Source organism: Orcinus orca, chromosome 9 (genome assembly GCF_937001465.1).
Source record: "Orcinus orca chromosome 9, mOrcOrc1.1, whole genome shotgun sequence".
NCBI lineage: Eukaryota > Metazoa > Chordata > Mammalia > Artiodactyla > Delphinidae > Orcinus > Orcinus orca.
Window position 1 is genome coordinate 92,453,727 of NC_064567.1, and position 1,153,433 is coordinate 93,607,159.

At 39.3% G+C, this 1,153,433-nt stretch overlaps 3 protein-coding genes, 2 long non-coding RNA genes, 1 other non-coding gene and 1 pseudogene across 12 annotated transcripts; 3 read left to right on the top strand and 4 right to left on the bottom strand.

Annotated features, from left to right (window-relative positions):
• Nucleotides 1-2,754: 2,754 nt before the first annotated feature.
• On the bottom strand, nt 2,755-60,620 carry LOC117203531 (uncharacterized). 2 transcript variants are annotated; one of them, XR_004486323.2, is made up of 9 exons: nt 60,334-60,620; nt 59,261-59,358; nt 57,320-57,543; nt 56,341-56,547; nt 40,778-40,874; nt 39,712-39,964; nt 29,902-30,042; nt 18,957-19,163; nt 2,760-6,807 (listed from the first exon to the last, which is right to left on the bottom strand). It is a non-coding gene; the product is annotated as an uncharacterized LOC117203531 (long non-coding RNA). The 2 variants fall into 2 exon arrangements; XR_007479091.1 differs by lacking the exons at nt 56,341-56,547; nt 57,320-57,543 and having other exon boundaries at nt 2,755-6,807.
• Nucleotides 15,991-16,097, top strand: LOC117195493 (U6 spliceosomal RNA). Its single transcript, XR_004475211.1, has one exon. It is a non-coding gene; the product is annotated as a U6 spliceosomal RNA (small nuclear RNA).
• Nucleotides 60,621-84,006: 23,386 nt separating the features above from the next.
• Nucleotides 84,007-194,971, top strand: CDK13 (cyclin dependent kinase 13). 2 transcript variants are annotated; one of them, XM_004263324.4, is made up of 14 exons: nt 84,007-85,416; nt 113,931-114,590; nt 120,198-120,368; nt 121,759-121,898; nt 123,993-124,163; nt 154,212-154,401; nt 155,760-155,816; nt 166,639-166,740; nt 166,834-166,911; nt 182,333-182,449; nt 183,029-183,160; nt 189,014-189,219; nt 192,457-192,909; nt 193,554-194,971. In XM_004263324.4, the coding sequence occupies exons 1-14, from the start codon at nt 84,194-84,196 to the stop codon at nt 194,402-194,404; spliced, it is 4,551 nt and encodes a 1,516-aa protein (XP_004263372.1). In that variant the 5' UTR covers nt 84,007-84,193; the 3' UTR covers nt 194,405-194,971. The 2 variants fall into 2 exon arrangements, with proteins under 2 accessions (XP_004263372.1, XP_004263373.1); XM_004263325.4 differs by having other exon boundaries at nt 192,637-192,909.
• Nucleotides 194,972-217,288: 22,317 nt separating this feature from the next.
• MPLKIP (M-phase specific PLK1 interacting protein) lies at nt 217,289-219,351 on the bottom strand. The gene is made up of 2 exons (XM_004263323.3): nt 218,801-219,351; nt 217,289-217,797 (listed from the first exon to the last, which is right to left on the bottom strand). The coding sequence occupies exons 1-2, from the start codon at nt 219,137-219,139 to the stop codon at nt 217,597-217,599; spliced, it is 540 nt and encodes a 179-aa protein (XP_004263371.1). The 5' UTR covers nt 219,140-219,351; the 3' UTR covers nt 217,289-217,596.
• A 102-nt stretch (nt 219,352-219,453) lies between these two features.
• SUGCT (succinyl-CoA:glutarate-CoA transferase) lies at nt 219,454-903,115 on the top strand. 5 transcript variants are annotated; one of them, XR_007479090.1, is made up of 15 exons: nt 219,454-219,733; nt 231,047-231,098; nt 231,766-231,839; nt 235,634-235,719; nt 236,804-236,854; nt 244,383-244,503; nt 286,392-286,483; nt 309,852-309,995; nt 352,688-352,783; nt 449,542-449,613; nt 461,071-461,168; nt 513,663-513,765; nt 697,822-697,911; nt 800,714-800,777; nt 902,090-902,156. XR_007479090.1 is itself a non-coding variant. In XM_049714567.1 (15 exons), the coding sequence occupies exons 1-15, from the start codon at nt 219,469-219,471 to the stop codon at nt 902,251-902,253; spliced, it is 1,620 nt and encodes a 539-aa protein (XP_049570524.1). In that variant the 5' UTR covers nt 219,454-219,468; the 3' UTR covers nt 902,254-903,115. The 5 variants fall into 5 exon arrangements, 4 of the variants coding, with proteins under 4 accessions (XP_049570524.1, XP_004263543.4, XP_033294226.2 ...); XM_049714567.1 differs by lacking the exon at nt 697,822-697,911 and adding an exon at nt 852,747-852,884 and having other exon boundaries at nt 902,090-903,115; XM_004263495.4 differs by lacking the exon at nt 697,822-697,911 and having other exon boundaries at nt 902,090-903,115.
• Nucleotides 382,599-383,487, bottom strand: LOC101273321 (transmembrane protein 258-like; annotated as a pseudogene).
• A 106,037-nt stretch (nt 903,116-1,009,152) lies between the features above and the next one.
• LOC117203524 (uncharacterized) lies at nt 1,009,153-1,029,928 on the bottom strand. The gene is made up of 4 exons (XR_007479093.1): nt 1,029,783-1,029,928; nt 1,020,534-1,020,611; nt 1,010,042-1,010,093; nt 1,009,153-1,009,214 (listed from the first exon to the last, which is right to left on the bottom strand). It is a non-coding gene; the product is annotated as an uncharacterized LOC117203524 (long non-coding RNA).
• Between the last annotated feature and the right edge of the window lie 123,505 nt (nt 1,029,929-1,153,433).

Here is a 1,153,433-nt window from a genome sequence, read left to right on the forward strand (position 1 = left end):
GACAATGGATGGCACACTTGGATGGCACATCACTGGGACTGGCAATCTGACTGGCAGTGATGCCAGCAATCTCAGTGAAGACAGCTCTAGACAACTACAGATAACCCAGCATCACCAATCTCGACTGGTGGCAGGAAGCCAGGTCTGATCTCATCACCAAGAGGCCCAGACAGGGAGACTGATTTTAAGCCAGACAACAAAAGCAGCCGAAGGAGCTGGATGAGGACCAAGTGGAGTAGGGAGGCTTGTGCTACCCAGGTCTGTGCAGTTGTCAATCTCAGTTTCCTCATCTATAAAATGGTGATAAAAATACTACCTGCCTCATAACCCTCTCAGACTTCAGACAATACTACAAAACTATAGTAATCAAAACAGCATGGTATTGGAACAAAAATAGACATATGGATCAATGGAACAGAACAGAGAGCCCAGAAGTAAACCCACACACATATGGTCAATTAATCTTTGACAAAGGAGGCAAGAATATACAATGGAGAAAAGACAGTCTCTTCAGCAAGTGTTGTTGGGAAAGTTGGACAGCCGCAAGCAAATCAATGAAGTTAGAACACACCCTCACACCATACACAAAAATAAACTCAAAATGACTTAAAGACTTAAATGTAAGACATAACACCATAAAACTCCTAGAAGAGAACATACGCAAAACAGTCTCTGACATAAATCGTACCAATGTTTACTTAGGTCAGTCTCCCAAGGCAATAGAATTAAAAGCAAAAACAAACAAATGGGACCTAATCAAACTTATAAGCTTTTGCACAGCAAAGGAAACCATAAACAAAATGAAAAGACAACCTACGGACAGGGAGAAAATATTTGCCAGTGATGTGACCAACAAGGGTTGCAAACAGCTTACACAACTCAATAACAGAAAAACAAACAACCCAATCCAAAAATGGGCAGAAGATCTAAATAGACATTTCTCCAAAGAAGACATACAGATGGCCAATAGGCACATGAAAAGATGTTCAACATTGCTAATTATTAGAGAAATGCAAATCAAAACTACAATGAGGTACCACCTCACACTGGTCAGAATGGCAATCACTAAAAAGTCTACAAATAATAAACCCTGGAGAGGGTGTGGGGAAAAGGGAACCCTCCTACACTGTTGGTGGAATGTAAATTGGTGCAGCCACTATGGAAAACCTCCAGTATGGAGGTTCCTCAAAAAACTAAAAATTGGGCCATATGATCCAGCAATTCCACTCCTGGGCATATATCCAGAAAAAACTATAATTCAAAAAGATACTCACACCCCTATGTTCATAGCAGCACTATTTACAATAGCCCAGTCATGGAAGCAACTGAAATGTCCACTGACAGATGAATGGATAAAGAAGACGTGGTACATACATACAATGGAATACTACTCAGCCATAAAAAAGAATGAAATAATGCCATTTGCAGCAACATGGATGGACCTAGAGATTATCATACTAGGCAAAGTAAGTTAGAAAGAGAAAGACAAATACCATATGGTATCACTGATATGTGGAATCTAAGATATGACACAAATGAACTTACCTACAAAACAGAAGCAGACTCACAGACACGGAGTACAGACTGTGGTTGCAGGGATTGTGGGGAGGGATGGATTGGGAGCTTAGGATTAGCAGATACAAACTATTATACATAGAATGGATAAACAACAGGTCCTGCTGTATAGCACAGGGAACTATACTTAATATCCTGTAATAAACCATAATGGAAAAGAAAAAAAATACTACCTGCTTCATAAGTAGTTATAGGGAATAAACAAGTTAACATATATGAAGCGTTACTAAGTGGTATGTAAGTCTTAGCTGCTGTTGTGGTTTGGAGAGGTGAGGAAATTGGGCAGTGTTTCAGTGGATAAAATAAGATTTTTTTACATACATCTCCTCCCCAACCAGTATGGTCTCCTCATATGAAGGTGTTCACAGTTTACATCGTTTTTAGTTCCTATCATAATGAAAAAAATATTAATGTTCATACTGTCTTAGTGTAAATGAACTTTGGCTTCATAAGTCATGTAGTTTTCATGTATTGATACTAACAGGCTTCATGTTCTGGCAAGCTTGTGATCATTGCAATTTCCTCCTTTGCAGCATCAGCAAGACACTGGGGTTTATACTAGGACTTGCTGTGTTGGCAAAGGCAGCTCTTACCCGCTGGGGCCACGGAGTGGGTTTGGAAGGGACCCCAGGTTTCTCTACCAACCAAATGCTGTGCTTATATCTGTGGCCTGACCTCCTGGTTTAGCTTATTGGAGAAAAGATACTTAAGAGGCTGAAACTTTGGGGCCAGGACAGTTGGGAGTGGCAGGCCCTGTCTGTGCAAAGTCACTAGGTTATCTATCCTCTTTTTTTTTTTGCGGTACGCGGGCCTCTCACTGTTGTGGCCTCTCCCGTTGCGGAGCACAGGCTCCGGACGCGCAGGCTCAGCGGCCATGGCTCACGGGCCCAGCCGCTCCGCAGCATGTGGGATCTTCCCGGACCGGGGCACGAACCCGTGTCCCCGGCATCGGCAGGCGGATTCTCAACTACTGCGCCACCAGGGAAGCCCAGGTTATCTATCCTGAGTAGAGAGATATAATGATGAAGTCACCCACCTGCTATTCTCCAGGGATGCTGACCTATGCCGGTCAGGTCTGTGTTACCACCAGAGCTCCTCCTATTTCCCTTGAGGTGTTGACTATTCAGGTATCAAACATGGAGCACAGGCACAGCAACTCCACCTGCTGACAGGATTAAACTAGAATATTCTGTCCTCACAGGGCAATCCCATTTCTCTTGCCCAGCTGAAGGAAAAAGGCCCAAGAAGTGTCAACAATTTTGATCAAAAGCAATCAACACAAGGGAAAAAAATACTTTATCAGAACAAGAGAGACTGTAGACTATTTTCTAATCCCCTGGAAAAGTAAGCATCTTTTGAAAGGATTTGTTGTATCTGAAATCCAAATTCTGAAATCCAGTTCCTGGTACCTACCAAAAGCAGGGCAGTGACATTCACTGGTGTCTTTTGTGTCTCAGTCAAGGATAAATACTTTACATATGTTGAATCATTTAAAATCCTCTTAACATAATTATCTTCATTTTTATTGGTCTGGAAAAGGAAGCTCTTAAATTGAGGTAACACCTCCAAAGTAGCACATCTAATACGGGGTTGGGGCCAGAACACCATTCCAGATCTGTCCATAGATTCTGGCTCCTCGGGGAGGAAATTCACCTGTTTACCTAAGACAGCTGGGCTGCCTTAACATGAATAAAATGACGAAATGTCTTTTCAAAGATACGGGTTTTATGGAAAAGTCAGAAAATATACAGAAGCAAATGGAAAAATTATCATTCATCATCTCCCATCCAAGTTACTGCAGAAAACATTTTGGGGTTATATTTGAAAACGTTAATATGTTTACCTGCTTTTTTCATCTGAGCCTTTAGAATGAGGTTTTATTTCTAGGTCAATAAATGTAGATATAGGGGCTTCCCTGGTGGCACCGTGGTTAAGAATCTGCCTGCCAGTGCAAGGGATACAGGTTCGAGCCCTGGTCTGGGAAGATCCCACATGCCGCAGAGCAACTAAGCCCATGCGCCACAACTGCTGAACCTGCGCTCTAGAGCCCGCGAGCCACAACTACTGAAGCCCGCGTGCCTAGAGCCCGTGCTCCGCAACAAGAGAAGCCACTGCAATGAGAAGCCCACACACCTCAATGAATAGTAGTCCCTGCTCGCTGCAACTAGAGAAAAGCCCGCACTCAGCAATGAAGACCCAATGCAGCCAAAAATAAATAAATTAAATAAATAAATGTAATAAATAAATAAAAATGTAGATCTATACCATCTACAGTTGGCTGGGTAGTATCTCAGTGTACACGTGTCCTAAATTATTCACCTGGTTCCTCTATCGTTAGACATCTACGTTGTTTCTAATTTTTATTTATTATAAACAGTGTTCAATACATATCTTTGTACATCTTTGGGTGCTTTTGTTTCTTTAGGGGAAAAAATCCTAAATGTGAAATTGCCAAGTCAAAGGGAATGCACGTAACTTTCTTAAAAAACAAACTTTTGTTTTATTTTATTTTGTTTTTGAAAGGCTTTTAAATATATATTTATTTATTTATTTGTTTGTTTATTTTGTTGTGCCGGGTCTTAGTTGCAGCAGACAGGCTCCTTAGTTATGACATGTGAACTCTTAGTTGCAGCATGCATGTGGGATCTAGTTCCCTGACCAGGGATTGAACCTGGGCCCCCTGCATTGGGAGTGTGTAGTCTTAACCACTGTGCCACCAGGGAAGTCCCTGAAATTTTTTTTTTTAATTTTATGTACAAACAGCTAGCATTGTTTCTGCTGTAAGGATGTCCTGGATGACCCATTCAAGGAAGTTTACTTGGTCCAGTTTAATGAAGCCAATATCCTTTGTGTACTGACGGATCCTGCTGTGCTGGTTTGAGCAGAGGTAGAGCAAGAACCAGAGCAAGAACCCTGGCTGAATTTTCTCGAATGGCTCCAGAAGAGCTGCTGGCTACCCATCCTGCTTTCTCGAATGCAAGGAGGCAAAAGGAAAGAGCTCCAAAAACAACCTTTTAGATTCAAGTATGTCATGTATAGAGAAAGTGCATAAGTTATAAGTGGACAGTTTGATCAAGTATCACAAAGGGAGCACACCTGTGTAAATACCACCCAGATTGAGAAATAGAAAACTATGATCCCCCTCCACCCCTCTCAGGCCTCCCCCCAACCTTTCCTGCTCTCACCTGTCCAGACATAACAACTCTTCTGACGTTTAACATCACAGATTGATTCTGCCTATCTCTTAACATATAAACATTATCATCCAGTGTGTACTCATTTGTGTCTGATTTCTCTCACTCAATGTTATCTTTGTGAACTTATGTTGATGGGTATAGTGGGAGCTCATTTTCATTGATGTATTTTATTTTAATTCTAATATTGAATTTTTAGAAAGTGAATACTCACGGGCAACATCATACCAGAAGCATCTCTTGTGCCTTCTACCAGTCATTGCTTTCCTGAAAGGTGACCTCTCTTCCGATTTCTATCACACTCGATTTGTTTTACCTTCCTTTAAATCTTATATATAAGTAGATCATACAGTAAGTACTCTTTGATGACTGGCTTTTCACTCATATTTTTACCTATTGGATTCACCCACATTTTTGGGTGTAGCAGGAGTTCGTCCTTTATTGTATAGTAGATCAGATTACGAACATGCAGTAATTTATCCATTCTACTGTTGATAGGCATTTGGATTTTATATGATTTTTGGCTATCATCAATAATGCTACTACGAACATTCTTGTGCATGTCTTTAATGTTTGGAGGGGGCCATGTCCCCCTTTTCATTATTTTTCTTTTTCAGAATTTTTGGGCTATCTTTGCATATTATTCTTCATAGAGATGTACTTTAGTATCATTTGGTAAAAATCTTAGAAAAGTTAACGTTAGGATTTTGACTTGGATAGTGCAAAACACACAGGTTAATTTGATATCTTAATTTTGCTGATTCTCATTCCGTGTTTATTAAAATCCCATGTCTCTTGACAAAGTTTTACAGTTTTCTTCATATCATTTTTAAGCATTTATTTTTAAGTTTATTCCTCGGTAGTTTATACCTTTGGTTGCTTTCGTGAATAGGATCTTCCTCCAGGGAGGTCTTTCAATGACACTGTATGAAAGAAATAAATGAGTGCTGTTCAGAAATTCAGTATGTTACAGAAATTCTACTTGTCTCTTTTGTTTGTAAACAGCTATTTAGAACTTTCATAGTTGCTTAGGAACGTGTCCCCTTGGCTTTTCATTCTGTGGTGGTACAAAGATAACATGGATTTCTGGAGAAATCCAAAATTGCATGGCAGCGTTGGAAGCTTTCCCAGCTCACGAGTCCCTGCACAAGTTTCTACTCAGGCTGACGGGAAAGAACACCTAAAGCCTGGGCCATTTCTAGGTACTTATTCTGTACCAGTTACTACTAAATGTGGAGAAAACAGACAGATGATCCTCAGAAACATGTATAGAGCTTTCAGTTTTCTGTGGAGAGAGATTCAGCCTGTAAGGCTGAAGAACTTTCCAGCAGGGGACCCGCATGGGGAAAGGCCCTGAGGTGGGAGGGATTTAGCACATTCAGAGAAGGGAAAAGAATGCAGGGCTGGGATGTGCTGAGTGAGGGGTGTGTCCTGAGATGAGTCATGACTGGGGAAGTGCAGGCAGGATTATCTGCTGAGATGATGCTCTTCCCACTCTGGCTGATGGGGACCCAAGCAAATGCGATGGGCTGGGGGTGGCAGTCAGGCGGCCCTGGCTGCAAGGTGGTGTGGGCCCAGGGAGACTGAGTCCCAGCCCCAGGGTTGCCTCCTTCTAGCTGTGGAAATGAGGGCCAGTGCCGTGGCCTAACTCTCCCTGGGCCCCATACTGAACTGGACATCTGGCATTGTAGCTACATTACATAGAGAATGGATGGACAACAAGGTCCTACTGTATAGCACAGGGAATTATAGTCAATGTCCTAGGATAAGCCATAATGGAAAAGAATATAAAAAAGAATGTACATATATGTATAACCGAGTCATTTTGCTGTAGAGTGGAAATTAACACAACATTGTTAATCAACTATACTTCAATTAAAAAGGATTACTAATGAAATTAACATTTAAAGATCAACATATAAAAATACTTTTGGGACTTCCCTGGCGGTCCAGTGGTTAGGACTCCACACTTCCACTGCGGGTGGCACGGGTTCAATCCTTGGTCAGGGAACTAAGATCCCGCATCCTGTGGCGTGACCTAAAAAGAAATAAAAATATATTTTTTAGCATCATCCTTGCAGATTAACTTTATCTTATTTTTAAACTACATTTAATAAGCAGCAAGTTGGAACAGTTAAGCTTTGGGTTCCTCCCTCTGTTAAGCATGTAACCATCTGTAAGTGTACACATGAGAAGCTACTTCTTCAAGGGGCCCTTTTGAAATATGGACAAGCATTTTCTCATGGGAATAACATCACCCTCTAATTGGAGGCAGTAAGAGAGTAAATGGTTTGATCATGCAGAAGACAGCCTAGTGAGGGAGAGGGTATGTTTATACACACAGGATTCCTTTGATTCACACTCTGCTGTGTCCTGTGTTTCTATGACAGACATCCGGTCATTCCCCTCCCAGAAAGCCATTGTGTGGCACCAAAGAGATAAAGCGTGTGAAAAGGCTTTTTAACAGAAGAGCTAGACAGGTTGGGGGTTATAATTAGGTTGGGTGACTTCCTGGGGTCCCTGAGCATCTGGGGAAATGGGTGGTAGGGGCCCTGACAGGTCACCCACTGAGAAAGCAGAGGAAATGCCAAAACCGAGATAACTGAGGCAGCTGGAGATCAGATAAGACCTTTAATTTTTTTTCTAAGCTGGCCTGCCCACAGTTCAAAATTTGGCACTAGTTCCCATGGAAGAATGCTGGTTGCCTCAACCATGAGACCTTTCACTGCCCCTCCACCCTCACCCTGTCCAGCTTCGACCTGGGCTCAGCCTAGCCAAACCCAGCTCCTGAATGCATGTGGGCCCAAGTGTTGCAGGAAAACGCGTGGGGCCAGAGAGGATGGTCACGTCCCACGTCTCAGGCGAGTCCCTGGGACGGCCGCCAAGTGTGGGTTCTTAGCTTCGCACAGGAAAGAATTAAAGAGCGAGCCACAGTAAAGTGAAAGAAGGTTTATTCAGGGAGATCTATATTCCATAGACAGAGTGTGGGCCATCTCAGAAGGTGAGAGTGGCCTCAAGGTAGGGAGATCTATATTCCATAGACAGAGTGTGGGCCATCTCAGAAGGTGAGAGTGGCCCCAAGGTATAGTGCTGCCAGTTTTTATAGGGGTGGGTTTCTATAGTGGGTAATTTCATAGGCTAATGAGTGGGAGGAATATTCCAGCTATTTTGGGGAAGGGGTGGGGATTTCCAGGAATTGGACCACCGCCCACTTTTTGACTTTGTATGGTCGGCCTTGGAACTGTCATGGCACCTGTGAGTGTGTCATTTAGCATGCTGATGTGTTACAATGAGCATATATTGAGGCTCAAGGTCTGGTGGAAGTCAATTCATCAGCCATCTTGGACCTAGTTCGTTCTAACCAATTTATGTCGTGTCCTCAATGGCTGTCATTCTTTTAAAGGTTGTGTCCTGCCCCCTTCCTGTCTCACAAGCACCCATGTGGCTCAGAGATGGGGTGAACACATCTGGTTTTCCTGTGACCCTCCCCATTTGTGCCTGTTGTCCTGGTGCCATTACTAATACTCCCCCTCTCATTCTCCGCAGTGCTCCAATATAGGTGATAAATTATGTGTTCTCCTTATTGAGAACCCAGCTACGGGCTGTTACCTCAACAGGCAGCAAGACTTGGAAGCCTAGGTTTGGAGAGCAAGGGTCCAGGGATACTGCACTTGTTCCCAAAAGGTAAAAGGAATGGACAGCAGGGGAGGGTCTAAATTGTTCAGCCTAACATAAGAAAGACCCAGGAGGCAGTGATAATGCTCTGGTTCACCTCCCCATCCCAGGCATCCTCATTTGTTTGAGCCCCAGCACTGCTGCCTTGCGCACTAGCAATCTAGATGCATAAAGCACGGTACACTGATCAAAGGCAATCAGACATTCATTCCGTCTAACAAAACTGAGTCCAAGCTCGCTTTGTGTACCACGCAACAGGCCAATGCATCTGGAAACGAGGTGCTGAGGCAAGGAATAGCGACTTTATTCAGAAAGACGGCAGACCAAGAAGATGGTGGACTAGTGTCCCCAAAAAACCATCTTATCAGGGTCTGGATGCCAGTTTCTTTTATAGAACAGAGAGGGGAAGGCAGTGAGGAAGTAAAGTAAAAAGGGCCATTAGTTTTGCCTGGCTTGGCCAGCCTCAGGGAGGGGATGTGTTAGTTTCTTCTTTTCTGCAGCCATCCACCGGTGGGCAGGGTCAGATTGTCTCCCTGTGAGCTGAACAAAGGCACTTTAGTTTACCATTCAGGCAGAGGGGCAGGGTTCCCGGAGGCAGGCCATTATGAATGATTATAATAACAAAAGCAACGAAAAGCAAAGGTTAAAGTCAAAGAAACAGATCCAACATGGAGTCAGATTTTGCTCTTCCTTGTTACACAATTACTGACGCGCTACTTTGGTCCAGGAACAGACACAGATACTGGGAATCCAAAGAGGATTTCAGGCAAGTCGCTAGACTTATAGTGCAGTGAGGTAAACACTATGAGGTAAGCCCAAGGGGTCATGGGAGCCCAGAGGAAGAGCTGGCTCACTTTTCCTGGAAAGCCAGCGGGGGGCAGGGAGGGGCGCAGTTACCAGGAAAGCTATCACAAAGGAGCTCTTGGAGCCAGGCTCTGCAGACAAGACAAGGTACCAGATATCTCCCTGTGGGAGCAGGGAGTTCTCAGCTTTCAAGAGCCATACAACCAGTGTGATGAATTGGGAAATGGGGATTGACATATATACACTAATATGTATAAAATGGATAACTAATAAGAACCTGCTGTATAAAAAAAAAACATAAAATAAAATTAAAAAAAAAAAGCGCCAAACAACCAGAATTACAAGTGTGTGTGAGCCAGCAGGAGGACCCAGGCAGGCAGATGAAGCCATGGATGACGCAGTCCCAGGAGGGTGGGGCTGGTGTTCCTTTCAGACCTTCCCCTTAGGGGCAGCTTGTGCCAGGCCCCAAGCCGGGTCTGGGGCTGAAGTTCAGAGCATCCAGATGGCCTGTGGGAGGTGAGAGTGGGCCTAGAATCAGGCAGGCTCTGAAAAAGCTGATCCGCTATCAGATAAACCTCCTGGGAAGAAGGGTGGAAATCTCGTGTGGCCATTCCGAGAAGCAGAAAGAATAGGCAGGCCCCAAGGCACTGGTTTCCCCTTGACTAGAGGGCAAGGTTGAGAAACAGGCTGGCCCCAGCTCACCCTTCCCACCCCTCCACCCTCTGCAATTTTTGCCACTGAGGATGCCATTAGGTTTTAGGGTCTGGTTGAGGTAACCCAGTGGTTCTCACGTTTTAGCATCACCTGGGGAGGCCTGTTAAAACACAGATGCCTGGGGCCCACTCCAGAGTCCATAGGTCTGGGGTAGAGACCCCAAAACTGTACTGTATACAAGTTCCCAGGTGCTCTGGTTCTCATGGCGTTTTTTGGTTTATTTGCTTTTCATTGAGGTATAATTATACAATAGTATACAAATTTCAGGTGTACAACATAGTGATTCACAATTTTTAAAGGTTATACTCCATTTATAGTTATTAGAAAATATTGGCTATATTCCCAGTGTATAGTATATCCTTGGAGCTTATTGATTATATTCTCAGGTTTTGAGAAGCACTGAGGTAACCCAGTCGTGGTCTCTCTTTGATGGGGCCCCCAGTGAGGCTGCCTGGGGCTGAGGACATGGGATTCGGAAGCGGGAACTGGGCTTGTGGGCTGGCTTGTAAGACTCCTCAGTTTCTACCTCAATAAAACGGTCATTCTGGGGAATATCCTGGCGGTCCAGTGGTTAGGACTTCGTGCTCTCACTGCCGAGGGCTTGGGCAACTAATAAATCCCACAAGCTGCGCAGCATGACCGAAAAAAAGAGAAAGGGGTCATTTTGAGTCCCAAACAAGACCTGTGATATAAAAGCCCTTTGTAAACTGAGAGGTGAAATTCAATGTCAGTTATCATGCCCAAGCTGAAACCGTGTAAAACTCAGATTGGGACTCGAACCACGCAGCCGGGGCTCAAACCCGGCCAAAACCCAGATTGGGACTTCAGCCTACGTGGCCAGGATTTGAACCGGGCCAAAGCCCTGCTTGGGACTCTAACCTGACGTCTGGACTTACTGAGGCTCAGGTTCTGCGTCTCGGTGCAGAAGGAATTCAGCGAGAGGCAAAGTGATAGGAAAGAAGTAGATTTCTTAACTTAGGATGCTTGTAAGAGATGCAAGCGGGCAGGCGAGGGAGCTCTGCCTTGAGGATTAAGTGGGCTACAATTTTATGGTCAAAGGAAAGGGGGAGGGGAAAAGACGGCCTTATTCCAGTAGATGTGAGGCTTACATCACTAGTTCCTTCTTCATATCAGGCAGGAGAGTGTCTGACCCTATGAAGTCAAACTAGGATTATCATAGCACTTATTCAAATCAGTAGAAGGGTGGGGACATTTTTCTTCCATCTAATGGCCTGGGGCATATCTCGTACTTTTATTTATGGCTTTATAGTTAAGCAAGGCTGCTTTGTTCCAATAGCTTTCTTGAGCCATCATTAACTTACAGTGGTCTCCCAAAGTTTCCTAGGTTTCCCTCTCTAACTATAGTCCCCTACTGGGACTTCTACAACTACCTGTATAACTATCCTATTCTATGCGTATCACAAACCTGAAGTTGTGAAATGTGCTTGTTTCTCCTAAAATAATTATGGCTGTGACCTAAGGACCACACCTACATCAGGATCCCCTGGGATGCTTCTTTTAATGTGAACTTCATAGATCTGAATCTTGGGTTGGGGTCCATCATTACATTTACAATTTCAAAACATCTTGGGTGATTCTTGGACACCCCAAGGAGTTTAAGAACCTCCAACTTATTTGAAGAGTGAGTGGGAGATGAAAAAAAAAAAGTCATTCTTCATTTTTCTGGTTTGCTCTTGGGCCAGTAAGATCCCTCCCGCCCCAAACCCCGCACTCCCTCAGTCTCCTTGCTGCCAGCAATGCTGGAGGAACCTCACTTCTCTGGAAAGTCATGGCTCACGGGATTCACTTTTCCAGAAAGCTGCTTCTCCGTTGCCAGGCTCCCAGCTGCACGCACGCCAGGCGCCCCCTCCTGGCCACATAGTTTTGTCACTTTTCCTCCGATGGCGCTAATCTGATCCTCCCACGTATGAGTTCAGAATCCTGTTAATGTCAGAAGAAAATATGATTCTCTTGCATTTAAGAAGTTTGAAAGCCTCTTGAAATGTCTCAGCTACTTGTGATTTTACTGTTCCAGTGTTCTGGAATGAGCTGTCCAGAAAAAAGAGGTTCAGGCATTTAGTTTGCAGAAGTGAAATTAGATCGGGGCGGGCGCGGTGGACTCCACCTTCCGTAGGTGGAGTCTTTTCTTTAAAAGGACCACATCTGCCAGGGTGTAGCTCATAACACAGCAGTAAACTTGGTCCCTGGAGGATGTTGGAGGTGTGTACCTGTGTGCAGTTTCCTTCCATGGCTTCATTTCAGCAGTGTGTGGTTTTCTGTGTTCAGTTAGCGTTTCTTGCAGAAGAAATCATGCATAAGCAAATGTAAAATTCCCATTATCCTCAGATAGTTCCCTAATGTATCAATTGTACTGGCACAAATTCGTGCTCTTTTATAGCAAATCTGACTGTAATGCATCATTAAGAATGTGCTGATATGAAAATACCTCTGAAATAAATTGTAGAGTGAATAAAACCAAGGTGCAAAAAAAAAAAAAAAAAGCCACATTTCGGTAGGCTGGCAGAGAAAGTGTTCGTGGATTCAGAAAATCTAATTAACAACCTGAGACTTCCTCTGAGTCTTCTGTTGACTGTCTGGTCACTTTCACCACAGCATCCTGGAGCTGGAGGGTGTCCTAGAGCTGTTCTTCCCAACTGTGTGCACACCCAGCACATAGTGATTGTTAAAAGATAAACTGATAAACTAAGGCACATTACACCTTTGAAGAGTTTATCTGAGCAAACATCAGTTTGAATCGGGCAGTACCGAACCAAAAGCTGTTAGAAGCACTCCACCTACAGGAGCTAGTAGAAAGGCTTTTATAGGAGGAGACTTGGAAAGAAAGCGAAGAAATTATTTGATTGGCTATAGCTTGAGCAGTTGCTTTTGGGGGGCAAACCTAGCTGACTGTTTGTTTTTGTGTTTTTTTGTTTTTTTGCTTTTTGGCACGTGGCACGTGGGATCTTAGCTCCCTGACCAGGGATCAAACCCACACCCCCTGCATTGGAAGCGTGGAGTCTCAACCACTGGATTGCCAGGGAAGTCCTGACCGTTTGTTCTTAAATTTTATTTTCTGGGATTTGAGTGGCTAGGTTTTGGTTTACTTAGATAGGCTACCAAGGCATTTGAGTCACCTTAGTCCATATATACATTAGGGTCCACCCTTGGTGTTGTACATTCTATGGGTTTGGACAAATGTGTAATGACATGCATCCATCATTATAGTATTATACAGAGTATTTTCACTGCCCTAAAAACCCTCTGTGCTCCCACGTAGTCAACCTCTCCCTTCTCACTAACAATCATTGATCTTTTTATTGTCTCCACAGTTTTGCCTTTTCCAGAATGTCTTATAGTTGGAATCATATAGTACGTAGCCTTCTCAGATTGGTTTATTTCACTTAGTCATATGCACTTAAGTTTCCTCCATTTCTTTTCATGGCTTCATACCTCATTTCCTTCCAGTGCTGAATAACATTCCATTGTCTGATGTACTGCACTGTACCTATCCACTCATCTACTGAAGATTCCAGAATTTTTCATCTCCCCAAAAGGAAGCTCTGAACGCATCAAACACTTACTCCACATTCACTGGTCTCCCCAACCCCTGGCAACTACTGATCTACTTTTAGTCTCTGTGCATTTGCCTATTCTGGATATTTCATGCAAATGAAATCTCATTAATTCTTTGTACCTTCCTTACTATAGTCTTTTTTTTTCCACATCTTTATTGGAGTATAATTGCTTTACAATGGTGTGTTAGTTTCTGCTTTATAACAAAGTGAATCAGTTATACATATACATATGTTCCCATATATCTTCCCTCTTGCATCTCCCTCCCTCCCACCCTCCCTATCCCACCCCTCTAGCTGGTCACAAAGCACTGAGCTGATCTCCCTGTGCTATGCGGCTGCTTCCCACTAGCTATCTACCTTACGTTTGGTGGTGTATATATGTCCATGCCTCTCTCTCACTTCGTCACAGCTTACCCTTCCCCTGCCCTATATCCTCAAGTCCATTCTCTAGTAGGTCTGTGTCTTTATTCCTGTCTTACCCCGAGGTTCTTCATGACCTTTTTTTTTTTCTTAGATTCCATATATGTGTGTTAGCATATGGTATTTGTTTTTCTCTTTCTGACTTACTTCACTCTGTATGACAGACTCTAGGTCCATCCACCTCACTACAAATAACTCAATTTCGTTTCTTTTTATGGCTGAGTAATATTCCATTGTATATATGTGCCACATCTTCTTTATCCATTCATCTGTTGATGGACACTTAGGTTGCTTCCATGTCCTGGTTATTGTAAATAGAGCTGCAATGAATATTTTGGTACATGACTCTTTTTGAATTATGGTTTTCTCAGGGTATATGCCCAGTAGTGGGATTGCTGGGTCGTATGGTAGTTCTATTTGTAGTTTTTTTTTTTTTTTTATTTGTAGTTTTTTAAGGAACCTCCATACTGTTCTCCATAGTGGCTGTACCAATTTACATTCCCACCAACAGTGCAAGAGGGTTCTCTTTTCTCCACACCCTCTCCAGCATTTATTGTTTCTAGATTTTTTGATGATGGCCATTCTGACTGGTGTGAGATGATATCTCATTGTAGTTTTGATTTGCATTTCTCTAATGATTAATGATGTTGAGCATTCTTTCATGTGTTTGTTGGCAGTCTGTATATCTTCTTTGGAGAAATGTCTATTTAGGTCTTCTGCCCATTTTTGGATTGGGTTGTTTGTTTTTTTGTTATTGAGCTTATACAGTCTTTCTTTCATTTGTTCTTCATTTCCAACCTCTCCTTTGCCCTAGGTCCCCCAGGCTCCCCTGCTGCACGACAATGTGTTATCTTTCCTTGGAATATTTGCACTTTAAACCCATGTGAATATGGCAAGTATAAGGCAAAAAGATATTTTTAATCATATTTCTGGGCCTCATTGTGACCCTGGAGATCCAGTGGTTAGGACTGGGTGCTTTCACTGCTGAGGCCCTGGGTTCAATCCCTGGTCAGGGAACTAAGATCCCGCAAACCCTTTGGCATGGCCAAAAAAAAAAAAAGAGGCCTAATACTTGGAACAAATAGAGCCAGGGAACCTGGGTCAGCCTCAGAGTCACCTGGAAAGTTTCATGAAATGCAGATTCTAACTGCCCACCGGGGAAGTCTCATCCAGGGTGTCTTCGGTATGGTTTCGACAATGTCTTTTTGTTCATGCACACTTGTGAGCACTCTGGGGAGGGGCTATAAGTACAGTAAAGTCAAACCCTGGGGCACAGCATTTAGGGAAGCACTTGCCCTGCACCCCTTGCATCACCCAGTCAGGGCCCTGCACTGGGGGCTTCTAAAAATGTGTGGAGGAAAATGGGTCTTTCCAGGGAGCTGGAACCAGTGACCAGGGTCAGAAAAACCCAGGTTATACCTATAAGGTCTCCTGACATGGCAACTCGTTGAGTTTTCACTGTTATCTTTTAAAAACTCATATCTTTAAAGGTCACAGGCATAAGGCAATATTTCCACCTAAATCTCAGACCTAGAGATGTCTAAGAACTAATTAGAGTTAATGACATTGACTTTTCTCAAATGGATGATTTTTAACATGCTGTATTAGTTTCCTAGTGTTGCTGTAACAAAGCACCATAAATGAGGTAGCTTAGAGTAACTATTCTCACCCCGTTCTGGAGGCCAGAAGTCTGAAATCAAGGTGTTGGCAGGACCATGCTCCCTCTGAAACCTGTAGGGGAGAATCTCTCCTTGCTTCTTCTAGCTTCCAGGGGTTGCTGGCCATCCTTGGGTTTCCTCAGCTTGAAGTTCCATTACTCCAGTCTCTGCCCCCACGGTCTCAATGACCTTCTTCTCTCTGTGTCTGTGTCTCTGTCTCCCTCTCGTTATAAGATGGCCTATCCCAATCCAACGTGTCCTCATCTTAACTTGATTGCATCTGCAAAGATCCTATTTCCAAACAAGGTCACATTCATAGGTCACGGATAGACATGAATTGGAGGGGAGGAGGGGGACCCACTTCAACCCCGTCCTGTGCTCGCTTCGGCAGCACATATACTAAAATCGGAATGGTCCAGAGAAGATTGGCATGGCCCCTGCACAAGGATGACATGCAAATTCATGAAGGGTTCCATGTTTTTCAAATATCATATATCACATATATGGAATCTAAAATATGACACAGATGAACTTTCCTACGAAACAGAAACAGACTCACAGACATAGAGAACAGACTTGTGGTTGCCAACGGGGAGGGGGCATAGGGGAGGGAAGGATTGGGAGTTTGGAATTAGCAGATGCAAACTATTATATATGGAATGGATAAACAACAAGGTCCTACTGTATAGCACAAGGAACTATATTCAATCTCCTGTGATAAACCATAATGGAAAAGAATATGAAAAAGAATATATATATATACATATATATATGTAAATAACTGAATCACTTTGCTGTACAGCAGAAATTAACACATTATAAATCAACTATACTTCAATAAAAAAAAAATTTTGGAGGGGGCTATACCACGCAGCTTGCGGGATCTTAGTTCCATGACCAGGGATTGAACCTAGACCACGACAGTGATAGCGCCAAGCCCTAACCACTGGACCGTCAGGGAAATCCCGAATAAATTTTTTAAAAAATTGTTCACCTCTTGGTTTTTCATTTGATTTGGATTCATTCTCTTCACCTACCTCCAAATAAGCCGGGGTCTTTTATAAGGATTTTAATGGATGTTGCCAATCATCTAGCACCAATTTAAAAGATGAGAAGATACTATTCTCCACAGGTGAACTAACCCATCAGATTATCAATGTGCTCTGCTCCCTTACAGAAATGCACATTTATAGGGGAGCAGCCTTTAGGGTTTCACCATCTGTATCCACTTGTATGTTTCCAAATGTAGGAGACAGTATACCTACAAAGGAATTTCTATTTCTAGGAAGGTTGGGAAAAAATAAATAAAACTCCTACTGTTTACTTGAATCTAGAAAGGAATGAAAGCTCTCTTTCTAAGTTAGCGAAGGAATGAGATAGTGACAGGCAGACCTAAAAGGCGAATTTTTATTTTAAGCGAAACAATGAGGAATCATCGCTGTTTCTCAGTCTTAAGGATCACCAGGTTCACCTCAGTTTAAAGTCAATTGAAACCCAGGGAAGCTAAGTGATTTCCCAAGGTCACACAGTGTATCAATCACCTAAAAAATACTTACTGAGCCTCTGCTACATGGAAATTTCTATGCTGGGTAGCATAGGAGCCAGAACAGAACACTTGACTCCAGATTCCTAGTCTCTTAAAATTGCTGGTGCCTCAATACCAATCAAGGGAGTGGCACCAAACCACCAGCAGCTACTGCATTCTTTATCTCCATGTACTTTTTTTTAAAAAGCCAGTATCATTTAAGAATGTTCTTGATCAAGCAGTAAGAAGTCATTAATTTTATCAAATCTTGATCCTTGCATACACATCTTAATATCTTGTGTACGACATAAACAGGCATAAAGCGCTTTTGTTGCATCCTGAAGTTGTCCACGAAAAGCCCTTGACTTGCAAACTGAACGAGTTGCATTCTTCATGAAATACCATTTATACGTCAAAGAACACCTGCCCAAACTAGAGTTATTCACATCTGAGTATTTGGTAGGCATTTCCTCGAAACTGAATAAAGTGGAGACAACTGACAGCGTTTGTTGCCCATGATAAAATTTGAGCCTTCAAGTGACAAGTGAAATTTTGGAAAACTTGTGCCTACCACCATGAGCTTGACAGGTTCCCAACATTGTAAGACTTTTCTAATAAGATCTATAGTCATATTCCAAAGGTAATTTTTTCTATATTACATAATGAAGTGTGTTAACTTTTATAAGACTTGCATAACTCAGTTAATCAATATTTCCCAAATTATCAATCCATGATATTAAAAAACCAAGCATGGGTAAAATATCTATTCAAAGTGCAAGATGAAAAAGAAAAAAAAGTGCAAAAGATGGATCTTAATGTAGCCGAGTAGGAAAAGTTCATTGATATGGTTTTAGATTACACATTGCAACTTAGGAAACCATCACTTGTCAAGCATTGGGGGTAGTATCACGCAATAGTCACAATTATCTAATAATCATCTAAAAACAAAATTTTCTTCCCCTTGCTAACTACATAATGGTGAGGATGAATTTTCTTCAAACACTTTAACCAGAACAACACCTTGCAAAGAAGGTGAGAATCAAACTGTCTTCTATTAGGCGAGGCCTTAATAAAACATTTTTAATGTAAAAAAAACACATTCTTCTCACTAAATGCTTCCCTATTTTGAAGAAGATCATTATTTTTTATTTTTAAAAATGTGTTGGGACTTCTCTGGTGGCGCAGTGGTTAAGAATCCGCCTGCCAATGCAGGGGACACAGGTTCGAGCCCTGGTCCGGAAAGATCCCGCATGCCGTGGAGCAACTAAGCCCGTGCGCCACAACTACTGAAGCCCACGTGCCTAGAGCCCGTGCTCCACAACAAGAGAAGCCACCGCAATGAGAAGCCTGTGCACTGCAACAAAGAGTAGCCCTGCTTGCCGCAACTAGAGAAAGCCCGTGTGCAGCAACGAAGACCCAATGCAGCCAAAAGTAAATTATTATTTTTTTTTTTTGCGGTGCGCAGGCCTCTCACTGCTGTGGCCTCTCCCGTTGCGGAGCACAGGCTCCAGACGCGCAGGCTCAGTGGCCGTGGCCCGCGGGCCCAGCCGCTCTGTGGCATGCGGGATCCCCTCGAACCGGGGCACGAACCTGTGTCCCCTGCATCGGTAGGCGGACTCTCAACCACTGCGCCACCAGGGAAGCCCTATTATTGTTTTAAAGTGTTATTGTTTTACCTAACATGAAATGGGTTTATTATTGGTATTGCTCTGGTCATCCCGTGGAAGTATATGGATCTCACAAGCAAAATTTGACTCCGGTTTTGAGACTGACACACCACACACACTAAGAGGGTATGAAGAATGCTATTACTCACATAATCAGGCTTCCTGGGAAGAGCAGGGCAGGCTCCAAAGAAGGTCCAAAAACAGCTGAAGAAAGCAGGGAGAGGCGACTGGAGTCTTCTGGTGGTTAGGGGTGGGGCTGGAGTGAGGGCTCCCTCACGCGGACCAGATCGTGCGTGGGCTGAACTTTTCCTTGGCACAAAGGCAGGCAGCTCCTTGAGCTTTGTCACTGGCTTCAGCTGTGGGGCGAGAGGGCCAGGTTAGGCACAGAGGCTGGAAGGTGTCAACACTCAAATAGCAACAACGGGGTCAGACTCCTTATTAAAATTCACCCTTGATATTGGACTGATGACTGAAATGTGGCCATGTTTCATTTAAATGAATTTGAACTTGTAAGAAACAAACCATTATGGTGTTCTATGAAGCCTGTAGGCTGATTAGGGAGGTGAAAGTTCTGTTGAATGCCTTAAGAGCCCAGTGTTCTGTATTTTGCAAAGTGAAATGTGTGCATTGGTCGCTATCAATAATATTTAGAACTGCAAAGGAGATAAGAAGGGTCTTGGTGAGCCCTCATATTGTGGCTTTCGTAGGTGCAGAGATATGTGTGACCTTGGGTCTATATTCTGGGTATCTGTGAAGCAAGAGATTCCTAGAGTTTTTGACCCATAAGGATGCAACCTTGGATAAGGAATTGTTGCTGCCACTTGGCTGGACCAGATGGCTGACTATTGGCAACGAACAACCCACGCATCTGTAAGCATGTGCAGCTGAAGCAGATTGTTGGCGAGGGATCAGGGCTAAGATGACTGCCTGAAGTCCAGCTAATTGTGCTGACACTGTGTCCTGTCCTTAGTTAGGGATGACCCCATAAAGGGATAAAAAGCAGCAGCTCTCCAGAGAGCTCCATCACGTATAGTGATGGCAATGATGTCTGTAAACCATTCAAACTCCCATTGCTATTCACTGTATCGACCCCAAGGCTCCCCAAGTAGCCATGAGGTCTGGAGAGGGTGGAGAGGGGTGACCTCTTCCAGCATGGTAGCATCTGGCAAAGGTTGTGAGACAAATGACCCAGGGCTACTTGAAAGAGGGCCTCAATGACATTCTCCAGGCCTTAAACATCAATTATCAAAACTTTCAACTTAGGTTGATGACATGTGTAACAGAGGCTTGGGCGGACTCAGCAGATGCAGCATAGAGCAGCCAACTCAGGGTGTAAGCTCCCTAGCAGGCAGCAACACAGCTCAAAGAGCACACTGGCCAGCCAGCAGGCAGCAGCTCAGAATGCATGCCTGCCAGCAGGCAACAGAACCAGTTAGCGAATCAAAGCAGAAGAAAGACCCTTGGTAGTGGTCACCACCTAGATACTCAACGGTTGGGTTCACTCTGCCTCCTTGGGGTGATCACAACATTTATTTACACAGAAATAAATAAATAAACAAATCAATCATTAATTTTTAAATAAAATTTTGAATTCTCAGTTTTAATTTCTAATACAGTAAACGTCAGTAGAAATATCCCACATAAACAACAACTTTTTGACCCCCTCTCTATATTTTAAGGGTGTGAAGAGACCCTGAGACCAAACAGTGTGCGACCCATTGGCATATCTATTTGTAAAACTGAAGCAAAAGTCTCACAAGAAGGCAGTTACTCATCTATCATGTGATACACCTGGTTTTCTCCTCTATTCTTTTCTATTTCATCCTATAACAAATGCTGTTCATGCCCACGAATGGTTCACTAGCTACAGCTTGAAAACACACAAGTAAGGCATGAGGATAGTATAGTGTCTTTGTGGGGCACTTTTTACTTAAATTAAACTTGGTTATTGCTGGAGAAGGAAGTATCTAAAGTCACATTGCCCCTGAGGATCAGGTTCTCACTTCTAAACAGAGTTGAATAGACCGTGAAGTTAATGAAGCTTGGCTTTACGTCTCCTCATGCGCACAGGCCCCTTCTAGGGTCCTGTACCTATTTTTTATGGGTAATTTGGCATTCCTATTTTTTTTTAAAGCTGGCCACCCAATCTGTATAAGCTTCAGGCTTCACCAAACCTAGATCCATGCCTGCTTCTAAACCATTTTTCCCCCAGTATATAAGCTGGATTGTTTTAAAATAAATACTTTGCTTTCCTAACTAAAAACAATGGTAGCAATTAGAAACACAGTTGCTGTTTGCATCAGGTCCCTTTAGAGAAACCCACATGAGTTACTTATTTCAAGGAAAAGGGGGTTGATTCTAAGGATACATGTGCACTGGGACTTGAGAACCATCCAGAACAAGTCTGTCCCTTTTTCCCTTAGCAGCCCCATGGACTCTCTGCTTCTTTCTTGTGAATCTGTCCTCCTCTCTTTACAACCGGGCTCCTTCAGACCCTCAACTCCACGGTCCACAGTGAGCCCTTACTTAGTTCTCATCCTCCATTGACCCAGCCTGCCTCGGTTTACTCCCTTGATTTACAAATTGCCAAGCCCTGGACGAGCAATCTGATTGGCTCAGCTCAGGGGTCCAAGCCTGGCCATGCCATAGGTTGCTGGGGAGCCTGAGATAGGCCATCCTTGGACCAAGTGCCCAGTAAACCACAGCGGGGGGTGTGGGCACAGGGCCAGGTGATACAAGCCTTAGCCAGTTAGGCCACAGAATCTGTAGACAGGGCCTTATCCCTTAGAAGGGCTGGTCAGCAGACAGAAGTTATTCTGATCATTCAAGCTTTGAGTTTTTGCTCTATATTCTTAATTAGATTTTAGTTCAATTTTAACTTGAATGTTTTTGCAGTGTTGCTTCCAAATGTATGTGTATGTGTGTGTTTGTGTTTACCTCACTTTTCACTGTTTAATTTTGGAGTACAGAGGAGAATTTTTATTTTTGGTATTTTCTATTTTTAAAAACATGTTTCTTTCAGAGCATACTGATGTTCCAATTGTATTCCTCCCGGATTTTTTGCTAATCATTGGAAAGTTGATGCAAGTGAATTATTTCAAAGAAGTATGTGCTACTCAGTTTCACCTAGATGTCACTCTAAAAAGGTGGTTAAGACAAAAGAATCAATAGTATGTGTAAATAGGAGTTTCATTACTCTATTCTTAGCTGCTGGAGAATTTAATTTGTGAGAAAGACACACAAACTCACTGTGAGAGTCAGCTCCAAAAGGTCTCCAATTTCCTTTGTCTCTCTTCAGTGACACCCTAGGATTCCCTGAGTGTGTTGTGGGCTGCGTGCCATTCCATGTTATTGCTTTGTTTGTTGCTGATGGCAAAACGTGTCTATGACTTTTTTTTAAAATCTGGAAGCAGAAGTACCACATGAAGCATGTTTACAAATTTTAAGCCCTTCTGGATAGTTGCAGGAAAGAAGGCAGGAGAGGAAGAGAGTTCATGCACAAGAAAACCTACCATGGGCTTGGCACTATTCTCAGGTACTACCCCTTTCTGAAGGTCAGCTCAGTAGAAGACTGCTAGACCCCATCCTTCCTCTGTAGCAGACACCCCTGGAGGGCCGTGGTTTTCCAAGTGGGGTCCTAGGACCAGCAGCGTCAGCATCACCTGGGAACTTACCAGGAAAGCACATCTTCAGGCTCAGCCCTAGACCTACCTAATCAGAACCCCTGGGGGTGGGATCTGACACTTGGTTTTAACGAGCTCCCCCAGGTTTCTGATGCAGGCTGGAATCTGAGAACCGCCATTTACAGCAGCGGCCCCCAACAGTTCTGGCACTGGTTTCTTAGAAGACAATTTTCCCACCGACAGCTGGAGGGTCAGGGGGGTGGGGATGGTTCAGGAGGTAATGTGAGCGATGGGGAGTGATGGGCAGAGGCAGATGAAGCTTCACTTACTCGTTCACCACTCACCTCCCGCTGTGTGGCTCCTAACATGGAAGTACTACTGTGGACCAGTACCAGTCCATGGCCCGGGGGTTGGGGACCCCTGACTTACAGGCTTCCATGTCAAGATATAAGGATATGCAACACAAACAAACAGTACTTGGAGTAGGATCACAAGGGCCTATAACTCACATGTTACTTTGCTACTTTCCTCACTGAGTCCAAGCTCACACTTCTCTCGGCACAATAGGCCAATAAATTGAGAGACGAGGTGTTGGGGCAGGAATAGCAACTTTATTAGGAAAGCCAGCGGACAGAGAAGATGGTGGACTTGTGTCCCAAAGAACCATCTTGTCCAAGTTAGAATTCAGGCTTCTTTTATACTCAGAGGGGAGGGAGTAAAGTCAAACATTTCCTGCTTCCCAGACAGCCTCCAGAAGGGATATGTTAATTTCTTCCTTCCTGCAATCATTCATAGGTTTGCATGGTCAGGATGTTTCCTGTAGCTAAACAAAGGTATTTCAGCTTAATGCTCATTACCTGGGAGGCAGGGGTTCCAGAGATGGGTCATTATGTGTAATTTAAGCTTATAGGCAACATCCCTTTGGTGATTAACTTGTAATAGAATACAAAGGTTCTTCCCTGTTACACTTTCAGGCCTTTATTTAGGTTACTCCTCTAACTAGAACACTTTCTCCCTCCATGTCCAGGCCCATCTGTTGGAACCTTGTTTGTTTTTCAAAGCCAAACCAGTTCAAAAGCTACTTCCTCTAAGAAATTTTTCCAGATTCATTCACTCCTCTGAAATGTGGTGTCTGTCTTCTATGGGGAGTTCAAAATAGAACAAGTTGTGGTCAGGAAGAAAAGTTAGAAGCTGACACATTTCCTTTGCTTTCTATCAGCAAGTCATACTGCTGCTCCCACCTCAGGGTCTAACTGTTCCCTCTCCTGGAATGTGTGTACTTGAGCTCAGGAATCAGAGATCAGAGGTCAACAAACATAGCCCACATTCTATATTTGTACAGCCTCTGAGCTAAGAATGTTTTTTACATTTTAAAAGGGTTAGAAAAAATCAAAAGAAAAATAATGTTTTGTGACGCATGAAAAGTACAGGAAATGCAAATTTCACTGTCCATAGATAAGGGATTGGTGGGACAACAGCCTCACCCATTCATTTATATGGTCTATGGCTGCTTTCTTGCCCCAAAGACAAAGTTGAAATAGTTGCAACAGAAACTGTATGGCATGCAAAGCCAAAAACCATGTCTGGCCCCTTACAGAAAAAGTTTGCCAACTCCTGCTCTAGGTAACCTCATGTTTCATGCTTTCACTTTATTTAAGTCTCTGCTCAGATCTCACCTTATCAGAGAGGTCTTCCTGGACCACCCTACCTAAATGAAACAGATGCCTCCCGACCTGTTCTGCATCCTTAAGGTGCTTTGTTTTTCTTTGTAGCCCTTATCTTTTGTAGATGTTAGGTATTTTTAAATTATGGGTCTCTCCTCATCAGAATCCAGCTTCATGAGATCAGAGTCTTTATTTTGGTTCATTACTAAATGCCCAGAATGCTCTTAATTAACATTTAAATGAATGAATAAATATTCTCTAATAAGAATTCCTCCTAAGACATTTCCTGGTAGTTAAATTATTTTACTTTTATATTTGGAGGGACATGGGGTCATGTGTAACTAAGTGTAGTCTCTAGACTAAGTGATAGGAACAGAGGAAACTGGAGATATTGTTTGCCTTAAAAATAATGAACATACACTTTAGAATTTTTTTTTAATTAGAAGAACTGGAGGCAAAGCTTTCAGACATGGAGGCCATTTATCAAAACAACTCCTCTAGTTTGTAATAAGAACGTCCAGAGTTGCTGACTGGAATTCTAGAAATTAATTTTGACCACTTGTTTTTTTAAAGAGGTTTTAGAGACTACTTTGTCCCATTCTGTTTCTATTTCAAAATTCTTCCACATTTTAATCCAATTTTACAGATGTACAATGTAGGCAAAAAAAATGGGTTTCAAGACATAATTGCTGTTTGCTTTAGGGTAAGGAATTTTCTGGAGAAGTAGCCAGCATCACTCAAGAGCCTCAAGTGATCTTCCCATGCCCTCCCAATTAGAAGTCAGAACAGTGTTTGTAAAGGAATAACTCATCTGCCTTTTCCTCCTTTTGTAAAGGCGTGGTGTCTTCTGTCATTTTCTGGGGTTGTTTTGTTTTGTTTTGTTTTTATTTTTGGCTGCATTGGGTTTTCACTGCTGCGCGGGCTTTTCTCTAGTTGTGGCGAGTGGGGGCTACTCTTTGTTGTGGTGCACAGGCTTCTCAGTGCAGTGGTTTCTCTTGTTGCGGAGCACAGGCTCTAGGCACACGGGCTCAGTAGTTGTGGCTCGTGGGCTCTAGAGCGCAGGCTCAGTAGTTGTGGCGCACGGGCTCAGTTGCTCCGCGGCATGCGGGATCTTCCCGGACCAGGGCTCGAACCCGTGTCCCTTGCATTGGCAGGCGGATTGTTAACCACGGTGCCACCAGGGAAGCCCCTGTAGTTTGTCTTTTAAACAGATTGCCTCATGTTTACCTTGTGCTGGATGAAGACAGCATGTTCACTAGGAATATGCCCTCTTCCCTTTCCCACTCAAATAAATAGAAGTATAGGAAAACAAACAAAAAATAAATAAATAGATAGAAGTATCCACATGAAAGAACAGGTTTTATCATTACATTAGGGAAATTTATACAAATGACTTCTATCTGGAAAATCTGAATTGTGAGATTACAAACTTAGGGTGGTTCTCTCACGAAGACTGTCACTGTCACTTTGGGGAGAATTATGACTTTTGTATTAAATTCTGAAAGTTTTTTCTTGGATATCATAGTCTAACTCCCAGAAAGTATAAGCAACTTGGCTGTGGTCACACAGCTAGATTAGGACCCGGATGTCCTGCCTCCATCTCTGAGGGCTCTTTCCTCTTCCCTGCATCCTTCAATGCTTTCCAAAAACACTTTCCTGCATTTTCCTCCTTTAAACCTACATGACGATGCAGGCAGGGTTTCCTTTGTTTATTATTAGTCTAGTTGTTGATTAAAAATGGAGAGAGACATTTCAATGCAATTCTTTTTTTTTTTAAAGGCATTTCTGGTCTCTGCTTAGTGGAATGTGAAAAGTTTACTACAGAAAATAAAAAGGAGCACATTCCTATATCAAGGAATAGTAGGACTTTTTGAGGTTCAGTGACTAGGGGAATAAAATGTGTGTGCTTGAAAGTACACTAAACAATTAGGTTCAGAAAATACTTTTCCAAATACTCTTTGCATCTAAAACAAGAAAACAGTTTGTCCTGGTACAGACACATCTGACAGAGCTAACGTTACTGGGCTTCAAGAAACTGCCCACGAGGACTTCCCTGGTGGCGCAGTGGTTAAGAATCCACCTGCTAATGCAGGGGACACAGGTTCGAGCCCTGGTTCAGGAAGATCCCACATGCCACAGAGCAACTAAGCCCATGCGCCACAACTACTGAGCCTGAGGTCTAGAGCCCATGAGCCACAACTACTGAAAACTGTGCACCTACAGCCCGTGCTCCACAACAAGAGAAGCCACCGCAATGAGAGAAGCCCACACACCACAACAAAGAGTAGCCCCCGCTGGCCACAACTAGAGAAAGCCTGCGTGCAGCAACAAAGACCCAATGCAGCCTAAAAAATATAACTAAATGGATAAATAAATTTAAAAAAAGAAACTGCCCAGAGACAGGACTGAGAGCACGGAAACAAGACTGAAGATCTGTTGTGACAGCAACTGACCATTCAGAAGCTTTATAATCCGAAGAAAAATGAGCTTGAGAAGAAACATGGGATAGCAACAAATCATCACCCTACACGGTGAGCCCTCCGATTTCTATGAAAGATGAAAATTCTGTCATTTGAAAAGGCAGGAAAAAATAAACATTCTAGAAAAAAAAAGAAGAAAAAAAACAAAAAAATAAACATTCTAACAATGAAACTTCTTAAGATTTTCTTTTTGTGAGAAACTGAGAGGAAAGTAGCACCTAAGTTATTTTAAAAAGATCACGATTTCAGAAGTCCTGTGGCTTCGAACAAAAAAACCCTGGGTTTAAGTTTTTGCTTGAGTTAACACTTTGTAAAATGGTTTCAAGTACATACTTTTATTTTTTTTAAGACATACTTTTCAAAAGTAGGATGAATATGTATTGGGCTGCACCCCGCATGCCTGCAAGGCCTGCACTTGCCCAGCGTTAAGACTGAAGGAAGAGGGACTTCCCTGGTAGTTCAGTGGTTAGAACCCCACACTTACACTGCTGGGGGCCCGGGTTTAATCCCTGGTCGGGGAACTAAGATCCCGCAAGCCACGCCATAGTGGCCAAAAAAAAAAGACCAAAGAAAGAGTCCCAAGTAAGCAACAGAGACATCAATGGTTTAATGGATGGGGAGCTTACACGTCTGAAGCACCGTCCTGGAGTGACACCCCTCTGTGTACCCAGTGGGCAGGACTCGGCGGCAGGCTTTACTCCCTGGGGAAGGGGAGATTCCCAGTTATAGGGGAATTGACATCAGACGGGCTCACTGGTTACCAGGGAAACCAGCAGAGAGGCACGCCCCTCACGGCCCCTTCGATAAGAACAATCACCAGCTGGAGCCGGGGCAAGGAGGAAGGTCAGTTATCTGAGTAGGTGTAGGTGAAGCAGGCCCTGGTCAGGCAGGGCGTGTACAGAGAGCAAGAGGACAGCCCTCTTGAGTGGCCTGACCACACGATATGCCGTTTCCTGCTGCTACCTAGAGCTGTTGTGATTAATTAAATTGAAAAACAAAATAAAATTAAACAGAGGCAGTACCTAGATCAAAATATCTCTGTGCTATGAACAAAAGAAGAGACATTAAAATATTTACTGCATGAAAATGAAAAATGAGGTTGGAGTCTACCTGTGCTCTAGTTTTGATATATCTGTTTCTCTTTTGCCAAGCTCAGGAGACATTTGTTGTTTTGGTGCGTATGTGTAGGTTGGATATCTGTTAAGGGGAGAGTGTATTGGATAGTTGTTGTTGTTGCTGTCGTTTTTACCCAGCTCTACTCTGTAGTAATTGTTCCCTGATTTTGCTTTGGGGAACCACCCCTTACTCCACACTCTGAGCCCACATGCTTCAGGTGAACCTGAATCCACTCTGGCTCCTGGAAAGAAGTATGTGACCCAGGGTAAGCTGATCAGCAAGCCTATGTCTCCTGACAACAGTAATTGGTTCAGAGAAGAACACATGAATCAAATCAGACCAATCAGGGCATAAAAGATTCAGTTCCAAGAAATTGAGTTTATTGGTGGGTGACCTGGACATATTTTTTCTCATTGGATGTGAATAAGAAAAGAGCTACTCCTGTAGCTCCGGGGGAGAATAGAGCTACTCCTTGCATTCCGGGGGGGAATGCAAAATGATACAACCTTATGGAGGAGAATTCAGCAATATCTAAAGAGACTGACAATAGAACGCAACTCAAAACCTGTGATATTTTTCCCCCAATAAAAGGTGTTATTGGAACAATTAGTGAAATCTGAGTTATTATATCAAGTTTAATATCTTGTTTTTTATCACTGTGTTTTCATAACTATACTGTGGTTGATAGTTTTGTTTTTAGATAATACACACTGACGTATTGAGAGATAGACATCACATCTGCAACTCATTACCCACGGTTCCAAAAAATTACATTATACATGTACACACGCAGATAGTATATGTATAAAGTAAGGGACAAGAAAAAGAATGATAAAACAAATGTGGTAAAAAGTTAACTAGGGAACCTGGTTAAGGGGTGTGGTGTAATGAGAAATACATTTGGTCTTTGTCATAGTTCCTGGCTCTGAGCTCCTAAAACCCTTGCCATTCCCTGAGTGATAGGAGGGTCTGATCATTCATAAGGAGCCCCTCTCATGTACACCCGAGTTTATGCTAACGAGGTGACTTAGGGTGGGCCCCAAGATAACCTCTGGATGGAGCTGGTCGCCAGAAAGGCAAAGTGATTAGAAGGCTGGAAATTTCAGCCATACTCACCAACCTCTGGGAACGTGGGGAGGATGGAGATTAAGCTCTATAAAAACTCCTGGACAAGATTTGATCAGCTTCCTAGTTGGTGAAAGCTTCCACACACTGGGAGGTGGTGCACCCCAGTTCCACGGGGACAGAAACTCCTCTCCTCAGGACCCTTCCAGACCTTGCCCTATATACCTCTTCATCTGGCTGTAAATTTGTATTCTTTATAATAAACTGGTCAATGGAAATAAATATTTCTCTGAGCTCTGTGAGTCACTCTAGCAAGGTAATTGAACTTGAGGAAGGGGTTGTGAGAACCTCCAATTTAGAGCCAGTTGGTCAGAAGCACAGGTGACAACCTGGAGTTTCTACTGGCATCTGGAAAGGCGAGGGTGGGGAGGAAGGGGGCGCAGTCTTATAGGACCGAGCCCTTAACCTGTGGGATCCGGCGGTATCTCCAGGCAGTGTCAGAACTGAGTTAAATTATAGGACACCCAGCTGGTGTTGCAGAATTGCTTAACGTGTGGAAAAAACTACCACACACTTGGTGTCAGAGGTGGAGTGTGTGAGTGGAAGAGTGAAGGACACACAAAGCAAGTGAGTTTTCCTTTACAGACGGGCACACAGAAATCCTTTATGCTATTCTCGTAACGCTTCTATAAATCTGTAATTATGTCAAAATAAAGTTTACTTGAGGAAGAGCGGGAGAGGGAGGAGGAAAAAGAAGAAGGTGGCTGTTGGCATCCATTTAAAAGCACACTGGGAAAGGCGGTCTTAGAATGGAACAGACCCAGAAGCAGCAGAGCAAGAAGTGGATCGGGGTGACTTTATGGGAACCCTATGTTAAGATTTAAATGAGTGAATCTGCTCTACCTCTGTCCTTTTCAGCTTGCATGAGTCAAATGATTCCTTTTCACAAGACTTGCTTGTGAAATATATAATTCACCAGATTCCAGAAGTTACTACATTTCTTTTGCTTTCTTTAATTCTTTTTTTTTCAGTTGTTTGTTTTCATTCCTAAATGAACACTGAAACTACACACCAGAGTTCTAAGAAGCTACACACTTTGCTGAAAAAAATAAGAAGAAAAGGAGGACAAGGACAAAAATTACTTACTGAAACACAACCATCAAGAATTACATGGACAGGACTTCCCTGGTTGTCCAGTGGTTAAAACTCTGCGCTTCCACTGCAGGGGGCACAGGTTCAATCCCTGGTGGCCCTGGTTGGGGAAGTTCCACACGCCATGCAGTGCAGCTGAAAAAAAAAAAAAGAATTATATGGACAACTCAACAACAAAAAACAACCTGATTTAAAAATGAAGAAAGGACTTGAATAGGTATTTATCCAAAAAAGACATACAAGTGGCCAACAGGTATATGAAAAGATGCTCAACATCACTAATGATTAGTGAAATGCACATAAAACCACAATGAGGTATCACCTCACACCTATTAGGATGGCTACTATTAAAATGACAACAACAACAGAAAATAACAAGTGCTGGTGAGCATGTGGAGAAATTGGAATTCTTGTGCACTGGTGGTGAGAATGTAAAATGGTGCAGCCACTGTGGAAAATAGTACGGCAGTTCCTCAAAAAATTAAATATAGAATTACCGTATGATCCAGTATATACCCAAAATAAATGAACCAGCATCTCAAAGAGATATTTATACATTCATGGTCACAGAAGCATTATTTGCAATAGCCAAAAGATGAAAGTAATCCAAGTGTCCATTGATGGATGCATGGAAAAAGAAAATGTGGTATATACATACAATGAAATATTATTCAGCCTTAAAAAGGAAGGAAATTCTGGGGCTTCCCTGGTGGCGCAGTGGTTAAGAATCCGCCTGCCAATGCAGGGGACACGGGTTCGAGCCCTGGTCCAGGAAGATGCCACATGCCGCAGAGCAACTAAGCCCGTTCGCCACAAGTACTGAGCCTGCACTCTAGAGCCCGTGTGCTACAACTGCTGAAGCCTGTGTGCCTAGAGCCCGTGCTCCGCAACAAGAGAAGCCACCGCAATGAGAAGCCCACGCACCGCAATGAAGAGCAGCCCCCGCTCGCTGCAACTAGAGGAAGCCTGCGCACAGCAACAAAGACCCAACACAGCCCCAAATAAGTAACTAAATACATAAAAATTAAGGAAAAAAATAGAGGAAATTCTGACACCTGCTACAACATGGATGAACCTTGAGGACATTATGCTGAGTGAAATAAACCCATCACAAAAGGACAAATACTGTGTGATTCCACTTACATGAGGTTCCTAGAGGGGTCTAATTCACAGAAAGTGAAATACAGAAAGTTAAATGGTGGGTGCCAGGGCCTGGAGGGGAGGGGAGAATGGGGAGTTAGTGTTTAATAGGTACAGGTTTCAGTTTTGCATGATGAAAAGTGTTCTAAGGATGGATGGTAGTAATGGTAGCACAACAAAGTCAGTAAACTTTTTTTTAATAAATTTATTTACCTATTTTTGGCTGAGTTGGGTCTTCCTTGCTGTGTGTGGGCTTTCTCTAGTTGCGGCAAGTGGGGGCTACTCTTTGTTGTGGTGCGTGGGCTTCTCATTGTAGTGGCTTCTCTTGTTGCAGAGCGTGGGCTCTAGGCGCGCAGGCTTCAGTAGTTGTGGCACACGGGCTCAGTAGTTGTGGCTCGCGGGCTCCAGAGCACAGGCTCAGTAGTTGTGGTGCACGGGCTTAGTTGCTCCACGGCAGGTGGGACCTTCCCAGACCAGGGATTGAACCCATCTCCCCTGCATTGACAGGCGGATTCTTAACCACTGCGCCACCAGGGAAGTCCCAAAGTCAGTAAACTTAATGACACTGAACTGTATATCTAAAAATGGTTAAGGTGGTAAACGTCATATCATGTGTATTTTACCATTAAAAAAAAAATAGTTACAAGGACGAAGAACTTGCTGCCAGACAGACTGAACAACTTACATAGTTTGGCCAGAGAACAGCTCGAGTAAAAAAATAGATCACCCAAAGGAAGTAAATATTTATAAATCCTGAGGAAAAATAAAATTTATTGTAAAACTCTGAGGTAAATTTATGTAGAAAATGTAGCAGAGGGCTTCCCTAGTGGCGCAGTGGTTGAGAGTCTGCCTGCCGATGCAGGGGATGTGGGTTTGTGCCCCGGTCCGGGAAGATCCCACGTGCCGCGGAGCGGCTGGGCCCGTGAGCCATGGCCGCTGGGCCTGCGCATCCGGAGCCTGTGCTCCGCAGCGGGAGAGCCCACCACGGTGAGATGCCCACACAAAAACAAAAAACAAACAAACAAACAAAAACAGAAAATGTAGCAGAAAATCAGGAAAACAAAGTATTGTGGTGGGGAGCGGAGGGAAAGCATAAATTAGGAGTTTGGGATTAACATATACACACTACTATTTATAAAATAAACAACAAGGACCTACTGTACAGCACAGGGAACTATACTCAGTATTTTGTAATAACCTGTAAGGGAAAAGAATCTGAAATGGAATATATATATATATATATATATATATATCTGAATCAGCTGTACACCTGAAACTAACACAGCACTGTAAATCAACTATACTTCAATAAAAACAAAAAAACAAAACAAAACAAAAAAAAAGTATTACTAAATATGCATCACTAGACATGGGCCCTCTCTGCTATTCTAGAAATTCTGAGAATGATTACCTTCCCCTGACATACTCTTGCCACCTTCTCACTGATGCCTTAAATTTCAGTCTTGGAGGTTTATAACTTTGGCTTAAAGCCTTTCCCTCTGGCCTAAGCATGATCCTAAGTTCAGAACTACAGTACAAAAGCCTAATCAACATTTTCCACCCGTTCTTCAAATCAACATATCCAAAAGTATTACCTTATTCTCCTCAGAATTCGCTCCTTCAGACCTTACCAGTTCTGCCAGTTGCTCCCCTATTCCCTCCAAATCCCACAGTAATTTTCCCTCCTCCACCTCCCTTGCCCTAACAGGCACTTGGCAGTCTGGTGCTGGCATGTCCCTTGCCTGCCATTTCCATCTCTTCTGCTCATCCCCATTGTCACTATCCTTTGTCTCATCATTCCTAGATTGCTGTAACAGAATCCAAATGCGCTCAGCCTCTGCCTGTCCCATAGTAGGAAGACTAAACACAGCCTACAGCAGCAGGAAAGCAGGACAGAAGGAAGAAAGGAAGAGAGGGAGGAAAACAATATTGGAAAATTTTCAATAACTTGAAAATAAAATCAAAGGATGCATCATGAGAAAAATATAAAATCTACCTTGCTTAACAAATTCCATTCCTCAAACACAATCCTTATACACATATATTTCACACTTTTCCCCCAAATTTTCAAGATAGTCATGGATACTTCCTAGTAGTCTAGTCAGACGCTAGTCTATGAGTCACTGTAATTAAAGAAAGCCTGTAAGAATCAATCTGAATGTAGTAACATAATGTATTGAACCTGAGATATTTTTTTTCAAAAAATGTTCTCCAAGAATTACCAGCCTTTTAGAGGCCAGGGTGTCTTAAGAGGTTATAATACAAAGATTATTGTTTAATAATAATTTTACAGGTTCTGATTTAAATGTGCTCTCTGTATCACTGGATCCTTAGGTCAAACTTGAGGGAAAGGGAGTCTCAGCTCAGTATAAGAAAGACATCAACCACAATAGTGTCAGGAGTTCCCTGCTGGCCTAGCGGTTAGGATTCTGGGCTTTCACTTCCGTGATCCAGGTTCAATCCCTGGTCAGGAAACTGAGATCCTGCAAGCCGCGTGGTGTGGCCAAAAAATAAAATAAAATACCAAAAAAAAACCCCCAAAACCCAAAACAACAACAATAGTGTCTACAACAGAATGGGCAGAATCAGAGGAAAGTAAGCTGGGGGGGGGTGGGGGTGGGGGTGGGGGTGGGGGTTGAGTATTTGTTAGGAAATTGTAGGACCGACTTAAACATGCATTAGTGGAGAAAAGTAAAGGAACTCCTTGATCAATGGTTTCTCAAACTAGTCAGTCATCAGAAACACTTGAAGAGCATGTTATAGTTCAGAGTCCTTGGCCTCACTCATAGAAATTCTAATTTGGCAGGTTTGAGATGGAGTCCTGGCACATATATTTTTACAGAAATCCTCAGAAGACTCTGGATCCACTACCCTATGTTGGTTTCTCAAACTGGAGAAACCATGATCTACCCCAAGTATGTCCATAGATTGCATCCCTCATCCTGGGATCCACAGACCTCATTTTAAGAAATATTGCACCTAATCACCCTGCATTTGTGACGTTATTTTGGCAGAATTATTTTATTCAGTTATAGAGCTAAACCTCTATGTTTTCCAGCCTAACACTCTTAGCTTTATTCTGTACAGCTGTATATATAGCTGGCCAAGCTGTGTGGCATGTGGGATCTCAGGTCTGCGACCAGATATTGAACCTGTGCCCCCTGCAGTGGAAGCATAGAGCCTTAACCACTGGACTGCCAGGGAAGTCCCAACACAGCTATATTCTTAATAGTGAACATATTCACAATATTTGTAACCCAAGCTCATAGTTGGAGAAACCAGTTTGAGAAACATTGTATTAGAAATTTTCTAAAGACCCTGAGATTTAACAATGCGGTAACTGGAGTTTCTGATTTGGGCTCAATTAATTCCTAAAGAAAGTTCTTAGGGGGAAAAAAAAATGAGGACTGTTTGTGGGAGTACAGGTGGGGGGCAGGGAAGGGAGCAGGTAGCATATTAGTCCTTGAGGACAGAATCTGTGGCCTTTAAAAGCCCTTTCAGGGGCTTCCCTGGTGGCGCAGTGGTTGAGAGTCCGCCTGCCGATGCAGGGGACACGGGTTCGTGCCCCGGTCCGGGAAGATCCCACATGCCACGCAGCGGCTGGGCCCGTGAGCCATGGCCGCTGAGCCTGCGCGTCCGGAGCTTGTGCTCCGCAACGGAAGAGGCCACAACAGTGAGAGGCCCGCGTACCGCAAAAAAAAAAAAAAAAAAGCCCTTTCACCAGGGCCTGGAGCAGGGTCTGGCATAATAGGCAGTCAACAGATACTTAGGAAGGAAGGAAGGAAGGGAGGAAGGGAGGGAGGGAGGGAGGGAGATTATGTTTGTAATAACCAGATCATTTGCCTGTATTTGTGGCTTAGCAAGCCATATAAAAAAAACCTACAAAAAGTCATTTTTGAGATAATCAAGGACATTTGAATAGGGTTTGAGTATTGCATGTTATTAATTTATTGAAAATCTTATTAATATTAGGGTTTTTTTAGATGCTACAATTTACTATGACTTTTGCTAGGTGCAATCATGGCACAGTGATTTATTAGCGATGTAAAAGGTCCTTTCCAGTGAGAGATGTATACTGAAGAATTTATGAGTGAAATTTCAGGATGTCTCAAGCAATAGATGAAACAAAATTCACAAATCGTTGCTAATTGCTAAAGATGAGTGGTTTGTATTCAGGGGTTTGTTACAGCACACATTGTGCTAGTCTTTCTATGTCCCTGTATGTAACAAAAGGTAAACAGCCTCTTTCCTGAGAGAAACCGGTCTTCTTGTGCTAAGGCATGCGTATGTAATGAATTAACTTTGCTCCTACGTAACCAGATCAAAGCATTTCTGCGTGGTCCCTGTGGTTCCTCCTCAATGACTGAGAATATTTTAGAGAGAAGTAAAACCCGTAATACAGAGGGAGTGCCCCGTTAGGAAACAGGAAGGCACAGTCAGGGCTTGCCTAATCTTTCTTTGCCTCAGCTCATGCACATGTGAAACGGGGATAATAATACCCACCTTATAAGTGGTTGAGATGAACTGCCTGCCCTTCTTGTTCTCCTGGTCAATTGATTGTGCACTGTCTGAACATGGTGGCTTCTGCCCAAGGCCAAAACAGGGGATGAGGGAAGAGGAAGCATTGGAAGCAATGGTTGTGGGCACACGCCTCTGGACACAGCCCACAAGGACCTGCTTTCCTATCCTGACCCCATGACCCTTAAGCTGTGTGATTTAGGGCAATGACTTAACCTCTCTTAACATCAACTGCTTCTCCCGTGAAACAGAGATGGTATTACCCAACGTGCTGTTGGGAAGACTGAAGCATTGTAGGTAATGGGTCTGGTGGTCTGCATGGTATACAGCAGATGCTGCATAAGTTAGTGATATAGGCAGGAAAAGCCTCTCATGGCTGCTCTCCCACCATGGCCATTCAGACCTCACAGGATTCTTTGCACCTTGGATTTTAGATGCTGATAACTGGTTTCTGTAAGGTGAGGTCAGGGCAGAGAAGACCCAGGGAAGGGTTGGTAGGCTGCTCAAAAGACACCCTCCATAAGGGCTGATGGTGGGGTTTTAGGTGAGGGAGATGAGAAGGAGAATGCTTGCAAGAGAGGCAAGGGGAATTCCTGGAGCAAATAGTGAGGGAAAGGAGGGTATGCTCCAAGGAACACACGGAGAACTGGCATTACCTGTGAATATGAACATCTCCTATAAACAGAGAAGAAAGTTAGATAGTGCTTATTATATGCCGATGATTATTCAAGGTGCTTTAGGTATGTTAATTCACGCAAACCTCTCAGCAACCTTTGAGGTATGTACTATTATCATCTCCATTTTACATGTGCGTGAACTGAGACAAAGAGCAGTTAAGTAACTTGCTTAAGGTCCCCCAGCTGGTAAGTGGCGGGGCTGGGTCACACCGGGTAGGCTTATTTTAATGTCCTTCCACCAAACCATGAAACTGATTGTGATTGTGCGCCCGTGTTAGGGGCGCACAAAAGTCAGGGTTGTCACATCTTGGTTGATCTTTCTTCCCCTGAAAATTGGGTCACCCTAACAGTCCCTGGTTTACTCAACCAGGGCACTTTCAGTATCCAGCATCTTTTTTCTTTTTTTTCCTCTTGGCTTGTCCATTGTCTGTTCTCAGATGGGATGTCCTCGCCGTTCCCGTAGAGCAGTCAGGATTCAATTAGAGGAAAAAACACCACCACTAGGAGTGATATATAACATTATAAGCACTAAATAATTTTGTGAGCTAAACAGCCTATGTACTGGGGTCTGAAGTCTCCAGGGCAGGTATTCTAGAAGTGAAGATGAAGATGGATATGAAGTGGGAGAGATCAAGGACAAACTGGAACGCACAAGCATGAAGCTGGGACCAAAGGACAGACTGGAACTCACATATGTCTTTCAAAAAGCCTCCAAGTTCAAGGGAGTGGGTGTCCTATAGGAAAAGCCAGAGCCCTCCACTGTGGAATTAACCACACACCTGGCTCGGGAGTCAGAAGCTGAAGGAGGCTCCCACAGGGGAGGGGATTGGAGGGGCAGTGAGCTCAGTGGCTGCCCACACCAACGAGTTGAGACAGGAGCTTGGGCTGCGACGGTGCCTCACACCCCAAACCAGTCTCCGGAGAAGGAATATGGCTACTGTTTCACTTCTGCCCTCCAAATTCCACCCCAGAATGTCTCTTGCAGCCCATGCCAACCTGAAACTGTGCAGGGAAGGGAATTTGGGGAAGCGTAGCTCCAGTTTAACTAAATTGCTACAATGAGGGTCACCCTACTTTTGCCGGGGAAGCCCCATCATTCTTTCTCTGGCTCGCAAGCTGAGGGGAATAAAAATACCTCCTGCCCAGGCAATTTCCTCTTTCTAACATTTACTTTATGTTTTGTTTTAGAGCAAAAGAGGAGTTATTCCCTGCTGCCAGCCTCTGCTCTGAACCCCTGGGTGTGTCATCTGCTTCTCTTCAGAACCACCGACACCCTCTGCCCTTGGGCCTCTTCTCTCCAAAAGTAGGTTGTTATCCTAATCAAAAGAGTCACCAGTGGTTTGATGAGTTTGGGAAATGAAGCTAATTTTTTTAGGGTCTTAATTATATAATTGCTATGTTCCAAAAAAGAAAAAAATATATATATATTTAAGTCTCGGAAAATGTCTTTTGAATATGCCATAATTATATGAAGTAACATAAACGACAGTGTAATATGATCTACCATACTGATCTCCAGGGTAGGTGTAGGCACAGAGTTGCTTTTATTTAAATATACTAACAATTAGAGGTAGCATAGCCTAGGTGAGTGGTTGTCACACTTTGGCCTGTAGCAGAATCCTTTGGAGGGCTGGTTAAAAGTCTGCTGGTTCCCATCGCCAGAATTTCTGGTTCTAAAGGTCTGGGGTTGGCTTCCCTGCTGGCCCAGTGGTTAAGAATCCATCTGCCAATGCAGGGGACACGGGTTCGAGCCCTGGTCCGGGAAGATCCCACATGCCGCGGAGCAACTAAGCCCGTGGGCCACAACTACTGGGCCTGCGCCCTAGAGCCCACGAGCCACAACTACTGAGCCTGTATGCCACAACTACTGAAGCCCACGCGGCTAGAGTCCGTGCTCTGCAACAAGAGAAGCCACTGCAATGAGAAGCCCTCGCACTGCAACAAAGAGTAGCCCCCGCTCACTGCAGCTAGAGAAAGCCCGCACGCAGCAACAAAGACTCAACGTAGCCAAAAAAAAAAAAAGGTCTGGGGTAGGGCCCAGGAACTTGCAGTTCTATTGAGTTTCCAGGTAACGATGGTGCTGCTGGTCTAGGGGCCACACTTTGAGAACCACTGGTCTTGTGGTTAAGATCACAGGCTTCTAGGCCAGACTTCATGGGTTGGACCCCCAATTCACCATCTGTTTGCTGTGTGACCTTCAGCAAATTACTCAATATCTCCATGCCTCAGTTTCTTTGTATGTGAAATGAGGATAATAATGACACTTACCTTTGGGGGTTATTGTGAGGTTTAAATAAATTAATCCACATAACGTATGGATACTTTATTTTTTTATTTTGTAATTTATTTATTTTTGGGTGTGTTGGGTCTTCATTGCTGTGTGCGGGCTTTCTCTAGTTGCGGCGAGTGGGGGCCACTCTTTGTTGCAGTGCGTGGACTTATTGCAGTGGCTTCTCTTGTTGCAGAGCACGGGCTCTAGGCAAGTGGGCTTCAGCAGTTGTGACACGCGGGCTCAGTAGTTGTGGCTCGCTGGCTCTAGAGCGCAGGCTCAGTAGTTGCGGCATGCAGGCTTAGTTGCTCCACGGCATGTGGGATCTTCCCGGACCAGGGCTCGAACCCGTGTCCCCTGCATTGGCAGGCAGATTCTTAACCACTGTGCCACCAGGGAAGTCCGTATGGATACTTTATGCATCTATAAAATACTTTTATCCACATAAAATATGGATACGGCACACGGTAAGTATCAAATATTTGCCATTATTTTAATTCAGAATGTTTTGTGAGTCAGTGATTACATAGCAAATGCATATTATAAAATATTCCAGATCCACAGATCTTTTACACTCACAAAGGCTGAGTCTAGAAAAAATGAAGGTTTTAAATTTAATTTCTAAGTAATCGGTTGTGGAGTTCCCTGGCGGTCCAGTGGTTAAGACTCCATGCTGCCAATGCAGGGGGCTTGGGCTCGATCCCTGGTCAGGGGAACTAAGATCCCACGTGCCACCGGGCCAAAAGATTTAAAAAAAAAGAAAAAGTAATCAGTTGTGAAATTGTTATGTCTCTTCCTACTTGTCCCTTAGTATTTCTCTAATGATCACGGAGCTTGGAAATACCCAGCAAATGCATTAGGAAAAAAGAGAAATATAGCAAATGCCAGTTCTTTTACAAAACATTATCATTTAAGGGAAAAGGTAGCATTATGGCAAAGTTTGAGTTCAATTTCCTAGTTGACCACAAGGTGGCAGCACCACACGGGATTTTGCAGAAGAGTAGTATTGCTCAAAGTCGCCTCCCGCATACCCCCTGCACGAGGCTGCCCTCTTGGACTCTGAAATCCACTTCCTGGATCTTGGTCCCTTTCTTATCCTTGTTTAGGCTTTAGACCATCCGTGGACCGAGGCCCATTCCTGTTGCGGACTCGAGGGTCAATTCACGGATTAGAAAAACAGGGTTTCACTGCAAGACTAACCTGATTTGTAATTCGGAACAGCTCCCTGTGCGACTCTGAGCCTCAGTTCCCCCGGTGTAAACTAAGACAGTGGAATAGGGGCCCTCCGCGGTCATCAGCCCAGGGTTCCAAGTTCCGAATCAGGTTTGTAGGAGGTGTCCACAGCAGGCAAGTGGGTTCACAGTCCCCGGTGATTTCTGGCTGCAGGAATCCAGGACCCGCCACTGTGTGCCAGAGACCAGCACGACGCCCTCCGGAGCATCCTGTTTAGGGCCTAAGAAACGTAAAACGTTGTGTGCTATTATCCGGAGATTCCGTGGAAAGTCGTGTCAATTTTTAACGTAAAACGGATTACTTCAATGAGATTACATGCCTCAGAAGACTTTTTCAGGGACCACCTGTCCACTCTCTTCTACCTTTAGGGTTACCTCGGTGGAGCCTGTCGCTTTGAGCAAGTGTTTTTGTTTAATTGACGCCTAAAGGGTTTTGTTGAACTGAAACTTCTTTTGGAGAAGGATGCTCTGGCGCCCTCTGGTGACTTATCCCAAGTAATGCGTCACTCTCCTTAAAACGCCTTGCTTTCAACTTCTTACACTAAATAATCCAGTTTTTGCCTTCTGAGTCCTATGTTAGCCTGCTTCTGGATTATTACTTTTACTGCTAACTCTATGAACCACATCCCCGCCAAGTATGGTTATGAGATTCCGTGCTGGAAATATAGACTCCAGGCGAGCTTAGAGTGGAAGCACAAATAAACTAACGTGGCAGGAGTGCCAAGTCTTTGACGTTGGCTCATTTCATAGGAAAAGAACATGCCTTAGGAGAGATGGTTGTCAGTCCCAGCGGGGAGAGGGAGTGTCTGTGATGAGCCTCATATTTTCTGTGCTTACGGTCCAGGTAGCTGGCTCTCTGGAATCCCCCTTCCCTTTCCTCTACCTCCCATCTCCTTGGCTCATGTGGTATGACTTGGTGGCCACCCAGTTCCTTGCAGGCTGGCCCCTCTTGGGACTCTGACTCTATCCTAGTGCTCCTGGCTAGTGAGGGGCCAGATCCTGATCCTTGTGCCTGGAAATGTTGCTAGAAATACCGTATTTCTCCAGGGACCAACTGCATCAGGATCTCCTGGGATGCTGCTTACATCCAGACTCCTTGGGTCCAGCCCCGGACTTGCTACATTAGAATCTCTGAAAGTAGAGATGAGAATTATGCATTTTAAACAAGATCCCTGGGTGATTGTTAGGGAAGCCAGGATTTAGAAATTGATTCATAGACATGTGACTTCACAGACATGATGATGATCACGATACCCTCTGTCCACATAACAAGTGTCTGCATTTCTGCTACCACTTCCCCACCCCACCGCCAATATGACTGTGCACCTTCTTAGATCTGAGCATCAGCCAGGGTGCACAAGCATGAACCTCCTGGCTTCTGTCCCAGGAAGCACATCATAGAGTAAGTTTTCTATCTCTTTCCTGAACCCCTTTTATCATCAATCAGGTTAGTGTTTCTGACCAAGACTCTTTGCTGAGCAAACTTAAATTATACCCCTAACATTAAAATGTCAAGGATTAAGAAGTTGATCCTCTATGTGGTACATATATACAATGGAATACTACTCAGCCATAAAAAAGAACAAAATAATGCCATTTGCAGCAACATGGTTGCAACTAGAGATTATCATACTAAGTGAAGTCAGTCAGAAAGAGAAAGGCAAATACCATATGATGTCACTTATATGTGTAATCTAAAATATGGCACAAATGAACCTATCTATGAAACAAAAACAGACTCTCAGACATAGAGAACAGACTTGTGGTTGCCGAGGGGGAGGGGGAGAGGGAGCAGGATGGACTGGGAATTTGGGGTTAGTAGGTGCAAACTATTACATTTAGAATGGATAAACAACAAGGTCCTACTGTATAGCACAGGGAACTCTATTCAATATCCTGTAATGAACCATAATGGAAAATAATATGAAAAAAATACATATATATTGTTTTATATATATATATATAACTGAATCACTTTGCTGTACAGCAGAAATTAACACAACATTGTAAATCAACTATACTTCAACAAAATAAAGTTTAAAATAAATAAAAATAAATAAAAGCTACCTACCAAAACAGTTGTGTGGTATTTTGGTAGCTTTGCTGAGGCACCTTTTGTCTATCTGTGTCTGTCTGTCTTTCTGTCTATGGAGGGCATGGCATGCCATTGTGCACTTGACATTAACAGGAATAACATGAAATTGAGCACCTGCTGTTTCTGTTAGACAGAAACTATGAGGTCCGGGGCCTGAAACCCATCCTAGGGTTCAGGGACTCAGTGGTGGGAAGGACAGTGAAGTCCAATGTGTTGGCCAGGGCAGGAATCCCATCCCCTCACGCTCACTGAAGGGACATTGTCTTAGATGCCAACTGCTGCAGCTGCCTGCCCTTGGACCTATTTTCAGGTATACTTTTCACCCGAGTACCCAAGTCTTTCCTCACCCAGCAAGGCTCAGAAAACAGGTGGTGAACAAAATAGCCTAGGAGGTCACTAACACTGGTCACTAGTGCTATGAGTGCGGACACTCATCTCAGACTCTGAGCAGTGCTGTCCAACGTGGTAGCACAAGCCACATATGGTCACTGAGCACTTGAAATGCGGCTCATGCGGAATGTGCTGCAAGTGTGAAAACATACACCAGACTCTGGACACACAGTAAGAATATAAAATATCTCCTTGCCAGTTATAGATAGATAGATAGACACATGGGTAGATAGATAGATGGCATGCGGAAATGATAATATTCTGGATATATTGGGTTAAATAAAATGTATTATTAAAATTAATTTTACTTATTTGTCGTTTTCAAATTTGGCTACAAGGCAATTTAAAATTATATAACGTGGCTTGGACGCTACTGGTCTGGGCCCATGGTATTTATCTGACGATTTCCACAGTTTCTAATCCTTTGGAACTTAACCACTTCCCTAACATGACCTTTCTGGTTTCTCCTAGTTCTTTCCCTCCTGGACAGCCCTATTCTATTGCCCACGGAGCTGTGTGACACATGCCAGCTCTTGCTGAAAAGTCCTGCTGGAGTGCCCCAAGTTGCCCACTCCATTGCTACATGACTCTAGCTGTTAGAAGATTCTTTCTTATACATCAACCAAAATAGGCTTCCCTGAGACAGCTTTCTATGAGAATAAATGAGCCATGGTTAATAACCTGATAGCAACACATTTATGCCATTTATTCAGTCGAGTCCCTATTTAGTTTGTTTTCAGGTTTCTAAAATGTGTATTATGATAATCATCCTTATGTTTAAATTTTTATACACATATTAAATAATTTGGATAAATTCTTACTAATACAATCTTTTAAGCTTTTGACACTGTTCTGTATTACATGAACAACATTGGGTATTATAATTTTTAAGATCTTTGTAATTCTTATAAAATGGTAATTTTGTTAAAAATTTTACATTAAAATGGTTTAAAATGTTTAAAATGGTAATTTATTGTTTTCTTTTGTGTTAGTATATTTTAACTTTCTTTGTTTATTTAGAACTTAATTTCATCTCAAGCTCCCTTTCTGTTGATGGTAGAAATTAAACAGAATTCAAATGCTAGTTCCTATGTGCATGTTTTCTTCTAGAGGTGATCTATGCATTTTCTACACAAATGTACCATATAATACACGTTTTTCTCTGCCTTTCATTTTCATATTTATTCTGTTTTTAAAAAAGAAAATCCTAGGTTGCCTTTTTAAAAATATTTAGTTGGCTGCACCGGGTCTTAGTTGTGCATGAGGGATCTTCGTTGCCATGTGCAAGATCTTCAAGGGCCTGGGGATCCAGTTCCCCGACCAGGGATCAAACCTGGGGCCCCTGCGTTGGGACGGTAGAGTCTTAACCACTGGACCGCCAGGGAAGTCCCTAGGCTGACTTTCTAAAAAGTCCTCCTTCACAAATGTCACTGATTACCTTAGCCTTGTAATAAACACAGGAATCCACTTTAAGGAGCAATTTAGTTTCCTTTTTTTTTTTTTTTTCATTTCACCCTTCTTTCCTTTATTTCTACTTGTCTTTTCTTCAGATGGAAGAGTAAGCAGTCAGATCCTGAGTGCCCCGGAACCCCCAGTGGACAAGTTTGCTCACCCCTGCATCTTGTGAGCTGGAAACGGTGGGCATGAAGGCCCTGGGCCAGGCTGCAGAATCTCTCCACTAAGACCTGCTGATGGAGGCAACAGGTAAGAAATGACTGAATTCTTCTTGTAAGAAGTCCCAGCCTCTCCTCCTCAACCCCCCAGGTTCATTCCTTTCTTTTATCTCTTTGTCTCAGTTTAACAATGCTTTACATATAACTGGCACTATATAAATACTTGTTGAATGAATGAATGAATAAATGTAAATATCAATGGGTGAATGCTAACCCTGGAAGTATCTGGTTAGGCTTGTTAAAGCAACACCGAAGATTTTCATCTGTGTGAATGACTTACCATGAATGACCAGTGATAGGGTAGCACAAACACCATTGGGATATCATAAAATCATATATTGTTAGAGCTGGAAGGGGCCCTTGAGCTTTGCATGTCCCAAGGTTCCCAACTGATGAATACCATCAGAATCTAGCTGGCAGGTGTATTTACTTAGCTTGTAGTCTTGCTGCTGATGTTGGTTTTCCCCTTGGAATTAGTTACCAACATATAAATACTGGAAGACTTCATAAAAAGTGTTTTAAACTGGAGTGTCTGGGACTGCTAGGTCCGTAGCTACACACAACACCCTGGGCTGAGCCGTTGCTGCCCTATTTTAGATGGGATGCGTTCTATTCATCAATGGAGCCCCCAGCTGCACACAGTGCACCTGACACACACACACAGGACTTGTCCGGCCCTGGGAGAGGTTGCACTTGTGATGCCTAACCTAGTCCAATGCCAATGTAGATAAGGAAACTGAAGCCCACTGAATTTACCTCCCTAAACAGTTTGCTTGATTTTAGCCTCATCCCTGCACTATCTTCCATCTACTTCCAGAGTAAGCTCCGGAAAACACAAAATTGACTAGGTCACACCCCTGCTTAAAATCCTTTGGTGGCTCTACTAGATCTAAAGATCCCAATCTTCTTATCATGGATTATGAGACCTTTCAGTGGAAAGTCTGCTTTGCCAACTTTAACTCGGACAACTCTGACTCACCAGCCACACCAGGTATCTTCATGTTCCTCTACTCTGCCATGTCCTCTTGTGCCTCAGCGTCTCCATATCCGCTGTTCCCCTTTCCTAGAAGGCGTCTCCCTATCTGTTTATGTGTCTGACAATTTATTCATATTCAGTACTTAGCACAGGCACCTGTGATTCTCCCCGGTGAATCCTTCCACCCTCACTTCATCGTCTCTACCATGGGACACAGTTCACAGTCCTCTTTATAGCTCCTGGAACCGTTTTTTATGACTTCCCCACTAGACTGTGTGCTCCTTGAGGAAAGGAACCACAGATCATTCATTTTTATCTTAATTATTTATCCCAGTGCTCAATAAATGTTGAATGAGTGAATGACAGCCTTGCTCCAGGTGACTTTGTTAGTGACATAGCTGTGAGACACTATGGTCTTCCCCTGATTTCCTCCTGTAGCGTTATGACCAGGAGTCCTTTGCAAACAGAAGAGAGTGTAGGGACAAGCTTCACTCTTCCCATATTACCAGACTGTCTCAGGACCCTTAGTCTTCAGGGTTTGTTGATTTTATTCCTCCTCTTTCTTCTATACATATTGTATACCTCATCTTGGCTTCAGCTTCTCACTTAAAAAATTGACTCCCAGGGCTTCCCTGGTGGCGCAGTGGTTGAGAGTCCGCCTGCCAATGCAGGGGACACGGGTTCGTGCCCCGGTCCGGGAAGATCCCACATGCCGCGGAGCGGCTGTGCCCGTGAGCCATGGCCGCTGAGCCTGCGCGTCCGGGGCCTGTGCTCCACAAAGGGAGAGGCCACAACAGTGAGAGGCCCACGTACCACAAAAAAAAAAAAAAAAAAAAAAAAAAAAAGACTCCCAAACATCCATTTGACTCCAGATAATTAACACAAGCCAATCATGGAAATTCTATACTCCATGCCAGTGGGTTCATAAATGGTTTGCAGCCAAAACCTGGCCAGTGAGATGTGAAGAGAATCCTGCTGGATGGAAGATAGCTCTGAGACATTGTCCACCATCCTAAAGAAAAGCCATGAGAACAGATGTCTCCTCCCTTTATCATCTGGACATTGTCATTTCAGAATTTGATGTATACAAGTGCTAAAAATATCCTGCCACAAGCCTGAAAACGAAGCCAATATCAAGGATGACAGAAAGATGGGAAAAACCTGGAATGAAGGTATCACTGAACAAATGAATTAACCAACCCTGATTCTTATTACCAAATGAGGGTATATTGGTTTTTTAAATTTTTATTTATTTATTTATTTATTTTTGGCTGCATTGGGTCTTCGTTGCTATGCGCAGGCTTTCTCTAGTTGCGTCAAGTGGGGGCTACTCTTCATTGCGGTGCGCGGGCTTCTCATTGCAGTGGCTTCTCTTCTTGCGGAGCACGGGCTCTAGGTGCGCGGGCTTCAGTAGTTATGGCACGCGGGCTCAGTAGTTGTGGCTCACGGGCTTAGTTGCTCCATGGCATGTGGGATCTTCCCGGGCCAGGGCTCGAACCAGTGTTCCCTGCATTGGCAGGTGGATTCTTAACCACTGTGCCACAAGGGAAGTCCCTAAGGGTATACTGTTAATTGCTACGTTAGATAATAAACTTCCTTCCTGTTAAGCCAGTTTAAGTCTTGTTTCTATAATTTGGAATCAAAACATGTTACCTGATGTAGTTCTTCAATTCCCACTATCATTCCTAAAATAACTACATATAATCCTCAACTTTCTAATCCCTTTTTTAGTCTGTGAATAGCGTATTATATAAGCTTTGGGTGATCTAAAATTGAGCACCAAGGAGGAACCAAGATGGCGGAGTAGAAGGACGTGCTCCCACTCCCTCTTGCGAGAACACCAGAATCACAACCAGCTGCTGGATAATCATCGACCGAAAGACACTGGAACTCACCAGAAAAGATATCCCACATCCAAAGACAAAGGAGAAGCCACAAGGAGATGGTAGGAGGGGCGCAATCACGGTAAAATCAAATCTCATAACTGCTGGGTGGGTGACTCACAGACTGGAGAACACTTATACCACAGAAGTCCATCTACTGGAGTGAAGGTTCTGAGCCCCACGTCAGGCTTCCCAACCTGGGGGTCCGGCAATGGGAGGAGGAATTCCTAGAGAATCAGACTTTGAAGTCTAGTGGGAACTGATTGCAGGACTTTGACAGGACTGTGAGAAACAGAGATTCTACTCTTGGAGGGCACACACAAAGTAGTGTGCGCATCGGGACCCAGAGGAAAGAGCAGTGACCCCAGGGGAGACTGAACCAGGCCTACCTGCTAGTGTTGGAGGGTCTCCAGCAGAGGTGGGGGGTGGCTGTGGCTCACTATGGGGACAAGGACACTGGAAGCAGAAGTTCTGGGAAGTACTCCTTGGTGTGAGCCTTCCAAGAGTCTGCCATTAGCCCCAGCAAAGAGCCCAGGTAGGCTCCAGTGTTGGGTTACCTCAGGCCAAACAACCAACAGGGAGGGAACCCAGCCCCAGCCATCAGAAGTCAAGTGAATTAAAGTTTTACTGAGCTCTGCCCACCAGAGAAACAGTCAGCTCTACCCACCACCAGTCCCTCCCATCAAGCCTCTTAGACAGCCTCATCCACCAGAGGGCAGACAGCAGAAGCAAGAAGAACTACAATCCTGCAGCCTGTGGAACAAAAACCACATTCACAGAAAGATAGACAAGATGAAAAGGCAGAGGGCTAGGTACCAGATGAAGGAACAAGATAAAACCCCAGAAAAACAACTAAATGAAGTGGAGATAGGCAACCTTCCAGAAAAAGAATCCAGATTAATGATAGTGAAGATGATCCAGGACCTCGGAAAAAGAATGCAGGCAAACAAGAAGATGCAAGAAATGTTTAACACAGACCTAGGAGAATTAAAGAACAAACAAACAGAGATGAACAATACAATAACTGAAATGAAAACTACACTAGAAGGAATCAATAGCAGAATAACTGAGGCAGAAGAATGGATAAGCGACCTGGAAGACAGAATGGTGGAATTCACTGTGCGGAACAGAATAAAGAAAAAAGAATGAAAAGAAATGAAGACAGCCTAAGAAAACCTCTGGGACAACGTTAAACACAACAACATTCGCATTATGGGGGTCCTAGAAGGAGAAGAGAGAGAGAAAGGAACAGAGAAAATATTTGAAGAGATTATATTTGAAAACTTCCCTAACATGGGAAAGGAAACAGCCACCCAACTCCAGGAAGCACAGTGAGTCCCATACAGGATAAACCCAAGGAGAAACATGCTGAGACACATAGTAATCAAATTGGCAAAAATTAAAGACAAAGAAAAATTATTGAAAGCAGCAAGGGAAAAATGACAAATAATATACAAGGGAACTCCCATAAGGTTAACAGCTGATTTCTCAGCAGAAACTCTACAAGTCAGAAGGGAGTGGCATGATATACTTAAAGTGATGAAAGGGAAGAACCTACAACCAAGATTACTCTACCCAGCAAGGATCTCATTCAGATTCAATGGAGAAATCAAAAGCTTTACAGACAAGCAAAAGCTAAGAGAATTCAACACCACCAAACCAGCTCTACAACAAATGCTAAAGGAACTTCTCTAAGTGGGAAATACAAGAGAAGAAAGGGACCTACAAAAACAAACCCAAAACAATTAAGAAAATGGGAATAGGAACATACATATCGATAATTACCTTAAACGTGAGTGGATTAAATGCTCCAACCAAAAGACACAGGCTTACTGAATGGATACAAAAACAGGACCCATATATATGCTGTCTACAAGAGACCCACTTCAGACCTAGGAACACATACAGACTGAAAGTGAGGGGATGGAAAAAGATATCCCACGCAAATGGAAATCAAAAGAAAGCTGGAGTAGCTATACTCATATCAGATAAAATTGACTTTAAAATAAAGAATGTTACAAGAGACAAGGAAGGACACTACATAATGATCAAGGGATCAATCCAAGAAGAATATATAAGAATTATAAATATGCACCCAACATAGGAGCACCTCAATACATAAGGCAACTGCTAACAGCTATGAAAGAGGAAATGGACAGTAACACAATAATAGTGGGGGACTTTAGCACCTCACTTTCACCAATGGACAGATCATCCAAAATGAAAATAAATAAGGAAACAGAAACTTTAAATGACACAACAGACCAGATAGATTTAATTGATATTTATAGGACATTCCATCCAAAAACAGCAGATTAAACTTTCTTCTCAAGTGTGCCCGGAACATTCTCCAGGTTAGATCAAATCTTGGGTCACAAATCAAGCCTCAGTAAACTTAAGAAAATTGAAATCATATCAAGCATCTTTTCTGACCACAACGCTATGAGATTAGAAATGAATTACAGGGAAAAAACCGTAAAAAACACAAACACATGAAGGCTAAACAATACGTTACTAAATAACCAAGAGATCACTGAAGAAATCAAAGAGGAAATCAAAAAATACCTAGAGACAAATGACAATGAAAACACGACGATCCAAAACCTATGGGATGCAGCAAAAGCAGTTCTAAGAGGGAAGTTTATAGCTATACAACCCTACCTCAAGAAGCAAGAAAAATCTCAAGTAAACAATCTAACCTTACACCTAAAGGAACTAGAGAAACAAAAACAAACAAAACCCAAAGTTAGCAGAAGGAAAGAAATCATAAAGATCAGAGCAGAAATAAATGAAATAGAAACAAAGAAAACAATAGCAAAGATCAATAAAACTAAAAGCTGTTTCTTTGAGAAAATAAACAAAATTGATTAGCCAGACTCATCAAGAGAAAGAGGGAGAGGACTCAAATCAATAAAATTAGAAATGAAAAAGGAGAAGTTACAACAGACACTGCAGAAATACAAAGCACCCTACGAGACTACTACAAGCAGCTCTGTGCCAATAAAATGGACAACCTGGAAGAAATGGGCAAATTCTTAGAAAGGTATAACCTTCCAAGACTGAACCAGAAAGAAACAGAAAATATGAACAGACCAATCACAAGTAATGAAATTGAAACTGTGATTAAAAATCTTCCAACAAACCAGGACCAGATGGCTTCACAGGTGAATTCTATCAAACATTTAGAGAAGAGCTAACACCCAAACTTCTCAAACTCTTCCAAAGAATTGCAGAGGAAGGAACACTCCCAAACTCATTCCATGAGGCCACCATCACCCTGATACCAAAACCAGACAAAGATACTACAAAAAAAGAAAAGTACAGACCAATATCACTGATGAATATAGATGCAAAAGTCCTCAACAAAATACTAGCAAACAGAATCCAACAGCACATTAAAAGGGTCATACACCACGATCAAGTGGGCTTTATCCCAGGGATGCAAGGATTCTTCAATATATGCAGATCAATCAATGTGATACACTATATTAACAAACTGAAGGAGAAAAACCTATGATCATCTCAATAGATGCAGAAAAAGCTTCTGACAAAATTCAACACCCATTTATGATAGAAACTCTCCAGGAAGTGGGCATAGAGGGAACCTACCTCAACATAATAAAGGCCATATACGACAAAACCACAGCAAACATCATTCTCAATGGTGAAAAACTGAAAGCATTTCCTGTAAGATCAGGAATGAGACAAGGATGTCCACTCTCACCACTATTATTCAACATAGTTTTGGAAGTTCTAGCCACGGCAATCAGAGAAGAAAAAGGAATAAAAGGAATACAAATTGGAAAAGAAGAAGTAAAACTGTCACTGTTTGCAGATGACATGATACTATATATAGAGAATCCTAAAAATGCCACCAGAAAACTACTAGACCTAATCAATGAATTTGGTAAAGTTGCAGGATACAAAAATTAATGCACAGAAATCTCTTGTATTCCTATACACTAATGATGAAAAATCTGAAAGAGAAATTAAGGAAACAGTGCCATTTACCATTGCAACAAAAAGAATAAAATACCTAGGAATAAACCTACCTAGGGAGACAAAAGACCTGTATGCAGAAAACTATAAGACACTGATGAAAGAAATTAAAGATGATACCAACAGGTGGAGAGATATACCATGTTCTTGGATTGTAAGAATCAGTATTGTGAGAATGACTCTACTACCCAAAGCAATCTACAAATTCAATGCAATCCCTATCAAATTACCAATGGCATTTTTTACAGAACTAGAACAAAAAGTCTTAAAATTTGTATGGAGACACAAAAGACCCCGAATAGCCAAAGCAGTCTTGATGGAAAAAAACGGAGCTGGAGGAATCAGACTCCCTGACTTCAGACTACACTACAAATCTACAGTAATCAAGACAATATGGTACTGGCACAAAATCAGAAATATAGATCAATGGAACAGGATAGAAAGCCCAGAGCTAAACCCACGCACCTATGGTCAACTAATCCATGACAAAGGAGGCAAAGATATACAATGGAGAAAAGACAGTCTCTTCAATAAGTGGTGCTGGGAAAACTGGACAGCCACATGTAAAAGAATGAAATTAGAACACTCCCTAACACCACACACCAAAATAAACTCAAAATGGATTCGAGACCTAAATGTAAGATTGGACACTATAAAAGTCTTAGAGGAAAACATAGGAAGAACACTCCTTGACATAAATCACAGCAAGATCTTTTTTGATCCACCTCCTAGAGTAATGGAAATAAAAACAAAAATAAACAAATGGGACCTAATGAAACTTCAAAGCTTTTGCACAGCAAAAGAAACCATAAACAAAACGAAAAGACAACCCTCAGAATGGGAGACATTATTTGCAAACAATTCAATGGACAAAGGATTAATCTCCAAAATATATAAACAGCTCATGCAGCTCAACATTAAAAAAAACAAACAACCCAATCCAAAAATGGGCAGAAGACCTAAATAGACATTTCTCCAAAGAAGACATACAGATGGCCAAGAAGCACATGAAAAGCTGCTCAATATTACTAATTATTAGAGAAATGTAAATCAAAACTACAATGAGGTATCACCTCACACCAGTTAGAATGGGCATCATCAGAAAATCTACAAACAACAAATGCTGGAGAGGGTGTAGAGAAAAGGGAACCCTTTGCACTATTGGTGGGAATGTAAATTGATACAGCCACTATGGAGAACAGTACGGAGGTTCCTTAAAAAACTAAAAATAGAATTACAATATGATCCACCAATCCCACTACTGGGCATATACCCAGAGAAAACCATAATTCAAAAAGACACATGCACCCCAATGTTCATTGCAGCACTTTTTACAATAGCCAGGTCATGGAAGCAACATAAATGCCCATCAACAGATGAATGAATAAAGAATTTGTGGTACATATATACAATGGAATATTACTCAGCCATAAAAAGGAATGAAATTGAGTCATTTGTTGAGATATGGATGGATCTAAAGACTGTCATACAGAGTGAAGTAAGTCAGAAAGAGAAAAACAAATATCATATATTAACGCATGTATGTGGAACCTAGAAAAATGGTACAGATGAACCGGTTTGCAGGGCACAAGTTGAGACACAGATGTAGAGAAGAAACGTATGGACACCAAGGGGGGAAAACCGTGGTGGGGTGGGGATGGTGGTGTGCTGAATTGGGGAATTGGGATTGACATGTATACACTGATGTGTATAAAATTGATGACTAATAAGAACCTGCAGTATAAAAAAACAAACAAAAAAAATCTAATACTAATTTTTCTTTGGGTTATTTGTATGGAAATATGTTAATATGTTTCAGACATTACATGAAATTTCTAAAACTCTTATATGTTCTGGTATAATGTTATAAGTCATAATTCAAGTTATTACTTTAAAATGTATATCTCAGAAATAACTAAATTTCCTTGTCAATTGCATTATTTTGAACTTTCATCAAATCTTTAACCGTGGTCATTTTTAAGTCTTTTGTCATTACAGACAGTTCTGGGTGTATTCTGATGCTTTTTCAAAAATGTTCCTATAAAAGGGTTTCATCGGGCTTCCCTGGTGGCGCAGTGGTTGAGAATCCGCCTGCCCATGCAGGCGACACGGGTTCGTGCCCCGGTCCGGGAAGATTCCACATGCCGCGGAGCGGCTGGGCCCGTGAGCCATGGCCGCTGAGCCTGCGCGTCCGGAGCGTGTGCTCCGCAACGGGAGACGCCACAACAGTGAGGGGCCAGCGTACTGCAAAAAACAAAACAAAACAAAACAAAAGCGTTTCATCTTCAAGGAATTCATGGAAAAGACTCTGACAAGTACAGGTTTCTGGTAACTGACTGTACTGCTGAACTGAATAAATAAGCATTTTCAGAAATCTAATGGAAAACTGATGAATTCATAAAAGTGCTAACAAAAGGTCAAGATGAAAAAAAATTAATTACATGGGACTGAGTGAACTGATGAGGATGATTATAATTTTTGTGACTTTCTGTTTGAATAAAAAAAAAATCCCACAAGGACTCAGAGGCAAAAAACATACAAATCAATTTTCACTGCAAAGTAACGGAGCTGTTACAGTGGAGGATTACTGGACTGAATGTCAATATTATGACATAGTGTGATTGTGTTTCGTGTTTGGTAATTGCAATCATTGTTGCTTTTGTTGTGGTCATCCATTTACAATGCTTGGTGTCAGTTTATTAAGCTCTTGTAAAAATAAAGTACAGTGTGTGTGTGTATGTGTGTGTGTGTGAAAAATAAATTAAATACAATTGAGCACCATAAAGGGGGAAATGACATGAAAAGGAATTCTTTAAGTATTTGTTTTCTTTGTATCCGTTCTACACATGGCTCTTAATTATTAATAAAGCATATCTTAGAGGGGGCCACGAGTGAGCCTCACTTCATTATTCCCTACTGTGGGCCACGCTGTCAGTTTCTCTTCAGGCTTCAGCCACAGTCTTTCCTTCCTAACTCCACCCAGATTTTGTTTATAAGAATACCCATCCTCTTTATAGTCACAGTACCCCCAGTTCTAAGAGTAAGCCTGATTCTTCCATGGATAATTCCACTACCCCTTGTCGACGATCAGTTATGAGTGATCCCATGACTGAATTCCAGCCAGGGAGACATGAGGGGAAGTCTATTAGGAGGCTTCTAGGAAAACTTCCCTCATTCCTAAGAGAGAAGTCATCCTTTTTCCTCTTATTTCCCTGTGGGAACGTCGATACTGGAATTGCTGCTGCTATCTTATTATGAGCTTGAGAATAAAGCCAACTCCAAGGATTTCAGAAGAGAAAGATGAAAAGAACCCAGGTCCTTGACGGCACATTGAACTGTTCAATTGACCAATGCTGAAGCACTCCTCATCTTAGTTGAAAACTTTCGTAGTGCAAGATAATGCATTTTCTTACTTTTAAGCCCATTTGATTTAGACTTTCTGACGTTTGCTCTTAAAACATCCACATGATACATCTCCAAAATGTGGAAGATGTCTTGCACTTAACCACTTATTACTTTCCTCATAGCCCTAAGTTATTTTTGTATATTTTGTTTGCTGGTTGAAAATCAACTTTTCATTAAGCATCTGACATGTGGGTGATGTGACTTGAAAAGGATATTTCAGGAATCAGCTATTGTTCAGTTCTCCTTTCCAACACAAATCAAATGGTACATAATTGTATTGGTCAGGATAGGATAGGGTATGATGCAGTAACAAACCCTAAATCTCAGTGACTTGGCATATGTTAGACGAAAGCTCTTCTCCATCTGGCGACTCAAGAATCCAGCTTTATTCTCTGCAGAAATGCCTGCCTTCTCAATCTGGGGCTCCCAAGGTCACCATGGCAGGGAATATAGTACAGGGAGACAGCACACCAGCTATTAAATATCTCCATCCAGAAGTGACACACATCACTTACATTCACATTTCTTTGGCAAGAACTGGATACACATCTTGCCATCCTTAATAAAGGGACTATATAAAAGATGATGGAAGTGATCCTGGGCCAGCTCCAAGCTTTGAACCTTAAGAAGGTCTGGCAGCCTCTGCTTTTGCAATTTGGGGATCCCTCGAGCCACCAGGTCCAGCTACTCTTCTGGCGGGACCACGTAGGAAGACCCTGTGGAGGGGCCACAAGGAGAGGGCGAGGCTCTAGGACTACTTGGGGGGTGACAGAAGTCTCATCTCAGAACTTCAGCTGAGCCCAGTCTTCCTCTGCCTTCACCCAGGGGCCAGACACGAGAGTCAGGACATCTTGGACATTCCAGCCCCCGCTGGCAGGTGACTGCAGCTTTATGAGAGACTGTTCATAAGACCAGCAGAAGAGCCATTCAGCTGAGCTTTAGTCAACTCACAGAACCAAGGAAAATAATAAAATGGTGGTTGTTCTAAGTCACTAAGGTTTGTGACATAACTAAAATGGCCACCAGGCAGCAATGCCCCCAGAGAGGGAGCCTGGGGATAAACATTTCAACCTCACTCTTCTCTCTACCTCTGATCTCCTTGTAGGTGCTCCCCATAAATTGAACCTAATTGGAAGCAGAGGGCAAGGGAAGCTTTGATGTTATCCATAAAGGTCAGCCTCTCAGGGCACAGATCAGGGGAGAGAAGAATGGAGACTGGATCTGGAGAGGCGAACAGAAGCTATTCAGTAGGGTTCACCCCCTGTGCCCTGCAGCATCAACTCTTGATCTCTGTGCAGGTGAAATTTTGTCTCCCCATCATGGGAGATACTCAAAGTCCTTCAGCTTCCATATTACCATAGGGAAATGTTTATTCAGTCATAGTCCCAACTGAATCTAAAATATTAGCCAATACTAGAGCTTTTTTATTTTTTGGCCATGTTGTGAGACATGCGAGATCTTAATTCCCAGACCAGGGGTCGAACCCGTGCCCCTGGCCGTGGAAAGGTGGAGTCTTAACCACTGGACCACCAGGGAAGTCCCGACTCTAGCATATTTCATATCAGGTGGCTAGGACAAGGGGGAAAGGGATGTGGAAAAATAATTAATTGATATGTAAAACATAGCTATGACCATCCCTGCTTCTGTGACTGGTCATGAGGTCTAAGCAGGTGGTAATTATAGCTGCATTCTTCCAGATTAGCTTCATGTTTTTCTTATCCTCTGATACCATGTCAGCTGGATGGGATCCTTTACCCAGTAGGGTGACTCAAACCTTCTTTCCCGTGGGGTTTCAGTTCTTAGTGGTTTTGCTTTATTGTACCGCTACAGTTTCCTATTGACTGGGAGAGTTGGCCAATTGAGTACTACGAGGCCTCCAGTGAATCCTCTGGGCTCCAAACATAGTTCTCTGCCTTTCTTGTGTAGCAGCAACCCAATTTCTCCCTGGTAATCAGGATCAATGACCCAGCCAGCACAGTAGCCTCATTCTCTGCATTCCTCCCTTGGGCACTAGGATCTCTAAGGGACGCTAAGGTCACAGAGACGGAAAGCAAAAATTCTTCAAGTGTACGGTGTGATAGGGAGAAGAAGCACTCTCACCTTTGACCCTTGGTGCCCATGCATTCTGGCTAGGAAAAAGAAGGCACCAGAAATTGACCACCGGTTAAAAGCATACCTGGATTTATAAATTGGCAGCCCAACCTCACAGGGTGGTGTCTCCCAGCTGGTGTCTAGACTGAGCCATCAGCAAGCCACTTCACTGTTCTGTCAAGCAAGCTACTCCTGTGTAATGGAGCACGTGGTGAGGTCAGCGAAGTCCACAGGTGCTGAGGGCAGTGCTCAACTTACTGCCATAAAATGCATCCCCTCGTCTCAGGCAACGCTGTGTGGGATACGATGGTGGTGAATAAGGTGTTCCGAGAGAACAAAAGCTGGTGGAGTTGGCAGAAGCGCTGAGCTCTTGCCACTGATTTTCCAAGATTTATCTTTCCAAGCTCCTGACCAACTGAGTCACTGTCCGTGTGTCACTATAGTTTTGTACCTCAGGCTACCTCTTCTTTTTTCTTTATTGAAGTAGAGTTGATTTACAATATCGTGTTTGTTTCAGGTGTACTGCACTGTAGGTCCAACAAGAACCTACTGTACAGCACAGGGAACTATACTCAGTATTTTGTAATAACCTATAAGGGAAAAGAATCTGAAATGGAATATATACACATACTTTCACTATATATATTGAACTATACCCTCTCTCTATATATATCTATATCTATCTATCTATATCTATATCTATATATATATACACACACACTCAACAGAGTATATCTATACATTGAGCAGAGTTCCCTGCGGCAGACTGCTAGTGCAGCGGCCCTCACTTCTGGCGGGTAATGGCACAACAGGCAGGTCCATCAATAAATCTGGCCTATGTTTTTCCCTTTTCTGTTAACTGGCGGTATGGAACTCCTTGCAAGGCACTGGTGTGGACTGAGAAAGAGGTGACAAAGCAGAAGGAGCTGGGGGGAGGCCTGCCACCTGCTTATGCAGTTTCCTTGTGTCTTCCTGACCTGCTTATGAGACCGGGCATACCATTTCTATTTTATAAGAAATCTGCTGTGCACGTCCAAATTTTGATATTTTGGTAGAACACATACCGCTGAGTTCATTATGGGCAGTTTGGGTCACAGGTGTCTGTCAGGGCCTAGTTATCCAGGAGTTTTGTTTTGTTTTTCAGCACATAATAGTTGATGGCCTTTTAGGAGCTGAGTCCTTCCATTGAGGGATGCAGCTGAGTTCTTAGAAGGGGGCTGGAGGAATAAATATCCTAACCTCCCTCTTCTTCCTCTCTCTGAGCTCCTTGGTTTGTCATGGGCTGAACCTAAATGGAATCCAGAGAACAGGGGGTTCATTGGTGATTGTAGACCATATAGGTCACCCTCCCAGGGCACAAAGCAGGGTGGACGGTGGATCTAGAGAGGCAAACGGAAGATATCCTGCACATCGGGTGAGTATAGTAAAGGGACACACAAAGGAATTAAGAATGAAGTGAGGGACTTCCCTGGTGATCCAGTGGTTAAGACTCTGCGCTCCCAATGCAGGGGACCCAGGTTCAATCCCTGGTCAGGGAACTAGATCCTGCCTGGGGCAAAGAAGATCCCGTATGCCGCAACAGCCAAATAAATAAATAAATAGTCCAAAAAAAATGAAGTGAAAGATAACATTTAAGCTGGGTAGGGGGAGTAATGAGGACGTGGGAAGAGGGGGACAGCAGTGAGAAAGATGCAGGATCTTATAACTACAGGTCCAATGGGGGTTACAGAGTATTTAAGTGGGAATACTAAGGCAAGTTGGGAAGACAGAAGGTGTCTGTCAGAGAAGGGAACCGCTTAAAATAAAACTCTTGTGTGAAATACTGGTCATGATAAGGTTTAGAATAGCCCTGTCCAGTGGAACTTTCTGTGATGATGGACATGATCTATATCTGTGCTGTCCAGTTCTGTAGCCACTTGCCACATGTGGCTATTAAGCACTTAAAATGTGGCTAGTGTGAGGACTTCCCTGGTGGTCCAGTGGCTAAGACTCCACGCTCCCAATGCAGGGGGCCCAGCTTCAACCCCTGGTCAGGGAACTAAGATCCTGCCTGTGGCAAAGAAGATCCCGTATGCCGCAACTAAGACCCGGCACAGCCAAATAAATAAATAAGCATTAAAAAAAATGTGGCTAGTGTGACTGAGATAATGAATTTTAGATTTTATTTCATTGTAATTAATTAATTTTATTTTTGATAGCCAAATGGGGCTAGTGACTACTGAATTGGATAGTACAGGTCTAGAGTGTGACCACGTCAGCTGCTTTATTGGGAGGTGCAATCTAAGGGCAGCAAAGAATGACGGAAAAAAGGGAGCAGAAGCAAATACATGTGGTGAGTTACAGAGCTGGTCACAGCCTCACAGGAAAACACACCGGTCACACAGGACATCTCTGGAGGTGCCACGTGGCAGTGCTGTGGGAACAGCCCATCAAGGGCAGGAAGGAAGATACACTTGTTTGCTGGCTTCTTCTCATCTCCAAGGGTGCCCCACAGGGTGTTAATTACTCCACACTTCTGGGTTGTGCTGGGAAAGCAGCACTTCATCTAATCTGGAAGCTGTGTGAGGAGCCAGTCAGTAGGTCACTATGGACCTGGGTGCTGAAGCTGCTGCTTCTTGAGTGGGCATGAGGGACCTCAGGCCAATGCCATGCTTTCACTCCCAGGGAGTCTGAGTCACCTGGGGCATTAGGAGATGAGGTGAGCTCCACTGAGCAAGAGGCCAAGGTCAGGAGGTAGGGTCAGGGGGAGCCAAATGAGTCTGCAGTAGTGTATGAACTCAGTCTTGTATATTGTGAGTGACCTTGGGCAGGTCAGCTAAGTACTTCAAGTCTTAGCTCCCTTTTTTGTACAATGGTAACAGGCCCTACCTCGTATGCTGGTTCATATTATTCATACACATCACCCAGTATTATTTACAAGAGCTTTGTAACAATAGGTGACACAGCCATCATTCTTGCCATTTCACAGATGTGGAAACAAAGAGAGAGTAGACGAAAATACTTACAAATGCTATAGCCAGAGTCCCTCTGACTCAACTTCTTACTCTTTCCACCCTGTCACATGTCCCCTTGAGATTTCATCTGAGGACTGAATTTCAAAACCCTAAGAGAGAGGATTCAAACATGAAAGTGAGTTAAAAGTTATACACGGGGGCAGATATTATAAAGGGTAAAATGTGTGTCCAACGACATTGATTTTATAAAGTAAAATGTACTTTGAAATCAGTTTACAAGCATAGTTTTATTTATTTTTAATTTTTTTAAAATTGGAATAGAGTTGCTTTACACTGCTGTGTCAGTTTCTGCTGTACAGCAAAGTGAATCAGCCATACGTATACATATATCCCCTCTTTTTTGGATTTCCTTCCCACAAGCATAGCTTTAGAAGCACTCCAAAAAAATGTTTGTTTTGAAAGAAGTTATTTCTGTTGAATCGTACTGATCTGTTGAAGCATAAAACATAAGACCCACTCTTCCGAACAATTTTCAGAGGACGCAGTCTCATTTGCCAGGCGAGCGCAGCAGGAGAGCTGCTATCATTGAGACCACACATGCTCTGACTTGTCAAGACCTACCTTCGTGTTTCCCCCTGCCAAGGAACAGGCTCAGCTATCATGATCTCTAATCCCTTGGATGCAGCTGCCTGTCAAAGACTGTTAGAGCCCAAGCCACACAGCTTTCACTGACAGCAAACCTCTTTCCGATCTGAGTTCCGAGGAAAAGAACGCAAGATGGAGGGATTAATGGAGCAAAGACCCTCCAGACAGTATGAGTAAAAACTTAATGATGAAAATGAGATGTGTGAACTGTTAATATTTTGCACTTCATGTACATAGAGAGTGAAATCAAGACTCTCTTAAAAATAGGGTTATTACCTTGTAGCCTTCAAACTCTCTGAGTAAGACGATATGGGAGTGACAGTAAGGGACACAGACAGAGCTCTTAAAGAAGCCTAGCAGTTCCCGGGAGCACACAGCACAGATGAGCCGTTTCAAAACTGAAGACATTTCCTGTGAATTACACGGACGCCATAGGGCTATGGAAACAGAAACTGGCACCTACTGACTGATGTTCTTACCCTGAGAAGCAAATGGTGGAAGGGATGAGAAGGTCATCCAAATGTTAGACCGAGTCAGGTGTCCTGGAGACCCAGGGCCTCCTCATCGAGAGAGAGGCAAACAGGGGCTCTGCGTCTCCAAACTTGCTCCCCTAGTCCTAAACCAGAAGGTGATGGTGGCAGTGCCAAGATACAGTGAGGATCAGCACGGGCTCCTTTCATGGGAAGCTAAGAGGTCGTCTACTACTGATGTAAACACTTCCATGAACTATCTCCAAGGCCACTTTTTTTTTTTTTAGTAAATTTATTTATTTACTTTTGGCTGCGTTGGGTCTTCGTTGTTGCACGCGGGCTTTCTCTAGCTGCGGTGAGCAGGGGCTACTCTTTGTTGCAGTGCGTGGGCTTCTCATTGCGGCGGCCTCTCTTGTTGCAGAGCATGGACTCCAGGCACGTGGGCTCCGTAGTTGTGGCACGTGGGCTCAGTAGTTGTGGCTCACAAGCTCTAGGGCGCAGGCTCAGTAGTTGTGGCACACGGGTTTCGTTGCTCCACGGCATGTGGGATCTTCCCGTGTCCCCTGCATTGGCAGGCGGATTCCCAACCACTGTGCCACAGGGAATTCCATCCAAGGCCATCTTTAATGATATGGAAAGAGAGTCCCAAATATGTTATAGTCTGGAATGGTAGAATTTCAAATAAACTTTCCACCAGAAGAGATAGAAATGGTGCTGTCAGAGAAGATACATGTCTGCTTTACGTGTTTGTGTTCTTGTGTCCAGAATGTTGCCTGCCATGGATACAATAGGACAATCTCTGTCATCAATGCTGATAGTAACAAGGCTTGATTTAAAAAAATTTTTTTTTCCCTGGGCTTTCTGGAGTTATTATTTGTTTACCTTTCACTTTCAGTGGTCAGGGGATGAAAACACATATGTTTTGACTTCACATTGTCTTGTGAGGCATTAACCAGCTGTCCTTTCATGAACAGCTGTGAACATAAAAATGTTTCAATACTATTATGTCTTCTTTAGACAAGTTCTCATTTTACCCCCCCTCCTTTCTCCTTAAGTATACAGATATCACTCAAGGTTCTGCTAGTTATATGATGTTGAGAAAATTATCTAATTTCTTTGATGTTACATTTCTACATTTGCTTAATAGGGATGATAGTAATGCCTATCTCACAGGGGTGTTCTGAAAAGTAAATGAGTTATTATCTGTGAGCGTCTTCAGCAGGATGTTTAGTGGACTGTAGGTATGCATAGGATTATTGGATTAAAAAACATGCAAAAATGGGACTTCCCTGGCAGTCCAGTGGTTAGGACTCCGAGCTTCCACTGCAGAGTTCGATCCCTGGTCAGGGAACTAAGATCTGGCATGCTGCGTGGTGCGGCCAAAAGTTAAAAAAGAAAAAGCAAAAATGACAACGAAGTTTTACTTAGCTGACATTTCAAATTTCCCTTTTGAGTCTGCTATGAATATCAGAAGAAAAAGGGAAAGGAGCAGGAAATAGTCAATATTTTAGAAAATACTTCAGAAGAAAATCAATGTCATATGGCCCAAACTTTTTTTTTTCAGATTTAGGCCAATTCTACCTTTCCTGAAATATGGTCAGGAAAGTTTGAATTTTCTTTTGATTTTGAGGAATTTTCTTTAAATCAAAGACCCCTAAACATCTAGATTTTTCAGAGAAAATACAAAGAATTAGGAAAAGAAAATCCTGCAGCATTTCTGGTTTCATCTGGATTGGAATTTATAGATTCTTTTAAAAAAATTTTGAGAGATTTTTAAAATTTATTTATTTATTTTTGGCTGCGTTGGGTCTTCGTTGCTGTGTGTCAGCTTTCTCTAGTTGCAGCGAGCGGGGGCTACTCTTCATTGTGGTGCACGGGCTTCTCACTGCGGTGGCTTGTCTCGTTGCGGAGCACGGGCTCTAGGTGCATGGGCTTCAGTAGTTGTGGCATGTGAGCTCAGTAGTTGTGGCTTGCAGGCTCTAGAGCGCAGGCTCAGTAGTTGTGGCACACGGGCTTAGTTGCTCCGCAGCATGTGGGATCTTCCTGGACCAGGGATTGAACCCGTGTCTCCTGCATTGGCAGGTGGATTCTTAACCACTGAACCACCAGGGAAGTCCCTAGAATTTATAGATTTTTATCAAATGTTTTATAATTTTTTATAAAATGGGAAAACTATTTAACTTGCATGAATCTTGTCATTCTCAATTAAAATTTTGTGCAAAAAACCTCATACAATAAGTTACTGCTAATAACTAGAGAGGTAAATGGAAATCAAGTTTTTAAAAAAACATCAGCAATAAATAGTGATTGCCTACTATTTTATGTAATACGCTAAGCAATGGGAATATACTTCAAATTTTCAGGAAACTAACATTCAAGTCATTCAAAAGGACAGTTAGAAGAGTTGACTGTGAATGCATTATTTTATGAGAAAACAATCCTCTTTCTTTGGTAGAAATTTTGTTTGTTTTTTCTACATGATTTTGTGTAATTTGGTGTTTACCCGGGACACCCCTTGTGGGGAGGAGAAACAGGGCGATTGAATGTAAAGGGATTTGAGGGTGAGGCTAGGCAGAACAGGCAGGGGCTTGATTATTCATCTGGCTTGGAATTTGTCTGGTTTATAAATGAGCTGAGAACTAAAGTCATTATTTAGAAACAAAAGGAGAAACTTTCTCATTAAGACCAACTTTATGGTCATAAGATTACAAGTCCGCTAGGGAAATTAGGGTCAGGAGAGAATGAGTGAAGATGCCAAGCTAGGATGAATTAATCCAGTAAGATGCTGTGGAAATACCCAAGATAGCATACATCTCAGCTTTGGAGAGATGAAGAAAGTCCCTCCTTGGAGGAGGGGAGACTTAAGTTGAACTTTTGTGGGTACATAGGAGACACACAGGAGTCAGCCATGGGAAAGAGGATTGAAAAAGGAAGGAACCACACCCAGGAGCTCTGGTTCAAAGACCAGCAAGCAACACATTTGGATTGACTGGGATGCTGAGAGGTGAGGCCAGAAAGGTGACCAGAGATTAGATAAAGAAAAACCTTCAATCTGTCATGAAGGCAATAGAGATCCATTAAAGGATTTAGGTTAGGGGAAGACTTTAAGCAGATTTGCCTTTGAGTAAGATCCCTCAGGACTAGTGTGAAGAAGAGATTGAGGGAGATAGTCTAGATATTGGCCAAAATCAAAGTCTTAGAGGGAAGAAAGTGACATATAATAAACCTGTTTTTCAAGTTTAATCCAATTTTAATTTCCTCGTGTTACTCTTAGAAGCAACCCAGACATCTTATTTAAAAATTAATTAATTAATTATTTTTGGCTGCATTGGGTCTTCTTCGCTGCGTGCGGACTTCCCTAGTTGCAGCAAGCAGGGGCTACTCTTCGTTGTGGTGTGCAGGATTCTCACTGCGGTGACTTCTCTTGTCGCAGAGCACGGACTCTAGGCATGCAGGCTTCAGTAGCTGTGGTACGCGGGCTTCAGTAGTTGTGGCCTGTGGGCTCTAGAGTGCAGGCTCAGTAGTTGTGGCGCACAGGCTTAGTTGCTCCACTGCATGTGGGATCTTCCTCGACCAGGGCTCGAACCCGTGCCCCCTGCATTGGCAGGCAGATTCTTAACCACTGCGCCACCAGGGAAGACCCAACTCAGACATCTTGAGTAACTACCTAAATATATAAATTCAATTTGCAACCTTCATGTAAATATATACGGCTAATGTGTTGGTAGATTTTTATACAAACAAGAATTTCAAGACAAGCTGGATGTAGTTCTAGAGATGATTTTCCCCTTGTGCAAGCTCAGTGGCTGGATTCCTTTGATTTATCATTTAAAATCATTAGTCATGTCAGATGTTATGAACAATTGTATAATTAAGGGTATATACGCCCTCTCTGAAGGGCGCCTCTATGAAACACAGATGGCACTTTCAGGGTTTTTCGTATGTGATTTAAAACTGAATTCACCAGTGATTTTAAAATGAATTCTTAATTTTTTAGTTCCTTGACATTGTAAACCATAACATTATGAAACTCAATGGTTTCATTTCTATAGTTTAATGCAGACTCAGGATTAAAGACTATCATGATCTTCACAAAGATAAATTCTGGGAAACATAAAAGTGTGGAAACGTGTACATTCTGTCTGTTCTTTGAAAGACAGAATTGTCTCTATTTTTCTCCAGAGACAGGCAGTGCCTTCTGCTACTCCTGAAAACTTTACTCAGCCATTGGCCTCTTCTATTATTACTGGCAGAAAAATTTAGTTCCTTACCTTCGAGAGCAACTTCCTGGCAAGCCTGAGAGTAATACCTACCTACCTTTCAAAACCAAAGAATATAAAAGAACTTATAACTCAAAGTAACAGTCACCTGCCCCACCCCTGGACCATTTTCCAGAGGCAACTACTTGGAATCATTTTCTTGCTATTAATCTAATTTAGACATTGTCTTTTTACTTCCTGCTATGACAGGAGAGTATTTAGCACACTTATACCTCAGCTCAGTTCACTTACTTCCCTCTCATTTCTGTTAGTCACCTTCCTACACTGTATTTAGTTTCTCTATTGCAGAGGTTGCAAATGGATGGCCTGAAGGCCAGATCTGACTGTAGATGTGTTTTGTTTGAATTGCAGTGAGTTCAAAAACAAAACAAAAAACAAACAAACAAAACCCCAACATGAAAAAAATGATAAGATTTAACATTTAAAAATTCCAAATGTTTAGCCCCACAAAAAAGTCAGATGCGGGGGACATCCCTGGTGGTGCAGTGGTTAAGAATCCGCCTGCCAAGGCAGGGGACACGGGTTCGAGCCCTCGTCCGGGAAGATCCCACATGCCGCGAAGCAACTAAGCCCGTGAGCCACAACTACTGAGCCCGCGAGCCACAGCTACTGAAGCCCATGCACTTAGAGCCCCTGCTCTGCAACGAGAAGCCACTGCAATGAGAAGCCCGCGCACCGCAACGAAGATGGCCCCCACTGGCCACAACTAGAGAAAGCCTGCGTGCAGCAACAAGACCCAATGCAGCCAAAAATAAATAAATAAATTAAAAAGTCAGATGCTGCACGTTTTAGTTTCCTAGGGCTGCCATAAGAAAGTACCACAAACCAGGAAGCATAAAACTTAAAACAACTCTCACTATCCTGGAGTCTCGAAGTCTGGAATCAGGCTGGTAGCAGGACCATGCTCCCTCTGGAAGCTCTAGGGAAGAATCCTTTCTTGCCTCTTCTGAGCTTCTGGTGGTTGCCAGCAATTCCTGGCATTCCTTGGTTTGTAGCTGTATCACTGAAATTTCTTCCTCTCTCTGCATGTGGCCTTCTTCCCCTCTGTGTGTCACGTCTCTTAGTCCAAATCTCCCCTTCTTGTAAGGACACCAGCCATTGGATTTAGGGCTCACCCTAATCCAGTATAACTTGCCTTTACGAATTACATTTGCAGAGACACTTTTTCCAAATAAGATCTCTTTCTGACGTTCCAGGTGGACATGAATGCTGGGGGGACACTCACCAAATACAAGGCAAATATGGCCCCTTTCCCATGAATTCACCAAAGCTGATTAAGTGGCTGTACTCTCCAGATGGGGCAAGCACTGACTCGTATGCCAAAGTTCTCTGCACATCTACCAGGTAAACACAAGCACCAAGACCTGAGCCCTGTTTCTCATTTATGTTGCTTGCTTTTCTCCTATAACTATTTCAGTTTGCTAACCATGCTATTGGTCATCTTTATAACTTTTAAATAATATACCAAAACTCCTATTTCATGTTTTATAAACTTTTGTCAATATCTCATGGCCACCTTCCTGTTTTGTGGTACCAGGATATTAGGGTTTTCTCCCACGTTTCCCTCTATCTCTTCTGCTTCCTTTCCACCTCATGGATTTTTGTCGGTAGCATCTTAATTATTGTTATGGGTTGAATTGTGTCCCCCCCACCCCCACCAAAATTCATATGTTGAAGTTCTAATCCCTAGGACCTCAGATTGTGACCTTATTTGGAAATAGGGTGACTGCAGATATAAGTAGTTAAGGTGAGGTCATACCGAAGTAGGGTGGGTCCCTAATCCAATATGACTGATGTCCTTAAAAATGGAGGGGGAAATTTGGAGACAGATACATACACAGGGAGAATGCCATGTCAAGGGAAAGGCAGAGACTGGGGTGATGCAGCAGAAGCCAAGAAATGCCAAAGACTGCCAGCAAACCTCCAGAAGCTAGGGGTGAGGCATGCAAGAGATTCTCCTTCACAGCCTTTAGAAGGAACCAACACTGCTGGCACCTAGTTCTTGGATTTCTAGTCTCCAGAACTGTGAGACAATAAAATTTCCATTGCTTTCAGTCCCCAGTCTGTGGCACTTTGTTATAGCAGCCCTAATTAATTAATATAACTTCATTATACATACATATTCAATGTTAGAGCACTCATATTACATTCTAAAATTTTAAGTATACTTTATGTTCTATGGCCCTCAAATGTCTGCTGATTCTGGTTTATCCATTCATATTTAAAATGAGGTGATAGACTTTCTGCTTCTGCTCATGAAGAGGTTACCAGTATGGGGCTGGCCACCTGCTGTAAACAACTAGAAAACTGGACACAATGTATGAAATAAATGTTCAAAGCCATTTATTTTTAGCCATGGAAAGAAAGGAGGTAATTCCCTGCCAGTCCAGTGTTTAGGACTCTGTGCTTTCACTGCTGAGGGCCTGGGTTCAATCCCTGGTCAGGGAACTAAGATCCCGCAAGCCATGCAGCGCGGCCGAAGAAAGGAAGGAAGAAAGAAAGGAAACCGATAAGGTACACCTTTTGACGGTTGCAGCTTTCTCCCTGGGGGCAATTACTGGACCATAGGGCCAGGAGGAGAAATCCAGACATCACCTGGAAGATATCACTGTGTTGAAATCCAGAAATAAGGACTTGGGGAAGGCTGAGGTGGCTGCAGTTTGTGGGGCAGAACACCAAAGAGGAGGGTGACATGCATAGGGAGTCCCTTGATTATTTGCCGGGATAATAATCTGAACCTATGTAAGATGAAACTACATGAGGCTGGGCAAAGAACAAAAGCTGGGAGCTATGAGCTAAACGAATCTTAGTGCTCACACAGGGCTAAGAGACATTTGATCTCCTACTAACTAGAGTGAAGAAAACATATGAAAAACCTGGGGCATTCAACAGAGAACCCAAAAGTGTTATGTCTTAGTAGTTACGCTAAATAAGCATTAGAATAAAGCTACTTTAGATCTACTCTAACAACGCGGAAAAGTAGGCCTTGATGTGATCAAGCTGATCCCCAAGTGACTAAATTTTCTGCCAAGCAAATTTAACATTAATTAAATAAGACAACCAAGTTCAAAATTTCAAAAATATAACATTCATAATGCTCAACTTCTACTCAAAAATTGCTAGACAAGCGAAGAAGGTGAAAATATGATCCCTAGCCAGGAGAAAAATTCAGTATGAAAAAAAGGGGAGGGGGTTAAATTCATCAGGCAGATATAATTTCTCAATGTGTATGCACCTAATAACAGCATTTCAAAATACATGAAGCAAAAATTGATAGAATTAAAGAAGTGAAAAATCCACAATTGCAGATTTCACTCAGCTCAGTAAATGACAGATTAAGAAGCAATCTGTGAGAATATAGAACACCTATAAGCCAAATTATCCTGTTGACCCTTATAGAACACTACCCTCAACAACAGAAGAGTACACATTTTTTAAGTGACCATAGAATAATCACTAAAATAGGCCATATATTGAACCATAAAACAAGTTTTGATAAATTTATACATATTGAAATCATAGCGAGCATATTCTTTGACCATAATGGAATTAAATTAGAAACGAGTAGTCAAAAGATATATGAGAAGAGTCTAATTATCTGGATAATCTGTATATTTAAAAAATATAGCATTTGGGGCTTCCCTGGTGGTGTAGTGATTAAGAATCCACCTGCCAGTGCAGGGGACACAGGTTCGAGCCCTGGTCTGGGAAGATCCCACATGCCGCAGAGCAACTAAGCCCGTGCGCCACAACTACTGAGCCTGCACTCTAGAGCCCGTGAGCCACAACTACTGAGCCCACGTGCTGCAACTACTGAAGCCCACGTGCCTAGAGCAGTGAGAAGCCTGTGCACCAAAATGAAGAGGAGCCCCCGCTTGCCACAACTAGAGAAAGCCCACGTGCGGCAACAAAGACCGAACACAGCCAAAAATAAATAAATAAAATAAATAAAAAATTAAAAAATATATAGCATTTGTCATTAGGGAGCTTCAAATTAAAACAATGAGATACTACTACATACCTATTAGAATTACGAAAATCCAGAAAAAGTTGCCAACACCTGTTGCTGGTGAGGATGTAGAGAACAGGAACTCTCATTCACTACTGATGGGAATGGAAAATGGTACAATTTGCCAGCTTCTTACAAAGTTAAAAATAGTCTAAACATAATCTTACCATATGATTCAGCAGTTGCACTCCTAAGTATTTACCCAACTGATCTGAAATTTTATGTCTACCCAGAAACCTGCATACAAATGGTTATATCGTCAGCTCTGTTCATAATCACACAAAACTCAGAACAACCAAGACATCCTTCAATAGGTGAACAGATAACCAAATGGTAGTATATCTGTACAGTGGAATATTTTTCAGTGATAAAAAGAAAAGAGCTATCAAACCACAAAAAGACGAGGATGAATCTTAAATACACATTGTTAAGTGAAAGATGCCTGTCTGAAAAGACTAAATACTGTACAAGTACAATTACATTCTGGAAAAGTAAAACTGTAGCAATGTTCAAAAGATCAGCAATTGCCAGAGGTCTGAGGGGAGTGAGAAATGGTTAAGTAGGAGAAGCACACGGGATATTTTTAGGGCAGCAAAACTATTTTATATGATACTCCAGTGGTGGATACATGAACTTTATAGCAGTCTTATTCATAATAGTCCCAAACTGGAAACAACCTGAATGTCCAACCAGAGGTGAATGGATAAACCATGTGGTATATCCATAAAATGGAGTACTACTCAGCAAGAAAATGAACTGAATTACTGATACAGACTACAACTAGATGAATCTCAAAAACTTTATGCTAAGCAAGAGAACCAGAACCACATACTCTATGATTCATTTCATCAGAAATTCTAGAACATGAAAATTAATCTATAGTTAGTTGCCTGGGACTAGTAGTGGTAGGGATTGATTTCAAAGAGGTAGGAGGAAACTTTTTGTTTTTGTGAAAAACTTTTTTGTTTTACTTTGTGTGGTGTTTATATGACATATATTTGTCACTATATTATACATGAATTATACATCAATTAAGTTGCATTTTTTTAAAAAAAGGAAGCAATGGCAAGACTGACTGGATGATTCGTGCAGAGAAGAGATTCGCAATTCATAGGCCTTTATCGAGACTATATAGGTCAAGGGCTGCCCTTTATGCAGGAAGCTTCTCTCATGCCAGAGTGGAGAGATCTTCTCCGCTATACCAAGTCCTTCCTAGCACCCCCAGTTCTCTCTAGGCAGTTCTTTACAAAGGAATTCTCCTGCCCTCCCTAACCTCCACCACTGCCCACCCAGGTGTAACCGCCTGACTGCCAACAATTCTATGTTTCACGGAACGGGTGGGGTTGGTTTGCTCCCTATAGACCTTGAAATCATTCGGATTCTGCCCCAATTCTCTTTCTTTCCTTCTGTAATACTTCCTATACCCGAGTCCAGAACCGCTCCAAAGTTCTGCAAATCCAAAATTGTTAATTTGTTCTCAAGATTTTTACTTCTTGATGTGCATCCATTGATTTAATCCCAGTTGAAAGTGTATTCGTTGTCTATTACTGCATAACAAATACCACAAAATTTAGTGGCTTAAAGCAACAATAAAAAGGAAATGAGGATCACTGGGGATCATCTTGGAGGCTGACTAATACACAGTAAGTAAATGCTTACTTGTGTATTTATGTCCATCTACTTCATTTTATTCCTCAGCGAGCGTTTTACCTGCTACTTGTGAAGAAAATGCCAGTCATTCTTTATTAGTGTGATGGATACTACGATAAAGGTAACTAAGAAGTATATACTATTTAAAAATTACAATTGTATTGATACATGATTCTCTCTTTAAAAAAAATTAATATACTTTTTTTATAAAAAGCCGTTGTATTAAAAATTGAGCTGGAAGTTCCCGTATACACCCCACTCCGTTTCTTCTATTAACATCTTGCATTAGCACAGGACATTTGTTACAATTAATGAGCCAATACTGATACATTTTTATTAACTAAAATCCAACTAAAGTTTATATTAGGGTTTATTCTTTGTGTTGTACATCCTATGGATTTTGACAAATGTATAATGACATGTATCCACCTTTACAATATCATGCAAAACAAATTTCACTTCTTTAAAAGTATCTTTTGCTCCATCTATTAATCCCGCCCTTGCCCCTGAACCCCTAATCTTTTTAGTATTTCTAGTTTTGCCTCTTCCAGAATGTCACATAGTTGAAATCATAAGTATGTAGCCTTTTCGAACTGGCTTCTTTCACTTCGCAAAATGTACCTAATTTTCCTCATGTTTTTCTGTGATTTGGTAACTCACTTCTTTTTATTGCCGAGTAATATTCCATTGTCTGAATGTACCAGTCTGTTTATCCAATCACTTATTGAAGACTATTTTGGTTGCTTCCAAATTTTGAGAATTATGAATAAAGCTGCTATAAACATTGATGTGCAGGGTTTTGTGCGGATGCATACTTTTTCACCCCTGGTTCTTCAAGTTTACACTGGACTTTTTTTCTTAGATGGCTCATTTCTTCCACAAGTAAGAAAAACCCTTCATCTTGTTTATATGACTCCAAATTCCTATTGGGTTTTCAATAAACATTAATTACCAGAAGGTTTCCTCAAAACTTATACAGACATTTACAAATTTGTTGAGTGATTTTCAGTCTTTTGGATTTCTAGTTTGATGGCTATTTCCACAGGAAGGTAGAATTGTGTGCTATAATTGAGATTGGAGTCCCACATAACTTCTGTGTAATGTAACTAGAAGTATTTTAAGTTCTTTTCATTTGATGTTTTAAATGTCTACTTTGTAATTTCTCTTTCTGTCCTTAACTGAGCACTTCATTAAGTAAAACTTCTAGCATAACCATATCTGAATTACTGAATATTCCATTTGACTACAGAATGAAGATTATGTTTCTCTAAAAACATCACACTCAATTCATGTGTTTTTATTATTTTTTAAGCCATTCTAGAGGCCCTAAATACACACATGGCACCAAAACAAACTGTTCTGTGTGGGAACACATATTTTGCTCTAGTTCTAGACAGCTGTAGCAGACAGCTGTACTTTCTTAGCTGCACTGTATCCAACCCTTCTTCCTGTTCGAGGAATTCCTCCACAGTCTTGGTGAAAGGCATGCCCTCCTTCCCAGTCTGAAAGCGTGAGAGGCCCTATCCTGATGTCCCTCACCTCTAGCAGCCTGGGCATGGCACATGATCTTTAGCCAATGATCACTTTTCCAGAAATTTAAATCTTGACCAAGAGACACAAAGGGGCAATGAAATTTTTTTTAACATCTTTATTGGAGTATAATTGCTTTACAATGGTGTGTTAGTTTCTGCTTTATAACAAAGTGAATCAGCTATACGTATACATATATCCCCATATCCCCTTCCCTCTTGCGTCTCCATCCCACCCTCCCTATCCCACCCCTCTAGGTGGTCACAAAGCACCGAGCTGATCTCCCTGTGCTACGCGGCTGCTTCCCACTAGCTATCTACTTTACATTTGGTAGTGTATATATGTCCATGCCACTCTCTCACTTCTTCCCAGCTTACCCTTCCCCCCACGTCCTCAAGTCCACTCTCTACATCTGTCTTTATTCCTGTCCTGCCCCTAAGTTCTTCAGAACCTTTTTTTTTTTTTTAAGATTCCATATATATGCGTTGGCATACGGTATTTTTTTTCTTCTGACTTACTTCACTCTGTATGACAGACTTTAGGTCCATCTACCTCACTACAAATAACTCAATTTCGTTTCTTTTTATGGCTGAGTAATACTCCACTGTATATATGTGCCACATCTTTATCCATTCATCTGTCAATGGACAGAGGTTGCTTCCATACCTTGGCTATTGTAAATAGAGCTGCAATGAACATTGTGGTATATGACTCTTTTTGAATTATGGTTTTCTCAGGGTATATGCCCAGTAGTGGGATTGCTGGGTCATATGGTAGTTCTATTTTTAGTTTTTTAAGGAACCTCCATACTGTTCTCCATAGTGGCTGTATCAATTTACATTCCCACCAACAGTGCAAGAGGGTTCCTTTTCTCTACATCCTCTCCAGCATTTACTGTTTGTAGATTTTTTGATGATGGCCATTCTGACTGGTGTCAGGTGATACCTCATTGTAGTTTTGATTTGCATTTCTCTAATAATTAGTGATGTTGAGCATCCTTTCATGTGTTTGTTGGCAACCTGTATACCTTCTTTGGAGAAATGTCTAGGTCTTCTGCCCATTTTTGGATTGGGTTGTTTTTTTGATACTGAGCTGCTTGTAAATTCTGGAGATTAATCCTTTGTCAGTTGCTTCATTTGCAAATATTTTCTCCCATTCTGAGGGCTGTCTTTTTGTCTTGTTTATGGTTTCCTTGGGGCAATGAAATTTAATTCCCAGCAGTGGGGAGATTATCTCCAAGGGCAGTTGAGGTGGAATCCCAAAGAGACAGCAGCAGTGCCCTGCAACAAAGGTAACTGTGTCCTTCCCAGGCTATTGGGCTATTCCTGCTAACATTTTCCAGCTTCTTGGCTGCTCGAGTTACCTGGGTCTTTACCTATTTTTCCAGCCTGGTATTACAACTTCCTGTCAATTCATGAGCCCTTTATATCCTTCCAATAAATTCCTTTAAGATTGTTAAAGTAGCTGTTACTTTCAACAGAATTCTTTTAATTGATGAATCAGCAAAATCAATCCATTCATTAATTCTCCCATTAGTCATTCAGAAACTACCAGGTACTGTACATTGGGGGAGGCTTAATATGATGGTGAGTAGACACTGTTTCTGTCGTGTTGCAACCTACAGTCTATTGGAGGAAACAGACAAGGAAAGAGAAGACTGCAGTACATCCTTGATGGGGAAGGACATTATTCATCAGGAACACAAAAGAGGAACATTTAATCCAACCTTAGTGATGGTAGTGGTGGGGGTGGTCGGAGAAAGCTTCAAGTGGTACCTAAACCTGACATTCGAATATGTAAAAATTACACCTAGTTGGGAGGTAGGAGGTGGGTTGAGTATTCCACACAGAGGGAGCAGCCCGTGTGAAGGCCCAGCGTTGAGAGACGAACAGGACCTTCAAAGAACTAAAAAGAAGTTCCAGATGACTGAAGTGCAGAGTTTGAGCAGAGAAAGGGCAGTCTGGAGCCATGAGTGGGACTCGGATCATGCAGAGTGATGTGAGCCCCCTGCTGGTGTTAGCACTTTCTCCTAGAAGCAGTTGGGAGCAACTGTAGAGTTTTAAGCAGAAGCCTCAGTATACATGAGCCTGGTGCCTGGGTGCCTGGGTGCCTGGAGAAATTGTGCAAGAAAATAAAAGGTTGCAAAGTTTAGGAGTGGGAACAAAAATCTCTATTTCATGCCTTTAAAAATATATTTTTTTTAAGAACAATGATAATGTGCTTTCCTCTATGTGTGGAAATGATAATATTGAGTTAAAAATTAGCAGACAGGTTTGTTGAGAATTTTTTTCTATAATGGCAATGGACTTATGATGAGTCCTCAATATTCTACAAAGGATTACCTATGACAGTGGCCTTCAGGTTTTTTTGCTTATAATTCCTAAAATGATTTGAAAAGCCTATATATACCTTTGCACCTTTTTATGTTGACATTTAGGATTCTTATATCACTCCTGTGTGTATCCAAAAGACTCAAACGATGGCTGTTTGATATCGACTATCATTCTTTTGGAAAAACTATACCTAACCTTCAACAGCCAGAATTTTACATTGTTCTCTTTTCCATTCCACTTCTCTCACATAATTTTATCCTAATGTAATATACTAACATACTTTTTTTGCTTTAAAGTCTTTTACTGATCACCTTATTATACATCCTGCCATAAGAAAAAAAAGTATGTAAGTGAAAACTGATGAGTGTTAAAATTTTTCTTCTAGATTGAGTCATAATTTCAATTATCAGTAATATACAATTGATTAAAACAGCAAATATATTTGTTTTGATTAATCATTTTTAAATATTAGTAAAGTTAAAGGAGTTCCCTGGTGGCCTAGTAGTTAGGATTTTGGGGTTCCACTGCTGTGGCCTGGGATTCGATACCTGGTGGAGGAACTGAGATCCCACCAGCCACATGGTGCCCGGCAAAAAAAAAAAAAAAAATTAAAGCTATTCTATGTGTTCAGAGAGGAATATTACTTATTGCTACAATGAGACAGGTTGTCTTGATTAAACAAGTCTTTCCCAGACACAATGTTTCAGTTGTGCCTTGGTTTGTCTTTGTTCTTACACTTTTGGGCAATGTGCCATTAAGATTAGAGAATGAGAGTTCTGTCTTTGTTTTATAAAGTGGGAGAGAGAACCAGCAAGATACCTTGACCACAAGAACATTCTCAGGCAGATCAATTTTAGAAGTATGGAAGTTGATCATTCGAAAATGGATTTCCTCAAAACTTTCCCAGCCTATGTACCCCTTGGAATGTCTTTGAGTACCACCAGCGAGTTTGAAAACCATGAATCAAATGTAAAGAGTACTGGATGGGAGACAAAATAAACAAGGCTTCTTCTACAAAATAGCTTTGGGACTTAGACAGGACATTTGATTTGTGTAAATCTCAGTTTCCATCAATAAAGTGACTTGGGGGGGGGTGAACTTAAAATTTAAAGATTCTTTCCAGCTCTAAAACCCCTTGATTTCCATTGGAAATTTTTAGCTATGCCCAGGACACTGGGAAGAAGGCCAGGCACCAATACAGAAAGGGAAAAGGAAAGATGGATAGCATTTATGTGATCACTAAGGACATGATAAAGGAAAAGGAAGGGATTGTGTGGATATAGATCAAGAAACACTTTTTAAAAAGTGTTTTTATTTGTGTTTAGGGTATGTTTTGGGGTTGAAAATTCAAGTTTCACATTATTGTTTATGTGGCTGTAGACAACTCAATCTCCTTGAGCTTTACTTTCCTCAACTATTAAATGGGAATAATACTGTATACTTTGTACCTTAGGGGATGATTAAAAGACAGAAACTAAGGCTTATTTCCCTTAGCATAATATTTTCAAAGGTCCTCCATGCAATAGCATGTATCAGAAATTCATTCCTTTTTATTGCTGAAAAAAAATACTATATTGTAAGGATGTGTCACATTTTGTTTATCCATTCATCTGCTAATGGACATTTGGGTTGTTTCCACTTTTGGGCTATTATGAATTATGCTGTTAACATTTGTGTACAAGTTTTTTCATGGGAGATATGGTTACATATCTTGAGGGTACATAGCTAGGATTGAATTTGCTGGGTCATAGTGTAATTCCGCGTCTAACATTTTGAGGAACCGCCAAACTGTTTTCCAAAGTGGTTGTATCACGTTTACATTCCCACCAGCGAGGTATGAGGGTTCCATTTTCTCTGCATCTCTGACAAAACCTGTCTATTGACTATAGCCATCCTGGTGTGTAAAGTGGTATCTCATTGTGGTTTTTATCTGAATTTCCCTAATGGCTAATAATACTGAGCATCTTTCCTTTCTGGCCATTTGTATGCCTTCTTTGGAGAAATGTCTATTCAGATCTTTTAACCATTTTAAAATTGGGTTATTTATCCTTCCATTGTGGAGTTGTGGGAGTTCTTTATATATTCTATGTGCAAATCCCTTACCACATAATTTGTAAAGATTTATGCACTGTCTTTTTCATTTTCTTGATGGTGTCATTTGAAGCAGCACAAGCTTTTTAGTTTTGATAAGTCTAATTTATCATTTTTCCTTTTGTCATTTGTGCTTTTGGTGTCTCATCTGAGAAGGTTTTGTGTAACCCAAGGTTGCAAATATTTATTCCTATATTTAACTTCTCAGAGTTTTATAGTTTTAGCTCTTATATTAGGCCTCTGATCCATTTTGAGCTAATTTTTGCATATTGTATGAGGTTGGGGTCCAACTTCACTCTTTTGCATGTGGCTGTCGAGTTGGCCTAGCACCATTTTTTTTCTTTGCTATTATTTATATTGTGATAATGGGGAAAATGGAAATGAGGAGGGGCCCGAGCAGTTGTTGTTTACACCTATCAACAACAATCTCCTTCACCATAACCATCTGCTGAATAGACAATTCTTCCCCATCAAATTGTCTTGGCACCCTTGTTAAAAATCATCTGACCATAAATATAAGGGTGAATCAATTATTAAATGCTGATTCTAATAATTTTATTGCAATGCTCTGAACACAAAATAAGATTCACATTGTCAGTTAAAAAGTTCTGGTAGAAATTATTTCCTTTGACCTATATCTCCAATAGTGTATTTTAAGGCTATAATGACCTTATTAATGAGAACTTTTAACACAACATAAATGAATTGTTTGCTTGTTTATCCCTTCTCCATCAAATCTGTTAGTTGATGTAATTAGAAATTTAAAGTATTCTTTTTTTTTCAGCTTGAAAAGTTTTTTATTTATTTCTATCTTATATCCATTTCTTTCCTAAGTATTTTCACACTTGCCTTTAAGTCCTTAAACTTTTTTAAATAATTGTTTTTAAAGTCTTGGTGCACTAATTCTATCATTTCAGCATTTTTAGGTCTATTTCTTTTTTGTTTGTTTTTAACACCTTTATTGGAGTATAATTGCTTTACAATGGTGTGTAATCTGCAGTCGAACTTCCAAATATTCCTGAATAACTATCTCCTAAGAGTACATAAATATTCTTATGAGATTAGACATTAACACAATATTGATTCCAATAAATTACATACCCTGTAATTCCTGACATAATTCAATGTATTGATTTGTCTCTATAACAAGGCATAACAATATAACATAACTAAGACACGTAGTTTTGTGCCAGGGTGTGAACCCTGAGTTTTTGGACCAAGCAATTCCCCAAATAATGACAAAAATTGCTCCAGGACAAGCCTGAAAAATAATTTCATTACTGGTATCATTTCTGACTCAGAGGTAGTAGGCTTCTGAAACTGTGTGAAAAATGAGCATGGGAGTGACACATCGCTTCAGTTTTACTAGTGAAATTGATCTTAAGTTTTCATTGCAAATTTTGTGTCATATTTTCTTTTATTCTGGAATATATTGCTCTGTGTGTCTATGTCCCAGGCTTCTTTATTTAAGAACAAAGTGATGAATGACATGGGGATTATAATCAGGAGCAACCCTGAACTTCACCTTCCCTCCAACCACCTCCTCCAAACTCCCTGTCCCCACACCTTCTCAGCTGCCAATTCTTTTCTTAGTGAATAAAGAACTTAGTCCCCAAAGCCCTGGTAGAAACCCCAAGGTTTTCCCCTAGCTCTTCCCTTTCCTTTGGCCCCCATTCCTCGGTTTGAAGGCATGGGAAAGCCCAGAGTGGTGACAGACACAGAGGGAAAGGCTTCACTCTCATGGAAAGAGACTGAGGAGTACAGCGTAGTGAAGTAAGCGTCACTACAGCCTGGGGTGACAAAATAGGGCCCTGGGGCCAGAGAAGAGGGTACTGATTCCCCTGAGAAAGGAGACTGCCCAATAGCCTCAAAATCCTCTCAGTGCGAATATTCACTTGCGTGATTGTTTGCCCTTCTGGTGACAGTTGCAGCACCATACCTGAACCATGTCCTTCTCAAGCCTGAGCTGCTGGACAATGTGGCTGATCTGCTGCAGTGTGGGTTTTAGACACTTATGTTGAGACAGATTCTGAGGCTATATTTAGGATGAGCAGGAAAGAATGCTCTCATTAATGATATCCACCACTGAAGTGGGATGGGAGCATGGGGTCACACTGCAATAGTTAGGAATTTAGTTTATCTATAATAAAAATGGAAAAAAACAGTGGCTTAAACATATTACCAGTTTCATGTCTTTTTCAGTCCAGGGTTGATTTGGTATATCCACAATGTCCTCAGAGAGCCAGGTCCTTCTCTCTTCCCTTCACCTAGCCATCCTTAACATGTGCTTGCTCCTTTGTAGTCACAAGATGGCTGCTCAAACTCCAGTATTGCATTTGAGTTCCAGATGTAAAGAAAAGTAAAAGGCAAGGTCAGCTAAATTGGCCTTCCATTTTAAGAAAGCATTCCCAGAAGCCTCATCCAACAACTTCTACTTACATTTCGTTGGCCAGGACTGCATAGCATGGTCAGGTCCTTCATCTGCAGAGACTGCTGGGAGATGTAGTTTTAAGCTAGGCACATTTATACACCCAATGAAACTTGCATTGTTACTTATAATCAGGGAGAATCCCTATTAGGAAGGCCTCTAACAGTTTGGTCCACCTTTCCTGTTTTATAAATAGGCATCCTTCAGCTTTACTGAACCAGCAAGAACTGCACTCCCCCGCAAGCCCCAACACAGAAGCAGCATTGGTTTTCTGCAAACTGTTGATAGCAAGTGTGCGCCTCTGAACTGTGTAAAAGATGAGTGTCGGAACAGCACATCTATCACATCAGTGTTTTACAACTGAAACTGAATTTAAAATTTTACCTTAAATTTCTGTGTTCTACTTTCTTTTATTCTGGAATATATTACTACAGTTGGGGTCAACATAAATCTCAGGAGCATTGATATCACTGTGAAACAGTTTGTAATTCTTTAAAAGCCTGAACTACAAAGCTAGACAGACCTGGGTTAGGATCCCACACCCACATTTACTAGCAGTGTACTTTGGGCAAGACACTCAATCTCTCTGTGCCTCAGTTTCCTAATTTGTAAACTGTGGATAGTAATTTTTACAGGGAGGGTGATCAGATAATTTATGTCCAAACTGGGAAACTTATGTGCTGGCAGGGGGATATTATTAATAATTATACTTGAACAAATGGCATAAACCAGGACCACCGCAGGCAAACTGAGGACTATGGTCACCCTATTTTTAGGCACTGTTGAGAGGATTAAATGAGAAGATAAATATAAAGCACTTAGCACAGAGCCTGACACATAGTAAGTGCACATAAATACTGGCCACTACTTGTTTTTATAATTAAATTGAAAAGTTCCATTGTTTTGGCTTTGCTTTTCTCTCTTTTAACAATAACATGCTTGATATTCTTCCTTATGATAAAGAATAGTGGGCTGAAGTAAGGAGAGCTTAAACTTTTTCAAGACTGAGAAAACCTAATAAAAACTCAAACAACCAATTTCTCTAAAGGAGAAGCAATGTTGAAAGACACTACAGAAACTCCTAGTTATAAGGAAGATTCTGGAATGGTAGTGCATGACCTATCTGTGAACTGTCTGTACCACTAGAAGCATGAACAGAAGCAGTGGAATTTTAATGATTTTGTATGGCATTTCTCAAAGGTTTTGGTCTGAAGATCCTTTTACACTTAAAAAAATTTCTGAGGACCATAAAAGAGTTTTTGTTTATATGAGTTATATCTGTTGATATTAGAAATAAAAATGGAGACAATTTAAAAATATTCATTTAGGGAATCCCCTGGCGGTCCAGTGGTTAGGACTCTGCACTTTCACTGCTGAGGGCCTGGGTTCGATCCCTGGTCTGCGAGCTAGGATCCTGCAAGCTGTGCAGCATGGCACCAAAAAGAAAAAAAAAAGTCATTCAAAATAACAATAACTTCATCATATAGTAACACAACTAACACATTTAAATGCAAGAAACTATCTTTACAAAACAAAAATATTAGAGGATTAATGTTTTTACCTTTCTATAGATCTCCTTTCGACTGGTTTAGTAGGACTGAAACTGATTCTCGTATCAGCCTTTTAATGCAATTTGTTGCAATATGTTATTTTGGTGGAAATGTATGAAAAAGACATGTTGGAAAAGCGAGGGAGTATTTTAATAGCTTTTCCAGACAACTGTGGTTATTCTTTGATACTACACCAAAACTCCACAGTAGTTTCTTAATTAATTAATTAATTTATTTTTGGCTGCATTGGGTCTTCGTTGCTGCGTGCGGGCTTTGTCTAGCTGCGGCGTGGGGCTCCTCTTCACTGTGATGCGCCAGCTTCTCATTGCGGTGGCTTCTCGTTAAGGAGCACGGGCTTCAGTAGTTGTGGCACACGGGCTTAGCTGCTCCGCGGCATGCGGGATCTTCCCGGAGCAGGGCTCGAACCCGTGTCCCCTGCATTGGCAGGCGGATTCTTAACCACTGCACCACCAGGAAAGTCCCCACAGTAGCTTCTTAAAAGGTTAGTTATAAAGTGGAATCTGAGAACAGATCTATGAACTTTTTGTATGGTTACATTAAAACACATCAGTCTGTCCTGCACTTTGAATGAATCTTTTACTCATGATTTTGTAACATCATCCATTAGTCAGTTGGAAAGTATCAGGTCACTGACTTAGGCAGATATTCCAAATGTTTACACATTTCAGAAACTTAATACCTTAGAACACTCTAGAAAACATATGAACGCACAAGCACACATTCCATTAGCCATCAGAACAATGATGTCATCACATGTCATGTTGCCTCTGGAAAACTCCATAGTGCATTTGTGAAAAAATAAGAATGATAAAGACAAATCATGTCTTACTATGAAAATAGCTTTGATTGCATGATTCATTGAAAAAGCGTTAGTCTCAGGCCACACTTTAAGAACAGCTGATTAGGTATGTTATGACCCATTAGATAAACAAAGAAAGCAAAAAACTTACCACCTCCTTCTCTCTCTCTTAAACCAGTAGACAGTATGTCATAACACACAAACAGTAAAATACTAAAACACAGTCCCAAGTGGCAACTTCAAGTCTCTTTACACGAAGATAAGTAGACAAGCTTATAGAAACAGATGGCTTCTAATTTAAAGGTCTTTCTCATTTTTTGGAGTTTGAACCCTGTTAATCATTAGTATTTCAATGCATGGGGGGCAGGTATCTTTGGGGAGTTCAGAATGCTTCGCTTCTGCCCCTTTTCCCCATCTCACCCCCCCAGACTCTTTGCAGAAACATATGGGGTGGCAGAACCCCACTAAAAATATTTTAGTATATGTTTTCTGTTTGCAACCTGGACTGGAAGCTACCCATTTACTTTGGAACATGTTTTCTTTGCAAGTATAGGACAGAAGATGATATTCTTACCTGGAGTTGGTCGTATGTGACGAACTGCTAGATAAATCCATTTTGCTCTCCTTGTTCTGTTACTCCAGGCTTTTCAAAGTAGGATGATGGGGCAGGTTGATCGTAATTTTTTGGAAAAAGCCTCTCGCTAACTGGTTTAGGTTGTAGGAACTTCAGGCAGCAATACTGCCAAGGAGAAACGTTTTTAGGCACCTTGTCCCTTACTTTTCTATTCAGTTTCCCAGTGCATTTACCACATCCTTCTGGCTGCGTGGTAGGTCCCACTGTGTGGCCCACCCGGGGCCTATCCTCCTGGGAAATGAACTGCCTTCAAGATTACCTACTCCTTTGCCTCCTCCTTTATTCTTCAGCAAACACCCTTTGTACTCTTTCAGTGAAGCCTGATTTCTGCTTAGGTGAGTCCAGACTGAGATACAGTGTTAGTGTATTAAAATTATTAAGGCATGAATGATGGATGGGTACCAAGTGTTTAAGAACTAAGAACCAACCGATGCACTGAACAAATAAACTTGAAAACGGGTGACTACATGTAGCCATTGAATGCACTGCTCAGCTTCTCTTTGCAACCATATTAAACTCCCACAAGCCACTAATAAGGACCTGCTGTGTAGCACAGGGAACTCTACTCAATACTCTGTAATGGCCTATATGGGAAAGGAATCTAAAAAAGAGTGGGTATATGCGTATGTATAACTGATTCACTTCGCGTACACCTGAAACACAACATTGTAAGTCAACTATAATACAATTAAAATTAAAAAAAAAAACAAACCCAAACCAATAAGCCATTTAAGTTAAGGCTAACCTGGTAATGCAAGAAATGAGACGTGAGGTCACCGAATGGTTACGCTTTGCAGCCCCACAGGTTTGGATAGTTAAGGTGAAAGAGGGTGAAGTGCCAAGAGGGCAGCTCTCATTTGAGCGAGATGTTTTGACTTCAAGGCCGCCGGTAAAAATTTTGGGGTTTCCCGGAGTTCCTTTCGACGTTTCATTATTCCTCGTATTAACTTTTTTTTTTAAACTTCAGTGTTAATGGAAGCGCCAGACTGGGATTTCCAACTGTGTTTTTAGGTCAAGATGGGGCCTGGAACTTGGGTGTACAAGAGATAGTTTAAGCTACCGCCATCTCCGCCCTCTTTTGCAGGGTGCCCTCTCCCTCTTTCGCAGCTGTTCCAACCTCCGTCCGGGCTTGGCTGAGAGGAGACGACGGGGTGATTATCCAGCCCAGAAGGCCATTAATGGCATTATTCCTGAGTCTCCAGATTCTTGCTCTCGCCGTGCGGCGCCTGCGAAGATCCAGAGCCGGTGCTGCGCGCTGGACGCAAGCAACAGGCACGACCGGCGCCCCGTTACCCCGAGACTCTCCAGCTACAACAGTGGGCGGCGCACGAACCCTCTCCTTTCTTTAACTCTTCTTCACAGAGTCCCACCCCCATCGGAAGTGGAGCCGTCTCTACGTTCCCTCACTTCCGGGCCAGACGCCCGTCGCTTGGCGGGAGCGAGCACGCCCGTGCGCGGCAACTTTGTTCCCGCCTCCTTTGCCCCTGACACCACTCACCTTGGGCTTTCTCGGAGCGCGACGTGCGTGCGCGCCCCCGGCCTTGCGTCAGGGCCGAAGAGGGGAAAGGCCGAAAGAGGGAGGCTAGAAGGAGGGGTTGTGGAGGTTAGGGCCCAACCAGCAAGTCCCATCTCCCTCCCTCCTCCTGACGAGGAGCGGAGAGGGAAGGGGAGGAGCGAGCCGGGCCAGCCGCGCACACCAGGAGCCTCCTCGTGGAGGCGGGGGGGGAGCGGAGGAAAGGGGCAGCACCGCCACCTCTGCTCGCCGCGCCGAAGGAAGAAGAAAGTCAGGGCCCATACCCACCCCCACAGACTCAGAAACGCCCCCCCCGCCCCCATCTCCCCGGAAACAGCCCCCCGCCCAGCCCCGCACACTCGCTGCCCCAACCGTGAGCCGCAGCCCGGTCGCCCCCGCCTCGCCCCGCCCCGCCGCCCGTCCCTGCGGGCCGCAGAGTGCGCGAGGCCTTAGGCCGGGAGTTGTTGTCAGGCCCAGGCCACTTCTGAGGCGCCCGCCGTGTGTCGCCGCCACCACAGGAGGACAACGTCGACGAGGAGAAGGAGGCGGCGGAGGCGTGTTGTTGTCTCGCCCACTCCCCTCCCCTGAACTCGCACCCAACGTCAGGGCCCGATGGAGTGAAGCGGAGACGAAGGTGGTACTTCCGCGTTGCGCTGCCCGAGCCGAGAGCGCGGCCGAGGTCGCTCTCCCCCACCCCCGGGGGCACTTGGAGGACTCCGGACTCCCCCGCAGGTCAGCGCCCGGCGCATCTGGTGTTTTTGCTGCCGAGGCTAGGAAGACGAGCACGATCGGGAGCTCCTCCACCCGGATTCCCTGCTTCCCTCGGGCCCGGAGGCCGCTGCGTACCCCACTGTGATCTGGAACCCAGGGACCCGAGTCCCGACCCGGATTATCGTGGCGCGTCTCCCGGCCGGCCCTGGTGCTCGGTGTCCCTCCGCCACCGCCGTTCCCGTTTCCGGCGGGGGAGATGGCCAGGATCTGACCCGGGAGGAGGCCGCACCCGCGCCGCGCTCTGCGGCGGGCTCTAGGCGATGCCGAGCAGCTCGGACACGGCGCTGGGGGGAGGCGGGGGCTTGAGCTGGGCGGAGAAGAAGTTGGAGGAACGCCGTAAGCGGAGGCGATTCCTGTCCCCTCAGCAGCCGCCGCTGCTGTTGCCGCTCCTGCAGCCGCAGCTCCTGCAACCGCCGCCGCCCCCGCCGCCTCTGCTCTTCCTGGCTGCTCCCGGCACGGCCGCCGCCGCAGCCGCCGCCGCCGCGGCCTCCTCCTCTTGCTTCAGCCCGGGCCCCCCTCTGGAGGTCAAGCGGCTGGCGAGAGGCAAGAGGCGCGCAGGAGGGCGGCAGAAGCGGCGCCGCGGGCCCCGCGCCGGGCAGGAGGCGGAGAAGCGTCGGGTCTTCTCGCTGCCCCAGCCGCAGCAGGACGGCGGTGGCGGTGCTAGTAGCGGCGGGGGTGTGACCCCGCTGGTGGAGTACGAGGATGTAAGCTCCCAGTCCGAGCAGGGGCTGCTGCTGGGGGGGGTCAGCGCGGCAACGGCGGCGACGGCTGCCGGGGGAACGGGGGGCAGCGGCGGGAGTCCGGCCTCCTCCTCCGGCACCCAGCGGCGCGGGGAGGGGTCGGAGCGCAGGCCCCGCCGGGACCGCCGCAGCAGCAGCGGCCGCAGCAAGGACCGCCACCGCGAGCACCGGCGGCGGGACGGGCAGCGCGGCGGCGGCGGCGGCGGCGAGGCCTCCAAGTCCCGCAGCCGCCACGGGCACGGCGGCGAGGAGCGGGTGGAGGCCGCCAAAAGCGGCAGCAGCAGCAGCAGCGGCGGCCGCCGGAAAAGCGCCTCGGCCACGTCCAGCAGCAGTAGCAGCCGCAAGGACCGAGACCCGAAGGCCCACCGGAGCCGGACTAAGTCGTCCAAGGAGCCGCCGTCGGCCTACAAGGAGCCGCCCAAGGCCTACCGGGAGGACAAGACCGAGCCCAAGGCCTACAGGCGGCGGCAGCGGTCCCTGAGCCCGCTGGGAGGCCGGGACGACAGCCCGGTGTCCCACAGGGCCTCGCAGAGCCTGCGGAGCCGCAAGTCCCCCAGCCCGGCGGGAGGCGGCAGCAGCCCCTACTCGCGGCGTCTGGCCCGCTCCCCGAGCCCCTACAGCCGCCGCCGCTCCCCCAGCTACAGCCGCCACAGCTCCTACGAGCGGGGCGGCGACGTGTCCCCCAGCCCGTACAGCAGCAGCAGCTGGCGCCGCTCCCGGAGCCCCTACAGCCCTGTGATCAGGTGAGTCCGGCGTCCCGGGGTCTGTCTCGGGCTGGGCCGGCCAGAGCCCCGGAGGCAGGGCAAGAGGCTATGGGGCGCTGCAGCATTCCAGTCGGCCGGCGAGGCGAGAAAACCTCACCTGGCACGGGGCTTCCGGTGGGGAGGGGCGTTTTCGCGCGCCCCAAGCACCTTGTGGGGGCTTCGGAGGGGACAAAGCAACAGGTCCGGCAGAGTTTCTCCTCGCTCTGGCGGGGAAGGGTTCTGAGGAAGGGTTCACCGTTTTAAAGGTGTTGCGTTAATCCATTTAAACGGGTTTCTCTAAACTGCTCTTTGCTTTTCCAGCGCAGTTGCTTTGGGTCAGCCTGGAGGGTGATTTGTCACAGTTTTGAAAGCCCTCCGAAGAGGTTTCGTTGCTGGAGACTTAGGAGTGGATTGCAGTTTAGGGAGTAAGCATTTGTAAAGGAGAATCGGCGCCAGGTGCTGATGTCAGAGTTAGATGTGGGTTGCAAATGTTTCATATGATTAGTACAGCGGTGGGAAAAGCAGCCTTTCTGTCAAGTTCATTCTTTCAATATGTGAAAAGGCTTACGGTTCTTAATTCGTAAGATAAGGAAGATACTCATTTTATGGTATTCTTGTGTGGAATAGTTTTTTTTTTTTTACCTGATCTTCCAAAGTCATGATTTTAAAAAGTAGAAAAAAATGATGAGATTGTGGTTTCTGTGTTGGTTTGTGGTGACACCTAGTTGCTAATAATGTAATATAAACATAAGCTAGTTGGTGTAATCCAGTGTAGCCACCGAGTGAATGGCTTAGTACTGGACGTTTCTTAAGCTATCACACTATCTGCTAGCACTTTAAATTACTGTTTACACTTACTTTAAAGTTAACTAGACCTTTAAGTGTCAGGATCTTTGTTCAGATATCTCTGAAAGGTATACTTTAGTTAAATTGGAGTAATTCTTTAATATAGCTGTTAATACCTTGCCTGTTATATAATGCTGTTCTCCAAAAATGGTGTGTGCATTGATATATATTTATCTGTTAAGCAAAATGAATTAAAAGTAACTTCTGAGGATATTACAGGTTCTTAAATTCTTTTAGATGTCTAGAAACTCTAGGCCTTATAGTTTAGGGTATTACGAATTGTTTGCATCCGTTGTTTTTTCCTATTGGTTTTACTTTTCAGTAATGCCAAGCAGCTGCTGAGTACCTCTAAGCACGGTTATGTTGAATCTCAATGCAACATGTGTACCAGTAAAATTAGATCTCTTTGAAGCGTCAGCCTAGTAAGTGTAAAGATGTGATGCGAGTGGAGATTTGTGTGCGTTTGTCTTTAAACCAAACCAGCTGTATAAATCTCTTCATTCTTGCAGGGTTCAAGCACACTTTCAATGCTAGTTGATGCCTTAAGCAAAGGCTATCAACATTGAAAACTCATTTCACCATATCTAGCTTCTGTGTCTTGTACGAGTTTATATTTTACTTTAATTAAAATAGGTTTGCCAAAAGGCTTGCATTTTTTGCAGATGAATTTGTTTTTGACGGAGTAGGTCAAAGTTTCAGTGCTTTAGAGAGCAATTTTAAGTGTATGATGCAATTTTAGGAATGGATTTTTTGTTTATCAGGCCTTTTAGTTGCTGGATACTTCAGTGAGGTCCTTTATTATCTGATAGTGCTGTGTATTTTATATTTATTTCAGAGCAGTGGTATGTGCATTTGGGATTATTTGTATTTAGCAAATATTTATTGAGCACATATTATATGCCAGGTACTGTTTTAAGGACTGGAATATAGCAATGAAGAGAGACAAGGTCCTTGCCCTCATGAGGCTTGCATTCTAGAGGACCATTCATTACTGAATCTTTTCCTGGTGTCTGTGTTGACCACCAGTGTTTCTAAGTGGTTGGGTTTGGAAGAAGCTTTAGAATATTTTGGCCAACATTCCTGACATCCAGCCTTTTGGTTGTGTGCCTGTATACATCTAGAGGTGGGAAGATGTTACTTTGAGACAGCTTATTCCATTAGATTTGGGACTTTCTGGTTTGCCCAGTGTCTTAGCAACACCCTGGGAGACTCAGTTTCCTAAACTGTAACAGCGAAATACTTGGTTTTGTTTTATTATTCCAAGGATTAAATGAAAATTTGTGTTTTATGTACACTTAAAATTGGTGAATTTTGCTGTACTTAAATTACATCTCAATAAAGCTGATTTTTTTTAAAGGGAAAAAAAGATTTGTGTTTTGCAAAGTGTAGAAATATTACAGACTATTACAGAAATGTAACGTGGTGGAATTTTTATTGAATAGCTTGAAATGCTAGAATTCTTCATATTGAAACAGAAATCTGCCTCCACGTAACTTCTACTAATTGCTTCAAGTTTAACTTTTTGGAATAGTTCAGAGCAAACCTGTATGCTGCCTCTTCAAAATGTAAAGACAGTTGTTTTTTTTTTTTTTTTTTTAATTTATTTTTGGCTGTGTTGGGTCTTCGTTCCTGTGCGAGGGCTTTCTCTAGTTGTGGCAAGCGGGGGCCACTCTTCATCGCGGCACGCGGGCCTCTCACTATCGCAGCCTCTCTTGTTGTGAAGCACAGGCTCCAGACGCGCAGGCTCAGTAGTTGTGGCTCACGGGCCCAGTTGCTCCGCGGCATGTGGGATCTTCCCAGACCAGGGCTCGAACCCGTGTCCCCTGCCTTAGCAGGCAGATTCTCAACCACTGCGCCACCAGGGAAGCCCAAGACAGTTGTTTTGTCTTTTCTTCTCTGGGTCAAAAAACTCATTTTTCATACAGTTTTTGATTTCACATTATATTATACCTAGTTTGTCAAATGTCCTGCTTAAAATATGGGGCCCAGAATTTATAGTTAAAATAGTTGATTGAAGAACTTGATTTTTAAATATAACAAATGTGTTATTACTGTTTTGGAATAACTAATTGAACTATCTTGTCCAGCTTAATGCAAAAAGTTTTGTTTAAGTCATTGTGATAGGTGGCCCATGTTGTTTAACGAATAGACTCTTGGATTGCGAGCTCCATGAAGGCAATTATCCTGTCTTGATGACCGTTGTATTCCTAGTGCTCAGTGTAGTATCTGGCACAAGTAGACTCTTAATAATTGTTGAATAGGTAAAGGAAGGAATGATGGCGTTTATTGAGCATGTGAAATATTGTGGGCCTGGATATATAAGGATTTAATAGAGACTGTGTGTTTTGCTATAGGAAATAGCAGAGTGGTCTTTTTCCAGCCCACATGGAGCTTATATATGAATGAATTGTCACTGTAGATATTTTTAAGGAAATGCATGCACATTCAAAATGGTATTGAGACCATGGAATGAAGATTTTCTCTGTGTTAGTTCCTAGAATAAAACCTCTCTATTCTATTGACTTCTACTTCACAACCTGCTCTTTGCCACCATCTGAATCTTCAGCCCTCTGCTGCTCATGCTTTTCATCAAGTCCCTTCTTAGCTTTCCTTTTTCCTCTGTATAACCGGGTTACCATATTTCCTTTGCTACTTGACTGTTGGGGTGTGAGAAGTCATATAATTCTGCTGATAGGCCTTATAATAAATGTGCAGGTGGACTGAAGAGAGGGGCTGTTCAGAATGAGAGGCAGTGGTACTGACATTTAGGTTTTACTGAACGCCAGGCATTGATAAATACTTAACATATATTCACCTCCAAAACCCATGTTGGGGTTGGAACATTCCTGTTGATAGATTGGGAAACAGAAGCTCTAAAAAGTTAAGTGATTTGTTCCAAGGTCAGCTTGGATTCAAACCCTGGGCTGATTCTGAAGTACCAGCTCTTGATATTGTGCTGTATTGAACCTCACATGGGGTTCAAGGGAGCTGACCACCTCACTTAATGATCTGTTTTGCTAAAATTCACCCCCTGTTTGGTTATTTATGTGTTAATTTGTTTCCTGGCCATCTTTGCAGCATTTTGAAGATTAAAAAAACCAAATTCTTCTAAAGGTTCTTTCAGCTCATTTTGTCTTTTAATTTGTAGGTTTTATGAATAGGAGGCTAAAAACATTTTTTGAAGACACTAATAATAGTTATTGAGGGTTGTTTTGCCATGGGATGTCTTGGTCTGAAGTCACTCAAGTCAGACCAGTTACAATCAGTACAATAAATTGTTATATATAATTGATTCTCTCTCTGAACCTGTGGAACTTCTCTTCCACCAAGAAGCAGCAGAAACCTCTGTTATGGAATAATATTGAGACCCTGAGAATCTAAAGATGGGCATACCCTAGATGGAAATTTAAATGAATTTATTAGTATTCATTTGCATATGATACGCAGTATTTCTTGTTGTGGATTATTTAGTGTTTTGTCCTAAAAACTAGTGCTCAAAAATATATGAAATGAAGACATTCCAGAATTCTAAAAAAGCTATTACTCATAAAATACTGATTTGATATGTACTTACTGGAAATAAGTCATGAATATCCTTAGATGAATTGAATTCTTAAAATGCTTTTCAAAAGTGTTAAAAATACAGGATAGTTGGATAAATGCAGAAACACTCAGAAGGAATGGGAATTTAAGTGAACTGTCTTAAGTCTCCAAACTGTAATCCTTTCATTCCCAAGATGGGCTTGTGTTTTGCTGCTTCTCTGACCCAACCTTGCCTGACATTTACATCTACTCATTCTCTCACATTTTTGTTATAACACTAATATTTATTCCATTTCCAGTACCTTAGTTCGGGCCCTCATTTGTAATCAGACTTCCTGTTATTCTTTTCTTCCCAATTCATTCTTTATTTAGGAGAGTTTGCTGAAAATTTTGGTTAGATTGTATCACTTCCATTAATTAAGTCCAAATTTTCTAATGCATTGTCAGGTAATGCCTTTTATATCTGGTCCCATTCTATCAGAGTTCCATTTTTAGAGGCACTTTTATTTCTCTACATTTTTCCTTTTGCTGTTCTTTTAGCTTGAAATGCCTTTTTTCCTCTTCTCTGCCTCCAGCTTTGCATTCAAAACCCAGCTCAAATTCCACCATCTTGAGACCTTTACTCCATTCATCCAGAAAAAGTTAATTCCTTTCCTTATATTCCTACGGCACTTTATTTTATCTTTGCTGTAGAGCTTTTAAAAATTTGTGTTTTTCCTACTAGATTGTAAGCTCCTAGAGGACAGATTCCAAAGTATATTTATTAGTGGTTGAATTAATTTGAATATTTTTGTCCACAGATTAATGCAAACCAGCTTTTGCATAAATGCCAGTTATATCTCTAAATTTACTTGCTGTTTTGGTTTACGTATACTCTAGGATTGGGGGAGTAATTGTTTTGATTTATAAGGAGAAAATTTAAGAACCCTCCCCCTTCTAGCTCATGCTTTACTGGAATGAGTCAAGGATGCTGGGAGTCACTTTTAGTGTGAACAGAATAAATTCAGGGACTTCCCTGGCAGTCCAGTGGTTAAGACTCTGCATTTCCAATGCAGGGGGCATGGGTTCCATCCCTGGTCCGGGAAGTAAGATCCCACATGCTGCCTGCCCAGCGCTGCCAAAAAAAAAAAAAAAAGAATAAATTCATACTTAGTATTTATATTTGTACTCTGTTGTATGATCAAGATAAAGGATCTGTTTTTCTTGGTGAAAATTTTCTGAGTAGACTGTATGTCAAGCTTTTATTTCCTGACTGAAAAATTAATAGCTGTTTTTGAGAAACCAGCTGAAAATTAATGTTGCTTAGTATTCATATTTATGGTCATTTAAATCTTTTCTCTTATTCTGTATGCTTTCTATGAATATCATTTAAGTTTTTGTTGTTATTTTTGTTTTGGGTTGGCTTTGTTTCATATGTAGATATCTGTAAACTTTAAAGTGGGTGTTGGAAGCAAAAGTATTATGAAAAGTATTACTTATTCGCAGTGATTTTGTTCCTTGAATTTCTGCACATGCAAATTATGGTAGAATCTAGTGTTCTTAATATATTTGGAAAATAAATGTAGGTTAGAGGATTAAAGTCTAGGTTAAAAATTGGAATTTGCATAAAATGGAAATGAAAAAGGTGGTGAGAGGAACTGAAAACGAAAGTAGTTCATGGGCTGCATGCCCATTTTCTGTTTCTTTTCCGTTTTTTGCATTTTCAGTTGTATAGGGATACTTTCACTGAAGTATTTTATTGACACTTCAAACTTAATTTATCCACCATTAAATTATTTCACTTCTCTTGGAGTCATTTCTTTTTCTGATATTGCTCTTCATTATTTTTCACATATCTACAAAGAATAATAGAGGCTCATGGTAGAAATTTTGTTAGTATAGAAAAGTATGAGATTAAAAGTCCCTTTGAATCCAGCTAACTGAGATGATCATCCCCATGACATTTTGATGAACATTCTTCTAGACTTCTATGCGTATATGCATAAGGACATAGGATTTTACATAACATACTACAATGCTATTTTGTACCCTGTACTCCACAGTATATTCTTTATATTGGCTCCTAGTATTCTGTTGTATGGATATACCATAACTTCTTTGGCCAAGTCCATTTTGCTAGATTCTTATTTTTTTTATTTTTTGTTTTTTTCTATGTTTATGCATCTGTCGCAGAATTTTTGTGTGCATTTGCCCATTATCTCCTCTAGATTGGATTTCCTAGGGATAAAATTGCTGGGGTCAAAAATGGTTTACAGGTTTATAGTTCTGATACACTGTCATATTGCCCTTTCAGAAGGCTTTTACCAATTTATATTTCCCAACAGTGTGAGAATGCCTGTTTCTTCAGTCCCACCATTGCTTGGAGTTGTCAGATGTCCCGTTATTTTTTTTCATTTGTGTTTCTTTAATATCTAATAAGGCTGCCTTTCTTTTCATCTGTATGTTGGATGTTCTGATTTCTTGATTCATTATTTGATGTTTTTCTAATTTATAAGAGCTCTTTGTAGTAGAGATATTAAGTGTTTTTTGTGGTATTAGTATTTTTGTGAGTCTTTTAACCTTGTTTATGTAACGTCTAGTTTTAAGAACTTTTTGATTTGTGTGTGCTTGTGCACGTGTTTTAAGTGGCAGTAGTTTCTCCCAAGCATCCAGTGCCAAAACCTTAGTAATACTTACCTCCTCTCCCTCCTGAGTTCTACTGAATTGCTTGTTCTAATTTCTCCTTCTGTAATGGTCTTTGGTCTACTCTGTTTTTTTAAAATTAATTAATTAATTATTTTTGGCTGCATTGGGTCTTCATTGCTGTGTGTTGGGTCTTCATTGCTGTGCTCAGGCTTTCTCTAGTTGCGGCGAGCAGGGGCTACTCTTCGTTGCGGTGCGTGGGCTTCTCGTTGCGGTGGCTTCTCTTATTGCAGAGCACGGGCTCTAGGCACGTGGGCTTCAGTAGTTGTGGCATGTGGGCTCAGTAGTTGTGGCCCACAGGCTCTAGAGCACAGGTTCAGTAGTTGTGGCGCACAGGCTTAGTTGCTCCATGGCATGTGAATCTACCTGGACCAGGGCTCGAACCTGTGTCCCCTACATTGACAGGTGGATTCTTAACTGCTGTGCCATCAGGGAAGCCCTGGTCTACTCTTACTTAGTTCGAAACTCTGTAGCTTACATCCTTATTGTTGATTCTGATTGCATTTGGGCTTTTTCTCTTTGAGCCCTTCCTGTTTTCTGCATTGAAATTAATCTCAAAATGCTACTTTGATTCTGTCATTTTTTTGTAAAACATTTTTACAGAGTCAAATTCTTGAACTGGGCATTTAAGATTCTCCACCATAGACTAACCCAAAATAACCTTATTTCTCACTGTATGTGTTGATGACAATACAAACTGGACTCCTTACCATTTTAAAAACATGGAGTTGTAAGCCCCCTGTACGTTAGTTTATGCCCTACCCTCAATTGGCCAATCCTACTTGTCCATTTTTTCAACCGTAGTTCATGTGTCACCTTATCTATGAAGCCTTCATTAATCTCATCCCAAAGTGATTTCTCTTAATGCTTATTGCCCCGAGATCACTTTTATGAATACTTATTATATCCAGGCTTGGATTAATTAGAGTTCTCCACCCCCACCCCCGTATATTGGACATGTTTCATTCATTCTTTTTTTTTTTTTTTTAACATCTTTATTGGAGTATAATTGCTTTACAATGGTATGTTAGTTTCAGCTTCACAACAAAATGAATCAGTTATATATATACATATATTCCCATATCTCTTCCCGCTTGCGTCTCCCTCCCTCCCACCCTCCCTATCCCACCCCTCCAGGCGGTCACAAAGCACCGAGCTGATCTCCCTGTGCTATGCGGCTGCTTCCCACTAGCTATCTACCTTACGTTTGGTAGTGTATATATGTCCATGCCTCTTTATTGCTTTGTCACCATTTACCCTTCCCCCTCCCCATAGCCTCCAGTCCATTCTCTAGTAAGTCTGTGTCTTTATTCCTGTTTCACCCCTAGGTTTTTCATGACATTTTTTTTTTCTTAAATTCCATATATATGTGTTAGCATACGGTATTTGTCTCTCTCTTTCTGACTTACTTCACTCTGTATGACAGACTCTAGGTCTATCCACCTCATTACAAATAGCTCAATTTCGTCTCTTTTTATGGCTGAGTAATATTCCATTGTATATATGTGCCACATCTTCTTTATCCATTCATCCGATGATGGACACTTAGGTTGTTTCCATCTGTGGGCTATTGTAAATAGAGCTGCAATGAACCATTCATTCATTTTAAAAACTAGTTTTATTGAGGTATAACTTTACATATAGTACAGTTCACCAGTTTTAAGTGTGCAATTAAATAGGTTTGATGAATCACCACAATCATGATAACTGGAACATTCCTATTGCCCCCAAAAGTTCCCTGTGCCTCTCTGCAGTCCGTCCCCTACTCTTACCTGTGGTCCTTGGCAACCACTAATTTACTTTCTGTCACATTAGTTTTACCTTTCTTGATGTCATATAAATGGAATTATATGGTATATAATCTTTGTTGTCTGCCTTTCACTTAGCCAGCTTTTGAGATTCACTGATGTTGTTGCATGTTCCAGTGGTTTGTTCCTTTTTATTGCTGAGTCATATTCCATTTATGAATATACTGCAATTTGATTATCCCATTACCCAGTTGATAAACAATTGAGTTGTTTCCAGTTTTGAGCTGTTATGAACAAAGCTGCTGTGAACATTTGAATATAGATCTTTTGCTTTTATTATTTGTGAGCAAATTAGGGCTGGGACTACTGTGTTGTATGGTTAAGTGAATGTTTGACTTCATAAGAAAATGCCAGCCTGTTTTCCAAAATGGCTGTACCATTTTGCGTTCTAGTCAGCTGTGTATGAGCATTCCAGTTGCTTCACATTCTCACTGAGACTTCAGTTTTTGTCAGTCTTTGATTTTAGCTGTTCTAGTAGAGGTAGAGTGGTATATCATTGTGGTTTTATTTGCAATTCCCTAATGACTAATAATGTTGAGCATCTTTCTGTATGCTTATTTGCTCTTCATGTCTTTTGAGAAGTGTCTTAAAATGTTTTCTCCATATTCTTTATGAATTGGGTTGTTTGTCTCATTGAGTTCTGTACATATTCTGGATACAAACTCTTTATCAGATACATGTTTTGCAAAGGTGAGCCACTGGCTCACCTTTCCTGGCTCACCTTTCCTTAACAGTAATTTCAAAAGCAGAAGTTTTAAATTTTCATGAAATCTCATTTGGCAATTTTTTCTTTTATGATTTGTGTTCTTTGTCATCGCCTGTGTCCTCAAACTTTGCCTAACTCATGTTCACAGGTTTTTTCCTCCTTGGGTTTCTTTTTAACTTTTTTTTTTTTTTTTAATTGAAGTGTAGTTGATTTACAGTGTTGTGTTTCTGGTGTACATTGAAGTGATTCAGTAATTTATATATACTTTTTCATTATAGGTTATTATGAGATATTGAAAATAGTTCCCTGTGCTTATACATCCTTGGTTTTGTAATATACATCTTTAATTTATCATAGTCTACCTTCATGTATAATATAACATTACAAGAGCATGCCTCCATTTTCTTCTTCTTGTCTTTTGTACTGTTCTTGTCGTATGTTTTATTTCTATATATGTATAACTTATGTATGTTATGTGTAGACATGAAATTTAAAATGAGAAAAGTCATTTACCTACTTTTATACATACCTTTTCAAACATTTCTCTTTCCTTTGTGTAGATCCAAATTTTAATGTAATATTTTTCTCTGGCCAGAGGGATGGCTTTGAACGCTTCTTTTAATGCAGGTCTGCTGTTTTGTCTGTCCGAAAAAGTCTCCATTGTGAAAGATATTTTTGCTAGGTATGGAATTCTGTATATATGTATTTTTCCTCCAGGGTACTTTGACTTATTTCACTCCTGGCTTGTGTAGTTTGACGAGAGTTTCCATAATAATTTGTTTTTGCATCAGCCACTGGATTTTTTAAAAAATTTATTTGTTTTTATTTATTTATTGTTTTTGGCTGTTTTGGGTCTTCGTCGTTGTGCGTGGGCTTTCTCTAGTTGTGGCGAGCGGGGGCTACTCTTCGTTGTGGTGCGCAGGCTCTAGCGCACGCGGGCTTCAGTAGATGTGGTGCACGGGCTTCGTTGCTCCACGGCATGTGGGATCTTCCCGGACCAGGGCTCGAACCCATGTGCCCTGAATTGGCAGGCAGATTCTTAACCACTGCGCCACCGGGGAAGCCCCAGCCACTGGATTTTTAAGTTCCATGAGTTTCTTTTTTAATCTTAGTGTCTCTTAAGCACCTGCCACCTGTTGTATCTATAGGTGATAGATACCTGACAAATAATATTAAATTGATTTGGATAATAAAATATCCAGCACCTCAGAATTTATAAACAATTTCACAGGGATTACATTGAATGTGGAGATTAACTTGAGAGTATTCCTATCTTAATAATGTTGTCATCTAATACGTGAAAATGCAATGTCTTTCCATTTATTTAGATTTTCCTTAATCTTTTAAATTTTTGAAAAATGTTTCAGGGTACAATCCTTGAACTACTTTGTTAAATTCATAGGTATTTTTTTTTAAGGCTATTATAATGGGTATTGTTTTTGTAATTTAATTTTGATTGTCCATTGCTAGTGTCTAGAACTACAATTAATTTTGCTATTAGCAGAGTCTAATATTGGCCTATGAATAAATTCATGATGACTAGAGTTAGACTAATCAAAAATATGTGCCTTCATGCAAATCAAGTATTAAGCCCTTCCTGTGCTATTCTCACCATCTTTCCTTTTTCTCTCTTCAAAAACACGTCTCAAGACATGATTCAGTGAAACATGAAGACAGGGTTATGCTCAGTGGATTAGAACTTGTTTGCCTGAGCAAATCTGCAGAAAGTCAGCCATCTGTCTTTTTTTTTTTTTAACTTTCAGTGTTCCATTAGGAACATAAAGGAAATACATTTTTAGAATAAACACGAAACATTTCAGTGTTATGTTATTTACTTTTTCTAGTTTTTAAAATAACTATACAATTTACTTTTATTTTAAATAGTACAATCAGTGGTCTTTAGTGTATTCACAGAGTTGTGCAACCATTGCCACTCATTTTAGAACATTTTAATCAAACCTGAAAGAAACTCGGTGGTAGTCACTCTGCATTCCCACCTCCCCAAGTCTCTGACAACCGCCAATCTACTTTCTTGTTTCTATGGTCTTGCCTTTTCTGGACATTCCATATAAATGGAATCATACAGTTTATGGTCTTCAGTGACTGGCTTTTTTCATTAAACTTAATGTTTCTAAGGCTCATATATGTTGTAGCATGTATCAGTACTTCATTCCATTTTTAGCAAAGTAGTGTTCCATTATATGGATATACCATATTTTACCATCAGTTGATGGATACTTGGGTTGTTTACACTTTGGTCTGTTATGAATAATGCTCCTTTGAACACTTGTGTACAGTTTTTGCATGGAGATATGTTTTTATTTCTCTTGAGTATATACCTAAGAGTGGAATTTCTGAGTCATATGGTAAGCTTATGTTTAACATTTTAAGAAACTGCCAAACTATTTTTCAGAGTGGCAGCATCAGTTTTTATATTCCAACCAGCAGTATGTTAGGGTTCCAGTTTTTCCACATCCTTGACAATAGTTGTTTTTTTTAATCATAGACATCCTTATGTTTAAAGTGCTATCTTATTGTGCTTTTGATTTCATTTCCCTAATGACTAATAATGTTGAGCATTTTTTCATGTGTTTATTGGCCATTTGTATATCTTTTGGGGGGAAATGTTTATTCAAATCCTTTACCCATTTTAAAAGCTGGTTGCCTTCTTATTGTTGAATCTTAAGAGTTCTTTATATATTCTGGATCCAAGTCCCTTAATATGACTTTCAACATTTCTCCTTCTCCTAGAGAGACAAACTCTTGTGTTTGGGAGAGTCAACTTTAATTTAGTACAAAGAAATGGAGTCTTCCGCAAGTAACTTGTTGGCAACCACTTGGGCCATTGTAGCAGTGTAACTTTGGACAAGTCACTTAGCTTTTGAGACATTGGTTATGGACCCAAAAGAAGAAGAAGAAAAAAGAATTTGCCTAGGGCAGCGGTCAACAGAACAACCAAAAGACTACTATGTGGTTGGCAGATCTTGTGCCTTGGGTTGGCTGGGCAGAGATACAGTATAAAGGAAAAGCAAAGACTTAGAAATAATACAGATGTGAATTTAGGTGGTAACTCTGGTGCTTTTGTAGCAGAGCAATATCAAGCAATTTATTTACTTATCCTTTTTGAGCCCTAGTCTTTCTACTTGTAAAATGGAATGAATAATTCCTACCTAATAACGAAAACTGGAAACAACCTAAGTACTCTGAATGGGGGGCAGATAAATAAATTATGGTACAGATAGTTGATTTGCAAATATTTTCTCCTGTTGTATCACTTTGTTGATATCTATTAAGCACAAAAGTTTTAAATTTTGATGAAGTCTAGTTAATTTTTCTTTTTGTTGTTTGTGCTTTGGTATCCTACCTAAGAAGGCTTTACCTAATTAAAAGTCACAAAGATTTGTTCCTATATTTTCTCCTAAGAGTTTTATAGTTTTAGTTCTTACATCTTGATCTTCTGTCTATTTTCAGTTAATTTTGTGGACTCTCAGTTCTATTCCATTGATTTACATGTCCATCCTTATGCCAGTACGACACAGTCTTGATTATTCTAACTTTGCAGTAATTTTTGAAATCAGGAAGTATGAACTTTCAAATTTTCTCTTTTAGATCGCTTTGACTTTGTGTTTATTGTCTTTTTTTTGTGGGAGCAGGGGAGGGTGGTGGGGATATCCTTTGCATTTCCCCACAAATTTTAGGTTCAGCTTGCCAATTTGTGCAAAAGAGGCAGTTAAGGATTTTCATAGGGATTGCATTGAATCTGGAGATCAGTTTGGGAGTATTACCATCTTAATAATGTTAAGTCATCTAATACCTGAACATGGAATGTCTTTCCGTTTATTTAGATTTTCCTTAGTATTTTCAATGGTGTTTTTTGTTGTAGGTGCAATCCTTGCACTTCTTTTGTTAAATTTATTCTTAGGTGTTCTATTTAAGGCTATTGCAATGGGAATTATTATTGTAAGTTAAATTTTGGGGGGTAAATTAAAAAAATTGTATTGAAGTATAGTTGATTTACAATGCTGTGTTAATTTCTGCTGTACAGCAGAGTACTTAGTTATATATATTCTTTTTCATATTCTTTCCCATTATGGTTTATCATAGGATATTGAATTAGTAGTTCCCTGTGCTGTACAGTAGGACCTTGTTTTGTAAGTAAATTTTGATTGTCCATTGCTACTGTGTAGAACTACAGTAGTGTTTTGTTTTTTTGTTTTTTTTGGCTGCTCCGCGCGTCTTTCAGGATCTTAGTTCCCCGACCAGGGATTGAACGCCGTGCCCTGGCAGTGAAAGTGCTGAGTCCTAACCACTGGACTGCTAGGGAATTCCCTACAGAAGATTTTTCTATATTGATCATGTATCCTGCCATCTTGCTGACTTATTAATTCTAATAGTTTTTTAGCGGATTCCTTAGGATATTCTATATACAAGATATGTTATCTGCAAATAGAGAATGTTTTATTTCTTTATTTTCCCCTGGTCTAGTTCTTTTTCTTGCCTAATTATAGCAGCTAGAATTTCAAGTTCAGTGTTGATTAGAAGAGGTGAAATTGGACTACCTTGCCTTGTTCCTGATGAGGTATGGAAAACATTTAGTCTTTCTCCACAAAATGATTTTAGCTGTGAAATTTTCATAAATGCATTTGTTTTATTTTTTGATTAAAGTTGTTTCCCTCAGAGTCTAATTTTTGGTGTCAGAAAAATTCCAGATGCTTTGGTTGTCCTTTATACACAAGCCTGTGTAATTATCCACTATTGTCCTATGGTGTCCTTTACACACAAGCCTGTGTAATTATCCACTATTGTCCTATGGGCTAGGAAAAGAGGAAGTCTCCTGTTTTGTAGTATGTGCGTAGTGATTGGCCACATCAGTTTCCTCATAGACTCTGCTGGAAGAAATGTATGAAAAATGTTTCATTATGGAAAATATATGCATTAAGGTTGATAGTTTCCTTTAGTTAGTGTTACTTAAGCATGCATGATTTTCTAAATTTAATTCTTTGAAGTTAAGCAGTTGGTGTACTGGAGTAAATAAATTGATACAACTTTTTTCATTTTTATTAAAGAAAGTGACAGTGTAAAAAACATTGTAAAATACTATACATTCTGGTTTGTAGTAATTTCTGGTTGTGTTCCTCTTTAAAGTTTTCTGTTGGTGTTTATCCTTAAATTTTTCTGCATTTTTCAGTTTTATACAACGAAATTTTGTGACTTTTTTTAACCTATACTCTTTTTATATTTAAAACATATGAAATGCTTGAAAACTGTACAGAGATGTAGCAAGATGTGAAAGCTACCCTTTATGCCCTTTTCATTCCCATTTCCTTCCAAATATATAACCGTGTAAATAGATTGGTGTACATCCTTTTTCTGCATATATACTTACATACAAACATATATACACATAAACATTAAGAATGTTATTGTGCCATAAGTGTTGTTTTTTACTTTTTTTTTTTTAACAGTATGATTTGAAGATCTTTCCAAATGGCTACATAGAATTCCACAGTGAAATCTATCAAGCTTTATTTAACCATCAACTGTTGGGCACTAAGCTGTTTTTTCGTTTTTTTTTTAATATTACAAACAGTCCTTTAAAGGATATCTGAATGATAACTTTTGACACATTTGGAAATGTTTTTGTAGGATATGTTCTTATAAGTGAAATTGCAGATCAAAAGCATTTGATAGGTACTACCGAATTGCCTTTTTTTAAAAGGCTTAGTTAGCAATTTTATATTCCCTCTGATAATTTATATGAGTGACCGTTTCTCTAAATTCTGGTGAATACTTGATATTTTCAGAATTTTTCTTTTTGCCATTGTGATGGTTGTAAATTTATTACCAACATTTTATTTTGCCTTTTCTGGTTACCAGAGAGGAGACAACGTTTAAATGTCTTAAATGGCCATTTGTATTTCTTCTGTGACTGAATTATTTTTTTAATCAAGAAGACCCTCTAGTTATTAAAAAGAAGGAATAAATATAGTTTTACATTAGAAAAATTAGTTTTGCTTATTAAGTCCCTGTGGGATAATGGATGTAAAATGTTTGGTTGTTAATAAAAGTAATAAATTTATCTCAATGTTTATATGAAGAAACTAGTTAACTAAATGGAATTCTGTCTCCTAAATCTTCTTAGTTTAAGTAGAATTTTATCAGTGGACCTATGCCTATTAGTTAACTAGCTGGGTATCAGTTACCCAAAGCATTCTGCTAGTATTTGCAGACATTCAGAGAAGTAGATAACTTGTTCTTTACTTTTATTAATCACTTCAGTAAATATCTTTTAACCTCTTATTATATGCCAGACATAGTTTTAGGCACTGGGGTTATAGTGGTAAATAAGACATTGGTGGAGAAGAGAGGTGTGTATGTGCTAATTTGTCTTTCTAATTTATCAACCTCACTATGAAGTTGATAATTAAATGGAGACCTAAATGACAAGCGTCAGCTATGTGATGATCTAAGCATCCCAGGAAGATAAAAAACAACGTTTTAAGGTATCAAATCAAGAAGAAGTGTGACTTTCATTTTCTTTTTTCTCATTTTTTAAAAAATTGAAGTATAATTTATTTACAATGCTGTGTTAGTTTCAGGTGTACAGCAAAGTGATTCTGTTATACATCTCTGTCTCTGTCTCTATCTCTATATATCTGTTCTCATTCAGCTTCTTTTCCATTATAACTTATTATAAGATATTGAATATAGTTCCCTGTGCTATACAGTAGGTCCTTATTGTTTATCTATTTTATATACAGTAGCGTGTATCTGTTAATCCCAAGCTCCCAATTTATCCCTCCCCTCCCTTTCCCCTTTGGTAGTTTGTTTTCAATGTCTATGAGTCTGTTTCTGTTTTGTAAATAAGTTCATTTGTATCATTTTTTTTTAGATCGCATATAAGTGATATCATATGTTTGTCTTTCTTTTTCTGACTTAACCTCACTTAGTATGATCAGCTCTAGGTCCATCCATGCTGCTGCAAATGGCCTTATTTCATTCTTTTTTATGGCTGAGTAATATTCTGTTGTATATACCTCATCTTCTTTATCAGTTCATCTGTTGACGGACATTTAGGTTGCAAAGCATGACCCTTTGAAGACACAGAAAAGAGGCTTGTGTGGCTGGAGCCTAGTGAGTGAAGGAGGGTATAATAAAGATGAGAGGCAATTTGGGTTTTGTGGATCACAAAAAAGATTTTTATTTTATTCTAAATGCATTGAGAAGCCATTGGAGAGTGTTAGGCGAAGGTGTGGTATAATCCAATTTATGTTTTTAAAAAACATAGATATAAAAATACAAGGCGGTATGTAACAAGTGTTATATGATTTCAGCAAATGAGAAGGTTACAGAGGAGATGGGACTTTACCTTGACCCATAAAGACAGATAAGATTTAAATAAATGGAGGGGAAGGGTGTAGTATGGTGTGGTAACAATAAATAATGCCTGGCTTTAAACTGGAAGACTTGCTCTTGAGTATTGACTCTTACCTTTTCATAGCTCCTGGCCTCTAAGTAAATTTCTTGACCCTCTTTATCTTAGTTCTTCCATCTGCTTTCTCTATGCCTTGGTTGATACAAAGAGCAAGTCAAATGAAAAATGCCTATAAAAGTATTTTGTAAACTGTGGGTGTCAGTGTGGTATGCTTGTTTATTTAATAAAAGACTACCATCTGTGTGTTCTTACGTTAAGGGTTGTGGAGTGATACAAAAATGAATTAGATCTGGTGTTTGCACCTTAAAGAGGATATAGGCTAGTAGATAATGTGGTAACGTCTAAAGTGCAGTGTTACGAATGATAAAGATCTTAAGAAGGATGTAGATAAGGTGCTATAGGGATTCAAAGAAAGGAGAGCTTGCTTTTTTCTTGGAGTTGGTGGTACGGCTTTATGAAGAAGGAAGGACTCTTGAACTAGGCCTTGAAAGGTGGATAGGACTTCAATAGAAGATGGAGAAGAGGATAATCTCAGTGGGTCAATCTGTGGGAGTAACGGTGTGGAGCATTAGGCAAATTCAGAACTTGATAAGGAAAGGTAGGTTAGGACCAGACAGATTATGCAGCACGTTAATACTAGACTAAGGAAGGTGAATTCTATTCAGTAGGAATACTACCAGCAAATATTTATTGAGCATCTGCCAGTGCCAGGTCTGTGCTAGTCAGGGCTATGAGAATTCAGTGATCTCAGTTTAGTTGGGGAAGACAGATTATTATTTTAATGAAATGTGAATGAAGTGTTGTAGGATCATAGTTCAAGGAACATCTGCAGCTGCCTGGCATAATAAGGGGAGGCTTTATAGAGGTGTGGTAGACATTTGTGCTTTGCTATGAAGTATCCCTTTGCTTAGCAGATAAAATAGGGAAAGAGAGAAACATGAGAGAAACATTCTAGACCTGACACTTTATGTGCTTTGGGATGGCTGGACAAGGTTTTGTGTGCAGTGCAAGGCTATGAAGAATTTTGATAGAGGGTAACTGAAAGATTCAGGTGGCAGTAAATTGGAAAAGGTAGAGACTCGAGGTGGGGAAACTGGTAAGGAGACTGTTACACTGGGCAAAGTAAAAGATGAGGTAGGACCTCATGTGAAATAGTAGCTAAGGGGATAAAGAGCCTCGAAAATTGGAGACATGCTTGAGATGCAGAATTGACAGGACTTGGAGATCAGTTGGATACGGGAGAAGGGAGGAAAGGGATCAGGTGGAATATAGAATGACTTCTGGATTTCTGCTACTTCAGTGGATACCATTGCCTGAGGATAGGGTATATTTAAGGAGAAAGCGGGTGGATTTGGAGAGGAAGCCTAATAGCTTCAGCTGTATTGTGTTGAAGGTGCATTTAGGATATTTGGGAGGGGTGGAGGATGACTTCGGGGGGTAATCAATGTTTAGGTGATAATTTAAGCCATACATATGTATGAATTAAGTTATCATGGGGACGTGGGAGAATGGATATAATGAAGAAGAGGAACCTTAAGGAGCACTGAGAAATGGCCATAGAAGTAAAAAAACAATCAGGAAAAAAACGGTAGTGGAAGTGGTTAGAAAGTGTTTTTTAAGGGTATAGTCAACATTGTCATCATAGATATTGATATTTTTCTTTCCTTTTCCCTTTATTTTTTCTCCAGAGGTAGGTCATTGATCACCTCAATAATTACAGTGAGGACATATAAGCCAGATTAGAGTGGTTTGAGGAGTATGTGGGGTGGATGAGAATTTGACTGTAATTGGAAGGAGACATAAAGATACAATATCAAGGTGCCATTTATTGCTTGTTTTTTCTTGTCTGTTTTTAAAGATCTTAGAGTCTTGAGTTATTTATTTCCTGAGGGGAAATAGTGAATAGACAGCAAAAGGTTGAAGTCACAAGTAATGGAGTAGCCCTAGAGGAGCCTAGCATAGAGCATCTCATCTCCTCCTCCCTAGAGGAGCCTAGCATAGAGCATCTCAAACTATAATGGGGATTTTGTTGAAATGCAGATTCTGAATCAGAAGGTCTGGGTTGGGGCCTGAGATACAGCATTTCTCATAAACTCCCAGATGAAGCTGATGCTGCTTTGGTTTGTGGGCCAAACTCAGAAGTAAGGATCTAGAGAATATGGGATTGAAAGTATTATTACAGGAGTTAGCCTTAGATAGAAAGAGGAACACCTCTGCTCTGAGATCAGGTGGAATATAAAGTGGATGGAGATACAGATTAAGTTTGCAGGCAGGGCGGAGCAACTAAGCCCATGTGCCACAGCTACTGAGCCTGCGCTCTAGAGCCCGCCAGCCACAACTACTGAGCCCACGTGCCACAACTATTGAAGCCCGTGTGCCTAGAGCCCGTGCTCCGCAACAAGACAAGCTACTGCAGTGAGAGGCCCGCGCACCACAACAAAGAGTAGCCCCCGCTCGCCGCAGCTAGAGAAAGCCCTCGCGCGTGCAGCAACGAAGACTCAATGCAGCCAAAAAAAAAAAAAAAAAAGTTTGCAGGCAGGAAACATACCCGATAACCTTTGTTTTTTTCTGTGAAAAAGAAGTAAAGTGATTTTAAGAAAGACTTTGGGAATATTGTGAGCTTGAAGAAGGTGTGAAGGTTTAGAATAGTTACTAAAAAGAGAAGGAAAGTGAGTGAATTTGAGACATGTAATAATCACTGAAAAGTGAGGATTAGTGTGGTTATGGTGTCTGTAGAAATAATTGGGGCAAGGAGAGATTTGATTTAAAGAGATCAGTTATTTTTAAGATGATAAGGTAACCTAGAGGAGAGGTAATGAGGTCTGAAATAGAACAGTGGCCTTGAGAATAGGAAGAGGAAGATGTGAATAATGGCCCCCTCAAAGATGTCCATGTGAACCTGTGATATGTTACTTTACTTGGCAAAAGGGACCTTTGTAGATTAAAATAGGGATCCTGGAGATGGAGAGATTATCCTGGATTGTAGGTCCTATGTAAACACAAGGGTCTTTGTAAAAGGAAGCAGGAAAGTCAGGGTCAGAAAAGGCCATGTGATGATAGAAGCAGAGGGAGAGAGGAAATGTGATGATGGAAGGACCATGAACCAAAGTCAGATGATGTGGGACCATGAACCAAGGAACGAACAGTCTTTAGAAGCTGGAAAGGGTAAGGAAACAGATTTTCCCAAGACTGTAGAAGGAACAAAGCCCTGGTGACATGTTGATCTTAACCCAGTGAGACTGATTTTGGACTTTTGACTTCCAGAACTGTAAGATAATACATTTGTGTTGTTTAAGCCACTAAATCTGTGGATAATTTTTTACAGCAGGAATAGTAAACATACAAGGAATTATGGATGTAAGGGAATGTAGAGTTAGAATCAATAAAATGAGACAGTTGATGGCATGTGGTATGGGCAGCAGAAAACTGGGAAGATTTCTAAGCTGGGTAAATGGGTAGAGGAGAGTGGTGAAATTAAAAATACAGAATGGCAGGGAGCAGATTTTAGAGGAAAGTGTTCACTTTGCATGTAAGTCTGGATTAGATACAGATTAGTTTTGAAACAAGGGGTAAATTTAAGAGGCTGCCATAGTACTGTTAAACTTAATAGAGCTGTTATAATACTAATACATGGCAAATTTTACAGGAATATTTAGAGTTTTGACTGAGACAGTGATTAAAGGGATGATTGAGAGAGACCGGTTTTTGAAAAATAATACCACGTTATATTTATATAGTGCTTGTTTTCACTTTGGGAATCATTCCCCCCCACCCCCCAGTTTGTTGAGAGATAATTGACAAATAAAATTGTAATATATTTCAGGTGTCAACAGTGATGACTTGATATATATGTATACACTGTGAGAGGCGTCTCACAATCAAGTTAACACATTCATCACCTCACATATTTACCTCTTTTTTTGGGGGGGGTAAGAATACTTAAGTTCAACTCTCTTAGCAAATTACTTCTAATTATACAACACTGTGTTATCAGCTGTAGTCACCATGTTATATACATTAGGTTCTTAGACCTTATTCATCTTTTTTTTTTAATATTTATTTATTTGGTTGCACTGGGTCTAAGTTGTGGTAGGTGGGCTCCTCAGTTGCAGCTCCAGGACTCCTTAGTTGCAGCTTGCCAGCTCCTTAGTTGCAGCACGTGGGCTACTTAGTTGTGGCATTCAAACTCTTAGTTGCAGCATGCATGTGGGGATCTAGTTTGCTGCCCTGGGCTTGAAGCCAGGCCCCCTGCATTGGGAGCATGGAGTCTTACTCACTGTACCACCAGGGAAGTCCTGACCTTATTCATCTTAAAACTGAAATTTGTACCTTTTTACCAACCTGTCCCCATTTCCCCCACCCTCTAGCCCCTGGCAATCACCCTTCTCTTCTATCTTCCTTTGAGTTTGACTTTTTTTTTTTTTTTTTTTTTTAAGATTCTACATATAAGTGATACCATGCAGTATTTGTCTTTCCTGGCTTATTTCACGTAGCATAACACTCTCCAGGTTCATCTGTGTTGTCACAAATGGCAGGATTTCCTTCTTTTTTTAAGGCTGCATAATATTAAACACATGCCCACATTTTCTTTATCCATTCATCTGTTCATAAACACTTAAGATTGTTTCCATATCTTGGCTCTTATGAATAGTACTGCAGTGAACATGGGGGTACAGGCATATCTCGTTTTATTGTGCTTCTCAGACACTGTGTTTTTTACAAACTGAAGGTTTGTGGCAACCCTGCATTGAACAAGTCTGTTGGTGCCATTTTCCCAACAGCATTAATTTCTAAAATTAAGGTATGTACACTGTTTTTTTAGGCATAATGCTATTGTACACTTAATAGACTATAGTATGGTGTAAACATAGCTTTTTATGTGCTGGGAAACCAAAAACTTTGTGTGACTTGCTTTATTGCAAATTTGCTTTATTGCGGTGGTATGCCTGTACAGATATTTCTTTGAGGTAGTGATTTCATATCCTCCGGATGTATACCCAGAAGTGGATTGCCAATAGTTCTATTTTTTGACTTCTAGATTCGCTTCCACATGGTTTTCTATGGTGGCTGTGTCAATTTACATTCCTAACAACAGTGTACCAGGGTTCCCTTTTCTCTGCATTCTCACCAGCATTTGTTATCTCTTGCCTTTTGATAATAAACATTCAAGCAGGTATGTGGAGGTATCTCATTGTGGAATTGCATTGCCCTGATGATTAGTGATATTGAGCACCTTTTCAGGTACCTGTTAGCCATTTGGATGTGTTGCAAAGTCTCTTCAGGTCCTTTGCCCACTTTTAATTTTAAACAAATGTTTTTTAAAATTAACTAATTAATTAATTTTTGGCTGTGCCGCATGGCATGTGGGATCTTAGTTCCCTGATCAGGAATTGAACCCACACCCCCTGCATTGGAAGTACAGAGTCTCAACCACTGGACCACCAGGGAAGTCCCCTTTACCCACTTTTTAATTGGTTCAGTTGCTTTTTTTGCTCTCTGAGTTGTATGAGTTCCTTGTATATTTTGAGATTTATTTATTTATTTATTTTTGGCTACGTCCAGTCTTAGTTGCAGCATGCGGGATCTTTGTTGCATCGTGTGGGCTTCTCACTAGTTGTGGCGTGTGGGTTTTCTCTTCTCTAGTTGTGGCACACAGGCTACAGGGCGCGTGGGCTCTGTAGTTGTGGCACGCGGGTTCCAGAGCGCATGGGCTCTGTAGTTTGCAACACACAGGCTGTCTAGTTGAGGTGCGCGAGCTTAGTTGCCCCGCTTCATGTGGGATCCCAGCTTCCTGGCCAGGGATCGAACCCATGTCCCCTGCATTGTAAGGCGGATTCTTTACCACTGGACCACCAGGGAAATCCCCTTTGTATATTTTGGATATAAACTCCTTATCAAAAATATTTTCTCCCATTCTATAGCTTGATTTTTTGTTTTGTTGGTGGTTTCCTTTGCTGTGCATAAGTTTTTTAGTTTGATGTAGTCCCACTTGTTTATTTTTGCTTTTGATAAACCTTTGCCAAGATCAGTATCAAAGAGTTTACCCCCTTCTTTTTCTTCTAGGAGTTTTATGATTTCAAATCTTATGTTCAAGTCTTTAATCCATTTTGAGTTGATTTTTGTATGTGGTTTAAAATAGGGGCCCAGTCTTATTCTTTTGCGTATGGCTATCCAGCTTTTCCGATGCCATTTATTGAAGAGATCATCCTTTTCTCGTTGTATATTCTTGACTCCTTTGTAGAAAATTAATTGGCCATATGTGCATGGGTTTATTTCTGGACTCCAGTTTGTTCCATTGGTCCATGTCTCATACTGTTTTGATTACTGTAACTTTGTAATATACTTTGAAATCAGAAAGTTGATGCTTCTAACTCTGTTCTTCTTTTTCAAGATTGCTCTTGCTGTTCAGGGTCTTTTGTGGTTCCATATGATTTTTAGGGTTTTTTTCCTATTTTTGTGAAAAATGCCATTGGAATTTTGATAGGGATTCCATTGAATTTGTAGATTACTTTGGGTAGTATGGACATTTTAATAATTCTTCCAATTCATGAGCATGGAATATCTTTCCGTATATTTCTTTTTCAATTTCTTTCATCTCCTTGGTTAAATTTATTCCGAAGTACTTTATTCTTTTTGATACTTTTATAAATGGGATTGTTTTCTTATTTTGTCTTTCCAACAGTTTGTCATTAGTGTATAGAAACACTACTGATTTTGTATCCTGTAACTTTACTGAAATTGTTTATTCTAACAGGTGTTTGATGGAGTCTTTAAAGGGTTTTCTGTCTGTAAGTTCATGTCATCTGCAAACAAAGAACATTTTCCTTTTCACTTTTTGATTTTGATGCCTTTTATTTCTTTTTCTTGCCTAATTGCTATGTCTAGGACTTCCAATACTGTGTTGGATAAAAGTGATAAGAGTGGGCATCATTATCTTATTCCTGATCTTAGAGAAAAGTTTTCAGTTTTTCACTGTTGAGTATAATATTAGCTGTGGGCTTGTCATATCTAGCGTTTATTGTGTTGAGGTGTGTTCCTTCTGTGCGCAATCTGTTTAGTTTTTATTTTTATTTAATTAAATTTTTTTTTATTGGAGTATAGTTGATTTACAATGTTGTGTTAGTTTCTACTGTACAGCAAAATGAATCAGTTATACATACACATATATCTACTGTTTTTTAGATTCTTTTCCTATATAGGTCATTACAGAGTATTGAATAGAGTTCCCTGTGCTATACAGTAGGTCCTTATTAGTTACCTGTTTTATATATATTAGTGTGTATATGTCAGTCCCAATCTCCCAATTTATCCCTCCCCCCCTTTCCCCTCTAGTAACCATATGTTTTGTTTTTATAGTGAAAGGATGTTGAATTTTATCAAATGCTTTTTCTGCATTTGTTGAGATACTCATATGATTTTTATCCTTCATTTTATTAATGTGGTATATCACATTTATTGATTTGCGTATGTTGAACCATCCTTGCATGGGAATCACTTTCATACCTTTATGGGGGCTTAGCAACAAGATTTGAATGGACATAGCTACTATTAGCATGTGAAATAAGCAGGGTAGAAAAATTAGGCTAAAAAATATTGTGCATAGTGACTACCATAGGAGACATCACATGCATTGAACGTTTCCACCATCCCAGAAATTTCTATTGGATACTGCTCTTACATATTATTTTATATAATGAGGGATTGAATATTATTATAGTAAAAATTTTAAGAATCAGTGTTTGCTAATTAGGCACAATTGCAGAAGACCTGGACTCTTGGAGAGACTGTGTGATATAGTCGAGTGAACAGTACACCATGCTCTCTCTCTAAGGAACACTAACCGAATTAACAGTGAGCACTAACCAGTTGGGTTTCAGATACTGGATTTTTTATCCTGGTTCTGCTTTTTTTTTTTTTTTAAATTTATCTATTTTATTTTATTATTTATATTTGGCTGCATTGGGTTTTCATTGCTGCCCGCAGGCTTTCTCTAGTTGCGGTGAGCGGGGGCTACTCTTCGTTGCACTGCACAGGCTTCTCATTGTGGTGGCTTCTCTTGTTGCGGAGCATGGGCTCTAGGTGTGCCGGCTTCGGTAGTTGTGGCACATGGGCTCGGTAGTTGTGGCACGCGGGCTCGGTAGTTTTGGCACACGGGCTTAGTTGCTCTGTGGCATGTGGGATCTTCCTGGACCAGGGCTCAAACCCGTGTACCCTGCATTGGCAGGTGGATTCTTAACCACTGTGCCACCAGGGAAGCCCCCTGGTTCTGCTTTGAGTTGTATGAATTTGCGAAAGCTTCTAAAAAGATTCTGTAATTTCTTTTTTTTTTTTAATTAAAAATTTTATTTATTTATTTATGACCATGTTGGGTCTTTGTTGCTGTGCACGGGCTTTCTCTAGTTGTGGCGAGTGGGAGCTACTCTTCATTTCGGTGTGTGGGCTTCTCATTGTGGTGGCTTCTTTCGTTGTGGAACACGGGCTCTGGGCGTGCGGGCTTCAGTAGTTGTGGCATGCGGCTGCAGTAGTTGTGGCTCGCGGGCTCTAGAGTGCAGGCTCAGTAGTTGTGGCGCATGGGCTTAGTTGCTCTGCAGCATGTGGGATCTTCCCAGGCCAGGGCTTGAACCTGTGTCCCCTGCATTGGCAGGCAGATTCTTAACCACTGCGCCACCAGGGAAGCCCCGTGATTCTGTAACATCTTAAAAACATTCAAAACAAACAAGAAACAGCTAATATATGGTCACTGTAAATTTTACAGCACAGAAATATTAGAAAAAACATTTTTAAAAAGAAGAAAAATCTTACCTATAAAACAAGGATGTGCTATCTACCATCCATTTAAGTTCTTTTTATAAGACATGACATAATTCATTATGTAGTCTTAGAGATCCACTTCTCTCTTACTCTCATAACTTTGTATGGCTGAAGTGTTAGATCATTAGTAAGAATAACCTAAACTTGAGTTTTGTGTTTTTATTTAATTTTAGATTCCCAAAATATGTTATAAATAGTAAATATGTAATTGAAATTGATTAGCAAATATGCAATACCTGAGAGAATACAAGTTTACTAGGGCAGGAAATTTGAAAAGTTAAGGAACTTTTTAAGAGAAATAGAAAAATTGGAGAAGAATGGAGTGTGTGTCTAGAAGAATTTCAGTTGGTTTAGGGATCAAATACCATAAAAATGTCATTTCTGAAATATGTATTTTATAGGTCAAAAATTTTTGTCTTTACTGATAACTTTCTTATCTAGATTCTGTGCAGAAGAGAATAAGAATTTAATAGGCCAGAGGAGTTACTTGTGTTGGGATTTTATCTTTGTGTCTGTTTTCTTAAGTAAAGTTTACTGATTATAACTTTCTTAGTTAAATATTATTTCTGTGTCTGTATGAAGCTGATGACCAGAATCTTGCTAGTGTGGGAAAGTTAATTTAGGAAAAGTTCTGTGCTGTTACCTCTGATGAGACGACAGTGTCTTTGCTTTCTCCTGCTGTGATCAGGGGATAGTAACTTGACATAGCAGTCTTATTTTGAGGTCCAGGATTCTGAAGGCAAAGGAAATTAAAAGTGTGGCCAAGTGTTTCATATTATGACACTTTTTGTTCCTATATTAAAGTTATCCAAGATATTTTATAACCAACTTATTACTTTATATTTAGCTAAACATTTCCTCTCATTTCCATGAATAGTTGTAAGCTCATTGATGATTTTTATGATTGATGTATATGAATATTTGTTAAGCAAGTGTTAGATTAAAATGTTTACTAAACCAGTGTTCCTGTTAACCTAAAATAATGTTACATAAATACTTTATGTAAAGTATGGGGTTGGAAACACTAGCTCAGTGCTGAACACTAATTGGCCCTATGTACATTTTGAAATGTTTCTGAAAGAATAAGGGAGAAGTTGAATTTGTATTTGAGTTTATCCTAAAGCTAACCATCATTTGTCTTCATACTAGAATTGTAAAATGTATTGGATAATATATATGTAATATATTACATAATATATTAATGCCAAATATAAACAAAAATTTCTAGTTCTTCCTTTTCTCTTCCCACTTTAATTATGGGTTCTTAGGAATTTCTTTGCTTCATTTACCAAATCCCTTACAAAATTTCAATAAGAACTATCTCCATGGTAGTGTGTTAATGTGTTGAATGTGACTCTGCATACTTTAGAATCAAAAGATCTGGGTTTAAGACCTGGCATACAGTTAGGTTCTAGAAGGTAACAGAATCCAACTCAGATGGTTTAAGAAACTTTAATGGAGGACTACAGAGATAGGGGTGGATTGAGAAAACTGACAAGGGATGTTTTCATTAGTTACAGAGGGAAGCTCGAAGGGGCAAGGAAAATATAGTGTTATTAGAGCCTGGTGAGAGCTGTGGAGAAGGCAGTGCTTGACAGGAGCCATGGTGGTAGAGGAACAGATCTTCTGCCACAAAATGTGACCAATAGGAAGGAGGGAGCTGGAAAGAAATAATCGAGCTTTTCGCTGCCTTCTGATCTGCCAGTGATGGATAACACTGGAACCCAGAAGATGCATCTGTTGAGGTCAGCCTCCTTTGGGCCCAGGGTAGGGCAGAAGAGTATTGGAGGGATGGGGTAGTGGCAGTAAGATAATAACCAGTACAACTACTAATGAGATTGGGATTTGACTTCAGGTAATATTTTAGATTCAAGTTTTATCTACAAACTGCAGATACTTTACTGGGGTTGATGTGAGCATTAAGTGAGCCATATCAAATACGTCAAAGTACTCTAATAGTGCCTTGGTCTTATATTTTTTTAAAGTTTTGATAAGCTGTGGATTTGAAAAGCTCAGCTTCATTTCTGTTGGTGCTGTGCTGCATTTGTTTCATAGAAACTTTGGTTGCCACCATACTTTTGAATATACGTTAATTTTTGTGTTTTCCAGTGATTTTTGAGAAGTGAAATGAACAGTCATTGTTAGATAGTTCCCAAGATTTAGACTTTTTCTTACTGCCTAATGACAGGTTTCATTTTTTTCACTCTTGGTGTAGACAGAGCACTACTTACTCCTGAACTTATGCATGGGGGGCTTTTGAGTTGTAGAAATTGTCTCCCTGGTAAAAGTTTGGTCAGACTTCACCCTGCTACTTCTACCATTGGTGTTGTCCTTGTTGACTGCTTCTATTTTCTTGAGACAGCAGTAATGCCTTGTCATAGTTTTTCCTCCTAATTCTTACAGTATTTCTTTTCATAGAGATCTACTTTCATCCAGCCCCATCTTTGAGCATTTGTAGGCCAGACTGAGATCAAGAGTCTATTTTCAGGAAAAGTATAACCAGCAGATAATATTCTACTTAAAAGCACTTTCTGCTTTTAAAAAATTCTCTCACAAAAACTATATTATGATTTGGAAATTAAGTAATTTCTATTTCATTTCACAGCCTCAAGTTAGGAGTTTTTGTACACTTCAAACTGAACTTTTCTGAGTTACTGACTAAATCTTAATTATTTTCCACCAGACGGTCTGCCAAATCCCGAAGCAGAAGCCCATACTCATCTAGGCATTCAAGATCTCGTAGCAGGCACAGATTGTCTAGATCCAGAAGTCGTCATTCTAGCATTTCTCCTAGCACACTAACTCTGAAGAGTAGCCTGGCAGCTGAATTGAACAAGAATAAAAAAGCACGAGCTGCAGAGGCAGCACGAGCTGCAGAGGCAGCGAAAGCTGCAGAAGCAGCTAAGGCTGCTGAGGCCGCTGCCAAAGCTGCCAAAGCTTCAAACACTTCTACACCTACCAAGGGGAACACAGAAACTGGTGCCAGTGCATCACAAACCAACCACGTGAAGGATGTGAAGAAACTTAAAATTGAGCACGCACCTTCTCCCTCAAGCAGTGGAACTTTAAAAAATGACAAGGCAAAAACAAAGCCACCTCTTCAGGTAGCAAAGGTGGATAATAATTTGATTGTAGATAAAGCCACCAAGAAAGCAGTTGTAGTTGGAAAGGAGGGTAAATCTGCTGTTACAAAGGAGGAACCAGTATCTCTTAAAGAGAAAACCAAACCACTTACACCAAGCATAGGAGCCAAGGAGAAGGAGCAACATGTGGCTTTAGTGACCTCTACCTTACCACCCTTACCTTTGCCTCCCATGCTGCCTGAAGATAAAGATGCTGATAGGTAAGTGCAAAAAATTTTGTCAGTGACTGTTTAAAGAAAAATCTAAGTTTGAAATGAGAAATTATTTGACCCCCACCAAAAAAATTTTATAATGACTGTTAGTAAGTGAATTAATTTTCTTTATTGTGTACAACTTAAAATGAAGCACATGGCTTGTAGGATGATAAAATTATAGCTTATGCTAAGAATTCCAGGTAAAAATTGCCATTGTCCTGGGACAATGTATGTTTCAGCTTGAGCTTGAGAATTAGAAATGTTGGTATTTTCTTTGGCTGAGTATTCCTTGGTGATCCTACCGGAGACAGGACATTTTATGAGAGAGTCTGTCCTGGTTGATAATAGCGTGTGTCTTGGTTATTCTAAGTGTTTTCATTGGCCTTATAAATTTATTACTTTAGGTGGCTTTACGAATACATCACTTTTTAGTGTTTTATTGACTTAATTTTTTGCAATTAGAGATTAATTACATATTACGGAAATGTGTTTATGCTTTCCTTTAAATTGTTTACACATTTCTGCTGTGAATGTTGGGGGTGTGGCTTGTACTTTATTTTGAAACATTTTTAAGAGGATGAAGGTAAGAGTAAATGTAATTGCAGTTCTAAGAATGTTTCTCAAATGTATGCTAGGATAGAAGCTTTATGCTGTTGTGTGATATTTGCCAATTGACTTAAATTAACCTTTTTCATTCTTATTTTTATGAAGAAATTATAGCTGTTCCCCTCCCCTTCCCCTTTTTGTTAAAAAGCAACTATATGGTCAGTTTTCCTAGCTGACATCTGAGAATTTGAAAACAAGTGGATAGAAATTCCATGTGGGCAGGTCTTGCAAGTGCTCACTTTGGCCAGCATTATGACAATTTTATAATTTCAAACAAACAGAAAATAAAGTATTGAATATAATTTCTGTGTTTCATGCCCTCTGAGGCATCTTTTTTCTACAATCAAAAATGTTGCTGAGGGACCCCATCCAATATGATCAGGTGTTATCCAGTTATACTATTCTAATTGTGGTATTTGCAGGTTTGACTGTTCTCTAGGAACACCAAAGGGTCATAAGAGTAGTGATTTGTAATTTTGATGACTCCTGGAATGGGCTGTCCAGGACAGAGAGGCATGAATGCAGAATTGAGTCACTTCATTAGTGAGAATAAGCCAGTTGCTGAGAATCTAGTGATTCTGGACCAGTGAGACTGGTTGTTCTCTAGTTTATTTTTCATATGTGCTACAGGGGTAAATTTTTAGTGGTGATGTTTTTAAGAATTCAGGATGTGCCCAGGTGACTGCTTATTAAGGAGGATATTCTTTGTGCATCTGTTTTTAACAAGATGGTGGCACATTGCATACTTGGCCATTAACAAAATTTTTTTGACGCACCTTCTTTTCTGTCTTTTCTCTTTTATTGTGTCTTTGCTCTTTTTGCTTTGAAAGTGTTTGTATGTTTCAAGCATATTGAAGTTTTTTAAGACTCCTGAGTACTACTACTGACATGTGCGGCCAAAGATTGATTCAACATCACTTATAGCCACTCTTCTTTTTTTTTTTAATTTTATTATGTGTATATATTTTTAACATCTTTATTGGAGTATAATTGCTTTACAATGGTGTGTCAGTTTCTGCTTTATAACAAAGTGAATCAGCTATACATATACATATATCCCCATATCTCCTCCCTCTTGCGTCTTCCTCCCTCCCTCCCTGTCCCACCCCTCTAGGTGGTCACAAACCACCGAGCTGATCTCCCTGTGCTATGTGGCTGCTTCCCACTAGCCATCTGTTTTACATTTGGTAGTGTATATATGTCCATGCCACTCTCTCACTTTGTCCCAGCTTACCCTTCCCCCTCCCCGTGTCCTCAAGTCCATTCTCTACGTCTGCATCTCTATTCCTGTCTTGCCCCTAGGTTCATCAGAACCATTTTTTTTTCTTTTTTAGATTCCATATATATGTGTTGGCATACGATATTTGTTTTTCTCTTTCTGACTTACTTCACTCTGTATGACAGACTCTCGGTCCATCCACCTCACTACAAATAACTCAATTTCGTTTCTTTCTATGGCTGAGTAATATTCCATTGTATATATGTGCCACATCTTCTTTATCCATTCCGCTGTCAGTGGACACTTAGGTTGCTTCCATGTCCTGTCTTGTAAATAGAGCTGCAATGAACATTGAGCCACTCTTCTTTTTGATGCTCCAAATTTGATGGTCTGAAATTTGGCCAGTGGGAACTCCTTTATGCTAACTCCTTTGTCCTTTTGATATGACTCATTTTATTTTTGAGTGCTTCCTTGCTTCCTAGCCAAACAATATCTTTTAGGCTCGCTTTGAACTTTGCTTCTCTCCCAGCCCTGGAATCCATTACTCTCCGAAAATCATAAGATAGACTGTTAACTATATGTTTACATGTAATAAATCATTTTTTTTAAAATTAGGATCATACCATGCACAATATTCCTTCACTTCTTTTTTTTATTTTTATTTTAATGTGTTGGAGATCTTTCCAGGTTGGTAGAGATAGGTTCAATATTCCTATACATGGAAGTGGATGCATCACTCTCTTATTAACTATTCTGTTGATTAATGGATACTTAGGTTTATAATTGTTTGCTATTAAGTTCTCCTTATACATTAATATTTTATGTACATGTGAGCAATTTTTATAGGATAGTTGTGAGGTCAAAGTATCCACATTTAAAAATTTGATGGAAACTGCCAAATTGAATCTTAGTAAGATTGTGTACCAATTTATGCACCCAAGTGTATGAAATTGCTTCAACTAACACTAAATATTGCCAATTTTGAAATGTTGAAAATCTTTAAAATATGTGATTAATTTTGCATTTTTCTGGTTATTGAGCTATAGCATCTTTCTAAACACTTGTTGGCTTTATTTTTCAGTGAATTGCTCGTTCATGTTTTATACTGACTTTTCCTTAAGATTATTATCTTTTTTCTAATTGATTTATAGGTACTGCTTATGTTAGGGATCTTGACCTGTGCCTCTCACAATCTGTTGCTTGTCTTTGAGACTTATTTTTGGTTTTGGCTACATGCGTGTTTTCCATTTTGAATGTAGTTGGATCTATAATTTTTCCTTTAAAACTTACAGGTTTAAAACATTTTTAAAGGTTAACTCACATCTCACAGAAATTTGTTTTTGGTTATTATATGTAGAAGAAAGACATGGTCTGATTATGTGCTCTCTCGCATCACCCCTGGACTAATAGATCAGTTGTTGCTAATGGCATTTACTGAATCTATCTCACTGATTTGTGGTGCCATATGTAAAAATTCTTATAGATATCTGTGTGTTTCTGGACTCTATTTTCTATTAACATATTGTATTATTTCTTTGCCAATACTTTTTTGTTTTAACTTCTTAGGTGCATAGTATGTTGGCCCTCAAAGTCAGATTTCTATTATAGGAGTAGGTAGGTAATGTAAAAGTAAAGGGATGGAGTAAATTACTGGTTAGTGAATAACCCGGCCATTCAGCCTCAACTTCAACACTGCTATAAATGAACTTGGGCCCAGTGTTGGCATTTTTTGCCCTTATTCTTAGACAGATTTTATGATCATTTGGCTTGTCTTGCTTGATTTTTGTTTGGGACTTGGTTAAATGCAATGATTAATTTGGAGACTGACAGATTTACAGGATTACAGTTTCCCATATGAAAACATCATTTCTTTTCATTCATTCTGGTCTAGTTTTATGTTCATCAGCCATATGTTTTAATTTTCTTCTCTTGGTCTTATACATTTCTGGTTAAGGCATTTTGTTGTTTTTTGTTTCTGTAGTATATGGAGACTTTTAAAAACTCATCACATACCCTATTTGGTTATTGCAGGTATTCAGTGAAAATATAATGTGTTTAATTATATAGTGTTATTGTTTGAAACTAATATCTCATTTCTCTTAAGTCTGGGAGCCTTGCTGAATTTGGTAGTTCATATAATGATATATTTGAATATAGGCAGTCTTTTAAATGTTAAATTATAAGTAAAATTAAGACTTCTAGTCTCCCCTCCCCCCCATTGATTTGAAGTTTTGGACAAATGCAAATTTTGGACTGAGGTCTAATTACAAGTTAGAGACTACAGTTCTCTAAATAAATTATTTTAAATAGAATTATTTTCAGACAGAGTTCAAGTGGTACCTTTTCTAGAAAGAAGCTTTTACTGTCTTTCAGTCCTGAGTTAGCTACCCTTTAGTACCATATTACTCTGGAAATTAGTCTGTACAGTACTTTATCCTGCTGCTTTCTGATGCCTCCAAAAGACTGTAACCTCCTTTCTGAGAGGAACTGTATGTATCTTAATGTATTTGTGAATTGTTTTGTTGTTAAACTATAGTGCCTATCTAATACCTAGCACATAGACGTGTATAATGAATATTTGTTGAATGGAGGGACATGAAAATTGAAAAGTGGGCTATATGACACCATTACTATAAAAATACAACTGCAATCCAATTTCCTTTTGAGCTTGTTTTCCCTATTAAAGATTACTTTCTAGTAACATGGGGTTGTGAAGGAAAGTCACAATTTTATTGATAAATAGTTTTTATCAAATGATATTAAAAGACCGTATATTGTACAATAATATTAAAGTCCAACATGAGTAGGAGAAGTTATAATTAAAATGAAATGATTTATATTGTTAACATCATTAGTAGTTTCTGACCACAGTAGTGTAGTTTCACTAAAGTTTTTAATTCTGGGACTCATAACTGCTATGAAAGTATGTGAAGTCCAAATTTTATTATCATTGTAATATTCTCTTTCAACATGTTATATTGTTAAACAGATTTTGTAGTGTCTGAGAGGTTTAAAATAATCAATTACCAGGTTAAGATACAGTTTAAAAAATCAGAGGTCTTAATACATTCAAAAAAGTATAAAACCAACTGAGCTTAATTTTCACCTGTAATTCTGATAAGCTAGAGCCTTAAAAAATTTTTTAAAGAATCATTGTCCAATTCAGGAAAAATTAATTCTGAAAAGGAATGAAGCTAAATTTGTTCTTTGTAGTTATTTAACTGGGCCAGATAAATAATAGCATGTGGTTTATTTATTTCTTAAAACAAAATAGCTTTTTGTCTGTCTACCAGAATCAAACCAAATGCTATTATAAAACTAATGAATTTTCCCATAAAGCATGACTAGTTGACTTTCAGTTTTAATTTACAGTTTTATAGTAATTCTATATCTTTTTAAAAAATAGACTATTTTTTAGAACAGTTTTAGATTTACAAAAAAGTTATAATGATATTACAGAGGGTTCCCATATACCCTCCACTCAGTTTCTTCATTATTAACATCTAGCATTATTAGTATGGTACATTTGTTACAATTAATGAACCAATATTGATACATTATTAGTAACTAAAGTCCATACTTTGTTCAGATTTCCTTAGTTTTTATCTAATTCTGTATCATTTTTGCCCCCAAATTTTATATTTTTGCAGTTGAACATAGTATATTATTTTAGCTGGAAAGTAAAGAAACTCGGTTTAGCCTTTGCCATTGTGTGCTATATAAATGCATTTTTATTTCTCAATGAAATAAATTTTTGTGTTTTATTTGTCTGACTCCTTTCTTTTTAGCTTACGAGGAAATATTTCAGTAAAAGCAGTTAAAAAAGAAGTAGAAAAGAAACTACGATGTTTACTTGCTGATTTACCACTGCCCCCTGAGCTACCAGGAGGAGATGATCTCTCAAAGAGTCCAGAGGAAAAGAAAACAGCAACACAGTTACATAGTAAAAGGAGGCCTAAGTATGTGCTTGCTTTCTACCTGCTCTTAAATTGGCCAGAGATGATTCTGGATCATCATAAAATTATAAAGTCCAAAATTAAGATTTAAAATAATAAAAAGTGTATTCTTTCAACTTAAGTATATGAATAACTTTTATTGGAGCTTTGAAAAAAGTTTTTTTTCCTAATTGCCTGAGTACTTATTCAAAATGACTCATAATACCAAATTAAATTTTCCCTCTCAGTTTGTAATGTATTAATTTCTTGGGATATTATATATGTTGAAGAAAATTTCTATAATTAAGATATTTAAAAAACAAATATTGAAATTGGTCAAGGTGGAAATCAGCATTCAGTGAGCCCAGACAAAATTAGTAATGGGCAAGCTGCTATGTTTTCCTTTGCTTTTATTTGCTCCCATAACTAAATGCATTCTTGATTTTGCAAGAGGTGGAGTGGAAGAAGGTTTGAAATCTGTATCCTAAATTAGCTTCAAGTAAGTGCCTAGAGATAACTCTTTCCCTTGAAACCTGTTCATCAGTTAAGGGCAGAGGGAGAATGATGATTCCTTTTTTTATTTCTGCTTAACCAAGGGAAAGTGTAAGTAAGACTTCGAGTTAGATCTGATTTTAGAATTGCTGTTTCAGGTAGTGTCTAGTATAAGAATATGAGGTGATTTTCTAGTGTGGAGTAGAAAGCTAGAAAACTTTAAAAAGAGTCTCTCCTTGAGTATTGTAGCTTTATTCCTTTACTTAAATTCTCTTACCTGCCAGAATATTAAGATACTACAAAATTACATTCTTTTTGAAGAATATCAAATATTTGTTATATATAATACATACTTAAAGTGTAGATTCCTAAGGGTTGATAATATTAATATTTTTATACTCTCTTAGACTGAAAATCTTCCTGGTGCTTCCATTTTTAAGATAATTTTATCTAGCCATAAGTCTAAATTTGTCAATATGCTTTATGGTTAGATTTTTGGTAATGTTCATTATTAAACTTCTGGTTTTTGAAAGCAGATAAATATATACACATTGTCAATGAATGAAAAAATACTCTGGAGGTTGTTTAGAGAACTTTGAATCTTTGAACCGGTGTTGGTTTTGTCCCCTCACTGAAAAATTATATTGTATTTCTGAAAGTCCTTCATACAAACTTCATTACTTCTCTTTCCCACTTTAAGTGTTAGTCTACCGAAGGAGAGTCAGTATGGAGAAATACCTTGACTTTCAAGATAATTTATAATACCACCTCACAGTGTTGCCTGTCTTAGATGATCACAAGTATGCAAGGGTGAGGGGAAATAAATGGTTTAAGATTGGGTATGGAGGGTGGATATTGAGTATTAAACAGTTTATTCACTTTGCTTGATTGTATATAAAAACTTCAGAACTATATTTGATAGAATATGTGGGCCTCGCTATGGTGAAATCAAAGAAAAAGACATTGACTGGGGAAAACGCTGCGTGGATAAATTTGATATCATCGGAATTATTGGAGAAGGTACCTATGGACAAGTTTACAAGGCCAGGGATAAAGACACTGGTAAGAATGCCAAATGCTTTGGATCTTTGGGCCTATGGAATGTGCTTAATTCATGTTTCTCTTCTAATGTATAACTTGAGGAATTTTCAGAAAAAAAAAGTTAAATTTGAATTTATCATGGTATTGTTTCATCTTGTTTTTTGTTTCATTTTATGTATGCACTTATGTAAGATATGAGTACATGTAATGGGGTGTATATACATACATGGATTTTTGTTTTGTTTTTTTTTTTGGCTGCATTGGGATCTTCATTGTGGCATATGGGATCTTTCATTGTGGCGCGTGGGCTCTTTGTTGCGGCATGCAGGCTTGTCTCTGGTTGTGGCGCGCAGGCTCCAGAGCGTGTGAGCTCAGTAGTTGCGGCACACGGGCTCTCTAGTTGTGGTGTGCGGGCTCCAGAGCACACAGGCTCAGTAGTTGGGGCATGCCGGGTCAGTTGCCCCATGGCATGTGGGATCTTAGTTCCCCAATTGGAAGACCGATTCTCCTTCTTTTTTTTTTGTATTTAATAAATTTATTTATTTTATTTATTTATTTTTGGCTGCATTGGGTCTTGGTTGCTGCGCGCGGGCTTTCTCTAGTTGCAACGAGAGGGGCTACTCTTCGTTGTGGTGCGCGGGCTTCTCATTGCGGTGGCTTCTCTTGTTGCGGAGCATGGGCTGTAGGCGCGCGGGCTTCAGGAGTCGTGGCTCGCGGGTCCTAGAGCGCAGGCTCAGTAGTTGTGGTGCATGGACTTAGTTGCTCCGTGGCATGTGGCATCTTCCCAGAGCAGGGCTCGAACCCATGTCCCCTGCATTGGCAGGGGGATTCTTAACCACTGTGCCACCGGGGAAGCCCCGGAAGGCTGATTCTTAACCACTGGGCCACCAGGGAAGTCCCCTGAGAGAAAGTTTTAAAAGGCCTTGGGGCAGAGGAAAAAGTAACTGTGTTAGACGCCATGTATTTTACTAATAAATGGTGCTTAGAGTCAGTGTTTAATCTTTATTTATAATTTCTTGTTGAAGTAAACCAATAGATAAAATAGCATAGGTGTTTGAGGGCACTTAGTATAAGCGAGGCTACCTTATGCATAGAAACTCTGAAGGCAGTTATAGCATGCAGCAGTAAAGTAATATTTATCATGATGATTCTGCATTATCAAAAGAGATTAAATTATAAAACAAGGAATCATACATTTTAGATTTCTATTAAAAAATCAAGTAATTTTTAATGATTAAAAGGAAAAACGTCCTTCCTTTGGAAAATTTGTAAGTACAGAATTCCTTCTTTTTCCCCTACAAAGAAGTGGAATGAACAAACTTCTGTTACAGTGAATTTTTTCTTATAATAGGATTTGTGTGTGTTTCAATATTTAGATTATCTGATACAAAACTCACTCATATGTAAATTATGAGGCCATTTAGTGTTGTAGGAAGAGCACATAGTTTTGAGAGAGCTAAACCAGATTTTGAATCCCAGTTTTACTACTGGGTAACTGGGCATCTTTGGACAGGAACAGATCTGAGCATATTTTCTTATCTGCACAATGTCCAGAGTTTTCTCATCTGTTCAGAGAGATTTTATGCATGTATAAGCATATTAGGTATATTTAGCCTCCCCTCTTCACTTTTTAAAAAATGGCAGTGTAATATATCTACTCTTTGTTATCTAGCTTTTTTCATTTAATATATCTTAGTGTAAAATAACAGTGCATATAGACCTACTTTATCCTTTTTAACAGTTGTATAATATTCCGTAGTTTGATAAATATCCCTTAATTTATTTAACCAGAGACTTTTTGAACCATAAATATTATAATTTGGTATATTAGAAACTAAAATATATTTTGTGGTTTGTAATTTCAAGAGGTAGGAACTGAAATTATGAATTAAAATAAAAATTTAGGGAATTCCCTGCTGGTCCAGTGGTTAGTACTCCACGCTTGTACTGCAGGGGGCATGGATTTGATCCGTGGTCAGGGAACTAAGATTCCCACAAACTACCTGGTGCAGCTGAAAAGAAAAAATAAAAATAATATTAAAAAATAAAATAAAAATTTTAAATGTTACTTAGTTTTGTCAGCTGGTAACCTGATTTTATTTACTTTTCTAATAGGAGAAATGGTAGCCTTAAAAAAAGTACGCCTGGATAATGAAAAGGAAGGCTTTCCCATTACAGCAATTCGAGAAATTAAAATTCTCCGGCAGCTTACCCACCAGAGTATTATCAATATGAAGGAAATAGTGACCGATAAAGAAGATGCTTTGGATTTTAAGAAGGATAAAGGTATGTGTGCATATTTACATAACCAATTCTGTGTATTCATGATTTTGCTAACTTATAGATTTTGATATTGACCATTTGAGGATTTATTAGGTACATTAAAAATATTGCCTTAATATCAAACTATTAAAATTTTTTTTTAATTTATTTTATTAAACTATAGTTGATTTACAATATTGTATTAATTTCTGCTGTACAGCGAAGTGATTCAGTTTTACGTATATATATTCTTTTTCATATTCTTTTCCATTATGGTTTATCACAGGATATTGAATATAGTTTCCTGTGCTATAAAGTAGGACCTTGTTGTTTATCCATTATATTTGTAATAGTTTGCATCTCTAATCCTAAATTCCCAATCCATCCCTCGCTCCGCCTTCCATCCTCCTAGGTAACATCATACTTATTGGTATTACAGATGAAATATTCACTAGCAATAGTTTTTTGGGGGGGGCCTCAATATATAATTTTTAGTCTTTATTTTTTAGTGATTGAGAAGCAGTTTATAGTAGTATTAGAATATATTTACCTTACTTTTTAATGTTATAATGTCTCAGCATACAAGGAAACTTTGTGGTAGGCATATGTATTATTTCTAAAAGTATGGCGGCAAAAATGTTAACCTGAAATTGCTTTTGATAATCTGTAGTGGTATATTGTTGGCTTTTAGCAAAAAAAAGCTGAAAAGAAATTAGTGTGCTTTTTAAAGTAGCTAACATAGGGTATTTGATGGGTGAAAGAAATGCTCTACCTCCAGCAGGTTTTAGATCTTTAGAGTAAGATTTTGGAACTAAGGTTGACTCCCTTATAGTCAGTGGTTTTCAAAGAGCAGAATTCTTTTTGAAACTAAATCTAACATAAAACAGATTAAAAAGTAGGTATGTTCTGATTGAACATGGTACTTAGCCTCCTCCCATCCCCAGCTATACACATCCACCATCTTATTCTTCTGGGGAACACAGTAGAAAAATGATTGTTGTTATGTATGGTAACCATTTTTTATGAAGGAACCTCTGTTTGAAAGTATTCTGTATGCCCTATGGAGATCATCAGAATCATCTTTTTAATTGATATAACTTCCATTAGTTTTTTTCCCACAGTAAAGCCCATATTTCTTAGTCTGACTTTGAACTGGGTTTGTCTTTTTCATGTTATTTTTCACTACTTCTTATTGTGTAGTAGAAAGGTTACCTGTTTGACTTGGGTTAGAATGTCTGGGGTTAGAGACTTAGCTTTTCAGCAAGGCCTTTAGCCCTTCTGAGCCTGTTACTTCTTTACCCATTAAAGGGAAACATTATTTCTCTTACTGTGTAGTGAGAATTAAATTAAGATTTTATGCATGAGGGTGGTGTGCAAATACTGTTTTTCATTAATCTTGTTCTATAGCCAAATTAATATAGTTGCTTTTCCTCCACATACCCTGGACCTCTGTTTTTGTGATCTGTGTGATCATATCCCTGTTTATTTCTCCAACCTCAACCCCAATCTAGTTTTTCTCATTGCTCACCAAACTCCATTCATATCGCTCGTTTGAGTCATCAGATATGCCAGTGCACTTCTCTGCCCTGAAGCCTTTCTTTACACTGGGCATACACCTCTCCAGCCCCAACACACACACACACACACACGCACGCACACACGCACGCGTGCGCACGATTTAAAAGGCAAATTTCTCGTTCTCTAGCTCTCTGCCTGAATGTTGCTTTATTCATTAGTGAGGTCTTACCTGACCAATCTTCCCACTTTCCACCACAGTGGCCTTAAGAAAACATGGTTAAGTGGTTTCACCATGGGTATATTTTTGTGCAGAAACCTATAGATGCTGAAGGAGCTTCCTCTGAAATAATCGAGGGAATGCAGGCGAGACAGACAAACTAATTCTAAATATTTTCCCTAATGTTTTCATCTTCAAGCAGTTGCATTTCTTTTTACTCTCTTTGAGGGAATCTTTGAACTATTTTGTCTGTTTCTCAGTCTTTTTATTGTTAGTGTGAGGTATAAGAAAACATTTCCTATACCTCTAGGTCTTTAGTTTCTGCGTGGGATGCAGTTACTTGTATTAATTTCAGTAGTCTTGTGTTCATACTTCCCTGTTCATAAGGTCTTTGAACTAGACTGTTAATTATTTTGCAACAGAAGCTTTTCTTTGTTATTTTCTTCTTTCCACTGAGGATTATGAATTTACAGAAAAATGATTTCTGAATGAATGTAATAATATTCAATGAAAAATTTTAATGCAGTTTATAATTCTCTGGGTAGAGGACACTTTTTGTTTGGCAGTTATATGCAGTATAAAGTAAAATGTTAGTCATTGATCTCCATATCAAAATGTAAATATTTAGTACTCAGATGAAAAACAAACACTGAAATAATGGTATCACTACAACAAAATAGTATTTTGGTACTTAAAATTAACATAATATCCTGGGTAACGAACACCAGTATTAAAATTACTTTGTACAAATTAAGTTAGCTGTAATGCTCTCAATACTAATGTTTGTTTAATGAGGGAATTTGAGTAATCTTTTAATTTGGAATTTTTCTAAATATCAATAAAACAGTTTTCTATAGTAATGCTTATGGTAGAGTGTCATTATATGGTTGAGGGAAGCAGTCTTAAATGTCACTTTCTCTGTAGTCTCTTGATTCTCACATGGTGCTCCCCTATGCTTGCATTCCATGTTATACACAGTTCTATAACGATATTTTCTATTTCAACTTAGTCATTATGTTTTTATCTCTTATTCCTATTGAAGTGCCTGCCTGAGGACAGAGACTGAGTTTTATTCTACTTTGTGTTCATAGTGTGCAGCACACAGTAGGTTATCATTAAATTTTGAATAAATGAATGAATGAAATACAAAGGTGAGAATGTTCTGTGGAGTAGATAGAAAGTTAAAGATGGGTGCTATTTGGATAAGTAGGGAGGAGGCCATTCTAATTCATACTTGTCATAACGTGTTTTATGAGGCAATGAAAAATTGGCATATCCCCTAAAAAAATAGTCTTGCTTCAAAATTATCTTCCCTGCCTCATTTTCTTAAAAATCTGAATTCATTCCCATAATATAGAACTGCTAATATTTTGTGGGTTTTGTGATGAGAGCATTGTTGATTGATTTGTTCGTTCTTTCCGTACATGTTTATTGTGCCAGTTCTAGACTTGGGCTGGCCAATACAGTAGCCACTAGGCAATATGTTTATTTAAATTTAAATTAATTAAAATTAAATAAAATTAAAAGTTCAATTCCTTAGTTGCATTAGCCACATTTCAGGAGCTCTGTAGTTATACATTACTACTGACTGCATTTTGGATAGTGCAGCTGGAACGTTTTCATCAGATCAGCAAGTTCTAATAAATAGTGCTTGAGATACACAAGGTAAAAAAAAAATCTGGTCCCCGACTCAACCGAGTTTCTGGGAACCAGGTGGATCAGTACTTGCTAGAACTAAACCAGACTAATATATGAATGACAGGCTTTTTTCTGCCCAGAAGTTTTCCCTTATTGTTAACTCTGTTAATCTGTAATTGCCAGGATTTCAGTTGTAGGTGTTGAGTTTCAAAAAAAAGAGAAAAAATTTAATGCAGGCTGTGGGATCTACCAAATAAGCAAGAGAACTTTGTTAAGGAGTCTGTACCTACCAACTGTGTACTGTGTCTTCTTTTTTTTTTTTTCCTACCTTAAAAAAGAAATGAACTTGCAGGTTATTTTATTAAAGATAAAATTTTCCTGTGATGGTGGGGCCTCCAGCAGCATGTTGAGGCAGGATGGAAAGTCACTTGTAAGTTTAAATTTTTTGTATACTGGGGGCTCTCTATATTATGTTATTCATTTTGTCATGTAAAAGATAAAACTTAGTCTCAGTTGTACAATTTATTTGTATCTGATATTTTATGTGAAGTTTCCAGTTAAGGCTCTAGGCCAGGGATGCATAGTTTTAAGATCCTATACCCTCTTTTTGTGCAGTAGTACTATTATTTAGAATTAGTAACTTTTTTTGAGTGGGGCAGGGAAGGAGAAAGAAAAATGTTAGACTTTCTTTTCTTGATTATAAAAGTGATGTTTATTGTTATAAATTTGGAAAATAAAATGACCCAGATATTATCACTATTAAAATTTTCTATATTTTTCCTAATGTGTCTTCTCTCATATTTATGATTATTTATTCCCAAGCTGAGGTTCTGCTTCTTTCATTAATAACATGCTTTTTTATTGGAATAATATGTCACTTGGATGGACCATATTTCATTCCTCCATTGTTGCATTTTTAGGTTCTTTCAGGCATTTCAACTACTGTTTTCTATATTGAAGTGTTATACTGGGAAATTCTAGCAGTGATTTGTAGCTATTCGTATACCTTTAACCAGACAAGGGACTTTATCTGCTAGAAAAAGTCCTAACCAATTCTGAATTATAGGTTTGGTGAGAAATGAAGTAGTGAGTGAAGTAGTGAGTGATAAAGGTCCTGTATAATGAGCATATATAATGCTAGCAGTCAGTGAGTCCATAGACATTGGAACCAGATTTCCTTCCTAGAATATGTCCTTCTGCATAAAACTTTTATTCACATCTGATTATTCCCTTAAATTGATTATAGAAATGGGATTATTAGGTCAAAGGATTTGAACTTTGCAATTTCTTAACACATATTACCAAGTTGTTTTCTAGAAGGGATGCGCCAGTTTACACTCTCAAATGTAGAGCAGGAATAGAACAGTCTAGGAATAGAAGGGAACTGCCTCAACTTGTTAAAGGGCCACTATGAAAAATAAGGATGTCTGCTTTTGCCACTTCTGTTCAACATTGCCAGGGAAATAAGGTAAGAAAATGAAATAAAAGGTAACCAATTGGAAAGAAAGAAGTAAAACTATCTCTAATCAGTTTGTGTGTGTGTCTGTGTGTGTGTACACATACACACAATATAGAAAATTCTATGTAATCCACTAAAAAACTCTTAGAACTAATAAATGAGTTCAGCAAGGTGGCAGGATACAAAATCAATATACATAAATCTGTTGTAGTTCTGTACACTAGCAGTGAACAATCTAAAGTGAAATTAAGAAGACTTTAATTTATAATAGCATTAAAAAGAATAAAATATCTAGGAGTAAATTGACAAAAGAAGTGTAAGGCTTTGTACCTTGAAAGCTACAAAATATCATTGAAAAAAAATTAAAGAAAACCTAAATAAATGGAAAGACATTACAGGTTCATGGATCAGATCTACATATTCAATGCAGTCTCTCACAGAATCCCAGCTAGCTTCTTTTCAGAAACTGACAAGCTGATCTTAAGATTCATATGAAAATTCAAGAGGTAAAATTGTCAAAAATATTTAGAAAAACAAAATTGGAGGACTCACACATAGTGATCTCAAATCTTACTACAAAACTAGAATGATCAAGACTGTGTGGTACTGGCTTTAGGAAAACATTTAGATCAGTGGAATAGAATTGAGGGCTTAGAAACCAACCCTCATATTTATGGTCAGTTTATTTTTGATGAAGATACCAGCACAAGTCAGTGGAAAAGAACAGGCTTTTCAACAATCAATGCTGGGTCAAGTGGATATACACATGCAAAAGAATGAAATTGGATCCCTTTCTCACATACACAGTAATTAACTAAAATGGATCAACGATCTAAATATAAGAGCTAAAATCACAAAACTCTTAGAAGAAAATGTAGGAGTAAATTTTCATGATGTTGGATTAGCCAAAGCCTTCTTTTTTTTTCTTCTTTTTGAAAATATTTATTTATTAATTTTATTATTTATTTGGCTGCGCCGGGTCTTAGTTGTGGCATGTGGGATCTTCTAGTTGCGACATGTGGGCTCTTAGTTGTGGCATGCGGGATCTAGTTCCCGGACCAAGGATTGAACTCAGGCCCCCTATATTGGGAGTGTGGTGTCTTAACCACAGGACCACCAGGGAAGTCCCTCCAAAGCCTTCTTAGTTATGACAAAAAAGCAGAAACTATAGGAAAAAAATAGATATATTGGACTTCATCAAAATTTAAAACTTCTGTGTTTTGGTGGACATCGTTGGGAAAGTGAAAAGACAACTCAGAATGGGAGAAAATATTTATAAATCATGTATCTAAGGGGCTTGTCTCTATAATATATGAAGAACTCTTACAACTATATAATAAAAAAGATAGCCTGTTTAAGAAGTAAGCAAAGGATCTCAAAAGACATTTTTCCAAAGAAGATATACAAATGGCCAATAAGCATATGAAAAGATGTTCAGTATCATAGTCATTAGGGAAATGCAGATCAAAACTGCAATGAGATACCGTCTTATACACACTGTCAGATGGCCATAATAAAAAGGAGAAGTATTAACAAGTGTTGGGGAAGATGTGAAGAGATTGGAAGACTCATACATTACTGGTGAGATTGTAAAAAATGGTACAGCTACTTTGGAAAACAGCCTGACATTTCCTCAAAATGTTATGTGTAGATACCATGCGACCTAGAACTTCTACTCTTAAGGATATATCCAAGAGAAATAGAAACATGTCCACACAAAAACTTGATAACAATGTTCATAGCAGGATAATTCACAGTAGTCCCAAAGTGTAAACAACCCAAATGTCAATCAGTTGATGAATAGATAAACAAAATCTGGTATATTCATACAGTTGAATATTATTCTGCCACTAAAAGGATTGAAGTACTTACACCAACAAATTGGATAACTTAGATGAACTGGACACATTTGTAAAGACACACAACCTACCAAGAATCATGTAGAAATAGAAAATCTGAACAGACCAGTAAAGAGATGACTCTGTAATAAAAAATCTCCAACAAAAAAAAGCCCAGTACCAGATGGTCTTACCAGTGAATTCTACCAAACTTTTAATGAAGAATTAACACCAGTCCTCTCCAGACTATTCCAAAACACTTCAAACTCATTCTGTAAGGCCAGCATTACTCTGGTACCAAACCTAGGCAAAGACTACAAGACAAGAAATCTATAGACCAATAATTTTTCTGATGACTATTCAGCAGACTAAATTCAGCAGTGTATTAAAAGGATTATACATTATGACCAAGTGAGATGTATTCCTGGAATGCAAAGATGATTCAATATATGAAAATCAATCAGTGTAATACACTACTTTATTACAGTGAAGGGGGAAAATCTACATGATGATCTCAGTAGAGCATTTGACAAAGTTTAACACACTTTCATGATAAAAACACTCAACAAACTGGGAATAGAAGGAAACTGCATCAACATATTAAAGGCCATATATGAAAAGTCCACAGCTAATAACATCATACTCAGTGGTGAAAGACTAAAAACTTTTCTAAAGTCAGGTAGAAGACAAGGATATAGTTTTCCCAAGCTATCCGAAAGTAGAGTGTTCTTGTGAAACCCTTTGTAAGCTCAAATGGCATAAAGGGAAGAAGCAATTACCTTAGGACACATCTTGCTAATGGAATCACAAAATAAATTGAAATAGAGCACAGGTGCTCACAGACACAGTTCAAAGTTATGATGGCTTGATGCTGAGTGTAGTTGCCAGGGAGGGGGCTTGGTAGTGCCACTCTCACTGCTTAGGGTACATGCTGCCTCTATAACAGCTCACTGCAAAATCAACACTGAATGCTATTTTTGCTTTTTACCTTTCTTTTGTAAAAGCAAAATTCCTCTGATTTCTTTTGATTAGCGAAAACAGATACTGATGTAGGTCTGTCATAAAAGCAAAGTGGCATAAAGCAGACTTTCCAGAAATGGGGGATACCTGTACCTGCTTTTGTTGCTTCTGTTCACAATAGTGCTGGAAGTCCTACTCAGAGCAAATAAGCAAGACAAAGAATAGATGCCCAGATTAGAAAGGAAGAAATAAAATTACGTCTGTTCATAGACAGAATGGTCTTATGCGTAAAAAACCCTAAAGATTTCACATACACACACACAAAGTTAGAATTAATAAATGAATTCAGCAAAGTAGCAGGAAACAAAATTAACATGCAAAAATCAGTTGCGTTTCTGTACTCTTAACAGTGAAAAATCTGAATAAGAAATGAAGAAAACTTCCATTTACAATAGCATCAAAAATAATAAAATACTTTGGAATAAGTTAATCAAGGAAATGAAAGTATTGTACACTGAAAATTACAAAACAAGAAGTTAAGGATGACACCAATAAATTACAGATATTTGTGTTTATGGATTAGAAGACTTAATAGTGTTAAGATATCACTACTACTCAAAGTGATCTACAGATTCAGTGCAACTCTTATGAAAATTCCAACATTGGTTTTTGCAGAAAAAGGTTTATTTGCTTTATGTAATTTCAAAAGTATGTAAAATATCAAACATATACATAAATTTAAAAATGGTATAATGAAATAACATTCCATGTACCCACTGCCCACCTTTAACAATTATCAACTCATGGCCAATCTTGTTTATATATAATCCCATATCACAGTGATCTAAACTACAATCTTAGGCTTCCCTGGTGGTGCAGTGGTTAAGAATCCGCCTGCCAATGCAGCAGACACGGGTTCGAGACCTGGTCCGGGAAGATCCCACATGCCGCAGAGCAACTAAGCCCGTGTGCCACAACTACTGAGCCTGCGCTCTAGAGCCCGTGAGCCACAACTACTGAAGCCCGCATGCCACAAGTACTGAAACCCGCGTGCCTGGAGCCCATGCTCCACAACAAGAGAAGCCACCACAGTGAGAAGCCTGCGCACTGCAATGAAGAGTAGCCCCTGCTCGCTGCAACTAGACAAAACCCATGTGCAACAACAAAGACCCAGTGCAGCCCCATGCAAAAAAAAAATTTAGGCTATTATCACAAAAGTAAAAATAAAAACAACAGAAAATAAAAACCGAAAATAACAAGTGACAAGATGTGGAGAAGTTGGAACCCTTGTTCTTTGCCAGTGGGAATCTGCAACAGTAAAGCTGCTATGGAAAATGATAACGGTGATTCCTCAAAAAATAGAATTACAATACCATATGATCCAGCATTTCCACCTTTGGGTTTATACTCAAAAGAATTGAAAGCAGCATCTTCAAGAGATTTTGTACCCCATGTTTATAGCAGCATTATTCACAGTACCCGAAAAGGGGAAAGCAACCCAAGTGTCCTTGGATTCATGTATTGATAAGCAAAATATTTATATGTAATAAAGTATTATTCAGTCTTAGGGAGAGGATTCTGACATATGCTACAACACGGATGAAGCTTGAGGACATTATGCTAAGTGAAATAAGCCAGTCACAAAAGGACCAGTATTGTGTGATTTCACTTCTGTGAGGTACCTGAGGTAGTCAGATTCATAGAGACAGAAAGTTGAATGGTGGTTACCAGGGAGGGAGGTGAGAATGGGGAGGTATTTATTGTTTAATGGTTGCAGAATTTCATTTTTGCAAGATGAAAAGAATTCTGGAAATAGATGGTGGTGATGGTTGCACAACAGTGTAAATAAGCTTAATGCCACTAAACTGTACATTTAAACATAGTTAAGATGGTAGATTGTATTTTTATTTTACCACGATTTTAAAAAATGATATACTGATTGATATATGCTGCAACATGGATGAAACTTAAAAATACTATGCCAAGTGAAAGAAGCCAGTTACAAAAGATGATGTATGATTCTGTTTATATAAGATGTCCAGAATTGGCAAATCGAGAGAGATAGAAAGTAGATTGGTGGTTGTAGGAGACTTGGGGAGGAGCTTGGAAATGGAGAGTGACTGCTAATTGGGTATGAAGTTGTTATGAGGTGATGAAAATTTTCAAAATTCATTGTGGTGATGGTTGGATGACTATGAATACATTAAAGATGTTACTTAGGACAAGAAAACCCCAACTAGCTCCCAAGAATTTTGATAAAAATGCTATATAAATTGAGAGGGATAAGTATTGTGGGGAGGGACAGGGTCTTTTATAGAAGACGAGGCTGGAAAGGTAGGTTAGGACCAAAAATGATGTTTGACCTTAAATACTATGCAGAGGAACCAAAATATTAACTTCCACTTTTTTCCAAAAAAAAAAATATTGTGTTTTGACCAATGTTTATAGTGATTTTATTTGATCTTTGGCAATCTGATAAGTAAAAATAGTATTCAGTCTTTTTAGTAATTATTTATATTACTATGCAGGTTGACTGAATAGTTTTCTGTGTAGAAAACTGTTTTCTGTGCCATTTATATTTCTTTATCCATATATTACCTTTTTGTGTAATAAGTAAAAATAGTATTCAGTCTTTTTAGTAATTATTTTTATTACTATGCAGGTTGACTGAACAGTTTTCTGTGTAGAAAACTGTTTTCTGTGCCATTTATATTTCTTTATCCATATATTACCTTTTTGTGTAATAAGTAAAAATAGTATTCAGTCTTTTTAGTAATTATTTTTATTACTATGCAGGTTGACTGAACAGTTTTCTGTGTAGAAAACTGTTTTCTGTGCCATTTATATTTCTTTATCCATATATTACCTTTTTGTGTCCTCTGCCCATTTTTAAATTAGAGTATCAGTGTTTTTCTTAATTGATTTTAAATGTTTTTTTTTTTACTTAGTACAAATGTTCATCTTTTGAGTGATTTACATAAAAACTATCCTGCCATCTGGTTTTCTTGCTCTCCATGTGTTTCTTAGGTTACTGATCAAAAAGTGTTTGTTGAGTTGAATTGAGGAGAAAAATATTTATGAAACAGATTGTAGTATGTTCCAGAATAACTAAATGAACCTTTCATGATTGTGAATTTTGCATGATCAGTAAAAGTTATAGGAAGGTGCTTTAGTTACATCAATAAAATATAGCAAATAATGCTTTTAAAGGAAAAAAATTAAAATCTTAACTAGTAATGACTTCCTCCTTTGGGTTACAAGGAAATACAGAGTTAGCATCATGTGTTGAAATTTAGAGGTAAAGAACATAGGTCAGAATGTGTAGGTGCCTGTCGGGAGATACGATCTATGGTGAAAGGATTGTCAGGAGTTTAAAAGGAATCTGTAGGGAAGTAGGTAAGGGGTAAGTGGAGATGGAAGCGGGAGGGGGGTTCCTTTTCCCTGCCAATATTTCCTGAATAGCTGAACAAGAAATATGTTATTTTTGGGCAGATGTTATAAGGCAATAGTAATGGGAACTATGTATAATGGTTAAGAGTATAGTTGGAATTCTTGCTTCTTCCACTATTACGTACTCTCTGTTTTCCTCATCTGGAAAATGGAATAACAGTACCTAACTCATAGGTTTGTTGTATCAAATGAGGTAAACTGTGTGAAGCACTTAGGTTAGAATATTGCACATAGTAAGCACACAGTAAAGTTTACTGTTATTATAGCTTGGTGGTAGATTGATTGTGAGGGCAGAAATAGATCAATTATATAATAATTTTTTATAATTAAGCAAAAAGGGTGGATGTTTGGGAGAAATGAATATCTCAGTTTTAGTTCTTTAGTGAAATTTTATTTTGTGGATATCATATATCAGGAATGGTGCTGACCCAGAAGTTAAAAATAAAGAAACATTTTCCTGAAAGCCTAGAAGTAGTCTCTGTTTCTAAAAGTTGTCAAGAAGGGTGAAAAACTTGTCACGTCTGACTAGCTGTGATTGATTGGTTAACCCACCAGAAGTTAAAAAGTGAGTTCATTGGTTGATCAAACCCAGGCAGCGAAAAGGAAGTCAGAAGAGTGAAACTCAATATCAGACAGTAGGACAGATGCCAGTTGCAGAAGCCATAGAGTGCTATGACCATCAATAAGGAGAAAGAATTCTGCTAAATTCTGTGGTGGGGAAAGGCAGGTGGTGAGGGGTGGAAGTGGCAGAGCACCACTTAGGGCATCATTACCATTTCGGGCACTGAAATAAAAGACAGCTGTTATATCGCCCTATGGTTTTTGAGCCGTCTCTGAGGAAGCGAATAACACCTTTTTCTTCAGGGCATAAAGAGGATGGGACACTCAGGCCGGGGGATTGTTTCACTTTTGCCATTTCGTAGGTGTGTGATAATGGGCAAATTATTTAGCGTCTCTATGCCTTGTGTGTTACAAGGAGATAATAATACTTTTCGAGTAATTGTGAAGCTTAAATGAGATAATATGTGAAGTATTTTCACCTCTGTAGTAGTTTACCATTCTTTATGCTTACCATAAAGTCAGCCTAGCACTAGAGTACTAGAGTACTCTAGAGTGCTACGTACTAGCACTCTTAATATGATATGTTATAGAAGAGACTTAATATAATAGTTGATCTATCATGCAGTTACTACGTAAGACTTTCAGATTTCTTATTTCTTTTAGTTTGTGTGTAGAATTTTGTTAAAAATCAGATGTTAGAATTTGGAGGGTATTATGCCATGTGTCATTCCTTTAGAGGTATATCTCATGTTAAAAAGAAATATCTGTGGCACAAATGTCCTTCTTAATACATAGGCACAGTCCTCCTTTATAGCTCAGAAAAGGACATGAACAAGGAACAAAAAACTGATAATTTCCAGTAAATATTAGCAAAAATATTCAGCCTCACTGTAGTTAAAGGAAACATAATTTAAGTACAACATATTTTTTACCTGTCAAAAACTGGGAGTGTTTTTAAAAGAACTTCTCTTACCTGATACTTTTTAGAATTATAAAAATAACGTATCTGGTTGAAATAAAGCCCTGGACATGTAGAAATAAAAAACATAAATGAGTAGATGAGAGACATATGCATAGATGCTCTGACATTTGGCCAACAATGAAGAGACACCAGCGGCTCCCTCTTCTTTAGTTTCTTTTCAGACTTTTTTTTGTGAAAAACAAGTATACACCTTGTTTAATCATTAATTTTTACAGAGTTGAGGACATAATATGCAATGTTCTGTAAAACAGACATTTTGTGTATCATGCAACCATTTAAAAAAAGCAAGATAGTGTTTTTTAGTTTGTTTTTTCAAAATTCTAATGTGAATTTATTTACTTATTTTAAATATTTATTTATTTATGTGGCTGCATCAGGTCTTAGTTGTGGCATGCGGGATCTTTCATTGTGGCGTGTGGGCTCTCCGTTGCGCCTTGTGGGCCTTCTCTCTAGTTGTGGTGCGTGGGCTCTAGAGCGCGTGGGCTTAGTTGCCCAGTGGCATGTGGGGTCATAGTTCCCTGACCAGGGATCGAACCCCTGTCCCCTGCATTGGAAGGCGGATTCTTAATCACTGGACCATCAAGGAAGTCCCTGTAGTTTTGTAATTTGGATATATTTTATTTTACTAGACTTTCCCCATAAATGGGTCTTTAGGTTATTGGTTTTTAGCTTTTATTAACAGTGCTTTATCAAACATCATTAAATGTAAATCTGTGTGTATTTCTTTGAGTCTTTCTGTAGATACATTCTTTTTTTAAAAAATTAATTTATTTGTTTTTATTTTTGGCTTTGTTGGGTCTTCGTTGCTGCACACAGGCTTTCTCTACTTGTGGTGAGCGGGGGCTTACTCTTCGTTGCAGTGTGCGGCCTTCTCATTGTGATGACTTCTCATTGTGGAGCACGGGCTCTAGGCACATGGGTTTCAGTAGTTGTGGCTTGTGGGGTCTAGAGTGCAGGCTCAGTAGTTGTGGCGCACGGTCTTAGTTGCTCCACGGTATGTGGGATCTTCCCAGGCCAGGGATTAAACCTGTGTCCCCTGCATTGGCAGGCAGATTCTTAACCACTGGGCCACCAGGAAAGCCCTGTAGATAACATTCTTAAAAGTGGAGTTGTTAGGTTAAATGATACAATTCTTTTTTATGTTACTAATTATAGCCCAATTAACTTATAAGAAAGCTTATACCAGTTTACATACTATTACAATTTTGTGTGAATGGCTAGTTTACTGAATCAAAGTACATTATTGATTTTACAGTTTTTGTCCAACTCATAAGAGAAATTAATACTTTTTTTTATTATTACTTGTGAGGTTAAATTTTTTTTTCATGTTTTTTCCATTTCTTCTGTGAAGTGCCTCTTCCTTTGGCATTTTCTTACCAACTGGAGAGATTTATTAAAATATGGATATTAATGCTTCATGTGTTTCACATATCATAGATAATTTTTCTCCTTTCTGTTGCTTGCCCTTTTTCTATGTTCTTTGTTAATTTAAATCTTGTATATGGTCATTCTGTCAGTTTTGGGGCTTTTTGAGGGAAAGTGGTTTGTCTGATGCTTAGCCTTTTGGAAAATTACAAGAATGTTTTTCTGTATTTTTTTCAACTTCTCTTCTAGTTCAGAAATTTTAGATATTTAAATTGTTTTTATTTTATTCTCTTATGCTGTCTTTAATCAAGTTCCCATACGTTCTGGGGTCTCCTGTTTTACTGACCCTTTTGCATGTCCTGCTGCCATATCACTTTGTTTCAATTATTGCAACCTTATATTACCTTTTAATTTCTGTAGGTAAGGGTCTCCTCTCCTCTCCCCCCTTAAGAGAAGATCTTGCATATTTTCATGCATTTAGATGGATATGAGCTGTGAAAACTTATCAGTGGAGATTTGACTGGAATTACATTGAGGTTTATTTGGAGAAGGGCAAGGATTTTTTAAAAAACTTGGTCAGTGTATAGACCATAGATGGGTATATTTATGTAGTGCTTGAGAGTGAAAATTGGTATAACTTTCAGAGAGTGTTTAAGGGCATGGTAGGGTATGTGGCACATACTAAATGCTCTGTACATATTTGACATTGATATTATAATTATTATTTCTTAGAAGGTAATGTCTTGTAAATTAGCAATTCTATTTTTAGAAGCATATAAGGAAGTAATCATGACTTTACATTGATGTAGCTATGAGACTTCTTCATAGCATTGCTTATTGCTTATTGCAAAATGTTAGAAACAACTTAACCATCTAACAATAAAGGATTATTAAACAGAATTATGGCATGTTATTACTGTGGAATACCATATAGCTATTAAAATTATGTAAAAGTTAAATGATAATAAGGAAAATTGTTTACCCTCTATATTATGAGCTGAAAAAAGTTTAGAAAGGAATATATAAAGTTTATTCCAATTTTTGTTTTACAGATAGATATATTCTGGGAGTACTAGGAAACCTGTTGGGGTGATAGATGTGTTCAGTATCTTAATTGTAGCCACAGTCTCACAAGTGTATACCTGTGTGAAAACTATTTAAAGTATACCTTCTGAATATGTGCAATTTATTATTGTCAACTAATATATCAAATCTGTAAAAAAAGTTTTGTTCTTTAAAATGTAATAAACTTAAGGAAAACTGTTGAGCTTATTGCTTCAAGACGTAAAACCATTAGGGTATATACATATATACAGAGAGATTGATTTTAAGGAATTGGGTCACATGATTGTAGAGGCTGGCAAGTCTGTCATTTGTAAGGCCTACTGGCAAGCTGGAAATTCTGGCAGGAGTTGATGTTGCAGTCTTGAGTTCAAAGGCAGTCTGGAGCAGAATTCCTTCTTCTGTAAGTGACCTCAGTCCTTTCTCTTAAGACTCCAAATGATTGGATGAAGCCCACCCACATTTGAGCTCTCCTCAAAGTGTACTGATTTAAATGTTAATTAAATCTAAAAATACGTTTACACAACATCCAGACTGGTTTTGACCAATCATCTGGGTACTATAATGTAGCTGAGTTGACACATAAAATTAGCCATGTCACTTGTATTAGAGTGATTTCAGCAGAGTAACAGAAAATCTAATTGGAATGGTTTAAACTGTGTGGAAGTCTCTTAGCTTTCATAGGAAGAGGTCCAGAGATTGGGCAGGCTTTAGGGTAAATTGATTCAATGGCTTAAGGATGTCACCAAAGACCCAAGTTATGCTATCCATACTGTCTGTTTCATTCTCACCGTAGTATGGCTTGGAGAGGCAGTTGTTCGTATCCGGTGAGAGACATCCTGGCTTCCCATGGCTCTTTGAAGATGTACTTATGCCTGCATATCTGTAAACCAGTCACCAGCAGGAGGGTTGCCAAGAACCTACTTAACATAAAATGTACCCAAATTAGAATATCATAAAAAGGAAAGAAACTAAGAAAAGTACCACTTTCAGAACTCAGGAGCTTACTTGGCAAGAAAGAGATAGCTGAGTTATACAGAGGTCGATTCATTGGCTTTACGTGAAATCTGAAGACACTAGAGTGTTATGTAAGAAGATTGAGAAATACCTGCTCTGCTGAGCAAAGTAAAGGTTACACACATTTTTTTTTTTTTCATTTAAGTTAGTCTGTATCTGTAGGACAGGTGGGAATTGGCAGCCAAACATGCTGAGTCATAAAGGTAATGGAATTATTGACCACTTTTAATTTAGGATGTGGAAAGTTGCATTGATATACTCTTTTTTTAATGTTCTGACTTTAGTGTTTTATTTTAGTGAACATAATAGTTATTTACTGACTTGTCTTCCATTATTGGACTTGTTAATAGGGTTTAAGTTCATTTCACTTCTAGGTTTTCAGGTACCGGACTCCCGATTTGGGGATTTGGGGTCATTTTAGTGTATAAAGGGATTTTCTAATAACAACTGTTATACACTCATAAGATTTGTCCATTTTTACAAGTACTTGGGGTAGTAACAGGAATTGAATGATTTTTGTACTTCAGAAAGCTTTTTTGTTATTTGTCTCTGGCTTTACATGAGTTTTCTAAAAAGGAATTGGAATTTTACATTATGTTCTAGATTTAATATAAGTTGAAAAACTCAGCTTCATGAATATAGCTTGATATTGGCCCTACTTTGGGGTAGATATCGTATTGGACATGTTTTGGTGTCTGCTACCACCAATTTACCCTACTTCCTATTTACTTCATATAATAGCCTTGAGCTTTTTGTTTTTGTTTTTGAGGTTCCAGCTTTTTTCTCTTCTTAGTCCATGTAACTGTGGAACTGACTTCACTTCGAGCTCCCGAGATGCATGTCGTTCAGGTCTGGCCAGTAAGAGCCTTACAGTCTTTCTGTCGCAAGGCTGAGACTTTTCTTGAGATCTCACGTATTGAGTGGGGTCCTCTTACTTGTGAGGTGTGAGCCTGAGAGCAAGAAGGGGCTATTGCTGCAGCAGCCACCTTGAGCACCGCAACAAAGAGTAGTCCCCGCTCCCCGCAACTAGAGAAAGCCCAAACGAAGACCCAACACAGCCAAAAAAAAAACCAATTAATTTCCCATTTCTCTTGCTACTTTGCCCAACCCAGCCAGGGTTAACAGTCTGTTATATATCCTTCAAGACCGTTGTCTATGCACAAAAATGGAAATAGAAATAATAAAAATATATATTTAAGTATATAAACTGAGAGAGAGAGAGAGTCAGTCAGGCAGTCAGTCAAGCAGAGATACAGAGTCCAACAAAAACACAGTTTGGGGCTTCCCTGGTGGCGCAGTGGTTGAGAGTCCGCCTGCCGATGCAGGGGACACGGGTTCGTGCCCCGGTCCGGGAAGATCCCACATGCCGCGGAGTGGCTGGGCCCGTGAGCCATGGCTGCTGAGCCTGCGCGTCCGGAGCCTGTGCTCCGCAACGGGAGAGGCCACAACAGTGAGAGGCCCGCGTACCGCAAAAAAAAAAAAAGAAAAAAACCCCCCACAGTTTGATAGACCCACAGACGGGGACACAGAGAAAGAGAGATAAAGACAAGAGGCATATAAAGCCCCACAGAGAATCTGACAGGAACACACCCACACCCACACACACACACACACACACACACTACTTTCACTGTCTTAAAAATCCTGTGTTCTGCCTATTCATTGCCCACTCCCACCCCCAACCGCAGCAAACACTTGATTTTTTAACTGTCTCCATAGTTTTACCTTTTCCAGAATATCATCAAAGTTGGAAACATACAGTATGTAGGCTTTTCATATTTGCTTCTTTCACTTAGTAATATGCATTTAAGTTTGCTCTATGGATTTTCATGGCTTCATACCTAATTTCTTTTTAGTGCTGATCAATACTCCATTGTCTGGATGTACCACAGTGTATTTACCCATTCACCTGCTGAGGGATATCTTGGTTGCTTCCAAGTTTTGACAATTATGAATAAAGCAGCTATAAACATTCATGTGCAAGTTTCAGTGTAAATATAAGTTTTCAGCCTCTTTGGGTAGATGTCAAGGAGTGTGATTGCTGGATTGTATGGTAAGAGTATGTTTGCTTTTGTAAGAAACTTCCAAAGTGTCTTGAAAAGCGGCTGTATGATCTTGCATTCCCACAAGCAATGAATGAGAGTTTGTTGTTCCATATCCTCCCCAGCATTTGGCATTGTCATTGTTATGGATTTTTTCATTCTGATACGTATGTATGGTATCCCATGGTTGTTTTAATTTGCCATTCTCTATTGAAATATGATGTTGATAATCTTTTCATACACTTATTTGCCATCTGTGTCTTCTCTTTGGTGATGTATCTGTTCAGATCTTTTGCTCATTTTTTTAATTGGGCTTTTTGTTTTCTTATTGTTGAGTTTTAGGGTTTCTTTGTATATGTTGTATACCAGTCCTTTATCAGATGTGTTTTATAAGATTTTCTCCAGTCTGGCTTGTCTTTTCGTTCTCTTAATGGTGTCTTTTGCAGAGCTGAAGTTTTTAATTTTAATCAACTCCAGCTTCTTTCACAAGCACACCATTTCTTTTTTCCAGATTGTGATTTTGGTGTCATTGTCAAGCCCAAGATCACCTGGGTTTTCTTCCTTGTTATCTTCCAGGAGTTTTTTAGTTTTGCATTTTGCCCTTAGGTCTATGATCCATTTTGAGTTAATTTTTGTGACGTGTGTAAGGTCTGTATCTAGATTTGAATTTTTTTTTCCCCGGCATGTCTGTGTCCGCTTGTTAAGCAGCATTTGTTGAAGACTTTCCCTTTCGTACAGAAGTGCCTTTGCTCTGTTGTTGAAGATCAGTTGTCTGGTTTTGGTATTAAGAGTAATGCTGGCCTTATAGAATGAGTTAGGAAGTAGTCTTGTCTCTTTGTATTTTCTGGAAGAGATTGTAGAGAACTGGTACAATTTCTTCCTTAAATGTCTGGTGGAATTCACCAGTGAAGCCATCTGGGCCTGGTGCTTTCTGTTTTGGAAGGCTATTATTGATCCTTTTCTTTAATAGATTTGGGCCTATTCAGATTATCTGTTTCTCATTGTGTGAGTTTTGGTAGATTGTGTCTTTCAAATTATTGGTTCATTTCATCTAGAATATAAAATTTGTCGGCATAGAGCTGTTCATATATTCCTTTACTATGCTTTTAATGCTTTGGGGAGCAATAGTGATGTCCCATCTTTCATTTCTGATATTAGTAATTTTTTCCTTAGTTAACCTGGCTAGAGGCTTACCAATTATATTATTCTTCTCAGAGAATCAGTTTTCGGTTTCACTGACTTTTTTTTTTTTCTCTTCATTTCCCATTTTCAATATCTCTGATTTCTGTTACAATTTTTATTATTCTCTTCTGCTTACTTTGCTGTTTTTATGGTTTCCTAAAGTGGACGCATAGGTTATTGATTTTAGGTCTTCTTTTCTAATACGTGTATTCAGTGCTGTAATTTTCCCCTAAGCAATAGTTTTGCTGTATCCCACGTACTTTGGTAAATTGCGTTTTTATTTTTATGTACTTCAAAATATTTAAAAATGTATTTTAGACTTCTTGTGTAACCCACGTGTTATTTAGAAAAAAATTTAAAAAGTATTTTGCAGTTTTCCAGCTATCTTTCTGTTACTGATTTCTAGTTTAATTCCATTAGCATACTTTGTATGATTTCTGTTCTTTTAAATTTGTTAGGTGTGTTTTATGCCTGTGACTGTGGTCTGTCTTGGTGAATGTTTCATGGGAAGTTGAGAAGATGTATTCTGCTGTTGTTGACATATTAATATAGATATGTTAGATCCAGTTGATTGATGGTGCTGTATGTTCTCACTGATTTCGTCTCATTGCATGTGTCAATTAATGTCAGAGGGGTCTTGAAGTCTCCAAGTGTAATAGTGGAGACTCCGTTTTGAGGAGTATACACATTAAAGCTTGTTATGTCTTCTTGGAAAATCGACTCCTTTATCATTATGTAATGCTCCTCTTTATTCCTGCTAACTTCTTTTGCTCTTAAGTCTGCTCTGTCTGAAATTTAATATAGTTACTCCTGCTTTCTTTTGCTTAGTATTACTCTGTCTTTATATTTAAAGTGGATTTCTTGTAGGTATCGTACAATTGGGTCTTTTTTTCTTTTCCTTTTTAATTCATTCTAACATTCTGTGTGTTTTAATTGGTGTATTTTAGACTGTTGGCATTTAAAGTACTTGTCGATATAGTTGGATTATTATCTACTGTATTTGTTATATTTTCTATTAGTTGCCCTTGCTTGTTTTTCTTCTACTCTTTTTCTGCCTTCTTTTGTCTTAGTCTTTTTGTATGACTCTATTTCTTCTCTTTTCTGAGCATATCAACTATTCTTCTTTTAAAATTTTTATTTAGTTGTTGCCCTTGTGTTTGCAATATACATTTACAATTTGTCCAAGTCCTCTTTAAAATAACATTTTACTACTTTTGGGCTTCCCTGGTGGCACAGTGGTTAAGAATCCACCTGCCAGTATAGGGGATGTGGGTTCGAGCCCTGGTCTGGGAAGATCCCACATGTCACAGAGCATCTAAGCCCATGCGCCACAACTACTGAGCCTGCTCTCTAGAGCCCACAAGCCACAACTACTGAGCCCGTGCGCCACAACTAGTGAAGCCTGTGCGCCTAGAGCCCCTGCTCCGCAACAAGAGAAGCCACGGCAATGAGAAGCCTGCGCATCGCAATGAAGAGTAACCCCCGCTCGCCACAACTAGAGAAAGCCCACGCACAACAGTGAAGACCCAGCGCGGCCAGAAATAAAATAAATAAAATAAATTTAAAATAAATAAATAGGGCTTCCCTGGTGGCACAGTGGTTGAGAGTCTGCCTGCCGATGCAGGGGACATGGGTTTGTGCCCCAGTCCGGGAAGATCCCACATGCCACGGAGTGGTTGGGCCCGTGAGCCATGGCCGCTGAGCCTGAGCGTCTAGAGCCTGTGCTCCGCAACGGGAGAGGCCACAACAGTGAGAGGCCCGCGTACCGCAAAAAAATAAAAAATAAAATAATAAAATAAAGTAACATTATACTACTTTAGGTTGTATAGGTACCTCATAACAGAGTATTCCCATTTCCTCCATCCCATCCCTTATAACATTGGTTTTCATTTTACTTATCCACAAGCTATACTCAGTGAATGCATTTTTGCTATTATTATTTTGAACAGACTGTTAACTGTTTGGTCAATCAATAAGAAAAATAAAGATTTTAATTTTACCTTCATTTAAGTTGGTAGGTTTTTTCTTTCAACACTTTAAATATTTCATTTCACTCTCCTCTGGCTTGTATGGTTTCCGAGGAGAAATCTAGTATACATTTTATCTTTGCTATTGTAAAGGTAAGCTGTTTTTTTTCCTTCTGGCTTCTATCAAGATTTTCTTTTTGTCTTTGATTCTCAGTAGTTTGAATGTGATATACTTAGGTGTAGATGTTTTAATATTTATCCTCCCTTATATTCTTTAAGTTTCCTTGATCTGTGGTTTGATATTTATCATTTGGGGAAATTTCAATCATTATTACTTTTAGTATTTTTTCTGTTCTCCCTCCCTCCCTTCCTCCTTCCCTTCCTTCCTTCCTCCCTTCCCCCTTTGATTCTAGTATTCCCATTTACATGTATATTGTAATTGTCCCACATTTTGGATATTCTTTTTTTCTCTTTATTTTCCTTTGCATTTCAGCTTTTCGAAGTTCCTTTTGACATATCTTCAAGCTCACTGATTCTTTGCTCGTGTATGTCTGGTGTATTGATGAGCCCATCAAAGGCATTCTTTATTTCTGTTACAGTGTTTTTGATTTCTGTCATTTCCTTTTGGTTGTTTCTTAGAATTTCCATTTTTGTGCTTACAGTACCCATCTGTTCTTGCATATTGTCTAATTTTTCCGTTAGAACCCTTAGAACATTAATCATAGTTACTTAAAAATTCCTGGTTTGATAATTCCAATTTCTCTTCTATATCTGAATCTCCCTGATGCTTGCTTTTTCTCTTCAGACTATAAAGAGGTATTGGATAAAATAAACAGATAAATCGGCCTTTAGTGTAAGGTTTTATGTTTATCTGGCTAGCAGTTAGGTTGTGTTTATTGTTTGCTGAAGCTGTGTCAGAGGCTAAGATTTCCTCCCCTGTTGTCTTTTGGTTTCTCTGGAGACTTCTTAAATAAGGTCTGAGATATGCAGTTCTTTCAGATGTTGTACCCTGTTATTATATATGATGGTAAGTTATGGGGGGAGGGGAAGTGTTCTGTAGTCCTGTCATTTGGTCTCAGTTTTTTAGTGAGCCTATATCCTTCAGACATGTTTATCAGTTTTCTTGTTTCTTTTCCCTCTGAAGTGAGACAGGAATGCTAAAAGGTGCTGGAGGTCAGTGTTTCTTTCCCCTAAGTCAAAGGCTAGAGTGTTCTGGAGTTGGATATTTCCTCTTTGCCCGGCTGATAAGGCTCTTATTGAACCCCAGTTGGTTAGGCTCTGGTAAAATAGTTTCTCTTGAGGGCAAACCTTGGTAAAGAACAGAATGATTAGGGTGTATTTCATCATGACTGTTTTTCCTCTCCCCTTGCTGGAAGAACAACTTGATTTATCTCTGATCTTCAGTGTGATAAGCTGGTAGGGTTCCTGGTGATAAAACTCACAGAAGGTGGTGGTGGGGGCTTCCCTAAGACTGGAACCCCTGGAGTTTTTAACTCTTAAACTTGTTCACACTGAGCCTCTAGCAATTTTTCAATTATAGTTTAGGCTTTCCTACCAAGGTAGTGGTTCTTGTGGAGGCTTCTGCTTCTGGGCCTCTCCTCTGGTGAACTGGTGATTCTCTGTAACTGCCTGTCTCTCTCACCAATTTTGGGGGCAGTGCTTTGCTCTGTGACCTCAGTCTCTGATGGATCTAAGAAGAACTGTTGATTTTTAGTTTGTTTTGCTGTTTTCTCATTGTGAGGATGGGTGTGGCGACTTCCAGACTCCTTACTGTTGGACGAGAAACCATAAGTCCTCTGTGCTAATTGTGGGTTTTTTTTTTTAATTCTGTATTTTACTTTTCTTATTAAGGAATACAACACATCTCTAGGTGATAAAACTTTCTTTTATCTAGCTGCATAATATGCCGTGGTATGGATATACTGGGCTTATTCAGCCATTCTCCCTTGATGGGCACTCAATTTTCCCCATCTTTTTTCCATTACAAACAATACTGCTAGAAATGTGCTTATACATGTATACTTGCATACTGGTGCTGATATTTCCTTAGGTTACTTCCAAAAGTGGGATATTCAAGTCAAGGGATATTTTCTTTTGTCAGCATACTTTGCCAAAAAATTGTAGCAGTGTATGAGTTTCCTTTCATTTGGACATCACTGGATATTGCCAATCTGACAGGTGAAAATGGTTTCTCATTGTTTCTTTGATTAGTACTTTCCTGATTACTAGTGAGGTCTGAAGCATCTTATATATGTTTACAGTTTTGATTTCCTATGTGCATATTTATTTGTGATATTGCCATTTCTTTCATTTGGGTTATTTGTTTTTTCCTTATAAATTTGTATATTAGGCACAGTTGTTAATATATTTAAAAATTATTATTTGTGCTCCTTGTAGAAAAGTCAGAAGATGGCAGCATAAGAAGAAAGTAAAAATCACCCATCTGCTCACACAGAGATAAACTGCTCTTAGAATTTTGATATTGGACATTTTTCTAAGCATATGTATGCATATAAATTCCTACCAAAGTGAAATTTTATTTGGCATGCTATATAAAAAATATTATTACATATGATTTTATTAATGTTTAAATACAATATAGGAAAAAATATCAAGCAATAGAAAAAACTTTTTGAAATGCAGGTCGTGACCTACTAAACTGATTTCATGACCCACAGTTTGAAAACATTGCTTAAAACTACGTAAATATACAACCTCGATAGAAATAAAAACCAAATTAAAAATATGGGAATAATAAATATATCCCTTAATTCAGCATAATTTAAATGCCTTCTAAAATTTTCATTTATTTAGTTTTGTTTCAGACACTTAAAAAATTCAGTATTACTGAAATGTTCAAACATACTTAAAAGTAGAGAAGATGGTATGATGAATCCCATTGTCCCCATCCCTCACATTTAGCAGTTATCACATTTTGCTAATCTTGTTTATTTCTCTCCCTCAACTTGTTTTTTTTTTTTTTTTTGCCCACGCCGTGTGGCATGTGGGATGTGGGATCTTAGTTCCCTGACCAGGGATCAAACCCGTGTCCCCTGCATTGGGAGCGCGGAGTCTTATCCGCTGGACCACCAGGGAAGTCCTTGACTTGTTTTTATTTTGCTGGGTTATTTTTGAGTGAATCCCATGCATTATATTGTAAACATGAATTCTTGATTATCTGCCTGTAATCTATAATGAAGTTGCTATTATGTTAAAAAAGACAAGAAGGAGGCCTACCTAACAAAATTGGCAATTTTATAATATTATCTAACTGTCCATATTCATGTAGTTGTCTCAAAAATATTTTTAATAGTTGGCTTTCTTTGAATCAGGATGCAAACAAGAAATCTGCACATTGTATGTGGTTAATTATTATCTTAAGTCTGTTGTCATCTACAGTATCCTTCCTTTTGGTGGCGGGTAGCTTGTTCTTCTAACCCTGATATTTCCTATAAATGGAAGTTAGATCTAGATGATTATTTAGATATAAGTTCACTTCTTTGACAATTGTACTTCAGAGGTGATGCTGGAAGCTATTATCTCTTACAGTTTCTCTGGGCAGGAATTTGGGAGCATCTTGGCTGGGCGGTTTTGGCTTGGATTCTTTCATGAGATTGCAGTGAGATGTTGACTGGAGCTGTAGTCACTAGAAGGTGTAACTAGGGTTGGGACAATCTACTACAGGGTGGCTCCCTCACATCGCTAGCAAACTGTCGTTCCACTGTTGAGGGGAGGTCTCAGTTCTTCTTAGCACGGGCCTTTCAAAAGTGTTGCTTGACTATTCTGACAGCTTGGTGGCTGGCTTCTCTCGGGGCAAATGATCCAGGAAAATAAGATGGAAGCTGCAATATCTTTATGACCTAGCCTTGGTGGTCAGTGACATTACCACGTCTTCAATATTCTGTTGGTCACACAGGCCATCCTTGAATGTACGGCATGGATACCAGCAGATGAAAATTACTGGGGTCACCTTAGAGGCTGGCTACTGTAAATGATTTTAATTTAAAATTAAAAGTGCGGGATTTATACATTTTTGATCCTATACTTGTCTTTTTTTTAATACTAAAAACCTTGGTTCCTAAGAAATTAGCATTGTCCTACAATATACATATAATAATTTCAAGATAACAATGTTAATTACTAAGAAGACTACTGAATGCAGTTTAAGATTTCTTATTGGTTCTTTTTGTCCTTAGCATATGCCCCACTAGGGATAATATAGTCAGAATACCATAATCAGTTAATGTTAGTATAGACGGTTTGATACACGTGTAGGTTCATCTGTTTCTAATTTTTCAGGTACTGTTTTTCTAACCTTTTCAGTGTGATGATGTATAGTTAATCATGTGAAACATTTACATGGTTCCAAACTCAAAGCTGTAAAGCAGGGCACATTCAGAGTAGTCTCATTTTCATTCCTTTTTCCAGTTCTCTCCCTTACCCAGGGACGACCTTTTTTTTTAAGTGTTTAGTTCATCCTTACAGTTTTTCTTTGCTACATATTCACCCTCCCCCTTTTATATAAAAGATGTCATATTAATAACTGCTCTACTGTTCCTGGTTCTTTTCATTTAATTATATATACTGAAAATTACTCCATATCAGTAGATAGATATGGCTACACAGTACTCTGCTGTGTGGATGTATCATAGTTTATTCCGTTAGTCTCCCACTGATAGATGCTTGCATTGTTTCCAGTCTTTTGCTATTAGAAATAATGCTGCTTTGAATAGCTGTCTGCCTACACCATCTTGTATTTTTGTCAGTGAATTGTTGGACAGGCCCGTAGAATTGGGCTGGTTAGGTCAAAGAGAAATGGAAATGCTAAATATGATTAAGCTAGCTAGATATTGCCAAATTCCTAGCAGTGTATGAGAGTGTTCCTTACAGCTTTGCCATTAGAATCTGGTGTCATACATTTGAGCTGTTGTTAATTTGTTATTGTGGTGAAGTTTTAGCTTGAGAAATACATTTTTATTATGAGCAAGGCTAAGCGACTTTCCATTGGTTTAAGGGCAGTTGGCTACTGCTTGTGTGTGTGGTCTGGGTTATCTGTCTTTTGCCCACTTTTCTGTGCGGTTATTAATCTTTTTCTTTTCAATTTAGAGAGGCTTTTTTAGTGGGTATAAGTAATTTATCTGGAATAAGTTGCTAATGGTTTTTTGCCAGTTTGCTATATTTTTCAAAATTTGCTTACAGTGTTTTCAGCTGCTCAGTAGATTTTTGTTTTTACATAGTCACATTATCAGTCTTTTCCCCCTTTTCCCCTGTTGCATCTTGGTTTGATTCCTAGTTAGGAAAGTTTTCCCCACTCTGAGGTTATTAAGGAATTCATGTTTAAAAAAAATACTTTCATGGTTTTATTTTTTATATTTAGTACTGGTTCATTTGCTTTTTATGCTGGTATATATGTTGTGAGGAACAGACCAGTTTTAACTATTTCTATCTGGCTATTCACGTTGTCCCAATATTGCTGATTTATAATAAGTTGATCTTTTCTCCCACTGAATTGATATGATGCCATCTTTATCATTTACTAAAGTTCCATATATACCTGGGTATAATTCTGGATTTGTTTTATTTCATGTTCCTTTCGCAGTATCACACTTTTTAATTATAGGAATTCACTATTCTGTCTTAAACTGTCTGGGCTGGTAGAGCCTAGTGCGCACCCCGCCTTTCTCTTTCAGATATTTTCATTGCTATTCTTACTTAGTTATTTTCCTGTGTGGATATAACGTCAGCTTATCTAATTGTAGGAAGAAAACAAGGTATTTTTAAAAATAGAGCTTTGTTTAATTTATAAATTACTTAGGGAAAATCTTTATCATGTTGAGCCTTCCTAAGAATGTATCCATTTTTTTCATTTATAGTTTTTTGCCTTTTAAAAGTGTTTTGTAATTTATCTCTGACGTATTTTGCACATTTCTTAAATTAAAAAAAATTATTTATTATAAATGGGACCTCCGTGTTTTTCTTTTAACTGGTAGCTATGTTAATGACTACTGTATGTTTTATTATTTTATTTTTTAGATCTTTTTTTAAAAATTTATTTTTGGCTGCGTTGGGTCTTCATTGCTGTGCGCGGGCTCTTCTCTAGTTGCGGAGAGCAGGTGCTACTCTTCATTGAGGTGCGCAGGATTCTCATTGTGGCAGCTTCTCTTGTTGCGGAGCACAGGCTCTAGGCACGGGGGTTTCAGTAGTTGTGGCTCGCGGGCTCTAGAGCGCAGGCTCAGTAGTTGTGGCGCACAGACTTAGTTGCTCCATGGCATGTGGGATCTTCCCGGACCAGGGCTCGAACCCATGTCCCCTGCATTGGCAGGCGGTTTCTTAACCACTGCGCCACCAGGGAAGCCCAGTGACTACTGTATGTTTTATTTCTGCTGTTTTTCTAAATTGTGTCACTGTTTTTAACAGTTTTTTAAATTGAATGTATATGTCCTTTCAGAGAACAAACATTCAGGTCATCTGCATGCAGAGATAGTTTTAGCTCTTCTGTTTCAATTCTTACTCTAATTCAGTACTGTCTAATAGAAACAGAATGCAAGACATTATATTTTAATTTAAAATAATCGGTTAGTCTCATTTTTGAAAGCTCTGTTCATTTTAATAATATTTTTATTTAACCCAGTATATCAATAGATTATTCCAGTATGTAATCAATATAACAAATTATCAAGATATTTTATTTTTTTTAGTTGTTGTAGTAAGTTTTTTTGTTTGTTTGTTTTGTTTTTTTGCGATACGCAGGCCTCTCACTGTTGTGGCCTCTACCGTTGCGGAGCACAGGCTCCGGACGCGCAGGCTCAGTGGCCATGGCTCACGGGCCCAGCCGCTTCGCGGCAAGTGGGATCTTCCCGACCGGGGCACGAGCCTGTGTCCCCTGCATCGGCAGGCGGACTTTCAACCACTGCGCCACTAGGGAAGCCCCAAGACTTTGTTTTATATTAAGAAAATTAATCTGTTATGTTGCAAATAGGTTCTTCAGCTTGTCATTTATTTGCCTTTTACCTCTATTTCATATTTATTTCTTACATATGTGTTTCTAAATTTTTATTTAGTGAAATTTGTCAGTTTTTTAATAGGTTTATTTTTGGTATAATTCCCAATCTGCCTTTGGGGTTACTGCCTTTGTCCCCGTACTATTCTGCCTCTTTTTTTCCTTCACTGATTTAAAATGGCTGTTTTCATAGTTAGTAGATACGTATTCGGGATTTTTTTTTCTGGTATATATTATATGCATTTTTCTATCTGTCCCAATAGTACAGTAGGTCATATTAATTTCTGGTAGGGCAAATGTTTATTTTAAGGAACGTTTTGGTTGATACTCTGGTTTTGTTTTCTTCAAGGTGAACTTTAGAGTTAGTTTCTCAAGTGTTCTTTCAGCAAAAGAAACAACAAATCATTGGTCCTTTTACTGAAATTGCATTAAAATACAGAATTTTACAATTTGGTGAATCCTTAATAAATTTGTATAATTGTTAAAGTTTATTCCTAGTTGTTTGTAGTATTTTTTTTCTATTGCAAAGTCATTTAAATTTTACTTTCTAATTGTTTCTAATTTTAATTTCTAATTGTTGCTGGCATATATAAAGTCTTTTATTTTTTGTGTATGATTTTTTTCTAACACAGCTACTTTTTTATTCTTTTGGATCTTTTAGAATCGTCATCTCATCTACCAATAATCATGTTTTTGTCACTTTAAGTTTTTATACTTTGTTTTTAATTTTACTTACTAACTTCTAGAATAGTTAGTAATAATGAACATTCTTGTCTTGTGTACAGCATCTGACATTTTACTATTAAATATGACAATAGTTGTTGGTTTCAGAGAGGTACCATTATAAACTTTTAGGAAAGAATCTTTCTATTGCAAGTTTACTGTGAAATCTTTGCTCTGTTCTTTTTTTTTTGGCCGTGCCCACAGCTTGCAGGATCCCTGGACCAGGGATCAAACCTGGGCCCTGCCGTGAAAGCACCGTGTCCTAACCACTGGACCGTCCGGGAATTCCCTTCTCTGTTTTTAATCACGAACTGATCATGAACTTTCTTCAGATGCCTTTTTTTGGCATATTGATAACTTTTTTACTTTGAAAGATAGATGTATTGAATTTTATTAGCTTTTCCATTCTCGAATTGATAAATTAAACTGCCTGATTGAGATATTTGTAGATACAGCTTTAGATTCAATTTGTGCAAGTTTCATTTAGGAATTTTGAATCTATCATATGTATGTTGTGTATGTGCTATGTGCTGTTTTAGGATTTAGTAGCAGGATTAATAAGCTGGTATTATAAAATAAAGTTGTAATTTGTATGCTTTCAAATGCTCTGGAGCTGTATAAAAGAATTAAATTATATGTTTATTGAAAACTTAATAGAAGTCATCTAAAGCCCGACTGGGCCCAGACTCTTTTTTTTTTATCAAAAGTAATTCTTACAACATCTTTAAATTTTCTTTGATGAACTATACTGATTTTATTCAGCTTCTGCTGAGAGACAATTTGTTCAATATGTAAAACAGCTAAGAATTTATTTTATATCAATCATACCCAGAAACTATGCAGTGTGGAAATTAGCAGTGTTGATTTTATATCATAGCAGTTTTCTTTGGGAGAAGAAGACTGGCTAGATAGTTCCTTGGGATGGTATTGATATTAAATTCAGAGAGAAGGACATGAACATTATTAAATGACAGAAGTAGCAGTTCTTTTCAAGGATTAATTTTCTCCCCAGCATTTTATTTTTTAAAAATTCTGAGCCTATAGGAAAGTTGTAAGAACAAAATCTTTAATGTGTTAATTGTTGTTCTTAGGTGCATTTTATCTGGTGTTTGAATATATGGACCATGATCTGATGGGACTACTGGAATCAGGCTTGGTTCATTTTAATGAAAATCACATAAAGTCATTCATGAGACAGCTTATGGAAGGTCTGGATTATTGTCATAAGAAGAACTTTTTGCATCGAGATATTAAGTGTTCAAATATTCTTCTAAATAATAGGTATGATATGAGTTTGATATATATGTTTAAAATGAGTCTTATATAATGTGTACCTTGATTCTGTTAAAAAGATTTAAAATTTAGGTTTTTATTGCTCAGACTATTTTAACAAAATCAATATTACAGCTTGGGCTACGTCTGAAGTTGTGTTAAATATACTTTAGTTAATTAACTTCCAATAATAGTTTGTAATGTATGTAAAATAATACTTGGTTGACTTGTTGAAGTTTCATCCATCCCCTCAATCCAAGGAATTTAATAGGATTAATTGGATCAAACCTCTGAAGAACTTTACAGTCCCTTTGACCTTATATAAATAGGGGTTTTCGAGTCATAAAGACCTGAGTTTGAATCCACGTAATAGTTTGAATCAATATACTAGTATACATAAACCATATAGTAGTTTACGTGACCTTGGGCAAACTACTTAACCACTCCTTTTCTTTTGTTGTTGTTGGTCAATAACAGCTGTCATACCTCCATGGGGGGGTGGGGGGGAGGGAAGTAATAAAGATTATAGGCACTCCCCCCAACCAAAATACTTAGTTGACCCTCTCATTTGATATTCTTCCAAATAATGTGAATGGTTCTTCTAATAATTAATGATGTGATTTCAGTTTTAGGTTAAGAATAGGTTTTAGCATCTTTTTTAATTTGGAATTTTTTAAAAAAAGTCAGTCATCACAGTTGTAAAGTGAACATTTTTTGACGTGTATATGCACGTACATACATACATACATATTCAAAGCTTATGTTAAATATTTCACTGACAGCATAACCTGAACTCTGATAATTCTCTTGTAATTGGTATTATTTGTTGGTTTAAGTGAGGCATGCCTGGTCCTGATTTTAGTTAGTAGAAAGTGTTCTATAGAGCACCATGTCACTCTAAGAAGTGGAAAATTAAACATAAATTTAAAATGATGTGATTCATTTCTTGTGCATTATTGGCTGGAATTGAACAAATAATTTGTCTTATTACTAAGGTAGTATGAATTACCTCATTTTGTTTTATTTTCATTGAAGTGTACTTTTCTAAATAGGAACTGAATAGTACCGAGAAACTATTAGTACTATTATTACTATATATAATAATATACTATATATATATCATAATAATATAACCACAGTACTAGTGTAATAGTAGCTGAAATTATCCGAAGAAAAGTACTAATTTTTGCCTTATATTGTTGTGAGTTTATCTATTTGCCTTTTCCTGTAGAACCTTGGGTACTGCAGTATAATCGAAGTTTCAGTTATATCAGTGAATTTTTGCTTAGTTCTAGGAATAGAACATGAATGTGTAAGATCAATTCAGAGTAGACTAATATTTTTTCATTTTATCTTACTTCCACCAGAGGGCAGATAAAACTTGCAGATTTTGGACTTGCTCGGTTGTATAGCTCAGAAGAAAGGTAAGAATATTTTCAATTGAATATTATAGACATTAGTGACCAGTTTTAGAAGTTATATTAAGAATACCATATTGATAGTTTATTTTTTAACAAAAAGGAAATTTTCTTTTCATGCTTAAATACATGAAATAATGAAGTTTTATACCATGACCATGTTGGGTTGACTATTTGAATTACAAAATTTTATACATTAAATCAATGTAAAAATAATAGATTTTTTCATACTTAGAGGTTAATATAATTTCTTTTCAAATGTGCCATTTTAAGTGTTTCTTAAATGAACTTAGGAATTTTTAAATAAAATTCATGCTTAAATTTCTAATGCATGTCCAGACGTTAAGATGTTTGTAATTTGGGGGTATAATGAAAAACCTTAGTAAATGCTTTTTATGTTACATGTTTAAACTTGTATATTTTGTTTTAATTATTATTTCGGACTTACTTAAAACTTTTTTTTTAACTATAGTTATATCTATATATAGATGTGTGTTTGTTTTAAACTCCCTAGAACCTTTTATTTAAACAAACTATTGTGAGGAAGTTCAGTGTATAACTTCTTTGTGTGGAGCTTCTGTGGCTAAAGTTAGGGATTCCAAGTATCCCACTTGGCTCATTTTGTGCCTGATGGTAGTGAAATTGATTTGTCTTATTAGGATTATTCTTAGAAGAATAATATGGAATTTCAAAATATTTTTGTGAAGTAGGGAATTTTATATAAACCATGAAATTAACTGGGTTTAATATCTCCAGTTTATTAGCCCATTCCTTTCTTGTCAGACAGCATTATTTCTTTAATATATATACATATATGTATAAATTCCTTATGACAGTTCTATAATTTATTTAGTGTAATCATAATTGGATATAATAAAATATCAGTTAATTGGAATTCTTAGCAATAGTTATTTATGTTCACTGAATCTTTGCCAGTTTCTGGTTAGTTGGAAAAAAAATCCCCGTTTTGAATTTTTTTTAAGAGTGAAAAATTTGTTTTTTAATCTTGCAGCGCCTGTGACATAATTCTGAAAATTATTTTTAGTGTTTAGAGGTTTTTAAATGGTATGTTTTGGATACATTAGAGTTCTGTTAAACTCAGACTGTGGTATGGACAGCTTGTTATGGACAGGGCTCCAGTCCCCTATACCTACTTTAGCCAGAGCTTTTCGGCCTTTATTTAACTTACTACACTTTTAATTAATATTTTATTTTAAGAAAAGGTGTATGTTTTTGCTTGTTTGTTTGTTTGAAGTTGTTCTAGAGCTTAACAGCTCTAACCCTCATTTTGCGTTTGAGAAAACGGAGACCTAGAAAGGGTTGAGTGACTTGAAAGATCCAAAAATATTTGTTAGTATCATCAAGAGTGTATAGCTCAAATTTTCCAACTCCCAATTATTTATTCTTTCCATTGTGTATAATAGTGCCTTTCGATAGAATTTGAAGGAAAAAAATAAATTGGTCCTTAAGTATACTTAACCCAAAACTTCACTTGAAGTATACTTCTTGAATGACTAAATTTCAATGACTATTCTTTAGGGGGAAATTCTTCTTAATTAAGGATTCTACCTGCTTAGCTGGTTAACTGAGATTTCACTGTAGTTTGGTTATCCTTTCTTAATAGAAGTATATGTCTATCATACTTTGACTATAAATCCCTTTCTTCTTGTTTTCGTGTTAGGTTTCAGTGGAGATGGAGAACAGCTAAATTACCATTTTCCATCTCATAGATTCTTTTTATGCAGATATTTGTTCACATTGGAATAGATATGTTCCAGAAGAACTGACTATAGAGCCAAATTTTATACGTAATTTTCCCATTGATTTTTTTTTTCTCTTTTAAAATGGAATGTTGGGTTTCAATGGAGTGTCAGGGGTGTGGCGTGTTCACTGAACCTTGGTCCCCATTGCCTTGCTGAATTGATATAAGAATTTTGAACTTAAGGAAGTAGGAAATTTAAAATCCCATAACTTTGCATCTTCAGGTAATGTATACTGAAATTTTCTGCTTAATCAAATTTGTAAGTTAAAAACTTGGTATATCATTTTGTTTTATAAGCAAATATCCTTTCCTTCAGGGTTATGTACGTCTTTAAAACGACTCTTTTTCAGATTCAAATAATTCCAGTTTCTTTAAAATCAGTTAGAGAAGTAGGCTTAATTTAATGGAATGACTTTAAAATACACATACTATTCTCGTAAATTTTAATAACATACTGAAATTCACTGCCTTTAGCAGATTCACTGTATTATCCCAAGTTTTCTAGATATTTCTTGAAATAAACATACAGCAAATGATTTCCATCCATATTTCTTTGTTATCATAAGCAGAAAGAAACCGTAATACCCCCATCCAAATATTTTTTGAAGTATTTTCTAAGTAATTAGCTATTACAGGTAGAATGAAGTGTTCAAGAAATTGTTGTAGGGTTTCTTGTTTTTTTCAAAATAGAGCAGATTTCAGCTTATCACTGTAGTAGCATCAATTACATCTCTCTCACTTACTTGATTTGGTATATCTTTTTTTTTTAATCAATTAATTTTTATTTTTGGCTACGTTGGGTCTTTGTTGCTGCGCCCGGGCTTTCTCTACTTGCGGTGAGCAGGGGCTGCTCTTGACTGCGGTGCGTAGGCTTCTCATTGTGGTGGCTTCTCTCGTTGCGGAGCACGGGCTCTAGGTGCACGAGCTTCAGTAGTTGTGGCACGTGGGCTCAGTAGTTGTGAAGCGCGGGCTCTAGAACGCAGGCTCAGTAGCTGTGGCGCACAGGCTTAGTTGCTCCACGGCATGTGGGATCTTCCCAGGCCAGGGATCGAACCCGTGTCCCCCGCATTGGCAGGTGGATTCTTCACCACTGCACCACCAGGGAAGTCCCGGTATATCTTTTTTGAATATGAGGAAAACTTGATGGAACTACAGCTAGTATGTAGGAATTGAGTATGGGGTTGTGGGTGACCAGTATGGATCTCCTCTGTCATGTGTGCTACAGTAGAGGAAAGAAACACTGGGCTAAAATTAGGGGGGAAAATGATTCCTTTAAACTTGAAGAATCATTTTCTTGTTTTGAACATCAGTATTCATGCTTTGCTCTATTTGGCCTTGGGAAATATAGAACTTGAGAACAGAGGTATTTGCCTCATTTCTTCATATCTGTTCAGTTTTTTAGTAGCTGTTTTAAGTCCACCTTTCCCCAAGACTTTTAGCCACAATGATAAATCCTCTTCTGAGTTTTTATTTTACCAAGTCTTAGCTACAATGCTTTTCCAAGTAATGGAGTATCTTTTTCACTTTATGTGACCATCTCATATGAAAAAATATGCACTTTACATGTAAGTTGAAATTAATTTCACTTTTTAGAGAAGAAACTATAACTTAACACGTTTACTTTTTTAATGGAAGGAACTCAAAATCCTAAGGCCTAAATCAGGAAACTTTGGCTCTAGTCTTGGCATTTCCATTTTACCAGTTGTGAAATATTGGACAAGTCACTTAATATCTCTGTATGTCATTATTCTCAACTTTAAGATGAAGGATTTCAAATCTCTAAGATATTTATAGTGTATTGGAAAACATTTCTTTCGTGGTTCTGAAAGTTAGTGAACAAAATAGCTTTTTAAACATTTTTGAAGGCAATATCGCCATCTAGTGGCTTTTCATAAAATTGCCATTAAAACCAAAACTAAATTTTCCCAAACCTATGTAGGGTGTGAATGGAAGAATTACCTCTTGCTGCTTGTCCAGGGAGTAGATGAAATTATATTCAGAATTAAAATTGCCTCCTTGGTGCTGGTCTTTTTACTTTTGTTCTTGTCTTTTCACTACAGCTAGAATTGTAGTTATTTTAAAGACAGGGATCATTATCTTGAACTTTTGTGTTTTATATGCCTTAAAGCATAAAACACATTCATAGTGACCGCTTGATTAATTCTCATCCTTCAAATGTTATATTAATTATATTAATATTAATTGTTGGCCCTTCAAATATTATATTTTATTTTTTCCAAATGAAGTATGCTCATTTAGTCTTCCAGCAAGTTGTGTGATATTTCCATTTCTGAATCTCCCTTAAAGCTCCTTATGTATCTAATAAAGTCTATAAATGCGAAATATTTTGATAGCATCAAATATTTAAAATTACCTGAGATTTCATGAAAGTTTTATGATGACTTTACACTTCAATATCTTGTTAACCACATTAAAGTAGAAGGTTTGAAAAATAAAAGAAGTATTGCTGGTGGTGGTGCCACTTCCCTAGTAGACAAAGAAATAGTGTCTGCTTTCTTTTCAAAAATTGTTAATGAGACTTATTTACAGATGAAGATATTCAGTAGAAGTTGAAATTCAGAATATTTAATGTCGAGACCATTATTTCTGGATTTTTACAAAGGTAGTTTCTAGCCGTCCAAGAGGAACAGCTTGTTGGAGTTAGTGTTTTCTTTTTCTAATTTAATGTCAGAGGGATTTTATGTGTGTGTGTTTTACTAGGTTATGGAATTATTGCTTGGGATTTAATTTTAATTGTGGGCATAAATTGGAGTGGTTCTTTTTCTATTTTTAGGGTTTTCTTTTTAAAGTATTAATTTATTCTGTAACACCTAAGAACCTCACTATATGTTTTTCCATCCTGTTTCTTTTTTAGTAGGGATGAATGTTTTTTTGTGAAAAGACTGGGTAGATATCTCAATAATGTAGTTTTTTTTTTTTTAGTCCGTGAAAGAAAAAAAAACTTCGCATGTGTGATATCACATCAGTTTGTGTTTTCTCTTTGTGATGTAAACAAGACCATCTTTAGGATGTTGACAGTGGGTAGCCAAACCTAGTAGCCCAAGTCCTAAATGTTCAATTTTGAGGATTCTGGATTTTATTTATTTGTGTAACTTTGGATGATCTATTTTCATTATTACATCAGTACTTTAGTTTTCTTGGGATTTAAATGTCCTAGTTTCAAAACAGTTTCAGGGCTTCTCTGGTGGCGCAGCGGTTGAGAATCTGCCTGCTAATGCAGGGGACACGGGTTTGAGCCCTGGTCTGGGAGGATCCCACATGCTGCGGAGCAACTAGGCCCGTGAGCCACAACTACTGAGCCTGCGTGTCTGGAGCCTGTGCTCCGCAACAAGAGAGGCTGCGATAGTGAGAGGCCTACGCACCGCGATGAAGAGTGGCCCCCGCTTGCCACAACTAGAGGAAGCCCTTGCACAGAAACGAAGACCCAACACAGCAAAAATAAATAAATAAATAAACTCCTACCCCCAACATCTTCTAAAAAAAAAAAAACAAACAGTTTCAGTGTCTTATACTTCTGTCTTTACATTGGTAAACACAACAACCGAATTATACCATGGAATATTTTCTTCATAATACTATAAACGAATATTGAATTGGGTGGTTTGAGATTGGCTTTATTCTCTGCTAACTCCACCCACCTTGGAATTTTCTTTTATGATTAAAGTTCTTCTGTCTGCATACTTTCTCAGTGTTGGCTTTCTCCTCATTAAGCACTAAGGTAAAAAGTGAGGTATGGCACCTATTTTGTAAAATTTTTGAGTAAATTATCATGAGCTTTTCCTTGACTTTAATAAAACAATCATTTTCATTGTCTTTTGTCAGTGTTAACTTTGAAAAGTACATTAAAAAGTTTATTTAGGGCTTCCCTGGTGGCGCACTGGTTGAGAGTCCGCCTGCCGATGCGGAGGACGCGGGTTCGTGCCCCGATCCGGGAAGATCCCACGTGCCGCGCAGCGGCTGGGCCTGTGAGCCATGGCCGCTGAGCCTGCGCGTCCAGAGCCTGTGCTCCGCAACAGGAGAGGCCGCAACAGTGAGAGGCCCGTGTACCGCAAAAAAAAAAAAAAAAAAAGCTTATTTAAAACGTTCATTTAAAACATTTAAAACATAATTACAGCACCACTATCTTCTTGAAAGTTTTTTTGCCAGCTCTGTTCTCTCCCTGGCTCTATGTCCTAGCTCTGGAAAATGAGCATTTGCTAAGCCTTCTCAGGGAACTGATAGTTCAGTGTAGGCAGAGCAAGAACCAAGTAATAAGTTTGTAAGTCTTGTGTGGATATTCTCCCAGAGGCAGCAGTGTGTATTGAAGGTGTAAACATTGGCATTTTATTTTATACTGTCACTTTGACTGCACTTTGGAAAGTAGATTGACCTTGTAAGTCTGCAAGCAAGGGCAGTCAATTAGACAGGGGTTGCAATAAACCTAGGTAGGATATGGGGGACTTACTTCCCTGGCAGTCCAGCGGTTAAGACTTCGCCTTCTATTGCAGGGGGTGCGGGTTTGATCCTTGGTCGGGGAGCTAAGATCCCACATGCCTTGTGGCCAAAAAACCAAAACATAAAAGAGAAGCAAATTCAATAAAGACTTTAAAAATGGTCCACATCAAAAAAAAAACGTAGTGATTATTAAAAAAAACAAAACAAAACCTAGGTAGGATGATTATGGCTTTAACTAGGCAATGGGCATGGTGTTGGAAAGTTGGAGATGAATTATATCATAAGATATAGAATAGTTAGAACTTGATGGTTGACTATTGTGTTGGTAGACACATCCTGCCTTTACCCCTACAGTAAGATTGCTGCTTAAGGAATTGCATAAATGGTTTATTAATTAGGAGAAGCTAAACTTACAACAAAGAGAACCTCAAAATTCAGTGGCTTAAAGAATAAGAAGTTTATATTTCTCACTCAGTAATCTGGAGCAGTTGTTACTTTACCTTGCTGCACAAATGAGAATATTTCACCATATTGTTTGATCAAATGGTGACTCTGCTTCATACAGTCATTTAAGGATCCAGATTGGAAGATTTGCTGCCTTTCTTCACATGCTTTCCAAGTCTATCACCATGTCTGTCAGCTAGAAGCTAGAAAAGAGGAGGGAGGGGTGTTATGAGCCAGGCCAAGAAATGGCACCTGTGTTCACGTTCCATTGGCGAGAACTTGGTCATGTGGCCACACCTAACTGCAGTGAGGGTGGGAAATGTAGTGTAGGTGGGCAGCTCCCATTGAAGAAAGGAAGAACAGATTTTAGAAGACAGCTTAGCAGCCTCTGCCATAAACTGTGATGCCGTTTGCTGAGACAGGAAACGGGAAGCAGGTTTACGGCAGAAGATAATAAATTTCCTTTTGGATATGTTAAAATACAGGTACTTCTAAGACTTCTAAATTTGCATGTGTAATAAGAATGTGCAAGTGATCCTAAGGTAGTGTCAATTGGAAAAAAATTACTTATGTTTTTCTGTAGCAATGTTATGGTACAGAAATTTAAGTTATTTTTCTGAAAAAAAATCAAAAGGAGGAAAGTAGGGTAAAATTAGAAGGGAATGGGGAAAGGGCATGAGGAAAAAGACTGTGTTTATTGTTATGTAGTTATGGCATAAATCAGTTGATTAAAAATATTGCCAAGTACTTACTGTATACCAGACACTGACCTAGGTATAATACCTGTTGGCTGCGTAGTAGAGATAAGAAAGACAGATCAATCCCTGGTCTCATTACATAGTCATGAAAGAAGGTAGACAACGAGAACCTGTTGGATAGAGGAAAGAATTTAAAGTACCAAGTGCTACAAAGCAAATAAAATAGTGTCTGTAGGGACCCTATGAGCTTGGGGGTGGCTGCTTGGCTAATTTTGGCTAAGGCAGTTAGGATAGAACTCTTTTTTTTTTTTTTGCAGTACGCAGGCCTCTCACTGTTGTGGTCTCTCCCGTTGCGGAGCACAGGCTCCGGACGCGCAGGCTCAGCGGCCGTGGCTCACGGGCCCAGCCGCTCTGCGGCATGTGGGATCTTCCCAGACCAGGGCACGAACCCACGTTCCCTGCATCGGCAGGCGGACTCTCAACCACTGCACTACCAGGGAAGCCCAGGATAGAATTCTTTGAGAAGTAAAATTGAGCTAAGACCTGAGTGATGAGAAGAGGATAACTTAATGAAGACCTAGGCAGATAACATTCCAAGTAGAAGGAACTCAGCAACTGCAAGGCCTGGAAACAGACTTGGAAAGTTTAAGGGGGCCAAGATGTTGCCCAGTGTAAAAATAGGAAGTGAGATACTCCAATGTATAGTCTTATCACCTGAGGTAAAGTATAAATTTTATTTAGTTGCAGTGGGAGATCACTGGACAGTTTAAGCAACTAACTGATATGACTTGGTTTTATGCTTAAAAAACTTAAAAGTGGGGGAGGAAATCTAGAGATCGAGGCCAGGAAACTAGTTAAGAGACTGTTGCAGTAGTACCAGAAAAAAGATAATAGTGGCTCCGACTAAAAGTTGGTAGTGGCTCAGATTTCCTTGAAATCGTGGGAAATGGTTGCATTTAGGACCTATTTGGATGTAGAGTTGACAGAAGTTGCTGATAGATTAGATGTGAGATTTGAAGGAAAAAGGAAACAAGGATGACTCCTGGGTTTTTGACCTTAGAAGTTGGGTTGGTGTTAAAAATAGGTCCCAAATTTCTTTTGTAGTTTTGGTAGGTGTTTACCTAGTGGATTCTGAAGGAGACATGGCATTTGGGCATACGATGAATTTAGCTAGCTGAACTCTTTCCATGTTTTTCTCAAGAATATGTTATGCTCTAAAAGAAATAAGTGTAGACTTTATGTATTGTTGGAAAAGTGAAGCATTTTAAAGCTAATTTAGGTACTTCCTATTATATGATTTTTTTTTTCATTTCTTAGAATGGTTTTTAACAGAGTTATCAACTGTGGTTTGTGAATTTTAATTTGGATTTATCCAGAATCTCCAAATACTTCAAGGGCCTAAAATCTTGCTCCGATCATCTGTTTGCCTTTTACCTATTCAGACCAGACAGGAGGCTGAGCTGCCTGCCAGCCTAGGGATATACCCTTAAGGCAGTGCTCGCTTTGTTAGGAATACAGCACTGCTTGTGGTGTGTAGGGTAGGGAAGACCGTAACCATGTCACACCTCCCCTGAAGGGCAAAGTGTTGGAATCTATTACTGAGCAGATAATCTTTGATCTTTATTCTGTTGATATTTCATTGATTGTAAAGAGAAATGTTGGGATGGTACTTTGTTTTACAAAAAATATATATCAGTTTGAATATTTATTTACTTCATAAATGAAAGAGTTTCCACAATTTAGAGATTATGTTAGTGTTTTAAAATTGAGCTTTCTATGTCAAATTTTACTGTTGAATGTTTCAAGTCTTTACGTAGTTCTTACTTTTCTTCTGACAGAAACTGAGCATTTGGATATATTTGGAAAAGCTATTAATTGGTATACATTAAGTACTTTTGCTGTACACTTAGAAGTATAGTTCATCTAGTTCTGTGTTTAATCATTTTTGAAAATGTACTAAATATTTTCACTTCTGAATTTGATGAGAGTTAATGAAAACGTGAACTAGTCTAATTTTAACTGCTAAAGATGACTGTGTTCTAAATGTTGCCTAGAAATTGATATATAATACGGTTAAAAACCAAAATTCAACTGAGTAAATTTGAAGATCTAATTGTTTTTATTAAACACTTCCTGAATCAGGCCACATCCCATCTAGTAAGTAGAAGGGATCTCTGAGGAGCTATACAAAATGGAAGGTTTTTAAAGGCAGAAGCGGGCAGGGACAAGAAAGTTATACTAGCAGAAAGCAGATTGGCAAGGTCACTTTCCTTTAAGGGATGGGAGGGGTCTGTATGGCAGGTGACCTCGCTAGTGCTGACCAGGAAATTCCAGACCAATTGGTAAGATGCCTTTCCTGGGAGGGGCTGAATCTGCAGTTAGGTTAGGTAGTAAGTCTTGGTTTGCTGGTGTGGGAGTTAACACAAGTAACTCCATTTTGGATCTGTTGTTTCTTTTTAACACACATATAAAATAATCTTTTATTTAAATATAAAATTTACTAACCTTAATTTGTGTAATTTCTCCACATAATACAGCAGACTTTTATTTTTAAAAAATATATTTAAAAATATTTCTAAACATAAAAAGATAAAAAATTAACTATTTACTGACAGATTTACATTAATTTAAACATTTTTCTTGAGACTGTAGATACCTAGTTGTACCTTAGTAGCAAGACCATACGTTTCACATGCTCATAGACCTTTGAAATGTTTTAGAAAACTACTTATCATAATTTTCTCCGACTTTGTTCCCCCACCCAGCTAATTCATGTATGTCACCTAAAGTTGCAGGGCCATATACAGTAAAAGGTCTGCCCTATGCCCAGCATTGTTCTGGGCTTAGTGTGTGGGTATAAGAACACTTATACAGCTTACTAGATAATATCTTCTATGACAGAGTGGTAGTAGTATATGTATATATATGTCCTCATTGTTAGAAGGTGACAAAGGAATCATCTGATAAAGTATCTTACCTATCACTAGTGGTTCCTGGCAGAGTAGGCCCAAACTACTACAGTCTACATTTCTATACTTTCTATTCACATACCAAAGTGGGTTAAAATCAATGAAATATTGCCAAGGAAAGATATGCCCAGTTGAAAACTTTTGTTAGGTAGTGGTTACAGTTTGAACTGTATCTTGCCATACATTAGTGATTTGCCAGATTTGGTCAAAATCATCAATGCCAACAGTTGATATAAAGATCTTTCTTTGACCGTATTACAGTTAAAACAAGCCAACAACTTTTAATTTTTATATATTAAGGGTATTTTTCAGGTAATCACATTGCTTTCAGATGTATTTTATGATCATGTATTAGATGTCATAGCATGTCTGTAGGCAGATGAAAGTAGTTTTAGTTAGGATTGTAGGATTGCTTTGATTAGCCAAAATAATATTTCTTAAAAGAATTTCTCTTATTCTAACACATGCTAACTCTAAAGAGTGCTTTCTGTGTTTTTTAGTCGTCCATATACTAACAAGGTCATCACTTTATGGTACCGTCCACCTGAACTGCTGTTGGGAGAAGAAAGATACACACCAGCTATTGATGTATGGAGCTGTGGGTAAGATAGGCTTATTGACTGGTTAATTTACTTGAAACTTGGTAGTGAAGTAAAATCATACCATTTGGTAATGGTGGATATTTTTCCCATTAGATGTATCCTTGGTGAACTCTTCACTAAAAAACCTATATTTCAAGCAAATCAGGAGCTTGCACAACTAGAATTAATAAGGTAAGCTTGTGATTTTAATATTTGTAATATCTGTAGGAAATTAAAATTTTTTCACGCTTGTGTTTCTAGGAGAACATCATGTTTCTGTTGAAGGCTGATGATTGCTGAATGGAGGAGAAACTAGAATGCAGGCACTTTGATAATTGTTCTAGTAAAACTAAGGATCTTAAAGTCCCTAGATATTTTGTGATTAGATTAATGTGTTTGAGTTCCTAAAGATAAGACTGGGAAGGAGGAGTAAATATGAGGGGGGAGAGAATGAATGGCAGATTCTGTTTTTTCCGGAGTGTGGCAGTATGGAAGAATTAATGTTTGGGGATATTTTAAAGAAATACTCTTTTACATATGTATATGCACATGTGTTTATATGTATATGTGTATGCAGACACACCAAAATACATCCATGTACTCACTAGCATAGGTCTTCATTATTTGGAGCCTATTATAGGGCCCAGGTCATAGGACTTACGTGTTAATCATCTTTCTCTTTATCTAATATTTTAAGTTTCTTTTTTATAAAAGAGCTTTGGTTTTCATATATAATAATATTAAATTGCAACTTGTAAGATTTGCGTGAGTGTTTCAAAATATGGATGAGAATTTTTAGGGAAGATATTGGTATAAGGCACATACATACCCATGTACTGTGAACCTTCCCTTCAGCAGACTTATTGGACTAATTGTTGCTCTACATTCAATCAGTAAATAATACTAGCTTGATAACATAGCAAGCTGAATATTTGCAGCTAGTAGATTACCACTCTATAGTAAGACTACGTTTTTATTCCACCAGTTGAAGAGTATGACGACCAAGAGGTAGTTGTTTCCCATTTTGTATACAAACATTTTATTATTGTACATATGTTGTTTAATTAACTATAGACAGATGCAGTGCTTTGCAAAGACTTAACAGAGTTGGCTAATGTAGAATTCCATTCAGTGAGTCCTCTGATGAAAGAGAAGGCCATGGCCCTATGTCAGAAAGTTGGGAAATAAATGCACATTTATACATTTTTAGTTAAAATAAAATGTTTAAATCATGTATCTGTGTATCTTTCTTTTTCTTTTTTTTTTTTTTTGGTAATGATTTTCTCTAACCCATTTTTTCAGTTAGCCAACTATTGTTCCTAATTGTATTTAATACTAGGGTTTCTATTAATGATGTTAGTATTTATTTAGTTTATACATGATACAAGCATTGTTCTAGGAATTTCACCTGAATTACTTCAGTTAAGTTGTGTGTTGTTTTTATAGTTAAGGAAACTGAACCTTACAGAGGTGAAGAATTTGTTCAGAGTCATACAATTAGCAAGCGGCAAAATTGAGATTTGAATCTAGATAGTTTTACCTTACTATCTAAACTTATAACCAATTCTCTATACTATGTAGTAAATAAAATTTCCTGGAACTTTTAGTTGGTATGACACAAACACCAAGAATTAACAAAGACAGCATGAAAAATTTCTGCAGAATATTAATACAAAATTTCTAAAAGGAGTGATTAGCCAGTAGTATGTAATGTTTTATTAAAAATTAACTTGCAGAGTCAAGTAGGGTCATCCTAAGAATACAAGAATGTTTTAGTTTTAGGAATTCCATTATTATAATTCATCATTTTAATAGATGTAAAATAATATGTCTATCTTGATAGTGTTGAATAGGCATTTGCTGAAATTATAAACTGCTAATTAAGTGTAGAGGCATATTTCTTTAACACAATAAAATATGTATCACAAATGGACTAGATAATATTTAGTGGTGAAATACTGGAAGTAAAGGCAAGAATAAGAAAAAATTGACTAGCAGTATCATTATTTTAAGAGTGTTTTAGAAGCACTAACTAGTTAACTAGTAGTGTTAGAAAAGTGAACCCAATAAGAGGTATACTATCATAATTTGTATCTGATAGCATTGCATACATGCGGCGTGCAAGGAAATGACCTGAAATTCCTTGAATAAAAAATTTGGTAAAATGGCAAGTGTTAAGAATCTGTGTGTATATACACACATATGTGTGTGTGTGTGTGTGTGTGTGTGTGTGTGAGAGAGAGAGAGAGAGAGAGTATGTATGTATATACACACAGCATACTAATATATATTATATACTAATACATATATTCTAAAGCAAGAGCTTTTAAAGACTATGTACCAATAATAACCAGTTAGAAACATAGGGAATGGAGAGCATGTTTAACAAAACCACCACCATATATATTCTAGGAATACTGAAAACTATAATGTTTCACCTAAAATTGTAAAGAAGATTTGAGTAAGTGTTGGAGTGGCTAGGAAGCCTTTTTTTTAAACATCTTTATTGGAGTATAATTGCTTTACAATTGTGTGTTAGTTCCTGCTTTATAACAAAGTGAATCAGCTGTGCATATACATATATCCCCATATCTCCTCCCTCTTGCGTCTCCCTCCCACCCTCCCTATCCTACCCCTCTAGGTGGTCACAAAGCACCGAGCTGATCTCCCTGTGCTATGCGGCTGCTTCCCACTAGCTATCTATTTTGGTACTATATATAAGTCCATGCCACTCTCTCACTTCGTCCAGCATACCTTTCCCCCTCCCTGTGCCCTCAAGTCCATTCTCTACATCTGCGTCTTTGTTCCTGTCCTGACCCTTCGTTCTTCATAACCGTTTTTTTCCTGTAGATTCCATATATATGTGTTAGTATACGGTATTTGTTTTTCTCTTTCTGACTTACTTCATTCTGTATGACAGACTCTAGGTCCATCCACCTCATTACAAATAGCTCAATTTCGTTTCCTTTTATGGCTGAGTAATATTCCATTGTATATATGTGCCACATCTTCTTTATCCATTCATCTGTCGATGGACACTTAGGTTGCTTCCATGTCCTGGCTATTGTAAATAGAGCTGCAATGAACATTTTGGTACATGACTCTTTTTGAATTATGGTTTTCTCAGGGTATATGCCCAGTAGTGGGATTGCTGGGTCATATGGTATTTCTCTTTGTAGTTTTTTAAGGAACCTCCATATTGTTCTCCATAGTGGCTGTATCAATTTACATTCCCACCAACAGTGCAAGAGGGTTCCTTTTTCTCCACACCCTCTCCAGCATTCATTGTTTGTAGATTTTTTGATGATGGCCATTCTGACTGTGTGAGGTGATACCTCATTGTAGTTTTGATTTGCATTTCTCTAATGATTAGTGATGTTGAGCATTCTTTCATGTGTTTGTTGGCAATCTGTATCTTCTTTGGAGAAATGTCTGTTTAGGTCTTCTGCCCATTTTTGGATTGGGTTGTTCGTTTTTTTTATATTGAGCTGCATGAGCTGCTTGTAAATTTTGGAGATTAGTCCTTCGTCAGATGCTTCATTTGCAAATATTTTCTCCCATTCTGAGGGTTGTCTTTTGGTCTTGTTTATGGTTTCCTTTGCTGTGCAAAAGCTTTTTAAGTTTCATTAGGTCCCGTTTGTTTATTTTTGTTTTTATTTCCCTTTCTCTAGGAGGTGGGTCAAAAAGGATCTTGCTGTGATGTATGTCATAGAGTGTTCTGCCTATGTTTTCCTCTAAGGGTTTGATAGTTTCTGGCCTTACATTTAGGTCTTTAACCCATTTTAAGCGTATTTTTGTGTATGGTGTTAGGGAGTGTTCTAATTTCATTCTTTTACATGTAGCTGTCCAGTGTTCCCAGCACCACTTATTGAAGAGACTGTCTTTTCTCCATTGTATATTCTTGCCTCCTTTGTCAAAAATAAGGTGACCTTATGTGTGTGGGTTTATCTCTGGGCTTTCTATCCTGTTCTGTTGATCTATATTTCTGTTTTTGTGCCAGTACCATACTGTCTTGATTACTGTAGCTTTGTAGTATAGTCTGAAGTCAGGGAGCCTGATTCCTCCAGCTCCGTTTTTCTTTCTCAAGATTGCTTTGGGTAGTCGGGGTTTTTTGTGTTTCCATACAAATGGTGAAATTTTTTGTTCTAGTTCTGTGAAAAATGCCGTTGGTAGTTTGATAGGGATTGCATTGAACCTGTAGATTGCTTTGGGTAGTATAGTCATTTTCACAATGTTGATTCTTCCAATCCAAGAACACGGTATATCTCTCCATCTGTTTATGTCATCTTTAATTTCTTTCATCAGTGTCTTATAGTTTTCTGCATACAGGTCTTTTGTCTCCTTAGGTCAGTTTATTCCTAGGTATTTTATTCTTTTTGTTGCAGTGGTAAATGAGAGTGTTTCCTTAATTTCTCTTTCAGGTTTTTCATCATCAGTGTATAGGAATGCAAGAGATTTCTTTGCATTAGTTTTGTATCCTACAACTTTACCAACTTCATTGATTGGCTCTAGTAGTTTTCTGGTAGCATCTTTAGGATTCTCTATGTATAGTATCATGTCATCTGCAAACAGTGACGGTTTTACTTCTTTTCTGATTTGGATACCTTTTATTTCTTTTTCTTTTCTGATTGCTGTGGCTAAAACTTCCAAAACTATGTTGAATAATAGTGGTGAGAGTGGGCAACCTTGTCTTATTCCTGATCTTAGTGGAAATGGTTTCAGTTTTTCACCATTGAGAACGATGTTGGCTGTGGGTTTGTCATATATGGCCTTTATTATGTTGAGGAAAGTTCCCTCTATGCCTACTTTCTGGAGGGTTTTTATCATAAATGGGTGTTGAATTTTATCAAAAGCTTTTACTCCATCTTCTGAGATGATCATATGGTTTTTAATCCTTCAATTTGTTAATGCGGTGTATTACACTGATTGATTTGCGTATATTGAAGAATCCTTGCATTCCTGGGATAAACCCCACTTGATCATGGTGTATGATCCTTTTAATGTGCTGTTGGATTCTGCTTGCTAGTATTTTGTTGAGGATTTTTGCATCTATGTTCATCAGTGATATTGGCCTATAGTTTTCTTTCTTTGTGACATCTTTGTCTGGTTGTGGTATCAGGGTGATGGTGGCCTCGTAGAATGAGTTGGGGAGTGTTCCTCCCTCTGCTGTATTTTGGAAGCGTTTGAGAAGGATAGGTGTTAGCTCTTCTTTAAATGTTTGATAGAATTCACCTGTGAAGCCATCTGGTCCTGGGCTTTTGTTTGTTGGAAGGTTTGAAATCACAGTTTCAATTTCAGTGCTTGTGATTGGTCTGTTCTTATTTTCTGTTTCTCCTGGTTCATTTCAAAAGGTTGTGCTTTTCTGAAAATGTATCCATTTCTACCAGGTTGTCCATTTTATTGGCATATAGTTGCTCTTAGTAATCTCTCATGATCCTTTTTATTTCTGCAGTGTCAGTTGTTACTTCTCCTTTTTCATTTCTAATTCTATTGATTTGAGTCTTCTCCCTTTTTTTTCTTGATGAGTCTGGCTAATGGTTTATCAATTTTGTTTATGTTCTCAAAGAACCAGCTTTTAATTTTATTGACTTTACTATTGTTTCCTTCATTTCTTTTTCCTTTATTTCTGATCTGATCTTTATGATTTCTTTCCTTCTGCTAACTTTGGGGTTTTTTGTTCTTCTTTCTCTAATTGCTTTAGGTGTAAGGTTAGGTTGTTTTTTTGAGATGTTTCTTGAGGTAGGATTGTATTGCTATAAATTTCCCTCTTAGAACTGCTTTTGCTGAATCCCATAGGTTTTGGGTCATCATGTTTTCATTGTCATTTGTTTCTAGGTATTTTTTGATTTCCTCTTTGATTCCTTCAGTGACCTCTTGGTTATTAAGTAGTGTATTGTTTAGCCTCCATGTGTTTGTATTTTCTACAGATTTTTTTCCTGTAATTGATATCTAGTCTCATAGCGTTGTGGTTGGGAAAGATACTTGATATGATTTCAGTTTTCTTAAATTTACCAAGGCTTGATTTGTGACCCAAGATATGATCTATCCTGGAGAATGTTCCATGAGCACTTGAGAAGAAAGTGTATTCTGTTGTTTTTGGATGGAATGTCCTATAAATATCCATTAAGTCCATCTTGTTTAATGTATCATTTAAAGCTTGTGTTTCCTTATTTATTTTCATTTCGGATGATGTGTCCATTGGTGAAAGTGGGGTGTTACACTCCCCTACTGTGATTGTGTTACTGTCAATTTCCCCTTTTATGGCTGTTAGCATCTGCCTTATGTATTGAGGTGCTCCTATGTTGGGTGCATAAATATTTACAATTGTTATATCTTCTTCTTGGATTGATCCCTTGATCATTATGTAGTGTTCTTTTTTGTCTCTTGTAATAGTCTTTATTTTAAAGTCTGTTTTGTCTGATATGAGAATTGCTACTCCAGCTTTCTTTTGATTTCCATTTGCATGCAATATCTTTTTCCATCCCCTCACTTTCAGTCTCTTTGTGTCCCTAGGTCTGAAGTGGGTCTCTTGTAGATAGTATATATATATGGGTCTTGTTTTTGCATCCATTCAGCCAGTCTGTGTCTTTTGGTGGGAGCATTTCATCCATTTACATTTAAGGTAATTATCGATATGTATCATCCTGTTACCATTTTTTAAATTGTTTTGGGTTTGTTATTGTAGGTCTTTTCCTTCTCTTGTGTTTCCTCCCTAGAGAAGTTCCTTTAGCATTTGTTGTACAGCTGGTTTGGTGGTGCTGAATTCTCTTAGCTTTTGCTTGTCTGTAAAGGTATTAATTTCTCTGTCGAATCTGAATGAGATCCTTGCTGGGTAGAATAATCTTGGTTGTAGGTTTTTCCCTTCCATTACTTTAAATATGTCCTGCCACTCCCTTCTGGCTTGCAGTTTCTGCTGAAAGATCAGCTGTTAACCTTCTGGGGATTCCCTTGTATGTTTTTTGTTGTTTTTCCCATGCTGCTTTTAATATCCTTTCTTTGTATTTAATTATTGACAGTTTGATTAATATGTGTCTTGGTGTGTTTCTCCTTAGATTTATCCTGTATGGGACTCTCTGTGCTTCCTGGGCTTGATTAACTATTTCCTTTCCCATATTAGGGAAGTTTTCAACTATAATCTCTTTAAATATTTTCTCAGTCCCTTTCTTTTTCTCTTCTTCTCCTGGGACCCCTCTAATTTGAATGTTGGTGTGTTTAATGTCTCAGAGGTCTCTGAGACTGTCTTCAATTCTTATCATTCTTTTTTCTTTATTCTGCTCGGCGGTAGTTATTGCCACTATTTTATCTTCCAGGTCACTTATCCGTTCTTCTTCCTCAGTTATTCTGCTACTGATGCCTTCTAGAGAATTTTTAATTTCATTTATTTGTTGTTCATCATTGTTTGTTTGCTCTTTAGTTCTTCTAGGTCCTTGTTAAACGTTTCTTGTATTTTCTCCATTCTACTTCCAAGATTTTGGATCATCTTTACTATCATTATTCTGAATTCTTTTTCAGGTAGACTGCCTATTTCCTCTTCATTTGTTAGGTCTGGTGGATTTTTACCTTGCTCCTTCATCTGCTGTGTGTTTCTCTGTCCTCTCATTTTGCTTATCTTACTGTGTTTGGGGTCTCCTTTTCGCCGGCTGCACGTTCGCAGTTCCTGTTGTTTCTGGTGGCTGTCCCCAGTGGCTAAGGTTGGTTCAGTGGGTTGTGTAGTCTTCCTGGTGGAGGGGACTAGTATCTGTGTTCTGGTGGATGAGGCTGGATCTTGTCTTTCTCGTGGGCAGGACCACATCCGGTGGTGTGTTTTGGGGTGTCTGTGACCTTATTATGATTTTAGGCAGCGTCTCTGCTAATGGGTGGGGATGTGTTCCTATCCTGCTAGTTGTTTGGCATAGGGTGTCCAGCACCTGTAGCTTGCTGGTTGTTGAGTGGAGCTGGGTCTTAACGTTGAGATGGAGATCTCTGGGAGAGCTTTTGCCATTTGATGTTACGTGGAGCCAGGAGGTCTCTGGTGGACCAGTGTCCTGAACTCGGCTCTCCCACCTCAGAGGCACAGGCCTGACACCCGGCTGAAGCACCAAGACCCTATCAGCCACACGGCTCTCTCTGGGCTTCTATTTCGGCAGCAGCAATGTGACTCTGGACGGTGTGAGCCACTTTTTTCGCCAGTTGGCCAAGGAGAAGTGTGATGGCGCTCAGTGTCTCTTGAAAATGCAAAACCAGTGCTGTGGCATGCCCTCCTCCAGGATGCGTGGAAGCCTTCTCAAGATGAGTGGGGTGAAACCCAGGACGCTGTGGAAGCCGCCATTCTTAGGGAGAAGAACCTGAACCAGACACTATTGGATCTGCGTGCCCTGGGTTCTGCCTGCGCCCCCTTTTTTTTTAAGATGGCAGTTCATCGTATGTTAGTCATTATAGTCCTATTGAGAATTTCAAAAGACTTTTTTAAAACAACAGTTGATTTTAATGTTTATCTGGAGGCCTGAACCTGAAAATAGCTAGGAAAATTCTTAAAAAAGAAGGACAATTTGGCATATCATATGTTAAATCAAAATTTTAGTAACTAAAGCCATTTTGTACTGGCACAAGATACACAGATGAATTAGCGCAATTATATGGGAAATTCAGAAGTAAAGAAAGTTCGTATGGACCTTAGAATATAATACAGTAGACATTTCAAATTAGGGAGTTAATTGAATAGTATTTATTGATTGCTGGTTGTGTACCTGTTACCAGTCCTGAGGATACAGTGGAGGTTGGGAATTGTATCCCCAGTGCCTAGTAACTGGCACACAACTTTTTCTGCTTTCTTGTTGGGGGGAGACAGAGAAAACAAACAAATTAATAAAATACATCAGGTGGTGATGAGCACAGGGGATAGAAGATGATAGCAGGAAGCGCTGTGTATGGAGCCAGGGAAAGTCTCTCCCATAGGTACCATCTGAGCAGAGAGCTGAGTGAACAGCAGAGTCATGATCCTGAGGCATGAGTGCGTTTGGATTATTTTATGGACATGTTAAGTCAGTTAGGGAACCGTATGGGAAACAAAGAGAAAGCTCAAGCCATCCAGTTAGTGGCATACTGTACAGTTACTAAAAAGGAAATGGTAGATCTGGACATGTTGATATGCAAAAGCAACACTGTCACGTGAAAAGAGCAGTTTTACAGAAGGCTGTGTCTGGTTTGATCCCACATGGGTGAGACAAATTAAACACGTCAAAAGAGTCTGGAATTGTTAATCTGAACATGGACTTGTGAGAGGGTTAGGGAAGGGACTGTTTTACTTTCTGCTTTATATGTTTCAAAACGTCTTTGGGTTTTGGTAAGATATCAAATATTTATAATAATACAAAAAAGATGCTTCAATTTTGATTTTATAGCATTAATTATTTTTAAAACATGAAGAAAAAAAGGACGTTTCTGGTAAAAGAGACACGTCTCCTTGGTTTGAAGGAGGTGGCAGAGTATATTGAAAGGGGCAGGCTTTGGGATCTTACAGGCCTGGGTTCTAATGCCAGCTCAGCTACTTCCTGCTCTTGTGACTTAGGGTAAGTTCCATAATGCTATAAGTTTCTTTCTTCACAAGTAAAACAGGACAAATAATGTGCTTAGGATTGTAAAAATTAATGTGTTTCCTAGTACATATTTACTTCTTCCCCTCATCTTATTTGCGGTAATGCTGGAATGTTTCCCCAGTCTAAAGCCTCAGGAATGATGAGTTCTAGGGTCTACATTGTACAAGTACATATAAATGGATCAAGGATGGTAATCCTAATGAGAATCTGTCTTAAAGAGCTTTACACTACAGTGGTCAAGTTATTTGTACTTTACCTGGTTCCAGAAAATACGTTAGGCAGATTACAAAAATTTTGTGATAAGAAGTAGCATGAATTAAAAGTAATGGCAAAGAGAGAGAAAAACATAGGTGGGGACAAAAAAAGGGATGAATGAGAGCAAAAATGTTTTTATATGAGAGTAACACTTTTAACTCTTAAGTGTTCTGGCAGCCAGTGAAAGAACCTTTATATCACACAATGTATATTGCTTATGGAATAAAAAACAATCATGGAAGAAATTAAAAGTAGATTTGGAATGAGAAGAATTCCCCGCACACATACACAAAGCCTCAGGTTACACAGGTAAAATTTTTACAACTTTAAAGGCATAGGCTTTGGTTGTTCCAGAATATAGGAAAAGAAGGAAAGTTCCCATATTTTATTTTATTTATTTATTTATTTTTAATTTTTAAAAATTTATTTATTTTGTTTTGCAATACACGGGCCTCTCACTGTTGTGGCCTCTCCCGTTGCGGAGCACAGGCTCTGAACGCGCAGGCTCAGCGGCCATGGCTCACGGGCCCAGCCGCTCCGCGGCATGTGGGATCTTCCCGGACTGGGGCACGAACCTGTGTCCTCTGCATCGGCAGACGGACTCTCAACCACTGCACCACCAGGGAAGCCCAGTTCCCATATTTTCAAAAGTGAAGCATGTATACCTTCATAAATCATTAGCATAAAAATTTCTTTAGACTTGTACTTCTTAATCTTTTCAGTCTCTTCTTTATACTCTTAAACATTGTGAAAGATCCCAGGAGCTTGTTTATGTTGATTGTATGTATTGAAATTTAAAACTGAGAAGTAAAAGTATTTATTAATTCATTTTAAAACAATATGTTAACATAAAATTTTAATTGTAAAAAGTTTATATTTCCCAAACTAAAATAAGTGTTGGTGAAATGAATAGCATTATTTCACATTTTTATAAATCATTTAATGTCTGGCTTAAACATCTGGATAAACATCTGTGATATGCTGTTTTCAATAGTCTTTTCAGATAATTGTGCGTATTCTTCCTTGAAACTTCAGTAAGTGGCAGTTCTTTTTACAGGTTAGTTGTAATGTGCAATCTGTAACCACAGATTTTGTACTCTAATATATTGAAATCCATTGGTTTATCTTACATTCTGAATAGATCTTTTACCTGTGATGATTTTATAACATTATGTATTGGTCATTTGATAATATTGGATCACTGAATTGAGCAAATCTTCTAAAGTGTAGCATTTCATTATATAGTATTTGTTATGACCACTAATCTCATCAGAAAAGCCTTTAGGTATTTATTTTGAAACTGTCAAGTTCATGGTGTAGATATAAGTCTTCTAGTATTCTGATTTTCTCCTGAAAGCTTGAATTTTATAATTGACAGTAAATGCTGCAGTTGTCTTCCTTGAAGTAATAAGCTGACTTTGTTCCTGGTTAAGAAAATGCCTGGCAAATACCCAAGTATGAATGACCATAGTTTTTTAGTTGTTTTTGCAGGTAAAAATCGTGGTTCATGAAAAAAGCACCTACTTCAGCTTGCAACTCAAATAATTGCACAAGTGCTTCTCAAGATAACTATCACTTTGTTGTGCAACTGAAGTGCTTTATGAGTATTTTCTATTTCATTACTAAGAATATTGAAAAGATACGTACTCAAGTATAAGGGTTTAATAATAATTTTTACTGCTTCAACAAGTGCCTTCTTAAGTGAAACTCTCCCCCTCTCTCCCCACCAAGGTTATGTGGTAGTGAAGAGTATTTACTGCTAATAGGTCTGGTGCCACTGCCTCAAGTCATGCTAAGGTGCCAGTAGTTTTACCCACTACTGGCTTAATACCATCAGTGCAAAGTCAACACATTGAAAAGTATAAATAATGTCTTAATAATACCTTTGACCTTCCAGACTCCTGAAGGGTCTAGGGGACACCGAGTGGTCTTTGGACCCCATTTTTGCAAACTGCTGATGTATACCAACTAAAAAGTAGAATACAGCATTACACTAAAATAACAGTACTTTGATTAGGCTCAAGTGGTATTCCTCTTTTGAACGTATGGATGACTAAATATTCTAAAATCTCTTAATTCGAAAATCTCTTACTAACGTCATAAATATAATTCATGACATTAGTAACTCAGGGAAGAAAATGCAGGTGATGATTGTAATAGAGTTTCTAAAAATCAAACTGATAGAACTAAAGAAGTATCCTTTTAAAATTTAAAAGCCACAAAAATAAAACCCATAGTCAAAAGGAATAAATCAATGCTTTCTAAGCAGGAGGTATATGTGAATTTGTATGTGTCTGTGAATATCTTTACTGTGTGTTGTGTTTCTCAAGCTAAAAGTTATCATCTTTCCCAGTGGTAAACAATGAAAGTACTCCCATTAAAATCAGAAACCAAACAAAATTACCTAATATTGTGTGGCATGATTAGCATTTTAACATTGTTTGGAAATTGCCACATAATGTAGCATACCATGATGATAAAAAGGAATACATGTTTGAAAAAATATAGATGAATTGTGATTATAGGTGATGATAATAAACCTGGAAAGCCTCAAAGAAACAACTGTTAAAAGAAAACTATGTTAGGAACCATAGGCTCTCAGATGGCGATCTAAATTTTTTATGTCAAATTTCAACCATTTCCTATAACAAAACTCTTCTAGTTATTGCTTAGGAAATATAATAGGGATAGGAACACATTCAAAAAGCAAAAACTAAAACCCATAAAAGGAAATATACAAGATCTAATTGAAGAAATTTATAAGTATACCTTGGAAATATTGCAGGTTTCGTTGTAGACTACCACAATAAAGCAAATATCAAAATAAAGTGAGTGACACACATTTTTTGGTTTCCCAGTGCATATAAAGTTATGTTTACACTATACTGTAGTCTATTAGGTGTGCAATAGCATTATGTGTGTATACCCTAATTTTAAAATACTGTATTGCTAAAAATACTAACCATCATTTGAGTCTTTGGCAAGTTGTAGTCTTTTGACTGATGGAGGGTTTGAAATACTGTGAGAATTACCAGAAAGTGACACAGAGACACAAAGTGAGTAAATGCTGTTGGCAGAATGGCGCCAATAGACTTTCTGACACACGGTTACCACAAACCTGAAGTTTGAAAAAAAAAAAAATCTACAAAGCACAATAAAATGAGGTATGCCTGTATAAAACCAAAGGAAGTATAAAAATGGAAATATTAAGCTTTGTAAAGATAGCAATCCGTTCTAAATTGATAAATTCAGAGCAGCAGTGGAATCCCAACAGGATTCTCTTACTTTTGGAGTGTGACAGTATTGATTCTACAATTCATCTGTAAGGAAACACTGAAAAGAATAATTAGAGGAATGAGTAGATAGAGGGGTTTGTCCTGTAAGTCTTATGAAAAATGTAAAGGTATCATATGATATTGACACCAGAGTAGATAAATCAGTAAGTCAAAATAGATTCTCAAAACAGACCTCAGATATTTAGGGATTTAGCATATGATGCATTTCAAAATGTCTTCAGTAAATGATTTGGGGATAGCTAATTGACCATCAGGCACTGATTTTGCCAATATGCAGTTATCAACTGCTGTCATGTCTGCTTCCCTAATTTCTAAAACGTTTCCCTGTCTTAGAATGTCTATTTCGTCCTGTATGCTGCTACCAGTTAGATAACTTTCCCACTCAACTATCTTCCCAGAACACATAAAATAATTAAAACTGTTTAGCTAAGAGGTAATGAAACTGATTTTTATTATAAGGCTATTAATGAGCCAGGTGCTAGCTCATTTAATTTCACAGGTCCAAAGTAAAATTAATCCCCATTTTACAAAAGAGCAACAGATTCTAAGCAATGCAATTTCACCAACATCACAGACAGGATTCAGTTCTAAAGTTCGTTTTCAAACTCTGTCTTCATTATAGTTAGGCAGACTGCCTCTTGAAACTGTATTGTATGGCCCCTGTCTAATGCTTCCAACTAAACCTCCCTTAGCCCTAAATTCCACCTATACTGATTTCCTTAGTCTTCCTTCCTCCCACAAATGTTTAGACTTTGCTACTTCCATGACTTGGCCTATGCACTAATCTTTGCCAGTAACAGTTCTCTTATTCCCTTTCCCACCTGTCTATTGTTTACTTATCCTTTGAGTTGTAGGCAAAATTCTGCACCTCTTCTCTAACTTGAGTACGTTTTCTTGTATTTCTGTAGTTGAAAGTATCCTTCATTTTCTTTATTCCATTATATTTTATACTTCTGTCATGGTGCATATAAATCTGCCAGGGATTGATTATATTCATCTAGTTACTTGGGTATATTATGTAGTATACAAAAGTGAGAGAGTGGTTTTGACATAGTTTTCTTAAGCTCCGCTAAAGGATGTCTGGCAACTTTAGTTGTCACTTGCTTATGTACATTGGTGCATGTATTTATATTTATGTATATATGGAATATTTTTACTTTTAGTCAGTGATGCATGGACATTTTCTTTTCCTATATGAAGACTAGCTGATAATTTTATATAAAATGGGGCTTCCCTGGTGGCGCAGTGGTTGAGAATCTGCCTGCTAATGCAGGGGACACGGGTTCGAGCCCCGGTCTGGGAGGATCCCACATGCCACGGAGCAACTAGGCCCGTGAGCCACAACTACTGAGCCTGCGCGTCTGGAGCCTGTGCTCTGCAACAAGAGAGGCCGCGATAGTGAGAGGCCCGCACACCGCAATGAAGAGTGGCTCCCGCTTGCCACAACTAGAGAAAGCCCTCGCACAGAAACGAAAACCCAACACAGCAAAAATAAATAAATTAATTAATAAACTCCTACCCCCAACATCTTCTTAAAAAAAATGTACATTTATTCTTGAGATTCAGTATACTCAAGCATATTTAACCAATTTTTCATCTACATATTATCAAAACCTTAGTTTTAAATGTTTACCAGCTAGAGCTATTTGTTATAGCATTTCTTCAGTTTACCATAACAAAGACTTACTAATTAATATAAAAATAATGAGGGATTTCAAGATATAGATAGAGAGTAAAGCAGTTAAAATTTCTAAATACCTTGAAATCAGAGGCACTACTGAAATTGAAGAACTATGTTTCAGGAATGTGACTTTTAGGGTCCTCCTGTTGATCGAATTCAGCAGCAGTCTACAGTTCAGTTAGCTTCTTCAGTGTAGGAAATCTTTTCTGCTATTATTGCAAACTTCATTATATTCATAAGAGGTGATGATTAGGTACCTATAAAACCAGAGAAAGACATATACTAAACTCTAGTTCCTCAGTTTATTAGCATAAAAATTTTAAATTTTGGTTCAAAATATGCTCAACATATTTTGAATGTTGCCTGTGTTTTTAAGATTTGATTTTGCAGATATGAAGGTTTTCTTTCTAGGAATTGGAATGTTTGGAGCATTCACTGAAAATAAATTGAATTCTTAAAATAAGTAATTGATTTGGGATGACTAAAATATTTTTTTTTAATTTTTATTTATTTATTTATTTATTTATTTATCTTTTTTAAACATCTTTATTGGAGTATAATTGCTTTACAATGGTATGTTAGTTTCAGCTTCACAACAAAATGAATCAGTTATATATATACATATGTTCCCATATCTCTTCCCGCTTGCGGGGATGACTAAAATATTTAATGAAACTAGTATACATTGTATCAGGACTTCAACATTTGTATATTTAAAAATTAGTTGATGTTTTGTATAGCAGTTGTATGTATGATTTTTTTCTGTGTAGTTTATATTGATGTACTTCTTTTTGTGTGTTGTTCAGCCGTATATGTGGAAGTCCATGTCCTGCAGTGTGGCCTGATGTAATCAAACTACCATATTTCAACACCATGAAACCAAAGAAGCAATATCGTCGAAAGTTAAGAGAAGAATTTGTTTTGTAAGAAGGGGATGCTTAAACATCCATATTGCGTTGATTTTTTTTTTTAAGTTATTTCTTGAGAATTCTAAATGTCACTGTAGCCTCTGTTGACCTAAGGTCGACCTATCACAATTCTTCTATGTCATTTAATTTTGAGTTCCCTTTGCTACATGCAAATTACCATTTTACCATCATTATGAAATCAGTGCTTTGGAGTTACGTGTTTGATTTAGTGTTTACCTGAAAGAAGTTTAATAATACCATTTAAAATTTTAAAGAAACCGCTTACAAGATACTTGAACTGAGTTTTTTACTTTGTTGTAGGAAACTATTCTGTTAAGTTTTTAATTTATGTTAAAACAGCAAATTGCCCATAGAGCAGTAAAATATACTATTGTTTGCCAAATTTCAAATTATTTAGAATAATAATTATAAAATTATGTAAAAATAAATATTTCTTTAAAGGAATATTTGGAACTTACTGGAATAAAGTATCACAAACATGTTATAAAATGCTAATATTTAAAATAAGCTCCTAAAGCAACATTAAGCTTGAGTCTAAGAACATGCATGACTTTTATAATCCTCTCGTGCCAGTATTCCTGCAGCTGCACTAGACTTATTTGATTACATGCTCGCCTTGGATCCTAGTAAGCGCTGCACTGCAGAGCAGGCTCTTCAGTGTGAGTTCCTACGGGATGTGGAACCCTCAAAAATGCCTCCACCAGAGTAAGTGACTTTTTACTATATGCAGAATCTGGACAATATTAATAACATCATTATGTAGCTATCAAAAGCTATTCCATGATTAGTTAAGTCAAAAGAAAGAATAAATCAAAAGGAATAGAATAGCAATAGTGTACATAATTTGCACATCTAGAATGCAGAGCCTTGCTTTATGGTCAGCTAACCATAGGACTAGCAGAAGCAGCCTTCCTCTAGTTAATTTTATTAACATATTTCTACCCTAAAAAAAAAATGTTCTTGCTGCTGCTATTGTAGTACTGTTTCTGCCAGCACTAGTTGCTTAGCTAAAATTTTGAGTGCTATGCTAAGCATTTCTCATGTATTACATTAATCTTTATAATCTTAACAGGTGAGTATTATTATCACCATTTTACAGAGAAGGAAGCAGGCTCAGAGAGGTTAAGAAACTTGCCCAAGAATACAAATCTAGTAAAGGGTGAAGCCAGCTCTGAAATTCAAGTTAGTTCTCTAACAAAAAGAGGTTCTGAAATATTCCTTAGCAGACTCTACAGTAGAAAATTCTTATCATTGAATAAAAATATTAGTGTCAAAAGCCTGTATGGAATGCGTCTACTGTCTGATGGTGGGAGGTGGGTGTCGGGAGGCAGGGAATGCACAGAGTCTGGGTGTCAGAATGGCTGGGTTCTTGAACCTTCACTCCCTTGTGGCTCCTGTAATTTCTCTAGGATTGATTTCGGGAAGGGGACAGAGCAGTCCATTTGGTTCTCCTTGATAGGATCTAGAAAGTTTGTAGAGATTTTCTTAGTAATTTTAAAAATGATGATGAGTGTCACAAAAACAAACCTGTCCCTATAACAATAAAATGTGTCCATGTAATAACAATTAGCATATTGTGAAGGAACAGACATGGGATTTGGAGTTCAAATCCTGGCTCTTCCACTTAATTAATTAGATTGGTCTTATTATAGTTCTGTGAGACCATCATATTTGGCTTTAGTTTTTACTGAATTGTATGTGAATAGCCTTTGTGGGATGATTTGGAAGGCAAAAAGGATCTATCATCTGACACGTTGAGGGACCTGAATCATTCACTGTTGAATTGTTTCATGGATTTTTTTGCTTATCAGTATATATCAGCAGTCTTGAAACTTTGGCTTTAGTACCTCTTTAAAGAATTTTTTTAAACTTTCGGTTTGGAAAAATTTCGACTCTATACAGAAAAATAGGAAGAATATTACAATGAACAGTCATATGCTCTTCATCTAGGTTCAAACACTTAACTAAAATTTGGACACATTTGATTTATCACTCCATATCTTTTTTTCCTGAACTATTTGCATATTATATTGTGGGAATGACATTTCACTTATAAATAATTCACCATGTTCTCTATAAGAACTGGGACTTTATTCTGTATAACTACAATATCATTATAAAGCATAAGAAATTTAACATTGTATTAGCTAATAGTTTATATTCAGATTTCTCTAGTTGGCACAATAGTTTCCTTTGTAGTCTGTTTTTCTGTTTGTTTTGGTTTTGGTTTTTTTGGATAAAGAATTTATTCCAAGCTCACACATTTCATTTAGTTGTTATGTCTCTTCAGTCTCTGAGGAAGACTTCTTACAACATTGACATTTTTGAAGAGCTAGCTGTTTTGTAAAGCATTCTACAGTTTGACTTTAACTACTACCTCATGATTAGTAATTAGTGTTTCTTTTTTTTTTTTGGCAAGAATGCTACCTAGGGTAGTGATAGGTGCTTCCTGCTGTATCACATCAAGAGGAATATAATGTCATTTTTCTCCCGTTATTGGTAGTACTAAATTGATATCTTGGTTTAAGTGGTCCACATGAAAGAATTCTGGTAAAACTGTATTGAACACATTTTAAATAGACATCTAAATTTTAAAAATCAAGGGTTCAAATAGTTGCAAAAGGTATAATTTTCAGTGTCTAAGTGTAGACACTTTAAAATAGAGCAGTTACATCATCTTGTAAATGTATTTAGTGGAATCAAAATACCTTAGCATTTGATATTCATCAGCATTCACTCAGAAAATGTATGAACAAACTCTTCATCAATTGGACACTGTTGGGTGTGTGTGTGTGTGTGTGTGTGTGTGAACTTACATTGCTTCTGCACGTTTTTAATGTAGCATATATTTATGCTTGAAAGTATTTTATTGATTACCCTATAGTACTTCTTTAAAACAAGTATATGTATAAAAATGGAAATTTAATTTAAAAATTTCCTCTGACTACGAAGCTCTTTTTTTCTTGATTAAATTATTGCATGTATTAGTAGTACATATTTCAGTTTAAAAAAAAGAAAAAAATTAGTAAATTTTGTTGGAGATGCAACCTTAATGAAATAGTGCTGAGATTTTTTTCCCCAAGCAATTTGCATATCCATTAATTAATATTACTTATTCTAGAGTGAGGATATAGTTCCACATTAATTGTGATTTAAAACTTTTTGTAAGTACTCTTTTAAATAAGCATTTGAGACTGGATGGAGTTTTGTCATAGTTAAATCACTGAGTTCTTTGAACTTCTTCCACATTATGTCCCCAAAATCACAGTGCTCTGTCATCAAAAATTATTTTAGTGACCTTTCAGATGTCAACTTAAGATTCTTTCTCTAATTTTCGTGACAGTAAAGAATTGGAAACCACATGACTTGCCAAAGATTTCTTATCCAGTCATTAATGTTTTTTTTTCAAATTTTAAGAAAATAAACCAAAGAAGCTTTACCAATATTTATTACATGACTTCTTCTTATACTTGTTGCTTTTCCTTTTATTCGCACTTTCTTAATCCAGTATACTTAGAAAAGGTTAGGAAGTCAACATGTAATTTCAGTACTACTTAACCAATCCATTTGCTAAATTGTGTTTCTTATTACATTTTTAAAATATATGCTTTTGTCAAAATCTTGGAACTGTAGATGTATCCCATTCAATTTGTGGAAAATGTTTGCCACATAATAGGAAATTCTGTTCATATTGTCAAGCACATCACCTAAATTCACTTAACTTTTATGAGAACACACCCGACTGCACTTTTGCATTAAAAATAAATATGTTAGTACACATTTTGGTAAACATTCTGTAAACCAGCAATAAATTATGGTACATCTTTGTTAAGTATATCACTAAAGCAATCAGGTTGAAATTATAGTGATATTGATGTGATATTTAAATAAAAAATTATATAAACAATATAACATCTAGTTACTTTGTCATATGTAATGGGGTAGTTAAAATTATAAAATTTAACTAAGGACTCTGAAGAAAGGCATTGGAATTCCTTTGGGAAATAGCCATGTGTATTAAATTTATCCGTTTTTTTAGGAATAAGCAAATGAGTGGGGTAATAAAAAAAAAATCCATTAATTTTATTAGATGTCCTGTCACACTTTTTTAATGTACTTAATGAAAAGAGTATGTATTGCTAAGAAGTGAATTAGGCCAGCAGCTTGTCTATAATTTTATTTTTTCTTAAAAGCATTAAACAATTCATAAGATAAATACGATCAACTATAATTGGAATAAATATTTCATGATATGATATGATAAAAAAATACTTTTAAACTACCTTGCTGAATGACGAAACATGAATATAATTCTTACTATGTGAGAGGCACTGTCCAAGCGCTTACATATGTTAACATATATTACCTGAACTCCACAAGGTAGATTGTCTTGTTAACCCCATTTTTAAAGATAAGCAAACTGAGGCACCGAGGTCAAGTTACTTGCCTATGAGACACAATAAGTAAGTGGCTGAGCCGGTATTTGAACCTTTAGAAAAGCACACATTAAAAATTTGGTTGTCCTGGAAACATTCCTGGTACGTCTAATAGTCAGCATCACTAACCTCTCTATCCTGTTTAGCTATTTGTTGGGTAATGTTTATCTTTCCTACTGTTGAGATCATCCATAAAGAATCTCTTAACGTTTTAACTGTGGGAGGGAACAGAAGCCCTTTTTAGTGGATTTCTTTGCTTTATTCTCATGGGACTCTCCAACAAGAGCAATGCATTCCTTGAACATCAAGATGCGAAAAAAATGAAATCACTTCAGTCCCCCCACTCTGCAGTACTGCAGTATGTCTGAATTCAGAATAACCCCAACAGAAGCTAAGGTTACACACACACACACACACACACACACACACACACACACACACACACACACACACACACACACACACACACACACACACACACACGAAAGTCTTTGGCAGGTTTTTGATGCCTTAAAGCTTCCCAGTATCAATATTTCAAATTGTCCCTTTGTTTGTTACTCCAGGAGGTTTTTACACGCTGAGGCAATGCACCATAGTAAGATGGCTGAGAGGTATGCCTTTGTTTTGTTTTTGGACCTCAGGTGCATAGACTTGGTTTAATCATAATCCTTGTGTCACTCATCATTAGTCCATGCATGGCTCCCTTTTTTTCTTTTAGTTACTTAATTTAATTAGTTATTTTAAATGATGTTAATAAGCAGCCATGAACTTACCAAATAAAAGCTAGAATCTTGACAATAACCTACTTTACTCATATCATACCCTCTCCGCCCACAACCTGTCCCCCTTGCCTTCCTCCACCTGAGGTAACCATCATCCCTGTTTTCTTTTGTATATACTTTTTGTTGCCATCTATATGTACTCATAAAAAGTTATATTTTACAATTTTAGTTGCTTTTAATTTTATGAAAGAGTGTCATGCTGTTTGTAATCTGTTGGGAATGACTTTTTTTTTCACTTAATATTATATTATATTGCTAAGATTTGACCATATTGTTGCATATGCCTTTATTTTATAACATGAGGTAAAACTAATTGTTAAAGAAGACGTGTGAAAGAACTTTCTGAACATGCAGGCCCTTCTCAAATATCAATTTTAGGAAAGAGGACATATGGATATGGAATTTCTTTTAGAATAATTCCAGGTATACTCCCTCAGAAAGTTTTCATGTATCCCTAGAGGTAAACATATCCAGGTTGAAGACCAGGTTGGGGCTGCTTAAGGGAATTTATAGATATTCTGGGCAAGTTTATTAACCTTTCCAAGCTTCAATTTTCTTATCTTTAAAATAGATATCATAGTAACTTCCCACTGGATTTTTTTATTAGGGTAAGAAGAAAATATTTATAAATCAAATATTTGTCTTTCTTTAAACAAAAGTTATTCTGCAGTGTTTCAATTTTGTGAAATTATACGAGGTAGAATTGTTTCAGAATTATGGATAACTTTGATAGTTGCTAGTTATTCAGAACTCTCAATGATGATTGATGAACCTGGATTACAATCTATTTTTGAAACTCCTCTGTAGCAATCAGTTTAATTCTAGAGCATTTGACTATAGAAGCAAATAAGAGGGTCTCAAAAAGTAAAAAGCTTGTACTAGAAGGTTTTTCGCAAATTTATGTCCTAGCCTTTGCTACTTTTTAATTCCGTGTCTAGTTTCTGCAAGTGGCGTATTTTTCACTTTTTTTTTCCATGTCCTATTCAATGTATGTTGTACTATGATAAAAATTGGCTTTAAAAGATTGCACCAAGGCTAATAGTAACCTATTTTTGTGAACGTATATTCTTCATTCATAGTTTTAATAAGTTATTATTCATTGAATATCCAGAAGCCACAGAAAAATAGTTTGTCTGTATAGGTGAAGCCCTGAAGGAGGGGGGCATTAAGGGTGATTTGTGTTGGAGGAGTTTACAAAGCCTGTGTGTGAAATCTTCAAGAATAACTTGTGGGGGAGCGGGGGTGGCAGCTTTGGGGCTATGTAGTAAATATATTATCATTTTGTTGTTGTTGTTGTTAAGAAATGCCATGGATAAACAGTTTAATACTTTTTTTTCCAGCCTTCCTTTATGGCAAGATTGTCATGAGTTATGGAGTAAAAAGCGAAGACGACAGAAGCAGATGGGCATGACTGATGATGTTTCCACAATTAAAGCCCCCAGAAAGGACTTGTCTCTGGGCATGGATGACAGCAGAACTAACACGCCTCAGGGTGTGCTGCCGTCTTCACAACTGAAATCTCAGGGCAACTCGAATGTAGCACCTGGTCAGTAATGCTTCCATGGGTTGATCTTCTTCACATTGTTTTGTGGCTGGCGTTAATTATATTGCTGTAGTGTTAAAGCACTTGTGGCTAAAAGTTGAACACTGAATTCAACATTTCCTTGTTATTCGATTGTGCCAGTACAGATGTTTCACTGCTACCGGCACCACAATATTAAGCAATCTCAAGGTGAGATTAATTTATAAAGAAGGCATCAAATTACATATGATTAGTGATGGGTCAGCTTTCTCTGCCTTCTTTTTTCCCCTAGTGCAAGAGTCAGTAGGTCTTTTACTGACACTATTCTGTGAGGCACAGCATTCAATGTCTGTGGATGCTTTTCAGGAGTAAGAAGAAAGATAAAGGAAAACAGCCCGGAATCAGAGTAGAAGCTCTTTCATACTGTTTGTAATGTTCTCAGGTTACTTTTAATATATTTCCCAGTATATTATAGAATCTCAGACTGGAATCTGAAATTGTGCCAGAAGTGACTTGAAGTATGATAAAGAAGGGTATTTTGGGGAAAGTTAAATTTCTTCGTCTGACTCAATCTGTTGTAAGAGTAAGCTTCTTCACGAGGAACCAACCTCTTCAGTGTTGTCAGAAGTACAGTTAAATTCATTCTCTCATTTAGTTAACGACTTTAAAAAAAATGGAATCCACTCCTTCATTTTGCCTCATGAATCCAGAAAGCATTCAGCTTTAATGTTTTTATGAAGACAGAGATGATAAGAAATAAATACATGTATGTGTGGAGGTGGTGTTTTATTAAACATGAAAAATAGCCCAGCACTTATTAAGAGATGAGTAAGTATTGACTGCTCAGTTGGTTAAAACAGATCTGTGGATCAGATTGAACTTTTGGTGGTTAAATATAAATATAGAGTAGATTAGCTGAGAAAGCTTGAGAAAGATTACCTTAATGCTTTCCCATGTAGTCTACAAGCTTAGAGTTGACCTTGGTCAGACTACATTAAAGTGCTAATACATGTTACTTTAAAAACCAAAATTAATTGTTATTTGTTGTTCAAAAGTATTCAGAGTTTCTTGAAATAGTGAATTCCCCTTGTACATGAAAATATTTTATGTATATGTAGCTTAGGAGAAAAAAATATTTATTTGTTGTACAAAGTGAGGGCTGTCTATATCAAGTTCAGTATTATTTCTCTTCATGGTAAAACTATGTAAAATTTGGAGAAGGACAGAAGCAACAAGAAGGTTTCTTGGTTTGTGTTTATATCACCTGTTTTATATACCATCCACTACTGAAAAAGGATTTGAGATGGTTGTAACAGGAAATTTGGATGGTGGTCACTTGTCCCAGGCAACAGTTGTCATATTCCTTAATAAGACTACCAGGTGTTTATTTCTGCTTCTCTTCACGGAACTGATGTCCTTATTCCACTAGGAAGCCTAGTGGAATAGAGGGTAGTTATTTCACTCTATTTTAGCTGATAAAAAAATTCTGGGCTCATTTTGTTATTGTTTCTTAGCTTTGCATATTTACAACTCTGTTAATTTTAGAATTTCATTTTATCCCTCCCTCCCTCCTTCCCTTCTCTTTTCAAACTGTCAATATTAAGAAGTGAGGCTTCTAGTTTTTTGAAATAGGAATGAATCCTCTTTGCTCCATTTTCTACATCAATAAGTGCCATGAAATAAAAATGCCCCTTCTGTGTAGATGAGACACCACAGTTAAAGTGTACTTCTCTGAGCTCACATGGAGACTACCTCTGTTAATAGAGACATGAAAGGGAAAGTGAGGAAAACTGGCACTTGGGGTGTAGCAAACAAGCATGGTTCCTTATTAATACCTGCGGATCACAAGGAGAACTTGCAAGAGTTTGTTTTGAATTATTCTAAAAATACTAAGAAGTAATAAAAAGTATATCAAAATATATAAAGAGAGAATATATTTAAAAAAGCATTAATCATCACTTTTTCATCTTGGAGTACTATTAGTCTGTCATCTGTGGTTATGGAAATTGCTTATCAGTATCTGTATTATCACTTAGCATATATAGTATTATGTACATTTGAGCCTTGTTGTTACGTATGACTCAGATAAACTTGCACAAGAACCTACGTAAACCATCACAAGTCTAAACTGAAAATTAGAAAAACAACTGTTTTCGTGGTCATGAATTAATGCCACCTTATATGTACATGATAAGCATGCTTCTGTAGGAGTTCCTAATTTACCAAGAGTGCTTAACTTTAAAAAAAAGAAGTTTGAATAAAAGACATTATATCAGACAGTCTACAAAATCCCAGTTTGAATTTACTGCAAAGATAAGGTTAGGTTTTTAGAAAATACGTGTTATTTTATATAAGCAGTACAGGGAGTGGTTAAGAGTTCAGACTCTGGGGACTTCCCTGGTGGCGCATTGGTTAAGAATCCGCCTGCCAATGCAGGGGACACGGGTTCGAGCCCTGGTCCGGGAAGATCCCACGTGCCACAGAGCAACTAAGCCCGTGTGCCACAACTACTGAGCCTGCGCTCTAGAGCCCGCGAGCCACAGCTACTGTAGTCTGCGCACCTAGAGCCCGTGCTCCACAACAGGAGAAGCCACCGCAATGAGAAGCCTGCGCACCGCAACTAGAGAAAGCCCACACGCAGCAGTGAAGACCCCAAACAGCCAAAAATAAATAAATAAAATAAATTTATTTAAAAAAAAAAGAGTTCAGACTCTGGAATCAGAATACCTGGGTTCAAATCTCAACTCTGCCACTTACAGAGTTTGTGACCTTGAGCAAGTTATTTAGTCACTCTGGATGTCAGTTTCTTCTTCAGTAAAAAAAAAAAAAATGGGGCCAATAATAAAGCATGTCTTATAAGGTTGTTGTGAGGAATAAAGGATATAAAATGCTCAGAAAGGAACCTAAAATTATAGTTGTCATCATCATCATGATCATCATCCAGTGCCCATTCTCAGGTGCTATTTCCTGGTCATGTCTATAGTATGGGGTTCTAATGGTGGTCTTGGTTTTCCTTTCGAAGTATTTACCCTTAAAGATAATTTATTCAAAAGGGACTGCAGTTCTTTTTCTTTTTTGTTTTATGTGCCGTTACATCTTAAATGTACATGAAATTGAACTAGAAAGAGATTTCCTTTTCACAGTATTTCTCAAACACTGTCCCACGAATGTACATTTTAATAGGGTAATACAGAGCCATTCTGTGGGGTGGGGAGAGCTGTGAATCATGTCAATTCTAATTAATACACGTTTTGTCTTTAGTAAAAACAGGCCCTGGACAGCAGTTAAACCACAGTGAATTGGCAATCCTACTAAACCTACTACAAACTAAAACAAGTGTTAGTGTGACTGATTTTGTCCAAGTGTTGAACATTAAGGTAAACTCTGAGACTCAGCAGCAGCTAAATAAAATAAACCTTCCTGCTGGAATTTTGGCAACAGGTGAAAAACAGACAGATCCATCAACACCACAACAGGAGTCTTTGAAACCGCTGGGAGGAATTCAGCCTTCTTCTCAGAACGTCCAGCCTAAAGTGGAGACTGATGCTGCCCAGGCGGCTGTGCAGAGCGCATTTGCAGTTCTGTTGACTCAGTTAATAAAGGCTCAGCAGTCAAAGCAGAAAGATGTGCTACTGGAAGAGAGGGAAAATGGATCGGGACTTGAAGCGTCATTACAACTCAGGCCACCTCCAGAACCTAGCACTCCGGTGTCGGGTGAGTGTACAGATAGCAGACCACTAACACGGCTGCATTCACACTGTTTTCTTGCTGTTGATGATTAGCTATAATGTGTAGTGTTTTGTAGCTTTGCTAGGAGAGGTCCTGAAAATTCTCAGGTCACTGGTTATAGGTTGGTTTCTTAGTCCGTGTACTCCTAGGAGTTGATTCCTTAACGAATTATCTGTGGGTGATAGAACTCATGAATGCTATCAACGTTTCTCATGTGAACCTACGGTTAAGAAATAATCTTTCACTCCAGTTGCAGCAGGATGATTGACCAAGGCAGAAACTTTATGTATACAGTAGCTTTTGTTCTTCAGGCAGTAAATAGGTACATGTGAGATGCCAAATACAACAAAATTTTTCTGTCACCATAGACTCAAATGGTAGCAGGCGATATTTTAATACTTACATATACCTTTTTCTTTTTCATTTGACTTTTGGGTTGTTTTTGTTTGGTTGGTTGCGTTTTTTTGTTTGTTTGTTTTGTGTGTGTGTGTGTGTGTGTGTGTGTGTGTGTGTGTGTGTGTTTTGCCAGAGATACAACTTCTAATGCTCTTTAGAAAACATTAACTATTTTGAAATTTTTGTTTTCTATGGTAACTTTCGACTCTCTTGTTTTGCCTTGTTTCACTTAGGGCAAGATGACCTCATCCAGCACCAAGACATGAGGATATTGGAGCTCACGCCAGAACCAGATCGGCCTCGTATTCTGCCTCCTGATCAGCGACCTCCTGAGCCACCTGAACCACCGCCAGTCACTGAAGAAGATCTAGATTATCGGACAGAAAACCAGCATGTACCCACCACTAGTTCTTCGTTAACTGACCCTCATGCTGGAGTGAAAGCAGCCCTGTTACAGCTGCTTGCTCAGCATCAGCCCCAGGATGATCCCAAAAGAGAAAGTGGTATTGACTACCAAGCAGGAGACACTTATATGCCCCCTTCAGACTACAAGGACAATTTTGGATCCTCTTCTTTCTCTTCTGCTCCTTATGTGAGCAGTGATGGTCTAGGAGGCGCCTCTGCTCCACCATTGGAACGACGTAGCTTCATTGGAAACTCAGATATTCAGTCCTTGGATAACTACAGTACTACTTCATCTCATTCTGGTGGTCCACCTCAGCCTTCTGCCTTTTCCGAGTCATTTCCCAGTTCAGTAGCTGGATATGGAGACATTTACCTCAATACAGGTCCCATGTTGTTTAGTGGAGACAAGGACCATAGATTTGAATATAGCCATGGCCCCATTGCAGTCCTGGCAAACAGCAGTGACCCTTCCACAGGGCCAGAGAGTACTCATCCTTTGCCAGCAAAGATGCACAACTATAACTATGGTGGTAACTTACAGGAAAACCCAGGTGGCCCTGGCCTCATGCATGGACAGACCTGGACTTCTCCTGCCCAAGGACCTGGGTATTCACAAGGATACAGGGGACACATTAGCACATCAGCTGGCAGAGGTCGAGGCAGAGGGTTACCATACTGAGTATCTGTTTTTCCTCAGGCACATCATTTTTATCTGGAAAGACTTTTCTAGCTGCAGTTTAAGGCAGCGATCCAAGAGACTTGAATAATATTAATTCAACAACAGCTTTATTTTTATGTGGAAAAGGGTCTTGCATACAATAGTTTAAAAAAAAAAAGACAAAAAAAACCTTTGCTTAAATTCATGCTGTTCTAAAAAACTAGATCTGTTGATTGTACATCTTCACAAATTCTAGTTAACAATTTTATTTTGTATTCTTGCAGTTTTAAGTGGATGCTAATCTTAGGGACATAAAAGTCTTTTATGGCCCTCTTGCAGATCTTCTGAACTATGCACATTTGTGCTTTTTTGTAAGTTTGGACCAACTTTTATGTAACAAACAACCAACCCCTCCCCGCCTCCAGTTTTACAACAATCAGAAAGGGCACTGATTTATTTGGTATTTTTCTTTTTACAAAGCTACCTTTAGTCAAAGGTCACTGTCAGTCTTTGCACCTGCTTTCAGTGTTATTGTGAAAGGTGTAATTTGTGCTCATTTCAGAAAATAAAACACAACCTTTCTCTTGATGCAACAGTTTTATAAAAAAAAATGGTCAACGTTATTTTTGTTTTATTTTGCAGATTATCATAGCCTAGCAAAATGCATTCAAATGAAATAGCGGGTTTTATATGAAAAATATGGGTGGGGTGGGGAGGGTAAGTAAGTGCCTTAACAGGTAAGCCTAAGGTCTGAGAAAGTAGTTAACCTTTACACCCATTTGTCTTCTAAAGGGAATCAATGCATTGCATTGAAGAGGCAGGGAGCTCTCAAGTGTCTAGGGGCTGCCTGCTGGGTTCCTCTTAGGTTCATTCCCTCTGCCTATCACACTTTCTCCTTTTCTTTGGGTTGTGTTACCTTCCACTACCACCTTCTCTTGATAGGGGAGTGAGAGCAAAGAAAGGGAGTCCAACTCCCAACAGCACCTTTTGTTACTTCTGAGAACAAGTTCTGAAAAGTTGTGTCATTTAAATGGTTGAAAATAATAGCTAAATGAGAATTTCAGAGTACCACTTTCTTTCAGGCTGCCACATTGTCCCTGTTTCCTTTTGCCATGCATAATTGGAGGGCAGTAGCATAGAAACAAGGCTTAATAACAGAATTGGCATAATTCTGTTAAAGTTCATGGGGGGAGGGATGGCGAACACCTTATTTTAAGTTATACAGTTGCCATTTTAAGACAAAGTTAACTGTTCATTTTACTCGTTAACTAGAAACATTGCTTAGGTTGAATTTACTGAAGTAAAAAGAAAAAGTAGTGCAAAAAAACCCTCTTATTCTCTCTCCTCTCACTTCCTACGAGGTTTACTACAACTTCTTCTGCCACACCTAGAGTAACTTTATTTTAGTTCATTTTAGAGTGATGGATAACCCTTATTTCAACTGTAATGGTGTCAAGTTTAACTAACTTGGTGTGTGCACTCAAACACACATACCATTATAATAATCCTAGAAAGGAACCAAAGGTAAATAAGCAGTGTTGCCATTAGCATGAAATGGCAAAACAGACTCTGGAAAGGAGAGCTGTGCCAACTCACCGTTTGTTTTAACTGTTCTCCCGGTAACTTATTTTTAATTGGAATCTTAAATTGGAACAACTGTTATCAAATGGAAATGGCTCCAGTTCTAAAGTCAGTCTTTTAATCCTGTGCCCACTATCTGACTTGTGAACCTTCATTTCAAAACAGTACATGGGAAGCATTATAGTTTGGTAACAGAATAGTTTCAAGTTAATAATTCACCATTTTACTGCTATAAAATGAGTTGATGTCTTTTGATGGAATTTTTTTTGTTGTTGGGGAGAAAGAAATGAATGGAAGAAAAATTATTTTTCTTTTATTTGAATATTGAATACTAACAACTTATAATAAAACTACATTGCAGGAAGTGAAGAAATATTTTGAAATTTAGCAAAATAGCTACAGTATTCAAGTATCTGGAATTTTAATATGGTGAGTCTTAGAGCTTTAGACTTTCCTATAAGTGACAGTATCTAAGTTATTCTTAATAGTCACACTTGATAATTCTGCTGACCGTAGCAGCTAACCTAAAATTGAAGATATTTATGTGACATGAATAGCCTGTGTTTTAAAAATTAAATATTTTATATAAAATTGAACTGTGTTTGGATAGTTTTTCCTAACATTTAAGTTATGTATTTATGTTGGGAGAGTGGCTGGGAGGACAAGGAAATTGTTGCTTGAAATTGAAGATTTGAACTATAGCTCCTAATATTACCCTAAGACAGCATTGATTGTGAGACAACAGTATTTTATGCACTAGTTAGGAAAAGTGTTGCCAGTTAAACCACAACTCAAGGCTAAGATACATCAATTGTAATATACTTCCCAAGTTCAGAGATGTTATTATATGAAAGAATGTTTCTTAAAATTGATGAAATATGGTAGTAAAACTCTTAATGCATCCTTTCATATCATTTAATACTTAAGTAAATTTGGATTAATGAAAAGAACAGGGTTGGGAAATCACTAATTCTGTATGTTATAATAACTGCAGTAATCACTGAGTATTCTTGGGTGAAATTTAAGGAACATAAAATGTTACTTAAGTTTTTTTTGAAAGAAACAGGTAAGTCAGGTTGCAAATGAGAAGATGAAAATAGAAAAAGATTGGACCTACCAAAAGAAGAATATATTTATTATCTCCCATGTGAAATTCCCTTATGTATTTCTTGATACAGCAGCTTTTTCTGCATGCAACTCATGTTTCCCAAGTCTTCAATCCATTATTTGTTGGAGAGTTGCTGTCACCCATGAAATTTTAAGACTCATTTTAAGGGTTTATTGATTAAAATAGTTTGTGGAATGTGAGTTAAGATAGTGCTTTAGGGCTTCCCTGGTGGCGCAGTGGTTGAGAGTCCGCCTGCCGATGCAGGGGACACAGGTTCGTGCCCCAGTCCGGGAAGATCCCACATGCCGCGGAGCGGCTGGGCCCGTGAGCCATGGCCGCTGAGCCTGCGCGTCCGGAGCCTGTGCTCCGCAACGGGAAAGGCCACAACAGTGAGAGGCCCGCGTACCGCAAAAAAAAAAAAAAAAAAAAAAGGCTTCAGAAAAAAACAGGGAAATAAAATTTTAGAAAACTTAATTAGGAGCCTGTAGAGGCTGTTTGTTTCATATATGGATAGTCTTTAAAAAGGAGGTGACTCATTTTCTTTTTTAAAACAATGGTTACCTAAATATCTAACAATTAGATAATAAGACTGAATCTTTCACTTAAACATTTTTTCTGTTTGTAGGAGGAAGGTCCGTATCAGCAGGCCTGCAAACAAACACTGCTTTTAAATTCTTTCAAGTTCTTATAGTTTTAAGCGGTTTTATAAGGGGAGCAATGGTTTGTCATTTACCAAAGGCCTCTCCAGATAATTTCTTAAACTGTTTCTAGTTTAATTAAAAATAAAAGCTATTAAGATAAAAGCTATCAAGGGATCCAGTTGAAGGTGGGGAAAACAAAATTTTGATCATATGGGAAAAGAACTTGCTCTTTGAATTGTGTAGACTAACACTTTGTGGGTCTTATTCCTTTCACCATATCAAATGTCCCATTAAAAAAAAATTTTCTTACTGAAAATACCACATTGAAAATGAGGCTCTGTAGTGAATCACACTTTAATTTTTTTCACAATTAAGTTAATTTGTTGTAAAGGTGTGCTTTTTTGCAAGAATTTTTAGTAAAGTCTCATAACTCCTAAATCTAATGTGTTTAATATAAGCCATTTGTTTAACAAAAGAAAAAAGACTGTATTTGATAGTCTGTAAATAAACTGCCCTAAAAATCCAGGCTATTTTTATCCTTGTTTTCTTCTTGCTCATATACAGAACAGACTCTTAGAAATAATCTTATCTGATGAGGATGAGCACTTGTTACAACCGCTGTGTCATGCTTTATAGACAATGCTTTAAACCTGGAACCCTTCTTTTTTACTTTTTGTACATATTCAAAAATGTAGGAACACATCCAGAGATAACCACCATTAATATTTTGCATGTGTTGGATGTCTTTTCTTACAACAGTGGGATTATACTGCCCATAGCTTTGTAATTAGAGTTTTTCATTTAATAATATTTTGTGAACATCCTTCTATGTCAGTAATTAAATTCCATCCTCTTTTAGTGATTGTAAATTACTCCTTTATAGAAGAACCAAAACTTAACAATTCCTCGTTGCTGGACACAAAATATTTCTAACTTTTCTGTTATAATGTGAGGAAAATCTGCGTAAGTACAAACACACAAATGTACATAATTTCCTTGGAGTTGCTGACCTAAAGAATGCCCATCTAAACTTTTGCTATATCCATATTGCCCTCAGGAAAGGTTTGCAAGTTTTACATTCCTATTACTTTCCCTTTTCATTTAGTTATGCTGGGTATTTAAGCATTTTAAATCTTTGCCATTTTGACAGGTGAGAAGTCATCTTGTTTTATATTTCTCTGATTACTAGTGAAATTTATATACATGCTAGCTGGGTGTCTTTTGTGTATTAACTATTCATATGTTTAGTTATTAGGTATTTCCTCTCTGTTGCTTTGAAGAGCTTTTTATAGAAGGTAGGTAGCCCTTTGTGAACTATAATCTTAAAAATACTGTGTGGTGTGTTTTGATAAAGGAAAATTTAATAGTTACATGTAGTCGAATCTATTCATCTTTTCCTTCTGGTTTCTCCTTAGAAAAGTTTTCCGTAGCCCAAGGTTATTTTACTTTTTACACAATTTTGTTTTACTTCTCTGGCTTTCTGCTTTTACACTTAATTCTAAACTGTTCTAGAATTTATTTTGCTAAATGTTGTGAGGTAAGGATCCAACTTTATACTTTTTCTGAATGGCTATACTAACTATGCCAACAGTATTTGTTAAATAGTTCATCCTATCCATAGTTTTAAAATGTCATCTGTCTTATTTGGGTCTGTTTCTGGGCTTTTCAGTTATGTTCCACCCTGATCTTTCTCTTCTGGTTAGAAGTACATTTGTATTATATTTTCATAAACTACGTGTAGCACATATCAGGCTGCAGTATTTGTTTTAAGATGGCACGTAATTTAATTGTCCATTGTTTCAAAGCTTGTCTATTTCTGCCTGTTTTTCCTTGGGACTTCCTGAATCACTTTGATCACTTTCACCAAGTATCCTTTTAGGATTTTAACTAGAAACATATTGTTTAAATTAGTGTGGGGTTTTTTTGTTGTTTTTGTTTGGGTTGGTGGTTTTTTGCATGTTCCTCATTAAAAGTTCTGAAAGTTTCCTTACTGTAGTTCTGGTATGTTGGTTTTTTTAAGAGTTTCCAAAAATTTGTTGTTGTTGCTTCTAGAAATGGGCTCTTCATATTGTTATAAATAATATAATATTTTAAACTAGTCTGCTTATATAGGAAAGCTGTCATTTTTAAAAAACTGGCCACATTACTTCTATTATTTCTAATAGTTTTCAGTTGATTGAATATGGTAATGGGCATTCTTGTTTCTGATTTTACGAACGTCTTAATTTTTTAGTATTTCACTCATGTATAATTTAAGCTATAGATTAGAAATAGAATAGTTTATTATGTTAAGAATATTCATGAAGCCTATTTATCAGGATTAGATGTTAAATTTTTTTAAATGCTTTTTCATTGTAAAGCATTTCTCCTTTGATCTATTGATGATAGGCACCAGTTATATTAGTAGAATCTAATACTGAGCCATTCATTAGAAATACTGCTGTATTCTATTGACTAACCCTGTATTTAGTATTTTGTAGTTATGTTTATTTATGAGAGGTAAGTCTGGTTTTAATTAACAGGTTTTGATAGTGTTACAGAAGAAACTGGAAAACTTGCGTTTTATTTGATTTAGAATGGCTTATGTGTCCTGAGAATGATTTTTTTTTTGAAGTTGATGCTGTTTTATTTATATCCAAATACACCTGACTTTTTTCTTGAAGGTGATTCTTTCACTGTTTCTCCATTTCCTCATGTGTCCTTGATCTTTTCAGGGTTCTCTTTCTTGAGTAAATGTTGGTAATTTTATTTTTTCTGAAATTCATCAAATAGTCCATCTTATATTTAAAATGTTTTTAGCATACAGTTGTACTTAATAATCTCAGTGTTTTAAAAACATTTTCATCTATTGTTACATATCCTTTGTGTGTTTTTTCTCTTTTCCCTGATTAGACTAGTTAGGATTTGCCCCATTCTACCTCTGTCCTCTCACCACCAGGGAATAAAAATCTATCATTTACTTCTCATTTATTTTAAGAATTGGATTTTGATTCTTTTCTTCTACTTCCCTTATTTATCCCTACCTCTTGAGTTGAATAATTGGTCCATTTGTTTATCTTCCTTCCAATTCTAAAAGAAACTATTTTAATGCTATGAATTCTCTGATTATTTCTTTGCTTCCATCCAGTAGGTTAAGAATGTTGTGTTTTCAGAATATTTAGTGGCTGCAAATTTGATTGCTTGTTTATCCAAGGATTATTTAGAATAGTGTGTTTCAATTTCCAGGTCGTTGGATATATTTTATTTTTTATTTTTTTGTTAATAACAGATTTTCTATTACATATAGTCAGTGTATGTAGTCTGCTTTGGGGAATTTATTAAGGATTTCTTTTTAGCCTGCCAAGCAAATAAAATTTGTAAATATTTCTTTAGGATAAGTATGTCATTTGATACAATTTGTCACATAAGCATTAAATCAATATTATTAAACACTGGTAAGATTCTCTATATCTTTACTTATTTCTCAAGGAGTGAGAAATGTAAAATAAACTCTTATACTGCTATTATGTATTTTTCCTTATATGTCTAATTCTTTTTGCTTTATATATTCAGTGCTATATTCACCACATACAGGTTCATAACTACTTAATCTCTGTTCCATTTATTCAAGCTTTTAAAACTTTAAATTCTACTAGGTCCAGTTTTAATATTACTACAATTGGTCTTTCTGTGAGTTTATTTCACACTCTCTCTGCTTGCCCACCTCACCCCCCCCCTTTTTTTTTAATGCTACCTTGCTGGCTTTGTTTTTAATCTTTTGCTAAAACTGGTTTTCTTTTTCTCTTTTTTAGAAATTTGTATTTTGAGGCTTTCTGTTGATTTGTAATGTGTATACAGACTTTTCTACTCAGCTTTAAATATTTCAAAGACATACACCTATTTCTTGAATGAATAACTTCAGAAGTTATATAAGGGTTGCTATAGACTGTCTCCTCTAAAAAGGTTGCCAAATCAGTCACCAAAAAGAGGAATGGGATTACCATGACTGACTTAGACCAGGGTCGAAGGAATGTTGGAGAGTCACTTGTAATTATTATTAGGCATTCATCTAAAAAAAAAGGCTGACAAAGTAAGGATCAGTGTTCTTGGATGTTAAAAACATGATTGTAAACAAACAAAAAAGTGGATGGGCTGTAAAATAGAATATCCACAGCTGAAGATCAAATTAGTGAGCCTGAATATCAAGCTGAGTGATGCTGGGAATGATCCCCCCTAAAATTCACTACTAAAAAATTAAAAGTTTAAAGGGAAAATTGAGAAATGGAGGCTAGATCTAGATATCCCAATATTCATCTGATAGGAGTTGCAAAAAGAGAGAACAGGTAGAATGGAGATAAACAAAGAAATACTAGAAGAAAACTTTCCAGAGTTGAAAAAGACATGAATCTTGTATTGAAGAGGTCCATGGAATGCAAAGCAAGGTATATGATGAGAGTCACACTTGATATACGTCAAAATAATATCTCAGAATTTAAAATTTTATTGGAACTTTACATTTATTTATTGTATACTGAGAAAATAAAAACAGATTGTCTGCAAAAGACAGAGAACCATACTGGCACCACACCCCCTCACCATTAACACTGGATGCTATAAGTTTCTGCAAAGTCTAAGGGAAACAACTTTGACCTTAGAATTCCATCCTCAGTGTGTTAGGGAATAGTGGTGTTCCCTCGGCCTTCTTGCTTTGACTGAAATCTAGCTCTTCCCTGAGGGGACTGACTGCCCTGCGGCCTTCTCAAGTGATGGCTGTTTTTCTTCCTTGGACCACTGGGCCTGGAATCTAGTTAAGTGTCCTTTTTGATGCTCATTTTCACTTTCAGACTCTTCTTGTTGATGCCTTAAAACTATAGAGATTTGCCCCTTGTGTCATCAGACTGCTTCACTCATGCCTCCCTGCTGCAGTTATTTACTGACCTCTGACTTGTCCTTCCCCTTTCACCCTCCCCGCCATTCTTTGAAGATTTTAATTCCTGGGTCACTATCACTGTGTCCTGTTTCTATCTTGATTTCAGCATCTGTGTGGATGATCCTTAAAATCTTGGCTTCTCTGTTTCTCTGCCGCTCCTCCAATGGTCTTATCCTCCACCTCATCTCAGCTACTCATGTCCCTGTCATACCTTCAACTTTATGGCCACGAGTTCCATGACCCCTGCAAATCTCAATTCAAGCACACTACTTACCCTACGCTGGAATGCCCTCCCCCCACCCAAGTTTGCAGCCCACTCTAATACTCGGACTCCAACCACCTTTCTCATTCCCTTATACACATCTGCAACTGCCTTGTCACGCTCTTGCTTTCCTGTATTCGTGTGAAAATTCCAAAACTGTTCAGACCCAACATCCCCAATGTTTAAATCCACTCTGTCTGCATCCGTGCAGCTGAACATTGCTGGAAAAACACTCAACCATGCCCACTAGTTTCACTTTACTTCATGATCACTAATCTCACGTGGGCCCTTAAGGCTACCCAACAGTTATACTACCATGGTTCATCAGTTCTAAAGCATAGATGTTCACACTTAATATCTCTGAAATGAGGATGTGTCTTATATATGCCACTATGGTATGTCATACTTTAATTGGTAGAGTTTTCCCCTTTTTAGTGTTACCTAAAAAATAGTGTGTCTTACAATCAATGGCATCTTTGATAAAGCATAATTACCTCATACTTTTCATTCTCTCGTTTTCCCACATGATCATTTAATACTTTTTTCTTCTCTACTCAAATCTCCAGTATTTCCTTCCTGTATTAGTTTGCTAGAGCTGCCAAGGCAGCATTCTTGCTGTGTCCTCACATAGTCTTTCCTCCGTGTGAGTGCATGTCTCATGTCTGTGTATCCAAATTTCCTCTTCTTATAAGGAAATCAGTCATTGGATTAGGGCCCACATCAAGGGCCTCATTTTAACTTAATAACCTTTTAAACGACCTTATCTCCAAATATAGTTACATTCTGAGGTACCGAGGGTTAGGATTTAAACATGTAAATTTTGAGGGGACACAATTCAGCCCATAATACTCCCCCATTCTCACGTTCAGTTGGTGACTTTGTTCCCTATTTTCACAGATATAGAAATAAATGAGAGAAATGCCAAAGTCCCTACTGTATCACCCCCACCTTTCACTAACTGTCTTCATATCATTAACTTCTTTCCTGTCACTATGGACAAACTATCCATATTCCTAGAAAAATCTCTTCTTGCCAAACAAAGAAGTTCCTTCCAGCTCAACTTTCTCTATGGCATTAACAATTTTCTTCCATATAAGTTCTAAGGGGGCCAGAGTTTTGTTGTTCTGTTCTTCTCTACTCCTAGCACCTAGAAAAAGCTCAATATTTAATGAACAAGTACAGATATGTAATAAATATATCCCTTTATATGCAAGATAAAGGAATGCACTTAGAAGGGAAACCCTTCACTGGAAGCAGAATTATAAGAGTATATCAAGTAAGAGAATAAAATGGAACAAAGTTAAGTCAATCAGTTCTAGAAAGGCAGAACACTTCATAAGAACAAGAAGTAGGCTGCTAAAGAGAGGCAGTCACTTGAAGGAAAAAGACTCCTCAGTGAGCATCTAAGATATGGGCATATAACAAGGACAGAGGGGATTCAAAGAGGAGAACCACAGCTGATCAAAAACCTCACTTCACTGCCAAGACAGGGAGCCTTTGCTATTCTTCTCAATTAGGATATGTTACATGTATATGGTGACCACTGTATGTTTTCATTTGTCTCCCATCCTAATGGAAGTTTCTTTTTTCTTTTCTTTGCCTTCTTTCTTTTCTCTTCCTTCCCTCCTTCCTTTTTTCTTCTCTTCCTTCCTTCATTTTTCTCTCTTCCCTCCCTCTCCCTCCCGTCCTTCTCCTCCTCCTTTCAACTGCAATTACCCTGTTTTCTTTCTACCACTGCATATTAATATGGTGGAACAGATTGAGTGTATAATTTAGCCATAGTTTGCCATGAGTTGTGCTATATCTAGAATGGAAAAGAGAAATACAAATCATCCAGAGTTCTGAACTCCAATATGAATGAATAATGAGACTGAGTTTTCTTTATAAGGAGATGTTTTGTTATACATATACATTAGATAGTTACATTTTATGAGGTGTGACTATTTTTAAGAAGTGTATCTATGCTAAATGCAATGTGGAATCCTGGGTTGGATTCTGGAACAGGAAAGAGATCATTGTTGGAAAGATGATGAAATCTAAATAAAGTCTGCATTTTAGTTTTAGTTTAGTATTCTCAGTTTTAACAAATGTACTATGGTTATCCAAGATGTTAATACCAGGCAAAGTTGTGTGAAGGCTATATGGGAACTCTCTGTACTATCTTCACAACTTATCTGTAAATCTAACATTCAAAATATAAAGTAAAAACAAAACAAAACCAAAAAAATACAAAAAAATGTGTATAGAAGGAAGCCTATATATGGAACTTGGGCTGTTGGGAGGTGGAATGTCTTTTATTACTTAGCATTCATTCCCCCTTTGTCAATAATATTCTGCTTTCTATTAGGAAACTATGCGTCCTTCTACTTTCACTCTCTGTGGTTCAGAGGGGACTACTAACTTTACCTCTGTGTAAAAATGTCCAGATTTCTGCCAGTTGTTTAAAAAATGGGAAAATCTGGCAACACTGCACTTCTGTATTGGGCATTAAGTTAGTACAAATGTAAAAAGTGACTAATTTCTCAGCTTCTTTCACATGTAATGAGAGCTAGGAAAAAGATGGCAAGACAAGTGTTTCCTCTTGCCCCTTCAGTCCTCTCTGGTAGCTGAATGTTGAAGATGCTTCAGGAACATTAGGGATTCTGACTTTCAAAGGATTAATAACAATTTTAAAGACCAAAGGGAAAGGTAATATGCAGTATTTATTCCAATGTTGCTTTTGCATCATCAAATTACAGATATGTTTAAGAGTCATTTGATAAAATCGAAACAAAACCAAAGAAAGGCATGCTGATATTTTCTTATGATGAAAGCTTATAAAGTAAAAAAAAAAGTAAATTATAAAGTAAAAAAAAAATTATAAAGTAAAAAAAATTATAAAGTAAAAAAAAATTATAAAGTAAAAAAAAAATTATATAATTATAAAGTAAAAAAAAAAAAGGAAATGAAATTTGAGTGCTAGAGTCATAAAACCCAACCAAATACATTTATCCCAGATAGTGTGCTCACCTAAAGAAAAATAAAACTCTGGCAGTCTCCTTTGAACTCCTATTATCATCTAGCCTCATAAGCATTGGGTTTGATGTCATTTCTTTCATTACTTTATTATTTATTTAATTATTCTTTATTTTTATTTCTTAACTATCAGAAAGTTAGTGACCCATCAAGATTTGGGTATTCATATAGAGAGAGAGGAATGCTCTCTGAAAATACAGAAAGTAGTCCACTAGAGAGGCTACTGCATCTAAGGCCGGGCTGAAACTGGAAGACCCCACCACCAGCAACAGGATCCAGACAACAGGAAGACAAATGAAGCTGCATCGAGGAACTAGAGAATTAGATCAAGAAGCTGGAGACACCTAGGAAGCTGGCAAACGAACACTGGAATCTCTGGAATCTCAGGAAAACTGCAACCTTCCTAACCACTGGTAACAGCCAGAAGCCAAGTGAAGACAGCCTCCGACTCACTTTTGTTCTCCAAATCTTAAGCAAGTGCCTCTAATTGGAAAGCCTGAATTTATATTCAGAACTCTGTGAGTGCAAGGGAGTCAGGGCATTCAAAAAACAATTTTTTTTTCTATTTTTTTTCGATTATAGTGACAGTTCAATCTGTGGCATTGGCATATACAAATATTTAACACAGATGATACATAAGGACTGAGAGAAAAACAAAGAAGGAATTATACTTCCTCTCACACAGAGACAAACGACAGGATTAATACCTTCAACCTTCTTATGCCTGGAACCGTCCATTTCCAGCTCTACTGTCATTACCTTAATGTAATGCACAACCATCTCTGACCCTGACTATTTCAGTAGTTTACTGAATGGTCTTTGGGAATCTACTCTGTCAATCTTCTATTCTGTTTTCCACAGAGAAGCTGGAGCAAAACAAATTTTTAAAAATCAGTAGACTTTATTTTTCTGAGCAGTTCGTGTTTACAGAAAAATGAGCAGGAAATACAGAGAGCTCCCCCATACCCTCTCATTCTCCTCCCACTTCCAGTTTCCTCTGTTATAGACACCTTGCATTAGTTGTACATTTGGTACAATTGATGAACCATTATTGACACATGATTAACTAAAATCACAGAGTAGACTCTGTGTGTGTTGTACATTCTATGGGTTTGGGCAAATGTGTAATGACATGTATCCACCATTACAGTACCATCAGAGAATAGTTTCACTGCCCTAAAAATCCTGTGTTCTACCTGTTCATCCCTCCCTCCACTTCTCTACCCCTCGCAACTCCTGGCAATCTGATCTTTTTACTGTCTTCGTAGTTTTGTGTTTTCCGACTGTCAAATGTTGGAATTATATAGTACGTAGCCTTTTCAGTTTGGCTTCTTGCACTTAGTGTTAAGCTTTTAAGGGCCTTCCGTGACTTTTTGTGACTTGATAACTTTTTTTTTTATTGCTGAATAACATTCCATTGTATGGATCTACCAGTTTGTTTATCCATTTACCTACTGAAGGACTTGACTTGTTGGCTGCTTCCAAGTTTTGCAATTATGAATAAAGCTGTTATCAACATTTGTGTGCTGGTTTTTGTGTGGACAAACATTTTCGACTCATCTGGGTAAATAACAAGGAATGAGATTGCTAGGTTGTTTGGTAAGAAAGAGTATGTTTAGTTTTCTAAGAAACTGCCAAACTGTCTTCCAAATTGGCTACACCATCTTGCATTCCCACCAGCAATGAAAGTTCATGTTGCTCCATATCCTGCCATCATTTGGTGTTGTCCGTGTTTTGGATTTTTGCCTTTGGACTTAACTATTGTAACAATGGTATCTCATTGTTTTGCAAATATTTTCTCGCCACCTGTGGCTTATCTTTTCATTTTCCTAACAGCATCTTTTGCATAACAGAAATTTTCAGTTTTAATGAAGTCCAACTTATTTTTTCTTTTATGGATCATGCTTTTAGTGATGTATCTAAAAAAGTCATCACTAAACTGAAGGTTACCTAAATTTTCTATGTATCTTCTTTATAGGTTTGTGTTTTACATTTAGGTCTCTGATTCAAGTTTATTTTGTGAAAGGTGTAAGGTCTATGTCCAGATTCACATTTTTTGCATGTGGATTTCCAGTTGTTCCAGCACCATTTGTTGAAAAGACTATCCTTTCTTCATTGAATTGCCTTGATCCTTTGTCAAAGATCAGTTGACTACATTTTTGTGGGTCTATTTATGGTCTCTGTATTCTGTTCCATTGACCTAGTTGTCTGTTCTTTCACTAATACCACGTGGTCCTGGTTACTGTAGCTTTATAGTAAGTTGACATCTGGTAGTGTCAGTCATGCAACTATGTTCTTCTCAATGTTGTGTTGCCTATTTTGGGTCTTCTGCCTTTACAATTAAACTTTAGAATAAATTTGTCAATATCCATAAAATAACTTCCTGCAGTTTTGATTGAAATTGTGTTCAATCTATAAAGCAAGTAGGGAAGAATATCTTGACAGTATTGAGTCTTCCTATCCATGTACATGGGATATCTCCATTTTCTTAAAAAACCATTTCTTTCACCAGTTTTGTAGTTGTCCTTATATAGATCTTACACATATTTTGTTAAGATTTATACCTAAGGTTGGTTTGTTTTTCTTTTGCTAATGTAAGTGGTACTGGGTTTTAAGTTTCAAATTCAAATTGTTCATTGCTAGTACATAAGAAAATGATTGCCTTTTGTATATTAACTTTGTATACTGAAACCTTGCTGTAACTATAACTGCTTAATCCTGCTTCCAGGGTTTTTTTTTTCTTTTTTTCTTTCTTTTTTTGTGATTTTCTACACAGACAATCACGTCATCTGTAAATAATGTTTTATTTCTTCCTTCTCATTCTATATCTTTTACTTCCTTTTTTTGGTCTTATTGCATTAGCATGATATTGCATCATATTGCAGTATTATGTTGAAAAGCAGTGGTAAGAGGGGACATCCATGCCCTGTTCCTGATCTTGGTGGAAAAGCATTTAGTTTCTCACTATTTAGTATGATATTAGCTGTAGGTTTTTTGTAGATGTTTTTTATCAAGTTAAGAAAGGTCCCTTCTATTCCAAGTTTGCTGAGAGTTTTAATCATGAATGGGTGCTGGATTTGGTCAAGTGCTTTTTCTGCATGTATTGATAAGATCATATGATTTTTCTTCTTTAGTCTGTTGATGTGATGGATTACAGCAGTTGAATTTTGAATGTTGACCCAGCCTTGCACACCTGAAATCCCACTTGTGTATGGTGTATAATTCTTTTAATACAGTTAAGTATAAAAACGAGGTCATGGTCAGCAGGTTATTATACAAAGTTCATGAACAAATTCAACCTACTATAACAACTCTAAGTAAACATAAGTTTTATGCACAAATATTTTTTAGTTTCCTTTTCTATAATCTCATGTTGACAGGTTACAATACTTATAGGAATAGTCTTTGTCCTTCTGAGTAAACACACACTTAAGTACATTTAACCTAGATTTTATGGTAACTGCTATGTAAATATTCTCTGACCTTTAAAAAAAACCTCTAAACATATTTGCATTCCCCAAAGTACTTCTGACAGTCTTAGAAAGCTTTCTCATTACATCCTATTCTGTACAATTTTAGACAAGTCTCAACTGCATTAATTGGGGTTTATAAGTTTTTTCATAATCACAAAAAACTGACCTATTACCACTTATTATCTGTCCTTTCCTCACTCATTTGTAGTGCTATATTAACCAAATATCAAGTTTTTATATATATGTGAATTTGTTTCTGAGTTCTCTATTTTTGTTTCTTTAGTCTGTTTACTCTTACACCAATCAGTCATTAGATTTACAAGTTTCTTTATCTGGTAGAGCAAGCCTGCTTACATTTTTCTTCTTCAACATTTTTATGACTAATCTTGACACTTTTCCATATAAATATTGGAATCATTTTGCAAGGTCCACAAAACTTATTTTGAGATTCGACTGAATTTATAGATTAATTTAGGGAGAATGGACAGATGTACAATATTGTATCTTTCCATCCATGAATAATATCTCCCTATTTAGTTGTGCTTTTTAAGAAGTTCTTCAAAAATCCTTCGTAATTTTCTCTGTTGTCTCCCCCAACCCCCTTCCCACCAAGATTTATTGCAGATTGCTATTTGGAGGCTGAGGCATTTTATTGCATTTTTTTGACTGATGTGTAGGAATGCTGTAATTGTATATTTTTCTTGGATCCAGAATTTTCAAAAAATTTTGCCTCCCTTGGAGTTGTACAGACAGTAATATTATCTGTACATAAGATCAGTTTCATCTCTTCCTTTGTAACTTTCACACTTCAGATATCTTCCTTTCCCACTTCTGGAAGACTTCTGTGTATTTAATTTTAAGCAATGCTTTTTCTTCATCTACCGAGTTATTAGTATAGATCTTTTCCTTTAACCAATAAGATGTATTACAGAAATAAATTTCTAGATGCTGAGCCATCACTGCAATCCTGAGATAAACCCTATCAGTTCTTTCTTGGTTTGTGAGCAACTGCTGAATTGTCATATCTTGTTTAGGATTTTCAGCAACTATGTACATAAGTGAAATGATCTATAATTTCCATTTATACTGTACTTGGCCTGGTTTGAGATCAGTTAATACCACAGGTGTAAGATGTCTTGGATACTTTTTAACTAAAAGTTTTTATAATACAGGAATTAAGTATTCCATGAAGGCTTAGTAAGTCTGGATCATCTGTGGGGAGAACTCATGATTATCAACTCAGTCTCTCTCATGGTTATTGGTTTATTCTGACTTTCTATTCCTTTTTGAGTCAATACTGATAATGTATCAATATTTTTCTAAAATATAACACATTTCATCTATGCTTTCAAATACTATGGTGTAAAGTTGGTCATCCTGTGTTTGCGTGACTTTCAAAGCCTTTATTGGTACTAATATGACTTCTTCATTTAATCATCAGTATACCAGAAAAAATTAGTCATCATTTGTCATCTGGGTCCAATGGGCCCTTTTAATTTTTAAAAACATTTAAAGTTATTTAGCAAAATGTAGAGAATAAAGAGATAGAAAGAAGTTTGTTAGACATCTTAATAAGAATGTAAACATAGGAAACCCAAATTTTTATTCAGTATTTTCATGGTTTTGAAAGTATTTAATACATAAGATGGGTAGCATCTCGAACATAAATAGGTATTCATCTACTGTCACAAACTTAGAATACATTCATCTTATGAACCTTGACTCCAGAGTTTAAATGTATCTCTAATGGGCTTTAGTTTATTATTACTTCTTGTTCTTTTTACACTTGCATCTTCAAAATGCAATACATTTAAGAACTTTGATGTCATATTTTTGTTAAGGAAAGGATGGTCATTTCTTTTTGCTTCATAATTGCAAAACACTTTCACTTTCAGATTTATAAACACCAATCAGAACGGTAAATCCAACTGATTTTTCACTTTTACATCATCTATTTCCTTTTAATCAATTCTGAATACACACCTGCCTTTAGTATTTGTCTACTTACAATTCTGATTAACAAACATAAAAGATGTTCTTGTCACAAAGTTCTGTGATGAAGTCTTTCCTTTTGGATAACTGAGTAAATAAGAATATCATAATTCGTTCGTCCTTAGAAATATATTGTTCACTCATTGATTCTTGAATTTGAGAAAAATCTTTCTAGGATATTGTCATCTGAAAATTTATACTCTGAGAGTTTGCTTATAAGAGACCAGAGTGCTGATTAGTTTAATAATCATGAATTACCTAATAATTTTCTTTTCTTTGCCATTATGGGTTAAAAATGAAAAATGCCAAATTCTTAATTGTGCTCAAATAAAAGCTGAAAAAAACATTTACAGAGATTGTGTCTCTAGACTTCTTTTATCCCTTCTTTAAAGATGAAGCAGGATTTAGGGCAATGCAAAGAAAACAGAAGGATGATGCAAGTGATGATTATCCTTGCATTATCCTTCTAGGTGATTCCATCACTTTGTTTTCTTACTGTAGTTCTTTTTTTAAGCATAGTTCCTGATGTTACACCAAAGGTTAACATTGTTTATATTTTTCCTTTTGTGCTTTTTTTCATCAATCTTTTTTTTTTCTTTCTTTTTTTTGGCTCCACAGTGCGACTTGAGGGATCTCAGTTCCCTGACCAGGGATTGAGCCCGGGCCACAGCAGGGAAAGCCTGGAATCCTAACCACTAGGCCACCAGGGAACTCCCTTTTCATCAATCGTTATCGACTTTAGTTAATCCATAGAATAGGCTTTTTTGTTGACAATCTCTATAGCTTTGCCTTGTTTCATTGATTTTTTTTGAGGGTACTTTTTGTTTTTAAATTTATTGAACATTTTGGTCAGAAAACATGATCTGCCTATCAATCAAATCTTTGAAATCTGCAGAGTCTTTGTGATTTAGAAAACTTATAAAAAATTTATTATATGGGCTTCCCTGGTAGCGCAGTGGTTGAGAGTCTGCCTGCCGATGCAGGGGACACAGGTTCGTGCCCCAGTCCGGGAAGATCCCACATGCCACAGAGTGGCTAGGCCCATGAGCCATGGCCGCTGAGCCTGCGCATCCGGAGCTTGTGCCCCGCAACGGAAGAGGCCACAACAGTGAGAGGCCCACATACCGCAAAAAAAAAAAAAAAAAAAAAAAAATTATTATATACTTGTGTACTTGAAAAAATGTGTACATATTGTATATAAATATATAATTTCTATTTTATATACCAGTTCTTTATATCCCTACAAATTCTACATCTGCTTGTTATATCCATGTCTAGTAGAGATGTGCTAAAATCCCCACTGTGATTATGAATTTCAATCTTTTTATAGCTTTTTATTTTAGATGTTATCTTTTCTAAACCAACAAATAGATTGATTCCATCTATCTAATCCAATCTGAAAATCTGCCTTTTAAAAGATTTTACTTTTTTAAGATTCATTGTTATTACTGGAATATTTGGACTTACTGCTGTCATTTACTTCTTTTCCTGACTTCTCTTGGATTTATGGTTTACTATATTCCTCTTTCTCCCTCCTCTGATGATTTGAGAGCTTTAAAAATTTTAGTCATATATTCCCTAAAGTAATTTTGAAAAGTGATGTACCCTTTTATACTTTTCAAGTCAACATAAATACACTTTTATCGTAAGTTTCAAAAATTGCTAAGGAAGTCATTTCGGTAACATTGATGTTTTAAGCTAAATCCATTACATTATTAAAGTATCCAACTGAATCTAATTATCACAGTAATTTGCTATCTAAAAACACTCCTTAACACAGTAGGAAATTGTACACTATTTTATTCCCAACTCATATTTCCATTTTACTTTCCCACGTAATTTTTATCTCATTATAATAGTGTAATGCTTGAAAGTCCTTTACTGATAGCTTGTCATACATCTGTTTCTCAAAAATGTATGAAAAATATATTTATTGAAATTAAAAAATATTTTTGGAAATTAAAAAAACATTTCCAATGGCTATAAACTTCAAAGTGTTCAAGTTATCTATTATCTGGATTATCATTACTATTCAAACAATAAAAACACCATAAAACTGCTAATTGCTAGAATGAGACATTAATTTTATTACTATTTTTAAACTATAGATATAAATGCTGAGAAAACTCATTTACGCATACAAATAAGAAGGGATAGACTTTTGTTATAGTGATGTCACTTAATTCTTGTACACCTTTTAAGTTATATGCCAAAAATAATAAACTGATCATCAAATTATTTTTAATGATCTTTAACTAACAATCTGATTAAGTTTTCTTCAATTTTGTTGAAAACAAAGAATTGAAAAATCACCCTCACTGAAGACCTTGTTGTTCAGGCCATTTTCTTTCTTATATCCTTGGAAAGTTACAGAATATAAATACCTGAGAAGGAAGAATTAATCCTAAGTAAAGCTGGTTTTCCAAAGTTAAATGCACTGTCCTCGACTATGTTTTGTGGACATTTACACCCAAACCTATACGTAAATACATGTTCTGCTTTTAAAAGTATTGTTTATAGTATTTTATCAAACTAAGATGTACATTTTAACATCTCTGAAATTGGGATGCATCTTATAATTGACAGCATATTATAGTTTAGTTGGCAGTGTTTTTACTAAGTGGTATATAATGGATTATATATAATTATAAATAATAGTTTCTTAGGTTAGATGAAAAATTAGACTGTGGAAATTAAGAGCAAAAAAGAAAAGATGTTGGGTCATTACTAAGTTCTGGGTTTATACAATGTATACTTACGACTATCATGTGTTTTATTTACAGTAAAATCCACAATATATTTCTGTTAATTTAAACTAAACACATAGTAGGAATGAAAAATAAAACAGAGAAATGGCTCAGAGACAATAAGCAGGAAACTTGGGCCAGGTAAAAAATTAATATGGATTTATAGAATCTAATAATGAACTGGCAAAGGATAATAAAAATGTTTCTCCTAAGAGTCTGAAAAATGCTCTAGAAAATATAAAAATCATGAACTTACCTCTGAAATATGATCTTTTAAGATGTAAAGTTAATATGTCAGAAAGAAACATGGAAATTTTAACTTCTTCCTCCTTGAAATCATGCAAATTATGCTATTAAGACAGGTTTGAAACATATTCATCAGGTTCTTTATCATTATTGAAAATGGGGAAAAGACAGTTGGCTTGACAGCAGATTCACCAAAACCCATCATGCCTGTATACCAATCTTAAATATTCTAAGATAAATGAGGCAAGCAACTTTTTCATTGTTTCCTAAAAATAAAGTGCCTTTCCCTTCACATTATGTTCATGCTCTCTTTGCTTTCACATGATTCACCCACAGGAAAAATGATTTTTTGAATAGTCAGGAGACAAAAAAGGCAAGGCCTATAAACAAAAACTGTCATCACTCTATCTCCCTAATTGACAACACATGTGAGTTCTGAGTATCTCCACATGGGCCAACATAACTCATTTCTAAGACCACACTTCACCTGTGATGAAAACATATTAACTTCCACCGTACTTCCTTGGGCAGTCAGAAAGGTCTGCTTGAGTTCAAAGGGCAGGGACATAACTCTCTATCTTGATGAGGTAGAGGCAAGGTTCTGGAAGAGTCTGAGGGACCTGAAATATTGTTGGCATCATTTTTGAAAAACACAACCTGCCATAGGTTTCTTCTGTCAAGGGGGAGAAGGGTAATTATGAAAAGGCAGAAGGGAAAAAAAGAGAACTGGCATAATCCACTGATCATGGAAATGTTCTTTAAGCACATCATTTTAACTAAAGAGTGCATCTGGGATTTGAGGATCTGGATCAAAATCCCCTTAAAGCTATCTTTGCCTTTACAGTTAAATACTCCCAGAAGTACAAACACCCGTGTTTGAAAACCCAGCTATAGATTATACTTCCATTCTTTAATTATATGAATATTTAAGATGCATACTTAACTATAAATTTCCCTAACACAGTTATTTAGCATCTCTGCGGAGGTAAAAACGTGTATTCTGGAACAATTTAAAAAATCATTTTTCATTTAAAAGAATGATCAATTCCTTTCACTCAGCTAAACAAAAATAGGCTAGTAATATAAACAAACCAATATCAATGTCGAAAGACCTTTGATAACCATATACACTACCAACCAGAGCAGTAAAGCAATGTATCTTTCCTGAGGACAAAAATGTTTCTCTTAAAATCAGAAAGGTCAGACCTCTGGAAGATGTTGGTAACTTGGCAGAAGAGAAATTCTACATTTAGTTAACATTACACTTATAAAGTAGTAAAATAAAATGCACATAAGCCATTAGAACAATTATAATTTGAATGTTTTCCAAATATGATACGAATACATTAGCATAAAACCTTTCTTGACTTCCTTTATTTTTGCCAATAATCCAGTGATCTCCAAGCAATGGCTTAATGATTATTTCTAAATGTCACTTCCTAGAGATAATATTTCTTACCTATTAAGGTCAATAAAAGGTATGCAAAAGTATTGCTCTAATTTTCATCATACATCATGACCTCAAAACATCTAGAAAGACGTTAGAAAATAAGGACATTCCCTTTAGAACACTGGGGGAAAAATTACTATTCTCTTTATATATAGGAGATAAAGGCAGAGCAATATAGTAGTTATAATCAGAATGTCTGCATCCACTCACCAAATATTTATTAAGCACCTACTATTTTCCAGGCATCATTCTAAGAGCTGAGGATATAGGGGTAAGTGAGAAAGTAACAGCTACCATTTAGAGGGCTTACTATGTGCCAGGCTCTGGCCTAAGAGTTTTCACACATGTAAACCCATTTAATCCTCAAACACAACACCTCTATGACATGGGTAAAGTTTTTCATTTTACATATAAGAAAATTGAGGCACAGAGAAGTTAAATAATTCACCAAGCTAGTAACTGGTAGTAGTAGTCCTGGGTGTCATGGAGCTTTTATTAATCTAAAATCCTTCCCTTCTCATTTTGTTTTGCCTCTGTGAAAAGACCTAACATACAAATAGAAGTGGTTATGGCTCAAATAGGTGGTGTAACCTTTTCACTTTTAAAGCTTTCTTTCTGGGAATGTTTAAATAAAATTTTAGCTATACTTTCATCATATATTGTGACCCTAAAATATCTAAAAAGCCTGAATGTTATAAGACTTGATTTTGTTTAAATAGTTGGGGAAAATGAAAATCCCCAACATTTTCATTTTTCTCCCCATTACTGTAGGTATAGGTACGTAGCATTCCTTCCTTTGGAAAGCCTTTCTTTAGTCCAGGGAGGCCTGGTGGGGCTGAAGACCATGGGACCCTGCCTCATTGTAGGGGTGAATCCATGTCCAAGCTAATCATGCCACACTGCCTTGATCATAGTTATTGGCTTAAGACTCTAAAATTTGACCTAAGCATGGCCAATCTGTCTTCACTGAGATTGACAGAGCTGGGAAATGTTCTCTTCACAATGGAAGTGACTTAAGACTGCTGGTAGCCATCTTCCTGGACCTCAAGAGAAAATGACTCCACAATACTGAGAGATGTGGAGTAGAGAAATTCAGATGCAGAATTCTTTAATATAGCTATGCAAGAAGTAGGTCTATCCTTGTCCTCTGCAGTTAAATAAGTATAAAGGGTATGAATATTTTTTTTAATTTAAGCTTAAGCGGGTTTCTGTAACTTTCAATCAAGTTTCAATGCATTTTTACAAAAGCATTACATAAAATATGCATGCAGAACAATGGTTATAATATGAATAGAAATCTCCTTTATTCTTTTCCTTTACCCCCTTTCCCTATGAACAAATAAAGAACTGTCTACAGGACAAAGGACAGTCTATTTCATTTTCAAAAGTAGTATGCAAAATATATACTTACGAATTCTAACTATGTGATTACAAAGCATTATTTTAATAATTCTTTGGCATATGACAAAGCACAATATAGCTAGAAAGACAAAACGTTTTATTTTGAAACATTGGAAAAACATTAAAAGACAAATGTCCATTATATAACCAAGAATGTTAAGTATTTGGAAACTGTCAATCTTCTAAAATTGGTAGGCACTTCCAGAGAGCTAAATATTGCAAATTATCCTACCATATGTCTTCTCTAACACCAAAAATACTTGATATGATGAAGGAAGACACAACTAATTATTCAAAGTCACCACGTTAGGGTTCAACTTAATTACAAGCAAAAGTTTTGTCCAAGATGTTCCTGACAAATGAAGCTTCCAGTTGAATTTCAGAAATGTTAACAAAAGTATCTTCCTTTTTTGCCTGTGAATGTTTGAGTATTGCTGTATTGTTGGCTTATATCCACTACAGATACTGGTTCTAGGCCAGCCCAAGGGTCTTCAAGCATTGAAGGCTTGAAATAACTTTCCAACTCATTAGACATTCTCTTTTCTCTACCACGCCCTGATCCAAATGGTGTAGATGTCCTTGGAGAACCCTTTAGAAAAAAAATCATCAGTTAAAAAGACATTTAGTAGAGGTAACTGGTACTTTTTCTTTAGAGGCTAGAGGGGATCACACTGCTAGTTAAAAGTTGTGTCTTGAACCCAAATATGTTCACTTGCAAAGTCCGTGCTTCCTTTAATCTAGTGTTTTAAAAAAGTATTTAAACCTATTTGATATACTAATTTATTGATAGTTTTATGCCCACTGTCACTTCAAATCCTTTTGGGTTTCTAATGTAATAACTTTCCCAAACTATAAACTGGTGATGAAGTAAGAAATTACTTGTACTGTAGTCTTCCCTCAGTATTTCCCTATTGCTTCTGGAAGCAAATTAAACTTTTTTTTTTTTTTTTTAACCCTACAGCTTCAAAATTTCTAGAACCCTCCCATCTCATTAGCTCCACACTCAAAGGGATGGGTTTGGTTTAGCATAAGTTGGAAAACTACCAAGCATATTTAAGATGTAAACCACAGAATCCTAGATATACCAGAAAGAAGCCTTAGAGCAGAAGCCAATGTAGTTGAAAAACGAAGGCCAAAAGGAGAAAAAAAAAAAAAAAAAGAAGAAGAGAAAAAAAGGGAAAAGGTGCCATCAGTAGGAAGATGGCACTAGCCTGTAACCCTAGAGCTGAGCCCTATACTGGGGATTCATTCGCTTTTTTTCCTCCTTGAAGACCGGGGACTCAGAATAATTTACTGCAACGAACTGGCTAGGCCCCTGACGAAGGAGAGGGAATTAGGGATATCTGTGTTTGAGCGGCAGTGTACTGGCTAAAAGTAGGAGGACTATAGAAACAAAGTACAGCTCTGCAACTTTTTACAGCATTCTAAAGAAAGTTTTACTTAACTTCTCTGAGCCTCAGTTTATTCATCTGCGACATGGGGCTAACGATAGTATCTCACTTCATAGAGGATTCAAAATAATCCACGCAAAGGGATTATCAGTACCATGCCTGCCATACAGTAAGAGCTCGGCAAACGCTGGCTATTATTACCTGGGGGTGGGTCTGCTGCTGCCCTGGGGAGTAGCCGAATTGCTGCTGGGACCCCGCGGGGGACTTGGAGTAGTTGCCAGGGTAGCCGCCAGGGGACGGAGACCCGAACCGGCCCCCAGGGAAGCTGCCGCCGTGTCGCGGAGAGTGGCTGCTCCCGTAGGGCCTAGACCTGGGCCCGTACGGCGGCGTGTGGTGTGGACTCCCGTACCCGTCCCGCGGGGATGGCGGCCGCGCTCCGCCTCCGCCCGGGGTACCCCGGAAGCTGCTCCCGCTTCCCCAACCTCCTACACCCGGGCTGGGGCAAGGAGGAGTCGGGGGTCGGAAATTCTGTCGGTGCATCTCAGAAGACGAAAACGAGGACTTCAACGGCGCGTTCTCCCGCCGGAACTGTCGAGACCAACCGTTCACAGACACTTCGTGGTCCTTCACCAAAACAGTCCTCCGCCCGCCAGCACCATAGACCACATTGGTTCCGGCCTCACAAAGGTTCCTCTGGGGCGGCGGGATAAGTAGGTTATCGAATTGGGTACAGATTCAGCTGATTTAAGTGAAGGAAAGAGGAAGAAGAAGGATAAAGGAAAGGCCTAATCCCGGGCCCCAGCAATGGCCTTCGCACTCTGGCGGGCTTTGGTTGCCACTGACTGACGTACTAGACGCCTGCCGAACGGATGGAGGGGTGCCCGGAGAGCTCGGCAGGGCCGGGCCCCTCCCACCTGGTGGGGGGCGGGGACCGAGGTGTCCGCGGGCGCCCCCAGTGGCTGCGGGTCGCGCGCGCACTTCGTTCTCCACTCACGCAGAGAAGGAGGATTTCAGAGGGGTTCGCGATGCTGGCGACGCTGGCGACGCTGGCGAGGGTCGCGGCTCTGCGGAGAACCGGCCTTCTCTCCCGCCGGAGTGGCGGGAGGGGGCTGTGGACCGGCCACCCGCAGTCAGGTATCCTCCGAGACTCGGTCCGGGCGGCGAAAGGGACCCCAGCCCCAGCCTCCCCACTCCAGCGGCATCCTGAGGAGAGCGCCGCGCTTTCCAGAAGTATCCGCTGCCCCCGGCGCCCGCCCTTTGGCCTTTCGCGTCTCCCCTTGCCCTGGCTCCGCGGTCGCCCCGTGGTCACCCTACCCGGCGTCCAGGCCTGGGTCCGGCCCCTGCGTGGTCCTACTGGGCGGACTCGCCTCTCTCCCTTACTCCTCCCCCCTCGTCCCCCAAGTTTAAATACCTTGAAAAATGCACCCCCAGCCACATTTCAGGAAGGGTTTCAGACTGCACTTTATTTATTATTATTATTATGTTTTACATCTTTATTGGAGTATGATTGCTTTGCAATGGTGTGTTAGTCTCTGCTTTATAACAAAGTGAATCAGCTATACATATACATATGTTCCCATATATCTTCCCTCATGCGTCTCCCCCCCTCCCCCCTCCCTATCCCACCCCTCCAGGCGGTCACAAAGCACCGAGCTGATCTCCCTATGCTATGCGGCTGCACTTTAAATAACTCGGGGGCGAGGCTGTGCTCGCAGAGGCCGGACTTTACTCCCTTCCTTGTTCTTGTTAAATGCAAGCGGATAAGCGAGTTGGTTAGGAAGCAGAGAGCCTGATTTTCAAAATTAGCAACATTTGGCTAAAGCTGTTAAAATAATGATCGTTTCACAGACTTTTGGTTAAAAAGAAAAGTGTGGTCATTCAAGAATGACCCCTAATGTATAAACCCACCTTTGTACCAAATACCTGTCTCAGAATTTTATTTGGAAGATGAAATTTAGATTTACTGCAGTTTTCTAGAACTTTCTTTACACCCTCCGAATCTGGGAATGATAGTCCACTGTGAGTCTTGAAATCATCTTGTAGGAAACAGAATCTTAAAGAATTTTCGGACTCATTTAATCATAGCCTAATGGGTAGCCTGGACCTGTGCTTTTCAGCCTGTGAACCTTCTTGCAGGTGCCACTCCTCACTGTCCATTTGACACGTTCTGTGACGTGGCAAAGCCGAAGAATAGGATGTTTTCTCAGCTTCTGTCCTTGATGAATGGAGATACACACAGACTTTCCTGTGGTGGTTTGTTCTGAGGGAATTCAGTTCATCAAGCTTTTCCTTTAGATACAAGTTGTAGAATCTAATCAAGGCAGGATAATGCCATCAAGGCTTTGTGATGCAGTTAAGGCCCGGGGATCCCAGATTATTCACTTTATTATATACTTTTGTCCTGGCCAAAGCTAAGCACCTTTCTGGACATTGTCTTTGGTGCTTAGCTTAATGCCTGGTAATTGAGCTGTCAGATATTTATTGAATGAATGAGTGGGTCACATCATATTGGTCAGTGATTCTCACCTATAATACCCCCTTTAATATCATCAACTAATCTACATTTTGGGGGGAGGGAGCAGAAAAATGAGGGTGGCAGGGATCAAAATTACCTTTGTTAATTTTTAAATAACTGGCAAAGGTTTTGCAGAATTGAGTGAAGTACTGTAAGTTGTCATTTTACTTGCCTTACACTTCTGGAATGCTCTTTCCTATAGTGATACACTGCTATCTTCTACACATATGAACTTGCATTAGAAACGGGGGAGGTATATTTTGACAGGTAGATTGCACATGACAGTGTGCCTGTCATCATGTTTTCAGGTATATATGAGGATTGAGGGAGAGTACATTCTTAATTATATGAAAACTCCAGATTCCACTTGGATCACTTCTGAGAATAGGCAACTTGCCTTTTCACAGATGAGAAATTGTCCAAGGAAAGTGAAGTGACTTGCTTGAATTCACATAGCAAATGGATGTGGGACCAGAACTCAGGCTTCTTGAATCCCAGGCAGTTGTCTTTTTTCCTAGGTAAAGAAATATGAATTGACACTCAGTCCGTCCTTTGAAAAATGCAATAGATAAATAAGCATGTAAAATTCTGATAGTGGTACTGCGTAGCATATTATTTTAGATATTTAGAGATTAGTAGATACAACCTTAGTATTGAACTTTTGTGAATGTAGCTAGAATCTTCCGGAGTATTAACCTGGGAATTGCAGTCTGGCTGCCTGAACTGGTGGGTCTGAGGTTCCCAGATACATACTTGTGTTGGTTATTTATATGGTGGTGAGTTCAGGGGAAGAGAGATGAAGGAAGTTTTATGTTGCATTACCTGGAAATAGAAAAGTGAATTGGGATGATGTATATGAGAGTTTGGTGGCTGCCCCATGAACTAAGTCTGAGTCCTGTGGAGAGATAAGAGCACTTTTGTGAGTAACACAGGTATTGTTCCCACAAAAAGAGAATTGCAGCACTCTTTAGGGAGGACCAGCATTAGAAAACAGGATCCTCAGTAGGATAGTGCTTTTATTGAAGACACTGTTAGTGGCTAGATGCTGTCTTCAAGTGGCATTGTACACAGAGGACATCAACAGGCAAAACGTCAAGGAACTTTCTCAGGACCCATGAGTTATATGGGGAGCCCCCAGATTAATTGGTTAACTTTGTGGTGGTGCATGTTTTATAAGTTTTACTTGTATAAGAGTACCACTAAGGAAATTTAAGTGTAAGTGAAAATGGGGCCTTGTCTATTTCTATAAGACTGAGGATCTTTATTTGGGTTACCTAAGATTTTTTGGTGTGTCTTTTTTCAGTAGATTAAACAAATTTTTTTTTTTTTTTGGTAGAGCCTTTATGAGAGCAGATGGCTTTGTGTTTGAAGCAGGAATTGGGGTCTTGTAGCAGCTGCTCCCTCTGTCCCCTACTTTAACTACCTCCCTGAAAAGACACTTCTGGGGCACTGCTAAGGAATTCCTAGGGCTCTCCAGAAAGGGTTTGAAAGCCAATATTTTAGGTAGCTGTCAGGTATTAATGAGTGCTGCAAAAGTAAATACTTTGGTTAGTTTTACTGCTTATTACCAAGGAGTAAATATTTTCATGTTTCTGCATGGTCAGGGCTTTCTAAGCCAAGGAAACTAGAGCCTGGGTTAAAGGGCAAGCCTTGGAAGTTAAAGGATGACTGAAATGATTGTTAGAGAACTCTCAGGAAGTTTATGTTTATATTTCAAAGGGGTATAAAACTCAGAGCCTTGGAGACATTCCCAAGATTGAGATTGTAAACCCAGGGAAGTTTATCTTTCCCCCTGGAGACATTTATTTATATTCCAAAGGGTTAGAACCCAGGGATCATCCCCTTTTCTTTCGAAGGAGAATTTGCTTACATTAGGGAGATAAGCTTTCTCTGCTTTTCTTGGGGGAAGGTGGCTGCTGGGCAGCTATCCCATACAAACTAATAGATTTATAATTTTGGGGACCTGTCCTGTGGTTCAATCCTTATATGTGCACGCCTAGTCCACCAGCTCTCATTATGATGCCTGTGGCATATTAGGTGTGGGAAAAATGGTGCATTTCTTGATGTAAGTAATAATAACTCTGATCTCTGCTTCAAAAACCTCATGTTTTTGAATACATATAGATATTAAAAAGTTTATATATATATATATATATATATATATATATTTTTTTTTTTTTTCCATGCCGCACAGCCTATAGAATCTTAGTTCCCTGACCAGGGATCGAACCTGCGCCCCCCTGCGTTGGAAACACAGAGTCTTAACCACTGAACCACCAGGGAAGTCCCCCCAAAAATGTATTTTTGATGATGAAAGCACTTCTTAGGACAGAAGAATGTATTTAATAGTTTCTATGTATAGAAATTTTTGTTCTGATTTTAGTATATGTGCTGCTGAAGGGAGCCCTAGAAATGTTTGTACAGTCATCCCTCGGTATCTGCAGGGGATTGGTTCCAGGAACCCCCTTTGGATACCAAAAACTGAGGGTGCTCAAGTCCCTTACTATATAAAATGGTTTAGTATTTGCATATAACTACACAACCTGTGTATACCTAAAATCAAATCCATATTACTTACAATATCTGATACAATATAAATGATATGTAAATAGTTGACAGTATGGTGCAACTGCTATGTAAATAGTTGTGGGAGGTGCAGCATATTCAAATCGTGCTTTTTGGAATTTCTTGGCATTTTTTTCTCCCAAATATTTTCGGTACACTGCTGGTTGAGTCTGCAGTTGGGGAACCCACAGATACAGAGGGCCTACTGTATGTATACTTAGAGCATAAGCTTTATCTTAATATTTCCTGAAGCCTTTCAGGTTACCTCAGTTTTCCTTATATAGGTTCTGTTGTCAGCTGTTCCATGTTGAAGACTGTCAGTCCTAGAAAAGTAAAGGCATCTCTGGGATTGATTAGCTCAATTACTGATAAGGTGAGACCTGCCTTGAATGCAGTAGACCACTTAACTATCACTTATATAATGTTCTCATTGATAAAGCAGGTATTAGAAGTAACTTGTTTTTGCCTCTGAGAGCCAAACTACTGTTAATGATCTTCTTTTCAATTCTAAGCATGTATCCACCATCCACAGTAGTCAAGCACAGGTGAAACGTATTATACATGTTTATTTCTTTTAGACTAATATTCTTCACCCGTGTGTAATGCAAGTGTTAATGCATTAACTCACACTTATAAAAGTTTTCATTGAAAATAATAAAATTATTGACAGAATACTTTGACATGAAGAAAAATGTAAGAGTATGATTATTCTTTTCCAGACACAAATGTTTGTTTTAAAAGGAGTAAGTAAAATTTTAATGTCGCCAGAACTGGTATCTTTGTATTTTTCCAATTGTGAAAACAATACGTACCTTTTGTAGAAAACCTGAAATGTTTAGGAAAATAGAAGGCAAGAAAAAATATTAGTCTCTTATCTAAGAAGCAAATACTTAATATATAAATAGAAAAAAATAAACCTCACATACTTTAAATTGGAAAATAAAAGCTTTTTAAAAGGGAAAACCAACTATACATGAGTATATAATGTGGGGTTGGAAAAACATGATACCTATACAGAAAAGAGTTAACATAGCAGGCCTCAGGCTGCTATCTTTAGAAAGACCTTCTTACAAGTGTGGCCCTTGTTTGGCATCTGGGAACTTGGCACTCGAACTGCTTCCTAATTAGTAAGGGTGCCTAGATGATTTGTACAATCAGTGTGATTTATGGATTTATGGTGAGCACCTGCTGTTCTTCTGGGAGTCCAGAATTTTGGTGCATGCTGAGCAGAGAGTGCCTATGTGAAAAGCCCTCAATAAAGCCTTTGGATTCTGGGTCCGTAATAGACTTCCCTGAGCAGAAACATTGCACGTGTTACTGAATTTTTTTGTTGCTGGAGAAAGAAGCAACAAAAGAAGCTTGGCGTGGCCCCTCATGGGAGGGAGAGAACATAAGAAGCCTGTGCATGGATGTTTCCAGACTCTGCCCATCTTTTTCACTGACTGATTGGGTCATGTATCATTTTGCTGTAATAAACTTTTAGCCGTGAATACAGCTATGTGCTGAGTCCTTTTAGCAACTCACTGAAGGTGTGGGTAGTCTGAAGGAACTCTGAAACAATAGCAAAGGCAGAAAGTGAAAGAAATGATTTTTCGAAAGTGAAATTCCAAAACCATCCAAAAAACCAAACAGCAGATAAAGAAAAATTACTTTTACTAATTATGACTCATAAAAGGTTAATATTCTTACTACACGAAGAATCCATACAAATCAATAAGAAAAAAGATAAACACGCCTGTAGAAATACGGGCCAACGAGAAGAATAGATTATGTTTTAGAAGAAAAAGAGCAAGTGTTAAAAACAATGTAATTTAGAGGTCATTAAACAAATGCAAATTAAAATGGTGGTAGCATGCAAATTTTTAACTGTTAAATTTACAACAAACAAGTAAACAATATGCTCCCCAAACCAAGTGATCATATGCGGGGTTACGGAAGATGGTGGAGAACACTATTTTCATATACTGCTGGTGCCAGTATATGTTAATACTGCCTTTCTGGTGGACAGTTTGATGAAATGTGTGAAAAGTTTGAAAGAACTTATAACATGAACATGGCTAGGTCACCTTAAGACCTTCCTCTGTCCTTGGAAGCATGCTTTTCATTCTCCTTTCTCCATCCCCCAAAACTCTAAAAGCCTTAGAGAATAATTTTTATCTTTACTCCTTAAAGAGAAGTTCCTGGGAGGGTTCTGTGGCCCTTCACAGAAAGCATCCTAAATTCCCTCTAGACATCTCCTGCTCGTCAGAATTACCCATTGGAAGCTGTTGAAAACAAATCATGGGCTTGTTTCTTTATTGGTTTTGGCCCTGCCATGCGGCATGCGGGATCTTAGTTCCCCCACTGGGGATCGAATCTGTGCCCCATGCGGTGGAAGCGCGGACTCTTAAATCACTGGACCATCAGGGAAGTCCCGAAAACAAATCAAATCATAAGACATTTTTTCTCACATATGTATCCGTCCACACACTTCTTCCAGGCTGTCCCTTCCTTTCCCTTCTGTTCCTCCTCCGTTTATCTGCGGTGGGTCTGTAAAATCGGGTTCTCTACGTTTTTTGTGTCAAAAGAGGCTCATCACATTCACAGTCACGCTGTGCCCCACCTCCACCGTCCCACGCGTCGCGTGCACACATTTTCTTCTTTGCCGTGATAATTATCATTTCCCTCAAGTACCTGTGATGGCGTTTTGCTGGTTGTCCCCTGGAAGGGATGCCTTTCCCTAGTTGGCACAAAGGTCTTGCCTTTGCTCAGTCTTCTCCGGGAGGAGAGCCACCACACCAACACGGAGAAGTTCCAGGGGCCTCTTGGGTTTGTGGGCATTCATATTTGGTAATTCATTGCTATCATTTGCTCCGTGAGTACCTGTTTCAGCCACTTCTTATCCTCTGAGTAGTTCACTTCAGGCTGGCCCTTTAAGGAGGCCTGAACACTGAAGTTTTTTTCTCTGGCTTCCTGACTTTTGGTTGTGAATCCTATAACTATAAATTGATTTATAAAGTCTATAAGTTGGTGCTGTTTTCTACCTTTCCACGTGCCAGTCTATAGCAGTGGTCTTTCTCCTAAATGACTTTTGAAAGGCAATTCATTGCATATATTAAGTTCATATTTAAAAGTTTTTATCACAAGTAGATTTTACAAGAACTAAGATGAGGGTAAGAGCTGTAATGTGTAAGGAATATGTTTTCCTTCTGCCCAGTGGGAGAAGGCTTATCATGAAAGAAGGCTTATTTTTAGGAAAAAATGTATATGAAAGTTGAAGACCTGGAAATTGATTTCTTTAAAATGATTCATTTCTTACAAAAGTCTTCACATATTCTCAGTTTGAAGACTGCAGCTAACAGTGAAACAACCTGCCCCTGAAATGGACTTTCCAGTTGTTGGCTTTGATGCTCTACGATCGCTTAGAGGCTACCATTTTTCCTCCTCCAATGCTTGGTTTCTTCATTGGTCAGGATAGGCTAGATGGGGTGGTGGTACAAATTAGCCTACAATCTCAGTGGCTTAATACAGTAAAACATCTTTCTTGCACATATAGCTACACTATTTGAAAATTGCAGCTTCCAAGGTCACTGTGGCAGGAGTATAGAAGCCTGGAGGATTTTGTGGGATGTTTTTAAGGATCAGGGTTGGAATTAGCTTACGTTTCATTGGCCAGGCCCCCGGCATTTGGGCCCAACCTAATTGCAAGAGAAGCTGGGAAATGTAGAAGAGCAGAGGGATTTGGGATTAGCACTGATTTGTACTTCGGTTGTAGCATGCTTTACCTATCATTGAAAAACCCTTTATCTGGTCTTTTTCCACTGTTCTTCCTGTAGATTTCTCAAGTTTTCATTAAAATAGTAGCATCCAACAGTTTAAAAACCTGTTTGATTGCAAATCCCATAGTAATAGCCAAGTCCTTGCAAGAGAAGGGCAATTCTCAAGAAACTGAGTGTCAATGGAAGGTGAATTATAAATTATTATAAGTTGCTCTCCATCTAGCTCTTGTTCTCTGGTGGTCTCTAAATGGTGTAATTGCCTCGTAACTTTGGCATCACTTCCACAGTACCTTTTTACAACTCAAAATTTTTAGGTTCCCTGGAATGTTTTCCAGTGGATTCTAATTTTCCAAGTACTCTAAACTCCTAAAATTACCTGCCAAATTATACTATTAGGAACAGAGCTTCTTTCAAGACTTTTAACCTGTGCTAGAAAGAAAATATCCTGCTAACTATTCTAAATAAAGCTTTGAAGAGATATCCATCTACTGTCTCACTCCTAAGTTCTGGTAGTTAAGTTCTCTGTAAAATATCAAATTAAGAAATCATTTCGGTGTATATCACATGTTGTATTTCATAGTGGTATTCGATCAGTTTGTTTTATGACGACTTTTTTTTTTTTTTAATGTCTCAGTAGTTGACTAGTACAGTGGGGGAGGGATGCCATGATTACTGTCATACAGATGAGCCACTTGTGTGGGCATCTGTCAATTATATCTACTCTGGTGCTGCTGAAGTTTCTTTGTGTCATGGAAACCTTAGGGCCAAATACCAGGGGAGTTCCTAGAAGCAGCTCTGGCAAGCATAGATTTGATGGCAACTTCATTATAGTTATACTGCTTTGCATGGTTACTCAGCTGTGATCATCATAATAGCTTTCCATCCTAGAGGCCAAATAAGTTAGAGCAATATACAAGCTGCTCAATATATCTTAACAAATTACGTTATAATAGATGCTCTTTTCAACTGTTTTTTTCCCCCCGTAATCAGCCTATTCTGGTCTTTCACAAACAGGCAAAATATGGCTATAGATATCTTTTTAAAGTATAGAGTATTGAGAATCATATATGTTATTTTCTGTTCTTTGAAATAATCATGAGTCATGTGTTTTTCTCTTGTTTTCAAATCTGGATTATCTACTTTAATAGGTATTGTGACTGTATAATACAATGATGAGGATGATGATAACAACAATTGTTGATTTTTAGTGAGCATTTACCATGTTCCAGGAAGTGTACTATGCACTTTACATATAACATTTCATTTAATCCTTGCAAACTCTATGATATAGGTGTTTCAAATGAGGAAACTGAAGCTCAGAGAAGTGAAGTTACCTTGGTCAAGGTCACTAGGGTAGTAAGTAGTGAAGCAGAGAATTAAATTCAGTCAGTCTCCAGGGTTTATGCTCTTAACTGTTTAAAACTCATTAATTGATTTTGACTTAAATGTGCTCTAGAAGTCCTTTCTGGTTATCTTCTCAGAAAATAAAAGTAAAATTCTATTGCCTGATGTTAAATTAATTCATTTGAAAAGTTTTGTGTCATTAAACAAAATTTATTATGGTTGTGAGTTGATATTGGTAGAGAAATATAGACTTCTCTTTATAGATTTATAATGAAGTGAGATTTATGGGTTGAAGAGACCTCTAAATATATTTCCTGCATCATTTGAAATAAAACAAGGGCCCCAAAAGAGATGAGTACATAAGACCAGTAGTTTTGGAGTCTTAAGTAACATAAAGAATTACTTGTCCATTCATTCCTAATGTTGTCAAAATATCTTCTCACATTTGAGGTCTTTTTCTATGTTTTATTTTCTCTAAAATATCTTGTTTTCTCTCTCATTTTGTTCTTTATGTTTTCACTTTTTCATTTTTCTTTTTTTTTTTGCTGATTATACACTTAATCACAATTAAGCAAAATTACAGAAATAAATAACTTAGCTAGTGAAAGTTCTCCATAAATTCTTACCCCAGGATTTAACCACCAGCAGAATTTTATGAATGCTCCTAGAAATACCAACATGTATTATTAATGTTATTATGTATCTTTACAAATATAGGATCATATTATACATTCTATTCTACAACTTGATTTATTTTTTAACTTAGGAATATATCTTGGTGAACTTTACATGTCAGGGTATGTAAATGTCTCATTTTTCTTAACATTGGTGTGGTATTTTTTTATATGGATGTGCAGGTGCTTATTTAACATTTCACCTGTTGGTGGATTTTCGCACTGTTTCGAATATTTTGCTTCAGTATTAAAAACAATGAGGCAGGGGAAGGGGTAGTTAGGGAGTTTGGGATTGACATGTACACACTGTAATATTTAAAATGGGTAACCAACAAGGACCTACTGTATAGCACAGGGAACTCTGCTCAATATTATGTAACAACCTAAATGGGAAAAGAATATGAAAAAGAATAGATACATGTATATGTGTAACTCAGTCACTTTGCTGTACACCTGAAACTATCACAACATTGTTAATCAGCTATACTCCAATATAAGATTAAAAGTTAAAAAAAATAAAAGCAGTGAGGCAATTCACAATAGAAGATGTATGAATGGCCTATTATTACATGAAAAGATTTTCAACAGCATTAGTCAACAGGGAAATGCCAGTTAAAACCACAGAGAAACATCATATACCCATTAGAATGGCTAACCTTTAAAAGATGAACAATACCTAGTGTTGTGAGGATGTGGAGTTTCTAGAACGCGCGCTGTTGTACAAACACTTTGGAAGTCTGTTTGGCAGTTTCTTAGAAAGTTAAGCATAAACTTACCATATTACCCAGCCATTCCACTAGGTATTTACTCAAGAAAAATGAAAACGTGTCCACACACGGACTTGTACACAAATGTTCATAGTAGCTTGATCCACTGTAACCTAAAACTGGAACCAACCCAGTGTCCATCAGCAGCTGAATGGATAAACAAATGTGGTATATCCATAGAGTAGGATACTACTCATAGAAATGCAACAACATGGATGAGTCTCAGTATCATAATGCTGAATGAAAGAAGCCAGACAGGGTACATAGTGTATGATTTCATTTGTATAAAATTCTAGGAAATGCAAACTAAAATGACAGAAAGCAGATCAATGGTTGCCTGAGGTTGGGGATGGAGGGAGAGGTAGTTTGCAAAGGGCAGGAGAAAACTTGCAGGTAATGGAAAGTTCTGTTTCTCAATTCTGGGTTTGGACAAATGTGTAATGACATGTATCCATCATTACAGTATCATACAGAGTATTTTCAGTGTCCTAAAAACCCTCTGTGCTCAGCCTATGCACCCCCTCCCCCCATTTTTAAATTTTTCATTAGTTTGTCCCACTTTTAAATTTTTCATTAGACAAACTATCTTAAGTGTAGCTTTGGACTTTATTAAATCGGGAATAATCTGGTATTAGAGGCTTTAATTTTTACAGATTGATTTAGTTGGACTGGGTCAAGGTTTCTGTGTTATATATAAAGCAGAAATGTGAAGGAAAATTTATTTATTTATTTGGTAGTAATAGATATTACTAAGAATATGAAGAATTCTGCATTATTCCTTCCGACAATTAGTAATCAACTTAAGTATTTTCTGTCTTTGCCAGATACTGACAATATGAAGCCATTGGAGGGTGTAAGAATTCTGGATCTAACAAGGTTTGCATTGATTTATCTGTGTTTTGGTGATTGAGTTTTCCCCCTTCTTTAAAAAGGCATTTATTTCTTGGATTATAAGAAGGTGTTTATAAGCTTATCATTGAAATTTTGGAAAGAAAAACCAAGAAAATTTCCTGTAATTTCATCATTCTATGAGACAATTAGTATAATACTTATACATTTATTTCCAATCTGCATATTTATATATAACTTTTGAAAATAAAAATTGGAACCATATTGAAATTACAGGTTTATCCACATTTTAAACATAATGTTATATTTTGAGTATTTTCTCATGTCATTTGAAATTCAACAAAAAATATAAGATATTTTATTATAGTATATAGTTGTCACATAATTACCTAGTCATCCTCCAGTGTTTTTACATTATAAATGAGACTTCCTTGTACATAAATCTTTGCCGCAGGAAATCTTTCAGTTTCTTCCTTAGGATAGAATTCTGAAAGTAGAATTACTGCATCAAAGGGAATATACTTTTTAAAGCTCTTGATACATATGGCCAAATCAATTTTTTGAACAGTTTTAACAATTTTAATTCTTACTCACATTATATGAGCTTGTCTGTGTTGATGGAGTATTAAGAAAAGAATTAATATAAAAATCTTAAAGATGGTAATGAATTTATCTATCATTGTTAACATTGTAGAGTACTGGCGGGACCTTTTGCTACTATGAATTTAGGAGATCTTGGAGCAGAAGTTATAAAAGTGGAAAGACCAGGTAAAACTACTTCTCTCTTTAAAACATAGAAACAAGCTAATAAATATTTTTAATAGTTCTTTAAATGTCCATGTACCTGTATGTGGGATGAGGAGAGAATTGAAATGAAGCGATTATTTTCCCTTCTCCTTTATTTTCCTCTGAACCTATAGTAATATTAGATCTCTTTCTACTCTTTATACGTGCCAAGGGCTAAGGCCTAAGCCAGGTCCTTCACATGCACCTGGAAGCCTCTGGTAGAAACTGACGTGCAACACGTAAATAATGATGATGCTAACAACGGTTAGTGCCAGGCACAATTCTAAGCACTTTGCCTGTATTAATTTATTCAGTCTTTACAACAGCCTGTAAGCTGTTATTATTCCTAGATTATAAATAAGAAGACACAGACACAGAGAGGTCAAGGGATTTGTCCACGGTCACACAGCTAGTAAGGAATATCCAGACACTCAGCTCTGATCCTGGCCCTTCTGAGCCCCACACAAGCCTTGCTGCTGAGACCGAGGTTAGAGTGGGCCTGGCCACCTTCCCTCACTGGGGGACAAAGGGAAGGCAAGAAATTAGCATTATTATTTATTCTTCAAGATCTGTTGCTTATGGATCTGGAACAGAATTCCCAAATTAGTGAAAATGGTCTAGGCTTGAATAGTGTGCATGTATCTATAAGACCCATAAGAAACTAGTTTATAATTACATCAACATATTAATTTACCATAAGTGATTAAACGCTATAAAGTAGAACGCATGATCTAGAAGATTCAACTTTCTGCTACATAGATCTTCTTAAGAGGCCAAAGCAGTTAGCAGAAGATTCTCTGATCAGCATGGGGAATGTTATATATTTTATATTTATCTGGCCCTGTGCTTGTCAGGCTCCAGGTGATAGAAGAGCCTGGTGAATCCTGCTTTCCAGAGATAATGCTTCATTTATCCAGTCAGTGATATTTATCACTTTTGGTCATTGCTGGATACATGCTGAATAATGTTTACTTTCTAGCTGAACATCTTTTTTTTTTCTGTTACAGGTACCACAAAACTTCTAATTTTCACATTGCTATCCAGTTTTAATACCACATACTTTCTAATTTCAAGCATTGGGTCTTCCATTTCTAGATAGAATAGCCAATATGATTTCTGTTGCTATTTCATTTGATCACTAGGTTAAATATTTGTACAGTTTGCCCTTCGTATCCACGGGTTCTGCATTTATGGATTTAGCCAGCCACAGATTGGGTACTTTTATGATCTGCGATTGGTTGAATCTGCGGATGCTGTACTGGTGGATATGGAGGGCCAATTATGGGACTTGAACATCTGCCAATTTTGGTGTCCTCAGTGGGTGCTGGAAGCAGTCCCTCATGAATACTGAGGGAATGACTTTATTTTTATTAATTTTAGAAATCACTAATCCCTGTTTGCTTAGTCCTGTTTTTCCTTTGTACTTTTTCATTTCCACACTGGGGGACCCTTTCCTTAGTCTAGGCCTTTATTATGTCCCATAGCCATACACTAGGCATCAAGCTTTGTTCCTAGCAGATGTTCATTGCTCTTTTTCTTACTAATTGGTCTCTCTCCTTTAACCCTTTTGCTCAGTACGTTTTAATGTTCATATTATATATTTTGTTTTTTCGAGATAGTTATTCAACAGATATGAAGAAAAGTCCCTTGGCAGTATTTTCACATTTCAGTCTCTTTTAGTGTCCACTTCCTCAGTTCTTAAATTAAATTTCGTTGTAGTTTTCTGACTTGGGACTTAGATTATTCTTATTTGAGTAATCAAAGAGCGTATCAAGCTTAAGTATATTTTTTTCTTCTCATTTTAGAGTCTTTCGGTGGGTGTAAACGCTATGCCTGCAGGGCCAGGCAGGTAACCTAAATGAATGAAGTGGGCTGGGCAGCCAATGATGCTGCTGTTATTCCAGGGTTGTCACCAGGAGGCAGGCATACCTGGGCAGAGATGTTGATCTTTGTTCACTGCTGTGTCTGCTCTGCAGAGAGCAGTGTTTGTGACATAGTAGGCACCCAATAACTATTTGCTGAATGGATGAATGTGTTGAAATATCATATAAGAAAGGCAGTCTGAATTTTTATGTACTGTCTCTAGATTTTGAAATCATGGCAGATATTTAAAAACTTTAAGTTGTGTGTGGGTCAAATAAAACATGCCTCTCAAATTGCCAGTTTTACCAGTTTGTGACCTTTAACCCTTATTTCATTTCATGGGCCGTCAGCACATATCCTATCCTTCCGCGTCTCTTAAACCCAGGTTATGCACCAGGACCAGGTGGGGCAGGAAAGCCATGTAGGCCTCCAGTTTAGATTTCTGACATTATTTCCACCCAAGAGATGAATGTAAACATTTAAAATAAGCTCTCTACTTTTAGCCTTATCTTGACATTGCTCTCTTAAAAACAAATTTTTTTTTTTTTTTTATTTAATGTATTGAGACCTTCAAAAAAATGGAAGTGGCTGGACTCTCTCCAGCCTCTGGGAGGTCCTATCTGATCTTGAAGATCCAGATTCACACATACATTTTTCCGTGAAGCCTATAACCGGTTTATTACTAGGAGATTGTCTTTGTGGACTCTTGTAGTTTATTTTTTCCCCTGACGTTTTGAGCATGCTGTTCAGTTTGATACTTACTATTTATTGCTTTGTGTTGTTTATCAGTTCATCCCCAGTTAGAACTAATGCTTCTTTTCTCCTCTGTCCTGTGTTCTCGCTTTCTCTTGTGAGGTTTTTAGTTTTTTGTTTTTAGTAAAGGAGTCTATTCTTTAGCTTCTGTTTTGTTTTCTAAAAGGCTGTGACTGTTTTTTTTTTATCAGTTTCAGTGGGTAAAGTCTAATGGGCTAATAAATTAATTATATCATTTAAATGAGATTAGAATTTAAACTTTAACCCATATTCACAAATTCTCTCTTATTGAGGGCTAGTAATACTTAGGTAGTGATTAGTTTCTAATATCAATATTTAATCAGAACTTATAAAAATCTTAATTTAAGTGATACTAATTTGTGCCTATTAATTGTTGATTCACTTTCTGAGCTCCATCTACATTGTTTGCTTTTTGTGCAAAGAAAACTCTTTTTCTGTAACTCGATAGTGTTATCTTTGAATCAAACACAAGTACTTTTCAGAATCATTTGAAGTAGATGTTTAGAATAAAATACCCTATTTTTGATGTTTTTGAACTTTTACTTTGAAGCAAGACCTAGACTACTAAAATTTTATTCTAAATAGCATCTTAAATTACTGACATTTGCTATTCAGTAGCTTATTTTGCTTTTTCTGATTTATTGCTACAGAATTTAAAAAATAGATTTATTTATCATTGTTTTATACCTAGCCTCAGATACCACTTTATCATAAAGACTTACTTATCATTATCCTGATTTAAATTATATTTAACAAAAATATTGTGTAGACCCCACATTTTGTTTGCACATTTAATGCTAAAAACACTGAAAGAGCTGACTTGTTTGTTGAAGTAGGAGAGTAATTTTTTTCCCCCTCAGACTTGCCATTTATTAAATCTAAAGACTGCCAGTAGGATATTCCCTTCTGGATTCTGACTTTCAGGGATGGATTTTAGTGAAAGAAGCTATGGGAGGATTTAGTGATTTACATGAACAGGTAAAGAGTTTGGGCAGTTCTAACAAGGTCCCAAGACCACTTTAGGTTGCTAATTCCGCTGATCTTGTTTAGGCATCTGTGAACTTACATATGAGTAAGCCTGTTGATTTGAAATGTCTCATGATGTTTCAAGGTTAAATAGTTCATACTATTATTTTCAGGAGCTGGTGATGATACACGAACTTGGGGTCCACCTTTTGTGGGGACAGAAAGTACTTATTTTCTCAGTGTTAACCGAAATAAAAAAGTAAGAATATTATCCCCTTTTTGCTTTCTTTGTGTAATTCTCTCTTTTTTTTTAAAAAAATAATTAATTAATTTATTTTTGGCTGCCTTGGGTCTTCGTTGCTGCACGCGGGCTTTCTCTAGTTGCGGTGAGCGGGGGCTACTCTTCGTTGCAGTGCGCGGGCTTCTCATTGCGGCGGCTTCTCTTGTTGTGGAGCATGGGCTCTAGGCGCACGGGCTCAGTAGTTGTGACTCAGGGGCTTAGTTGCTCCACAGCATGTGGGATCTTCCCAGACCAGGGCTTGAACCCGTGTCCCCTCCATTGGCAGGCAGATTGTTAACCACTGCACCACCAGGGAAGCCCTGTGTAATTCTCTTGTAATAACAGAACTTTTGATATCATTGTGGCTTGTTTATTTCTGCCCCTTTTGGTAGATATTTTGTAATATTCCCAATAAGGTGAAATTTTATTTTATTTTATTCATTCACCAGTTACCAAGTAGAAACAGTAGAGCTTTTTATTAATTTTCCTTCTCTACTAACTTAAAACATTTTTTGAGAATTTATAATGTTTTTTTTTTTTGTTTTGTTTTTTCCGGTACGCGGGCCTCTCACTGCTGTGGCCTCTCCCGTTGCGGAGCACAGGCTCTGGACGCGCAGGCTCAGCGGCCATGGCTCACGGGCCCAGCCGCTCCGCAGCATGTGGGATCTTCCCGGACCAGGGCACGAGCCCGTGTCCCCTGCATCGGCAGGCAGACTCCCAAGCACTGTGCCACCAGGGAAGCCCTATAATGGTTTTTAATGGAACTAATTTTATTAAAGTGAGGAATCACTTGATTTGTTACATTTGTTACTCTTTTGGAGATTGCTAATTGCCTACATTTGGTATTATTATTTGAAGAATTTTTACTATAATCCTTACTATCATCCTAACATATCCGAATTGAAAATAAAATCAGTAAAAATTATTTAAATGTTTCTTCGTGAGGAAAATGCATTTACTTTAAGAGGAGAAATCTGTAATATGAATGGCTCTCTTATTGAACTGTGAGCAATAAGAAAAATTTTTAAGATACTATTTTAATATATATATTTTTAATTTTTAGAGTATAGCTGTTAATATCAAGGATCCAAAAGGGGTGAAAATCATCAAAGAGGTACAGTATGCTCTATAGAAGGCATCTTGTCACCTGGGTTGTAATTAGGGATTTGAATATGAGTAAAAATATTTTAAAACATTATTTCATTGGCAATCTGAAATTTTGCTGTAAGTGCCATTTGAGTTTAACTTCGTTTTTATACTAAGTATAATTTGCTTTATAATTTCTGGTGTATTGTGTTTAACATTTCTCCATCGTGTCAGAGTGTTCAGTTATGGCACTAGTGTCCATTGACCGAGTGCCTGCCCTGCATCAGATCTTAGGCCTGGGTACTTTATTTGTATTATCTTCTCAAATCTTCAGAATTTTCCTTGTAAATGAAGTATTATATCCTCATTTTCACAAGAGGTGAAATGAGTCTCAAGGGGCTTGAGTGATTGTCTAAAGATCACATAGCTAGTAAAGGGAGGAGCTGAAGTTTGAACCCTAGGTCTACATCACTGTAGAGCCCAAGGTTTTTCTAACACTTATTCAGATGGCTGATGTGTGCAGACCTGATCTTGGCATCTTTCCTTGAGGGGCCAGCACAATGGTTAGGGGAATACCCCAGTGTTCTACGGCTGGGATTCAAATTCTGCCTTCTTTACTTACTAGCCATGTGACTTCAGGCAGGTTACTTAACTTCTTTATGCCTCAGTTCCCTTATTAGCAAAATGGGGACAGTAATAATACCTACTTCTTAGGGTTGTTAGAATTGAGTTAATATTGTGTAAAATGTGAAGAAGGGTGCCTGCCATAGTCATAGTCAGCACTCATTCAGCATTGACTATTATTATTGTTCCCGGTGCACATGAAGGTGGATTCATCACGTGAGATAAAACTTGTTTGCCATTCTTGTTAAAGTTTGAAGTCTAGGGCTTCCCTGGTGGCGCTGTGGTTAAGAATCCATCTGCCAGGGCAGGGGACACAGGTTTGAGCCCTGGCCCAGGAGGATCCCACATGCCGCGGAGCTGCTAGGCCCGTGCGCCACAACTACTGAGCCTGCGCTTAGAGCCCGCGCTCCGCAGCAGGGGAGGCCACTGCCATGAGAGGCCCGTGCCCCTGCTCACCGCAACTGGAAGGAGCCCGTGCGCAGTGGCGAAGACCCAACACAGCCATAAATAAATAAATTAATTAAATTAAAAAAAAAGTTTGAAGTCAAATGTAATGGATGTAAATCTCCTTGATTAGAGAACCAAATCCCCAAATTTGTTTTATATCAAAGTATCAATTTTAGCTTCATTGCTCTGATGCTTCTTTCCTTATCATCTGGCTGATTGAAAAATAACGTCTTCTAATTATTAAGATCAGAATCAGTGATCATCCGCTCTGGTTCTGTTGGAGCAATCCAACAAATTTAGAATTTTACTAGATATATGTTGAACCCAAAGCTTGATAATTGTCCTGATCTCACTGTCCTGTTTTCCTACATCTTTTCTATAGCATAACTTAGGTTTGTTTGCTTGTTTTTATTTTATTTTTCAGTTGCAACTTAATATGATTTTTCTAAATTGTTCTTTGTTATTATTGCCTTGCCTTGTTTTTTTTTTAAATAAATTTATTTATTTTATTTTTTCATTTTTGGCTGCATTGGGTCTTCATTTCTGCGTCCGGGCTTTCTCTAGTTGCGGCAGGCGGGGGCTACTCTTCGTTGTGGTGTGTGGGCTTCTCATTGCAGTGGCTTCTCTTGTTGCGGAGCACCAGCTCTGGGCACGCAGGCTTCAGTAGTTGTGGCGTGTGGGCTCAGTTATGGCTCGCAGGCTCTAGAGCGCAGGCTCAGTAGTTGTGGCACACGGGCTTAGCTGTTCCGCGGCATGTGGGATCTTCCCAGACCAGGGCTCGAACACGTGTCCCCTGCATTGGCAGGCAGATTCTCAACCACTGTGCCACCAAGGAAGCCCACCCTGCCTTGTTTGTCTATGGCAGCGACCCTCATCTTGGACTCAACTCCCATTGTCTTCATTCTCAGGCCCTTCTTTTTTTTTTTTTTTTTTTTACATCTTTATTGGAGTATAATTGCTTTACAATGGTGTGTTAGTTTCTGCTTTATAACAAAGTGAATCAGTTATACATATACATATGTTCCCATATCTCTTCCCTCTTGCGTCTCCCTCCCTCCCACCCTCCCTATCCCACCCCTCTAGGTGGTCACAAAGCACCGAGCTGATCCCCCTGTGCTACGCGGCTGCTTCCCACTAGCTATTTATTTTACATTTGGTAGTGTATATATGTCCATGCCACTCTCTCACTTTGTCACAGCTTACCCTTCCCCCTCCCCATATCCTCAAGTCCATTCTCTAGTAGGTCTGTGTCTTTATTCCTGTCTTACCCCTAGGTTCTTCATGACATTTTTTTTTCTTAAATTCCATATATGTATGTTAGTATACGGTATTTGTCTTTCTCTTTCTGACTTACTTCACTCTGTATGACAGACTCTAGGTCCATCCACCTCATTACAAATAGCTCAATTTCGTTTCTTTTTATGGCTGAGTAATATTCCATTGTATATATGTGCCACATCTTCTTTATCCATTCATCTGTTGATGGACACTTAGGTTGCTTCCATGTCCTGGCTATTGTAAATAGAGCTGCAGTGAACATTTTGGTACGTGACTCTTTTTGAATTATGGTTTTCTCAGGGTGTATGCCCAGTAGTGTCAGGCCCTTCTTTTTATCTTTTCAGTAGTTGTTATGCTGCTGCTGCTGCTGATGGTGATGATGATGATGAATCATCTAGGAGATTGTGCTTAATTCTTCTCTTTCTGGTTTATGTTTCTCAGTTCCACCTTCAATGTTCACAGTTCCTGCTTATTTGCTTCCATTTCAGAACATTTTGATATTTTATCCTGAATAGTGAAGGTTTTAGATTTGATTTAACAAATACTTTACAAGTTCATTAGGGTTTTTCAATGGGGCAGTGTTAGGTGGAATTCATAACTCTTGCTCCTAAGATATCAGTGTACATTGGAGTATTTTAGGCCTACATGTATAATTCTAACCAAAAGAAATGAATTTGCTGGGACATCTTTCTCATTCTCTTTGGATCCTGCCTGTGTCCTCCACCAGATTGTAACAATTTTAAATTGTTTCATTATGGGCATGGTTTCTCTTCATGTCTGATAATGATAAAGTACATTTCAACTCATATTAAACTTTAATAGATTGTCTGCAGTCATTTTGCATATCTTTTGCTTTCAGCTAGTTATACAGTTCATAAGTTACATATCTTACCGCCTAGAGGAAAAGTTATTTTTTGCCTAGTCTTTTTATTCTTTCTGGCATGGATTTCTCTTTTGGTCTTAAAAGTAGCAAAACAACCTTTGTATTCAGACCTTGGTGGGTATGATTGCTAATATAATGAGTCTAGTTTATAGATACAGTTCCAGAGTATTATACAAAGCAGTCAGCTGGATACATGAGAGCTCCAAAAAGTATGACTCCTTTGTCAACCAGGCTAACCAAAAATAGGTTGTGTAGAAAAGAAAGCTCTGCTTAGAAAAGTCTATGTATTTTCATGGCAATATGATTTGATAACTTCCTAACACGTCATCTATATTTCAAATAATTCTCTATGTTAATTAGTTGACAGTGACAGTATCCGTATTGTGGGTGTGAATCATGGCCAATAGAGCAGTGTCATGGGTTTTATTTTCCTCCAACATCTTATTATGAAAAATTCAAACATACAGAAAAATGGAAAGAGTAGTAAATGAACTCTTATTTACCCTATGCCTAGATGCAATAGTTTTAAGATTTTGCTATATTTGTTTATTTACATATGAATACATGTGGTATGTGTGTGTCTGATTTTGAACTATTTGAAAGTAAGTGAAAGATATGAAACTTTGTCCTTAAATCCTTCAGGAGACATCTCCTGGGGGGTATAGCTCAGGGGGAGGAGCATTTGCAGAATACATCTAAGAGTAAGGACATTCTTTGACATACATTTAAAAATTATTTTATGATTTTTTTTTTTACTGATAAATGTGGTTAAATTCTTATCGTCACTTCCCCTCTATTTCTGATCTTGCTCATCCAGTCTGTTCCTAAATTTTTTTTCCCAGAAGAAAAGAAAAAGATGATGAGTTCTCTAACATGCAAAATTGTGCTTGTTTCTTATTGTGGGTAAGATTCTAGAATAGATTATTAGGGGATCTGTGAGCGCCAAGATGAGGAAGAGGTGATCACCAGCAAAACTGGGAACAAGTCTTTCTTCCCCCCTCACTTTATTTCCTAGTAGATCCTTGTATCAGGGAAATGCGATAAATGTTTGGTCTCCACTGAAGCAGTTGACTTGTATATTACTTGTAGATAGTGTGGAGATCCATGTAACTCAGGGAGGTTTGTGATGTCTCTGATTTCAGCACTGCACTGCTTAGAATTTTAACGAATGCATTAGTTAACGCTTTAGGGAACATACGTGATCTTGAAATGGGTAAATATCCCTAAAGAGAGAGGGAGGGAGAATATGTTGGATGGCAGACTCACTAAGAATCAGTATCTAGTAAATAGATAGTATGCGTTTATTTAAAATAAATATTTATAAAATGGAGCAAAGAATAACTTCTGTGCTATACACTTTTCTAGGGATATTTTGTCAATAAGTATCATAATGCATACATATTGAGTTCTTGGGTAATAATAAAAAGCTACTGGCATCTTTATCAGTGGAAGTCTTTAGCTTCTAAATTTAACTTTTCCATATTTTTCTTATAACTTCGGAGAGTTATACTACATGGTACTCGGAGCACACCTCTTTTTAGCTTAAATTTTTTTTCTGTTGTTATACAAGTAGTATCTGCTCATGGACAAAAAGATTAATATTTTAGTGTATCATATCAAATCTCTTTATGTCCTTGTATACTCATTTTTTCCAATAAACATGAGATAACACCATGTATATTGTTTTTTAATGTTTTCTGTTTATACATTCTGAATACTTTTCTATTAATATAACTTATTCATTATATTTATTTTCTTGTCTTATTGAAACTGAATTTGTTTGTGATCCAGCTGAATACTTTATGTGAATTGAAATGTGATTTATGATGGTATAGAAATCTAAAAATACAAATACCCTATATAGTTAAAAGTTTTAAAATTGTGGTATAATATATATAACATAAAATGTCATTTTAACCATTTTTACTGTACAGTTCAGTAGCATTAATGACATTCATAATTGTGTGCAACCATCACTGCTGTGTATTTCCTTTATGTTTAATTATTCCAAACAAACTGTATCCATTAACCAATAATTCTCCACTTCCTTCTCCCCTCAGCCTCTGATAACCTCTAATTTACTTTCTGTCTTTATGAATTTGCCTATTCTAGATATTTCATATAAGTGAAATCATATAATATTTGTACTTTTGTGCCCGGTTAATTTTACTTAGCATAATGTTTTCAAGGTTCATCCATGTTGTAGCATGTATCAGAACTTTGCTCCTTTTTATGGCTGAATCATATTCTACTTTACTGGATGGATTTATTTGTCTGTTGATGGATACTTGGGTTGTTTCCATCTTTTGGCTGTTGTGAATAATGCTGCTATGAACATTTGGATACAAGTACCTGTTCAAGTCCCTGCTTTCAGTTATTTTGGGTATATACCTAGGATTGGCATCTCTGAGTCATATCTTAACTGTGTTTAACTTTTTGAGGAACCCACACAGAGTTTTAACATTAAAAATAATTTATCAAATGTCATTTGCATAAGGTACTATACTGTGCACCATGCAGAATACACATCAGAGAGATGACTGGTGTAAGAATCTAGGTGTGTTTGATGCAGCTTGTTTTCTTTAGTGCCTGCAGGAGCGCTGTGTAAGTAGCAGACAGAAGCTCAGAAAAATATGTGGAATAAATGACAATGTAACTGTAGCTTTGTGTTTTATTTATACTAACACCCATTCTCCCTCCACATTTTCCAAGCAAGGCTTGGTAGAACCATTAACAAAAAATAAACACATCTCTACTTGGGCTGTCCCTGGGGCATACTGCATAGAGTTGCCCATGTGAGAAGCAGCTCGAATGTTAATTGGCAGCTGGAATTTGGAAAGGATGCCTGTATGGCTTAAGATTTGGGGTGCATACTTGAAAACCTTTCTCTCTCTCTGTCCTGTATCTTAATGTATGTATCATTCCTCTTCTGACAGGTGGTCACCTGGGCCCCTGGTACCTGTTTCAGGAGCTCTGGAGGATAACAGCTTATTTCCCTGAGATGCCTCCTAAGATCTCCTCCCCCTAAATTTTGTTAAGTCAAACACACTCCAAATTTGGTGACACAATAACAAACAGGCATTCAATTTATTGACATTTCCTTCTGAAGTTTATGTAAATTCAGTTATTTTCCATATAGAGCAGAGGTTGGCAGACTGTGTGGGCCAAATCAAGTTTGTTTTTGCACAGCCCATGGTGAATTTTACAGTTTTAAAGATTGTTAAAGAAAAATAAAGAACATGTGACAGGGAATGTATGTGGCCTAAAAAGGCTAAAATATTTACTTTTTGACATTTTATGAAAAAAGTTTGCCCACCCCTGGTCCAGAGTCTTATTCTATTGCATTAGTTTGATGTGTGAGAGTATATCTATGTCAACATGGCAATTAAAAAATTATTGAGTTGGGCTTCCCTGGTGGCGCAAGTGGTTGAGAGTCCGCCTGCTGATGCAGGGGACACGGGTTTGTGCCCCGGTCCCGGAAGATTCCACATGCCGCGGAGCGGCTAGGCCCGTGAGCCATGGCTGCTGAGCCTGTGCGTCTGGAGCCTGTGCTCCACAACGGGAGAATCCACAACAGTGAGAGGCCCACGTACCGCAAAAAAAAAAAAAAAAAAAAAAAGATATGTAGTCACAATTGAAATTTTGAAAAGAATTTTAAGATTAAGGTTTACGATGGCTTGTTGCAGTGATCTGGGAATCAGAGTTGGGGTTTTGTTTCTGACAGTTACTGATTTACTGGGTTATAGTTTAGCAGTTTTTTTGTTTTTTAAATGGTTCATTAAATACATTTAAAACTCTTTGGAAAGAAAGCATCTGGAAAGTGTGAAAGCAATTCAGAATCATGTTTACATGTATTAAGTGCCTATATGTACATGTTGTAATGAGGAATATTACATAATAAGGATGGAGTAGTAAAGACATTGTATTTAGTTTTATTTTAAAGGGGTTAAAAGATATTTTTCGTATATTTTATGTTCTTATATTCTAATTTTTTTACCTAAACTTCTGAGAATATATTTAGATAGACCATGTAGCCTAGATAATTTCTTACATTTAATGTAAGCAGAATCCACTTAATACCATGGTAATAACTGAAAATTTTAATGCCCATTGTTTTACTGGCAGTAATACCTCAGGTAGTTGACCAGAGCCTTTGTGTTTATCTAAGAATACTTTGTAATTCTACTTTTCCTGTGATTTTTCTGGGCTTTTACAAAGCGAGGATCAATTGTGTTTACTGAAATTAGAATTCTGTCATGTGGGGATTTGTTGAAAGCTGGGAAGTCCCTTAAGAAGTCTGACTCATCTTCACCTCTTCTTTCAGCTTGCAGCTGTTTGTGATGTATTTGTGGAAAACTATGTCCCTGGCAAATTGTCTGCAATGGGGCTGGGCTATGAAGATATAGACGTGGTAGCGCCTCACATGGTCTACTGTTCCATCACAGGTATCTCAGCACCACACCCTCGTCAGTGGCGAGGTTTTCCAGTTTCTGTGTCTCTTTCTGTATATAAGAAACCTCGCGCTTGAGGTGCTTCTGCTCTCCCTCCCTGCCGAGCCATTTTAGGTTGTTGAAAATTAATCACTAAAGAACATTAACCTAAATGAACATTTTTCATATTTCTTCTGTGAATTGTCTGCCTGTAGTTTTGCCAGTTTTTCTACTGATATTTCTCAAATACTGACAAGGTACTATTATTAACTTATATGTAGAATTACAGGTGAGATATTAATTGGCTTTAAGATAACATAGGATCTCAACATACTGCTTCAATATATTCAAAAGTGCTAAAGCCAACTGAAGGAAAAGAGTGCTATGAAGTCTTTTAGATTGTTCAGCCCTTGATGGTGAACTCTGTGTGTGTGTTTGTGTGTGTATAAGTATGTCTTTAGGCTAAAGGGAAAAAAGTGATTGTATTAGTTATCTTTACATAGTTTATAAGCACTTAGCTATTAATTAGGAATACAGTATTAAAAAGTTATTCTTAAAATAGAAAGTTACATTAATAGCTTTTGTCAGAATAATTTATAAGATTTTCAGATTTTATTAATTCATCCACCAAATATTTACTGCAGACCTGTGATCTGCCAGGCAGTATTCTAAGCTTCTGAGATACAGCAATGAATAACACATATATATGCTCTTCAGCAGATTTACATTCTAGGTTAGGGAGATAGATAGTAAATAAGTAAACACATTCTTTTGTGTTTTGTATTTGAGTGCAGTAGTGATAAGGTCAAAAGAGAAAAACTAAACAGGGCAAGGGGGATGAGGTTAGGAGGGTCCATTTTATACTGGGAGGTGAGACAAGTCTTCATTGATAAAGGGGACATTTAAGCCGAGACCTGAATGAAGTAAAGGAGTGAATCGTATCATTATTGGCAATGAGGGTTTCGGGCAAGGGGAACAGCAAGTGCAAAGGACCTAGGGCAAGACTGTGTTGGGCCTGTTTGAGGACCAGCAAGGATGACTGAAACAGAGTGAGTTAGGGGGAATGTAGTAGGAAGAAAATCAGGGAGATAATGGTTAGTAAGATGATGGTTAGTAAAGGCTTGTGGGCTGCTCTTAAGGAATTAGGCTTTTACTTCGAGTAAGATTATAAGCTAATGGAGAGTTTTAAGCAGAGGAATGATGCGACCTGACATTTTTAAAAGGATCACTCTAGCTACTGTGTTAAGAATAGACTGTCGAGGACAAGGGTAGTGGGAGAACAATTACGAAGCTATTGACATAGTCCAGGCTACAGATGATGGGGGCTTGAATTAGAGTAGCAGTGGTCGAGGTCGTTAAAGAGTGATAGAATTCTGAATGTTTTCGAGAAAAGGGGGTAAGGTTTGCAGATGGATGAGATGTGAGTATCAGAGAAAGACTAGAGTTAAGGATGACTCTAGGGTTTTGGCCTGAGCGATTAGAAGAATTGTTGTTTACAGAGTCGAGTAGCACTGTGGAAAGAAGCTTTGGGAGGGAGAACATCACGTTTGGACTTGGAATGTCAAGTCCAAGTCTAGCTTGAAATGTAGAGTAAGGGCTTGGATCTAAGAGTCAGGAGATGTAAAATTTTATAGTTATGAGCAAATACATGGTATTTGAAGGCTGTATTTGATCTTTTACAGAGTGAGTTTAGATAGAAAAAGGAGAGTCTGAGTGGCTGAGCCTGATGCACTCCCATGAGTAGATGTTTAGGAGACAATGATGACACAGTGAAGGAAGTCGTGAAGGAATCGTCAGTGAGGTGGGAGGAGAACCCGGAGGCGAAGTGAGGGAAGGGTTTATTTTCATAGACAGTTGAAGCAGAAAAGCATAAAGCATAAAGCACGTATGGACCTGAATTACTCGCATCTCCTAAATGCACCACACTCGCTCTCACGGCAGAGCCTTTACACACGATGTTCCCATTGCTTGGAACACTAATCCCCTGCCATACCCGGTAACTCTGTCTTTGTCCTTTAGATCTCACCTTGGATGTCATTGCTTCTGCGCAGACTTTTTCTCTCGATCCCTGAAGACTGGGTTGGCTGTTGTCTACCATATTTTACTCTTTACTTGTCTGTCTCCCCCACTATCTTTCAGGCTCTTGTTCAGCACACAGTATAGAACACATGGTAGGGAGTTTCTTACCTCAATGAATGAATAATCAGAACTTGGCTAAAGAATTTTTAATAGCTGCCTTTTTTTTTTTTTTTTTTTGGCATTCTACTTTTCAGAGATAAGTGTAAGTGGTAAACGTTATGTTTACATTTTCCAAAGAAACTTTCAGAGGATAGCCTGGGGTTAGGGCATAGTTGGCCTAATCTGTTATTTCTTATGTAGTTCGTCCATAGCACTAATGTAATGATCATTGCTTTAAGGTACCAAAGGAGTCCGTACCATGAAGTAAATATTCACTTATTGTTACTAGGTCCCTATGCATTAGGTTTTTTCCTAAGGCAGTAAGGGAACTAGTACATTTAAAAAATATTTTAAAAGGGAACCAAACAAAAACTTTACTCCTTATATTTCAGTAAATTTATCTTAAGATAGGTATCTGAAAATCTTGTTTTACTATAAAAGCCACAAAAATGTTATCTTAAAAATCTTTGTTATTTGTAAAATTATAAGAACCAAAATACTCCTATTTCTTTGCATTCAGGTTAATTGAGATATTATAATACTTTGACTGTGACACATTTCTTTAGTATAAGTAGTGCTTTTCGTGGTGTAATTGTCTTTGTGGTGGTATTTTCATATAAAATAAGCTATAATTGCAATATTTGGACAATTGTTATTATTTTAGATTTAGATCAAAGAGCCCAGTGATCATTAACTTCTCTACTGAACAGCACAAGAGATAGGTTCTGGACATAGTAGATCTTTGCCACTAGATCTGACTCTTTTTCAGATGTACTATTATATAGATCTGTAATCACACTTTTGTTTTTGTGTCTGTGCATCAAATACTTATATGTGTGTGAGAGAGGGAGAGATTTTTCCTTAGAATCTCACAATCTAATGGAAATGCTGAGGTTTAAAATATTAAAATAGGTGAACTATTATCTTCTGAATTACCCTATAACCATAAGAATTCTGCATAACTAACAAATGCAAAATCTTACATGACAGTAAGTATTTATTTCTCATTGTCATAAATGTGGATTGGCTGGGATGCAGCTGATCTAGACTCGTTAGGTTTGGCTCCAAGTTGCAGGTCTGTTCTGCACGTGTCTTACACTCCTTGGACCAGTGGCTACCAAGTACGTGTTCTCCTCATAGTGAAAGGCAAGAGCACAAGAGAACAAACTTAATCTCACAAGCACGTTTAAAGCCTCTCTCTGCTCACATCACATCTGCTAGTATTCATTTGGTCAAGGCAAGTCATATGGCCAAGCCTAATACCAAGAGGTGATTAAATATAATACTCTAGTGGCAGGAACTACAAAGTCTCATTGAAAAGGGCATGGGATCCGGGAAGGGTGAAGATTGGGAATAATAATGTATTTCATCACATCACCCAGCTAAATGAAATGCTAATCCACTTGGGAAGCCTCACACTTCCTCAAAGTTTCACATCTGTATCTAACTACAGTTAGAATCAAAAGTTCTTCTGGGCCTTGTCTTGTGACTGGAGAATCTCTTTTAAGTTTTCTTCCAGTTCTCAGATCCTGTATTAACATTTTAGTGTGGCAAAGGCCCTTAGAGATAGATTATAGTTCTCAGTAGTTCTCAGCTAAGGGGAAAATGGGAGTATCATATGCTTTTTGGTAATAGCGATGGGGCATGAAGGGGTGATGGGGAGAGGCGTATGTAGTCTGAAAAACCAGCCCTCTTTATTCTGTAATCCTGTGTATCTCCACCTCCTGACAATCGTTAGAAAAACGTTCACACAGCTCTCTCTTCTTTATGACTGATAAGGAGACAGACCCAGAACAGCTGAGGGACCTAAGGTCACACAGCTATTTAACGGCAAATGGGTTTAAAACTCAGGCTTCTTGACTTGGTATTAAGCGCTTCTACACTTTCTCTGTTTAGACATGTATCATTGTTAAGTGATGACATGGACTTTGTGATTACAAGACACTGAACAGGTCTCCTTGAGAATATATATTTTTGTTATTCTCTTTCATTTGTTGTGGATCGTATTGGCAGCGGTGGAGTCATGAACAGAGTTGCTCATCAGGGAGTCTAAATTTCCACAGATGCTTTTGGAAGCAGCCGTCATTTGTGAGTCATGAGTTTGTGTGTATCTAAAGCAAGGGCCATCTCTCCTTTTTTAGAAGTTTGATATTCTTGGTAATCAGTGTTTGTTTTTTTTAAATAAGACTGATGAGATCAGTCTAAAGTTGCACATGTTATTATTGGGGTCCTAGACTTTCCTGATGTTTCCCTGTGGTATTGATGTCTTGTCAGTGCTTTCCAAGCCCAAATAGTCTGTTCTCACTCACATGTTGCCCTTACTGCTGATGAGAGTAACCTTGGAGTGCTTGGGAGTTTAATGCATTCTGACCGTTGTGTGGCTGAGACTGCCTCAGTCTGTGAAATCTGGTCTACAGGACAAAACTGCTACACTGATCACAAGGGAGGAAGGACCCGATTATTTTTATTAGCACGGTCCTCTTGTCATTTCAGAAGAAGCTGAGTGTGAACATTAGGGGGCAGTGTTTAAAAAGCTATCAATAGAATTCACTACAAATTCCTTTTTGAGAAAACTGTAGTGTTTCCTGTGTACCACTGGGTGGAGAGAATCTCTGAAGGGACATATCTATATTTTTTCAAAGTATATTTTTTTCAAAGTGACCATTCTCTACCTTTCTCTACTTTTAGAAGTACAATGATATTTTCCTTAGCAATTTAATTTAAACTTTTATCTTCTTTCCTTCATGTCTTCTGTGCATGTTATTAATTATATACACTTAGCAATAAGAATGCTACCACATTTTAAAGAATTTACTTTTTTTCTTCATGTTAACTTCATTACTCTTTCTTTCTAAAAGGATAAACATTACATTATGTTATTGACTAAACTAATTTTGTGGTAGGAACATTGTGTTTACCCTTTAAATAAAATTTCTCGTCTTTTTTTTAAGGAAAGTAGTTTGCAAAGCAGTTTTTTAATTTTTGAGAACAAGTTACAAAAGATGATATACAGAATGATATTATTCATACAGAGTTAAAATTATATAAAATATATTTTTTGGTAGTTTACTCGTATGTGATTAAAATATAAAAATATTCGTAGTAATGAAAAATACTAAACTCAAGAGAATGATTACCCCTGGAGCATGGGGAGGGAGGGAAGGGGGGACAGGGATACACACAGGACTTCAGCTATATTTGCCAAATAGCCAACTGGCAGATGCATGAGTATTTGTTATGTTATTCTGTATACCCTATTTATTTATTTATTTTTGGCTGTGTTGGGTCTTCGTTGCTGCACATGGGCTTTCTCTAGTTGCGGCGAGCGGGGTCTACTCTTTGTTGCGGTGCGTGGGCTTCTCACTGTAGTGGCTTCTCGTTGCGGAGTGTGGGCTTAGTAGTTGTGGCACACGGGCTCAGTAGTTGTGGCTCGCAGGTTCTAGAGCGCAGGCTTCAGTAGTTGTGGCTCGTGGGCTCAGTAGTTGTGGCTCGCAGGCTCTAGAGTGCAGGCTCAGTAGTTGTGGCGCACGGGCTTAGTTGCTCCGCGGCATGTGGGATCTTCCTGGACCAGGGCTCAAACCCGTGTCCCCTGCATCCACCAGGGAAGCCCCATTCTGAATACCCTTTTATGCTTGAAATAACAGCAGCAAATGATTCTGAAATGCCCAAATTATCCCTTCCTTTCTCATTCCTTTCCTTTGTCTGCCCCTCACCCCCACCACTCCAGTACATGTTTCTTGAGCTTCTGTAGATTCCTGGCTTTGTGGAGTGTACAGAGTGAACAATGCAGACATGGTTCCTGCCTTTAAGGAGCTTACAGCCTAGTGTGAGAGACACTTCATAAACAGGTTAAGAAGAGAGTATGGCATGTACTAACAAATTGTGCTGTCATGAAAGAATCAAACAGGGTACTGCGGTAGAGATTAGTAGAGCAGGGGATGCATAAGTAAATGGGATGGTCAAGGAAGTCCTTTCTGGGGAGGTAACATTTCATAGACTTAAAGTATGAAGAATTTCATTATAAACATTGGTCTTGACATAAGGTTCATGTTTGAGAGAGTAGCTATTAAGATAAAATTTCTTTAGATTACTAAAGGCTCCCATGGTGTTTCAGAGTCAATAACAGAGAGTGATGAGCCCAGATGGATATGGCAGATCATCTAGCAACTGCATCCAACACTATATCATGGCAACGATAATACAAAACAAAACACTGCTGCACTTGGATTCTTATGGAGTGAGTTAGTCTGTGTATATGTATATTTTCATCATTTTATACATATTCACCACATAACCATGTCTTTTAAAAAAGAATAATTAGAAGTCTGCCTGCACTCTAAACCCATAAAAATTTTGAAGGGGAGAAAAACAAGAAAGAAAGGGAGGGAAGGAGGGAAGAAGGAAAGGAAGGAAAGGAGGGAAGAAGGAAAGGAAGGAAAGAAGGAAGGAAGGAAAGAAGGGAGGGAGAGAGGGAGTGAGGAAGGAAGGAAGGGAGGGATGCAGGAAGAAAGAGAAAAGAATCAGAACTAAGTCAAATGGAATAACGATGTGCAAGTTTTTTTTAACCTCTAAAAATAATAGTCCAGTTTAGTTCATTAAGCATCATTTCTAGATTGAATAAACAATCAGTTACAGACACGACATTAAAAGAGATCCTCACAGTCAAAATAACTGGAAACTACTGGTCTAAATTATAGATGTCTCTTGTCTCCCCTTCTAACAGAACATTTTTTTGCCCAGAATTTTAGAGTGTTGTGGTCATCTGTCCAACTTTATAGTCCGTGATCCCTAGCAAAAGTGTGGTTTAACATATTTACCATTTTGTACCAAACTCATAGTTTAATCGATGACACCGTCTCTGCAGGGGAAGAGAAACTTAGCACATAAATACAAGATTTCAAAGCACAGCCCATAAAACTAAGGACTGAGATTGTATTTTGTCTGTAGACATGGATGGACTCCAGAAAGTGACTTTATGCCTTCATTTTATCCCCCAAGGGCATAATCTTTTTATCTTTAAATACTTCTTTTTACCCTTACACATATAACAGATGTGTTATACAAGTTGGACTCAGTGGAGTGTAAGCAGAAACTTTACTCTTTCCCACCCTACCTCTGCAAACCTGCACTCCTGACTCATTTTCCTTGCTCATTGGTGAAATCCCAGGAAAGTCCTACAGACTTCTTTTCCGATTATTTTATTTCAAGTATTACAAATTCCAGTCCAATCTAAAAAGAAAACTTCAGACTCTTGTACAATTTATGACTTTTCCCTTTCTCCAGCTTGTCCTGACTTCCTGGAAACTTGAAGAGTGTGTGTGTGTGCGTGTGTGTGTGTGTGTGTGTGTGTGTTGGAAGAGGATAGTCAGCTTCTTCATTCCTCCATGATCCATCTCTTCCCTGTTGCTAGCTTCTCTTTGTGATTCTTTCAGAGTCAGGCCCTCATAGGGAAGAGAGTGAGTTAATGGGTACAAAAGAGCTCCTGCTTGATGGGGGTAGTTGGGCACTGCATTGTGGCCTACTGTGTTCCTGAAGCTCAGTTGGTGGCAAATTGTCCTATGGGGAGCTTTGTAGGCTCTTCAGAGACTTCAGACTGTAGTTCTCCCTCTTTAATCCTTGGCTTTGTGCAGTCTTATGTATACAGAGGCCACCTGTTCAGGTCAAGGTCACTTTGTCCTATAGGCAGCCCTCATGGATAGAATTCCTTTTTTAATTTTTGTAATTTTTTAATTGCAGTATAGTTGATTTACCATGTTGTGTTAGTGTAAGGTGTACAGCAAAGTGATTGAGTTATGTGTGTGTGTGTGTGTGTGTGTGTGTGTGTGTGTGTGTGTATATATATGTATTCTTTTTCACAGTCTTTTCTGTTATAGGAACATTCCATTATTAGTACAAGATATTGAGTAGAGTTCCCTGTGCTCTACAGTAGGTCCTTGCTGATGATCTATTTTATATACAGTAGTGTGTGTATGTTAATAGAATTCCTTTTATGATGAACTAGTTCTGCTCTCCTGTTGGCCCACTTAGCCCATGGGGAAAACTCGTCCTTGCTCTTCCTCAGCATTGGGAGTGAAGTTTACTCCCAAATCTTTTAGTTCTGCTGCCTTTCACTGATGTAACCATAGTCTCTTGCTTTTGGTACTTTTTTAGGCACGTGTCCAGTCATTATGTACTTTCATATTCCTAAACTATAGGCCCAGACCTCAGATGCTGTTTTTGAAGTGTCCCTCATGTGGCTTGAAGTAAAGAGGAAGCAGCCTGCCTCTGCCCTATGGCAGGGTGAAATGCACAGCATGCTGACAACTCTTTCTTTTATTTTTTAAAATTTATTTTATTGAAGCATAGTTGTTTTACAATGTTGGGTTAATTTCTGCTGAGCAGCAAAGTGATTCAGTTATATATATATATACATTCTTTTTCATATTCTTTTTCGTTACGGTTTATCACAAGATATTGAATATAGTTCCCTGTGCTATTACAGTAGGACCTTGCTGTTTATCCATTCTCTATATAATATTTTACATCTGCTAACCCCAAACTCCCAATCCTTTCCTCCCCCACCCCCTCCCTCTTGACAACCACAAGTCTGTTCTCTATGTCTGTGAGTCTGTTTCTGTTTCGTAGGAAAGTTCATTTGTGTCATATTTTTTATTTATTTATTTTATTTTTTCTTTTTTAATATTCTTATTGGAGTATAATTGCTTTACAATGTTGTGTTAGTTTCTGCTGTATAACTCTTTTTTTAACATATTTATTGGAGTACAATTGCTTTACAATGGTGTGTTAGTTTCTGCTTTATAACAAAGTGTATCAGTTATACCTATACATATGTCCCATATCTCTTCCCTCTTGCGTCTCCCTCCCTCCCACCCTCCCTATCCCATCCCTCTAGGTCCTCACGAAGCACAGAGCTGATCTCCCTGTGCTATGCGGCTGCTTCCCACTAGCTATCTATTTTACATTTGGTAGTGTATATATGTCCATGCCACTCCCTCACTTTGTCCCAGCTTACCCTTCCCCTCCCCATATCCTCAAGTCCATTCTCTAGTAGGTCTGTGTCTTTATTCCTGTCTTACCCCTAGGTTATTCATGACCATTTTTTTTTTTTTTTTTTTTTAGATTCCATATATATGTGTTAGCATATGGTATTTGTTTTTCTCTTTCTGACTGACTTCACTCTGTATGACAGACTCTAGGACCATCCACCTCACTACAAATAACTCAATTTCGTTTCTTTTTATGGCTGAGTAATATTCCATTGTATATATGTGCCACATCTTCTTTATCCATTCATCTGTTGATGGACACTTAGGTTGCTTCCATGTCCTGGCTATTGTAAATAGAGCTGCAATGAACATTTTGGTACATGACTCTTTTTGAATTATGGTTTTCTCAGGGTATATGCCCAGTAGTGGGATTTCTGGGTCGTATGGTAGTTCTATTTGTAGTTTTTTAAGGAACCTCCATACTGTTCTCCATAGTGGCTTTATCAATTTACGTTTCCACCAACAGTGCAAGAGGGTTCCCTTTTCTCCCCACCCTCTCCAGCATTTATTGTTTGTAGATTTTTTTTTTTTTTTTTTTTTTTTGCGGTACGCGGGCCTCTCACTGTTGTGGCCTCTCCCGCTGTGGAGCACAGGCTCCAGACGCGCAGGCTCAGCGGCCATGGCTCACGGGCCCAGCCGCTCCGCGGACTGTTGGATCCTCCCAGACCGGGGCATGAACCGGTGTCCCCTGCATCGGCAGGCGGACTCTCAACCACTGCGCCACCAGGGAAGCCCTGTTTGTAGATATTTTGATGATGGCCATTCTGACCAGTGTGAGATGATATCTCACTGTAGTTTTGATTTGCATTTCTCTGATGATTAATGATGTTGAGCATTCTTTCATGTGTTTGTTGGCATAAACCCATGCGCATATGGTCACCTTAACTTTGATAAAGGAGGCAAGAATATACAGTGGAGAAAAGACAGTCTCTTCAATAAGTGGTGCTGGGAAAACTGGACAGCCACATGTAAAAGAATTAAATTAGAACACTCCCTAACACCGTACAGAAAAATAAACTCAAAATGGATTAAAGACCTAAATGTAAAGCCAGACACTATCAAACTCTTAGAGGAAAACATAGGCAGAACACTCTATGACATAAGTCACAGCATGATCCTTTTTGTGTCATATTTTAGATTCCGCGTGCAAGTGATGTCATACAGTATTTGTCTTTCTCTTTCTGATTTACTTCATTTAGTATGATAATCTTTAGGTCCATCCATGTACCTCCCAGTGGCATTATTTTATTCTTTTTTTATGGCCGAGTAGTATTCTAGTGTATATATGTACCACATCTTCTTTATCCATTCATCTGGATAAAGCTTGTTTTCATATCTTGGCGATTGTGAATAGTGCTGCTGTGAACATTGGGGTGTATGTAACTTTTTGAATTATAGTTTTGTCCACATATATGCCCAGGAGTGGGATTGCTGGATCATATGGCATCTCTATTGTTAGTTTTTTGAGGAACCTCTGTACTGTTTTCCATAGTGGCTGCACCAATTTACATTCCCACCAACAGTGTAGGAGGGTTCCCTTTTTTTCACACCCTCTCCAGAATTTGTTACTTGTAGACTTTTAATAATGGACATTCTGACTGGTGTGACGTGGTACCTCATTGTAGTTTTTATTTGCATTTCTCTAATAATTAGTGATGTTGAGCATCTTTTCATGTGCCTGCTAGCCATCTGTATGGCTAACAACTCTTTGTAAGGAAATTCATGCTAAAGGTCTCATTTATCTTTCCACCTTTTCTCACGTACCCTGAAATGGATGGTAAGCTAAGAGCAGTAAAACTGGTTTCATAGTCTGTTAGCATGACCTGCATTGGTGTTCTGGCAATTATGGCATTCTTTTTGGGTTTGAAGCCTCAGCTGAAACTGAGGCAAGAGAGTCCTGTTTGAACATTCTTTAACTCAAAGTTTGTTGAAGAAATATGTTTTTCAGGTAGTAAAGAATAACATTAAGTAGAGTAAACCTGAGATATCTGTGTTCGAAATTTTTAAGTACGAAAAGATAATATTTAGTAAACTAAAAGTGTTTTGATTAATTTTGTATACATTTTAAATTATTTAGACACAAATGAAAAGGTCAGTCATTTCCATATACATAATTTCTAAATAAATATTTTTTCCCAATAGCAAATCCCACTTTAAAGCTGATACTGAATTGTTACTGGGTATAAGGAACATTAAGTTAATTTTCCTTGGGAAGTTTTTATGAAACTGTGGGATTAAGAAAATCTACTGGACTGGAACATGGATAAAATGATTCCCCATTATGCTAAAAGAGACAAAATTGCTGCTCTTAAAAGAACTCTGCTGGGTATAATTAGGGATATGCAGTGAGCACCATCTCATGACACAATTTTATACATAAATATGTGTTTGAGCTTCTTCAGTTCTCAGACACTTTCATTTCTCTCGTACTATTGATCGATAAAAGAGAAACCCATGACTTGAAAATGAACTTGAGTTGTTTTCTCAATGCTTTAAAATTCTAAAAGCAAAGAGATAACCTGAGCCTAGAAATATGGTATAAATCTAGAATCTGTTGGTTTCACCTTTGGTCTCTGATTTCTAATATATGGATATATTGGTTCCCAGTTCAAAGAACCACTTGGGGCCAACAAAAGGGAAAAAGATGACAATGTTAGTTAATGTCAAAGCAGTAGTTATTTCAAAACCTTCACAAATCAAATGTTTCATAGATCGTGCCAGATAAACATGCCAAGACTTAGCCACAGTCCAAAAATCCTGTCATCAGAACTAAATTGTTTCCCCTTATGGTAATAGGTCTGGGATATAAATCCACAAATTAAAGAAGCAATGCTAGATAGGAAGAAATGTTATGCTTAAAAGGATAAAAAAAAGAATGTTAGATAAAATTTAGATAGCATTTATTTCATGAATGCTAATGAATTTTTTCATTCTTTGGATGGCCTTCCAAGCCAGCATTAGTGCAGTACTACAACTTTCAGCCCTTATTTGAACCATAGTAGCTTCACAAAGGTCAAAGTATGTTGAGTAAGTAACAGTTGTACACCCTGAAAGATAAGGGATGTTGATAGAATATCAGACTGTGGAATAAGTGAATCCGTTTTGTAAAGAACATAAAATTCACAAAAAGTTATCAAGTGAAAAATACCAAAGTTTAAAAAATTTGGTAAACATTTGGTTATAAGAAAGACTACTCTAACAAACAGTCTGATTAAAAAATGGGTCAAGGATGTGAACACATTTCTCCAGAGAGAATATACACATTGCCAATGAGCACATGAAAAGATACTCAACATTACTAATTATTAGGGAAATGCAAATCAAAACCACAGTAACATACCACTGCATATCCACTGGGATAGCTACTATCAAAAAAACAAAAGTTAACAGTGTTGGTGAGGATGTGGAAAAATTGGAGCCCTTGAGCGCTGTTGGTAGGAATGGGAAATGGTGTAAGCCACATAGGGGGTTCTTCAAAAAATTAAACATAGAATTACCATATAATTCAGCAATTCCACTTTTGATTATATATCCAAAAGAATTGAAAGCAAGTACTTGAACAGATGTTTGCATTATGTTCCTAACAGCATTATTCAAAAATAGTCAAAAGTTGGAAGCAACCCAAGTGTCCATCAGTGGATAAATGGATAAATAAAATGTGGTATACATACAATGGGATATTATTTAGCCTTGAAAAGGAAGGGAATTCTGACACAGGCTGCAACATGGATGAACCTTGAAGACATTATGCCAAGTGAAATAAGCCAGTCACAAGAGGACCAATACTGTATTACTCCACTTCTATGAGGTACCTAGAGTAGTCAGATTCGTAGAGATAGAAGATAGAATGATGATTGTTAGAGGCTTGGGGGAAAGAAAAATGGGGCGTTACTGTTTAACGGATGCAGAGTGTCAGTTGGGAAGATGAAAAAGTTTTAGAGATGAATAGTAGTGACAGTGTGAGTACCACTGCACTGTACACTTAAAAATGGTTAAAATGGTAAATTTTGTGTTATGTGTACTTTATCATGATTAAAAAAATTAAAGTTAAAAAATAAAGAAAAAATTTATAAAGTAAAAAAAGAAGACTAGTCTAAACTACAAAGTGTACTGTGAAATTCTAATTACTATGTCACAACCACAAGAAAATGTTGTTTGTACTATGTTTTAAATAGTGGTCTACAAATACAAATATTTGATGACTAGGTATTAATATATAAAACACTCCTTTGTTTAATAATCAATTGATTCATGTATGTATAAATTAAAAGCTCTTTTTGTCTTTTATTTCTTTTCAATCTGATGGGATTAGCTTATAGCTGTCATTTGCTTAATACTAAATATTGACGAAAATACCAGGGTTTTTTGTTGTTGTTTTGGTCAAAATCTTACTCCACATGCCAATTTTACATCTTTAGATTCTTATTGCTATTCACCCTATATTTATCATTCTGTTGTAAATAATTTCTCATTCCTAACATTGTCTAGGAAATACTCAAAGGACTGAGGAAAGGGAATTTAAATGAATTCTTTCTGAAGAGAAGAATTGCCTATTAGGATGAATAGTTATAATAATGAGAGTTCTATGAGAATTGCTGATTTTACTTCAAAATAAAAATATTATAGTTATTTTAAAACTTTCAATCTGAGAAATGAAATTTTACAGTCCCAAATATTTCTAGGAGGGCACATTTCTCCTACTCCAGTCAGAAACTTCAGTCATGTTTCTTGCAGCTCTGAGGAAAGCCACGATGGTAGTGTGGTACATGCCCTCACCTCAGTTAGATACACCCAGAATCTTATTTGTTCAGTTACCATCTTTGTATTTTGAATCTTTATTCTATTTCTCCCACAGCAACTTGGGCCCTTGCCTTCCACATACCTTTGGTTCTGTTTCTAACTCAGCATATGGAGGCAGTGACTACACTAATATGTACATGTCCACAAAAATACCCTCATTTAGAGCTTTTACCTATCAGTGTTTAGTTGAAGGTACACAGTATCAGTTGTGAACAACAAAGTCCTCAGTTGTTGTCTTCAGTGTTTCTGTGGGTCTTTTACTTCTTTGAGTGGGATACATGCCCTCTAATCCCTCCACCATTACATATCTGATCTGTCATTTGGACTTGAACTACTTATTACTCCTGAAAGTCATGGGGATTACTGGACATAAGCTATTTGGTCCATTATTTTGACTATCTTGAGTCACAAAGTTATCTAAAACAATAAAATTCTAATTAGGAAAGCATTGAACAAAGGACAATGTGGCCTAGACACTCCTCAGGTATAGGTAGTGGGGCAAAAGTGGGACAAGGCACAGGAGGAATCTCAGATTGTGAGACAAGGTGTGAAGAGGCAGTATGTTAAAATACATTTCCCTCTCATGGCCCTACCTCTTCCACCTCTGCACTCCCAACATTTCATTGGATTCCTTGCAGTTCTCAGACTCGCTTATCTAGAGCAGGGGGCTAGAAGTGCCTGTGGGCCAAATATGACCAGCTGTCTCTTTTAAAAAAATAAAGTTTTATTGGAACACAGCCACGTCCATTTGTTTACATATTGTCTATGGTTGCTTTTGCATTGCAATAGCAGAGATCAATAGTTGCCAACAGAGACCCCCAAACCCTGAAAAGTCTAAAAAATATTTTCTATCTGGCCCTTAATGGAAGAAATTTGCAGGTCCCAGATTTAGGGCATTTGGTATTCATGGCTGGAAGGCAGGATGACACAACAGAATGGACAGAAAAAAAAGTACTTTATTTGTTCCCTTTTGAGTGTAGGCCCTGAGGATACTTAGGTTAGAAAATACATTATGATGTAAAAGCCAGGAATCTGAGTCCTGTGCCCACATTCCCAAGAATGAAAATAATTCTCTACAATGAAAAGGCTTACAGAAGTAGTCAGAAATGGAATCATGAAAAACTTTACATTTGGCTTGGCTATATAAAATAATATCTAATATTTGTTGAGTGTTTACTATGTATGAGACATGATGCTAAGCACTTATTATATATTATCTCATATAAAATAATACACAATTGGCATAATTTATATATAGGCAAATCTTGTAATCATGGTATCAATATTAATTGCTTATCAATTATAAAAAAATCATGCAACATAATTGAAAGCTTTCAACAAGGTTTTATGAGACTTGTATTATAGTGCCATGTGACCTTGGAGGCATCATTACACTGATCTGAGCCTAAATGTCCTTATCTCTAAAATGGGAATAAATTTGTCCTGCTTACTTCATAGGCTGCTAGTGAGTCTGAGATGTAATTCATAAAAATTCTTTCAGAACTGCAAATTATTCTGTAGATATTAAGGACATGAAGTCACTAAATATATTTCAGATTGTGTTATGTAAGTTTTATATTGGGTATATCCTAGTCATAAACTATTTTTCATGAGATTACATAATGGAAAGCAAAGGCTTGGTGGTCAGAGGACCTGGGTTGAAGTCCCAGTCCTGTCATTGTTGGTTATGTAGCTTTGGTCAAGTAATTTAATCTCTTTTAACCTGTGTTAGCTGGCTGTAAAATGGGGACAGTGATGCTGGTGCCTCCCCCTAAAATGTTATTGTAAGGATTAAATAAGAGCGCAAATGGAATCTACAGAAGTGATGCAACCTTAACATGAAGTATTATTCTCATACCTTGAGTCTTCTAGTCTCCTCCCTCCACAGTGCTCCAGACACTTACCTTCCACATACCCTCAGCTCCAGCATGTGTACCGTGATACTCTAAAATGAGAGAAAACTGCTCTCAAGCAACCATTTCTCAGGGCAGAGACTGTGAACAAAATATGTTAATTCCTCATGTTCTGATGATGTTTCTCACATTCTCTGGCTCAATGCTGCTTTCTCTGCTTACTTCATTGTATGTTGTATTAAAGTGCTGTTATTTTTGCTTTGTAATCTGAGCCAAAATTCAGCCATGTAAGTTTTATTCAGAAATTTTACTTCTTTTGCATACTTTCTCAGGAAGCTACTGAAGGATGTTTTCCACCTAAATAGAGGAATAATAATAATAATAATATTAACGATGACGTGGGATCTAGGAAACAAAGAATTCAACAGAGGAAAGAGGGGAAGGAGAGCCCTGGTTGACCAGTTGTGCAGCAGGCCTAGAGAGCAGCTGATCCAGGTTGGACAAGAGGACACAGGACTGCAGGAAGTTGTCTCCAATTAAAAAAAAATGGAACTAGTAAACTACCTGATCTGTTTGGCCATCATATCGGAAATTCAATTCTATTGGAAAGGTAGGGGGAGGGTTTAGGGATAGGCACATAGAAAACTAAGCACACTAAATGGTGAGGAAAAGGAAGATAATGTGGCTTGGAAGTGGACAATATTTTCATAGTCATAATAATATAAATACTTATATCTGGGAAATGATGTAAGATAGCAAAATCCATATCTTCCATGATAGAAAGCTAATATCTAATGCCTGAAGTTGACATTCAAGAAATAGTAATATTTAAAAGTATTAAGGTAAATATACTAGAAGAAATAGCTGAAAGTGTTGGAAGTGGTTGTCATTTGGGTGATAGGATTTGATGAACATAGGGAAGTGTGACTGTGGGTTTTCCTGTTATAAATCTTATAGTACCATTAACTTAATAAACCAAGTTTATATATTGTATGAAATAAAAATTATATTAGAGCAAACACTAGGTTAGCAATGTGGCATTATTGATGTCTACATTAAGTGTGGCTCTCTCAAGTGCTTGTTACTGGAATCACAGTCTACGTCGTAGTGGGATAATAATAGCGTTATTATAATAACGTTATTATAATAACGCTATAATCACAGTCTACGTCGTAGTGGGATAATAATAGCGTTATTATAATAACGTTATTATAATAACGCTATAATAATAGCGTTTATTGAACACGTTAAATGTTAGGCACTGTTCATCACTTTACACGTGTTAATTGATATAATCTTTTCAATAACTACATGACGTAACTTCTGTTACCATTCATAATTTTTGAGTGAGAGAGCTGAGGCACAAAGAATTTGTCGCTCATCCAGGATTGCTCTGCTAGTAGGCAGTTGACTTCGAACCTGGCAGTCTCGCCCAGCCCTGTCTTTACCACTATATGCTCTCTATTGTTTGTTTTCCTGGGAGGAAGTGAAGCTTAACGAGGTGAGTTACTTGTCTACACTTCCAGACCTTTGTCCAAACTCAAATTCTATTTGAATTTGTATTTAGTAGAAATTCTTAAACTTTAGGCATTTGGAGGGCACAGATGCAGGTTTTCCCCGTTTTTTATTTGGTTATTTCTGTCAGAATTGGGAGAGAGAATTGCAGTGCCTGAGCTCACTATCTCTGACTGGAAACTCATTGGGAAATTTTGAATAGGGTTATGATCTGTATCTCTTTGTGTTTCAGAAGTAAGTACCAGGAACGGGGAGTTAGGGTTATGGTAAGATTTTTCATTTCATTGTGGGTCTAAACTGAGACTTAGTTAAAGTAGAAAGACTGTATAGGGAGGAGGGAATATTTATATTTAATAATCCAGAGGTAAAATTGATCGGTCTTGATGAGGTGGGGAATGAGGTAAAGGACTGAGAAAGATCCCCAAAGTTTCTAGCATGAGCAGATATTTTAGGGTCTATTAAAATTAATGAAGTCTCCTTTTTCAGGGCCATGTTATAATTTGATATTTTTAATCACAATGATGCAGAACTTTTAGGATACCAGCCCACAGTGACCAGTCAAAGAGTTTAGTGTGTCATTTATTTCTTATCAAATGAAAATAATATTTAGAGATAGCTAAGGGTTTAGAAGTTCTATGCTATCAAGGGTTCTGGATTTTAGAACTGATATTTCTCCATTAGTAAGTGGAGGTAGATGACTGCAACTCACAGCCCAGACCTTTTAGGAAATATCTGGCTTTAATTACCTGTTGAAGGACAGAGATTACGGATCAAAAATGAAATTTACCTACAGCTTCCATCCACAGGAAAGCCCATTCTACTTTCTTCACTTGTTTTGGGAAATAGAAGTGTTTTAAAAAGGATTTTCATGTTCAAAAAAAAAAATTAAAAATTTTGTCTTGGTACAGATGTACAGATAGCTTAAAAGAAAGCATAAAGGGACATGGCTGGCTAAATTTGCTTAAGAAGAATGTTGTAATTTATTCGTAGTCTATGTAAGAAGGACAAAAGGACTACAGGGAAATCAGGAGGTTCAGGCCATATGTAAGGATGTTCCTGGGGGAGTGTTCTTTTTTACTCTGGCTGTCCCCTTGGGTGCTGGTGTTTCCTCTCTCTCAATATTAGATTGAATGGCAAATTGTTTATAGTATCCATACCTGAATTTAGGAGAGGTTTGCTGCACCAAGGTTTTTAGTCTCTTGCTTTAAATTCCTGATACAATGATTAAACTAGGGCCCCAGATACCATAGGAAGTGTGTCCCCCTCCCCTGCCAACCACTTCAGCATGAATTGCTTATGGAATTATTCTTGTCTCCACCCCTACATACAGTGCTTTTCCATAGGTATCAAAGCATCCCAGCCTGCTGTGCACATCTACCAATCCTCATCCAGTTTCTCCTGTATTGTGTACTTGGAATTTGTAGTCTCTGAATGGCTGTAGAATCAGAAAAGTGAATGTGGCTGATGGAGGACCCAAATTCTGGTTCTGGAAAGCTGTCTGTTGATTTTTCCATGCAGTTTATTGATTCTAGAATTAACGACGGTGGCAGTGTATTCTTGGAAAATCTTACATTTGTGGGCAGAGATATTTGGCCGCTTGCCATGTTATAATCCTGGAAAAAGATGGGCTTGAAAAACTGTCATTAGTGTCCCTTTGAGTTGGTCGCGCATGGTTAGGGAGTACCATTCCAAGAGGACAATTTACCCAATTTAAAAGAAAGATTAAGAGGGACTTCCCTGGTGGTCCAGTGGTAAAGAATCCATCTTCCAGTGCAGGGGACTTGGGTTCGATCCCTGGTCAGGGAACTAAGATCCCACATGCCGGGGGCAACTAAGCCCGCGTGCCACAACTACTGAGCTTGAGTGCCTCAACTAGAGAGCCCATGTGCCACAAATTACAGAGCCCACGTGCTCTAGAGCCCGTGCGCCATGAGTAGAGAGAGAAAACTGGAACGCCACAACTAGAGAGAAGTCCATGCGCTGCAGTGAAGAGCCTGTATGCCGCAACGAAAGATCTTGCATGCCGCAACTAAGACCTGATGCAGCCAAAAAAAAAATGAAAAAGAAAAAAAGAAAGATCAAGAGCTGCAAACTACCAGTTATAAAATAAAGAAGTCACAGGGATATTATATACAGCACAGGGAATATAGATTATAAAATATAACAATAATGTATATCTATAATATAGAATATAATATTATAATAACTTTGTATGGCGTGTAATCTGTTAAAATATTGAATCACTATGTTGTACACCTGTAACTAATATAATATTAAGTCAACTATACTTCAGTTAAAAAAAAAGATCAAGTAGAGTGTAGATGAATGCGGCAGGGTGGGGGAGAAAAGACATATAAATAACAACCTTTCAAACTTCAAAAGAAAAAGGGGATGAAAGCAAGAGATGCTCAGCAAAATTATTTATTTCACTCTTTGGGGAACTGTGTGTGTATACTACTTTGTAGTAGTAATGTTTCTATTAAAGAGTAGAGGTAGCCTGGTTCCCAGTGCTCCAAATGAGAAAAAAAAGGTTGTATTTGGATGTTACTATAATAAGTCATCTCAATTATGAAAGTCAGGTCACCTTGTCTCTTTGAGAGGTAGTGAACAGGCTGTATCTGTGGAGATTTTCCATGGATGAACTTCTCTCCACCAGGTATGCTGATGGTAGGGGGTGACTCTGATGTTTCGGTATCTAGAACAAAGGTCAAACAGACACAATAAAACAAAAATAAAAAAATTTAAAACTTCTTATCAGCAAAGGGCTGAAAAAGCCAGTGCAAAGTAATATCTTAATGTAGAAATTAAAAGGGACTGGTTAAAAAAAATCGCTTTGACCCTGTTTTTTTCCTTAAAATTCTAAATCTTTTGTTCAGTGTTTTATAAAAAGTATCAGTTAATTAGGACCTCATAAAGATAAGGAAGTCTACCCTAAATCTCTGGCAGGTTTTTCTTTGAATAGGAGCATATGAAAAAAAAAATCTTTTTCTACTCATTTGAAGGTGGCCTGTATGATTCTGGTTTAGAATAGGACACATATGATTTATCATTCAGGAATGTGCTCCTAAATCCTTTGCACCAAGGATGCTTTTAGTGGAAATTCTCCACTAAACATGGTATGTGATGTTATCTTCCCTTTAAAGGTTTTTTTCCCCTATTTTTTTTCCCAGTTTGGATCTTTATTGTATCTCTCCATAGGTATTTTCCATAGGTATTTTGATGGGACGTTGAGAGAAAGCATACTGGCATGGCTGTCTGCTGCCATGTTAACCCAGAAGTTAGAAGAACCACTTTTGATATATTGCCTCATATTTCATCTGGCTCTAATGATATTTCCAGAGTGTTCCAGATATTTATTTACATCTGGTGCAAAGTTAGTATTAACTAAAAGTGTAAAGCTGGCTTTGGAACTTGACTGTATCAGGAGGAAACTTAGTATTGGTTCACGACTTATCACAAAGTCTTTGTGATAAGTCATGAACCAAGTACTTTCAGGCTATCAGACCATCAGGCCAATTGCTAGTCCCTGAGTGATAATGGGGGAACATACTGCTTAATCTAAGTTGCGTGTGGAGATGACAAAATCTGAGTCTTTAATCACTTCATCAAGCCCATTTCATTTAGGGCCGCAACAGTACTATTTATACAATAGCTTCTCATATAATGTGGGAAGTTTGCTATTCTGGCACAATTCCACAAATAAGTAGAACTATCCATTTCCTATGGAATAATGCTATCCTCACCTTAGTTTCTTATTCCAACGTGGTAGGTTCTAAATTACTTATTTTTGGATTAACCATAGAAAAGTTTCGAACCTGGGCTGACTCTCCCTGACACAAAATGTTTTGAATTATCTTCCTTTGCTATTGTTTGGATTGTTGAAAGAAAATGTAAAGTCATCTTAATGTTAGCTTAGCTCAGACGACGAGGAAGATAAGTTTATTGAAATAAAACCACATTTTCGTATTGAAGATACACTAACTGGACAATTTTTGTTTTGATTTTTTGGAGTCAGTGTCTTCACCATCAGTGGAGATACCAAAGATGAGTATGGTTGGATCTCCTCTTGACATTTCGAATGCACTTAGTAAACAAAAAACGCAGTCTTCATTTAATATTGGGAAATATATTTGTAATTATCGTTTATTGGAGTTTTAATTATAGAATAAACCAGATATTTACATTATATATATATTTTAAAATTAAAAACATAAATTGCTCTTTTGTTAATTTTAAGAGTGATAAACATTCATTTTGGAAAAGTCCTTGAAAATAGAGGACTATAAAAAAAATAATTATGAGATACAGTGGCACCACCCTGAGATAACTACATAAGATTTGGTGCATTCTTCCATAGTCATTTTTTTTTTTTTTTTACAATGACATAATTTATTATTCAACAAAAACTGAGGCATAAGGACTCAAGTAAAGAAATTAACAGAAAATATTTTACAAGGGACCTTGAAGACAGAGCCCAACTAAAACAAACTAAAACAAAATTAATGCTTTACCATATACTACAATAGGGATTGAAAAAACAAATTTTTCCATTCATAAATGGAATATATTTAATAAATATATTGGAAATAAATTGGAATAATTTCATAATTATTCATAAATATATTGGAAAAATTTTTTCTTTTTTTTATACAGCAGGTTCTTATTAGTCATCAATTTTATACACATCAGTGTAAACATGTCAATCCCAGTCACCGAATTCATCACACCACCACCCCACCCCGCTGCGGCTTTCCCCCCTTTGTGTCCATACGTTTGTTCTCTACATCTGTGTCTCAATTTCTGCCCTGCAAACCGGTTCATCTGTACCATTTTTCCAGGTTCCACATATATGCGTTAATATACGATATTTGTTTTTCTCTTTCTGACTTACTTCACTCTGTATTACAGTCTCTAGATCCATCCATGTATCAACAAATGACCCAATTTCGTTCCTTTTTATGGCTGAGTAATATTCCATAGTATATATGTACCACAACTTCTTTATCCATTCGTCTGTCGATGGGCATTTAGGTTGCTTCCATGACCTGGCTATTGTAAATAGTGCTGCAGTGAACATTGAGGTGCATGTGTCTTTTTGAATTCTGGTTTTCTCTGGGTATATGCCCAGTAGTGGGATTGCTGGATCATATTGTAATTCTATTTTTAGTTTTTTAAGGAACCTCCATACTGTTCTCCATAGTGGCTGTATCAATTTACATTCCCACCAACAGTGCAAGAGGGTTCTCATTTCTCCACACCCTCTCCAGCATTTGTTGTTTGTAGATTTTCTGATGATGCCCATTCTAACTGGTGTGAGGTGATACCTCATTGTAGTTTTGATTTGCGTTTCTCTAATAATTAGTGGTGTTGAGCAGCTTTTCATGTGCTTCTTGGCCATCTGTATGTCTTCTTTGGAGAAATGTCTATTTAGGTCTTCTGCCCATTTTTGGATTGGGTTGTTTGTTTTTTTAATATTGAGCTGCATGAGCTGTTTATATACTTTGGAGATTAATCCTTTGTCCGTTGATTTGTTTGCAAATATTTTCTCCCATTCTGAGGGTTGTCTTTTTGTCTTGTTTGTAGTTTACTTTGCTTTGAAAAAGCTTCTAAGTTTCATTAGGTCCCATTTGTTTATTTTTGTTTTTATTTCCATTACTCTAGGAGGTGGATCAAAAAAGATCTTGCTGTGATTTATGTCAAAGAGTGTTCTTCCTATGTTTTCCTCTAAGAGTTTTATAGTGTCCGGTCTTACATTTTGGTTTCTAATCCATTTTGAGTTTATTTTTGTGTATGATGTTAGGGAGTGTTCTAATTTCACTCTTTTCCATGTAGCTGTCCAGTTTTCCCAGCACTACTTATTGAAGAGACTGTCTTTTCTCCATTGTATATCCTTGCCTCCTTTGTCATAAATCAGTTGACCATAGGTGTGTGGGTTTATCTCTGGGCTTTCTATCTTGTTCCATTGATCTATATTTCTGTTTTTGTGCCAGTACCATATTGTCTTGATTACTGTAGCTTTGTAGTATAGTCTGAAGTAAGGGAGGCTGATTCCTCCAGCTCCGTTTTTTTCCCTCAAGACTGCTTTGGCTATTTGGGGTCTTTTGTGTCTCCATACAAATTTAAAAATTTTTTGTTCTAGTTCTGTAAAAAATGCCATCAGTAATTTGATAGGAATTACATTGAATCTGTAGATTGTTTTGGGTAGTATAGTCATTTTCACAATATTGATTCTTCCAATCCAAGAATATGGTATATCTTTCCATCTGTTTGTATCATCTTTAATTTCTTTCAACAGTGTCTTGTAGTTTTTTGCATACAGGTCTTTTGTGTCCCTAAGTAGGTTTATTCCTAGGTATTTTATTCTTTTTGTTGCAGTGGTAAATGGGAGTGTTTCCTTAATTTCTCTTTAAGATTTTTCATCATTAGTGTATAGGAATGCAAGAGATTTCTGTGCATTAATTTTGTTTCCTGCAACTTTACCAAATTCATTGATTAGGTCTAGTAGTTTTCTGGTGGCATCTTTAGGATTCTCTATGTATAGTATCATGTAATCTGCAAACAGGGACAGTTTTACTTCTTCTTTTCCAATTTGTATTCCTTTTATTTCTTTTTATTCTCTGATTGCCGTGGCTAGGACTTCAAAACTATGTTGAATAACAGTGGTGAGAGTGGGCAACCTTGTCTTGTTCCTGAACTTAGAGGAAATGCTTTCAGTTTTTCACCATTGAGAATGATGTTTGCTGTGGGTTTGTCGTATATGGCCTTTATTATGTTGAGGTAGGTTCCCTCTATGCCCACTTTCTGGAGAGGTTTTATCATAAATGGGTGTTGAATTTTGTCAAAGGTTTTTCTGTATTTATTGAGATGATCGTATAGTTTTTATTCTTCAATTTGTTAATATGATGTATCACATTGATTGATTTGCATATATTGAAGAATCCTTGCATCCCTGGGATAAATCCCACTTGATCATAGTGTATGATCCTTTTAATGTGTTGTTGGATTCTGTTTGCTAGTATTTTGTTGAGGATTTTTGCATCTATATTCATCAGTGATATTGGTCTGTAATTTTCTTTTTTCATAGTATCTTTGTCTGGTTTTGGTATCAGGGTGGTGTTGACCTCATAGAATGAGTTTGGGAGTGTTCCTTCCTCTGCAATTTTTTGGAAGAGTTTGAGAAGGATGGGTGTTAGCTCTTCACTAAATGTTTGATAGAATTCACCTGTGAAGCCATCTGATCCTGGACTTCTGTTTGTTGGAAGATTTTTAATCACAGTTTCAATTTCATTACTTGTGATTGGTCTGTTCATATTTTCTATTTCTTCCTGGTTCAGTCTTGGAAGGTTATACCTTTCTAAGAATTTGTCTGTTTTTTCCAGGTTGTCCATTTTATTGGCATAGAGTTGCTTGTAGTAGTCTCTTAAGATGCTCTGTGTTTCTGCAGTGTCTGTTGTAACTTCTCCTTTTTCATTTCTAATTTTATTGATTTGATTCCTCTCCCTCTTTTTTTGATGAGTCTGGCTAATCAATTTTGTTTGTCTTCTCAAAGAACCAGCTTTTAGTTTTATTGATCTTTGCTATTGTTTCCTTTGTTTCTATTTCATTTATTTCTGCTCTGATCTTTATGATTTCTTTCCTTCTGCTAACTTCGGGATTTGTTTGCTTTTTCTTTCTCTAGTTCCTTTAGGTGTAACGTTAGATTGTTTACTTGAGATTTTTCTTGCTTCTTGAGGTAGGGTTGTATTGCTATAAACTTCCTTCTTAGAACTGCTTTTGCTGCATCCCATAGGTTTTGAATTGTCGTGTTTTCATTGTTATTTGTCTCTAGGTATTTTTTGATTTCCTCCTTGATTTCTTCAGTGATCTCTTGGTTATTTAGTAACGTCTTGTTTAGCCTCCATGTGTTTGTGTTTTTTACGTTTTTTTCCCCTGTAATGCATTACTAATCTCATAGCGTTGTGGTCAGAAAAGATGCTTGATATGATTTCAATTTTGTTAAATTTACTGAGGCTTGATTTGTGACCCAAGATGTGATCTATCCTGGGGATGTTCTGTGCGTACTTGAGAAGAAAATGTAATCTCTGCTGTTTTTGGATGGAATGTCCTATAAATATCAATTAAGTCTCTCTGGCCTATTGTGTCATTTAAAGCTTCTGTTTCCTTATTTATTTTCATTTTGGATGATCTGTCCATTGGTGTTAGTGAGATGTTAAAGTCCCCCACTACTGTTGTGTTACTGTCAATTTCCTCTTTTATAGCTGTTAGCAGTTGCCTTGTGTATTGAGGTGCTCCTATCTTGGGTGCATATATATTTATAATTGTTATATCTTCTTCTTGGATTGATCCCTTCATCATTATGTAGTGTCCTTGCTTGTCACTTGTAACATTCTTGATTTTAAAGTCTATTTTATCTGATGTGAGGATTGCTACTCCAGCTTTCTTTTGATTTCCGTTTGCGTGGAATATCTTTTTCCATCCCCTCGCTTTCAGTCTGTATATGTCCCTAAGTCTGAAGTGGGTCTCTTGTAGACCGCATATATATGGGTCTTGTTTTTGTATCCATTCAGTAAGCCTGTGTCTTTTGGTTGGAGCGTTTAATTCACGTTTAAGGTAATTATCGATATGTATGTTCCTATGACCATTTTCTTAATTGTTCTGGGTTTGTTTTGGTAGATCCTTTTCTTCTCTTGTGTTTTCCACTTAGAGAAGTTCCTTTAGCATTTGTTGTAGAGCTGGTTTGCTGGTGCTGAATTCTCTTAGCTTTTGCTTGTCTGTAAAGCTTTTGATTTCTCCATCGAATCTGAATGAGATTCTTGCTGGATAGAATAATCTTGGTTGTAGGTTCTTCCCTTTCATCACTTTAAGTATATCATGCCACTGTCTTCTGGCTTGTAGAGTTTCTGCTGAGAAATCAGCTGTTAACCTTATGGGAGTTCCCTTGTATGTTATTTGTCATTTTTCCCTTGCTGCTTTCAATAAGTTTACTTTGTCTTTAATTTTTGCCAATTTGATTACTATGTGTCTCGGTGTGTTTCTTCTTGGGTTCATCCTGTATGGGACTCTCTGTGCTTCCTGGACTTGGGTGGCTATTTCCTTTCCCATGTTAGGGAAGTTTTCGATAATCTCTCTAGATATTTTCTCTGGTCCTTTCTCTCTCTCTTCTCCTTCTGGGACCTGTATAATGCAAATGTTGTTGCATTTAATGTTGTCCCAAAGGTCTCTTAGGCTGTCTGCATTTCTTTTCATTCTTTTTTATTTATTCTGTCTGCAGCAGTGAATTCCTCCATTCTGTCTTTCAGGTCACTTATCCGTTCTTCTGCGTCAGTTATTCTGCTATTGATTCCTTTTAGTGTAGTTTTCATTTCAGTTATTTTATTGTTCATCTCTGTTTATTTGTTCTTTAGTTCTTCTAGGTCTTTGTTAAACATTTCTTGCATCTTCTCAATCTTTGCCTCCATTCTTTTTCCGAGGTCCTGGATCATCTTCACTATCATTATTCTGAATTCTTCTTGTGGAAGGTTTGCCTATCTCCACTTCATTTAGTTGTTTTTCTGGGGTTTTATCTTGTTTCTTCACCTGGTACATAGTTCTCTGCCCTTTCATTTTGTCTGTCTTCCTGTGAATGTAGTTTTTGTTCCACAGGCTACAGGATTGTAGTTCTTCTTTCTTCTGCTGTCTTCCCTCTGGTGGATGAGGCTAAGAGGCTTGTGTAAGTTTCCTGATGGGAGGGAGTGGTGGTGGGTAGAGCTGACTGTTGCTCTGGTGGGCAGAGCTCAGTAAAACTTTAATCTGCTTGCCTGCTGATGGGTGGGGCTGGGTTCCCTCCCTGTTGGTGTTTGGCCTGAGGCAACCCAACACTGGAGCGTACCTGGGCTCTTTGGTGGGGCTAATGGCGGACTCTGGGAGGGCTCACGCCAAGGAGTACTTCCCAGAACTTCTGCTGCCAGTGTCCTTGTCCCTACAGTGAGCCACAGCCACCCCCTACCTCTGCAGGAGACCCTCCAACACTAGCAGGTAGGTCTGGTTCAGTCTCCCCTGGCATCACTGCTCCTTCCCCTGGGTCCTGATGTGCACACTACTTTGTGTAGGCCCTCCAAGAGTGGAGTCTTTGTTTCCCCCAGTCCTGGCGAAGTCCTGCAGTCAAATCCCACCAGCTTGAAAGTCTGATTCTCTAGGAATTCCTCCTTCCGTTGCCAGACCCCCAGGTTGGGAAGCCTGACGTGAGTCTCAGAACTTTCACTCCAGTAGGTGGACTTCTGTGGTATAAGTGTTCTCCAGTCTGTGAGTCACCCACTCAGCAGTCATGGGATTTGATTTTACTGTGATTGCGCCCCTCCTACCATCTCCTTGTGGCTTCTCCTTTGTCTTTGGATGTGGGGTATCTTTTTTGGTGAGTTCCAGTGTCTTCCTGTCGATGATAGTCCAGCAGCTAGTTGTGATTTTGGTGTTCTCACGAGAGGGAGTGAGAGCACGTCCTTCTACTCTGCCATCTTGGTTCTCCATAGTCATTTTTAAATGAAAATTGTTTATTAAACATTTATATTTTCAAAAGAAATAGTTGTATAAAATGTATAACCTCAAGCCAAGAGAAGGAGCCTTCAGTGGAACCTCTGGGAGGATTTGGTTTTTGTTCCCCAGAGCTTGGTAGATAGTAGATTGATATATGATTCATGCCTGAGATATTTATAGAGCCAGAGGATGTCTGGAGGGCTGTGGTTTGGGAAGCCACTGCTGTTCTGTGGATCAGGGTGAGAAAGAGAAAAACATTGTGTGGTTAAGACCCTGTCTAAGAGGGCAGGAGGAAGCTGGTGGTGCTGATGACAACTGGGAGTGAGGAAGGACTCAAAAGTGATCAGCTGGAAAAAAGATAGATTCACCCTGGAGGTAAGAGATGCCCACTGATGGGGTGGGGGAAGTCTTTGAAGAACCCAGTAAAGTGCCCCATGTGACAAGTAGGCTTTAAACTCCTGTCAAGCCCAGAGAGCAACCAAACTAACTCACCATGATAGTACCAATTAAGTAAGACCTTTCTTGCTGACCGTGCCTCTTCTTTTCCTCACATCCCTCCAGTTCTGGCCAACCATGCAGGCATTAGAAACTGAGCAAATGGGGAGCTACAGAGAGCTGTATTCTGTCACTATTGGGCACTAATGTTTTTTCCCAAGTGCTACTGATTTTCTTGAAAATGCTATTTCCACATAGTTGATATTCAGTAGATATTTATCAAATCAATGTTAGTGGAACATAATGTTGTAACTAATTTATTAAAAATGAAATGACTCTCCAGGTTCCTATTTGGGATTTGAGCACTGTGGTAAGTGCTCTTTTCCTTCCTCACGTTTTGCTTTAAGGCACTAGAGTTGGTGAGCAGCTTTAATTAGCTTGCCCTGATCTCTTTATAACCTTAGTCTTGTGTCTTCTTAAGTGATTTTCTAACTGCAGCCAGGAACAGCGTGAGGGAGAATAGTGTAATCTAGTGTTCTGAGGTTATCCCACTTTTTCTTCAGATATCTTACATAGAGACCCAACACAGATAAAGGTGGAACTGTTCAGATTCAGACAGGGCAAAGAGAGGTGGGGGCATTGTCCCCTGTAGATTGGTTAAAATACTGGCTCTATCACTTATAACTTAGGTGACTTTGGATAAGTTATTTAACCTTCCCAAGTACAATGGTCTCATCTGCAAATTCTAGGGTTTATTGTAAGGATTAAATGAGATAATGTATGTGACATGATTGGCATTTAGGAACTATTCAAGAAATGTTAGCTATTCTGCCTTTGCTGCTGCTGCCTCCCCCTCATCCTCTTTCTCTTCTTCCTCAAACATGGGGGCAAGTTGAATGGTTTTCAGGTTCCTGTTCTAATTACTTGTATAGTCTGTTATTCCATGGATGTAGATATACAAATAGTTTTGCTTTATCCTTTCTGCTTGTATCTGTGTATCTAGCCATGTATCTATCTACCTACCTACCTATCATCTGTATCATCTATCTAATCTACTTACATTTTTTATGTACTGTATAAGACACAGACATGTGATGCCTTTTTACCCCTTCATTTTTCAGTTTGTATTTTATAAAAAAATGGAATTCTATTATGTAGCCAGAGTACAATTACCAAAATCAGTAAATGAATACTGAAACAATATTAGTATATAATTTACAGACCTTATTGATAATTTGTCAGTTGTTTCAGTTAAGTCCTTTATAGCAAAGGAAAACCCAAACTCTGCATTGTATTCGATTGTCATGTCACGTTAGCCTCCTTTAATCTGGGTTTTTCTTTGTGGTTCTTGGGTCTTTCTGTGTAGTTCATGGTTTGACATTTTTTGTTTTTGTTTTTGTTTTGCGGTACGCTGGCCTCTCACCGCTGCGGCCTCTCCCGCTGCGGAGCACAGGCTCGTGACGCGCAGGCTCAGCGGCCATGGCTCACGGGCCCAGCCGCTCCGCAGCATGTGGGATCCTCCCAGACCGGGGCAGGAACCCGCGTCCCCTGCATCTGCAGGCGGACCCTCAACCACTGCGCCACCAGAGAAGCCCGGTTTGACATTTTTTGAAGTGTGCAGGTCAATTATTTTAGTAGAATGCTCCTCAATTTGGATTTTTCTGATGTTTCGTTATGAGTAGATTCAGGTTAAGTACTTTTGATAGTCATGCCAGAGAAGTAATGCTGAGTTCTTCTCAGTGCATTGTATCGGGTAATGCAAGCTGTCTATTGCTAGCAATGTAACTTTGATGATTGGGTTAAAGATGGTATCTGCTAGGTTTCTCCACTGTAAAGTTATTGTTTTACCTGTTATAGTTAAAAGAATATAGTGTTGGCAAGGGGGTCATACTTTAAGACTATGTAAATATTCTCTTACTTGCTCAAACTATCTCCACTGTTTTTATCATACATTGATGATTCTTGCCTGAGTTTACTATTATTATGATGATGTTAAATAGTGATTTTCTAATTCCACCATTTCTTTTACATTTATGAACTGACTTTTTTACTACAAGGGAGAGCTCTCTCTTTCCTTTATTTATTTATGTCAGTTTGGGCTCTCTTATTCATATGTTATTCAATCAGTTACAATCCTTTACTATCATGATTTATTTTTGATGCTCAAATTGTCCAGATTTGGCCAGTGGGAACACCTTCAAACTATCCCCTGTATATTTTTGATATGTCCTCATCATCCTTTGAGCATTTTCTTAATTTTTGGCACAAGATACTCCACATTTATTTAGGTCCTCCCCCACACCCCTTCCCCCAAGCCTGGAATTAACCATTTCTCCAAGGAGCCCTGGTTCCATTGGGGGCGAATCGTATTTAAGAACCAAGATCTGAGCACTAGATATGCTCATAACTGCAAACTTTTAAAACCCATTAGTTTATTCTGCAAGTGATTATTTTACCCAGCACCATTACATGTTATACTGTTTTTCCTGGCTTCATGTTATTTATTTCTCTGTTTTTGGCTTTGGTGTAACTATGTGTATTTGCTTACTCAGGAAGCACTGCTTACTCAGAAGTCTGCATTTTTGGAAAGACTTTGTTCCCAACTTTGGGCAGTTCAAAGATTACTGGATTTTGTTTGATATCATTCTCACTTGGGTCACTTTTATTCTTTTTTTTCATTGATCTCTATTAAATAAAGATGTAGACTGTGCTTAATTGAGTACTTTTCTCTTGGCAGTGGAACAAGGCTAAAGGTGATTCTTGTTAATTTGTTTCTCAGTTGAGTTATCCATTTATCTGGATTTGATTTGAGATGATGTTTAGTCTCTGTAAAGAGGTCAGTACTGAACATTTCTGTGTTCTTTGCCTAAAATGTCCCTTCATAGGCTGACGTAGTGCTGCTATTTGGAGTGTGGGAATCAGCTATAGGGAATTGGTTTTATGTGAGAGTCTGGCTGGGTTTTTATTTTCTTTTCTGCTCATATTTTATCTACTCATGTTTTATATTTATGTAATTTAAAATTTGATTTTTCTCCTGAAAATGAAAAATATATAAAATGGTAATTCTCTTTATTCTTTAATAATTTTATGGGGCATCTGTCATCTTGTACAAAATATTGACTCTTGGAATGTAGATATAACTCCTAGTAGTTTCTTTCGAATAGATTCCATGAAAATATATTTGAATTCTTAATTTAAGGGCATATTCTGCAATTTATTTTCATTATATCATTGTGATTTATAATAGTTTTTTCCCTTCCTATTTGAATAAGTCTTCTGAGATTTAGGATAATCTGTGTGTGTGTGTGTGTGTGTGTGTGTGTGTGTACTTACATGATTGGGCATGTAGTTAAAGTCACTTTTAGTGGGATGCTTTGGCATGATCACCAAAGCTTTTGCAATTGTAGACTGTTTGGATGATGAGAGTTTTGAAGACTTTTTATTTCTTTTCCATAAAAAACACACTGTATATTATAAGCAAGATAGTATCTTGACACCCAGTTACCCCTTACTCTTGTCTGCCCAGTAAAAAAACATTTATTTTGATAGTTTATGTGAAGAATATCATAGGCATGCGTGAAACAGTACAAAATACAAAAATATGCACCAGTCAGTTGATGAGTATTTATTAAGTTTCCACTGCCTGCTTAGTGTTATACTAACTAGTTGGGGGAAATGAAACGTATGCATAAGAAGCAATTGTCAAACAAAATATATTTTTAAATATTAGTATCATCAAATTGGATATCATAAAAAAGTGGTAATTCTGTATTACCAGCTATCATCAGTATAAGCATTTTTTCTTAGTATGCTTCTTTTTGCTGCATTGTAGTCATACTGCTTAATTTACAGATTTATTTGCCTTTTCTGACTAGGAACATATACTTATTAGTATTTCGGATGTTTTAGGTGCTGTACGATTAATCAGCCAATTTTGCTGCCTCTCTGTGATAGAGATTGGGGGATCTAATTTCATAGGTTATTGAGGTAGCAAACCATATTAGTCACATTTTTGGTCTTTGAACAATGTATGAACTATTAATACTCATGGAAATATTTTCCAAAAATGGTTACATTGTAATGAGTGTCAAAACGTCAATAATTAGTTACAGAATCACAGCAAGTAGCTTTGTGACCTTGGGTAAGGCACTTAATCTCTCAGGACCTCATTTTTCTCAATAGTAATTCAAATAGGATAATAAAATTTACCTCATGTAATTCTTGTGAGACTTAAATCAGATAACACATACAAAGCACCAGCACAGTTCCTGGAACATAGCAAGTGCTCTGTACATGTTAACTATTATCATTATTATTACCGCCATCACCCTAAATACCACTCTTGCTTTATGGAGTCCTTGGTTAAGTGTTAGTTTTGATTGGTTAGCATGTTTGCAGTGAGGTCTCTTGCCCTATTGAGGTTTACAGGAATCTCAATGAATCCTGCTGAGGTTAGTTTTGTAATCTTGCATGTAGAAATGTACGTATCTTACAGTTAAAAATGCTGTATCTGTGACCTGAGGGAAAAAGAAAAAATAATCCACCAAAACAGGGTGTGACTGTGAGAATCTAAATCATTATGCATGTGACAGAAGGACAAACCCTATTAAACGCAAGGTGTGATTGTGGGAAATCTTTCAGATCAACAGGAAGGTTTTTCACAATGCCAATTGAAATCTTCAGACATCCTGTTCAGATGAAGGAGAACCAGGTTGGGAAACTGAAAACTTCAGTGTTAGATCTAGTTTTGCTCTTGACTGGCTTTATGACTTTAGACAAGTCACTTAACCTCTGTGGGCCTCAGTTTTCTCATCTGTAAAGCAAGAATTTTTGCCCCCGGTCCGTTCAGCTCTAATATTCCTTGGGGTACTTTTAGACATACAAAATGAAATTTGCATGCCATTCTTAAATTTATTTATTTTTTGGCATTTTATGGTGGAAAATTTTAAGGTTACATAAAAGTAGAATGAATAGTATAATGGCTCTTGAGGTGCACATTATCCAGCTTAATAATTATCAACTCATGGCCAATCTTATTTTGCCTACAACCCCACCTATTCTCCCTCCCCTGATTACTTAAAAGCAAATCTCAGACTTAATATCATTTCATTTCTAAATATTTCAGAATATGTTTAAAAGAAAAGGACTCTTTTTAAAGCATAAACACCCAGTGTCATCACATGTAAATTAAAAAAACCCTGTAATTCCTTAATATCAGATATGCAGTTGATGTTCAGATTTTCCCAATTCTCTCTCTTTCGTTTTATAGTTTGTTAATTTAAATTGGGATCCAAATGAAGTCTAATTATTGCAGTTGATTGATATGTCTCTTAAATCTCCTTTAATTTATAGTTGCTTCTCAATCTCTTTTTTCTTAAAATTTATTTGTTTAAAAAAACCCACTTTGTCCTGTTGGGTAGGTTGAATTTTGCTGATTACATTCCCATGTTGTTTAATTTTTGTCGTTATTATTTACAAATTGACATATCTATAGGTTTGCTCAGGTTTTGGTTTGAGGTTTTTTTTTTTTTTTGGTCAAGAATATGTCATAGAAGGTGGTGTGTAGTTCCCCTGGAGCACATGGGCTGGCTATTGCTCTTGTTTGTGATGTTAGCAGCCATTGATGGTGATTGCCTAGATCTGTTAATCCATTAGGAGTTACAAAATGATGACACCCTGATTCTGCCGTTCCTTCTTCATATATTGATTGGAACACTTCCAGAAACATAATGTTCCCTTCATCAACTGTCTGATTACCCTGAGTATAGATCATTAAGGAAAGGCAGGATAGATACAAATTCTTTCTGTTTACCAATTGTCATAATAATGAATTTATTCCCTAGTATCTTCCTAATGATTAAAAAAATATCATTAGGAACTCACAGAATTTAACATATTTGTTGTGTTTCAATCCACTGCAGCTGTTATCCTTACTGATACTCAAAATGGTCCCATCTTTGGCCAGTGGAGGCCTTTTTAAGTTGGCTTCTGCATACTCTTGACATGACTAATAGTCTGATAGCTTCTTTGGTTTCTGGTATAACAATATATTCCAGGTGCATTTTGTACATTTCCTGCCCTATCCTGTAATCAACCATTTCCCCAAGGAATCTTAATTTCTTTTAGTGGAAAATGGCATTTAGAGACCACCATCTGGATACTGGTGACGCTCATTGCTGCTGGGTTAGTCTTTGCTTCTAGGCCTTTTCAGTGGACAGATAAGAAAATAAATATTTTTTAAAAATAAAATGCATTGAGTTCATAATCTTTTAATTCAGAAACAATCTATACACTAGAAAATGATCAGGGAAAGAAGTCCAGATATTTGTATACATTTTGAAGGATTACATTATTTACTGTAAAATATTTTATTGCTTCTGTTCTCCTTTCAGATAAACAATCTATTTTTGGAGTTTCTATAGCTGCTGGAATGATACTAACTTTAAACATACTCCTGTTTTGGTTAAGGAGAAAAGGGAAACAAAAAGTTAGACATGATTAAGAAGAAAAATGAGTGAAACCAGGAGTGGGCAGGCCAGAGCATCTGGTATTCAGGGCAAATATTAAAAGACAAGAAATCTTTTCCATTTAGTTTCCCTTCCCTTGCATTTTTTACTTATGTCTGGAAGTTCGTTTTGCTTTATAGTCAGTGTTCATAAGAACCACAAGATGGCGAGATTGCTCCTTAAAATGAATGTGGGTGAGTAAGGGGGTGGGGTAGTGGAGAGAGAGAGAGGAGAGAGGAGAGAGAGAGAAAGATGTTCCTCTCTGATTTTCCATAACCTCCTTGGTTTTCCTCACCTCCCTTACTTGAATATAAAATAGAACTAACATGCTTAAATTTTTCCTCTGTAATTTGGATTTTGATCATGGTCTTTTTTGGAATTGTATAACTAAAAATAAAATTAAAAAGAACTATCTGGATCCCATGCTTACCATTTTTTCAGCTCTTTGTTAAATTATTAATAAATGATTCAGTCTTCACATTGCCACCAGAGTAATCTTTGCAAAATACCATTTTGGTAATGTCAGTTTCCTGTTTTAAATTTTTAAATTTATTGTTATAAATATTTGTTGATTATGGTATTGGTTGTCAGTATTTAAGTAGTTAAGTCAAGTGTAAGGTGAAAGGTGGAATAATTTTTGACTCATATACCAAAAATATGTTATTATTGTCAAGTTTCTTTTCTAAAATGAACATGTGCTAGTTTCCAAGTACAAAAACTTTCAATTTTAATGGGTTGTTAAACAACATAAATGCAATGCTTAGAATATTTATTCTCCTCATCATTTAAACATACGTCAAGGCAATTTTTGTTATTCTCAATATTTTGTGGAAAGGGCAAGCTACTATGTTACTAGTATATTAATCAGTGCATATTTATTAACTAAGTATATTTAGCTCTCAATGTAATGTACTTTGCTTATGCTGTGTTATCAAATTGAATCCTCATAATATATCAATGAGATAAATGTGAATACTCTTCACATTGAGGCTCAGGGAGATTAAATGAATTGTTGAAGATTTAGTAGTTAGCAGAGCTATAATTTCAATTCAGATTTTTTTCAATCCTAAAACTCATCCTCTTATTCACTATGCCATACTGCCTCTGTGAGGGTAACTATTTATATTTCTCTTTAATAGAAATACTTGGAAGCTGTAATTTAAAGTAATTAGGATATTTGTGCCTCCCCCTTGTTGTAAGCTGAACAAGAGAATTTGTATCACAAGGCAAGTATTATGGTGCCTTTTTATTTAGCAAACTGTTCGTTTTTTTGAGCATGTTTTCCTGCAGGCCTTTGTTTAGAAGACTTCATTTAGAGTTGTGCTGATGGGTGAGGGGCCTCTCTTTGTCTCATTTGAGGCATTTGGGCTCCTGGCCAGAAGCCTGAGCTCCTGATATTCTCTACCTAGAGTGGACTGAAGCTAATTCATTCTCTTGACTTCCTGTTGAGATAGCAGGTGGTTCACTAGCACTTAGTGTTCCTGCCTTACAGCGGAGCTTCTCTCTGCTCCTGGGGGCCTGTCTTATGCTGGGGATACTGGTGGTTTAAAAGCCATTGTGTTCAAGACTGGAAGTCTGGTCTAGGATGCCCTTTACAGCTATAAACTAGCTGCTCTGGAATAGAAATTCTTTAAATATTTCGTAGAATTCACTCGTGAAGCCTCTGGTCTTAGACATTTGTTTGTTGGGTGGTTTTGGATTACTGACTTAATCTCCTTACCAGTAATTGGTCTGTTCAGATTTTCTGTTTCTTCATGATTCAGTCTTGGAGTTTCTAGAAATCTATCCATTTCTCCTAGGTTGTCCAATTTGTTGGTGTATAATTGTTCATAATAGTCTGTTTTGATTCTTTGTATTTCTATGCTGTCAGTTGTAACATCTCTTTCATTTCTGATTTTATTTACTTGAGTTCTTGCTCTCATTTTTTGGTGAGTCTAACTAAAGGTTTGCCAATTTTGTTTACCTTTTCAAAGAACTAGCTCTTAGTTTCATTGATCTTTTCTATTGTATTTTTAGTCTCTCTTTTATTTATTTCTTTTCTGTTCTTCGATATTTTCTTCCTTCTACTAACTTTGGGCTTCATTTGTTCTTGTTTTTCTGGTTACTTTAGGTACAAAGTTAGGTTGTTTATTGGAGATCTTACTTGTTTCTTGATGTAGGAGTTCATCATATGAACTTTGCCCTTAGAACTGCTTTTGCTGCATCCCATAATTTAGGTATGTTGTATTTCCATTTTCATTTGACTGAAAGAATTTTTTGATTTATGTTTTGATTCCTTCTTTGACACATTGGTTGTTCAGTAACATGTTGTTTAATCTCTATATATTTGTGAATTTTCTACTTTTCTCCTTGTAATTGATTTCTAGTTTCATACCATTGTGGTCAGAAAATATGCTTGACATGACTTTGGTGTTATTAAGTTTCTTAAGACTTGTTTTGTGGCACATGATTTATTCTGAGGAAGTTCCATGTGTGCTTGAGAAGAAATGTGTATTTTGCTGCTGATGGATGAATGTTCTGTAAATGTTTGTTGAATCCATCTGGTTTAACATGTAGTTTAAGTCCAATATTTCCTTATTATTTTCTGTTTAGATGATCTAGCCATTGTTGAAAGTGGGTTATTGAAGTACCCTACTATTATTGTATTGCTGTCTGTTTCTCCCTTCAGGTCTGTTAATATTTGCTTTATATATCTAGGTGCTTCTCTGTTGGGTGCATAAATATTTACAAATATTATATCCTCTTGTTAGACTGACCCTTTTATCATTATATCAATATAAAGACCTTTGTCTCTTATTTTAGTCTCTGTCCTAAAGTCTACCTTATCTGATATAAGTATAGATACCTCTGCTTTCTTTTGGTTTCCATTTGCATGGAGTATCTTTTTCCATGCCTTCACTTTCAGTCTGTGTCCTTAAAGCTGAAGTGAATCTCTTGTAGGCAGCATATAATTGGGTCTTGTTCATTTTCTCCATTTAGCCACTTTGTGTCTTTTGATTGGAAAATTTAGTCCATGTACATTTAAAGTAGTTATTGATAGCTATGGATTTACTATTGCCGTTTTGTTAATTGTTTTCTGGTCGTTTTGTCATTTCTTTGTTCCTTTCTTTCCCTGTTGTTCTTCTTCCTTTGTGATTTGATGATTTTCTGTAGTGGTATGCTGAGATTTCTTTCTCTTTCTCTTTTGTGTATCTACTATAGGTTTTGCACTGTGTTACCATGAGGCTTACATAAAATATCTTATAGCTAAAATAGTCTGTTTTAAGCTGACCTAACAACCTAACTTCAAATGTATAAGAAGATTCTACATTTTTACACTGTTCTCCAACATTTGATGTTTTTGATGTCACAATTTAAATCTTTTTAATATTGTGTATTCATTAACAAATTATTGTAGTTATAGGTGGTGTTAATATTTTTAATTTTAATCTTTATACCAGAGTTATAAGCGATTTACCCACCACCATTACAATATTCGAGTATTCTGAATTTAACCATATATTTATCTGTACCAGTGAGTTTTATACTTTCATATGTTTTAATGTTACTAATTAGCATCCTTTTGTTTCAGCTTGAAGAAATCCCTTTAACATGTCTTGTAAGACTAGTGGTGATAAATTCCTTCAGCTTTTGTTTGTCTGGAAACTCTTTATTTCTCTTTCAATTCTGAAGGACTGTTTTGTTGGGTAGAGTATTCTTGTTTGGCAGTCTTTTTTATTTCCTTTCAGCACTTTGAATGTCTCATCCCACTGCCTTCTGACCTGCAAGGTTATTGTAGAATCCACTGATAGTCTTATGAGGGTTCCCTTGTATGTAACAAGTTGCTTTTCTGTTGCTGCTTTTAAGGTTTTTGTCTTTGACAATTTAATTATAATGTCTGGGTGTGAATTTCTTTAGATTCATCATATTTGGTACTTCTTGGGCTGCCTAGATTTGGATGTCTGTTTTTTTTCCCCAGGTTAGGGAAGTTTTCAGCCATTATTTCTTTGAATAAGGTCCCCCCTGTCTTCTAGGATCCTTATAATGTGTATATTGGCCCATTTTTTAGTGCGCTATAAGTCTCTTAAGCTATCTTCACTCCTTTTTTAGTCTTTTTTCTTTTTTCTTCACTGAGTGGATGTATTCTACTGCTCTGTCTTCTAATTCACTGACTCTTTCTTCCACTTGATCTAGTCTGCTGTTGAACCTTTCTATTGAATTTTTCAGTTCAGTTATTTTATTCTTTATCTCTGTGCTTTCTGTTTGGTACTTTGTAATATCGTCAGTCTCTGTTGAAATTCTCACTTTGTTCATGCATTGCTTTCCTGACCTCTGTGAGCATCTTTCTGAGCATTATTTTGAACTCTGTCAGGTAAATCACTTTTCTCTGTTTCATTAAGGTTGGTTTCTGGAGATTTATATTGTTCTCTTGTTTGGAACATATTCCCTTGTTTCTTCATTTTCCTTGAATGCTTGTGTCGGTTTTTGTGCATTAGCTAAACAGCACCTCTTTCAGTCTTGAGAGAATGTTCTTGTGTAGGAGATGAATCCTGTTAATCAGCACAGCCTGAACTCCTGGTTGCCTCTCAAACCTTTGTGACTGTCCAAGCCACTGTCCTTCTTCATGCCTTTTAGTAGTTGAGGGTATGAGAAGACCCATCTAAGTTCCAAAGGGGATGATTGTAATCAGCACTTAGATACAGGCTGATTAGAAGCCAGACCCTCAGGCAACAGCTGGGAAAGTATGCCATCAGGTACTTTCTGGGGAGAAACTGGAAGGTAGGCTTTTTGCATTCTCCCTTGCACTGAGCCCTGAGCCCATTACAAACTGCTTATTTGTTTGCTATAGTCCAGTGGGACTTGTTAACTGCAAGCACTGTTGACAGTCAGAGCCAGGTGATCTGGGGGCCCATCTCCCAGGCGGTAGCTGCAAAAGGTGGGGCACAAGACATGTGTAGAAGGTCCTTCTGGAGAGATGATGGTGACCTGGTTTTATTGTTGGAGTGAGCTGGATGGAGAAGGTGGGGTAAGCACCCACTGATTCTTTCACGTTCCAGGTAGGATCAGTTAGATGTTGTCAATTAGTGTCTAGACCCTTAGGCAACAGCTTGTAAAGTATGAAGTCAAACCCTTTCCAGGGAAAGACTGGGAGATGGATGTTTTCGCTGCTCCGTCAGTCCTGAGACCTGGGGGGATAGTTGTGTTCAGTGCTTATGATACTATCAGTAACTTCTTTGTTTGCTGTAGTCCTGTAGGACTCATGAATGCTGGCTATCAGAGATAGGAGTTTTAGGGGACTGTTTCTCAGGTGGGAGACTTAAAGGTTGGGACACTAGATGTCCGTACTGCCTGTTCCTCAGGGAGAAGCTGGGAGTTTGGGTTTTCCTCCTAATTGTATGGTTTTGTGCCTGGAGTGAGGTTTATGATGAGAGTGTCTCAGCCTTTCCTACCAGTTTCGATATGGGTATTGTCTCTGTTGCCCAATGTATAGGAGTCATTCATCTGGATTTCTCTAGTTTCTCAGTTCCCAGATTTCTCTCAGAGAGAAGTGCTTTGTGTGTAGCTGTACAAGCACTGTGTCCATGGGAGAAGGAAATTGGCCTCCTATATCATCATTTTGTTCACAAAGAAAACAAAACAGAATAAAAGCCTCTTTAGTTTCTTTATTAATTAATTTGTTTTTTAAAGGTAATTGTTTTTATATAACCAGTATTCATTCATTTATTCATTTGGTAACCGTTACTGAATTCTATTCTGGATGCTGGCAATACAGCAGTAAATTCAATAGAAAAAACTCTCTAGAGCATACCTTTGAGTAGGGAGGATACAGAAAATAAATAAACTATATTATATATCTTCTGGTGATAAGAGGTGTGAAGTCAAATATAATGAGGTAAGGGGGCTTAAGAGTGAAAAGTGAGAGTGATCTTTCATAAAAGTTCTTCAGGGAAGACCTCTCTAATAAGTAGACATTTCAGTGCAGAGTTGGAGGATGTGAGGGAGTGAGGTATGTACATATATGGAGTGAAATAGAGAGAGTGTTCCAGGTTGCTGGAGAAGCAAGCAAAATATATGGGATTTGGAGACAGAGTTATGTAGCTCCTCATATAACCTTTATTATCCAACAGTAAGCACCAGGACTGAGGAGAGCAGGATAAAATATTTTTATGTTCTTTTCTTTTAAAAATATTTATTTATTTATTTGGCTGCGCTGGGTCTTTGTTGCGGCATGCGGGATCTAGTTCCCTGACCAGAGATTGAACCTGGGCCCCCTACATTGGGAATATGGAGTCTTAACCACTGGACCACCAGGGAAGTCCCTTTATGTTCTTTTAATTTTTGCTGATGGCAACAAAAAGTGACACCTTCACCTTCTCTTTGTAATCCTAAAAAGCACTGGCAGGAGATGTATTAATTCTATTTATGTTCAAAATTTAAATTATCATTTATATTTTCTTTGCATACTTGAAAAAATATGTAAATAGAACCTAGGGAGACATTGTTTTGTTTTACTTTGTATATTGTTTTGTATACAGCAGGAGTAGCAAGTACCTATTGGAGTCTGGAAGGTCAGTTAATGATTGAATCAGACTGAAGCATAAAGGATTAAGGAGGGGTGTAGAGTGCGGCAAATTGGAGAATTTATGCCGTGTGTAAAGGGAAGAACTATTACTCAACTCTAATTGATTATTGCCATGTGAGGATGTGAGCCGAGTTTTGAATGTATTTTCTGGTTTTTCAAGAAAAGCCAGAAATTTGTATATTATGTGCTATCTCCTGATCTTTAAATGTTGGAAACCAAGTAAATACATTTCAAAACACTCTTCAGGCCAGACAAAACATTTGTACAATGGGGATCTGGCCCACGAGTCACCAGTTTGCAACCTTCTGGGGTATAACACCATAATTAAATTTTACAGCCTCCTTCAAGGGATAGTGTAGACCTAATAGTAACAAAATGCTGTAGGATTTCTGGATACAGATGGTTTTAACACACTATTGTACTGTTGCTCTCCCTGGGTGGCACTATTGTACTGTTGCTCTCCCTGGGTGGCTGAATATGTCTATTCTTGTTGTCTTAGGGTATGGTCAGACAGGTCCACTGTCTCAGCGAGCTGGGTACGATGCTGTTGCCTCTGCTATTTCTGGTCTGATGCACATCACAGGGCCTGAGGTAGGTATCCTTCTTTAGAATATTCATATTTTTCCCCCTATTTATTCCAAAGAGATTTTCATCTTTACTAACCCCATAGGCTTAAACATGAGTTAATTTTAGGAAAAAACCACGGAAAGTGAATGATGTTAAAAATGGAAATGTTTATTATGAATGTACTTGAGGCTTAATGTCATTATGGCCCCATGGAAAAGAACAACCTTTTTAGCAAGAAGCAATAGATCAAGTGGAGAACACATTTTCCATATGTATTATATCATTCAAGCTTAGTAAAGGCACCTTTGTGTGACTTAGGAATATTCCTCGTGTGAAGTAGAATGGCTGACTAGACTAGTCCGCGGATGTCCATTTCTACCAGAGTACTTTCATTTGATGTATATACATAGTGGAGGGTTTCTTTTTCCCTCTGGAGTATTATAAGTGGTTGTTTATTTTAAAATTTGTTACTTAATGCTCGGACATAGTTGTGTCTGATTGTTAATGCATTAGATTCTGACAGTGAAAGAATTATTTGATTTTATAACCACATTCCTTCTCCATTGGTGATAGGAAGTTCCCCAAAAGTATATAGAGGACCAAAATGTGGATGGTTAGATCAAAGACTCTTAGAAAATGGACTCTTGGGGAAAACTAAGCATGCCGTTTAATAAAGTAAAAAAAAAGTGTGAAAGCTTAGTAAATAAAAATACTAAAAAAACCCACTTCCAAAACAAATTAGATTGATAGCCTTAAAAAACTTTTTCCAGTAGGTATTCCTTCCCTGAACCACTTTCTTCAGTTAATTCTTCAGGAAATATTGCTGCAGTGTTGGGATAAAATGAGGCAGAATGACCTCAAGTCTTTTTTTTTTTTTTTTTTTTTTTACAGATTTTACTTCTTTTTATTATTTTAGAGTAGGTGTTGGGATTTCAGTGACTTAAAATATATGGTCTTTTGTACTTTCTTTGTTTCATTTTCACAAGTCTTAGAAAGAATGTGTGTGGCTTTTCCTTACAATATTCAAGGGCACCAATTTTCTTTCTGTCCATTGAGAGAATGAAGCATGGATATATCTCTTTGCTCTTTCCCATAGAGATACTTATATGGTCAAGACATTATTTTTGTGAGTGGGTGGTTTTATTTAATAGCATTGTACTCAATTGTGAGTATGTGAAAAGATATGAGATATCTTTTCTCATAAGATAAGATATATAAATTTGTATATTCAAATATTAAAATGAATTAACTCAAAAACACCTGAGGTAGATGAGGTCAAAGCTTACTCCTTTAGTACACACACAGCGTGTGCTCAACCATATTATTTATCAGTCAGTAACTCGCCTCTTGTATTATCCTCAGGAGATTTTTGTTCTGGTTAACAAATAACAACAACACTAATTGCATGCTTACTATGTGCCAAGCATTATTTTAGGTACTTCACGTGTATTACATTAAATAAACTCGGCTTCTTTCACACGGACACATCTCTCACTTCTCAATTCATCCACCCAATGAATGGTTATTGTACATATACAGAGGGAATCCTCTGTATGCTGGCTACTATGGCAGTTACTGGGAATTAAACAGGCAACAGGTAGGCACAGTCCTTAAATGGAGAAGACAAACATTAACAGAAAAGAAATATTAAACAAGTAAAAAGAGCTCTAAAGAAGAGTACAGGATGCTACTGACGTATATAACAGTGTGCCTCAGGCCATTTTAATACTTCCAGAGATTCTTCAAAATGTGGTTTGACAGCAAAGGATAAAAGCAGCCTGAAGAGAATCAGCCCATGCTGGGAATCCCCCTTTAAGGAGTTGTTTCCCCCTGATACCAGCAGTATATGACAGTTCACCAAGCCTCTCAGCAGAAGTTCCACAGGAGGGATCACTTCTAAGAGCCCTGGCTGATATTTTTAACCAGCTAATGCAGATGCACTGTTGCGAGTCATATCATGTTGCGTATGAAGTTTTATCTACCTGCCCAGCTGTGTATTTGTGCTGTAGCATAACTCCATGTTGTCAGATGACTGATTGGAACCCAGGCTTCCTCACCCTATTCAGTGCAGCCTAATGTTGTCAGGATGGTTGGTCAGGAAAGGCTTCTCTGGGGGCCAGATATTTAAGGTGGGATGCAGTTAAGCACTAACCTGGTGGCTCTAGGGCAACACCATGCATGACATCTAAATGCTGGAGAGTCTGGTGGGTTTGAGGAGCTAGTCTCATTGGATTATTGTGAGCTAGCAAAGAAGGGGAAGAGTGAGGTTGGAGATGCAGGGAACTTATTGTTTATGGACCTACTATATTAGTTAAGAGTTTGAAGAGACGGAAAGATACATTATCATATATACATATTTTTTAGTGATGATCTAATATATTTCTGCCTGGAAAATGAGTGATGTTCCCAAAGTATAGACTATTATTATGATGAGAAAACTCAAAATGCATGGTTTTTCTATAGTGGACTCATAATATTATTTTTATCCCAAAGGGGCATCAGCTAAATGTGTAATATAGGATAAAATCTATGAAAGTAGTCTTTATGATGAGATTTAAGCAAACTAGTTACAGTTACCTCCAACTAAATCTGAAATCTAGCCTTTTAGGTAATGCTGTGGTATTGTTGGATAAAATTCAGATTTGATAACGGAGAAGAGAGAACTGACGTTGAGTACCTACACTGTGCTAGACCCATGCTTGATGTTTTCCGTCTGCTTTTATGTTTTCATTCTTACATTGATCCTTCCAGGTGTAGGTATTGATAAATTCTGTAACTGAAGCTTAAGGGCTTAGGTAACTTGTACAGGGTGCCCAGGTATGTAAAATGCTAAAGCCATACTTTGAACCCAGTCTGCTTTACATCTTCTAGCTATATATAGTACCTTCTGTACTATAGCCACTCTCCATGCTGCCTGAAGAATGAAGCCTGATTTTTATTGTATTTGCATCTTGCTTATGCTTGCTATTGATACGATATGTTGCACTGTAGTGAATAGACCATTTGGTGGAGTGAGAAAGCAGTCAACTAAGAGTCTGGAGGCCTGGCTGTATCTCATTCACTCCTGTGTAGTGTTTACCTGGCTGCCTAAAAGGGGCACCAGGAGGGCATAAGCCTCATAAGACCATGGTCTTTGCTTGCTCACTGTGGTATCTCATTGCCTAGAACAGAGCCTGGCACTTTCTAAGCACTCAATAAATAAATGCTGAATGAATGAATAAATGAATACTTGGCACTGTGCTATGTGATCTGGAACATATCGTATAGCTTCTCTCTTTCGATGAAGTGCATCTGGAAGTGATGTTCACACAGCTCCTCTTCCAGATATTGTAAAGAGAAAATAAATGTCTTTTATAGAATGTAAAAGTATAAACATGTATAATGTAATGTATTACCCATAAGAGTCAGCAGTTTCTTGGTATATCTGTAGATTCCTCAGCTCCACCCTCAGAGATACTGATTTGTGGGTAGAGCCCACAAATATGCATATTTAATGATGGCCCCAAGCGCTTCTGATGGAGATGGTTGCGGATCGCACTTGGAAACATTATGAGAGGTGTTATTATTAAAAATCCCTTTGCATAGACTCTGACAGAAGTTAATGACTTGTTAAGGTCTATATATTATGTTTAAATTAGAATCTTGTGCTCCAAATAAAATTATGTTCCATTATTTTTTATGTTCATGGCTCTATGCTAACCAGTTATTACTCAAAAGGGATATCATCTATCTATCTATCTGTCTATCATCTATCTAATTTTTTTAATGCATAGGGAATATGGAGAGGGTATTGAGAATGAAACCAATGAGTATGAGAGATTCTGGAAAGTAAATGACTCAGACATATGTAATACATGTTCTAAGTAATAATTCACCTTACATTTAAACATCAAGAATTATATCAATCAATGAAAAAGATGTATTGACCATATGTGAATAGTATTGTTTTACATACCATAAAGAATTTAATAAGTTACTCTATAAGTAATAATTTGATTGACTAGATTAGATACATACTCATGGAAAGTTAGAAAATGATAGAAAACTGCATAAAATTAAGTGGAACATTATGTAGCAGGCAATATAGAGAACTGTAAGAGTTTCTAATCCTTTCTTGGGAATAAACAGCCTTTGAAAGCCCTTGAGTTTCATGATCCTAGAGGCCTGGGGCTGGGGAATGTGTGTGTATGTGTGTGGGTGAGTGTTTGGGTGTGTGTGTGTCTGCATATGTGATGCTGACAATGAGGTAAGTTTTTTGCAAGCAGCCAAGAGGGGTAGATGTGTGAGGGCAAGGGGGTATGGTGCCAGTTGTCAGCTATTTCTGTGAGAACTTCCAGGGTAGGGAAAGCCTCTTATTCAACTTTATGTCCTTGTGCCCCGTATAACAGATACTCTTCAAATTTTTTTAAAATTTAATTAATAAAATCTTCAAAATCTAATTTATGGCCTACATGGAATCTGTTGGAGAGAAATTACTATAACTTACTACAAGTAAAATATAAATGTGGCTCAGAGTGGGATTTCAGAAAAGTGGTGGGATTTGAGTTGAATGGTACCTGGAAAGGTGAATAGGATTCAGATGGATTGAGGCATTCCTAGTAGAGATCGCAGAGTGAACACAGATAGGGAAGTAGAAAGGGATCAGGCATACCTAGAGAAGAGCAATAGGCCAGCCATGGAAGAGCTGAGAGTTAAAGTTTCAGAGTACTGGGGGAAACTTGATTAAGGCCATGCTTTGGAAAGTCTTCAAGGTCAAGCAAAGAAATTGAAATGTTATTTGCTCACAGTGAAGTTAGGGAGGTTTTTCAGAAGGGGAGTGACATGATGAAAGCTGTGCTTCCTAAGATTAGTTTGGTCCATATGTGCAGGATGGATTACATCAAGTTTACAAGCGATGCTTCTTAGATATTTATCTCCCCCTTTAAAAACTAAGGACACACAAACAATTACACAAAAGGAAAATAGTCCTACATTGCTATCCAAAGGCACTGTATTGTATTTAGTTTGTATTTTTGAAGAGGTAATACATTCACATAATGCTAAATCTACAAGAAACAAGTATGTTGACTATATAATTTATCATACAAATCAGGACTCTTTTAAGAGTGAAAGAGAGCTCTCTATATAATAACCAGGTTTGTCTTTGTCACTCTGTATCTGAGTTTACAATGTAAATCTCCTTCCCTCTGTCCTCAATTCACCTGCTTCTCAGAGACAGTCAGTGGTATCACTTTTCTTTTGCATCCTTTCAGAGATGTTCTACTGAAAAACAAGCACAGTAGTCTTCCCCCATCTTTTTTTTTTTTTAATAAGTGGTTCTTTTTAAAAAAATATTTATTTATTTTATTTTTGGCTGCATGGGGTCTCAGTTGCAGGACGTGGGATCTTTATTGAGGCATGCGGGATCTTTCGTTGTGGTGTGTGGGCTCCTCTCTAGTTGTGGCGTGCGGGCTGTCTAGTTGTGGTGTGCGGGATCCAGAGCACATGGGCTCTGTAGCTGTGGCACGTAGGCTCTCTAGTTGTGGCTCACTTGCTCAGTAGTTGAGGCGCATAGGCTTAGTTGCTCTGCGGCATGTGAGATCTTAGTTCCCCGACCAGGGATCGAACCTGCGTCCCCTGCATTGGAAGGCGGGTTCTCAACCACTGGACCACCAGGGAAGTCCCTAACCTACTTATTTCTTATGTCATTTCTGAGCTTGAGGTATCCTGTGCTCTAGCAATGGTTTTCATCTGTGGATAGTAATCTTCACTCCACTCCAGGGGAGTTTTAAAATGATGTGTGGGATGGTTGTGTTGTACTGGTATTTAGTGCTTGGGGTAGGGATGAGTAAACATCCTTAAGGTATGGGACAGCTCATGAATCTAGAATGTCACCTCCAAAATGCCAGTAGTGCCCCTATTGAAAGCCTTAACTAGATACACAGGACTTTTGGTCATCTCTTATGACTTGGTTTTTTTCTTAGCTTCCTTAGGGAAAATTTGCCACTTCTTTCTCTATGCGCCAATGTAATTTTCATTATGTTGCTTATTGTATGTTGATCTGTCTCTGACTTTGGAATGTAAGTGCCTGAATTCAGGGAGTGTCTTTGGGATATTTTTGTATATCCCTAGAGTATAACACAGATCCACTACAGAGTTGGTGCTCATTGATTATTTGTTATATATGAATTTGGAATCTTTAAGGATTCAACTTCAGTTTGATAATAACAGGTTGATACATGTAGCAATAGCTATAGCATTTGAGATTCCTTTTGGAGTTCTTTAACGGACATACTTAAAAATAAAAGGAGAGTCTTCTATTGGGTGGAACATTTCATATAAGCCTCATACTCAGAAAATGTGAATAGGGAATTTTTGGGTTATGACTGGAAAAATATGGTAAAAAATATTTGGAAAAAACATTCAGCTTGAGGTAATGATTAAAAGTCATTTAAACAAGTTTTTTCCTAATGTTTTTGCTTTCTGAATCTTATGAAAGAAAATACCTCCCCCTCTTTTTTTTTTTCTATCTCAGTAAGTGGTTACTTTTGAGAGCATTGTGTTCGTTTTGAGTCATCATGCTTTGAAAAAGTGTTATAATCAGAGAAAATCCTAAAAAGAATGGCCAAAATTATCCCAGGGATATAAATAGTTTCTTCAATGAGAAAGTCTATAGGGACTGGATTTGTTTGCCATAGATAAGGCAAAGAAATGATTTGAGTGCCGTTTTCATCTGTTTTGGGGAGGATGTGGAAAGTTGTTTTTATTGTTCATAGAACAATGAATAAGAGAAAATGAGCCCATATCAGAGAAGATATTTTAGTTAGCTAAATGAAGAGCTTTTTGACCATCAGGATATTGAACCTTGCCATGCATGAAGAAACAGGTCATGCGGTTTCTGTTAGCATGGCGGAGAGAAAGATCCTGTCCTGGCTTGAAATCCCAGTCCCACATGACATCTCTGAACCTTGTTTTTCTCATTTGTAAAAATGAGAGTACTAACACACGTCTTGGAAAATGTACTCAGATTAAATGAGATAATGTGTAGGCAAACACCTGGGAAATAGTGCTAGTTCCTTTTCCCTTTCTGGTGCATGCCTGGCATGTATTAGATAATAACTGCTCTGTTTCCTCTGGAGATCTTTAAGGAGAGAGGGATAAGCATCTTCCTGGATGATTTAGAAATTTACCTGCCTAAAGGCAGGAAGTTGGACCAAATGATCCTTAGAGAGTTTTTCAGCTTTAGGAGTCTTTATGTACTGTTTTATTTTGGAAATTAACACAATAGAATTTCTTTCTCTTTTTTAAAAGCTCTTTTGTAGGAAAGATTGGCTAGTCAAGGATGTAGTGTTTAATTCATACTGTCATTTTACACAGTAAAAAGGAAAATGCAGAGTGTCTTGAGTGGCTGTTTGAACCGCAGAGACTTTTGATGGAAAGTTAATGAGAGCTTAAATTCTGAGTTAGTAACTTCTCTAGGAGATTGGACTGCATGGCAAATCACAATGTGTATTCTACACTCAAGCATTTTTATCTAAGTAAAATCAGGGTAAAGGGACTGTAAAGGAGGAGATTAAAGGGGTCCCTGAAAGGGCAATGTGCAGCTTTGAAGAAATAAAGGGAAATAAGGTTTAGCTCAGTTAGTCTTAGTTCTGAACCATGTTCTTCTCACCCATGTTGCCCCCTGGACTGGCTGTCGAGAACCATAACCCTGTTTAGTTGTAACTGAGGAATAGTTTCCACGTTAACTTTTGAGAAAATAGTTTAATTTCTGTCTTTCATTGCATGTTCAAGGAGGAGGAGACTTCTGCACTTTTGGCCGGAAAAGTTCTAAAATATTAGGAGGATTAATATTTAAATCTGTGTAAAAACGATGCCTTTAAGTAGAGTCAGACGTACTTTTAGTCATCTCTAAGTCATTCTTTTTATAGATTGAGGATAAGCAAGTGCAGAAATAATAAATACTTGGCCTGAAGTCATAGTCACTGGAAAAGAACTTTGAACTTTTAATAAAGCTTACATTTGTGCTAGTAAATCATAATCCCTGTCCTGAGGGATAAGAAATGTTGAGAAACTTTTCACTACAGAACTATGGGATGTACTCCTACAAAACTTTCAGAGCCTGATTGAATTAAGGATTTTCAGGTTTAGGCACACTGATTCCGATTTTACTATATACCAGAAGTCTTTAGAATTGCTTAGACAACTCTAAATGATACATAAATTCCCATGTCTTAGACCTAATGAAACAAACCTGGGATGGTGTTACTTGTATATCTGTATTCTTCAAAAGCTTTCTGAGAGATTCTGATAATCCACCTGGTTTTGGAATCACTGGTTTAAGTAATAAGAGGTACTGTTAATACTTGGTGAAAAAAGGGCATGTGGTTTCTGTTTCTATCCTCCATCCATTGCATTCTGGCTTCCATAGCCCCCTCACCAATGAAATTGCTCTTGGGAGGGTTACCAGTGACCTCTTAATTGGAAACTACAGCGGATACTTTTCCTTTCTGTTTATTTATTTATTTTTTACAGTAGGTCCTTATTGGTTATCTATTTTAAATATAGCAGTGTGTACATGTCAATCTCAAACTCCCAATCTATTCCTCCCACCACGTCTCCCCCCCCAGTAACCATAAGTTCATTCTCGAAGTCTGTGAGTCTGTTCTGTAAATAAGGTCATTTGTATCATTTTTCTTTTAGATTACACATATAAGCGATATCATGTATTTGTCTTCCTCTGTCTGACTTACTTCACTTTTCCTTTCTTATCTCACTTTGTGACAGTAGACAGTGTTGGCCACCTACCCCTCCTCGATGCTCTTTTCCTCCTTGTCTCCCGTAATATGTCTTTCCTGGTTTTCCTCCCACATAGCTGTTCTCTCCTTCTCAGTCTTCTTCATGGCCTCCTTTTCCTCAGCCTGCTTTTAAAGTAATGATTGTGCCCAGAATTCTGTGCTTTGACCTCATCTATTGTTTTTACTCTTTTATACTCTCTAATAAGGCAGCCATTAGCCACATGGGACTGTTAAGCATTTGAAATGCGTCAAGTTTGAATTGAGATGTGCTGTAAGTGTAAAAAGTACAATGGATTTCAAAGACATATGAAAAAGAACATGTAAAATTTCTCATTAATAATTTTAAAAATTGATTACATTTTGAAATGATAATATTTTAGATACATTGTATTAAATGAAATATATTACTAAAATTACACTGGTTTCCTTTTACTTTTTTTTTAGCATGGCTAGTAAAATTTTTAAAATTACATATGTAGTTTTTATTTCGCTCACCTTATATTTCTGTTGGGTAGCACTGTTCAATATGTTCTTCCTAGATAATATCTCAAACCTAGCGTGGTTCTAACTACCATACATAATGTTTTGGCTCTCAAATTTATATCTTTCACCCAGTTCTTTTTCCCTTGGGTTTTAGGTTGGTATATTCAACTCTTGATTGGATATACTCCTTAAACTGAACAAACAAAAAACCAGTTCAGCAGACTTATTTTTCTTTTCCTTTGTCCTATCTCAATTGAACTATTAACCCAAACCCAGAAACTTAAACTTCTGTCCAAACATTCACTAAGTCTGGGTTCTGTGTTCTAACTCTTGTGACCATTTGTTCCGTCTTCTCATTCCTACTGCTGTTGACTTAGTTTGGCCTCTGATCTTTTTCATGAATAATTGCAGTAATTTTCTACTTGGTTCCCTGTCTCAACTCTCAAACCTTATGATTCTTATGACTCCTCTCTAATCTACAAAGTGATGCCAGTGATATTTAATTTGTATTCAATAAAACTGACCTTGGAACTTTATTTTTCTGGAAACCTTTCAGTTATTTCCTATCATAGTTAGAGAAGCAAATAAACAAATAAACCTAACCTCATTAGATATATAATATCAGGCCTTCATGATTTGTCTTTGGTTTCTATCCAGCCTCATTTCTTTCTTTTTTTTTTAATTTTTAAATTTTATTTTATTTATTTTTTTATACATGAGGTTCTTATTAGTTATCCATTTTCTACATATTAGTATATACATGTCAATCCCAATCTCCCAATTCATCACACCACCACCATCCCTGCCTGCTACTTTCCCCCCTTAGTGTCCATACATTTGTTCTCTACATCTGTGTCTCTATTTCTGCCCTGCAAACCAGTTCATCTGTACCATTTTTCTAGGTTCCACATATATGCGTTAATATATGATATTTGTTTTTCTCCTTCTGACTTTACTTCACTCTGTATTACAGTTTCTAGATCCATCCATGTCTCTACAAATAACCCCATTTCATTCCTTTTTATGGCTGAGTAATATTCCATTGTATATATGTACCACATCTTCTTTATCCATTTGTCTGTCGATGGGCATTTAGGTTGCCTCCATGACCTGGCTATTGTAAATAGTGCTGCAATGAACATTGGGGTACATGTGTCTTTTTGAATTATGGTTTACTCAGGGTATATGCCCAGTAGTGGGATTGCTGGGTTGTATGGTAATTCTATTTTTAGTTTTTTAAGGAACCTCCATACTGTTCTCCATAGTGGCTGTCTCAATTTACATTCCCACCAACAGTGCAAGAGGGTTCCCTTTTCTCCACACCCTCTCCAGTATTTGTTGTTTGTAGATTTTCTGATGATGCCCATTCTAACTGGTGTGAGGTGATATACCTCATTGTAGTTTTGATTTGCATTTCTCTAATAATTAGTGATGTTGAGCAGCTTTTCATGTGCTTCTTGGCTATCTGTATGTCTTCTTTGGAGAAATGTCTGTTTAGGTCTTCTGCCCATTTTTGGATTGGGTTGTTTGTTTTTTTAATATTGCGCTGCATGAGCTGTTTATATATCTTGGAGATTAATCCTTTGTCCGTTGATTTGTTTGCAAATATTTTCTCCCATTCTGAGGGTTGTCTTTTCGTCTTGTTTGTAGTTTCCTTTGCTTTGCAAAAGCTTTTAAGGTTTATTAGGTCCCATTTGTTTATTTTTGTTTTTATTTCCATTACTCTAGGAGGTGGATCAAAAAAGATCTTGCTGTGATTTATATCAAAGAGTGTTCTTCTGTGTTTTTCTCTAAGAGTTTTATAGTGTCCAGCCTTACATTTAGGTCTCTAATCCATTTTCAGTTTATTTTTGTGTATGGTGTTAGGGAGTGTTCTAATTTCATTCTTTTCCATGTAGCTGTTCAGTTTTCCCAGCACCACTTATTGACGAGACTGTCTTATCAGCCTCATTTCTTATCATACCTTCACATTCATTGTTTGCTTCAGTCATCCAAACTAGTTGCAGTCTTCTCCAAAATTATGAATCAATTTTTAATATATCTTAAAAGAGTCATAGACTTCTTTGAGAATTTGATGAAAGCTATCAAATGTCTTCTAGGAAATTAACATACAGAATTTTTGCATGTAGTTTCAGAGGGATCTTGGAACACCTAAAACTGGGACAAGAACTGTAGTTTATATTCTTTTGTTTCCCAGGTATTCCTTCTGCATTGTAGGCTAGTTTTCTTCTTGGTCATTTGTAAGCCTTGATCTCTTCTGCTAATAATTATTGTGTAAAAAATCACCTTGAAACTTAGTGATGTAAAACAAGAGCAATCATTTTATGAACTCTCATAGTTTCCATGGGTCAGGAGTTTGGGAAGGGCTCAGTTGGGTGGTTTTGGCTTGGGGTTTCTCAAGCAATTGCAGTCAAAGCAGGAACAGTGGGGACTGGAGTAGCTTGGGGCTGCCAGGCATCTCCCCATCTAATCTCAAGACTTTTTCACATCATCTCTCTCCATGGGCTAGTTTGAGCTTCCTTACAGTATGTGGCCTTAGAGCAGTCAGACTGTCTGTATGGGGGCTCAGGGCTCCACTAACACAAGTGTTCCAGTAAACAAGGCAAAGTCACCAATACATATGTTCTATGACATAGTTGTGGAGGTCATGCTGTAATCCTTCTGCAAAATTTTATTGGTTACAAGCATGTCACAAACCCACCCAGAATGAAGGAGAAAGGAATTAGACTCCACCTGTTGATGGGGCAGGGAATGTTAAGGTACTAAAAGGGCATGTGGAAGGGGATATTGCAACCATCTTTGGAAAATACAATCTGTCACAGTCCCTCAACATGCTGCAATGCTACGTAAAGAGCAGGTGGGATTTAGGCACAGTCTTTCCACTTGGTGGAGAAATCTGCTAGTAACAATAGACTTTTTGTAGCTTTAAATGATCTTTTCTTGGCTTTGCCTGTGGCAAAAATTGGTTATGGACTAAGCCTTATGATCTCAATATAAACATTTTCTACTCTTAGTGTCTGAACCTAATTATCAAAGAGACAACCAGAATGAAAGGAACAGAGAAGCTATCTCTTGATACATTAGATAGCAATTTTGAGCGAGTAAAAAAGGATGTTTTCCACCTTTTAAAACTTGTATCTTAATGACTTGATAATCCATTTGGATGAAACAAATGTACTGCCATAGACAGCAGAAGGTTAAATGTTCTCCTATGTGCTGATGGTTTATTATTGTGTTCCAAGACTGGCCTTAATAGGTCACTGGTTCCATCTAATTTTTGTCATAACTAAATAAGACTAAAATAATTTTTAAAACCAGATCATCTGCTGCATTTATGTGGCTTATTCTGGCAACTCCATGCATGTGGCCACCACAACTACACAGAGTGATTCTATCCAGTTTATCTTGGAGGGTTCAGGAAGCACTGTATTGGATAACTTTTAACACTGGTGTAGAAAGATTTTTCATTCAAAAGTAATTGCATTCAAAATCCATAGTGTAGTTCTTTGAGACATCATTTATTGGTGAGAAATGAAAATTAAATGAAATAGGTAAAATTATAGGACAGGGAACATCCTCAAGAGTTCATCTGTTTTGTTGCTTCTAGGTATGGCTTACCTAAATCATACCAGAAACAGACAACTCTTATAAAGGTCTGGAGCTACTTCTGGAATATGTAAGACTGAGTTCAGAGGAGGCCTGTTAAATATAGGATTGACTATATGCCGATCTTAGTGGGTGTGAAAGTTGTTTTGTCTCAGAAATTAGAGACATTGGATGTTTAGATTTGTTTTTGCTTTTCTCTGATCCATTAGCACTGAAAGCTGTAGCACAGAAAGTATAACTAGGAAACTTTTTCTTGAAGAACAACATGGAAAGAAGCAAAATAACTTTTCAAATAGTTTCTTAGGCCATCCCTTAAAATATCACAATTCCCCAACCATCCATTCCATTTTCTCTCAGTCTAACCCTATTTAAACTCAAGAGGACAGCCAGGCTAGATGATATTTTGGGCATCTCACTGTGGGAGCTAACTCAGAATAATTTAGATGGTATTTAATCTCTGGACAAGAAAATAGTATGTTTGGCGTGTTAAGGGATCTTTGAAAATTTGTAGTTTTGTCTACTTTAAAAATTTTTTAAATTTTTAAATAAAGTTTTATATTTATTTATTTATTTATGATGTTGCTGTTGCTGTTGTTGTTTTTGGCTGTGCTGCGCAGCATGAACGATCTTATTTCCCTGATCAGGGATCGAACCTGTGTTCCATGCATTGGAAGTCTTAACCACTGGACCGCCAGGGAATTCCCAGTTTTGTCTATCTTTTTAATTTAGCAGGCTCCCAGTGAATGGATTCTTCCAGTTATTTTCTGAAAAAGGTTTTGGTTTACATTTTTCAGAGTGGTAAAAGCATGTTTTTCTGTAGATGCATTCAGTTGCTTGCCATTCACTTAAATTTTGTAGAACAAACCAGCCCACATCAGAACTGATTATTTCTTAATTGTAGTTGTAGAAATGACAAATCAACTCACTCATTTAAAATTTTTGCTTTCTAGTGATGGTCTGTAAAGGAGAGATGATGAATATTGGAATTAGAATAATACATGGAGGCAAGGTGGTAGTGAAAAGATCAGAAGCTTTGGGGTCAGAATTTCTGAGTTCCAGTTCTAGTTGTACCATTTGCTCTCTGTGACTTTGACAAGTTAATTTATCATCTAAATGTTTCTTTCATAATCTGTAAGATGGAGATACTATTGGTACTTACAGAATTCTTATTGAGAGTTAAATGTAACAGCATATGTTAAAGCACTTTGAAGAGCATGAAGTTGTACATGACGTTATGAACATGCAGGAGACCCGAAGCTAGCTTCTTACTGGTTTACTAAATACAAAATAGTTAAGTATCCAGACCTGGTCATGAAACCTTAAGGAAGGTAATTGAATCCAGTAATGTGGTAGAGGCAGTGGACTCAGGTTCACTTGGGGTCTCCTTCCGACTTAGCTGCTAAACGCTTGTAACATCTTAACGGTATTTAGGTAACCTTGCTGTTCCTCATCTATAACAAGGATTGCTTTGCTCCTAAGGGTTGTACAAAAAGTTAGGTATTGATTTTAAAGTGCAGTATAGAATTTTGCCTTCTATAAGTCCGATTCCTCTAAGTTGTACCTTTAATGTTTGGAAGGGTAGAAAGTTTTAATTTATTATTAGAAAGAAATTCTTAGTATTAGGTCAGCAAGCATCCACGTGGGATCCAGAGAATGGCGCAAGTCAGTTTGTTACGTTTTCTCTTGAGTCGCCTATCTGGTGTGGCAGGTGCATCAGGAGGATGGACTCTTCTCTCCCTCATCTTCTTAAATCTTTCTTTACTTCCGTCCTTCTGGCATCCCAATTTCTTGTGTTTGTGACTTCTGACTTGTGCTCTGTCGAGGCTGAGAAGGAGGTGTGTGGGTGGGAGATGGGGTGGAACTTTGAGCCTTTCAGGATGTGATTAAGAAAAATGATCTTCCTCTTCCAGGCTCTAGGTGAACATTCTAAAGACTTTCTCTTGTTGGTATTGTGCAACACTGTTAGCCTAAATGAAGTGCATTACAATGCTCTCTTTTCTCTGTCTTACCAGGGATCTGTTTGCCGGTAAGCAGCAGAGACTGATCTCTTAACAACTGTATACTTTCCTGCTTCTCTGCCTCCATTGATACGGGGACTTAACTATAGGATCCTTTCAAGTTCTAAAAATATGTGATTTAGGTTGGAGGGCTCCATAGTGTCACTGAGGCACATAGGTGATAGATTTTGTTATGCCTATTTATAGGTGAAAAAGTGAAGGCACCTACTAGTAGAATTTACAGCTTTGAGTTCCGTGTTTCAGCCATTCAACAGAACTTCCTTCATGTAGGGGAAATGTTACTCTGTGAAAATTGGTATGTGACTGTGCTAAAAGCATATTCTTTAGCATCAGTGAATGGCTCGAGTAGATTTTGTGCTTGGAACAGAAGGTTCAGATACTGTGTAGTTCCAGAGTCTGTGCTCATAAAGTGTGAAGGCAGTGACTGTGGTGACTGTGTTCTTCCTAGTCGCTAAAACCCTCGTTTGATCTGAATATACCACTTTTTGTTCTCTGTGCTGCTCTTTCTATTTCTACTAAAGATACTTTTCCTAACTAGGGCTGCAAGTCATACTTATGGTGGCTTTCATAATCAAAATATTACCATCATATTAAGAAGCTTAATTTCCTATTGATTTTCCCCCACAATTCATTTAATTTAACCCCTCCCTCACCCAATCAATAATCCAAGTCTATGAATTCAAATTTCTAAGTATCTCATGAATACATCTGTTCCCTCTTTCCTCTGTCCTTGATTGAGGTTCCCATCTTGGCCTTTTCCCCTGAGCCCCTGTCAAATCTTTCTGATGGGTCTTCTAGAGCACTACACCAAGTATCTTAAAAAAGTCACATTTGTGCAGCCTTTTACATCCATAAAAAGTGTTTTCATACACCTTTTCTTATTTAATCTTCATACCAACTGATGAGGTAGATTTTGTTATTAGCAAGATTTTACAATTGACCCAAAAACTAACAAAGGCTAAGAACTTGCCAAAGGTTATGCAGTTAGTAAATAGTAGAAGAATTCATATTTCGGAAAATAGATCATTATAAAATTCATGTGCCCTAGAGTAAAAACAAAATTTTCTGTAGATTACATTTATATAATGAATGCCTCATTTTGAAATAAAAATATGACATAGAGACATGGACATATTTAACAATAACTTCTTATTTTGAAAATGAAGCCAACTACTTTAAAAAAGTTTTAACATTTTTTATTGTTTTATGAAGTAATTAGGTTGAGTAATATGACTAAGGAGAAAAATTCTTGGTGGAAGAATTCATGCCTCTTTATTGAACGTGTGCCAGAACTGATTTAAAGTTTCTTATGTACTTTTTAACCAGACAAGGTTTTAATGAATAACTTAGAAAAACACATCATTTTTCTTTTTCATTTGGCAAACTCTGAAAGTAGTGAGAATAGATATGGAGAAATGAATGAAATGTTAAAACAGTCTTAAATTGTGTTTGGGAAATAATCTTTTTAAATTTTTAATTTTATAATTTAGGAGATTGTGATGTAAAGGAAACAAATGAACACCTTTATAGGTGGTTGCCTATTTTTTTCCACTTCTTCTCTAGATTGCATAATTTTCTAAAAATAAAAACCACTTTGAAATTGTCAAACTTTATTTTTTAAAGAACTAATTCAGGTTCTACTTATCAACTTTAAAATTTTAAAACAATTTTGTGCTTACAGAAAAGTTGTAGACATAGTACAGAAAGTTCCTATACCCTTCATCCTAATGTTAACACTTTACAAAATCATAGTACAATGGTCAAAACTAAGAAATTAACACGGGTATGATACTATTAACTAAACTCCACATTTTTTTCAGACTTCCCTAGTTTTTCCACTAATGTTCAGGTTTTACCTGTAATGAGTTTTTGAATACATGAATGAATGGGGGATGAGAAAATATATGAAAATAACATTGAAACAGTGAGAATGGAGAGATACACAAATGAATATGTAAAGTGAATGATCGGGAAGACTCTTAATATTTTTATATTATAGTTTGTCCTCTAACTATAACTCTGTGTCTTAACTCTTAAGTAGAATCTTCTTTTTCTTGTAGTCTTGTTGATGAGAGGCACACTCATTTTAGTTTTATAGGAAAATCGTCATAAATTGCTCTTACAAAAAGGTTACATTAACTTATCAAAAGAACCGAATACACTTAAAGCAGTTTCTAAGTGACCATGAAAAAAAAATCCTACTATTGATTTCTAGAATTAAAATTTAATAAAATAAAAATTTTACTTCCTTTCCAAAAGTCTACTTATAAGTTTAAATCCAAATTATGATGAGATTCTAGGGCATATTGCTTAACAAGGTCAGTTAGTTACCCATTTTTCCTGAAATATATTTTTACTAAAGATTGTGAGTGATGAATTCCTATACCCATTGACATAAAAAGTACCACCCCATTTATCCCAGATTTGAGGAGAAGAGGCACATTGGTTAGTACTGTCACGGCATTAGGGCTCCTATGGAGCTCCAGATGTGGAAGGGGAGTTTGATTCCATGAGGACACACAGCCCCTTCTCTGATTCTGCCTGATTGCACCTGGGAATACCTAGTCACTTCACAGCCACAATGTGGTTCTCTGTGGGGTTTTCTGCTTGCTAAATGGTAATTTATTTTCACTTTCTTATTCCTCTGGCATGCTGACAATTCTTAGATGACAGGAATATGATTATGAGGGATTTCCAAAGTATGAGCATAGTCATCTCTGAATTACAATAGAATACAAATGGTACATCTTCTTTAATTAATTATTGCTACCAAGCAGCCTTGAATGAAATGTAACTTCTAGAGTTCCCACTAAACACATGTTCTTTAGCAGGCCTTTAAAAAGATTTTTAAAATTTATTTATTTCTATTTTTCTGCTTTAATTACCAGCATTATAATGGTATTTAAAAAATAAAACAGCTTTATGGAGATATAATTCATATACCGTATAATTCACCCATTTAAAGTGTACAATTCAGTGTTTTTTAGTATATTCACAGAGGTGTGCAATCAACTTCAGAACTTTTTCATCATCCCCAGAAGAAACCCCAGGCCCATTAACAGTACTCCCTATTCCTACTTGCCCCCAGCCCACAGTTCTACTTTTTCTCTCTGTGGTTTTGCCTGTTATGGATGTTTCATAAAAATGATATCATATAATATGTGGCATTTTGTGACTGGTTTCTTTCTCTTAGCATACTGTTTTCAGAATTCTTCCATGTTGTATTATGTATTAGTACTTCGTTTTTATTGCCTGAAATATCCCGTCATCTGGCTGTACCACACTTTATTTATCCATTTACCAGTTGATGGACATTTGGGTTTCTTCCACTCTTAGGATATTGTGAATAATGCTGCTATGGAAATTTGTGCATATGTTTCTTGGGAGAACATATGTTTTCATACTCTTGGGTATATACCTAGAAGTGAAGTTGCTGGGTCATATGGTAACTCTATATCTAAGTTTTTGAGGAACTGCCAGTCTTTTTCCACAGTGACTACACCATTTTACAATCCTACTAGTGGCATATGAGTTTCGATTTTTTTCACGTCCCTGCTAACACTTGTTATTATTTCTCTTTTTCATGATAGCCATTCTAGTGGGTGTGATGTGGTATCGTTGTGGTTTTGATTTGCATTTCCCCGGTGACTAATGATGTTGAGCATCTTTCAATGTGCTTATTAGCCATTGGTATTTCTTCTTTGGAGAAATGTGTATTTAAACCCTCTGCTTATTTTTTAATTGGGTTGTCTTTATTGTTTTGAGTTATAAGCACATTGTGGTTTTCATTTGCATTTCCCTGATGGCTAATGATGCTGAACATATTTTCATATGCTTAATGACCATTTGTAGATCTTCTTTGGAGAAATGTCTATTCAATTCTTTGCCCATTTAAAAAATGGTTATTTGTCTTCTTATTGAGTTGTAAGTATTCTTTATAAATTCTGTTTATAAGTTCCTTATCAGATATGTGATTTGCAAAAACTTTCTCCCATTTTTTATCTATTCATTTCCTTGATCATTTACTTTGAAACACATGTGATTTTTATTTTCATGATGTACCATTTATCTTTTTTCTTTTGCTGCTATTAGGTGTCATATCTAAGAAATCAATGCCAAATTGAAGATCATGAGGATTTACTCCTATATTTTCTTTTGTTTTATAGTTTTAGCTCTTATGTTTAGGTCTATGGTCCATTTAGAGTTAATTTTGTATATAGTGTGAGGAGGGAGTCCAGCTTCATTCTTTTGCATTCTTTTCACCAATTTTTGAGGACTATTCCTTCCCCATTGAATTATCTTGGTATGCTTGTCAAAAATGAATTGAAGGTGAGAATTTCTGTGGTCTGTATATCTGCCTTGTGCCATCCATGCTGCCTTGTTTGCAGTAGCTTTGTAGTAAGTTTTAAAATTGGGCAGTATGTGTCCACCTTTGTTCTTCTTTTTCTAGATTGTTTTGGCTATTCTTTGTCCCTGCAGTTTCCATATGAATTTTAGGATCAGATTTTATTTCTGCAAAAAAGGCACCTAGGATTTCGGTAGGTGAGACTGTACTGAATCTGTAGATCAGTTTGGGAGTATTGCAGTATTAACAATTTTAAGTCATGACAATGGGATGTCTTTCCATTTATTTAGATCTTCTGTAATTTCTTTCAACAATATTTTGTAGTTTTCGGAGTTTAAGTTTATACTTCTTTTGTTAAATTTATTCCTAAGTACTTTATTCTTCTTGATGCTGTTGTAAACGAAATTGCTTCTTAATTTCATTTTTGGTTTATTTATTGTTATTGTGTAGAAATAAGATTGATTTTTGTATAATGCCTTGTATCTTGCAAACTTGCTGAACTCACTTATTAGTTCTAACAGATTTTTTGGTGGATTTCCTGTATACAAAATTATGTCACCTGCAAATAAAGGTAGTTTTATTTATTTCTTTCCAGCCTTTTATTTCTTTTTCTTTCCTAATTATACTGGTTAAAACCTCCAGTATAATGTTTAATTGGAGTGATGAGAGCAGACATCCTTGTCTTGTTCCTAATGGGGCCAAGCATTCAGTCTTTCACCTTTAACTATGAGGTTAGCTGTTTTTTTTTTTTTTTTTTCCCCACATTTGCCTTTTATGAGATTGAAGAATTTCACTTCTATTCCTGGCGTGCTGGTGTTGAGTATTTTATCATGAAGGGTGTTGAGTTTTATCATATGCTTATGTTGATTGATATTCAAGTGTTAAACCAACCTTCCATTCCTGAGAAAAATCCTGATTTGTCATGGTGTATAATCATTTTTATATGTTGCTGGATTCAGTTTGTTAGCATTTTGTTGGGATTTTTTGGTGTGTGTTCACATTCATCAGAGATGCTGGTCTATAGCTTTATTTTCCTTTGATGTTTCTGTGTGGCTTGACCTCAGTTTTTACTGGTCTTATAGAATGAGTAGAGAAGTGTTTCCTCTCTTCCAGGTTTCAGAAATATTTGTAAAGAGGTGGAATTCACTTGCAAAGCTAAAAAAAGCTTTTTGTTGTTGTTGTTGTAAGTTCAATTACTAATTCAATTTCTCTCGTTGTTATATGTCTGTTCAGTTTTTCTATTTATTCTTTAGTCAGTTTCAGTAGTTTATGTCTTTTTAGGAATTTGTCCATTTCATCTAGATTATCAAAGTTGTTGGTATACAATTTTTCATTGTATTCCCATGTAATACTTTTTATTTCTGCAAGATTGTTAGTGATGTTCCTTCTTTCACTCCTGATGTTAGTAATTTGAATGCTTCTCTTTTCATTTTCCTGGACAGTTCAGTTAAAAGTTGGTCAGTTTTACTGATCTTTTCAAAGAGCCAACTTTTTGTTTTGTTGATTTTCTCTATTGGAATTCTATTCTGTATTTCATTATTTTTTGCTCCAATATGTATTTCCTTCCTTCTGCTTGCTTTGGGTTTAGTTTACTCTTCTTGTTTTCAATGTCTTAAGGTGGAAGGCTAGGTAATTGATTTGAGATCTTTGTTCTTTTTTAATATAGGTATTTACAGTTGTAAATTTCTCTCAAATACTGCTTTAGCTGCATCCATAAATATTGGTATGTTGTGCCCTTATTTTCATTCATCTTGAAGTATTTTCTAATTTCTTGTATAATTTCCTCTGTTACTCATTGGTGTTTTGGGAGTAACGTTGTTTACTGTCCACATATTTTTGAGTTTCTCAGATATGCCCGTTATTGATTCTAATTTCATTTCATTGTGATCTGAGAATATATTTTGTATGAACTCACTCATTTAAAATTTATTTTAGCTTGTTTTCTGGCCTAGGATATGGTCTGTCCTAGAGAATGTTCCATGTGCACTTGAGAATGTGCATTTTATATCTATTAGGTATACTTGGTTTATGGTGTTGTTTAAATTTTTTATTTCTTTTTTGATCCTCTATCTAGTTGTGCTGCTCACTATTCATATTTCAGTATTGACATCCCTACTGTTATTCATGAAGGGTTTATTTCTCCCTTCAAATCTGTCACTTTTGCTTTTTGTATTTTGGTGGTTCAATTTTTGGGTGCATGTATGATTTTAATTGTTATATCTTCCTGATGCATTGACCCTTTTCCGTTATAAAATCTCTCTCTTTTTCTCTAGAGCTTTTTTTGTTTTAAGTTTATTTGTCTGCTATTAGTATAGCCACTCCAGCATTCTTATGGCTTCTGTTTGCATGATATATCCTTTCTCATGCTTTTATTTTCAGCCTATTTATATCTTTGAATCTAAAGTGTGTTAGCAAGCCTCTTTAAATTAGTATTTCACTAAACTTATTTGACACAAGTGGTCATTTTTAAGTGACAATGTTGTCTCTAATGTATGGATGACAATATTTAGTTAATGTTCATACATATCATGCTATTATTCTGGATAATGTATTGATATTTTTAGAATATTGGGTATAGTCTCCATTTTTCAGGAGACTTAAAATGTAATATAAAGGATTTATTATATGATTTGTTCCTACTGCTCTGAGAAGTATAGAAAACTTCTCAAGAAATGTGATTATATTAATATTATAGTAAGAAAGCAGGTGATGTCTATAAACTTAAATTTGAACTTACCTCTCACTTTTAATACATTAAATAATCTTAAATCCAAACGACGGTATTAATTTTAAATTTATGGATTCACGCCACTACAAGTTTTTCCAATAATAATAGTTAGAAGGCCCCCAGAAGTTTCCAATTTTTATGGCAATATCTTCCTTGAAATTGTGTTGAAAAGCAGGGAAAAATAGTTTAGTCTCACTTGCTTTAAACAAATTTAGCTGTCTTGTAAGATGATTAACATAGTTTATGTATGGGCTTCAGAAAAGGCAAAATTAGCTTCTGAAAATGACTGAACAACAGCTGGAATTAATGAATAAGGAAGTGAATGAATGAATAAATCAACTAGGTGAAATATAGGTTTTTTTTAGGCATTATGTGCAACGAAAGACTTGGCAGAATTCAAGGTAGTGAAAAATAGGAACTATCTGATACAACAATGATTAATAATAATGTTGACAAATAATTTGATAGCTAATTTTTATAGGGTACTTACTGTTTGCCTGGTACTATTCTAATATCTTTACATATGCGTCAAGGATTGGATTGTCAATAAGACCGACATGAATCGGTATCAAGCTTTACTTGTAATTTTAAGGATTCAAGCAATAAAAAGGCACAGGAGAAGCAGAAGGAGCTCCTGGACATTGAGATAGGCCCCCAGTGCCTTTTTTCTCACAATAACAAAATTCTCAACCCCAGAGCAGTAGATAAGATCTCAAATGGAGTACATGGTTCACCTCATATTACACGAAACTGATGGGCTATTGGAACATTTCCATTTTATATCCAGATAGTTGCATAGCTCATGCCTTATGCCCCATAAATCTATAGATGCTAGGTTTCTTTACCGTAGTAATTCTAAAGCAGGAGTATCCTGCTAAAAGCCTTTTATATATAAATTCTTTTTTTTTTTTTAAAGCAAATACCATTAGTGTATTTGCCAGTTATTAGCATGCTTATAAGGAGATTAGACCAGGTCTTCTGCCCTCTTCTTTCCTGGGAGAACCTCCTAACCCAACAAGAAAAAAAATACTTCTTTAACTCTTTCCTCTCCAAAAAAAGAAAATATCTATCAAATACTTCTTTAACTCTTTCCTCTCCAACTCATTTAAATTCAAATTCACTTATTCACTTTTTTTGGTATAAATAATGTAAAATATATTAAGAAGGAACTTTAGACATGTTTTTAAAAGTCTTTTATTTCATTTGGTTTGGTTTAGTTTTGTTGGTAGGGGGTGGATTCAGAAAAATAATAAATATACAGCAAATGTAAATATATCCTTACCACCAACAGCAATTTGTTGTACTTCTTGTGTGTATGTATGTGTGCACATGATATACAATTCTTTCTTTTATTTGACCTTAGGATATTTGTGAACTCATATGATGTTTTTAATTTTCAGTTTCTCTGTTTTTCTCAACCTAACCCTCAAATCAGGATGGAGATCCAGTTCGTCCAGGAGTGGCCATGACTGATCTTGCCACTGGCCTTTATGCTTATGGAGCCATTATGGCTGGATTGATACAAAGATATAAAACCGGAAAAGGACTGTTCATTGATTGTAACCTACTGTCATCCCAGGTACCAATCCAAATAACATTTTAGATAGTGGCATAAAAACATGTATCTGTGTTACACTTTTTCATTATCAAATCCTGTGGTCACATGTGCAAAAACAAAACAACAGAATTTCCCCCACCCCCCAAAAAAACCAAAACAACAGCAAAAGCTGTTCTGTTTTGGTGTCCTTGATATTGTCTTATTAAAATAAATGGACCACGAAGATTTTGTTATAATGTAGACATTGCTGTTGAACCAGAATTTTAAAGACTGTTTTTTGTTGTTTTTTTTTTTTTTGTGGTACGCGGGCCTCTCACTGCTGTGGCCTCTCCCGTTGTGGAGCACAGTCTCCAGACGCGCGGGCTCAGCGGCCATGGCTCTCGGGCCCAGCCACTCCGCGGCATGTGGGATCTTCCCGGACCGGGGCACGAACCCGTGTCCCCTGCATTGGCAGGCGGACTCCCAACCACTGCGCCACCAGGGAAGCCCTAAAGACTGTTTTCATTAGAATAGGTCTATTACTGTTTTTGAGACAGGAGTACAGTTGTTTCTATTTCATGTCATGCGAGCTCTGTAACTTCTTTTTACCAGAGTTTATTCATCATTTTTGTGCTATGGACCCTTTGGGTAATCTGGTGAAGTCTGTGAACCTTTCCTCAGAATTATGTTTTTAAATGCATAGAATAAGATACTTAGGATTACAGAGGGAGGTAATTATATTGAGATGTAGTTATTTCAATGTAAAAACCAATTTCGTGTTATAATAGTACATATGATGTTTTATTAATACATTAAAACAGGATATCTGTTAGTGGATTCAGTAACTGTTGCAATTTTGAGGTAGTGTTGAGCATGAATGATATTTTGAGATATCTGCAACTATAAGAAAATATGTAGAATATTTACTGGTGATCAGGTCGTACTTAGGTACTGCTAATACTCCTGTGGTTTGTTGTCTACATTCATAATTGAGAAAAATGCTAAATTTTAGTTAGAGGTTGATGAAAATAAAGATATAATTTTTTTTTCATTCAAGTTAATTACTTCCCCAAATTCTTACCATAAGCTCCAGATTAAGAACCCTTGGTTTAGATAGCTGTCAGTTATGTTTGCCTCCTTTTCACTGGATCAAACCTAGATGCTGTACCATATGTGGAAGTTGATTTTGAATAGGTAATTTTTCAAGGAGGGGAAAAAAAGAAAATATCTAACTTGTACAAGGAGACATTTTACTGTGGGAAAAATTACTTCACAGACAAAGACCTCAGTTGGGAATTTCAGATTTAAATGGCATACATGGGAAAATAGAAATCTTGGAACTCTGCTTTGGAGATTTTTTTTCTTTTAGACAAAATTAAGGTAGTGCATAGAAGTAAAAAAACATTAATACTATTGAAAGTGAAATACTTTTTATGAGTTTTCAACACTAGCTTTGAGTCACAGTCAGGGTTTTAATGGTTATAATAAAAGGGTAAAAGAACTCTCTCCAAATGAATGATGTCTCTTCTTAACAGAGAAGCAGATGTCAGGTCTGGGAAGAAGCTGAAAGTTTTTTCCTTCCTCCCCTAATTTTATAGCTGTAAGGAACTCGAGGTAGGTTAAGTGATTGGGTAAAATTGCACATCCAGTAAATATGGAAGCCGTGAAGATTTCATAGGTGTGTGACCTATGCAGTCACAGAAGGCACTAGGCTTAATTTAAATGCTCTGCTGTCACTGCCTTGAAATTCTTAATATTTTTTGAATGAGAGGCCCTGCATTTTTCATTTTGCACCAGTACTCACAAATTATGTAGCTGGTCCTGTATTTGGGGCTCTGCTTAGGTCTTCAGATCTCTACCCAGACTGCTTTTCTTATAATATGTCAATGATGAATTAATTAGCTTTGGAAAAAATTATCTTGTAGAGTATTATAGAGTTGAATTCTCTTCTAGCACCTAACACAGTGATTCACAGTCTGGAGGTGTGTGGTTCCATGGGGGTGGGCATGGAGGTGGGTGGAATCACTGGTAGGGCTGTTTCAAAGTGAGGGTACAGTAAATGCAAACTCATGCACACTTTGGGTGTGTGTCTATATTTGTTGTTCATGTTGCTCCTTGAGGCTGTTAAGTTCCATGTGTGCAGGAATAATGTTTGTTCTTGCTTATAGCGGTATCCTCAAAGCCCAGCCCAGTATTTGTCAAATAGCAGGTCTAACAATCTTTGGAGATCAATCAGAGAACCACTGTTACCAATGGGTATGCCTCATAACCCTTAAACTTGCTTAGGGAAAATTAGAAAAAAGTAGAAAATCATTGACTTAGGATAAGTCCTTGATAAACAACAAATGATGAAATGATTTGCTTTTGGCAAACATGGTAGCGGTGATTTAGCCTATTGTGCTGTAGCTAACCCAGTCAAAGGTAGCTAAAATTATTAGTGTATTTAAGGCTCATTAGCTACCTTTTTATAATTGACATATAACATTATATTAGTTTCAGGTGTAAACATAATGATCCGGTATTTGTATGTATTGTGAAGTGGTCACCTCAATGAGTCTAGTTAGCATCCATCACCATATATAGTTAACAAAAATTTTTTTTCTTGTGATAACTTTTAAGATCTACTCTTTTAGCAGCTATCAAATATGCAATATAGTGTTATTAACTGTAGTCACCATGCTGTACATTACATCGCCATGGCATTTATTGTATTATTGCAAGTTTATACCTTTTGACGCCCTTCACCCATTTTGCCCATGTCCTATCCCTCACCTCTGGCAACCACCAATCTGTTCTCTGTAGCTATGAATTTGGTATATTTTTTAAATAAAAATTTCAAAAAATTTTAGATTTTATATATAAGTGAGATCACATGGTACTTGTCTTTCTCTGTCTGACTTATTTCACTTAGCATAATGCCCTCAAGATCCATCTATGTTGTTGCAGATGACGAGATTTCCTTCTTTTTTATGAATGAATAATATTCCAGTGTATGTACATACCACATTTTCTTTATCTCTCCACCCATTGATGGACAATTTCATTGTTTCTATATCTTGGCCATTGTCATTAACTACCTTTTAACAATAAAAATTTGTTATGCCTTATTTTAGAGCTTTGCACTTACACATCTACTATTTTATTTTGCTCTCATAATTATCATTGGAGGTACGTAGGTAGATCAGGTATTTCTATTCTCATTTTACTTACAAGAAAACTGAGGCTAAGAGAGGTTGACCTACTTGAGCAGCAGAGTCACAGCAAGACCTCTGGTTTCTGATGTCCTGAATCATTCTCTTTCCCCTGCTTAATGAAGGAAAAGCTTTGACATTGAGGGACAGGCAAGCTCCAGCTTTCCTGTGGTGAAGCTAAAGGGGAGAAGGCAAATTGAGTAAGAGGCAGGGGAAACAAAAGAGCACTCAGTAATAAGGAAACACATAGTAAGACTGCCCCCACCTCCCCAAAGCATGCCGAGAGCTACAGTAAGATAGTGCAACAAAGTGGGCTCTTCTGGGTCATTATCTAATCATGTTTAGATCCACTGAGTGAAAGCCATCATGGACTTTAACCTGACGGACAAGTGTTTTTGTTGAAATATGAGAATTTTGAGAAAAATAGCATTTGGAGTCATGGGATGACTGGATTTTTTGTTTCAGCTCTAGTCCACTGAGCACTAACTGTATCCCAGGCTCTGTGCTAGGTAGCTTGGAGTGGGAGGTGACATAGCTGTTCAGAGTTTACTAGTAGAGGCAGCCAAGTTGTATGGGAGAGTTGGAGGTGATATATAGTTCCCTGTGGTTCCCTAACGGGGTTGCAGAATGTGGTTGGGCCTCATATATCATGCTTAGGAATCTGGATTTTAACTTTTTAAGGCTTCTGTTTATAAATTCTGTTAGGTGATGGTCTTTCAACCAAAGACTATGTCTCCTTGGATACTGCTACCGTTGCCACATTCAAAATAACCTCTGAGCTGTGAAGAGTGTTACAGAGTTTCAAAGGGCAGTGGTACAGGTAATAATTTATGCTGAAGCCTGCCTGAAGTGCAAGACAGTGGGTGATAAAAGCCTTTAAGTTCTCTGAACCCACTGCAGCCTAACCTCCGTTTTTCGTTGATTCTTTGCCTCTGCCCTATTCTTTGGCTCTGGACTCTCTCTTTTCTTCTCCTGTGTGCTTCTCTAGCCTTGGGCATCTCTTTTCTCTGTCTTTTTTTTTTTTTTTTTGCTTGTCTTTCTTTCCTTTCCTGTTTTCATTCCTATTCTGTGCTTTCTCCTTGTCTCTCCCCTTTTCTCCATTCTTCATTGTGAAGAGCTAAAGTTTTAGCAATTCTTGTTCCAGATCTTACATCTTTCCACTGTACCACCCAGGAAAGTTTCTGAATTTTTCAGTAGTTCCCATGGAAGAGAAAGGAAGTGCCCTTTCCTAGAAGTCCCAGAACACAAGACTGTGACTGTTAAATGACTGGGTTAAGTGAAATATTCCTGAACCAATTAATGAGTTCTGAAAGATAAACTATATTGATTGGCTTAAGCCATTCCCGATACAAGGGACAGGGTTAACTCCACCCAAACCACATGGCTTTGACTGGGGAGAGATGATTTCCTTGAAGAATGGTGGAGTTATTTTTTGGCCAGAGGAAGGGGAAAAGGATGATAGGGAGCCAATCAACAGATGTTCACTATACTAACATACTGGGTTGTTTTGAAGTTCTAGTGCAACAAAGGATATGGCAAATTCTTTGTCTATTAGAAAGTATACTACTGATGAGTAGCATTAATTTTATTAGGTTATTGAAAAAATATTTCACAATGTTAGAAATATGCTGAGATTAAAAAGATGGTTATTGACATGATTTTATCATAATTATTATATCTTTTCATATTAGAGAAATCTTGACTAACTTCACTTAGTTTGTCAATTTAAGATAACATTTGTAGATTTTAGATCTAAAAACCAAACCACAAAATGATTAAAATCTGCTTTATGTAAATAGGAAGTGCTATTTCTAGATACTTTTCAAAGTAACGTAATAGGAAACTTCACCTTTTAAAAAATGTATTCATTTTCTTTTTTTTATATAAATGTTCACTTGCATTAAGCAGATAACATTTGAACTTAATTTCAGCTGCCTGGAAAATGACTGCCATTTCATGCAGTGGTAAAAAACATAGTTTTCTACTCATTTTGATTGCATTGCATAGGATGACAAATGAATGATTATAACATTCAGTATCAGTTGCTAAAAATGAAATTTTGTACCCCCTCTCTTAGAAGTGATCTAATGTACAATAGACAAATAGCACTTGATTTGAATAGTAGCTAATAATTAACTCAGAAATGATTGCCTCAACCACAACAAAACCATTTCATCGTAGAGACATGACAATTGTCGGGATGTGGTTTGTAGTGGGCACCAAATTTTTTGTAGTTTCAAGGCTATAAACTTTTAACCCTTGTCATAAAATTCTTTGATTTTTTTTTTCTTAGTCTTAATATGATTTAAAGTTGTCAACTGAAGATTGTCTAATGTCAGCATCTAAACAGTATTCTTTACATGATATTGGTAAATAACAAGGAAGTGGGTTTGGATGTGGTTCCAATTATTCTGTTGCTCTTATTCTTCTGTTGTGGCTTACAGAAATATCTTTTGAAAGTTTTAATATCCTTCCTGTACTTAATTGCAACCAGGCTCCCCTAATTACTACTACAATGAGTTAGGTTTTTTTTAGCACCAAACTTCTATAATTATTTTCACATATAGAATGTTTTGGAATTTTTTATTTCACCTTTTTTTCCTTGTTTGTAGATTGTTCATATTTAGGGTAGATGAGATTTTAACTCATTACTATAGCACATTTTTATGGATAAACTTTTGAATTCAAACAAGTATAATAATCTGATACTTTTGTGTCTTTTAGATACACCTGTGTTTTTGCTTTTCCTATTTAATCTATACCTTTAAAAATTTATTGAGTTATATTTTACATATCATAAAATTCATCCTATTTCAGGGGTGACCGTTTTAACAGTTTTTAGTGAATTTAGTGAATTTTGCAAACATCATCATAAATCAGATTTTGAAATACTTTATAGTCACCTCTGGTCTGGATCTTACCCATGAGGCTAGAATGCACCAGTTTTGACTGGGGAGGGATGTAAGGCTGGGCTGACTCAGAAGAATTCAAGGACTATTAAGATTTCTGTGAGCCCTAGAAAATTTTGCCTTTATGGGTCCTTTCCTCCATAAAAATGTTAAGAATTATATTTATAACTGCATTCATATAAAGATGAATATAACTAATTATTGTGTGTTTACTGGTATTACATATTCATTTTTTTCTTCAGATTTTAAAATAAATTAAAATTAAAACATTTCTGTGTACTCCTAAAGTATTGTGGGCCTTAGGCACTCTACCTAATTAATAAGTCAGCTCCGGAAGAATTACCTTGAGAACAGTCTCAAATGTCCCAATCTGTGAGGAAAGACAATCCTGTATACAGGAAGGAAGTGGCGGCTGAAAGTTAAGATTATCCTGAAGGGTAAATAGAGGGTGGAAAGATGGAGAAGCAGCAGTCTGTGACCAAAGAAGTTGAGAGACTGGAGTAGGGAGAGGGAAAAAAAAAAAAAAAAAGGATAATATCAGAAACTACAAATTTGCATTTGAATTTCCCTGAGGAGCCTAATGCATTCCTGTCTTGAAGGTTCATGCCAGCCTGACAGTCTTTAGTTACTTGTGGCCAATTTTTAATCCTTGTCTAACTTCAGTTCTTTAATTCTCTAAGGCTTCCCACTGCTCTATCAATTTAATTTCAGGGGATATATGAATATTAAAATTTAAATAATATTAAGATGAGTAAGTAGGTAGATAAAGACACACACAAAAAATGAAAAATCAGATGACTTCCAAAGAAAACTGCAAAGATTTTAGATAATCTATTATTTTCTGTTATTATTTTATACTATTGGTTGGATTGAATACAAGTTGACTGCATTACAAAACACGGTTCACTCTTTTTTTTTTAAAGAAGATTCAGCAAAATATAAGTATTGAGAGGATGCTCTGGTTTTATATAACTGAAATCTTTAGTTATATTCGTGGACATGTCATATTTTTATATGACATGAGCCATAATGAGGGAAACCAGGGGTTTTAACTTGTAATAATTGATAATTACTAGTGGGAGAATATCTCAAAGGAGAATAGGATAAAACCAGAAGACAAATTTCATTGTGATCTAATTTAATTCTCATTAGATACTTTAAAACAATTTGGTGCTTTCAAAATGTTCTGAAAAATAGAAACATAATTAAGATAAAGATATAAAAGAAATAGGAGGAGAAAGAGCCATTGGTGTTGATGGATATTCCCCGAATTTAGATTTTGTCTTTGAAGGATCTTGTAGAATAGTGAACTTAATTGACTGTTCCTAAAGGTGGGTTTAACAGTCTTAGAATCACCTCTGTTCTCTATTACTAGAGTAGAACAATTTATTTTTGTTGCTAAGTTAATCGCTTCCACCTCCATCTTGGTACTTTCTAGGGTCGGAAAATTTTATGTAGAATAAAATGTCGTAATTACATCCTTCTATATTTGCTAATTAATGGTGACTCTTTACCTGTCCTAAGTTATGGACCAACTGATTCCCAGTGGAATCTATTTGGCCCCAACTATTATGTCATCATTGCAGCTAAAGGATAAGTAAACCATTGGCAGCAAGCATGGTGACTGAGATTTAATTTCCAGGGAAATCACTTTGGTTCTTCACAGAATGTGTATGAGGAATAATGCCAAATAATTTTTAATTTTTTCGTAGCCTAGAGTCACTATATACCACCAGTGTAAAATAAGATCTTGATTAGCTGAAGTGCTTAGAAATTTTGATATTCTGGTTGATTTCATTTTCTAGTTAATTGAGGGCTAAAAGGAAACTGCTTTGGTTTCAGCCATTTTTATATGCTTAGTTTACTTTTCCATTATGGTAAATGCCATATACTAAATATATTTTCACTTTAAAGTTATGATGTTGGTCTCTATTTTTTAAACCCATTGATACTCACTCTAGGGACTAAGAAATTAAGTTGAATCTGCACTCACGGAATCCATCCATCCATCCCTTATCCATCTTTCCATCCATCCACACTTGTTTCTTATGCCAGATTATACCATAAATGATAAACAAGCCAGCAAGTTTCCTGCCCCATGGAATTTACATTGTAGTTGTATATACAGACAATAAACAAGTAATAGTGATAAATTTGCATAAGGATATGCAACAGTTTCATAAAGATAGCAGGGATACTTCTGTTAGCCAGGGCAAGATGTCCCAGATGGAGAGAACAGTTAATGCAAAAGCCTGAAGCAGGACAAAACTTGGCATGTTCTAGGCACTGACAAAAAGCCCAGTGAAAGACATTCTTTAGAAGTTGGCATTAGCAGTAAATCTGGCCATTTATTAATACTTATCTGAAGAACAAACATGAGATGTGACATTTAATTTAAATAATAATCCAATATTCTATGACTAGTAGGCCTGTTAGAAGTTAGAAGTCAGTTAGAGGACTGTTCTTTTTTGTGGGGAGTGAATTTATTGTCAGGGTACTAGATCAAGCTTGTAGAGCAAAAGTTGAGTTCTGGTGCTGTTTTTGTAGAATGATAGTAGAAGCAACACAGAACGGCAAACAGTGTTAGTCTTTTCTGCCTCTTGGGCTGACTGGAGACTGGTATTGAGAAGGTTGAGACAGTTTCTGGAAAAGGAGTGCTGTGATTATTAACAATAATAATATAAAGGTGCAACATTGAGAGAGTGCTATGAACTTGCTGACCTTGGAGTAGATGCTGTATTGTATAGGCTGTTTATATTCTCCAAAGTTGAATCACTGAGAGTGACTTTAAAAACATCATAAAACTTAGGTAACATTTACTTTATACTAAACACAGTTCTAAGCACATTGCATATATTAACTGATTTATTTCCCCAACAGTTTTATTATTCCCATTTTACTGAGGAAGAAGCAGAGGCGTAGAATAACACTGTAACTTGCCCTATGTCACACAGCCAGTAAATAGCAGAGTTGGGACCTGAACTCAGTCTGGATCCAGAGACTGTATTATACTTATCCTTAAGGGTATAAGGTGCTCCCAGTATTCATTCATTCATTTATTTATTCACTTAAATGTTTATTGAGCGCCCAATGCCAAGCACGCTGTTATTCTTGGCAATGTTATGGTGAATAAGGATGACTGGGGAATATGTTTTAGCTTTTAAGAAGAGTGTACAAATATAACAAATCTTGACTTGTCTTTTGGGAGGATGATTTTGATAAGTAATGTGGTCAGCACTGAGCAATGGAACTTAACATAATGACTGTATATTGCTCTGTATCTTGCAACCTCGCTGGGCTTGTGTTTTTAGTTCTAAGAATATTTTAGTGGATACTACAGGATTTTCTATATACAAGGTCATGTCATCTGTGAATAGAGATAGTTTTTCTTCTTTCTTTCCGGCATGAACACCTTTCATTTCTTTTTCTTGCCTCATTGCCCTGGATAGAAAGAACCCAAGTACAATGTTGAATAGAAGTGTCAAGAACAGACATCCTTTTCTTTTTCCTGATTTCAGGGCAAAAAATTCAGTTTTTCACCACTAGTATGATGAAAGGGTGTTGGATTTTGGCAAATGCTATTTCTGTAACTATTGAGATCATTAATTGGTTTGTGTCACTTATCCTATTAATATGTTATTTGATTATTGATTAACATTGATTAACAATTGATATTGATTTTTGTATATTGAACCAATTTTGTAATCCTTGGAAAAATCTCACTTGGTTATGTTTTATAATTCTTGGTAAAGTTGCTATATTTAGTTTGCTTGTATGTTGCTAAGAATTTTGAGGTCTGTATTCAAAAAGGAGAATTGCTCCATAATTTTCTTTTTTTGTGATGGTTTTCTTGGTTTTTGGTATCAGAAAGATACCTCATAGAACGAGTTGTTTTCTCCTTTTTTAGTTTTTGGAAGAATTGGTGAAGAATTGGTACAAATTCTTTAATTATTTGGTAGAATTCACCAGTGAAGCTAAAAAAGTCTGGGCTGCTGCTTTTTTGTTAAGTTTTATGATTATTAATTCAATCTTTCTACTTGTTATATGTCTATTCAGTTTTTCTATTTATTATTTAGTCAGTTTCAGTAATTTGTGTCTTTGTAGGAATTTATCCATTTCATTTAGGTTATTTAATTTATTGGCATATGATTGTTCATAGTATTCTCATGGAATCCTTTCTGTTTCTGTAAGGTCAGTACAAATATTCCCTCTTTTATTCATGATTTTAGTAAATGAGTCTTCTTTATTTTTTTCTTGGTGAGTCTAGCTTAAGGTTTGTTAATTTTGTTGATCTTTCCAACAAACCAACTTTAGATTTCATTGATTTTTCTCTATTGGTTTCCTATACTCTATATTTCATTTATTCCACTTTTATCTTTAATAGTTCATTCCTTTTGCTAGTTTCAGGATTAGTTTGTTTTTCTTTTTGTAGTATCTTAAGGAGGAGTGTTAGGTTATTGATTTGAGGTCTTTTTCTTTTTTAATATAGTTGTTTTCAGTTATAAATTTCCCTTTAAGAACTGTTTTAGCTTCATCTCATAAGTTATGGTATGTTGTGTTTTGTTTCAGTCATCTTAAATCACTTTCTGATTTCCTTTGAGATTTCTTCTTTGATCCATTGGTTGTTAGGAATGTGTTGTTTAATTTCCACCTGTTTGTGAATTTCCCAAATACCCTTGTATTTTTAATTTCTTACTTCATTCCATTGTAGTTGGAGAACATTCACTATGTAGTTTCAGTCCTTTTACATTTACTGAGCCTTGTTTTTGGTATATCTTGGAGGATGGTCCAGGTGTGCTAGAGAAGAATGTGTATTCTGCTGATGTTGTGGAGTGTTATATAGATGTTTCTTTGGTCTAGTTGGTATATATGGTAAAGTTTTGTGTAACATTTGAGGAGCTGTCAATTTTTTTCTAAAACAGCTTCACTATTTTACAATCCCACCAGCAATTCATTAGGTTTACAGTTTTTTCACATTCCTGTCAACACTTGCTATTCCCCATAATTTTTACTTTAGCTATTATAGGGGGTCTGAAGTGGTTTTGATTTGCATTTTTGCATTTCAAGTCTTCTATTTCTTGGTTGATTTTCTGCCCAGTTGCTATATCTATTATTGAAAATGGTATATTTAAGTTTCCATCTCTTATTGTTGGATTGTTTTTTGCTTCCTTCAGTTCTGTCAGTTTTGCTTTATGTTTTGGGTGCTCTGCTGTTAGGTACATATATGTTTATAATTGTTATGTCTTATTGATAAATGGACCACTTTATTATTATAAAATGTACTATTATTATAATTATTATATATTATTGTATAATTATTATTATAACTATTATTATAATTATATAAATGTATTATAAATGTATAAAATGTAATTTGCTTCTAGTAACAGTTTTTGCCTCAAAGTCTCTTTTTTCTGATATTCTCAATCTGTTTTTGGTTACTATTTTTATGATATATTATTTGCTAGGGCTGCCATAACAAAGTTCCATAGACTGGGTGTCTTAAGCAACAGGGATTTATTCTCTCACAGTTTTGGAGGGTTGAACTCTAAGAACTTTAAGATCAAGGTGCTGTCAGGGTTAACTTCTTCTGAGGCCCATGAGGGAAGGAACTGTTCCAGGCCTCTCTCCTTGGCTTGTCAATGGCTATCATTCCCTGTGTTTTCACATCATCTTCCTTCTGTATATATCTGAATACAGATTTTCTCTTCTTGTAAAGACATCAGTCATACTGGATTAGGGCACATCCTAGTGATGTCATTTTTAACTTAATTACATCTTGAAAGACCCTATCCAAATTTTGGCACATTCTGAGATGCTGGGGTTAGGACTTCATCATACGGATTTTGGGAGAGACGCAATTCAGCCCATTACACATGGTATATTTTTTTCATATTTTTACTTTTGATCTCTTTGTGTCTTTGAATCTAAAATATGTCTTTTATAGACAGAATATAGTTGGATCAATTTTTGTAACATATTCTGCCAATCTCTGCTTTTTTTCTTTGCCATTTTGCTATTGTTTTCTAAATTCTGTGTCTTTTGTATTTCTCTGTCCCTCCATTAATGCCTTTTTATTGTTAAATAGTTATTTTCTAGTGTACTATTTTAATTCCCATTGCGTGTTTATGTGTGCACATGTGCATGTGCGCCCACACGTATTTTCCATATTTTCTTAGTGTTGCCCTGGGAGTTACAATTAACATTTTAATCTAAAGCAGTCTAGTTTAGATTAATACCGACATCATTTGAACAGCATGTAAAAACTTGCTTTGTTATAGTATAGCTTTGTTCCCTCCCTTCCTCTTTGTGCTATTATTGTCATACAAATTACATCTTTATACACTGTATGCCCATCAACACAGGTTTACCACTATAGCTCTATTCAGTTCTTTTAAAAATCAGGTAGGAGAACTAAATATTTATAAACAAAGTACATTTATACTGTCTTTTATACGTACTTATTTTAGTTAGTTTTACTGCTGCTCTTTATTTCTTTGTGTGGATTTGTGTTACCGTCTGGTGTTTTTTGTTTTTCATTTCAGCCCTTTGGTATTTCTTATTGGGCAGGTTTGCTTGCAACAAATCCTTCCTTTTTTGTTTACCTAGGAATGTCTTAATTTCATCTTTATTTTTGAAGAATAGTTTTGCCAGGTATAGAATTCTTGGTTGACGTTCTTCCACCCATCCCCTAGCATTTTGTATATGTTATTCCACTGCTGACTGGCATCTATGATTTTTTTGTGAGAATTAAGGTGCTAATCTATTGAGGATCTGTTGCGTGTGATGAGTTGCATTTATTTTGCTACTTTCAAGATTGTCTCTGTCATGGGGAGGGGAAACGGTAAGCTGGGATGAAGTGAGAGAGTGGCATGGACATATATACACTACCAAATGTAAAACAGATAGCTAGTGGGAAGCAGCTGCATCGCACAGGGAGATCAGCTCGGTGCTTTGTGACCACCTAGAGGGGTGGGTTAGGGAGGGTAGGAGGGAGAGGCAAGAGGGAGGAGACATGGGGATATATGTATATGTATAGCTGATTCACTTTGTTATAAAGCAGAAACTAACACACCATTGTAAAGCAATTCTACTCCAATAAAGATGTTAAAAAAAAAAGTTAACTGACAATTATATATTAAAAAAAAAATACTCCGTGCTCCCAATGCAGGGGGCCTGGGTTTGATCCCTGGTCAGGGAACTAGATCCCACATGCTGCAACTAAAGATCCTGTGTGCCGCAACGAAAATCCTGCACATGGCAACAAAGAACTCTCGTGCTGTAACTAAGACCCAGCGCAGCCAAATAAATAAATAAATATTAAAAAAAATAAAGTCTTTATTAGGTACAACACCGGGCTTTCTCACAGACAGTTTCTATTGTCTGCCTTTTCTCCCCCTATGAATGGTCATACTTTCCTGTTTCTTTGCATGTTTCGTAATTTTTTTGTTGTGGTTGAAAACTGGATATTTTAAATAATAGAGTGTTGAAACTTTGGAGTTCAGATTTGTCCTGTGCTCAAGGGTTCGTTGTTGTTGCTATTCATTGTTGTTGTTTTTTTGTTTAGTGACTTTTCTGAATGAATTTTATAAAGTCTTTATTCTTTGTCTTTTGAAGCCACTGTGTTCAGTTAGCTTAGTGGTCAGCTGATGATTAGGCATAGAATTTCTTAACTGCCTTGAACCAATGTATCTCTTCGCCTTTGCTGAGACACTCTGTGTGTTGGGACAGAGTTTACAACTCTTCTTTCACTCATGCTTGTGCAGAACCTCAAGGTCAGCTATAAGTAAAATATTAGGCCTTCTTGGGTCGTTCTTGTGCATGCACACAGCTCTGCACATGCATGTGGCCTTCTAGATTCCCAGGAATATGTTGGAGCTTTCCAATATTCCCTGTGGACATCTCTTTACCCAGTGTTTCCTCTTCAGTTTTTGACTAGCCTCTTGTTTGCTCCAGTTGGTATTTCTACCTCAGCCAGCTAATTCACCACCTTAGCAGGTGGAAGTGGCTATAGAAAGTTTGGGTTTTATTTATTTATTTTGAATTTTATTTTATTTTTTATACAGCAAGTTCTTATTAGTTATCTATTTTATATATATTAGTGTATATATGTCAATCCCAATCCCCCAGTTCATCCCACCATCCCCCCCTTCCCCCTTGGTGTCCATACATTTGTTCTCTACATCTGTGTGTCTATTTCTGCCTTGCAAACCAGTTCATCTGTACCATTTTTCTAGATTCCACATATATGCATTAATATATGATATTTGATATTCTCTTTCTGACTTATTTCACTCTGTATGACAGTCTCTAGGTCCATCCACATCTCTATAAATGACCCAATTTTGTTCCTTTTGATGGCTGAGTAATATTCTATTGTATATATGTACCACATCTTCTTTATCCATTCATCTGTTGATGCGCATTTAGGTTGCTTTCATGACCTGGCTATTGTAAATAGTGCTGCAATGAACATTGGGGTGCATGTGTCTTTTTGAATTATGGTTTTCTCTGGGTATATGCCCAGTAGTGGGATTGCTGGGTCGTATGGTAGTTCTATTTTTAGTTTTTTAAGGAACCTCCATACTGTTCTCCGTAGTGGCTGTATCAATTTACATTCCCACCAACAGTGCAAGAGGGTTCCCTTTTCTCCACACCCTCTCCAGCATTTATTGTTTGTAGAGTTTTTGATGATGGCCATTCTGACCAGTGTGAGGTGATACCTCGTTGTGGTTTTGATTTGCATTTCTCGGAGAATTAGTGATATTGAGCAGCTTGTCATGTGCCTCTTGGCCATCTGTATGTCTTCTTTGGAGAAATGTCTATTTAGGTCTTCTGCCCATTTTTTGATTGGGTTATTTTTTTTAATATGGTGCTGTATGAGCTATTTATATATTTTGGAGATTAATCCTTTGTCAGTTGCTTTGTTTGCAAATATTTTCTCCCATTCTGAGAGTTGTCTTTTCGTCTTGTTTATGGTTTCCTTTGCTGTGCAAAAGCTTTTTAAGTTTCATTAGGTCCCGTTTGTTTATTTTTGTTTTTATTTCCATTACTCTAGGAGGTGGATCAAAAAATATCTTGCTGTGATTTATGCCAAAGAGTGTTCTGCCTATGTTTTCCTCTAAGAATTTTATCGTGTCCAGCCTTACATTTAGGTCTTTAATCCATGTTGAGTTTATTTTTGTATAGGGTGTTAGTGAGTGTTCTGATTTCATTCTATTACATGTAGCTGTCCAGTTTTCCCAGCACCACTTATTGAAGAGGCTGTCTTTTCTCCATCGTATATTCTTGCCTCCTTTATCAAAAATAAGGTGACCATATGTGCATGGGTTTATCTGTGGGCTTTCTCTCCTGTTCCATTGATCTATATTTCTGTTTTTGTGCCAGTATTGTCTTGATTACTGTAGTTTTGTAGTGTAGTCTGAAGTCAGGGAGTCTGATTCCTCCAGCTCTTGCTTTTTTCCCTCAAGACTGCTTTGGCTATACAGGGTCTTCTGTGTCTCCATACAAATTTTAAGAATTTTTGTTCCAGTTCTGTAAAAAATGCCATTGGTAATTTGATAGGGTTTGTATTGAATCTGTAGATTGCTTTGGGTAGTATAGTCATTTTCACAATATTGACTTTTCCAATCCAAGAACATGGTATATTGCTCCATCTGTTTGTGTCATTTTTGATTTCTTTCATCAGTGTCTCATAGTTTTCTGAGTACAGGTCTTTTACCTCCTTAGGTAGGTTTATTCCTAGGTATTTCATTCTTTCTGTTGCAATGATGAATGGGGTTCTTTCCTTAATTTCTCTTTCTGATCTTTCGTTGTTAGTGTATAGGCATGCAAGAGATTTCTGTGCATTAATTTTGTATCCTGCAACTTTCACATTCATTGATTAGCTCTAGTAGTTTTCTGGTGGCCTCTGTAGGATTATCTATGTATAGTATCATGTCATCTGCAAACAGTGACAGTTTTACTTCTTTTCCAATTTGTATTCCTTTTATTTCCTTTTCTTTTCTGATTGCCATGGCCAGGACTTCCAAACCTTTGTTGAATAAGAGTGGCGAGAGTGGACATCCTTGTCTTGTTCCTGATCTTAGAGGAAATGCTTTCAGTTTTTCACCATTCACAATGTTTGCTGTGGGCTTGTCGTATATGGCCTTTATTTTGTTGAGGTAGGTTCTCTCTATGCTGACTTTCTGGAGAGTTTTTATCATAAATGGGTGTTGAATTTTGTCAAAAGCTTTTTCTGCATCTACTGAGATGATCATATGGTTTTTATTCTTCAGTTTGTTAATATGGTGTATCACATTGATTGATTTGCATATATTGAAGGATCCTTATATCTCTGGGATAAATCCCACTTGATCATGGTGTATGATTCTTTTAATGTGTTGTTGGATTTTGTTTGCTAGTATTTTATTATTATTTTTTTTTGCGGCACGTGGGCCTCTCACTGTTGTGGCCTCTTCCGTTGCGGAGCACAGGCTCCGGAGGCGCGGGCTCAGTGACCATGGCTCACAGGCCCAGCCGCTCCACGGCATGTGGCATCTTCTGGACCAGGGCACGAACCCGTGTCCCCTGCATCGGCAGGCGGACTCTCAGCCACTGCACCACCAGGGAAGCCCTGTTTGCTAGTATTTTGTTGAGGATTTTAACATCTATATTCATCAGTGATACTGGTCTGTAATATTCTTTTTTTGTAGTATCTTTGTCTGGTTTTGGTATCAGGGTGATGGTGACCTCGTGAGTTTGGGAGTATTCCTTCCTCTGCATTTTTTTTGGAAGAGTTTGGGAAGGATGGGTGTTAGCTCTTCCCTAAATGTTGGATAGAATTCACCCTTGAAGCCAGCTCGTCCTGGACTTCTGTTTGTTGGAAGATTTTTAACCACAGTGTCAATTTCATTACTTGTGATTGGCCTGTTCATATTTTCTATTTCTTCCTGGTTCAGTCCTGGAAAGTTATACCTTTCTAAGAATTTGTCCATTTCTTCTGGGTTGTCCATTTTATTGGCATAGAGTTGCTTGCAGTAGTCTATTATGATGCTTTGTAGTTCTGTGGTGTCCGTTGTAACTTCTCCTTTTTCATTTCTGATTTTACTGATTGGAGTCCTCTCGGTCTTTTTCTTGATGAGTCTGGGTAAAGGTTTATCAATTTTGTTTATCTTCTCAAAGAACCAGCTTTTAGTTTTATTGATCTTTGCTATTGTTTTCTTTGTTTCTATTTCATTTGTTTCTGCTCTGATCTTGATGATTTCTTTCCTTCTGCTAACTTTGGCTTTTGTTTGTTCGTCTTTCTCTAGTTCCTTTAGGTGTAAGGTTAGATTGTTTATTTGAGGTTTTTCTTGTTTCTTGAGGTAGGCTTGTATAGCTGTAAACTTCCCCCTTAGAACTGCTTTTGCTGCATCCCATAGGTTTTGCATTGTCATGTTTTCATTGTCATTTGTCTCTACGTATTTTGTTGTTTTTTTTTGTGGTACGCGGGCCTCTCACTGCTGTGGCCTCTCCCGTTGTGGAGCACAGGCTCTGGACGTGCAGGCCCAGTGGCCATGGCTCACGGGCTTAGCCACTCCGCGGCATGTGGGATCCTCCTGGACTGGGGCATGAACCCGTGTCCCCTGCACCGGCAGGTGGACTCTCAACCACTGCGCCACCAGGGAAGCCCTCTACATATTTTTTGATTTTCTCTTTGAGTTCTTTAGTGATCTCTTGGTTATTTAGTAACGTATTGTTTAGCCTCCATGTGTTTGTGTTTTTTTCCCTGTAATTGATTTCTAATCTTATAGCATTGTGGTTAGAAAAGATGCTTGATATGATTTCAATTTTCTTAAATTTACTGAGGCTTGATTTGTAACCCAAGATGTGATCTATATTGGAGAATGTTCCGTGTGCACTTGAGAAGAAAGTGTAATCTGCTGTTTTTGGATGGAATGTCCTATAAATATCAATTAAATCTGCCTGGCCTATTGTGTCATTTAAAGCTGTGTTTCCTTATTAATTTTCTGTTTGGATGTTTTGTCCATTGGTGTAAGTGAGGTGTTAAAGTCCCCCACTATTATTTTGTTACTGTCAATTTCCTCTTTTATAGCTGTTAGCAGTTGTCTTATGTATTGAGGTGCTCCTATCTTGGGTGCATATATATTTATAATTGTTATATCTTCTTCTTGCATTGATCCCTTCATCATTATGTAGTGTCCTTCCTTCTCACTTGTAACATTCTTGATTTTAAAGTCTGTTTTATCTGATGTGAGTATTGCTACTCCAGCTTTCTTTTGATTTCCATTTCCATTTGCATGGAATATCTTTTTCCTTCCCTTTACTTTCAGTCTGTATGTGTCCCTAGGTCTGAAGTGGGTCTCTTGTAGACAGCATATATATGGGTCTTGTTTTTGTATCCATTCAGCAAGCCTGTGTCTTTTGGTTGGAGCATTTAATCCATTCACATTTAAGGTAATTATTGATATGTATGTTCCTATTTCTATTTTCTTGTTTTGGGTTTGTTTTTGTAGGTCCTTTTTTTCTCTTGTGTTTCCCACTTAGAAAAGTTCCTTTAGCATTTGTTGTAGAGATGGTTTGTTGGTGCTGAATTCTCTTAGCTTTTGCTTGTCTGTAAAGCTTTTGATTTCTCTGTCGAATTGAATAAGATCCTTGCTGGGTAGAGTAATCTTGGTGTAGGTTCTTCCTTTTCATCACTTTAAATATATTGTGCCACTCCCTTCTGGCTTGTAGAGTTTCTGCTGAGAAATCAGCTGTTAACCTTATGGGAGTTCTCTTTTATGTTGTTTGTCATTTTTTCCTTGCTGCTTTTAATAATTTTTCTTTGTCTTTAATTTTTGTCAATTTGATTACTGTGTGTCTGGACGTGTTTCTCCTTGGGTTTATCCTGCCTGGGACTCTCTGCGCTTCCTGGAATTGGAAGTGGCTATTTCCTTTACCATGTGAGGGAAGTTTTTGAGTATTATAATCTCTGCAAATATTTTCTCGGGTCCTTTCTCTCTCTCCTCCTGCTGGGTGGTCTATAATGCGAATATTGGTGCGTTTAATGTTGTCCCAGACGTCTCTTAGGCTGTCTTCATTTCTTTTCATTCTTTTTTCTTTATTCTGTTCTGCAGCAGTGAATTCCACTGTTCTGTGTTCCAGGTCACTTATGCGTTCTTCTGTGTCAGTTATTCTGCTATTGATTCTTTCTAGTGTATTTTTCATTTCAGTTATTGTATTGCTCATCTCTGTTTGTTTGTTCTTTAATTCTTCTAGGTGTTTGTTCTTTAATTCTTCTAGGTCTTTCTTAAACATTTCTTGCATCTTCTCGATCTTTGCCTCCATTCTTTTTCTGAGGTCCTGGATCATCTTCACTATCATTATTCTGAATTATTTTTCTGGAAGGTTGCCTATCTCCACTTCATTTAGCTGTTTTCTGGGGTTTTACCTTGTTCCTTCATCTGGTACATAGTCCTCTGCCTTTTCATCTTGTCTATCTTTCTATGAATGTGCTTTTCCTTTCACAGACTGCAGGACTGTAGTTGTTCTTGCTTCTGCTGTCTGCCCTCTGGTGGATGAAGCTATCTCGATAATTTGGGTTTTATATATAAATTTTCATTAATATTAAAAAAAACTCATGTTCTGTACAAGTGAAGGTCCATATCACTTCTGATTCAAGCTTTACATCAATGATTTTTCAGCAATTTTACATTTTAGGTGGATTTTCATAGGGGCAGAGGATTAAAACATTGTTGAGAGGCAATTGCCAGAAATTTCGGGGCAGCTCTAGAATCCATATAGTTATCTCTAAATTTCCAAGAACACTGTGTCTTCTTGGTGGGATAGTTTGTTTTCAGTTCAGTCAATTCTTCCTAAAACTGAACCACACTTTTCTTTTTTCTTTATAAATTTATTTATTTATTTTTGGCTGTGTTGGGTCTTTGTTGCTGTGTGTGGGCTTTCTCTAGCTGCAGTGAGCGGGGCCTACTCTTCGTTGCGGTGCATGGGCTTCTCATTGCAGTGGCTTCTCTTGTTGTGGAGCATGAGCTCTAGGCACGTGGGCTTCAGTAGTTGTGGCTCGTGGACTCTAGAGCGCAGGCTTAGTAGTTGTGGCCCACGGGCTTAGTTGCTCTGTGGCATGCAGGATAGTCCCGCACCAAGGTTCAAACCCCTGTTCCCTGCATTGGCAGGTGGATTCTTAACCACTGCACCACCAGGGAAGCCCTGAACCACTCTTATAAGGTAGATGACAATACATATACATTCTGAGATTTTTTCTAAAGGAAGCTGCAGAAACTTAAAACTTGGTTTGAAATCATGCAAACCATTGAATCTTTTCTGAGATGATGACTTTCCTTCCACTAAATAGCTCTGTAATTCTTTTATATTTTTGATTCTATTGAACTCAAGTCAGGCCGCAATAGTAAAATGAGTACATTCTCCTTTGGCTTTCTGTTCAATTTTTAGGTGCAGTTTAAGTCTGAAATTTGTACTTCTTTCAGTAAAGACATGCTTTTAAAATTCTGTGACTGTAGTTTCAAGTCCACTGTATTCGGATATGTTGTCTCAAGTTTAATAATGTACTATCTTGTAAGCCACTGAGGGAAAGCAAAATGCATCTTTCAGTCTGAACTACAAAAGGCTTTGACTTGAGAAAGCAGCTTGCTGAATCATTTTATTTCTCTGACATTGGTACCTTATTGAAAATTTAGTTTGTTTTGATACACTTTCTCCTTCAGCATCTTTTAAATATCCCCAAACTGTTGCACATTGATTTGTAATAGCATGAAAAAAATCACATAGTATTGTTCATTTCTTCCATCATGTTATATAATAAAGCTGATTCGCAATATTTCAAGCATAAGTTGTTGGTCAGTGAAGCCTGGACTTAATAAGTGTCCTTCTTTGACTCAAATTAACTGTTGAAAACCTCCCCCCTCTTTTTTCTTTTTAAAAAATTATTTATTTTATTTATTTTTGGCTGCATTGGGTCTTCATTGCTGCACGCAGGCTTTCTCTAATTGAATTGCGGTGAGCGGGGGCCACTCTTCGTTGCGGTGAGCGGGCTTCTCACTGTGGTGGCTTCTCTTGTTGCGGAGCATAGGCTCTAGGCACGCAGGCTTCAGTAGTTGTGGCTCACGGGCTCTAGAGCGCAGGCTCAGTAGCTGTGGTGCACAGGCTCAGTTGCTCCGTGGTATGTGGGATCTTCCCAGACCAGGGCTCGAACCCGTGTCCCCTGCATTGGCAGGCAGATTCTTAACCACTGCGCCACCAGAGAAGCCCACCCCCCTGTTTTTTGTCTGTTGTCATATTGGTAATGAGGATTTTTCCATGTTTAATTCTTACTTAATGTTATTTTTTTATGCCATCTTAATTAGGTCTTTTTTGTTGCCACCATGACGACCTGGGTAGTAAACATTTTTGTTGTTGTTGTTATTGTTAAAATCTCAAGTTGAGTGTTGCTTGACACCCAGGAAGTCTGAATTTGTTCTCTAAATTGCACTTTGAGGCCTTATAGCACTGATGATTAAACTTGGCTTTGCGTTGGAATCATCTGGGAAGTTTCAAAAACTGCTGCTCTTGTCCCACCCCAAGCGATTCTGGTTTAATTAGTATGGGGCATGGCCTGGGCACCGGGATTTTTAAAAGCTCTCCAGATGATTCTAATGTTCAGCAATGTTTAAGAATTGCTGTTCGATAATATGATTCCCAAACTTATGTTGTATGACTGTCACCAGTGAGCTTTTTTTTTAAAACTTAATGTTTTAGAGCAGTTTTAGCTTTACAACAACATGGAGAGGAACATACAGAGATTTCTCATATATCCGCTGCACCACACATGAATAGTCTATACTCACCAGAGTGTATCGGCATCATTCACCAGAATGGTACATTTTTTACCAAGGATGAACCTACATTGACACATCATAATCACCCAAAGCCTATAGTTTCCCTTAGGGTTCACTCTTGGTGTTGTGCATTCTGTGGGTTTGCTTAAAAGTGTAATGACATATATCTATCATTATAGAATCATACAGAATATTTTCATTGCCCTAAAAATTCTCTGTTCTTATCTATTCCTTTCTGCTTTCCCCTTCACGCAACACCCAGGCAACCACAAATCTTTCTACTGTCTCCAAAATTTTGTCTTTTCCAGGAAGTCGTATAGTTGGAATCATACAGTATGTAGTCTTTTCAGACTGGCTTCTTTCCCTTAGTAATATGCATTTAAGTTCCCTCCATGTCTTTTCATGGCTTGATAGCTTATTGGTTTTCAGTGCTGTATAATATTCCATTGTCTGTATGTACCAAAGTTTTGGCAACTATGAAAAAAACTACTATAAACATCCATGCGTAGGTTTTTGAGTGGCATAGTTTTCAACTCCTTTTGGGTAAATATCAATAGTGCGATTGCCAGATGATATGGTGAGATTATGTTTAGTTTTGTAAGAAACCACTGAACTGTCTTCCCAAGTGGCTGCACCATCTTGCATTCCAGCCAGCAATGAGAGAGTTCCTGTAGCTCCACATGGTCACCAGCATTTGGTATTGTCAGTGTTCTGGATTTTGACCATTCTAATAGGTGAGTAAGAGTCCAGGGAGCTTTGGAAAAAACCAGATTCCTGGGCCTCACACTCAAGCATTCAGATCCAGTGGGTCTGGGGCAGGACTCAGGAGTCTGCCACTTGGAAGCAGCATCCCAGGTGACTTTGGTGCAGTAGACCTGTGGGTCGCAATTTGAAAAGAAGGTGTGTCTTAGAGTAAACTTGTAAGGTGTATACCTATCATATGTCATCCCGATAACTCTTAAAATTAAATAGCATTTAAGTTCCCCAAATAATTTTTACTCAAGACTCAAATCATATTTGTAACAACTTTCTTGGCTGGTTCCTGTGGATTTACTTATGGGCATCACTGTATTTGAGGTTTTGCTCTGCAGGGTCCCATGGGACCTTTAGCTTGTCAGGGAACTAAAAGAACGAAGAATGGCTTAGAAAGAACCTTACAGCTTTATGACTATATGGTACATTGAACACAACTTTAGCAATGATGATATGGACTAACTGCAAGTCAGCAGCTGATTTGTCAATGGGACTTGCAGTCTCTAGGAGTGTGTGAACTCGTCATCCTCACCCCTTGACTTGAAGGGAAACAGTTGCAGAGAGACATTTCAGGGGCCACAGAAATGAACCTCAAGATTCCACTTCTCATATACTGGTGATCAAAGTTCACATATTTGTCTTTTTAATCATGTTTACTCCCATAGACATGTTATCAATCGTGGCATTTTAAAAATGAAAGAATTTAAAAGCTGGCTTAGCTGCTAATTGACAAATATACTTTATAAAATAATTAGATTTGTAAGTAGTTCTGTGGTGAAGGGTATTATTTTAATTTAAGCAAAAGCTGTGTTTTATTAGTGTATGTAAAAATATCGGTTGCACAATGATTGAAATGTATAAGGGATATATAGAAAGTAGAGACAAATGTCTTACTGTTCAGGGTTTCTTCCTAATGATTATAATACAGTGGAGCACAGGACTTTTCCACACTTCTAACAAAAGAAATACATGTCTGGAAAACAATGCCAAAAATAAACAAATGTGTAACTTTGTAACTCAAAGTTTTTTTGTCATTCTGCTCCTTAGCAATAACTACTATTAAATATTTGGTGAATATTTCAGAAAAAAGTCTTAATAGAAGAACTCACTGATGAATCTTTCTTGAATTCCTTCCAGGGGTTTATAGCCCTGTCTTATTTTGTCTTAGTGGTATAATCAGTTGTAACGTTATGGTTTTGGATGAAAACTAAACTTTAGAATTCAGTTTTCATAATGTAACCATTCCCTGTAGGAGAATTTTTTTAAAGTGTTAGGTCTATAGATACATTTTGTCTTGTTTGATGCTTGCCTAGCTTCCCTCCTGACCCCCACCCCCTTCCCTCCTCCACCACGTGCCTAATTGCTGCATCTGTTTCTTTTTGGAGGTTCCATAGTGCAGGTACTGCTTGCTGATGGGGGACCTGCTCACATTTTGCTTTGCTGTTTGGAGCAGATGTTTTCAGCCCTCCTCACTGGCTGCAATGAACTCCATACTCCAGTAACTGAAAGGTTATATTAGGAAACACTGAAATACCCTATGTGGTGACAGCATTATGTACTCACTGGGTGAATGAAATGCTGTAAACAAATATTTTGAATGATTTCTTGGGGAAAATGAAATACTCTTCTAAATTTTCAGCAAGCAAGCTCTCTCAGCCCTCAAGTTAATAGTTTTGGTTGGTCTTGTCACAGTCATATGTTAAGAAATAATGGAGAGGAAATTTAAATGTAAGGGCAATTTGGAAAAAGTTATAGTAAAATAAAAGATAGGTTATTACTAATCCAAGTTTCCTTTTTTATGTGAAAGTTCTGTATTAGTTATAGAAAAGATTATGGAAACTTGCAGAAGAGGATATACACGTGGTTCACCTCGACTATCACTGGGTGGCACTGCGGGCTCACGAGATGCACTAAAGTAGGACCTCTTGGGTGGTTAAAATACTGTGCTCACATCTTTCTGGAGAAGGCTTCTTATATTCATTCTAATGTTTGTCATTGCACTTGTTATCTGTTGCCAAGTACCTGTTAAATTTATATTGTGTTTATTAGGTAGAACATTTTAATCTGCATGCACCATATATATTTTTCTCTATAAGGTAAAACCTCAGTTGTTGTTTTTTTTAAACTTAATTTTAACCTTATTGTTGAATTAACTTCTTTCCATTGGTAACCTTCCTCTTCAGGCCTCTGGGATAGTGGTTAGGAACATGGACTCTCAGTCTAGTTTAAATCCTCAATATGCTACTAAGTAGTTGAGGCCCTTGGGCAAATCTTGAAATGGGCTCTGTGCCTCAGTTTCCTCATTCATTAAATGGGGATGATGGCAGTGTTTGCCTCCTGGATTGCTATGAAGATTAAAATGGGTTTATGTAAAGTGCTTACAGCAGTGCCCACTACATAGTCAGCACTAAGTAAGTGTTAGCTGTTATTGTTATATTATTATTACCATTGTCTCCACCTTTTCTGTTCCTTTTCCTTCAGCCCCCTTTCAGCACACTCTCACCTTATTACTACATTCCTTAACCCTTCATACACTGACAGACAAGCATGTTGGTTGCAGCAGAGACTGATTTTTTTTACCCCAAAGCCTTTACTTTTGATGACCTATTGCAATTACTTAGAATGTAAACATTAAAAAATAAAAGTCTTACTTTGCTACTGCGTTTTTTTTTTTTTAAGTTGAGGGAATGTATACGTTAAAATGCCTCAACCAAAATTAAGTTAAAAACACCGATGACATATTGCTTATTGTAAATATGCATGTGAGGCCCGTGGATGCTGGCTGGTGCTTTAGACTAGGCGGAGAACTGAGATAATTCGTTATACGTCCAGGAAATACTTCTTTGCTAGTCAGCTGCAGTACGAACCTGAGAATTTTGAGTAAAAGTACTCTGGTTCACCACAAGTTCTTCTAAAAGAACTGTTATTCTTGAGGTAACTGAGGTCTAGGCCTTTAGCTTTAAATCCGTAAAAATCAATACGCTGAAGAAAGGCTCAATATAAATCAGTGTAGCTGGTACTTTACTGAATACAGGTAAAACTCTTTCTTTCTGCTATCGTTTTCCTTTGTTTTGTTTTTGGTACTATCACAAACTCCCCTTGACTGTATCTGGATCGTTTCTTGAGCTTTCCCGTGTTCACTCGAGACTGTCTAATGTACATAGGAGTGTGCAAAGGATTAGAGGCAACATTTTTTCAAGAGGATCAGTAATACCAGTATTTGGATTCTACCCCCAAAATTTACATTAAGAGCAATCTAAAAGGACACAGGACAGTTGCTTTCCTCTTCCTCTTTTTAAAACTTTGTCCCTTTCTCTCATGTTAGCTCAAAACATGCTTTATGTCCTTTTTTTTTCTTTCCTTCCCTTTCTCCCTCCCTCCCTTCCTTCTTTCCATTCTTTCTATTTCTTTAATCTCCTTGTTTTCTCTCCACTGTAAAAATGGCCTTATTATAATTTGGGGGCTAGCCTAGAAGTCCAAATATTTGTTATTTTTGAGCATCTTGAAAAAAAGAAAAGACCAGTAACCAAGCTAAGGTAGGTCTGAGACTGAAAACAAATTTAGCGGGAGGTCCAGGAGGAAAGATAGAATTTTAAAAGTGGTGTGTTGAGACAGAGACTCCTGACAAATGCTCACATGGCCCCTTCCTTTTGGTGGTAGTGATTACTGCTAAGACAGTGTCCAGAAATATAACACCCGTTGATTGGAACTGTTTCAGGACCTTCCATTGGTCTGTGTTCTTTCCTTAATTTTTTGTCTTTTATTTTTGTTCTTGGGACCTTGGAAGTGGTTTTGGGAAAATGCTTTTCTTGTAGTGGGTAGGACTATGATACTCATGCCCCAAGGGAAGGGAGTGATAAATGAAAGTGTTATTGTCTTTGGAAGCACAGACCTAGTATTAGGGCAGGCTAAGCAGCAGTCCTCTGTGTATGAATCCATGTAATGTGACATGAAAGGGAATTTTCCTGCCTGCTATCATATCTGGTTTCATATTCAGACATTCTTATTGATAGAGTCATTTAATCAAAGGTTTGCCTTTTGTAGGAATTTTTCTGGCCGGGTTTTCAAGATTTCCATCAAATATCCATACACGGTCTTCAGACAAACCAAAAAAGACTTCATAGTTTTGAGAAGCAAAGATGATTTTACCTCTAGAAATAAAAATTCTCAGTTTTTCATATTTTGTTTAAGAATGTACAATTAAATAATATTTTTATCTTTTAAAAATATTCATTTTGCTAACTGCTCAATTTATGACTTGAAATCTGTTACAATGTTCTTTTTTACTTAAATAACACAATGGTTAGAAAAGGGAGAAAAAGGAATCTAAAGATGGTATTTCAGTTTGTTCAACAGTGTTGAATTTAAGCCTGCTCTTTTTTTTTAATTATCAAGCAAGCACAGTGACTTGGCTTTTTTTCTTTATTATCATCTAAGAGTTTTATTGAAAAGAGTGTGACTGTAAACCAGGAGTTGCAAAATCAAATGCTTAAATATGTGGGGCAGGTAATTAAAATGAGTGAACTAAGACAAAAAACAATAGGGAATAGTGGTAGATATGGACTAAAAAGTCCACATCCTATCTGAAGGCATAGTTATTACTACTCAGTCCAGCCAGTTGTTGCCCTTTGAGATTATGGTCCCAAGTGTAGGGTGTGCTTGTAAGTGTTTAACTAGCTTTCTTAAAGAAAAAAAAAGCTGCAATCCGTAGCATTTGCCAATTCTCGTGGTGTAAATATTCCTACATTGCTCATTTCAAGCCTCTAATGTGATTGTTACTGAACATGCTTGGAAGAGATATTAACAGTTGCTCTTATGGGCCAGTATAAGCCTTCTCCACCACTAGAGTAGCCAGATTTGCATTTTTTGATGTAAGAAATCTGAATTTTTATATAAAAACTTTCAATTTTTGAAATACTGTGTAGGCCAAACAACACACATTAATGAACTGAATCATGCTCATTGAGCTGCCAATCTACAACCTTTGGAGGTAAACTGATAGCACTTGTCTTAGAAATCTTATTAGAAATCAAATTTTGGGGCTTCCCTGGTGGCGCAGTGGTTGAGGATCCGCCTGCCAATGCAGGGGACACGGGTTCGAGCCCTGGTCTGGGAAGATCCCACATGCTGCGGAGCAACTAAGCCCGTGTGCCACAACTACTGAGCCTGTGCTCAAGAGCCCGCAAGCCACAACTACTGAGCCCACAAGCCACAACTACTGAGCCCGCGTGCCTAGAGCCCGTGTTCCGCAACAAGAGAAGCCACAACAAGGAGAAGTCTGCGCACCACGATGAAGAGTAGCCCTCGCTCACCGCAACTAGAGAAAGCCCGCGCGCAACTAGAGAAAGCCCGCGCGCAGCAATGAGAGCCCCAGCACAGCCAAAAATAAAAACAAACAAATTAATTAAAAAAAAAAAAAATCAAATTTTGCTACTTTATAGTCAAACTGCAGATGTTTAATCAATGGTTCCACTGGTATTTTTCTAAACCAATTTTTTTTTTTTTTTTTGCGGTATGTGGGCCTCTCACTGTTGTGGCCTCTCCCGTTGCGGAGCACAGGCTCCGGACGTGTAGGCTCAGCGGCCATAGCCCACGGGCCCAGTCACTCCGCAGCATGTGGGATCTTCCCTGACTGGGGCACGAACCTGTGTCCCCTGCATTGGCAGGTGGACTCTCAACCACTGTGCCACCAGGGAAGCCCACCAATTGTGTTTTAATGTGTGTTTAATATTTGTAAAAGGTAAAAAATTTGCAGTTCAGAAATTCTTCTTTGATTAATAAAAACAATAAATATACTTGGAATTTCTAAAGCTGACTAACCTGGTTTGCAGTCTGTGGGAGTTGTTTTTCCTAGATGGATTATTTGTATCAGTGAAAGATGGAAAACACCAATCTAATTAATTGAAATTACTAAATTGTTGTGTCATAAAACCCTGTGTTTGCTGTTTGGCTTGTATTTGCTTGGATAATATGTTTTTTAAATGATAATTTTTCATTATTCACACTTCTGAGTGTTTTCAAAGCACTTTTACAATATTGTTCTGAAGTCACAAACAGCTATGAAGAGGTTAGTGATGTTTTGCAAACTTGACTCAGGACTTTGCAGTAAGGGGCTAATAAGCTGAGACTGAGACTCAGGCCTGTTGACTCAGGATCCAAATTTCTTTCCACCAGACTGCCGAGGATGTCAAAAAGACTCAGAGACTATGCCCTCTTCAGAAGTGTCTAGCCCTCCAGTTGTGGTTAAGGCGTAGGTGGAGGATGTGGCTGGGAGAATGATCATTGTCTGATGGACATGAGAATTGACACAACAAAGCAGAATGACTCCTAAAGGGCTCTATCATATTACAGTCTTCTAGCATATAAAAACATATTTGTGGATATGTTAGAATGCAGATCATATGCAAATGTGCTGAATTAGAGACATGTGAGACTACGGATATATGATACAGTGTATCATCAAAGGCTGATTATGTCGGTGTACCTTTGAGGTCTCTTAGAGGTGATGTTGAAAAGCCCAAACTCATCTACAATTTGCAGCTTAGATCTTAAAAGCCATCCAGCCTGTGCCATGTGGGCTGTTATTGATGAGTTCTGACTGTGATATAAATTAGTGAGGTTCTGAAATCAGTTGAGTTGATTTTCATCTTTGCTGAGATGTATTAGAACAGAGGAGAGATTGGCCAAGTGTTTGTGTAAATATAGTGAAATATTCTCATTGTTTCTGTTCCTGTGAAGTGACTCCCAAATTAGTAAAGATGACTGTTATATTTGCCAAATCATTTTGTGTGTGTTGGTAGGAGGAAGGGGCGAGAAAGTGTGAAAAGAATGTGCTTGTCCTGCAAACTCCACTTTGAGCTAAGTCCCCTAGGCCTGGTTCCAATCACATTTCTGCCCCTAAACTCCTCATGTCGCTGGGCTTTAGTGTGTTTGCTGGGTGCCTTCTCACTAGACTCTGTTCCATGAGGGCAGAGAATCCATCTCTTTTCACCACTGTATACCCAGCACCTCACACACTGACTGAACAAAGTAATCACACAATAAATATTTCCTGGATGAAAAAATGAAATGTAAATACAAGATTTTTTAAACTTCCAAATAAAACAGAAATAGTATATAAAGTATAGAATGTGTTTTCTTTCTTTTGCTGTTCTTAGAGTTGTTGTTTTTCATCACTGAGTTGGTTTCTGTAAATTAACAGGGCAGTCCTTGGCACTGTGTATCTGTATTCATTGCATGAATTTTTGCTTGAAGTGCAGTGACATAATACATATTTTACCTGCTGAATCATTTGATCACCGACATGATTTCTTGTCCTAATCCACACCTGGCTTTGCACCTTTCCCCAGAACTCCCATGAGGTCACTTTAAGAAGAGTCACCAGTAAAGAACTTAATTATGTATTGCATTCTAGTGAGTCTTCCCTGTTATTCTGGGAACCATTCCACAGAAGCTCAGGAGAGCAGTGCAGTGTGACATGGCCAGACAAAACTCATCATCAGGTTCACTTTGACATTCTTAGATTTCAGTCACTCGGAATTATCAGATGTAGGCAGAGTGTGTAAGTTAGTTAATTTTGTTCTCATGCCGAGGCTTGGTTTATAAACTGTTGTTATATTCAGGGTTGTTTTATATAGTTCTGTGACTTAAAGTTTCTAGGAAAATGCCTCCCTTGATTATAAAATCTTTCTCCCATGAACTTGGGAAGATGCTTGAAATTCCACTAAGAGAGATTCATTCCTTTAGCTCCAAGGCTTTTGGGCCTTCATTAATTTTCTTTTAAAGTCTGTATACCCTGGAAAAGGTAACATCATGAACGATCTTCATTTACACCCTTTTTGGTGATTTGGCTGTGCATTCCAGCTATTGTTCTATCTCTTTCCCCCTTTCACTACCAAACTTAACATATTATTTGTATTTGAGGTTTCTGCTTCCTGCTTCTCCTAACCCTTTGCATTATGATGTCCACTCCGGTTCCTCTGCTGATATTGCCTTTAATGGCTAATTTCCATTTTTTTCTTTTGGCATTTAAAATTAAGCTCTAAGGAATATATACAAATATGAGGAAATTCTCATTAAATGTAAAAATCAGGATATAAAAGTAAGTATAATCCCAAGGGTATGTAGTCCTTTCCATCTCCTGGATATGAGAAAATCTATATTTAGAAGAAAATGCAAAAGGTTTTTCTATTAATATTGAGATGGGGAAGGCTTTTTTTTAAATTGAGGTATAGTTTATTTACAATGTTATATTAGTTTCAGGTGTATAGCACAGTGATTCAAAATTTTTGTAGATTATACTCCATTTATAGTTATCATAAAATATTGGCTGTATTCCCTGTGCTGTACAATATATCCTGTAGCTTATTTATTTTATGCATAGAAGTTTGTACCTCTTAATCCCTTACTCTTATCTTGTCCCTCCCCCTTTCTCTTTCCCCACTGTTAACCACTAGTTTGTTCTCTATTATAATCTGTGAGTATGTTTCTTTTTCGTTATCTTCACTAGTTTGTTTTATTTCTTAGATTGCACATGTAAGTAATAACATACAGTATTTGTCTTTCTTTGTCTGACTTATTTCACTGAGCATAATACCCTCCAGGTTCCAGTGACAGAAGGTCACCAGGACATAAAGGCAGAGGTTATCAGAACTAGAGGAAAAATGTGACAAAATAGAGAATTGGAGAAGGTAACCTGAACTAACATAACTACACAAAATGTAGGGAGCTCTTCCCAAAATGAGCACAACCTTCTGTAGAAGAAGCATCCTGGGCTCCAGGGAACAATGAAGGAAATCTACAGGGTCACGGGAGTCAACCTTTTTTTTTTTTTTAACATCTTCATTGGAGTATAATTGCTTTGCAATGTTGTGTTAGTTGCTGCTGTATAACAAAGTGAATCAGCTATACGTATACATGTATCCCCATATCCCCTCCCTCTTGCATCTCCCTCCCAGCCTCCCTATCCCACCCCTCTAGGTGGTCACAAGGCACTGGGCTGATCTCCCTGTGCTATGTGGCTGTTTCCCACTAGCTATCTATTTTACATTTGGTAGTGTATATATGTCCATGACACTCTCTCACTTTCTCCCAGCTTACCCTACCCCCTCCCCATGTCCTTGGGTCCATTCTCTACATCTGCGTCTTTATTCCTGTCCTGCCCCTAGGTTCTTCAGAACCATTTTTTTTTTTTTAAGATTCCATATATATGTGTTAGCATATGGTATTTGTTTTTCTCTTTCTGACTTACTTCACTCTGTATGACAGACTCTAGGACCATCCACCTCACTACAAATAACTCAATTTCCTTTCTTTTTATGGCTGAGTAATATTCCACTGTAGATATGTGCCACATCTTCTTTATCCATTCCTCTGTCGATGGACACTTAGGTTGCTTCCACGTCCTGGCTGTTGTAAATAGAGCTGCAGTGAACATTGTGGTACGTGACTCTTTCTGAATTATGGTTTTCTCAGGGTATATGCCCAGTAGTGGCATTGCTGGATTGTATGGTAGTTCTATTTTTAGTTTTTTAAGGAACCTCCATACTGTTCTCCGTAGTGGCTGTACCAATTTACATTCCCACCAACAGTGCAAGAGGGTTCCCTTTTCTCCATACCCTCTCCAGCATTTATTGTTTGTAGATTTTTTGATGATGGCCATTCTGACTGGTGTGAGGTGATACCTCACTGTAGTTTTGATTTGCATTTCTCTAATGATTAGTGATGTTGAGTATCCTTTCATGTGTTTGTTGGCAATCTGTATATCTTCCTTGGAGAAATGTCTATTTAGGTCTTCTGCCCTTTTTTGGATTGGGTTGTTTGTTTTTTTGATATTGAGCTGCATGAGCTGCCTGTCTATTTTGGAGTTTAATCCTTTGTCAGTTGCTTCGTTTGCAAATATTTTCTCCCATTCTGAGAGTTGTCCTTTCATCTTGTTTATGGTCTCCTTTGCTGTGCAAAAGCTTTTAAATTTCATTAGGTCCCATTTGTTTGTTTTTGTTTTTATTTCACTTTCTCTAGGAGGTGGGTCAAAAAGGATCTTGCTGTGATTTATGTCAAAGAGTGTTCTGCCTGTATTTTCCTCTAAGAGTTTTATAGTGTCTGGCCTTACATTTAGGTCTCTAATCCATTTCAGGTTTATCTTTGTGTATGGTGTTAGGGAGTGTTCTAATTTCATTCTTTTACCTGTAGCTGTCCAGTTTTCCCAGCACCACTTATTGAAGAGGCTGTCTTTTCTCCATTGTATATCCTTGCCTCCTTTATCAAAGATAAGGTGACCATATGTGCATGGGTTTATCTCTGGGCTTTCTATCCTGTTCTATTGATCTATCTTTCTGTTTTTGTGCCAGTACCATACTGTCTTGATTACTGTAGCTTTGTAGTATAGTCTGAAGTCAGGGAGCCTGATTCCTCCAACTCCGTTTTTCTTTCTCAAGATTGCTTTGGGTGGCTGGGGTCTTTTGTGCTTCCATACAAATTGTGAAATTTGGGAGTCAACCTTTATTCAACGTTTTGACCTCTGAACTGAATTGCCTAGTGCTGCCTCGAAGAACCTATTGGTCCCCCTGTTAAAAGACTCACCCCACCCCCATTCCTAGGCCAATTGTGACTTAAGGGAAGAGTTATTTTGTTTCTCTACCCATCCATGAATCTTTTGCATAATCATATACTCACTTTTAGCTCAATGAGGTCTTAACCCCTGAGGATTCCGTTGTTAGTAAGCCATCTTTGTTGCTTTCCTCACTCTGAATGTGAGGCCTCAGGTAACTCAGCCTCTGTGTTTATCCATTTGGTGTATGGTAAAAGGATGAATGGACTTGCTCTGTGTGACTCCAGTGCGCAGAGGCAGGCTTTAGAGGAAGAGGCAAACATCAGCGTGTCCTTCTCATTCTACGAAGATGCCTCCTACTGTTCTGCTTTTCTGTGGGGATTGCATCCAACTTTCCTCCTTTTCACTTGAAAGGTTTCTCCTTCTTCATGAAGATTCTACTCCAAAATTAGAGGAAAACTGTATCATTCCTTCCTTTATTTACCAGTTTAACTAATAATGACTGCATGCCTATAGTGTGTCTCAGATTATGTTTCTGCTGCGGGGGAGAGAACATCAAACACATCGGACAAGTTCTTTCCCTCCAGAAGCTTCCATTCTATTAATACTAATGGACAGAGAGAAGAGGAAATGACCCCATCTGAGTGAGCTAGGGAAGACCTCACTGGGAGATGGTATTTTAAACCATAACCCATTCACATGTATTTTCTTTCTTGTCCTCTTACACCTTGCTTAAGGCTCCACACTTTCAGTTATTCTTTTTTCTTGCATAATTAAATGAATTTCAGGATTTTTCCCCCCCATCTTCAAAAATAAAACCTCTGTCTTCCTGCACACCTGTTTGAGCTACTGTCTAGTCTCTCTCCTTCCCAGACCTTTACACAAGCCTCTAAAATATTCTTTCGCCTCCCACATTCTTTTCATTTTCTTAGCCCCCTTGAATCTGGCTTTTGTTTCCACTGCTTTATTGATATTGCATCTTAATGAGCATTTATGATTTCCTGGTCATCAAATCTAATGCCTTTTTTCAGTTTTTATTTCCATTCGTTGATTCATTCATGTATTCACTGAAAAAAACCCCAGTACTTGTGCTCTCTGCTGTGACATTGGACACAGTATTTCTTTCACATGGAAGGTCCTTTTCCTTGTGTTTGTAAGGCTAAATTCCCTTTATTGAAGGGACTGTTCAAATGTCACTTTTTTAAATCTCTACTTGATTTTTTAAAGAAAAGTCTCTTGTGGAACTAAATGTTTCTATTTTGAATGATCGATTTTAACCTTACTGAGAGATGGAACTCTGTTTTATTGATTTGGGGATCTCCCACTGTACCTGACAGGGTGCTTTGCGTGTGATAAGTACTTATTAAATATCTGTTAAATGCCTGAAGGAAGCAGTAAACAAAAGTAACTTCATTCTTTGAACTTCTTTTAAAAACTAGTGTTGCAGAACAGTGTATTATTTTATTCTAAAAAGATATTTAAAGAACTAAGTTATTTAAAATGTGGAATCATATTTGAAGAAGATGTTTGAAACTGAAGACGTGCCATCATAGGGATAAATAAGTAAATCATGTCACTAAATGTTACTTTTCTACATTTTCACTTACTCATCACACTTTTTCAGTCAAATGATTGACTGGGTCAGTGGTTCATGGTAAAAAATATGTTTGATGTATTATCCTAAACATGCTTTTGAAATTCTGTCTCTCTTTGCTGTCTGGTCTTACCTTCTGGCATTTGATATCCAGTTTCCTCATATGTCTGATTTTCATTCAGATGGATTGGCAAAATTATTCTGAGTGTAATGCAAATATGTTTTTCTTTTGAGTTCAGTATATAAAGTAAACATCAATATGCTTTGACTATCGTTAGTGATAATTCAGAGGAATGTGAAATGTGTGTGTTTCTTCCATTAAGTTAAAAAATTGCCATGAAGAGAAGGATATGGTAATATGTTTTTTTTTGCTAAGTAAATAAAAGTAGAGATTTAAAATTTACATAACAGCTCTACTGGCTTATTGGTGTTTACAGGTAAAATGTTTGTAGGTTGAAGTTTATTTCTAATTACATTGGAATAGAAGCCAAGGCATAGTTGTAGCAAAGCAGAAAACTTTGAATGAGTACTACTTTAAGTATTGTGTAATAATTAAGATCAAACTTATCTGTAGATGTTTACTTAATTGAAAAGGATGCTTAATCACTTTTTTTTTAAAACCAAGTAAAACCGGTCCTATAAAACTTTTCCAGGATGAGGGCCACTCAGAAATCCTAAAGAGTCTGATTCTGTACGTAATTTAGTATAGAATGATAGAATCCAGAGTAGCTGAGTTCAGGTCCTGGCTTGTCCATTTACTAGGTACATAACCTTGGGCAGATTACTAACCTGTTCCATGCCTCAGTTTTCTCATTTGTAAAATGGGTTCATCAGAACATGTCTCTCATATAGTTGCTATGAGGATTAAATGAGATATTTCACATAAAATGCTTAGAACGGTGCACAATAAGTGCTTAGTAAGTATTAGTTTTGATTATTAGTAAGTAAAATGATAGATGTAGTATAAATAGTTAGAATTCTTATTCTTCTTTCAACATGAGATAGCCAAAATACCTTCTCTACTCCTGAATGTTTTTCCTCATTGGTCCTTAGTGGTTCTGAAGAAATTAGTCTACCTTAAGGTGTGAGGGACAAAGCAAAGCAGATTAAATTGCATAGGAAGTTTGACCCACAGAGTAATGGAATCAAGATGAAAAAGAGAGATGTCAGGATCTTAAACACTCTGATGAAGGCTCTTTTTGAAGAATTTTCCATCTTGAAAGGTGTATTCTCCATGAATGCTAGCCTCTTAATTTCTCTTTTAACATATTTCTCCCAGAAAATGTTTTACAGTTAGTAAATGAGTGAGGCTGAGCAGAAGAACATGAGGAGAATTAATCGATTCAGTTAATGACATGCTTTCTAAGCAAATGCAGAGGACAGCTGAGGGATTGTGGAGGGCTTCTAGACTACTCCAGTGATCTGGGGGGCCCTGCAGGGAATATAAAATGTGAAGTCAAGAATATATATAGGACACAGACGTAAAGCTGAGCACTCCTAGGGTGAGAGGGGCTGGGAGCAGAGAGGTTAAATAGACAGGAGGCAGTGGTGTAAGGATGGCTTAGAGGGTAGAGTATCTGAGTGTGAGTCATAGTTTTGCTCTTCACCAACTGTGAGATCTAGACAAGATACTTAATCTCCCTAGGCTTAGTTTTCCCGTCTGTAAAATGGAATAATTTTATAGATTACAAATAATACCTATGTCATGTGAGATAATTTGGTTTCATTCATTGACTCTTTATACTCCATATAAGGACCAGTTTATCTAATTATATAAATCAGTGGCTTCCCATGACACTTAGAATAATATCCCAGGTCCTTACCAGGCCTGTAAGGACCCATATGATCTGGCCCTTGCATACCTCCCTGACCTCACTTTATACTACTGCCTCTTTTACTTACTATGTTCCAGCTACAGTGAGCTTCTGTTTCTAAATATGGTAAGCTTTTTACCACAATGCAGTCTTTTAATTGGTTGATCTTGTTGCCTAGAAAGGTTTTCCCTAGATTTTCACATGCCTTCTCCAGGTCTCAGATAAGATGTAATATTGTCGAAGAGGCCTTTACTAACCTGCTAGTCGAGAAGAGCCCTCTCTGTGATCATTTCATTTTCTTCACATTAATTATCATTTCCTGATATTTTCTTGTTTATGTCTGAATGTATCTTACACTAGAATGTGAGCTTCATGCAAGTGTGACAATATCTGTCCTGTTCACTGCCGTATCCCTGTGCCTTAGAAGAGTTCCTGGCATGTAGGAGGTGCAATATGAAGATTTTTGAATAATTGAGTGAATGAATGTGATTCTCGTCTACAATGAAATAAATATTAGTTCCTTTTTTTAACTGCATGACTCCTCTTCTCTTTATGCTTTCCTGTAAGACTGCAACAGAAAATATAAAGATGAGCCTGGAGCATCTTGTAGTGCCACAAAGGAAGGAAGTGCTGAAAACAAAAAACACATAATGATGGGGAGTATGTCAGAGGGGCACAGGAGCCAACTGAAGAGCTCCCAATGGCCAAAACTGGAATGATTTGAACAATAAAATACAGTAGTATTGTATTATAAGCCAGAGTATAAAACTAATATCCATGATTCTGTGCTGATATAAATAAATGATTGAATGAATAAATAAATAGGAAAGAAGGGACAAATCTCCTGTGCGGAAGAATTCCAGATGGTTTATGTAGACACTGCCCTCAGGAAGGAGAAGCACAACTCCCCATGCCTTAAGTGTGGACTGTGCGTGGTGACTTCCTTCCAAAGAGTACAGCGTGGACAGGGGGAGGAAAAAAGAGTGATTTGACAGTGGAGAAATCTCATTAACATTACCTCGCCAGGTGATCAAGGTCAATACCAACAGTGATAAATCATGTTGATAGTATGTACCTTTGTATGCTGTGTGGAAAATGGCACTTTACTTTTATCGTCCTCCTTCTCGAAACCCATAATCCCAGTCTCATTATTTGAAAAACATTAAAAAAAAATCCCAGTGAGGAATATTCTACAAAATACCTGATCAGTAGTCTTCAAAACTGTCAAGATCATCAAAAACAAGGAATGTATGATAAATTGTTACTGCCAAGAGGAGCCTAAGGAGGCATAAACATAATGTGGATGAGGATCTTGGAACAGAAAAAGGACATTAAGTTAAAATGAAAGACATCTGAACATATGCACTTTAATAATAATTCATCAATATTAGTTTTTTAATTGTAAAATATGTATGACATTGATGTAAGATGTTAATAATAGGGAAACTGGGTGTGTTGTATATGGAAACTCTCTGTAGTATCTTGGTATTTTTTCTATAAATCTAAAACTGTTCTAAAAAAGTTTTTAAAAAATTTGTGAACATTTTCCCACTGTATTCTTCTGTTGCATCATTTTAAGTGGGAAGCCCGATGATTTTTAAGTAGAAGGATGACATGATATGATTTGTGATTTTAAAATGATCTGAAAGATGTGCAAGTACGATTCCTTACCATGATCTGCAAGGACTGGCATGGTCTGGCCTCTGTAAACCTCTCCAATTTCATTTCCTGTCTCTTTCTTGCCATGCTTCAGTTACGCTGGTCTACTTTCAGTTTTTTTTTTTTCTTCCTGTATGCCAGTCGCTTTCCTGCCTTAGGGCTTTCACACATGTTATTCTCTTTGTTTTCAGAGTTCTCCTCCATCTCCTCTCCCCATGGCAGTTCCTATGACTGTTTGTTTAGTTGTCTTCTCCACTATTCTTAAGTCCAAAGTGGGCAGGACTACCTCTTTTTCATTTACGTATGTATAGCCAGTACCTAGCATAATGCCTCACTCAAAGCAACGTTCAGTATTTGTTGAATAAATAAATAGTAATTACTGTTTTCATTCACGCTTTAAACAATATTAGTGTGAAGTTCTATTTTAGCTGCTATGAGTACATACAAAGGGTTTATAATACATAATTCTTACCCTGAAATAGTTCCCAATTTAAAAGGAGTGATTGAATAATATTGTAGCATGGAGGAAGGCGCTATAGTTGGAGTGAAGTTCTGCCACTAGCCAACAACGTGACATCAGATAAATTATTTACCTTCTCTGTTCCTTTATTTATCTATCTGTAACATTAAGGAGTTTGACTGGAGTTTCCTACGGCTTTGGTTCTCAAATCTGTGTACAATTAATGGTACATTGGTTCATTTATTTCTTCCCAGGCTCCAGTCTGAGTCAGTAGGTCTGGGTGGGGTCCAGGAATTCCCCAGGTGATTGTGATGTACCACTAGGTTTAGGAACTACTGATTTAGGTCTTTCTAGTTTAGGGGAAAGGCGGGGGCAGGGGAAGGGAAATAATCTTATAATTCTATTGTAGTATGTAGCCGACTGTGAAAGTGCAAAAGTCAGGAGTCAGGCAAATTAAGGTGTTGTATTTGTTCAGAGGCAGGGAAAATATTTTTTTGCTTGGGTGATGTGGGGACTTAATGAGACAGCAATGTGGAAATGGACTTTGAAGAGAGGATGCGGATTTGGGCAGGTGCAGAAGCGATCACGATTGGTGTTTTGTCTAGCTTAGTTGGAGGCCAGAATATATGCAAAGAAGCAGGAGGGAAAAAATTACCCATTTTGATGCAACGGACCATACTTCTCATCTTGTTTTCCCCATTTTAACTGTGATACTTGGTTGTCCTTTTGGAGATGAAAGATTATATTATTGTAGCTTGATCTTCATTAAGTAGAGGTAAAACGAGGTGATGGACACCATGAGGACGCTTTGGGAAATAATTGGGCATATTCTTTCTCAAGCCTTTTAGGGCTGTGCCCTTTGAGATCCACTTTGACAACCCCATTGGTTTCCTGGTTAGACACAAAGAATATCAGGACCCACTGTGCTATCTAAAATAATAATTTTGCTGTCAGAATGATTACTATTAAACCAAAGTTGGCTTTTTTATTTAGATGAAACCGTATAAAGGCAACATTCTGAGTAAATTATATGGCATCCACGTGATGAAATAATGAGCTTAAGTTTAGGGGATGAAAGTAACGATCTAATGCAATATTTAGAATAGGTATACAGTATGTAGTTATTAACCTAAAAGTCACATCCTGCATTCTTTTGATTTGTGGAAGATTTGTCATTAATTGCCAGGAAGCCTCTGATTTTTAATACATAATCATGTCATAGCTGTTGACTTTCTTCCCCTTCTCCTGCCTTAAAAGTACGTCTTTGTAAATAGATTACTTTCAGATCTGTAATGCTCCTTTTAAACATTGGGTTGCTAAGTTTAGCCCTGTTGCTCTCTTTTTTAAAATAGAATTCCCCCCCAACTTTGCCTCTCAGTCATCACTGACAAATCACACTTTGTTTTTTCATGGATGGCAACTGGCGTAAAATCTTATTTAACCTTCCTGCCCAGTGGGAGCCTGCTAGTTCTGAAATGCTTTTTGTTTTCATGAGCTACCGTTGTGTGGAGAAAATGGGTATGATCTTCCATTTGGAAAACAGTCTGTGAGATGAATTCTGACCCTTCATTCAGACTCACTCTAAATGGGGCTGTTTTTATTCAACGGTTGTCAAAGACAGCTTTTCAAGGCAGGGTCAGAAACACCAAAGTCAAAATTGAGAAGAAAGAATGAGGTAATGGGCAAGAAATGAGGCAGCTAGGCTGACTTTTAGCCTAGCATCCAGCCCATGCCCACCCCTGGAAACCATTTCAGGTCAATCTAGGAGCTACACATTAACCTGTAACCATCCAGTCAGCCCACTACTTCCTGCAGCCCTTGCCGTTGTTGGCCTATTGACTATCACTTGACTTTGAAATTAGAAAAGTGGAAATACCAAGCCCCTTGTGACTTTTTGCTTGCAAAGAATTACCTTTATTAATGTGAATTATTGGCCTCCAGTAGCACCAGAGCTCCTTAGAGAGTGACTTTCACTAGGCTTTTTGAAAGGGACAATTCCCCCCTCGCCAACATGGCTAGATCAAAGAAACACCTTTCTTAGAGTAAAACCTCAGACTTGAGAAAATTTCCCCAGTTTCAGGAAGAGCCTTCATGGGAAAACAACTACTATTGCATCCCCGGTTGCTTTTTATCTGCTATATTGTTAAGAAGAAGAACAGAGTCAGAAGTATAGACCTTGGAAGCAAATTTAAGACCATTTACCAATCTGCAAATTGTGTTCTGTGTTCACATTTCCTAGGGTGGCATTGTAGGCTTGCCTCTATTTCAGCCAGACCATGTGGGGTATTATCTTCCTGTGTATTGTTCGTGCATTATTTGGTTTGATGCAGGAGTTATGCTTTTTTTTAAAAGAAGTCTGAAAACAATTGGTTTAGGTCAAATGCCCAAGATTTTATAGAGAAAGTGTCTGAAGGTCAATGTGGTTAAATTAAATACCTACAGTTGTACAACTAGAGGTTGACAGAAATTAGGAACCATGAATCTGGACTTCCCATCCAGTACATTTTTACTACAAAATGTTGATTTGATTTTCCATTTTGAAAGACACAGAAGTGATCTGTGAAACGATGATTAGCCCCAGGCAGCCCCAGGCAGCCCTGGAATGCTCCATGGTTCAAATGCCCAAGACCAGATGGAGGTCCAGAAGTGGATGACTCAAAGTTTATTAGTTTTGCCACCTGGGCAGTATAGCCAAACCAGCTGCCATAAGGCAGTTCCAATTTCAACAAAGCAGTAAATGAACATAAAAGTGAGTGTAAATCCCAAGAAAAAAGTAAAGGAGAATGGCTGCTGCTGCAAGGAGATTCATCCAGGCTGAGCCCCATTGACGGCCCTTGTAGGAGGCACATCTGCCATGCCAGGTAGAAGGCAAGGACAGGTTGCAGCACCAAGCCCTGAAAAGTCACCCCTTGAGTCGCTCCAGGAGCCAGTCTCCATTTGGGATGTTTGACTTGCTGGCTTGGTAGATTCCTAATCGCATCTGATGATAATAGAATGAGAAAAGCCAGCGCCTGTTAGATCATGATGATGCTGTGAGGCCCGAAGCTTTTATCTGGAAACTATGGAAAGTTGTTATTTGGTCACCTCCTTTCCATAGTTCTGGGCCCTTGGAGGCATGGATAGTCATTGGAACATAAGCCCTTTGTGGCAGATGACCAGGAATCAAGTCATTATCCTTGTATGGAATTGAATTATTATAGGTTTTTAAGATCTATATATGAAATACTCCAAGAGTCAGAGGTTGACCCTACCTCTGACCCCTTTTAGTTTTAGATGACCCCTTTAATAGATTTGTAGTTCCTGAAAGCTGAGACAAGTATAATAATGAGGATATGATCCTAGGACCAAGTTGAAAGAAGTACAGTCATTTTTGTTTAAATGAGAATGATTCACTAATGAATTAAAAAAAGTTAAGTAATCTCGATCCTCTTTGCCAGTAAGAATGCTTTGGGCAACAAGGAACAGAAAACTTGATTAAACTGACTTAAACAAAATAGAGGTTTATTATTACTATTTTTTCGTGTTATGAGAAGTTTAGAGGAATGTGGCTCCTGACTAGTCCACCTGCTCAGTGATGATGCAGTCTCTTTTTGTGTCATCTTGATGGAAAGTAAAAGGGGAAGGGAAAGTACTAGTTGCTGATGTACTCTGCCATGGCTTCGATGCTAAAGGCTGGACCAGGGTTCCATCCCTTGGGTTAACCTCTGCCTTCAGGTGATCTTTTCAGGAGCTGAGTGTTTCCGTGTTTTTATTTCTCAATTGACCGTTACTCAGTACTTAGTCTCGCGCAATAATGTAATACTGCTCTTCTCTTCTTTGTATGATGAAAGTGTGGTCGCCTGCATATTTTCTAACCAAGCAAGACAATTTTTTCTCTTTCCTTTTTTCTTCTGCAATGACATGAAGTGAAATCAAACGAGAATATTCCTATTATAACCTTCTGTTTATGAGTATAGATAAATTAGCTTTTTTTTTTTCTTCTTCTGGTAGGTGGCATGTTTGACTCACGTCGCCGTGAATTATCTTATTGGCCAAGAGGAAGCGCGGCGCTGGGGCACTGCTCATGGAAGTATTGTTCCTTACCAGGTAAGAATACAGCAATATAGGATCAGTCTATTGGAATCTGCAGTTCTGTATGATATGAGTTTGAGAGATGATTCCTTTTTAAAAAAAGACTTGCAGGGTTTTCTGTCATATATCTTTGTTTGACTATAACAAGGTTCTGTTATTCACTTCAAATTCTGTGTTTTGCACATTTCTTCATCAGAAGATTAGTAACAGGACACTTGAATGGATCAAAAGAACTTGCTGAAAGTGAGTGACTTTTAGACTCAGATAATGGTTTGCTTTTATTTTTTTCACCCAAAAGACACACTGATTGTACCCATTTTATAAAGCCTGGTTTGTTCGCCATGTCAATTAAAAACCAAATGTTACCTACCCCAGCTGACAATAATATTCTCACAGGGTTGGAGAAAAATGAAAATTTGCGTGTGACAGATCTTCAGTTCTTGAGCAAAGCAGATGGTTCAGGAACTGCTGTTCTTTATTAAGTGTCTAAACTTGTCCTCAGAAATTCTTGACTTTGGCTAGTGTGAATGAATATGTGAAGAAACTATGACTTTTCAAAAATAAAAACAAAAACTCCTCTTCAACCTTTTCAACAGAGGACAATGTTGGAAACCATGGGAATTCATATCAAATGTTGAAAGTTCAGGCTTCAGTTTTTGATGTGTATGGAGAAAGTATCTGTGAGTCGGAAGGCTTTACAGTATAGATCCAAATCATGTCACATAGTGAGGTATTCGCTATGTTCAAGTATAACGTTTATAGTCTATTTTTTGCTTATTTTAAAAAACAGAATGTCTTTAAAAATGTTTTGTGTAGACCTCAGTATCCCTCCTGGGTGTTTACACTGAGAGCTCTGGCATCTTGGGTGTGCTCTCAATTATTTCACTGTGAGGTGAAAAGAAATTTAGAATCATCGGCTATTTTTATTATAGGTAGAAGATATGGGAGACTTCTGTGTGTGTATGTGTGTGTGTTTCTTTTCATTGAAGACAGAAATGTACTTTTCCTTCTTGAATTGCCCCAGTTACGTAAAATGGACACTGTGCTTATTTGATCTAGTTGATTGCAGCTTTATAATCTGTAAGAAATAAAAGAAGATCTACTAGGGACTTTCCTCAAAAGCCCAGAATTAATTTGTTTCCTCTTGATGGAGAACGGGTTCAGCACTGTGATTAAGGAACAAATGCAAATTTAGCTTGAATGAAGCTAGTATACCAAGATGGAGCCTAGATATGTTTGTAGACCCTGGTCTGTTTTCAATTTTTTAAAATAGATTTGGGAAATATTTTTATGGGTGAATTACAGGGCAGTTATAATTCAGTTTTCTACAATAATTAAAGCGTTGCATCTCATTTGAGTTGTCTGAGTTTTGGGCTGAAAGCCTATGATGGAAGACTCTGATGGTCTCAGGAATTAGTTACGGTGGCCACCTCACTCTCTTCAATTTTTTAAAATTTCATTTTATTTTTATATTTTAATTGAAGTAGAGTTGATTTACAATGTTGTGCCAGTCTCTGCTGTACAGCAAAGTGACTCAGTTTTACACATATAGACATTCTTTTTCATATTCTTTTCCATTATGGTTTATCCCAGGAGGTTGGATATAGTTCCCCGTGCTATACAGTAGGACCTTGTTTATCCATTCTAAATGTAATAGTTTGCATCTACGAACCGCAAATTCCCAGTCCATCCCACTCCCTTCTCAATTTTATTGAACTCTGAAGGATTCTGGGGATCAAGGACCTCAAATGCATGAAATGAAAATTTTTGAAAAGTAGTGCTCCTTGATTTGTGTGTTATAAAATTATGCAATTTTTTTTTTTGGCCGCTCTGTGCAGCATGTGGGATCTTAGTTCCCCAACCGGGATCGAACCTGTGCCCCCTGCAGTGGAAGCACGGAGTCTTAACCACTGGACTGCCAGGGAAGTCCCTGTATACATGCAGTTCTTAACTTCTCGGGTTGATTATCCACTTGCGCCCTTTCCTCCCTGCTCTTTGGCTGCCACCTTTTTGAAAATGAGTAAATTAAACAAAGTATACAGAATTGAGATAAGCATTTTGCTGCTTGAACATCTTAGTGGAGGCTTTTCTGAGAATTCAGATTTTTAAAAGGAATTTTTGACTTCATTGCTCCTTTTGTTCCCATTATCAGTGGGTTTTGCCCCTGAGAAGTACCTAGCCCAAGGGATTGATCATTACATAATGCTCATGTTAATATTTTTCATGCATTGGTATTAGTTCAATGTTTCTCAACCCTTCAAACAATTATATTTGTAAAGACAGGAGTGTTTTAGGGACAGGAGAGGAGAGTGCAGAGAAAGCAGCTGGTCTTCAAAAAGAATATACTTTGTTTATTATGTATATGTGCAGTTATCAGTGTGGCCACCCCTCTTTAGATATATGACTAACATGATACACATCGAGGACCAAAGCAACAGCCTGGCTGCTCATAGCCTCCTATCGCTCTTAATCTTTTCCTATTTCAGTTGGCTTCCCCACACTTATTTCTCTTAAACATGCACATGAATCATTTGGAAACCCCGTTAAGATGCCGATTCTGATTCCAGGTGATGTTGATGCTGCCCATCACAATGATAAGACTGTAGACCTAGACTTTCTTATTATTGATGACTGCACCATGTCGTTTATATTCCACTGGCAAATCCCAGTGCTGATTGGATTTAATAGTCCATCTATTCTGTGCCTGACTGAAGCAGTGAATATGGCTGGGGAAAAACATAACCACCATGTTATGTTCATGGCTGCCTCTCCCCAGCCTTACTCAGCAATCTTGCCACATTTATCTACATATTTATCCTCTCTCTCTCATATGATTATTTCACATCTTCTCTCTCTTCAAGTCTTCCTCCTCTCTCCTCATCCTTAGGCAAAGACTTTGTCTCATATGACACTAAAAATTGATGCAACCAGAAGAGAACTGCTGCATTTTTTTTTCTACCATAACTCTCAAACTTCATTTCCTCCTATCACAGTGAATGAACTGTCCCTTTCCACAGTTTGCCGATTTAAAGGCATTGCTCCTGCACTCGATCTCTTCCATCACCTGTATTATCTGTCATTGGTTAAATATATGATCACGTCCTTCACTTTAAAAAAACCCAGCCTTGGACATCGCCCCCCCATACCCTAACCCCCCAACTCTGGGGCATGTCTTATTCCATTTACCATCCCATTTCTTCGTGCTGTTATTTATAGGACAAAACTCTTGAAAGTTTTGGGTGGTGTCTGCTGGAAGGAAACACTGCAACCTCTATTCTGCAGTGCCATTTGTACCTCACAGGTAAAGAGACTTTACAGCACTCTGAAGCCTCAGGAGTTTGAGTGCCGGGGACTATCAGGGGATGCTGACTTTCTGGTCAGTTCATTAATAAGAATACTCTTCTTAAGCTTTTTCTTGAGCCTTTCAAATGTAGGGCCTTCAAAGAGAATTGTTCCTTTAAATGGCCTGATAATTCACATGGTGATTTCTTTCAAACTTTCCCCTACCCCACCAAGAGCTTCCAATTCAAGAGAGTGAAGAAAACAATTATTCAGATGATTGAATAAAACCATGTCTCCCTTTCTTCAGTTTGGGCTCATTCAACCAAGGAATAGAGCAGGAAACTGTGCTATGTTATTTCTGGTAGGGACCTTATACTGTATATTTAATTTGGCCTAAGCAGAGACTGAGACAGGCAGTAAATTCCAAGTTTGAAGAGATACAGCACTTTGCTATCATTCCTTAGAAAAACATCAAAATGCTGTTAAATCATAGCAGATTAGGTAACCTTGGGAATCTTTTTCTTTTAACCCATGTTAAGGATGTTTTAAAAAGCCAAAATGTGAATGATATACATCTGTTTCTTGTGTGACTTTTTCTTTGTACCATAGTAGCAGTAAAGCATTCATTTGCTGAAGTTTGCAAGTACAGTTTAAACAAGCATATGATTACATTGCATATATTTTATTGATGCATTGATAATAAGAGTAATGATAAACATGCTGGCTTCCATTGAACACATATCATGTAACTGGGATATATATCTACATATATGTATATTTTTCTTTCTCATTTTATATGGATGAAAGGGACGTCTAGAGAGGTGAACCAACTCTCCTATGGCTATAGCTAGAAAGCCAAAGGGCCTGGATTGTAACCATGGTTTTAAGTTTTCAAAATTTGTTTCCTTTCTCACTGTATCCGAACTAGTGGTTCTTTTGGTGCTTGACACATTGTAGCTACCTGTCTTTTAGTTTCTTTGGCAGATAGAATTCTTCTGATCTGTTTCCATCATCTCTTTGACAAACGACCTATTTATTATGATTTTAGAGGGTCGCAAACCTAATAAGTGACCTGGCTATGGAACTATATTTGAATTCTGAGCTATGCGGCAACTGTAGGTTTCCCTCTACCATGTTTTCATTCATGCTTTCAAATGACTCCTGATAAATAAGCAACAGTTCTTGAGCCCCCTATGGAGTAGGCACTGTTTTAGTTCCGGAAGGCTTCCAAATGAGGAAAAACTAGGCCCTTGATTTCACTGAACTCAGAGCCCATATAGCAAGCACAGCTGAGAGGGTTTGAGCTTTGGCGTCAGACAGGCCTGGGCTCATAACTTGGCTTTGCCACTTCATGGCTGCGAAATCTTGGACAAGTCTTTTAATATCCCTAGTGTTAGCTGCTTCCTATGCAAAAAGGTGATGATGATAGTTGTTTCCACATTCATTGATGGAGTTAAATGAGATAGTGCGTGCTAAGTGTTTTGTGTAGTACCTGACTCTAGTAAGCACGTGGTGGAAGGTGGCTCCTGTTATTATTTCTGTAGTTGAAGTAATAATTATAACTTTGTGAAACAGTTTCTAGGAAACTATGAAATAGTCCCTATGAAAACTATCCATGGCAGCTTAGGGGCAGAATAAATAAAGAGACATAGCTGATTTTCTTTCTTAATGGAATTTCCACTTTAATTTCTTTCTTTAAAAAAAAAAACCAAAAACGAAAGGCAATGTACTGTGCTACTTTTCTATTTAAAAAAAAAACCAACTGTTCTCAGATATTTTTTAGAAATTGTAGTATTGAGCCATTGCTCAAATGTAGCATTATTGAAAGAAATACAGTTTGAGGAGAATCATATATAGCACCACCACTCAATTGTCAAAGGGAATAAGGCTTCTAGTTTACTGATGTGTTTATTAGTAAATTGAGATTTAGCATAAATTCATACTTAACTAAATGAAACATGGCAAAAATGATTTTCAGAAGTATTCTCTGAGGAGTCCACAAGATGGGAACCTATTTCTATTAAAGATACATACCTACCCTTTTGAGAGCCAAAAATTGTGGAGATTTCTCTTTCACTTTTTAAAAGTGAGAGAACTACAGAATATTCTGAACATCTGTTCTTATAACCTTAAGATTGCAATGAATTTTGATAATCTCTAACCAGTAAAAAAAATACCTGAAGATTTTTTATTGGGAACAAAAGTGCAGGTGACAGCAAATACATTAGATTCTGTCTCAGAGGTTTCTGCAAACTTTTGGATTACTTAGCACTGACAAGCTAGAATATTCAAAGGTTTTTGTTTTTGTTTTTGTTTTAAATTTAAGGCATGAATTGTCTGAATTTCCCCCGCCCCTTTTGTTCTAAAGGTTTTGTCCAGGTAGCTTTTGATTATTTGCTTTAGAGCTTATATTTGTCTTAATCCTTATGAAATTGGAATTCTTGTTAAAACAAAACAAAATCATTTACTTGAAGATCCTGGTTACTTTGAAACCAATTGGCTAGGATTTTGTCTCAGTCCTAAGAATATAGGTAATGGGGCAGTCCAACAGGCACATAAAATTAGAGCAGACATGCTAGCTACTGGCATGATAGCTGCCACCCTCTCTGCTTCTCCCTAGAAAAGCTTCAGCTTTCTTTGATTTCAAATAAAATCCCTAAATTTAAAATAAATTAGGCAACATGATGTTTAAGGAGAGCATATTGCACAAAGAATAAACATGTATGACTGCAAAAACCATTGTGATTTTTAAATCAGTATTGCCTTCAGTTGACAAATATGGTCTTTTTAATGCATTTCACTAAGAGGTAAAATAGAAAGAGGCACAAGGAAAGACAATGTATCTCAAGGAATAAATCTGAAACTCCTTTAGGATCTTATCAGCTTCTCTGGGATTCTCAATATTCTTCTCGTTATATATGGATAATTGATAGGATTGTATGTTGTTTATGCCTATCAAATTTGGCTAAAATTACCCCAAAGAATAAAATGCCATTTTGAATAATCAGCTAGGTAAGAATATTAATATTATTGACTTAATAACATTGTATTAATAATAACCATTATAATCACAGCGATAACATTTATTGAATGATTGCTATGTGTCAGTTATTAAGTACTTTATATATATTAATTCCATCCTCACAGCAACCCTGTGAAATAGGCAAAGCTATTATCCTCACTTTCAGATGAGGCACAGAGAGGTTAAATAACTTGCCCAAGGTCACATATAAGTGTGTAGCTGGGATTCTAACCCAGGCAGGGGAACTATACTATATAGGCAGATGATGTGATGCTACTTACTTAAACTGATATGTTTAGTTTCGTTTTCTATCTTCATCCCACTTTTGAGGAAGAATTATGTGACATTTTCCTCTACATAATTTCCCCTTTAGGACTGCCAAGAGCAATTGAAGAGGTATAAACAATTCTGTTGTTTACTCATTACTGAGATCCTTAATTATAACTTAATTTCATTCAGGAAATCAGGTTGTACATCTTCTGAAGAAATCCTTTGATTGCCTATGCTAAAATTGTATTAGAATCATAATTAAGTCAAGTCATAGTGAAACAGCTATCTCTAGCTCCATCTATGTAATGAATGAGAACAATACTGTCTTTGAGCAGTCTAGGAGCTCCGGATGGTCTTAGCTATTGTGAGACTCCTAGTTTCTGGTTTTCAAATGGTATCTCTGAGTTTGGAGGTCGAGGTGGGAAGAAGTGGACATTCAGGGGTATGGGGTGGGGGGAGAGGCCAAAAAGGCAGATCTCCAAGTGTTCCAACCCCATTTCAACCAGAACAGCTCCACTTTTTGTTTGTTTGTTTGTTTGAAATACAGGGTCCACTGGTTAAAAATGATTATTTGTCCTAGGTCAACCAACTTGTACTGAAGGATTCTACAGGACTAGCCAGTAGGTTTTGTACATGTTTGTGGTGTGTTTGGGAAAAGAGAGACTCGTTTTCCTTGATGTTGGTGGTTCCTAGAACTGTGACCTAGAACCTTTATTAAAGGGTCTAATCCAGCTGAGCTGGAGGCCTTGGCAGGAGTTGGTGTGATGCCTGGCAGAGCTCCTCTGTGGGGGAGCACACACATTACCTCCCAGCTGAGAGTCTGGCCTGGTGACTCTGCCTGGAGCTCAAGGCTCTTTGGCTCAGGTAAATCACGTGGGACTGGATTCTGGAAACAGTTGGACTTGGATGTAGTCACACATCCTGTTCTGTTCTTAGGGGTGTCCAGGGCAAGTGTTGTTGAAATTCTGAGGAGGAGTGCTTAGCGCTGATACAATACCCTGATGGCTCCCTGTTCAGGTGCAGGCTACCTGGGGGAAAAAGAACTGAGTTCTGATATGGTACAAATTACTGTTATAATATAATTCAATATTGGGCAAATAAAATCATACAGTGGAAGAAAAACTATACGATGTTAAGTTCTGAAGTGAACCTATGTTGGAGACTTGAGCACATCATGTCCACATGTATAAATATGGCTGTGAAGTATGCTCTTTTCCATCCTAGTTTTGTTTCTGGCATTTAGGGAAAGGGGTACTGGTGCAAGGACTCTGCTTAGACAGGAGATGCTAAGTGTGTATACTGAGTGGGGCTAGTGAAATAGGAACGTGTTTTTTGTTTCTTTGAAAAATCATGTTAATAATTCATTTGACCTAATTTTAACCTGGAAATGATTCTCAAGTGTCCCTTTCCTCTCTTCTTTCCTGAGGGTAAAAGCTGGTGTGAAATGCTCTAGGTCTTTGCCGCGCCATGGAGCAGTGGCATCGGCATTACCTGGAAGCTTGCTGGAAATGAGAGTCTTGTTTATTCTACTGAACCAGAATCTGCATTTTAACAAGATCCCCAAGTGATGTGTTTTCACATTAGATTTTGAGAAGCCCTGCTCTCAAGTATGCGTGTGAAATCCCTTTGGTCATTGCATTATGGGTCCACTAGATGTCACTCTTGTAACCTGGTAATGGAAAGGCTTTTTTTTTTTTTTTTAGTGAGGACTTGGAAGAATCCGTGAATATGAACACGTTATTAGGTGATTTCCTCCCCATCCTTAGAGCTACTGATATACACGTTGATTATTTAAGGTGAAACTACCGTTTCTGGTTCACAGTCCTGGAGAGAGATGCCTGGGAATGATTTTCATTTTGTGGAATTAGCGCTTGTACCTTCCATTTTTCCGTCCTTCAAGCCTCCTGTTGCTTGGGTTAGTTCTGTCATTATATAACCTTAGCACAGACTATGCTGCAGTCGCTCTGACTGACTGACTCAAAGAGAACAGCATCCTGGCCTGCTCAGCACAGTGGCGCAGAATAAACGTACAGGTTTGATCTCTGTAGAAATGACTGAGAGCAGAAAGGAAGCAAGGCTGTATCCTGAAATTAGCATCAACCTCTGTGTGATTGTTGGAGGAAGGGCAGCCCTTTTTGAATTCTTGGGGTGTCTCAGGGGCGGTTTTACAAAAAAGGCCACTTCTGCTTAGAAAGAAATGTCCCAAGTGTAACCTTGAAGGGCGTTGGTTTCAGCCATGAAGATGGATATAAGGGACATTTACAGATAAAGTAAGGTCCAGAGGGAGATGATGGACTTTCAGAGATATATGAGGCCCCTAGCACAAGTCCTGTTAACCACTGGTTAGGTCTGAATATTAGGAATGAGAGGTGAAAAGGTTAAGGACTATGCTTTAGACTATCCAATTTTTTGCCAGATGCCCAGCTTGAGAAAAGTTAGTTCTTGAAATAAATCAATCTCTTGCAAAATTCTCCTCCCTCTGAGTCTGATGTGGTTTTTCATCTGTTTCAGTTAACAAGGGTAGCAAACAAGTAGTAAAGTAGCAGGTGTGTGTGTGTGTGTGTGTGTGTGCACTTGGATGTGTTTTGTGACTGTTTTTTGTGTGTATTTCCTCTTCTTGCTGTGTGGCAGGGGCATTTATAATTTATAATATCACTAAATGAGTAAAAAATGTTTAATTTGATTTCAGTCTAGTAAATATCCTTATTGATGTGAAAACAACACGGTTTTAGCTTAAATATAACTTTCCTTTGTTCCAAATAATTAAGGTGGCCATAGTATTTACTTTGACTGTTTAGAGTCCTTTTTGCAAGATCATTTATTATGAGGTGATTTCTAATGACCAGGAGCAGAATTAATTTTCAAGCATTTTATGGAGAATCAATTTCATTTTTTAAAAGTAGTATCTAAATTATGGAAAACAAGCTTGAAATGCTCATTTCCCATTCCTAGCCACGGTCTAAATTTCTACTTCTGCAAGTTGATAGGATTTTACACCACCATCCCCATCACTGTTGGATTTCCTTTTTAACTGTTGCTGCTAAGACTGCAGATGCTACCAGATCTAGCAGCGTACTTTAGATGTATTGTTTAAAAGCATGGGCTTTGGAGTCAGACAGACCTTGGGCAAATTGCTTCATTTCACCGAGCCTCAGTGTCTTCATTTGTAAAATAGGGACAATCCTACCTGCCTCATGGGCAGTGGTGATGATTTAGTGAGACAGTGCATATAAAGTACGTGGCCTAGAGTCAGGCACATGGTGTATGTTCAGCAGATGGTAGCTGTTATCCCCATTTTTTTTTTTATCCCCATATTGTACCCATCCCACAGACCCCAATCCTATAGTTTTTGTCCCCATCTCTCGGTTGTTAAAACACAGTCCTTCTCCTGTGGCAGGAGCCCTTGTTCCTACACTTTTTCTCCACCAGAGGACAGATCCAAGTCAAGGAGCTGTCCTTTCCCTCTGCCTGGCAAATACTTGTGTGTGTGTGTGTGTGTGTGTGTGTGTGTGTGTGTGTGTGTGTGAGATGAGTGGATGGGGAGCAGATCAGTACCATGCAGAGTGGTAGGGAGGACGTTGATCCCAGCACTGCAACAAGGAGAGAAGTTCTTACAACCCACACTGGAATCCTCAGTGAAAATTCCCCTCTGTCATAAAATGGTGGTCAAGTTCATCAGAACTGAGCACAGTTAGCACTGTGAGTATGGTCAGTACAGCCATATCACAGGCTGAACCATGGTCCTGTTCACTAATTTAACCATTATTTCTCAAGAGAAACAAACTCGAAGACGCAAACTGTGAGATCTCAATTGGATTTTTGCAATGCAAATTCCGGATTGCCCGCTCTTTATTACCTTTACTGTTTTGGAATGACCTTTCTGGTTCAGAGAGGACCTCTAGACTTCGAATAGCTGTAACTCATATCTTGGGGGGGTCACTGGAACATTACCTGGTTTAGCAACAGTGTCAGAAAGCTACTGTGAGGCAGTCTGAAGAGATCTTTCATCCTGAAAACACCCTTGTAGGAGTTTTGGCAGTTCCAACATAACCTGCCCTATGGTTTGATTTGATAATATCCTGTTGATGAAGAACAGTGGAGATTTCAATGTAACCGCAGTAGTATTAGTGTGCTGCCTCAAACAGAAGAGGATATAAAATACTAAAGAATTAGAAGCACTCTGTATCTTAAAAATATACTCTTATTTTTCTTGCTAGACCTTTGGAGTCTGCGTTAGGTTTTTTTTGTTTGTTTTAACAAAGTTAACTTTAATATATATTTTTGATAATTGTTTAAAATACTTTCTCAAAAAAAACCTTAAGAGGGGTATGGATTATTATTTTCTTCCTACCATATCATTCTTGTTTCCATTTCAAGGAGTCAAATCAGTAAGGTCAGTCCCAGTTCGAAGAAGCTGGGGGATAGGGAACAAAACTTATAATGATGTTACTGTGTAGATTGCAAAAGAATCTGAGGTTTGTTCAGCAAATATAATGGTGCATTGAGGTGTTGTGTTAATATGGGGGGCCAGAAAATGAGCTCTGTGTATAGTGAATCTGTTAAGTGGCAGTTTACAGTTTAACCTAAAAATTGGGAGAAAGTTGATAAGTGCAGAGGAAGCATGAGACCCAATCTGACAGAGACTCGCTAGGGTGGTGGTGGTGGCTGGAAGGAGGAGGGAGAGGAGAAGGGGGTTCTGTGGTGTACTGGGGGAAGGTTGGGATGGCGAAACTCTCCATCCATGTAAACAGGAAATTGACAGTTTTGTAGAAAAGCAAAGCCCCAAGTGTTTAAATGCATGTAAACTCCAGTATAAAACAGAGTGGATAGAATGATTGGTGGCAAGTAAGGATCACAATTCCATTTGGTTTTCACAGGCTTGGTAGAAGGAGAAAATTTAGAAACTAGTGAAAACTGGTACTGCAGAGTTAGGAAATCTGTAGGACTCTTAGGGATGGATGAGCTGATGGGATTATGACATTTTATATATAGAAATGATGAAAACAGAATAAGTATAATAAAAACAGAAAATGTACAAAATAATGCTGGACAAAGAAATTCACTGAGGATGAGAAATTCATGCTCAGTAATAAGAATATATTTAGAGATATTAAGGACCAGTGGCTTTTAAACATTTTTTTCTTTCTTTCTTTTTGCTCAGAGTTACTTTGAGAAGCTGATGGGCACTATGGAATCCTTGCTCAGAAAAGTACACATACCCATATACATGCATGATTTTGCACATGATTTCAGGAGCTTCTCAGACCTCTTGGGACCCATCCCCGGATTCCTGCCAAAGACCAACTGAATTAGGGTCAGGATATCAAAATTCTATTGATAACACCAGAAATTTAGACCAAATAGTAATTACGAAGGAAATCGTACCCTGAGACTGAAAGATCTCACACAAATGTCTGCTTCATAGGGGAAGAAGTTTTAGAATTAAGGAGGGAAAGGAATTATACTGGCCTTGGGCCTAAGATTAGACAGGGATTGGTGTAAGAAATTATCTGTGACTATTGTAATAATGCTCACAACTCAATTACATTCAACCTTCTGAAGGGGAGTGAAAGAAAAAAAAAATTCCGTTACATTATTACTCCGTTTTAGAAAATGGAACTATGATCAAATCAATGTGTGCTTTAAGTTAAAATTGAAAGTAATATTTTAAGAAGTCTGTAACTTATAGGAAACCTGGAAATGCTTTAAACACATTAGTGGTAGGGCAGGAAAATATGTCACATACCAAAGATTAGGAGCTCCTATAAAAACTTTTGCATCCATCTCATAAAGTAAAAGAAGCAAATATAAGGGGAAAAAGTAGGCAAAAGATTATTCAAGTGAGAACAGGGAATGCCTCAAAGTGTGACAGGTCAGGTGTAAATAAGAAGCCAGTCAGACTGTAAAGGAATTCAAGAAACAGCACAGAAAAGACTGCAATCCAGAAATAAAAGCTTTTTTATACATGAAAGGCAGAAGGTCACTTGGAAACTCCATGGGACTGCTTGATGATAAGGGTGCAAAAGACGTGCTCATGGGGAAGAAAGGAGATCTAGGGGCTCAATGAACTCTTTGCTTTGGTCTTTGTTGAAACATAAAAATTTCCTCTGTCATCATGTCTTTTGAAGCAAAGAGGTGAGAGATATAGTATTAGATCAAATAGTGGTCAGGGAACAGGATGTTCTACCTGATCGACATGCTGGAAATAAGTAAATTGCTGAAACTTTATGGCATCCATTATAAAGGGCTAAGGAAACTCAAGGGAATAAATGGACCAAAATGTAAAATAAGTCTTGTACTCACTCTTCAGTATGAGTGAATTCCACTCTTGCTTCCTTTCTAATGAGGACACCCTGCAATCTATCGGTGAATCTCATTCATACTGATGGACTTCAAAAGTGGTAGGATCATTGACTACTTGGTGTAATGAATGGAGGAAAGTAGTCTGTTTTCCATGACATGCTGGATTGTTTGAAGAGGAATAAGCACCAGGGAAAAAACAACAAATGTAATTTGTTTAGACTTTCAAGGAGTCCGTTACAAAGTTTCACAACAAAGCTATTCCAAATTGTGTTACCATGGTATTAGGAGGAAGATTTTGTCACACATAGGTATCAACAGAGGAAACAAAACGTGGGGTGTATGAGCCTGCTGTTGATGGAGACATGTAAACAGTGAGGTGCCTCCAGGGATTTCGGCTGGACTTCGTTATTATACATATTTATAGATCATCTAGAAGAGTATGTACACAATGAAATACCCGAGGATGCAGGACTAAGCTCCTTTGGCTAGTGAAATTATACCTCAATAGGAATAAGCTTTTGAAAGATCATATAAGTGGACAAGAAAGTGGCAGGGAGGCTCAGTAATGTAAGCAGTGCTACCAATTTAGGCAAAAAGAAACCAAACTAAACTTATAAAACTGTGGGCTCTGAAGTATTTAGAAACCTGCTTTCCTTTAGGGACCAGGAAAGGAATTTGGAGTCCTTGTATCAATAGTTGCATCCTTCTGAATAGGCCAGCAAATGTTGGAAGGTTGTGAAACCAAAGGTGCACTTGAAGCAAAACCATTGTGTCTCTGCATTCTTTTGATTTTGATTGTATGAGAAAGACCTAGTTTCAAATCCTGACTCAATCTTTAAAGGATTTTTATGAGGACCAAATTGAATATATGTGAAATTGCGTAGTACGGTGGTCCGTGGCAAGCCCTGAAGGTAGTATCGGGGGGACATGATGGAAGTAGAATCTCCTGGTTGGACCAAATCATTCAGGCTCTAACTTGGTATAGGAAGATGTTGATCTGTCTTCTCTCCAACTCAGCTACAAGGAACTAGCTTCTTACAGGGGAGACAATTTAATTTCTGAACAGCTCTAATTGTCACTAAGGACGTTATACTTAGTTGAAAGCTACCTTTCTTGTGATTTGTAGGCAACAGAGTAACAGAGAAGAAAGGGGACTTGAGAGATCACTCATTCAGAACCTCTTATTTTATGGATGAAGATGAGGAATATAAGGTGGGATGTATTTCTACCCACATGACTTCATAGAACTTAGCCTCATTGATATTTCTGTTGGCATTATTTATTAGTATGTTTATTTTACCTTGATATTTGTAAGGCCCTTACTATGCAGGCCTATCTTCACCTTCCCTAGTTTAGCATCCATTACCAGTTTTTAATACTGATCCCACCCTCAGGCTGATTTATTTTATTTTCTGTATTGCAGCTGCTAGTCCTTTAGAGCAGGGGTTGGCAAACCATGGCCCATGGGCCAAATCCATCCTGTGCCTGATTTTATGTGGCATGTGAGCTAAGCATGGTTTTTTTAAAAAAAATAAATTTATTGATTTTATTTATTTATTTTTGGCTGCGTTGGGTCTTCATTGCTGCACGCGGGCTTTCTCTAGTTGTGGCGAGCGGGGGCTACTCTTCCATGCGGTGCACGGGCTTCTCACTGCGGTTGCTTCTCTTGTTGCGGAGCACGGGCTCTAGGCGCATGGGCTTCAGTAGTTGTGGCTTGTGGGCTCTAGAGCACAGGCTAAGTAGTTGTGGCACATGGGTTTAGTTGCTCCGCGGCATGTGGGATCTTCCCGGACCAGGGCTGTAACCCATGTCCCCTGCATTGGCAGGCAGATTCTTAACCACTGGGCCACAGGGAAACCCAAGAATAGTTTTTACATTTTGAAATAGTTAAGAAAAATCAAATGAAGAAAAAAATTTTGTAATTCATGAAAATTATGTGAAGCTTAAATTTTAGTGTTAATAAATAAAGTTTTATGAAATCGTAGTCACACTCCTTTGATTATGTATTATCTACGTCTGCTATTGTCCTATAACAGAAGAGTCTTGGCAGAGACTGTATGCCCTGCAAAGCTGAAAATATTTACAATGAGCCCTTTACCGAAAAAGTTAGCTGACCCTGGTTGTAAAGTGTCTCCAAAGACCCAATCAACATCACTCTATATTTCTCAATTGGCCTTTTCCTTTCTCGGAGTTCCAGCTTGAATTCCACTTCCTTCATGACCCTCAAAAATTTCTCTTTCCTCTTTACATAATACACAGTAGTGTTTGATTGCATAGTTCTCTAAAAGTTCTATATACATTGTTTTGTCCTTTTTCCCCCCTCTTTTGTAAAGGTAATCTTTTTGAAAGCAGGAACCATATAATGTGTTTAGCAACATAGCACCAGCCAAGGATTAGGCTCATAGTACTTGGCTCTAACGAGGTATTTGCTGAATTTAATTGAATTTCTTTTAGTGGTATCCTCCAGAATTCATTTAAGGAGCCATAGCAGGGAAGACAGGATTTTGATATACAAATAATTTATGTGATTACTGCTTTAATTGTGATTTGTACAGAGAACTGTGGGAGCCCAGAAGAGCAAGTAACCCAGGGAGTCAGAAAAGGCTTCCAATAGGAAATAAAATTTGATCTTAACCTTGAAGACTGAGTAGAGTTTGCTAGGTGAAGAAGGGAGAATGGGGAGGAGAGGGCTTGAGCATTCTACGACTGGGTGTGTACAAAGCATGGATGGAAGAATGCATCCAGGTGACCTCTCATTCCCTTTCCTCTGCCATAGAGGGATGAACACCATCCTAAGTCTGGTGTTATCAATATCATGAATACTTTTATCCTTGTATTACATAGGTATACATCTTTATAGACTATCTAGTACTGTTTCACATATTTTTAAAACTTACATAAATAATGTACTGATACAGCATTCTGAAAATTGCCTTCTTTTCTTTCAACCTAATTTTTATGAGTTTTATCTGTATTAATACATGTAGTTATAATACATGCATTTTTCATGCCTTGCATTATTCCATTCCTTCAGTATGACATGATTTGTTAACCATTCACCTGTTGAAAGATGCATGTATTGTTTCCCATTTTTTTTTTTTTTGCGGTACGCGGTCCTCTCACTGTGTGGCCTCTCCCGTTGCGGAGCACAGGCTCCGGACGCGCAGGCTCAGCGGCCATGGCTCACGGGCCCAGCCGCTCCGCGGCATGCGGGATCTTCCCGGACCGGGGCGTGAACCTGTGTCCCCTGCATCGGCAGGCGGACTCTCAACCACTGCGCCACCAGGGAAGCCCTATTGTTTCCTATTTTTTTACTTTTATAACATTGCTATGAGCATTCCTATATATTATTTTTGTTGTTCATATGTCTGAAATTCTCTGAAATCTATAACTGAGAGTAGAATTTCTGGGTTATAGGTGTGTGTATCTTCAACTTTGCCTGATATTGCTAGAAACTGAATTATATAAATAGATTTTCTAATATCACATCATCTTTGCATTCCCAGGAGAACCCATTGGTAATAATGTATTGTTTTTCCACACTTATCAATTTATTTTTCTAGAGTTTCATATAGGATTTTTACATCAATTTTCATAAGTAAGCTGGCTCAGAATTTTCTTCTCTCATATTGTTCTTGTCTGGTTTTGGTTTTTATGTTATTATGTAAGTCTCATAAAATGAGATAGGGACTATCCATTACTTTTCTTTTCTCTAGAAGGTTAGAATTATCTGAGTATTAAAAGTTTGGTGGAAACAATCTGTTAGACCATATGGGCTTAATGGTTTTTGGATGGATGGATTTTAAGTTACAGACTTATTTTTTGGTTAAAGATCTATACAAACTTTCTATTTCTTTTTAAGTCAGTTTTATTGAGTTATATTTTTCCTAGAACTTTGCCCTTGTATTCTAAGTACTCTAATTTATTGTCATAAAGTTAAGCATATTGTCTCATAATTAAAAAATAACAACTTTGTTGTACCCATTGTTTTGTTTTTTGTTTTCATTCCTAACATAGAGAAAAGAATGATAGGGTAGTGGTTAAAAGCAGACTATGTAGCCAGATTGTCTAGGTTTGAATTTAGGTTCCACAATTTTCTGGTTGTATGACAGTGAGAAAGTTATGTAACTTCTCTGTGCCTCAGCTTCTCAGCTGTAAAAGCGATGTAAAATAGCATCTACCTCATAGGCTGTACTTAGACTTTTATAAATATTTGATTATATGTTGTAGACCCTTTTGATAACTTAACGTTAATTTTTTATAGATAATAAAATTAAAGAAGAAAAATTAGTTGAAATCCGCCATTCAAGAGATAATATAACTACTACTAAAATTTGTGTGCATTTTTTTCCAGTCAGGTCTTTCTCTTTTTTATGTGTGTGTGCATCTGTTTCTGTATAATGTGTATATCTATCTGTGTGTTTATTTGTATTCCTAGATTTGTAGAGATGTGTATATGTATGTATATGTATATGCATATAAATATATCTTCAGTTTTTCTTTATCTGGTACATCTGTCATATTAAGGATCCTTCAAAAACATGATTTTTAATGTCCCATGTGTTAAAAATGAGGCTGTGTTGAATAGGCATGTGTATAACTCTGTCAAAGATTTTTTAGAAAATAAAAGATGGAAATTACCCAATGGGTTTTTCTAAAAGTTTGTATGGATTTGATTTTTGTATTTGATTATTGTCCCTGATCTCATTGAAAAGCATCAATGGCACATCTTTATCACTTGAGTTTAAATGTAAACTCCTTAACATGTCATAGAAGGGATTTGTCCTCTGCTTATCTTTCCTGTTTCAGTTCTTAGTGTCCTGTCACACTCTTTCTAGCTGTTGTCAGCACTTGCTGTTTGTGACTGTGCCATGCTCTAGCCCAACCCTAGAGGTTTACCTGCTCTGCTTTCTCTATGCTGTGATTTTTCTGTTGGCGATTGGCTAGTGAATTCATTTGAATTTTTTGTTCAGTTAACCATTTGTGGAGTTAATTTCTTATTGATTTGTAAAACTTTTCATACGTTGAGGGTATTAATCTTTTGATATACAGTTGTAATATTTTTCTGATGTTATTTTCACGTGAATTTTGTTTGTGGTGGTTTAATTTATGTAGAATATTTTGATTTTTTAAAATGTAATCAAATCTATCACTTTTCTTTAAAATTTATATTTTTAGAGTAATTAATTTTTTCCCATTACAGACATACTTTTGTTTTCCCATTTTTTGAGTTTAAAATTCATCTATAATTTATTTTGGTATGTAATATGAAGTAAATTTTAACAATTTTTTCTCTCTTAATAATATACTAATTATTTCAGAATATTTAATTAAACAATTTATTCTTTGTCCACTGTTCAAAGTGTTAATTTTATCATATATTAAATTTACATATGTTGGACTTTTTTCTGACCTCTCTATTCTCTGTACTCTTATCTCCTCTCAAATCTGTGTTACTCTGTGACTCATAATGTGCTCTAACATTCTGTGGCGAACATCTACCCCTTGTTTTTCCTTTTTATCTTTTACTTTGATATTTTTGTTGGTGACTTCTTTCAAAATAGGTAAAATTATTTTTTTCGAGTGAAAAAATCCCTTTAATGTTTTATTAGGAATTGCATTAAACATGTACATTGTTTTGCAAGAATTTTCTCTCTCACTTACTGATTAATGTATTAGTATAATAGATTTCTTAATATTGAGTTATTCAAATATTTCTGGGACCAGTTGTCTTCAATCACAGTTTATTTTTCTTTTTAAAAGCTGCTTATCTAATTTGGTAGCATTGTGCTTAAATTTTTTACATGTTTTTCTAAGAGTCATTGGTTTTCTTTATTGTGTTTTAGGTTGTAGTATGAGGGCAGTGCTAGATTTTGGGATCAAATTAGGCACTTTTCCATTTCTATTGTTTTGAATTTCTTTTTTATCTTCTTTTTAAATTATTTATGTATTTAGATATAATTTACATATAATGTGTACGTTTAAGGGGTATGATGTGTTGATTTGATGAATTTATGTATTGCAATGAGATCATCACCATAGTTAGTGTTAGCTAACACCTCTATGATGTCACATAATTATCATTCTTTTTTGTAGTGAGTACATTAAGAGCTAGTCTCTTAGCAGTGTTGAAGTTGTACTTCTTTATGTAACAGAAGAAGTATATTTTCTTTGAATGTTGATAAAAGAAATCTTTTCAAAAAACTATCTGGTTGCAGTGCCTTTTCTTGGGGGTAAGTTTTAGTTTCTAATAGTTATTTGTCTATTCAGGTATTTGGCTTAATTAATGATCATTGCTCTAAATATGTTTTCTCTTGTTTTATGAATCACCTCTGTCACCAGGTCTCTCTAATTTTGTGTGTTTGATGATTGATCCTCTTTTTCTTACTTCAATTTAACTCAGGTTCTTTTTTTTTAAAGAATCTCATCTTTATCAAAATGGTGATTTCTTTTTCTTAAAATTTGTAGCAGAATATTTTTAGGATGGTCTTCATTTATCAGTGTTTGAGTCTTTTAAATTTACAATTTTTTTAAATTAGGAAGGTGAACTTCCATTATCTTTTTATCTATTTTTAGAAATACCAAATTATCTTTATTTTGGGTCTCTGTCTGTCTTCCTTATTTATTATGTCTCTTCAATTTCATTCTTTTTCCTTTTCTTCTTTTTGTTTGATGGTGTCAGTGCACAAATTCTGGGGCTCCCTCCCCAAGCCGTGCTTTCAAATATTGCTTATTCTTAGTTGCAAATGAAGGCTGTGCCCCTTGCTCCCCACCTGTTGTATCATCATCTCATTCCTTAACAAGATCTTCTTATATTTTTATCAGTGTTGTTTTCAAGTTGTGAGTTTTCAGTGGATCTCCAGTGATTTCATTTATTTTGGTTCATTTAGAATATACTTGGCAGAAAATCCTTAACATTTCTCTTCCAGTGTCCTTTATTCCAGTACTGTCCTTATTCTTCTTTTTAAAATGATTTCTAATATATAAAAATTAATGACTAAATAAATCCATTTAAATGGGGATCTAGGAAGAGTAACAGATAATACTTTTCATGTCAACTTCTTTCTTATAAGTTATACATCGTTTAAAAAAATCTTTGCCTATCTGGTAGGTGAATCATACTCATTATTGTTTTATTTTCATTTGTTACCTTATTAGTGATTATGAATGTTTTTCTCATTTATTAAATAAGTAATGAATTACCTGTGTTCTTTGTTGTGGTGTGAGTCTTCTTATGAGCTTTTTGCAGGTTGACAATATCATGTCCATCTTACAGTTGTTGTAACTACTCTTTCTCAGTCTGTTTTAAAATTCTATTTAGGTTTGTGATGTACAAAATGTTATGTATAGATATTAAATTTGATAATTTTTCTTTTTTGACCTCTTTTATTGTTTTTATGCTTAAAAAGTATTTTCCATCCTGAAATATGACAATAATTTATCTCTTTTGGTCAAATTTTTATGATTCCACATGAAAATATATATGTTTATTTACCCCCTTTTAAAAAGTAAACAAATTGTGTTACTGTTTCCTTGAATGGATTATTAGCTTTATTTTGGGATTCAGCATAATGTACTAATAATAGTGTGATTGTATTTTTTTCACTATCCTTCTGAGATTCTCCAAGCCTTTATAAGCATTATCTTGTTAATTCACATAACACCCTTTTGAGTTAGGTAGTAACTGTGATCAGAGTTCCACATGCTGTTTTTAGAAAACCTCTTAATTTTGTTAACAAAACATTTGTAAGCAGTTTTTAATGACTAGCTGACATCACATTTAGAGTTTGGGATGAAAACGTAGTTCTATTTAATGGCAGCTTTGTCAACTCATCTTTTATTTTCTGTCTTTATTTATTTATTTATTTATTTGCGGTACGCGGGCCTCTCACTGTTGTGGCCTCTCCCGTTGCGGAGCACAGGCTGCGGATGCGCAGGCTCAGCGGCCATGGCTCACAGGCCCAGCCGCTCCGCAGCATGTGGGATCTTCCTGGACCGGGACACGAACCCGTGTCCCCTGCTTTGGCAGGCAGACTCTCAACCACTACGCCACCAGGGAAGCCCTCTGTCTTTATTTTTTAAACCTATGAAAAATTTGCTACACTTGTACCTCTTTCAGAAATGACAGGGATTATGATTGAGGAAATGGAGATTTAAATTTTTATATTAGTGGTTCTCAGTCTTAGCTTCACATTGAAATCATCCAAGAAGCCTTTTTAAAATATTAATACTCAAGTTTCATGCCCAGAAATTATTATTTCATTGTTCTATGATGGGACTGGGCATTGAGAGTTTTCAAAAAGTTCCCCAGGTGATTGTAATGTGCAGCCAGAGAAGAAAACCATTATTTGACATCAGTGGTTTTCAAAGTGTAGTCTCTAGACTTGCTGCATCACCTGGCAACTTGTTAGAAATGTGAATTATCAGGCACCATCCCAGATCTATTGAATCAGAAACTCTGGGGATAGAGCCTAGCAATCTGTGTTTTGTGGGGGATTTACTGGTTTTTTTGTTGTTGTTGTTGTTATGAGATAATTGTAGATTCACATGCACTTGGAAGAAATAACGCAGAGATCCAATTTCACTATTTTTACATGCACTTATGTGTATGTCTTTAGTTCTGCGCAATGTTACCACATATGTACTACCACCACAGTCAAGATACAAGAATCTATGGTTTCCCAAGCTGCCAGGTGATTCTGATGCAGCCAAGCCTTGGGAAACATTTTTAAAATGAAACCATAAGAACAGGAACAGATCATTTTTTCATAAGGATTCGTCTGAGTAGTCTAAGTGTGCTAACAGACCAGCAACATAGGTCTCACCTGGGAGCTTGATGGACGTGCAGGGTCTCAGATCCCATCTCACACTTAGTGAATCAGTCTTCATTGTAATAAGATCCCTAGGTAATTTGTGTACACACTGAGCTTGAAGGATACCTAATGAATGGGTAAAAACAAAACAAAACAAACACAAACACAAACTCAAACAACAACAACAAAAAACCCAAATCAGTTTTCTGAACCTGGGTTCAGATATTTATTCTTGTAGTAAATAACTCTTATAGTAAAGATAATTTCTCTTGTAGTAAAGATAAACTCAGTTTTTAAGCAAAACTGGTATCAGTTTTTCTGCTTTTATATCTTACTCATTTCAAGATATATTTTGTTAGGTTTTTGGATTTTTTGTTTTTGCCACATATGATATAAAATTTGATATTTTCTATCAATTCATCATAATATTACAACATCTTAAGTACAAGAAATATAACTATCGTCAGCTTCATTAATATCAAACATGAATGCATCTGAATCCTTTTTTCCCCGTCTCTTTTTTTCCACTTCAGTCACTAACTTCTGACAAAATTGGAGATACTAGGTTTGTCTCAGGCTCCTGTTGAAGCTCTTTTGGTGTCTATCACTATTTTCTGCTTTCATTTTTATATTTGTTTTGAGATCCTGAGAAAGAATTTTTAGAAAAAAGTGCCACACAGATGGAAAGATATACCATATTCATGGATCGGAAGAATTATTATTGTGAAAATAACAATACTACCCAAGGCAGTCTACAGATTTAGTGAAATCCCTATCAAAATATCAATAGCATTATTCAAAGAACTAGAACAAATAATTTAAAGATTTGTATGGAAACAAAAAAGACCCCAAATAGCCAAAATAATCTTGAGAAAGAAAACAGAGCTGGAGATATCATTCTTCCTGACTTCAGATTATATTACAAAGCTACAGTAACCAAAACAGTATGATACTGGCACAAAACCAAACACATATATCAACGGAACAGAAGAGAGAGCCCAGAAATAAGCCCACACAGTTATGGTCAATTAATCAAACAAAGGAAGCCAGAGTATACAATGGAGAAAAGACAGTCTCTTCAATAATACATGCTGGAAAAACTGGAAGCTACACATGGAGGAATGAAATTAGGACCTTTTCTCACATCATATACAAAAATAAACTCAAAATAGATTAAAGACCTAAATGTAAGACTGGAAACCATAAAACTTCTAGAAGAAAACATAGGCAGAATACTCTGAGGTAAATCGTAGCAATATTTTTTTGGATCTGTTTCCTAAGGCAAAGGAAAGAAAAGCAAAAATAAGCAAATAGGACCTAATTAAACTTAAAAGTTTTTGCACAGCAAAGGAAACCTTTGACAAAACAAAAAGACGGCCTGCTGAATGGGAGAAAAGATTTGCAAATGATGCAACCGACAAGGGATCAATCTCCAAAATATATAAACAGCTCATACAACTCAATATCCAAAAAATGAACAGCCCAATTAAAAAATGGACAGAAGACCTGAATAGACATTTTCTCAAAGAAAACATACAGATGGCCAATAGGCACATGAAAAGATGCTCAACATCACTAATAATCAGAGAAATACAAATCAAAACTACCAGGAGATATCACCTCACACATGTCAGAATGGCAGGCACCAAAAAGACCACAAATCGCAAATGTTGGCAAGAATGTGGAGGAAAAGGAACCCTTGTACACTGTTGGTAGGTAGGTAAATTGGTACAGCCACTGTGGAAAACAGTATGGAGGGTCCTCAAAAAAATAAAAATAGAACTACTGTATGATCCAGCAATTCCACTCCTGGGTATATATCTGAAGAAAACAAAAGCACTAATATGAACATCCCAGTGTTCAGAACAGCGGTATTTACAATTGCTAAGATATGGAAGCAACCTAAGTATCCATCAGTAGATGAATGGATAAAGAAGATGTGTATATACACAATGGAATACTACTCTGTCATAAAAAAGAGTGGAATTTTACCATTTGCAATAACATGGATGGACTTGGAGGGCATTATGCTTGGTGAAATAAGTCAGGCAGAGAAAGAAAAATACCATATGTTACCACTTATATGTGGAATCTAAGAAATGAAATAAACTAGTGAATATAACATAACATAAACCGACTCAAAGATATATAAAACAAAGTAGTGGTTACCAGTGGGGAGAGGAAAGGGGGAAGGGGAGGATAGGGGTAGGAAATTAAGGTACAAAGTACTATGTATAAAATGAATAAGCTACAAGGATATATTGTACAGCACAGGAAATATAGTCAATGTTTTATAATAACTGTAAATGGAGTATAATCTTTAAAAATTGTGAATCACTCTGTTGTACACCTGAAACTTATTGTAAATCAGCTATACCTCAATTTTAAAAAAAACCTTCCACTTTGTACAACCACTGGGAACACCCTTCTAGTTGCTAAATAAGATGCTGCCCAGTTCATGAATTGCCTAATAGAGCCGATTAGATCTTTAAAAAAGAAAAAAGAAAAAAAAGAAAAAGAGCTACATTGAGGAAAATAAATAAGACCAGGCTGGGTAGCTCTATTGATAGATATATTTCTTATTTTAGGACATTTTCCAGCTCTCTTCTGCCTTGATCCCTGTCAAAGAATAAATAAGGATATTTACAGTTTTTTCCTCTCATCCTTTCTCCATACTACATGTAAGGTGCCAGAGATTTATCAGTAAACAAGATATGATTCTGTTTCTTAAGGAGCTGACTGTCTATTGGGGATATGTAAAATCAATCACAATGTGATGAAGGAAGTGTGAGAAGAAAACCAACAAGGGAGTAGCCAGCTCATCCTGGGGAAAATGTTGTCAAATAGCGTTTCATAGAGGTGCATCTATTCAAACTGAATGCAGAAGGCTGAATAAGAATGCTCTAGGCAGATTTATCAATCAGAGGGTCAGCAAAAGACAAATTCAGCCGTGATACTTCAAATGGAGATACTACATACAACAGTGAGGCAGTTGCAAAGAACAGATAAAGAGGTAGGAAAAGTGGGAGACTATTATCTCTCCATAGGGCCAAAGGGACAAGAAGAAAGTAGAGTTCTTGGAGCCCAGTGAGAGCTGAAACTGCAGAAGAGGCACTGCCTGGTTGACGCTGTAGTCGTGGAGACACCTGGCTACTTCCAGAGGTACAGTGCTTAAGCTATGAGGGAGCTGCGAAGAAATTCTGTGAACTCTTTCTCTTCCCATTGGTGCCTCCCATTGGCTAAACCTAATGAAAAGTCAGCTGGCAAGGGAACTGGGACTGCAGCCCATTGGGTCAGTGTCCAGAGCACCAAGCAGGGCAGAGCAGGCTGAGAAAGGATGGAGGTTGAAGGGTAAAGTAAAATAACTAGGAGATAAGGGAGAAATGTTAATTTCAGGGAGAAGGAACATTATGTACTGACGCACAGAAATGTAAAAGATGGTTGGCAACTCTGGGGAATGACAAGGAGCACAGGAGGCAGAAATGAGAAAGGAGAGTAGAAGCAGGAGATTTATCCAGAAGCAGGCTGGATAAATATTAATAAATAGCTAAGACTTTTGGGGACCGGCACTTTGTTAAATACATAATTTATTCCATTCAATCCTCACGTGGTTAGGAAGTCGGCCATGCCACATAGCAGTTACGACTCTTGTCCACAAATGTAATTTTTTTTTACATTAACTCAGATTTGGCTCTGAACCTTTACCCCATCTTGGTAAATTGTATTTCAGTCATTATTTTGGTGCCTGCCTTCTCCTTTGAGTTCCATATAAATCCAGGAGATGAGCATGGTGCCCACATAAATGGGGAGGACCCTAATTTCCAGGCCACTAGATTCTGCTTACCTTCTCTTTGTTACTTGGAATCCCTGGATTTTCAACCATGAGTGGGACCCTGGAGTCTTTGTGGAGGCTGTGAGCCCCATTGAACCTCAGTAGGTTCTTTCTTCATCATTCCTAAAGTCATAATCCGTGTCAGAATCTTTTGGTAAGAGTCTTAGGAGGTATATTGTCTCTTGTTCCTCTTTTAGGCAAGGTTATACTTAGAGTTTTTAATTTATAGCAGTTATAATCTGTGATCATTTTGTATTTTTATACTTTTGTAACCTATTCTACTTTTGGAAAATATAAACAGTTACTGCTCCTTGGAGATTGTGGGGTGCTTTACCACTAACTCTCTTGAGCAAGGGTTGGCCAACTTTTTTGGTAAAAAGCAAATTTAGGCTTTGGAGGTCAAGAGGTGAAGTTGAAGATGCTATGTAAGTACTTATACGATACGAAAAAAAACGAATTTCCACAAGATTTTGATTAAATTAAAATAATACTAATTGAGAACAGTATTTTTGGTAATACAGATTTGCGAATGAGAAAAGTATAATTATTTTGGGGGGATAACATTTCACTTAATTGGGGTGCAAAGTTATTGTTCCCTGTCATCAGAATTGATTGTAAATGTTTATCGCTTAATGCTGACCTGTGATAAGAATTTACATATTTCATCTTTGAAAATGTCTTTTCACACAGTAAGGTGTTGCCGAATAGTGCTATCAATCCACAAGCTTCTGATTTTAATTGAGCATATTCATTGCCTGGAAGGCATTTATAGAATTTATTAGATTTTTTTCTCCTGATGTTTTCCTTTTACATGTCATTATATTGCAGATTAATCACTTAGAATGGAAAGTTAGGTGGAAGCTCCTTAATTGCACAGTTAAAAGGATTTTGAAATATGGAAATTTCCTTTGCACTTGCATCGAAGTCTGAAAAACATTGCTGTAGTTTGAGCTCACAAAATATATCTGCTGTAAATTTGTGTGGGGATGAAATCTCACTATTTGTTTTAACCTTTGCCATCACGGGAAATATGTAAAGTAGCCCAACCTTACTTTTGATTCAAACAACATTAGTTTTCATTGAAATGACTTAACATTAATTGTCATTGAAATGACTTTACTGTTATAAAAATTTGGCATGTATGTGCTATTTTGCCTTGTAATTTTAGGTAGAATTCATTGAAAAAGATTATCAAGTCCACAGGAAAAGCTAATTTCCAAAGCTATTCAGTGGTCAATGGTAGTGGTTGGGGGTTGGGGTTTTTTTTTTTTGTTTTTTTTTTTAATTCAGAAAAGACTCATTCCTGACCCTGAGCTTAAAAAAATCACAGTAGAACTTTATACTGTTAAGCCATAGAATTGCTGTGTGGTAGAATGAGTCAGGCTATTCAGCTTCTATTTCTGAGAAAACTTCATAGGACTAACAATGGTTAAGCTCACAGAGCAGATGAAGATTACTATTAACACTATTGGTTTAATGTCACATGAGAGATTCAAATATTTTCCTCCGTGAATAACTTCAGTGAATTCCTGATGAATAATACAGTGAATAACCATAGGCTTTAACCATACATTTTTACAAGCTCTGTAACTTTGTCCAGCCAAGTCTTTTTTTGCTCCACACATAATTTTTACCACCCTAAGTTGTAACACATTTTAGCAGATTCCACTTAAGTTGTATTGAATTACTGTTTTTTTTAATTCGTGTGAATATTCTTGTTTGTAGTTGTTTTGTGCAGCCTTTCATATAGGCTAATTTTTCAGTCACTTCAAAATTGGCATTGACTCCTGGTATAAAGAACAACTGAGCAGTACCCATGACATCTGTCATCTCACCAAAGCCAAGGGAAACCTCTCAAAATAATTTGTCTCATTTTTAAATTGACTATATTGATATTGCTCCCAGTGTCTTCAACTCTTTGAACAACTGTTCTTACCGAGACTAAACAAGTTTATTTTCTCTGGACCCATTGCTTCAGCTGCTGCAATCAAACATGACTTAAGTTACCATTGGTAAATGTCCTTCCTTGCTTGGCTAACAAGTGAACCACTTACAAACTCACTTTGGTTGCAGTCTCATTGTTATTTATTTATTTATTTTTTACTTCGGTGAAGAAATTCTGCTGTGATGAGATAGCCTGTTTTGACTTTGTAATATTTTCTGCCCACTGGATTTTCTGTGAGTTGGGAATACTGTGATGAATCTGGCATATATTGTATTCTTTTAGTATAGATAGAGTGTCATTGAGTAATAAAGTGCTTTGTCATCTAATTCAGTAACAGCATGGTCCATCTTCCAGTGTGTGCTGAAAGTATGGCACACTTCTCTTGTTTTGGTATGATGGGTATGCACTGGTAATAAAAAAAATTATGGTAAGGTAATACATATGATATTTGAAATGCTGTTAAGTTATAACTGCATCACTGTGATTCATAGTACAACAAGCAGGTGTGCAAAGCAGTGAGAGTGAAAGAGCCACATGTGGCCTCTATCACAACCAATAAATTTTTTAATTTTATTTTTTTATTGAAGTATAGTTGATTTACAATGTTGTGTGAATTTCTGGTGTACAACAAAGTGATTCAGATATATATATATATGTATATATATATTCTTTTTCATTATGGCTTATTACAAGTTATTGAATATAGTTCCCTCTGCTATACAGTAGGACCTTGTTGTTTATGTATAGTAGTTTGTATATAGTAGTTTGTAGCTGTTAATCCCAAACTCCTAATTTATCCTTCTCCCACCCCCTTTCCCCGTTGGTAACCATAAATTTGTTTTGTATGTCTGTGAGTCTGTTTCTGTTTTGTAAATAAGTTCATTTGTATCATATTTTAGATTTCACATATAAGTGATATCATATGATATTTGTCTTTCTCTGTCTGACTGACTTCACTTAGTATGACAATCTCTAGGTCCGTCCATGTTGCTGCAAATGGCATTATTTCATTCTTTTTCATGGCTGAGCAGTATTCCATTATATATATACCACATCTTCTCTATCCATTCATCTGTCAATGGACATTTAGACAACAACTAAACTTTTGTAGTGCAAAAGCAGACATAGATGTAATCAGATGATCATGTTCTAATAAAACTTACGTACACTGAAATTTGAGTTTCATATAATTTTCATCTATTATGAAATATTTTTCTTTTGATTTTTAAAAACCATGTAAATATGTAAAGATAATTCTTCTCTGTGGTCCTATGAAAATGGGCAGCAGGCTGTATTTGGCCTTCAGGCCATTGTTTGCTGACCCTTGCTACTGACAATCGCTGATCTATGATAATTAGTAAAATCTCAGAGACACCAAAAAATACAGATGTCTAGGTCCTGCCTTAGGACTTGGCATACAAAGTTAGGAAACCCTGGCTATCTTGTTTACCATTAAATCCTCAGCACATAGATGCTCAATAAGTATTTTTTTGAGTAAGTAGAAGACAATTTCTGGCATATAATAAGCCTATAAAGGTCTATTGGATGAATGAAAGATTTACTGTATATCTTACACAATATATGGGATCCTAAAGATAGTGAGATGAAAATGAATTGTTTAATCTTAGAGCCATTAAAATAGAGAGAGGCTAGCCTCAAGGAGCATGAAGTGTTTAGTAGCTGGGAATCATTTTGGCCAGGTTACTAATTTATGTAATAATAACTGGAGAGCTAATATTATTTTGGTTAATTAAGGTGTGAGGGAGGTGTAGCAAATAAAACAATCTGCAGGCTATTTCAATAAGTTTCTTTACAGTTGGATTTCATAATTAAATTCCTTTAAAAGGTTATGTGGAGAAAATGAAAGAATTTTCAACAAGACAAGGTTTTCAAGCCAAAGAAGCTAGTAGCTAATTGCATTTTTCAGGAGGGTGAACTCAGTGTATCTTAGCTATTTTAATATGCTAGACTATTTAACCAGAGACCCCCCTCCCCAATTAATATAGACTTTCAGGAATCTGGTTTGCCTCTAAGATATGGTAAATGTGGGACATATGATTGTTAACCAGAGGTACATTTTTTTTTTTTTTTTTTTTTTTTTTTTTTGTGATATGTGGGCCTCTCACTGTTGTGGCCTCTCCCGTTGCGGAGCACAGAGCTCCGGGCGCGCAGGCTCAGCGGTCATGGCTCATGGGCCCAGCCGCTCCGCGGCATGTGGGATCTTCCTGGACCAGGGCACGAACCCGTGTCTCCTGCATCGGCAGGCGGACTCTCAACCACTGCGCCACCAGGGAAGCCCCAGAGGTACATTTTATACTACATTTTCAAACTCATTTACATTGTACTCAAAGAACTCAGTAAGCTTTTTTTTTTTTTTTTGTCACAAATCTGCCTTTATTGTGAGCGGCAGGTGGGACACTTCCAGCATAGTAAAATAAATAATTTACAAAAGCAGGGATTCAGTGAAGCCGCCTGGTTGGGACCCTTGGGAGCTCATACGTAGATGCCGACCCAGAGCAGCGGGAAGAGGACTCCAAAGCCCATGAAGAGTGAGGCCACCAAAGATTATGAGGAGCTCTCTGTAGATATCCCAAGTGTATTTGGTGGAGGTGACCTCATAAACTAAGAACCAGGCAGTGAAGAACATGCCAGTGGCCAACAACCACGGTCAGATGGGGGAAGACAGCCGGGTTCACTGGGCTGGTGTACCTGCTCAGGGCCTCAAACTCCATTTTGCTGGGCACAGGATCCTCAGTAAGCTTTTCAGCATCCTCTTTGGCATGGGGCTATGTTCCATGGATACACACTGATTTATCAACTCGGAGGCGTTTCTCACCCCAGCAGCCTTAACTTTGTGTTCTGTCACTTACTAGAGCAAGATTGGACATGAAATGGCAATATTAAGTACAAGTTTCATGTTCGGTTTATTTTTCTGCTATAAGGGTGGGATACTGGCTAACACATCCTAACCGTATTGTTGTAGTCTAGGTGCTTACCCTTCGCAAGCCTTGGCTTCGTCCTCTGAGAAGTTGTAAAATGATCTGCTTCAGAGCTTGATTGTGGAGATTAAATGAGACAATATGTGTCAGCTGCTGAGCACAGTGCTTACAGAATGGTAATGGTAGCTGTTATTTATATTAAATGACAGATTTCATACTATAATATTTCTTAATTTAAGATGACTAGGTGACTGTTGACACTGCATAATACAAGCTTATTATGGACAGAGCGAAAGTAACTACTTACAAATGTTGGATGAATGAACTCCAGCCTTTTTTTTTACATCTTTATTGGAGTATAATTGCTTTACAGTGTTGCGTTAGTCTCTGCTGCACCTAGGGGCAGAACTCCAGCCTTTTAATATCCACAGGATAGCGCGTGGGTCTGCTGTGCATGTGTGAGCAAGACTTCTTTTTAACAACTATTTTTCTTGAATCCTAACGTTGCTTGGAGAGGGTAAATGCAGATTTCACTAATAAGATTTGCGAGGACTACAAGGGCTATTATTCATTGTTTATTTCAACAAATACTGAGCACTTACAAGGTGCCAAGCATGGACAATCATGAAGAATAAGACATTGCCTCTGCTTCTGAGGCGCTCACTTGTAGCGGGGGAGACAATCAAGTTAGCGACTGATGCGGTAACAGAGTAATTGCGTGGTGACATGGCCATGAGTGGAAGGGGCACCTAACCTGGCTTTGGGAGACGAGAGAAGATTTCCCCGAAGAAAGAAATCTCTGCTGAAGCGAGGTGAATGAGTGATGAGGGGATGGTTCTAGCAGCAGCAGGAGCAGTGAAAGCATCTGGAGAGGTTTCTAAGGGCCTTGGAAACCATGTCGTGAAATGCAGACACTATCCTAAGGGTGGGAAGGAGCCTCTGAAAGGTTTAAAGTACACAAAAAACATTTGTGTTTAGAAATATGATTTTGGTAGTAGTGCGGAACAAGTAAAGACTGTGGGCAAGGAGACCAGTTCAGAGGGTGTTGCGGTACCCCAGGCAACAGAACACAGTGGCCACGGGGATGGAGAGAAGGCAAACAGATTCATTATCTATTAAAGGGTTAGAATTATATTACTTGGCCGATAACTGAGGGTGAGGATGTGAAAGATGGAGGATTAAATCCTGATTCCCAAGTTTTTTACTTTAACTGCCAGTCATTCTGTGAGAGGAAGAGCAGGTTTTGTCTGGGAACATGGGAAAATGATGAATTCTTTTGCAGGCATATTGATTTTTTTTAGTGCTTACGGGACCTCTGAATTGAGACCCCCCACCCCACCCCTTGCCGCCAGATGTCTGCAGTTTTGGAAAGGCGTGCTAGCACGTGTTCCATTTCCCAGGAGGGAGTCTAATCAGTTTTTTGGGATACGAACAAAGTACAGGTTCTTCACCCCTCAAAAAAGAGAGAGAAAATCAGAAAAATCTAGAAAGAAATAATTTAAACTTCAACATATCTTAAAATTTTGTGTCGATTAAAAAAATGAAATTTTATTTTGTGGTTTAGTGGTTGTTTTATTTTGAATGACCAAGGTGGTGGGAACTAGAGATACAGATTTGTAAGTTATTGGAATAAACATGACAATTAAAATGACTGAGTGGATGAGATTATTGGGGCAGGGGGAAGAACAGCAGGGGTTTTCTTTCCTGACTGCACATTGGAATCACTTGGAGAACTTTAAAAAAAAAAAAGTCCTGATGCCTAAGAACTGTCCCCAGAAATTCTGACTGAATTGCTCTAGGATGACCTGGGGCAGTGTTTGAGCAGCACTGGCCTAGAGTGAGAAGAGATCCCAGTAAAGAATATGGAGGGGGCTTCCCTGGTGGCGCAGTGGTTGAGAGTCTGCCTGCTGATGCAGGGGACACGGGTTCGTGCCCTGGTCCGGGAAGATCCCACATCTCGCGGAGCGGCTGGGCCCGTGAGCCATGGCCGCTGAGCCTGCGCGTCCGGAGCTTGTGCTCCGCAACGGGAGGGGCCACAACAGTAAGAGGCCCGCGTACCGCAAAAAAAAAAAAAAAAAAAAAAAAAAAAGATTTATACTGTGTATAAAAAACATATCATGTGGTTTAATTGTATGTCATAGCAATAATTATTACTAAACAGTTTCAGAGAATTCATAGGTGAAAATTACTACCAGTGAAGTCCAAAGGAGTAAAACTATGATAGTATAAATTCCTAGATGATGGGATTTAAAGTTAAATTAGGAAGCTACATTTTTTTTTCCTTCTTATACTTTGTATGGAGAAGTTGAAGATTCTAGAAATACAGGTTTTCCACTTTGCTGTAATAGAATGATTTATATCAGTTTTAGAGCAGTGAAAAGTAGCCCTAAAGCTTTATAGATTTTTTTTATCCCTGAAGAGCATTATGATATTTAAAAATTACTTTTAAGTTAATAATACCCTCATAATTTGAGGACACTCTTTTTTTTTTTTTTTTTTTTTTTTTGCAGTACGCGGGCCTCTCACTGTCGTGGCCTCTCCTGTTGCGGAGCACAGGCTCCGGACGTGCAGGCTCAGCGGCCATGGCTCACGGGCCCAGCCGCTCCCCGGCGTGTGGGATCTTCCCGGGCCGGGGCACGAACCTGCGTCCCCTGCATCAGCAGGTGGACTTTCCACCACTGTGCCACCAGGGAAGCCCTAGGACACTCATTTTGACATGTGAGAATTTTCAGTGGGAGAGTATGTACTCCTAAAGAAGGAATATAATACAGGGAAGTCCTTCAATTCAAATTAGGAAGATACTGAGGGCTTTATTCTGTCTATATATGTGTATTTCTGATTGTCCTTGATATTGGAAGTTGAGTGCAAGTTTATTTTTGTAAGTAACAGCGGAGATAAACAGGTGATTTATCTCTGATTGACTCATTCTGTTTGTGGCAAATTAATTTTGGAAAGTATTTCCAGGAGTTTTGACAAGATAACTCAGTTTTAATAGAAATGAGTCAATGACAGGAATAATAGAAATCTGTGAGGGTGTTTCACATACTCCATAGATAAAAAGTATTTGCAAGTTGAATTATCATAAAGAGTTCATAAAGGTAGGTACAGAATAGCTATATTATTTTTTTCTTTTTATGTCTGCCGTTATTGGCATATATAACTAGGACCCCATCTGTTATCTGGTCAAATACAAAGATGTTCTGGTTAATATTTTTTCATTTCTTATTTTTTTTGCTGTGAAGTTAGACTTGAAATTCTTAGTGAAGCAACAGAGTTACATGGCACCATAGTTAGAGATGCGTATAAACCCATAAGGCAAAATACTAATAGTGCGTCAGGCACTTTGTTGGGCAAGTGCTCATATAGGACTGAGAAAAGAGGAATATTAATCTCGCCCATGAGTGAAAGCCACTTTCTGGGATGAAGATGAGGAAAATCAGCAATTATAGTCTGAATTAATATTTGTATGGTGCTTTTTACATGTATTTTCTGATCCAACCTTCAAAATGACCTTGTGAGGTAGGTGTTGTTATCTTCATTTTACAGATGAGAACATTGAGGTTCAGAGATATTAATTACCTTAAATCATAGATGAGCAGATAGATTTATCCCAAATCTTCTGGCTCCATATTCTTTACTTTTTCTTTCCATCAAGTGGAGACAGAGGCAAAGTATTAATACAGATTGAGGAGATCATCACAATTTTAATGGGAGAAGTAGTACTTGAAAGCCTTAAAGGAAGGGCAAAATCTAGATCCGCAGAACCAGGGATGTCACAAACTGAAAGAGTGGTTCATGGACTGAATTCAGCCTGCAGATGAGTCTGGTGTGACAAGTCCGGTGTTTTTTTAAAAAGTCTGAATTTGAATGACTTAGTTGAACAAGCGTTTTCTAAACATACGGCTTTTGTTAAATAGATATTTTCTAGTGTACCATTTAAATTCCTTCCTTAAAAAGTTATATTCTTTCGAGTTATTTTCTTAGTGGTTATCCTGCTACAATGAATATTTTAGCTTATAAAAATCTAGTTCATGTTAATAGTAACTTAGTTTCAATATTGAAACTTAGTTTCAATATTATACAAAAACTTTGTTTCTACAACTCCATTCTCTCCCCCTTCTTTGATTCTTTTCCTTTTTTGTATTTATTTTATTAGGTTTTTGGGGTAGAGGTTTCATGACTCGCTTCTTTCTTTTTACTGTCTTCCCTGAAATGATATAGAATTATTTACTTTAGTAAATGTCTATTAAATGAAAATGTTGGTTTTAGAAAAGTGAGTGTGTAGCCTTTCTTTTCTGGCTTATAATTAGTTAGTAAGCCCCGTTACTTACTGTGATCACACCTCGTTTGTGCTACTGAAACAATGCTATCTGCATGAAAGATGTATTAATATCTATTCTCAGTAGGTGGAGTACAGTAGAATGCGTTGAGAAGAGTGAGAAATAGAATCCATTTTCTTTTACCTCTTTAGGTTCATTGAATCCTTTGCTTCTCCAAGAGTCAATTTGATTTTTATGATAGTATTGTGCTGCAGGTCTGTGTGCTCCTGAATGTGGCGGGCTGTAATAGTAGTAGTAGTAGTTGTGGTAGTAATAGTAGTAGTAGTAGTAGTAGTAATAATAATATTAATAAGAAACTTTTGATAATATGTCAATTGTATTTTTAGCTCACTCTTGCAGGGATATTATAAGAGAGTTGTATTACTTAGGCTTTTTTGCCCAAGTCTTATAATACTTTGATCTTTTGTTCACACGGGTAAAATATTAAAATGTGATTATGAAACCTTTACAATTTTGTTTTTTAAAAGTCCAGTTCTTTTGAAAACCGGCTATAAAGCATTGCCATTTTTGTTTTTGTAAAAAAAGAAAAAAACCCTGTATTTGTTGACTGGTTGTTCAGAAAAAAATACAGAATTCAGTAATTTCCAAATCAGTGTGATGAGATTGTTTCTATGTCTTAGGAGACACCCTAGAGCCATCCTAGCTAGTATGGATGTAATAAAACTTAATACATTCTCATGCACCCTGGAGCCCGCGCGCCACAGCTAGAGAGAGAAAACCCACATGCCACAACTAGAGGCAAGCTGCATGCCACAACGAAAGGTCCCACACACCTCAACGAAGATCCCGCGTGCTGCAACTAAGACCCGACGCAGCCAAAAAAAACAAAACAAACTTTAATAAGGAATATATTGGCAAGTCCATATCATATCATCCCCCCATCTCTCCCACTGTACTAAAAATCCTAATCATTAAAAATCACAAACAAATGGACACACAAAAACCCCATCAAACCATATACCTTCATAACATCTGGAAAAATGTCAGTTTTGTTTAAGTAACCAAACAATCAGTGGTCTTTTTTCATGTCAGTCATTTGTGCTTATATGTATTTTATATTTTTTTCATTGGAAAGTTATAGTATTTCATTTTATTTTTTAAAATTTTTGGCTGTGTGTTGGGTCTTCGTTGCTGCACGCAGGCTCTCTCTAGTTGCGGCGAGCGGGGGCTACTCTTAGTTGTGGTGCGTGGGCCTCTCATTGCAGTGGCCTCTCCTGCTGTGGAGCATGGGCTTCAGGTATGTGGGCTTCAGTAGTTGTGGCCTGTGCGCTCAGTAGTTGTGGCTCGAGGACTCTAGAGCACAGGCTCAGTAGTTGTGGCTAGCGGGCTCTAGAGCGCAGGCTCAGTAGTTGTGGTGCACGGGCTTAGTTGCTCCACAGAATGTGGGGTCTTCCTGGACCAGGGCTCGAACCCGTGTCCCCTGCATTGCCAGGCGGATTCTTAATCACTGCGCCACCAGGGAAGCCCTGGCCAGTTATTTTAGAAGGAGTCAATGAACTTAACTTACTCATCCAACCCATCATGCCAAGTGCTGCTGACTGTGCAGAACCGGTGTAATTGTAGTTCCTACCATCGGGGAAGGGCGGGTGTCTGTATAACTCTAAAAATTTCTTGAGTGTGATAATTAAGACATACAGTAATAATTTTTATTTAATAGTGTTGTTTTTATTTTTCAAAAAACACCTAAATTATTTGAAAAAATAAGCACTGCTCTTTAGTATATTTATTTTCCTATGTTTCTATATAACCTATTTTAAGAGCATGTGGCTTTTCTGATAGAATGAATATGTTTTTCAGAATCTTGCATGATCTAGTGACTTTCAGAATTATGTTGTCAGGAATAGAATTTTATTGCTTGTACGTTTATCCTTCACATGTTTATACATGTGATTAAAAAAGTGAAAACCTATTTTAAGGTGGAAGTGAGCTTGGCTCATACTGTGTCATCCCTTGAGGGAACATCACTCTCAAGGATTGGCACTCCACTTTATTGGATAGGAAGAGGTCATGTGTCAGTCAGTTTCTCCTTTTTATGGAAAGGAATACCCCCCAAGTGTACAGAAAGGAGCACATGAAAGAAGATAGAAAGCTTTGGCTTTGTGTCTAAGGTCATACCTTTAACTCATAATTATCGTACTAACTATAATGGTTTGTGTGGAGTTAGAGAGGTATAAAATGTTACAGCTTGTTAAATCAAGTGTATTTGTGTTAATTCAAAAGTATTCATGGGATAAAGAAAAATAAACCAATAAGTTTCAAATGTTTATATCAAGGAAAGCATTTCAGATTTTATTTCCTACTGCTTGGATTAGTTTTATCATTAAGATAAGTTTTAGACTTTCCTTATTCACACTGAAGATTTGCACTGTTAAAAGATGTTGTCATTCCACCTAGACGGGTGGAATAGGGAGGGTGGGAGGGAGGGAGACGCAAGAGGGAAGAGATGTGGGGACATATGTATATGTATAGCTGATTCACTTTGTTATAAAGCAGAAACTAACACACCATTGTAAAGCAATTACACTCCAGTAAAGATGTTAAAAAAAAGATGATGTCATTGATATTTTATTAATTCTTAAATCTTTTAAATTTCTGTTTGTGGTTTAAAAAATCAAATATTAAATTGTAGCTGTTTACAAAGAAACATTCTTGTTTTTCCTGCTCATATTAGGGGGCTTGCTTTCTACATCATAAAAAGAATCTCTAAATTGGTATTTCTACCTAACTAATGATCCAAGAAAACACATGGGATGAGTTGTTTTATAGATAAATTTCTTTTGAATAGAGAAAAAGGTACAGATAAAAATAAGAAAAAGCTGAAATAAAACAAAAGAGATTTCCCACTTAGAAATAAGCCTATCAGAGGGACTTCCCTGGTGGTTCAGTGGTTAAGACCCCAGGCTTCCAGTGCAGGGGACACGGGCTCAATCCCTGGTTGGGGAAGTAAGTTCCCACATGCCACTCAGCATGGCCAAAAAAAAGTCTATCAGAGACCATATTCTTTGAACATATAAACTTTGATGAAATGACAAGCTAGGTTCTTTGAAAACTATGTTAACTCTTTGAAGTTGTGACCACCTAGCTTTGTCCATCATCTTTGGAAAATATTTAAGTGCTGAAACATATGTGATTATATAACTACAAAGAGAACTACTGAAAAAAAATGTTTTTGCTTTGTAAAACCTTATATTCTAAAACAGATTACACTCATTCATTCATCTTATTGAACATACAGGGGATGAGTAGGTATAGACTTTATTTAAATAATCATAGAAACAAAAATGATAAGTATGGTAAATCCTGCAAAGTGGAGGTTTATGGTGCTGTATGAGCGTTATGTGGCGGGATTTGATGTAGTCCTGGTCATCAGGGAAGCTTCTCTGTAGAAGTGATGATGAGTTGAACTCTGAAGAAAGACTGAAATTTACTAGACAAAGGTAAGGGGAATTGTGTTTCCTCTGCTTGGAATTATCCACATATTTTACACTGTCGTATTTTTACATATTGGTAATGGCCTGATAGATCAGCTGTAGTTCATCTTTTCTTCAGATGAGGAAACTCGAACCCGTGGAGTAACCAGCCTGAATTTCGTAGCTAGCTTATGAGAAAAACTGAATTAGGATTTATGATGTATGGATGAGTAATGCTATTTTTGTTAAGCCAGATTCAAGACTTAAGAATAACTGAACAAAAAATGCACTTAACCTTTTATTCATTCCTTTATTCACTCAACTTATAGTTACAAAGTAGCCACTATGTAGAAGGCCCTGTTCTTCTTGATGTGGAAGATAAAGAAGTGAATGATGTATGGCCTTTGCCTTTAGGGAGCTTACCATCTAGTTGAGAATATAAAGCAATATCTGAATTTACAGAGTAAAGTTATGTCTGTCAACAAAAAAATACAGATAAAATGTGGGAATTGAGATGAGGAAAGAGTTATGTCCATTTGGAATGAGTTTGTGAAGCCTTCCTGGAGGAAATGATAGTTGAACTGGGCTCAGGTGTGAAAATGAAGGGCATTTGGTGCAAAATATACTGCATGAGCAAAGGCAAGAAAGTTGTCAGGGCATCAGTAGGTATAGTTCTCTTCAGATGACACTAAAACGGGTGAAGGGAGGGATAGTGGGAAATAAGTTTGGGATATGAGTTACAGCTTGATTGTGGATAAAAACTATGGATACAAGAGAGCCATTATAAAAAGGGACATAAACTATTAGTAGCTGTCGGTCAATGCTAAGTACATTGGGTAGAAGATAGAGAAAAGTTGAGTATGTAGGTGCTGTATGGTGTGCTGGTGATACAAAGATGGATATATGCAACTTAAAGATGGAAGTAAGTGTGATGTTCAAAACATGGAGAAATCAAGTGTGAGAGTTTCATGCCTAGGTTGGGGGGGTAGCCATTAGTAAAGAGTTTTCAAAGGCTTTGTAGGTAGGTGGGGCTTTAGTTACTGTTGACCTCTGCTCTTGCTTTGTCTCCTTTGACCATAGATTCTCTACAAGTCAATCATGATCCAGCAGTTGACAATGAAGTCTTACTGAGCCAGGTGCCACCACTGTGCCGTGCTTCCCTTAGTTCACAAGGCTGCCCTGGCACCTTCATTCATTCATTCAACCAAGTTTATTGAGAGCCTACTCTGTGCCAGGCACTGTGCTTAGGTGTTGAGACTAGCGGTAAATGATGATGAACACTTTTTCTGTCCTCAAGAGTCTTACAGTCTGACAGGGAAGACATGTTAAAAAAGTAATACCTTAAAATAAGGCATGATTAGTATTAATGATAGGGGAAGGGTATTGAGTAGCATGGAAGATAAAGCCAGGATTCTTTTCATGATCATAGCATTTCAAGGAAGTTGAAAATATGTCCTATCAGTTCATGCTTGGTCACTGCCAGAGTCCTTGATGGCTACTAGGAATAATCAGTATGAGTTCTGAAATGCATACAGTCTCTTCACTGTGTGGGGGTAAAGAGAGAAGGAGGACTCATGCCTGGGAGCATAGGCTTTGAGTCCAGCAGCTCTGGTTGGAATTCTCTCAGTACTTGTTTGCTGGGTGATCCCATGTAAACTACTTAATGTCACTGCCCTCAGTTTCTTCAATTGTGAAATGAGGAAAATTACATCTGTCTCTTTGGATTGCAGCAAGATTTAAGTGAGAAGAGTAAAGCATAGTGATTTGTATGAAAAGATGCTCAACATCACTAATTATTAGAGAAATGCTGCAAATCAAAACTACAATGAGTTATCACCTCACACCGGTCAAAATGGCCGTCATCAAAAAATCTACAAACAATAAATGCTGGAGAGGGTGTGGAGAAAAGGGAATCCTCGTACAGTGTTGGTGGGAATGTAAATTGTTACAGCCACTATGGAGAACAGTATGGAGGTTCCTTAAAAAACTAAAAATAGAACTACCATATAACCCAGCAATCCCACTACTGGGCACATATCCAGAGAAAACCATGATTCAAGAAAGCACATGTACCCCAATGTTCATAGCAGCACTATTTACAATAGCCAGGACATGGAACCAACCTAAATGTCCATCGACAGATGAATGGATAAAGAAGATGTGGCACATATATACAATGGAATATTGCTCAGCCATAAAAAGGAACGAAATTGGGTCATTTGTAGAGACATGGATGGGCCTAGAGACTATCATACAGAGTGAAGTAAGTCAGAAAGAGAAAAGCAAATACTGCATGCTAATGCATATATGTGGAATCTAGAAAAATGGTATAGATGATCTTATTGGCAAAGCAGAAATAGAGACCTAGACGTAGAGAACAAATGTATGGATACCAAGGGGGAAAGGGGTGGGGAGGGAGGAATTGGGAGACAGATTGACACATATACATTATCGATGCTATGTATAAAATAGACAACTGATGGAAACATACTGTACAGCACAGGGAACTCTGCCTAATGCACTGTGGTAACCTAAATGGGAGGGAAGTCCAAAAGGGAGGGGATATCTGTACATGTATGGCTGATTCATTTTGTTGTGCAGTGGAGGCTAACACATTGTAAAGCAACCATACTCCAATAAAAATAAAAATAAAAAAGAATAAAGCATTGTGACTTGTACATAGTGTTCAATGAGTGTTATCTTTTAAAAAGGTATAGTGCTTGTAAGAGAATGGGATTTCACAAGTGTCTTAATCTTCATGTAGGATTTTGACCCCATCTCCACCAATTACTGCCTTAGGCAAGTAATCTGAATTTGTGCTGCTTCTCCCAAAAGGGATCATGTTGCCCCTTCTTTCTTTTTAGCAAAGAGGTCTCAAGATTAATTATATCCTGTAATGGTTTTCTTCACTTTCAGAGAAGGTGCTACATAAATGATGTTTTATTCCTTTCTTCCAACTAATTTTTCTACAAAAGTTGAAAATGCTTCACATCTCTTTCTAATTCTATTTTTTAAAAAATGCATGTGGCTGTTTACTTCACTTTTAATGTGATGTGTGGACATTTCTCATGAAGTAATAATTTTTGTCACTTTATATAGTGTTGCCAAAGTCCTTTCTTGCCGATCTTCTCCTGACATGTAACAATTGTTAGGTGGGATGGATGCATATACAGATGCTTAACCATATTTTATTGATTATAAATAAAATAGCTTAAAAATAAAACTTTAAAAATATAATCACTGCTTCCATTTTCATAAAAAAGTCAGCACAAAGAAATATGGATGTTCTCTTAGGGACGAGAAGGATGGCTTGGATTTTTCTTCATTGAACTAGGACACAGATGCAGTCTGGAAAGTCACCTTCAGAACCATTACAGTGCAAAATGCAGTGCATCTTCAGGAGTGTGCAGGAGACAGGATGAGCGAGAGCATATCATGCTTTCAGAAAGTCCCTGACACTGTATTCTTAAAAATGAAATATCTATGGGTCATATTTGTCTTCTCATTAAGCTCCGGTGTATAAGAAATGCCATATTACTTATTTCTTTTCAGTCAACCTAATTCCAACTCTGAGCTCCGATCCCACCAGCTTGAAGGGATTTCATTCTCAGGCATGCGGGGACCCCCTCTCTTCCAAAGCTGTGCGGATGAGATCACAGGGGGTTGCACAGAACAGTGCTCGAGGGCAATCCTTGGCCTTTTAGTCCAAATCCGTTTCCCCCTTGATGCCCGTTGTTTACCAGTTTCTCTCGACAGAGTGTACTAGCATCTGGTGGAACAGCTTTTGTGGTGCTGTACACTGCAGAGTGTTTTTAGCATCCACGGCTCTCACTCACTGTGACAGTGAGAGTCACACGGAGTGAATAAAGCCTTCCCCCCCTTTCCAAAGCCCCTTGGTTGAGCCCGTAATGGACCTACTTTTATCTCCCCAGCCAGTCCCTTGGAATCTGATGGTATTGGGATTATTGTGTGACCTAGTATGTGGGGACCCAGGTGGACTCAGGTGCTCCGAATGGAGCCATGCTTGTAGGGCCACTTTACTGTTGTTTCCTATGGAGACCGAACTTCCTTCCTGGAAGTCTGCAAGGGGGAAGCTGTGGGTCCCTTCTCTGGAGGTCCCACAGACCTCCAGCTCTCCCTTAAGCTGGGGGCAATCTTTTTCTTCCTCTTGCTGCTGTGCCACACCTGTCCCCACCTTTATCCTCCAGTCTCACCCCAAATGCAGTGGCTTCTTTTTGTCTCCATAGCACAAGGCTTTTGGAAAATTCTAGCAAGGAAGGGAGGTTCTCTTCAGGCCACTTCTGCTTGAGGCTTGCAGCCTACCTGTGGCAAGGGAGTGCGGAAAGTCTGGCCATCTTCTCAGAAGGTAGGGGTGGAGTAGAAGGAGAAATAGAAAATAAGAACTACTCAATGTTGCTTCTCTCTTGGGTTATTCAGTAGCAGCAAAATCAAAAAGCTAACTAATATCTCAACAAATTATCGCACCGTGTCCCTAAGCATAGATTTTGTATCACATTTCCTTCAAAAACAAATGTTCCTGTCTGACTTCTAAGGTTTGATTTCTTTACCACAGGGAATCGGAGCTCTGTAATTTGGGCAAATAGGACATATGGCTATTGGTAACATGGAGGCAAAGGCAGAGAACAGTATGACAGGGTTGAGGGTTGTACTGTCTTTTCTCTATTGGGGCTCCTATACTAAGCAATGGAACCCAAAAAACTATCTGAGCTACTATTTTTTGTCAATTCTCCTGTGGATAGTACTTTCCAGTTTGATAGAATGGAAGTTAATTAATTCCATGCAGTGGCTGTCCTAGGGCATTAGGTTTTATTTCCCTTACTGAACGCCCTGGAGTGGTTAGTGCTAATCCCTGTTTATCTGGTCCTGTTGTCTTGTGAAATAATCAGAACTGTGATTGACAGATGGCTTCTCATCTGCTACAGGAGGATGATAATAGTGCCTATCACATGGGGCTGTTAAAGGATTAGAGGAATTAATATACATAAAGTGCCTAGAACCCTGCTTGCACTCAGTAAGTGTTGTGGAAGGGGATAATATTAATGTGTCCAGGCACTATGCGAGTTACCGTTCTGTGGTGGATATTATTATCCCCATTTCACAGAGGAGAAATAGGAGACTTAAGGAGTTTTTTTCATTGCCTAAGGAAACAGCCGGTCAGTGGGTGAATTGAAATTGGCGGCGGGTACAGAAAGAAGTACCCTCTTCCTAGATGTGGTGGAGAAAGGGGTTTGGGCGCATCTAATTGTAAAAGCCTCCGTTGGTGTTGTGCCGAGTTTCGTCCCCTACATGCCTGCACACTGCTTTCAACTGAAAGTAGAAAAACGAAGTAGAAATCTAATAAAAATTACCACAATATTAAGACCGAAATAAAAATGAATCTGGTTGTTTGCTGAGTAGAGTCCACACCTGGAATATATTTGTTGGGTCCTCCTTAACACACTCCTGAAAAATATACTGTAATTACAGGCATTACTTAATGAAGCAGGCAGGTGGGCACTATGGTAATAGATTGCATTTTATTTTCCTTAGGGTAATGGACAGGCTTAAGATATAATGAGAAAATTTGGGTTTTGGAATTGAAATCCATTTTAATACAAATCACTGGAAAAACAAAATTCAGAATGTTTTAACATTTTAAAAATTAACAGATGTCCTTTTAGAACATCACATTTTATTTTTCACATTATCATGCTCTGAAGTAAACTAAAAGCAGGATCTCCTAGTTCATGTGTGGATAATTCATAATAATTTAATAAAAGGGATAATTTCTTCCCCAGAAAGTCATCTATAGTTCTTAGTATGTGTTTTCATCAAGTAAGAACTTTAAAAATATGTTTGAGATATTCATTTATTGTGAGAAATACTACTGCTCCCCTATCTTTTCATCGGCAAGTCATTGTCAGACTTTTTTCTTTTTATTGTTTTATTAAATTATCCAGATGATTTCTTTTTATAAGGGAGAGATATTTGTGAACACTAAAAAGACTAACTTAAGTTGATAAAGATTCCTTTGCAAAAGTAAGACTTTTGAAGAATTACTGAACACACATCATAGTTTGGTGTTCTGATTTTAAAATCAATAAAAAACATTGATAATAACAACTAAAATTCTAATTTATTGGGTTCTTACTTTGTGCCAGTTATATCTTAAGCATTGTACCTCACTAATTCACTGACAAAGCAGTAAAGTGAATATTTTACACACGAAGGAAATGAGGTGTTAAAGACGTTATATGATTTTTTTAGGTAAGAATGTTGACAAATGTTGGAGCACTGGTTTGAATCCAGATCTCTATCATTATGATATGAATAATATAGAAATGCACAGGCTATTGTGGACATACGGAGGTGGACACAACCAAACCTGGGAGACTTGAGTCTTAAAGTATATGAATTAGCAAAAGGTGTTTGTGAAGGGGTAGGGGGAGTAGCAGGGGAGAAGAAAGGAATTTCAGGTAGAGGGTTCTGCAAATAGGGGATCCTATTGCTGTTACTTGCAGTGTACTAAGAGTATTAAGTGAGACAGGGGATGATGCCAGAGAGGTAAGGTCCAAATTTGGGGGAATCTATGTTGAGGAGCTTAAGCATGATATTATAAGATAGAGAGACACTGACAGGTCTCAGGCATTTAACTGACATAGTTTATTTGTGTTGCAGATAAATCCCTCTCGAATGGGTAAGGAGATGCTTTTAGGAGACAAAACTGGTGGTAGGGGGGCTAGTTTCAGTCTTCCATGTGAAAGATGCTGAAGACTTAGATTAGGTTCATCGTAGTAGGGGACCCATCTGAGTTGTAATTAAGAGATAAATTTGCAGAATCTGATGGTGCTTATTAGCTCTGGGTGATGAGGAGTTGAAGGAGTAAACAATAAGTACCAGATTTCCAGCCTATATACCTGGGTGGATTGTAGAGTTACCAATTAAGACAGAGAAATACAGGAAGAGGGGCAGGCAGAGGATAAAATGAGTTTTGTTTGGGGCATATTGGGTTTGGTACAGCCAAGTGGTGACAGTCAGTAGAAGTTGACTATATGAATCTGACATTCTGGGCAGGGACTTGAGGTGCAGTCAGGCTTAGGAATCATAAACCTTTATGGTAGCTGCAACTTTTAGAGTGACTGAGGTCATGGTACAAGTGAGAATAGTGGGCTGCAGGTGGACCACTGGGTTACCTGGGTGAAGAAAGGGGAGCCTACCAAGGAGACAGAACAAGAGTAATCAGAGATATGGTGAACCAACAGTGTGTGGTATCAGAGACACAGAATTTCAGGAAAATGATAAATGGGTGGCAGTGCTGTAGAGCAGTGTTATGAGATAAAGGTTGAAAAATGTCCACTAAATTAGGCAACATGGATAACTTGATTTTTGCAGGAAGAGATCTAATAGAATAGTGTTGAGGGAAACTATGACACATTGGGTTTAAAAGTAAATGTTAGGCTGGGACTTGAGATGGCAAGTAAGGAATTCTGTTTCAAGTATTCTGGTTGATAAATGGAAAAGATTGAGTAGTAGCTAAAGGTGAATATTTATTTTTTTGTGGAGGGGAGTGAGTAGAATTTAGCAGGTTTCTAGGATGTGGGAAAGGAGGCCACGGAAAGGGAGAGGTTGAAGATACAGAGGAAGGTATGACCGATGTGCAGGTCCCAGATGAGGCCCTAGGGCCGGAGTAAAGAGACATGGACCTGCATGGGTTTATAGGGCCATTCCTTTACAGAAAGAAAGGAATCATGATGGATACACTTGTAGATCACTTATAGGTCACATGCATTAGACAGTCCAATGACAACACACCTGCTGGTTTCAGTCATCCGGAGGAAGAAGGAAGCAATGACAATTCTTGAAAATAAATGTGGTGAGAGATGAAGAGAGTAGTGAAGGTTCTTACTAGTTTTGAAGTGCTGGAGTTAAGAAGAGCAATAAAAAATCCCCAAAGACTTGTGCTAGGGACTGTATCTTAGTTCGTAGTGGTTTTGCAGGAACAAGCTGTGAATAGTTGAGGACTTGGACCTTAAGCTTTGACTTTGGTGACTTTGTTTATAGATGCTGAGACAGGGGTAGGAAGGGGATATTTCCTTTAGATCCGTGGTTTTTGAATATGACTGCTCTTAGGAATCATTTGGAGAGTTTTAAAAAAATGATGCCAGGGTCACCCCATGAGCTTCTGGATTGACTGATTTTGTGTGGTAGAAGGTCATAAATATCTTTTAAAGCTCCCAGGTGATTTGACAAGCAGCCAGTGTTAAGAACCACTGATCTAGACCATTGGTCAGAAATGTTTTCTGTAAAGGGCCACATAGGAAATATTTTAGCCTTTTTGGGCTACACAGTCTCTATTACAACTACTCAACTCTGTCATAGCTCAAAAAAAGGAGCCATAGATAATACATAAATAGAGCGTGGGTATGTTTCAATAAAACTTTATTTATGGACACTGAAATGTGAATTCTGTATAATTTTCACATGTCATGAAATATTATTTTTCTTTTGATTTCCATTAGCTCGTGGGTCATACAGGTATAGCCTGCAGTTCTCAGATCCCTCTGAGCACCTTTGCTGCTCAGAGTGTGGTCCTGAACCAACAGCGTTGGTATCACCTCAAAGGGAGTTAGACATGCAGAATTTTGAGCCTTGAGTGAGTTCTGCTGAATCAGAATCTGCATTTTAATAAGATTCTGAAGTAAATTGTATGCAATTTTTAGAATCATTAATCTGCTGTAGACCATACTATCTCATTCCCACTCAGCTCAGAAAATAGGGAATCCTCTTCATCCCTCCCTGTTGTCTTGGTCACCTTTTAATGAAAGTTAGAGAGCATTTAAGGAGAAGTCTGTGGTAAGAAGCTGTCGTCCAGGTGTTCTGAATCGCTTAACAATTCAGATAGACTGGTTTTAGGGCTTAGAGACACAAGTGGAAAGTTGACATTCTGTTATTAAAAGGAAGGTTTAATTTATATTCCAGCACATATACAGAGATCTGTCTTCATACAGACCAGGCAAACTGTGGTTCTTGGCAGCAGGGCCAAACTTTTCTTAAGAAACACCTTGAATTTAATCAATAGCCTCTAATGAGGACTTTTTTGAGACTCCAGAGAACTACAACCAAGAACGTGTAAGAGGTCATCTTAGCCTAGCTTTGCGGGAGAACAGTCATGGAAATTGTGGAAGAATATTACATGTCTACAGACTAGCTCATACCCTCCTAGTGAGCCCGTTCCTAAAAGAAGCGACCCCCACCTTTTCTTGCATCACAGATTTAAAAAGTGAATTATTTAGCAAAGCCTTGCTTCTCAGACTCAGGTTAAAAGAAAGTTCAAGTGGGACTCAACACACTACGTTACAACTTGGACGTGAGGAAGCCTATTAACTTTTTTTGAACCTTGCTTTTTGAATCAAAATGAGGATAATGTTTTTTAGACCAATTTTCTTTCTAGAATTATTCTAAAGATTAAATATATGGGAGTGTGCTCTGAAAAGTACTAATTGATATTCTGATGTAGATGAATTCATGCTATTATGTGTTCATAAGAGCTAGACTAAGACTGTGTATTTGTGGGTTGACAAAACAACTGTTAGGACTGTTTACAACAGTCCTCAAGCTGAACTAAAATATTATTCTGTAAGAAAGAAAGAATTTCCTTTTAGCTTCAGTTATTACACTTCAGCAGGTTTACTTCCCATTTGACTCTGGTAAGAATAAGATTAATAATGGAACTGTAGCAAGTCTAAAATGTTAATTGCCCCAGGATGTGGGAGAAAAACCACATGCATACAAATGTGTTTAATATTGATTTCCCACGTTATTTACTTTGGCTAATTTCCTTTTAAACTCACATATATGTGTAGATTCAGGCACCTGTTGAGGAGAGCATTAAATATTGTCTTATTTTATTCATTCATCTTTTTTTATTACCTCATTCCACCTCTTTTGTAAAATACAAGCTATCACTTTGTCCTTTGAGCAGTATTTGGAAAAACAAAGACAAAAAAGATTGTAGGCTTTTAAAATTTAATGCTATCCTTAAATGACCTTAAGGGAATGATCCCCCTCTGACTTCCTACATTTGCTTTCAACAAGTTTGACCTTGTAGAAATTTTAAAATATGAATAGTAACCTGGTATTAAAAAATAATACGCAGCTGGTAGACCTTACCACAAGAGATACTAACATCATTCCACTTTTAAGCATTGAAAGCTCTTACGATAGATTACTGAAAGGGTTAAAAATACATGCAGAGTAGACTTTTCTAGCCATATCTCCCAGTACACCTCTGTGATGTGTACATTATGCTTCAGCCAAACCGGACTGTTTCTCAAAGGAGCATGCATTTTTCTGTGGTTGGAGCTTTGCTTATAATATTCTCTATATTTAGAAAGCCCTGTAGCCACCTTTTACTGACAAAATCCCATCCGTCCTTCAGAGCTCAGCTCACAGGCCCCTTATTCACGTATCCTTCCTGATTCTGCCAACTAGACGCGATATTTATCTCCATTGAGCCCCCAAAGCACTTTGTATGTACCTCTCTTATGGCACTTAGCTCATTCTGCCTTATGTTTTAGTTATTTGTGACCTTGACATCTTTCCTTTGCTAGGCAGCTGGAGAGCTGGAACCATGTCTTCTTTATTCTTGAAACTCTTGGAAGTTAATGCTCCCGTTTCCTCAAGAAGATCATTCTTGAGAAGACTAAAAGTAGACTGGTTAAAAAAGGGACAGTTTATATCAAGTAAAGTTTCTTTTATCTTTTGGAGAATATTGATCAAAGGGGAATATGTTATATTTAGATGAATCTTTTTTTTTTTTTTTTGAATATGTTATATTTAATGTGGGAGTTGTATCTATGTTAGAAGTTGAAATATAATATGTGAAGAAGGTGAATGAAGAGGCATGCGGAGACTGTAGAGAAATCCATGAGATACTAAGGAGGAGGAGACAGAAGAATGTTGGTCTTTCTGTGATCACAGGATGAGGTAACTTGCAAGCTCAGTTGGACTGTGTAACCGATGCTGTTGACATTCCATTCTTCCATCTACTTTTGAGTTCTGTGTGTGGTAGATAGTTCCTATAGTCACTGACAGCTTCCCAGCCCAAGCATCTGTGTCTCTGATTTTTTGCCTCAGGCCCCTACTTCCATGTCATACATGCTTGCTTAACTTACACAAGGCAGCTCAGAAATGCCGTGGAGTTAAGGCGCCCGTGGGTAACCCTCAACCAGTGAAGGATGACAGTCAGTGGGTGAATATTCCACCTTCTCGGTTCCAAATATTCCAGCTTCTTGGTTCCTCAGTAAGGTAACTCTGAGGTATATTGCATGTGATTTGTCAGTAAGTCCCGGTGGGATTGAGTCTCAGTTGGCCACAGCAGTAACCTGATCATTAACATGTTCTTTATGTGCTTTTCTCCCATCCCGATCTCACTTTTATTTCTCCCTAATTTGTGTTTTCTGGGATCATGTAACAAATAGGGTCTTTCTCTGGGTTAGCCCATCCTAAGACAGTCTGATCAAGTAGAGCTAAGGTCTTAGCAAAGAATAAATTACTTCAATTATGAGGTTCAATCTTCATATTAATAATTTTATAGTGACAGTAGCCACAGATAAAACAAGCATAGTGTAATCAGAGTGGGAAAAATGTAGTTTAGTTAGCATGATTTTGGAGAAGGATTTTTGGAGGGGTCTGGGAAGAATTTGTGCAGTGAATGAAGAATGGACTTATAAAGAGATAATCTTGGGTTGTAGATAAAAGAATTACATTGAGCCTTCATGCTTAAAATGTAATGTGTACTATACTGCATACTTCTCATATTTCCTGATGAATTTGGTCATAATCAGTAAAAATAAAATAAATGTCTTATATGTCTACATTGCACAGATTTGCCATGTCTGATTGCCACTCCACTGCTATTGTAGTATGGAAAGTGAATGTAGAAGGAGTATAACAGATGAATCTACATTGTCACTCTTTTACATTGGTGAAGAGGTTTACAGAGGACTGACTTTGATTTAAAAATTTGTTTTCATCAATTACATTTATTTATCACACATGTGGCAGGATATTTATATATACTGATTTTTGTGTTGTTATTTTACCTATTCAAGTTAGATTTATAGTCAACCTTCAGGCAAGAAAAATATAGCAGCAAAAGAATTCAAAAGTCTAACCCCTGAGGGGATTTAAGGTATGAAAGAAGATATGAGAAAAATTATGACTCTTAGGTGATAACTCATATTGTCTTATGCCAAAAAGAAAATTTATTATTTCATAAAACTGAATCGCCCAGTGATAGAAGTACTCTCAAACCAGCTTGATTCATGGCTTGATGTCACTAGGATCCTTCTTAGGCCCTGTACCTAATGGAGTGGTTCTATTTTTCAGACTGTATTATGGGCTCCAGAAGCTTGAGGGTCTCTTCACCACAATAAAAGACAGCACAGCAGAAAGAGAGTTATACTCAAAATCAGGAGTTGAACCTCATTAGTCAGATTTGGGTCATATGTCCATTTCCAAACATAAGTGAGCACATTAACTTATTTTACTTTCTCCTTTCCAATCTGTATATCACTGGTTTCTTTTTCTTGATTTACGGCAGTGGCTAGGTCCGCAGCAGTATAATGCTGAATAGAAAGAGTAAGAGCAGGCATCCTGGCTTTTTCCTGATGACTGAGAACAATGGTTTAGTGTTTCACCATAAAGCATGGTGTTAGTTGTAGGTTTCTCATTGATTTCATCTATCAGATCCAGGAAGTCCCCTTCTATTCCTAGTTTGCTGAGAAGTTTTTAAAAAATCATGAATTGGTGCTGAATTTCCTTACTGCATCAATTAAGATATTATGTGAATTTTCTTCTTTATTCTGTTAGCATGGTGAATTATGTTAGTGAATTTCACCTTGATTCTTGGCATAAACCCTAAAAGGTCATGATGTTTTGGATTTGTTTTATAAGTTGCTGAATTTAGTGTATGTATGTTTAATTTTTATGTCTATGTTCTTGAGTGATATTCGTTTGTTATATATTTTTTGTAATATCTGTATCTGGTTTTGGTATCAGGGTAAAGCTGGCCTCATAAAATTAGTTGGGAAGTGTTCCCTCTGCCTCTATTTTCTGAAAAGAGTTTGTGTAGGAAGATTAACTTATTTTAATTCATGATCTTGCTTTGATTCTCAAGGAGTAAAGTCAGTTTTACCCAAGTGCTTGAATTGACAGTGGGAGAAGGATGGTTTCCCAGAAAAGACTGAGGTACCTTTGCCACAAGAAAGAAGAATGGAACCTGGAACAAGGCTTCTCATCACCAAAACTAGATAAGATTCCCTGAGTTGGTGGGAGAAATGGAAAAGGGTAGAATGAGGAGATAGGGCTCTTAGACAGGGCTCAAGAACAGGAGCAGAGTTTATATCTAGAGGTTGCCCAGCACCCATTCTCATGGGATTCTCTTGGGAGCCAACTATAGTCTCCATCGGAGCAGAATTTATTAACGTGTTGGAAGTGGCAAGGACTTTGCATGAATTGCTCTTCTAATTGGCATTTAGTGAGAACCTCACCTCCTGCCAGCATGTCTTCCTTTGACTTTCAGCTGGTGTCATGTGATGCATTTCTGTGCCTCCATATTTTGCTTACTTCCTGCTCTACTTACCTAGGTGGCAACCCACTTCTCAGTGTCCTTTGCTACACATACCACACATCACATCAACCCAATCCCCAGAGATGAAGGGTATGAAGCTGTACTCCAGGGCAGTGGTAGGGGTGGAGAGGTACTTGGATGGGTTTGAACAGAGCCAGATGAAACTCTCCAATACAGGTATTCATCAAAAAAGCAGCCTAGGGAATTCTCTGGCAGTCCAGTGGTTAGGACCTGGCGCTGTCATTGCCAGGACCCGGATTTAATCCCTGATCGGGGAACTGAGATCCCCCAAGCCTCACGGAGTGGCCAAAAAAATAAAATAAAATGAAAATAAAAAGGCAGCCTAATTCATCCCTTTGAAGTTGCTAAAGTACTTTTGTTTTACACCCTTCTTTCATTTTAATGTTAATCTTTAACCATGATTTACTCCTTCTTGTCAATCCTGAATTATTTTTCTTAAATTCTGAGATTAAGAAAAGATAACTGGCTGTTTTTTTTTTTTTTTCCCTTTCGGCCTAGCCCATATCTCACAAGCCTCAGATATATTTTTAAAAAATTAGAATGTCTGGTCATAAAAAGGGGAATTTTTCCTCATTACCAGCTGGTCAAAAAACCTACCTGGGCTTTTATTACACTTACTCTAAGAATCATTGTGTGACAATATAGGATACAGTAGTGCCTTGCTCAGTTCACATCAATTTTTTTTTTTTTTTGAGGGACACGGGCCTCTCACTGTCGTGGCCTCTCCCGTTGCGGAGCACAGGCTCTGGATGCGCAGGCTCAGCGGCCATGGCTTATGGGCCTAGCCTCTCCGCGGCACGTGGGATCTTCCCGGACTGGGGCACGAACCCGTGTCCCCTGCATCGGCAGGCGGACTCTCAACCACGGCGCCACCAGGGAAGCCCCACACTTCAATTTTTTAAAGGGTCTTTTATGCACAAGGTAGCAAGAGGGCTAGACCTTGAGATTATCTAGACAAGGGCTCTGCCTTCTGGGTGTTCTACAACCCTGTAAAGTGGAAGTGGTGGGCAATGAGGACCGGACAAGGAAACATGGAAGTGTAATGGAATGTGAGAGGCTGCTAATTTATTAACTTAAGCAGGACACTGTTAGGGCCGAAGCAAAGAATGGTCAATTAAACTTGTGAAGAATTCTGGAAAGGTAGGTTGAGGATTCTTTATTCTTTGGGGTTTGTTCTTCCAATTTTTCAGTCTGGGAATTGGCCATTCAGTTAATCTAAGGAGTGATTAAGTCTTAGGGAAAATGGACTTATAGTGACTCAATTCTGATTTTAGCTAGAAACTAGTTTAATAACCTAAAATAGCAAATCCTTCTTCTTAGAAGGGAAGTTTACATAAGACTAGAAATAAAAAGAGCTATAAATCAAGAGCAGAAAGCAACCTGGTGAATATGTAGTATTTGAATAAAGTAGTATCCCTAAGGACAAGCCCATCCCATCTGCTAAGGGTACTCTAGTGAGGACTCCTCTCTTCTTAACCACGATCCTGTTTCTTCCTGCTGCTCTTTCAAAAATGCTCTAGGTTGCTCCCTTTAATATTTTTGGTTGCAACAGCTTTTGTTTTAAATGAGCATTCCAAATTGCTTCATAAAACCACTTTTAGTAAGCACTCATTATAAACATAGCTAATATTAATTGAGCATTTACTGTGTGCCAGATACTATTTTAAATGTTTTATATGGATTATCTTCTTTACCCTACACTCACTCTATGAAATATTATTATCCGTGTCCCCCCCGCCCCCGTTTTTCAAATAAAGAAACTGAAGCATGTGGAAGTTAAGTATCTTACCCAAGGTCACATGATTAGGAAGGGTGGGTCTAGAGCCTGTGCTATGAAGCATTCTGTGATTCTGCCTCAGTCTTTCTGTTGAGCTGGTTGAGACATTAGACATGATTTAGTATAATCTGTTTTCATTTTTTAGATGAGTAAATAGAGAAGGTTATGGAGCTCAGTTCATGGCTGACATAGAAGACCAAGAAGCCAGCTCTTACTGTGCTTTCTGACACCCTGTGGCCTGGAAATCACCTGCTTCAATTAAGACAGGCAACTTCTGTTGTGAGAAGAACATAGTTTCTTTTTTCTTTTTATAAACTTCCCTGAAGTCAAACTGATGATAAGGTAGAAAAATAAAGCCCAATAACAATGTACTCATACAAAGACAGTGAAATTTTTCTTTGTTTTGCAGATATTGTTTATCACCTACTTTCTTTCTGTTCTTTCCTAAAAATCCACTTTTGAGAATGTATCTAGCCTAATTGTGTTGGGATGGGAATCCATGTATGCATTTTATGAAGAGCTACAATACTTTAAATGGTTCTGGAAGTAAAATATCTGTCTGTCTGTCTCTGTCTTCTAAGCTTTTAAAAAGTTCTGTCTCATTGCTTCATCGTGATCAGGTAGGATCCACCCTCCTTAGGGTGAGAGGAGGTTCAGTCTCCAAACAGCCTAATAAGCCTTGTACTCTCCAGAACAAGTACTGCCAACTTGCTGATTTATGTGTGGTTTTAGTGATGAGGACTACTGTCTTCCATGGATTTAGGTGGGAACACCAGAGAGTTTACTGGAAAGTTCACATTGTACTTTGCAATTTCCAAAGGGCTAGAGGCATGGTTGTATGCATAGAGGCATTATCTGGTCTCTATATCTGTGTTACATTTTAAACTGTAACCATATTCCTCACATCCTATGTTCATTCTTACATGTATTTTTCCACCTTCCTTCTATTTTTCCCTTTGGGAAGTAGAGGACTATAAACTATATGTTAAGCATAATAATTTTCTTTTTGCTGTCATTTTCCGTAATTTTATTAGGTTTTGTACAAAAATGCAAGTGCTTTTGCTGCCGACCTGGCATAAAAAACAAGGAAATAGATAAGCCAACTAATATAAAAATCCTTCTGTCAGTAAGTAAAGAGTCCCATGCAAGTCTTTTTCGCTAATAAATAAGACAAGACTTGTCATGCTGAATGAAGCTGGATAGTGTTTTATCCATCACATATTTGCATGTGGTACAACTTATTTATCTCATTGTATTAAAAACAGTGATAACACTTTCAGGAACATTGACTTTTGTCCCTTTTGCAAGCCTAAAGGGACAGAGGAATAGTGTTTGCAAAGAAGGAACATTAACTATATTTTAAACTGTGAGTATGTTGGGCAAAAAAGGGAAAACTTACACAGTCATAAAAATGCAGGAGCCATTCTAAGATTCAGGAGGAATGTTTACACAATCCAAACAGGTCACTGTGACCTGAACACAGGTCAGAGTAGCTAAAACTTTTAATCTCTATCTGAGTGTGCCCTTGCCTCTGGTTTTGATGTGCTTAGATGATTCATACGTTATTTGTACTCAGTTTCTTCATAGGGGAATGGAACTCACTTGACACAGTTTGATGGGAAGCATGTTTTCCTGTTTTCTCTATCTATGTGGCAAACAGGTTGAGTTTACAGTGTGAACGTGCCCTTTTAATCTCTTTGAAGATTAATTTTCGAAGCAGCATCTGCTCCTGGAGATTCTTTTTGACTAGCTTGCTGGCTGATGAAAGGTAATCAATCTAGATGGAATCATGCATTCTGGTCTTGGCTACCTATTTCTTTTCTTTTGTGAGTTGTCTTTTTCAGGTTTTAGCAACACAGGAAAAGGAGATAAGGCAGGGATCAGGTGAGGAACTGCGCTGGCTTCATTCAGGGTCCCAGTGCAAAGTGCATGGGTACAGGTCACTTAGGAGCTGAGGCAGACACAGGAGCACTGCTCTGTGCAGTGGGAGAGCCCCTGCCTGTGTCTCAGGAAGCTCTACCTCTGACTGGGTGACCTTGTTCAAGTTGCTGAATTTCGCTAGGGCTAAGTTTTCTCATCAGAGAGATGAAGAATTAGAGCCATTGAGGTTCCTTACAGAGCTACTGTTCCATGATAAAAGAGGGGAAGTGACATGATAAAAATCATGTAAAAGAGGGAAAGTGACGTTGGTCTTTCTCATTAGGAAGCCAGGCAAGGCTCTTGGGTACCTCAGCAGTGATCTTTGTTGTTCTTCTTTGTCCTCCTTGGTCTGAGGAAGACATTCCTTTGGGAGAGGTCTCTAGTTGCATTTGTTGGTCTATCTTTGCACATAAAGGGGATTCTGATGTCCTGGTGTCTTGATAACATAGCTTCTCATAGAGAAAAATACTTTCCAGGCCAACAGAGACTCTTTAGGATCATCCCATGCTCTGCCAGGTCTGTACTGCTGACAGATGAATGTGCCTTAGCAGTGCTGGGACTAAGTGGTACCTGTTCGCAATTCTGGTATCTTTATAGAATTAGCTGGGCTTTAGTCTAAAACACCATAGCAGAGCTCTCTGGTAATGCTGAGCTGGGGTATGTAGTTTAATTTCTAGTCCTCTTCATCACCTAAAACCCAACACTAAACCTCATCCCCTTTCTGCAAGCCACGTAGGAGATCAAAGATATGAGAGAGCTGCTTCCCCCCTCAGTACCCCCAGCATGTCCCCAAGAGCAGCAGAAGAGTTTAATAGAAGGGCCTCCTCCTGGACTGTTCAGACAAGGCTATGGCATCAGTCTGTTGATACCTAGTCACAGGGCTGTAGGGAGTAAGAGAGTCCCAATTGTGAGGATGCAGTGACCTTATCCCCAGGTGAACACAATGCGTTCAGTGTTTTATGCTGGTTTTAAAGTGATAGGTGATATAAGGGTGATAGGAGATGTGTTATATGACTATGAACCTCAATTTCTCCATTTTCATAATGAGGATAATGTCTTTTCCTTTTTCATTACCATTAAGATAATATGTTTCCTGCTTTAAAATTAGCATTTGAATATGTAATGTTTTAAGTATTACAGAGCACATTTACTTTGCTTCTTATAATATCGATGTGTCTTATTATAGAAAATATTTTATAAAATTAGCATTTTTAACAATCAGGGAATATCCTTTACAATTTATGAAATCCTATAATGCTCTCACAGCATATTTTAACTGTGATGCCATTAGGAAAGTAAAGTGGTTTATTTAGGTTCACTAGAGAGCTAATCTGTTTAGGATTTGTTCAATTCTGAGTTAATTTATACAAATCTCTTTTATTCAGAATATTGTAACTTGGTCATAAAAATATAGCTCAGGGATAAATATGCCAAAAATCTGTCCTAGTCTTTTGAGAAGTTTTTTAAAGAGTAAATAATATAGCAAAATGTACTGATTTTTTAGGTGCTCATTCATATTCAATGACAGCTTAGAGAATTCTGAATTTTTACAATGATCATTTGGCTTGGGAATAGAAACAAAGGATCCCTCTCTTTTTCATTTGCTATTTTTACTGAGCTTTAAATTATACATATGGACAGAAAACTGGGAAATATAATGATAGTCTAGGTTCTTAGTTTAAAACATGTTGAAAAAGTCTACCTCATAAAAACTTAAATACATTTTTTTTTTTTTTTTTTTTTTTTTTTTGCGGTGTGTGGGCCTCTCACTGTTGTGGCCTCTCCTGCTGCGGAGCACAGGCTCCGGACGCGCAGGCTCAGCGGCCATGGCTCACGGGAGCAGCCGCTCCGCGGCATGTGGGATCTTCCCGGACCGGGGCATGAACCCGTGTCCCCTGCATTGGCAGGCGGACTCTCAACCACTGCGCCACCAGGGAAGCCCTTAAATACATTTTTTTGAAGAAAGAAAAGAACAAAAGGAGCTTTAAGACCTTCTTTTGAAAGACAACAAAGAAAACAGGAAATATGAATGAAAATGAGAATTCAAATTCAAAAGTGTATAGAAAAATACTTACAATTTACCTTAATGTCATAAGATAAAATTTTGCTGTCAACATCTCTTTGTTGATTCAAGCCACATTTTTCCTGAGTTACTTGGCTCTGAATAAAAATATAATAAATGTAGCTATGTGATAATTTCAAGGGCTGGATGAAATGGCTTTTAAAGTTTAAAAACTATTCCAGTTATTTTGTTTTATTAAAACAATAAAAGTCAGAAAGCATTTGTCAGTATATTATCTGAAATAAAGGTGAACATTCATTTAATCATATAACTTTTAAGTTGATGAAGACATAAAATTTTGTGTGTACTAAAACGTGGCAAAAATTAAAAAACAAAATGAATGTCATTATTTATTATCTGATATATATTTTAAAAGTGGTTCAGTTTAAGTCATAAAAGGATAGAAATAGCTTCAGAACTTAAGAAGACCATGCCAAGAAAAGAATTAAAAAGTTACATTGATCTCAGCCTATAAGGACTGAAGAATGGAAAACATTGACAATACTTTGATTTTGATCTTTCCTCGTTCAATTTTGGCAATCTTCAGCAAAAGAATTTGGCAGGTCTGAGCTTTTAGAAGGCTTTTACAGGAATATAGGTAACAGGAGTGCTCTTTTTTTACTCCACCCCCTACCCCCCAGTTTATTTCTCAATGCACACAGAAGAATTGGCAACATAGACCAGAAGAGCATTTCCATTTGTATTTCTTCTAAACTAGACTATATTAGCTTAAAACAGGAAGCATTCTCTGAAATAAGAGCCATCCGATTCGTTCCCTAGTGAGGCCGGAATAGTTTTCTATTACCATAACTCACTAACCTACCCCTGAGTTCAGATGTTTTCTTTAGTCCTGTTTTACTTATTTTCCTTGGAAGGATACTAATGATTTGTTGATTTTGATGCTAGGAAACTTTTCTAAGTCATTCAAATCAAATGTACTTTCCTGTAATCTTTTGGTAGTCATTATGAAAAAAAAAATTAGGAGGTAAATTGAAGGTGATGTCTTTCTTTTTTATAGGACAATGTTTCTAGAGGAGTCCTTTGACTTGAAAGTAACTTTCCCATTACAGTTTCTTTTAAATGCTTTCTTTTAAATACGGTTACTTTTAAATGCTTGTTAATACTCCTTTCTTTTAAGTGACAGATGCTCCTGGTTATCAATTTATATCATGGCTGTGGCACTTAATTCCTATATAACCATAGGCAAGTTGATTAACCAGTTTATGCCTCAGTTTTGTAATCTATAAAATGGGGATATTTTGAGGATTTAAATGAGTAACTAAATATAAAATGCCTGTGATAGTGCCTAGAGCATACTAAGCACTATATATTTGCTATTATTGTTATTATTCTTATATTTATTTTAAATTTTTGCGAATAATTTTGATTTAGATATGCTTTTTATTTAATTTATTTTTTTGGCTGTTATACTTTTAATGGAGGGAGGTATAAAATGCATCAATGCAAATGAATGTTTTACATACTCATTAGCATAGTGATTAATGTTAATTTAGGGAGATACAATGTGTTAAACCTCAAAAACTACAAAGTTTCCTGCAACCTCAGATAATGGAAAGACTCCTTAAGTTTTTTTTTTTTTTTTTTAAGACTCCTTAAGTTTTTACCTACCACCTTTAGTTTTAAAGTTCTAAGTGGTATCTGGGGGAACTAAAAAATAATAGCTTCATTTCAGCTGTGGTTCAAGAATTCTAATGAAGCTGTATGGCAATGACACTGGGACTGTGAAGTTTCCCCAAAAGGCCTTTCTAGATGACCACATCACAAGCTTTAAAAGTATTGCCAGTAACATGTAGGCAAGTTGAGTGCCTTAATAGTTTAAAAGCCTGGAAAGCAGCTAAGATGTCTCATCTTAGAGAATTTAAAAACATGGTATAAATACCATTTCTCTCCTACAGAGAAACTTTTTAAAGCCTGGACATAACTTTAAGGATACTAAGGAAACATCAATAGTTTCCATAAAGCTTCAATAAACACCCCAAGGAACAAGTGTTCAAAACGGCCTATTCACTGCATTATACTTTTAGAGGTATAGGTATGCTGTGCTTGCAGTGAGAGGACATTTAATTTGTGCCTAGTTAAAAGCACCAGGTTTCAAGTTCAGCTTCCATTTACATAGGGTACACCGATAACACTTAGGATAGTGAATAGTTCAAGTACTACATTTCCAACATGCCTTGCCTTTTGCTTTTTGATTAGTTGGCACTGGGGCTCTTCTGCCCGTAGTTATTCAGAATATTTTGAAAGAGGCTAGGACTACCCTGAATATAGTCTTCAAACAATATGGAGCCCTTCTGAAAGAGCTGTCTAGATACTTTAATAATAACATTTAGAGAAGGAAATAAAGATAAAACTTGAAATAGCTGAGTTTCTTTCAAAGGAAGAAAAATAATGTCAAATCTGGCATGTAAGCTAAAATGTTTTGTAGTTAATGCCCCAAATTGCCAAGATTGTTAATACGTGTTTTGGTATGAAAAAAACACTGTATTGGCAAGGTTAGTTATTTGTGTGAAATATATTGTATCTTAATTAAACAGAAAAATTCACCATTAATGGAAGAAAACCCACTACAAGGGAAGGATCCAAAGAAGGGCAATCAAAAGGTTAGGTAAGTTTACTAGCTTTAGAATACATCAACACACCTTGATTATAGAACTATTTTCATTTTTAAAACTACAGTGTTTTAATGTACTTCTAATAACAACCTAATCTAAGGAGCCATGGAGGCTTAAGAAAAAGACCTACCCACTAAGATGCTGTGTTTCTAGTGTAGCGGTGAATTAATACTTCTGTAAGAAGGAACTGAATCACCTCAGCATCCACAAACCCCCTTTTTCTTTTACATAGTAACTCGTAATTTGATGACTTATTATTTCTCTTCACTAGTTCGAAATTAGGCAGGAAAGGAACTACATCAGACCCAGAAACAGAATGATTTGGCAAGCTGCAGTTACACAGCTCATGGATTTGTGATAATCTGCAGAAAATTTGCTTGACTCTAGTACTCCATTCCTTCACATCTGTAGAGGAGTTCGATACAACCATTTTTCTTCATCAACTTGAAGCTGCATACAGGCAAAGAGATGTCGTTTTTTTCTTTGAATACTTATTTGTATATTACTGATATATTTCATTCTACTCACATATGTGATTTGAATTTATGAAAATCTTTTCTGCTGTTTCCTTTCTTTGGTGTCTTTTGAAACATTGCTGTTTTGCCTTTTTGTTCTTTCTAGTAATTTAGTGGGTCTGTATTTGCTCTAAAGACTGTTTTTCTGTTTTAAAAAACCTTACTTGAAAATATACTTTTCTAATTACCCACATTACGAAACACCATATTGTCTCCCTTGATGTGAATTGAAAGAATTTGCACTCTTTTACTTTCATTACCCCACAACTTGCAGATTTTTGTTTGCATATCTTATTTGATCTCAGTTACTACTTAAATTGCTATTTTTAACTCATGTATCTTTTATTTCAATAATAATTATTCTATTTTTCTGTTTATATTTTAGCAGCTATTTGGATGTAATTCTGAGATTAAGTGGTGGCAATACTCATTCCCATTTCTTTTATAGCACTGTTTGCATATCATGAGTTATTTTGTCTTACTTAACCTGTCCATGACTGAAATATGCCTCCAAGCATTTTATTTTTCCTCAGGCATACATGGGTGGTATATTTTATAAACCCTTACATATCTGATAATATATTTCTGTTGTCTTTATAAGTGAGTGAAAGTTTGTCTGGATATAGAATTCTTGAGAAGCAGCCTTTCCCCATTAAAAGGCTATATATTTTACTCCTTATGTAGTATTGTGAAGACGTGATCTAGGCCAATCTTCTGTTTTAAAAAATACTTTTTTTAAGACTATTAAAAATATTTATCAGGTTTTATCTAGGTTTATTTAGCTGTGTCCTATATAGGGTGAAGTTTTTTGGTTAGCAGACACAGATTTTTATTCAGCTCAGTAATTTTATTTGTTACAGAAAAACGCTGATTAAGCTACAAAAGTATAGACTGGGCAAAATGGCTCTTCTCTCTCTTCCCTAACCCACTGACATAAGCCAATGAATCAGACATTTATAGAAGGAAATTTACTGGGTATCATGGACAAAAATATGGCAGGGTATTCTTCCCACCCCCTTTCCCCCAACCTCATCCACTTTTCCTAACCCTGTTCAAGTGCTCAAATGCTGTTCCTCCGGTTGGGCATTGTTGATGGCAAATACGATGTAAATGATTTCTTGTTCTAAAGTGGAAGTCAGAGGGCACCGGTAGGGTTTCATGTATGATTATTCCTTTTATAGTGTTCTCAACCCACAAAATCTTGTCTATTAGACCAGAGACTCTGATGGTTATCCAAAGTCCTCATGACTATCACATCAGAAACCACTGTCCTCGCATTGTTTGTTTTTTTTTTTTTGCGGTACGCGGGCCTCTCACTGCTGTGGGCGCTCCCGTTAAGGAGCAACAGGTTGCGGAGCAACAGGCTCCGGACGCGCAGGTTCAGCGGCCATGGCTCACGGGCGCAGCCGCTCCGCGGCATGTGGAATCCTCCCGGACCGGGGCACGAACCCGTGTCCCCTGCATCGGCAGGCGGACTCTCAACCACTGCGCCACCAGGGAAGCCCTCATTGGCTTTTTTTTCTCCTAAGTTTGACTCAAAATAGAGTGCTTAATTCTTGCTGGTGCATCTACTTTATCTTGTTAGGAAGACAAAGTTTAAGCAGGAACTAAAATCTTTTAGTGGCCGAATGTGCTGACCAAGGCAAAATTCTTGTTATTGATCAGAGAAATTGTAGTTTGTAAAACTAGCTGATGCTTATTCTCCTCTCTTCATTCTTCCAAGATAAGAATAAAAAATAAAAACAGTAACAACTATTCTTTTAAGGGAAGCCCCTTTTCATGCAATATTAGATACTTTTGTATCATTTGTTTAGATTTCTTCTTTAATCAAATACATTATTTATATATTGAATCTCCATTTTATATCTTCCATTTTTTTTTATCATTTTTGACCATTTTACTATTTTTGTCCCTTTCTTTGAACAGTGTTAGCTAGATTTATAAGTTTGTCTTCTGCATGACTTATTAGATTTTCTGCAGTTTAGAGTCTGAGCTTTACAAATTTTAGTGTAATTTTAAATTCTATTAAAGGCATTCTTTATTTCCTCCCTACATTCTTTTAGTGAATCTATCAATTTCCTTTTTTTGTATAAGTGTTTTTCTTAGTTCATCTTTACTCCTTTTGTTCAGAGAGTGCACAGTTTTCTTTGATTTCCTTGAGAGCATAGATAAATGGTTTCTAAAATTTACTTATGTTTCCTGCCATAGTTACGTTAAAATATTCTCTTTACCTCTTACATGCTGTATTTATTTCCCTTGGTAGGATATAATATCTTTATGGGTATCATTTCATCTTTATATTTATACATTCTTTTTTTTTTTTTTTTTTGCGGTACGCGGGCCTCTCACTGTTGTGGCCTCTCCCGTTGCGGAGCACAGGCTCGGGACGCGCAGGCTCAGCTGCCATGGCTCACGGGCCCAGCCGCTCCGCGGCATGTGGGATCTTCCCGGACCGGGACACGAACCCGTGTCCCCTGCATCGGCAGGCGGACTCTCAACCACTGCGCCACCAGGGAAGCTCTATTTATACATTCTTAAATGAAAAAGATTTATTCTGATCTTGTTTTTGCCAATAAATAGCATGGGTGGATTCTTTTTGGGTTTTGTTAGTATTTTCTTGTAAGATGTTAGGATCCTTTCCTAAAAGCTACAGTTGAATGGTGGGTAGGGTAAATTTATATTAGTGGCCTAGCAATCTGGAAGAAGTTGGAGGCAAGGGACATCCAAGCAGGGAAATTTCCTCTGCTTGGTTTATTCTCTGTACATGGGGAAATTGCTGTGCTGTGGGTCAGCTTTCCATAGCTAGTTCTTTACCTCCTGGCTTCCCCTCAAAAGTTCTGTTTGGCTATGTCTGACCTCCTTCCTGGAGCTCCTGCCTGCTGTTTCAGGCAAAAGCCCTACTTCAATGGGAGAGTCAGATTCCTAACTCACTTCATCCACCAAAATAAACTCCAGATGGATTAAAGATTTACATGTAAAAAAATATAAAACTTTATGATTACTTGAAAAATATATGGTAAAATATCTCTGTACACTTTGGGTGGCAATGTACATTTTAAGTCCAATGTGAGGGCAAATTAAATTACTGATAGATTTAACTATTTAAAAATGTGTATAACATCTGTATGCGAGGAAGCTCACTCCATATACCATTATATGGCAAATAAAAATGTTTATAACATGATTTGATGGTCAAAGAGTGAGTCCTTATGTATAAAGAATTTTTGTAAACCAATAAGGAAAGTATGAAAGTTCAAACAGAAAAATGAACAACATTAAGAGATGATTCATAAAAAAAGAAAATACAGATGGCTAATAAGAACATGAAAAAGCCATTTAGTAGCATTAGTAATCAAATAAATATAAATCACAGCAATGAATTACAATTTTCTTTATTTTATGGATAAATGGAAAGAAAGGGTATTAATACTTATTTGGTACATCATGAAAGTTTCTCTTTCCACGACATTCTTTTTAATAGTTGCATAATAATTCATGGCTTGGATGTAACATGATTTATTCCTCTATTGATGGACAGTATATTGTTTCGATTTTTCCCTACTATAATAAATGCTGCAATAAACATTCTTTTATATATGAATAAACTATGGCTATTATATCTACAGGAGAGATTGTCAGGAGTGGTATTGTCATAACTAAGGGAATGAAGAAGCAATTCACATTAAAAAAATATTTATTTATTTATTTGGCCACATTGGGTCTTAGTTGCAGCATGCAGGATCTAGCTCCCTGACCAGGGGTAGAACCTGGGCCCCCTGCACTGGGAGCACAGAGTCTTAACTGCTGGACCACCAGGGAAGTCCCACAATTCACATTTTTGCCAACAGTATATGAAAGTGCTCTTATCCTACTTTTAATTTTCTCTAATACTGGATGTTACCACCCTTAAAATTTTTTGCCAACTGAATGGGTAAGAAATTGAAGAGCACTGCTGTTTTAATAGTTAGTCCTCTGACCCTTATTGAGTTTGACTCTTTGTATTTGTTTAGTGGATATTTGCTTTTCCTACTCATATATCTTTTTGTTTGCTTTTATATTTTCTTTGTCAGTATGTAGAAATCTTATACTACTACTACTAATATTTTATTAAATTTTTAATATGTAGTATTTTCCAATCCATCTTTCATATTTTCTTTACCAATATATAGAAATCTTCTTATATTAATAATATTTTATTTAATATTTTTCCAATCCATTTTTCATCTTTGACTGTGTTTATTTTTTATATAGTCAAATGTGTCTGGTTTTTCTCCTAGAACTTATGGGTTTTCTACCTTTGATTAAAAAGGTCTTGATTAAAAGTTCTACGCAACATTTATTTCCCTAAATTTTACTCTATTTTTGTTTTATGTTTTACAATTGTATCTTTACCCCATTTGAAATACGTTTCTTTCTATGATGGGAACTAAAGTCCAACTTAATTTACTTACAAATGGATCGTTTTGACAGCATTATGAATAAATAGATTTTTCTTACTAAATTAAAATTCTCTGTCATATTAACTTCTTGTATATATTGGGAACTACTACTGATTCTCTTCCATGCCACTAAATTGTTTGTGTATTTCTTGTTTAAGATGATATTTTAGTAAGTTTTAGTAGATGGTTAGGGAAGTCCTCAACTTAAAATTGTTTTCACATTTTTTCTCTTCTTAGACATTTATTCTTCCATTTGAATATTAAAATCATTTTAACATAATTCAAAATGATTGTAATTCAAATGGATTGTTTTCAAAGTATATGCTTTTTGAAGGATATACATTTATAGTATTTTGACATAAAATCTTCCTTTCCAAGGACATAGTTTGCCTATCTACTTGTTCAAATCTGATTTTGTATTTAAGAATAAAATTTTATAACTACATAGTTTTTTTTTCCTTCTGTGAATAGCAATTTTTTTCTATTTTAATATCTGAGTGGTGTTTGTTAGGTATAAAATGTTGGTTCTGTGTATAACATATCTAGTCACCTTATCAAATTAACTTATGAATTATAGTAGCTTTAATTTTAGGGTCTTTTGAGTTTTCTGGGTATAAAATATTTATCTAAAAATATAATTTAAAAAATTTATTTATTTATTTGACTGCACCAGTCTTAATTGCGGCATGTGGGATCTTTTAGTTGCGGCATGCCATATCTTTTAGTCGTGGCACGCCAGATCTTTTAGTTGCAGCATGCAGGATCTATTTCCCTGACCAGGGATCGAACCCGGTCCCCCTGCATTGGGAGCGTGGAGTCTTAACTGCTGGAGCACCACGAAAGTCCCAAAATATAATTTTGTATCATCTATTATTTCTGACATTTACTTTTTTATCTTCATTTTGTCATTTCAAGAATATTATATAAATAGAATCATATGGTATGTGACTTTCAGAATTGGCTTTTTTCATTATGAATAATTCCTTGGTGATTCATTCAAGTTATTACATCTATCTATACTTTACTCCGTTTTATTTCTGAGTAGTAGTCCATGGTGTGAGTATACTACAATTTTTTTAACCATTCACCCTTTGAAGGTCATCTGGGTTGTTTCTGGTTTTTGGGTATTATGAATAAAGCTGCTAAGAGAACATTCATTCAGATTTCTTTGTGAACCTAAGTGTCCATTCCTCAGGGATAAATGTCCAGGAGTGCAGTTTTAGGATGTATGGTAGTGGCATGCCTAGTTTTGTAAGAAGTGGCTGAACTATTTTCCAGAGAGACTGTATCATTTTACATTCCCACAAACAATGCATGAGTGGTCTAGAATCCCTGCCTCCTTACCAGCATTTGCTGTGAGCACCATTTTTCAATTTTAGCCATTCTGATAGATAAGTAGAGATATCTCATTGTGGTTTCAATCTGCATTTCTGTAGTCACTAATGATGTTGAATATCTTTTCATATGCTTATTTGCATATGTAGATCTTCTTTAATGTCTCTTGTCTTTTGCCCATTTTCTCTTTTGATTGTGTGATTTACTTATTTATTTTTACTGTTGAATTTTGAAGAGCTCCCAGATATGTAGTTTGCAAATGTTTTCGCTCACTTTGCAGTTTGCCTTTTTATTCTCTTAACAGGGTCTTTCTTAGAGCAAAAGCTTTTAATTTTGAGGTCCAATTTGTCAATATTTCCTTTTATAGATTGTGATTTTGGTGTCAAGCCTAAGAACTTTTCGCCAAGCCCTAGATCCTGAAAGTTTTATTATATGCTATTTTCTACATTTTATGTTTTGCATTTAAGTCCATGATCCATTTTGAGTTAATTTTTATACAAAGTCTGAGGTTCTTTTTCTTTTTTCTTTCTTTTTTTGACCTAGGGATGTCTAATTGCACCAGACCTTTTGTTGAAAGAGCTGTCATTCCTCCACAGAACTGCTTTTGTACTTTTTTCAAAAGTCAGTTGAATATGTTTGTGGGGGTCTGTTTCTGGATTCTCCATTCTGTTCCATCGATTTATGTATCAGTTCCTCTGCCAATACCACTCTGCATCTACTTACTTTTGTGATTCAACCATTATGTTTTTTATGTGTAGAAAATCCTTACAATTGAATCTCTTTCAGTCTTCTTATTATATTTATTTCTTTCAAAACTTGTCATCTGCCTCTTCTGGCCGTTTTGTTTCTCCAGGAGTTGTCTGTTCTAGTGTTCTTGGTGTTAATCCTAGTTCCTTATACCTTCTTGGAAGCGTTATTGTTTTTCTTTGTCTACTCATGACTCTGTTCACTTTCAATGGGCAGGTCAAGTGTTTAGATCACAGTGGACCTGAATGTGGTTGTAGGGAGGAGACCAGCCTTGTACTAGTCAGCTGCTGGTCCTCTGATGAAGCTCTGTGATGACACGTTTCTTTGCTCCCAGGTCTCCCTGGTTGCATATGTTTCACCTTTCTTACATACAGTGGTTGGGGCTACGTTAACCTCTCATCATGACTTTCCTACAATTTCTCTGAGATCAAGGAGATTGGGTGGGTCCTCCTGGGACAGCATACTTAAGGGATGATCTCTGTTCCATGAGGTACCCAAGTCTCCTGAGCCGGCCTTTGAGCTGTGGAATCCTCAATGATGCCACAGGCATCTTTTCTGCTGGCCCCTGTCCCAGAGTAGAATAAAGTCCTGGGCCTAATTTCTCCCTTAGAGATTTCATTGTAGTCTTGCATTTGAATTACTGCCCTGAGCTGACAGGCTCGACCATTCTGGCTGTCTCTTTGCCCTGGAGAAGTCATGGAATAGGTGTTGGGGGGAAAGCGGCATCAGTAATATTTGTTTAGGCCATGACTTCCTGGTAAAAAGTTTTAGAATATGGTTTCAAATCCCTTAAATTCAAGGTCTCTGTATTGTTTAAATCAATTCAATAAACATTTACTGAGAGAATATTATGGGCCAAAAGCTTTGTTAAGGGCTATGCATGACAGATAAGGCCTGGAAAGAATTAACACTATAGGAGATAAGAAAGAGAAGTAGAACAATAGTTAAAATGAAGTGTGATAACTGCTATAATAGAGTTGTACTAGTATGAATAATTTCAGATATAAAGAAGCAAATAAATGTCTTATTTGGCACAAAATTTAAGTTTTAAAAAATCTTTGGAGGTTTGATGCATTAGTCGAAATCAGAAGTAAATTTTATTAACAAGTTGAGCTATTGAATTATAAAATACTTCAGTGGAGAATGCATTTTAAAAAGAAGAGAATGCTAGCTGGGGGCCTCAGTCCTACCACCACAAGAAAATGAATCAATAAGCTAAGGGAGCTTGGAAGGGGATTTTTCTCTAGTCAAGCTTCCAGATGAGAACACAGCCTGGCTAACCTCTTGATTTTAGCTTTTGAGACCCTGAACAAAGAACCCAGCTAAGCCGTGCCCAGACCTTTGCCATACAGAAACTGTCAAATAATAAGTGAGTGTTGTTTTAAGCCACTAAGTTAATAGTAATTGATTATGCAGCGGAGAAAATTAATATAGCTCATAAGCATTGTGTATTTCATATGAGCCTCAAGCTTCATGTGATATCAACTGCTTTAAGACAAATATATATATATATATTTTTTTTTTTTTTTGTCAATCTAACCCTAAATTTGTATATATTCTTGATGTTTAAACAGAACAAATTCTTCCCTTTGGTTATGGTTTTGAATTTTACATTCCTGTGAAATAGTCTTTTTTCTTTTCTTTTCTTTTCTTTTTTTTAATTCTGGAAGAGCTGTACTAATTATCCAGTAGACACTATGTCAGAAGTCACTATGTTTCTGATTGCAAGCAGAGAGCTACTCTGTAAAAGGAAGTTTACTGTAAGGATTCACAGATTGGAAGTCTCAGGAGCGTGGTCTTCTCTGGGAACTGGTCCCTCTGCCTCTCTGCTTCTCTTTGGATGGTATCGTGATCTCCACTGATTGGCTTCCTTACCAACTACTCAGTATTGTTTTTGCCCCTTTCTTATTTTGGGGTACATGTATTGTTGCTTTGACATGTCCCTGACTCACTTTCATAGCATATTTTTACTACCAGCTTCTTAAATGGCTCACTCTCTTCTTTTCCCAGTATCGGGTGTTTGGGAGACTAATGAGGTTGGACCAGCTCAAAGTTTTGGTCAGGCATAGGCCACTGGCTAGCCTCTGGATGAGTGCCATTGTCTAACTCCCACCAACTATGGTAAGATTGGGATCCCGTGGTAGAGGACTAAGCCACTTTGGGGGCAGGTGTTATAGGCAGGCAGATTATAGTAAGTGAGGTGTGATCTGGATAGGTAGTGACAGCATTACTTGTATAATCTGTCAGTTACCAAGAGCTTCTTTAAATGAAAAGCATTGTCTTTTTTATTAGTTTCCTCATTTGTAAAACAGAGGAAGTGACATTTTTCCATTTGCTCTCTGAGTGTTGGACAACTTAATTCTGAAATAGTGAAAAGAAATTACAATGCCTTATTAAGTGTTGGAACCCATAAACTGTAATACTTTTCTAACCAGAATTTTTAACATTCTCCAGGGTCCTGAAATGATGCTTAATTCTTTGCCTTACTCTCTGCCTACAGTAGAGTCCTGTAAATATATTTGGAAGTTATTATGGCAAGAGATATAATTTTAAAGAAGAACATCAGTGTAAAGTATGTTCACTAAGTCTTTTGGTGTAATGAGATGCAGCAGAATCATAACGGAATGTGGTCATTCACGGAGCAGTGAGTTCCTATTGCATGGAACAAAAGGCAAGGTTCATGTTTACATATTGCAAATGGATCTTGTAAATGGATAGTTCTTCATGGGTTTTGCTGATTGAATTTCTTTGGCTGATGACAAAGGTACTAAAAACTAATGTAAAGAGAGATCTGATAGCAGGAATTTAATTTTTTTTTCCTTTACTTAATTAACCACGTCCCCTTTTGTATATTGCTTAGGCAACTCTAAGCCTCAACAGAATCCCCAATATACTCATGAATCACATGATTTATTACAGAAAGAAAATATATAATTTTGGCTTGAATTAGAAGGGAAGGGAGGAGAGTTATAATTATTAGTCTGTAAAAAGCTACTTTCCCCTGATTTTTTTTCTGGCCACAAAGATATGCTAAGTTCAGTTTGTTCTTTAGGTAGCTCTCTCATTGCATTTTTTTCTTGTGTGATATCTGTGGGAGGAAAGGAGGAATTGATTCAAGAGCTTGCATGTCTCCTTGTGAATTTACAGTCTGGATCCACTGTTGAGGAGGTCCAGTGCCAAGAGGCATATCTGGAAGCAAGGGGGTGGAGAGACTGAGGTCTTGGTAGAAAGTCTGTCTGGTCATTGATTTGGGGGGTCACCTCAGGCAAATAGCCTGGTCTGCTTCATTGTTTAATCTTCAGTGCACAAGAAGAGTTAATGAAAGAGCTGTATTATTCAATACTTCTGCCATGCCAGTCACTGTATTAATCAGTTCCCATTTATTGTTCCATATACTTCTTGCAGTATTCCTGTGAGGTACAATAGATATTCTCTGCATTTCACAGAAGAGAGTAGGCCCAAGGATGCTATGTAGCTGATAAATTGCAGAAACAGGAGCCTGTGCTCCTAACCAGGGAGAACAGAAAATCTGAATCAGCACTTAGCACGCGGTAGGCACCACGATAGAGATATGGAGGGCTGCTATGGGAGTATATGGACTGCAGGGAGATCAGAGAACTTTAGGGAAATCAGATGCTGAGGTGAACTCTGAAACATGAGAAAGAGTGGATAAATGAAGAGGGTAGGGATAGGACATTCTGATGACAAGTAATAGCATTCTGTGAAGTTAAGTGGGTAGGTAACTAGATGGGGTGTATTGCTGCTCCTTTCTGTGGTAAAAGTTTCTCGAGAGCGATGATGGGAAAGGGAGGTAGAGAGGTGGGCAGGAGTCAGATCAAATTATGTCAACTGCTTTTTACAAAGGTGATGTCTGCACATTTCGTTTGAGGTCTCTAAGTGTACTATGGGGGAGAGTCTTCTACTGGCTCTTTGTGCTGCTGTGATTTGCATCACCATTTCCATGGACACAACCCTACCTTATTATCTAATTTTCATTTGCCTGGAACCATTATACAAGCCACACCCTTTCCTCTTTTTTTCTAATATATACTCTCTTGAACCTGGAAGCAGAGCTTTGATCAGGTCTCTCTCCTGCTCACGAATTTACAGAGGCTCTGTAAGGTTTATTGATTAAAATCCAGCTTCCATAACCCGGAAGCTGTTAAAGAATCCAAGACGTTTTTCTGACCGAATTTTCGGTATTTCCTTTATTTAACCTATGTTCTTATCAATCCATTGTTCTTATCTGATCAGTTCAGTTTCCACCCTATGCTCTCTCATGGAGTCCCCTTCTCTATCTTCCCCCGTCTTTGCATCTGCAAAGTCTATCTTATCCAGCCAGCTAGAGAGCTGTAATAGTAGGTGCATATCAACACACTGAGACCCCTGGACCCTTCAAAGATCTTTAGGAGCTATCCTTTGCAGGTCTGGGGATTTTTTTCTAGCCTTAACCTTCTACTTTCCGTCTTCACCTAATTATCTGAGTCTCCATCTTATTGTCAAGTTCCTGGAGATCTGTTGCCTGCTTTTTCCTTTGTCTTCTCCCCAATACCTCACCTCTAGCATCATCAACATTCTCATTGAGTGCCCAAGGGCAAGTGACAATTTACCTCTTGTCCTGACCAGACCAGGCTCCAGGGCACTTTACCAGAATCCAGGCTCACCATTCCTCCTGCCCTCCAGTCTGGAAGGATGATTGGCCCTAATTCCATGTGCCTGTTGATTTGTTTTGTCATCTGTCCCTTCAACAAATATTTACTGATTACCTACTGTGTGCCAGGCACTGGAGACCTAGTGTTGAGCCAAACAGTTAAGTATGATCCTGCTTTCTAAGGAGGTCAGGAAGTGCTTCCTTGAGAATTCTCCAAAGCTGATACTTGTCACCATCCCTAAGACTGTGCACTCGCACTGAATTGTGACTCATTCACAGAAAGTGGCAGGTCCTTCTGAGCAGTTATCAGAGAAGGGCTCTGTTCTTCTAGCCTTGAGCCCTTAATCTTGCCCCAGCTCTCTCCCTTAGATATTAAAATATTGACCATGTTTTGGTGATCTGGTGCCTAACAGTTGAATTCTAATATCTACCACTTGTGTTATTTGTTCCTTTATCAAGACCAGGTCTAGGTGACCTGAAGAACTCTTTGTACCTTTTCTTTTGATTCCTGGAAGTTGGTGGAATATAATTAAAATGGATTTTAATGCTTCTAAATTAGTCTTAAATTTATAATATACATACAAGATGGTGGGAGCAGGTGGGGAGGGGTTAGAAATATGTTGCATGATCCCATGTTTATGTTGGTAGTGTTTTGTTAGTGTTAAGAATGGGGTGTAATTAAATTTTTAATAAATTATTTATTTGCCAGTATTTTTTTTAGTGGTTAGTACGTGGCAGGCACTGTGCTAAAAGTTATCATATGTATTATCTCATTTAATCATTTAAACCTTTGGAAAAACTGTCAACATCTTTCACTGAATCATGTATAAGCACTTTCTTGGGATTTTCACAATTTGGCCTATACTTTCTTGTTCAGACTCATTTTCCACTATCTTTGAACCCTTTGTGACAGTTAGTTCCTGGCTATTTTCCGTGCTGTATTGGCATATGTCTTTTTTTCCTTTATGTAGAATTCATTCTGTTTGTTTTCTTTTTTTTTTTTTTTTAATATTTATTTGGCTGCATCAGGTCTTAGTTACAGCATGTGGGATCTTCGTTGTGGCATGCAGGCTTCTCTAGTTGTGGTGCACAGGCTCCAGAGCAGGCGGGCTCAGTAGCTGAGGCGCACAGGCTTAGTTGCCCCGCGGCATATGGGATCTTAGTTCCCCGACCAGGGATCAAACCCGTGTCCCCTGCGTTGGAAGGCGGATTCTTAACCAGTGGACCACCAGGGAAGTCCTTAGAATTCACTCTTTTCTCTTCACATCAAAATCCTACACTTGAGAGAATGGATCTGTGGACACAGCAGGGGAAGGGGAGGGTAGGATGAAGTGGGAGATTAGGTTTGACATAAATACACTACCACGTGTAAAATAGATAGCTAGTGGGAACCTGCTGTATAGCACAGGGAGCTTAGCTCGGTGCTCTGTGATGGCCTAGTTGCGTGGGCTGGAGAGGGAGGGAGGCCCAAGAGGGAGGGGATGTGTGTATGCGTATGGCTGATTCACTTCACTGTGCGGCAGAAACTAACACAACATTGTAAAGCGATTACACTCCAAAAAAAAAAAAAAAAAGAGTCCTACACTTGGAGTTGTATCTCTTCAAGACACTCCCGTCAATTTATACTGAATATGATCTTTGGCACTGTCCTTAAATAAAGTAGATGCTCAGTGAATATTAGTTATATTAAGCATCAGGTGCTTTGGGTAGATTTGCTACCTTATCTCATTTACACTAAGCAGATGTGAGATTGAAGACTGTTCATTGCACTTCATCCCTGCCGTCTTAAAGAACTAACCAGAGTGAAAACAAACAGCCTCTCTAGAACATGTAATCACTAATTCTTAGTACTAGTACTTATTTTGAGAACTTTCCATGATTTAAGAAGGCCATAAACTGTGTTTGAATAAAGCAAGTTCCAAGAAGTCTAGTTTATCGATATTTGCCCCAGTAGGTGCTCAATTTTGTGAATGAATGAATCCTATGAGATAGGTACTATTATTATCAGATTAAAAATGGGATGCCTGAGGCACAGAGAGGTTAGATACCTTGCCTGGGTCGCACAAAGTAGCAAACAACAGAGCTGACACCTTAACCTATATGTCTTTGATGCCTGGCCCATATTTCCAACTCTGTCAACAGATAGCCAGGTAAACATTTAAGTGGAGTATCATTTCACATTTAATTCCATTATTACTCTTTGGCATACTACCCTTCCAGGAATACCTAGACTCCCAAATACTGTGACTAGTAACAGTAGAAAAATATTAATGTTGCTGCTGAAGCATGCCGTATCTGGTAAGAACATGTATATCAAAGTACTTGAAATCACAGATTATTTTGTAAAAAAAGGTAAGACTATATTTAGCAACAGACTTTCAAAATATATTTATAAATCTAATTGCTAAAAGCTTTGGTTTAACTTTCTTTTATAGTACCTGCTCCTCAAAATAATTGAAAAAAAAGTCTTCTAAATGGTCAACGGTTGCTTTCTTTTTTCTTTTCACTTTTAAAAATGTTACAGAACACACATGCCAGATTTCATTTAACTGCATTTTTATGGTCCAGTTATTAGCCTACTGAAAAAAGTAGCTTAAATGGAAATACTGACATAAACCTCATTACACTGGCTCCAATGTGTTACTATTATAAAGTATCCGTCTTGAATATGTGTATGTTTTCATAGGATACTATTGAAAAGGTAATGGAAAATTAATGTTGCAGTGGAGAATTTGATTCTGTGTATATGTATTTAAACACTCTAGCACAGTGTATGTTTACAACATCAAGGATTTTATTTGGAATTAGTGATATTTAAAACATATTTTACAACTGGCCATATATTATTTATGCTCCCTAGTTTGAAGTTTTTCTCATTTCTTAGACAAAATATTTGTTTTTTGGGCTGGTACCAGACTACTTACACTCAACTTTCAGTAAGTAAAAACAAGTCTTAGGTGATCAACCTACACTATCCCTCATAAATTATTTTTTTGACATTTAAATTTTAAAGTATACTCTGCCATGCTGGGGTAGTGTGTCAAATGTTAGAAATAGCTGATCATGAAAGAATTTAAAAGATATCATCATCGAAAGGGAACCCTCCTACACTGTTGGTGGGAATGTAAATTGGTGCAGCCACTTTGAAGAACAGTATGGAGACTCCTTAAAAAACTAAAAATAGAGCTACCACATGATCCAGCAATCCCACTCCTGGGCATATAGCTGGAGAAAACTCTAATTTGAAAAAATACACGCACCCCAGTGTTCATGGCAGCACTATTCACAATAGCTAAGACATGGAAGCAACGTAAGTGTCCATCAGCAGATGAATGGACAAAGATGAGGTATATATACACAATAGAATATTATTCAGCTATAAAAAAGAATGAAATAGTGCCATTTGCAGCAACATGGATGGAACTAGAGATTATTATACTAAGTGAAGTAAGTCAGACAGAGAAAGACAATTATCATATGATATCACTTATATGTGGAATCTTTAAAAAAGATACAAACAAACTTATTTACAAAACAGAAATAGACTCACAGGCATAGAAAACAAACTTATGGTTACCAAAGGGGAAAGGTGGGGAGGGATAAATTTGCATTTGGGATTAACAGATACACACTACTTTATATAAAATAGATAAGCAACAAGGTTCTACTATATAGCACAGGGAACTACATTCAATATCTTGTAATAACCTATAATAGAAAAGAATCTGAAAAAGAACATATATGTGTGTGTGTATGTGTGTGTGTATATATATATAAAACTGAATCACTTTGCTGACACTTGAAACATTATAAGTCAGCTATGTTTCAATAAAAATCAAATGTAAATGAAAAAAAAAGATAACATCATCATCATCATCATTGGCCTTACTGGTATGGGCAGAGAAACTTGCCTATGCACTTTTCATAAAGAAGGGAAGCAAGGTAGGGAACTGAATCAGTTGAGATGGTGACAGGAATGTGCGAACATGTGCAAGGCTGGAAGGTAATTTCTTTTTATACATACTTGATATATGTGTAGATGTGTGGAAAAATAGTAGATGTGGAAGAATTCCGTGATTTGAGACTCTATAATAATTGCCTTATCAGTCTAATCATCGTACATATCAATTTGTGAAACTTGAGAAGAAATGAGTACTTTCCCTCTGGACCTAGAGCCTCTGCCACATTGTAAGTGGTTTGCAGGAAGGGGTTTGAAAGCATTGATCTTTTAAAACTGTGTAACTCTGGACAAATTACTTAACTTCTCTATGCTTCAGTTTCCATACCTGTAAAATGGAGAAAATAATAGTGTCTAACTGAGAAGATTGCTGGGACCCTTACAAGCATTATTGCACAATAAGGATTCAATAAACTTTACTACTATTATTATTTAAATAGCAAGCAGATTTAAGTTACTTTGAGAAGAATGGCAGAGCGGAGCCCAACACACTTGGGTTCTTGTCTTGGTTTCTTATTTAACAGTGTTTAGCCAAGCTGTTGTACTCTCTGAGACCTGATTTTCTTATGAGTAAAGTGGGATAGTCATACATGTTTTGCAGGCTTGTTGGAAGAATGAGATTATGCCTGTAAATTACCAAGCATAGAGTCAGACCCAATAGTGGGTGCTTGATGAATGGGACAATTATAATTATTTACAAAAACAAACCACCACCAACAAAAACCAACCCACAGTAATAATTAGATTGAGTGCCTAAGGACACTATGTCTTTACAAAGTAGTATTACTTTACTCAGCAACATAAAGAATGAAGGTTAGTGTTCTCAGAAGCTCACGTAGTTGACATTACCTCTCAGCCAAAAGAAATGTATTGCAGAGCAAGTGGTTGTAAATTCTGTGTTCTATTTATACATGATGAGGGTGTTGTGAACTCTGGAGCTACATTTTAAATCTCATGTGTGTGAGGGCTTTCTTGTTTCTTACCTTATAAAATGTCCTCATTTTAAATGTCTCTAAGTGCATGTAAACATGTATAAAATAGCCCCAAACACTCATAATAAAATAAGCAAGATCTTCTAGACCAGACCATTTTCTTTCTTCTTCATTGTTTTATTATAGTCCTCCTATCAGGATTTCATGTTTGATCTTAAAATCACAGAATTTAATAGCTGGAAGGGACCAGTCCAACACCCTAAATTTGTAAGTGAGGGAGCTGTGACCTGACAAGTTTAAGTGATTGCCTAAGGCTGTATAGTAAGTTAGTAGCAGAATCTAGGTCTTTTGTCTCCAAGACCGAACATTCAGGGGTGAGAAATGACAACTGGATCCAGACAAAATTGAGGCTTTTATTACTTAGGAGAGGTGGCACTGGGGCTCTACAAAGTGACCCTCAGCATATATCTGTGTGACATTCAGCATATAGCTGAAAGAAAAGATTGGGTAAGGCTTAAAGTGAGGGACCTTTACCTGGGTGGCAGAGGCTGGCCCTCGTGAAATTTCCTGAATGGACCCATACACCGTTTATAAAGGATATTATGATCTTGGTTATGATCAGGTAATAATTATCTAAGGATGTCAGGTTGAACCAGAAAGGCAAGCATCAGGTAGATATCGAAGTAGTGGGGTGGTATATTCAAAGTCAGAAAAGCAGTAGCACCTTAGCTCCAGGGAGGCTCTGCTAACTAATAGCTTGAGGAAGTTGCTTATCTTTCAGGGCTTCAGTTTCCTCTACAGTAACTTTATAATAATACTATCTACATCTTACGGATGTGCTGATAAGCAAGGTAATTCATGAAATGAATTTAGCATAGAGTCCGGCACGAATATAACCACTTAGTAAAGAATAGCTATCGCTATAATCCCAAGTGATCAGGCTCTTCGTGGTGGGAGATGTGTTACAGGGAGAAAATTCTATCCCTTGAGACAGAAGTACTTAGAGAACTTATTAGGTTCTCAGAGTCCTGGAAAAGTCACTCACAATTTAGGATAACATTCTAGTCTGAACAGATAAAAGAGGTACGTAGTAGAGAAATTGAGACAGAAACCTGTTCGCTGAGCAGGGCAACAAGGTGGGTATTTAGTATTTTCAATGAGTGCAACACAGGGAATATTACGCTTTCCAGTGTATACAAGTGAGCTGGGTACATCCCAGACTCAAAAGAGATTCAGAGTGTAAGACAAATTTCAATGAGCTTATCCTGACTAGATTCAAAGATCACTGGTGGCCTTCCCTCCTGGACTCTTATACAAAGATAACTGTTAAATAACACCAAGTTAATATCTATTGTTATTAGCTACTTTAAAACTTATCATTGATGGCCAGTAGACATCTTCTTTTAGATATGACATTTCTTTCTTTTTTTAAAAAATAAATTTATTTATTTATTTATTTTTGACTGTTGGGTCTTTGTTGCTGCATGCGGGCTTTCTCTAGTTGCAGTGAGTGGGGGGCTACACTTCGTTGCAGTGCACGGGCTTCTCATTGCGGTGGCTTCTCTTGTTGTGGAGCATGGGCTCTAGGCACACGAGCTTCAGTAGTTGTGGCACGTGGGCTCAGTAGTTGTGGCTTGCAGGCTCTAGTGTGCAGGCTCAGTAGTTGTGGCACATGGGCTTAGTTGCTCCGTGGCATGTGGGATCTTCCCGGACCAGGGCTCAAACCCATGTCCCCTGCATTGGCAGGCGGATTCTTAACCACTGCGCCACCAGGGAAGCCCCTAGATATGACATTTTCTAAAGATTTTTTTTTTTTTGCTGCTGCTTCAGAATGAGTTTTTAACTGATGCAATGACTGGCTACAGCTGTATTTACAGTTTAGTTCTAAAATGTGGCTCCAGGTTTCGATAAGGCCATTTGAAAATCCATTTGAATTCCAGAAACCTGAGCAAGAAATTTGTCCCCACCATAAATTTCTGATGTCCAATAGACTTGGAAATACTTGTTTTTTTCTAAGCTCTTTATACATCTTAATTTCTGTCTTTTGATCATGGAGTTTTGTGGGAAATCTGTGCAGCCTGAAGCAGCTGGAGGGGGTAAATCACATGGACATGATATATGCCAAGCCTGTGCATTAAAGATTAATAGAGAAAACACAAATAAATTCACCAATAATAAGAAACAGTTATTTGTATGTTCTTTGTAAGCCAAAATACAACCATGAAAAGAAAATGTTGAAACCAAATGAGACAGAAGACATTTCGGTTCTGTCAGCCCTCTCATTTCTCCCTTTATCCACAAGATCATAAGCTTTTATTTTGGACTTTTTGAGAGTATATTATTCATATTTGTCTCCCCCTGTGCCTAATATATTACCCAGAAGAAGATATAGTAGGTCAACAATAGATATGTATTGAATGAATGAATACTGGTGACTTGAATAAGTATTCTGGGACAAGGAATAGTTTATTATGTCTGGAGAACTTTTGGATGTTTTGTGGTATGTGGTGAATCCTTTCTTTTAGTTCTCTTAGTAAGAGAACCTGTCTGATCAAATAAAATAACATCTATGAAAATTCTTTATAAATTGTGATGTGCTCTGCTAAAAGTAGGCTTTGTCAATACCTTTGTACTATTATCTTGGGAACCTGGAAAGACTACACCCTCTGAGTAAGGACCAAAGTCTAGGAGTAAGGACAATACTGAAATAGACCAACCTTAACAAAGGCTAAAGCCAATTCTTGATGAGATCAAGGTGATCTTTTAAGTAATTCAACCTGCCCATCAGAACAAAACTTAACAGAAACATCCCAGAATATTATAGGAAGTTAACATAATCCAGAACCTTTGCAATATATCCTTTATAATTTTTAACAGACACATTTGTAGACATGTGAAAAAGCTGGAAAAAGTGACTGGTAAGGAAGGTATAAAATAATCAATTGAAGCAGACACAGAGATGGTCCAGATACTGGAATTAATAGACAAGGACTTCAAAATTAATCATGATTAATATGTTAAAAAAACAGAGGAAAAGATGGACAAAATGATGATAAAAAGATAGGATATTTCAACAGAAATATGAAATGAATTAATAGGCATTAAAGAGTACCAAAATATATCTGACATTCAAACCCACTAGATAAATTTAACCATAGTTGGTACACAGCAAGAGAGAATTAGTGAATTCATAGAGAAGTCAATAAATAATATTCTTTTTTTCTATCTTGAACTTCAGTTTGGAATTTATTCATTCAGCCACTCTATGCCTTTGATGGGAGGGATTAATCCATTTATATTTTGAGTAATGACTGATAGGGAAGGACTTGCTTCTTTAGGTTCATTCTAGTTGAGGTTTTTTTGGCTTCTTGAATCTAGATATCCATTTCTCGCCCCAGATTTGGGAAGTTTTTTTTCTTTTTTAATTAATTTAGTTTTGGCTGCATTGGGTCTTTGTTGCTGCATACAGGATTTCTCTAGTTGCAGTGAGCAGGGGCTATTCTTTGTTGCGGTGCGTGGGCTTCTCATTGCGGTGGCTTCTACAGTTGTGGAGCATGAGCTCTAGGTGCACGGGCTTCAGTAGTTGTGGCTCGCGGGCTCTAGAGTGCAGGCTCAGTAGTTGTGATGCACGGGCTTAGTTGCTCCGCGGCATGTGGGATCTTCCTGGACCAGGGCTCGAACCTGTGTCCCCTGCATTGGTAGGCGGATTCTTAATGACTGCGCCACCAGGGAAGCCCTGGGTTTGGGAAGTTTTTAACCATTATTTCTCCCAATAGTCCTTCTGCACCTTTCTCTGTTTTCTTTCTGGGACTCCCACATGTGTATATTGGTCTGCTTTATTATGTCTCGTAAGTCCCTTATGCTTTCTTCATTCTTTATTCTTTTTGCTCCTGTGACTGGATAATTTAAAATGGCTCATCTTTGAGTTCACTGATTCTTTCTTCTGTCTGGTTAAGTCTGCTGTTGGTTAACTTAGTGAACAACAAACTCTAGTGAATTTTTTCAATCAGCTACTGTATTCTTCAGCTCCAAAATTTCATTTTAGTTCTTTGTATTTTCTGTCTCTTTAATGATAGTCTCATTTTATTCATGCATAGTTTCCCTGAGCTCATCAAACATCTTTATGATGGCTATTTAGAATTCTTTGTCAAGTAATTCATAGCAACCTGTTTTTTTAGGGTCGCTTTCTGTAGAATAATTTTGTTCCTTTGATTGGGCCATGCTTCTGTTTCTTCATGTGCCTTACAACTTTGTGCTGGGATCCATGCATTTGGAAAACCACAGCCACCTTTCCAGTCTTATGTGCTGGCTCTGTAAAGGGAAAGACCTTTACCAATCAGCCTAGCTAGAGATTCTGGAGGCCTTTTAAACCTTTTTGGTGGACGCATCTTCCCTGGACTGCACGTTCTCTTTTCAGGATCTCATAATCTCTTCCTCCCTCTGGTGTCTGTTTGCAGTACTGCAGGTTCTCTAGATGTGCAGCAAACTCCCAGCTCTCTTTTATTCTCAGCATCCCCCAGGTATCTAGTGTATGTTGTGTCACATAAGTGCTCTGAGACTGGAGAGGCAGAAACCAGTTGCTTAAGCAGCCCCCTGAAGAGCTGGAATAGTGGATGCAGACTTTACTCGTCTCTTTCCCTGTTTGAGTGAGAGGCCACTTGGTTGTACACCTCTGTCTGTCATCCTGTGGATCCTCTGGAATAGTAGATGCCACCCAGTTCTCTCTCTCTCTTTTTTTTCCTCAGCAGCCGCCAGGCATCTAGGGTATACTGTGTCCTGTAAGTCCTCTGAGACAAGTGAGACAGAAACCTTGTCCCTCAGGCAGCGTCTCAAAAAGTCTGCACAGTGGCTGTACGTCTCAGTCTTCTCTTTCCCTCCCCAGGAAGAAGCCAGCAACTGGGAGTTTTCTCCCAATAATGATGCACTGAGTAGGGGTTGGGGGGGGGTATGGCAGATGAGTGCCACAAATTTTCCTGCTGGCTTTGATGTGACTGGTTTCACACTTGCCTGGGCACCTGGCATGCAGAAGCCTCTTAACCATTTTCTGGATTTCTCATAAAGGGAATTGGTCTATGTACTGTTGTTGAGGGAAAGAGGATCTGGGGCTTCCTATTCTGCCATCTTGCTGATGTCACCCCACATCAGGTTCTCTCTTGAAGGGAGATCTTAGTGGTTCATCCCCATTACTGCCTTACTAATTATTATTATTATTTTAATATTAGTGTTTTAGATTCACTCAAATACTATATTTCACTTTATTTTCTCACCATTCCCTTTTGTATCTCATTCTTTCTAGGTTTAATTTCCTTCTTTCTAAAGCATATTTTTTTAGAAATTGCTTTGGTGAGGATCTGGTGGTGATAAACTCTCTCGGACATTATTAGTCTGAAAATGACTTTATTTCAAGATTATTCTTTAAGAATATTTTAGTTAGCTATAAACTTTTATGTGGAAAAGAAATCCTATATTGCCTGTTATTATATCTCAGAATTATCACCTGACTTCTATTATTGCTATAGAGGTTTCTGCTACCAATCTAAATGACATTCTTAAAAAGGACAGATTATCTTTTTATTTGGATGATTTTAACATTCTTATTTTGTCTTTGATATTCTTCAGTTTTATTATGGTTTATCTAGATGTACGTTTCTTCTTCTTTGTTCCGCTTGGGATCCATTGAGTTTACAGAATTAATTCTCAGGCATTATCTTTTCATATATAGCATTTCCCTCATTTTCTCTGTTCTCTCCATTTATAACTCCATTTGGATGCTTTAATTTTAACCTCCTTGTCTCTTAATATCACTTTTATGTTTTTGATCTCTTCTTTTTTATGAATTCTAGCTAATTTTTAAAAACCTCTATTCCAGGCAGCAGTTCTCCTTTCAGCTTTCTGATATGCTCTGTAACCTGTCCATTGAGTTTTAAATATCAATTATATTTTTATTTTTAAAAATTCTATCTTGTTCTTTAAAAAATGTACCTTTTTTGAGAGTAACTTATACTTTTCTCATATGTTTGAATCTACCCCTCATTTTAAAAAACATTTTAGCTATGGTTATTTTATGTTTTCTATCTGGAAACACCATTAGTTGAAGATCTTGTGATTCTGATTCTGCTCTTTATTGTTTCTGCCAACTCCTGCTCATAGTAGCTTATTTCCTTGTATATTGTGTAATGTTGGATTGTGGGCTCAAAGATAATTGGGCTATCTCAGTGTAAATCCTTTTCAATTTAGGTTGAGGGTGTTCTTCTGAATAGAGTTTGTATTTACTTCTTGCATGGCACCCTAAGGGACCTCATGGAAAGCAGGGACCATTTTTTTGGCTTTCGCTATTCAGACCCTAGTGATAGATTTGAACCTCTTTAAGGAAAAGCCATGATTCGGATTATTCAGGGAAGTCTTTTTTCCTCCCACCTTTTCTCATGAATGGGTCTTTCTCATTACACTTTTACCCTTTATGTGTTCCAGCTTTATGATGGTTTCCCAAGGGCCTTTTCTAACCTGTCACAGTCCTGGTTTAGATGGTAGTTAAGTGGTTCAGTTTTGATTACCAACTTTGAAAAATTTAGGACAAGAATTTGGAAGTGGGTCAGTGTTACAAAGAGAATTCCTGTAGAAGTCATGGTTCAATCACAGAGCTGAAGGAGAAGAAAGAGACTGAGGAGAAAAGCACAGAAATCCCACAGAGTAAGAGGAATTGGATTGGAAGGAAGTAAGATTGCATAGTTTCTCTCCAGGGTAAAACAGGAGAATGTGGTTAGGAAGGGCAAGGAGATCAAAAAAAGTGAGGACTTTGAGAAAAAAATGTTGTGATTAAGATGTCAGTTGAGAGTAGATTTGGTGAAGTGCTGAATAGGAGCCATCCCAGGCAAGGAAGGGAGGAATGAATGAATGGTAGGGAATGGAAGCAGAGACGGACTACTATCTGAGAGCAGAATAATTTATTATATATAGTTACGTAATTAAAAACTGAGTATTAATTGAACAACATGTAGAGGGAGGTTCCTGAAGAACTTAAACTATTTGGTCTTCGCAAATGTCATTTTCTTCTCAGAACACCTGATGAATGAGATTTCATGATCATTTTTTAAAAGACATCCTGTCTAAATAATTAGCTATCATATTTAAAAAATGGAACTTTATTGGATGGAAAATATGGATTAAGGCAAAATAAATCAGTATTCTCTTGGCGTTTAGCCAAAGCCTTCATTTAGGGACTTATATAAAATTGCAAACATAGTTTATTCTTTAGGGGATAATATTAAATCACACTTTAAATATATCAGTTAATTTGTGAAACAACACTGAAGAAAATGAAAGGTCACACTCTACAGATTCTTCTGGATGTCAGCAGGGTCCTTGCTCCTGTATAGGCCTGACAGTTTGCCTGGCCCTTTTTAAACTTTTCTGTGGAACACTCTTCTGGGAAAAATTAATTGGCATTCTTACCAAAAGAGTTTCATGATCAAACTAATTTGGCAAACTCCTTTTTTAAAATTCTAGGCCCCTTTTGGAGATTCATAAATTTGCTAGCACATTAAGGGTTTTGAAAAGTAGAGTAAAAAAGCTGTTGAGCTTGCATTTCTCAAACTTATTCAAGTGAAGAAAAGTTGTGTGTGTGTGGTGCTGAGAGAGAAAAACAGAGGGAACATTGTTATTAACACCCTACGGAACAGTGTTTTGTGAAACTAATTTGGGAAATGCTGGCTTAAAATCTTCTGTAAAAATCCATTTTCAAATAAATATGAGATCCTCCTATATGTCAGGCCCTGTGTGGAGCAAACAGATGATAAGTCCATAAGATATAGACCCAGCCTTCTTGTTCACTACTCCCCCAAACTCCAGTGTGCAGGAGAACTTCAGTCAGATACTGACCCTGAATTTGCATCCTATAGCATAGTTTAGGAAATCTAGGATTAAATCTTTTTTGGTTCTAACAAGCAGAAATGCAGTCAAACTAACTCATAAACAGGGATGGGGGGGTGGATAAGGGGAGGCTATTGTAAAGCTACAGAGATTTTGCAGAAAGGAAAGTACAGTTCCATTTCATGAGAATCAGGATGCCATCGGGCGTGCGGCAGTTGCTTAGTCCTTGTCTGTTTCTTTGGTGTAGTCTGGTCTTCTGTCTCAGTTTTAGTCTTTCTGAGGCTTTCTTACTTAATTACTTAAGCCTCATATGGTCATTCCAGCCCCACCCCCAAGTGGCCTTTTGAATTGTCAAGCTGATGTAATTGATTCCTGATCGGTGAATCGATTGGCTGGCTTGGGATTAATACCCACGTGAGTCTCGTCAACCAGGGATGAGGAATGGTCGGTCATGCCATGTACAGAGCTGCTGCTTCGGGGGAGTTGAGGGAGGAGTGCAAATTAAACATTTACCGTAATTGGGATGAAGAATTTTAGTGTTTGAGAAGACAAGCAATGGTAAATTATTTCCAGCACATTCTATTATGCATAAAAATGCTTAACTAGCTCCCATCTTTATTTACAGAGCATGAATCCCAGAGGAACTGAAATGAAACAATTATTCAGAGAATAAACTCTGAAATAAAACAATCTCCTATAACCCCTGACCTTTTAGCTAATATGACCTGTTAATGTTGGCAGGGGTCATAGAAATACCAAATACCTTTTCTTAAGTGGTTATGGAGATGAGAAAAGAATTATTGCTTTCTGCACCTTTTGACCTACTGGAAGGACTTACTGAAAAATTTTTTTCAGGTTGTTTTGGAAGAATGCTTCTAATGGCTCTGATGTTAAATTACTTTGGAAGGGACAACTTCCTAGTTGGTCTAAATTTTGATGCAAAATAACCTTGCATAACACTCCCATGACCTCAGTTGTGGTGTATGTGCCCATGTGAGTGAGTCCAGCGCTTTTGGGTCACCAGTGATTGAAACAGGAATGTACAGAATAATATTCAGAGTACATATTGTTTTTTCTTGTATGTCATGAAATGGAAATAGTTGAGGTACATTTTGAGACTTCAGTCCTCTAGTAATTCAGCATGACTCCCTCTGCTGAAAAGCCTGGGCTCGTTTTTCCCTTCTTCTTAGAGGCACACACAGAAGGGTCTACTGACCTTTCCATCGACAGATTCAGGCTTCACTCAGTTTCCAGATTCATAAGGACTTGAGACAAGAAACAATTAATCCATGCTCAATTCTGTTAATTTTGCCTTTTGATTTTTAGCTTCCCAGGGAGAGAATTCATTGATCATTTAGTCTTCAAAGATTCTGGCCTCTAATATAGTTACTTCTCACTACAGTAGCAATTCATCATTCTGGTCTCTTCCTTAATCTCACATGCATGACAGATGGCCTGGGTTAGGCTCCCAGGTCCTGATCACACAGAAGAAGGAATGAGTCCTTTAAAGAACTGGTTCAGGGCTTCCCTGGTGGCACAGTGGTTGAGAGTCTGCCTGCCGATGCAGGGGACGCAGGTTCGTGCCCCGGTCCGGGAAGATCCCACATGCCGCGGAGCGGCTGGGCCCGTGAGCCATGGCCACTGAGCCTGTGCGTCCGGAGCCTGTGCTCCGCAACGGGAGAGGCCACAACAGTGAGAGGCCCACGTACCGCAAAAAAAAAAAAAAAAAAAAGAACTGGTTCAGATCCTGGAATGTGGCCATCTCATCAAGGTCCTACCAGCTGCTTGCAGCCTACCACCTTTTCCATCACTTTCGTTAGTTAGAGATGTCTATAAATATTTAAAATGGAGCCTTCCTCTAAGCTTCTTCGGACCCTGGAGTTGACTTGTTTAAGATACTTGGTTATCCCATGAGGACTACATTTCACTTGTTCCTGTGAGTCAGCCGGGCCTTACCATAAGCACTTATTCTTCACTGCATAAGTTGAGTAGCCATTAGTTCTCCCCATGATCTTTGGGCCAAGCCCAAAGATGTATTGCGAACCTGTATACTTTAGATTCCAAGCCTCTGTACAGGAACCCATTTTATATTTGGATGCAAAAGAAATTTTACTTCCAGTTAATGTTCAATTATTTGGTAGTAGCTATCTGGGTTATTTGTTGGAAAGAATACTAAGGCTGATCCTATATGCTTCAAGACAGAGTGCCAGAGTTACACAGCAACATCTGCTATGGGTACCGGTTTGGGGAGATGATGATGGAATTGATGGTTGGAGGTGGTGGTGGTATGAATGCATCTTTGATGGTCCTGCCCTGTGGTGAGATGCTAGGAGATTTCTCCTCACCATCCTATAGGATAACAACTTCCTTGCCTCCAAACACCGCAATGGGTTAACAAACCCTTGGCTTTGAGTGTTAGGGAGGTAAAGGAAGAGATCTTTCAGGCCAACGAAATGGCTTCTGAAAATGGGAGGGCTGTCTTGTGAATGGGCAAAATTTTGACCGTGGTAGAATGAATAAGTGCTTAATTAGGGGGACTGAGTCTTGCATTGTTCCAACTATAGGATACATCCGGAACTCCTAATGGAATTATAGTCTCCATCTCCCTTTAAACTTATCTTCACCCTTAAACTTAGGCAATAACCTGTGAAGAAGGAAGTTTGTTGTGGGAATCAATTCTGAGCATGTTTGTCATTCTCAGTGAGTCCTCACCTTTGGGTCCCTGACACTTCCTCCTCTTTGCTACTTCACGTTTCCTAGTTTTGCCAGCAAGCCTTTTGTATACTGTCTAGTATTTCTTGAATTGCTTGGTTTGCTGTGATCGAGCATTAATACATCGGCTTTGATTTAATAAAATGTATTAAGCTTCTGTTATGCCAGATATTGTCCTAGATGCTTGGTGTAGCTGCAGCAGGCTCTAAGTTCTTATCTGCCAGCCAGGCTCCCATGCTCACCTGATGTCACTGCCATTGCTTCATATGTCTTTGTTCAAAGGCTTGGGCTTCTGCTTTTGCTTATATTCTCTGAGGTTCTCATCTAGTTAACTACCTGGTTACTATCCCTCCACCCTTTGGCTTTCTTTCACAATTCTTCATGTGGGAATTTGGAGGCAGGTCTCTGAACCTCATTCCCATAACTGGGATCCTGCAGCCTCTGCCTATAAATCTCAGGAGCCGACTGCCTACTGTCAGACTTTCAGGAATTAGTCTGTCAAAATTCCTTACTCCATTCCCTTCCTATACCCCCATACTTTATCTGGCTGAATGCCTTCCTAAGCCATGCTTATTCACACTTTCTATACTCTGGGCTGAAGTTCCACTTTCAACTGGACCGGTACCCCAGTGCCTCTTCAGCTCTAGTGGGTAGGTCTAATGTCAGGCCTCTCCCCTAATCCCAGTCTCACCGTGTGTGCCTTACATTTTGTCATTGATAAATCTTGAGACATGATGGAGTTAAAATGTGTTTCAAAAATCTTATTGGCAATCCACTCTATAATCCACTTTACAATAATATTGTTATTGTAACTATGGTTAATATTCTGTTCTAGCTATATTTTTTGCTTGAAGGTGAACTGTTATGGTGACAGCCTGAATAAAGTTCTAGCCTATGAATGCTTTTAACTAGTCTTAGATAAATGTAGGCTCATTGTCAGAAATGATATTCTCATGTATGTTACATAACTAGTACGGAACTATGACTGTTGTAACACGTTGGAGATAAAACAAAGAGCACTTAAAAAATGCTTAACACAGTCAAGGAATTTTTACCTTGAAGTGCTCCTGAAAAATCAGTGTGGACTCTTGTCCAGAAATTTTTGTTACTTTCCGTTAAATAGTAGGTGCTTTTGGCAGGCTCTTCCAAACAATCTGGCTTAAAACAATCAATTTATAAAACAGTCGACTCAGAATCATCAAAACTGGTTTCTAACCCATACTTTCCAGGAAAAGCAACCCCGTGTGCCATTGTACATTGTGTCCAAGATACACGATGGCTGCCTTCTTGAATAACAGCCGGCTTTCCTCACAAAGGACTTCTTTTTTAAGAAAAATAATACCCACTGATAATTTGTGAAGAAGATGCAAAATAGGACAGTTTCCATTTCCTTTCTTGCCCTTGCCTGCACACCTAGTATCAAATAATGAGTGATTGAAAATTCTAAATATTTTTTATTTGAAATGGGATTTAGTTGATTTGAAGGAGCTCAAGGAACATTCAAACTTCCTATGGTATTGGAAAATCCTGACCTGGATCTGGGGTGGCAGGAAATCAGTACATAATATTGCTTTCAAAGCTATTCTAGAATTCAGGACAAGGGCTTGTATTTAGTATTCAGAAATGGGTGTTCAAAACTGCTTATTCCCCATGAAAAAATGTGTAGAGAAGTAGGTAGTAGGTGAAATTAGGGCCTCCCGGGCTCCTTTACCACTTTGCACAGTTCCGTCCCATAGATGACACTGTTCTTGAGCTGTAAGCAGTTTGTGTCTCATTGCCATCTGGCTCAGCCATAAGGTGAACTGAACTGTTAGTGGTAGGAAATAGTGCTCTAAATTTGTCACGATGTACTAGCACAGACCCAAAGTCATAACTTCTTGACATTCCAGAAAACATTCTCATGGCCATGAGTTAAACTTCATGGAATGTCTCTTTCCAGTGGGTGATGAAGTCGTTTAGCAATGGTTACCTTTTGTGGAAGAAAATCTTGTTAAAAATTAAGTAGCTCCAGGAGGGTTTGAAGTTGGTGCCCTTGTTTTTGAAGTAGACACACTACCAACTGTACGTACCTTTTTTAGATCAGAGAAAATACTGATGCACTGATACAGTAGTTTGAGAGGGTGACGGAGGAAGTTCCTGTTTTCCTTTTCCCATTTGATCGTCTGATAATATATTGAGTTGATGCAGAACTTCTAGAAGTCCTTCTGTAGTTCTGTCAGCTCAGTAATGAAGACATCGTCAGAGCAGGTTAGCATGGCTGGAAGCTCAGAAAGCAGGGTATCTGGGGATCAATAGCAACTTCAAGAGCAGTGGGAATTCCTGACTGACCTCTTACTTCGCTGCTTTCCTGTCTGCTCAATATTCTCTACCCCTGTATGTTACATCTCTCCCCTTCAGTTTCTCAGGTGTGGTCACAGTTTACATCTGAAACTGCTCTAACTACAGGAACTAAACTTTGAATCCCTGTGTCCTCTTTACATGTCTCCCAATGTGCTCATAAGTTGTGCAGTTTCCTTGGGATATCTAATCCCTTGTTCCATCAGTATTTTCTCAGCCTGAAAACCACCTTTCTCCCAAGGAGAAGGGGTTGATTATGACTAGAATGTGAAGAGAACCATGCAATTTGTGTGGTCTCCCTGCCAGTGCAACTTGTCACCCTTGAATAAGCACAGCTCACAATGAGAGGTGTTTATTTTCTGAGGAATAATGAAATCTGGTCTCTGAGGAAAGGCTTGGTGTTGGCCTGTCCTTTCAAAACTACAGACACTTGCTGCCCTTTCTCTCATCATTTCATGCAGAAGCAGTTGTTTCTTTCCTCTTGAGGCTTAAATTTTTTTTTTTTTTTTTTTGCGGTACGCGGGCCTCTCACCGCCATGGCCTCTCCCGGTGCGGAGCGCAGGCTCAGCGGCCATGGCTCACGGGCCCAGCCGCTCTGCGGCATGTGGGATCCTCCTGGACCGGGGCACGAACCCGTGTCTCCTGCATCGGCAGGCGGACTCTCAACCACTGCGCCACCAGGGAAGCCCCAGAGGCTTAAATTCTTTACAAGAGAAACATCCCAGCCCTGAGTGTTTGTGGGCCAGTCTGATGCTTTTGATTTGAGTTCTCCCTGTGATGGAAAACCTGCTAGAGGTGTGTGTGTGCATAGCATGTGGTCACTAATCTTGCCTGGTATGGGGAGTGAGGTGACCAAGGCAATGAGGTAAGAGAGTTTGCAGAGTGGATAAGGGCCCAGGAATCAAGATCCAAAGGGTTAGAATGCACTAGGGAGTTCCTTTTATGTAGGAACCAGCATATTAGTAACTATTTAATAATAATGATATTTATTGAGTCCTTACCTTTTATCAGCAGCTATTCTAGTCACCTCACACTGTTGCTCTCACTTCACATTGAAACTGCTTCGCTTCAGTAAACACTAAATGAAGCGTTTTACATTTTGACCATCCATAGTCTCCTGTCTTCCACTGTGCATGTTCAACTACTCCCACTATGGTTGGTCTTTGACTTCATCAGGATTTCTTATCCACTGACACCTCTCCCTTTGCCCTATCCATAACCTCCTCCTATCTCTACCACCTTCTTCCATATCTAGATAGTCCATAGCTCATGGTTCAATAACCTTCTGGCTAGTTTTCTAATTTTCCTACACCTGTATCTTTTGTCATATCCATCTGACAAAACGCTAGAGAATGCAAATATCCATTTATTCTATGTCTGAAACTGAGAGACGATGGCGAAAGTCACTCATTTGGGCTCTCAGCACTTCAGCATTCCAGTTATGCTTATCTTGCCAGTTTTCTGTCCCTTTCTCTTCAATGATACATCAGAACGTCTCCACTCTTTTTGGTCTTCCAGTCTCATTTATCCCAACGCTGCTCTCAGCTGATGACTTCACCCCTTAGTTCACAAGCAAATAGAAGCACTGGGAACTTCCTCAACCTCCCATCACCAGACCATCACGGGGACCTGTATCTGCACCCATGCCCATCCTGTGTTCTCAGTCTTTTGCTTATTCTTCCCCTTCACAGCCAGACTTCTCAAACAGATGTTCACATGTTCTCTCTCCATCTCCGTAACTGTTCCTTAATCCTTGATCTGTTTCAAACTGCATTCTGTCCACTTTGTGACACCAGCACAGCACTTGCTGAGTTGATGAAAGACCACCTTGTGGGCATTCTTCAGTCCTCATCTTATTCCCTGGCTAACTCCTCTTCTGCCTGGGCTTCAAATGAGGGTGACCTTCAGATTATCCCTTGGCTCCCTTTATTTCCCGCTCTACAGTCTGAACTCTCTTCCTAAATGACTTCATCTACGTGATAGCTTCACTTATAGTTATAAGCCAGTGACTCCCAAGTTTTATCTACAGTTCAGCCTTTCATCTGGTCCCCAAGTCCTGCTCACTTGAAATTTCCACTGGAGTATCTCAAAAGTTCCTCAGAATCCTAAATGTTACCCATGACACCTTCTTCTTCCTCAGCCTTCAACTCTTAACCATCATAGTCAAGTCATTACCAACTAGTAGATTACCAAATGCGTACATTTTACCACCTAAATATTTCTTGAACCCATTTTCTTCCTCCTCTGTTGTCGGGGCCCTAATCTAATATGCCATCATCTTTTAAAAAAATTAATTAAGAAAAACTTTGAAATAATCGTAGATTCACATGTATTTTAAGAAATAGTAGAGATAGAGCCTGTGTACCCTTTACCCAGTTTCTCCCATTGGTAACATCTTGCAAAACTCTAGTGCAGTATCACAACCAGGATATTGACATTGAGATACAGAACGTTATCATCACCGCGAGGATGCTTCTTGCTTTTCTTTTTTTTTAAATTAATTTTTTAGAGCAGTTTTAGGTTCCAGATTGAACAGAAAGTATAGAAATTTTCCCATATATCTCCTCCCCCTACACATGCACAGCCTCCACATGTAAAATTGGTATAGCTGCATTGACATACTATAATCACCCAAAATTCATAGTTTACATTAGGGCTCACACTTGGTGCTGTCCATTCTATGGATTTAGACAAATGACACTTACCACCATTATAGTATCGTACAGAGTATTTTCACTGCCCTGTAAATTTTCTATACTCTGCGTATTCATCTTTCCCTCCCCACGGTCTCTGACAACTACTGATATCTTTTTACTCTGTCCATAGTTTTGCCTTCTCCAGATTGTCATATAGTTGAGAATCATACAGTATGTAGCCTTTTCAGATTAGCTTCCTAGTAATATGCATTTAAGCTTCCTCCGTGTCTTCTCATGGCTTGATAGCTCATTTCTTTTTAGTGCTGAAAAATATTCCGTTTTCTGGACGTATAACAGTGCGTTACCCATTCACCTACTGAAGGACATCTCCTTAAATGGTCACTTGGCCGTCCCCTTAGTGTTTCCTTCTGACCATACTTTCTCATTTTTTACAGTATTGATGGGCTGAGAATTTTCCAAATCTTTCATTTCTGCTTCCTCTTTGCTTGTCTTTAACTTGCACTATATTTATATTTATTTATATTGTACAGTCAGGAGGAGCCAAGTCGCACCTTCAATATTTTGCTTAGAAATAGCTTAAGTTAAATATCCAGTTTCGTCACTTGCAAGTTCTACCTTCTACAAAACGCTAGAACATGAACACAATTCAGCTAAGTTCTTTGCCACTTCATAACAAAGATCACCTTTCTTCCAGTTTCCAGTATCATGTTCTTCATTTCTGTGACCTCATCAATATGAATTTTACGCCCAGCATTCTGTTCAGGATTACCTAGGTATTCTCTGAGAAGACTGAGGCTTTCTCTACAACTAACTCTCTTTTATTTCTGAGCTTTCAACAGAATTGCCCCTAAGAGTCCAGTCACGGCAATGCAGACTTTTTCTAGCACGCACCTCAAAACTCTTCCAGCTTCTACCCATTACCCAGTTTTAAAGCTGCTCCCCCATTTTTAGGTATTTGCTACAGCACTCCATTTCTCCGTACCGATTTCTTAGTCCATTTGGGATGCTATAACAGAATGCCATAGACTGGGTGGCTAAAACAGCAGACATTTATTTCTTATTTCATTATTTCTTGACAGTTCTCAAGCCTAGGAAGTCCAAGATCAAGGTGCTGGCAGATTTGATGTCTTGTGAGGCCTCTACTCCCTGGTTTGGAGATGGCTGTGTTCTTGCTCCTAATACCATCTCACTGGGGGTTAGGATTTCAACATATGAATTTGTGGAGGATATAAACATTCAGTATATAGCAAAATATAGTACTTTAAAATTCTTATTTAAAATATATTTATTAAATAAACACTGTAGCAATAATAACAGGGAACAAATAATCATGTAAAGAACTCATAATCTTACCTTCATCCTAATAAATCTACTTGGTGAGCCTTAGTCTAATTATATCCTGGTGGCTGAGCTGCTATTCAGTATTTACTTTCCAATGGTCATTAACTAATTACCTCTGCTTAAAATTAAAAAAAAATTATATTGGTAAAAATATGTTTCATGTTATGGTTCAGGCTTAAGGAAGAAACAGGCACTTCTTTATTAATTAAAAGGAAATGAACACCCCCCAAAATGTAAACTCATTGAACATGTCACTGATCCAAAATTTTGAAAACCTTTCTTCATGTTATACTTGGCAACACACGTTGTTACTTCACATTACTTATCCACTCCCCAACTCACGTTTCCCCATAAAAAAGAAAGCCAACAAACAACCCATGTAACTTCGTAATTATCAGTGGTTTGTTGAGACATCTCTGCTCAAAATCCTTGTCCTCTGTCATAGCTCTGTTGTAGACCTCCTTTCTGCAGTTTAAGAAACACTAATGCATTAGGTATAACACTAATTTTGCTTTTATATTCCCTTGCCTGGTGGATAAGGGAATACAAACATTTAAAATGGTTCATGTAATATCTCAGTAGCATTAATTTCCAAATCAAGCAAAAATGTAAATAGAATAAAACCCGATTATAGTGTTTTGCTTGAGATCCATTTTAGCTACAACTCTATTATACGGAAGCAACCATTTGAGTGATTTATTAACATTTTATAACCATTTATTAATTGCCTCCAATTCTTCAGATACCACATAGTGTATAGGAAGAATAAAAGAAAAAAAATACAGTCAACCAACTGAGTCTACCTGCACTGTACTACAGAACTTTCTGTGATGTTCTCTATCTGGACTGTCTCATATGGCAGCCACTAGCCACATATAGCTATTGAATGGTTGACATGTAGCTAGTATGTCAGTGTAACTGAACTGATAACTTAATTTTTCCTAATAACAGCTTTATTGAGATATAATTCACATACCATACAATTCATCCATTGAAGCTGTACAATTCAGTGGTTTTTAGTGCATTCACAGAGTTGTGCAGCCATTACCACAGTGAATTTTAGAACATTTTCATTGCCTCAGTAAGAAAGCCGGTACTAGTGCAGTCACTTTCCAAGTTTCCCCAACTTCCTCAGCCCTAGGCAGGCACTAATCTTTCTGTCTCCATTGATTTGCCCATTTGGGACATTTCGTATAAATGGAATCACAATTTGTAGTCTTTTGTGACTGGCTGATTTAATTTTAGTTTATTTAAATTTAATACTCACATGTGGCTAGTGGCTACCATAAGAAGCAAGTGAAGTAAAAGACCAAATACAGATGCTTAAGTAATGCTGAAGGTTAGGAGAAGATAATCCTGTAAAAGGGGCATGTGGAAAACATGTCAGAGAGATTGGAGATGAACCCAGACAAAGCCTAGAGACAAGACACTTTCCTGAAGGAGGGTATGGTTAACAGTACCAAATAATACAGAGGGGTCAAGAAAGAATTATTTCAGTGTAGTGTTAGGATAAGAATCCTGGTGACAAAGGGTATTGGAATGTGGTGGTTGGTGAAGAACTGGCACTTTAATATTATTTAGAGATAGAGGGAAGGGAGAAAATTTCAAGATAGCTTGAGAGGGGTGTCGGGATTGATGCAAATTTTATTTTATTTATTTATTTAAAAAATTTATTTTATTTATTTATTTATTTTTGGCTGCATTGGGTCTTTGTTGCTATGCGCGGGCTTTCTCTAGTTGCGGTGAGTGGGGGCTACTCTTCATTGCGGTGCATGGGCTTCTCATTGCAGTGGCTTCTCTTGTTGCATAGCATGGGCTCTAGGCTTGCGGGCTCAGTAGTTGTGGCATGCAGGCTCTAGAGCACAGGCTCAGTTGTTGTGGCGCACGGGCTTGGTTGCTCCGCGGAATGTGGGATCTTCCTGGACCAGGGCTCGAACACGTGTCCCCTGCATTGGCAGGTGGATTCTTAACCACCGCACCACCAGGGAAGCCCCAAATTTTATTTTATTTCTAATATTTTTAGTGTAAGCACGAGCTTACATGTAAGCAGAAGAAAAGGATCCAGTGGAAATGAAGACATAAAAGTTAATTGAGCAGGGTTCTGAAGGATGTGAGTGAAGGTAAAACTAAGGTCATTAGCCTAGGAGTAAGATGTGCCAAGGAAGATAGAAGTTATCTTTCTCAGAGGCAGGAGTAAGTGAAGAAAAAGTAGTTGAGGATACAGAGCAAGTTTTACATAGAGAGGAAACTAAAACAACTCATTTACTTAAAGAAAGCAGGAATGAGGCCTTCTGAGGGTAAAATTTGTTTCCTCCGACCATCACTGTGATCAAATGTGGAACAGGGAGGCTGCAAAGTACTCCATGGGGCTAAGGCTATGGGAGGTGGAGGCATCAGTCACTAATATGTCTCTGGCTTTTACCAGCTTTTACCAAATGACCATGTCTCCTAAAAGGAACAGGCATTCTCAGATACATAAGGCCACACGAGGTCCAGGTGTGTCATTTTTCACTTACTAGAAAGTGAAAATTACCCCAAAGTTTATATCTAAGATTTTCAAAGACAGAAATATAGCTCCATTACTCATCTTCCTTCCACCCCACTCTCCTTTCTTTCCTCCTTCTCTCCTCCCTCCCTTATTTCCTTCCTTTTTTCCATGTATTCTTCGTATGCTTTGTAGAAAACAATGTACTGTCATTCTTTTTGCCCTATGAGAAAAACTGGAAACAAACAAAACACAGAATTTGGGGAAAATCCAACATTAATCCATACTATAATGAATATAGAATTTGATGTTATGAAAATCCAGTATTTTCTTTATTTTTCTAAGTCACACATTTTCCCCCCTTCTTCCAATGATATAACAGTTAGTGGAAGAGATGGGAAGTGCTTTGAAAACCTCAAATGACAACTATGCAAATATAAGAGAAAAATATACTAATTAGTTGATATTGATTTAACTAATAACATTACTTTAGAACAAGGATTCTATATAAAAGTTTGAAAAATTAAAGACAATTTTTGTGGTATTCTCAGTATGTAAAATTATATAATTATGTATGTATGTATTTATTTTAGGCTTTTAAAACCAAGGATGGATATCTCGTAGTTGGAGCAGGAAATAACCAACAGTTTGCTACTGTGTGCAAGGTAATCTATAATATTTGGGATGGGTGGATAATATATGCAACAATTCATTTTGCACAAAGCCAGGAAAATTCAGTTTTGCCTAGAGCAATGTTGCTAAGTCTATACTCAAGACTTCCTGTGTTAGCACCTAAAAGTATGCTTTTTCTATGCTTACAAATCCTAAGGATAGAGTCTAAATTAGCACTCTGGTTTTGTAAAATTGATGTATCTGGCTGTATTTTTTTTTTTTTTTTTTTTTTTGCATACGCAGACCTCTCACTGTTTTGGCCTCTCCTGTTGCGTAGCACAGGCTCTGGATGCGCAGGCTCAGTAGCCATGGCTCAGGGGCCCAGCCGCTCCGCGGCATGTGGGATCTTCCCAGACCGGGGCACGAACCCGTGTCCCCTGTGTCGGCAGGCAGACTCTCAACCACTGCGCCACCAGGGAAGCCCTCTGGCTGTATTTTTAAATGAAGAATCATAGTAGCTTAAATTATGCTAAAAATTGACCTGTCTACTAGTCCAAACAAAAAGGGAAAAGTCATTTTAAAGGGATTTTTAATACCAGGATTGTTTTTCTGAGAAAAAGAAAGGAACAGAGGAACTAGAAAACAATCAGAATACAATTAACAAAATGGCAATAAGTACATATCTATCAATAATTACCATAAATGTAAATGGACTAAATTCACCATTCAAAAGACATGGAGTAGATGAATAGATAAAAACACAAGACCCATATGTATGCTGCCTACAGGAGACTCACTTCAGATGTAAGGACACACACAGACTGAAAGTGAATGTATGTAAAAAGTATTTCATACAAATGGAAACCAAAACAAAGCTCTGGTAGCAATACTTATATCCAACAAAATAGACTTTTGTGGTAAGAGACAAAGAAGGGCGTTGCATACTGATAAAGGGGTCAGTCCAACAAGAGTATATAACATTTGTAAATATTTACATACTCAGCATAGGAACACATAAATATAGAAAGCAAATATTAACAGAGCTAAAGGAAGAACTAAACATCAATACAATAATAGTATGGGACTTTACTACCCCACTTACATGAATGGATAGATCATCCAGACAGGTAATTAATAAGGAAACATTGGTCTTAAGTTAGACCAGATGGACTAAACAGATATATAAAAACAGTCCATCCAAAAGCAACAGAATACACATTCTTTCTCAAGTACCCATGGAGCATACTCCAGGATAAATCATGTGTCAGGCCACAAAACAAGTCTTAATAAATTTAAGAATATTGAAGTCATACCAAGCATCCTTTCTGACCACAATGGTATGAAACTAGAAATGAATTACAAGAAAAAAACTGGAAAATCACAAATGTGTGGAGATTAAACAACATGCAACTATAAAAATGACTGGATCAATGCAGAAATTAAAAGAAGTTTAAAAAATACTTTGAGACAAATGAAAATGGAAATACAACATACCAAACCTTATGGGTTGCAGTAAAAGCAGTTGTAAGAGGGAAGTTCATAGCAATAGATGGCTACCTCAAGAAACAAGAAAAATCTCAAATAAACAACCTATATTTACACCTCAAGGAACTAGAGAAAGAAGAACAAACAAAGTTAGTAGAAGGAAGGAAATAACGAAGATCAGAGCGGAAATAAATGAAATATAGACTAAGAAGACAATAGAAAAGATCAGTGAAACTGAGAGCTGGTTCTTTGAAAGGTAAACAAAATTGACAAGCCTTTAGCTAGGTTCAAAAAAAAAAAATCAGAAATGAAAGAGGAGGTGTCATAATTGATACCACAGAAATACAAAGGATTGCAAGGGACTGTTATGGACAATTATATGCCAACAAATTGGACAACCTAGAAGAAATGAATAAATTCCTAGAAATGTACAACCTTCCAAGACTGAATTATGAAGAAATAGAAAATCTGAAGAGACTGATTACTAGTAAGGAGATTGAATTAGTAATCAGAAACCTCCTAACAAACAAAAGTATAGGACCAGATTGGTAAATTCTGCCAAACATTCAAAGAAGAATTAGTGCCAGTTGTTCTCAAACTCTTCCAAAAATAGAAGAGGAGGGAACACTTCCAGATTTATATTACAAGGTCAGCATTACTGTGATACCAAACCCAGCAAGGACACCACAAGAAAAGAAAACTACAGGCCAATGTCCCTAATGAGTACAGAGGTAAAAATTCTCAACAAAATATTAGCAAACTTAATTCAACAATACATTAAAAGGATCTTACACCATTATCAAGTGGGATTTATTTCTGGGAGGCAAGGATGTTTCAACACACACAAATCAATCAATGTGATATATCATACTATTAGAATGAAAGAAATGAATCATGATCATCTCAATAGGCATAGAAAAAGTATTTGACAAAATTCAACATTCATAATAAAAAACCTTAGATTAAGTATAGAAGGAACATATTTCAACATAATAAAGGCCATATATAATAGGCCTACAGCTAACATCATGTTCTGTGGTGAAAGGTTGAAAGCTTTTCCTCTAAGATCAGGAACAAGACAAGGATGCCCACTCTCACCAGAGTTATTCAACATAGAATTGGAAGTCCTAGCTAGAGCAATCAGGCAAGGAAAAGAAAGAAAAGTTATCAGAATTGGAAAGGAAGGAGTAAAATTACTTCTACTTGCAGATTACATGACTTTATAGTTAGAAAATCCTAAAGATTCCACCAAAAATCTATTGGAACAGTAAATGAATTCAGCAAAGTTGCATGATATAAAAATCAATATACAAAAATCTATTGTGTTTCTGTACACTAATAACAAACTATAAAAAATGGAAATTAAGAAAACAACCTCACAATTGCACCAAAAAGAATAAAATACCTAGGGATAAATTTAGCCATGGAAGTGAGAGACCCATACACTGAAAATTGTAAGACATTGATGAAAGAAATTAAAGAAGACACAAATAAATGAAAAGATATTATGAAAAGATATTCTGTCCTCATGGATTGGAAGAATTAATACTGTTAAAATGTCAGTACTATCAAAAGCCATCTATAGATTCCGTGCAATCCCTATCAAAATTCCAGTGGCATTTTTTACAGAAATAGAACAATTATAAAATTTATATGGAACTACAAAAGACCCTAAATAGCCAAAGTAATCTTGAGAAAGAAGAACAAGGAAGAACAGGGAGAAGGCATCATGCTCCTGGATTTCAAACTATATTACAAAGCTATAGTAATCAAAACAGTATGGCATTAGCATAAAAACAGACACACAGATCAATGGGACAGAATAGAGAGCCAAAACTAAATTCACTCATATGTGGTCAGTTAATTTATGACAAAGGAGCCAAGAATATACAATGGGGAAAGGACAATCTCTTCCATAAATAGTGGTGGGAAATGGACAGTCATACGCAAATGAATTAAACTGGACCACTGTCTTACATCATATACAAAAATTAACTCAAAATAGAATAAAGGCTTCAATATAAGACCTGAAACCATAAAACCCTTAGACGAAAACATAGGTGGTAAGCTTCTTGACATCAGTCTTGGTGAAGATTTATTGGCAAAAGCAAAGGCAACAAAAGCAAAAGTAAACAAGTGGGACTACATCAATGTAAAAAGATTCTGCACAGCAAGCGAAATCATTGACAAAATGAAAAGGCAACCTACTGAATGGCAGAAAATATTTGTAAATCATATATCTGATTATAGGTTAATACCCAAAATAGGTAAAGAATTCATACAACTCAATAGCAAAACCCCACACAATCCAATTAAAAAATGGGCAGAAGTTCTGAATAGACAGTTTTCCAAAGAAGACATATAGATGGCTAAAAGGTACATGAAAGATGCTCAGTGGGAGAGTGATAATAAATAAATAAACAAAACTCCAAAATGATCCATGGTAAGTGCCATGCAAAGAATTAAAATAGGCTACTGTGTTAAAATAGTGGCTGGGTTGTCAGGGGAAAGTCTCTCTGAAGAAATAACATTAAGATGAGATCTGAGTGACATTCATAAAGCAATAGCAATATGTTTTTTCAATATAAATATTAGCATAAAATGTTTGCCATGCTAATATAAATATAGTACTCAAAATTCACAAAAAAGCCTGGAAGTATTCCATAATGCTAATACAGACCATATTTGGGTGGTAGGATAGAAGTGGGTTTTTCTTTCTACTTCTATGAAGTGGTAAAACACAAAAATATATTTAGGCTTTGTCCCCGATTTCTTACACAGAGTTCCTAAAACCCTCGAAATGTCCTGAATGATGGAAGTGTTTTTTGTTATTCACAACAAGCTCCTTTCAATCACACCTGTGTTTATGCTACTGAGGTGACTTAGGGTGGGGTCTCTAGGTAGCCCCAGGATGGGTTGGTCACCAGGAAGACCAAGTGATTAGAGGGTTAGAAATTTTAGCCCCACCTACCAACCTCCAGTAAGGGGAAAGGGGACTGGAGATTGAGCTCTATGAAAACCTTTGAACTGTAAGATTCAGAGAGCTTCTGGTGAAGACAGCAAGGTGATGGGAGGGTAGTGGAGCATGGAAGCTCTGCACCCTCCCACCTCATACCTTGCCCTGTGCATCTCTTCCATTTGGCTATTCCTGAGTTGTATCCTTTATAATAAACCAATAGTAGTAAGTTAAAAAAAAAAAAAAAAAAGGTGCTCAACATCTCAAATCATCAGGGAAATGCAAATAAAAACCACAGTGAGATCTCACCTCACACCTGTCCAGAATGGCTATTATGAAAAAGACAAGAAACAACAAATGTTGGTGAGGATGTGGAGAAAAGGGAACACTTCTGCACTGTGGGTGGGATTGTAAATTGGTGTAGCCCCTGTGGAAAACAATATAGAGATTTCTCAAATGTTAAAAATAGAACTACCATACAATTCAGCAATTCCACTTAAAGGTATATATCTGAAGAAAATGAAAACACTTAACTTGAAAAGATATATGCACTCCTATGCTCACTGCAGCATTACGTATAATAGCCAAGATATGGAAGGAAAAAGATTTTTTTCTCTTCTTTCTTTTTCTTCTCCTTTTTCAAACCCCACAAGATATAATTAGGCCCAAATATAGTTATTCTACTACCAAATTTATTTTCTTACCACTAGAAAATTAATTTTTTTCTTCAAATTAGTCTGTTTAATGAGTACCTTTTTGCAAAATTCATGTTTTAAGTTTTTAGCAATTGTCATGTTAAAAATATTGTTCCTGGGGACTTCCCTGATGCAGTGGTTAAGAATCCACCTGCCAGTGCAGGAGACACAGGTTGGATCCCTGGTCCGGGAAGATCCCACATGCCGCGGAGCAACTAAGCCCATGTGCCACAACTACTGAGCCTGCACTCTAGAGCCCACGAGCCACAACTACTGAGCCCACGTGCCACAACTACTGAAGCCCGTGGGCCTAGAGCCCGTGCTCTGCAACAAGAGAAGCCACCACAATGAGAAGCCCGGGCACCACAACAAAGAGTAGCCCCGCTCGCTGCAACTAGGGAAAGCCCACGTGCAACAATGAAGACCCAACACAGTCAAAAACTAAAAAAACAAGAAAACAAAAATGTTGTTCCTAAACAAGGCCTTAAATAAAGGCCTTGGAATTATTTAAAGTAATTTTATGTTGAAGATATTCTCAATTTTTAGCCTTGCTTGGACATTTTTTTTCAATTTGATGTTTTTATCATTTATCCAGACTCTGGTCTTTTGTTTTTATTTAAGGCTTTAGTTTTCAGTTCACTTTTTAGAGTTCTAATCCCAGGCAAATAATCTAGTTTAAATGTGTGTATATATATATATATATATATATATATATATATATATATATATATATATATAAAAAAAAGTTTATTTTTCTTACATGTAGAGAAAGGCCTTACCTGTTGAGGATTTTTTACTGGTTGGGAAAGGTTTCTTTTTCCTTGTACCATGAGCTTTCAGTTTTAATAAAGATGCCTGTGAATTCCTTAGAGGAACCTTATTTACTGCAGTTAACTTATTATGTACAAAAATTATTTATTGCTGTGCCTCTTTCGTATGAGAGGTTAACGAGCACAGCTAAAAACCACAGCAAAGGGGTGGGAAGTACCGCAGAGAAGGTGACAAATGGAGATAGTTCCAATTGCAGGAAGGGCTGGAACATCTGAGGTGGGAAAGAGGGGAGCTTTTATAATGGTGACTCTGAGTAAGTGTAGAGAAAATTGATTCAAACATTTGATCTGGGATCAAAGAACCTTTATTATGAACGGTCAATGTTAAAAATATAAAACATACGGAAGCTGTTGCCTGTGAAGTCATTTGCGTACTCTAGCTGCAGAGATGTAAAAGGCAGTTCATTGCTATAAACAAGGACAGATTTTCTTCCTGGGCCATATGTTTTGGAGTTTTCTCTCTCCAGAATCAGGGTGGGGAGGGGGTAGAAATTACTGGTTGATATATTCTTCACTGTTGAAAATAGCTGCACTGAATTCTTTTTATTTTTGATTCATTACTGCTGATCAATTTAAAACTTTTGAACTTCCTCATAAATATCCATAAGAACTTTTTTTGAAAAAGATTTTTATATCAAAGCAGAATATTTGCCATCAGTTTTAGTACTAAAATATGACTTATTGTTATGGTGTGTTATGACACATTTTTTAAAAAGGAGACTAGCAGAGGGCCTTGGAGGATGGCATACTTGACCTTGTTTTTCCCATATGTGAGTCAGGAATGATAATCCCTGTTATGAGCCATTAAGGCAATGTCTATAAAACTCTTTGAGATCCTCAGAAGAAAAGTTTTATGTGTATAGGATTTTACTGTTATCTACATCATTTACTAGGCATCTTCAGCAAACGTTGCAATCTGATTTGAGTTTTTCACCTTCATAATTATACCCTTACATGTAAACTTGTCCTAAAAACCTTTTCTAAGGAAAAAAAATCATCTGTTTCCTTATTTGATGCAAGGTTCTCCCCCTTCCCATATATAGTAAGCGAGCTTTTTCTAGGTACTTTTTATTCAGCTCTATCTATTACGGAGGGTATTATAGTTCAGGCTGGCCTTGTAGAAGTGGAGGACCCCAAGTTAGACAATGAGCGTATCAAAATTATTCTTTTGCCACGTAAAGTCCATCATGAAAGACAGGGCTGCTCTACCTCCTGGGGAGAAATGTGGCAGTATTGTTTGTGACGAATGAGTAGAATTTACTTACGCCCAATCTGTTTCCAAAAGAGAGTTTGATATACTGGTTGACTAATACCTTCGTTGGGAGGGGCCCTATTAGAATACTCTTACTGTCAGGGATCAGAGTGGCAGTAAGAGCTTTGGGTTCAAGGCTTGGGCTTCAGAAAATCTTCTTGCACATAAAGTGAACCTTGGCTTATAACAAACCCTATTTTATGTCCCTTAACATGATATGGAAGGGTAGGGAACATGAGCACATGTAAGCTATTCTAAGCTGATTGATGCCAACACTAATGGGCATTCCTATTTGAAATACACTGACATCCTTTTAAAAGTCATATAGACTGAAAGTTTCTTTTATTGGAGGCAATATACATTGGTTCTCAACTTTAGCATGCATAGGAAACCTCCTTGAGCCCCTGTCCCAAAGATTTTGACTTAGTATGTGAGGTGGGGCACGGGAAACTTCAATTTTAACAGGCCCTATAGTTGATTTTAGAGCAGGTGGTCTGAGGACATTTGAATTCTAGGGCATTCTGTGAATCTTGGAACCAGTCAGGTGATCTCTGGCAAAAGGCACTTAGTCTTTGCTAAGCATCAGTGCCCTCATGATGAAAGGAAGGTTATAATACATAACTATACTAATATATAACTTTTGGGGTTTTTTAAAAGTTAGATTAGATAAGTAAAACACTTAGTTCAGTCCCTGGCTCACAGCATGAACTTAATAAATGGTCTTTCTAGCAATTAGGTGTGGAGATTCTGTTTCTGGGTAAAATGGAGTAAGCACATTTCTCCCTGTCCCACCCACGGAACACAGTGATAAAACCTGTACAGAATGCGCAGAACATCTGTATGAGGACTGTGAAAAGTAAGTAATAGCAGGAAAATTGGGAAGGAATACCAGAATTTGAAATACCTCTAAACTGGCAGTATGTTTGCTGGTTTTTCCCTCTGATTATTCCTTTACATGAACACAGCCTGAAACCTGGGAGTGGGCCCCAGGGAACAGAGCTGAGTTCCAGGAGATGCCCTTCATTCCTGGTGCGGGGAGCATAAAAGTGGAGTCTAATGTCAGAGAGAGTGGGGACATCCTCCCATTTTGTCCTCTCGTTTTCTCACCCCCCAGCCTCCAAGCAGTCCTGTAGCGGCAGCGGTGGGTGAGCAGCAGCCAGACTCCGAGGAAGGGGCCCTTTCTTGTATCTGAGCTGTGATCCCAAAAGACAGGGCTGAGTCCTTGATGCTTTTTCCTCTGCCCTCCCACTGACTGGCCTCTGCCCTGGAAGTATGCTGGGGAGTAGGGTAACTAGAGGGGAGCTCTAGGGAACCAGAAAGAGGTTGCAGAGAGGGAAAAGCTTCAGAAAGGGATCCATGAAGTTGTTTGTGAACTCCTGCGCTCACGCCTTAGCTGCACATGCATTGATCTGGTCCTAATCAGGACACCGACGATGTTGAGAACTATTAACAAATAGACAGCTTCCCAGGTTGCAGCATGACCATTAAGTAGGGCACAGGTTCAAAAAGCAATTGCAAAGGCTTTGGAAACTGAACTGACTGTAGAACCAAAGCACATAGAAGGTGAGTTGGGACTTGCAGACAGAACTTAACCAGGTGAACTGCTTGCTAAAAACAATAACAACAGAAATTTTCTGTAGCATTTGAACAAGACTCAGAGGCTCATAACATAATATTCAAAATGTCCAGGATACAATCCCAAATTACTCAGCGTATGAAGAACCAGAACCTGCATGAGAAAAGACAATCAATAAATGCCAATGCCAAGATGATACAGATGTGGGAATTAACTCATGAAAACTTTAAAACAGCCATTATAAAGATACTCCAACAAGCATCGCAGACACTTAAAATAAATAGAAAAGTAGAAATGTCCAGAAAAGAAATAGAAGATTTGAAGAAGAACCAAATGAACATTTTAGAACTGAAAAATACAACCACCAAATACAGGAACAAACACCTCACTGAATGAGCTCAGTAGCACAATGGAGGTGACAAAGGAAACAGTCAAGGAACTTGAAGATGGATAAATAGAAATTATTCAGTCTGAACATCAGAAAGGAAAAAAAGATAGTCTCCTCCGCAAAATGAAAGAAAGAACAGATACTCAGGGACCTGTGGGACAATAACAAAAAAATCTAATATTTATGTCACTGTAGTCCCAGAAGGAGAGAAGAGAACAGACTGAAAAAAATTGAAGCCATTGAAGAAACGATGGCTGAAAACTTCCCAAATTTGGTGAAAGATTAAAAACATACAGATTTAATAATTTCAGCAAACCCCAAATAAGATAAATCCAAATAAATCCATGCCCAAGTACATCAAAATATTACTACTGAAAACTAAAGACCAAGAAACAGCATTTGAAAGCACCCAGAGAGAATGACGTATTGTTGATACATTTGGGGGAACACTGACTCAGTTGACTGCAGCTTTCCTGTCAGAAACGGCAGAACCCAGAGGGAAGTGGCACAACATGTTTAAAGGGCCGAAAGGAAAGAACCGTAACTGCAGAATTCTATATCCAATAGGAATATCCTTAAGAAATGAAAGTTAAGTAGATAACCTCCCCTACATTCTCCCTTCTTTCCCATTCTTCTTTTTTGAACAAACACATGCTTTCTTATCTCTTTGGGGAGAAACAGTACCTACTTGGAATATTTCACATTTATTTAATGCTTAATATGTCAAGCACTTTCACTTACATTGTTTCATTTTGTCCCAGGCAGCATTCTCTTTCAAGCACCTAAAGCATGGTTATGACCACAGCTCTTGAAGCAGTCTCTCTAGAAACATTTTGAATGCTGGCATAGTTGAAGACAGAAGGATAATTACTTTACCCACTATTTAACACAACTTTCAAAGAGAAAAGAGGTCCAATAAGCCATATTCAGAGAAGGAGACATGAGTGCACCCCAGTTACCATTGAGCGCAAACACTGAGTAGTTTTTTGTGTAGCTTACACTGTATTCTGGGTGAGGCCACATTAATAAATTTAACATGTGATCTAGTGAAGGCACTTGCTTTTTCTTGAAATGACTTGTTCACTCTTGGTGGGGGAGGGTGTGTTTTGATTCCTGGGTAAGGCTTGAGGCCAATTCTTGGATCAGGTGTGGTGACAGGGAGGTTTCTAGAAAGGGCACTGTATGTGGTGTCACTTTTTAAAATCTGAGAGAGTAATGCTGTCTTTATTATTCCTAAAGGAAATGAATAAGTGAAACATGTGAAAGAGAAATTACACCATTGAGATGCTCTCTTTACTTCAGGGAATCTTCTTCACTTCTCTCTCCTTTGTAAGATGATTAATGGATTGACTTTATTTAAACTGTGGGAAACAAATGAAACCATTACGTGTTTATATTTAAGGCAAATACATTAATAGAGGTAGTGAAGCTTTCTGTAGGCCACATGGCCTGCCCCTAGCCCATAAATGCTCCTTCTGACTTTCCAACACAAGTGCCAAACACTGCCTCCACACATTCTTTTTAAAACTTCTTTTCCATTCCAAATCCACTTGGTACTTTCATTATGGTCTTGTTAAAATTGCAAGATGTCCACTGGGACTTCCAGGATAGATTTTCTCTTTACTGAGGAGGAGCGAAAGAGGAAGTATATAAAAGCGCTTCTATTTGTTATTCCTTCAGGGAGTCATAGTAAAGAAAAATAGGGACACTTCTATAGGAGGAGTATCTTTTAATTTGACATTGTTTTAACGGTAAGCATTTGGGGCAAGTATGTATGCTTCCCCTTTATTTTAGCACCTTGTACAACATCCTGGATAGGACTACTGGGACAGATAATACTATTTTATTTACATGTGGAACAAATAAGTGAATGTACCTACAAGATATATGTTGATTATGAGCTTGATGTAAGTGTAGACTTGCACTTATGTTATTGGTTCTTAGAGTTAGGTCAGTTTTACCCAATTTGTACCTCTATCTCTGTTTCCTCTAGATAAGACTTACTGTGGGAATCTGATAACTCTTCTCCTATATTCTCATAAATGGGTACAGGATATTACGGGGGGTCCGATAACTGCTTTTCGGTTTTCCTGTATGTAGGTGCATGCTTAAATGTAGTAAAAACTTCTTATAAATGAGAAAACCAGTCACCAGCATGACCCATCCTAACTGCATGATCCTTCCCTCCATATATCCTTGTGTTAAGAAGTATAAAGACCAGCAAGGAATGGTCTTGAGGATGGAGCGGTAGGTCCTGAACACTAGTACCCACAGGCAGGTACACAAAAATTTTGTGAATTACACTTTAAAATTCTTTTTCCCTTTTAGATCTTGAATTTGCCTGAACTGATTGATGATTCCAAGTATAGAACTAACCACCTTCGGGTACAGAATAGAAAAGAGCTTATTAAAATACTATCGACACGGTAAGCTTGGCTTTACTGTTTGTACCTTTAAGAATTAATATGTTATTAGCATTTATCTGGCATTTTGTGATGCTCTTTTTGGCTTATTTAGATTAACTTATAATTATCTTTCATTTTACAAAATTCGTTAGTGGAAATATATTTTAAAGCTATGTTTTTCTTTGTTTGAAAGTATTTCACATGTCTTTCTAAGTATTGCATCATAACAATGATACAAATAAGAACATCACAATAGCTTGCATTAGTTGCTTCTCTGTGGCATGTAAGTGTTTGGGTTTATTCTGTCATAAATACTGACAGTAATAATTCAACATCATATTTTACATTTACTGTATGAATCGCTCTACATACATGATCTCATTTAACCCTTATAATCATCCCGTGAGGGAAGTTCTATTATTTCCATTTTACAGATAAGGAAACTGAGATAAGGGAGGTTCAGTCAAGAGCTTGTTGGCTTTTCTGAGCCTCTCTGTGTAGTTTGTCATGTTGATGTTTTGAAGATGGCAGATTGAGTCATAAAGGATTAATGCTGACCAATTAGAGTATTTGATTTTCAAATTATTCCATTCATGTCAGGTTATACTTTTGTTAAAACCTGTATCAATTTTTCAAGTTTGCCTCAGAAAAAGTTAATAATTCTTACTCTTTCCTATCAGTTTCACTTTTGTTTACATCTAAGTTCTCGATCTATAGGAATAGATTGTGGTTTTTGTGGATCTCAGTGCCCATGTGAACCATTCTTCAGTATGGAACATTTGCTCTCATCAAAACAATAAATTAAGAACTTTTGTTCAAATACAATATCTTGTCTTTTGAAAATGCCCTTGTGTTTCCATGTAGCATAGATATATCAAAGTTCTTAGACTCATAGATATTGAGCACAAACTGAGTACCAGTGGGGAGGTGGGGGAGGGACAATACAGGGGTAGGAGAGTGGGAGGTACAAACTATAGGGTGTAAGATAGGCTACAAGGATGTAGTGTACAACACGGGGAATATGGCCAATATTTTATAATAACGAAATGGAGTGTAACCTTTGAAAATTGTATTAAAAAACTAACAAACAAGCGAAAGTTCTTAGAAAAAAACTTCTGCTAATGTTATGTTTATTCCTCTTCCCTTCTCCTTTGGGGACCTCTACATGAGTCTGCATTCATTACCTATTTGCTTTTTCCTGGATTTTAAGCACTTCTTCTCTATGCTGCCTGTATCTCCTCCTTCAACCAATGGGGCCTCTGTGTGTGGGACTGATATGCAGAGAAGAGGGGAATGAGAATTGGGCTCCCCTTTCTTGGTCATTAGTTAAATAAAACTCAGATTCTACTGCAAAGCCAGAGAGCCCTCAGTCATTAACATTTCACCCCATGAGAATTGGCCCTTTATCTCTGCTTTTTGCCTCTTTGCCTCTCAAGCAGTTTTTGATTCATTTAATTCATTGTTATGACTTTTTCCTTTCACACCACGGTTACCAAGTTTCAATAACAGGCACTTGTGAGAACCTTATCAAAAGCTCTTGGAGAGTCTAAATAAATCACATCCATGCTGTGAGAAGAGTGGACCGAAGGAAAATACAAAACGTAGGCAGATACGTGTCAGCTTGTTATTGAGTTGCCAGCACTCTTAACTTTAAGAACCACAGAGTTAAATTATTGGTTTCCTGTGTCCTAAAACCTGTATTCCTTGCTAAATTCTGTTATAGAATTCTATTGTGGACAGACTTCTAGCAGCATCTTTAACAGTTTAATTTCAAATTTCTCTTTTTGGGGTGAATTAAATAACCTAGCACCTTCTTCTTTCTCCTCTTATATATACCCAGAAGTGGGAGTTTCAGCATTTTGGAACCCATAGGTTCTTATGTCTTTATTCAGACTTAAGGAATCAAACTTGTAAAGAAGAGACTAGAGGGTAGTCTTAAGAGAGGAAACTTGATAAGGGAGTTGCCTTCATCATCATCCTGCTGTTAAAACACAGACCACAGAGAGGCCCTTGGGTGCCCAGAGGCCAGGGTCCCTGCTCTCTTGGGCTGGTGTGTGGACGTGTTTTGGTGGTGTCTTGTGGGATGCAGTTCTACAGTCTCTTCCAGCTCAGGTCTCTTCTCCTCCGTGGTGGATCAAACAATGATGACCAGGGAAGATTAGGATATTGATTCAGTCCCATCGATAACCTTATCATTTGTTTTTCTGAATAAATATCCCTGGATTCATTAGTACTGTTATGTGTTGGGCTTTCAGAAGTCTCTGTGAATGTTGTAAAATGTCTCATTTTCATGATATGATTTTATGTTTTTCCAATATTCAAAATATTAATGGCTCTATATTAATTACATGATTAGATCTGGTTATTTTATTCTGACATCATGGCCTTCCACAATCTGACATGACCTTTCCTTTCCACCTTTTCTCAATATAAAGGAATAATATAGGGAGGTGGGTCTAGAGGGAGAGAGTAGTGGGAGTTGGCAGGAAAATCATGCTGTAAAAGTTATAATAGAGTTTATGATAAAGGAGTTTCTGAAACTTGTGAAACAAAGGAAAGTTTTTGGCCATAAAATGAGTTAGCTTGTCAACAACTTCTGTTTTCTGTGTAACCTGGTGATAGGTCTTTTTTTTTTTCTTCCAGTTTTATTGAGATATAATTGACATATAATGTTGCATTAGTTTAAGGCACACAAATAATGATTTGATATATGTATATATTCTGAAATTATTACCCTAGTAAGTTAACATCTGTCACCTCACAGTTACAAATCTTTTTCTTCCCTTGTGATGAGAACTTTTCAGATCTACTCTCTTAGCAACTGTCAAATATACAATACAGTAGTATTAACTATAGTCACCATGCTGCACATAACATCCTCAGGACCTATTTATCGTATAACTGCAAGTTTGTGCCTTTTGAGCACCTTCACCCATTCCCCCCCACCCTGAAGAGACATCTTGAAGGGAATACTCTACCTGGTAGTGTTCGAAGTTTTCCAGCAACTTAGAACCAGCAAAAACTTCCTTCCACACCTGAAGAGACCTAGGGACTCAAGAGTTTCAATGGAACATGCTTCTCATTTGCTCCTTCTCTTACTCATCTATTTAACACGTATTTATTGACTACCTACTATGTGCCAGTGACTGTTTTGGGCACAAGGAAGATGGCTTCAAACACAAAACAAAACTAAACTCCCTGCCTGCCTGGACTTTCATTAGAGTAAACCTTGTAGACGTTCTAGAAGACTTTTCTTTAAGACCTCTTCCATAAAAACATGTGTTTTGATATGCCTAAGAAGTTAGCTGTCCGTATTTTTCATATAAACTTTTTGTAAATTTTGCTTTACAAAAGTATTGCAGCTACAGTCTGTGCCTGTTAATAACTTATTGTCTTTTTGTCTTTTCGTGAGCATATTACAGTGCACATGCTACAGTTTTTTGTGTGTGTGGTTTTCCTGTCATTTCTATAGAAAAGCATATTTTTGGTAACAGTAGCTACATTACCATGTGAATATACCATGTTTTTCCCTGTTGTCTGCTATTAAACATTACATCATAAAACTTCCCTTTAATGCTCATAGACACTTTCCTCAGCCTATATTTCTATTTTGGAAAATCTTTAAAATACATAAAAATATAGAGGGGTTTGTGAGAGTGAATTTGCACTTCAGACAACTTTTAAAAAATCTCTAGTGATGATGGACTCATGGTGTTCCTTAAAAACAAAACAAAACAAAACGTCGCACCCCTTTCATCCAATTCGATATCCAAAAGTGAAAACAGAAGCATTTATGGATTTTTACAAGTTTGCTCTCCTAAATACACATAAAGTTTCCCTCTTGTGTTTCAAAATCTTCCTTCCAAAGTATTTTTCCTAAGTTTTGATTAATTTCCTGAGTAATTTCCCAAAGTAACTTTCCTGCCCATGGCAAGCGTTCATTTAAGTGTTTTAGAATCAGGTGATTCTCTTTGCATTCTCCTCTGCAATTCATAGACTCTTTAGAAAGTGCCTACCAGAAATGTCAGTCATGTACCTCGCTCTTCTGTCACTCTTGCTAAATTCAGTTTGATGCTGCTCCCTGAGAGTTGTCGGCCTCACTTGGAAAGGCAGCTGCGTGTTTTTGTCATCAGCGGAGTTTTCCATAGCCAGCACAAACACAATCCCTCTCAAGTGCTCTCAGGTGTTACTATTCCCCAACTGTGGCCGTGAGCAAGTTTTTTTTTTTTTAATTTAAAGGTGGAAGACTTTCCCCTTGAACTTGCCATTTTATCCAGGGTGTTTCAGAAAGTCTGTTTACCCAGCTGCTAAGACCAAAAGCGAGGCAAAACTAAAGCATGTTAAAAGACCCCAGCTAAAACACAGAAGAAAAGATAAAATCGAGACTAATGCAGGGTCTGTTACAACAAACCCCTCCTTTGCAAAGCTAAGGAGCAACAAACTCCTCAACCTGTGCTACCCACACACGGGACCAGCATTTTTGCAAGAGTTCAGACCTCGCGGGAGAGACTAAAAATCATGATGTGTATTGATACTGAGAAGAGAAGGATTATGATGATGTCTTAGTAGTTGGGGAGAAATAATAGGAAGGCATGAAATGAGGATGAAGGAAAAGAGAAATAATAGGGAAAATAGAAATATAATTCATTTTATTCCTCCTGCTTCCTCTCTTCATCAGCGTTAATGGCCACTGACTGTGTGCCCTTGTCCTGCAGATACAGAGATGAAAGATGAGGTGGCTCTTGGTCTAAGTAGGAAAACAAACAAGTAAAGCAATGAATTAAGTAGTGTGTGTGAAGTGCCACTATACACATACACACAGGGTGGTGGGAGCCCAGAGAAGGGGTGACTACCTCAATCTGGGCAAGTCAGGGAAGACTTTCCTGCAGACAGTGCCAGCTGAGGTGAGTCTTTTTTTTTTTTTTTTTCCCAGTTGAGATGCGTCTTAAAGGACAAATAAAATTAGGCAGGTGAGGAAAAAAGATAGTTCACATCAAAGGAGGAAATATCAAACTGAGTGTAATTTTATACGGAGGAAAAAATAAATCATAGAAGAAAAAAAAGTAGCTTGGAGAGAAACTGATGACAACTTTTAAATTGCTTTTTGAAAAATGCTACACATGTTAGGGAAGCATATGTCAGTATAGTCCTAGTGAAGGCATTCCTAAAATGTTGGTTACCCTAAGTTGTCATAAATAAAACTAACAGTGTGAGACAAATTTACCTTTTAAAGTACTGTGGCATCTATGTTCATCAGGATATTGGTCTATAATTTTCTTGTGATATCTTTGTCTGGTTTTGGTATCAGGGTGATGGTGGCCTCGTAGAATGAGTTTGGGGGTGTTCCTCCCTCCGCAATTTTTTGGAGGAGTTTGAGAAGGATAGGTGTTAACTCTTCTCTAAACGTGTGATAGAATTCACCTGTGAAGCCATCTGGTCCCGGACTTCTATTTGTTGGAAGATTTTAATTACAGTTTCAATTTCATTACTTTTGATTGGTCTGTTTATATTTTCTAATTCTTCCTGGGTCAATCTTGGAAGGTTGTACTTTTCCAAGAATTAGTCCATTTCATCCAGGTTGTCCATTTTATTGGCATATAGTTGCTTGTAGTAGTCTCTAATGATCTTTTGTATTTCTGCGGTGTCAGTTGTAACCTCTCCTTTTTCATTTCTAATTTTATTGATTTGAGTCCTCTCCCTTTTTTTCTTTATGAGTCTGGCTAAAGGTTTATCAATTTTGTTTTTCTTCTCAAAGAACCAGCTTTTAGTTTTATGGATCTTTGCTGTTGTTCTCTTTGTTTTTATTTCATTTCTTTCTGCTCTGATCTTTATGATTTCTTTCCTTCTACTAACTTTGGATTTTCTCTGTTCTTCTTGCTTTAGGTGTAAGGTTAGATTGTTTGAGATTTTTCATGTTTCTTGAGGTGAGCTTGAATTGCTATGAACTTCCCTCTTATAACTGCTTTTGCTACATCCCATAGGTTTTGGATCATCGTGTTTTCATTGTCATTTGTTTCTAGATATTTTTTGATTTCCTCTTTGATTTCTTCAGTGATCTCTTGGTTATTTAGCAGCGCACTGTTTAGCCTCCATAGACCAGTATCACTGATGAATATAGTCGCAAAGATCCTCAACAAAATACTAGCAAACAGAATCCAACATTACATTAAAAGGATCATACACCATGATCAAGTGGGATTTATCCCAGGGATGCAAGGATTCTTCAATATATGCAAATCAATCAATGTGATACACCATATTAACAAATTAAAGAATAAAAACCGTATGATCATCTCAATAGATGCAGAAAAAGCTTTTGACAAAATTCAACACCAAATGGTTAGAAGACCTAAATAGACATTTCTCCAAAGAAGACATGCAGATGGCCAACAAATACATGAAAAGATGTGCAGCATCACTAATCATTAGAGAAATGCAAATCAAAACCACAATGAGGTATCATCTCACTCTAGTCAGAATGGCCATCATCAAAAAATCTACAAACAATAAATGCTGGAGAGGGTGTGGAGAAAAGGGAACCCTCCTGCACTGTTGGTGGGAATGTAAATTGATGCAACCCCTATGGAGAGCAGTATGGAGGTTCCTTAAAAAAGTAAAAATAGAACTACCATATGACCCAGCAATCCTACTACTGGGCATATACCCTGAGAAAACCATAATTCAAAAAGAGTCATGTACCAAAATGTTCATTGCAGCTCTATTTACAATAGCCAGGACATGGAAGTAACCTAAATGTCCATCAACGGATGACTGGATAAAGAAGATGTGGCACATATATACAATGGAATATTACTCAGTTATAAAAAGGAATGAAATTGAGTTATTTGTAGTGAGGTGGATGGACCTAGAGTCTGTCATACAGAGTGAAGTAAGTCAGAAAGAGAAAGACAAATACCGTATGCTAACGCATATATATGGAATTTTAAAAAGCGGTAATGATGATCCTAGTGGTAGGGCAGGAATAAGGATGCAGACGTTGAGAACAGACTTGAGGGCACGGGGGTGGGTGGTGAGGCGAAGCTGGGATGAAGTGAGAGAGTAGCATCGACATATATACACAACCAAATGTAAAATGGATGGCTAGTGGGAAGCTGCTGCATAGCACAGGGAGATCAACTTGGTGCTTTGTGATGACCTAGAGGGATGAGATAGGGAGGGTGGGAGGGAGATGCAAGAAGGAGGGGATATGGGGATATATGTATACATATGGCTGATTCACTTTGTTGTACAGCAGAAACTAACACAACATTGTAAAGCATTTATACTCCAATAAAGATGTGGGAAAAAAACCCACATATGGACTGTTTAAAAAAAAATAAAGTACTGTGGCAATACCTTTAGTAAAATAAATAATTATTTTTGGTTTTGAATGATCTGGTTTTTCTGAAGTCAAGTTTCTGGTATGCAATTGAATATCTACTTATTTTCACAGTTTACTGTATTAAAATACTGTGAAATTAAATGCTGTAGTTCACGGCCTTCTAAACAGAGGTGCTAAACAGACATTTGTTGAATTGAATCCAGAACTTATTAAAGAGCTTCACCTTTTTAAATTTGGTGTCAAGTTATTTTTAATATACTTGTTCAGAATATTGGAGAGCTGGACCTGGAGCATTTTTGGGCTGTTCATGGAGGGTTTGTGACTTCAAAGATGCCTAAATATAATGTTAAGTTGTAAAAACGGACATCTTGGTTCCATCAGACAAATTTGGTCATTCCACTTCCCTGCCTAGGTCTTTCAGGGAGTCTCCACAGCTTTGAAGATAAAGTTTAAACTATTTATCTTAACACATGTAATTGCATCTCCCACTTTTACCTTAGAACCATCTTATAATTTGGCCTGGTCTTTTAATCTGCTGTGTCTTCCCACAGGCTCATTGCTTTTCACTAAAATGATGAAGCTTCTTCATCTCACTGGCTGCTACTAGTCTTTTAAAATGAGCACAAGTTTTGGGAGCTCTTCCCGTCTCGTTTGTCTGTTTAAAGCGGCCCCTCCTATGTTGCTGAATCAAAGCATCTATTGCGTTCAGCTGTCATTAGTCCTCCACCTTGACGCAGCAGTAAACTTCTTAAGGCAGAGACTATCTTTTTGTTTTTAGAGACAGTTTCTTTTAGAGCAGTTTTACGCTCATAGCAAAACTGAGAGGAAGGTACAGAGAGTTCCCACGTACCCTCTGCTACCCCCCAACCCCTGCCCTCTCCCCCAGCCTCCCCACCAGCAACATCCCTCACCAGAGTGGTACACTGATTATAACTGATGAGCCTACGTTGACACATCGTAAGAGACTATGCACATCGTAAGAGACTGTCTTTTTTGATTTTTATTTCTGGTGCCTCTTTTGTTCCCTGGTGCTAGATGTTCTTTCAGTTAGTGAATGTATGAACCAGTGAGGGGCAAAGCTATCCCAGTTTGGGAAGCTGGCCAAAGGGAAGAGACCCAATGTCAGGTCAGAATAAAAAGAGGAGAGCAGTGGTAGCTAGAAATGAGAACTTTTTCTAAACTAACCTAGGAGGCCTGTATTATGATCACAGAATGTCAGAAGGCCTGAATTTGAAACCAGAGCCTTCCACTAACTCTGTGGTCTTGAGCAGATCCTCTGATTTCTCTGAGCCTCCGGTTCTCATATATACGGTACGTGTAAGAATACCTGCATCACTGTGAGAATGAAAAAACAGAAGAGGCATGAAAGCAGCCAGCATAGCCCTCAGCAAACAACAGTGCTCAGTATATTTGAGGAGAACCTCAATCCTCAAGAATCAGAAATTATAGTTCCCACGTTTTTTGCCATCAGAGTTCTCCTATGGCATTTTTTTATTCATGGATGCCAAGTTTTGAGAGATTTTCCTCTCCCAAACTGTAATTATTATATGAATTACCTTCCACAATTTTTATTTAATAAAGTTTCATTTAACTGCCAATCAGATCCTGATTAGGACGATATAACTAGCGTTATTGTACTGATTTGATTTAATTCTAGCAGACATAAAGCATGACATTCTAGTTGGCCTGTATGACCTTTTCGCAGCTAAACAAATGATTTCTGTTCAACTTCTTAAAAAAATTAAAAATAGCTCACAAGACTCAGGAATACATTTAACTTTGTACAGTGCTCCTAATAAAGGCTATTAATAGTGCTTGTTTTTTCTTTTCTTTCAAACCCAAAGTGGACCTTAATAGTTCATATACTATTCCCTTTCAAGAAACACTGTTTCCCAGTGTGGGCAATGAATTTGGAACTTGTGAACATTCCACTTAAATTATTCCATGCATTTGTGGTTGTACCCTCATAAAGAATGAAGCACTTTCGTGTGTTCCTGAGTTGCTATGCTGTGTTAATAGACTCTATGAAAAGCTTCAGTCAGGGTCTTTGAACTCTGAAATAAAATACATCCATGAGTTCTCCTGTGTCATTTTTATGGTTAAGTTTTTCAAAGTTTTAATGGGTATCTTTGGCCTTCCTGAAAACTGTTGACTTTACTTTTCTCTTAAATAATATCTATAATATCCTTAATTTTCATTTTTAGTAGAAAATAAAACTACCACATATTTCACCTCAGACAGCCCTCTATCTCTTGCCCCTTCCCCTACCCCCCATCTTAAATCCCCATTTCAATCCTCCCTCCTGCCTGCCTTCCACGCCCCCCATCTTCCTGTCCTTATCCTGTCATTCACAATTTGAACTCTTTTACAATTAAATAATACATGGATATCACTTATCACTTTCCTCGGTGGTTTTTAGCTACTTGCAGGAAGGCTTCATTGAAAAAGTGGCTTGCTTAGAGAAGAGGGAGAGTTTTATCAGTGGCCACGAATATGATATAATTTAGAAAGACTGGGCGGAACCTCTATTCCATGGAATATAACCCTTCCTTACACATAGTTTGCTGATTTCAGAAATTCTGCAATTATAGATTTTAGGGCTTAAAAGTTTGTCCGCTCTTAAGCTTCAAACAGCACAGGGCTGGGCGGTGTTAAAGCATGTAGTCATATTCCTTAGAGTAAATAAAATTCCCCAGGCCCTTTCCTCAGACTAGATTTTAATACGGGGAAAGTGGAGAAATCATCAAAGCCCTGCCTAAGGTGAGTGAAAAGCAGAATGGAGGCTGAGAGCAGTCAGGAGCCCCAGAGATTAAGTTCCCCTCACTGACACTTTTGCCAGGGCTGGGAGGCTATGGGAGTCTCTTTTAACCCGGATTAATTCCTCCCCTCTAAACCTGGCAACCATCGACTCTCCCATGTCTACATGTTTTTAATATACATAGAGAAACTTATTGTTTTCTCCCACGGAAACTTTTTTGTTGGTCTAATATTCTCTTTCCCATATGATCACATTTTAAAATCTCTTCTGCCAGCCTTTTTTTTTTTTTTCCTGCCTACTGCTCGTATCTAACGAGGCTGCATTTCACGTGATTTTTATATATCCTCAACCTACATATTTAGTTTATTGTAACCTTCCCCCCAACCTTTCATAATGCTTTGAATCATATCATTGTAGGTTTATCTGGGATCCACTGCAGAGGGCTGATTTGGATAAATGGATCTGACGTTTGGTGAGGGTCACATTTGTTTTCTTATGCATTCCATGGCAGCTCTGCCATTATCAGCTAATAGATGGTCCCTTGTAAAATGTCTATATTTTATGTGGTACATTTTCTGAATGTTGGTCATTTGGAGATAGATTTAAGTGGCTATTTGTTGTTACTATAAAATCAGCCTGGAGGGAAAAAGAATGAAAGAAACACAGCCCTGGAATGCATCCCTTTTGGCTTACAGAATGCAAAGGGAACCACTGCAACTCCAAACAAGCTCCTCGTGACCAGGGCTCTTTCTACCCTGTTAAGAGAATTCTTTGTGACTGAGAATCAAATGATATCTTTAAGTGAGTCAGGATGGAATGGAATGTCATCCCACTCCTTCTCTCCCCCTCCTTTTTTCCAGAAGGGCTATAAAACATTCCACACTGCCTTTTAGTAGAAAGAATTAGGTGGTAGTGGTGGGATATTTATATGTATGTGCAGGGGGGGTGAGGATGGTGGCGGGAGGGAGTCCAGTAAACTCTATTTCCCTGGATAAAACATTTAATACCCTCATATCTCCTTTGGAACTTAATGTATATTTTTAGATTTATAGAATGATAGAGCCCTAAACACTTGGGGAGCTGGATAGAACCTGGGATATCATTGAACTTAACCCCTTCCTATGTGTAAGAACTTAGAATTTAACAGCATCATGGCCAGAGACCCCTTGAAATCTGGTGGGAGATTCCACAAAGCCAACTCGAATGGCCTTCCTTTTGGGAGGGTGTAGGCACAGCTCTCCAGACTTTGCTGGCTGACCTTCTTTTGCCCTTGACTTTTGAATTGGATAGAGAAGCTGGAGTTTGACTCGGTCTCCTGACACTCGGTTTGCTCCGTAGACTCCCAGACTCATTCCTGCCCTGCCCAATTTCCTGCCTGCCTTTGGCTCAGACTGAGTTCTGTTCTGCAACTACTTTGCCCCCACTTGGGTTCTATTCTTATCTCTTCTTAGCTTCAGCTTTCCAGCGTAGGCCTTCCTTGGGCCTTTGATCTGACATCAACTGATGTTTCTAGTGAGAGCTGACTCCACCTCTCTCCCAGTGCTGACAGCTGACATCCCTGCTGAGCCTTGATTTCCACCAGCTGTCCAGCATCCTGGTACATTCCCTAGCGACCAGCTGCTCCTGGCCGTCTTCACCTGGACAATCCACAGTAGTTTTGGCAAGCTGCTCACTGCTTCCAAAGGCAGACTGGACCTACCTTAGTTCTGGTTTAATATGTTTTCCCCAGTATCACACAGCTCACTGGTGTGTGAGGCTCAAATTGGAATCTCCTGATTCCTTTTTCCACCGCACTCCTGGGCCAATCACTTATTTTCCTTTTCTCTAACTAGAAATTTTGTATTTCGAATAATCCTAGGTAGGAAAAGAAGTTAAGTGAACATTCTGCACGCCCCCCAACCCGAACACACACACACACAACTTTTAATCTTTCAATTTTTAAATTTGCATTTTTTCTTTCTTAATGATTTTTCTTCCCTCTATTGTGAATTGTTTTTCTTTTCTCATTTGCTAACTTTGGAAAAAGAAAAATCCAGACATTGGAATGTCTGAGTTTATTTAAGTCTCAGCACTCTGTTCAATTTAATGAAGGGAAACAAAAAAGGAAAATCAGAATGCTGGCCTGGATCTTTGTGGCTCTGGGATTGGCCCTTTTTGGTGGCCATTGATATATACTATATTTGGAAAATAAGAGTAATTGATGGTTCCAAGCTATTTTTAAACACATTAGAATATAGAAATAAATTCTAAAATATAGAAATTTAGAACTATTAGAAACAGAAACGGTGAGAGACATAATCATTTTGTAATAATTTAACTATTTTCTAATATAGGTAAATAAAAAGAGGATTTATTTAGCATATTTAATGAGGTGGAGGTAGTAGATATATGTCACACTGCATACCCTGCTAACAGAGAGCACATATTCGTTTTTAGTGTCTATGGAACATTTAAAAACACTGATTACAGACTAGGTTACAGAGAAAATATTAGTGAGCTTCAAGAAAGAAAAACTAACCACAATGAAATATTCTAAAAATTAATAACAAATTTAAATATACAAGCATAGATATAACTATAAAGCACAGCATGTAAGCCAAAAAATTTAATATGGGATGAAAAATTTAAAATCATAGTTAACAGTTGTGGTGTAGCAAATCATCCTAAAACTGACTGTTTTAAAATGTGTCTGAAAACTTTTTCTATGAAGAGTTAGATAGTAAATACTTTAGGCTTTGCGGACCTTGTGGTCTTCATCATAGCTACTTAACTCTACTGTTGCAGCGAGATGGCAACCATAGACAATACTTAAATGAGTGAGTGTGACTGTATTCCAAAAGGACTCTATCTATGGACATTGAAAGCTGAATTTCATGCATTTTTGATGCATTACGAGATATTATTCTTTTGATTTCTTTCAACCATTTAAAAATGTAAAATGCATTTTTTTTCTTGAAAACTCACAGAATTCACTCTCTTAACAATTTTCCTACATATCATATAGCAGTGTTAGCTATAGTCACCATGTTGCCTTGTATATTACATCCCTAGTGTTTGTTTATTTTATAACTGGAAGTTTGTACCTTTTGACCACCTTCTTCCAATCTCCCTTCCTCTTCCTCTTTGCTTCTGGTAACCACAAGTCTGATCTCTTCTTCTATGAGGTTTTTTTTTTTTTAGTACTGCATATACGTGAGATCACATGGTACTTGTCTTTCTCTGTCTGACTTATTTCACTTAGCATAATGCCTTCAGAGTCCACCCATGTTTGCACAAATGGTAAGACTTTCTCACTTTTTATGGCTGAATAATATTCCATTTTCTATGTATACCACAATTTATTTATCCATTTATCCATTGATGGACACATGTTTTCCAAGCCTTGGCTATAGCAAATGATGCTGCTATGAACATGGGGATGTAGATATCTTTTCAAGTTAATGTTTTCATTTCCTTTGGATATAATCCCAGATCTGGAATGTGATAGTTCTATTTTTAATTTTTTGAGGATCCTCCATACTGTTTTCCATAGTGCTGTACCAATTTACATTCCCACCAACAGTCCACAAGAGTTCCCTTTTCTCCACATCTGTGCCAGCATTTGTTATCTCTTTCTTTTTGATGATGGCCATTCTATCAAGCATGAGGTGATATCTCATTGTGGTTTTGATTTGCATTTCCCTGATGGTTAGTGATGCTGAGTATCCTTTCATGTGTCTGCAGGCCATCTATGAGTCTTCTTTGGAGAAATGTCTATTTGCCTGTTTATAAATTAGGTTATTTGGGGTTTTTTGCTGTTGAATTTAATTAATTATTTATATAGTTTAGGTATTGACCCATTTTCATGTATATGGTATACAAATTTTTTTTCCCATTCCATAGGTTGTCTTTTCACTTTGTTGATCGTTTCTTTTACAGTGCAGAAGCATTTTAATTTGATGTAGTCCCACTTGTTTATTTTATTTTATTGGAGTATAATTGCTTTACAATGTTGTGTTCGTTTCTGCTGTACAACAAAGTGAATCAGATATATGTACACATATATCCTCTCCTTCTTGGACCTCCCTCCTACCCCCCCCTCCCCCAATCCCACCCATCTGGGTCATCACAGAGGAGCGAGCTGAGCTCCCTGTGCTATACAGCAAGTTCCCAGTAGTTGTCTGTTTTACACATGGTAGTGTATATATGTCAGTCCTAATCTCCCAATTTGTCTGACCATCCCCTTCCCCCCTGTGTCCACATGCTTGTTCTCTACATCTCTGTATCTGCCCTGCAAATAGGTTCACCTGTACCTTTTTCTATTATTTTTGATATTGTTGCTTGTACTTTAGGTGTCATATCCAAAAAAATCATTACCAAGACTCATGTCAAGGAGCTTTATTTCTGTTTTTATCTAGAAGTTTCATGGTTTCAGGTCTTACATTTAAGTCTTTAATCCATATTGAGCTAATTTTTGTGAGTGGGTGTAAGATACAGATCCAGGTTCATTCTTTTACATGTGAATATCCAGTTATCCCAGTTTCATTTATTTAAGAACCTGTCTCTTCTTCACTGAGTATTCTTGGCTCTCTTGTGAAATATTAGTCAACTGTTTGTGCTTGGATTTATTTCTGGGCTCTGCATTCTGTTCCATTGGTCTATTTCTCTGTTTTTATGCCAGTACCATATTGCTTTGATAACTATAGCTTTATAGCATTGTCTGAAATCAGGAAGTATGATGCCTCCTGCTTTGATCTTCTTTCTCAGGATTTCTTTGGCTACTCAGCATTTTTTATGGCTCCATGTAAATTTTAGAAGTGTTTTTCTACTTCTGTAAAAAATGCAACTGAAATATCAATAGGAATTGAATTGAATCTATAGATGGCTTTTGATAGTATTGACATTAATATTAATTAATATTAACATTAATTAATATTAACAATATTAATTCTTTCAATTCACGAACATGGAATACCTTTCCATTTATTTGTGTCTTCATTGTTTTCATCACTGCCTTGTAGTTTTCAGAGTAGAGATCTTTCTCCTCTTCAGTTAAACTTATTCCTAAGTATTTTATTGTTTTTGATCCTGTTGTAAATGGGATTAATTTCTTTATTTCTTTTTTGAAAAATTCATTGTTAGTGTAGAGAACACTACTGATTTTTGACTGTAAATTTTGTATCCTTTAACATTACTGAATTGGTTGATTAGATCTAACAGTTTTTTGGTTGAGTCTTTAGGATTTTCTATATGTAAAATTATGTTACCTACAAAGGTAGACACTTTTACTACATCCTTTCCAATTCCAATACCTTTTATTTCTTTCTCTTGCCTGATTGCTTTAGTTAAGACTTCAAGTACTTTGTTGAATAAGAGTGGTGAGAGTGGGTGCCCTTGTCTTGTTCCTGATCTTAGAAGAAAAGTGTTCAACTTTTCACCATAAGAGATGATGTTAACTGTGGGCCTGTCATTTATGGCCTTTATTATGTTGAAATATGTTCCTTCTATGTCTAATTTGTTAGGAGTTTTTATCACAAATGGATGTTAATTTTGTCAAATGCTTTTCTGCGTCTCTTGAGATGATCATATGATTCTTTTTCTATCACATTGATTGATCTACATATATTGAACCATCTTTACATGCCATGGATAAGTCCCACTTGATCATGGTGTATGGTCCTTTTAATGTGCTGCTGAATTCAGTTCGCTAGTATTTTTTGAGACGTTTTTCATTTGTTTTCATGAGGGTTATTGCCCTGTAGTTTTCTTTCCTAGTGGTATCAGTTTCTGGTTCTAGTACCAAGGTAATGCTGGCCTCATAAAATGAGTTTGAGAGTGTTCCCTCCCCTTTTATTTTTTGGAAGAGTTTGGGAAAGATTGGTGTTAATTCTTCTTTGTAGTTTGGTAAAATTTACCAGTGAAACCACCTGGTCCTGAGCTTTTGTTTGTTGAGAGATTTTTTATTACTAATTCAATCTCCATAGTAGTAATTGGTTTATTCAGACTTTCTATTTATTCTTGATTTAGTCTTGGTAAGTTATATGTTTCTCAGAAATGTTTTTCCATTTCTTCCAGGTTGTCCAGTTTGTTGGCGTATATTTGACTATAGTAGCCTCTTATGATCCTTCGAATTTCTGTGACATCAGTTGTAATGTCTCAGTTTTTCATTGATAATTTTGTTGATTTGGGTCCTTTCTCTTTTTGCCTTGGTTAGTCTAGCTAAGGGTTTTTCAATTTTGTTTATCTTTTCAAAGAACCAACTTGTGCTTTGGTTCATCTTTTTCTATTTTTTTTTTGTTGTCTTTCATTTACTTCTGCTCTAATCTTTAGTATTTTCTTTCTTCTGCTAATTTTGGCCTCAGTTTGTCCTTCTTTTTCTAGTTTCTAAAGGCATAGAGTTAGATTGTTTATTTGGGATCTTTCTTGCTGCTTAATGTAGACGTCTATTGCTATGAATTTCCCTCTTATAACCGCATTTGACGCATCCATAAGTTCTGGTTTGTTGTATTCCCATTTTCATTTGTTTCAAGAAACTTTTTTATTTCCCCTTTAACAACTTCTTTGATTCATTGGTTGTTCAGGAGACTAATATTTAATTTCCATGACTTGGTAAATTTTGCAGTTTTCCCCTTGTTATTGATTTCTTGTTTCATGCCATTGTGGTCAGAGAAGATATTTGGTATGATTTCAGTTTTCTTAGATTCGCTAAGACTTGTTTTGTGCCTAACCTATGGTCTATCCTAGAAAATGTTCCACATGTGCTTGAGAAGAATGTGTATTCTGCTGTTGTTGGATATGTTCTGTATATGTCTGCTAAGTTCCATTGGTCTATAGTGCTGTTTAAATCTGCTGTTTTCTTATTAATTCCCTGGGTGATCTATCCATTGTTGAGAATGGGATATTAAAGTCCCCAGAGATTGTTGTATTACTCTTTATTTCTCTTTTTAGCTCTGTTAGTTTGTGCTTTATATATTTAGGTGCTCCAGTCTTAGCCACATAAATATTTTCAATTGTTATAGCTTCTTGATATATTATCATTATTATATAATGACCTTCTTTGTCTCTTTTTATCATTTTTAGTTTAAAGTCTATTTTTTCTGATATAAGTATAGCTACCTCTGCTTTTTTTGGTTACATTTGCTTAAAATGGGGGTTTTCCATCCCTTCACTCCCAAGTCTATATGTGCCTTTAAGGCTAAAATGAGTTTTTTGTAAGCAGCATATTGTTGGATATGGTTTTTTAAATTCCATTCAACCATTCTATGTCTTTTAATTGGAGAAAGTAATCCCTTTATGTTTTAAGTAATTATTGATACGTAAGGACTTACTATTGCCATTTTCTTTTTTTCTGGTTGGTTTGTAGATCTGTTGTTCCTTGTTTATTATCCTGCTGTCTTTTTCTTTGTGTTTTGATGTCTTTTAATATCAGTATTATTTGACTTCTTCATTGTGTTATTTTGTGCAACTACTACTGAATTTTCTCTTGTGGTTACAATGAGGCTTATGTAAAATATCTTAAACTTATTTAAAACTGATAACAGCTTAACTTCAGTAGAATTCATAAACCTTACACTTTACATCTCCTTCTCCTCCCATTTTAGGTTATTGTTATTATGATTTACATGCTTTTATATTGTGTAGCTAATAACAGATTATTGTAGCCTTGGTTATCTTTACTATGTTCTTTTAAAAAATTTTTCAAACTAGAGTCATATATGAATTATGCACCACTATTACCATATTGCAGACTCTAACTGTGACTATATATTTACCGTTACCAGTGAGATTTACACTACCTTTTTATGCTTTTATGATGTTAGTGTTCTTTTACTTCCACCCAAAGAATTCCCATTAGTATTTCTTGTAAGGAAGGTCTGGTGATAATGGACTTCTTCAGCTTTTGTTTGGGTTAGACCTTACCCTCTTTCATTTCAGAAGGACAGCTTTGCTGGGTATAGAATTCTTGGTTGGCAGTTATTTTTCCTTCAATATTTTGAATATGTCATCCCGTTCGCTCCTGGTCTGGAAAGTTGAGCAATCCACCTATATTCTTATGGGGGTTCCCTTTTATGTAGCTTCACTCTTTACACTTGCTACTCTTTAAAGTCTTTGTCTTTGACTTTTGACAATGTAATTATAATGCGTCTCACTATACCCCTATTTGGGGTCCTTTGGGCCTCGTGGATCTGGATGTCCATTTCTCTCCCCAGATTCAGGAAGTTTTCAACCCTTTTGCATTAAATATACTTTGTTTCTTTCTCTCTCTTTCCTCTTTCTGGAATTCTCATAACACAAATATTGTTTCTTTTCATTGTGTCCCATAATTCCCACAGGACTTTGTCACTCTTTTTTTTTTAACATCTTTATTGGAGTATAATTGCTTTACAATGGTGTGTTAGTTTCTGCTTTATAACAAAGTGAATCAGTTATACATATACATATGTTCCTATATCTCTTCCCTCTTGCATCTCTCTCCCTCCCACCCTCCCTATGCCACCCCTCTAGGTGGACACAAAGCACCGAGCTGATCTCCCTGTGCTATGCGGCTGATTTCTACTAGCTATCTGTTTTACGTTTGGTACTGTATATATGTCCATGCCACTCTCTCACTTTATCCCAGCTTACCCTTCCCCCTCCCCATATCCTCAACTCTATTCTCTAGTAGTTCTGTGTCTTTATTCCAGTCTTGCCCCTAGGTTCTTCATGACCTTTTTGTTAGATTCCATATATATGCATTAGCATACGGTATTTGTTTTCCTCTTTCTGACTTACTTCACTCTGTATGACAGACTCTAGGTCCATCCACCTCACTACAAATAACTCAATTTTGTTTCTTTTTATGGCTGAGTAATATTCCATTGTATTTATGTGCCATATCTTCTTTATCCATTAATCTGTTGATGGGCACTTAGGTTGCTTCCATGTCCTGGCTACTGTAAATAGAGCTGCAATGAACATTGTGGTACATGACTCTTTTTGAATTATGGTTTTCTCAGGGTATATGCCCAGTAGTGGGATTGCTGGGTCGTATGGTATTTCTCTTTGTAGTTTTTTAAGGAACCTCCATACTGTTCTCCATAGTGGCTGTATCAATTTACATTCCCATCAACAGTGCAAGAGGGTTCCCTTTTCTCCACACCCACTCCAGCATTTATTGTTTGTAGATTTTTTAATGATGGCGAATCTGACTGGTGTGAGATGATATCTCACTATAGTTTTGATTTGCATTTCTCTAATGATTAATGATGTTGAGCATTCTTTCATGTGTTTGTTGGCAATCTGTATATCTTCTTTGGAGAAATGTCTATTTAGGTATTCTGCCCATTTTTGGATTGGGTTGTTTGTTCTTTTCCTATTGAGCTGCATAAGCTGCTTGTAAATTTTTGAGGTTGATCCTTTGTCAGTTACTTCATTTACAAATATTTTCTCCCATTCTGAGGGTTGTCTTTTGGTCTTGTTTATGGTTTCCTTTGCTGTGCAAAAGCTATTAAGTTTCATTAGGTCCCATTTGTTTTTTTTCCCCTTTCTCTAGGAGGTGGGTCAAAAAGGATCTTGCTGTGATTTATGTCATAGAGTGTTCTGCCTATGTTTTCCTCTAAGAGTTTGATATTGTCTGGCCTACATGTAGGTCCTTAATCCATTTAGAGTTTATTTTTGTGTATGGTGTTAGGGAGTGTTCTAATTTCACTCTTTTACATGTAGCTGTCCAGTTTTCCCAGCACCACTTATCGAAGAGGCTGTTTTTCTCCATTGTATATTCTTGTCTCCTTTATTAAAGATAATGTGACCATATGTGCGTAGTTTTATCTCTGGGCTTTCTATCCTGTTCCATTGATATATATTTCTGTTTTTGTGCCAGTACCATATTGTCTTGATTACTGTAGCTTTGTAGTATAGTCTGAACTCAGGGAGCCTGATTCCTCCAGCTCCATTTTTCATTCTCAAGATTGCTTTGGCTATTTGGGGTCTTTTGTGTTTCCATACAAATTGTGAAATTTTTTGTTCTAGTTCTGTGAAAAATGCCAGTGGTAGTTAGACAGGGATTACATTGAATCTGTAGATTGCTTTAGGTAGTAGAGTCATTTTCACAATGTTGATTCTTCCAATCCAAGAACATGGTATATCTCTCCATCTGTTTGTATCATCTTTAATTTCTTTCATCAGGGTCTTATAATTTTCTGCATACAGGTCTTTTGTCTCCTTAGGTAGGTTTATTCCTAGATATTTTATTCCTTTTATTGCAATGGTAAATGGAAGTGTTTTCTTAATTTTTCTTTCAGCTTTTTCATCATTAGTGTATAGGAATGCAAGAGATTTCTGTGCATTAATTTTGTATCCTGCTACTTCACCAAGTTCATTGATTAGCTCTAGTACTTTTCGGGTAGCAGCTTTAGGATTCTCTATGTATAGTATCATGTCATCTGCAAACAGTGACAGTTTTACTTCTTCTTTTCCAATTTGGATTCCTTTTATTTCTTTTTCTTCTCTAATTGCTGTGGCTAAAACTTCCAAAACTATGTTGAATAATAGTGGTGAGAGTGGGCAGCCTTGTCTTGGTCCTGATCTTAGTGGAAATGATTTCAGTTTTTCACCATTGAGGACGATGTTGGCTGTGGTTTTGTCATTTATGGCCTTTCCTATGTTGAGGTAAGTTCCCTGTATGCCTACTTTCTGGAGGGTTTTTATCATAAATGGGTGTTGAAGTTTGTCGAAAGCTTTCTCTGCATCTATTGAGATGATCATATGGTTTTTCTCCTTCAATTTGTTAATATGGTGTATCACATTGATTGATTTGCATATATTGAAGAATCCTTGGATTCCTGGGATAAGCCCCACTTGATCATAGTATATGATCATTTTAACGTGCTGTTGGATTCTGTTTGCTAGTATTTTGTTGAGGATTTTTGCATCTATGTTCATCAGTGATATTGGCCTGTAGTTTTCTTTCTTTGGGACATCTTTGTCTGGTTTTGGTATCAGGGTGATGATGGCCTTGTAGAATGAGTTTGGGAGTGTTCTTCCCTCTGCTATATTTTGGAAGAGTTGGAGAAGGACAGGTGTTAGCTCTTCTCAAAGGTTTGTTAGAATTCACCTGTGAAGCCATCTAGTCTTGGGCTTTTGTTTGTTGGAAGATTTATTTTTTTTTCCAGTACGCGGGCCTCTCACTCTTCTGGCGTCTCCCGTTGCAGAGCACCGGTTCCAGACACACAGGCTTAGTGGCATGGCTCATGGGTCTAGCCACTCCGTGGCATGTGGGATCTTCCTGGTCTGGGGCACGAACCCATGTCCCCTGCGTCGGCAGGTGGACTCTCAACCACTGCGCCACCAGGGAAGCCCCTGTTGGAAGATTTTTAATCACAGTTTCAATTTCATTGCTTGTGATTGGTCTGTTCTTATTTTCTATTTCTTCCTGGTTCATTCTCGAAAGGTTGTGCTTTTCTAAGAATTTATCCATTTCTACCAGGTTGTCCATTTTATTGGCATATAGTTGCTCGTAGTAATCTCTCATGATCCTTTGTATTTCTGCAGTGTCAGTTGTTACTTCTCCTTTTTCATTTCTAATTCTGTTGATCTGAGTCTTCTCCATTTTTTTCTGATGAGTCTGGCTAATGGTTTATCAATTTTGTTTACCTCCTCAAAGAACCAGCTTTTAGTTTTATTGATCTTTACTCTCATTTCCTTCATTTCTTTTTCATTTATTTCTGATCTGATCTTTATGATTTCTTTCCTTCTGCTAACTTCAGGGGTTTTTTGTTCTTCTTTCTCTAATTGCTTTAGTTGTAAGGTTAGGTTGTTTATTTGAGATGTTTCTTGTTTCTTAAGATAGGATTGTATTGCTATAACTTCCCTCTTAGAACTGCTTTTGCTGTATCCCGTAGGTTTTGGGTCGTAGTGTTTTCATTGTTATTTGTTTCTAGGTACTTTTTGATTTCCTCTTTGATTTCTTCAGTGATCTCTTGGTTATTAAGTAGTGTATTGTTTATCCTCCATGTGCTTGTATTTTTTATAGATTTTTTCCTGTAATTGATACCTAGTCTGATAGCATTATGGTCGGAAAAGATACTTGCTAAGATTTCAATTTTCTTAAATTTACCAAGGCTTGATCTGTGACCCAAGATATGATCTATCCTGGAGAATGTTCCATGAGCACTTGAGAAGAATGTGTATTGTGTTGTTTTTGGATGGAATGTCCTATAGATATCAATTAAGTCCATCTTGTTTAATGTATCATTTAAAGCTTGTGTTTCCTTAATTATTTTAATTTTGAATGATATGTCCATTGATGAAAGTGGGGTGTTAACGTGCCCTACCATGATTGTGTTACTGTTGATTTCCCCTGTTATGGCTGTTAGTATTTGCCTTATGTATTGAGGTCCTCCTGTGTTGGGTGCATAAATATTTACAATTGTTATATCTTCTTCTTGGATTGATCCCTTGATCATTATGTAGTGTCCTTCTTTGTCTCTTGTAATAGTCTTTGTTTTAAAGTCTATTTTGTCTGAGATGAGAATTGCTACTCCAGCTTTCTTTTGATTTCTATTTGCATGCAATATCTTTTTCCATCCCCTCACTTTCAGTCTGTATGTGTCTCTAGGTCTGAAGTGGGTCTCTTGTAGACAGCATATATATGGGTCTTGTTTTTGTATCCATTCACCCAGTCTGTGTCTTTTGGTTGGAGCATTTAACCATTTACATTTAAGGTAATTATCAATATGTATGTTCCTATTACCATTTTCTTCATTGTTTTAGGTTTGTTATTGTAGGTTTTTTCCTTCTCTTGTGTTTCCTGCCTAGAGAAATTCCTTTAGCATTTGTTGTAAAGCTGGTTTGGTGGTGCTGAATTCTCTTAGCTTTTGCTTCTGTGTAAAGGTTTTAATTTCTCCATCAAATCTGAATGAGACCCTTGCTGGGTAGAGTAATCTTGGTTGTAGGTTTTTGTCCTTCATCACTTTACATATGTCCTGCCACTCCTTTCTAGCTTGCAGAGTTTCTGCTGAAAGATCAGCTGTTAACCTTATGGGGATTCACTTGTGAGTTATTTGCTGTTTTTCCTTTGCTGCTTTCAGTATTTTTTCTTTGTATTTAATTTTTGACAATTTGATTAATATGTATCTTGGCATGTTTCTTCTTGGGTTTATCCTGTATGGGACTCTCTGTGCTTCCTAGACTTGATTAACTATTTCCTTTCCCATATTAGGGAAGTTTTCAACTATAATCTCTTCAAATATTTTCTCAGTCCCTTTCTTTTTCTCTTCTTCTGGGATCCCTATAATTCAAATGTTGGTACGTTTAATATTGTCCCAGAGGTCTCTGAGACTGTCCTCAATTCTTTTCATTCTTTTTTCTTTATTCTGCTCTGCAGTAGTTATTCCACTATTTTATCTTCCAGGTCACTTATCTGTTCTTCTGCCTCAGTTATTCTGCTATTGATCTCTTGTAGAGAATTTTTAATTTCATTCATTGTGTTGTTCATCTCTGTTTGTTTGCTGTTTAGTTCTTCTAGGTCCTTCTTAAATGTTTCTTGTATTTTCTCCATTCTATTTCCAAGATTTTGGAAATTTCATTATTCTGAAATTCTATTCTCCATTCTATTCCAAGATTTTGGAAATTTCATTATTCTGAAATTTGTCAGGTAGACTGCCTATTTCCTCTTCATTTGTTAGGTCTGGTGGGTTTTTGCCTTACTCCTTCATCTGCTGTGTGTTTGTGTCTTCTCATTTTACTTAATTACTGTGTTTGGGGTCTCCTTTTTGCAGGCTGCAGGTTCGTAGTTTCCATTGTTTTTTCTGTCTGTCCCCTGTGGCTAAGGTTGGTTCAGTGGGTTGTGTATGATTCCTTGTGGAGGGGACTGGTGTTTGTGTTCTGGTGGATGAGGCTGGATCTTGTCTTTCTGGTGGGCAGGTCCACATCTGATGGTGTGTTTTGGGGTGTCTGTGGCCTTATTATGATTTTAGGCAGCCTCTCTGCTAATGGGTGGGGTTGTGTTCCTGTCTTGCTAGTTGTTTGGCATAGGATGTCCAGCACTGTAGCTTGCTGGTCGTTGAGTGAAGCTGGGTGCTGGTGTTGAGATGGAGATCTCTGGGAGATTTTCGCCATTTGATATTACTTGGAGCTGGTAGGTCTCTTGTGGACCAGTGTCCTGAACTTGGCTCTCCCACCTCACAGGCACAGCCCTGACGCCTGGCTGGAGCACCAAGAGCCTGTCATCCCCACGACTTAGAATAAAAGGGAGGAAAAAAAAAGGAAAGAAAGAAGAAGATAAAATAAAATAAAGTTATTAAAATAAAAAATTTTAAAAATAATTATTAAAAGAACTTTTTTAAGTAATAAAAAACAAAAATTAAAAAAACGGACAGACAGAGCCCTAGGACAAATGGTAAAAGCAAAGCTATACAGACAAAATCACACACAGAAGCATACACATTCACACTCACCAAAAGAGAAAAAGTGAAAAATATATATATTGTTGCTCCCAAAATCCACCTCCTCAATTTCGGATGATTTGTTGTTTATTCAGGTATTGCACAGATGCAGGGTACATCAAGTTGATTGTGGAGATTTAATTTGCTGCTCCTGAGGCTGCTGGGAGAGATTTCCCTTTCTCTTCTTTGTTCGCACAGCTCCTGGGGTTCAGCTTTGTATTTGGACCCGCCTCTGCATGTTGGTTGCCTGAGGGCGTCTGTTCTTCATTCAGACAAGATGGAGTTAAAGGAGCAGCTGATTCGGGGAGAGGGAGGAGTACGGTTGCAGGGCGAGCCTGAGGCGTCAGAGGCCGGTGTTACGTTGCACCAGCCTGAGGTGCCGTGTGTTCTCCCGGGGAAGCTGTCCCTGGATCCCAGGACCCTGGCAGTGGCGGGCTGCACAGGCTCCCCGGAAGGGAGGTGTGGATAGTGACCTGTGCTCGCACACAGGCTTCTTGGTGGCAGCAGCAGCAGCCTGAGCATCACATGCCCATCTCTGGGGTCCACGTTGTTACCTGCAGCTCGTGCCCATCTCTGGAGCTCGTTTAGGTGGCGCTCTGAATCCCCTCTCCTCGCGGGCCCCGAAACAGTGGTCTCTTGCCTCTTCGGCAGCTCCAGACTTTTTCCCGGACTCCCTCCTGGCTAGCCGTGGTGCACTAACCCCCTTCAGCCTGTGTTCACACCGCCAACCCCAGTCCTCTCCCCGGGACCTGACCTCTGAAGCCTGAGCCTCAGCTCCCAGCCCCTGCCCGCCCTGGTGGGTGATCAGACGAGCCTCTCGCACTGGTGAGTGCAGGTCGGCGCCGATCCTGTGTGCGGGAGTCTCTCCGCTTTGCCCTCTGCACTCCTGTTTCTGCACCCTCCTCTGTGGCTCCGAAGCTTCCCCCGAACCCTGCCCACCACCCATCTGCGCCTGCGAAGGGGCTTCTTAGTGTGTGGAAACTTTTCCTCCTTCACAGCTCCCTCCCACTGGTGCAGGTCCCATCCCTATTCTTTTGTCTCTGTTTTTTCTTTTTTCTTTTGCCCTACCCAGGTACGTGGGGGAGTTTCTTGCCTTTTGGGAGGTCTGAGGTCTTCTGCCAGCGTTCAGTAGGTGTTCTGTAGGAGTTGTTCCATATGTAGATGTATTTTTGATGTATTTGTGGAGAGGAAGGTGATCTCCACGTCTTACTCTTCCGCCATCTTGAAGCTCCTCTGCCCTGTCACTCTTTTTCATTTTTGTTTTCTTTTTGCTTTTTTGACTGGGTAATTTCCAATGTCTTTTCCTCCAGGTTGTTGATTATTTCTTCTGCATGGTCAAGTCTATTTTTGAAACTCTGTTGAATTCTTCAGTTTAGTTATTATATTTTTCAACTCTAGTATTTCCGTGTTTTGTTTTGTTGTTTGATGCTTGCTGTTTCCTTGTCGAACTTCTTCTTTTGTTCCTGCATTGTTTTCTTAATTTTGGTTAGTTGTCTGTCTGTATTTTCTTGTAGATTACTAAACTTCCTTAAGAGGACTGTTCTGAATTATTTGACAGTTCATATTTCTCCAATTTTTAAGGGTCAGTTATTAGAGCTTTTTAAATTTCCTTTGGTGGTGTCATGTTTACCTGATTTTTCATGACCTCTGATTTCTTATGCTGGTATCTGTGCATTTGAGTAATCAGGGTTCTCTTCCAGACTTCAAAGTTCTGCTTTGGCAGAGACAGTTCTTCACCAGTTAGCTCAATTTGGTTTTCTGGGTGTGTTGCTGGTAATGTTCTTGGGCAGGTGGGACCTGATATGATGGTCTGTTTTGGGGCAAGGCATCTGTTCCAGTTCTGAGGATGGGGATGGTGGTGTGTTCCACTGGCTCATAAGAGTTCGATAGGACTACTGGCTTGGTTTCCTACCCAAATGAAGCCGTAGGATGGACTCTGCAGTTGTCTGGATTCTCTGGTAAAGCTTACTAGTTGGTTGGGAATGGGTACAATATTCAGTAGTAAATGGGGGTATAAATTAGCTTCTGTGCCCTGGCAGGGCAGCAGGACAGGACCCAGGGACTGTGAAGCTTGTTGTTTGAGGACTCAAATCAGGCCAGAGTATGCACTGAATTCCCTGGTCAGGTGGGACCACCAGTTTTGCTCTGCACATGGGGGAAGCCACAGACTGTGCTTTCTGTTCAAGAACTAATGTACATAGGGCTGTTGAATAGGCTGTGCAGCTTCTCATGTGTTCTGGTTAGGTTCCCTGGTTGGACAGGCTGAAGGCTGTAGTCAGTAATGAGCAGGTCTATGAATTAGATTCCCTTCCCGGGTGCAGTGAGAGAGGCAACTCTGAAGCTGGTAAAGTTTTTTTTTTTTTTAATAAATTTATTTATTTATTTATTTAATTTATTTTGGCCGTGTTGGGTCTTTGTTGCTACGTGCGGTCTCTCTCTAGTTGTGGTGAGCGGGGGCTGCTCTTTGTTTCAGTGTGCAGGCTTCTCATTGCGGTGGCTTCTCCTTTTTTTTTTTTTTTTAAAGAAGATGTTGGGGGTAGGAGTTTAATTTATTTTATTTATTTTTCCTGTGTTGGGTCTTCGTTTCTGTGCAAGGGCTTTCTCTAGTTGTGGCAAGCAGGGGCCACTCTTCATCACAGTGTGCAGGCCTCTCACTACTGCGGCCTCTCTTTTTGTGGAGCACAGGCTCCAGACGCGCAGGCTCAGTAGTTGTGACTCATGGGCCTAGTTGCTCCGCGGCCTGTAGGATCCTCCCAGACCAGGGCTCGAACCCGTGTCCCCTGCATTAGCAGGCAGATTCTCAACACTGCTCCACCAGGGAAGCCCGTGGTGGCTTCTCCTGTTGCGGAGCACAGGCTCTAGGTGCATGGGCTTCAGTAGTTGTGGCACGCGGGTTTCAGTAGTTGTGGCTTGTGGGCTCTAGAGAGCAGGCTCAGTAGTTGTGGCCCACGGGCTTAGTTGCTCCACGGCATGTGGGATCTTCCTGGCCCAGGGCTCGAACCTACGTCCCCTGCATTGGCAGGTGGATTCTTAACCACTGCACCACCAGGGAAGCTCTAAGCTGGTAAAGCTTTTTGCTATCTAACTCAAACCTACCCACACCCCAAGTTCCTTGACAGAACAGGATCACTGGCTTTTTCTATAAACTGTCAGCTCTATCTCCTCACTCTTGGCTTGAGTGCTGCTGGGCCACAAAGCTTCCAGGAGTTGTCGCCATCCCTTCTGGTCAGATGGGGACAGAGGACACTCCACAGCAAGTGGGGCTATATCTCAGCTCCCTTGCCTGGGCAGGAAGGGGAGGAATAGCTCTGGGATACCCTCAATTTCCTAAACAGGCTCTCCTCCCTCTGGGAGGAGCTACTCTCAGCTTTAGTTATGAATGAATGTCCCTGCCTGTGCATAACATGGGGATGCTCCACACCGGTTTTGCTCTGGGGGTGATCAGCTCTGCCTGCTGCACAGCTTCCAGGAGTTGTTGCCAGCCCTTCTGGTCAGATGGGGCCAAAGACACTCTCCACAGTGCATGGGGTTGTGTTTCAGATCCTTGCCTGGGCATGGGCAAACTGCTCTGGGGCTATCCAAACTCCTCATTTGAGGATATGAATCAGACAGATCTGCACCCCTCTGAATTTCCTGGTCAGAGCACACCCCTGACTTGGTTCTGCAGATGAGCAAGGCAGCTGGTTGGGAGTACTATGTGGGCACCACAGGTATGAGCTCAGTCTGCCCAGATCAGTGCACTGGTTGTTGCAGGCCCCTCCCCCTTCTTCATCACAGTCAGATTCCCAGTGGCTGAGCCCTGAAGATTCCCCTGCAATCCCCGTGGTGTGAGATCGAAGTAGGGACTCCTTCAAAGCAACCAGCAATGCTGGGGTCGGGGTTGGTTGTCTCCCCAGCTCTCTTTCCCACTGAAGGAACCAGAGGCTCAGGAGAGACCTCTCTGTGTGGTGCTGCACTGGCCTGGGAGAGGGGCAGTGTGGTCAGTGTACAGCTGCTTCTCTTATTCTTCTCATGCAGTCTGTCTTGGTTTCTGTGGTACCGGTGAGTGCTTCAGACTCTAGAATTCTCTCATTGGTGGCTTGTTCTTGAATAGTTGTTAGTTCTTCCAGTGAGGGGGAGTGAAGTCCGGAACAATCTATATCACCCTCTTAATGACATCACTTCTAAAGTTCATTTTTGGCTCAAGGGTTTCACAGAAGGAGGTGGACTAAAATGTGGCCCAAGGGTCACAGTTTTCCAACCCCTGTTTTGAAACAACAGTGATGTATTATTTTTTTATGATTCTGAGGGTTGACTGGGTGGTTCTGCTGGATTTGGAGGAACCCATTTATGTGATTGTTTTCAGTTAGATGGTCAGCCGGGCTGGAAAGCCCAGGATGGCCTCTCTCATTTGACGGGTTGGGGTTGGCTCCTGGCCACAAGGAGTGACTTGGATGCCTTCCTCAACTTTTTCACCTGTCAGGCTAGAGAGGCTTTCCTACACGGTGATCTTTGGACACTGGTTCAAAAGGCAAAGGCAGAAGCGACAGGGCCTCTTGAGGTGTTGGCTCTAGAACTTGCACAATGTCTCTTCCATCATATTTCGTTACTCAAAATGAGTCATGAGGCCAGCGCAGATTCACACTGAAGACAACTAATTTGCTAATGTGTATTATGAATCTCTTTGGAGAAATGTAGCAAGCAGTGATTTCCAAGCTTATGTGGCCAGAGGAAGTTTCTTGCTCCTCCCTACTCCACGAATCCTAACTCCTGTTAACATGTCAAGGAATCCTAGTGTGCCTTGGAACACAGTTTGGGAAATCAGAGTATCTAATCTAATCTGATTTAGAGAAATATGTACTAAAGTGGTATCAGGTAGAATATAATATTATATTGAAAGAATAAATCACTGCATTTAAGTAGAGCTTATCTTGGGTATTAAAGTTATAGAAAACTTAGGACTTGAACTTGCATAGGAGTTCTGACTTTTACTGTTTTATTACACTAGAGTAGAATTATGTAGTTCTTGGACTGGACTACATTATTTTAATACCAGAGCAAAAGGACTATGCATTCATTACCTAAGACAGATTGGAAAGACTGTGGGATCTTTCCCAAATTTTATCCAGGGTTTGGGAAATACTAAATCCAGAGAGTGGGTTGGAAATTGGGAGAGAGAATAAAGTTGGTCTCTGAATGTGTACTACCAAGTATAGCTTGTTTATGAAAATGATTCACTAAAAAAAGAAAGTATTAAAAAATAATACTGCATATAAAATTAAAAGAGTGATATTTTTAAGAAAAATTTACAACTAAGAGAATTAAGCTTGTGACCAAATACAAAGTCAGTGTATAGAAAATAGTACTTTCCTATTTAATCCAAAAATTTAATGAAGGAGAGATTCCATACATGGTTAAAAGTAGCAACATCAAATATGAAACTAGAGAAAATAGTAACAAGATATGTATGGGATTTACCTGAAAAAAAACTGTAAAAATTTCTTGACTAGGAAGACTAAATATTGTTAAGATGTCAATTTTTCTTATTATTGATAGTTTACCAAAATTCCAAACACCATTTTAACAGGGTTATTTTTGCAACTTAATAAATTCTAAAGTTTATCTTGAGAATAAATTGACTAAATAAATTATTAAAAACTACTGGAGAGGACAATCCCCACTATATATTAGAACAACTCTAGTGTTAAAACACCATAAATAAATTGAAAAAAAAAAACAACAAAGTAGGGAAAATATTTCCAACAATAACTAAAGGTAATGGTAGCTATTTTACAAAAAATAATAAATCAGAAAAAAACCTACAGTAGATTAACTTGAAGAAATAATTCGTAAAAGCTGAAATCCTGGTGTCAAATATGAAAAAGTATTTGGTGTTACTAGTAATTAAATATATGCAAATAAAAATGGCACAAATAGGTTTTTCCTCTTTTTAATCATTCAAATATTTAGTAAATATAAACAATGTTGCCTAATGTGTGGTAAGACATATAGGTTCATACTCTGTTGGGGAGAAAGCAATTGGACAATAGGCATATAGAGCTTTAAAGTGTTCATTCTTACTGAGTCAGTAATTCTATTTCAAAATATTCATCTATGATGTCCTAGTAAAACACTTTAGAGGAATCAAGATAAATACACTTGCAGAGTTGTACACAATAATGAAATACTGCAAAGCACATAAACATCTAGCATTAGGGAAACAAATACTTTGGAATATTGTACGTTCACCAAAAATTAAATTTACTGATAATTTTTCATAGGAAGGAAAATGTTTATTATATAATATTAATTTGAAAAGGCAAAGTTATAAACTATATTAACAATGACAACTAGAAGGAATAACAGCAAAAGAGAAAGCACTGTTGAACAACACAGATTTGAACTGTGCACGTCCACTTGTATGTGGATTTTTTCAATAGTAAATACTGTAGTTCTACATGATCCACGGTTGGTCGAGTCCACAGATGCAGAACTGAGGACATGAAGGAACTGCTTATAGGGAGGGCCCACTCTAGGTTATACTTGGATTTTTGACTGCGCACAAGGTCAGTGCCCCTAACCTCTGCATTGTTTGAAGATCAGCTGCATAGCTAAATATTAACTGTGGTTGTCTCTGGGTAGAATTATAAGTAAGATTTGTTTTCACATCCTTACATTTCTCTCTGTTTTTCAAATTTTCTAATATGAACATACTAATGATCAATAAATGGATAAAACTAACAAATAACTTTGCAGTACACACCCATTTTTAAGAGCGCAAACAACATGATACCAAAAATAGCCACAAAATAAAAAAAAAATCTGTGGTCTGACCTAGTTGGTAGACATACAAGAGATTTTATTATAAACTTTAGGTCATTAAGGGCCAAGAAGAACACAGACCACAGAGGTCAAAATAAATGTAAGAAGTTTATGCTATTTAGGGAAATATTTCTTGTCAATTAATTTATGTTCTTAATTTCTTTTAGCATGAATATCAAAATCAAAGGTATTTCTGATATTTTTCTAACTTTTATATTATTGTGGATAAATACCTAAACTTTTATTATAATGTCCTATACTTTTCACTTGTTTTCAGTTGTAGTTTTCTCCTTTATAAATTCATTGAGAAAGTTGTATATTTTCTTGCTTTGACTTATGGTGAGGGAAAGTGTAAACTTGGTAAGAAGAAAAAGGCCCACGTCTTTTGTTTGCGTGCTACAAAACTTTTCATTTTTCAGTGGGAAAGAGAATGTTTTGATGAAACACAGTCCACCAATGAATTCTGCCATACGTAGCGGAATCTACTAACAATTTACGCATGCCTTTTGTGGTTGTTTACTGTATTGTTCAATAAAACTTACATACTTATTTTAACTGTAACCATATGAAGCATCTTAAAGCAACATGTACATGCAAAAGCTGTATATTTGAGAAGTGTCAATAATTTTATGATAATTGGTTACCTTAATTTTCTCAGGCAACAATAGCAGTTGAATGTGACATTCAATTATTAAAATACTATTTTCCAATATAATGAAATAGCTAAAAAGTAAGATCGCATTTAGGATACCTCCTTAAGTAGCCTTTGTTTTTCCCTTTTCCAAAGTGTTTCTAAGTCTGAATTGTTCATTCTGTAAGATAGCAGCACCCTAGCATTACTGACTTATCAATGGCAGTTTTTACCACCTCCTGAAAGTACTCCTGGAATTAGAAGACTAGGACTGTGATCTACAAATGTAGTAACAAATGGTAGCATAATTTAACCAAGGACCAAGAAATGGTTTTCCAGTATTACCAGCCCAGTTTGATTTACATTTCTAAGTACCAGTAACTTCCTTTGAGCATATCCAAAAAGAAAATGAATTAAGGAATTAAGGACTTCCCCTCTCAGAAATATTCTTGAGAATGAGCCAGTTTTATAATTTGGCACTGGGAGTCCATGGGTGGGCAAAGACCTAAATTTTACTTGAGTTATAATGGTTAAATTCAAAGTTCCTGTCTCATATTCCTCTCCCATTATTTTGCCATTTTCCCTTTTCTTTCTTTCTCAGCTGCCTTTGGGTTTGGTTGGTGGCTTACAGGAAAATCATGTTAGCACCTTTTATTTTCCTCCAAGTCATGCTCTAGTGTAGGTCAGAACATAGAACAATCAAATAATGTATATTCAATGCCAGAGCTGTCTATGGTATACTTTATAAATTATTTAAATTCTTAAAGTAATTAAATTAAGTAAATACTTACTTAAGTTAGTAGGTTCACTAACCACTTATTCAACCTAAGTGGTATCTTAGGTTGGGTTTTCCCAAAAGCAGACCCTGATCCAGGGACTTGGGTACAAGTAATTTATTAGGGAAATGATCTCAAGAAATACAATCAGCAAGGAGGAAAGTGAGGCAGTGAGAAGCTCACAGATGAAGAAGAGGTGCAAGCATTTGATATGGGAAGCTGTCAGCAGGCTGAAACTGTCTATAGCTGCTGTAGAGCTCATTCATGTTGGTTAAGGGCACATGGAGTGTGCCGTCTACAGCCTCTACAACTATTGGTGTCAGAGGGCCCGAAAGACTGAATAGAATCGTGGTTAAGATAAGTTGAAGCTCCAATTAGACTGTTCATCTTTCAATACTTGCCCTGGCTTATTAGTTATGAGATATTAGGCAAGTTGTATGACTTTTGTGTTTCATATCTTTTTTATCTGTAAATTGGGGGTAATAATAATCCTTACCTCTAGAATTACTGAGAGAATTAAATGAGTAAATATAGGTAAAGCCCTCAGCAGAGCACCTGGCAAATGGCAAACACTTGATAAGTATTACTTATTGTAGGGATTTCGCTGGGGGCCAGTATAGTGGGGTGGCAGTTAATTTGAGTAACAGAGTTCTGTTGAAGTTTGTGTTCACTCTTATTTGGCCGCCATGTGGCATGTTGACTTGTATTAAGTAACCACAAAAACGTCCTTTAAAAAAAAATCTTGGCGGCTCCTAAGCCTTGTTTCTCTTTGTGCATTTATTATTTTTGGACTTACGTATATTTTTAATTAATTTTGTTTAAAACAAAATTGGCTCCGTTGAAACCAACTTGATAGCTGTCTTAACCAGCTTCTTGTTATTCACAAATCTGACCAACGTGACATCATCCGAACCCTCATTTAGCTTCAAGAACAGGAAGCACCCTTACTCCCCACGATTGAAGCTGAACTTTCTGGGTATATCTTTACTGGTTTCCAATTCACACAGTTACGTCATTATACAAACTACATTTTCTCCATCTTATCCATGAAGATATTTTGAATGACCTTGTTAGTAGCCTTGTTGAAATCAAGGAACACTTTGCCCGTTGTATTTCTCTCACATGCCTGTGTAGAACCTAATCAAAAAAGAAAAGGAGATTGGCTTGGTGTGATTTTCCTCTAAGAAAACCATATTGGCTAACTAATACTACTTCCCTTTCTCAGTATTAAAAAAGGTACTTTAAAGTCCTTCATTCAACAAATGTATATTGAACTCCCACTCTGTCAAGCATCATTTTGAGTCCCAGGGTTTTACTTTTCCAATATTCAACATCTACTGAGCAAAACCCAGTTTCCTCGTATTCAAAAACAGGCAATAATCATGCATCCTTGCAAAGTTATTACTGTGATTTAGTGAGGTAATTTATGAAAGCACCTAGCACGTGCCAGAGTGGAGAAGGTGCTCAATATATCCGTGTCCTTTCCCAGGTTCCAAGAGACTAAACCCAAATAACTCATTTATCCATTGCTCGATCAAGCCATCCATCCATTCATCCAGATATGCATATATTCAAGCCACCTTTTATTACTCACCTCATTTATTGAGGTGGTGTAGCATGGGAGGAGGATGGGAAGAGCTTGGGTTTTGGAGCTCATACTATTTACGTTCTAATCCTCGCTCTAACTCTTACTAAAGGTGTGATCTTGGCAAGTCACTTAAACCTGTCTGTGCTTTAGGCTCCTCATCTAGCAGATGGGAACAACGATAGTATTTATGGATATAGGGTTGTTGTATTAAATGTGTAATCTATGTTAAGTGCTTAAAATAGTGTCTGGCACATAGTATATGCCATATAAATGTCAACTGTCAAATGTCAGGCTCTGTCCTGGTAAAAGGCTACAACAGGGAACAAGCCAGACTCATTTCCTGTCCTGTAGTACTTACAGAAATCCCCATATGCTCTATGAAGCCATGAGACTGCTTTAATCAAATCTGCTTGCTTTTTTGTTGTTGTTGTTAAGGGTTTGAAAAATCTTGAAAAGAAAGAGAATGTGATGAACATTTAGTTCTATTTATATCTTGCCAAATTGTTTCTGGAGTTTTGTTAATGTATATACACAATTAGATATAATTATATGCACATATAATTGTGAGTTCTGTTTTTGCATTTGCTAAAGTATTTTTGTGTATATTATATAAAGCGTTTAGTGTATATTGGCTATATATTTACTTTAAGTTGCTTGTATACTAATCTGTTGTATAAATATTCTGCAGCATACGAAGGTATTTTGCTATTTTCTAGACATTTAGGGTTTATAAAATGTTTTTGCTGCTATTGAAGTCTTTGATTTGGTTATTAGTGTACAAATGGAGTCATTCAAACTGAAGAACAGATTTATAGTTCTTATTACTTCTTAACCAATTGTTTTCAAGAAAATTTGAGTTAATTTGTAACACCTCAGTAATATGTAACCATTAATTTTTGCCATTTCTTACAGTATCTAATGACACCTCAAATATTTTAGCTTGTATTTCTTAAATTATAAGTGAGATTGAGCTTGTTTTCTTGTTTTGACTTATTTTCATCTTTTCCCTTGGAATGAAATATTTCTTCTGTTGATGTGTGAGCTATGGGTTGGTTAAATTATATAAGAGAGGACTTTTTAGAAGGGCATGGCTGTTGTTTTAAAATACTGAAGCACTGTTATGGGGAAGAACATGAGGCTCCTCAGGACTCAGCAAGGATCAATAGTAGGAAGTTTCCAGGGGCAGATTCTAGGATGAATGTGAACATTTGCTCTAACATTTACAGCACTGATTCTTACCTGGAAGGGATCTTAGAATCTCTGACAGGGCAAGGAGACTAGTGTGAGTGGAATTAGGGAAAATGAGAAAGCGCAGGAAGATTGGGAAGCTGGAATTCTTATTAAGAGATTCCCAAATATGAGGTGAGTTGCTTCTGAAAGTGCTGTCTTCCCTGGCTGAGAACCTCCTCTACTGTATGCCTGCCAAAGCAGGTTGGATGACCACTCTTCTGGGTTTCAAAGATTGGAGGCAATTGCCAGAAAAATTCATTCCGCCTCTGGGATCCTTTGAAATCAGAAATAGCATTGTATAGCCTATAACTTTTTCTTTATGCCATTTTCATGTTAGTGTATTATGTACAGTAACAAAATAATGTTCTTTTTTGTAAGGCTATTCATGAAGACACCAGATGAGAAAATGGGTAGATTTGTGAAGCAGTAGATTTTCATACTTCATTTGAAAATTTCCTTTGTTTAATATATTTAAATTACATTCAGTGGAGACATATTAAAAACAGGAAAATGAAGGAGAAGTTGCAGGCTTGCATTTAATGGTGTGTTGCTTTCTATTACCATATACTTGGAGTTAGATTATGTATGATATGATGCTGATGGTCTAAATGTGCATTTTAAGTGGCTTTTGGGAACTAGAGAGGTGGACCTCATAAATCACTCGGGTGATACGTTTTAATCCAGTGCAAGACTGCAAGGAAGTAATGAAAAGATGTGTGTTGGTCAGGAGATAAGAGGTTAAACTTGGCCCAGGAAAAGGAATACAAATTGAATTATAAATGATTGTTTTTTGAGCTAAAAATGGCACCTTATTAGTGTCTGTAAGGAAGCCTGTCCAATTTTCTTAAAATAATAGCCTTGAACTTCTGGGAAGATGGTGGTGGCTGTGGTAGATAGTTTTTGGATCTTCCCAAATCTCTCCTTAAAAATAGAGCTACATTTTAGTGAACAAAATGAGAAAAACATGGAAAACAAAAAAATGACAAGGAATCCTCTTGAATTCCAAAGTAGAAGTGAGTGGGAACAAACCATCAAAAGCCATGCGATCTGAACAATATCAGCATTTGTAAGAGGAAAAATAGAGGTGTCAAAATCATCTACAGATATTCTTTGGAAAGCACAGGGCAATTCTGAGAATAGCAACTAAAACTAGGCGGTGAGTGCAGGGGGTCTCTGGGAACATCTGAAGAGACTGGGGCAGTATAGCCTCTGTGAATTCTTGAAAACCACCCTCCAGGAGAGGCCTTCACATTGAGAAACTTCAGAGAGTGAAGTAAAAATTGCAGCAGGGTATGGATAAGAGAGATAAGGCCAGAGAAGATACAGATAAAAGTGACAGAGGCGAATAGAGCCAGGAAATTTGTAAAAGTACGCCTACCATATATTTCTTTAACACTACACACACACACACCACACACCACACACATACACACACACACACACACACACACACACACAAAACTAAGAAAGATTTCTATGAAGTTAGCAAGGCTATTTGAGCCAAGCCTTCTTCTAAAAGTTCAGGAAAACTAATTTTACATAAAAAAGAAAAAGCAAGAGAAAAGTGCTGAGATCAAATCGTACACAAAGTTATTATAAGAATTTAAAAAGGGAATAAACAGAATAATATTTCTATAGGTAATGAAAACATGCCATAAAGACATGCCTATACAATAGATAAAAATGAACAAAAAAATTAAAAATGATATAGGACATTAAAAAAACGAACTTGACTCAGAATTAGAAAAACACAGAAATTAAGCAAAAGAACTCAGGAAAATATTAAGACACAAAAGGATAAAAAAATCAAGATTAAATTAGAAGGCACGCAAGAGTGAATCAACAAGAGATAATTCTTCAGGAAAACAGAGAGTGAAAATAAAGACAATTTAAAAAATTAAAAGGTAGTGGAAAAATATATTTCAAACAAGAATTGGAGGAAAAGTGTCAAATGTTGAAGAGAGTGACAAAAATCTACCACATGAATAATAGGAGTTTCAGAGGAACAAAACCAAAGCAGGGAACAGAACAAATGCTAGAAACACTAGGATGTCTATAATTACTGGAAGCATCAGCTAATATATATAATGTTATAAGAGACATTTTCAGTATATAAAACCATAATAATATTATCTATGTTTCCACACTTTTAAGATAGTCACTAAAATTTGAGGAAACTTCATGGAATTAAAAAAGTAAAGGATTGGGCTTCCCTGGTGGCGCAGTGTTTGAGAGTCCGCCTGCCGATGCAGGGGACATGGGTTCGTGCCCCAGTCCGGGAAGATCCCACATGCTGTGGAGTGGCTGGGCCCGTGAGCCATGGCCGCTGAGCCTGTGCGTCCGGAGCCTGTGCTCCGCAACGGGAGAGGCCACAACAGTGAGAGGCCCATGTACCGCAAAAACAACAACAACAAAAAAGTAAAGGATTTGAAGCTACTGAAAATAAAAATGAAATAGTCCACCATGTATCTGAGAAAACTGACTCCCCCCTAAATCAATGCTAAAACATAGTAAGACAGAGTAAAATTATTGGACTTCAAAGAAAAAAAAATCCTTCAGGCATTTAGGCAAAAAGAACACATAACTTACAAGGGAAAGAACATTAAATTATGAGGTTTTTTTTCAGGAGCAACACTTTATGCCAGAAAAAAAGGGAGTAATATTTTTAAGACACTCAAAGAAAGAAAACCAAGGATTTTTATAACCACCAAATCTGACCTTCAAGTATAAAGGATACAAATTGTTGTTAATATGCAAGCATTGACTAATCTGCTAAAGGATAAGCTTCAGATAAGGAAAATGACTGAGAGATAATGACCTAATGACTGGTGGTGAGATATATATATATATATATATATATAACTAAATGAGAATCATAGGGAAAGAGGATAATATGCAGTGGCTATATATTCTGACCATGTAGAAACATAAATATGGTATGTTAAGCATGAGGGTGGAAGTGGGGTAGCATAATCAAAATTTTTTACAGAATCATAACTGGTTTTGGTAGGATTAAGATAGTTATTCAAGATTATTGTTTATGTGCTGTAGAATAAAGCAAATGAGTAATCATGGGATATTCTAATTCTATTATCACCTATGTCCTTGAGAACCAGAATTATTCTAAGAATTCTGTAGACTATAAATAAAAGTTTAAGGTAAATATCAATACAAAACTGGTGTAACATTCTTAATATAAAAGGCCTTTTACACATTAATAAGAAAAAGGAAAACTCAATATATAATTGTTGGAAGAATATAATCAGGCATTTTATAAAGCAAGATAAACAGATAGTCAAAAGCATTAGTTTTAGCATTTTGCCTTAATTTTTGTATATGGTGTTAGGTAAGGGTCCAACTTCTTCATTCTTTTGCATGTAGATATACTATATCAGTTTTCCCAGCATCATTTGTTGAAAAAACTGTCCTTTTCCCCATTGAATGGCTTTGGCACTCTTGTCAGAAATCACTTGACCATAAATGTGTGGGTTCATTTCTGGCCTCCCTCTTCTATTCCATTAGTCTATATGTCTGTCTTTATGCCAATACCATACCCTTTTGATTACTGTAGCTTTGTGGTAAGTTTTGAAATCACAAAGTGTGATTTTTTGTTTTGTTCTTTTTTTTCAGGATTGTTTTTGCTATTTGGGGTCTCTTGAGGTTGTGTATTGAATTTTAGGATTGGTTTTTCTATTTCTGCAAAAAATCTTCATTGGGGTTTTAGGGATTCCATTGAATCTATAGGTTGCTTTGCGTAAATTGATATCTTAACAATATTAAGTCTTCCAATTCATGAACATGGCATGTTTCCACTTACTTATGTCTAATTTCTTTCAGCAATGTTTTGTAATTTTTATTCAGCCTTAAAAAGGAAGAATATAGGGCTTCCCTGGTGGCGCAGTGGTTGAGAGTCCTCCTGCCAATGCAGGGGACACGGGTTCGTACCCTGGTCCGGGAGGATCCCTCATGCCACGGAGTGGCTGGGCCTGTGAGCAATGGCCACTGAGCCTGTGCATCCAGAGCCTGTGCTCCGCAACAGGAGAGGCCACAACAGTGAGAGGCCTGCGTACTGCAAAAAGGAAAAAAAAAAAGGAAGAAAATATGCTATAATGTGAATGAACCTTGAAGACATTATGTAAAGACACATATTATATGATTCCACTTATAAGAGGTACTTAGAGTGGTCAAAATCAGAGACAGAAAGTATAATGGTGGTTGCCAGGGATCGGGGGAAGGGAAGAATGGGGATTTATTGTTTAATAGGTATAGAATTTCAGTTTTACAAGATGAAAAGAGTTATGGGGACAGATGGTGGTGATGGCTGCACAACAATGTGAATGTATACCACTGAACTGTACACTTGAAACGGTTAAGATGGTAAATTTTATGTTATGCGTATTTTAACACAGTCAAAAGGGGAAAAAACCATTGTGATCTCTTAAATTTTTAAGAAATATAAATTCATACAAAATGCTAAAGGATATGCATAAATCAAAATTATTTCTGTGTGGTAAGGTTATAGTTGATTTTGTTTCTTCTTTTGTGCCTGTTGACATTTAAATATTTTTCTACAATAATTATGTATTGCTTTATTAGTAGTCTTTTTTAAAAATAAATTTATTTACTTTTACTTATTTATTTTTGGCTGTGTTGGGTCTTCGTTGCTGCACACGGGCTTTCTCTAGTGCGGTGAGAGGGGGCTACTCTTCGTTGTGGTGCGCAGGCTTCTCATTGTGGTTGCTTCTCTTGTTGTGAAGCACAGGCCCTAGAGTGCGCGGGCTTCAGTAGTTGTGGCATGTGGGCTCAGTAGTTGTGGCTCGCGGGCTCTAGAGCGCAGGCTCAGTAGTTGTGGCGCATGGGCTTAGCTGCCTCGTGGCATGTGGGATCTTCCTGGACCAGGGTTTGAACCCGTGTCCCCTGAATTGGCAGGCAGAGTCCCAACCACTGTGCCACCAGGGAAGTCCCTATTAGTAGTCTTTTACAAAGAGATCTTGATTCAAGAGGCTTATTTTTTGATATAAGGAGCCTTGGTGTGAGGTATTGCTGGACCTTGGCAGTGTGGGCAACTTTCCCGCATCATATGTGCAGTGGTGCTGAGCCCCTTCTGAGGCTGTAGGGACCCTCACAGCAATGCTGGTCAGTCCAAACCATTATCATACATGATCCACTCTTCATTTAAAATCTGTGCAAAGCAGAACGTGTTTTGGAACTGTGAGTGATCATTAGTATGGACCTGAATTATTAATGTGGTAATAATAATTAGTCTGACTCGTAAGACATAGTGGCTGATCAGCTTAGTAAGTGTCCTGTTGTATTTAAGAGCAAGTTGTATGAAAAGTCCGTAATGACCCTGCACTAGAAAGCAGTGGTTGGAGTCCCTGGATGGACTCTTTTACCATCTTTTGTGTGGCCTGTGAATCGACATGCAGACAAAGGAGAGAGCTAGTGAATACTAGCGGGGAAAAAAAAAGATAACTTTAACCATAATTTATTAGTAATATGTAGAGATAAATTCCTAAGAGGAAATAAGGTCTAAGGAAATTACAGGAAATATTAAATCTGTGATTCTGTTTACGGTAGAAACGCCGACCAACAAATTCCAGCTGTTTCTCTGTGGGTTATAAAAGTGTCACAGGCCTATTTATAGTTGCTGCATTGTAGACTCCAGCCTGGTTGTTATGGAATCCCATTGGTTTGGTTTGGGTTTACTCAGATTTGTCCAAAGACACATTTCCTATAGGCAATATATTTATGGAATGTAGCCCTGTACCAAATTTTTGTTTCTATAACTTCTATTCTGGTTTCTTCCTCGTCCTGCCAAGTTTGCCTCCCCAGAAATGTTAGTGTAGTATTATTTATTTAACACTTATGTACCACTGAATTGTACAATTACACTGTTCTGAATACCCTCAAAGTATTAATTCATCTAATTCCTCATGACAAAGTTAAGAGCTAGATACTGTTTCTTAAACCAACACAAAAACCAAAAACCTTAAAGGACAAGAATCATAATTTGTCTACATTAAAGTTAATTTTTTCTATATGAAAAAATAAATACTGATAAGCCAAAAGACAAGCTATAGTCTAGGAGAAGAAATTTGCAATGCATGTAACTAATAAAGGATTTGTATCTAGATTATGCAAATGTTCTTATAAGTCAATAAGGAAAGAAAAGCACTTCATCTGAAAAAGGGGCAAAGGATATGAAGAGGAAAGAAACAAAAGAAAAACAGAAGTCTAATAGCCTTTAAGCTTATGAAAAAATGCTTAATTTCTCCAGTTGGGAGAAATACAACTTAAAGTAACCGTGAGATACCATTCCACCTCTATCTGATTGGCAAAACTTTCTTCTGACCGTAAAAGTTGGTGAGAATATGGAGCATGGTAAAAGCAGATATTGACATCAACCACATCGCAGAGCAGTTTGGCAAAATCGAAGACAGCTGACAATGTGCCTGCTTTATGACTCAGCAGTTCTACCTCTGTATATATACTTTGGGGAATCAATCCCATATGACCAAACAGAGAAATGTATAAGGTTCCACTGAAGCATTGTATGCAATAGTAAGAAATTGAAAACAATTGATCATTAATAGGAGGAAAGATAAATTGTGGAATATTCACACAGGGATGTGCCCAGTGGGTAAAATAAATGAGTCAAATCGATATGCATGCAGATGTATAGATCTTGAAATTAAAATGTTCAATAAGAATAGCAAGTTGCAGGGTAAAGGTTAAAAACACACAACATGATACTTTATAATGCCTATGGATTCATCTAAACAGATACACACATATGTAATATAAGTGCAGTAGCATGAACAGAGAGATGCACAAGATCTCTAGGATGGTGGTTACTTGTGACATGAAGAAAAAGGGGAAAAAAGGTCAAGGAGAGGCACCAAAGGGGCTTTGCCTGTATCTGTAACATTTTGTTTCTTAAAAATATGAAGCAGATATGCTAAGACTCATTAACAATGTGAGTGGGTGAGGGCACATAAGTATTTATGTTATTTCCTTCTCTATACTTTTTATTCCTACACTTTTTGGCATATTTGAAATATTTCACAACAGTAAAATAAATAAGTTTAATAATTTTTTTTGTATTTACCTATATTTTTGCTTACTATCTTCTTTCTTTTTTCTTTTTAACATCTTTATTGGAGTATAATTGCTTTACAATGGTGTGTTAGTTTCTGCTGTATAACAAAGCGAATCAGCTATATATATACATATGGTCCCATATCCCCTCCCTCTTGCGTCTCCCTCCCACCCTCCCTATCCTACCCCTCTAGGTGGTCACAAAGCACCGAGCTGATCTCCCTGTGCTATAAACTAACTCTAGTGGCTAATACTCCTAAATTTTCTTTTAAAAATCTTTGGGGAGAATTCCCTGGTTAGGACTCTGCACTTCCACTGCAGGGCGCCCAGATTTGATCCCTGGGGTTGGGAACTAAGATCCTGCATGCCACATGGGGTGGCCAAAAAAGAAAAAAAGAGACATTGAGTAAAATAGACAGTACTTGGAGAAGAAGAATACTTCAGAAACAACCATAATTTTAAAAAAAAGTCTTTGGGAAGCACTGCTATGATATTGACATAAACTCATCCCAAAACTTTTATGTTATATGGACAGTATGTCTTTCCACAGTTTTGTATTCACTTCTCACTGGCTTACAGAGTAATGGATTTTGTAATTCTCCAACGTTTTTGTTCAGTCTCTGCAAGATATTTATTTAGCTTTCTGGGTTTTTCACAAAATTATTTTGAATTTAAAGACACAATTTTCTGGGTCTAGTTTTCTGTATATCAAGAAGGTGGTGTGTTAGGAGAGCTTTGTCTCCACTATCCTGGAGAGCCACCCTCATGGTCTAATAGGGGAGTCCACCATTGTAGTTGTATTTTATTTGTTTAAGGGGATGGAACTAATATGTGCAAATTTAAAAAGATTGATGGGTTTTGGGTTTCGGGTGTATAAACATCCAAACTTATTTTCAGAACTCTGTGGTTGGCAAGTCCACAACTCTACCGTAGAGATAGTATAGCAACAAGACAGGTATACCTTTCTACTTATGCATAAATATACAAAACTTTTTTGAAAGTTGATTCATATTTCCAATTATATGAAGAAATCATTGTGTGAATTAAAGAATACTTTTGTAACATAAAGTCATATTCTGTTAGTATGTTACATTTGAATTTTCCTATAAAACCTCTATGAAAAGACAACTAACTAGACTCCAAATTGGAGCCCTGAATTTTTATGTGGGAAAATGCCAGGATTCAAAGATTTAGAATATTACCAAAGAATCTCCTTGAAATCCTTTTCTGTTCTGACCCAAAAGTGGGGAAGAGTTCATGAAACCAAGAGGGATATGATTTCATTTTTGCCCCACACTTACCCTATTTTCTGCTCCGGAAACTTGAAAAGTCATGGAGGAAAGTGTCATTGAGCATCTCATAAAGTCTAGCAAGAGATAAGGGTAAAGAAAACCTTTCATTTGCTCCAAGTTGCTGTCATTGACTGTTTTGTTTTTTTTTAACATCTTTATTGGAGTATAATTGCTTTACAATGTTGTGTTAGTTGCTGCTGTATAACAAAGTGAATCAGCTATATGTGTACCTATATCCCCATATCCCCTCCCTCTTGCGTCTCCCTCCTACCCTCCCCATGCCATCCCTCTAGGAAGGCACCAGATTTTGTCCAGGGAGCACCCTGGGCCTTTTAGGGAAATGAGGCCTTGTCCAGGTAGGGACACAGCATGAGCCATAGCAGGCATTTTCTTTTATCACTGATAGAAATCGAAGCCTTGGACTTTGTCTTAACCATTAGAATGAGGCAAAAATACAAGATCTTTAACTTCTGTGGCTTTTCCACAAGCTATATTGATGTTGGTACCTCTTTAAACTGTTTCAACCATGCTGATTGTTAGCCTGGTAAAATGTGTTTATTTTATTACTCCCTGCCTAGTTTGAAATCTCTGTATTGTCACTCCCTCCTATGGGATCTCTAAGTGTAATGAAGACTGATGGGGATTCCTGACACTGGTGTCATCACCAATCCCCCAGAGGCTTCAGTGCAAACACTGATATTTTCTAGAATAAGAAATGAATAAACAACAACAAAGTAACATGTTAATATATTTTAGAACTCCCAAAAGCTTAGACTTAAATTTTTAGAATTGAGAGATTATTGATATATATTATATATTATTAGTTTTAGGTGTACAACATAGGAATGATTTGATATTAGTATGCTTAGACCTTTATAATCAGAAAATATTTGAGCTATGATCAGCAAAAAGTAGGAGTTGCTATATAAATTGTTAAAATTCCTTCCTTGGATTTGAAGTTATAGACATATTTTATTATTGTATTCATTTTTGTTATGTGACCTTACAACTAAGTAAATACCATTTTGAGTACTTACTACATGCTAGGTGATGTGCTAAGCAATTTACAACTGATTATAATTTCCTTAGAACAGAAGAGAAAATTGGAGCTCAGAGAAGTTAAACAACTTACTCATGGTCACAAAGTTAGGTGAGCTTAGGATTAAAAGTCAGGCTTGTCTTTTCAATAAATTTTATTTATTGATTATCGTTTATAAATGGCAACAGTGTATTATAGTGAGATGAGCTCTGAGCCTGAAATGAGGACTTGAGTGTGAGTCTCAATTTTTTCATCTTCAAAATAAGAGTAATGAGTCCTTTCTCATAGAGTTCTTGAAAGGCTGAGATTAAAAAATGGTGGCCAATATTACGAGAGCTTATCAGACCACAGGGTTGATCAGTTGTTGGTGGGAAGGAAGTCACGAATAGTTGAAACCCAGACAACTTACCCAGTATAGAGTTAACCTCCCTTCCTCCCCCAGCTCTGGGGCAAACAGTAGCTGAATTGCCAATGGCCTAAGGGTGGCACTGTGTGCTAGATTTGACTGGATTGACACTGACATCTATTGGGTCTACCCTACTGAAGGAGCATTGACAAAGACCAGTTCAAGACCTCACCAGCTTATAGCTTCGAGCCTTCTGATCCATACACTTCTACTCAACTTCTCTGTGCCCTAGTTTCCTCAACCATGAGGATCATAAACCTCACCTCATGGGATTATGAGGATAAGAAATAATATATGCCAAGTATTTCTTGTGGTGTCCAGTACATACTATCATATTATAAAAGGCTCTCAGTTAACAGTAGCACTAAGATGCTGTACTGCCTTTTCAAGCCCTTTGTCGGACAGGTCTTCAGCAGCACATCACTCACAAAACTTTGTCTGATCTGCTCTCCTGTACTCTGCTGCCCAGGGTCAGGCAGTAGAAAGTGGTGGTTAACACATGAGCTTTGGACTCAGGATAGTCTTCTAGCTTGACTACTTCATGTTGATACGAGTTGAAAAGGCTACTTAAACTCTCTAAATCTCGGTTTGCTCCATCTTTAAAATGAGCATGATAATGGTGCCTACCTAACAGGATTGTTATGAGAATTAAATGAAATAATGTGTGTAATCTGCTTAGCACAGAGCCTTGCAATCGGTAAATGTTTAATAAATGTTTGCTTTGATTTGAAAAAATTGTGAACGTTTTTAATTGATGTTTTTATTAAGGTCATATAGATAGGAGGTGCTGGGGCTGTGACTCAATCCCAAATCTATCCACATCTCATGCCTGTTCTATTGTAGCACACGTCTTGTGTTTGAATACTTACAGTAACAACTGCCAGTATGGTCCCTATTACTAGAAATATTTTCAGTATACATAATATGATGGCTTTGTAGGATCATAGAAAACAATAGATGATTTTTAAGATCTTTTGAATTCCTGGGATCTTATGATTCTCTGGATCATAGGAAGTCCCTAAATTGAAACATTATGTCTGAAGCATTTACTTGTAAATTGGTCTTTGGGAACTAGCGATCTATTTTCCATAAGACATACTTCTATACAGAATTTAGAGACCAGTGTAGAAAAAGAAGGAAAAGGAGGTGCTGTGATACTACATTTAAAGCTAAGGGCCTCGGGCTTCCCTGATGGCGCAGTGGTTGAGAGTCCGCCTGCCGATGCAGGGGACACGGGTTCGTGCCCCGGTCCGGGAAGATCCCACATGCCGCAGAGCGGCTGGGCCCGTGAGCCATGGCCGCTGAGCCTGCGCGTCCGGAGCCTGTGCTCCGCAACGGAGAGGCCACAACAGTGAGAGGCCCGCATACCGCAAAAAAAAAAAAAAAAAAGCTAAGGGCCTCAAATTGTCTTCCTTCTCCCAACCTCAGTATCTGAATAAAACTAGTCTCAGCAAGGTTTCAGGAGAAGATACTCCACCCCACTAATTCAAGCTAATGTGACTGAGATGAAACCGAGGGTAGTTACCAGTTAGCCATTGATAAGTGGTGAATTGTGACCTGCCTTCACTGGTTAGGCTTACTTTGATTGTTTCTATAAAAGCTTGTGTGTCCTCCAAGGGTCACATAGCCTGGGCAATAGGATGTTTGCCCAAGTTGTTTTTTAGGAACTTGGAGTCAGCTGTGTCCAGTTTGAGCTTGAGATGATTAAGACTGGTTAAGACCTCCCACCCTCCATCTGGGCACATGCAAATGTCCATTCGGTGACCTTTTGATGTCTGAGGGCCAAAATCTCCACCCTCACAGCATGCTAATGCTGCCGTTTTCTGAGCATGTCTCCCATGCAGAAACCTGTGGCTTGGTTGCATCTGCACAGAGCAACGATTGCCTCTCCTTTTTCTTATCTCAAATTACCTTTCTCCATGCTCCCCCTGCCTCAGTTTTTATACCATAAATATCCCCAGCCCCTCACCTTCAGGGAGACAGATTTGAGACTTTTCCCGTCTCCTGACTTGGATGCCTCAGGAATAAACCCTTTCTGTGCTGCAAACCTCATCGTCTCAGCGTTTGGCTTGCGACGCACCAGGCAAACAAACAAGACCCTCTTATTCTTCCCAAATAGTCATATATTCATTCATTTAGCAAATATTGAGTGCCAACTGTATTTTAAGTTATGGGGCTATAAAAGTCAAGAAATCGTCTGTTTCTCTAGCGTGAGAGAAGGTAATGATCTTGGGGAAGGAAATAGTTGGACAGATTTGAGACATATCTAAAATGAGTGATTTATGGAAAGGGGGAAAATTGGAGGCAGTAAGTTTTTAATCAACTATTGCCATAGTCCATGTGTGATGAATCAAGGGCTTGAACTGTGGTAGTAATAGTGGGAATAGAGGAATAAAACTTAACTTTTGAAAAGTTGATTCTACAGGGCAATTATGTATAAATGATAAATGATGAGAAGAAGGAGTTCCAGATTTAGCCAAGGGTTTGAGTTCAGGCAAGGGAGAATATTAGGTTTATGGGGCAAATGGAAATTTTAATCATCCATGGGCAAGTCGTGTTTATGGGGATGATACTACGTCTGAGTGGAAGTATTCTATGGTAACTAGAAAAGGGGAACTGAGGAAAGGTCAGGGCTAGAAATAATAGATTTGGGTATCATCTGCATAGAGATGACAGGATTACTTAAGTGCTTAAAAGAAAATGAAGAATATTGGGACTGGAAGGAAAAGGTAAAAGAATTAATTAAAAAAAACCCAGAAATGGCCAAAGAGGTATTAAAAATCCAAGAAGGTATCATAGGACCTAAAGATAAGATAGTCAACAGTGTCAAATACTGCACAGAAAGCAGGTGGGATTCGGACTGTGAACAGAATATTGGCAGACCCAAGTGGTCACTGGAGACCCTTGGAGACTGGGTAAGAAAAGGTGTTGGTGGCCAAGTCATATATCAGAGGCTCAAGCAGTAATGATAGACTGGAAACATAAATAGGATAGTAACAAAAAAGGGTAAGAATGCCTGGAAAACTTATTTTTTCAAACAAAAACTTATTATTTCTGGTTGACAGTAATATGGAAGATATTGATGGAGAGGCAGGTTTAAGAAGCATCAGAGGGAGACAGCATGGTGCCTCCTGTCAAGTTTCTTTTTCTCTAGTCTCATCGATATCCTTCCCTTCTCTGTATCAATGCTGATTATGTCAGTCCCCTACTGAAAGACCTCTCTGGGTTCCTCATTGCCAGTGGAAATCCAATATCCTTAGCATAGCTCACCAGATGCCTCACGCTCTTGGTTCTAACCTCCCTTTTCCATTTCCTCTTTTGCCGCTCAAGGCACAGGAGATTTCACATTCTTTCCAGATTGAGTCTTTGTACACATTGCTTTTTCTGCCTGGAAGATCCTTCTTCCCACCCTTCACGTGGAAAATTCTAACTCATCCTTCAACACCTGGCTCAAATGTCACCTCATTTTTGAATGCTTTCCTGACTCCCCAGGCCCAGTGCAGGTCTCCCTCTTTGGTGCTTTGACTGCAAGTTGTTCATTCATATTTTTGTCTCAGCATCCTGCACTGTAATTCATAAATTTCGATAGCTCTGTTCTCCATTAGACTATATGATCTCTGGATACGATGACTGTCTCTTTTTTATCATTGTAATCCCCATGACTGGCACAAAAAAAAAAAACTCTTGCTAAAAGCATCAGGAATGAATGAGTGAGTATTAATGTAAAGAGATATATCATGAGGTATATAGGATGAAAGTGAAGAAGCATCTTAGTGCTAAGCAAAATAAGCCAGACACAGGAATACAGATACTGCATGATCTCACTTATGTGTGGAATCTAAAAAAAGTCAAACTCATAGAACGAGAGTGTAGAACGGCGGTTGCCAGGGGCTAGGGTGTGCGGGAGATTGGGAGATGTTGGTCAAAGGGTACAAACTTTCAGCTGTCAGATGAAAAGTTCTGAGGATCGAATGTACAGTATTGTGATTATAGGTAATAATACTGTATCAAATACTTAAAGTTTGCTGAGAGGAGTTGCTAAGTGTTCTCACCACACACACACAAATGGTAACTGTGATAGTGGTAATCATTTCACAATGTATATGTATGTTAAATCATCACATTGCTCACCTTAAAAAATCATGTTGTACAAATTAAATACATATGACTTTTATTTGTCAATCGTACCTCAAAAAAGTTGGGGTGGGCGAAGCTATATGAATTTGAGCAAGTTAATTTCTCCGAACCTGAGTTTCCTATTGGTCAAAGGAGGATAATACTTACTTTATAATGTGCTTATGAGGATAAAATCTACAAAATATAGATCAAACAATTAATGACCAGCATTTATTAATCATTAATGTTATAATTATTTTCAACTCCCACCTTCATGGCATGGATCTCTTATTAGTTGCTCTCTGGCCTTGGATTTGGCTGCAACTTTAATCCATTCTCAAAAGAGAAGAATCTTTGGTTCGTTTTCTAAGTTAAATTTTCATGTTAAGAAATTGAAACTCAAGTCTATCTTTAAGCAGCAGTGTTTCATCTGCCTAAATGATGTAATCTGATTAATAATAACCATTCGGCATCAAGTGAATTCAACAAAAATCTAGAATTAAATATATGGGTTGATTTAGTAAGTTTACAATTAAGTCTGAATTGTTTTATGAGTCTCCAAGGAACTTCCCAGAGGAGGCCCTAGCTTTGAGGCCTACTTCAGTGGATCCAGGGACACCCTTCTTGTCTTATCTTCAGGATTGTGTTGCCCTGAGTGAGTTAAATCAGCTCTTTCCATTTTTTTTTTAGCAGAATTTTTGTGGTTCATAAAAACAAGCACTTACAGATTTTCTTGCGTAGATAAAGGAAAGGATTCTACATCAGATTTAGATCAAGAGATAGATTTTCAGAAGAAAATGATGGATGTGTCCTCTGGGAGTAACGGAATGCAGTGATGTTCGTCTCTGACTGATTGAGTTTAAGGCATTTGTGAACACTTCCACGCCCACACCCACTCAAATACACAAACAGTGGTCACAACTGCAGCTCCAGACGCTGCCTCTCTCCCCAGTCTATATCCAAAGTGCATCCGTTGTTTTCCATAACATGAAATAAATCCCTCCCTTTTGCCCAGTGGTGAAAAGCTTATATAAATACTAAAACTTCAACTATTCCCCTGAGTTTCCTGTTGGCAAGCCTGCAGCTACGGGTTTGTTGAGATATTGACATACATTTTCTGTGCGGATCTTTCAGGCCGCTTGGGTGAGTCCAGTGGTGATAAATTTATGTCTTGAAAATTCATCAGAGTAACCATTATGACACTCTGTTTATGAAAACTTAAATAATTAACACCCTGATTTAAAAGGCTCCAGGTTCAAAGCACCTCTTTTATTCTTTCAACATATATCATTCTGGTGATATATATCTATATATATCTTAGCAAGTCTCCGCCAGGAGACGACTTTAATAGTCATTGAAAAGAAAATGTGGATGCGAAGAATTGACTAATTCAAAACATATAATCTTGCATTGTGGCGTTCCCATGAAAGAATATTTTTCAATATTTAGAAGTGAAGTCTTTTATTGTGTACTAAATAGGGATAGTTAACATTACTGGGCCATAATTAATGTGTATAATGAAAAATCTTTATCATAATGGAAAGAAAAGGGGGAAGGCATTATTTTTAAAGACAAAAATCAATGTCTGGTGTAGAGTAGACGCTCCTCAGGTGGTTGTAGAATAAGTGGATGTGTGAATAGGATTAATTATACTCCTAGTGAAATGTATACTACCTTCATTAAAAATTTTTATCAGATTCTTATGTAAAAAATTTATATGATTGAACATAGTTGTTCATATAGTAGTCTGTCTTTTAGAGTATGTTAATTCAAACTTCTCTTTTCTTTTTATCTATTAGACGGCAGTTAGAGAAGTGTTCTCAAAGTATTGACACTTTTTAATCTTTTTTTTAAATAGTGGAAAAAGTGCATTCCTCTGACATAATTCCCATAGAATCTGCTGATCTGAAATTAATTTTAGCTATGTCTGAGAGAGCTGAATAGAAGCCCATGAATATTAACTATTTCTACTACACTTCCACTAGCCCTCCCATATTCGTGAAGCATTTTACTTGCTGCCAATAATTTACTATAGCTAACGCTTTTTAAAAATTTCTTTTAACCTAGATTATTACTTAACTAAAAATAGTTTGCTATTTTAACAATTAACAGTTGTCAAATTCTTCATATATTACAAGCTATGAGTGTTTATTTGTCTTTGAGGATCCAAGATTTTGTTTCTGGGCTCACTGTCTTAACAGAGAACTAAAAAACAGTAAATCTCATTAATGAATTAGGTCTCCTTTCCTTAAGACCTAATAGAGAAAAGAAAGGAAATCAAATAAGCTTTTGTGTCTGTGAAGTCCAATTTTAAATTATAGTAAAAATAAAACAGAGGTAAAGGACTTGGATGAATTTGAGGGTTGTTGGCTAAATTGAGGTATTAGGCTTTACATGTCTCCATTTGTTCTAATTGGTAAACCACAGTGCAAGTAAATAAGTAATTAAGTTTTTTTTTTAGGCCAGTGGTTGTGGCTGTTAATTCTGGTGTGCTTTAAGAGTAATGGAGGTAAAACATACAGCTTTCTTTTAAAACCAATTCATTAGTTTATTTTTTGTTTTGAGGAATAATTTAGCATATCTGTGTCTATCTTAACCTCATGTACTATTGCCTGAGACCTAAAAAACACTGCACAATGACGTTATACTCAAAACTTCAGTAACATTATATTATCATCATTAAATTCATCAAGTGCTCAATACCACATTTGAAGCTCAGTTAATACCATTTTCTACATAATCTCTCTTCTTCAAGGGTCTCTCTGTCAAAAAGTTCATAGGGTCAGAAATAGGAGGAATTTCAACTCTAATGGTGGATTTGCAAACAAGGGGATGGGAGTGGCTATTCTTATAACTTACAGGGCAACTCAAGTTGTTTCATATTGGCAACATTCTCTCAAAACTAGGCACAAGGAAAGTTAAAGAAACATGTTTTTGTCATTATCAGTTGCTTTCAAAGAGGGCCACAGGAGAAAACAGGTTGTGTACATTCTTTAGAGTATAAAAGTGCATCCTTTTTTGGTCTCTTCCTAGGTTTGAAGAAGAAATGACCAGCAAGTGGTTACACCTCTTCGAAGGCAGTGGAGTCCCGTATGGCCCAATTAACAGCATGAAGAATGTGTTTGCAGAACCCCAGGTTTGTTTTTTGAAATTTTTAGTATGTTTCGGTTAAAACCACAAGAATTTGCCTCTCTTTTCTATCCAGACTGATTCATATAAGTGTACATTAGCCATTGATCTTGAGCTTAAGTCACATCACGTGATTTTTTACTCTTACGTTAAAGTGTGGGTCTGAAATAAAAATTATCAGAATTTAGCACTGGCAGCCTACAATCATACTTTTATATGTATCTGATCGAACATATTTCTTCAGCAGCCATAAAGTATCAAAGGTCAGGGCATGTGTTTTCCCTGAAAAATAGAAATATAGACAATTGAAAGGTTGGAGTCAGGCACACAGAGATCATTCTCTGCAGAAGGAAATGGGAGGACCTTCACAGCTGTAGTCCCCCTCTCATCGTATGGCTGTCTTAAAATGTACAAAGCAAGTCATCATTAGTTCTGCTGATGAGGGGCTTTCTATATGCTTTGATTAATGTGCATTACTCGTGGAGAATAAATGTACTTGAATAGAGATTCGTGCTGTACATTGCTTACAGACTCCTTCTTGGGGTACAGAAATAAGGATCATCTGAAAAAATATTTCTTCTATAACATTGTTCAAATGATTTTTTTTAGATAATGTCAAAATAATAAGTTTTGATTTTATTACTTTAATCAGTATCACTGCAAGCAATTTACCATTTCTCAGATTCACATATTAATCCCACAATGTAGAGGAACTGCTTTTTTCTATGAAACTTTCGCCGTGATTATTCATGTATCTGTCAGCTTCCGTCATTTCAAAATTATAGTTTTTCTCTTTATTCTTTTCATTTTTTATAGCGGTAGATTTTTCTTTGAAATGATTTGTTGAAAATGGAATATACTTTTTTAAGGGAGCAAACTGACTTAATTCTAACTTTGGTACCTTCATGTTACATGAATATCTGTTTAAAGGATAATTGAACTGTGTTCAATTCAATGATTATAATGTTTACTGGAGAAAAAAAGGTGAATGAATGCAGGAATTCTGCTCTGTGCTATTTTTTTCTGCCAAGATTGTGAGTATGGCAACACTTTGTTCCTAATGAAAGAATGGTCAATAAGAATTGGAGAAAAGGGTGCCCACTTGATATGGGCTGAGTCTTTGTGAAAGGGTCCCCACTACGTCAGTGATTAATGCTGGTGATTCCTTGTGATGAGGTAGCAGTTTGTGCACCCTGAATGTAGACCAGAGGGCCAGTTTTCTCACTTCAAGCTTTGGCTTTAAGCTGTTGTAGGGGAATGGGTGGGTTTCACCATTATTTTCCTGCTTAAAAGTAGAACCAAGATGTGTAGGACTTCCTATTTAACTCAGTTTGAGGGCACATTTCTCTAGAGAGAATTCCTGAGGGTTTTTCCATCAGCACTTCTGTTGGCTCCATCTGTGTTTCATCAGGAATAAAGGCACCAAAGCAAAAAATGTTATTTTAAAAATTATTAGATATATTCAAGTGTTACTTATTTTTTAGGCTTTGATAAACAAGGATCCAAGGTCCCATCCTTAAAATTGTTCACTTTATGGGCTGGTTCGGATTGAATATTGGGTAATTAGGATTTTCATTCCCAATTTTCCCTTGTAGCTCACTTTAATTACTTTAATTTTTGTATCTCAACTCTTTTGGACCTGCAGGAAGTTTCTATTATTGGTCTATGGCTTATTTTAGTTCTTAAACAATTTTTCAAATGGAGAATAGTGATATTCTAAGTCAGGATACCAACTTTTCCTACTACCCCAAAAGTCTTTGAAAACTGCCTTCTTATCCACCAAAAAGTAGATTCTAATTGTTACAATTCTAATATCAAAAATTCTTAATCATACAGTGATAGTTATTGACAATAGCGTAGAGTTGGTCTCTTATATACCATTTCATTCTTCTTTGGAATTTAAACACCAAAATGTGTGTATAAAATTATCTGGATTTTTAGAAAGACTAGAGAGCAGTGTAATATTAGTACAAGGACCTACTGTATGGCACGGGGAACTCTGCTCAATATTCTGTAACAACCTAATCAGGAAAAGAATTTGAAAAGGAATAGATACATGTGTATGTATAACTGAATCACTTTGTTGTACACCTGAAAGTAACACAACACTGTTAATCAACTGTACTCCAATATGAAATAAAAAGTTGAAAAAAGTAAAAATAAGCAAAGATGACTCTGGCAATTGTTCGTAGGACTGTTTGGCACAAGACGTAAGGGCACCATCTTTATATGCCTGGAAGTGTTTGGCTCTTTTAGAAGGAATTCCCTGTCATTATGTATTTTGAAAGGAATGTAGAAGCTGAAAAAATCAGGGAGTTAAAAAAAATTTGTATAAAATAAATACAGTAGTAAGACCATGGAGTCAGAAGTGTTGGGCAGTTTTATATTTTCTAGGCTTTGGTTTCCTCAATGGTAAAGTGATGAAATAGAATCTTTTCTCTATATTGTAAGTGTTAAATGTGACAATGTTTATCAAAGGCACATAGTAGGGATTGCTAGATGGTAAAAGTTTAGTAAATGGTAATAGCTCTGGTTATGGTGCCCTTTATGGTTATATTTTTATTAAAAAACACTTTCTTTTACTTATTATTTAGTGGATAGAGGCAAATCCAGTGTAGCTGCAGGGATGGGGATCATTAGCTTAAAATCAAGGTCTAACTAATATCCTTTTAAGAAAATCTGTCTGCAGACTTTGTGCCAAGAAGTTCTCAGCCCTTCAGTAATTTTTCTGATTACTGAAAATCTTTTTGTTTTCCGTAAAAGTCTGATTTCCATTCAAGGTGTCCTCCCTTGTTTTTCCCCTGACGAGCTGTGGAGTTTCTTGGCCCTGGGTACATGGAACCGGCCACTTCTGTTCAGATGTGGGACTGCACCGCTGGCGCCCGTGGCCCAGCTCTCCATGTGCACCGTGCCAGCACAGCTGCTAGTTCAACTGAAAATTGATTTGGGTGAAGTACAAGGCCTGGAACTTGGCGCAGGAAGTGAGACTTTGATGAAGTGGAAAGGGGTATGTCTAACCAAAAAAAGAAAGAAGAAAAAAGATTAGAAGCATCAAAGAGCAGGAGATAATTTTCTGTGGGCCTACTTATCAAGTGGACCATTTATGTTTCATCTGTGGTTTGAACGTGGTAGACAACAAAAATTTGCTTGATGGTCGAAACTGTTCCTAACCAAAATAATTTCCTCATAGTCTCATGTTCTGAGAAAACTTGCCTTTTTGACTCAACTGAAACAACAAATGATTCTTTTTTTTCTGGGATAGATGCAAGGGTGTCTACCTTTTATCCTCTGATTATATGCTACAGACCTTTGCACAGTTAAAATGATCCTGCAGGCATCCACTGTTAAGTCAATCAGCAGTACTACAGGAGATTTTGGTCTGTATTTACTGCTATCTCTGAGAAATTTTGATCCAAAACCCTTTTAGTGGTAGTTTTATTGTTTTTTCTCCCTCAATGATAAATTATCTGTGGAAAACTCTGTGCATTGTAGAAGTATAATATAGATTATCTGCATATAGATTTGAATAGTCATGTTTCCAAGTGCTTTCTTAAAATATCTTCTTTTAATCAGGCCAAGATTGTGTAGTACATTAAAGGAATTCTTAAAAAGTTTAAAAAACTTACTAGATGACCTCAGTATGGTCCTATTTAACATACCCTTGGGAACATGTGCATGAAATACATTGTGGTTTGAGGTTTTCCAACCCAAACAGACTTAAAAGAAAATGCAGCTTTTAATAGAAACTATTCAAATTCCTGCAAAAATAGGTATGGATCTCACCACTGAGAGGGTTTAAAAGCATCATTATCTACCATGAGAATCAAAAGAGAATGTGTTATCCTGCTTTTTCTATTTTGCTCAAGACCGTAAATTTGGCGGTTCTAGTGTATCACCATTTTTGAATGAAATGCTCAGTTAAAAAATATATGTGTATGTGAATGACTGAACCTCTGATTAATGTTTTTCTTTCTCCTTGATGCCATGACCTGTGGGTGGGGAAGAGAGGGCAAAGGATGTCGCAAAACTGGTGTTATTTAACAGAGTCTTCACATTTATACCACACAAGTTGAATCCATCAGGTGTAAGACATCACCCTGAAGCATCACTTCTGAGAACTATTGGGAGGGAAATATCAGAACTGAAATATCACAGCTGGCCCTGATTTTAACTGGTGCCAAACACCTGCAGACTCTAAAAGGATACCAAAATAAAACCCCACCCTGTGGCAGCAAGCCAGCCCTTAACAACCCTTCCTTAACTTTGCATCACCATCAAGATTAATTTAACATTTTCTACAGAAACCTTATTCTTCCTGTCCCAGAAGGCCATTATAACTCCTGTAGCCAATCTTTCGTATGGGATAAATATGTCATAGAAACAGAGTGAAGTCTTGAAATATTTGATAGCTTAAAATTATCTGTTGTTTTCATATCATTATTTGTGGAAGCCTGTGAAGTTGGAGGCTTTATTAATCTCTAGGCTAGCTCATATTCTCCAAGTGACTTTGTTTTAGCACATTTTGGCAAAATATCTGAGCATCTGGGGGAAAAAAGCCTTCAGGATTCATATAGTAAGTGTCAGAAACTCCCCAAAATACAGAGCTATTTTTCAAGTCCTTTCTACCTATACATGCAGACACACATGTGCACACATGCACACACATACATACACACATGCACTACTGATGCATTTTAAAGATTGCCTTTTGAATGACATTAGTTAATATTTATTGAAATGCAGTTGTGTAGCCCTGGGAGGGTCATACAAATCAAGCAAAATTATATCCTTGTTTCTAATACTGCTGGGAAATACATACATACAGTGCTCCCTGTAACTGGAAAACAGTTGATGAAGATCTGAGGTAAAACAGTATGTCTGGAAATAATTCCTAGTAGACAAAAGAGATACAAAAATAAAATTTATGTATATCTCTGAGTATATATGACACATTTCAGATAGTGAACAAATTCAGACATTTTGTTCTGTGATACCTGGGTATAATATTTTCAGTTTTGGAAAAAATAATCTGTTTCATACGTAAGTGATCAAATGAAATAAAAATTGAAAGTTTAAGGATTCAATTTTATATTAAAATATAAGACAATGATATCCAATTTTATTTTGTTGTGTTGAAAAGAATCGTAATACAGAAAAACCTCATGCGTTATCATGTAAGAGGAAACCTATTGAAATGTCAAATAAAAGTTAAGGTCTTAGTATTACATTACTGGCATTTTATGTTCATTCTTTATGTATACCTAGGAAATTTGGATGCATCGGGTTTTTTTAAGCTATCACACTTACATATTTAGATATCTAACTGGAATGCCTTGGACATTACCTGATTGACATTGATGGAGAAAAGGTAATAGAATTTATGTTAAAGAAAAAAGTCTCTCTTTTTGTTATTTTCATGAAAGGCATGGTTCAGGGCAGAGGAGACTAGTCACTTTTTCATTCTGTCAGTCACTCAGTTATTTGTTCAGCAAATAGTAATTTCTGGCCTGCTATATATGTATGGTCTTTTAATTTTTTTTATTTTTGGCTGCGATGGGTCTTGTGGCTGCACACGGGCTTTCTCTAGTTGCAGCGAGTGGGGGCTACTCTTCTTTGCGGTGCACGGGCTTCTCACTGCGGTGGCTTCTCTTGTTGCGGAGCACGGGCTCTAGGCCCGCGGGCTTCAGTAGTTGCAGCACGTGGGCTCAGTAGTTGTGGCACGTGGGCTCTAGAGCACAGGCTCAGTAGTTGTGGTGCACGGGCTTAGTTGCTCCACGGCATGTGGGATCTTCCCGGACCAGGGATCGAACCCTGTCCCCTGCATTGGTAGGTGGATTCTTAACTACTGTGCCACCAGGGAAGTCCTTTATGGTCTTGTATTAGGTATTTGGCCAGGGGAGGGATGAAGGAAAACAGTGAAGCACTAGGACAAAGGTGAAACTATTAAGCATTCAGGAAGGTTGTACAGTCCAGTTTAAGGTAGAAAGTGTCCCGTGTCACAGAACAGTTACACAAAAATGCTCTGAGTATTTTTAGTAGCAAGAAATGATAGGTATAAAGCATCATGAGATTCTCCTATTTAATTAATTAACAAAAGCTTAAAATCTGACAAAGACTTGCAAAATGTCTTAATCATGAAATTTACCAAAGAACTCTTTATCCTTTTAAATACTCTTTGTAATTAGCTTATCATATTACTACTAAATTCCTTCTCAATGATTAAGCGGAATTTAATGGAGGGTTTCAACTCTATTCAGTAATTTTGAAGATATTTGTGATCTGAGAAAGTCTGAAGACTTTTTTATTTTTGGCAAAAGTTATTTTCTCTGTCTCTCCTCTTTCTCACAGTTTATTCATCAGGCTCCACTTATCTCCTATTTCAGAGTAGAGATTCATAGTATAAGCATTGACTTTTACTGAGCCTTGAACTTTCAAGCCAAATACATAATTTATTATTTTGATTAGTAAAAAATAGGAATCAAGAAAGAGTAATCTCAGGAAAGTGCCAATAAAAATCACAGTGAGGAGCTTCCATACTGTTTTCCATAGTGGCTGTACAAATGTACCTTCCCATCAACAGAGCACAGGGTTCCCTTTTCTCCACATCCATGTCAGCATTTGTTCTCTCTTGTTTTTTTCATGATAGACATCCTAACAGGTGTGAAGTGATATCTCACTGTGGTTTTGATTTGCATTTGTCTGATGATTAGTGATGTGTACTTTTTCATGTACCTGTTGGCCATTTGTGTGTCTACTTTGGAAAAATGTCTATTCAAGTCCTTTGCCCATTTTTAATAGAAGTATACATTAAATAATTTGAAGTTTATCAATACAGTAGAACAATATATTGCCTTTATCTCATGGTTTTGAGGAATGACATGGAAAGTGTTCATTTATAAAAATAAAAATGCAGCATACAAAATTGTGTATATTGTATGATCTCAATTTTGTAAAACTGTTCTCTTGAAAACAATCGTATGTTACTTTGTAATCAGGAAAATAAAAGGTTTAAATATTCCCATAGCTTAAATAGTTTCTTAAGTGGAAATTTAAAATGAATTTTTGTTATTTTTAAATAGTTAAAAGAGATGCCAATACGGAATGCTATGATTTCACATATGTATTCAAATGAAAATACTTTTTTATTGAGGTGTAACTGACATATAACATTTATTAGTTTCAAGTGTACAACGTAATGATTAGATATTTGTATATAGCGTGAAATGATCACCACAATAAATCAATTTAAAATCCATCACCATCCATAGTTAAAAATTTTTTTTCTTATGATGAGAGCTTTTAAGATCTACTTTCTCAGCAACTTTCAAATATATAGCTTATTAACTATAGTCCCCATGCTGTACATTACATCTCCATGACTTATTTATTTTATAGCTGGAAGTTTGTACTTTTTGACTCCCTTTGCCCATAAAGATACTTTTAAGTATCATTTATTGTAGTTATTTACATACATTAGAAACATTCTAGTTGTACTATTGGTAGTACTGAACATGAACGATGATTGACAAGGACTGAGCACTATTGATATTTTAAGAACTTTTCTAAAATGATTAATAATGAAGGCGGAATAGGTACAAAATGGTGTATTTGTCACCTAAAGAGAGCTTGGAATGGAGTTCTACGTTCTTTGAGAACTCAGCAGTTAAAAATGCACCCTGAATTTGCAATTTATCTCTTTTATTTTTGTCAGTGTGCTTTAGGTGTTGTACTAAGAAACCACTGACTAACCTAAGGACATGAATATTTACATCTATATTTTCTTATAAGAGTTTTACAATATTTAAGTCTTATATTCAGGTCTATGATCCATTTTGAGTGTGTGTGTGTGTGTATGTGTGTGTATGTATGTATGAATTTATCTCATTGTTCCAGCATCGTTTGTTGAAAAGATTATTCTTTTCCCATTGAATTTTCTTGGCACTCTTGTTCAAAATCCATTGGCTATTAAAGAAAGGTTAATTTCAGAAGTTTGATTATTTAAGAGTGTCTTGATTAATTTTCATATTTGTGTGAATTTCTCAAACTTTCTAAGTTTGATTTCTAATTGTATTCACTGTGTTTGAAAAACATACTTTGTGTGATTTCAACTTCTTCAAATTTATGGAGGCTTATGTTATGCCCTAGCATAGAATCGATCTGCAGAATGTTCCATGTGTTCTTAAGAAGAATGTATATTTTGTTGAAGTATTCTGTAGATGTCTATTAGGTCTTGTTTATACCATTGTTTAACTCTTGTATTTCCTTGCTGATCTTCTGCCTAGTCATTATATCCATTATGGAAAGTTGAGTGTTGACTTCTCCACCTCATACTCTTGCATTGTCTGTCTAACCTTTCCGTCAGTTTTTGCTTCATGTATTTTTGGGCTCTGTTATGTGCATATATGCTTATCATGGTTATATCTTCCTGATGGATTGTCCCTTTTATCATCATGTCTCTCTCTTTACTTCTATAACATGTTTTCTTTTAATATCTATTTTCTGATATTTCTGATATATATATATATATATATATATTAATATAACCACCCATTCTCTTTATGGTTGTGGTTTGCATTGTACATCTTTTTCCATCCTTTTATTTTCAGCCTGTTTGCATATTTGAATCTAAAGTATCTCTCACATAGATAGTATATAGTTGGGTCCTGTTTCTTTAAAATCCAATTTGCAAATATCTGCTTTTTAATTGAATTTTATTTTTTTTAACATCTTTATTGGAGTATAATTGCTTTCCAATGGTGTGTTAGTATAAAAGAGTGAATCAGGGCTTCCCTGGTGGTACAGTGGTTGAGAGTCCGCCTGCTGATGCAGGGGACATGTGTTCGTACCCCGGTCTGGGAAGATCCCACATGCCGTGGAGCGGCTAGGCCCATCAGCCACAGCCGCTGAGCCTGCGCGTCCGGAGCCTGTGCTCCGCAGCGAAAGAGGCCACAACAGTGAGAGGCCCGTGTACCGCAAAAAAAAAAAAGAATGAATCAGCTATACGTATACGTATATCTCGATATCCCCTCCCTCTTACGTCTCCCTCCGACCCTCCCTATCCCACCCCTCTAGGTGGACACAAAGCACAGAGCTGATCTCCCTGTGCTATGCGGCTGCTTCCCACTAGCTACCTGTTTTACATTTGGTAGTGTATATATGTCCATGCCACTCTCTCACTTCGTCCCAGCTTACCCTTCACCCTCCCTATGTCCTCAAGTCCATTCTCTATGTCTATGTATTTATTCCTGTCATACCCCTAGGTTTTTCAGAACCAATTTTTTTTTTTTTTAGATTACATATGTATGTGTCAGCATATGGTATTTGTTCTTCTCTTTCTGCCTTACTTCACTCTGTATGACAGACTCTAGGTCCATCCACCTCACTACAAATAACTCAATTTCATTTCTGTTTATGGCTGAGTAATATTCCATTGTATATATGCGCCACATCTTCTTTATACATTCATCTGTTGATGGACACTTAGGTTGCTTCCATGTCTTGGCTATTGTAAGTAGAGCTGCAGTGAACATTGTGGTACGTGACTCTTCTTGAATTATGGTTTTCTCAGGATATATGCCCAGTAGTGGAATTGCTAAGTCATATGGTAGCTCTGTTTTTAGTTTTTTAAGGAACCTCTATGCTGCTCTCCATAGTGGCTGTATCAATTCACATTCCCACCAATAGTGCAAGAGGGTTCCCTTTTTTCCACACCCTCTCCAGCACTTACTGTTTGTAGACATTTTGATAATGGCCATTCTGACTGGTGTGAGGTGATACCTCATTGTAGTTTTGATTTGCATTTCTCTAATAATTAGTGACATTGATGATTCTTTCATGTGTTTGTTGGCAAGCTGTGTATCTTCTTTGGAGAAATGTCTATTTAGGTATTCTGCCCATTTTTGAATTGGGTTGTTTGCTTTTTTGATCTTGAGCTGCTTGAATATTTTGGAGATTAATCCTTTGTCAGTTGCTTCATTTGCAAATATTTTCTCCCATTCTGAGGGTTGTCTTTTGGTCTTGTTTATGGTTTCCTTTGCTGTGCAAAAGCTTTGAAGTTTCATTAGGTCCCATTTGTTTATTTTTGTTTTTATTTCCATTTCTCTAGGAGGTGGGTCAAAAAGGATCTTGCTGTGATTTATGTCATAGAGTGTTCTGCCTATGTTTTCCTCTAAGAGTTTGATAGTGTCTGGCCTTACATTTAGGTCTTTAATCCATTTTGAGTGTATTTTTGTGTATGGTGTTAGGGAGAGTTCTAATTTCATTCTTTTACATATAGCTGTCCAGATTTCCCAGCACCACTTATTGAAGAGGCTGTCTTTTCTCCATTGTGTATTTTTGCCTCCTTTATCAAAGACAAGGTGACTATATATGCGTGGGTTTATCTCTGGGCTTTCTATCCTGTTCCATTGATCTATATTTCTGTTTTTGTGCCAGTACCATGGTGTCTTGATTATGGTAGCTTTGTAATATAGTCTGAAGTCAGGGAGCCTGATTCTCCAGCTCTGTTTTTCTTTCTCAAGATTGCTTTGGCTATTCGGGGTCTTTTGTGTTTTCACACACATTGTGAAATTTTTTGTTCTAGTTCTGTGAAAAATGCCAGTGGTAGTTTGATAGGGATTGCATTGAATCTGTAGATTGCTTTGGGCAGTATAGTCATTTTCACAATGTTGATTCTTCCAGTCCAAGAACATGGTATATCTCTCCATCTGTTGGTATCATCTTTAATTTCTTTCATCCATGTCTTATAGTTTTCTGCATACATGTCTTGTGTCTCCTTAGGTAGGTTTATTCCTAGGTATTTTATTCTTTTTGTTGCAGTGGTAAATGGAAGTGTTTCCTTAATTTCTCTTTCAGATTTTTCATCATTAGTGTATAGGAATGCTAGAGATTTCTGTGTATTAATTTTGTATCCTGCTACTTTACCAAATTCATTGATTAGCTCTAGTAGTTTTCTGGTAGCATCTTTAGGATTCTCTATGTATAATGTCATGTCATCTGCAAACAGTGACAGTTTTACTTCTTCTTTTCTGATTTAGATTCCTTTTATTTCTTTTTCTTCTCTGATTGCTGTGGCTAAAACTTCCAAAACTATGTTGAATAATAGTGGTGAGAGTGGGCAACCTTGTCTTGTTCATGATCTTAGTCAAAATGATTTCAGTTTTTCACCATTGAGAATGATGTTTGCTGTGTGTTTGTCATATATGGCCTTTATTATGTTGAAATAAGTTCCCTCTATGCCTTCTTTCTGGAGGTTTTTTATCATAAATGGGTGTGAATTTTGTCAAAAGCTTTTTTGCATCTATTGAGATACTCATATGGTTTTTCTCCCTCAATTTGTTAATGTGGTGTATCACATTGATTGATTTGCATATATTGAAGAATCTGCTTGCATTCCTGGGATAAACCCCACTTGATGATGGTGTATGATCCATTTAATGTGCTGTTGGATTCTGTTTGCTAGTGTTTTGTTGAGTATTTTTGCATCTATTTTCATCAGTGATATTGACCTGTTGGTTTCTTTTTTGGTGACATCTTTGTCTGGTTTTGGTATCAGGGTGATGATGGCCTCGTAGAATGAGTTTGGGAGTGTTCCTCCCTCTGCTATATTTTGGAAGAGTTTTAGAAGGATAGATGTTAGCTCTTCTCTAAATGTTTGATAGAATTCACCTGTGAAGCCATCTGGTCCTGGGTTTTTGTTTGTTGGAAGATTTTTAATCACAGTTTCAATTTCAGTGCTTATGATTGGTCTGTTTATATTTTCTATTTCTTCCTGGTTCAGTCTCAGAAGGTTGTGCTTTTCTAAGAATTTGTCCATTTCTTCCAGGTTGTCCATTTTATTGGCATATAGTTGCTTGTAGTAATCTCTCATGATCCTTTGTATTTCTGTAGTGTTAGTTGTTACTTCTCCTTTTTCACTTCTAATTCTATTGATTTGAGTCTTTTCCCTTTTTTTCTTAATGAGTCTGGCTAATGGTTTATCAGTTTTGTTTATCCTCTCAAAGAACCTGATTGAATTGTTTAAGCCGTTCACACTCACTTTTATTATTGATAGGATTTCCAGCCAACATTTGCTCTCTGTTTCATGTGTTTATTTTTCTATTTCCTTTTCATTGCTTTCATTTGCATTAAGTGGGTATTTTCTAATGTAACATTTAAATTCTTTTAGTGATTTTTGGTGATATTTTTGAAATTTTTCTTATTAGTTTCTCTAGGCCTATAATGTATATCTTAACTTATCAGGTTTGACTTCAGTTTTATACCAACTTAGTTACAGTGAAATATGGAAACTTTACTCCTATATAACTCCTATAGATATGTATGTATATTATAAACTCAGCAATACAGTTATAACTGTTACTCTATAAATGTTATGTAATATTAAGTTTTTCAAGGAAGCTGATGAAAGAAATGAGAGCTAATTTATATTTATAGAATTTTTAATATTAATTTTATGTATGCTATTTTGCCCTCTTAATTTCTTCTCATTGACCTGAGTTCTAGATTTAAGTTGGATTTGATGTCCTTTCCTTACTCCAACACATGTGTTTTGCTCTTATTCACCTCCCTTGTGCTCTTTATTGTCAAATAGATTACATTTCTATATGTTATGCGTTCAACAGTACACTTTTATACATGTTGTTTATTGCAGTAGCATTTTGAATAAGTCAAGAGAAGAAAGGAGAAGAAATATGCAATTGCACTGTTGTTTGTAAATGCCTACATGATTATCTAACTGGTATGCTTTATGTGTGTCAGTGTGTGGATTTGTAGTGCTGTATGGGTCATTTACTTTCATCCTAAAGAATTTTCTTTGGTGTTCAGTGTAATGTAAGTCTGCTACCAACAAATTCTCTCAGCTTTTGTTTATCTGGGATTATCTTTAGTTTGCCTTCATTTGTGAAAGATAGTTTTGCTGGATACAATATTCTTGTTTGATAGTTTTTACTTTCAGCATTTTGAGTATGTTGCTTCACTGCCTTCTAATTCCCATGGTGTCTAATGAGATGTTATATGTTAATCTTATTGGGTTTCCTTTATGTGATGTAATTTTTCTTTTGCTCTTTTCAGGATTTTCTCTTTGTCTTTGAGCATTTTGAGTATGATGTGTCTGGGTGTGTGTTGATCTCTTTACATTTATCCTACTTAGAGTTCATTGAGCTTCTTGGATGGTAAATTAATGTTTTTCATAAAATTTGTAAAGTTTTATTTCTTTGATTCATCTGTTTCTTCTTCTGGTACCCCAATTATGTGTATGTTGGTGCACTTAATGGTGTCTCACATTTCTCTGAAACTTTGTTTAGTTTTCTTAATTATTTTTTCTTTCTGAAATTCAGATTGAATAATTTCTATTAGTCTGCCTCTGAGTTTGAGTTTGCTGATTCTTTCTTCTGATAATTCAAATATATGGTTGAGCCCCTCAAGTGAATTTTTCATTTCAGTTATTGTACTTTTCAACTCCAGAATATCCATTTGATTCCTTTTAATAATTTGAATATTTCTATCTCTTTATTGATATTATCTCTTTGATGAGACATTGTCTTCATATCTTCCTTTAATTCTTTAAGCATAGTTTCCTTTTGTTCTTCAATCATGTATATAATAGCTGCTTTGAAGTTTTTTTCTGCTACGTCCACCATCTGGGCCTCTTCAAAGGCAGTTTCTATTGCCAGCTCTTTCTTTCTGTGTATTGGACACAGTTTACTGTTTCTTTGCATGTGTCATAATTTTTGGTTGATATCTGGACGTTTTAGATCCCCCTACCCCAGAGGTTGTTTTGTTTGTTGCTTACTAGGTCAAACAACAGTGATTTGGCTGTGCTAATTCTGTGAAGTCTTTTTTATCTGCAGTTCACAGCTTCTGATGTCCCAGCTCAGATTGGTTCCACTTGTTTTTATCTTTTACCTAGTGATCACTCCTGGGCAGGCATAAGCCATTGAGTCAGAATATCACACTTGGCGGTTTCAAGGTGATTGGGCTCAGGCTGCATGTTCTGATTAGCTTTCTGTGGGCCATGGTTCTAATGTCACTTCAGTTTTCCAAACTTCTGTAGAGCTATCCAAATCTGTGATGTGTATTCACCACCTAATAGCCAGCCTGAGATCTGGTGGTGGTGTATCTGTCAGTTCAGTTCTCAAAGTGTGGTTTGTTGAATTAAGTATGTGCGTATGCCCAGAAATTCATAAACAGCCTTATGCAGTTATATTCCCAAGCTCCTTTCTCATGACCTCCTTGGTAATTTCCAGTTTCCTGGGGTGCCTCTTTTTGGTCTTCTGGCCAGAATCCTATGGCTTTAGTTATCCTGTTCTCCTGTGCACTTCCATAACTGCTCCTGTCTTTGGGACCAGGTGGCAGCTGGACAGAGATAGGAAAAGAACAATGGATTTAACTCCACTTTTTTGAAACTGCTGTTCCATCAAACTTAAAGGGACGTTCCCCTCTCTTTGGATTTTGGCTTTTGCTGGTTCCCATTGCCTCCTCTAGTCAAAGCTCCTGCTACCACTGTCACCTCAGTACTGCCTGAGAGCTGGGGTAGGGAAATGGATAAAAGAAAGCAAAAACCAGGAGATTTCCACGCTCTCTTTGAGTGTTATGCATTCCCTTTCCTATTCCTTGAGCCAGAACTAGGAGGCTTCTGCTGGAGCTTTCTTTGTCTGCACCTATTTTCATTCTGGCTGCTATAACAAAAATACCATTGACAGGGTTACTAATAAACAACAGAAATTCATTTGTCACATTTCTGGAAGCTGGGAAACCCAAGATCAAGGCACTGGCATATTCACTATCTGAACCCACTTCTTGGTTCATAGGCGGCCATTTTTTTCACTTGATCCTCTCATGGTGGAAGGGGTGAGGGAGCTCTCTGAGGTCTCTTTTATGTTAATCCCATTCTTGAGGGCTCCATTCTCTTGAACTACTCACCTCCCCAGGGCTACATCTCCAAATACTATCCCACTGGAGGACTAGGTTTCAATGTATGAATTTGGCCAGGGGTGCACAAACATTTATCTATAGCAGCGTCCCAGTGCTCAGTTTGTTTCCTATGTGATGGGTTCAGACCTGGGAATACAACAGTAAAAAAAAAACTGATAAACTTTCCACTTATATGGTAGTGTTTGAATTCTGTTCTTCCCCTCTCTGTCTGCTGCTGTTGACTTTTGAGTCCTTAAAAAGCTGCTTCATTTATTCTGTCCAGGTTTTATAGCTGCATTCAGTGGGAGACAATGTAGAGTATACTTATTGCTTCATAGTACCTGGAACCTGAACATTTCAACTTTAAAGCAAACATGTCTTAATATTTAAAAAAAAGTTTCTAGATCATTTTTCTTGAAGAGAATCCTAACACAGTTGTTAAGTTAAAGTAACTCAGAAAGTTCATGTACTTTGCAACTACTTTTTCATGCAAATTAGAATTTTTAGGAAATGTCTAATCAAAACAAAATATAGAAATAAATTGAATGAAGAGGTTAATAAATAACTGGAACTACAGTGGACTCCAACTTTTATACTGATTGTCGGGTAAGCAGATGTTATAGTTTTGAACATTTATATGAATATATTTAGATTAATACATTATTGCTTTTGAATTCTTCATATATTGGGATTTTGTTTAGTTTTTTGTTAAAGTAAAGTGTTTCCTGCTACAGGAAAGAAAGAACATCTTCTGACCTATGGGAATGAGTGGTTAGGTTGTCCTTAAACTATTTTCCTTAAATGTCAATTTTCTATGTTGGTCATCTGACAGTTACCTAGCACTTATTCAGCATTCTCTGGCAAATGCAGTGTTTTAGAGTCTGAAGGAAAACAGAATTCTCAGAAAGAGGAGTAAGGTATCAGAGCCTGCAATGGTCAGGGAGACGGGGCAAAAGTTTTTTTAAGAAAGAGTCTGTTTTCTTGTTTCTGAGCAGTACTAAATCATTCACCAATTTTCACGGCAAATATAATACAAAGCTGGGACCTCCTGCGGTGCTAGGAAGTAAGGAAGTGCCCACAAAATGATGGGAACGTGTGGCAAAGGCATTAATACAAACGAGCCAAGTTCAGAGAGGCCCCAGTAGCCAACACAGGACAATTTGAATAACAAAACAAATATAAGATAATTATAATAATGGACTATAATCCACAGAATAAAATAAATATCCATGACTCCATAGTGATATAAATAAATAATTGAATCAGTCAGTAAATGTGGAAGAATGCAAAGAACTCTTTAGATTGTAGAATTTCAACTAATAAACATAAAAGAATGAGGGAAATAGGAAATAATCTTTAGGTAAACATCACAGTAATAATTATTGCAACAAAGAACTGTTGAAGGGTATTAAAACTATGGTGGACAAGAGGATCTTTGTATAATCTCAATGTATCTCTTTATCTTCTCAGTTATAAAGAAAAACTAGGAACTTCACCGTGGGGAACTCTTACTGACATCAGCTTAACCAAGTGATTCAAGTTAGTAGCACCAGTAATAAGATCTGACAACATCATGAATCTTTCGTTATGATGCATAGCATCGCTTTCTTGCCCCAAATTTAATTGTGGGAAAATATCTGACCAACTCAAATTGAGAAATTCTATAAAATGCCTGACCAGTGCTCTTCAAAAGTGTCAAGGTTATGCAAGACAAAGACTGAGGAACTGTCCTAGATTGGAGAATGCTAAAAAAATATGACAGTTATTTGCAATGTGGGATACTAGATTGTATCCTGGTCCAGAGAAAAGGGCATTAGTGTGACACTTGTCAAAATTCCAAGTCTCGAGATTAGTTAGTGATATTGTTTCGATTTTAATTTTTTGCTTTTGATAACCAAACATCTGCTATTAACATCTTATATGTTAATAGCAGAAGATGGGTGATGAGTATTTGAGAACCGTGCTTTGCAACTTTTCTGTCCACCTAAAATTATTTCAAAATAAAAAGTAAAAAAAAAACACAGAAATTTTATTTCAAACACCTCACATTGTATAAATACAAAGGTAAAGAGCCTTGCATTAAAAAAATGAAAGTGTGAAGTGTCAAAGGGGAGTCCTCTATAGAACATGCAAAATAAAATTTCAAGTTTTATTGCTTCTCAGGTGTCCATCATTTAAAAGCAATGCTTATCAAAATATCAGAGGGCTCTTATATGCCATTGCATTTGTTTTTCTCACATTTCAAATTGACTGATTATAATAATTCTCTCTTTGCTGTACAGGGACGTGAGACTCTGAGTAGTATGAAGCCTGAACTATTATTGATATTTCTGCATCATAGTTGAGATTTTATTTCTGATGCCTGAGGACCACTAAGACAGCAACACACGCAATCAAATGTTCAGATCTTTTTCACACAACTGTAGTTGATCCCTTGTCAAGAATTTAAATGAAAGATAATTTAAATTCATTTTTCTTTAGAAAACAGATTTTTGCTAATTTATAAAATGTAATTAAAATGTTACCAGAATGCAGTTACTCTTGGAAATACTTCTCTACAGATTCTCATTTTTGCAAAATAGATATGTCTCTTTTAACTTTTATGAAAAATGGTTAAATTTTCACAATTGGCTTCAGAAGCTATCCAGTTTCTTAGTGGTACACTAAGTGTCAATAGTTGTTGTAAGCCCTTTTATATCATCAGGCAGTGATTCTCAAACAGGATGTGCATTAGAGTCACCTGGGGGACTTTTCCAAAATCTAGTTCCTGGAGCTCTAGCATCAGGGATTCTGATAACACAAGTCAGTATGGAGTTAAGGATATCTGGATTTTTAGAAGATTCCCCAAGGCTTGTACTGTAGAAATGTAGAATGCTTTGGAGAGGGGAGAATGTCATGGTTATGAACATGGTCTTTCTAGTTGCGACAGACCTGGCTTTTTTTTTTCCACAAATAAATTATGAATTTAATTTAGAAACATGACAAAAATGGGCAAAGGATAAGATAGAAAACTCCTACCAAACTGAAAAAAAGGTGTATGCAGTTTATATTGTTAGATAAGCAGACCTGACTTTTATTTGGGCTCTGCCACTTACTCACTGGATGACTTTGGGCATTACTCAACCCTCATATGCCTCAGTTTACTCCTCTATAAAATAGATGTTTTAATGATTTTGACCTCATCTTTTTTTTTAATATTTCAATGAGAGAAGATAGTGCATATAAAGTGTTTAAAATGAAGGCAATGTTTATTGATTAGTTGTTTAAGATGATTAGATGTTTTCTGGAAAATGCCATAGTGGAAGGGAAGGTATTTCAGGCAGAAGCAGCAACCAAGCAAGGGAATGGGATATGTGAAAAATGCCTGGGGAAATGTGAGAAGGGCAGGTGGTGTGTTATGGCTGGAGCATAGAGTGTGGATGAGATATGGTAGGAGGTGAAAATGGAGAACCCAAGAGTCGTTTTATGGAATACTTCATGCCATGCTGAAGAGTTTGATCTGTATCCAAACTGTCTGTCAGAACATGTAGTATGATGCCAGCTCCTGGAAGTGCAGCAGATGTACTCATACCAGCAGCAGTGTATTCTGGTGATCCTGGGTAGCTATGAAGCCCAGGAGAATGTAGGATGTAGGTATGCCTGTGTACACCTATATACGACATATGTCGTGTCTATTAGTCCCAGAGTAGAGTTTCAGTATGGAAAGTAGAAGTTCTAAGGTCCAAGCCATATTTGACACAGCCTACCAAAAAAAAATACATTTTCAGGTTAATGGGAACTTAATCATTACAGCTATTCATTCTTTGTTTTATACCGTATCAGCCATAAATCTGGGACTGAACCTCTCATCAACTCTAATTCGGGTATTAATCAAACTATATATGACCAGTGAACGAGCACTGGGAAGAAGTACGCCCCAGGTTACAGGAAGTCAGCTACGTTAATATATAGATGTGTGCGGGCATGTTGGGGAATGGTATTTATTGAACTGCAACTGCACTGACATATCCCATTCTAAGCTCTACTCCTAGCCATCTTGGATTGTGAAATCTGTTTTAAAGAGCTTTCCCCAGGATAAGATTCAGTTCCTAGTCCCATGGAGCTCCATTTTACTTATCCTCAGATTGTCACTAAACCAGGGGGAAGCCAGGACCTGACTGCGTGGGGACATCCGTATGCAGGGGCAGACACAGGCTAAGCGTGATGCCATTCTGTACTCTGGGATCCTCTGACCCAAGGCACACAGTGCCATCATGTCATTGAAAAAGTTAACTTTTATCCCATAAAAGTTTATGAATGCATCTAGGGTTTATTTAAATTAGAAAATTCTCACACAGATAGTGGTGGCTGCAAAGTATAGAGGCTCAGAGAAGTATATACAAACTATATTAGAAGTACAATTAAATAAGGACTATATTTTTTCAGAGTCTGAGAAACTTGGACTTGGAAAAGAAGATGCCTTAGGGGCTTCCCTGGTAGCGCAGTGGTTGGGAGTCTGCCTACTGATGCGGGGGACACGGGTTCGTGCCCCGGTCTGGGAGGATCCCACATGCCGCGGAGCGGCTGGGCCCGTGAGCCATGGCCGCTGAGCCTGCGCGTCCGGAGCCTGTGCTCTGCAGCGGGAGAGGCTGCAACAGTGAGAGGCCCGCGTACCGCAAAAAAAAAAAAATTATAAAAAAAAATAAAGTAAAATAAAAAAAGATGCCTTAGATGGTTATGATGATGATGTGTCATTGTCAGTTCTTCAGTTGCAGCAGTGGGACTCTGGTGGCAGATGTAGATAATGGGGAAGACTATGCATGTGTGGGAGTTGGGGTACCTGGGAACTCTGTTTTCCTCTCAATTTTACTGTAAACCTAAAACTACTCCTTTAAATATGGAAAAAAGAAGATTCCCTAAACAATGTTGATGTTACCTTTAAACTAGGCTTTATAGTATTGAAATGGAGCTCAGTTTGTCGTCTGAGACCTGAAGATTCAGAATTCATTCATGATCAAATATTTCATGAGTGCCAACTGTGTGCAAATTAGTGTGCTAAACAATGGAGAGAAAGAATAGCAATACTTGGTTGACTCTAAGCAAATATAAGACTAATTAATAAACAGGAAGACCAAGTTATTTCTTTGCTATGAGAAATGTATTTGCTTCAAAGCCTTTAATATGTTATATCTACTTCCCAGGGTATAATTTTTGGGTATTAAGGAACTCATGGGGAGCTAAGTTAATAATTAGGCTATTGTTGATAAAGATGAGATTTGAAGATCGCTGGAGTTCAGAATTTTTTTTCCACTTTTTATTTTGAAGTAGTTAGATTCACAGGGAGTTGCAAAGATGGTACAGAGAGGTCCTGTGGACTCCTCACTTAGTTTCTCCCAATGATTGCATCTTACATAATTATAGTATAATAACAAAACCAGGAGTCTGACTTTAGTACAGTGTATGTATACAGTTCTATGCCATTTTAATACACAAGTACGTAGATTTATGTAACCATGAACACAGTCAAGACACCGAACTGTTCCATAACCATAAAGATCTCCGTTATGCTACCACAACTGCCTCATTCCTAATTTGTCTTCCATCACTATAATTTTGTCCTTTCAAGAATGTTATATAAATGGAAGCATACAGTATGTGACTTTAAAAAAAATGACAGTTTTATTGAAATATTGTTCACATACTGTAAAATTACCCTTTTAAAGTATAAATCCATGTTTTTTAGCCCATTCACAGAATTGTGCAACCATCACCAGGGTCTAATTTCAGGACATTTTCGTAACCCCTAGTAGAAACCACATTAGCATTCACTCCCCATTTTTCCTTCCCCCAGCCCCTGGTAACCACTAATATATTTTCTGTGTCTATGGATTTGCCTTTCTGTACATTTCATATAAATGGAATCATTCGACATGTGTCCTTATTTGAGTGGTTTATTTTACTTAGCATAATGTTTTCAAGGTTCTTCCATGTTGTAGTATGTGTCAGTACTTCATTGCTTTATATGGCTGAATAGTATTCCATTGTATAGGTATACCACATTTTACTTATCCATTCATCAGTTGATGGGCATTTGGGTTATATCCATATTTGAATATTGCTTTTATTGTAAATTCATATATAAGCTTTGTGAAGACATAAGGCTTTATATCATTGGGTATATACCAAGTAGTGGAATTGCTGGATCATATGGTAACTCTATGTTTAGCTTTTTGAGGAACTGCTAAACTTTTTTCCAAAGTGGCTGCCCTCTTTTACAATCCCACAAGCAATGTGTGAAGGTTCCAATTTCTCCACATTCTTGCCAACACTTATTATCTATCTTTTCTTATTTATTTCCTTCCTTCTTTTCCTCCCTCCCCCCTCCCTCCCTCCTTCCTTCCTTCATTCTTTTGTTCCTTCCTTCCTTCTTTTTACAGCCACATTACTGGGTATGAAGTGGTATCTCATTGTAGTTTTGATTTGCATCTCACTAAGGAAAACGATGTTAAAAATATTCTAAAGTGATTATTGGCCATTTGTATGTCTACTTTGGATAAATGTCCATTCACATATTTTGCCTGTTTAAAAATTGGGTTATTTGTCTATTATTATTGAGTTCAAAGAGTTCTTTACATCTTCTGGATACAAGTTCTTAATCAAATATATGACTTGCAAATATTTTCTTTCATTCTGTGAGTTGTCTTTTTATTTTCTTGATGGTGTTCTTTAAAGCACAAATGCTTTTAATTCTGGTGAAGTCTCATTTATTTGTTTTTTCTTTTGTTTTTATTTTGGGTGTCATATCAAAGAAACCATTGCCTAATCCAAGTACATAAAGATTTATGATTATATTTTCTTCTAAAAATTTTATAGTTTCACCTTTTATATTTAATTCTCTGATCTATTTTGAGTTGATTTTTGCATATGGGGTGAGGTAGGAGTCTAACTCTTTTCGTTTGCCTATGGATAACCAATGGTACAAAACCAATTGTGGAAAGACTGTTCTTTGTCTCATTGAATTTTCTGGCACCCTTGTTGAGAATTATTTCACAGTAAATGTGAGGCTTTATTTATGTTCCATTGGTCTGTATATCTATCCTTTTGCTGTTACCACGCTGTCTTGAACTGTAGTTTTGTCATAGTTTTGAAAAGAAGAAGTGTGAGTACTCCAACTATGGTTTTCTTTTAGAAGGTTGTTTTGTTTTTCCAGGTCCTTTGCATTTTCATATGAATTTTAGGAGTATCTTGCCAATTTCTCCTAGTCTGTTGGGATTTTGAAAGGAATTGTGTTAAATCTGCAGATCAATTTGGTAGTATTGCCATTTTAGTAATATTAAATCTTCTGATTCATGAAGATGGATGTCTTTCCATTTATTTAGTCTTCTTTATTTCAAAAATATTTTGTCGTTTTTGTTGTATGAGACTTGTATTTCTTTGTTAAATTTTACCTGAGTATCCTGTTCTTTTTGATGATATTGTAAATGTAATTGGTTTCTTAATTTTACTTTCGTATTTTTAATTACTATCACATGGAGATAAAAAAGACTTTTGTATATTGATCTGTATCCTTCAATCTTGCTGAACGCACTTATCAGTTTTAATAACATTTCTTTTTGGAAGGATGGGGATTCTTTGGGATTTTTCTATATATGAGATCATGTCATCTTCCAGTCCAATCTGGATGGTTTCCTTCTCAATTTTTGCTAGAATTCCCTGGATGGAACCTCTGGTACAATGTTGAATAGAAGTAGCAAGAGCAGGCATCCTTGTCTGTTCCTGATCTAAGGGGCAAAGCATTCAGTCTTTCACCATTAGGTATAACATTTGCTGTGGTCTTTTCATAGATGCCTATTATTAGGATGAGGCAGTTACTTTGAATTTGTTGTTGAATGCTTTTATCATAAAGATGTGTTGGTTTTCTGTATCTGTCGAAATGATCTTTTTTTTTTTTAATTGACATGTGGTATCACATTAATTGATTTTTCAGCTGTCAAACCAAACTTGCATTCCTGGGATAAATTGAACTTAGTCATGGTATATAATCCTTTTTATGTGTTGCTGTGTTTGGTTTGCTAGTATTTTGTTGAGAATTTGTTTTGTCTATGTTCATAAGAGATGTAGTTTATATATTCATAAGAGTCTGTAGTTTTCCTGTTATGTCTTGTCTGGTGTTGGTTTCAGGGTAATACTCATATAATGAGTTGAAAACTTATATAATGAGTTGGCCTCATATATGTATAGGTATAATTTTTTTTTTTAATTAGTGAACTTAATAGTATTGCACTTCTTACTGTCTTTTTTTTTTTCCATTATTTTTTCACTGTTTCTCAGATTGCATAATCTCTATCAACCTATCTTCAAGTTTGCTGATTCTTTCTTCTCCCAGTTCAAATTTACTTTTTAGCCCCTCTAGTGAATATTTTATTTTAGTTATTTTACTTTTCAACTCCACAATTTTTATTTGGTCCTTTTAAAATAATTTCTTTTTCTTTATTGATATTCTTTATTTGGCAAGATGTTTTCATCATTCTTTCCTATAATTCGTTAAGCATGGTTTCCTTTAGTTTACTGAATATACTTATAAGGCTATTTTGAAGTCTTTATCCATTAAGTTTTTACAATTGAATACTCTCACAAGCGGTTTCTGTTACCTGCCCTTTTTCTTGTGTATGAGTCATATTTTCATGTTTCTTTGCATGTCTCATTATTTTTGTTGAAAACTAGACATTTTAGATAATGTATTGTAGCAACTTTGGATACGGAGTCCCACACCAGCCCTCTGCAATGCTTCTTGTTTAGTTGTTTAATGACTTTCCTGGACTGATTTTATTGAGGTCTTCCCCCTGCCCTGCCCCCCACACACACAGAGTTGGCCTCTAATGTTTCCATTCAGAAGGTATAGCCTCAGACATGTGTAGAGTCACCCTGGGATTACAGTGGTTTTAGCAGAGCTCTCTTTACCTCTCCTTAATCTCTTCAAAAGCCTCTGTTGCTATCACATCCCCAGCCTGCTGTTAGGCTCCATTAATTTCCAGGTTGTTTCTGTATTGTTTTTAGCAATGCCCTTGAGCATAAATAACTCCACAGTATGATCCAATTAAATGGGTCCCCCTTTGCAGGGATGGTTTTTGAGGCCAGTCTTTGTGGTTTGTCCTGATCACAGGAGGGATCTACTTAGCTTTCTTTTTCCCTGGTACTTGCTGGTAAATAATCTGGCTTTCAGTTTACTTTTTTTTTTTTTTTTCTTTCATGTAGCTACTAGCCTCCTATTAATTGCCTACCAGCACATCTCTATTGTTTTGGAGAGCATCCTTACTCATGAACTTCCCCGTTCTCTTGCCAAATACAGTCATTTCCTTTGGGAGAACTCTTGAGCTTTCTGTTCTTATTGCCTTCTTCTCTCGTCAGGTAAAGTGTCTGAGGCACTGCTCTGGAGTTGGAGACAGGGACAGTGGTCACTTCTCTCGGAGTGACACCCCTGCTTTGTGAGCGGGGCACTGGGTGGGAGTGGTAGCTTCTGGTCTTCTTTGTTTGCCTTTCCCAGTGTGGAACCTCTATTCTATGATCAAGCTGTGAAAAGAGTAACTGGGATCTCAATATCCTTGGCCTGTCATACCTGAGGTAGAGCCTCTGGTCTATGGGTCTTTGCTGGGTGGAAGAAGCCAGCCCTGGACCTCTAAAGTTCTTGCCTGAAGCAGAGACTCTGCAATACTGAGCTGGGGGATGGAGTAGGAGGTGAGAAGTGCTGTTGGCATGCATTTTTCTGAAGAGACACCTTAGCCCTTCACTGGGAGCTGGGTGGGTGGATCAGGAACCCCATATTGTTGAATGCACCCACTCGGAGTAGAGCTTCTATCTTGCTGATTTCAGGAGCCACTAAGAGAGGGGAGTTGGTGAAGTTGTGGTTCAAGTGCCACAGAATTTTTCTGTTCTTACTGAGATTTAGTAGATTTAATTGAATAAATATTTCTTCCTTTGCTCTATGTTTTTAGTATAATTTATAGAAACTTTCAGTGCTTGTTTTTGGTAATGATTTTCACCAGCTGTGGTTGTTTCACTGAGGAGTGGATCTGTGGAGCTCCTCATGTCATCATTCTGGAAGTCACCAAATATCACCCTCCACCCTCCCTAACATACCTGCCAAAGTTTAAGTGCGTGTTGCTATGTGAAGGAAGCCAGGCACAAAAGGCTGCATATTATATAATTCTACTTATATAGCATCCCAGGAAAAGCAAAAGTATAGATTTGGGAAACAGATTAATGGTTAAGAGTGGGGGTAGAGATTGATTACAAAGGGGCAGCACAAGGGAATTTTGGAGGTTATTGAACTGTTTTGTATGGTACTACGATGGTCAATACAGGACTTTATGCATTTGTCAAAATCCATTCAACTCTACACTGTAAATAGTATGTGCGTTAATAAAAAATCAACCAGTATGTCAAAAAAACCCAAGATGCAATCTAGACTGTGACAAGTGAATGACATAACTACACTGAAAGGGGTAGGGAGGAAAGGAGCTGACCTAAAACTTTGGGAAACGGTGTTTTGACTGGATACTGTAAGGGTAAAGACAAAAATTATCACATACAAACAATGTACTCTATGTAGGTCGTAAATTTGTTTTTCAAATGAGCATGGGTTAGCGATTCTCAAACTCCTTTACATGTATATTAGGGTTGAACAAATAAGTAAATATATTGTAGATAATGAAAGCCAGATTTTTTATGTTGTAAAAGAGGTTATCACTAACCATGGTAAGAATAATAGAATGACATGTGGTGCTGGATTGAAATCAGAGATATCAGTATCAATCCATGTGTTTTTAATATACACAGATACATAGATACAGAAGTAATTATAGATATGTGCGCATGCATTGGTTAGTATGCATACACATGATGTCCTAGAAGCAGTGATTCCCCAGTAGTCATGAACATACTTAACTTCCAGGTCTTGCTTTCTAAATATCATTCTCCTATTAAAAAGTATCAGAGCTTCTTGGAGTAGTAGTTGATTCCAGGGCTTGCACAGGAAAAAATCTAAGATAAGCTTGGACGTCTGGTGATGCCAGAAAATAAGGAAATGCTAAAAAAAAAAAAAAAAAAGTATGGGGACATCGAAAGGATATAGGAGCTAACCTGAAAGAACTCCCAGCAGCCAAAGTTAGAACAAATTGAACAAGAAATGATTCAAACAACAGCAAAAAACACAAAATTATTTGAATTACAACTCAAATAATAAAATAAATATCCATTTTTTATATTGGCGTAATAAATGAGTAAATAAATAAATAAATGGGTGATAAGGGACAAGTCTTCTTTACAAAAGTAGTCCAGTTAATAAGTGTAGAAGGAATGAAGGAAATAGAAAATCACCATTAGAACATCACAGTAATGATTACTGTAGGCAAAATCCACCAGTGAGTGCTTAAGTTACTGGGTAAGTGTTTAATGAGAAACATGATATTTGCAATACATCACCATTCTCCCCTCCAAATATTCATTAATTACAATATGAAGAGTAATAACTTCACAGCAGAAAGAACTGGAAGACACACGTTAACTCTGTAGTCCCAGTAGCATCACCAGTAGTAATAATAACAGTAATAGTAATTTAGTAATGTGGAATTAGATTCTGGTATAGGAAAAGACATTAGTGGGAAAGTTGGTGAAATCTGAATAAAGTCTATAGTTCACTTAATAGTATCGTACCAATATTAGTTTCTTAGTTTTGACAATTGTACCATGGTTATGTAAGAGGTTAGCATTAGAAGGAGCTAGGTAAAGAGTACACAGAAACTTTGTAACTATTTTGTAACTTTGTAACAACTCTTCTGTATGTCTGAAATTATTTCAAAGTAGATAATTTAAATAATTAAACAAAAATACAATGAAACGACACTGTGTAAGACGTGTCATAAAATGCTATATGGAGAGTAGATACAAAAAATTCTTTGAGCTGAGGATAGGAAAAGGTTGAGAAAATCCTGACAGCATATGTCTGAGTTAAATCTCTTAAATAAATTGTTAGAAGAGTAGAATTTATAATAAAAAGTGTTATAATGGGGTCAATCCATAAATGATGACAGGCTTTTGATAAATTTTATTCGCTTATAATAACAAATTATTTTGCTTAATAATACAAATGGATTTTCCTTCCAGTAGGGGAGGCTTACATTGCCAAGACAGAGGCAGTGTGAATTTGATGAAACTCTAGTGCAGAATTAGGATGATTTGTAAAGGTGTCCAACAAACTTCAACTTTGTTGAAAAACTCATTCAACTGTTAATTCATTCCAGGTACTGAGAAAATGACAGTTACCAATAGCATGTGACTCTGTTATACTATATGATGCTTTAGAATTTAAACTAATTTTTTGAAAAGGAAGCTGAATAGCTTCTAATTTTAAAGTTTGGGAATAAAAAGTGGGAAATCGGCTTACTTAATATAGACAGAAAGAATAATCAAAAGGAATTTTTTTCTTGAGCTAGAAGAAAAAGAAAAGTCCAAATTAGTATTGTCAGCCAATTTGTATTTAGGGAGGGATAGCAATAGCAAGTTTCCTAGACATGTGGAATAAAAACAAAATACTAAAAAGAGACATAATATTCTTACAACACTAAAATGCGTGTAACTGTCAGCATATAGTGTTGATATAATTAGAAAGGCTAGAGATGAGACAGGTTGAAGAAATTCTGGTGCCAATTAAAGTTAAACTTTCCAGCGGCTTTCATGGTTTGGAAGAAATGTGGGTGAGAAAATCTGAGTTTCAGTCCTACAATCTTGAGTAAGTTTACCCCTGTAAACCTCAGCTTTGTGATTTGTGAAATGGTGATAACATTGATCTCCCAAGGTTATCATGAGATCAAGTGAAATAATGGACATGAAAGTATCAGTCTGGAAAATATCTGTCATTATATTTTTAAGAAAATGTTACAAAATTTAAACAACTAGGACTCTTTCAAGTCATTTGCTCAGTAGGAAGGAGAACAGAACAAATTCCTGGCCTGGACAAACCAAATTTGAGATGAGGAACTCGCCACCACGTCTGTGCTCTCACTTCTGTAGTACTTCCGGTTTGTGGACCAAAGTATCCCAGGTAAAATAACTTGAATCAAGGGTATCATTTTGCCTTCAGAAGTTGGCACCTCACTCCTGTGCCGCGGCAGAGTCGCTGAAGGAGGTGTTTATTACCACAATCTACATTGCAGGAGAAAGGATGGACAAGTATAAAGGCAACACATTCTCTTATAGTTATCCTTCAGATTGGATAACTTCAGTTATAATTGCTAATATTGTGGTTCTAAAACAAGATTTCAACCCAGAAGTAGTAAATAATTTTGTTGCAAGAGTGGATAAAGGATTTAAAATACCTGGAATTCTCATGCTCTGAGGAATACAGGTGAAAAACCTAGATTAGGGAAAATTATGATAAAAATAAAACTGGGAGTGGCCAGGATAGAAGCAATTCTCTTGTTTCACTTGTTCTGCATTTAAGTGGGGGGTACATGTGCATTTATTGTCGCACAGTCTTTAAGATCAAAAGTATTGCCATTACTAATTGAACGATTTAATTTCAAGGACTTCTGTCTCTTGTTTTCACCCTCCTTCCCTCCCTCCCTTTCTCCTGTCTCTTTCCTTACTAATCAAGCACATGGCTTTTGGAATCAGTAGCTGTCTCTGTCACTAGTTGTGTAATCTTGAACAAGTCACTCTTCTCTAAGCCTTGGTTTCCTCTTTTGTAAAATGGTGACTATAATCTTGGCAATCGTAGGGTTGTTGGGATGATTAAATGAGATAACATAAATATTTCTTAGTCCAGTATCTGGTACACAATAAGGCCTAATAAATGTAAGCTATTATTATACTTATTACTATTGTCACTACTACTAATTACTATTTGTTTAGTGTCTCCTATGTACCACTCACTGTCGCTGGGTGAGTTCACATATCTTTGAATAATCCATGGAGTTCTGTAAGTAGATACCATTAAAAATTACTATAATATCTAATAATATACATTCTCAGAATTTTTGCTGCTCTCTCCGCCACTTTAAGCTCTGCTGTTTTGATGATCTTGTTTCCTAAGGAAAGAATGCCTCTACCAGGTGATGCAGTAATAATTCATTGAATGGAAGATGAGACTTCCACCTGACTATTTGGGGAATCTCTGAATCCCACTGAAGCAACAGGCTTCACTGAACCAATGTGGTTAGTGCTGGCAGGGGTAGTTGATCCTGAATACCAAGGGAAAATAGAGTTGGTACCACAGAATGGGGGCAGGGAAAACTATGTCTGAAACCCAGGGCATTCTCTTAGGAGCCTCTTAGTACTTCCATGTTCAATAGATAGTGAAAAAAGGAAGTTATAAACATCAGTGACAGGCTCCTGACCAGTTACATAAATGTGACTGTAGCAGCTATGTGTATTTTCCTCTTTGCTTACTTTTCATGTTTGTATGAATATACATATATATATTTGTATATATTAAGTTTCTTCTGTCTCTTTCTTTTTCTTAATTTATAGCTTTTCAGAGATTATTTTCCATTTAATGCTAGGTAAAAGAAAATTCAAAGGGGATTGACTCATTTTGGAGAATAAACGTTGCACAGGGATGGATACCATGATTTTTGAGATTTTTGTCTTCACTGAGTTTGGAGAAAGCATGTCTTCATTTGCATCCAGATTTTTAACTGGAAACATTGAGTAGAGTTGTTGTTGTTTTTGAAAAGATATTCACGGATAGGAGTTGTCAAAAGCAGTGGACCAGTTACTAAGTCGTTTCTCAGCTGCATATCTACCCTTCTATATATACTGCTTGGTGAGGCTGGAGTTGGGATTCTAAACCACATTTCAACTTTGCAACCTGACTCCCTGTTGGACTCTTAGAGGAGGCACTAGAGGGAGTCAGCAAGGTAGAGAGAGGAAGGAAAGACCTTCTCTTTCCTATTTTTTTTCTGCTTTCTTTCCGGGGACTGCGGTTCATTTGTGGTTCCCCATGATCACCCCAACAGCACTTCTTCACCCTGGCAGCAGCAGTTCTTCCAGGTGGCAGCAGCTGAATTAAGCTTGAGGTTTTCCCAACACTTGCAGAATTAACTTCAAAATGTCCTGTCTCAGAGAAACCAGCTGTAATTCGCCAGCACTGTTCAGAGATCTGAGTTTTAGCTCCATGGCCCCATCCTCTCAGGTTCTAAGTTTGATGATTCTAACAATTTCTTTTCTTTTTTCTAATTTTTTAAAAGAAATTTTATTGGAGCATAGTTGCTTTACAATGTTATGTTAGTTTCTGCTGTACAGCAAAGTGAATCAGCTGTACATGTACATACATCCCCTCTTTTTTGGATTGCCTTCCCATTTAGGTCACCACAGAGCACTGAGTAGAGTTCCCTGTGCTATAGAATAGGGTCTCATTAATTATCTGTTTTATACATAGTATCAATTGTGTATATATGTCAATCCCTAACAATTTATAACTATTGTTTCCTCTAGTCCTAGGAGTGGGTAACTGCTTCCTGTAGTTGCTACCTTTGGAACGCCTTAGAGTTCCCTTATATCTGTTCAGTTACCTAGCTAACAACTTCGGTGGAGAATTCTTCTAATTAGATTGTCTCTGAAAAGAGAAACAGTATGATTTCTGTCTTCTGACTTGACCCTAACTGATATTGAAAGTCTTATGGAAACAATTTAATTTGGAGAAAACTTGGTGTAGGAAATTTTAAATGTACCACGAAGGAAAACATCTCATAAATATTTGAAATTTTCCATCAAGAGAGTGTCTAGACTGAGCTGCCCTATTCCCTCTTAGTTTTGGTTGATGGGTAGACCTACTTGCTGGTGCTGTAGGAATAACCCCCAAATTACAAGCTAAAACAGTTCTTCCTATTTGCATATTTACAAGTAATTTTCTGTCTCTACTGCCTACTGGTTCACACTACTGTTGTGAGGCGCTAAACACCTGTGGGCAATGCCAGCAATTCTCTTCCTCAGTAGTAAATTCCCATGTTGTTTATTGATTAAATCCCATTTAAGAAATTCCAACTGACACAAACATTTTGCTTACCTTCTAAAAATTTCAGGATTCAAAATCTATTACATAAACTATTTTATGCATAAATGCTCAGTGATGTGTCATAATTAATGTCTGCCAAACTGTTAAGTGAAGCTGACAATGAAATATAGAAAATATGTCCCTTTTTATCCCTATTTCAATAATAAATAATTTATAACATTATCAGTAGAATTCAGAAGGACATGAAGAATGTTCTAATAGAATGACTGAGATATTTAGAACAAAGTTGTAAGTTTTATTTCCTTCAATCCATAATATCAAACCCCCCAAGTCAATTTTATTTGACACGCAGACATCTAGAACATCTACAGATTTCTAACGTGAGACTATCAGCAGATATAATGAAATTATGCATAATTTAAAAGAATCAGAAAGTCTTATACCTTGACATTTAACATCTATCATAAGAATTATAATTTCTATTTCCTCCACTGAAAGAACTGTGATCTCAAAGGCAAAAAGCTATCTTAGTATTTTTATAACCTAATACAGTATCTGATTGTATTAGTTTTCTATTATTGCTAAAACAAATTTTCACATAATGGCTTAAAACAACACAAATATATTATCTTATAATCCTGGAGGTCTGAAGTCTGAAATACGTCCCGATCAGTTGGAGGCTCTAAAGGAGAATCCATTTCCTTGCCATATCCAGTTTCTGTAAAGTGCCCACATTCCTTGGCTCACGACCTCCTTCCATCTTTAAAGCCAGCAATGGCCAGTTGGGTCTTTCTCATACTACATCACTTTGGTTCTGCTGCCTCCCTTTTTCTCTTGTAAGGACCCTTGTGATCACACCAGGATTATCCAGGTTAATCTCCTTGACCCCATCACACATGGAAACTCCTTTTGCTGTGTAAAATAACACATTCATAGGTTCTGGGGATTAGGATGTGGACATCTTTGAGGGGTTATTATTCTGCCTGCTGTACTGGTCTATAACAGAGAACCAATATTATTATTATTTTTTTTAATTTTTAAAATTTTTTATTGGAGTATAGTGGCTTTACAGTGTTGTGTTAGTTTCTGCTGTACAACAAAGTGAATCAGCTATACATATACATATATCCCCTCTTTTTTGGATTTCCCTCCCATTTAGGTCACCGCAGAGCATTGAGTAGAGTTCCCTGTGCTATACAGTAGGTTCTCATCAGTTATCTATTTTATATCAATAGTATATGTATGTCAACCCCAATCTCCCAATTCCTCCCACCGCCCCCTTGGTATCCGTATGTTTGTTCACTACGTCTGTGTCTCTATTTCTGCTTGGGAAATAAGGTCATCTATACCATTTTTTTAGATTCCATATATATGCGTTAATATATGATATTAGTTTTTCTCTTTCTGACTTACTTCACTCTGTATGACAGCCTCTAGGTCCATCCATGTCTCTACAAATGACCCAATTTCATTCCTTTTTATGGCTGAGTAATAATCCATTGTATATATGTACCACATCTTCTTTATCCATTCCTCTGCTGACTCAATGGACACAATAAAGTTGCACTTTGTACCTAAAAGGAGGGACAAAAAATTTCCATGTAAATATTTATTATGCAATGGTTAAGGGTATAGTGCAGTGGTAAACAATGCTATGGTAGGCAATTCTCATTTTATAAAGAATTTCGTTTAATTGTTGTAAAATCATAAATTATTATTTATATATTATAATTATATTTTTACTAATTATTTAAATATCTAATCATTTTCAAAGAATGTGCATTGGTATATGGAAATGAGAAATTCCTTTAGATGGTACATGTGTGACTTGAAACATTTGACAATACACATAGTGAGAAGATGAACATCTTCATATTTATCTTGGCTTGCTTGTGCCAAGATAAACTAATCCCTGGATTAGTTTGTTGCTGGTTTTTAATTACTATATTTGCATGGTATTTAGGCCAACTTTTCTTTTTAAAAAATGTTCTTGCCCATCTCATGAATCTATTTTACATAGATTTTAGAATGACATTAGTGACTTTCTTTAATTTATAGATTAATTTGGGGGCAAATTTACACTTTCACAATATTGAATCTTCCCATCCAGGAGTATGGTGTTTCTCAAGGATTTAAGACTGACAGTTTTTCTAAAAATACATTTTGTACATGTACTTTATCATTACTTTTAGTTATCATGGGAGTATTATTTGAATTCTGAATGAAATTTTTAAGGGTTTCATCTTCTAATTTGTGATTGCTCACATGAAAGATGGCTAGTGATTTTATAGGTTGATATTGTTTCTGTATGGATGATTAAACTCATTTATTTTAATAATTTTCTATGTGTTTCTCTGGACATCAAATTGTTGGTAAAGAATGCTCATTTTGTTTTCTATGCCAAATGCTGATTCCTTATGTCTTTTTCTTATCTTTAGTGTATTTGCTAATGCCTACTTTTTGTCCTTTTTACTACACTCTGGGAGAGTTCTTAACGATCTTCCAAATCACTAATGGAATATTTATCCATATCCATATCTATATTAATGTTTACTCATCTGTTGATTTGTTTCATTTCAGTCACAGTCGTTTTAATTTTCAGAAATACTCATTATTTCTTTCCTTTCTTCTCTTCCTAGTCTTCCTTCTCTTCCTCTTTTCTTTCTATTCTTCTTTCTTCTAACAGTGTTTTTTTTGAAACATGCAAATATTTTCTTTAGTCTTGTTGACTGATTATAATAATTATAATCCTTTTAAAAGTTCTTTCTGTTTCAGAAATTCTTATTTCTGAGGGATTACTTCTGTTTGGAACATTTTTATCACTCTGTTGGTTTCCCTAAAATATTGGTGATTCTTGTTAGTTTTGTTTTCTTTCTAGCATTTTTATTGGAGTATAATTGTTTACATTGTTGTGTTAGTTGCTGCTGTATAACAAAGTGAATCAGCTATACATATACATATATCCCCATATCCCCTCCCTCTTGCGTCTGCCTCCCAACCTCCCTATCCCACCCCTCTAGGTGGTCACAAAGCACCGAGCTGATCTCCCTGTGCTATGTACCTGCTTCCCACTAGCTATCTATTTTACATTTGGCAGTGTATATATGTCAATGCCACTCTCTCACTTGGTCCCAGCTAACCCTTCCCTCTTCCTATGTCCTTAAGTCCATTCTTTACGTCTGCATCTTTATTCGTGTCCTACCCGTACGTTCTTCAGAACCATTTTTTTTATTCCATATATATGTGTTAAAATAAGTTATTTGTTTTTTGCTTTCTGACTTCATTCACTCTGTATGACAGACTCCAGGTCCACCAACCTCACTACAAATAACTCAATTTCGTTTCTTTTTTATGGCTGAGTAATATTCCATTGTATATATGTGCCACATCTTCTTTATCCATTCACCCGATGATGGACACTTAGGTTGCTTCCATGTCCTGGCTATTGCAAATTGTGCTGCAGTAAATATTGTGGTGCATGACTCTTTTTGAATTATGGTTTTCTCAGGGTATATGCCCAGTAATGGAATTGCTGGGTCATATGATAGTTCTATTTTTAGTTTTTTAAGGGACCTCCATACTGTTATCCATAGTGGCTGTATCAGATTACATTCCCACCAGCATTGTAAGAGGGTTCCTTTTGCTCCGCACCCTCTCCAGCATTTTATTGTTTGTAGATTTTTTGATGATGGCCATTCTGACTGGTGTGAGGTGATACCTCATTGTAGTTTTGATTTGCATTTCTCTAATGATTAGTGATGTTGAGCATCCTTTCATGTGTTTGTTGGCAATCTGTATATCTTCTTTGGAGAAATGTCTATTTAGGTCTTCTGCCCATTTTAGGATTGGGTTGTTTGCTTTTTCATATTGAACTGCATGAGCTGCTTGTAAATTTTGGAGATTAATCCTTTGTTAGTTGCTTCATTTGCAAATATTTTCTCCCATTCTGAGGGTTGTCTTTTTGTCTTGTTTATGGTTTCCTTTGCTGTGCAAAAGCTTTGAAGTTTCATTAGGTCCCATTTGTTTATTTTTGTTTTTATTTCCATTTCTCTAGGAGGTGGGTCAAAAAGGATCTTGCTGTGATTTATCTCACAAAGTGTTCTGCCTATGTTTTCCTCTAAGAGTTTGATAGTGTCTGGCCTATGTAAGGTCTTTAATCCATTTTGAGTGTATTTTTGTGTATGGTGTTAGGGAGTATTCTAAATTCATTCTTTTACATGTAGCTGTCCAGTTTTCCCAGCACCACTTATTGAAGAGGCTGTCTTTTCTCCATTGTACATTCTTACCTCCTTTATCAAAGATAAGGTAACCATATATGTGTAGGTTTATCTCTGGGCATTCTATCCTGTTCCATTAATCCATATTTCTGTTTTTGTGCCAGTACCATACTGTCTTGATTACTGTAGCTCTGTAGTATAGTCTGAAGTCAGGGAGCCTGATTCCTCCAGCTCCGTTTTTCTTTCTCAGGATTGCTTTGGCTATTTGGGGTCTTTTATGTTTCCATATAAATTGTGAAATTTTTTGTTCTAGTTCTGTGAAAAATGCCAGTGGTAGTTTGATAGGGATTGCATTGAATCTGTAGATTGCTTTGGGTAGTATAATCATTTTCACAATGTTGATTGTTCCAATCCAAGAACATGGTATATCTCCCCATCTGTTTGTATCATCCTTAATTTCTTTCATCCATGTCTTATAGTTTCCTGCATACAGCCCTCTTGTCTCCTTAGGTAGGTTTATTCCTAGGTATTTTATTCTTTTTCTTGACTGTTTCCTTAATTTCTCTTTCAGATTTTTCATCATTAGTGTATAGGAATGCAAGAGATTTCCGTACATTACTTTTGTATCCTGCTACTTTACCAAATTCATTGATTAGCTCTAGTAGTTTTCTGGTAGCGTCTTTAGGATTCTCTATGTATAGCACCATGTCATCTGCAAACAGTGACAGTTTTACTTCTTCTTTTTCGATTTGGATTCCTTTATTTCTTTTTCTTCTCTGATTGCTGTGGCTAACACTTCCAAAACTAAGTTGAATAATAGTGGTGAGTGTGGACAACCTTGTCTTGGTCCTGATCATAGTGGAAATGGTTTCAGTTTTTCACCATTGAGAACAATGTTGGCCATGTGTTTTTCATATATGGCCTTATTATGTTGAGGTAAGTTCCTTCTATGCCTACTTTCTGGAGGGTTTTTATCATAAATGGGTGTTGAATTTTGTCAAAAGCTTTTTCTGCATCTATTGAGATGATCATATGGTTTTTCTCCTACAATTTGTTAATATGGTGTGTCACATTGATTGATTTGCGTATATTGAAGAATCCTTGCATTCCTGGGATAAACCCCACTTGATCATGTTATATGATCCTTTTAATGTGCTGTTGGATTCTGTTTGCTAGTATTTTGTTGAGGATTTTTGCATCTATGTTCATTAGTGATAATGGCCTGTAGTTTTCTTTTTTTGTGACATCTAGTCTGGTTTGGGTGTCAGGGTGGTGGTGTTCTCACAGAATGAGTTTGCGAGTATTCTTCCCTCTGCTATATTTTGGAAGAGTTTGAAAAGGATAGGTGTTAGCTCTTTTTTAAATGTTTGATAGAATTCGCCTGTGAAGCCATCTGGTCCTGTGTTTTTGTTTGCTGGAAGATTTTTAATCACAGTTTCAATTTCAGTGCTTGTGAATGGTCTGTTTATATTATCTATTTCTTCCTCATTCAGTCTCAGAAGGTTGTGCTTTTCTAAGAATTTGTCCATTTCTTCCAGGTTGTCCATTTTATTGGCATATATTTGCTTGTAGTAATCTCTCAAGATCCTTTGTATTTCTGCAGTGTCAGTTGCTTCTTTTTCATTTCTAATTCTGTTGATCTGTCTTCTCCCTTTTTTTCTTGATGAGTTTGGCTAATGGTTTATCAATTTTGTTTATCTACTCAAAGAACCAGCTTTAGTTTTATTGATCTTTGCTATTGCTTCCTTCATTTCTTTTTGATTTATTTTTGATCTGTTCTTTATGATTTATTTCCATCTGTTAATCTTGTGGTATTTTGTTCTTTTCTCTAATTGCTTTAGGCGTAATGTTAGTTGTTTATTTGAGATTTTTCTTGTTTCTTTAGGTAGGATTGTATTGCTATAAACTTTCTTCTTAGAACTACTTTTGCTGCATCCCATAGGTTTTGGGTCGTTGTGTTTTCTTTATCATTTATTTCTAGATTTTTTCGATTTCCTCTTTGATTGCTTCAGTGATCTCTTGGTTATTTAGTAGCATATTTTTTAGCCTCCACGTGTTTGTATTTTTTACAGTTTTTTTCCTGAAATTCATACCTAGTCTCATAGCGTCGTGGTGGGAAAAGATACTTGATATGATTTCAATTTTCTTAAATTTACCAAGGCTTGATTTGTGATCCAAGATATGATCTATCCTGGAGAATGTTCCATGAGCACTTTAGAAGAAAGTGTATTCTGCTACTTTGCGGTGGAATGTCCCATAAATATCAATTAAATCCATCTTGTTTAATGTGTCATTTAAAGCTTGTATTTCCTTATTTATTTTCATTTTGGGTGATCTGTCTTCTGGTGAAAGTGGGGTATTGAAGTCCCCTACTGTTATGGTGTTACTGTCGATTTCCCCTTTTATGGCTGTTAGCATTTGCCTTATGTATTGAGGTGCTCCTATGTTGGGTGCATAAATATTTACAAATTTTTTATCTTCTTCTTGGATTGATCCCTTGATCATTATGTAGTATCCTTCTTTGTCTCTTGTAATAGTCTTTATTTTAGAATCTATTTTATTTGATATGAGAATTGCTACTCCAGCTTTCTTTTGATTTCCGTTTGCATGGAATATCTTTTTCCATCCCCTCACTTTCAGTCTGTATTTGTCCCTAGGTCTGAAGTGGGTCTCTTGTAGACAGCATATATATGAGTCTAGTTTTTGTATCCATTCAGCCAGTCTGTTCTTTTCGTTGGAGCATTTAATCCATCTACATTTAAGGTAATTATCGATATGTATGTTCCTGTTACCATTTTCTTAATTGTACTGGGTTTGTCATTGTAGGTCTTTCCTTCTCTTGTGTTTCCTGCTTAGAGAAGTTCCTTTAGAATTTGTTGTAAAGCTGGTTTGGTGGTGCTGAATTCTCTTAACTTTTGCTTGTCTGTAAAGTTTTTAATTTCTCCATCAAATCTGAATGAGATCCTTGCTGGGTAGAGTATTCTTGGTTGTAGGTTTTTCCCTTTCATCACTTTATATATTTCTTGCCACTCGCTTCTGGCTTGTAGATTTTCTGCTGAAAGATCAGCTGTTAACCTTATGGGGATTCCCTTGTATGTTATTTGTTGCTTTTCCCTTGCTGCTTTCAATATTTTTTCTTTGTATTTAATTTTTGATAGTTTGATTAAGATGTGTCTTGGCTTGTTTCTCCTTGGATTTATCCAGTATGGGACTCTCTGTGCTTCCTGGATTGATAGACTATTTCTTTTCCTATATTAGGGAAGTTTTCAAGTATAGTCTCTTCAAATATTTTCTCAGTTCCTTTCTTTTTCTTCTGGGACCCCCATATTTTGAATGTTGGTACGTTTTATGTTGTCCCAGAGGTCTCTGAGACTATCCTCAATTCTTTTAATTCTTTTTTCTTTATTCTGCTTTGCGGTGGTTATTGCCACTATTTTATCTTCCAGATCACTTGTCCGTTCTTCTGCATCAGTTATTATGCTATTGATTCCTTCTAGAGAATTTTTAATTTCATTTATTGTGTTGTTCATCATTGTTTGTTTGCTCTTTAGTTCCTCTAGTTCCTTATTAAACGTTTCTTCTATTTTCTCCATTCTATTTCCAAGATTTTGGATCATCTTTACTATCATTACTCTGAATTCTTTTTCAGGGATTCTGCCTATTTCCTCTTCATTTGTTTGGTCTGGTGGGCTTTTATGTTGCTTCTTCATCTCCTGCATATTTCTTTGTCTTCTCATTTTGCTTAACTTACTGTGTTTGGGTTCTCCTTTTAGCAGGCTGAAGGTTCGTAGTTCCTGTTGTTTATGGTGTCTGCCCCAGTGGGTAAAGTTGATTCAGTGGGTTGTGTAAGCTTCCTGGTGGAGGGGACTGGTGCCTGTGTTCTGGTAGATGAGGCTGGATCTTGTCTTTCTGGTGGGCAGGACCACATCTGGTGGTGTTTTTTTGGGTGTCTGTGAACTTATTATGATTTTAGGCAGCCTCTCTGCTAATGGGTGTGTTTGTGTTCCTGTCTTGCTAGTTGTTTGGCATAAGGTGTCCATCACTGTAACTTGCTGGTCGTTGAGTGGAGCTGGGTCTTAGCGTTGAGATGGAGATCTCTGGGAGAGCTTTTGCCATTTGATATTACGTGGAGCTGGGAGGTCTCTGGTGGACCAATGTCCTGAACTCAGCTCTCCCACCTCAGAGGCTCAGGCCTGACAGCCAGCTGGAGCACCAAGACCCTGTCAGCCACATGGCTCAGAAGAAAAGGGAGGATAAAAAAAGAAAGCAAGTAAGAAAATAATAAAATAAAATAAATTTATTAAAATAAATATTAAGAAAATACTAAAATAAAAAAAGTAATTTAAAAAAAAAGGAAGAAAGCAACCAAAGCAATAATCAAGTCCACTAATGATAACAAGCGCTAAAAACTAAACTAAGATAAACATAAAAATCAGAAACTGGTCAGTCTCATACAGCAAACTCCAAGTCTACAGTTGCTCCCAAAGTCCATTGCCTCAATTTTGGGATGATTTGTTGTCTATTCAGGTATTCCACAGATGCACAGGGTACATCGAATTGATTGTAGAGTTTTAATCTGCTGTTCTGAGGCTGCACGGGTAAATTTCCCTTTCTCTTCTTTGTTCCCACAGCTCTCCTGGGGTTCAGCTTTTGATTTGGCCCTGCCTCTGCATGTAGGTTGCCCTCTGGCATCTGTTTTTCACCCAGACAGGAGGGCGTTAAAGGAGAAGCTGATCCGGGGGCTCTGGCTCACTCAGGCCCGAGACAGGGAGGGGTATGGAGGTGGGGCGAGCCTGCGGCAGTAGAGGCCAGCATGACGTTGCACCAGCCTGAGGTGCGCTGTGTGTTCTCCTGGGGAAGTTGTCCCTGGATCACAGGGCCCTGGCAGTGGCAGGCTGCACAGGCTCCCGGGAGGGGAGGTGTGGAGAGTGACCTGTGCTTGCATAGAGGCTTATTGGTGGTGGCAGCAGCAGCCTTAGTGTTTCATACCCGTCTCTGGGGTCCGTGCTGATAGCCACCACTCACGCCCGTCTCTGGAGGTCGTTTAGGCGGTGTTCTGCATCCCCTCTCCTCATGCTCTCCGAAACAATGGTCTCTTGCCTCTTAGGCAGGTCCAGACCTTTTCCTGGATTCCCTCCCGGCTAGCCGTGGCGCAGTAGCCCCTTTAGCCTGTGTTCAAGCCGCCAACCCCAGTCCTCTCCCCGCGCTCCGACCGAAGCCCAAGCCTCAGCTCTCAGCCCCGCCCGCCCCAGCGGGTGAGCAGACAAGCCTCTCGGGCTGGTGAGTGCCGGTCGGCACCGATCCTCTGTGCGGGAATCTCTCCACTTTGCCCTCCGCACCCCTGTGGCTGTGCTCTTCTCTGCGGCTCCGAACCTTACCCGCTCCGCCACCCGCAGTCTCCGCCCGTGAAGGGGTTTCCTAGTGTGTGGAAACCTTTCCTCCTTCATGGCTCCCTCCCATTGGTGTAGGTCCCGTCCCTATTGTTTTGTCTCTGTTTTTCCTTTTTTCTTTTGCCTTACCCAGGTGCGTGGGGACTTTCTTGCCTTTTGGGAGGTCTGAGGTCTCCTGCCAACGTTCAGTAGGTGTTCTGTAGGAGTTGTTCCACGTGTAGATGTATTTCTGGTGTATTTGTGGGGAGGAAGGTGATCTCCGCGTCTTACTCCTCCACCATCTTGAAGATCCTCTCTTCCTAGTTTTTTAATAGTTACATTTGAAGGACTCAGTTGAATGGTTTTGATAGTTGGAGGGTTATTTCCTAAGGGCAAATAGGAATTCCTATTCCTTCAGCAGTGAATTTGGTCAAATCCCAGGAACTATGGCTCCAACAGCAGTTTTATGGAGAGAGAAAGGAGAGTGCTTCAGTGAGCCTCTGGAGCCTCTTCCCTTATAAATGTGTTTATCCTTGGCATCTGGAATAGCACTTGCTTAATATTTAATCCAAATGCTTTATGTAGGTTAACCGAAGACCTCTGTTAGACTTTTAGACACTTATTATTTTTTCCTAACAGTTGTAAATTCCATATAGCAGAATAATCAAATTGGAAGCTCTGATCTATAATTAAATCCTGGCTAGTAAACAGACTTTATTCTCTGCTTTAATGCCTGTTCTCCCTTTGGCATTTTACATCTATTATCTTTTGTCTGAAGCTGTGGCCGGGGCTGGAGAAGAGTTGCTGGAACATTCATGACGTGTTTTAGAGACAGTGACCACAGAACTGTGATTCGTGTTTAGGATTCACGTAAGGAAACAGTTGGAGATAAAGCTGGAGACAGGCTGTGAAGATGTTTATATTTCTGTTTAAGGAGTTTAGACTTTACCCTGTCAGTAATGGAGTATTTCTGATGGGTTTTGAGGAAGGAAGCATCATGTTCAAAGCGCCTTTATTTGACAGTGGTCTCCATAATAAATATAAGGGACAAAGAGATTAAGAGAACATTTTGGTAATCTAGCATGGGGTGATAAGAGCCTGAGATAAAGTAGGGGAAGTTGGAATGGAAGGAAAGTGACATATAGAAGAGTCTGAACAAATAATTTTCGGCTTTAGTGATTTGGATGAGAGAGTGAAGAAAGAGGAGTGCTCAAGGAGACACACAAAGATTCAAGCCTGGGTTACTGGAAGAGGTAATAGAACTAAATAAGGAAATAAAAAAGAGGCAGCTGTTTATTTCCTGATTTTAGCTGTCATTTAAACACTTAGACACAATCATGTTTTATATCTTGAGTTCCTTTATATTTCCTGTCCGCTGTTGCTAAGAATATCCATTGATTATACAAGGCTGAGAGGATGAGAGCAGGGTCATAAAAGATGGTGTTTGAACTTTGTGCTGGTCAGACCTGAGAACAATCTGGTTGAAATATCTTCCATCTTACTTGTGACCAAAGTATTCAGTGCAGCTGGCTAGCTGGACTCAGTCCAGTTCCCATTCTGGACCATAATGAAGGATATCCGACTGGAACCGTTTCAAGAAGTTAATTCATGAAAAAAACTAGACCTCAACCTGTTCGTCTATCAAGAGAAATTTCAAATTTTTATGAAGATTTTTTACCAGTGAAAGTTGCTTTAAAGCTACATAAGAATTTTCTTTTCAGGCTTCCTAGTGTTTATGCTTCCTTTGCTATTGATAAATGTACATTCAAGAAACTCATTCTTCTTATAATAGCACTGTCTTTTCTCAGTAACTTAGTTTCACTGTGTCCTGTCTAGCTAATGAGTTGCACGGACATAGTAGTTAATAGGGTTGCATAAGGATTAAATGAGCAGATACAAGTAATGTGTCATGAAGCGTACTTTGCTCATAGTAAGCTCTCAATAATTGTAATTTTTATTACTATTAGGATTCAGACCGAAGAAGGGCATCTCTACTTTTTTACTGATCAGGTTGTGACGTTTAAGGCAGTGGATCTCAAACTTTAGTGTGCATTAAAATAATCTTTAAGTTTATGAAAACACAGGTTACTGGGCCTCATCCCCAGCATTTTTTATTCAGTTGGTCTTAGTTGGGGCCTGAGAACTCTGACAAGTTCTCAGATGATGTTGATGCTTCTGGTTGTGGGCTGAATTCTTGAGAACCAGTGGTTTTGGGGGTGGGAAGAGGGGAATGAGATTTGTATTCATAATGGATTCAGTTACTTTGCAGTTAGGAATTCCATTCTCTTCTGGCTGTACATCCTGAACCCCAGTCTGCTGTACACTTTGTTTTCTGAAGCAGCAGAAAGCAGTCAGCAGGTGACAAATTTCATTACTCCGCTTTCTTTGAATTTTCCCGGGGATTACTAAGTGTACCACTGTTAGTGCTGGCACTTTTCTGTTATTTTAAGGATTTGTTGGTTTTTCCAAGGTGGACTTCCCTTGATGCCAGAAGATGTGAATAGGAACATGATGATGGTGTTTGGGTCTATCTTGGTATTTGATATACTGTAGAATGTATATTTGTCATTTAATAGTAATTTTAATCTGTGCTTTTTTTCTCACCCTTTTTAATTCTCATTTAATTAGTCAGAGTTACAAGTGGCATCACTTATACTTGTAAGCACAGCAATGTGGCTTTCGGCATCTCTGTAATGAAAGTTTAAACTACTTGGAACTCTAGCTTACATTCCTTTAAGTCATTATGATCTAAATATTCTTTTCCATGATGCCAAAAAGGTTCTGTGTGATCATCTAAAGTTTGAAATTCTTTTCAAATCAAAGGCACTGCCAAACGCAGAAGCAACTGTGTGAAGAAAATGTGTGGAAACACCAGTCATTACAGGTTGGTTTATAAAAAGAGTTGCAGATTGATAGGTCTTTGAAAAATGTTTGGTGACACAAAACTCTTTCAATCAGTTTCAAATCTGGCAACTCTCTTGTTGCGTTAGATTTTCTTTCCTTCACTTTTCTTCTCTTTCTAACGGAGGCAGACACATCCCTTTTCCCGCGTCCCATTTTAGATGACTGACGGAAAAGTAAACACCAAATATGAGCATGTGGGGATGGTTTATTTCTTTTTACGTTGACTAGAAGGCAGTGTTGAAAGGGAGACACTGCTGTCATTTCACAATGTAGGAAATTTAGAAAAGGTGTTAGAGCTGTTTTAAATAATTTCTTTTTTTGGATTGTGCCATTCATGAGGGTATGTAGTCTTTCCTTTATAGCAGGAATTTGTTTAAAGTATATCTGAGATCTCTTGGTGACAAATAAACAATGTGTTCAAAAGAAAGCCCTGTAATTTTTTCATTAGATGATTCATGCTTAAAAATGTCAAATGATCAGAAATGAAAGACCCAATGATTGGGTCATATGAAACATATGGTTCTGGGAGTTATTTTGCATGCCAGCTCTAAATATGGAATCTTAGTCCCTTCTTTTGTCCTTTTAAAGACAGCAGAGTCTTTTGTGCCTAGTTGTTTCCTTTTTGCAGTTTAAACTCAATGCCCTCCACATGTCCTTTACCTATGAGGCAGCACAGAATAGTGGTTGGATGTAAAGACTAGGGGTGAGTTTGCCTGGCTTCAAATTCTGACTCTAGTGCTTATTCATTGAGTGATGTTGAGAAACCTACTAAGCCTTTCTGTGCCTTCATTTCCTAGTTTGTAAAATCAAGATAATGAGTATACTTCCCTTGAAAGAGAAGAAATAGTACATTAATGCCCTTAGAACAGTTCCTGGCACATAATAGGCATAATCAGTGTTAGCCTTTACTATTTACCTTGAGTGGACTTCCTTGCTTGATTGACTATTTCCCCAAAAGAGAGAAGATTATGATAACTTCAGTGTAAATTGCTATTTAGAATATCATTTGGGAATGGTTCAGACTTAAAATGGCTTAAATATTATAAAATCAGACCCATGTTTATGAAAACTGAGTATGTGATATTTTGGTCATGGGTTATATTTCTACATATTAGAAACCACGTTCCATCACAGTAATTTCCTCATACATTAACAACAGAAAATTCTTTCAGGCCGGTAGATTTTAGATTCTTTTGCTTAATGAGAAAGGATCTGTGATTTTTATTTTTGTTCTCTTTTCTCTGATGAATGAAAAGTTTGTATGAGAAAGGGTAATTTTTAAATTATATTGAAACTGTTAAGAATGGCTCAAGTTAAATATAGCTTCACATAAAGGAATTTTTCTGAACTGTATATTTGGACTTGAGTTGCACATGGAAGATATTTTGGAAAGACTAAAATAGTGGGTCTAGATTACTTATAAACCCAAGTTTCTACTTGTTCCTTGGGTCTTCCAACTCATTAAATCAATAATATCCATTACTTTTGGGGAAGGAATGACCCAGCTGAGAGCAATACAGTCATCATTCGGCTTTGAACTTTCAAATAGAATTGGTCACATCCATAGCAAGATGATAGTCTTGAAGTAAGCACCGTTTGCTTGCAAAAGCCATTCTTTTTTGAGAAAGAAAAAAAAAAACAGATGTGTGTTATGATTTTCTTATAAATCAGAATTTGGAGTGGGGATCATGGAGCAGAACAGAGCAGAGCAGAGAACAGGTCAGAACATATGGGAAGTTCCCATAACATGGGAAGGACAAAATCTCCCAGTACTGGAGAGAATCATTGCAAGAGAAGAAGTTCAAGAAAGCTGACAGAATACCTTCAGCTCTGTATCCTACCACCTTAAGGTGGCATCTTGAAACTGGGAGGGGAGAAGTAAAATATTTATAGATGTGTCTGAGTTCAAGAACATTGAAAGTCGGTACTCCCATTTACTTGGGAAAAACCTGGGAGCTTGCAGAACGTTTGTCGTGACAAAATGTCCAACATGACGCTGGAATGGTAGAGGACCAATGACTGATGGGAGAGGCTGAGGGTTCGTGGGTGGAGTCCTGCATCCTGCACAGTGCAGCAGAGACATCAGCTGAAGGCTTCTTCTTCCCCATTCCCTCTCCACTATCCCTATCCTGGGAGGACCAGTGGACCAAAGGGAGGATGCAGAACGTGGAGACCTCACCACCAAGGCACAGTGGCAAGTTCCATGGTCAACAACAGTGGGTGCCAACATGACACCATAAAAATCCAAGCCAGGGAAATCAGTGTCACTAGCAGAGGATTCCCAGTAGACTGGGCAAATTACAGGACATCTCAGCAGAAGCCAGAGAGAACCCAGAGGATAAAGGAACCAGTTGCTCCTCTTCACACAGACAACACCATCTGGGGAAGAAAGAAGAGGAAAAAGAATGATTTCCTTTTAATTGTCAAGTTAAAAATTTTTTGTTTTGCCATCAGTAAGAATGAGGCTTATAAAGAAAATATAATCAGGGATAGAAAGTAAAGTGATTGTAGAATATGAATTTCAGCCCCACTACAGAAAGTATTAGTTAATATAATCATTCTGTGTTCAAAAGTACATAAAAGGTTGCGTTTTCCAAGGTCTGGAAATGGGGCAGTTTATAAACACAGTTCATTCAGCCCAGTGTGGACCACATGCCCCCAGAACCCTAGTGTCTGGAGATTTTTAACCTAATTGTTCACCTGACTCCAATTTCTCTCCTTTAAATCCTATCCTGCATATTTCTGCCCACATAATCATCTGTCTGCAGTCTGCCTCTTTTGTCAACTAGTTCCCTAATTCAAGAAGCTCAAAGATGCATTTGTTTATACCTAGAAGGACTGTGATTCACTCTTAAGGTTTATTTGTTTCTTGCTTTCTTGCTAATTTTTGTTCCTTTTGAACAGTTCTAATTATAACATAGCAAGTTGGGAGTAGTTTGTTCTGTAATTTTTAGCCACAGAAGATGACTATTTGGAATCAGTTTTCTTCCTATGCCTTTACTGTTATTCAAAACATAATAAGTATTTTTTGACATGAAGATATAATTGTTTTAATAAAGAATCAAGCTGACCGAAGCAGGAAGTGTATATAACCCTTCAACTACTACTGCTAAGCAGTCGAATTCAGTGACCACACTGAAACTTGAGAAAAGCATGCTTACAATTTAGCTTTGTGGTATATTGAAGTCTTGTGTGTCAGTTTGCCTGTTTCATGGGATTTGTAAGCTGAAAGTTCTTGATGCTAACTTAATACAAACAAGAAAAAATATTCTTCACAGAGTGTGCTGACCATATGTGGGATTCATTTGATGATGCTTTTCATTTTCTTTATAAAACCTATCTCAGGACCACGGGTGGTTATTTTTCAAAAGTTTAAGTCACGAAAATGAAGTTACATCGTGGTGAACCATAGGACCCATCGTCTCTGAGGGCTTACATTTCAGACTCAGCTAACCTAAACTGAATTCCTACTCTATCACAAATAACTAAGCTCAATTCTGCTGTGTTGTGTTATGCATTCATTTAATCATCATCCAGTTTTCTTTCCCACTATGGGTTACGTGTGCTGGGTACACATGTTGAGATGGAAGGCGTAATTTAGGAATTCAAGCAGTGTAGAGAGTAGTCAGGGAGTTGGACCAATAAACAGGTAAATATTAGGTTGAAGATTTATACAGGTTGATCTTGGGGCCTAGAGGATGAGCTGATTCAACTTGGAGGTGGTCAGGGAAGGGTTTCTTGAGTGTTAATGAATTAATCCATATTATCTAAGTAAACAGAGGAAGAAGGCATTCAAAACAAAGGGGAAGAATGAAGGTGACACCTTTAGAGAATCTCAAAGACTTTGAAGTGATCAGAACATAAGACGCATGTTGAGGAAGTGGCTAGATATGAGAGTTGAAAAGTAGGGTGGAAGCCAGATCATAAACTATCTCAAGATTAACCTCACAAGAACTCTGTCAGGTAGGTGGTGTCATGCCTGTTTTATAGATGAGGTAACAGACTTGGGGAGCTTAAGCATCTTGCCTATGGCCACACAGTAAGCAGCAGAGTTGGATCTTCTGACCAGAGAGCCAGTGCTTTTCTCACTAACACAGCAAAGGAGTTATTGGACTTCTCAGTGGCCACTTTTGTTTTTAACAGTATGATCAGTCATAAAATATGATCAGTCATAAAATGTGAGCGAGTATTGAATTAGAATTGCATTGTGGTTATGAACAATGCTATTTAGATAAACTACTCAAAAGCTGGGGTGAAGTGAGAGTAGCATCGACCTATATACACTACCAAATGTAAAGTAGATAGCTAGTGGGAAGCAGCCGCATAGCACAGGGAGATCAGCTCGGTGCTTTGCGAAGACCTAGAGGGGTGGGATAGGTGGGTGGGAGGGAGACACAAGAGAGAGGAGATATGGGGATATATGTATACGTATAGTGATTCACTTGGTTATAAAACAGAAACTAACACAGCATTGTGAAGCAATTATACTCCAATAAAGATGTATAAAAAATGTATTAATAGTAGTAATAGTTCTTGCTCTTATTGTAACAGGTAAGAAGTTCCTATCTACCTCCATAGCCATATGCTTATAGTTTGTATTGAGCATGAGATATTTTAAAACTGTTTCTACCACATGTATGGAACAGTACTTAGTTTAGTCTTTCTGAATGCCCACTTGTCCAGAAGCCTGGAAGGTGAGATCAGATAGCGGAGGGAACAGGCCTAAAGGATAGGGCAGACTGGAAGGGTGGCCTCATGTGGATTTTTATTATATGAGGTTGGTCAAAATCACTGCTTAATTTCTTCAGGAATAAGGATCCAATACTACTGAATGGTTTAATGTCTTACAGTGCCTTTACAACAGTGAAACATTAAAAGAATTTATTTTAGAACTCAAGACAAAACAAGACAAGACAAAATTCACCCATGTCTTATGCTCCTTTGGGGACCACACATATGGAATAATCTTTTTTAAGGGCAAATTGATTAACCTAGGGCCCATTCTCCCTAGGAGAGGTCCATGTTAGGCTTTAGCCATGTGTATATGTGTATGTAATTTATCTGAAATGGAGGGAGGGAACCTATAGGATTCCTTATATTCTTTTTTTTTTTTTTAATATGTAACAAGATTATTTAAAGGGACCCAATAAAGCATGAAAAATTAACAGACATTTCCAGTGTGGCACCACAAACTGAGTGTGTGTGTGTGTGTGTGTGTATATGTGTGTGTGTATTTATGCGTGTTTGTGGGTGGCCTCAGATTAGTTTTAATCTGTAGTGTTGAATTCTCCAAAGTTGATCCTAAGTAAGCATGCAAGAGGTTTTAGAAGACATTTCATGTTAACATTTGACAACTTTTTTTTTTAAATATTAAGGAAGGATTTTCATAAAGTAACATACTGATTCCATCATGTCATCCAAATGGTAGTATCAGCATTTTGTTCCAGAACAATAAAGCTTTCAGACCTATAATGTTTAACATGTGAATTTTAAACACAATATTTTAATTATGATGAAATTAAATCAGTACCACATCATTAGTCTCTCTGCTTGTGCAGATGAATAGAACTGTGGTATTTTAGTTCAGTTTAGTTGGTTAAGGTTAGCAGTTCCTGCTTTTTAAAATTTGTGAGGGTTACTAAATCTCTTGATAAACCCTTCCTTCCACTCCAAAAATGTTTTTGGGTAATTGAGAATAGAACATGAGTTACTAAATAACACTAGAAGCTAAAGTAATATACCACGTAATAGCCATGAAATGCAAGGAGCATTGTTATAAAGTTTGTATTAAATAAAGAGCCAGAGTATAGAGAGATGATTTAACCATAAAAAAATTAATTAATTTTATGTTGAACAATAAAATTAAAATCTGGGAATCATGTTTGCATGATCCATAAAATTTTTGCACATCCTCAATTGTTTAAGTATTTATTTCTTTTAAAGAGTAGCTCTGGGGAATTCCCTTGTGGTCCAGTGGTTAGGATGCCGCACTTTCACAGCCGGGGCCGGGTTTGATCCCTGGTGGGGAAACAAATATTCCCGCAAGCCACGTGTCGTGGCAAAAAAAATAACAAACAAAACAAACAAAAAAGTAGCTCTGAAGTTCCTTTTATTTTGCTCAAATTATTGACCTCAAAATGTAAATTTCAATTTAATAATATTGAATCTAATCTAAGCAATACAGTTTTAGAATAGTAATTAAATATCAGTATTTATCTTTCTATGAAACATATGGAGAAAGGTATAAGTAAAAAATTTATAATCTTAACTTCTCTGAGCTGAAGGTTTTATTGATTTTTATGCATTTGGAGAATATTTTTTGATATATTTTCCACCCTTTGGCAAATCTATTTTGAAACCACTTCTACTTTTAAGAGTAAAGAAAATTCTAAAATCCTATGTTTAATCTCTTTAGAAAGAATTCTTATAACGTAGCATATGATAAAAAATTTTTAAACCAAATGTAAATTCAGATTTACAAAGTAGTATCATCAAATCCTGTGATTTACCAGCCACCTATTTATTTGATTGAAAAGTCATTTTCTGCAACATCCATTGTTTCGATAACCTTTGGAAACATTTCAGTCACACCCAGTAATGCACCATAGTGCAAGTCTAACATGTTTTTTAAAATTATGTAGCTTCTTGCGCATTATTTATTTATTTATTTTTAAATCATCTTTATTGGAGTATAATTGCTTTACAATGGTATGTTAGTTTCTGCTTTATAACAGAGTGAATCAGCTATACGTATACATATATCACCATATCGCCTCCCTCTTTCATCTCCCTCCCACCCTTCCTATCCCACCCCTCTAGGTGGTCACAAAGCACCAAGCTGATCTCCCTGTGCTATGCGGCTGCTTCCTACTAGCTATCTGTTTTACATTTGGTAGTATATATTAGTCCATGCCACTCTCTCACTTCGTCCCTTCCCCCTCCTCGTGTCCTCAAGTCTGTTTTCTACATCTGTGTCTTTATTGCCGTCCTGCACCTAGGTTCTTCAGAACCATTTTGTTTCTTTTCTTTTTTTTAGATTCTGTATATATGTTAGCATGGTATTTGTTTTTCTTGTTCTGACTTACTTCAGTCTGTATGACAGACTCTAGGTCCATCCACCTCACTACAAATAACTCAGTTTCGTTTCTTTTTATGGCTGAGCAATATTCCATTGTATATATCCATCTTTTTTATCCATTCATCAGTCGATGGACACTTAGGTTGCTTCCATGTCCTGGCTATTGTAAATAGAGCTGCAATGAACATTGTGGCACATGACTCTTTTTGAATTATGGTTTTCTCAGGGTATATGCCCAGTAGTGGGATTGCTGGGTCGTATGGCAGTTCTATTTTTAGTTTTTGAAGGAACCTCCATACTGTTCTCCATAGTGGTTGTATCAATTTACATTCCCACCAAGAGTGCAAAAGGGTTCCCTTTTCTCCGCACCCTCTCCAGAATTTATTGTTTGTAGACATTTTGATGATGGCCATTCTGACCGGTGTGAGGTGATACCTCGTTGTAGTTTTGATTTGCATTTCTCTAATGATTAGTGTTGTTGAGCATTCTTTCATGTGTTTGTTGGCAATCTGTATATCTTCTTTGGAGAAATGTCTATTTAGGTCTTCTGCCCATTTTTGGATTGGGTTGTTTGTTTTTTTGATATTGAGCTGCATGAGCTGCTTGTAAATTTTGGAGATTAATCCTTTGTCAGTTGCTTCATTTGCAAATATTTTCTCCCATTCTGAGGGTTGTCTTTTTGTCTTGTTTATGGTTTCCTTTGCTGTGCAAAAGCTTTGAAGTTTCATTAGGTCCCATTTGTTTATTTTTGTTTTTATTTCCATTTCTCTAAGAGGTGAGTCAAAAAGGATCTTGCTGTGATTTATGTCATAGAGTGTTCTGCCTATGTTTTCCTCTAAGAGTTTGATAGTGTCTGGCCTTACATTTAGGTCTTTAATCCATTTAGAGTTTATTTTTGTGTATGGTGTTAGGGAGTGTTCTAATTTCATTCTTTTACATGTAGCTGTCCAGATTTCCCAGCACCACTTATTGAGGAGGCTGTCTTTTCTCCATTGTGTATTTTTGCCTCCTTTATCAAAGATAAGGTGACCGTATGTGCGTGGGGTTATCTCTGGGCTTTCTATCCTGTTCCATTGATCTATATTCATGTTTTTGTGCCAGTTCTATACTGTCTTGGTTACTGTAGCTTTGTAGTATGGTCTGAAGTCAGGGAGCCTGATTCCTCCAGCTCCGTTTTTCTTTCTCAGGATTGCTTTGGCTACTCGGGGTCTTTTGTGTTTCCATACAAATGGTGAAATTTTTGTTTTAGTTCTGTGAAGAATGCCAGTGGTAGTTTGATAGGGATTGCATTGAATCTGTAGATTGCTTTGGGTAGTATAGTCATTTTCACAATGTTGATTCTTCCAATCCAAGAACATGGTATATCTGTCCATCTATTTGTATCATCTTTAATTTCTTTCATCCATGTCTTATAGTTTTCTGCATACACGTCTTGTGTCTCCTTAGATAGGTTTATTCCTAGGTATTTTATTATTTTTGTTGCAGTGCTAAATGTGACTGATTTCTTAATTTCACTTTCAGATTTTTCATCACTAGTGTATAGGAATGCCAGAGATTTCTGTGCATTAATTTTGTATCCTGCTACTTTACCAAATGCATTGATTAGCTCTAGTAGTTTTCTGGTAGCATCTTTAGGATTCTCTATGTATAGTATCAAATAGTGACAGTTTTACTTCTTCTTTTCTGATTTGGATTCCTTTTGTTTCTTTTTCTTCTCTGATTGCTGTGGCTAAGACTTCCAAAACTATGTTGAATAATAGTGGTGAGAGTGGGCAGCCTTGTCTTGTTCCTGATCTTAGTGGAAATGGTTTCAGTTTTTCACCATTGAGAACAATGTTGGCTGTGGGTTTGTCATATGTGGCCTTTATTATGTTGAGGAAAGTTCCGTCTATGTCTGCTTTCTGGAGGGTTTTTACCATAAATGGGTGTTGAATTTTGTCGAAAGCGTTTTCTGCATCTATTGAGGTGATCTTACGGGTTTTCTCCTTCAATTTGTTAATATGGTGTATCACGTTGATTGATTTGCGTATATTGATGAATCCTTCCATTCCTGGGATAAACCCCACTTGATCATGGTGTATGATCCTTTTAATGTGCTGTTGGATTCTGCTTGCTAGTATTTTGTTGAGGAATTTTGCATCTGTGTTTCTTGCATATTATTAATCTCTATTTTTCGATATTTTGATAATGGCTAATCATTTTGCAGATGCATACAAAGAATTGATCATATTGGGGACAGTTTGCAGTTCTTTAATTACCATTTCCTCTGAAAACTTTATCACTTTTAAATCCAAAAGATATGTATGACAGAATACATACACTTAAATTTGCAGCAAAATGTCTACATGTGTTAATGGTATGTTAAGACTGATTTAAATTTTTAGGAAAGTAATTTTGAATTGGTGCAATTAAAAAAAAAAACTATGTAAGACAATTTCACTGTTCTCCACAATTTCTGTTTAATATGGCTGCTGATGCTGACTGAATGTATCTTACAACTAGATTCTGTTTTTGTGGTGGACTACCTCTTGTCATATCTGATATTGAATAAACTGAAGGACATTAATCTCATTAACAGTATTCAATAAGAATTTATTATACCAATGATTTCATATTGAATTTGGACATATTTGTAAGAATCCAATCACGAAGTCTTAAGTTAAAATGATTTTTTTTATCTTTCTTTCCAACAATTTCTGAAAGCTTTTAGTCAGAGTTGAAAAATTATTTATGCCATGTTAATGGTAAACATGTTTTCAAGAAATAAGATGTTTGCAAACCATGAGTTTCACCTACTCTCTGTTTTTCTTAACATATTTTTATAAGTTATTGGTGACAGTTGATCACAAAGGAATTCACTCCAAAACTGCAGTTATTTTAAATATACTTTTTTGTGTACTTAATATTTTCAATGATTTGTGAGTGATGTTCCTCTGTAGATTAAATTTTTGATGGCAGGACACATTTGTATTGATTTAAAGTGTAGTATCCCAATTATCATTTATCTATTTAAATAGTAAAATGCTTTAAAATATGTTTGTCTTTAAATTTTAATTATTTGAGATAAATTCTTACATATAGTATCACTTAATTTTTTGAATTTCATGCTGTATGCAGAATCCAGGCTTAAAACAGCAGTGTTCTCTATGAATACCTTGACGCCACATCTCTATGAAGAAGACACGCAGTTGTTTCACCCAATTGCCATTAGCACTATGGCTTGACTTCCCCATTTCTGTGAAACATTATAACTCAGACTTTTATTTTAACATTATTGCCAAGTAACTAAAGTTAATAAGAACCCCAAATCATTGACTAAAGATCGAGATAAGTTTGCAAAATTATACAAGTGCCAACAAATATTGTTTGTGTGGGTGTCCGTGGAATGGGAGAGGCAGAGCCTTAGTGGAATGGGTCTAAGTGTTCATAGGAGTGAGCAAACCAGTTGCATTGATCTTTCCAGAAGCTTGGCTGTAAATGGAAGGTCATAGGGATAATTAAAGGAGGATGTTGGACCAAAGATAGGGAGACTTGCACATTTCAGAGAAGGCATTAACAATGAGGAGGAAGAGGTTGCATATTCTAGAGAAAGAAAGAGTATAAGAAATTGAGTAAGATCTTGAACGTGAAGGAAATGGGAAGAGCTATATTCTGAACCTAGGAGAAAAGGTACCTTATGCTCTGAGACTGCCAGGAAGAAGGGAGAGAGAGGGGTGGATTAAAGGTGAAGGGACAGGAAGCAGAGGGAATTCCTGCTTTGTTCATTTTCTCAATTAAGTAGGAGGAAAAATTATTTGTGAATGGTCAGAGGAGAAGCAAGGCAATCGTGAGGGTTGTGAGAATGGGAAGTTTTGGGATGGCTGTTCTCAGAATTGGAGGTGAGCTAGCCAACTAGGGCCAGGGAGGTAGTTAGCTGGGTGATGCTGAGACCCATTAATTTAACTAGCATTTCCTGAAGGCATGCTACCTGTTAAGTATCTGGTTGGGCTCTGGGGATACAGAGGTGAAAGACCTGGTCCTGGTCCCCAAGGAATTTACAGATATGAAAGTCACTAGTTTCCATGTGGTGCTGCTGTGGGAGATGAGAGGAGGGACGTCTTTCTCAGCCTGGGGAGAAGAGAGAAGCTGATAAATTTCTCTTAAAGGAGACTTTCCTAGACCTTTACTTTACTTTTTAGCTTTACTTTATGCATTTGAGACACGATTATCTAGTTTTCAAGCAAATTAACATCAGAAGATTCTAAAGGTCTAAGTTATGCACTAGATGACATCTGACAGAACAATAGGACATAAACCACAAAATCTAAAAAAAACAAAAAAAAAAGACGCCTAAAAAACCCCACTGACATCTTAGACTCTTTCAGTTGTTAGTGACCAAAATCCAATTGAAAATAGATTAAACACAAGAAAGAATGAAGCTATAGATTCACACCATTGCTAATGTCTGGGAGTCACTCTGGTTTCAGGAATGGTTGCATTTAGGGGTTCAAGTAATGCCACCAGGGTCCTTGTCTTTCTACATTTTTGAGAAAGGAGCCTCTTTCTCCTGCAATTCCATACCATCCTACCTATAAGCCTGTGTCCCTTTGGGAATAGTACTTTTCTTTTGCCAAAGCAGTGTGGCAGACTATTGAGCCCCAGGTGCAGGAAAGCTACATTTCCTATCGAATCTGGCCACTGAATCTGATGGGAAATACTTACCTTACCATTACAAAACAAAACCAAAAACTGGTATTCTTCATATTTTTGTTAAAATTTGGAATAAAACTATAAAATCTACAATTAAAGCTTATCAGGAGTTTTTCTTGTGAATTAGTTGAGTACTTTTAAGGCTTTTTTCATTAGTTCTGAAAGCTTCACTATGATTAACCAAGTAGTCACTAACTACTTCAATATAATTCTAAATACACACCGTGTGCAACTCTGGTGTTTAGAGTGAGTAATTTATAAACAGTAGAAAATAAATATGCATTAGAATGTTAGATGTGGATGGAGACTAAATCATATGTGCTTGTTTGAGAAATAATTTTTGTGGTTATACAGCTCTGAATAGATAAAGCATTATAAATTCTTCATTGTGGGGTCCCTTTAACATTCAAATGTACTGGCCTCTTAACAGAGATCTTGAAGATTTTGAATTTAGTATAATCCAAATGACTATTAAACACTTTTTCTAATAATGTTTAATATAAATGGGAAACTACCAGCTAGTAAAAATTTAATATTCTTAAAGAGATTTTTAAAAAGTCAAAACACAATAGCATAAGCCTAACTTAAGACTATGTTATGAACAAGGGAATTTCTATTTGGGGAAGTTTGGAAAATAATATATATGTCCTATATGATTAATCATCATGAGTCATTTAATGTGCCCTATTGCATATATTTGAATTTATTTTCTTCCTGTTGTTAGACTAATGACCAAGGATACCTACAAAATATATCGTTTCCTTTACCTGATTTACTTTAATCCCTTTACAGCCTCAATGGCATTCATCTGTAGGTGATCAATTTAATTGTATTATTGATGTTGCTCTTATAATAAGTCAAGTAAGAAAATACATCCATGGCAAAGCACACCATGCTGTGTTTTGGTAGTTCAAATTTATCACTATGATTAATGACAATGATAACTATTATTATTTTTGCATCATTTAGCATTGACATTTTTGACATAAGAAACCATCACCACAATCAAGGTAATGAACATATTTATCCATTTAGTATTAATTTTTAATGCTTGGATTTTGAGACTATGTTTGAGAACAGTTTGAAGGATGAAACCATTAGGATTATTACTGATTACCAAATAAATGTCCTGGTATGGAAGATATAAAACAATATAAAAAGTTTAGCATTTGTGTACAGCCTACAGTAGAAAATGCAGGCTTATGACCTGACCTTCACAGTCAAAATATTCTCTCCCCTCCTTCCTAAAATACACTTAACTAGATAAGGTTACAGTTCCGGTCACCAAAGTTGTTTTTGTTTTTGTTTTTTTAATTAGAGCAGGGCATTTTCCCCTCTAGGTTCCTAGTTAGAGGTTGAAGCTCTGTAAAACAAAGTAAGAACCACTGTTATATAAGCACTGCATGTAGGCAAGGTAGGTTTAGTTTTAAAGGTAGTTCAGAATATTAAAGATTAGAATATGAAAGCTAATAGTCTGGGTAATGTTTTCAAGAAACGCTTCTCCACAAAAACCAAAGCAAAGATTAAGACTAGGTGCTGAAGACACAAAGGAACGGTGAGCAGTAAGCATTAAAATTTCACCAGGGACATTTTCTTGAGCAAAGACTGAATATATAAGACCCCTGTCTCTGTAAAGTGGGTGTGCAAATGAAGAAAGATTGAGTGAGATGCTTTGGTTCTGCCCAGGGGTAGGAGCAAGACACACAGATAAAAGATGGCTCTCCTTTAAAAAGCTCTAAAGTGAAGCCCCAAACTCACTTCTCCCTAGTCACTGAGATTATTCTGTTTATTTATTTTTAATTTCCTTGCTCAAGAAGATGAAAGAGCAAGTAGGAAAATCTGGGCAAAGAAGAGTATGTGTAGGCATACTAAAATATGTCTGCAAAGAGGTGAGAACACAAAATATAAAATGCTATGTAGCCTGACACATTCAGAAGTGATCTCAAATTTCATTCTGAGATTTCTAGCAGCCAGCAAAAAGAAGGAAACCAGATCACTTACAAGCATCAGGATTTTCATAAGACCAAAGTAAACAATTGTTCTAGAGAAGCAAAAATCTTCACTGGCACTAAAGAGACACATTTCTCTTGTTGGTCCTTATAGAGTTAGGGAAATGGTGGTTTCTTTCCTTTTGTCTCAAATGTTATGTAGAACCTTCTGATTTCCAAAGTACTAAATGAAAGTTCTCAACGATAAGGTGAAAGATAAAAAATTTTACCGACATTATTTAATCCCTAGAAAAATGCTTCTGACATTTTGAATCATGGAATAGATTATTGTTTTGAGCACCAACTAAGTGCCAATAATAACCAAGGTTCTGTCAGACTTTGGAAACCAATGATACTGAACATGTTTTATGGATGCTGTTTTGCAGTTTGCAAAGTACTTTCCCATTTATTATCACATCAAATTTTTACAGTGTGTCTGCAGAGTAGATAGTATTTTCCCTACTGAGAGCAGTCTGCATACTGGTTTGAGGTCAAGGGACTTACTTGCTTAATCTCACACAGCATGGAAGTGGTATAGTTGGGACTCAAACTAGAACCAAATCTTTCTTAAGATAGTGTATTTTCCCCACTGCAGCAAATACAACTCAATTTTGCAAGGAAAAGCTCTCACTTAATCATTTATCACACGCATAGACCTTTCTTTCCAAGACTTATTTCATATGTTAGTAGCATATTTTCATCGATTGCTTTCATCTTGATAGTGTAGAATAGGTTGGGGGAATGATAAGCATAATAAAATCGCTTCCATTTATCAAGTACTGTACCATTGTTTCATTTGGTTATTACAATAGACCTATGAAGCCAGTCTCATTGTTCACATTTTGCAAACGAGGAAACTGATGGCAGAAGAAATAAAAAAGTAACAGGGCTGGCATGTGACAGAGTCAGAATTCTAACCAGGTCAGGCCGACTCCAAAGACCTTGTTCTTGATCATCATGCTGTGTGGCTTGTCAGCTGTCATGATATTAATCGAGCCAGTGTGCTTGACGGTAGAGTTAATTAAGTGTGAGACCACTGTTGCTCTACCCTTATCAGGAAAGTTATAGAAAGCATAGCTATCTGCATGGGCTACTAGGTGAATACCTACCTACTCTCTAGGGCAAATTAATGTTGGCAAACAGGAGAATCTTCTTAACCAGATTTTGTATCTTGTATTTAAGAGCAGGGCTTTGGGGGTTCCTAAGATGAAGCTGCCAGTGTAATTTCCATTAGGTCCTTAAAGTGAGTAATGAAGGGAATGCACTTGCACATCTGATCATGGGGGACTGATTGTAGATGTCACAGTAGAATCTCCACTTGAGAATCAGCATATTAGCAGCTTCTTCCCACCCTTCACTGTGGTGTTTGAGGTAGTAAATGGGTGCTGTCATTTTCAGTTCAGCTGACCAAGGGAAATCACAGTTTTAGCAAGAAGAGGATGAACCATATCCCTCTTATTTTAGATTTCAAAGCACTCATTTTTCTCTGTAACTGTTCCTATCCACACATACTCCCATGCTTTCAGTTTATTGTTGTGTACATGTTTTATGTCTTTCTTCAGGTGCTATGGTAGCCTCTCTATTGTGTGCAAAAATTAGAACAATAATTATGCTCCTACCTTAAAGGAATTTATGATCCTGCAGAGAGCGAGGAGGAAAGACAAGAGTTTCAGATGAAAAATCTTCAGGCTATGTAAGCCAAATGCCCAAGAAAAATAGAACCATGAAGAGTAAATGCATTAGTAAGCAGAGAGATGCAAGGGAAAACAATGATAAGATGTCAGTTTACACTGAATAACGTAGCAAGACTTAGAAGGCTGGATAGAGCCACATGTTGGCAGAGATGTGGGTATGTAGGGGCCAATGTGCACCTCTGTTGAGAGTGCGTGTTAGTGCAGACATTCTGGAGAATGGTTTGACGGTACTTGGTCGATAAGACTTACCTATTACGTAAGTCCCCTACATATGAACCTTCAAGTTGCAAACTTTCAAAGATGCGAACATGCGTTCCATCAACATCAGGCGTGAGTGACATTGCAGCTTGCCCTCCATCTCCTATTGCTGAGGATCCTTCAGCTCTACCATCTCCCACCTCCTCTCCCCACTCCAGTCAGTAACGCTTCTTTCCTGTTCACTTGGTGCCAGCCCCTGTAGCCAGCTTTGTACTGCACTGCTGTACTTTTCAACATACTGTACTGTAAGATTAAAAATGTTTTATTTTTTGTGTTTGTTTTTTTACATATTATTTGTGTGAAAAGTATTATAAACCTATTACAGTACAGTACTATATAGCCGATTGTGTTAGTTGGGTACCTAGGCTAACTTAACTGGACTTACGAACAAATTGGACTTATGAACGTGGTCTCAGAACAGAACTCGTTCGTATGTAGAGGACTTACTACTGTGACCCTGCAATTCTACTGTTTGGTTATATCCCAATAACAATTCCCAAACAAGTCCATGCGGGGTCATGTATGATCTACTGTTTGGTTATATCCCAATAACAATTCCCAAACAAGTCCATGAGGGGTCATGTATGAAGATATTCTTTTATGGTGGCCAGGAGTTCATTGTCAAGAGTGTGGGTAAAATGTAGGCAATGCACATCATAGAGTATTATGCAGCAGTTAGAAATACCCATAGCAACACAGAAGGATCACAAAAGAGCATGGAGAAATAGAAGAACCAGAATGAAATCGATCACAGTATTCATTTAAATAAGTTTGTGTGTGCATAAAAACAATACATATTTTCCAAGAATAATTATTAATAAAAAGATACAAACTTAGTATATTAGAATGTTTTCCTATGGGAAGAGGAGACTAGGAATGGGGATTGGGAATAAAAGGGAAAATAAATATAATTCAGGGACTATTCATGAAGCAATGATCATAATTTGTGATAGTAAATGAGTATTATGTTCAATTCAACCCTCTACAGCAGAAATAACAAAAATCATGGGGATTCAAGGCAGTAAAAGGTCAGAACTTGAAGAATTCAGGAAATGTTTCATGAAGAAGTGGCATTTGATCTGTGTCTTGAAGGATGGGTAAATTTGGACAGAGATTGGAAAAGATGGGATGCTGCTACAGGTAGTACATATTGGGACGTATGATGAGAGCCTTCCAGGGAATAGCATCAGGACCAGTAAATGCTTGGCAATACAGTGGCGGGGGCCAAGGGTTCAGTGAGGAGAGAGGGGTTCACTTTGGTTGGAACATAGGGTACAGGTGCGGCAATGCAATAATAGCTAACGTGTAGGACTAAGGGTGAGGCTGTTTGCTGAGTCCTTTACGCATCTTTCCTAATTAATCCTCACAATGGTCATATCACATCTGTAATCTACTCATCACCACCACCACCACCACCACCATCATCATCACCATCTTTACAGATGGGGAAACCATGTCTTAAAGAGGTAAGTAACCTTCCAGCCACACATCCTATAAGTGCTGGTCATGACGAAAAGCCAGTTATATTTGACCCCAGAGCCTGTGCTCTTAACCCATATGCTAGACTTCCTTTCACGGCCATGCTGTCTATTCCTCCGTCAGGGTAGATGCAGAGGGGCCTGGGTAGTGAAGTGGTTAAAGTAGTCCAAACTCAGCCCTATGCTATGTATGGCTTTAATTATCCCTTACTGCTGATTAATTTGATAGCAAAAGGATGTTCGAGAAGGAAGCTGCCCATATTTTTAAAAAGGCCTTTCTGCTCATGTGTCTCTCATTGAAACGATGGCGGGGCCAGTGCCAACAGCAAGCTACGTCAGGAGAGAACATTTAGAAGCGCCCTGCTAACCCTGTTAGAGCTATGCCTTCTGAAATCCCTCCAAGTAACAAATGGGTAAGAACAGAAGGGGCAAAACGGCCTTTCAACTACAAAGACAGAGGGTTAGGCTACAGAGAACCCTATTTATCATGCTGCCTTGATACTGTTAAACTCCAGACTTCAATGCAGTTAAAGATGGGAAAAATGGCCACATCTATAAGACAGGGTTCCTTGCCTTAGCTTATTGAACTGGAATATAGGACATCTCATTCTGGTCGATATAGGGATATATTTGGTTTGTTGGAAATAAATAGCCAGGCCAGTGGCTGTGACTCTTCCCACATTTTGGAAAGTGACATTTGCAGCATGAGAAACTGTTATGTATAGAAGTCCACCCACGGAAAACAAAAGCCAAAATGTTTAGAAGGGGCTTTAGTGATAGCCTATGAGGCCTGAAGTTTCAAAAGGTCTGTTTTTCATTTATGCCTTCCTATTTCTTGCATCTCTACCCATTTCTCAAATTCTTCCTTTGCTATTTACACATCACAACATCTGGGATTGGGCTTCCAGCACCTGCTATAGGAAGCAGAATTTTCCTGCTAAAACATGCTCTTAAATGGCAGAATTTAAATTAATATTTCTTATTTAGTTCAAAAAGAGTATGTTTTAAAATCTGGTTCTAAACAAACATGCAGCTTAAGAAACAATAACAACAAAATCATTATAACAGAAGAGATACCCAAACCTGAAGATCTTTATAAAAGAATAAAACAAATGGAGGACTCCACACACAGACTGAAAACAGACTCTTCATAGTTTAGACCTGGAAGACTCTACAGTACATCTGTTTAACATCTTGCAGTTTGAAGAACTCTGCCTTGAAAAACCTTCTGTACCAATGACACACAGAATAAAAGGTTATGTTATGACTTTCAGATGGAAACCTGCAAAAGTTTATCTGCTGGACTAAACCATTAACCCTTACTATTTCTGATTCCAACTGTTACAAAGATTTCTCATGTGTGAATTATAATTAACATTTTAAGTTTACATCCAAAACAACAGAAAGATTTTTTAGTTGGAGAGAGAGAACGTGCTGTGGAATGAATTGAATGTTTGAGTTGTGATGTCCAAATGGAACTAAAATCCCCCCAATCGGGATTTTATAGAGTGCATTGGAATAATAAGCATATATGCTTATATATTGGATTGGGAACAAAAGCACCCTATTTGAAATAGGAACATGTTACAAAACCTCCATCTGTGGCAACATTCATTGAAAGTTTTGTTGAAAGAACAGGATTCTGTTTTCTTCCAAGCTTGGGTGCCGAAAAATGCATTGATGTGGCAAAAATCATCCTGGGTAAGGAGGTACTGTCATTTGGAATAAAGTAGTAGAAAAATTGGAAATCCCTTTTGTGATCAGTTTGCTACCAGAATTGTATTGTCTTTGCTTACAATTTACTTGGCTCTTGGGGGTAAAAATAAAAAAGAGCAGTTTGTACACATACTGGCTTCTCCAGTGTTTAGCTGTCATGTGGATGTGCATTTCCTTGATCTGCAGGAAGGAGGTATTTGCTGCTTCTCCTACCACACAGGAGGCACACTGCCAGCCTCTTGCCTCTGTGCCCCCAGCATCCAGCAGACACATCTCTGAAATGCTATTTGAAGCTCACTGTGCAGCAAGTGTGTGTGTGTGAGCAAAGGAGAGGTATCATTTCCTTCAGAGACACACACTCACCTTCGAACACAGACGAAGCAAGAATCTGCTAGGCAAGGGGCTTGCTGCAAGCGATTTTTCCATGTGCATTTTATTATGCTGAAGCTGACCGTGGTGACAAGTTACACATTAAATAACTATCTGTCTTTTCTGAAATTTCACATTCTCTTCTCTTTGTAGCGAAAGTGATGTAATACTCTATGGCTTGTATAAACGATATTATTTAATTAGAGGGTGTCGTTTTCCCTTGCATACCGTGAAAGCTGCATTCTCCTCGCTCGGATGCACCATGGACTTGGTCGCATTGTGATTACCTGTGCTCCTGGGGACGGTGAGGTGCATATATAGACACCGTTGGTAGCCAGAAGTTTTCACTGGGGAAATAACTTTAGTATACTGTTATTAATTTGGTTTAGAAAATAGCTACAGAGTGCTCAGACGAATAAGATGTAGCAGAACACATGGTCTTAGTTATTCAATAACTATCCCTCTGCAAAGGAAACATGGTCTATTTCCCATTTGAGAAGGAGCTTACAACAAACTAGTAAATATGGAAAAAGAGCTACACATGTACTATAATTTTATTGAATTGTTCTCCTCAGGCGCTTATAGAGCCCTGCCCCACTCCACACACTCACACAGCAGGTCCACATAGATGTATTCCCAGCTGGTATTAGCATAATCATTACCACATTATAAACAAGCTGGTGGAAAAATAGCCTGAGAGATTTAGATGGCTTGTTTTATAAATGAAGGCAGGTGGGGATGGAGAACCAGAGATTTTGGGAAGAAATTCTCCTTTTTCTCCCTCTTTAGAAATAATAGGTTAGAGCACATAAACCTCAATTAATAGCATGGAATGAGGAGGTAGAGTTGAAAGGAGTCATGACATACTCAGTATTACTGGATAAAAGTCAGGGAAAGGTTCACCACGGAGCCCCTCCCCTGGAAGGAGTCCTCATTTGATGATGGAAATGTTGAGCCTCTCTTTTTTCTTTTCTATTGGATCACAAGTAGAATACTTTTCTTCTGGTTTAGTATAGTTCCTGTTGGTCAGGGTCTCTGGCTCTTTCTTCCTTTCTCTATTGTACTTTTTCCTGGAGTTGACTAGATGAGAAATCCGGACTTAATAGCTTAATTCCAAGTTTTCTGCCAAGACCAGAAATAAAATATGATGTAAAATATGGCCTTACCTGAAAGCTTCAGGACATTAAATGCTGTTAGATCCAGGTTTAGTTGTAAAAAAAAAAAAAAAGCACCCAAGACAAAGGAAGGAAAAGGACTTTATGAAAGGAAGGACTGGTCCATTTGTCCACGTTCTAACAGATCAGGCAACAGGCTGAAAAGAGATTTAGTGTGCTGTCCTTTTCCATCTTTCTTTTTTCTATTGATTTTTCCAGGCATACGGAGAATAACTAAGTAGTATGCTAGCCACAGAAGAATCATGGGTGTGTTCTTTCAAACTTCTGACTCAGGAAATACCCAGAAAACTGTATGATTTGGATGAAGGTGGTGTTGGTGAATGTGGGTGAGGCAGTACACTCTCTGTGGGTTTCTTACTTCTTCTGTGGCCCAGTGATTTGTTTGTAAGATTGTCCTAATTTGATCAGATGGGCTTAACCATGAGTATCTATAAAATTCATAGATAGAATTTTATATATACGAATTTTATATAATCTTATTTTATATATAAGATTCATATGTAATGTGGATCACATGAATTTCAACATCCGAGGAAGTTAATCTTCAGATACAGTACTCAGGTGCTTCTCAACTTTGACATGAGATTTCTATTTGGAATAAAGTTAAGGCTTTTTCCTCCTAGGCTAGCTTAGACTCAGATATAGGAGGCCATTAAGCAGAGCAGACCTATGGGAAGGAAATGCACACATATCAAACTGGCATGACTGTCTGGTCTACTGGAACCTCACCTAATGCTTGTGCAATAACTTCAAATTGCATCAAGTCCTAAAGTGACTTAATGTTTCATTATAAATAAATTATCTGATATGAAATGTGTTATTCCTCTAAATTGGCTTTTTCCATGATTAAGAAAGAGGATTGGATTAAAACGGGCCTGTTTCAAAGTAATGTGCCCATTTTTCCATTATATGTTTGCAAAGTTAATAAAGTAATTGATATTGCAAAGACTTTGCCAAAAGGCAGGGCATTTCCAGGCCTTACAATTAAACCGTGATGTCCAAAAGAGCTTGCTTAATGTATTATTTATTGAGCACTGATGGAATATTCAGTATAGGATAAGAACAAAGTTAAGCCAGTGTATTCACGGTTTGAATAAAAGCATCTAAATATTGTTTCCTATCATAGTAGAATCTTAGATTTATAGAACAGAAAAGGACCCTGGAGGATTTCTGGTGTAAACAAATCACTTTTATAGATGGCGAGAATCAGAGTCTTAGAGAGGGGAAGTGACTTACTTACTCCAGGGCATAATAGCCCAGCTAGAATTAGAACTCAGTCCTATTGATTCTCTGAGCGCCAAAAGCTTCCCTTTCTCACTGGCTTCATCCCTGGCCGTCTTCCATCCTCTCATCGTTTTTACCCACTTTCTGCAGTCATCTTTCCAGCTGGATTCTTGCCTCTGGCCTTCCCCAACTCTAGTCCATCCTGCACACAACTGTAAGATTAACCTTCTTTAAGCATATTTAAAAATTAAATATCCCTTATCTTCATTATTCAGGGTTCTCCAGAGAAACAGAACCAGTAGGAGATAGACAGATGGATATAAATAAATAAATAAACATATAAATAAGGAATTGACTCACATAATTATGGAGGCTGAGAAGTCCCAGGGGCTGCAGTTGGCCAGCTGAAGACCCAAGAAGTCCAGTCGTGTAGTTCCAGCCTGAGTCTGAAGGCCTGAGAATCAGGAGGGACAATAGTGTAAGTTCTAGTCTGAGGGCAAGAGAAGACCAAGGTCTCAGCTCAGACTGTCAGGCTGGCGAAGTTCCCACCTGCTTAGCCTTTTTGTTTAATTCAGGTCTCGATTGGATGAGGGCCACCCACATTAAGGAGAGCAATCTGCTTTATTCAGTCTATGGATCCAAATGTTAACATCATCCAAAAACTTCCTCACAGACATGCTCAGATTAATGTTTGAACAAATATTTGGGCACCTCGTGGTCCAGTCAAGTTGACACATAAAGTTAACTATTGTACCTTCCTTAAGAAGTTAAAATGGCTGTCTTCTTTTCTTCTTTTTAGTAGAGGATTTTTTTTTTTTTTTTTTGCGGTATGCGGGCCTCTCACTGTTGTGGCCTCTCCCTTTGCGGAGCACAGGCTCCGGACGCGCAGACTCAGTGGCCATGGCTCACGGGCCCAGCCGCTCCGCAGCATGTGGGATCTTCCCGGACCGGGGCACGAACCCGTGTCCCCTGCATCGGCAGGCGGACTCTCAACCACTGCGCCACCAGGGAAGCCCTTAGTAGAGGATTTTAATTCATTTCAAAACTTTCTCATGGACTTTAACCTTTTTAGATCTTCTCTTGGACACAGAAAGAGGAGGGAATGCTGACTTTGAGTGCCAGATTGCTCTGAGGTACTAAGAAACCCTTTTGGTGTTTATTTTTCTTATTATAAAAGAAATACATGTTTACCATGAAAATGCAGATAATAGAGATCAACAAAAGAAGGAAATAAATATTTTCCTTAATTCAAGGATCAGAGGTAACCTCTTTTATAGCTTTTTAGGCTCTCATGTGTGTCATTAGCTTTATAAAATGTTATATATAATGCTTATTCTGATATATTATCATTTTCCATTCACATATGCCTGTGAAAGGGTTATTTTAAATTATTTCATAGTACAGTTGACCATTGAGAAACACCAGTTTGAACTGCACGAGTCCACTTACATGTAAGTTTTTTTCAATAAATATGTACTACAGTACTAAACAGTCCGTGGTTAGTTGAATCCGTGGATGTGGAACCTCAGGCATGGAGGGCAAACTGTAATGTTATATGTGGATTTTACATTGCGGGTGGGCTGGTGCCCCTAACCCTCGAGTTGTTGAAGTGTCAACTCTATTTGTTTTATGGATGTCCGATAATTTGTTAAGTAATTCAGCCCCTGGATACCAAGATTATTTCCATTTTATGCTGAGATACAACTTTGCACATGCAGCTTTGTGCACATGGGTAATAATTCTTTTAGAAAAAACTCTTACAGGTGAATTTTTTTAAAACATCTTTATTGGAGTATAATTGCTTTACAATGGTGTGTTAGTTTCTGCTTTATAACAGAGTGAATCAATTATACATATACGTATATCCTCATATCTCTTCCCTCTTGTGTCTCCCACTCTCCCTATCCAACCCCTCTAGGTGGTCACAAAGCACCGAGCTGATCTCCCTGCGCTATGTGGCTGCTTCCCACTAGCTATCGATTTTACATTTGGTAGTGTATATATGTCCATGCCACTCTCACTTTGTCCAAGCTTACCCTTCCCCCTCCCCATATCCTCAAGTCCATTCTCTACTAGGTCTGCGTCTTTATTCCCATCTTACCCCTAGGTTCTTGGTGACATTTTTTTTTTTTTAAGATTCCATATATATGTGTTACCATATGGTATTTGTTTTTCCCTTTCTGACTGACTTCACTCTGTATGACAGACTCTAGGTCCATCCACCTCATTACAAATAACTCAATTTCGTTTCTTTTTATGGCTGAGTAATGTTGCATTGTATATATGTGCCAAATCTTCTTTATCCACTCATCTGTTGATATATACTTAGGTTGCTTCCATGTCCTGGCTATTGTAAATAGAGCTACAATGAACGTTGTGGCACATGACTCTTTTTGAATTATGGTTTTCTCAGGGTATATGCCCAGTAGTGGGATTGCTGGGTCATATAGTTCTATTTTTAGTTTTTTCAGGAACCTCCATACTGTTCTCCATAGTGGCTGTATTAATTTACATTCCCACCAAGAGTGCAAGAGGGTTCCCTTTTCTCCACACCCTCTCCAGAATTTATTGTTTGTAGATTTTTTGATAATGGCCATTCTGACCGCTGTGAGATGATATCTCATTGTAGTTTTGATTTGCATTTCTCTAATGATTAATGATGTTGAGCATTCTTTCATGTGTCTGTTGGCAATCTATATCTTCTTTGGAGAAATGTCTATTTAGGTCTTCTGCCCATTTTTGGATTGGGTTGTTTGTTTCTTTGATATTGAGCTGCATGAGCTGCTTGTAAATTTTGGAGATTAATCCTTTGTGAGTTGCTTCATTTACAAATATTTTCTCCCATTCTGAAGGTTGTCTATTGGTCTTGTTTATGGTTTCCTTTGCTGTACAAAAGCTTTGAAGTTTCATTAGGTCCCATTTGTTTATTTTTATTTCCATTTCTCTAGGAGAGATCTTGCTGTGATTTATGTCATAGAGTGTTCTACCTATGTTTTCCTCTAAGAGTTTGATAGTGTCTGACCTTACATTTAGGTCTTTAATCCATTTAGAGTTTATTTTTGTGTATGGTGTTAGGGAGTGTTCTAATTTCATTCTTTTACATGTAGCTGTCCAGTGTTCCGAGCACCACTTATTGAAGAGGCTGTCTTTTCTCCATTGTGTATTTTTGCCTCCTTTATCAAAGATAAGGTGACCATATGTGCGTGGGTTTATCTCTGGGCTTTCTATCCTGTTCCATTGATCTATATTTCTGTTTTTGTGCCAGTACCATATTGTCTTAATTACTGTAGCTTTGTAGTATAGTCTGAAGTCAGGGAGCCTGATTCCTCCAGCTCCGTTTTTCTTTCTCAACATTGCTCTGGCTATTCGGGGTCTTTTGTGTTTCCATACAAATTGTGAAATGTTTTGTTCTAGTTCTGTGAAAAATGCCAGTGGTAGTTTGATAGGGATTGCATTGAATCTGTAGATTGCTTTGGGTAGTATAGTCATTTTCACAATGTTGATTCTTCCAATCCAAGAACATGGTATATCTCTCCATCTATTTGTATCATCTTTAATTTCTTTCATCAGTGTCTTAAAATTTTCTGCCTAGAGTTCTTTTGTCTCCTTAGGTAGGTTTATTGCTAGATATTTTATTCTTTTTGTTGCAATGGTAAATGGGAGTGTTTTTTTAATTTCACTTTCAGATTTTTCATCGTTGGTGTATAGGGATGCAAGAGATTTCTGTGCATTAATTTTGTATCATTATAGGTGAATTTTAATTTTCTTTATCCTACTAACTATGAACTCTTTTGCCTCATTTTCATCTTCTAATCCGAACTATGATTTCTACATGTTTCTAAAACAAATCTATTTCAGGGACCTCAGTTTTATATTGCCTTGTATTCTTTTCTTTTTTCATGTGTGAATTTTAGTTCTCAAATTAGCTCTCAGCTTCTTAAAGGGAAGAACCATTTTATATTTTTGTGTATGTATAAGCAAATATATAGTAATTGATTTGAGTTGTTAGTAAATTTATTGTGGATTGTTAGACTATTTTCAGTTCCATGGTCTAAAACCTAAAGAAATTATCTTGTATAGGTTTTATCAGCTTTGAAAATTTGATAGCTCACAAGACAATTTAAATGTAAATAGTAAAGTTCTCAATCTTTCTGTCAACTGACACATGTTATTGAGCAGTTTGTGTAGATTATTGCAATGGTTATGTTTGAAAGTGCAATGAAACCCAAGAGACACTATTTCCACATGTAAACATATAGCTAACAATCCAGGTCATATACAATAGATACAGAATTATTTGGGAAACTCTTGTGCTTGCCCTGGTATGATGTTCTGTGAGAAAATTGTTCCATTTAATTAATGACATGGATGTGGCCCTTTGTAAATAAGACATTCACTGTCATTTTATTGTTTGGGCTTTTACTCGATATTTGGTCTGATCTAGACTTTCTATAGACTTGATTAATGAATTATGGATAGAAAATATTGAGTTCTAAAAATAGAGCACTAGGGCTTCCCTGGTGGCGCAGTGGTTGAGAGTCCGCCTGCCGATGCAGGGGACACAGGTTCGTGCCCCCGTCCAGGAAGGTCCCACATGCCGCAGAGCGGCTGGGCCTGTGAACCATGGCCGCTGAGCCTGCGTGTCCAGAGCCTGTGCTCCGCAACAGGAGAGGCCACGACAGAGAGGCCTGCGTACCGCAAAAAAAATAAATAAATAAATAAATAAAAATAATAAAAATAGGGCACTTTTTTGTATTAACTAAATATACCCTAATAAGCCTTGGAATGATCTCTAAATTTAAATTGAGTATGAAAGTACAGCAAGCATTAAAGAACTGCAAGCAACTGGCTGAAATTTTGTTTAGGAGAAAAATGTAAAGATCATCATTAGTGTACTTCTGCCTAAGGAGTTTATCATCCAGCTGGAAGTTTGAACACACACCACTCTCTAGTATGTCAATTTCCTGTGAGGATGTAATTAGCCATTAATGTAATGTTATTCAAAGATATAGGCAAGAACAATTATTGTGACTAAAAAGACTGAGGAAAGATTCATTGAGGAAAAGACATTTAAGCAGGACCTTGAAAGGTAGGATTTTGGTGTGTGAGTTGTAGGAAGTGAATTATAAGTGTGGAGATGGGATGAAGGGGCAGTATGAACATCTGAAAATACATATTTGATCCTGCAATGTTGAAGAGTCTAGTTTAGTATTAAAAAAAAAAAAAGAGGATGACGGAGGAGGAAAGTGGCAGAAGATAAAACTGGAAAAGTAGATTGCAGTCTGATTCTGAGGAATGTTCAATGCCACCCTAAGTAGCTCAGAATTCATTCTATAGGTATTGCAGGCAATGAGGAGAGGATTTTAAGCAGGGGATGGCATAATTGGGTTTCTCTTAGGATGTGTACTCTGAGTTTGTCACAGAAGATAGACTGCAAGGACTAGACAGTTGAGGTGAGAGAATGGCTGAGAGTCTTTATAAACAATAGTTTAGGGTGACTACCCGCAGTCATAAATTGAAAAAACAACCTACAGAATGGGAAAAAAAATTCCAAACCATATATTTGATAAGGGGTTAACTTCCAAAATAAATAAAGAGCTCATACAACTCGATGGCAAAACCCCCCAGATAATCCAATTAAAAATGCTCACAGGACCTGAATAGACATTTTTCCAAAGAATATATACAAATGGCCAACAGGTACATGAAAAGATGCTCAACATCACTACTCATGAGGGAAATACAGCTTAAAACCACAATGAGATATCCCTTCACACCTGTTAGAATGGCCATCACCAAAAAGACAAGAGATAACAAATGATCGTATGAATATGGATAAAAGGGAACCCTTGTGCACTGCTGGTGAGACCGTAAATTGGTGCAGCCACTGTGAAAAACAGTATGGAGGATCCTCAGAAAATTAAAAATAGAGCTACCGTACGATCCAGCGGTTCCACTTATGGGAATATATCCAAAGGAAATGAAAATACTAACTTGAAAAGATATATGCACCCCCATGTTCATAGCAGCGTTATTTACAATAGCTAAGACATGGAAGCAACCTAAGTGTCCATTAATGGATAAATGGATAAAGAAGTTCTGAGGGCTTCCCTGGTGGTGCAGTGGTTGAGAGTCTGCCTGCCGATGCAGGGGACACGGGTTCGTGCCCCGGTCCGGGAAAATCCCACATGCCGCGGAGTGGCTGGGCCTGTGAGCCACGGCTGCTGAGCCTGCGGTTCCGGAGCCTGTGCTCCGCAACGGGACAGGCCACAACAGTGAGAGGCCCGCGTACCGCCAAAAAAAAAAAAGTTCTGAGATGTATATATAATATATATACGATTGAATATTATTCAGTCATAAAAAATAAGGAACTCCTACCATTTGTGACAACATGGATGGACCTTGAAGACATTATGCTAAATGAAATGTCAGACAGAGATAGACAAGTACTATATGATCTCACTTATATGTGGAACCTAGGAAACAAAAGCAATGCCACCAAACTCATAGAAAAGAGGTCAGATTTGCGTTTACCAGAGACAGGGCATGGAGGGGGGCGCATTGAAGGAAGGTAGTTAAACGTACAAACTTCTATTTATAGATACATAAGTACTAAGGATGTAATGTACAGTTTGATGACTGTAGTTTAACATTGCTTAATGATATATAAGAAAGTTGCCAAGAGAGTCGATCCTAAGAGTTCTCATCACAAGGAAAAAAAATTCTTTTTATTGTATCTGTATGAGATGATGGATGTTTACCAAACCTATTGTGATAATCATTTCACAATATATGTAAGTCAAACCTTCGTGCCGTACACTTTAAACTATACAGTGATGTATGTCAATTATTTCTCAATAAAACTGGAAAAAACGGTTATCTATAATAGTGGCTCTATTGCCTGATGAAGGGACACTTTAATTGAGTTTACATTGTCCTGGATTTCATCTGTGACTTTGGGTCTTCCAGTAGTTTTATGGGATATCAATGTCTTACATCTTCTCTTCTGCTATTGGTTGCATCTCTTTTTATAAGAAGGGAGTATTTGTATGGTAGGTGTGGCTAGTGGTACTACGTATTCCTGATATCTAACAGTCTGGATTTCATCTTCTCTTAATACTTATCTTTTATGAGGTTGCGTTTGCTTTGGGGGACAAATTCTGCTCCATTCCACCTCTTCTACTCTTGGACAGGAAGGCAGGGGCAGAGGCAGATCCAGGCAAGAACTGTTTATTCCTGCTTGGAGAGAGGATGGCTATTGTGGCCCTCACACTGAGGCATTTGTTATAATAACAATATCCTAACAGCGGTCTTACCCTGAGACTTGTAACCAATAAAGATTCAGTTGAGAACCATGTAATCTTACGCTATGGAGAAAACATTAAATTTACTAAGTGATTATTTGAGCATTACAGACGAATACACATATACTAACATAACTTCTCTTTGGCACCCAACTGTAGCCAGAAGAGTCGTTGCTCCTTTCCCGTTCCCTGTTACCCTCATGCTCTCTCTTACTGTCCTGCAAGGTGCTCTAGATGTTTTGCAAGGTTGCCATACATTTCACCTTTTTTTCCTCAGGACCTATTTACTGTGTTACTAGAGCTCTCCTGATCTGGCTTGAAAGTCTCACTGGAGCATTTCCCTTCCTCTTGCTTTCTCTTTTACTCATTTGGCCTGTTTCCTTTTCTTGCCTCCCCTGCGCTTTTTTCCTCCCGTGGCAGCCTGCTCCATTTCATCGGGCTGCAGTGTCCTGTGTCTCTGCAGTGGCTTGCTGCCTGGAGGCCCTCGCTCCGCTGCCTCAGGCCCTCTACATTCAAGCGGGCATGCTCTTTGGCTAATAGGCACTCCTAGGACCCCCTCCTGATTGTTCGCTTGGGCCACTTTTGTTTTTATGGATTACAACTTTCTTGCTCTCCTATTCCCCACAGCTTCTGCTGAATTTGAAGTCCTTTTTATTTTCCCTCCAAATATTCCCTCTCTTTGGAGGGAAAGAATTGACTTCTGGGCTGAATGCTACCAGGAATACTATCACCTGTATAAACATATTCAACCTATACTCACATATAACGTTAAAACATATTTAAGTATTCTCTCACAAGGTTTGTAAACAGAAAAATGGTTTCGTTAAATCACAAGGAAGTATACAATCTAAAATAGATAGAAAGAGAAATAAATGTATATTTTGCTAGGTTATAATAAATATTGACAATTCAGACTGAAGTATATTCATTCATTCACTGAACATACATGAATGGGATACTGTATGTGCTAGGTTCTGTGGATTCGAGGCAGTAGAAGACATACTTTCTGTCCACAATAAGTAACAGTCTAGTTGGAGACACAAACATAAATATGGGTGATTACAGTGGGACAGGATGAGTGCCATAATATAGGCACATACAAATAATCTTGAGAACACAGATAAGAGAGTGAATACTTATGACCCAGCCCAGGAAGCTAATGCACTGCAGTGGTGCTCAGTTAGCCAGCCTGAGAATGACAGAAAGACTGTTATTTCACAGGTCAGCATCACCCCTGGTTTGCCAGCTCTGAGGGGCCACTTTCAGCTCACGTACACACTTTATCAGAGTCATTAAACTTGAGCTACAGGATCTCGGAGAGCTTTATCAAACATTCAGGATGCAGATTGTCTAGAGGCCAAAAGCATCTTTGAGGTGCTTGAGAATTGTTCTGGAGAGGACATAGGTCACCGTTTCCCATGTCACAGGGACAGTTTCCCTTCACAGCATGATAGCAAAGCCAGAACATCTGTTTCTATGTGACTATCCTGTGAGTACATTGAAGGGGACAGGCAGTGGTTTAGTGCAGCATGTGACTTGTAAGGAATTTCATATGGAGAGAATTCTACTCTGTGGTTCTGAAACTAGGGAAAAGAGGAAGTTATTTTTATTACTGTGGCATAAGAGGCCCCTTTGCCCAGGATTCCTCTTTCTTTTTCTAATTTGTAACCATTTCCTGACTGACGTTCATGTTGCATGCTTTCTCATAAGTTCCCCGATGCTCACATCGGTTAACGGCCAGGCTTGCACGCGGCGAGCCTGGAGCCTGGTCCCTACACCTGGGCTCACGCTGCGAATAGATCACGCGGGGCCTGGTGCTGGCCTGCCAGGCCAGATGGAACTGTTCAACCCTGTGTTCATCCGTCACGATTACCAGGCATTGGGGGTTTGCCCGGCTTGCTCCACTCATTTTCTTTGTCAGATCAAAGTCCAAGAAGGATACATAAATGATAACCTAGAACTTTGCCCGGACACAGAGGCTGCTATCTGGGTAACGTCTTCCATTACACTTTCCCCGAAGGCACGGAAGGAAAAGGGCAAATTATGTTTAAGTACGACCTCTGTTGCACAGCCTCATCCAACCAGCCCCCTTGCTTTGTTTCCTGAACCCATCACAGTCGTATTAATCAATTGGTTCAGGGATTTGAGATTTCCTGACCTAATCACAGGACTTGGGAAATACTGATTTCTGTTTATACGAAGCTATGGCTGTGATTGCAGACTTTGTACCTGCCTGCGCTCACATCTGTCATTCTGTATTCAGGGTTTGAGATGGCTCTGGATTTTCTCCTGAAGAGTGGGGATGAAGTATCTCTGTTTGTGTGGGGAGCAGAGATAATTTACTTTCAGAATGCATTTTGTTTAAAACAATATTGACAAACAGTGTTCATAATGGCAACAATAGTTTATGGAAGTAATTGGATGGGTAATACCTTTGGGCTTGTGTTCCAGATTTTAAAGAATACCTTGCAGTGTTTATTGGCATGTTATACTTCTCTTCAAAATGAATATTGGTGCCTTAAAGAAAGGGAGATACGGATTGGGGGAATGGCCTCAAGTTAGGGAATAACTAGGAATTAACTATGAGGAATGATTCTTTTAGAAAAACTACATTCAGATAACACAAAAGGCCTTTATTTAGTTAGCAAAATTTATATGGTTGTTCTCTAGATTGATGTTGTCTCTGAGATGTTGCATCATATAGAATAAGACCAGGAAAGCTGAGGCTGAACGATGCAGTGCTTGTTTAAAGCCATTGTAAATGCTTAATGTTTCCTTTATCAAGATGATTATGTTTTATAATAACAGATAATAATTCCTCCATGGATTTTTAGAAATCACAGCTAGTCCATGTGATTACTCAGTTCTTTCTGAAAACAGGTATCTATATATTTACCTATATCTATATACATATATAGCTGTATATATTTATACAAATATATATTTACATTAATGATGGTGGAGAGCTAAGTGTAGACTCTTCCCACACCACTGTTACCTTTACTAAGCTGCCACATTATGTGTGTGTGTGTGTGTGTGTGTGTGTGTGTGTGTGTATGTGTCTGCACGTCCATCTTCAGTGCTCTCAGCTACACTGTATTTCAAATGTTCTACTTCTTTCTCAGAAAATATTGGTATGTTTTAGGAATACTGAGGACGCTCCCAATCAGAGTAACTCCTTCACAGGTAGTAGAGCAGAATGCCCTGGGAATAGATAACTCTGGTTAGATCTTCCTGGTGGACTCTTGTTGAACTTGACACTTAACTTCTTTGGGTCTCATCTTCCTCACCTGTAGAATGGTGATAATGACTACTGTAAAGCATTTTTAGGAAGATTAAATGAAAAGAGATCACGTGTAAAGAGACATTGCTTAGTACTTTGAACTCTGGCTCTGGAGTCAGCAGATGTGGATTTGAATTCTGACTCTCCTGTGTAAAAGCTGTGTAACCTTGGGCATTTCAATTAATTCTCTGTGCCTCAGCAATAAATGATGTAAAGCATGTAAAGAGCATAGGGCCTGGCACATAGTAAGCACTCAATAAATATTCGCTATTATTGTTAAATTATAAACACTATGCAGTTGTTAACTTTTTTATGATGAGCCAACAAGAAGACCATGTCTAACTCCGAGGGGGAATGGTTTCTCTAAACCTATCCTAACAACAGATCTGGAGAGTTTAGTGGCATGTCAAGTAGCATTTTGTTGACTTATAACCTGCCAACTTTGTGAGGGAATGAGTGTATTTGTAGGTTTAAGCTAAAAGTGTGATTGCATGTATTTGTCTTAAAGACACCTGGAATCATTTAGCTTGTCCATGTTTTAGAACTCTTCTGTGATAAATATGAGAGTTAATCAGCATATGTATGGCTACAGCTTCTCTGTACTGTGTTTTGGTGGGTGGATGATTTTAATGACCATTGTTTTGAGGGTAAGGATAAATTTTCTGTTTTCAGCCAAAAAAAAAAAAAAATTCAGATTTCAGTAGAAGAGGTTTATCATATTTATTGATAACTGCAGTCTGCAGAAAACTGTCCCCTATCTTTCTTTAGCCAAATATTTGACAATTTCTCGTAAATTTTTCTACCTTTCCATAGTTCTGCTTCTGAGCCTCCTAAGAGATTTCTCTTCTTCCAGGAAACTTACCTAAAGCTCAGTCTCTGTTCGTTTCACTCCCAGGACCAATGGTTCCTCACCTTGACCTAGGATGCCTGTCCTCCCAAATCATATTTCCATGACTCCTTTCTGTATGTCCTGTCCCACTAAACTATGCTATTCTTTCATAAAGTATACTTTTACATATTACATATTCACGGTCTCTTCGAATGAATCACTTCCTCATGTCTGTAGGAATGACCTGGTCTCCTAAATGCTGTTTGATATGTGATTTCAAACTTTGGTTGTGCTGCCTGGCCTCATCCTCCGTTGGCATAAACCGTTAGCCTATCATCTTCTGGAGTAAGGTGGGTATTTGTGAGCCCCTGGAGCTGGCCCAGTCCTCAAGGAAGGAGGAAGAGCAAGAACTTCTAGAACTTCCAGGAGATGGATGGGGAAGATGGCTCTCATGGTGGTCCACACTCTGCCCTCTGATCAGTGAAATTGCTCCTCTCTGTAATGTTTTTTCTCACTGAATGGGCCTCATGGAACTCTGAATCATCTGGGCCTTAAGCCTGTTGATCACAAAAGGCTGCTCTTCAGCATGGCTGTCCCTTCATCGAGTCCACTTTCATGCCTTGCTGTTACTCACTCCAGAGAGGGAGTGAGAGGGTATGGTTTGGGCAGGCAGCAGGGTCACAGGTGGCCTAGTGCACATGCAGCTCAGTTGCGCTTTCCCCAGGCTATAGTCCAGGGGGTGGGACAACAGTGTCTCTCCAGTGGGAGCGTGCATCAGAGTCGCCTGCTGGTCTTATTAAAACAGACTGCTGGGGCTTCCCTGGTGGCGCAGTGGTTGAGAGTCCGCTTGCCGATGCAGGGGACACGGATTCGTGCCCCGGTCCGGAAAGATCCCACATGCCGCGGAGCGGCTGGGCCCGTGAGCCATGGCCGCTGAGACTGCGCGTCCGGAGCCTGTGCTCCGCAACGGGAGAGGCCACAACAGTGAGAGGCCCGTGTACCGCAAAAAAAAAAAAAAAAAAAAAAACAGACTGCTGGACCCCATCCCTGAATGTCTGATGAAGTAGGTCTGGGGTGGGGCCTGAGGTTTTGCATTTCTAACACTGTTTTGGGAGTGCATTATGTTTGGAAGTACAGTGTTGCTGAGCACTGTGTGTCCCTTCATACCTCTGTGTGGCTGCACATGTAGTGTGATTAATCTTGAAGGCTTTCCCCAGATCTTGCTATTTGTAACACACAGGTCAAATGCTACCTCTTCAGTGATCTTTTATGATTCCCTCAGCCAGGGCATAAAACAGTTGTTGTATGGTCTCTTCTCTCCAGTTTCTTAGCAATTTGTTTGCCCTCTTATAGTATTTACTGCCATCAATTCTGCATAAAGGGTGCATGTCTTGGCTTTGCTACCAACATATAAACTCTTTGAAGGCAAACATATTAGTCTCATTTATCTTGCTTCTTCACATGCTCAGTACAGTACAGTGCCTTACAAACAGAAGGTTCTGTTGGTTCTCTACCCAGATTCCTTTGGATCCACTTGACCACTTCTGTGTATCCATCCTCCAGCTTCTGCACACTTTGTCCCTACCAACTTGTACTTGTAACTTTCTTCAGAGGACTAAACTTGAACTACTAGAGCCGCTTCACTTAGACATGTGGAGAGCTGGAATTGTCTGGGAGTTTACATCCCTAGCACAGTGACCTGTAGCTAAGTGACTGATGCAGCAGTATGAAAGCTCAGCTCCCTTGCCTTGGAAGCTCCACAGCGCTCACAGGATCAGGCTGAGGCAGGGGCCTCACCTGAAATCAAACCCTTGTTTGGCTTCTTCCCCTTCTGTATCCTGCTTTTCTTATTCCCTTAAAGGGTTTCTCCTGGGAGCACTTCCTTAATAAATCACTTGGAAGGTGTTGTGTAAGTGCTTGTTGAATGAATGAGTGCTTGAAAAGATGTACAGCGTCATAGTTAGGAGCATGGACCCTGGAGCCAGACTGTCTGAGTGTAAGTCCCAGTTCTACCAGTTACTGGCTGTGAGACCTTGGGCTTTAACCTTTTTGTGCTTCAGTTTCTTTACCCGTAAAATGGAGTTAAAATGGTACTTCACTGGGTTGTTATGAGGATTCAATATATCAATATTTGTAAAGCACTTAAAATGTTCCCTGGCACAGAGTAAATGCTGATTTGAAAATCATATATTGGACAAGGATTAACATCCAGAGTATATAAAGAACACCTACAACTCAACAACAAAGAAACAACCCAATTCAAAAAAGGACTTGAATAGACATTTCTCTGAAGAAGATACACAAATTGTCTATAAACAGATGAAAACATGCTCAACATTATTAGTCATTAGAGAAATGTAAATCAGAACCACAATGAGATACCACTTCACACCCATTAGGATGACTATTGTAAACAAACAAAATAGAAAGTAACAAATGTTGGTGAACATGTGGAGAAATTGGGACCCTCATGCTAAGTGGGAATGTAAAATGGTACAGCTGCTATGGAAACAGTATAGCAGTTTTTTCAAAAAACCAAACATAGAATTACCATATGATCCAGTAATTCCACTCCTAGTTATATATCCCAAAGGCTTGAAAGCAAACACTCAGATATTTGCACACCAATGAGCATAGCAGCATTATTCACGATAGCCAAACGGTGGAAACAACCCATGTCCATCAACAGATGAATGTATGAACAAAATGTTGTATATGATAGAATATTATTCAGCCATAAAAAGGAATGAGACTCTGAAACATGCTACAATGTGAATGAACTTTGAAAACATTATGCCAGGTGAAATGTCAGACACCAAAGTATAAATATTGTATGATTCCATTTATGAGGTACCTAGAATAGGCAAATTCATAGAGACAGAAAGTAGAGTAGAGGTTAGGAGGGGAAGGAGTGGGGAGTTCTTATTTCATGGTCAAAGAGTTATTGTTTAATGGGTACAGAGTTTCTATTTAGAATGATTAAAAAAGTTTTGGAAATAAATAGTGGTGATGTTTGTACAACATGACGAATGCACTTAATGCAGTTGTATACTTAAAAATGGTTAAAATGGTAAATTTTATGTTATATATATTATACCAGAGTAAAAAAGAATGCATTAATTCTAGTCTTTCGTTTTGTTATTGCTGTTCTGCCTCTGGGACTTTAATATCTGTCTCACTAACATTTCTTTTCTCTCGCACAAAAGAAGTACATGTAAGTTGTCTGTGAGAATTTAAACAAAGTTTCTGAAGAGCTGTAAAATTTTAAACATCCAATTAAAAGCAGAGAAACAAAAGAACACTGTGGATAAACATGAATAAATAAAGGAATAGTTAGATTATTTGAAAATTCTTTAGGTTTAGTCAGAATTTGCAGTAACCCCACGAGTGCAGTGAGTCCGGTTTAATTACTGATGCCATAAAGCAGTCCGAGCCTAGAGTTTTCTTCAGCTTTACCGTTTATGATTTTATAAAAGCTATCCATATGAGTCCACTTGGTTTGGGCTCATAGGCAAATTGGTCTCCAGCCAGATACTCCATCTTCTTATGTATCACACCTCTCCATAGAGCTGGAATGTTCCCCTGAAGAGTAACTTTTAAAAACCCCACAAACTCTAATTCAGATTTGGCAATCACTGTACTATGGTATTTGAGTGTTTTAGACTTAGCAATAAATAGTGTTTTAAAACTTCCAGTGTCTGTGTCTTAGTTGCTGTACTCTGTATCTATAGGCAAAAGCCCTAGATGTAAGAATAAATTAAATCACACAAGAATAAATTCAATCACTCATTGGTTAAGATGGTCCTTCCCAGCCCATAGCCTCATATTCTCCTCATTTTATCATAAATAGTGAAGTGAAATGAAAGAAGGAAGAAAAAGAGAAGGTGCATTTGTTTGTGAGGTGCTGTACCTCAAGGAAACCAGATGACATCTGACAAATCTCCATAACATTTACTCTGACATATTTTTGCCTTTGCCTCTCATACTTTTACATCTTTATCTTAAGACATTTTGATCTTCATTTAGGCAGTGTTGGGAGTCTGTGGGACAGAGGACTGACTCATTCAAATATACGTTATTTTACGTCAAATTTCATCAAAAGGAATATAATGGGAACAAAAGGCCAAAGTCCATTTAACAACTTTCCAAACTTCAGCCAGTCTCACATTTATTTCACACAAAACTACTTTAAATCTTCTCTGAAACAAGACAAGTATAAAAGAGACGGAACAATAGTATGTCAAAGTAATACAAAAAGTTTTGGCCTTTGGATATGTCGTATTATATTTGCTACTTGGATTCACATCAGCTTTTCTTCTGTTGTTGGTCTAGGGTTCTTAGGTGAAAGAGTGGTGTGTTATAAATTATACTGTTTAAAACAGGTTGATGTTACTGGTGGATCTGTTCTTGAAGAGTGTAAATATAATACATCTGTCCGTCCCTTGTGTGTGGAGTTAAGTCTGACAAGAGATGAGTGGTACATATACCTAGGTTGACCATGTGAATGCTTAGTCAATACCCACTGGTTAAAATCTGAGCATTTGGAAAGTGACACACACACACACACACACACACACACACACACATGATACATGCATGCATACATATGTGTATACTTATATATACATTCCTCCCACTTTTTGGGTGGAGAACCTTACAAACAATGACATGGTCAATGGACAGAGAGACAGAAAAAGGAATGGCCATAGGGCAAAAGGCAGCATTGAAGTGTAACTTGTAAAAGTGGTTTCTTAGCTCTTTTCCTTGCTCTTTTCACACAAGGCAGAAAATCATTCTCACACACAGAGTTAACAGTATCAGAGCATACTCCCCTATGGCAGGCACAGAACTCGTGGAATGTCTCTTAGGAGTGATGTATCTTAAGTTAAGTGGAAATCCTATACCCCAAGAATCTTAGATTCCTGATTAGAGATTATACTGATAGAGGCAAATTGGTTATTTCCACCCAACCCTCCAAACCTCACTGGCTGGCTTTGTATTGACAGTTGAAAGTAAACCTTTATTTATTTACCTTCATTGAAAAACTTGCACCGTGGAAGTTTGTTGATGTGCAGTGAATCCCTAGTGAGAAATTACTAGAACTAACAAGACAAGTAATATTTGTTTTCAAATGGATTTTTATATTGACCTTGATAGTTTTCAATGTTTCTTAATTAGTGTTTGCAAATCTGCTGATTTTATGAAAAATCTGTTTCTTACTGTATTAGAGTATAGCATCACAACAAAATTAGCATTCCATATGTTGTTTGTTAAACATACTTGGTGACTTTCTTTAAAATCCCTTGGGAAATGTTTTGAAATTTGTTGAAACAAATATGCAACCCTTGAAATTAAATGGTGATTATCACCACATTGTCCTTTCCTTAAAGCATTGCCGGTATTCGGACTCAGGAATGCTGTCACTGAACACGTATCCTGCAGAAATTACTCACAAATGGGTAAGACCTAGATACAAGCCTTTTTGCCCAAGTAGATAAAAAGCAGCTTGCTACAGAACTCTAGCAATGCCATGCCACCATGAGGAAGCACATCTATTTTACCAAAGGCTGGAGTGCAAAAACCATCGATAAAAGCCTTTATTGGGGTTTTCTCTTCTCTAAATGGAATGAGAAAGTTTAGCTCCCTTTTCCTTAAATCTCCTTCAGAAGGTCTAAGTAGAAACAGAAGAATATATTTCATTTGATATGGAGAACTGAGTTACCTCTCATTAGTAGTACTAATCATTAACAGTTAATCATTTATTGAAAGTGAGGGACTTCCCTGGTGGCACAGTGGTTAAGAATCCACCTGCCAATGCAGAGGACACGGGTTCGAGCCCTGGTCCGGGAAGATCCCACATGCCGCGGAGCAACCTAAGCCCATGTGCCACAACTACTGAGCCTGCACTCTAGAGCCTGTGAGCCACAACTGCTGAGCCCGTGTGCCACAACTACTGAAGCCCGCGGGCCTAGAGCCCCTGCTCCACAACAAGAGAAGCCACCGCAATGAGAAGCCCGCACACCGCAATGAAGAGTAGCCCCGCTCGCCACAACTAGAGAAAGCCTGTGTGCAGCAACAAAGACCCAACGAAGCCAAAAACCAGTCAATCAATCTAATCCTTTAAAAAAAAAAAGAAAGAAAAAAGCAAGAAAGTGAGACGTGGAAAGAGTTGTCCTGTCTCTGTCTTCACTTTTGGCTTAAAATTTAGTCAGCCCACATACTGAACATCTACTGTGTGCCAGGAATTGTGCAAGGAGCTGAAGTTACTGACAGGAATGAGACACAGTGGCATCAACTGTTCTGCTCTGAGAGCATCATAACTTAGCCGAGGAGGTAACAGGTAGCACACCAGAGCTGAGGAAGGTGTGCTCAGCCACAAGGAAGCACAGGGAAGATTGCACAGAGGAGTAGACGCTTCAACTTAAAAGGTGAATGCAAGGTTACCAGGTAGGAAAGGCAGGAAAGAACATTCTAGGATGAGCAAGTGACCCATATAAAGCACTGCGGTGTAAAGGGTGCAGGATGTTGGTGTGATGGTAATTCATTCAGTGTGGCTGGACAGGGCATTCAGGATGGGCCCTGTGTTTTCTGCCATGCTGAGGAGTTTGGACTTCATCTTGTAGGATATGGAGAAACTAAAAAAATTCAAGAAGGGGCAGAAATTGATCAATGTTGTATGAGCAGAAGCTGAGGAAACTGAAGATACCAATATTGGATAAGAAGCTATTTTAACAGGCTTGGAGAGGATTGTGAGAGTTGGAACTAAGTCCTAACAGTGGGAATTAAAAGGCTGTCCTTTTTAGGTCTGAGAGATATTTAGGAAGAAGAACCAATTTCACTGTAAGGAATGAAGGCCACAGAGGAGTCCTGATGAATTCCACGGTTTGTGGTGTGCTAACTGGGTGGGTGGCAGCACTGTTTGTTGTTAGGGAATATAGTAGAGGTTTGAGAGAAAGAAAATGAGTTCTGGCTTGGACATGTTGAATTTGAGGTTAGCGTGGAATATATTGGAAGTGTGCATCTTGGCCTTTGCTCTGGTAGCCCAAGCATTTCCTGCCCTTCTCTTGGGAGCTTAAGGCTTTTACCTCTCATGAGAGAAGGGTCCAGGGAAGTGAGCGGGGTTTAATGCTTGCCCGCTACTGGCAGCTGATGCCAATTGCATGCACGTGCCACTGGAAGGGCTCTCTCCAGCCTCTGGTCCTTATCTGTGGCTTCCGTCCTGTCCTTGGACTTGAAGGATTTGTTAAAATTTTAGCTGTTTTCTTCCTAGCTGCTTTTATGGCCGTCACCCCTTCCTCCTATGCTCTGCCAAAGGAGAAATAGTTTCTATGACCCATTTCTCCTTGGAAGGGCTTGTCAATTCTTTGGAAATTGGTTCATCTGGTTCCCTTGCTAGTTCAGCTCTAAGATGTGCTCAAGAAAAATCATTGTAAGTTTTTTGGGTTTTCTCATTATGAGGGTAAGGACCTCTTGTGGCTTTCTACATTCCAAGTGGAAGCATGGAATCAATTTCGATAATTAAAGAGCTGACAGTTACTTTAGAACATGATCCGAGAAGCAGGGTTGTGGACAGCTGCTGGCAGGTATTTAGAGCAAATTAGAAAGTGCTCTCTCCAGGATGCTGAAGAGATAAGCTTGGTGGTATCCATCCTCAGAAATTCATAGTAGGAATCTGGGTACACTGGATAGACTTTTCTAGATTATTCCCCAAATCAGAACTATTTCCACTAGGCTGCAGTTACCTACTGTCTCTCGTGTCTGTCAGCACCTTGAAGATACCACCTTGCAACTGAGGCTAAATAAAGCAAAATGCAAAACAAAACAAAACTGTGGTGTATTCCTAAACCTTTAATAATTTAATATGGACTCACTGGTTTGGAAACTCATACCATGACAATTAAAAACCTAACCAAGCCAAGATAAAGGTGGAAGAAGAGATAGTTGGACACATACATAGTACTTTTCTTCTGCAAATTAGATTGGAGGGAGGGAGTGGTCAGCAAAACTTCTTCTGTAAAGGCTCGGCCAGATTGTAAATATTTTAGGCTTTGCAGGCCGTATAGTCTCTGTTTCAGTTATTCTGTTGCAACTTAACTCTGTTGTAGTAGAACAAAAGCATCTATAGACAATACAAAACAAATGGGTGTGGCTGGGTTCCAATAAAACTTTATTTACAAAAACAGGCAGCAGCTGGATTTGATGTCAGGACTGCAGTTTGCTAGCCCTGAGTTAGAGAATTGATACAGATAATAGGGTTACCACATTTTTTAAAGTTTTTATTTTATTTTATTTTTTTGGCTGCGTTGGGTCTTCGTTGCTGTGTGCGGGCTTTCTCTAGTTGCGGCGAGCGGGGGCTACTCTTCGTTGCGGTGCGTGGGCTTCTCACTGCAGTGGCTTCTCTTGTTGTGGAGCCCGGGCTCTAGGCGCGCGGACTCAGTAGTTGTGGCTCGTGGGCTCTGGAGTGCAGGCTTGGGAACGTGGTTTTGATTAAAGGAATAAAGGTCAAATGGTGAATAAGTTTTTATTGGGGCATAGGCTGTCACCACCATATCTTATATTGGTTCATTTTTTTCTTTCATTCAACAAATGTTGATTGATCATCTGTTATATGCTAGGCATTGTGCTGAGGATTTCATAGTTCTGCTTTAGGTAGAAGCTGATGTGGCCTGTGCTAGTCTTTGCGTACCATGATCCTCACACCCCTTCTCTGCTCAGATCCTCCGGTGGCTTTCCATCACAATCAGCGGGGTTTCCGGGGTTGAACAGCATCTCACCCAGGTTACTTCTCTCACCTTATTTCCTCCCTCTGTCCAGCTTTGTCACTCTGCTCCAGCCCCACTGACCTGCTTGATGTTCCTCAAGCAAACTAAGCAAGCGCATGTTTAGGAATCCTGTATTTGCTGTTCTGCCTGTATGGAATACTTGTTTCTGTAGACATCCGTGGGGCTTATTCCCTCATTTTATTCGGGGCTCTGCTCAAACGTCACCTCAACAGAAAGGCTTTACCTGACATGGTACTAGTACTTCTTTATTCTCTGTTCCCTTTTCTTCATCTTTTTTCATAGCACTCATCATCACCTGGTATTATATAAATACTGAGTGTGGCCTTTCTCTCCGCTAGAATATAAGTATAAACTCCATAAAGTCAGGTATTTTATTTTGTTCATTGTATTATTAGCACCTAAAACAGAGCCTGGGCATAATATATATTTAATCAATATCTGTAGATTGTCGAATGACTCTGCTTCTTAATCTTGGGTTCATGTCTTTTGTCCAACTAAACAAAGACGGAATAGCATTACTATACCAAAAATACTCATTAAGGGAATTTAATCGTAAGAAGTCTTAGTTACTTACCGAAGATACAACTAATATTAGATCTGCAAGTTCCTGTCCTAGAGCCCTGTTTTCGGGATATTTGGCCATTGTGACTTTGGTTTGGCTCTGCTGTTATTTTTACATGGTGCTAATGTGTTCCTGACATATTTCAGAGACCAGGCTTGTCATTAACCTTGAGGGGTCCCATGCATATCTCTCTTACACTTTTGAAATGAAATTTCAGAATTGAATCAAATTTATTGTTTCAGTCAAAATGGATTTGATTTACAGATGTCTCATCCCTTAAAAACAGATCTAAGAAAAGAAAGCTTCCATCAACTTCAGTTCTTGTTTCCTTGTCTCCTCTAAACAAGAACTAAGGACTTTAGTATAAGACATTTTCCATAGACTTTATTGTGTTAAAAACATTGGTGCATGTTAAACTAAGTACATTCTATTTGCCTATGTTTCAAGGTTTGTTTCATCGGGGAAGTAGTATAATCCACTAGCAAGTTGTGTATAATCACATTTTCAGAATGTGATTATTGCTCATAAAAGTGGTTTTAATTGAAAATTTTATGTCATGGATAGCCTATAGCAATCTTAGATGCACATACCTATATTTATGTGTCTATAATTTATTTTTTAAGATTCCCCATACAACACTATTTTGAAATTACTAAAGGGGTTTTCTTTCTTTTTTTGTTATTCATCTGGGTAACTTAAAAAAGTATTACTGTTATGTTCAACTGTTGGCACTGTTGCAGGCAACTAAAAGCTTAAGAAAATTATTCCCCATCTGTACCCCCCAAAAGCCACATCTAAAAAGGTCACAAAAGGAAACACACCAATTCAAATAATCTCCATGCTGTATCTGAGATTAACTTGGACACAGATGTTTTAACTTACAGTTTGATCTGGCGTAATATATACATTTAACAAAATCCTGTTTTGTATTGCTTCTATAAACACTGAAGTCTGATAAACGTGTATTGATTTTTCTGCTATTTAAGAGCTTTTGAACCAGTACTTAAAGCCGGTTGTCGCCAAGGCCTAAATTAACTCTTTCAGCTTTTGACGATGGTTTCCGTGTAGGGGTATGTGTGTGTACATGCAAGTATGTGTTTGTTTATGCCTGAAATGGATTAGAATGGCAAACTATTTTGTGGTCTGCAATATTTTACTTGCTAGGGATAATCATTAGACTTTGTTCTTGATGTTTTTCTTAGAAGATGAAATGATTCAACACTGTTCATTACTGTTCATTTCCTAACCACACTGTAATCATTATAGGCCTAGATATTATCTGAAAAGTTACTGAAAATATTAATGCAACATGAATAGGGTTTTCCTCCAGCACTCTGGGCATTTAAATATGGACATCATACTTCCTCCTCCTGGTCATTAGGCCTTTTGTCCAACTGATCTTAACGTGAGAGCCTTGAAGGAAGTGATTCAGGGAACATCAATCCAGTTTAAGTCTGTCTTGCTTTCAAAGTCATTCTCATTCTCTCTTCTTCCTTTGGCCAACATTCTAATACACTGTAAGGTAGCTTCTCACCCTTGTGCAGGAGCATAGAAGCCACCACACCTGCAAGTAGGCTTCTCCAAATTATTTGTGTCTTCAGATCAGAATCATGGTAACTCCTGGGGAAAAAAAGATATTCCCAAATGTAAAATATCAAAAGAAATGTCAAATTCAGCAACACGACAACCTTTTGAAGGTACAGAGACTTTTGCTGAGAGGAATCCCTTATGATAGTATAAAAAGGTAGGTTTTGAGTTAGATAAGACACTGGCTAATATGAGGGCTTATTGGACTTTGTCATTTACAAAAGGTCTTCACACAAATGATTTCATTTGAGCCTCGATGTAACTTTCTGAAGTTGGGGTTTTAGAGATTTCTGCATTGCAAATGATGACACAGCCTCTGAGAGAGGCTACGTGGTGAGGGAAGAACCTAAAATCTGTATTTCTTTTATTTCGCCAGGAAGAAAGATCACGTCTCTCTGGGTATAATGGACAAACTAGCATTTTTAACTCAGTGGAAAGTTAGTCAAATGGCTGTTTTGTGATGTTGGACCACATTTCTTCATTTTAAATTAATCAACTGGGTACACAATAAGTATATGTGTAAGACTATTTATCTATCAGTAAATATATTTATTTATCTTATCAGTCTTACACACACATACACGCACGCACACACACACACACACACACCTCCAAGCCAGGGACAAAAGCAAATGCAAAACCCAAAACTAGAAATCTGTAACTTTTTTTGTAAAGGAGTCTCTCCTTATCTTAAAGGTCTTTCTTGAACAAAACTTAAAGAAAATAAAAATCTGTTCCAGCAGTTGCCTCAAAAACCCTTTTAAAGAGAATTTGCTTCTCAGCTCCCAGAGGTTGGCTGCTTCAATGCCGCCATTGCCAGCAATGTCACCTTTGCAGGCCAGCAATGTTGCCTTTGCAGGGCATCAGCATGAGACATGGCATGTTCAGACATGGGCTGGGCAATGGCATTGTAGACATGATAAGGCTCTTGGGAAACCCAGGACATTATCTCAAGTAAAGTTATTATTTATGTATTTCAAGCTTACAGAAGTGTTTTACATACATATGTGGAGATTTTCTTTAATTGACATTTTATAAAAGGAATATGTCTTCCTTTAGCAGAAAACACTTAAATTTCTCAGTGAGGGAATTCTATCAGCAACAGTAGAAAGCAAGAGAGTAGTGTAGTTCTGAAGAATGTGGGTTTATATCCTGACTCTCCTACTTACTAGCTGTGTGATCTTGGGTAAGTTAACTTTTCTCTTTGATTCTCAGTTTTTCTCATCTGCAAAACATAAATAATAGCATCTACCTTGAAGGTTGTTTAAGAGATTGCAGGGAATATATGTATTGGCCCAAGATGACTTTTAAAAAATCATATATTTAATTTATGAGAGTAATGGGACTTTGGATCATGAAAAGCCTCATTGTAGGACATTTATACCACCAGGGACATGTAACTCCATTACCTGACATACCAAATAAGGGAGATGAGATTTAGGGGGCAGGAAGTTTAGCTTGAAAGGAGCAGCAGAACCCTAAGCAGACACCCACCCCTTCCTTTTCTTCCAGTGGCTGCAGAACCTTTGGCAAAGTCACCGTTCACCCAATTAGTAAGGTGTGAAAAATCACCCTTTTGTTCAATATCTCTTCCCGTGTGTCTTTGACTTGTATCTGCTCACTTTACCCACCAAACTTGCTTTTATTATCTTCAGGTCCTTAGAGCCAGCACATCTCTGCAGGAATGAGCTGGATCTGATTCTGATTCTCACATCCCTGACAGAACTGTCAGCTTCACTTCCATCACAAAATCTTGGTAGCTCTTAAGGGTGTCAGAACTCAATGTTTCCCATTCTGGGTTGAATTGGCACAGCTAGGGCAGAGAGGAATCTTCCTTAGACTTGTGAACTGAGCACCTGGGACTGACAGATCATTGAGAGGATACAAATGTGGGTTTGAATTTCTTCTGTAAGATCTCAATTATCTGAATGTGGAAAGATCATTAAAAAAATGAACTTTGGATTAATTCACTGATAGTTGAGAGTTACGTTATAAAAAACAATCAAACCATCTGATCCCTTTGACTTGTGGTCTATTCGGAACAGAAAATGGCATCAGAAAGCTTTTAACCTTATTAAATCTTTAATCCCTAAATCATAAAGTTAATATTGTTTTTCATTTAATTATTTGGAAAAATTAATAGGCAGAAACTTATGCAGTTATTCTCCCCCCAGTATATGAAGTATGGTATCCAGAGTTAATGATGTGTAGCTTGCTTCCATAAAAATGAAGGCTGCATCACTACATTGTCATCAAACCTTGCTTGCATAGTAAGGAAAGTGTAGGTTTCAAGAGAAATGACTGCATTGGAATAGTGGCTCAGTGGCGATTATATTACGTTTCAGAAAATAGAACTTTTCTAGTTACCTAGAGTTGCTACTGCTTTTATTCTTGAGACTGATTCATTGTAAACATTTTTGGTGGACATACTGTATATATTTCACTCTTTGCTTTTTAGCTAGAATATACTAAAGATAGCTTTTTCTGAAAGACACAGGGTTAACATAATTGATATTTATTCTTTCATTAATTTATTCAACACATATTTGCTAAGTGCCCGTCCAGTGACAGTTGTTGTATAAACTGAGTCTTCAAGAAAGAGGATGTGAATGATGGGGAGAAAAGAGTTCCAAGAAGAGAGAACAGCGTGAGCAAAGCCCTCAGGTGGGAAAGACCTTGGCAAGTTTGCAGAACTGAAGAAGAGGGTGGTTAGACCTTGGTGAGGGAGGAGGAGAATGGAACGAGAGAGCGCAAGTGATAGACTGAAATGCAGTTAAACTTGAGGGGTTCTTAATGTGCATAGGGCTATTGTCCTTAATTTAATGTCACCAGGTTGCTGTACATTTTGTGATGTGTGTGATGTCTTTATTTTGTGGTGTTCTGACGTCATTTCCTCTTACTTCTTCCTTCACTGCTGTTCATTCTTTGACTTTGCAGCAACTATTGCATCTGATTCTGGTGACTTGATCTTCTTTCCTTTCTAATTTGCCTTCTGTTGGGTTGAAGAATCACATAACCAGACTAATTAGAATTGTGTCTAAAAGTGAGAGTAAAAGAGCCATGAATTTGGAGCATAAACAGTCTCCTCTGGGCCAAATCTATCTGCTTTTATAAATGGACCGCTTTCCTTCTAGACCTCAGTGTCCTCCTGTATAAAAGCTGGTTAATGACCAGAACACCACGTCCGTGCCCTTTCAGTTGGTAATTCAGTCTATAATAGTTTTATAAAAGATCTTTAAAAATTAATTGCATTTGTTGTGTTTTCCGTAGTTAAGCTTACCACATTTTAATTATCTGGAAGTGTTAACTACTTCTTCAAATAATAGCCCCCCCAATGCATTAATATTGACTAAGAGAAACTAAACAGTTAAAGTGTTGGGGATCACTGTCTAAATGAGGATCAATATTTAACTATAAATCATCTATTCTATTACATTTTTCTTCATCTGACTACAAAATGCATTGTGAGAAAATGGGAGCTCAAGTGAAAACTGGAGTTTTGCGCTCCATGTCTAATGATTTCTGCAGTTTGGAAATGCATGTAATTATTTTCCTATCCCAAAATTCTAGACTAAACTTCCTGCACACAGGAGTGCACAGTTGTACATGGACACAAAACTATTAACTCTTTGAGGGGAGAAGCTGTTTCTTCTATTTTCATATCAACTTCAGCATTTGCCACAGTATTTTGAGCGAATTAGATGATCAAGAAGATGCTCATTGAGTGAATGCATAAATGAATAAAATCCATTGGCTTGAATCTGGACTTGAGCCTTTGCTAAACGCATCAGGATTCATCATCTAGATGCTTTTTGGTCTTCAGAAAAGCTTTTGTCAGGCACCAGTTTCTTAAAAATAAGGCGTGAATTTGTGGTATTCTAGAATTCTCTGGGATTATGTAGGAATGTGTAAGATGATCTTCAGATGTCTCAGGAGAAATGGGTTAGTAAGCAACACTTACATAGAAATGAAATAGTTTCAGCCAGTGGTCAACCTCAGCAAAGTATTTGCAAAACAGCAATCCAGTGACTTTCTCCCTTGTTTTGGGGATCAGAAGCTGTCTGCTTACCTCCAAACCTCACTTCTGGCTAATTGCAGGGGAGGAATGTGTGGAAGGCCGGGTGCAGCACAAGTGCTGACAGCTGTCCTGAATGTGGCATCTTATTTCCTGCAGGCCCAGGTCTGCTTAGCATTACACAGTACTTAAGCTTTGGTCGGGATGTGGTCAGTGTTTGTTGGAAGGTGTATGAGAAATTGGCTTTCCAGGAGGAGAGCCCGAAAGTTTGCACTGTGCATGCAAATTTTCATGTAGAAAATTGCCTCTAAAAATTCAGGGTGTGTGTGTGTGGGGCTATGGAACATTTATTGGTTGGGCAGCAGCGAAAATATTTCTTTTGTTTCCCCAACAAAAAATCCATCAGGTTTATAGTCTATATTTGAAAAGTAATTTTTTTCTTTATTAATGATATTAATTTATTTTATTTATTTATTTATTTTTCATTTGCAAACAGAGAGTTTAATTTCTCTGTTTTCTTTTTCTTAATATATATATATTTTTACATCTTTATTGGAGTATAATTGCTTTACAATGGTGTGTTAGTTTCTGCTTTATAACAAAGTGAATCAGTTATACATATATATATGTTCCCATATCTTTTCCCTCTTGCATCTCCCTCCCTCCCACCCTCCCTATCCCACCCCTCCAGGCGGTCACAAAGCACCGAGCTGATCTCCCTGTGCTATGTGGCTGCTTCGCACTAGCTATCTACCTTACGTTTGGTAGTGTATATATGTCCATTCCTCTCTCTCGCTTTGTCACAACTTACCCTTCCCCCTCCCCATATCCTCAAGTCCATTCTCTAGTAGGTCTGTGTCTTTATTCCTGTCTTACCCCTAGGTTCTTCATGACATTTTTTTTTTCTTAAATTCCATATATATGTGTTAGCATACGGTATTTGTCTTTCTCTTTCGGACTTACTTCACTCTGTATGACAGACTCTAGGTCTATCCACCTCATTACAAATAGCTCAATTTCGTTTCTTTTTATGGCGGAGTAATATTCCATTGTATATATGTGCCACATCTTCTTTAACCATTCATCCGATGATGGACACATAGGTTGTTTCTATCTCTGGGTTATTGTAAATAGAGCTGCAATGAACATTTTGGTACATGACTCTTTTTGAATTATGGTTTTCTCAGGGTATATGCCCAGTAGTGGGATTGCTGGGTCATATGGTAGTTCTATTTGTAGTTTTTTAAGGAACCTCCATACTGTTCTCCACAGTGGTTGTATCAATTTACATTCCCACCAGCAGTGCAAGAGGGTTCCCTTTTCTCCACACCCTCTCCAGAATGTATTGTTTCTAGATTTTTTGATGATGGCCATTCTGACTGGTGTGAGATGATATCTCATTGCAGTTTTGATTTGCATTTCTCTAATGATTAATGATGTTGAGCATTCTTTTATGTGTTTGTTGGCAGTCTGTATATCTTCTTTGGAGAAATGTCTATTTAGGTCTGCCCATTTTTGGATTGGGTTGTTTGGTTTTTTGTTTGAGCTGCACGAGCTGCTTATAAATTTTGGGGATTAATCCTTTGTCAGTTGCTTCATTTGCATATATTTTCTCCCATTCTGAGGGTTGTCTTTTTGTCTTGTTTATGGTTTCCTTTGCTGTGCAAAAGCTTTGAAGTTTCATTAGGTCCCATTTGTTTATTTTTGTTTTTATTTCCATTTCTCTAGGAGGTGAGTCAAAAAGGATCTTGCTGTGATTTATGTCATAGAGTGTTCCACCTATGTTTTCCTCTAAGAGATGATAGTTTCTGGCATTACATTTAGGTCTTTAATCCATTTTGAGCTTATTTTTGTGTATGATGTTAGGGAGGGATCTAATCTCATACTTTTACATGTACCTGTCAGTTTTCCCAGCACCACTTATTAAAGAGGCTGTCCTTTCTCCACTGTACATTCCTGCCTCCTTTATCAAAGATAAGGTGACCATATGTGCGTGGGTTTATCTCTGAGCTTTCTATCCTGTTCCATTGATCTTTTTTTGTGCCAGTACCATACTGTCTTGATTACTGTAGCTTTGTAGTATAGTCTGAAGTCAGGGAGCCTGATTCCTCCAGCTCCGTTTTTTGTTCTCTAGATTGCTTTGCTGAAAGATCAGCTGTTAACCTTATGGGGATTCCCTTGTGTGTTATTTGTTTTCTTCCCTTGCTGCTTTTAATATGTTTTCTTTGTATTTAATTTTTGACAGTTTGTTTAATATGTGTCTTAGCGTATTTCTCCTTGGATTTATCCTGTATGGGACTCTCTGTGCTTCCTGGACTTGATTAACTATTTCCTTTCCCATATTAGGGAAGTTTTCAACTATAATCTCTTCAAATATTTTCTCAGTCCCTTTCTTTTTCTCTTCTTCTTATGGAACCCCTATAATTCGAATGTTGGTGCGTTTGATGTTGCCCCAGAGGTCTCTGAGACTGTCCTCAGTTCTTTTCATTCTTTTTTCTTTATTCTGCTCTGCAGTAGTTATTTCCACTATTTTATCTTCCAGGTCACTTATCCGTTCTTCTGCCTCAGTTATTCTGCTATTGATCCCATCTAGAGTCTTTTTAATTTCATTTATTGTGTTGTTCATCGTTGTTTGTTTCATCTTTAGTTCTTCTAGGTCCTTGTTAAATGTTTCTTGCATTTTGTCTGTTCTATTTCCAAGATTTTGGATCATCTTTACTATCATTATAATGAATTCTTTTTCAGGTAGACTGCCTATTTCCTCTTCATTTGTTAGTTCTGGTGGGTTTTTATCTTGCTCCTTCATCTGCTGTGTGTTTTTCTGTCTTCTCATTTTGCTTATCTTACTGTGTTTGGGGTCTCCTTTTTGCAGGCTGCAGGTTCGTAGTTCCCGTTGTTTTTGGTGTCTGTCCCCATTGGCTAAGGTTGGTTCAGTGGGTTGTGTAGGCTTCCTGGTGGAGGGGACTAGTGCCTGTGTTCTGGTGGGTGAGGCTGGATCTTGTCTTTCTGGTAGGTAGGTCCACGTTTGGTGGTGTGTTTTGGGGTGTCTGTGGAGTTATTATGATTTTAGGCAGCCTCTCTGCTAATGGGTGGGGTTGTGTTCCTGTCTTGCTAATTGTTTGGCATAGGATGTCCAGCACTGTAGCTTGCTGGTCGTTGAGTGAAGCTGGGTGCTTCTGTTGAGATCTCTGGGAGATTTTCGCCATTTGATATTATGTGGAGCTGGGAGGTCTCTTGGGGACCAGTGTTCTGAAGTTGGCTCTCCCTCCTCAGAGGCACAGCACTGACTCCTGGCTGCAGCACGAAGAGCCTTTCATCCACACGGCTCAGAATAAAAGGGAGAAAAAGTAGAAAGAAAGAATTAGTAGAAGTAGAAAGAGAGAAAGAAAGAAAGGAAGGAAGGAAGAAAGGAGGGAGGGAGGAAGGAAGGAAAGAAGGAAAAAGGAAAGGAGATAAAGTAAAATAAGATAAAGTAAGATAAAATATAATAAAGTTATTAAAATAAAAAGAAAAAATTAAAAAAACAAAAAACGTACGGATAGAACCCTAGGACAAATGGTGGAAGCAAAGCTATACAGACAAAATCTCACACAGAAGCATACACATACACACTCACAAAAAGAGGAAAAGGGGAAAAAATAATAAATCTTGCTCTCAAAGTCCACCTCCTTAATTTGGGATGATTGGTTGTCTATTCATGTATTACACAGATGCAGGTACATCAAGTTGATTGTGGAGCTTTAATCCGCCGCATCTGAGGCAGCTGGGAGAGATTTCCCTTTCTCTTCTTTGTTCTCACAGCTGCCAAGGCTCAGCTTTGGATTTGGCCCCGCCTCTGCGTGTAGGTCGCCGGAGGGCGTCTGTTCTCCTTTAACAGGACGGGGTTAAAGGAGCCGCTGATTAGGGGCTCTGGCTCACTCAGGCCGTGGGGAGGGAGGGGCACGGCGTGCGGGGCGGGCCTGCGGCGGCAGAGGCCTGCGTGATGTTGCACGAGCCTGAGGCGCGCCGTGCGTTCTCCCGGAGGAGTTGACCCTGGATCCCGGGACCCTGGCAGTGGCGGGCTGCACAGGCTCCCCGGAAGCGGGGTGTGGAGAGTGACCTGTGCTCGCACAGAGGCTTCTTGGTGGCGGCAGCAGCAGCCTTAGCGTCTCAAGCCCGTCTCTGGGGTCCACGCTGATAGCCGCGGCTCGCGCCCGTCTCTGGAGCTCCTTTAAGCAGCGCTCTGAATCCGCTCTCCTCGCGCACCAGGAAACAAAGAGGTAAGAAAAAGTCTCTTGCTTCTTCGGTAGCTTCAGACTTTTCCCCGGACTCCCTTCCGGCCAGCCGTGGTGCACTAACCCGCTGCAGGCTGTGTTCGCGCTGCCAACCCCAGTCCTCTCCCGGCGCTCCGACCGAAGCCCAAGCCTCAGCTCCCAGCCCCGCCCGCCCCGGCGGGTGAGCAGACAAGCCTCGGGCTGGCGAGTGCCGGTCGGCCCCAATCCTCTGTGCGGGAGTCTCTCCCCTTTGTCCTCCGCACCCCTGTTGCTGTGCTCTCCTCCGCGGCTCCGAAGCTTTCCCCCCCTGCCACCCGCAGTCTCCGTCCGCGAAGGGGCTTCCTAGTGTGTGGAAACCGTACCTCCTTCACAGCTCCCTCCCACTGGTGCAGGTCCCGTCCCTATTCTTTTGTTTCTGTTTATTTGTTTTTCTTTTGCTCTACCCAGGTACGTGGGGGGCTTCTTGCCTTTTCGGAGGTCTGAGGTCTTCTGCCAGGGTTCAGTAGGTGTTCTGTAGGAGTTGTTCCACGTGTAGATTTATTTCTGGTGTATCTGTGGGGAGGAAGGTGATCTCCGTGTCTTACTCTTCCGCCATCTTCCCGGAAGCCTTGAAAAGTAAATTTATTCCTAGAAATATTGGGGGATCACTGGCTCTCAAATGGCTTGGGGTTCATTCATCAGTGGTCAGACGATTCTGGAGAGCTTCGTGGGGATTAAGGAAGGAAAGTTGGGGAGCTGGAGTAGAAGGCCTTGTTAGGATCGCAGGTACATTTGTGTTACAACAATCCCTGCAGATCATGAGGAGGTAGTGGCATTATTTACTGAATTAATCTGTGCCCAAACTTAATGGGGATTATCTTTAGTTTAAAGAGCAGTGGGGGAAAAAGGCATCTGGGAAAAACGCTTAACACTTCTGGAAGAAATGTATGATTTTAACCTCATCATATTACTGTGGTGTTTAAATTATTAACTCTTCCTTAAGAATAAGTGGCTAAATTGATGATGTGTGAGGTCCCCACTGGCTTTAGATTTCAGTGATGCTATGATTAATGAAGAGTAAAGGCTGTATCTGAGAAAGATCTGGCATGTCCCCTTATTTCGAAATCAAGTGGTGTCATTGGTAGCATCCGTTGTGGCATCAAACCTCTGTGAAACAAGAGGAGACGGGATATAAGCCATGTGGGTAAGTGATTCATCTTGATGAAGAGATCTGTCCTCGGTGTTGTTTGGAGAGTGGTCTGAGAAACCCCGGGACTGAGGAAGATTAGAGTAACAAAAATGCGTCCCATCACAATGTGTGAGCACAAATGTTCACTTTTTGTTTTAACTTGAGCTGTGACCTCTCCAAACTGCTTGCTCAGCCTTTCTTAATACCAGAGCAACTTAAAAACAATCACATCTTTTACCAAAATTGCGTAAAGCAGGTCCTCTGAGCCCTGGGCTTTGACAGGATTCTTTCTGAAATGGTCTTGTGTCCTACAACCTATACAGCAAATTTGTTACTTTTATTACAGAAAAAATCAGACAAGATTTTCCAGAGTCCAGCTGTGGATCTTTAGATTGTCGTCATGTTACTTGGAACAGAATAACTGTTTGAATCAAAGCCAAAGATGTCCTTGAATCATTTGGTATCAGGGCACTAATGAGGTCTGCAGACATTTCAAATTCCTTTTCCTTCCCTTCTCTCCCACCCCTTTCACCTTAACCAGGTGTGACTTAATCCAGTCTATTTTTCCCTTACTACTTACTTAAGTAGTAAGCCGTGACACACACATGCACACATAAACTTTATGTGTATGAATTTTTTTTGTACTGTGGAGTTTTCAAACAGCAGTTTTTTTTAATAAGAGCTAAATGCTTTACTGATCTGTTTTTATTAATAGGTATGTAAAAATGGGGCTTCAGTTTTCATTGTGTCCTAGGGTTTATAGAGATGACAGATACTTTAATGACCTGCTAAGCCAACTCTCAGTTTTCAGAGATGAGAACACTGAGGCTCAGCGTTTGAAGCGATTTACCCCAGATCACATCACACAGGTGGTGGCTGGTAGGGCTCGACTTGAACCAGACCATTGAACTCCTGGTGCTCTTTCCCCTGGACCATGTGATCTGAGAGCTTTATTCCGATGTCTTACTTCACCTGTTTCCTTCCGCTTAAAATTATACGTAATAAATGGGCTTGTCTTATCCACCTATGATGTTTCCTTCTTCTTGTTTTTCATGGTGAATTTATGAAATTATATAATTCTGAAATCATATGTTATATGAACACACGATTTCTGTGTGGTATGCTCACTGCTCTCCCCCCAGCCGCCTCCTCTCACCACATCTGTCTGATGAACTCACACTTATAACCAAGGCTCAAGTCCTCTGCACGTCTCTGTGCCGAGTAAAGCCTTCCCCGGACAGTCACCTCCCCTCACCCCCGGCAGCTTGTTCTTTCTGTGTACCCTAGCAACTGTTCGTGTGTGTGTGGCTATGAGCACTCTTTACATTGTGTTATATTTATTTATTCATTCATTCATTTATATCTCTTTATCCCCATTTCCATAATATAGAAAAATGGAATTCTTTATAGGACAAACTTCTAAATAACTTTAAACCCCTTTAACTTTTATTCCTAATTACGTTTCTGAACATGTATGTCATCTTGAAGGAGGTCCTGTTCACTCTCCCCACAGATAATGGGTGAATCGGTTTTTACTTTCAATTAACTGACATTGATTGAGCACCTAGTATTACAAATAACCGTAGGAGTTGCTCCTATAGATATCATCCCATTAAATCCTCACAGCAGTCCTGGGAAGTTAAGTTGTCCTACTCTATGTATAGATATAGAAACTGAAACGCAATGAGTGCACATCTGGAGTTTACTGAGTGGTTGAATCTGAAATTCAAACCCAGTCGTTGGAATTAATGTTCAAGATTTTTTTCTCCCCTCATTACATCCATCCTTATCTCATTAAGCACTTTTTCTCAGTATGTCTGATACTTCAACAAGGTAGAAGAATGGTCGGTAGTTGAGGGGGAGTTGGGAGAAATTTTGGAAGTTTGCAGGTAATTCTTTGGATTGTCTGCCTCACATACATTTGTTCAAAAGTCACTGCCATCCATATGAAAAATGTCTAAACTATTGTACTTTTGAAAGAAGGGGACTAAGTCTCCCTCAGTCTTCTTTGTTATTGCTGCCTTTATTTCCATGTACAGCTTGTCTGAGTTAACTTCTTACCATCGGTATTTTTTTTTAATAGGAATGAGTTCAGTATTCTAATCCCTGGAAGATAGCTCTTAATTATCTAAGGATCACAGAGAAGAGGAGATGACATTTGAGTTGATAGTTGGTCCAAAACATAGAAGTTGTCCTGTCGCTTCTTCCCACTAAATTCTTTGCCAGAACTTCTAATCAGTATCAAACATAAACGTCAACTCGTTTTCTTTCCTTCTTTTTATCTCAGAAGTCCTGTCGGTTCTTTAAGTGGCCATATATAGAATAGTAAAGAGGAAGAGAACTTAAAAATCTCTTAGGTTTCCTCAAGTTGAATCACCTGTACCCGAATAGTTATGTCATGTGTAATGCTTGTCCTGGGTTGTGGAAACTAGACCATATTGCTGAACAATCAGCCTTTTATAATTCATTGTTTGCGCGTGTTGAGCGTTTGTCAGTTAGTACTAACGGTAAAAGATGGGCTCTTTTATTTACATAAAGATAAAAAATAACGATCATAAATTTCATTTAGCTTTTTGAGCAACTCGGCTCTAGTGGCAGAGCAGGAATGTGTTTAAAAAGATTAAAACTAATGAAAAGTGTTGATCTTTGGTAGAGCAGCAGCTTGAAGGTTGAATGTTAGCAGCTTTGCAGCTTTTGGTTATTAACTTTATTTTGTCTTCTGCCTTGCAGCTGTCAAATGAGAGTGGCAGGTTTTGAAAAGGCAAGGGAGAAAGAAGATAAAGAGGTCTGTCCTCACCAGAGGAAAATGCTTCTCAGATAGGATTTAAAAGCTTCTAAGAAAGCTACTTCCAGTCCATTGGGAGCAGAGAACATGTGAATCAGGGAAACCAGAAGGCTCTTGGAGACCTGAGTGTTATTGCGGGCCTAGAATGTGAAAGTTAGAATGAGGTCATAGGGGAAGGCTGTTCAGAATAGCTGCTGGGCAGTGTAGTACAGGTAGCCAGGCAGACCAGAAGGAAGGAGTTGTCAGTGGTGTCCTCATTTTAAAGGCAAAGGCTTGGCTGAGTTTTTTTGTTAGAGCCATTGTTTTCAAATATATTTCTCATCATTTGAACTCTTTTATCAAATGAAGGATCAGTATATAAAACAGGTTTTAAGAGTTGTTTTGGTTGAGGTAGGGGAGAGGGGTGGACACTGGCCTCCTAAGCGTCACCTTTCCTCCTATAGCAGATCCCCAAGCATCAGATTTCTTCAGGACATGGTTTGGAAACCATACAATCACATTTGGAAATATCATCGGTGAGCTCCCTGGTCATCCTGTTGCCCTGGGGCGAAGGGGAGTGAAACGTAGTCTAGTGGTTCTCAAAGTGTGGCCCCAGTGACATCAGGATCACCTGGAAAGTTATTAGACATGCAAATTCAGTGTCAAAATGTCTCAGGTAGGGCCTAGCAATCTGTGTTCTCATAAGACCTGCAAGTGTCAAGAGCACCAAAGTCTGAGAATCATCACCAGGGCATCGGTTCAGAGGTTTATATTTCTCAGATCAGTTGTGTAACTGGGTCCTCAGAGAAGCAGACACCAAGGTGAGATTGAATTTACAAGGCTTCTAGCAGACAAAGCACCTGTGAGAGAGAATGGAACAGGAGCCGGGCAAGGCTGGGAGAGCTGTTCAGACTCGTGCATGTCTACCCTGAGCAAAGGAGAGAGGAAGGAAGATCGAGCGGGAACCTCTCAGAATGTTAGTTCTAATATCTGAGTCATTTCCATTGTTTGTTTCTTTCTCTTAAAAATGTTGTATTTCCTTAAAAAAATTTTTTTTGGGGTGGGAGAAGGTGTATATTGAGTAAATTTGGATTGTTTTCTGGTCATTGTGAATGATCTGTAGTAGAGACTCTATTTTGGTATACTTCCCTGAAGAGTGCTGATTTTTTTTTTTTTTTAAGAGTGCTGATTTTTAAAAACAGGTGCTGAATTTTGCTGGATTCAAACTGCAAACCCTGTCTCCTTTGCATCTCAAATCTTGGTTCAGTTCTTCTTAGCCTCAGCTGTCAGTGCGATATGCATAGTTCAGGGTCGTCACCCATGAGATCAGGTTTATGGGCTCCCGCTTTCTGGCTCTCTCCTTTCTCGGATCTCCCTTCACTTTCCAGTAGCTGTAGTTTCCCTGTGTTCTGTCCTCTGGCTCTTCAGGCCAGTAAGACTGAGACTGTAAGTTTTCTATGAGAGTTTTATCCTCCTCTCATGGATCTGACCAGTTTTTATTTGTTTCTGTTCTTTTGCTTTAAATATTTAGTTATGTTGTGGTTTCATATATCCAGATTCATGACTGGTATTCATATATTTTTTAAAACTAAATTTTCCTGTCATTATGTTCACCATATTTTTGTATTAATATTGGTACTTTTTCCTTCTTTTTATTTGCATTTGCCTATCTTTTTGTTCATTTATTTATATTAAATCTTTATTACTTTGTTTTAATTTTAAAAAATCGAACTCAGCCATAAACAGAAACAAAATTGAGTTATTTGTAGTGAGGTGGATGGACCTAGAGTCTGTTATACAGAGTGAAGTAAGTCAGAAAGAGAAAAACAAATACCGTATGCTAACACATATATATGGAATCTAAAGAAAAAAAATGGTTATGAAGAACCTAGGGGCAGGATGGGAATAAAGTCACAGACCTACTAGAGAATGGACTTGAGGACACGGGGAGGGGGAAGGGTAAGCTGGGACAAAGTGAGAGAGTGGCATGGACATATATACACTACCAAACGTAAAATCGATAGCTAGTGGGAAGCAGCCGCATAGCACAGGGAGATCAGCTCGGTGCTTTGTGACCACCTAGTGGGGTGGAATAGCGAGGGTGGGAGGGAGAGAGATGCAAGAGGGAAGAGATATGGGGATATATGTATATGTATAGCTGATTCACTTTGTTATAAAGCAGAAACTGACACACCATTGTAAAGCAATCATACTCCAATAAAGATGTTAAAAAAATTTTTTTTTGAAAATAATCGCATCTGTCAGTCTCTTTTTAACTGGGAGAATCATGGCCATTCATATTTATTTTACCACTGATATATTTAGTAGTTTTTCCCCCTATTTTACTTTACATTTAATATTTATTTCCTTTTCCCATTTTGAAAAATTTATGCTAATTTTCTGTCATAATTTATTTACTTTATTCCCCTTTCTTAGTTTCCTATTCCACTAATGGTTGTCTTCACTTTCCAGTACTCATAATCTTATATGTATTCCTTGATTACCACATGAAATCAAGATACCAAAGTTTCTTTTACCAATATACTCTATTCTTCCAGGTAGATGAATAAAGCCTATAGAAAACCTTTACTATCTATTCCTCTTTTCCATATATCCTTATCCTGAACTCTAGGTTGTACTGAGCTAATGTTAATATTTTAGGTTCTGGAATTTATTAAAATTTCTCTCATGGTAGATCTCTTATCTCAGGAGTATTTATTTATTTACTTATTTTTTGTTTGTTTATTACTTTTTCCCTTCCGGTTTTATTGAGACATAATTGACATACAGCACTAAGTTTAAGGTGTACAGCATAATGATTTAACTTATGTACACCATGAAATGATCATCACAGTTAGTTTAGTGAACACATATCATCTCAAATAAATACAAAATAAAAGAAAAAGAGCATTTTTCCCCCTAGTGATGAGAATTCTTAGGATTTACTCTTTTAACAGCTTTCATGTATGACATACAGCAGTGCTCATTATGTTTATCATACTGTACATTACATTCCTAGTCAGTAGTCCTTATTTAGCATGTGTTTTATACATTTTTAGACAGTCTGTCAATGTATCATTATCCACAGATTTAATTATATGTGTATAACATATGTGCATAAATATATATATTTGTGTGTGTGTATTTATTTCTCATTAATGTTTCCTCCTTTCTTAATCTTCTCTTGAGGCTTCTGTTCATATTTATTGTTTCAGTGGATTTGTTTTTTTGAGTATTTTCCTTAGTTGGATGTATAGGTCATTTGTTACCTGAATATTTGCATATCTAAAGATATGAATTTATTTCCAGCCTAATAATAAGTGGAGGTTCTTTGGCTTGCAATTCATTACTTTAGATAATCTATAGATATTATTTTATTGTCTTCCAAGTTCCAACTTTAAGAAGTCTGATACATGGCTGATTCTTTTTTTTTTTTTAAAGAAACTGTTGTTTCAATCTGGAAGAATATAAAATTTTGTTTTTAAGTCTTGGATTTAAAGAATTTTTAATAATATATGTCTAAATGTATTTTATCATCAATTTTATTTAAAACTCAGTGGACTCTTTCAAGGCTTTCTTCCTCTTGGAGGATTTTTTTGTTGTTGTTTAGTAACTATTTTTCCTCTATTAGTTCCTGCTCCTACTGTCCCTCCCCTGACCCCCAGTCCCATTATTCAGATGCTAAGCGTCCCTGGATTTATCTTTAGTTGACTTATCCTTCTCTCATAATTTCTATCTCTTCATGTGTTTTCTCTTTGATTTTCTAGGCTACTAATTTGACTCTCAACAGAGACCAACCTCTCCTTCAATTTACATAACAAATTTTTAAATTTAGAGATTATGGTGCTTTTTGGTTTTGTTTTTTAAATCCTCTGGTTAGGGTAACACAGGTAGTTGTGGGCGTGGGAACGGTAGAGGGCAGGTTGCCTCTGATCTCAGTGCAGCAACAAGCAGATGGTGAGTTTCATGTCCAGACGCCAGAAAGCCTCTCTGTTCCCTGGTTTCCACACTGTCTGTCAGCCTCAGTGGGAGACCACTTCGACCTACCTGTTCAGTACTCCTCAGTATCTTGGGCTCCAAGGATCCCAGTAGGCCCAGCTTTTCAGAATCAAGTCCAGAGACTCTCCTTGTTTGATCTCCAGGGAAGCAAGAGGGTCCAAAGAGGAGCAATCCCTTTTACGTATCTATAGTGTGACACCCCCTGCTGGCCTCACCACCTGCTTGGCAGAAGTCAAACGCTTGAGCTGGGAGTGGAGAGCGATGGATTAAGCCACTGCATTTCTAGTACTAAGGCAGCCTTGATGGCAAGACAGAGCGCTTCTCATTTCTGATTTCTTTCAGGAGATCGTAACGAGTACGCATTTTCGGACTGTGAGTAGTTTTCTTTCGGCATTCTATTAACAAGGTACTGTATTCTTAGGCGTTTCACAGCAGTTTGAGCCTATGAACATTTGTTTTATTGCTTGAGCACAGTATGCCTTTCAACTGGCTTACGTGTTCATAAAATCCAAAGAGACTTTAATATTCGTCCCATAGTAGGGGCATTATTAGAAGATATCCTGGTGAGTTCATTCATTCATTCATTCATCTCTCCCTTCATTCACTCTTCTTACCAGTGTCTGCTTCTTTAACTGTATCTGTATTGTAGACACAGAGTTTTCTTTTGCCCTAATGTAATAGTTCTTAAACTTTAGCCTCCATGATGTGGAAGGTCTCTTAAAACACAGATTGTTGCCTGCACATCCTCACCCCCAGCGTTTCTGACTCACTAGGACCATCCTTTGAGAACCACTTGTCTAACTAGAGTGATCAACCATTCTGGTTTACCAGGGACAGCTCCATTTTAAGCGCTAAAAGTCTCACATCCCTGGAGATCCCTCAGTCCTGGGCAAACCAGCATGACTGGTCACCCTAAGTCAGACACACTTAGTTGTACATTGGAATCTCCTGAGACATTTTCCAAGACACTGATGCTTGGCCCTCCCTGCCCTAGAGTCTTTATTTAATGGGTTTAGGGTGTGGTAACAGCATCTGGATGTTTAAAAGTTCCCTAGGTGATTCTCATCAGAGGTTTATTAGTCATTGCTGAGTCCCATGGGAAGGCTTTTGTATTAGCTCTTTCTTTGCCTGGAAGGTGCTTCCTCTTCAGTGGCTCTCATTCCTGACTGACCATTCAGAGTTGGCTTGGGGACATTTAAACAATACCGATGCCCAGGCCCACCACCTAAGCCCAGTGGAATCAGAGTCTCTGATTCCTTAACTCTCCAAGTCATTCTCATGGGCAGACAGATTGAGAAGTACTGTGGTCTTCTCCTGGCTGTCATTCAGGGAAAAGGACCCATCCTACCCACTCCATCTAAATTCACTCCTCAGCCCCTCTCTCTAACAACTTCTAATAGCACATACTACTTTTTGATATTTTCTTCTTTATTGAATTCTCTATTTGTTTATTTTCTATTTCCTACCCCCAAATAGAATATAAGCTTCATGAAAGCAAGAGCTCTGTCTTGTTTTTCACTATATCCTCAGATCTCAGAATGGATCCTAGAACATGTAAGCACTTGATAAATATCAATTTAGGCCTGCAATGTACCAAGCACTGTGTGAGGGCCCAGGGATAGTACAGTAATGAACAACAAATACAGTAACAACAACGACCCCTGCCCCCAAAATGTAGTGCTCTCTGCCTTCATAGAGCTCACAACCTAGTGGACTACATTTTTTTGTTAACATTTTGTATTATTCTGTTAGAACCTCAGAGAGGTAAATGGTTAAACAAATAAAGGGGAAGCATTTCACCATATAATGACTGCCACTAGCATCTCTTCTTTTCATTGTAGTATCAGCAACACATTTACATGGTTTCAGAGACTCAGTGATTTGTAGAAACTGAAATGACATTTGAACCCTGCCTCATAACAACCTGAGCTGTGGTTTCAGGGCTGTGCAATTCCTTTAGCCTTCCCTTGCTGCAGAGTGCTACCAGGGAGCCGTGAGACTGTGCAGCTTCCTCCCCCGCGCAGCAGGTCCTCGGTGGCATCCTCCTGGAGGTCCAAGAACAGAGCCGAGCCTTCCTGCTGTGGTTGGGCCGCAGGAAGTACTCTGCAGTCCCTCAGTTCAGCCAGACACATGAAAGGGCCCAAGAACACACACAGAGAAAACACATAAACAAGTGTACACTCATCCATTTTTATGGAAACAGACATAAATGGTGTGGGGATGCCTTAGCACATGGAGTGTCTAGATTCTAGAGGGTTTAGTCAGAAGACAGTGACTAAATCTCAACAGCAGAAACTGCAGTGAAGGGGGAACTCAGTTTGGAGATCAGGACTAGAGCATTGCAGGCCAGATGATGATCTGTGTGCAAAGTCTAATGGACTTTAGCTAACACAAGGCCAAAGCAAGTAGGTGCTTTTTGCTGATCTTAGTTCTGCCCGGACTGGAGCAGAGTGGCTTAGGGATTAGGTGGAGTTAGCATTTCTTCATGCTATCTTTCCTTCTGAGAGAATTCACCTCTCTGAGTTAAGACAAAAGGGATACTTTTATACATAACTTATATGTGGTAACTTATTCAGCCATTTGAAGCAAACTTATAGTCATGGTCAACACCATAAGGGAACAAACCTCAGCTTTGACTAGCTTATCTAGATTTATTACATCTTTAATTATTAAGCCATTAGAAAAGCTTAGTCGAGAGCTTTGTTTCTGTAATACAAACTTATAAAGAGAAATCCATTAGTTAATTGAAACCTGAGTGCGAACAAGACATAGTTTTCCATGTATGGTGTATATCGTATATCTGTCTGTTGGTTTTCTGTCTAAATGAGATGACAGACTCTTGGTTTGTCAAAAGGTAGTGACTATTCTACTTGAAAAGATGCCCTATAAGCATTTAAAATATTTATGTTTTAGTGAAAAAAGTTCAGTGAAAATGCTAGACGACTTGTAGTTTGTCCAGGTATAACATCTACCTCATTACATTGTCTTTTAAATTGCTGTGTAGGCCAGATACCCAAGCCACTCTGCTAAAGGCCCAACCAGAATCCCAAAACATCCTAGGAGGTGTATCTAGTCCTGCCCTGTGCTTTGTTTAGAGCTGAAGTAAGAACTCAGCCCACTGTGACTCCACAAAGCAGAGGCATTCAAATGTGATGGGTCAGGAGGGAGGCACATGATATTTCTTGATGAATTTGTAATTGTGGATTTGTATGAAATCGTACTTGCACTAGCAAAGGATAATGCAATTAAGACTATTTCTTTAAACAGCCTTGTTAAAAAAAACCTGTTGTTTATTTTCCTGTTTATTTAATCATTAATTTAATCCATATTTATTATGTGCCAGGTACTGTGATGGGCACTGGGTATATAATGGTTACAGTTTTTTTTTAAGTTTACAATTAAGTAGAGGAGGCAGGGCATTTTACACTTTATAATTACAGGAATGCTCTTACTTGATTGAAAAGGGTGCAAGGAGAGACTGATGTGGGGATATAATTTAAATGGGGGATGGGGCAGGGCAGCTAAACGACATTTAAGCCTAGAGGGAGTTAGCCAGCCAAAGAGTACTTTACATTTCAGAGTTTCCAGAAAGTCTGTAAACCTCTCATACTTTATGTTTTACTCTCAAAACTAAAGGAAGAAGATGGACAGTAACTTGTTTTAGTTTTATTGTATTCTTGGAGAAAGATATAGAAATTAATTTTTCTCCTAAAATATGGTAATTGTGGAGGAAGCCTAAAAGGGGACTACTTTATTTTTGTTTCAAAATTGTGATTTTATCCCACACATTTAATACCCTGCCTCCCAAATGATGTGTGTGTATAATCTTTTTCCTGATGCATATCGAGTAAAATACTGTATGTGCACAGGAAATAAGAAATAGGAAAACCCAACAGGCTAGAATATTTGAATAATTTCTGCAAGATGTAGTACAAATAGGACCTAATTTAGGGAGGTTCTGCTCAGCCTGCCATTTACAGTAGGGGAAGGAGAAGTCCACCTGGAAAGTAAGCCGAGAGAATCTTGAAGCTTCCCAAATCACCTCCATGTTTGTAAAGACTAGTCCATGAAACTAAAGACAAGAAACCATCGGGCACAGAAGTGAATGTTCCTCCTCCTGCATGTCTAATTTAGGGTAACAAAACTTCAGGAAGCATAATCTTTCTTCTTTACACTTTGGTACTGAAAGTACTGAACAGGGATGCACACGCAATCTCTTACAGAACCTACTGTAAATTCCAGTCCTGAACAAACATACACCATTCTTTATAAGCATAAAGAGGGAAAAGTCGCTAGAAGAGATTCCTTCAGGAAACAATAAGCAAACATAAAAACATGCTTATTTTCCTTACATGGAAAATAGATCCTCACAGGCTATAAACCTACACCTATAGCCTGGTCTGAAAATGGAGCCATCCCCCTCAAAATGGCAGCACTGGCAGGATTGTGAAGTGTACGCTTCACTGATAGAATCTAAATGTCACTTCCTAATTGAGGGCATATTAACAAATTGTGTAATTGTTTTAGTGTCTCTCAACAATGATGTATTTGAATGCCATTATTATAGTTCACAACCAGAACCAAAATTTAGTCACTATTTGCCACTAAACAGGATAATCAAGCCACAGGGTCTTAAGAGTGTTTTTCATTAATAAAAGTGCTGCACACATAATTCATAATTTGAATATTTGGTAGTCCTCTTTTTGTGGATACTAGTTTTTCATCTGTCCTGAAGATCCACTGTGGCCCAGATGTTGAGATAGAATCTGTTTATACGGCTACAGCAAAGGACTTTTATTGAAGGCCTGTTCCTCTCCCGCCAGTTATTGCTGCCAAGACAAAATTACGTTGCTGGGTAAGAGCAAGTGTCTGCAGTCAGGTGTCTCCAGCTTTCTCTAAACCCTTTGCCTCAGTTCCTTCATCTCTACGTTGGGGAGACTGATGGCAGCTCTTGCATTGGGCACATGTCTCAGTTCCATGCCTGTCACAGAGCACATGCTTAGTATGTATTAGCTCTCTATCCAAAAAGGTTAGCAGAACAGTGATTTAATGATGTCAGTATATGGCATTTTCTATAATAAATCTGATATTATTAATCTTTCCTAGATACTGTCATTTTTTTCCCTCAAAGAGCCTTAGGCTAGCTCTATTTAATTTAATTTATTTTTTTATTGAAGTACAGTTGATTTATAATGTTGTGTTAATTTCTGCTGTACAGCAGATTTGACTCAGTTATACACATAGATACATTCTTTTTTATATTCTTTTCCATTATGGTTTATCCCAGGATACTGAATCTAGTTCCCTGTGCTATACAGTAGGACAACCTTGTTGTTTATCCATTCTATATGTGATAGTCTGCAGCTACTAGCCCCAAACTCCCAGTTCATCCCTACCCCACCCCCCTCCCTCTTGGCAACCACAAGTCTGTTCTCTATGTCTGTGAGTCTGTTTCTGTTACGTAGATAGGTTCATTTGTGCCATATTTTAGATTCCACATATAAGTGATATCATGATATTCAACTTTCTCTTTCTGAGTTATTTCACTTAGTATGATAATCTCTAGTTGCATCCATGTTGCTGCAAATGGCATTAATGTCATTCTTTTACGGCTGAGTAGTATTCCATTGTGTGTGTGTGTGTGTGTGTGTGTATGTGTATGTATATATACATACCACATCTTCTTTATCCATTCATCTGTCGGTGGACATTTAGGTTGTTTCCAAGACTTGTCTATTGTGAATAGTGCCACTATGAACATAGGGGTGCATGTATCTTTTTGAATTATGGTTTTGTCCGGATATATGCCCAGGAGCAGGATTGCTGGATCATATAGTAATTCTATTTTTAGTTTTCTGAGGAACCCCCATACTGTTTTCCATACAGCCTGCATCAACTTACAGCTCTATTTTATAGATAGGTATAACTTACTAGAAAACTAAACCAACACAAAAACAAAAAACTTACTAGGAAAATACAATTTATTGAACACAAAAATTGGCAGCTCTGTAACTTACTTTACAACATATTACTCTTAAATAACAGTTAACTGGTTGTCTGAAACTTTCGAAAACAGGTTCATTAAATAAAGAGGTATACCAGTAAAGGAAGATATATTTTGAAAAACTCAAAACGAAGTAAAGAGAAAAGGTGAAAAAAATAGCCTGGAAATTCCTGTCTTAATATAAAAACCTGAACTTTCATGGTTAATTTAAAGTGAAATAATTTTTTTTCTTGACTATAGAAGGAGGTGGATTTTCCTTGTGCTCTAAAACAGTTCTACATGGATAGATCTTTCCTTGATTCTTCTCATAAACACATTTTAGCATTATATATTTATCTTAAAGTGATCATTTAAAAATCAAACATCCTTGCCATTGATAATTCAAAATATACCTTCCCTAGAATTGTCTGATGACCTTTAGTGACACTGAGTCAATGATTTTTCCTAAACATCCAGACAATTAAGCTTAAAATCAAGTCTTAAACATACAAAATCAAAAAGAATGTTTCCAAATTAAACCAATGGCTCTTTTTGTATCTGCAGCATGCTTTAATTTCTACCCCATATGTGTACATTGGCAAAGTACCTTAAAGGCTATAATAATCCTGATGGCTTGGAACCAATGTTTCACCATCATTGAACAAGTCCTGAGCCCAGCTACCCTGAATCTTTGGATAAAGACAAAACTCCATCCTGCCATGCACCTGGTCAGTTGTGTAATGCTGACCAATGAACAGCTGCTAACAATAAGGGTATTGTGCTTATGTAACACAGTTCAGGACCTGATGGCTAGTCTCTTGATAAATGGTGAAACACTAGGGAATATTCTCTTGCCAGGATGCCTGCTTCATGGAAAATACTGTGTCTATGTTGAACTGTACCCTGATATCTTCTGTCTGTATGCCTTGGTGGACTTGGGTTCTAGAAGATCACATTATCCTTCCCAGTTGGTTTTGAGTGAGTTAAGGATCTCTCAGCCAAGAAATGGCCATACAGTGTTGCAGCAAATGTAATTTTAGGAACTGTTTTCTGTAGACTTGTTTTACCGTGTTAACAAAAATCTGTATTATGTTTCTTCCCCTCGATGTGGGTGTGTCCTTGTGTGTGTATTCAAGAGAGGCTTCCGTTTGTTGAATGATCTTCATGCAAACATCTTGGAGTGCTTTACAAAAGAATTTAAAAAATTAAACCAAACAGGATATGAAACTGTGATGCCAAACAAGTAAGTCTTTAGGCATGATTTAAATTTAGTTAATGACATAAAGAGCTAAATCTGTGAAAGGAAGCAAGTTCCTTGGATCAGAGAAAAAGAAGCAGAAAACAGATACTCATATTTTGTGTAAGTCTTCATTTGAGTAGCTCCAAAAATGCTCTTTTAGAAGTGCAGTTGGAAAACCCCAGGCTAAGTGAGTTCCAAGGAACAGCATTTTAGGGAAAAAGACCACATAATGGCTCCCGTGTGCGTGTAGTGATCTGCAGATTACAAAGCGTTTTCCCAGCCATTACCTCATTTGATTGTAGCAAAACCCCACCAAAGTCGTTAAGGGATGTGTTATCCCATTTTACAGATGAATAAGCTGATGACAGGAGAAATTAAGGGATTATTCTAAGCTAGGATTCGATATGGATCTTGATATAAATCTGGTGTCCTATTTACAGTACCATGCGTCTGTGGCAGAATCTGTATGCTGGTTGCTTTTCTCCTACCATTATAGATCTGTCTCTGATGTAATAGCAGTGACTCTGGCTTCCCAGGATAACATGGCATTCTGCTCCCTCTCGGGAGGGACTGCTGACGTCCTTGTCTAACTGCGAAATTCGAAAACCAGCGTCTTCTAATGCAAGTACATTGCAGATGATATCACGGCTTAATCCTTTCATGATATTTAAACTGACTTTGATGGTTTGTCTTTCAAGTCACCCTCCAGCAGTTCCCAGAATCCTCCCTGAGTAGATGTGATTGGAATGATCCAGGCACTAGTTGCCAGTGGCGTAGGTAGCTTCTCCTGGTTGTAGACTGTAGTGGGGAAAATGGGGAATTCTTAATGGGCTTCCTGTCCTTTGCTGACTTGGACCAAGTGTGGTTATTCTAGAAGCTCTGAAGATTCTACGAGCATTGTGGTTTCAGACAGTGAGTCATGGCCTTGTGCCTGAGGGGTAAGTGATATAGTATGTGGATTGATTCTTGAAACATACAGTGTTCAGATCATTCAGAATTGACTGTGCTACAGCTGCTGAGTTTTGTTGTTGTTGTTGTTTTATTGCCTCTTCCTCTAAAAACACATTTGATTTCTCATCAAAGGTTTAGTCTTTAAAAAGTTCATACTTTCTTTGATATTCCTTTAACTTTAGACAAAGCCAGGAAGAACACTGTTCTGTGACTCTTTCAATCTTTTGGCAAAACATATGTGGTGGAATCCAACAATGAGCAATTGAAACCATGTCTCTGTAAGCAGCTTCTTGAGCAGATCACTCAAGCCAAATATAAGCCCAACTAAGGCAATGGAAAAATGGACGGACACCATTAGGGCAGTTAGGGCCTTGCAGAAAGCCAGTAAACCTAAGCATGTTACTTTTTACCTCACATTTCAGTATACTTTTTGCAGATTTTTACCTTTGTGCTTAATTTAAAATTATTCATATGAAGAGTTCAGCTATCTTGCCTTTAGCCGATAAACACAGCCTATCCAAAAGATTTATATGACTTCCATATGTCAGTTGAGCATTTGAGACAGGAAGATAAACCATCCCACGTGGAGCCATCAGGAATAAAAGATAGCTGGAACAGTGTTTCCAAACTGGCTGCATTCCCCAGTCTGGCCTCCTGTATGGGCACTCGCTCTCTCATCCTTCAGTCTCTCTGGTGATGAGTTATTTCTGGCTGCATTGTGCTAACCTTTGGACACTGCCGTCCTTCTTGAGCCTGTGTTTATCGCAGGATCACTTTGATTGCCTATTCTCTATTCATCTATTTCATTTCTTTCAACTCGACTTGACTTTGCTTCTTAGCCCCTGCCTCTGGATTTGCTCTGTACCTTCCTTTGCCAATCTGCCCTTAGTTGGATCTGCTTTGAGTGTCTGTTGTTTGGATCCTCATCACATGACTGTCTGTCATGTGTCACCCTCTGCAACTTGAATACCTGCATTTATTCCTGTTCCTTGTCATTTGGTTCCTCCACTTTCAGTGTGTTAGTTATGCCCCTCTGTGTCTAGCACTGAACTTGATGCTCTGGAAAGCATCTAAAGCAGCATACTAAAAGTATCAGATAGGGTGCTGCCCACTCTTCCACCTACGTGGAATATTCCTTCTCATAGATGTCCTAAACGTTCAATGATCCACTTCTCTACCAGCCAGACCTTGGTAATCATTTCTTCTTTTAAATTCCTTCAGCATTTGTTGTCCAGGTGGCTAAAGATCACCTGAAAGATGATGCCTCATCGCTTAATGTTCATATGATGATAAGCTCTTAGAAGGCAGGTCTAAAGATGCTCAGTTCTTGGCAGAGTGCCTGGCACAGAAGAGCTGCTCCTAATTAGCTTTGGATGGAATATAAGACTGTGTGCACAGGAAAACTGAGACTATGACTATATTATATAACCTGTTTTGTTTTTTTACGTCTTTATTGGAGTATAATTGCTTTACAATGGTGTGTTAGTTTCTGCTTTATAAAAAAGTGAATCACTATACATATACATATATCCCCATATCTCCTCCCTCTTGTGTCTCCCTCCCACCCTCCCTGTCCCACCCCTGTAGGTGGTCACGAAGCATCAAGCTAATCTCCCTCTGCCATGCGGCTGCTTCCCACTAGCTATCTATTTTACATTTTGGTAGTATATATTAGTCCATGCCACTCTCTCACTTCATCCCAGCTTACCCTTCCCCCTCCCCGTGTCCTCAAGTCCATTCTCTACATCTGCGTCTTTATTCCTGTCCTGCCCCTAGGTTCTTCAGAACCATTTTTTTTTTTTTTTTAGATTCCATATATGTGTATTAGCATACGGTATTCGTTTTTCTCTTCCTGACTTACTTCACTCTGTATGACAGACTCTAGGTCCATCCACCTCACTACAAATAACTCAATTTCATTTCTTTTTATGGTTGACTAATATTCCATTGTATATATGTGCCACATCTTCTTTATCCATTCATCTGTCGATGGACATTTAAGTTGCTTCCATGTCCTGGCTATTGTAAATAGAGCTGCAATGAACATTGTGGTACATGACTCTTTTTGAATTTTGGTTTTCTCAGGGTATATGCCCAGTAGTGGGATTGCTGAGTCATATGGTAGTTCTAATGTTAGTTTTTTAAGGAACCTCCATACTGTTCTCCATAGTGGCTGTGTCAATTTACATTCCAACCAACAGTGCAAGAGGGTTCCCTTTTCTCCACACCCTCTCCAGCATTTATTGTTTGTAGACATTTTGATGATGGCCATTCTGACTGGTGTGAGGTGATACCTCATTGTAGTTTTTTTTTTTTTTTTCTGCAATATGCGGGCCTCTCACTGTTGTGGCCCCTCCCATTGTGCAGCACAGGCTCCGGACGCACAGGCTCAGCAGCCATGGCTCACGGGCCCAGCTGCTCCGCAGCATGTGGGATCTTCCCGGACCGGGGCACGAACCCGTGTCCCCTACATTGGCAGGCGGACTCTCAACCACTGCGCCACCAGAGAAGCCACTCATTGTAGTTTTGATTTGTATTTCTCTAATGACTAGTGATGTTGAGCATCCTTTCATGTGTTTGTTGGCAATCTGTATGTCTTCTTTGGAGAAATGTCTATTTAGATATTCTGCCCATTTTTTTGAGTGGGTTGTTTGTTTTTTTGATATTGAGCTGCAGGAGCTGCTTGTGTATTTTGGAGATTAATCCTTTGTCGGTTGCTCCGTTTGCAAATATTTTCTCCCATTCTGAGGGTTGTGTTTTCATCTTGTTTATAGTTTCCTTTGCTGTGCAAAAGCTTTTAAGTTTCATTAGGTCCCATTTGTTTATTTTTGTTTGTATTTTCATTTCTATAGGAGGTCGGTCAAAAAGGATCTTGCTATGATTTATGTCATAGAGTGTTCTACCTATATTTTCCTCTAAGAGTTTTATAGTGTCTGGTCTTACATTTAGCTCTTTATTTCATTTGAGTTTATTTTTGTGTATGGTGTTACGGAGTGTTCTAATTTCATTCTTTTACATGTACCTGTCCAGTTTTCCCAGCACCACTTATTGAAGAGGCTGTCCTTTCTCCACTGTACATTCCTGCCTCCTTTATCAAAGATAAGGTGACCATATGTGCGTGGGTTTATCTCTGGGCTTTCTATCCTGTTCCATTGATCTATATTTCTGTTTTTGTGCCAGTACCATACTGTCTTGATTACTGTAGCTGTGTAGTATTGTCTGAAGTCAGGGAGCCTGATTCCTCCAGCTCCATTTTTCTTTCTCAGAATTGCTTTGGGTTTTCTGGGTCTTTTGTGTTTCCATACAAATTGTGAAATTTTTTCTTTTAGTTCTGTGAAAAATGCCATTGGTAGTTTGATAAGGATTGCATTGAATCTGTAGATTGCTTTGGGCAGTATAGTCATTTTCACAATGTTGATTCCCCCAATCCAAGAACATTGTATCTCTCTCCATCTATTTGTATCATCTTTAATTTCTTTCATCAGTACCTTATAGTTTTTTGCATACAGGTCTTTTGTCTCCTTAGATAGGTTTATTCCTAGATACTTTATTCTTTTTGTTGTAATGGTAAATGGGAGTGTTTCCTTAATTTTTCTTTCAGATTTTTCATCATTAGTGTATAGGAATGCAAGAGATTTCTGTGCATTAATTTTGTATCCTGCTACTTTACCAAATTCATTGATTAGCTCTAGCAGTTTTCTGGTAGCGTCTTTAGGATTGTCTATATATAGTATCATGTCATCTGCAAACAGTGACAGCTTTACTTCTTCTTTTCTGATCTGGATTCCTTTTATTTCTTTTTCTTCTCTGATTGCTGTGGCTAAAACTTCCAAAACTATGTTGAATAATAGTGGTGAGAGTGGGGAGCCTTGTCTTGGTCCTGATCTTAGTGGAAATGGTTTCAGTTTTTCACCATTGAGAACGATCTTGGCTGTGGGTTTGTCATATATGGCCTTTATTATGTTGAGGTAAGTTCTCTCTGTGGCTACTTTCTGGAGGGTTTTTATCATTAATGGGTGTTGAATTTGTCAAAAGCTTTCTCTGCATCTGTTGAGATGATCATATGGTTTTTATCGTTCAGTTTGTTAATATGGTGTATCACCTTGATTGATTTGCATATGTTGAGGAATCCTTCCATTCCTGGGATAAACCACACTTGATCCTTTTAATGTGCTGTTGGATTCTGTTTGCTGGTGTTTTGTTGAGGATTTTTACATTGATGTTCATCAGTGATATTGGCCTGTAGCTTTCTTTCTTTGGGACATCTTTGTCTGGTTTTGGTATCAGAGTGATGGTGGCCTCGTAGAATGAGTTTGTGAGTGTTCTTCCCTCTGCTACATTTTGGAAGAGTTTTAGAAGGATAGGTGTTAGCTCTTCTCTAAATGTTTGATAGAATTTGCCTGTGAAGCCGTCAGGTCCTGGGCTTTTGTTTGTTGGAAGATTTTAAATCACAGTTTCAATTTCAGTGCTTGTGATTGGTCTGTTCATATTTTCTATTTCTTCCTGGTTCAGTCTCGGAAGGTTGTGCTTTTCTAAGAATTTGTCCGTTTCTTCCAGGTTGTCCATTTTATTGGCATAGAGTTGCTTGTAGTAATCTCTCATGATCCTTTGTGTTTCTGCAGTGTCAGTTGTTACTTCTCCTTTTTCATTTCTAATTCTATTGATTTGAGTCTTCTCCCTTTTTTTCTTGATGAGTCTTGCTAATGGTTTATTAATTTTTATTATCTTTTCAAATAACCAGCTTTTAGTGTTATTGATCTTTGCTTTTGTTTCCTCCATTTCTGTTTCATTTATTTCTGACCTGATCTTTATGATTTCTTTCTTCCTGCTAACTTTGGGGTTTTTTTGTTCTTCCTTCTCTAATTGCTTTAGGTGTAAGGTTAGGTTGTTTATTTGAGGTTTTTCTTGTTTCTTGATGTAGGATTGTATTGCTATAAACTTCACTCTTAGAACTGCTTTTTCTGCATCCCATTGGTTTTGGGTCGTCATGTTTTCATTGTCATTTGTTTCTAGGCATTTTTTGATTTCCTCTTTGATTTCTTCAGTGATCTCTTGGTTCTTTAGTAGTGTATTGTTTAGCCTCCATGTATTTGTATCTTTTACAGATTTTTTCCTGTAATTGATATCTAGTCTCATAGCATTGTGGTCGGAAAAGATACTTGGTACGATATCAATTTTTTAAAATTTACCAAGGCTTGATTTGTGACCTAAGATCTGATCCGTCCTGGAGAATGTTCATGAGCACTTGAGAAGAAAGTGTATTCTGTTGTTTTTGGATGGAATGTCCTATAAATGTCAATTAAGTCCATCTTGTTTAATGTATCACATAAAGTTTGTGTTTCCTTATTTATTTTCATTTTGGATGATCTGTCCATTGGTGAAAGTGGAGTGTTAAAAGTTCCCTACTATGATTGTGTTACTGTCGATTTCCCCTTTTATGGCTGTTAGCATTTGCCTTATGTATTGAGGTGCTCCTATGTTGGGTGCATCAATATTTACAATTGTTATATCTTCTTCTGGATTGATCCCTTGAGCATTATGTAGTGTCCTTCTTTGCCTCTTGTAATAGTCTTTCTTTTAAAGTCAATTTTGTCTGATATGAGGATTGCTACTCCAGCTTTCTTTTGATTGCCATTTGCATGGGATATCTTTTTCCTTCCCTTTACTTTTTTTGCGGTATGCGGGCCTCTCACTGTTGTGGCCTCTCCCGTTGCAGAGCACAGGCTCTGGACGTGCAGGCTCAGCGGCCATGGCTCACGGGCCCAGCCACTCCGCGGCATATGGGATCTTCCCAGACTAGGGCACGAACCCGTGTCCCCTGCATCGGCAGGTGGACTCTCAACCACTGCGCCACCAGGGAAGCCCCCCTTTACTTTGAGTCTGTGTGTGTCTCTAGGTCTGAAGTGGGTCTCTCGTAGATAGCATATATAGGGTCTTGTTTTTGTATCCATTCAGCCAGTCTGTGTCTTTTAGTTGGAGCATTTAATCCATTTACATTTAAACTAATTATCAACATGTATGTTCCTATTACCATTTTCTTAATTGTTTTGGGTTTGTTATTGTAGGTCTTTTCTTTCTCTTGTGTTTCCTGCCTAGAGAAGTTCCTTTAGCATTTGTTTTAAAGCTCCTTTGGTGGTGCTATAGTCTCTTAACTTTTGCTTGTCTGCAAAGGTTTTAATTTCTCCATTGAATCTGAATGAGATCCTTGCTGGGTAGAGTAATCTTGGTTGTAGGTTTTTCCCTTTCATCACTTTAAATATGTCCTTCCAATCCCTTCTGGCTTGCAGAATTTCTGCTGAAAGATCAACTGTTAACCTTATGGGGATTCCCTTGTATGTTATTTGTTGTTTTTCCCATGCTGCTTTTAATATTTTTTCTTTGTATTCAATTTTTGATAGTTTGATTAATATGTGTCTTGGCGTGTTTCTCCTTCGATTTATCTTATATGGGACTCTCTGTGCTTCCTGGCCTTGATTCAGTATTTCCTTTCCCATATTAGGGAAGTTTTTAACTAAAATCTCTTCAAATATTTTCTCAGTCCCTTTCTTTTTCTCTTCTTGTTCTGGGACCCCAGTAATTTGAATGTTGGTGCATTTCATGATTTCCCAGAGGTCACTGAGGCTGTCCTCAATTCTTTGCATTCTTTTTTCTTTATTCTGCTCTGCAGTAGTTATTTCCACTATTTTATCTTCCAGGTCACTTATCCGTTTTTCTGCTTCAGTTATTCTGCTATTGATTCCTTCTAGAGAATTTTTAATTTCATTTATTGTGGTGTTCATCATTGTTTGCTGTTTAGGTCTTCTAGGTCCTTGTTAAACACTTCTTGTATTTTCTCCATTCTATTTCCAAGATTTTGGATCATCTTTACTATCATTACTCTGAATTCTTTCTCAGGTAGGCTGCCTATTTCCTCTTTATTTGTTTGGTCTGGTGGGTTTTTACCTTGCTCCTTCATCTGCTGCATATTTTTCTCTCCTCTCATATGGCTTAACTCACTGTGTTTGGGGTCTCCTTTCCGCAGGCCGCGTGTTCGTAGTTCCCATTGTTTTTGGTGTCTGCCGCCAGTGGCTAAGGTCGATTCGGTGGGTTTTGTAGGCTTCCTGCTGGAGGGGACTAGTGCTTGTGTTCTGGTGGATGAAGCCAGATCTTGTCTTTCTGGTGGGCAGGACCACGTCTGGTGGTGTGTTTTGGGGTGTCTGTGACCTTATTATGATTTTAGGCAGCCTCTCTTCTAATGGGTGGGGTTGTGTTCCTGTGTTGCTAGTTGTTTGGCATGGGGTGTCCAGCACTGGAGCTTTCTGGCTATTGAGTGGAGCCGGGTCTTAGCATTGAGATGGAGATCTCTGGGAGAGCTTTTACTGTTTGATATTATGTGGAGCTGGGAGGTCTCAGGTGGACTAGTGTCCTGAACTCATCTCCCCCACCTCAGGGGCACAGGCCTGATACCCGGCCAGAGCATCAAAACCGTGTCAGTCACACAGCTCAGAAGAAAAAGAGAAAAAAAGAAAGAAAGAAAGAAAAAAATAAAATAAGTTATTAAAATAATTATTTAAAATTAGAAAAATTAAAAAGTTATTAGAAAAAAGAAAGAAAAAAGGAAGATAGCAACCATACCAAAAAACAAATCCACCAATGGTAACAAGTGCTAAAGACTATACTTAAAAAAACAAACAAACAAACAAAAGTCGGACAGACAGAACCCTAGGACAAATGGTAAAAGCAAAGCTATACAGAGAAAATCACACAAAGAAGCATACACGTGCATACTCACAAAAAGAGAAAAAGGAAAAAAAAATATGTATTATTGCTCCCAAAGTCCACCGCCTCAATTTTGGGATGATTCGTTGTCTATTCAGGTATTCCACAGATGCAGGGTACATCAAGTTGATTGTGGAGATATAATCTGCTGCTCCTGAGGCTGCTGGGAGAGATTTCCCTTTCTCTTCTTTGTTTGCACAGCTCCTGGGTTTCAGCTTTGGATTTGGCCCTGCCTCTGCATGTAGGTCGCCTGAGGACGTCTGTTCCCTGCTTGGACAAGATGGGGTTAAAGGAGCCGCTGATTCGGGGGCTCTGGCTCACTCAGGCCGAGGGGGAAGGAGGGGTATGGATGTGGGGCACTCCTGCGGCGGCAGAGGCCTGCGTGATGTTGCAACAGCCTGAGGCGCGCCGTGCGTTCTCCCGGGGGAGTTGTCCCTGGATCATGGGACTCTGGTAGTGGCGGGCTGCACAGGCTCCCGGGAGGGGAGGTGTGGATAGTGACCTGTGCTCGCACACAGGCTTCTTGGTGGCGGCAGCAGCAGCCTTAGCGTCCCATGCCCATCTCTGGGGTCCGCGCTGATAGCCACGGCTCGTGCCCGTCTCTGGAGCTCGTTTAGCAGCGCTCTGAATCCCCTCTCCTCGCACCCCGAAACAATGATCTGTTGCCTCTTCGGCTGCTCCAGACTTTTTCCAGGGCTCCCTCCCGGCTAGCCGTGGCACACTAGCCCCCTTCAGGCTGTGTTCACACTGCCAACCCCAGTCCTCTCCCTGGGATCTGACCTCTGAAGCCTGAGCTTCAGCTCCCAGCCCCCCACCCCCGCACCCCGGCAGGTGAGCAGACAAGCCTCTCAGCTGGTGAGTGCCGGTCGGCACCGATCCTCTGTGCGGGAATCTCTCCGCTTTGCCCCCCGCACCCCTGTTGCTGTGGTCTCCTCCGCGGCTCCCAAGCTTCCCCCTCTGCCACCCACAGTCTCCGTCCGCGAAGGGGCTTCCTAGTGTGTGGAAACCTTTTCTCCTTCACAACTCCCTCCCACTGGTGCAGGTCCCGTCCCTATTCTTTTGTCTCTGTTTTATCTTTTTCCTTTTGCCTTACCCAGGAACGTGGGGAGTTTCTTGCCTTTTTGGAGATCTTTGGTCTTCTGCCAGGGTTCAGTAGGTGTTCTGTAGGAGTTGTTCCACATGTAGATGTATTTCTGTTGTATTTGTGGGAAGGAAGGCAATCTCCACGTCTCACTCCTCCACCATCTTCCATTTCCTATAGCCTAGTTCTAAATGGAACTATACAGTTTTGAATGTTGAGTAGTGCTGTCCAATAGAACTTTCTGTGAGGACTGAAATACTCTTTATCTTCACTGCGCAGTATGGTAGCCATTAGCCACATTTTCCTTCTGAGCACTTGAAATGTGGCTACCGTGACTGAGGAGTTGGATTAAATTTATTTAACTGGGGCTTCCCTGGTGGCGCAGTGGTTGAGAGTCTGCCTGCCAATGCAGGGGACACGGGTTCATGCCCCGGTCTGGGAAGATCCCACATGCTGCAGAGCTGCTGGGCCCGTGAGCCATGGCCGCTGAGCCTGCGCATCCGGAGCCTGTGCTCTGCAACGGGAGAGGCCACAGCAGTGAGAGGCCCTTGTAACGCAAAAAAAAAAAAAAAATTATTTAACTGTAATTAATTTAAAATTTAAGAAGCCATGTATGGGTAGTGGCTACCAGATGGAATAAGGCCTGCTACAGGAATGTGGAGAATGGAAAGGTAGGTGTGGACTATGAGTTGGAAAAGTTCTCGTGGAGGAAGATGCACTTGGGTCTTTAAGATGGGACGCAGAAAGAAGGGGGGATATATTTTAAGTGAAAGGATATAGCAGAAGCTCTGAGGTAATTAAAGATGTTATGTTTAGGATCAGTTTGAAGACTTGAAGTAAAGCAGAGTTTGAGAACTAGAGATCATAGTAATAATAATAGCAGCTACTTATTGATACTACAGGTCACATGCTAATTTAATCTTCACAATATTATGACTCAGAAAATATAAGTAATTTGCCCAAGGGTGCAATTTAACATATGGCTGACCTGGGATTTGAGCTAAAGTCTGTCTAGCTTAAAAACCTAAGCTCTTATACCGACATACTGTATTGTCTCATGCTCTGACATGTTAAGAAAGACTTAAAAGTGGGAAATAGCCCAAATGTCCTTCGTCTGGTAAATGGGTAAACAACAGAATACATCCAATCAATGGAATACTGCTAAGCAATATAAAAAGTAATAGAACTAGAAGTAAATGTAACAGCATGGATGAATCTCTAATGCATAATGCTAAGTGAAAGAAGCCAGATGTAAAAGGCTACATACTTAGGACTCCATTTATATGACGTTCCAGAAATGGTAAAATTATAGGGACAGAAGACAGATCCGTGGCTGCCATGGGCTGGTGGTAAAGGGGGATTAACTACAGTGAAACAAGAGAATTTGGGTGGGGGTGATGAAAACATTCTGTATTTTGATTGTAGTGGTGCTTACATGATTATGGATTTGTCAAAACTCATAGAACGGTGACCTGTAAAGGGTGAATTTTACTATATGTAAATTGCACTTCAATAAACTTGACTGAAAAGGAAAGAAAGGCTTACAAGTAGGTCCAAGTTTATTTTCACAAAGGCAGGTGGGAATATGGTTGGATATTCTGACTTAGGCTATTTTGAAAAATAAATAATTCTAAATTTTTTTGTGTCTAAACATATCTTCATATTTATGATATGTATATACACACATATAACAGAAAAACGATGTAGGAATTGAAGACTCAAAAGAAACGTGTGCGTGTGTGTGTGTGTGTTTGTCTAAAGCAGTTAAATTTGTATTTAACATGAGTTGACACAGTAAATGTGTATTCACCTTGGTGTTTATTTGCCATGGGCATGGGAAAGAGGGTGGAGGTGAAAGAGGAAGAGATATTTTAATTAGACCTGAATGGTAGGATGTTATATGCTTTATCCCATTTTCCTTTTATTTAAGTGAAAAATAACTACCATATGAAGTCATCAGCCCTTTTGAAAGCTTACTTTAAAATTTCCCAATGCATAATGTAATTCTTGTTTTTACAGTAAAACCACTGTATGAGACAATAGTACAATGGATATCTTTTTGCATATACTTATTTCCTCCTGTAATATTTCCAAGAAAACTGTCATGCAGAATTAATCATCTGAAAGGCTTATGTGACTCTGTCTTCACTCATTTTGTTGTGTGTTCATAAAACCATAGATATGTGTAATTTTCAGGCAGAGGGGATGTCAAAATATTTTACAGCCCACTCCGTTGTCTATGAGCAGATTAGGGGTTATCTCTGTTTTATAACTGGAGAGGTGATATACATAGTAGTTAAGTAACTTTCCCATAGTCACATATCTAATGCTTGGGGTTTCATGCTCAAAGAGTGATTAATCTTAATAAAGAACTATAAACAAGATTAATTAATGATTACGATTTAAGCATTTTTCTTGGTTTTCTGCCGTTAGGATTTCTCCAGGTTCAAGCTTTATTAGCATCATATATAATAATAGTTAAATAATCCTGATTAATCTTAAAATATTCTTATTAGGGAAAGTGTAAATTACAGGATGTATTATTCTTTGAATAGACTGCGTTTACTTTTTTTGGTGAACACATTATTTTATTTTATTAACATATGATAGATAATTAAAAAAAATTATTTTATATTGGAGTATAGTTGATTAACAATGTTGCATTAGTTTCAGGTGTACAGCAAAGTGATTCAGTTATACATATATATGTATCTATTCTTTTTCAAATTCTTTTCCCATTTAGATTATCTCAGAATATTGAGCGGAGTTCCCTGTGCTATACAATAGGTCCTTGCTGGTTATCTACTTTACATATAGTAGTGTGTATACGTTAATCCCAAACTCCCAATTTATCCCCCTTCCCATCTTTCTCCTTTGGTAATCATAAGTTTGTTTTCTAAGAATAGACTGCATTTACTAATGTGAAATCTGAAATAATGAATATGAAGATGCTTTGCTGGCCTTAAAGCACTGAACAAATGTTATTATTTTTTACCTTGATTTTATCTTTCAGTCATTTGTCTGCCATTTTTTCCTAGAATCCTGAGTAGTACAATGCATACATTTGCAGAGAAAACTGAAGTCTGATGTTTTTGCTAGCCAGGAAATAATTCTGTTGCACTACAAAGAAATATATAATTACATTTCTACATCTACATATAACAAAGTTTCATAGTGATCTAATTAAAATAATATAAATAAAATTGCTTTTGAACTGATACAAAACCAGTAATCGGTATCATTGTGACTTGTCACTCTGTTCAGTAATCTCATAGAATTATTTACATATGTGTGTGTGTGTGTGCACGCGCGTGTGTGTGTGTGTGCGTGTGTGTGTGTATCCTCAAGACTGATTCTAGGCAACATTTTTTATTCACCCCCTTTAGTTTTCTGTTTATCTAGTTCAGACTCTTCAAGTCACCAAATGGTTGCCTTGGGAGAGTGTGCAAGGCTAGGTGTCTTTTCCCAGTGACAGTGACTACCACTCCACACTTTAGTTTCCAAAGAAAGACATTGTATTGCTTTTCTCACATGTGGACACAGGTCCTTAGCTAAATCACCCCAGTCCATCAGAGCCTACCCTATCACTTTGTATGAGACATGTAAAAGGTTTGGGGATAACAGAGGGAGAATACAACACAGGAAAATAACTCTTGATAGCAGCACAAATCCAGATCCAGCCCAGACTCTTTCCAGGCCAGCTGCTGACCTCTCTCAGCCTCCCCGACAAGGCAGGGGTAGCTAATCCTCCACCGCCAAAACCACTCAGGCCTCCAGGCTGGGAATCTGGGTCAAACACTGACCCCAGATTTACCTGCCTTACTATGAAACTTTCCCAGGGTTATTCGTAGTGAGAACAACTGTCCCCTTCTGGGAAACCCCTTCTCTGTTCACAGGATTACAATCAGGACCTGTGTGGCACCAACAAGAAAATCATAAGTAGGCCATCACTGGTGCATTTCTTTCTTTCTTTTTTTTTTTTTTAAAGTTTATTTATTTTTTGGCCACATTGGGTCTTCATTGCTGCGTGCAGGCTTTCTCTAGTTGTGGCGAGCGGGGGCTACTCTTCGTTGCGGTGTGCGGGCTTCTCATTGCGGTGGCTTCTCTTGTTGCGTAGCATGGGCTCTAGGCACACGGGCTTCAGTAGTTGCAGCATGCAGGCTCAGTAGTTGCAGCACGCAGGCCATAGAGTACGCAGGCTTCAGTAGTTGTGATGCGCGGGCTCTAGAGCACAGGCTCAGTAGTTGTGGTGCACGGGCTTAGTTGCTCCGTGGCATCTTCCCGGTCCAGGGATCAAACCTGTGTCCCCTGCATTGGAAGGCAGATTCTTAACCACTGTGCCACCAGGGAATTACCTGGTGCATTTCTTAAATCCAGTGTTTATACGTGGTCAATATAAAATAGAACAAAGTACAGCTGTGTTGTTTTAAGTCAGGTCAGCAACCCAAAGTCTCGTTGGCTTGGGCTTCCCCAAGTCCACCTCAACAACTCCTCAGGCCACTCTGCTAGGTTTAGAAAGAAGATTACATGTTTAAAGCATCTTTTCCCCTAGGAGTAATTTATCGACAGTCTCCTTTTTCTGTCTCATCATTGAATCATTTTTGCTTTAGAGCAGCCATTGGCATTGATAATGAAATAAAGAAGGAATTTTTGTCAGATATTAGGAAAAAAACCCTATTCTCCATGTATTTAATATTCTAAGGAAGAGACCAAAAATTTTAAAGCTTACAGTGAGCTAGACAGGTGCTTTTAAATATATATTATCTGCCTCAATTCTCTGATGAAACTGTTATCCTGCATATTATAGTTGATGAAAATGAGTGCCTAAAAAGGTGAAGTTATTTGGCCTACGTCATAATGCTATGAAGTGATGGATCTGGATGACGCTATAGGCTGCATTCTTTCCATTCCGCCTTTCCATCTATGGAAGCTTCAGGAAATGTATTGTGCTTCTTTAATTTCTGCTATAATATATTATTATGATCCATTAATGCCTTGAGCAGAGAAGTGAGTGGAGTAGAGCCTATGGAAAAAAGCACTTTGTAGAAAGTGGGGAGTAGTTAGTTAATTGGCAAGTTGAGATTGATAAGACTGACAACATTTAAGAAGCAGAGGACATATACACACTACTACATATAAAATAGATAACTAATACAGGGACCTCTACTCAATACTCTGTAATGGCCTATATGGGAAAAAATCTAAAAAAGAGTGGATACATGTATATGCATAACTGATTCACTTTGCTGTACGCCTGAAACTAACACAACATCGTAAATCAACTGTACTCCGATAAAAATTAATTAAAAGAAAGAGAGGACAAGTCCTCACAGTACTTCTTGGACAGGGGCCTGGAAAAAGAGAAACTTTGGGAACTTTTAGCAACTCCCTTCATGCTCTGTATCTCAATGGGCTACTAGATACCCCCTCTACTTTTTCTTTTCTTTTACTTTTTTCTTTTTTTTTTGCCTTAAAAAGAAGACTACAATAAATTTTCAACATAATGTTAGGAACTAGCTACAGCTATATCACCCACCACTCTCTTCTTCCAAATCACTCAGCTACCACAACTCATTAAACGTGAAATGTGGAAACCAGAATATAGAGATGGTCTCTGCCAACAAATGTTAAAACATTTTTATATTTATACCTATTTATACCTGTGACTATTTATACTTGTGAGCTGGGTAGGATTTAGAATTTGTACCAATGGTTGATAACCTATGATCTTAAGCTTAGTAGCTTAAACAATTTATATTCATCAAAAGCAGTTACTGGTACCTTTCCCCTGCCTAAAGTTGATGGGAAAATGTCCTAAATAGGACAAATAATTGGAAGGAAAAGCAGCTTAAAATAACACTAAATCCTGGACACATTTAAGGGCAAATGGCCACATTCCCACATGGTGTGAAATCTTCATTTTATTCAGAACATGGCTGACATGTTTATAAGCTAAGCTTCTTTTTCAGACCAGAGAATCCCACACATGTCTCATCTGGGAGGACTTATGAACTGTGTGACTTACTTGTTATTGTTAATAAAACCAACTGTTCAATTTAGAAATCATCTCTTATCCTTTTCACGGCTTTTTGCACATTTCCTTTGTGGCTTTAAAAGGATCCTTTGTATTTTAATAGTTTACTCTTTCCAATAAAAATAGCTAAAAAATAAAACTACAGTAGGCATTGTGAGTACACCACGTCCTTGGAAGCCGCGTTGGTATACTACCGAGAGTAAAAGGACCGCAGAGGCACAGACACAATTCTCCAACGGCTTTTGTGAGCGTATCAAGAGCATTTTGGTAATGTCGCATGTTGTGGCTGCCAGTGTTAAGTTTTCCTAGGTTGTTTAGGAAATTGAATTCTTTAAATATGCACAAATTATTCTAAGTCAAATACCTAGGAGGTCAAAGGAGAACTCTTTAAGGCCCTATGGGCTAGACAAGGAAACATAAGGCTTCACCTCCATGAAGGGGCCCCCCACTGACAGCTTCAACTTTGCCTGTTTTTTAATACTTGGACATATGTTTCATTGCCTGCTTGAGGTCCAGTAGTCAGGGATGGTTGAGATCTTCTCTCAGCTATTCTATTTAGCTATTAAAGTGTTCATCTACCTATCTTTTACGTTTCCCATTACCTCCTCATGGGGGCTCATATACCAGTGCATTGAACAGATTAGTGAAAGTCTTAGTAATTTTCCTGTTATGTTTATCCACACCTGTATTACCACATTCCATTATTTAGAACCAAGTTTGACCACTAGTGGTAAACAGATTATAAAATTCATGAGGTCAAGGAACATGCAGTTTTGCCTCTTAATCGCTGTATTAACAGTGCAGCCAAGGGCCTGTATCCAGTGGATGTTACATGAATATTTGTTACTTGGATGAATTAATGCTATCCATTTCTGGATAGAAAAACTGAAGCATGTGAGCTTATGAGACTCTTTTAAGTTAAACAGCAGGTAGGTAGAAGGTGAGGAATTAGATGTTATATCTTTTTGTTATTCTAATCAACCTTTATTTTTCATCAGACTCTGCTTCCTTTGAAAAAAATTATTAACTTATGAATATATGATTGTTAAGAGTTGAATTAATTTTTCCCAACATATTTATCAAACAAAGAACTGGTCTGTCCTAGCAGAAGCTCTTAGAGATGTAATTGTGCAGTGTGTCCCTTCAGGTTCAAATAGGTTTTTCTAGAATCTTTCAGACTGGATACAGAGACTCCTATAACATCGATAAACAACGTGCATTTTATTAATTCAAACTAAATCAATAGGAAAACCTGTTTCAGTAAAATATAATTCAATTTATTGTAACAAATATTAACTACTTTACAAGCTTGGGGTGCAAATAAGGTCATGTGGTAGTCATCTGTGCTGTTTACCAAATATTCCAAGCTTTCTGCTTCCTGGTGACATTGGTGGCATTGTACTTCCTGGCTTTCTTATAGTGGGATGGGACTGTGTGACTAGATCTGACCAACGTGTGAACAGAGGCTGTCATTTTCGGGCCAAAGCATTTAATATCTGGTCTGAGACCCTACAGAGTTCTCATTCTCTTTGGCACAGTGGACTGTTAAATGCTGGAGATGCTGCTCCTCTGTCAACCTGGATCCCTGAGTGATTAAATGGAGCAGAGTCCACTCCTGACCCAAAGTTGTCATTTAGCCTGGAAAAGAAAGGAATCTTTGTTGTTTTAAGCCACTGAGATTTGGGGTTGTTGTTACTGTAGCATAATCTAACCTATCCTGACTGATACAGGAAATACTTTTCTTATTTTTCCACTTCATAGAAGTGATCATTGATTTGAGCCTCAAAGTATGTGATTTTTTTTTTCTAGTAGAAAACTGGAGAAAGGCATTACAGGAAGAGGGACTTTTTTTTTTAATATTGATAATATATTTTATTTAATATGAGCAAAATATTATCACTTCAACATGTAATCAGTATAAAATTTATTAATGAGATGTTTTATATTCTTTTGTTCGTACTAAGTTTTCAAAACTCAGTGTGTATTTTAAACTTAAGACACATCTCAGTTTGGACTAGCTGTATTTCAGGTGCTCTACAGCTGGTAATATCACATTGCACAGTGCAGCTTTAGGCTTTTGGTTCTTTACTTACTGAATGATATGATTTGTAAAGGATATTTTAGCACTCAGTTTTAAAAATTCTAATTCTGGTTAAAACTCACCAGTGGTGATATGCAAAGTTCTTCCTCATCTCATAAATGTGCAAAACCAAAATAAATTATTATTAAATATCACCAAACAAATAAAATGGCGAATTAAGTAAAGGAAAATTTTACTTACATTCATGAAATTATATCATAATTATGGCTATATTAGTATAAAGCTATTCAGAAACTTTGAAAAGTTAGAAACAAAATGCTCAATAGAATTGTCATATACAAGAAGAATGATAAATCTCACTAAGAATTCTCTGATCGGCGTTTTGGGACTGTTCTTGTAGACATGAAAATGTTAGGGAAATAGTGAACCCAGAGTGGCTGGGCAGGTGGGGCTCTGATGAGACATCCATTTGGAAAGGAGCTTATTGGGATACGCAGGGAGTAAGAAATAACTGTAGGATATTATTTGGAAAACAAGATGGTAAAGAAGGTGATGTAAGATGGTAACTTCGACCAGTGAGTGACAGCCATCATCCCAAACCCAACATTGCTGTGTATAGGGTACCAATTTTCAAACCTCTCACATGTGATACATGACTTCTAGAACTGAGAGTATTCTCTTTAAACTGAGCTGGAGGGAGGAAGCATGTTGGACTTTGCAAATACTCATAAAGGAATAGTGGTTTCTAAAGAGAATCATCTCCATCTCCAGGACTGTATCCTTTTCCACCCACAATTCTAAAGATGGTGGTGGCTGTCGAGATGGGATCGTAAGAGAAGCCCAAGTGGCTCACCTTCCTCCTCACTCCCTTCTGAACAAAATGCCGTCTCGGGTTCCTGCTGCCCACTTCAGTTGCCACAGGAAGCAGCCCTGCTTTGCAGTCAGACGCAAGAAAGGGAGGTTGAAACCAGCACTTTAAGGGAAGCCTCAGAGGCTGGTGCTCGAGATTGGCTTGCCACCAGTTGTTCTCCTCACCACCGGATACCACGGGGTTGGGGAAATGTTCTGAGAAGTTTGTGGGTAGCTTGTGCCTTCTCATTAATTAGGAAATTAGATTGTTGACTATAAATTGGAGAGGTAGGAGTGTCTTTATTTAATGTTGAGGAAATGAAGCGTGGGAGGTTAGTTGATAGCTATGCTGTTTCCACCAAATGGCAGCGGTTTACTTGCTTTTGCTTTGGGGGTCATATTAACTTCAGCACCAAAGCCGGTCCCTCAGAAGGCGGCTAAGTCTCCGCCGGAAGGGTTTGTTTTACAAGATTTCCTGTATGAGCGTGATTCTGAGTAATACAAGTAATCTTATTGATTGCAAGTCTTTCTCTTCCCCCAAAGTGCCCATCTGATTTTCTTCTTCAAGACTCTCTTGTTCCTTCTAGAAACAAACTTAAAGTCCAATTGTTTTTGATTTCTGAACCGTTTCCCTAGGCTTACCAGCTTGTGGATGAAACTAATGAATTGTAGTATCATCGCTGCTCACTGGTATAACTCCAGGTTTCTTACGACGCCCACCCTTAAGGACTTTAAGAAAAAGTCCTTTCTCTTTTTTTTTTCTTTTTTTTTTAAATTGAAGTATAGTTGATTTACAATGTTGTGTTAGTTTCTGGTATACAGCAAAGTAATTCAATTATATATAAATACAGATATAGGTATATGTGCTTTTTCATATTCTTTTCCATTATGGTTTATTACAGGATATTGAATCTAGTTCCCTGTGTTGTACAGTAGGACCTTGTTGTTTATTTATTTTATATATAGTAGTTTGTATCTGCTAATCCCAGACTCCTAATTTATCCCTCCCTACACCTTCCCTTTTGGTTAAGCATAAGTTTGTTTTCTATGTCAGTGAGTCTGTTTCTGTTTTGTAAATAAGTTCATTTGTATCATATTTTTGATTCGACATATAAGTGGTATCATATATTTGTCTTTGTCTGGCTTACTTCACTTACCTTGGTAATCTCTAGGTCCATCCATGTTGCTGCAGATGGCATTATGTCATTCTTTTTTATAGCTGAGTAATATTCCACTGTGTGTGTGTGTGTGTGTGTGTGTGTGTGTGTGTGTGTGTGTGTGTGTATACACCACATCATCTATCCATTCATCTCTCGATGGACATTTAAATTGCTTCCATGTCTTGGCTGTTGTAAATAGTGCTTAAACAGTCCTTTCTTATTTTTCCCACTCTAGCCCAGGCCCCCTTGTTGGGGTCCAAACCCCAGGAAGTCAGTTAGAGGCAGTGCCAGGGCTGCTGTAGGAATACTGGTGTCTGTATCACAAGAGCTGGCACCGCGCACTCTTCAAGCTCTTTCTTCAAGGTGACTGTGGTGTTGGGGTCCCCGCATGTCCCCTTGTGGGGGAAGCTATGCTGGGCTGCACACAGTGAGGAGAATGTCTCTCTTCCTCTCTGCAGTTATACTTTGTCTGTTGGGCCCTGGAGCAAATTCCTTGTGCCCATCAAGGAAAGCACCCTATCAGCTTTACCTGCAGTCCTTCTTTCTGCAGGACTGGTATTGGGAGCTGTACTTGCAAGAGACTAGAGACTGTTCTGCCTGTTACAGTCCCTTGCTGGACATGTACACAAAATCATTTTATTATTCATTTTCAGGAACCTACCCCCCAAACAAACAAATAAAAGCAAAAAAATTCCAACAAAAGTATAAATGCCAGAGTTCTTATCCATCCATTCATCAGTTGTGTGTAAACCCCAATTTAGACTCAAGCTGGATCCCTGCACATATAAAAAAAGTTACTTCATTGCAAGTCTTTTTTTAACCAAGCTGAAGTGCACATGCTGAAAATCCCTCCATCAGAATCCAGTGCATCCTTGTCGCTAGATGAATGGGTTATCAAGGCTGATGTTACCACGTATTTGCAGAATGTCATCCAAGGTATTAATTTTGTAAATGTCAGAAGTTTTACAAGAGAACCTCTGTGCATCAGCTGAATCTCTAGGGCTTTCGCATCAGTTCAGGAGATAAAGTTGTAACAATCCTTGTTCCTTTTACTCTGGCCAGAGACACAGGACACTTAATACTTGACTTCCTATGTGATTGGAAAATCAAGGCTCAAACATTTTGGGAAAAAATAGAATTCATTAAAGTCAGAGTAAACCACTTTTCTTTCCTTGGTCAAGGGGACGTACACATTCAGAATTTCTAAAGAATCAAGATTAGAGATGTTTTTTTCCTCATAAGTCTTGTGGATTAGGTTCCATTGAGTAGCATTCAGAAGGTATGTCCACGGGGTGAGGATGGTGCTCAAAGTCCTCTAATCAAAGACAGTTCAAAGAAATCCATTTTTACTTTGATATAGGTGGTATTTAAGTGCATTTTTCAGTACATAGGTACTGAAAGTATTGAACATAGGTTCAATACTTTGTTCCAGTATTTTTTGGTTGAAACATGACATGTACCACTGTCATTCTAATATAGCGACATAAATGGAACTCTGTGAATCTGATGTCAGTTCTAGAAAGGAAGAGGAGAAAGGGGCTATGTTTTTTAGGTCACATATTTACATGAAATTCAAAACAGCTCATGGTAGTAGGGAAACGAGCACATTCAAGCCATGTGTAAGGTCCTGCACTCAGATGATACAAAAGGAAGAACGTAGCTTCCAGGGTAATAATTACACGAATCAGGAATATGTAGTGTTCGACATCTGGAGGTACACGTTAAAAATTCCTTGTCGCTCAAGTTTATCTTCTGTCTCGTTGTGCTGACTGAAGCTCCTAGCTCATCTGATCAGGAACCACAGGAGAAGTCATGGACCTGCGGACACCAGGCTCCCTTGTGGAGTGTAACCGCCAAGCACGTATGTCTCTGCCACAAATCTGTGTGCTATTAGTGCAGTGGATTTCTGAGTGACACAACACTACTACTTAGAAGCATTTTTCTGAAGGTTTTGAGTCCGTTACGGAAATAACGATGTTAACCACACAAAACCCTGGCTTCACATTGTGGTTCATTATTACGAAATTCCATGATATCACAGTAACCTCACCCTTTTCCCTTCCAGTATTGAATGACAGCAGCCCTGCTGAAGAAAGCCCTGGCCTATAAAATATCACACAAAATAAGATCAAACATTCAAATGGCCAAATTCAAAGTGTATTTAAAAATGCAGAATTGCCCATTGCCTGAAAGTTTTCATCTTAAAGCATCTAGCATATCTAATTAGAAATAGTTCCTTTGGCCTTTTATAAACAAACTATTTGAATTTTGTACTGGAGCTAAAAACGTTAATTTATGTCATTATTTTGAAGTCCTCTTCGTATAACAATACTTAGGATTTTAAGCATGGTTTCACCTTAAATAGTCTCAGCTCAACTTTGTTGAGTGAAGTAGATTTCCTCTCTCCCTCAGTGTTGTCTGCTATAATACAGGATTAAATTGTAGGTCTACCCTCAAGCTATGGGTATAGACTTACTCCAGGCATGGGGAATAATGAACAAACAAACAAACAAACAAACACACCCAAAGCCTGAGTCACTGAAGCAGTAGGAAGTCAGAGTGGCCTCATGAGAACCTACTTAGAACTATTTCCTTCCCTTCTGAGATATTTCATTCTTTTTGTCATGCACTTCAATTATTTCTAGGTACACTCTCACTCCCTTATAGTATTAGCAATCCCATTCTAGACATTATTTATAGTAGTCCCAGCATCCTTCACAACAGAACAGTGGCTTTAGGATTTGCCCACTTGCTTGGTGGAAATGACAGGAATCTCCCTAATGCTCCAGGTGGCTGCTTTTCAGACCAGCAGTAGTGATGGGATTTCAGAGCAAGTGGGCTGACATCATTTTAAGCATAAGTGGGTCCGAAAGAAAAGAACTATAGTCTGAGTTTCTTAAATTCTAGGAGAAATTTAAATTCTAGGAGAAATTAGATACATTTTTCATTTTGTTATTCTCAAACTTGGTGTGATGTGCTTTTAGAATATCCAGCCTCTCTTTTTAGGAGAAATACAACCTAAGAATATAGAAAAAATATTGATTTAAATTTGATTTTCCTAAATTCAAACTGTATGTTTATGCTTGGAGAATTGGGTGTTAGAGACTAAAAAAGCTTAGATACATATGAATATATTTTACAAATGCATAATAACAAAAAGTACTTTCATTAGTATTTTTATTTGCCCAAGATAACACATTTAAAAAAAGTGTTTTCCTTTTTACTTGATTTGAGGTAGTCTGTGAGTTTCTAGAAGAAAGAGATTGCATTTTATTAACCTCAGAGTTCCCAGCAGAGTCTTGTACGATGGTTTCAACACAGTAGCTGCTCCAAAAATATTTGTGAGATTAAATTAAATTCCTGTATAACAAATGATACTTTTATAATTGGAAAGTAGGATTGCAAGTCGGTTCGCTTGTGATTTTATTCTGAGTTTAAGTGGTTCTAGGCCTTGTGGTCTGTATAAATGGTGGCCCTTAAGCTTGTGCAAAGCGTGGGGACTTGAGTCTAGGGTAAGGCAAGTAGACTAGAAATGGAGGGAAGTCCCCACTCTTATTTGGTATGTTTTGTTCTTCAAAAACCAATCCATGATCTTGCTATGCCTTATCCTAATTAATAAGCATGACATCGGATTGAGCATTTCATATTTGATCTGTATAAGCTTGCCCCACTATCTGCTATTTCTAGAGTGATCTTCCCACCATGCAAATCTAATCACGTCACTCCCTGTTTAAAATTCTTCAATGGCTTCTTAGGGCATCAAGATATAATCACACCCCTTAGCATGGTTTACAGTGAGTTATGCCAGGCTTCACCTTCACCGCTCCGCAGCTCCCTACTCTGTCCTCCAGGCAGCCAGAAGCACCCACAGCCTTTCAACAGTCACTTCCCATTCTGCTCCTAGACCCTTGCCCAGGAGGGGACGGAGGCTCCTGAATGCAGGGGTAAGATTCTACGAAGACTTCTCTCTGCCTGAGGTGTATTTTGAAGGGATAAGACAATACTCCGTGTGCCCTTTCTTTTTATTTTATTTTATTATTTTTAACGTCTTTATTGGAGTATAATTGCTTTACAATGGTGTGTTAGTTTCTGCTGTATAACAAAGTGAATCCGTGTGCCCTTTCTGAGTGTTAACAAGTAGCCCTTGCTCTCTGCTTCCTCTCAACACGTTTTGGGGTTAACAGAGCAGACAAACGAGCTCCCCATAAGGACTGTGAAGTTCCTTTGTTCTCCTCAAATAAAGCACAGAAAGGACACTTGTGGGTTCCTTGAGAGCCACATGAATCTGTTTTATTTTGTATTTTTTAGTTTGCCTTTCGAGATCAGTGGCCCTTACTCTTAAGTTGGACACCAGAAGCATCTGTCTTTAGAATGTGAGAGGATGTAGTATTTTTTTCTCCTCTTATACTAGGGGTATAAGCATCTGTCTTTAGAATGTGAGAGGATGTAGTATTTTTTTCTCCTCTTATACTAGGGATACCTCATAAAATGTAAATATATGTTTAGGGGAAGGAGTTTACCCCCATTCAGCCTTTTAATAGCCTGACGACCTTAATGTTATCCTTCTGATGCCTAAAATGTCGAACTAAATCATTAAGGGCAGAAAATCATTTTCCTTCGAGTTGGGGGGAGGGGCATTTTGAAAGCCTCCACTTCTGTGCTCCCCTATTCACTCTTAGGAGGGAGGAACCCGAATGTATGATAGAACCAGTTTGGGATGCTTTCTGTAGCTGTGATGCTCAGTAGAAGTGAGTTAAAGTTTCCTTTTCCAAGAAATCATCACGTCCCTACGTGAACAGCCTCCCCTTTGCCCTCTCCCCATTTGCTCCAAAACTGGTGTGCCTGAGATCTGGAAGTTCACTAACACCTCACTGTGAGTGGGAAGAACGGAACAGAGTGCCAGGGAGCAGGCGAGGACAGGAGGTCAGCACGCTGACCCGGATTCCGAGGCTTTGGTTTCTTGAACTTCACCCCGGCTTCGCCGGCTTCCTTGACCCGCCTTGCTCCGTGTTGGGGGCTGCGCGCCCTCTGCTGGGCAGAGCAACACCTGCGGCCGCCGCGCAGCACCTGGCCTAGTGGAGTTCAAGCTTTTGCCAGCGCAGGGGCAGATTTTCTTCTCAGGGGTGATGCTCTGCTGGTGCAGGATGATGGTCATGAAAACAGAGACTTGGGTTGTTTAGTGTAATTTCAAGTCTAATCTGAGCAAGTAAACAGACACAAACTCATTTTATGTTCTACGCCGGTCGACTCCATACGCACCCGTTTCCTTTCTGTGCCCGATGTGGCTTTAATCTTGTTCTAATGGCATTCAGTTCAACGGCGCTGTTACACCAAAGTGTATGTCTTTGTGTTCAGAGTGATTGGAATCACAAGGAGAATCACCTATTAACTCACACCTTCTATTTAACAAATGTCACGTTGTGGGGGGAGTACAAGATTTTTGACATATTTGAACACTTTTCCTTACGTTTAACATAGTTCTTTTTAACCTTAATATTCCAATTTCAGGGCTTAAAATTGTATTTGAATTTCATGTGTTTATTTATTTTTGTCATTCAGCAAACATTATCTATACCAGGCACCGTGCAGGGTTGTGTAGGACATTAGGAGATGGGGGATGAAAGAGATGCCTAGAATCTTGAGAAGCTCAGTCTAGAGCGGGACTTTGAGACTCTCAACATAAAAAGACATTAATAAGAAAAGGCGCGGGGGCTTCCCTGGTGGCGCAGTGGTTGGAGTCCGCCTGCCGATGCAGGGGACGCGGGTTCGTGCCCCGGTCCGGGAAGATCCCACATGCCGCGGAGCGGCTGGGCCCGTGAGCCATGGCCGCTGAGCCTGCGCGTCCGGAGCCTGTGCTCCGCAACGGGAGAGGCCACAACAGTGAGAGGCCTGCGTACCGGGGGGGGGGGAAAGGTGCATGTTGTTGGGGAAACGCAAAGGTCGGGATCACAGCACCTCGAAGGGGCAGAAGTTAAGATATACTTCATAGGATGGGAGAGGTGAATACTGAGAGATGTTTGTGTGTTTGCCCATTGGACAAAGTGGGACATAGCAGATAGTAGGTGGTAGAGAAAGAATGGTACTGTGTGTGACTCAGGAAAGGCATGGGATTGACATGTATACACACCGCTATATTTAAATTAGATAACCAACAAGGACCTACTGTATAGCACAGGAAACTGCTCAGTATTATGTAACTACCTAAATGGGAAAAGAATTTGAAAAAGAATAGATACACGTATATGTATAATTGAATCACTTTGCTGTACACCTGAAACTATCACAACATTGTTAATCAAGTATACTTCAATATAAAATCGAAAGTTAGAAAAAGGAAAAGAAATTGAATTCATTCAAAAAATAAATAAATAGTTCTAGGGGAAAATATATAATTATAATGACGACTAAAGATAATGGGAACTGTTTTGAAATGCTACATTAAATCATAAAATAAATTTATATTTATTCAGCGATTACAATTGCAAAAAAGGAAAAAAAAAAAAAAGGAGAAAGGCAGAGTCTCTTGGGAGTGTGGAGCCCAAGAAGTGGAGAGGAGAGTGGAGCGAGGCTAGAGTGGTTGTTTAGAGCCAGCTTGTGAAGGGCCTTATCTAGCATGCTAAGCAGACTGGATTTTGTACAACTGGAGATGGGAAGTCATGGAAGCATTGTAACCAGGAGAGTATAATGCCTGCTCTTCATTTTAGAAATATCTCGGGAAGGTAGAAGAGGGATAGTGGGTGAGGGAATGTCCAAATACCAACAAATAGGAGGCTATTTAACAAACTATTGGAGTAGAAAAGAAAAAAGAATGAGAGTGGGGATCCAGGGAGAAGGATTAACTGGAAAACGGAGGTGGAAACTGATTAGATATGGAGGATAAGGAAGATGGAAGAAGGAGGAAAACTTGAGTAGTGGATCCGGCAGTGATTCCAGGGTGAGCAGAAAATGATTCGTAGCAGTAATGTGTTTCACTTTGAATTTGAGGTGACTGCATGTAAGGATACGCACTAAATATGGGTATGGGTCTTGAGCTTAAAGAGAGAAAATGGCTAATGGGGGAGATTTGGGACTCACCACGTGGAGCCCGAGGAATCAGTGAGAATGCCAAGAAGAGTCTCCGTGTGGAGAGCGGGGAGAGGCAAAATTGGAGCATCTCATGCTTCTCTTTTACTCAGTAAAGTGACAATTTCATTACCTGGTTTTTAAATGTCAAATGTTGTCAAGGATGTGGATTTGGGTAACAGTTGATCTTAATGAGAAATCTATTCAGAAGTAAAGCTTGTTTGTTTTTTAATGTCCTCCTACATGATTGAGTCTTCATTGTGGAGTTTGTTAGCTTTCACATCTTGGATTTAATGTCAATGTATTTTTCAAAAAATCATATTAAATCAGAAACGACTTAAAAATAAACTCTCCATGAACTTGATCTATTCAGGTTAAAGCCAGTATTAAGTTATATATGTGATAAAGTGTCAAAGATCGTGTTCATTTGGGGTGGGCTTTGGAATGGGAAAATGGAAAAAGATCCAATTTGTTCTGATCTCAAGGAGGACTCAACATTCATTTTTTATGCATATTCATACGCATAACTAGTTCTGAAAAATGCCTATAATTCTAACCTATCAACAAGGAGGAGGAATTTAGAAATCATACTGTAAAATCTTAAGTTTTATAGATGAGGAAACTGTACAGTAAATTTAAGAAGCACTGAAGGCTGTATCTTATACCTCTTTAGAGGATTCATAACTCACATCGTCACATTAAAGGCTCTGAGAAGTTCTGCGGGAAAGAAAATACTGATTTTGTTTAACTTAGATTTCCCAGTCTTATTTGATGACCAACCCAATATTTCCCAGACTTTGAATAATGGTGCTTTAAAGGTTTCCTTTGTAATTAAGTGGAGTACTCTTGGCCACAAAGCTCAGTTCAGTTTGCAGACATTATTTATTCCTTAATATTTTGTGGGCATTGTGTTAGGTACTAAGAACACAATGATTATTCATAAAATATCAATAATAATAATAACAGTAGCTAAAACTTGAGTACTTACTAGCTGCTAGGAAATTTGGTATTTTACATATGCCATCTCTTTTAATCCTCCCAACCCAGTGAGGGAAGTGAGTAGTATTTGAGTATTGAGTATATAAGAAATGAGGAAATTAAGGCTCAGAGAGGTGAAGTGATTTTCCAAAGGTCATGGACCTCGTGAATTACAGAACTGGGATTCAAATGTAGTTTCTGATCACATTGTTCACATTCTTAACTATGACAACACTGCCCCTGGAGAATTTACAGCCTAAAAATGTCCACAAACATCCCCAAGATGGGCTTCAGGTATCTTGACTTGAGAACCTCCAAACTGTGATGTTTAATGTTAACCCTTGACATTACCCTGACAAGTCTCCCAGATTAGCAGCCAGGGTAACCCCTTTCTCTCTGAGTCTGAAGCTCTTGCTATCAAGCAGTTCTTTGTTGGGATGTAGTATCTCGTTTCTTCCACGTTACATAATGCAACATATATGAAGTAGATCAGGATATAGCTAATTTACAACTTTCCTGTACGGTTCCTGAATGTTCCTTTTTTGTTTTTTTTTAAGTGGGAAAAATGAGCACTATATTTTAAATCTTCTTTATACACTCTAGGCAATACTTAAACATTTAACTCTTAGCAATTTGTGTTTTTAATGGAATAGGGTTTTCCTTTTGGGTCATTTTCATAGAGTAACTTTGATTGTCCAAACATACTCTGAAATACATCGGGGATTATGGTTTCAACACATGTAAGCCTAAGGCCAAAGTATGAATAACACATGATATTTTGTTACATTTCGTGAACAAACCAATGTTTTGTGGTATAATACAAAACACAGCTAAGTAGTTTAGATCACTATCAGGCATTACAAGGTTAGGTTTTCAATTTATGTGATTACTCAAAGCTCATTAAAAGTATATTCTCTAGCTCTAGGGAATGTAGCCTAGAAAATTGTGGTTTCCCTTGTGAAAATGGTATATTTTTAGTTCATTTATTATGTTTTTAGTTTATCTCAATTATATCCCTTTGTACTTTTAGTACAATAGCTGAATTCACTAATAAAATAAATTTACAAAGTCTATTTACCAATGAGCCAAAAAGGGTAGGAAAAAAAAGGAAAGGAAAGAAAGAAAACACATTATTTTTATTTATTAACTTAAGCTCTGTCTTCAGAATGTTGCAGACTTTCTATCAGTGAAACCACTATTACAAATTATTCTCTTTAGATCATGCCAACTGTGATGTGGTAGAAAAACTGTAACTTCTAGTTCCGGCTCCAGCGTACACTAGAAAGGCAGTTTGACTTTCTGAGTTTTGGTTTCCTCACTTAGAAAATGGGCCTACTGTCCTGTGCCCTGCTATGTGAGGGTTCTTTTGAGAATGCTGGGAATAACGTGAGCTTCACAGTGACATATATATGGAGTCAGTTTCTCTTGCTGGCTCTGTGATCTTGATTAAATTATCGAATCTCTGAGCATTGGTTCCTCATTTGTTAAACAATGATAATGATAGTGTCTACACAGTAGACTCATAGGCATAACTCCTTTCATTGCACTACGCTCTGTTGTGCTTCCAGGTATTGTGTTTTTCACAGATTGAAGGTTTGCAGCAACCGTACATCGAACAAGTCTACTGGCACCATTTTTCCAACAGCATACGTTCACTTAGTGTCTCTGTGTCACATTTCAGTAATTCTCACAATATTTCAAACCTTTTCATTAATATTATATTTGTTGTGGTGGTCCTTGATCAGTAATCTTTGATGTTACTCTCGTAACTGTTTCTGGGTGCCAGGAACAGCGCCCGTATCTGACGGTGAACTGAATTGATAAATGTTGTGTGTGTTCTGACTGCTCCCCCAATTGGCCAAGCCCCTGTCTCTCTCTCTCTTCTCTGGCCTCCCTATTCCCCAGGACACAAAAATGTTGAAATTGGGCCAATTAATGACCCTACAGTGACCTCTAAGTCTTCAAGTGAAAGGAAGAGTCTCACGTCCCTCACTTAAAATCAACAGCTAGAAATGATAAAGCTTAGTGAGTAAGGTACATGGAAAGCTGAGATAGACTGAAAGCTAGGCTTCTTGCCCCATACAGTGAGCCAAGTTGTGAACTCAAAGGAAAAGTTCTTGAAGGAAATTTAAAATGTCTGCTCCAGGGAACACACAAATGATTAGAAAGTAAAACAGCATTATTGCTGATGTGGAGAAATTTTAGTGGTTTAGGTAGCAGATCAAACCAGCCACAACATTCCCTTAAGCCAAAGCTTAATCCAAGGCAAGGCCCTAACTCTCTTCAACTCTGTGAAGGCTGGAAGAGGTGAGAAAGCTACAGGAGAAAAGCAGCAGAGGCTGGTTCATGAGGCTTAAGGAAAGAAGCTGTCTCTGTAACATAAAGTACAAGGTGAAGCAGCAAGTCCTGATATAGAAGCTACAGCAAGTTATCCAGAAGAACTTGCTAAGATAATCAATGAAGGTGGCCACACGAAACAGCAGATTTTCAATGTAGACAAAACAGCCTTATTATTGGAAGAAGATGCCATCTAGGACTTTCATGGCTAGAGAGGAAGAGTCTGTGCCTGGCTTCAGAGTTTCAAAGGACAGGCTGACTCTTCTGTTGGGGCTAATGCAACTTTAAGTTGAAGCCAGTGCTCATTTACCATTCCAGAAATTCTAAGGTCCTTAAGAATTATGCTAAATCTACTCCTTGATCTATAAACGGAGCAGCAAAGCATGGATGACAGCTCATCTGCTTATGACATGCTTTGCTGAATATTTTAAGCCCACTGTTGAGACCTATTGCTTGGAAAAAAAAGATTCCTTTCAAAATATTACTGCTCGTTGACAGTGCATCTGGTCACCCAAGAGCTCGGATGGAGATGAACAATGAGATTAATGTTGTTTTCATGCCTGCCTTAGCACACAATAACCATTCTGCAGCCCATGGACCAAGGAGGAATTTCAACTTTCAAGTCTTATTATTTAAGAAGTACATTTCGTAAGGCTATAGCTGCCATAGATAATGATTCCTCTGATGGATCCAGGGAAAGTCAATTGAAAACCTGCTGGGAAGGATTCACCATTCTAGATGCTGTTAAGAGCATTTGTGATTCATGGGAAGAGGTCAAAATATCAACATTAACAGGAATTTGGAAGAAGTTGCTTCCAACCCTCATGGATGACTTTGAGGGATTCAAGACTTAACTGTAGATGTGGTGGAAATAGCAAGAGAACTAGAACTAGAAGTGGAGCCTGAAGATGTGAATGAATTGCTGCAATCTCAGGATAAAACTTCAACGGACGGGGAGTTGCTTCTTATGGATGAGCAAAGAAAGCAATTTCTTGAGATGGAATCTATTCCTGATGCAGATGCTGTGAAGGTGGTTGAAATGACAATGAAAGATTTAGAATGTTATATAAATTTAGTTGTAAAGCAGAGCCAGGGTTTGAGAGGATTGACTCTAATTTTGAAAGCAGTACTACTGTGAGTAAAATGCTGTCAAACAGTGTTGCCTGCTCCAGAGAAATCATTCGTGAAAGGAGGAGTCACTAATGCAGCAGACTTCACTGCTGTCTTATTTTAAGAAGTTGCAGGGGCTTCCCTGGTGGTGCAGTGGTTAAGAATCCTCCTGCTAATGCAGGGGACATGGGTCCGAGCCCTGGTCCGAGAAGATCCCACATGTCGCAGAGCAACTAAGCCCATGCACCACAGCTACTGAGCCTGCACTCTAGAGCCCGCGAGCCAGAACTACTGAGACTGTGTACCACAACTCCTGAGCCCATGTGCCACAACTACTGAAGCCCATGTGCCTAGAGCCCATGCTCCGCAACAATACAAGCCAACGCAAGGAGAAGCCCGTGCAGCACAACAGAGAGTAGCCCCCGCTCGCCGCAACTGGAGAAAACCCGCACTCAGCAACGAAGACTCAACACAGCCAAAAATAAAAAAATTAATTAAAAAAAACCAAAGTGACCACAGCCACACCAACCTTCAGCAACCACCATTTGATCAGTCATCAACATCAAAGAAAGACCCTCCCTCCACCAGCAAAAAGATAACGACTTGCTGAAGGCTCAGATGATGGATAGCATTTTTTAGCAGTAAAGTATTTTAAAATTAAGGTATATATGTTTTATTTTATTTTTTTTTACACATCTTTATTGGAGTATAATTGTTTTACAATGTTGTGTTAGTTTCTGCTGTATAACAAAGTGAATCAGCTATGTGTACCTATATCCCCATATCCCCTCCCTCTTGCGTCTCCCTCACACCCCTCTAGGTGGTGACAAAGCACCGACCTGATCTCCCCATGCGATGCAGCTGCTTCCCACTAGCTATCTATTTTACATTTGGTAGTGTATATATGTCCATGCCACTCTCTCACTTCATCCCAGCTTACCCTTCCAACTCCGTGTCCTCAAGTCCATTCTCTATGTCTGTGTCTCTATTCCTATCCTGCCCCTAGGTTCTTCAGAACCATTTTTTTTTTTTTTTTTTTTTTTTAGATTCCATGTATGTGTATTAGCATATGGTATTTGTTTTTCTCTTTCTGACTGACTTCACTCTGTATGACAGACTCTAGGTCCATCCGCCTCACTACAAATAACTCAATTTCATTTCTTTTTATGGCTGAGTAATATTCCGCTGTATATATGTGCCACATCTCCTTTATCCATTTATCTATTGAACGACACTTAAGTTGCTTCCATGTGCTGGCTATTGTAAATAATGCTGCAATGAACATTGTGGTACATGACTCTTTTTGAATTATGGGTATATGCCCAGTAGTGGGATTACTGGGTCCTATGGTAGTTCTAGTTTTAGTTTTTTTTTTTTTTTTTTTGCAGTACGTGGGCTTCTCACTGCCGTGGCCTCTCCCGTTGCGGAGCACAGGCTCCGGACGCGCAGGCTCAGTGGCCATGGCTCACGGGCCCAGCTGCTCCGCGGCACGTGGGACCCTCCTGGACCGGGGCACGAACCTGTGTCCCCTGCATAGGCAGGCGGACTCCCAACCACTGTGCCACCGGGGAAGCCCTATTTTTAGTTTTTTAAGGAACCTCCATACTGTTCTCCATAGTGGCTGCATCAATTTACATTCCCACCAACGGTGCAAGAGGGTTCCCTTTTCTCAACACCCTCTCGAGCATTTGTTGTTTGTAGATTTTCTGATGATGGCCATTCTGACTAGTGTGAGGTGCTACCTCATTGTAGTTTTGATTTGCGTTTCTCTAATGATTAGTGATGCTGAGCATCCTTTCATGTGTTTGTTGGCAATCTGTATATCTTCTTTTGGAGAAATGTCTATTTAGGTCTTCTGCCCATTTTTGGATTGGGTTCTTTGTTTTTTTGATATTGAGCTGCATGAACTGCTTGTATAGTTTGGAGATTAATCCTTTGTCCTTCGTTTGCAAATATGTTCTCCCAGTCTGAGGGTTGTCTTTTCATCTTGTTTATGGTTTCCTTTGCTTTGCAAAAACTTTTAAGTTTTATTAGGTCCCATTTGTTTATTTTTTCTTTTTTCCATTTCTCTAGGAGGTGGGTCAAAAAGGATCTTGCTGTGATTTATGTCAAAGAATGTTCTTCCTATGTTTTCCTTTAAGAGTTTTATAGTGTCTGGCCTTACATTTAGGTCTTTAATCCATTTTGAGATTATTTTTGTGTATGATGTTAGGAACTATTCTAATTTCATTCTTTTACATGTAGCTTTCTAGTTTTCCCTGCACCACTTACTGAAGAGGCTGTCTTCTCTCCATTTAATATTCTTGCCTCCTTTATCAAAAATAAGGTGACCATAGGTGCGTGAATTTATCTCTGGGCTTTCTGTCCTGTTCCATTGATCTATATTTCTGTTTTTGTGCCAGTACCATACTGTATTGATTACTATAGCTTTGTAGTATAGTCTGAAGTTAGGGAGCCTGGTTTCTCCAGCTCCATTTTTCTTTCTCAGCCAAAGATTGCTTTGGCTTTTCAGGTCTTTTGTGTTTCCATACAAATTGTGAAATTTTTTGTTCTAGTTCTGTGAAAAATGCCACTGGTAGTTTGATAGGGATTGTGTTGAATCTGTAGATTGCTTTGGGTAGTATAGTCATTTTCACAATGTTGATTCTTCCAATCCAAGAACATGGTATATCTCTCCATCTGTTTGTATCATCTTTAATTTCTTTCACCTGTTTCTTATAGTTTTCTGCATACAGGTCTTTTGTCTCCTTAGGTAGCTTTATTCCTAGGTATTTTATTCTTTTTGTTGTAATGGTAAATGGGAGTGTTTCCTTAATTTCTCTTTCAGATTTTTCATCATTAGTGTATAGGAATGCAAGAGATTTCTGTGCATTAATTTTGTATCCTGCTACTTTACCAAATTCATTGATTAGCTCTAGCACTTTTCTGGTAACGTCTTTAGGATCCTCTATGTGTAGCACCATATCATCTGCAAACAGTGACAACTTCTTCTTTTCCAATTTGGATTCCTTTTATTTGTTTTCTTTTCTGATTGCTGTGGCTAAAACTTCCAAAACTATGTTGAATAATAGTGGTGAGAGTGGGCATCCTTGTCTTGTTCTTGATTTCAGAGGAAATGGTTTCAGTTTTTCACTATTGAGAACGATGTTGGCTGTGGTTTGTCATATATGGCCTTTATTATGTTGAGGTAAGTTCCCTCTATACCTACTTTCTGGAGAGTTTTTATCATAAATGGGCATATTGTTTACCCTCCATGTGTTTCTGTTTTTCACATTTTTTTTTTCCTGAAATTGATATCTAGTTTCATAGCGTTGTGGTCAGAAAAGATACTTGGTACGATTTCCATTTTCTTAAATTTACCAATGCTTGATTTGTGACCCAAGATATGATCTATCCTGGAGAATGTTCCATGAGCACTTAAGAAGAAAGTGTATTCTGTTGTTTGTGGATAGAATGTCCTGTAAATATCAGTTAAGTCCATCTTCTGTAATGTGTCATTTAAAGCTTGTGATTCCTTATTTATTTTCATTTTGGATGATCTGTCCATTGGTGAAATTGGGGTGTTAAAGGCCCCTACTATGATTGTGTTACTGTTGATTTCCCCTTTTATGGCTGTTAGCATTTGCCTTATGTATTGATGTGCTCCTGTGTTGGGTGCATAAATATTTACCATTGTTATATCTTCTTCTTGGATTGATCCCTTGATCATTATGTAGTGTCCTTCTTTGTCTTTTGTAATAGTCTTTCTTTTAAAGTCAATTTTGTCTGTTATGAGAATTGCTACTCCAGCTTTCTTCTGATTTCCATTTGCATGGAATATCGCATCCCCTCACTTTCAGTCTGTATGTGTCCCTAGGTCTGAAGTGGGTCTCTTGTAGACAGCATATATATGGGTCTTGTTTTTGTATCCATTCAGCCAGTCTTTTGGTGGGAGCATTTAATCCATTACATTTAAGGTAATTAACAATATGTATGTTCCTATTACCATTTTTTAAATTTTGGGGGGTTTGTTATTGTAGGTCTTTATCTTCTCTTGTGTTTCCTGCCTAGAGAAGTTCCTTTAGCATTTGTTGTAAAGCTGGTTTGGTGGTGCTGAATTCTCTTAGCTTTTGCTTCTCTGTAAAGATTTTAATTTCTCCATCGAATCTGAATGAGATCCTTGCTGGGTAGAGTAATCTTGGTTGTAGATTTTTCCCTTTCATCACTTTAAATATGTCCTGCCACTCCCTTGTGGCTTGCAGAGTTTCTGCTGAAAGATCAGCTGTTAACCTTGTGGGGATTCCCTGTATGTTGTTTGTTGCTTCTCCCTTGCTGCTTTTAATATTTTTTCTTTGTATTTAATTTTTTAACATCTTTATTGGAGTATAATTGCTTTACAGAGTTGTGTTAGTTTCTGCTGTATAACAAAGTGAATCAGCTATATGCATACCTATATCCTCCCTATTTCGTCTCCCTCCCACCCTCCTTATCCCACCCCTGTAGGTAGTCACAAAGTACAGAGTTGATCTCCCTGTGCTATGCAGCTGCTTCCCACTAGCTATCTGTTTTACATTTGGTAGTGTATATATGTCAATGTTACTCTCTCACTTCATCCCAGCTCATCCTTCCCCCTCCCTGTATCCTCAACTCCATTCTCTACATCTGTGTCTTTATTCCTGTCCTGATAGTTTGATTAATATGTGTCTTGGCATTTTTCTCCTTGGATTTATCCTGTATGGGACTCCCTGTGCTTCCAGGACTTGATTGACTATTTCCTTACCCATACTATGGAAGTTTTCAACTTTAATTTCTTCAGATATTTTCTCAGACCCTGTCTTTTTCTCTTCTTCTTCTGGGACCCCTATAATTCGAATGTTGGTACGTTTAACATTGTCCCAGAGGTTCTGAGACTGTCCTCAGTTCTTTTCATTCTTTTTTCTTCATTCTGCTCTTCAGTAGTTATTGCCACTATTTTATCTTCCTGGTCACTTATCCGTTCTTTTGCCTCAGTTATTCTGCTATTGACTCCTTCTAGAGAATTTTAAATTTCATTTATTGTGGTGTTCATCATTGTTTGTTCGCTCTTTAGTTCTTCTAGGTACTTGTTAAACGTTTCTTGTATTTTCTCCATTCTACTTCCAAGATTTTGAATCATCTTTACTATCATTACTCTGAATTCTTTTTCAGGTAGACTGCCTATTTCCTCTTCATTTGTTTGGTCTAGTGGGTTTTTTACCTTGCTCCTTCATCTGCTGTGTGTCTCTCTCTCTTCTCATTTTTCTTAACTTACTGTGTTTGGGGTCTCCTTTTCACAGGCTGCAGGTTCATAGTTCCCGTTGTTTTTGGTGGCTGCCCCCAGTGGGTGAAGTTGGTTCAGTAGGTTGTGTAGGCTTCCTGGTGGAGGGGACTGGTGCCTGTGTTCTGGTGGGTGTGGCTGGATCTTGTCTTTCTGGTGGGCAGGGCTGCATCCAGTGGTGTGTTTGGGGGTGTCTGTGACTTTATTATGATTTTAGGCAGCCTCTCTGCTAATGGGTGTGGTTGTGTTCCTGTCTTGCTAATTGTTTGGCATGGGGCATCCAGCACTGGAGCTTGCTGGCCGTTGGGTGGAGCTGGGTCTTAGTGTTGAGATGGAGATCTCCGGGAGAGCTCTCGCCGATTAATACTACAGGGGGCCAGGACGTCTCTGGTGAACCAGTGTCCTGAACTCGGCTCTCTTACCTCAGAGGCTCGGGCCTGATACCCAGCTGGAGCACCAGGACCCTGTCAGCCACATGGCTTATGTTTTAGTATGTGACCTAAGAAAATATGCCTTCTCTGGCTGTCCTGAGCTGTCGGCATCCACACGGCTGAGGTGGCCCTCCAGGAGGGGACCACTCGCCTCCCTGAAGTCCCAGGGTGTCTGGCGATGAAGGAACCAAGTGCCTAATATAAGCCACAGGATACGATCATGGGGACGACGGTCTTCTGCCAGGCCATCACCCTTCTTACCAGTCCTTTAAAGACCCACTGCAGGTCCATGCCCATGAGCATCTCCCTGACTCTCTCATCAGCCACAAGGGCTCAAGGGATGTACATTTTTAAAGTACTAATGCTGTTGCACACTGAATAGACTACAGTATAGTGTAAACATAATTTTTTGTGCATTGAGAAACCGAAAAAGTTGAAACTCGCTTTATTGCAATATTCAGTTTATTGTACTGGTCTGGAATCGAACCCATAATATCTCCAAATTATGCCTGTATTGTGGGGAGTAAATTAGATAATGTATGTAAGTATTAGAGACTAGAATGAGATACAGGGTAGTTTTTCACTACATGTTAAATTCTTTTCCTTCTTCCTTATAAAATATATATTACAATGATTTTATTCTTTCATACACTTTATTTTACATAAATATGGACACTCCTAAAATTGCACTTAAAACCCTTAATAAATAACATGAAAAGGACAGCTGTGGCTTATAATAATATATCTGATACCTGAAGAATTGGGCCTAATTTGACTCAGCACATTTACGGAGCTTTTGCCATGCAAATACATTGGGCTAACTAATGAGAACTGATCTCTTTCTGAAATCTTGATAAGTCCACAGTACAAAACAGGGAGTTTTTTGTTTCATTTGTTCTGTTTTTGTTTCGTTTTTAGCAAAGTAAGAGTGCATTGTTGGCAATATAGTGGCCATTACTTGGTAATAATCCATGTCTTTGGTTTAAAATCAAAACATTGACCTATCTTAAGAACTGAAATATTGTCTGTGGAGACCATCCTTCTATAGAACCTAGAGGTTTTTCTGGGGGAAAGGGCAACCGGATGTTGCTCTGAAACAATTAATGTAGCATAGGTCTGTGAGTCTTCAGTAGACACACATTCGCTGGAATAGTCTGACCTGTAATTTTGGAATAATCATTTAAATCTGGCTGTTTATCTTCAGCACCTTTAACTTAATTCTTGGAGACCTTTTGTCCTTCTTGCATTGAACATCAGGAAGCTTAAAACTGAATCTGTCGCCCAAATTATGTTCACCTTGTGATATTTTAGCTGGGGTCTTAGTTGTTTTGGCCCTGATTTTTAAAATGTGGTTTTTATTAGTGATCTCATAAAGTTTTTTGAGTAGGGGGGAGTATTCATATAATAAACAAACAAACAAACAAATAAATAAATAAATGAGAAAAATCTAGTTAACTCTTTTGTTAGAAGAGATCTAGTTCCTAAATGAGCCAGACATTTGACTTGTAATGGGTAAGAAAAACCTGGGTCAGTTTACACCTACCTCATCTGCTCTCTCCTGGAAAATGCATTTGTTTTGGCACATCCCAAACGGAGTGTTTGGAAATGGGGTATTCTTAGAAGAGACCAGCAAATCCCCATGGTTTCTGGGCTCCCCTTGGGATCAGAGTGCTGGTTTGAAGAATAATCCTGACTTTTAACAGCGTAGTATGTGTGCCTCCACTTTGGGCCAAGGGGATTGATTCGTGCTCCTGGCTTCAAATTCCATTGTGAGCCTCAGTGTTGCCCCATGTCAGTTTAAGATTAATTATGGTAATTCTCAAAGCAACTGAGTACAGGTCAGAGTTACCGTCTGGATCAACACTCCTCCCCTGATCCAAAACTGGGAAGGCTGGGGAAGGAAGTAGACTTTAGGCAAGGCCGTGCTTTTTAGACATTTCCCCTAAGCATGCTTGGTTCCCCACGAGGCCTTGATGTCCTGTTGTTAACAGTACACGTGGACACCTTTATGTATACTTGCTGTACATTCTTGTTTTCTCATACTTCTATATAATCAAGGTACATCAGATTTAGTAATTAAACTCCAGAATGACCGTATGCTTTGAGGTATAATTCCTTTTCCAACATTGAAAATGAAAAGGCTATGAGACTGCAAATCTGTGAACAGTTATTCCCTTGTTCAAGTAAAACAATTACCATAATTTATCAGTAAATTCAGTTTTCTTTAAAGTGTCATTTATATCCCTGTGCTATATCATGGTGGTTGGTAATGACTTATTAAGAACAATACCCTAGGAAGTTTTCCATTTTAGATCACTGATTTTGAGATGTGATTGAAAGAGAACCAAAACATACTGGATGTCATTTTGCAGAGTTCAGGAAATGGAGATATTGGATCTTCATGCAGAGTGTTGGGTTTATTTTAAATCAAATGCTGTCCCTATGTCATATGTGCCCCATTGTTTCTCTTGGGGCAATAATCCTATGAGGAAAACAGTCACAAGATATACTGAGTTATGTAGTAGAACTGCACAGCAGTAGTTGTAATGATAGTAGTGATAGTACTACTACTACTACTACTACTACTAGCTGTTTTTTGAGTGTCTGCCAAGCTTTTTTATAAATATGCTACATATATTATCTCATTTAAACCTCATAATCTTAGAAAGCAAATATTATTATTATCTTCATTTTGCAACCCTCTAAGGGCAGGCATTTTTATTATCTTCATTTTACAGGTGAATAAACTGAGGCACAGACAGGGTAAGCCACTTGCCCAAAGTCACACAGCTGTTAAGTAGCAAAGGTGATCTTCCGATCTGGGCAGCCGGTATGCAGAGCTGCTGCTTTAACCACTATCATAGAGCCGCCTTCTTATAATCAGTTCTCATTTTTTATTGTTATTATTTTATGAATTTATATTGTAAAGCATTGCTGGAGACCTAGATTACCCCCTCCTTTTAAAAAATAATATACCACTGGTTTTGTGCAGCATCCCTTTGATGCTGTTATGATGATGATTATGATTGTAATAATGTGTTGTGAAGTTTCAGTGTATGTGGTGATATGTTTGATGGCTAACATTTATCGATTATGGTATGTCAGGCATCATTCAAAGTTCTTTACATGCGTTAAAACATTTAATTCTACCATTACCTAAGTATCATTAAGGATAATAACAGTTCCTACTTCATAGAATTAAATATATTAGTATATGCAAAGTATATGAAATGCATGGCATATAGTAAGTGCTCTCTAAATGCTAGTTATTATTATCCTTATGTTACAGATGAGGAGACTGAGACTTTAGTAAGGTTAACTTCTTGCTCACAGGCATATAGCTGTTTAGAGGCAGAGCAGGGCTTTGAACCGAGGCAGTCATGCTCCAGAGCACACACTCAACCACCACACAACCAAGAAAAATCAGGACCTTTATGAATTATTCTTTCGTTTTTACTTGCTCCATTTGCCAATCAGAACTGAAGCTTTCGCTTTACTTATGGGAAGCAGCATGTTATCAGGGTTTAGAGGAAACCATCTGGAGTTAGTCTGCCTAGATTGGAATATCATCTCTGTGAATCTGTAAACAGTTATTGATAGCTGTGCAATCTTGGGATATCTACCTGAACTCTCTGTGCTTTGGGTTTCTCATCTGTACAATGGGGATGATTATGTCTACAGGGTTGCCGTGACGATTAAAGGAGAAAAACCTATCTAAAGCTCTTTGTATAGTGCCTGGCATATGGTAGCACTCAAATAAGATTAGCTAACATTATTATGGCTATTAGAAATAAAATTACGTTTGTAATTCACAATTATACTTTGAATTTTAGAGTCACAGATTAAATCCTGGGAGCCAAATTCAATGAATACTTCTATAAGCTATACCAGACTCCCACTGAAAGTCTGTGTGTGTGACTGTCTTACACTGAAAGTCAGAGCGTGGGCTATTATCACAGGGCTTTAGGAAGGACACGATGAAGCTGCTTACACAGCTGGAGTTGATAGTGGGAGCACCGGATGAAAATGCCAGAATGATTGCTACATTTATTTTGGGCCCTTAGTATTGTGTTTAGGCAGTTTATTTCCATCAGAGTTCACTTAGCCCCATCATGACTATTTTCCAGACCTGGGGTAGACTGAGAAGAGAGAGAATGACAAAGAACACACACAGTGACAAAGAGCACACCTAGAGAGTGTCATAGTGAGTGAAGTAGGTCAGACAAAGACAAATACATGTGATATAGCTTATACGTGGAAACTAAAATATGACACAAATGAACTTATCTACGAAACAGAAAAGGAGTCAGAGATGATGTAGAAAACATCAAACCTATAGTTACCAAGTCACCAAACTAAATTGGGAGATTGGCGTTGACATATACACATGACTGTATATAAAATAGATAACTAATAAGAACCTACTGAATAGCACAGGGAACACTACTCAGTACTCTGTAATACGGGAAAATAATCTAGAAAACAGTGGATATATGTATATGTATAACTGATTCACTTTGCTGTACAACAGAAACTAACACAACATTGTAAATCAACTATACTGAACAAATATTAATTTTTTTAAAAAAAGCACATGCGATGACTTCTTGACACTATGCCTTTGTCGTCTTTGATTCCTTTGTTCTTGGAAGATAAGCCAAGTGGTGTAGGCTTCTTGCAACAGCTGACATGCATGTTTGCTGTTCCCTCCCAGTCCTATCATGCACCCAGTATTTCTAAATAGTACAGTAGTGAATGCTATAGGTTATAGTTCTGATTTAATTAATTTTTAAGTTATTTCCATTGGATTTTGAATACCTTATCTATGCTGATTCATATGCCTAGGATTTTTACAGTCTCTGCTGTCTGAAAGCCTACAGTTTCCTTCAGGGGATATCCCTGGGAAGCAAGGAAAAAGATAAACCAAAAACCATACACAAACCCAAGGCAGTGTTTGTTTCAAAACCCATTCCGTTATCCAGTTGACTTTAAGGGATGTTGCTTCATTTTTCTTGCTTTCTCTTCCTTTTGTTGAATTCTACATTCAAGAATACAACAGGTTTCCACGTGGCTACAGCCTTCTTCCTCGGTCTGTTTTGTACAATGGCACTTAAGAGGATGTTAATAGATACTCCGCTGAAAACGTGTAATGTTTTACATTAGTTTGGGAAGCACTGGCGTATGCAACATAACCAGGGTTCTCCTCTGCGGGACTTCGTAGAGCCTTTAACACGTCAGTCTCCAAGAGATGATCATAAACTCTGTTTATGTGACTGGCATCTTTATTTCCTGCAATGTCTTACAGTTAATGTTTGAGGGCCATGCTTTGGGAAACGCTAGTTTATACAGTAGTCATTTTCGTAGACAAAAATAAGGAAAGGTGGCCACAGCTTAATGGTAATTGTGCTGTTATTTTTAAAAGATTAAATAAATATCGTACCACAGCTTATCAACAACAAGAAAATCCTAAATTCAGAATTTACTAGAGTGTTTTTCCTTTGTATTAAACTTGAGGAAATGACAGAAAAATGTAAATGAGAAAAAAGAAAAACAGAATAAGCTTAAAAACACTCTCTAATTCTATACTGAATCCTGCATCCATCAGAAATCTAATCGTTTACATACCCTATTTACAGTCAGGTTGTCAAGGGTGCTATAAGCTCCTCAGTCCTCAAAGCTGTTCTTCTTCCCCCTCCCCGACCTGTGCCCCCTCCTCTTATTCTTCCTCCTCCTCTTTCTTTTTACAAATACAAGGCAGTACAATATCGATTAGTAAATTACTGATAATTTTTTATAATAGCGATGAAAACAAAACTATTTCTGGACATCCTTAGGTACCCAGAAAACCATTTTTCCAGAACCTCTTAATCCTAGTACTGTAGTAAACAGGATGACTTATTATGGTGGTGTTTGAATTTGCACCCTTTAATTCTTAGGTGAGAATAAATTTAATTTTTGCTCTCAGGATATGGGTATTCTAGAAGAATAGGGGACGGGAAATCAGAAGGTCTTGGTGACCTTGTTAAGTTCAGACCTAGATGGGCTCCCTGACTGAAACAGAGCAGGTACCCAACACCTGTTTGTGGAGTGAACTTCATCTGCCTATGCTTTGACTTCTCATCTGTTCAAAGAGGTTGGGCAGAATACATGACCTCTTAGGTTCCTTAGAGCATGGAAATGTGGGTTCTGTGGTATTCTGTAATTCTTGATTGTTTAGGGAACACGTAAAGATCATTTGGGGGCAAATACAATTTTTAGATTGCTATGTATAATAATAAGACCTAGTATAAACTTTATTTTTTATATCTTTATTGGAGTATAATTGCCTTACAATGTTGTGTTAGTTTCTGCTGTACAGCAGAGTGGATCAGCTATACGTATACATATATCCCCATTTCCCCTCCCTCTTGACCCTCCCTATCCCACCCCTCTAGGTGGTCACAAAGCACCAAGCTGATCTCCCTGTGCTATGCAGCTGCTTCCCACTAGCTACCTATTTTACGTTTGGTAGTGTATATATGTCAGTGCTACTCTCTAACTTCATCCTTCCCCTTCCCGCCCACGTCCTCAAGTCCATTTTCTACATCTGTGTCTTTATTCCTGCCCTGCCACTAGGTTCATCAGTACCGTTTTTTTTTTAGATTCCATATATGTGCGTTAGCATCCAGTATTTGTTTTTCTCTTTCTGACTTACGTCACTCCCTATGACATACTCTAGGTCCAGCCACCTCATTACAAATATAAACTTTATTTTAAAAATTGAGTCTTCCTCCCCACTTCAGCTTTGTTCTTTTGATTGTACATGACATGCTTTCACATTTAAAGAGTGAGGCTCTTCTCTGCACAGAAAGTAAAGCAAATCATTATTGCTGGAGATACAGAAGAATTTGCTTTCTTGAAAGTTACCCATACCATTTAAAATGTTTAATATCATTAGGGCTTAATTAATGCCCTTAATTAACTCTTAGAAATGGGAGCAGTTTCTTTTCCTGCAAACGTCTCTGTATACTTTTGATTTCAGGATCACTGTATAAAATGTCAAAAATATAAATATATGACTGCAGAATGCAGTTAATATTTATTAAATACCTATTATGTACCAGATACTGTACAATACGTTTACGCATTTACATATGCTATCTTCTTTATTCTTTAAAGAAACCTAAGAATTAGGTTTGATAAATTAGTTTTGAGAAAATCAAGGCTAACGTCCAAGTGATTTGCACAAGATCCAAGAGCTAGTCAGCGATGGAATAGGAATACGAACCTATAGTTGCCCTCAGAGAAGAAGAAAATCATTTCAGGAATAAACAGTCCATTTCAGACATGTTGTGGACTATGTCACTGTGCAATTAATAGGAAGAGGAAAGACCCTGAAGGTAGCAGTGGACCAAGGGCTCTTATGGTCCTTGAGCAAAAGTCTTCAGTAGAAGTGGGTGTGGCCCCCCCTTCCAACTTTCACCTTGAGGGGAGTTGAAAGCTTCAGGTGACATTCCATTTGAATGTTGTGGGCGTGGGAGCAACACATTTTTATTTGATTAATGTTGGTTGTCGTGGCAAACATCTAGATTTTCCATTTGCATATAAATGAACCCAGATAGTAAATACTTCCACTTCAAATATGAAAAGCCTGTCTGTAGCGGATTGAAGGTCAGGAATATTTATGACTTTTTCATATCATGCTACAAGGCAAATGAATATTATGTCTTTTTTTTTTTTAACTCAGACTTTATTTTTCAACTTCTTTTTAACTTCTTGCTTAATATTTGAAAAAAAAAAATTCCAAAGACATTTGCGTCTACGCACTTCTTACTGTTTTGAAGAAGTCATTCCTAAAGCCTGGAATTCTGTCTTTAAAAGATGGATGAACACCATTTTAATGTCTAGAACACCTTTGTCATATGGGTCGTAATGAAAACCCTTAGATGATCAAGGTTAGATGAAAGCATTGAAAGGTCATCTAGTCCTGGGCTTTGAATAAGATCTCTTCCAAGGATTCTCTCAAGCTTGAAGCTTTATACTTTTGTGCTATCTGAAGTTTGCCCATGAAATGTATGCTTTTGACATATTTTTTTAAAGAAGAAGTTTTGATTCTCATGGTAAAAGAGCTCAGATGTCCAGTAAAATTCAGATATAAATTCAACTGGTTAGAGTTCTTTAAAAAAAAAAAATTATTATTCACTGACCAGCTCTTCAAGGAAAAAAAGAAACTTGGCTACTTAAAAAATTAACTGTAGATCCTCTAAGGATACCATATATCAAAATAACTGTTAGTGGTATTAAAGAGTTAAGTTTTAAAATCTTGGAAGACTTCAGTCAAAATATCTCAGAAATTTCATAACCTTTAGGTCTCTGCCTATAAATTGATTGTAAATATTGAAAATCAGTAACTACATATATATTTTTTAGTGGAGAACTATGACTGTATTTTCTTCTTGATGGTTTCACTGGCATCCCCTCTGTGCTATTCAAAAAATGCCAAATAAATTATTTCTTACATTGTACCAATTGCTCAGAATCATGTCTTACTTAAGGTTTTTCGTATTTACTACATTAGATTGTCTCAGATCATATTTTTCTTCCGGTTTTTAGTTGCCTTTCTTTTACATACTTGAGAGAAAAAAAATATATTTCTAGTTTTTTTTTTTTGTTTTGTTTTGTTTTTTTTTTTTTGCGGTACGCGGGCCTTTCACCATTGCGGCCTCTCCGGTTGCGGAGCACAGGCTCCGGACGCGCAGGCTCAGCAGCCATGGCTCACGGGCCCAGCCGCTCCGCGGCATGTGGGATCTTCCCGGACCGGGGCACGAACCCGTGTCCCTAGCATCTGCAGGCGGACGCTCAACCACTGCGCCACCAGGGAAGCCCCTATTTCTACTTTCTGTAACGCTGCTCCTTGATTGCACCGTGTATTTCTTGTAATCCTTTACATTCTTTTTCTAGAAGGCATTGTTCTTGGAGATTGCCACTGATTTCCTGTTTTAATTTTGACCAGTTGTTTTCTAAGGCCTGTTGCAAAGCTAACACCTCAAGAATTATTTTCAAAGAACTCTTGAGCTGGCTTCGACATTATACACCACTAATGTCTTTCTAATAGGTCTTTTCATCTCTATTTTGTAGGAATACTACTTGACATCTCTTTGTAGTTGTTTAATTAACATCTCAAATTTAACTGATCTTCTCACTAGACCTGCTGTGTGCACAGGCTTCCTTCCTCACTTCCTCTGTTAAATGACAACTTCATCTTTCCAGTTGCTCAGGCCAGAATTCTTAGAACCACACTTGACTCTCTCACACGGTACATCTAATCCAACAGGAAATGCTTTATTGCCAGAAGATATCAGAATCTAACCAGACCTTTACTGTAACCATGTGCATCACTGAAGTGGTAGGCATACTACTGTCTCAGAATTGTACATGACCAAATGACTCTGTTATCGTTAACAAACTGAAACACTTAAGAGGTGACAGCTAGGCTGGTAGCATGTTTTGATAACATTCTGATTTGAACATGAAATTATCTCCCATCAGATACCCTTGGCAGCATTTGGTAGCTATTTTCAAATAATTTAGGGACTGTCAAATAGATGGAAATAGTAAGAAGTAATTGTTGGAGTTCACATTATCTGTCATTTATACGGCAACTTCCAGTTTATAAAGCACTTTTCATAGCTATCTCATTTGATCTTCGTAATCTTTCTAGGTAGCTCTTTATGTCACTGCTTTGCCGATGAAGAAACCGAGGCTCAGCATCTAAATGATTTGGCCTATCCTTGTTAATGGCGATGACATCAGAATTTGAGTCTGATTGTTCTGTTTCTAAATCTTATACTCTTTCCATTGCTGGAGGCATAATTAGGACCAGTAGTCTGAACGTATACACATCTTGTAATTAGTGTTTAACGTCAGAATGTGTCCCAGAGATGGCAGATTTTCTGTCAGGGCCAGTGTTGGGGTACACACGGGTCTCTTCCCACTTCCCCCAAGCCCCCTGCTCCTCCACCAACTTGCCCACCCTGGCCAGGGATCCTGTGGAGATTCCACATTGATTAGGTAAGTCTTTGGAATGCCTTCCAAATATCCTTTCAGAGAGGAAATTCTGTCATTTATAAAGGCCTGTGGGCATGTTTGCTTCTATAAGAACCCATACGTCAAAGATACTGCTGGGCCGCCTTCTTGCATTCTCATTTTAATAGAGCTACTTTTTATTAAATTACTGAAACTACTAAATTTTTGTTAAATTACTGAAACTGCTAAATTATTAGTCATAACTCCTTCTGTCTTGTCTGTTAATTCTTTAATATTTGTATTATTTTTTTCCATCCTATATATTTCACCCAGTATATTTAAAACGGAAGAACTTTTCCTGACAAACGGCTGAGAAAATAAATTCTGTATTTCACATGGCCAAATGATATTTGTCTATTAATTTTTCTTGTTTTTTCTTCATTTAGAGTACTTCAACATTTTGTATTAAAATCTCAAAGCAAATCACTTCTGACAATTTTATGATTTGTTTTTGTGTTTGCCAATCTTTATACATTGATATAAGTGGTCTTCCCATCAGGTTTATGATTTTTTTTGAAATTTTTAACATATAAGAGAACATATTTTCATGATATGGTTTATGGAATCTGTTATAGAAGGAAGATTTATTTTAGTTTTATAATCATACATAAAGTAATTCTTACCTTTTATCTCATAGATTTTTTCAGCCAAGCAAAGCCTTTTAAAAATTCCTTTCCCTCAAATTCATTTGTGATGAATTTGTGAATTCACCAGGGTAGTGATTGGTTTTAAAGTTGATGTTGGAGACTTGCCTTTTCCTCTACTCTTCTGTCTTTTTATTAGGGAAAAGTCACTTATGGATGACTTAGGCTCATCTTTCAAAAGGTTGATATGCTTTTCTTCTTTCTCTTTCATTAGTAGTTGTGAGTTAGACTGGAATTGTAGACATTGACTTGGTTTATAACTTTTGCCCTAGAAGATGAATATTAGGGTATTTTGGAAAGTAACCAGTAAAAGACATTTGAATGATTTTAGCACAATGTGGTATACAGATGAAAGAAACAAAGGAAAAAATCCCTGGGTGTTGCAGCTGAGCACTGGGTAGTATGACTTCTCTTTATTGGATTATAACGTTTGGTTTTGGAAAAATTGCAAAGAATGCTGATATTTTCCATTAGTAGACTCATCATACTTTATATGATGTTTCTTGGCTATATTACTTCCAATTCAGTTTTCAAAGTTGTCCACAGAGTTTTCACATTTGATTCTGTCTTTATACGGTAACAACAGGGTAATTTGGTGGCTTTCTTCTATATTTTACCTTTTCAGTGAATTAAAAAATACGCCATCTTCTACAGATTGTTTGGTACTGCCAGGATAGAGACATGGCCAGTGTCCAATTTCCAAACTCATGTATGATCACAGGAATGCTGCAACGAATGAATTAGCACTTTTTGAATAAGGCTGTCCTGGATTCAAGCCATGGTGTGCTGGGGCCGATGTCACAGGTGACAAGATGGGACCATGCGCATCTTTTTCCAACTCCATGTTCAGTAACATCACCTTGGCAGTTTGAAATCCCTTGCTGGGAGTATTTACACCATGGGAAGCAGCAAATATTACAAACCAGAACTCTCCCCTGACCCCAAAGAGCTGGTTGGTAAACACAACACTGGTTCAAGCACACTTAATTTGTGTGACTTTGCTCACATACTTAATCTCTCTGGGCCTCATTTACCACTTCTCTAAAATGTGGGAAGCTAGTACCTACTTCACAAACTTTTTGGAAAAAATTACGTGAGATAACATAATTATAGCTTTTAACATAGCACTAATGAATGGCTGTAATAATGATAATGATAAAAATAATCATTTCAAACTCAAATAGATTGTTTACATTAATTTACAGGACTGCTTTAGTCACTGTTAGCTAAGTAAGTAGCACGAGGAACAAGGTGGCAAAATGCTGGGAGAAATGTCTATTTTTAGGTGGACACATTCTTGGTAAGCTCTTTCTTGTGTTAGTCTTTGACTTTTTTGGTTTAATTCAGCATCTAATTTCAGTATGTATCATACGGCAAACCACCATGGTAAGTCCAGTGAGGAGTATGTTTTGTGTTTTGCAGCCCATTTCCTTTTGCTGCTTCTGAAACAGTGAGTCAAACAGTTCTTTTTCTTTTTTTTAATATTTATTTATTTATTTGGCTGCGCCTGGTCTTAGCTGTGGCACGTGGAATCTTCATTGCCGCGTGTAAGATCTTGGCTACGGCATGCGGGCTCTTAGTTGCGGCATGCATGCAGGATCTAGTCCCCTGATTAGGGATCAAACCCAGGCCCCCTGCATTGGGAGTGTGGACTCTTAACCACTGGACCTCCAGGGAAGTCCCAGTAAACAATTCTGTAAGTAGGCACCAACGATTTATTTTGTGTTTTTATTCATTCTATTTTCTAAGACAATTTTATTATATTTATTTATATAATATATATTTTCTATATAATTATGATTATAATATTTATTATTGTAACAGGTTGAGAAATAAATGGGAAGCAAGAAATTTAAGATACATAAAGAAATCAGCAATTATAGCCCAGTGAGTACAACAGGAAGATCACTGTGAATGAGAGAGCTTTTCCGTGTTTGTTATTTTCATTTTTCCTGACTTTCTCCTTGTGATGATCAGTGATAAAACTGGGCTGGTGTGAATACTCTCAGAGAGTCAGCTGGAGATGCTGAGCTGCATTTTGCTCTTTTGCTCGTTTCTTGAGAGGACAGAATCTCAAGGGTAGAGTGGGTGGAAGTAGCTACCTAAGGAGAAGGAACTAGGTTAAATCTCTGGGGCTTTTGCTTATAAAGCAAAGGAGAACAGGGGAGGCTGGTCTTGACCTGCAGATCAGCCCTGAGGCTGATCAGAAGGGGCTAGAGTGCGGTTTCCTGACATATGGAGCAGTTAGAGAAATCTGGTGATAAAAGGAAGAGGGTGCCTCGATAGCTTGAGGAGAAGGTAACAGGCAAGGGAAAATCAGAGATGCAGGATGTGAAATCAAATGATGGAACTTTCCGTCTTAATGTAGACCATCTGGTCATCTTATCTTTAAAGCAGTGATTTCTCAGACATTTTTCGTCTTATATCATGATGACCATATGTCCCAGATTTCCTAGGATGGGCCAGATTTCAAATATTTTTGCCATTGTTAGGCCATTAGTCCCAAATTAGGAATGGAAAATATGATCACTGTTCTTACACACTTCTCTTCCAACTTCTGTCACCTTTATCACATTCAGTTTCCAAATAGTTAATAGCATCACTAAGCAACTGTCCAAAGCAGTGGTTCTCAAGTCTGACTGTGTATCAGAATCATCTGGAACGTTTGTTAAAACGTTCCTATGGCACCTGCTCCACCCCTGTAGCCGCCCCCCCCCCCCATTCAGATCCATTAGGATCTGGAAGATATTCAGATATCTGTATTTTTAACAAGTGACCTATGTGACACAAGGCAGCTGGCTCATGGACAAGTTTTTGGAAACCAGTGGACCAGTCAATGCTATTCACATCTTCCTCTGAGCATTGCAAAGCCTCTTACAACAGGACTTCTCATAAGGGGGTTCTTTGACTTAAGGAATCTTTGAACTCCTAAAATTTTAATATTAAACTTCTGAGTATGAGTCCATAAACTATTCCCTGGGAGAGGACCATAGCTTTAATCAAGTTCTCAGTGGAGTTAATGGCCAAGAAAGGATGCAAACCCAAGGCTTATAGGCCAAAAAATACAAGGAGATCATTCAGAAGGTGAAAGGTACTTTTTTCAGTGGTCTTAGACTTCACTGCCTTCACGTTTCGTTTCGTTTCGTTTGTTTTCATCTTCTAATCGATCAGAACTAATTATTGACCTAATAGGAGTCTTTTTTCTGGGTTTAAGGAAAACACACACACATACACACACACCAATGACTTATTCTAAAGCAATGATTCTTCTCTCAGACAAGTACTTTCAATTTTTTCAACCGGGAACGTTTAAGAGAGAGAGAGAGAGAGAGAGAGAGAGAGAGAGAGAGAGAGAGAGAGAGAGAGAGAGAGAGTGTGTGTGTGTGTGTGTGTGTGTGTGTGTGTGTGTGTGTGTGTTTTTGAAGGGTGATGGTTTGATATAGGACTATCTGATCACCTCATATAGCTTCTCTGTTTTCTCAGCCATTCCTGTCCCCCCAGCCCCTTGCCCTCCAGCTTTCTCCGTGTATCCACCAAAGGAGGTTATGGATCTGTGATGCAGTGAAATCCTGTCTGTTTTAAACTTATGGGTTAATATTCTCCAGCTGTGTTGCCTCGGCTCTAGGGAGACTTTTTCCTTGACAAGCATTTGTGGTTTAGGGAGCCAAGCAATAGATTGGAAACTTCAGGGCTAAGAGTTCTAACTCTGGGTCTGCCCTGACACAGCGTGTGACCTTGGGCAATTCATTTGATCTCTGTCCAAACTCTCTGATGCTTGATAACAGGATTTTCTAGAAATCTCCCTGCCAATAAAGACATATGGAACCACTCCTTGGTTCCACAAGGGAAGGCTACACTTCATTATCCTTCAGGCTTTTAACTCTCTTTCTCCATTTGCCCACCTCCCTGTACCAGGGACTCCAGAGTCTTACTATGGGCTGTTTTCCCAAGTCGTGGTACTACTGTCTTACTTTTCTTTCCAAAAACACATCAGCAGTGCTATTCTATTTCAGCCCTCCCCAGGATTCCAAACTTTGTCCCCAAATACATACCCCACAGAACTAAATTGCCTGGGCAGTGTGAACTCTGCAGAACTGGACTCTGCCCTGGATTTCACATGGCTACTGTAAGTAGAAGAAAGCTAAATTTCTCTCATTTTTCTGCATTCTACAAAGTACAGTTTATTGTTTTATGAGCCTACACAAATCATTTTTATACTCCATCTACTTTTTAACATCTTCTTTTATAGAAAATGATTAATAAATTTTTTTAAAAGCAATACAATTCCGAGAATTTTTTTTTTTTTTGTAGGAAACATGCACTATTTCAGCTGTTGGACTTTGTTAGAAGATTATTTGCTCAGATAGTATGTGTCTTTTAAGTTTTGGGAACACACACACATACATGCCAGTGTGTGATTAAGAATTTGGTGGAGTGGCATGAGAGAAAATTATGTTTTGTAAGGAACTTTTAGATTCCTGATGATTGCTCTTTCCGCATTTTAGAATAAGGCTGGAGCAGTGGAGTCGTGAATATTTTTTTCTCACTGATATTTTGTTCTGCCTTCTGTCTCAAGACATCATGTCTCACTGGACATTGGGTTTTGATATTTTAGTCAGTTTATTTCTGCTAACGATAATTAAGCGTCCTTTAAAATACTAGGAAGAGTCAGCATGTGGTTCTTAGTAAGTCAATCCAGTGGACTTGAGGTGAACAATTAATGGAGTAACTTAGGTTGTGTGCTATAAGTCAGACGCCCTCTGACTTGGCGTGGTGTCTGGTGGTTACTCTTATGGGGCGGAGGACTTTCCTTCCCCTTGGAGATTCCCTCACTCTCCCCTTGGTTTGAGGCTGCCCCAGAGCCCCCCACCCCTGGTGTGTCTCCCAGGTAGCTTCCTTTCACTGTGGACCATCTCTCTACTGAGATCTCTTTTGGGTAATTGCCAACCTGGAAATTGTTTGATAAACCATCTGCTTATTATTCCTGTGCAAAGAAAGTGTTGGTTAAGCACTTTTTAGTATACTTTATGCATAATTTTGCATTTAATCATCACACTCATCCTGTGAGGTCTTTTAAATACCCACTCTGTGGATGAAGAACAAAAAAGTGTCAAGGTAATTTGTCTAGACTCACACAGGGAGTAAAGGCTGTCTGATTTGAGACCTGCTTGCTTACCTCATGCACTCCTTCTTTGAAAAATAGCCAGGTGCACCTTTATATATGGTTTTAAAACCATGATGTTCCCCAGTCACGGGAAGAACTGCGATATGTGTGAGAGGAAAATGAAAAGTGGAGGAAGCAAGTAGATGTGGCTCTGCCTCTCCCCTCTTTCTTCTCTCTCTCTTACACACACACACACACACACACACACACACACACACACAGGCACACACGCATGCATCTGCACACACACACCAAGCTGAACAGATGATCTTTTATTTGTTTTCACACTGGACTTCCAAATAATGTTTCATATGAAGAAAAAACTTTCTCTGTAAAATACAAACAAGGCTTGAAAATTACTGCTTTCTACAATCCCACTTATCATAGTGTTTTATCTCCCACCCCGCCCGCCCCGATCTGGAATTGCTAATGTGACTCAGATGTTAGCGGAGGTTGTCCTTGACTCTGAGTTCGCCCTGTCCTTTGAGATTTAAATAAAATTGTCTCAATCCCCCATTTCACATCTCCTGGAAGGTTCCAGTGCCATCCTCTAGACTTCTGCACATTCTCGACCCAGTTCTCCCAATTCCTGGTGAACTCTTGACCGCCCGTATCTTATCTCCCCCAGCCACCTTGCTCCCTCCCGGTGCTCCAGGCTGACCCCAAGGGGAACTCCATCCTCTTCCCTGAACCAGCATCCCCGCTTCATCCCCAGCTCACGCCCACATGGCACTCTTCCATAACGAAGACCTGCAGGCAACAGGAGAGGGTTTATATCCCAGCAAAACCTTTCAGCAGAGTATGAGGCATCCTTGTTCGTAAACATTCTTAAGCCACTTTGCCACCAGAAAGTTCCTATTGGCTGCATTCCTTTGCCACCCCAAGTCCAGACCCTCTCAGCTCCTCTACCCCCTTCCACTCCTTCCCCCACTCCTACCCATTCAACTCCCTCCCTTTCTTCTTGTCATCCCTCAATTCAGAATCCCTGGCCATTCTTCAGCTAGGCTTTGTTTGCTGCCTCTTTCTTAACCATGTCTCCCAGAACCTCACCTTTTCTACCCCAAACAACTTATTAGGGTATTTTTCTAAACAAAGACAGTTTTCTCTCCAGGAGAAACCCTGGTGCACACTATTGAGTTGAGGTTCCCCCCAGCTACATGAACACAGTATAGCTCTATTGGAGGGATAGACCCAGGCGGAACAGCAGACCCAAACCAGAGGCTAGCTATCACCCTCGTTGGAGAAGAATCAGGGGCCTGTGTAGAAAACTAATAAGAACCTACTGTATAGCACAGGGAACTCTACTCAATATTCTGTAATAACCTATATAGGGAAAGAATCTAAAAAAGAGTGGATATATGTATATAAGCTGATTCACTTTGCTGTACACCTGAAACTAACACAACATTGTAAATCAACTATACCCCAATAAAAATTAAAAAAGAAAAAAATGTTCACATTCTGTGAAGTACATATTTGTATTTTCTTTTAAGTAATAAAACAGGTTAAGCAACTTGCCCAAAGGGCACAGAGTTAGAAAGCAGTAGGTCCTGCTTGGGCCAGGCACTGACACTTCCAAGCTCTTCTTCCCTACAGTACTGCGCTACTCAACCACCTAGTGGTCAAAAGAACACTTCTCTTCCTAAATGTTCTAGTCCACCTTCTGGCATCCTTGCTCCCCTGGGGCAGTTCCTCAGGCTCCGTGTCATATTTCTGCCTCCTGAGAGACTCTTCATAGAATTTGAGGGATGCAACTATTTTCAGCTCCCTTCTGGGAATATGTGTTTTTTCCAGTATCCAGCAAAGAACGGAGCTTAATCTGCAAGTCATGTTAAGTGTATGTTTGGATATCTGTATTTCTAAATGAAATGTGCTTAAGTAAACATTCTTTTTTTCCCCTTTTTAACAATAATGAGTGAGCTTATAGGGAAAGGGCCCAGACAGTCATGGGCCTAATCCTGGTTCGACATCTTCTTGTGTGTCCCGTGGCCATTTGCTGATCTTCCCTTAATACCTACTTCCCTACCATAGTGCTTGGTATTCAGAAAATGCTCAATAAGTATCAGTTTCTTTCCCTTTATATTACTAGTTGAAATTCTCCCATCAGCCGATTTTCTTAGTATTTGTTCAAAATATCAGATGGTTTCAACATTAGAAGTGGAGGGAAGGTGATGTGATGTATATATTCTACTTTTCCAGTTCTCCTTAGCTTTTTATGTACATTTTTCTTATAATAAGAAATGAAATGATCATATGGTTTTCATTCTTCAGTTTGTTAATATGGTGTATCTCACTGATTGATTTACATATACTGAAGAATCCTTGCATCCCGGGGATAAATCCTACTTGTTCATGGTATATGATCCTTTTAATGTGTTGTTGGATTCGGCTTGCTAGTGTTTTGTTGAGGATTTTTGTATCTATGTTCGTCAGTGATATTGGCCTGTGATTTCCTTTTTTTGTGATATCTGTGTCTGATTTAGGTATCAGGGTGGTAATGGCCTCATAAAATGAGCTTGGGAGTGTTCCTTCCTCTGCAGTTTTTTGGAATAGTTTGAGAAGGATTAACTCTTCTCTAAATGTTTGATAGGAGTCGCCTGTGAAGCCATCTGGTCCTGGGCTTTTGTTTGTAGGACGTTTTTAAATCATAGTTTCAATTTCAGTACTTGTGATTGATCTGTTCATATTTTCTCTTTCTTCCTGGTTCAGTCTTGGAAGGTTGTACCTTTCTAAGTTTTGTCCTTTTCTTCTAAGTTGTCCATTTTATTTGCATATAATTGCTTGGACCTACTGTATAGCACAGGGAACTCAATACTCTGTAATGATCTATATGGGAAAAGAATCTAAAAAAGAGTGGATATATGTATACGTATAGCTGATTCAATTTGCTGTACAGCAGAAAGTAACACAACATTGTGAATCAACTATACTCCAATAAAAAATTTTTTAAAAACCCACACACTTAGGAAGGCCCATTTTGAGCTGGAAAAATATTTGGGGGTACTTTAATGAAATAAACATTTATTTACATATTAAAAAAAGAAATGAAAATAGAGCCCTTTCTAAATGCCAAGAGGAAGAGGCCTGTTCTCCAGCTCCTACTTTTGGTGAAGATTGAAAAGCAAGAGATGGAGGTGGCTTCAAGCCCATGGGAGGAAGTCCTCTGCAGGGTTGGTGGTACATCGTCTCTCTAAATGTATGAAGGAGTGAGCACGGTTCTCACATCCTCAAAGGGAAATCATGTGCCTGTGTTCATTGGAATATAGCAGTTTACTGACTTTCAGATTTTGGATTTTTATCTTATCGGCATTGACTATATTGAATGATTTTGTATCCAAATGTACTGTGCTTTGTTGCTTAAATGGGCTCGTTCAAAGGCAAGGTGCTCACCACAGTGAGGCTGGGTGGTTAGTACCAATCCAATAATTTGGCAGATATCTTCTTTTCATTTATGTATTTATTTATTTTTAATTGGGGTATAGTTGTTTTACAGTATTGTGTTAGTTTCTACTGAACAGCGAAGTGGAGTTCCCTGTGCTATACAGCAGGTTCTCATTAGTTATCTATTTTATACATATTAGTGATATATATGTCAATCCCAATCTCCCAATTCATCCCCCCCCCGCCTTTCCCCCCCTTGGTGTCCATATGTTTGTTTTCTACATCTGTGTCTCTGTTTCTGCCTTGCAAACCGGTTCATCCGTACCATTTTTCTAGATTCCACATATATGCGTTAATATATGAGAGTGTAATATAATATATAAGAGTTAATATACTCTTTCTGACTTCCTTCACTCTGTATGACAATCTCTAGGTCCATCCACATCTCTACGAATGACCCAATTTCATTACTTTCTATGGCTGAGTAATATTCCTTTGTATATATGTGCCACATCTTCTTTATCCATTTGTCTGTCGATGGGCATCTAGGTCGCTTCCATGACCTGGCTATTGTAAATTATGCTTCAATGAACATTGGGGTGCACGTGTTTTTTCTCAACCAGAAGCGCAAAACATCCCCACTGTGCTTCTCTAGAAGCACTGATCAGGCAGATAGGATTGAATCATCAGAGGATGCCGTTTAATTTCTCCTTAAGTCGGTGGTTCCCGTCAGGTGAGACATCCACAGCCCGCAGGCTCTCTGGCTTGCACAAGGGTTCCTGTCACCGTGAATGGAGAGATCTCACCTGACAGCAAATCCTGCTCCTTTTAGCATCAATAACTGCAAGCCAGAAGGGAACGTGTGTCCTACATAACGTGATCTTTCTCTTTTCAGGTTCTAAATTAGTTCTGAAAGTGAATAGTTGTAAAAATGTTGACATTTACTCTCTGTTTAAGCATGCTTGCTATACGGTATTGGTTCTCAAACCTCACTCCCCAGCACAGTTGTCAGATTCCTAGGTGCCACCCCTCATCGGTTCTGATTGAGTTAACTTGGGGTGGAATCCAAGAAGCTTGGCTTTTCCAAAGCTGCTTCTTGAGTATTTCCACTACAGGTAGTGCCTATCTTTCACATAACTACATTGCAGACAACCAATACATACAGATACCTCCTTTTCTACCTCTGAAATGTCTCTGTTCTTCCACCTTCTCCTCAGTTCCTCCACCGAAATCCCATGTGGTTTTTTGATAGAAAGTTGTGTTGCAAATATCCTTAGTTTCTATGGGCTCTGAAGTGGAGGGAATTCAACAGTGGGAATCAGCACAGGTAATGCTGATTAGGTAATTAGATCCCGCTAATGCAGGGATCTCAGAAAGTCTGATTTACATGAGCAGCGCCTGGACCCTGATCCAGAGCCGTATTTACTCTGCTCATCTCTCTTGTTTAGGGACAGTTCCACTGCAGACAGCAGGATCGATTATAGCTAGTTTAAGTAGATGAAGGTTTGATTCAGGGGATTAGGTGCTTCAAAACTGTTGGAAGAGCTGGACTAGAAGGCTGACGTCCTAGAGACAAGCTCCCAGAACCCTTCTACTGTGCTCAATCAAGGAGGCCACCACCACCTCTGTAGGAAGCTGATGGTAAGGAAGCCATTGCTCCCAGAGGTCTGCTTCTGCTGCCCTTAGGAAAGCAACAGTGACCACTAATCCAGGAAAAACTCAATTCAGGAACCACATAGAAAGTGGAATGCTTCACACTCTGCTTCTCTCTCCACATGACTCACTATTCAAAATCAAAATTTCATGTAAGGGACTTCCCTGGAGATCCAGTGGTTAAGACTTCACCTTCCAATGCAGGGGGTGCGCATTCGATCCCTGGTCAGGGAGCTAAGATCCCACATGCCTCGTGGCCGACAAAACAAAACATAAAACAGAAGCAGTATTGTAACAAATTCAATACAGACTCTAAAAAATTTCATGTAAGTTCATCTGACTGGTGAAAACTAAGAACTAAGTCTTGCCTGGACCCCTAGTTACAAGAGTGTCTTGGATTTTTACCCCCAAGTTTTAACTCTTTAGTCTCTTGATAACTAGAAGAGAGTTAGAATAGATCTTGGACCAATATATTCTCAGCATCCAGTAATTCCCTTGAAGCTTGAATATTTTCACTTCACTTTGTTACATTTTCCTTAGTATCATTGTTTATAAAGTTAATTTGGGTCCTAGAATTCTGTGATTATTTTATTATAGTCAGTGTTTCTGTGAGGGGAAAAACATTTCTAGAATCAAAGAACATTCGTATCAGTATATTTTTAGATTGACGCTCTTTATAATGTGGAGACTGCCTTTTTGGAGAAACTGTCTTGTTACGCACATGTATATGCATATGTATAGGTGTTTATGCTATGTGTATTCTATGAGTGCAAATTATCTCGAATAGTACATATGCTATAATTAGTATTGAGGTCCATAAGGATCCACTGGAGGCCCAGCCAGATTCTGAGTGCCATAACAATTAGAGTAGATAACGTTTATTGAGCCCTTACTTTGCACCAGGAGTCATGCTATATGTATGTGTTCTTAATCTGAATTCTTACAATTCCATGAGTTTGATATTATTATTATCAGCCCATTTCACCAAAAAGGAAACTGAAACTAAGAGAGAATAAGTAACTTGCCCAAGATCCATCGCTGGTAAGTGGCACAGCCAGGACTTGAATCTAGGACTCAAATCATCTAACAAAATTAATATTAGTGTAACTTTAGTGTAGGTATTTTATTTTAATCTAATACCAGACTGTGAAATTTGTTTTCTCTGTTTCTTTCTGCCTCTTTGCCGGTGTGTGTGTGTGTGTGTGTGTGTGTGTGTGTGTGTGTGTGTTTTGGACATGTTGAGTTTGATGTCCTATGGGGCCTTCTTTTATCTTCTCATCTTTGTTTAGCATGAAATTTAAGATAAAAAAGTTTATTCATCTACAGCTCCAAAAGAAATACTAACCCACATTTGTCCAAATGGTAAGCAGGAAAGGAGAATGTATAGGTTCACAGCTCATCAAAAAGTAGAACACTCTTGTGATACTTCACCATCTGGTGGTCAGAAACTCAAATGAGCCATCTGGGCACTAACTAAGCAAAGACCATGTTATTGAGGTACCTTCTAACTTAGCTGAGAATTCTGTTATATCTTGGCCATTAGCCAGTTCTGAGGACTGCTGGCTAGCTGTCATGTAAAAGTGGAATTCTCAATCCATGCTCTAACCCATGCAGATCTTAGCATATATAAGTATTGTGTGCCTTCCTGTTTGCCACTGTCAGAGGTTCTGGTCCTATACTACTCCACTGAAAAACCATTTATACTGAGGCCACTTATGACCCTTGTAGTTGTCATATCCAATAGCATTTTATACTCTTGACTACTTGTCCTTTCTAAATTCTGTCCTCTCATGATTTCTAGAAATGTACACTCTCTTGTACTTTTCCTTCTGCCCTTTTAGTCTTCCTTCTCAGGCACCTCCTTAAAAGTTCCTCTTTGTTTTGTCAGTTCCTAAAATTTAGATATTTATCAGGGTCCTTTGTTTGGTCTTTTGGGTTCAATGGGAGCTCTTGGCAAGTCTTAGTAACTTCTGAATCCTAACTTCATCCCCAAGGAAGAGGGATGATTAAGTGGGATCAAGGGCAATGACATTTATTAGAACCACGTGCAGGGGAGTCTCTCACTCTCTATCTCTTGATTATTACCCTTAGACAGTCCCTCTCTTCCTCCCATGAAACTCGGAGCAATATGGGTTTGGAGCCATTACTGCTAGGGAAATACCTTATCCGGAGAATACCTTGGTGTCTGGATTAAACAGTCTCTATTCTAGACCATGGCAAAACCCCTTGCTTTGTCCTCTTGTTTACCTCAGTTTGCCTTTCCTTTGACACAGTTTTCCTTGACACCAGAGTGGTCAGTTACAAAGGACTGAGACTTGTGTTTCAGTGTAGGGCAAATGGGCTAAGCTGCCTCTCAGCTTCTTGCATGTGTTGTAGATCCTTTGCATCTGCCTCTGATTTTAGAGCATGGATGGTCCAGTCTCGCTCACCCAGAGACACTCTACACTGGTGAAGGTATAGTGGTGGAGTGTTACAGTGGGAAAGCATACACTTTGGCCTCATCTTAGTTCTTGACCTCTAAGCTTGTATTTCCTTGAGGAACTTGTGATGGGAGTTTGAGGGTAAAGGGTAGAGCTTGGGAATTCGGTGGCAAGACAAAGTTTAGGATTCTGGCTTCTGAATATCTCTTAATAGATTTCCATCATAGTCATAACATACACGACCTACTTCTTATTCTATATATTCTTCTTTTGCTTCTAAACAGAACTCAGCAACCACATACATGCCAGCATTTCCAATATTCTTGTTTTCAGTCCAGTTGTCTCTCTACTATAGGCCAGACACATGTAGTCACGTGTCATCTGGAAACTCTGCCTTGTTCCACAAGACCTCAAACACGTGCCAAACTAAACTTGTAATCTTTCCGTCTCTCACCTCCTGAATCTGCCTTTCTTTCTGTAGCTCACCAATAACAGGCATTCAGGTCAGAAACAAAGAGGTCACCCTTGACCTGGCTCTCTCTTAGCCCCCGCATTCAACCTGTCATTAAGTTACACAGAGAGAACCTTGACGGCTACACGGCTTGTGGGATCTTAGCTCCCCGACCAGGGATTGAACCCGGGGCTGTGGCAGTGAAAGCCCTGAGTCCTCCTCACTGGAATGCCAGGGAATTCCCCAGAGAGAACTTTTAAAATAGCTTCCTTGAATCCACCCTCCCTTCTTTACTCTCACTGTCACTGCTTCATTTAGGCCTTCATCGTTTCTCAACGTTTTATTACAATAGCATCCTAAGAGGTCTCTCCAATTACAGCCATCCCCCAACAGCTTCCAGCTATACATGGAATGGAGTTCAGTATTCCAGAACAAAACCGAAAACCCTCATCTCGCTCCTCTTGTCCTCTCACTGCCCATGCTGTGCTCCCATGGGTCGACGTCCGGTCCCAGAGTGTACGCTCTCCATCCCTGGCCCAGGGACTGCCACCCCCTGCTCCTGCGGCCCCAGGTGTCCTCACCCTGAAGATGCTGCTCAGAGCCACTCCCTCCTCCCTTTCTGACCCCTCTGTCTGGGACTTGTTCCTTCCATATCATCTCTCAGCACCCTTTGCTTTTCTCTGTCGTAGTACTCGCCTCATCACAGTATGATTTTCCATTTCCCCAACTGTTTAATCATTTTCTACTAAACGGTGATCTCCATAAGATCAGGAACAGAAGCCCAGCCCAACACACAGCCTGATGTTTACTGAGCATAATTTATGTGGTTTAAATCAGTGAACTATATATTTGTCCAGAAAGAAAGAACCTTGTGTGCCACCCTTCAGGACATGTGAGATCTAAATAATTCAGCCAATCATTTGAAATCAGAGTGTCCCTCATATAGAGAGTAAGTCATAAACTAAGGGCAGAGAGAAGATTCTCTGTTCCTCTCTTCCCGAGGGCCCTCAGAGTGCTCAGATGAAGACCGTTGAGGATGGCCTTGAAGGTAGACTCGATTTGTCAAGAGGTAGAGGGACTTCAAAACTCCAGCTATGAACATGATTTGGGGGACCTCCAGGAATCCTATGTGGCTAGAAAAGGGGATGGGAGTGTGGAAGGAGGAGAGGGTTAATTCTGAAGGACCTTGAGAAGGTTGTCCTTGATCTTGAACTTGACTGTGTTGTCCACAGTCACATAGTCTATAGTAACTGAGTGGAGAATCAAGTTATTTTATTTGAGAATGAGCCAGGAAAGTTATTGCTCAGAAGTAGTGATCAGAGTTCGACTGCCTCATCTGTCAGATTATGTATGTATCAAGAGTTATCAATCTTGAAATCTGGATTATATATTTTATCCAAATATAAAATTGACATTACATGTAAAATATGTAATGACCCTTCAAAAGATCTGTCAGTCCACGAGCAGAGCTCCATTTTGTGAACTGCAGAGTTAGAATGAGAAGCTACAGAGTTTGAGGAAAAACATCTCTAAATTTTTGAGGCCAATTTCAATGGGGGAAATAAAACCCCAGCACTTCAGGGGAGGAAGATTTCAGGGGCAGCCTGCCTCTATTCCCCCTGACTTCCGGCTTCCTGCTTCTCCGTTTAAACCTACACTTAGGCACAGAACGGCCCTTACCTCCCCCTCAGTTGGTCAGCTCAGTCCTACACTTTGTGCTTCCCAAAATTTCCTCTACCCCCTTCTTTGTGCTTTCAGGAAACCCCTGCTCTGCCAGCAACTCCCCGACTTCACCTGCTCTTCCCTTTTGCTCCTCCAGTAGCTGTTTCTCAGACCAAACCTAGAGTCCTCTGATGCCAGCAACCTGTCAGGTCACACAGAAGAAGGAAACCCCTTATCCTGCTCCACTCAGGAAGTGGGGGAGGAGATCTGCTTCTTCATTATCTCCTGCTGCTTCTGTTTGCATGATAAAATACCTGCTCTCCATCCACAGTTGCTCAACCCAGTATCTGAGAACCAAGATACTGTTTCTTAGAAAGGAGTAACCACAAAACAAGGATAAGCAGAAAGTAGAAATAGCAGATCTCTCACTGTAACGTCATTTGTGGTAAAAGGATCTTGCATGTGCACAATTATGATATTGGAACTCAGGTGCTGTCTTTCTCTTGTTCTCATTTCCTATCTTAAATGGAGGAGAGGGCTCTTGTGACATGAACACAGTGAATGTTAGAAAAACAGAGCCAAAAAGGAACTTTTTTTTGAGTACCTGCTCTATGCTAAGACCTTTCTGAATCCTCATGACAGAAAGATAATGAGATATATGTTCTGTCCCCAAAGAGCTCTTGGTTTAGTAGAGAAGGCCAATTTATAACAAATATGTTGAAAGTTGTGTAATAGCGTACACACAAGATTCAGAGCTAACAGAATGGGAATTAATTGTTTGGGGTGTGCATGTGTGGATATGTGGATGTGTGTGTCTGAGAGAGAGGGAGAGAGGGGATCTCATTTGTTTCACATGAAACTCCTCTGAGATAGTCATTAATATCTCTCTTTTACAGATTAGAAAATTGAGGCTCAGCGTGGTTGTGTAATTTGACCCAGGTTATCTAGCAAGTGGTTACCTTGACATTCACACCCAACTCTGTCCAAAGTCCAGAGTTGTTTTATTTCACTTTACTGTCTCCTGTCTTCATAGCCCCATGATCTAGGATGGTAGAAAAGAACAACGGAGTGGAGCTGGGAAACAGTATTTGTTATCATGAGCACTCTATTGTAACATAGATGTCTTGTGCGGCTTTACTCTGCATGACTCCGGGTTTCTCTCAGCACTGTTTCTGTGTAACTAGAAACCATTTAGCCTTCAACAGGCACTCCTGATTTATGTTTAATAACACCTTTTCTTCCTAACTGTGGCCGTATATGCATGTTAATGGGTCTTTTAATGTAGTGTGCATCCTGGATGAGATTACCCTGGGACATTTGTTGTCCTGTCACCAGCTGTTTAGATTTAGTTTTACAGATTGAACCTTCAAGAGGTTGTTTTTACTCATCAAAGAACCAAATCAGTAGTTGGCCTACATGTTGGCAAAAGAGCCCTTTCACGATCGGAAACACTGTGCCTGAATTTGCATCTGGGTAACTGTGGGAGGGATAAAGTGATTCGATTTTAGACTTTTTCTTTTTGTAATCAGGAAGGTAATACCATGGAGTTCTTGGATGAGATTCTTCTTGTAGATGTCCACCACTTCGGAGACCTAAGACCAGTTCTATCTCAAAATTCCAGGTAGGGTATGACAGACATAGCGAGAAGACCACTGAGTTGAGATTCCCTTGCTCGTGGACAGGGCTTTCTCTTTTCTCTAGGAAAATAGAAGTCTGCTTTATTTCTACAGGGATTTGAACTTTTTCCTTTGAGAACTTGGAGTTATCCCCCATTTGCACCCACCTTTGACTTTTAACCCAGCATGGTTGTTGAAGTTACTGGCTTCTTTCTTTAGACTCTGACCTTACCCCCTGCAGATGCCCACAGCCCAGAGCCCTTTCTAACTGTTTTACTGGAATGCTAGCTCCAAGGAAGGAGGACCTCATTCATCACAGTATCCCTGGAATGGTGCTTTTCATAAGTATGTGTGTAATAAAGTTGGTACCACTAGATACTCAGGACGATCCATCTGAGCCTGAGACTGATTTCCTCTTGGGATAGAAGTCCCCCTCCATTCTTGGCCATATGTCAGCATCACAGCAAAGCCTTTTGTTTTTCTTTTCTTGAATTTTTTTCCCAGTTTTATTGAGGTACATTTGATACATAACATTATATTGGTTTAAGGTGTACAACATAATGATTTTGATACACATATATATTGTGAAATGATTACCACAAGTTTAGTTAACGTCCATCACCTCACATAATTACAAATATTTTTTCTTTGTGATGAGAACTTTTAAGATCTAGTCTCTTAGCAGCTTTCAAATATACAACCTTATAGCTGGAAGCTTGTAACTTTTGCTACCTTCACCCAATTCCCCCATCCAGCACCTCCCACTTCTGGCAACCAAAACGTCTCTTTTTCTACGAGCTTGGTTTTTTAGAGTCCACATATAAGCGAGATCACACAGTGTTTGCCTTTCTCTGTCTGACTTATTTCACTTAGCATAATGTTCTCAAGGTCAATACATGTTGTCGCAGATGGCAGAACTTCTTCCTGCTTTTTATGGCTGGATTCACGTTTTCTTTATCCGTTTATTCACTGATGGACTCTCAGGTTCTTTCCATGTCTTGGCTATTGTAAATAATACTGCAATGAATGTGGAGGTGCAGATATCTTTGGGATAGTGATTTTGTTACCTTTGGATATATCTCCAAAGTGGAATTGCCAGATAATCTGGTAGTTCTAATTTTTTGAGGAAACTCCATACTGTTTTCTATAGTGGCTGCACCAATTTGCATTCCCAGCACCAGTGCGCAAGGGTTCCCTTTCCTCCACATTCTCGCCAGCATTTGTTATTCTCTTGTTTTGTTCTTGTTTGTTTCTTTGATGATGGCCATTCTAACAGGTGTGAGGTGATATCTCATTGTGGTTGATTTGCATTTCCCTAATAATTAGTGATGTCAAGTACCTTTTCATGTACTTCTTGGCCATTTGACTATCTTCTTTAGAAAAACGTCTATTAGTGAAGCTCTGATATACTCTTTTGCTTGCCTTTTGCTGAAAGATGAGAATTAATGCCCTTTTATCTTGGGCCTGGCATAAAGCTTATGGCTAGTAAATGCCAAACTTTCTCAGCTGAATCTTCTACCTCTGAGTCCCCTATTAGGTGCTTGGAGATGGCCATGGGTGTTATTGTTCAAGCATTTGTCCTTCTGCAATTCACTTTTCACTTCCTAGTCATCCTCACTCAGCATGAAGAGAAACGAGGCAAACATGAAAAAGAAATGTGGCGCTTACTCCACTCTGTATGACAGTCTCTAGGTCCATCCGTATCTCTACAAATGACCCAATTTCGTTCCTTTTTATGGCTGAGTAGTATTCCGTTGTATATATGTACCACATCTTCTTTATCCATTCCTCTGTTGATGGACATTTAGGTTGTTTCCATGTCCTGGCTACTGTAAATAGTGTGAAGTAAGTCAGAGAAAAACAAATATCATATATTAACACATATATGTGGAATCTGAAAAAATTGGCATATTCGATCTTATTTACAAAGCAGAAATAGAGACACAGATGTAGAGAACAAATGTATGGATACCAAGGGGGAAAGGGGGAGGTGGGATGAACTGGGAGATTGGGATTGTCATATATACACTATTGATACTGTGTATAAAATAGAAAACTAAGGAGAACCTACTGTATAGCACAGGGAACTCTACTCAATGCTCTGTGGTGCCCTAAATGGGAAGGAAGTCCAAAAGTGAGAGGATATATGTATATGTATAGCTGATTCACTTTGCTGTACAGCAGAAACTAACACAACATTGTAAAGCAACTACACTCCAATAAAAATTTAAAAACAGTGTAGAGCCACCCCCACCAATTCTTTTCTTCTTTCTTGCCCTTCTATGCTTGAGCAAGAAGAAAAATACTAAGTTATGTAGCTGTTTCCACACAGGTTGTGTAAAATCATGTTAATTTATTCAAAAAACATTTAATGCGTGTTAACTGTGTCACACAAATTTTTGAAAGTATGATTTTTTTTTCTGCCTCATAAAAGAGATTTAGAATCTCTCATTTATAAATATTAAACAACAATGACTAGTTTATGAGTTCTCTTGAAATTGAAGGACAATAGTATTTATAAATTCCACTAAAATTACTGTTAATAACCTGCACATTTCATAAAACTGGATACAGACTGCATTGTAAAGAGCGTTTTCTTCAGCTAAGGGAACTTTTTTTAAGTGTACCTCTAGGAGAATATCTTCAAAAACCATGAAGGGGAGGGGAGGAGGGAGAGAGAGGGGGAGAATCAGAGAGAGACAGATTTACAAGGGTTTCTTCACATATTATAAAACAACTATATTGTAAATATTATAAAATCAGCTAGAGGAAGAATTATGTCTTACACATTCTTCGTATCACCCGGTGAAGGTACTCAGTAACTTTACCTCTGAGTTCCTATAAAGACATATTTTAATAAAATTGAAATCAAAAGTATCTGTTTTTTCCTTTCAAATCTATTTAATACTTAATAGTAAGGATTAAAAGAGAATCTCTCCTTTTTAAAGAAAACAAACTTTCTATAAATGCAATGTCCTATATGCAGAATCTGACCTTTTTGTAGAAAGACAAGCCTACACCGAAATGGACTGACTCAGCTCAGAGTTTTTGAATGTATTAAAGTTTGCTCCCATTGAACTGACATGTAGACAAGTGTTTATATGAAGTCTGTTGTCAGTGTATGTGTTGAATCATCTGCACCTCCAGCCAGGAAAATGATACTTGGTGCAAAATCAGATAATCGGAACTTGTCTTTGAAAACTAGAAGAGCTGAAGGGCCAGTTGTCACTTGCCTATGAGCTTGTTTATGCTATGAATCTAAAGCAAAATTCACTAAAAAATACAACAAACTAGTGAATATGACAAAAAGAGAAGCAGACTCACACATATAGAGAACAAACTAGTGGTTACCAGTATGGGAGGGCCCAATAAACAAGTGGGGGAGTGAGAGGTACAAACTTGTGTGTAAGATAAGCTCAAGGATGTATTGTGCAACACGGGGAATATAGCCAATATTTGGTAATAACTTTAAATGGAAAGTAACCTTTAAAATTTATATTAAAAAAATAGGGAATTCCCTGGTGGTCCTGTGGTTAGGACTCCGTGCTTTCACTGCTGAGGGCCCTGGTTCAATCCCTGGCTGGGGAACTAAGGTCCCACAAGCCTCATAGTGCGGCCAAAATAAATAAATAAATAAATAATCAATCAATAAAAAATAAAATTAAATTGGAAAAAAAAAGCAAAACTCAGTGATTCAAAAGATTTAAAGGCTCCTAAACAGAGCTGTGGAGATCTGCAAAAGGTTTATTTCCCATGTGAGGGTGTAACGTGTGTTACATGTCCTCTGCTTTTGCATAAATATGCACATGTATTTAAAAGTTGTATTCTTTTGGTAGTACTAGTACTGAATCAAATATTCGTCAGATCCCTGTGTTACCTAGAACACTTGCTTAATAGTAGTATTTTCAGAGCAAATGTATTATTTTATGCAGTGGTAGGCTCACTTTACCTTCTCTTCATGATAAAGATGAAATTTTTAACTATGAAAATTACAGGGATTTTCATTCAAAATTGAGGAAAAGAACAGAATTCCTTTTATCCTAATTTGTTTCTTCTGTGGTCAAGATGACAGAATGGGTATACTTCCCCATTCATTTGGAACACAGAAAATCGAAAAAAAAAAAAACTTTTTTTTTTAAAGCAGAGTTTCACTAAAAGCAGAATTTAAAATAAAAATCTCTGATGAACAAAAATAGAAAGAAAATCCACATGGTAAGCAGGAGCTGAAGTACCCAGGACACTGAAACTGGAAAGTGGGAGCAGGCCCAGTAGTCCAAGCCCCATGAGGTACTAAAAAATGTACCCACCATGGTGAGTCACAGGGGCCCATGCCCTCCATGATGTCAGGGGCTGAATTAGAAATGACATGCAAGGAGAGGAAGCAGAGCTAGTTGCTCATTCCAGTGGATTTTCCAATAATGACTTCATTTGCTACTACGCAGACTGGGACTGTCAGCTCCCCATTGGGCAATGTCCCAAGCTTCTAGAATAAGACCTAGTTCTGAGCTGTGGACTCTCGGGTCAGGCTGAGGCAGTGGTGAAACTGCCCACTATACGAATGTGAGTTTAGGAAAGGATAAAAGCAAAGAAACAAAACAAATAAAATTTCCCTGGCAAGGAGAACTCACAAAGCCCAAATTTAAGACTATGTGGAAATTCAAGATTATGAAAGATAGCAAGTGTACCCAACGAGTGGGAGAAATTACACTTGAGGAATAAGAAATAATCAAGCATTTGTCAAATGATTTCAATAAAATTATTTTATATATCTTTGAAAGAATAAAAAAGGACTAGTATCCAAATTAAACAGTAATTCGAAATTGTGAATTAAAAAAATCAAAAAATTTGAAACTGGTGTCGATAAATGCATCTAAGAACCCATTAGAAATCTTGAAAATGAATTTTTTGTATAGATTAAAAACAAACCAAAAAAAGACTCCAATGAAGAGAATAAATAGATTGGACACAGTAGAAGCAATGGTTAATGAAATGGGAAATAGAACTGAGTAGGTTACATAGAATATTGAGGAAGGAAGGAAGGGAAGATAGAAAAGAAAAGAAAGAAGGAATAAATGAAAAATATGAAAGAGAAGAGTCGGGATGAATTGAGACACTGAAATATATTTTTAATAGGAGTTCCAGAAGGATAGGATGAAGAAAAGACAATATACAACAGATGATAACAGCTAAGAATTTTCTAGAACTGAAGAAAGCCATGAGTTCATAGCTAGAAAAAGCACAGAGTGCCAATCAGGTTAAATTAACACAAAACAACAAAAGTCTATTGTAAACACATTTTATGGAACCTTTAAGTTTAAGTAATATTTTGAAACGTTAATTTTTTTTCTTTTAGCCATGTTGTTGCCAGGCAGGACAGAGTTTGTTTGTATTATCTCTCTTTCTGCCACCACGATCATCTATTAACCTGTTTTTGTCAACAGTATTTATTAAGTTAAGGGGCATGTGATTAAAATAGCCAAAATCTGAATTTCGTTTTCTTATCAAGGAGAAATATACTTTGATTTTGCCAGTGGATTAGTTTTCTATCCGCTGTTTTCTCTCATCGTTGATTTTTTCTCTCATTATATGTATCCATCAATAATATGAATATATCTAATGCTCAGTTAAGTATTTTCTAATTTTCTCCCAAGGTTTGAATATTACTGGCTATTGTGCAGATACTCAGGTATCGCTAGTTCATTCAAGACTGTTGATTCCTTCCTTCCTTAACTTTGGTCTAAGTTACTATGAACTCATGTAATTGAACATTCCGAAGCCATCTTGTCTCCAAGAGTTCCTGGAGTGAGTTTCTGATTTTTTTGCTTGATCTATTTTATGGGAGACTTAGAGGACTGATATTCAGCTGATACACACCTATGTGATGTTACTGGCCAGCAGTGACCCTGATTGGTTGGTGTTTCAATTATCTATTGCTGCATGACAAACTACCTCAAAATTTAGTGACATAGAATGATTAAAACATTTATCTTTCTCATGAATCTGAAGTTTGGGGAGGGTTTGATGAGGCCAGCTTATCTCTGTTTCACTTGGTGTCAGCTGGGGTGGCTCCAAAGCTGGGGGCTGGAATTATCTAAAGACTCGCTCACATGTCTGGTGGTTGATGATGGCTATTGGCTGGGACTTCAGCTGGGGCCATGGCCAGAATACCTATACTTGATCTTTCCATGTGGCTGCTTGGCTTCTTTGGAGGATGGCAGCTGGATTCCAAGGGTAAGAGACAGAGAGGAAGCCAGGTGGAAACTGCATGGTCTTTGTGACTTAGCCTTGAAGTCACCCAAGGCCACTTTTATTTATTTATTTAAATTTTTATTGGAGTATGGTTGATGTACAACGCTGTGTTAGTTTCAGGTGTACAGCAAAGTTAATCAGTTATACATATACATATATCCACTCTTTTTTTTAGATTATTTTCCCATATAGGCCATTACAGAGTATTCAGTAGAGTTCCCTGTGCTATACAGTAGGTCCTTATTAGTTATCTATTTTATATATAGTACTGTGTATATGTCAGTCACGATCTCCCAAATTATCCCTCCACCCCTTTATCCTCTGTTAACCATAAGTTTGTTTGCTACATCTGTGACTCTACTTACGTTTTGTAAATAAGTTCATTTGCACCCTTTTTTTTAGATTCCACATATAAGTGATATCATATGATATTTGTCTTTCTGTGTCTCACCTACTTCCGTCAGTATGACAATCTCTAGGTCCATCCATGTTGCTGCAAATGGCATTATTTTTTTCTATTTTTATGGCTGAGTAGTATTCCATTGTATATATGTGCCACATCTTCTTTATCCATTCATCTGTTGATGGACACTTAGGGTGCGTCCATGTCCTGGCTATTGTGAATAATGCTGCAGTGAACATTGGGATGCACGTATCGTTTCGAATTATGGTTTCCTCAAGGCCACTTTTAACTCATTCTGTTAATTAGAAGTGAGTCACTAAGGCAGATCCATATTCAAGTTAGACTCACCTTTTGATGAGCAGCAGTATCAAAGAATGATAGACATTAAAACCCCTATCGTCCTTATAGGAGGTACATAGAGTAGGCAAATTGGTAGAGATACAAAATAAAGTAGAGATTACCAGGGGCTGGGAGTGAGGGGAGAATGGGGAGTTTTTGTATAAGAGCTATAGAGTTTCTTTTGGGGATGCTAAAAAAGTTCCAGAAATAATAGTAGTGATAGTTGCACAACATTGTGAATGTACTTAATGCTACTGAATTGTACACTTAAAATGGTTAAAAGGGTAAATATTACGCTATGTATATTTTACCACCACAATAACATAGTCTGCACCCGTTCTAATTAATCAGTGCCTGACTTTTGGTCTTAATGTATTTTAAATATTCCTTCTGAATGCATGTATGTCCCCAAAGTATTCATGAAAGGTACGAACTCCTAACCCCTCCTTTTCCTGGCAGGGACTTCACAAAGGCAAATACTACTAATGAAAGGAGTGCTGACTTTTGCTAGCACTGGGCTGTAAGATCTAGAAAAGTTTGGAATAAGCTATTTCCAATTTTATTTGGTGAGCAACCCAACAGGGGAGCTACTTATAATAGGTAAGGATGCCTGATGAAGCACACGTTTTTCCATTTATGTTTGATGAGTGAAATTTTGTTTCACTCCAGGGAGAACTCACTAACAGGGAAGTTATAATGGAGATTTTCAACTTTTTTTTTTTTTTTTTTGGTGGTACGCGGGCCTCTCACTGCTGTGGCCTCTCCCGTTGCGGAGCACAGGCTCCGGACGCGCAGACTCAGCGGCCATGGCTCATGGGCCCAGCCGCTCCACGGCATGTGGGATCCTCCCGGACCGGGGCACGAACCCGTGTCCCCTGCATCGGCAGGCGGACTCCCAACCACTGTGCCACCAGGGAAGCCCGAGATTTTCAACATTTTAAACCCAGCTTCCTCTTTCTATTCATCAAGGGCAGGAAAAGCCAAATAGACTCAATGACTCACAAAGTTGCACTGGGACTCCGCGAACGCTGTGTTAAGGCTGACCACGCAGTGAGCAGCAGGCCCAGAACCTTTCTGGCTTGTGGCACCTGGCACCTCCACTGAGGCATTTCAGTTCAGTGTCTGGTATCAAGGAGAAGCGTGGCTGAGATATAGGAACCAGCATCTCTGAAAAGTAATAGAAGATAGTATTTAATAGTGAATGGAGGTGGGCAGTCAGCCCTGGGATCTTTTGTATGGCTCTAGACCCTAGGCCATTCCCAGAAACAGAAATGACTTTCTGGTATATTTGTGGTTAATTCCTTAATGTCAGACCTTAGTTAGTAAGCTACCGCAGCACATGGCTCACTACCCTTAGAAAAGTGGCTGTCCCCATTTCAGTGGGATGGTTCTTTATTAGGAATGCCAGAGCTTGGTTTCTTCCTGTTTTGCCACTAATTGAGGACCTCAACAAATGTTCTAATATGTTACCTCTGTGGTTTCTTAGTTTTACAACGGTGATAACATCCTCCTGCTAACTAATTGATTATTATGCTAACAGCATGGAATGTACTCCTTTGAGAATGCAGTATAGTGGTCGGAAGATTCTTTAAAAGGAAAGGTTTAGTAGATGTAAAATTGAACACAGTCAGCCAATGTGGAAAGGAGAACTTTGGGCTGTTTCATAGTATTCCTCCTTCTGACTGTTTTGGAGTTTTCGGAAGTATTTGATAGCATTATTGTTATTTGTGGTGATACTGCTTGAATTTCTCAGAAAATGCTACGGGGTAAATACTTGCACACATGTGTTATATTTTATCAGACCTACTCGTGCCTTCAGATCATGTGCCATAAAAAAAGCTGATGTGTGTCTTTATTTTGGAAGTTTACCTCTATCATATAGTAAATTTCCTTAAAAGTAAGTCAGTTGCCTTTAGAAGGCAAGGTAACTAGTCCTTGTCTTCAAACCTCTTGCAATTATTTTTGGTGGCAGGTTTGTAACCACGACGCCTTAGTTGTAAGGTGTGTTGTAAGCATAGATAATTGTTACTACTAGTTAAGTGAAATTTTAGAGTGCTTTATTTAAAAAAGCAGATTCAAGGTTTTCCCTTTAATAACATTCCTCACGTGCATTCTGCAGTGCTTTCTCGACGGAAGACAGTAGGAGAAGCTGTGACTGGATCACTCCCATGTGATTGATCATCTACCACGTGTATGTCGAAGAACTCTGGTTAGTTTGGCACTTTACTGGCGCCTGCTTTTGGAGACTCTTAAGACCAAAATGACTGAGCACATGTCCCAAAGTGGCGAAAGCTGCATTAGAGTCCTTCCAGAAAAGTTCTTTTCTGCTTCAAGTGAGGCAAGGACTGAATACCAGAGAATTGTATGAGTTTGTCCTTTCTGCCTTTGGGAGTTGTGCAATCCTAGTGTGCAGAGGTGCTCTAGAGCTCAGTAAGGGAGGAGGGGAAATGGGGTGTGTATTAGGAAGAGGATGGAGTAGGGATGCATTTCCTGGGGTGTAAGAGAACCTTGGAGAAGGGTGATGGAGATAAAAGTGTCATGGCTGGGTGAAGGGAGAGGGAGTAACAGATTGCTTTGGCCATAGAGGTAGGGCGTGTGCTAGAGAGGAGGGCATTAGAAAAACTTGAAATCCAAGGAAAGAAAAGTCAGTTATTCTTTTCTTTGCATTTAAGAGCTCTTCCAGTACCTCTCACCTTATTAACATGCTGAAATCACAGTCAACCAGAGAAAACTGATTGCATGGTATCCTATTTAAATAGAAATGTCAAGATATAGAGATTGAATTGAGTGAACAATTCAACTTTAAGTGGGCTGACTTAAAGTTCTGGGGATGAATGTGATTACTCAGCAAGTTTTTTTCTGAATGTTCTGGTGCAGTTTACAGAATTGGTACCATTTGGCCAGGTTTAGCTTGCGTTCCCTGGCATGCTCTACTCCTCCTTAATAACCCGTTTCCCTTGTTAGTACTCCTTGTATGTATGTCTTCCTGGCAAGATTGTAAACTGTGAGGGCAGGACCACATCTACTCTACTAACTACTCCATTTCCAGTACAATGCCTGGCAAAAAGTCAGTGCTAACTAAATGTTGGCAGAAGAAGCAGCATGATACAGATTCTGTAAGAATTAAAGACAGTGTTTATAAAGGACTTCATTCCGTTTCTGGTTCTTAGTAGGTGCTGAATAAATGCTTTTATTATTTGTAATAATAACATGAAAATCTTCTTTCTCTGGTTCTTGTTTTATTGGTTAGAAGAGACCACTGCAGTGAAAAAGCTATAATGATTCAACATCACTATGTTTGAACAAGTATGTGAGAATGTGTAAACTCTCCTTAGGATGCTTGCTAGAAAGTCCTCATTTCACAATAATATAAAGCAACGTGTGCACCTTCTTTTTTTTATAAATGTATTTATTTTATTTATTTATTTTTGGCTGCATTGGGTCTTCGTTGCTGTGCGCCGGCTTTCTCTAGTTGTGGCGAGCGGGGGATACTCTTCGTTGTGGTGTGCGGGCTTCTCATCACGGTGGCTTTCTCTTGTTGCAGAGCACGGGCTCTAGGCACGCGGGCTTCAGTAGTTGCGGCACACGGGCTCAGTAGTTGTGGCTTGTAGGCTCTAGAGCACGGGCTTAGTTGCTCCACAGCATGTGGGATCTTCCCGGATCAGGGCTCGAACCTGTGTCCCCTGCATTGGCAGGCAGATTCTGAACCACTGTGCCACCAGGGAAGCCCTGCACCTTCTTGATGAACCCTTCCTTCCAACTTCTGGTGGCTGTCTTTTTCCATTATACCTAGTAAGTCAGAAAATCAAACAGTGAAACCAAAAAAGCTAAAACTAACCATGGGAAGTGAAATAAATATTTACACATGGCTTCCGTAAGCATGATATATGTTTATACCTTTAGTATGTTTTGATTTGTGTATCCTACCACCTCAAGATGTAAGCTTTTAGCAGCTGGGATCCTTATCCTGGACATATTTTGTATGTTCTTTATTGTATCTAATGACTATCAGAGTCCACCAGTAAATACACCAGACTTAGTAGAGATGCACGCATGGCTAATTCAGCAAGCATTCTTATCTACAAATTTTGTGTTTTTGCTCAGCTGCTGTATCAGTAGACTTGAAGACTTGGCTACAGCTGTCCTGAGAGGCTATCTATAAAAATGCAGGTGTTCAGCATTAGCAAATAGTTCTTATTATGTGGATTGACTTTTGGCAGTTAGTAACGATGTTTCCTGAGATTGAAAAATGATTTTCTACCTTAAACAGTGGTTTCACATTACTGGAATGCCGAATTAAAAAAAAAAAAAAAAACCCCCGCGAAATTCCTCTCATCAAGTAGTGCTGAGACTGTTTTTGTTAGTTGTATACATTTCATGATTTGTATATTTTATAGTAGAATGTAAGCCTTTCTTTTTAACTGTTGTGGTTAGGTTTAGGCCCTTTGCCAAATGAAGCAGACTATGAAGAATTAGGAAGGGTAATGCATCCTGGGGTTCTGTTTCCTTGGCCGGAAGCCAAGGAAAGACCTGGGGCTGGAGATGTTTTCAAGGTTTTAAAAATATTAGGGCATCTTTGTGTTTTACTGTTGTTTTGCATCATCACCTACTAGCAGATCGCCTTTCATTCCTGTTTACAAGGAGTTCAAATGCTCTTTGTGATACATCTGTTAACCCTTCCTTTACCTTAACCTGAAGGTCATGACTGGGCAGAATTTAGGACCTTGCTTAAAATGATTTATGGGAAGTTAAGACATCCCCTGTCTGTATTTCCTCTGTTTCCTATATATGTACCTATTGATTAAGCCAGAGGATGTGCTATATGGCTTGGTGTCTGTTAACCTCTAGGTCAAAAATACAATCCTAGTAAAACACTTGAAGTACAAGGCAGAGATGTTTTCCTTTTGGAATACTGTAGAAAAAATACAGAGATCATTGGCAGAGCGTTAGTGAAGCTTGCATACAGTATATGAGCTCTTCACTGCTTGCTTGGGGGTTTGCTGAGGCAATACTGTAGAAACCAGTTTAAACAAATAAACGAGAAGATGGTACTGTTGGGTGGGTGGCACTCAGGGACTATAATTGAATTGATCTTAAGGAAGGCTGGTTCTGTTAAATAATTTTCCTTACTTTGGCCACACATCGCTGACTTTTTGGAGTCTTTTCAAGGCAGGTAAGCCTTGATATTGAGGAAAACCAAACAAACCAACGTCAATTATCTGAACTAAGCTCTACATTAGCAGACTTGAGTTACGGCCCATGGCAGGAGAATTCAGAAATGTTTCATGTGTAAAGGTTTCCCCTTTATCATCTTACCTTCTCTCTCCTTCAGGTCTTTGCAGCAGAGTGCGTTTCAGGTTTTTGTTCGACATATGAAAGGCTCAGTTTCAAAGGCTTGGGTTTTCACATCCATGTCAATATCACAGATTGAAATGTGACACGCGTACCTGGCTGCATACTTTCTTTAAACCTGAGCCAGTAATACTGCAAATGTGAGGGGAGGCACTCTTTCATCTCACACTTTAAAGTGAAAGGTTTGTTGATGTAACCCAATTTCCAGTCTGCCGAGGTCACCCTGTAATGTAGCGCAATGATGATAAGCCCATCAGTCCTGTTTGATGTTCGAAGTTCCCTTCCCCTGGTTTTTACCCCCACTTTGTTTTGTAAAGTAAGTTTAGTAATAGTGATATTCTGGCTTGCTAACATGTGATGATGTGATTTCCCCTGACGCTCACAGAGTGGCTTGTTAAACCGTGCATGTGCCTTGCAGGGATTATGCCCTGGATATAATTAAGAGAGGGATAATAGAAATAAGTATGTTCTTACATACTTTTGAGAATGTTCTTGGGAAGGGTAAGTGATCAAATGCAGAGATTCTAACCCTGGTTCCTGGCTCTTCTGTGACCTCTAACAGTAGTGAAAGTTGCTCTGCATTGTAAGCATTCAGTAATCAGTATGAAACCAGTTGGTGGTCTCAGTGCAGTCTCTGTGCAGTCTCTGATGCAGGTGTGTGGGCATGAACTGAGGGTCAGGGGAAAGAGGGGGATGGACAGGAGCCAGTGTTAGGGAGAGGAAGGGCATGAGAGAATGCCTCTGACATGCACAGTTGTCCTTGGTAGAACACATGTAACCTGACATCAAAGGCCACGCCATTGTTTCTGGTCCTGGTCCTAAGTTAAGAAGTAGAATCAGGGATGAACATGGACCAGAGCCTATTGCCTGGAATACTGGGAGGAGGTCCACGTTGGTTGGGGATCCGGCCAGTGAAATACAGGTTGAAACACATAAAAGAGCCAATATTTAGCCATTTATAATTTATAAAAGCGTATATGATTCAATGTTTTCATTTCACTTGATTTCATGATTCAACCTAATTCTGTCTTCACTAGCCAAATAGGTTTTATCCTTCTGGTTTGGAAATACCCCCTTCACCACCCCTTTCTCATGGAGGGCCAGGGTTACAGTGGGGACAGTCAGTTCTAACCAGCAGCTGTCTATTGTGACAGACATCTGTTATCTTTGTTGACTGGTCCCTTCTGGGAAGGAGAGACAGAAAGACACATTCAAGCTATAGTGCTGGAGGTCACCCCAGAAGCTCCTTTTATCCTTTTTTCCTTCAGTTGAATCATCCTGATGATGATTATTTACCCTTTGGCAAAGATCTCTGTCAGCAGCAATGGCGGTGTTCAGTGTGAACTCTGCTGAGTATAGCCTCTGCTAAGACCAGTGGACATTCGTAGATGAGATGTATGGTAGTAGAAAAAGAAATGAGACCAGTACTAATAAGGATCGCTTCCACATGAGTCGAAACTCTCTGTGTTATTTTCAAGCCCTTGTCGAGGTGCAGGGTACCATGATGGATTCTAGTAGCTCCATCTCCACCATTGACTCAGCTGCACAGTTCGGGCAGTCATGTAACTTCTCTGGTTAGCATTTTCCTAGCATAGTAAACCATTTCAGAGGTTTAGAAACTATAGCGGGAAGTCCTAGGGATCCTCTTGAGTTACCTCTGGATGGCTGCTGGGGAGGGTGAGCCATCCTCATTGGTCCAGCCTGGGTTTTCCACACCTCTTACCTCTCAGCCAGAGTAGCTCTGTCTTTTGTGTTTTATATTCAAAGAAAGAGTTCAGCAACTAAAAGAAAAAAAAAAAAAATTTGAAGACCACTGGACCAAATGATCTTTAGGCCCTCTTCTAGCTCACTGAGGAATTAGAATTTTTCCCCTAAATATCAAAATGTACAATCTGACAGTATATGCCAGTACATTGCAGGGAGAGTAATTTTCTTCCTTTTCCAGGCATCCCTACTGAGGCCCATAAAATAGAAACATCTGTCCTTCTGGAAATACTGGGAAGGGAGGAAACTTTCAGCCTTCCTTCCAGACCCTTCCCAAAGGAGAGGGGGACTTATTTCATTGCCTGATTGGGGGAGAGTCACTGACTTCGTGTGGCTCAGCCCCCCTGGGTTTTCTTACGTCAGCCCAGTCTGCTTACAGGCGGGGCTTGTTCTTTGCCCCTTGTGGCAACCGGTCGGGGTAGGCTGTGACCCTGCATTGGGGAAAACCTGCAGTTTGGGATGGGTGTGGGGAAAACCTGCAGTTTGGGATGGGTGCCTGATGTGACCTCAGGTACTAGCCACGGTTTCTGACGCAGCTTTACTGGTAATAAAGCTGACAGACCGATCCTGGTGTGACTCCTTGTATCCATTTCTCTGAAACTGTAGGAGTGATGGGAGATGGAGGAAATTTCCTTGGAGAAACTCCAACAAACAAAGTCCTATTCCTTGGCCATTAATTCTAGATTTCCCCGGTAGAGAGCCCATCTCCCCACTGCCCCACCAATCTCTTGACCTGTAGAGCAGTGGCTTCCGTGTCTAGATTAAGAATCTGTCCTGCTGTGTGCCTCTTCCTTCCCTACTTACTGCCTCTTTTGTTCTGGGCTGTGCCTACACCTGGTGCACAATAATTGCACATTGGATTAATAAGCAAATCTCATTACTGATTGCACTCTTCTGTCCTGGTGCCTTGCTTTTCTTCACATTGCCTGCAGTTCAGTTTAATTCACAGCCTGGTGAACTGTCATAGGTGGATCTGGTCTTTACCAGAAAGCAGGGAGTTCAGTCTTGGTTGACAAGAGCAACTGGCTCAAGCACAGTGTTCTGTGCTCAGACATGCGGAACCCTTTCATCTCAGGATCCCTCTCTCCGTTCCGTCACGAGCAGATGTGCCTGCCAGTTGCAAGCTGTCAGGGAACTGTGCCTCCTGGCATGAAGTTTGCAGCTCCAGGAGGAAGCCCCTGCCTTCGTTCCTTTGTCTCTTTACTTCCCTCTGGGGCAGACTCCGTGCGGCACTTGCCCTCACCGCGATGTGCCCTTCTCAGACTGGTTCGTGGTGTCCACCAGGGTCCCTTTTTGGGTCCATCTTCATCTCTGCACCTGGGTCCAGGGGGAAGGCAGATCCTACGCCTTTCCTCAGCTGCACTGCTGCGCTGCTGTCTTAGCTTGTCTCCCCTGCTTGTGGCATGATACATTTCAGAATGCTTCCCTGCCCATCTCCTCTTCCCGCCTCCTTCCAGTGTCCCATTCCTGCTGGCGTGTGAAACTTACTCCAGCTGAGAGAGCCAGTGGACGCAGGGCTTTTTTTTTTTTTTAACATCTTTACTGGAGTATAATTGCTTCACAATGGTGTGTTAGTTTCTGCTGTATAACAAAGTGAATCAGCTATACATATTCATATATCCCTATATCTCCTCCCTCTTGCGTCTCCCTCCCACCCTCCCTATCCCACCCCTCTAGGTGGTCACAGAGCACCAAGCTGATCTCCCTGTGCTATGTGGCTGCTTCGCACTAGCTATCTATTTTACACTTGGTAGTGTATATATGTCCATGACACTCTCTCACTTCATCCCAGCTTACCCTTCCCCCTCCCCGTGTTCTCAAGTCCATTCTCTACATCTGCATCTCTATTCCTGACCTGCTCCTGGGTTCTTCAGAACCTTTTTTTTTTTTTTTTAGATTCCATATGTATGTGTTAGCGTACGGTATTTGTTTTTCTCTTTCTGACTTAACTTTACTGTGTATGACAGTCTCTAGGTCCATCCACCTCACTACAAATAACTCAATTTCATTTCATTTTGTGGCTGAGTAATATTCCATCATATATATGTGCCACATCTTCTTTATCCATTCATCGGTTGATGGACACTTAGGTTGCTTCCATGTCCTGGCTATTGTGAACAGAGCTGCAGTGGACATTGTGGTACATGACGCTTTTTGAATTATGGTTTTCTCAGGGTATATGCCCAGTAGTGGGATTGCTGGGTCGTATGGTAGTTCTATTGTTAGTTTTTTTTTTTTTTTTTTTTCTGTACGCGGGCCTCTCACTGTTGTGGCCTCTCCTGTTGCGGAGCACAGGCTCCGGACGCGCAGGCTCAGCGGCCACGGCTCACGGGCCCAGCCGCTCTGCGGCATGTGGGATCTTCCCGGACCGGGGCATGAACCCGTGTCCCCTGCATCGGCAGGCGGACTCTCAACCCCTGCGCCACCAGGAAAGCCCCTATTGTTAGTTTTTTAAGGAACCTCCATACTGTTCTCCATAGTGGCTGTGTCCATTTATATTCCCACCAACAGCGCAAGAGGATTCCCTTTTCTCCACACCCTCTCCAGCATTTATTGTTGGTAGTTACAGTAATCCAGACAGTATGGTACTGGCACAAAAACAGAAATATAGATCAATGGAACAGAATAGAAAGCCCAGAGATAAACCCACGCACATATGGTCACCTTATCTTTGATAAAGGAGGCAAGAATATACAGTGGAGAAAAGACAGCCTCTTCAATAAGTGGTGCTGGGAAATCTGGACAGCTACATGTAAAAGAATGAAATTAGAACACTGCCTAACACCATATACAAAAATAAACTCAAAATGGATTAAAGACCTAAATGTAAGGCCAGACACTATAAAACTCTTAGAGGAAAACGTAGGCAGAACACTCTATGACATAAATCACAGCAAGATCCTTTCTGACCCACCTCCTAGAGAAAGGGAAATAAAAACAAAAATAAACAAATGGGACCTAATGAAACTTCAAAGCTTTTGCACAGCAAAGGAAACCATAAACAAGACAAAAAGACAACCGTCAGAATGGGAGAAAATATTTGCAAATGAAGCAACTGACAAAGGATTAATCTCCAAAATTTACAAGCAGCTCATGCTGCTCAATATCAAAAAAACAAACAACCCAATCCAAAAATGGGCAGAAGACCTAAACAGACATTTCTCTAAAGAAGATATACAGATTGCCAACAAACACATGAAAGAATGCTCAACATCACTAATCATTAGAGAAATGCAAATCAAAACTACAATGAGGTATCACCTCACACCAGTCAGAATGACACAGGGCTTTTTAATGCACTGGAACCGATGTGAGTCAACCTTGTTCTGGCCGCAGTTGCTGCCACAAGCTATGTCCTGCTCCTTTCCGTCTCAGTCACCAAGTCAGCACATACTTTAGTGTGAGGCTCCCACACAGGCTGTGTCTGAACTCTGTGCCTTCCCTCCTAGGGGCTCTGCCCCAAATGCCCTTCCCACCCTCAGGGATCTGGTCAGCAAGACAGGGAGTCATTGATCTAGAGGGCAAGGGAGAAGATGGTCCTAAAGGAACTCCAGGGCCTGGTGCTGTTGACCGTGGCTCTCTTCTCTCTCCTGGTTGCTGTGTGGTGTGGCAGGGCCAGCTGTGCACAAAGGGCCAGGGACTATGTGGGCAAGAAAGAAATACTCTCAGGACTACGTTTCTCGTATACCCCTCCATTCACACTGCATGAGCGTACATCTGTCCAGTGGAACACGAAGGAGACCATCCGTCCCAAGATTTTTCCCACCCTCACGTCCCTCAAACGCTGTGATTTATCTCCTGCCGAGAGGCACTGCCTTTCCACCATCTCATTTAAAATGCAAGCCCCTGGTAAAGTGCAAGCATGTGGTCCGGTCCAGGCTGGATCCAGATCAGAGGAGGCAGATCTGGGGTCTGGAATCCTGGCAGGGCGTCTCTAGGTCAGTTCAGTCTGCATGAGGGGAAACCCAGCGGGATCCAAGGGTAGACCTCAGTTGGCTGCAAGGCCGCCACCTCCGTGAGGAGCGGTGGGTGGGAGGTCAGTGCCCCACGCCACCAAGCTGGCATTCAGGCCAAGGCTCCGGTCGAGGTGGGAACTGTCGCACAAGGTCTGGGCAGTTCTGACACGGACCAGCTTTCACGTTTTCATCTTGAGCTCAGACCCCACATCTCAGTTCTAGATGTGTATGTCTAACTGCCTCCTTCATTTCCCTGTGGATACTAGGTTTCCAGGTATTTCAAATATCACATTTAGAAAACTCAGCTGTCATTCCTGTTTTCAACTCCATCACCACCAGCCCCTCAAGAAGATTTTCTCCAAGTCTGTCCTCCCCTCAGTCAGTGGCCCTACCATCCAGCCACTTTGCTCAAGCAAGAATCCAGCAGTGACTATTGGTTCCTTCCTTTTCCCAATATACAAAGGAGTAGCAAGCTCTGTCATTTTTTGCCCAGCCTAAAGCTCAAATGCATCCATTTCTTTGCCACCACACTAGTTGAAGGCTTAATTACACTTCATACGGAACTTAGTCTCCTTATTGGTCCCCTCATTTCCACTCCTTTCTATTTTCTCTCTATATTCCGGAAAGCAGTCAATCCTATAAAAATATAATTTGAATAACCGTTTAACTGTTGTTCCTTTGCTTAAAACCTATCAGTGCCTTCTTCTTACTGTCAAAACAGAATCAAAATGTATTTCTTACTATGCCCCACGAGACCAAACTCTGCTAGATCTGGCCTCTGTTTATCTAACCCATACCCATATCTTTCCTCCTTCCCCTGCACCGCTACGCTGATTTCATTTCTATTATTTGAACTCGTCTGTTGCTTTCCCATTCAGGACCCTGATCCAACATTCCCTAACCTCTCCCGACCCCAACACTTTGCCTAGCTTGTTCCTCTCATCATTGAGGTTTTTATTTCATCGTCACCTCCTTCAAGAGGTCTTCCCTCTTCTCCAGTCTAACTGGGTCACCTCTTTCTGTCCTTTTTTCCCTTTCTTTGCACCCTGTCATTTCCTTTGTGCTGCTAATCACCATGCATAATTCTGTATTCGTTTAGCGCTTTACTTCACTCAGCTCTGGGAGGGCAGGTGCTATTTTGTTCAGTATCTAGTACAGGTCCTTGTATTCCGTGAATGTTTGTTACATGATTGACTTACTTAACCCGGTGTGGGTCAGGGTGAGGAAGGTGGTGGTGCTGACTCAGAAACTGAGCATCTCTGCGGCTGCTAGTGCAGTGGGCAAATGCCAGACTGCCCTGCTCTTGCGGAGAGTGCTGTGAACACACGGCTCAGCAGGCCGGGCGGGGCCGAGGTCCCAGGCCTTCAGCACCTGCAGTTTGACAGGGCAAGGCAGGAACAGATAGGAACTGGTAATATCAGGGCCTTCAAGCACCTTCTGTGGCCTGTTTCGCTGGGGGCTGGACAAGTAACTGAAAGTCTGTAACATTAAATCATTATAAGATCAAGGCACTTGAAGGATATCAAATAATACTGGGAAGTGTATCCGACTTAACCTGTGTGTTTGCTAGGGGAGGGGCAGGGGGAACTGTACAATCACTTTAGGACCTCTATGTCTTGTGTGTCATTAAAGTCATCATACTGCATTTTAGGGAAATACACTCAATTAGGTTATACACGTGGACTATTTACAAGATTCAGTATTACTACCACCACTTCTATTCCTACTAAGACTATCAGATATACCTTATGAAACTGCTGGCCAGATTGTAGATAGAAAGCCACTGACCTGTCATTTTTGTTGACTATATTAGGAAAAACTTTGCTAAAATAATGTTCTGATGTCCTAAATAACGTCCTATTATATTTCCAGCTTAGAGGTCAGGACTCTGAGATGCAGAGAGGTTAGGTTATTTGCCCAAGTTCATACTGTCAGGAAGTACCATATTCTGACTGTAAACCCAGGTTATTTGCTGTGTGATCTTAACATTGCTTGTAGATTTACAACCACTCCACATCCCATCCAGTCCTGGAGGTTCATTAAATTCCTTCAAAAAACACGTAAGCATATCCACAACCATCTGAAGATGGTTATGAGAAATATACTTTACTTTTCCTGTTAAAAAGAAAAACAGATTATGAAAGTCTAAAAAAAATATTCTAACTGTAAGAAAATATTGAAAGTATAGCAAATTATGAAGATGATAAAAAAATTACCTCTCATCCTACCAGCCTATGTTGACCACTACTAATATTTTAGTGCATTTCCTCTAAGGTATTTTTCTGTGTGTATATATATATGTACATAGATGATTTGAAGTTATTATATCTCTTCATCTACTTAACTATCTATTTATATTTTAATATACTTTATATCATATCACTAACATTTTCTCACATATTAATTATTCTTCCATAATCTGATTTTTAGTAGGTTTTTTTTAACTTTTAATTTTATATCGGAGTATAGTTGATTAACAATGTTGTGTTAGTTTCGGATGTACATACAGCAAAGTGATTCGGTTATACATATACATGTATCTATTCTTTTTCAAATTCTTTTCCCATTTAGGTTGTTACATAATATTGAGCAGAGTTCCCTGTGCTGTACAGTAGGTCCTTGTCGGTTATCCATTTTAAATATGGCCGTGTGTACCTGTCAATCCCAGACTCCCTAACTATCCCTCCTCCCCCACCCTTACCCCCTGGTAACCATAAATTCCTTCTCTAAGTCTGTGAGTCTGTTTATGTTTTGTAACTAAGACAACCCTCAGAATGGGAGAAAATATTTGCATATTTAGTAGGTTTTAAATATTTTATTATATGAATATATGCTAATTTGACTATCTCCTTATTGTCACATATTCTAATTGTTTCTGATTACTTTTAGGTGTGCTTTTGTAAATAGCACATAGCTGCTCTGGGTTGAACTGTCCCCTAAAAGATATGTTGAATTCCTAACACTTGGTACCTGTGAATGTGACCTCCTTTGGAAATAAGATCTTTAGACATACTAGAGTTAAGATGAAGTCATACTAGATTAGGGTTGGCCCTAAATCTAATGATTAGTGTCCTTATAAGGAGAGAGAGATTTAGAAACAGAGTTACATGCACAGAGGAAAGATGCCCACCTGGAGATGGGAGCAGGGATCAGGGAGCTGTGCAACTACAAGACGGGGAGGCCGAGGAGTGCAGGCAACCACCAGAAGCTACAGAGACGCAAGGGTGGACTCTTTCTAGACAATGCTCACCCTGTGCTGGCCTCCAGAACTGTGATGGAATGCACTTCTGTTGTTGTAAGGCACCCAGTTTGTGGGAATTTACTTCAGCAGCCCTAGGAAATGAATACAGTAGTAATATTTTGTTTTTTGATTGAATTTGAAAAACATTTTCCTTAAAAAAGTTGGAGGGCTTAATCTAATTTTCATTTGTTACTATCATTAATGTATTTAGTCTCATGTCTTTGATTTATTTGATGTTTTTATATGCTTCCTGTCCTACATTTTTTTTGGGGGGGGGGGCGTCTTTTTTTTTTTTTTTTTTTGCGGTACGCGGGCCTCTCACTGTTGTGGCCTCTCCCGTTGCGGAGCACAGGCACCGGACGCGCAGGCTCAGCGGCCATGGCTCATGGGCCCAGCCGCTTCGCGGCATGTGGGATCCTCCCGGACCGGGGCACGAACCCGTGTCCCCTGCATCGGCAGGCGGACTCCCAACCACTGTGCCACCAGGGAAGCCCCTGGGGGGGTCTTTTTATTTGCTTAAATCTTCTCCAGTGTTTTGAAATATCTATATTCTGTTACCTTTACATTTTTCCAAACCATTCTTGACCTACATTTTTCAAATTGTCAGAATTCAGATTGAAACAACAGTATTTGAGTTGCCTATACTTGAGATTAGGAGTTGAGCAAATTTACTTTTTCCCTTTTCCATTGTTAGCCCTTAACATATAGTGATAATACCTCACATTTACTGAGTAAGTAACATGCTCTAGTGCTATACATGTAATAGCATATCTCTGCTTTACAGGTGAGGAGACTGAAGCATTGAGAGATTATGGAATTTTCCCAAGGTTATTAGGTATCCTTCCTGGAGCCATCACTCAAACAAGTGTCTTCTACTCCTGGAGCTATGTTCTCTACCACTGTACTATCAGGCCTTCCAAATAAATTCTGAGGTTTTAGACCTAATTAGATTTAGACCTAGATTAGACCTAGATTATGATGTTCTACATTAATTATATCTTCTATTTTAAGATGTTATTGTACATTTTATTTTAGTATCAAAGATAGGTTGATTGATGTATTAATTGATGGATTAGTCTGTGTAGCCCATGGTCAGAGACTTGATGGGCTTGTATTAAGTGCTTGCTGAGATCAGAGGTGACTCCTGTCTCAAGAGCAAGACTCATTTTCTGTTACTTAAAACCAGGCCATATGGTAGAAATTTCAGAACATGAAGTGACCCAGAGACCAGTCAAAGATTTACTTTCTATCTCCTTATTCTTTACTCAGTATCAACTTGTTATATATTGGTTATCTACTGCTGCATAACAAATTACCCAACACTTTGTGGTTGAACAGATTATTGACCAGGGGACTTTTGCAGAAACTAACGTCTGTGGCCATAATACATCTGTGGTGAAAAATGTGTTAAAACAACAATCATTTCTTATTTCAGTTCTTGGGTCAGGAATCTGGGCATGGTTTAATTGGTGCCTCTAGCTGAAGGACTTTCACAAGACTGCAGTTGATATGCTAGTCAGGGTTGCATTCTCATCTGAAGGCTACTGGGGAGCTGAGTTTTGTTGTCAGGGTTGATTTCCTCATAAATTGTTGGATTGAGGGTCTGAATTTCTCACAGGCTCTTGGATGGTGGCCTGTCTCAGTTCCTTGCCAGTGGTCCTCTCAACTGCGCAGGTTACAACGTCGCAGCAGGAATCCTCAGGGAGGGAGAAAATGAGAGATCCCAAGACAGAAGCCAAGTCTTTTGTAACTTAATCTTGGAGGTATCATTCTGCTACCTCTGTCACATTTAATGCTTTGGAAAGGTATAACTAAATTCAATCTATGTTCAAGGAGAGGCGATTCCACAAAAGCACATATACCAGGAGATGGGGATCAGGAGATGGGGATCATCAGAGGCCATCTTAGAGGTTTCCTACCACGTCTTGGTTTTAGCTCTCTGCTCATAGATAATGTTTTAAAATTATACTTCTGAGGAAGTCTGAATCACCTGAGATCTTTTACAGGAAGCTGAGGGTTTAGACTGCTGTTGGGCATATGCTTCTAGGGGAAATGTTCTGCTTCCTCTTATAACCTGTTTCTGGCAGAAATGGTTAGCAGGGATTACATAGACATGTTTTAACCAAATATTAGCAATAAATTAGATGTTCCTCCAGTGTCATTTGGTATTTAACATCACAAAGGATATTGCTAAGAGTGATCAAAATTTGTTGCTTTGTATTCCTGAACTTGGAGTTTTTGTCACCTAATTTTTACTTTAAAAATGTGATCAGGATGTGCCTAGACATGCAATTTTTCATCTGTTTTCCTGTGAACTATAAACTGTCACCCATTGCAGTCTGGTTACACAGGTCTTTCTTCATCTCAAGGAAACCTTATCTTCTTTTATCTTTGATTATTGCTGCTTTTCTTTCATTTCATCCTTTTTTTCAGAAACACCTTTCAGCCTCAACTTGGCTTTATAATTTTGATCATCTGTAGCTCTCATTTCCTTCTTTCTGCTTGGTTTTTTCCTTTGTACTAAGAAAACTTCAATGCCCACCACCACATAATTTATTTGAGTTTTTTGTGTCATTGCTTCTGCCCTACCCTCAGTGCAAATTTAAATATTATTTTAATTTTAGTATGTGATTTTAGTGTCCTTGCAATATTTTTTCATTTTGTTATTACCCTTTTAATTTTGTCCTTTTATCTTTTTATTTTAGCCTGTTGTTTCCTTAAGATGATTTGTTCCTATTCATAGTTGTCTTCTTGTCTTTCATTGAGGAAATCAAACATTTTCTTGAAATTTCTTCTCAGCCTAGAAATCAGTGTTATGAAGTGTTTTTTTTCTTTCTTATCTCGTGGGTACTGTTGTTTTCCTCCCTTTTTCTGAAAATTATTTTCTCCATATTGGTTTTCCTCTCACTTATTTTCAAACAAGGGTCATGACTCAGTATTTTTCAGTGAACAAGACAACTAGAATTTCCTTTATATACCCTGAGACCAAGTTGATTTCTTAGTTCTGCACATGGAGGGCAGGTTTATGTATTTGTCTCCCATTTCCTAACAGGCTTAAATTATAATGAACCTCTGTCCCATTGAAGGAACAACTGGCTTCTTCCCTGCCTTCTTTTTCTGGTTTTATGAATTGATTAAATACATGAAACACTATAACATTTGTGATCCCAGAGTTGTGTTCCAAAATTTACTATTCTACCTCTAGACCTTCTCCCCCTATGTTTACTACCATGGCTTTCTGGTTTTCAGTCTCTGGCTGCAGTAGAATATTGGGGAGATGTTAGGGAGATAGGCATATCTCACTCTAGCTCGACTATCTTCTAATTATTGCCTGTTTTCTTAGATTTGGACATTGTCTCTTGATACTGGTTTTAGGTGTATTTTTACTTTGCTGTGTTTTCATGGAAATAAGTTAGGGGAATTGCACTAGTGGCTGCTACCAAACATCGTTTTGAAAGAAAAATCTGTATTGATATAATAATACTAGCCTCTTCAATGCGTTTGCTACAGTGCTGCCTAAAGCTCTTAATAAAAGGCATAGATCATGTCATCCCCTTCTTAAAGCCCCTGAATGTTCTTTCTGTCCAAACTCCTTGTCATGGAATATTTGATCTTCTTCAAAATCTCACATCTGCCTGAGTCTCCAGCCTCATTCCTCATGCTGTACTCCAACCCTCTTTGCTTTGACTGGTGTTTTTCCCTCTGCTTATTATGTCCTTTCATTCAAGTTTGTCTTAAAAATGCTTGTTCAAGACTCAGCTCCAGATTCGTTTCCATGAAGAGGAGACATGATAATTCCATCTTTGTGCATGAGTTGGTTTTGGCACCTCCATCTCCTCATTACTTTTACTTGATCATGGCTGGGCAGAGGAGGTTTCTAGTTTACCTCTGTAATCCCAGAAACTAGTATAGCACCCAGTACATATTAAATGCATTAAAAAATTGTTGCTGATTCAAAGAAATCTTGGATGTGTAAATAAATTTCCTCTTGCTCCCAGTAAAATAAAAAGAGTGATAAATATGCGGGCTAGTTCCTCTCTTTAGTTCTCTTAGTTCTCTCTTTAGTTATCTCTTAAGGATTTACTATCCAGTTCTTGAGGTTTTATTGTTGTTGTTGACTAAAATTGAAATCTCTGATCCTGTTAAAAAAAAAAAAAACAACATAAACTGCATTGTGACTTTATTGTCCATTACCTCCTCTTTCGTTTTTTGTTTTTTTTTTTTATAAATTTTTATTGGAGTATAGTTGCTTAACAATGTTGTGTCAGTTTCTGCTGTACAGGAAAGTGAATCAGCTATACGTATACATATATCCCCTCCTTTTTGGACTTCCTTCCCATTTAGGTCACCACAGAGCACTGAGTAGAGTTCCCTGTGCTATATAGTAGGTTCTCATTAGTTTATCTATTTTATACATAGTATCAGTAGTGTATACATGTCAATCCCAATCTCCCAATTCATCCTACCCCCCCTTCCCCCCACTTGGTGTCCGTACATTTGTTCTCTACATCTCCTCTTTGTAACAGTTGGATACATCAACCTTCCTGTTGGGCTCAGTGGCTTAAGATGGTAGCTGACTCATGAATGGACAGTCCTTGAGTCTATTCAAAAGGTTGAATTCAATCACTTCTCTCCTTTCCCCTCACCTTCAGCTCCTATTCCACTCCTTTCCAGGATTGTTTATGGTTTCAACAACCAGGATAATCTGGGAGTTGCCTGATCAGTTGCATGTATTCCTAATGTTGGCCCAGCTAGGCTGTAAATCTTGGGGGAAACACTTTACCACTTTGGGTGTCCCACTTTTAACCTCTGAAAAACAGGTTGACCTGGTTTACTCAGTTGTTTCACATGAAATCTGACTATTAAGTGGCAGAAAATTAGTGTTGCTTCTCCCTTCCCGAATGCTATAATTAGCTTCTGTGGAAATGATTTAGTTGTCACTAACAGTATTATGGACTCCGGTGTGACACAGTAGCAAGTACACATCAGCTGTTAAGAAACAAAGATCTTGCTTTCCTACTGGAGACATATGGTTAAAACCACCACCACCACAATTACAAAAAGTACCAAAAGGATATTTTGCACCCACAGAAAAAATTCAAGAGAATTAGTTTAAGCAGTATATCCCTGACTTTTCCTTGAAGTATCGCAGTCTCTTAAACGCTGAAGAACACTGATTTGATGTTTTAAAATTTGATGCTAAGATACCAGTCACTTCAGCAACACGGAGATGGATAGAGTACATTAGGGAGTGAGAAGTAGTCTTTTGCTGTTGTCACTTGTGAGAATGAAAAGTATAAGAAGAGCTCAGGCAAAGAAGAAAAAAATTCATTTCTAATTGCAGTGCAACCCACAAGCTTGCACGTCCTATAACGAGAAAGCTCCCTGTTAGCTGCCAAAATCTGCCATCCAATCTGTCTGGTAGTTGATTTCGTTATTACATTTTGATGTGCCCTTGACAAGCTTTAGCACACAAAAACTCAACACCTCCTCCGGAGCCCCTTCGGTACCAGAAAGATCATGGAGGGATGACAAAGGCCTGGGCTTGGCTCTTTATTATTCACATAGCTGGAATGTTTATAAACAGAACAGAGTGTAAGGAGAGCAAATGCTCAACCACATCAAGCGGCTCCCTTCTCTCGCATGTCATTTAAGTATCGGCTCTATCTCGTCCCCGCACTCTGTGCATCATACGCACAAAGACCGAGTCTAAGTGCCTGAGAACTGTCCTTAGGGGTTTAAAAATGTGGACAAACATCTCTCTTTTCTTTTGATAATTCGGATGCATGGATGCATTGTTCCACCACTTTGGGTCGGTAGCATCTGGTGTTTTTGATATCATCTTTACTTGTCACCCTGATCTCCTTGGTCCCAGCAGCAGCACCGGGCCACTCTCCGTCCCCGAACTCATCCTCGTTGCTCCTGCACCTGGACTCAAGTGGGGAAAATAGAAAGGATTCAAGATTACTATTAATTTCATGAAATGTACTATCAACCTCAGAAAAACGTAAGGGAAAGGCAATAAAAACGACCCATGTCACGAGGCCTTCACAAATATGTGTATATCCTTGACCTTTCTCTCTTTTCCATTCACTGGTGTTAATGTGATATAAATGTTCTGGCTGAGTTTCATTTGAAAGGTCATAACCTTCTCCTCGGGAGTAAAACGTTGCTTTTCAGCATCTTTCTTAGCTACACTAAACTTCTTCATTGCAAAGCAGAATTTTGTCCTCCACGCTGGGCAAAGTATTCGTTTGCCAACTTGTCCACTGGTAACCCCGAATGTTCAAAAGAGATGGATTACAAAGGCAGTTCCAAGATGTATTATAACCCCAGGGCCCTGTGATTGCCTTGATTTTGGTGAATCAAAAATTGTAATATGCCACTGTGGACAACTTTTGGTGGGTTGGGGGTAGGCAGCGGAGAAAGCATAAAGGTACAGTTTGCTACAGTCATAAAAATACATGTCAGGAGATACATTCCATGAAATGCCTTTCACTACAGTGATAAACTTTTCTGAGATATCCAAAGGCAAACACTTTGAAATCTATGTGTGTGTTTCATTTCTTATTCTTTTGTGCTGTGCTACTGAAATTTTAAGTCATAGGGAACATGTAACCTCCTGTCTCACTGTATTTGCCAAAAATGTATTGCTTTTAGAAAAATAAGTTAATAAAGGATAGAGGAAAGAGAGAAAGGGAGAGTCAAGAGAGTTAACTTTTGTGGAATACTTCTTATAGCCACGTAGTCCCATAATCATTAGGTATTTTACATATGCTATATGATTTAGTGTAATAACCGGAACAGAGATCTATTCAAGATAGGAATTATTCCCATTTCCCAGATAAGGAAAAGATAAAGATAGATTAAGTAACATTCCCAAAGTCACACAGCTAATAAAATTAAAATCTAGGTCAGTCTGATGCCAAAACCATGCTTCTGCTCACAGCATCTTTTCATTTTTCAAAGAGACAAGATGTCTGAACACCTAGATTTGACCCTAATACACAAAAACTCCCAGACAAATTGTGCACCTCAAAGGGCCATTTGAAAATTTGTCTTTGTTGATCAACAACTGATAGAAACCTCTTATGGATAGAGTACTAATGATTCTCGTTGAATTGATAAACAAATATATTCACTAGCTTGAGGAGACCTGTTTGCATTTGAGATGAGCTGGCATTCCTAGGTTACTCTCTCTTGTTTTAAAAATATAATCAAACCAACTGTCCTAAGAAAACTCTTCCTTCTGTTCCACGTATAACCAGTTCCAGATGTGAAACTGCTTCCCTACGATAATTGGTTAGTGTTTTACTTTGACTGGTTTGACTTTTCTTAAAACCTGCTCCTCTCTCAAACTCATTTAGATGCTCGTTTCCAGCCTGAAATCAAATTTGGACCCTCAAGTGAGGAATGTCTGCAAACTGAAAATTCCAATTTAATTCACACACTGCCCTCAAAACATTAGAACGTGAAGGTAAGGAAAGTAATGATGATCTCCCAGGGACCAAAGATCCAACCCTACTCTGGTGTGTTCCTGTGGCTTAGCCCCTCTTCCAGGCGAGACCCTCGACGGGGGCTTTCTTGGCTTGGAGTCATTTTGCTGCAGTTAACATTTAGTTCACACATCATTAGGCAAAGCCCCGGTTACAAAGATACACTGCTCTTGTCATTGCAGAAGTATGCTGCATGCACCTGCAGGTTGAAGTTTTTGTTGAGGGAATAGACTAAAATGAATGAAAAGATTGAAATCATTTACTTCTTTGTGACTCCACCTGCTGTGGTATATTTTTGTTGGACGGGATAACCAGAGGTGTGTTTATGGCTTTAGGGAAAGGATGCATTAGGGGTTACATGGTTTTAAGGCTGTTTTTTTCTTTAAAGCTATAAATCAATTTTCCATGAAAATAGTTATATGTATACATATAACTGTTATAGACGTGTGTGTGTGTGTGTGTGTGTATCATGCTTTTTCTCCCCTTTGATGAGTCAGGAAGGGACCATTTCTTTTGTTGTTGTCAGCCCAGGAATAATTTGGTCATGGTAGTACTCTGTCAGTACTGTATCTGTGCTGTATTTGACATTGACAACAAGGTCAGAATAAAAACTATCCTACCATTTATATAAATGTCCAGTTATCAAATTCTGATTTAAGTGTCTCTCAGGACTGCATATTCTATATCAAGTGTTCAGTTAGGCCCTAGTGCATTTTAATTAGTAATCTCATGAAGTAGATTTTCATAATCCCCATTTTCCAGAGGAAGGAAGTAAGGTCAAAGAGGATAGGCGACTTGTAAAGCTCTTGTAGCTCTTAAGTGATAGAGCTGGGATGCGATCCTCGGTCTATTAACAACAAACCCAGTGACTTACTGCACAGCAACACCACTATTCAAAACCCTAAAGCCCCAAGCAGTCAACCACATTGTCCCTCTATTAGTATGTATCAGGTCTTCAGTTAACCCATACATTTCTATCTATTGACTTCTACATATTTCTTCTATATGGTATTTCTCCATTAACCTCTGAATAGTTACAAGTCAGAATGACTATATGATGTATCACCCCTATATTGAGGAATCTCAACTCATTGAGATGGAAACAGAAAATGGTCTTGATTTTTACCAGCTGTTATGTTGGACCCCTCTCCTACTTTCCCATCTCTTAACATCATATTGGAATGACTCCAGATATTTCCAGTTTTTTAAACATTAGTCTAACGCCATACTCAATTTAAAGCCTTGTCTTTCTCCTGTCACAGGCTAGACTTCTCCTTTAGAGTGGAAGGGTGTGATTTACCTTCTTCCCACCCTCTTCTAGACTTCGATCCTTATCTGTTGGGGTCAGGCAGGAGGAATAGCAGAGGCAGATACCTTATATTTTTTTAAGCTTTATTGGGGTATAATTGACAAATAAACAAACAAATAACTTTGTAATATATTTAAAGTGTACAACATGACAATTTGAGATATATACACACACACACACACACACATTGTGAAAGGATTCCCACCGTTGAATTAATTCACACATCCATCACCTCACATATTTACTTTTTTCTCGCTTGGCTTTGGGTGTGCAGCATACCTGTCTCTCCTTCTCCCTACATATGCTGTACTCCTCATAAAACCAGCATTCACCTCCCGCCTTTTCTTAGTCCTCTCCTTACATGAGCTAGGGAGGGGGTATGGGGTCATGGTTGGTGCGTGGTAGGGACACTGCATCTTAGTAAATTTTTGAAGAGGTCTCTGGGTCCAATTATGAGACACATGATAGATACATATGGGTCAAAGTAACAATAGCTGCTGTAGTAAATAAACCCTGAAATTTTAGGGGCTTATTCAACATAAGTTTAGATTGTTCTCACATAAAGTCTCCTGATCAGAAGACTTGCTGTGTATAGTCCTTCAGGCTGAGAAAGGCTCTGCCGTATTTAATAGGAGGCCTGCAGTGTCACCATGACCTTTACATTCAGCCAGTGAATGGGATAAGACTGAAAGCACAGGAAAGAAGTATTTGTGGGTCAGGCCTGCAGTGACATGCATCACTCCTGTTCATATTGTCCAGAACTTAGCTGCACCTATTTCATGCCTCCATCTAATTTCACAGGGTTGGTGAGGGGAGGTATCTGGGACATGTAGTCCCAGGTTAGGAAGCTGCTTCTCATCCTACAGTAAGAAAGGAGAGTACGAACCTTTGGTAGACAGCTAGTCATTGCTGTCATAGGATGGCATTCACAAATCTAACATGGCACACATGTGAAGCGGGATACCCATGAGGAGAGCACAGCCAGATGTTCTGGGAAAGAGCCCCTCCCTGTAGGTATTGGACCACATTCCCTGGGCTGTAGTATCTAGCAGCCACAAGGCCTCCCGGGCTTGCCTGTCACTGAGTGCACACACCCAAGATCGGTCCCATCAGCCCTCACATCCTCAGTCTCCTTCAGAACTCCCCACCTTCCACCTCTGCCACTGCTCTGTGACGTCTCAGTCTCGTCCCACTTGCCACACTCTGCTCCCTCACTCTCCTGACTTCCCCATCGTGATCTCTCATCATCAACTTCCCCACAGTCTCAGCCTTTGCTTGGAAAGTGCTCTGACTATAACCCAACCTGGCTGTCTCCTGAGCACACTGCCTCTCTTCCAAGACCTGTCCAATGATAGCTCTGATTTCTGCCTACTCCACATATATCCGGGCTAGAAGTCCAGGTAGGTATCACCTTTCTCTGTCTTCTGCTTCTAAATTGTCTTTCCCTCTTCTGTCTTTGACATGCATGTCATCAGACTTTATTACTCTTAGCCCTTTCTGTTGTCATCTGTTGGCCTCCTGGCCCCTCTTACCTATTGAAGATGTCAGCATTTGGGTCATTATCTCACTCGTGACCACTTTTCCTTTTATTTTTAGCAGTTTCCACATCCAAGCAGATAATTCGAACAACATGCAGGGTTCTCTGTTCTTGATCTCCTTGGCTTCCATGATCTCTACCACCACCTGTTGGCAGCTCACTCAGGCAGTGATATCCTAGAGGTTGTACCACTTCAGAAAACTTGATTTCATAAAAACAGCCCAGAATGGCCATCACCTCCTGTGTTTCTAGCTCTCACTCCCTCAGCTCTACCTGAGGACTCTCCCACTAAAATCTCTGCTGTGTCTCTTTTCAGCTGTTCCTTATGCTCCTTGTGCCTTCACTTCTCCGCCTACTGGCGGGATTCCATTGCCCAGCAGTATGACATTTCTTGCAATCTCATGTTCCTTACTTCTCTCTCCTTTCTTTGTATTTGACTGGCAAAACCCCAAGTCTGGTTAAATCCAACTGTCTACTTATGTCACACCTGTATCTGTGAAGCTGAACATGGCTAGTGAAAAAACATGCAACTTCACTGACCAGACTCACTTCAAATTTATGCCCCAAAATCTCACATGAGCAGTAGTCTTGGTTTCCATACATAGAAAACAGGAAGACTTTAGTACTTTAAGTGACATTAATAAAACTTCAGCATCATGTCCAAACAATGGCAAAACATTAGCATACCAGGGTCTCTCAAATACTGCAGCAAAGAATCACTGCCCTGTTTCATAAAGATACAGACCCGGTCGATGTTATTGCTTCCGTTTGTTTACTTTTTAATTAAGGATAATTCTTTTAAAAATAACATTTCTTTCCACTTATTAATATAATACATACATATTTCAAAAATATTGAAAAAATTGTGAAAAAAGAAAGTTATGTAAAAGTATTATTTTTAAAGGCATCAGGAGAAAATTATTTCTGACCTTTTGGTACAGTGAATTTGTATGTGTTTGGTTACTTAAAGGTCCTTCTCCCAACTAGCTCTCTTAGAGGAGACCCTCTGTGAGTGAGGTGGTCTCTTGTACATGTGTTCTTAAATTAATCCATACCACATCCATGACCAGTAGTCCACTTCTAGCATTCTGCCCACTAGCTGGTTATGCCTCAGGTAGATGCAAGGCCATTCATCTTGGAATATAGCAGGGCTTCAATTCCTCTCAGTCTTAAGCATAAGAAACATATCAGGTAGGACCTTGCTATCCAAAGTGTGATCCATGGGCCAGCAGTATGGCCATCAGTTGGAGGTTCATTAGAAATGCAAATAATCAATCCCCACCCATTTTGGATGAAAACTGTGTCTCACCAAAATTCTTATATGAAATCCTAACCCCCAGAACATCAGACTGTGACCTTATTTGGAATAGAGTCTTTACAGAGGTAATCAAGTCCAAATGAGGTAATTAAGGTAGGTCCTAATCTAATATGACTGGTATCCTAATAATAGGGGAGATTTGGACACAGAGAGACATGCATAGAGGAAAGATGCTGTCTGCAAGCCAGGCAGAGAGGCCTGGAACAGATCCTTTCCTCAGAATCCTTGGAAGGAACCAACCCTACCAATACCTTGATTTTTGACTTCTAGATACCAGAATTTGAATACATTTCTTTTTTAAAGCCACTCAGCTGTAGTACTTTGTTATAGTAGCCCTAGCAAACTAATACTAACTGTAGAGCCATGAATAAGAATCTGCATTTTAAGAAAATCATCAAGTGATTTTTGTATGCATGTTAAATTTTGCAAGTATGGAGTTAGAATGCTTTCAAGAGCAAGTAAGGGAAAAACCTAACTCAGTAGTCGTCAACAATAAAGAGGATTGATTGTAGTGCTTCTCAGCCTTGGAGGAGTGTTAGAATCATCTGGGGAGCTTTTAAAAAATATAAATGCCAGGGACTTAGCTCAGAACACTTAAACAGGATGGGTCTCAGGTATCCACAAGCTTCCCAGAGGAATCTAATGGACAGCCAGGGATGAGAACTACTGATTTATTGACTTAAGTAACTGAAAATCCTGCATAGTGTGGGCCCTGGGTGTGGTGAATCAGGGCTCGGACTTTGAGTCTCTGTTCTCCATATGTTTGTTTTGTCCTCAGAAGACTTTCTACAAGGTCACAGAGCTGCTGCCGGCAGCAGTTATGGCTGCATGTTTCCTAAGTCACCTTCAGAGGAGAAGGAGGGTGCTTTGCTTTAGTTTGACTGGGCCAATTAGGACATTTCTAATAAACTATAGGTAAGGCCTGAGAGTCACTAGGTGCTGAAAGGTTTAAGCCTGGCTTATGTGCCTGTTCCCAAATCTTTAATGCTGATGAGGGCAGAGGGGCACCTGAAAATGGCTTAGGCTAAAGGAGGCTAACCACTGAAGCCAAAGGTGGGATTATTCCCCTCCAAACTGCTGGGATTTTGCAGAGTAGGAGAGGGTTATATGAAATGTCTTGGACTTAATAATTCAATCCATTTTAATGTTCCATGTGCCAATAAATACATAAATACAGTAAAAAGGAAAGAAGGAAGGGAGGGAGGAGAGGAAAGGGTTTTGCTGAAAGAGAGTAAATAAAGCCAGCTAACACAGAAGGGTTAAATAAGATCCAGAATTTCATAACATAATACTCAAATTGCACAGGTTTTAATCACTCTCATCATACCAAGAACTAGGGATATCTCAAGGTTAATGAAAAAAGACAATCAGTAGATGCCAAAACTGAGATGACAGGGATGCTGGAATTACCTGACAAATATTTTAAAGCAGCCATAATTAATATGCTTGAACTAGCTATTATGAAATGCTTGAAACAAAAGAAAAAAACAGAAAGTCTAAGCAAAGAAATGGAAAGTCTCAGCAAAGATATAGAAGATATAAAAAAAAAAAACCCAGTGGACATTTTGGAACTAAAAATAATAAAATATTTTTTTAAAGAAACCCTCAGCGGATGGAGTCAACAGCAGAGTGGAGGGGCCAGAGAAAAACATCAATAAACTTTAAGATGGAATGTTAGAAATCACCTCATATGAAAAACAGAGAGAAAATAGACTGGAAAAAAAAAAAAGTGAACAGAGCCTCAGGGACCTGTGGGATTTAACACTCCTGTTATTGGCATCCTGGAAGGACAGAATAAAAAGGGTGAGGCTGAAAAAGTACTGGAAGAAATAATAACTAAAAACTTCCCAAATTTGGCGAGAGACATAAATGTAGAGATTTAAGAAGTTAAGCAAATCTTGAAGGAAAAAAACCAAAGAAATCCATGCCAAACACATCATAATTCCGAAAACTAAAGACATAGAAAAAAATCTTTAAAGCAACCATAAAATAATGACACCTCACCTATAGAGAAAAAACAATTCAAATGTCAGAAGATTTCTCATCAGAAGTCATAGACACCAAGAAAGAATTGGCACAATAATTTTCAAGTGCTAAAAGAAAAGAATTGTCAACGCAGAACCTCCTATAAATCCTTCAGGAATAAAGGGAAAATAGAGACATTTTTCAGCTGAAAAAACCTAAGAGAAATTTGTCACTAACAGACCTACCCTAAAATAATAACTAAAGGCAACTCTCTAAATAAAAATGAAAGTTGGAGGAGGGAGGAGGAGAAATCTTGGAACATAAGGAAGGAAGAAAGAACATGGTAAGTAAAACTATGGGTAAATACATGAGATTTCTCTGGAATTTTCTGAATTATGGTTGAGTGTTAAATCAAAAATTCAGACACTGAGCTGGTTCTAAATGTATCAATATGTAGAGGAACTAAGTAAGACCATTATAAACAAAAGAGGGTAAAGAGATGTAAAGGGTAGTAAGTTTCTACATTTAAACCGGCAAAATGACAATACCTGTGGACAGTTAAAAATAGGCATATATAATACCTAGAGCAACCACTTAAATATCTATATAAAGAGATACAGTTCAAAAACACTATAGCTAAGCTATATAAAGAGATAAAATAAAAACACCATATCTAAACCAAAATAGAATTTTAAAAAATATACAAGTAACACACAGGAAGGCAGGAATAAGAAATAGAGAAAAACAGAACACAAAACAAAAGGGTAGACTCAAGTCCTAAAATATAAAAAAAACTACATTGTAAATAAATGGTTGAAATATACCAATTAAAAAATAAAGATTGGCAGAGCAGATTATAAAACGTGACTACAAGAAACTCACTTCAAATATAATAAAATTTGTAAGTTGAAAGTAAAAGGATGGGAAAAGGTATTTTGAAAACATTAATCGAAAGAAAGCAAGAGTGACTATATTAATATCCAAATAAAGTCAACTTAAGAGCGAAACAAATTATCAGGGCACAGTGGGGTATTATATAATGATAAAAGGGTATATACATCAAGAAGAGGTAGGAAATTTAAATGGGTAAGTAGCAGGCAACAGAGTGCAAAATACGTGAGTTAAAACTGATAGAACTGAAAAGAGAAATACTCAAATTTATAATTATAGTAGGAGATTTCAACACTCCTTTCTCAGTAACCTGTAGAACAACTGGACAGAAAACCAGCAAGTAAATAGAAGAACTCAACAACACCGTCAACCAATAGTATGTAACTGACATCCAACAGTAGCAGAATACATATTTTTTCCAAGTGTCCCCAGAACGTATACCAATATAGACTATTCCCTGGACCACAAGAAAAACCTCAACAAATTTAAAAGAATTGAAATCGTAGAGTGTACTTTCTGACCACGATGAAATTAAGCTAGAAATCAATAGCAGGAAGATAATAGAAAACTCTCCAAACACTGGAAGACTAAGCAACACTCTTGTAAATAAGTAAATCATCCATGGATAAAAGAGGAAATCTCAAGAGAAGTAAAGAACAAACAAAAAACTGAACACAATGAAAATGAAAATACAGTGTATCAAAATTTGCAGGATGCTGCTAAAGCAGCACTGAGAGGGAAATTTTTAGCACTAAATGCAAACATCAGAAAAAAAAAAAAGTCTCACATCAATAAGGTAAGCTCCCACCTCAAGAACCTAGGAAAAAAGCAAAATAAAACAGATGCAGAAAGAAGGAATTAATAAAGGTAAGAGCAGAAATCAATGAAATTAAAAATAGAAAAGGCAGTAGAGAAAATCATTGAAACAAAGAGCTGGTTCTTTAAAAGACTAATAAAATTGATAAACCTCAACAAAACAGACAAAGATAAAAAGAAAGAAGACAGAAATGAGTAATACCAAGAATGGATATTACTGCAGACCCTGCAGACATCACCAAAAGGATAATAAAGGAATACTATGAACAACTGTATGAATATAAACTTGACAGTTAGATGGAATGGACCACTTCTTCAATAAACACAAACTGTCACAACTCACCCAATATAAAATAATTAAATAATCAAATAGATAATTTGAATAGCCCTGTAACTATTAATGAAACTGAAGGCATAATCTTAAAACTCCCCCAAGGAAGTGTTTAAAAAAGAACCCTAATTTTACACAATCTCTCTCAGAAATTAAAAGAAGATAGTGTACACTGCAGTTCATTTTATGATGCTAGTTTTACTCAGATACCAAAATCAGACAAGACAGTACAGAAAACTACAGATCAATATTCCTCATGAATATAGAAGTAAATATATCTTTTAAAAAATTCGTAAATAGAATTCAGCAATATGTAGAAAGAGTTATACACTGTGACAAAGTGGGGTTTATTCCAGAGATGCAAGGTACAGTATTTGAAAATACAAGCTTATATGTGTCTTGCTGAAGTTTTGAAAGGAATTGGGTCAAACCTATACATCAGTTTGGGGAGAGCTGACATGTTTCCTATGTTGAGTCCTCCAATCTATGGATTACCATGGATCCACCATATTAACTGGTTAAAGAAGAACAGTCATGTGATCATATCAGTCAACGAAGAAAGAACACTTGGCAAAAATTTAAAACGCATTCATAATTAAACTCTCAGAAATATAGGAATAGAGGAGAAATTTACCAACTTAATGAAGAGTGTCTGCAAAGCTCTGCATGTACAAGCCACTGCAATAAGGCAACAAAAGGAAATAGAAAGCATAAGTGTTGGAAAGAAGAAAATAAAATGGTCTTTGTTGGCAGGTGACATAATTGACTACATAGAAAATCATCAGAAATCTACAGAAAACTAGAACTAATAAGTGAGGTCAGTAAGATCACAGGATGCATGTTAACCATACTAAAATCAATTGTATTTCTATATACTGACAATGAACCTTTGGACAGTAAAATTAAAAATATAGTAACATTTACAATCTCTCAAAAATAACAATAGGGCTTCCCTGGTGGCACAGTGGTTGAGAGTCCGCCTGCCGATGCAGGGGACACGGGTTCGTGCCTCGGTCCGGGAAGATCCCACATGCCACGGAGCGGCTAGGCCCATGAGCCGTGGCTGCTGAGCCTGCGCGTTCAGAGCCTGTGCTCCGCAACGGGAGAGGCCACAACAGTGAGAGGCCCGCGTACCGCAAAATAAATAAATAAAAATAAAAAACTTAAGTGTGAATCTAACAAAGCGCGTATAGGACTTGTATGCTAAAACTACAAATTGCTGAAGGAAATCAAAGAAGATTTAACTAAATGGAGAGACATGCCATGTCCATGGATTAGAAGACTGAACATAGAAAAGATGTCACTTGTCTCAATACTGATATATAGTCGACGCTTTGTATCTGTGGGTTCCATCCATGGATACGGAGGGCCAATTGTACTATGCCCTTTTATATAAGGAATTCGAGCATCCTTGGATTTTGGTATCTACGAGGGGTCCTAAAACCAATCCCATGCAGATACCGAGGGACGACTGTATAGGTTAAATGCAATTCCTATCAAAATCCCAGCAAGATACAGACAAACTTCTTTTAAATTTTAAGTTTAAAGGCACAGGATATAGATTAGCTAAAACAGTTTTGAAAAAGAATAATACAGTGGGGGAAGTTAATCTACTCAATTTCAAGACGTATATAGCTACAGTAATAAAGACTGTGTGGAATTGGAAGAGGGACAACATACATCAATAGAACAGAAGAAAGAACCCAGAAATAGACCCCCATAAATATGCCGAACTAATTTTTGACAAAGATGCAAAATCAATTCATAGAAGAAAGATGACCTTTTCAACAAATGGTTCTGGATAAATTGGACATCCATAGGCAAATAAACAAACAAAATCTATCTACCTTATACAACAATTTAACTCGAAATGTATCAGGATTTAAATGTAAGACATTAAACTATAAGACTTTTAGGAAAACAGGAGACAATCTTCGGGATCTAGGACTCAGCACAGAGTTCTTAGACTTGACATAAAAGCACAATCCATAAAGGGAGAAAATGGTAAGATGAATTTCATCAAAATTAGGAACTTTGCTCTCTGAAGTACCCTGTTGAGAGGATGAAAGACAAGCTGCAGAATGGGAGAAAATATTTGCAATCCACATAACTGACGAAGGACTAATACTCTAGTAACAAGGAAACAAACAAAAATTCTCAATACCACAGTAAAAAAAATCTGATTAGAAAATGGGCAAAAGACATGAACAGATACTTCAGCTAAGATGATATACAAATGACATGGAAAAATGTTCATTTTTAGCTCCTACAACTCAACAGCAAAAACCCGAGTAACCCGATAACCAAATAATGGGCAATGGACTTGAATAGACCTCTCCCCAAGAAGATACACAGATGTCAACACACATGAAAGATGCTCAACATCAGGGAAGTGCAAATCAAACCCACAGCTGGTACCACCTCACACCCAGGAGGATGACTACTATCAAAACACCAGAAAATAACCAGTTTTGGTAAGGATGTGGAGAAATTATAACCTTCATGCACTGCTGCTGGGAATGTAAAATGGTGCAGCTGTTTTGGAAAATAATATGGCAGTTCCTCAAAATATTAAAAATAGGATATGATCCAGCAATCCCACTTCTGGGTATATATTCAAAATAATTGAAAACAGTTATCTCAATGAAATATTTGCAAACACAGATTCCTTGCAATATTATTAACAGTAGCTGGTCTTTGAAACAAAATTACCTGTGCTTTGGAGCCAATTTTATGTTTCAGTGCCAAAAATTGTATGCATTGTGATTTTATTAATCCTGTTGGAGATAATTCCTCCCCCAATTTTGCACAAATTTTTGCTACCTTAGAAGATATTACAGATATCTTTCTAGATACCTTTTCTACTCCCCAAACTGATTTCCTGCCAAAGTCACTTAAAACAACAACAGATGAACCAGTTTGCAGGACAGAAGTAGACACCAAGGGGGGAGAGTGGCGGGGGAGGGGTGGTGGTGGGATGAATTGGGAGATTGGGATTGACATGTATACACTGATGTGTATAAAATTGATCACTAATACGGACCTGCTGCTGTACAAAAGAATAAATAAAATAAAATTCAAAAAAATAACCCAACAATAACAAAACAACCACAATAGTAACGACAATGAAAACCAGTCACAGATTTTAAACTTCAAAAGTTCTACTGAAATTAGTTTGGAGAGGAAGAGTAGTTAAAAATTAAACTGTATTATCAAGGGAAGAAATGTAAAAGGCTTAAAATGTGAGGCTGTTCTTTCTTTTTCTGAAAGAACAAGTTTGTTACTAAAGTACTGAATGCTGTTTCTTCCTAGGAGGAGTGAATGTTCTATACAGAGTGACTGCATAAAATGGAGACTTTGACCACAGGAGTTAGTCTGTGGAAACTTTGTTTACCTTGCCGTGCCAAGTGCCCTGTTGCCTAATTTGTCACTTCTCTTCCAAGAAATACAGCTGGTTAGTGCCACCTACGGCAGAAGGAGAGATCCTTGAAGGACAGGCAGGGCCTTTCATTTCAAAATGGCATCATATTTACATTTCGTGATATGCCCTTTCCTAACTCAAATACTCATGAAGACGTAAGAAAAGACAAACACTTACGAAAACCAAAGATAATAGTGAACCATTTGATAGCCACAGAGGATGTCCATCAAGCACAGAAGGAAGGAAGTTGGATGGAGACCCAAAATTCTGGCCTCTGTGCACATGCTTGAATTTCTGAGAAAGAATAGCTTCATCCAATGGGAGATAAAAAATTAAAATAAATCTTAAACAGGGAAATTTTTAAAAATGACTATCATTAAAAAATAGATAAGGGGAGATCCAGGTTAATTTTTTTTTTGAGGGTGTTGATACAGGGATAGTTTTCAAGAAATATTTAAGTACATAGCAGTATTAGAATCTGTATTGGTGATAGTAAGAAGCATAGAAAATTAAATTGGTGATTTATTAGACAAAGAGGAGGTGTTCTCTCACTCACGGAGTAGAAGGTGGCAGTGGGATGCTAAATATTGGGAAAGCAAGTTTTGATTGAATCTGGTCTACTCAGAGAGTTTAGGAAGGTGATAGAGGACATGAATTAGGCTGACATAACTCTAACATTGAAAGGGAATCTGTTCTGTTAGATAATTATAATTAATTATATAGAGAGACTATATAATTATATATATAGAATATTCTAATGTGTAATTCCATATGTTCCATAATACATGTATAAAATGTACATTGGCTATATACACATACATTCCCCTGTGTAGAAAATTTGGTATATTTTACAAGGAGAATGACTAGTTAAATGTGCAAGTTTAGTTAGGCCAGGTGCCTGGGATCTTTGCTGTATATGTGAAACTAGCAGAATGTTGTCTATACGTGTGGGTAGCACGCAGTGTGCCAACAAAGCTTTACTTTGATAAGATGGTGCTAGTTGTAATATAAATTAATGGATGGAGTACAGCTTCACTTTTGTTCCTTAGCAATTGTTCACTCTTTAGAATGGGCTGTGTCTTGGTCAATTTTTATTTAAATGAGGGTACAAGCGTTTTTTCTTTTTAAAGAATGAATGACTTGAATCTGTATTGAGCACCGGGAGCACGGTGGTGAAAATTATTTATACATTCTAGCTAAGAGAGAGACAAGCCAGTGAGGACTGAAATTTATAGAAGCACACGGTGCTTCAGAAGTGATGTCTAAGAGGAAAAGCCTGTGAGAGTTCAGACCAAAAGAGTCAGAGGAAGTGCTCCAGGCAGAGGTGGCATTGACTGCAAAAGTCTGGGACAGAAAAAGCTTAGGTAAGTGGGAGAAACCCAGCATGGATAGGACATCAAATGAGTATTAAGAGGAGGTATAAAGAGGTGTCAAAACAGGGAGGAATGCAGAGTAGAGGCTGGGGGGCAAGTAAAGGGTGAGTGACACAGAACTCAGAAGTGCTCTGTCAAGGAGCTTTGACTTAATTCTTTAAACGACAGTGTGTAAACATGAGCAAGTATAGACTCGAGAAAGACATCTGTGGCTGCAGTCAGATTGGAGGCGAGCCAGGGAGACCAGTGAGGAGGTGGAGGCCATCAGGGAAGGAGACAACCTTGAGAAATATTCAAGCAGTAGAATTAACAGTAACAGAAACATTAGGAGGAATTAGAGCAGAAGTCTGGAGCCACACGATGGCTGGGCTTGCTTTGTAAGCATCCTCAGTTTTCTCATTTGGCAGAAAGGACTGTTAAAACTTACAGAGTTGTTGTGAAGATTGGATAAAATAATGCATATAATGTGCTTTAAAACAGTACAGGATTGATATATGGTTACTATTACTTTTCTTCTTTGCTGTGCGTGGGCTTTCTCTAGTTGTGGCGAATGGGGGCTACTCTTCGTTGCAGTGCACGGGCTTCTCATTGCAGTGGCTTCTCTCGTTGCAGAGCACGGACTCTAGGCACGCGGGCTTCTGTAGTTGTGGCTTGCAGGCTCTAGAGCACAGGCTCAGTAGTTGTGGCTCACGGGCTTAGTTGCTCCGCGGCATGTGGGATCTTCCCGGACCAGGGCTCGAACCCACGTCCCCTGCATTGGCAGGAGGATTCTTAACCACTGTGCCACCAGGGAAGCCCACTATGACTCTTCTAATGATTGTTATTTTATTGTAGATCAAAAAGTGAAATAAGTTTTATGAGCTCTTATGCCTGCCAATTTTTATTTCCCATTCATGGGCTAAATGGGAAAAGTATAAATCAGAATTTACAAAAAGTTTCCTTGACTGGTATTTATCAAAACAGAGGAAAGCCAAAAGGAAAAAAAATACCTCATGTTTTAAAGTTGCCTATTTAGGTTCATACAAAGATTGTATGTAAACCAGGCATACAAACCCAAAGCCATCAGAAGGACCTGACCACTCAGTGTGTGTGTGTATGTATGTGTGTAAAAGTTCTTACTGTTTGACATGCCGTGCCGTAAAGTGCCCAGAAAAGTTACTCACCTCCCCATGTGAGTTTTCTAAACATTCTGAAATATGAAGAAATAGGGTGCTTGGAAAAATAAGCTATTACAACCAGCTTTTCTACATTTTCCCCTAATACTACATCTTTTCTTCAGTATGCATCCCAGCAGGCAACAGTTAAAACAAATGCTTCACCACTGTATAACCAAGGTAATCCTCTTTCCAAACAGGAATACTTGGAATCTCATAGCCTGTTGTCCTCTCCCTTCTCATCAGCCAATTCAGCATTTTAGGGTCTGTTCTTTAAAGCCCTCCCTCTTCGATTCAGAGTCTGCATCAATTAGGAATGCTGTCAGCTGCAAGTAATAGAAACCCCAGCTAGTAGTGCTATAAAAATAGGGTTTCTTTTAATCACCTACCAAGGTGATAGGATGTAGCCAGCACTAGTTCACCTGGACAGCAGTGTTATCGGGAACCTCAGCTCTCTCCCGTTTGCCCCACAGGCCTTTGCTATTAGTTTTTCATTCTTATGCCTACTGCAGCCCAGCTATAAGAAAGCTGCCTCAGCTTCAAGACGTTATTTTCAAAGCAGAAGCATGGGGACGGAAGCTGTGTAAGTGACTCTCCCTTTGTAACAGTTCCTTTTATAAGAAAACTACCTTAGTAGACGTCTCCTGATGTCTCATTGGTCAAAATTGGTTCCTGGGCTGCTTGTAGCTACAAGGGAGGCTAATAAGAAAATTAGCATCTTGCTTTTTAAAATCTCTACAGTATATGGCAGTCAAAAGAAAATAGAGTTAAAAATGCTGTTGGGTTAGCAGCTGTATTAGTTATCTGTTGCTACGTAACAAATTACTCCAAAATATAGTGACTTTAAACAAAATAAATGGTTTCTGTAGGTCAGGAATTCAGGAGCAGCTTAGATGGGCGATTTTGCCTTGGAGTCTCTCATGAGTTTGTGGTTACTTGTTGGCCTGGGCTCTAGTCATCTGAAAGTTTGACTGGGGTTGCATGGTCTGCTTTCAAGATTATCCAGAAACACGGCCAGCAAACTGGTGCAGGCTATTCGTGGTAGCTTTCTGTTCCTCTCCAGTAGGCCTCTCCCCAGGGCATGGCAACTGGCTTCCCAGAGAAAAAGCTTCAAGAGGTCAAAGCGGAAGCTGCAGTATCTTTTATGATCTGCTCTCAGTTCACACACCATTATTTCTATAATGTTCTATTGATGATGCAGGTCAGCCCTCAAAATATGGGAGGAGACCACACAAGTGCATGAACACCAGAAGGCAAGGATCATTGGTTGCCATCTTGGAGACAGGCTGCCACAGCAGCAAAAATATAAGGTACTGCTCCTATTTCATCTCCTGCTTCACACTGTTTTATTGGCAACCATGGAGACCTTGTTTTTTTTTTTTTTTTTTTTACCACTTTCTTTGCTCCCTGTCCATGAGCAGGGATGAATGAATGTGTGATGAAGTAAACAAAAGGCTTGATCTAGAGTTACATTTAGCTGTCAAGAAAACATTTCCATACCTCCTTACTTCACCAGGAAAATCCTTCTGAACTACCAGTCACCAAATGAAAGAAAACAATCTACAAACAGGGTATCGATGGGAAATCCTTCTTTCCCTTCCTGAGTAAATTCACTGAAAAAAGCCAGACATCACTGGGTGATTTTTAACAAAATAATAAGAAAAGTTTCCACTGCAATAGCACAGAGTGAGTGGTGTGAATTATTTTTATTTTTTCCAGGGGTGATCTGCTCATATGGTATATCTATATGAGACACAGGGGCAGACAAATGTTTTTTCTGACATGAAGAAAATATAGGTATTTTGATCCAATTAATCCTACACTAACCAGTTTGGTTTCCTTGCCCCAGGTTTTTAGGAAGGTCTCTTGACCACTGTTGTTAAAGGACCTTAGCCAATTTGGCTATTCATAAATCATAGGTGATTTCTGGTTGACCTGGTAGCTGCCTGTAGTTCCAGAAGGTGGTGACCAATGCTTTTTCAAATCAGAGGCTGGACACAAGACTTCTTCAGAGAGCCAAGGCCACCATTCTAAAGAGTTTAGACAGTTGAGCTTTTACCAGATTCCTAAACCTCATTTATGGGAAGGTAGAAATGCCATTACAGTATTGCTATCACACATCTTGCCTCTAATTTCATTGATTAAAGAATATTTCTATTTTTAAAAATATATCCATCATGCTAATGAACAAAGCCCCTGGTATTTTTCAGATCTGGAGATAGCTGAGGACTCTCTTGTGATAATTGTATCTGGAGTTGTCTTTTGATTAAGATGTTTTCCCATGCTAGCTAACCAGCCTGGAGTGTGTACTCTTGATTAGCACAGATGACCAGCCCAAGGGTATAGATGAAAATGAACCCACATGGATACATCACCTGTCCATGCTGGAATACTTTAAAAGAAAGTTATAATATCAGAGCAGCAACTCATTGGAAAACTGGACAAGTCTGCATCCCACTTCACCAACCAGCCTTTATCATGCCAGTCCCTTCGATGAAGCCAAGGTCCTTTTTAACAATGAGTAGTACTCCAGGCACCTGTTCCTATTTTGTTGTCTTAGTCCCTATTTTGGTGACTGAAGGCAGAGAACACTTTGGCGTAGACAGCGGAAGACAGCCAGTTGGTAAAATAGCAAAAACACTGACAAATTTATGATAAAAAAAAAAAAGCCCAGATGTTAGGGTAGAGTCCTGAGTCCAAGGTCAAACCTTTCACGAATTAAAACTTAGTTTGTCTTTGTTAATTTTCCCCTCCTTTTTCCAAATCTCATTTGCTCTCCTGGGATTGATCCCTTCTTACTGCAGTGTTCTCCCATGTTGGGGATTTCACATCCAGTCTAGACAATGCCTTAACTTAAAGCCACTTGCCGTACCATAGCATTTCGTGCCATTATAGAAAGATATACTATTTCATTTTTAAGCCAGTATTGCTGATTTGTGTCCCTCCATCCTGAATTAAAGGGTTAGAGAAAAGAAAATGTAATGTCACATTTTGGACCCTTCAGTGTTCTAAGGAGTAAGTCCACATGAGCTCATGTCTTAATCTTCACGGAAAGTTTATTTTTACAGAGAAATGCAATCGTTTTCCTAGGAAGGATTTACTGTCAAAATAACCTAAATAAATAGAGCTAATTTTTTTTGGTTTGGTAATAGATGGATTTGGTTCTTTAAAAAATTAAAGTCAGCTGCTTAACACCTGCCAAAGATTCAGGATGTATTATGTTCAATAAGTGTTAACTTTTTAAAAGGGAAAAAGATCTGCAAACAGAAAAGAAGTTCTTAGTACGGTAAATGTTAGCATCTGAGACTCTCTCTTTGGCTTATTCATGAGTGTTACTTAGAAGTCTGTCTGAGGCTCATTAGGCCATTTAAAATCACAGGTCTATCCATCTGTAGACCAAATGTTTAAGAGAGGATTGCACACACACACACACACACACACACACACAAAACGTAAAAGAAAAATAAAAGGCATAATAGTTTTGCTTTGAAAGCCCCAGGATACATCCTATTGTCAAAGGTAATTATATTCCCCACCTCCAACAAAGGATATAACCACTCCTTGTTTCGTGAGGTTTTATAGGGAAAAAAATCCATATTTCACATTGGTAAACTGATCTGGAGGGCATTTTGACATTTATGATCGGGAATCACATATCTCCCATTCTGCATTTTGTGTGCTCTCTTTGGTTATCGAGGCTGTGGTGCCCAGATCCAAATCTGGGATGCGTGGCAGTGTAGTCAAGGTCATTCTTTCTGGGGGTGACAGTCTGGTACTAAAGTAGTAGTACAGTAAGTGAGGCTCTAGAGACAGTAATGACTAATGAGATGAAGAACCATGTCCAGTTTATTACCGTGACCCATTCAACATGAGGTAACATTCACACTTACATTAGAAAAGTCCTTGCATTTTCTTTAAACTTAAGCAAAACTTTAAGTGTGTGCACCTTTCCACTAGCAAAGGACAACTGAAGACTTCCTCTGAGACTTTAACCTCAAGACATCTGATCCCTCTCTATAGTACACCCCACGTACTGGGGACCTTGAGGGAGTTACATAGGAAACTGAGGCAGGGACTTCCCTGGTGGTCCAGTGGTTAAGACTCCATGCTTCCACTGCAGGGGGCACGGGTTAGATCCCTCGTCAGGGAACTAAGATCCCACATGCCATATGGAGTGACCAAAAGATAAATAAATAAATAAAATAAAAAATAAATTCTCTTAAAAAAAAAAAAAAGAAAACTGAGGCAAAAGAGAAAAAAAAAATCCCTTTACTCTCCCTGGGAGGAGGAAGAGAAGTTTTGTTTTGTTTTGTTTTTTTGTTTGTATGTTTTTTAATCTAGCTTGAAATAGTTTTTATTCTTTGTTCATTTTGTGAATGTAGACCTCATATTATTTCATTCTGATTTTTTGATGTCTCCAAAAGGAGAAGATCTGAAAATGAAGAGTGAATATATAGTGTGAAAATTGAAAGAATCAATTCCATTTCTGTTACTGTTATTATTTCAGCAGAGTTTAGACCTTGTAACATGTCAGGGTGGAAATAGGATTCTTTTTTATTTTGTAGTTTGTCAGTAGTTTATATCAGTGATTTATTCTTTCAGAATTTACTGTAGATGATTTTTCTGCTTGAGAAAAAATCCTGGACTTTTTCAGTGATTGGAAATTTTAACAAAAGCAATTTCCCAGTTACTCCGTGTAAATTCCAAATGGTTTTGATGTTTTAGTTAAGAAAGAGGTCATGAAAAGATGCTCAATATTACTCATCCTCAGGGAAATGTAAATCAAAACCATGATGAAATATCACCTCACACCTTTTAGGATGGCTATCATCAAGAATATGAGAGAGAACAAGTGTTGGTGAGGATGTGGTGAAAAGGGAGCCCTTGTGCATGGTTAGCGGGAATGTAAATTGGTGCGGTGCAGCCACTATGAAAAGCAGTATGGAGGGTCCTCAAAAAATTAAAAGTAGAACAACCATATGATCCAGCAATTTTACTTCTGGGTATATATCTAAAGGAAATGAAAGAAGATATTGGAAAGATATATGCATTCCCATGTTGCTCTTTTTTAATGCTTCATTTATTTATTTATTTTAGTTGAAGTATAGTTGATTTACAATACTGTATTAGTTTCAGGTGTATAGCTCTGTGATTCAGTACGTTTATAGTTTATACTCCATCCAACCTTATTACAAAACAATGGCCATGTTTCCCTGTGCTATACAATATAGCCTTGTTCCTTATCTATTTTATACATAGCAGTTTGTATCTCTTCATCCCACAGCCCTATTTGCCCCTCTGCACTTCCCTCTTTCACTGGTTTGTTCTCTCTATCTGTAAGTCTGTTTCATTATATATATTCGTTTCATTTTTTAGATTCCACAAAAAGTGATAATACAGAGTATTTTTCTTTCTCTGACTTATTTCACTAACTTAATACTCTCTAGGTCCATCCATGTTGTTGTGAATGGCAGAATTTCATATTTTTTATGGCTGAGTAATATTCCACTGTATATATATATATATATATATATATATATATATATATATATATATATATATATATATACACACACACCACATTTTCTTCCTCCATTTATCTATTGATGGACACTTAGCTTGCTTCCATATCTTGGCTATTATAAGTAGTGCTGCAGTGATATATGCATTCCAGATTGAATGAGTTCATGGATATACAACTAGCATAATGAATATAAAGGATGAATATATCTTTTTGAGTTAGTGTTTTTATTTTCTTCATATATATACTCAGAAGTGGAATTGCTAGATCATCTGGTAGGTGTATTTTTAGTTTTTTGAGGAACCTCCATACTGTTCTCCATAGTGGCTGCACCAAGTTACATTCCCAGCTACAGTGTAGGAGGGTCCTCTCTTCTCCACATCCTCTCCAACATTTGTTATTTGTAGACATTTTGATAATAGCCATTCTGACAGGTATGAGGTATATCCCATTGTGGTTTTGATTTGCCTTTCTCTGTTGATTAGCGATGTTGAGTATCTTTCCATGTGCCTGTTGGCCATCTGTATATCTTCTTTGGAAAAATGTCTGTTCATTTCTTCTGCTCATTTTTAAATCAGGTTCTTTGTTTTTTTGATAATGAGTTGTATGAGCCGTTTATATATTTTGGGTATTAACCTGTTATCACCCATGTCATTTGCAAATATTTTCTCCCATTCAGTAGGTTGTCTTGTTAGTGATATTTCTTAATGTGACTCCTTTATCATTGATTAAGCTAGTTGGATATTCATGAACTCATTCAATCAGGAAGTTTTCTTATATATTTCTTTGATAACTATATCACCACAGTTCTTTTCTAGATAGATTGTCTTCGTTTTCTCTCCTGTTTTCTATTTTTGTCTTTTAATGCTACAATTCTTTTACATGTATTGAATCTTCTGCTCCCATATTCTCTTGTTCATTGAATGAGAGAACATCTTGGTTTTCTGGGTTTTGTTTTGTTTTCTTTAGTTTTTTGATGTATGCAATGAGTAAATTGAGTAAGTGTGTTATAACTGATTTACCCTTTTCTTCTGGTCCCTGGTTGCCTGTTTGCATTGTTTCCCTTTTTTCCTTTTTCCTTGACTTTGTCTCTACTTTCATTTGGGGGCAGTATGTTGTAGAGATTGGAAGCATGGGCCCTGGGTCCATATTGAAAGTTTGTGAAACTGGCCATACTACCTTGTAGCTTGTAACCTTGAGCAAGTTACTTTAGTCTTTATATATCTCAGTTTCCTACTTGAAAAAATGAGGGTGATAATGGTACTTACCTTATAGTTTTTATGATGATTAAATAAATTTATCTGTATATGTGCAAAACATTAAATGCATACAGCATTAAATGAAGTAATTTGCGTAAAAAATTAAAATGTGCTTGGTGCATAGAAAGACAGCATTGGCTATCTGTTTTTTAAAAAATTTTTATTGGAGTACAGTTGATTTACAATATTGTGTTAGTTTCAGGTGTACAGCAAAGTGAATCAGTTATACATATACATGTATCCCCTCTTTTTTTTTTTTTTAAAGATTCTTTTCCTATATGGGCCATTACAGAGTACTGAGCAGAGTTCCCTGTGCTATACAGCAGGTTCTTATTAGTTATCTATTTTATATAAAGTAGTATGTATATGTCAATCCCAGTCTCCCAGTTTATCACTTCTCCCCCTTATCCCATGGTAACCATAAGTTTGAAGAATGCGACAGTAAAAAGCTGAGGAAGCCTTGTTGACGCATAGGCTGATAAGAAGGCTTTTTCATTGAGGGGCTCCACATATCAACATCTACAGATCTAGATCCTTGGTCTGTTCAGTTCTCTAGAGAGAAATCTTACAAATCTCTGCCTATGGGGTTTAAGCCTGGGTGTCCGTGTTCTATGGGCAGAGCGGGGGAAGGAGGCTAGGGAGTCTCATGATGGCCGTGCAGACCTTTTACTGAATTGCCTAGTTTGCTGCATGGATTATCTCTGTTGTCCTCAGCTGTGGATGGTGCTCAGCCTTTCCAGAAAGCACGAGGAGGGGCAGCCAAGAGTCAACCATCTACAAATGCTCTTGCTTTCAGCTTTACCCCACAGCCCCACTCTTTGGAGGTTGCTGGTGCCTTGAGTTCCAGGATTTGGGTGTTTTCAGCTTAACCTGGCTTGTTTCTCACTGTACCCCACCCTCTAATCCACAGTTTTAGCTTTTTCCCATCTCTAAGTTAATGACCACTCATCCACTGCATTTTCAGCTTACTCAGTGTTGCTACCATCTCTTACTTTATGTCCCTTTTCTCCTTTTCTCTTTGTCCTTCTAAGTCTGTCCTTTAAAAAATTCCTTTACGATCATTTTTGTGGAGAATTAGAAGGGAGTAATAGTAAACATGTGTGTGTTCCACCTACCATGTCTAATTGTCCCTTTCCAGGCAAGGCCTGGCTCCATTGGTGAAGGAGGAGAGATGGGAAAGCAGAGATATGACATCAGTGGACACTTGTTGGTTGTGAGCAGGTATTCTTATATCTGGCTCTGTCTTACTTTCACTGACCGATGGACTCTGCTCATGTAGTGGTTGTGATATCTTGTGGTGACTTTCAGCTTTACTCCACCTCCCCCTCACAGTGGCAAATTCATTTCCCTCCAGCTGTACCAGTAGCTGATGTCACCCCAATCCTTTTTCTACGTGCATTGCCTCCTAGTTTCTCTTTTGGTGTCCTCTTGGGAGCCCCAGAGCTCTCACAGCTCCTCTAACCTCTGTGTTCCTTCTTGAGCAGCTCAGCAACAACTGAGTTCCTCTTCCACAGCTTCAGAGTCCCATGGGGAACTGGAATGGGGGTGCCTACACTTTTTTCTTCCAGCCAACACCATACTACACTGCAATTGCTTCATGTTCTGTTGATATGGGCCACTGCAACAGACCTCCCTCCTTCAGTAATCACTAGATGAGATTCAAGCATCAGCCTCTACTTTCAGTTATTTTTACCCACACATACTTCACAAGACTTTTGTCAAGCTCTTTGGCACTCTCCCACGAGGATCCTCTGAGGGCCTTCGCAGAGGATCTTCCAGATTCTACAAGTCAACAAGTCTCAAGCAGAGGGGAGGTGGCTGTACTTGGAAGTGGAGAAGATAAATTATCCATTTCTTTTGTGTATATTTGGAGTTACAGGCCCAGAAGTGTTTTTGTTTGTTTGTTTTGTTTTGTTTTGTTTTTGTCCATCAGCTTATTTACTGAGGAACTGATCTGGTAATATGGAGCTCTTTGTCCCTCAGTAAAGTTTATTAAACATTTGAGATGTTAAGACTTAACCCAGAAGGTGTCATAGAAATGCAAAAATCTTAGAAGAATTCTTAAGGCTATGGTGGGTATATATTACTGCTGTGTAAGTAAAGACCTTTGGAGTTCCATGGTACAATGAATCTTGGTCCCATAGACTGAGGCTTCTTGCTTATATCTGTATTGCAATAGATGGCATTAGAGACCCAATCTCCCTCTTTTACCAAAATTTCAGCTGAATCTGCAGGGTCCAAAAAGGGTCACTGTGGCCAGACATCTAAAGTGAGATGATTTAAGACCTACTAGCCATTTTGCTTCTGAGTTCTGATTTGCCCCAATAAATAAAAAAACAGCAACAACTATCCCAATCACTGGAATAGTTGCTATGGAACTTCTATTTATCTTGAAATTATGTTTGTCTCCAAGATACCATTAATAATAAAAAATTTAAAATAACTCCCAAAGCCCCAAAATAGTTGTATTAAATAATAGATTATCATCAAAGCATTAAAGTATATAATATTTAAGAGGAGAGAGTAAGATACAAAATTTCTAGCACACTTTGACCACAATTATAGTAAAGTTAATATGCAAAATAAAAAAGTTTGGAAGGAAATATACTCAAATATTAACACTCTTTGTGTTTGGGAAAGAGATTATGAGTAGCTGTTCCCTTTTTTAAAAAAATTTTATGCATTTTCCAAATCTCCTATAATGAAATTTTATTCTTTTTTAGTTAAAAAATAATTTATATGTAACACATAGTATATAATATACATTATATTATCATATAATAATTTATGTGATATAAATAAATTAAAATGATATATTTGTGGATGAGATTATTTAAATTCTCTACTCATATTTTAAAGAAACTTTGGGGGGCATAAACATTCTGAAGTCCCACTATGGAATTTTGAAATTAAATAGATTTATTTAAAGGCTAACTTATAGGACTGTGGGGCCTGAGTATATAATTTGTCAGTGAATGAAGGAAAGGAAGAAACTTACGTAATTCCATGAAGCAATGACTCAACTTGGTGTTTCTTTGAAAACATAACTAAGACTTGCTCAGAAAGCCACAAATCAATCAATATGTATTCCAGTTTCCACTGCCCTGCATTTTTCTCTCTGTTTACTCATTTTAGGCCTATTAATTGAAAAGAAGGCTTTGCTAGAGCAGACATCTCATTGTTCTAGAGAAGATTTAACTGTCCAGTTAATGGCAAGTGATGAACCTTCGAGTTCTGGGGAAAATGAAGATAATGGGGAGGCAGTATTTTATCTTTGACATCCGAACTTTTTTAAAAAAAATCATACATTTCCAAGTAAAGAGAGAGCAGCATAGTTTGTTCAGAATGTCACTCTCAAAGGACAAGGAAGATTATTATGAGTGATTTCCTAATGAGATAATTTAACAAACTTAATGGAATACCTGTCTTAAATTTCAGATGGAGCCTTTCTGCTACTGGCCTGCTGGCTTTCATAAAGACAAAATTTTCCCTTGATCCATAGCTCTTTCCTTCTCACTCTGTGAAGGGCCTCATACAGCAAAGGCAGGGGTCTTTCTCGGAGACCATGGCAGAAGGCTCATTTCTTATAAATAGACCAAGTCTGTTGGTGCAACTCAAATTCTTGTAGCAAACTTCACCAGGCATTTCTCATTTAATTGAGTAGTCAGGGAATCAGATGGATGGAGTGGAAGGTGAAGAAGTGGCTGGGGAATTGGATGGGGAGAATGGTACAGAATGAATGATGAGGATTAGCTGTGAATATTATTTTACTCATGGTGCTCTCTTCCTTAATTCCCATGATTTACCCCTGTGGATTTTCCACATTTAAGCAATAAGTAGCGACTGTAAATTACCACTTAATAGGATCAGTTCCTCATGTCAGAAACCTCAAGTGTTCCAACAGAAAGGGAAATTAATATTTTGCTTTTACTTTCTAAGGATTGGTGCATATGGCCACCACACTCCAAAGAGTTTCAAATTCATATTTAGATAAATGGATTTGTTCTCTTATGCATTTGGAATAGCAACAAAATATTCACGTTTGTGCCCTTATTGTTGAGTCAAAAAAACGATGCCGGAAACATGTAGAGGTTGGGACTTAGGCCAACATGGTAAACATAATGGTTACAATTTGGTTATCTGCAACTTTTGCCTTACAGCTCTTTTTAAAACTTGTATTTACAATTTCATCATATATATGAACATGAACATTTTTGTGACATGAGTTGACTTCTGTTCAAAAAAGTTTAGAACAAGAAAATGTTTTAGACTTTAGACTTTCTTCCTAGTCACCTTTATATGCGCTCTATAAATCAAATATTCTCTTTCTTAAGTGCTGACTTCTAATGGCTGATTAAGTTATACATTAATTGTTGAAAAGCTACATTTTCATAGGTCTTGCTGTAAGTCACATTGATGGACGAGTAAGAGAGATTCATTCATATAAACGTTTAAGCTGGAGTCTTTAGGAGGACCTAAACATTTTGACCATAAGTCACTGACAAGGTCTGTTTCTCCTCCAGTGGCAAAGGCAAGAGTCCATAAAGACCAAATATACTTGGGTCTTTTGCATTTGGCTCTCCGACTTTTCCTCTTGGGGGCAGAAGATGAGGACCTAGGAAAAACAGAGTTTGGGGCTCTCTTCTGTTGGAGTGCTAAGGATCTCAAAGAATACACATGGAGTCCATAGGAACAGGAGAAATAAAACAAAGTTTAATGAAGTCCTAGAGTGATCTAGACTCTCCTTGAAGATGCAAGAAGTCATTTTTGTGTTTAAGGTCAATCAGTATTGTCTCATGCTGAGATGCACTGTATATGCTTCTGTGGTAGACTCCAGAAAACTGATTAATTTATGTGAAAGACTTTTTTTCTTGTCTCTAGGATTGAAATAGGACCAGAGATTTTCTCCTCACAGCCAGATCATAATCAGAAGCCATGCTGCTTTCTGATTGTGAACTATCACAGCCATAGGAGTGTGGAAAGAGGCAAAGTCATTATGATCCATAATTCTCCCCAGAAGGCAGGTCCAGATTTCTGGTGAGTGTGGAGTCAGAATAACCATGTTAGATGCATTACATTTAATGGAGCCCAACCAAGATATCCTGCTATGTCTGCTCCATGATGGTGATGATTTTGATTTTGTCAGTGGGGCCAGAAGTCATTAAAGTCCACTGGCTTAAGAATACTACATTCATCTTCATACTAGGACCACCCCTGATATCAGGTTTGTGGTAGTCAAGTCAGATGGATCTCTCCCTTCTGGACTCTGTTTGGAGGGACTCTCCTATAACATGTCATTATAATTCCCCTTTATCCAAACTTTTAACAGTGGCATTCCTCTGTTCTAAGAAGAAGAAATGGGGTGGGGGCGGGGATGGGAGGAGGATTACAAAGAGAAGATAATGTGCGTAAAAGCCAAGAGAGACACAAAAATTTGAGGGGGCGCCATGCAGCAAAAATGCTTATATCCCTTTCTTATCTAATTCCACTGTCTGTTTCATAGATGAAGAAACAGAGGTTCATAGAGGCAGGTCTTGCCATCACATAGCTGGGGGGGGGTAGAACCAGAATTTAAACCTATATCTCTCTGATATAAAAAATTATACTCTTTCTCGCTATACCATTCTCTGCCTCATCTATCTTAGTCACACTTTAAGGGTCTTTTTCAATAAACCCTACGGAGTGTTTATTATATCTCAAGACTATACTAGGTGCTAAACAGAGAAAGGTTATGAAATAGTGTGTTAACGCTATAGGATTGTGAGTAATTGAAGAATGCAGAGAAGGTCACAGTTTTGCCTTGCAGGGGACACAGATGTTCACGTGGTCTAGGAAAACTGCACTGACAGCATGGCGTTTGTCTTCCCCTTACAGTAGGGGTAGGAGTTTGCCAGGTTAAGAAGGCAAAGAGGTGGAGGATAGGGTAGGGAAAAAAAGATATTTCAGGTCTAGGAAATAAGAACAGCAAAAGCAAAAATTTGAAAGCTTGAAGGTCCTGATTTATGGACTTCCACGGCACAGTCACGGAAAATGCCAAAGGTCTCTTTTAACGTGTACTAAGAATGGGAGCCTTCACTGAGGGGAAACTGGATGAGAAAAATAGAGCTGAAAAATTTGTCGATGTTGTGATTATGCTACCACGATGGACACTTTCGTTAACCCAAGAACAATTCATAGAGCTTGTATTGGGGATGGGTGTTGTGTATTGGGGATGGGTGTTGTGTATAGGGGATGGGTGTTGTGTACTGGGGATGGCTGTTGTGTATTGGGGAGGGAGGAGGCGTGGAAGGGAGAGTGATAGAGGAGAGAGGGTTCCAGAAGAAGGGCAGGTACAAATAGGGCTCAGGCACCAACACTAACCTTCATTTAAAAATTCTGCAAGAGCCTGCTAGGCCTCTTTGCCTTCACCCAGAAGTCAGCTGAAGTTGACTCAGTCGGCAAAATTCTACCGACAACAGACTTAATTGTGACGAGAAGTTTGTTGGGGAAGGAGAGGAGAATGGTGTTCAGATATTCATGCTTTTGCTAAGTGTTAAGGAATGACCTGGTTAAATTGAAGGAAGAAGAGTTTTGATAGGGTTTGTCTTTATAATCAAACCTTTTCAATCCTATTATAAGTGCTTTGGGGAGAGGAAAGGCATCGTAGATGCCCCTGGAGGGTTATGGAGAGCTACTTTCTGAACTAAGAACGTTCCTAATCTCTGCCTTAGCAGCTATTATTTCCTTTAGAAGGAAAGACCAACCCTTGCTCTTCACAGTTATTTTCCCAAATATATTATAGACTGAGTGCTTGCAAGCTTGGGCTTTGAGAGAGAGATTTCAAGAACTGGCTCTACCCCTTCTGAGCTGTCTGACCTTGGGCAACTCTATTTACCTGTCAAATCCTCACTTTCATCATCTGTGAGATGAGAGTGGTGGATAGTACTTACCTCATGAAATCTGGGTGAAGATGACATTAGATAACGAGGGCTAGATTTGATAGAACTCTTAAAACATATCAGGTCCTGCTCTTTCAAAATGCTTTACATGAATTCACTCATTTAATTTTTAAAACAATGACCACATAAGGCAGATACCATCATCGTCCCCATTTAGCCAACGAGGAAGCTGAGGGCCAGAGAGGTTAAATAAGTTTCCCAAAGTCACACAAGTATCACAGCTGGGATTTGAACACAGACCTTTGGACTTCAGTAGTCATACTCTTTGATTACCAAGGAGTGTAGAGCATTGGGCACATTTGCTGGAAGGTATAATCATGGAATAAAGATTAGCTAGCTAAAGAAAACCTTTTTAATGTTCAGCGTATTCCTCAGTATTAGAATTTTGAAACCCTCATCTTAACCTTGATGCCACTTTAACTGATATTCACTTCTTCACAAACCCCAGTTACACGTACGCAGTTAAAAGTTACTCTTTCCATCACCTGGAAAGTTCTAAGGAGTGGTACTTCTTTCAGTTAACTGTTTTAAAATGATTTTATCCCAACCTGTGGAAAATAGAAGTCAGTATATCAAACCATCACAAAAACATCATCCTGCTGTGTTCTCATCATACTTTTGGAAAACGTTCCCACAGCTCAAACAAATCAGAGGTGTCAGTATCCATCGTATAACCGACACGGATCTGGATGTTTCTTGGGGCGCATATTTATATAAGTTCAAGTCCATTCTGGTTGTATCAGCCATTGTCCTCCAAAGGGATCTCCAGATGTTGTAAGAATTAAAATCTTGAATTTGACAAGCTGCCACTGTTGTTTTGCATTTTTGAAAGTTTCTGTCAGAGGCCCCAAGTGTGAATGAGGAAGATTGCCTTTCATGCAAAACCTACCAACTTGTTTCCATGCTGCAAAAATCTGACGTGGGGGAAGTTCAGCGAGGGTGTCAGGGCTGCCCTACATATCTGTCGTGGTTTGCAAAGCATGTGATCAGGCTCTTGGCAAAACCCTGCGGAGGAGAACTTCTCCAGCTGTGGCTGTAGCCTGCCATCCCTCTCTTGAACTTGGCACTTAATGAATCGGTCTTTGGCTTGCTTGCGTCTCAGAGTCAGGCTGGAATAAGCTTCACTTCTCAATGTAGGGCTTTTCAGTTTTGTCTCTAGTATTTCCTTTGCAAGAGAAATTTTATTAACATTCATAAATAAAGTTTTCCACATACTGTCATCTATCTCTCTTACACCTAACTTATCCCAGATTTTCTGGGAATTGTCTGAAAATGATTCACAGTGTGAGTGAACAATTTCCACATTGTTCTTGCTGGTCTCTATCTAGAGCCTTGCCCTTGGTTAAGTCAGTGAGAAAGGTGAGAATTTGTCCTCTTTTGGTCTTGGTAAACAAACAAACCAAAGAAGACATAAAACAATTCTTGACCAGAATTGTTCAGTGGCCAGATCTCTCCTTTCAGAAGATATCACTGCCTAGGAAATGGTGCTGCACTTTCTAAGATAAAATTAGCACCTGGCCTCAAGCAGTAGCAGGAAGGATCTGGACCATATGCCTAGGAATATTTTGTGGGGTAGGATGGTCCAACGCTAATGAGTCACGTGGTCAGTTCTAGTGGCTTTGGCTTGAAAATCAGCACACATTTGTGCTGATCGCCCCTTTGTTTTATGATCTAAGTCTTGGTTTCAGGAGAGATTAAGGTCAACATTGGCCATAAGATGAGTACTTATGAGGTATTACTGAAGGGGGTTGAAATTGCCATCTGCACTCAAATGGCCCCCGCAAAACTGCCCCCAGGTAAGAAGCATTGCATTAAGGACACGATGAAACTAAGGCCTGGAGAGGTTGAGTAGATTTCCAAAGGTCAGCCAGCTAGTAAGTAGCAGAGCTAGGACTACAAATCTTTTCCGAGTACAGAGTATTTATCTACCACCCTATACCACCACTACTCCATCAAACCATCCTCATTCTTCTTTTCTTTTTTCTGTCTAATATCATACGTCTAATGAACATCTGCTTAGTACACTGTGTGTGCACACCTGGATGCACCCATGTCCAGCAAATATCTGTTAATATTTCAGAGCTCTCTTAAACGAACTCTGCATTAATCTTCACACACCATCAGACAGGAATCGTAGAAACAGAAACGTACACTTGTGTCCCTACAATAGCTGTCTCTGAGCCAGTAGGTGCCTTTGAGTGGAGGTCTGAGGTCAGAGGTATGGGTCTGAGTTCAAACTAGGAGTCCGCATTGCAGGCAACTCCTCATTTCCTAGGAGGACTCTAGTTCTCACAACCCAGACTATATCTTGTGTTTGGGGTAAGTAGACCATCTCAGTCTCCAAAGGATAAATTAAATAAGATGAAAAGACTTCCTACCCATTTCCTGTTGTGAAATAGAAATGACACCCAGAGCATTAACTAGCCAACTGTAACTTTTATTTTTCTTCCCATCCTGTAGTCATTATCAAAGCCTCCAAACTTTCGGCCTCTTGTCTGAAGCAATTGAGTCTCTAGGAAGGTGTGAGAATGCTAATCGATCTAATGTTGTGTTTCATTCACTGCTGACTTGACATCAACTCTTCATTACTTCATAAATACATGAATATTTATTACTGTGGGGAAAACACTACTGTCCACAATGACTGCAGCTGAAAAAATGATAATAAACATGAGAGATTAACAGGGCTCTGGAGAGGAAGCAGTTCAGGGATGGTGAACCAGGGTCTGTGGAATGTAAAACAACTGTCATCCGAAGAACAGCTAAAATGTTAGACATGCAAAAGGACATTGTGTTGGCAGAAGATAAACAAGGGGAGTTTTAGGTTATAGCGTGTAATTAACATTTGCATAAATATTCATACCAGGGTACTTTGCAGATGGTAGTAGCAGATATCCAAAATACACGCGTGTGCGCGCACACACTGACACACACACACACACACACACACACACACACACACACAGAGCTAAAAGGCTCAGAAAAAGTGTATATTCCTGTACTCATCATCTAAGATCTGCCTCAAAACTCATCTCTGTAGCTAAATCATCCTTATTTCCCCTGCAGAGAATACTTGGCATTTCACTCGACCTCTATGACTTCTCTGTCTATGAATCCATCACACCTCTAGACCCTTGGCTGACCTGGCTGTTGCTTCCACAGTGCCTAGTGAAATACATGTATTTAGTAGATGATCAGTAATGATGGTCGAATGAATAAAGAAGGCAAGGCAAGAATTTTGTGGTTCAGTTTCATTTAACTAACGGATAACGTGCACCAGGCTCTGTGTTAGGCACTGAGGAAGAGGAACATCTCAAACAACTTTCGGCTGTTTCTTCCTGGTGGTCCGAGGTGATGGCTGAGACTGCACCTTATTGCTGTCAATTCATTCGATTAATCAGTCAGCCAACGAGTTCTTTCCTTGGTGCTCACAATGTGCCGGACCCTTGCAGGATCTCCGAGGACACAAGGTAGAGAACTTAAGAGGAAGTACTAGTCAGCGTCATAAATGCTGTGCTTGGTGTATGTCCAGGATTTTCAGAAAACAGAGAGGAAGGGATTCCAACTCAGCCTTGTGGCGTCAGTAGAGACTTGCAGGTTGTGTGAGCTGAGCCTTGAAGGAGGAGTGGGAATTACTGGGGTGGGGGTTCCAGGGGAGGTGCAGCATGAGTGAGTCCCGGAGGTGGAGACAGAGCTGTGAGGAGACGCCGGCCAGTGCGGCACGGCTGGGGCACGGGTGCTGGTGGCTTAGAGGCCGCTGCGATGAGAGTCGCAGGTTCTGGCGGCCTGAACCGAGGCTGCTGGAGGTGCCAGGGAGGAGGTGGCAGGGGCAGGATGGATGGCTCAGAGTGTAAGCAGAAAGGCTGAGGCTAGAGGGTGGACTTGCCTTGATCTGAGTCTTGGGAATCTTCAGGATGGTATGCAGACACCTTAGCGAGTCCATTTGTAACTGGAACACAAGCTCAGGGCTGAGAAGGAGCTCAGGGTGTTGCCTCCTTCAGGACTGGGCCTGTTCACATGGTCCACATCAAAGAGGAAGAAGCATAGGGGCTGCATCAATTTATATTCCCAGCAACAGTGCAAGAAGGTTCCCTCTTCTCCACACCCTCTCCAGCATTTATTGTTTGTAGACATTTTATGATGGCCATTGTGACTGGTGTGAGGTGATACCTCACTGTAGTTTTGACTTGCATTTCTCTTACGATTAGTGATGTTGAGCATCCTTTCATGTGTTTGTTGGCAGTCTGTATGTCTTCTTTGGAGAAATGTCTATTTAGGTCTTCTGCCCAGTTTTGGATTGGGTTGTTTGTTTTGTTGATGTTGTATGGAGATTCCTTAAAAAACTACAAATAGAACTACCATACGACCCAGCAATCCCACTACTGGGCATATACCCTGAGAAAACCATAATTCAAAAAGAGTCATGTACCACAATGTTCATTGCAGCTCTATTTACAATAGCCAGGACATGGAAGCAACCTAGGTGTCCATCGACTGATGAATGGATAAAGAAGATGTGGCACATGTATACAATGGAATATTACTCAGACATAAAAACGTGGATGGACCTAGAGTCTGTCATACAGAGTGAAGTCAGTCAGAAAGAGAAAAACCAATACCGTATGCTAACACGGACATGGGGAGGGGGAAGGGTAAGCTGGGACGAAGTGAGAGAGTGGCATGGACATATATACACTACCAAATGTCAAATAGATAGCTAGTGGGAAGCAGCCGCATAGCACAGGGAGATCAGCTCGGTGCTTTGTGTCCAACTAGAGGGGTGGAATAGGGAGGGTGGGAGGGAGACTAGATGCAAGAGGGAGGAGATATGGGGATATATCTATACGTATAGCTGATTCACTTTGTTATACAGCTGAAACTAACACACCATTGTAAAGCAATTATATTCCAATAAAGATGTTTAAAAAAAAAAAGAGAAGCAGTTACACCCCATGATTTGTGTGGAGCGTTCACAGATGCTTTGAGTTACACATTTCAGGATATCAACATCATATTTTTAAATAGTTTACTCTTTGTTGCTTGGACTTTTACTTTGATTTCAAAGTCAACTCTGTCTAATTGGTTGCTGAGATTGGCTCTAGCATTCAGTGAGGGTTGAAGCACTACATTTTACTATCCAAATAATTGGTGAGTTAAAAATACTTCCAACAGTTTGTGACTCATACTTTTCAACTCATAGATGAAGAAAACCAAGGTGGGTGACTGTAGATGCCTGTGATTTTGGCACAGGCTGAATGAAGTGCCGCTGTGCTCTCAGTGTGATTTCTGGCCTGCTGGGAAAGCCCTAACACTTCCAAGTCGTCCCTGACTTTCAGGCTACGCCTGGAATTAGTAGAGCCACATCCATTTATATTCAAGTTCATTATCTGCAGTGGTGTACAACATTTTAAGTTCTTCTCAGTCACACAGTATTTTTAATGTGTTTGAAAGATCTCTGAGTAGGTTTTGATAGATAGGAGTTGAGGTTGAGAACGAGAGGTTACAGGATATGGGATGCACAAAATTGACCTGTTTTGCAATTTTATCAGATTGGTTACATTGGGCTCAATTTGCCAAATATTTATGGGGCACATGCTGCATATAAGATGTGATACCACCTCCTCTGACCATCAAAGATGGGCCTCACAGTTTCCTTGTCCTCAACGAAGGTTCCAACCTTTAGGAACACAAGATAAGTACACAAATGACTGAGTGACAGCGCCTGGTGTGGTGAGACCAGCTTCTAGGGGTGCGGAGGGTGGAGAGTGAGTAGGTGTGTGTGTGCAGGTGAGAGCAGTAGTGACCTGGGGAGACAGAGAGCTCAGGCCACACGGGACGGACACCCAGCAAGAAGGCTGTGTGTGACAACAGCTCTTCCGAGATAGAAATAGGACCTTCGGCAAGTCATGCAGACCTTGCTCATCTGTCAGCTCGGGATGCCAGAGACTCCCCTTCTCGCTCAGAGGTTTGTTGTGAAGGTCACATATGTTGCTTCCTGTTATTGAACTGGAAATATATAAAAGGGTGGTTACATGCTCTTCGTTGTTTAATTGTCAGCAGAATCAGGATTGGAACCCAGGCTATTTGATTTAACCCCTGAACCACTAAATTCTGGGAGTGTTCCTGGAATTTTTTTTGTTTGTTTGTTTTTTGCTGGGATTTGCTTCACTGGAGAAATCTTTGTGATTGCTGTCGGCAGCTGCACGTGTCTCTCGATTCACAGAGGAGGGTGGAACAAGGACGAGAAGAAGATGGTGTGGGTGGACGATTCTAAATTTTGTGAGTCCAATACAGTTCCTGGGACTCTGAAGATGCTTGGAGCCTCCTGAAGGGCCTCCTGACACGCTGCGTTTTAAATTATGCCGCGTACGTGCTTTAGCTAAGTGGGCCTGCACTCACGTCTCCGGTCCCATCTTAGGACTGGAGACTCTTAAAGCATTAAGGAGAACTTAGCTTTTTCTTAACTGATGGGTTTTTCAGGCCTTACTTGAGTAGAATCTTATATTGCAGGACTTAAGTGATCTTGAAATGAGAAATGAAGCATTGAATCTATGCAGGGTATTCATTGTGGGAAACCTTCCCAACAGACTAGTGCTTGAGTAAGTTGGAATGCTGAAGGAAATAGGCCAGTCATGCTGTCTGAGGATTTTGGACAATTTTCCAGTTGTTCTGCTTCAAATCAATTATTCGTATTTTTGTTGTGACTGAGAATTGACAGATCTCAGAGGCAATGCTTCATGATTTTCCCTGGTCCTGGAAATCAAGTGAAAGAAATGTGTTCATTGACTATATTGATGGTTTTATGTCTAAGTTATAGCCTCCGTTTGAATCAGTTTCTTTCCTGATTTGAGATAGCAAGGGATACTTGCTGAGCAGGCAGGACATTTTGTTAGAATCACTAGGCGGTGTGTGAGGCAAAATGAAGTCATTGATTCTTTTTTTTTGTTTTGTTTAAGATTTTTTTTTTTTAATGTGGACCAGTTTTAAAGTCTTTATTGAATTTGTTACAATACTGCTTCTGTATTTTGGGGGGGTTTTGGCCGCGAGGCATGTGGGATCTTAGCTCCCCGACCAGGGGTCGAACCCGCACCCCCTGCATTGGAAGGCAAAACCTTACCTGCTGGACTGCCAGGGAAGTCCCCATTGATTCTTACTGAGCTTCTTAAATGGATCTATCGTGGGAGCATGAGAAGACCAAGTACCACTGTAATCAGTTATTGAGGAAAAGAAGTACCCCAGAAACTAAACCGAACCTCATGTCTCTTCTGAGGAGCTTCCTACGGCAGACCCTGTCTGAAAATTATAAGCAAAGGTTGGGTTTGAGGGGGAGCCTTCTCTTGCCCCTCTTTGGTTTGGTTGGTAGTGGTCCTGCTAAAACTGTGGTTCTTTTTTATCATTCTTTCCTTGGGTAGTTGCTTCAGGAAAGCCCCAGGCCCCTGAGGCCAGCTTCCTCTTCCCTCAGAGATTTTACATATGAGGACAGGGAACATGTGTTCGGATTTTTCAATTTATGACACAGTTGCCCACTCCCCTACCCACGCACCCTCATTTGGTGCCTCCTGAAAAGTTCTGCCGACATTAAGCAACCACCTTTCAATGCGGCTTTGGCTGAACTTGTCCTGGGACGTGAGTGTGGCAGGGTACTGGTATCTCAGCCACTCCAGCCACTTGTGAAAGCTGAGCTCACCCCCCGCTCACTCCAGTGTTCAGAGCACTGCGGGGCAGGCTGGCTGCTCCGGAGAGAGGAACTGCACTTTTCAGAGAGGTAGCTGCTACCTGCTTTCGGAAAGACAGGTATCCTGGAAGACACTGATTATACGCCAGCTGTATGCAGAGCATTTTCCAGATGAGCATCTGAAAAATGCCACAGTTTATTTAGGGAAATAGAGAGATACATAGAGATCGAAGGAGCTGTTCAAAGCCCTCGAGCCATTTCAGCATCGGTAGAAGGTGAATTTCCAGATCTGCATTCTACCATATTTCATCTCGTGAGCTGCGTTTAGTAGCTGTGTGTTTTCGACTCTTGAGAATCTTTAGAGCAATTCTAAAAATGTAGCATGGTCTGCCACTTCGATTCGTTATATCTCCCCTGAGAAGCTCTGTGAAGTAGGTAAGTGGGAGCTTCCCTCTACCTTGCAGCAGAGGAAACTGACCTGTAGAAGAATTTATGTGTGGCCTGGAGCCAAACAGTGAGTTAGCGGGAGATGTTCTAGAAACTCAGCCTCGGGTTCAGAGCCCCTACTGTACGTCTGGGCACAGTTATAACCCTTAGCTGACACAGGCTTGCCAAGGTGAAGCAGTCAAAATGCAGAAGAAACTCAGAGATTAGTGTGAGATCCACCTGGGTTACATCATCACAGGATGCGACTCTCTCTTTGTCATTAGCCTTTCTTTAAATCCAGCCAAGGACTAGCTTCCCCAAATAACCCTCACCGCCACCAAAAGCCTGAGGATTCTGCAGGACGCAGGGCAGCTAGAAGGCAGCTGGCTTGCCTCTGATTGCCTAGGTGGCGATAAAGAGATAATTATCAATGACCAGATCGGTCTCTTTTGCATCTTACTGCTTGGGCTGGATGGGCAGGCAGGCTGTTAGAACAAGTAAGGAGAAATTTAAAATCAAGTTTCTAACCTTTCATTCTGTTGAGGTATTTTTTTCTAATGTGAAAGAAACTTGGCACGGTTTCAGAGGAGGGAAATAATGGAGTAGAAAACACATTTTCATGTGACTTTCTCCATAAAAACATCAAAGTCAAGACAGCCAAGTTAACTCATTATTCATCACCTCTAAGAGCTTCAGATTACCTTCTCAGCTTCCTGGTTGACGGGCGTCCATCCTCATTTTCCTCCTGTGCGATCAGCAGTGTCGAGCGTGTGGTGTTGGTACGGTAGATTTATGCGTATTTTAAAGGCACTGAGTCCACCTCACTTTAACCTTCTATTTTAAGGGTCAGCCTACTGTAAAGCTGCTTTCAGTTTCATAGTAATTTATCAAATTTAGTCTTGTTTCCCGCTTTCGGGGTCGAGAGAACTGTGGGGTGAGGTGTTCGTTCTTATTAATACCCTGCTAGCTCCAGTGTGGGATTTCCAGCTCAATAAAAGATCACTGAAATGCGTTTTTCCGGGCTGCTTTCTTATCCTGCAGGGCCCTCACTTATAAACCAGAGCTAAACATGGAATTCTTTTACAGTCAAAAACCATGCTACTCTTAAATCATCCCACACGCTGTGCAAGAAGATTTTGACTAGAGGTTGGTTCTGTTCTGTGCGCATAACAGCCATTCTGACATTCCTGTACCCGCTTTCGTTATCCCAAGGAAAAGCATCTAAATGATATCCACATCGGGTATTGTAACAGGAGAAGTATACATTCTGTATGTGTGTGTGGGGGGAATATGTGTACGTATACCTGTGTCGGCCTGTCTCCTCTATGCGTGGTGGTTATTGCCTGGGTCCAACTGACGTGGTTCTTTCAAAGAATTTTGCCCTGGAGAGCTCAGCACAGGTGAAGCTCTACATTGGTCCATAGCGTTCCCTCAGAATGTGTTTTTTGAGCCCTCTTCTCCTCCCACCTTCCCCTTTCTCTCTATAGATACTCAAATTTATTTGGCAATTGGAAGGATTGGAGGTACCATCTTATAGAGTAGATTTCCTGCAAAGTGATAGATTCCTTTTACATTGCGCAAAGAGAGATCCAGTAAAGTTTATCCACTTGCCCAAGGTCACACTAAATAGTGATTTTACAAAAGTTTGTTCTTGGTCCCCAGAGCTGGCAGTAAAGCAAATCCTCTTCCTCTTTCTTGGTATCAGGCTACCTGACACTCAGGCTTCCATACTCATAATCCCAGGTGGTCATTCATACACACAAGAGTTTCTCAAACAGAAACATGGATCATCTTTTTAAAACACTGTTCCAGATTTGGGGGCCGACGATCTGAAGTTACAGGCCACGGCACTAATTGTTTTGAGTGGGTACCAGATAATGTCAACACGTGGTCCCTGTATTCTATGAGCCTCCAATCTATCTGGGGAGACAGATAGATTGGAGGCTAAAACATCGTAAGAGCACGGAAAGCAATGTGTATTCCTGTATAGAGTGTGACCCAACTATAGGAGCAGCTGACTTGTCCAGATGAGACTTGTATGGTGTGTACTACTTTTTGGAACACTGACAAGAAACAGCAAGAAAAAAGTCAGGAGTCAAGAAGGTTGTCCAAAAGCCCATGCTAGAAAAAAGTGGTTTTGAGCTTAGGTGCTACTACTTGCTGGCTGTGTGATCTTGGTCAAGTCAGTGACTTCTGTGAGTTACCATCTTTTCTCTAAATGGAGATAGTAGTAATATCTACCTAAGGACACTGTGAGGGTTAACAGAGCTAATGTATGGGAGTGTGCGGGTTACACACTGGTTATTGACACCAGGGGCCTCTTACAATTATCCTGTTACGAAATTACAGTGGACTAGAGGCACAGCACGAGAAGAGAAGTGGGCGCATAACCACAGAGGTGGACACATCAAAGAGAGAAGAGATCCAGCTCACAGGTGACCACAGGGGAGAGGTCACTTAATACAGATCATCAGCTATTGGGATCAATGTCCAGGCCTGACTCAGCCTGAGGATTTCGTTCTATCAGGACAGTCTGTCCAGTCTTAGGCAGAATGAGTTTAGCCAGCCAGATCCTGAATAGCAGAGAGCCTGGCATCACAGAAGGATTTATCTTTTTTTTGTACTGAATTGTATCTATTATAACAACAACAACTAACTCAGCTAATACTGCACGTGTTACTATGTTCCAGGTACTATTCAGATACTGTGTTCCAGATACTATTTCACAGATGGTAAAGTTGAAGGGCAGTGAGGGTAACTTTCTTAAAGTCACACAGCTATCAAGTGATAAGAGTCATAATTTTAACCCTAGCGGTCTGGCTCCAGAGTCCACACTTTTAACCACCATACAGATCATATTAATACTTCTAAACTCTCATTTGTCAGCTATGGGGAAAACATCTTAATATTTGCCTTTCCAGTTCGTATTTTTGGACATTCAGAAATTTCCAATTTTTATATGGTTAAATTTATCAATTAAAAAAATGAATTATTCCTTGCCCACATCAAGTTCAGCCACTCAGTTTTACCTTATTCTATTTCTTTTATGATTATGTTCAATTTTTATTTTTATTTTTGTTTTCTTTTTTGAGATAGAGCTTCACCAGAAGTTTTTAAAAATAGTACAGAGGAGTCCTGTGTACCCTTCACCCAATTTCCCCCAAAGGTTACATTTTACATAATTATAGCACACTATTAACATCAGGAATTGGTACAATGTGTGTGCATAATTCTGTGCCACTTTATCACATGTGCAGATTCATGTAATGATCACTCCAATCAAGATGGAAAATTATTCCATCATCACAAAGCTTTTTATGCTTTCATTTTTATTCAAAATGTTTTGATTCATCTGGAATTTATTTTGGTGTTATTGAGAGGTAGGGAATCTATCTTCTAATTTCAAATTTTCTCAGAACCATTTATTTTATAGATGATCATTTGACACTAATTAGAAATTTCACCCTTATATTCCAGCACTGAATGATTATAAACCCCAGATCTTTCAGAGCTCAGGGCAATTGTTCTTCCAATTTACTACATTACCTCCTAAAATTTGGGTCATGGCAGAAGTGGGATTTGATTTTTATGCCATGAGAAACAACAGAGCTTACATCAGGGTCTTGGGCTACTTAACTGTGCTATTGTTGTGAAATGATTGCCTTTATTTCTTTGAATTTATCCATGAGTCTCATTGGTACAGCGGGGAGGGCTGGACCACCTGCTGCACGTACTGGTGTCTCCCTTTTAGGGTAGCACATCTCAGAAACTCAGAAGGGACTGGGCATGAGTTCAGAGTCACAAAACTCAAGGTTCCATCACTTTTCTTAATTTCCATCATTTTTCTTCAGCCTCAACTTCCTCATCTGTAAAATGAGAAAACTTGTATCTGCCTCAGGGCTATAATTTTTATGAAGGTTTAAGGAGGCAATGTATTTCATTTATTTATTTATTTACATGTAATTCTTTTTATTCTCTCTTTTTATTGAAGTATAAATGACATACAACATTGTATTAGTTTCAGGTGTACCCCATAATGATTCAATATCTGTACATATTGTGAGAGGGTCACCACAATACGTCCAGGTAACATCTGTCACCGTACATAGCTGCAGATTGTTTTTCTTGTGATGAGAACTGTTAAGATCTATTCTCATAACAACTGTCAAATATGCAACACAGTATTGTTAACTACAGTCACCATGCTGCACATTACAGCCCCATGACATTTGTTTTATAACCAGAAGTTGGTCCTTTTGAATCCCTTTACCCATTTTTGCCCACCCCACCTCTGGCAACCACCAATCTGTTCTCTGTATCTATGAGCTTGTTTTTTGTTTGTTCATTTGTTTTCTAAGATTCCACATGTGAGATCATATGGTATTTGTCTTTCTCTGTTTGACTTATTTCACTTAGCATATGCCCTCGAAGGCCATCTATGTTGTCGCAAATGGCAGGATTTCCTTCTTTCTTATGGCTGAATAATATTCCATTGTATATATACCACAACTTCTTTTTTTTTTTTAACATCTTTATTGGAGTATAATTGCTTTACATCGTTGTGTTAGTTTCTGCTTTATAACAAAGTGAATCAGCTGTACATACACATACATCCCCATACCCCCTCCCTCTTGTGTCTCCCTCCCACCCTCCCCATCCCACCCCTCCAGGCGGTCACAAAGCACCGAGCTGATCTCCCTGTGCTATGCGGCTGCTTCCCACTAGCTATCTGTTTTACGTTTGGTAGTGTATATATGTCCATGCCACTCTCTCACTTCGTCCCAGCTTACCCTTCCCCCTCCCCATGTCCTCAAGTCCGTTGTCTACATCTGCATCTTTATTCCTGTCCTGCCCCTATGTTCTTCAGAACCTTTTTTTTTTTTTTTAGATTCCATATATATGTGTTAGCATATGGTATTTGTTCTTCTCTTTCTGACTGACTTCACTCTGTATGACAGACTCTAGGTCCATCCACCTCGCTACAAATAACTCTATTTTGTTCCTTTTTATGGCTGAGTAATATTCCGTTGTATATACATGCCACATCTTCTTTATCCATTCATCTGTCGATGGACGCTTAGGTTGCTTCCATGTCCTGGCTATTGTAAATAGTGCTGCAATGAACGTTGTGGTACATGACTCTTTTTGAATTATGGTTTTCTCAGGGTATATGCCCAGTAGTGGGATTGCTGGGTCGCATGGTAGTTCTAGTTTTAGTTTTTTAAGGAACCTCATACTGTTCTCCATAGTAGCTGTATCAATTTACATTCCCACCAGCAGTGCAAGAGGTATACCACAACTTCTTTAGCCATTTATCCATCAACACTTAACTTGTTTCCATATTTTGACTATTGTAAATAATGCTGCAATGAACGTGGAGGTGCATATATCTTTTCAATTTAGTGTTTTCATTTTCTCTGGATAAATGCCCAGAAGTGAAATTGCTGGATCATATGGTCATTCTATTTTTAATTTTTTAAGGAACTTTCATAATGTTTTCCATAGTGGCTGCACCAATTTACATTCCCCCCAACAGTGCACAAGGGTTCCCTTTTCTTCACATCCTTGCCAACACTTGTTATTTCTTATCTTTCTGATAATAGCCATTCTAACAGATGTGAAATGATATCTCATTGTGGTTTTGATTTGCATTTCCCTGGTGATTAGTGATGTTGAGCATCTTTTCACGTACCTGTTGGCCATCTGTATGTCTTCTTTGGCAAAATATCTGTTCAGATCTTTTGCTCATTTTTGAATCAAATTGTTGTTTTCTTTGTTTGTTTTGCTGTTGAGTTGTATGGATTCTTTATATATTTTGGATATTAACTCCTTATCAGATATGTGACTTGCAAATATTTTCTCCCATTCCATAGGTTGCCTTTTCGTTTTGTTGATAGCTTCCTTTGCTGAACCTTCTTAGTTTGATGTAGCCCCCCCTTGTTTATTTTTCCTTTTGTTGCCTTTGGATATATAGCCTAGGAAGGGCTCAATGTAGTCTGATATTTTTATGATCATTATGATTTCCAACAATATAATATTTTCTTTATTTATGGCAAATATGTCTTTATTTATTTATATTGGTAAGTGCCTTCAATCTTGATGGTATTTCCTATTCCCTCTTGAAAGGTCAGAATGATAGAGTCTTAGAATTGAGGGAAAATATGGTTGTTGTAAGAGTGAGGTTGAAGTTGATGATCAATGTCTTAATCCATTTAGGCTGCTGTAACAAAAATAATATAAACTGGGTATCTTATAAATAACAGAAATTATTTCTCACAGTTCTAGAAGCTAAGAAGTCCAAGATCAAGGCACCAGCAGATTCAGTGTCTGGTGAGGGCCCACTTCTTGGTTCATAGACTGCCATGGTTTCACTGTCCTTACGGGGCAGAAGGAGAAAAGAAGCTCTTTAGGCCCTCTTTTATAAGGGCACTAATCCCATTCCTGAGGGCTCCACCCTCATGACTTAATCACCTCCCAAAGGCCCTACCTCTATATACCATCACACTGAGGATTAGGTTTTGAAATGAATTTAGGGGAGACACATGCATTCAGTCTATAGCAATCAATAATCGGAAACTTCCTCTTTCCTCCCTGGGTGGTGTTTTCATGGCAGTAGCTTCTTCTATTGGTAGTAATATCCAATCAACAGCAGGACAGCTTGCCTTGTTCCCGAGACCACCCCCAGTGGGCAGCTGTCTCTCGGGACCTTGCTAAGGCTTAATCTAGAGGAAACCACAGCACTGTCAGGGGTTTACAAGATAGCTTTGTATGGTAGCTTTGTGTTCAGAAAGCTAGGCTATGTAACCCTGCTGCCCGCTCTTTTTCCTTTTGTGGATACAGCCCCAGAGACTCTCACTTAGGTCAGATGAGCAGTCCTATTCCTTAAGAGAGTTGTTACAAAGATTGTGGTCATGACACAGCTCTGACACCTAGAAAACTACTCACCCTCATTGTTCATCTTCACCTTGGAACACACCAGCACCAAGAGCAGCCCTGGGTATTCTGTAATTGCCTAAGGTAGAGCTTCTTTGAACCAAACTCTAATAGTGACTCAGATTACATGAATCTGTCTCACACTATAGGAAGAATCTGCCTTTAAATGAAGGGTATAGATTTGAAATCCCAGTGTAAGCTATGAAAATACTGCAATAACTCCTCTTAAAAAAAAAAAAAAGGAGAGGCAGTTTGGGAAAAGAAGAAAATATCTTCTCTTTTTTCCTGCTTCATCCTCATTTTGTTTTGGGAGGTGTTTTATATATGCATATATGAGTGTTTTGCTTCTAAGTTGCCACTATAAAACACAGGAATGATGCTGTGATTATCATTTCCTAAAGAGGCGCTCCTACAGGAAATTGGGCTGCAAGAAAGGAAAAGTGTGTGTTTTCCTGAAGGAAGTGCTTTTAGAAAGCTAAATCTGGGAAACAAATCATGGAGAAGGTATAAATAAACCTCTGGTGCTTTGCATTTGAATGGTGAGATAGTACCTTTGGTCTCAAGGAAAGCAATTTCTTTTTGGACACGATCCTCAAGGCATGTGAAAGATTCAGGTTTAATTTTAAAACCAGCACCTTCATTCTTCTCATTTTCCCTAAACCACCTGAGCACAGGCACATACTCCACAACCACCAACACCAGGATGCTTACAAATGGGAAAATTGAATTCCACTTAGAAGAGAAGTATTAGAAATCTCCATGGATGTAAGCCTTAATATTGTTTCTAAGTAAGCTCTGGTGGGGTTTTGTTCCTTTCTGAAGAGTTGACTTCCTCTGTTAAAACTCTCTGGATTATAAATTGTAAATGAAATCTTTTTTCCGTGCATTTAAAAACTGACAGTAAAATTTTAGCAAAGAATAGATGTTATTGGAAGCAAAAAATGAAGTAGAAATTTTTAGCTTTTAGCATAGATGATATCAAATGCCTTCTTTCATGGTATTGTTTAATAATATTTATGTACTTTGAATAAAATGAGATGGAAATAAATTGTTCCTTACATTGTGGCTTTAGAGAATAGGACTTGGTCTCAGTGAAACTTCCCAGAACTTCACAGTATCCACACAACGATAGGAACCAGGGAGCTGTTTTATGAAATATAAGCAAGCTAATGTCATCATGGGGGACCAGGACTGAAACGCTTCCTGGGTCATTAAAGCACAGAAAGTACTTTAATGATGTCCTGTTCCTAACTCAGTCTGGATGGCTGAGACTCAGTGCCTTCGTAAATCCTTCCTTTCCATTCCAGCCTGTGGTAAAGAAGGAAGGAGATTTGCCTAGAGTGTGCACATGTTGGAGGGCCATTCAGAGCTCTCACTGAATTAAAGAGGTAAATGATTAGGATCTTCTCTAGTGATCCAGTGGTCCAGTGGTAAAGAATCCGCCTTCCAGTGCAGGGGACATGGGTTCGATCCCTGGTCAGGGAACTAAGATCCCACATGCCGCGGGGCAACTAAGCCCATGTGCCACAACTACTGAGCCTGCGCTCTAGAGCCCGCGAGCCACAACTACTAAGCTTGTGCGCTACAACTAGAGAGAAGCCTGTGCGCTACAACAAAGTCATGTGCCGCAACTAAGACCCGATGCAGCCAAAAATAAATAAACAAATAAATAATAAATAAATCTTTTAGAAAAGTAAGTAAATGATTAATTAGGTAAGTAAACTTGCCTGGAAGATGGTAAGTCTTCATCTCAGTCTTGTCTAGTCAACACTATACTTAGACTCCTATGGGTATCTCCTATTTAGGCATTCCTCTCCTCACCAAACGGTAACTACTCCCACCTGTCATGGCCCTAAGAAAAGCTTTGCAATCACTTCTAATCATTAAAACTATTAATAATGTCTTAGTCTGGTTCCCTAGAAGCGGAATGTGAGAAAGGGATTTGGGTGCACTGATTTAATGAGGCAGTAGTCTTTAGGAAAACCCTGTGAGAGAGTGAAGAGGTCAAGATAGGGGAGGAGAAGGATGTGGTCTTAGGTAAAGTCTAGCTTTGGCCTGAAGCACAGGACTCACAGGCATGAGCTGTCCTGCCCTTCAAAGGGTCCAGCTTCAGTTTCTTATGTCAGTTGGTCACTGGCTGCCCCAGGGGTGAGGGTGGTGGGTAGGTGGCTTCCCAGCCATCTCTCCTCATTCTGTCAGCCACGGGTAAATCCCTGGAAAAAGTCACAGGAGTAAGTGCTCAGCTTTACTCCTCAAAGCAGCCAGAGGATGGGTGCGCTGGCTGGTCAAGGGGGTCTGTATGGGTGTACACCAACGTCTCCACTACACACGGATCCTCCATAATGGCTACTCGCCCTAGGTTGTAGCAGTAGTTCTCAGACTTCAGCATGCATCTAAATCGTTTGGAGGGCTACTTAACATACATATTGCTGGGCCCCATCCAAGAATTTCTGATACGTATCTGGGGTGGGGCCAAGTTCCCAGGTTTTGCTGATGCTAGTCAGGGATGGGAGAACAACTTTGAGAATGTATCACATTGAAGATTTCCTTGAAGTCATCCTGAGACAAAGAAACCCAAATCTTAACTCCAAAAGGCATTGGAAGTCATATAAATCTTTACTGAAATTTTCTTGAAGAAGGGGTAGGGATGTATGTCCACTACATCACATTCAGCAAACTTCCTACGAAATAATTTGTAGGTATTGTTCCTCTCTTCAAAGTTTTACTTCTCGCTGTTAACTGCCATCTCTCCGTGAGTTATAAAACACTCTCTGAGTGTTAGCTGTAAGGAGGGACACCTCTTTCCCATTCCAGAAAGTGTTGTCGAATGCAAGACAGAAACACATTACTACACACATAATCTTAAATTTGCTTTTGTTTATTTATATAGAAACAAGTTATTAGTACATTTTTATTCTGCAGGGCTTAGGAACAAATTACTTGTGATCCATCTCACAGTTTATGGGAAGAATAAGATACAGTGCCAGCCTCTATTTTATAGCTGATGAGTAAGGGGCACCGAAGGGGGTGAGGCTTAATGTTTTATGCTACATTCCTCTACATCTTGATAAAAGGAATGATTTTAGGGATTTGTGTGTGTGTGTGTGTGTGTGTGTGTGTGTGTGAGAGAGAGAGAGAGAGAGAGAGAGAGATTAAGAGAGATTTCTAAAATCATGCTTGAAGAAAAAAGGATAAGAAAAACTTTCTAGTCCAGGAAAAAAAAAAAAGATTCTGAAACTAGATACTCTTATTGGAGTGGGGAAGCCTAGCTAATAATCATCAATTTATTGAAAATTCAGCCCTACTCCTCCTCAGAGGTTTTATTATCGTTTGGTTCTCTTTTTCGGTGGGATCTTAATTTAAGAAAATTTCCTTTAAGAATTTTTGTTTGCAAAGATGCCATCTAAAATAAATTCAAGCTTTGCCTATAGTTTCTCTATGTTCAGAGTGTGGAACGCACCCCTTGAGGTGTTAGAATATGGGTTCCTGCCAGTGGAATGGGGTCCAGAAAGGAAGAGGAAGTAACTGGTGGTTGCCTGGGTAGGTTGATGTTCAGTCAGGTTAGGATCACTGTTTAACAGGGTCAGTGACATTGCTAACTCAGAGAACAGCAATCGCAGGTACCTACAAGGGCCAGTCAGGGACCACTGGTAAGGGCAGGCAGAAGGGGGGGAGAAGCTCAGCCGGAGACTGCTGTGGGGAGCTAGAGGGTGGCACACCTCCTCTCCTGGGGGCAACTCAGACTCAGCCTCTGTGTTTAGAAGAGAAGCTCGAAATCAGATTTTGTTGTGAAATCTTACAACTGAGCCACCAGTTTGCAACGTCCATATTAAACCTTCCCATGCCTGTTCCTCTTTGCCAGTTCAAGCCCCTCCCCAAGCTCTGCACCCGCATCGTTTGAAACCCGAACACTTCTGCTCACATCCTTCACTTCCTCCTGTGGAATCCTGGCACTAACTCTTTGAGCCACCCATTGGAATTGACACTGTTTTGTGAATTCAGTTTTTATCTGGATGTTGTTTAAATGTCTCTTTGTATCCCCAACGAGATGGGAAGCTTGTGAACCCTTTGGACACAATATCCAATCTTGTCTTTCTCACTTACCCTGAAGGGACTCAGACCTTGACGTGTGCAGGGGAGGTTCCTGGTTTACATATAGGTAGTCCTCACCGTATGGCAGGGGTCCTTACCGTGGCCCTACAGTAAGAGAGGCCCACATGGAAGGGAGGACACAGCCTCAGCAAGCCTGCCTGACCTCCAAGGTGGCCCAGTCTTATGGGGAGGAACTGGCACTTGAAATTGACTTAGACTTTGTTGCCCTCTATGTGAACGTCTTAGCTCAGGCTTCTGTAACGAAAACGCTACAGACTAGGTGGCTTAAACAACGGGCATTTATTTCTCACAGTTCTGGAGGCTGGAAGTCCAAGATCAGGGTACTGGCAGATCCTGTGTCTGGTCGGACTCACTGCCTAGTTTGCAGAGGGTCATCTCTTTGTATCCTCACATGGCAGAGAGAGCAGAGTAAGGAAGCCGCTCTCCCGTATCTCTTCTTATAAGGGCACTAATCTCCCTCGCGCGGGCTCCACTCTCATGACACAGTCATCTCCCAAAGGCCCCACCTCCTAATACCACCACATCGGAGGTTAGGATTTCAACATGGGAATCTTGGGGGTGGGGTGGGGGGACAAACATTCAAGTCCACGCCAATTTTATAGACTATAGCTACTTTGCCTGGTAAATAGGGATTTGACATGATGAATCAATGATTGAGTATTCAAATTATTTTATACTGATTGCTAGACAATCATCTTGTAACTTTTAGGATATGCTCTTTGATAAAGGGGGGATACTAAGAGAGAAGGAGGTTAGTGAGGTCTGGTGAAAAATATAACCTACTTCCTTTTAGCCACAAGTAATTTTATAAGAACAGATCAGCTCTATTTTCTAGTCAAATAAAGCATATTGCTTTTCCTCAGCCAGAACTGGAAAGCAGTGTGTATCTGACATTATGTAGCCTAAGTCAGTTGATTTCTCCTCCTAATTTGTGGTAGGATGTTATGTGAAAGCCCCCATAGCATAAAGCAGTGTGGAAGGAAAACTACCAATTGCCTATGCAGAGAAAAATAGAGAATTTAGGATCATATAAAACTTGGTTTGAGTATGCAACTCTTACTTGTAGAGAAATTCTGGCCATATACTAAAATGTAGGTATGTTTGGTTTTCTTCTGTTTATTATAACTTCTAGTTATATGGTATCCTTGCAAAAAAGTATGTTGAATCGCAGTTTCAACACTGAGCCTCCGAATGTGCCTCATTCGCAGGATGGAGGCTCTGACCCAGTGGAGCCCTTGGCGTTTGCAGGCCTCACATCTCCCTAGAGTTAAACTTAGGAGCAGGTGTCACACCTCTGTGCTTTTTAAACCCTTGGGTTTTCCTGCCATTGCATCTTGGGAAGATCCCATCACTTTTTCAGTGATCTGCTAGTAAGAAGTCTCCCACATTGCTTGCAATCACAAGATTCATCTAAAATGTAATTCCTGTGTCAATGACAGTGGAATAATAATATCTCTGAACTTATTTTAAAACGATAACTGTTATATCCCCCCTAGCCCTGGCCCACTTTGATTCAGAAGTCCGCTGGGGTGGGGGACAGAAGAGGGACGCACGGCTGGCTTTGGTTGCCTTTCCACACCGGTCATTTATCCCCTGACCCTCATTCTTGCCAGGAGAGGGACCCAAGGAGAGAGTAGGGCAGAAAAGGCCTCACTTGACTGGTGTTGGATGATCTGGTGTAGACCCTCTGGGCCTGGAGACAGCTCACAGCTGACCCTCTCATGATGTGCTGTCATGAATTACTCTCAGAGTCTCCCACCCAGAAAATCTGACCACGGGTCCCTTAGCTCAGACAGTGCCTTCCCTGCACCTGATCGGTTAGCGCTTCCTCAGCCCCAGCCTCTGAACCCAGCAGGTATAATAAACCTTTCCTCTTTTCTTAGTTGTCTTATTTAAACTTCTCTTATTAAGCTTGAGGGAAAGAGGACTTTTACATGGCCAGAGGGTATTGTTACAATAAAGGCCATCATTTGCCAGCATTTCATTGGTGGCTGTTAAGAGTTACAAAGCTAATTTTTGCTACCTCCTTGCAGGTCCTACAGAGGTGGTCTAGAACCACAGCAACCTCTTATTTTGTGTTCACCTTTGTTTGGTCTTTAATATCCTGTAGCACATGTGGTCCTGCTCTGGACTTAGGGATCTAGCAGTGGTCAGTCTGAGTATTTTTCTGGGAAGTATCAGTTGTGTATAGAAATGTTTGAATCATTCTTTCAAACACTTATTCCTTGAAACTCCAGCTCCACACCGTCTCAAACCCCTACCTCTCCCCCGACCCTCAAGCTTTATGTGTTTCTTCATATTCTCTTTCCTCTTTCGGAAGGGGGGCATTTTGACCACATAAGGGGATGTAATATGGCATCCACCTCCCTTTTGCCAGTAGAAAACTCTCCAAAGTTATTAAACTAAGAAATATTTTAAACTTTATTTCACTTCCCGTGGTGAAACTATTTAGCTAACATTAATTATTGAAAACAAAACAAAACAAAAAAGAAATACAGCTACTCACTCTCCCCCCACTCCAAAAAGACAAAAGATTTCCTGAGATTTGTCATATACTGTGTTCAGTGTCTCTGAAAACCGAGAGCTGTGGCTCTGCTGTAGTTTCTGTTTAATCTCCCAGTTTTGCCCGAAGCCATGAAGTCAGCCTCAGAGCTGAGCCTTTCTCCAGCCCTAACTCCCCAAATGAAAACCATGTGCTTGTGTGGGTTTTCTTTGTTTTTCTTTTTAAAGTTCTTCTCCATTATTTAATGAAACCATTTAGTAATGCATAGGTCTTAAATAATAAGGTTCACATTGGCTGTTATCAATTAAGTGACATTAACACTTGTTCTCAGAAGCAAATTTAACTCTGGACCTGTTTAAAGCCGATTGTAACACCCTGGAGGAAGCGAGAAAATCTTTGAATTTTTACAAGTCAAACTGCACAGGATAATATATAAAACTAATATGTATGTGAAATACTTAATACTTGCACAGCTCCCATCCATCCTTTCCTCCTTTCGTGAAGGCAACTTATCAATTGAAACTCCCACCCTGGATAGTGGTACTTCTGACTCTTTACTTTAACGGGAGAAAAATCGAATTCACAGAGGAGTTATATCATATTCCAGAAATCGGGTCGCAAATCACAGGTCTGTACACCTACTGAGTTGTGAAGATGCCTCCTCCTTCCACCTGCCAGGAGCTAAGATTGTCTTGAAAAAGAAGAATTACAGGGGTGTGACTTGGATTATGAAAATCACACTTTTAATACTATTGAAACAGTATCTTTTAAAAAATCTCTCTCTTGTTCTTAAAACAGACTAACCTAGTACAAACAGGTCATTCTTGAGCACTTATTCATTTCATTTGTACAGCGAAGAATGAGTAGTTTATGGACAGCACAGCAAACACAACAGAGGTGTTAATGGTTGGGGGGGATGAGATGGGGAAATTTCGCATCTGTGGCCTAATTTGCACAATTGCAAAGAACAGTTGGCTTGCTTTTGTTGCCTTCCTAAAGCCCCTTCTCCTGTTTTCTGACCTCCCCTCTCCTGCCTTTTGGGAACCCAATGTCTACTCCATCCATGGATTCTGCTTCCCACAAAACAAACAAACAAGCAAAAAAGCTCAACTCTCATTTCTCAAGGGTGCTCCCACTAGGAAAGCAAATGAGCTAAAGTAATTTACAGTTGGATGTGATTGACTCTCTCCTGAGCTCCAGATAACCCAACTGTGAGCTGAGCATAGCTACTACAATATATCTGCCTCAGCGGCTCAAACTCAACACGTCTAAAACTGAGTGTACCTTTGCCCCTCCTCCTGTGTTTTCTGTCTCAGTGGATGGGTACAAGCATGTTCTCAAGCATACAAGCTACTAAATGGATAATCTGCCCAGACTTCTCTCTGTCCCTTCCTTTCCATATTCAATCAGTTGTCAAGTCCTAATTTCACCTCTTCACAGTATCTTCTGTCTGATTCTTTTTCAGTTTCTCCCAACTTAACCCTAACCCTCACTGTCATTTCAATGCCCAAGCCCACAGGTCTGCTTGCAGTTTCCTCAACCAAACAGCCTGCTGATACAGACCCCATATCTACATGTTAAGGTGTTCCAAGCTCTCATATCCCCACTCTACATCTTCAGATTTCTCTGATTCTTCAGATTCCTCTTCCATTTGGTTTTTCTGTTCTCCTCCCTTCCTCTTGGACCATTGTTTACTCCTTTGTTCTCCCACTGTACATTAGTAAACTAAGGACTGGATTTTATAGCACTTTACTGGCTGGTCTCTGAGAAACATTTTCAGACCTATCTGCCTATCATTAATTCGAGGCACAGAATAGCTGCTCATCAAAGGTTAGTTGAGTGCACTGCCTGGATGCAGGCATTGTAAAAGATGAACTAGTGAATGCAGCTGCTGATCAGGGTGAGGGGTGTGTTCTGACTTTAGCGTGTTGCCCTGGTGGGCTCTCGATCCATTCCTGTGGAGTTTTGTTGAGTACTGAAAGCAGAGACTTTCCAGCACTGCACAGTAAGCCCTCCTGACTGACTCCGGTTGGCCAGAAGAATGGATGCCAACAAGGAGGAACACTAGTTTTCAGTTTGCTGGATCCTATTATATATTATGTGAGTGAAGCAGTGATAGGTCAGGGAGTTAAAATGGCCAATTGGCCTTTTTTTTTTTTTTTTTTTGCTGTACGCGGGCCTCTCACCGCTGTGGAGCACAGGCTCTGGACGCGCAGGTTCAGTGGCCATGGCTCACGTGCCCAGCCACTCTGCGCCATGTGGGATCTTCCCGGACCGTGGCACGAACTCGCGTCCCCTGCATCGGCAGGCGGACTCTCAACCACTGCACCACCAGGGCAGCCCCCGATTGGCTTTTGACTCCTAAAACCAGAGTCCCTTCAGAAGCGCTAAAATGTGAGCTCAAAACCTGAACCTAGAGCAACCTCTACAAATTGCTTCTACAAATTTAATTAATCAACCAATGAAAATCTATTAAATGGTTGTGTTTGAGACAGTGAAATAATAGGAATTATTAATATTCAAATAGAAAAAGGTTGGTGATATATGAGCAAAAATGATTTATTCAGTAAACATTGGGGTAATTGGCTAATTCATTTGTGAAAAAGTAATTTTCAAGTTTATTAAAGATTTAAATGCAAAATATAATAACAGGAGGAAACACAGGTGACTGTTACACAAAATCAGAGAAATCATGAGCGTGACAGCTAATGAAGACACTATTGGACTATACAAAAACTAAAATCTTCTGTGTATCTGTTAAACCTAGCCACACATATGAAGGCAAATACTAAATTTTGTGACACTTAAGACATTGATAATATGATACAACACTATAAGTATCACCAGAAAGGGAAAAAATAAAAAACAGAATTAACAAATATGATATGCCATCAATTGTAAAATGTGACTTGTTTTTAAGGATGAGAAAATGTGCCTCTTGGGATCAAGAAAGTATGGTAGCAAACTAGAAAAAAAACAACATGACAGAAAAATGTCATTTACTCACCTCCAGTGGGAAAGTAACAGTACAATCTTTCTGGCTGCAATTTAGCAGTTATGTACCAAAGTTTTTAAAACATGCATCCTTTTGACCCACAGATTTTACTTCTTGGAATTTACGCTGAGGAAATAATCAAGAATGTGTAGAAAGATTAAGCTACATATTTGTTCATTGCCATAATGTTTATAAAACCAAAACACTGGAATGATTTGTGTTCAGGAATCAGTGATTAGTTAAACAAACTATAGCATATCTACATCAGGGCACTGTTTCAGTCATTAAAAATGATGCTGTTGATGAAGATTAATTGGCATAGAAAGATCTTTGCTGGTTTGATTCCATTTCTCCAAGAAAAAAGTATATATATGTGAATACAGAGAAAAAAACTCTGAAACTAACTTTGTATTTGAGGTGGTTACTGAGGGTGGAGCCATAAGGAGAATTCTATTTTCCTCTTTTTTATATATTTTGATTTTATTTATATCCTCTTTTTATTTATATATTTTGAAAACTCATCTATAACTATATAATAATGAAAAGTTATTTTCTGTTTAAAATGAGAGTCATGCCTTTAATAATTTAAAATTATTTGAAATATTAAGGGGAGAATACAAATGAAAGTTATAGAACCTAAAATATAAACTATGCCCTTGATTTCAGTCATTTGTTTAAAATCATATTGCATGCAAAGTAGTGAGCCTTCTGGGATAAAAACTAGTTTCTCCCTGTTTTATTGCTACTTTGATTAATAACAAGTCAAGTTCGTATTTGTGTCTTTTGTACCTATTAAGACTCTAACCCCTGCAACCAAATCCAACAAACTCTTGTGAAAATTTTCAGAAACAATTCTTGGGAAGTAACCAGGCACTTAAAAATTAACAAGTATTTGATGTAACCTGACTTTGAGTGTCACATTTTAACATCTGTTTTTCATGTTGTGATACTTATTTGAGATTTGGTATTATTAAGTAATGAGGAAAATATCTGTTACCATAGGTAACCGGGTAGTAACTTGAGGCCGATGGGTCAGCATGCTTTGTCTATATAATGTAATTCAAATAAAGTCATAACATTATGGCTATTGCCTTCATCTGTCAAGCATTTATACACTTCTTTTCTCTGATAAATGAACTGCTAGGTTTTCTGGCTCGTTAATAATAGTACAGCTTTTGGTCTTCTATTTAAAATTGCTATCTGCAGTTTGGAGATTTAGGTATATACATAAACTTTTTTTTTTTTTTTTTTTTTTTTGCGGTACGCGGGCCTCTTACTGCTGTGGCCTCCCCCATTGCGGAGCACAGGCTCCGGACGCGCAGGCTCAGCGGCCATGGCTTACGGGCCCAGCTGCTCCGTGGCATGTGGGATCCTCCCAGACCCGGGCACGAACCCGTGTCCCCTGCATCGGCAGGCGGACTCTCAACCACTGCGCCACCAGGGAGGCCCTACGTAAACACTTTTAAGTGATTCTGCAGTGACATTTTTTTTCGGTGAAAGAACTTTGAGTATTTTAAGTAATACTGAAATGGATTCCACGTACTTGTGTTTGAGCCACTGTGCACACTATTGCCACAAACTCTGGGAACAAATTCTTATAATATTAGAGACTACAAAAATATTCCTTCCTTCTCAAAGACTATATAATATAAAATTTTAAAGAAAAAAACAACCCATTGATATGAAAGGAGACCACTTTGAAAAGGTGATTGAATATGGTTCCTTCAGCAATTAAGGTTGATCTTGAGAATTCCTAGGCAGCATTCCTAAAATGCAAATTTTACTGAGTTACTGCATGTTTAAACTTTTTAATATCCCTTCATCGTCCTTAGGATAATGTCCAAGCTCCCTAACACAGCCTACAAAGCCATACATGATCTGGCACTTGTCAGCCTCCTAAGCTCGTCTTCCCCCACTGACTCCATCCCATTCTGCCTTCTACCAGGCAGGGCTTCCATTAGGGCATTGGCTGTACCCTGCTCTCTGGCATGTGGGCCTTTGCTCATGCTATTCTTTCTGAGACTGTCTGGCTATTCTTTCCCTTCCCTCTTCTCTAGTCCTCTGTATCCCAGTCTGTTTCCCAGTCTGTTCCAGGCTCTTTGCTTCATCTGTCACCGTCATCATCATCATCATCATCATCATCATCATCATCATCATCATGAACTCTTCTGCTGCTCTAGCTGTCTGGTGTTTGCATCCAGGCGATTTCTCCATTTCTGATCTCCCTTGGGAGCTTTTGGTTCCTCTTGTTCTTCTCGCTTTGGCCCCTTTGTTAACATACCCAGCTGGAGCTAGCCCTGAAGAGCCATGTGTCAGGGGGCCTCGAGATGTATGGGACCTCTACAAGCCACCGATTCAAGAACAGCAAAGCTGAAAACTGGGTCAGGCAAAGGGTTACCAAAAACCACAACAGAAAACCTGAAAGCAGAATGAGATTGAGAATTGGGTGAATACAGAGGGAGAATTGGGATAAATAAGAAAACCTGATGGGCAAGTTGAGGCAAGAGGCAATCAAGCTTCTGAAATAGGAAGGCATGGAGTTCTAGTGCAAGGACACGCAAGCTCAGATGAAATGTCCGAGGCAACCTTTGGTTACCACACAAGGCACATGCAATGCTGGTGTGACAGTCGTAAATCTAGATTCCAGTCTCTCTACTGCTATGTGTGACCTTGGGCAAGTCACTTAATCTCATGTGATTTTCGAGTCATGTGACTTGGTTAAGTCACAAACTCTTGGGGCTCAAGTATTATCTATCAACTGAGCAACTTGGGTTAGATTTCTGTTTGTCAAAGTTTGGCACAGAAATATCCAGAGGTGCAAGAGGACGTGGCAGGGGTTCACAAGGCTATAGGATAAAGATGTCACAGCTGCTTGGAGCATTAATTTTATGTAGTGAGGCAATGTTAAATAGTATTTTTTTAATCCATAGAAAAATGGATATGCAGTAGAGTCAAATGCAAAATTTGAATACAGTTGTAGGGTAAGGTGTGAGATTACAAAGAAATTTTATTCATGGTCAGCTGCTGTAGGATTTTCCCCCAAATCTTTGAGGGATCCCTGTTTATTCCTCTCTACCATTTGGGGCCTTTCAGTGGACACGTGTGAGAACAGAGACTATAGCATTTATTACTCAGGCTTCTTCCAGCTAAACAACAAGGTTTTTTTTTTTTTTAATAAAAGGATTAGGGTAATATGTTAAGTATAAGCTTTGTTAATAGTAGCATTCTCTTTCTTTGAAACAAGTAAAACGTAACCTTACTGTGACCAAATGCCACTTATCTATTTTACATTTTGCTTCTTGAATGCATGTATCTTATATTAAAGCTCTTCTTTTACCTGTCATCTTTGAAATAGAACAAGAAGCTACATGGTGTTTTGACAACACAAAGGAAGGTCTATCACATGTTACATAAAAGATTTTAAAACAGACCTGTATTTTCTCTGTGTCTTTCTAGGTTCTACCTGGATTTATAGCAATAGAATTTTTTTCCCTCCTGGTCTTTATGAACTTGAGCTTCCAAAAGCACAGCTAAGGTTCATTTTCCCAAATACTCCAACAATGAGTCTGGTGACAGTAATTGGGGCTTTTGATGTGCCCACTTGAGTGACTGTTTATGCAAGAGCCCTAAATAGGCAGGTCCTGGAGCCGGTCTGCAGCAGCTCTCTTCACTCTGAGGATGTGTTGATGGGTGAAAGCAGAACCTAAACAGTCACTACCTGTCAGTTGCTCCGTAAATGAGAACGCTTTGATTAAGAAAAAAAAGCTGAGGGGTAAATCTTGGTGCTGGGAGGTAACAAACCAGATTAGCACAAAACGGTGCTTTCATTTTATCCTGTACCTCGCTCAAGTGGCACTCATTCAAGCTGCATTTTTCTCTCCATCTCTTGAGAGGCATTATGGACTTGCTTTACTGAGTGTTACATGGAAGCCATTTGAATAGTTTGCTGTCTGCAACAGCGGTGGCAGATAAGGAATGCTATCAGTGCATCTCACTGTGAGACATAATGGTGAAATGCTGCAATGCAGGGAATGTATTTGGGACTACAATTTAATAAATGATGGACTATCTCTAGGTCAAATCTAGTCCAGATCAGTCACTACCATCTGTCACCAAGCTACAGCCAACTGGCAGCTGCTTGGTGGCCATTATGAAATCCATTAGTAATTTCAGTTCATTTCTTAGTTAATGGACATACTTATGCACAGAACATTCCATAACTGACCATTTTCTTCAACGGCTTCATTCCGTTCCTATAACCTGGACATTCTTTGCCTCAGAGGAGTGTCCTCTGGTTTGCAGTTGCTACAGTGGGGATCAAGTTTCTTATCACTGTTTAGGCATATGTGTACAATCTGTGAAGGGGTGGAAGCTTTTGAAATTTTGTTTTGCGTAGCTTGAAGTAGAAAATACGATTCCCAATGAGACTTCTAGAGTTGGAAGCGTTTCAAGACTGCCCTTTCATGAGAGATTTTAGAACTGCATATATAATTCTGTTCCAGGATGAAAGCAGGCCTTGTAGAAGCCTATGACCAAGAAAACCTATCCACTTAAATACAAAGAAAGCTGGCCTGTGTTTAGGGTCATTTTCCCAGTCAATTTTTATTTTATATGAACAATTCCATCCACCACAAATTGACAGAGTAGAGGACTTCCTCTTTTTGGGTTGCCAACAAGCACATTTTGCTACCAGTAAATTCTCCTAAATATTAACCACAATGAATAACACCAATTGGGAAAAAAATTAAACAGAAAGAAGGCTGACAGCTGTGAAAACAAGCATGCAGCTCTTCAATTTAAAGAAATCGTAGCTCACTCTTATACTATAATGTAGGAGAGTCTCTTGGCAGAATCATACTTTTGCTCTATTTTTGTATAATAAGTACACATATAATCAAGTGAAAATAGACCTTGGTGCAGGGCTCAGCCATTCCCATGCTGTGACGACAGAGCTCATTTAAATGCTCCTTGGGAATGTTGGCTCATTCAATGAGAAAACAGTCAGTTTTAGACCAAATATAGTCAATTCCAACCAAGCAGTCAAACCAATTGCATGAAAATGCAAGTTTCACTTTTCCACTGGTTGTTTTGGAGTCACATCCGCTGAGACAGAAGATGGAAGGACCATTCTAACACCACGTGTTTCTCCACTCCGGGTATAGTGGCCCTGAAAGAGCTCTGATGAATCTGCATTTTCTTAAGATGCTCACAGTCCCCTTCTGGAGGCAGGATCAGAGCAGGTCTCTCTTGGATCTGATGAGTTGTAGTATGGGTGCTGTGAAGGTCCTGGGCCAGGGTGTGGCAAAGGGCCAGAGAGTGTTCTGTTCCCCACAACCCTGGGCACAGAAGTTTCACCCCTTGTACAGCTGGTGAGTCTGGAACGCAGGCTATGTGCAACTGTCCTGCCAAGGCAAGAGTTTCTCCTTACAAGGAATTAACTTCATGAGGAAAGTAAGTCAGATTTGGGGAGGGCTCACCCTTTATTTTGTATATAAACCTTGACGATGGCTTCATTTCAGCCAGTAGCATTAGAGGAGAGACACCTGGGCTCACAATGTCACTCTTAGTGACCAACCACATAGAGTTGCTTCTTCCTGGATTGACAGCCAATGAATGATGGGCAAGACTCAGTGATTTACTTATTGATTCCTTCATCTGATGAATGAGACAAATGAAAGTTAAGGAAAAAGTGAATCCAAGTCTTCATGCGGTTTTCAGCATACTAGAATGCACAGGCTTGGGCATGAGAACAATGCAGCAGAGTACAAGTGTGAATCAAACGTGTAAGATTCCTGGCGGCTGAGTGCAGACAGAGACAGCTAGTGTGTCTGTTCCTGAGGGGCTTCGGTGTTAGCCTTACTTAAACCAGTGGTGATTAGGTTAGCCTTGCTTAAACCAGCAATGATTAAGTTGGCCATGCTTAAACCAGCTGTGATTAGGTTGGCCCTCGACACAAAAAGCAAAACAAAACAGTCAAAAATCCTCTTAGCATTTTTAAAGCCTCCTCAAGCTGACCTAAAACAAATCGAATCCCTGAAAGGTACTACTTTACATCTATCACTTGGGAAACTGGTCCAAACAGACCAAACGGCTAATTTAATCCTCTTTCCTAGAAGGTCAACATTTTGAAGTTTCTTGGCTCAGAGAGGGAACTACAAAGATCATACGCATATTCATTTTAATAGTTTTGTGCACTTTATAAAAATGGTGCTCAATGATCTATCATGCCAATGAAGACAGAGAAAACTAGGTGTTCCTAAAAGATGCTTGGCTTCTAGTTCTAAAAATCTCACATGTGGAAGTCTACATTTATTTGACCGTGTTCCTTCAGGCAAATAATGTAATAACTGATCTTCCTTTTATTGAATAACACACTATATCCCATTACTTGAGACATACATTGAGGATATTGATCCCTTAACCACTACACATTGCAATCATCTGTTTTCTCTTTGCATTTTCATGATAGGAGATCTTCCCCCTCTTCATTCCCAGTACCTATCGCTTAATAGACACTTGGCAGTTGTTGGTGAATGAATAAATGCATCAATATTTATGTATTTCCTTTCTATTTCCTTAAAGGATTCAAGGCAGTTGGTAACAAAACACATGGGCAACAAAACAAAATTAAAATAAGAAAAAGACCAGACACCATGCAAAGAAAACGAAAAGATATTTATTCCAAGGGCCAGGGCCTGGGATGAGATCACTTGAGCACTAGACTTAACTCTCAACTGAGGCAAAAAAATGAGCACATGATTGACTATGTTGTTCTCTTAACCTGAGAAATCAAAACATACAAGGAGGATTTGTTCACATGGGAGCGCTAGCAAGTGGGAGGACATGACACAGATGGCTTTTGCCACATCTGAGCCTATTTGTGTCTATGTGGCATACTTGGTCCTTCCTCTCTCCTATTAAGAAGATCTGGGGCTGGCTGAATGCAATGGCTTGGAATCTGAGATCCAAGTACAGCAAGTAGTTTACTAATCTCTCCTCTGAAGTCAGTACAATGCAGTTTGAATATGTATTGGATGTGTAATATATATGTTTATTATGCATGTGACATGTTATACAGAGTATATGTATATATATATAAATTTATACATACAAAACATATGTATGTTTCTCTCATATGCATGAAAGCCAGACTTCTATTGGAATCAACTCGATATCCTTTATTTATAAAAAACACAAATTGGAAACAGATAAAACATTAACAAACTCATTTTATTTAAGGTTTGAGAAAACAAAAGGAAAATCCTTTTAAACATCTATTCTGCCATGATAAAAACGCCTTTCGCTGCATTTGCCAGTAGCCCATTTTTACAGCCCTGTTAAAACTCTAAAAGGACTTAGAGTGGTTGAGAGAAGTGCTTGACTAGAGCAGTGCCTTCTCGGATGGGAGCTGTTGTGGACTCCTTCCAGCTCCGGTTTCCCCCAATCACTGCAGCCTGGCCTTGTTTCCCCCCACCAGGATGTGCACATCCAGTGGTCTTCTCATGCAGTTATATAAGTTTTGCTACTCAAGGTGTGTTCTGGCAACAACAGCATCACCTGGGAGTGTGTTAGGAAGGTAGTCTCAGAAATGTAAATCTTCTAAACCAGCTCTCCAGGGGATCTTGTGCATGCTAGGGTTTGAAGCACTGATCGAGAGCACACTTCAGCCTAAGTAGATGAAGGAGTGAATGAGTAAATGAATGAATGGATGATCGAAAAATGGGAGACCTTTCTTTAGAGTATTCTGTTACAGCTATGTATTATCTGAAACTTTCTTCTTAGAATGCTGATATCTAAATGATACAATTCATTTTCTGTCCTGGTAGAGCGGGACCAGCTTAGAAGTCTTACCCATTTTTAATCTTTTAATCTTTTGAGTTCCTGCTTGCTCACTTTTTTCTTTTCTTTTTTTAAAAAATCTGATCTTGTTTTATTTATTTTCATTTTTAATTGAAATATATTTGACATATAACATTTATTTAAGATGTACTACATGTTGATTTGGTGCATTTATATATGACACTGATTGCCATTGTAGTGTTAGCTAACACCTCTAACATGTCACATAATTATCATTTCTTTTTGTGTGTGTGGTGAGAATAATTAAGATCTAGTCTCTTTAGACTTTTCTTTGTAAAAGTATTTTCTTCTAGATTAAAATCCTACCTATTAAGTAGGTGACCAGTATGACACACTAAGAGTCATGGAAGACGATGGGGTAGAGACGTGTCCTTTCCCACAGCCTTTCCAAGCCTTTCCATTTGTTTCTTCTCTCTCTTTTAGCTATTAGAATTTACCAAAACTTTCTGTCCTAGCGCTTGGCTGATACGCTCTCTCCTAGAGATAATCGCTTGAACCCTATAATTAATCGTTCATACCTACGTTACAATCCTATTTCTCCGCAGACTTAATCCAGGTCTCTAGTTCCCAGAATTGCTGTGCTCTTGATGGAAGTCCCAGACTCTTTCCATGGAGAAATTGGATTTTCCTCCATTTTCTACTACCTCAAACCCTTTGACAGTGTTGATTTGTGACAATAAATTTTTTAGGCAAGGAACCCACCAGAGGGAGCAAGGAGAGTATAGAACTTTACAGAGAGGGGCAGCAAGCAACTCCTGGTGAAAAATAATAGCTGACTTTATAGTCAGGAAGGCAGTAAGTGGAAGACATTATAGAACAGGGGTTGGCAGCTTTGGCTCTGGCACCAGGCGTGCTCATTTCATATCCCATCTCTGCCATTTAAACTGGCTGGGTGACATTCACAAATTACATAGACTCTGTACCTCAGTTTCTTGGTCTGTAAAGTGGGGCTAACAGACAGTGAAAGGAAATAATCCATGCAAAATGCATGGCACACAGTAAGCACTTATTAAATACTGGCAATTGTTACCTAATACAGACTAATCTGCATGCCCCGGTTACTAAACTCTTTTTTAGATGTCTATAAAGGTCAACATCTTATATTCCAGCATAATAGTTCATGGAGTGAGATTACCTTTAGAGCGGGGTAAAAGAGAAGCTGAGGCTCCACAACCATGCAGTAATCTACCAGCTGAGTTGCCAGGATCTTTTTCTGGAGGACCTTGGTGTTGGGTTGGCTCGCCACCACCATGGTGGTACGCACTATAATGGACTCCACAGGTGCTGCTTGGAATAGGCATTTCCATGCGAGGAACAAGTTTGATCATCAGGGGAGGGTTTAATGCTTACAGCCAAAAGCCTGTGCACTAGAAAACAAAGAATGATATATAAACAAGGCACAACACTTGCATGGCAGGTGAAAGATGGATGAGGTGCTTAAGCAAAGCTCTTGAGACAGAGCAATATGTGTGATTGAAGGGCTGCACTGACTGTGTATATTGTGTTTGGAGAAACAGGTGAGGCCCCCGTGGGCTGTCAAATACTGAATAATAGATTAGTAGGATGGTATCATGTTATTGTTAGTGACTCCTTTGCTCACTGTTAGCTAAGGCAGTAACTTTCCATACGAGGATTTCATGACCTTTGAGATTCTTTTTGCCTTTCGCAAGTATACTTTTCCATGCCATGATTTCTTTAGTAGGAAATTTATTATTGCTGTCTCCTGGAAGTTATTCTTTGGCTTATCCAAGAGATATGAATTCATTTTTGAATGCAAAATCTAGTTCCCAGAATGCAAAGTCTCAGTGGATATAAAGCTGCAACATTCTGGAAACTATTTTCCAGGCAACCTTCTTCATCTTCAGCAATAGAATCTGGCCCACTGGACTGCTCTCCTCTTTCGTAAGCACTTTTCATTTAGGTGAGTCCCAAGGGCCTTTAGAGTTCTTTTTCATCCTACACTCGTACTTTGACAAATGTAGACCATTCCATTGAAAACATTCAGTTATGCCGTTCATATCTGATAGCTGTGCTGGGGCTCAGCAAGAATTACCATATTCTTCCACATAGGTGTGGTTTCTTCCAAATTAGTCTGTTCAGGTGAGAACTGAGGTTTTCAAACTTTGATTCTTGACAGTGTCACTATAAATTTAATATAACCTTTTTATCTAGTTCTGCATGAGTCATAAAGATGAAATATTTCATTACAATAGGCAGAGAGAGAATTTTGCATACCCTAGGAATGCTGAGGTTCTAGACACTTGTGTACAAAATAAGTAAGGTATATTTCCTTTCATTCTTTGTTTTCCCTTAATATTGGGGACTCTCTTCATACAAATTTGTATCCTGAATTTTTAACTTTCCTGTGTCATTAAACAATTTTGTGAACATAATTTTAATAGCTGCCTATATATTTGTATTGTTATTTATTATTCTGTATTTGAAGATTTAGGTTATTACCAATTTGATAATGCTACAATGTGCTGAGGTGAACATTTTTACGCGTAAGGTTTTTTTCCTTTTAAAAAACTGTTTCTTTAGAACAGAGGCACAGAATTTAGGATTACTTGGTCAAATGGTATATTTTTTAAGTTCTTCATATATATATATATATATATATATATATATATATATATATATATATATATATACTAAAACCTTCTCAAAAAGATACATACATTTAGATCTTTACCTTGAAGGTAAAAATTATGTGTCTCCTTTCACCCTTGAAAGGTACCTCCTTGTTTAAGAATATACATATTTACAAAGGTTGCCAATAGAATATGGTATTTCATTGTTGCTTTAGGCATATAGTATCTTATTGCTTATGTTTAACTAGCATGGCTTTTCTCCTATTAAGTATATTTGTTTAGGATTAAATGGAGCTTAAAGAAAAGAGGAGTTTCCTGAAGGCCTCACCTATGGGAAAAAAGGGGGCTTTACAACTTCTTTGAATATATATATTTTTTTACCTTATGTAAGTAAAATAGGACCCCTCAGAATATAGCTGTTTCACTAGAGTGCAGTTCTGTACGTCCAGTTCGTGGGTTTGTTACCCAAGGGAGACGGCTTCATTAAGAAGGCTTTATATAACAAAATACTAGCAACAATAATAATAATTACAGCTAAGTGTATTTAATGCTTACTGTGTGCCAGAAGCTGTCTAAGACTTTATGAATATCTTACACAGTCATCTCAAATCATGCCTTCACACACTGAGGAAAAACTTGAGGAAGTCAATATTTGCGAGTCATCAGAAAATAACTGCGTCCTACAAATGAACCACAATAGTGAGGATAGTATCTTCGTTTATATGGTGCACATTCCCCCACGAAGCACCAGCCTGTACCTGAGGTCAGGTAATTTGCATAAACAAATCAACGGAAGTGGAAGAAAGAAATATTTGATGTGGAACTAGTGTGTAGGTTTAAGTTTCTCCCAGGTTATTGAAAGTGGCAAAGCTAGCACCAAAAGTGTGCAAAAATAGGATTAAAAAATACTCCTTCATGAAAATAATTTCAGTCAAATACCATCTAGTTGATCGAAGCATGGCTGCATGCTGCTCACAATATTCCTGTCGCCTTTATGTAGAAACTCTGAGTCCCATTTGGCTTTATAAATGAGATTTATAAAGATCAGGCAGAATTTTGATGTTTAGATTGGGGTGCATGAACTAAACTGAGAATTCTAGCTCCTGACGGTGTATCTGGATTCACTCAAGAGATAGGTACTGTGTATTTTAGGGCTGTTGTATCAGATTACCACAAACTGGGGGGCTTAAAGCAAGATATTTATTCTTTCACAGTTCTAGGTCCAAGGTGTTTGGCACAAACCCCAGGCCCTCTGACAGCTGTAGGGGAGAATCTTCCCCTGCCTCTCCCAGCTTCTGGCGGCTCCAGGTGTTCTTTGGCTTGTGGCCACTTCACTGCATTTTCAGCCTCTCTGGTCACATTGCCACCTCCTCGTAGGTGTGTTGGTGTTGTCTCCTCTTGCCTCTCTCTTACAAGGACACTTGTGATAGCATTTGGGGCCCTCCTGGATAATCCAGGGTAATCTTGCCATTTTAAAATCCTTCATTTAATCACATCTGCAAAGACTCTTTTTTTCCAAATAAGGTAACATTTACAAGTTCCAGGCATTAGGACTCGATATCTTTGAGTGGCTGCTACATACAATGTAAGGTTTGTTTCAAGGACTGGGCTAAAAACAAGATGGGTATTTGACCACAGGGCTCAGCTTGAAGGAAAGTCTTCGTTGTGAGCAGAAGCAAAATGACCAAATCGGGATAGTAGTGTCAAGTGTCAATTCCAAAAGATAAAGCCAGGTTATAAATAGGAAGATGGATCACACAGCTAGAATTATTAGACAGTGTTTCCCATGATACTCAAGTTAAGCAAAGCAGAGGCAAGAACCACTTTTCTGGCTGCTCCATTGAGATGTGACAGTGCTGTGACTATCCAGGCTGGAAAATGTGCCTGTGAGGCAGGTTGATAATGTGTGATTGAAATTAGGAGCCACTGGATGCAAAAAGTCAGCTGGGAAAACAAATGTGTCTGAAAGGGGCTCAGGCCTAACTCTCAAATGGGTTCATGTCTCTTCTGTTTTAGTTTCTGTGTATGACCATCCCTACCCCTCCATCCTACGCTCCAGCTAATTCAAGCCAAAATTATATATATATACATATATGTGTGTGTGTGTGTGTGTGTGTGTGTGTGTGTGTGTGTGTATGTGTATGACTCAGCCCTTTCTGGATGATAAAAATCTCTTGGTGTATTCCAAGGGTCAATTGCCCACAAAGTTATCAGTGACCCTTCTCCAGGGATCAGTATCAGCTCCCCCACCCATAGCCATCCAGGCTCCTTCCTGAAATAGTTCTCCTCATCTCTTGCCCTACAGCAAACGCGCATCCGCCTGCAGCAAGCAAGATATTTCCCCACCAACACAAGTTCCTGCGAAAACCAAACCAAAATATAAAATGAAAGCACAGAATTCAGTGAATTTTAGAACCACCACCTCAGTGGTCTGTGCTTAGAGACATGCTAATTATCGTAACAGTTCTGTTGTTTTCTGAACCTGAGCTGATTCCGTGATTGATGGATCAGGTACAAGGAGGATGTGGTGTGCAGCATCCAGGATCTTTCTGGAGCCATAGGACTGTCCCTTGATTGCCTCTTGGGTGGCTGTGGTTCTCTGGAACGTCTGACATAAAGTAAACACATGATATTGCTTCCTCATGGTAGAGGACTGGATAATCACATTTATCAACTGGTGTTCTGCTCTGTGGCTGTTTAGATATCGTGTGTGCCACATCATTTCCTCTGTGGTTTCCTGATGCTGAAAACCTTTCCTGGTTAAACTTATACTGTGTAAAGAGTGATAACGAGTCTTAAACACATTTGGCACGCATGACTTTATTAAAGAAGAGATCGTTAAGGAAGCAGATGCCGATGCTTTGTTACACCCTGCTGTCCTTCCTATTCCTGGGGACTTACTAAGGGAACACTTTACAACTCCAAATAAGGAGATGTCTTATTGTCACTAGATCCCAAGTAGAGTTTACAACACACTACCATCAAGGAGGCAGAAAGGAAGCCCCCAATAAAATATTACTTGCATCTTACTATATCCAAGCTTCTAGGTGACACTCAAGCCAACAGAAGAAATGACAAATTGCTTAATCATGTGGAATATTTGGTGTCCCCAATGATTCCTTCCCCTTATATCTGTGTGGCACCCAGATCAGGAACACTAGAATCTTACTGTAGTGGGAAGTGGTGTTGAACACTTAAGAGACAGCGTAATGTGATAGAGTGTAGGCTCTGCCGTCAGAGAGACATGGGTGTGCCACTTGTTCGCTTTATTTGTGATCTTAATCAAGTCATTTTACCTTCCCAAGTCTGTCTCTTCATCTAAGAAATGGAGATAATAACACCCATGTCACTCGGCTTCTGTATGGATAAAATGAGACAGGGCATGCACATTGCCCCGTATGAGGTAGGCAGGGCTATCTCCTCACACTCACCCCTGTCCTTTCTTTACATTCATGCTGCTTACACTGTCTAACCTTGACATGTCACTTAGAAAACTCTGCCCACTCAGAGGGTCCACGTAATTTTTTATGGTCATGCTATATTTTCATCCAACTGGCTTTTTCCCTTCTCACACTCTTTTGTTACTTTGTTCTCTGAAAGAGGAGAGTGGTTGGCAGTGATTCACATTTAAGGGATGATTTCTTGATCAACTAATGGATATTAAGAAGAAAAATGTTTACTTGCACGATATTGAATAAGATCAAGAACTATTTCACTAAATAAAGTAGATCAGGTTATGTATGCATCCTAGGCTGGACACCCGAACTTCGCCTAGCATCTTTAGAGTGTCCTGGGAGCAGAGGACTAAATCCAGCAAGAAAGATGATACATTCACAGCCTCCTGACATGTTCTTAGAACTAATCAAAACTCACTTTTCCCAGGGGGCAGTTGAATAATTCCTGAAAAAGAAGGAATTATTTGGTTCATGCTAAGTGAAGACAGCACACACAATCACCCTGCTGATCACCTCTTGGAATGGTTCCTTTTATAGGGCTTTGCAGGCCCCTGTGCTGGAGGGAAAAGAATACTTTCTCAGCTTTCACCAAAGTTCATAGCAACTGGTTCTGGGATAATTTCACTAAACGTCCCAATGCCAAGGAGGATGTAAGTCTGGGGACTTCCCTGGCGATCCAGTGGTTAAGACTCCGTGCTTCCATTGCAGGGGGCACGAGTTCGATCCCTGGTCGGGGAACTAAGATCCCTGCATGCCTCGAGGTGCTGCCAAAAAATAAAAAATACATGACGTAAGTCTGGACTTCTAATATCCTGACTTTAAAGTTCATAAATCACCTTTATATTTCACTAGATTCTATTATATTCTCTTTCATTTAATAGGTATTTTTCTTATTCCCCAGGCTAATTAATATTGGGAAAGTTTGGAGTAGCAAATTAAGCCTGAAAAGTATAGCTTAGAGAAGACATGATGACATCATAAGAAACTCTGTTTCTGTCAGAGTGGAGGAGTATGTGAGCAGAGAAAACCTGCTGGTACAGAAGTCATTAGAAGACACACCTGCATGGAAGTGTACACTGACTGATACCTGTGGGCTTAGAACTTGAAATTCCTGGGTCATAAGAAATGGGGCTAGGACAGAAATCCTGAATCACACACTAGGTGGGGAGTTGGACTTCGGAATAAAACTTGGACATCCAAAAGTCAGCATTCTCAGTGGGTGAACTAGGTGAAAAAAACAACAACAACAAAATAAATTTAAAACCTGTGTGGAAGACTGAAGAGGGAAACAGTAGGGATTCTGGCCTGTTTGACTTTGGCTTCTGCAGGAGAGATGGAGAGAAAAAAATCTCTCATGAGATGTCTTAGCCACATACCTAGTAGCATCCTGCATATAAGGCAGGAATTAATTCCATTCAGGACCTCTAAATCTATAAGCATGAAGTTTAATTTAATGTGGTCCCATTTTGCTGGTGCTTCACTTGGATGAAACAAATGCACATCATCTCTGGATAAAGCATAGCTGAACAGCAGACACATTAAATGGTAGATTAGACACAGCATAAGAGAGAATTTGTGATCTGGTACATAGATATGAATAGGTTAATTAGAACTCAGCCCAGAGAGACAAAGAAGAGAGAGCAAGTATAAGAGTGATCAAGTCTGATATCTAGCTAATATATATCTGATTGGAGTTCCAGGAGAAGCTAGAGAGTATATAGGTAGAGGCAGTATTTGATCATAGTTGAGATTTTTCCAGAACTTTTTTTTTTGGGGGGGGGAAGTTAATCATTTATTGAAGATAAAGGTTTTTTTTTTTAAACATCTTTATTGGGGTATAATTGCTTTACAATGGTGTGTTAGTTTCTGCTTTATAACAAAGTGAATCAGTTATACATATACATATGTTCCCATATCTCTTCCCTCTTGCGTCTCCCTCCCTCCCACCCTCCCTATCCCACCCCTCCAGGCGGTCACAAAGCACCGAGCCGATATCCCTGTGCTATGCGCTGCTTCCCACTAGCTTCTACCTTACGTTTGTTAGTGTATATATGTCCGTGCCTCTCTCTCGCTTTGTCACAGCTCACCCTTCCCCCTCTCCATATCCTCAAGTCCATTCTCCAGTAGGTCTGTGTCTTTATTCCTGTCTTACCCCTAGGTTCTTCATGACATTTTTTTTTCTTAAATTCCATATATATATGTGTTAGCTTACAGTATTTGTCTTTCTTTTTCTGACTTACTTCACTCTGTATGACAGACTCTAGGTCTATCCACCTCATTACAAATAGCTCAATTTCGTTTCTTTTTATGGCTGAGTAATATTCCATTGTATATATGTGCCACATCTTCTTTATCCATTCATCCGATGATGGGCACTTAGGTTGTTTCCATCTCCTGGCTATTGTAAATAGAGCTGCAATGAACATTTTGGTACATGACTCTTTTTGAATTTTGGTTTTCTCAGGATATATGCCCAGTAGTGGGATTGCTGGGTCATATGGTAGTTCTATTGTAGTTTTTTAAGGAACCTCCATACTGTTCTCCATAGTGGCTGAACCAACTCACATTCCCACCAGCAGTGCAAGAGTGTTCCCTTTTCTCCACACCCTCTCCAGCATTTATTGTTTCTAGATTTTTTGATGATGGCCATTCTGACTGGTGTGAGATGATATCTCATTGTAGTTTTGATTTGCATTTCTCTAATGATTAATGATGTTGAGCATTCTTTCATGTGTTTGCTGGCAGTCTGTATATCTTCTTTGGAGAAATGTCTATTTAGGTCTTCTGCCCAGTTTTGGATTGGGTTGTTTGTTTTTTTGTTATTGAGCTGCATGAGCTGCTTGTAAATTTTGGAAATTAATCCTTTGTCAGTTGCTTCATTTGCAAATATTTTCTCCCATTCTGAGGGTTGTGTTTTTGTCTTGTTTATGGTTTCCTTTGCTGTGCAAAAGCTTTGAAGTTTCATTAGGTCCCATTTGTTTATTTTTGGTTTTGTTTCCATTTCTCTAGGAGGTGGGTCAAAAAGGATATTGCTGTGATTTATGTCATAGAGTGTTCTGCCTATGTTTTCCTCTAAGAGTTTGATAGTGTCTGGCCTTACATTTAGGTCTTTAATCCATTTTGAGCTTATTTTTGTGTATGGTGTTAGGGAGTGATCTAATCTCATACTTTTACATGTACCTGTCCAGTTTTCCCAGCACCACTTATTGAAGAGGCTGTCCTTTCTCCACTGTACATTCCTGCCTCCTTTATCAAAGATAAGGTGACCATATGTGCGTGTTCCAGAACTTTTGAAGACCTAATTCCTCAGATTCATGAAGTATTGAAGGCACAATTGATTACATAAAAATTAGATTAAATGAAAAAGCAATTGAGGCCTAGAAAGATGGTAGAAAACCAAAAACATAGAGAAGATTTTTTAATTACCCAGAGCCATGGGGGGAGGGGAACGGGGGCTGGGGAACCAGATTACAGACTTGTCTTCAACTTACTAGGGTTAGACTTAAGATTTTTCAGTTTATGATGGTATGAAAGTGATAGGCATTCAATAGAAAATGTACTTTGAATTTTGCATTTTTGAACTTTTCTTGGGCCAGTGATTTGCAGTAGATACTCTCTTGTGATTCAGGGCCACGGCAGCAAACAGCTCCCAGTCAGCCACTAGATCTCGAGGGTGAACAACCAAGAGGCTTAAAACCATTCTGTACCCAGGCAACCATTCTGTATTTCACTTTCAGTATTCAATAAGTTACATGAAACATTCAACCCTATATTATAAAATTGGCAATACGTTAGAAGATTTTGCCCAACCGTAGGCTAACATAAGCGTTCTGAGCATGTTTAAGGTAGGCGAGGCTCAGCTGTGATGCTTGGTAGGTTAGGTGTATTAAATGCATTTGTGACTTATGGTGACTTTATCAGGACATAACTGCCTGGTTAAGTCGAGGTAGATCTGTACGTACAAAGGAGTGGCAATTAGACCAACAGCCGACTTCTTGAAACAATGATGAAAGCCACATGACTGTGGAATAATATCATCAAGGTGCCAAAAGAAAAAAACTGTCAGCTTAGAAATGTGTAACCAGTAGAGCTGTCTTTCAGAATGAGAGCAAAATAATGTAACTTCTAAGAAGATAAAAACCAAGGGAATTTACTCTAAACAGATGACTATCCTACAGGAAGAGGGAACGCAACCATGGAAGGAAGTCCTATGATTTAAAAAAAAAATGAGCAAGAAATCTGGTAGACATGATGTTAGTTAAAAACATTGAAAACAATATTAATACTGTCTAATTTTTGAGAGAGATAGAACCAAAATTTTGAACAATAGCATATACTTGTTGTTCCCAATCTATATGCTGAGGCACCTGTGGCATCCCCATAAATGCACAAGGGTACCAGAAGATGTTAACATTTTCTAAGGGACACAGCAATATCTATTGTACAGCATGGAATGCTAGCTCAAGGCAGTTTATGGTTTCAGTGTTGAATTGTACTACGTTCCTTTTGATTACATTATTTCTTTTTGAAACTGGGTTTTTGGATGGATGTTTCTGTGAAAAAAAAGTACCAAGATAAAATCAATATGAAGCAAGAAATGAGAGTGAAAGTATTCAGTTTATTCCAAGATCTGAGAAGTTGTGCCATGCCTTTCCTTTCAATTTATGTCTGTTGCTTTTTTCAAATGGCTGCTACGTTATTAGGACACAAATATGTGTTAAGTTGTTTTGACATAATCACTTAATAAACAAAACAAAAGGTTCTTCTTTTTTGCCTAGGAGCATTGTGAAAAAATTACTGAGACATACCAGGAACTGCGAAAATCTGAGAACAACTGGCATGTAATTTGGCATGAGGATAACTGGATTGGTGTTGGTCAGATTTCTGTTTTGTTCAGTTAAATATGCATGTTAAAATTTCTAGAGGAAAAGAATAGTGAAAGTATAGATATATATCTTCAAACTAGGAAATGTGGGAAATCTCAATCAATCTCAAACAAGGCAAAATGGGACTTTACTTTTAACGGTGGGACAGATGGAGGCACTAAGATGCTAGAAATGAATTCAAACATTTTAGTAATCTCAATTCATGTAAATGTGTGAAATCCTCCAGTTAAAAGACAAAGAAAAAATAAGATAAAGACTGTGATTTTTCTATTTTCAAGAGACACACCTAAAACTTAGAACTTAGAAAGGTTGACTGTATAGGCATAAAATGATATATGAAGAAAATAGAAACCAAAATTAAGCTAGTATAACTTTAAAACACTACTTATATGGAATCTAAAAAAAAAAATGGTACTGATGAACCTAGTGGCAGGGCAGGAGTAAAGATGCAGATGTAGAGAATGGACTTGAGGACGTGGCGGGGGTGAGGGGGGAAGCTGGGGAAAGTGAGAGTAGCATTGCCATATATACACTACCCAATGTAAAGTAGATAGCTAGTGGGAAGCAGCATATAGCACAGGAAGATAAGCTCAGTGCTCTGCGATGACCTAGAGGGGTAGGATAGGGAGGGTGGCAGTGAGGCTCAAGAGGGAGGGGATATGGGGATATAGGTATACATATGGCTGATTAACCTTGTACAACAGAAACTAACAGCATTGTGAAGCAGTTATACTCCAATAAAGATGTATTAAAAAATGCATTATTCTGCAACAAGTAACTGCATAATAATACAAATTTCAATTCACCAGGAAGATATAAGAATTCTAAAATTATATGACAAGTAATAAACAATTTTAAGACAGTAAATTTGACAAGTTAGTGGAGTGGTAAAATGCTTGCAAAATATGTATTATTGAAACTTATTCGAGAAAAAATAGAACATTTGAATTGCCCTGTATGATTAAAAGAAGACATTGATAATTAAAAACATTCTCACTAATAAAACACCAGTTGCAGGTGGTTTGTAGGTAAGTTTCCACCAGGTATTGAAGGAAGGACCAGTTAATTCCAATCTTACATAAACACTTTCAGAAAATAGGAAAAGGAGGATTACTGTAGCTCCCTTTATGAATTAAAGTTACTCTTGATACTAAAATTAAACAAGGTCAATACAAGGAAGGAAAATTGCAGGCCAATCTCATGGCAATAGATACAAGAAAATTTTAAACAAAACCTTAGCAAACAGAACTCAAAAATTAGTTTGTTCTTGAAATGTAAGTTTGGTTCAATATTAGAAAATTAGTTAATTCCTCATGTTAACAGATTAATGGAGAAAAATTATATGATCCTCTTAATAAATGGATTAAGATAATTTTATAAAAGTCAACGTCTATGATACAAGTTTTCAACAAACTAGGAATAGATTTCTTAACCTAATAAAGTGTGCCTACAATACCTTGGTGCAAACATAATGATGAAACATTAAGTGTATTTCCTTTAAAACTGGGAAAAAGATAAAAATGCTTTCTACTAAGACTCCACCAATTTACTGGAAATCCTAGCCAGCAATATAAAAAAATCAAATAAAAGGTATAAGAATTAGAACGGAAAACCAAAACTATAATTATTCAGAGATAATATAATTAATTTTATAGAAAACCTAACAGAATCTACAAATTAATAAGAGTGTTTAGGACTTCCCTGGTGGTGCAGTGGTTAAGAATCCACCCGCCAATGCAGGGGACATGGGTTCCATCCCTGGTCTGGGAAGATCCCACGTGCCACAGAGCAACTAAGCCTGTGTGCCACAACTACTGAGCCTGTGCTCTAGAGCTCGTGAGCCACAACTACTGAAGCCTGTGCACTCTAGGGCCCACGTGCCGCAACTACTGAGCCCGTGTGCTGCAACTACTGAAGCCCGTGTGCCTAGAGCCTGTGCTCCGCAACAAGAGAAGCCACCGCAATGAGAAGCCTGCACGCTGCAACGAAGAGTAGCCCCGGCACTCAGCAACTAGAGAAAGCCTGCACGTAGCAATGAAGACCCAAAGCAGGCAAAAAAAAAGAAAAAAGAGTGTTTGCCAGATATAAAATAAAAATTTTAAAGTTAATTTCATTTCTATATGCTAGCAATAAACAAAGTTTTCTATTAAAAAATGATTCATTTTACCGTATCAGCTAAAATAGATTGTTTTTGTTAGGGATAAAGCTAACGAAAAATGTGTAAATCCTTTATGGAAAAATGCTTATACTTTATACAAATATTAAAAACGACTTAAATAAATGGAAATTATTAAAGTAAATGTTTAATGGGGAGTACAGTAACATTAACATTGTAAGGTTATTATTTCTGCCCAATGGGGTTTTCCTGGAATTTGACAGGTTGACGTTAAAATTTATAGAGAAGAGTAAAGGGCCAGGAACCCCTGAAGACAAAGGATAAGGCAGGGGTTGGGTTGAGGACCTTGACAAATGAAACACTGGTACTTACGATAAATCTACAGTGATTTAGTCAGTGTGGTGTCGGCAGTGCGGCAGACAAACAGACCCTTAGGACAGGACAAAGAGCCCAACATGTGTAGAAATGATCTGCAGCAGAGCTAGTATTGCAGAGTCAGAAGGAAAAGAAGGACTGCTCAAAATTGTTCTAAGGGAAAAAACGAAATCAAATTCCTTTTCATGTTATACACAAAATTCAATTCAGTTTTTCAAAAAACAAACTATGGAAATCCAAATTTAAAACATCTGAAAATAAAACTTTTTATTTTGAGAAAATTGTAGATTCTCACGCAGTTGTAAGAAATAATACAGAGAGATCTCATGCACCTTTTACCCTGGTTCTGGGAAGGGTAACATCTTGCAAAACTATCTTACAACATCCCAACCAGGATATTGACATTGATACAGTCAAGATACAGAACAGTTCCATCACAAGAATCCCTCTTGTTGCCTTTTTAAAGCCACACCCACCTTCCTCTCCTCTACTCCCATCTCTTCTCTAACCTTGACCACTAATCTATTCTCTATTTCTAGAATTTTATGATTTCAAGAATGCTATGTAAATGGAATTATATACTATGTAACCCTTGGGGGCTGGCCATTTTCACTCAGCATAATTCCCTCAAGATTCATACAGGTTGCTGTATGAGTCAATAGTCTGTTCCTTTTCATCGTCTGCGAGTATTTCATACTATGGATGTACTGCAGTTGGCTTAATGATTCACTGGTTGAAGGACATCTGTGTTGTTTCCAATTTTTGGCTATTACAAATAAAGCGCTATGAACATTGAAGTGCAGTTTTTTGTATGAACATAACTTTGACTTTATCAAGGAGAAATGCTCAGGAATGCAACTGCTGGGTCGTATGCAGCTGCACGTTTACTTTTTAAAACACTGCCAAGCTGTTTTCCACAATGGCTATCCCATTTTACATTCTCACCAGAAATGTATGAGTGATCCAGTTTCTCTTTGCCAATATTTGCTGTCACTTTAAAAAATCGTGGCCATTCTGATATATGTATAGTAATATCTCCTTGTGCTTTTAATTTGCAACTCTCTAATGGTTAATGAGATTGAACATCTGTTCATGTGCTTATTTACCATCAGTATAGCCTCTTTAGTGAAATGTCTGTTTATGTCTTTTGCCTGTTTTCTAATTAGATTGCTTTTTACTCTTAGGTTGTAAGAATTCTTTATATATATACCAGATTTTAGTCCTTTATCAGATATATTGCTTGCAAATATTTCTCCTGGTCTTAGCTTTTTTCATCCCCTTAACATGATCTTTTGTAGAGCAATACCAAAGATTCTTTTCTAAATTTTATAGTTTTAAATTATTCAATGAAGTCCATGATCCACTTTGAGTTAACTTTTGTATGAGTTAATGAGATGAGATTTAGGTTGGGGTGTTTTTTTGTTTTTTTTCTTCCTAATTGTTCCAATACCACTTGTTGAGGAGTCTATCCTTCTTCCTTTACACCTTTGTCAGGTATTATTTGGGCATATTTGTGTGGTTATATGTCTGACATCTATTCTGTTCCATTGATTTATGTGTTTATCCCTGTGCCAATACCATACTCTCTTAAAGTATATAGCAACTATATAGTATACCTTAATATCAGGTAGACTGATTCCCTTTCACTTTATTCTTATTTAAGCTATTCTGGGTCCTGTGTCTTGCCAAATAAATTTTAGAATAAGCTTCTTTATATACACAGAAAACTTTGCTGGGATTTTGGTAAGAATTGCATAAACCTATAGATAAATCTGAGGAGAACTGACATCTTTACTGCCTTGAGTCTTCCAGTCCAAGAACATGGTATGCTTCTCCATTTATTTAAGTCCCCTTTGATTTCTTTCATCAGCAAATGAGTGAGAAATAAAGCCATAATATTTTCAATTTATGTTCCAATGAGGGATTCATAACTGGGATATGTAAAGAACTCTATGAATCAATGAGAAAAAAAATAATTAAGCCAATAGAAAAACATGCAAATGACTTGAACAAGCGTTTCACTGAAGAAATATAAATAGCTATTAAGCAGGGAAAATATACTCAACCTTATTGGTAATCAAGAAAATAAAATCTAAAGCCTCAATAAGATAATATTTCACAGTGATTAGACTGGCAAAATCTAAAAACTCTGATGATATCAAGTTTTGCTAAGGATGTAAAGCAACTGAAAATAATAATCATTGCTGGTGGGAATGGTTGGTAAACCAATTAGAAAAATAAGTTGAAATTACCTAACAAGTTGAGATGCATGTGCTCTAAGTCTTAGCCATTCTAGCTCTAGGTGTATGTTGCATGAAGAGATGGGTTAATAGCAGCATTGCTTGTCATGGTGAAATAACTGGAAACAGCGTAAGAGCAGAATGAATTAATACATTACGATACATTTGTATAATAGTATACTTTACATTAATGGCCATAATTGGCCCGTGGCCACAAGCTTTGAAATAGATGAATCTCACTAACAATGTTAAGAGAAAAAGCAAATCAGAGAAGAATACATACTCATGATTTCACTGATATACATGTTATAAATAGGTGGAAACAAGCACTAAATTGTTAGAGAAAATGAATATGGAGTGCAAATATTTTAAAAGTAAGGAAATGATAAAAAATTTAGGAGAGTGATTATTTGGTGATAGAGGAGGGAGGGACTGGGACAAACTTGGGGCTTTAAGCATTTTGGTGATGTTCTGTGTCTTAAGCTGGGTGTTGGGTGCATGGGTGTTCATTTTGTTAGCACTCAAACAATAATATATATTATAATACCTCTTCGGATGATTAGTATTCATATTTTTAATTAGAAAAAAGAAGGAAAAGTCTGAGTCGTGTGCATTATTAGCACCAGAAAAAAGGTTACAGTAGTAGTTTCAAAAGAAATAAGAAAACCGAAAATGTCAGCATTTAAATCTGATTTCCATTATGTAAGTAAAGTTAGGCGATTACATGTCAGTTCTTTAATGAATTTATATGTTATTTTTGCATTTTTTGTAGTCATAGTTTTCAGTAACAGTTGAATTAACTTTGAATTTGTTAATTGTAAGTTATGCCTTTGATTATGTAACTTTCCAGGTATTATTCCAAGGTTATTTTCTATTGAGCTAAAGGAATGACTACATTGATAAAATATACTATACAATAAATGAGATTACTCCAGTGCTTCTTTTGCTTCCTAAGGTGCTATTGCATATTTTGAAAATGGTTTTCTGAGTTTTCCCAACGAATAAGAATGCTATGATTACTGTCTTCAAGTGTGGCAGATGGACTGTACATGTGTAATGTGCGTGCCCGTTGTTTCTGCCGAATTCATAGGTCACCCTTTTTGGGTTTTCTTCATGGTTAATGGCCATGATCCTTGCAGAGCTTCTTCAGCATGGCCTCTGGAATGCGCAGTATCTAGGACAGATTCAACATCACCTGGAAAGCTTTAGGAAACTGAGGGAATTGCAGGGCAACAATGGGACTTAAAAACTAAGTGCTTAAAAGTGAATATATTTTGGAAGCCCAGTAAAATAGTTCTGTGTCTTGAGAGCTTCAGGTATTTATTAAAAGCTTAAAACAGAGAACTCCCTACAACTCACCCACCCATATAATGAAGAAACCAGGAGGAGCTACTTGCTACTTAATTAAACAAACAAACAAATAAATAAATAAATTTAATTCAATAGATCCTACAAAATACTATTGAGCATCTACCAGATAGTGCCAGATAATGTTCAAGGCACTGGAAATATAACAGAGAACTAAACAGATATTATGTAATAATAATAGACCAGTGTGTATCATTTAATTCAGAAGTCTCCCTTACAGGCCTATAAGCTTTTTGAGGGCAAGGACCTTGCTTGTTCTGTGACCCAGTTTTTCTTTTCCTTAGCACTTAACAATGTCCAGCACATTCATATGCATTTAATACTTATTATTAATCATGACCGTTAATACATTTAACGTTTGTTTGTCGCATGAGTGAATGCGTCCCAGAGCCACACAGCTCATCCTTGGTGGAGCCAGAGTTTAACCTAGTCTTTCAATAATGATAAACAGTTGCCATTTATTTTGAGCTTACTCTGTCCAAGGCACCGTGCTCACCGCTCTACAATCCTCATCTCACTTAATCCTTACAAATGCCTGAGATACAGGTATCATTGCCCCCTTCTGACTGAGGAGGGTTCTGAGCCTCAGAGAACTTGTGTCTTGCCCAAGGTCACCCTCTAGGTCTGTCCCCTTCAACATCTGCGCTAGGCTGGGACCAAAATCCTTCCTCTTTCCATAGCCTTTATTTCTGTGGGAGCCGGACTATCCTTGGCTACCTGGAAGGGAATGCTTCAGTTCATTAATTAATTGGGCTGCATGGTGCAAAGCCAGCCATTTGGCGGATTACCTGTCCCCTCCCCACAATGAACTGACTGATTTGTTTTACAGAATTGACCACATCAGCTAGTTATTTTAATGGTAAATCAAATTACGCTCATCTACTTTTTTCTTTCACTAAGTGTCCAGCTGGCTAAGAGTTTAGGATCAGATACGCCTAAATTATAATCCAAGGTCAGCCACTTATTAATTATGAAACCTTGGGCAAGTATTTAACCTCTTTAGGCTTCCATCACTTTATCAGTGGAAATGCAGGTGATAGTAATTCTACCTAGTCTAGTTAATCATCTCACTAAGAGGTAACTCTAGCTCCTAACACAGTGCCGGACCCTTAAGGAGTTTTGTTGAGCGATAGCCGCCATTATTATATTTATCATTGTAATTGTCAACCTAATGTTTTATTTCAGTATCTTCTTTGTTCTGTGACTTTTACTGACCTCCTTGACCTACAACCTCAGCTTCCTTCCAAGGTAGACAGAGTTAGTTACTTTTGCTCATTGGATATTACTCCTTCATTATGGAACGTACACTGTTATAAAAATTGGCTCAGGTCTCATTGCCTACCTTCCAATTATAGGCACTTTGAATGCCAGTTCATTCATCTTTTTTAGTCTCAGCCCTTCCATATCGTCTAGTATGTAGGTGCTCTATGATGTTTGTCAAATTGAATGGATAGGTCATGTCTCTATTCATAGTGAATGGGTAGATCGATTATCTTTTGTGCATCATTGTTAATGTCATTGAGGGTATTACATTGATTTTTTTTTGGCATGTTGGGTCTTTGTTGCTGCGCGTGGGCTTTCTCTAGTTGTTACTCTTCATTGTGGTGCGTGGGCTTCTCACTTGTGGTGGCTTCTCTTGTTGCAGAGCACGGGCCCTAGAGCACGCGGGCTTCAGTTGTTGTGGTGCACGGGCTCAGTAGTTGTGGTGCGCGGGCTCTAGAGCGCAGGCTCAGTAGTTGTGGCGCATGGGCTTAGTTACTCCGCGGCATGTGGGATCTCCCCGGACCAGGGGTGGAACCTGTGTCCCCTGCACTGGCAGGCGGATTCCTAACCATTGCGCCACCAGGGAAGTCCCCATTGATTTTTGATAAGGTCTTCACCCATATCATTTGTATCCATCTTTTAATGCTGGCACTCTTTTTATTTGAATATGGCTTGCTAATTCTACTCTGGACTCAGATCTCTTGCTTTCCATAGAGATTTTCACTGCTTATATAGTGAGTATTGATTTTTGTTTTTTTCAACGTTTTTCTTCTTGCTACTGCTGTATTACAGACTTTTTGCTGCCATTCCTGCCATAGGACTTTATAAAAAGACTTTCTCACTTCCACTTCAAATTTCACTTCCCACATTGCTTTAAGGTATACATTTTTCTCTTCCCCCCCATCATTAATACATTACCATTTGACTCTGTCATTAGGCTGTCAATCTGTTAAACTCTTGAAGAAGAGAGACCTTATTTTAAATAGGCCTGATACTGTGCTGGAGAGATGGGTGCAGTGTCTACAATTCTATTCTTGTCAAGAATAGGCTTTTGAAATTTCAAGAAGAAATGAAATTTAGAAGAGCTACCAATCCATGAAAGATCGAAGGAGGATAAAATAAGTAAGAGAAGGACAAAATCCACATCAGAGTTCTTGGGAAGGCCCCTTGCCTTATTTTAAAATAACTAATTACGAAACAAAGAATATCCTGAATGGCCAGACTGCGGATCCAGGCATGAAATTCCCTTCAAGGAAAATGGCAGTTTGAGGTCCCTAAGGCTGAGGGTCCCCATTCCGTTGTTAGTGGTCAGAAAAAGAAGCACTTTGCATTTGAATTTCTTGGTTAAGGTAGTAGAGAATGGGGCGTTGCACCTGGATGAGGAAAGGAAAAGGAAACATTTAGTAACTATTCCCAAAGAAATGTCATACAAACGGTGACAAGTGGCAGTTCCTGCATTTCCGGTGAAGTTAGGATGCGACACAGGCCTGAAGTGCAGCGGGAGAGAGTTATGTGAAAATCCAGACAGACTGCCTGGGTTCTGAGATTCTTGAATATGTTATGAAGCAGAGCAGGACTTGCCCCACAAACAGTGCTGGAGAGTTTTCCAAGGTTCTGAGTCATCAGGCAGGGTTTCCAGGGACAGCAGTGCCACAGCCTCAGTTGTTCTGAGATAATCTGACCTGATGCATGAAGAAAGCCAATGGAATTTGATGGACCTCAGACTTCACATAAAAAGGTGGGTGGCAACCAAGCAGGGAGATAAGTCAATTCTTTCTGAAGATGGGAGCTCAGACTAGCCCATTTGCCTCGTAATTGTATAAAATACTACAGCAAATGAGAGGCTGCAGTTACCTTCCTTTCAAGCGTAAGAAGAATTTGCATTTCTGCTTAAAACTGAACAATTGTCAATGCAAAGGAATTGATCCAGTTAGATAAGAAAGTTTCATATTGGGATTATCACCTATAGACAGCAGTGAGGGTTAGAGCTGAAGGAACTACACTCCTTAAGCTGCTTCCATGAAAAACTTCAATCAACTGCTAGCTTCTGCTTTACAAACTTTGACGTATGTCCCTTGACCTTTAACAACTACCCCTTCACGTTTGACACTTAACGTTTGCTACATGATTAAAATTCAGCGTTAATTAATTTTAACACTATCAGTTAAGTTATATTTAGCTGAGAACACTCACTTTTGTCTTTTGTGAGTAGCACTGCAGCGTTATTACAAAGAGGTAGTCAGGAGGGCAACAGAGATACGAGAAGAGAAGAATGATTCAGTGTGCAGATAATTGTTTCGAGTGAAATTTAGCGTGGTATTTTTGTTCCTGTCCTCAGTAGAACTGAGATTTAGCACCTCGCGTTGGCTTTTAGCCCTCACCCCCACGAAGGAGGAGGCTGTGCTGGGCGGGTGCTGAGAATGAGGCACACCAGAATTAAATTATAGCACAGCTCGAACACCGGCAAGAATTTTCTCTGGCCAGCTCTTGGGTGCAAAACTGGCAATTCCAAAAGAAAGGCAAGGCATCCCTGGAAAGATCTCCTTATGGTGTGGCATCACCCTTAATGGGGAGGTTTGACATGGTCGTGTCAAGAGCATCACCCCCAAAGTGGCGACCATTCCCAAAGAAAACAGTGGAAGCCAGGATGTTTAGCCATAGCAGAGTTATAGTTCTAACCTTAAAAAGTCATCCAGGAGGTTGTCGTATGGATGGCTTATTCCGTAACGTGACCAATAAGCTCACCGGAAATAGATGAAAGCCAAGAAATGTGTCCTCTCTCCCTGAGTATTCCAAGTGAGAAAACATTTTTATTGGTTTATTTATTTCGTGCTCTTTTGCTCTGTGGAAAGATTATGATAAGGATAAGCATGTGCAGATCTTGCTTTTACCTGAGGCTCAAAATGCTAGAGAACCATTACTACTGCTACTCTTTGGGATATTAGCATGAAATTGTGGTCCGCAAGTTCACAGGGCCACTGAAATACTTCTTTGTATGGAACAGGAAGAGAGAAGCTCTGCATTTGGTAGATAGTGCAGGTGAAGCACTATTCATATGTACGTCACCCATATGTGTCTCACTGAAGATCCAGTAGTAGTAATAAAAAACTGAATTTGGGGGTTCTTTGAAACAGTATACTCAGGTAGCCTCCAGTTGTTAAAAACTAAACTAACAAAAGAAGACAACTTTGTAGCATTTTCCTTTGCGTATGACAGAACACTTTGCCTCCAGTAATTCATGTTTTATGTTCTAGAATCTAGTTCCATACCCTCATCTCATCCTTTACCTACAGCTGGAGGGCACTTGATCTCTGGCAGATTTTCTTTTCCTGCCCACCCCCTGGGAAAAACTACAGCCAAGGACTTATGTAGTTTAAAGGATTTAAACTACGGTGCCAAGGATTTAAGTAGCTCTGTTTCCGTAGCCGAGCAATTCAGCATCCAGTCACATTTCTCTTGGTTGGGCTCTGCTAGAATGTCCCTGTCCTAGTAACTGCCTTGAGTCTTAACTCCGAGGTCAAGTCTACCTTGTGTTCTTGATGGGACACCAAATACCTATCTTGGTCCAATGCATGAGATCGAGTCAGCCCTCTAGGATGGGGTTCCTGGCTTTTTGTTTTCTCAGTTGTCTCCATCCCCCTGACTCCAGGGTAGTGGAGTCCTAGTTATGAAACCTAGTCTTATGAGTAAGACCTTGTTACCACTGAGAACATCTCTGGTTTCAGTCTCCTGCTCAGGCCTCTGACCTGGTCCTACGCTGTATTCCCTGTCAGCTGTCTCTGCTCATTGCTTGTCACAGCAGCTCTGATCTGTCTACTTCCCACAGTCACTGGGCCTTCTGGATACTCTGATTCACCTTTCAAACTGGACTGACTCCCCACCCCTTCCGCTGAATAAACTTCCAGGGCTCCAGTTCCTGGTTCCTCCCATCCTGTCCTTCTGCAGTTGACCTTGGCCCAATCCTGCTATGAGGTCTTGCAGGCAAAGGCTGAGCTTTAATATTCAGAGGATCAAGCATAGATGAAAGGGGGAAAATCATACCCTATATTTAGGAGCAAATAACATTTTTAAGGGTGGGAAGACTTTATAAAAGTCAAGTTTGCTAGCCCTTGAGTCTTCTAATTCTTTTTGGCTTCACTGGGTTTAATATAAGATGGAAACATTTTAACCTCAAATATTTACTTTCAAAGTAACATTTCAAGTGAGAGAGTAGCATGGACATACATCTACCAAATGAAAAATAGGTAGCTAGTGGGAAGCAGCTGTATTGCACGGGGAGATCAGCTCGGTGCTTTGTGAGCACCTAGAGGGGTGGGATAGGGAGGGTGGGAGGGAGACACAAGAGGGAGGGGTTATGGGGATATATGTATACATATAGCTGATTCACTTTGTTATACAGCAGCAACTAACACAACATTGTAAAGCAATTATACTCCAATAAAGATGTTAAAACAAATCTGTTTTGCAATATCTTTCTTCAATGGATTGAACAGGTGGCTTTGCATATTCCTTGAGATTGAAGATAATTTTACTTTGTAAGTTATTTTTCTCTCTGTTTTTACATTTTAAGGTGTTGCACAATGGCCTCGTTATGGAGATGAAACATCCGACTGTGGGGAAGATATCAGTCCCAGGTTTGAAAATTTTTATTTTTCTTAACTCTTTCCTTCATGAACTTGTCCCCTGTGCTGATCACTGCAAGTAGTTGATGACCCTCCAAACAACTTGTCAAGACATTATCTAAACTTTTCATTTTGGGTAAAAGGGGAACCCTAGAATCACACCCACAAGCGTGTTTGCTGAGGCTGTGGACTTGTGTCTTCACTCTGTCTGGGTGACAAAAAAATGCTTGTATTACCTAACTCCATTCTGTGGAATCACGTACTCACACAAGTGCTTTATGGCCAACAGATAGATGGCGATAGATATGGAAAATGTTCTGAATTACGCTTGGTTTGTATGAGAATGAGAAAGAAAGACAGGCACCATAGAGGTGGTGTCCAAGCAAGGCTACTGACTGCTCAGGCCAGGGCATTTTTTTTTTCTGAACTGTGGTTTAAGGTATGGATCTTAGCTTTGTCGATCAAGAAACTAAATGTTTTCAGTAAACTCAGAATATATTGAATTTTTGTAACTTGACTCATACCAAACAAACTCACTGAAGACATTTTGGCCTTAAGCCAAAGTGCCAGGTTTTTCACTTCTAGGGAGAAACCTCAGGCCTGACTCTCAGAGCATCCAAACTGTAGTGAGAGCTTATGATCAACCTATTGGCCCCAACAGACTGCACTTCTCTAGTGATCGTGACATTACCGTTCCTCAGATCTGCTGTCTCTACTCTGGTCATTGCTAGAAAGACACTCCACATTCTTGTCCATCGCATCCCTATTTTCTAGGCTATACACAAATCATACACATTTTTTTTTCTCTTCTTTTGACAGAGAATAAGGAAATTAGTTAGAATATAACTTTGGTCATTGTTTTCCTGAAACTATATCCTGGTCGCCTTGCTTGAAATTTGGGTATTTCCCAAATCCCTCAGTCACATCTGTCAAATGACATAAGTATTTACTTCTATAGGTATCAGATCTCATTTCTTGAATAACTGCTATTGTTAAGTTGGTTGTGGGTATAACCTAATAGTAAGATTTGGGATCAGCTGGATAATAATGTCCTAGAACAGATCAGATCATGGCCACTGGCCAACAAAAAGAATGAGAGGAAGGAAGTATGATGAATAAAGCAAATTGAAGGAGAAAGTTCTGATATTCAGGAGTATAAGGAGCGTTATACATGAATTAAGGGAGGTAACTAAGAGAGAGAGCAGGTATAAGCATATCAGAAACTGGGATCACATGTTAACAGGGAAATGCTATATGGCATAGAAAAGTAGTGGAAAAAAAGCATGTTGATAAAAGCTAAGCAAGTCATTTATTCATTTATATTATTGAGTATGTACTATGTGCCAGGCTCTGGGTCCTGGGAATGCAAAAATAAACCAGGCAACTTGGCCCTTGGCCACATGAAGCTCATACTCAATGGAAAGTCATATAGTAGAAGCAACCAACAAATGTTTCTGTAACTGTAAGTCATGATACGTGCAAAGAAGGGGTATGAACAGTGTGCTTCGTAGAGAGTAACGGGGACAGAGGGACCTGTGATAGTTTAGGTTGATCAGAAAAAGCCTCTCTGAGAGGATGACTTGGACACTGAAAATTGAAGGAGAGTTAGAAGTTGACATTGAAGAATAGGGGAAGAGCATTCGAGCAGAGGGACCAGCTTATGAGAAGGCTCTGAGGTGGGAAAGAGCTGGGTATGCTTTAAACGAGAACGGAAAGTGAGGAAAGATTTCTCCAAAGAAGACATACAGATGGCCAACAAACACATGAAAAGATGCACAACATCACTCAGAGACATGCAAAACCACAATGAGGTATCATCTCTCACTGGTCAGAATGGCCATCATCAAAATATCTACAAACAATAAATGCTGGAGAGGGTGTGGAGAAAAGGGAACCCTCCTACACTGTTGGTGGGAATGTAAATTAGTGCAGCCACTGTGGAGAACAGTTTGGAGGTTCCTTAAAAACATAAAAATAGAACTACCATATGACCCAGCAATCCCACTACTGGGCATATACCCTGAGAAAATTCAAATTTTCTTAAAATTCAAAAAGAGTCATGTACCCCAATGTTCATTGCTGCTCTATGTACAAGAGCCAGGACATGGAAGCAACCTAAGTGTCCATAGACAGATGAATGGATAAAGAAGACATGGCACATATATACAATGGAATATTACTCAGCCATAAAAAATGAACGAAATTGAGTTATTTGTAATGAGCTGGATGGGCCTAGAGTCTGTCATACAGAGTGAAGTACGTCAGAAAGAGAAAAACAAATACCGTATGCTAACTCACATATATGGAATCTAAAAAAACGGTACTGATGAACCTAGTGGCAGGGCAGGAATAAAGATGCAGATGTAGAGAACGGGCTTGAGGACACGGAGGGGAAGGGGAAGCTGGGACAAAGTGAGAGAGTAGCATTGACATATATACACTACCAAATGTAAAATGTAAAATGCAACAGTGGGAAGCTGTTGCATAGCACAGGGAGATCAGCTTGATGCTTTGTGACCACCTTAGAGGGGTGGGATAAGGAGGGTGGGAGGGAGGCTCAGGAGGGAGGGAATATGGGGATATATGTATAAACATAGTTGATTCACTTTGTTTGTTGTACAGCAGAAACTAACACAACATTATAAAGCAATTATACTCCAATAAAGATAAAAAAATTAAAAAATTAAAAATTAAATAATAAATAAATAAGTAGTGAAGAAAGAGGGGCAGGAATGGAGACTGAAGAGAGAAGCAGAGCCTCAAGGCCCCACTAGGTTTAGTTTTACTCTAGTTTTAAGCAGAGGAGTGAAATGACACAACTTGTAACTTAAAGCAGGGAGTCAAGTTAGGAAGTTATTACAAGACTTCAGGTTACAGTCGGCATCTGAAATTAAGGACGTGGTAATAGCGAGAAAGAGAAGGGGGTAGTCAAAGCAAAAAAATGTGATCATAGTGCTTTCAGTATGAGAAGACTTTAAAAAGCATTTTGTCCAGTAGTTTTTGACTTTAATTTTTAAACAGTGGAACTGATTTCTCAAATGAAGTCTAACTATCTAAAACAGATCAAAGTCGAATTTTGCAATTGGTAAGTTAGCACTCCAACTCTTTACCTTTTTTCCCCTGCTTTCATCATGCTATACTCCTCCAAACACCTCTTTGGAACCATGGGTCCCTAAAGAATAATTCAAGAAACACCGATCTAACTTAATTCCACAAGTTTACAGATGAGGTCATACCACATTGATATCCCCAACACATGAGAGAATAAGATAAACATTTGAAAGTTAATAACAGTTATTAGAATGATAGTAAGGAAAAAAGTAAGTCAGAGGCCAACCTAGAATGAACTCATTGGATGTAACTCTCTATCAGTCAGATGTGCATTTACTGACTTTCCTTGGTAAATAAATAATCAATCAATCAAGAAGGAAATATTTTTTCAGACTCCTAAAGGAGAATGCATACCTCTTTTGCTCACTTTAATGTATGTGTATCAGTTAGCTATTCTCACAATAATGCTGTGTAACAAATAACCACAAAAATCTCAGTAACATTCAAGCATAAGCATTTATTTATTCCGTGCATGTGGATTGGATGGTAGATGACTGATCTAGGCTGGACTTGCCTGGGTGGCTTTGCTTCTAGATGCAGGTCTGGCTGGACTTGACTCCAGTGTGAGTTAGACCCAGTTCTGCTCCATGTGCCTCTCACTTCTTCTCATGGCAATGCCAGAAGAGCAAGAAGGCAAACAGAAACCCCAATGCCACTTAAGAGCTTTTGCAGAACTAACAGACCCTTCTGCCCACAACTCATTGGCCAAAGCAAGTGTTAGGCTATATGGGGTTGGGGAAAATATATCTCTCTTTTTAAGAGAAACTGTAAAGTTACACGGTGAAGGCATGGGCAGAGGGAGGGGTAAATAACTAGGGCCCAAAATTCAATTTACTACAATATAATCCTCAGGTCTACAGCAATCTCTTTTTAATCTCCTTTTGCAAATTTTTATTTTTGTTTCTTTAATTTTTATAGGGCTTAGGCATCTTTTTGGTATATCTATCTTATTGACTGACCTTATATTCTCTCTATAGAATTACCAACAAAGGAAGTCTCAGATTTGAGATGAAATGGATGTGTTTAGATTATTTTTGGAATTAGTATCTGAGTGTCTGTAGAGGGCAGCACATCCGGACTCCCCATGAAGGGGAGAGACAATTCTGCTCATAGACATAAGATAAGAAGTTGCTATTGTATCTCCTAATTCAGTGTATCCCAGTAAGAGATCACTCAGACAGGATGAGATATTAAATGCAAAGAGAATTTATCAGTAAATAATTTTAAATTTTCCTGTGCTTTGTCCTCTTCATTGATATTATTTACGGATGATAGTTCCACCTTTTTTTGTAAGGAATGTCCTCATTGGGAACCTCATGAATGCTGTAGAAATAACTCAGATTCTCCCACAATGCCTCAGTGAGGCGAATCCGCCAAAACAGGACAGGTGGGTGTAGTTAAAAGTGGTGTTTATGCTGCACTGTTTTCTAGTTAGCCAGTGGACACACATTTTGGGATTCATTAAATGTAGTTCTGCTGATTTACATATATGTCTGCATCTTTATATTTACAGTGAAAATCATAATTAAAACTAATTATTTATATTACCTTTGTTATTAATGAATCTCTTGTGAACAGTACTGAATTTTCTACATGTCGCACTAATTTGCCTGAAGGATTTTCCATCTTAGTCATTATGAGAAATTTGTCTCTTGGAGAACAGAGTTTATGGCACCTTTTTTAGAGATGTGTAAATCCACAGCAGTCCCTCAGATTCTCACATTAGAATTCCTGTATAGGCGAGTGCTCATTGATTAAAACCTTAAAGGTGCTCGTCCACCAATGTTGAAGACACTTTGAACAGGAACGGGAAATTATTTACCTCTTCAAAATTTCTTTCTGCTACTTAAATAATTATTGTCAGCACTTAATACATTGTTCCAATATTTGTAACCATTACCAATATTAAAATAATAAATGAAGTAGTATAGTCCAGACGATCTCCTTTATTAATTTATATCTATTGTAACATGCTCCCTTTTCATATCGTTTCCCACCACCTCCCATCTCTAGTAAACAGTTAAGACAGAAATTTCATTTGTGTATATATATACGTGTCATAGTTAAAACATGCAAACTAGTTAACAGTCATGAATTATCTCTAAATATGAAATGTAGTTCTGCTAATGCTATCATTCTTTCATTCTTGTTTATTAAACTGCTCTCTCATTCGACCTTTAAATCCTATTTTCCAGTTAAAGGTAGAAAGATACAAAGAAAACTAGTTATTAATTGGAGTATAAATGAGAAGATGCATCATATCTCTTTGCCCAGCTTAAGTAATCTGGTGTTCTGTGAGTCCCTGGTGAGTGGAGTAGTCAGTCAGTAGTTTTAGCTCACCATTCGTTTAGTGACAGAAGTGTCAGCACAGTGGGCACAGTCTACTAATTTGCTCATAATTAACTAAGGTAACCTGGTTGAGTGCTAAAACCTTAAACACACCCACACTCACACACACAACTTAACTCACTAAACCTACCGTGTCCCATACGTTATATGAAGCTCTGGTGTTAGGGCTGTACCCAGGCCGGGCCCAGTCACTCATGGAGCTTACAGTTTGCCAGGAAATTTTTTTGTTATTCTGAATAATAAATTCAGAAAAGTGAGATGGGCGTTTCCGTGGAGAACCAGAGGCAACAGCAGGATGGCCTGAAAGCGCAGATGAGGGAGGCCTCACCTAGAGCGTGGGATCAGCAAAGGTGTCCCTGAGAATGAAATGTAAGCAGACACGTGACCTACGACCAGTTGTCAGCTGGGCCAAACTGGTGTGGGCTGAGGGAGGGACGGGGAGGTGCTGAGCGTGGTGCTGGAGGAGCTGAGAAAGGGCAGGAATGGAGATGACCCTGGAGAGGTAGCCAGAGGCCAGGAGAATAAGACCTCAGATAGAGCTAATGGTCACATTACAAACAGATCAAAATGTAAAGATCTATGCTGAGGTCTCAGGTCTCTACTCTCTGGGGGTGAAGTGGGACCCAGAGGAGGAAATTGGGAGGAATCTCAAACGTGGTTTGGCAGGTGTTCTCACTGACTGCTTTTAGGTGTAATTTCTAAAATGCTTCTAACTCCATTGAAAATTTTTATAAAACTTCTAATGTCCTGAATTTTAAACTGTGAAATTGATAAAATTCTCATTTGTTAATTACGGAGGTGAAGAAGTACATTAAAGGTCATACCACATTTCCTCAATAAGAGATGGGCCATCATATAAACATCACATTATTTGTGATTTTAGTGGGAAGATCTTACACTAGTTATCACATTCCAAAGACTGCCACTTTCCACTGAGCCATTCACTAGTTGCATCTTCTTATAATACCACTGGCTATTGGTCTTTTAGCCAGAAAGGAACACGTCCTTCCGGGTACTGTGTAGATGCCAGAACAGCCTTGGTGCTGAGTTCCAAACTTCAAAGGATGTCACTGAAATAGAGTTTGATGCATACCTCTAGTTTCTCACCATAACCTTTTACCAATACCTCCCCGTAAATGTGCACGGTGGTCATTTGATTCCAGCAGCACTTCTGGGAAGTATTTGAGTGGTGAGTGTGTCAGGGCTGTGAGAGGGAAGCCGTCTTCTATCATGCAAAATGATTTTAAATTGAATTACCCTTGCCTGCTGGTCCCTTGATCTGTGTTTTCAGAAAGCAGCTCTAAGTTCTTTTAAATAAAACTTTTCTTAAGTTTTTCCCCACAGTATTTTAATATTTGGAACCTGCAACAAATTTTAGCTAGTGAGCGTTGGATACAGGAAGAACAGTCACCACTATGAATTAATGTAGCTCAAACCAAAGTATTCGAATATTGACATTTGGATTTTTATAGTGACTTTCTAAGAAGCTGAATGTACTTCTTTATTTGATTATCTAACATACTGTATTTCCAGATGTTTTGCAAGACTTTTTATAAGTGATGATCTAAGACACCTTTCTTTTGTAAAGCTCCTGCAGGGCAAAGATGCTGTCATTTAAACTCTAACCAGCACCCTCTGTACCAAGGAGGTACCTAACAGACGTTTTCTGGATGATGATTAGGATAAAAAAGCTACTAGATGAAAAATAACTGAAAAGATGATTTGTGACAATTTAAAGCAGTATGCATTTTTTTATGAACAGATTGACTACCTGTGGAAGCTATCTGAAAGAGATCTGTTTTACTTCTTAGTTTGTTTCCAGCTTGAAGTACATATACTAGACGGAGTCACCACCTAGTCTCTGGCATGGTTGCAGATCTTCCTCTCTGTGCTATCCATGCCTTCAGCTTTCCCCGTTACTTTTAGCTTTTTTTCCCCTTTACATAGAAAATTAGATGATGCTTCTGAAATCACAAATCCTCAAAGTTTAGTTAAATTTCAATAATGGATAACAGCAATGGGGAAAGCTGTCACAAATCTTACTAGGGAAAAAGACAAATTAAAGAGGCACAAAAGTTTCAGCTTGTCTTCCTCCGTAAAGTTTAAATATGTTGGTTCTCATAAGGAGTTCTAAGTGAAACCAATCTGAGAGTGAAAGGTGAGATAACTTATTCCTTCCAGGTAGAAAAATCTTTCAGATGACAACAGGAAGAGTGTGCAAAGTTTTCACATTGTGTATAGTGCATAATCTATGTTCTAGAAAGAGCATACTCCTTCAGGGACCAGGCTAAGCGGTAAGAAAGAGGAAAGAGATGAAAAGAAGGGTCTGTAGTCTGTCAACAGAATGAGAGAGAGCTGGCAGGGAAGTGGATTTTCAAATAGACTAGCCATGGTACTTCCCAAAGTCCTCAATTATTTTTAACTTGATTAAACCCTTAACCCACGGCAATGCCCTGAGAGTTAAATAAATCAGCATATTCTCAGGTGATTTGACAGAGTGCCTGCAGCCTTCCTTGGAAATCCCGTTCCCATGAGGCGGGGTCGTAGACATTGTTACCGTTCAGTGAGAAATGAATAGCCAGAGTGACTTTCCTTCCTAGGAGAGCAGGGAGGAAACAGGAGGAGGGAATAGCATCCCCAGGAATGTCTTTCCATCAGGAACTGGAGAAGCCCTAAGAGGCAAGTTACCATCGCTGATATGACTTAGGGATCTCCATCAACGATGCTTATCTGTGCCATGAGGAAGAAATATTCCGTGAGAGCTGGGCTTTCACGCTCAGGGAATTCACGTTCCTGTTACTCGGGATGGGAAGGTGGCCAAGATCTCAGTTGTTCCTCTTCAACCATCTTCATCAACTGAGGCGCTAAGATAAGTGCATCTGTCCAAAAGGCCAGAAACTCATGTTCCAAATCAGTCCTGAGTTATCAGTGAAGTTCTGGGGTGCAGAGTTGTTTTCACTATTAGAAATTCATATTTCTAAATATGGCTAAAGAATTTTCCTGGGTGCATACTTAATTGGACTTCTACATTGTTTGGGGTGTTTTCTCAAGTATCACTATGCAGAATGACCCCTGAGGTTAGAGGTGTATTTGACATCATCTGAGTAGACCACTGAATGTCACCCCAAACATAGAAATCAAAGCAAAATAAAAACAAAAATAAAAAGCCACAGGAAGCACCGGAAGAGTGGAAGTCTCAATGATGGTAAAGCATTTCTTGTCATTTTTGTCTTAAAAGGTGGATCAGACATTTTCTGAGATCAATTCTTGAGTCCTTGCTGTATTCGCTGCTGCCAGCTTTCATTGGGTACCCAGAGAAGTCTTTTTCTGGATCTAATTTAAATACTGACTTTATGCTAGATCTTTAAAGAATAAATTAATTAAACGTAATTAGGCACGTGAACTGGCTGGAGAAGTAGAATCGGATACTATGTAATAGCTAAATACAAAAGGCTTGAAATTATCTTCCAGTTTGGACTTCCGTGTTGTGGAATTAACTTGGATAATTAGGAAGTGACATTAACTTTGCCTCCAAGTGGGCTTCAGCCGGGAGGAGTTGCTTGACCTCATTGCCGGGTTTATTTAGGGTTGGAGAAGGGGTCATTTTAGTCCTCTCTGAGGGAGGAATGGCTTTGCTGTCCTCCAGCATTGCCAGGTAGGGACTCTGTGGTCCATGAAGAGATGACAAGTGGGCTGCATCCCAGGGGAAAATTGTTTTCTTTAAGCATGGTTCCGTAAGATGTCAAGATTTACTCCTGTTAAGAAGACTTAGCCAGAGAAAATATCAGTAGAGTTAGCTATCTTCTTATATCAAAGGATTATAGTTTAATTTTGACGAGGCACACACTGTACTGTAAATATTAATAAGTGTTGGTGGAGGTGAAGAAATGGTAGTAAAAGGGTTAAATAAGAACCTTCAGATATTTTAACCTAACCAAGGGGTCATGTGCAATATCCCACTTATGCCATCACCTCCAAACCTTAAGGATTTATTTGGCATTGAGCTGGGTCTTGAAATTCATTGCTTATCTCCTTTTCAGCAGGAGTGAATGCTGTCTTCTCTGTGTTAGCTGTGTACCGACTTTTTTGGGACCGTATCCCCCTATAGTCATATCTTTATCTGGTATGGCATTAGCAGTCACCGTGTCCCTGGGCTCATCCTTTGCGTAAGATTAGGACACTGCCTAGAGGGGGAGGGATGAGGGGCCTTGAAATGCTTCCCAACTTGTCCTTCATCAGAGCATCATGTAAGTCACGGTGGCCATGTGACTCTCAGGGTGGGTGACCCATTAGTCAAAACTACTCAGAACCCTGTGTCTGTTGAAAGTGTCCCAATGAACCCTATACTCCAGCTTATTGCAAGAAGCCATATGCTTTTCAAGCAATTAAGAGAAAACCTGATTTTAATTAGATTAAAAATGAAAAATAAGGTAGTACAAGACGTTTGGGGGATTTCAGAAGAGAGTATAGTGAGATAAAAGCATCAACAAGATGCTGCAGCCACAGAAAGCTAGAGAACTACTACCCCACATAGACTTACAGAATATCCTCAACAGTTTACCTCCCATAAACTCTTCATAAACTGCATTCTCTTGGTTGCTGGGCCTTCAAGTTGATACGTGAACTTAAGTAACTGACTTCACCTTTTAGTGCCTTGTCTTGCTTTGATGACATTGATTTTTGCATTCTTTCAGTTTAAAGGAAAAATGTAATTTACAGTACTGCATATAAGGTATTTTGTGAATAGATTTTAATAGCTTCATTGCCTTGGAACATTCAAATTTGAAACAAGGGAATGCAAGTGAACATCTGTTGAGTAGTTCTCCCTCTCTCTCGCTCTCGCTCTCGCTCTCGCTCTCGCTCTCTCGCTCTCTCGCGCTCTCGTTCTTGCTCTTGCTCTCGCTCTCTCTGAGCCCTTTATGCATATGATTTGTTTAACCTCTAGGAAAATTCAGTAAGCCATACATTATTACGTCCATTTTACAGCTGAGAAAATTGAGACTTGCTAAGTGTTGCAGCACCAATGGGAACCCAGATCTGAGTATCTCTGAAATGTGTCCTCTTTTTCCTATTTCCTACCGTCTCCTAAAGTTGAGCCCAAAAGGAAGGTTGAGCCAGTTATTGAGTTTTTTATCTTACAACTTTAGTCTCTAGTCTAAAGGCTGATTAACATATTTTAAATGTTTCATTGAAAGAGGAGCTTGGAAATTTATTTAAGAATGTTAAAATTCAAGAATTTAAACTTTGAGCCTCTGTCCTTTGGGGATTAAGTTTGGTTTTTAGTCTATTATTGTGTTTTTATGAAAAAAAAAAAAGCCATCAGAAAATATATTGTTAGGCCATTTCGATATTCTCAAGAGCATATAAGTGTAAATGCACCAAAACATGTGGATTACATTTCCCTCAAGTTGTGCTGTTTTCACACATTAACAGAAAAGCAGTTTGAAAGGTGGGGGGGTGGAAATATTTGGGACATATCTGCAGGTTTCAATCATCAAAAGACCCGTGATGTTAAGCTGCCACACTGACTTACCCAGATTTCTCATCTTTGCAGTGACCTTTCTGTGGCACTGGTACTATGTGGGCAAATTTCTTCTTGCTCACTGGGGGCTGGTTTTATTTTCAAGTTAAAGCCAGTTCCCTTCAAGCAACTTTAATTAACGTGCAAACAGTATTGTACTGGTACAAGAACGTTACAGTGATATTTTTTCCAAGTGAGTGGTTGATACTATGGCCAGAGCAGGAATTTAAAAGTTAGGGACTTCCCTGGTGGTCCAGTAGATAAGACTCAGTGCTTCCACTGCAGCGGGCACGGGTTTGATCCCTGGCTGGGAAACTAAGATCCTGTATGCCACACGGTGCTGCCAAAATATATATATATATATATATTAGTGACAAATTCTGTATGATTCCACTTATATGAGGGACCTAGAGTAGTTAAATTCGTAGAGACAGAAAGTAGAAGGGTGGTTCCGCAGGTCTGGGTGGGGGATGAATGGAGAGTTAGGGTTTAATGGGTGAGAAGTCTCAGTTGGGGAAGATGGAAAAGTTCTGGAGATGGATGGTGGTGATGGTCGCACAACAGTGTGAATGTGCTTAATACCACTGAATTGCACACCTGAAAAAAGGTTGAAATGATAAATTTTGTGTTGTATATATTACCGCAATAAAATATATGATTACTAGAAAAAATCAGCTAACTTCTATGCTGTTTTCCCATGTGCCTGGGGCGTATATGTGTGGTGTAGAGAGGAGTGCCTTTAGGCTCCATCAGGGAGACCTGAGTACAAACTCAGCTCTGCCAGAAATGGTTGGCGATACTAGGCCTTCCTGATCAGCCTTCCTGACCTGTCTCAGTGACATCTGTCTTCTCTGCAATATAAAGATCAGACACTTAAGATAATTACGATAATTAAATAACAATTCATGCCAAGGACCCAGCACGTAGGAGTAAGTGGAAGCACGTTGTAGATAATTAATAAACTCTCAGCAGTGTCTACGGTAGCCACAACTCTTGGGGGAAAATAAAACTAGCCACATTATTAGTTATTTTTCAAACATGGGACATTGAAATAATCATGCATATTTCTCTAAGAAATACAGTAAAACAAATCATTCTTTCATTGAACATTTATCTACTCTGTGCCAAGTGCTGACTGACAAGGAGCTCGTCTAATGGGGCGTTTGACAGTGACTAATCAAATGAAATGCAGTGGGGACCGGGGAACCCTGGACCGTCGCTGCCAGATATGTGTGTAGGGCCAAACCAGCTTTGAAACTCTTGGATAAATGTGTTGTACACAGCGTCAGTGGAGACCACAGCAGTGTGAGAGCATCCTCCAGAAACAGCACTGTGCTAGACAGATCGTGCAGGTGAAAATGATTCAGAGACTGTAGATGAGAATGTAACAGCTTGTTTAGGGGGAATGAGAGCAAGACCGCAGAACGGTGCAGCATTTCCAAAATACACTCTGCACACCCTACAGCTTCTTGACGTCCTCATAGCTGTCTCACCAAGAAATGACTCTCTTGTCCAACACCTTTGGGAAGCTGCCTTAAACAAAGGTCCATGGATTTTCTCTACCTTGGCATTTCTCAGATCCATGAACGTTCTAAGACAGCTTTGAGTCTCCAAGAGGGAGATGTCCTGTTTCCTGAAGTTATTTGACAGTGGTGCCCTTTTCTTTCCAGAGCTCTTACTCAGATCCCATGGAAAAGCATTTTGTGGGCCACTCCACTGAGCACGTGTGTCCCTTGGAGCCACATGGAACAGGTTGTAATGGTCATTCACTGGAGAAATTGGCTAGTTGACACTAATAAAAGGGGAGGGAAGTCAAAATAGAAAGCTGCCCATCTTCTGAGGATCAGAAGTTTTTCTTGTTTCTTAGCTCGAGGGACCAAGGGTCCTGAAGAATGTCAGGAGAGGTTTCTTTCTCCTGTGAGGGCTGAACACCCACGAACACCGGGCAGGAGAGGGTCAGCCAGGAGCACAGCCACGGGGTTGTCTGGGTGGCTGAGTGGCTGTAGTGGGAGTGGGGCACCTTTACTTCAAGCTGGTGCAGCCTCCACCCGTGAGAGCCTTGTTCAAAGGCATTAAAAATGGAAATGGATTGAGGGCAACACCGAAGTGCAGATCAGGAACAGCTCACATGGTGATGCTCTTGCACTAGAAGCAAAAACTATCCTGGGATCTAAAGAAATCACTTAAGAAGAAAATGCTTCCTCTTCATTGAGCCTCAGGAAAGCTGCTTTAGTAGAATCCTGCACAATTGTTCGTACTCTAGCTTAGAAAATGGAGTTGATTAAGTGGAAGGAAATTTTTTAAATGTGACAAAGATGATGAGGTGATTAAGGGGTAGGGTTTAAGTAGCAAGATGTGGAGAATTTAAGATGTATGACTGAGTAGCGATGACAGTGGGGTGTATGATAGCTGCCTATAAAGACCCAATTAATTGCCTAATGTGGCAGATGAGAAGAAATGGGCTTTAAGCACCAAAAGGGAAGCTTGAATTGAAGCCTATCAGGGAAACAGTATTTACCCGTAAGGGTGATTCGACTGCCATCACAGCGGAAGTCAGTGGAGTTATTCGGATAAAGATTCAGGATGAAACTTTTCTTTCTTATATCCTGGTGTCAACCTTTTTTTTTCCTTTAAAAAGGATGCATACATTTCATGTTTCTCAGGGGCAGACATTGAAGAATAGAGCACACTATTTAATTTGCTCCAGGATGTTGTGAGATGGTAACAACACTTAGGATTGCTTCAAGCCTCTACATGTGTTTTCCCTTAAGCTGAATTATAGTAATATCCTGGCTGGTAAGAATCATAGAAAATCTGTGCATTCTGTTACACTGTGTGTGGAGATATAGCTTATGATGGAAAGCGTAGTAAGGATAGTTACCATCAAGAGCGCTTGATGACACTAGCGAACTCTTTGTGACTCTGCATTAGGTGCTTTACCTATATAGATGCTAATCTTCCTATGGACACTCTGAGAGAGACGCTAGCATCCCCATTTTACAGATGAGCAAACTGAGCCTCGGAGAAATCACCTAACCTGACCGAGGTCACACGACCAGTAAGTGGCGGTGAGTTTGCATTCAATTCCGAGTGACTCAAACATCCATGTCCTCTTGCTGCCTTCTGAAGGCTTCTTTGGTCATCGCTTTTATAAGCTGGTGACCAGCGGCTTAGCGTGTGAGGCGCTTGGCTTGCGATTTGAGAGTTGGGTGGTCGCTAAGAGCATTACCCGCGCTTAACCCAGGCAGGGCCATGGCTCGGCTTCCCCAAGCAGCTTGGCCAGGGCGATGCAGGGAACGAAGCAGGCAGGGCTAGGCGAAAAGGCAGTTGGTCCTAGCTCCCTGCGCATTCAGAGCGGGCGTATGGAGCAGCTCTGTCAGATCTCAGAAACAGCATCCAGATTTGATTATAACTTCTCTTTGTGGTCTTTGAAGCTTTTTGTTATTCCTTCCCTTGCCTCGCGGAGTTCAGATCGATTTTCACATAAACAGAAACAATTCCTCCTTTCTGAGCACTTCATTGTTGGTGGCATTGTGGAATGTCCCAGGAAGGGGGAAATGGGGCCAATTATAAAGGAGAAATTTCTCTTCGGCTTGCATGTTTATACGAAAATGCCAAAGCCACCAGCTGTCACAATAGCAGGCCTCGGGTAAGCCCTCTTTCCAACTGTCCTGCAGCGCACATACAGCAGGGGGAGATAAATCCAGTAGACCCGATTAGAAGATGCAAAGTGGCATCCTGCATTCAAGAGTTTTACAGGAAATTTAGGAAATGTGCACCTTGGTATCGTTTTTACTTCAGTAAGAAGTTCCCAAATGACAAGCATGGAAATGACAACTCAAATTTTAATTTAAACACCTAACCTCAGCTTACCACTGAAGAGCATTTTCCTTCAATAGAGAGAATGTAGATTGAAAAAAAATTAATTTCACATTCCTATTTATAGGACATTTGAGACAAACAGCCATCCGTGTTGCTGTTACCTCATTCGCCTTTTTTAGCCATCAGGACTGACTGCTTATGTCTTTTACATTCATGGAACGCATTTCAAACTTAAGGAATTCAGTTCCATAGCAGGACCTTAGCAGAGATGATATATATCATCTTGTTTGGCTATCTTTATAATGCTTTCTTCTTTTCTTAAAAAAAAAAATATAAACGGTATATTAAGACTGATGGAAAAACCAGATCTGACAGGAAGGTTAAAAAAAATAAGTTACTTAAACAATTCTTCTGGAATCATTCAAGAGAGTAGGGTGGAGTAGACTTTAAAAACAAGACAATATAATCCTGAAGATTATATTTTAAAATGAAATTTAATTGGAGCCGTTTCACTGAATTGAACCGGTAAGGCCTTTACTCTGTCAACGCTTCCCGTGGAAGTAACCCCAGTCCGATTTCCTCCCTCTGTGGCCTGGAGTTTAAGGTGAGCTGTCAGTTTCTTGGACATGAGCAAGATTACAGCTGGGACTCTCACCCAGCTCTTTAAAGCAGACCACGGGTTGTGGCAGCGTGCTCTTTCGGAGGAGAGAACTTATTATTCCAGTTTTATTTATTTTTAAAAACTTTTATTGGAGTGTAGTTGATTTACAATGTTGTGTTAGTTTCTGCTGTACAGCAAAGCGAATCAGTTATACGTATACATATATCCCCTCTTTTTTAGATTCTTTTCCCATATAGGTCATTACAGAGTATTAAGTAGAGTTCCCTGTGCTACACAGTAGGTCCTTATTAGTTATCTATTTTACATATAGTAGTGTGTAGATGTCGGTCCCAATCTCCCAATTTATCCCTCCCCCCTTTCCTCCCTGGTAACCGTAAGTTTGTTTTCTACATGTATGGCTCTATTTCTGTTTTGTAGATATATTATTCTTTGTGCTTATGGTAGCTCAAGTTATACTCCGAATGGTACCAAGGTTTTCCTCAGTATCTTTTGCCTGTGTATAGCAGTAGGGTCCCTGAGTCCTCAGAAAGTGTAAGTGACAGCTTACTCCATATTTGACATTTGAGATCCATGAGTTTTAATTAGTTAATGTCCCTTCATTTGCAGTGAACTACAGACAGTTTTCTTTCTGTTCTATTTTCCTACATCTTGAATTGTGAAATTTTCCAGTAAGTCCAAAAAAACAAAAGACGTGTCATTTAAACACATTGGTCTTAAACCAAAGCGATAGGAACTCCAAACCAAAGGTAGCCATTCCAGTTGAAATACCAAGATACTTTCTATGACACTGGATTCTTTTCATTAAAAAAACAAAACAAAACCGAACCAAACTTTGCTTGAAGATGATTCTTGGGCTCTTTGCATTCAGTCATCCCTCAAACCCTCTGCCTGGGATCCAGAGTTGGATACAGATGCTTTCAGGGGCAGGATGTTTTAAAAAAGAAAACAAAAACTGTGTGTCTCCCCTGAAATAGAAAATAACTTACTTTTAGGCCTTCATATCATCTATTTGAGTATTTGAGCCAAAAGAAAAATTAACTTCAGAATCAGAGATTTCCAAACCAATGTAAAAAGCACATTTGACTCCTGTTTACCATTGGTTTCCATTGTCTTTATTTAAAGGAGCATAGGAGGTCATAACAAAGAAGACTAAAGAAAGGCAAATAAAGGGGGAAAAAAAACTGGAATTCATGAGGGAAAAAATAGAGTGGATACACATATTTGAACAGTTTCTGAAATGGTCTAAATCTTTCACTTCTGCCAACCACTTCTGCACCTTCTCTTATATGCAGGGAAATGCTCTGACAACCCAGCCTCTTCCAGTGCTTTTCCTGAATATCAGGCATCACCCTCTAAGTTTTCAGCCATGTATTTTCTTTGGACCACTCTTCTTTACCCTTATTAAATACTTCACATATATGAATGGGAAGGTCAACATTTAAACTTTCGTGTGAGGTGGGAAAAAGGGAGACGTTTATTTCAGTACTCTTCTACTTAAACACATGGAACCCTGTTATAACTTCGTATCTTTGCAGTGTAATATATGGTTGAAATCTAAAAGGCGGTTGAAACCATGACACCCCAAAAACTGTAGAAAAAGCAATCTATACCATCCACAGACAAATTCTGGTGCCGATCCTGGTGTTAACAACAAAATTCAGTTTTATATTTTTATATTATAGGTATTAATGCCTGTTGGGTTTTTGTCTGCCCCTAAATCTACATTCCTGCGAATCCTAAGGTCAATTTACTTTTGTTTTTCTAATTAAAATGTAAATCTCAATATGTTAGTGAGAATTAAGCCTTTGAAACATATTTTTCCCCCTATAACACTCTATTAGGACTACTGGATTATTTGAAAATCTGTCAGTTTTTTAAATATCTTTTTAAAATTTTTTAAAATTTTATGTTGGAGTGTATTTGATTTACAATGTTATGTTAGTTTCAGGTATACAGCAAAGTGATTTAGTCATACATATACATATATCTATTCTTTTTCAGATTCTTTTCTCATATAGGTCATTAGAGAGTATTAAGTAGAGTTTCCTGTGCTATACAGTACCTCCTTGTTGATTATCTGTTTTATATATAGTAGTGTGTGTATGTCAATCCCAACTTCCTAATTTATCCCTCCCCCCAACCCTTTGGTAACCATAAGTTTGTTTTCTATGTCTATGATTCTGTTTCTGTTTTGTAAATAAGTTCATTTGTATCATTTTCTTAGATTTCACATATAAGTGATACCCTATGATATTTGTCTTTGGAAAATCTGTCAGTTTTAGACTTTAGTGGATATACATATTTTTATCGGATAGACATATATACATATACATTTTTTTAATAGAAGTAATCCAATCCTATACTTCTGGCTAATATACCCAATTTGAAGTGTATGTGTATTTATGTGACGTATTTGAAAGTGTTGTGTTAAATATTTTAAGTATTATACAAATGTCAGTTATTGTTGTTATTATATATACGAGGTCTACTTTGTGCTGGGGAAAATTTAGTGATGTTAGCTGGAGACAACGGACTGGGCATAGTAGTGTAGGCGTGAAAACTGGAGTCTGTACTTAAGGGAGACCTTATTTTAATAATGATCATTGTATAATACAACATCTCTACCACTAAAGTAAGAAATGTTTGAATATGTACTGTCTGCCTTATTTACTTATTAGGTGCTTTTGAAAATGTTTCAGTGAGTTAAGACCTTTAAGTCTGTATTTTGCAAAGAGAAAAGTTCACCTAAACCATAAGGCTAAAAACAAGTAGATTAGTAGAAATTAACCTATCTTTTTTCTTTTTAATAACATAGATGGTCTCTTAGAATTTTCTAATAAAAAATATAATATTGATTCCTCTACTTGGAAAAAAAAAACCCTCCTTATATACTTCCATACACACAAGATGTGCATCTAGAATGTAAATCATGTGTTTTGTTTTTTTTTAACTCACAAATAACCTGTCTACGTTTATTTATTTTTTATTTTTTCTTATTAGTCATCCATTTTATACACATCAGTGTATACATGTCAATCCCAATCTCCCAGTTCATCACACCACATGTGTTATAAAAGAAAATTATATAATCATGTGTTATAAAAGAAAATTGTATGGTATTCCGAAGCCTTAGCACTCCAAAAACTATCTTAATGGTGCATTTTGAAAAATGCCATTAATCTGAAGGATCGTTCATTGATCCCTGGGTCTTATATCAAACCACAGAGCAGAGTGGCAGGGTTGGTCACCCTAGCAGGATGGAGCAGCCCCGTGATGTAAGAACTTGGACCTGGACACATTCATTGGGGTGGGCCAGCAGAATGGCAGGGGAGCCTGTCCATGGGCAATGCAGAGAATGCCAGCCCATCAGAAGGGGCATGATAACTGGTAAATACGGTGTCGATTTACCAAGAGATGGCAAGGGGCCCTGACAAAGCACACAAACAGAGATTGTAGGTTCAAGGAACATCACAGAACCCTAGCAAACAGTATGCAGTGGACCTCAGGTAGATCCTTCTGCTTGGCAAGGCCTCAGCCACAGGGCTGGAGCTCAGGAGCAGAAGTCAAATCCTGGCGTAAGAAGGAAGAAGGCAAGAGCAAGATGGAATCATCGATTTTCCCAGATTCTGGAAGGACAAGGTGGCCAGAATGGTTTTAAGGACAGAACGAAGCTCCCGGGGAGAAGGCAGAAGCTACTCTTCAAAACTTGAGCAAAAGGCAAGACTTGGGCTTCCCTGGTGGCGCAGCAGTTGGGAGTCCGCCTGCCGATGCAGGGGACACGGGTTTGTGCCCCAGTCCGGGAAGATCCCACATGCCGTGGAGCGGCTGGGCCCGTGAACCATGGCCGCTGAGCCTGCATGTCCGGAGCCTGTGCTCCGCAACGGGCGAGGCCACAGCAGTGAGAGGCCTGCGTACCACAAAAAAAAAAAAAAAAAAAAAAAGGCAAGACTTGGCTTCAGGGCAAAGTCGAGCAAGTGATGGATGCAGCACGCAGTGAGGACTGGACCAGCTCCGCATCTTCTGAGCACAGTCCCCAGAGTTTGCAGAAGTGGGGGAAGAGGATCAAGGGACAGAAAGCCAAGCAGAGCATCACCCAGAACCTGCTTCCAGCTCATGTTGAGCGTTTTCCTCTCTGTTCAGTAGAGTTCAGAGGCGCTGGCCTCTAGCTGCTTAACAAGCTATTTCTCAGAACTTTCTCAGCTTCAGTGGAAGCAGTAACTGCTCCTGGAGGGATCCTGGCAGTCAGTGTGCAGGAGTTCAAGGCTGTTTCCTGCACCCTGAACCAGTCCCCAGGAGTTTCCCGGGGTCCTTAATAGCCACCTGGACTCTTGATCTCTCTGCAGGATATCAAGGTGAAGTTTTAGCTTTCCTAGGCCACTCTATGGGAGTCATCTTTTGACCAGAGGGCAAAGCCACCCAGAAATCTGTTCAGTTTATTTGGATAGCTAGATGCCAACAACGAATATGTCTTAAAGAACCCATACACCACCCTGTCTTTCTGTCGTCATTTCTAGGAAGTGTTCAACAAGACCAAATGGTGCTCTTTAAAAGAATATTTGCTATGAAGACCATGCTGGATGCTTAACAACTGGGCCCTACAGTTTATTTACTTTCAAATAACGTTGCGTTTGCCATATTACAATCCAAACACCTTCACGTTCATTATGGTTTATGCTGCTGGCGACACATTCATAATACCCCTAATCTGTTTATGACATTCCTTTTGTATGTAAACGCCTGATCATGCATCCAAACAAGCATCAGCACCCTGCACTGTCGGACTACCGCACAGTGTACCTGGACGGGGGAGGCATGTGTGACAAATTGTTCTGTAAGGCGAGAGCAGGCAGCAGAGTGAGGACCCGGAACTCAGGTCCTGCCCTGGGCAAGTTTACTAGGCATCTCGGATACAGTGGTTAACTTAGCAAGGCATATGCCTTCGGAGGACAGAGCTGAGACTGTGAGATGTTATAGGATAGGGAATTGGGCTCAAAATAAGGACAAACTTTTTACCTGTGGAGCAGTAAAGAAAAAGGGGAGAGGGGAGTGTAGATTTCCTGGAAAGATAGTGAACATGGCAGTAAGTGTAGAGTTCAATCAAAGTAGACAGTGGGTGGGGACTTAGCGGGAATGTTATATTTAAGTATAGAGTAGAGAATTGACCTGAATGGCTTTTAAAGTGAGTGAATTTTCCATTTTGTAATCTGAATTTTTTGCCTGATTCCCTGCTGTGTAGTAGGCTGAACAGTTGTCCCCAAACATGCCCATGTCCTAATTCCTGGAACGTGTGAATGTTACTTTATATGGCAAAAAGGACTTTGCAGATGTGATTCAGTTAAGGATCTTGAGTTAGGGAGATTATCCTGGAATATCCTCAGGATAATTTTATAAGAGGGAGTCAGGAGGGATTGGAGGCAGAGGAGAAGATGTGATGGTGGAAGCAGAGGTGGGAGTGATGTGCTTTGAAGATGAAGGAATGGGCCACAAGCCAAGGAATGTAGGCAGCCACTAGAAGCTGAAAAAGGCTCTGCTAGAGCCTCCAGAAAGAATGTAGCTCTGCCCACACCTTGACTTTACCCTGGTGAGGCTCATTTCAGACTTCTGACCTCCAGAAATGTAAGAAAATAAATTTGGGTTGTTTTAAGCCACTAATTTTGAGATCGTTTGTTACAGTGACAACAGGAAACTAATATACCTACCTTTCTCTAGACTGTGTTTGGAATTTTATTTGAGCCCTAAGCAAGCTAGCCAAGGCCAAAATACATACGTCAGTGAAAGAAATATAGCCGTCTCACTCTCCTCCCCCAATACCAGTTATAGGTTCTTAGATTGAGCCTTATGTAAAGTTGCTCCTTTATGATGGATTTTTTCCTTTTTAATTTACATATGTGTTGGAATGACTTCTGTGCATGTGTAATTAAATCCAAACGTCTTAGCATGACGATCAAGCCTGCTACTTGCCCATCTATTTCCTTCCTGAACCCCTGTCATGCTGAACTTCACAAGTTTCCTTAAAGCACCATGCTACTTTGCCTCTGTTATTTTGCATGTGTTGTTTCCTCTGTAGTGAATGGCTTTTATATTCTGTTTTGTCTAGATAACTTCTGCTCGTCTCCATCAGGATTATGTTTAGCTATATCAGAGACCCCAGATAACAACGTTATTAAATAGAAATTTAATTCTCTCCTGTGACAATTCGGAAGACGACAGTTTGGCACTGGTGTGGCATCTCAGCTCTGGGATGTCCACAAGAAATCAGGCTTCTTCCAGCTCATTGCTCTGCCTCCCCTAGAGTATGTCTTAGTCTTCATAGTACAAGATAGTGTTTAGAGCTCCAGCCATCACATCTATATTCCAGTCAGAAAGATGGAGGAAAGCACAAAGAGGAAAAGGAGCACATTCCAGCTGTCTTCTGGGGGAAGGTTCCTGAAAGCTATCAAATTATACCTCTACTCACATACATTAACAAGTACTTAGTCACTTGGAAAGAGGCTGGGTAATGTAGTTTTTATCTTGGGGTGAGGGATGGCATCGACCATACTAAATACCAGATGCTCTATTTCTGTGGAGGAAAGAAAGGGATATTAATTGACAACGAACCATTATCTGTCACACTATCACTTAAAACTCAGATTATGTGGTTCCTGTTCTGAGAAGATGTTCCTTACCCCGACTGTGTTAGTTGTCCCTGCTCTGTGCTCCCATACATCCTGTGAATACTTTACCTGTGTCAAATGCCTTTATTACCTTGGCTGTCTGTTACATGGGAATGTGAACAATTTGAGGCAGGAACTCGGTTTTTGTCACTGTATTACCTAGCAAAGTAGCTATAAAAATTTATTTATATTGAGTGAATGAATAACCCCAGAGTTTTCAGATGGCAGCATCCAGAAATTTTGAGATTTGAGGAGATACTTTAATTTAAGCTGTACTGTAATTTATGCTCTTAAAATAGTTTTGCAACAATTCCTAGGAAATTATTTAAGAGTGTACATCCAAACATGTAGCCAATGCAGCCGTGTGTGTGTATGTGTGTATTTTATGGTTCTAAAAATTAGAATTCTGCATATGACAAGACATACAGTAGTACCCCCTTATCTGTTTCACTTTCCACAGTTTCAGTTACCCGCAGTCAACCGAAGTCAATAAATATTAAATGAAAAATTCTAGAAATAAATAATTCATACTTTTTTTGGTTGTTTTTTGGCTGCACCGTGCAGCATGTGGGATCTTAGTTCCCTGACCTGGGGTCGAACGCGTGCCCCCTGCAGTGGAAGCATGGAGTCTTAACCACTGAACTGCCAGGGAGTTCCCTGCACAATTGATACGTTTTAAACGGAGTGCTAGTCTATGAGTAGAGTGATGAAATCTCGTGCCATCCTGCTTCATCCTGCCCGGGACATGACTCACCCCTTTGGCCAGCGTATCCTGCTCCATACTTGGTAGCGTCTTGGTTATCAGATCCACTGTCCTCGTATTGCAGTGCTTTTGTTCAAGTGACCCTTAGTTTACTTAATAACGGCCCCAAAGCACAAGCGTGTGATGCTGACAATTCGGATATGCCGAAGAGAAAGCCTAAAGTGCTTCCTTTAAGTGAAAAGTTCAAAGTTCTCGAATTAATAAGAAAAAAAAAGGTTCTTTGAGGTTGCTAAGATCTACAGTAAGAACGAATCTTTTATTCATGAAATTGTGCAGGAAAAAAATTCCTGCTAGTTTTTCTGTCACACCTCAAACTGCAAAAGTTATGGCCACAATTAAGGTAGAAAAGGGATTAAATTTGTACAATAAGATATTTTGAGAGAGACTACTTTTGCATAACTTTTATTAGAGTATGTTGTTATAATCGTTCTATTTTATCATTATTGGGTTTTTTTAAGTGTGAATTTTTTAAAAATTTATTTATTATCTATTTTATTTTTGGCTGCGTTGGGTCTTCATTGCCACGCGTGGGCCTTTCTCTAGTTGCGGCAACCGGGGATCTTTCACCGCGGCGGCCTCTCCTGCTGTGGAGCACGGGCTCCAGACATGCGGGCCTCGGCAGCCGTGGCACTCAGGTTCAGCAGTTGTGGCTCACGGGCTCCAGGGCACAGGCTCAGCAGTTGCAGCGCACAAGCTCAGTTCCTCTGCGGCATGTGGGATCCTCCTGGATCAGGGCTCCAACCCATGTCCTCCGCCTTGGCAGGCGGATTCTCAACCACTGCGCCAGCAGGGAAGCCCTATTATTATTGTTAATCTCTTATTGTGCCCAATTTATAAATTAAACTTTATCATAGGTATGTATGTATAGGGAAAAAACAGTATACATAGGGTTTGGTACTGTCTGAGGTTTGAGGCATCCATTGGGGGTCTTGGAACTTATCCCCCATGGAGAAGGGGGTGGTGATACTGTACTTAGATTTCCTTTACATTCCCACCTCACTTTTCCCTGTAAAGATAGTTTAGAAAAAAATGTGATCAAGGAAAGTTTATGTCAGTTTAATCCATTAAAATGCAGCAGATTGCATGTGGACCCTAATCTGTATTAATGTAACCAAATTATGTAGGTAACTGTAACACTATCCAGTTAAGAGGTAGACTAATAAATTTATTGAGTAAAAATCTGTTGAGTGATAAAAATGCATAATTTTGTTTCTAGCGATCTTCTGATATCGCTCTTTTCTGAAATGTGCTTTAACAGTGTCATGAGATCATAAATACTAGAAAGGTACTATGGTCTGGAGAAATCTAGAATCCTATAGCACTCTTTCAGTTCAAACAACTAGTTTGACCCTAGTAAGATTAAGATTAGATGGGACAGTAGAAGTGTCATTATCGTTCTCAGTATACAGGTCTTCATTTTTCTTAAGGATACTCTTTTGATCATTAACAGATATTTATCATCTACTGAAGAAATAAAATACACCAGACTTGAAAGTCAATGTAATAAAAAAAAAAAAAAGACATGATACTTGCTCTTAAAAACTTGTAATCTTGGGCTTCCCTGGTGGCGCAGTGGTTGAGAATCTGCCTGCCAATGCAGGGGACGCGGGAGGATCCCACATGCCGCGGAGCAACTGGGCCCATGAGCCACAACTACTGAGCCTGCGGGTCTGGAGCCTGTGCTCTGCAACAAAAGAGGCCGTAATAGTGAGAGGCCCGCGCACCGCGATGAAGAGTGGCCCCCACTTGCCACAACTAGAGAAAGCCCTTGCACAGAAATGAAGACCCAACACAGCAAAAATAAATAAATAAACTCCTACCCCCAACATCTTAAAAAAAAAAATTGTAATCTAATAGGGAAGAGAGATTTTATTTAAAATGGTAATGTGTTACAGTAGCTATCAACTGAGGTTAACTGAGGGAATGACTGAATGACCATAAGAATCTGGGAGACCATATTTTAGGGTATTCTATGGAATTCTTTTGTGAATTACCTGTTCATATGTTTCCACGATCCTCTACCTCAAGAATTGTTAGAGTACAGTTAATTAGCAGAGTATTTTTCAACTTGCTCCTTAAAATTAGGGTGACCATATGTTCTAGTTTGCCTGGGACTGTCTCAATGTACGCCTGTTGTCTCAGCATGATCATTAGTAGTGCCCCTTTCACTCCCTGGAGTCGGCCGTACATAGCCTGCTTCTCCATCCTCAGCAGGATGTACGTCCCTCACTTCTCCCTTCTTCCTCCCTTTCCACACCAAAAGCATGTGAGACTAGGAAAGAGGGCAACTTACTCTTCCTGAAAGCTCAGTTTCTGGCTGTGGTTCGGATTTTCCTGTTACCACCTGCTGAGTATTAGCCCATACTCAAGCCTTGCAGATTGTTTCAAGTTCCTGTGGTTTGTAGATAAAAGCCTTTATTCTTTGGAGGAAAACGTGCTTCTGGTTTAAAAAAAAGATTTCCATGTTTGAGTTCACAAAAAAACATTTCTTTAAATTACTATTAGATCATCCAGCACTGGATAGATATGCTTTTTCCAAATTCAGTAATTCGATCTACTGTAATTAATTTAGCTTTTGGCCTTTAAAAATCTTTTTTTTTCCCCCTGAGGGAATGAGTTATTGTACAGAGGTGAATATCCTGTATTGATTTATCAATCGATGGACGATAGATAAATCGCCAGAGCTTATCCTTTTTGATAATCCTTTTGAAGTGTTTTTCTTATTCGATGAAATTTTATAAAATGACTTAAATGCTTGGTTGGCTTTCTTAATTAATGTGGTTTGAATAAAATGAAAAGTTTTCTGTTTTTATAATCATTAAGAATGCTAATTATTATGTTTTAAATAAGTGATGTCTTCATAGACTTAGGAGGCATATGCGGTTGTTTGTCCTTTTGCTATAATCTTAAATTAGTGCTTTTTAAAATTAGCATATTGTTCTTACTTAAATGCTTCAAACAGTCCCTCTTTTGCCCTTATGAGTTGTTTCTTGCTATCTGCTGCAGGTTCAAAAACAACTTCAGTATAGTGATCGGAACTGTAAATAAAATCCAGGTAAATGAAACTATGATGGGGAAAATCTGTGGGTTTTTATGACATCACTTTTGGCTGCACGGAGACATTTTTGCTTGCTTTTTGTCTGTGTTCCAGGTAGTTAAGTTTGTAGAATAGTTGACCTCTAGATAAGTAAAGTGTTTTTGTAATTCCATTTGAAAATTAGTGTGGAAAATTAAGGTGTGCACCCCTATGGAGAAAGTTGAGGTCAAGTAATTCATTCCTGAAGCTGTGCGGTCATAAAGATTCACATATGGGGCTCAGAACTACTATTAACCAATCAAATCGCTCCCAGAGGGGTGCTCACTTCCTAGGTCAACTCTTAAAGCACTCCACATAGCCATTGTAGTCTTCCAAATACTTGCTTGGTGGATGGACAGAGAAACAGGAAATCAGAGTGAAAATGGATGCTATAAATCTGTTTTGTACAGAAATGTGTTGAACAACTTTTAGTGAGGGCAAATGTACTACACTAGATTTTAGGATTCCACAATACTGCCTAATTCATCTGGGAAACAAAATCTTTCTTTTGTTACACTTGGGTTTTTTTTTCTTCCCCTAATTTAAGACTCACCAAAATTGTGTAAAGTTTGTGATTATTTCAGAGTTTTGGAAATCAGTCTTGCTTCCCTTTTATCAAAGGTCCCAAAACAATCCTTCTACAAGTCACAGGGGAGATAAGGAGTTCTATAAAGTAGATTTAAATTGTCTAGTGAGTGCCCAAACATTATTGCTGCCAAAAGAATGCCTTCAAAAGTAGCAGGCAAAACAAAAACTGAAAGATTGGCTCTAATTTATATAAAAGAGAACTCAGTAAGTACAATATATTACATATTATAAATATCATATTTATATATAAGTATTATATGAAGTTAAGATGATTCACAAATACTATATAGATTATTTAATATATATCTGTATATATCTATCTATATCTATATCTATCTATCTATCTATCTATCTATCTATATCTATATCTATATATATATATATGTTGCCTTTTAGAAATAGATGTTAAACATTAACCCTAAAAGTTTCCCAGATGTCAGTTGTTCCAGGAAATTAATTTGGCATTTTCTCATCTCATTATAGAGATGAGGAGACAGCTGATCATGTGGATTTTTGCTACAGTTTGGTTTTTAGAAGATGCTCACATAGAACCTGTAGGTCAAAGACACTGTGTCTTGCCCAAATGCAATTAAATTTCCTAGCAGTTATTTCTGGTGTTGATGGTATTTGAATACAGATTATAAAACCTTGAAAAGACTTCTGGGTTTTGATTTTATGTTGTTTTTTTGCTACAAATTTCATATTTTCAATTACCCCAAATACTGCAATTGTGAAATATAACAACTAAGGCATTTTGGCAAAAAACACAGATTTGTCCTGATCCTCAAGATGTTAAGTATCTTGAATTTTCATGGTCATTAGTGTTCTCCTGTTAGTAGCATTCAGGAAAGAAGGGAGGAAAAGTTAAATAAAATGGTTCACATCTTTTAAATTGCAAGACAATTTGGTGCTTCAAATGGACCAAATGCTTGTTTTGGGAAAATGCATATTTCACATATTTCACAATTCGATACTTATTTTTGGTAACAGCTTGCCATACCATGCAATTTCTTTTCTTTTTAATTAATTAATTTTATTTTTGGCTGTGTTGGGTCTTCACTGCTGCGCGCGGGCTTTCTCTAGTTGTGGTGAGCAGGGGCTACTCTTCGTTGCGGTGCGTGGCCTTCTCATTGTGGTGGCTTCTCTCGTTGCGGAGCATGGGCTCTAGGCGCACAGGCTTTAGTAGTTGTGGCGCTTGGGCTCAGTAGTTGTGGCTCGCGGGCTCTAGAGCGCAGGCTCTGTAGTTGTGGCGCACAGGCTTAGTTGCTCTGCAGCATGTGGGATCTTTCTGGACCAGGGCTCGAACCTGTGTCTCCTGCATTGGCGTGTGGATTCTTAACCACTGAGCCACCAGGGAAGTCCCATACCATGCAATTTCAACTGTGGTATTACTGGGGTTTGTTTCTGCAAGGAAGAGATAGCAAAAACAAACAGATCAAAAAACAAAAACATTTATTTGAGAGCCATAAGAGTTGCCCGAATACCTCTGAAGGTTTTGAAAATAACCTACTTTACCATTAATAGCCATTAATGTAACTTGTACTAAAAGGAGGTGGTCTTAAGGGCCAGCACATTCTAATGAGCTGTGCTCGTAATGAGTGGGGTGTCCTTGGTCCAGTTACATACCTGACTTACAAGTAGGTGTAACCACTGACTTATACCTGAAGGCTTTAGCAGGACATGGAGTCCCAGTTTTTCTTCCTGGAAAGCGAACATCCACAAGCATTCTCAGTTGACAATACTAAGAGTTATATCTATATGCTAATAGTTACTATGCATTGAGTACTCTCTGTCAGACATTGGATCAGATGCTTAACATACACTATTTAAAAAAATATTCTTTCATCTTGCAAGGTAGATACTATTTTCTTTGCTTTAGGGATTCGGAAACCAGGGTTCAGATTAAGGATATGTTTAAGGTCACACAGCTGGTGAGCTACAGGACCAGTGTTCCAGCTGAAGTGAGTCTGATTCTGTAATCACTGCACTGTACCAACCTTTTGCTTTCCTTTTCCAGTGGGGAGAATCTGGTCTGATTTTAGACAGATGCACTTTATCCTTTCAGAGGGCAAGCCGAAGATATTAAACTGTCTCCGGCTTAAGTGTAAAGTAAGTGGATTATTTCTGTACTTTATCCCCTCTCATGAAAGTATAAATAAGCCAGTATAGGTGCAGTCTTCCCAGTTCCTTTGAAGAAGCAGCAACATAGAATCAAGTCATCATATAATGTCAGAGGGAGGGGCTCGATACATATTTTGAACACAGATGAGGCTTTCAGAAATGGTTCAGCCTCTGGAATTGTTACTGCACTTCTTTTCCTGTTTCTAAAGTTTCTGCTCTGAAGACTCTATTCAGTTGAGATACACTGTCCTTCAGACCAGTAATTTCCTGACCACTCACCTGAGCCCCGCCCACCATGAGCCTTTGCCAGTCTCCTGCCGGGCCATATTGCAGTTTTCCAGGAGGTGCCCAGCGGTTGCCTTGATCCTGTTCTGTCAAAGTCAGCTGTGGAATCCAGGTGTCTGAGAGCTAAAACAAGTCAGCTCCAAATCAAGTCTTATATTCTATGCCCAGAATCTGCTACTGATTCACATCGGGACCTTTGAATCAGTTTTTCCTTGTCACTATGCCTCAGTTTCTCAATTATCAAAATAAGGAAAAAAGAAAAAAAAAACACACATATGTTCTGAAGGGAGAACTTAGCCTTGGAGTGAGAGAATTTTTGAGTTGTTTTAGGACTTAAGCCCAAGTTTATTATATCATTACTTTTTATTTTTCTCATTTTTATGGTTATTTCTCTTTAACTGGCATATGATTCTTTCAAATCATGAGAAAAACCTTACTTCTTGGATTTGAGTTTTCATATTCTTCTGGAAGTTTCAGTTATTAATTAGTTACTGTTACTTTTTCAGAACTTAGAGGCAACATTTCGTATCAATGTTATTTTCTGTATATTATTTTAGTTTTGAATGTCAGCACCTCTATCTGGAAGGGAAAGTTGAAGCAGAAAAGTTTTGGGCTCAGCTTAAAAATGCAGTGTGCTAAATCAAACACTTGCCGATACATTTAAGGTGTAAACTAAAGGTGATCAGTTTCTAGCACGCTGGCTCTTTTCCATACCCTGCCTGTGCCGGACATTGCTAATCGATCCTGGGTTCTTTCTTACCAAGCATAGAGACCATTTGGCTTTAAAGAACCCTTCTTTGCACAGGGCTCAAACAATCATTTGGAGTTGGCATGCAGGATAAAATCAATTTGTCATTCGTGGAACCATGCTCTGTGTAATAAACACCAAGACAAACAGATTTTTCTCCTCAGGGAGCACGCTGAAACCTTACTGAAAAGATACTTTGTAGTAGAGTAGAAATCCACTGAGAAGGCCCTAAAGTTCTTAAAAGTTCTAGAAGGGTGTCATGGGGAGCTCATCTATGAAAAATACCTTGTGAAGAAATGAAGTTTTGAGTTAAAAATCTCACTAGCAGAGGCAAGGATGAGGAGGTATTTGCTTTTCCACTGTAGATGGCTTTTCGTTACACTTCATCGGGACAGGTTGCTTGGATTCACACTCACCAAACACTCACAGATCTCATATCCTTGTGCCTGGACCCAGATATTAGTCTCTAGGGATTGTTCCTACTTTTTTTTTTTTTTTTTTCTCCTGAGCTTGAACACAAAGGCACATATGGAGGGATGCATCAGATGGGGCGCTGTTACCTTTTCCATGAGCATCAGGAGTACTCCTCAGGAAGTGGTAAAATGAACCACTTAACATTCTTGTTAAGTCTTAGAGTAAAAAGACATCAGATCCAAAACGAATAGCTATATCCCTATCTGTGTCTCCTTGGTGGGATTTCTTTTCGTATCCATTGGCTTTGTTTTTGTCATCTTTTAATCTAAGTATGAGTAGTATTACATTTCAGCGACACTTCTTGTTAACTTGAGAGGAAGAATGACCAAATGGCTTGAAGTAGTCTAAGCAACCAGGAGTTGCACTAGGGGGCGCCCTCTTCCAGGAGTCCTGACGTTGCCCTGGGCCTGGGGAGAGCTGTGTGTGCCTGTTGGTGGATGCAAAGGTTTGACTATCCCAGAAGGTCTTTAATCATTTCCTTGGGGGCCTTTGTTCTTCTCAAGGCTCTTTTGGTTACAAGAAACAGACATGCACTTAAGTTGCCTCACGGGAAGCAGGATTTATTGAAAGTTTGTGCGTGGGAGAAGCTGAATGACCAGCTTCAGCAAGGGCAGAAGCTGAGCTGCACCAACCTGGCATCTCTGTCTCTCTGAATCATCATGCCCTTACTCTCCTCTCCCTTTCCCACCTGGCTTCCTCTGTGCATCCGTAGTCACTCTCCACTCATAAATCCAGCAGATGCTTGACCCCTATGGCCACCCCAGCTCCGCCTACCGCTACCTGTTAGTTGCAAGACTTAGCTTCCCACCTCTGATTCCACAGAGAGAACTTAGACCACTTACCTTTTCCAAGCCGACCCACTGATCATAATATCACACAGACGGAGACCCCTTAGCTCCCCTTGAGTCAGGGCTCTATTGGTTTAATCAGCTATGGCCAGAGGTTGCAGAATCAGACCGTACACATCATAGCTGCCTCTGCAGCCTCTTCAGGATACCAGTGCTCCCAGCGCCCTTACAGGTATGAGCATAGAATGACCAAGGCCAGAATTAGAATCGTAAGAACAAATTGGATTTGCCTGGGGAAGAGTGTAACAGTACAGGAGCCAGCCGCTTCCAAAGCTGGCTCCAGAGGGTTGACAGTAGGTTTAAAGTTATGTTTAGAAATTTAGACCATGTGAAATTTACATCCATCTTCACTATGTTTTTCCTCTGGCTGAGATAGAATCCTTTCAGAAGCACTCATTTTTCCTGTAAGTATTGCCATTGGCTTATCTCATAATTTAATGATCTAGGAATGCTCTCTGTCACCCAAAGGTAAGGGGAGACTACAAAGAAAGGACTCTACGTTCTGCTGTACACTCTGTCAAAGATCAGAAAATAATCAGTGGATCATAGGCTTGGAGGCTGAGGAGTATTAATTAATATTGTGGACCTGCTTGGTAAAAAGCTTATGCTTTTCTTACCCTGACCTTTCTAATTCATGATACATGATGTTAGTAGCAACTAGGGATCAGACCTGAGAAGTCAGTTTTCTTTTTTTGTAGGAACATGTTTCTGTGGTAGGTAAGATGAGGCTGAGAGTCTTGGTTACGGCGGAGATTTTCCACTCCACTGTTATGTTCTGGATGGCTTTTACCAAGTACAAGTCAAGCCATGATTACAGGCCATTTATCCAGCCCCTCTGGCCTCCTTCCAGCCTCCTAAGAAATGCTAACATGGACATTGACCAATACTCTCACCCCCTACCTTGAGAAGAGGACGTAAGTAGCACAGTGAGCCTGTGAGTAGCATCCTTGAAGAAACAGATCAGGCAGGATGGCTCAGGGGTCTGAGATCCTGCGGGGTCCTGCTTGTTCTGTCTCTGTTTCTGACCTTACCTTTGAAAAAGTCACCCAACCTCTTTCCAGGTCTCAGTTTCCTCATCTGCAAAATGGGAATCAGTTCCTCTCGATGACCTCTAAGGACCATTGTGAGGTTTGCTATTAATGATGCTAAGAATGCTTGGAACTTATAAATATTTCCTAAGAAGAGCTGGTATCTTTGCTCTTGCTAGAAGATTGGAGGAAGTATGCAGCATCTCCTCTGTTCATCTGTAATTTAGTCAGCTTGTGTACAGACTGCACTGCATTAAACGCTGAACTCCGATCCTAGTGTTTAAACGTATTAAATACAAAATATGAGTAGTATAAATTGTGTGAAACACTTTGGTCTCCTACTTGGAGGCCTAACAAGATTTTGATGCAGGGTCACCACAAACATTATACAGATGCTGCTAAGAGTAAGTGGAAGTCTTTTAGTCGGTGGCTGGAAGATAGTCTTACAGCAGAAGTACTGGAAGCCCATCACTGGGGGATTTATAAGTGGGCCAAGCAAAACTGAGGGGGACCAGTCTGCACTGCTCATGGGTGGGCAAGGCCTGGAGGTATTTGTTTATTTTATTTGCACATTAACTTTTATAATGCTATTCCTCTAAAGAGCACAAAAAAGCTTTACAGATAACAGACTCCAAACTTTAAACTCTTCATCCCCCAACAGCTTTGTAAGGGTTTGCTGCCGTAATTAATCAAAAAGAACATCCACCTATTTCTCCCTTTAGAAAAATAAAACTTTAAGACAAGGGAATTTTCCATTAGTGTTTAGGGATAGAGGATACCACTGCATGTCTCTTATTTCTGAGCTCTCGGTTCAGGGTTTTCATTAATAAAAATGCAATGGGTTTCACACGCTGGCTGAGTAAAGAGGAACAGAGAGCCATGGGGGGGCTGCGAAGAAGCCATGAAGATGATTCTCGACTCCCATTGTTGAACGATAACCATCGTGGTTCTCGTTATCCACAGATTCTTTAACTGATGCATTTTTCTTTCTTCCTTTTTCCAAAAGAAGTGGTCCTTTGTTGCCCTCCTTTGCTCTTACGTTTGAGTAGTGACTTGTGGTCTCTACATCACTACCCTTTGTATTTCTCCGAAGTCACGTCGGGTGCACCGAGTGAATGTTTATGGTCTAAAAGAAATATGAAGCTCTTTGCCCCTTTCCTTTTTACATCATGCTGGTTTTCAGTTTCATCCTGGCCTGTATTTTTCATTTTACTATAAAAACCTAAGGTCTTTAATATTTTCCTCTGGGGCAAAGCCCAAGAAGAAAAGGAACGCTGAAGAGTGGTAGAAACTGTTGACGGGGAAAGTTTGAAAATGACCGTGTTTCGTTGCAGTTTTCAGAAACCGTAAGCTGACACAGAGAAACCTCGGTAGTTACACATATCAGCCCACTCCTCTGTCCTCTGAGGAGAAGGGAGAGATTTATAGAGTCCACAGGGGCTGGGGCCACATAACCCAGTTTGAGCTTAGAAGGCTCTAGCTCCTTAATGCCAAGGAAAATTTTGGAAATGATTCTCCTTTACTGACAGTACCCTCATTACTGATTGTGTAGAGTAATTTATCAGGCATTTCTTAAAATAAACCCTTCATTTATACTAATAGGACTTGGCAGGAAGGAAAAATTGGCAGGACTTGGAGTTCCTAGTGTGGGTTTTTTCTTTTCTATTTTTTTAAATTTTCTTGTCTTTAAAAAATTTAAAAACACCAACGTCGAAAAGTTTTAAACATTTTGGGGAAACAGTTTGAAGTTCATTAAAGCATAAAGGATTACATTATAAATCTTCGAAATGGAAGAAGGGAAATATTTCCAAGGATGAAGTTCACCAAAAGAAAAAAGAAAGTACAACATCACTGATTTTATCTTTCTGCATTCTTTGGGCATTGGGTTCCTCATGTTAAAGACTTTGTTACTTAGTTTTGGTGTCACATGGGCTTTTGAAGAGAGCTCATCTCAGTTTTTCTTCTCCATGTACAGTTATAGTCTCCTTCTCCTTGAAGTGGTATCAGCTAGCTGTTTCTCTTTAGTTATGCACATAATGTAGCAGTGTTGTTTATATATACCCAAGATAGTTATTCTCAAGGCTTTCTGACTGCATATTTTTAGCCTTGGGCTTCTGACAATACATTTCCATCTTACACTCCCTTGGAATTAAAAGGACATCATCAGAATTGATAACCTTTCCTCCTTTAATACAATGATAGCCATGTTATCATAATAAAACTTACATAACAATCGAATCTTCAGGCTCAGGAAAAAATGCTTCAGTTGTCCACCAGCACTAGGGATGAGCCAGGACTAAGAAACAAATTCTAATAAAATGGTCTGGTTTCTGGTACAGGGTGTATATATATATATATGTATATATATATATATATATATGTATATGTATATGTACACATATATATATATACATATATATATGTACACATAGCATATATACTTATATACACATTGGTACACACATATATTTGTGTGTATATATATACACATATATGTATTGTAGTGGAGTGTTGAGTTACAGCATGGGTTGAGGCTTTGGCATACCCGTAGTTGTATGAGTTCAGACCAAAACAGAAGGAATAAATGTTTTCTGAGAATGAATGGAATTCTTTAAAATTTCAGGGCTAATGTGGCCCAAGTGGAACGTACAGTAATGAGGAACGTACAGTAACGAGTTAGCAATTGTTTCCCTACCACTGAATTAGCAAGTCTACCAGCTTCGCAGGCAAGACTACTTCCTTAGCTTCCTTAGCTAACTTTTTAACATCAAATGGTAGTTATCTCTCTTTTATTTTAATCTTCTTTCCTATCAAGGTGTTAGAGCTTGTTATTTGTCTAAAACTCAATTTTTAGATTGTTATGTAATATTCAAGCTTTTGTATAATTGATATAATGTTTATGCCTTCCCCAAAAAAATGTCTAGAAGAAGGAAATACATCAAAATATGAATAATAGTGTTATGATGTTAAGGATAACAACTCTTTCTGGGTGGCAAGATTATGGGTAATTTTTAACTTTTTTAGTTTACTCAGTATTTTTTTCTAAATATTTACAATATTACTTTCACATTTAGAAAGAAAATATTTCCAGAAAAACAAGAGGAAAAGGTATATACCTTTTTTAGAAGTACAGTATAAATAAATAGAACGTTGTTTTTCCTAGGAAGTTTAAAGTATTATTTTTTCTCAATACACATTTATCAGGGTTTTACATAGTGCTACTGTATCCTTTATATCCTTATATTTATTTTTTTATATCCATACTTTTTAAGTGTGCTTTACCAATTCATCAATAACTTCTAATTCTTAAGTTTTCTCATACTTTTATTGCCAGTATAAACATTTTTGCTTTGTTTCCTTTCTTTTCACTTTCAGACAATCTAGTAAGATAAACCTATGCAAAAACTTTCAGGTATCATCACCAGTTTATTTTGGTTATTGTCTGTGGTGTATGACATAAAGAAACTAAACAGTAAATACATGAGATTTGTAAGTTTCCTTCCTTTCCTAACCAAAGGATTCAAATAAAATCTTTAGCAGAAGTGCTCCTGCAGCCACCAAACTTCGATCATTGCTTTTAATTTCACACTAAAGCACTAGGAAAAGCCTAGAAAAAAAAAAATTGAGGACTGCATGTATTTGGATTGGCACACAGGTTCATTGGGTCTGAAAATAATAAGGAGAATCCAGAAAAAAATTCATTGTTGTCAAGGTTAAAAGTGGTGCCATGGGCCTCATTCTTTGCCCCTTTCCAGACTAAATCCATCTCATGACATTGCCACATTCTTGTTTAGCAAGAGCAACAGGAGACTGGAAGAACACAGTTATTTCACGATGAAGGTTCTTTTTACCCCAGTAGCTTGGGACGTCCAGCAAACTCAAGCACTTTCATTCTCCTCCTTTATCTAGTCTTTCTAACAACCAGTTGCCTTTTCCTTCCCTACCATGCCTTTGTGGAAAAGGGCAACAGTCAAGAGGAATGAGTGAAGGGATAAGCTCCCATGTGTAGCTCTTCCCACACCAGGGCTGTGTGGTTACAATGCTGTTGTCAGATACGGGTTTTGGTTGCTTCTGCCCTGAGGAAGGTTCATCTTGATCAGGCGTTTCTTCCTGGTATCAGTGATTAGTCAGACCTCCAGCCAGAAACTGGAATGGAAATTGTGTCTTTTGTTAAAAACTCTGGATGGGGACAACATTCTGAAGCTTACGTGTGGAGGCCAGCTGGTGTTAGGAAGGGGACGTTGGGCTTCCTTGTTGGTGGAGTTGCTTTAGTTCTTGGGGTCTAAGTAGTCACCCCCTTTTCAGGGAATCCCATACAGAAGGGGATAGGACTTTCAAACCCCACAGGCCAACTGACTCTGACACAGTCAGAAAGCTTTTCCTAATCAGCTTGTCTGTGTGTATCAACTATAATTCAATTAAAAAAAAAAAAACAGAGAGAGAAAAAAAGCTGAAAATAACAAAATGGCAACAAAAATGAAAAATAAAATATTCTCCAAGGAAAATGGTAAGAATAAAAAACTTTGAATGTTTAATATTCTTATTTCTCCTTTGTTCTTCTTTAATATTGAGGAAGGAAACTTCAGACATTTTCAGCCAGTGTTAGCTGAAACTAATGAACAAAACTAATTGGTTCATGTCTATTTTAGGGCACTAAAGAGAGAGGCAGTAAGCGGTGCCCAGGAGGGGTAGTAAGATGCCCCTTCCTTGTGGTAGACTCTCTGTTCGGTGCTAACTTCTGAAGGCCCCTGACTATGTCCTACTAAAGGAAATGGCCCTTGGTGAATTATTGAGAAAACATACCAGTGTTGATGTGGATATGACTGAATGTCAGTATATTTAGGGTGGGATGCTAGATTTGCTCTCGCCTCTTAGCTTCTCAGAGTTTTCCTCAGTTATTCGACCTGGATCGCTATGATTTACTCACACAGGAGGTTTTAGGGCCTGAGAAAATTGATTCATGCCTTTTAAAATCACATAAAAGTAATTTGCACCAAAAAGCCAGTTAGATTCTAAGCTTGTAAAGGGCAATGGTATCTTTATTTTATTTTATTTTATTTTATTTTGATGCCTCAGTGTTGAGCATGGGTGTGTGATTCAATCAGTGCTTGTTGAATGAATATGTATTAAATTGTTGAGCAGGAAAAGCCTTTTACAATGCTTGGATATTTCTATCCATGCCTTTAGCACCTTCTTCTTAGTCTAAAAACCTAGTATGGCAAGTTGGTATTAGCAAAATGGTTTGAGCCTGGTTTCAGAGCAAATAGAAGCAGATAGTTTAGAGCAGTTGTTGGGCGAGAGTGATCTCAGAACCTTGTGAAAGATTATTTCTGCTCCACTCATCGGTGTGTCTTTGTAGTTATCTGAGACTTAAGCTCCTCTGATGATGTCTCCCTTGGACAGGGCTAACAGCATTCTTGTCATTCTCATTTTCAGTGTTTCAAGTGGACCATTCAGCACTGCTTAGGTCATTCTCTTCTCACAGCTATTTCTAACACTTTTATATCATTAAAATCCTACATTACTAAAGATTAAATTCGGAGGACTAGATTCACTTGCTTTGGGGAGGAATTCTCATAGACTAATCCCTTATTAATACCCTGGGAATTCCTGATCTCTTTGACCAGAGGGTGCCCCTTCTTTGACCTCTGTCTAGTTCATCTTTTCTGTAAAAAGGACTGAGGGAAAAAAATAAGTTTAAAACAATTATGAATGTAATACTGAAATGACTTAGAAATTCCTTGTTAATTATTGGAACGGCATTATTAGACGTGATTAGAGTATATGCAGTTATTACTCAGACTGTGGTCAAATGGAAAGGACATTGAAGTAAGAGTTAGAATCTGGCTTTTCTACTTACGTGTTTTGTTACCTTGAACAAGTCACCAATTAGGCTGAGCTTCCATTTCCTCGCTCTGAAATAAATAAAGCTTTACTTGCTGTCAGAAATCAATAATATTAACATACATCTATCTATAGGATCCCATAAAGACAAGGTAATAGTGCATATTACATCTTGATGGCAAAATATTTTTGTAGAGACCAATTAGAAGGGAACATTCACATTTCTAATCATGGCCAACAGCTAGGTGGTTTTAGTCTGTCAATTCCTGTCTTGCCATTCTCCCCAGGCCCCCCTGATACTGATAAATTTTGCATTTTCTGTGTACATTTTATCAGCTGAAAACTGCCTCTCAAAGTGAACCAGAATGTGTACAAAATTGATATGAACTGTTTCGTCTATAAGGAAGCATAAACTGCTTTACTGTCCACGGACAAGAGGGCTGTTCTCAGGTTCACTTGGTCTGACTACCTGTTTTTCACTAATTCTTTAGGGGTAGGAAGCATGACTAAATTAGCTCAATGAAATGAATTCCGACCAGCTGGCAGTCTTCCTGTATCTAGTAACCCAATCATTACAGTAGTTTCAGATGTGTCAGTCACAAAGCAGTTTAGTCCTAGTTAGACAGGATAAATTTGATATTGAGATTCCTTTGCACCCAATTAGTAACCAGGAACTTGAGGTAGATCCAAGAAAAGCCTCCAAGCCTTTTTTTTCACAATAGTGGAAAAAAGTGGGCACTAGTAATACATATATAAGCACTTTGCCCTTTCACTTGCAGTGCACGGCACCATTTCCAAAGCTGCATATGAAGAAAAAAATTTTAAAAGTTAAGGCATTAAAAAAAAAAAAGTTAAGGCATTAAAATATTGCATGCAATATCCTCTAAATGGGTCAGTTTCAGCGTGAAAAAATATGAGGGAGCAGAGATTTTGCCACTGCATTACAATTTAGCAAAATCATTGCTTAGGCTTCTGCTTGTATTTTAGTTCAAAGCAAAATAATTTAGCTTAATGAATGCCTTGAATCTCCCTATAGAAAGTTAATAAGTGAAATATTGATTAAGGCTGGTAGGAAACACAACACAAAATTCTCATATGTTCTTGTGAAACTTGAGCATGTTATCACAGACGCATAATGGCAATAATACACTGAGACCACAGTTTGAGAAGTAATTACTGTGAATAATAGAAAAATAAAGATGGCCACTATTAATGGATTTGCAACGATTATTTTCTGTAAGACGTGTTATAGAGTGTTCTTATTTTCATGTGTTCAGCATAGCATTTTTGATTAACAAGAAAAAATTACCTCAGCTCTGAGGCTGGCCTTATCGGGAATTATTTGCCTTAACCTGGCAATTAGGTTTGATTTTAATTATGTTAATGAAAGGTAAAGATATTCATAGACTAGAACTTAAAATAGAGTTCATTAGCAGAAACAATTCTGAATATTTTTGCTAATTATATTGTTGCATATCATTCAGATAAATGAAAAAGCCATGCCAAACAATTCTCTATGGAAATAACCAAGAGGAAAATAGAATTATTCCCTACAACAAAAGAAAAGACAAACGTGGCTCTTGTGTACGCAGGAGTGGTATTCAAAATACTTAACCACAGCTAAGCCTGGACCCTCGTCAAAAATGGTAGGATGCTAGCCTTGACATCAGAGCAGTACTGTTGAAGGTACATCCTGATCAGCTGTTAGACCTTTATATTTTGGATCATTAGAAAGTTCAGTGGGATCCCAAGGAGGTATAGAGGGCAGCAATTATTGAGTAATGAATATATTGATATTTCAGTAACCAGTATGGATGTACCAGTGCACACGAGCTGAATATCAGCCGTAAGGAAATACCTACTAACCCGTTAGTAAACATCTTATTCATTTTCCAGTGAACTTTACAAATGGAGTCTGTCTAACTGTGGCCTTCACCGTCAGTATTAATTTATTAGCCCAGGGCAGGTACAAAGAAAGAAAATACCAGGTACAATGCTATATAAACACCCTTTGGACATATCTGAGAGTTCCATTTCTGATAATGGGAAGATTAGCTTGTAGTTTACCAACCCTCAGTTGAATAATAAAAATAATAAAAAAGTTTGGTAGATTTAAAAAATCTGTTTGAAAAGCACTGAGGAACTACCAAGAAAGCTAGGACTTCAAGGGTCAACATCTCAAAGGGAAGGGAAATGTACAAAAGTGACACCTATACACTGGTTCATTTTGCCCACCTAAGAAAGTACCATTTTTGATGCACAGCATAGAAGCCCACCAGAAAGTGGTTACTTAGAGCTTTCACCAGTTTTACTGGGTTTGAGTTTAGGGATTCTTAAGGCAGTCTGCATTAAGGGGCCAAAATCTCAGAGAAAAGTGAATATTAGAGATAAACATAAGAAGACTAAAAGGTGGCCAAAAGAAGGCAAACCAGCTAGGGATCTAGGGACCCAGGGATCGACATGGCAGTGAGTTCCCTGGGATTTCTTTTTGCCTCATGTATCCCCAGTGGGGTGTTGAAGAAGCTGGCAACCAAATAATTCTAAGACAAAAAAATCCCACAAAAGAATGAAAAAAACAAGCCCCAAGAAATGCCTGTTCTCTCTTGCCAAAGGACTAGAAAAGGTGCAGACCAGAATGACAGAAGGCTTTTCGGGCTTTTCGACAGTAACCTCCCTACTTCACTCAAATACACACACATACACACATACACACACACACACAATCCCACTCCCACCTCTGTCAGGAAAGACAAAGTAGGAGGCCTAGAGTTCTGCCCTTACCCAGCTGAAATGAGAGCCTTTCCACAACACACACCCATAATAGGTTGGTGTCAGAGAAGGCCAGGAAGGGTGCCTGGACCTTCATTCCTGCCTGGCTGTAATGAAGACAGCCCCCATGGTGAAAGTGGAGACCCATGAGGAACATGGACGTCCATTCCCACCCAGTGGTCACAAGACATTCTTCCCCATCCATGCTGGAGTGGTGTCAGAGGAGGCCAGGTAGAAAGCCTGAACTTTAATTATCTTCCAGTAATGGTAAGCCACCCGTTCCACCTGCCATGTCACTGGAAGCTACATGGATAGGAGTAACCAGGCACTCTTTTTTCTATGGGCCAGAGTGGTATCTGCAGAGGCCTAGTGGGAACTTGAACTTCCACCCCTGCTTAGCAGTATTGAGGAGATTTCTCCCATCTCTTTTGCCGCCGTCACCACAAGGTGTCAATGGAGACCAAGAGGGGAATATGGGCTTCCACCACCACCTCGAAGTAATGAGGCAGTACCTCCTTTCCCCTGCCATAACAGATTTAAATAACATCTAGAGTCTTGTAATACCCATGATGGTCTAGGATACAATAAAAAATTACTCTGCATCCCAAGAATGAGGAAAATCTCAACTTGAATAAGACAATCAACTGACGCCAGCACTGAAGAGGCACAGATGTTGGAATTGTCTAACATAGGTTTTAAAGCAGCCATCGTAAAAATGCTTCAACAAGCAATTGCAAACACACTTGAAAGCAAGGAAAAAGTAGAAAATCTTAGCAATGAGATAGACATCTATGCAAAGAAACAGAACATATAAGGAAGGACCAAAGGGAAATGATAAAACATATTGAGCCTATAAAGTTTCCATTTCTCTTCAGATGAATCTCTGTGTGGGATGGGGTATATATTCAAATTCAGACATTTCTCACATTTGTGTCAGATTTTACTTCCCAGTTGTCCCTCTCATGTTTCTTCCTTCTCATCATGGTTCAGGTAGGGCTGCTACCTTCTCCCTTGGTCAATGAGGAATCATGAGTCTATTGAAGCCTCCTGATCAAAGAATTTAGTTCAGGGTTAGACACATAACCAGATAAGATAATCAGAGAAAATTCTGGAATTCTTGCTGGAACTATTGGCAAAGATACCTCTTTTTCATCTGGAAGTTTGTACCTCCTAATCTTCTTCACCTATTTTGCTTGTCTCCCAAAACAAAACAGAAACAGACTCATAGAAACAGAGAACAAACTGGTGGTTGCCAGAGGAGAGGGGCTTGAGTTACGTTTTGAGTTAGGTCAGTTGCTTCTTAAAAAGCCCCCCCCCCCAAAATAGAGAATTCTAAAGAGAAAATATCTATTTTATATTATAATTCTATTGATTAAAATATAGAAAGAAATGGATTTTTTTAAGATTTTTTGTTTTTGATGTGGACCATTTTTTAAAGTCTTTATTGAATGTGTTACAGTATTGCTTCTGTTTTATGTTTTGGTTTTCTGGCCGTGAGGGATGTGGGATCTTAGCTCCCCAACCAGGGATTGAACCTGCACCCCCTGCGTTGGAAGGCGAAGTCTTAACTACTGGACCTCCAGGGAAGTCCCAGAAAGAAACTGATTTTTATCCTGTACCCTTTGTTTCAAAGCACTGCACTAGGTATTATACTGATCAACTTACCTAATCCCCATAAAACTCAATGTGTGGTGAGTGTGATTTCCACACTGAACAAATGAGTAAAGAACAATGCTCGGAAAGGTTAGGAAAGTGTTCAAGTTCCCTTGATTAGTAAATGCCGGAGGTAAAATTCAAGGTCAGGATGGCTGATCCCAAAGACTGCCTTCAAAGGAAGATTTATCTGTGTGTGTGTGTGTATATATATATGTGAGGAAGATAGAATGTACTGCAAGTAAGTTCTCCATCATTGAATTTGCACTGTTTGTTGCACAACTTTTAGATATATACTAATATGAAAAACCGAATACTTAGTAAAAAGCCAACATATAAAGAGAAGGATTTTATTAAAATATCTTTGCTCTGAAATTCTAATTCAGATTTAAAGAACAATTCCAATGGATAATAGAATAACAGGATGGGCAGTAGAAATTATTTTCAGACAAATAAAATTAATTTCACTGAAATAGTGAAATAATTCAAGAATATTATGTCACTACATCTTTACTTATGGGCACAACTCTGATCACTTTACCTTGGAAAAATATAAATTTGAGATATCATCGGTGATTTTTTCAGGAGCACTCCAACTTATAGGGTGATGAAAAACTGTATGAGTGTGATCTGTTTTAAATAGAGCATTGTATTCTGTCCTCAGACAATGACTGATGGTCATTACCTCCACCTATAAGCAATGAATTAAATTGCTTTTTTGATGCCGTCCTTTTATATGCTAGTCAAAGAATATTACGAATGATCGAAAAGATTTATAAAATGAGGTGGCTGAGATTTGTTCTTATTTGTTTCCAGCTGAAAGCATAATACACTTAATGCTTCCAGGATATGGAGATGCTAACAGATGTCAAAAGAGCAGAGAAAGCTATTTTGCAAAGATCGTTCAAAAGCCAAACAAAAATCTTTTCTCCTACAAAATTCATAAACTTTATTTATAAGACATTAATTATATTTGACAGAAAATGCATTTGCTGTTTACATAAAATGTATCTTTTCAATTAAGAAAATAAAAGTTGTTATGAAAAGGTAAGACCACTGGATTAAAATTAGTGTAACATAAATTTGTCTTCATCAAATAACCGTTACTGTAAACTATTTGTGTCACTCTTTACTGTCTATACAACATAGAGGAGTAATTTTGCTTAAAGATGGAAACAAAATTATTAAAAATTAAAGAATGTTTTTACTGGCTAGTTTGCTTAACCATTGTTCTAACTGATCTGTTTCCAGGAACTACTATTTCATGCTGGATATTTTATTCCATAAATGCAGGGACTGTGGATTTACTTTAGTGATCAGAGGTCTGTAAGGCTTGCTAACTAGGTCAAGTTGGTATGCTTGAAAGAGTAACCATAATGTTGCACATTAGAATTGTTTGAGAGCAAGATGGTAGTTTGAAGGAATAAATTTCTTAATACTGTTTCCATAGGTCCCATGTAAACAAACAGTAGAATGTTGGCAAGTTTTTGCAGTCAAGGCCAATGTTTTGTTTTGGTTTGGTTTTTTTGTGGTACGTGGGCCTCTCACTGTTGTGGCCTCTCCCGTTGTGGAGCACAGACTCTGGACGCGCAGGCTCAGCGGCCATGGCTCACGGGCCCAGCCGCTCAGCGACATGTGGGATCCTCCCGGACCGGGGCACGAACCCGTGTCCCCTGCATCGGCAGGCGGACTCTCAACCACTGCGCCACCAGGGAAGCCCCAAGGCCAATGTTTAATAAAGGCAGGAAGGAATAAAAAATGGAAATATTATTCCTGGATTTACATTTTGTCTTACCTCAGTTCAAATTCTTACTGTTAAAACAATCTAAAAATATATTTAAGATCTCACCTGGGCTGCCACCCTGCTCTTATAAACATGTTACTTTAATGAATTGGTTTGTTTCTGACAGATGCTCCCTTTGGAATTAAGAATACTATGAACACAGCACCTATTTGGCCTTACACGCTTCTATCTTACTTCTCTGTCTTGTTGGTCTAGTCTCTCATTTTTCTGGGGAAATTCCTCCCCCACACATGGAGATTGTGAGCAACCAGTTTGGTCCTGCCCCTCTGGCCACACTTGACTGGTTAAGGGTTGACCTGAGACGGGTAAATAGAAGGCATTACGTGAAATTTTGCAATTACAATGGAAGAGAGAGTTCTTGTCTGGTGGCCAGAGCTGCATTGATGTGATTTTTTTTAAGTCACATTAAATCTATACATCTATCTTAAGACACATCATGACTTTAGAAATATGAACATGTGCTCCTGTCTTAGAATAGAAAAGAGCAATGTATATTAAAAACGTTTTCATCTGAAACAGGGCTAGGGTGGAGAGCTAGGGAGTTTTACAGAGGCAGTGTCACCTGTGCCCATCACAATCCCGTCCAAGTACCGTCAGCCCAATTGTCAGGAGGCTCCTGAAGCCATTGACCTTGTCCACAACACTGGTCATTGTCAACAGACTTGAATATTCTGAGCTTGTATTGAAAACCATCCCTTTGGTGAGAGAAATATTTCAAGGGTTCTTCAATTGACCTAACTCCCCTTGTCCAGATTCTGCATTCACGAGCAACCTATCAATTCCCCAAAAGAAAATATGCTGATGGAATATACTGGACTTAAGGTAGCTGTCTGGTCCGTGTGACCATGGTTGCAACAGTAATGATATCCTGTCTCTAGTTAGTCACTTAACTGATCAGCTTCTCATTTGCTTTACTTTGTTTTCATGATTGCAGAATATTTTATGTGGTCATTTGCACCGACTAGTAGCATACCTTGGCTTCACTTTTAAAAAAAAATTTTATTGGAGTAGAGTTGATTTACAGTGTTGTGTTAGTTTCAGGTGTACAGCAAAGTGAATCAGCTATACACATAAGTATATTAAAAAAGGGTATAAATGAACTTATTTACAAAACAGAAGTAGAGTCATAGATGTAGAAAACTTATGGTTACTGGGAATAAGTGATGGGGAGCGATAAATTGGGAGATTGGGATTGACATATACACACTACTATATATAAAACAGATAACTAATAAGGACCTACTGTATAGCCCAGGGAACTCTGCTCAATACTCTGTAATGGCCTACATGGGAAAAGATTGGCTTCATTTTTTGCTCTTGAAAAGTCGGCTATCTGTGTTCCTTTGCAGGAATTTTTTTCTCTTTCTCTCTCTATTGCTCAATTTAAACTTTTTTCTTGGCCTTTTTCTTTCTTTCAGTTTTACTGAGCTGTGTCTAAATATGGATTTATTGATTTTTTTTCATTATTGTCTTGGAATTGGTTAGGCTTCCTGAATCTGAGAAGTCATGTCTTTCACCAATTCTGGAAAATTCTTCCAGTGTTGACTCTATATTCTCTCCTTCTGGAGCTCCAATTAGATGTGTGTTAACCCTTAACACTTTATCTTTCATGTCTTTTAACTTCTCTTTCATATTTTTAAATTCTTTGTTCCTTCCATTGTATGCTGAGTAGTATCTTTAGTTCTGTTTTGCAGTTGATTAAATGCCTCTTCAGCTGTGTCTAATGATGTTTAATTTTTCCACTGAGTTTTTAATTTAATGATTTTATTTTTCACTTTTAGGAGGTATGTTTTCAAATACTTCTGATCATTCTTATAGACTTCTGCTTTTTTCTTATAACTTTGATTCTTCCTTTTATTCCTTTAAACGTATTTATATACTGCACCTGATAATCTAATATCTGAAATAACTGAATGTCTCTTTGTTTGCTTGTTTTGCTCTCTTATCTTCAGGTATGTTGTGTGTGTTGTGTTCATAGGGACTTTGTCAGAATTCTCCGAGGCCTAGATTGAGAGCACTTTCCTTTGTATTGGATTCTGGTAGACGTACGGCACTTCAAACCTAATGACTCTTTAAGCTACATTTCACCTTATAGTTTTTGTGACTGTCAAAATGGTATGAATTCAAGCTTCAAACCTGTATGAGGACTGACTTGTGGTTGTACATTCTCAAGGAAATTATTTTATTAATCTTCATCAGAATAAGACCTAGAATCTTGCTTGCCATTGTGCCATGTGAGGTGGAGTTTTATTGCTAATTTACCATTTTATTGAGCTTATAACAGTTTGGGTGGATCTCAGCTTTATGGAATATGGGGCCCAAATATGACCTCTCACCTTGTACAACCCTTAGGCTATGTTTTCTATTATTTAGTGGTCATTTATACCACAACTGTAGGACAGTAAGCAATGGTAAATGTTCTTGGGGCAGCTGCTGGCTTCAGAATTCACTGAATTAACTTTTTATGATGTTCTCTGTTTATTGGGTCCTCCCTACCTCCCCCAAGCCCTCCCTACCCCCCACCAAAGGATTTCTTGTCCTTTCTTGTTAACTCAGCCATACGTGTAAACTATTTTAAAAATATATCCTAACATTTAAAAATATCTTTTATCAAGAGGTTTTTTTCATGATAGTTAATCCACCTTATTTCCATAACCAGAAGTTCCATGTCCTTTTTAAAATTTAATTAAAAGTTTTTTTTCATTCTCCAATTCTCATTTCATGCCACAGACATTTTGAGAAATCAGGCAATGCAAAAGTTTATAGAAATCTTAACATATGGACATACATTGGAGGTTCAATTCCAGACCACTGCAGTAAAGCAAATATCGCAATAAAGTGAAGCACACGGGGTTTTTTTGGTTTCCCAGTGCATGTCAAAATTATGTTTACACTATACAGTAGTCTATTAAATATGCGATAGCATTATGTCTAAAAAAACAATAAAATACCTTAATTAAAGCATACGTTATTACTAAAAATTGCTAACCATCGTTTGACAATGCAGGGATGCCACAGACTTCAATTTGTAAAAACACATTATCTTCAAAGTGCAATAAGGCAGAGAGCAATAAAACAAGGTATGCCTGTACATCTTTTCTAATACCCTTATTTTTTTTTTCTATCGAGTAAATATATACCTAAAATAATACTTTCCAAAGTGAGTTCTATGGAACACTAATCTGTAATTACATGGTCAAATAAGCTTGGGAAACACTGAGTTAAACAAAGTTACAGATTTCCTTAGTGAAGAAATTGTGTGTCATACGCGTGTGCATCTTTGAGAGTAGGGTAACTCATAGGATGGGTGTACTTCCGGAGCCACTTGAGGGAAGCTGGCATGAAGTAAAAATGACCTCCCTAAGACCAAAGAAGTAGTTGATGGCAGAATCAAGACTAGAACCCAGTTCTTCTAACTTTCCCTTCCTCTTTATTATGACAATGGAGCATTCTGTAAGTAGCTACTATTTCCAGTAGTACCCCATCCTCAAATTGAGATGCTTTTAGAGCCTGTCCTTCGCTAAGTGACAGGAACGTTGGCACCATTCCCGAAAACAGCTAAATAGGAATGCTCCAGAAGTTCTTAAGGAAAATAAAACCTGAAGTAGAAAATTGATATTTTAATAGGGTTCCCATTCAAATCAATGCAGAGATATTGTCATCTTGTCTGATTTTTAAGAGGGTTTGTGCTCTCCTGAAAATCATAGTTTTTAGTTGGCAGGGAGCAAACTCCCAAGAACAAGTTGTGACAGAAAACTTTTTTAAAAACTGCTTTTGGATTCCAACCAGCAGAATGTGCACAGTTTCTGACTCTTAGTGTATTCTTCCCTCTATTACCCAGAAAATAGACTCTGGGAACTTGGGAAGGTGAAGTGCAATGTTATTTACATTTTTGTGCCAAAACATTATGAAGCAAAATAGTCAAGCATTCTGAGTGAGTGCAGCGTATGAAAATTAATAGGAACATTTTGAATATGTGATCTTTTCCTTGAAGCAGTATAAATGAAAAGGGTCCTGTCGAGGTAATTTTTCGACTTCTTTTAAATGTTTCTTTTTTTTTTTTTTTTTAAACACTCTTAGTTGTTTATAATAACCCCTTTGGATCCTAGACCTCAGAATTCTTTCCTTTCAGAATTTCCCTTTCTCTGTTTGTCTGTGTACCAAAAATACTTTTCAGGGAAAAAAAAAAAAAGATGGTGCCTTGAGTCCCCTAAATAGTAAACGATGTCTAATAGCATTGAAATAGGACAATGAGGGTGAGGGTGAGTACTGGGTTTGGAATCCAATTGGTTGGTGTCCCACTTAGCCATAAACCCATGTAAACAAGTGGATATACACAAAGAGATTCCAGGAGGATGAAAACATTACAGATGTTTTAAGGAGAGAACTTCTAACTGAAAGGTAGGGAGTGACCTCAGCATTTCTGAGAAGGTGTTTTGTAAGATGGCAACTTGGTAGATTTTTGCATTAACAGGAAGCATATTCTGGAGAATTCATAATAATGAGAAAACAGAAGAGGAAGAGAAGAAGAGATATTGAACTTTTACTCTCTGTTAGGTACCAGGTTAGGCAGTGGTCATATATCATCGTATTATTGTATTTGTACATCAAAAGCTAGGAGGCTGCTTCTATCATCATTATCCCTATTTTATAAACGAGGCTTAGAGAACTACCAAGCTAAAGTAACATGTTCAAAATCTTACACCATAAATGGCAGATCAGGTATTTGAACCCAACTTTTTTTTCTGACACCACAGCCCCGGACTTCATCACAAAGCTGTATTGCCTTCTACAGCAGGTGTGGCTACAGTTCATATCTTTTTTTATATCTTTGCCATTTTGGAGAAAGAGTTTGACTTTATGCAGTGACTCGAAACCAGTGAACCAGTGAAAGCCTGGCGCCAACTGGTAACCCTAGCGGTTTGGGCATGAGGCAGGTGCTGAAAAGAGAGGATGGTGGTGAGTGGAGAGCAGCAATGGTTGAGCCCCTGGCTGGTCCCTGGGGATGAGCCAGGGGCAGCCTGGACGCTGAACATCTGAAGAGCAAAAGGCACGGTAGAGCCAGGGCTGACCGGGGTGTGAGCAAAGTCGTAAGCAGATCAGGACATTTCTGCAAAAGCATTTTCTGCTGGTCATGACTAAGTTTCCTCAATCTGTAGCCAACAGGGCAAACTGAGGGGTCTCATTTAAGTCCTGTGATAACTTTTCCTATGTCTGATAGGATAGAGAGCAGAGTAGGTGATGCACAGCTTAATTCTATGCATTTTAGGCTAGTGTTTATGAAATAGCACAACATGAACTGATGTTTTAAACTATAAAACTAACCTTTGATATCAGTATTTAATTTAAAGTACACAGCAGTGGGCTCTCGTAATAGCCCAAGTTGAAATATGTACCTCCCTATTTTCTCACAAAAACCCCTGCGTCCTAGGCAGGTCCTTATAAACCAGTTTTTCATTTGGAAAATATAACCACTCTCTTCATAATATACAACTCAGTTATTTCGGTTTCCTAACTCAAGATTTCTCAGATTACACGGGTCATCTATCCTCTGAAATCCCTTCCTCTTCCTGTGCGTAGTCTCTGAATTATGGGTCCTATCAGTCACTGTCACTAGAAACTTTGCAGCCACCCTAAGCTGCTTCTTTCCCCTCAATCCCCACATCCATCCGGCCAACAGAATCCTCAGTTCCAAGTCCTATACACCTCTCAAATCGATCCCTTCCTCTCCATCCCTAAATTTCCCATCCTATCTACCTGGTAGGCGAATGGACTTTCTCATGTCCACTGGTTTGAGTCAGGCACTGATTCCCAACCCAGTTTATTGTTTTCAAGCTCCCAGGATCACACGATAAAAAGCATGGATCCCGGAAGGAATGGCCAGTGGTTGCTTTGCTTAGAAGTGATGCAAATAAGTGGTAGGTACTTGTAAGATTCTGGGCCTCTCAATATTAGATTGCCCCCCTGTATACCCCTGACCTACAGGTCAGAATTCAAATGCCATGGCCTAGAGTACAAAGACTTCATAAGCAGGACCCTGTGCACCTTCTTTGCCTGTCTTGCCCCACTCCCAAACGCTTGCTGCGTGCATTAGCCACTCAGACATATTTGCAGCCTTGTGCAGATGCATGGCTCCATGTTACTTCCTCTGCTTGGAGTGCACATCAGGAAAGCTGTAATCCCTCCTTCAAAATTCAAGCATCAGCAACTTTGACGAAATCCCCAGCCACACACAGATTCGCCAAGCTGCCTTACACTCCTTACACTTCTTAGCAGTTGTCAAACTGTGTTATAATAATAACTTGCTATTATGTCTTCCTCTCTACCCAGTGACTTTCTTGAGTGTAAACCTGTGTTCTATTTATCTTTTATCCTGAGCTCCTTGCATAAAGCTTGGATCAATTAATGCATATGTCGAATGAATGAGTGTGCTAAGATTAATTAATTATGACGAATGACTCTGGCACCTTTGATACAAATTCTGTTGTTTTATGTGGTGCACTCCTTTTTGTGAGTTACTTTGAGATCTGTACAAATGACTAAACATAAATAAAAAAACTGTGTTTAGGATTGCTGAGGCAGAACATTAATATAGTGAGAAGATATAGGAAAAATAGTTTAAAGTTAACTGTAGTAAAAGGTAAAGTCAGCATTCATCACTTGCTAACATAGCTTTAATCAAAATAAGAAGTGAATTTTAATCCGTTTTAGCAAACAATACCTCCTAGTGCTAGTGGGTAGCATTTCAAAGTGTTTTGGTATCTTGGATTTTAAATGAACATACATTGTTTTCTCTAATGCTGTAGGGTTCAAATACCACCATTTATTTTCTCTTTATCGTACATGCCTTGTGAACGCTACTTAATCTCTCTGAGCATCATAATCCTTACCTTAAAGTGAGGGAGATGAAACTTATCTCACAGAATTATCATAATTATCATTGGATCCAAGGAGCTAAAGTATCTAAGTTCCTCAAACACGGCTGACATAGCACTTAGTAATAAATGTTGCTTTCTCTTCTGTTTAAAAAATTATTTTTGTTAAATGGACTCTACCCCCAAAACGTTAGGTTCACAAATAGGTAATAACTTGTCATTCCTTATTACAAACTACCCTGGCACCATTGTACATCTCTGCAGATCTTTGCTATAGGAAGATGGCTGTTGCCTACGTGGATGAATAGCTTTGCAGTACTAGAGGATGCCCACAGCCATCTTGGACAAAGCGACTCCTACAAGGCAGAGTAGATCCTGGGCCCAAACCCATCTCCAGCCACATCTCCAGAGTCCCGAAAGATTGCCAGAACTGCTTCTCCCACGCAGGGAGTCTGGAGCCACCCGCCCCCTTCCCTTTGTGCACCATAAAGCCCTTTGGATCTCCTGGAATTGGCCCTCTGACACATCCACACACTTAAACCAACACGTTTTCATTTTAACCGACATCAAGGTTATTGCAACATTTTGATAGATGTGCTTAGGAATAGCGTGCTACTTTTGAAAACTTCTAAAGAAAGGGTATGAAAAAATACCCTGTGTGTTTTGTTTGAAATATTGACAGAAGTATGTTTTTTTAAAGAAAATTATCCAAACAACCAGAAGAAGAGACAGAGGCAAGGGATAGACCAGGGTGGGTTGGTTGAGAGTTGACATGTGAAACCCTTTACCATTAATAAAATATTTAGATTATTTGAGCTAAGGAGGAAATTGCTAAGGATTAGGTTTATAGCACTTGACCACGTCTCAGAAGTGCTACTCTGTAAAACTTGTCAAAGACAGAAAAAAAAAAAAAAGGGGGGGGGGAGCAATCTCATTAGGAAACCTGGGTTTTGTATCCTGTCGTCTATTACCTTTGTCAGTTGAGGCAGTAAGGATTGTGGCAGTAGATTTATTAATTTTTCAGAAAACCTGGCATGGAGAAGCCTTACCCTTGGCAGTAGCTTGCGAAACACAGTGAAGGAAGTTTGTGAAACAAGCAGAATACTGAATACCTGCCGCGAAAAAGTCATTACCATCGCGAACCTGTCGCAGACAAAGCCAGGTAACAAATTTAGGAAGGACTCTCTTCCGCAAAATCAGCAAGATTTCCTTCAGAATCTTTTTGTCTAAAGGGGCATTCTTTGTTAGCACAAGTGCGAGGGTGGCTTTAGTCACCGTGGGCCTCGAAAATGACACCGTGCTCCAGGCAGACGTTGGTTTTCATTTCTGACATTCAAGAGTCTTTGTCATGTGTGTCCGAAGATTCATTCTTGCCTACGCAGCCAAAAAGCAGGACGTACTCCTCTCCTTTACATGATGGTGGGGTCTGAGCTGTCTGGCAGCCTCTTGCTAATGTTCTCTGCCTTGTCTGAGGGTGTCTGTGGTCTGGGGCGTTGCACTCATGTTCTTGTAAGGTCTTTGCTGTTCCTTCTAGATTCCACAGAGACCAAGCTTGCTTTTTTTTTTTTTTCTGCCACTGCTCACCATAGATTCAAGTTTCTCTATTTCTTTATTTTCTACCCAAGAAGGTGTACAGGGTTTACAGACGGTGCTATACTGTGTACAGAAGTTGAAACCACAGAGTCCTAAATTTACCGTGTCTGCAATTATAGAGAGTGGTTTACTGTATCTCAGGCTTTATTTTAAGCCCTTTACAAATATTAATTAAGTGAATCATATAGTCCTTACACTAGCCCATGAGGTAGCTGCTATTATTACTACTATTCGGGAGATGAGGAAACCGAGACACAGGCAGTTAGACGGCATGGCTGAGGTTACACAGCCGGTAAGTGGCAGCTGGCTTCATGTTCCCAACTCCCTTGCTATGCTGACCTAGAGCAGTCCCACGGTTCTGGTTGTCTGCATTTCATGTGAACCAGATCAGCTGTCCGCATGGAGGATGGTTCCATTGTGAGTATACATAGGGGAAAAGGGAAAGACAACACATGTAAGGAAGTGCATAAATATCAAAAGTTTCTAAACACTCTCCTGGGTGGAGTCAAAAAGATTGATTCCATCAAGGTCCTCGTGCTTGGGTGTGCATACACATCCCCCAGGGCATTTATTAGCTTTGCCCCCATTTGCAGGAGTTTCTGATCCAGCATGTCTTGGAGCCTGGGGTCTACATTAATGTAATCACTCCCATCAATTCAGAGCATCTTGAGGGCGCCTGAGATATATTTCATTAGAGACCTGTGCCTTGTACTCACAGGCTTGGTTTATTTCAGAGAGGATGGAAAGAAACTAAAATTTTATCCTAAACCTCTCCCCTGTCTTCTGGAGGTGTCCTAGGTAAGAAACTTTGTAGAATTCAAGTTCATCTTCCTGGGCAGGTCTCACTTGGGCAGTGAGGGAAGGGGTTTGAAGAAGTTGGCAATAGTCTAAGATCTTAACCAGGAAAATGAAGACTTGATTTTTTTCAAGAGAGGATGCCCCTTCTTCTGGGAGGCACAGCAGATGTCAGTGTGCTCCTCTGAGGAAGTAAGTTTAGAAATGAAAGCTTGTGGACATTTCAAATTGGGCTGAACTTTAAACTCTTATTTATGTATCTTGGGCATAGGAATGGGGAAAAAAGCAACCCTAAAGATGTTATGTAATGTATGGTTTATCAGATGTTCTTCAGGCCCCTATGAGCCAGGGTAGATGCAACTAAAAATGCCCTCACAGTTGAGCTCGATGAGGATTTGACCTCACACGTGAGCCAGTACAGCTCTTTTGAACCAGAAAAGAACTGGCTTATAGTCTTGTATCCCTTCTAGCAAACGTTAGGCATAGCCTCAGAGAAACCCAATCATTAAAATGAAAAGAAAACAGAAACTGTTTCCTATGACATGAATTTAAAGAACAGGCTTCCTTTTTTTCCCCCTTGAATAGAAACAGTGAATTGAAGTGGAGTAAAATTAAGCTAAATAAGAGGAAACAGTGAAATTTTGTAGACTGTAGAATAGTCTCTCTGGGAACATTTTGGAAACCCCATCACTTAGTCATTTCAAACTAGACCAGACAAATGACTTGAAGATACGCTGTGAGAGGCAGGGTTGTAGAGAATGGGTGAATGAATTTTTTCTCTATCCCCTATGGAAATTTCCTCAGTGGTGTCAGCACTCACACACACACACACACACACACACACAGTCACGCACTTTCAGATTGTCTCCTTTCTGACTTCTCAATTTGATCATCACCAAAATAGCATTTTAAAACTTCAAAAGCCTCTTTCTACTGATGGGTCTACATTTACTGTCTATTCTGATCCCCCTTTTCCTTCATTATGGAGTAGGTTTTCTGTTCAGGCTATAAAATCCTTCCGACTTCCCCTTTGTCATTTTTAAAGCCGTGTATACACCTTCCCCCAATGTGTCCTAGTGATTCCAAGTAGTAAGCAGAAGAGCTTCCTCTCTGAGACCCACTGGGGAACCAAGAGGATAACACAACTCCCATCAAGTGGGGATATACAGAAGCTGTACATGTCATCAGGCTCATTAAAAATACCCACCATAAAACCACTGGGCATCCTTTGCGTCCCTTGGGCAGCACATACTTTCACGGCTAGCTGGTAGAAAGCACAATATTGAAGAGCCAACTTCTTGTGAAGTTGAAGCTCAAAGTGGGGACATTCAGTGTAACCATTTGCCCTACTTCCTATTCAGAGTTCAGCCCACTTTGCACCAGAAGATCTATAAATGACTGGATTTCATTTATTTTTTTTTGTTCTATTTCGTGTTCGCTACAATAAGAAATTCGAATGAAATTAAAAGATTAGTTATGGTTTTCCATTTAAACATGTTAACTTTCACTCCCTGATTATGGGAAGTTAGAAATTGGTTCATGTTTCTTTTAAAAAGGTTTTTAGTCCAGGTTGTTGATCATAGCGAGATATAATAAAAATATCAATTTTTATTTTCAATCGTAATTTTGTTTTGGAAGACAAAACTTTTCTGTTATACTTTTTCTTCTCCTTGCTGCACGTGGTTCAAGATCAAGCAAGATTCTCTATCATGTAATAGTAAAATAAAATAACAATATTTCTGATGATAGTAATAATAACAAGCAGCTACCATGTATAGAGTACTTACAGACATGCCAGACCTTGCTCCAAGTCCTCCATTTGATGTTGTTCCATTTTACCCTCACAACTGCTATCTCTATAAGAAAAATGTTCTCATTTTACTGATGGGAAGATTGATCTTAGAGAGGTTCAACTATGCCTAAAATTATACAACTGGTGTAGCAGGAGTCAAGCCAATTTTTTCTGACTCCAAAGCCTGTGTCGTTAACTACCTGCCATATGCCTCAGAAAGACACATTTTCATTTAAATCTTAATGAAATCACATTTCCTGTGGTCCTTCCTTCCCTCACGTCGTGTCTTCTTATTCCATCTTCAAGAAGGAAACAAGAGTATCTTCCAAAATAAGATTTTTGAACTATTAAAAACAGTAGACACTATTATCATTAATTTTTTTGCCAGCTATATAAATAGTCACATACACAATATAGTCACGCACCTAGGGAGAGGTTTGTTTTAGGTGAACCGAAAGAAATCGAGCAGTAGTTCTAAAGAAAATCATATAGTAAATTGAAAACCATTTTTGGCACATTCATGCTCTCGCATTTGGTATTTTTTAAATGCTCGTTTTATTTGAGAGTATACAGCATATTATGACAATCCATAGTGGGCAGAGTGGTGCATTGATTACATTTGCTTTTGGAAGAGGAAGAAAAGAGTGATTTCTATGACTTTTTCTATCTAGTCATTTAAAAAGATCCACTTCACTGCACAGAATTTAATCCATATAGTAGAGTGACTAAATGGAACATGAGATTTTGAGACAATAGTATTTTGTTCATTGTTTCAAAGACGCTGATCATAATCGTTTAGGAATTGATGATTGCCTGGAAAAGAAAGGCACCTAGACCTCATCCTGCCTTCCAAAAGCTTACACATTTTGGCAGCATTATACACCTAGTGCAGAAATCTAGCATTGGACTTAAAACTGGAGAAGAGATGCTGAGCAAAAATGTAAGCACATGCTGAATTGAGCAATGAAGTATTGATAGATTTGTTTATCTTCTCCACACCAAATAGAATGTCGGCTCCGTGAGAGAGGTCCCTTGGTAATTTTTTAATTAATTGCTATCTCTCTAGCATCTAGAAAAGTAGCTGGCACGTAAAAGATGCTTAATAAGTATTTCTTAGATAATGTGAACTTTAAGAGAAGGAATCTAGGGGATACTGCACCTCGCCCTGCATCTATTTCTATATTTAGGGGGGGCAAGAGTGGGATCGTCCTCCTTCTTCTTAAGAACATGACTGTCCAGGCAGTTGCCCTTCTCAGACAGACAAACACATTCTTTCAGTGTAATCAACATTGTGGGGATTCAAGGACTGAATATCTTAAGTGAAAGCATCTGTTAGAAAACATGATAAGGTATTCACAAACAAAGTCCTTGGCATTTATATGTTCCGAATGATGCCCACCTTCCCATGGGTAAACACCGAGTCCTAAATTGCCGTAATAAAAGATCAGGGCCGCTGTCGTGGAAGTGCCGTGTTTCTCCCAGCTGGAGTGCGGAGAACAAATGTAGGCAGCGTGGGACTGATTCTGCACCCATGTGGAATAATTTAATTCCATTAATAATGCTAGAAATGCTAAGAAAACAGTTTTAGGGGAAAAAAGGCAAAGTATGGGGGCATACGAAACCAGTCTTGTCATCTGAACTCCAGAATCCATTTGTTTTCCATTGTTTGCTGTACTTACTCTGGATCTGTTTTCACTTTTATTTGTGGTCAGCTTAGATATGTCTACACGAAAGCACACATCAGAAGTAAAATGACTCTGTCTTGTTATAGTATGACTTCAGACAGTTGGACAGTTTTAGGGTTCACTGGCTCCTGGATCAGTTTTCCCATGCCTGCATGAAGCATGCTAGTTAATAGACTGCAAAGAAAAAAGGCGTTGTCTTGAAAGGCCCATGCATCCAACCCATTGAGCTAAGTTCTGGGCTCAAACCCTGTCCTCGGATCCTCGTGCATAGCCTCCTAGCTGAACTCTGCCCCCCAGAAATTCTCACATAATTTTCATTGGCTACAGTGGGACTCATCCTGGTATGTCCACGGGTAGAATCTGGCTGGCTGCGTGTAACATACTGTTTGGGTTGAGGCACACATCTAGAAAGGCATTGTTTACTATTTTTGTGGGCCTTCACCAATTTCTGGACGCCAAAACAGATGAACTCACTGCTTCTGAATAACTCATTCATCAAAACAGACGTGAACATTTTTCTTACTTGGGTTTAGTTAGAAAGAAAACCATTTGCTGGTTTCCTGTCTGGAAGCCAAAATATGTTTGGGGTTCTCCACTTCACCTCAAGCTGACCCCCAACCTGACCACACCTTAAAAGCAACGAGACTTGCTTTTATGCAGAGAGGGGTATATGCAAGCTCTTGTGGCCATGAGGGTATGACAAAGACACTGAGACTGGTTTGAACCTTCTCAAAGCTTTTCTTACAAAGTTCAAGTTCATGGAAACCATTTGGGGCGCAATCACTTTGGTACCATCCAAACGTGAATCCAGCCTAGGAAACTGTTAATGCCTCCACTGTCAGGAATCAATAGTTCTTCTGTGCAGTTGACTTAATGGCAGCTGTCATTTGTTTCATGTCCTTGTGAAAAGAGCACATATTCCTTTGGGGTTGCTTGTAATATAAAAATGCTAGTGCTTTGCTTTTGAACATAGTAAATGGTTCCATGTGTATTATCAAGCTATTGTAGTAACATAAAATGAGGGTGTTGCTCTGACTTGGTCTAAAATCAGTGTGTGTGTGTGTATGTGTGTGTGTGTGTGTGTGTGTGTGTAATGTTATCTAAGGAGCCTCAGAGACAAACACCAGAAGTGTAGAGCAGTGAGAAGAAAAGGCTCCTTGAGACAGCGCATGCATCGTGGAAAGCATTTGGGGAACCTCCTGAGAAGCAATGAGTAGATATACTTCCAAACCCTCAAAAATATCAAACATCCAAGTGAAAGCCACTAAGTTTAATGAGATCTTTTGTCTGTAGAATAAAACTAAAAGCTTAAAGAAATTTCAAGTTTATAAGTACCTAGGGCTAGAGATTTTGGACTAAATTCCAGCTTCTAAGAAGGAGGATGTCTAAACCCTGCAGTATTGACAGAGTTTTGTTCTCAGAGGATTCCAGGTGGTCCTGAAGAGTCAATTTCAGGGTTTCATGAGACTCGTGGTCAAGACTTAACAGATGTTCACCCCAAAGTCCACCCTGTTTTAAATCTATTTTATCCTGTCCATGCTTCTATGAACGTTGAGTGTAACTTATTCCTGAGGAACTCTTTGAGTACTGAGATTCTATTCAAGACAGGTTTAGCCTTCTCCTCTCAACCATCATGATTGTAACCTCCCTCTTCAACCTGATTTTCCTCTCTTTTCTGGACTTTGTCACTCTTTTCTCTCAATTTTATAAAATTACTGAAACTATGGTGATTCTGATTAATCTTGCTCTCTTATACTCATCCTTGGAGAATTATATCTTGGTTTTGTTACTCCCTCCCCTTTTATTTGTCTCACTAGGAAAAAAATCATTATGAATGTTTATCTTGAGCTCAGGTTCTGATTTCCACAGATTCGAATTCAGAGTGGCTCTACCACTTAACCAAGTTGCTTAAGCTAGGGCTTCGCATTTTTAATGTACAAAATGATAATATTTGTACAGATGCTGGGGTAAGAACCCTGGAGTAAACAATTGGGGCTGCTTGAGGCAGAGGCCAGAGAGTCTGGCCCAAGCTGCCTTAAGGGATGAGATGATGAATATCTCAGAAGACTCCTAAGCTATTCTCCATGTAGAACCACTTCACCATTTACATATCAGTTTCCTGATCTACCAAATGGAAATAAGATGGATATCCACTACCTACCTCTTAAAGTTGCAAAGATTAAATTAGTTCATGCATGCAAAGCACTTAGCACAATGCCCATCACCCAAAGGATGGTAATTAGTAATGGTAGTAGTAGAAGTCATGGGAGCTTAGCAGCGGTTGCAGTAACTGTTTATTTATAATCTCACAAATTGGAGAGAATCATTGGCAACCCACAGGCCAGTTCTATTAGCATTTGAGGCCTCACCTGATAGATTTCCAGTAAACCAGGGCCACTGAGGAGGAGGAATCCGTGGAGAGCTCAATGCCAAGGCAGGTAGAGTATGGAGGAAATTACTCAGTTTCTCAGCAGAAGTAAGCAGACTGCCCAAGGACCAGGTCATATAACTAAAACTTAGTCAATGAGCTGAGATTTAGGAAAGGATAATAGCCCTTGAGGAAGGGTCTATGGGAGGGAGCTGGACAGCCAGACAGAAGCTCAGTACCATGAAGAGGCTAACTTGGGGGCAGTTTGAGTTTTGATGAAAGGGTGGAAGGGCCATATAGCTATACTGGACATGTCCCTAGGCCTCCCTGTCCTTACCCTGTCTGCCAGCAAGGGAAAGCACTGGAGTAGGCTTAGCAGTGGATTCCAAGTCCCAGAGAGCTGCTGGGAGCATTGGAAGGACTCCTTTCTTGAAGACTGGCCCCCAGCCTCACCTGTAAGTGGAGGATATCAGATAGCCTGCAGCAGAAGCCTGGGGTCTTGAACAGGTGGGAAGAGCTATCTAGAAAACTAGGAAGCCTTAGATTTGAGAGGGCTGTGTTCAGCCAGGTCTGAATACAGAGGCCTCCATGTGCTTGGGTACTGTCTCCACCCTCATGGCCCAAACGGTCTACTTCCAGCCATGCTCCCAGGGGACATTGCCTCCATTCCCCAAGCCTTACTCTTCTGAGCTTCACAAGGCCTAGTTGGTTTAAATTTTTTGCCCTTCCATTGTCCAAGCCTAATAAGGAAGTCAGTCAGCTGTGGGTTGGGATAAGGAGCTGGTGGTGAGGAAGAACATTCTTCCAAGGGCCTTTTGATCTTTAAGAGGCTGTAAGTGGCCCAATTCCCTGCTTTTATGCAAAAATATCTCTTGTATGTGTCATTCAAACAGACTGTTTTTCCTTCCCATGAGTGTATTTGTTGTCTCTTGGCAATTTTATAGGAAACAGAATGCAGGCCATCCCAAAGTCAGGCAGAAGCGGAAAGCATCTGACTTTATTTTGCTCACTTTCCAGACTTTCCTTTCTTATTCATTGTTATCGGTCTTCAGGAATCATGTGTTTCCATGGCAAGGCAAGCTACCCGTAGGTAGTTCATGGCTGGTCCTGACTCTGTCCCTAACCAACTGTGTGACCTTGGACAAGCTGCTTCACACCTTTGGGCCTCAGTTTTGTTATCTGGAAACTTAGCAAGTTGGACTTGATAAGGTAAATTTGATCAGCAGCGTGTTATAGCTGTTGCAACATGATTTGAAGATGAATCCACCTAATTTTAAATCCTGGTTCTGTTACTTTGCCAAGTGACTCAGCTACATCAGAGGCTCGGTTTTCTTATCTATAAACAAGGTTGTTATAAGAATTTTTAAAAGATAATGCTTGTAAAGGTCTTAATAGTATCTGAATATTATAAGTGTTAAATAAATTTTAGCTCATATTATTTTTCCCATCTATAGTTTTTCATGTAAAATTTTATATAAATCTATTTTTCTCCACCATATATGCTAATACCTTTTTCCGTTAGTGGGCAATGGTGACTCTATATTTTATTCTACACATACAAGTACATTTGTGTTCGTACATGTATTCTCTCTCCCTCCCTCCCTCCCCCTTCCTTCCTTCCTTCCTTCCTTTCTTCCTTTCTCTCTTTCTTTCCTTCTCTCTCTCTCCCTCTCTCTCTCACACACACACACACACAAACACACACACACACACACACACACAGTAAAAGGTAACTGGATTTCCTACCATCAACAGAGTCTAGGATTAACTTAGGTAAAGAGGCATCATACTAGTATTTCGTTCCTCGAGCTCTTTCACAAATCCTTCCTTTTGAACCAATGGCCCATGAAGACAACAGTTCAAGTTTTCAGACTAAGGAGGTTGTTAAGGCCATTCTTCAGCAACCCCATCGTGTGCAAAAGTAAAGGTCCTCCCTACATATGGAATGAACAGAGCCTTGACGAGTGAGGTCATCACAGCTCTACAGTATTAGCTATGGCCATTAACTTCAGAGCCACGCCCTGTTTGGTAGGAGTCCCCAAATAAGTCAAATAAGAGCTGCGTGAAGGTCTTGTAAGGAGAGGCTCTGAGAAGGGGATGGGATGGGAGTCAAGAGGACGTGTTTGTCTTCTAGTGTCTTTTGAGAAGAGAGGCCTTTTTGAGGGGAGAGGTTTGGAGATTATGAACTACAGAGGAAATATGTCTGCCGCACAAGCCCTCAGCCACTGCAGCCACCTGCAGCAGTGGCCCTGAGGGGACTCAGGATGGGAAGACACATGATACCAGCCCTAGATACCTAAGCTGTACACCGAAGGAATGATTTCAATGAACCCAGACTCTTGCATCTTTCCATACATAGAAAAGCGCTAAATTCCTTAACTTGAGATGTCTGATTTTCTTTAATTAACAGTAATCTTTTGATGTTCCCACTGCCTGGTCTTTGTTGCAGAACCCGGTGTATATCCTGGCTCCTCTGTTACGCCTTTGGAGCAGTCCCTCAGAGCTATCTGAGAGGCTGCTTCCCGGGCTTGAAGTCCTCAGAAAGACCACCAAATAAAACCTAATTCTCAACTTTTAGGTTATGCATTCTTTTTCAGTCGACAGAACTAACCCCTCTGTTGTTCAATATTACATTTCCCAGTTTTAGTTGAATGGGTTTTGATGCAGCTAGGAGGCTGGAACAGTGCAGGCAAGTCTGACTTTTTATTTGTTTAGTCATTTATTTATTATCTACTCAACATTAATGTGTACCTGTAGTATGCCAGCATTGTGCTCAGTGGTAGAAGTACAAATGAGACTAAACCTGGATCTTTACCCACGAGGAACTTGCAGTCTTAACAGAGGCAGATGGGGAAGCCAGCAGCTGTCAGTACAGCAGGTTGATGCTGTGGAAGGTATACAGAAGGCACAGTGGGAGTACCCAGTAGGAGCAATGATCAAGGGGGGCTCAGGGGAGAAGAACCAGAACAAGGCAGCAGTGGAGGAGGGCCGGGGTAAAGATCTATTGGGAAGTAATTAAAGCATGGAGTGGACTTCCTGGCGGTCCAGTGGTTAAAACTCCACGCTTCTACTGCAGGGGGCATGGGTTCCATCCCTGGTTGGGGAACTAAGATCCCGCATGCCACGTGGCATGGCCAACCAGTAAATAAATACATAAAGAGCCTGTGTTGTATTTAGAATTGTGTTACTGGCTGGGGCTCTTAGGATAACAAGGGTATCATCTGTTAATGGAAGGAATTCAAGACAAAGAGGTATTTTGTGCAAAATCGTGGTGACTTTGGTTCTCACCATGTGGAACTGGAGGATCTTGTGTGACATGCCATGAAGCTAAGTTGTCCAGCAAGCAGCTGTCATTAGGATTTAAATGGAGGTTGGAGCCATGACTATGTATGTATGTGCTCTTTTTTTTTTAACTATGTGGCATGTGTGAACCTCCTGGACCAGGGCTCAAACCCGTGCCTCCCAACCACTGCCCCACCAGGGAAGTCCCTGTGTCATATTTTAGATTCCACATATAAGTGGTATCATATGGTATGTGTCTTTCTCTGTGTGACTTACTTCACTTAGTATGATAATCTCTAGGTCCATCCATGTTGCTAACAATGACATTATTTCATTCTTTTTTTATGACTGAATAATGTATGTACTTATTAAGAGAGAGAGTATATATTGATAGATTTAAGAAAAGTGGATCATGGTATGCCTGAGGAATCACCAGTTTTAAGGGTTGAAATGAGGAAATAGAGATAGTGAAGAAAGGAAAGACAGAGCCATAGAATTCGAATACCAAGAAGAATTGTACATAAGCCAAGGGAAAAAGAACTTATAGAAGGAGGTAGTGATCAGCAGAGTCAAATATCACAGACATAAGATAATGTCTGCTGGGTGTCTCTATTACTTATGTGGGCTTTTTGCTACCAAAGACTATGTTCCTTCAAGTTTTTATGAAGCAATAGTGGCTTTATTGTAAGTACACACTCAGGAAAATGAAGTAGACAGGAGCCCTAGTTATGCAACCAGGTTTAGGGAGAATGGGAACTCCAGAAAAGTCAGGCCTTGTAGAGTATGGAAGACAGTCCAGAAACTAGAAGTCCATTCAAGATACAAATAAACTCTTGCACTCAGGATATCTTGTTGCCTCCTGAAAAAAACTGTGGGAACATAGAGGAGGTTCCACAATCCCTTTGTGCAGGAGATGCTTCATGATCTCTCTTTAGGCTGCCTACCATCAACCTCACTCTTTGGCTGTCTGTGGAGGTCTGCGTGCTTTGGCTGCACTGCCATATTCCATCTCTAGACCAGTCTTTCAAGGACAGATTCCAGTTGGGCTAATTCATCCTCATGTTTCTAATTAGACAGGGACCTCTTAGTCTATAGATTGGTAGTCTTTGGGTCACTGGTGTACACCCACGCCCTGGGGTCAGCTGTAGCCAGGAGGCAAGGTAATGTGGTACCCACAATATGAACCACCAAGAACTACTTTCTTCAGCAAGCGTCAGTGGATCCAGAAGATGCTACCTGTTTTAAAGCCTCTTCTTTAGTACCGTGGACATGGATAATGTGGAAGTATTGGTCTGCCAAGGGGACTAGCATCAGTGGAATGGTGGAGACAGAAGCCGGGTTTTGGATTTTAGTAGGTTGAGGAGTTAATGGGAAGTGAGCTAGTAGGGACAGGGAATATAGACCAGTCTTTGTGGGAAAGAAGGTAGGAAGATACAGTACCAGAGCTAATAGAATATATGCTTCCAAGACAAGGTTGTCTTTTAAGATAGAAGATACTTGTAATAGGAAGAAATGAGTAGAGAGAAACAAAGGGTGCATATACAGGGGAGAAGATGATTAACAGTCCAGGGTCCCTAAAGAGCTGGAAGGGAACCTGGCAGAGCACCATCATTCACTTGATCTGTATTTACACTCCCCAGTGGACTCACCTATCGAGGCAGCCAGATATTACTGGGTGTGGAGAAATTCCGAGAGCAATATGAAGAAGGACTAAAATGTAAAAGTGAGTGTGTTAAAGAAATGGAGAAATACCATGCCAGTGGACAGCTAGGAGGAGTAAAGGGAACAGGAAAAGAGGAAGACTGGGAAGCTGAAGAATCTGTAGGCAGGAGTTTGACCAAATATTCCCAAGGGACAGGTCATGAGTCCCCTTGGATGTTCTGATGACTCTCAGGGTTGCGTTTATTTCTCTGGCTGCAAGAAGAAAAACAAAAGCAGGCCCTGGTTGTGATGTCTCTCATAACTCACAACAATAGCAGGCGAGTCCCCAGATATTCCAGAGCTTCTTATTCTGCATCAATAAATATTTACTGCTGTTGTATCACCTTAGTGATGATTTTTACCATACATCCTGTCTGAATTTCTTGGAACAATCTCTTTTTGAAAACTTTAATACCAGAAATAATCCCTGTGGATAAGCCAATTAGGTCTTAAAAATAGAACCTTTGTTAAAAAGCCATTAGAATTTCTCTTCTGGTGTTGGGCTCTGTCATTGATAAATTGCCCCCAGGCTTCTCTCTTAATGTCTTAGGTTAAGACTGTCTCTAGTACATACATATACCAGAAGCACTAAGATTTTTTCATTTAAAAATAGATCCAAAGGCAAACGTATTTCAAGTGGATTTCCTACTATGGGGATTTCAAAAACTAACACCGGAGAATGAAGGGTGGAAACTGGAGTTTTACATTTGTACTCGGCAAACGCAATTTCTACTCCTGTAGTTTTTCATTTCCTCCACCTATCTCTACTTCACTGCTGACTGTAAATGTGAGATGGAAGCGGCAGATTTTGTAAGCATTTGAGACCTCCATTTTCTGCTTGGAGAAGAAAATGAGCCTCTTAGAAGTTTCCTTTCCTTTCTTTTCCTCTTCCTTCTTTTTCTTTTGAGAGGAGAGAAAAAGAAAGAGAAGTTATTTGAAGATGAATTAAAAAGTGTATTTATATTTAAAATTTCATTTCCTTTCAGTTTCAGATCTGGGATTCAAATAACCATGAGAAGGGCCAGACAGCTGTCCTAGTCCCATGAAATTGTCTTAATTCCTCTTGATAGAGTTGAAGCTGATCTGTTTCCTGATTTATAATGTTATCATTAAAGAATAGCCAACATTTATTGAGCACCTAGTAGGTGCCAAATACTGAGGATAAACGGGCAGTAAGCATTGGTCCTTTTCCTCAAAGAACTCACGTTAAAGTGGTCACTGGGTAATTGCTAGATTAATCAATAATTCAGGGGAAGGAGAAGTTAGAAAGAGAAAATGACAGTGAGCGGTGAGCAGAAAATTTCTCCCTCTTATTCAGGCTTATGACAAGGAGCTAGCTACATCCTTAACTTTACTCTGACTGGAGAAAGCAAAATATATCCCTTGCTTTATAAAAAGTGTTCCCTAAGGAAAGAACTTTGCCTATAGCTATGAAGCTGATTGATGTTCTGAAAGCCCAAGAAATCTGTGCTGACAAGCCTGCATACCAATTCAAAACTGAAAAGGGGTGTGTAAAGGTAAAGATGTGTGTGTGTGTGTGTGTGTGTGTGTGTGTGTGTGTGTGTGTGTGTGTTGGGGAGCCAAGGACGAAGGAAAGAAAAAGAGGAAAAACATCAGGTAGGGAGAAGCACTTGTGTGGATGAAGTAGTTTTCCTATATTTTTTATCATAAAATGATGACTGTGGGCGAGGCAGGAAATAACACAGAGAACATGTGTGGTAGAATATGGTGTGCATTATTTGGGCAATAATGCTAGCTGCTATAATAAACAAACCCTGATCTCAAATAATTATTTCTTGTTTGCCCCTGTTATAGTCCAATGTGGTGATGGGGAAAATGACATCATCTCATGCAGTCTTTCAGGAATCTAGGCTCTTCTTATCTACCTTCAATATGTGGTCCCCTGGTTACTATTAAAGGGGCAGAGGGGAGAGAGGCTGGTAGCCAGCTCTGGAAGTGGCATACAAAACCCTCACTTGTGTTCCATTGGATAGAATTCAGACTCACGGCCCAAAGCTAAATGCTAAAGAAACTGGGAAATGTAGCTTCCTGTATGCCCAGGAGGAAACTAAATTGTTTTTGGTGGACATACGGCATTGTCTTTGACATGTGGTCATGCTTTTGTCAAGCTAAAATGGACAGTGATAAGAGACGGGTGAGGTCTTGCCCTTGTTGGAGCATTGGCTGCCTTGTTTTTAGCATTACTTAGAAGAGTTTGAATCTATATACTTATTATTTGTATCTCTCTATGACTTGAGTGAAGAACTTTTTAAAGTTGCAGATTTTCTGAGGAAACCTAATTTGAAATGAATAACATAAGGTGAAGATTCCTTCTTCTTTCCCTCTTTTTCCCTCCCTCCCTCTTTCCCTTTCTTTCTTTTTTTTTAAATTTATTTACTTTATTTTATTTTTGGCTGCATTGGGTCTTCGTTGCTGCACGCAGGCTTCCTCTAGTTGCGGTGAGAGGGGGCTACTCTTCGTTGTAGTTCATGAACTTCTCACTGCGGTGGCTTCTCTTGTTGCGGAGCAGGGCTCTAGGCATGCGGGCTTCAATAGTTGTGGCATGCGGGCTCAGCAGTTGTGGCTCGCAGGCTCTAGAGCACAGGCTCAGTAGTTGTGGCGCATGGGCCCAGTTGCTCCGTGGCATGTGGGATCCTCCTGGACCAGGGATAGAACCCGTGTCCCCTGCATTGGCAGGCAGATTCTTAACCACTGCGCCGCCAGGGAAGCACCTTTCTTTCTTCCTTCCTTCCTTCCTTCCTTCCTTCCTTCCTTCCTTCCTTCCTTCCTTCCTTCCTTCCTTCCTTCCTTTCCTTTCTTTCTTCCTTCCTTCCTTCCTTCCTTCCTTCCTTTCCTTCCTTCCTTCCTTCCTTTCCTTTCTTCCTTCCTTCCTTCCTTCCTTTCCTTCTTTCCTTCCTTTCTTCCTTCCTTTCTTTCTTTCTTTCTTTCTTTCTTATCTTTAATATTACATATATTCATTGTGTCAATTACATTCAAAAAGGAAAAAAGAAAAACCTGACTTTTCAAAAGTACTACCACTCCCCATGAATAAGGGAAAATGGTGGGTGGAATTCAATGTGTGTTCACTTTGAAGGAGATACTTCCTCCCAGCTCTGACTGTCAGAGTTGACTCGGCTCATTGAGTAAGTTAGGGAAGGTACCCCATCCTGCCCAGCTATCTGATGGTCAAAACAGACAACCTTCCAGTTAGAGGAGCTGTCTCCTTGGATTAAGATTGCATAGGTACTTGCATTGCCAGTTAGAACTTCCAACAAACTCCCGTGGAATAGGAACCAGCCTTTCAATTTTAGCATTGCTGTAGAGATAATTAAATGAGTGTCGTAGAAAAAATAAGGAAAAATAAATCGCTCAAAAGTTCCAACATTATGTACATGTATTTTCTTCTTTTCCATAAAAGTTCATTTTATTAAGTGCTGCAGACAACATGATTAAGAAGGAAACTTACACTCAAAATGTAAAACCGTAATAAGCAACCCAGAGGCTGTGTATTTTTAAATCCTCAGACTGCTCAGCTAGTTGTCTCTAAGTTTTAAATGGTAGTTGCTAAAGCACACCATCAGAGATTACTTTTAGCAACAATAACAGCTGGCTTTGAAATTAATTTCAAAATGAATATAATTTATAACAGGTACATGTACACGAGGTGAAGTCATTCCTGGCATCCTTCAGCTGATACACTATCTTAAAGTTTAGGGCAAAGCACTTAGTATTCAGGAAAATTACACATAAGATTGTATTTTATGATTTTTTTTCCCTGAGAGTGTATGAACAAGCATTACAAACATGCTCTACACCTGTAAGACCTAGTATTATGGGAGGTGACTAGGGAATATCCACTGCACTAGGAAGAAATCTGCACAATGAATCAGGCAGAGAACAGCTGGCGGAGAAATCAGTCGGAGAATCAGAGTAATCTATGGAAGGTATTTGAATTTGCTATAAATATCTTGCAAGCGTTGGGTGAAGAAGCTAGACCTCTGGGCCTCACAACCAAAGCCCGGGCCTGCTGCGGGCCAGAGAAATGGTTTTCAGAAAGTACACAGCTCAAGAGAAAGAATTATTCTTTGAACAGTATGTGGGGAATGCAGTTCATTCGGACTCGGGTTGTTTTTGAATCACCCATGAGGCGTCCATCTTCAGAGGAATTGGCCCCGGGTTTCCAGAGAGTTTGCCTCTTGGGTGCCCTGACTTTCCACTGCTGGCAACAAGTACCTCACCAGACAAAGAAAGGGCATTTCTTTTAAGTATTAAGTACGTGCTGAGCAGGAAGGCATCTTTGCCTATCCCTTAAGGCACAAAATAAGTGGACTTTGGTGAGTAACTGAGAATGTGGCCAAGAAAAGAAATATGGTTGAGGTTTGGGAAAATGGGATGCAAGTTTGCTTTTCTTCACCTCCCCCCCGCCAAATCTACTAGATTCTCCTGTCTTATTTTCCTTTTGGACGCATCTTTGTGTCATACATAATTAAAAAACAAAACAGGGGACTTAAAGGAACTCCCCCTTCATACAAAGAAAGAAAGAAGCTCCAGAGCTTGGGCCAGTAAACAGGAGAGGAAGAAAAGCATAGGAAAGAAAAACACAAAGACACAGATTCTGGAGCGAAGTCAGGGTGCAAGGTCAGATGAAACCCACAAGTGCGTGTGGCAAAGGACCAGAGGTGATAGGGTGGATGGGAGGCAGGTGCTGCTTGGCTCTGAGACATTCCATGGTGGGAAGATCCCACTGGAATCAGGCACCTGCTGCTTTAAGATTGGAGCCTCAGGAAAAGGGAGAGAAGCCTTAAGTGGCTTGGCAGGAGGGAGGGAGCAAAGAGGCAGGTACAGTCCAGGCTGGCACAGGCTAGGGGCCCACGGAGCTGCTCCCATTTAGGGGCCAAAGTGCTGATTCTCTGCTCACCAGCCGCAAGCTGATTCTGATTTGGGGAGCCCAGGCTTTTCTCTAATCAGTTAACATGTTAAAAGCTCTCATGCCCAGCCTGTCCTCAAGGGAGTCTTTACCATCCAACTCTCCTTGGGGCCCAAGCAAGGCTGGCAAAAGGGAAAAAGCCACAAGAACTTGAACTTCACAAGAGCAACAGCAACAAAACTCCACCACACCATGGAGACGCTCCAGCCACAGAGGGGCTCGCCTGTCTCTTCGCGCTGCTTTGATACCCCCAGCGTAGAGGTTGCCGTTCCAATGCACGTTGGCAGCAGGGGCTTGAAAACTAGTCCTGTCCTCCAGCTTCAGCTCTACGACGACGAGGGTCAAACTGCCACTTGGAAGTTCATGCCTGGATCCTTATGTGGAATGTGCCCTCTGTCTCCCCACGTCTCTTTGGAGCTGAAATCCAAACATTGCCTGTTCTATGAAGACTCTGAAATAAAAATAAAACATAATTGGAATATGGGAGAGCAGAAGAATAACAGTAACCAGCAAGTATCGCTTCTATGTTCAGTTTTACTTCGCTGGCAGAAGTGAGTGTGCTCGTCAATTCATGGGTAAAATGAAGCTGCTCTAGCGCGAGAAACTCCTTGGGGTGAGGACTCTGTCACCCGCTGTATGGCTCTTTGTCATGAGACAGGCTGGGATCTGGGACCCTTTGCTGCAAATACTTGCACCTGGACACACCTCTCCTGGAGAACAAAATACAAAGAAACTGTATGGGACTAAAAATAACTGCGTGCATGCCCAGCTGGGGCAAATTCTGGACCCAAAAGATACAAAGACACCAAAAAACCCAACTGCCACTTTTGAAGAACATGGAGCAAAAAATGGTGTCAGGAGCAAAAGCAGGGTACTGCGCGTGCCCCCTGCACGCAACACCACCTAAGGGGTGGGCAGAACACCCAAGCCACCCCTCTGGCCAGACCCCTGGACACACCCCTACCCTCACCCCATATAAGAAACAAGCTTGCCCCCACTTCAGGGAGCGAGCAAGCAGGGGAACCTGTGGTTTGTTCTCGCTCCCCCCTGCTGCAGCAGGGACCCCAATAAAGCCTTGCCTGAATTTCTTGTCTGGCCTCTAGTCAATTTCTGTTGATTGGGAAAGGCCAAGAACTCTAGTTGGTAACAGTTGGGGCTTGGGCAGTGGAGCGAGTTGGGGGCTATGGGACCGCGTGGTCTTTAGGGTTCCTTCCTGGCTTGAGTGCTTGTGAAGCTAGCATTTAATATGGCTTCAACATTGAGTGAGACCCCCTTCCCCTGAAATAGCTACACAATTAAGGAGGGAGGAAAAGAATGAAGGGATGGACAAAGGTGCTGGGGAGCTGGTGTGTCTGTTGGGATTTCCAAAGCTCCCTCACGTTACTCTCTTTGCAGAGTTTGTTTCCTCCTCTTCCTCTTATTTCCTAAACTGTGTCTGACTTAATAGATTAAGAAATGACATCTCGGGACTTCCCTGGCGGTCCAGTGGTTAAGACTCCACACTTCCACTGCAGGGGACACGGGTTCGATCCCTGGTTGGGAAACTAAGATCCTACATGCTACGCAGCACGGCCAAAAAAAAAAAAAAATGACATCTCAAGAACACAGTATTGAGTTTAAAAAAAGCGAGTTACAAAACAATATAGCCCAAAAATCAACCATTTATGTTAATTTCAAAAACCACACCGAACTGTACTCTGCAGTGTCATGAAGATATATTTATGTAATAAAAGCTAGAAATTGCATGAGGAGGATCCACATCAGTGTCATCATAATGGTAACAACCATGTCACTCCTCACCAGCATCACCGTGCCTGACCTTTACTGAGCACTTTCCACATGCCAGGCTCATCGGCTCACTGAAGCCTCCGGAAAGGAAAGGAGGGGGTGGGGCTGGAAGGGCGTGACTTCTGCTGTATTTGAAACGAACATAGCAGAGTGTTCACAAATTACAAATTGGGGTGGAGTGTCAGTCATTTTATTTTTGGTATTCAGTATGTTTGAAATGCTTCATTTTTTTTTTGTTTTTTAGTTAAAAGAAAACAAAAGCAATGACCAAAAGAAACATGCAGACCTTTAGTTAGAAAGGGTCCCTTCTGCTAATTTCCACTGATAGAGTGTGTCCCCTCCAACTGCAGACCTTTAATGCTGCCCCGGGGTGGCTCAGTCCTCTTCCTTTTTCTCTATTTCCACTCCTCAGACAACCGGGTCTGGTCCCTGCCTTTCAGACCGTTACCCTGCTGAGGCTTCCACAGTGTCTGTTCCAGACCTGCACCCTTCCCCACGCTCCAGGGTCTGCCTTACCTCTCTACACAGACCGCCAAAGGGTACATCAAATGCAACCTGCTCAAAATAGAACACTGATCCCCCGCAAGCTATTCCCCGTCACAGTAAATAGCATCACCTTTAGAGTGAAAACAGTTCAGTTCTGTCTTTAGCACCCTTCTTTCTGTCCCTCTCCAAACCAACCCACTGGCAAATCTTACTGGCTCTATTTCAAAATCCACACTCGACCAGAACACATCTGGGCCTCCTGCCGCTGCCCCCCTGGTCCAGCACCACTACCTCTGACCTTCACCACTGACGGCCGTCACCTCCCAGTGCCTGGGCCACTCCGTCTCCTTTCTAGATGGCGTCTTCGAAACCTTCCCAGGGCCTCCCTATGCTCAGAACTGAGTAGAGAGTCCTTTCTGTGTCTGCAGAGTGCACAGTCTCTGGGCCGCCGGGGCCTCCAACGCCCATCATTTCCCTGCTCCCTGCTCCCCATCGCCATGACCTTCTGAGACCTTCTCGCTGATTCTCAATCAGGCCCACACAAGCCCCAGGGGCCTGGCCTGTAGCCTTGGTCTTCCTTCTGCCTGAACGCCTCTTTACCTAGATATTTTTTTTAATTTTATTTATTTTTAATTTAGTTTTTTCTTTCTTGGCCACGCTGCACTGTGGGATCAAACCTGCGCTCCCTGCATTGGAAGCACGAAGTCTTAACTACTGGACGGCCGGGGAAATCCTTTTACCTAGATATTTTTACGGCTCTCTTTCTCTTTACCTCTGTCTCTCTCTCTCTTTCTCCTTCTCTCCATTTGGGTCTCTGCTCAAATCTCATCTATTCAGAGAAACTTCCCTGCCACCCATCTAACATAACAGGCTGTGGCTTTCTTTCCCCACACTCCAGAATCATTTTTCTAGATCACAGTTGGGCAGTCAACACGCAGTTCTTGAGATGTTGAACTCATAATCCTTCCCAAGCACCAGCTGGTGGCAGGCATTCACACACACATTAATTCATTTACTAGCCACCAAAGCCCTCTGAGGAAGTCCTGTTGGAACAGCACAGGTGACTGACACTCAGAGGATGTCCACAGGCTCTCACTGGTGCCCATTCCAGAGTGGAATTCGAACCCACTCCTTTTTACTCTAATCGTCCCCTGCATCACACTGCATCTCTCAAGGAAAGCTAGAAAAAGTAACATCCCTGCTATCTGCTGCCAGGGCTTGTGCTGGTCACATTTACACAATTATGATGATGTTCACGAACACTCTGAGAAGCAAACATTATCTCCATTTTAGAGATGAGAAAATTGAATCTTCTGAGAGGTTAAATATTTAGCTTAAAATGACCATTCTCCTCAGTGACAGGGTGTACCCTGGGCCTGCCTCATCCACAGCCTGTGCTTTCTTAATGACATGCATCCTGCTTGCCTAAAAGTTCCATTTTAATTCCCGTAAAAGGCCGTCCCTGTAGCCTGTCAACATCACAGGCTTACTGATCCATCGTTGCTGTCCCGTGAATGAGTCCAACTCTCCCTTCTCCCCTCTCCTCACTCCCTCCCTCTACTGCGGAGACCTTTCCCCAGAACTTTCACCTTCTACTCATTGCTTACACCTGCTGTAGTCTCAGAGGAGCAATAGTTTTCGTGGGCCACCCAGAAGTTGGACGTGAGAACACAGGTTATGTCAAGGGGAACAAGTGGGAGAACAGCTAGTACTGGAAGACAGACGGTGCCCGACTTGCAAATGGGTTTGTTTGCTAGAACTTCTTTGGAGGGGTTGTCATGTGAAACTCGAAACACATTTCCCCTTAGAAACAATATTATCAATGATGGATGGGATCTTGGGGTTATCCATGAAACCCTGTGTAATGTCCAACCAAGATACCACTAGATCCTCCAGAATTATTGAAGTTCACTAGCCAGTCAGCATCCGTCACATCGATTCTGCGGGAAAATAGGCTTTTGAGTTCCAAATGGGGACACCAGGGCCACTTCTCTTCACATGGTTCAGCTCGTGCTCCTGTCTCTGGGTAAGATGCTCCTTGCCACTGCCCCCAGCCCAGCTGGATTCAACAGGGCTGCTTGTCCGTCAGCCTCGGGTGGTAGAGGATACTGGGCATTTGAAGGAGGGGGGAGTAAAGGGCTCCAGGAGCAAAAGAGGGCTCCCAAAGTAGGGTCCTCTGGCAGGGCAGCAGGCTGTGCTTAGACCCCATGTGTAGTAGTGGCTCCAGTTTCAGGGCCCAGAGTGTGTTGGAGGGTCTTCTGTAATGTGGTACAGTGACCTGAGCAGGCTGAGTCATGATGGAACGTGAACAGTAAGTAGGGAGCATGGCCAATGTGTATGTCCTGACATCTCTGGAAAGTTCTGATGATGTGGGTGGCAGTGCAGAGTCACAAAAAGTACCCAGAACAGGTACCCCTCCTAAGGCCCTAGTCCTGGCTCTGCTTCCTTAACTGGGGACTCTAGGCAACACATAGCCTCTCAGAGCCTTATTTTCCTTTAACGTTAAGTGGGAAGAATAATCACCCTTAACTCCACAGGGTCATTGTGAGCATCTGTTGTTGTGATATGCGTGTGAAAACACTTTCTATCCCGTTCAATGCTATATTAGTATTATATCTAGTATTACACGGTAGAATACACGGTCTCCAAAACTCCAGTATTCTTTGTCCTGACACAAAACAAAGAAGGGAGGGACATGCACAAACCTCCATCCATCTACTGTGGTTTTTTTCAAGCACGCCTAGCAACAGAGAATTATCTGAAGAGGAAGATTTCGGCCTAGACACCGCATTTGTTCCAGACCATCTCCATTTCCGGCCACTCTACCTCTGGTCCTCCACGTCTACTTGCCGCGGTTGCCTCAGAACACACAACGTTGTGCTCTGTTGGCCGCATGTTCTTCCTTTAGCAGAATCTCCCTTTCCAACAGCCTGTTTTTTCCTTGTTGTCCTGCTAGAGGAGAATCTAATACATAGTCCTTTATGTTTTTAATCCTCCAAACAATAATCAAACAGATCACATTTTAGTTGCAGATTCTTGGAGGAAAAACAAATCTTTATCCAAATGCCAAATGTAGGAATGTTGAATTGAGATAGTTTGTATTCCAAGACCCTGGACAGAGCAAGAAACATTAAGAACTCAAGAAGCTTTCCTATTTGGAAAGCATTTTTCTTCCAACCTGCAGAATTATTTCTCTCCAGTTTGTGACGCAAAATTCTATGTGGAAAGTAAACATCGACTTGATTGACTCCTTTTAAATGACTGTTTTCTGTAGGAGAATGCAACCTAGTTAGTGCTTGGCCACTTCAACATGTGTTCATAAACTTATTGGTTAATTAGCCACATTCTTTTAAAGTCTCAGACTGCATTGTGTCTTTTGAAAACTGAAGTCATGGACACAAACCATTTTCAAGCTGGAGAAATGTTAAAAATAATGGTGTCCTGCAATGTTTCTCTACAAGCATGCCTTTCAGGATGGTGGCACATGCTACGTCATTACCGTATAGCTGCCTGCTTTGAGATCAGCTGCTCTATTTGTCTCTAGACTGAATGAGCCAATAAGGGATTTGGTTCTAAAACATCCCAGCTGGACAGTGGTGAAGGCAGTGCGTAGTCTCCTACCACCAGTTCAGATAGTTTTGTACAAGAGGGTTAGCAGGACCTCACCTTTATTAATGTTTGAAAATCAGTAGGATCGTTAGACATCGTTCTCAGAATTGTTTTAACATAAAATGTGACAGTTGCCCGCTCTGGGGTGCCAAGACTCTTAAGTGCATCCTCTGTTCTCCAGGGTTGATGAGTTGTCTTTTGGGCTGTAAAAGCCTCTTACTTTTCTTAAACTAAAAAAAAAAAAAATTTCAGCATCTGTTTTTAGATTTCTGGAAAAGGTAACATACGTTGTAGGAAATTCAATTAAAAAATCTCGATTACCAGGAAAGTCTTTGTGGATAAAACAGAGTAGAATGGATTGAATACTATTAGAGTCCAACTGAGTTGAGGATGGTTGGATCCAAACTGTGATGATTTGGGGGCTAGGGGTGGGTGATGGTGAGAGTTTTCCAAGGATATATCCTCGTTCCTGTTGTCAACATTTTTATCAGTTACATCAGGAAAGATGTAGGAGGCCATAAATTTGCATCTGTTACAAAACCAATGACATTAATTGAATTTGGCACCTGAAGTATTCACAAGTATGCAAGTGGTCCACTTCATGGAGACATTATTAGAATTAGGATACAAAAAAATTTCAATTAGCTAGAGCAATGTCCACATTAACCCTATTGCAGGGTTTTATTTGACTGAAAACTCAGTGCAGATAAACTGATTGGTGGGGTTACTAAAAGATACCATATGATTTTAGTCTGTAAAAATAGAGGTATAATATCTAGAATAAGGGAAAAGACAAATCTTTCATATTCTGAGCACCTGAAACATGCATTTAATTGTTGTTGTTGTTGTTGTTTTTGTTATTTTGGTGGTATCCTTGGTAACAGCTTTGGACTTTGTCCTTTGTCTCATCCAGATTCACTGAAAAATTTAAAAGCAAATGTATAACAGAATTAATGTCTAATTTTCAGATTACTAAATGTGGACTATTATTTTTTATATTGCTTCTGAATATTTCCTAAGTTCTTCAAATTTTTTTATCTGCTTCAAAACACCTTCCCTCGTTTCTTGCATGTTGAAATATTGATTGCAGAAGTTCTGCAATCATATTAAGTTAACTTAATGTTAAGTTCTGTTAGTACCTTCCTTCTGACTGCACCCACATTTTGCTGCCAGATCTTCAGAAAGAGTGTTTCCAAGAAAGGACTGCGTTAACTGCCCCCAACCCAGTATGAACAGATTTGTATGACACGATAGGCATCCCCCAAGGCTTCCCAGCAATTCAGCAGGAGAACATATTTGATGGTTGTATTGTATATTCTCATTTGGCTTCAAATTTTTAAAAAAGATAAACATCTTTTTGGATTCAAAGCAAAGTTTATTCTTGGTTTGATGTACATCTTCATTGACCTATTATTAAGCCCTCTGGTCCAGAAAAATTACTTCTCCATGCCCCAATTTCAGGATCCATCCAGTTAGGTTAGAGAAATATCCAGTATCTTCTATTGGGAAGAAATCATTAGTATCTTCCATTTTCTTGAGATGTGGAGTTATATAGGAAATAATTTGTAGTAAAAAAAAAAAAAAAATGAAAATCACTAATCAAATGTAAGTTATTGCTTTTGTTTGTTTTCATTGTCTTTTTACGGCTTTTAAAAATGTTTTTAAGATAATTGTAGATTTATATGAAATTGTAAGAAAGAATTCCTTCATCCAGTTTCCCCCAATGATAACACCTAACATAACTATAAGGCAAAATTATAGACAGGAAACTAACACTAATACAATTCACTGATCATATTCAGATTTCACCAGTTTACATGACTCGTTAGTATGTGTGTGTGTTTAATTCTGTGCAGTTTTATCACACATGTAGATTCATGTGACCACCACAGTGGCCAAAACAGAACAGCTCTATCACAAGGATCCCTAATGCTACTCTTTATAGGTACTGCCATTTCCCACCCTTCCCGCTTCTATATAATTTTGTCATTTCAAGAATTTTGTCCTGCTCCATCCATCTATATAGTTTTGTCATTTCAAGAATGTTCTATAAATGGAGGCATACAGTATGTAACTTTTTGATTTTGGCTTTTTTTACTCAGCATAAATTCCTTGAGATCCATCCAAGCTGTTGCTTGTATCAGTACTTCATTCATTTTATGGAAACAGTGTTTAACTCTTCACCCGTTGAAGGACATTTGGGTTATCTTCAGCTTTTGCTATTACAAATAAAGCTGTTTTGAACATTTGCAAACAGATTTCTGGATGAACACCAATTGTAATTTTTCTGGGATAAATGTCCAGGAGTACAATAGTACAGTAGCTGGATCATATGGTAAATGTATGTATACTTTTGAAAGAAACCTGTCATACTTTTTTCCAGAGTGAGTGTTAACAGTTCACATTTCGGCCAGCAGTGTATGAGCGATTCAAGTTTTCTGCATCATCACCAGGATTTGATGCTATCACTATTCTTTATTTTGGTCATTCTGATGCAGTTTTAATTTACATCTCCATGATAACTGATTATATTGAACATCTTTGCATGTGCTTATTAGCCACCTATATATTTTCTTCCGTGAAATGTCTTTTGCTCATTTTCTAATTGAATTGTTTGATATTTCCTGTTTTTCAGTTTGTCAATATTTGGTTTGCAACTATTTTTTCCAAGTCTGTAGTTTGTCTTTTCATCCTCTTAACATGGTCTTTCATGGAAAAAAAAATTAATTTTGATGAGGTCCAATGTATCAGTTTCTCCTTTTGTGAATTTTACTTTTGGTGTCAAGACCTATTCACCCAGTTCTAGGTCCCAAAGACTTTTTTTAAGTGTTTATTCTGAGTTTTATAGTTTCACATTTTACATTTATTTCTGTGACTTAAGTTAATTTATTTATTTATTTATTTTTTACGTTAAGTTAATTTTTATAGAGTGTTGAGGTTAGGTTGAGGTTGAGGTTAGGCTGCCTATAATAGCCAGTTGCTCCAGCACCATTTGTTGAAAAGGCCATCTTTCTCCTATTTAATTCATTTTGCAGCTTTTTCAAACATCAATTGGTCATGTTTGTATGGGTCTATTTCTGGATTCTCTATTTCCATTGACTTATGTTTCTATCTCTCCACTGATACCACACTGTCTTTATTATAGCTGTATATAATACTTAAGAGTGGGTACAGTGATTCCTTTCACTTCACTGTTTCAAAATTGTTTTAGCTATTCTAGATATTTTACTTTTCCACATAAAATTTAGAGTATGCTTGCCTGTGTTTACAAAACAAAACAAAAAAAACAAACTTTCTTGGATTTTGATAGGAATTGCATGGAACACATATGTCAATTTAAGGAAAATTGACATCTTTACCATATTGAGTCTTCCAATTCACGAACACAGTATATCTCTCCTTTTACTTAGTTCTTCTATGATTTCTTCATCAGCATTTTGTAATTTTCAGCATACTTCTTCTGTACAAGTTGAGTTTACTTGTTTATTTTCTTTGGAGTGATTGGAAACATTATTGTGTTTTAGTTTCCACATTTTCCTTGTTAATACATAGAAATGTGATGACTTTTTGTGTATTTATGTTGTATCCTGCAACATTGCTGAACTCACTTATTAGTTCTGAGAGGTTTTTGTTTGGTTTGTTTGTAGATTACTTGGGATTTTTTACATAGGCAACCATGTCATCTGCAAAGAGGGCGAATTTTATTTCCTTCTTTCTAACTCACATGCTTTTTACTTCCTTTCCTTGCCTTACTATGACGGTTAGAACTTAGAGTACTTTGTCAAATAAGAGTGGTAAGATGAGACATCTTTCCTTGTCCCTAATCTTAGAAGAAAGTATTCAGTCTTTTACCATAAATATGATGTTAGCTGTTGGGTTTTGCAAATGCTGTTTATCAGGTTGAGCATGTATACTGTATTCCTATTTTGCTAGGAATTTTTTTCACAAATAGGTGTTGGATTTTGTCTAATGCTTTTTTCTAGGTGAATTGATGTTATTGTAACATTTTTCTTCTTTAACCCGTTGGTATGGTGGATTGAACCTACTAATTTTCAAATGTATATTCTGCTCCTATTGGGTGGAATGTTCTATATATGTTCATATAGGTACATTGGTTGATTGAGTTGTTCAGTTCTGTATCCTTGCTGATCTTCTGTCTAGTTCTATCAATTTATGAGAGTGGCATGTTGAAGTCTTCAACTCTAATTTGTTTTTGTTCATTTCTCTTTTTAGTAGCATCAGTTTTTGCTTTGTGTAATTGCTGCTCTGTTGTTTGGTGTATACACATTTAGGATTCTTATGTATTTCTGTTGAATTGATTCTTTCATCTTTACTGTAATTTCCCTTTTTGTATCTAGTAATTTTCTCTGCTCTAAAGTCTACCTTGTCTGATATTACTATAGTCAACTGCTTTTGTTTAAAGGAGTATTTTAAACAACCTTTTACTTTCAACTTACCTCTGTTATTAAATTTGAAATGAGTTTCTAATAGTATTTTTTTTATCCTTTCTTCCAATCTCTGTCTTTTAATTGGTGAGTTGAGACCATTTACATTTAAGTAATTAGGGATATGTTACAGCTTAAGAATTTTTTTCTCTGTTTGTTTTTGCTGTTTCTCTTCTCTTGCCTTTCTGTGAGTTATTTGAACATCTTCAGAATTCCGCTTTCCTTTACTTAGAGTATATCTTTGTATAGAATTTTTAAACTGGTTGCTTTAGGTATTATGTAATATATACATAACTTATCACAGTCTACTGGTGTTGACATTTTACTAGTTCAAGTGAGGTATAGAGACCTTCACTCCATTTAAGTCCTTTAATTTTGTATGGGCACAGAATGGTTGTTAATGTCTTGATTGTTCACCCTCATGATTGTGTGGCTGACTGGGGGCTGTGGCTCGCTGCCACTGCCCGGCATCACAAAGGACTATTGTATCATGTATTGCTAGCCAGGAAAAAGATCAAAATTCAAAACTCAAAGTGTGGTTTGTACTGAATACGTATCAGTTTCACACCATTGTAAAGCTGAAAAATTGTAAGTAAGTCAAACCACAGTAAATTGGGGACTATCTATATATTTACCCCTATTTTTACCCATTCGGATATTCTTCTTTCCTTTCTGAAGCTCAGAGTCTCCTTTTGTTATTATTTCCTTTCTGTTAAAAGAATTTCCTTTAGCTATTTTTTAAGGGTAGGTTTGTTACTAACAAACTCTTTTAGTTTTCCTTCATCTGAGAATGTCTTGATTTCCTCTTCATTTCTTAAGGATATTTTTTTGCCAGATATAGAATTTACAGTAGACAGTTCTTTTCTTTCAGTAATTTTTAAAAGTGCCACTTTCTCCTGTCCTCTGTGGTTTCTGATGATAAATCCCATCATTTGAATTGTTTTTTCCTTATAGGTTATGTGCTTTTTTTTTTCTGATTGCTTTCAAGATTTTTTTTTTGTCTTTTGTTTTCAGAAGTTTAATTATGATGTGTCTTGGCATGAGTTTCTATGGGTTTGTTCTATTGGAAGTTTGTTCAAATTCTTATAGCTATAAACTTGTGTTTTTCACCAAATTTGGAAAGTTTTGTCCATTATTTGTTTGAATACTTTTTCAAAGCATCCCACTCTTTCCCTCTCTTCTTCTGAGACTACAGTGATAGAAATGTTAACTCTTTTGTTATTGTCCTGATTCTCTCTTCATTTTTTTCAAATAGATTTTCTCTCTGTTGTTAGATTGATAAATTCTATTGATTTCGTTTCAAGTTCACTGACTCTGTCCTCTGTCATCTCCGCTCTGCTCTTGAGCCCATCAGTAAGTTTTTTGTTTTGATTATTGTGTCTTTTAGTTCTACAATTTCCTTTTGGTTCTTTTCCATGATTTCTATTTTTGCTGAGTTTTATATTTTTTCATTTGTTTCAAGAGAACATGATAATTTATGAAGCATTTTTATGATGTCTGCTTTATGATCCTTGTCAGATAATTCCAACATCGGGTTTATCTTGGCATTGGCACCTGGTGATTGCCTTCTCTCATTCAAGTTATGATTTTGCTGGTTGTGGTTATAATGAGTTACTTTCAGTTGTATCTGGGGCATTTTGGACATTGTATTCTGAGATTTTGTATCCTATTCAACCTTCCCTTTTTTAAGCAGGCTATCCCCCTGTTGAGGTACAGCGTGAAGGCCAAGTTGGTGTGTATGGTCAGCTTCCCACTGGGTTTCTCAACCCCACTCAGCTCACTTCCCGATTTCCATGACATTATCCTGGCAGAGTAAGTAGATTACCATCTGCCCTATTGGATGGGAGATAAGAGATTTGCTCACCCTTGGTCTTGGTGACATTACAGAGCTGGGAAATCAGAGAGCCACTGCCTGCTTCTGTGGGATTAGGGTGAGGCTGGTAGGATAGAAGATCAGCTCTCAGCCTGGCTCCACTGGAACCATGAAGCAGTGGTGATAGAGGGGTCTCCCTCATTGGTGTTTGGCCAGAGTACAGCAGACACTGACAAAAAATGTTTAGGGTTCATTAGGCCACCCTTTTCCTAGTCTCCTGGCTAGGAGGAATAGGCTTTTGTTGGCGTTTATTTAGTCTATGTCTGTTGGTGGTTTGGGGCTGGTGGATTTTGTAGTGTCCCGTCCAGGATGTATGGGAGGCCACAAAGAAACCCAGAAAAATCTCCTCAGTGTTGTTCCTCAAGTCTCAAGGTCTCTTGGCAGTCATATTCTTGTTTCCTTATGTCCAGAGTTTTTTAGTTGCAAGAGGAAGGACTTGGGAGGAAAGAGGTCAGAAATGAAAATCTAAGGTTTTCTTTTATGTAATACACTTTTAAGATTTCACTGTCCATTTCCTAATGGTGAAATAAACAGCCTCCCTTTAGAAAGAGTCTCTTTGTACTAAAATTCAGACTAGATCCTAAGCATGAGTTTGAATCACTGCTAGTAGCCATCATGAAGCAGAAACTCAATTCTCATTGCCCCTGCCCCTCAGACCCTGTGATGTTAATTACAACAGGACGAATTGGAAGAATTAACAGTTAGCAAGGGCTTAATAGGTGCTTGGGTTAAGTGCTTGGCAGGCATTTTCTCATTTAATTCTCCAAACTAGCCTATGAACTAGATACGGTTATCACCCTCATGTTATAGATGAGGACACTGTTGCTGAAAGAGGTTGAGTAATTTGCCCAAATCCACAAAGCTAGGAAGTAGCAAGGCTTTTCCAGTTTAGTGATTCAAGTTCAATGTTCATTCCATTTCAGATAACAAGCCTTCCTCCCAAAGATTCTGATGTACTAGGTATAAGGCCAGGCCCATCAATATGCATTTTTGACTTGTCAAGCTGGAAAATTGAGGGAGGAAGCCCTTTTCTCACACTTTGACAAACCCCAAGGCACTGAGGCATCTGTCTTGTCTCTGGTAGGATGGCTTTGACCAACAAAGGGTGGAGTAAACAAGCACACCTCTTCTTTCTAAAGAAAACAGGAATTTGGAGATGCTCCCCTTTTCTGGATTTTGCCCAAGAAGATGCTCAGAACGTTCTCAGACATGCTTTGTGCAGTTTACTACACATTCGCCATCATACCACTGGGCTGGGCAATCGGACTCACTTTAGAGTGGCCACTTAAAGGTTTTTTGAATGTTCTGTTTCATAGGAAACAAAATTGTGGTTCTCCTTAACATATATATCATGTATTTGGATGTTTTCAAGTCCGTAATATTCTTTATATAGAGTTTCACCTCCAAATCCTTTCCTAGTGAACAAAAATAGTCTCTTTCCTCACATAAACTGTTTTATACCTCTTCATGTAATTTTTTTTTTTTTTTTGCTGTACGCGGGCCTCTCACTGTCGTGGCCTCTCCCGTTGCGGAGCACAGGCTCCGGGCGCGCAGGCTCAGCGGCCATGGCTCACAGGCCCAGCTGCTCTGCGGCATGTGGGATCTTCCCAGACCGGGGCACGAACCCGTGTCCCCTGCATCGGCAGGCGGACTCTCAACCACTGTGCCACCAGGAAACCCCCCTTCACGTAATTTTAAGGTACAAAAACTTTCAGAGAAAGTTTAATCCAGGGAGGACTCTTAAACTTACTATTGTTTAGACTTTTTCTCCGGGATTCAGAATGTCACGTAGAAACCTTTTCACTGGAGTATTTCTTATTTATTTTTTTAAGGATACAGATGATAAATTATTCCTATATCACTGCTCATCAAGGACCTTCTTATTCATGATAATCTACAAATTATTATCTGGGACCAGGTCTGGTTTTATGGACCTTGTGAACTTAGAGACCTAAGAAGAGTAACATGTTAAATTTGGTTCTCATTAATTTGGAATATATGACCATTTAGATATTTAGATGATAATTTTGAGGTTTATCTTTGTGCTATCTTGTTTTTAAAAAAAGTTCCTGAACGAATTATTGGCTTAATTATGATTACACAGGAAATGTTTCAACTGCTCCTAAAAATAAGCATGCTGAAACAAAGAAGTACCTTTTGTGGGCAAAGAATTGATTTATTAATTACAATCCACTTGTGTATATTATTAAGGAAGTTTTACTATGGATTTACAAGACATCTCTGGCCTAGTTTCATTTATTTGTAAGAAATGATAGTTTTCATATTTTTCATTTACTTAAGCTGGATTGTCACTCAGGCAAAATTAATGAAGTTCCAATGTGGTAAGAATGTCTTCTCACTTAGCATGTACTGAAGATATCCTAACATATTTCATAGACAATAGCCAGCCCTACCCTTAGCGGAAGAAGAGAACCAAGTTTGTGTTCTTGGAAACTGTGCAAAGAGCTCCATGAGGGGAAAGAATATTACTCGTGCATTTAATTAATATATAAAAAGTCAATGACTATCTTCAAATTTACAGTGAAACTGTAAAAAACGAAAACAACATTTCAGATATTCAATAGTTATTAGCCCTTTTTACTGTTGTTAAATGCTTTTAAGTAATTCGAAAGATACCAGGCAAGAATAACCACAGAATTCATGTGCAAGAGAGTCAGCAGGGCATTTTGTAAGTAAGACTCTAAATAGCTAATGAGGAGCATGTGGGAAAGGAAAGAAACAGTAAATAGGAAAGTGTTTGTACACCACAACAGACATGTATTATTATTATTATGTGAAATTCACAACACCCACTAACAAAGAGGAACATGGGAATCAAAATTAAATTAACATGCAATTGTAAAAATTATAGTCTCATATAAATAAAAACCAAGACTTACGTTTTTGAAACAGAAAAGCAGTCATTAAAAATCCAAAAGAACTTCTGTCTTTCCAAGAAGGAATAATAAACAATTTTTTAAGTCTGTCAGTGTTTTCTGAGCTATTTTACATTGTTCATAGAGTCCCCCATATTATTGTCATAATAAAAAATTAACTTCTGAACAAATTAAATTGAGGTAAAATTTGGTATCATTGTACCAACGTCCAGGTAGTAAAACCTTCCATTGTGTGAATAGCAAAATTACTTTTTACTGCCTTGTTTATTTCTGAAAATAATAGGGATCCTTTCTCTTTATTCCTACACTCACATAACAAATATGTATTGAGCATCCCAATTTACTGGCTTCTAGACAGTGCAGACAAAACAGATATGATTCCTGCCCTCATGGAGCTTGATAATTCTCCTGAACACCTGTTTTCATCCAATCTGTGGTATGAATCTCTGTACTCAAAAATGCCGCACAGCTGCTGGAATGTTCCATCTTTAGAATGTCACAGGTGTCTGTCCTCATGGGTAGCATACATGCAAGTTGCACAATTGCATAGACCAGATTCAGTGAGAACAGACACATTGCATTGAACACTTTTCTGCTTACATGTGACTATTTTGGTTCATAGTCAGTAACACTGCTTCACCTTATTTTTGGGTCTATTTGACAAGATTTCTTTTTCTAGAATCTTGATGTCTGAGGGTATGACCTCATTGTTTAAGAAACCTGAGAGCTGAATTTAGGACTAAAGCACTCACTTATTCATTCATACATTTGTACTCAGCAGATATATTGTTGAGGAAAACAGTCGTAGCTCCCTGACATTGTAAAGCTTACATTCTAGCAGAGGGAGACAAAGAATGGCAGACATATTTGAAAAGTACTATGGAAGAAAGAGGGAGTAGAGCAGAGTGAGGATGATTGGAAGTGACAGGGTCAGAACGGCAAGTAGAAATGTTAAAGGTGGTAGTTAGTTAGGGTAGACCTCACTGAGTGAAGGCTTGGTGGATTTGAGGAAACAATCTATGTAGATATCAGAAAGAAGAATGTTCCAAGCAGAAAGAAAAGCTGGAGCAAAGTCCCTTAAGGATGAGCATGCCTGGTTAAGAAAACCAGCACGGTGGAGCAGACTAAGTAAGGGCAGGAATGCAGGAGGGGAGGTCACAGGGGTACCTGCTTAGTGGGAAGGTTAGAAGGTTATTTGGAATCTCAGAGCCCATTGTCAAGAGTCAAACAGGGAAAGCTTTGCAGATTTTTTTTTTTTTTTTGATGTTTGTGCACCAAAATTCACTTGATATGGTACATAAGTGGACAAATCCTGAAGTCTGGTGTGTATATAAAAGTGCTTACAAGGAAACAGATGATACAGAAATGAAAAAAGTTAATTGGATCCATCATTCTGTTTGGGGTTTATAAACCAAATATGAAAATGTTTTTTACAGTTATGGAGGAGAGATGGCTATCCTTCAACAAAATTCTGAGCCATCAAAAATTACAAAGGTATAACTTTGCAGAATTTTGCGCAGAGGAGTGGCTTGATCTGAATTATGTTTTTAAAGGGTGACTGCAGCTGCCCTGTTGAGAATACACTGCAGGGAAGCATGCAGGCAGGGAGACCTGGTAGGAGGCTCTCACAGAAATCCAGGCAAGATGTGATGGTGGCAAGGAATAGGCTGGTTGTAAAAAGTGGTTGGATTCTGTATATATTTTGAGGGTGGAACCAGAAGGATTTGCCGATGGGTTGGTAATGGGATGTGAGAGGAAGAGAAGAGTCAAGGTGACTCCATTTAGACGCCTAGGGCAAAATATATTAATTTGCAAGTCTTAATGTCTCTTTCCTTCTGTATTTCACATATTTCTAGTAGTCTCATTTCCTAATCTAGGACTATGTTAGGGTTTTTTGGTCTAATACTTCCACTAATTATTTACTGAACACTCACCGTGTGGTAGGTGCAGTGGGGGATGGAAGATGAGCAAAACATTGATTATGGTCTCAGAAAAGATCACAAGAGGCAATACTGTTAGACGTGGAGATACACCGTAAAGGAGAAGCGTATCAGATGTTATAGGGAGTCAGAGAAAAGAGCTGTCCCTTTGCACTGTGAAGAAAAGGAAAGGCTCAGCGTCAAGTTAGCCTGAACAGAACTTTCAGAATAATTGGGTTTGAGGATCGCCAACCTGAGACGCCTTCTAGGTGGGCACAGGGACCCGCACAGCATCCAGTCCAAGGCGGAATGAGGACAGGTTGCCTGGAGGGAACAGCTGGGCAAAAAGATTAGACAAGTGGTCCTCCTATTTCAGAGTGCTTTGGGCCAAGGAGGTGGGAGAAAAGATCAGAAGTGTGGGGAGGTGTGAGAGACGTTTCAGAGACAGGACCACTGGCGTAACAAGGTCTCAAAGGGAAGGCTGAGGGTTAGGGTGCTGTTACTGAGAGGCTGGTGGTGCCAAAACGGAAACAGGGGCATAGAGGGAAAGGACCTTCTCCTATAGTCTTTCCATCTGGACTGCAGAGACAAAGTGAAAGAGAAAAACTAAGATCAATTCTTGTGACAAATAATGAGCACCCCCATTTTCCCAGCAGCAGGTTTGAGGACCTAACTTGCTTGATCCTCTATTTGCCTGGGCTGTGACTGTGATTTGTGTGATCTAAGAAAGTCCTGGAAAAGGAAAGAATATGGTAGATATAAGACTTATTCCTTTAAGATAAAAGGCGAAGAAGCACAGGCAATTTTTATTAAATTTAAAAAGACCTTCCAAGGTTTACAGAAGAACTTTTCAAAGCTCATTTGAGGTAAGAGCCACAAATAACTACCTGCTCCAGCTCTGTTCAGTTCCTCCTCTCAAAATTGAACCGAAATGCAATCTGGCTTCTCTGCCTGGAAACTTCTTCCGGTATTTTCCTTAATGGAGCACAGAGGCAGAGGGGGTGAGGAGAAGGTCACTACTTTGAAGGTCTATGAAGCTTAAAACGTTCTGGCTACAGACTTCAGCTGAACCAATTTTGTTTTCCATGGTGAAGTCGAACCAAACAAAATCTTGGGAATGTGCCCGAAGAGCTTGTATTGAATATTAGAATTTTAGAAAGCAAAAGAAGCTGGAGGATTGATTATTTTGGCAAAGAGCACATTGTCAGCAAGGTGTTTCTTCACCCTTCGTAGCGTTTTCAGAAGTGTTGAAAATAATTTGAAAATAATTAGAAGCAAACACAAATGTTGGAAAGAAGCACTCCGGGGGTAGTTTCTTCCAGCCCGACGTTTTTCAAAGACCTCAGCTGAAAGTTGGGGGAGCACCCTTTGAGGGGAGATGGCGTGTTCGCTAATGAATATAGATAGCATTTCCTTATGGGCCGTATATTTTTTCCAGCAGGAAGTGGATAATCTACTATGACATTTCAGTGGGTTGGAACAAGATAGATAAATCAAATGCAAGTTACCCTGTTTCTTTATCAAACGAAAGATAAATGCCTTAATGGATTAGCAATCATGAAATATATAAGTATTTATAATACAGTACTGCTTTATAACACCATCTGCCAAAGAATGGTATTTATTCAGCCACTGATATGCGAACAGATTTTCTTCCACATTATGCAGAGAGGAAATATATCCTAGTGTTAACGAGCATGCACTTTGTATTTAGCCAGCCTCGATTCTAACAAAATTCTTTAGTTGACTGACTGTGTTGTTTTGATAACGTTACTTAACCCCACTTTCCTTTGTTGATAAAACGGTATAATAATCGTCCTACTTTTAAAAGTCATTTAGTCTATCAAACAAGATAATATGTGAAAAGCATTCCACCAAATGCCTAACACATGTAAGTACTCAATAAATAATAGCTGTTCTCATCATTCCACTGGTCAAATTTGACTCCACACACAATGAGAGTTTCACAGTATTTGGAACATCTGAACTGAATGCTTTTGAAAGGAGTGCTGAGGGACTAGATGAATGAGTCCCTCCTCTGGTTCTGGCAAATAGGTCTCTGTTTTAAAATTGAGGCATAGAATCAGTCTCCATAAGCTAGATCATGCTGTAGTAACAGTTCCCGAATAACATTGGCTTAAAGCAACACAAGTAGATTCCTTGCTCACATCCCACGTTCATCATGGTTTGCAAGGTGGAGTTGTTATAGCAGAGAGACCTGGAGGGGCTTACCTCAGCCTTGAGTGTTCTGGCCTGGAGGTGGGGCATACACTTCCCTCCCATTCACAATTTGTTGGCCAATCCCATGGCCTCACACAAAGGGGTCAGGACATGTCACACTATCGTGGCCCTGGAAGGTGGAAACTGGACATCTGATGAACACTGATGCCTACCACAGGACCATAGACATAGTTGAAAATATACTCTTACCTCGTAGGTAGTGGGGCTTGAGGCGTCTTTATTGAGCTCCAAAATGATGAATTAACGTCTGTCACAGCAGTAGTGATATGTGGTGCTTCTGAACCCTGGGCGAGACTGGGTGACCCATCCAAGTTGGTGGTACACACCACATGTTGCCTCGAGTTTCTGGGCTGCCGGACCGTATGAGCAGTGCCATCAGTCGAGTCCTTCTGGTCAAGGTGTCCAAAGCCATTTTTATTCTCTATGGCCTTTTTTCACTCTTCCATGCTAGTTGAAATGGCTTTATCTGTTTTTATCTCACATCTAATGGGCTTAATGTGTTCTAACTGTGTGGCTCCCTTTGGCGCCCTGGACGCCATGGCTGAGAGGCACCATATAAAAACTATTGTTATTGTTATGATGATGAGTTCAAGCAGTGGAGGGGAAATTGTGAAATAACTTGGTACTGGAGCTATCATTATTTTCAGTGAAATGAAGTTTGGCTTATTATTACACTAGTAAGCCTTGAAGATTAAATGGTATCTATAGTACGTATCTTAGCAATAGTCCAGAGAAGTCAAAATAAAAACTTTCGATACAGCATTTCATATATTATGAAACAGATGTTTGCTTTTAAGTATTCGTAATTTTTTTAAAAAAGTTGACACCCATATCAGACATAAAAAAAAAACAACAAATGAAGAGACCCACACACTTAATTGTATTCATTCTCTCTTCCATTATGATTGGACGGCCAGCTGTGTTAATTAATTTAACCCTTAGTACTGATCCTTTGCCAGTTTGCTGTGAGGTTGAGCAATAAGTTGTTTCATTGCTTTAGAAATGCATCATGAAGACGGAAGGTGCATGGAGTTCTGGAAAAAAGGACTGTTGAGGTCCCTTCCCTCGTGATGATGTGATATTATGTTCCCATTACTTGAATATTCATTATGGTTTCCCACATGGTTTTGGCTACCTCTGTTTCCTGAAACTGTTTACATTATTAAGTTGGTCTGGATTATAGAAACGTAGCTCAAACTCTGTGTATAGTTAGAGTAGCTTGGGATGTTTGCATATATGGGGTAGATTCCCTTTTCAGCCTAAGAGAATCGTGGAAGGTTTCTAAGAGGAGATGAGACAGAATAGTCAGGGTCTTGTTACCAAAGGGCCTCAAACCACAGATGGAAAACACGACACAGGGCTAGTCTGAGGAATTTTCTGGCACACCAGGAACTGGGCCCTCCCTCTGTCTTGAACCAGATAACTTTCCACAGAGAACACAGTGAAGGCTTCATTCCTTTTGGGGTGGGTAGAGAGGAGAGCTTTGGAGAGCATTGCCTGACTCAGAAACATGAGAAATCAGAACGTATCGATGCTGCTGTGTTTCCAGGACCTCCTACAACGAAATAGGCGGAGTATGACAAATCAATGTGAAAAGATGAAGTAGTAATGAGTACCTATTGCATAAGAAATCTGGTAGAACTGTGATCTAGAAACACAGAGGGAATCGACTGTCAGAAGACAGAATCTGAAGCTGGCATGTTCTACTCCAAGACCCCGAGTTTATTTTCCAGCTTAGATAATTCTCTCTTCTTTTCCTTTCTCCTCTTTACTGGGAAGCAGCGTGGCCCATTGGCAAAGATTCGGGATTTGGAGCAAGACTCTCTGGCTTGGAATCCTGGCTCAGCTCCTTTTAGCTCTGCGACCCTTTTAGCTCTGTGACTTCCCTGCTGTGTTGCTCAGTTTTCCCGATTTTACAAATGGGGATCATAGTAGTACCTTCTGGGCTGAATGAATCAAATGTGCAAAGCGCATATAATAGTGTTTGGCACAGAGTAAGCGTTTGTTAAGTAAGTCCCATGTTTCCAAAGTTCCTTTTAACATAACTAGTTAAAATTCGAGAGAGTATAAAATTAATTTCTGGTGTATGTTCTGATGCCGTTGGAGATAGTAAGTATGTACTTATCAGATGATCAGGTAATCATTCAACCTCCCTTAGCCTCCCTTTTGTTACCTGGAGGAAGAGGAAAACATACCTATCTCAAGGGGTTGTAGTGAGGAATACATGAAATAAACATTTGAAAAGTGCTGCTTAAGAAAAGGTTCCTTCCTTATAGCACAGGGCACTCTGCTCAATACTCTGTAATAACCTAAATGGGAAAAGAATTTGAAAAAGAATAGATACATGTATATGTATAACTGGATCACTTTGCTGTATACCTGAAACTGACATGACATTGGTAATCAACTATACTCCAATATAAAATAAAACTTTTTTAAAGATTAGTATTTGAAGACAAAAAAAGCTGCCCTTAACTAAAAATGAATGAATAGAATTGATTTTTTTTTTCCTTTTCCTTTTCCTTTAAATAATCTTATCCTTGACTGTTAAAGATTTTTAAAAGTTAAGGCTTTTATCCCCAACTTGCTGTCATGAATCTGAAATGCAGCTCACTTGTCCATGTTCTGGGAAGTAGAAGTCTGAAATTAACAGGTGACCAAGGCTCTACTTAAGGAATCTAGGTTGCTAAGGCCAGCACTGCAGCAAAGAAGGAAAGGTAACAACAGCAGCTAGCATGTATTGAGTGCTTGTTGTGTGCTCGGTTCTGTTCTAAGAAGTTCTAAAAATCCTCACAACTTTATATGGAAGGGACCATTTTCATCCCCATTGTACAGAGAAAGATGCTGAGGCACAGGTGCTTAAGTAAATTACCCAAGGAGATACACTCAGTACATGGCAGAGCCGGGATGTGAATCCAGACCCTCTGGCTCCCCAAACCCATGCTCTTAACCCCCTTGCCATGTCACTTCTCGAAAACAATGGCTATGAAGTCAGCAGATCTATATGTGCGTCTGCTGTGTGCTGTGTGCCCTTGTACACGTTTCATAACCTCTCTGAACTGCATGTTCCTCTTCTGTGATATAGGAATAAAAGGCACTGATAAATGCAAAAACTCTCTAAGGTTATTGTGAGGATCAAATTAGATTAACAAATACAAAGCTCTTCGCCCCAGGCCTGGTATACAGTAAGCGATCACTAAGTAGTAGTTGCCAATGTCATCGTGTATGACTAGAGACTGGGGCAGGTTCCTCCTCATCTACCTTTGCATTTTGTCAGCCTGGTCCAGCTCTTGACCTATGGGTTCCTGGAGGTTTTTTAGTTCAGCCTCCCAAGAATGGGCATCCGCAGAAGTTGAGGTCAAAGGCATTGTCACTTTCCTAGACTCTGACACACTGTTCCTGAGGGACCAAGGGCAGTTCACACACAGTCCTCATGGAGAAGTGGGTCTAACCCACAAGCTGTGCCACTCAACCCCCTTCCTGGTGAGGGCTTTGCCCACCAATCCTTAGACTAGGTAGACTCCTCACAAGGACAGCCCTTGCGGTTCCAGGTTTGGTACCAGCTGAAGTGCTGGAGCTTGCTGTGGTGTGCATTTCTTTCAGCATTTTTTGGTTTGATTGCCTTTATTAATGCAGATCAAAAACATCCACACCTTTGGGAATCCCTGAGTGTCTATGACTCAGCCTCAGAGAACTCTGCGTTTCTTTCTCTGCCTCTTTCTGTGAGCACAGCGTCCACAGTTCTTTCAGAAGTAAAACTGCCCTAATTTCTACCCCTCGAGTCAATGGAGATGTGTCTGTTCAAGGCCAAGAATTCCTCTTTGCAAGAAATGCATTTATCTCCGAATTTATGAGCTATACAGATTAATTTTCCATTCATTTAATTTGCTTCCTGGGGACACAAACCATTTTGATGCAATAATTTTGATATAGAACTTAGATAATAGAGGAAAGGCTGCCTGAATAACGAATTTAAAACCTCAGCATCAGAGATGTTGGAATAAATACAATTGCCTTGGAAATATACTGCTTTGGAATGAAGACATTTAGATGGTAAATGACCTCTACATTTACATATCCTGGCCCAAACTCTTCCCTGAATTCCAGACTTGCATAGCTAAAGGCTTCTCTCCTCAGATATCTCATTGGCAAGTCAAACAGCATCTTCAAAAAAGAATTTGACTTCTGCTTCCACCCAGGCTTGTCTGTGAATCCATTCAGCCTTCTGCATCTGGTAAATGGCCTCACCAGTTACTCAACTCAGAAAGGGGAGTTCTCCTTTGATCCTTCTCCCTCCCTCCTCAACTGCCTTGGGTGGGCCTTGTACTTCATCAGCAAGCCCTCTCATTCTATCACCGAATAGCCCTCAAATACATCCACTTTTCTTAAATTCTGTAGGCACCATCCTAGTCTAGGCCACCATCGTCTCCTCTGATCTCCCCAGAACAGCCTCCAAGCTCATTTGATCGCATTCTCTGCCCAGCAACGGGAGTATTTAAGTCTTGTCACTGCTCTGCTTAAAGCCCCAGCTGCTTCCCAGTGAACTCAGAATAGGATCCAAGTTTACTACCATAGCCTATAAATCCCTGTGCCTCTCCCTCCAACTTCATCTAGAAACTACCAAATGATGTTTGAGCCACCCTGGAACTTTTTTCAGTGCCTTGAACATCAAGCCTGTTCACACAAGTTAGCCTAGGTACCCAACTAACACAGTCAGCTCTGTAGTACTGTAATAGGTTTATAATACTTTTCACACAAATAACACATAAAAAACAAACACGAAAATAAACATTTTTAATCTTACAGTACAGTACCTTGAAAAGTACAGTAGTCCAGTACAACAGCTGGCATCCAGGGGCACGTTCACATCTTTGAAAGTTCACAAATTGAAGGTTCGGATGTAGGGGACTTACTTTACTACCCCATGACCCCTCTCCACCGTGCCTGCAATATTCTCCTCTTTTCAGCTAGGTTTCTACTCATTTAATAATTTCTATCAAATTAAAACTATTTATTTGTTTGCCTATTTGTCTGTCTTCCGAATCAGAATGTAAATTCCATGAAAGGAGTGTCTAGATACATTTTGTTTGCTAACATATATCTAGATTATATAGCTCAGATCTTGACACAGGGATACTCACAAATTATATGTAGAATAAATTAGTGGATAAATGAATTAATAAAATAATATAAATAGTACTTATTCAAATATCTTTAATGGTTAGCAATAATTAGTTCACCACATTTGTATTGAATGACAGAGCATGGACCGTGGAGTCTGACGTATAGGACATTTTGTCCTGGTTCTATCTCTTACTTAACTGGGTAACCTTAGACAAACTAACCCTTTAAAGGGTCTCGATTTCTTGATCTGTAAAATGCGAGTTATAATGCTCTCTGTTTTATAAGTTGAAAAGTCCAGTGAGATAATGCAAATAAAAAGCAGAGTCCACAGTCATCACAAGTGTTCAAGAGAAGATGCTTGCTGTTATCTTCATTAGAAGGACCACAAAAGGCATTGAGGGCCAATTAGCAAATACAGTTGGCATTTTCCTGCCTGCATAGGGCAAACAGCAACTAATAGACAATCTAATGCACTATGCTTTGTGCCATTATAGAGGATACACAGATAATAAGCGCTTCTTGAATGTTCTTGGCATCAAAGTCAAATGGATTTTCTTTACTTATATTCCATCAGTTACTTAAAATCTTGCCACATTGTAATTTGCTTCATATTTGAATCTTGATTTTCTTAGGCAAATTTTGTGTTTTTCCAGAGTTCCTAGTTCTTACTTTTTCTCTTACGTATGTAGCTTTATCTAGTTATTTTACTTTTTCCAACCTCTCAGTCATACTGATTATACAGTTAAGGCTCTTCTGCCTCCTTAGACTCCCCCTTTTGAAGATCTCTGTCCTTATCCATCTCTGCCTTGTCCAAGCTGTCGTTCTGGGACCTTCGTTCCCTACACTTCCTGGCTGGTCCTCAATGCATACCAACATTTTCCTCTTATTTCATTTACTCCAGTGTTTTACTGGAGTCAACTTCAAGAAACATACTTAGTAAGTTTAATCTTTGAAAGTTCGAAAATACCTTCATATTTGATTAACCATTTGACTGGATATACAATTCTAGGTTTAACGTCATTTCCGTTTAGAAATTTGAAAGCAAGCTTCACTTTCTTCTAGTTTCTAGTAGAAACCAGTGAGACTAGTCTATATTGAGGCGTTTAATCCTTCTGCTTTCAGCCCTACTTCTAGTCTAAGATCTGTCTCTCTCTTAACCATTGATTTTAAGAAAAGAGGCTCAGGAATTCCCTGGCGGTCCAGTGGTTAGGACTCGGCGATTTCACTGCCAAGGGTGCGGGTGCGATCCCTGGTCGGGGAACTAGGATTCCGCAAGCCATGCACAGAGTGGCCAAAAATATGAAAAAATTAATTATATTAAATTTTTAAAAAAGAGGCTTTTGGGGAGGTGAAATAGACCAATTGGCATCGACTTCCTCTCAGTGTCCTTGTAGAATATTCTGTGCTTCAGCTTTCTCTGCCTCTTTTCCCCATCAACATGATCCCATCCATGTCATTCTTAAATTTGTTGGAATATCCCATTCACTAGTAATGCTCTCTCCCATCCTTTTTCCTCATATGAAGTTTTATGTTTGTTTGTTTAACTCATGTACTTTTATTTCAGTGGCTTATCAGGAGAGAGTGAAGGCAGTTATAGCTGTTCAAAGCCCCAAAATACACAACTTGAAATTATAGTACAGTTTGCCATCATTTAGAGTTACTGTAATTTATTGAACCAGTGCCAAAGTTTTGGACATATTTTCCTAATTTTTTTTTCAGTATTACAACTATTTGACCTCTTTATCTAGAAGGAAGCCGTTAGAGATAGGCCTTTGAGGACAGTACATGAGGGAATGATTGCTAAACACCTACTCTTAACAAGGTAACCTTTGGAAGCTAAGAAAAGATGGAAAAGTTTTCTTTCTTTTTTTTTTTAAGTTCAGAATGCCCCACAAAGAACCCTCACAGGCTGTGTGTTAGAAAACCTTGTGGGAAGGAGAGAGGTATTAAGAGTATTAAGGAGATTTAGAAAGTTGTTTATTTAGATCCTTGCCAATAAAATTTGTCGATATTCCTAATTACATCCATAGAAAAAAAAATTTTTTTAAGCAGGATTTCTCCATCTAAGTGTGTGAACACTTTTAAAACTCTTGATGTTGAGTTGACAAATTTCCCTCCAGAAGGATTGCACCAATTTGCATTCCTACCAATCACAGACCTCTTTTTTTTTTTATTTATTGTTTTTGTCTGCGTTGGGTCTTCGTTGCTGCTCGCGGGCTTTCTCTAGTTGCAGCGAGTGGGGGCTACTCTTCGTTACGGTGCGGGGGCTTCTCACTGCGGTGGCTTCTCGTTGCGGAGCGTGGGCTCTAGGCACACAGGCTTCAGTAGTTGTGGCGCACAGGCTTAGCTGGTCCACAGCATGTGGGACGTTCCCAGAGCAGGGCTCGAACCCAGGTCCCCTGCATTGGCAGGCAGACTCCCAACTACTGCACCACCAGGGAAGTCCCAATCAGGGGCGTCTTAAACACATGCTAAGATGACATCCACAAGATGATTTGCTAGTTTTATAAACAAAATTGGGGCTCATTATCTTCATACACATTTATTTGATTATTACTGATGTTATTACCCATATTGTATTACCCAACTGCTCAAACCAATCCTCCGTAGGTATTGCCAGCCTCACTTTAGAAATCTATAGACTGAGACTCAGGGACTTTTTTTTTTTTTTTTTTTTTGCGGTACGCGGGCCTCTCACTGTTGTGGCCTCTCCCGTTGCGGAGCACAGGCTCCGGACGCACAGGCTCAGCGGCCATGGCTCACGGGCCCAGCCGCTCCGCGGCATGTGGGATCTTCCCGGACCAGGGCACGAACCCGTGTCCCCTGTATCGGCAGGCGGACCCCCAACCACTGCACCACAAGGGAAGCCCTCAGGGACTTTTAAGAATTCTCAAGATCACACAGCTTTCAAGTGTTTGAAAGCATATGCGGGTGTAGATATTGCTTTGCCAAAAAGTAATTTAAGAACATGTGACTTATCTGCTCATCGTTTTTTTTAAACAGAAAATCAGATCATTCTTTCTGGACCTTAGATGTAAATAATTATGTCAAACATGTTCTACTTCTTGAAACAAATAGTTGAAGAACCCTCCATGCAAAGCCTAGACTGGGAGGGACGTCCCAGGTACATAGGATTATTGCACAGGGTTACAAGGACAGGATTCAATGGACCCATGAGAACTTAGCTTTCTCTGGGATCTAGATATTGCCTTCCTTTTCTCACTGTGCGTGTCTATGTATATTTTTAAGGGACTGTAAATTTCTGGGTTTTATGAACCATGTGGCAAAATGATCCTCCACAGTAGCTCCTCACTCTGCCCCATCCCCAGGTTCACTTTCCAAAGTTTCAGTTACCTGTTGTCAACCGTGGTCTAAAAATATTAAACAGAAAATTCTAGAAAAAAATAATTCATAAATTTTAAATTGTGTGCCATTCTGAGGAGAGTGATGAACTCTCCTGCCATCCCCCTCTGTCCCTTGAATCATCCGTTTGTCCAGCGTATCCACCCGTTAGTCACTTAGTAGCCCTCTAGGTTATCAGATTGACTGTCCGTCAGTGGCAGCACATGTGTTCAAGTGACCCTTATTTTACTGAATAATGTTCCCAAAGCACAAGAGTAGTGATGCTGGCAATTCGGATATGCCAAAGAGAAGCTGTAAAGAGCTGCTTTTAAGTGAAAAGGTGAAAGTTCTCAACTTAATAAGGAAAGAAGAATAAACTGTAAGCTGAGGTCGCTGAGATCTACAGTAAGAGCGCATCTTCTATCCGTGAAATTGTGAAGAAGGAAAAAGAAGTTTGTGCTAGTTTTGCTGTCACGCCTCAAACTACAAAAGCTAAGGCCACAGTGTGTCATAGGTGCTTAGTTAAGATGGAAAAAGCATTAAATATGTACAGTAAGATATTTTGAGAGACCACTTATACATAACTTATTATTATAGTATATTGTTATCATTGTTCTGTGTTATCAGTAGTTATAGTTGTTCATCACTTACTGTGCCTCATTTATAAATTAAACTTTATCATAAGTATGTGTGGATAAGAAAAAAGAGTATACATAGGGTTTGACATTATCTGTGGTTTTAGGCATCCACATGGGGTCTTGGAAACTATCCCCTACAGATAAGGGAGCACTGCTGTATTTAAGAAACGTATAGAAAATTACAATGTGAAAACGGCCAGTACAGTACAGATACCTATACCATACTCTGATATTAAATTACATGGATAAACCCCAGCTTCAGAATCTTTCTAAAATCAATCATATGCAAAATACCTGGTTTCTGAAGGGGCATATGAAAAAGTATATACAATTTCATAAACTGCAATATGGCTTACTTAGTAACTTATATTTATTTAAAGAAGCCTAAGCTTTCCAAATGTATAGTATCTTCCAGGTGTCTTTATCCTAGCAAGTCTAAAAATTACCAAGTAATACCATTCCACCAACCTAAATTCTCTAAGATTTTTTTGTGCAAAGTGTTAAATGCCCTTCATCCCAGACTTGGTAGCATAGTGTTCGGTGTGGATCTGGAAGCTCCCAGGAAAGGATGGTGCATAGTGAGGGTGACACAAGTTGAACTGCCCTTTCCTATGGCTGGACCTGAAGAATTCCCTTATGCATCATCCCTGCAGGGAGGTTAAACGTCCAAGTTCTAAGTACCAATACCACAGTACTCCAATGTGGATGAATCTCAAAAACATTATGCTAAGTGGAGGACACCAGACACTTAAAGGTCACATACTGTATGATCTCATTGATATGGAATATCCAGAATAGAGAAATCCCTAGAGACAGAAGGAAGGTTAGTGGTTGCCAGGGGTGTGAGGGGAGGGGAGAATTGAGAGAAACTGCTTAAGGGATGAGGGTTTTGCTGAGAGTGTAACTGAAGGTGGGGTCTGGCTGCTCGCCAGTAAAGAGGCAAGGTTGGCAGAAAGGAAAGTCTGCCTGATTTTGCATGGCGGGGGGGGGGGGGGGCATGCGAGGGAGGGCGGATGCCTGTCCAAAGGCCGACTCCACCCCTCACAATCAGAGGGCAAGAGCTTTTATAGGTTGAAGGAAGGGGCTACATGCAGAAACAGCACAGTCAGCTCTGACAGTCATCCTGCAATCGGTCATCGCTGGTCTGACCAGCGTCATCCTGATTGTTTTAAGTACAGTTAATCTTCAGTTCCAGGGTCGGTTTGTTCCCATTTCCTTGAGGCCAATTCTTGGAATTGTGGCAGCTCATGTCACGGCTACAGTCTGGCCATCACGTAGTTAACTTCTTCCACCTGATGGGGTTTCAGCGTCTATAAGACAGCTCACAGGATAGGGCTCAGAATATTATCTATAGCCCTTGAGAAGGAACTAAAGGTCCTTAACTGTGCTTAATGACTAAACTATTATTATTTAGTCTTGTACGGTTTTCCTTTGTTTCTGCATTTTCTCATTTCTCTGATTAAACTTATTCTTTGGTTAAAGTTTTTCCACAGACAAAAGGCAGGCGGAGGACATGGGGGCCAAGGACCACAGGTGGGGTCCTGCTCCGTTTCAGGAGCGATGGAAATATTTTGGAACGAGATAGAGGTGGTAGTCACACAGCATTGCAAATGTATTAAATGCCACTGAATAGTTCACTTGAAAATGGTGAATTTTATGTTATGTGAATTTCACCTCAACCCATTCTTTTTTTAACAAAACTCCAAGTTCCTAAACCCAACAGACCTGGACTTGGAAACTGACAACTTCCTAGCTGTATGATGTTGGGCAAGTTATTCTCATTTTCTAACCTGGATCCTAACTTTAACCGTTTTACCTTAAACCTCCGGCAACATCCATACAGGATTGCCGTGAGGATTATAGGAGATCATGTATGTAAAACCTTTGGCACAGTGGCTGGCACATCCTAGATTCTTAGGAAACGGTAGCTACCACTGCTAATACTCCTGGCAGCAGCAGCAATAGCAGTAAATGGTAGCTGTGTTTCAACCCAGATTCCTGAATAGTCAAGTGACTGTTTTCCAGTTGATCGTCTTGCTTCAGGTCCTCCAGTAGGAAAAGAACACATACCTGACTTCGACTTCAGCCTTGTATTCGCTCAGCAGAGTCCTTCTTTTGAAAGACAAGTTTTAGATGAAAACCATGGTTAATGTCAAAATGGAACACATCCCTAAAATACCAAATTATCAGCTTTCCCAGGAGCGTAGGGGGCACTGCTTCCCAATGTGTGCTCCTTTCCTGAAAAGGGACCAACCCGTGAAAAAACAGTCATACACTGGAGCATTTAAAGGGAAGTGTGAGAAGGGGAAAAAAAAGGAATTTCCCTGAGCTTCAGAGAAGGAAAACTGTGCAGTCAGTTGGAAGTTGCCGTTTATCTGGAGTGCATGGTATGGGTGACAGACGGGCGGCTTGATGGTTTTAGGAGGTCTGTGTCCTCTCTCTCCATCAACAATGGCTTCCTCAACATGACCTTTTCTGAATGGAATTCTCCGAAGAGCCGGGAGCACATTTGCTGCTTTACTGACTGACATTCTGTTACCCACATGTGCTTTGGTTTTATTTGTTCTTCCTATGAGCTCCCCAAATCGAGAGGAGGCTGGAAGAATTTTTATGAGATAGAAATGTACTGTTTTGTAGTCTCCTTGTGACTCCCTAATTTGTTTTCCCGAAGCCTAATCAAGTGAGACGTAAAGGACAGCCAACATAAATACCATTTATTGAATGAGGCAACAAAAGTAAAATCTGTTGAAACAGCATGTTCCCCAGCTTGTCCATGGAAGAGTGAGAAGCAAGACGAGGCTGCTAAGGTTATGGAAAGTACATGGTCTTCAATGTGAGACAGCTCAGGTGGACATGGATTTGCTTCCTGGTGCTATTAATTATTAGCCATGTGACCTTGAGCAAAACCTTATTAGCTTTGGGGACTTTAGTGTCATTATGTGAAGATTGGGGAGGATAAAATCCATTCCCAGCAGGTGTTGAAAGCATTTCTTGAGTTACCCTGTTTGCAGTGGCTCAGTGCTCAGCAAAGAGCTGACAATAAACATCCTTTTCCCCTTGCACTGCAAAGCATCAAGGGAGGTGATGGGGCAGCTTTTGTCATCATAGTGGCCGGCAGGTTTTGTGCATTGTTGTGGGTTAGGGGATGCTTACTTCGTGCTTTCTGTCCATTATCTCATTTAAATCCTTACATCAAGTCTATGTGGTAAACTTTATCATACCCAGTTTAGTCGCAGAACACGAGGCTCAGAGACGTTAAGTAATTAGTCCGAGATGGCGCTGCTCGAAAGTAGAAGAGCTGATATCCAAACAGAAGTCTCTCTGACAATGAAGCTTGCACCCATAACCTCTTCTGCCACCTAAAGGCTTCACCCAGGGTCTGGCTGAGGTGTAGTGGATCTGTGGTCTGTTGAATTGAATCTTGGAACCCTACAGTAGATGCTGAGTAGTAAACCTTTGTGTTCCCTTCACCTGGGGTCAGATTTCCAGCTTCAGAGAGACACTATGTACCCATGGGCACTGTTCTCTGGGACCCAGAAAGTCAACTCAGTTGAGTGACCTACCCCTGTGGGTCTTTGTGACAGGCCAGGCATATTCATGTGGCCCCCTGCATGGTGGTGGGCAGGTCAGATGACCACTGCACAGTTGGATAAAGCTAAGTCAAGAAAAGCCATGTGTGCAAATGCAGTTCTTTCCAAAATGATGGTCCATCTGCAAGGGTGTAACCGGCAGTGATGTTCCTGGCATTCATCGCAAACACTCCAGGCTGCTTGGGTAATGAATTTCTGGGTTTTTTTTTTGGGTAATGAATTTCTGAGGGTTAGTCATTAACAGGTTTCCTGCCTTCCTCCCCCTTTGACAGGCCCAGCTGTGAGATACAGTGAGTTAAAGATGTCAGAGGCCAGCCCGCCCCCACTGCTTGGGCAGCACACGACGCACATCCTGAAGGAGGTCCTCAGATACGATGACAGGGCCATCACAGAGCTGCTCAGCGCTGGAGTGGTGACCCAACATGAGGTTGAGTGACAAAGGAAATACGCTTTTTTGCAAAACCACAGTTGGAATGCGTTTTGCTAGCAAAGGTAAAGTAGCCTTTCCGGACCCTGCTCCCCAGTTCTGGTGCCTGCCACTGAAGAGTTAGAGGAATTCCAGAGTTCCTGCCTGGCCTCTCCAGAATGGCGCTGGTATCAGTGAATCAAGTGCTTTCTAAACGCACCCCACCTTTGATTCCTTACCATTTACCCCCAGATAATAGATTAATTGTGGATTTGTGGGATTTTTTTTTTTGGGTGAAGTTTTTTTTTTTTCTGGAAAAATACATTCCTCATTCTAATTACGTTAATAGCCTAAACGTTTGCCCCTCCAGCCCACGCAGGTCTGAAAAAGAGCAGATCTCTTGACGTTCTTTACTTGCACATAAAGTCCTCATTTAAACCTTTGTTAGGAAGTCAAAGCAATAAGCAGAATGACAGTCTCGGTGATTGATTTTAAACAGAATAACTTAATTTTGAGCTCATGAACCCTTTGTTAATCTGTAATTTAAACCATGGAATTTGTTAATGTCCATTATAAAACTGAGCTCCGTTCTCCCCCATGGGGGTAAATAATGGCTTTATGTTGTATTTCTTTGATTATTTCATGAGACACGGCAGAAAATCAGTCTCCACCAATGAATTTTGGGATGTAGGGGGTGAAGAGTGGTTCTTTAATTGGTACCTTATTTTGAGCCAAGTACAAATGCAACAGGTTTTTAAATGAATGTCAGATGACTATCTTGGTATTAAATAACGTCTAAATAATGATAAATTGGAGAATGAAAGGAAAATATTTCTTTGTGATCTGAGTATCCACTGTAGAAGAATATATCATGCCTTAATATTAAGTATTTGCATTTAAGTATTTGTCAGTGAATTCGAAATATAGAAACATCTTCCTGTCCAGAAGGTGGTAGCTGATTTGCCTATATGTTCCAGGATGAATTGTCACTCAGACTGCCAATCACCCAAGCCCAGGTACAGACCAAGGAATCAGATGACCCCATGATGAGTATCCTCATATGAACACAATTCACACTGTTAGGCACATATATCTTAAAGCCATGTCATTACATGCCAAGTGGTCATTGTAAGTTAAATTACAGATGTTCATTTTTCAAACTGTGATTTAGAGCTAGTTTTCTTTTTTTTTTTTTTTTTTTTGGCGGTATGCGGGCCTCTCACTGTTGTGGCCTCTCCCGTTGCGGAGCACAGGCTCAGCGGCCGTGGCTCACAGGCCCAGCTGCTCTGCGGCATGTGGGATCTTCCCAGACCGAGGCACGAACCCGTGTCCCCTGCATCGGCAGGCAGACTCTCAACCACTGCTCCACCAGGGAAGCCCCTAGAGCTAGTTTTCTTATGGTGTTCTTTTTTATTGGGAAGATTCAAGCCATTTATGCATGCTGTAAGCCCCAATATGTTTGTAGAATCAAGGACTCCAAATAAATAGGAGGTTTGTCTTCTCATGAGGCCTCCTGGGACTTTCTAGAAGAATGCCTACTAATTCTTGAAACACTTATTGTCCTCTCTGCTTTCCTCTTTGTGGACAACTTATTCTGAAGAACTCCTGCTGTTATCCCACTAGTTAGAATTTCATCATGCAAGGGTAATTTGATACCTTCTTCAGTACTTTTCCCCCAGTGGCTAATTCGTAGATATATATTTGGAGACATTCACTTCAGGCCAGACATCTAAATGAAATTCTTCCATGTATATACAATTAGTAATGAAAATGGTAAAAGGCTGGATGACAGAGAATTGGCAAAACACATACCTTGAAAGACGTTTCTCCACCATTTCTCCTAGTGAGCCAAGTAGATGTCTTGAAATGCAAATTACTTGGTTACTGAGCAATAACCCTTAAATATCCGGGTCTCCATATGTAGCAGGATGTTGATCATTTAGACAGGGTCACAAAATGCCTCTAAAACCTTGAAATCAATTACAGTTGGTTGATTGCGCAGTCTTGGTCCCTAGCAGAGTTGCCATTGGAGACCGTCTCCAGTGTAATCGTTGTATGTAGCTGTCCAGATTTCCACCTACACACCTCAAAACGATCCAGGAGAACTTTGAACCTGTTCATTACCCAACAGATAGCACTTACCCAACTGATTAGGTGAGAGAAGTAATTTAGAATATGTTTCAAGTTCAGATAGATAATTAGTCCTGCAAGAAACACTGTGCTTGCTACAATTTCTAGCAACATGTCCCAGATCAAGTTATACCTATAAACAATGTGCTGTTTTAATTATCAGGACCTATTATCTTATGCATTTCCAAAGCCAAACATACAATTAAGATACCATATGCTCCAGTTCACTTTGTGTCAAGGCCTACCTTCTGGCAGATTTGTGTCTGAGGTTGGCCTAGAAAGTTCTTTGAAACTTCGCGGGTTAATCATTATGTGTGTCCACGAGCAACTGGTTTCCTTCCCTTGATTTTTTTCTTAAACTTTCTGCTGCCATGATTTTCTGGTTAATCAAGCATATTTTCCGTCATGCATTCTGATATGCTGAATGTTTCCCCAGAAGAAGAGAAATGAACATTGACCAGTTTTGTGTGACTCCCCCGGGTTACTTGGTGTTCTTTCGTGTTCAGTCCATCTACTAGGAGTTAGAAGCCCAGTCATGATTTAAAAAAACAGAAAAACAAGGGAGGTCTCACATAGGTTATTTCATACTAGCTCATTAGACTATTAGACTATGTGGGGTTAACCTCTTAGATAACCCCACAGTGGGGGGCTTTTGCATACGACTTCAAGACCCCTGCTTTCAGCCTTTTGCACGGAAATTCACACCCGCTTGTATCTCACCTGAATTTGGTAGCTCACCACTGACCCTTCGGTCCCATGACGTCGGCATGTGGTCTGCTTTTACGGATGTGAGTCTTGCTTGTCACTGTCCCATGTGGCTCAATGCTGCCTTTATCCACAGGACCCATTCTCCAGATCCTGGGCCAGCAGGTGCTGAGAAAGAACGTTAGGTCCAGATCGTCTGCCTCTGCTCTGACAGCTCATGTGGCAAAGGAGACGAGAGGGAAAGAAAGGCACAGTCCTCACCCTCCATTCCCTGGCCCTGAGCTATTTATTTTCAGACTCATCCCCAAAGATTAATAGATTTTTCTTGCATTTGCTTCTGTTCATGGGAGAATATCCGCTATAGTGAGTCCTTAAATTCATGAGATTCTTCAGACACGGGATGCCAGCAGAAAATGGTGGTTCACCTTGATTGTAGTATCAATGACACTTAGGAGGCCAGAATGTCAAGCTCACTTCTTTTCCCTCTCTATTTTGTGGTACAATCATTATTTGATAAGGAGGATGAAAAGGTTCTGGAAAAAAAGGTACATAATTCCATTTCAAACAGCTGTTGGGAAAATAAAAAACACATCACAGGGGAAATGTAGAACTTTTCTCAGACATCAGGATAAAATTATGTTACTTCTTACAGTCTTAGTAGAGAAATACCAGGGTTCAGTGTTTTATAAATTCCTACTCTCATATGATGCTTAAATGGTTTCTCTGTGTAGACATACCAGGCTATCTTCTGGGCACAGATGGACCTGAGCTGGCTCTATGCAGGACAGGTTTATGTGGTGGGATTCGTGGAGTATAAGCACCTCCAACAGACACATTTCCCCCAAAGCTGATTCAAAACCGTGTCTTTTAGTATCACTCCAGGAAGTTAACGTATTATTGACAAATGAATGCAAATACTTTGAAACCGTATATTTATTCTACACACTAGGGGGAGGGAATGTGAGTTTTGAAGGAAGGAGAGTTGGAATAAGTGAATTTGATGTGGTGGAAGGGAAGAGAGAGCACGCCCAGGTCAGGGTGACCCAAGGGTGTGTTGGCCCTGGGGACCCTGGCGAGCCCATCGCAGCGTGAGCCTAGCCTGACCTGACGTGTGAATGCCGGGAGGGAGGACAGGCACTGGGGGGAGCTCAAATGCTACCCAGGAGACGGAACTCACCCACCTCAAATTTTTTTTGTGGAGAAATAGTTCTTTTTTCCCATTCTTTAAGATCTTAACATTAAAGGGACTACCCAGCCTCTTGACCCTTTGCAACTTTTTTTTTTTAATTTTTATTTTATATTGGAGCATAGCTGATTAACCGTGTCAGTTTCAGGTGTACAGCCAAGTGATTCAGTTACACATGTATCCATTCTTTTTCAGGTTCTTTTCTCATATAGGTTATTACAGAATGTTGAGTATAGCTCCCTGTGCTCTACAGTAGGTCCTTGTTGGTTATCTGTTTTATATAGAGCAGTATGTACATGTCAGTCCCAATCTATCCCTCCCCGCCTACCTTTCCCTCCTGGCCTCCTGGTAACCATAAGTTCATTCTTTAAGTCTGTGAGTCTGTTTCTGTTTTGTAAATAAGGTCATTTGTATCCTTTTTTTTTTAAATAAGAGTCTGTGATAGATGCACCAAAGAGGCCCACATCCTAATTCCCAGAACCTGTGGATAGTGCCACCTTCCATGGCAAGAGGGAATTAAGGTTGCTAATCAGCAGACCTTAAAATGAGGAGATTATCCTGGATTTTCCTGGTGGGCCTGATACAATCCCAGGGGCCTTTAAGTGTGGAAGAGTCGGTGTCAGAGTGACATGACGGGAGAAGGACTTTTCCGATTGCTATGGGATTTGAAAATGGAAACAAAGGAAGGAACATAGGCATCTTCTAGGAGATGAAAAATGCAAAAAAAAAAAAAAAAAAAAAAAAAAAAAGGACTCTCCCTGAGAGCCTCTAGAAGGAAAGCAGTCCTGCTTGATTTTAGTCCAGTGAGACCTAGTTTGGCCTCATTTGGGGCTTCTGATCTCCAGAACTGTAAGCTAATAAATTTGTGCTGTTTTAAGCCACGGCGTTTGTGATATTTTGTCACAGCACCAATAGGAAACTAATATGGAGGCTGCTCTTCCTTGGTTTGGAAGTCTAAAGTGACAGGAGAATCGTTGCCATGCAAAGTGACTAATTGACACCTCCCTGTAAGTCCATTTCTTTCTACTTGCTCTTTTTTTATTTCCACTTCCTTTTTGACTTTTCACTTTTTCCCCATCCTTTCTCTACAATAATGTTTTCTTTCTCCCTCTCCTTTATCTTCCTCTCCCTCCTCCTCCGCTTCTTTCTCTCTCTCTCTCTTTTTGTCCATGTTACATAAGCATGGACACCAAAAGCCACCACTGACCTCGAGAAAAATAGGACTTGCTCAGTGATCTGGAGGATAACTAGTGGTAATTCTGGCCATGACTTCAGCTCCACAAGCGATTTTGGCTTAATCCATGGGCGGGGTGAGCCCTGAATAACTGGCTCCCTCTCCTTCTCCCTCAAAACTCAGGGAACGAAGTGAAGGAGTGTTCCAGATGTCACCCCAGTCTGGGGCAGAGCCCTCGGGCTTGCTACCTGTCACATGCCCCCAGTGCTAAGAAAACCATAAATAAATAAAATGTAATACAGAGCAGAGACTAGACTCTGTGACAGCTGGGGTCTTGCTGTTGTGACTGAGTTCTCATCAGAGAAGGGGGAAGGAGGGCATGAAGCTTGATGTTTCTGCTCCAGCACTCAGCCTTGGCCTTTGTTTCTTGCTTTTTTCTTTTCTTTTGTTTTTTTGGCCTTGCCACATGTGGGATCTATGTTCCCCGACCAGGGATTGAACCTGTGCCCCCTGCAGTGGAAATGCATGGAGTCTTAAGCACTGGACCGCCAGGGAAGTCCCTTTGTTTCTTGCTTTTTCTTGGAGAAGGCAGCTACTCCGCCTTCAAGGGGGATTAGTAGTTTGCCCCTAATCACTGCTGTCAAACGGCCTCCAGAAAGGCGGTACCTTGGTTTTGCCATCTGTGAAACAGGCAGCCTGGGTCCTCACAGTTCCCTTTGCTTTCTTCTTTCAACAGGATGAAAAACACTCAGACGCACCCCTCCTGTCTCCCCCCACCCCTTTCTTTTTCTTTGCAAATGAACCACATGACAGTCTGTTCAACTCATATTGGTTTCTTTGGCTCCTGACCACAGAGATTGGAGGAGCAAAGCTTTCTTGCTGCTCATCTGCAGAATGAGCACAACTTGCTGTCACCCAGAACTTGTGCACAAATGCTGCCCATGAAGCAAGACATAGCTTCAGAACACACAACTGAGAGGAGAGAAATTAATGGAAAACGGCCACGGGAAAATATCTTTCTGTCCTCCCCTTTACCTCCTTCTGAACCCTAGAGAAGAATTCAGATTGCCGTAGCATCTCTTGGTATGGGACATGGCAACATGTGTAACACACATTCACCCCAGTAGACTTGGATTTATGTTTGTAGGTTTTACAAAGGACTTCCTGGCTGTTCTTGATCAAAGCTTTGAAATATACTACTAATGGACATTATTGTGTTCTTTCTTCTCAGAGGGTCAAGAAAATTGTAGCGTCTATTTTGGGGGGACTGCTAAAGATTCACTCTTTAGGGGGGGTAGAAAATGAACTATATTTCCAGGATTGTCATTATAGATAGCCAAATGCTTGCAATGGCATTGACACAGATGAGGGGGCAGAACAGAAATGCAGTGACCCACAGGTCACCTCTGGAAACAGTGCCCAGTGACCCAGGACCCTGAATCTTCTCAGCTTGATTTGCTGAACTGTGCAAATGGGAGAGTGTTCCATTCTTAAAAAATATGACAGAGTTGGAAATATCCAGTCACTAGGGTTTCCGTCTCTGGGCCCGTTTCCCATCTTCTGCATCCCAAACATTTGTCTGGTTCTCCAAATTTACTTTCTGGGAAAACCTAAGTGAAAGGTTGCGGGCCCAGCACGCGAGCAGAGGTGGTGTTCAGGCCTCGCTAAGTGACTCAGTTAGCTGAAGTCACCGACAAAACCCGGCAGAGATGACAGTGATCAAAACTCATCAGTTTGTGCAGCTACACTCATACGACCCAGGTGACATGTGGTGAAATGAGTAGCTTGGTGGGCCTCTGTGTGGGTACATTTCTGGGGGAAGGTTTTTTAACTTGGGAGAATGAACAGTCAGAGCTAGAATAGGCCCAGCTGGGGGAGGAAGAGGATTCTGCTGGTAGAGTTAGTACCTTTCATTTCCTGTGCAAAGTTGAAGTAGACTTACTCTGCATCCGCGTGAAATAAGAGCTCTTATTATATTCTTTTTTTTTCCTCTCTCTCTCTCTCAGGATACGTGATAGATATAGTTCAGCAATACTGGAAGATCTTCTTATGAGTTCTGTGACTGGGGTTAAATTTGGTGCTTAATAGTAATAATAATGACACCAACAACAACATCTGTTAAGGTCTTCTATGTAAAGCACTGTCCTAATAGATTTATGTGTACTAATGCACTTATTCAATGTGCCTGGGAAGCCCTGAAGGCTACTGCCTGAAGATGGAGGTCGGGGCTTCCCTGGTGGTCCAGTGAAGACTCCACGCTTCCAGTGCAGGGGGCACGGGTTCGATCCCTGGTCGGGGAACTAGGATCCCACATGCTGCATGGCATAGCCACGAAAAAAAAAAGAAAAAGATGGAGGTCATCATGTTAAAGTGGACACACTCACTGGTCCTCTGCTCCATCACCTTCAGTGTGACTAAGTGATACCCTGCCGTCATTACCACGGACACTACCCTCAGATTGTGTCCCTAAAGCTCTTGCACCCCAGGACTTGGGGATCTTCAAAGGGGTAAAGGGCAAGACATATCAGGAGCAGAAAGACCCTAATCCATTCATTTCAACCTTTGCAAATGCTCTAGAAATAACAGGGTTCCCAAAAGGATCAGCTTAACTCAAACACTGTCAGCAAAACCCTCAGGAAAGTCTCCTCAGCCTGCCGTCTCAGGGAGATATCACAGTTTTTCAACTGTTAAACATCCTAAGAACATATACGTCTACCAAAGAGGACCTGAAAATGTTCCCCCCACTCCAGAAGATTTTTCTGTGTATGAATTTACAGAGATAGCCTGCCATTTGTGAATCTTTTTAAAGGTTCAGTGGAGCCATAAGGTTGCTGATGCAGTAGGATCAAAAGCAGCTCTCCCAAAGGCCGTTGCTGGGAAAAATGATAGAGCCTAGAACACTTGGACTTAACCACGTAGGGGGCACCATTTAGTGCCCTAGAGAACAACCAGCACGCTGCTGAAATCTAGACCTGGAGAGAGAGAGAGACGTCAGTGTAAACAAAGGATAGCTTATTAGAGGTACTGAACATCAGGAAATGAGTGACACCCATTTCCAGTGAAATTTCAGATTCTCCTTGGACAGATGAAAGAAGTACGACAGATATCTAGGATGATATATATGACTCCAGCTTGACTTACAATTTTTATTAGTAGGAAAATGCTCATTTGTGTAAAAATCTACTCTATAAGCAAATTCAGTGAAAAATGTAATTCCCCCCAAATAAAAGATACAGCAGTGAACCATACAGATAACTCCTCTCGATTCGTTTGGAGCAATTTCAAAGGGTTGGAGTGGAGGGGAGAGGGGAGTACATCTTGGTGTTTGTCTTAACCCATGAACGAAGCGTTTTCTGATCTCCACAATTGGAAGTGATTTCTGCATCTTGTTTGCTATCTCAGGCCTCTGTATTTATCTGACCATAACAATTATCACACACTGAGTTATAATTCCTAGTCACCAATTGCTCTTTCCTATTAACTGTAATATTGTGGGTATCTTAGTCACCACTGCATCTCCAGTGATTACCATGATGCTTACCCTATAGGAGACACACAGTAAATATCTGTCCACTAGACATTCTCTCACTCACCAGATTACATGTTCTATGAGATAAGAACTGGTTATGTTCATTCTTTTTTTAACTCATAGTGCCTGTAATAAACACTTTTCAAAGATGGTCACCATCAGTTCCTCCCTCCCAATGGGCACATGCCTCTCTTCCCATCAAAAGATGCACTTTATTTTCCTTCTTCCCCTGGAACCTGGGCTGGGCTGGTCTGGTGACTTGCTTTTTTTTTTTTGAACTGTTTATTTTAAATAATTTTATATTTACAAAAACTATTAAAATAATACTTAGAATTCCCATATACTGCTCACCTAGTTTCCACTAATATTAACATTTTATGTAACCAATGTACAAAATTAGCTAAGCCAGCAAATTACTGTTGATACAATATTCTTAATTAATGTACAAACATTATTCAAATTTTACCAATTGTCTCACTTTGGTAGACAGAATTCTATAGTCCCCAAGATTCCCAGCCCCTGATGTACACATACTTTCTCCTAGTTATTCAAACACTAATCTAAGTACTGCTGTGGAAGGATTTTGCAGCTATAATTAAGGTCCAAAATCAGTTGACCATAAGATAGGTAGATTGTCTGGGGGGGGTCTGACCTAATCACATGAGTCCTTTAAGTCTGAGTCTAGAAGTCAGAGACATTAGGCCAGGGATTTTTAAGCACAAAGGGGGTTTGACATGAGAGAGCTTTTCAAAAGTGACTCATTTTGACCCACAGAATGGGGTAGACGTGATACAGGGCCAGTTCTAGGCTGAGCCTTGAAGAGGCTTAGCGTCATCCTCTTTTGCTCTTGGAAATCGACCACCATGAAAGGCCTCTGACCACTGTCCTTTGAGGAATCCCGTGATACCCATGCCACTCTCTTCAGAGAGGAGCCACTTCGAGGAGCCCAAAGACACCCGATATGTGAGTGAATCTTTCCCAGACTTCCAGCCCGCCCCTGCAATCACATGAATGCAACTGAGTAATCGAAAGCAGCCACTACCCCGTGGAGCAGAAGAGTGGCCCGGCTGAGCCTTACCCACGTTTCTGACCCACACAAACTAAGGTGGTTTTATTCCACTGTTGTGATGTGGTTTGTTATAAGCAAAGTTCTAACTCAGAGAAGGATCTCAATATTAAATGTTGTTTGATGAAGAGATTTTTTTTTTTTTTAGCATTTTAACACAATCTTTTTAAGATTGTGTTAAGATTTTAACACAATCTTTTTAAGATTGTGTTTAAGATTTTAACACAATCTTTTTATTATGATTTCCACTGTGCCCAGCCTCTGGGAACATCAGCTCCTTCTGGAATGGAGGCTGAGCCATGGGGAGAGGCATGCAGCTATAGTGATGGGAAGACGGGGCTAGGGGATGTTCCCCTCAGCTTACTGTCAAGTTACCATCCACAGAGCAGCACATAGGAAGGGCATGAGGGACCAGAGCCCATTGGATCCTCCATTGTTACTTGAGTGCTTTCAGAGTCCTTCTCACAAGTCTGTGTTTGGCCAGGAGACAGATCAGAGACCATCTCTTCTAGGAGGCTAAGCTTGATGCCCTTTATTTTACCATGGATCTGGAAAGGCCTTGCTACTTATACCTTGATGTTCTTACAGCACCGTCGCTGATTGAAATAGCGAATAATATGTGCTATGGTTTTTTAATTATTTTTTCCTATTGAAAGAGGGCAACCAAAAACCTGGCTTTGGTTGAAAATTCTTCTAAAATGAATTGACCCACTAATTGTCCTGGAAGGAACGGAATGTGTTTCTTTGGATGATGTTGTGCCCCAGGTCATCGTTCTGACCAGATGCAAATTCCTTCCCACCCTCAGGTGAAACTGAGGACACTTATGATCAGAAATTGTCATGTTCTCAATCTGGGAAGAGCTTAAACTCCAGAAAGATTTAAGTTACTGAGGGGTTTCCACAGTAGGCAGCCCCTAAGCTGGCAGCCCAGTGAGCCTCACCCCTGCTTCACACTTGTGCGCTGTGCTTTCCCGTGTTGTACCAAGGGTGATCTGTGGACACAGCAGCATAGAGCAGAGGGGATGGTGCGTCACTTCCCAGATTAGGGTATAAAAAACTGAAGCATCTATTCTGCCTCTCTCTGTCCCTGTCTCTCTCTGTCGCTCACTTTGGGGGAAAGCCAGTTGCCATGGAGTGAGGCATCCCTATGTAGAGTCCCACATGACAAAGAACTAAAGCTTCTGTCCAACAACCAATGAGGAAGTGAATCCAAGAACCACACGAGTGAGTTTGGAAGCAGATCCTCCAGCCTCAGTACAGCCTGACAATGACTGCAACCCTAGCCAACAGCGTACCGACATCTCAGAACCGTGCAGCTAACCCAGATTCCCAACCCTCAGAAACTGTGTGAAATAATACATATTTGTTGTTTCAGCTTTATTTTTAATAGATTAGGTTAGCTTTCGTTTGGGGCAACTTGTGACACAGCGATAGATCACAAATACAGTTCCCCATTAGATTATGGCAAAAAGTCATTTTTTAATATGTGACTTTCAATTTTGACCTTTTGAAGTGATGATTTTCATCAGTTATCTCCACTGTTAAGTGTGATACACCTGTACAGCCCTGTGAGGAGGCATTATGGAGAAAAAGGGACTGAGTTGCCTGCTGTGTGTTGGCCTCTTTGTGGGAGTCCAGGGTGGAAATGATAGCAGTGATGTCAGAGTTGGCAGGTGGGAGCCTGTGGAACACAAATACTGACAAGAAACTTCTGAAAGGACCCCTCAGAGTCACCTCCGCATTCATGGTGTGTTCTAGACCCACTGGTTCTCAAGAAGGATGGGATCAGCTTTTCCGCCATGGGACATTTGGTAATGTCTGGAGACATTTTTGGTTCTCATAACAGGGGCAGCACAAGGATAGTGTGCTCCTGGTGAGGGAGTGAGTAGAGGCTAGGGATGGTGATAAACACAAACAATGCACAGCCCCCAACAGAATTGTTCACCTGAAATACTAATAGGAATGCTGTTGCGAAACAGTGTTCTGAAGGAAGCTGATACTTGAGAGAAGAGCAGGTGTCTGACTCATCACCTCTATGTCCTTTTTTTTCTTTTACATTATGTAAGTTTAAGAGAGGAGGGAATTGGGCTCACTGAGCTATAATACGATCTCCAGATAAAGCCTACATGTGTTTTCTTTTCTTTCTTTTTTTTTTTTTGATGGAAATGTGAAATCCTTGTTTTGACTTCTTGCAGTAAGTGTGCTTCTATAGTGGAGGGAGCAAGACATTCTCGTTAACGGAGGGAACTCAGTTGTTCTTCACAAGGACAGTTGCATTAAGGACACAGGTCAAATTGTAGGAAAAAAGTACTAGTCCTTAACAGAATCGGAGAACTGTAACATGCTCAGGTGAGAGTGGCCAGGCCGTGTTTCCCTCCGGCGCCGTAGGTGACTCTACAGAGGAAGGGGCTTTGATGAGATGGTTTCTGAGATCCTTCTGAGATTTCAAGTTCTTGCATTCCATGGTTCTTTCATTTAGGGTCATACTGTGGATGCACGGAGAATGCCATACATATAGACAAAACTGATGGACAGGTTTGAATAATACTGTTTAAAGAAGAAAGACACTTTAAATGAGGAATTAAGAGGACCCCTTTTGGGTATCTGGTGACCCAGAACTGTAGAGAAGTAGAAAGTTTGCAAAGTTAACAAATAAGTAGGATATGATCCACACATTCCTCAGCACATCTTCCTCTCTTTGCTGTATGGACCCGGTAGATGGCTACTCGAGGAAGAGTTGAGATGAGATTGAGGTTGAAGTGTTCTGCATGGGAAGGATCTCAGGTCAGACCTAGTGGATTGGATCTCAGTTTCAGCCTCAGTGGAACCCAGCTGACCCCTTGAGCAGCACATGCCCCGTGATATCCCCTGACACCCCTGAAAACCTAGATATGAATGTCACGGGGTCTTTGCTACAACGTGGAGTTTTCGAGGGGGACCCAAGGACATGAAAGGCAGGATAAGTATGTGTGCAAAACAGTAATCGGCATTTGCGGTTCTGCCCAATTGTTCTGACAAAGTTAAAATGAGGAGCAAACAACTCGCGAACCAGTTTCCCACTGGAAAAAGTTACCTCACCCAAGGAAATAATATTTGAAAGAATTAAATAGAAGAAGCGCATTTAAAGGTCATAAGATAGGATTTAAGCCTAGATGATGACTTTTCCTTGGCCCTAATTGCCAACTCTATGGCCCTAAGCAAGTTACACCTAGAAGATATGCAAAGGGAAGGACATGTGGCCACCAGACTTCCGTACCAATCTGTTGATGTTACTCAACTATCAGAACATGGTCAGGCTCTCAGATCCACCCATTCCTTCCCATGTCCACCATCTCCATTTTAACCCACACTCTTCTTGCTTGCCCTTCTGCCATTCCTGTCCTTTCTTCCAAATGCAGTTTGCAAAGTCACCTGCCTAGTAAGGCTTTTTAAAATTCATTCTAGTCCATTCTGATTGTAACTGATTACTCTGCTCCATAGTCAGTGCCTGACTATGTCGCCGTCAACAGCATTGTTGAAGATCTTGTGTTTGTTAAGCTTTGGGCAAATAGGTTTGGGACAAGGTCCTAAACATCCAGGAACTGGAAACCTAGATGGGAAGGCAGGACCCTTATATAAGATTGATGCAGAATGACTCACAGTGCTACCTAAGAAATGCCAGTTCTCTTGGAGTTCAGCGGAGGGAATGGTCTCTGTAATCCAGTGTGTTTAGGAAAGTCACGAGGTAGGAAACAGATTTTCCTCTTCAAAGAAGAGTGAGACTTAAATAAGTAAAGGCAGGAACAGTATTATATGCACAGGTGAGCAAGCTTTGGAGGCAGGGCAGCCATGACATATTTGGAAATAGAGACCTTGAGTAAATGAATGTAGTGAAAGAGGGCTGCTCTATTGGCAATAGACTGGAAGACCGGGAGGAGCAGATATTAGAGGGTAGCTGGAGGACTGGAAAGCCAGGAGGGTAATTTTTTGGTGGGCACTGGGATGCCACGTAGTTGTTCCAACAAGGAAGTGACTTGCCCACCGCTGTACTTTGGGAAGATGGCCCTGTGGATGTGATAGAGCACACGGATTATAAAAGGACTGGTTCAAAGCGACTGACTGCCATGATCTGACTGTGAGTCAGTAAGGGCCTGGACCAGAGGTGGCAGTCTTATATGTTGCTTTATACATAGTGTTCCATACATCTATGTCTATCAGCTTAATCAGATTGTGAACTCCTTGTAAACCAGAAATACATTTCCCTAGTTTTATAGCATGTCCCTTCTTGTCTATCCAGTGCTCAGAATTAATTGTCTGTTGGTGAGTAAATGTTATTATTACTCGATACATTTTTATCAGACTTAGCTGCTCCGCATAGGTTGTAAACACACAGCATCGGGGTGGGCAATCACGTAAGTGTTTGTGATTTCCAATATATTCTCTATGTAATATATTCTCTAGGGCCAAGGGTACAGAGCCATTTAGATCAGATCAATCATATTCAAGCTGGGAATCCGGAGGGTTTGTTGGAAGATAGAGCCTTGAGAAACCACTGCCACACTTTCAGAGCTCTAGAAACTTACCACCTCATCAGGCTTCAGGATTCATCCTTCTCTGGAAGAGAATGTATTTATATAAAGTCAAGGTTGTGATTACAGTTAGCGCATGGGAGACATTGACGCAAAGTCTGAAAAACTCTGAGGCCATCTGTCTGCCTGCTCCGTGGAAAGTACCAGTCCCTCGTACAGATTGAGGCCGAGCCCATATGCCAATCTGCACAACAGCGCTGCAGTTAATTATGGGATTCTCCCTGGTTAGTTTAGTCATGGCCAGTTAAAATGGCTCTAGCAATTTCCTTGGACCCTGAATTCTAGGTTGCCTTGTTCTACTATTTAACACTTGACTGTCCATATGCTTTCTTTTCCGAGATATGTTGGACATTTCTTAAGGACAGAGTTTGTGTCTTGCACTTCTTTTGGGTTCTGCTAAGCACCTGGCACAAAATAGGAAGCTGAGTTCGTGCTCAGTGAATATTGTTGAATTGGTCTGCTGAGAAAGCTCACACTCTCCGAAATGTGGGCGACCAGCTATTCTGCCGAACTCATTCTTCAGCGGTGAAGATGCACTCCTGGTTTTAGTCTGAAAGTCTTGAAGAGGTAGTCCTGTGTGTTCTAAAGGTTAAAAAGTGGCAGAGAAAGAATGCAAGTGGACATGCCCAGCTGTTCAGTTCTACCCTTGGCATTGATGAAGCCATATCTTGCACCCTTGGCCAATTCCTGTAACTGATTGTTTTACCTGCCCCTCCCTGGCATAGGTGGCATCTCAGAATCTTTCTTAAGCATCACTTTAGACCACTACTAGAAATAAACCTGAAGTGACACACACACACACACAAATCCATTTTCTATTTCAAGACCTTTGAAGCGATAGCCAGTTGCATCTTTGGAAAAACTGTCTGTAAAACTGTAGGGGCAACATAACATGGACAATAATGCTAACAAGAGGCAACCTTTACAGGTATTTAAATGATCTTTCCCTACATCCTTTTCTTCTCCAAAGATGACTTTATTCTGGTCATGGTGATCCTGTTCTACTTGCACTGAGTATTTTAGGGTGGGCTTGTGATCCAATTCTAGCCAATGGGATGAGAGAATCCTACTGGAAGCTTCTGCAAGGTTTACCTTGCCCTTTTTTATTGAATATGAATCAGAAATAATGTAGTCCTAGTTGCCATAGGAAGCCAAAATGTGACCAGGAGAGGAAGCAGCTTTGGGATGAACCCATGCCAAGAATAGCATACGGCAGAGGGAAAGAACCTAGGTTTTTGACAGTCCATCAAGTTGTCAATCATTTTGTGCTGGAAGCCTGCTCTTCTGGATTCCAGCCTGTATGAAACACACATTTAGTTATTGTTTTAGCCAGTTTGAGTTACTATTTCCGTTGTTTGCAGCCACAATACCTCTGGGCAGGGGAATATTTTAACTTTATGAAGATTATCTCAGTTAATCCTCGTAGTAACTGTTCAAGGTTGATACGACCTTCATCCACATTTCTCAGGGGAGGAAACTGAGAATTAGATTGCTGAAGCAAATTTCCAAAAGTCATGGAGCACTTATGCATTGGAGCTGTCATTTGTACTCAGGAACCCCACTCTCTTAAACATTATGCTAGAGTCAAGCTGTCTGTCAATTTATTCCACAGGAAAAAAACAAGAAAAATGTACAGGCTGGGCATGTTTGAATTTCTAGGAAGTCTTTTTTAACACATTAAAGGGAAGGGGATTATGTGTCTGTACCAAGCTGAAGACATAACTAAGCGTCCGATGCCACCTGTGACTTAGAAGTCTACATACAGAAAGTGTTTTATTTGGCTTCTTTCCTCCCAGCAGGCTGGAGCTCTATTTGAGAAGGAAAGAAAGCTTCACCACCGTAAATCAGACGTTCCTCTGCAAACTCCATATAGGTTGTCTCAGGCCTGTGGAAGGTGGACTTGGTTTGCTGGGATAGTAAAGCCCTTTGGGTTGGGTGAGTGAATCATTGCGCGGAATGAATTTGTGAGCGTGCGTCCCTCCCAGGGCTGCCACTCTTGACAAATGCTGCTCAGCACCAGGGTCCCCACTGTGAACAGACACTGTCTGTGCTGCTTCTGGAGGGGCCTGTGTTTCCTGGAGCCATTGCGGGGGAGCCGTTCCAGGATTCCACGTTGTCAGCCTTCTAACTTCCCCTGGGTCAGCCATTCCTTTTTTGACAGTACCCTCCCCCAGAATTCATAAAAAACATTCTCTTCTTCAATATATACAGGGATTCCCACCCCCTTTTTAAATTAGAGCCTGGATGAAGTTCAAAAACGTTTAAAGTTGAGGGCTACTTGTGATTTCTTTTTTACGGGATAACTTCCATTTGTGTATTGATCATTTTAACCAGCTTGAAGCCTCCTTTGGCCAAAGGATGGTCTCAGTTGAACAGAGTTTCTCTTGAGTTACGGCTTGTCATCAAAACTTGAAATGATCTTCAGATAAAATGTAATAAACAATTTAGCGAGAGCTTCCAGAAAATATCTTCCGTGTCATATCCACATGTGTGTCTGGGTCTGTGTGCGTTGACTGGAAATCACATGCGATTTCAAGGTTCATCACTGGATGTTTTCTCCCCAGACATTACCAAGTGGGTTCTAACACTTTGATAAGCATTTTTAGACAAAGCCTGTATGAAAGTAATTTTGACATGTTTTGTGGATTTTCAGTAATGTACGGCAGGCATGAATGTGTACTCCGTGAGTCGGTGGGGAGGTGGCGGAGGGTGTGAGTAGAGTTTTTCTCAATATGTAACTTTTTTCGTTTTACAAAAATTTCAAACATAACTCTCCTCCAAAAACGGCCAACTTTCAAAACTAAGATCACAGAAATTTCTCTAGGGAATTGACTTCAGTGTGAGAGAATTTTAGATTTGTTTTGGAACCTTAACCTTTCTATACCAAGTGCTCACAATTAATACAGAGGCTAGACTTTGAGATTTTCGGATCTAGAAATAAAAGCCTGGCTGAGTTATTAGATACTCGAGGATTTACTTCTTATGATACTGACTGTTGTTTGGCTTAACGTTTCTACAATATGCTCATCACATTAAATTGTTTCTGCACATGTGTGTGCCATATATTCAGAGAATGCATGGTGACAAACCAGACGTGGTGAAAACACCAAATATCTAAACAAAGCTCTGGTGTCCATTGTTCTCACAGATAAATGGCTATTCCACCCTCCTCTTATTCACTTAGTTTTATCCCTCTTCTGTGTGTCCCAATACTTCCTTCACCTTCCCAGTGATGGAGAGTATCCTATTTCTCTTTCTTTTCTGGTAGGGCCTACATTATCTTCTTTTACCTTTTCTTCTTTGTTTGGATGGGACAGAGTGAGGGTTAAAGTTGCACTTTAATTTCTAACAGTACTTTCTTTGTCTCTGACTTTTCCTTTTTCATCGAAACCTATTCTTGTTTTCTGGATGCCATCTTGTTTCAAATCTCTGAAGACTGTTCACCAAAAGTTTTTCCTTTTTTAGAAACAAATTGTCCTCTGTTTCCTAATTATTTCTGTTTTCTCTTGCGTCATTTTTCCTCCGTGTTTATCTCTGTCACGCTGCACGTTTTCTCTAGTTGGACAGTGAGATCCTTAGTAGTCTGCTCACATTTATGAATGAAGCAATGGTGACCTGGTTGGTCCTCCTCTGGGCAGGGATGACTGTCTAACTGTTAGGCTCTACTTTAGGGTGAATATGTGGCGAGCTGACCATGACCTGAAAATGCCAGATTTTGGAGTGCTTTGCTCTTGGGCATCAGTGCCTACATTAGCAGGTTTTGTTTTGGTTTGGAAGCCTGTTTTTCACCTGGAAGACAAACACTTTATTGGGCATTATTCATTCTGTTTGTAGGTGTGTGGATGGGTGGATATTAAAAACTGTTGCTTTTGTAGACTCTCACACCCATTGTTGTCACACTCTTTTTTTTTTTAAAGTCACACTCATTTTAAGGATACTCTTCCCTGTCAACCCCCAACACACACACACACACACACACACACACACACACACACACACACACGAATGACACTTTCTCAACTTTACTTTCTAAATAACCACTCTTCCAAACACTACTTCATCCAGAAATTTTGGAATTTTTTGTCTACAGGGGACTCCCATCATGTCTTGTCTGTCATTGTTTGTTAATGCCTTTTAACTTATTTGATATGATCTAAAACTTATTTGTAAGGAATATTTTAAAATATACATAAAATTAGAGATAATGGTATAATTAACCTCTATGTGCTCATTACCCAGCTTCAACAATTATCAGTATTTTGTGAACATTTTATCTCTTCCCTTACTATTGTTTCTTGGAATATTCAAAAGAAAACCCAGACACCATACCATTTGACCCATAAATACCCCAGTATACATCTCTACCTGAGAAATACATGCATATATGAGCATTCTCACACCTAACAAAATTAACAATAACTCTTTAACACTACATAGTACACAAACATTATCCAAATTGCTTCAGTTATCCCCAAATAATTTAATAGATTGAGTTGTTTTAATTGAGGTCCAATCATGGTCCACAACATGTCTTCAATGACTACATTTATTAAGTTTCTTTTATTCTGTAACAGTTCTTTGTGTGTGTGTGTGTGTGTGTGTGTGTGTATGTATGTGTGTGTGTGTGGTATTAAATTTATCAGCTTCACATGGTTACAAATGACCCCCAAATCTCAATGTCTATAACAAAAAAAGATGACAGGTTCTTCTTTCTGGCTCACACTGTACATTGTCTTCAGAGGTCGGCAGTGACTCAGCCTCTCTCCATGGGTCTTCTTATTCTGGGACCCAGGCTGTTTGTGTAAGGATGTTCTTGTGGCAGAAGTGAAAGGGCAACATAGCTGATCATGCAGTGACGGACAAAGCTTTGATTAGACATGACATAGTCTCTTTTCCTTATTTGCCATTGGCCAAGGCAAGTCATGAGGCCCCGTCAAGATTGATGGAGCAGGAAGGTATACAGTTCCACCAGGAGAGTGGCCAGCCAAAAGGCAGTAGGCATGAATGTATGATCCTCTTGCAAATGTATAATCCTTCCTCTTACAGGAGGGGGGAATGAATATTTGGGAAATAATAAAGTCCACTGCACATGCCTTTGATCAAGCAGAGAGACTAAGCCAGACTGTCCTACAGTCTGAAGTTAGCTGATTGCTTCCTCATGGTATTGCTTGATTTATTTTTTATGTCCTGGAAACTGATATTTAGGATTAATTAGATTAGGGTTCAATATTTTTTAGGCAAGAGTACTTCATAGATACTTTTCATACGTACTTCCTGTCACACCACCTTCTGAAGTAACAATATAGTTGATTAACCCACTTTTACTAAGGCTAAATTTGACCCATGGCCTCAGTTGAATTAATCCTTCCATTGAAAAGTTCCCCATCAACCTCCCATCTTACGTTTTCAGCATCTATTTATGATTATTGCCTAGATCCATTGTTTCATTGGTGACTGTAAAATGATGATTTTTTCCCTAATTAAATCTATCTTTATTAGATAAGAATAATAAAAAGTTATGGTCAAACTACCATATTGAATTATAGCTACTGTATTTATTTTATATTTTTAGGTGTAAGAAAAATTTCATTTGAAAAAATTTTACTAAAATCAGTTTAGAAATCATTGAACCAGAGGATCTCTTGGGTACCTTCCAGCGCTAACGGTTTATGATTCTGTGACCTGTGCTGAACCAGTGTTTCATGACAGGACAAAGAAGTCCAGCTGATAGAGGTTCTGTTGTGATGGCACAAAGGTGGCCAGTTAGATTCTCCCTCTGTTCTGGAGGAGACTGGATTATGATGAAGCCATGGACGGTCCCCCTGGCCATCAGCCTCTTGTTGACCTAAGGGAGAATGACGTTCAAGCCTTCAGTTCTTAGAAGCCATGTAGAATGATTTTTATGCCAAGTTGTACAAGTATGTAAGATATAAAACTGGGATTAAAAAGCATAACAAACATACCCTCTACCCTTTTTTTCCTCCCATCGTCTACTATGGGACCTTTAGTTTCCTCTAAAGTACCCTGAAACTATTCCCATGTTTTATGGGATAACATGCTCTCCCATGTTCTCAGAAACATGGAGGTGTCCGTCATTCACTCATGACCCATCACCCAAAGCCTTGGCTGCTTTGAGACCGTCACCTGCCACTCCTGAAGAACACAGCTCTGCTGTATTCTCTGAACTCCCTGGTGTGCTGCTCTGATCTCCTTCTAAGTAGGAAGAATTCCTTTCCTCCATACTTATGTTCCATTTTATTACACAAATAGAAAAGCTACTCTGTTGGGCACTCAATGATTTACAGGGACTTGAGTGAAACAGCCCTCTCCAGGTGCACCCACTGCTTCCTCTCTTGTGACTCAGGCACCTGTTTATGGGGTTTAGGAGACTGGATCATCTGAATGACAGTCGACTTTATTGCCTATCAAATGCTCCTTCTCTTGCTTTAGCTTGGACATGCTGGTGGCCCCGTGTCCCGATATGAAAGAGGATATTGTCACGCCCTTTCTTAACATGAGAGATGCAATGACTCTAGTCATGCCAAGTAAAGCAGCGGGCTGGTAGATAACCTTGGATGTCTTTTGCAGACATCCTTTTCCATGTGGAAGTTGACACTGGCTTCTCCCAAATAGGGTGGTCCTGGAGAGAGTCAAGGTGGAACTTTGTTGTTAAAAGGATTGTGTTTATTCTGAGGTCCTCGCTCCCACTTTAGGGAAAGCCGACTGCAGAAAGAGCAGCAAGAAAAACTGAATTGGGAAGCCTTGGGAAGTGGCATAATCTAAGGCAACATTAAGGGCTAATGTAGTAAAAATGTAGATGCAAAAGCCAGCAGAGAAAGAGAATCACTTGGTTTGCTAAGTAAACCAACACTGGTTCTAATTATTGTCTCAATCCCTGAGAAAGGTTCCTTTTCTCACACCTTTGCTTGCTTCCAAGTTTCCTTTTAGACAAAGTCTTGGAAGCTATGAAATGTCCTTGTAGAGACGAAAGCAACTGGCTAGACCTGCCACCAACAGGAAGTTCTCCTGTTACCCTCCAGGCATCAGGGGATGATCCATCAGGCTGAAACTGGGGGGGGGGGGGGGGGGGATTCATTAATTTATGAAGATTATGAAATATCAAACACTAAACTTTAAGTTCTTGAAGTCTGGCCAGTAGAAACAATTTTACATAAAGTTCTATTTACTCCTAGTCCAAAGCAGTCAAAATGACCCAGTTGTTCTGCGGGGCATAATCAACTGATGGGATTTCTTTATGGTCGGGTTATAAATGGACCATCTTAGCTGCCTTAGCCATTTCCTCCAGTGAAAACAGATCCTCTTTCCTCCTATGGAAGGCAATACCCAATGATCACTGTAGAATTTATATTATTTGTAGCACACGTCAAGGGTGTGTGTGTGCGTGTGTGTGTGTGTCTGAGTGAGCTCTCAAGATCCCCAGTGTCATAAACAGAAGACGAACATAGACGTGCTCACTATTAGAACAAACAATAAGGCTCTTAGAGGGTCAGTCACACCAAGGGCATGTAAAATCTGCTTCCCACTGAATTCGGGTTAAAGTTGACTTAAAAATAATAAAGGTGCTACAGGGCAACATTGGCCTTTTTGAAGTTGTATCCATTTTGTTGCATAAACGGAACAATAAAGTCGCCGATTTCTTGGTCTAATTTTAAAGGGGAGAAAAAGGAGTGATCAGAATTGGTGTTTTAGCAGGTAAAACCAGTTTCATCTTATTTCATTTATTCTAGAACCACTCATTTGTCCTTGGCTATTTCTTAGAAAGATTCCCTATGGTTTGGGGCCTCAGAAAATTGGACCCGTATCTCCCTGGCTCTTTTCCACCCTCCTGGATTATGTAGGTCGTTTGGTTTGCTCCTTCTCAGCAGAGCCTTTTCACTACCTAGTCCTTAGCTCAGACAACAGAGTGCCCAGTGAGAATTATCGTCACAACTCGCTCTCTGAGTCTCCTCCTCGTGGCTCAGCTGTCTTGCCTCACTGAGAGCAAGAGACTACACCATGGCGATCAGAACTTGACTTGAGTTTGTGTGGTCAGTTGACTAGGCCTCGCCATGCTTGCTTGTTAACAGCACAGGCTGGTTAATTAGGTGTCCATCCAGCTCATGAGATGCAAGAGGCGAAGAAGACCTTTCCCATGTGTATTTGGACTCAAAGCAGCATGCCTCTGGTGGTTTGGGACCTTGGCTCTAGTCACTCAGCTGCTATTTATTCCTCAACTCCATGTGTGACTTGAGGACCTTAAGGATGTGGGATCAGCAGTTCCACCGAGAGTCAGTTGCTTTGATCCATAGGCAACATTACATGGAAGGTAATCGCGTAGACCCTGGAATCCAACTGCCTTAAGATCACACCTTTGTTCTGACATATGTTCTGTGTGACCTTAGAAACGTTTCTGAACCTCTCTGTGTCAGTTTTACCTATAACTAAGGCAGTTGATGTAGTTCTTCCTCAGCCCTGAAGGGACAGAAAAACCTTGTCTGCTTACCCCAGGGAGGGTCCCACTGACCTGGCACCCGACTGGGGAAGCAAGACACACAACCACAGACGTGGTCTCCAGTTCGTTCAGTTTCCAGGAGCTTCAATAACAGGAAAGTTCTGTGTTCCAGAGAGAGGAATACTATGATTATGGCTCATAAAATCAGACTGGGCTTTCCTTTCACATCCTCTCTCTTGTAAACCTGGTGAAAAAAAAAAATCTGACTGTCAAGGAATCCCTACCCTAGGCAAGTTTTATGTTTGGCTTTCCTGACATTTGGTTCTTTAACTGGGATCAGACTCATTGCAAGCTGTTTACGCCTGATAAGCCCACTGGAAAATTTTCCAAGGCAGCAACAGGAGCTGCTACCTGGCCGATCCTCTCTTTAATTGCCAGCATAGGCAGAGAAAACACTCAGGAACCTTCCACAGACTGTTTATCTCCCTGGAAGGGTCTGTGTCAACGTTAACTCTTTGCAGTTCATGATTGAAAATAAAACTCTAGGCTTCCTGACTTGTCTGTTTTTCCCTCGCCTGTAACCTTCCAGTGAGGGAACCAATGCTTTGGGATTCCTGGAGAGATGGACCTTCCCTCGGACTGTGCAGTCCCAGCTCAGTGGACAGCTGAGGCTGGCGGATGCCCTTCAGCTTGGTTCACTCCTCAACTTTTAAGGTTCAGCTCGTGTTTCCTGCTATGCTAGATGGTGGGGAGCTTTTGTGAAAGGAATGATTCTTTCCTGAAATTTTCAAACAGAGGTCACAGTGACCTGCTGAGGATGCAAGAATGGCCGTGGCAATTTAGACTCGTAGAAACGTGGTGAGCACCTTTTGCTTGGTAGAAGTGGGCAAGGGAGAGACGGCCCCAAGGGACAGGAAGACAACTGGTCATTCTAAAGAGTGCGGTGGAGTCACCGAACATATGAGTGAGTAGAAGGAGAGGCATGCAGTGGGACTGGCCTTTGCTTTATGGTTGTTTGCTTGTTCATCTGAACCTTTCTTTTCTGCCCTGAAGGGAATCTTCCATCTGGTACAGTTGTTGAGAGCGCAGCCCTGGTGTTAGACACACCTGGGTGAGAATTCCAGCTCTGCACTTGCATAATATAGACCGTGGTCAGGTTGCCTGAATTCTCTAGACCTTGGTTTCCTCATTATTAAAGATACATTAAATGAAAAGTAAACACGAAGCACCTCGAATGGTACCTGCCAAATAATTCAGTGGCACTAAAGGGTAGCCAGTGGCAGTGATGGTAGTGGAGGGGGTGTGGAGCAGTGATGACGGTGTTCAGGTGGTGGTGATGGTCATAGCGTCAGAGGAAGAAGAGGCAATCATGTAAGTAAGCTCTAGATTTTTCACCACCTGATTCAATGGTCCTTCAAGGGTGCCGTAGCAGAGGTACTGGCTTGGAGAAGAACCAGAGCTTGTTGGCTTCACCCCTCTACTGCCTTCTCCAAAGTGCACTTGTCCGCCACTTCTGCCTGCTTTTCATGCAACCAGACCTACAAATGGAAAAAAGTAAGACGGGTCAATATTCCCAACACCTGCCTCACCTGAGCTCCTCAGAGACCTGGAGGTGAAGATTTCCTAAGAGCCCTGGCTAGAGCCTGGCCTTTGAGTCTTCCTCTCTGGGGACCCCCATTCCCCTTCCTGGATCCCCAGCCAGACAGACCAGGTGGTTTTCCATGGCATCAGACTGAGGTCAGACTCCACCTCAGTCCTCCAAGGGAAAGGTACCATTTCCTTTCTTCAGTCCTCTGGAGCTAACCTTCCTCCTGTGATGATTGGCCTTCTCCCAGTGTGACTCATCAGCCTGGAGCCCGGCCTGATGCTAACCCCTGATGTCTTCCTGAGACAGGGTGAGACCTGCTGGGAGGGAGGGCAATCATTATATCATTCCGAGGCCATGTAAACACTTCCCTTCTCTAATGAATGGGCTCCAAAGGGCAGGATGACTTGACTTGGTGTGGCCTGCCTCAGCCAGGGTGTGGGTGAGAATTTAAACTAATGTCAGCGTTGGGAACATGTAGATAGCAATTTCCCGACTTTTTCTCATTACAACAAAATGTTAATGCTGTTGTGGAAGGACCTTCACCTTTTTTTTTTTCCCTTTTAAAAGACTTTACAGAAGCACAATAAGAAACCAGCCTATTAACAGTGCACTGTCCAAAAAGTGTCAGTGTATCATATGGCATGGAGGCCTAGGATATGTGAAGATGAGTCTCAAGGGATGTGGGAGAGAAAGCCATGCTTGTAAATGAGGCAAAATAATGCAACAGCTAAGACAGTGCATGATAGAGTCATGCAGAGGTGGGCTCGGATTGTCACCTCGAGGTGGGAAAGAGGACCAGGGGAGACTGGGCATAGCTAGTGGTGGGGAGAGTGGCTTGGGGTGAAGTTGAAGAGCAAAGCAAAGGCTGGATGCTATAGAGCATCCCAAGTCCTGGAGAGTAATGTGAACTGAATTCTGCGTATAATGAGGAAGTCATCAGGGGGGACTGAAGTGGCTGAGTGACATGATCTGACTTTTGAGAAAGAAAGACCACACTTGTTTGGAAGATGGGCTGAGTGGTAGCAGGACCGGAAGCTGGAAATGAGCTGGGAAGCTACTGCGGTGGTCGGAATAAGAGGCGATGATCATCTAGACTGCTGAGAGGGTCGTGGCGGGGGTCATGTGGACAAGTCTAGATTCAGATTTATTTTAGGTATAGAACCACAGAGTTCAATAATGGATTAGAAGAGTAGTGAAGACAGAGAGGGTGGAATCGACACAATCTGTTAAGTTTCTAGATGCAGCCATCAGGCCGTGAGTGGTATTATTGACTGAAATGGAATATATGGCTTGAGGATCTGCTTTGGCAGGAGAATAAAGAGTTCTGTTTTTTGAGACATTTCAATAGTGTCTCAAGGAGGCATTTGTTTATCTAGGACCTTCTGGTGTCTCAGGAGCGGTGTGGGCTGGAGACACAAAAGTGGGAGGGCCGAGCTTCCCAGGGGAGAGGAAAGGGACAGAGCTCTGGGACTAACTCCCAGTACCTCCGAAATTTCATGTTTGGGAGGGGGAGGCAAAGGACACGGAAAAGAAGCGTTCAGAGAGTTTGGATGAAAAGCAAGGGGGTGTGGCATCTGGAAGTGGGAGGGGCCAGTGCCTTCCCACGTGGCCGGCCTCTCACAGGACCAGGTGCCCTAAGTGCTCACTGGGAAGGCATGGCTCTAAGCGTTTGGCACTAAGCATCCTATTTGATCCCTGAAGTGGCAGAGCTGGGGTTGAAATGGGGGCTTCCTTGCTCTTAAATCCATGTCTCTTGGCCCACAGTAGCCCTTCTCTCCCCCTCTGCCCACAGTGTGGATTGAGAGGCTCTGGGAAGATATAGAAATGGCTCTCCATGAAGTTTGAACCACAGAGTAGAGAGACACCCAACGTGAGGGTGGCAAGCAGTGTTTTTGGGCCATCCAGATAAGCTTGATTTGCATAGGATGCAACGATGAATGACATTCTCAGCCTTGTGCTTTAAAGCAGGGACATAGGTTTCTTGAAAACCCTGTCACAGAATATTGAAGGCCAGATGCCCTTTGGGGATGGCAGCTGGGAATATCTCAGCAGGGACCCGATGGATGGATGGATGGATGGAAGGATGGATGGATGGGGTGACCTGTGTGTTCCCGGACCTCAGAGGGAAGAAGGTACAGCCCAGATGGGCCTGCTCACTGCCTCTGCTGGAGTTGGGGAGGCCCAGGAGGGGCGAGGTGCCCGGCAGAAGCCTGAGCAGAGCCCTGTGACCCAGCCTGCATGTACTGAACGCATCCAGCTGGGGCAGGGCGGCGGCCATTCTGCTCCCGGACCCTGAGCCCTGGCTGCTGCCCTCCTCCCCAAGCTGTCAGAGTGAGTTAGGCTGAGACAAACAGCCTGTGGCCTGATGCCCCATGATTGTTTCGTTTGACTGATTTTATTGTGGCACAAAGAAAATGCAGGGAAGGAAATGCAGTCGCGCTAGAGCTTGACTGTGACACTGTGACGGAGGGAGCTGGGAGATCCCGGTGTTAAGCCGCGACCTGAGGCAGGTCCGCAGGCCGCGCTGGCAGCGCGGAGCCCAGTGGGCAGGGATGCGGGCCCTGCCTGACCTATAGGTGGGTTGACCGGCCACCGTGGCCCCGGGGGGACATCTGGAAAGCAGGGGCCATCGATCTGTGGCTTCAGGCTGGGCCAGGTGGTCTGGAAGCACACGGCCTTCAGGGCTCCCGGGGAGCACAGCTAGTTTCAGACTTGAGGGCTGTGTGCTCTGTGGGGCCGGCCTTCCCGAGAGGAGCGGGCTGGGAAACAGGGCTCTGGGATGCTCATACCTCGTCTCTGAGCGCCGCGGTCCTGACACGAGGGCTCCTGGGGACCCTTGCGCTGTCTGACCACGAGCCCTCGCTGTCTTTAGAAGCTGAAACAGAGCGATGGCCAGGCCTCACACCCGACTCCTCATACTTCCTGGGGGCCTGGGAGGGGGCTCTTGCCCTCACAGACTCAGATCCCTTGCTGTGGAATCCCGCGTGTACACATAGTACAGCCCACCATCACCAACATCTCCTCCAACCAAAAAATAAGTGAACGGACCTCCTTTGACTCTGTTATTGCCTGCTGGACACAGTCCTATTTCACGAGGCCTTTTCCCAGCAAAACTTCAGGAAAGATCTGTCCCCTCGTTCTTACTTCCCATTCGTTCCTGGGCCCAAGCTCCTCGCTTCTGAAATTGCCAGTGGGCAGGGGTGGGAAGGAAGGGGGGCTGTGAAGCATCTTCCCCATGCTTCCCTCCCCTTGGTGCACAGGCCTGGGGTCCTGAATAGGCCACCCCTCCCCCATCCCCCTCTATCACTTTAGTCCACACAGCAACTTGGAGGGGGGGCCGTCTTTAAAAAATGGAAATTGCTTCCAATGCTCCCATAGTTTCCTTTCACAATCAGACCAGTCCTAACCGTCTGCCCTGGCTCTGACCCCACCCACCTCCCTGGCTTCCTCTCCTGTTTCTGGGCCCCCAGAATGCTGCCTCCTCAGATCCTGTCCTAGCTGCTCACCTGTCAGGTCTCTGCTCACAGGTTACCTGCCCAAAGAGTCCTAGTCTCACACCCTATACTAAATGGCTCCTCTCTTCTCCCCTACCTTGCTTTCTGTGAAACACCTGCCGGCCATATGATTTGTGTGGTCATGTTTCTGTCCCTTTTCTCCTGTGGAAGGCAAGCTCCGTGTGGGCAGGCATCTTTCCATTTCTCATTCAGCATGGACAGCATGCCAGGCACATAATAGTTGCTCAAGAAATACGAATCAGTCACTGGGTCAATAAAGGGTCCGTGAGGTTGCTATACTGGGGGATGAAGGGGAAGCAGGGGAGCAGCTGGAGAGGCGAGTAAGGCTCAGAGTGTGCAGGCCCTTGGTTCTGTGTGAATATGGTTGGTCTTGACCTTCTAGGAGGTGGCTGAGCCACAGAGGAGCTTCACCCGGTTTGGGGACAGGATCTAAGTTGCGTTGTAGAATGATCACTCCAGTGGCTGGGGAGAGTGGGTTGTATCTCCTGGAAGCAGCGAGCCCATGGGGGACCGTTGCAGCAGGTCACCAAGAGCCTTCAGTGAGGGACAAGGCCTGGAGGATTTCAAGGGCGGGAAGCAGAGAAGGGGATGGAGTAGGGGGGCCAGAGAGCAAACTTGGTGATGCCTCAAGGGGCCCTGAGATGGTTCATTTCTTAGGAGAGGAGAGTTCCCATAGATAAGGGACAAACCTTTTAGGTAACTGAAGAAGACTTTCTGCAAACAAAATTAGAACTTCCATGACGGGTCAGATCAAAGTGGAGTGGCTCTCACTGGGGGCCGGGGAAGGGGTCCAGAGCCAGGCCTGCCCCCTCCACTAGGTCCCCCCAGTACTTCTCCTCCCCAGCTGTGGCCTCCCAGCCACTCTGACAGCACCCCAGGCTCTGAGGGGCAGGGCGGGAGAGCTTGACAGTGTGTAGCTCCGCCCTTCTCTCTGCAGACAGACTGGCACCCCTGGCCCCCTCCCAGCCTGATGGGCAGGACAGAAGTGCTCTGTGAGGCCCTCCCTACCCGTCCTGGCCCTCCATCCACCTCCAAGCCCCCCTTGGCACCCCGGCTGCTATAAATACACCGTGTGAAGGTAATGACGTGATGGAACAGAAGTGGCTCAAAGCCTGCTGGCTCCGGGCTATTGTGTCAGCAGCACACCTCTCGGAGAAATACATAAAAAGACCAGCGACTCAGGGCGTGACTAAACGCACTGGCCGAAAAGGAGAGAAAGAATGAAGGCAAAAATACAACCACAAACAAAACTCGTAAGACTACATTATGGGCGTTCCCGAGAGAATGAAAAGGCTCCCAAAAGGTAACCCCAGTCCTTCGAGCACACAATACGGTTTTTATAAACTTCTAAGACTCCCTGCTACCTTTTTTTTTTAACGTTTCACCCCCACAATACACTTTTTTCTTAAGGAAATTAAACACAAAACACCTACTGTATGTTTAATTTAAAGAGGGAAAAAAACAAACCAGAAGCCCTCTCCCTGTTGAAATGTCATTAAAAAGGGTGACGCAGAGTGGCAAGGCCAGGAAATTGAGTCTTTAACCTGGTACCTCCCTCCCCGAGCCCGGCTGTGCGCACTGTTACATATCGCTGTGCTCCAAAGCAGAGACTAAGCTTGATTCAGAAGACAAAGGGCAGCCTAGTCAAGGAGGAGCTTCCACATCAGCTGCGCACCAGGGCTGGGGATCACAGTAGCACAGGGACCACAGCCTCTGTCCTTGTGGAGCTGCTGACCCGCGTGCACCAGGAGGAGAGAGCCCTCACGGGACAGGCTGTGCTTTCTAGCTCTGCCAAGTTGGCTTGTGCTTCTCCTTAAATCCTCTCCCCATCTCTGCTCGTCTCAAATCTTGCTGTCCTGCAAGGTCCAGGGCAAGCGCCGTGGTGTCCGTGAAGCCATCTTCAAGCCCCCAGCTTTTTCTTCCTCCGGCCCCTCTCTGCCCCCGTGCAAACCTGTAGTTCAGATTTTGAACTAGGAGCTCACGGCCATGTTCCACCATGTTGGACAGATTACTGAACCTTGCCTGTAAGGTGAACTAGTTGGGTGGATTAAGTGAGATGGTGCCCATGAAACACTTAGCCTGGGGCATGGCCCCTGGTGAGTTTCAATCCTCATTGCCTATGATCGTAGCCAGTGCAATCTGCCTGAGTTGCTTCCTCACCTCCGGCGTCCTGTCAGCCACTGGGAGGACCAAAATGCACACAGTTGTCAGGGCCCTGGACTTCACGAGCTCACAGCCTCTTGCGGAAGCTCATCGCTTATTTGCACTTCTTTCTCGGCATTGGTCACCTCTGTTTCTTATGCTGGGATCGTATCTCCTCTCTCCTCCCAAGAGGGTTGGCTTTATCGCTCCCGTTTTGCAGGTGAGAAAACCAAGGCCCCTGAGAGGTTAAGTAGCTTGTCAAGGTCCCTGCAGTGAGGAGAAACTGTGGCTGGGGTCACCCCACGTCCATCCGTCTCCAAAGCCTCAGCCTCTACTGCCCACTCTCGCCTCTCAGCGATTTGCAGATAGAGAAGTTTGGATCCTGCAGACATCAGGTGTTGCAGGGCTATTGAGTGTGCATTTGGTTAGCATCCTACTTGAAATGAGAGTGAATAATGCTCATTTGAGTTTTCATCTTTCCTGCGTTTCAGTAGTGTGTTTTCACGGTAAAGGAGAGATTTTGGTTTTCCTGAAGAAACTGTTAAGTTTTTCTCCACGTCCAGCCTTATGCGTGCCCTGCTGGAGGTTAATGTGGACAGTTGTTTTTGTTCATCTTACAACCGTGAAGCGGAAGTGATGGGTCCAAGCTCATACCGGGCAATGGCAGTGGAGTTGGTTAGAGCACCCACCTCCTGCCCAGTTCTGAGGGCGTCAGGCTTGGGGGTGGAGGTGTCATCTTCCCAGGAGGACAGGACTTTCCTTCCAAGCTACTCTTTACCCTTAACCCGTTTTGCTGGGAAAACCCGGCTTAGAATCAGATGGGTGACTTCTTAACACTGCAGACTCCTGAACCCAGCATGGACCTTCTGCATCAGGCCCTGAGGGGAGCTGGGAATTCCCATACTTAACTAGTCCCCTGGTGGCCCAGGACACTGGAAAGAACAGTGCTTTCTCCGGGGGGAAGTGGCCTTTGTGAAGCAGGCTGCCCAGACTCATGCTGTCTCACTCACTACCACCTTCTTCAAAGATGCTCACTTGGTTCTCAACAACTATTACTTAAACCATGACCGTGGGCCTAGTAGATGTGAAAGAAAACTAGTTTTTGATGCTGTTGATCTCCAGAGGTCATTCTACAGATCTGGCTGGCTAAAACAATAGAGCTTGTTTGGTTATCAAAGGAATATTCCTAGCCCAGGCCTGGGCTGGGTCGGTGCCAAGGGACCCTGAGAAAAATGCAGAAGAAATACGAGGGGCCTCGTCCACGGAGAGCATGGGGTCCTCTCAGGAAACTACCTGTGTGCGTGAAGCCACGGGGAGCAGAGAAGCTTGCGTCCAAGAGAGCTGAAGGAACTCAGGACGGAGTGAGAACCGCAGGGCAGGGGCGAGGGGGCCTTCGCCAGAAAAATGGTACCTTGTCGATTTTTCATTTAGGAGGTGATCGGTCTGTACATTATTTTTCCTCAAAGGATTTTAGGTGGTTTTCAAAAGCACATGCAATTCAACATGATAAACGAGGGCAAATATACATATAATAATAAGTCCGGAGATTATATTTGGTCCGCTGGGCATAAAGAAATAAATACATTTGGAAGGATGTGTGTGTGTGTGTGTGTGTGTGTGTGTGTGTGTGTGTGTGTGTTTTGCAGGGGTGGGATGGGGGAGGGTGTCCCGACTCTGACCTTGCTGTTTCAGGTGTTTCATCTTGTGATTCATATTCCGTTTGGCTTTGGGAAGCTTGAAGTCCATTACAGAGTAGATATTCCAAATGACTTCCAGCTCTGACATGAATTGTAAGCAGAGCTTGGTTACAAAGAATTGGGATAGTCACCCAGAGACTTCAGTGACCAGTGGCTGGGGAGGTCACTAGTGAGAAATGGATAGTAGCTGTGGCGCACGGGCTTAGTTGCTCTATGGCATGTGGGATCTTCCCGGACTAGGGCTCGAACCCGTGTCCCCTGCATTGGCAGGCGGATTCTTAACCACCGCGCCACCAGGGAAGTCCCAAGGCAGCCGTTTTCTTTAGTCAAACTCTCCTCCTCTGAAGGGCTGTGCAGCTGTTTCTGGGGAGAGAAGTAAATCTATATGGACCTCAGCCAGAACGAGTGTCACCTGAGGGACAGCTCCCAGTGCAGGGGACCCCACATCCACACTGTCCCCTGGGTAGAGACTCACAGAAAGTGAGGGAGAGAGAGTTGAGAAGGGGAGAAAAGAGCTCCGGGGAAGGAAGAGAGGGGTGGTCTTGGTGAGATTGTAGCTCTGTTCAGACTCTGGTCTGTTGAGACTGAGGTTCACTCTGAGAACTTCCTTGGACGCCGAGCCTGCACAGCAGACAGAGGCCCACTGGTACCAGGTCACTTCCGGTCCTGAAGTCACTTCTGACACAATTCGCATTTTGGTTATATCCCCCCCACCTCAGAAAAAATAGAAATAACCTTCTTTCTTGGCTAAACCTTCCTCTGGCCATCCCTGGAGAAAGGAGAAGCTTTCTTTTGTCACACAAAAGGTGAAGGACGGCATCTAGACTCCCGATCAGAACAGTGTTTAGCATGAAGTGGCCTCCGTCTCTAGCCTTCATTTCCAAATTTTGCTCCACATCCTTTTGTCAAAAAGAAAGATCAGCGTTCAAAGGACTCGAGGGTCTCGAAGGGAGCCTCTGTCCCCCCAGTAAGGCTGATAATGTCGACCCATTTGGCCAACGACCGTGAACTCATTAGCACTTGATATAGTTGGGCGTTGAAGATCATGGGCAAGGTGAACCTCTCTAAGGGCAGTCCCGTGTGGCTGTCACCCACTCTTCGCCCAGCTTCCAGCGGACATACCATGCTTCGTGGCCAGCCAACCATTCACGGCCTCTCCGACGGTGCTCACACCAGCAATCATTATGACTTTATTATAGCTCCTTTCAGCAAGTCGTGAATTTTTACAGCCAAATTACAAGGCTGTTTACAGTTAAGTGGCAGCAAGTACTTTTAAAGCGAGTACTGTAGATGTTTTTTTATGACTGAGTTTGCACCATCAGAAACACAAAGCATATAGGCAGAACCCAGAACGCCAGTCAGACTGTTTAGGGTTCAACTAAATAGGGTAAAGAAAGGGGCTTTGTGTTTGCCTGATGGAAGCAGGTCCCCATCGGGCCGAGGCTTAGATTCCATTGCCAAACCATGAGGTCTTTGTATATGTACCAAGGATGGGTTGATCCTATAGTTTAAAGGACATAATTTGCTTGATTAACTGTACTAAAATTAAGATAATTACACTGCAGTTAAAAAAATTCTTTGCTATTGTACGATTCCACTTCTATAGAGTATATAGAATAGTCAAATTCATGGAGACAGAAAGTAGGATGGTGGTTGCCAGGGGCTGCGGGGGAGGGAGGAATGGGGAGGTATTGTTTAAGGGGTATAGCGTTTCAGTCTGGAAAGATAAAATAAATTCTGGAGATGGATGGTGGTGATGGTTGCCCGATAGTGTGAATGCCCCTGAACTTAAAAATGAGCAATTTCATGTTAATGTGTATTACTACAATACATTTTTTTTATTTGGAAGATGAAGATATATACTACTGTCTTCAGGTACAGGATAGAGATTTTGGATTGGAGAAAAAACAATATATATAGTAACCCCTTTCTTAAAACACATATTTAGCTTCCTGTTCTAGTCTTTGATAACACTGATATCCAGGGTTAGTATAAGACAATTAAAACATTTTAGGTTTATCATTTCAGCCAGGTTTGCCTGAGTAACAGTGGAAGATAGCATTTTTATTTATTTTTATTTTATTTTTCAATCCTCAATAATGCTTATTATTAAACATAAATAATAATAACTGTAACTAAACTTAAACTTCATTTTAAAATTTATAATTAAACAAATGTAATTAAAGTAGAATAAAGCAATGTTAAATGATCTGTAGATAGGGATAATTGTTTAATATAAAATGGAATAAAAGTAGAATTATTGAGTTTAAACATTTATGATTTTATGTAACAGATATATCTTTTTCAGTGGGCCTATTCCAAAAAGCAAAGGCAAAAACAAAATTATACATATTTAGAAGTACTAAACATTTTAACTATGAACATAAACAATTTTCTATGCTGTATTCCAGAATCAGATAAATGCTCAGGTATTTCATCTTAGAAGTTGGGCCAGATATTTAGTAAGTTTCAGTCTAAGTTTGCTCACCTAAAAGCAAAAATGAGACTTCACATTTTTTAAAGGGGTCCTTTCTGACCATGAATTGCTATCGATGAACAGCTATAAAATTTCAAAATAAAATAAATAATAAAAATTCCTACCATGTGCTGAAAATAAAGCTCAGAATAACAGAAAGGAATAAAAAGGGTAGAGAGAAGTTTTAGATCTGTGTGAGTTAGCTTTATTTATTTATTTTTTGGTGTTTTCTAGCTTTATTAAGATATAATGGAATTATACTCCAATTTAAAAAAAATATAATGGACATAGAACATTCTGTAAGTTTAAGGTGTACAACATGCTGATTTGCCGCACATATAAATTATGAAATGGTTACCACATTAAGTTTAGTTAACACATCCATAAGCCCACGTAGTTACACTTTTTTGTGTGTGGTGAGAACATGTAAGATCTACTCTTTCAGCAACTTCCAAGTATATAATACAATATTGTTCACTCTAGTCACCATGCTGAATATTAGATCCCCGGAATCTACTCATCTTATAACTAGAACTTTTTATCCTTTGATCAACCTCTCCCCCTCTCCCCCATGCCCCAGCCCCTGGCAATCACCATTCTACTCATTTTCTATGAGTTTTTTTTTGTTTTTTAAAGATGCCACATAGAAGTGAGACCGTTCAGTATTTGTTTTTCTCTGTCTGACTTATTTCACTGAGGGTAATGCCCTCCAAGTCCTAGATGACAGTATTTTTTTGTGGATAAATAATGTCATCACTTTCAACTTCAATCTCTGTAAAATGGTAAATTTGTGGAGTTAGAAGTTCAGTTGTAAAGAAACTTTAATGGGAATACAATTGTTAAATATTTTCTTTGTTGGAAGTAAGGATCTATTCATCAGGAGAAACATTTGTCCTAAGTATGAGTGTGTGCGTGTGTGTGAGAGAGAGAGAGGGAGAGAGAGGGAGAGAGAGAGAGACGTGTGAGAGTGGGGACTTGGCTTTCTGGTGTGTGATCATGAGCTTTGCTGGCTTCTGCACTCCGTCCTGAGCACACTGAAGATTAGATGCTTTCTCAGCTCAGAAATGCAATCTCTGCACCCTGACCTAGCCTACCTACTAGCATGTTCTGTGTCGCACTCCCAGACAGAAATCAGTGTCACTGAGACAAAGTTCTATAGCAGGTGGTGCTTAATCTAGCTTTTACCTCCCTGGGCTTGGAATTTCTCATTCTAATCATTAGAGCCCTTGAAGAACAGGTGTAATAATACGAGTGTAATACAGCCACTGCGTATTAAGTTATCATTCCGTGTCAGGCGTTATGACTGTAAAGCTGTGCCTAAATGTAGTTTATTATTATTATTTTTATTATTTTTATGCAAGTTGCCTCATCTAATGCTCACAAAAACCCTATGAAATCGGCGTTATTACTCTTCCCATTTCACAGCTGAAAAAACTGAAACTGAGATTAAGTACATTATATTGCCCGTGTCACACGGCTAGTAGGTCACAGAAAGAGCTCGAATCCAGAGTTGTTTAACATCACAGCCCATTCAGTTAACCACGATGTTATTTCTGGATGGGATCTTTGACTCGGAATTGTGTAAAGACGGGAAGGGTATGTGGATGATGCTTGAGACACACTGCATTTTACAGCTATAACCTGAGATAAAAGCCTGGCATCCTCACCACAACTGAAAGAGTAAAGCAAGAAAACTCTGTTAATTAATTTTTCTTATGCGGGAGAGTCAATTCTTACTTTTAATTCTTAACTTTAACAAATAGAAGTCTAGTTTCATTATTTTATATTTTCAAAATGTTCAGAAGTAACTATTTTTTTGTAAGATATGTATATAAATCAGTAAGAAAAAGACTCACACTCAACCTCAGTCTAAGAGAAAAATGGGAAAGGCATCATCAGGAAAGTCACTTAAAAAATATGGACCAAAAAATTGGTTAAGCAAATGTTGGAAGATCCCTCTAATTAAATACCACGTGGCTGTTAAAACCCAGCGGACTGTTTGTAGCTGTAGAAACCACAATGAATTATTAAAGAAGGAAGGATTTACAACATAATAGGGATTGTATTGAGTTGTTCACGTTTCTGTGCACTTTTCTGTATACATGTTTTATTTACATTTTTAAAAAGTACTCTGGATAGTAGGGTTCCAATTTTGAAGAATATACACCGGTCTGTCTTATGCAGAAAAATATCTTTGGAACGGAATACCCTAAAATCCCACAAAACTATGTCTGTGTGGTCACTTATTCTTTTTTCTTTATTCTCATGTGTTTTTTCTAAAATGAACATATACTGCAAGCATAGTAATAACATTTTTATTAAGTCAAAGAGAGTGGAGACCCGATCATTTGTTGTGGCAGAAATACGGCCCCAGCCTTTTCCAAAATCAACAGTTCCTCCTCGGGTCACCTGGGCCAGGGCTCTGCCCAGGGCAGGCTGAGGTCTGGAAAGCCATAGATCACTTGGGAGCAAGGCTGCTGGACACTGGGTTTGCTTTCCGAGTGTGACTTGGACAAACGGGATGTCCCTCCACCTGCTTCTGACTTACTACCCCACGGGGCAGCTGCGTGTCACCCTGGGTTCACTCAGCTCCTGGTCTCAGGCCGTGGGCCAGTGCGCACTTGCTGAGTGTTGTTTTATTTTATGACAGTCAGAGCCGGTCACTAGATGCAATGAAACATGAAGACGGCAGAGGTGTGAGCTGCTGCAACATCCCAGGAAGGAGAGGGAGGGAGGGAAATTTATGCCGAAGCATCCTCGGTCTACTGCACTCGTGGTTGCCTTTGCTTGGCTTTTCTTTCTGTATAACTTCACCTGGAATTCCGTGTTCTCCTTATTACCTGCTTCGAGATATTTCATGAGAGGTTTTGATGAGGCCACTTGCCTGGTTATTCTGGCACCTTCCAAGGTTATGAGGTAGTTTGGACTCATCTAGTGCCTTTGTCAGGGACGTTTCCAGAAGAGGCAGCTCATCGGTATGAAATTCCTACAGAGTGGTGGCTTTTAGAGGCAGTGTGTCTGAGTCTAAAAACAGCAACCTGGTTAGCCAGGAGTCCACCCCAGGGCGCCCTCCAGGGACGCGCTCACATTGCCAGCTGCCTCCTTAATTTGGGGTTCAACGGCCTAACTTACTTTTCAATTTCCTTGTTGGAAGCTCGTGACAAGAAGAGAAGCAACCAGAGTTGGAAAATTCCGATCTAATCCAGCTGCTCTTGTATTAACCTGGATGCCCGGTGTTTTGGGTTTTGTTGGTTGTTGTTGTCGAGGTTTTGTGTGTGTGTTCAACACGGAAAGAGCTCTTGCACGGCCTATAAAGGGCCCATTGAATAGATGAAGCCTCTGAGACAGGAAGCAATCATAGGCTTAACCAGAAATATATCTTAAACTGTAGACGGAAGATTAAGACCAAGGATGATGGATGTTAGGTCAAAATACGAGAAGAATGGCAGAATGCCCAGTCTGAGAAGATGAACTTTTAATGGAGGGTAGCAAGAATTATAAACTTAGGTTGCTATTTGCTATCTGCAGAAAAGAGTTAATTTATCACGTGTTGGGTTTAAGAGACATTGAGATGCCTGCCTATAGATGCCTATAAAAATGTGGACCATTTTTATAATGAGATATAAACTTGACAGTTGATTCATGTTTTTAAAGTGTGGTTGGAATGCAAACTGAGAGGCGACATAAGGGCATTTAGAAGGGATAGGAAGTAAGAATAACTATCTGTGTGCCTAATGTTGACCAAGAATTTTAGTGCGCTGACGGATGCAGTTCTTTTGGTGAAATTGACAGTTCTAATCAGCCTTTGCTGTATTGCCTTCCAATTTTGCTCCTCTGTTCTTCCAGCTATGGATCAGGGCTTCATTATTTATGGTAATCCATGTTTCCCTTCTCAAGAAGCATTCTTTACCTCTCTGTGTCCAGTACCCAATATAGCCGATAGCACATGGTAGATCCCAAATACATTCAGTATTTTAGCATTTATTTAATGATTGACTTTTACACATAGAAACTATGGTAGGCCCTGAACAAAGTCAAAATGCCTTTACAGAGAAACCTGTGGGGTTTTGTTTATTAGTTTTTGGTTGTTTTCTTGTGACAGAGACCGTGCTGACACTGGATTGTGATTTAGGGAAAGAAGGAAGGCATTCTGATAATAGGTGTTAAAAATAAGGCTGGACTTTATTAATATATGTCATCGTGTCCCCCTCCCCTTTCCAGCCCCTTCCCTGTGAGATGACTAGCAGGCATAACTTTCCAGTTTTTCCCGTACACTTCCTTCAAAGTAGCCAGGGTGACTCTTTTGCCAGGATATTGCTTATGGCTGGGGAAAACCCAGAAGACCAAAGAGGATAAACAACAAAGCAAAACAATGCCAAACAAACAAACGACCCGCCAAAAACTTGGAGTCCTAGGTTCTTTAGATGCTGTGATTGCTCTTTTGAAAATAATCTTCTAAATTTTGAGTACCATTGAAAGTCAGTGACATTATTTAAAAATCTTCGATTTGTGAGCTGCTACAAGAACCCTTGTATAGTGATCGTCAGTAACAGTCCTTTAATTACTACTAACACAATAAGTTAAATATGATATGCCGTTAATGGCAGTAATTAGTAAGCTGAACCTGTGCCTACTGATTTTCTGGAAGACGGTAAAGGAAAGGGAAGCAAGTTCACCAAAATCGAGCAAACTTTGGTCCTAACACCATCCACTTCCTTTTTTCCCCCTTCTTCCTTTCCTTCTTCCTCTTTCTTCCTTTACTTAACAAATAATCATTAAACCACCTTAACATGCCAGACACTGGGCTAAGATCACTGTGATGAACAAAATAATCCAGTTTCCTGCTCTCTTTGCACGTTAACTGTCGTAGGGCTACTGATGAGCGGCACTTCCTGCTGAACAATAAGATAGATGGTCAAGAATTATCCAAGGAAGCTGACTGGCTGAATCCGCCTTTCTTCTACAATACGAACCTTTGTGTAAAGCAGGGTCTTTCAACTTTGGCAACACTGACGTTTAGAGCCAGACAAGTCCTTGTTATAGGGGACTGCCCTGTGCGTGGTCGGTTATTTGTCAGCGTCCCTGGCCTCTACCAACTAGATGCCAGTAGAACCAACCAGTTTTGACAACCAAAAATGTCTCCAGACATACTCAATATCAAGAAAATTCATGTTAATTAAGAACCGCTGGTGTAAAGGAACCATGAAAAGGAGTTTTCTTGGTGGTGTTTCTCACATTCCAGTGTTTAGAGATGGACACTAAAGGAATTATGGAGGAGGGAGGGTGTGTGTGTGTGCGCACGCGTGCTCACACATGTCCCACGAGCCAGCTAATTATATACGGAGAGAGATGGGCATATCAATAATTAAAATTTAAGATCTGTTGGTGTTTTGTCCTAAGCAGTCTTCCCCAAGGTCTTGCATTTCAAGAAACAGTATTGGCTTTTATTTGACATATTTACAGCAGCAGAATTTACTGAGGAATAAAGAATGCATCGGTTAAACTTACTGTGAGAAATTGCTTTTCTTTCCTTGAAGACCCAGGCCATACACATTTATCCTACGAAAGTCTTAATTCAAAGTTTACAATAGCTCTCTTTCTATTAGTTTCAGATTGGCCAAATTTATGATACTTTAGGCCTGTATTTTATGTTATTTGTAAATTCCTGCCCATTTTATGGGCCTGGGATCATAATTTTACTAATTCAAATGATTTTGGAGGTTTCTGGTAACTGTATCTTGCTCGTATGACATATTGTTGGTTATATCTATGATTTATTTGCTTCTGAGTCCTTGGTCAGGAACACAACTTCCAATTATCCAACTAATTATAACATTGTTCCGTGGGAAAACTTCAGCAGCTGAAACTGTTGACTAGCTAGAATCAAAAAGAGCAGCTTAATATCAGATAAACTAAAATGAAAATTTTCAGTTGACAATCTCCAACTTTCATGAGGCAAGAACTAAGTGACCCCATCTATCATGAATTGATGCGGTGCAATTCCCCATGCTGGGTGGGGCCACGCTTGCTTTTATGCTCAAGATGGCCTATTGGTAAGAATTGTTCTGAAACATTTCCAAATTGAAAATAATTGCTCTGTTACTACATGATACAGTAACCTGGATTCTGAAAGACTACATTCAGGCCATTAAGCGTATTCTCCAAAAAAGGTGACTTCACCATATTCCAATGCGGACTTTTCGTTTTCACAACAGAATGCTCCATTGCTTTCAGTTAACTTGTACTCTGTCAGTATTTAATGATGCTTTTTCAACGCTTGATGCCCTGGTCTGGAAGCACACCCCTGATCTGCTCCAGCCCTGCCAGCCCTACTGTTCTTCTGAGTTGCTGGGCTGCAAGATACTACCGTTCAAGGACGCAACACCGAGGGTGGGGCTGAGGAAATGAAGAAACTCTCTCATCGACCACAAGGCCACATGCACATTGATTTTATAACACATCCTGGTCCAGCAATGTTAGAGTGGAAAAGAATGTACACTTTAGAACTAAGACCATCACACCATCCCCGAATCTCAACTAGCTTGCCCCAAGTAAATATACAATCTAAATAAGAACAGTGTCCTTGCTCTGTAAAGGCAACTTCAAGATAAGTTCCTTTGTCCCATATTCCTAGCAGATTTCTGCTTTTAGAAAGAAATTCAGGTCCATCTACTGCGAGAATGTCTGAATGAGCTGTTGCCAAAATAATACTGCGTGATTCTCTCAAGGCTCTGCGGCTGATAACACCAGGCTTTGCCCTCTTTGCTCACAGTTCTGCAGGCTGACGGCTGCTGATCTAAAACGGGCTCCTCTAGGCACTGTGAGTTGGCTTCAGGTCCTCTGTACCTGTGTTTATTCTGGAATCCAGGCTGCAAGGGCCTCTCTATCTGCAGCAGGCTCTTTTCATGGAAGATTCCCAAAGCAGAAGAGCCAAACCAAAATGCACAAACTCATTGAAGACCTGTCCACCGACGTTCCATTAGCTACAGAAAAACATAGGGCCAAGCTAAGCACCAGTGGGGCAGGAAAATAAACTTCACCCACACAGGAGAGGGAAAGAAAGAAATACTTGCTGAACAAAATAATTAAATAATAATAATTCAAACTATCACAGAAAGTCATTTGAAAAAGAGACTGAAAGAACTGTTAGAGTTTTGTGGGGGTTTTTTTGGTTATTATTTTTTAGCTCATTCTTGAGTTAACCCAGGCAACACTGCTATTTCCACATATCCAGTTTTCATCCAGGGATTCTCCCCTCCCGCCCTTTCAGTCCTGAGTGTCTGGGGAGGGTTCCACCCTCATCCCAAGAGTGGGAGTCCAGCACGTGACCCAGAGAGCACATTGCTTTCCCTTTGTCGCAGTGACTGGTGTGTCTTAGGACAGGTTGCTAAAGCTGGGACAAGGACTCACTTTTTTTTAAGTCATATGCAAAGCCATACCTTCTTCTGGACTCCCAAGTTTTGTGAGTCGATTAACGTGTTTACTTGTTATACTTTATATTTAGGAACTTAAGCACAGATACTATCTTGACTGACACAGAAACCAGGAGTGAGGCATAGTAAGTAACAGACCTAAAGTATGAAAATGCTGAGCTGAGTCAACGGTGTAAAGCACTGAGAACTTATTCACGGCAGGGAACTGGCGAACCAAGTTATTCAGTAGGGGAGCCGTCTCTTAAACTGCTGCATCTTGGACCTTAGACCAGATGCCTACAGATGCTTCACTGAGGAGTTGGTAGGAGAAATGCAGGATATTAGAATATGAGAACCACTTTTAGTTGCCTTTTAAAAAATACAAATAAAGGTCCCACCAGAATTTTAAAAAAATATGTTGAAGCTGGTGCATCTGAAATCAAAAATGAAGGAAAGTGCAATTTTGCTGAAAGATGAGCTTCTGCATGAAAGCTGTAGAATAAGAAAGTTGGGATTGACATGTACACACTGCTGTATTTTAAGTAGATAACCAGCAAGGAACGACTGTATAGCACAGGGAACTCTGCTCAATATTCTGTAGTAACCTAAATGGGAAAAGAACTTAAAAAAAAATAGAGGGACTTCCTGGTGGCGCAGTGGTTGGGAATCCGCTTACTAATGCAGGGGAAGTGGGTTCGAGCCCTGGTCCGGGAAGATCCGACATGCCACAGAGCAACTAAGCCCATGTGTCACAACTACTGAGCCTGTGCTCTAGAGCCCGTGAGCCACAACTACTGAGCCCATGTGCCACAACTACTGAAGCCCACGCACCTAGAGCCCGTGCTCTGCAACAAGAGAAGCCACCGCAATGAGAAGCCCACGCACAGCAACGAAGACCCAACACAGCCAAAAATAAATAAATAAATAATAATAATTTACAAAAAGAATAGATACACCTATATGTATAACTGAATCACTTTGCCGTACACCTGAAACTAGCAACATTACTAATCAACTACACTCCAATATAAAATAAACAAAAAAAGAAAGTTGAGAATTGGATATTCTGGATCTTTGGGGGGGTTAGTAAAGTTTACTCTCTACCCTGATCGAAAAGTTAGTGCAAAGCAAGTCAGGAAGGTAGGAACCATATCAGAAGTTATTATTAGAATATGAGGCAAACCTATTTTCATATCACCGCCAAGCTCTTCCTGTCGTATGTTTCCTACATGTCAAAGAGGATGATGATCCCCACTGATAAGGCATGTGTGGTTGCTGCCTGAGTGCCAGAGGAGTCTTCTTACCTCAACAATTGTTTCAGATTGTTCTGGGGCAGCACAAAGATGAAGGTTACTAAAGGAAGGACTTCAGGGGTGGAAAGAGCACCTATCCTATTCCTGAGAAACAGAAATTCTCCGGTGGGATTCCAATTTAAAGGACCATGACCCAACCAGATCTCTGACTTTGGATACTAGCCTAGGCAGTTCTATTTGGAACTGGGTAAAACCTGAAACATTTCTAAAGGAGGAACCAGAACCATTGTTTATGAATGTTTAGTTTCTAAGAAAGCCCTCAGATCTGAGAAATGGCAACAAAAAAGTGGGCTTATATGGGGGCATTTTCATCAATGCCATAACAAGATATGGCCACAGAGGACAGTAGATCAGGAAGGTTCTATCAAAGGGCAGAGAGGTTGGCCACTAAGGCAGAGGACTGGAGTCACCCTCAGAGAGGAGAACAGGGATGGCTAGACCAGCTGAGCAAGTACTCATTCCCACTGCTGGGACAGGAAGTTCTTTCTCTTCCTGTCCAGCTGACCATTCATTCATTCATTCAACAAACACTAGTTACCTACTAGGTCCCAATGTTATAGAATTACATGAGTAAATAAAACAGAAGTTTATATGTGCAACGAAGCAGTGACTACTCATGTTTCCCACCCACTCTGATTTTCTGTTCTTTCTTCAGTATTGTATTGCGTGTGTTGGGTGCCTGGCTGTGAGGACTGCACATCACCCAGTAATCCCAAACCTGAAGTGGGGTTCAGGCCTTCAAATGAGACTTTAATTTCTTTTTCTGGGGACTGAGTATGTTAATGTAGACATTAAAGAAGGAAAAATATATATATATACACAAATAGCAGTACTAAGATTGTATATGAATGTTGGACAGCTAAGAAGTGTATCATAGTAGAGGGTTGTTTTTTGTCTATTACCTGTTTCGGCTTTTTTCAGGAACAGACCTAATATTTTGTTTGGGGCCCACTCCTTCCTCTCTCTCAGTCCACATAGTCTGGGCATGGATCCATTTACATGCCTAGGAATGGAGGCCTGATCCAATCACTGTGTTGCATTCTGCTCACAGTGGTTGATTGAGGGATGGATATGACCAGAACAAGTCCAATTAAAGTAAATCCCAGGACTCTGAGAAGGCTAGGGAAGACCCTTGTGCGTTACCACACTGGATTCGAACCTAAGATTATGCAGCCCCATGAGCTTCTGACATCTTGTGACAATGAGAGAAGAGTCCTTTTGAGAATAGAGCCAAGCAGATAAAGAGAAATAAACTGAATCTTACTAACATCATGTGAGTCATGGCATGCTCTCAAAACCAAAGCTACGTCCACCCTGGAATGGTTCTGTTACTGAACCAGTGGGCTGTCATTTTTATTACATGCCACCACTCGGTGTCTGTATATATATGTCAGCAAAGATGAGACATGCTACTGGTACTTTTTGAGTGTGATACAGTATAGGTTTTTAACATTTATTATTCATTTGTTTCGTTGTATACACAGATAATATACTTTTTAAATATCCATATATGAAGCTATTGACAAAACCGTAAGGAGTCTGGAATAGTTGTAGGATGTAAGACACATATTTGATAGACCATCACTAAGAATGAAAAAGGCAGAAGCTGTCGGTTCAAGTACAGAAGGAGTCAGAAAAGACAGGAGAAATTCAGAGACTGAATTTGTCAAGTACTGAGAATAGCCTGGAAATACCCGACACAACAATAAGCAAAGCAGTTACTCAAACAGTTATTCAAAGGCTTCATTTAGGAACATCAAGAGCTTCTCCATCATACAATTTCCGTTTCTCTTCCTCTGAGTTGAGAAGCATTAGCCCCACATAGGGACAACTTCAGACAAAAATGCATGGCTATCAAATATCTGGTAAACTTTCTTTATATCTTTGACATCTAATCATTATTAAATGGCCTTCCAGTGTTCTCTATAATTTCTTTTAATGGTCAGTCTCCCCTGAGAGGAAGGAGGAGATCTTGGTTTTATTACCCATCGTACCCACTACTTCTATCTTCCATTAGTTAGGGGAGGTAGGCTGCTTTGGCAAAGATATTCCAAATTTAGAGACTCAAAGAACAGAAAGTTTGTTTTTCTCTAAAGTTCAAGGTGAGAGTTCAAGGTTGGTGAGATCCAAGCAGGCACCCAGATTCCTTTCATCTTGTGACTACACTGTTCCTTAGGGTCTTGTCATCGTCTGCATGGTAGAGTCTGAGGCGCAGCCATGCCCAGGCTCTACCTGCAGTGGGGACAGGAGAAGCCTGTCCACATCCTGGAAGGTCTATGTGCAGGAGTGTCAGGCTCTTTGCATTGGAGAGAACCTAGTCAGTTGGTCATTGCCAGGGGAAGTGCGAAGTGTTGCCTAGCCATGAGCCTAGAGAGAAGAGAATGAAACTGGATGGAAAATAATAGTCTCCACCACATAACCCCACCCTCCTGAAATCTTTAGTAAGAAGGGGAATGATATAGAAACTCTGTTAGTTTATTTTAGCATCAAGGCTATGCTTACCAGAAGAGACCCAAATTAGCACGAGAATGATTTACTTGTATTAGAGACACTTCACTCTGACAGACCTTGTAGCTGTTCTCCAGGGTGAAATGCACAGCATCCCCTGAATGAGACCAGAATCCTGGAAGGAGAAGGTTGGAATAAAAGGATGGGGCAAGAATGGAGAGGAGAGGGAATGTACTCCTTGCTGCCCACCTTGCCTTCAAAACTGTTTGCCCCTGAAATTTCATTCTTAGTGGTTCATTCCTTGGCATTAAAATACTCAACCAGCCATAGTCCCTTAGAGTCTAAATTTCACAAGGAGGGGTTATGCTTTTAATCTCTTATACTATTGTTTGGTGCAAATCTTTTTTTTTCTTTGCATTGTCAGAAAGATCAGGTGCCTGGGGGCGGGGTTCTGAATAGATGAAAAAGTCCCCCCCAAATTGGCGATGGGACAAAAGTGACCCTAAACACTCTGATGTAATTCAGAGGAATGGAAAGCGTTGGGCTTCACTGTTGAGGTTTTCCAGAGTTTTTCCTTTCCCCTCTCCTCATTCCTGAGTGAGTCATTGAATCGCATGCCCTCATCCCCCTCTTAGGTGCAGATGACTCACACATCTATTTCTGTCACTATGACCTCTCTTCAAGCCCCACACTCCTATGCCCCGTGCCTACCAGCCATCCGCCAGGAAGTCCCCGGGAACTTCCAACACAAGCTGCCTGATGTCCTTATTTCCTTCACAATCAGCTTCCGTCTCCCTTCTCTATGCTATTGCTGGGGGCCATCGTCCATCCAGTCACTCACCCGGGAGTTGCTTTTGCATCCTCCATCACCCCCATTTTCCATGTAATCACTCAAAAAGTCCTATTAATTTTGCCTCATAAATAACCCCACCCCTAGGGGTTCTTAAGTCACTTTTTATTACCTCTTAGCCACAAATATTGTAATAACTGATTGACAGGTCTCGTCCCAGCGTTCTCAACCACCGGCCGTTCCTCCAGATTCATTTTCCAGATTCCTGCCAGAAGGATCCATCTGACCATCTCACTTCCTCATGCAAAACCTCTCAGTGACTCCCTGTTACCTCACCCACAAAGCCCTGCCCGCCCCGGAGTGCATTCAGCTCTCCACAGTCTGGCCTCCCCTGATTCTCTGAATTCATCTTCTGCAGGTCTTCCTCCTCTCTTCCGCCATGGTTTTTCTTACAATGTCCCCTACTTGTCCTGTGCAACTCAGCCTAGGGGCACCTTCTCTGGTGCTTGACTTTTGTCCTCAACTACCTTCCCCCACCTCCTCTTCTGGGTTAAAGGTCCTTCCATGGGACCTCACAGTGTCCTAGGCGTTCTATAATTCAGCCACTTATGACCTGGCATTGAAATGATGTATGGGTCCAGCTCACCTGCTAGATGGTTATTTTTTTTTTTCAGGGGAAGGAACCATGTCTTGGTCACTCTTGTTTCTTCTCCTTCTTCTGCTATTCTTGCCCTGTCTCTGCAAGAAAATCATCAGGCCCAGAACTGGCAGATCTTCTGTTTCATCTCAGGGGTGTCCCAGAATCCTCAGATGGAAGAGAAAGGATGGCAGCTTTTCAGATGTTATTAGAGAGAGAAAGAGAAAGAGTGTGAGAAGATGTGGCCAAGAGGTAAATGAAAAATCAGCAGCTTAAAGATTGAAATACTTAATAGCTTTGTTTTCTGAAAGTCTTGGAGAGAAATTTAGAACAGAAAAGTCAAACACGTTCATTCGGATGGTAATTGAATTGCAGTCCTGTTTCTCTGATGAGCACTCCCGCTCTGAGCCCCTCTGAAGAAGGAACCAGGCCGGAAGTGGACAGCTTGGTGTGGACCTCAGGGTCACTGTTCCTGGTTGGGGACCTCAGGGGCAGCCTCTGTGCATGCATCTCCCACCATAGGTCTGGCAGTATTGGCACTTCCAATGCCAGCGCTCTAGAGATATGGATGGAAATGCACTAACATAAACTGAAAACATTAATGCCTGCAAGACTCGCTTTAGTAGGTGCTAGCAAGGTGGAATTGTTATTTTTGTTTATTTTCTCCCAAGAGGAGTTGTTGTTACAAAGAATGGTGGGTAAATTTGCACATGGAAAGCAGATCCCTCCTAAGAGCCAGGAGGCACGGGTCCTTGAACCCTGTGTTTTTTTGTTTTTTATTTATTTATTTATTTATTTATTTATTTTTGGCTGTGTTGGGTCTCCGTTTCTGTGCGAGGGCTTTCTCTAGTTGCGGCGAGCGGGGACCACTCTTCATCGCGGTGCGCGGGCCTCTCACTATCTCGGCCTCTCTTCTTGTGGAGCACAGGCTCCAGATGTGCAGGCTCAGTAGTTGTGGCTCACGGGCCCAGTTGCTCCACGGCATATGGGATCTTCCCAGACTAGGGCTCGAACCCGTATCCCCTGCGTTGGCAGACAGATTCTCAACCACTGCGCCACCAGGGAAGCCCTGAACCCTGTGTTTTTAAAGTTCAAAGTTGTTGGCATCTGTCTGAGTTAAAAAGGTCCTGGGGAAGAGGAATTACAAGGCCTCTGGAATGGAATCTCCACGGCGCTAGAGAGAGGCTGGGCTCGGTGCCCCTTCTCCTGAGCCGACGTCTGCATGAACAGTGGTTCTGAGGTGTCACGGGGCTCTGACCAGCCCCTAGGGGAAGGAAGGTTCCAGGCCTAGGGGAGAGGAGGCAGCATCTGGAGGCCGGTTTAGTGTGGGCAGGAATGCTTTCACCTCGAACAACTGCCACTGTAGCCAGGTGAGGAGACTAGACTTTCCCCAGGGGCAAAGAAGGACCCAGTCAGGGCCCAAGAGCAGGAGTAAATGCCTCCGCTTTCCCCAGCCAGCATCTGCTGCAGAGGCCTTTGTTTCCAGAAGCTTCCAGAAGTAGTGGTGGTTGTACCCTCCTGACTCGCAGGGGCCCCAGCTGGAAAGGGAGACGTGTGTGTGTGTGTGTGTGTGTGTGTGTGTGTGTGTGTGTGTGTGTGTGTGTGTGTGTGTGTTTATGATTATCGAAGGAAGATTTTAGACTGGAGAAAAGAGCAACTTCACAATAGGCCCCAGACATTTATTAAAATCTGATATTACCGTCTTTTCCACTCCAACCTGGAGAAGTGATCTATTTCCACAATATTAATATAAACCCCACTAGAGCCAGTTAATTTGCAAATTCAAAGGAGACTCGAGGTGTTCCAGTATTAGCTCAGATATGATAAAAAGAAAAAAAATCTTGCTGTCACCTGAATTGTTTCCTCTTGGTTATCCACACCTGTGAGGGGAGACACTTGATTTTTATGCCAGGGTTTAGAGGAGTGTAGGGCTCTTTGATGAATAAGGTTAACTTGTCTCTGAATTGGACTATATGTCTCCCAGGGATCCCTTTGGGGTTTAGTGAAATGATTGCCACATACCCCAGCGTCTCCGTAGAATTGACCAGCGGTAGAGATGTCATCCAGCTGCACCCCTGGTGGAGGAAGTACCAGCACCCCAGCCCAGATATCAGGAAGCCCTTCAGCCCTTTTTGCAGACCTGGCGCTTCAGAAGGAAACGCCCTCCTTCTCCGTCAGGTGGCTTTTGGAGCCTGCCTTCGAGTTCACACCTTGGTGGTCGGGTGCTGACTCCTGGGGCAGAGTTCTCGGTTTTCACTCAGGAGCCGGAGGCAACAGCCTCAGGCAAAACTGAAATCACACGCCTGCTTGTAAAGAAGCAAAGCACTCTGGCTTTCCTCACTGTCTCCAAGTCCCCCATGACTGTCTCTTCCCTGGAAAGAGCCCGCCGGTATGTATCATCTCATCCCCAAATGAGCGGGATTCAAGTTAGCAACTTGCTGATAACAGCGAGTAGCATTTACCTTGCAGGAAAATGAACATGTAACTGCCCTTATCGGCCTCTACGTCCCCTGTGTGTCCCATTGCTATTTACTGCTTTTTGCCTGCTCTACACAGGCGTGGGCAACATGAAGTAATTACCAGTGGGAGATCTGCTTCCTGAGCTGTCATGGAAGCCCCAGCCCTTGGCTCTACTGATAGACCCGGAGCAGGCACTCTGGTACAAGGTGATTTCATACGTGCTCTCGGAAAGGTCAGAAAGTGAGCCAGGGTGGGAGGTGGACGGCATGGCAGGTACACTCGAGATTCAGTTGGAGCCTCTATATAAGGAGTTTAAGAAAACTTCTTAGCCTGAGGGTGTGTAGAAGGAAAAGAAAGAGATAAGTAATGTTTCCTTCAGGATGTGTACCCTGTGGGGTCTCCATCTGGGAACTCAGAACCCCTGGTCCCATGCCTGGATTTTTTTCTTTTTAACTTTTTATTTTATATTGGAGTATATAGTTGGTTAACAATGTTGTATTAGTTTCAGGTGTATGGCAAATGGACTCAGTTATACATGTATCTATTAAAAACATGAGAGTTGCTTAGCAAAAAGTGACTGCCAGAAGCCATCAGAGAATCGCATGCTTTGTATGTTGAAGATATTCCATGCAAGAGATATTTGGTCTGGAAAATGCCCTTGAAGAATCAGAAAATCAAGGTCATTAAGCAGTTTTGACTCAAATTCTAGGTCAAAGTGACTTTAGTTTGCTCATTGGTGATAATGAACCACATTTTTGCCTCATTCATTCATCCACAGCACATACACATATAAAGAACTTAGCCAGAGACTTACCATCAATAAATGATGGAAAAGAAGCATGTGCTTTTACTTTAATCCAAAGAGGAAGAAAATACGTGTTATAATTTCTAGCTTCAGAAGGAACCCAAAGGCTCTTCAATCTGCCCTTTTCCTAGACACGAGCATTGACTGGTCAAGGTTCTTCTTTGGGACCATAAATCTCTTCCGTAAATCTGCAGTTTTCTCCAGTCCAGCACTGTCGCTTGCATCCTTAACAAAAATCTGGCATTTGGTATTGCATATCCCATTTTGAGTTACGTTCTCTGCTTAAGTGAATCCCGGTCTCTCTTCTAATCTTCACTCAGTCAAGTCACTCTTGAGGCCGAGGACCCTGATCTCCCTGAACTGTGAATGGAGGCTTTTCCCTGTTGGTGATAAACTTCCTCACTTGGCCTTCAGCCAAGTTTAAACCCTGCAGGAAAATCCCCCTGGACTGGATGGGAGGATTAGCCCATCAGCCATCAGCCTAGGTCCAAGGACCTCAGCTCTCTGTTTCACCTCGGTGCCCATTACAGGGCACATTTAGCAGGGAAGACCACCTCTGGGGCTCGAATACACAGCCTTGCGTAAAACTCAGTCTACGTGCCCAAGAAATGCATAGTCTCTCTAGGTGATGTGAACAGAGGAAGGAAACATGGAGAGTGCCTGTTGCTTATTAATTCCGTGCCATCAATACTTTGGTGAAGTCAAGGTGAACCTTCTGCACTCACAGTTTCTAAGACGCTATCATGGTGTTACATGCGCACTTATTTTTACTGCTATATAATATTCTATCGTAACATCATAATTTATTTATCCATTCTCCAGTCACATGGACAGTATGCTGCTATGAATAGTCCTTGTGGGCCGCATGTAAGTTTCTCTGAGTTTAGTGTTTATGCCCAGAGCTCTTTGTGGTCTCTGTTTCAAGGAAGAAGAGAACTGTAGCAGACCACAGCTTGCCAAGCTTAATTGGTGATGTCTCTGGGTTATGAGTGAGCTTATGATTCCAAGACTTTCCCTTGGAATCATTTTATTTTTTTCTTAAGTGCATCCTGACTCTTTTATTAAAGCTTTTTTTTCTTCCTTTTTTTTTTTTAACTTTCACACTGAGAATGGTTTTTCATCTTATGGGATGAGCCCACCTGGTATTCCCCCATGTAAAGCCTGGTTTCTGCATGACTCCTGCAATTTGAATTGCTTCAGGGAAAGGAATAAGCCTTGTTTGACTTACCCTTTAATACACTTAATAGATGCAATCACAGTGCATTCATCTCCCTCAGTTATCCGCATCTATATTATCTTCCCAGAGACAACCATTGTGACAAACCACGGCATGCTTTCAACTTTCCTGTGATATTAGCACCATTTATTCCAAGTGTTACCATTCTCTGTTCTGCAAAGCCCTTCAGATAGAGCTCAACAAACGCACTCATGAGCAAAAATAGCTCTTTGGGGTTTGTGCTTTGCGTGAGACTGGCAGACCTCCAGTTCAGAGTGGAGAGCACAGAGTAGCTGCACCAGAGACCAAGATAATGAAACTGGATGGCTTCTTATTGCCTCCAAAATGGAATGAAACCGGATGGCTTCTTATTGCCTCCGAAGTGGCCTCTTCACAGTGCACCTTTGGTGTTCTCCTTGAAGCACAGAATCCAGGGAGCCTAATACTCAAGCCTAACAAAATGAACGTTGGATGAATTATCATTTAAAAATTTCCACTCCATTGCTCATTCTTCTAATTAAGTACTAAGAGTAGCTAGTTAACGCTGAGTAAATACTATCTAATACAGTTTGACTCTTTCTAAACAGGGCCATGCTGTTACTCAATATTTCAATAATAATAATGGGAATCTTGAGGCTTATACTTCTTAGCTTATAATGGAAAACAGAAAAGAGCTCTTGAGAATTGAGTAACATTGTCTTTTTCTTAGACTCTTTGTTTGGTGTTAGCCAAACATCCACAGAATTCCTCTTTATGGGCTCTTTATAGATAGTGGATCAGGTGATTTCCTGAAATTGCTGATAGAAACCAGAAGAATGTGAAAGAGCAACAATGAAAAGCGGGGATAAAGGCAATCAGAAATTTTCTAGGTTCAAGTAGTTTGTTTTGCATTACGGACTAAATGTTTGTATCCATGCAAAATTCATGTGTTGTAGGCTTAGCCCCCAATGTGATAACATTTAGAGATGGGACCTTTGAGAAGTGATAAGAGTTAGATGAGGTGATAAGTGATAAGATCTCATGAGGATGAGATCCTCACGTTGAAATTGATGTCCTTATAAGAAGAGACGTGAGAGATCTTGCTGGTTTCCTCTCTGCCCTGTGAGGACCCAGTGAGAAGGCACCCATTTACAAGTCAAGAAGAGAGCTCTCACCAGGAGCTGAATTGACTGGCACCTTGCTCTTACACTTCCCAGCCTCTAGAACTGTTAGGCTATTTCTTCTTGATTCAGTTTTGACAGTTTGTATCTTTCTAGGAATTTGCTTATTTCATCTAAGTTATATAAAATGTTGTCATACAGTCGTTTATAGTGCTCCCTTAAAATCCTTTTTTCTTTCTCTAAGATCAGTAGTAACGCCCCCTCTCTCACTCCTGATTTTAGTAATTGGAGTTTTCTCTTTTATTATTGGCCTGTCTAGCTAAAAGTTTATCATATTTGTTGATCTTTTCAAAAAACCAACTTTTAGCTTTGTTGGTTTTTCTATTATTCTTCTGTTTTCCATTTCATTTATTTAGGTTCTCTTATTTAATACTTTCCTCCTCCTTCTTGCTTTGATTTAGTTTGCTCCTTTCAATCCTTTTTTTTGGCCGCGCCCTGTGGCATGCAGGATCTTAGTTCCCCAACCAGCAATGAAACCCCCGTGCCCCCTGCAGTGGCAGCGCAGAGTCTTAACCACTGGACCGCCAGGGAAGTCTCATTGATACTTTCTTAAGATGGAAAGTTAGGTTATTGATTTGAGATTTTCTCCTTTTTAAATATATGTATTTAGAACTATACATTTTCTTCTACGTACTGTTTTAGCTGCATCTCATATATTTTGAAATGTTGTATTTTTGTTTTCATTCATCTCAAAATATTTTCTAATTTCCCCTGTGATTTCTTCTTTGCCCCATTGATTGTTTAAGAGCGTGTTGTTTTATTTTCACATATTTTTTAATTTTTCAAATTTCTTTGTTATTGATTTCTACTTTGTTTCATTGTATGGAATGTTATATTTTATATGATTTCAATCCTTTTAAATTTTTTGTGACTCCTTTTATAGCCTAACATGATGTATCCTGTAGAATTTTCTATGCACTCTTTTTTTTTTGCATTCTCTTTTTCTTTTTAAACATCTTTATTAGAGTGTAATTGCTTTACAATGGTGTGTCAGTTTCTGCTTTATAACAAAGTGAATCAGTTATACATATACATATGTCCCCATATCTCTTCCCTCTTGCATCTCCCTCCCTCCCACCCTCCCTATCGCACCCCTCTAGGTGGTCACAAAGCACCAAGCTGATCTCTCTGTTCTATGCGGCTGCTTCCCACTAGCTATCTGTTTTATGTTTGGTAGTGTATATATGTCCATGCCACTCTCTCACTTTCTCCCAGCTTACCCTTCCGCATCTCTATATCCTCAACTCCATTCTCTAGTAGGTCTGCATCTTTATTCCCATCTTGCCCCTAGATTCTTCTGACCATTTTCTTTTTTTTAGATTCCATATATATGTGTTAGCATACGGTATTTGTTTTTCTCTTTCTGACTTATTTCACTCTGTATGACAGTCTCTAGGTCCATCCACCTCATTACAAATAACTCAGTTTCGTTCCTTTTTATGGCTGAGTAATATTCCATTGTATATATGTGCCACATCTTCTTTATCCATTCATCTGTTGATGGACACTTAGGTTGTTTCCATCTCCTGGCTATTGTAAATAGAGCTGCACTGAACATTTTGGTACAGGACTCTTTTTGAATTATGGTTTTCTCAGGGTATATGCCCAGTAGTGGGATTGCTGGGTCGTATGGCAGTTCTTTTTTTAGTTTTTTAAGGAACCTCCATACTGTTCTCCATAGTGGCTGTACCAATTCACATTCCCACCAAGAGTGCAAGAGGGTTCCCTTTTCTCCACACCCTCTCCAGCATTTATTGTTTCTAGATTTTTTGATGATGGCCATTCTGACTGGTGTGAAATGATATCTCATTGTAGTTTTGATGTGCATTTCTCTAACGATTAATGATGTTGAGCATTCTTTCATGTGTTTGTTGGCAATCTGTATATCTTCTTTGGAGAAATGTCTGTTTAGGTCTTCTGCCCATTTTTGGATTGGGTTGTTTGTTTTTTTTATATTGAGCTGCATGAGCTGCTTGTAAATTTTGGAGATTAATCCTTTGTCAGTTGCTTCATTTGCAAATATTTTCTCCCATTCTGAGGGTTGTCTTTTCGACTTGTTTATGGTTTCCTTTGCTGTGCAAAAGGTTTTAAGTTTCATTAGGTCTCATTTGTTTATTTCTGTTTTTATTTCCATTTCTCTAGGGGGTGGGTCAAAAAGGATCTTGCTGTGTTTTATGTCATAGAGTGTTCTGCCTATGTTTTCCTCTAAGAGTTTGATGGTGTCTAGCCTTACATTTAGGTCTTAAATCCATTTCGAGTTTATTTTTGTCTGTGGTGTTAGGGAGTGTTCTAATTTCATTCTTTTACATGTACCTGTCCAGTTTTCCCAGCACCACTTATTGAAGAGGCTGTCCTTTCTCCACTGTACATTCCTGCCTCCTTTATCAAGATAAGGTGACCATATGTGCGTGGGTTTATCTCTGGGCTTTCTATCCTGTTCCACTGATCTATATTTCTGTTTTTGTGCCAGTACCATGCTGTCTTGATTACTGTAGCTTTGTAGTATAGGCCGAAGTCAGGAAGCCTGATTCCCCCAGCTCCATTTTTCTTTCTCAAGATTGCTTTGGCTATTCGGGGTCTTTTGTGTTTCCATACAAATTGTGAAATTTTTTGTTCTAGTTCTGTGAAAAATGCCAGTGGTAGTTTGATAGGGATTGCATTGAATCTGTAGATTGCTTTGGGTAGTAGAGTCATTTTCATAATGTTGATTCTTCCAATCCAAGAATGTGGTATATCTCTTCCATCTATTTGTATCATCTTTAATTTCTTTCATCAGTGTCATATAATTTTCTGCATACAGGTCTTTTGTCTCCTTAGGTAGGATTATTCCTAGATATTTTATTCTTTTTGTTGCAGTGGTAAATGGGAGTGTTTTCTTAATTTCACTTTCAGATTTTTCATCATTAGTGTATAGGAGTGCAAGAGATTTCTGTGCATTAATTTTGTATCCTGCTACTTTACCAAATCCATTGATTAGCTCTAGTGGTTTTCTGGTAGCATCTTTAGGATTCTCTATGTATAGTATCATGTCATCTGCAAACAGTGACAGCTTTACTTCTTTTCCGATTTGCATTCCTTTTTTTTCTTTTTCTTCTCTGATTGCTGTGGCTAAAACTTCCAAAACTATGTTGAATAATAGTGGTGAGAGTGGGCAACCTTGTCTTATTCCTGATCTTAGTGGAAATGCTTTCAGTTTTTCACCATTGAGGACGATGTTGGCTCTAAGTTTGTCATATATGGCCTTTATTATTTTGAGGAAAGTTCCCTCTATGCCTACTTTCTGGAGGGTTTTTGTCATAAATGGGTGTTGAATTTTGTCGAAAGCTTTCTCTGCATCTATTGAGATGATCATATGGTTTTTCTCCTTCAGTTTCTTAATATGGTGTATCACATTGATTGATTTGTGTATATTGAAGAATCCTTGCGTTCCTGGGATAAACCCCACTTGATCATAGTGTATGATCCTTTTAATGTGTTGTTGGATTCTGTTTGCTACTATTTTGTTGAGGATTTTTGCATCTATGTTCATCCGTGATATTGGCCTGTAGTTTTCTTTCTTTGTGACATCTTTGTCTGGTTTTGGTATCAGAGTGACGGTGGCCTCATAGAATGAGTTTGGGAGTGTTCCTCCCTCTGCTATATTTTGGAAGAGTTTGAGAAGGATAGGTGTTAGCTCTTCTGTAAATGTTTGATAGAACTCACCTGTGAAGCCATCTGGTCCTGGGCTTTTGTTTGTTGGAAGATTTTTAATCACAGTTTCAATTTCAGTGCTTGTGATTGGTCTGTTCATATTTTCTATTTTTTCCTGGTTCAGTCTCGGAATTTTGTGCATTTCTAAGAATTTGTCCATTTCTTCCAGGTTGTCCATTTTATTGGCATAGAGTTGCATGTAGTAATCTCTCATGATCCTTTGTATTTCTGCAGTGTCAGTTGTTACTTCTCCTTTTTCATTTCTAATTCTATTGATTTGAGTCTTCTCCCTTCTTTTCTTGATGAGTCTGGCTATTGAGTATAATATGTGTCCTGCTGTTGCTGGGTGACGTCTATAGTTGTCTGTTAGATCTAGTCAGTTTACAGTGTTATTGAAATCTTCTATATTCTCGTTATTCTTCTTTGTAGTTGCTGTAACCATTATTGAAAGTGTTGTATCAAAGTCTCCAACCATTACTGATGAATTGTATGTTCTTCCCTTTAGCTATGTCAGTTTTTGTTTTATGTATTCTAGGGCTCTGATTGTATGTGCATGTGTTTATAATTGTTATATCTCTTCTTGCTTCTGTAGAGCATCAAGTTCATTCGCAGTTTCTTGGTAGAATAAAGAATAACAGCAGGAATGTCTGAGTTTTATCGTATCCAGTATGCAGCAAGACAGCTTCTTCTCCTTTAGCCAGTGAAGCCTCCATTGCCATTTTGAAGACCGCAAAAAAATGGCTAATCCTTTCTCATTCTGTGTTTGGCAAAGTACAGACATACCCTTAGGCTACTTTGCTTCTACAAAGCAACCCCATGGATGTCTTGGAGGTCCTCATGTACTGTGACATTGCACAAGTCTGAATGTGAAACAGAAAATAGTTTTTATAGTTTATCTATTTGTTATAGTCATGCCATTCCTTCTACACATGAAATTACCAACATGGCTATAATTTTTGAAAGAATTGCCACCCGTGATTGTGTTCCAAGGTAGTTGTAAGATAGATCACTAACGCAACATTTAATGGATAACTTTCTCCATCATTCTATTATTCATGTCACTCACACTGGAATATGACCCACAAACAGATTTAGTGTCAAATCTGGCAGTAACTCTACTCCCCCAGAAACCTTTGATGTTCCATTGCTCAACGGCCAGTGATAACCATTAGATTATGAGCCCTTCGTGTGGTGGGGAAAAACAACTACCCACAAAAGGGCATAGCACCTCATCTGCACTCCCCACTTCAAAGGTTGTTTCTCATAGTGGTCTTGGCTATTTCTTTGGGAGCTGAGACTTGAGATATATAGATTTTGTGTTCATGTCAGTCTTTTGTTCCCATATAAATTTATTCTTGCAGCCATTGTACATAATGACATCAGTATTTGCAAGGAGGGTCCCATTAGTGCCATCAGAAGGATACTCTATTTTGCTTCCAGGCCCAGAAAATGCTGTTTGAAACCAGAGAAAGTCTTGCACAATACACAAGCTTTCCAGATACTGTAAATACTTTCAAATGCCCCATGAATCTAAAAGATGTTGGAAATTCAGAGGACTGATCTTTAGTGGCACTAAAAATACTTATTTTAAAGAGAAACATTACAAATGTATGGTACATCAACTTGGAGAAGTTTGAAGTGTCTCTTTCCATTTGTTCTTCTCCCAATCTTTCCAATGCCTCTACATATTTTCTCTTTTTGTATTTTATTTTAATTTTTTTGGCCATGCCGTGTGGCATATAGGATCTATCTTAGTTCCCCAACCAGGGGTGGAACCCGTGCCCCCTGCAGTGGAAGCACAGAGTCCTAACCACTGGACCACCAGGAAATTCCTTTCTCTTTTTTTAAATGAAATTTCCAGTATTATATTTCATCATGTATATACTAACTTTAACGCATCAGTTCGCACACATATATATGTGCTTCAGTGAGTGTTCAGCAGCCGTCATACACACATCAATGGTGATATGACATCTGAGCTGGCACATCTGAAAAGTATTAACTTACCCTAAGGATTTTTGAAGGTGAATGTTTATTCTTGCAAGATTTGGATGCTCTCTTAGAAGGGAAAAATACTGTGTACACACAGATGATATTAGGAAATACCGCTATCCGGGTTTACTGTAAATGGATGTGAGTTCTCCCCACGTCCCCCATATCAGGTCACTTTCAATTACATAGTGAAAAAGTATTTAGAAATACTTGAAAAACCTTGAATGGCGGAAGTTCCCTGGTTGCCTAGTGGTTAGGATTCCAGGCTTTCACTGCCGTGACCTGTGTTCAATCCCTGGGGTGAACTGAGATCCCGCAAGCCACAAAGCGAGGCCAAAGAAAAAAAATCTTGAATGGCTTCAAACTGAAATAGTTTACCAAGTCCAAGTTAACTCTTTTTCAAAGGCTAAACTTCTTGTCTACATACTGGTGCTCTCTCAGTGAAGGCTCTGAAGGCAGCTGGGTTCATACACAACACCCCTCCCTGCCCTGCAAAGAAGATGAAGAAGTGTGACCAAGAGGTCCCTCACTGAGGACTCCATGGTGCCTCCAGGACCCTGTCGTCTGTCTCTTGCTTTTCTCCTTTGTTATCAGTCATTCCACTCCCTGGCCTTGGCTTCTGCTAGGGTGGCCTTCTCCTCCCACCTTTCATTGACGAAGAGTCAGGGGAAGACCCAGGAGGCTCCAGCTCTTCTATACTTGCTTCAAATACAATCAAACCTAAGATAGAACCGAGCTGGGTGCTTGCCGTCCTCTTTCCTCAAGTGGCCAGTTGGTGTCTCCAGATCTTTCAAGTTGAGTGACACCCAGTTCAATAGGCTCCTCCCCAAGAATTCCCAGCCCCTACCATGTGGATTCCTTCAAAGACACACACACACACACACACACACACACATACGCACACATACAGATACACGAAGACACACAACTACAACAACAATAACAGCAGCACGCAAGAAAATAGTGAGTTTTGCTTGGGTGGCAGCACACTTGCGTGACTGCTTGAGGAGTTCTAAGTTGAAAAGTCCACCATCAATGTAATGAAAATAGCATGCTTTTCGATGGGAAATAGGTGGGTGACTTGGCCCTTCCTGGGCAGATCACACAATAGCTCCAGGTTGACTTTCGATAAGGAACATGGCAGAGTTCAATGTTCTTGTTAGATAGAAATGTCACAGATCAGCTCCTGGAAACTTTTCTACCCTAATCGGCCTCAGCCTGTTTATTTTCAAATCTACATGTCGCCCTTTTAGGCAGGTTTCCAGGAGGATCATCTGGAGATGAGTGTATTTCCAGCTTCCTCCCCTTCTAATAATGGCCAAGAAGAAACTGACCAAACCAAAGGGATTGTACTTTAAGCATCTGTGGCACCTTTGCTGGAAATTTCCACAAGTTCTTTATTCTAAGTTATACGATTTCAAATTGTACCCAGTTCTTAATTATTTGAATTATTCCCGCACGTACGTATTACACTTGTTTCATTTTCAAGTATTTCGGTTTGTGTACCCAGAAGTGAGAGATGTTTTTAACAGATATAAATATAGTGTTGGCTGGCCAAGTGCAGGCTGTGACCAAGGTCCTCTGCCCACTGAGCAAGACCGTGTCGCCTCCCAAATCAGCTTCCTAATGAGATGGAGATGTTCTTCATTGATTTTTACTTTTTCCAATGCAACTAATGCATGGTTTACTTCAGTATTAGGCTCCAATTAGATAGCTTTTTGACATCAGTTTTTTTCCTCCACTTTTAAGAATGTGTCTCTGGAATTGTCTCTGGAAGCCTGAACAGTAGGATACGCTTTCATGCCTTACCTGGAGCCAATTTGTAGGGGAAAATGTTTGTGTGTTGTTCTCCTTAAGGAGAGCTGTGTTAAATTAAACGGAACACTCCTTTCCAAATGCATCTGCATACAAAATTTAATAATGTTAAATGGCACTCTATGGGATAAATATGGGGAAATATTACTTGCATATATCAATAGTCTAGTACAGCTCATTCTGGTTATATGCGATCCTTAGCGTGTGTCCGTTCTCTTCGTTCTTTCTGGCAGGGCATGTGCATCTAGATGATCTAGAAGCCATTCCAAAGCATCAGGATAGAAGTTAAAAATGAGTGAAGCCAAACCCAGCAACGTTTTATGCTGTTCAGTATTTTGATCCTTTGATGAGATGTCAAATGCAGGTTTAGATCACATTTACGTGAAGCTGATCTATCCTGATTAGGACCTTAGGACCAGGAGAGATTTCCTGGACTTGTCCAGAGCAACTATTTTTCCTTCACCTTAAAGCAATGTCTCTCAGCCCACTAAATGACAAATCAAACAAGTGGTTTTAGGAATTCTCAGAAAGGTTTTCATATTCTATGTAGTATTTCTTGTCGTCATGAAGATATTGAAATGTCTTACTAACTTCCCTATTCATTTCCTATCAGTGAACCATCCATAGATTGAAAAAGATTTGTCTCACTATGTTTGAATAAACATGGATTTTGCTTATCTAGTTCTTGGTTGGGAAGGTCTTTTGGGGTGCAAAACTCCCCATTTAGGTCAAAAGGACAGTATATGAAGGGAAACAGGTAGGAACTTACTAAAATTTAAACTTGATTTTAAACACTGTATTACATCCTAAAATCAGAAGTAAATCAGATCTTTGTGGGGACCAGTGCTGTGCTGACCAGTGAGAGGGTAGGCTCTGAGACCCAGATTCTGGGGAGGGAAAAGTGCCTCAAATGTCACAGGCACTGGGCCCCCTCTGGTTGGGACCCAGTCACCCTGCATGACAAAGCTCACTTTGTAAAGCATCATCAGTGGTGTGCAGCGTGGGTGAGGATGCTTCGTCCCCTAGAGCTGTTCCAGTCTCAGTCTCTGCAACTCCACAGGGATGATCCCAACTGCATAGGCCCCAAGAATATGCTCTTCCTTGTTTGCAGAAGGCGCATACTCAATCCTTTATATGCTGGAAATAACTCCCTGTGAGAAGTTGTGTCCGTATTTACCCCTAGGGCCTAACTCCGGAGGGAGTGGGGCAGCCATGGATGAGTGGAACAGCTGCCGGAGATCCGGATGTGGTTGGTGGTAAGAGCCCCGAATGTGGTTGGTTGAGTTTCTCTGGTCTAGACCACGGATCTGCTTCCAACTATCTCATCACATTGCTGGCCTTCCACGCCCACACTGAAAAGGCAATAGTAAACCGCCTGTGATCTAGTCTCAACAAGAGTGTCTAAAGGTTAAGCACTCCATTAGTGCCTTCACTCAAGCTGGTGGACAGAAAGCTTCACACTTGGGTTTAAAAACTGCCTAAATTAGGTTGTGTTTTAATGCTGTACTCTCGATTTTTAAGGGGGGACTCTGTGTGGCATCCTCGCCTGTAGAACTCATCTCTCAGGGTTCCCCAGATGAGACCCCACCAGCATGAGTTCCTTGTGAAATTAATACAAGAAAAATACATTTGCTTCCCTGAGGAACTAGAACATTTCTTCTTATCTAATAATAAGACCGTATCTCCCTTTCTTTGCTTTGGCTGCCCGGGGACTTCAAGCAAAATTTTTATGTGTGTGGCTATATGAGCCCATGTGGCCATTGTATTTTCATTCTTTTATCATTGTTCCTTCTTTTCTTTCTCTTTTGCCTTTCTTCATGAATTTATTTATTTTACTCTTACCCTCATCAATTACTGTGAGAAAAGAGGCAGAGATACATTACTTTTTTTTTTTGCGGTACGCGGGCCTCTCCCTGCTGTGGCCTCTCCCGTTGCGGAGCACAGGCTCCGGACGCGCAGGCTCAGCGGCCATGGCTCACGGGCCCAGCCGCTCCGCGGCATGTGGGATCTTCCCGGACCGGGGCACGAATCCGCGTCCCCTGCATTGGCAGGCGGACTCTCAAACACTGCGCCACCAGGGAAGCCCTATACGTTGCTATTGTTAAAAAGTAGAACAATGTTTGGTAATTTTCAAAGTAAAGATTGTTTCACCTCAACATGATTATTGGCCAATTTCTAATGACAACACTATGAATCATATTAGTTGAGCTGCATATGGTGTTTCTTTTAAAGTATTATATATTTACATTAAAACATAGTAGATAAAATAAAAAAAACACTTTTGTGTTTTGGTAGATTTAAGTTTCAGGAATTTGTCAGTTCTACTTCTGAAAGACATATTACACCCTTTTGAAAGAACTGATATAGAATCAGATAATCTATGCGGCTACTATCAGAGATTGAATCCTTCATTTTAAAACAAAGAATAAAAAATGAAAAAGAAAAGTTATTTATATTAGCTCAACGTCACTAATTTGCAGATACTATGACTGAAAAAAAACAGTGGCTGAAAATCAAAAAAATTGTAAGAATTTAGTCACGGTAATGGCCTAGTTTCAAATGTCACAGAACAGAGTTTTCCCCCTATTGTCACTCCCCTTTTTCTTTTCTTTCCTTTTTTCTCTTTGCTCCTTCTTTCCTTTCCTTTCCATTCTTCTTCTTTCCTTTCCCTTTTGCTTTTCCTTTCCTTTTCCACCACTTTCTTACTCAGAAACTTTTCTTTCTTTTTAGTCAGAGAATAGAGATGCAGAGAACATCAAGGTCCTGCAATGAGAAGTGGGTAGCATTAACAAGACAAAGGTTTATCATATGCGTTTTAATAGGACCCTGAAATTTTGATGGAGACTTTACAGGTGGAAAAGTAAATTGGACAACTACTTGGGAGGCAGGGTTCTGGGCAGAAGGAAGCAGAGCACAAAGGCTCCGAAGAGAGAACAGGAGAGAAAGGACTCACAAGGAGGATTCTGCATTAATGGAAAAATGGAAAACAAACTAATAAACAAGCGACACTGTTTTGCATCATCCTCTGGACATCCGTTAGTGATCCTATGATAGGAATATTTTCTTACTGGTAATGCATTGTCCTCTTTCACCCCTTCAGAAGTTAAGGACTTTATTAAGGAGTGATCAAAAGTTTAACTTAACCATAGAGCAATAGGACTGCTCTGTGTTGGAAAGAGATTCGTGGTTTGGCTGAAAAAGTTTCTGAAGGAACAAATGGAGAGAAAACATATGAAACTGTTCTAGAAGCTGTTTCAAGCAGACCAGAGGTGTTTAACTAAGCTCCTTATCTGTTATCTAGAAAAATGAACTTGTGGATCCATCAGATCTGGTAGTACTTCCCTTCTGCCATCTTTTGGAAAGTTTGGTGCTTACCATCCCATGACCCTGGACGTGACCGAGCATATCCTTCTCCAAGCTCAATGTCCGTGGAGTACAACTTAGGAGTTACTCAGACAAGCTACATGTTGCCCAAATGGGGTGAAAATGGACATGCCTTGGGCCATCTCTCCTGTTACTGTCGAGTCCTGTGCTCTCCCTCCTGTAGCTGCTGCTTCTGCACGGGTCAGAGCTCAGTCTCACTGGCAGGGAAAAGGTGCTGCCAGGCCCCCCCAGAGCCGGGGATGTTATCCTTGTCACAGATGGAAAAGAGCAAGTTGAGATTGGATCACAAAGTGTTATTGTAAGTCACCAAGTTCATGTGTAAGTCATGAGAGAAGCGCAGAATCTCCATTGAATGACCGCGACAAGCAAGAACCCCTCAGCACGGAGCGCATCTCATAGGAAACTGATAACCAGATCCGCTCCCACCCAAGCAATTAAAATAAAATAGCCTCCTCCCCATTTCCCGATCTCATACATCCCCACCCTCAATCAAAATGAAGTCGACGATATACTTGTATAAATTCTGGCTATGCAGCTTTGAATAACTTTTCCCAAATCATGGGAATTTCTGGAAATAAAATACAGTGATTTCTTATCTAGAAATACATGAAATAACCATAAACAGACACTCCCCCACTTTTTCTTCCCTAGTATAGAGCCTACGACTGAAATCAAATGAAGAAAAAATGGATATGATGTTTATTTCTAATCTGTGGAGCATGATTTTAATAATTTCAATAGATTTCTCTATAACCCACCCATTTTTTTTCTCTTTCATTAAACTAAGGAAATTTCCAAGTGAAACACACGCTATTCTATGAACAATGGACCTGATAAGGGTTGGAACAAATTCCTCTTTCTGTCCCTATCTCTGAGTCTTATTTACCTACTTTTGTGAAACTAGAATGAACGACATAGGGTAAGATAATCTAACTATCTCTGACATGTTTATGAAATAAACCCGTGTACAACAAATCATTTACAACACTCACAGACTAGGTCACAAACTGAACCATCCTCTTCATGTGCCCATAACTCTGGATCAAAGAATGGCACTGAGCTTGCCGTTGTCAGCTGTGACAAGTGCTTCAAGGTCAGTCTCCTCCTGTTGTCATGGCTGAGCTCAGACGGCGGTAGCATCGTTAATCACCCATCAGTGAAATATGCTACTTCTGTATATGTGGTTCGGAGGGTGCTTCTAGCTCTGGGTGGCTGAGGAACTGATGCAGTGTGGAGTCCAGACTTACTAGTTTCCAACCTTGATGAGACCACCTCAAAGGTGAGGGGCAGCTCCTGAGGCCAAAAGAGACTTCAGATAACCAAAGTCCTCCAGGGCTTGTGAGAAAAGAAGTCATGCTGATCCTAAGACAAAAGGCTGTGCTTGCTAAAGGTAGAGTGAGGATTCAGGACTCAATGTTTGGTAAACCAGGATGGAGGCATCCGAAGCGGGGTGAGCAAAAGCGTTTTCAGAAGCAAAACCTCAAGTAGCAAGAAGGCTGCTGCTGCCCCATCTTCAAGGGCTGACTGCCACAGACCCACCGCAGGTTGTCGGAAGACTCTTACTTTAAGCGCTGCCAATATGGAGGCCTAAGGGAGTTTAAAGCTCGCCTTGTGAGCTTTTCTGGTGGCCTGCTTGTAGCCCTGTGGGTCCTGGGCCACCCCCAGAGACCCAGTCCCTGCCAGCAGCCCCTCTGTTATGCCTTCCTTCCAGCTCCTGCTCTAACCAGCTGAGAGGCCAGCTCAGGTCAACATGGGTGTCAGGATGGCTTGTCCTGCTCCTAACTTAAGAGAGAGCTCTGTAAACGCCATTGGCTGTTGGAGAGCCTTTCTTGGCAAAAATCCTCGTGCTAGAAATGGCTTGTCAAGGCCTATCACAGGATCCGTCTTGATGTTTTAAAACCTTTTGGGAAGCACTGTTACGTACGTGATGCTCTGCTTCAGATAAAGGGGTCATCCTGAAGAAATATAGTTCAAACTTACATTTGGTCCGTGTTTTAGAGTCCAGTCCCAAATGATACGTTTTCAATGGAATCTAGAAACCTGCCGTCCAGTTTCAGGCTCACGTCCTATCGGATCACTCATTCTGTCTGAAGGCTTTTGCTTGTTTTATTTCCCACACCTGCTTTGATCTGCCCGGGTTGCCATTTGTTTCTGTCTTTGAATGTTTTCATTAATAATAAATTATTGAAAAGGCTTAAAGCATCTTAGTATGCTCAGTTCCTGAGCTAATCTCATGACGCATAGTACGCCATTCCAGGGTCCGTTTTTCCCCATGGCTTTTGTCCCAGGGTTGTGGACTTTGCCAGGGTGTTCGTTCTCCCTCTAATGGCAGCAGAGGGGGCCACCCTGTGTCAGACAGAAACAAATGCTTCCAGAGCAACATTCTTTGCAGGTAGAAATCACCTGCTTTATTCCTTTCCGGGCAGCAAAATATTGATGGCAGCACAGTGAGTCCATCAGGTGGGGTCCTCAACTTAGAACTTTTCAGAATTAAGATTTGATAGTATGAGTGAACTCGGGCTCTGAAGTTTTCACTGTATTTTTTTCATTTATGTATAAATAGTCTTTTTGTTCCCAGAGTAGACTAGATGTGGATGATATAAATAAGATGTGGTCTCTGCCTTCAGAGAGCTCACAAGCCAATAGGAGAGAGAGATAGGACACAGGATGGTAAGTTTTGTTTTGTTTTTTTGTTTTTTTTTGACTGCATTGGGTCTTCGTTGCTGCGCGCGGGCTTTCTCTAGTTGCGGCGAGCAGGGGCTACTCTTCATTGCGGTGTGCGGGCTTCTCATTGCGGTGGTTTCTCTTGTTGCGGAGCACGGGCTCTAGAGCGCAGGCTCAGTAGTTGTGGCGCACGCGCTTCGTTGCTCCGCGGCACGTGGGATCTTCCCGGACCAGGGCTCGAACCCATGTCCCCTGCATTGGCAGGTGGATTCTTAACCACTGCGCCACCAGGGAAACCCCTGGTAAGTGTTTTGATGAATTTGCATATGATCTCGTTGGGACTCCAAGGAGGAGGGATTTCAACTTGGGGAGGCAGTTCTGACACACTTCCCCAGGGGAGCTGAATCTTGAAATACGCATTTGCCCAACAGGGTCGGGGTGGGACGTTCCATAAAGAAGGGGCAAGGAATCAAAAGGAATGAATCTGGGGGGCCGAGTGAGGGGGACAACATCAAAGAAACTCGGTGAGGCCAGCAGGAGCAGATGATGGGGGACTTTTTGTCAGTAGTTGGGAGGCCCTGAAGTATTTGAAGCAAAAGAAGGACATGCACTGAACTGTACAGTTATGTATGGTTAAAATAGTATGTTTTATATTATGTGACTTTTACCACAATAAAAAAAATTTTTTTAAGTGACATGCTCTGATTTCTGGGCTTTTTTTTTTTTTTTTTTAAGAAAAATTAATGTGGCAGCAGAGTTATAGATGGGCTAGGGAGATGTGGAATGGAGACAGAGACCAGTTCGAAGGTGATTGTAATCTCCAGGAAGATGCTGGGGAGGACCTAGATCGGGCCAGAGCTAGAGGGGAGGCACCTAAGAGATTTTAAAAGGATCCACGTAGCCATGAGTCAGCAAGACTGAGGGCCGACTCTCAGACTTTGTGGATGAATTATGGTATAATTCATAGTGGTGGCAGATCTCATCTTTTTTAATTTCAGCTTTACTGAGGGATAATTGACGTATAAAATTATAAGATATTTAAAGTGTACGTTGTGGAGATTTGGTACACATATACATTGGGCAAGCGCTCCCCCCATCTAGGTAATGAACACACCCATCACCTCACATATTTATCTTTTTTTGCGTGTGAGAACATGATACAGTGCTGTCAACCGTAGTCACCATGTTTTATGTTAGATCCTCAGACCTTATTCATCTTGTAGCTGAAAGTTCGGGCACTCGTACCAACCTCTCCCTATTTCCTGCCAACTCCCAGCTCCTGCAACTACTTTTCTACTCTCTGTTTCTGTGAGTTTTGTGTTTTTTTAGAATCCACATATAGGTGATACAATGCAGAATTTGATTTTCTCTGTGTGGATTATTTCACTTAGCATGATGCCTCAAGTGTTTTTTTTCACTCAAAAATAGTTATATTATTTCCATGTCAATCAATATGCAACTTGAAGTCACTTTAAATGCCTGCATCCTACTCTGGGTACATATGTACCGTAATTAACCTCATCACTTTTTCCTTGGAGCCATTTAGTTTCATTGTTTTTTACTAAACAATACTGTCTTAAGTGTCAAGTTTGGAATTTGATTTTACCCTACTTACCAGCTCAGAAGTAAGTTGTTGCTGTCTTGTGGTTGCTGGCTGATGACACAAGACTCCTGGATCAGAGACAAGGGACTTTATTACCTACAGCACAACATACAGCAGGAGTATCAGCGTGGCATTGGTTCCATTGGCCCCCAAACCCCACGGCAGTGATTTCATGGACCCAGATGGATGCTGTGCTTGCGGTGGGTTGGCATTACAGCTGAGGAATATCGAGCTTAGGGAATCTACTTCTGCTGGGTAACCAGTAAGCAAGTCCGCTCTTTGCGCCGGGAGGAGACATTACCTCATCCTTCAAGGTCACTTGTTTTAAGCGCAAGTCTGAGAAATGGCCTGGGTAAAGAGTGGTAAGGATTTTGCATTCTTGTCATACCCAGCAAGGTGTGCAGGAGCACGAGAGAACGGTGAAGGACTGTCTCTGAACAATAAGCATCCTTTCCTATACATTTAAAAATATCTTTAGGAGGGAATTCCCTGGTAGTCCAGTGGTTAGGACTTGGCATTTTCACTGCTGAGGGCCCGGGTTCAATTCCTGGTCAGGGAATTAAGATCCCGCAAGCTGCTCAGCACGACCCAAAAAAAAAAAAAAAAAAAAAGGATGGAAAAATATCTTTAGGGTAAATACAGAGGAATGAAATCACTCAACCAAAGAGTTTGCACTGCTGTAGACATTCTGTACTTGTTACCAGATGACCTTCTAGAAACTTCCTCATGCAGGTTTGCTTTCTCAGTTGTGTTCTGTAAAATAACTGTTGCGTTTCCCTTGTTGGCCCAGGAATGACTTCCTCTCAGCTGAGCGCTCAGGCCCATGTTGGTGTTCTCCGCTTTTCCAGGGATGTGTCTCATTGTATTAACGGGGGATATTTTAGCAGAGCCATTTCCTGATTGGTGTCAAGCTGAAAATAGATTGCTTGCCCCAGGTTGGTGGGAACAGAAATGCTAAGATAAGCAACAGCGTCTCCTCCCCACAGCCTACCCAGCCTGTAGCAGGTCAAGTCTCTTCCTATTCAGGAGACCCAGGGCTCTGTTTTCTCATTTGATCTAACAGTGCAGACAGGTGGTATGTTGTATCTGTGCGCTTGTAGGTGAATTTTAATGACATTTCAAGGCATCCTGAAAAACAAAATAATTCTTTGGATTGCTTTTGTCAAATAATAAAACTATTTGACATAAATCTCATTGGGAACAGATGTGGAAATATGCAATTCTTACTTTTTTACTATCCTTCCCTGGGGGCTCTTGGTCTATGCCAATCTGAATTTTATTGCTGAAAGTGCTCGCTCTTTTCCGGGTGTGTTGTCTTTAATATATAGGAAGACTTCGGGCGAGGACCCTGGAGCAGTAGCTAACGCTGCTAAAATCAAGACTGAACCATCAGAGAGTTACATCAGGACAGAAAGTTTGTCCTTGGATCAAAGCCTCCCCTGGACGAGGACTCTGGTACATGCGTCCTTGTAGTGGCTGCAGTGGTCTGGGCCATATGGGAAATTCTGTTGTTATCACAGACTCTTCCCATGACTTTGGTATATTCACTTCTTTTTGGTTTCCTCTTCTGTCAAATGAGCATGCGAATCTCTGACCCTGACCTCAATTAGAGAACCACCTTAGAAGCCCTGGCTTTTATTTATGTGTGTGAGACTCCAGTGTAGATCCTCAGGCACATTTTGTATTCCACGGGCTGCCCCCTCCTTCATCCACCCCCTACCCCCAGGCCCCCGGCCAGCAGTGACTCTTCATGGTTTGCCATGCGCGTCCTGGCACATCAGGACACATCATTTGCAATACCTGTTGGCCATATGTGGTATCTCCTTAACGTGGACAAGCTGGATGCTCTGCAGGGAAGAGACCCTGAGGACTGTGCCCTCCAGGTGGTTTATTTGTGTCCGCCCACCAGGGAAGCACATCCTTTCCTATTGAAATGTTTGAAGGAAAAGTCCATAGTACCTAAAGAGCCACGTTTGAAGAAAATTGGCCCCAACTTCCTTCCTGATCTTGCGGTAATGTCCATAAAGCATGTTCTCCAGGCAGGAAGAGTCAGTCATTGTTATGGACTGAATGTTTCTGTCCCCCCCCCCCCCGCCCCTAATACTCATACATTAGAGCCCTAACTCCCCATGTGACTGTAGTTGGAGATAGAGCCTGAGAGGAAGTGAAAAAGGTTAAATGAGGTCACGGGGTAGGGCCCTAATCTGACAAGGTTGGTGCCTTTATAAGAAGGAGAGATAGCAGTGCTTTCTCTCTCCACCTTGTAAGGCCACAGCAAAAAGGCATCTGTCTGCAAATCAGAAAGAGAGTTCTCACCGGAACTTTAACCTGCCGGACCTTGATCTGGGGCTTCTAATGTTCAGAACTGTGAGAAAAGACGTTTCTGTTGTTGAAGCCACACAGGTTGTGGTATTTTGTCATGGCAGCCGGAGCAGCCCTGGCAAAGTCTTGTAAACACTCCAGAAACAGCCACCATGACTGGGCAGGAGGGAATCCAGTCACTTTCCAAGACTGGCATTTCACCCTGACTGGTCTCAAACCAGTCCTCTCGAATCTTTTCTTGGGAAAGCACAAATGCTAGGTGAGCCAAAAAAAACAACAAAAAAAAGGTGATGATGCGGGCTCGAAGTTTTTGTTCTTAGCCGTGCTGAGCTATTTTTCCATCTTTCTATGAAACATATGCAGACTCCAGCTACCCAGATGCTCATCAGACTTTTTAGGAAGTAACTGCTGGGTCATCTGCCTTCAGATCTAGACGTTAAAGTTTCTGAAAGGGGATAAATCATATTTACCTTGAAGCCGTGAACCTGGCATTACTATTTGTGGTCGATAAACATTAGTTGCAAGATGAATAAATCCATGAATGAATGAATGAATGGACAGTAAATGGAATGTAAACTGACTATAGTGTCTGGTCAGTTTTCCAGATCATTCCACATTTCTTCTATATTCACAATAACCTTTTTTACCCAAGGTTTTTTATACATTTCTTTTCAAATAGCCTAAAGATGCCTGACCAGGATACCTTCGTCGAGTTCCAATCTGTAAAGGAATGAAAATGTAGAAGCCGGCATCTCAGGGGCATCCTTCTTAAATACAGTGTGTTCCACTGGATCTCTGCATATGGATGGCTTCCTTGGTCCCCATGTCACAGTTGAGATATTCAGATCATTTAAGTCAGCTTGCTATGTTTGAAAGGGATTGCAAGGCTCTGTGCTAAGCTCAAGGAGCTACTTCTTCTTTTTGCAGATATCAGAATACCCAACTCACAAGGTAGTAAACTGATAGTTGTATTTTCCTTTCTGTATATGATATAAGTCTACGGTAGGCTTTCCAGGGCTGATATCCTGATTCAATAATCTTTCAGCTGTGCAGCTTTTTTAAAAAGCTCTTTTCCAGATGGTTTCTGCCCCTCTAGGCATAACATCTGCTTCCCAGTCAGCCAGAAATGGGAAGGGCACATCTTTGCCTTTTTATTTTGGATCCCATAATGCAGCCGAGGGAGTGGTGCCTATACCTCCTTGGCCAGAACTCCACAGTGTAGCTCCCCTTAGATGCAAGAACAAGAAGAACTCCACAGTGTAGCTCCCCTTAGATGCAAGAACAAGAAGAACTCCACAGTGTAGCTCCCCTTAGATGCAAGAACAAGAAGAACTCCACAGTGTAGCTCCCCTTAGATGCAAGAACAAGAAGAATGCAAGGAAGGGCTTGGTTGAGAATGTGTGTTAACTGAACCAGCCTCCACTGTCTTCTGCACAATCTCCAGGAAGAAGAGGAAGCTTTTGGAGAATCCCAAACGAGACTTGGAGGCAGGGAGATAAGAGTGGCTTCTGAGATGCAGCAACAAGAGATTATGGGCATTCCCTTCTCAGCCATTTTAAATAAGTTCCATGGAAGCCCAAGTCTGTGTCACCTTGTTCCAACCTAAACAGCCAACCCAGGATGAGGTGTCTGTCCCGACGTGAACTAATCATGATTAGGGGGCCTGCTAGCTGAGGCTCAGAGTTGGACGGTTCATTCGTGGGGGCACAGGGGTCACCCGATGAATTGATGGCTATTCTCAGAGAAGGAGGCTCATTTTGAGTCAGGGAGCCAGCCAGGGGGCCCACCTAACCTTGAGGGGGTGAATGGGAATGGCAAGCAGCTTCTTCCAAGATTGCTTCCTGAGGATACCGATGGCCCCTAGTATCCTCCTGAGGTGGTTTTAGGGATCTTGAAGAACAGAGCTCTGGTCTTAGCATCCAAAAACAAGCTCACATCCCAGCTCTGGCCAATGACTTTGGGCAGCTCATTCCTTAGACCTCCGTTATCTCCTGCATGAAGTAAGACTAGAAATACCCATGGATAGAAATGGAATAAGCACCCTCTGACAGGCCGAAAGGTTTGTGGACAGGGAAGGTGTTGTTATGATTTCCAGAACAGTGCCAAGTTGTGACTGCCTTTGCCAGCCATTGATATGTTTCATGTCACTGAATGTGATCTCACGAGAACACAGGCCATTAATATTTGCAAAAGGAATCTTCCTTCCCACAACCCGTCTTCAGTTTTTCCAGGCCTTCTGTCACTTCTCACCAGCCATGTCCTCTTTCAGGAGTGGATGGGGAGAGATACATTTGTGTCTAGAGCGTGCGTCTGCTGGAACCAAGAGCTGTGTGTCATCATTTGTAGTGTATGTGAGTAGAGGAGGCAAAACCTGATCTTCCCCTGCTCATTGGAGCTCACACAGAACCCAAAGGGTTAAAGCAACGTTCCAAGGAGCTGCACACAAAAGTATCTAACAGGCTGTCCGGTGAGATAGTCACTTGACCACGCTACATTCAATGAGGTCATGGTCCCACATGCATCCTCTTCTCCTTGGGAGAAGGTGCATAAAATATAAATAAATGATCAGGTTACAGAATGAACTCTGAATGACCAATTTTGGCTCAAGTAAAGGCCTTCTCCTGCCTCACAGTTCCCCGACGATAAATCTTTCAGCAGCAGGTTGATCCTTTTCAGAAACAGACTGTCTAGCAATGTTTCCACCTCCTGCCCCCATCAGGATGGAGTGAGTACGAGGCGGAGGTCTGGACGCACAGACAACCCGCCGCAGACTCATGCCTGGGACAGCTTTCCTCTCTCAAGGGCTGACTGGTCGATACTCTGGCTGCTGCTGGGAGGGAGGGGAAAGGGAACAGGTTGCGATGTCGCTGATAACAGCAAACGCCATAGACCGTCTGCAGAAGGGAGCCGCTGAGCTGTGTCCCAGAGAACGAAGCTCGGAGGTTGAAGGGGCCGGACCCAGCACCACCACTAGAAAGAATGGCAACGTCCTTGCAAATGTTTCCAGCCCCTTAGTTTTCCCTTGGGGTAGATTATTTAAAGTCTGTCATGAGTCTTTGCAAATTCATAACTTGCATGTGCTCATTTTCCCTGGGTCCATCTGTGCCCATGGGAAAAGGAATATAAAGGAAGGAGGGATGCTTTGGTGACAAGATGCTTAGGGTTGATGGGGGAGGGGGGAGGAGGACCCAAACTTACGAAGCTGCTACTCTGACCAGAAATGGAAACCACCCCTTCCAATCAGCATGTTGTTTTTGATAAAGAAATAAGACAACGTTACTCTCCTTTGTCTTGTTTCTCTGGTTCCCTTGGTGTTTGCTTTTCTCTCCAAATTAGGTAGGGCCAGAGTGCATTAACGTGACCAGTGAACTCCTACTCAGTGCCACCAGCTCTTGCCTCCGTGGGAAGTTTTCATGTTGGATCCGGCTGCTGGCCTTCTGTGCTCTAAAGGCTAACTCTGCAGCCTGATGGGCCGGCCACTTGACGCTTAAACCTCAGCCATCCTGAGACTCAAGTTCTTTCTGCTCCCACCTGGCTTGCTGGTCTGCACTCCCCTGGGTTATTGACAGGGTCCTGGATGGCCCTACTGTGTCTCTGTGTGAATTACCGAAGGCTCCCAGCTCTTGGCAGACCGACTAGAAAGCATCCCTCTTCGGACTGAGGCAGCTGAGCCAGGGCACACGGCCAGCACGTGGCACGCAGGCTGGTCCTCAGCCCCCAGGTGCACCCCTGCACTGCACGTGGATGCACGCTGTGGCCCTGATTGGCGGCAACACCTTTCTCTTTGCCCTCCAGCCCAAGTGTCACCGAGAGGTCGGCCAGGGGGCAAGTCAGGCAGTGCTTACTCTCCAGGCTCCTTTGACTCCTGTCAGGGGACTGCCACATCCTGGCACGCACAGGGATAGCTCAGCTCTTGTCACAGAGGCTTTCATCTCATTCATTCACTCAGGAAATACTCAGTGAACATCTTCCGAGATGTTCATCACACCACCCTATAACCATGCACCAACTCTTTACCAAGATGCACATCTGGCCCCCAAATACCTGTGAACCTGATATATTGTACTTGTTAATCTAAAGACCAGGAATGCTGTTGCAAAATGCTTTACCTTTATACCTAAATGTATATTTGTGTTTTCTCCAAGTGCTCCCTACTTAGCAGACCACAGAAGGTCAGTGCACAGTGGTCGATGCATTGCTTGGAGTATGCGTCATCCGTGGGCCCTCCTGGATTCACGGCAGCTATGCGGTCCCCTTGGGGGCCAGGCTACCTCTGGTGAAACTTCATTTCGGCACAGGTGTTGGTGACATGGTCGAGTCCTGTAGTGAGAGATTCAGTTGCTCCTTGCCTTGGTGGCCGGTCTACACAGCTTCATGAGGGGAAAGGTGGGGGAGTTTCTGTCCCACCACTTAGCTACAGAAGGAAGACTAAATCCTAGCACCTGGAACCTTCAATCAAGTCACACTTTTCTCTGTCCCTTGGTATAAAGGAAATGTTGGAGACTGAAACATACTCTAAGAAAAGATAAGGCTTGCTTCCTAGATATCTTTTGGCAAAAAGGGTTATTGAAAGTCTAGTGTCGTTGGTCGAGGGAAAAGTCCTCAAATCAGACTTCTGGGTTCAAATCCCAACTCAGCCATTTCCTAGGTATGTGTCGTAGTCTGCTTGAGCTGCCATATGAAAATACCATAGACTGGATGGCAACTTATGGTAAACAACAAATTTATTTCTCAGTTCTGAGATCAAGATGGACAGGTTCTGGTGAAGTTCTTCTTCCTGGCTTGTAGATGGCTGTTTTCTCATTGTGTCCTCACATGGAAGAGAGAGAGAGAGACAGAGAGAGAGAGGGACAGAGGGAGAGAACTAGTGCTCTGGTGTCTCTTCTTACAACGGCACTAATCCCACCATAAGGGCCTCATCCTTATGATCTCACGTAACCCTAACTACCTCCCAAAGGCCCCATCACCACATACCATCACGTTGGGTGTTAGGGCTTTAACACATGAATTTCAGGGGGACATAAACATTCTGTCTGTAATATTCTGCCCCAGCTCCTCAAAATCACAACCTTTTCACATGCAAAATACGTTCCTTCCACCCCAATAGCCCCCAAAGTCTTACCTCCTTCCAGCATCCACTCTAAAGTCTGATGCCCAAAGTCTCACGTAAATGTCACCTAAACCAGATAAGGGTGAGACCCCAGGCATAATTCATCTTGAGGTGAAATTCTTCTCCAGGGACTTCCCTGGCGGTCCAGTGGTTAAGACTCTGCACTTCCAATGCAGGGGGTGCAGGTTCCATCCCTGGTCAGGGAGCGAACTGAGATCCCACATGCCTTGCGGTGAGGCCAAAAAAAAAAAAAAAGAAAAGAAAAAATTCTTTTCCATTGTGAACCTGTGAAACCAGACAAGTTACATGCATCCACAATACATTGGTGGGACAGGAAGAAGATAGACATTCCCGTTTCAAAAGGGAGAAACTAGAAGGAAGAAGTGGCTGGCAGGTCCCAAACAGGTTCAAAACCTAGCAAGGCAAATTCATTAGCTCTTAAAGCTCGAGCATAATCCTCGTTGGTTTGATGCTTCACTCCAGCCCACGGGAGAGGCAGCGTCGCCTCCAGGGATCAGTGGAGTAAGCCCACACACGTGGCAATCTGCGAGGGTGCAGCTGGGTGGCAATCCTGATCTTTGAAACTGACGTAAAGGCAGCCTTGCCCCCCCAACCCCAGGACAATATGAACCTGACATTGTACCTATGGAAACCAAGAAAACTTTCTGGGCTTATCTGTGGTTGGAGCAAGTAATGCTACCTGCACTAGAAGCACTTCTGAACCCGTTAAAAATACACATCCGAGGCCCCCCACAAAAAGCACTATAGCGGCCCCTATTGGGCAAGAGACCTGGGAATCTGCATTTTTAACTCAGCTCATTCTGGTGTACCCTAGATGCTGAGAACCACCGCCACCAGGGAACTCAGCCCAGGATACTGAGTCATTATTTCCCTCCCTATGTTTTATTAAATTTATTTGTATGTGCTTTAATGTTATTGCCCCATGTGAGTTTCTGTTAGCGTTTTATCCCTCTTGTGTTCCTCTAGTTGTATATCTTTTTCCTTCAGGGTGGGGTTCAGGGCAGTTTTCTGCTTTGGTTACTGCTACCGACCACATCATCCCCCTGCTACCCTCAACCATAACAGACAGCCCTGCCCGCTCCCTCCTGATTTATCCTGTGTTGTGTTACCTTCTCAACCCCCCCCACCCCCCACTTCTTGGCGATTTAAGGAGCTGTTTTTATTGTTTCTAGCGCCAACACATCTGTCATATATTTCCCTCCAACTTAAAAACATTGGAGAATCACCGGTTACTTAGTGCAAAGTGATGTCTGCCCTAGATGACCATTTCTTTTGTAACTGGCTCTCACTCAGTGAGACTGGATATTTTGGGCTTCTCCTTTCCCACTCCCACTGCCATTTCAATCAGACCCTTGAACTCAGAGTATACAGAGATGCTCTCAGCCTAGGTTTGTATATGTAATGACTGCATTTTGTGACTCAAAGTAAACTTTGTGGTTCATTCACAGTTTCTCATTTTTTAAATTAATTTTTGTTGGAGTGTAGGTGATTTACAATGTTGTGTTAGTTTCTGCTGTACACCAGAGTGAACCAGTTATACATATACCTGTACATATATCCACTCTTTTTTAGATTCTTTTCCCATATAGGTCATTACAGAATATTGAGCAGAGTTCCCTGTGCTATACAGTAGGTCCTTATTAGTTATCTATTTTTTATATAGTAGAGTGTATATGTCAATCCTAATCTCCCAATTTCTCATTTTTGTAGACTACTCTTCCTCCATGAACACAGAAAATTAAGCCGTGGTTATAACTGAGGAAATGATATAGTGCAAAGTGTGTTAACAGCAGGCGGTAAATAGATTGGTAAGAATCTGTCTGCCTCTATCGGAATTGTATCGATAGTGAGAGTCTTACTAGTCAGAAATAGAAATCAAGTTAATTTAACCTAAACAAATGAGGAATTTGCTGGAGGACATCAGAGAGCTCCCGGGTTTTCAGACTCAGAGCATAGGTAGGAACCAAAGGGGTCCGGATAGCTGGTCCTCATACAGGATGCGGTCAGGGCAGGAGACTGGTGAGGGTGCTGGGCGGTGCCCCTGTGGCCGGTCCCTTCCAGATTCAGAGCCCCAGGCAGAGGTTCTGATTAGTTGAGTTCTACCACGTGTCCACTGCCCCCTCTCCTCCCCCCCACACACAGGGACCCTCCCGTAGAACCCCCATAGTGGAAGGTGAGCCTTCCTCTTGTCCCCCATGGTTCCTCCAAAATACTAAGAAGATTTGAATGTTGTGTAGCTTTGTGGCAAAAGGCCACCCCAGGTATCATTCACATGCCCCTATCTCCACTGCAATAATCCGTCAGTTACTGAGGACATCTGTTTTTTTTCAGGCACTGGGCTAGATGCTCCATGTGTCGAATCTCTAGTCGTTACCACAACCCTGTGAAGTAAATAGCAGGAAGTACTTTTTACAGTTGAAGACACTGAGGCTTGAAGAGGTTAAGTAACTTGCCTGTGGCCAGACGGGTGGTAAGAGATGAACCCAGGATGATCTGACCCCAGAACTTGTGGCCTGTCCACTCCATCAAATTGCCGCCTCTGTGTATTATTTTCACCTAAATTCTTTTCTCCATATCCCAAGTAGTTTATGCAGATAGAACTTGTTTCTAAACTATTATGTCCGCATCTGAATAATAGAGGGTATTGACAGGTTTCTCTCTAAGGTTTTCATCTGTGTCATTCTGTGTTTCTAGAACTATATTCTGTTGGTTACTGTTTTAAAATGGCATTGAGTGCATAACTGCAGAGAAGGTTTGGATGATGCTGGTGGAACCCTTATCAGTGTTAAGTGTGACACCATTTTCTCTGGCCTTATGCAGCCTTCCCCAGAAGATCGTACCTCACCTCCCAAATCAGGTCCCTGAAATCTATTTGGAAATTAACCACAGGCCTGAATCCCCGTGGAAGTGGCTGCTGAACATACAGTCCCTGCTGTCTGGTTGGTGACATGCTAATAATCACCCTTTCTTTTTCTAAATGAATACTTCTCAGCGGAGACTCAAAGGAACTTTTCCAAAGAAGACAGTGTACGTGTTCACGCCACTTTAATGTGGACAAAGTTGGGAGGTGGGCGTCATTCAAGTAATCACCCCTGATGCTGTCTCGGGCACATGTGGTTTTAACTGGAAACTAAAGCTCCCTGGACACTTTTCAGAACCATGTCTCTGGCTTTGGTCTGGAACTCCTGTCTGGAACAGCAACTAGTATCAGGGCATTAAAACGCATATGCTCTGGGTGTGTTTCTTCCTCATGAGGGGTGGTTTGTAATTCATTCATTTAATTGTGCTGTAAGTGGACATTTATGGAGGACCTGCTTGGGGCCAGCAATTATATCAGTGTTGAGCTTTTACTTACAAAAAAGACAAAATCCTCAGCAGGGGGTGTAGGGGTGTGGCTGGGGGAAAGTAGACATTAAAACATAATGAAAATGCAGGGTGATGGAAATATGTTATGAACGCCTGAAGAATGTATTAGAGGAGCACAGAGAAGGGAATGACTAGATGTTTGGGGGTAAAGGTGAAAAAAAAAATCATAGAAGTTGCACTTGAGTGGAGTTGTAATGAAACAATTTAACTGGAACATTAAGTGGGAGTTTATTTGTAGGCTGAAGGGCAAAAGTTTGCAACTTTTAAGACATACAGAGTTCAGGATGACTGTGAATTACATAGGAAGGGAGTAATAACAGAGTGAAAGGAGAATTTGAAAAGGAGCTAAAAGAGGCAATGATATGAATAGTCATATATGTCCTGCAAGGGGCTTGGATTACGTTAATAGTGAACCACTGAAGGTTTTCACCTGGAGAGGGATGTGATCAGATTGTATTTTAGAAAGACCACTCTGTTGACAGAATAATGAATTAGAGCGAGAAGGGGACAGGAGACTTTACAGACAGCCAGATTACAGGTACAATATTACCATTTTGGAAAGAATTTATGTAGGAATGAGAAGACATCGTTTTTCACAGTCTCCTTAAAAATATGAAGCCCGTAAGGATCTGATAGGAAAATGTGTAGTATTTTCATTAGGAAATAATTGCAGTGCTTATTTTCTTTTACTGGCCTGAAATCTTAAAAAAAAAGAAACAGGACAGTAAGCCAGTCCAGTATATCTTGACTTTTTAGAACATAAATTTTATATAGCATGAGCCAGATTTTGTTCTCTAACCCATAAAATGATTAACAACAAAATCCTTGGTTATGGATAATTAATAAGTTATTAAAGAATACTAATTCCTAACAGAAAGCTTTTACACTGGTTGTCCACGCCCTGGAAGTACTTATTTCCCATTCAACGCTATATTTAAGGACCACTTTCAAACATCTATCATGTATCATTGAAGTAGATTGGAAGATGTGAGTGTGGACTGCATTAAGACATGTCAAAATGAATAAGTGTTTTAGTAAGCTGTTCTATTTCTAATACAAGCCAGCGAAAAAAACAATGAGCCAGTCTCCAGTGTTAAGATGGGAAAATATGAAAACCATCCCAGCTTACTCCACTCATCACCATGGTTTCATCATCTATTACACAGTAAAACAAACACAGCCACTGACTATAACCCTTAATGAGCATATGTGACTCTGATAATATTTATCGGGTTTATTTGTTTGAGGCCAACTGAAATGAAAAGAAAACAGTGCAGCGTTGGGTCATTAGTCTCTTCTGACGTGTGCTGTAATTCTAAGGAAAACATTAGTAGCCTATTTTTAACCAGTACCTTCGTCCACTGAAGCGATAATGGCCCAAGGAATAATCCCTGGGATGGAAAACAGAAATTCCCAGAATTAAATGTTTTTGCTCATCTGTTCTATGGTCATAGGAATTCTATCAGCATCATCATTTCTCATCAACATCGAGAAATGTTTTACATCAGACCATTATGCAATCCTCCCCAACTGGGCTGCCATTCATCTTCATCTCTCCTAAGTCAGGATCCTCCCAGCCAAAAGAAATGAAAAATATCACCTCCTCCAGGAAGCCTCTCTTTCCCTGGTAAACATTATCACATGCACTTGACATTATTTTCACTTCCATAATCTGTTTATTCTGTGTTCTTTCCCATACTCAAATATGTTAGTTAAAAAACTCATACAGAAATAATAGGAGTGAGACATTGTTCTAGACTTCACAGGGCTGGTGTATGTGGAAGGTGGCGGATAGATGAAAAAAGGTACTTCCCTGCAGGGGTACAAACCCAGCAGGGGGGACAAGGCAGATGAGTAGGATCTAAACGTGGTCTTCAGTCTTGTTTCAGCTCAGCATCTGAGCAGAAGGCAGGCCCCTGCCACCAAGCCCGGGGACCCACTGGTTGACAAAGTGTGTACGGACCTGACGTGCTGGCCACAGCCTAGGCTGGAGGGGTGGAAGGAGAGGAGGTCTGGGGAGGTGTTTGAAAACTCTCAGGAGGAATTGGTGATTCAAAGCAGGGCCTTTGGAATAAATAAAGCAGACAGGAGTTAAAGCATGGGACCTTCTCTCTGTGTGATTTTGATGAGTTACATAATCATTTTGAAGCATATATGATGTTATCACTAAGTGAGATACTGTGAAAAGACATATTATTCCAGGTTATAAGTTCTCAATACAGGGCATTTATTGTTCTTGTCACTATGATTTTATGCTTCTCAGAGAGTGTGTCCCCCCCATTCTTTCCCCCAGTGAGGAATCGTTTCATTAAACTGTGAAATGTCTCCCAAGAAAAGCACAGTATATGTGGGGAGTTCAGAAGAAAAGGAATCCTATGATTTTGGAGCAGGGGATCAGAGAAGGCTTCGTGGAAGAGATGCCACTACACCTGGTTTGTAAGGGTCAGGTATGAGTCGAGGAAGCAGTGATCAGGAGACAGACCGTCCAACCGTGAGTCCAGTGATAAATGGGGAACATTTCCATACTTCCTTCTTGGGGCTCCAACGAGAATTACAGGCATTTGCTGGATAGTCCCACTGGAAATGGTAAGCTTCTTAGAGCAGGAACCATAATTCTACATTTTATATATTATCCCCTCAGAGGAGCCAATAGAAATAAAATAAGTACTTTTGTTGATGTTCTGAGGCCTATGTGGAAGGCATTCTTATAACTGAGAGGTTAATTGAAACACTTTGAAACCTCTCTCTCTCTCTCTCTCTCTCTCTCTCTCAAGAACAGAAAAGGAAGCTTGGAGAAAGCTGGGGTGGATCCAAGGAGTAGGATGCCACCCTCTTGTTCTAGATGGTTTAACTTGTGTGAGCTCCGTCTCTGCTCCCTAAAGAGCTGGGTATGTGTAATAGAATCATGGTGTTTTGGGTTTATTCATTTTTTTGTCATTCATTGGTAAATTCTTTTATTTTCTTTGTAAAATTTCCAGCATGTTTTCAGCTGTGCAAAGAGGCAACTATGAGAAGTTGTTTGGTTTGAACGTGAGCACAAGTGTTAAAGTCTAAGAGCGCCGTGGATGTGGTAGGTGGGGCTGAGGCCTTACGGAAGGGCAGATCCCAGGGAAAGGAAGGCAGACTTAATTGCCTCATCACCCCTCCGCCATGTAGAAGATTCTCCTTCTAGGGCTAACAGGTTCTGGGCTTCGTTTTTCTAAAAGAAGATATGCTTTCCTTGAAGGCATCTTTTGTAGAAGGGACTAAGCTACTGAGAAAATAACATCACAAAGAGATGTTCAACAAAACTGATTTTATTTGTACCCTTTTTATAGATTCCATGTAGAAGCGATATCATATGGTATTTGTCTTTCTCTGTCTGACTTACTTCCGTCAGTATGATAATCTCTAGGTCCATCCATGTTGCTGCAAATGGCATTATTCCATTCTTTTTTATGGCTGAGTAGTATTGCATTGTACATATATATACCACATCTTCTTTATCCATTCATCTGTCGATGGACATTTAGGTTGCTTCCATGTCCTGGCTATTGTAAATAATGCTTCAATGAATATTGGGATGCATGTATCTTTTTGAATTATGGTTTTCTCCCAGTATATGCCCCAAAACAGAAATAGAGTTACAGATATAGAAAACAAACTATGGTTACCGGGAGTAAGAGCAGGAAAGGGATAAATTGGGAGATTGGGATTGACATATACACACTACTATACATAAAATGGATAACTAATAAGAACCTAGTGTATAGCACAGGGAACTCTACTCAGTGCTCTGTAATGGCCTACCTGGGAAAAAAATCTTTAAAAGAGTGGAAATATGTACAGGTATATGTATAACTGGTTCACTTTGCTGTACAGCAGAAACTAGCACAGCACTGTAAATCAATTACACTCCAATAAATTTTTTTTAAAAAGGCAAAAAAAAAAAGTAAAATGATACCAAAAAAACCCCCAAACTAATTTTATACAATACTGTAGAACTGGATGGGTCCTAAAATGTGGATACTGGTGTTGAGGATAATAATGATGCTAAAGAAATAAAGTACGTGTTTAAAAATATGTTTGTTATAGAGAAAAAAGTAAAAGATTGAGATAAGCATCAAGAATAAAATAAAAATCGCCCATAAGCCTATTATTCTTAGCATTCTTTTATATATCCTGTTTTATAGATAGATAATTAAAGAAACAGAAGAATGCTGAAAATCCTGTTTTTACGACTTGATTTTTTTTTTCCAGTTAATATACGACCTTGTCCATAAAAATATTTTTAGCACAGTTTTAATTTTTGTAGAGGTTTTTTGGTTTCCTCCTCAGCATATATCCTCATTTCACCTTTTGTATCCTTATTGATTTGGGGTCGGGGTGAGGGTGAGGGGGGACTTATTTCCTCTTGTTGAGCCATGATATTGGGTGGAAAGATGCCACTTGCAGTCCTAGGAGTGTGCCCTAAGTGGTTTATATCTGTCAGTGCTTCCACCTTCAGCCCTGTGATCAGTATATTAATGGGAACGAAACAATCTGGACCAATGAGTGATAACGGATCCCAGGACAAGCGGATATCAGAAGGGCCTTTCTTTCTTTGGATGGTGTCTGAAGTGGTGAAGTTTGTGAAGTTCCCTCAGCCATGTTTTTGTTTTTGTTTTTGAATTAATTAATTTATTTATGGCTGTGTTGGGTCTTCGTTTCTGTGCGAGGGCTTTCTCTAGTTGCAGCGAGCGGGGGCCACTCTTCATCGCAATATGTGGGCCTCTCACTGTCGCGGCCTCTCCCGTTGCAGAGCACAGGCTCCAGACGCGCAGGCTCAGTAGCTATGGCTCACGGGCTTAGTTGCTCCGCGGCATGTGGGATCTTCCCAGACCAGGGCTCGAACCCGTGTTCCCTGCATTAGCAGGCAGATTCTCAACCACTGCGCCACCAGGGAAGCCCCCCTCAGCCATGTTTTGATCACGGAGGGGGAGCCCTGACCTGATGGAGGAAGGCTTCCTCCTGTGGGCCGATGGGATGGGTGCTGGGCGGTGCCCCTATGGCCAGTCACTTCCAGATTCAGAGCCCCAGGCAGAGGTTCTGATTGGTTGAGTTCTGCCACGTGTCCCCTGCCCCCTCTCCTCCCCACACACACATGCAGGGACCCTCCCGTAGAACCCCCACAGTGGAAGGTGAGCCTTCCTCTTCTCCCCCATGGTTCCTCCAAAATACTAAGAAGATATGGATGTTGCGTAGCTTTGTGGCAAAAGTCCACCCCAGGTATGATACACATTCCCGTATCTCCACCGCAATAATCCGTCAGTTATTGAGGACATCTGTTTTTTTCAGGCACTGGGCTAGATGCTCCATGTGTAGAATCTCTAGCCATTACCACAACCCTGTGAAGTAGGTATTTACAGTTGAAGAAACTGCTTTTCCCTTGTTCTGAAAAGGCTTCCCTGGAAAGAGTGGGCCAGAGAGGCCTTGTGTGGAAGAGTTCTGGTCATTGAGGGGAGAGGTTTGGCTCTGCAGTGAACCAGACAAAGGCACAGTCACGCTTACTGGCAGTTTAACCCTAGTGAAGTGCTCTCTGTCTATAAAGAGGAAAAAGAAAACGTCTGCAAGTTGCAGGAATTCCAGAAGTATATTCCAGAGCAAAAGTGTTGTGAGTTAGACGGACAGACACCAAGATAACAGAGGAGTCAGGGCTGGGGGATCTTGTTAAAATGCAGGTTCCAATTCCAGAGGCTGCAGAGGAAGCCTGAGTTTCTGCATTTGTAGTCCCCACCTCCTGGTGATGCTGACCTGCCGGTTTGTGGAGCACTTGGGTAGTCAGGTCACGAATGAAGCTGGACCTCATCACCCTTATTTTCACTCCCTAGAAGCCCTCCCTGCCACCCATGACATGGCACTCCTGGATGTGTTCAGTATTCTGTGTGCTATGTTTGCTCACTGCATAGAGGACAACGCTCAGTCATGGCAGGTGAAGGGGATGCCCCATCACCTCTGCTTATCCTGTGTAGCTTAACTGGAAACTCCTTCGCCTGGAGCTGAGCTCCTGAGTCAGAAAGCATTGGTGGAATCGTGGCCAAGCCCTGGGTGGAGGGTTTCTGGGGAGGAGAGGTGGGAAACGAGAGGCTCTCGGTGTCACCAGTTCTCACCATTGTTGGATGTTCCCATCTCACTGCACAGGAAACAGCTTCATCTGCAGTTTCCTTCATGAGTACAGGGAGATCAAATCACTCCCCGGGTAGAAGGTAGGAAAGAAGGTGGCTTGTTTCCCACTGGCAAGAATTTTCACCTGTGGCCGAGATCCAATCCCAGGGTTCCGCACATTTAAGATGCAGCTGAAGAGCAACAGATTCAGAGTCGGAAGAACTAGATGTCACTCAGGGCTCCCAAATGACCTTCTCATGTCCTTGGACTAGCAACCCAGCTTCCCTGAGACCAGAGTTTTCATCTGTAAAACAGAGATTTTCAAATAGTACAAGCTTTCTAACAACCGTACTGTGAAGAACAGGTGAGAAAATAGGAGAGAACTTTGACAAACAAATAAAACATTATACAATTATAAAGGATTATTGAGACAAGGGTTCTAAAGCAGCTTAGCTACCCAATTGCCTGACTATAGGATTATGTCCTAGACTGTCGAATCTTATTAGGTGGGACCTAAATATACCCGAGGAAGGGGCAAAGCAGAGAGAAAGGTGTGTAAGCTGCTCAGGAAATCTGTCATGTACCCTCCTTTTTCACATGGTGTGGTCACTCCTGCCCCCAAGGTTGGGACGCTAATCAGGACAGCGACAGCCAAGGCCAGACTGCAAATTGTGTGCAGGGTGCACTTAGCTTAAAGGTAAAGACATCTACCCACTTTAACAAGGCACATCCAAGTAAGAGGATGGAGTCCAGTTTCTTCCGTATCATTGATACTAAAAATGAAAATACCCCCCCACACACACCCAATCCAATGTAAGGAGGGAAAAGAACAAAGAAAGTATTCACGGCCCACTTCTCCCAAAGAGTTACACCCACTCTGGAAGCCTGCCAGCTTCCTACCATTATTCTTTTCCAGCTCCTTGACCTGAATTAACAAACCCCATGGCCTTATTTTGAAGAGATTGGTGCACAAGCTCTGGATAGGTTTCTTGACATTTTGGGAAGAAGCAGGGAATAGCTCAGAAGCTATGTAGCATACAGAGCAGGAGATCTGGGACGTGGCCGGAGGAGAGCACAGAAGGTAGGCACTGGTGGTAAATTCTCCCTGTGTCTCAGTCCACCACAATCAAAAGGTGTTCCCTATGAAACTGATGATACTGAACATGAAGGGTATACCAGCTCAGCTCCAAGTCTAGGAAAAGAAATGCTGAGGAAGTCAAAGAATCAGCTCTGTTTGCCCGAAGAATGACTCTTCCCTTTAGCCACTGGAATCAGCTGAAATGTTATCTTCTAGGAGTCTCTTTCTCCAACACCATTAAACATATTAACACCCACCCCTAGACATGTACACACATGGCCTGCCCCGTACCTCTTCCTCTATCTCAGCAATTGGCATCCTATGTTTTGTTTTGTTTCTGTTTTCTCTCTTCCATCACTATAATGCAAGTTCCATGATTTCTTTGTTTATTATTATATCCCCACCACCTAGCATGACCTGAAAATAACAGGTGCCCAATAAATATCTCTGAATGAATGATACCCTGGTATCCATGTCCATGAACATTGCCCTCACCTTATTGTTTTAGATTATTGTGCTTTTTTCTCACTCTTCTTACCTCCTTCAATATTTTCCTTAGCCTATTCTACCATCATCATCATATCATCATCATCATCATCATCATTACTATAACCATCACATAAAATGGTTTGCATTTCTATTTGTGGAGAATTTGAAGACCATGGCTGTCCATGGCAAGAGCCTCCTGGCAATTGTTCGAGAACAAGAGAGACCAATAATTGCCCTTCAATTAGACATTTCCCAACCTCCTTCAGGCAGGTTGCTTCCTTCGTGAAACCCACTTCTCAGGGTATGTTTCTCTCCAGGGCATTTATGAAAAGTGACTAGCTTAGTTAGATAAAAGGAAAGTCATAAAATCACTTTCCTGGTGATGTCATTAATCAAAGGCAAACGGTATGCCGATCTTCTAACTCCCTGAATTGCACAGTGATTTCTAAGTGGCAAGAAACACATTTCTCTAGTGTGAGCAACTTTGTCACAGGCAGGAAAATATCTTTGGAAAACGTCTGACATATAGTAAACACTCCACATTTTTGGAATGAACGTGTGGATGAAACCCCCCTGCATGCTTCCTTTCTCCCTCCTATCTTGGTGGCTTGAGTATGGGGATCTGTGGTAGAGTTAACTACATGTCCATACTTTTTTTCTCCAAAGCCCAGCTGTCCCTGTGTAGCCTCTGTCTTCCTGTACATAAAACATTCCCTGTGCATCTGGAGACTCAAAGAAAGGACCCCGCCAGTCTGCACATGAAATTTGCAGAACTCCCCTTCTGCACCTGTGGGCTGTGTGATCTGGAATATATTTGTGTTTCCCGCTCACACTTGGAGCAGTGAGATTTGACCTTTAGAAAGCAGTGGTTGGGAAAAAAAAAAAAAAAAAGCAGTGGTTGAGAGCCTGTTCTTAGTTCTTTTAAAATCATGTACACATTGCAAGAGCCGGACACCCCTGCCTACTGAACGCTGAAGGAATGTGCCTTGAAGCCAAGTCTAGACAGAATTCCAAGGCAGGGGAGTCAGTGGGACAGGGAAATCACCACAGGGTCCATGCCAACTTTCTGTCCTGCAACTTTACCATTTTTGTGTTACTGGATTTGAGCCAATATGGGAGGCCTTTGGTGCCAAGAATGACCATAACAAGTAGGCTGGGGTTTCCACTGGAGGTTAATTTAAAGGTTCCACCTTCCTTGAGCTCCTCGTTTAGAGTGCATTTCGTTTCCCAAGGCAACCCCAAGATTTTCCAGGCCTCTGGTTTGCTGAGGGAAGAAGAAAGGGGAGGCTAAGCCACGCTCCACCATTTCTTAGGTTATAGCCACCTGTAATCAATCATCAGACCAATGGGGACTTACAAAAACAATTGAATTAGGAAAATACTAATCCCAACTGTCAATGCGATGAGTAAAGTACAGAATCAAAGGGAAGGACGCAGGCACCTAGCTTTCCACCTCACTCTCTGCAGACGCCGCATCCAGCTTGACCACTCAAGGCTGCACCACCTGAGCCACACAGCTGGCACCCCATGAAAAGCTGGCACCCCTGACCCTCATGTGGTTCTTAGACTGCCCGTCTCCACCCATTTCAGAATCCATGTCCCGAGAGCAGCATTCTCCTGGCGCCTGACTTTTTTAGTTTAGAGTCTACTCTCTCCCACTCAAGCCACACATCCCATCAGTCCTGAAGTTCTGATGATTTGACTGCTCATTCACACCAACCTTTACCACAGTGGCACTGGTCCTGTCCTGGTCCCACCACCTCTCACCTGGCCCTTGCTTTGTCCACTTCCTGGGCATCCGTAACTTGCTTCACTGACATTCACTTCTCAAGGATTGTGTAAGGGTGTATGTTCTAGAAGTTCTACTCACATGCATCACTTGGGACCAAATATCCTTTCTCACTCTGCTCATAGCTTCCCATGTAATTTTGAAATTATTTGATGATATCTCCTCCTTAAACTCTCAGCTCCTAGACAGTAGGATTGTACCTACAGTGCCTGGTGCAATATCTGGAACACAGTAGGTCCTCAAGAAATCTTTGTTGGGCAGAAATGATTATCTTCACTTTCCCCCTAAACCAGTATTCTTTGCATTGATCCCTTGACTTGCTTTGTTCCCTGCCTTGACAGTGGTGCAGACTGCCCTTTGGTGATGCTGCTCTTGGTGTCTTGGTGAATGAGCACTTCAATCCTGACTCCTAAGGGACCTCTCAGTTGTCCTGGGATCCAGCCCTGAGCTCTCAGTAGCCTTTCTGCGGTTCTAAGACACTTTTTCAATGAGGATCTAATTCCCAAATGACTTTGAAACTAGGACTAGTGAGTTGAGTAGATAATCACTTTAAATTAAAAAGTCCTCCCAGAATAAAGACAGAGAAACGTAGGGTTACATGGAAGAGGCCACAGCTGTAGAGCACCCCGTTGATACAAAGAGCTGGGACATTAGTAGTCCTAGTACTCAGTTGGTATGAAATCAGTGTTTTTTGTTTGTTTTTTTTTCTCCCCCTGTGCCATACAGTAGGTCCTTATTAGTTATCTATTTTACATACAGTAGTGTATACGTGTCAATCCCAATCTCCCAATTTGCCGACCCCCCCCCCTTTCCCTCTTGGTAACCACAAGTTTGTTTTCTACATCTGTGACTCTGTTTCTCTTTGGGGGCATCTATCTGGAGAAAACCATAATTTAAAAAATGTTCTTTGCAGCACTATTTACATGCTGCAAAGAGAATATGGAAGCAACCTAAACATCCATTGACAGATGAATGGATAAAGAAGATGTGGTGTATATATACCATGGAATATTACTCAGCCATAAAAAAGAGAAAAATAGTGCCATTTGCAGCAACACAGACAGACCTAGAGGTTGTCATACTGAGTGAAATAAGTCAGATGGAGAAACACAAGTATCGTGATATCGCCTATGTGTGGAATCTAAACAAATGGTACAAATGAACTTATTTACAAAACAGAAATCAGTGTTTTTTCTGAATTCTGGCTGCATACCAGCATAGTCTAGGGAGGTTTTAGAGAAGCTGATGCCCAGGTACAATCCCGAAGACTCTGATTTCATCAGTCTGGGTAGAGCCCGAGTGTTGGGATCTTCTAGAAAGCCGCCTGGCTTGTTGAGCATCCACGATTGAGATGGGATGGTCTGCAGAGCTGCTTCCCATCTGATTCTCCAGCCAGAGCAAGTCTGGTTCACTGTGGGCTTCACAAAAGCTCAGCTTCAAATGATGCTTCAGCCTGAAATTTCACTGAGAGGAATTCATTGAAAAGAAAAGAAAAAGACTACAGAAGGATCACATTTACGTTTTTCTAACAGTTAATTTAATCACTGATGGGCACTGGCACACGTAAATATAAACCCAATGTGAGTATGACACGTTACGTGCGTACCTCCAGAGAATGCGGGGTGACAGGCGTTGCTGTGCTGTGACCTGCTGAAGTGACACATGTTTAACTTGATCTCATATTTGGGGAAAACTTGGAGACTGGTCTTCATTAAGGTAGGTTGGAGGACATCTTCTAGGGTGAGGGAGCTCCTTGAAAGACACAAGACACTCGCAGATTGCTCACAGCTCACCCTTCCTTCCTTCCTTCCTTCCCTTCTTTCTTCCTTTCTCCTTTCTTTCTTTCTTTCTTTTCTTTCTGTTTTCCTGAAACAAGATGGATATCACTAAGGACATTATAAGTATGTCAACACTGGACACTATAGCTTAAGCTTAAAAACAGTTTTTTGGTGGTGGTTTTTCAGCTATTTCATGCCTGCTACATTGCAGTTACAAGTTCAGAAATTCTGTGTTTACATTCCTTTTGGTCCTGGAAGAACATCCACCTTAAGAAGGAAGTAGCCTAGCAGAGCTTAAGCGAAGGTGTTTGACACTCACTTCATATTCACCCAGGAGACAGTAGATTACATGACTTAGTGATTGCAAAGCAATTAGAATAGTGTCTTGCATCCAGTGAGCTTTAGATAAGTGTCTGTTAAACAAACAAAAAAATAAATGTAGCGGAAAGCCTCTTATTTTTGCTTCTCTGTGTCCATTTGGGTTTCATTTGGCCTTCCCCAATCACTGAAATTCAAGTGGGACCAGAAAGCCCGAAGCCCCTTCCCCAGTCTTTTCTGCAGAGAGCAAGGCTTCCAGGAACAGGACAATAGTACGACCTTCATGGGGGCCTTTCCAGCATATTTGCCTTCAGTGACCCCTTCCTCCACAAAAAATATTAAAAATTACATTTTATGACTGCTTTAGTATAAAGATGAACATAATACAAGTTGTGTTCAGTATTATATATTCATTATTATTATATTATGTTTTTCTTCTGATTAAAAAGAACGTAAAACATTTTTGAGGGCTCCTAAAAGTATCATGGGCCCTCGGCAATGTGCCTCTTGTCCCCTAGTCTCATACTAAAGGCCTTTATTTGCCAGTTCTTTTCCTCTCCAGGACAAGATGGGAGGGTTTGGTTTTGTTTTGTTTTTGAGGTTTGGGAGAAGGCAGATTTCATAGAGAAATTATAAGTCAAATTCAAAGCAATTCAACAAGTTCTTATTAAGTATCACTATGTGTGTGAGTGCCTGTGTACCTTCTCATCACATTCACACACACACACACACACACGCACGCACGTACACAATCTGCTTGATAGGTCCATAATTTACCCACATCCCAAACGTTTTCCTGTGAAGAGCCAGACATTCAATGGAATTCTAGTCCCAGGCTATATAATTATAGTTCTTCAACTGTAAGCAACTAAGACTCTGGCTAACTTAGGTTAAGAAAGGAATTTGTTGGAAAGTTACTGGAGAACTCTCAGAATTAAGAAAAAGCCTCATGTCATTTTTCTTAAAGATACTCTGCTCTATTGTGTTTTGAAAGCCAGAGTGAGAAATTTGGGCTAAGTTACAATGTGACAGGAAGCCATCGGATAGATTTAAAGGAGAGAAGTGATGGAAGTGATCTGATTTATATTTTCAGATAACGTCTGTAACTGCTGCATGGCTAGTAGATTGTAAATGTGTGGGATGAGATCAGGGTAAGTTAGGAGACACACTTTGGCCGCCATGTAAGGAATGATTGGGTTTTGCTAGTGGGAAATGTCCATGTAGGGAGCCATGGACAGAAGCAGAGCATGTTTTTAAGGCCGAGAAAGGAAAAGCAGCATCGAAGTCTCCTCCTAGACGTTCCCAGGCTTTTGACACGACGAACTGGTCAACAGTCATGCTGCTTACTGACAAAAAAGACCAAAAATCAAACGATTTCAAAAAAACAACTGGACAAGGACCATGTTTGAAGATGGTATCAAAATTATTGTTGTGGCAGTTTGAGGTACCAGTATGTTTCCAATGGAAATGACAAGTCAGGAGGAGGTATCTGCATCTGGAGTTTCAAGGAAAGGCAGGACTGGGGAGATCTTGTTTCAACTTTTATGAAAGTGATATTTAAGGTGATGGATCTGGGTGAATTTCCTAAGTTAAAGATACAGATAGAGAGTAGAAGAGGGCTAGGATGGAGCTCTCAGGTGAGCCCATCCACACATGAAGGTTCCTCTGAGAAGGTGGGTGAGTGGGGAGTGAAAGCAGGAGAGCGAGCTTGGTGTCCCAGCAACTCAGGGAAGATGCATTAAATTCTGCTGAGAGGTAAAGCCAGGAGAGAGAGGCCGCCAATGGATTTGGTGGCATAGAGGTCATGGGTGACCTTGACCAAGGCAGGCTGATGGGTTTGGTGGAAATAGAGGTCTTATTAGAATGAATTGTTTTTTATCCTCATTGTATCTAGAACAACGGGGAGCAGAAAATGGGAGTTAACTGGAGGGGTTATAACCTCGAGGCAGGATTATTTTAAGGATGCATGTTTGTATGCTGATGGCAGTGATCCAGGAGAAAGGGAAATTGTGATGATTTAGCAAATACAGGAGCCAAGTCTTTGAAAAGACTAGAGGACATGAGATCCAGGTGTGTGTGTGACTGGAGCCGTTACCATTTGATGGGAATGGGAACTTCATCCCTTATGAAAGACAGAGGGCGGAGAACAGGTAGGTCAGCAGATATGGCTGGGGAGAAATGAAAAAGCTCCTAGCTAATCGTTTTCTCAATAATGAGGCAAGTTCATCAGCTGAGTGTGGAAGTGGTCATGATGTAAATGATATGAGGATAGAGGAGTGGGAAATAGTTGTTTGGGGGAATTTAAAAGTGAACATGGAAAGGAAATACATGTAGGATGGTCTAGCACTGTTGAGTGTCCATTTGAGATTTATGGACATGAAATGTATGAGACCAGTCATTATAGTGGGGTTTTTGTCCAGCAATGTTTAGTTGCACTGAGGCGGTAGCTGTGGCTGCTATTATTAATAATAGTACTAGCTGGTATATATTGAATGCTTACTATGTGTCAGACACTTTTTAAAACACTTTACAAGTGCTTACTTTATGAGCTATGTACTATTACTATATCGCTGTTACTATAGGTACAGAGAAGTTAAGTAATCTGTTCAAGGTCACACAGCAAGTAGGGGCTGGAGCCCATTACAGATCCAAGCAGTTAGACTCAAAAGACCACATAATTCACACCTCATAATATCATTATTAGGAAAAACAAGGCAATGTTATGTAAAGCATCTAGCACAGTCCTCTGCCCACAGGAAATTTTAGGTAATATGAACAGCCGCATTTCAAGAATAATATCATCTACTCTATAGAATTTTTGTAAAGTTTTAAAAAGCTGAAATATGTGAATTCTGAGCCTGGTACCTGGAACACATTAATGCTGGTGCACATCTGCTCTGTCCACGCCCCACTAACCCAGGTGATAATCTGATCTCTAAATCCTTAGTCATTTAACTGCTGAGACTGTGTTGCCATGTGAGGCCACTAGGTGGCGCCACTAAAGAACAAGACTGTTTCATTTACTTTCAGATCCTTAACTCAAGATATAGGTGGGCCAGTGGAAGTCAGACCTTGACAACCAAAAGAAGAGTTGTCATAAATAAATAAATAGGTGGCTAGAGAGAGGGATAGAGTTGCATTTCAATCATGTACTGGGGCAAGCAAATTAAACAAAGAGTATGTGTATCCACAGAGACTGTTATGGGATAGGCAGGCAACAAGGACCAGTGCAAATTTCTTGGGCTTGCAAGCTAAATAATGAGACAGAAATCTTGCCTACTCTGTCAAAGCCAAGCTATACTACAAAACCGATAGATCCATGGGTCAGACAACATTTCAAACGGTGGCTCGGACACATACGTATTTCCTTTGCATACCGCCAGCACAGGTAACTGACACGCAGAGCTGTAACTCAGGAAAGTCTGTGCTCCTGCTATTTCTCTAGCTGCCACCTCCATCCAAGGTCAACAAATGAAAATACCTAGTGTTCCAAGGAACGCTGCCTCATCAGGACTCTATTCCGGGCATCCCCCTTTGTGCAGCACCTACATTCCAGTCGTTGTTCTCTGAATGGCCACCGTCAGCCGCAGAAACAGCCCTGCATACTTTTCCTCTTGATTCCTCTCTAAGCAGTGATGTAATGAGATTGAAATCTCTGCCTGTTTACTGTATCATCACCAATAGCTCAATGACTCTATGGTATTCTGGAAAAGGCATAGATACAATTAAAATATAAGTAAAAGAAACAGCTAACCACCCCCACCCCGCCCTGCCACATTATCATAGCCTGGGGGTATATTTTCCAAGTTCACCCTCCCCCCATCCCTGGCCATCTCCATGCCTTTCTACTGTTTCCTGGATCACCCCACTAGGGCCATATGTATCTGTTGTAGCCAGTGCAACTGAGCTCCCCAAACACAGATTCCCATGAAAACCGAACAGAAGAGGAGGGAGAGGGGGAGCATGTTAAATGTCTCATTAGGCCTTCTGTCTGATTCTCATTAGATTCGCTGACTGCTTCTCATTAGGCCCATTGCCTCAACTTCTTTCAGGCCCTGAATATGTAGGCCAGTGCCTATTGTCATGGCTGGTCGAGAAGATCCATTTCATTTATTCATAAATTGAATGTGGCTTCTGAAAAGTCCCAGGCAATTTCTTTTGGGCAAATTTAAGACAGCCTTACTGTTGTTAGTTGCTATTTTTTCGAGCAATCCAAAGCAGGGGAGGCAGAAGAAATAATTTAAAAGACCCAGCACGAAAACTTCCAACCCTGTTGCAGAACTGGGGCACGGGGAGGTAATTGTTGCAGCCAAGAGGCCAGCCTGATGTGCAGACATCAGTAACGGGTGACATCGTGGGCAGAGTCACAAATACCACTGGGTTCAGAAAGTAACCGTTGCAGATATAACCAGAGGCCCAACAGGCAGGGTACGAAAGAGGAGAGCTGTCAGGGCCCATCAGTGAGCTACAAGTTCTGTCTTCTCTGCCCTCTGGGAACATTTGTCCAGTGTGTTGGATTAAGAGGCAGGTAATAACACAGAAAAGTCACCATGCAGTTGAATATGCTACAAGTTACGTGTGTAGTGCTTTGCCCTTGTGAAAAGAAATCACCTGTATCTCAGTGTGCCTCTGAATATAAAACATGTGCCTGATCCCTTCCACTGGGAAGAAAACTCCCAAGATATGGCAGGCTGGGAATGGAACTTACGGATGACATGATGTGGGTGACCTCGGTGGATGCAGCCCTTGATGGTCACGTCAAATACGTTATCTCAAGTGGGAGAAACAGGTATTGATGAGCCTTTGCTCCAAAAGTGGTAAACAAATGCCTACTTTCTCTATTCTCTCTTTGCTCTTGTTTTCTGTCTTGATGTTTGAATTTCTCATTCAGTGAACACGATGTGGTCCCAAGATGGTTTTGAGAGTCATCTGGTGCCTCAAGTCTGAAGTGATACTCCCAAGGAATTACTTTTTTTTTTAATTTATTGGAGTATAGTTCATTTATAATGTTGTATTGGTTTCAGGTGTACAGCAAAGTGAATCAGTTATACATATATCTGTAAGGTCGGATCTTAACAAACGGCACCGTGAAACAGAGGAAAGCTTCAAGTGAGCTTTATTAGGGAGAGCTCCCGGGCGAGGTTCACTGGTCCGAGAGAAAGGGGCCAGAGAAGTCGCACCCGGGCGAGGGTTGGGCAAGATTTTATAGGGGAAGAAGGGAAAGGGGTGTGGTGAATCTGGGAGGGCGCAGGGTATTCCTTATTTGGTGGTCTTTTCGGGTATCCTGGGGGACCATTAGTCCCGCCCCTCGAAAGGCGGGAAGGCTGGGCTGGGTTCAAAGTCTCCAGGTCAGTTCCTGGAACTGGGTGGTCCGGAATGTCTCCAGGGCAGTTTCTGGAACTGGGTGGTCCAGAGAATTTCGGTCTCATGCAACCTGTGAATCTGATTGTGTTCCCCTGCCTCGGGCCAGTTGGCCTTACAATATCCACTCTTTTTTTTAGATTCTTCCCCCATATTGGTAAAGAGTATTAAGTAGAGTTCCCTGTGCTATACAGTAGATCCTTATTAGTTATCTATTTTATATATAGTAGTGTGTTTATGTCAATCCCAGTCTCCCAATTTATCCCTCCCCTCCTTACCCCCTGCTAACCATGTTTGTTTTCTACATCTGTGACTCTATTTCTGTATTGTAGATAAGTTCATTTGTATCCTTATTTTAGCCAAGGAATTACTTTTTTTTTTTTTTCCTAGACAGTCAAGTTCAAAGGAAAATCAAATGCTTCCCCCTCAACTGAAATCAAGTACTTCCCCCTCAACTGAATGTATGATCTGGGTTTGTTAGAGGCCTTTAGAGGAAAGTCAGACTGCCCAAGAGAGACATTTGTGAAAGGGTAAGATTGGACACCTTCTCCCTGCCCTGTGCCCCGACGCAGAGGGCAGAGAATAGGTGCCTCCCTATGAAACCTATTCCTGCTCAGGAAGTGAGGCGAGTATTCCCTAAGGAGGGAGGAGGGGGTGAGTCAGAGAAGAGGCAGCGGGTGTGGTTCCTTCCAGACATGCTCCAGCTGCTGCATAAGCCGGAAAGACATGGTCACTTCTCCTTTGTGGGTTTTGCCTGAATTTGCAGTGTCCCATTTTTGAGATAAAACTGGAATCCTGTTTTTATCCTGTGCTATACGAAGAATTTCTGTCTCGGGACATGGCCATATCAACAAAGTTGCATAGTTTTAAGGTTAGTTATTGCCTTTGTATCAGGGTATGTGGTCAGTCGTAGAAGGACCTACATCGAGTTTAAAGAATAGAACTTTCTGGTATGAAAGGGCATGGTCATGCCAAAGATGCTTCTTTGAAAGTTTTTCTTTCCTTCTTTTTTTTTTTTTTCCTCCACCTTCAACATTGACCTCTAAGCTAGTTTCAGCATCCTTGGTGAGCTGCCCTCATCCTGCTGTAAGTACTCTCACTTTGGAGGACTCAACCTCTGAGCATTTCAGGAAATCTGTATCCCAGACGGTGCTCATTCACAAACCTTCACCAACAAAAACTGTTTTTCTCCCAATTGGCTCACGGAGTTCACTGTTTCATGAAGCCCTTCTAAGACGGCAGGTCTCTGTGCTTTAATATCTGAAAGAGAGATTCTTATTGGTACCTGTGGGCCATGATTTTGGGGATGACATAAAAATTTTGGCTCCAGAGCTCTTTAGCAAAAGCCCAGTTCAGAGACAGGCTAGGACAATGGGCTGAAAATGATCTTGGCCTTTCAAGTGCTTTATCCTGTCCAAAGTTCCAGTGTGAGAACCTGATCTCCCAGAAAGTATTTCTTTTATTTGCCAACCACAGAGAATCACTGACAAAACTAATTAAAGAATTTGAACCTCATTCTGTCTTTTGTTAGCTGACCCTCAACCAGGGGCTGGACTTGAAACAAAGACGGTCTGAGCCAACAAGATATAGAATGTGAGGCTCTCAACCAGGGTAAAGAGGACTGCGTGCGTTCATTCGCTCAGAAAGAGCTACTTGAGCACAAGATACCTGGCCTTTTTCCCCCCCTTTTTTACAATGGAAAACGCGTTGGGTTGCCATCAGAAATAATGAAGTTTGAAGTTCCTGAAAGTTAGTCATTTATTGGACTCGACTTTCCACCCTTTTCTTGAATTCCAGGAGCCAGGTCAAGGCAATGAGCTCTCATGGAAAATTAAGCAGTTTTGCAAAGGTGCTTAAAGAAATATGCTTGTTTCAGGTTTCAGACTCTCAGGGGGACGATGGTCGTTGACTCCAGGCTTAAGACAACGATGAAGACTTCCAGGTAGGAATGGACTTAGGTAGACCCTGACCAGTCTACCTGAAAAGCCTCCTGCCCCCAAATACCTGGTCTTATCTTGGATATTCACCCTCCTTGCTTTTTTTCTCCCCCCCCCCCCATTTTAAGATTGCACAGTTTGGCAGCCATAGTAATGATCACATGGAATGGCATTTATTGACTGAATATCTTGGCTGATTGAAGAATGACTATTCTAAGATTGTGGAATGATTTCTGAAAGTTACATAATCACCCCCTGAAGTGAAGGGATCCATTATAACATGCATCTTCATTAGTTTGTTAGATGACATAAATTCAAAGAAGAGGGGCCTCGGGGAGGCTCCTGGAAAAAAAAATATTATTTTATTGATCTGGAAAAATATTAGCATTAGAGATTCACAATTTATTTTTAAAATTAAAGAATAGAAACACAAATACGATTTCATTTTCAAACGTATTTGTTTTTAACCTTGGTAACAATAAAAGAAAGATTTTCGCAGAGTCATCAGATAAAAATAAAGGGTGGGTCTCGTGCCTCAAGTTGTCCACTAACCCGACTTACTGTTAACCTACCGATCAGTCTGCACAGTCTGGTTTGATCAGTGGAGATTGCCCTCATTGAAAAGACTTTTCTAAAAGCATTTTACATCAAGTCAAGGCCTCCTTAATCCAGAATAAAGCTAAGTATATACAAGAGTGACTAAATGTAAACAAAAGGTCAACTCAAGCATGAGCTCAGAATGGGGGCTCACACGAGTCTGGCTGGAGCATCATTTCTGCTGTGTGCCCGCCTTAGGATACAGTGCTGTGGCTTGTCTTCTAATCCCATCACTCTGGAGCCCTAGCCTTCAATGCCAGATAGGTTCTCTTGCAAATGACCAAATACTTGACTTTGAACTTTTTTTTTTTTTTTTTTTTTTTTTTTGCGGTACGCGGGCCTCTCGCTGCTGTGGCCTCTCCCGTTGCGCAGCACAGGCTCCGGACGCGCAGGCTCAGCGGCCATGGCTCACGGGCCCAGCCTCTCCGCGGCATGTGGGATCTTCCCGGACCGGGGCACGAACCCGCGTCCCCTGCACCGGCAGGCGGACTCTCAACCACTGCGCCACCAGGGAAGCCCCTGACTTTGAACTTTTAAGGAAAGATTTAATACGGGGTGATCGATGAGTGAAAGTGCATTATGCAATCCCAGAAGTATGCAGAAAGTCAGGAAGAGAAAAGGGAAATAAACATTCTTGGATTATTTGACCATGAGAGCATGAAAATTGCTTTCAGTAAAGCCTTCTATGACAATGGGGTCTTGAAGGAATTGCAACTGAGATCCAAAGAAAAATGAGATAGCCGTATGTATTTTTTTTTTAAATCTCTGTGTTCAATTGTGCTATGTAGAAGCCACTATTTTCTCCTCCCTTAACAAAATCTTGGGTGTATTCCATAACTTCCTGGTCACATTTGGTAATTAAAACTTAGTGTGGCTTAATTTAAACCCTTAATTGCATATCCAATTTACAGCTAGAGCTGCGACTCTGACTGTTTAGAAAGAGGATGGGGGCAAGATCTGGCTCTGGATCAATGCTGTCCTCTTCTTCCTCTAGACCTAGATACTTGGGAGCCTGAAGCAGGGCTAGGGGACTCAAGAATCCTTCCTTAAATGTCCACTCACTCTTGGGAGAGAGGTACATCTGGACATTGTTCTGATTCTTCCTGGTTCCATCTACTACTAGTGGTTTCACCACAGGTGGAGTATGTGGGTTTTTAAGCTTCCCCCCACCCTCCCCAATTCAGCCATGTCTGCCATTAGCTCTCCATCCCAGGTCTTGACTTGGTGACTATTGAAGGAATCCCACGGCTCCTGCACCCAGCACCTCCACTAATATCTGGGCTCCCTCAGGTGGAGCCAGTGAAAGGCAGGGGGCCTCTTTCACATCATCCAAGAATGGAAGGAAACTAGGTGGGCTGGGGACCATCCTGCCCTTCCTAGGCATTTCCACCACAGTTCCTCCAAGCTCTGATACTCATGCCTTCAGAAATTTCTAGGCTGAAAGAAGGTCAGGGACTTGCCTGGCGGTCCAGTGGTCAGGACTTCACCTTCCAATGTTGTGGGGCGTTGCTGGTTGAATCCCTGGTCAGGGAACTGGGATCCCACATGACTGGCAGCCAAGAAGCCAGAACATAAAGCAGAAACAATATTGTAACAAATTCAATAAACACTTAAAAAAAAATGGTCCACATCAAAAAAATCTTTAAAACTATTTTATGAAGAGGGTCACAGATTGCATATTCCTACATGCTTTGCTGCCCCCCAGGGCTGCACACCAAGCTCCCCCAAGAGCTCTAGCGGCCACTCTTCAATGGAAACATCCTAAGGGAAGGTCTGACGCCTTTGGAGGTTCGGAAGGCCTCCAATTAAAGAATGAAATGTCAATTCCCCTTTATTGCAAGTACCCCAGTCATTATAAATGACTCTTCTGGAGCCCCCCCTCACTTTGTTTCAGAAGTGGAAACATACTCTTCCCAGCCCCTGGCTTAGGGTGAGAACAGACTGGTACCAGTGCGCTGTAATTCCCACATCGCCCTTACTAAGCCATCTTCTCTAGACTCAGTCTAGAGAAGGCAGGATGGTGCTTGGTGGCAGTGGGACCATCCTACTGCCTCTCAGACACCCTAAAGTGTAGTTTCCGGTCCTAATGCACGATGGTTTCTTTATGGGTCTTGTTAGAATATGAAGGTACCTCTGATTCCAATGGTATTAAATATCTTGTTATACTAACAAAATTGGACATGACTTAAAAGTGACTTGTTTGGGGGGGAAATGTGGTTCCAAAAAATGCAAGTTCTATGGTAAGTGATGGGCAATTGAATGAAAGATTACATTTCACATACCCTGTTTAAACCAGTTTTTTTTTTTTTTATATTTGGGGCTCAAAGAATAAGCTTTTTCTTCACAAAAATTAGAGAAAAGAGGCTGAATTGAGCTCACCTTCCCAAATCGCAGGCATAGAGCCACAGGACGGATAAAGGTAGAGTCATGACGTATGTTGTATCACATGCCCCCTGAATTCAGCTTCCAGCTTCCAGCTTCCAGCTTCAAGATCTTTGGGTCACCCACGCATCCATCTTTCCTTCCGTCCTTACACCATCCATTCATCCATCTCCGTGTCCTGATTGCTATCAAGTAAATTGTTATAACACAGTGTTTAATTATGTGGTCCACAGGTCAATTGCACTAGAGTCATCTGGAGTATTAACAAGTACCCCAGATAAATCTGATTAAAGTTTGGAAAACTAATGAGAAATTAAAGTTTGTGAAACTCTGGCGCTACACTGCAAACTACAGTATGGCCCTTTCTCACTAGTGAAATCAGTGCTCAGTCTCATCAGTGACATTTTCCCAGGCAATGAATGGCCTCGTGAAGAACCTTCCCTTGAGACCTGGTCCAACGTGTTTTATTCACATGCAAACTGGAATGTGCACATCTGAATAAAGTGAGTCTACAAGTGTTTGCTCAGTATGTGAAAGGTTTCTGTAAAGTGCATTCAGAGAGTTCAGATCAAAAGTAAACTGACTTACTAACCCTAACCCTGCCTGATAGACTTACACCACCCAATAGCAAGAACTCTTCACCATCTGAAATTATTGTTTATTTATTTGTTTTTGGCTCATTCTCCACCTTTACAAATCTGAATGTAAACTCTTCGATATTAAGAACGTTGCCTGCTTGTTCACTGTGATCCCAGCACCTGGATTAGTACCCAGCACGTAAGAAGCATGCAGTTAGCTTCTGTTAAGAACTCAGTGAGGGCTTCCCTGGTGGCGCAGTGGTTGAGAGTCCGCCTGCCGATACAGGCGACACGGGTTCGTGTCCCGGTCCAGGGAGATCCCACATGCTGCGGAGCGGCTGGGCCCGTGAGCCATGGCTGCTGGGCCTGCGCATCCGGAGCCTGTGCTCTGCAACGGGAGAGGCCACAACAGTGAGAGGCCCGTGTACCGCAAAAAAAAAAAAAAGAACTCAGTGAGCCACATAAATATATGTTTTTGTTTTTGTTTGTTTGTTTGTTTTTCGGTACGCGGGCCTCTCACTGTTGTGGCCTCTCCCGTCGCGGAGCACAGGCTCTGCACGCGCAGGCTCAGCGGCCATGGCTCACGGGCCCAGCTGCTCCGCGGCATGTGGGATCTTCCCAGACCGGGGTACGAACCCATGCCCCCTGCATCGGCAGGCGGACTTTCAACCACTGCGCCACCAGGGAAGCCCACACATAAATATATATGAGTAGAACACAAATTTTGCCAAAACAATCAGAAGGCACTGAAATGGACTAGGGATCACAGAAGGTTGAAGAGTGGTCGGGGTGGATTTTGGAAATATTCCTAGAGGCATCAATCTTGAGCTGAAATCTGAAAACCTTTCTGAAAGGTGTAGAGAATGGAAAGTAGAAACTTGCTGCTCCTCTGTAGACTAATTCAGGCAGAGGCCTTGAGGCAGAAATTGAGAAATGGGTTTTGAAAAATCAGAAGCCCAGCTTTGCTGGAGCAGAGAGACCCTGGAGAGAAGGAACACATGAGATGGGACACCGAGGTGGAGCAAGTGGAGGCAAGTTGGAATCAAGGGTCAGAAGTTTCTATTTGGTCCAGATGGTAACACGAAGCCACTGAAGGGCCATGTTTACACATTTTCAAAATCCAATTAGAATACCACATGTTTTTATGGTCCAGTCCCCCATTTTGGACCCATTAAATAAATTAGTTGAAAGAGAAAAACAAAGGGAAAAATAAAACGATGTGTCATTCAATAGCATTAGGAAATCATGGGATAAATGTGTGAAGTTGGACTGTTTGACCTGGAACCAAATTAATCCAAATGTGGTCTTGATGACCGAGTCTCCAGCTGAACAAAGGCCCACGCCAATGTTTGAAAATATGAACAGCTAAGAAGAAGAAAAAAAAAAAAAAAGATGGTGGTTTGGGTGAGGAAAATAGGCCTCTCTCCCCCTTTGAATGGTTTAGACATCCCGCTAATGAGGGTGGAAGGCTAGGCCAGCTGATTTTGCATGCTCGAGTCCAAGCTCCAGAGTCTAACTCTTCTGTAAGAACACGGCTTGAGACACAGGGGGAAGCAGCTGTTTGAGTGGAATTCCCTCTGGAGGGGAAGGAAGGCCAGCCATCCAGATGGGATCAGACAGACAGAGGATGGGAGAGAAAGCAAGAGAGCAAGCCTAGGACTGTGGTACCTACTGCCCATCCTTTCCTCAGCCCTCGCCACAAATTAGAACCTATAGAAAATGGTGTGTAGTGGCCCAACAGGAGTGGGAAGACAGAGAACAATGCTGTTTTCTTGAGACAGTCACCGTCCTCATCCTCCTGTGCTAGGACGATTTCACTGTTTAGAACCCCATGACTCAAAGTGTGGTTCCCCAACAGGGGCATCCATAACCCCCAGGGGCTTCTGAGAAATACAGCGACTCTGACCTCACCCTAGACTTATAAGGAACACGCTGCACTTTCACAATCTTTCCCAAATGATTCATAAGCATGTTAAAGTTGGAGAAGTGCTGTGTCAGAAGATTTGGAGCAAAGTGGATAAGATAAAATTAGAGGTGAGAAAATTAGAGGTGAGAGAATGACTGTAATCCCCTGGGACAGGAAGCAGCATAAGTAGTCCCACCCCCCTGCCAATGGAACTTGGACAGTTTACAAGAATTACTGCAGACCCACCCACTTATATCCAACCGTGGAGACTCAGACTCACAGATGTACACTTGTGCACACAGATAGAAGTCCTTGGGAATGCATCGGTGGGAGAATTTCTGCTGTGTCCAACCTCAGATCAGCTTGTTTTCTTTACAATATGACTTCAGAGCTACTGTCCTTTCCCTGAATTACACCCAGTTCCTTTCATCAATTATGTTTTATGTTCTTTCCCTGTTTTACTTCATACTCCACTCTTGAACCTTTCTTGAGTGCAGCCCCAGGTCAACCAATAACTGGCAAAGCCAAATCAAGACAGTTAGAACCACAGTTATTTGCCGTTCAGCTGGAAAAATAATGATTCCCCAGCTTCTCAAGTGTGGAAATCTCTCAGAACCAGCCTCTTTCCAGGGCCTAGGGACCCTCCCACATTAGTTCCAGTGAGCTTTCCATCACTCGTAAGTATTTTCTTATACTCCTCAGGAGGGTCCAGACTCGATTAGCTCACACTCCACTGTGCCTCTTCCCATCATCTCAAAAGCTCCTTATTGCCTTTCTGTGTAGTTTTTAAGTCTCTGTCAAGGGCAGGGCACTAACCTGACTTAGGGCAGCAGTTCACGTCTGACGAATCTGAGTTCAACCTGGCTCCAGGTGTCTGTGGCCCTGGTCAAGTTCCTCAGTCTTTAGGAGCTGCAGATTCTTTACCTGTAGAATGGTAATAATAATACCAGCTGCACAGAAATTCGTCATTATCAAAGAGGCAATGTTACCTAAAGCTGTCAGCACGGCACCTGCCCATGGCAAGTGCTCAAAAAATGATAAGTGACAGCTAGCTGGGGCCTTTGATGGTAAATTAGATAATCTTGACTTACAAGAAGCATTAGTCTATCCAAATGCCTCATTTATACTGTGATTACTTCACTTCTCTCTGGACAGGGCTACCCTAAGATTCATGTAGGTTTTAGGTGAGAAGATTGTCTATTCAACTACACTATTCTTATATCCAGAGAAACTGAAAGAAAAATCCAGTAAAAAAATGCAGAGTCAGGAAGTGTATCATGATGAAGCTGTGGGTGTGCTTTCTGGCTCTAAGGGTCTACGATGAAAATCCTAAATAAAAGGCAAAAGAGCTCGACCTTGTTTAAGTATTTCCACGTTCAGAACTCTTGTCAATATCTGTATAAGCAGATTACACGGCTGTCAGCACACTAAGGCCATCTGCAAGCCACCATTGATAATCCAAGTAAAGAATGTCTGATAAAATCTTATACTGTGATTTTGTTTTTTTAACTAAAAAGTCACTTCTGTGATTGCAGAAGGTTTTGTCCCATGCAATCGACTGTGCTGTTTCATAACAATGATAAACACAAATGGCATTTCACTACAAACTGTGGAAACACGACATGATATCTGCTCTTTCGGCTGACCAGTCATTTATCACAGGTCATTTACATAGGGCTGGATGGCTTGGTAAACTAATCACTCACCTCCTTCATGTAGTGCTGCGTTCTTAGTACATCACGTGAAATTAGTTGGATGATTTCAGTTCCTTCTCCTGGGAGCCACAGCCCAGTTCACAGACAAACCAACAACAATTCGGCTGAACCCACCAGCCTGAGTCCACATCAGGGGACAAGAGTGTCCTTTTTTTTTTAAGTGTACATTAAAAAATACTTATTCATTTGTTTGGCTGCATCAGGTCACTGTCGCAGAGCACAGGCTCTCCAGTTGTGGCGCGCCAGCCTTAGAGTGCATGGGCTTAGTTGCCCCATGGCATGTAGGATCTTAGCGCTCTGACCAGGGATCCAACCTGCGTTCCCTGCATTGGAAGGTGGATTCTTAACCACTGGACCACCAGGGAAGTCCCGACAGTAGTGTCTTGCTGTTGGATTCATGGACAGCCAGTGAGTCAGTTCTGACTTCTGAGAAGGAAGCTTTGGCTGAGGACAGAGATAAAAGTACAGTAATAGAAAACAGTGATGTCTGTGTGTGCATGTGTGCATAGGTATACATATGCATGTATTTTTGTTTTTTAGAACTTTGCAACGGGTTTTCATTTTTGCTTTATATCTATTACAGTGTCTGAAACCTAAAGAAATACATTTTCTCTTCCAGTTTGGATGTGTGTGTAAATATCATTTGTCTGGACTCAGCACACTCAATGCCATGGTTTCTTGGTCTCTGTCTGCTCTGAAATCATCAAGCTCTGTCTGTACATGTGTGTACACGTGTGTGTGCATGTGCATGTGCGTGTTTGTGGCTGTAGTTATGAGCTAATGGAGGAAGGCAAATATTCTGAAAGAATTTCAAGGGGCTACCTAATAAAATTTTGATCACGACATAGGTTATTTGCTTTGAAAAAAAAGAGAAACATCTCTTTAGATTTTTTTTCCACTGGTTTGTTTATCCTCCTGATCTCTCACAACAACATTTCTGGTCTCACACGCTCTTCCAAAACTTTGCAACGCTTCAACAAAAGGTGAGGTCTAAATCCCCTGTCTTTGAAAGTGTGCCTTTTTGTAACTACCCCAATGAATAAAATATCATGGATGTGAGGCTACATGACTTCTGAGGCTGCACCATTAAGAGCTTACAGCTGCTCGCTCTGTCTCTCTCTCTCTCTCTCTTTCAGCCTCTCTCCCACATGTCTTGGGAACCCTGAGCTGATATGTAAGGAGTACACCCTCCCTGAAAAAGGGAACCCTCCTACACTGTGAGTGGGAATGTAAATTGGTGCAGCCGATATGGAGAACAGTATGGAGGTTCCTCAAAAAACTAAAAATAGAGTTGCCAGATGACTCAGAAATGCCACTCCTGGGCATATACCCAGAGAAAACCATAATTCAAAAAGAGACATGCACCCCAATGTTCATCGCAGCACTATTTACAATAGTCAGGTCATGGAAGCAGCCTAAATGCCCATCGACAGAGGAATGGGTAAAGAAGATGTGGTACGTACATACAATGGAATATTACTCAGCCATAGGAAGGAATGAAATAGTGCCATTTGCAGAGACGTGGACAGCCCTACAGACTGTCATACAGAGTGAAGTAAGTCAGAGAAAAACAAATATCGCATAATATCACTTATATGTGGAATCTAGAAAAGTGGTACAGATGAACTTATTTGCAAAGCAGAGGTAGACACACAGATGTAGAGAACAAACTTATGGATACCAAGCGAGAATGGGGGGGTGGGATGGACTGGGAGATGGGGATTGACCTATATTATACACACTACTATGTATAAAAGAGATAACTAATGAGACCCTACTGTATAGCACAGGGAACTCTACTCAATGCTCTGTGGTGACCTAAATGGGAAGTAGATCTAAAAAAGAGGGGATATGTGTACATGCATAGCTGATTCACTTTGCTGTACAGCAGAAACTAACACAACATTGTAAAACAACTGTACTCCAATAAAAATTAAAAAAAAAAAAAAGAAGTACACTCTCCCTGAAGCTGCCGTGCTGGAGGCAACCTGAGGAGAGACCACACTGCAGAGGGAGCCGTGCCCGAGAAGCGCAGGGGTCCAGCTCCCAGCTCTCTGACTTTTCTCAGCTGAGGCAGTAAACTTGCACGGGGCTGAGGGAGCTTTCAGACGACCCCACGCCCTACCCTCACGCTGCCCTCGCCCATGTCAGGTGCAGCCAGCCTTCCAGTCGAGACAGACTCATCCAGATGGGCGGAGATCAACTGTCCCCACCAAATCCTGTCCCAATCGCAGATTTATGAGCAAAAAAATGTGGTTAAGTTACTCCATTTGGGGGTGGTTTATTACACAACAACGGATAACTGGAGTACACACCATGTGAAATTAGCTTGATGATTTTTTTTCCCCTTTGGGGAATTTTTTTAAATTGGGGGAACCGTAATCTAATTCCAAGACAAACCAAAACATGTGACTGAATCCACCAACCTGGGTTCACACGGGAGGGCAGCTGTGATTTGATGCTGATTTGGCGAAAGTCAGCAGCTTCTGAGAAGGAGCCTTTGCCTGGAGAAGCAGATAATAATATATATATTTTAAAGTGTGACAACATTGTACCCATGCCAGTTTCCTGGTTTTAATACTGAACTGTGGTTACATAAAACGAAAACATTGGGGCAAACTGGATGAAGGGTACACGGGATCTCTCTGTGAAGTTTTGCAACTGCACGTGAATCTAATTGTTTCCAAAAAAATTATAAGTGGCTGTATATGAGAACGTGTGTCTGTGTGTGTGTGTGTGTGTGTGTGTTGGGGTGGATGATGTGGTGAATGGATTGAGTTGCAATGGCCAACATTCTGGTGGGACGTCCGGTGACTCTTTGATCATTACATATATTAGCTACTGTTTAAAAAAGAAACATCAAATTTAGATATTTTTATTAATTAATTCACGGCCGCCCCATCAGTCTCACATCAGATTTAAGAAGTGAGAAGGGGCATTTTACTTGCACCTCAATGTGTAGCATTTTCATACTGGAAAACCATGATAAGTATCGATAAAAGGGATCTGAAAACGGTAAAAGAATCCCAGCCTCTCCTGGTGGGTTCCAGTTTCTTCCAGGCTACTGAGAGGACTTGGGGGTGTGACTGCCAGGCTGGAAGTGATAATCCCTGAAGGGAAAAGCTACCAAACTTGACATTAATCCCAGGAATCAGTTTGAACTGATGACTAAAGAGATGTTTTTTTAAACAACGGAAAATGAAACTAGGGAGAGTTGCACGGCCACACAGGATCCCTAAGAAAACTTTTACTCAGCTTTCTGAATTCCCTTTCTGTTTTTATCATTAGATTTCTTTTACTGGTAGATGAAGGAAGATGGTAGACATAATACCTGAGGGATCTGACACAGCACTCACAGCACCCAGAGAAGCAGGTTGGAGAAACTAGGAATGACCAAATGAAAACGTAGAGCATAGATTAGCCCACGTATGGCATATACTGGAAATCTGTTCATTTCCCAATAACATACCTGAGAATTGTGGGGTTTCTTTAATTAAAAAAGAATTTTTTTTTTATTTTTGGCCGTGCTGCACAGCTTGCAGGATCTTAGATCCCCAACCAGGGATCGAACCCGGGCCCCCAACAGTGGAAGTGCGGAGTCCTAACAACTGGACTGCCAGGGAATTCCCAGAATTGTGAATTTTTTTTTAAACAAAAGGACGAGTATTACTGCAAGCAGAACTTTTTAATTAAAGGAGAGATACAGTTACAGGCAGGAGATATTGATGTGGATCCTTGACACTGAGAAGACTTTTTCTCCCCAGCAGTCTGGTGGTCATTGAAGGAGTCAGGAGTGAAAAGACGGACAATGAATTAGAGCTGGAACTCAAATAAGAGCCTCTTGTCTCAGAAAGAAGACTGATTAATTGATAGTGGCGTGAATGGAGGCTTTTTGCTTTGCATGGTTTGATGGCGTGTGCACGCTTGTGTGTGTGTGTGTGTGTGTGTGTGTGTGTGTGTGTGTGTACACATGCTGATTTTAAGCGATTGATGCAGCAAAATAAATTAGAGTAGATGATGACTGAAAACGGTTGTGATCAGGGATTTTCAAACTTGGCTGATCATGACCTCCTGTAGTGTTTTTAAAGCGTAGATTCCCAGGCCCTACTCCAGACCTTGTGAGTCAGAATCTTTGAAAGTAGAGCCCTAAATTCTAGATTTTTAAGTGCTCCCCAGATGATTCTTAGTATCACTCAGGTTTGGAGAACTAGGTAGGAATGAATGGATGTTTCAGTTTCCCATCCTTCAAGTGACACTGGCATTAGGCCATTTCTATTCAACTGCGCTGAGGTAACAAGACTGTCCATGGGCCATTCCTGGTGGAGCCTTTCAGACAATGAACTCCCAGAGACAATGGCAGACCCAGTGTGAACTCTCCGCTGTGTGGGAAACACATTCAGAGTGACTTTATTTCTAGATTTGTCTATTTTAACCCAGGAATCCATTTACACATATCCCCCCAAATCTCTTTCCTGCTTCCTCCCTTGAATGCCAACAGTTCACCACACAAAAAGTCCCCAGGCTGTGTGTGGCAGTAGGAGTGTGTCTGCCAGGAGGCAGGCCCTCAGGGCAGACCCCTTCTCAGCCCGGTGTCTGCATTCAGTTAGAACGGTTTCCAAGATCTTGTGTTTCAGGGAGTCCTCCAGACTGGAAGGACTTGTTGTTAAAGGGAATGGGTACTCATAAGACTGGTTCTTTATGAAAACACCCTGACTGGCCAGATTGACAAAGGGGAAGGGGTTTTACTCAAAAATGGATTCTTCTCAACCTTGTGACCAGCATAGAGCTTCACCCTGATCAACTCTATATGATTCAGGGAGGGTTAACTTCTGTTTCTTACAGTCGCCAAACCTCAGTGGCTTAACCAAGGTTAACTTCTTATTCCCATCCCAGTGTACTGCAAGCCACTTGGGGCTGTGCTCCACGGGGTCATTCAGGGACCCAGGATCCTTCATTCTCACTGTTCTGCCATTTCCCAGGGTCTCAGAGTCCTCCACTGAAGTCTTTGCATTAGACCAGCAGGTGAGGAATGAGGGAATAATATGGAAAATCCATGGGACGCTTTTTGTGGTTAAAGCTTGGGGATTCTGTTAGCTAGAGCCCAGGTTCATGACCTCGCTTAGCAAAGGAGGCTAAGAAATGTAGGCTAGCTATGTGCTTAGGTAAAAATAGAAACAGGTTTTGGTGAACACATAGTCTTTGCCACCATCTCTTTGGCAGCTTTAAAAATATGATGTGATCAGAATGAATTTATCTGTGAGGTTTTCCTCCCCCAAACCCATAACCCCCGACTAATCATGAGAAAAACATCACACAAATCCCAATTGAGGGATAGTCTACAGAATGCCTGACTAGGACTCCTCAAAGCTGTCAAAGTCATCGAAAACAAGGAAAGTCTGAGGACCTGTCATAGCCAAGAAGAGCCCAAAGAGATATGACAGGTAAATGTAATGTGGTGTCCTGGGTGGGATCCTGGAAAAGGACTTTAAATAGAAACTAAGGGAATTTGAATACAGTGTGGGCTCTAGTTAATAACAAGGTATCAGTATTTGTTCACTAATTGTGACAAGTGTATCATATGAGTGTAAGATGCTAATAATAGTGGAATCTGGGTCTGGGACACGTGGGGACTCTCTGTACCACCTTCATAACTTTTCTATAAAACTGTTTTAAAAAAAATTTTAAGTCTGTTTAAAATTTTTAAAAAGTGAGTGCCAGGAAACCCTACTACAGCTGTTTTCCTGCCATAGCCATGAAAAACCACTTTGTCTACTGAGAAATTATTACTCTGGTCTTCCCCTTACACTCATTTATTTTACTTACACCTGTTCCCTCTACCTTTCCTCATCTCAGAGTGATCATGTCTCAAGAACAATTCTTGTATTACCTTTTTAATACCATGCTTTATGCTCCTCTAAGAACATGGACCAAAACAATAAATAATGCAAAAACTAAAAGCTCTTATACCTCTGTGTTAAAACACACAAACATATCCTTAGACACACATGCATACGCATACACACGCACAGGATTCAGGAAACCTCTCACCTGGTTTTCACTGGGATCACTACTTTTAGATTTTCATATCACAAACTCTATTATTAACAACAGTAACTTACACAGAAACTTATTTTCATCATATTTTGCCCCTTTTCCATGTCATCTCAAAATGTTCTGTACAGAACCTGTCAAATATATTTGAAAATTTCTCCAAATGGTAATAGATTAGAACTTCAAAGGAATATTAATCCAGAAAGATTTCCCATTAACAAAAAGGATTTCCTATGTAAAACTCCCCAGAATAGTTTGGGTAATATAGTATTTCATACCACAGTTCTGGAGATCTACATGTGGAAGAGTCTGAGAACTCCCACAGTAAATCAATTTTTCTCATTTGGTTTAATCCAACATCACCCAAACTGCTTTGATCTGGAAATCTGTTTTGTTTTCATTTTTCTTTTCCCCTTTCTTGTCTATTATGCATTAACTTCTTGTGGAACTAGTGATTCTTCAACGGCATTTAGATAATGTTACACTCAAAGAGTGGTAAGTTAAATAATTTTGGGGTTTTTTTTTCACATATTCATAGAAAAGAGAAAAGAAGAAAGAACCTATCTTTTTTCCAGTCTTATTTTCAAAAATTAGACACTCATCTTGAAATTAGAAAAAACCAGTTTGGGTTATTTTTCCTATGTGTGTTTGGGTAAATTATCCTATCTGAGCCTTGGTTTACACATTTTATAAAAATAGACTAATAATAATACTTATTTGAGGAGCTTGTTGAGTGGATTCAATTAAAAACAGCCTGTATAATTATCCCTCTTCCTGGCTGGTGGAGACCAGTGCAAAACATCTGGGTGACCTGGCAGCTTAGTATTGACTGAACAGGCTAACCCTGATGATTTTCATTAAATCAAGAACGCCAATCTCAGATAAGAAGCAAGAAGATTGGGGCCTGGTGGTCAACAAGGGAGGACCCAGGAGGGAAAGCAAGTTAGGAAGTGGGGTAGAGGGGTGGGTGCAGAGAGAGATTTATGACCACCCACCCACAGGCCTTTACACCTGTCCTCAGAGCTGACATTCATTGATCATGGACTCTGTGCTGAGCACCCTGGTAAGCGCTTTCCTGCAATAGCTTATCTAATGTTCATAGTAACCTGTTAGACTGGCCCCCTGATGATCCCCATTTCAAAAATGAGAGTGGTTAAGAAATGTGTTCTTTAATGTGAACTGGTGCAGCCACTGGGCAGAACAGTGTGGAGGTTCCTTAGAAAACTGAAAATAGAGCTCCCATACGATCCAGCAATCCCACTCCTGGACACATAGCCAGAGAAAACCATAAATCGAAGGGATGCATGCACCCCAGTGTTCATTGCAGCACTATTTACAATGGCCAGGTCATGGGCAACTTAGGGGTCCCTCGACAGAGGAATGGACCGAGAGGATGTGGTACATATGTGTGGTGGAATATTACTCAGCCATAAAGGGCAACGATTTAGTGCCATTTGCAGCAACATGGATGGACCTGGAGATTGTCATACTGAGTGAAGTCAGTCGGGCAGAGAAGGACAAATATATGATATTGCTTATATGTGGAATCTAAAAAAATGGTTCAAATAAACTTATTTACAAAACAGAAATAGAGTCACAGATATAGAAAACAATCTATGGTTATCCCGGGGGGAAGGGGGAGGGATAAATTGGGAGATTGGGATTGACATATACACACTACTATATATAAAATAGATAACTAACAAGGACCTACTATATAGCACAGGGAGCTCTACTCAATACTCTGTAATGACTTGTATGGGAAAAGAATCTAAAAAGAGTGGATATATGTATATGTATAACTGATTCACTTTGCTGTACAGCAGAAAGTAACACAACATTGTAAGTTAACTCTAATAAAAATTTAAAAAAGAAAAAAAAGAAAGAAATGTGTTCTTGGTCATTAAGTGGCAAGGCCACGATTCAGATTCAAGCAGTCAAACTCTGGAGCCCAACCTTGTACCACTGTATTATCTGGGTGTCACTTCTGTCAACCTACTTTTTTTATTAGACTGAACCAGTGACAGCTCTCTACTGCTCTCCTCCCGCCCTCCTCCTTTTCTCTCCATCTGTTAGGATGCCCTAGTAAAGGAAAGTCTACTCACCTAACCCAAGGCCCTTTTCCAGGAGGAGTCAGGACACTGGCATGTCCCCTGCTAAGCCTATATTTCTGATCGAGGTGGAGAGTAAGACCTTTCCATACACAAGGCAAGATGTACCTCATCTCTCCAAGTGTGGTTACCCGGGGACCACTCTCGTTTACAAGTAGCACTAGCTTTGCAAACAATTCTGCCCATTGGCACCTACAGCCTCGGCTACCAGCTGCCATGACCATTGGAAGACCTGCCCCCTAAGCCACCCTCCCCCTCTATACCCCTTAGGAAACAGCAGACACGTGGAGGGAGGTTCTGTGAAAATCAGAGAGCCATTGCCAGGCTGGAACCCGAGGACCAGCCCCACCACTGTGCCTGGCTTTCTTCTTAGGGGACAAAATGTCCCCACCTTCCCAACACCCACCAAGATGTATCTTGGCAAAGCTTGTGGTTGGCTATCCAAAGGCCCCGTAAGAGAACATTTTCCTTATTGAAGTCACTACAGTTTGATGTTTGTTCCTTAGCTTTCTTGGCTCTTCAGGGAAATACATTTTTGAAAATTATTATTTGTCTTTATTTTTATTGTTTGGTAAGTACCCTCAGGATGGATGCATGTTACCTAATCTCAGAGACTGATGCATATATAAAACAAAACAGAAATATACCGTTTTACATTTAAATGTGTCATGGCCAACAGGTCATTACATCTAGAATGGACTTGCCAAGGTAGAGCCCATGGATTCCTGTCTCCCTGACTCACCTGGTTCTGATTCATATTTTTTCTCTTATTTTTCCTTTAAACTCAACTTTGCTTTTTTTCTAATTACAAAAATATGGTAGAAGAATCTAAGAAACATATATTAGTGGGAAAAAATGAAGAAGAAAATAGTGATCTTTTATAATCCCACCATTCTGCAAAAACTGCAGTTAACATCTTCCAGACATTTTAATATGTACACTTGTATGCGTAAGCCAGGTGTCAGCAGGGTCTCTCTGCTCCTTGTGATCTAGATAAGAGGCCTTGGTCCTTCATTTCATTGCTTTCCTCGGGATTTTGGCAATTTCCCGGGGTCTCACATTCTAATGATCACCTGTGACTCTAACTTCCTGCCTCTTCTCAATTCCATTCTCCACTCTTTAGCTTACAGCTGTTCCATTATTTTGCTTTGGCCATAGACCCAAATGTGGAAATAAGGCTCTTTCCTTGACTGGTGAGTAACAACAAATTATCCAAACAAGGATTTGTCTGATGCGTAGCTGACTTCAAGTTCAGGATGTGAAGGCCATTACACTTGAATATTAGACATCCTTTTCCTTAGGGACCATCGGTCTTTAAGCCACGTTACTCAGCCATGCACTTTCTCCCCTCTTCCCAATCTCTTTTTGCTTTCTCCCTCTCACAAACAGAAATCATATTCTTCACTTTTTTTTTTCCCTCTAACAAAACAGTTCAGTTGACTAAAGACCTTTCCCACAAACTTAACTTCAGGAATTCCCTTTCTATACACAACGTCTCCCCCAAAGCTTCGACACTGACATTATCAAAGGGGCTGGAGTTATTGGATAAGGGCCGTTCACATCCCCAGATGTGGCATGAAGTTTCCACTGAGATACAGATACGCAACGCATGGCAAAGACAAGGGAGTGAAAATAAGACATTCCACATGGTGGGGATTTCAAAGGGGATGTTAAAAAATGAGTTTCATAGTTCTTAGGCCCCTTCCTCACATCAAGTATATAAAGAGACAAGCATGGAGATCGAGAAAGGTTTTAGAAAGACTTCAATGAATAGAGCAGTTACGGAGCTATAAGAATCTGCATCCCAATATGGGGCCTGGGATGCTTTCCATTCCACGTCAAGTTCTTGATTAAAAGAGAAAAGCTTCTGGGGTTTCCCTGGTGGCACAGTGGTTGGGAGTCCGCCTGCCGATGCAGGGGACATGGGTTCGTGCCCCGGTCCGGGAAGATCCCACATGCCACAGAGCGGCTGGGCCCGTGAGCCATGGCCGCTGAGCCTGTGCGACCGGAGGCTGTGCTCCGCAACGGGAGAGGCCACAACAGTGAGAGGCCCGTGTACCGAAAAAAAATTTTTTAAAAAGAGAAAATCTTCAAGGACCATTCAGAATTGATTTGATATGTGTTCTCCTCTGTGGGGGAGATACACTAGGCTGATGTCTGACTTTTGCTTGGAAAACTGAAAAGCGGAGCTGGGCACGTGGCTGAGCCTACCCGCCCTCAGAGAAAAGGAAGGTGCATGTTTCTTATGGACCAGATGCAGCCTCACAGTCAGGGAAAGCTGGTCAGACCATCTTTAATGCAGCCCAAGAGGATTTCCTGGGGGCCTTGGGACTTGATAAAGTCTCTGTCTAGTGGGCTGCTGTGAAGAGAGTGGCCAAGTGGTAGGAACACATGACAGAATCAAGAGAAATGTAATTAAGCAAGTCCAGTGGTGGGTCTCAGGAAAGCCCAGCAAAGGGCCAACCAGAGAAAGAGAGCTTCGACCTCCAAACAGGCTCCAGGAGAAGGGCTCCTCTCATTACAGAACCAGTCAAAAGCTTTCCTGTTCCCTCCTCCTGCCCTCCCTGACCAAAACCCTGAACAGTTCAGGAAAATGGGGGGAAAGTGAGGAGACAGAGTGGAGAATGAGTAAGAACCACCAGCCCTTCCAGACTTTTTGCCTGCAGAGGGTCCGAGTTAGATAGAGAAGTTTTATATTAAAACCAGGTGCTAAAAAAAAAAAACAAAAACCAGGTGTTAAGATTTGAGAATTACGTGCTAAGAATGGTTAAAACAAAACATGGGGGGCTTCCGGGCTTCTCTGGTGGCGCAGTGGTTGAGAGTCCGCCTGCCGATGCAGGGGACGCGGGTTTGTGCCCCGGTCCAGGAAGATCCCACATGCCGTGGAGCGGCTGGGCCCGTGAGCCATGGCCGCTGAGCCTGCGCGTCCGGAGCCTGTGCTCCGCAACGGGAGAGGCCACAACAGTGAGAGGCCCACATACTGCAAAACAAACAAACAAACAAACAAACAAAAAAACATGGGGCTCCCTAAGTTTCCATCTGGAGAATTCCCCCTACCTAATAAAGTCGGAAGAAGCTGTGGAAGACAAAAATAAAGATGCTAACTGAAGAATTTCCCTGGGTTTCGTGCACTATATTGTAACATGATTTTGAAATTACTAACAATTACAAATAATTGTGAACAAGTATTAACAATTCTTTAACCAACATCATTGACCTTTGGTTATTTTTTAATTTTTCTCTATAAACAACACTGACGTGATTACTTTGTATATCTTTAAGGATCTCTTTAGCACAACTTGCCAGGTTACTGGATCGAGGTTAAGATTCATGATGAAAACTTTAGCAATAAATTGCTGAATCACAACAATTTACACGTCATCCATGCATGCACCTGTCATAGATACATTGGAACCTTCAAGTTCTGCCGTCTTAAAGTACTTTGCTCTCCTGACCCTGATCCCTTGTGGGTTGATTTACAATGTGACTCTCAAAGGACTAAACTGTCACCCAGTTTCTGAGCTGGTCTTCCCTTCATTCTTGTTCCTATACTTATGAATGCATTTCAGAGATCCAACCTGTTCATGTATTAGCAGCTGCCTTAACGCTGTTTTTGTAGTTTTCAGGATTACAAGAGAGAACTGAAAACGCACCATTATTTGTATATCTTGGATAGCTCCCCTATACTTAGGGTGGGAAAACAAATTCTGCAGATCAAATTTTCCAACCTCATGTTTTCCTTCTGAGAAAGATGTGACTGCTTCTCTTGACCTCACAACCTCAGCTAAAGCTGTAATTAGGGCTGATTCAGTAAACATAGCTTCTGGCTGAGGGGGTGTTATTGGTAACGGTTCTCGTCTTGAACGGTGCAAGGAATAGAACTGCTATGGGTTTTCTGGGGGCTTTGGCTATAGGAAAACAAACACATCTCTTAACAATCTTAAGGAATATTTCAAAACAGGATTTCAATGAGCAGTAATCTCCTCTGTCTATATTTGGCCATGAAGTACCTTCCCATGAAATATAATTCCGAGCTGGCTGTCACTTGTCATTCTCCCTGTGTTCAATATTCACCAACATAAGAGTCCTATTTTGCCAACTTCCAGCACTTAATTTTCATTCTCATTCGTTTTACCATTTCTCTTAGAGAGAAAAATAACACTCAATTGTCAAGGGGATTGAATGGATTGTAAATAACAAATGTTATCTTGCTCCCTGGAACTTATCTCAGGTTATGTTATGGATTTACCAGGTCCCACAGAATATCAAAGACATGAGTCTTAAAGGGGAAAAGTCTCCATACTAGTATATGAAAAAATCCCTAAATTCCAGAAGGGTGAATGAACAGATGGACACTTTTGGGACATGTGTGTGTGTCATTTTTGTTTTACATTTCTTTGGCTCTGCAAGAGAACGCATTTTCTACAAAGTATGGTAGCTGAAGTGAAGGATAATATTAAACTAAACCTGGAAACAAGAAATGAGAAGTAAATAGTTTAGCAAAAGCGTGGTTCCATATGTTAATTTTGAAAAGTTTCGTTATCGAAACACAGGTTTAAAACAACGTGGCCTTGGACTAACACACAAAAGGTAAAAGTGACCGATGCAATGGAGAACACTTTTCTTACCTGGAGGTGTAGATGCCATTCTGACACACTCACATATGTATTTCCAGGTTTTCGTCATTATGAAAATTCAATGTTTTAATAAGCTTCTATAAAAGTAATTATAGGTTGGTGATTTTTTTCCCTGAGCAGTGATTTCTCACACAGAAAATAGAGCACCGAGTGGTTCTAGCAACGTGGGGCACTGAACTATCGCACCTTTCGCCACCAACATAAGAATTCTGGATAAGTTATAACAACACAGCAGTTTCTAAAACATATCAAGGGGAGCAAATAAATATTAAAATGAATCTCTAGTTGCCAGAAATGAAAAGAGAACTCCCAGCCAGCACAGACCTAACATAGAGGCAGCCTGATGTGGTAGTGGGGTAATAAGATTTAGAAAGGTGTCCTACCATTCATGGGCAGAAATACTGGTGCTCACACCTTGACAGGAAACGTGGACTTTGGCCCCATGAGGCATGGTGCTTGAATTGAGACTGGCATTGAACCCTAGAAGGTTACTGACTCTGTGAAAGACCTTCACAGAAAAACCACCAGGACCAACCTGGCATGCTGCACCTAGCTTGCTCTGCCCAGGGCTCAGGGAAGAACAGAAAAAGAAAGAAATAAGTGTCCAGCCTGCCACATGCACAGTGACAATCAAATGAACACTTGTAGCTAGTGCAGAATCTCAACTCAGAAATTAACGTGAAAGCTTCTCTCGCCCAGGTGAAGTGCTTGGGTATCTTAAAAACACAAAACCATTAAGGACTCAGGGCTAAAGGGACTTACAGAGGAAAAAAAGAGATGCCCTCTATTCTTCCCCCTCAGATAGGTTTTTAAAACTGTGCTGTTGTTATAGTTTATCCAAAATTTTTGTATGTTTGTAGTTGAAGGTGAGTCTGCAATAGTTTGGGTCTACATGTTGCTAGAATCAGACAATGAGTTACTTTCTATGTAAGAAATCACCATTCAGGAGAAAACATGCCAATCTGCAAAATGTCAAGATGCACTTGGAAGAAAAACACTGCACATAATACAAATAATTACTCACCACAGGAAAGTCAACAGGGACAGTCAAAAGAGGATGAATGTCTCCCGTCCCTCCAAGAACCAGAAGAAACAGAACAATCTGAAAGAAACCAGAAAACAAGATTATCTAAAATTATTAGATATTTTATTTAAAAGAAATAGAAAACATGATGAAAGACATGACACTGTGTAAAAGAACAATCTAATTAAACAAAAGAACTAACTGAGCTGCTTTCTACAAAGAGAAAAAAATACAATAAAAAAATTCGAAGGATAGACTAAAGACCACATTAAATATAGTAGAAAAGAGAATCAACAAACAAAAATATAAAATCTGGGAAATTACTTGTAATGCAGCATCTGGAAATACCTGAAAGGTAAAAGAGAAGTTAAGCAATAAGCAGGATAGATGTAGGCAGTCTAAAATATGTCAAATTAAAATTTCAGAATGGGGGACTTCCCTGGCAGTCCAGTGGTTAAGACTCCGTGCTTCTAATGCAGGGGTTGTGGGTCTGATTCCCATGGTTGGGGAACTAAGATCCCCTATGCTGTGCGACATGGTCAAAAAATTAAAAATAAAAATAAAATACTAGAATGTGGAAAAGTTTTAAAAAATAAAATTTCAGGAAGAAAAAATAGAGTGAAGAGAGGCAACATTCAAAAGGATGGCAGAGGATTTCCCAGAATTTGTGAAACACATCAATTCTCAGATGTAGGAATCCCAGTGAATCCTAAGCAGGATAGATTAAAAGAAAATCCTCCCTTAGACACATTGTAGTGGAGCTATGGAACAGCAAAGACAAGGAGAAGGTCTGAATAGCTAGAAAGTAAAAAAGAGGGCTTCCCTGGTGGCGCAGTGGTTGAGAGTCCGCCTGCCAATGCAGGGGACGCGGGTTCGTGCCCCAGTCTGGGAAGATCCCACATGCCGCGGAGCGGCTGGGCCCGTGAGCCATGGCCGCTGAGCCTGCGCGTCCGGAGCCTGTGCTCCGCAACGGGAGGGGCCGCGGCAGTGAGAGGCCCACGTACCGCAAAAAAAAAAAAAAAAAAAAAAAAAGTAACGGTAGGGGAAATAAATAGAAAACACAAATCATCCCATATATCAGCATTTGTAGTAAATATTAAATAAACTTACCAATTGATACAGACTCTCAAACTGAATTTTAACAATTCAAGTACAATTTATGATAGTTATTAATGCTGTTCACTAAATATTTCTTACTCTCCTTCTGAACTCATGGTTTGGATTTCACTTGCCTGCTCCCTAGGAATGAGAGGAAGGTGCTGGTTACGACCTGTAAAGCATACGCTGGAAGGATATGTGCCACACTGGGGTGGAAACCTTCACATCCAGTGCGTGATGTTATCACTTTCCCCCCTTCTGCTACAACCATTAGCATTGATTAGGAGAGTGACTGCTCTGAACCCCAGGGGAAGGATGAAATGGAACAGAGCTCCCCATGAACAGAGCTCACAAGCCTTGTGAGACTTGCAGCTTGAAAGAGAGAGATGCATCTTTGTTGTTTTAAGCTGTTGAAATGTTAGAACTGTTTATTACCACGGCATAACATAACCCATCCTCACTGATATATGTGAGAGAAAGATGTAAAATGTAAAGAAATATAATTTGAAAGGAAAGAGATGAGACAAGAGATAGAGGAAAGCACTAATCAAAAGAAAACCAGCATATTAATATTAATGTTAGGTAAAATAGTCTTTAAGACAATAAACAATTATTGAGGGGAAAGAAGAAAAATAGAAAATAAATTCTTATATCAGAATAAAAGGAACTATCTGCCGGGAAGATAATCATCCTGAATCTTTAAAGTTCTAACAGCACAGCCCCAAAACATATGAAGTCAAAATGGACAACAGAATTACACGGAGAGATGGACAAAGCCACAATAATATGTCGATTATTGCAATCTTATTTCTCTTTGCCAGGCACAGGTGGATGGCTGTCTATTTCACCTGCAACTGAGCAATGGCATGTAAAGAGCAATCCCTACCAGGGCTTCTGGGAAAGGATAGTTTTTTTCCTAATAAAAATCAAGGGATGCCTTTTAAGTCTCCACCCCTCGTTCTGTCTTTGAATGGGACTTCACGAGAAAGTGATGGTTGGAAGTAGAACTAGACGTTTTCCTTCAGACTTATTATTATATGGCATTTTATAAAACCCCATTTCTTATGTCAGTATTAGTGCAGCCCAAAACATCCTAACAATACAAAGATGAACTTGCCTTATTTGGTATCAGTAACCATGATCAAGTTATGACAATTAAAACAGCAGCGTATTAGTGAAGAAACACACGAGTTGACCAATGAAAGACAACATACACATATGCAAAATTGATATATGACAGAAATGGCATTACAAGTAAGTGGAGACAGAATGTGCGATTAAATAGATAATCCTGAGAAAACTCCATTTGGAAAAAAAAGAAGTTAGAAATACTAACTCAGGAATATTACATCCTACCTAATAGAAATATTACCTATTTCTGTAATACAGAAAATTATACACCAGGAGGATTAAAGACATAAATATGGAGAGTAAATGTTGAAATATTTCAAAGACTATATTGGAGAGATGCTAAGTTTTCTATGTGTACTTTACCACAATTTTTAAAAAAATACATGCTTATGGGCAAATACTTAATAATCCATATAAAATTATGAAGTTAAGTTTAAACAAAAGAACACATTGGAGAGTATCTTTATACACATGAATTAGAGAAGAAGTCCCAAAACAAGACACATAAACCTCAAATGGTAAAAACAAAGAGTGATACATTTAGTGACATTCAAATTAAAATCCTCTGTATAACACAAGGCAATCCAAAGTGAAAAAGCAAACCACAGACCATGAAAAGATATTTGCTACACTTACAACCAACAAAGAATCCATATTCAGAATATAAAGAACTCCCTCACAGTAGTAAAAGAGAGAAAACAATCCACTTCTTAAAAAAGTGACAAAGGATATAAATAAGTGTTTAGCAGAAGAGAAAACCCTAGTGACCAATAAATATATGGAAATACATAGCAATCCCATCAGTGGCAGGGAAATGGAGACTCAGTCAGCAATGAAGTGTCTCTTCACACCCACTGGCCAGACCAAAGAATAATGTCTCATCATAACAAGTGTGGGCGAGGATGTGAGGCTTGGGAACTCTCAGATCTGATGTGGGAAGTAAATGGGAACAGCCTCTGATGGATATCACCAAGCTGCTCCCAACTTGGCGATGTTCAGACTCTACCACGAGATACAGATCCTTGAGAAATGTACCTGCTCGCACGAAGACCCAAAGAGCAGGACCCTCACTGCACATTGTTCACAACAACAAAAAATCGGAAGGAAACAGACAGACTCATACATGAGGCATCAATAAATTATCCTTCATATGTACAGGGGCTTACTAAACAGCAGTTAGAATGAATACTCCTTGATCTAGTGTATCAACATAGATCTATTCTACGTTGAGGGAATAACGAAACAACTTGCAAATATATGATTTTGATAAATTAAACAGAAAAAGAAAATAATACTATACATCTACTTAAGTGTCCAAACATAAAACTTTTTTTTTTTTTGCGGTACGCGGGACTCTCACTGCCGCGTACCGGGGCACGAACCCATGTCCCCTGCATTGGCAGGCAGACTCTCAACAACTGCGCCACCAGGGAAGCCCAAAACATAAAACTTTTGATGGGAAAGTTATAAAAACTTCAAGACTGTGGTTAATTCTGGGTAAAAGAGAAAGGAGTATATGGAACATTTCAAATATATCTGCAAGATTTCCTTCTTAAAACAAAGATATGGATCTGAAAGAAATAGGTCAGATGCCATCATTTATTCAATCTAAGGTTAAATATACTTGGAGGTCTGTATATTCTATTTGAAATGTAATTCTTTTGCATGTTTAAGAGAATCAACGCATAAAAATTTTAAAATGAAACATTAATAACAAATTATAAAATAAACAAAAAGTTAAATATACAATGAGGTATAAAAAAAGGTGAAAACATTTAATACTATGGTTGTAAGAAAGACATGCATTCTGTTTTAGAATGGAAGGACGAGAAAGGAAGATGTATTAGGTCTCTACCCTGAGTCTACCTATGTGCCCGCAACTTTTGGAAAAGTTCCTTGCCAGGTTATCAAAGACTCAGGTGCAGCTGAGCTCAGGCTCTCTGAACAGGCTTGCATTTGTAAGTCTGGAAGCAGGTGGTAGCGGTGGAGGGGTGGAGCCCAAGAAAGGCAGCAGAGGATGGGGCCCTTGAGTGATGACCCCTCAGCAGGCCAGGCCACCTCCTACCACATCCAGGCTGGGCCTTCATCTGGGTTTAAAGGTCTCAAGAAGCGAGCAAGCTCCAGTCTCTGTGCGCTGCTTTTGTCAACTTGGCCTGACATACCCGTGTGGCCAGGGCTGGCTTCCTGGGCCCCCTGACCTGCATGGTCACACGCTGTCCCGCACTGAGAAGGGCCCCGTGCTTGGTTTCATGCTCTGCCGTTGCCGTCTCAACAAAGGCCCCTGCATTTTCATTCTGCACTGAGCCCTCCGTATCACGTAGCCGAGGCTGCTCGTGGCACCAACAGAGTGGTGACGGCCTGTGTCTAAAGGCCTTCGTTCCTCTCCTGGTCACCACGGCTACTGACACTCACATGGCATCTCCCGTTTACATTACTTGCCAGGTCTCTGCGGGTCTCTGCACTGGCTGCCTCTATGTTACAGCTTTGATCTTTCAGATCCATCTCTGGATTTCTCCAAACCCTCCATCACTGGAGGGTTTGGAGAAAAGCTGCCCTTCAGCCACGGAGCTCTGGGAAACTTTGGTGTCTGGGGCAGAAGACCGCATTCAGTTTGATTCTGACATGCTAATTCTGTCTATCTTCAGTGACACTCACGACAAGAACTTAAAGTAAAAGTCGAAGAAGAGATACAGTTATGGTATTTCAGAAGTGATTATTTGGGGTGTATTTAGGTAAACACGATCTGATTGTATTTACACGGCATTAACATACACACCTAGGCGGAAAGTCTTGTACAGTCCGTATCCACATCAAAGGCACCTTCCTAATGCTGGCTTTCATAGATACTGAGTATCTGATTCTTAGGTTTTATACTTGAAAAGTGTTTTTTTTTTAAAAGATCAATATTATTTCCAGAACCCAGCAGAGGTTCACTTTTGGAAGCTGAAGCAATTCTGGAAAAAGAAGTTCAGGCCTTCCACCTAGGGCCTTGAAGGGCCGGTCCTCTAAAAATCTCCAGGCTTCATCCTTTGCCACTGCCTTGCGTAGACTTCTCGGGGAATTTTAAGGCAAGAATCCCAGGGAAAAGAGGAAAGGATGGCTCTGGGTGCCATGAGTGGAGGAACCAGTTCTAGAAGGAAGACCTCTCCTGGGGCCGGGCTGAGGATGGGCCCGGGGCTTTGGTGCTCCCGGTCTTGGTGGCTCTGTCGTGCTCGTGAGCAGAAAAATGCTTATCCTGCCTTGTGGCTACCTAGGTTTGAAGCTTGCATTATATTGGGGGGAGGGGGAGTTCCCCTTTGCAGACTCATTAATTCCTGGGTACACATAACATTCTGTGGTATAAGAAGCATGCCTGGAATGGAGGGGACAAATATACAGGAAGTTTGTCCGTGCGTTTTGCACACACTGTGCTCTGTGGTTATGAGGGAATCGGGGGCATTCAGGGCAATGGCAACGTCACTCTTGACATGCTGCAGGGCTCCTGGGGAAGATAACGTGGTTGTCTCCCGTGGAGACGTCTCGAACTCCCACTGGGAAAACATTAGAAGAAAATAGACATAACAGGGACATATTTGATTTTTTTCATGTCATCTAAAGACCACAGAGAGTCTGCGATATGAAAGACTGACATTCCTCCTTGGTCTGCTTATGCTGCGTAGATACACGTGATCACATGTGGAATGCAAGCATCTGGAACATGTATACGTATCACTGAATCACGCTGCTGTACACCTGAAACTAACATGACATTGTGAATCAACTGTACTCCAACAGAAAATAAAAAGTTTAAAAAAAGGCAGATTGAAAAAAAAGAGTCTGGAACAGCACAGTTGTCATCACAGTGCTGCCACGCCTTCTGCCCCTTTGCAAGGCACTTCACCTCTCCAAGTCTCACTTTCCACATCTGTGGAAACGGGGGTGACATTGGGATCTTCATCATAAGGTGTCGGGGATGAGATGAGAACCTGCATGAAAAACGCTTAGCTCTGAATCTGGCACTCGGGAAGCCTTTGGGGGATGATTAGGGCACAGGCTGTCAGGCAGGGGCCTCGCAGGTCTGGACCCTTTCTCCTGCCCCTAAATTCAGTGTGGAGGGTACCTATGTTACAGCAGTAGACCTAGAAGCCAAGAGAAAGGAGGTAAGCTTTAGTTCCTCTGAGGCTGAGAGCCTAGATATGTAGGGAAAACTAGCATGGAACAAAGGAAGCAGGGGAGGTCTAAGAAAGGCCTCAAGAAAAGAAAAGCATTAGGATTTCCTGTTTCTGTTGAACACTAAATAATCCCCGAGAGGACTAAACTCATCATGGGCCATCCCGGGTTACTAATGTGGAAATCAATATGTCTAATCCACTCAGCTCTCCAGCTCTGGAGACAGGCACCCACAGTGTGCTCTGGCTGGGCGCCTCAGGCCTGTCCCTTCACCTCCTGTAAGCCCAGGTCTCCTCACGTATAACATCGTGTTATCACTCGTGCGTCACTTGTGGGCTTATTGAAGTGTTGAATGTTCAGTCCTCAGTAGTGGTAGCCTGTATTCTCCTTAGCTTGTCCCCAGAGAAGCTCTATGCTCAGAGGACACAGCAGCACCACAGTCACACTTTCGGCGCGTCTCTCAGACGATGGATCAAAGGGTTAGCTTTTCTGATTGCTCGCAGCCCGTTTCTGTCAGCCTTTCCTCTTGCCCTCCTCCCCTGGGGTCCCCAGAGACGTGGGAGCCCCCATGAAGACTCCTCAGCCAGCCAGCCAGCCTCCATGCCGTGTGATGACCTGAAAACCCAGTCATCTGAAGACTCTGACGTGAGCATGAGTCACCTCTCTCAAAATGTTACACTTATGAGGACAGTGCTATTTGTTAGCACAGACAATGGGGTCATGTCTCCTTGAAAATTCCTAGTCACATGTTAGAACACCCCCAAGTCAGAGGGGAGAGCTTGCCTCCAGATTCTGCAGGGGACTTATCGACCCTTACTCGACCCTTATCGAGTAAGCAGTGTTAGGCTGCGACTGAGTGAATGGACGTCCATGAAACTGTCCCTTAGCTTGTGAAGCCCCTGCCTCTGCCAGGTCCACCACGAGCATCTGAAGCTGCCTACCTCCTCAGTATCCAGGTGTCTCTTCTTCCTTACTAAAGCTTCCCAATGTTATTCAAGGAGACAATGTTCCAGATTTTTAAAATAAGAGCTACCTTTATCACATTCCCTTGCAACCGAGGCGGCTATTACAGGCAGTTCTCACCAGTGAGAAGCAGAAGATTTCTGGGGATTCAGGGGAAGCTGCGTTTTCCTGACAGAAGTGGCACCTTTCCTCCTTGTGCTTTCCCTTTTCCTCTTTTGGCCTGGAATACAGAGGGAAGGTGAGGATACAACCCCCGTAAGGACGAGGCTGCATTCTAAGGAGGGCAGGTCAGAAAGACAGAAGGAGCCTTGGATTTTAAAAAGGTGGCAGCCCCTACCTGCAGCTGTGTCATCGGATGAGGAAGAGAAACTGGTTAAGCCACAGCAGACTGATTTGTGTTCCATGAGGAGCTCAATTTCTAAATGACCCAGGGTTTCATCTCCAGGCTCCTGAAGTGAGTGCGTTTGAATGGGGGAGCGTCTAGTCATTCAATACTCCAGGCCCACTTAATCCCACCACGGTGGGGACATCCTACTAATACATGTTCGGAAGTTGCAGGAAATCAGACCAACAAGTACAGACCTTTCCCCCCTCACCCTTCCTGTCGCATCTCCCTTTGCCAGCATTCCTTCCCCCGTTCACTCTTACCAGACTAGCTCCCTCTTTTGGCCTTTGGGTCATGAGGTATGGCCACTTGAACTTCTCCAGTTGGCCTTTTGTGGAGAACTGGATGTGAGAAGCTCACATACACAGCAGGAACTCTATCAACCACACATGTGCGTACATCTCCCAGCTGAGACCAACTCGTAGAGCATTCCTTGTCCTGGAATTGCCAAGTCTGTATGATTTACAAACTTCTCGTACAGCCCTGGGAGGCCAAATGCTGTATCTTAGCGGTTTTTTCGCGCGCGCACGTGTGTGTGTGTGTGTGTACGCAGAGGAATAACCTGGGAAACAATTAAAATGCTTATTTCGATTTTCCACTCCTGGAAATTGTGATTCAGTGAGTGGAGCCCAGGATTTAAACTGTTGACACGCACCACGTGTTTCAGCTGCAGGCGGCCCCTGGATCAGACTTTAGGGAACCCTGACCCATGGTGGGCCTGTGATGGCTCTGTGTGAATAAGCTCGTCCTCGCCTGAGAACAAGGTTTGAGGAACAGGGAACTGAAATCGAGCCAGGGCGGGGGCACGGCTGGGGGCTGCGAATAAGGAATGTGGGAAAAGAAAATGGGCAGGCGGGAGAGGGAATGAGAATACTAAAACGAAAGGATGAAACTGTCAGAAGACAAAGTGTCCATCCCCGCAGAAGTTTGGACCTGTCACTCCTGTCCTTGTACCTTCCAGGGGCAGGATGTTAGTACCGAATTGTCTGCTTAGCTTGAGGGCTGCAGACTTATCATCATAGGTGTTAAACCAATAGAACACAAGAGACAGAAGCAATTTAACGATACTATTCATTTTGCTTAAAGCATTTACATTAGGCTCTATTGACAGGGTCCAGCTTCTCACTCAGAATCAAATCATGTGCATTCAGGAGACTGAGTGTAAGTGTATGCCAGGGAGAGGGGGTGCGGCGTGTCTTGATTCGTGTCATATTTGTGCAGTCGACAGAATTCTTATTTTAGAGAAAGATGAGACAGACTTAGAACAGTTCATTACCTCTGGGCCACAGGCTCTTTTTTCTTGGGTCAAACCAGCAAGAGTTTTAAGCCAAGTGTGAGCTTTGAGAAAACAAGGTTCACAGCGGGGTGCTTGGACCCAGGACCACAACCCGGGCTGGAGCTGGAGGGGCCAGAGAGCTCAGAGCCCCACCAAAGCCGAGCTAATGAGGATTAATTGGGCCTTCCTGGGCACCAAGCGGAGAGTAATTGGGTCCCTGGACGAGCTGACCTTTTTGTTGACTCACCATTTAACGGGAGCTTAAACGGTGCCACATTTGGAGCAGCAGACACATTCTTCTGCGTGTCCCTCGATCCTTCTTCCCTGCTTTTCTTTCTTCCCTCTTCCTTCCGTCTGCCCTTCTTCTGGCCTTTTTGGGGGAGGCAGGGTGGCCGGTCAGTGGACTTGTTCTGCCAGCGGAAGACAACCGTTACTTGTTGTCTGGCCCTCTCTCTGTGGGTGCTGGGGGCAGCCCTTAATGGGGCCCCGGCCACAGCAATGGAGCTAAGAGACTGAATAGCGCGGCTCTGCCCCTGGTTGGTGGCTGCAGTTTCCCTCTCCCCCGCTCTCAGCTCGGCTTGCCAAGCGCCTACCTCCCTGCTCGTGCCTGGGGGCAGTGGCCCTGCTTCTGCACCTCCGTGGCTTGCTTTTTTTTTTTTGCCACGGGCTGCCTGCTGGGCTAACTCAGTCTTTCCCTTCAGCCAGTAGAGGGCTGAAGTCCCCACCTACACAGGCCGAGGCTGATTTTGCATTTTTTTTTTAATTGGGGTATAGTTGCTTTACAATGTTGTGTTAGTTTCTGCTGTACAACGAAGTGAATCAGCTACACGTATACATATCTCCCCTCCCTCTTGCACCTCCCTCCTCCCCCATCCCATCCACAGAGCACCGAGCTGGGAACCCTGCACTATACAGCAGTTTTGCCTGGACCTCTTAAGGCTGCCGTTTTCCTGTTGCTGAGATGACAAAGTTTCTGAAATGATACCTCTGGCTATTGAGTGCAACCAGGTGGCCTCCTGGGATCCAAATAAGAGGACGAGCAGGTGGATTCAGCTTTGCTCTTTCAGGCTTTAACACGACCATTCATATTGCATCCCGCCCACTCCTACAGCAGGGTACCCCGACCTCTCATCCAGGAACCACTGCCCCCCTCCCTTCTTTTTTTTTTTGTGTGTGTAGACCATTTTTAAAGTCTTTATTGAATTTCTTGCAATATTGCTTGTCTTATGTTTTGGTCTTTTGACCGCAAGTCATGTGGGATCTTAGCTCCCTGACCAGGTATCGAACTCGCACCCCCTGCATTGATTGGAAGGCAAAGTCTTAACCACTGGACCTCCAGGGAAGTCCCCCGCTAGTTTCTTAAATAACATGCAAAATACCACACGTGAGGGTGTGTGCTAGTACCCACAGGGTGACATAGAGAGGCTCCATCGTTTTCATTATACTCTCCAAGTGCTGTATGAGACCCGAAAGTTTAAGACCCCCCCAATCTGGACTCTCATCTCTGTGCTCTCAAAGGGGGTCCATACTTTATTATGCACACGACAGGTGATTTGTAAGATATACCAATGGATATTTTTTTACTTTAACATCTTACAAAAGAATAAATAACCACTGATCAAAACAGCAATTCTGTGGATTTTTTAAATTTGAAGCTAGATTATTTTTAAAGAGTTGGCATAAATAAATATAGCCCTCAGATAATTATGCAGGTGCATGCTGGTATATCAAAAAATCGGGAAGAGGGCAGCTTCTTGATGCTGGAGAACTCACTCTAGCCCACTTGGGCTTTCTGCGGCTCCACATGCTACCCTGTTCCTGGCCCTAAGCCTCCCCGCACAGGACTGCCCCTGCCTGCGGCCCCAGCCCCAAGGGGAGTCCACACAACACCGACTCACCACTGACACTCAGATCCGGCCACTTCCTCTCTGAATCTTTTCTGACCTTCAGGAAGGGCAGCCTTTTGCTCTCGGTGCCCCTGGGTGCAAACGCCGTCTTCCCGCACGCCGCCTACCACAGAGAGGTGGACGTCTTTGTGGTACATGTTTGCTCTGAGGCTGAAAGCTCCTCCAGGGAGGAATCAGGTCTCCTTCACGTGGGGATCTTTGCTGACTTGCCTGATGTCAGGCTCATTATAGAGGCTCGAAGAAATACATGTCTGTGGAATGAATGAACGAATGAATGAATGAGTGCGTGGGTGAACAAGTGATGAGCAGCTCATGTCCACCTCATCAGGAGGGTAATCACATTAAAGCCCCTTTCTAGAAAGTTTTTGTAAAAATCAAACCTTTTGTGACAATTTATGTTAGCGATCTCTCTACATCAGGAAAAGAGTAATATTTAAGAGCGTGCTGTTATGAGACAGACAGACCTGGGTTCTAAATCTGGTTCTGACAAACCAGTTTGATGATATGAGGCAAGTTTCTTAACAAACCCTCAGTCTCCTTATTTGTAAACTGGAGGTAACATCCACAACAATTCATACTGGGAAAATTTAAATAGCCCATATATATAAAGCTATTAACACAGTACTGGGCACACAGAATGGGTTTGACAAAATTATCTCCTTAAATCGTTTTTCTTAGCATGCACATTCCTGCCTTCATCCATGGAACGGCTGCTGTCATCCCGTGTAAGCTCTTGGCAGCATTGATGGCACTGGCTGGCCCTGTTCATTCCTGAAGACTCTCCTCTGTCTTGGTTTCCATGGCTTTGCCTCTCTTTTTACTGCTTCAGCCACTCCCCCGTTTTCTCTGTCCGTCTTCGGGCTCTTCCTGTGGCCCCGGGGTTCTATCTACAGCTGCTTTTCTCACCACATGCCTGCCCAGGACAATCTCACTCACTCTCACACATACCCCGGCTGTCACCAACCTGCCCATGCTCCCAAATCTCGCCCCCAGCTCTCTTCCAATCCCAGGTCCTTATTTCTAGCTAATCTATTCCCACGTGTACCTCGAGTTTGACGTATTCAGAGCAGAATTCATTCCTTTCACCTCTGACCAAAGCCTGTTGGCCTCCATCTAGATCTAACTCCCAGACTGTGACTTAGATGCCTGTGCAAACTGTGCTTTACGGTTTTGTAACCCTGGACATGTAACTGTCTCTCGTTGCCTCGGTTTCCTCACTCATAACGTGGAAAGACTAATTCTGTAAGACCTGAAACCCACCTGTTGTGTGTGGATGAACAGAGGTAAAGTATGTAAAATTGGAGGCACAAAGGAAGCCCCTTCACTTGGGAATGACTTCTTCCCCTTGCCAGCCAAGGGCATTCATCTTTATCCTTTTTCTCCAGTCTGTCCTGACTCCCTGAAGCAGACTCATTTTTCCCCACAGAGACACCCCCTTCCTTGAAGCACGGATTCCGTACCTCCACAGATCTCCCTTTGCAGGCTGCCTTCCCCTCTACATCGTGAGCTCCCGAATTCACACTGAATCTCTGAATTTTCACATCAGGCGTTCAACAAACCGGACACACTTAGGCATTCGACAAACGTTAGGTGAATTGCATTGGGTAGAATGCAGCTTTTTAAAAATGACAAAATAGGGGAAAGGGAGGTGGTGAGATGAATTGAGAGATTGGGATTGACATATATACACTATTGATACTATGTATAAAATAGATAGACTGTATAGCACAGGGGACTCTACTTAATCCTCGGTGCTGACCTAAATGGGGAGGAAATCCAAAGGTGAGGGGATATATGTATACATATAGCAGATTCCCTTTGCAGCACAGTAGAAACTAACACAACATTGTAAAGCAACTAGACTCCAATAAAAATTAAAAAATGACAAAATACACATTTTCAATAAGATTCTAGAAAGAAGACAATACAGTCCGTGTTCTTAGATCTTTTTTTTTTTTTTTTTTTTGCTTCAAAGTGCTGAATTCCAAAAAATTGAGTTTGCTGACAGGGGAACAGTACAAATTTCTTAATCAACCTGGGAAAGTTCACTAATCAAGAGGGCTATTTCAACTGCAATCCCAGGAAGCTTTCTGGAGTTGGCTTCGGTGTTCTTGGCAAATCTCTAGGCAGCCCCTCCCATCCAATGCGGAATTGGTGGAAATGCCTTTGTTATCCGTTCACTGCCGTGTGTGCACTTTTTTTTTTTTTTTTTTTGGAAAGATAGGTTGGAGGCTCCCTCCAACTTTTCTTGAGAAAAGCTGAAAAGATGGAAACTTCTTAAGTAATTGATTTAGCTTCCCTGAAGCTCCTGGTTCTTGGCAGGTCAGGTATTGGAAACTGCAATAAGATTCCTTTTTCTGTTGTGTTTTCAACATTTGGTTCTTAATCCATATAAAAGTGCAGTTGCTATGAAGGAATGTTGTCGGGTCACTCAGAACACAGGAAAGGAAAAGAATTATCTTATAATCCATACACACCCTGCAAGGGGGGCGAACGGTTCTTCTTATCCTTGTATTTCTCTTCCCAAGAAATTCTGAACTGGGGGGAGAGAGGGAAGAGTTGGGAGAAGACCTTGAGAATTATACAGCCCAGGTCACCAGGATGCCAGCCCGTTGCTAGGACAGGAGGAAAGGGAGGTGGAGGTGAGGGAAGAATAAGGGACAAGCAACACGCAGAAGGCATCGGGGGGAAGTCCCCAGGAGTCCCTCTTCCCTCCCTTCGTCCCCTTCTGTGGTTCCTGGGTGAGAGCAAAGGGTTGCTGCAGGGCTGTTTGGGGGTGTTGAGGGACTCCTGGAGACTTCCCCCGATGCCTTCTCCTCCACCATGCTGCAGACAGTAAACTGAGGCCCTGAGAAGTTAACCCTCAAAAATAGCACCTTGGCCAAAAGCCCAGGTGAGGCTTCTTGTCTCTGACCCCTCAGGGTATGCCCCTCACTGCTCTGAGTAGACCAAGCAGGCATATTTTACTCAGTAGTTGTGGACTCACCCCTTCTGTGCTCAATAAGGGTTTCAGAAAGAAGAGGGAGAGGAGTCGCCTCTCTCAACAGACCTGTGCAGTGTGACTGTGCTTTAATAAACCCAGACTGAACTCCCCCAAAGCTGGGTCTATCCACAGAAGGAGAACAGGTTAATCAAAGGAGGCCAGATCTCTGCCGGTCAGACCCGACCTCATAGTTTCCATAAAAGAGACCATATGGGTCTCCTCTCTCTCCTCTTCAGTTTCATCATCAGCAAACTGAAGATGGTAGCATTTATCGTGCAGTGCAGTTATCAGAATTAAACGACCTAGGACACAGGACCCGTGTGAGGTAGAGCAGGGAAATACAAGCTGCTCTTTAAAGCATAATCATTAAGTCCTCTTAAATATGTTTTATTGTTTTACTTTACCTCTATTATTTTGCTCACTTCTTTGTTGGCAGCTCTTTCTCTACCAGAGACCCCTGTGCTTTTCTTTTTCACTTTTTATTTTATATTGGGGTATAGCCAATTAACAGTGCTGTGATAGTTTCAGGTGCACAGCAAAGTGCCTCAGCCAGACATATGCATGTATCCATTCTCCCCCGGACTCCCCTCCCATCCAGGCTGCCACATATACTGAGCAGAGCCAGAGATCCCTGCTCTAATTCCAAGTCCCCCATGCCTCTCTGGCTTACCCAAGTGAAGGTATCCTGAGGCCACCTGTCAATCAAGTGTTTGCCACTGACAGCCAATTTTTCAGCATCCCCTGGGTGAGCGACACCCGGGGAGCAGGTGCTTGTGAGACCAGGCTCAAGACAGGAAAAAGGGAGACTCATGTGTGTATGTGTGTATGTGTGTGTGTGTGTGTGTATGTGTGTGCACATGTGTCTAGGGTTTGTTAAGGGTTGAGGTGGGGGGAGGAGAGGGTTTATTTAGAAGCCAAGGATATCTTGGAAGGAGAGACCACAGTGGTGATGAACAGGGAATACTTGGGAAGGAGAGAGCTTCCGGGGGTGGGAGAGTTACAGAGCAGAGTAATGCTCCACCGTCTGCCTCAGACTACCTTAGGAAGCCTGCCGGTGCCTTAGGACAATACTTAAGGTTAGCGCTGGGACCCTGAGACATCTCTGTAACCACCACCTGGGTTTCTTTTATTCCCATCACTGCTGTTCTTGTCTTTTTGCTCATGTTTCCTCAGCTCTGGCATTACAACTGGTCTCCAGGCTCCCATGGACTCTCTTCCACCACTCTCTTCCAATGCGCTAACATAGTATTGTCTTTTCTCATATTTCGATTGTATTTTTTTTTAAGGAAGGAGAAAAGGTTTCCATCTCCACTCCACATATCCAGCCACAGTGCCTTGGACTGAAACAGGTATTTCCTACGGAATTTGGTGTTTTTATTCTGTCAGGCTTTAACCCTCTGCCTCTAAACTGAAAACTGGAGAGGGAACTCCATTTTTTTTGAACTGCCCCAACCCTCTATGGAGCGTCCACAAATCTCCTGTTTACTACTGATATCCTCTGCCCTGCTGCTCCTGGACTCCCAATTTTGAGGCTGGGAATATAGTACAACTTCCATCCAGAGCAGCTCAACTAAGAAACTCAGCCAGGACCCTGAGTAGGGATAAGACAGGGGAACAAGGCAGGGCTAATTCTAAAGTCAGATGACCTAACTTATGAAGGAGGGGACAACATTTTCAAATTCTTATGAAACGTGATCCTCTCAAACTGAAAGATGGTTCTGACATCTATACTCATTGATCCTAAGCAAGCGAAATATTTTGTATGTTTAAGAACTCCATTCCCTTTCTGGATTTTTAATAATAAACAGTCATTATTATTATTATCTCTTCAAAACAGGTTTTTTGATAGACAAAGCAACCTTCACCAAGAACAAAATTGGAGGTCTCACACTTCTTGACTTTCAAAACTCATTACAAAGTTACAGTGATCAGAATAGTGTGGTACTGGAATAGACAGACGTATAGACCAATGGAATAGAAGAGGGACCCCAGAAAAAAACCTTTGCATATATGGTCAAATAATTTTCTATAAGGATGCCAAGACCATCAGTAGGGAAAGGACAATGCTGGGAAAACTGGATAGGCACATGAAAAAGAATGGAGTTGGACCCTTACTTTACACCGTATACAAAAAGTAACTGAAAATGGATCAAAGACCTAAACATAAGACCTAAAACTATAAAACTCTTAGAGGAAACATGGGGAAAAGATTCACGACATTGGATTTGACAATGATTTCTTGGATACGACATCAAAAGCACAATAATAAAAGAAAAAATAAACTGGACTATATTCAAATTAAAAACTTTGCTGTATCAAAGGACACAACCAACACAGTGAAAAACAGCCTATGGAATGAGAGAAAATATTTGCAAATAACATATCTGAAAAGGGTTTGATATCCAGAATATATAAACAACTTCTAAAATGAAACAACAACAAATAAAACACATAACCTGATTTAAAAATAGGCAACAAGGGCTTCCCTGGTGGCGCAGTGGTTGAGAGTCCGCCTGCTGATGCAGGGAATGCGGGTTCGTGCCCCGGTCCGGGAAGATCCCACATGCTGCGGAGCGGCTGGGCCCGTGAGCCATGGCCGCTGAGCCTGCGTGTCTGGAGCCTGTGCTCCGCAACGGGAGAGGCCACAACAGCAAGAGGCCCGCGTACCGCAAAATAAATAAATAAATAAATAAATAAAAAATAAAAATAGGCAACGAATTTTAATAGACATTACTCCAAAGAAGATATACAACAATCATATGAAAAGATGCTTAGCATCACTAATTATTAAGGAAATGCAAATCAAAACCACAAGATAACACCTCACACCCATTAGAAAATAACAAGCATTGGCAAAGACATGGACAAACTGGAACCTTTGTGCACTATTGGTGAGAACGTGAAATGGTGCAGCCTCTATGAAAAACAGTACTGCAGTTCCTCAAAAAATTAAAAATAGAATCATCAAATGATCCAGAAATTCCACTTCTGGATATATATCCAGAAAAAATTTAGAGCAGGGTCTGGAAAAGCTATTTTCACACAGATGTTTACAGAAGCATTATTCATGATAGCCAAAAGAAAGAAGCAATCCAAGTGTCCATTCATAGATGAATAAACAAAATGTGATATGTACATATAATAGAATATTATTCAGCCTTAAGAAGGAAGGAAATCCTGACACATGCTACAACGTGGATGAAATCTGCAGACATTACGTGCAGTGAAATAAGCCCATCACAAAAAGATAATTATTGTATGATTTCACTTATATGAAGTCCCTAGAGTAGTCAAAATCCTAGAGACAAAGAGTAGAATGGTGGTTGCCAGGGGATGTGGGGAGGGAGAATGGGGACTTGTTGTTTAGTGGGTAGAACATTTTAGTTTTGCAAGATTAAAAAGTTCTGGAGATTGACTGCCCAACAATGTGAATATACTTAACATTACTGAACACTTAAACACGGCAGAGATGGTAAATTTTATATTATGTGTATTTTAACATAATTTTTTAAAAAACAACCGAAAAGACAGGTCTTTTGTTGAAAGCAATGGCTGGATGCTGTTCTGCCTCAAGCAGGTCCAGGATTGAATCTTATCACATCACTAATGTTCAGTAGGTGGCTCGACCTTGGTTAAGCCTATGCTTCATCTGTTAATGGAGGACATTCCTTACAGGGTTGGAGTGAGGATTAAATAAGATATCACTATGTGTAAGGTACTTAGCACAAAGTCTAGTACGTCGAAGGTGCTCCATAAATGTTTGTTCCTTTACTTAATATTCATGAACACACGCCAGTGAGGGCCAACTGGAAATGAGGTCTATGTGGAAGGTCTCATGTCAGGAAGGAGTGTACCTTGTGGACCATCCCTGGCAATTACTGTACTTGAGAGAGAGGCCAGTGATGTTTCGAAGCTGTGTATCTTGTGCTTCCATGGGGCTCTCCTAACTGACTTGGCTCCTGACCTGTGTTCAGAAGAAGGCAGACACTCTCCCACACAGATGTGCTTATTTTCCCCTGGAGATGATGGCTGGTGGGGGAGGGGGGGCAGGAAATTATTTACATGTATGGTCAACATACTGCCATTTCTTTCCATAGCTGGTATTTCCTAGTTTTACTCAGAAGTTCTCACTATGCTGTGGCTTTTGCTGGAATACTGGTGGTTTCCCAGAAAAAAAAATCTCAGCTTCTTTTCTAAACCTCCACTCAGCAATCGCAGGATCCTTGAGTGACAGACTGGGGTTAGGGTTTTCTGTTCTTAAACCTTAATATTTAGACATTCAAGAGGAAGCACCAAATTTTGAGGAATGTATTTGACCTATCGCCAGTGCCAACTTGTCCATGCTGGGCTGGATATCATGATAACTGATGCTTTGTCTATTGCAAAAGGGTCAGTCAAAGCCGTTCTGGAGTGCCCAGGTCAGTACTCTCCTAGGTGGGGAGGGGAGGGGGAGGGGGAAAGAAGAACAGATGAAAAAGGGATTGAATTCTGCGGTATTCATGGGCCAGGTGAAGGCAGTGATCTTTTTGCTACGTAGGAATATTGACTACATTTTATTAGCCAAGAAATTCTCAGACCTCCAGTCATCTCACCTATAGGAGAGGTATGATTTCAAAAGCATTATCAATCCTTCCTTCCTCCAAATCCTTTTCCACTTCATGACCGAAAGTGCCTGAAATAAGTTCTACCATTGGGTTTTCCTCATTTATATTAAGTAATAGGTAGTAAATTAATGGCTTGTCTGAAACTTTTCCCTGGATGAGTTTATGAACTCCCTCTCTCTGAGTCTACAGTTGCAGAAGGAACTAAAGGCTCAGAGTGGGTGTGTCAAGTGACACAGCACAGAAAGGCAGTGTGGCCCAGTGTGGGTGTCCCCGCGGAGCAGACCTTGGGCCAGCAGCATCGCCCAAGGATGCTAACGTCCTGGCCTTCTCCAGACCTACAGAATCAGAAACTCCCGGGGGGCAGAGGGGGCAGCAATCTGTTTTAAGAAGCCTCCAGGTGGTCCTGATGCACCGGTGAAGCTAGAAACACTCCTTTACTGTCCACAATCCACAGTTCCTGTGCTCCAAGTACAGACGGGGCTCCCGGCTTTGTCCTAGACTCATGTATTCTATCTACTATTTACAGCAGTCCTTTGAGGCTGGGAAATCTGGTTGTATACCCGTCCTGTCCAGGGATGGAAGGACAGCCCTGTGCTGAGCCAGTGGTTCAGACTTTTCTCCCAGGACCCAATAGATGTGATGAAGGATCTCTTATCGGCCGTGACTGTCATAACCTCTGTTTCCTAAAAATGTCACTTATTTTCTTTAAGGCCCTAAAGTATGAATATATGAGCATACTGTCTGCCTGACCCTTGTACTGAGTGACACCACATGTGATTAAGAGATGATTTAGTTAATTAATGCCCAGGATGCACTTAGCATACTGCATATTCTGGACACATTATACTCTTCCCTGTAATCCCCCCATGCCTCAAATTTTTATTCTTAGACTTCTTTTTCAGGCTACTTTTTCCTCCCTAAAAGGTCATTTCTCTAACAATTCCTTCCTGTGTAAACCTGACCCGTGTTTTCAAGTGCAGCTCGATTTTACGTCCTCTGGAGCAGTGTTCAGTGCTCATGCTGGAAGGTTCACATCCTTCCCTCTGCATTTCCATAGCGCTTCATCCTTACAACTCCACCAACCTCATCTTATCCTCGGACAGCCCAGGACCCCACAGACAATCCAAATCATTTGTTCAGTATAGAAACAAACATCACAGTGAGGAAAAGTATAGACATTCTAGAACTGTTTCTCTTATTCTTGTCACTATATACGAGATGTGAGCGCTATGCAGACGTTCTAGCTCATATTCTTTCTCCAGGTATATCCAAAGGCTCTTTATGAAGAAATCAGTCTCATCTCTAATGCTATGTATGTATGTATTTTACTCTTCCTTGTCAAGTGCCTCCTATGAATAGTCTACAAAGGCAAACGGCAAACAGGTTCCACTTTATGCACCAGTCAAGCGCTCTGTTGTGCAGAGCTGAGTCCTTTGCCATCTAAACTCAACCAGAAAACCTCTCTGATCATGGATGACATCCGCTGTGGACGAGGACTCCAGGGCAGCTATTCACGTGCCATGTGTTCGCTGGGCCTTGTCTGTAGTTGCCTCCACTTTCTCTGATTTACTACATCTTTACCAGCTTCTTTAACTACTCATCGTCAGGAATTTATTCATCAATTCCCCAGTGGGCATACAGTAGCTGCCTACTATGTGCCAGCAGTTTCCTTAATGCTGGGTTAGGGGATTCTAGGCAGAAAAAGCCCCAGGAGTAAGGGCAGAGGCACAAAACAGCTCCAAGCGTTCCCACTGTCTGCTTAACCTTTGCCCACATTCATGCCCAGAAATCCCTGCTCGTTCAGTCTTGGGAGCCTTCCTGATGCCTGAAGGTGGTACTGACCACCTGCACTATGTCACTGCCCTGTGCTTCAGAAGATCCAGATCGTGGTGCCAATATAATTGTGCATGTTTGCTTGCCCATCTCTATCTACCACCCGGCCAACCCATCAGCGACGGGGACTGTGTCTTCATGTCTGTGCCCTGGGTCTCACTGTTTCCGGCAGATCCCGCACTTAACGTGTTTTCCAATGAATGGGTAGATTGTTGGAGAGACAAGTGAGTAAAGAAATCTAAGTTTTGGCCAATGAAGGATGGTGTATCATGATTGTACAATTCCAACTTAATCTATCAGTCTGCTTGAAAACAACAGAGCTGAAGTACTGTGAGTTGGGGAAAATGTGTGATTCTCATTTGCTATCGATGTACTAAATCTACCTTATTTCAACAACGGACATTCTAAGGGTTATCAGGAAAGTGAGTGGGTGGGAAAGCTGTTTCTATCCACTTTTCGTACAATCCAAGAATGGCAGGGTGTAAACACATGCCATTAGGGCAGGGCCTTCCTCTGCAAAGTGGGGAGCACGGGTGCTGTTAGAGGCAGGACTTGACTTCAAGTAGCAGCTCAACCTCGGCGACGGCCCCTGGCTCTCTGTGCCAGGAGAGAGTCTCAGGAATTACAGAGAGCAATGGGCTCGGAGAGTGAGTCATTTCCTCCTTCTTGTTCTCTGCGGGGTTGGCCTGCAAGACTGATTTGGAATGGATTTGGAGTGACCCCTGATGTATTCTTACCCGCCACAAAGTAGCCTTAACAAATATCTCTGTGTCTAACCGGATGTGAGTTAAACTAAGAAATGACTCTGTGCTCGCCAGTAATGTAGGTCATCAAGCCAAGGGGCGGGGGCACAGTGGGTGAGGGTGTTTGTGTTGTCTCACCAAAAGTGCCTCTTGGGGAGGGGAGGAATGTCCGGGGGCACACCCTCGGAAGAGGGGCAAGCTTAGCCCTTGGCCAAAATTTCTTAGAACAGCTACTGAGGCCGTGTCACTTCGACTCCTGCACTAGTGGGACCCATGGGAAATGTGGAACCTTGTGGGAGAGTGGGACACACAGGTGCACGCACACAGGCTCGCACGCACGGACACCCCAGGGTGGGTGTGTTTTGTAAAGGGATGCCTTCTCTGTCAGCACCTGACAAGTGCTGAACCTGAAGATTAGCAGGGTCAGCAGGACTGAAGGTGTGCGGAGGGGTGGATGGAAAGCACCTGCCCCAACACATTTCCTTGGTGACAACAGGTCTTGGTGACAATGCACAGGCTTCCTAATCGGCTGAGCGTATCTGTGGGGTAGGCACTGAGAGCCCACTGGGGAGAAAAAGCCAGAGGGAGAGAAGGAGCCAGCTCCAGTTTGCTAAAAGAGAGATTAAATTTCAGCCCCTGGAGGAAATCAAAAAGTGGAAACGAAAACCGAGTAACACTAAACGCCAGGTTGATTTTTCACGCATATTTTGTTTTTTTAAATGCGTCCCTGTCTTTTGACCACTCATGAATGACAGACATTGTGTTTTGACCGCACCCAGCCACCAGGATGCTGCCAGACACGGTGGGCATCTCCCTGACCTTTCTTTCTGGACAGAGTGGTGACGGGAGAGGGAAGCCTGACCCTCTACCTTCTGTCTGATCCAGCACAGATACATTTTCTCATTCCTGAGAACCAGACGAGTTTCCTGAGCCCTGGGTTGATATTCTGTACCATCTTTGGTGCAGCTGTAATTTTTAACAGGGGGAGCCAACTTGAACCTCTCAGATCCTTACTCCAGACCCCTCTGGTGTGCATGCGTGTGTGCGTTTTTAAGGGGTTTTCAGCTGTGCTTCTGAGAAAGTGGCTCCAAAAACAGTTAAAAAAAAAAACAGTAAAGAAAAAGAGGGGAGGGTGTTAGTGACACATCTCCCCTGAGTCCAACCACAAATTATTTCTGTAGCTTTAACATTTACAACAGCAAAGCTAATATTATGCTATGCTCACCTACATATGTCTTTGAATTCCTCTTTCCTTTTCTGGGGTCGAATGATGGATACCATGCCCCTCTTTCTGCTTTGAACCATGGAAGAATTAACCCAGAATTAAAAGTATAAGATGACTGCAGGGCTGGGGATGGTGGAGGGGGGTGAGGTCTGGAAATCAATTGCAACTAGTCTCAGAATTGCACATCCAACTTTGAATTTTTTTTCTCAAGACTTATATTTGGGGATTGGAAGGGAGCTGTTTTATGAATGGATATAGGCCTGACACATGAAACGCGTGGGATCTGTCTGAGGGCCTCGTCTGGGTCAGCTGTGACATCTGGCTCTTATGAATCTGGCATACTGTGATTCACGGATACGCAAATAGTAATCCCTGATAGCGTCCACTTGTGATGCCGACAAACAATGTCAAAGGCCAGGGAGCCGCAGTGGCCGCCTTGGCTGAGCTGCTCGGGTCACTGTGGCCCCTGCTGCTGTCAGGGAGAGTCACCAGGCTCCAGGGCTTGTGTCCCACTAGGACCCCAGGAAGCCAGCCCCGAGCCATTGGCTGGACAGTGTACAGCCTGGCTGACTCCGAGCTTACCCCGCAGGAGAGCCAGGTTGAGGGCATGCGACTCTGATGGCAGATGGTCTGCATTTGAACCTGGCTCAGCCGCACCTCCGCTGAGAATGTAATAAGTTATTTAACTTCTCTGAGTGTCAGTTTCTTCATCTGTTTACAAAAATATATCGAAAGGTAAAACTTCAAGTAATTAAAGGAGCTAACATCGACTGAAACTTCCTTTGGGCCAGGTGCTGTTCTAAGCATGATACAGAAATTACTTCAGTTAAATTTTTAAAAATATGTGGTGTGTACATTTGCCAATGAGGAAACTAACCCACAGCCATACCAGTAGTGTTGGAGCTAGGATTCTCTGTGCTTTTTCTGAGAGTCTAGAGCTGTGATCCTTCACCAGGGGTAACTTTGCTCCCCAGGGGACATTTGACAATGTCTAGAGACATTTTTGGCTGTGACGACTGGGACAGGGGAGGGATATTACTGGTATTTACAGGGTTGAGTAAGGGACGTTGCTTAACATCCTACAATGTACAGGACAGTCCCCACAACCAGGAATTACCCAGCTCCAAATGTCAACAGTGCTGAGGTTGAGAAACCCCACCCCAGAGCCTGTCCTCTTAGCCACCACTAAGAGACATCTACACTAGATGTTGTCTCTCACTAGATAACATCTATAGGAGGGGTTTGGGAGGATAAAATGGGATGATGCATATAAAGCACTAAACACAATGGCTGGCACGTAGTAAGTGTTCAATAAATCAAGCTGCCATTGTTGCTGCTGCAGCCACTACTAAGTTTTGCATCCCCAGCCTCTTGTCTCTGTTATCAGCAATGTCTCCAAGGCTACCTGGACCATCATTTCCCTTTCCCAGAAGGGCCTGTGAGTTATAGTAAGAAAAGACAGATTTCCTTTTCCTTCCTAGGGCTTGCTGATGTGGGTGCCTTCCCACCAAATGTGGGAAGGATCCCCACGGGGATCATATGCCTGGGTTCACCGGGGACCTGCAGCTTGGGAGCTCTGTTGGAGGGTGGCTCTCACCTATGCTTCTTGTGAAGATCACCTGGGACAGCTGGATGCGGTCCTCTCCAGTGATGGAGAGAGAGCAGTTTCATACAAGAATGGGTGACGCCAGTTGTCTGAGGGGTTAAGAAACTGGTGTAAATGAAGGAAGTTTCACAAATTAAGACTCGTAAACGAAGGACACGTCTTCCTGTTATGTGTCTCGCCCCTGCTCAATCCTACAACATCTCTGAAATTCTCTTTTCCCCTGGAAGTTGAGTGGGTCAGGAGCGAGTAAATAAAAAACTCGAAGGATCGGCAAACACTGTACAATAAAAGATAATTTGAGGGGAACAATGATTTGAATTTCCTCTTCTTTGCACCTCCTTTCAGTCAGGAGAGCAATTCCGAGCCCCAAGTGAACATTTGTCTTTACTGAGAGCTGCCCGAGAACCTGTGGCTAAAGTGTGCATTGTGCCATTGGCGGCCGGCAGCGAGGCCAGCTGACACCCAGTCCCAGGCTCCACAGGTCTCCTCCGTCGGCCACTCCACGGGGTCAGAAATGGGGAGCTATAGGCCGAGAAGCTTAGAGCACTAGGTAATAACCACAACTCCACAACTACAGTGCCTCTAGTGACTGTCTGCCATGTGCTTGGCACTCTTCCAGCCGCATAACATGTATTAACTAATTTAACCTTCATAATAACCAGATGAGACGTTCTATTTTTAGCCCCATTTTAGATCCGGGGAAACCAGGGCACAGAGAGGCTAGGCAATTTGCCCACAGCACAAAGATAGGAGGTGGCAGAGCTAGGAAGTCAGCCCAGGCAGTGCCAGAGGCCACATTCTCCACCACTGGGATGAGCTGCTTCTACCTAGAAGGAGTCAGAGGTCATCTAGCAAAGGTGGGCAAAGGTCCCAAAGCTCAACAGATCAAGGAGGTCAAGAGACAAAACTAGTAACTGAAACACACACTTAAGTCACCTGTATTTTTATGAGCTTTTTTATATTTCCTATGAGGGGCAGAAATTGGTGAGTGGGTACATCTAGCCATGGGTGAAGGAGACTTACACAAGTGTGGTTTCAGATGGGAGGAGAACCAACCAGAAGCTGTCATCTTGACTGGGGTATGGGGAGGGAATCTGGGGTTACAGAGGTCTGAAGTGTTGATCTATAGCTGTGGACTACATCTCACCCTAGCCAGGTATTTAGAAATGCACACTTTCCACGAACCACCCGACACATTTTCTAAGTGCCTGCTGTGTACCCAGGGAACCAGCCAGCCCACATGGGTGTATCAACACACAGGCATCACAACTGCTACAGGAAGCACTGACCACATACTCTCTGAAAATAAAGGTCAGCCTGTTCAGAGAGATGTTTTGAAATACGGAGTTGCTCTATAATTCTGTCATATGTTAGAACTGCTTAATCTACGTTCTAAAGGATCCAAGGATTTGTAGAGACCGAGTTTGGTAGAGAAACTGAGTTGAATCGATATCCCTGCAAAATCTCTTGCACTCGAGTGAGGCTCTGGAGTTCTAGCCATCTCTGAATATCACATCTCATGCCTCTTAACTGTAAATAAAGGATTCCTGACCATTCGATTACATCATCTGTCACCTGAAAATGCTGGTATTAGTCATCTACCAACCTGCTATCCGACACCAGGAAAGGGGGGGAGAGAGCTTTGTAAATGTGTATTGATCTTTAAAATTCTTACCTTTCTACATTGAAAAGAATCTGAGTCCTTTCACGTTCTTGGGGCACACATATCTGGCCATGTACGTGTGTTTCTGACAGAGACAGGTTTAGGATGAAACCAGAGACTAGAATGATGCTCTATGCTCAGTGCGTTTCCTGGGCATTCACGTGGATCTGCCTTTACACAGAGAGCGTCCCAAGCTTTTCTAATCCCTTTTGTAACTAAAGGCCATGCAGTTGCAGAACAAATGCCAAGATTACTTGATGATCTGTGTGGCTACAGTCACGGCCATTTGCCTAACAGCTTTCTACCAACTCCCAAACTCTCCTCTGCTGTCTACTTTCTCAACATGTCACAGCAGCTGCCTGGGGAGAACCACCATGTTGCCAAATCTAGTGGATGTGTCCCAATCCCTGTCTACAGGATACCCACGCTGCTCGACATAGTTGTCCACTCGCCCTTCCTTAATCCTTGCTCTGTTGTTGACTTACATGACCCTCTCCGATGGGTCATTCTTCTACTTTCCAGCAGGGATTTCTCCTTTCAGCTTCAGACTCCTCGACATATATGAGGGCTGGCTGCATATATATACTTGGAATTCCTGTGGTAATTTCAAATGTAATTTGTCCCACACTTAATTCGTTCTGTTTCCACCCCATACCTGTTCCAGTCCATGAGCTCTGTATCTCCATGAACATCAATGCCAACTTCCTAACAATCTGGTCAGATAAAAGGGAGTGAATGGAGACTCAAAACTTTACTTATCCCCCCCAATCCATGGAACTACCAAGTCCTGCAAATTTATCTTTGAATATGTCTTGACTCTATTCCCTTCCCACAATCATTTTCTTGTTTAGGTCATTGTCATTTCACTCTTGCACAACTGCAACAGTGCTGTTTGCTACTCTTCCTGCGTCCAGCATTTACCCCTTTGAAATCATCTTCACCATGGTCAGTTACATCTGGGCTACATGTGATCTTGAGGTCAAAGGCCCTTTCATTCTAGATTCCAGAAAATGTTGTTACTGTTTAAAGTAAAGCATGATCACAGCATAGACTGGTATTGGCATAAAAAACAGACACATAGGGCTTCCCTGGTGGCGCAGTGGTTGAGAGTCCGCCTGCCGATGCAGGGGACACGGGTTCGTGCCCCGGTCCAGGAAGATCCCACATGCCGCGGAGCGGCTGGGCCCGTAAGCCATGGCCACTGAGCCTGCACTTCCGGAGCCTGTGCTCCGCAACGGGAGAGGCTACAGCGGTGAGAGGCCCACGTACCGCAAAAAAAAAAAAAACAAAAAAAAACCAGACACATAGATCAATGGAACAGAACAGAGAGCCCAGAAATAAACCCATGAATATCTGGCTAATTAATTTACAACAAAGGAGCCAAGTATATAATGGGGAAAAGACGTTCTTTTCAATAAACAATGTTAGGGAAACTGGACAGTCACATGCAAAAGACTGAAACTGGATCACTATCTTACAGCATATACAAAAATTAACTCAAAATGTATGAAAGACTTGAATGTAAGATTTGAAACCATAGAACTTCTAGAAGAAAACATAGGCAGTATGGTCTTGGCAATGATTTTTTTTTTTAACATGACACCAAAAGTGAAAGCAATAAAAGCAAAAATAAATGAGTGGGACTACATCATACTAAAAAGCTTCTGCACAACAAAGGAACCCATCAACAAAATGAAAATGCAACTTACTGAGTGGGAGAAAATTTTTGCAAATCATTTATATGTTAAGGGGCTAATATCCAAAATATATAAATAACTCATACAACTCAGTAGCAAAAGGAAGAAAAAACATCCAATTAAAAAATAGACAGAAGATTGGAATAGACATTTTTCAGAAAAAGACATACAGATGGCCAACAGGTACATGAAAATATGCTCAACATCGTCAGTCACCTGGAATGCAAATCAAAACCACAATGTGCTATTACCTTATACTGGTTAGAATGACTATTATCAAAAAGACAAGAATTAACAAATGTTGGTTAGGATGTGGAGAAAAGGAAGCCGTTATGCACTGTTGGTGGGAATGTAAAACAGTACAGTCGCTGTCAAAAACAGTATTGAGATTCCTCAAAAAACTGAAAATAGATCTACCATATGACCTAGCAATTTCACTTTTGGGTATTTATCCGAAAAAAAAAAGAAAACACTAACTTGAAAAGATAAAATGCACCCCCGTGTTTATTGCAGCATTATTTACAATAGCCAAGATATAGAAACAACCTAAGTATCCATTGACAAATGAAAGGATAAAGAAAATGTGTGTCTGTGTGTGTATATATATATACACACACACACACACAGTAGAATATTATTCAGCCATAAAAAGGAGTGAAATCTTGCCATTTGTGACAATGTGGATGGAACTTGAGCCCATTATGCTAAGTGAAGTAAGTCAGACAGAGAAAGACAAATACTGTGTGCTCTTTGTTATGTCTGGAATCTTAAAAAAAAAACCAAAAAAACAAAGAAACACACAAAAGCCAAGCTCACAGGTATGGAGAACAGATTGGTGGTTGCCAGGGGTGGGGGGCAGGGTCAGAGAAATAGGTGAAGGGTGTATAAAAAAAAAGACACAACCTATGTCATTCATTTGGTTAACTGCAAAGTACCATTTCAAGGAAAGTGATGCTCAGCATTTCCTAGCTAAAAAAATTATTTTTTTTTAATTAAAAATTAAGTAAAGCATGGTTACAACATAGAATCTGAGGTTGTTACTTTGGATATCTGTGCATCTTTGTGTGTGTGTGAGTGCGCACATATGCACATAGACGCGTGTATTCCCCACCTTCCCCAACTACACAAGAGTTAAAGTGTCAGTTTGCAAGTTTCTAGAAGCATTTGGTGTTTTTTTTTCTTTTTTTCTTTTTTGGAGGGGGTACTCTACGGTAGAAATTGAGAAAATCAGACAGGCAGTTACATGGAAATTAAATTAAAGTTAAATTACATTAAATTAAAATGTAAGCTCCTTTAAGACAGCTGTTCGTGATCCCTTGTTACGCCTCAGAACACTTAGCAAAGTACCTTGTTTAATGTGATTGGGTTCAGACCCAGGAAAGAGGGAACTTGCATTAATCAAAAGCAGATGAGGGCGGTTGAACCTCTACAGGTTAAAATATGCCAGTCGTCAAGGAGAAAATGGAGTGGATTTCAGAAGCAAAATATTTGTGTGTGATGAGTTGAAGTATGGGGAGTTTTGATTTTTTTTTTTGAATGGAAAGAAAGAAGCCCAAAGGAGCCAAGAAGACGCTAATGGATGAAATGCTTTGCACATATGGGATGGAAAATTGTGCTCGATTAAGTCAAAAAGCAGCTTCTGAAGAATGTATTATGGCTGCGGCTTCACAGGTGCCTGACCCGCTGGCCCTGCTGCATCACTGCTCCATGTGTGTGACCCTGGTCCTCCACTCCAGCCGCCATGTGGGAAGATCATATTCAGGGAGGCAGAAGCTTCTAGAACTGCTTGGAACCGCTGCTGGGGCCAAAGAAGATCCCCTCCTTCTCACCCTTTTATCCACACACAGGAGCATTAAAGAACTAAACAGTTCTCATCTCAACTTCCTCCCAACCTCACTCTTTTGGCTCATCCGCCTCTGAAGAGCAGCTGTTTTTCAGCTGATGTTTAAGCTCACATACTCTGAGTTCAATTACCCGATTTCTTTACAAAGGAACGTGCTCCTTTTCTCTGGTTTGCTTTAATTTCTCCTAAATATCGTTCCTACAGGGGTACCTCACTTTACACGTTTTTAAACCTCCTCAGGAACATATGGTTTACGCACTGCAGTCTAAATCCAATATTTGCAAATTGAATCAGGGTTGAAATTCACCAAGAAAGGATACCATTTAAACAGACCATGTGGGGAATCCTTTTCAATTTTTTTTTTACTTTTTTTTTTCTTTTCTTTCTTTCTTTGTGGTTTCTTTTCCCCCCGAAGCAAAGAATCCTTTGATAATGCAAATGTTGATTCTCTTCACTCTTTTTCCAGAAAACTACACTCCTTTTTTTTTTACAAGATTAGCAGCTTTTTGATTGATGTGTATTGGGATTTCTCAAAATGGGCCACCCATGTTCACAGGCAAGCAGCAACTCTTAGGCCTGGGGCTAGCTTCATGTGTCTCTCCTTCTTCCCATCTTGTTCTTAATTCTTTAAAAAGTGGCGACTGGGTAGGAATGTAATATTTAATAAATATATTTGAGAAAAGAATGTATGTATAACTGAATGTCTTTATACAACATTAATCACATTAACACAACATTGTAGATCAACTATACTTCAATTAAAAAGAGAAATTTGAATTCACAGATCCAAAGGAATGCCAACCCCTCCACGTCATCATGCTGAGACAACCTAAAATGTTCTGGCAGGGTACTTTGGGAGTTGTTTCTAGTTCCAGTTTGGAAACGACACTAGAAGGACAGCCTACCAAGCCTACAGTCACAGCACGCCAGTTCCAGGGACAGCTACGGTACTGCTGTGTCCTCGGGCCTAGTCATCAGAAAAGCTGATCTTCAATGACAGGACCAATGACACCTTCCCTCACACCAGTCCCCTTGTCTCTGCCTTTCCTCTACTTTAGAAGTATCAGCAGCTGAACTTAAAAATCAGTAGTACCTATTAGACGCCAGGCACCATTCTCACCACTTTACACAATTTCATGCGCACAGTAAGTCGATGCAGAAGGTGCGTGGTCAGCATATCCATTTTGCACAAAGGGAAGCTCAGGCACAGAGGGGTACAGGCCACGCAGGGGCGGAGCTGGAACTGCAGGCTTCTCCAGCACACAGCATGGCCTGGGGTGAGAAGGCGCCCTGTCCGACCCCACCCCTCACTGTGAGCCGTGTCAGTTTGTCAGCATCCTGTCACGAGGAAAACAGCTTACGTTTACTTTGCACTTAGCAGATGTGAGCTTTGCTGCCTTATTTTATTCAATCCTTACAATACTTCTTACAGCCCTTGCAGTTATCATCATTTGCACGTGAGGAAGCCAGGTACGGTACGTAACCCGCTCAAGGTCACAGAGCTGTCTTGTTGAGAGGGAGGGTGTTCTACCCACAGACGTTCCCCACTGTGGTGCGTATGGCTACGCTGAACAGAAAGAAAGAATCGAGTCGCCACTAACGAGATTCCAGAGCAGTGGGATGGGTGAGAGGATGGGGTTAGAAGCCCATGACACTTTATCAGGCAAATTCGACTCTTCTTATTGGACCCACCCCTCCCCTCACACACACATACACATGCATGTGCACCCATGCACACCTGTGTTCTGGCACACACACATACACACGTGCACATATACCAGAAGAAGCTGCTTCATGAAATAAGACCATCCATTATAAAATGCAGGACTCTTACAGCAAGCTAGAATAAGCTGAGCAAACTTCCATGCCTAAGAAGAGTCTGTTAGGATTCCCTCCCTTCGTGAGGCAGTGCTTGGCTGGCTCCGTTGGGAGGTGGGTGGAATCTCAGGCCTCACACCTGCCGCTGGGGGGAGAAGCGGCTTGTTCAAGTACAGCTGCAGGGAAGGCCCTGCTCTCTGCCTTTGAGCACCTCAGGAATCCCCCACAGTGACCAAGAACACCATGTCAGCCCCCAGTGGAGTCCCACTGCTACTCACGTCGTCCCCCTGTGTCCTCTAAGCCAGCAGGGGGGTCTCCCTCCTCCCACGTGCCAGGACCCTGAGCCTCACGGTCTGCTTCCGTTTGAACTTCTCGCTCACCCCCTCGGCCCTCTGGTCACTGCCCTGTCCACTTGTCTGCACTCTGCTGCCCTGGGTCAGACCCCGCCTTGACTTACCCGGAAGTCTCCCTGTGCTTTTGCCGTTTTAGTCTTCTGAACTGCCTGCTCCTACAGTTTTTCAAAATATGAATTTATTTAGGTTATTTTCTTAGAAACCTACCAAGGCTTCCCGTTCCTTGTAAGAACACATCCCAATTCCTCGGTTTATCACTTGGGGTCTTTTCCAATCTATTCCAAACTTAAATCCCCTGCTCACTCTAGCTCACTTTCCTGCCTCCATGCACCCAACTCTCTTGTCCCCTGGGTGACAATTAACTTCGAACACACTGAGAACTCTTATTCCTTCATCACTATGTCCATGTGTTTTCCGCGGCCTCCAGTTTCTCTTCTACTCTTGAGTTCATTTGTCTGAGGCATGGCTTACACATGCTTCTTCTCTGGGGCCTTCCTGGTACCTGCACCCAGACACCATCACACGAAATCCCTTTCAGATATGAGACACAGCACAATAGCAACATGTTTACATCACTGAGTGTGGCCAGGGCCTGTTCTAAACACTGCGTGCCTATCAACTCCTTTAATCCTCTCAACAGTGCTATCCTCATCTTATAAATGAGGAAACTGAGGCACCGGCAGGTCATGGACCTCGAGGTCACACGTGGAAAGCGGCAGAGCCAGGCAGACCGATTCTGATTCAACCTCCTTTTTAAAGTGCTTACCCCTGGGACTTCCCTGGTGGTCCAATGTTCAAGACTCCGTACTTCCCCTGCAGGGGGCAAGGGTTTGATCCCCGGTCAGGGAAATAAGATCCCACATGCCGTATGGCCTAAAAAAAAAATAAAATAAAGTTCTTGCCCCAGTATCAGGCAGTATGAAGTCTGAGGAGGGCAGGAAACGGTCCACATTAAATTTTGTATCTCGGAGCTCCTCATACGAGGTGCTTGGGTGCCTGCTTATGACCGAGGGAGGATGTGCCGATGCTTAATACAAATTTAGGAAACAATGAAGAAAGCTTTCTTGATGAGTCAGATCATTCCAGTTCCTGCTGCCTCGGGATGGCAGTGAAAAACCAGAGAGGGAAACATGTTCTTGATGATAGCTTTTGTCTGACATTGACTTTAAACCAAAGAATGCTGATGGAAGAAATTACGACTCTTGGAATCTCTATCAAAACAGATCTAAGAGTCAGCCCGAGCTACATGGGGTATCTTTAAGCCTCATTCCTTAACTTCAACGTAGACTTCACTCTCAAAGCCCTGCACGATCCAAGCGACTCATCAATTTTCCCTGCATGCACCACGTTCACCTTGGCATTTCCAGGTGGCCAGGGTCACGGCAGAAACTCCGAGGTTCACCTGGGCCTTCCTGGGAGGTGATAGCCTGCGCAACGCTGCGTAGGTGTGCTCTGTGTGGGGCTGAAGTGACGGTGGGCCCCAAGGGGAATTCATCAGTCTTCATTTCATTGCATAGAGATAATCAAGCCAGAATATTAATATTGTGGTAATTGCTTCCCCCCCTTCATGTTTACAGAGAGAGAGAAACAGCTGGGGCGGTTGACATCTGAAACAGGAGCGGCTGGTCGTTACTTGCGCAGCAGATGGGCTTGGGTTATGAATAAGCAGCAAATGTGAAAAAGAGATTCACAGGGTTGAGCCAGGCTTGCTTCGTGCAAAACCGGTTAACCCTTGCTGCTTGCCACTGCGCCAAGGTTTGGGTCACCGGGCTGCTTCTTCTCAGGGTCAGAGATCTGATAGCACCGGGTGTGACAAGCCCTGGAGCAAAACCGCGCTGGGGAGAGTGCAGGAGAAGAGCCAATGCGTGTTTGAGGAGTGAGTTCAAGGCAAACACAGACCCTACCAGGCATGGCTGGAAAGGAAGCCGGAGGCCTGTATTCAAGCTCCTGGCAGGTGCGTAAATCCACACCTCCCAGGTGGGGCAGCCTCGTGAGGAACAGGGAGTTCGTCAGATGGGGATCCTCGACACGATGTGATTTAAGGGATGTCAGAAGGTTCCCGTTTTCCACCAATACGTCCCCGGCTAACTTCTCACTTATGCCTGCAATTTTATATTTGGGAAAGTATTCCTTCACGTTATATAACCGAATGAAGCTCATTAAAATGCAATGTCCTTGAGAGGGGTGACATGTTGAAACTTATCAGCATTGAATGTTAGCATATGTAGATGAGTTCGTCAGATCCTTTTCAAACTTCACGTTCCCAGCGCTCAGAGAGCAGCTCTCTCCGGAGCTGGGCAAATGATGGGGAAGACGTTAAACTATGGAAGGACTTTGAACACCGTGAATGCCTTGAGCATCTGTTCTTTTCCAGCTCTGCCACTTACTAGCCATGTGCTCTTGGGCCAAGTCGTGACCCTGGGACATGTAACCTTCAGGATCGTCACTTGGAAAAAGAGTAATAACAGGTACTATGAATAGGTCATAGGAGGTTGTGCAGATCGAATAGGGTAGAGATTGTGAAAGTACCTTGAAAACTGTGAAGTAATATACAAGTATAAGGTAGCAAAGTTGTGGTGATGATGGTTGGAGTGGTGGCGTAGGCAGCAGTAGTCCTTACTGGTAGGTATGTATGGAACATTTCAGTAACTACGTATAATATTGGGGGATGGGGGGTGGTGGTAGAAGAGCTTGAACCTTTTTAAAGCTCAAATAACTAACACCTTCACTAAAGGAGGTATAAAGTGGCTCAACAGAAACAATTCCCGAGTTGCAGTTATTGAGGGGATTCCTGCCAGCATTACACAAAAAGGGGCATCAGGTTCGTATTTCTGTTTAGTATCAGGGATGCTCTGACCTAACCCAAGGGGCAGAATTTAACTCCTTCCTTGGCCACCAGCGGCAGAGAATACAAAGCAGGAAACTCAGGGCTAATTTGGAACCACACAGAAAGAGGAAGAGCTGGAGGGGAAATGGAGAGAATGCCAATCCCTGGGGCCCCAAGCAGAGTAGACTGTCAATATTTCCAGATGGGATTGGCAGGAAGAAACAGTATTAGCCATTCCTAATGAAGACTGTCCTGAAAGTTAACTTGGAGCAACTTCGTCAGCAGGAATTACGAGGAAAAGCCCTGACACAATAAAATGGAGTCTTGATTAAAGATCTACTTGTTAAGAAGAGCACCGCAAAGGTGGAGGAAAGTCAGCAGAGCTTGAGAGCAGACCATCCCCAGCGTATGAGTTCCCAACAGCTCCTAAGTGAAGAAAAACTGCAAATTTATACTAGAGCCACTTTTACCACTTTTTTTTTTTTTTTTTCCCGGTACGCGGGCCTCTCACTGTTGTAGCCTCTCCCGTTGCGGAGCACAGGCTCCGGACGCGCAGGCTCAGCGGCCATGGCTCACGGGCCCGGCCGCTCCGCGGCATGTGGGATCTTCCCAGACGGGGGCACGAACCCGTGTCCCCTGCATTGGCAGGCAGACTCCCAACCACTGCGCCACCAGGGAAGCCCTAGAGCCACTTTTAAAAAAGCATTGAATGATTTATAGTATATATTAATTGCATTGACTAGTATATTAAAATATAATTCAACAAATCTCTTCTTTTATTGTCATAAGACCTCAAGTTAAGGAACACTTGCAGGTATTTTTACAGGCAAACACACGGCCTGGTGGGTTGGCATGGCGATTATAGTCAAGACGTCAATGTCTAGAGTGCACAAGTGCAGGCCAGCAGCTCATATAATGGAATATGATTTCAACTGGGCTGGCAAGTCGGTTTGCTCCACAAGACACAGGATTACAACACGAGTTCTCTGCCAATTCCAGCTCTAAAGCTCTCACCATTTTTAGCCCCAAGCCTTCACTTTACGGCACTTTCCTTATAACTTCACTCACGCTGCTCCCCACCTGGCATGATGTAAACATGACCTCTTGGGTCTCTTCACTGCTCTAAGAGTGACAGTAATTGCTCTTGGGTTGGGCTTTATTTTGGATCTCTTTCTAAACTCCTGAGTGAATGAAATCTCAGAATGCCTGCTGATTCCTACACAGTACAAAGCTGAAGTTCTTACCCCTTAGTTCATTTTTCTTTCTTTCTCTACTCCTTTTCTTTGGACTGTTTCTTGTCCTTTTCCTTATCATAGCGCGTGTTTTAGTGGCTCCTCTTATACCTGCCGGTTTAGGGCCCCAGCCTTTCCCAAAAGGCCGCACAATCAAGTCTTAGAGTCATTGTAGGGTTTCCATATGTTCTCACAGTCCATTCTCTTCAGGCTTCAACCACCCAGTATCCTAGCCCTCTCCTGCTTTGGCTCATCCAGTGTCACCTCTTTCACTCCCTCTGATCCCTCATACGGGCCACATTCACTATGACGCACTGACATCCTTGGGGTGCTAAAGCTTAGCTCTGTGGTAAATTCCCCATATGCCAAAGCTGCTAAGGGTCCCTCCCAGGAATTAGGAAAATGCTTCTCACCTTACTTTCGCGTGACCATGAGAGGAGAACCAAAGCCAAACTTTTGGTGCCTCAAATTATTTAGAGTATTTAGCAAACAACCACCCTTTCCCACACCACCACCACCTCAACACTGCCTCTGCAGAACTGGGCAAAATATGATACTGACTGTTTGCCACACTTATGGCCCCCATCCAAGGCCATGAGCCATGGCAATCCCTCATGCATAAATGAAGCATACCACGTGGTCCCACTAGCTGGTCTCACCTGTGGGCCAGGGATGGGCATCGGGGCCAAAGGCAGCCATCTAGATAGAGGTCAGCCAACTGGCAGACGAGGGAGAAGCTCTGGTCAACAGGACACTCTATACTAGATGGTGACTAACGAGACCATTCCTTGGGGAGTTTGAACCCAAGCTACACAGTAACTTGATGACTTGACTGCAGAGATAGGGAGATGACACAGCACCCTGATGGCAGAGCCCTGGAGTAGAGAAAATCACAGGCAGCCAGGTCTGTGCTTTGTCCTATATGGCATTTCAAACCCTGGTAAAGAATGGTCCCTTCCCACATCTTCTTTATCCATTCATCTGTCGATAGGCAAATATACAGTGGAATATTACTCAGCCATGCAAAAGAATGGGAAAATGCCATTTGCAGCAACATGGATGGACCTAGAGATTACCATACTAAGTGAAGTAAGTCAGAAAGGGAAAGACAAATATCATATGATATCACTTATATGTGGAATCTAAAAAGATGATACAAATGAACTTATTTACGAAACAGAAGCAGACTCACCGACTTCTAAAACAAGCTTACAGTTACCAAAGGGGAAAGATGGGGGGAAGGGACAAATTAGGAGTTTTGGATTAACAGATACACACTACTATATTTATAATAGATAACCAACAAGGACCTACTGTAATAGCCCAGGGAACTCCACTCAATACGCTGTAAAAACCTATACAGGAAAAGAATTTGAAAAAGAATAGGTATCTGTATATGTATGACTGACTCACTTTGCTGTACACCTGAAACTAACACAACACTGTAAATCAACTATACTTCAGTATAAAAAAAAATTTTTTTTTTTAATTAAAAAAAACCCCAAACAGTCCCTTCCTTTCTCATCCTTATAAGAAGTAGCTCCCAACTAAAGGGACTGGACTACATCTGTTCTCACCTGAAAGGTTCAAAAGACTCTGCCTCTTGTTCCATTATCAAGGGAGTAGAGTCAATGTCCCCTTCTCCACCCTCCTGCTCGAGTGACATAGGAACCTATGTGTCCTCAACTGGGCTGCTTCTGGAAAAGAGAACTCCTTGCTTCCTTCATTCCTTTGATGCCAGAAATTAGAGCTCACAGAGGAAAACGAGAGCCTCAGACGCACCTAACGCAAAGCCAGTCCTAGCCAGGGTGCTGTCCCTACCCTCTCTGTGTGGGCAAACTCCCCACCAAAGCCAGGGAACCAGGAGCTTTGGGTTTAAGTAATGACAGCAGAATTGGGCCCAAGCTGAGTCAGCCGCAGCCCTTGGCATGTCCCCCAATGAAAGGAACAGCAGGTTGAGGGTTACTCAAGATAGGAACTTTTTAAACCGTCTCCTGTTGGGGATGCTTTGACAAGCCAGCCAAAGTGCGTCCCTTCCCTTGCCCCGCCTCATCCCAACAAACGACAAAGTACAGGCTGTTGCCTCCAGGTGAGCACAGTTCTGGGGAAACAAGGGAAGCAAACAAATACTCAGTGTGGCTGACGGGTTCCCAGGCTCCATTTCAAAGGCAGTCCCTTGTGGCTTTGTTTGTTCCTGTTCTTCCCAGCATAGGTGTTTGATATCACACAGAACTATTCTGAGGTTTCCAAGGAGAGAAGTATTTAGTTTACAGTGAGTAGCCAAGAGTATCTGAGTTTGAAAAAGGGAATAAGTTACCTATCCACCAGGTATATTTAAAAGCCCCCAACTGTGCTGGTATCAAGGTGCTGATGGGACATGAGAAAGTTCAAAAAAGCACCTACTGTAATGGCCATTTCCTGGACAACTTAGCAGCGATGGACGTTGGCTAAAGGGCAGCCTCTTCTCTGGGAAGTCACTCCCCTTGCCCAGCCTCCAGTGTGGCAGGAGAAGGTCAGGCCATGAGGTGATCGTCTATGCCGGTAAATCTGGAAAAGATTAAACAAATTTTAGAGAAAACAGAAAGTGAGATTACTATAATACTGGGACTTGCTGATGCTGGGCACTCTCAACACTCTTCCCCACTTTGTCTCTGACCCAGATGTGATGAAAGGGTAAGAGGACCTTTTATTTTGCTTCCTTAACTCTAGCTTAGGCAGGGACCAAGATGTGCAAGCGTCCGGTTTTATGAAGGAAATAAGAAAATGTCTTCAACCATGAGGAAGAACATACAAACATCCCTAGGGCTTGCCATGGGTCACAGAGGGACAGGGATGAAAGGGGTGGAGCCCCCGAGAGGGGGTGCATGCAGAGGGGGCTACACCCCTGTGCCCTGTGCTGCAAGGTGTGGCCTGGAGCAGCCATGGGAGATAAAGGGCAAGGTCTTCAGCCCCCTCCCAATGTCCCTCCCCAGTGGTGGGCTACATCCTCACCATTTCCTCTTGTCCGGAGACTAGTACCACTTGCCCCAGTAAGCCTGCTCACAGAAACTGTCCTCAGGAAGGTAGGAACAATAGACAGGGTATACTATGTCTTTTGCCCACCCCATGTGTATTTGCATTTTAACAGAGGAAGTGGTTTTAGTCTCTAACTTACTGAAAACAGTGCTTCAGTTGGAGGTCTTAAAAAGGGACTTGGGGCTTTCCTGGTGGCGCAGTGGTTGAGAGTCCGCCTGCCGATGCAGGGGACGCGGGTTCATGCCCCGGTCTGGGAAGATCCCACATGGGCGGAGCAGCTGGGCCCGTGAGCCACGGCCGCTGAGCCTGCGCGTCCGGAGCCTGTGCTCCGCAACCGGAGAGGCCACAACAGTGAGAGGCCCGTGTACCGCAAAAAAAAAAAAAAGGGACTTGTAGGAAAGTAAACACACCATGGGCAATGGCACCTGCCTAAAGATTACCTTAATACTGGCACTTGTTCCTGGAATATAAGGTAGCATTGTTAGCAAAAACTTTCTTTAAAAATTGAATCACTTAGAAAACAATAAAGTCCTTCCTTCTGTCCATCAGAACCCCCCAGTCCAAAGCCCAGCCCCAGGCCACATGCAGGAAAGGGCCCAAGGCAGTATGCCTGCACGCTTGGGTAGGTAGTTTGCTAGCAGTTAATACTGCACATTCTTAACTTCAGATTATTCTAAACTCTAGGCCATTATGAAGCAAGACTGACAATGGCAACCAGGGTGTGAATTGTCTTCACGTACACTGGCCTTGTGTTTGAGTGACAGACAATACCTGCGCAACAAGCGTGGGAATTCCTTACCCACTACTGCTATCAGTAAATGATTTACAAGGCCTACAAAAGAATGCATTTCTAACCATGGGGCCAACCATCAGAGCCACTTGGACAGATGCCTCTGCCCTGAGCGTGTCCAGGTCATGTTCTTCTGAAATGAAACACAGCCTGGGCAGAAGAAGATCTGGGACATGGGCCCAGCCACAGAGCTGGCACCATGCTGCTCTACTTCTGTGACCTGCCGTGTGGCACTGCTATCGGCCAGGGATGCCAGTGAGAGTCAGCAGAGCTGGAGTCCACAGTGCTTGCTGTGACCAGGCACTCTTTTAGACATTGATAGTGTCACATAATTCCCATTTTACAGATGATGAAACTGAGGCTTAGAAAGGTTAAAGCATTTGCTTAGCTAATACACCTACAGATTAACTGAATGAATAAATACCCAATAGGATACCACATATTATGAGAGAGTTAAACACCTAAGAAAGACACTTAATTTCAAAGTTTAAATCTTTAATCTTTTACCCCATAGATGTTGTCTAAGCACAGGTATCAGGAGACCTCTGGAAGAACAGTGATTCCTTCCCTCTCTCCTTTATAGTTAAAGTGACAGAAATAATCCACATAAACAATTCATGCACAACTGACCTTGGTGATCCTATCTCAAATTATGTCTCTAAAAAAGACATTTTTAATTTGAGGTTAACTTTAAATAAAATATATAAACGTACGACTATCTGTATGTTAAATAATCCAATTTATGAAAAGTAAAAATGCATGCCATAAAAAATTCCACACATTTATGTATAATCAATGTACAATTTGATTAAGGAAATAAAAAATCCTGACACTTTTAGGTTGTTATATTAATAGGAGACAATCTAAAATGACTAACTACAGTTTTGCCTTTATTTTCCTTCCTGATCTTCCTTTAATAAAAAAAAAAAACTAAAATATTTTTTAGTTGTTATAATTAACATACAATAGTACATTGATTTCAGGTGTACAGAATAGGGATTCGATATTTTTGTACATTATGAAATGATCACTGCAATAAAAACAGTTACTATCTATCACCATACAAAGTTGTATCAACTATATTCCCTATGAGTACAGTACATCCCTGTGACTTATTTCTTTTGTAGCCGGGAGTTTGTACAAAACTCTTAATCCTCGTCACCTATTTTGTCCATCCCCCTAGCACCCCTCCCCTCTGGCAACCACCAGTCTGTTCTCTATCTAGGTGTCTGTTTCTGTTTTGTCTGTTCGTTTGCACAGTGAAGAAAACCAGCAGCAAAATAAAAAGGTAACCTACTGAATAGAAGATATCTGCAAATCACATATCTGATAAGTGGTTGATATCCAAAATATATAAAGAATTCATACAACTCAATTGAAAATAAAAACCCCTAAAGGGCTTCCCTGGTGGTGCAGTGGTTGAGAGTCTGCCTGCCGATGCAGGGGACATGGGTTCGTGCCCCGGTCCGGGAAGATCCCGCATGCCGCGGAGCGGCTGGGCCTGTGAGCCATGGCCGCTGAGCCTGCGCGTCCGGAGCCTGTGCTCCGCAACAGGAGAGGCCACAACAGTGAGAGGCCCGCGTACCACAAAAAAAAAAAAAAGAAAAAAAAAAACCCTAAAAACCCAATTAAAAACTGGGCAGAGGAAATGAATAGCATTTTTTTTCAAAGAAGACATACAAATGGCCAACAGGTACGTGAAAAGGTGTGCAGCATCACCAGTCATCAGGGAAACGCAAATCAGAGCCACAGTGAGATATCCCCTCACACCTGTCAGATGGATATCATCAAAAAGACAGGAGAGAACAAGCGTGGGTGAGGATATGGAGAAAAGAGATCCCTGTGCTCTGTTGGTGGGAATGTGAATTGGTGCAGCCACTAGGGAAAACAGTAGGGAGGTTACCAAAAAGTTAAAAATAGAACTATCATATGGCCTAGCAATCTCACTTCTGAGTATATACCCAAAGGAAGTGAAAACAGGATACTGAAGAGATATCTGCACCCCCATGTTCATTGCAGTATTATTTACAATAGAAAACAACCTAGTGAATGGATAAAGAAGCGTGTGTGTGTGTGTACATAAAATGGAATATTATTCAGCCATGAGAAAGAAGGAAATCCTGCCATTTGCAATATGGATAGAACTTGAGGGCATTATGCTAAGTGAAATAAGCCAGACAGAGAAAGACAAATGCTGTGCACTCTCACTTATATGTGAATTCTAAAAACAAAGACAAAAAAAAGTCAAACATAGAAATAGAGAGTAGAAAAGTGGTTGCTAGGGGTGGGAGGTGGTGGAAATAAGGAGAGGCTGGTAAAAGGGTAAAAACTTTCAGCTATAAAATGAATGAAGTCAGAGGATCAAGTGTTGGTGAAGATACAGAGAAAAGGAAAGCCTCGTGTACTGCTGGTAGGAATGTAAATTGGTGCAGCCACTATGGAAAACAGTATGGAGATTCTTCAAAAAATTAAAAATAGAACTACCATAAGATATAGCAATTCCACTCCTGGGTTTTTATCCAAAGAAAACAAAAACACTAATTAGAAAAGAAATATGCACCCCTATGTTCACTGCAGCATTATTTTCAATAGCCAAGATATGGAAAAAACCAAGTGCCCATCAACAGATGAATGGATAAAGAAGATGTGGTATAGATATACAATGGAATATTACTCCGCCATAAAGAAGAATGAAATAATGCCATTTGCAGCAACATGGATGGACCTCAAGGGCATTATGCTAAGTAAATAAGACAGAGAAAAACAAATACCATATGATTTCACTTATATGTAGGATCTGAAAAAAACTTTCATAGTAATGAAAATAACCTATAATTATATCACCTACATTTAATAAATAATATTCTTTATAATGTTACAAATTATATAACTTTCAAAAATTGTTAGAAAATATCTTTGTGATTTTTAAAAAATTGAAATGGATGTATTAACATTTATTTATTCGGTTGGGTCCATTTTTGTTGTTCTACGTAAAGCCACCCTGAACTATCCTGTTCTTACTGGTGTGTTTAGACCTCTGATTGTATCCTCAGGATGCATCCTACAGCAGAGTCACTGGGTCAGAAAGTCTGAACTCTTTAACGTCTTGACACTCATGACCTAATTGCTTTCCAGGAAGGTTTAAACAGTTTTCTTCCCCTTTAGCAGATTGCAGGAGTTCCCGTTTCCTGTATTGATCATTTGCAATTTATCTCTTGCCCTGAGAATGATCATCTCATCTCCTTTAGTTAGGATTCTGTTAGTAAATACATATTTTCTTTATTGAATTGGAAAAAAAAAGTTTATATATGAAGAATATTAAGCTTCAGTTATTTGTTGTAATTCTTTTCTCCAGTTTGATGTTTATCTATGCTTTCCTAGGATGTGTTGTATATAGCCCAGGTAACTTACTAATCATTTCCTGTGCAATATCTTCCTGTACATTCTTGTCTTTCCTATTTTTCTATCTTTTAATTTTAGAAAGTTTGTACTTATTGCAAGTTCAGATAAATATTAAATATTTAATAAATAAAAGTTAACTTCATTTCCGGCCAAATCACCAATTTCATAAACCAAATTTATTGAACAATCCCATTGATTCATTTTACAGTCAATTTTTATACCGTAATATACCATTTGTATTATTGTTGTACTAAAATATATTTTAATATCTTTTAGAGTAAGTCTTAGCAGTTCTCATCTGCTTTATTTCCCCATGAACTTTAAAACCATTTGGTAGAGTTCCAAGAACAAAAGAAGAAAAATAATCATTTCAGGAATTTGTGCAAATATCAAATCTATAAATTGTTGTTCTATCTATCTACCTCGTTTTGTGGCTAATTTTAATTAGAATGCCTTTACTGTTTCATCACTAAGTATGATGTTTAAAGTAGATGTTCCTGATTATGATAAGGAAGTAGCCATCCATTTCTCCTTAAGTCTTTTGTTTAAAAAAATCACATATGGTGTTGGAGTCTGTCCAATGCATTTTCAGCATCTATTGAGACGATCATATGGTTTTCTCATTACTCTCCTATATGGACCCTCACTCTAGTTAAATTAATCTGCTTGCTCATTTTTTAATTTTATGCTTTTGTAGTAGTCCCCCCGCTCTTTTTTTTTTTAACTTGATGCTGTTCTGTATTAGTATCTCTAGGTGCAAGTGATGGAAAACCAGACTGCACCCAGCTGAAACAGAAAAGGAACTATTTCTGATTGCTTAACTGGAAAGTCCAGGAGCAGAGTTGATTCAGGAACCCAAAGGATGTCAGGAGGATTCAGTTTTACCTTGCCTAGTCCCTGAAACTTCAGACTTTCAGCCTCACAGGTACAAGTCCAAGGGGAACAGAGCTTTTCTTTACCAACAGCTGACACAATCTTAAGCAATTCTCTCTTTGATCCCAAATCGTTCACGTGCCCCAGCCTTTACCAATCACTGTTGCCCAGCAGCATGAATTGACTGAGGCTGGGGTACTTGTCTACACCGAGATGGAGAGTGGGGTGGGCTGAGAATGGGGGAGTTTCCACAGGGAAAATAAAGCTGCTATTACCAAAAGAGAAAGGATGGGGTCCAGATGGACATACACATCAAGTGTCTGCTTTAATAGCTTGAAACCTCCCAGGACTGAAGAGCTGAAATGACTGGTTTTCTTCTGACCAAGAAGGGTGTTGTTTCTCCACGCTCCACAACCCACTGGGCTTTTACCTCCTTTCTGTGTGATGGCGACTCTGCACCAGTCACACTATAAAACTGAGGGTCCTAGAACCCCACAGTCTGCTTTTAGCCTGAGTTGCTTCTCTGGCTCAGGGCTCACTTGGCATTCCTCTTAGAAATTGTCCGCTTTTTTAAAAAAAAAAATTTAAATTAATTTAATTTAATTTTTTTTTATACAGCAGGTTCTTATTAGTTATCCATTTTATACATATTAGTGTATATATGTCAATCCCAGTGATGAATTGGGATATTGTCCGCTTTGAGGAGAACCTCAGCGAGCTGTGGCGTGGTATCCCCAGCTTCCCCACTTGGTGCTGGGTCTCCTGCAGGACAAGGATTCAATTGCTGATCCCAATACGAGCACAAGGGGCATAAAACCAAAGTTGCGCGGGTTCCCAGGTTTTCTAAAACCTTTCCCATCGTGGTTCTTGATTGATGGCGCTATTTCCTTGTTGAGCTAGTAGGTTGCAGCTCCCCCGTTTTCTCCTAAGAGCTCCCCAGACCTTATTCCTTCTGCCACTACTTCTCCACCCCCAGCATTCTCCACAAAGGCCCCTCTTCTCTGGTAATCCTCGAAAAGGAACTAGAGCCGACACTAAATGTAGTGCCTCACAGTTTAGAATGGCACTTGGCCTTAACAGGAGCCTCTCTCCAGGGAAATCCACCTCAGTTGAGGGGAGACATCCCACCTCATTCAATCATAATATATTTGGGGCATTTCTGAGTATTAAAAAGGGAAACCCACACAAGGTTGAATGGAAACCACTTCTAATCACCTTTAACACGTGAAAAATTCAATTAGAGGGAAACACCTTGGATCTCCCTACCTCACAGATGTGTTGCAAAAATTAGAAAATTAAATTTTAGAAGCTGAAACTGCCCTTTGAAAGACACAGGAGTGTGACCGCCAACCGTGATGACACCGTCGCACTGTGCAGGGTTTACTGGTGACATGGCGATGTGCAGATGGCTGCTTTGTGTGGCTCAGGGTAGGGCTGAGCTCAGCTGCTCAGAAGCAGTTTAATGCCTGGAGGCTGTGGGTGGAGAAGGAGGTAGATAGGGCTGGTGAAGTAACCCAGGTAAGTTGGCCAAGGTTCTGAGCGGGGTTTGGCTGTGCAGGCTAAGGCTGCCTCAGTCCGCTGCTAAGTACAATTCCTTCCTTGTGAATCTGTTTGTCTTGCATTGGAACCAGGAAAGGGATTTGGTGGCTCTCACCAGCTAGGAAACCAGTCAACATTCTTTACTTACTTGGTTTCTCTTCTCCCTTTCATCTTTTGTCTCTGCTTTCCTTTTCTTGAGAGCTTGTTATACCTCAGCAAATCACCACACCCACCAGGAAGGATTTAGGGTTGTAGGCAAAGCACCATTTCCGTGTTGGCCCCTCGAACACTCTCTACCAGGGTTTCTGACTGTAAAAGTGCACAGGGGAGGAAAATGAGCCTCATCTGATACACGCTCTGCCTGAGGACAAGAACAATGTGAGTTGATTCTGTGTTTTTTTTGTTTTTTAGCGGTACGCGGGGCCTCTCACTGTTGTGGCCTCTCCTGTTGTGGAGCACAGGCTCCGGACGCGCAGGCCCAGCGGCCATGGCTCAGGGGCCCAGCCGCTCCACAGCATGAGGGATCTTCCCGGACCGGGGCACGAACCCGTGTTCCCTGCATCGGCAGGCGGACTCTCAACCACTGCGCCACCAGGGAAGCCCAATTCTGTGTTGTTTTGAACCTGTTTTCTTGCTCCAGCTTGAAAATAAAAGATGCATCGTCCTGGGGCTTCCCTGGCGGTCCAGTGGTAAATACTTTGCCTTCCAACGCAGTGGGTGCAGGTTTGATCCCTGGTTGGGGAGCTATGATCCCACATGCCTCACAGATAAAAAACCAAAACATAAAACAGAAGCAATATTGTAACAGATTCAAATATATGTGGTACATATATACAATGGAATATTACTCAGCCATAAAAAGGAATGAAATTAGGTCATTTGTAGAGACGTGGATGGACCTAGAGACTGTCATACAGAGTGAAGTAAGTCAGAAAGAGAAAAACAAATATCATATATTAACACATATATGTGGAACCTAGAAAAATGGTACAGATGAACCGGTCTGCAGGACAGAAATAGGGACACAGATGTAGAGAACAAACGTATGGACATCAAGTGGGGGGGAAGTGGTGGTGGTGTGATGAATTGGGAGACTGGGATTGACATATATACACTAATATGTATAAAATGAATAAGTAATAAGAACGTGCTGTATAAAAAACAAATAAAATAAAATTCAAAACAAACAAAAAAACACAAATTCAATAAAGACTTTAAAAACGGTTCACATAGGGCCTCCCTGGTGGCGCAGCAGTTAAGAGTCCACCTGCCATGCAGGGGACACGAGTTTGTGCCCAGGTCTGGGAGGATCCCACATGCCGCAGAGCGGCTGCGCCCGTGAGCCATGGCCACTGGACCTACGCGTCTGGAGCCTGTGCTCCGCAACGGGAGAGGCCACAACTGTGAGAGGCCCGTGTACCACACACACACACAAAAATGGTTCACATAAAAAAAAAAAATCTTAAAAAAAAAGATGTATAGTCCTTTCTTGTGAAAGGGGAAATGTGCAGTGTTGTTCTTTTGTACAAGGCAAAAATCTTTGGACATTTGGCCTAAGATGCTATGCATTTTAAAAGATAGTTATATAATATTTTACATTAATATCTAGTTGCCCAATCTGATTATTATTCATCTATGTCATCAGACTTTCTAACCAACAGACGTCATAATTGTTGTTGCACCGTCTTAGGTAAGAAATGCTCAGGGAATGTGGCCTATGAGAACATTAACCCAGGCCAACTTAACTCTGCACTGCGGGGCTTTGTCCATCATGGCACGACTGTCCATCCTCACTGAAAAGTGAGAATTCAGCGTGCGTGAATCTGGGAATCCCATCTGACATATCACCCTGCACTATTCTCTCCCCTTTCACTTTCTATAATATGAGAATGTGAAGATAACAACCCTGCCAAAGGCTTCTCTACTACCTGAAGTGTATTTGGTTATTAGATGCCCTCGGATCCTTTGAGGTATTAGGTGCCATTGGCACAAGAAATTTGAACTGATTTGGAAATGGGCCATAAATTCCCTTTCTTTATTTTTGAAAACTCTGAACAGAGATGTTATAGCACAGACAATATTAAAATCACATATTTCTCCGAAATACGGTTTTTGTTTAAAAGTACATAGAAGCTGGTCATCTTGAATCTATCACATTTTAATATTTAGGGAAAAAAACGAATGGGGAGGGACTGTGATACTATTCTCACTGAGCCACTCTCCTTTGCATTACTCTGAGCAGTGACCACACAAGGATTCTTAGCCTGCAGGGCACAGACCCCTAGGAAGCTGTAAAATCATGTCAGAGCAAGGGAGATTTAGTTTGGAAGAAAGCATATTCAATGATATAATATCATTTTATATTGGGGAAAGTAAAGTTGGTCAAAATTATCTGACCAAATAGAAATACACAGAAGGTAAAAGGGTTCTCAGCCTGTGGCCTGGCAGAGCCCCAGTCTTATGTAATGACAGAGACAGAGACAGAAAGCAAGAGACATAAAGTGAGATACACAGAGAAAAGAGTCTGCGAGGACTTTAAAAGCTGCTAAAATAGGTAGATCCCTCTATTTCCTTCTTAGAGTCGTTAACTTTTCTGGAACTGATGATGAGAAAGACCATGTGTTGTGATATTTCTCTGGGAAAGGGCATATATTTATTGTAGGTGTATTTGTACGTGCCCCATGCAGTCATAAGTGGTTTATTTTACCATGACAGTGTTGGAGGGTAAATTACTGCTCTAAGATTATTTATAGATAGTGGTTTGAACCAGAGGGTTTCTTTTCCTTGTTTGGGTGATGGACCCTTGTATATCAAGTTTCCTCCTTCTGCACTATTGTCCCATGAAACTACTTGATTCTGGTGAACACAGAGCTTGGCAGTACTTGATGAAGCATATTTATGAGTTAAGTCCAAATGAATCCAAAACATATGGATTAAATTTCCCTTGAAATATCTAAATTAAAGGTGGAAAGCACTTCGAAGAAGGCACCAGGGATCTGCTGTTCCTCAGGCCAATTGGATCTGCTGTTCCAATAGCCAAGTTTCAGCTATTTTTTCCCAATCAAGAGAGTTGCAAGTTTGCCCATGTGGCCCAGTACTTGAAGGTCTCCATCTTGGCTCTCCTATGGCTCCTGCTATCCCAGGACAGAAAGACCCTGATATTCCAACAGTGACCCCACCAAGATCCAGAAGGCCATGCATCAGGCTGAACAGAGAATGCTTTATTGAGTGATACAACTTAATGTCCCTTCTGGGTACCTGCTTCATCCAAAACCTTAAGCACAATTAATGCCAAATGTATAGGAGTAAAGAAGGAGTTAGGAAGTCATCCAAAAGGCATTTTGAGGCAGAACAAGGATCACATCGGCTTTCCCTCCCACAAGCCAAAGCTATACTGCATGTAGCTCAGTAATGTTTTAAAAGAAAAACAAAACAAAACAAGAAAAGCTATACTGTCCTCACGGTTTCTTCATTTACAGATAAGCCAATCTCTCTTAACATGTGGGACAACTACATGATAGCTGAACTTTATGTTGAATTTATGTCTTTTGGCATTTGACATCTTGAATTGTAATAGCAATAACTTCAAATAAAGGTGCTTCAAATAGCTCCTGAAGTTGTATTTCCTCCCTGTTTATTTATTTATTTTTGTACATACTAAGGATCACCCAAGGATCTCAAACCATCATGAATCTGAATAAGGTTACTTCTAAAATCACCATACCTTTTCTATATATCTGTTTGCCTAGGCTTGAAAAAAAAAATGCTTCTTGTATATTTTCTTATCATTACAAGGACTGTATTTGTTTGTTGTTTGTTTTCAGGAGATTTCCCCCTGATCTTTGGCCTCAACAGAATATTCCAATGAAGTTCAGGCCTGTCTACAAATAAGTTGAAATTTGGAAATCAACATCTGGTTATTTGCTCTATCAGTGACCAAAGAGATTGATTATGTTTTCACTGGAAAGAGTCTGATATTCCTCAGGCTAATGCCCACTTCATTGAGGCTAGTGGATTGTCAGAATTCAATATTCTTAAAACCTGACCATGTGCACATTTTATCAGAATCTTAGGTTGTAATAGTGTCTTTGGAATCCATCAGGATCAGGCATTTTGGGCACCAAAAATGCTCTTTCTGATCAGCAGTTGGTCCATGAGATTGCAACTGGATCAAGGCAAGTGGCCATAATTTTAACATACCTAAAGGAAAATAGTTTTCTCCCTCTCACCTGAAGGAAATGAGAGAAAATGTCTGCACTTAATGACATTTTTAAACCCATTACAAATGAGATTGAATTTTATTCTTTTATAATTAGCACTCGTCACAAGTAAATATCCTCATCAAAATACACCTGTGCTGAATAAGTTCCAGTTGTCAGGAACTAGAAAGTTGTCATCGTTTTAATGGTTTTCAAAATTTTACATCAATCTTAACACTCAAAGTCCTTGTAAATCTACATAGACGAACTTGGAGGTGAATTTTTCATAAACCGACATTTTAGGGAAAACAAATTTAGAAAATTTAGATCAGAAGGCCTGTTTTGTGGCCAGAAATCACTGATACTGTTGTTTATATCCAACCAATGAGCAAGGTAATAGCTAACTTGTTCCCTTCTCTATGTGGTCATTACCTTTATGTCTAGATTTTATCCCAGTCAACCTTGCATAGGGGGAAAATTATGAAAACATTGGAACAGATGACACCCTTGTGATGTATTCTCAATGACCCTCAAGTAACAGTTCAGACTTCGGTCTAGAACAAAGCAATAGCTCTCCTGAGTCTATGAGCTTCCCTGGAGAGCCTGAATGTTTTAAGAGATCATCCTAAATAGAGACGCTAAATGTATGATGACTGTATTAGGGTGTATCTGTTCTGTGCAGATATTTCCTCCATCCTGTCATCATCCTCCAGGCTCTTTGGGCCAGACCTCCCTGTGCCTTGACCCCCTGGCTCTCTCCCTCAGGCTTTAAATCTGGCTCAGTCTTGCTCTCTGACTGGAGGGAGCAGTGGGATTCCCCATTAAGTATTCAAGACTCCACATCTGGCTTTTCCTCCATGTTTCTCTAATCAAGTTATTGGAAGCCAAATTTTCATGGCAACCCACTCTCAGAGTACTGATATTTCTGTTTCTCCTTGTCACACACTGAGCATCATCCTTTTAGAGAGTGGAGGCAAGATAAAAATCAATTCTCTTCAAACAACAGAAGGACAATTTTCCTGTATTTTTATATGTAGAGGTGATCCTGGAGAACAGTGAAATGTCATTCTCACCTCGTGTCCTTTGTTCCAAGTACATGGTAGGTGCACATGTTTGTTATGGACACAACTTTCTTTTTTGCACCAATAGACCAAAATTAACTTAATTTGACTAACATCTGAATAATTCATTTATTGAAAGCAGTAAATTTTATGAACAAAATCAGCTATATCGAATGGAGACTAGTATAGAGGTAAAATAATACATTGAAGGGTTTGTTTTATTTTGTTTCTTTCCTTTTTACACCCACTTCTTAAGTCTGGCAACTTGACCTAAATAGTCATATATGATTCTTGTGTGAACTTTCATGACATTACCTGCATGGCGTAGAAGTATGCATGCTTCAGACATTGACAAAATGTACAAAGTTTCTGTTTTCGTTAGTTTGGCTGCCTTTGTAAAGATTCAGTGAGTCTATGAAAACAAGGTTATAAGGTCAATTGTCCTTGTCCCTTGTCATTAACATTAACTCTTGCTGACTACTTTTCATCTCCCTCATAGCCTCCAGATAGCGTCTAAAGAACAAGTCCTACCAACTACAGTGGCTGTACGTCTGACTCTGTGGCCACAGAGACAAGAACTAAGTAATTCATTCTTTTTTTTTTTTTTTTTTTGCGGTACACGGGCCTCTCACTGTTGTGGCGTCTCCCGCTGCGGAGCACAGGCTCCGGACGCGTGGGCTCAGCGGCCATGGCTCACGGGCCCAGCCGCTCCGCGGCATGTGGGATCCTCCCGGACCGGGGCACGAACCCACGTCCCCTGCATCGGCAGGCAGACTCTCAACCACTGCGCCACCAGGGAAGCCCCAGTAATTCATTCCTGAGAGTAATTGCAGTTTCCAAGGATGGAATGTTCTTGACTGCTTGGGGAAGCATTATAGAACAACCAAAAGGGTTCAGACTTAAACCAAAAGTCTGCCAACATCCCTTATTAGCCCTGTGATCTACAGTAAGTTCCACCACTTCTCCGGGCCTCCATTTCCATACTTGTCAAATGGGGATCCTAACACCTGCACCTCAGGGTTGTCATGATAATTAAATGATACAAGATATGTAGAGTGTGATCGAAAGTAGGTCCCAGCACATGTTGATCAAACTTCTCAGTGTCGGCGGACTAATTTCAAATCCCTCTGCTTATCATTTTATTCTCTTCCAGTATAAGACAGAGAGTTCAGTACAAAATTTCTGTTGTTGCAGAATTTGTTTGAACTGCCCAATTTCACTAGGTACCAAAGATTATTTAGGGCAAGGCTTACAGGTCTTGCCTGCCTTGATAGCAATAGAAACTAGCATCTTTAGGTTTTCTGATCCTTACAGAACTTTCAAACTTGGTCAAGAGAAATGGAATGGGCAGAATTGTCGCAAGTGTTTACCTATATCCTGTAAATACATAATTGTACTTTTGACATAAAAATCACTTGATCTAAATATGTGCATTTCAAGGTAGGACAGTAGATACTAGATTGGTAGCTTTTCGTGTTGTCTAAAATAACTAAATGTAATTCCTAATATCTTATCATACACAGTTAATGAACTATTGTTTTCCCCACAGAACAATTCCAATCCAATCTGAATTTCATAGTCACTTGAAAGGCTTTTGTGAATTAAAACCAGTCAATATGCATTTAACCGGAAGCCACATTTTTCCTTGAATTTGAATCAGCCGTATTTGAGTAAATGGAGAATGGTAAGAAAAATGCTCATCCATTTCTATATGACACAGTCAATAACATCATTAATATCATATCTTATTTTTCTTTGACAAGTATAATCAAAAAATGGGGCCAGAAGGAGGAGATTTCAGGCAGGAAATATGGTAAAGAGAAAAAAGATCATATAATATCTATTTACTAAAATGTAACAAAATGAACTCAAAATGAGTATACAGCATCAAACATACACAAAACCTTACAGAAAAAAAAAAAGGCACAACTTTAGATCATAATCTTTGCAAAGTTATGAATGAGGAAAGAGAAAAACAGATAAGCAGTTTTGGAAATTGATGTGCTTCTTAGTCATGACCCTCAGAGTTAGTCTTGGGAAAAGATTTGAAAAAACCCAGAATAAAACTTCATGAATATCGCCCAACCAAGAGAGACTTAGACAAGAGGGATTGTGTAGGTATATAGGCAGGAGATGGGGAGAAAGAGGAAAGCTCTGAAAAATTAGAAGACCCTCTTTAACGCTCCAAAATCTCACCTGAGGTCAAAAAGCAAAAAGCTGGGCAAGACCCCTCAGTTTGCTGGGAGGGGGAGGGGAAAGCTGCTGGAGATCTGTGGGTAAAGCAGAGGAGGGGAACATTGAGAGCAGATTACATACCTCTCTAAGGATCCACCTTGAAGGGGTGTGGAAGAAGGGATTTCTGTACTGGGAGGGAGATGAGGAGAGGCCCCAGGCCAGGGGAAGTGAACCCTATCGCACACCCCTTAACCAAGCTGGTGGAGGCGTAGCAAAGATCAGGCTTCCAGGCACTGTGGCTTATTGAGGGAGAAAAGCGCCGCCTTCTCTTACTCCCTCCAAACTCTTGGGGAAGAGAAGTAAAGTTCAAGAAAACACACACTATCCTGACTCCAAACTGAAGCTCTAAGGACAAAGTCAGGAAAAGGTGACAGAATGTCCAAGAGAGTTCATCTGCATGTTATCAGAACAAAGATCTAATAGATGTTAGACCTTGCTCGTAATAAATGAGGTGAAAAGAAATATTATGGTAACTGGTTACATGGTATTAATGTCTATATTATGGTAACTAGGATCATGCTGGTAAATGTTTTAACAATAGGCTTTCTGGGGGGGGAAAAAAAGCAATATGTAACATTTGCCAATTGCCATGGGGTAAATACTCCCACCAGAGCCAATTCAACCTGCCAAAGTGACATCACTGAATGTGAAGTTGGGAAGAGATGTGAAGATTTGACACTTGTGAATCAGCTTCACACACCACTGATGGTAACTACGCAAAAATTCTGCTGCGATAAGTATGGAGGAAAGGAAAAGTAGGCCTAAGACAGGTAATGCTTGCATTCTGTAAGATGATACCAACCAGGAACTGGCCGGAAATTCCCTGCAATGAGTGTTTTTCTTTTTGGAACTTAAACAGAGCAAAAGGTTTTAAAAAAGAAAGACATCAAGAACAAAACATTAAAACAACAGAATACAATTTCAAAGCTAAGGAAGCAAATACAGGATCAAAAAAAAAAAAACAATTACAGAATCACTAAATAAATCAGAAATATCAAGAACCAAATGGACACCATCGAAAATTAGTAAACAAGGAAAAAGGCTTTACATCAATGAAAGAATGCAGAAAAAAATGGGATTAAAACAATTTTAGAAAGCAATAACTAATATAAAGATAAGTGATATATTTGAAATCGAAAACCCAATAAATGATACAGAAGATATACTCTAGGGATCAATTTCATTTATAAATATGAATTCAAGGACCTTAAAACATTAGCAAATAAAATTCAACACCACCTTGAAAGAAAAATACAGCATAATCGAATAGCTTTTCCTCAAGAATGAATCATATAATTCATCATATAAATAGATTAAAAGGTAAAAACGTAATTATTTCAAATATATCAAAATATAATTTAATAAAATTCAACATTAATTGCTAATTAAAAAAAAGGAGCACTGACAGAACTCAATGGATACTCCTGTGACATTCTCTGTGTGTACATGTATGTGGGTATTTTATATGTATATGTATAAATACCTGCAACAAAAAGCCACCACCATGTTAAAGATGAAATACCTAGAAGCATTCTTATTAAGAATCAAGACAGGGATGCCCTCTGTAACTACTATATTTAACATTTTCTGTAAATAGTAGCTAAGGCAATTAAGGAACACATATAAATCAGGTATAATAATTGGAGTGCAGATGCAAAAATTATCATTATTTGCATAATATACTATTGATACCTAGAAAACTCAAGAGAATGAATTGAAAAATGATTAGAATGATATCATTTAATAAGGAGCTATTTACAAAATTAAAACTCAAAAAAATCAATAGCCTTTCTAGGTGCAAATGATACCCACTTAAAAATAGATTGGAAAAAATGTTTCCTGTACAATAGAAAAATAGGAATTATATATTTTTATGTAAGTACAGGACTTGAAAGAAAACTCAAGTGTTCAACCATCTCATGTCTTGAATAGGGACACTGAATTTTGAAAAGATTCATTCATTTATTCATTCACTCGCTCAAAAAGTATTTATTGAGGATCTGGTATACATCGAGCACTGTTCTAGGCCTAGGAGAGACAGCAGTGAACAAAACAGACAAAAGTCCCTGACCTCATGGAGGGGGATCTAGCGAGCGGAGACAGACAGTATACCATAAGTGATGCGGATCAGTGCTGTGAAGAGATGTAAAGCAGCGGAAGGAGATAGAGTGCTGAAGATTTGCCTAAAAGTGTGTTCTTTCAAACAGCATGGCCGGATGGTCAGGGAAGGCCTCACTGACCAGTGGCATCTAAAGCTGTGACCAAAGGAAGCAAGGATGCAAGTCATGTGCAAAGTCCTTGAAGTGAGAGAGGATTCAGGTGTTTAAATACAGCAAGCAGGCCCAAATGATTGGTGTGGAGTAAGAAAGAAACCAGAGATGGGTTGAGAGAGACGGCCAGGAGTGAACCACATCAGGTCCCTTGGCCAAGCACAACTCTGGCTTGCAGCCTGAGTGAGACGGGGGCCCTAGAAGGGCTGTGAGCGGAGAAGAGACATGCTCAGACTATATTTTATAGGGATCACATACTTTAATAATCTTAATACCCAGCCTATACAATTTGATTTGTTTAAATGACTCACAATTTGATACCTGTTTATTATTTTTTTTCCTGCTAGGGAAATTAAGAAAATGATATTAAACTGCATCTGGAAAAATCCAATGTGCAAGAATAGTTACCAAAATTATGCAGACAAACAGAAAGAAGGTAATCCATCAAACCAGATATTAATCATATTGTGAAGCTCTCATAAGGAATTCATTTTGATACTGGAGATCATGTAAACATGTGGATTTCAGTATTTGATAATTCTGGAATTCCAAATCAGTATGAAAAAGACAAGATAGTCAACAATGTTAAGAACAGGCTGGACATTTCAAACACAAACAAAATGCTTGTGAAGAAGACCTGTGAGGTCTTATACCAAAAGAAATTTCAGTTCCTTAAAATTTGGTACACACAAAAATAAAATCTCAAAAGATCTAGAAGACAATTTGTGGGAGATATATACATCTATAATGTGTGTGTGTATAGGAGTGCAAACAATCCTTATAAGCAGAAATCCCTATCATGACCCCATCAAAGAAAATACTAAACATTATATAAAATACTAATGTATAGTAAAAATATAAAAAGTGAAATTAAAAGATAAATTTTTAAAACAATACTAAAACACATTGTTGACTAAAGGCTAATTTACTGAAATAGAAAGAACATTTAAAAATAAATATGAAGAATACTGACAACCTGATAGAAACCAAGATACAAATAAAAATGTAAAAATGTGTAGAAAAATTTGTAAAAAAAAAAAGTAGTTCATGCTTTTGAATTATTCAAATAAAAAAATACTATTTTCCAACTAGCAGATTCACAAAAATAATTAAAAATTGATTGATAATATCCAGAGCTGGGCATGTGTGGGAAAATGGGAGTTGTGCATTGATTCAGCATCTCCATAAGCCACATTGGCATAACTTATAACCTTTTTAAATGTATTTACCATCTAATGAAAATGGTATATAAGAATAACAAGACAGATCATTGAAACAGAATAAAGATTAAAAACAGACCCGGATATTCAACATCACTAATTATTAGGGAAATGCGAATCAGAACCACAGTGCGATATCATCTCACACCTGTTAGAATGGCTATTATTGAAAAGACAAGAAATAACAAATGTTGAAAAGCATGTGGATAAAAGGGAACACTCATACCCTGCTGGTGGGATTGTAAATTGGTGAAGCCACTATGGAAAACAGTATGGAGAGTCCTCAAAAAATTAAGAATAAAACTACCATATGACCCAGCTATTTCACTTCTTCATATTTATCTGAAGAACACAACACACTGATTCAAAAAGATACGTGCACCCACATGTTCACTGCAGCATTACTTACAATAGCTAAGATATGGAAACAACCTAAGTGTCCACTGACGGATGAATGGATAAAGGAGATGTGGTATGTATACAATAATGGAATACAGCTCAGCCATAAAAAAGAACGAAATCATGCCTTTTGCAACAACATGGATGGACCTTGAAGGTATCATGTTAAGTAAAGTAAGTCAGAAGGGAAAAGACAAATACTATATGATTTCACTCTTATGTGGAATCTAAAAAACAAAACAAACAAACAAAACAAACTCATAGATACAGAAATCATATTAGTGAGGGGAAGGGGATGGGGTGTGGGTGAAATGGGTGAAGGAGGTGAACTGTGTGGTGACGGATGGTAACTAGGTTTGTGACGATGATCCTTTGCAGTGTATACGGATGTCAAATTATAACGCTATACATCTGAAACATATAATTTTCAAAAAAGATCCAGAATTTAATATATAACAAATAAGCTTTCAATTCAGTGAGGAAAGGATGTTTTATTTAATAAAATTTGCATGATTGGTCATCAATCTGGAAGAAAACAAGACTGAATCCCTACCTCACAGCTTACCAAAAGTGAATTCCAAATAGATTAAAATTTCAAATGCTAAAAATGAAAAAGTAATTTAAAAAATACATTTATTCTTTGACCATATCATTCCACTGCTAGAAATTTACCACTGAGATACGTTAATAATTTTCCAAACATTGTCTATAATAGAAAAAAACTGGAAACGCCCAAATGCCAGTTAATAGAAGTCTAATTAAGTTTCTGAAGTGTATATGCATACAATAAAAGGCCATGTAGCTATTTCAAGAGAATAAAGCAGATCTGTGCTGACATGGAAATATCTTTAGCTATTTCATTTTGATGAAAAAATAAGGCAAAGTTAAAAATACCATGTTTAGTATGTGTCAAGTTTTTAAAAGGAGTTATATGTAAATCACAATTATATTAATAATAAAAAGTATTAATGTCCAGCACATATTTAATTATGACTGTGTGCCAGGTACTATTTTAAGCCCTTTACACGCTTAAACAACTCTAAAAGGTAGGCCATCTGTGAGTCAGAATGCCAAGGTAAATTACCCAGGGTCTTAGCAAATGATGGAGCCAGTATTCAAAACCAGGCAGTGCAAGTCTAAATCCTGCACTGTGGACTGTTAATCACTGTGCTGTGGGGAGACACACACACACACACACACACACACACACACACACACACACACACACACACACACACACACACACACTGTTATTTCCTAGATACAAAAAATTATTAGTTGTAGCCACCAGGGGTAGAAAAAAAAAGTTGGGTACTGGAATATGGGATACTTACAATCATTTTATAACTTTCTGTACTTGTTTGATTTTTTAAAAACCATATGCAGATTTTTTATTTTTCTTGATGAAACAAATAAGAAAATTTAAAAGAAAGAAGAAAAAAAAAAGGAAGGGATCCCACGCGTCCTCAGGAACTCCAGGGAAAAACGACCCAGGCTGGCATAAATCTCTCGCTATGGCACGGAGTGATGAAACTTGAAGTCACTTAACCCCCGAGAGCAGCAGGCCCTTTGCTTTGCGCCCCCTTTCCTGAGCTGGCCTACGGGACTGACTTGCTGGAGCAGAACGTGGGCACCACTGTGTTGCTTCTCCTATCGGCAGAGAGATCAGAGAAGGATGCTGCCCTCTCTATCATGTCTCTCCTATCAATCGATCGAATTCTCTCCTTTTCTGTGTGCCTGACACGGTGATACCCGGGAGCCCAGAGAGGGCTGCTGGACTCCGAACAAACAACAATGCCGGGGGGTGCTCACTTATCGTCCCCTGGGAAGGTTGGCTAAGTCCCTGGCACAGGGGCTTGGTTTCTTTGGCAGGGAAGAAGTCACCATATGTCTCCAGGCACCAGTGAGTTGGCCACCTCCAAAGGAGGAGTTACTGTATCCATCACTAGAGGACTCAGGTGTCAAGCATGTTGGCAAGCTCTAGCTGCTACCTGACACCTCCAGAATGCTGCATTGTTCTCTCCCAGGTTCTGAGAGAGAGGGTAAGAGAGGCGAGCAGGCCATTACTGCTGGGTCACAGAGAAAGAAAATCAGCCCTTCTGCAAGTCCACAGTTGGTGTGAACTCATAGTGTCTGGTGCAAATGGCAAAAATAAAAGGACTTTGTGGTGTTCCAAATCCCCTCCTCTATGCACTGTTCAATAGTGTTTTTTTTTTCCCCTGAATCTTGCCTTATTTTCTCCAGTGGTATAAGGAATGGGTGCAAATCAAGTCCTAACAGTGAACCCTTGACCTACAAAGCTGAGTGGTGAGAAAAGTTACAAGAGGAAAGTAGAGAATTATGTTTATAAGGGTGTGTGTGTGTGTGTGTGTGTGTGTGTGTGTGTGTGTGTGTGTGTGTGTGTGTGTAAAAAGAAATTACTTTCTTCCAACAGTGAGGAATCAGAGCGAATGTATATATTTACAAGGATGGGGTTTAGGAAAGTGTGCAAAAGCAGTTTGCTTACACTCAGGAGGAAGTATTTGGAAGGTGGCAGTGGAGACAGGAGTAGTTTTTCCAGATATCATTGTTCTGGCTGCTTCATCAGTAAGATTTCTAAAAAAACTTAATCAGACTCATATCAGGTTTTTGGCTTCTTCCTTGACAAGAAATTATTTACCTTGGTCTAAGATCAGTGGTTCTCAAACTCTCTGGTCTCAGGACCACTTTGCACTCTTAAAAAGAGCTTTTGTTTATATAAATTATATAGTTACCATATTAGAAATTAAAGCTGAAGAAATTCTAAAATGTTTAATAATTTATTAAAATAACAATAATAAACCTATCCCATGTTAACATAAATATTTTTAAGAAACTATATGTTCCAAAACAAAAATAGATTTTACATTTTTCAAAATCTCTTCAATGTCTTCCTTAATAGAAGACCACTAGGCTCTTATATCTGCTTCTGTATTCAATCTGTTTTGCTATTGGTGTTATAGCAGCCTCTAGAAAACTCCATTGTACACTCTTCAGAAAATGAGAATTTAAAAAGACAAATAATGCCTTATTATTATTAAGAAAATAGTTTTGACTGCAAGGATCTTCTATAGAATTTCAGGGACCCACAGCTACCCCCAGGCCACACTTGGAGAGAAGCTAGTCTGATTAACAAGCAGACAATTGAGTAATTGAGGTGATGTATGGAAAAATCACTGGGATTATTGGAGTGAATAAAGTATTACTAGCACTATTATTTCCACTGCTAAAAAGCTACGCACTGGAGGATGAGTGCTCTGGGTTTGAGGAAGGACAATAATGATTTTGAAAAGCAAGCCATGTCAGGCTGTGATTTGAGAAAAGCATGTGGAAAAAACACATGTCCAGTTATCAACAACAACCCAGCTTCCCTCACGCCCAAGGCCATGGTTTCAGGGCTGGGCAGTTTGGGGCTTCTGATGAACTCAGTAATTGAGAGTTTGGGAACGTTCAGAAACTAGAAATCAGTGGCTTTTTTTTCCCCTTAAAATGTGTTGTATTTCGAACTCTGTGCCAAGTTCATTTTGCATAAGTGGCACGCTAATTATACTTCAATCGCAGGTTAAAATGGACAGGGCAGGTCTGTCTTTTGGTTGGAAGCTCATATTTATCTCTCAAGAATTTGTGGGGAGCTGATGAGAAAATAGGTGGGAAAGCCCGCTGAGAAGTTAGTGCAGTAAAATGTAAGATTTATTTGTTTGTTTCTATGTTTGTTTTTTGGAAGGGTCTGTGAGGGATAGCTGCCATATGAAAGTCCAAAATCTGACCATCAGGGAATATATGGACCACACAGAAATCTGACCTTCACGGGATATATGCACCACACAGATAGTTAAAAATGGGAATACACAGTAAGAAGTTTAACACATTCAAATTCAATAATAATTACTCACAAAGGTCAGGACTCCTGAAAAACACAAATTGGCTTATGGCAAATAGACCCAAATAAGCCTTCTGAAATATTGGATTACTTGCTAAAGAAATTTCTTTCCCAAGTGACTAAAGAGACTTGTATATATTAAGAAAACTTGTGGGTTTGCAGCACAAGAATCCCAAAGAATAAGAACACACACGAACACACACACACACACACACACACACACACACACACAAGAAGGTATCCTGGGTTTGGGTGTCCCTGTTTTGCAGGGTTGTTCAACTCTAGCCTTGCTTCTAGATTCAGAATCCTGAGATAACATCATAAAGATTTCTGATCTTTACTGATGAGCATATTCTTTCTAGCTGTAAAATCTTTGGCAAGTTAATCAACCTATAAAGGATCCATTATATCATAAAATAAGTATAATGATATATTTTTTGCAGAGTTGTGAGGATTTAATGAGATAAAATATGTACTGAGCCTAGTTCATTGCCTGGTACTTAGAAAACACTCAGAAAATTCTCTCTAGCCCCACCCACTCCCTCCTAGTTCAAAAAGACAGGGCAATCCACAGTCTCAAGGCCCTCGGAACTTGTATTTTGGCCTGCTAGAGAAATAACTTATCAGGAGAAGTGTGAAACTGTCCTGTAGTTTAGGGATGGGCAGAATGCTGCAATTGTGAGTAACCATTTGTAATTGGTGTGAAATGTGATAAGGTTAACTATGTGAAAGCAAACTAGACTAGAGTTATCATTCAGCGTAATCAGTTAAGCAAAAGTCTGCTTTTCTGAGTCTCAATAACCTGCAAAGAGAAGTAAGTTTGGAAAACACAGCACAGAAATGAATCAGGTGAATTAAATCTTGGGATTACACAAGTTCACAGATAAGAGCCCCATCGCCAATTGCACCAACTACAGGGGGATGACATTACTGGGTCTAGCAGACCCTACACTGCCCAGACTGCAGACCACGTGGTCTGGGGTTGGTCAGAACACAGTGCTTCCCATGGTTCAGCACAGTGTATGGGAATAACAACAACAACAAAAAGGGATGTGGCAGCACTTTAACTTGAGGTCCAGAAATGGAGACTCTACTCGTGACAAGGCAAAAATACCCATGTGTAATCTGCTGCTGAATTTTCTCTTTGTGTGCCATAGAGTACAGGCAATAGTTATTATCCTTGACTAGCCAGGGTATACATACTGCAAAAGGAATTTTCTTTTCATCTTTTGGAGGCTGAGATTTCTTTCCTACAAGGAAGGACAGACTGTCATTTGGGTAAAACTGCTAACTTTTTTTGGGGGGGGTATGTGGGCCTCTCACTGTTGTGGCCTCTCCCGTTGAGGAGCACAGGTTCCGGACGCGCAGGCTCAGCGGCCATGGCTCACGGGCCCAGCCGCCCCGCGGCATGTGGGATCCTCCCAGACCTGGGCACGAACCCGCGTCCCCTGCATCGGCAGGCGGACTCTCAACCACTGCGCCACCAGGGAAGCCCCAAAACTGCTAACTTTTGAGTCTGTTTAGTATTTGATGAGGAACCTGTGATTGAGGAGCCGGACTTGACCTTCAGACTTGTTTTTTCTGCCATGGTCACCTCTGCTTCAGTGCAGACAAGAATGACTCTCCTAGAGGCTGTGGTGTTTACATGGTTATATCAGGCAGAGGAGAGACTCGAGTTGAGGAGGAGAGCCGTCCGACAGCCATGCCTAACCAGTCATTAATAGATGCTTTACATGGCCAAGGACCTCACGTCCAGCACAGCACCAGGGCAGGGCCTCGAATGCTAATCTTAAATTCCCAGAGGCTTTCCTTTATCTCAGCCTCATCTGTCTCATTGTTTAGTTTTCTCTATTCCTCTAGAGTCTTTCTCTCCCTACTACTATCCAGTTTTTATTTCATATTATTATCTTTTTCTGTATTTCCTCTGTTCTCCTCTCTTCCCCTTATCATCTCTATTTTTTATATTAACTGGTCGTAGCATGAACAAATCTTTAAAGTATCTCTACCTTAATAGGACAAGTATGGCATTGTCCCTCAACCTAACTTTACACCAGTATGTTTGAATACAGCCTCTGTACAACCTGTGTACTTTCCAAATTGCAGTTTTCTCTTCCTTGAACATTGAGTACATATTCCTACATTTGAATATTTTGCCAGAAATTTCCTTTCTGACCTCTTTGCCTACTGATATATTATCAGTATTTCACGTCTAAATTCAGATGTCACTTCCTACATGAAGCCTCTTGCAATCCTCATAGGTACTCTTCCTTATTTTTTTTTGGTACTCTTTTTAGATGGTCTCCATATTTTCTCATTTGGTGATCTAATCCAATCCTATAACTTTATTTACTATCTACTATTACTAACTTTATCTACTACAATACTAGATCTAACTTTGATTCTGATATGTCTATCAACTATTCATTGAATATCTCCTCATGAGTGACCAGTTTATCCTGGAGGACAATAAATTTCCAACACTATATTAATAACACCTAAATTCATACATCCACGCATGTGCACGCACCCACACGCACACACACACACACACCCCGCAGGATATTAATGAACACATTTTCCCATTCAATCCTCAAAAGCAGATTGGGTAATCTATTTTAAAAATCTCCATGTTATTTGTGCAAATTGCTGTTTTCTGAGCTTTTCCTCATTCGCTGCTTTGTGTGATGTAATTACCCTCTGACTAAGGCACACTTGATCCATGGTGCCGTTGTCTGACCAATCCCTGAGGCCCCTGTCCTCTCAGGCTCTGAGGAACCTCTGTCGGACATTCACGAAAGCCCAGTGCCATACCTCTTTTGAAGGACCTGGCCCTTGGTGAGGGACTGTGAAGAAGTGTGGGATGCTCTGGGATTCTTCTAATGCTCTAAAAGTCTGTCTGGAGGGAAGCCTGCAGCCCACTTTAAAAATGTACCTCATAAGGGCTTCCCTGGTGGCCCAGTGGTTGAGAGTCCACCTGCCGATGCAGGGGACACGGGTTCGTGCCCCGGTTCGGGAAGATCCCACATGCCGCGGAGCGGCTGGGCCCATGAGCCATGGCCGTTGAGCCTGCGCATCCAGAGCCTCTACTCCGCAAAGGGAGAGGCCACAACAGTGAGAGGCCCGCGTACCGAAAAAAAAAAAAAATGTACCTCATAAGCCAAACTATTAGAAGTACTACAGCCATAACACAGATGGGGATTTGTTCCAAGCCCAACTATGTAGGAGACTAGAGAAAGAGGTCAGACTGACACGTATTGCTAGTACCTTCCAGATACAACAGAGCAAATATGTCTCTGTTTGCTAGAAATTGCCATGGTAGTTTCCACAAAGAGGGTTTGTGCATTCCTATGTTGTCTGTCTGTCAGTAAGGCTGCTTATGTTTTAAGAGGAGGATTCACAAGCCAGAAGGAACTCTATTATGTAATTTTCCTTTGTCAAATAGAGTGAACTGTAAATGGATTACTTATTGATCATTTAACAAAGGCATTCAATTATGTAATTACACTTGAAGCCCTAGTAGAAGATTTAAATTTTCTATATTGTGTCCATGCCCTGTAAATTTAAAGCTACCTATGAGTGGATTATTTTCTTCAATTATATTCAAAATCAAACAAATACATCCTGAGTGCACAGATAACCAAAAATAAATAAAAGCAATTATTTACAGATCTATTAATTGGACCAGCGGGTATCAAACTTGTAATGCAACAACTTGTTCAGAAGGAAGAAAAATTTTAAGAGCTAGCCCTCGATGGACTTGCATTATTAAAGTACGTGGGGGAAACAGCATCAGGGAAGTTCAGGATGAGAAGTTCGTTTCATCAGTGCTTGTCAAAGGTCCTCACTACTACCTTCAACCTACTTTCTGGATTTCTGAAAGATTCATCTCTTTCTTTTGTTAACTCCCTATATAAACTGAACCCTGACTGAGACCCACTAGATACAACTTATTCTTCTAAATGAAAATTTTAAAGCCACCAGTATGTAAAAAATTATAGCTACATAATAAAATAAAGGTTCTATTCTCAGTTTCCTTTTCTTTACAGAGTAGAGAAGCCAGCTTTATGAGTAACTCCTAGCAATGCCCAAGTTAAAATCTTCTGGTGTGTTGGAAGCTAAAACCACTGATGAATCATCTTATTGATGAATGGCCACACAAATTCAGACCACACAAGACTTCAAACAGGGCCTAAAGTAACTGAATTGTCAAGCATTTCAATTTCCTTGTGAAAAAAATTGATTGGTGAATTAATATTTTAAACCTACAATCTGGAAGAATTGACCTGACATAAATGTCTCTTCACGGTCCTTTTCCTCTCTTTGATTCAATTAATAATTTCAGTTAAATGACTGGTATTAGTTACTACAGAGTTGCTTTAAAAGTAAATTGCTATATAAATTAATTCAACTTTTTTTCTTTCCTCAAAGAACGTTTGTTTAAAAATGTTGTTTGACTTTTGTATTTGTTATGTTTCATGTTTTTCATTAAATGGTTTACAGACTTTGAAAATCCCAAAATAAACTGTACGTTAAAAGTACACAATGTTGCAACATATAAGAAGGATTTTAAAAATGAATGACCAAACTATTGAGACTCAAACAGTCATTTCTTACAGACATGTTAGGGCTGTTATCATTACTACTTTTGTCAACTACAGTTTGGATCATACTACTTCCAAACTGGAAAACACTATTTCTAAATTGTATTCTAACATGTTCAAATATAACTTTTATTTTTTAAGGGTTTGTGAGTCAGATTATTGAATCCAATAAATCATACAACTTGACTTCTATTGTCATTTAAAACTGTACATGGTTCAATCACAGCTTGTTAACTGCTGTTGATTATTGTTTTCTCTATGGCATCTTTTTCCTATAAGCTGGATTCCAAACTTGACAGTAGGGCAAGTGGACACTTCCCAGACTTCAGGGCGGGGTGGGGTGGGGGGATGGATCCTGTTTCTCCTGACAATGTAAATCACATATAACTTTCCTTAAACAGACTTTGTTTTTTAGAGCAGTTTTAGGTTCACGGCAAAATTGAACATAAGATACAAATTTCCCATATACTTCCCACTTCCACATTTGCACAGCTTTCCCCACTAACAACATCCCAAACCAGAATGGTACATTTGTATGATCAATGAATATTGCTACATCATCATCATCCAAAGTACATAGTTCACATTAGGATTCACTCTTGGTGGCCTACATTCTATGGATTTCAACAAATATAGAAGGACATGTACACACCATGTAATGTCCTACGGAACAGTTTCACTGCACTAGTCCTCTATGCTATGTCTGTTCATTCCTTCCTCCTCCCTAACTCCTGGAAACCACTGATTCTTTTACTGTCCATATAGTTTTGCCTTTTACAGAATATCATATAGTTGGAATTGTACAATTTGCAGACTTTTCACACTGGCTTCTTTCACTTAGCAATATACATTTAAGGTTCCTCCATGTCTTCTCATGGCTTGATAGCTCATTTCCTTGTAGTGCTGAATAATATTCCATTGTCTAGATGTACTACACTTTATTTACCCATTCACCTGCTGAAGGACATCTTGGTTGCTTCCAAGTTTTTGGCAATTAAGAATAAAGCTGCTATAAATATTCACGTGCAGGCCTTTGTGTGGATATAACGTTTCAAATCATTTGTATAAATACCAAGGAACATGTTTGGTAAATAATATGGTAAGAGTATGTTTAGTTTTGTAATAAACTGCCAAAATGTCCTCAAAAGTGGTGGTGCTTTTTTTTTTTTTTTTTTTGCGATACACGGGCCTCTCACTGTTGTGGCCTCTCCCATTGCGGAGAACAGGCTCCGAACGCGCAGGCTCAGTGGCCATGGCTCACAGGCCCAGCCGCCCTGCGGCATGTGGGATCTTCCCGGACCGGGGCACGAACCTGTGTCCCCTGCATTGGCAGGTGGACTCTCAACCACTGCGCTACCAGGGAAGCCCTGGCGGTGCATTTTGAATTCCCACTAGCAATGAATGAGAGTTCTTGTTGCTCCACATCCTTGACAGCATTTGGCATTTTCAGTGTTTTGGATTTTGGCCACTCTAATAGGTGTAGAGCAAGATCTTATTTTACTTTGAAATTCCCTGAGATATGATGTTGAGGATCTTACCATATGCTTATTTTCCATCTGTATATCTTCTATGATGAGGTGTCTGTTCAGATATTTTGCCCATTTTAATTGGGTTGTTCATATTCTTATTGTTGAGTTATAAGAGTATTTTTGTGTATTTTGGATAAAGTCCTTTGCAAAATGTGTCTCTTGCAAATATTTTCTCTGAGTCTGTGGCTTATCTTCACATTCTCTTCACTGTGTATTTCACAGAGCAAATTTTTAATTTTAATAAAGTCCAGCTTATCAATTATTTCTTTTATGGATTGTGCCTTTGGGTGTTGTATTTAAAAAGTCATCACCATACTCATTGTCATCTAGATTTTCTCCTATGTTATCTTCTAGGATTTTTATAGTTTTTGCATTTTACATTTAGGTCTATGATCCATTTTGAGTAAATTTTTGTGAGGGCTGTAATGTCTGTGTCTAGATACTTTTTCTCTTTTTTTGCTTGCCGTTGTTCAGTCATTTCAGCACAGTTTTCTGAAAAGACTAACTTTTTTCCAACTGTATTGCCTTTGTTCCTTTGTCAAAGTTCAGTTGACTACATAGTAAGTCTTAAAGTCAGGTATGGCCAGTTCTCCAATTTTGTTCTTCTCCTTCTATATTATGTTGGCTATTCTGGGTCTTTTACTTCTCCATACAAATGTTAAACTCAGTTTGTCTATGTCTACAAAATAACTTGCTGGGATTTGGGGATGGCAGTGAATCTATAGATTAAGCTGGGAAGATCTGATATTTTGAAAATGTTAAGTATTCCTACTCATGAACATGGAATATCTCTCCATTTATTTAGTTCTTTCTCAATTTCTTTCATCAGAGTTTTGTAGTTTTCCTCATATAGATCTTTTACATATTTTGTTAGATTTATACATAAGTATTTCACCTTGTGGGTGCTAATGTAAATGACACTGTGTTTTAATTCCAAATTCCACTTCTTCATTAGTGATATAAATATTAGAAAGCAACTGACTTTTATCTTTTATATATTAACCTTGTATCCTACAACCTTACTATAATGTCTTACTAATTTCAGGAGGTTTTTTAAAAAATTCTTTCAGATTTTCTACATAGATGATCATGTCATCTGTGAAGAAAGTTTTATTTTTTCCCTCCCAATCTGTATAACTTTTATTTCCTTTTCTTGTCTTGTTACATTAGCTAGGACTTCAATTACAATGTTGAAAGAGTAGAAAGAGGGGAAATCCTTGCTTAGTTCCTGACATTAATGGGAAGGTTTCTAGTTTCTCACCATTAATATGGTGTTAGCTGTAAGTTTTTTGTAGATATTCTTTATCAAGTTGAGGAAATTCCCTTCAATTCCTAGTTTGCTGAAGTTTTTATTAAGAATGGATGTTGGATTTTGCCAAATTCTATTTCTGTATCTATTGACATTAACATGTGGTTTTTCTTCTTGTACAAGATAGTGATAAGTGCTAGTAAGAAGAATAGGATAATCACTGAACATTCTCTGAGGAAGTAATATCTGAGTTAAGACCTGAAATACAAAAATAACCCATTCATAAGAAGAACTATGGGAAGAGTTTTCTAGGAAGAGGGAATTACAGGGCAAGGGGATTAAGAGGTACAAACTACTAGGTATAAAATAAATAAGATACAAGTATGTAATGTACAGAACTGGGAATAGAGCCAATATTTTATACTCACTTTAAATGGACTATAATCTGTAAAAATATTGAATCACTATGTTGTACAACTGAAACTAATATAGAATTATAAATTAACTACACTTCAATTAAAAAAGCTCAGAGGAGAGATTCAGACATTACTTTGATAGATATCATCATATGGATGGTATCTAAAGCTATGAGATAAGATGAAAACATCGAGGGGGAAAATGTGGATAGAAAATAGGGTCCGGACCTAAACCCCAAGGACTTCATCATTCAAGTTAGACAGAGAAGAAGGAACCAGCAAGAGATTAAGAAAGAGTGGTTGGGAGGTATGAGGACTAATAGATGTGTGTGGTGTTAAAGAAGCCAAGGCCAGTGCTCAACTGTGTCAAATGCTGCTAAGGGCTTAGAGACGGTATCAGAGCTTTAATGAATCTAGAAAGGAGTTAATACTTTGATGCAAATTAGGGGCACCCGTGAATGAATAAATTACTGAAAAGTGGTTATAATAAAATATTCAACGGAAGGAGACATACAGTTTTTGATGACCCTTTTAAAAATGGTATCCCCAAAGACACTCCTTTGAATTTTGTTCTCTGGGAGAATGATGCCTAAGGATAGCAGGTACATTCAAGCAGCAATCTTTGCATTTGCACATAAATATATAGAACATGCTATTGCCTTTGGAGGAGGTTAATTTTTTGTTGACTTTTCTAAATATAGAAGGAAAGATGGAAAGTGACTGCTAGGAGGAATAAGGGCATGTTTAAATGTGTTCTTACTGAGTAACTTTACCCAACGAAAGTTATTTGTAATAAGGTGATGAAAGTAAAGAATTAGATCCCTACAGAGGAGACCAGTGGTAAAATTCAGGATGATGTGAAAAGACAAATGGAAACATATTCTGATAACTGACTGATGAAATTCCATGTGAAGAAATGTCAAATAATGAAGACAGGGTCAAAGTTCTAGAAAAAGGAACTATAAAAAGCTTAGCGGCATTAGGACAGAAAGAGTTCTGAGGCACTGGAAAAATAAATTCCCAAGTCTCCAGCACAGATTGAGAATAAACAGTATAAAGAGAAGACTGGGAACCAGAAAGAGAGAGTCTGAACGAGTGTAAATGGAAGGAAATTGCTGCAGCCCCCTATAAGGGATTGATGAGGCTACATATGAATTATGGTTAGTGTGTCTTGTCATACTATGATTAAAAGTGTGTGGAGATGGCCAGGGATGAAAAAGGGGTCTGAGGACCGTGAAGTATTCAGTCAGGTCAGAGAAAGTACAGCATCCTCCTGACAGGGCTAGATCACATTCCTTGTCCCGGCTAGCTTGCAAGTGTAGTGAGTAATGCCAAAGGATGACGTCATCCACAGTGGAGCATTTCTACCGTCTTTTGGAAACTGCTAGCTGGGGAGGGGTCAGAGGACCATATAATTATAAAGCATGAGGTGGAGACCAGAGATGGTTAGTTTGAATGATAATTGCCTGACTCTTTTAGAACTTTTGTGGTACTTTCTTACCTGCCTCCCTGTCACCTCACCCCACCCTGGAATTTGGCATGAAATGTCTTTCTTTGTAACTGTGTTCATCCAGGCTGTGTTTACCCAACTCTGTTGTTAAGTTCCTTGAGGACCAGAGAGTCTGTATTAGTCATCTTAATGTCCACAAAGTTATAGCTCAGGATCTTAAATGTAGAAGAAAATAAGCAGAATCTGTAGGCTCATCCTTCACCAAAATATGAGTGGCTTTTCACTGACGGGGGTTTCAACAGCCTGGAATAAGTCATTTGAGGTTTTGGATGTGCTGAATCTACGTTTTTTAGACACTAAAAAAGTACACGGTCAGTCTATTTTAGGCACTACTCAAGATGTAGTCATTATTATGAGACATGTGTTTAAAAAGATATTTTCTAACATTTCTTTTTGAATAACCATTTCAGAGGTGTGTGTCATTGTGGCTAACCAGTATTAATACGACTGACGATTACTGTTATTCTGTGTATATCTGTCCTTATATGACTGTGGAGAGGAGTCTGCAGACTGCTTAATTAATGCATTTGAAAAGTAATTCCTCCAAAGACAAGAAAGAACTTGTTCAAAATTACAAAGAAATGATCTCTTGATACAAATACCAGTATTCTTTCTTTGAGCTCACTTAAAGAGTACATACCTAGGACTATGTGTTATAGAGTGACCATTTTAATGCACTTTCCAAAATGCCAAGAAGTTGTTGGTCTTTCCACTATCCCATTCAATCCTCAAAACAATCTCAATTTCTTTTCCTCAGTCAACAGACAAGGAAACTGAGGCTCTGAGAAGTCAAGTTCCTTGAGACAATACTGTGAGTTAGGTGAAAGTCTGGCATTCAAAGGCAGGTTTTCTGACCCCAAAGAACATACTTTTTTTTTAAACTAAACAATATTAATTTTCCTTGTAGTAAGGACCTAATAAATATTCACTGAATTGAATTCAACAATCCAAATATAAATCAATATGTGAAAAGTCATGACCAAAATGCACCCAAAATGTAATCAAATGTAACTTTGCTTTGTCTCCCTTTGTTCTTTTAAAGTTTATTTGGGGGTAAGGGGTTGTTTCTTCTACTACTAAGACTTTTCCAGTCAATCCTGGGTCACAGGCAGACCTAAAATCACTTTAAATTACAAACTGTCAATTGAGAAATTAGAATGTCCAGGTTAAGATAACAATTATAATTTCAGTTTTCATTCTAAGATTAGACGCCTCCATCCCGTCCTCCTGTTAAGGCCTATATTGGACAACCACCTACCATCTGGGAAGGGGGATGGTTAGCCTTTTCTCTCCTTTCCCCCCAGATTTTATTCAGCCGGTGACTGGTAAGCAGGCCCCTTTCCACTCAGATGATGGTTCTCAGGTGGTCCTTTCCATGCCCATTCTCTCCTGATGAATCTCCTTCCTTCCAAGCATCCTCTCAAGTGGGACTTAGATAGCTCTAGGCCTTCTCTTTTCTGTGTGGTACTTGAGAAAAACTCTCACACCATTTGCCCTGGAATGAATGAGAGTACTTCCCAAATGCAATCTTCTATTCTCTCTTTTGTGCCATAAACCATTTTAAACCACTTCCTTCATACAGCCTTCACAGGCATGAATAAAGGCTGCAATCCAAGAGGAACCCATATTCCAAGAACATGCTTCAAGCTCTGCATATGGCTCTATAAGTGAGGCAGAGTACGCAGTAACATCCCACTCCCAGAGCCCCACCTCCCCAACAAATCCCCTTAAGGTTGGAAGTGGCTCATTCACATAACAATTCTCTTGAAAGACAATGCCTCAAAACTCCTTTACTTATTCTGATTCCCCCTTCCTGGCCTTAGTTTGATGAAGGTATTGTGGGATTGGTTCTCCATAAGTTCCTTTATGAATTCTGCATTTTGGTGTGGCCCTTCATTTTGAGATTCAAGACTGAATCTTGTCACTTCAGCAGAAATTTTAGTTTTAACATCCTGTTCTGCAAAGCATATTTATATTTTACTCTGGAATGAACTACATTAATAAGAAAGGGCTGCTGACTTTTGACATTAAAGTAGAATTTAAATGAAAAGAAGTTACTAATTATGTTTATGGGATCATCAGCTCTAAGAATTGAGGAAGAAATCAGTGGGCAACTGAATTAAAAGGGGCTTTGAATTCACATTTTATTTGGTCAGTTATCCAAGTCTACACAATAACTTGTTGACTCATGTCCAGAATTTATAGATACAAACAGGGGTGATTTGGCTGACTTGATAAATGATATCACTGAACTTTTATAAATTGTAGGCATCACTGGACTTTTATAAGTTGTAGGCAATCTCTCAAGAGAAGGCTCCTACGTTTTCCTATTTTCTAAAGATATGCCATTTGTTGGTATGGCAAGGAAGAACTGAAGGAAAGAAAGAAATTCAATTTCCAGAACAAGGCACAAAATTTTCTTCCTTACTTAAAAAGCAAAGTGCAAGGGCATTTCTAGGAGTCTAAAACTGGGCAACAAGTACACTCCACTCCTGTTACCTGACATCAATTCTACAGAAATTGAAAGTTTGAATATTTCTTTGGTGAAAAGTATTCTGTGGTAAAACAAGGTGTTTTCTTTTTTAATGTTGTGGAATAAAGCAATCCTCAGTTTCTGCAAATAATAAGCCTGTCTATTGTTATGGAAAAAAATGTTTGATTGTTGTATGCACATGGGGATGATCTGAAAGCACTAGGACCGGGTTTTCTTACTCCTCACACAGACCCTGAGGTTGTGCATCTATGTCTATGCCATTGTATAGGTCAGTGAAGACCCATCAACTTAGATTTTGGGGGTTTGAATAGTGCCTTAGGCCACCAACCCAATCAGCTTAAGCACATTAAATCCAAGTCATCATGAACTCGTCATTAAGATATTTGGAGAAAGGGGACAGAGTTAATTTTGGAGACAGTTGCATATGTAATTTTTTCCTCTATGGAAATGTGGACAAAGTTTATCTTTATTATGATTTATTTCAAATTATAATTTCCTAGAACACTAGAGCTCTCCAAAGGCTATAATGGAATCTACCAAGAGATGCCTAACCAGCGTTAAGCACATAATTCCAATTTTGCTTTACATTTTGATTTCAAATAAAATTGTTAAAGAAAGAGTTCCACTACTTTTTAAAAAGTGTCCTGTCGAAAACCACTTCTGTATTTGCCATGCATGCAAGATTTTTCTGTATGTACCTTGGGAATCAAACTCATAGCTTGATCCTGACATCTCAATACAAGTGTTACATGTTTTCTCTATCTGAGGCGACCAAATGGGCTAATCATGGGTACTACGTTCACAGGTAAGAGACTTTATGAAGTGCTGTGACTCCCTTCCAACCTGATGTGCTTCAGAGTTTCATAGGCCAAGTTATTTCATTGGAGGTAGTGATCCACCTAACTCTGCTGGTATGATTTCTGCTTTAGGTGCTATAAATCTAAAAAAAAAAAAAAATGGTCATGAAGAACCTAGGGGCAGGACAGGAATAAAGACGGAGACATAGGGAATGAACTTGAGGACACGGGGAGGGGGAAGGGTAACCTGGGACTAAATGAGAGAGTGGCATGGACATATATACACTACCAAATGTAAAATCGATAGCTAGTGGGAAGCAGCTGCGTAGCACAGGGAGATCAGCCCGGTGCCTTGTGACCACCTAGAGGGGTAGGATAGGGAGGGTGGGAGATGCAAGAGGGAGGAGATATGGGGATATATGTATATGTATAGCTGATTCACTTTGTTATAAAGCAGAAACTAACACACCACTGTAAAACAATTATACTCCAATAAAGATGTTAAAAAAAAAAAGAGGCAAAAAATAGTAGTATCCTTTTGGCTTGAGATTTACCTTTGATGGAGCTTAGTTGGAAATTTGCCACTTAGAAGGATCTCCAAATACCTCTGGAACTCTTTCAAGAAGGGACTCTACTGCTCTGTCAGGAGCCTCTTTGTACCCTTAATATTCCTCCTGCTCCAGGATCCAATGGAAAGAAGATGAGAATGTATCTTCCTGACTTTCATATATGGGTAAAGTACATGGGAAATCCTGAAAGTCTCCTGGTGTCCTTTGCAAGTTTCTGATATACTCAGGCAAGCAAGGTCTGGCATGCATCCAGGTGGCAAGTAGAGGCATAGATTGTGTCCACAGAACTACATTTTGTTTGTCTAAAGTATAGTACAGGAAACATTGGCAAATAGAAGGGCAAAGCAAAGGTCAGAGATATGCCCAGCACAGACTGGTGTGGATATAAAAATTAGAATGGAGTAGAGAAGTCAAGTTCAGAAACGCAAGAGGTCAGGGATGCAGGAAGACTTTGCTGAACCTGGAGAGACAGTAATGTACAGGCATCTGACTATTTAAAAGAACAAAACGCTTGCCTTCCTAGTAGTTCTAGAGGCTATATTAGAAGTACCACTCAGTGGCCAAAAACGTCCGGAATTATCAAAATAGACAAAGAAGAGAGAGATTATGAAGTTAAAATCGGCAAGACTTAGCAATAGATTGCTTTGGGAATGGTGAGGGGACAGAATGAATGAAAATGGATGGTAACCTGAATGTTGGTAGAGTGATTAATTTGAATGGAGAACTGCAGGGTCTTGGTGACTTAGGGAGGGAAAAGTAGTTTGGGATATGATAAATGACAGGAAATATAGAGATGAAAATTAAATACTGGAAATCAGAAGAAAGGATAAATTTGAGAGTCTCTGTGTAAAGGTGAGACCTGAAGCTATAGCTTTGGGTCACTGATAGAGTATAGATGAAGAGACCACAGGAATGGACTTTGGAATTGGGTGGATGGAGCAAAGAAGGAGAAGGAAATTGAGAAGAAGTCAAGAGGGAGGCAAGCTCCCAACATTTTCTAGCATTACACAATACAACATAGTCCCTCTGTGTCATGTTAACTATAAAATACAACCAAATATAAAAGAAAGTAAAACATAAAATACAATTAAACTTTCACAAATTCAAATATTTGATGCTATAATTTTTAGGCAATCTTGAATGTGTTTGTAAGTATAATTCAATGAAACTTGTTTTCTGTGCGGAGTTAACAGATTTTTATGGTTTTTGCATATTTAGAAGAACATAATCCGGTTTTCAAAACAATTTTACATGTTGCCATATATTTCTGCCATTAAGGGTTTTGGTTATAAGGTGACCAGCAATCAGTGTGCCCAGAGCTGTCCCAGTTTTAGCAATGAAATACCCACATCCTTAGAAATCTCTTAGTTCCAAGCAAACCAAGATGGTTGCTAACCCTAGTTCTGGTTACTAATATGTCCTATAGAAAACTGGGAGTAAAGGAAAGCAGACTACTATTAGCACTTAGTTCTCAGATATAAACTTTTCTTCTTTTTAAAGCATGCTTATGGTAGGAAACTTGCTAAATAAATGATGAAACACACAGAAAAACATAAAAGTCACTCATAATCCTACTATTTAGACATAACTCCATCTATACATGTATTCTGGCATTGTTTAGATCCCACCATATTTTACATTGTTCTCTTTGTTTTTATTATAAGATAAGCATTTGTTTTGATGTTAACATTTCTTTGTAAATATAATAGCTGATGACTGTGTAACATTCCACTGGAAATTTTTTGTATGTTCTTCTTATTTAATTGATCATTGACCATATAGGCTGTTGACAGTTTCTCAAAATGACTATACTGCAAAGAACCTATTCATTGTTTAAATTTTTTTTTTTTTTTGGCGGTACGCGGGCCTCTCACTGTTGTGGCCTCTCCGGTTGCGGAGCACAGGCTCCGGACGCGGAGCACAGGCTCCGGACGCGCAGGCTCAGCGGCCATGGCTCACGGGCCCAGCCGCTTCGCGGCATGTGGGATCTTCCCAGACCGGGGCACGAATCCATGTCCCCTGCATCGGCAGGCGGACTCTCAACCACTGCGCCACCAGGGAAGCCCCATTGTTTAAATTTTTATCTGTCCTTTTTATTTTTTCTAAGGGTTTATTTTGAAAAGGGAAATTGAGGTGAAAAGTTTTACGATTATGCATAAAACTAAAAGAGTATACTCTTTGAAAGAAGTAATCTCTAGATAATCTGACCAACCAAAAATAACTGTAAGGATATTGACATACTTGGGTTTTTCAAAAATAGTGAAGCCCAAAGTCAACATGATTCCACACACACTCTGAGAATGTAATCATCTTATTAGTTTTTCACTTTTATCATGATCAAGAAACTAAATACTATCAAATAACCGAGGAGGCACTTAACATTGAAGAAGAAAAGCAACTTGGAAGAAATAGAGACTATGCAGGGAGAAGAAAACTATATCAATACACATATACATACACACACAGACATACATTATATTATATATACAGTTGATTCTCATTATTAGTGGTGGTTATATTCTATAATGTCACTACAACTCTGAAGTAGAGAATACTGAATCATTGTTCCCTAGAGGAAAATACAGGTTTAGACTCCTTTGAGCCTCTGACAACATTTTCATCAACTGATCAGTACATAAGCAACAAAAAGCACAAAAATGTGGAATATGAGGCACTAGTTATACCATGAAAAGCACACTTGTTTACGGTATGAGAGCTGAAAAAAGAAGGCAAAGTATCACCTTTTTTGACCTCAGCTGGGAATGTGTGCATCACTTACTCAAATTTTCTTGAAGTTCTACACATCTATGAATGATCACAGAAGTGCCACTACAAATTCTGTGAATAAGGAGGATCAACCCTGTGTGTGTGTGTGTGTGTGTGTGTGTGTGTGTGTGTGTGTGTGTATTCATAGAAAAAAAAATCTCTTGGAAATTAAAAACATTATAGATAGCAGAAATGGAAAAACTCAATAGTGGGTTAGAAAATAAAGTTAAGGAACTCTTCCAGGAAAAAGAACAAAACCAGCAGTTTTAGAAGCCTCCAGAGAGAAAAAACCAAATACACATAAAGGATCAATAATCAAAATGGAATCTGACTTTTCTAGATCAGACTGAAAGCAAGAAAGTGATAGAGTAATTTCTTTAAACTTTTGAAGGAAAAGAAATTCCCTGTTAGGATTCTATACCTAGCCAAACTATCAATCAATTGTATGGGTAAAAATAAAGTCATTTTCAAACATTCAAGGTCTCAAATATTTTGCCTCCCTTGTACCTTTTTTCAGGAAGCTAATGGAAGAAGTTCTCCACCAGAGGAGGTAGTAACCTAGAAATAGGTAGAAAAAGGATTCAGACAACAGACAAGTCAACACAGAAGAGAAGCAAGGAAATATTCAAAATGATGAAGAAGGGAAATTCCAGGATGACAAAACGGTCCCCAGAACTGAAGAAATCAGTCTAAATTAGAACGCTGTGACTCAAAAGACAGGCGTGTCGAGGGCATGTTATCATCATGATGCCTGCTCTAATACTATATTTGTAATCTGACAGAATGGCTAAAGGAACTGCTTCTTCAAAACAAAGGAGCATGTCATTACAGACAGCATCATGAGACACAGGGAACAGGAAGCCCAAATAAGGAGAAAGGGAATTCTAAGGATGATGGGCAAAGGGATATCCCAGGGTGACAGTTATGAAACAGACCTAGAGATGTCTCAAAACAAAAAGAAACAGAACAAGGCATTGAAAGATAACTGATGTGATCTACCTTGTGAAAAATTAGTCTTCACAGACAAGTTTTTGGAAGATGTTTAAACAATTAACAATACATACAAAGAAAATTAACAAAAATAAGGCCTGTATTAAGGAAAGCAAAAGGAAGGAAGGAAATGGAATCACAGTACACCCTATTTTCTGGGGCATAATAATGTTAACACTGAATATTGATTCAATCTCAAAATATGGTACTAAGTTATGAGTGTGGGAGAGTGGACTCAGAAGGAATGTTGGTGTTAGAGAGTTAAAGCCTAATCTATCAACACAGGAAGTCAACAGATAATGTCTAAAATTGATGAATCAAAAGAGAGTACTATAACATTATTTAATAAATATGAAAATGTGTAAATACCAGAAGTAATAGGCGAAACAGTCAAAAGTGGTTGCTTTGGGGCAGGAGGATTAGAGCAAGAGAAAAGGAGTAAGACAGAGAACCTCTATGCTTTTCAATAAGGCTCTTCATATGATTTAACTTTAAAACTTGTACATTTATTTTTAGATCAATTAATAATTCAGTTGAAAATATTGTACAGAATTCATACTTCTTCTGGCGGATAAATCAGTCAAAACTGACTACTGATAACAGTAATCTGGATTGGTAGGATCATCTGGTCCAGCAATTTTGACCAAATTGAGTGCTTACGTCCAGGTACTGCAGTTGTGCTTGTACCAAGGGTATAACAAAGGAAACTCTCTGGAGCTGGTTTCCAGCTACCCAGACCTCCCAGTATTTTGGCTAAGAATGCCTTTCACTTCACAAAGAATTATGACCAGAATTGGATTGCAATAAGTTAACCTTTCATTTAATTTAGTTCCTAATGTTAGATTGGTACTAAAATCTATTTATGGGCTTTTTCCTTTTCTACTTTCTTCCAGGAACATTATCTGGCATTCTAAACTTGGGGAAAGTCTGTTTAAGCAACCTCTAAATCTTGGCAGAAAATAAAGTTGTTAGAGGTCTCATGAGTAAGACCAAGCTGTGGGATGTTTCAGAACTGACCTTCAAGATCATCTTTTCCAACCTCCCCATTTTACATGTTACAAGAAACTACAGCCAAAAAGGGCTAAGTGATTTATCCAAGGGCCATAGAGTTACTAATGGCACAGACAAGATGAGAACTCAAGTTCCCTGACTTCTAGCTCAATGGTTCTTTCACTATATTACATTACAGTCTACTACAACAAACTACGCTACAGCACACGATACAGCACAACGCTGCTCTGTACTACACTGCGCTTCTCTACAATACACTACACTACCATATTACACCTCATTACGCTGTACTATACTATCCTGCAACAAACTATACCACACAGCACAACACTACATCACACCACACACTACTGTCCTACTCTGTTATCACTATTTTGCACTATAACATACTACACTACAGTACACTATGCTAAATCACACATGATAATATTAAAGAAATAACCTGAATAAATTTTAATGTTCTACCATCTAGATTTAATCCACAGGAGTCTGCTGATATCCCAAACCTGCAAGCTCAGTCCAGCTCCAGCCCTTGAACTGATACTGACCCTATCCTGTCCCACATTTCCCATGCCTCCTGACCTGAGCGTTAGGATTCAACTACCTTCCATGTAGCAGTCTATGCTACTCTTTCCTAATTTCCTTGATTGTGTTGGATGATCACCCAGGGCCACTGCCCCTGGGGCTGATCCCTGAGCTCCTCCTTTGCTACCTGCCCACCCACATGGCACCCCATTTAGAAGACTGAGTTCTATTGATGGATCCTAGTACTCAAGTCCCTTCGATGTGCTACAGTTTATAAGGGTGAACTTTGTTTTTGGTGCCCTTTCCAACAAACTGAGCAGGACCCTAGCTCTCTCTCTGGACTAAGAAGAAGACCAGAGCCTTGCTATGATCTTTTGCTCTCTCTCTCTCACCCCAAGCACTGGAGTTGTACACTAGGGACTTGGGCCAGGAACATCATCCCCAACCCCTACAGCAGTGGTAGGAGAGTTAGATTTTTCAGAGGGGATATACATTTGGCTAAACTCTTGGTCCTTGAAGCCAGATCTGGATTCATCCCTTATCGGCTGATGACCTGAGTATTAGTTTCCTCACATATGAAATGGAGATCATCGTGACATTTATCCCATAGGTTTGCCATGGGGATTAAATATGATTATACATAGCAGGCTCTTGGCATAGTACCTAACATACAGTTAGTGCTGAATAAATGTTAGATATTTTTATTATTTCATTTCACCCTTAAATAATAAAAGCCTTAGTAACATTATTTGAAACTGAGGTTCAGAAAGGTTCAGTAATTTGCCTAATCACATAGTTAGAAGGGAGGCAAATGAGACCAGGGGTCCATGTTCTCACTCCTTCCATATCCTGTCTTTTTAATAATCAAGCCATTGGCCAGTCTGAATTTCTGAGCAGTGCTCTGCCCACCTGTTGGGTGGCTCCAGCTTGGAACCCCCTGGTGCCAGGCGTCTGTCTGAATCGTGACGGGAACATGTTGATCCCTGTTGGGCCTGTGCCTAGCCCACCCAGCAGTAACTTCCCCGCCAGCCTCTGCAGCAAGGACAGCTCTCTCAGCTCCTGTTCCAACCTACAGAGCAGGGCTGGTGCCAACTCTGCTCCCTGCCCCAGGCCTGTCTGGCTGCAGGTAGGCTGCTCTGACTCACCAGAGAATCCTGAGGTCTGACTAATCCTTTGTCTAATGTCTTTTTCAGGGTCAACATGATAGCCACAGATGGAAGGGGAGCAGGGAAGAAATGAAAGAGGAAAAGGAAGAAAGCTTGTGTTCCCTATAGGCTCCATGAAGTCAACAGAAAATGGCTCAGTGTAGATCAACCACCTCACTGTCCTGAGTAAAAGGCAAGAATGATCTCTTCCTGAGTGACTGAAGAGTTAATCACGGCCCAGGCAAGAGTTTATCACCCAGAGTTCCATGTCTGAATTTTGGAGAATTCCCTTTGTTTCATCTCAGCACATTCACTTCAGTGTCTGTGTCTATTTTAATAGCCTGGAATGCAATTCCCTTTGCCCATTATTCTCATGCACTATGGGTTTTTCCGACCCTCGGGGTAGATTTATGCTTCTAGCTGAATGATTACTCAGTGAATCTTCGCCAAGGGATGTTCCGTTCCAAGAATGACACATCTCTCTGGGGATGACTCCCTACCTAACAGGGGTGGGTGGGAGGTCAGGGGAAGCCCCTACCCAGAAGAAAATAGTGTCTTTGTGTGCTTGGAGAAAAACACTCAGATGATGAACAGCCTGATTTGGGGGCTGTGAGTGGGTGAACCACTTCACTGGAGTCCTCAATGCTCCCTCATAAGGAGAGATTATGAATTTAATGAGCAGAAGAATTCTGACAAGCCTTAAAGCCAAAGGCAATTAGCAAAGGCTGAATTACTTGAATTCCTTGCAGTTATGAAATGATTCCATCCTAATGAAATTATATGTCCATATATCTTTATATTTTATCTATATTCCATATCACACATGAGACTATATTGCATTCTTTTATTTGCATATACGAGCCTTTCTTACTATGTTCAGTGGCCCCCTGGTCCCAGGATATGCTACATGGAACAAAAGTGTTGTGGTCCAATCTGATTGGAAATGCTACAGGCTAGAGCCCCCTCACTGGTAGGAGGTGGTTCGGTTTTTAGAAACTGCCTTCACTCAACCCTGTGTCTGTTGAACGAGGTGACTGATTACGCTGGGCTGTTATAAGTCAACAGCAAAGTATCTTTGTATGACTGAAAAGAAAAATTAGCTATTGAGGTCTTTGTCACTTCATAACTAGATTATTACACTAACTTCTGGCCTGGATGCCCCAACTCTGCCCTTTCCCTGCTTTATTCCACATCACAATCAGACCAACCTTTCTAAGTCCAACAATAAGTGGTCACTTTTCTTGATCAAAGCATGGGGTGGTCCCCAGGGCAAATCTTTCCTGCATTACTTCATTTTAAAGATCTTCCAGAATTCCCGTCCATCCAACCTTATTTTCCTCCACTCCCTAATCCCTGACTTTGCTAACTACTGTTCTTACCATCTCCCAGTTTCCTAGGTCCTCCTTGTTCTGTTCTGACTGCCAGAAATATTCAGCTTTTCCCCTTGAACCAATCAGTAATTCTTTAAGTCCCAACTTATTTTTTATCTTTCTTGAAGCGTTTACTAAACATGCACATATTCATTAATGTAATTGTTCTCTAGATGCCTTTAAGGTTTCCAAGCTATATTAATGGTGATTATATTATCTAATCCAAAAAAAATGTTCATCTGATGAAAAGGCACCTATGAAAGAATGAAATAAAATATTAGAAATCATTATAATTCTGGAATATATGAGATATCCTGGAATACCTGAGATAGTCTCAAATATATGTGACATGTTCTCATGTGACATTATTTATCAAATAATTATTTACCCCCATAATAAGTTCAAATTGCTGATTCTCAACAGCATTTTAGGTCATTAGATGCCCAAGAGTCATATTTTTTAGTCTTCCTGACTTCCTCTTGCATATAGTACATGTATAAGCTTCCCAAAGCTTTTCTAGTATAAAAAAGAAAACAGGGCTTCCCTGGTGGCGCAGTGGTTGAGAGTCCGCCTGCCAATGCAGGGGACATGGGTTCGAGCCCCAGTCCGGGAAGATCCCACATGCCGCGGAGCGGCTGGGCCCATGAGCCATGGCCACTGAGCCTGCGCGTCTGGAGCCTGTGCTCTGCAACGGGAGAGGCCACAACAGTGAGAGGTCTGTGTACCGCAAAAAACAAAAAACAAAACAAAATAAATGAAATGTAAATACTTTCTAGAAATGTATTGATCATTTTACATTGCAGAGATTCAGTGGGAACAATAGAGTTAGGTAGTTTCTGCTTAGGTTAATGTTTTGACGATTTCTCCATTTCCATATTCTATCTTATGATCAACCCTTTCCTCATTTATAAATACCATCCATTAGGGAGAGACATAGGGTTTCTTGTGCTATTCAAGAATCCACTTAAATAGAACTTTCCCCAAAATGATAAATCAGGATGACGTAAAGAAATATGAATGCATAGCTCCCATCCCTGTCTGGCTCTACACCTGGCTATATCCCTTCTATACATTCACCATATTGCTCTGAGGGTGTGAGCCATGACTCCTCTCTGGAAAATACGGTATTATGTAATGTGTGATTGAGTCCCTGACAAATACTCTAGACACAGGGTTAGACGAATACTTTATGTAAGGAAGATGAAGTATCAGTGGTTTATCACTAATTGCAACACTGTGGATCATGAAATGCACCCACATTCTGTCCATATTTCCATTGAAACCTTGTTAGTAAATTAACTCTTAATAATTATTACAAGATTCCAGTGGACTGGCATAGCATAACGGTAGATCCTAGATTTTGCCTTACACATTTAGAAACATATAAAAATTGGGACAGAATTGTCTGATTGTGTCTCTCCATGAATCCCACATTTCCCATCAAAGACCAGAAGATACAGAATTTGAGTAACTCCATGAGGACAAAACAAACAAACAAAAATCCCACAAAAACAAAACCAACCAACAAACAAAAAACTCTGGAGCTCATAGCAGGCCAAAACCTACATGTGTGTTAAGATTAGAAATGAGCAAAATATTTATTAATAAATAGAAGGAGGTCTTTAGTCCTACTGCATACAGACTGATACTGAAGAATACTTATTATTACTGTCATCATGGTTGGAATATCCACAGGATCCTAACATGCTACAGTGACCTATAAAACCTTTACTTGGAAAACGTTTTCTTCAATGATTCCTTGGGTTTCAGAGGCACGCATGTGGAGCTGGAAGTGCAAGAAGAAGAGGAAAGCCACTGTGCCGGTCACAGGAGTCAACTGTAATATGACAATCAGCAGAATATTAGAGGGCAAAGCCCTATTGATCTCTTACCCTGGTGAAAAGTAAAAGATCACATAGCTGTTCTTCCAAACTTGTAGAAATGTGGAGAAGCCTGATTTAAAGTGTCATCTATTTTTATCCATCCATCACTAAATCCACTAACATAAAAAATGTAACAAGAAAAATAATGTACCGTGTATTTTTTTTCCCTGGACAGAGACTCTTTGTACTTTGGGTCACAACATAATTTATCTTCCAAATCAGGCCAATTTTAAAAGGGAAAACGACCATTGTAAATACTTTGCTGGCAAAGCACATATAAATTGGGATATTATGCTAAATTGGGATTCAGCATATACCCTGAAAAGTTAAAATTCAGATGGTACTTAAAAGGATGCATGGACTATAATAAGAGATGCAAAATTAAATTACAAACAGATCCCCCCCAAAGTGCATATCAGTCTTAGACATTTAAAAAAATGCCCCCTTTTCTTTGAATCTCAAGATAGTTAAATTTTCACGAACACTTCTTGCTGGGAAGAAAGCATGAGAGGGGCGGCCCTAGGACACGTGCCAGGTGCACACAGACCAGAGCTACAGTGTTTCTCACAAGTGGGGTACAGGAGGACCCCAGCTTTGACTCCTCTAGGACCTTCCTTTCCTCCTCACTGGCGATTAGTCATGTCGTGGTGTTTAAAACTGAAACATTCATTTTAAATACTACAAAAATGTGGCACAGAGCGCAGGCACGGCATCTGTTCCAGCAAAATGTTATGTTTTGATCATTTTCAAAAATGATTTTTCTGTTTTTAAAGAAAGTGTGTGGACATGGAGATGAGTCAGTCAATCTGAGGGGTACTGTATGCTGGGTTATTTTGAAAGCTGTAAAATTTAAAAATACATGGAAAGAAAATAATTTTCCTTAAATATTATTTCAATTTTATTCTTTGACTTAGTATTTTTTTCTTTTTTAATCTTTCCATAGCATCATATTCCTTGCCAGAAGGAAAAAAAATGTCATCTTGAAGGCAGCTATAGAATCATCATCATATGGAAACCTAGATGCCGGCCTACAAAAATGGTTATACTCGTATTTGTAGATCTAGGTGATCTTTACTGGAAAAGAATGGCATATATAATGCAAAGGTGATTTACTTAGGTATATAAATTACATTTCTTTTTAAAACATTTCCTGATTATGTAAATGCTACCAAAAACAATCTATTCCCTGACTAGGGTTCTTACCACTTTAATATTAGACCTAGTATTACTCAAGTGAAATTGTACCTAAACTGTATCATAACCTCAATAATTTCTATCCTGACCCACATACCCCTTAATTTCCTAAATGAAATGCATTTAGTATATTAACTTTGATAGCCTGAAAAAATGTAGGCTAGTCTCCAGAATTAGAATATTTGGAAACTCCAACATAGTACACTGTAAAACAGAATTTCAATACAATTTCTCTTACTTTTCTGTCTTTTCTTTTTTTGGTCTTGCAGTAATTCTATTCCTCAGAGCCTCAGAAGTAAACTGTAGTGTGCTGTCTGTGAACACTCATGTGTAGTTTGGTCTCATTTGGACAGTTTGAGGCCCCACTGAGAGAGGAACCCACAAGTTCTAACAGAGGATGAACACACTGACTTGTGTTTTTCCCAAAGAAAATCATGTTACTCCTGGTGCCATTTCTTTATCTGGAGAACTGGAGAGAAATGACAATTATCTACCTCCTGATAGATGACTGAATTCTGAGATGGCAGAAATTATTTGCATTTGTAAAGCACTGAGCTAGAGTTCACAATACCAGTATAGCAATTGAAATAAATCGGAACAGCTACCTGACCAACTATTTTTATCTTGATCTGTTCATTTTGGCCATGTAGAGCAGAACAATCAATTGGTCCAACCATTCTGAGATACAAATTGGCTGTTAAGAAAGCCAAAGCACCAGACAGGCTGCTTTTTTTAATTGGTGTTTTTCACGATATGAAAATATTGGGTGAAAATGGAAAAACTGAGTCAAAGATCCAGATGTTTGATCCTCCCATTGCCAAATAGCCACACATTTTGTAGCATTCAGATTTGCAACTGAATTTCTCAGCTTTCACCAGAAAGCCTGTCATCATATAGATATAGCCTTCTAAGGAGCTATAAACATGAAACTGATATGGTCCCAAGAAAAGCATCTCTTTTACCCAAGATAACATTTGCTTGTGCATCTGCTGTTTTCTCCTCACTAGGCAGCTTCCTGGACAGGAAGGGCACAGGATCCATTGTTCAAAATCCTATAGTGTTCTTTTCTTTATTTAGGCCTAAGTCTGCTTAGAAAGGTGAATACCTGTGTAAGCCAGATAATGGCTATGACAAGAAGAGCTTCTTTCCTAAATGGGTCCATTTAGTACTTCAGATATAGACGCAAGAGCTGTCCTTGCAACATCAAGAGGGGCGTGAACTGGATGCGTGTTTTCTGGATTGGTTTGTCTTATTATAGCCTGACTAGGGCTTCTATTAGACAGCAGAATCGTGTGTATCAAGCAACTCTACCTGTCCTAAATCCAGTCTGCTAACAACACTTATAGAGTTCAAAGGAGCTTAGCAAAAGTAAATAATACTAGCTTTAAGGGTGTATGTTGAGGAAGGTGCGGTGGAAAAGGTTACAAGTTAAATGTCTTGTTATTTTGCCTTTTTTTTTTTTTTTTCGGTACGCGGGCCTCTCACTGTTGTGGCCTCTCCCGTTGCGGAGCACAGGCTCCAGACGCACAGGCTCAGCGGCCATGGCTCACGGGCCCAGCCGCTCCGCGACATGTGGGATCTTCCCGGACCGGGGCACGAACCCGTGTCCCCTGCATCGGCAGGCGGACTCTCAACCACTGCGCCACCAGGGAAGCCCTATTTTGCCTATTTTTAATGGCTGACATTTGTTTGCGTTACTTCTTCTGCACCCAGGCACATATTAATTCAAAGCCACAACCACAGTATGTATTATCTGCAATTTTTCTTTTTTTCCTCCTTGGATTCACTCCTCTTGAAATATCACATTTTAATTATGTGCATAGCAATGACTTCATTGCTTCTTAACTCAGCAGCAGCCAACTCATTTTCCCCTGATGGTATGATGACCTGTCCTTGTGGGAGAAACCCATCTGTTTATATTCTTTAAGCTGTATCTACACAAGGAACAGGTTTTGTATGTTTTGAAACCATCTTTCCTCATTTCACTACTCACTGCTTGCCTAGAAAGGAGAAACCAAGGAAATAAGAGGAAATCACTGCATTCAGTAAGTATTTCTAGCAAAACCAATGAACTGTGAACACACTTGACATAAAGTACATGGCCTGAAAATTATCAAAGGCCATGGATTTCAACCCACTTAAGTATTTGATCTTAGTGTCAAATACAAGCATAAACCATTTAGCACAGGCTTTGGTACATGGCATGATAAATAGTAGTTATATTTTTCACTGGGGATTATATATGGAGGGACTAGGAGATAAAATATTTGTCTCTTGGTAATGTGCAAATGCTAATGAAAACTCTTTTAGCAGCCTGCTTGTCTATCTGATGCTAATAATAGGTTTATAAAGGAAAATGATTCTACCTGTCTGGCATAAATTCCTGGCTTGACAGTAAACATTGGTTAAGATGTACTTAATAGAGTATCTTCAAAAGAAATTTTGTACTGTCAACTTACTTTTACAAGTAATTGGGGAAGACTGTTATCACCTGTCACAAGAAATCTTTCCATGGGAAGGATTTAGTCCAGGAAGAATGCAGTGTTTATGTGTAGAACTTTTTGCCCCTCTATATAGTTTCTAGATTCTACCATGAGTAGAATGTCTTTGGTAATTATGGTCTGGTCCATAGTCAACTGTGGGGATTCCATATAAGTAAGATAATATCTCAGATTTTATCCAGACCTAATTTAGTTTCAGTCCTGGAACAGAACTGGTAAAAGATTAGAAGTCTCCTTCTCAATCCATAGGGGAGGCAGATCTTCACAGGAAAGATTGGATATAATTCCTTTACACATAGTAGCTTATTAAAGAACTACGTAAAGACCTATGAGGATACAAAGCATTGTCTAATCTAAGCAATGTCAAATTTAGCCAAACTCCAGAAGCCCATAATGATACTCAAGCACAGCCTTAAACATGCCCGGTCCTGGAATTAAGGCAAACTTGGATCAGCAGGTTAGCCTTACATTCTTCCTCAAGAACAGTTAGGAACTGCAGATTGTTTATTAGTGTCCCATGCCTAAGGTGCAAGAGCTTGGAGGTGAACAGGGCACTCGGTACCAGTGAGAGCGGATTGCTTCAGCTTCACTTCCTAGCCCCACCACGGGATGCAGACTGCCTGGTGAGCCTTTCTGCCCAGGCCACAAGTTTTCCCCACCAATTCCTTCACATTTCCTTCCAGTTCCTTCCAATTTTTTCTCTCGTTCAGAGAGATCTGAGCCTGGCTATGGACCCCAGCCACATTACAAAGCATATCACCATTGTTTGTTAAAAAAAAAAAAAAAAAGGAAAAACATAGAAAACGTACTAGGAAATAAGAAGGCAGAAAAATCACTTTAGTTTGGAAAATGCTCCCAAAGGGAAAAGAATATGTGTTGGGTTTTAAAGGTAGACAGCAGCTGAAAAAGACATTCTATGAAGGCAAAGGATGAAAGAGAAAGGTGAATCTGAATTGCAGGAAACAGACTGGAAGTGAATAATTACAGCTAGAACTTGGGAAGGTGATCTGATGGCATCACATGGACCCTAACGGAGACAAATGACTAGTGTCTCCCTGGGGAGGGGCAAGACCTTGGCACCTCTAACAGTGGCCTCATGAGACTGAATTTTCACTGGAAGAAGAGACACAATTTTTATGAAACTACTACTCCTTTTCAGGGAATGTTCTTCTTAGACTAATGTCAATAATATGCCCCCAATTCTGCTGACGTATATTTCATCATCCTCATAGACTGCCAATTATTAAGCTGTTGTCCCTCAGCTTCAAATCCATCTTCTATGATCAGCTTTGTGTTCAGGGCCTGGGACTCTGAAAGTGCATTTCTGCCTGTCAGTGGGCTCCGTATTAGGCTCTGCTGATAGAGAAAGCTAGAAGGGGACTGCAAGGCTGCAGGGCTTGCTTTCCCTGTCGGTGAGTGTCACCGGAGCAATGCTTCTTCACCCCAGCAGTGACAGTGCACTGGAGCAGAAGCTGAATCTAGCTGGCAGTGTTTCCTACACTGGCAGAGTGGGTCTCCTGAAGCCCCCTCAGAGGTACCAGCACTAGTTGAGGGACACCTTCTCAAAGGCCTGGCTTCTGGCCCCAGCAGGCTGCTCCTCTACACTTGGAAGTGTTAATAATTCCCACCCTCCCTTGGTTCCCCCGGGCCTGTGGGCAGTGGCTCTTTCCTGCAGTTGCCACCTCATGATACCTTAGAATTCTCCTTTCACTAACAACCCTTTACACTGGATTCTCTCTGTTAAAATAACTGGGGTGGTTTCTGTCTCCCGACTGAACTTAAAACTTACATAGATTAACTAATCTATTTAACTTTTTAAAGTTTCCACAACTAACTTGTAACTTATAAACTGTAGTTTATCTGAAGAAATCTTTTACTCTTTCAGCCCTCACCATAATAGCCTCCAGTTAGATACTTGCAGAGAGAGACTGTTTTTTATTTTTTGACTAAGCATAACTCACTTGAATTAGTAAAGACTTTTATGGTTTTAGGTGACAGAAATCCAAATAGAACGAGATTAGGCCAAAGGGAGAACTCCTTGACTCACACCCACACGTGGGGAAAGGCAGGGCGTTCCGCTGGGTGCATAGCCAGGCCTCAGATGTACGCCTGGAATGAGGAAGTCTTTCACTGTCCCTACCACCCGGCACAGTATACACACATGCCCACAACTCTGCTTCCTATTTCATTTTCTCAGATTGAAGGAAATCCACCTGCTGATTTATATGTTCCAATTTCACCACCAGAGAGAGTTAAGACTTGCTTTTTCTCCTCTGATCTCAAGCTCAAAAATCCCAGGAAAGGGATTTATTGGTATAATATGGATCTGGAGTCCATACCTGTACAGAAAAGCTGGAGGGTGACAAGAATATCATTCCAGCTTGGATTATATGTGTTCCCCTGGAACAATAAACAGTGGGTGAGGGGGAGGGATTTATAAACCAAGAGAAGCTCCTGTTTACACCCCAAAGTTAAAGCGGAAGAAAGATTTCCCAGCAGAAAGGTGTACGCTAGTCTAGGAAAGCGAAACAATAGATGTCTATTGCCCCACTCTTACAATAACATCTACATTCATACTTTGTGTGTCTACAGTACATAATAGCTCACATGCCTCTGCTTTGTAGAAATATGCAATCAATCATTATTTATAAAATTTGTCGATTGTTTTGGTAAATGGGTAGTCCTATAAATTGTAGATTTTGAAATGTCTTCCTTTTAAAAATAATATTGTTATAAAGTATTTCTTAATAGTTTAAATGGTAAAAGTGAAATTTATAATCATAAACTTCAAACTTTAATGAGCTTTCAGTCAGTATTTCTGGGGCTAACTGTGGCATTCTTTAGTATGGAAAGAATTTATTTTAAAACAAATTTAAAAGTATTAAGCACCATTTCCTAGGCAATGGCTTAGTTTTACAAACATTCTATTTAACCTCCACAATGACCTCGTGAAGTGATCACTGCCATTCTTCTTTTTCAGAGGAGAAAACTAAGACTTGGTAAGATTAAAGAGCTTAGCCAAATTTATGAAATTACTAAGTGGTGGATTCAGGATTATAACGCAGATCTAAATGAATGAAACCCCCATCTTCTTTTCACTACGTTAGTGGTTTCCTAGCTGAGCTCTGTGGAGTGCTGTGTTTGGCAGTGTCCACTTGGGGCCACCTCCTGCCCCAGTCAGCTGCTCTCATGCATCTGACTCCACCTTGCTCCCTCCTCTGCATCAGACAGAAGCTGTCTCTATACTGTGCTCATTCCAGGCTTCTCAAAGCTCTCTTTAAGATAAATTACTCCATAACAACTTAATATTGGCAGCATCTTTAGACTGTACTCACGAGATGCCAGTAGCATTCCCTTCCCCAGATGCAACAATCAAAAATGTCTCCAGACGTTGCCAAATGTCCCCTGCATAACAAAAATCACCCCCAGTTGAGAACTATTGTTTTAAACATACCCGTCCCTCACCTAATACAAAGGCCAGGGATACTGTTAATGAGTTCTAAAGATGTCTTTTTAAAAAATGAGTTTAAAAATATGGGACCATGGTCTCATAACATGCTGTGTCGCATAAACACCTGAGTACAAGATGATGCTAAACGCTAGTGTTTTTATTGCAACTTTTATCTGGGTCATTTCATTTTCAAAGCTTTAAAATGCTATAAAAAAACACTGAGCAATTATTTCAAGTGTTAAGACGCTTGTAGTTTATGGCACTTGATGTAGTCCTTCATTAGTACACATTAATATATACGGTTGGGGAAGAAACATGGTAAAATGGACTTTGACATATGAATAGGAGTCTGTCTGGTAGAGAATGGAAAAGGAGAAGCCTTGCAACAGTGGGAACTGCAGTAGCAAAGGCATTAGATGAGCTTAATGAGGTAAAGAGTGGCCCTTTCTGCATGATTAGGAAATGAGAGCAGGAAGGGCATGAAGGTTTGAAAGCTAAGTTAGACTCAGGCTGTGAAATGGAAAATGATTAAGTGACTGATGTCACAAAAGTGGTGTGATCAGAATGTGCCTGAGGAAGAGAACTCTGGTATCCCCGAAGAGGGGGGAATGGAACTAAAGGAGAGCATGAAGGGTGTGAAGACATGTGTCAGCCCCAGCCTGCGGCAGCCCAAGCTCACCATCCATGATTAGGTTTTTCACCAGGTCAGAGACTGGTTCAATGAAAACTAGACCAGGTGATACACTGAGAGTCTCCTTGCCTCAGAAAATAGGGTCTGAAAATATCCTGCTGCCCTGCTCCTGGAGTCCTGTGCCGGCGAGAGCCAGGATTTACAGTCTCCCCGTCTACCTTCACCCCACGTGACCCGTCTGTGCCTGAAATCTCTGTTCAAGCTCTAGGTGTCCATTCACTCTTTTCTTTCTATTCTCTGTACCCATTTCATCGTTCCATGCCATCAGCTCTCCATTTACTCCTGTCAGTTTCTTTTAATCTAGGGATACACCATGCAACCAGTATTCTCACTTCTTTACGTGAATGCCCTACCGTGGCTTGCAGAATCACCACATACAGAGAAGAGCTGCCACCTGGAGCTCTGGATACCACACCCAATTTTCCCTATGCTCCTTACCCACTGATTATTGATCTAGGTAAGGGTTGAGCCTAAATTTGATGCACCTCTTTGTACATGGTTTTGGACTGTTGGGTTGATGGAGTAAGAGCTCGAAGATTAGCCCTGCTATTCTGGTCCATTATCTTCAGTTCTTACTTCTGTTAATCTTGTGATCATAGCCTATTTAATTCCCCTGAGGGGAACTCCAAAAATGTGATGAGCCTGAGGCTAGCTCACTTACTGATGGTAAGGAATCCATTGAAATACTGTTAAAATAAGAGCTGGAACTATGACAACAGAAAGAAAGAGTAGGATTGAGAGGTCTTTCTAACAATTGAAATGGAATTAAATTGAATTGAGATGCAGTTGTTAGGACTTTATGATTGGTTCTTTGTTTCTTTGTTTTGGAACTTGGCTAATTGGGTTTTGATGACGGCATTGATTTGCCTCATCTTCATCCCCCTCCCTTGCTCTGTCACTGCCAGGCTTCTTGGCTGTGTGTGCTGAAGTATATCCCCTTCATCATCTCCCACTCAATCTGCACGACCTCCAGTCTGTATCTCCCTCCAGCCTGTATTCTTCCTCCACCTTTTCACTGAAACTTCTCTCTCCGATACACTGACAACTGGGGACCTACATGATGTCAAATCTCATGTCAGGAGATGTCTCAACAGCACTAGATGCCATTGATCACTCTATTCTTTGTGAAACACTCCCTTCTCTTGGCTTTTGTAACACAATCCCCTCCTGGTTTTCTTTCTTTCTATGACCCGCTCCTCTTATTCATCATTATTTAACAAATATTTATCGAGTTTATACTCTACATTATATTCCAAGAGCTAGGATATAGCAGTAAACAACATTGATAAAAACTCCAACCTCACAGAGCTTGTATTCCAGTGTGGGGAGACAAACGATAAAATAGATACAAAAATGTACAGTATATTAGATAATGATAAGGGTAAAAGAGAAAAAACTAGGAAGAGGTATGAAGGGGTTCAATTTCGAGAAGGGAGATTAGGGAAGACCTCACTGAAGTGATATTTGAGCAAAAAAGTTGCAGGAGGGGCCACGTGAGTAAATGGTGGGAGACCTGTTCAGGCCGAGGGAACAGCCAAAGCAGATGCCCAATGTCAGAAGCACTCCCGGCTTGTCAAGGACCAGCAAGGAGAAGAAGGCAATGGCAGGCATGAGGACAAGGTGGTGAGAAGAAACGTTATTTGGGGGCTTGGTAGGCTTTTTGTTAGGACTTTGGCTTTGTATTCTAAGTGACATCGAAATCTGGGTTATTTTGAGCATATAAGTGACACAATTCAACCTGTTTCGCAGAATCACTCTGGCAAAAGCCAGCTGAGAAGAGTACCTGGGGACAGGGACAGGAGCAAGGAGGTGGATACCATTGTTCAGTCATTGGACCAGGGTGGTTATGGTAGATGTGGTAAGAAGCATCTGGATTCTGAAAATACCTGGAGGTGCAGATGCTGGAATTTCTTGATGGGTTAGATGTGGCTGTGAGCAAGAGAGAGAGAGAAGGATGACTCCAAGCTTTTTGACATGTACAAAAACAGCACAGAGTTGCATTAGCTGAAATGGGAAGGATCACAAAACAAGTTTGGGGAGGACGTTCAGAGTTTTTGGTTGTAGAGATGGGATACCAGTGTAATTGAATATCTGTGTTTGGAGAGATTTTCAAACTAGAGACATACATTCGAGAGACACTAGTACACGGGTAGATCTGAAAGCAAGGCTATTGGATGAGATCACCAAGAAAATGGGCTTTGATAGAGAAGAAAAGAAGTCTGGGGCCACTTTGGAGTGCCCTCCAAAGTGGTTTGGTGGACGAGAGAAACATCACAGGAGACTGAGAACAACTGACAGTGGCGCAGGAAGAAAACTAGATGTGGCACACTGAAAGCCAAGTAAGACACATGCATCAGGCAGGGAGTGAAAACCTGTGTTTACTGCTGCTGATAGACAGGAAGACTACAGGTTGTGATTTGCCCAGCACAGTCTTCTATCATGCCTGTTGTCTTCGCATAGTTATTAATAGTACCACCTTTCATTCTTATAAGTGAAGTGGTCAGCCAAATGGTAGGTCAAGTAAGATCAACTGAGGATTGATTCATACTTAGAAATGTGAAAGTTGTTAACGACTTCGACATAATCAGTTGCGGTGGAGGCCATGGGGGTAAGAGCCTGGGCAGAGAGAGCTCAGGATAGAACGTGAGTAGAAGGATTGGAGATAGTGAGTAAAGACAACTGAATCAGAAGTTCTGCTTAAAAAGGGAGCAGAAAAGTAGCTTGTAGCCAGAAGGCATTTTGCTGTCAAGGGTGGTAGGGGTTGATTTCATATAGTACAATTTCACCTGCTTTGAAGGTTGATTCAGTTGATTGACTAAATGAAAATACCTACCTTCTCATTTAATGTGCCTCAGCTCTATTTTACCTTACACTGAATGTTCTCAATATTATTTGCTATCTGAAATAATGGGAAAAATGCAGCTTACTTTTTTATCTTTGATTATAAGCTAAATTACCTTGCATACATGGAAAAACTGCGATTTAGAACAGTCCCATAAACAGAGATCAAAAACTGAATTAGCTCATTAAGGTTCTTTATAATTCTGTCATTCTCCCAAGGAATACTACCTATGCAACCTTTATTCTTTACTGTTTATCAGAGTGAACGGATATTTATCTGCTTATAAGACTGCAGCATAATATTAAAATGCAAATAAATAAAATATTCAGATCAATTAAAACGGAAAAGAGTAGTAAATTATGGTGATTCTCCACATATTATCACTCTTGAACTTTATCATCTATAAAATGAGAGGTAAAAATATCTCACTGGACTATTGTTTACATCAATTAAAAAAATCTTAAGTGCTTTGAAAATAGTAATGTACTGAATACATGTATGCTATTCTCAGTATTTCCTTCTACAAACTATTCCTTGGAAAGATGAAGCTACACATGAAATTTTAGTATCATACTCTTTACAGAAGACTTTATGAAGAAAGGTTTATGGTAATTCTCAGAATTATTTCATATTAAGAATTTCATTTAACTTAAGTTCTAGTTTATTGTTCTTATTATAAAATATAACTGTAAAGTGACCTGTCTTACATTCTTATGTTATCATAAAATAAATATATTTGCTCTTGGGAAAAAAAAAAAGAGTGGTAGGGTTTTTTTGTTTGTTTTGGTAACATGGGCTTCCCCATCTCCTTTTCTATTCCTCCTCCTTTGTCTGCCCTCTAAATGGTGGGCTTCATGGAGGTAAGTCCTAGCCATCTTTTTATTTTATTTTATTATTATTATTTTTTTGTGGTACGAGGGCCTCTCACTGTTTTGGCCTCTCCCGTTGCGGAGCACAGGCTCCGGACGCGCAGGCTCAGCGGCCCTGGCTCACAGGCCCAGCTGCTCCGCGGCATGTGGGATCCTCCCGGACCGGAGCACGAACCCGTGTCCCCTGCATCGGCAGGAGGACCCTCAACCACTGAGCCACCAGGGAAGCCCCCATCTTTTTACTTTAAATTCTCTTCCTTGGTGACCTCATTGATTTTCATGGCCGTAAATACAACCTAAATGTTGACGACTTTGAAACCAAAAGCTCTGACTTCTCTTTTGAGCTCAAGATCTATAAATTCAACTTCCTGATTTAAATGGCTTCTTGAATATACATCTAATGGGCATCTTACACTTGACCCCTCCCAAACTGAATTTTTTTTTATACTCTTCCTCATCAAATCTACTTCTGTCCCACATCTTCCTCGTTCTGCATATGGTACCAGCAGCTCAAGCCAAAAACCTAGCGACCATTCTTGACATTTCTTCCCTGCTCATCTCCCTACTCCTTACTCATCACCAAGTCATGTCAATTCTACCTTAAAATACAAGTATCATATCATACCAGTCCTGGGTCTATTTGTACTCAGAGTCCCTCTTTACCTTTTATCTTCTCTGTTCTGTACTATAGGGGATTTAACCCTGAAAATTATGTTTCCAGGCTCCCATGCCAGATGGCTTCTGGCTGTGTTGCATAAATGGAGGGCATTGATAGGATAATGGAGAACAGGAAGAAGGGAGAGAAAAGGGTATTTCTTCCTCCACCCCATGATAGGTGGCATCTTTGCAATGGCTCCAACTTTCAAGCAGGTGATTCTAGCCCAGGAGCTCCAGTGGTTCCACCTTCTCTCCTGGTCCCTCTCGCTGAGAGGGATGAAAGTGTCTTGTTTAAGCTCAAGGTTGTCTCACTCTCCCCTGTTGGCTTCCTATCTTCCATTGCCTGACAAGCAACTCCATAGATTACATTTCCTCTACTTTAGAGTGCTTTCTAGTTGCTTCTTCTAACTGGATCCTTGGAAACACTCATACTCATCTGCTTTTCTGATCTCTGTGAGCAACTCTTTTCTAAGCTATTGTTTTCTCTTCCCTAGACCACTGCCCTCTAGCTGGTGTTGTCCACCTCTAATCTTTCCTTCCTCTGATCCATTTACACCACTGCCAGAGTGATCTTTAAAAAACTTAAAGCATCCCATTTAATGGTTTTCAATTCCATGGAGAATAATAGACTATCCCCTTAAGCTGCCTACAAGTCCATGCCTACTTTGGTTCTCACTATTTCTCCAACGTCATCTCACTCATTCTATCACACACCCTTCTCCTTCCACCTCCTACAACCTTACCCTTTTCATGAAACTCCTACTCACATATCATGTAAAACTGGTCCTCTCCCTCTACCCTGTTATTTTCTCTTTTGGTTTTCTGGTCTTTTCCTTCATTTGATGTATCATGATTTATAATTATGTATTTACTTATATGTTTACTGTTTTTCCCTTGTCAACAAAAGCTTCAAGAGGTCACAGAACACAATTGTAAAAATGTTCTTCATCATTTAACCAGTGCCAGGCACAGTGCTTGGCCTGTAGAATGTGTTCCTAGGAATAGTGTTTGAATAAATAAATAGTAATTATTCACACTAGCATTCTCTTCACCCTTTGGTTACACTGGTCCTTCTCAAAAGCATAACTAATAATGAAATCAGCTGTGAGTTATATTTGGAGTCAGTAAATTGATCAGGCCCCACTCTACTAGGTATTTATTGGCTTTCAGCTTGAAGGGAAACTAAGGACGCTCTGGTTTGGGGAACCAGAATTTAAACACTCATTAATCCTTTCCCTTCCTACCTTATCTTACCCTCTACTAAGTAAACTTATCACTTTATCTTTCCAACTCTTCCAAATGTGCTGTACTATCAAAGAAAAATCCAAAGTTCCTAGCATGACATGTAAGGCTGGTACTAGCCTGCTTCCATATTCTTGGATGACCACTTCCTGTCTCCACAGCCTGTTCTCAGGCAGTATCACTGTCTCAGAAGTACCACTGTCTCACCCTCGAGTGGGGTCCTCCACCCCTTCATCCATGCCGTTGCCTTGCCACTCCCTTTGCTGAGAATGCTCTCTCCCCCTTGTCATCTGGGAAACCCTGATCAACTTCATGATCCAACTCAAGCAACTCCTCTTCTGTCGCGTTTCCTGTAACCTTCACCCATTGAGTCACTCTTCCCTCTGTGTCCCTCTATCACCTGATGCTTCTCTTTAGGCAGTTTATCACATCATATTTTAATTCTCCTTTAAAGGTCTTACCTATGTACCAAGACTATGAGCAGGGGCCATATCTTGTTCCTATTTGCGTTCCAACACACAGTGCAGGGTCTGAAAGTTGCCAACAAGCTTTGAATGGATGACTGGGTGGATTGTAATTTGGCTTTTATACACTTTCATCATCTCAAAATTTTGCCATGGAATCTTCTATTTGTTTCCTCTTTCATTTTAGTTCCCAAGTTGCTCTTAGTGGGTTGTTCCTCTTTCCTAAGACTCTTCACTTTGTAGTTTGAGCTCAGCTACCACCTACCCATCTGCTCCCCCTGCCACCTGGTCTGTTGACTCTCCCTCCTGTTCTCACTCTGCCTTCCTCCCTGCTCAGTGGCAAATCTGGTCCCAGTGCCTCTACTTTCCAGTGCAGGGACCGGAAGAAGCTGTGTCAGGGCTGAGATTCTGCTTCTGGGGGTGGGAAGGCACAGAGTGGCCTCTCCCCACCTCGTCTTCCTCAGCACTCAGAGCAGTCCCAGGGCTTGAGGAGCTTAATCCATTTTGCCTCAATCAGGAGGGTTCGGTGGGAGGAGACATTCTCCGAATCAAAGAAATAATCAGAGGCTCATTTGCATGCACTATTGATTTTGGTTCCAGGACATGTTAGTAACAGCAGAGAGTGAGACCCTCATACCTCTTTATGTTGAAAAGCAACCCTTCTTCATTTCCAATTCCAGCAATATTACTGGAGAACGATTCTGGCATTTAATTAGTGAGAATTTGCAAGGCCAAATTCCTCTTTGTGGAGTAATCATGATGAACTCTAACCTTGCCTAATGAGACAGCCTCTTAGCTTCTTCAAAATCATTTCTTTTATGAAGGCGGACATAAAGCAATGGTGCTTATGTATGTTTATTGCTCTATTTCTATGACTGGTGCCAGAAATTGTCTGGCTTTCTTTCCCAGTGTTCTTCCTCAGATGAAAGGACTAGGAGAAAGCCCTGCAACCCCACAAGTCCGCCCGTTTGTTGAAATCAGTTCAAGATCATCCAGGTCTGCAAAACTCGGCTGAAGCAGCTTGTTGCATAATTTACCAGAGAAAAGAGGGCCATCTGGAGAGCCAATCTGGAGAACTAAGCAAAGGCAGAATCTTTTTTTTTTTTCCCTCTTAAGTTCTCCTGATTGACTCCCTGCCTATATTAGGCCTCAGCAATCCTTGGCCTGCAGCCTGAAAGATGGTGGTCCAGGTCAAAAGTCTTGGCCTTCTGGCTTTGAACCCTGGCAAAATATTACCTGGCCCAGAACTACTAGTAGCCTCCACCTGTCATCGCTGTTCAAAGTTCTCAGTCAACTCCCACCAGTCTTAACCCATGACACTGTGAGGGCCTGTGTCATAACAAAGGACAGCTGGTTTACCCATATGCAGAGGAGGCAGCTACCCACGAGGGATGTGGGAATGCTCCACCAAATTTTAAAAAATAATAATAAAAAATAAAAGGAAAGAAAGAAAGCTGCCTTAACCTCTAGTCAAGGAGTAAGTCACTTCTTCCACAGAGACTAAATCCTTTGTGTTAAAGCAATCTATTTCCTTTGAATGTAGAGCCTGTAAATGATTCAGTGGAACAGCTAACACAATAAACTATTATCAGAGGATAATATCTTCTCAGTTACTTAGGTGATCTTTTAAGGAGTGTACAGAGTTGCTATGGAATTGCCCCTCCATGGAGCCCGGGGAAAAGGTTAGAAATCGGGGCTCCATCAACCAGCCCCTGACTACCTTCTCTAGGGTCTCACCCTGCCTGCCGCTCCTGGCTGCCCTGGTGTTAGGTGTTACCCATGTGCTAACTCTAGTTGATCTGTAGTGATTTCCTTGAATGTTTCATTGGGCACGTTTCTGGGCCAGAAAGGAAAAAAAACGCAGTGATCGATTTACAAGATCTGCCTCAGGTATGAGTTGAGAGGATGTGCCAGGAATTTTCCAACGCTGTTCTCATCACTTTTCTCAGTCTGCATGTTCTAATCTGATCATATACAGATGTAGTCAATGGCCATCCTATAATTCAGCCAGTAAAAAATAAAATATATCTGATTCTGACATTGGACAAGTTATACAACTAGGCTTAATTTCCCATCTATATGATAGAAATAATAATACTTATTCCATTAGAGCTTTGAAAACCTACTATATGCATAAGTCCTGCCACATAACTATATGTTCAATTAAAAATGTTTGTTTTCCTTTCCTTTCTTAGGTGGTTCAAAATGTATGGATTTAAACAAGCCAATTTTGTAGGTCCAGTAGTGTAGAATTTCTTCCATGTGTCCCTCAAGGGTTCTAAAGTTCAGGCTCCAGGACTCTGTTTCTTGAATGGCAGTGCACCTTCGGCTTCCTTTCCTGCCAAAACCTTGAACTCGTCCGTGTGGGGCAGGGGAGGATTTGTGCAGTCTTGCATGAACCTCTACCATGCCTCCGCTGAACAATGTTTTAATTATGGCCTTTCAGTTTCAACTGCACCTGCCCATTTCACTATCAGAAAGAAAAATCTCTCTTTTCTTCCTCGCTTCACTGTTATACTTTAGAACCATGATTGTTTTGCTGTAATAGATATTGACTAGAGAAGAACAAACCTCAAAGGGTTTGGATTAAGTTCTCTTTCTGATAAACATGATGGAGTTTAAATGCTCCAGGGAATCCTATTCAAACTATCTTAACTTTTGGAGCCCATGAAAACTAGAAGAAAAATTTCTTTCTCATCACTTTCTTTGGTTTGCTACCATCAGAGGAGACCAAACTGCAAGCATGTGTGTCACTCCAAGGCTTTTTAGCTGCAATTGTTTGATAACATATTTTGAGATCCTAGAAAGACAATGTTTGTGTACATGCGAAATATGAATAACAAACTGGTCTTTGGTGTATCGGGGTCCTTAACATTTGTTTTTAAGTTGGACTATCTAAGTGACAGTCTGGTGAGGTCTATAATCCCCTTTTCTAAGCAATATTTTTAAATGCATAAGTCAAAACACATAGGATTTAAAAGACGTCAACAGTACTAAAATATAGTTTTCTCTGTGAACAAATTAGCTTCTGTTGGGATGCAGAAAGCTCTTTAAAAATAACATTTTTTGAGCTTTTATTATTAAAAAAATACATGTTCATTTTTCAGTAAAGTTATAAAATTTAGAAATTATAAGAAAAGTATTAAAAAATTAAAAATCACCTACAGCTTCATTTAAAAATAATTTTTGAACATTGATTTATATCTGATAGGTGGTCACATTACAAAAGAGAACTGTTTTGCTCGTTTTAAACACCAAAACATAGTAAAGGTGCAGATGAATAGTGAGCACAATCTTTGAGAATCTTTCAGTCAACACCTAGTCCTGGAGTTTTCCAGTTAGACGGGATACAGGAGCTCAACTAATCCCAGAGTATTGATCCCGGCATGAGTATCAGATTCACCTGGGAAGATTTTTTAAAAAGTTAGATTCTCAGGCTCTATCCTAGACCTCCCGGCAGAGACTCTCCAGAGACAGGACCAAGGAATCTGTACTTTTAAAGGCTGCTTAGAGATGGCTGATTATCAGCCAGTCTTGGGAACCACTGATAATACAAGCCCCGAAACCCACCCAGTGCAGAATGCTCTCTGACGAGGTCTCTAAATGCTTCTTCTAAAGCATTTTTGGTTTGGAGATTCAGCTCGCATGCCCCAACACAGACTGTCCTAAACTGGTAGCATCATGGCCTGTGACAGCAACAGAAAAACAGGTTAACACTTGAGGTTCTAAAATCGTGCTTTCTGCTGAGTTGTGTCCTCATCGGACAGCTCCCTTCTACTCCCTGTGCCCAAGTGCGCAGAGGAGGGGCGGGCTTGCCGCCCCTGGCACAGCACGTGCTGGACAGGGTGAGAGCGACAGCTGACGGGGGACCAGCGTGGGGGACTGATACTTGGAGTGACTCTCTGGATCTGGATCGTAGGCTTTTTCATCCTCGTGAAGTCTACGTGCTGCGTTTTATTCATTAGCACCTACGAGGGACTAATTGCCATCAGGCATGTAGGTGGAATTCCTGGCAGGGAGCAAGAAATGGAATAGGTTTGATGACAACCAATGATCTGCCAAAGCCCTGTCAGAAGGAGAACAGAGTCTTGCTGTCACTCATCCACCCCTTTAAATTCAAATGAAGATGCTTCTGGGTGGGGAGGGGGAGGGGGTTGGCACCTGTCCAACTTTGCATTGAAGATACTGTACATTTTTACTGTATATGTGAAAGTCCCTGCTCCTGGTGGTGCTGTTTCTAAAATCAGAGAAAGAAAGAAAAAAAGAAAGAGAGAAAGAGAAAGAAAATGTGAGGTCTTCAGTCTGGCCAGTTGCACTTGCTACTTTCTGTAATGTCAGTGGCCCCAGGTGACTCAGATATTGACCAACGGGCTGATACCAAGGGGTCTGCAAACCTCCTGGAACTGTCTGCATAGTTTTCCGTGTATCCTGTACATATATATATACAGTGTTCCTCATCTTCACGAGGAGGCTCTGCTCCAAAAAGGACTATGAAGCCTTGTTGTACAGTATTGAGGCTGTCGTGGGACACCTGGAGGTCACGGTCACACAAACTGAACCAAGATCCCCTTGCAGGAAGAATTTCAAGCTACCAGTAAAGACCCAGTGATCCAAATCGCAAGTTTCAGTAATTTCACGAAATTATAAACAACAGGCATGAGCTGCCGGGGTGTGGAACCACATCCCCCAATGACAGTGGGTAGTAGTAACAGTGGGTGGCAGTGCTCATATATTTAAATCAGATCAAGCGATCCCTGATAAATGCCAAGCATGTTCCTAACTCTCCCAAGTAATAAACTTCAGCAACTCAAGTCACACTCAGCCTTTTCCACAGGGCTGGCCCCACCTGGCCTTCTCCTTTCTGCAGCTCATTCTCCTTCCTGCTATTTTCTGCGGCTGGGAGGGAGCAGATCGCTTCCAACCTCTGTGGTGCAGAGCCACTGCTATTCAGTAAAGTCAGGGGATGACTCAGCCACCTCACACTGTTTTACTGGAGGAAAACTGCAAAATCTCTGGTCTCAAATATGCTTAGCAGAATGCTAGAAAATGAGCTATCTTGGGTACGTCTGTGGCTGAAGAGAAGTTCAATTAGATGACCCCATAAACGTCTTTCGAAGCTAATAAGTCAGTGATTGTTTAGAATTGTGCCGAGTTATGACTAAATTCTATGTAACATTATGGAATTTTTCAGCAAATGTGTTTTCAAGAATCGTATCTTATTAAATTACTTTGCTATTTAATTCACAAGTACTCTATTTTGCTTTTCCATGCTTGGAATGACTACATTTTCTTAAGATGACCGCAAATGCTATGCCAGTGACATTTGTAGGTGGAATCAAATCAGCATTAATTAGTTTTATTGAATTGTTCCCTGACTTTAGCCTGGGTGTCAATAACAAAGACACCGTATATTCCCCTTAGTTCTTCTGGGTAACTGATCCTTCGTGGCTCAACATGATACCTTAAAGCATCTCTGCCTCAAACCAGAAGAACCATACCAGTTACAGAGATCCCATGCGGGAACATGTTCCTAAGAGAACTGGTGGTTAACAAGCAAGTTTATCCTTATTCTGTTGGATAATAATATTTTTATCCAGTTCCAAAGTGGTGCCCATGAGCTTTACTTTAATTACATTAATCAGTTGAAGTTTACATATTTTCAAGAAGGAACATTTAAATATCAGATGTCAGTGAACCTTCTATTAAAACCACGGGATTAGTGTAAATGGGTAGAGGATAAAGAGGAACTCAGGGTGTGAAGTTAGGGCAAGGGAAAGTCTGAAAAGAGAACTGCTGCTCTACATACCATTTCGGGCCCTGATATTTGGAAAACACAGGTTCATCTTGCTGTGCTGTCTGTGTGGCACTGTTGTGAGGCAGGAGGGAGATGGAGGGAAAAGAGGATGTGAATGAAAGAGCAGAGAGAGGAGAAGGGCAGACACAGGATTACACCAAACTGGCTACAGCGTGGCTTTATCTGACGGACAGTAGAGAGAAAGGACAATAACGTGTGGGAATGATCCTTCAGAAACCCACTATGGACTCTTTTAATCCACTTCCACTGAGTGGATAAACGAGTCCTCTTATTTTCAACCAGATGAATGGTGGACTGGGGTCCAAGCAGAGGCTCCCAGCCTCACAAGGGCTTGCAGGAAGTGAGAGGGCCTTGACGAGGCCCTCTGATGTGATATGACGTGACGCAATGTTCCCAGCACCTGTCTGCAGTTGCCCAATCCTACACCCCTCTCCTTTTAGCTCCTCCGGGTAGTCACTGTGTATCTCATAGCTGGATAATATTCCAATGGAATCCAGACAATGTCCCATTTTTAATTATTCCCCAACTTCCTTTTCTCTCAAAATTTACCCATTCTCTTTCTTACCCCATCAAGCTTCTGCTTTCTGCTTGACTGACAGCAGGCATTGTTGTCATGTCTTTAAATCTGATGCAACAATCTCTGATCAAATGCCAAGTTGCTCTTCCGCCAGATTTGACTAATTCAGGCTAAAAAATGGCCATTTCCACAAATCACCCCAGGAGGACATACGATGGGTGGAGATTCAAAGCTTTGGGGATGTATTTTGGGTAAGTCTTTAAATATCTCAAAAGCTTTAACAGACCCTCTCTCTTCTTGTGGGGTCAGTCAAAGCTGCTCCAAGCAAAGTTGACCCCCTACCCCTACTGATGCTTCACAGGGCGCCTGCAGACCTGCTCCTCCATTCAACGCATTCCGTCCTGTTTAGGATCTATAGTCAGTCAGGATGCTCACTCGTAGGACTTCAGCTTTGGAGCTGTGCCTACGTTTTACATTCCACTGTAGACACGATATTTCATTTACTTCATCCCTTTGTCCCAGTTGCCCAGTCTTTGACTCAACCAGCCCACTCCCTCTCCTGACCATGGTTTCTGAGACTCCGACTCAATGGGATTGGGTGATTATAGAGCTAGGAGTTTATTCATCACTCTTCAAATTATATCACGTAGGCAGGGATTGATAGGTCTAGAGGAGGAAACAATGTTTAGCACCTACTAGGTGCCAGACATTTTGCATGGATCATTTCAGAATCCATACAACCACACCTTGAGGGAGTTATTATTATCCCCATTTTGAACATGAAGAAACTGAGGTTTAGATAAATTAAATGGTTTCCCAAATTCACACAAATAAGAACTAGCAGAGCTGAGATTCAAACCCAGGCCTGATTTCAAAATATTTGCTATCTTTAAATACATTAACTGAGGTCTCACAGAAGCCACCATGTGTGAGAACCAATATATATGCCACTGTTATTAGATTAATAAAATTCATTATTCATTCAAGAAACACCTGAGGGCTTCCCTGGTGGCACAGTGGTTGAGGGCCCGCCTGCCGATTCAGGGGATGCGGGTTCGTGCCCTGGTCCGGGAGGATCCCACATGCCGCGGAGCGGCTGGGCCCGTGAGCCATGGCCGCTGAGCCTGTGCGTCCGGAGCCTGTGCTCCACAGCGGGAGAGGCCACAGCGGTGGGAGGCCCGCATGCCGCAAAGGAAAAAAAAAAAAAAAAAAGAAACACCTGATATATGCTTGACACAGATAACTATAAAAGATCTAAGGAACCAGAAAGTCATGGTCCTTTCTCTTAAAATTCTCTCAAGTCTAAGGAAAGAAAGTTAAATATGTAACTATAATACAGTATAATATATATATATAATAATAGTTGTCCATTAAAATGCTAAGGGGTTAGAAAGATTTTGTAAATTAGGATGGGATGTATTCAAGGAACGTTAAAAAAAAAAAAAGAAAACTTTTTTGATCCAGACTTAATGCTTTAGTAAGGATTCTTAAGAGAAATGAGATGGGGCAAGGGTTCTAAATAGAAGGAACTTATTTAGAATAAGGAACTTATTTAGAGCAAAGGTACAGAGGCAAGTTCCTTCTAAATAGAAGGAACTTATTTAGAATAAGGAACTTACTTAGAGCAAAGGTACAGAGGCAAGCAAGCGTCTGGAATGCTCTGGAACCTGTGAATAATCTGGTGGAGCTAATGAAGTACTTCTCAGATATCTGTTCCTAAATACCCCTAAAGAATAGAGTGAAAGTTTTTATGCAAGATTAGGGTCAGGATGGAAATAATCTTACCAAAGTAGAATTTCTTTGATGTTTTTTGCTTTATTTTAAAAATTAGTAAAGATTAGTATCTGGAATTCTAGTCCAAACTTCACCTGTATTTGTTTATAAATAATGTTTTAAAATTGCTTGCCACGTGAATCAATGTTTTCTTGAGGAATATTTGAAGCTCTTGGAAGATGTATCAAGTGCGTCCCTTGGGTTTTGTGTGTGTCCTGGTTACTTCATAAATTTTGTGTTGTCCTGGCTACCTCATAAACTACTACCTCAGAGTTTATGCCATTGCACCTCATTTGAGAAGCATGGACTCAAATAAATAAGTATGACTAAATTGTGTCCAGAGGTGAGGCTGAGAATGGAAGCTGGGCTTAGTTTACGAAGCATTCAGATCAGTGAGGTAAAAGGATCAGATCCAGACTTTTATAAATTTATCAAAATAATCTTTTCATGTAATATGTATTTTAAGATGCTATCTAATTATGCAAAGCAGCTGGTTATGTAAAGACAAAATAGGTTATTTGACCAACATTTTCCTAATGATGACGATGTCATATTCTCCTCCGGCCATTAATTTTTTCCTCACTGATCTCTACTGCACACATGTAGCCACACCTGACTCGGGGATTTGTAAAAGCACTCCTTGACCAGTGTCCTTAGTACAGTGATAGCCTAAGGATGGGCAGGTGGAAAGGATGATTAATTTCACTTTGAAAACATAGAAATGCTGGGTGGTTTGCAAAATAGTTTGCCTGAATCAAATTAAGGTCTGTAACAGGAAAGAAATAAATCAGAAACTGACTTTCAGCCTGCCAACGTTAGCGCAATAAATTCTATGAAAAAAATTCAGTTCTACCCAACTCATTAATATTTGATAAGTTTGGTTCAGATTTCTTTCTTTTTAATGTTTCCCCCCTTGGACTACCTGAGCTCATGACATCAAGGCTGACCTTACCCCTAGGTCACTGGGGAGGCCCTCTGCCCCCTCTCCCACCTTCAGTGATGCCTGAAATACTTTAAGTAGGAGACCAATCAATCAATTTTGCCTCCACAATGTGAGTAACACCTAGACCTAAATTCATACAAAGAGATGAAAACTGAAATCAGACGTTTCCTAAGGCAACAAGTATGGGTCGATAGAAAGAAGGAGATCACACAGGGGTGCTCGAGGCCAGAAGGAATACCAGCTGTACCAAGTTTCAGAGAAAGCAAAAAAAAAAAAGATAAGATTATGAATAGCAAAGCCAAATGTCACCTATTCCAGTTTTACCCAAGGCTTGTACTAATGAAACTCTACAATCTACTCAATGACCCCATGATGTAAAACATTCTTCTTATGCTGGCAGCTTGTGCTGTTAAAGGTTAAAGACATTAAAATTATAATCAAATATAAACTTCATACAAATTCTAAGGAGAAATTTTCATTTCGACTCCCTGCAGTCAAATTTAAACCATCTCCAACAAATCAGTTGTAAATGCCTAAAAAACATCCTTAAGTTTAATCCCAAACAGTGAAAATCCCATAAACGGAAACATTAACAAAGTAATAAAAACTCAAATCAAAATCATCTTTCAGAATGCAAGTGGTATGATGAGACTATATACCACTGGTCTCACAGTTCAAATCACCTTTTGTGTTCTCTTCAAGTACACTCAAAATGTCAACAGAGAAAGGACGTGTGATTATCACGCTTGTACGAGTGTCAAGGGTTAATTTGATGAGTCTCAAGTACTCTGTATAGGATATTTTCATATGCTGAAGGAGGAACAATTTTAAATTTTACAAAACAAAATGAGTTTACTGTCTACTGATGTTCATTTGTGTTCTAAAGGCCATAACTGACTCTAGGAAAGAAATACCACCTAGATGTAATAAGGATACTTGTGAGACGTTAGAGCAATGATAAGGCCAATGGCATATCTGAATGCATCACCAGTTTGCACTGTCTTGCCCTTGAACTTTTTGGAGTGCTATTTGCAAATGTACACTGGTGGAGGACATATATATTACTTGTACTAGTTTGTGATAGGTTGGCAACTGAATTTGTGAAGTTTTCCTCAGCCATTCAAAAATTGGGCATGCCAGTACTAATTTACATTATTGAGGCATAATCTTTGAAATATGGTTTCAGTTGATAAATGTCCCCCATTGTCATCACTTCATTCACATCATTCTTTCTGGTATGTTCTAGGAATTGGTTTCCTTTTCAGCTCCCATGCTTCTAGCCGTCTCTGCACTTAAGGTGCACCTTTACAAGTTTTTCTGTTCTATCAAGCAAGGGTAAATTTAGAGGAAGAATAAAGCACTACACAGAACCTCTCAATTACAGCTGGCTCTCTGTATGCGCAGCTTCTGCATCCTCAAATTCAACTGACCAAGGATAGAAAATGTTCAGAAAAAAAAAATTCCAGAAAGTTCCAAAAAGGAAACTTGAATTCGCTGCACACCAGCAATTATTTACGTAACATTTACATTGTATTTACAACTATTTACATAGCATTTATATTGTATTAGGTATTATAAGTGATCTAGAGATGATTTAAAGTATATGGGAGAATATGCATAGGTTATATGCAAATGCTATGCCATTTTTATATAAGGGACTTGAGCATCCACGGATTTTGGTATCCGCAGAGGTCCTGGAACCAGTTCCCCAAGATACTGAGTGATGATGACTGTATGAATTAGTTGCAAAATGAATAAGGCGGTAGAGGAAGGAAAAATCACCTTCCATCTTCTTGTTCTCTTTTGTGACACTGAAAATAGCTGAAACTCTAGATAAACAGTCTTTCTAAAATAATTTCATGAACTCTTAGACTTGAATTCAGCTTATTCTATACGATATAGATCTTCTTCCTATATTTTCTGACTTAAAAATGGGGATAAAATATTAGGAAACATTAGATGAGTATGTTTTATGGTGTTTCTAGGTTAGAACTACAGATACGAAATAGCCACAGAGAATGAGCTGCTGGACATAAGTGGATTTTTCAGTTATGTGAGTTTGCCACTGTAAGCACCCTCACATAAATATTTAATTTATTCCATTAAATATTTTTAAATGGAAACTTCCTAAAATGTGTTAAAATAACCTATTTTTAATGACTCAAAAATATCTGTTCAGTAGAATATTCTTTAGTATTACTGAAGTATAAATAGCTACTTACCCTTAAACTTAATGACTCCATGTTTTTTGTGAGATGCTGTATGTTTTTTATGGTTTTCCAGCATCGTCAAAGCCAAGTAGGTGATGACCTGACTACACTTATGTCTTCTGGCCTTACCCTCCTAAAACACACAAATTCTAATCTGCATGGGTTGAGAAGTCAGTCTCTCAAACTTGTTGGAATTAGATTTAAAGTAGGACTAGATGGGAACCTGAAAAAAAAAGATTATGAACTTTGTGGTCATTATTGGCCACCTTTTTGTTTAATTTCATATCTGTGGTCATATTCCAAAGATCTAAACTATTTAATGACCCGTGGATAAGTGAGTTAATAAAAGATGTGCTAGCTATAATTTAGATAGAGCACTCGTATTTTGCAAAAATAACATGTCATTTCATTTATATTTTGCAAGAAAAACATGTCATTTCATTTACGTTTCAGGTGTAAAAGATATTCTGCTTGATTTTATAACAATGATCTGCTGAGAAGGATTACCAGGTGCAGAAATCTCATTATTTAAGTCCCTGGCTTTTTCCTAAAGAGGCCAACCTTGTCTAGGGATACAATAGTTCTTTTAGTCTTTCAGGTCCCTGAAGCAATTAAAGGAAACACTGTGTTTGAATTTGCTAATGCTGCTTTATTTCCTTGGTGTTGCCATTTCATCATGGTTACTGGGAGAGGCCAACAATGCATTTTTAAAAAATGAAACGTAGTTTTTAGTTTTAGTGAAAGGAGATGACCAAATGTCTGACAGAATCTATTGAGATTAACGAAATGGGACAATGTCCAGTTTCAGGCCACAAAACGAGAGAAGAATTAATGTGATATGCCATTTCTAATAGGGTTGGACTCTGAAACAGTCTACCTTTTTATTCTGGTGTTATTCTGGTGTTGATTATAAACAGGGATTGCAACTTGCCAGACTTACATACATGTGACTACTTGTACACACAAAGACTACAGCCTTATGTAACACTATCAAAACATTTGCATTTTATTTACATCTGTACAATTGGTTTAAAAACCATTACTGGGAAAAATTGTTTGAATTGTCAGAGGATACTCAGTTATGGATTTTTAAATAAAACAACAGAGCTATTTTGTATTCTAATTTTAAAAATATCCAGGTATATACAAGGAAACAAAATTAAAATGAAACTGTATTTTAGGAGAACAATGTCTTATATATTAGGTAACTGGAGCGTTAGATATTTTAATCTCCATGAAACAAATCTAGTTTCTAGAGAGAGGACAGTTCGACCGCTGACATACTTGGTCAAGGTTGATATGCCACTGGCTTCCTGAGACTTCATTTTATTTAACAAGCACCTATATGGCACTTACTATGAACAAGAAATTATTCTAAGCACTTTATAAGTAGTAAGTCACTTAATCCTCTTCACAATCTTCGGAAATATGTAATATTAATATTCTCATATTACTGGTGAGTCAACTGAGGTATGGACAAGTAGCTTGCCCCAAATGGATTTTGAGGTCAGCAATCGACTGCAGACTCCATGTGCTTGATCACTACTGTATGTTACCTCATTAATTTACATTCCACGGTACCTGGGGCTTTGCCACTGTTGCCAAACAAACCCACTATGCCAGCATAGCTGGGTCACAAGAGGAGTTAGGACTCAGTCATATGTCACATGCAGACCAACCTCCTCACTCAACAGACAAGGTAGGCTCTGGCTTTGAGGCCCATCTTCAGTCCACACTCCTTTCCTTCCATTATAAGACCCCACCATCTCCTTTTGTCATCCTTTTAGGTTGGGGAGGGGTGAGGCACATGGGAAAGTACTCATTTCCTGGCAAGGAATTTCATTTGCATGTATTGAAATCCTTCAGAAAATATCTAATAATATAGAAACTCAAAATTGAAGGAGTTGCAGTCTCCATCCATGTGCTCCTGGGAGGTTCCTTGGTTCCTATGCAAATTCACACCCAGCAACTAGCTCTGCATAAAAGGAGTATTGAGAAGGATACCATTTGTCAAGCTATAACACCTGTGTATTAAAGCAATGCAAAACAACTTGCCTGTCGCTCTCTTACTTTAGAAAGGCCACTCAAGTGATGCTTCCAGACCTAGCATTAAGTGGCAAATTACATAAGTTCAGTTTCAATCAATCAATCAATGATAAAAATTTTAAATCTGCTTAACCAGATAACTCTTCCCACCCCAAAATATGCAAGATCCAACAAGAAATATTCTAGTTAATCATATCAGAATACCTTCAATTCCCATAGCTGTTCATTCCGGGGACATTAAGAAGCAAACTCTGTTTATGTGCTCACCGTCAAGTTATACTTATCTCTATTTATAACGTGTCTATCATTTACTAATCCTTAGAGGATTGTTTTAGGAGGATAAAATAACAAAAATTATTAATATGATTTGGGCCATTTTGATCTTGAAGTGTTTGTAAGAGACATTCATGAGGAATAGCTCTAAGGCATTTGGAAATGTTGGTCTTGAACTCACAAAATGAAGTAGCTTAGGGACATACTTTAAGAGTTTTGAATTATTTTCACATATTTAAGTTAAAAGTTCATTGGAAAAAGTTAATTTGTGGCCAGATTGTGAAGGATTTTAGATATTAATAGCAAGAAACTTGTAATTATTTTATAAGCAAGGGACATGAGGCATCCCCTCTCCCCCCAAGGAGTCTGTGACTATACTTTAGAAAAGACACCTGGTCATATTAAAAGGATGTAAATAAGGGGCTATAGGAAAGTCTTAAAAGAAATGATGACGTTTAGAACCAGAATCACGGAAATGGAAATTGCTGTACAAGAGAGGTAAGAACAAAGAGAAGAGATAATCTTTATAAGAAAATGGAAACATTTTGGTTTTCATAAGAGAAGGTTTTGCTGTTTTATTTAGTTTAGATAGATAGGCAGAAGAAAGAAATCCGGGCAGAAAACCAGGCTGCTGGACTGAATTTGAAGAAATAGGAATTTTTATGAGCATGGGGATGTCTAATATCTGCTTTTATGTGGTTTGTTTTGTTGTTTGACAAAGGAAGAGCATACATGGTATAGCAATGATAATTCATAAATCAAAATGAATCAGCAAAATCCAAGCTCCCTCTGCTTATAGATTAGGATTTGAGTCACTTTCATCCTTTATCTCAAAGGGCAGGTTTCCCTGGAATACCTGGGCTACTTGAGTTTGGGGGCAGCAGAACTACATGTGCTCTTGGCTTGAGCAAGGACAAATATATACTCTCCCACAGCCTTGTGGAGCTCTGCACCTAAGTTTGCCAAACTGAGTACATAAACAACAGCTAGAGAGAACGTAAACCTGACACGAAACATTAATCCTCTGATAAAACATAAGTTTAAATGTCCAAACACTGGCTGCTGTCAGTCCCGTGACAAACCATGGTTTCCTTCTACCAACCTTCAGGCTGTAGGTACAACACTACCAAGGTACCAGGCAGTGGTACTGACCTCAAGCCTGATGGTGTTCAACAAGAGGGATATAGGGGTGAATAACATGTGGTCCCTGTCCCTGTGACACAGCTCAGACTTCAAACCCTTATCTGCCCAATTCCAAAGTCCTCACTTTTCCCACTGTGTCAAACTCAATCCCCCAAGGTGGGATTATGAAACATGTCCTCATTGTGTAAAACAGTATGTGCATTGTAACACTTGCCCTAAATAAATATATGCATGCATATATATCATCATTATACATAGACACACTTAGACACATATAAAGCATTATTAGTCATTAGGCGAATTTAACTGAAACCGCAAAGAAATATAACTACACACATCGAACGGCAAATTAAAAACAAACCCCCCCCCCCCACACACACACACTTCCCAAACATGACAATATTGAGCCCTGGTGAAGATCTGGAGCAACTGGAATGCTCATACCTTGCTGGGTGGAATACAATCACCAGCAAGGTTCAGCCACGGTGGAAAAGTCTGGCAGCCTATTATAATGTTAAATATACAATTACACAATCTACCAATCCCACTTCTAGGTATTTGATATAAGGTAAATGAAAACATTTGTCCACACAAAAACCTGTATGTGAATGTTTATAGTCTTTTTCTTCGTAATAACCAAAAACTAGTAATAACTCAAAAGTCCACCTATTAGTAAGTAAACAAATTGTGGCACATCTACACAAAAGTGTATGTGTGTAAATATATACCCATAAAATGGAATGATACTCAAAAGAAATAAGGAACTAGTGACACATGTAAAAACATGGAGGAATCTCAAAAAGTTTATGCTTACTGAAAGAAGCCAGACACAAAAGGCTACATACATGTTTAATTCATTGATAGGACTTTCTGGAAAAGGCAAAACCATCGGGTTTTGTGGTTGTGGTTGTGTTTGTGGTTGTGGGTGTAACAACAGTGGTTTTTACCACATAGGGTAAGAGAAGGGAATTGACTACAGAAGGGAACAAGAAAACTTTTTTGGATCAATAGAAATATTCTATAGCTTGATTTCAGGAGTGCTACATGACTGCTCACGTTTGTAAAAACTTGTGCTTGCAACTAGTCACTAAAAAGGGCAGATTTTGCTTTATGTAATATATGCCTTATAAAATGCATAGAACTATAAACCCATAAAGGGTGAAGTTCTCTATATCTAAGTTAACCTCAGTAATCCTTATGTTAACACCTTACCCTGACACACACACAAAGATCTTTCTACAAAAAGGTATTTTAATACAAAATCTCTTTAAGCCATTCCTATTTTGTCTTCTTTACAAAATCCCACCCACAAGATGCCATCTTTTATGGAAGATTTTGTAATGAGCAAGGATATCAGGAAACAATAAGAGTAATTTGTTCCATCCACCGTCACCCTGCTGCAGATGCAGACAAAGCATGAATGTAAAAGGATTTGAGCCTGTTACTAAGATTAATGGAAACCCAGATGGGGGACTCCTGAGGAACTACCAGCTTCATCTGAAATCCAGTGGAAAACAATTGTCTTAGAGTCATGTTAGATGCTATAAAAGTTGAAACTTACAACTAAGTCCTACTGCCCTCTGACACCACTTGACAGCCTTGTGGGGTCTGAGACCAGAGGCCTGAGAACAGAGATTTATGCCACAAATTAAGCTCCTAAAACCCCAGTGGAATATTTTGTTAGCCCCTTGGCCATAACTAACTGCACTGCTAACTGTCACTGCAAGAGAACATTCTGAAAATGAGGTGGAGTGGGGTGCAGGACAGGGAGTATTTAATTGAAAAAAAAAAAAAACAACTTTGTAAAAATAAAAACTTAAGAGCTTATTTTGCAATTCCTTTAAACTTGCCTCATGCTCCAATGTCTAAACATGCTTGCGGCCATCATTTAAATTATTTTCCTCAACCAGTGGGGTGTACTTTTTAAATTACTGAAGATGTCCAAAGATAGTTGTGTTTTTAATCTATGAAAAATGGAGGACTTTTTCTGAGAAGTTCTACTTGCCCTACCTATTACTCATTTTCTAAGTCAGCTAAGACCTTTTAGGATAAGGGGTGTAAACGACATAAATAATGACACATTGTTAAGGAAACTTAACAATGGAAACAGGACAGAACCAGAAATTTTGTCCCAAATGTGTCTTAACAGAACCACATATGGTATTAAATATTACTGAACAGCTCATGCGTTTTCAATTCACTGTAATGTTTTCCTCTGTGCTCACAAGTTGTTCAAACAAGGCTAAGTCAGCCAGCAAGAGGAAACACTTATTTAGAGCCCATGTGAAAAGAATCATGAACAGTGAATCAAAAGGTGGAGGCAGGTACATTACCAACTTCTATGCATTTTGCAAGTTTGTATCCTCTCTCTCTAATCCCAGGGGCAGGATTTCAAAATACAGGCTTTACTGGAAGATTTATCTCATTTCTCATCACCTGACTAAAGCCAAATGCTAACCACAATAAATAACTGTTTCATTAAAAATATTAGTTGTAGCAGCTCCAGCAGATGAATCATTCAGCTATATGCACACACATGTGTGCCCCTTCTGGCTACCCATATGCAAAACAAACAAACAAACAAAACAAACGCTAAACAAAACACAGAGAAAGCAGAATGAGTCTGACAGGAAATTCCCACTATAATTGGTCCCTAACGCTTCAACCTTTGTAAATACTATAGGCTAAATTCATACAGATTGCTGTGCAAATGCCCCGGTGAGCGCATACTGCAGAAAGCCTAGTATTTCCTTTGGGGTGTAAGTGAAGCGTTGCGGAGGAGACTGGGAGAGGTACTTTTCTTTGTGCAGTTTGTTTCTTGTACTCACCATACTGCTTACTTCTGCGTATCTGCTTCCTTAAACTTGAAGTGTACTCTTTTCTTTCCAATCGTTTTCATTTCTTCTCCAACTTTTTATATCCACATCTCCTTACGTAGATTGGTGGGTTACGACCGAGAAGTACCAAGTGCTTTTCAAGATACATCACTGAAAAAGCCCTTTCTGAAAGGGCTTTTGAATACAGAGGCGTTGCAGCCAGGGCCTAGGTAACCCCACAGTCGGGATGGTCCTTTTGTCACTGCTGCTCAGCTGTCAATATCCTACGACTGATGATTATTTCTGTCCCAAGATATGTCATTCTGGCGTCATGCAAGAGCTTCCATAAGAGACAGTAAACACAGAAAATGTTTCCTCCCCAGGCCCATGGACCAGAGCAGGATGTGGCGCAGCACCTGTTACGGGGCTCCGAGCAGTTTGCTTTCGGCCTGGTTGATGACAGCTTCGAGACTCGCGCAGTAGGGGATGAGCGCTGGAGACTAAGGCCATCAAGTCCCCGTGCTTCGAGGCTTCATCTACTGCGGTCAACCACGGGTGCCGCTGCCGTCACGGTTCCCACCCGGGGGAGGCCTGCTCGCAAGGCCAACGAACTCAGAGCTGCAGTCTGGTTGCCAGGCTTGCACTCACAGTCCAGCTCCTCGGGCAGCTTCAGCCGACCTGGAACAAACCACAGTCTCCCTGGCACCAAGTCAAAAAGAACGCCAAGCAAGCGCAGCACCTCGCGGCACGCCGGCGCCCGCCCACCTCCGTCCCGGCAGGCCTTGCGCTTCCGCCCAGCCTCTCCCGCGGGGGCGGCTGGGTAGGGCCTTTGTTTCCCGTTGACCCTGGCGCTTCCTTGGGGCTTCACGAAGCATTGTCAGGTGCGTTGCGGCCGGGCCCTCAACTCCTGCAAACCAAGTCCGGGGGACCCCACTGGCGTCTTGGAAGCTGCAAGGTAAAGGTTGGTGTCTATGCCTCTCCACCTGCCCTGCTTGGCTTGCTTGGCCTGCTCCCACGGTTTCGTCTTGTCTTTTTTTTAAAAAAAATTTTTTTAATTGAAGTATAGGGCTTCCCTGGTGGCGCAGTGGTTGGGAGTCCGCCTGCCGATGCAGGGGACACGGGTTCGTTCCCCAGTTTGGGAAGATCCCACATGCCGCGGAGCGGCTGGGCCCGTGAGCCATGGCCGCTGAGCCTGCGCGTCCGGAGCCTGTGCTCCGCAACGGGAGAGGCCGCAACAGTGAGAGGCCCGCGTACCGCCAAAAAAAAAAAAAACAACTGAAGTATAGTTGATTTACAGTGTGTTAATTTCTGGTGTGCAGCAAAGTGATTCAGTTATACGTATACTTACATTCTTTTTCATATTCTTTTCCATTATGTTTTATCATAGGATATTGAATATAGTTCACTGTGCTATACAGTAGGACCTTGTTCATCCGTTCTGTATATAATATTTTGCATCTGCTGATCCCAAACTCCCATGGTTTCTGTAGCTTTTTGGGGACCCAAGATTACCTTGATTTAAACAGATTCCTTATTTAAACGGTGCCAATGAGTATAATGGGTTGTTTTAAGGTGACACAGATAGTTGGTGATCTGAGCTAAAGCAAGGATAAGACCTTCATTTTTTCCCCACTACCACACACGACAGAAACAAGCTCCCTTGTCCAGGATTGAATGCAGTGTCATTATATTCATTCGAATCCCACCCCATTACCCCAACACAAGAAAGCAGACCAGACTGCAAGTGAGCAAGGGCTCAATAGTGAATTTTATTCACAATCCTTGCTTTAAATATTATTTATAAATTGCATGTGCTTTACTTGTGAAAATGAATGCCAAAGAAGACTGAAAATCCCTGCTCAGCAGTGTCTAGCCTCTGTGGAATCACCATGCCATCAATAAAAAATCCCAATATATTTTCATCTGTTGCCTCAATAATTGTTAATCTTCAATCCACAAAGTAAAATATAATTTTACTTTGGTTAAAACAACTAAAAATTTAAAGATTTTCTCTTCAATTATCCTCCCAGAAGAAAGAAATGTGTTTTTTAGAGATGCCAATAATTTAAATGTATTTTATAAGACAGTGTGTCCTACCTTTGAAAGGGATTATAAATCCTAGGTGTTAAATTTCTTATTCAATGCGAGCTCTTTTTATATAATTTCTGATATGTAGTTTCCTTTTTTCTGCATGAATGCCAAATGCGGATTGGAGGGGAGTGGTGACAGGGTTGATGGGTCAAACTTGGAAGAGTCTGAGGGGAAGAATAATCATTTTTGTCAAGAAGAGAAAAATTGTAGCTGGGAAGAAAAAAAAAATACCCAAAACTGTATGAAGAGTAAGGCAAGAGCTGAAATGATAGTTGAGAGTAAAGATAATAAGGGTTAGTTACTAGAAATCAGAATGTCTATTTTTAGTGCAGCACCTGGCCTCTTTGAAGGCATGTATAAGAACTTTAAGGAGAGATGTTGAGCTGAAGACTAAATTGAGAATGCACACTTTCTCAAGGCATCAGGCTTTGTTGGAAAGATTTGATATCTGTATTGCTGATGTATAAATCTCTAATCTCCTTCCTTATAATGTTCATTCTTTTTTCCCCTAGTCCTGCCTTCTGACATACCACAGAATAAATCTATTCTATTAACAGGTGAATATTCCAAATATCAAGATCAGCTAGCCTGTCTCCTTTCAGTATCTTCAATAAAAATCAGGTCCATCAAACATTTCAATTATAAAATAATGTGCAGGGCTTTCACCATTCTGGTGGTCTTTTTAAAGTTTCTCAAAGATTCCTTTTTTTTTTTTTTGCGGTACGCGGGCCTCTCACTGCTGTGGCCTCTCCCGTTGCGGAGCACAGGCTCTGGATGCGCAGGCTCAGCGGCCATGGCTCACGGGCCCAGCCACTCCGTGGCATGTGGGATCTTCCCAGACCGGGGCACGAACCTGTGTCCCCTGCATTGGCAGGCGGACTCTCAGCCACTGCGCCACCAGGGAAGCCCTCTCAAAGATTCCTTAAAGGCACAGCCCAAAAATTCACAAAGAACTCTAGGTAAGATTTGAAAACCATAAGTTCCAGGAGTTCTATTATCTGGTTTGTAAATTTATATTAATATTAGAAGTATCTGTGATTATGTTCACTTCTTAACAACTGTACCGTATTATTAGCTGAGATCCACTTGAGGGAGAAGTATGTGTGACATAAGATTGCCCAAATTCATCAAACAGGTCTTGAAAATTTGTGAAGGAAGGTGAATTACAACCAAAGATGTAGAATGGGACATTACAGTGCAATTCTCAGAAGTGCTGTAGATAGTTCGTGGGCGGTATGCATAACTAAGGCTGAGCTCGTCGGGACTCATACGAGTCCTCAGTGAGTCTGGAGTAGTACCCCTTAAAAACTGGGTGGAACGGGGACTAGTAAAGAGGCTACCTCAGAAAGTATCTGATTTGTCTCAAAATCTCGATCTCCTTAATTCCTCTGACCAGTTCTCACTCCTGTGTTCCTGATTTCCTTCTGACTTCATAGTTCCCCTGAGCCCTCAACTTGTGATGACAGTGTTTTTCCTGGTTCATCTCTTTAGCCTGGTGACTTGGTTGTTTGCTCTCCTATTCAGCTTTAAAACTGTACCCTTTATTCTTCTATCTCCCCCTCCTCACTCATTGTGTCTCTTGCCCCATGTCTGATTTCATCTTCTCTTAGATATATTTCTGCCTCCTTCATCACTTTATGACATTTGCCTCCTTTTGTCACTTTATGACATTCACCTTCGGCACCTGTATAACCCCATTGAGGTTAAATTGTCATTTTGGGTTTTGATATGAACCACTCGGCATCTGGCATTTGATTAATATAGTCAGTTTCACATAAGTAAAATCCCTATCATGGCTATCACTAAGGTTTGGTGGGATGAGTCTTAGGGGTATATGACGGCAGTGGAAAAGGAGGTGAAATCCGTCTTAAGAAAAGAGATCTAATGTACAAAGTGGATTGGCATTAAAAGTACATTGATATGTTAAACAATGTTCTAAATGGATATGGACAAATAAGAGGAGAGAAAAAATTAAATGATGTTGCCAAGAGATACCACACCACAGACTGCTGAGAGAGAGAGAGAGAGAGAGAGAGAGAGAAGATACAGCTGATGCTTTCCTCATGTAGATTATAACTCAAGTATTGAGGCTATTAGTGTCAGAAACCTTATCTCCCTCACCTTTGAATCCCCCTTAGATTACAGCAAAATGCTTTTGAAATTAGTCTTCTGTTGACAATGTCATTCTTCTAAATACTGAGCAATTGATATATTCTTGAGTACCCAGAAGAATCTTATGACTGAAGAGGCAGAAGGATCCACAGATGAATGGTTACTCTGGCCTTGAGTCTAGTCAACAAAATGGGATGGAAGAGCTCACATTCATCAGACTCTTGCAAGTTTTCTATAGCCATCATCTCACCAAGTCTTTGTGTTGTTTTTTTTTTTAATTTTTAAACTTTATATTGGAGTATAGCTGATTAACAATGTTGTGATAGCTTCAGGTGCACAGCAAAGCGACTCAGCCACTCATCAAGTCTTCTTAGAATCCAACTGAGGAAGCACTTATTAGCCCTATTTTTCTGATGAGGAAGTAAAGACTCAGAGAGATTTATAACTGTGTGACAGGCAGTAATTATTAATGCAGGGAGTTAGAATGGAAACTCTGGCTTCAGAGTCCATGCTGTTGGATCCACGGTGGTGTCCTTCAGTGGCTGGTGATTAGGAAATGAGGAGGACCTTGGGAAATAAATGATCATGTCATTCCAGTTCTCACTAGAAAGCTGAAAGATCATTTAGAGCACATGGCTTCTGGGAAGAAGATTTTCTATGAACTCAGATTTCAAAAGAAAATGTGTATTGGGCTTCCCAGGTGGCACAGTGGTTGGGAGTCTGCCTGCTGATGCAGGGGACGCGGGTTCATGCCCCAGTCCGGGAGGATCCCACATGCCACGGAGCGGCTGGGCCCGTGAGCCATGGCTTCTGAGCCTGCGTGTCCGGAGCCTGTGCTCTGCGGCGGGAGAGGACGCAGCAGTGAGAGGCCCGCATACCGCAAAAAAAAAAAAAAAAAAGAAAATGTGTATTTAACCACAAAAGAAGGCCAGAGAGTGCTATGTAGCCCTAAGGATGGTACCAAGAAAAGCTCAGAATAAACTCATACAAATATTAATTAAGCACAACCAAATAAATAAATAGATAAATAAGATTTTTACACATATGATTGGTATAAGAAAGGGGGCAAAGTATGGATAGCCCTGTTGTTCAGAAGTTGCATAACACCACACAATTTAAAGAAAAGATAATGATTTAACTCCTACTTGTTTTTATCTTTTTGATTGAGGTTAACGACCTTTCCATAGCAAGTGTTACTGTTGCAACTTACATAGCGAGTGTTATTAGGAGGCTATTGCTATTCATGGTAGGAAAGAGTAGGATCAAACAGCACTAAGAAAAGCCTTGATAAGTTTTGCCATCAGGCGTGAACAAAACTTGTATACGTGATTATGAAATCATTCTCACTATGAGATAACATGGAGAAAGGAGAGTGGTGCCCTAAGACCAGGTAGGGAAAAGTGTTGTACTTAAGGACTGGAGCCCCAGCTGTACTTAAGAGAGGGGGGAACTGTGTCTTTCATTTTTTCATAATTCCCAAACACTGGGCACACTGCCTATCACCTAGTGTCATTTAATAAATGTCTTTTTTGGGTCCTAAATGGGAATAATTTCCCAGTTCAAAACCATGTGAAACAAGTATTATATACTGTAGTTGGCAAGGTTTATAGAATGCTTCGTTTATCAGAGAGATGGTATTATCAAGGTAAACCCCAAGTGTTACTGTTCTTATCACAATAATATATTTTCAATCCAGCCAGATTGAATCCAGTATTAAGGGTCTCGTGTTTGACCTTCTCCAGATACTTGTATTTTCAAAAGAGGATTTCAAGGAGAGGGCAATGTCTAATGCACAAAAGGGTCTCTAGTAATGAAAAGTTAAGAAGTGAGAGAGAATTTTGTGGAGTATAAAGGGCATGGCTCACTCTCCTAGGAATTATAATCAACTTTCTTACCTGAGAGTTGTCAACAGGGTAGGAAACATTTTTTTTCTTTTGGTGGGGGGGGATATTTAGGAGATCCTTCTTTAAAACATGAGCTTTGAAACAGGTCATGAAAGAAGCAATAGATGTGGATTCTCAGCACAGGAGGGCTGGGAGCCATCATAACCACAGGGAAAGCAAGAACAAAGTTCACAGAGAGGAGGTTTCTCAAACACAAACTTAGCTCTAATGAGCCGGAACCATCCTGGAATCAGTGAGTACATTCTGAAGTGTATTTTCTGAAGGTACAGTGGGTGAATACTTAGTTCTCTCCACTATCTTACCTTTCAAAATTGTCCTCTATACACAGAGCAAATTGAGGTTAACACAGGAGTCACATACAGTTTTTCGATACTTTGCCCTGGCAACATAACTGTTCTATCTTTCAGTTTTGAAACATGTTTTATGTAGAAGGCCTATACTGGACTCTATCCAAGGGAATAGACTCTAGACTCTGGACTCTTCATCATTAAAATCCCCAAATTTCTATCGTGCAGCTTAATTTATGATAAATAATATATTATTTTACTTTAACACAACCTGTGGCATTTTAATGTTATTTCTAGAATTTCATAGCTTCACAAAATAATTATAGTAGATGCTTCATTTGAGAAATAGAATAGTCCATGATAACTGCACACGTATATGTAAGTTGCAGTGATTTTCCAAATCTTTTGTCCAATCTCCCTCTTAGTAAAAGGGTAAGACCCTCTTGTGACTCATTCTTTCGCCCTATTTTTCAATTCTCTAACTTCCTGGAAGCTCCTCTGTTCTGGTGCTCGGGTAGAGAAACACTCATCCAGAAAATGAACTCAAAAGACTCTCCCATGAATTCTTGGTTCACTGTTTTATTTTGTTTTTCCCATGTACTTTGCCTTGAAAGAAAGACCAGAATAAACAAGACAATAGATAGATGAAACTTAATTTTTCTGTGTTGTTTGTCTAGAACATCATAGGCCAGAAGATTAGTAAGTAAAAGGATAGGTTTTTTTATTTTTCTAGAACTGTTCTTAAAGTGTACATCTGTATATCATTCCAAATACGTGTGGTAGGTTTGGGAAAGAAATTAAGAATGCTTTTCCATTTAATCAAAATGATATACCGGTATATCAGTGTTTACTCCCAATGAAGTAAAAACTTGATGAGAACTATAGGGAGTGTTCCCTCTAATATTCATGTGGATAAAAACATATGAAATGTCTGTTTTCCTGGTCAAAACTAGTTGGATATTGGAAATCTCATGTAGTCCAATCCATAGATGGATTAATTGGTTAATTCCTTCAGCATTCGAGGGAAAGTTATAGGTGGTCATCTCTTTTATTCCTGGATGAAAATGTGACAATTTATTAAATAATAATATTCCATAAAAATAATTTGAGACAATAGAGATAAATTTCACTTATAAAAGTAGATAAGAAAGCCTTAAATGAAACAAGCAAAAGTAAATAATACACAATAAAAGAATGATCCACCATAATCAAATAAAATATATCCAGTAATATTGATGTTTAGATATGAGACCCTGTCAATATAATGCAGTCTGCATAAAGTTCCTATAGATGTCTTGAAAAAATACATATACATTCCTAAAAAAAACATTGATTTCAGGTAATTACAAAAGCACGTTGACACATATTTTAATAAAAGAAACACCATCTATTATAAACTAATAGCCAAAATCGTTTGTAGTGGACAAAGATTAGATTAAAGATTTTCAACATGGAGGGAAATACACCTATCAGAAATACCTGGGGATAGATGTTAGTCTCCGGCAAGATAGCGAACAAATATAGCCCTCTGATTCCCTTCTTGTAGATGCTGCAAATAATATCGATGCCATAAAACCAAGAGCTGTATTGCTACATCCTGAGAAACCCCTAGGAAAGAGAAGATGGGATTGGGCAAATCCCATGGATTTGGGATGGGTGATGGGTGATGCAGCAGCCCAGGAGGAAGAAAGTCTAGGAGCCCAAGGGGTTAGACCTTTTCATTGCATTTATGTGTGTGTGTTTGTTTACAAACCGCCTTTCCACACACATCACAAGGCAAACGTCCTTTCCTGTGCTGCTGTGAGATAGAACACAGGCCACACTTCCCAAGGGCGGTACAGGGATTGTTCCCTACACTGTTAGTGGATTACAAGTAGCCCAGTCAACTCATGAGTATTCCTTCCTTTATTCCTCCCCATCCACCCCAAAGTCTAAATGATTAGAAGCGAGGGGTGTAGCTTTGGGGAGGAAGCAGTTTCCAGATGGGGATATAGGAATTTTCTGTGCGGCAGGGCCATCAGCTGGGGGTCTGTTCCATAAAGAACAATGAACCCAGACTTTCATCACAGAGGCTTTTTTCAATGAGCCCTGATACACACACCCCTAAACTTATCGGAAGGGGCACAAGTTAGGGTCTGGACTTCCGTCCCTCCCTACGGGTGTATACTGCCAGGTAAGGAAATATGAGATCCTAGGGAATAATAACAAAACCTCTGAGTAATACAACTCCTTTGAGAGGCAAAAAAACTAAACAACCTATCCCCATGAAGAATCGTCTAGAGAGAATAACTTTTTAAGTCAGAAAGTTTCTTAAAGAGGTAAGAAAGGATATTGATAAAAAGAAACAAGTGAATAGTTATCAAGAGCCAATTGGAAAAATTAAGTATGAAATGGCATAGTAGATTAGAAACAATAAAAAGTCATTGAATGGTAGAATGGATACAGCCACCGAACAGATAAGTTTCTGTAAAATCAGATGAATAAATTATTATAGGAGCCAACAAGAAAGGAGAAAGAGATGGAAATTTTTAAATAAAATTTCAGAGGTAGGAAGGATAAAGGCAGAGTTGTCAGCATTCATATAATAGAATTCTTAAAATGAGATTAAAATAAGTAGAAGAAAGGAATTAATTGTCAAACTAATCATAGAGATTTTACCGTAATTTAGGAAAAATGAAATGCCCTCAGGTCAAAATGACTTAGAGAGTGAAAGAGTATTGCTAAAGGGGGCAGGGGGAAACTGTATCCAAATCTATTAAAATGAAATTTAGGAACATCAAAAACAAAGATCAAAAAGTACTCAAAGTTATTGAATAGAACAACAAGGTAATAGATTTTTAACTGATAAATATATAGGGAAATTTATATTCAACAAACAGAGGTTTCATATTATTTTTGAACACTCATGTAATGCCTCCCCCTGCATACATAAACTGTGCTGTGTGATATCAACATCATACAGACTATTTTCTAAACTTAAGGCAATAAAATTAGATATCAATAATGAAATAATGGCTTAAAAACTAAAAATTGTACTATTTAATAACATTTTTGTGAAAGAAACCATTAAAAATGACAAAATTATTTTTATGAATGAAAATCTATCAAAATTGCCTAGATACAGTTAAAGAAGCACATAGGGAAAAACTGAAAGTATTAAATAGACTTATCCAAAAGGAAGAAATATGGAAAGTAAATGAGCAAAGCTTTCAACTCAGTGGGAGAAAGTGTTTCACCATAAACCCAAATATATTAGAAACAATATTAAATATAATAGCAGAAATTAATGACATAGAGAATAAAAACAATAGGGAAGATTAACTAAAGAAAAATCTGGAGTTTTTTAAGATAAATAAGATGGACAAATCTGGCATTGAGGAAAAAAGGTAAAAGGTAAAAATATAAAAACAAGAATTAAAAAGAAAATATAATAGTTTTAAAGGAAAAATTCTATGAACAATTATATGAAAATATATTTTTAAATCTTGTTAAAATATATATCTTTATCCTAATATTGCCAACGTGGCACAAGAAAAAAAGAGAAAAGCCATTAAATAAATGGAAATACTATTCAGCCTCCTTTGTTGCTAATGCAGAAGCTCAGGTGTTATTTTATATGTGTTCTTTCAAATTTCCAAGGATCAGATAATGTTTATTTTATACAAGTTGTTTAAAAAAAATACATAGATAGGGAGAATTTCTCAACTTATTTTACGTGACTTGTATTACTTTGATACCAACAGAAGATAAGTTAATATAGGGAAACAAAATGTAGAGTCCATTTCACTTATTAAAATACAGGCAAAATGCTACATAAATGTTAGCTTATTTAATCTGTATTGTAGTCTATATCTTCTGTATAATACATATGTTTTACACATACATTTATAATATATTATTCTAAGTGTATATATTTATGATTATATATAATATTGCAATATATCACCTTCAGGTTTATCCCAAGAAGACAAGTAGGTTTGGTCATCAAAAAGCAATCAACATGATTTCCCACACTAATGGTCCATGAAAGAACGCATGATTATCTTAAAAATTGAGAAAAAAAAACATTTAATAAAATTTGATTAAATAACACATATTTATAATAAAAAATCAGAGACAAAAGAAAATCATCCTTTATGTTAATAAAGCCTTTTATCAAAAACTTGGCTCAAACATTTAACTCAAGGAAGTATGAAAGAACTTACTTTATAATGTGAGACCAGATGAAGATGCCCATTATGATCACTTTCATTCAAGATGGTTTCAAAAGTCCTGGACAAGACAATAAGATGAGAAAAAGGAATAAGAGGTAAATATCTGAAGGGATGATGCAAACTCTACTTATGAATAGACTGTATGATCATTTACCAAAGAAAATCCCTCAAAAGCATCAGACAACCTTTAGAAATAACAGGTCAGCAAAATAACCATATACACAAGATTAACAGAAATATTAACTGTTCGGCTATTCCAGCAGTAGTATCATAATAAATAGAATAGAAAATATATCATAACTCATGTGTAAAGCAAGTAAGAAATAAACTTAAAAGTACATTGAACAACAGAAAAGAATGAATAAATGGAAAGGAGTAGCATGTTCATGTGTGGAATGAATTAATACTGATGCATCTGTAAATTCATGTCAGTTCTAATAAAAACTATGATAGGATGTTTTTAAGAACTCTACATACTCACTGTAAAATTCATATACTTGACACAGAATCACAAATAACTAGATCCGTTTTTAAAAGGTAGGACAGAGAGATGACGTGCACCACAAGGATTTAAGACAAGTTGTAAAGTCTTATTGATAAAATGTTGGCACAGGAACACACAACTCATGGTGAAATAGATCTGTGTAAATGTGGAAACTTAGTATAAAGTAGATAGCACAAAACTCGAGAGAAAGTGTGGCTTACTTAGGAGTGTTGAAACTGCCTCACTTTATAAAGAAACATAAGTTTAGACTATTCCATTAAGTGAGAGAAAAAGCACAGGAGAATTAAATATTTAAAGATGATGGATAAAAATATGTCTAAAAAAATTTATAAGCTAATGGTTTTGTATCTTGGTGTGGAGAAGGACTCTTTAAACATCTCAGTGAACCCAAATGCACAAACACTAAAGGGAGAAAAGGATGTATTTGTCATAATATTCAGAATTTCTGTTTAATCAGGTCATTATAGGCAAAGCAAACAGACATGACACATTGCAGTGGTATTTGCAACATACAAAACTAACAAGTTCACACGTTCAAAGAGATTTATTCTTTAAAATGTAATGCATACATACAGTAGAATATTATTCAGCCTTAAAAAAGGAAATCCTGCCATTTCCAACCCCATGGATGAACCTGGAAGTCAGTACTCTAAATGAAATAAGCCAGATACAGAAGGAAAAATACTGCATTATACCACTTACATAAGGCATCTAAAATAGTCAAACACATAGAAGCAGAGAATAGAATGGTGGTTGCCAGGGGCTGGGGGAGGGGGAAACAGGGAGGTATTAATGAAAGGGTACATAGTTTCAGTTGCACAAGATGAATAAGTCCTAGAGATCTCCTGTACAGCGTAGAGCCTACAGTTAATAATACTACTGTATTGTACACTTAAATTTTTGCCAAGAAGGTAGATCTTATGTTAAGATCTACACATTAAATATGGACAGCTTTTTTGTATGTCAGTCATAGCCTCAATAAAACGGTTTAAAAAAAAAGAAAATGAAAAAGAGAAAAATACATGATCAAATAGAATAGTGGTCCATATATATGGATAGGTGATTCCTAAGAGGGAGTCTTGAGTAACTAACAGGTACATGAAGTGCTCAGCCTTACTTGCTAGTAGGTATGTAAACACATGAAGCCAGTCTGGGGGGCAATCCGGCAGTTCTCGGTTAAACTAAGCATGAAAAATTTTCATAACGCAGCATGTTGTCCAGTGAAATGCTTATTTCTCTTTGTTTATGGTGGTGGGTCACTGGAGGCGACCTAGATGTCGCTCCTCAGGGACGTGGATAAATGGATAAATGAAATGTCTTTGATGCGAATGCATGCTGTGTAATCCTTCACGACAGTGAGAAACTGATTAGCAAATGAATTACTCTGAACATGCAACAACATGTGTAACTGTTAAAAACATTATTGAATGAAAACAGTAGGAAAAAATCTATCATGTGTTATATTTATGCAAATTAAGAGTTCATAGGCCGCAAAACAACCCTATATATTTTACAATAACCATACATATCAAAGGACATGAAATGGGAGAAGGGCTAGTGGTTTGAAGGGGGAAAAAGTAAATCAAACCAAACAAAAGGGGGCCTTGCACAAGTCAATAATGATAATGTGCCACAAACTGAAAGTTTTACTAACTCAATCTTCGGCCTGAATTTCATACTTAAAAAGAAAAAAAGTCATCTGAGGAGCTCCTTCCAACAGCATCTTCTTTTTCTCTCCATCCCATCAGTTTTTGATGTTTAAGTCCAGGGATGAGCTTGAATAGGTTATAAAAGTTCTGCAGGTGATTCTGATTAGCAACAAGAGGCTGGTGCTGGCACAGAGCTTTGTGTGGGTGTTGGAGCCACCTGAGAGTATGTATTAAAGTGCAGATTTCCAGATTTCCAGAGAGTATTTTAATACCATTTAATGGGACCCAGGATTCTGATTATTTAACAAGAACCCCATGATGTTTTGATACAAGTGTTATCAAAATAGTGCTTTGTGCACTACAAGTAAGCTCTTTTTAAGGAAGAATAATGTCAGTAAGAAAAGAGGTAGCTCATCATTGCCATTATTTTTAATATTATTTTGAATGTTCTAATAAATGCAATAATATTTGGACTGTGAATAGAATCATAAACATCAGAGAGAAGCACATAATATATCACTATATCACTGTGACATACAGAGGAAATTTTACAGTGAGCTCAGTCTCAACCTCTATTCGTGCTCTTTGTGCCATAGAAAGCAGAGGAAGGGGAGCTTGGGAGGGACATGGTTGGGGTCAGCAATGCGTTTATAGAGTTGGCTAGTCTTATGTTAGTAGAGTTGCTTAGTCTGCTGCAACATTCAAAGGAATGTAAGGAAGTTGGTCTTCTAGAAGGCCTTCCTGTCATAAATCTGGTGGGTGGTTGGCATATGGCACAAATGTCCCAAAGAGCAGACCCATAGTATTATGGATCCTATTGACTGATGTCTCATTCAAGCTAGTCCTCAAGCAACAGTTGGGGTGTGGTAAGCAGTATTCTAAAAGCATGAATCAGAGGCAGGTAGGGTGCTTATTAAAACACAGAGTCAAGTCCCCACTCCAGACCAACTAAGTCAGAATTGCTATGATTGGGAGCCATGAATCTGTTTGACTCATGGAATTCTTATACCCTTATGCTGGATTAACTAATGCTAGAGAAAGCAATTAGTTTGTACTCAATGGCTGGCATTTAGTATAATAGGAAGGCCAAATAGATATTTTAAAATCTATTTGGGGACATAGTATTTTTTTCCGTGTGTGTGTGGGGGGGGGGGCAGTGGTTCTCCAGAAAAACAGAAATGCAATGTCAGTATGAACGGAGCAAACGAAAGCTTCTTTGGGAGTTGCTGCAGGGAGGCTATTTTGAGGAGAGCTTATGGGATGGAAGACTGTTGCTTATGTTGTTGTTGTTGATAATATGGGATTGTTAGCTTAGTTTGTATAAGTATATGTTGTTTGTGTGTATGTGGTGGGAGATGTCTCCTGGAGAAGTGTCTTAGCAGATGAGTTTGTTCATGGGAGGGAAAAATGTGGAACTTTGAGCCTAAAATCCTGTCACTCTGAGTACTAAGTGACAAAAGGGGTATTCAGAAAAGTGAGCAGAAGGGCATCTTCCTTCCCACTCTGCCATCAAGCTGAGCTCCATGGGAATTGCGCACTTTGGGAAGACCAGGACATAACCCCCTAGACACTCATCCTTTGGGAACATAAGCAATAAAACGTTGAGAAAAGCAATGTGTGTGTGAGTGGAGGCCTAGAGATCTGGTGCCTAATTTGTCAGGGAGGGCAGTATTGAAGTGACTAACCAGAGAGCCCCAACTGGCAAGAGGCATTACTGGTGGGGGTCATTAGAAAATGAGTAATTAGAGAGCTCAGCAAAAGCAAAAGTGTTTCAGGAAATGGAGATAAAGGGTTGTGTGATCTATAATCAGCTCACGCTCAGAGAAGATAAGAATGTTTGGGATCTTGGAGGCATTGGGTCAGGATCCACAGGATATGACTGGACTCACTAGAGGCCGAGGTTGCTGGAATGGAAGGTCAGAAAGGTGGAGGAAGGTAAACAGCAGTGAGTCAGAATATCCACTGTAATGTTTAAGTCACTAGTGATGACAAAAGGAAAGGGGCAGAAGGTAACGAATCAGGCAGAGAGATGGTGAGTGGGGAAGGATGATAAACGATGGTGAAGAGGCTGATAAAAATAAATCCTGTGGACTTCCAGTGTAGAAAAGTGAAACGATGAGAACTGATCAGTAATCAGAAAGCTGCACTGGGGAGTGAGGCCCAGACTTCTAGTGCATTAAGCAGAGTAGGGGAATAAGAGTATCCATAAGAGGACTGACGGGGTGACCAGGTCATAGGGGAAAGGCCAGGCTTCACAATGCAGAAGATGGTTTAAAGGGAGACAGTGAAAAAACATTTACAGATAAAAATAAACTCGCTCCTAAATGAATAAAACTTCTAAGAAACTTAAAAAAAAAAGTAATAGAAGTTGGGTCAAAGTTGTTTTTTTGTTTTTTTTTTATTGTGTTGTGTTGTGTTGCTCCCCTACACTTTAAAGCATAGAGCTCTAAGTGACTTACTATCTCTAATAAAAACTTGTGTAGGCTGGGGGCTATAATGCTGTTCCGGTTAGATTTTCTGTGGTTTAACACAGATGGGAAAAGTATTTTAAGAAGCTTAGCTATTTTGTTAAATGTTTATGACTTGTAAATTCCCAGCCTTTTAGGATTATCCAAATGTGTTGACACTGATGGTAAATTTGAAGGGAAATTAGCCAAATTTGTCTAATTAACCAGTGGGGTCTAATAATAGCTGTCAGGGTTGGCGTGTAAGTCAGGGCTGCTTATTTATTGCATGGAGGTATGTTCATATTATTTCCCTTTCAAGTTTAGATTTTCAAATTCTTTACCCACCGCTTTCTAGAGAGTCACTGAAGGAGCTGTTAGAGCACAAATCCCCAACCTCTTCTTTCTGCAAAGACAAAAAAAGAAAAGTAGCCTACTAGTTTCATTTCACCAGAAGTCTGAAGTCTGACTCTTCCAAACTTCTATTTCTGTGCTTCTCATAAGATGCAGAAGGGAAATCACCCACTCTACTTCAGCTCTGTGGTCTTGAGAGATGAGAAGTTTGAGTTTCTTGTGATGGTTTTTAATCTCTTGGGCTAATGGTTTTATAATTCAGCAATTATATATCATCCTTGTTTCAGTAACTGTAGCAGTTAAGCATGTAAAGTTGTAATAATTCTGTCAGACCAAAATGGTAATATTTAGCAAATTACTACAGGACCTCCTACAGGGAGTAACAGACGGGAGAAAGAATACTGTCGTTAAGTGAATGGTACTTCAGGTACTCTACCAGGTATTTTATCTTCAATGTCATTCATCTTCACAAATAGTACTATATTATCTGTTATTATAAATTTGCTTGACATGTGGGAAAAGAGATTCATGAGCCCATAGGCTGTACTGGGAACCATTTGCTTTGGACCTGGATATTTCAGACTCCGAAGTCTGTGCCTTTTCCCCAGTTAATAAGTGTTGACTTAACCATACCTGTTACCTAAGTGAAAATACTCTCGTAGTCTTTGTCATTCGTGTCAGGCACACCGGTTTGTAGCAATGTGTATTTTCTGTTGTAAGAACAAAATCGAAATGGATGATGATGAATGGTTGTCATTTGTTCATAGTTCTCTACCCACTGATGGCTAAAATAGTGAAATAATTCTGTATGAGTGTTGCTACTTATATAGTGGGCCTTAGGGTGAAATACTAACATACTGGTGATCTCAGCCTACAAGTAATATATACAGCAGATGTACTATAAATGTGAGCTATTTTTTATATCAAACTTATAAGTGACCCCAGAGAAGCCCCTTGAAATCAAATCATTTTAATGGAACTCACCACCACAGGCAGGTTAAGAAAGTACCTTGTAAGTGTTCCTGTACTGATTCTACTGCTAATGAACACATCATTTTCCAGACTTTGCTTCTTATCTATAAAATAAAGGGATTTTTAAAGTCTCTTTTAGCTATAAAGTTCTTATATTTCCCCTTTAAATATCCTCTTGTAGATTAAACAGGATAGGGCAAAACATTAAGCATTTTATTTATAATATATTGCCATTTCTTCCTCTTATTTTTATATAATGCTTACTTATTTTTTATGTTTGAAATTCATGTACAGAAGTGTTGCTTCTGTATTTTTCTTCTAATGAAGTTTTTTTTTTCATTTTCAGTCTTTTAGCAAATTTTACTGAAGAAAAGTGCTGACTCACAAGTATAATGAAATGTTTTCTTTATTTAACTTCAGTATATTTATTTTAAGATCTGTAGGTCAGTTTTTGTGTGTGTGTGTGTGTGTTTGGTTTTGTATTTTAGTATTGTTGACAATGCTACATCAACTTGGCCCCAGGATAGTAATTAACAACCCAGTCAGAGGTTGCTAGTAATTTCCCATTTATTTGGGAAGAAGATTTTATTAAATAAGTTGGAATCAAGAGTATTAGGTAGAGAAGACTTTTGAAACTGCATTCAACATAGTAGTATATATAAAAAAGAAACAAGCAAAATAAAATTAAAATTCAAGTCTAGAAGTTAAGAAAATAGAAGTTTTCAAAAGAAGGCAATCTTTATAAAAAAATTATTATTGACCTCCCAATATGTGTGAGAATGTGTTTCAAGTCTTTAGAAAAACAATCAAAACAAAATTTAAAAATCCACAATACTAGTTGAAAAAGAGTAGAATGTCCTTATTTTTAAAATTTGGATGCTTTAGAATCCTATATTGATGTTTAACTGTCTTCTGTTATCTTGAGTGTGTAATAAATGAAATATGAAAAGAAGTATAAAATATATGGGCAGCAATAATAGTAATGGTAAGCAAATAACCAAAGCGTAACGTGTAGGTGTTTGGGAACCGTGAAGTGTATGTTGTTCCCGAACTCAGAGCCCTGCTGAGATTGATGCTCAATCACACTAACACGTTCTGACCTAGAAACATGAGTCACATAGGTTGGGGGGTAGGATGGTGAATGGGGATCGTTGGGTGATAGCAGCTGATGTTTGGGGAACACTCCTCACAGTGGTCTCCTAGCAGGTCCCTAAGAAGCTTTTGCTTTTGTTACTTATTCATCCACTTTAAATGCATAGAAAGAAGTTAAATGTTAACTAAAATTAGTAGTAGATTTGTAGAAATAAATATTGTTCTAACTTAGAACATAACTGCAATTTAGATATAAGTAGAATGTTGGTTCTTTAAAAAAAAATAGCATGACCAGAGTATTTTCCAATTAAAAGTTTTGTTGGAATAAAATTCAGTAGACATTTACTTGAAAATGTTTAGATTTTTTAAGCAAATTGAAGGGCAAAAAGCTAAGACATCACTATATTTGCCTTCATACATATATTCACATTAATCACTCATGTTGTAGAGATTTTACCTTAGGAGGTTATCACTATTATGTCTGTGTTTTGTATACGGAATTGTGCAGATCCTGATATTATGTTATAAGAAGACGTAAAGAGCCACCAAGTATTATACTAATGTCCTACTCTAGGAAATATTTAGCAAAAAGGCTTTGACCCCTAAAATATTAGAAATGGAAGAGACCTTAGGTGTCATTTAGACGAGAGTTGGCAAACTCCCACTGGGGACCAAATCCAGCCCAATGTTTGTTTATTTATGCCTAAGAGCTAAGAATAGTTTTTATATTTTTAAAT

Coding starts and splice junctions, on each gene's coding strand:
- CDK13 (XM_004263324.4), top strand. CDS start 84,194: ATGCCGAGCAGCTCGGACACGGCGCTGGGGGGAGGCGGGGGCTTGAGC. Junction 166,912..182,332: donor GCACAACTAGAATTAATAAG/GTAAGCTTGTGA, acceptor TGTGTTGTTCAG/CCGTATATGTGGAAGTCCAT. Junction 182,450..183,028: donor TTAAGAGAAGAATTTGTTTT/GTAAGAAGGGGA, acceptor CTCTCGTGCCAG/TATTCCTGCAGCTGCACTAG.
- SUGCT (XM_049714567.1), top strand. CDS start 219,469: ATGGAGGGGTGCCCGGAGAGCTCGGCAGGGCCGGGCCCCTCCCACCTG. Junction 309,996..352,687: donor GTAACCTACTGTCATCCCAG/GTACCAATCCAA, acceptor TTCTTCTGGTAG/GTGGCATGTTTGACTCACGT. Junction 352,784..449,541: donor GAAGTATTGTTCCTTACCAG/GTAAGAATACAG, acceptor TATTTATTTTAG/GCTTTTAAAACCAAGGATGG.
- MPLKIP (XM_004263323.3), bottom strand. CDS start 219,139: ATGCACCGACAGAATTTCCGACCCCCGACTCCTCCTTGCCCCAGCCCG. Junction 217,798..218,800: donor AGCAGCAGACCCACCCCCAG/GTAATAATAGCC, acceptor TTTTTTCTAAAG/GGTTCTCCAAGGACATCTAC.